Consider the following 1,001,436-nt stretch of genomic DNA (forward strand, 5'->3'; position numbering starts at 1 on the left):
CACGTAAATGGAGTGGGGGGTACAATTTAGCGTTATGCCAAAGTAACTATTCCGCGCGGACGGAGTCGCGGACAAAAGCTAGTTGATGAAATATATGAAACCCAACACGGAGCCCTAAATGTGCAATCTGTAAAACTAATACAAAAAACGTGTGTGTGTGTGATGTTTAATTACCCATATTGAATGGACTTTAAAACTGGCACGTTATCGCAGTTCAGTTGCGTATGGTAATCAATATCCATGGTTGTGGAATGTCGGTGCATTCCGGAGTTCGGTGACCGGCTCGACTCGCCCCAAATACAACGAAAGCTCTCGCGACATTTATTTTAAAAACTCTTCTAAATGCACTGTTTTGTTTCGGTCGTGTAATTCGAACTGTTTGGCTGATCGAGGTGAATGTTTCCATTTCATTCGTCAACGGTTTCGCCAGATGTAATATCCGATCTTATTTTGCTGGTAATAAGAGTTTAATACTAATTTGAATAAGCGAGGTATAAAGCTTTACTGGTGGTAGGACCTCTTGTGAGTCCACGCGGGTGGGTACCGCCACCCCGCCTATTTCTGCCGTGAAGCAGTAATGCGTTTCGGTTTGAAGGGTGGGGCAGCCGTTGTAACTATACTTGAGACCTTAGAACTTATATCTCAAGGTGGGTGACGCATTTACGTCGTAAATGTCTATGGGCTCCAGTAACCACTTAACTGTGGGCTGTGAGCTCGTCCACTCATCTAGTAATAAAAAAAAAAGGTCATTGGTGACCGAACAGAAAAGTCACAAAACAGACGCTGTAGCTTATAGACAGAAAAACATAAAATACGACCTTGAGATATCAGATGGAGATATCTTTGACGGATTATACGGGGAAAATACAGAGAACGGCGCGACTGAAACGTTTGGGGTTAAAAAATGCTTTACCATTCAAAATTAAGATTTGATTTGGGATTCAGTCTGGGAGTCATCTTGGATAGCTTTAGAAACTTTCGTCATCACCTAAAGTCAGATCGCATCGCGCCGCGTTGATCTTCGGCAAGTTCCATCCAACCAACATACTAAACAGTAACTTCGTAATAAATGACATTTCACAAAACTTGAATCCTTCCGATCATTGCGTATACGAATGAAGTTTTAGACTCCAAGTAAAATCTTACAATATCGCTTTTATAGGTTAGTTTTGAATTTGAATTTGAGTCCTTGGAGCACCGTAGTACGTGTAGAATCGCGGTGTGCAACCCAGTTGTAAGTTCATGAAGGGATCAACTGAACGCTGCTTCGTGACAGCGATGAGACACGCAGCAACCAGACAACGTCGAGCTCCAAGGCGCCTCTTGTTGTATCCACCTGATTCACAGTTAGTAGTACTGTTGGACGCTACTAGTTTAACGCCCACATCAGATAAAGCACATATCATCGTACTCATCTAGGAGTCCCTTGTGACATTTAATTTGTAGCATAAACTCGTAGAGTTTCTCGCTGTATTTTCTTAGTCGTTCGTGATTCCCAACCTAAATGCATTCACGAAGCAGTTGCTTTTGTGTTTTTTTTCTTTCTTTGACAGTGTTTGGAAAATTATCATATCCCACCACTCCTTACTGAGCCTTTGTTTTCACCCAGCCGTCCTGGCGAAGCTGAAAAGGCCTCCGGACTACCATCACCCTTGCCATCCCAAAAAAAACATGCTTATATTAAAATAATAATAAATTCGGTCTACGTAACGGACTAATAAAAAAATATTCTACTTCAAGTTATCTGATTAACTTGAATATTTTGCATGTCAAGGACCGCTGATAATGCAATAATTTAAATACTTTGGTCTATTATGCCGATCCAGTCCACCAAGTTATTAAATACCTATATTTCAATTTTAGTTTGACGCTTAAACATTAATAGGAAAATAATCAACATTCGCAGATAGACCCCGTGGATTATTGTCGAGCTTTATTCGTCGGAAGCTTGACTCACTCCCATCGATCAAGCATTGAGTCACGTGAATGCCCCATAGATACAACTTGTTATGTTGATGTATGGATTTGCTGGAACCGTCATGTTTTTGTCTCGCAGTAGGTAGGGGCTATAAGGAAACTCATCTGATACCATTTGATTACTCACAGTCCAAATGTAGAGCCTTTTGTAAATTGTGTTCGGCTGACGAAATTTTGTTTTGATGCTTAGGTTCTTACAAACCTAGCGTTTATTGGCATGTATAATCATTACTTCCTTAGTGTTGGATGGTAGTCGTAATCCGTTTGTAGAAAACACAACTTAAATGCAGCTACCCGTCTTGATAAATCAGGTGGATAGCTTCACGGTAAAAATATGATAATAGGAGGATGGTGGTACGGAGTAGATAAGTGCTCCAAATAGGCCTTATCACCAACAAGGCTTCACAACCGGGTAGGCTATCTTCCCTGCGATAGTAAGATGGTCAAAGGGCGGGCTGGTAAGGTAGCCAAGGCTTTATTGGCCTGAACAACTGAGTTTTTTGAAATGTCCTTGGAAACTATTAAGTCTAATTTCAAAGTGATGGTCCTTCGCTCAATTGTGTCGAATTATTCCTAATACCTGGAACCACTGCATTATTTCGTGGTACCTTACCAGAGTTTTTTTACCAAAGTATCATTCGGTTTTGGAATGAACTCCACTCTCTATTGTATTCTTGAGCGCTCTTACATACCCTGCTTTAAACGAAGATAAAAAAGAGTCCTTAACGGTAGCGGCTTGACTGTACACTGGGCTTTGCCGATGATAATCATCGATGGTGATCACGCACCATCATTTACTGGTGGTAGGACCTCTTGTGAGTCCGCGCTGGTAGGTACCACCACCCTGCCTATTTCTGCCGTGAAGCATTGATGCGTTTCGGTTTGAAGGATGGGGCAGCCGTTGTAACTATACTTGAGACCTTAGAACTTATATCTCAAGGTGGGTGGCGCATTTACGTCGTAGATGTCTATGGGCTTCGGTAACCACTTAACACCAGATGGGCTGTGAGCTCGTCAACCCATCTAAGCAATAAAAAAACTGCCATTACGAGTAAAGACCAATTTGAATTTGTCTTGCAATAGCGTACTAGTTACGTAAACTAACATATAACATCTTCATACATCAAACCTTATCTATAATGCCACATCCATTGTTTCGAAGTTCATGTTTACCGCTAATACATGCGGAATATTTCGTTTAATCATGCGTGTCCATCGGGCATTCTAATTGAGCGTAGATCGATGCTCTCACGAAACAATGACTATAGTTTCGTATTTTCGATGTATTGTCAACGCATTGGGAACGATTGCTACAATTTATTAGTGGCCCATGTGTTTTAAATGGTACTCGACCATTCGGTAAAAAGGTTCGCTATTAATGGCTATAGAAATTGGTCTATTTTAGGACGCGGACGGACGGGTTGTGGGACGTTTAACACGTTAACTGCCGTGTAGGTCACCGGTGCCCTACGTGGCGCACTGAAGTAATTATTTCGATCTCTTCCTTCAATCGTCTTACTAAGGCGCCGGAATGTCTAGTAGACTCTGAGAACGACGAATTCAAACGTGGCTGAGAAAAACATCTATTTCTAAGAGACTTAAAAGACTAAAACATACATTAACAAACAAAATAAGGCAAATTTGGACAATCCAGACTCCTTAGTAACAAAAATCGACATAGTTACTTCAGTGCGCCGCGTAGAGCACCGGTGACTTGCAACTTCAACCGAATGTCCAAAGATACTCGCTATGATATACATACAATTAGGAAGGTGTGTTTATAATTTAATTCAATTCCTACATTAATTTAGGATTATTTTTTGCATTGCTTACGCGAGTCCTGCTACGGCTCAAGCTATTTGCTGATTTAATCGACTGTTAACCGTAACCCAAAGTTAATTCTTTAACACCAACAAAAAATGGAAGTATTTGTTAATGTAAATTATAGATTACAACAATACAAGTACGTCATCAAAGTACATCAATATTCAGTAGGTAATGCTTACGCGTTTCTTGTCTATGCGTCAGTACTGGTAATTATAGATCGCTTTCTTGCTTATCATTCATCGTGCTGTAGACTTCGACCGGATGAATGGTATTCTCTTTTAAATATTTCATTGCTAACTATTAAAACGCGCGAAGAGCACCCATTTGTTAAAACGCTTCCTGGAGGTCAATGTGGAACGCGCGAGCGTATTCTCAGTAAGTTGTGTGATCTAGGCATTGCTGATATCCAAGCGCGGCGGCGATCACTCACCACTAACCAGCTTGGCGATATGAATTCGAAGCCAGTGAAAATCACGTATAAACTTTAAAGTTTCCTTCTGTGACTGGGTTTTCAAAAAGTCCTTTGAAGCACTATGCCTGAACTGAATCAAATCAAATCAAATAAAAAAAAAAAAATTCAACATAAATGAAAGTACATACTTTTTGAACGTCAAAAGAACTACCGCCAATTCAGAAAAACTGGCCTCCGTCCTGAGAAGAACTGGCAAGAAACTCAGCGGGCGTGTCTTTTTCTTTGAACTATACCTTATAGATATTGTCAATTAAAATTCGTATAACAAAGTAAACGTGTGTTTGACAATAACTAAGTATTTACACACTTTTCGTTTTAGCGAATTCATAAATTGTGAACACGTAATTTAAAGAAAAAGTATAACGCTCTCGTAGCGTCACGCGAGTACATTGACCTCAGCGCGTCAGCTGATTTTAATTTGTGTGCGTGTAATGCTAAAAATATTCGTACCGAACTACCGATACCGAATACAATTTTCCGAACGTCAGTTTTCAGCATTACAGTCAAAACCTTTTACTGCGACATCGTTTAGAACAACATGCCGGTTATAACAACCTAGAACAAAGGTCCCGGCTGAATGCCATATGACCGCCTTATTAAAAACATTGCTTTATACGACATTGCTTATAACGACATACCTCATAAAACGACCACATTTAACTAATATTTCGGAGAATTAGATCTGTTACAACGACCGGCTAAGCTGTATTGTAAACAATTTGAATAGGTATCCACATTTGTCTTCAATGGCTATTAAAATCAGGAAAGAAAACAATAGGATTTAGTTTAGTGTAGGGTCTTTTCTAATTCTTAGAAACAAAACACGTGCATGCAGTAGAGTCAAAGACCGCTTCTTCATATCTCTTCAGTTAGTTTATTACTTATATATACACAAAGCGCACCAAAACTTTGTGGAGTTATTCGTGAAACTTTCAAAACGTCGCAAAGAAAAAGAAAACAAATTAATATTGAAGAAAAATCGCGTATTTTGTAAATATATTTTTCCAATAATTCCCTATCGATTTGTTTGTACTTGCACGATACACATTAAACATCACCGGTTGTAACGACTATCGGTTTTTACGACTGAATATGAGCAGTCCCTTCGATGTCGTTATAACAGATTTTGACTGTATTTGGTCAAGATATTACTAGCATCACTCTTCTAAATTTACTTCTAATACACTAAATATGTTCTAAAGTAAGTGGATGATAAAGAAATCTCACTTTTTTTTTCTACCTATGCAGATAGCTTTGTGAGGCTATTTCAGCCTATCGTGTAGGTGAGCTCACGGGGCTCAAACCGGAAGTGTTGGTAACACTAGCCATAGCAAGAGCAGTGCTTCGCAAAATCTACGGAAACGCGACTCAGTGAGAAGAAAAATTCACAATTTTTTATTGCTGGATATAAGCAGAGTTGCTACGGTCCGGTGTTACTAGAGATCATAGATACGAATATCGATACCACACGATACTAGTACTAATATCATATCAGTTTGTGCCAGACTAGATTAGTTACAAGAAAAGATCAGACGTTTAGCATGCCACGATTTTGCGAGTATGTTCGCTAGAGTGTTTTTATGAGTTGAAGACTACATCGACAGTTTGCTTTCGGTCATGATCATTTAATGACTTATAATCTTGTTTTTGGCACTTCAAGCCCATATGATGTTTGAATATGATGAAGCCATATGTAGGTCCGTCAACTTACGACAGATGACGTGCGAATACTTTTGTAAATAGGTATATTTCTTACATTTATTACACTACGTTCAAAGCGAAGTGGGATCCAGTTTTTGTATATAATTGAAATTTCCGACATTACGTACATCGTTTAAGATATGACTAACATTTTACTTTGTAAAGTCGATATGTATCTTGGTAAAGAGCGAAAAAAAAACTTCGAATCGTTCCATCTCGTTTTAATAATGACGTGTCGATCGGTTAAAGAGTTCCAGTAATTATAATATGGACACATGTGAAACAATGCGGTTCCAGTGAGAGGCCTCGCCTACAGAGCTCTGTCGGCGCGACCGGAATAAATCACTTTCCATGTCGACGTGTCTGTGGGTGACATCGGAACAACAGCCATCTAACCAATCGGTACCGAAGCCTGAACAAGCTATCCAAATATTAGCGCAGCGATTAGTGACTTTGACTTCTGCCACCGGTCAGGGCTGGATTTAAGATCGAATCAGATATATTTACGCCGATGTCTCCCTTCAGACATGAAAATCTTTAAACAGAACGTAGAATTTTGTATAATTTTAATAATTTTGCTAATTTTAATTTTACTAACATAGTTATAAGTATTACTCTACTTACAACATATGGACTTAAGATGGTCTGAATTAAATGACTTTTTTATTGTATTTTTATAAAATGTTTTTAGAAATAACCGGTTGTAGCAGCATAGGTGGGCTGATCGCATGCAACACCTACCGTTTATCAATAAGTCCCCGCTAGAGAAATAAACACTCCTGAGATAATTAAGTAAAAATTAATTATTTTTCAGTGCAGTTCAGAAGCAGTGAATTAAAATCGAGAGAAGCTGAGGGTCGTGCTCAGTGGCGTGCAATTGGAGAGTCCGGCAGTGGACTGCTATAGACTGATGATGATGATGATGATGATGATGAATTAATATCAGTAATACAAATAGAAATAGTTCATATGAACGTTTGATCTTAAGCGTGGGTGCGCCCGCGCCGCGAACACTGAAATGCGAACAAATCTCCAATAGAACAGTCAATGCGCTTTTGATCAGTGGGCGTTGTGGTTTTAACGCGTTTACGATTGACGCGAACTGGAGGTTTCGTTTGATCAAAAAATCCCAATACAATAATAGCACGGAGAACGTTTTTTTTTTCTCAAAAAATATATTTCCTACGACTTTTGGGTGTTATTGTAGTTGTCACACAACAAAAGGGAGATGTCAGCTCTTTTTTTTATTTATTCCCTTTGTAGGCAGACAAGCATACGGCCCACCCGATGTTAAGTGGTCACCGTCGCTCATGAACGTCAGCAATGCCAGGGGCAGAGACAAGCCGCTGCCTACCTTAAAAAAAATCCATATAAAAAAACATCGCGTCGAATTTGCAAGCGTCTCTGCTGAATGACTTCATTGCTGCTTGTGACGTAGAAGCTATATCACAGACGCGACAATCACATGCGGATATGCTATCGAGCGTTTCAGTTCATGTTTAGTTTAATAGAATAGAACATTTTACAATGATTATTACAAACTTTATATATTCATTTAAATATTAATCGTAAAAATTTCACGAAAACAGTGAATGGCTGATGATCGTTTTGATCTAATTAAAATATAAACTATAAATTGCTTATTATTGATAGGCAAGATGTCAGGTTAAGGTTATGAAGGAATGAAATGAGAATTTTATTAATTTATATTCAATCGACCGTTCAAATTTTTTAACTTGGTGGAATGTGAATGTGAATGATATTACAAATTACATTTACAAAAGAAAGTGCCTATTATGTGTAATGTACAATATAAGTGTATATTCGAACTCAAGCCTCAACGAAGATGGCGGCAAATACATGAAAATTTCGATTCTTTAAAAAAAAATGTGAATTCAAATATGACACAAAAATAATGCATTATTCATTTTGTTTGTTGGATAATTAAAATTATGAAAACGAAATGTGGGCTAACCTACAATCTGCATTAAGAGATCAAAGGACTCTCCATACAAAGAACATCACAGCGAATTAAGAAACACTCTTTGTAAGCCGCGTCTCGGCATTTACACGGTCCAATCCTGAGATGCATCCTCGGATATTATCTCTCGCTTTCTGCTCTTGACGTATCAATTATATATATTTTTTAATAAAAATGAAAAAAATAAAACTGTAAATTTGTAAATTCATAATTTTTAATCTTCGAAACTGATTTAATACGGAATTTCATTCGGAATTTGCGTCGTTGAAAATTCTGCAGCGAACCAATGATTTCATTTTCGGAAACCGAAAAGCCATCAAATATCTTTGGAGACTTTGATCCCATGCTTCGAGATTGACGTAATTTAATAATTGTAAAAGAATGTACGTATTCGAACTTAAGAAACACAGATGCTCATTTTTAAATAATTTCCTAATATGTAGGCAGCTGCCGCAACTGTACTTCTGTCGCTTTTGATCTATTTGAGCATTGGTCACCGCTTACCATTAGATGGGTCGTATACCTGTCTTTCTATTAGTCAGTTCACATGCAAGAAAACTGAAACCTTCAGAAGTATTCTATCTCATTTGCTCCCAGGCTAAATCGTATAGATTTAACTGTTTGTCATGTTTCGTTTTTCGTGTGTCATTTCCACTTCATGGAGTTTCAAATCAGAAAAGCGCTAAAGAAGTTTTCACTTCAATTAAATTACGTCCTTTCTCCATCCCATTGATGCTCCAAATACATATGAGAACAAATACAGCCTACATTTCGATAACAAATTTTGCTCGAAGATACTTCTGACGATGTCCGAGAATCTAATCCCGAAACCCGTAGCGCAATAGTCACTAATTACTCGTCCAACGACGAGACGATTCGAATTCTGTAACTCGCTATCTAATTTGGATTTCGAATTGCGTGAGAGAAGACCGGCAGAAGAATCGAGTCAAAAAAAATGTGTGTGTGTGTGCAAGTCACACACGGTAGAAGTGAAACTTATAAAGTATAAAAATAATCGCAAGGGTCAACCACTCCGCAGTGCAATAGAGCAGCCGCACCCCGGGGGAACCACTTGCATGATCACCGTATCCCGACGTCAGGTAGGTATGACTTGGCAAGAGAAATACGAGAAGGTCTATCAACTGTGTAACATCTCGTTACCGTGATTCAGGAATTGTTGAATTTACATGCAGTGACATCTGTTGATAACAAACTAAATAGAAATAAAATAAACATGGCGCGTAACGGAAAAATGTACAGAAATTAAGATGGCGCGTAACCGAAAAACGTTACATACGTTTTTACGTGCTCTAAAATTCCTCCCTACGTCGATAAAGAAGTTTCACTTCAATTAGCTCCACATTATTCTGTACGTTACGCGAACAACCAGAATCGACCCGTAGAAAAACACAATCAAACACTCGCTTAGCTTTTTATAATATCCGCTTTTTGTTCTGCCCGTTCGGAATATTTATAATACAAGAATGAGTATCGTCAAAATCGGTCCATTGCTCTCGAGTGCTGTTCAAACATCAGCCAATTCATCATTAACTATAGTTTGATGGCAAAAAAATATTGTCGGTCAAACTTGATCACCCAAGTCGTATGGTTCCGTATATAATAGAACCAATTTATTTATTTATTTTATTCGTTTATTACACTTAATGTAAAATTGACATTGGCGGACTTAGTGCCTAAGGCATTCTCTATTAGTCAATCAAAGGTAGTACAGAGTAAATAGTGGGAGGTGCAATGAAATTTATATTAAACTAGCCGTATTCGGCTGCTTCGCTGCGCATTTAAAATTAATATTATTATTTATTGTCATTATTATTAGGGAGTCCAACACTCATATAAATATTAGCCTATCCATTAAGTACATGTACTTTCTACATGGATACCAAGTTTCAAGTCAATCGCATGCATGGTTCAGTAGTTATAACGGAACATCCGTAAAAACCACTGTAGATTTATACATTAGTATAGATTACAAATACATACACAAACACATATACATACATACATATAGTTTATACAGTATTAAATTTAGAATTTATTGAGTATTAACTTCTATACGACGGGTTTGATTTTCGGTCGCAATTTTTTTATTCGGCTTCGTCGTAGGTAGAAATTATTTAAACGAATAATTCGATTTAATCTAGCGTTTATTATTTTAGTTTTTTTTATTGCATTAATACACAAGCGAGTATGCGACCCATCGGATGGTAACCATACTACCGTCGTTAATGGATGTCAGCTGTGCCAGGGATACAGCCAAGCCGCGGCCCACCACTGAGGAGGGTTGGCCTACTTTACAGTTTTCGTGGTCACGGAGAACTAAGGTGCTATAAGACGACATTTGATCACTTTATAACATGAAACTAATCAACATCAAACGTACGGAATTATATTATGTTACATATCAGTACATAAAAAATGAATTAAGTAATAATATATAAATGTGTTTATAAAAAAATATATATACGCACGCATTACCGACTCGTAGAAAAAAGCAAAGTTAATATTGAAACGACTCCTTGAAGATAAATCGAAGTTCCGTCAACGTTTGCTACGTATCAATATTAATTGGTCACAGCAAAAACTAAAACAGATTAATTAGTTTAAACACAGACCGGGCTCCACTATTTCGGTTGCAGAACACCGAAAAAGAAAACATAAGCGACGTTTCTCGGTGTGGGAGTGTAGTTCTTTGAACTGTAGATTGACAAAACCGACTACACATTATCACGAAGACTCTAATCGTATTTACGTAAGGTCGTAATTCCCGTGTCAATCAACCCAGAACCTGTGTCATTCATTCTAGATCCAGTCCAGTACTAATTTCGTGTCCACGTGCATAGATTTAGCGATAAAATTTCGTAATTTTTTGTACAAAAATAATATTAATTTGTTTCCGAGACTCAGTTGGCGTCTGTGGTCGCTTTTGCTTCTGGTAAAGTAAATAATGTGTTGTGGTTTTTGTTGTCATCGCCACCGAAAATTGTGTTGCAAAAACAACGCCAAGAAGTCTTCGGAGGATCTATCGGTAGTGACAGATGAGTTTGGAGGAGTTTGACGAGGATGTTTCTCGAATTGCTACAAAATATGACAGCCGATTTTAACGGTTCCACTGTGGCTTTAATCGTTCCAATCTATCTACAACGATCGACACAAAAAATTGTATATCACGATTCGCGATCGAGTATGGGAGTGGTCTGAAAGAATCGGCCCAACTTAATGGGGTTTCATTAAAATTAGCGCGTGAAAAGAAAGTATGGTTTGTTCGGATGTTTTCGGTGTACACAACACTCGCTCGATATTAGTGCGACTTATGAACTTGACGTTTGTATCGCTATTTACAACGACAAAAAATTGCAGCACTTAAACATTAGGCATTCATGATTTACTAGAAACTAGAAGCTGATTTAAAAAAAAATCAAAAATCAAAAGGAAGGAGTGCATATGGAGAGACTTACACTCAGGATTGGGTGGAGAAGGTTGAAGAACATAGAAAAAAAAGAAGAAGCTGAATTTCGACACAGTCAAATCTATATATTAATACGTGAAACAAAAACTTTGTATCCCTTTTTACGAAAATTGCGCGGACGGAGGAGTATGAAATTTTCCACACTTATAGAGAATACAGAAAAGAAGTGCACAATGCTAATATTTTTTTAAAATAATGCATAAAAGATACATTAAATCAATAAAGAAAACATTACACACACTACATACCATGTATTTGACGCACACACGCATGCATACTATTTATTGTCAAACTTTTGTTCTTGACGTCTGTTGTCAAATTGAGAATAGATTAAATAATGTTTGTCTTTGTTAAAAAAATTTATAGTGTAATCTTGGCGATAGAAGTATAAAATACAATCATAATAGTGTAAAAACTTACAATTCCAATTAATTATATTCGAATTTCGACTACTGCGGGACCTCTAGTATAAATAATTATGACAATTGTGTTCTATTCCGACCCAGTCACCATATTTTGATTATTAATAAACTATTGTTTCGAGTGGCCTCATATGATCAGCTTGATATAACTAACCTAGAATTTTTACAAGAACGACATTTTCGAAATTAAAATCGCACAGTGTGCAAGCGCGCGCGTAATAAGAGATCGACGCACGCGCACCTACACACACAGTATGAAGTCACATTGTCAAAATACCTGCCCCGGTTATTGACCCTTCGATCCTCGCCAAAACTGGTACCTTTTCAGCAAATTAAAGCCTTCGTTTCATTGTACCGGGCATCGTGTGAACGCCTCCATTGCTTTCTCGGAATAATTTTATGAACTGGATTAATTTGAAGGTTCACGACGAAAAAGACGGCGTAAGGTGCGCGCGGTTCGCTCGCTAAGATTTATTGGTGTTACTAAGTGCGTTTCTCAGTTATGTTTTAATTAAATTATGGGCTTAAACACGCCGTTGACTGTCAAGATTATTCAACATTTATTTAGGTTAGTGGTATTATGTGTTATCACCGCCTTTTGTGATAACGACGAACGCTCAGTCAAAATTTTAATGACATGCAAGAAGGTTGCTATGCTAACTGATTTCCGTTTTCTAAAACTTCACCTCGAAATTTCCTCGACCTTGAAGCAATTGAAGCTATGTTAATGATCATCTCGAGGAATTTGCGAAGTCGATATTCAGTTGTAGCTTTGTCGATCATAATCATTGACAGTTCAAAATTTAGATTTATTTTGTGTATTATGTTTTCTCTTTTGTTGTTGACATTGAAAAAACAATCTCTTTTCAACAGTATAAAGTTGTCAATAGCCACTAAACAGACAATGATAAGAAAATAGATGGATCAAACAGAGGAGGGAATTGTGTTTAATTGTTTCTGGAGAGTAGACGGATCGCTGCTTGTCTGCTATCGAAAAAATACCTTAGGAATTCATACGCCGAAATGCAAGTATGTAACTGTGAAATCTGTAATATCATTAGTTCACGAGTGAACGCAACGGACGTGCGACAAAAACTATACAATTAGGAACAACACGTGAAGCGAATTAGCGACCAGAACATAATATGTACCCCGGAAGAAATTTCTCTTCAGTTCTCGGAATACGTGCTGAACCTGGTTTCGTTACGGCGACCCTTCAATTTGGCCACAAAGTCACAAGTAAAAATACATTTATTGATTCCGTATAACTATTAAAAGAAACAAAAGCCATGTCTGGTGTTCGGATTTAAGTTACCATACACTAACTTTGCGATGCAAGTAATTGTCGCAAATAATCGCACATTCTTAGAGTAATCTCATTCAACACAGAACGATTGTGTTGGTTTAAAGGATAAAATAAGGCTCAAAGGTCGGCTTATTGCTAATTTTTAAGCTTTAGGCTCTTACCGTTGAAGCGTCCGTAGCTGAATAAGCAAAAGTCCGGTGTAGTTTCTATCATACGTCATTTTGAATTGAGATCAAAAGAAATTTGTAAAATTGTAAATTTGGGTATAGTTTATGATCGTCCCGTTTCTGTCGTGAAGCGTTCTGATTTGAATGGCGGTTTATTTAATGGAATCAAAACATCGACCTCATGCCTCACGTGGCGTTATTCGTATTTCGATGTTAATTGTGTTCACTATCCAGGTAGGACGAAAGCTCATCCGTTGCTTCTTGTTTCCAAGAAAAATAATGTTCCGTCCAAATGTTCCTAAAGAAAAATATCGCCGTCCACACGGTGAGGTGAGGATTGACGGTTCGTATTTTAGAAAAACGAAATGAGGAGATATCGGAACTAGCCCTGAGAGCGACGAGGCGACAACTTCGCGGATTAGGAAGCGCGCCCTAGTCTCGTCTTGATCACGAAAACTCGTGACTGCAGTCAAAAATAAGCTTCTATTTCACAAAAAAAAAAGAATATCGGATTTTTGTATTGAGCTGTAAAAGTTTTATAGCAATTTCTTCGGTTTTCTCGGGACTTGTTAAATATAAAACTATTTTTACGGCTTAATCTCATTATGATTTTTATATAAAGATTTTGTATACTTTTATAGTCATGGACAACCGACAAAACAACAACAACAGCTAATATTATGTTAACTACCAAGACAACGTTAGAATTAATCTCATTTTTGATGACTTATGAGAGATTTAGCTGTAAGCCCATAATTTACTGTCAAATTGGATTAGATAGATAAAAAAAAAAACTGGTTTCTCGGGTTTTGATAAACCTATTATTTAATCTGTGGTTGATGACAATGATGAAGATGAACATAGCGCGAAAAAAAGACTAAAGCTCCCGATTTGTATCACCAAATGCCATACTTTATTATCCTCATTTCGAAATAGGAAATTTTTCAATTATTCTAATAATCTAATTATTACTTGTAGAAACCTACCTACTTGCCGTGAACAAGTTATTCGATTTCACACGAATACATAATCGCTTCGTGCTGTAAATAATAAAAATATTATTCCAATTCGTAGCGGGCTCAGAGCACAGCCTACCTAACAAACAAATATAAAATTACAATGGTATAAGTATAAAACTACAATTTTCATTATTTTTGGCTTGGTCAAATCGGAATAGAAGTCGATAGTGATGATGCTGTCTTCCTTTAGAATCTTTATTCGTCTTTATGTCTGCGAGTTTATTTGTTGGTCATGTTGGGTACTCAGGTCAGTGTAGTCGGGTGATCCAGGTGGATCACCCGACTACACTGACCAAGGCCAAAGACTAAAAAGGACAGGGTAAGAATTTTATTAAATTACGCAAATACATGATTTGTAATCTCGATTTTAGTTACACTTACGCCATAATTTTGTGAGCGTGTATTAGTACGTGTAGACTTCAGTTCCAACAGCCAGGAAATAAACACATGGATTGCAGTAGTTCAGTAGATTCTGTATTGCTTTATTTGTAACTCCACTTGTACAATCTTTACATATGAGCTCACTACATACAGAATACAGCTTTTTTTCTAATATTTTCCGACTACCGCCTTTTTTATTGTGTCTCCACTACTGCCATTGCTTCCACAATAGTATTCCTTTTTCCAACGAGGCTTGTGGAGAGTACTTAACGATAGGCAGTGGCTTAGCTTTGCCCCTGGCATTGCTGAAGTCCATGGGCGACGGTAACCATCAGGTGGCGCAAAACAATAATTCTGCAATCCGAAAATTGTTAATGATATATCATAGATATTTTATAACAAACCTTACACACGTTTGTTTTTTAAATACGCATTATTGTATCACTCCGTATTGATTCGTTGTAAACTAATTTAAAATATAAATTATGAAAATTTGAACGGTCTCCAGCTGTAGTGTTGGGAACGACTGACCGAGAACAGCAGCCACCCACGGACCGGGTGAAGGAACTCCAAAGATAATATTACTCGAAGCCGGGACTTCTGATCTCATCGCAGCCAGGATTTGCTATTTACGTTTTATGTACTAGATTTTTTTATTTACCCTCGATCTTGTGTTAGTGTTATAAAATAAGAAAGAAAAAAAAAACATTAATGGATTCTGTTTTTAGTATTTTTTTAGTAGTCTAGTCTACTGTGGAATATTTTGAGAGACGCTAGATTAGAATTCTTTAGTGATTATTATTGGAGCTCATAGACTACACACGTAGCATTGTTTAGAAGCAGATACATACCTCTTCTTAACAAATAACTAATCGTATTCATACATTAAGCACATTTGGGATGAAAAGCTTTAAATGTATTTTTTGTTGCTAAGTACATATCTCAGTGAAAGCGCAGCGGCCGTTAAAAAGCTCATCGGGCGTATGTACAGACAGACAAAAAAGCACACAAAAAATGTACGCTCATTACGCTACAGTCTGTTAGCCTGTGAGACATGCCGACGCGACGGCCAGTACCGTCCGAAAAAAAAAACATTTACATTTTTAATATATTTAATGTAAATTATGTTTTTTTTTTCTTTATTTCTTTTGTTTCTTTCTTTATTACCCACGTTGCTTTTTGGTTCAAATAATCGTAACTTTTTAATATATTATACGTTTTAACCAATCATAAGTGTAGAAAAAAGTCTTATGAGCTCTTTTTAAACTGCATTTGGAGGCGGAGAGGGGGAGGTCATTCCAAGAGCCAGGCTTAAGTGGATTATGATAAATATTTTGAAGTGAAGTGCGAACGCAGATGAAGGTTGTAAATGCAGATGAAGTCTTTTTTTTTAAAATTAATTTATTACATTCCATTTTAGTATTTTAAGCAAGTTAGTATATGCCATGTCTTAAAATGTTTTTTTTATTTATTGACAACGTTTTTTTTTGTGTCGATCAGGATTTGGACTCACGCCACCGTTTTTTGAGTCGATCAGAATTTTAGAATTGAATTTTCATCAAAACAATTATTTCACCTTTTAACATTTTAAATGGTCAATAAACTCCAATTTTATTCTTTAACTCATTCTGATTGTTCTAACAACGGTACAAAGCTTCGCATGCTCAGTGGACCAAAACATAGCCACTGTTATAGCTGTTATACAGGAAGTAAATAAAAATTATAAAAAATCCATTAATTTATTTAAGTTTTTGAAATTTTTCGGAAACATCATTTGGTCTTTCGGATTGGACGCATTAAGGTAATAGATGCGCATGCGCACGCGCGTGTAACAATTAATGTATGCTTCGTTTAGCCTCTTAAATGTCCTGGGAATGTTTCTGTGCTTTAGAAGTTTGTACATTGTGTTTTAGTCGTTAGAATAATTAAAACGAAATATATTACAAAAGATAGTAGATATATTTTGACGTTATAAAAGTGAGATTTATACATGTTTCTATTATATTTGTTTGTTGTTGTTCAGAATCATGATTTAGATAGCATTTTATAACTCTGAAACAAATCAAATGTATGCGATGTAAATGTTTTAATTGGTTAATAAATTCGAAAGTAGTCGCAATTAGAAATAGAACGCAGGTTTCGTCTCGAAGCTGAGTTCTAGTCTATTCGGAAGTCAGACCGTAGACGTAATTGAAATACCTACATATTATTGGAAGCGTTTGTGATCACAGTATAATAAAACGAAATGTTTTCAAATGTTTCAGATGTTCTGAAACATTCTCAAATGTTCTAAGATGTTCTAAGATGTTCTAAGATGTTCTAAGATGTTCTAAGATGTTCTAAGATGTTCTAAGATGTTCTAAGATGTTCTAAGATGTTCTAAGATGTTCTAAGATGTTCTAAGATGTTCTAAGATGTTCTAAGATGTTCTAAAATGTTCTAAATTGTTCTAAAATGTTCTCAAATGTTCTCAAATGTTTTCAAATGTTCTAAAATGTTCTAAAATGTCCTCAAATGTTCTCAAATGTTCTCAAATGTCCTCAAATGTTCACAAATGTTCTCAAATGTTCTCATATGTCCTCAAATGTTCTCAAATGCTGTCGAATGCTTCAAAACCAGCACCGAAATATAAGTTGCATGTTTTCCTGCAATCGTCGACATGGTCGGTCCGTTAGTCCTTACGATAAGCGATAGATTAAGAAAAACCATCGTACATTGTAAATTGAATAAATTAGACGCAATGTTTAACAGTCAAATTGTTTCTGCACAAATAAAACTAGTCCATTCGTGGCGCATTGCTTTTTTGCTCATTAAAAGAAAAAAGAAACTGTATTTGTTAACCTTTAACGCGTGCTTCCGCGGACACGGATATTAATATGCTAAGTCGATGGTAAGCTCATGCTAAGCATGGAACGAAGCTTAGCGTGATCGTCGTTAGGATAATGATCAATCGACCGGAAACACCTTTATGTATTTGATTTGAATTGTAACTAAGCAGTGTTGTGTGTTTTTAATTGTATAGTTTTCGATTAATGAGAATTTTACTATACTGACATATTTTTTTATTGCTTAATTGGTTGGACGAGCTCACAGCCCACCTGGTGTTAAGTGGTTACTGGAGCCCATACACATCTACAACGTAAATGCGCCACCCACATTGAGATATAAGTTCCAAGGTCTCAGTATAGTTACAACGGCTGCCCCACCCTTTAAACCGAAACGCATTACTTCTTCACGACAGAAATAGGCAGGGTGGTGGTATCTACGTGCGCGGACTCACAAGAGGTCCTACCACCAGTAATTACGCAAATTATAATTTTGCAGGTTTGATTTTTATTACACGATGCTATTCAAAATTCTACTTGATAGAACTCTTACAGGCACCGGTAATGCCAGATTCTCTCCAAGGCCTATCAGTGGCAGCGGCTTGGCTGTGTCTCTGACATTGCTGATGTCCACGAGCGACGGTGAATTACCTACCATCAGATAAGCTGCACGCTGGTCTGTCAACTATGGCAAAAAAAAAACGGTAAAAAGCACTGGTACTCTGTTTGCGGAATTAGTTAGCGGATGACTCCTGTGATTAGGCGATACTTTCACCCAAATTACGACACTGACTATTTAGCTATACTAATCGGGAACTAACTTACCATAGCAAGAAAGGGAGGCGCCATATAACAAAATCCTTCCCTACCATCCACCATTTCTACAAGCTGCCTTGTGGCTTTGGAATGAGCTTCCCTCCACAATGCTCGGCGAGCTTTGGTCCGTCTTCGAGCGAGGTTCGAAAAGATTCTTCAGCAGCGGTCAACGACTTGGCTATTTATTTATTTATTTGGGAAACCAACAGTACAATACAAAAATATAATATTTTGAAAAGTAGCTAAAACAATAACCAAATATGTTTCCACTATCAAAACCACATACATATAAGTAAAAAGTGAACAGAGAAGAGAAATTTAGAAATTTACACAAAAAAACCAAAACAACACAATACGCACATATTATTATGTACATCAACTTATACTATAAAACTAAGTAATACTCATCGGACTAAATAACCTTATAAGTATTCCAAAATAGCTTTTCTATATGCTACAAGTGACAAGCAAATTCACCAAGTCAATTCAAGCATATGGTATCTGAATTCCAACCACAAAGAAGAGGATCCGCTGTTCATTAGTTTTAAATTAAAAAACAAACAAAAACATATAATAAATTAATTAATACACATAAAATAGACATTTTTTTAAGAACATAAAATAAACAGCTTTCACAAAATGCTAATTCATTTATATTGTTCAAATAAGGATTTATATTAATCGTATCATTGTTTAGAGTCTTAGTCTTTACGTGCCGAGAAATAAAGCATATTATTCTATGTGTATAGTAAAATGAAAGGTGACCCGTGAAAGGTGCAATCGTTCAAATCGGATAGTGTTGGGATTAAAAAAACTAATATTGTAATTTACAACGTTACGAATAGAGTTACATGTTATTAAATATCATTTTAATTCTATTTTCATTAAATGAAGTATTCACGGCTATTATATCAGTTCAGTAAATCTATTCGATTTACGAAAGAGTTTTATTAGCGTAGCTAGGTGTTCAATGTTGGACGCTTTTGATAGTTCTACTTAATATTGACATGACATTATGTTAGAATGACGCTTATCCTTTTGTAAAATGCATGGCTGTAATATGCACTGTAAATTCAAATTGTGTTAGTAAATTGATTCTACCGTCAAGCAACAACGATTGAGATTTCAGGCCATTAAAGTATTCGTGGCTTAATGGTAATGTGCTTAGAAGAACTTTTAAATATTTGTTAGGACGTTCTCGAGTATCGAACATTTCATTATTTGATAGATATAAAACCTAGGTATATAATCTTATTCATTTTACTCATATTTAAAATTAGGGTCATTTTTCGGTGAATATGGTTTTACTTTTACTGGTGGTATGTGACCTCTTGCGAGTCCGCACGGGTAGGTACCACTAACTTGCCTATTTCTGCCGTGAAGCAGTAATGCGTTTCGGTTTGAAGGGTGGGGCAGCCGTTGTAACTATACTGAGACCTTAGAACTTATATCTCTAGGCGGGTGGCGCATTTACGTTGTAGATGTCTATAGGCTCCGGTAATCCACCAATCCACCTATCAAAGAAAAAAAAATCGATCATAAGCTATAATACTAGCAACTATAATTCTGAGTCATCAAGTAAGCACAGCACTCGAGACTAGAGTCCGCTTTAAATATCAATAACATTCTATGAGCTGTGGCCCATCACTAAAATCGCAATCAATACTCTAAAGAATCTAGACTGCCCGTTAGTATTCGCGCGAACCGGTTTCAAACTCCGGTATGGGAGTCAACCGGAAATTAAGATCGTGCGGACTGAACCAGTGTCGGCTCTTTGTAATCATTAGATACGATTTTTTGGTATCGATTCAAAGTAAAATAATAAGCTTCTATTGTGTTACCGATTATTTTTACCGATTTTATTGTGTTAGTTTTGTTACCGATTTTATTGTGTTAGCCGAAAATATACGTCAAAATCAGATTAGATTTTTGAGAAACAGTGACGTGGAGCATGAACCGTAGGATATAATCGGGATTCGTTGAAGACCGAATATTGTATCTGTGAATACTATACTGGCATACCGCGATGGCCAGTCGGAAGGCCGGTACTGGTGTGCCGTAATGTAAGTTTCTATGGTAAAGCTATGCTGCCAATTGCTGACGCGAAGCAACCATACATTCTAGTCTGAGAATCCGATCTTATATATCAGTCTCAATCTCTTAACAGCGATTATTGATAATACATATTTCTTTGTATATGTTTTTATATGTATATATTTATGTATATGTATTTATTTAAGTACGAGTATTTGTATCGATAAATATTATATATATCATATACATATATTATACACATATGCTTAAGTAATGTCACTATCACACTACACCTACCAAGGTATATTTCTGTACCCCCCTAAGGTAGACTGTTAGAGAATGTCTATGGCATTAAGTCCGCCTTTATACTGTCTAGTATATAAAGTTATAAATAAATACATATATTTAGAGCAAAAAAAAAATAACGTCCACTTTCTTGAATTTCCGTCATTTGATTTACTTCACAACAATACCAACAACCACTAATGACACAGTGTAGTGTATTCGGTAATTCGTAACCTTATACAGTAAGTACTGCAGAAATGTTCGCTAAAAAAGTAACATTTTGTTTCAACGTGAACTCATTAAGCGAAATAAACGAATTTCGGTGTGCCGCCACTTTTCGTGGAACTTGCTGGTTACTTGGACACAGAGTAGCTTTAATAAGAAGTAAAAAGGATGACTTGAAGATAATCGGTATAACTGTCTAATTTCAGCACAATGTCGTCTGATACTACAAATATTAACCACTATTTGTCTGATTTTGTACTGGTGGTACGACCTCTTGTACTGGTGGTAGGACCTCTTGTGAGTCCGCGCGGGTAGGTACCACCACCCTACCTGTTTCAGCAGCAGTAATGCCTTCGGTTTGAAGGGTAGGACAGCCGTTGTAACTATACAAGAGACCTTAGAACTTATATCTCAAGGTGTGCGGCGCATTTACGTTGTAGATGTCTATGAGCTCCAGTAACCACTAAACACCAGGTGGGCTGTGAGCTCGTCCATCAAACTAAGCAATAAATAAAAAATCAACATATTCGAAATAAATCTTCAATGATTCTTATCGTTCCTTATGAATGAGTTGAATTGTAGTTCCGCTGAAAGATGTTCCGGATTGTCTGTATGAAATGCTAAGAGTTGTCTGACTGAACTTAAGCACTGTGTCCTGACATGTCCGGGTGTACTCGAATGTAAACCGGCTAAAATAAAACGACTTTATAACGTATTTCGCGGTCGTATCTCGATTAACAAACACGTTTTGGCAGCGTACAAATTGACATGTTTATCCTACTAAATCGCGGTGTACACGAATTTGTGTTTGAACGATTTACCGCAACGCGATTTTTGATTTGTGCGGGCTATAAACGAGAATGCGGATTACCGGCGTACCGTCGATATCTAGACGAAATCAAATAATTGAACCATTAATTTTCAATGTTGTTTAATGTGGACGAGGGGTTTTAGCGAAGGTATCTCGTAGCTTTTCGGACGTCGACGGGCGAGAGGAGATAAGAGTTTTATTTGCCGAACGAAAGTTTTTAAATTGACTTGAATAAATCGGAACGGTGAACGTAAAAAGAATATCAAAGAAAACTTTTCCGTGTTTGATGTTCGTCGGTTAATGACCACTTTGCGTTTTTGGAATTGAATTTATTTACTAAAAACTGAATTGCGACAGCATTTACAGAGCAAGAGGCGTCTCGCGCCAAAATGCTTCTTCGATTTTCTAAAACACTTTAAATTGCTTTGCGCTCATGATGCATGTTTCTCGTAGCAAATCCGGTCACGCCATAAACCCGTATCCAATCTACCATACAGAACCGGCGTATTCCTGACGACTCCCGGCTACCTGTTCCTTAACGATCTCCATCATTGGCCGGTGCACTGATCCAATTAATAAAAATGGAGTGTCCAAAAACGAAGTAACGACGTGCGATTTCTGGTCCGAAACCAGTGCAAATTCCACCGCCCTCGGGCACCTGGGTCAACGCACCGCCGACTGGTTCCGAATGTTATACCGACAAAAAAGGTTTCGGCAACTACTTTTGCCGAAGCTCTCGATGGGCATACGATGCCATTTACGTTTTGTCCCCAAACATATTAACTATGTCATCTGAGATTATCTTTAATTGTAATAAGCGAGACGGGAGACGAATGCGTTGGGATGTGATTATCGCTTGGGTCTATCGAGCCACATAACTAAATGCGGCAATTAAATTTCAAAGAATGACACATATTGAGCGATCCTCAACGTCACGCAGCGATTTGGCTGTCAAAGAGAGACTATAGCTTATTATAACGTAATTAACATTGAAAATTAGTCAATAAGTACTTAAGTATAATTTGTATGAAAAGCGGTATTAAAGCTAGAAACCATCTTTGCCTGACAACCATTGTCATCGTGTGAAAATCTGAACAAAGTATGGCAGGTATTTTGCCATAGGTACCATTGTTAACTCCTGGCTGAGCCTTGCTCGCTCACCTGTCCTGGTGAAACTGGAAAGGCCTCCGGACCACCAGTTATACTTCAATCATAAAAAAAAACCATTGTTAACAGGGAGTATTTTATTGGAAGGATCTATGGGGATAGATTAAACCTTTAAACGTATTCTTAAATTACGAAGAAATAGAAATAGAATTATTTTTTATGGATTAGATGGGTGGACGAGCTCACAGCCCACCTGGTGTTAAGTGGTTACTGGAGCCCATAGACATCTACAACGTAAACGCACCACCCACCTCGAGATATAAGTTCTAAGGTCTCAGTATAGTTACAACGGCTACCCCACCATTCGAACCGAAACGCATTACTGCATCACGGCGGAAATAGGCGGGATGGTGGTATCTATCCGTGCGGACTCCCAAGAGGTCCTATCACCAGTTATTACGCAAATTATGATTTTGCGGGTTTGATTTTTATTACACGATGTTATTCCTTAGCCGTGGAAGTCAATCGTGAACATTTGTTGAGTACGTATTTCATTAGAAAAATTGGTACCCGCCTGCGGGATTCGCAGAACCCGGTCAGAATAGAGTGTTTACTGCTGATGTTTAAATCGAGTCATTGGTGATCAGGCGTCAGGTTTGAGCCCCGTGAGCTTACCTACTCGCCCGGAGAATCTAATATAGTACAACCCTTCGAGGTTACCAATAGGAATAGGTACGAAAAAAGATGCTAAAAAGAATAAAAAAAGGAATCTCTGAGTCATAGTCTATGATGCTTAGACTAGAATTAATTTAAACTACCTTCATGGTTTAGTCTCTCGTAAAAGTACGTTTAATTATGTCCATAACTTGTGAATACCGAGGAAAATATAAAGTTCAGTTTTGGACAGAGGCCTAAATATAATTGAAATGCTGACTGACTGGATCCAGTTATAAAACTTTTCTAATAACTATTGCTAATGTATTCATCTCTACATAGTATAAAACAAAGTCGCTTTCTCTGTCCCTATATCTGTCTGTCCCTATGTATGCTTAAATCTTTAAAACTACGCAACGGATTTTGATGTGGTTTTTTTAATAGATAGAGTGATTGAAGAGGAAGGTTTATATATGTATAATAACATCCATTAAATAGTGGAGAAATCAATAATAAATTACAGTTTCCGAAGCGAAGCGAGGGCGTGTCGCTAGTACATCTTAATATATATAAATCTCGTGTCACAATGTTTGTCCTCAATGGACTTCTAAACCACTTAACCGATTATAATAAAATTCGCACACCATGTGCAGTTCGATCCAACTTGAGAGATAGGATGGTTTTTATTTCGATGAATGGTCGCAATATTTATTAATTAACAATAAAATGATTTCTTATGTTGATTTTTGTTATTAATTGTAAGTTTCATAAGTCTAAAACAGATGGCGCCTTAAATCAGTTTTTACAGACAATTGTTATACTGTGACTTTAATATCTCATAGATGGCGCTGTGCTAAAAATACCAACGTTTCACATAAGCTACAATTTAATGACATAAGCACCACGTGTTTCTGAGGCTAAAGTATAAGTGAAATTTATTTCGTAGTAAACGCAATACAGTGAAATCCAATTGTTCTTACGTTGTCAATTTTTGGTATTAGCATAGGCGGCCGCGAGTTATTTAGAAACAAAAACCTAAGCCACAGCCACAGCAACGTGTGGCCGGGTCCGCTAGTTAATATATATGTATTATTCTTTAGATGACTAGCTGTCTCGCTCATTACCGTTGAAATCTCTGGATTTAAATTCATTTTCTTTTATTATCAATGGTGTTTTTAATGTTAACAATACATTTCGTTAAAAGCTAATAACAAAAAAAAAAACAGGAAAATTGATAAACAGGAGAACACGGTACTTAGCTGCCTATATATAAACATCTAACGTTTCCGAGCATTGTGTATAAATTATTATTCTTAGCACACAACAATCCGCCGTATATCGATTCCTTAACGGCACGCACTAAAAACAAAATCGATTTTATTATCGATATTTTATTCGAGGAAAAAAATTGGCCGAAAACATAAGCCGGGTTTCTTGCATCGTTCACAAAACGTCATCACACACGGCGTTATCGCAGGAGCTGTTCGCGTCCCTTTTATATAGAAACGACGATCGAAATATAATTAACATGTAATTTACTTGAATATCGATAAGGGAGATTTAAAGCGACCTGGGTGGTTTCGGTCGATATCAAATATTCAGTTCGATGTTTATGAATGTTCACTTGTTTCTGGATTTTCGATTTTTTTATTACTGAAATTTTAGTTTTTTTTTTTAATAAAAAAAAACTTTTTAACTGTTGGTAGGACCTCTTGTGAGTCCGCGCGGGTGGGTACCACCACCCTGCCTATTTCTGCCGTCAAGCAGTAATGCGTTTCGGTTTGAAGGGTGGGGCAGTCGTAACTATACTTGAGACCTTAGAACTTGTATCTCGAGGTGGGTGGCGCATTTACGTTGTGGATGTCTATGGGCTCCAGTAACCACTTAACACCAGGTGGGCTGTGAGCTCGTCCACCCATCAAAGCAATAAAAATAAAAAAAATCTAAACTGGGGAGGAAAATTTTAGTCTCGATAGTTAGATGCCGCTCGACAGCGACGTGTCGTAGAAGGCGATTCTCGACTTTTGCGAGTCCAGCGCCATCTTTCAGAAGGAGGCGGCGGAACGAGAGAGGAGTGAGCCGGGGGCCGGAGGAGACAAAAAAAGCAAAAGGGAAAAAAATCAAACATAATATTAAAAACATATTACGAAGTCATTTAGATTTGGTGTTAAATAAAAGAAAGCTTGGAAAGTGTTACAATGATCATGCGAAACGCAAACGTTTGTGCAAATACGACCCAACAAGGTTTTTTTTATATTTTTTATTAATTAGATAAGTGGACGAGCTCACAGCCCACCTGGTGTTAAGTGTTTGGGGAAGCTGAACGACAAAGGGAAGATCTTCCACCGAGCGGGTGATATTGCTCGGTAGACCGACGGTCCTAATGTTGTTGTTCGGAACTTGTATATATGCAAGCTTATCTTGAAAATGTCGTAAGTGAGATTCAGGCATATGTCAAATATCTTGCGTTGTATGATGGCTACCCGCCACAAGTGGTTACTGGAGCCCATAGACATCTACAACGTAAATGCGCCACCCACCTTAAGATATAAGTTTTAAGGTCTCAGTATAGTTACGACGGCTGCCCCGCCCCTTCAAACCGAAACGCATTACTGCTTCACGGCAGAAATAGGTAGGGCGGTGGTATCTACCCGTGCGGACTCACAAGAGGTCCTACCACCAGTAATATTTAAAGAAAGAGCAAGGTATCGAAACTGTTTTCTCCAGCTGGAAAATTAACCGGAGATTGGCGCTGGCGATAGTTTATCCAAAAATACACTAATTTCATTATTTCTAAATATGTAACTTTAAATCGACATCATGACTCAGTAAACAAGGAAAACTGAAAAAAACTTATGTTAATTTTCATCCTGTTTGCATGAAATATAAGTTATAAGTAATATTATAAGTGTAGCTAGTAGTGTTATACTACAGCGCTAAACCGCAATGATTGCGTGGGAACACACAGTTTATGTTCACACCAACAAATGCTGTCAAGCTCACAACGATTCGCCTCATTTTTTCATTTCATTATTTATTTGGTTTATGTTATTATATTCTTTCCTTTTTCAATTGTTTTAATTACAAATAAAAACTACAGTTGAATATTAAATAAACTGGTCTTTGCTGCATAATAAAATTACTTTAACATTTCGAATAGTTTACAGTTTTCATCAACACGTCATTTCAGATCCTCCTGATCCACTAACGGTGCTTTTAGGTACCTCAAGCACCGATCATCGTGCTAAATTAACCCACAGACACAGCCCACTGAGTTTCTCGCCGGATCTTCTCAGCGGGTCGCGTTTCCGATCCGGTGGTACATTCTGCGAAGCACGGTTCTTGCTAGGGTTCGTGTTAGCAGCGTCGTCAGGTTTGAGTCCCGTGAGCTCACCGACTAGTTAAGGTTACGCTGATATAGCCTCTCAAGACTATCAGCTTAGATAGGAAAAGAAATATAATACAGTTTTCGTAGTCACAGACGACAGAGGTGCTTTATTCGCCTAAATTTGAATTTGCAGTTTAAAAGTTCATATAAAAACATATCTGCATTCGCACTTTTCGTTGTGAATTAAATTAATTTTCTTATCGAGAAAAAAAACGTGGCATTACCAAACGTTGCCGCCTTAAATACAAGTTGATAATTTACGGACCTTGCTCCAATACCTCCAGTATAAACAAGTTTTTAATGGGAACCAGAATGAAAAAAGAAAGAAAATCGCCTCAAATTTCACCTGTCAGAGGTACGTCAAGATAATGAAGGTGGGATAAGAATATTGCGCCTGATTCTGTTGCAGTATTTAGGCATAGTATGTTTTTGTGATAATTTTTTGTTAATTATTATGTTTTTGAGCAATAAGTCATGAAGGCAATACAACTTATATCTCAAGGTGGGTGGCGCATTTACGTTGTAGATGTCCATGGGCTCCAGTAACCACTTAATACCAGGTAGGCTGTGAGCTCGTCCACCCACCTAAGTAATAAAAAAAAAAAAACTGTATCAAAATTAAATTAGTCGTGTTATGTATTTGCATTAGTTTTACATAAGCCATATGTTAAATTCACCAACAATATCAAAACAAAGCAATTTCTGATATGCCTAGCTTATGTTTACACAATATGTTATTTTTATTTTAGGCTTTGTAATTAACTAAAATAATAAAAGTATTTTGTAATATGATTATTTTAATGCGGGGTATACCTACAGTAAAATACATGCTTTTTCGATCGGTCAGTGCCCCGTATGCCCTCGGGAGCTTATTTGATCTGGAGCGACTGTCGGCCATTTTGCTTTTTTTGCCATTTTGAATTTCGTACGAATCTCTGCATAGTGGCCGAACGGGTGGGTCCGCCATACACAGAACTCTGGCAGTACTAGATGAGTTAACTAAAATATTTTTTAAACGTGTAATCTGAGTTTGGCGCCTTTTTAGTCAAAAAAGGACGAGGTCGTCAATTCGACTGTTTTTTTTTATCCAGCTGATCTCAGGTCTTTTTCTAGGCGAACTGATTGTGATCTTTCTTTCTTTATTTGAAAGCCGGAGCTTTTCATGTTGTCTCATTTAAATTTTATCAAGATCCGACCTGTAGATTTTGCGTTCTTAATAATAAATTAATTTAATTGATTTCGAACTACAGTGATAAATATCCTTTAATTTATTGTATTTAAGTCGGTTTTCTTTTTTGATAACTATTTTTGAATTATTTTTTTACGATGCTGCAGATTTTGCTTTATGCGCGAAAAATAACTCATTTGTGTTGTTTTTTGAAATGAAATCAGAGCTTTGTAACATACTAGTGTTAATAGCAAAGATTGTGGGAATATTCGACAAATGAAGCAAATTTTGGTCTCTTACCAGGATCGATATCACCTTTCGGCTAATAATGAGTGTGGCGATGCATTCCTATTTGAATCTTAAAATATGAGCAATGACACGGTTTGAGAACCGCTCGCTTTTTATAATTGTTTAAAAGAACTAAGTAAAATTTCATGCCAATTTTCCGTAAATAAAAGATCTCTTCCCTGCTCTGATCTTAGCGTATCATACAATCGTACGTTGCTTATTCCAGGCGAACATGATCCGTGCATCTCCAAACTCCATTAAGCAGTTCGCAATTTTGTGTGGTGCGTAATTACGCATTATTTCGGTTCAAAATTTTTATGTTAAGTACTTAAATGTTAAGTTAAAATAATAAGCGGTGACGATAATCGATTTACAATGATGGAAAACGATATATCGTGATGATCGGTATCGGTGCTAACTACTTAATTATGTTTCGTTGGAGCGAAAAAGACGAATAAAACCGAAGATCATTTAGGAAATGGGCGCTGAACAAACTCACGTCAGAAATAGGTAGGGTGGTGGTACCTACCCGCGCGGACTCACAAGAGGTTCTACCACCAGTAATAAATAGTAAATTATTTTATTAATCGTATTAATAGTATAAGTAAATAGTAGTAGTAAATTATTTGCATTCGAATTTTGTGAAGTCAGAACAAACTGGAGTCTCAGGCTGGGAAACCGCACCGCAGTCCGGTACCCGGTGATCTGTCGTGATTTATGAGAAATTTCGAAATTACCGAAAAACTTTTCGCTTAATTAAAGCGAACATCTCGACGTCATCAACATTGTGAAACGCAATTACGAATACAGATTCAGTTGGCATAATATAAATTACACAAATTACTCGAAAATTACTTGAAAGCTATCTCTGAGGTACCTACCCGCTGGTTTACCTTTTTAGTATCGTAATTTGACTATTTAAACAACATTAATTTACAAATCAATTTCATTTAAACTTATATAACATATAATGGTATTATAAGCCTTTTGATATTTAAATTAATAGACTGATATGAAATGCGAGAGAGGCTCGAAGCGAATTACCTTTCACTGCGTATAGATCACCTGGGCTTAAACTAGGATTCCCTGTACTATGGAAACTAAAGACTGATATAAATACTAATACGTTAAAGAAAATTTAGATGAAAGTATTCGAATTAGCCGTCGATCCGAAGATAAATCTGAATCGCATACCCAACTCCAGACACTGTTACTATTTCCTTATCATTATCCCATAGTAACAGAAGCCTCATGTTAATTTCCCCAGCCAATTATTATTGCTTCCGAAGTGGGCTCATTAGTTGATTTGTAATCTTTCTGTTCATTCCTTTCACGAAACAATTATCTGTTCGTATAGATTGAAATAATTGTTATAGCTAAGAGCTACTTGATGGCGAAGGTCATTGAGAGTATTCCTGGTACCGTGAAGTTTCTCTTTTTTTTTATTGCTTAGATGGATGGACGAGCTCACAGCCCACCTGGTGTTAAGTGGTTACTGAAGCCCATAAACATCTACAACGTAAATGCGCCACCCACCTTGAGATATAAGTTCTAAGGTCTCAGTATAGTTACAACGGCTGCCCCGTCCTTCAAGACGAAACGCATTACTGCTTCACGGCAGAAATAATAATACAAATACCAAATAATAATACTCAATACCAAAGCAGTGATACGCAAATTTGTAAATTTTACGGTTTAATTTTACACCAAATTTTTATTTCTTCAACAAGTCGTCAACGCGCTGGAGGCTCCGACGTCTCGTCCACCGCACCACACAGTTCAATGGCGACAACCAGTTTTCCGCTTAAGAATTGTATACAAGTTACCGATGCGCTATCAGCAATTGTAAAAGGTTGCTCTTTACGTCAGTCAAACATCAACAACCGTTCGGTGAACCGGTCCCCGTGAAAGTTGACAATGTATTCAGCGGGCTGCCAGTTGGCACCGGATTGTCTGGTTTCTAGGAAAACCGGTGTGACGTCATCGGTACACGGCTTGGTATTTAGTGCCCGCGATGACAATCGATTGGATGTTATTGATTCTATTGTCGTGTAGATATCCATTATCGGTTCTGTATAGTGTTCTTTGGGAGTAGTTGACGATGTTGTTTTGTTTAGTTACGTGGGTAGACCAAAATGCGATTTTTAGTTAGACGCAGCATCGGCAAATGTCATTAACCGTTACCAATTAATTCCTACCGAACACGCCTTTCAATGATATGCTTTAGTGATGAGTGAATGTATTTTAATGATGGGACATTGTAAATGTTCCACATTCAATGAGCCCAATTGGTATTGATATCGGAAACATCGACATTAGAAAAACAGGTTAGGACATCCAGGACCCGAATACCAATTTTCTTTAATTCTTTGATAGTTGGATGAGCTCACGGCCCCCCTGATTTTAAGTGGTTACCGGAGCCCATAGACATCTACAAAGTAAATTCCGCCACCCACCTTGAGACATGAGCTCTAAGGTCTCAGTCTTACTCAGTACCTTTTTTATAATTACTATGAATTCCGATAGAAAATCGAAACCGCGCCCCTTGACAGCTGCAGGGTCAATAACCACTCGACCAACCAATGCGATAGGATTTCCTTTATTGCCTTCAAACTCTGAAATGAATTTCTAGGGATGTGCTTGCTAAGCGCTAATAAGCCTTCAAATCTTTGTGGCTTAAGAAGAACTAGTGATCCCGTAGTAGTTGAAATTCGACTATAATTAATTAAAATTAAAAGTTTAAACATTATAATGGTTCTATTGTCAAATACTATTATATTTATATAATATAATCACAGATTTCGCCAAAACTAAACTATACATAAATAATAATAATAAAGACAAATAATATTCATCTATTCTCAATTTGACCACAAACACTAATAAAAGTTTGACAATTGACAATTGACAATAAACAAAGAGTATATATATGTGTTCTGTCAAATACATGGTAGTGTGTGTAATGTTTTCTTTATTGATTTAATGTATCTTTTATGCATTATTTAAAAAAAATATTTGCATTGTGCATTTCTTCTCTATATTCTGTATAAGTGTGGAAATTTCATACTCCTCCGTTCGCGCAATTTTCGTAAAAAGGGATACAAAGTTTTTGCTTCACGTATTAATTATAGTTACATTCAGTTAAGCTGACTATGACATTGTCCGTAGCGATAAATTTCCTAATACTAAAAATATACATAATTTATAGGGAGCGAAAAATTAATAATTTATAGTAGACATTTTTGCTGACCATACCACGGTCAAAGCTCATCCTCAATAAAGGCCAGACTCTAGTTTAAGCTCAACTATAATTGACAATACAAACATTTAATGTGTGTCGGACGAAACCGCAGAAATGTTAACTTTAAGTGTCCGTTTCGGGTCAATAGCCTATGCGGTTTCCGTAATACAAACATAGAGAATATGAAATATAGTTAATCGTATAAAATAATATCGTTGTATTCACAAAAGGAGCGAATCTATGAAGGCCCGAAGTCTTTAAATGATCGCTTTGCGTGTTTGAGGTGGTATGGGAAAGTTAAACTCGCTAAATCGACATTCAATGGAGGATCCGTTCCATATGCTGAGACAGTACTTGGGAAGGGTAGGATCCCCCAAGTTTTAGTGGGCGGGCCTTGATCATCTTCGGCCACCTAGTCTCACATGTCTCGCATACTCTCAAAAAAATTTCAAAGAAAAATTCTCACTCTAATTAAAGTAACCCCCCAGAAACTGCTTAAACTGTCGTCATCGGCGATTTAGGCATTGAAGAAAGAAAGTATTACTTCAATTGACCGTATTAACTACCCAGAAACTGTTTAAGCTGTCGTCATCGCGATATAGCCATCGGCCGTTTAGGCCGGTGTGATTATCACAACCCGTCTACATAATGCCACATACATACATGGAAATTGTGGATAAATAAGAATCAGCGTAAGTTGGAGAACGCGGCTATCTTTTTATTTACTGGAGCCCATAGACATTTATTTATTTATTTATTTATTTGGGAAACAAACAGTACAATACAAAACATACAATATTTAAAAAAAATAGCTAAAACAATAACCAAATATGTTTCCACAATCAAAATCACATATAAGTAGACAGTGAACAAGAAGAGAAATTTAGAAATTTAAATTACAAAAAAACAAAAGCAACACAATACGCACATATCATTCTATACATTAACTCACACTATAAAACTACAACACTTATCGGGCCAAATCACCCTATAAACACTCCAAAACAGCTTTTCTATATGCTACAAGTGACAAGCAAAAGATATCAGCATTAGAGAACTTAGCATCATACAACCTACAAGATCTACGGACAAAAGAGTTAGAAGCATATTTCGTTCGAGCCGTGGACATGTGGAAGGTCTGTTTAGAACGCGCGGAAATACGACTACATTTAAATGAAATTTTGGAAAGAAGATAGCTGGAATCAATTTCGTTATTTATTATTTTATATAAAAACATTTGATCCCTCAGTAGCCTGCGATCGACTAGAGAGACAAATTCTGTCGGTCCTGGAGAGTTAAAGCGACGACAATGGTATAAAAGATGCTTAAAAAACTTTTTTTGGACTCTTTCTAGTCGCTGAATATAAATATTATATTGGGGGTTCCATGTGACGGAGCCATATTCCAATATAGACCGTACAAAACTGTTGTACAACAGAATCAAAGTAGATGGTCTTTTAAAGTCTTTACCAACTCTAAGTATGAAGCCTAACATTCGAAAAGCCTTATTTACTATTTCATTAACATGAAAATCAAAAATCAAACTGGAATCCAAATAAATACCCAAATCACGAACAACTGTGGTGCGTACCAAAGTTTGACCATTAATAGAATAGTCATACAAGATATTCGATCTTCCACGTGAGAATGTTATAATAGTACACTTATTAGTATTCACTGTGAGTAAGTTATTTTTACAGTAAACAAATAAGTTGTTCAAATCATCCTGTAATTCCAAACAGTCGTTTAAGGACTTTATAACTTTATATACTTTTTTGTCATCAGCGTACATAATGAATTTGGATTTCCTGAAAACATTCGAAACGTCATTGACATATATATTAAATAACATAGGACCGAGATGAGAGCCCTGAGGAACTCCCGAGGGAACAGGTGCAAATGATGAACAAAAACCATTGAAAGTCACAGCCTGACTGCGATCTCTAACATAAGACTCAAGCCACCGCAGCAAATCACCGTGGACCCCAAGTCCATGCAATTTCTCAATCAAAATGTCAAAATTTATTCGATCGAACGCTTTGGAATAATCCGTGTACACCACATCAACCTGATGACCATCCTCCATGGAGCTCAATACATAATCCAAAAACTCACAGAGGTTTGTCTCAGTAGATCTATGGCTTATAAAACCATGTTGTTGCTCTATAATATGAGGCCTAATCAATGGAAATAAAAAATCATAAACTATACGTTCAAACATCTTAGGGATGGCACAAATTTTAGAAATTGGTCTGTAGTTAGCTATGTTATGTTTATCACCGCTCTTAAAGACTGGCACCACGAACGACCGCTTCCAAATACGGGGCATAACACCAGTTGATAATGAGTGATTAAAAAGAAGATGCAAAGGGTAACACAGCTGAGCGTAACATTGTCGCAAAAAAACAGGCGGAATACCATCCGGACCAGCACCCTTGGAAATATCAAGATTTTTTAAATATTGCTTGACTTTACCCACCGAAATAAAAAATGAAGAAATATCTACACAGTTAAGGTCGTAAGAAGCAGGGGTATAACTTAACGATGATGCTGACTGTGTATTGTTAGTTAAAAAGGCAGAACCAAAATGAACATTAAATAAATTACATATTTCAGAACCATCAGATGAGCACCTATCATTTAAGAACAATTCGTTAGGAAAATCCCCAGCACTCCTCTTGGATTTAACAAATCTCCAAAATTGCTTACTGCACTTCAAGATATCATCCTCACACTTTGTTATATGTGCATTGTAACAGCAAATTTTTAAGGCTATTTGTCTTTCACGAAGAACAGAAAAACTTGAATAGTCGGCCAATCGACCATAACATTTCCATTTCCTGTGAAATTTTCTTTTTTCTTTAATCGACTTGATTAAAGCAGAGGAGTACCAGTAAGGGAAATTGGAGTTACCTCTTACGACCTTCACATGCACATTATCAGAAATAATCTTGTCAAAGATTTCATGAAACTTGCCCACGGCCATGTCGACATCTAAATTCATAAAAGATTGTTTCCAATCAATTTTCGAAAGTTCCTCGTTAATAATAGAGTAGTCACTTTTATGGAAAAGCAATATGGACCGGCCAGGAGAACGTAGGGGTCTCACGTCTAACCCCTGAATCTGAATATCCAAGGCTGGATGATGATCATCCTCAGATACAAGAGGAAGGGACGAACGAACAACCTTACAAGCACAATTACTTATTACTAAATCTAAGCATCTTTTATTTATATTAGAAATCGAATTAAATTGTTTAAAACTATTAAAAGCTAAAAAATTAGAAAGACCAAAGACAAGTGAGTCCCACCGATCACCATTCAAGAGCCTAGCAGGTCCATCAACACCGATCAGCTCCCAAGAAGCATTCCTTATATTGAAATCGCCAACGCACAAAAATTCGTCACCGGGATTAGTAATAATTGTGTCAGAAATATCCTCAAAAAAACCAATTTCATCTTCAAACTGAGAGGAACATTGAGGAAAATAGCAACAGTAAAGATGGAGTAGTTTACTAACGTTATTGTGCTTAATATTTATTTTTATCGAAATAATATCAGCTGATCGGTTTCTGTTGGAAGGGAGACAGGTTAAATTAAAAACGCTAATTCCTCTACGCACAGCAATAAGTACCCCGCCACCCAAAGAATCATTTCGAGAGTTATAGTTCCGATCGCAACGGTAAACAACAAAACGCTCATCAAACAACTCCGAGTCATAAATACCCGGCATTAACCATGTCTCACTAAGACATATAATATCATTATCACATAAAATAATGTTTCTATAAAACAAATTAGTTTTACTACGTAAACCACGAACGTTCTGGTAAAAAATCTTTAAATTAGCCATTAGAGAGAGAGAAAAAATAGATCATATAAATAATTAACCAACAGTATTAATAGTCCACGGCTCAAACCACAGCATAATAATTGACATGTCAATACATAAGTACCTACACATACGAGAATATAGATCTCAACATTAATCAAACACCCACCCCAGGAGTAAAAGTTCCAAATGAACAATATAAAAAATTCTCCAATGCTAAACAATAAGTATGTTGCTATATCATAACAAGCCTTACATAATAATGTTATTAAAATAGTTAAAAAAACATTTAAAAGTTTCTCAAAAGCTGAAATAGTCCGATCATCAACTTATGAAAAGAAAAAAACAAAATTATGATATATTTTACATTACAAAAAATAGCATGTGCTTTAAAAACAATGAATATAATAATAAGGAAAACACCTATATAATTTTTTTTAAATCATCTTGGGAAGCAATCACGACTGGCGGACTAACATCGTTTTTTCGCACCAGTATAGTACAATTACGTACCCACACGTATTTGTAAAATTTTTCCTTAGCTAAATTTTTTACGTTTTTTAACAAAAGTTTATTATTTTTCGTGAGGTGGTCATTAAAATAAAGCCTAGATGAATCATGTGGGAATCCAATATCAGAAGATTTCAATTCCTTCAATCTCCGCAATTTAGCCAACATGTCATCCTTCCTATATCGGGATACAAATCTAAGAATAACTGGCTTTGATCTGCTACTGCCTCTGTCCATCGGCGCAACCCTTGTAACAAAATCGACGTCTATCTGAGGATTCAAGGCAAAACCCGCCTTCCCGGCAATTTTCGAGACCAATTCTATTAGATTTTCGCCTTTCCTTTCGGGGATACCCAGAATTTCTATATTAGATCTCCTGCTCCACTGCTCTTTTAAGTTGAATTGAGAATCAATGGATTGTATTCTTGAATCCAGTATACTGAGCTCGTTTTTGAGTGTTGGAATAACTTTCAGATGGTCATTAAACTCAAGAAATCTTTTTGATATGGCTTCATACTTGTCACTAATGAAGGAGACACTATCACGAAGAGTTGAGATTTCACTCTTGAGTTCAAGAATAGTGTCCCTGAAACAAGCAACAGCTTCCTGGACTTCCGCGCGCACTATACTCCTGACCTGTTCCAAAGGGACAACCTGTAATTCAGGTCCCTCACGTTCCCTGGATCCAGTACGCAACGGTCTCATTGTAACATTGGATGTATCAGGTGCTCGAGGCCTCACATTGCTTCGGACAGGAGTGTCATCATTAACAGTGCGTGATCTAGTCGCACAATTAAGACATATCCATGTAGACTTAAATTCTGAATCCGGCGTCCAATCCTTTTTTGCAGGAAGAACACAGCCGATATGATAATAATTTCTACACACTGTACACACCAAGGTTGACTTCTTATTGTCACGAGTATTGACCACTTTATTACAGCAGGTGTACTCCATAATAAATTATAAATTACGAGATTAGATTCAAAGTAATATGAAGGCAATGTATAATTTAGCAGGTGAGTTCAGTTAATTGTTGGAGCAACAGGGCGACGACCAAACGCAGGTCCAGCGACACAAATTCACGCCCGGCCGCCCGAGTACTTTTTTGAATGTTTGTAATTTCTTCGACTCGACACACTCAAAGCGCACACGCGTGTCCAGCAAACAAGCACCCACAGGCAGGCTCAAGCGAGAAGCAGCCACAATAAGAAAGCTAAGGCGTATCTTACCAAGCTTCTATCTCTGTTACACCGCCCAAAAGGCGGAGTCAGCTGTTAAAAACGTTAAGGAAGAACAAGGAGCCACCGATGAATTGAAAACGACCAATCACAATTTAAAATTAATAAATTTAAACTTAAATGAAATGATAATGCCACAACAACCACGGAGACGTCCACTATCTACGGTCGCAACGCACGATCTTGAACGTAAATGCGCCACCCATCATGAGATACAAGTTCTAAGGTCTCAAGTATAGTTACAACGGCTGCCCCATCCATCAAACCGAAATGCATTACTGCTTCACGGTAGAAATAGGCAGGGTGATGGTACCCACCCGTGCAGACTCACAAGAGGTCCTACCACCAGTAAACAAGGTGCCTACAAGGACAATAAAAAAATCTCCAAACCGATAATGGCTATGACTATGACATGAAGTCATTGTCCTTAGCGTTTATTACCTAAGTGTTGGTTAAAAATGACGGGAGAACTTGTGAAATCGTTCATCACGTCTGTTCTAAAATAGCAATAGTGATAACAGTTCGAAAGTGTTTTTATATTAGTTTGTCATTTACTGAAACTTTCTGAAAAACGAATCGTGAAGTTTGAGTTTGCGAGTTCGTGAACCTTAAATTTTATATCATGTAAATGATTTTCACTTAGAACAATGAAGTTCTTTGGCCGGTAAACAGCTTTAACGTTTTGTTTTTAGTGGGGCACACATTCGCAATGCATCTGCTCGAGCTGTTAAGTCTATCTCGGAGACACTCCAGTAGTTGCTGCCAAATCTCCGTCCTCCTACCTGAGCTTTCCCACCTATCCTGTTGAAGCTTTAAGGTCTCCGGGCCAACATCAACCAATCAACCAACAAAATGGCCAATAACCTCATAAGTCCTGTACGTATCATCCGGCTTTGCAATTGTCTTTCCTCCGCGTTGCTTCCTAATCACTAATGACATGGCTTTATTCAAAGTGTACGGAGAGTACTCATTGCTAAGCAGCGGCTCGGCTGTGGTCCTGGCATTGCTGATGTCCATGAGCAACGCCAAGTATTCACGATCAGGAGAGTCATATGTATAGGTTGCTTATAAAAAATGAAGACAATAGGTCTTATGAATGCAATGTCACCATAAACAAGACTATGTTTCCCATCATCGCTGGACGGTGACCACTGAACTACAAATGGCTAACGAGCCCAACCAACAGATTTCACCTAAATTGGCGTTCAGCCGACCATTTACCACTAATTTCCCTTTCGACACCACATCAAAATTCTCACGGAGACAATACGAGCATTACTGAACTTGCAATTTCAGATTGCACGGTAATCAAGATTCCTGGTTACATGATTTTTGTTGCCTCTATTTTAAATAACGTCATAACGATGCAAATTGTATATCAACGTGGGCAAATGATGAAAAATCTAAATGGTCTCGAATTTGCGCTGTGAACTAACCTCGGACACGTATTTTATGAATGTCTCTCCAAAGTTAGTGTATTAGAAGAGGATTTGTCCAATTATGCATGTTTGCAGTGTCTGGTATGTATAAATAGCTCCCGTTGTCAACTTGTCTAATTTAAAGCAGATTATCTCAGCGTTTAGTTCAAAAGTCGATGATTTTTTTGAGTTGGATACCACTAGCTATTATTTTAACTTTTAGTTAAATCAAATATTCAATTAAAGGCATCATTAGTTTGAAAAATATCGTAATTTACGATTGAATAACAATGTACGATTGAATAACAAGACGTTTAACGAGAACCTAGTATTCAACGGACAAAGCTTTAAATAAAGCTTTACGCATCTTTTTCAGGATACGATAAACATCGTGGTAGTAAAATTGATGGTAGATTTTTTCGTCACATTTTTTGGATTATTTTTTTTTGGTCAGGAGGAAATCGCCTGACTTCCGCCCTCCCCTAGGGATGGCGGGCGAGGCATGTCGGAGTCGAACTGACTAAAACCTCCTGTCGCTTAACAACCAGCGTCCGAACCGCGCATGAGACAGAACCCATGAAAAGGCAAAGGAGGGAGAGTGAAGCGTTTAGTGCGGAGCACATCTCTCCCATCACCCTCCCCCTCGGCACGCCGGACCGGCGGTCGTCGGCGTCACGACCACCAGCCCTCTCGGTTGATTTTTGGGATAGCAAGATTTTTTATGAATTAAGCTTGTGTATCTGCTTACAATAGAAAACAAAATCGCTTTTTAACGAATTCCGTTTATAAGCCAATTAAAACATCCACCTATAAAATAGACATACCAACCATCTACCTATAATAACCTGTAGTCATAATATTTTTTTCAGCAAACCCGAAATAGACGCTGTTGTCAGCTATTAGCAGTTATTTCGGTTGTTGTATTTTTCGTGGTTTGAAAATAAAAGTCACTGATTTCCCGCTACGAGTTTAGTGAACTAGGGGAAAAAAAATTGGCATCGGTTTCATTCGAAGGAACGGTGCCCATGTCGGGGCCCTTTTGATGTTAAACGATGAACGCGACGTCCTGTACAAATATAGATTTGAAACTATCTTTGTCTGTCACCTAGACTATTTCTTTGTTTAGTTTCTTGATTATTTAGAGTTGTTGCTCAAACACCGGAGAACGATATATCGAAACTTTTTAACGGTAGGCGACGGTTTGGCATCGCTGACGTCCATGAGTGACGGTAACCAGTCACCATCAGGTGGGTTGTATGCTCGTCTACGTATACGGCAATAAAAAAAACTTTAGAATTGAAGTGATTTAAACAAAAAAATTGTATAAAATGTGTTTTATAGTTTGAACCACTTATAAACATAATGTATTCTATAAATTAATATAATTATTTTTTTTAAATTAAAACTTAAATTTAAATTTTATCTCGAAAAGGAAAAGTATTTTTTTACATTATTAGTAGTATTTGTTTACACTTTCCGTCTCTTTTAAATAAAACGCATACTTTAAACTTTAAGGTATGCGCTTTAAGGCTATAAGAAATCGAAAATGAATAACTACAATTACATTTTTGGCGTTAACAAAAAAAACAGGAAATTTGAATTAAGCTTCTTCAATTTTAAAGGTGCCATATATCGTGTTCTGATGTTGAGCAACAACTCTGAATAGTCAAGAAGCTAAACAAAGAAAGAGTTATACTTTCCGATTCTTGCCTCGTAAGTATTATTGGTAGTAGGACCTCTTGTGAGTCCGCACGGGTAGGTACCACCACCCTGCCATTTCTGCCGTGAAGCAGTAATACGTTTCGGTTTAAATGGTGTCGGGCAGCCGTTGTAACTACACTGAAACCTTAGAACTTATATCTCAAGGTGGGTGGCGCATTTACGTTGTAGATGTCTATGGGCTCCAGTTACCACTTAACACCAGGTGGGCTGTGAGTTCGTCCACCCATCTAAGCAATAAAAAAAAATTACATGACGTGGAAGCAAGTTCTTGTTTGGGACCGCGGAATATTTTTTATTGAATTGATATTTCATTACGCATATCTGCCAAATTAGTGGCACTGATACATCCTTTCATCCCATATTTCCTCTCGACAAAATAATTCAGTGTGTAAAAGAATTACACAAGAAGTGCAAACAGCAAACGGGTGGCCATTCATTACGAGAGCTAGACGTTTTACTTTTATTTGCGAGTACTTACTCAGAAATAACATCCTGTAGCAGATCCTTACGAAGGACGGTTGGCAGAAAAACAATGAAATTTTAAACGTGTGTTTTTGGTGTCAATAATTTTTGTTACTTTATTGATCTTTTGGATGACCCACGATATACCGGTATTTAAGATATCGAAGTCCGTAGATCAGGTATTGAGACGTGTGAGCCTACAACTTGTTACGTTAATGTATAGATTTGCTGGAACAGTCGTGTTTTTATCTCGCAGTGCGTAGGGGCTATAAGGAAAATCATCTGATGCTATTTGATTTCTTACTGTCCAAATGTAGGTTCTTATGTAAGTTGTGTTCAGGTGACGAAGTTTTGCTTTGACATTTAGATTCTTAGAAACATAACTTTTGATGGCATGTATAATTAATACTTCTTAGTATTAGAAGGCAGTCTTAATTCGCTTTTAAAAAACACAATGTACCCATCCATCTTGAGAAATAAGATCAAAATATCAATTGTATTATAAATAGCTGACCCGGCAGACTTCGTAGTGCCTCAATCGATAAATAAAGGACAAAAGGAATCCGTCCGATGGGGGACACATCAAAGGACACAAAATTGTTATTTTTATTTAATTCCGAGTATTTTCATATTCATTTACCTTTTAAACCTTCCCTGGACTTCCACAAATCATTCAAGACCAAAATTAGCCTAATCGGTCCAGCCGGTTTTAGCGAGACTAACGAACAGCAATTCATTTATATATATATATAGATAGATAGCATCTATCTCACACTTCTAACCGTAAAGCACAACTGCCACGTTAAGACTTCTAAAAATACAAAAGGTGTTTGACTGATTGGCGACGACGACGTGTATTGGTTTTATATAAATACAATTTAAGTAAAAAAATATTAAAAGCATACAACATATTTTTTTATGGAAGCTTAGATTTATTCACATGAATTCTCTTACATAACTGATAACTATGACCTTTAACTCACACATGTATATATAGATATGTCCGGTCACGGGTCAACATTAATGTGTTTCCTCTTTTATTGTTTTGACGTTTTGTTCCAAGCAACAAAGGACAATTGAGTAGTCTATTATCAAAGGTGGCAATCTGTGCATTTGGACAAAAAAATGTTATTGATATGTCAATACAGATTGATTTGAATATAATCGTCTCCTTCAAAGAATACGGTTCAAAACCTGCATTAAATAAAGGTTAATACTTAACCTGTTATTTATCTAAGATGTCGTTCAGAAGAGTTTTGTGACTGCCAATGGAATACAAAGTCAATAATTCGTTTTTCTGATTTACCAATAATTGTCCAAAAGTCACATTGCCGGCTTTGATAATAGTCGACTCAATTCTAGAAAAATACAGTTTTTTTTTAAAAATACAAATGTCTCTGCAGTCTGTACAGCAGTGTGAGAAAAGTGCGCAGGCGTTGTTGCTAATTTAGCGCAAACTTGCATCTGTGCGCCATGCATTTAATTATCCTTTGTTTTGTGTTCGTGTGCGTTGCACTTGTCCATTATGTAATTTGTATATTTACTTGACATATTTGTACATAATATCCAATATCCACAGCGAGCCCGCCCAAAATCGTACCACTACTAAACTTCTTACTAAAGCCGCAAATGACTGCACAATTGGATTTAAAGTCTTGATTCAAACGTATGCATTTATTTACGTATATATTGCAAAGCCCGCCTAATTACTATAAGCAATTATACAAATTACTATAGGCAAAATGGATATGAAAACATTATCTGAAAATCTTTAATAAGAAAATCATATTTACAATATATCCGAGCATAAGATTGTGAAACTTAAAGTTTATGATGGTGCTAATCATATTGGAATTGGGTTACAATTAATTGGGTTAAAATGTAATTTAAAAACTAAAGAAATATGTTCAAATAGTAACTAGCAATTTTTATTTAATACCCATAATCCTGGTCTCTCTGGGATTGTACAGGATGGTAGGTCAATTCTTGGATAATAATCGGTTCTTAATATTTGTATAAATAAATCGGACATCTTCAGTTTAATAATAATTGAGTTGACAGATTCCGTAATATAGATAGATAAATATACAGACACAGGTCAAGGTAATCAAATCATTAATTTTCCATTTACTTTAATCGTCTTTGCTCTGTGGCCATCATAAGAATTGTAGTTTCTTTTAGGGTTTTTGTTTCTTATTTCACGATCTTATACCAAAAGTGAGGACGTGTACAGTCTTCGCTCCATAGTTCGTGAACTTCTTGACTCACGGAATTTACACGTTATTTCGAATCCTCCCGATTCACTAACGGTCCTTTAAGGTACCTCAAGCACCGGTCACCGTCCTCGTCGAACCCGTCGCTTGCGACGAAGCGCTCGGCGAGTAAAGCCCACTGAGTTTCTCGCCGAATCTTCTCAGTGGGTCACGTTTCTGATCCGGCGGTAGATTCTGCGAAGCACGGTTCTTGCTAGGGTTAGTGTTAGCAACGTCGTCAGGTTTGAGCCCCGCGAGCTCACTTACTTGTTAGGGTAACGCTGAAATGGCCTCTCAAGGCCATTATAATGATAAATAAATCAGATAAGCTAAGGAAAAAAAAACGAAATTTGATTAGTTAATTTTCTACAACATAGTTTTGTGATTTTTTTATCGTGATATAAATACACTTTTTTTCTAACCGTATCTTAAAACTCAAGTACGTAAAGTTATAAAGGTGAAGAAGTGCCGCTTTGATCCCATTCTGATGCAATTGAAAGTCGCTAGTTTTGTGTTTAGATGTCACTTCGAAGTTACGTCGATCTGCTTCGTTAGAGACCCTCGATACGTGTAGAATAAAATATATATATATGTCAAAACTATTTTAACCTATAGGCTGGTTTGGATCCAGAGTGCTCAACATGTAGGTACACTTGTCTAGTGTTGTTATTTGGCAGTCCAGATCCAGCCGCAGGTAGATGTTATATATATATTTTTTTTGGTAGACCACCTCACGCCCCGCCTGTTATTAAGTGGTTTCCGGAGACCATAGACATCTACAACGTAAATGCCGCCACCCATCTTGAGACATGAGTTCTCAAAGCGACAGTTGCTACTCCACCCTTCAAGAGACTTTTTTTTATTGCTTAGATGGATGGACGAGCTCACAGATCACCTGGTGTTAAGTGGTTACTGGAGCCCATAGACATTTACAGCATAAATGCGCCACCCACCTTGAGATATAAGTTCTAAGATGTCAGTATAGTTACAACGGTTGTCCCACCCTCCAAGCCGAAACGTATTCACGGCAGAAATAGGCGGGGTGGTGGTACCTACCCGTGCGGACTCACAAGAGGTCCTACAACCAATAAGATAATGTAACATATGTGTATAGTCTAAGGAGACTTGGTATCGTTTCATTAGGATTGACAGGATTGCATGTGATAACATCTGTTGCGGACACAGAATTGCTCTAGTGTTTTGCTTGTACCGGGGCTCATTTGCACATGAAAATGCTCACCACCGGCTCACCTTCGATAGTTTTCGAAGTCTTAGTTCTATTGGAATGTCGGCTGGCTTATCTTTAAAATAGAGCGGCGTGAATGCTTCGCGATAGAAGCAAACATTGAGATAACATCGACTAGGCAACAGGAAACATTTTTTTTTATATAATAGTTTAATTTTGTAGTTGTTCTAAGAACGTAGATTGTATTTTATCAATTTTATATCAGTTTAACGGGGCCATTCAGCTATCAGTACGTCACCGGCAGATATCACACGATCCGCAAATTAGGCGCAGTTGACGATAAGCGTCACTTTCCTACATCACGACCTCGACAACAAATTTGCGGCAAACCATATGTCATGCGTAATAGGTACACAGCGCTGTTGCCGAGTTTAATTTTGGTAGTTTTAATAAGATTATTTATTTAACGACTGAGACATAATGGTTTTTTGTTTCTTTTAAATGTACGCGACCTCTAGGCTTATCATACATTCGTCAATTGGGAGATAATGATTTAATTTGACTACGTGTGATGTATGAAACATTCCATATATTCTATGTTAAGCTACTTAATGTAAACTTATATAAACTAAGCGCCTATCAAATATAGAGGTGTATTATTGTAACTATACTTGAGATCTTAGAACTTATACCTCAAGGTGGGTGGCGCGTTTACGTCGTAGATGTCTATGGGCTCCAATAACCACTTAACACCAAGTGGGCTGTGAGCTCGTTCACCCATCTAAGCAATAAAAAAAATTCGTTTTCATTCAAATATATATCTCCGACGTAACACCTTATAACCGTTTTTTTTTTAAAAACATCATTTGTAATTTAAAAATAAGTAAACAACAAATATCTTGTGTTCTTTCATTGCAATTTTCGGGACATTTCCAGAAATACATTCTCAATGTACGACTGCTTTGATCTTGGCTTGAAATCTTGCTGACTTGCTCGCCCGACCTTTTTTTTTTTTTTTTTCGGGTAGAGGGCCGAACCTCCTACGAGGTCCCCGCGCAAAAGGGGCGCGCGGGGTATGTGAGACTCTACGATCTGCATGGTGCTGTGAACAGACCGCGGGCCCAAGGATTTTAGGACCCACCCACTAAACGACTCCCCTGCACTCTTACACCCGACGTCCGATCCCCTCCGAGGTCAGAACCCGGATGAGGTAGGGGGGCTACCGCGGTCAACACAACAACCAAACGGCGCGGCTCACCCCAAGGACGCCCAGCCGACGGAGCCTTCGAGGCGAATCGAAGGCTCTAAAACGTCGGCCGTCTCGGTACGGCAGCCCGTCGGGCCGCCCAGACGATGCCGCTGGTGTCCCGGAATACCCCGCAGAACCAGCCTGCCGGGTCGGGACGCGATACACCGTCGACCGGTCGCTCTATTCACTCCACGGCAGCGCGCTAGAGTGCTGGTAGCGCGCCGCGCGGCCTCACCCCCTCAGGTCGCCCCTTGACCTTCACCGGGGGGAGGCCGCTACCTACAGGGGCCGGGACGTACGGGCGTATTCCCGCTCGCCCGACCTGACATATAACCAAGCTTCATGAAAAAATCGTACAAAAGCTATCCATCGGCAGCATTTTAGCGGATAATAATCGTCACAGGTATCTAAGTACTACCTATATAAGAAGTATAATAACTAGGTATATACTAGGTAGGTCTATCTGTGATCTGTGTATGGTATTTATCAATTGTTTTTCGTGTGACTTCAACTTCTTTACCATTTTTTACAAAATTGTCAATGATATTATATTTCGAAACGATATTAATGAATTCCATAAACGTTACAATCGATATTAACGTGTTGTATCTTCATATTTTCATAATTTGTGACAGACTTTATACAGATACTAGCTTTTGCCCGCGACTTCTTCTTGTATTGGTCTTAGCGTGATTTTATATAGCCTCCTCAGTAAATGGGCTATCTAACACGGAAAGAATTTTTCAAATCGGATCAGTAGTTACTGAGATTAGCGCGTTCAAACAAACAAACTCTTCAGCTTATAATATTAAAATAATATAGTTATAATAGTATAGATTAACAATCACACTGACCACAGATAACAAATATTAATTCCCGCCAATAAAATGAAATAAATAATGCCTAGTATTAACAGCGTGATGGAAACCACTCACGAGGGCTCATAGTACGCCCTAAATATAATGCTGTATAAAATCACTATTACTTTTACCACTAAAATGATGTATTTCTTTTGTCTATACTAATATAATATTATAAAGAGGAAAGATTTGTTTGTTTGTTTGTTTCGAATAGGCTCCGAAACTACTGGACCAATTTGAAAAATTCTTTTTCCATTAGAAGCCGACATTGTCCCTGATGAACATAGGCTACTTTTTTTATTTTTATTTTTTATTTTTTTGGTTTCATGTGTGTTTTAATGTTTCCGAAGCGAAGCGAGGGCGGGTCGCTAGTCATACTATAAACTTAAAACCTTAAAAGTTGAGATGTCTCTACGATCCAAAGTCTTATTTACCTCGAGGAAATTCAAGATAACGCATATTTTGGGATAAGTACATTTAATTGAGCAATGTAATTGCACATAAGTAGTAGACTACTTTTCCTTCACATGCTATCTAAAAATTATCACGGTTTAAACAAAAAACGACGTGAATAAAAGTGTTTAAATATGCGAATTCCAACCGTTCCGTCAATAGACTTAAGAACCGATTTTGAAATAACGTTACACAACTTCACGTGTCGCGTATTAAACATCAATGCTTCCGTTTTCTCTTGATATCCTCAACAAGATATGGTCGATAATTAACACAAAGGAAAAAATGCTTTAGCATCTAACGTTTAAGAGCCAAAAGCGATTTTCGTATGATATCTTATCAAAAGTTAACCCGGTTCACGTGTTTATATAAAACAACGTTATTTATTGAAGAATTAAAGTATTTCACAGTTGAGAATTTCCGTAATGCAAAGTCAGATCTGAGTGAATATGATGGATTTATCTATTATACAATAAGCTGTACTTTGAGTTCCATGAAAAAAAAAGTTTATACATATTATGTTTATCCCATAAATATATATATTTTCCTACTTATGCTGATGGTCTAGAGTTCTAGAGAGACCATATCAGCGTAACCTTAACTAGTAAGTGAGCCACGGGGCTCAAACCTGACGACGTTTAGGTAATCGTTTTCAACAGCGAATTTATTCGGCAAACATTCGGTCATATGTCGGAGAATTAACACCATCGTCAGACATCGTAGAGGCGAATAGGGTGATCGAGCTAAGAGAAATATTGAGTACACCGATCACGTTTGATGTCTTTTTTTTTCTACAGGAGAAAATCGCCGGGTCCTACATACCCCTCCCGCCGTGCGGTGGGGTATGTAGGAGTTGAACCTCACTAAAAACTCCTGCCGTCAACCACCACCACACCAACGACCACCACGTTTAGGAGTTAACGCATTTTTACTGTTACGGCTTAGTAAGAAAAAAAATTAATTTTATGAAAGCTATATGTCAGTAAAACAATAACATAATGTCAAGTATGTACATTCCTGGCATAGATAAATGAGTTTATAAAAACACGAGAATTTCAACATATTGCAAGTTGTATTATTTATTTTTTTAAATATATTTCGCGTCATTTGATTGTTTTTCGCTGATTTTAAACATCACCTAGTTTACGTTCAATGTTTTTCGATTGCTCAGCAAGATGAAACAATGAATTTGCACAATCCGTAGGCTTTTATTTCGAAAACAGTTGCCAACTAATGATGACTGTTTACTTTACAATATCTTTCTTAAAAGTTTTTTTTCATGTTTGCTTTAAGCCAATTTCGGTATTTATTATGTTGTAATATGTATTTTTGACTGTAAATATTTCATATTTAAAAATGTTTTAATATGTTTTTTATTTTTTTATTTATTGCTTAGATGGGTGGACGAGCTCACAGCCCACCTGGTGTTAAGTGGTTACTGGAGCCCATGGACATCTACAACGTAAATGCGCCACCTACCTTAAGATATAAGTTCTAAGATCTCAGTATAGTTACAACGGCTGCCCCACCCTTCAAACCGAAACGCATTACTTGCTTCACGGCAGAAATAGGCAGGGCGGTGGTGCCTACCCGCGCGGACTCACAAGAGGTCCTACCACCAATATAGAAATAATATACAAATAATGCGCATGAATTAAGTTTCACGCATAAGTACGGACGGTGCGTTGGTATTTTTCCTTTTTAAAATACTTTTTTTTTCTATGAACATAAATACGTATGTCATATATTCATGAGTACATTAATAATAAACATAATCTCATGACGTTAAAGGCATATTGTGGGACTAGCTTTCCGCCTGCGGCTAAGCACGCGTGGGATAGCTTCAATTTATATCCCGTGGGCAGAGAGTGGTGCTCAAAGTGGGATGAGCATTACCCTATATTGCTTCACAAGGTTAAGACTATTTTCATACCGAATTCATCAAAACCAGTGCTCTTTGGTTTGGTCATGAAAACGTATCAGACAAATGTTATCGAGCAACACTTCCAGCCTCACATTATAAATTATTTACGAAATTAGGAAATATATAGAACTTATTATTCTTATAATATAATTAGTAATTTCATAATCAAGTAAATAGTTCATTCATATTTCTTTATACTTATAATATTTTATGGGCGCCTTCCGCTTGACAGCTTCCGGCGCAATAAGCCTTAATGTTATTTATGTTACATAATTCGATATTATTAAATAGTAATTGTACGTAAATAATCAGCAGAATAATTAAGATGAACAATGTTTAATATTACCTACTCAGTTTGTATTAAAATAGGTCAAGACGATTGTATAAATACCGGCGTTTAGCATATCTCTGGGGCATTCGTATTCTACCCACCATAACGTGTACTAAAGAGAATATATTATTTCGTGTGGATGTAAATTGTCTCAATTGTCGCCGCCACCCTGAGGATCCGTTTATACTTCAGAAGCGGGATTATGCCAGGCCCATGCATTGACGGATTTGAGACCGCTGAGAAACACAGGCGATACAAAATGCGACGTGTCACCCAAACCGATGCGGAGGTTATTCCAACGTTCCGGCCGGATGAAAAATCTAGCAACGTCAAGGGATGGCTGCACAAGATCGACCAGTTGGATCACGTATATGGATGGGACAACAAAGACTGCCAGTTCATCATGCAGATATGTCTTCGTGGGTCGGCTAGGGATTGTGCGATACACCACCGCAACTATACTACACATCCGCGAATGGCTACCACATGGAGAAGAGAAGGTGCTGTTGCTCCCGTTGCAAGAGGGACCGACTTTCAACAAAAGAAATGTTACGCCTGCCGAAGAGAAGGTCATGAAACAAAGAACTGCAAAGAGCCGCGCTGCGAGGTGTGCCATCGCCCGGGACACACGTCGGTCAGCTGATGGTATGCGGCCAGCTCTTCACACCCAAAAGTGAGTAATATCTTATTTACAACATACAGCGTATGCATAGATTTGCAAAAAAAAATAGTGTTAATTAATGGCTCTAGTCTCATTGCATACATAGACATGGGCAGCAAATTAAATATTCTGTGTGGCATATGCTGATAAGTTAAAAAATTAAAGATTGTCTTCCGTGGTTACAATGAGAGGTTTTGGAGGCTCATACTCGTCGACCTCTTTAGGAACATCCCCGTGAATGTTCATATAGACAACATTATTGTGGCTTTGTGGAAATAACGAATTACGACATCGCTGATATAGATTTAATAATCGGAGAATCAATGATTAATATCAATATCACAAAATTCTGTTAAATTCGTGGGTAGTAGTGAAACTTTTAATAGTACTCTTAGTGAAATAAAATTACAGACAGACTTGTCCGATGTATTTAGGACACAGCTGTATAATATCACAGTAAAGTGCTGCTTTGGTACAAGTTTATCTCAATATTAACACTAATGAAACATTTCTTATGAATTCTGTATATTTTAAGCTGGGCTGCATGTCCTATGTACTTTTGGGTGGACTTGTAAGGTCGAAAGATTGCTTTTTAAAAATAATTAATATCTGAGACAAAATCATTGAATGGAAACATAATTGATTAATAAGCACGCGTGGAAATTATTACTAATAAAAATGAGTCTACAAAGTAGTATGAACGTTATGATACTTGACCAATCTACTGACTCAGAATTGCAAGTATCTGATAAAACAAAATCAAACTATTTCAGGATAGAGGCTGCATCAGTTAACAATAAAAGCTGTGTGATGTAAAAATAATAATAAAAAAAAGCTGTTATATACAACAAAAAAAAAGCTGTGTTATATACAACAAATAAAAGCTGTGTTATATACAACAAATAAAAGCTGTGTTATAACCAACAAATAAAAGCTGTGTTATATACAACAAATAAAAGCTGTGTTATATACAACAAATAAAAGCTGTTATATACAACAAATAAAATCTGTGTGATGTACAACGAATAAAATCTGTGTGATGTACAACGAATAAAATCTGTGTGATGTACAACGAATAAAATCTGTGTGATGTACAACGAATAAAATCTGTGTGATGTACAACGAATAAAATCTGTGTGATGTACAACGAATAAAATCTGTGTGATGTACAACGAATAAAATCTGTGTGATGTACAACGAATAAAATCTGTGTGATGTACAACGAATAAAATCTGTGTGATGTACAACGAATAAAATCTGTGTGATGTACAACGAATAAAATCTGTGTGATGTACAACGAATAAAATCTGTGTGATGTACAACGAATAAAATCTGTGTGATGTACAACGAATAAAATCTGTGTGATGTACAACGAATAAAATCTGTGTGATGTACAACGAATAAAATCTGTGTGATGTACAACGAATAAAATCTGTGTGATGTACAACGAATAAAATCTGTGTGATGTACAACGAATAAAATCTGTGTGATGTACAACGAATAAAATCTGTGTGATGTACAACGAATAAAATCTGTGTGATGTACAACGAATAAAATCTGTGTGATGTACAACGAATAAAATCTGTGTGATGTACAACGAATAAAAGCTGTGTGATGTACAACGAATAAAAGCTGTGTGATGTACAACGAATAAAAGCTGTGTGATGTACAACGAATAAAAGCTGTTCTATGTGCATTAAATAAAAGGTGTGTGATGCACAATCTATGTGCATTAAATAAAAGGTGTGTGATGCACAATCTATGTGCATTAAATAAAAGGTGTGTGATGCACAATCTATGTGCATTAAATAAAAGGTGTGTGATCTAAGATAAATAAGTCGTATGAATTAGATAATACAAGATATAATTACTGCTTAAACATGTCAATTTCAGGTGCCATACACCAGCGACAAACCAGGCGCCAATAGCAGCGCTGATCGCCGGTGGGACACGGCATACACAGGATGGCCGAATGTTATCGAGCAACACTTCCAGCCTCACATTATAAATTATTTACGAAATTAGGAAATATATAGAACTTATTATTCTTATAATATAATTAGTAATTTCATAATCAAGTAAATAGTTCATTCATATTTCTTTATACTTATAATATTTTATGGGCGCCTTCCGCTTGACAGCTTCCGGCGCAATAAGCCTTAATGTTATTTATGTTACATAATTCGATATTATTAAATAGTAATTGTACGTAAATAATCAGCAGAATAATTAAGATGAACAATGTTTAATATTACCTACTCAGTTTGTATTAAAATAGGTCAAGACGATTGTATAAATACCGGCGTTTAGCATATCTCTGGGGCATTCGTATTCTACCCACCATAACGTGTACTAAAGAGAATATATTATTTCGTGTGGATGTAAATTGTCTCAATTGTCGCCGCCACCCTGAGGATCCGTTTATACAAAGTTATTTTCGTATTTACGATATTTTATTATATTATTCTTATTAATATAAGATTATTTTGGAGCAGTATATAGGTATAATATTGGTTTCATTTAAATCGGATGCTGCAAAAAAGTGGTCGTCTTTTCAAAGATTTTGTAATAATTATTTTTATGTTGCCAGCCTTTATTTGCAGGTTATACGGGTGATTGAGCTCACGGTCCATTTGGTGTTAAGTGATTGGCCATAGAAACACAGCGTGATCATTACCACCGACCTGGGCATGTTTCACCCTTCAAATCGTTTCAAAGCTGGATAGACTATCTTCACTGCGATCCTAACATGGACGGATATTAAAAGTTTAGTGACTTGAACAACATTGACGCTTTTGGGTAGTTTGAAATGTCCTCGGAACTATTCATCCTAATAATAAAGTGATGGCCCTTCGCTCATGTGTCGAATTAGTGAAGGATTAGCGGACAGGAATGTTATCAGGAGTGCGATGGCGCCAACCACGGCGCCGCGAGCCTTATCGAGATTCCTTGTAATAGTAAAACGTACTGTACACAGTAAAGTTCTATATCAGTAAATAAATCGTGATCCCTTCATAAAGTTACTAAGCATTTGTTTTTCGTGTTTACAAAAGATAATTCGAACGGTTAGCGTGGTATGGACATGTGATGCGTAGAGAGGAGATGCATGTGACTAGGAGATGTATGAAAATGGTAGTGCAAGGTAAAGGGGGAAGAGATTGACCGAAGAAGACATGGATGGAGTGTGTGAATGACGATATGAGAGACAGAGGAGTGGGTGTTGAGATGACGGCTGATGAAAGAATGAAATAGAAAAATTCGCTGTGTTAAATTTACTTCGATAATCACTGTTGAAGGTCGCGGGAATCCGCTAGATACAAGCAGAGCGGGACCAGCCGTTTTAGCGAGGCTTGGGGGAGGTTTATGCCCGTCTGAGGGTCGAGAAGAAGAGGAAAGATCATCTCCGAATTTTCTATTTGGTTTGAAATTGAAACTGTTAGTATGCTTCTAGCATCTTCACGTGCCTATTATAAAAACCTTATGTTCATTACAGAATAAGTCAAAACTAAAGACGAAACTAGAAGGGGCCCTCGAAGCGATCAGCGGTTACATAAAAATAAATCTGCAAAATTTTAGCAATTTGACCTACTGATTTAATATAGACTGGAATTAAAATGAATCGTTATCAGCGAGTTGATAACGCTATAACGCAACATCAGGAAGGCAGCGTTTCGACTGGCACACATGCAATGCACATGTCATCATCGTTACGCATCACTATCCTCTAATATACAAACCGAATGTATGCAGCTACGTTTGTTTGCAACGCGGTCGCGCTGATTATCCGCTTGAATTTTAATCTTCTTTATTATTTTCGAAATCTTTTTTATTATTTTTTTATTGCCCTTGTAGGCAGACGGGCAGACGGGCATACAGCCTACCTAATGATGAGGGCATACCGTCGCCGTAGACGGCAGACGCAATTCCAGGGGCAGTGCCAACTTGCTGCCTACCGTAAAGTTCTCTCCAGAAGCCTCGTTTGAAGAAGGACGGAAACACCGTGGAGGGGAGCTCATTCCAAAGCCGGTTGATACGTGGAAAAAAAAGATCTCTGTAAATACACTGTGCTATTATTATGCTGTACCTAATTGTTATATTTGGCGATAATATACGTGGCGCGCTTATAATGCTTTACTTACTTTACTGGTGGTAGGACCTCTTGTGAGTCCGCACGTGTACCACCCCGCTTATTTCTGCCGTGAAGCAGTAATGCGTTTCGGTTTGAAGGGTGGGGCCGCCGTTGTGACTATACTGATACCTTAAAACTTATATCTCAAGGTGTGTGGCGCATTTACGTTGTAGATGTCTATGGGCTTCAGTAACCACTTAACACCAGGTGGGCTGTGAGCTAGTTCACGCGTCTAAGCAATAAAAAAAAAATTTTTTTTTCTTCAATGGACGATCTCTTTGTCGCTCTGTGTTGAATGTTTACAGAATTGTGCACTCTATTTACGTTTTCACAACGTAAATAGGGTGCCATTTAGAGTGCTATTTACGTTTTCACAACGTAAATAGAGTGCCAACCAACCGGTTGATCGAGTCGAATGAATTGCATCCCTCTTCCTCCTCGCTGGCTATCCCTCTTACAACTTCTTCGTAATAGGAAGCGTGGTAGAATCTACGCCCGATCACCAGTGGTCTTGGTTACTTGGCTATTTTAATGGCAATGAAAAAATTTTAAATTTATTCCGTAACTGAGAGAACTTACAGGCATATAACGAATATATATATTGCTCAGGTCGGTGGACGAGCTCACGATCCACCTGGTGTTAAGTGGTTACCGGAGCCCATAGGCGTCTACAATTGATGTGCCGCCATCTACCTTGAGATATGAGTTCTTAGGTCTCAGTTTTTACAGTAAAACGGCTGCCCCACCCTTCAAACCGAAACGCGTTAGTGCTTCACGGCAGAAATAGGCAGGGTGGTGGTACCTACCCGTGCCGGCACAAAAGACGTCCACCATTACTACCTTAGCACTAGTAAATACCTTTGTTAACAATCATAGTTCGATAATGCGGTACCGATTTCTTTAAATGTCGCAATTAGTAAATTAGGTCAATTAGTTTGTGACTAGTAACAGTTTTTTTTTTTTTTTTATTGGCTTAGATGGGTGGACGAGCTCACAGCCCACCTGTTGTTAAGTGGTTACTGGAGCCCATAGACATCTAGAACGTAAATGCGCCACCCACCTTGAGATATAAGTTCTAAGGTCTCAAGTATAGTTACAACGGCTGCCCCACCCTTCGAACCGAAACGCATTACTGCTTCACGGCAGAAATAGGCGGGGTGGTGGTACCTACCCGTGCGGACTCATAAAAGGTCTTACCACCAGTAAAGAATTATAGTTTAAGTTTAATAGAATAACAGTTTTGAATATAAAATGTGTATGGATTTCGACGGGTACTCGTACGAATAAGTTTAACTAAAAACATGTTTTCCTGCAAAGTATTCATAGAATCATGAATCGATGTTTTGCAGTTGTATGATGTAACGCTATCCATTTTCGGCGAAACACGATAAACTAAAGAGCTCCCTATCTTTGTGACCAAATTGTAAATTAAATATATGAGTAATTGGCGGTTTTATAAAAATTAATTGGCATTGTAAGTTTGTACACTATTATGATTGTATTTTATACTTCTACTAGGTGACCCGGCGAACTTTGTTCCGCCTTAGAGGCAATAAATGGGCAGACTTTTGAGTTTATCAAGATAAATTTTAATGTAAATTAAAACCGCAAGTATTTTAATGATACTTTATTGGCCATGTATTTTAGTTGTTATTATTATTATTACATTTTTTTGTTCTTCTTCAGTCCTTTCAGCCGCAACGTTTCGAATCCTAGTTGCATTGCGGCTTCGTCGGGAAGGATTTGTTCGTGTTAGTCGCGACATGGCTTTTTTAATGATTACCTATCTCGGCACAATATTATAATAGAAACTCGAAACAAACACATCAACCGGTCAACTTCAAAATTGTACAATAATTCACCATAGACTACATTATGCTTAGCTGTCAGTTGCGTTTTGTTATTCCATATCAGTTGCGTATTGTTACACCACGTTTTATGTCACGTCCCACGGGAACGTGATAAAAAGTATTCAATGTCCTTCTCCTGGTTCTAAGCTACCTCCCCACAAATTTTCAGCCAAATCGGTTCAGCCGTTCTTGAGTTATAAATAGTGTAACTAACACGACTTTCTTTTATATATATAGATAATCACAAATGTCGCCAAGCCTACAAAAAATATTAACAAAGGCAAACAATATTTAATCTATACTCAATTTGACAACAGACGTCAGGAACAAAAGTTTGACAATAAATAGTATGCATGCGTGTGTGCGTCAAATACATGGTATGTAGTGTGTGTAATGTTTTCTTTATTGATTTAATGTATCTTATACGCATTATTTAAAAAAAAAATGTGTGCGTGTACTAGTGTACACACGTAAGAAGTGAAACTTCTTTATGGCCTTATTTTTCGAAAAATGATCTACATGCAACTTTCTAGAAATTGGTTAAATAAAGTTAAATTAGATAAAGTTTAAACAAAAGGATTTTATTATCATAGACATGAATACAAAAAAGTTAAATTAGATAAAGTTTAAACAAAAGGATTTTATTATCATAGACATGAATACAAAAAAGATGGCGCGTAACGGAAAAATGTGACGCGTAACCGAAAAATGTGACGGTAAATTTTTTTCCAACGCCGATAAGGAAGTTTCACTTCAAATATTAACATTGTGCACTTCTTCTCTATATTCTCTATAAGTGTGGAAAATTTCATACTCCTCCGTCCGCGCAATTTTTGTAAAAAGGGGTACAAAGTTTTTGCTACACGTATTAATAATATAGATGTTTTCTATGAATTCTTGGAAGTACTAAATTTTGCACTTAAAATTATATATACTTTTAGCTACCTCTGCATCAGACCGAGTGGTAATAGACGTATTATGCAGCCTCTAATTACATTGGTCTTAATGCCAATGTCGTTCGGAATCGGATGAATTGGAGCCTTCCTGTCTTCAGCAAGCGAGCCAGTGATTTTGTGAACTGTTCTATCTCTCTTTCCACAGCAGATTAACTTGTCTACTGGGCTGTAACTTCGTCTACTTTCGATGGTAATATAAAAACCTCTATTGACCGTCATCATCGCTCTTTATTAATTATTATTACTGTTTACTAGTAATATTATTTATGCTACTTTATCTTTACTATTCCAAAACCTCCACGATCTTTTTCTTCCCTTGTACCGATGAATATTAAATTTTGGAGTCTACCGCTGTGACGTAACTTGGAGCTAAAAGCTCTATTTGGTGCTGTTCATGAGGCTGGTGGTCTATCCGATGATTTGGAAGTGAAGTTAATTGACCCATAGAAATAAGGTGACACTACAGAGCTTGCATACGCCCCGTCATGACCTTTGCAAGTGTAGTGTTCGCTCACGCGGCCCGCACTGACTTGAAACTCCTTCAAATCATTCAACCCCGTTTTTGCAGGATAGCCGTCGGAGCCCCGTGGTTCGTCAGTAACGTCGACCTTCACGACGACCTGGACCTAGAGTCCAGCAGTAAGTATCTACAGTCGGCATCAATGCGCCATTTCGAAAAAGTGGCACGACACGAGAACCCTCTCATTGTGGATCCTGCGGACCGAATGGTAAACAGTCGATGTCGCCCAAAACACGTCATTTCGGATCCTTCTGATCCACTAACGGTGCTTTTAGGTACCACAAGCATCGGTCATCGTTCTCGTCGAACCCGTCGCTTGTGACGAAGGGCTCGGCGAGTAAATTAACCCACAGACACAGCCCACTGAGTTTCTCGTCGGATCTTCTCAGTGGTTCGCGTTTCCGATCCGGTGGTAGATTCTGCGAAGCACTGCTCTTGCTAGGATTCGCTTTAGCAACAACGTCAGGTGTGAGCCGCGTGAGCTCACCTACTCGCCCGGTGACGCTGATATGGTCTCTCAAGACCATCAGCTTAGGTAGGAATAAAAAAAAAGGTCCTTGAGCGACATTATTACCACGGGGCAGGCAGATACCCGCAACACCACGTGGAAACGATTTTAAGAAAACATCGATACGTGCATTAATTGCATAATATACGACCCTGCAACGCGTGGCGTATCTCGTACCGATACGACCCTGCAACGCGTGGCGTATCTCGTACCGTCAAATATCTTTTGTAATATATTAACGATATGTAGGCATTCTTTCACGATCTCGATAAGGGTACACGTGAATACGTTAACAGTTAACACATGTGATTGCATTTTCGTTTATAATGCATTTTTATATTGACATTTCGCCCGACGATTGTGACATTTTTATGTTTACTAATAGTTTTTGTTTTTGTGTGATCATAAACGATATTGGAGTAGATAGGTTGATATAAATACGGTATGAAGAGGTGTGCCAGATCTTCATGCTGCATGATAAGAGAACGCGCTGTTCTGACCCCATCTAATGTGTGTTCTTAGTAGGTATAAAGAATTGAAGCCGCAATTTGTATTGAGATCCGTATGGACTGAGACCCATACCATCCGACCTAAATCTGATAAGACATCGCCCCTCTACCAGACGCAGCACCTCCCACGATTAGTACTTAAGATTTTAGGCTTACTTTTTTTTGGGTTAGATTATTGTCATATAGGATGGTATGAGATCTCCCTTCGCCTGTATTAAAAAGGTTAATTCTGGAAAACAGCCACAGTCGACTTCCGACGTTACCCGTGTACCTGGTAAAAGTAGATTTAGTCATATGGTAAGAGTTACGAGAGTTAAAGGCAGGCCCAAAAAGATTTACGGATTTTTGTGACATGATCTATAATACGAATTGGGAATGTTTTGGTCTTACTCTAGCATCATTGTAATTTGATATATTTACTAGACTATTCTTCTTAATCTCAATACTGATCTCTGGTACATTTTAAAATGACCGGTATAATAACAACAAAAATGTTTACGTAAAAATTTTGTTTACAAATGAGCGAAAACGTCTCTTAACAGATTTCGGGACCTGTTTTAAATATTGAATTCGAGCGAAGTCGACACGGACGGAAGCGACCCATAAAGTCTTTAGCATAAAGTTACGACCCAAACCTTAGTGTTTAATAGTATTTGTAATAAAACACTTTTTCCTTGAACGGTTTGGTGAGTGCCCTGCGCTCGTACGTACGTGGCACGTAGGGCTGTCACTTATAGCACTTAAAATATTCGAAAATTCACCAATCATTAAAATATCAGTACTAAAAGAATAGCACTAATACATTATATACGGATAAGCGTAAAATAAATAAATTGAAACTAAAACCTCCGTCGTAAAAACGACTCCTTTAATAAGTCACTGTTTATGAAAAAGCTAATTGATATATTTCTGAAATGTAATGAAATAAATTGCAGTCTCATATTGTTATGAAAAATAAAGACATCATCAAAATAATTGGCAGCCTTATTCTGACGCTGTAGAACGTATGTCATATTTTTATTCATGAATCAAACTTTAGGCTCAATGCGTCGCCTCCTTTGCAACGCTGCGGCGTACGATAAAAAAACACGAAAAGAAAATGGCCGTTTCCGGACGCTTAACAAATTTTTGCAGTCGGCGCGTGATCTGAATAATTATTAACGATGTTTACTTTGTTGCGATATGTTTATAACTAGTTTTTTTATTCCGTAAATGGTTCGAAGTGGTTACTGGAGCCAATAGACCTTACAACGTCAATCCACCTTGAGACACATGAGGCCGATGTCTCAATTTTTTTGTATAGCATCTGTGCCAGCTCCAAAGCCGGAACGGTTGCGACAGAAATGTACCCATGAGTGCGGGTTCATAATACACTGTTACACTAGTAAATGACAATTGCCAACCGCATTACTTTGATGTAATACTTAGACTGACCCGGTGGTGAAGTAGTTAGCGGTCTTTACTGTTCCGCCGAGGGTCGTGGCTTCGATTCCCACGTCGGGCAAACATTGCGTGATGAACGGGCTTGTTTGCTTTTCTTCTGGATGTTTATTATCTATATACGTATACTAGCTTTTTTTTTTATTGCTTAGATGTGTGGACGAGCTCACAGCCCACCTGGTGTTAAGTGGTTACTGGAGCCCATAGACATCTACAACGTAAATGCGCCACCCATCTTGAGATATAAGTTCTAAGGTCTCAGTATTGTCACAACGGCTACCCCACCCTTCAAACCGAAAGGCATTACTGCTTCACGGCAGAAATAGGCGGGGCGGTGGTACCTACCCGCGCGGACTCACAAGAGGTCCTACCACCAGTCATTACGCAAATTATAATTTTGCGGGTTTGATTTTTATTACACGCTGTTATTCCTTCACCGTGGAAGTCAATCGTGAACATTTGTTAAGTACGTATTTCATTAGAAAAATTGGTACCCGCCTGCGGAATTCGAACACCGGTGCATCGCTCGATACGAATGCACCGGACGTCTTATCCTTTAGGCCACGACGACTTCTGACCCGGCAGACTTCGTAGTGCCTCAATCGATAAATAAAAGACCTAAGCTTTTGTATAAAATAAACTTAAAACAAACAAAAGGAATCCATCCGACGGGGGACACATCAAAGGAAAAACAAAATTGTTATTTCTATTTAATTCCTAGCATTTTCATATTTATCTACCTTTTAAACCTTCTCTGGACTTCCACAAATAGTTTAAGACCAAAATTAGCCAAATCGGTCAAGCCTATATGGCATATGCTGAGCATATATGGCATTTACGTTGTAGATGTGTATGGGGTCCGGTAACCACTTAACACCAGGTGGGCTGTGAGCTCGTCCACCCATTTATGCAGTCAAAAAATAAAAATAACAATTTATCCTAAACCAAGCTAGCTAATATGGGTGGTTTGCAAAAATACCTGTGTTTGCTGCCAAACAATATGCATGAATGTGGTCAGCCACTATCACACTGTCACTGTCCTCTAGCAACAGTTTACCAGTTCGCTTACCAATAAAATAAATTGAAATCAATACGTAAAATTTGCATCGAGAATACGGATTATTACTTTGTTGCATTACGCCCGAATGTAGGGTAGAGGCAAACAAACACATCAAAATGTACAATGAAATTCAATTACGTCGTAAATCCGCGTCCTTTTAAGGTCTTAATGTCATCTTGACGCTGTTTCGTTGACCGTAAACCATGTAGGAGACACAACAATAGTGTCGATCGAATATTCATGCGCGGAGATCGGCGGATTTCCTCTCATTCATCAGCACGTGTCCAGCAATCCTTACATATGTTGGTGCAACGACCTTCTCTGACTGGTGTCTTAATAACGCTCAGAATTGTAGATCACTTGCTTTAGTGATATTTTTAATTATTTAATTTCATGTTTGTGTTCATATAATAAAGTGCTTGTCAGACACACACACAAACCGATTACACACATAGGTACAATCAGGTAGCTTACCTATTTCAACAAAAGTTAGCTCTGAAATATAAATTATTAACGGCACACCGAAACTGTATTACCAGTAGCTTGTTGTGCCGATGAGTAGGTTACATAAGATACGAAATTCATTCGGGTGTTTGTCTGTGCGCCTGTACAACAAAATCCCACAAGATGTTCAGAACCTACATATACATAGGTTTAAGAAAACTATTAAAGAACATCTGTGCAATAAAGCTTACTATAAAGTCAATGATTATCTAGAAGATTGCACAAAGTGGGAATGAGTTGCTCGCTCCGGGCATTTCAATATTGTAATAATTGTTATGTTATAATTACTTATTGTAAAAATGAATATTTAAAAAAATCTAATATTAAAAAAAATATCTATATATATAAATTTAGTCGTCGTGGCCTAAAGGATAAGACGTCCGGTGCATTCGTATGTAGCGATGCACCGGTGTTCGAATCCCGCAGGCGGGTACCAATTTTTCTAATGAAATACGTACTTAACAAATGTTCACGATTGACTTCCACGGTGAAGGAATAACATCGTGTAATAAAAATCAAAACCCGCAAAATTATAATTTGCGTAATCACTGGTGGTAGGACCTCTTGGGAGTCCGCACGGGTAGGTACCACCACCCCGCCTATTTCCGCCGTGAAGCAGTAATGCGTTTCGGTTCGAAGGGTGGGGTAGCCGTCGTAACTATACTGAGACCTTAGAACTTATATCTCGAGGTGGGTGGCGCATTTACGTTGTAGATGTCTATGGGCTCCAGTAACCACTTAACATCAGGTGGGCTGTGAACTCGTCCATCCATCTAAGCAATAAAAAAAAAATAAAAAAAAATCTAATGTTTCAAAAAAAAAAAAGAAGTACCCGCTGAGTTTCTTGCCAATTCTTCTCAGGACGGAGGCTAGTTCTTGTGAATTGGCGGTAGTTCTTTTGACGTTCAACAAGTATGTACTTTCATTTATGTTGAATAAAACTTTTTTGATTTGATTTGATTTGATTTGAAATACGCCCCTAAGCCTGTGCTGTAGGGGGTCCACAGACAAGATGTACTACAACAGAGCCATCAAAACTATACACAATAATAGGCTAGATATAACTCTAATTGATAGAATAAATAAAGTAGTGCATTTAATAGATATAGCAGTTCTTAACACCCGTATTAAACAGAAAAGAATAACTGAAAAAATACATAAATATACAGAATTAAAGGAAGAAATTACTAGAGTTTGGAAAATGATCAAAATATGTAATGTGCCTTTTTTTTTTTTTTTTTTTACCTACCTAAGCTGATAGCCTTGAGAGGCTATGTCAGCGTAACCCTAACTTTAGTAGGTGAGCTCACGGGGCTCAAACCTGACGATGTTGCTAACACGAACCCTAGCAAGAGCCGTGCTTCGCAGAATCTACCATCGGATCGGAAACGCGACCCACTGAGAAGATCCGGCGAGCAACTCAGTGGGCTGTGTCTGAGAGTTAATTTACTCGTCGAGCCCTTCGTCGCAAGCGACGGGTTCGACGAGAACGGTGACCGGGTAATGTGCCGCTGGTGCTTTCCAGCACTGGAGTCATACCAAAGCACCTTAACCACTCCAAGCTATTTATTATTAGATTTACCCAAAAATATATTTTTTACCATGTAAAAAGCCACAATTTTAAATACGTGCGTATTGTTCGGAAGTTTTTGAAGGAGGAAACATCAGACGAAATTAAAACTGAAAATGAACTCCACTCGGCTTAGGCCCCTGGTTTTCAGTATATACCGAAATTCATAAAAATTCGGCAAAAAAACTTTGTACATAATAATAATAACAATAAAATTTTAAAAATTGTATTTTTAATATCTTTTTTAAAAAATATTATGTAACTAATAAGATTTTAAATAAATATAAATAAATAATAATAATAATAAAGCCTTTTATTCCGATACATGAAAATGATGCAAATTAACATTGGATTTATACATTTTATTTCTTACTAGTTGACCCGGCAGACTTCGTAGTGCCTCAATCGATAAAATCCTAAACTTAACCTTAACCTAAACTTTTGTATAAAATAAACTTAAAGTAAACAAAAGTAATCCGTCCGACGGGGAACACATCAAAGGAAAACCAAAATTGTTATTTTTATTTACTTCCGAGCATTTTCATATTTATCCACCTTTTAAACCTTCTCTGGACTTCCAAAAATAATACAAGCTCAAAATTAGCCAAATCGTTCTCTAGTTTTAGCGAGACTAACGAACAGCAATTCGTTTATATATATAGATAATACATCTCGCAGTTCGGCGTGCCTCTTGGCATAGGCCTCCTTCAGCACTCTTCATTGAGCTCGGACCTCTGCAACTGGTCCAGTTCAAATCGGCCACATTTGAAAGTCGGGACAATTTATTTTCATACCCTTAAAAATCAAAGAAGCTCATTTTAATGACTTTGAAGGCCTCTTCTAGCCTAGGCCCCATCAACCTCATCTAGGTTAATTACTTACCAATCCACACGGGTATCAACAATGTTCCCGTGACATGTAAGTGCATATTTTTATTTAAAAATTAAAGTAGCTATTCTCTCATCGAACCATACATCATTTACGACAAATAGCCGTCCTCGAAATATCATCACGATCTTGTAGAGCGCTTTTTATTATATTTTGGGGCGTGGTAATGATAGTTTGAGGACTGTAGTGTCTGTTTTATTGCATACAATTTTCAGTCAAAAATGGACGCGAATCTCCTGTTAGCGAGAACGCTGGCTGAATTTTTAAGTTATTTTCGTTGATATTTTTCTTTATTATTTATTGTACACACAGTTAATATTACAGTAATTGCGTAAGATATAAAAAATGGCGAGCTTAACTCAACAATTGCGTTTTCTACCAGCTAACCGTTCTTAACGAAGGAAAGCTTTAAATGAGTGGGTAGAAGAATACAATCTAATCAATTTTGCAATTTACAATCTAAACAAGAACAATAATAAAAATAAAAAATAAAACACTAATACATAATATATTAGACTACATATATATACATACACACATAAATAACGTAAAAATATATATACACGTACATATATAATGAAATACATAAAATAAATACATATAAGTAATACTAAATTGATAGATAGTGCTCCTTTAATGCCTTCCTGAATTCTTCAAGTGAGGGACTTTCCCTACCTATTCACTGGTAGACTAGGGGACTATTCCAGCTACGCCCGGACGGGTAGGTGAGCTCACGGGCTCAGTCTGAGACAATTTACGAACATTAGCCTTAACAAGAGCAAGGCTTTGCAGAATCTACCATCGGATCGGAATCGCGATGGTAGATACTGCAGACTGGAGATGCAATTCCATATTTTTTTAATTAAATTCATTTGGATTTAGAATTTATTCCCAGCCATACATAAATTATGTTCCAAATGACCAGTATTGTTAAATGGCAACTTCATATGTAAAGACTTATCATTAACCTATGATTATTTGGTGTTGTGTTGAGTAAATAATAGTATCGCGATATTATTCATCGTTGAGGTCTTCCGTAAAAACATACAATTAAAATAGCCTGCCTGCAGGATTCAAAGCAAACTGCTCAAATTTGTCTGGCTACGAAGCCACATTTGGGACGCATAAGCTGTCTTCATAACTACAACAACCAAAAAAAAAGAAGAATAAATACAAAAAGAAAAAATACCGAAAAAAGAAAACCATTATCGGTAATCATTGTTTTAAATTATTTACATTATTAGCACTTCACATGTTTCTCGACGTGTACAAAAAGAACGACCAGAATGTATTAAATTCATTAGTGTGTAGTGAGTGGACTGCATGTTGCAGCGGCGGTGCGGATTTCGTAAGCCCGTAAACGTGACTTCAACAAACAAACAAACAAACTTTTCATTGTTGGTACGAGTCATTCGCGACTGTTAACAAAACAACAGCTGAAAAGCCTTATGTACATTTCTCACGTTTTAAAAATTAAAATTTCGAGGTCGTTTCGCTGATCCAAAGATCAGTAATCCTGTTTTTTTTTTGCCCTACCGCTGCTGGTAACCTAAGGGCCTATTCCAGCTACGCCCGGACGGGTAGGTGAGCTCACGGGCTCAACTAGAGGTAATTTGATAACACCAGCCCTAGCAGGAGCAATGCTTCGCTGAATCTATCACCGGATCGGAATCGCGCACCACTAAAAAAATCCGACGAGAAAGTCAGTCGGATCCTGTGTGGTAATAGTGCATCACAAAAAACTCTAAATTTCAAGTCCTTGTTGTTCCTAAGCCCTGTTACCGAACACCGTAGACACCAATTTGTAAGACTTTTTTTTCGGGCTGAACCTCCTAGCGTGGGGTATGTGGGGCTTGACGATCTGCAGGTGTTGGAAGCAGACCGCGGAGCAAAGGAGTTCTGGGGCCTTACCGCACTAAACGACTCCCCTGCACTCTTACACCCGACGTCCGATATCCGTCCGGGCTCAGAACCCGGTCAGAATAAGGGGTTTCCCGCGGTTAGCACTACAACCAGACACGCGGCGCCACCCCGAGGATGCCCGACGGATCGTCGAGGCGACAGTCGACGACCAACGACGCCGGTTTCCGCGGTACGGCGGCCCTACCAGACCGCCCGGGCGATCCCACTGGTGTTCCAAGATACCCCGCTTGGTCAGAACCAGTCTGCCGGGTCTGAACGCGATACACCGCCGATCAGGGACCAATTTGGAAGCCTAACTTAAGATGTGCGATCTTCTTTACGTAGCAGCATTGGCAGCAGCATAGCGTAGCATATGGGCTATAGTAATTTTCATCAGATGCTAACAGTTAATTTTGACAGATAGACCAAGGTAAACTAGTTCAGATTTGCTAATAAATAGCTTGAAAGAACATTTTGATTACAAACTCCAAGCCTCATTCTTTGGTCTATCCACAATCCGATCAAAACAATAAATCTATAAACCGTATACCTAAACGTATCGTCGACGTTGCCGTACAAACACGGAACAGGGAGCCTTGACTGGCACTCGTTACCCTCAAACATACATTACGAATCTTCAAAACAATAATGTACTAATGAATCCGAACGTAAGTACGAACACAATGTGTGTCAAATACGCGCGGAGTCGGCAGTTTCGGATTTCGTAATTTATAGAGAAAACTCCTTGACCAGTTCCGTGGGTTATTGTGCTTTGTGGTTTTTATACACGTGTAATGTGTATTTATTTACCTTGCTCGTTCTAGAACGGTAATGCGATGACGTGCGTGTAATTCGGAGTGTGTTTACTTCGTTTAAAAATCATATCGAATTTTAGTATATCTGGTTTACTGGTGGTAGGACGTCTTGTTAGTCCGCACGAGTAGGTACCGCCACTTGGCCTATTTCTACCTTGAGACCACCTTGAGATATTAGTTCTAAGGTCTCAAGTATAGTTACAACGGCTGCCCTGCCCTTCAAACCGAAACGCATTACTGCTTCATGGCAGAAATAGGCAGGGTGGTGGTACCCACCCGCGCGGACTCACAAGAGTAATTACCACCAGTAATTACGCAAATTATAATGTTGCGGGTTTGATTTTTATTACACGACGTTATTCCTTCACCGTGGAAGTCAAGCGTGAACATTGGTCAAGTACGTATTTCATTAGAAAAATTGGTACCCACCTGCGGGATTCGAACATCGGTGGTTCGCTAGATACGAATGCATCGGACGCCTTATCCTTTAGGCCACGACGACTTAGTCTTTGACTATTTTCAAGACCTCGATCGGGGAGGATATGTCTATTGAGCTAGTCTTGGACACTGCATTCTAGTGTGCTCTCTGTAATAGGAGTGATCGAAATATATCGATGTTTTTTTAATATCCATCATCACTGCTTTAGAACGCGATGTATATGGTATACCAGCACAATGAATCTATGGAATACTGTAGAGGGTTGAAAGGCGACATCTTTGTAACTTTACAGAAGAGCCGTTTGAAGTTTAAAATATGGAAAAAATATCATAACCAAAAAAATCTTCTTCAGCTATTTGAATAGGGTATAAACTTAATAGGAGGGTCACCATTTTGAGTAGTGGTGACGGGCAAGGTAGAGGGCAAACGTCCCAGAGGACGCAGTCCCACGAGATGGTGGGACTAAATTCGATTTTGTCTGGACATCAAGCTCCACGATGCCCTCCGCGTGGCCAAGGACCGCAGCAGATGGAGAACCATCGTACAAGGGAGATAGATGCAGCGAGGGAGTCACGACCCTCAGTAATGAGGAGAACGACGCAAAGAGGAGGAGGAAACTTAATTGAAGTTCAATTAAAAACATCGAGTTGTTGATTCTAATACCCAATAAAACTGACCTTTAATTACATAGATACATGTCGCGTATTAGACAAAATGTCGCTTAAAACCAAATATCCTTTCACTTCTCGATATAGGTATACCACTGTACTCGATATATATCGGTATCGATATTGATATCGAGATTTTTTATTAAATTTGTAGAAATAAACGGAAAAAAACATTTGTATTATTTAGCAAAAAAATGATATCAGTTCTGCTAAACAGAACGCTAACCGCCCATCAGCAGACCTTTTCAACAATATTAATAAAAGTCGAGCATCGAATAAAGACCCTCATAAAAACCTTGATTAGTTTATCATTACATTGTATTTGAACAAAAAAACGAGATATATAAACAAAAAGAACATTCGTTTTTGGCAACATATGCATACAATAAAACTGGGAATAACATTCTCGCACCAGCGCTTGATTCTTTTAAATAAACTCACTTGGTCGCAGCGCGAATTCAGCGCTGTACTGCTCTTGACGAGAAATTTAATAGCGTTTTTCTAAGAGTGATATATACGTGTGAAGCGGGCGTTCGGAAGCGTGGACGGAATTAGCAGAATTTTACCGCTGTACCGTAATTAGCAAAGAACGACACTTCATTAATATAAACAATAGGGTCAATATATTGTTCCATTCGACTCCATTGACTTTAGATTGTTATTTTGAATGCGACCGTCCGACGCTCGTTCAGACGAGAATAAAAGCAGATCTGAGCATTATTTTTTGCATACTCAGAGTATTTTCTGTTAGAATCTCCCCCGCTGAGATGATTGTGATGCATTAGAAACATTAATATTAATAATTATTTAATTAATAATTACCAGATGTCACCACATCTAGTGGCGATTAACTACCCCTGTCCGAATTATATTAATAATGCAACAACGATTTAATCGATTATTGATTGATTATTGATTAAAAGCCTGCTAAAAATGTTTAATCCTAGACATACACCTGGCCCGCCTATGCCTTGTAAAACTAAAAGAGTGTATTTTTGTTAGTTATCCAGATGGATTAAAGAAACTCACGGCTATCCCGGTGTAAAGTTGTCTACGGAACCCACAGATACCACAACGTAAATGCCACAAGCCACCACGATACTGCCACGACAAATTAATTTTTCACTGATGGTAGGACCTCTTGTAAATCCGCACGGGTAGGTACCACCACCCTGCCTATTTCTGCCGTCAAGCAGTAATGAGTTTCGGTTTGAAAGGTGAGGTAGCCATTGTAACTATATTGAAACCTTAGAACTTAGACCATAGAACTCATATCTCAAGGTGTGTTGTGGCATTTACGTTGTAGATGTCTATGGGCTCCAGTAACCACTTAATACCAGATGGGCTGTGAGCTTATTGCTTAGATGGATGTACAAACTCACAGCCCAGTCTCAATTGTTATTGTATAATGTTTGTCCCACTTTTCGAATTGGAACGCACGAATCTCTCGCGACAGAAATAAGCAGAATAGTGGTACCTACCCGTGCGGACTTAGAATAAACCCCACCATCAGCAAAGTATGTGAATGAAGCTCTATAATTATATGACTAGGTTTATACTAATAAAATGTATATAGACAATATATTTGCAATTCAAAACATATAATAAGAATGATTCATTACTATAATTTATTTCAGAATGCAGATTTTTTCTAAGCCTTTCATTGTACCTTCCATTTGTCATTTAACTAGTACCAATAGTCACCGTATGAAATGGTTTTTACACATGAACTCAATTGGGTACGGAACTCTGAAAACAAAAAATAATGCATCAAGACCAAAACCAAAAAAAAAAACAACAGTTGTATTCTGTTCTTGTCGTTTACGCTTTTTTGTGTATTACATTAAATTAAAAAAAAGATTATTTACGCAAACCGATATGATGCTTTTAAAGTTTTAAGTTTACACATAATCGGTAATATTGTGTTTTAAAGAACAAATATCTGTTGAGCATCATCGCTAATTTTCAGTATTTTGTGTGTCTGTCGGTTTGCTGATGCTGTTTTACAAATACCGTCTATTTTGTCTACGAACAATTTGAAGTTTCAAGACATAGGACGCGTTGATGCAACACGATTGAGAGTAGTAGTGTTTGTAGGCTTCGGCAATCATTTAACACCAGATGAGCTTTAAGCTCGCTTAGTCTCGTAATATTAAATGTTTTAAGAGTTAATGCAGTTTTGTTGTTGTTGTTTAATCGCACTATATACCTACTTATCTATAAAACTTACTAATATATCCCACTGAATTTCCTGCCGAACCTTCTTAGTGGGTCGCGTTTCCGATCCGGTGGTAGATTCTATGAATGGCACTGCTCTTGCTATGGCCAGTGTTAGCAACGCCTCCAGGTTTGAGCCCCGAGAGCTCATCTACACGTTAGGGTGACATAGTCTCTCAAGGCTATCAGCTTTAGATAGGAAACCTCAGGTTAGATTAAACTAAAAGATTGGAATAGCCTCTTAGGCTAGGAGCGAATGGATAGGGAAAAAATAAGCATTTCAATAAGTTCAATAAGTTTTGAATCGGTATTAAATAGATAGAACTTGAATATTTTTTTTTTATTGCTTAGATGGATGGACAAGCTCACAGCCCACCTGGTGTAAAGTGGTTACTGGAGCCCATGGACATCTACAACGTAAATGCGCCACCCACCTTGAGATATAAATTCTAAGATCTCAGTATAGTTATAACGGCTGCCCCACCCTTCAATCCGAAACGCATTACTGCTTCACGGCAGAAATAGGCAGGGTGGTGGTACCCTGGACCTGGTGACTGGTGGACTCACAAGAGGTCCTACCACCAGTAAAAAATCAGAACTAATTTCACTAAAATATGCGTCATGAGGATGTCGCGGTCTCTTTCTATCGTGACGTCATACGTAAATAATCAAATCGGGCGTTTTTTAAATGATTCAAAATAAATCGAAACGACGCGAGCGGATACGCGGACGATAAGTACATCGCATCAACCGTGCCAAGTTCAGAGCTCTGTTTATGAATCTCTGACATCGTTTTAAATGACACACAGGTACACGGGATCTGATGAGGTCCAGGTAGCCGGATAATACTTGACACACATCCTGATGTGTAAGTGTGTATTAATGATTTTATGCACAAATACTTTTTAAGCAAAGCGCTTTAGTCTTTCTTGCTTAAAGATATGAGCAAGCATTTTATTACGTACGATGTTGATATGATAAGTCGATAATAGTTAATGTACGGTCATTTTTTTCCTACCTATTCTAGTAACCTCGAGGGGTTATTATAGATTCACCGAACTAGTAGGTGAGCTCACGGGGCTCAAACCGAGAGTATTGCTAACACTGGCCCTAGCAAGAGCAGTGCTTGGCAGAATCTACCACCGGATCGGAAACGCGACCCACTGAGACGATCCGGCGAGAAACTCAGTGGTCTGTGTCTGTAGGTTAATTTACTCGCCGAGCCCTTCATGGCAAGCGACGGCTTCAGCGAGGCCGGTGACCGGTGTTTGAGGTATCTAAAAGTACCGTTAATGGATCGGGAGAATTCGTAATGACGTGTTTAGAGCGATGTCGACTGTTTACCATTCGGTCCACCGAATCGGGTATGGCGGTCCTTGTATGTATATTGATGTACGCTGACAGACAAAAAGCAATTTTATACCTCCTAATTGTCGGGAAATAGATTGATCGTCCTCTCTACTACTATCTGAGGAATATATGAAAGAAACATTTGAGACCAACACGTCTTTATACTGTACTTACGTCGCCATGTCATTAGTAATGTCAAAAGGCGACCGTGAAATAAACAACGTCTCAAAAAAATTTATGCGTATTTGTTGATGGTGAAGTGCACTGTGAGTCCAGAGTAGAATAGCCGTTATATAAAACAATTGAGGCTTCGACCTCATGTATGGTACGTGTGCAACTTGGTGCACGTGAAAGAAGTGAAACTTCTTTTGCGGTGTGTAGTATTCTGGTTTTCTTCATTTTTCATCCTTGAAGCAAATTTCTCTTGTAACATGGAATGCTGTGTATAAGTTTGACCTTTCCCTCCCCCCACGGCCGAGTGGTTTGCGAGACGCTCTGTTTATTTTCTCACTCTCGCTCTTCCTAAATTCTATCTTTTCTCTCTAGCCGTAACGAATCTGACGCGAATTAAATTTTTGTTTCAACGCGCCTAAAGAAGTTTCACTTCAAAAATGGCAAACGTAACATAAAAAGTCAATTCTTAATTTTAATAGACAATTTTACAGCATACTTATGAAATCCTATCAATAATTTATGAACGTAGTGGAATCACACAAGTCTACAAACACAATGGAGCAGTATGTCACCCTAGCCTTGAAGGGAGGCCGTGTGACCATTGCATGGGAATCCTCTTAAAACCAATTGTATTTATTACCATGTTAATACTTATTAGTAATGATTTGTTTCTAAGCGAATCGAAATCGAGAAAGGCTTTTATTGCTCGGAATTTGTTCAAATTTTACTTTAAAGTTAGGGTTACGTTCTGTTTGAAGAAAACGGTTATAGATCTGACAATACATTATGTAAGGACTTTTTTGTTAGTAAGAAATATTATATTTTGTTGAACAGATTATAAATTCATAATCGTAACGAAGATCATGTGATGAAGGTCGCATTGGGCTTGCCAGAACAAAAGGAAGGTAGAGGCCGCCCGCCATCGACCTGGTGGTCAAACATCGAAAGAGACCTTAAGAAAGCCCAATTGTCAAAACCGAGAACCCAGGACAGATCAGCATGGCGCCGTAGAGCGAGGAGACCCGACCCCAGATAACGGGAACAGGGACGGATAGTAGTAGTAGTAGTAGTAGTAGTAACGAAGTTGTGGCGGTAGCCGTCACAGAACACAAGATATTTAACAGATGCCTGAATCTCGCTTACGACACATGCTTGCTTACTTGCATATATGCAAGTTTATCTTGAAGCTTGGTGGAAGATCTTTCCTTTCATCGTATAACTACAAACTCTTTGGCGGAAACGGAAGCAGCGAAATTGTGTGTTGTTTAATTTTGTTAATTTAGTGTTTCTTCAGGTTTACATGTGTAATAATGTTGTTTTATTAACCGTTTAGCATCTGTGAAAGTGCGCTAATGTGGGAAAATAAAGTAACCCCGCTAACTCGGCTTCTCAGGTTCTTCCAAAAAAGTCCACTGAAGTATCAATAAATGACCACTAATTTACTGAGAATTAATTTCATACCATCTCATCTCGATTCATTAAAATTCATCTCAATTGATTACATCATTATCAATATAGTCGGTTACTTTTTGCAGAGCAGTCGCGGTTATGTGGAATCTTTGTTTATGCATTATGAATGTGTTTAATAATTGAATTATTTTTATAAAATTGACATTGGCAACAGCGACATGGCAAGAACCAAATTGCCAAAACGACTATCAAACCACTAAAGAAAAGAAGACGAAGTAACAATGTACCGGATACAGTATATGCTGATACAGTAAATATTATACAGTAATTTTATTGTACATTAATTTCCCTCTTTTTTTATTGTTGATTGTTTTTTTGTAAGTTTTTATATACAGTTTTTTTGTTTTCTTTGTCTTAGTTTTAATATTAGTTACGATATTTCTAATTTAAGCACAAACGCTCTTAAGCAAGATGTGTTCACACCCAAAAGGGTGAATTCTATAATGTATTATTTTATGTAAATAAGTTCAATGTTTATGTGTGCAGATTTTATCCAGTTGTGTGAACCTAATAAATAAATAAATAAATAAAAAATATCGTGTAAATCGTGATGTTATTAAATCCTATAACTGGTCTTATCTTTTGTGAAAGTAAATTTGTTTTAACCGTTTTGGCTTCTGCCTACTTTCCGTCGAAGGCTTGGGAGCCATCTCGAGGCTACCAGCGCTTCCTACCATTAGGTAGGAAATCGCACTTATAACGATTAAAACGCCTTCACAATTACGTTGGGAACACAATGTTGCACAAGGCAACGCACACCTGCTGAGCAAACATCGAACATATTGCCGTCTGATTGTGCAAATGATACATTGTTGCCATGCTGCAGTTTAGTTCGCTGGAGACAGTAGGTAGTCTACTGAATTAACGAAGGAAGCGACCGACGAACCCCCACTTTACTAAAATAAATAATAGTTTTAAAAAAATCTAACAAAATACGCTTTTACAGAAAATCCAACTAATAAATAGAAAATAAATTTTAATAAATTTGAATTAAAAATGGTGTAAGAAAAAATGATTTTATAGTGAAAAAGCGTGAGGTGCTTTTCAGAATATTATCAAAATTACTCATATCTGTTCATAAAATATTTATAACTACGGATAACATGCACCCCACGCTTTTTTTTACATTAAAATCATTTTTTTCTTATAATATTTTTAATTCAAATTTATTAAAATTGATTTTCTATTTTTTTGTTGGATTTTTTATAAAAGTGTATAAAAAAAGTGTTAGTTTTTTTAAACTATTGTTTATTTTTCATTTTTTAGTTGAAAATCAATTTTTTCTAAATTTTTTTAATATTTAATTGTCATCGGTCCTTAATAAGTATACAAAATTTCGAGTTAATCCGACGTTTTTAAGGGGATCAAAATCATGTTCAAAGATTCCGTTACAAACATACATACTAACTAACAAACATACGTCTGAAGCTAATAAAAGCGTATTAAAAAGAAATTACAACAGTTAAATGTTTCGAGTCTTGCTACAGTATGTTCCTAAGACCATTGTTGTTGTTTTGAAGCTGTCATGGATAAGACAAGTCCACTGAGTTTCTCGCCGGATCTTCTCAGTGGGTCGCGTTTTCGATCCGGTAGTAGATTCTGCGAAGCACTGCTCTGGCCAGGGCCAGTGTCACCAACGCCTCCAGGTTTGAGCTCCGAGAGCTCACCTACACGTTAGGGTAACGCTGACATAGCCTCTCAAGCTTATATAGAAAAAAAAGTGTACTCAGACCGGGAGATGCGAACTTTGCCGTTCTTCGAATCCTGCAGACAGGTACCATTTTTTCCTGGCACAGAAGGATGCTGATGACCGGGCAAAGTGGAGGAGTTTCAGTAGGAAAGCGGACCATGACCGTGATTACTCACCACAATGACTTGGAACTTGAAAAGACTTGGAACACATGTCACACGTTGTTATGTCTGCGGACTACGATAAACACAACCAGGACCTTGAGCTTGTCTCGTATAATGAAATCATACTACAGGAAAACTCCACTAAAGCGCCGAAAAAGTTCATTCGCATAAAAAAAATGTCAAAGCTTTTATTGCGAAAGCGACTTCCTCTACGTGTTAGGAATCGCCGCCATTGTTCTCGGATCTTGGACTCGTATGCGTACGGACAGTCAGTGCTGTCATTTTTATGTGTAGGTAATATGTTTATTTATTTATTTTGAACGTAGGGTTGCGTCTATATTAGTTCGACATCTATAGACATCAATATAATAATACGTGAAGCAGAAATTTTGTATCCTTTTACGAAAATTGCGCTGACGGAGGAGTATCAAATTTCTCACACTTATAGAAAATATAGGGAAAAAGTGCAGAAGGTGAATATATTTTTAAAATTATGGATAAATAATACATCACTACCATGTATTTGACACAACACACTTAGTCTTTGTTTATTGTCAAACATTTGTTAGTCTGTGGTCGAATTGAGAATAGATTAATATTGTTTGTTTCTAATATTATTTGTCTATAGTGTAGTGTTGTCGAAATCTGTGACTATGTATAGAAGCTATAATTTCAATGAATTATAGTCGAATTTCTACTACAGAGGGACCACTAGTTCTAGTAGTCGAAGTCACGAAGTCGTCGTGGCCTAAAGGATAAGACGTCCGGTGGATTCGTGTTGAGCGATGCACCGGTGTACGAATCTCAGTGTCTACGTGTCTATGTCACTGAACTTCTCCTAAACGGCTGGTCCGATTTGTATGATTTTTTGTATGCGTTTGGGTGGCGCCCTGGATGATATAGATTTACAAATCAGCCCGGCAGATGGCGTTGTAGTCGGTATCTAGGTTTTTTTTTTTTATCTACACCGCACCTAAACTGCTGGATCGACTTGAATGAATTTTTGCAGGACAACGTCTGTCGGGTCCGGTAGTGAAATTATAAAAAGCAATGTTTTTGTAATTCAGATTTCTTGTATTAACTTCTTGTGTTATACAATAGCATCGCTTGTACTGCAAATAAACGTTGAATACAATACATAATTATAGTTTAAAAAAAATCCATTATAGGCATAGCACACGGGCAATCTGTTGGTGAGTAGTCATCACTCACGGACATCGGCAATAGCGGGGACATCAAAGCCTTTACTAATGCATAATAGTTACAATAATACGTTCATAGTAACAATAGTAAAAACGTATTATCAATTTGTACGTTAAAATGTAATCAAAAATACTATTCGGCTTATCACTGATTATCTAATCTACCAATCTAATTACGGTCTCTTAATTCTTATCTTCAATAAACTGATATCGCTGTTGATCCTAATCTGCTTTTATGATTAACTTTAACGAAATCACTTTAAAATTGAGCGGTCATGATTCGTTCTGAATTATTTTTTCACTACAGTTTTCTTCGGCGAAGTTCAGTCCTTGGATTGTGTTATTCTAATTACATGTACATATCGACGCTTGAAAGGCAAACGTGACTAAGCGAAAATGCGTGAACTTTACAGTAGACTAATTTAAAGTTGAAATACCAGAAAACAAAATTTATTTTAACGAATCTAGCTGTAGTAGAATCTAGCTAGTAGCTGTAGGATTGAAATGATTTTAATAGACCTAGAAATATATATTTTTTGCGCATCGAATATGGTTATTGCCTATCATTTATGTACAAAGCAGTTATTGTCGCTAAGTCACGTTTGCCTTTCAAGCGTCGATATCATTCTATCATTCTAATTCTGTCAATAGGAAACTAGTGCGAGTTGATAAAGATCTTGAAATTAGCAGACCCAGCACATCCTAAAAATAAGATAATCTAAAATAAAACACATTTAAATTTAATAGACTTTAAATAAGAATGGGCTCTCCGTAAAAGATGTTAGTTATAATGTGGAAACTGGCTAACTGTCTCGGTAACCCTAATGAGGACTGTCCTTCGAAACTGGCGATCTAAGCCTTCCACAATCCAACAAGGGCTCTCTCAGATTTGGAATTCAAATTGGCCTCCGTCTACTTCTTCACATTAAGAACGGTAAATCGATCGAAAACTGTAATCCAAGCGTTAACGTTAAATAATGTTAGTAAATCAAAAACCCTTTACTCCTAATTCAATACAACATTTATCCTATCCTACTTAGATAGAGAGAGACAAATTCAAATTCAAATTCAAAATCATTTATTTCAACTTGGATGTCATCAAAAACACACTTGTTGAATGTCAAAATGTAAAAGAAAATGTTAACTCTACCTTACTAAAACCCCCACTTAACGAGTATTTTTTTATTCAGATGGTTGGACGAGCTTACAGCCCACCTGGTGTTAAGTGGTTATTGGAGCCCATAGACGTCTACAACTTAAATGCACCACGCACCTTGAGATATAAGTTCTGAGGTCTCAGTATAGTTACAACGGCTGTCCCACCCTTCAAACCGAAACGCATTAATGTTTCACGGCAGAATTAGGCGGGGCGGTGGTATCTACCCGTGCGGACTCACAAGAGGTCCTACCACCAGTCATTACGCAAATTATAATTTTGCGGGTTTGATTTTTATTACACGATGTTATTCTAAACGTGCGTGCGCCAAGCCTCAGTTCACAAACTATGGAAAACATCTGTCAAGACTTTAATAAACAAGAATTCCACATTACCACGACTGCTCTGCCAAGATCAACCGACTATGATGATGACTTAGATAGTATCTTGGGATGCGGTGGAACTCGATGATAATGACTTACTGGTAGTAGGACCTCTTGTGAGTCCGCACGGGTAAGTACTAACCACCCCGCCTATTTCTGTCGTGAAGCAGTAATGCGTTTCGGTTTGAAGGGTGGGGCAGCCGTTGTAACCATACTGAGACCTTAGGGCTGTGAGCTCGTCCACACATCTAAGCAATAAAAAAATATATATATAATAATATCTGAATGCCTGTCAGCCCTGGGAATAAAATAAAAATGTGGTTCGCGTCTGGGCCGCGTCTGCGCAGGCTATATTCTGCGCGCATCCTGCTCTTCCGCCGGCGCAGAGTCAACAAACTCCCCGAGAATGCACATACCCGGTGCACTGTCACTCCACATGGAGTTGCCAGATATTCGTTTTAAACACCAAGAATGTAATGGGTGTGAAAGACGACATGTGTAAGAGAGGAGTGTATGATAGAGGAGTATGGAAAGAGAAAACATGTTGCGCTGACCCCAGGTGATTTTTTGTTGTTGCTTATATTGGTGGACGAGCTCACAACCCACCTAGTATTAAGTGGTTACTGGAGCCCATAGACATCTACAACGTTAATGCGCCACCCACCCTGAGATATAAGTTCTAAGGTCTCAGGTATAGTCACAACGGCTGCCCCACCCTTCAAACCGAAACGCATTACTGCTTCACGGCAGAAATAGGCGGGGTGGTGGTACCTACCCGTACAGACTCACAAGAGATCCTACCACCGCACTACAAAAATATTATTATTGTTACCTTCGAATATCCGTGTATAAATTATTTATCAAATGATATTGTATAATTTTTTTTAACAAATGTATTCAATTAGGTAATACCTACATAAAAGATAACTATGTTATTTGTTTTCGTTCAATTTGTATTCATTTATACGCAGCAGTAGGTACATGCGGATCACACGATCAATGTCATCGATACAGCTGTCCCGACGAGGTAATGTGTGTTAGTCATTAAGCCTTTTGTTATAAGTTACGTGCGTACGAGAAAAAGATATTTAACGAAATCGAAGAAAAAAAAGGAAGTGAATTTAGTTCACGTTATGATAGAAACACTTCGATTCAAAACGTTTTTGTGGTGATAGGGCGTAATGTGAGCCCGAATGAATAAGTTCGATCGTCCTGTCGATTTAGGCCGCGAAGCAGTAATGCTTTATGCGTTGAAAGATGGCAAGTTTGTCTTACAATATTATTGAAACTCAATCTCATGTCTTAAGGTTATACGGGTCATAATATCTACAGGCTTCGGTGACCACTTTACACCAAATGGGCCGTGAAGTCTTTCATCCAATCACGCGATGAAACTACTACCATTAATAGAATTATTGTGTTCACTCAAAGATCTTTTGGGCCATGCACAATCCGACTTTGGAACGAATTTCTCTCCAGGGTCCCCTGAGCGCTATGATATAACCTTTTTAAACCAAACCTTGGGCAGAATACTCGGCAATAAGTTGCGGCTTGCTTATGTTTCTTGGATAAAAATCATACTTTTCTGCGAAAAGTATTTCAAGATATGTTACCTCGATCAGAACTTTAAGTGAACTATTATTTAACAGGTTCTTCCACGAGTTACAAGGTGGACTGTTGCTCTGTTGAAGGTCGCGGCAATCTGCTGGATGTAGGCAGCGCAGAACCGTTCGTTGTGGCGAGGCATGAGATATATGTATGTCTAGCAGTGGATGTCTGTGGGGCTAAAAGATAGATACCACGATTTAAAAAGTTTGTGAAATTCCTGGGTGTTGCAAGCTCTATGGTCTCAAGTAAACTGAAGGAAGTAGGATGTTGGCAACAGATAAATTTAGAAATAGTTTCTAGGCTATAAAAAGTATAGACAGCTCCGAAAGCTTAAAATACCATAGTTATTTAGTAATGAACATGTACACAGAAAGATCATCATAGTATAGATTCTAGGTAAATGTTATGTGGTGCTCGGAGTGATGATAAACAGGCTTCTTCTTTATTCTTTATTGTAGTGTGTACAATAAAGTGAATACAGTTAATACAATATAATAATTGTGAAAAGTTATAAAATGGCGAGCTTAACTCAACAATTGAGTTATCTACCAGCTAACCATTCCTAAAGAGGGTGGGCTTTACATAGGTGGGTAGAAGAGTACAATCTAATCAAGTTAATCAACTAAACAGTTAACATTTTGAAATAGCTTCATATTATCTCGATACGATCGTGGACATTCAAGAATAGTTGCAGCAAAAGTTACCTAACAAAAGCTACAAGACTAAACGTTATTGTCTAATTATCGTGTAGATGAGAATGCCTTTAACGGCTTAACCCTTTTAGTGCTGAGATTATTTTTAATATATTTTGCAGAAAGTGCAAAAGGATTTTTGAAAAAAAGTAGCTTACCTTAAAAGTAACTTTAGCCTATAAAATAATAATTTTAAATGGTTATTTATTCTTCTTCCTATTCGAATACTCTTGACAGAGTGGTCGTGATACCGATGCTCTCGCGATGCGACGCCATGTGGCACGGTGTTTCGCAGAGTGAGAGCAATCATTTTATAAATGTTAATTTATAAATGTTATTAACTTATTAAAAAAGTTATACATGCGCTACCTAATACCTATAATCAAACTACGCAAATAGTCGGTTTTCCGACGCTCCGCCTTCTATACGCATTAATAGAGAGTCGATCTATCGACTGTTCGCGTTCGAACGGTTAACGTTTTGACATAAGTTATAACTGATCGTGCCCGGCCGTTTACTTGAAACAATCAGGGTCAGGGAAATCCAATGGTGGTACCTATATGTAAATGTTGAACATTGCATTCATAGTGGTAATGTATGACGGATTTGTAAAAACAGTTGCGAAGCCACCTTTAGAGGTAAGTTTTGAATCCGATCTTTTTATTTTTAACCAGCGTCGATGGATTATATGGGCTCACTTTTACCTTTGTCTTTTATTCCGGTCGCCAATTTGATACAGAAGAAAAAAATATTTCAATAAATTTTAGATTTACTAAGAGAAATTGCCACCGACGCGCCAGAATATGACCCGTATTGTTGCACAACTCGACACGAATACCACAGCGAATACCTATCAAGCCATGGACTTCAAGCCATGGCCTATCATTGTGGATAACCACCGTCTATTCGAGACTTTAAAACGAAAAGAAGTAATTCTAAGTTTGTTAAGCAAACTGCGGAAACGACACGGACTATAAAAACAATTACACCGTGCTTACTGTAAATATTTAATTCATTCATGAATACATTCGAATTAACTTAGTGCATAAAAAAGAAATTTTATCTAATTTCATTAATAATGCGCCCATTAAATTTGTCTCGTACATCCGAAAGGAAATTCGTTAATTAAAGCCGGTAACGTATTAAATCATCAGCACTATCTTCTATAGTAAAGTAAGGTGAGTTCGAAAAGGCCCTGTGTATCAGCGGTTATGATCTTAATTAGGCATCGGTCACGGTGTATTAATGCGATTAATGTCGGATTCCTAGTTCCAGAGTTGTTCCTTGCCTCGTTGAGTTCGCGGGCACCTTACTTCTGCTAAAGGAACGTGCACACAGAACAGTTTCCGTATTTCGTGGTTAATGAATGTGTTAGCTTGTTTCCACGTCAGAAATTGGTTTTATAAATTACTAGCTTTTGCCCGCGACTCCGTCCGCGTGGAATAGTTACTTTGGCATAACGCTAAATTTTACCCCCCACTTCATTTACGTAGAAAGTGGAAATATTTTTGAATTATAGAATGTTAAGGAGCCATTTAAATCTATATTTTGAAACATTGATGTTAAATAGCCTATAGCTTTCCTCAATTAATGAGCTATAGATATAACACTGAAATAATATTTCAAATCAAACCAGTAGTTCCTGATATTAGCGCGTTTAAACCAACAAACTCTTCAGCTTTTTTTTTTATTGCTTAGATGGGTGGACGAGCTCACAGCCCACCTGGTGTGAAGTGGTTACTGGAGCCCATAGACATCCACAACGTAAATGCGCCACCCAGCTTGAGATACAAGTTCTAAGGTCTCAAGTATAAGTATAAGTTACAACGGCTGCCCCACCCTTCAAACCGAAACGCATTACTGCTTCACGGCAGAAATAGGCAGGGTGGTGGTACCCACCCGCGCGGACTCACAAGAGGTCCTACCACCAGTAAGAGTCAGCTTATAATATTAAAAAAATATATAAATTAAAAACCCCCTCTTGCTCCTTGCATCGTGTTTCTCAGTGCTGAGGGTCGTGACCTTTACGGAACACTTTTGTTCGGACTATGTACCTCCATTCTTTCCTGTCCTCTACGCAGTGGATAGTGACATTGATGCTGGAGTCCAGCGTCGTCTTAATTTGACCGGACCAACGCATGGAAACACGCTCCTGTGGCCTATTTCCTTCCACTTTGCCGGTGATGAGTAGTTTTTCGAGATCGGTCACCCTTTAAAAACTTATTTGACGAAATATATATCATAGGGTTTTCTACGGTTTTTGCTAGTCGTAGTCATAATTAAAACTACCTCCATTATTATTATTATTGGCATTTTATCTGGTCGTCCCTAGTCTCGAAAATTCTAAAACAACCGAAACGTCCATTTTATTATAAGGACAATAATAAACGCGAGGCTTAAATCGTAAAAGGAGTATTAATGTACCCGTCAACAAATAACCAATACTACCAATAATAACCAAACACTCTAATTGCGATCCCAAATTATTTAATACTTATAAAAAAGCGTCTCGCAGTAAAATTTTATTACCTACTCTTCTGACGCAGCGTTATGCATTGGACCTTGGTCTTGAACTCCGAATTTCGTTCTGACAGCCCCAAATGCGCGTGTGCCAGTTTGCAGGTTCAGTGCATCCGTCCCCCTACCTTCATTTGTCCCTAGATTCATTCGCGAATCAGCTATTTTTTTTATGAATGTGGAATTACTGGTGGCTCAGAAGCCTTTCCAGTTTCACAAGGACAGATGGGAGAGCAAGGGCCAGGAAAGAAAGCAGCCAAGAGGGAGCAGCTGCTCTTTAGTTGTTAGGTCTCTTAAGGAGGAGATCGGGTAGCTTTTACCAAATCTCACCCCTATTCATACTCGCCTACCTGCCCCGGTCCACCGCCCTCGCCCACCAGTAATCTTTCAATTATATAAAATAAAAAACCGTCCCCTACCTCTTCCGGACTCTGCCCAAAAAGAACTTTTTTAAAGTCATTCCTACCTCAACACCGCTCAACTGCGCTTTCGAACTTCAAGCTGGACAATTTCATATCCGGGTCTTCATGGCATAAACAAGCGATAAATCGGAAGCCATTGTATCGACCTGGAAAAATACAAATGCTTTCATTTGTGCTTAATTTGCTATTCCTTGTTAAAATGTTTCGACTCCTTGTGACCGATGCCTTAGGCAACACGTAAAGTGCGGCGAGAGCGCACGCGATTTAACATCACACATAAAGAACCGCCCTTTGGAACCATTACATATATTTTCACGAGCCGGCCGGTATATACAGGTTTTTATTGTTAACAACTTCGGATAAACAAATATCAAAAAAATTACATTGTTTTAGTTTAATTTTCTTTTTTCGGTGGCCTCGCGTTTTAATGATCCGTTACTGGTTTCGAGAAATCAAAAGGGACATCCGCTCGTTTGGTACGTTTATCAAAGGAATTTGATTAATAACAGTATTGTGCCATTCAAAATAACAACGTAATCACGGCTTAATTAAATTTCTCCAGCGTGTGAATTCTTCGAAACATCACATCACACAGAATAACAAAAAGTTGCCTTACCGTTTATATCCTATATGTGTAAATTGTGCCAAAATTACAGGAAACACTGCCCAAATCCCTATTATATCTTATTCGTGAAGAATATTTCTTGAAAGGAATACATTTTTTTTTGTCCTACCTAGCTGATAGCCTTGAGAGGCTATTTCAGCGGAACCTTAACTAGTAGGTGAGCTCACGGGGCTCAAAGCTGACGAAGTTACTAACACGAACCTTAGCAAGAGCCGTGCTTCGCAGAATCTACCACCGGATCGGAAACGCGACTCACTGAGAAGTCCGGCGAGAAACTCAGAGGGCTGTGTCTGAGGGTGAAGGAATACAAACGGACCGTTCTTGTCGTGTAACCCAAAAACGTTATTCTGTGCACAGCCTTATTACGAATCGATTAGCGGTCTCGCTTGTTTTCAAAATAGAGGAAACATGTATCGGTCTCTTGCACAATCACTGACAGACAAAACAATGCAAACATCTTTATTTAGAACGAAAAAAAAAAACATATTAAGTAGACTTTTATTTTAAATTAGTTTAGTTTACATTGCTGGTTTAATTATGTATTTTTCAGTGCCTCTACTCCATAGTGTGAGTAAAAACTACTTAACGGATAACAATTTCGTGAAAATTTTGGTTAACAAACGCTCATTTAATATTAGGAAAGAGAGCTAGAAGATAAAGTTGTCGTTACATTACATAGCTTATATAAAATTTCACAACTCACTTAAAGTTTCACAGATTTTCTGTCAAAACCATATCCGTCTATAGCATCGACCATAGTAGTCAGTCAATCTTAGTACTCATTTACCTACATCTGTGCAAATATACCGAAGCGTCGACACGACCTCATCTGCATTCGCATACAGATATTGATACACATACGACTAGACAGAACAAACATGTTCCGGGGTCATTAAAATATTTTAACATTATTTTCCAATAATTTTAATAAATACAATCATACAATAATAAAATTATAACCGTACAGGATTGTATGTATGTATATATAGAACAGAATTTGTTTTATAAATACCTCACAAAAAAAGGCGGCCAAATATTTTTCATTAATAAAATGTTTATACCAACCTCGTCTTGAATACGGTCATGGCATCGGAACTAAGATAAGAAAGAGATTTTAGAAAAACTTGACGCGGTTAAAATCATTATGTAATTATTTCTCGATTTAAGCAGTTGTTTTGATTGTCTTAATAACGAGATGAACTCACGGCTTACCTCGTGATGAGTAGTCACTAGTGCTGATGGACATCAACAATGTCACAGCTGAGCCGCTTCTTACCGTAATTAGGTTTTCTTTTATCGATATCTGTTACTTCGCAGATACGTTTTTATTTATTTATTGCTTAGATGGGTGGACGAGCTCACAGCCCACCTGTTGTTAAGTGGTTACTGGAGCCCATAGACATCCACAACGTAAATGCGCCACCCACCTTGAGATATAAGTTCTAAGGTCTCAAGTATAGTTACAACGGCTGCCCTACCCTTCAAACCGAAACGCATTACTGCTTCACGGCAGAAATAGGCGGGGCGGTGGCACCCACCAGCGCAGTAAACGTCTCTACTGTCTGAAGATTAATGCATTCCAGATTACGTGACAGAACTTCTGTTATTCCAATGTAATTGGCACTACGACTTCATGTGTTGATTTGTGATTTCCGTTTTAATGCGAAGATAAAGATAAAGTTAAAGAAGCCTTTATTAACAACCTTAATTCATATTTAGGTATGTACATACTATTCTTTTTTTTTCTTTTCATTTCACATCGGCTAAGATTGTTTTGCTTTCGCATAGGCCTGCCATAAGGCAAGATTTGGGGCTTATCTTATGTTCCGGTCGTGGCATTTTCTCTTCCACGTAGAGCTTGCAACGTAGGGAAGGAATATCCTTTAATTACTATCTTATCCTTTTATTACCTAATATCCTGTTTTTGCTGTAGGCAGCGGCTTGGCTCTGCCCCTGGCATTGCTGACGTCCATGACGCGACGGTAACCACTCACCATCAGGTGGGCCGTATTCTTGTCTGCCTATAAGAGCAATAAACATTGTAAGTATACTGAGACCTTGAAACTTATATCTCAAGGTAGGTGGCACATTTACGTTGTAGATGTCTATGGGCTCCAAGTGGGCTGTGAGCAGGTCCACCCATCTATGCAATAAAAAAATTACGTGTGCCGTGGCTGTTTAAACATTTTCTATTCCATACAGTTATAGGAAGCAGCAATGTATTCGAAACTGCATAGTGTTATAGATAATCCGTCGGCTACAACCGGAGACGTGTTGTCCCAGTTGGCACACTGTCTCCCCGCCTACGTCGTCGGGACGGAATCAAAGAAATATTTTGTATGTATATTATATTCGTCGCTCTCACTCCACTCAAATTTATTGGGTGTTTAAAAGAATCCGACGTACATTCAGGAACTGCAATAAAAAAAAGATGATTCCACATTTCAAATATATATAATTTAATTAAATAATTGTTTTATTTTAGTTCAGTTTAGTTTTTGAATAGTCGCATTCCATTTGAACTTAGCCTCAATTACCGCTCAAGCTATTCTAATACACCAACAACAAACAAATATATGCCTTTCGTATTATTTTCCACAATTTTTTCCCGATAATTTTAAATAATAAAAGAAAAACGGTTCTTTTGTTAACTTAATAATTTACAACGTTTTCATTAGTCCACACCGAGGTCGCGGACCAGTAAAGATATTATAAAGATTTGTAAATAAGACGCACGAGTAAGATTAGGAAGTCCCTATAAAGGTATGAATTCGGCCTAGTTTGTAACACCGAACTATATAAACCCGACGGAGATAACAAAACGAAGAGTCGCAATGAAAACGATAACGGAGAGTGTATTATTTAACTTCATAACTAATTCAAACGCCCAATAACGAATTGCTTCTCTACAAACCGCGAACGTCATTGTTTCTTCAAAGACACAGCCCACTGAGTTTCTCGCCGGATCTTCTCAGCGGGTCGCGTTTCCGATCCGGTGGTAGATTCTGCGAAGCACTGCTCTTGCTAGGGTCAGTGTTAGCAACACTCCGGTTTGGGCCCCGTGAGCTCACCTACACGTTAGGGCTAAGCTGAAATAGCGTCTCAAGGCTATCAGCATAGGTAGAAAAAAAACTGTTTCTTAATGAAAAGTCACAGATTATACAATGATTAGAAACTCCATTCAGAAGAGAGCTGTTTCCAGTGACTTTTTTTGCCACGCACCATCCGGTCTTGGAACGAACTTCTTCCCACACTATTTTCTGAGCGCTGTGACGTGACCTTTTTCGACCGAGGTTTGTGGGGTATACTTAGCGGTGGGTAGTAACTTGCCTATCTCCCTGGCATTGCTAAAGTCCAAATACGGCCCAATATCACCAGATCGTGTGCTCGTCTGTGTACCTAAGTAATATAAAAGATTTTCATGTAACATGGGCAAGCGACGCAAGCGACTCGTTTCGTTAGGCCAATACAAATAACATTACCGATTTTCCTGTTCTTCTCTTAGGCTGCACGTTTGCATATTTTTTTTTTTTTGGACTTCAGCAATGCCAGGGGCAGAGCCAAGCCGCTGCCTACCGCAATAGCCGCTATACGCTTAATATGTTACAGAGTGACGCTCCAGGTGAATGCCCTTTGCTGACGCGGGCGGGGGGGGGGGGGGGGGTATCTAGAGCGAATAACGCTTTATATTGCGGGTGTGTTGTTAGCAGCTCAAATATTTTAATAAATTATTCCTTATTGTTTAATTAGGCTGATATTAACTGGCTTAGTTTCGCTTAATATATTTTTTTCAAATTAGACTGGGTCTACGATATTTTGTCTCAAAGTGGGCGGCGCCATTTACGTTGTGATATCTAAATTTTTGGAGTTTACTCCTTAAGAATCGATTTACATATATAGGCCCGGGGTATGAAAATTATGGGGACCAAAATCGTACTAGAGAGTATAGCATGTCACACGAAATGCGTTATGCGCCTGATTGGCTCCTGATTGCGTGATGCGTGCGCGCGCCAATCAGGAGCCAACGCGCGGCCGCGTTATCGCAGGTGACGCCGGGCTGCTGCGCCGGCAGTCCGCCACAAAGCCTCGTACTGATCGCGCGTTTCTCTCATTATTGTATTTTCATATATTTGTTAGTCGTTTGTTTTGTGTCTCGTTAATTTGTTAATAATCTGTAGTGTATCGTGTTGTCGTAATATAGAACTATTTCTCGTATTGTTTCGTTTAATTTACCGACATCGTTTTGCTTGTGGCCGGACGCCGTTCGGGTTCGATTCCTGAACGTATCAACTGTTAGTGGGTTGATACCCGAATATAACCCGCTACAAATCATTTATTAATAAAGCTTATTAAATATAAACAATTCCTTCTATCAGTGAATGGACAACTTATATATTAATTGTAAAAGTGAATTATATAGACTTACTTAATTACCGCATCCACGTGTTCCGCAACTCCCGGATCATTCTCACTAGAATACGTAACTTCCATATTTTACTGTATTCAACTGACACAAATTTATATTTATATCCAGTAAACTCCAGTCGTGCGTCGGAGCGGACACACACACTTTTTTTTTTTTTTTTCCAACCTATTCTACTAACCTCGAGGGGTTATTCTAGATTCACCGAACTAGTAGGTAAGCTCACGGGGCTCAAACCGGGGGTGTTGCTAGCACTGGCTGGCCCTAGCAAGAGCAGTGCTTCGCAGAATATACCACTGGATCGGAAACGCGACTCACTGAGAAAATCCGCCGAGACACTCAGTGGGCTGTCTATGGGTTAATTTACGGACGGTGACCGGGTGATATCTATGGGCTCCGGTACTCACTATGAGATGAGATATGAGCTCGTTCAATCATGAGCGCAAACAAATTTTGTTTGAAGTAATTTTTAAAGGCATTGCAAAGAGAAGTTACGTAATGACCACGCATTGACTGACACACCTGACTATGCTTTTTGACCCCGTGCCTACGCGATAAGACCAGGCCTTGTAATTTTATCAAAGCAAATTATCATTAAAAAACAGATACAGGTGGTAATCTAATATACGTTTTTTTTATATATTTTCGACATTTATCACAGATATATTGATTTTTTATCTTTCGATTTATTATTATTATCTAGCCGCAAGCGACTTTTTGTAACGCCCAGAAATAAACATTATAGTTTACGTGGAATATAAAACATTAGATTTCAGCAACAGAATTGTTTTCATAAAATCCCATAAAAGCATACAAATAAATACTTATCCGATAAACTCAGTAATATATTAACTATTTATTTTATTGCTTAGATGGGTGGACGAGCTCACAGCCCACCTGGTTTTAAGTGGTTACTGGAGCCCATAGACATCTACAACGTAAATGCACCGCCCACCTTGAGACATAAGTTCTAAGGTCTCAAGTATAGTTACAACGGCTGCCCCACCCTTCAAACCGAAACGCATTACTGCTTCACGGCAGAAATAGGCAGGGCACCTATCCGTGCGGACTCACAAGAGGTTCTACCACCAGTAATTACGCAAATTATAATTTTGCGGGTTTGATTTTTATTACACGATGTTATTACTTCACCGTAGAAGTCAATCATGAACAGTTGTTGAGTACGTATTTCATTAGCTTCAAGTACCTCGGTCACTGGGTAACAGAGGATGGTACGGATGATTGTGATATAGATAGGGAGCGTAGGGCGTTGATAGTAAGATGCAACATGCTGGCCCGCAGATTTACTGGTTGCGATAGCTATGTCAAACTTACAATTTTTAAAGCTTATTGCCAGAATTTTTACGCCAGTAGTCTGTGGACCACATACACGCGGAGAGCTTACAATGCCCTACGTGTCCAATATAATAATGCGTTTAGGATGATGTTGTCACTGCCGCGCTTTTGTAGTGCATCCACAATGTTTGCGACATCTCACACCGATGACTTCTTTGCAATAATGCGGAAGAGAAGTGCATCGTTATTGCGTCGAGTTCGTGACAGTGACAACAGTCTTTTGAGAATCATATCGAGCAAGATCGAGGGACTGCTGATCAATAGCCTTTGCAGTAGGCACTTGGAAGGAGAAAAATAATAATATATAATGGTATAAAATGTATAATATAATGATAGTTATGTGTTAGATTTTTAAGTTACTAACATAGATTATAAGTAATTATTACTAACAAAATGTTATGGTTTTAAAAAAAAAAAAATAACTGAAATAAAGCATTAATAATTAATAATAATAATAATAATAATTAGAAAAATTGGTACCCGCCTGCGGGATTCGTACACCGGTGCATCGCTCAACACGAATGCACCGGACGTCTTATCCTCTAGACCAAGATGACTGCAATTGGATTTTTAAAAATTGATTGATGTATAATTGAATATGGAATGAAATGAATGCAAAGCGGTGAGATGAGATAGCACATACTCGTAGTAGCTGTTACATCGGAATAACATGGTGTGAATTGATTGAGAGTTCAATGGACTTTTTAGAAGAACCGAAAAGGCCATGTTTAGCGATGTAGAAATTGATACTAAATAACTAGTAGCCACGACTATTACCTAAACGTTTAAACCAGAAATACTACTTAAAGATAATAAAATAATTGACGTAACTTGATTCCTGGGATTCCCGCCAAAAATCTTGATTCGAATGGCTTGAGAACAAAAAGAGTTATGTGAATTATGTAGAGAAAATTATATTATGGGCCACGTCTCAATAAAAGGAAAGTAAAAGTTTTAGTACATAGAAAATAAACGACAAAAAGGCACCTCTGCGTGTTTTATTAAGTTTTTGTCACGCGTAAAAGTTGTTCAAGTGAAGATTTTACTAAATTTTTTATATTATTAAAATTTAAAGTAGTCAGCTGTTAGAAGATCTAAAGATGGTAATGAGAATCCCTTACGGTAAAGTTTCACTTGACTGCTGTTCCTAAAATGTACTTTATAATTAATTATCCCCGCTAAACATGGCAGTGCGCTTAAACAAAGGTAATGTTTATGAAAATTAGTATTTTCTTCAGTTTTTAAACATTAGACACAATTAAAACAACTTTTACGATTTAACCTTGCGTTTTTCTGTCATTTCGAATACAGTTTTGGTGGTAATGAACTTATTTGTTTTTTTTTTTTACAAATCTGGCTTTACTGAGTTGTTATCTATTCTGATGAATATAGCTATTTGTTATTGTTGTCTTTGCACCTTGGAGAAAGTAAACAATAAACAATAGGCTACTTACTATTCTTAGAAAATCAGATTCTCTGGTCAAGTGTCGGCTTTTTTTTAATAGTTCCTAACACACAAGAGATAAAATGTTTGTCATATCATCATTCCCTGCCCTTCTCCCAATAACCTGGGGTCGGCGCAACATGTTTTCTCCTTCCATACTCCTCTATCATATACCATTTCTTCGCTCACTCTCCTCTGACACATACCGTCTCTCACGCAATTCATCCGTTTCTTCTTAGGTCTACCTCTTCCTCTTTTTCATTTCACGTCCATAGTTAACACTCTCTTACCAACCTCATTTTCATTTCTTCTCATCATATGTCCATACCATCCCAAACGCGCACTTCTCAACTTCTCTGTCACAGGTGCCACTTTCAAACATATTCATTCTATCCATTCTCGTTATTCCACTCATCCATCGCAACATTCGCATCTCTGCCGCATGCAATCGCTGCATGCAGAGATAAAACGTTTGTATTGGAAAATTTGTTTTACGTAATTCTTCTATCTCCTTGTATTCAAATATACATTTATCGCCGTCGATGGAATTTACCAAATTAGCGTTATCATACAGTAATTTTTTTATATTTACGCAACACCAAACACAGAAATAGAAGTACCCGAATATTTCGCTGCTGAAATTATCATGACAGTTTCAGCCACAGTAAAATTAGGGGACAGGAGCAGTTTCATATAAAAGCAAGGTAATTGAAGGTAGAATATAACTGTGAGTTTGTTTGTATGTTTCAGTTCCTAGCTGTAAAAGTGTGTTTTTTCCAATTGATACAATATTCATAAGCTTTGAACGGTTACATATAAATGTATCTGAGTGTTTGTCTTCTTAAATGATGTTTCCGTGTATAACCATTTTAAAAAAATGTGAACTTTTACTTTTATCATTCTATAAACAAATTGAAAGGAGTTTTACTCAGTGCGTGTACAATGATACTCGGAATTTTATTCAAAAATGAAAACATAGAAAATAAGTTAGATTCATTTTTAGGTAGCTGTTTTTGACATTTTTTTTTACAGAACACTTTGGATTTGGCAATTTATTATATTTCATTTATATATTCATGTTCCACGTAGGACATAGAGGAAGGATGTGGAAGGATATAGAGGAAGAGGTAGACCTAAGAAGGAATGGGTGGATTGCGTGAAAGACGATATGGGTAAGAGGGGAGTGAGCGAAGAAATGGTATATGATAGAAGAGTATGGAAGGAGAAAACATGTTGCGCCGACCCCAGGTAACTGGGAGATTACCTGGGGTCAGCGCAACATGTTGGGGAGAAGGGCATGATAATGATGATGATTCATGTTCCACGTAGTACTTATAGTTTATTATTTTCACCAAATAATCGCAACTGGATTGGCCATTGTTAGCAGGCATTTCAGTCATGGTAGTATAATAATCAAATTTTTACAGATACAAATTTATTGGCGTCGTAAAATTATGTTTTTATTAAGTACAATTTAGTTGTTATTTTACGGCGACTCCTGTTTACAATCGGTGTTATGAAATTATTTTATTTTGTTTTACGCGCAATGTGAGGATAAGGATGTTCGTTTACTAATAAATAAAATAACGTATGACTAAAACATTTGCACGAACCAATTGCGTCTTACAAAATATGTACTAAACAATAATTTCTTAAATTCCTCTAAATATGATGAAAACATGCAAATTTAGGTTACTTATTCAGGGTATGATATTATTTTAGGTTTGTACGAAGACAGTTGATATTGTCTACCTACTCGGGATCATTACGTTTGCATCAAGACCGAAATATCAACAACTAACTAAAATTTTAATAGTGGTTAAAGCCCGTTCAACAAATTAATGATTTATTTTATTTTTACAGTCAAGTTTAACTACAAATGACCAACGAGAGTATAATTAGTCTTTTAAGAAACAACAAGCGTTGTTTTTTTCGTGCTAGAAAGAGAGCGCGCTACTTTGTATAATGACGTCAATGTTGAAGAACGCGAACACTCAAATGGCAGATAAGAGAACATCACCTCGCAATCCTCAACAAATTAATTTAAGCTCTCACATCTCAGAGCTTTATTATGCGATTTCAAAAACAACAAATTATACATAGGTACAAATTATTTTTATTTCTCACTAAGCCTTTTGATTCTGATTAATACATATATATATATCTCACTAAATTTATTTCGGGTACCTCACGTTGATCAGCTTGAGAAGTCAGTCTTTATTTTATTGGAAAAGCTTGTTTCGGAATTTGATGCGAATAACGAACACTTGCTTTATCGCCGAAACTGGCGATAAAGCTAATTGGACATTTAACGTACTGTAATTTTTTTATTGGATATAATTATTACAATAATTCCCAGGCTACGCCTTATCTCGCTTAACCCCCTTAACTTCTGAACTAACTTATATCTCGAGGTGGGTGGCGCATTTACGTTGTAGATGTCTATGGGCTTCAGTAACCACTTAACACCAGGTGGGCTGTGAGCTCGCCCATCCATCTAAGCAAAAAAAAACACCCAATTACCTATAAATTACTAGTGTTATTAAAATTTTATCGATAAGACATAACACCAGGTGGGCTGTGAAAAAAAAGAAAAAACCCAATTACCTAAAAATTACTAGTGTTATTAAAATTTTATCGATAAGACATATTGTTCATGTAGAAAAGAGTTATCCTGTTTAAATAAAATGTCATGACAATTTATTTCTTTTATTTCAATAAAAAATTCACAAAGCTATTTGTGAATCATGAAATAGACTGGCTATTGACTAAGGTTAGAAGCATTTTAATAGGTATTTCGATTCGATTGTTGTATCACAAATTACCTGTACCTTAATTTCTAATTAAAAGTTATGACACTGTCATGAGACTACATAATACATAGTTCGTTATGGCATTAAACTTTTTACAATTTTTATCATAAAATATTTTCGAATTGTGCCAGCTTATCATCGACTAATGATAACAATGATATGCATATATACAGACACATGATAAAGTCTTTTTAAATAATAATAAAATCCACGAAATTTTTGTAGGTACAGTCGTCAAGGAAATTGTCGTTAATTCGTATTGATAAAAACCAACGTATATTTCTTATTCTCGCCAAAAATTTTTGGGGAAGATAAAAAAATAATTAATCGTTGGAATTATAATGACGAATATAGAAACCATCGTTATATAGAACAGTATTTTTGTGATAAGATTGTAAATAACCGAAACGGATTATTTAATTGTGTAGATAATACGATAAGTCATGAAAATTTGTTACACATATTTTTTTATTGACAACCATATTTCTATTCTACAAGATTCAAGATAGTTATACCTTGAATTGTATACAAATATGATTGTATCAATATTTCCTTATGAACCTTGGACCCATTATTGAACTATATTAAATAGTGTTGAGACGGACGATGTTCTTCAATTTATTCTCTGAAAGCGGGTTCATTCTTAAACGGTCGTCTGGTGTAGTAGTAAGTGACATGGTCACTACACAAGGGGGTTGCGGGTTCGAATCCCGCCAAGGGAAGATATTTGTATGATAAATATAAATGTCTTTTCCAGGGCTATGGATGTATATTAAATATATGTATGTGTATAATAAAAATCTTACATTTATTTCCGTTATCTGGTACCTGTAACACAAGTTCTTTACGAACTTATCACGGGACCAGTTAACGTGGCGTGATTGTTAATAAATATTTATTTATTTATTTATTCTGAAGTTTTGTAATATTTTAAGCGTTAGACGGAGTAATAAAAATTATTAATTCACGAAAAAGTTTTGGTAGAACTTTAAGCAATAGAGTGGAAGTGAATGAAAAAATAATTACACTTGGCAGCTCTTTTACTATGAGCCAAGCTTTTAATATATTATTTATAGTATACTGAAAATGATCAGCTTAAATTGTCTTTTTTTTTTTTAACGCTGGGGAATTCATTTACGGATACCCGGTCGAGGGGGATAACGGACCGGGTTATGTCGGACTCCGGCGCCTCCTGAGAGGAAGAAGGGGAGAAGAGAAGGGCCGAGGTCCTAAATGGTATCTACCCAAAGTGAGATTAACTCATACATCAGTTAAACGAGAAGGAGAAAAGTAGAAATGTATAGAAAAATATGGAATATAATATTACACAAAGCAAAGAAATTTTTATCAGAAATCTACAAACGCTTGAAGGAGGTTACATGTGATGCTAAGGCTAGCTGGTACATTTCACACAGAGTGAGTCTGGCTGTCCAACGAGGCAACGTAGCCAGTATCTTGGGAACTGTGCCTCTTTCAAGCGCATTGGAAGATCTGTTCTACTGTGTGAGTTGATTTATGTCAGATTATTTTAATTTGTTATTTATTAATAACATTTTTTTACTTTCTATGTAAATGCAAAGGCGGGTAAAATTTTGCGTTATGCCAAAGTACGCGGATGAAGTCGCGGGCAAAAGCTTTTTTTTTTTTTTTTTTTTTTTTTTTTTTTTTTTTCGGGTAGAGGGCCGAACCTCCTACGAGGTCCCCGCGCAAAAGGGGCGCGCGGGGTATGTGAGACTCAACGATCTGCATGGTGTTGTGAGCAGACCGCGGGCCCAAGGATTTTAGAGCCCACCCACTAAACGACTCCTCTGCACTCTTACACCCGACGTCCGATCCCCTCCGAGGTCAAAACCCGGATGAGGTAGGGGGGCTACCGCGGTCAACACTACAACCAGACGGCGCGGCTCACCCCAAGGACGCCCAGCCGACGGAGCCTTCGAGGCGAATCGAAGGCTCTGAAACGTCGGCCGTCTCGGTACGGCAGCCCGTCGGGCCGCCCAGACGGTGCCGCTGGTGTCCCGGAATACCCCGCTGGACCAGAACCAGCCTGCCGGGTCGGGACGCGATACACCGTCGACCGGTCGCTCTAATCACTCCACGGCAGCGCGCTAGAGTGCTGGTAGCGCGCCGCGCGGCCTCACCCCCTCAGGTCGCCCCTTGACCTTCACCGGGGGGAGGCCGCCACCTACAGGGGCCGGGACGTACGGGCGTATTCCCGCCTCCGGCCCCCGGCTCGACGGCGACGGATCGGTGCGGAAAGGGAAGAGCTCTCCCTCTCTCGCTCCGCCGCCTCCTTCTGCGAGATGGTGGACTCGCAGAAGTCGAGCATCGCCTTCCAGGACGCGTCGCTGCCGAGCATCGTAGCCACGACGCGCGGCAGCGAGAGGTCCTCTCCAATGACCGCGACGAGGGCGGCGCGTTGCTCGTCGAATCCAGAGCAACGCGCCAGCGTGTGTTCCGCTGTGTCTTCCTCGTCGCGGTCCGCGCAGTGGTGGCACTGCGCCGTCGGTTCCCTTCCGGCTATCTTGTGCAAGTACCGGCCGAAACAACCATGGCCGGTAAGCATCTGCGTTAGCCGGAAGGTGAGGCATCCGCGGTCGCGGCCCACCCAGTCCGCGAGAACCGGGCGGACCGCCTCGACGGTTCGGAGGCCGGCCGACGGGTCCGCCAAGCGGCGAGACCACGCCTCCAGCACGGACCGCCGAGAGTGGAGCCTCCGCGCTCGAACTACACCTTCGCTGGGGCGCCCTTCCCCCCTAGAGCGGAGGTCGCTACGCCACCGGTAATCGGCAGCGAGCGCCTCCGCCTCCAGGTCCCAGGGTGGCGCCCCGGCGAGCAAGCACGCCGCCTCGAAGGAGACGGTGCGGTATCCTCGGATCGCCCTGACCGCGATCGCGCGCTGCGGACGTCGCAGCGCCGCGACGTTCTCGCGGGTCAGGGCGTGGCACCATACGGGAGCCCCGTATAGTGCCATCGACCGCACCACCCCCATGTAGAGGCGGCGCGCCACCTGATCGGGACCCCCGACGTTTGGAAGCAGCCGGCTCAGAGAGCCGGCCGTCGCCATCAGTCGAGGGCCCAACTTCTCAAAGTGAGCGCGGAAGTTCCACCGACCATCCAGTTCGAGGCCGAGGTACCGAAGACCGGTCACCCCGACCCCGACGCGGACGCCTCCGATCACGAGGTGGGCACCCAGAGGCGGCGCTCGTCCCGGCCCGTGAAACATCAGGGCCTGGGTTTTGTCGAGCGCCACCTCGAGCCCCAACCGTCGGATCCTGGTGACGACGTGTGCCACGCCTGCGCACGCCAGACGGGCAGACTCCCGGTAGTCCCTCCCCGGAGCTACGATCAACGTGTCGTCAGCGTAACAAATTACGCTGAGCCCGGGGAGGGGTCCCCGAATGACGCCCCGCAGGACCCAGTCGTAGCCGATGTTCCACAGCAGGGGGCCCAGGACGGACCCCTGCGGAACACCGCGCTCGACGGGGAAGCGGTACATCGCCCCACCGTGTCCGATGCACTGGATCGACCTGCCCTCGAGGTAGGAGCCGATCAGTCGGCGGAGGTATGCGGGGACGCCGTGATACTCCAGCGCCCCCGCGATCACCGACCAGGGCAGGGTGTTGAAGGCGTTCCTTACATCTAAGGATAACGCCATCGCCACCCCGCCCCGGGATACGGCTTCGTCGGAGAGGGCCCGCACGCGCAGAATTGCGTCGATAGTCGAGCGGCCCTCTCTGAAGCCGTATTGCTCCGCCGAAAGATCGGGACCCGTCTCGGTCAGGTGCCGGACGATGCGGGCCGCGACGATTCTCTCGAGCATCTTGCCCGCTTCGTCCAGCAACACGATGGGGCGATAGCCCGCGGGTGAGTCCGCGGGGCGCCCGTCCTTCCGCAGAAGGACCAGTCTGCCCGTCTTCCATTTCGACGGGAACCGTCCCGACTCGAGGCACGCTTCGAAAAGCCCCCCGAGCCGGTCCCCTAGGGCCTCGAAGGCCAAGCTCCAGACCCGGCCGTGAACGCCGTCAGGGCCGGGGGCCGTGTCCTTCGCTCTCATTTTGGACACGGCCGCATGGATCTCCGCCCCCGTAATAGGGGGAGGGGGCTCCTCGGCAGCGGGAACGCTGGGGCGACGTGGAGGTGTGCCCCACGTGGCGTCCATCTGGGGGGGCTCAAAGTCCCCCCCCGCTGCCGGCGGGAAAAGCGCGGAAACTATCTCCCGCAGCTGCCGAGGCTGGAGCCGCTCGGTCACCGGGAGCGCCCACGGCTGCAGTTTTCTGCGAACCATCTTGTATGGGCGCCCCCAGGGATCTTCGTCGAGCGACTCCAGGAGAGTCTTCATGCTCTGCTTCTTGGCCTCGCCGATGGCCAGCTGCAGCGCCGTCTGTTTTTGACGACAGTCAGCGTGCAGCCGGGCCGCCGTCTCCGCGAACGTAGCGTCGCGACGACGGCGGCGGCGGTGGCGTGCGCTCCGGCGGCGCGCCCTCACGCACTCCTCACGGAGTCTCGCGATCTCGGGCGACCACCAGAACGCACCCCCACGTGGTGCTCGGGGGCCGACCCGGGGCATGGCGGCATCACAAATGTTTGCCATGGTGCCCCGGAACCAGTCGACCTCCGCATCCACGTCCGCGAGCCGCGCGGGTTTTGGCGCCCACGCAGCAACAGCGGCCGCCTCCATCAGCAACTCCTTGTTCATCCGTTTCAAGGCCCACCTGGGGAACGAACGGGGCGCACCTTGCGGGAGCTCCTCCTCGCCGCGGGCGCCCGCGGCTGACGACGACAAGGAGGAGGCAGAGAGCTCGAATCGGACGTATCTGTGGTCCGAGAGCGTCTCCGCCCCCTCGAGTACGCGCCAGCCGCGGGTGCGGCGCACGGCGGACGGGGACGCGAACGTAACGTCCACGTGAGATTCCCCGTTCCACCGCACGCAAGTCGCGACCGTACCTCTGTTTAGAAGACAGAGGCCGGTCGCGATCGCCCACTCCGAAAGAGCCTCGCCTCGCGAATCCGTGCGGGGGGAGCCCCAAGCCATACACTTGGCATTGAGGTCCCCCGCGACGATGACAGGGCGGGACCCGAAGCGGTGCAAGAGCACCTCGAGCCCGCCCAGAAACCGCTCGAACTCGGCGAGGCTCCTGTTCGGAGAAAAGTACGCCCCGATCACGACGGTCCCGTCGATCCTAGCCGCGACGTACCCGGGTCCCCTGGCCACCATATCCAAGGGGGGTAACGCCGCGGACTGTCTAAGTACGATGGCCACGGAGCCGTCGACGTCCCCGATCCAGCAGTCCTGGTCGGTGGGGACGAAGTACGGCTCCGCGGCGACAGCGACGTCGATTGACCACTCCGCCATGGTGTGGACGAGGAGATCCTGTGCCCTGGCGGAGTGGTTCAAATTACTTTGGAGGAAGCGATGGACGCAACCCATTACGGGGCTACGTCCATCGCTCCCTCGTCTGTCCCGCCCTGCGGCTCGACAACAGCCGCGGCGGGAACTGACTCGCCGGCTGCCCTTGTTGCAGCCGGCTTCTTTTTCTTTCCGCCCCTCCTCGTTTTTGTAGAGGAGGGGGCAGATTTACACGCCGGGCCCCCGGCCCGGTGGTCGGCCTTCCTTTTGGCCGCGTCGCACAAGACGCAGTGCGGCGCGGCTGTGGTGCAGGAGGCTGCCTTGTGCCCCGGTTGGCCGCAGCGGAAACACAAGCCGCTGCGGTCCACGGTCGAGGGGCACTTGGCGAGGCCGTGGCCGGTGCCGAAGCACCGAAGACAGCGCCACGGCCTGGCATCCTGCAGCTGCACGTGGGCCACTACCCAGCCCACGCGCAGCCTTCCTGGGCTGTCGGAAGGCCGCCCCTGTGGAGGGGTGGCCAGGAGGGTCGCCGTTGCAATCGGGCAACGCGCCCACGCCGTCCGGGTACCAGAATATGTTTCCCGGAGCTCCCCGACTTTGACGTCGGCGAGGGCGCAGTTGCCCTGCGACGCGATGGCCGCGGCAACCTCCTCCTTCGTGGCGCACTCGTCGAGGCCCGTGATTTTGACTTCACCCATCTTCACGGGCCGCGCGATGCGCACCACCTCGGGGTCCGGCAGGATCTCCCTCAGCCGGGCCGCCAATTTTTCGGCCGCGGCGTTGGTGTTCGGGCCGGGGCACTCTATGAGACGGGCCCCGTTGGCCGTCTGCCGGACCTTGATGCCCCCCTCCACGCCGAGGGCGTCCACATTCACGCCGCCGCGCGCCTGGGTCATCACCTCGTGGTAGGTGATGCCCTTTTCTTTGCCGGCGGGCAGCAGCTCCACTACCACTGCAGCCGACCGCGGGGCGCGCGGCCTCCTTCGTCCGTTTCGGCCCCTCGGCTCCGCTCGACCCTCTTGACGGGGAGCGGCGGCCGCAGGGGCGGGCTTGGGGCGCGGCGCAAGAGGCGCCGCCACCTTTTTGGGCCCGCGCCGCACCACCGTTGTCCAGGCCTCTTCCATATTGGCCGGGGCCGGGGGCAGCGGGCGGGGCTGGGGAGTCCGTGCCGGTTTGGCGGCGTTGACGCCTCCCTTCTTCTTTGTCCGGCTCCTGGCGGGCCCTGCCTTCGCAGGCTGGGGCGGAGCAGGAGCGGATGCCGGTTTCTTTGGGGGGGCAGATCTTGTTGCCCCCGAAGCTGCTGACCGCGAGACAGTCGCGGCGGGAATCCTCGCAGGTGTGGCTGTCTGTTTGGGGCCGCTATAAGTTTTAGCGACCACTGTTCTACGAGGTGCGGGCACAGGCGCGCTGCCTTTCACCTCATGGGCGAGGGGCGGTCTCGCCCGCTCCACTTTGGAGCTGCGCGCCTCCTGTATAAGGAGCTGCCGCCTCAGCTCCTCGACCTCAGTGAGGCCTTCTGCTTCCGAGGGACCTGGGCGGGCCCCCCGGCGCGCACTCTGCGTGGCCGGGGGCTCCGTCTGTGGGGGAGTTTTGCTGGACTTCCACCGGGCGCGTCCGTCCGGGTGGCGGATAACGGGATCCTCTGGGAACAGTCCCACTCCCAGGGGTATCGTCCGATCTTTTTCGTTGCAAGGATTTCTAGGTGTTAGGTAGGTAGGCTAGGTGTAGGAGTAGGGTAGCCTAGTTAGGCTTTGCAACGAAAGAGATCGGATGACGCGGACCAAAACCAGCAGGGGGAGTTGCGGGCTCTCCACGCCCTTCACTCGCTGAAGGGTGTTCCTCCTGGAGACACTCGGGCTCCCTCTCTTGTCCCCTTTCTTCCCCCTTTTTTGTTTTCTTCGGGTCACGTCCGACCCGTTTCGGACGTAACCCATGGGAGATGGTGGGCCACTTTTGGCCTGCCTTTCGATGGAGAAGTGAGCCGGCGTTGCTTACGCATCTTCCGGCCGCTGGTCGCCATGTCCCCGGCTTCGGCTACAGGGGCACGCCCTCCAGAGGGGGGTACCGGTATACCGGCGTGGCTTCGTCGTTGTTGCTCTTTTGAGCGTCGGGCGGTGGTCTGTCGTGTTGCTCGTTGCACTCGGCGGGCCGCCGGCCAACCCGTAATCCTCACCGTGTGGGGGACGGGGGCCGCTGCCGCGAGGCACGGGGCCGCGAGGACGTAAACCTCTTTAAAAAATGCCCCAATCCTAAGCTCTGGTGCCCGGCGATGGGATGAATGGCTGGAGGGAGTCCAGTCCCAAGGGTACCAACCAGACCCCAGGGGACCGACCCCTGGTTAATCAAAAAGGAAATATGACACAATGGCACATGTAGAAAAGTTATTACCCCAGGAGGGTACCTCCCGCTCCGCGGGGGGAGAATCCCTCCGTGCGGTCGAGCGATCGGCCGCACGCTGCCCCACCGTTTCTGGGGGGGGCAAACATTGCCACGACGAAGGGGGCGACAGCACGGGTCGCGTAAGGGACAGGGTCCCCACCGTGCGCCTCGAGCGCTGCGAGAGCCTTATCTCGCTCTACTCGGCGCGGAGCTCCGCGAGGGGCGACGCGTCTAGTGGGCGGGAGACGCCAGCGCTGTTTGTGGACAGCACCCGACAGCGGACACGGCGGAAGCGGAAGTCGGCTCGACAGCCGGCGTCCTCCGCTCCGTCCGACTCGTCGGAAGGAGAGCCTGCCAGCGCCAAGTACATGGCGTTGGCGGAAGGGCCGGCGGCTGCTTCGGCGCCGCCCGCCATTGACTTTGACAAGCCGTCGTCTCGCGGACTGGACGCTGCCTCTTCGGCGCAGTCCAGGGCCGCCTGCCGTGAGGCAAAAAATAAAAATAGAAAACTAGAAGAGATCGAGCGCCTACAGCGATCCCTAACGCTGGTGGGTCCCTCTGACCCCCTCCGATCGTGTAAAATCGTTGGAAAAATAGTTGAGACCATCGCGGCCAAGTCGACTGCAGGCCTCAAGGGCTCAGAAGTGTCGGCCATGAAATCTGCGGCCGCCACACTTGAGGAAAGGCTGCAGGACGTCGTGGACCGCACCACGACGACGGAGACGGCGGGCTTGCGGCAGGAAGTGGCTCTGCTGCACACCCGCCTCGAACAAGTATCGGCCGAGAATGGCCTGCTTCGGGCGGAGAACGGTCAGCTCCGCGTCGACATGGCCGAGCTGCGAACAATGGTTGCCGATCTCATCGAGCGGCAACGCGGCTCCGCCCCTGTCCCTCCTCCGCCCGAAGCAGAAGGCCTCACTGAGGGCAAAAGCTAGTCTAAGATAATTTTTTATCAATATATGATATTTTATATCGAAAAAAAAAAAAAATTACACGTAGGTACATATATAAAAATATGTATACATACAATTTATTAAACATACGATTCCTAGGAAGCGTAGAAGCGAAACGGCCGTCTTCGTCTCTTGGGTTCTAATATAAAAAGCGCGCTCAAAGTAAGATAAATGACAAACTTTCCTTATTAAATGAAAACGAAAAAGTATTATAATTAAAATCATGTTCTGAATACATTTCCTATATTAGCCCGTGAATTCTAATTCCAAGCAAACGATGAAAATTTTACGAACCTAGGACTAGGAAACTGTACAAACACTACCCCATGGTCTGCAAGCGAAGTAAATTGTCCCTTCATATCAAGGTGACACTACAAAACTTGCATACGTTCTGTCACGACTCATGACCTATGTAAGCGTAGTGTTCACTCACGCGCACCGTACATACATCAACTCTTCCCAGGTCATCCAATCCGTTTCTGCAGGACAGCCGTCGGAGCACCGTGTTGTGTGAGGAATCTAGATCTTCACGACAACCTAAATTTAGTACCGATATGTAAGTATATATCTTAAGGAAGCGTCAGAGCGCTACTTTGACAAAGCAGCACGACACGAAAATTGTCATATCGTAGTCGCCACTAATTACTTATCCGTCAGCAACCGGACAACGCAAAGCCCCCGTCGCGGACTGAAACATGTGTTGTCGGATCCCCCGGATTCACTCTCGGTGCTTTTAAGCGTCTCAAGCACCGGTCCTCGTTGAACTTGTCGACTACAGCGAAGAGTGCGAACTAAGCCATAGGCACAGCCCACTGAGTTTCACGCCGGACCTTCTCAATGGGTCGCGAATCCGATCCGATGGTAGATTCTGCGAAGCACTGCTCTTGCTAGGGCTAGTGTTAGCAAATACTCTCAGGTTGAGCCCGTGAGCTCTCAGACTCTTCCGGGCGTAGCTGGAATAGCCTCTTAGGCTACCAACGAAAAGGTAGGCAAAAAAAGTACAAATATTCGTAATTAACTGTCGAAGGTCATTGAAGTACCACCGCTTTGTTTGTCTTGACCTGACCACAGAAACGAGGTCTAAAGAATACGACCTCATGTCTTAAGGTAGGTAGTGGTATTCAAATTTCAATGGGCCTCTATAACATTTAGGTGGGCCGTGAGTTTCTCTATCCGTCTAGAGAAATAACACTAAGCGTAATTTAATTCAAGTAAGTATTGCTAATGACTTGATCAAAGATGTAAGTAATCCCGAACTTCGCTGTCATGTTATGAAATAAACAATTTTTTTTATCCCTAAATTTACTTATTTATCGTATACTACTAGTAAGGTTATAAGTAATAGCAGAAGTCCGATATGACCGTAAGCATGTAACGGTGGGTGACAAGGAATTCGATAAAACCAATCAAGCCGTGAGAGATATTGAATAAATGTTACAAAAGTTCTTAGTCTCAATGTCAGCTCTCTCCCACTAACAATACGACTGAAAATATCGTACCGCATATTAAAAAGTCTAGATCGAAAGTTCATATGCCCCGACTTCGTCAAATAACTTGGATTTTTTTTAACACAAAACCAAAACCTTTTTGTTATTGCGATGAATGTCGCTTGACGCACTTAAGTTCCCGTTCCCGGCTACCGTAATTACTTACGAAGTGTCATTTACTTAATAGTTACTTAACTGAACTTAACAGTCATTTACTTAAGCTTTAATGCAAATAACAAGTAATAAGTGAAAGCTAATTATCGTTTTAGTCGTTAAAAAATCACCCATTCAATGTGATTATTAATAAGACCATTAATTACAGTTTATTTCTGTTGATGAGTTTTTATATAATGAGTTATAATAAAAACTATGTTTTTCCTTAATGAATTCCTTAATTACCTTAATATTTCAAAAGACAATTATTATTAACTACCTATATCGAATTAAGTTGAATCTGTCTAAGTAAACCATAAGTCTTTAACCATGCTTAAAGTAACTTTATCATATACTCTACATAAGTCTATCCTATAGAACATCCGAAAGCTCTTAATACCGACTTCATCAACGGTGACTTATTTCTACTGCTTTATTGTTTTTTTTTTGTTTTTTCCTATGCTGATAGTCTATATCAGCGTTACCCTAGCGTGTAGGTGAGCTCTCGGGGCTCAAACCAGGAAGCATTGCCAACACTGGCCCTAGCAAGACGAGCAGTGCTTCGCAGATTCTACCACCGGATCGGAAACGCGACCCATTGACAAGATCCGGCGAGAAATTCAGTGGGTGGGTTAATTTACTCGCCGAGACCTTCGTCGCAAGCGACACAGGTTCGGCGAGGGACCGGTGCTTGAGGTACCTAAAAGCGCCATTAATGGATCGGGATGATCCATAATGACGTTTTTAGGGCTACTAATAGTTACTGATGAGTCTTCTTATCACATGAAAACCTATGAATTTTTTGCTGATTTAAACTAAGCAACTAGCGATGCTAAGGTTCGAAGTGTAGGGCCATTATGCCCAGGCCCTACAGATTAAAATTATTAAGCGAAAAGGTTATTAAGTACAGTGAAAACGCCTTCAATATAATCTACGACTATAAGTATGGTAAGGTCTTGACATGTGATGTGATGTAAGATTTAAGCCATTTAAGCAATTAATTATATTATTATACCTTGATTTACGTTTGTAAAAAAAATGAACCTATTGATACTCTGGAAAAAATGTTTAAATGGTTAATTAAATCTATATCTTAATCGTATCGTATAGGTCTGATGCTGGTATGCACGTCGCTTCGCAGGCGCCGGCGGGAGCTCAGCACCGCACTACCTATTGCTTCCGCTATTTGCCTTCGTAGGGTGCTGGAATTTTTCGGACATATTACTCGTAAAGTGGGTCACAATTTTGAACAGCTGATGTTGACAGGCACGGTAGATGGCAAACGTCACAGAGGACGCAGTCCCACGATATGGTCGGACTAATAACGATCTTCTCTGAACATCAACTTCTACAATGCCCTTCATGAAGCTAAGGATCGCAGCAGATGGAGGGAAATCGTACGGGAGAAACTGATACAGCCGAGGAGTCACGACCCTCAGTAATGAGGAAAACGACGCGAGGAAGAGGACCTATTGCTGAGTTGGTAAACTTTTCTAAGTCACAATAAAAAAATTCACTTTTGTTGCTTTCATTTTTGTAATTTATGCTTGGAATACACGTATAAAACCAATACCAGCTACTTCCATTTGACTCCATATGCACAGAAGAAGGCCGTTTGCATTGTCGATAATCTCATTCTCTCGGATCGTTGGGAACCTTTGGGTCCGCGAAGGGACTTCGGTTCTCTCTGCATTTTGTACCGTACGTTTTATGGGGAGTGTTCAGAGAACTTATTTCACATGATCCCATCATCTCGCTTTTACCATCGCACCGTCCGCCACCGGAGTATAATAGTTCATCCCTACCATAGAACCCCTGCGTTCATCCACGTGCGCTTCCCAGAAATCTTTTATGCCACGCACCATCCGACGTTGATGAAATGAGTTCCCCTCTATGGTGTTTCCCGAGCGCTATGACATGTCCATCTTCAAACGAGGCTTGTAGAAAGAACTTTACGGTAGGCAGCAGGTTGACTCTGCCCCTGGCATTCCTGACGTCCATGGGCGATGGTAACTACTCACCATCAGGTGGGCCGTATGCCAGTCTGCCTACAAGGGCAACAAAAAAATAGTTTATTATCACTATAATAATATTACAGACCTATATACCTAGTTTGAAGTCGTCGTGGCCTAAAGGATAAGACGTCCGGTGCATTCGTATCGAGCGATGCACCGGTGTTCGAATCCCGCTGGCGGGTACCAATTTTTCTAATGAAATACGTACTCAACAAATGTTCACGATTGACTTCCACGGTGAAGGAATAACATCGTGCAATAAAAATCAAACCCGCAAAATTATAATTTGCGTAATTACTGGTGGTAGGACCTCTTGTGAGTCCGCACGGGTAGGTACCACCGCCCCGCCTGTTTCTGCCGTGAAGCAGTAATGCGTTTCGGTTTGAAGGGTGGGGAAGCCGTTGTGACTATACTGAGAACTTAGAACTGTATCTCAAGATGTGTGGCGCATTTACGTTGTAGATGTCTATGGGCTCCAGTAACCACTTAACACCAGGTGGGCTGTGAGCTCGTCCACAAATCTAAGCAATAAAAAAAAAAAAAAAAAAAAAAAAGTCAGATCATAAGTATTGTCACACAGTAAAAACTTTTCTTTTAGAATGCTGGCCACAAAAAAGTTTATTGAATACGAATTTCGAATTGTTCATGAAAATAAAAATGTATACTTTTAGAATTTTTACTCATTTTTAAATATGGAGTGGACGCTTAAAGAAGACCGTGTTGCAGTTATTGCGTTGCATCGTTGCGGTTACGCGCCAATTCAAATTTTTAAGATACTGAAAAATTTGAATATAACCAAAAGATTCATTTATCGTACCATCAAACGATACAATGAAGACTCTAGTGTAGATGACAGGTCAAGAAGTGGTCGCCCTCGGTCTGTTAGGACTCCAGCAGTGATAAAAGCTGTGAAGGCGCGAGTTCAAAGAAATCCCAAACGTAAGCAGAAACTGTTGGCCCTTCAGATGGGGTTAAGCAGAACCACGGTGAAAAGGGTGTTAAATGAAGACTTAGGGCTTCGGGCATATCGAAGAAAAACAGGACATCGTTTGAATGCTCGTCTAATGGACCTGAGACTGAAGAGATGCCGCGCTTTGTTGAAGCGGTACGCGGGAAAAAAATATCGGGCAATTCTTTTTTCGGATGTAAAAATTTTTACCGTAGAAGAGAGCTACAACAAACAAAATGATAAGGTGTACGCACACAGTAGTGAAGAAGCGAGTAACCGTATTCCGCGTGTCCAACGAGGTCATTTTCCATCCTCGCTCATGGTATAGTTGGGAGTTTCTTATTGGGGCTTAACAGAGGTACATTTTTGTGAGAAAGGTGTAAAAACGAATGCAGTTGTGTATCAAAATACAGTCCTGACGAACCTTGTGGAACCTGTTTCTCATACCATGTTCAATAACAGGCACTGGGTATTCCAATAAGATTCGGCGCCAGCTCATAGAGCGAAGAGCACACAAGACTGGCTGGCGGCGCGTGAAATCGACTTCATCCGGCACGAAGACTGGCCCTCCTCCAGTCCAGATTTGAATCCGTTAGATTACAAGATATGGCAACACTTGGAGGAAAAGGGGTGCTCAAAGCCTCATCCCAATTTGGACTCACTCAAGACATCTTTGATTAAGGCAGCCGCCGATATTGACATGGACCTCGTTCGTGCTGCGATAGACGACTGGCCGCGCAGATTGAAGGCCTGTATTCAAAATCACGGATTTCATTTTGAATAAACTTTAGTGTCATAAGAATCTATGTTTTGTTAAGTTCATTTTGGTATATGAATGGTTACATAATGAATAAACTTGTTTCAATTATTTTACATTAAACATGTGACAGAATTTATGACCTGACTAGGTATATGTATACCGTGTATGTGTTTGTATCTGTATGTAATATTATTATCAATTTTGTTAATTTCGCAATAAGTAATGCACCTATCACAGGGCTCTTTACACCACCCTTGGTTAACTGGTAGAGAATGCCTCAGGCATTAAGGCCGCCATTGTACCTTTGTACACCAAGTTGAATAAATAAATAAAAATAAATTAGCTGCTTTTTCATCAAACGTTTGGTTATTCCGTTTTATACCTGAAAAAAGAGAGGCACAAAATATTGTTCTGTTTAAATTTTAACTTGAAGAAACAAAATGCAAAACTACAAAAACAATAAGGGATTTACAGTAAAGCGCCATAAAGCCCTTGCAAGTACCATGGGATGCCACGATGACCTATCGATTCTCATAGAAGCCTTTTGATGGTCGGATACCTGATCGTCGGTCTCCGTTCTATGAACCAACAAAAAGCATTCGACCTTCTACGAAGCACATAGTAAATTCTCATACTATGCCATGATGCCGTCTTTCAGGTCCTGTGCAAATTGGATGGGTTTTTTTTTCATTACCATCACAGGTAGACGATTTCGCTGTCCCTCTGATCGTAGGTGGCTGTGGATTAAAAATACCAACTGTTCACGGTAAGTTGTAAGCCCAATCCAACACTTGAAGGATACCATCAATTTTTAAGTTGATACCTTTAGTTTTTTTTTTGTATTTCTCTCCTTAAATGGGTAGATGAGCCACACGGCAAACCTTATGTCAATTGTTTACCAAATAGAGTTGTTTTTACATGATGTTATTCCTTCACCGTGGAAATCAATCGTAAACATTTGTTGAGTACGTATTTCATTAGAAAAATTGGTCCCGCCTGGAATTCGAACACCGGTGCATCGCTCAACACGAATGCACCGGACGTCTATCCTTTAGGCCACGACGACTTTCTAAATAGGTAATTGCTTTGGCATAATTGCTTTGGCAGCAACGTTAATATTAAAGAGTTTTTTTTTAATTGAATGAATTCAACAAATCTCCAACACTGATAAGCTACCTCAGTGATAAGCAAATAAAATATTTGTCCGGAAACCGAAGCCGCGCCCCACGGTCACAGAACTGAGAGATCAAACATTACGTGTCGTGTGGATCCCACTTCAAAGATAAAGAAGTGCTATATTACTTTATATCGGCTTTCCGAAAGATACTTGATGTGCCCCGCGGCTTCACTCACGTTAAATTTGGAATAAATGAATTATTGTGAAATGCGGATTTAGTGTTCTATCTTCGATTCTCTGTATGGTATCAACGTTAGGCGTTACAGATTACCGATTTTGAAATAAAATCATAAGCTTCGAAACATTGAGAGTTCAATAGAAATAGGTAGTTCTAGATTTTTGTATGTTATCCGAACGAACAAACATAGAGTCAAAAACCGATCTTTTTATTACTACATAGTCTAGATGCACAAGAGCATTAAAGTTCCATACTAATATCAAAACCACTGAACCGATTTTGATCAAATTCGGTATGGAAATAGTTTGATCATTGTGACAGAATATAGAATATTCCCTATACCACTGCTGAGCTATGATCTCCGCAAAACAAAATTAATTTCAGGCGTAGGAAAATAGGAACGGAAACCTAGTCACGTAATCAAATATAATAGTTTTTATATTTTTACATTTTATCAATATCATCTTACGATGTCACATGTGGTCGATTGTTTTTTATTAATCCTTGTGTGTTTGACCTCAAATGACGTCACACGTTGCGTTCAGGCGAATTTTGTAATGATTGCGCGGTAAATTCGAATAAAATACAGCTAGCCTTTTTGTTATTAGAAGTGATATTATCGGTAGTTTTAAGTATTATTATCGTATCGTGTGTGTGCGATATTAAAAAAAAATACCGTTGGTCGTTACAAGGAAAAATACCATTTACCAGATAACGTATTGGCAAAGCTATTCGTCCTTGAACTTTAAGTAATCGGTTCCGAACTTGACTTCCGCCCTTATCGCTAAGGCGTCTCACGTCTGAGCGTGACGTCATCACCATCGTCAAATACATGGCTGTGAATAACCGGGTTCTTGGTTGAATAAACACTAATAGTTTCTTAGGTTAACTTAGGTTCTTAGTTTTTTTTTTCGTACCTAGCCTTGAGAGGCTATATCAGCATTACCCTACCGTGTAGGTAAGCTCTCGAGGCTCAAGCAGAAGGTGCTGCTAACACTGGCCCTAGCAAGTGCAGTGCTTCGCAGAAGCTACCACCGGATCGGAAAAGCGACACACTGAGAATATCCGGCGAGAAACTCAGTGTGCTGTGTCTATGGGTTTATTTACTCGTCGAGCCCTTCGTCGCTAGCGGCGGGTTCGACGAGGACGGTGACCGGTACTCGTGGTACCTAAAATCACCGTTAAAGTATCGGGAGGATCCGTAATGACGTGCCTTAGTCTCAGTATTCTGAGCTCGCATTGGACCTGTCTCTTCTTTTATCACAAAGCATTAAGTCTTGTTTGTACGGCATGATGGTTAGAAAGTAGCGTTATAGGTAGAGATCTTAAGGGGTTCTGCTTACGGTACGCTCAACGAACGTTCAAACTTTGAACCATGAGTTCTTATTTATCTCAATAGTATAGATTAATGACCGACTGGACTGATTTTCAGCATAGACTTGATTTAACAAACAAATTATACCTTGAATAAATTCAAAAGTTTAGATTCAAAGCACTACTTTTTGGGCGATAATTAATAAATAATCAATTTAACGTATTTGCATTGGTCATTGATTGGATGTCAACGGTGTTTGATATCAAGAGTAACGAATTTAATGGAATTTATCACGAGACTCGTATAGCGCGTGAACAATGTCACGTGGCGAGATAAGAACATAAAACGTATGATTCGATTAATGATATTTTACCACGTTTTATTAACACGTTTTCTTGTGTGTCTGTTCGATGTTGTAATTGATTTTAAACTAATGAGTTATTTTAAATGTAGAACATAGTTGAGGATCGAATGAAAAAGAGGCAAGGAAATACCGGGTAAGAACACTTATATAGATATGTCCAGATGGCAACATTGATATTGCGAGCTGTTTCTGCAGCGTTAGTTCCGCGTCGGAACTTGTATTCAAAAATCACTCGAATTTTCGAAGTATCCATCTTTCTTGTTTGAGCTGAATAAAAAAAATCAACTAAAAGTCGATAATCGAATGTTGCACATTTTTTAAAAGAAGAACCTCATAGGTACTATTTGAAAAAGTTTCACCCAAAAATCTCAAACCTTCGAATCGAATCTCGAATCTTCATATTCTATGTCAATTCGAAGTACCTATTACAATAAAACATCAATTTTATACTTTAACCCCTATTATTATAAACTCAAAAACTATAGAATCGCTCTCAGTTAACAAGCCGAATTAAATGTCTTCTTCATTATTAAGCCGAATTAAATGTCTTCTTCATTATTAAGCCGAATTAAATGTCTTCTTCATTATTAAGCCGAATTAAATTTCATCTTCTTTTTAATCCAGTGGGTAGCGTTTCCGATCCGGTGGTAGATTCGGCGAAGCACTGCTCTTGCTAGGGTCAGTGCTAGCAACACTCCTGGTTAGAGCCCCGTGAGCTCACCTACACGTCACGGAGAAACTAAAATAGCCTCTCAAGGCTATCAGCATAGGTAAGAAAACAAAAAAGAAAAAAATAAATAATTGTCTTCGGTTCTCAATACGTGTAGAAAATTTCAAGTCGCACGTCTTGAAGTCAGTAAAAATGAGGTTCAAACATTCCATTCCATTACATACACAAACAAATATACTTATGAACCTAATAAAAGAGTGCTAATAGTAAAAATCAAATAATCGATGCGCGCTTTTTACATTGTTTTTATTGCTTAGTTGGGGGACATGCTTACGGCCCATCTGGTGTAAAGTGGTTACCGGAGCTCATAGACATTCACAACGTAAATGCCGCCACCTACATTGAGATACAGTTCTAAGATCTTAATTTTTACAGTATAACGGCTGCTCCACCCGTCAAACCGAAACGCATTACTGCTTCACGGCAGAAATAGGCAGGGTGGTGGTACCGGACTCACAAGAAAATCCTACAACCAGTAATATACATATTATATGTACATACATATTAACAAAAGTTGTTAGTATGTTTGAGGGTTACTTTCATAAATGGAACTGTGTTCGAACCTGCGATACTGGAGTACCTGAGTCTGCTTTTGTAAATTAAAAGTTACAAACAACTGAAACAACACAAAAAGATCTTCAATATCTCTTTTGTGATGAATGTATTTCTTTACAACGAAAGCTCGAGCCTCAAATTGTTTCGGCTAAAATAAAATTGTTTAGCAATTACCATTGTTAAGGCAACATAGAAAGAAAAAAAAGGTTGAATGTTACAATGTCCGAATTGTTCATTCCAGGTAAAGCTTAACAGATTTTATGACCACATTTTATTATTTTTGAGACTTAGTCTATTTGTCTTCTTTTGCGTTAAGTGCGGGGTTCGGTTCTCCTATTGTCTAGTAGCAAATGTTTATTGATGATCGTAGTTTTTAGAAATTCCAATCAATACTTGAAATGTAGTTAAGACTTAGTGCAGATATTCTTAGGAATTCCGAAAAATACCTTATTTGCGAAACGAACAATAGGTTTACGATCTAGAACAGAGGCTTATTGTGCACATAAATGGTTAGCTTTAAAGCCCTCTATTTAATTATAGTATGTTAAATGCTTCATATTCGGAACATTTTACAGAATAATATTTCAAAATATTTCAAAATTGCTGAAAATTAATCAATTGGAATCGAGTTTAACCCTAGATATATATATATATACTAGCTGACCCGGCAAACATTGTTTTGCCATATATAAGATTTCTAGGGAATTTCTAGTGTACAAAAAAAAACTAACTTATTGTAAGTGTGTAAGGATGTGGTAAATGAGTGAAAGAGGTATGTAGTGCTGTGAACGATGAGGGAATATATAATAAAAACAACAAAACCTCATTCAACCACATAATACCTCATTATAACAAAAAAAAAAGTCCAAATAAAAAAAAAATGTTAGGGGTGGACAACCCTAATCACTTAGGGGTGTGAAAAATAGATCGTAGCCGATTCTCAGACTTACTGAATATGCATAAAAAAAATTCATGAGAATCGGTCAAGCGGTTTCGGAGGAGTATGGGAACGAACATTGTGACACGAGAATTTTATATGTTAGAGATATAAAACGTTAGACTTGCCAAAATATTACTTTTGATTGTTGTAATATTGTCGTGTTCTAGTCTAATCTGTTTTTTGCGGAAATCGCTTTTATTTAATTAACACGTTTATTAGATTGATTTGATTATATCAGCCTATCTACATAAAGGAATCTTTCAACGTAATATTCACATGAAACATCAAGATATATCAAGGACCGATGACAATACAATAATTGACTTTGAGCATATATCATGATTTGAAAGAAAATTAAACTAACATATATCATTGTATATTTCTTTCTTCGGAACTCGATCTACACTATAATCCTTGTTGATCGAATTTTTAATAACCATGACTGTTTTACCAACTTCAGGTTCAATTCCGGGTTGTAGTTTTTTATTCGTAAAATATATTCGCTAAATCTATATATATATATATAAAAATGAATTGCTATTCGTTAGTCTCGCTAAAACTCGAGAACGGCTGGACCCGTTTGGCTAATTTTGGTCTTGAATTATTTGTGGAAGTCCAGAGAAGGTTTAAAAGGTAAATAAATATGAAAATGTTCGGAATGAAATAAAAATAACAATTTTGTTTTCCTTTGATGTGTCCCCCTCGTGTCCTTGTGTCCTTTCGTTTGTTTTAAGTTTATTTAATACAAAAATTTAGGTCTTTTATTTATCGATTGAGGCACTACTTAGTCTGCCGGGTCAGCTATTATAAATATATATCAGTTCACTTCTTTGACGAAAAAAATGTTTGTTGATAATTATGACGGGCATTCGACTTGGAACGTTCATTATTACCTCAATTATATTCTTTTAACATTTTTTGAAGTCGTCGTGGCCGAAAGGATAAGACGTCCGGTGCATTCGTGTTGGGCGATGCACCGGTGCTCGAGTCCCGCAGGCGGGTACCAATTTTTCTAATGAAATACGTACTCAACAAATGTTCACGATTGACTTCCACGGTGAAGGAATAAGATCGTGTAATAAAAATCAAACCCGCAAGATTATAATTTGCGTAATTAATGGTGGTAGGACCTCTTGTGAGTCCGCACGGGTAGGTACCACCACCCTGCCTATTTCTGCCGTGAAGCAGTAACGCGTTTCGGTTTGAAGGGTGGGGCAGCCGTTGTAACTATACCTGAGACCTTAGAACTTATATCTCAAGGTGGGTGGCTGCATTTACGTTGTAGATGTCTATGGGCTCCGGTAACCACTTAACACCAGGTGGGCTGTGAGTTCGTCCAACATTACCTATAAACAGTAAAAAAACAGTACCTATATCGGTCCTCTAACGCCGAGATTTGTTGCCTCGAAATGTGGCCATATGTCATCGCTCATCCAAACATCCTGTTATCTAACTTTATCAATGCAATATACATTTTTTTTTTCGCAAATAGCAGGTGTCTTTCGGTTAGATATGATATTTGTATACAGGGTTGGTTGAACTTGTAAGCGATAGTTACACAGTACTGCATTGTCTGCAGGTATGTACTTGCCTATAGCGCAGAACTGTTTGTGACCCGTCCTGGGAATAACGCAAGGTGTACCTTTTTTTTCAGTTTAAAGTATTTTCGAGAAGCGATAACCTCTAAATTTATGTTCAGAATTTTGTCTAAGCCTTTATTTTCCGTTCACTAATTAGTCGAAGGAACACAGGGTTCACCTGGTGCTAAGTGATATGTGAAATAATGTGAACTAGAGGTCCCGCAGTAGTCGAAATTCGACTATAATTAATTGGAATTGTAAGTTTGTACAGTATTATGATTGTATTTAACACTTCTATAATCACAAATTTCGCCAAGACTACACTATAAAAATATTACCAAAGGCAAACAATATTTAATCTATTCTCAATTTTACAATAGACGCCAAGAACAAAAGTTTGACAATAAGTAGTATGCATGCGTGTGTGCGTCAAATACACGGTATGTAGTGTGTGTAATGATTTCTTTATTGATTTAATGTATCTTTTATGCATTATTTAAAAAAAATATTAGCATTGTGCACTTCTTCTCTATATTCTCTATAAGTGTGGAAAATTTCATACTCCTCCGTCCGCGCAATTTTCGTAAAAAGGGATACAAAGTTTTTGCTTCACGTATTAATATATAGATGTCGCCAGCTTGGGGCTTTAGTTCGAAGTCACATGTAGGACGACAAATTACTGTAAACCTGAAGGCATAATCAGTTTCCAGTATTGATAGGACCATGATACCCTCACAATGTGCCCTACCACCACTCAAGATACTCATTAGTTGAAGCAGCTCATGGCTCAGATGTGTATGATGTAACACATATCTTCCTGATCTGACTTAGAATCCGTTCCACGGGGATTCTTGAAAGCTATTAGATGTCCTTGTTCGAGCTGTTTAAGCAGGGCAAAGTCTCAGGGTAAGAAGGCTTGCTAGGCTAAGTTTTCGTTATGCCCCTAACATTGACAGTGTCTATAGGCGATCGCCACTTAATAGATTGGTCGTATAAAATTGTGCCGATGCGTAATGTAGATGGTCAACTAATAACACGAAATTATACTAATGATCTACTATTTTCCATATAATTTGTACTAAAGCAATTAAATCCTGTCGAAATAATTTCCTAACGCTAAATTGATATCACGTCGTTATATTAAAGCAAACCATCTGAAATTAGCGAACAAACAATTTTCTATACTAATATTATATTAAATATTAAATTAAATATTATAAAGAGGAAAGATTTGTTTGTTTGTTTGTTTCGAATAGGCTCCGAAACTACTGGACCGATTTGAAAAATTCTTTTTCCATTAGAAGCCGACATTGTCCCTGATGAGCATAGGCTACTTTTAAAAAAAAAAAAATAGTTTATTTTTCTGGTTTCATGTGTGTTTTAATGTTTCCGAAGCGAAGCGAGGGCGGGTCGCTAGTAGTTTATAATGTGAAAGGTGAGGTCATTACTTTAAAAATTTTTTTTTTTATTGTTTATATTTGTGGACGAGCTCACAGCCCACCCGGTGTTAAGTGGTTACTGGAGCCCATAGACATCTACAACGTAAATGCGCCACCCACCTTGAGATATAAGTTCTAAAGTCTCAGTATAGCTACAACTACTCAACATTATCTACAAAAAAACATTTTGCAATACAATAAAGAGGGCTTTGAAAGCGTCACTCAATATAATGTACGTAATCTCTTCACGTATAAATGGTTACCAAATCCCACGCTGTTTTTTTTTTTAATTCTCTAGGGGTGACATTTGGAGATTAAATTATTATAAATACTTAGGTACAGGTAGGGAAATGATTTTAAAGTCGTAGTAATACAGGGATTATAAACGAAATCATCATAATTATTATAATTTATTTATAAACATATAATTTTTTATACCATGCATACCATTTAAAAGCTGGCAATAGGGATGTGTTGCAAGCGTTTTTTTGTCATTACACAACGCATTAAAGTGGCTATTTATAGACATATGCTCATAGGAGCTCTGCAAAGCTGTTTAGCACTCAGCGAACTGAGTCCGTGCTCATAAAAACATTTCATATGCTAACCTGTAATCCCTTTGATTAAAGACTTGTTTTAACGCTCAGGAAATATTGCAGACGAGATCTCGTTCCATTGCACGTGCGTGGGAAGAACGATATCTGGATACGTACTGTTCTACTAGGTTACATCTAGCCGCGAACCGAGGTCTGATGAAGTCAAAATTACTGCTAGTGAAATGGAATGGATTATAAGTAAGTTATTTGCTTTAGTAGACACTAAAACATATGGCTTACTCTGTTATAAGCTGGCCACTTTGAACACTCCACGTTTACATACTGTTGATAATTAAAAACTTATTACAATTTAAGTGACGGGCGAATTTAAAATTACTAGAGGTTCCGCAGTAGTCGAAATTCGACTATAATTATTTGGAATTGTAAGTTTGTACACTATTATGATTGTATTTTATACTTCTATAATCACAAATTTCGCCAAGACTACACTATAAAAAATAGTAACAAAGACAAACAATATTTAATCTATTCTCAATTTGACCACAGACGTCAAGAACAAAAGTTTGACAATTAATAGTATGCATGCGTGTGTGCGTCAAATACATGGTATGTAGTGTGTGTAATGTTTTCTTTATTGATTTAATATATCTTATTTGCATTATTTAAAAACAATATTAGCATTGTGCACTTCTTCTCTATATTCTCTATAAGTGTGTAAAATTTCATACTTCTCCGTCCGCGCAATTTTCGTAAAAAGGGATACAAAGTTTTTGCTTCACGTATTAATATATAGATATCGTTCAAATTTTCTAGATTCAATGCGAAAAGTATATACATATAATGATATTTTAGTGTCTGTCTATTCATTGAAAGTTCGATGACGCCATAGGTACTTCACAACCGAATCATAATGTTTAATAACATAATTGTGCTTCAATTCATTTTCAATTACATAATTAATACTGATAACGCTAATCATTAACGTTTGTACCACACTACAGTAATTGCCGTGTGATATTAATGATTTGACCCGTAAATGTTTTGAGATTTTAGCCATAAAGTGGCTTCAGTACAACACATGCATAGTTCTTCGCTCCCTTCACTATTCAGAACTCAATCTCCAGTTTCATAGACAAAATAATTATGATTGATTTAAATTAAAAGTCATATTCTAATTATGAAATATACGTAATTATTGAGCCAAATGATAAACATGTTTAAAGCTAAAACATTATCGTAAAGATATCAAAGTTATTTATTCAGTATTTGTTATGTAAGCAGATCGAAATTCGATGACATAATTATATTATTCATGTGTAATTAAAATATCGACAATGTCACGGTTTGCGGTAGATTACAAGCTTCCATTTTAATACTCGCACTGACTGTCAAAACCGTTAACTTGTCAAAATAATGAAGAGACACATAATGAAAATTGACGTAACAGCCCTAGACATTTGTAACGGAAAAAATTCAAATAATGAAGTCAGATAATGTTTTTCTTAAATATAACACTTATTGTTGAAGGAATGAAGATCAAAATCGTAGTATGCTTGCTCATTAAATAGGACGCTTTTTTTATACATGTAAAGCGATCTTTTTCGGTCAACCCTTTTTTTCGGAAGCACGTATTCTGAGTTTCCTGTGTATCTATTTATTTCATAATAAAAGGGATGCACAAATTTTAATGTGAAATTAATAAAGGGTTGAAGGGTTACGCGTATTGAGAGATTGATCCGATTCAAATGTAGCTTTCGCGATAAAAAAAATAAGTCTTAATGCTTTTTTCAAATTAGGTTTCCAAAGATGATTTAGGGGTAGGCCTTTTTGAAATAGAAGTAGGAAGTAATTATTTCTACAATTGTAATGATTTGACATGAATTTAACATTTCGACTTTAAGTAGCTTTTAGATACAAAATACATTTCAATAAACGATACAAATGTGAATATACTAAATGCATATTCTCGTATTTATAGCTTGGTTAAAAATAATAGTGAATTTTTAACCAAACATATCGACTTACAACAGGCATTGGCCGGTCAACGCCATCTATGAGGATACTTAGAAAACAACAATCTGCATTCTAGTAAATCTAAACAGTGCTATCTGAAGATCAAAGTAAATAAAACCTTAAGTAGATAAAAATAAGCAAACGACTACGTAGATACTGTTCATATTCGGTTATATTGAACGGATTTTAATTTTTCGCATTACCATTAGGGACCAAAAATATTTATTTTTAGAAACATTACTAATTTGTTCCTTTATTTTATGGCGTTGTACCTAAAAATTACGAGATACTTATACAAGCCGTTAAGTTCAGAGTCGCAAAATTTTTATTGGAGGGAATGCAATGCGTGGAATGCGGGGTCGTTGAACTCTGCGGCGGGTATATAGGGTTGGTTAAAAACAGGATTACTGTACCTATTCTGTTCCCGGTTTGGTACGTGTGCGTAGTACAGGGTAGTAGTTGCTAAAATGTTTGTTTTATTAAAAATTACGAATGTACTTTTGAACATTCCGTTCTAGTTGTTTATAAAAAATTTAAATCCGATAAATAATATTACAACAATTAAGTTGTCATTAAATGAGGTATTGTAAGAATGGGTATGACTTAGGTATGGATATTGTACTATCAAAAGAATATGTAAAGTGCCAAGTTTTCATTAGGATTTAAACTCGTTTTAAAATTCAAAAGCTTACAGTCACATTATATTGAATTTTAGTTTTCACGGACTCGGAGTTTTAATCTCGAAAAAGCTATATAACTTTGTAAGAAAAATATTTCAAACATTTGTATCAAATTTATATTGTAATAAATACATTCAGTGTTTCAGAGCTAATGAATATATGCAATCGTGTGGGCTATCTACAAAATGTACATCAATTCATCAAAATCGCTCAGGAATTTCTGGTTCGCGCCATAAGCTTAACTTTAGGAATGTCGATCGACTGGCTTCGATATATGCAGTGCTAAAACCATAGGCACGCACAATCTACCGTGAACGAGGCCGCCGGCCAAGTGAAGTGACTCCGACCGACGTGCGACTATAGCCGCTTGAGTCTCAGTCGTTCCAAACGACTCGGTCGCTTGCCTAGAGGTGCTTCGTCGACTTCTCGAGCTACTCGCAATACGCACACATCGACAATACACCAACACATCTTTAAAGGCTGCTACGCTGATTTCCTTCTTTGAACTACCCCTCCTCCCCCTGAGACGCCGATCAACATATCGCAATTTTACTGTAAATTAAAGCTATTACAGTGTAGTTTTTTGGAGATAAGATGTAAATGGACATACGAGTGTAATTCTTAAATAAACGTGTGGACAGAGAACGTATTTTCAGTGTATTTCGTGAATGACATAGAATTAGCCGGAACGCGGAGTGGGGGGACTGACGCCGTGTCAGCGGGCGCGGGTCGCGGAGGCACGAGTCGCAGACCACCGCTCGCTACGGGGCCCGCTAGAATAGTCGTGTCCACGGCATCAACCGAATTGCACGCGCGGCTTTCGTTCGAACCGGCCGGCTCCCGAATAATGTTTCAGTGTTTGACAAACTCAATCGGAGGTCTCGGAAGAAGTATCGTTTTTAATAATTTACGCTGTATAACCGACCGCATATTCTCAGTGAGTGTTACGCAGTGTGTACGGAAAAAACTTTGTCGAAGATTTTGAATTATCTTGTGTAAAATTGTGTAATTCACCGGCCGCGGTCGGATCGCATTTTGCACAAACTTTTTGGTGAGTGTTCTAACAATCAATTCATTCAGTCTTTATGATTTACACAGTGATTTCTAATAAATAAGTAGAAGTGAAAAAGTGGGTAATTAATATTTATTTCACGGCAAGGCGGGGCGTTGCCGGCAAGTTAGAGTCATGGGTATAATGGGTTTTTCTGCGAAATGCCAGCGCCAAAATTCGTTTTATTCGATTCGTTTTATTATATTCTCTTATTTAGTAAGTTTTTTTTACATAACCCATAGATTACATAGGAACTTAGGAATTTTGCACTTTGGCGGGTATTTTTAAAAGATGCCATCTTTTTTTACTTATGAAGATGCTTGTCACTCATTCCATTTTTATGATTGTTCGATGATAAATTATCAAGAAATATCTTTAAGTGTAACGCTTCTCATCAGTTCGGTTCATTTAAAAATTTAAATAATAAATGACTGCATTATTTATTTACAATAATTGTCTAAGTATAACGGATATTAATGAAAAATTACTAATATATACCTAACATACATATAAATATATATTAAATAAAAATGTACCAACTTCAAAATAATAAATGTAAGTAATCTTATTGAAGTTTCACATAGAAAATATTATATGGTGTAAAGGCAAAAAATAACTAAATCGTGTAGTTGTGTTAATATAAGGTAATTTGAAAACCTGGTAGCTATGTATGTCCGGTTACTGAAATATTCTTAATATTTTATTTAAACAACCAAACAAGAATTATAAAAAAAAAAACTAAAATGTAATGTAACACAAGTCAATATCCTCGGACACGACGATTAATTATGAAAATTGCATAACTTACGATTAAGTATGAAAATTGCATAACTTTATGAAAACACATACAGTCAAAATCTGTTATAACGACATCGAAGGGACTGCTCATATTCAGTCGTAAAAACCGATAGTCGTAACAACCGGTGAAGTTTAATGTGTATCGTGCAAGTACAAACAAATCGATAGGGAATTATTGGAAAAATATATTTACATAATACGCGATTTTTCTTCAATATTAACTTGTTTTCTTTTTCTTTGCGAGATTTTGAAAGTTTCACGAATAACTCCACAAAGTTTTGGTGCGTCTTGTGTATAGATAAGTAACAAACTAACTGAAGAGATATGAAGAAGTGGGCTTTGACTACCGCATGCACGTGTTTTGTTTCTAAGAATTAGAAAAGACCCTACACTTAACTAAATCCTATTGTTTTCTTTCCTGATTTTAAAAGCCATTGAAGACAAATGTGGATACCTATTCAAATTGTTTACAATACAGCTTAGCCGGTCGTTCTAACAGATCTAATTCTCCGAAATATTAGTTAAATGTGGTCGTTTTATGAGGTATGTCGTTATTACCAATGTCGTAGAAAGCAATATTTTTAATAAGGCGGTCATATGGCATTCAGCCGGGACCTTTGTTCTTGGTTATTATAACCGGTATGTTGTATTAAACGATGTCGCAGTAAACGGTTTTGACTGTATTTCCAAAAATTATGAAATTAAATATTTCTCAAGTTTTAACAAGACAACGTAACTTTATATCCCATAGATTAAAATACACTTAATGATAATTCTCAAATTATAATTAATTATGCATGTACGTATCCTCGTAATTTCAAACATATTGCTAACGCGATAACAGGAAAATAACACTGGCAATTGTTTTATTAGTAAACATTCATTTCGCGCCAACTTGAGCTGGTAAACAAAAACATTTCTAAAGAAAAAGAAAAAAATCTTTACCTGACGGAGTCTACAAAAAAATGGCGGGAGCAGTATTGTCCCACCCCAGGTATTGAATTCCGGAAAAGCACCCGGACGCTCCGGGCGACTAATTATTAAAGTAAAAATGGGATAATGCCCAAGGTTAATACACTCTTTTAAATAGTTTGGTTTCGCATCCAGACTTCAGTCTAGTTCCGAGCTCCGTGGTGGACACTTCAGAGATACAGTTGTACCATCGTCGTGTTTGTAAATAAAAAGGGGTCAACACCCCCCTTGCGTGCAAACTTTTTCAATGCAGTTTTAAATATTTTAAAAACTTTTTATAATTATTTCGACATTAGATACTCTTTGCTTTTGATTTTTTTAGTTCTTCGGGCATACACTCATCAGGTATTAATTAAAATTTAATTTTTTTTTTTTAATACGATTAAATATCACGCCTTTATTTAAGTATCGTTTTTAAATTAATGCCAGTTGCATTTGATAAATTTATTTATGTTCATTTTTTTATTGTTTCAGACGGTGTGCGTTGAACCCATCGCGCGCATCGTCCCTGTGATAAGAGGGCCCTGTGATATCGACGAGTTCGTCTTAGCTTTAAAACTAGTTAGCATATAGTTAAGTATTTAGAAGATTAACAAAATGTCGCCGCCGCTAGACTCCCAACTGCTGCACTTCGACATATGGGAATCTCTGGACGAAGAGTCCATGAGATTGACCCAAACATCAGAGTTCTGGACTCAAGTACAATATGAAGCAGAGAGACTCGACCTCGTTCCGCCTGCGAATCTGTCGGATCATCTACAAGACAGCGACGAAGACTGGAGGATAGAAGAGACGCACGAAGATCCACACAAAGACAACATCGTACATCATGACTGTATGTGGGCAGGTTCGTGTGTAGATTCTGTACATCCGAGCAATAATTTCGTACCCTCAGACCATATACCGGCCACGCCCGGACAGAGTTTGCTCAGAAGAGACATATCACCGTCGAGACCTGACACACCACCCTCGTTAGACGGCGATGAACCACCTCAGTTCCGTCACGCGGTCGACGTCGCTGGAACAGCTCTTCGTTTGCTCAGAGATTCAGCGGCCGTAGCCGCCGATCATTCGTACACTTTGGCGAGACAACACCGGGATTACCTCGGAGTGCAGACACCGTCTGACTCCGGTGAATCAGGTCAGTAAAAGTGTAACATTTAGATTACGTACAAATAAAATAAAAAAGAGTTGCTATTAAAACGTCCATGACATTGTAAGTAAATTTGAGAATAACCATTTGAATAAATTCGTGAAGTGGTGTCGCGATAATTTGAATTTCAAATAAATTTGTATTAGGGCCTCTTCGTGCCCGTTTGTCAAAACCGATTGACGGGCGTCTTGCTTGTTTAACTAATATGTTTGTCTTATATACATACAGTTTTCATTATTTTTCCGTACCATATTTCCATCGGTTCATATTAATCAGGTATAAATCTACTCGCGACGCAAAAAACACTTTATCTCTTTATCGGTACGTAAGAATTCGTACTGCGCAAATCTACAGAACTTTGGCACGCCGAACAGAAGACATTGAAGTTGTTTTTATTCTTTCCTGAAGATTGGATTCCTGCGAGTGGTGTGTTGGGTCCGCCGAGTGTACCTACCCTGAGGACGCAGGCGCTGTACCGAGAGCGCGGGAAACTGCGCATATCGACCGCCATCCCGCGTCCCCCGCCGCGTCTAGACGCGCCCGCGATTCCTCTCTTCCGGAACCTTTGCCTGTTACGACCTTGAACGCCTCAACCTTCCTTAATGTCGGGTTACGCAACATTCGTACTAGACATCACATCTCAAGGGATTGATATGGTTAATTAGAAACTGGATTAGTGTTATATGGAGTTGAGGCAGAGCGCGCGTCCCGCGTCCTAAGGACGGAAGGTCGAAAGTACGACGACCGAGACGTCCCGACCTTGACGCATCCTGCTATCGCGATTCGCAGTTTCCCGCCATTTGTCGTTTTAAATACCCTTTTCAATTAATTACGAACGATGAATTCGGCCCTCTTTTAAACCTTTACAAGCTCACATTACTTCAGATCACGTTATGTCGAATACACACACACGAACGACAAAACACTAGTTAGCTTGAGATGGCTTCAAAAATAAACTTCAAAATGAAAAGTTAATCGTGTTCTAAATCAACTGCAACGTCATTTTAACTAACTAAACAATAAATCGACTAATTATTAATACATTGATAATTCGAATTCAAATTGGGATAAGATAAGAATCGAAAACATTAATGTATTTACTTATATTATATTACTAAATCGTTTCGGTACGAAGTTATTTCGAAAAAGTAGTTCAATATTTTAAAAGCGAGTCGTAGAACTAATTTAGTTATCGCCGTCAGCAGTGGGTAAGGTCGCGATCACGGCGGGCAATGTGTTCGAATCGTGGATCTGTTTACATTATAACTTGTTGCGCAACACGTACAAAACTATTCAATACGCGAATTAATTAAATTCCGTACTTTTCAGTTCGATCGAACAAAAACTGAAATTAAAATACGAGACGCCGCGCGCCCGAGGCCGCCTGCCTAGTCCGTTATTCTTGCAAGAATGCAATGGGATGAAATGGAATCTCATTGAAGTGGAACCCGCTCGGCTCGCCGGACCGGTTTGAAACGCGGTACTCCCGTCTGGCTCAGTCAGATGACAATTTGATAGACGGCGTCTCGATAATCACGATCCGAGATCGGTCCCTCGCACCGTTCCTATCTGATGCATGTTATTCGAATTCTTAATTATGATAAGGAAATGGTATTCGGTAAATTACCACCAAAATCGTTTTACGATGACGCAGTGTCGCAGCACTAGTCAGGAATTTACGAGGCATGCCCGTGTTATCAGTTCGTACGCCACGCAAGCACAACGTTGCACGGCTTGCCGGCATTTCGTGTCGTATTTTCGCGCCAATTTAATTGCCAGTAACACCGTAATGATTTTGTAGTGCCGCGTCCCATATTACTATAACGTATCGTGGCCCCGTTCAATTTTATCGTCACGATACCATAGCGCGTTCTCTGTCGTAAATACATTTTCAGTGTTTGAACAGTTCTATTAGTCTAAAGAAAAATCGCGGAAGTTAAATGTCTCGAATGTCGATGGGACATTCGCGATTCGAAATACATTTAATTTTAATTCGTTATTTTTATATTTTTATAAGCAATCATTGCTGTCACCGTTATCAAGATAGCCGACTTACGCTTCTGACCCAAAGCCACTATCGGTAAAAACGTGACGTGACATGATTAATAACGTTCACAAAAAAATCTTAGTAAGTAGGGCAGTAGTTTACCTGCGTATTGGAAGTTAATTTAAGGGCAATTATAGGGCACAGAGATCCGGTTTGTTCGGTTTCTAAATATTTTAGTATCAATCAGTGTTTCAAGGCTGTGCGCTAGTTACGGACGGGCCGTGTAACTGTTACATTTATGATGTCATTAAAAAAAACGTTGTTACACCCGATATCGATGTTCTAGAGCTACTTACTACTTAGAAGTACTTAGCATATAATATGCGAATTTATAAGTTTTAAATGTGACTACTTAAAGAGAGAAAATTTTTATTTAAATAAAAATAAAAAATTGAATGATTACTAACAAAAAGAATACATTTCATTTAAATTCTTTACGTTAATAAATCATTGTTATAAAACTGAAAACAAACAGAAATCGATTTTTTTTTATTGCTTAGATGGATGGACGAGCTCTCAGCCCACCTGTTGTTAAGTGGTTACTGGAGCCCATAGACATCTACAACGTAAATGCGCCACCCACCTCGAGATATAAGTTCTAAGGTCTCAGTATAGTTACAACGGCTACCCCCACCCATTAAGGTTTTTTCCGATTTTTTCTTTAACGTTCTTGCCGTAAACTGTAAAATACTATCCTATTAATTTCGGTTGCTAAGTAAACACGAGAAAGGTTTCGTTCGAAAGCCAACGCGAAAACGGGTCCCTTAGCAACCGTATCGGAATCCGGTACGTTTTACTGCGTAATCGGTTCGAGTTTCCATTGACCGAGCCTAGCCGGCACACATCGAAATACACGACAGTTGAAATATTATTACTACCATTAATAATATCAATGGCTATATTGACAATCGTTACATGTCTCAGTCGTGCCTAAAATGCTATTAATATCGATAAGAAAATTAAATATAAAATCGATTTTTAATTTAGCAGAATATTTGTGTCGTAAGTAATAAGTCAATGGTCAATGATAATCATTGAAGTTTGTAATCGATAACCCAAGATAGTAACGTATCGATTATTATTTATAAACTTACAGAGTTGTAAAATGAGTTATAAATTTTGTTTTGCCGACAATACTGTATGCGGTGACCTAAATATTGTGATAGTTGGTTTTAGAGGCCCAACCTTGACAAGCTTACCGGCCTAGTCCACATTCGGATCTAGATAAATTACAAAGTTGATTATGATTCGATTGATTCGTGTTATTAAAGTCCACGAAACGTACCGAAATCAGATCAGTTTTAAATCAGTTGTTTTAGTTACGTAACAATTGTCGATACCTTCGTTCCTAATCGATAATGAAATCGATGTAGCATTTTCTGAAACCATAGATAACGTGCAATATCTATTCACTATCTTCATGAGGTTCGAGCAATAGCCGCCGCTTATTCAAATTTAATGTAAATATTAAATAATTTTGAAAATCGATATAAATTAAGCGATTGGTCGTGACTTGACACAGTTTCTTATAACAGAGGTTCGAGTTATCGATGTAATTCCGATAATAAAGTTTCATCCATTTACGAACGGTCCTTGGGCGTTATCGTAACATTATATTATTACGTGCTTAGATTTTTACTTAAGCCTTAATTGACAGACGAGGATACGGATGCTTAAGGACATCGGTAATGCCAGAAGCATAGCTGTGCCGCTGTCCACTACATAAGACTTTTTTTTAAGCTCGTTTGAAAGAGGACTTGTCATTAGCGCTTCGAAAATACTGTGGAGGGGAATTCATTCCAAACCTGAAGTGTTTCTACGTATTATAGATGAACTGTGCTTCGATGGAGAGAAGTGTAAAATGAGATCGCTTCATTGAAGTTATGGTTTAAAAAACAGAACCGAAGTCCCTCCGTTTAAACAATGGCAAATGAACAATGTTCTCGCATATGTGTCGCGATTGCGGCCGCGTCGCCATCTTGGCCTCCGTTTGACCTTCGCATTATCAATGCCGATAACAATACTATTACAACGTGACACCCTAACATAAATTTGTATTGTCTTATCACGAAAAAAACCTAAAGCCGCGTTGACGTAAGATAAACTGCATCGCAACAAGATAAACTCGCGTACTATTCGATATTCGATTCGGCGCGGCGTAGCACGATCACTAAATCATTTCGTTATATCAGAGAGAATTTTCCATTCATTAAATTTAATTATTATTACGATTTATTAATAATGTCAAACCTAGAACCGGTCTGGTCGGTCTGTCGTCGAGCGGAGACGCGCGATGGGTGTGCCGAATCCGAAAAATGAACCGAACTCATTAGAATGCTAAACACTCAGGAAGTAAAATCGGTTTTATTTAAGCAGTTGTAGTCAACCGAAGTCATTATCGTTGAAGAGACTAAAAACGATAATGATATGTAATTTATTAATTAACCAATTACGTGTTTAAAACGTTTTATGTGTTGGTTTAAATCAGTTTTGGTGCTGTGTTTATCAGTAGCAGTTGCTTTGTAGTGTTCGACATGGTACGTCGTGATAATACGTAGAGATTAGTCTGACGAAGCATCAGTTATACCTACGTGGCGCCACCACGTGCGATCCCATGGAGGGCCAATAAAAATTGCGTCATTGCGTCGCCCAGCTTAACGCACGCACAATATGCGACCGTGAACTTCCGCACGAACGGCCCAAGGTCACGCCGCGAGATGCTGCTATCGAGGTATCGAACGATAAATTACGAACGTCCATTCCGTCTGTGGATCTCGAGTGGTTTCTGTGGGCCAGATGACCGACTTTTCGCGATTGCGTAACGCAACCGAAATAGACGCCGCTGTTGTACCCAAACGCCTACCTCATAGACACACGCATGCAGTCGAGTTGAGGATTTTCACATGTACGCGCTAACGTTGATATCTTTTGATGGCAAATACTCCGCATGAGTAAACACGGGGAGGCGTTGTTGGCGCGATTTAACATTGTTGAATTTGTCTTGTGTCTTCTCGAATACGTCATTTGTACGATTTAAATATAAAATTTTAATCGCTTCAAACAATTTGTTGAATGTGTTTTAAACTCCGTATCTGTGTCATGAAATCGCACGTAATAAATACTTTAAAAGTCTCAAGGTCGCGTTATTTTATTCGAATAATCTCTTTATCGCTGCAAAGGAATCCATCAGATAAATCGTATGGAGTGATGCACTCTGCGATATTTGTGTCGATCGTCGAACACGCTTCGTAAGATGGCGTGCGGCGTGTGCTAGTCACGATAATTTTTAATTATCGCGCTCAAATGCCAGTGAACTTGGCCTCGGAGCCGTGGCCAGCCGACCGTGCCCCCGCTCACCAGGTCACACTACGACACTATTGTGACTAGTGCATTCCGTTTCCAAAGCTCTCCGATAACTAGTCGTTTGTTTAGTCGTCGCGTTCGTCTCTCGCTTCATTTTCGTTTTCGATTAAGCATTATCTACCCGCAAAACGTACATTAAAATTAAAAACGTATTTTATCGAAATACGGAACTACATACGGTCCCTTTTACAATATCAGAATGTTATCGTAAGGTATTCATATATTCGTAAACCGATAGTCGAATAGAAGCGAACGAATCTCAAGATTATGATTCATTGTTTTCCCACAGTGTCATTCGGCCGTACCTAGAAATTGTGAGTAATCAGTCTAGACAACCGTCGGGTATCAATGTTTTAACAATCACTGCTCGAACAAGTCGCCGTGTAACTCGAAGTTCGTTCAAAATGTCCAGTACAAAACCTGCTTCGTCACATATAAAAGAATATAAAGACGCCGGACGGTGAGAGCTGGTGATTTTTTATTCCACCTTTCGAACCGCTCCGGCGAACAATAAAAAGCGAATTATCTCTGGTATCGTTTAAAATTGGAACGAGTACGCCGGATCCGAGAATCGAGTCTCGAGCGATGGAGATATTACTATAATAGATGTGCAGTTATGCACTAACTAGACTGGATCTCGGCGGGCGGTGCACCGCGACAATACCGCCATATCGCTTTACACGCGAAACAAATACTCTCCGGCGACCGTTAATCGCGTTGGCGCCAAAGGGAAAATCGTAGCGTGAAAATCGACTCTCCCACTCGACACACTAGAAGCACACTAGGGCTGCGCCACTCCAACTGAAATTCAATTCGAATGTATCCAAAAATCAATGTATCATTTACTTTAACGCTGTTGTTGAACAGAAGTATAAAAAAAAAAAAACATAAATCACACGATCCTGAACTATCAAAAGTTTGAAAACGTATACCGATTCTCGGATTTACATCGAATAATGTTCACAGCGGATACTGAAAGTTTGTTATAAAAGTAAATATAATCCAGGTTGTGTCTGCTTAACATTTGATATAGGAATGCTTCAGCTGCTGAATTTAGAAGTGAGGCGTGTCTGACGACAGGCGCCGCTACTAGAATTAGCATCGACGCGTAATCGCGATAAGCGTCCGCGTATCTATGCGGAAACGCAATAAAAAGATCGCGTTGGTGTATAAATTTATCGTCGCCTAGACCGATATACGAGTCTGATGCGCAATTTTTTTTTTTTAAATCTGCGTATTCGCGAATGCCCATTCTTTACGCGTCCTCACTTGAGCGCAATAGTTTCGTAATAGATCGGCCGCCCACATAACACACTTCTGTTTAGATGTAATGTATAGGCATTCGATATTCAAACGGAAACTTAAACCAATAATTACTAATAATTTAATAATATCGCTGATAATATAAAAATAATGTTGCCGTAATCGGATAATACACTATCGAGAATTCCCCGAAACTGTGAAGCGCGGCACAACCGTACTTAAGTGCAACGCGATCGCGTACCTCATTCATAGAATTTAACAATGCACTCTCAGCAAACGTTATCGCTGCAATGCAGTACAGGCCGGAATTGGGCCGCGTTTCCGTAAACCTAATCACGGTACAATACAAACAGTCGTAAATCCGAGGTTAACGACCCCAACCTGCTCATTTGGAAGCCTCGCGCCACCATGGCTTTGGCTTTAGAAAAAGCAGGAATATTATACAAAGGGAGACGCCCGTGTTGAGGCAGTCACTTTTGACGCCATGCAACTCCGTACGTTTCTCACATTTCATTCGTCTCGGTCGTGTGTGTATAGCTCGTGCGACAATAATAGGCCGTCATGTCGGTGTGCCAGTTTCAGTTGCCGTGAGTCCGCCGTTTCGTTATCGTCCGGCCCTGGCGTGACAGTTAATTCGAATCGACGCTTTATTAAACGCTGCGGCAGAGGCCGGAAAGCGTGTCCGTCGCTTGATAATCCGAACTCCATTGAGTGCGGACGTTGCGGCAGAACTGGGCGCATGCGCTAACGTTTTGGCGCGAATGGCGCGCTCGTGACGTCAGCGCCCGTCTGGATCGATGACGGCAGACGCTGCGGTAGTACGCCGGGGTCGACGCCCTCCCCCCGCCGTACGACGCCCGCCCCCTCCCGCGCACCTGACCGGTGCAGTCGCATCCCCATCTAGGTTCCCCTTTGAGATGCGCCTCCACGATCTGCACCCGCCTGCTATGCAGAAAAGCGCGCGTAATCTAATGATATGAATGAAACAGGTTTCGCGTACAACTGCGCCGCCAATGCAAATCCCTGATAATAAATTATTTGTTGTTTGTTAAATTTAATTGGCAAATAAAATACGACGACTTAAATATTTCTCGTTTGTTACAGAGGAGGAAATTGATGTGGTATCTCTCGGAACAACACAGCAGCCATTTGCGCCGACGACTACGACGACACCCAACAATATGCTACGTCCGGAAACGTTGGTTCGTGCTGCTTCAATGCCAGATCGGCGTCAGGCCCAGCGACCGTTAGAATCCGCGACGTCTCGCACGCCCCGCTCGCCGCCCCGCCCGATCGCACGGAAGCGGCTGGTGCCCCCGGCGAGCGTGATGCCGGGCGGCGCGCGACGGAGGGCCCGCGGCCCGGGACGCCGCGGCCGCCGCTCTAACACCGACACGGACTCCGAGGCCGAGTCTCCGGAGATCGAGCGTCGTTCCATACACAACGATATGGAACGACAGAGACGTATCGGCCTCAAAAACCTCTTCGACGAGCTCAAAATGCAGATCCCCGCCACGAGAGACAAGGAACGCGCTCCTAAAGTCGTGATACTCAGAGAGGCGGCCGCACTCTGCAAGAAATTGAGCCAAGAGGATATCGAGCGGGAGAAGTTAAGGAAGAAGCAGAACCAGCTCATGGCGAGATTGAAAAAGCTTCGCAAATCACTTTCGGCTCGCTACCACCCGTACTGAGCATCCGAGGAGTACGCTTGGTAACGAAATCGCTCCGAGCTCGGTAGTTCACTCGGCGTGACTCATACGGACTGGTAAATTATTGTAATAAGTCGCTTTCAGACTCTGTTGACTGTTTGTAGTCGGGCTCGGCGACGAGGGCGGGCGCGCCTGCCTCTCCCTCTCTCTCTCGCCGAGCCCGGGCGATCTGAACTATATCGTGGTCCGGTCAGAGTGTCGAGAGCTCGTTATTTTGATAAAGTCAGCTTTTACGGCTTACTCTGCTTCTGTGGTGTTGTACGAGACGGCAACGAACGTGACCGTTCGAACGCGAATTTGTTTTGCTCAAATATTTTGCAGTGCCAAAGTGAGCCATAAAACTGTTGTTAAATAATTAATTAATAAATTAGGTCGTCAGTAAAATATCTTAATAGTTACAGACTGCTTCGTGAACTGGTAGACTGGTTATACCTCTATAAAAAAAAGAAAACGTTTTTTGAATTTTATCAATAAAGTATACATAGTTGACATTACTCATTACATATTTACTCCGTGTTGAAAGATCGAAAATGATATGACATATGTTTAAAATATTGTTTCGAAACTTAAAAAGATTTTTACTGAGCCTTCCGCCGCCGCGGCATCGCGTAGTTGTAGGATGCGTGTCGGCCAAGGGTCGGAGCCCGTACAGCCAGGGAACGGGCGCGGCCGCACCGAACCCTATCGCAGGGTAGTGATATCAACATGTTAATATTGTTTTAAATTTGATATTATTCGTAAGGTTTAACTGCGTTTTAGATTAGTTCGCTTACGGTTTCTTTTGTAGTTGTTTTGTTATTTTGTAAACTTTAACACATAAAGTAAGTTTTCCTTTACCGCATAGTCGCGCGACTAACGAATTATTTATGTCGATAACTTTGGAATAGTTCAATGGGTGGAACACTTTTTGAAGTGATCGATTTGTTTAGTTACGATTTGCACATTCTTCAGCTTAGGTAATCATTACACTTAATATAATGACTAATATGTTATTTTCGGCACGCCGGTGGTGTGCGACTGCGACTAGTCGCAGCAGAGCAGCGTGCTCGAGTCGCAGTCGCACGCTCGCGGCCGACAAGCACGCATACATTATTGTACCATCATCGCATTTAGCATTATTGCGTCACTTAGTGTATTTACGTATTTTATTTATGTACTTTACAAGCAAATTGACATCGTTCATAAGTTTTAAATGAAATCGAACACAAATTAATATTTCAAACCGTTGACGTGAATATAGAAACGTATAATCTCAGTTTAATAACATTTGATCGTAAGGAAATAGACTGTGTATTTTGATAAAAGCATCAAAATCTATTTCGTAACAGTTCTACGTATGGACTGACATAAAAAAAATATATATAAACCAAGACATAGTTCCTCATAGTACCTACTAATAGTAAATTTTGCATTTTTTTTATTGTATATTTTTTATTGTCGCAATAAGTTAGTGATGTACTCGCGCTAGTATGAACGACTATTTAATTAATTGACCGGAAGAATAAGCATCGGGCTGTTTCGGAACGGCGACTTAAGAGTTTGGTCGGTCAGTGGTGTCAATAGAGGTTTGATGTTTTGTCGATCACACGGTCAACAGTTAAAGGCTTTAAAATTGTGTGCGGAATGTGCCTTGCTATGTACATAATTATACAATATAGATAATTAGGTTTATACTCGAATTAGTTGCGAGAAAATATTTTTTTGTGGAGAAATATTAATTAGGGTTATTATAGTATTGTTCTAAGTAGTGGTACACGAGGAGTTTTATAGTTATCGTGTTAAAGATTTGCAGTTTATCTTCCACTAGGCGTAAAACTTGTATATAAATAGTGAATAGAGCGTAGTACATCAGCAAGTTTTTTTTTTTAAACTAGACTTTTTTTTTTCCTAGTAATTGTTTAGTTTTCTTAACTGGAGAGTTACGAATTCTCGAATGTTGTACCTGCATTTATATATTTTTTTTGTTAATCTTATCTTGACATAAATAATAACGATTATGATGGAGTTATCCAAAAAAAAAATTAGAAAAAGAAAAAACGAATCGGTCGAACGTACATCGGTGATATTGAACAGTCTTTAAAAATTTTTTTTTTTTTCACTTAAGAAAAGTCAGTAGTTAAAAGTTTAATTGTAAGGAATGACAGCTTTATGAATCAATAGACGGATAGATACAGTAGGGAGTCGACATTAAAGTGCACATCGATGTGACAAGGCACATTTCCACCACTGCCAAAATGGAGAAAATAGATTGCAGATAAAAACAAATTTTACATTGAGAAAGAAAGAAAAAAAATTTGATTTGTAAATTTTATGAATAAGTCATGTTGTAGATTAATTTTTATTACTTTTTTTTTCTTTTGTATAGTATCCGTTTATGTAAGCCGACCACCCAACCGTTTTGAGGGCGAGGAAAATCGATCGAAAATTTGAATCGATTTTAGTGTGAATCGATTCTGAATATCGATGTTGTCGGCCCCAGATCGGTGCGTGCGCGCCGCTACAGAGAATGCAGGGCACAACATAGATTCCGCCTAATTTTAATATTGTACTCTGCAATCTTTGAAGTGGCGTTTTAATATCTAATAACACTGTGTACTTACCACGTCTGTTTGGATACTATTGTAACTAGATGAGAAGTTTGGTTTTTGTTCCTTAATTATGTGTATCGAAACATTTAAGATTATCATTAAATAATAAAATAAACGGGTTGGACCGAGACAGAGCTGGGAAGGTTTTTGGCTAGTTGATGTAATTTTTTATACTAATTCGTTGTAATAATGTGGATTTAAGTCAATGAGATACTGTGATTTATGTACCTGTGGGGTACGAGTGTTTTCCGTAGCTCTATCCGGTCCGCCTTAAAAAAAAAGCTTTTTTGTTATTTTTTTCCGATTATTTCCTTTTCCTTTCTTCCCTCTTGGAATAATGGTAAAACAGAAATATACAATTAAATAATACAACAGCTATTACACACATACAAAAATAAACAAAAAACGCAAAAACACTATGGATGGAACAAAGAATAAATTCATAAGTACATATAAAAAGGACATCAGTCATTCAGAACTAGTACATAACTGTTAAATGAATAAATTCGATATCCGAATATTCAATAGCTTAATTAAATTATAACTGGTAATCGAATTAGGAATAAAAAAAATGGCGCGTCAATGACATTTAAAGATTTGCCATTGAATAATCTTAATTAAATTTTTACCCAGTGCGCGATGTATCAATTACAAATTAGCCGGTGAATGCCGTACACATTCACGTGATGCGTAGGCTTGTCCGACATTTGCATTTGCTTTAGTTTGTGGGTACATAGTACATACTACTAGATACATAAAATTTTAATATGAACTTTCTAAAAACGATTCGTATTCATATTGAAGTTAATAATAAATAAATAAATTATTTAGAGTAAATCACACACTTTAATTTGTCCCCAAGTAGGATTGTCTGAGTGGCATCCAGAGACTGATTGATATACCACTTCTCAAATCGATAGTTTATTGCCTGATAATATTCACGTGAGCGATAGATCTCATGGACACATTAAGATAACTTTAAAATATACTAGTTTTTTTTACTACAAACTGCCTTTCAACTTCATATCTTGAATGAAAATCAATAATTAATTACACTAGAAATATATATAACAAACTACATGGCAAGTAGTGCTATGCGGGTCTAGCTCCTATGATTTCTGATTCATTATGAAAGAATAGAGAATATTTTGATGTTCTGCGGCATTGTTCAACAATTTAATAAAAAATTATGAATTGGAATTCATAATTAAAACGAGCTTATGTCAGCCATGTAGATAGGTATAGAGTGGGTAAATCATGAGCCTCATAGCATGTTAATATTTAACGTGGATCAAGCAGGAAGACGTGTTCTGGGACGAAGGGAAGCTTCTTTCAATGTCAATTCCCAGAAAACTGCACAAACGGGAAGTATAGTTTGCTACTCACTGTTTATAACGTGATTTTTCTCTACTGCATGTTTTCTGATATCAATTGTGACTGTATACACTATATTCACTATTCCGGATCAGAGAATCATGCTCCATTGTATGTCTGATTATATTTAAGTACCTAATACGTGAAAAGTTAAAGAGCGTCCTTCTTAGAACCTAACAGAACCTACCAGGTTCCCTTGAAGATACCAGCGTCTTATTATGTTGTGGTAGTTATTACTAAGAAATATTACTATTAAGAAAGGAAAGGCTGATATGCAGTCTTATAATCATAACAGGATCAACCAGCACAGAAACGAGTTTTAAGTTAACATTCATGAAATTGTCTTATTTGATAAAGTTTGCTAACAACAGTTTAATATTAATAAGAATTCAATATATATTTTTTCTTGATACACACTATAAAATAAACGAATTATAATTATGAAATATACTAATAATATTAACATTTTTAATACAGACCGAGTTGGCTGTTGGCTTTAGATGTCATTGCCTCATGCGACTTCAAATCCGAAACACTTCATACCGATTAAGACGTCATAATAATAGTGAAGTTCGCGCGTGTGAGCAAAACAATGGCTTTGCGTACTGTGATTTCTTCTCGAATTCCAATGGTGATAATATTAGGTGCTACTGGGACAGGAAAAACTAAGCTTGGTGTGGAATTAGCACAGAAATTTGCCACTGAAATAATCAGTGCCGATTCAATGCAGGTGAGCACCAAAACCAATTCTAACCTCAAAACATGCGAATAACATAAGGAACTATGTTACAAATAAGAAATTTATACAATTTTTCTTACCGATGTTATTAATAATACTACAAATAATTTAACTACCATATACCACTGATATTTCAATTGCTTAGGTTTCCATCACACATAACCTATAAGTTTGTTATTTAAACAATCACACCTAGAAAATTCAAATGAATTTATGGTCGTTCAATAAATATGTGAATTATGTATAAAGGAAATTTTGCGTAAATGATATAGACGAATCCAAATATTCATTTGTTTAATATATAAATTGGAAAAATAACTTGAAAAGTACATCCATGGTAACTTTTTATTTTTTAAGACTTAAGCTTTTATTTTAAACACTATCAAGGTAATGTTAAAGAAAAAGGTCAATTAGGGAACGTATTCAACGAAACCACTAGTGAATTTATCAGAGCAACACTATTTTTCTTCAGATATACTTCATTACTATGAGAGTTTCCGAGTTATTGAAATTGTAGTGTACATATTAGGTCATTCAATAATTTCTTTCTAGAGATTAGTTATTTGGTCAAGTTTGTATTGTACTGTACGGATTAGGTTTTGAGTACATGATTCTTGTACATATAGAGGGGTGAAAGGCTATGTGGGTTAAGTGAAGTTATTGCAACGATACAGGAAACCAATTAAAATTTAAAATTTAGAAAAAATATCATAAGAAACAAATTCTTCAGCTATTTGAATGGAGTTAACTTAATTGAAGTTCAATTAAAACATCGAACTGTTGATGCTAATACAAAATAAAACACACTTTGAATTACAAAGTTAATGTTGTGTATTAAGTGAAATGTCGGTTAAACCAAATAGCCTTTCACCTCTCAATATAGTCTTAATGAAACAGGCCTTGCAATATTATGATATTACCAATATCAAATGGTTTGCTTGTAATGTTTGTCTCAATTACTTTTTTCTTAATGGATAGACACATGAGCTCAATTTTTTGTGCCAAACGGCTACCAGAGTTCCGAGTCAATTGTGACCCGCACAGCATTTTAAAATGGACTTTTAATTTCATTGAAATGCGCAGTATTCTCTGTTCCAACTAGAATTAATGGCAAAAATAGGCAAGAAGGTGGTACCAAATGGTTAGGTTTGCAGTAGTCATGTCTGACTGCCAATACTGTGACTGGAAGTTGGTTAGAGGAAACAGAGCTACAGCAATGGACAGATTCACAGTTCACCCGTTATTATATTATTATGGTTACAAGATGTCATAAATATCATAATGTTAATGCCGTCACGCATGCTAAGACAAGTCTATGTTGTGACTTTATATATATTTAGTTATACAACAGCCATTCTTCCAATCGGAGATGTGACTGCTTCACAACAGAAATAAGCAGGGTAGGGACTTATGCGGATTTACAATACATGCTATCCACCAGTAAAGGGAGAGGGTGATGTGAGTGAGAGATGTGCTCCGCACTAAACGTTTCACTCTCCCCCCTTTTCTTTTTTATGAGTTCTGTCTCATGCGAGGTTCGGACGTGGGTTGTTGAGTGACAGGAGATTTTAGACTAGTAGAGGACTCCGACATACCCCGCCCGCCATCCCTAGTGGAGGTTGGGAGTCCGGCGATTTCCTCCTGAGCAAAATAAAAAAAAACCACCAGTAAACTTACAAAAAAGATATCTTTCATTGAACAACAAATTTGTTTCATTTTTTTTAAGGGATTTTATGACCTGGTAACTGAGACCTTTAAGTTATATCTTATTTTAATTTATATTCATATTTGTATGAAAAATAATATTATATATGGAGTGAAATGAAATGAAGATCATTAATTTGAGACATTAATCAACTGGGATGAAATTAAATGAAATGGGATGAAATATAATCTCAGTAAAATGGTGGTCATTTACTAAGATTTTTTCAGTGGACTTTTTGGAGGATCCCGAGAAGTTACGTCCAGCGGCTTTGTTTCATTTTCCCACATTTGTGCACTTTCACAGATATTAAACAGTAAATAAACCACCATTATTACACATTTAAACTCGAAGAAACACTAAATAGACAAAATAGAACAAATCACACAACTTCACTCCTCGCGTTCCCGCCAAAAAGTCAATTTGTTTCATACAGGCTTGATCCTATTTGAATTTTTTGTGTCGATTTCGATATTTGTGTTGTCACTGAAATAAAAATACAAGAAGAAACTACATTACCCATACTCATTCATGATTTTAAAAAACGAAAAATAGTTTTTTTCTCTATCTGATTTCTAAAGATACAAAAGTCGTTACACACACGTATTACTGACCCATCCCATTTTATAGGTGGAATAATAAAATTTTATTGCATGTCTAATTGTTTAAACGTCTCGATTGTTTTAAAAAAAGAATTGATCTTGTGAATTTTTGTACCTGTATTTTTTAAATCGATGAGTTGTCTCTGGTATTAATATTAAAATGTTCCGCCGTGACGGATTTAAACAGTTATTTCAATACATATTTTTAATTACTATCTCTGAACGTAATATATTTTGGATTAAGTTTGAAAATTTATAATTAATTAAAACTAAACCGAAATACGTTGTTTTAGGGAAACAAGAGTACACATACATCGACAAGAGGAAAACATCGTAAAACATTATTTAATTTTAATTAATTTTTTTAATTAAACATATTTTAATTTGAATGAAAAAGGTCCGAGTTAGTGATTAGTTCTGTATTTAAAAAAAAACCTGCAGTTCTCAGGGTTTAACTAAAGCTTCAGAAGTATTTTATCACGTTTTTTAAAAAAAAAAGAGTTAATCCTTGTCCAACAGCAGTATAAAATGTCGTCTCTCAAGCCAGAGGCTATTGGTTCAAGATGAGATAAACCAGATCAAACATTATGTGGCTCTAGTGTGGTCTATAATGAACGCCGAGTTTTAATTTATGTTTTTTCATATTTGTTAAAATATAATATTAGGGGTTAAAGTATGAAATTGCCAAAATATAGAAAATCGTTTTTTTTTTTCATTGAACGCACAGTGCGTTCGTTATATTAGCAGTCCCCTCTCCTGTTTCTGCAGCGTTAGATCCGCGTCGGAACTCGTATTCAAAAATCACTCGAATTTTCGAAGTATCCATCTTTCTTGTCTAGGCTGAATAAAAAAAAACAACTGAAAATCGATAATCGAAAGTTGTACATTTTTTAAAAGAAGAACCTTATAGGTACTATTTGAAAAAAGCTTCACTCAAAAATCTCAAACCATGAAGGTTCTATGTCAATTCGAAGTACCTATTCCAATAAAACGGCAAATTCATATTTTAACCCCTATTATTTTTGTACAATAAATATTTAAATTTATATATGACTAGTCGTACTCGCCCGCTTCGCTGGGTATTTAAAATTGACATTATTATTTATTGTCATTATTATTATTAGGGAGTCCTACACTCATATAGATATTAGCCTATCCATTAAGTACATGTATTTTCTACATGGATACCAAGTTTCAAGTCAATCGGATGCATGGTTCAGTAGTTATAACGGAACATCCGTAAAAATCACTGTAGATTTATATATTACTAGCTGACCCGGCAGACTTTGTAGTGCCTCAATCGATAAATAAAAAACCTAAACTTTTGTTTAAAAAAAAAAAAAACTTAACACAAACAAAAGGAATCCGTCCGACGGGGGACACATGAAAGGGAAAAGAAAATTGTTATTTTTATTTAATTCTAATATTTATTTACCTTTTAAACCTTCTCTGGACTTCCACAAATAATTCAAGACCAAAATTAGCCAAATCGGTCCAGCCGTTCTGGAGTTTTAGCGAAACTAACGAACAGCAATTCATTTTTATATATATAGATTAGTAGTATTTTGCTTGTATTAGTTGTAAGGAACATGTTTGTTGTCAAAGGCATTGATTACGTTAAAGAGTCGAACGGTCGACCGATGGTTCAGCATCATGCGGAGAAAAGATGACGGAAGAGATGCTCTCCTCGTCTAACTTGTCATCATGTTCCTTGTTTGCCTTGAAAGTTCAGAAATTAACTCATGACCCAAAAAGCATAGAAGGGTTGACAAGATAACCTTATCTGAAATTAAGGCCTTAATTACAATGCAATTACCTACCTCTATTGTGGAATCAAATCGGAATTGGATAGTTTTGTAGTAGAAATATGTAAGATGGTCGTAGATGTTCTTTTAACACCTTATAGAGAAAAACACTTGGGTTAAAATGTTTTATCTTCTTGACTTTAGCAGCAAATCTCGCTTCTAATCGGTAAAACATGTGCCCTGATGTACTTTTTACTACTGATTCTTGCAATGTCCCTGTCTGACGTCAAACCTCTTGAGGAATGTTAGGCCTTGGGTCTAGAATGGAGACGTGCAATGGGTGTCTATACTAACAAAACATACAAAATGTGCGGAAATTGCAGCAGTAGAAGCTTGAGGTATCTGTAGTTTTAAACTCGCGTGCCATTAGTCGTAAAAATGATTCTAGATAGAATATAAGGTCCTTGACCGTTAGATTCCCATCTAAGCAGGCATATTTATTACTAAGTTTTCATTTAAGATGATAGAAGATTTTTATATATCTTTTTAAATTAAAACTTCGTAGCGGAGAGATACACGTTTGGCTAACTAACAGGACAACACCCATCACGCTTATACGAAATTACTAAACCAGTAATTACTCGAGTGTAGTGGTCATACGTGCCACGCCTTTGTATGTTTAGGGACGTCTAATCAGTGTTTCAATTTGCGTAAACTTGGTTGAGATTTTTAAAGAGATGCCATTAAGTTAAAATGTGATTTAGCACTCAACCTAGCCAGATGCTACTTCAGATGGAGCCAGATAAGAAAGATTCTTCCTTAATAAGAAATATTATTTGCGTGATTCAGGCTTCTGGCGTAACAAATTATATTAAAGACATGTCATTGGTTCAATGGTAACAACATAAGAGCAAAATTGTCCTATTGACATTCTAGCTTTTTTTACAAATGTATGTACATGATTTGGGTATATTTTAAGGAGTACGGAATTATACTAGTGGATCATACAGTACTACTTTGTCTGCTTTGTCTGGTTTGTCTACTTTCGATTGGGTTCTTATTGCAATATAATTTTACAAAGCACATTGGCAGATGATGTCGAAAGTTCAGGCCGTTCACCGTTTCTTATAGTCCAGTTATCTGATACCGGTGATTGGGTATTTTTAGAGCTATTTTGACTTTAGATATTACTGCGGATGAGATAACTCTTGGTCATATTTAATCATGCTCTGAGAAGATTAGCCACGTGGTATTTCTTCCAAGAGGTCTTTTTTTTTTTTTTTTTTTTTTTTATTGCTTAGATGTGTGGACGAGCTCACAGCCCACCTGGTGTTAAGTGGTTACTGGAGCCCATAGACATCTACAACGTAAATGCGCCACACACCTTGAGATATAGTTCTAAGGTCTCAGTATAGTCACAACGGCTGCCCCACCCTTCAAACCGAAACGCATTACTGCTTCACGGCAGAAATAGGCGGGGCGGTGGTACCTACCCGTGCGGACTCACAAGAGGTCCTACCACCAGTAATTACGCAAATTATAATTTTGCGGGTTTGATTTTCACTGCACGATGTTATTCCTTCACCGTGGAAGTCAATCGTGAACATTTGTTGAGTACGTATTTCATTAGAAAAATTGGTACCCGCCAGCGAGATTCGAACACCGTTGCACCGCTCGATACGAATGCACCGGACGTCTTATCCTTTAGGCCACGACGACTTCAAAATAGTTTATAGTTACTTCATTGGCTGGAGCAGCTTTGTACTCAAAAATAATTCATTTTTCCATTTTAATCATCTACAGTAATTTTTTTATGAGACTCATTCACGATTTATTCTGAATAAACTTATTCAACAAGCGCTAACCCTAACACAAAACCTAGTTCGTGATATTAAAAAAAAAACAGTCATCGTGAATCATTCAAATTGCGGTCACTATCCTCTTGTTTTAAATTAATAGTATGTTTAATAGGCAAACAAAAAATAACATCCAAGCAGGTGAAGTGGATTTCGTGCGAAATTCTTGCTGTGAGTCGTTGTAGTAGATTTTTTCATTATATTGACGCTGGCAGTTTACGTACGTTTGTGGGTGCAACTTTTTGTCATCCCCTCCAAAGCCAGATTGAAGAGTGGGACAGTCGTTATTTGAAATTGGGGTTGCCACAAGTACAGAAGTGAGTATTCGAAAAGTGAATACGCTTGTAGGTCATCAGAAGGAATCAGGTAGGAATCAGAAGGTTGCGTGTTCAAATCACGTCGGGGTCACCAGTTTGGAAAGATATACGACAAAGGGAAGATCTTCCACCGAGCGCGTGATATTTGCTCGGTAGACCGACGGTCCGAATGTTGTTGTTCGGAACTTGTATATATGCGAGCTTATCTTGAACATGTCGTAAGAGAGATTCAGACATCTGTCAAATATCTTGCGTTGTATAATGGCTACCCGCCACAGCTTGTAGCCTATTCCTAGTATAGGGGCTTATTCCAGCTACGCTCGGATGAGTAGATGTGTCCACGCGTTCAACCTAAGAGAATTTGCTAACACTAGCCCTAGCAAGAGAAGTGCTTCGCAGAATCTACCACGGGATCGGAAACGCGACCCACTGAGAAGATGCGGCGAGAAACTCAGAGGGCTACTTCGGTATCGTGTCTGAAGGCTCGCGTTTTGATGTTTATAAGTTCATGTGATGAGATTACGTTGGTCTTTCACACCGATACTAGTAAGTAGCCTGTCAAATTGCATAATAGACCACCAAAAGTTTCCTAAATTATGAATTGAATTTTTACATCAACATCAACAGTAATTAGAATACGTGATATAGCTTCGTTGTTATTATTTTGATTTGTTAATATTCTAACATTGCTGTTCACTTAGATAATCCAGTTTTACGATCTACTTACTAGAATAATACAGTCTGCACAATACATTCGCATACATAAATCTAGGTAAATTGTGTTCTAGATGTAATCGTGAGGAGTCATTTCAGTCTTCTGTATAATAAAAATAAAGATAAATCTAGAAAGATATTCCCATGGTTGGGGCATGGAGAAAAAAAGCGTGCGTGTGTTTTTAGTGCAAGACGTTTGTCCTGTGGAGTAAGTACCCCTTCTGGTTTGTCTACACGGATTATATAATACTGCGTCGTGGGTTGTCGAGTAACCTTCACACGGGTCGCTGTCGCTATAGTACAAGCAGAAATTGTAGATAAACCAACAATATTTCGAGTACATAGAATTACGAATTTTTAGAAAGCACCAAACGCATTAAAATAAACAAGAATTTCCAATTTCTTTAGTTTGACGTGTTTTCATAACACAGGATTGGGACAGGACACAGTAGGGAACATGCAAATGTTTATGGATCCTTTCTAGTTTACTTTTAGGTTGTATATGGTAAAATTGAAAATCAGTTCCTGTATTTTCAGTTAATATAAGGCTAGCTTAAACATTATTTTTGCTTTTATTTTGCCGGGATCGAGAAACAGGTTTATGACTCGTCTCTTTAAGCTTTTACCGGAGCCGATTGGCGTTGCAATGTAACTTCTTTCTTTGTACAGTCCATAATATTATGGAATTCGCTTCCCAAAGAAATCAGGATGATCAGCAATCGCTTTACTTTTAAACTCAAAGTTCGCGAACACATCCACAAAAAACTGGAAGAATCATCTCCAAACTAGTTTATTTCATTTTTCAATTATTATTATTATATTATATATATATATATATATTTACTTTTAGCCATTCTTAACTATAATACTAAATTGTGTATTTTCATGTGTATATTATTGTGTGTAATTATGTGTATGTATGTATTTTACTATTTTATACATAGGTATATTGAATTGTAGTATATGTATTCTATAATACTGAGATATTATTTTAAGGAAGATTTTTGTTTTGAGTTTGTTCTTTTTTTTTGTTTTGTTGTTGTTGTTTGTTATTTTTTTTGTCAATGCACCTACCATGCATTATCTCTGCACCACCCTATGGTCGACTGGAAGAGAATGCCCATGGCATTAAGTCCGCCTGTGTACAAGTTTTGTTTTGTGCATAAAGTATAAATAAATAAATAAATAAATAAATAAATGCAGCAGTCCAAATGCTGAGTCAAGGAGTTGAATTGAGCTCCTCTTCAAGCTGAATCACACGACCGCTTTGCAGCAGAAACGGGAAAAGCGGTTCCACTGTGAATACATCGTAACCTGTTATTTATTTAAGTTTCGAACTCATATATCTGTTATCAGAGAATCTTAATTTCCAGACTTCTTACTTAGTTCTAACACAGGAGGAGTGTGTTTGCGAGGGTAATCTGTTAATATTAAAAATTACATTTAAAAATATCGGTCTTCCTAAGACTATAAGCGTAAGCCAATACAAAATAAACTAAAAAATCCGCGAACAATTAATTATTGGGTTTATATCTTGCAATATAATTGTTTACGTTTCAATGAACCAAATGAAATTTTATTGGATGAAATTCGTTGATAGCTTTTCGCCAGCTTACTATATAATGATAGTGGGCGTTAATTGAATCATTTCCAATTCGTATTTATAATTTAATTGGAATCTGAACGTTTATTTATTTATTTGAATGAGACTTTCCATTAATATTTTACAATAATAAAACTACTTTATCGTCTGTCGGTTCTGATATATTTTGTATTCTGTGTATGGCTCTATATTCGCTGACTACTCATCAATGTATATTCCGTAAATAATTTTGATAATCTCTACCCCAAACTCGTGTCGCTCTGTCGAACCTTTAGATTCTGGTTAATTATGTTTATCAAATGAATCCATATTTGGTAGTTGCGTTCATACGTGAGACATTGTTTGCGGACGCATCTCGGCTTTTCCAAAATTTACGTCTAGGCTCGAAATCTTTACATTAGCGGCGGCACGTCACATTCGTGTCACGGCAATTGTACGTACAATTGTGAGCGCAAATATATATTAAATGTTAAGTTTTATAGAGTATTTGAAGTGAAACTTCTTAATTTTTTTTATTTATTGCTTAGATGGATAGACGAGCTCACAGCCCACCTGGTGTTAAGTGGTTACTGGAGCCCATAGACATCTACAACGTAAATGCGCCACCCACCACGAGATGTAAGTTCTAAGATCTCAGTATAGTTACAACGGCTACCCCACCCTTCGAACCGAAACGCATTACTGCTTCACGGAGAAAATAGGCGGGGTGGTGGTACCTACCCGTGCGGACTCCCAAGAGGTCCTACCACCAGTAAACCTTTAGGGGCGTTGAGAGTAAAATTTAACTCGCGGTAGATTCGTTACGGCTAAAGAGAAAAGATACAATTTAGGAAGAGCGAGAGTGAGAAAATAGACAGCATCTCGCGAACCACTTAACGGAACCAGGTCGTTTCTCTTATACACAGCATTCTAGAGAAATTTGATTTAACGATGAAAAATGAAGAAAACCACAATACTACACGCCGAAAAAGAAGTTTCACTTCTTTCACGTGCACCATTTTTTTAGTGCATAATTTTAGTAATATTCATAAAAGCCCTGTTAAATGTTTAGGTAAATCGAACTGAATTCACTATGTTGGCATTTTGGGAATTAATGACATATATTTTTTCCGTTTTTATTGCTCTTAAGTATATCGGTCAACGTGCGTTTCGGGTTGACAATACATTGAAACTCAATGAAATAAATATCTCAATTTAATGTCTCCAAATAAATCACGAGCCGCGGCCTACGACTTCCTGTAATCGCTTAATATTAGGTGGGTCGTGAATTAATTTGTCCAGATTAGAAAAAAAAAAACTGTTCGTATTATATATTATGGATTAACTATCTTGAAATGTCGGATTAATAAGTTTTTCGAGACTAGACCTTCGCCTCTCTTCTGTGTTTTGTGAAACAAAATTTCTATCTACAATTTTGTTAACGCATACAATTCTCAACCATATATCCTTGGCTGTGTCCCTAGAATCCCTAGAGTCCCTAGAATAAGTAATACCCGACAGTGACAGTCCACCATCAGGCGGGCTGTATGCTCGTATGACGTTGAAAGCAATTAAAAAACAAATTCACCATTATAATATTACATCGTTGAGCATTTTTAAGCGATGCTTAAACCGAGCTGTCTTTAAGATGATCTAGAATATGAATCAGGATCCGGAAACACTGATGCAATATAATATTCGAATTCCAGTCTGACAACAAATCAGTCGGCGCCTTGCCAGTTAAAAATGTCATCAAAAATTTAATTTCAAAACTCAGACGACGTAGTAACCTCTAAAATATTAAACATTTTTCATGCACGCGATAAATGAGCAATAAAAATGAATAAGGTTTCACAAAAATCGTATCATCATCATCATTATTCTCCTGCTCTTCTCCGAGTCACCTGGGGTCGGCGCAACATATTTTCTTTTTCCATACTCCTCTATTACACACCATTTCTTCTCTCACTCCCGTCTTACATATATCGTCTTTTACGCAATCCATCCATTTTTTCTTAGGTCTACCTCTTCCTCTGAAGCAACTGCTTCGTACAACTTCGTAAGCTACTTTTCGTCCCACTGTCGAGCTACGCAATCTCGAACTACGCAATTAAGTATAGTCCGCAGGAGATGCAAGCGGTAACCTAGTGAAAAATAAAAGAAAAATATATATAGTAAAATATACCAAGTATAGACAAAATCTTGCATAACATTTTTTTGCAATCGTCTATGTTTTGGTGAACGAATCAGCGGAATACGAAATGTCGATTTCAATTTTATATTATTAGTTCTTATCGCGCTGTGTTCGAGGAAGTTTCGTTAAAACCTATTCTTAAAGTTTCACCGCTACGTTTTTCATAAAATAAATAAATAAAGCGATTCAACGTAAAATTATGTTAAGTAAAACATTATATAATTACTCGTAATAATAGCATCTGTGTATTGCGCACATACACGGCGAATTTCGGCAAGTGCGCGGGCGCTTTGCATTCCGCTGAGAGTTCGTTGTCTCGGCCAAGGCCAGACGTGGTTCCAGCCACCCGACGGTGCCTCAGACCCAGAACTGACCACTCGACGTACTCGCGTCCAGGCAATGCGATTATTTAGGACCTTTGGTATGCACACCGATTTTTATAACGTTGAGGTGGTTTTTTTTCTTCTCTGCTTACTGTTACATCGTTACTATAACATATCGATAAAGAGAATACCGTAGACCATTTTCGAGACAAGTTCGCAGTCCATTGCGCTGTAATCATTTCTGTCCGAGCCTTCAAACACAAACATATCTGTTACTCGCTGCCGACATTGGTAGGATGGTGGTACTCGTCAATGGATCTGTCATTAACCTGTGTTGGTACATACCGATGCAACAATATGAGTGGAGGCCACAAAACGGAAATTGCAGGTTAATATTCAATCTCCTAAGAAGGTGCAACAGAGGCGGCCAGAAGGGAAAAGAGAAGAAGTATTACGTATAAAGTAGTAAACTGTAAATTGTTATATTTACTGATCAAAGACTGTCGAAACTCTTCGTGCTTTCAAACGTTAAGATAATTTTTACACAAGAAAATAAGGAGCACTAGCTAAATCTTGAATCCTCCTCCGCGCGTCAATGTCCTAATAGTGAGTGTCACGACCTCTATTAATATAACCACGGTCTATATTTCTACATCCAGCTCGGTTCTCGGCGGCACAGACAGCGTCACAGATGCTTGAGTCGATCTTCGATCTGATCTGATGGCTTCATCACATGGGATAGCGTTCCCGGATCTACCTGTGTGCCTAGTACCAGTTTTTTAACTTCTCGATGGCGTAAAAGTTAACTCAAATTTGTGTGTATAGAGTTGGAACAGCGCCCCTAGCGACAAACATAGGCCAAATGTAGGGACGCTTTTTCAACTCCTTTTTTTATTTTATTTTCCTTACCTAATCTGGTAGCCTCGAGAGACTATACCAGCGTAACGGAGTGAGTAGGTGAGCTCTCGAGGGTTTAACCTGGGGGTGTTTCTAACCTATCAAGCCTATCAAGCAGGCATGCAGGCAGGCTATGATGCAGGCCTATCAAGAGCAGTGTTTCGCAGAATCTACAGTCAGATCGGAAACGCGACCCACTGAGGAAGTCCGGCGAGAAACTCAGTGGGCTATTCAACTCCATACAAATTTGAGTTAACCTCTCGTAAAAGCGCATTAAACGTATTTCTTTGTAAGAAAAAAACGTAAACTGCGGTATATTTTTAAATTAACGGACAGCATTTGATGCAATATTCAAACTTTGAAAACGGTATAACGAACTAAATATCGGAATTTTTAATAATAACAACAATGAACTCGAGATTAAATCGTAAACTTACTGTGGCCTGGGAAAATACGGTACAGGATAATACGGTAATTGTATTCTTGTGTGGTCTGCGTGACATTAGGTCGAGAATGTGGATCGATTGCGAATCTGTGATCACAGTTATCCATGCATATTTCCTATGAATGTGAAAGTAAGTCAGGCTGGTATTCACGACTGAACCGGCCGGGAGGTAATGAAGGTTGGCGTTCTGTGTGTTCAAGTGTCAGCTGTCAAATGTTTATATGTGACTTAAAAATAAATCTATATCCATACTAATATATAAATCTACAGCGGTTTTTACGGATGTTCCGTTATAACTACTGAACCATGCATTCGATTGACTTGAAACTTAGTATCCATGTAGAAAATACATGTACTTCATGGATAGGCTAATATTTATATGAGTGTTGGTCTCCCTACACCAGTTGCGGGGGCGTTAATGATGAGAATCTTTGTGGGGCTGAGAAATAATAATGTTAATTTTAAATGCCCAGCGAAGCGGACGGGTACTGCTAATGTTAATTAATAATTTTAAAAGATTGTACGTCTTAATCAACCGTTTTGATTGGATAAACTTAAAATGGAAGACTACCGCCGTAACTTTGTTAAATCAGCGGGTGCGTTTTCCGTATTACGATTGATACAGATAAGATTAGAATGTAAACAGCTGGATTGTATGTGAAAATGTTAAAATGTTTTGTCTAAAATTAATTATAATTCCGTCTATCTAGAATTAACCATCCAATTGTAATGAAACTTCATACAGTTGGAGGCAAGCTTTCTTACACTGCTCGATTTCCGGACGACAGGTGGTGTGAGAGCATTTTCAAGAAATCGATACCGAATCGAATCGGTAATCGAAATTGAATCGATTCTTATAATTAGCGATAGAATATTTACTTCTGTTTCCGTTAGTAACAGACATAATTAAAACTTTTACGTCATCCTTGGCCACGAAAACTGTATCATATTCGGAACGGCGAAAATAAAGATGACATTTAAAAAAAAGTTGTTTTAATTCCAACTAGCAATAGTGATACCGGATCGTGATTGGATTGCATTGCTATTAAATTTTTTAAATTTTTTAGGTAAGTGGACGAGTTCACAGCCCATCTGGTGTTAAGTGGTTGCAGGAGCCCATAGACATCTACAACGTAAATGCGCCACCCACCTTGAGATATAAGTTCTAAGGTCTCAGTATAGTTACAACGTCTGCCCCACTCTTCAAACCGAAACGCATCACTGCTTCACGGCTGAAATAAGCAGGGTGGTGGTATCTACCCGTGCGGACTCACAAAAGGTCCTACCACCATTAAAAATATTACATAAACTTTAAAATGTAAACTATGTTAGTGTGCAGTACACTTATGCCTATATTTTTATGAATAAAACCCACTTGGTCTCAAGAAATTACTCTTTTGTTTTTAAAGTCTTGATCTGGATACTTTCAAGAAAAAGATAAGAAAACTACATGATTCGTTTCTATACAATTGTGTGTGTTCGAATAAAGTACCATAGATAGATGGCTTTACGTTTATGCTCTCGACAAATTTATACTAATGTATAAATCTGCAGTGGCTTTTACGGATGTTCCGTTATAACTACTGAACCATGCATCCGATTGACTTGAAACTTGGTATTTATATAGAAAATACATGTAATTAATGGATAGGCTAATATTTATATGAGTGTTGGACTCCCTAATTAATAAAGACAATACATAATAATGTTAATTTTAAATGCCCAGCGTAGTGGGCCAGTACGACTAGTAGATTATTTTCGTTTAAACTTTAAACTTACAAAAAGGTTACATAACAATTTATTTCGTCCTTGAATTTCTCAATTTATACAAATCCGGTAATACGTGAAAAAAAGTCAAAAGTTATGGTAAAGTAATCAATCCGGTCAGGAGGGTTCTACGTCACTCGCGAATGAGGTTAGCCTTCGGAGGTACTCGGTGTTCGAACGGAACAAAAAAGGTATCGAGTGATTTTAATTAAGTTTGATCAGATGTCTCGATTATGTCGTTATTTTGCAACGAGACGAGTGGAACCCTGTCTAGTATTTATTTGATTTAATCACCTCGTTCGATCTTGTGGTTAATGACCTTGACTGTGCCACGGTCGGACTAAGTACCTATGATGAATATGTTTATTATTTGGAACCTGGATGTGGTTAGTTTGTTTTTTCTTTCCCTACCTCTTCGCTGGTAGCATAAGAGGCTATTCCAGCTAGGCCCGGACGGGATTACTTTGTATGTATGTGTGCTTTGTATGATTCTGGCGTTGAATATGGTACACTGTTTACGAAAAAACTAATTTTTATTTATAAAATGCTATGAATACTGACTGATACATTAAATATGTTTGTGAATTAATTCGTTGTTAGCTGTTTGCACTGCTTGTACATCAATGTTCCGATGATTTTATTAAACTTTTTAAATTGCTTCTGAGTCCACAATTTTTGTTGGAGGCTATAACGGTCCCTTAGTTAGACAAGCCCACGGACCACCTGACGTTAAATGGTTATCGAAGGTCATAGACGTAACACCGTCAATGTCGCCATCCGACTTGAGTAATGAAGTAGACATCTCAATTGTCACAAGTCTTATCTAGTATGCGGCAAAAAATGCGGAGTCGTAGTACTTTCCCAATATAGGTTCACAATACGTCTTACCACAGCACTGATAACCCGATTTTCATGTTTTTGAAGATTTCATTTTATTACACGGTTTTCTGTATCTTGGAAAGTCGGTCCTGTGTATATATGAGTCGTCTATTATCAAAGGTGGCAATCTGTGCATTTGGACAAAAAATTTTTATTGATATGTCAATACAGATTGATTTGAATATAATCGTCTCCTTCAAAGAATACGGTTCAAAACCTGCATTAAATAAAGGTTAATACTTAACCTGTTATTTATCTAAGATGTCGTTCCGAAGAGTTTTGTGACTGCCAATGGAATACAAAGTCAATAATTCGTTTTTCTGATTTACCAATAATTGTCCAAAAGTCAGATTGCCGGCTTTGATAATAGTCGACTCATATTTGCGTAGAAATATTGCCGCATCACTTGAAACGCGTTGTAGTCGTAAACACAGGACATAGAACACATAGATAGGGATACATCGGACGGTCTATCCATTAGGATAACTATTTCGTAGTGATGTGACTAGGCTATTCTTAATAGATGTTTATGTTTTCGAAAATAAGTCCTTAATTTTAGTGGTCGTCTTGTGAGTCCGCACGGGAAGGTACCGCCAGCCTACCTATTTCTGACGTGAAGCAGTAATGCGTTTCGGTTTGTAGGGCGGAGCCGCCGTTGTACTATTAAAAAGTGAGACCTTATAACTCATGTCTCAAGGTTGGGTGACGGTATTTACGTTGAAGATAGGCAGCGGCTTGGCTCTGCCCTTGGCATTGCTGAAGTTCATGGCCGACGGTAACCACTCACCATCAGGTGGGCCGTATGCTCGTCTGACTACAAAGGCAATAAAAAAAAAAAATGTCAATGGGCTCTGGTAACCACTTAACATCAGGTGAGCCGTGAGCTCGTCCACTCATCTAAGCAATAAAAGTAAATAAAAAATTATTTATATTTTATTGTAGATAGGCGAGCTCACCCGGAATTGTAACTGTTGGTAATGCACGTCGGCAACGCCAAAGGCATAACCTAAGTCCTGCACACCTCTCAGGAATTTATTAATACATTTGGGAACATTTGATCATACATATATTTGTTTCAGTGTTTGATATCCCCGGTATGCGCAGCTTGAATCGCGGGATCTGAAGCCGAGTAATTATCTTCAGCTTGTACGAAGCTACTTCAGAGTCCCATAATTAAGCTGAAAAAAATCCGAACGTTTAAAATTTCGTAATGTTGCATGTCTCAGAAAATTTACATGGTGAATTTCGGTACTTGTTTTCTGAGTCTTGAAATTGCGTAATTAAAATAATTATAAATTGCATATATAAAAGTAAAGACAAGAGTCAAAAAACATTACCTTCTAAAGCAATGCTTGGAACAAGATCATAAAATTATGAATAACAACCAGTATATTTTTGTTGATGTCCGTGAGCTACGGTGACCTCTTATTGTCGGATGTGCCTTATGCAATGCAATGTTGGCAATGAGAGGTTATCAGTAAATTCTAGCGGACTGAGTTTCTTGCCGGATCTTCTCAGTGGGTCGCGTTTCCGATCCGGTGGTAGATTCTGCGAAGCATGGATTTTGCTAGGGTTCGTGTTAGCAACGTCGTCAGGTTTGAGCCCCGTGAGCTCACCTACTAGTTAAGGTTACGCTGATATAGTCTCTCTAGACCATCAGCTTAGGTAGGAAAAAAAAATCTAAACTATATCCATAGAGCACAAAAAATACATTTTTACTTAATAAGACACATTGAATATCTTTCGAGATATGGGATATTTTTATGAGTTACATTCATTAAATGACAACATTGAGTTTAACCGTGAATGGTCATCATTTTATCATTATCAAGTTATTATCGTGCAATTATCTTATGTTCCTGTTCGGAGCGTCGAATATCTGATTCTCGAATACAATCGTTATTTTGACCTAATGTTTTATGAGGTTCGACAACCCCCTAATACCAGACAGGCCGTCAGCTCATCCGTCTATAGTATATAAAGTGGTCTATTACTATCAATGTGATCACATTTCGGTCTGCACGAAGTGATTATTCTATGTTGTTACTAGACGCAACTCGTGGCTACGACCGGATTAAATTTGTAATTCAGAAAGGGATTCAAGGAAAGTCGATGCTAAAGTTTCACTGATTCAACTCTTTAGAGTTGTTTGTCCCTTTCCGGTTCTTAAACAACCAGTTATTTTTTAAGTCACGAACCAGTGAATATATTGTTTTTTTTATAGACACAGGTTAAACCCGACGTTGCACGGATCACTTCGTTTATCATGATGAAAGTATCTTGTCTGTTGATCTGGGTTATAAGGTTTTTTTGCGCGACCTTACATCCTGAACAATTGAGGCGTTGATTTTTATGTGATTGAAAAACAAATATTCATATTGAATTCCGATTTGAAAAATTCAGCGTTAGATAGCCCATTTATCGAGGAAGGCTATAGGCTATATAACATCGCGCTAATACCAATGCAAGCGGAGCATCAATACAGAATGTTTCAAAATATTTTCACTTTCTACGTAAATGAAGTGGGGGGGGTTAGCGTTATGCCACTAAGTAACTATTCAACGCGGACGGACTCGCGGGCAAAAGCTAGTAATATTATATGTATGGTTTTGAGAATGTTCCCGAGCGAAACCCACCTTTATTTGAAGGTACACACAGAGTTTTCGCACCGTTTTCCTCTAAATCCGCAGAGAAGACATCTAAAAACCTGTTTTACGATTATGCTAATGAATTTTAGGTTTGATTTTTCGCGGAGTTTTTCGTTGTGATTAGGAATTCTTCGAAAATCCGATGATCTCTTGACGCGTTTAATGTAGTGACATCATTTTGTCTTTGTTTAATGACTTCGTTATTGTCATTTGTGTTGGTTGTCAAAAAATAAAGCGTGTAGTATTTACTTTTGTTTTTGAGTGTGGTTATGTAAAAGAGTGTTATGAAATCAACGAAATACTGCGTGAAAATGATTGTGAAAACTCTGATGTTCTTGTGATAGCTATCGTCATTCGTCATTCTCCTGCCTTTCTACCAGTTACCTGGGGACGGCGCAACATGTTTTCTCCTTCCATACTCCTCTATCATATACCATTTCTTCGCTCACTCCCCTCTTACACATATCGTCTTTCACGCAATCCATCCATCCCTTCTTGGGTCTACCTCTTCCTCTATATCTTGCCACATTCATAGCTAAGACTCTCTTACCAACCTCATTTTCGTTTCGTCTAATTACACGTCGAACCATCTCAATAGCGCACTTGTGATAGCTGTAATCTATAGCGCTTAATTACTGATGGTAAGTTCCTCCTGAGTCCGCACGCGTATGTCTTTTTTTGTTTTTTTTCCTACTTAAGCTGATGGTCTAGAGAGACCATATCAGCGTCGCCGGGCCAGTAGGTGAGCTCACGGGGCTCAAACCTAGCGATGTTGCTGACACGAACCCTAGCAAGAGCCGTGCTTCGCAGAATCTACCACCGGATCGGAAACGCGACCCACTGAGAAGATTCGGCGAGAAACTCAGTGGGCTGTGTCTGTGGGTCAATTTACTCGCCGAGCCCTTCTTCGCAAGCGACGGGTTCGACGAGGACGATGACCTCGATGTTGTTGATCTCTATGGACTGCGGCGATCACTTAACATCAGGTCGGCCGTGAGCTCGTCTACCCACCTAGACAATAATAATAAAAGACAGTGGCTTGTCTGTGCATGAACTGTTTCAACGATGAAGGAACAAATCGTCAGTCCTTTCATCTATCATATCGATATAAAACCGAAAACAGTAATCGTAATGTTGTCCGCACTGAATATATGAAACACATTATTTTTCTTCTCATAATAGAAATTCGGACTATAATACGCTTAGAAAGATTACAATCAATCAATTCCCTCTTCAGTTCTCATTTGCTATGACAAGTCCATTAAAAAATTTACATAGCACTTCGTCTATGCAACGCGTATTTTTAGTAGAATATATTCGTCGGTTCCGCACACAGCATCCTGAGCGCGTACCATGAGTCACATCGCATAACATCAGCGCCCGAGCCTGGACAATTGCTTTTAAAATAACAACCAGCTGTTTGAACTTATAAATCATCGGGTGATTGGCTGCGATTAATCACGGAATTTGATGTAAAAATATTGCACGCCACTGCTGCTAAAATGACGAGTGAGCGAGCCGAAAATTGTGTTGCGCGATTTATGTTTTCGCTGATGTGGAGCTTATTTTAATTTCACTAGAATTTGTTTGACTGTAAATTAAAACTAAACCGTACTAATGAAGGATTGTTGAGAATTAACGCTGGTCCTTGGACGTTATGTTGCGTATATACATTTATTCGTTCACGATCCGGAAACACCTGAATTCAGCGTCGGAACGGTACTTCGATAAGACTATGCGTCATAATAACTGTCTTATCGTTGCCGCCGCTGACTACTTTTCGACTTCTGCTCACGCAGGAGCTATCGACGCCCTAGACACGCTCATACGGTCCCCTCAGATCCATTAACCTCAGCACTAGACGCATAGAGTTCGACGTGCAACCTAATCCATACTTCAGCTCTAAAAATGGTTGGATGGACCTTAATGGACCTTAGGCAAGTCTGACACTGATGTTTCTTATGTAATCTGGATGTCATATCAATTTCGTTGATGAGAAAAAAAACAATTGTTGTTATTTTTACCAGAAAGTCGCCGATGCACTGACTTTCGATTACAACATCTTTATTTTCACAGGTAAATTAGAAGAGGAAAATAACTAATAATAAATTTTGCATGAATAAAGTTTAATCAAATATTTTTAATCTTATGTAAAGTAGGGTAAATATTGTGATGTTTTTCCGCCTGTTTTGTTACTGCAAATTCCCCAGAGAATTTCCGTTGATTATTTTCCTTAGAGATAAAGCCATCGATGTAAGCAATGGAGTGCCTCCACTTAAATGGGATTAATAAATTTATTAATTATAATTTATTATTTTCAACTGGCTCAACCTTCCTACACTTCTTTGAGATTTTCGCGAAGTATGATTGATTGTAAATTGAAGGCACCAACCAAATCTTCCCTAAGATGCCAAAAATAATTATTAACTGGTACTAACTAGACCCAAGTCATTCTAACGACTCATGTACTTATGCAATCAAACAGAATAGGCTCCAAATTCTGGTTTTATATCGTAAATTAGGTGAAATAGATACTTATATATTTCCACATGGCTTAAGCTGTAGAATAGCATGTCGGTCTGTTAATGACAAAATCAATTCGTATACTTTACGTTAGATAATTAGGTTTCGAAAAACTGGAGTCACACTTTCTTGAAAATGCAGAGATTGAAACCAATGACCACTGCATTGAGATGAACATTTAATATCATTATCAAAATATGACCAACGAATTTATTGGATACATTTTTAAATGAAACACTGATTACCTTAAGATTTTATAACCGTTCATGAAAAATGTAATTCAAACGTCTGACGGCCATATCGACTTCCTTCATAACAAAATGCCTTTGAATGCGGACATTTTGGACTTGAAGATCGAACATCTTAAGCAACTGGTATCGAGCGAGCAGGATCGAGTTTCCTTAGCAACTGACCTTGGAGACTAAAGCCGCAGGTCACCGTAGATATGGTGGTGCAAAATCGGGCCTCAGAAGTGAGTATCGATTGAAACTTGAAGAAATGAACTACGATAGAATGTATTGTTAGTATATTCATTAGTTACATTCGGATCCAAGTACAGATGAATCAGTTCAACCTCATTCAGTAAGCGGAATGTAAATAAACATTCTAATTATATTTACATCCATTATTGTCCATTTGCCAAGAGAGGCCGACGATGATTTGTGCCAAATTTATCCTGATCTGTCTGATCCAGAGTGAAATGGACTTTTTTGTGATTGTCCCGGAATTTGTCTATTTTCTCTTTCAATACAAGTCAATCATGTTGTTTATGGCTTTTAAAATGAGAAAGAAACTGAGCCGAAAAAAGTATACAGACCTTTTTTGGACAGAATACAAAACTTTCGATCTTTGCGATGCGTTTTTCACCCAATAAGGCCTCAGAAGAGCAGATTTTACAGTGTCTTGCCAAAAGGCATCAAAATAAACCAGATATTTAAATTAGTTCAATCTAAAAGCATCTGCAAAATTAAGCGACTCCATTAATCCGTTGTACAGTTACTATTGTTTGACGTTGCATTGATCCGTATTAGGAGGTATGTAAAGAGCAAAATGCACAGAATCGAAACCAGAGTTCCGTTACCGCGATTGTTGTCGTCAAGATCATTTTTTAAAATAGAACGTTCTGGCATTTGTGTACATGGTGTTAACAACCTGTCTCGTCTGCTTTAGTACACGTGTGATTTTATAATTAGCACTAGACGCTCGCTCTGTCTTTTACTGCGATTACGGTGGATGGTGACTGCTTTTTTTCCGCACCTTCAAAAGATTCGAACGACGACTTTTTTTTTAAATATAGATTGAGTGGAAACAGACGTGAGACGAAATATGTATCGTCATAGTTTCCCAATGCCAAATACAGAAAATCGATGTTTTTTTTCTAGAAGCAACTTAAATGGATTTTCCTGGTTTATTTTGGGTAGTATACTTGGGTGTTCGGTGATAAATAACTAGGTAAAGGATACAAAAGTTAAAATTCAGATAAAATCTAAATAACTGCGATTTCCATACAGATGTTAGATTAAGATAATCTCTAATATATTCAGTCTGTGAGTAACATTTTCGTCTATTTGTTAGTTTAAGTCTCGTAAATTAATTGCATATTCGAACGAATTGTCTGTGCTCAAAAGGATTGGCTAGGATAAATAAGAAAAAGCTGAATACTGTATACTGGTTAGTACCAAAAGTAGTAATAGTACGAGAAGCTGTACTGGAAATATCCCGAAAAAAAAACACAAAATATTCAATGAAAATGAACCATCAAAATGTGAGGATGTCTATTTTAAAATCTAGACAGAAGCTAGAGTACCGAATTAATCATTCGCTGGAAATATGGAATGGCACGTGTGACGTCATAGTGCTAAATACATTTGAACGTCAGGTTAATGACATTGCCTAGTTGAAAATCAAAAAGATTATACAAGCATCCTGTTATCTACCTTTATCTAATGTTGCTAAACAATAAAATGCGTTACAGTTTGTCTTATCGATGAGTTTTTTTTTATGTTTTGAACTGAGTTTTGATTTGGTATCTTTGTAGTCAGCGTAGATTAGGTTGTTGGGTGGCGCAATAATGCTTCACTACTTTGTTTGTCTATCATTGAATATCAACAGGCTCCTAAAACCTTTGCTTTGTTTCGAAGGAAACAACATTTTATTAATCTATTAAAGCTATACCAAGCGGACATGTTTAGTAATACGAAAATATTCGCATAAAACTGATCTTCATTAAATCTTAATCAATTATCTTTTCGTTGCCCTCTATTTCTTCTTGTCGTCTACCTTATTACCGAGGGTCGTGATTCTCTAAATCAGAGATTAATAAGTATTTGATGATGCTTCTCCATCTGTCCTTGGCGTCATGAAAAGCATTCTATAGCTAATGTTAAAAGTTGAACGAATTGGGCCGGACCATCTGATTGCATAGCACCGGACCAATCATTGCACTAGATGTTTTATAAGATTTTTTCCGAGCTTCAAACCGGAATGGATTACCTCTTTGCGGCAGAAACAGGCGCAATAACTACCGCTATTGTGTGTTAGGTATTTCTTCATATAAAAAAAAAAAAAAATTCATTGCTTAGATGAGTGGACGATCTCACAGCCCACCTGGTGTTAAGTGGTTACTGGAGCCCATAGACATCTACAACGTAAATGCGCCACCCACCTTGAGATAAGTTTTAAGGTCTCAGTATAATTACAACGACTGCCCGACCCTGCAAACCGAAACGCATTACTGCTTCACGGCAGAAATAGGCAGGGTGGTGGTACCTGCTCGTGCGGACTCCCAAGAGGTCCTACCACCAGTGATTGCGCAAATTATAATTTTACGGGTTTGATTTTTATTACACGACGTTATTCCTTCACCGTGGAAGTCAATCGTGAACATTTGGTAAGTACGTACTTCGTTAGAAAAATTGGTACCCTCGCCTGCAGGATTCGAACACCGGCGCATCGCTAGATACGAATGCTGGACGTGTTAGGCCACGACGACTTCATGGGAGTCGTATGTGACTGAAAGACGTATTAGGTTTCTTGTCAACTACATAGTTGGGTTAATGAACTTACGAATCATCTGGTGTGTATATACCAGAACGTGAGCGGGTTCCTCACCAATATGCACTTTCGTAGAAAAATGGGTTCTCATATACGTTATTCGAAAGCAGCTTATACGCATCGTTTGATACGAGAACATATACCTATAATATACGAATATTACCCAATTAATTCCTAAAAATACACCACAGTATTTACTATGATATTCTAATAGCGTTACGTTACGCAATCGTAGACCACCTTGGCTCTTCCGACCTTCCATCGCACCTAGAAGTGTCGTACACAATAATTTCTGTATATACTTATCGAAATATCTCAATGCCCTTATGTTGAATCGTTTTGTTCTTTCCTTAAAATGCCACACGGAAGTTCATTGTTCAATTGGAAGCGTGTAATACAAACTATTACGTAAATAATATTTATATGAGTGTTTAGGTCCTTGCCGATCCTAATCAGCGGTGTAACTACATTGCGAATCAACGGTAAAGCTTAAGAAGCATACGTCAAAAATAATTTGATATGGATGATGAAGAGGCTTAACGCGAGTGCATCTTTCGAATTTGCCTGATATTTTTAGATTTGGCGATAGTAATCATAATATCCTGATGCCGGTCACCGTCCTCGTGTTCGACGAACGAATTAACCCATAGACACAGCCCACTGAGTTTCTCGCCGGATCTTCTCAGTGGGTCGCGATTTCGACTCGGTGCTAGATTTTGCGAAGCACTGCTCTTGCTAGGGCTAGTGTTAGTAAATTCTCTCAGCTTGAGCCCGTGAGCTCACCTACCCGTCCGAGCGATTGCAGGCCTCTTAGGCTACCAGTTAAAAGGTAGGAAAAAAAATCCTGCCGAGACGAAACTATGCCCTTCAGATTGAGAGTAACACACTGATACAATATAATTCAGAGTTTGATTTCGTGTCTCAAGTGCCATTCGCATTTTGACGTCTAAGAGCTTCGCTAATTTCCTTAGACCAAATAGGCCGCTAAAAAAAAACTTTCCTATATTTGCATGCGCAATTACAGTATTAGCATACATTTTAATGTTTCGACATCAAACAATGTGTATAATAAAACATGTTGTACAGTTTAGGAAAGGCATCAAAGGATTATCATAATTGCGCACCCAAATAAGTCGGTACCGTGCTTGGTGAACGATTAGCGTTTTAATAGAGTCTAGTTTAAATTGCAGTCCTTATGCGGTTCGGATAATGAGCGATGATAGTATCGGACCGATTAATTAGCTTAATTGTTACTTTTTACCCTATTTTCTAATAACCGGTAATGTATCTTATATCGAAAAGGTACTTCGTTACAAAGTAAAACAGTTAATCTAATGTTAAGTCTTAACTGTTTCATTGACAAACAGAAGAGAAATTGTGCTTAATTATTTTGTGTTTGCCTATAAATAGAAATAGCAGCCAATACCCACTTCAGTGCCAAGTTAATTAATCATGTCATTTACTTCTTATTTCATAGGCTCATTGGTCTAGTGGTTAGTGATCGACGATACTGCGATTTCCGGGTTCAATTCTCCGCTTTTATGAATAATATTTTGGTTTTCCGGGTCTCTCTGACACACTTAGTTAGGCCCGTTAAACGCTGTGCACTTATATTTCTTTACAACTGATCTAGTGGTACCAAGTTCTTTGTTTATAGTACAGCCGTGTAGTTTGATTAGACTAATGTTACTTTTGCCAATTGGGTATCTCATCCAGTTGATATTATTGCTTTGGTGATTATTATGTAGATCAACTTTGGAACCTTCCGTTTGTATCTGTGACGTCACTGTTCTTCTAATGCCAACAAGGTGCGCGAGTACTCCTGCCTTCAATGCATTCGTCCACTTTTACGATTCGAAGTCATAATCAACTAGCGGCCCGCTCTGGCTCCGCTCGGGTCTTAAAAATTTCAACGATATCTGACGTTGTTTTATTTTTTTATATAAAAGAACACTTATTGCGGCATAACTATAATAGTTAGACAGACACTTTTCGTAAATAATAATCTGTTCTACAAAGTCGTAGTACATTATATTATTCTATCATCAATAGTTTTCGCAGTGTACGCGATGTAAAGAATATTTTAGGTAATTTTTTTACATCTTGGGCTACTTTATTGGAGTTTTAGTAAGGATCCCTAATATATTTCAAAAAAGATTATAGCCTATGTCACTCAAGAATAGTGTAGCTTCCAAACACTGAAAGAATTTTTCAAATCGTTTCAGTAGTTTCGGAGCCTATTCAATACAAACAAACAAATCTTTCCTCTTTATAATATTAGTATAGAAGTATAGATAATGTAAGTATGGTATGGCGTTACGATACTAGTACCTACTACTAGTACGAGTGCTTCTGGTGGAAGTAAGCAAGACGCCGCTAGTAGTCTGCGTAGGCTCACATCACGTATCACGGATAGTAAAAATACGTGTCAAACTTTATCGGTAGCACTGTCTGATTCTTTTCTGTGTCAATATTCGATTTAACTATTTTGACAGTGGAATTTATATTATCTTATCGTTCGTTTATCACCACTAGTTTATTAATCAGCTTCAGTAGATTAACTAGATACCATTTTTCTTTTGTTTCATACCGTATATCTCTCTCGTTCATAAATTATTGTTATTATTAAATTGAAATTAATTAAATTTACCGACGTCGTTATGGTACCTCCATAAAGTTAATTGTAGTTTTATAGTTTTAAACCTGAGTCTAAAATTACGCGTACAGCCTTCCTTAGACGAAAATAACTTAATTATGTCAGTTGTTTCTTGTTTGTTAAAGCAGAGCTATAAATTTCTTGTTCATCGTTCACGGTGCAGAGGCTTAAACGTAGTTCGGTCGGAGCAGTGTTGATTATGCCAATTACGTCGTGCCGTAAGAGGCCTTTTGGTCATTGCTCAGGTGTTTTTTTTTTTTCTTCCTAGACAGGCCCCGGCGACGGAATATTTCGCGTTTTCGGTGCGCGTGACATCATGTGCCACTGACCCAGCGAGGCCGCCGAATCCATTACGTTATACGGCGTTAAATATTCTGTATGGCTCTCGGCTCGCGATCCTGTGTGCTTAGTGCGAGTTTTTTAACGTTCTCGATAGCGTAAAAGTTAACTCATATTTGTATGGAATGGGATAGTTTGCGTACGTTTGCCGCTAGGGGCGTTGTTCCAATTGCATACAAAATTGGCTTAACTTTTACGACATCGAGAACGTTAAGAAACTCGCGCTAAGCACACTGATTTCTGGACTTTTGCACCGGGAATTTATGTGGTTGGATCTATTTCTTTGTGATCAAGAAGAATACTTTTAGACCGGGGGGTCCGTGATAACATTAATAAGATCGGATCTATTTTTTTGTATAAATCGGTGATTCTTAAATCATTAAACCGAAAAATGAAAGTCGAAAATATCATGGATGTGGCAAACTCTGAAACAGCGGTTTTTTATTTTTGTGCTACAGTTAGAATAATGTGGAAGCTGTTATCGAAATACATTAATGAATACGTTAGAACTTATATTTCAAGGTGGGCGGCACATTTACTTCATAGATGTCTATGGGCTCCAGTAACCACTTAACACCAGGCGGGCTGAGAGCTCGTCCACCCATCTAAGCAACAAAAAAAAAGAGATTATTCTTCTTAAAATCATAAAACTACGATTATGAGTTTATTTATCAAAAAAATAGTTTATTTTTAACGACGTATCTAACTCGGCGATACATTCAGACCTCAATGGTCGCACAGTTTAATGTTTACAAACCAAATATTAGAGCGTTTGCAAGGGAGGCGAACCGGGCCTTTGTCTAACGACGCAATAATGGCGTCGTATTATACAATTTAATTCATTATATTAGTCACAGTTACAAGTCGATTTCCTGAACGCTATCGCGGGCTAGTTTTATTTCGCGATCACACTTTTTGCCACCAGTAAGGGCGTTGACACCAGAAGGTCGCTTTGTGCCAACACTTCTGTATGTACATATGTACAATAGTTTGACGCGTGTAAGCAAATTTACGTAGTTATTGGAATTTTTCGAGCACCTGCCTCTCCGAGTACCTGATTTAAAATGTGCTGTTTGATCGTTCGATTATTAGAAGGCAAAATAATTTACGTTAATTCTTCTCAATGCTTTGTCACGCAAAGATCTAAGCACTTGGAAGTGCCTTCAATAATATTTAATTTACTTTGCGCTTGTCAAAAATGCTGGGTGAGCTCAATGCCGCGTCACGACGTGTTGGTCTGGGAATGAATCTGGACAAAACTAACGTCATATTCAACGATCATATCATTCTTGGTAATAGTCGAATCCACGGTACTCGAAGCTGTGTCTGAATACACCTATCTATGCCAAATTGTTCAGCTAGGCAGGGCCAACTTTCAAAGTCGCTCAGCGTGCTATGGAAAGGTGTATGCTCGGATTTTCTTTGATGCATCGAGTTAGAAATGAGGAAATTCGCCATAGAACCAAAGTAACCGACATAGCCCTAAAGATTAGCAAGCTGAAATGGCAATGGGCCGGACATACGTGTCGCAGAACCGATGGCCGATGGAGCAGATGTGTTCTAGACTGGAGACCGCGTACCGGTAAGCGCAGCGTTGGGCGTCTCCCTGCCCGTTGGACCGATGACTTGCGGCGATATGCTGGGAAAGATTGGATGCGGAAGGCGGAGGATCATTCATTGTGGCGGACTATGGGAGAGGCCTACATCCAGCAGTGGAGAGATACAGGCTGATGATGATGATTGTCAAAAAGAATAAACTTAGGTTCTACAGTCTTATTATATAATGTCACATACTACAAATCTTCTACTAGGTACTAGTATATTATACTATGGCCGAAATGGAAATGGAAAAAGTAGCATAATTATGGTCTTCGTCTTTAACTCACATCTTATGCATTAGGTCATGGAAGATCTAGGTAGGTAATTTAGTCAGTATGAAAAACCTTCTAGAAGTGTCTAATTTATCCGGTAGGAGGGCTTAATCAAGTCCGCACGGGTACCACCATTCTAGTTTCAATTGTGAAGCATTCGATTTGAAGAGCAGCATAGGGGTCCCTATTGATACTACTACTTTGGCTGTATTCACATTTTCGAGAATTCACGAGTTCCAGTATCAACTTAATATCAGGTGGACTGTGATCGCATGGCGACCACCGCGATCTTTTTTTTTATTACCTTTGTAGGCAGACGAGCATACGGTCCACCTGATGGTCAGCGGTTAGCGTCGCTAATGGACGTCAGCAGAGCCAAGCCGCTGCCTACGATTGAGTACTCTCCGCAAGCCTCGTTTGAAGAAGGACATTTAATAGCGCAGTATCGGTAAAAAAAGTTTTCAAAATGCATTTAGATTCTGTATTTGGTATCAGATTATCTTTTGCTTTTATAATTTTCCTAATATAGGGATATATTATGTATAACTAGATTTCGGGAAAGAGATTACGAGTGTCTTCATAACTTTAAGGGAAAACTATCGTTTACCAATCTGATCAAAAATACGTCTCGTTTAGCAAGATGCAATATTTAGTGAACACGTAATGAAAAGTGAAGTTCCTTCAGTATAAATTCGAGTTACATTGCGTGCAATACGATTAAAATAGTAAAATAAACATGCTGCCATTAATCAATTGTCATCTTTATGAGGGATGCTTCCAGTACACCCCAACAAAATAGTTCAACATCTTTCTGTCCTCAGATTGACAATCGATTTTTTTTTGTTTAATGCCAATTAGCTTTAGTGTTATCAATAAAAAACAGAAACTTTTTTGCTATTTTTACATGAAAAAAAAACGCTGAAAGTAAAATGTAATACATAAATCTAAATTAATAGATGTCAGTAAATATGTCGTATTTCGACCACTGGCCTAGTATCAACACAGCTGAGCCGAAACTCTGGTTTATAAAGGCAATATCTGAAGAAAAAACGTGTGGCACTCGGGAACTGCCGCGGTAAAGCTATTGCATAGCATTTTTTATCAACTTATGCAATTATAATTAGACACTGATAATTTAATATTAAAACAATAATAAAACAAGACCACGCTATATTAATGAAAGCAAAAAATTAACTGTCCCCTTCACACTCATAGCTAGACCGCGCGAGGGAGAGATGGGCACTTTTCATGATGCGCATGCAGTGTGACGTCACGCCACGCGCTTATTCACAAACACCACACAAGCGCAACGTGTGAATGTGTTGAACGCGAGCTACATGGTAGGCGAAGTGAGGGGTGTAAGGTTTTTTTCGTTACGGAATTTCATGATTCGGTCGCCGCGCTCAAGGCCCGCGATAAAAGCTATGCAATAGCTTAAAAATAATAGTTTAAAAAAACTAACAAAATACGCTTTTTTTACAATAAAATCATTTTTTCTTACACTATTTTTAATTCAAATTTATTAAAATTTATTGTTTATTTTTGATTGGATTTTCTATAAAAGCATATTTTGTTAGTTTTTTTAAACTGTTATTTATTTTTCATTTTTTAGTTGAATTTAAATTTTTTCAATTTTTTTTTTAATATTGCATTGTCATCGATCCTTAATAAGTATACCTAATTTCGAGGTAATCCGACGTTTTGAAGGGGGTCAAAATCATGTTCAAGGATTCCGTTACATACTAACAACATACATACGTCTGAAGCTAATAAAAGCGCAGGTATTAAAAAGAATCAAAATTTTTTAGGTGTCAGTAACTATGATCGTATTTCGACCACTCGCCAAGCACCAATACAGGTGGGCCGAAATTCTGGCTTACAAATGAAATATCTGAAGAAAAGAAAAGAAAAAAAGGGTGCGTGTACTTATGTACGCGCGTAAGAAGTAATACTTTATTTTTATTAAATTATGTCTTTTTTTATTGAAATTTTAATCAGTTTGAAAAAAAATCGATTAAACAACATCCTCAAACACGCATATTGGACATCCCTTTTCTTGACACCGTATAAATACGGTTCGGAAAGTTCGCCAAGTTACGTCAGTCGTATTGTAATGAGCGATTTAGTGGGCAACTTCATTCTGTTAATTTTGTGTAACGGTGCGCGCGCAACGTAAAATTTCACTCTCATCAATTTTTCGTAACGCGCCTAAAGAAGTATAACTTCAAAAAACGAGCATCCAAAAACGCACGAAACAGTTTTCGTATTCCGTAAACACAAAAGCGTCTACGTTACGGAAGATAGGTATTGCGTGTGTTGAAAGTGAGAATGTTTGCTTTGCACGACCCGGGCCGTGACACGCCGGCCTTGCGGGTCGCGGGCCGCTCGGACTTTGTAAACAAACGATACACTGTCATCGTGTTTTTCCGCATTTCCGATGTACCGAATGTCGTGGACGAGACGAGTTTGGCCCGTTTCCGAGGTACGACGTTAAGAGTTTAAGAGGCGAAGAACGCTGTTTGAAATTGAACCGAACATGAAAGTGCTTTAGGGAAGAAAACTCTAGTTTGCATGGTTTTTTTATTGCCCTTTTAGGCAGACGAGAAAACGGTTTACCTGATGGTGAGTGGCTGCCGTCGCCCATGGACTTCAGCAATGCCAGGGGCAAAGCCAAGCCTCGTTTGTAGAAGGATAAGTCATAGCGCAAATCGTATGTTGTATGGTAGAGAATAAATAAATTTTATAGTGATCTTTTTTTTTTTAGATTCGCAACATGTGCTGCTGTTACTTTAGTTAATGTAAAATATTAAAGAAAAATGGTCTAGAGCATTTTCAGGATCAGATTAGCATATCTTATGACAATGAAACCGTAGCCAATGAAAACTATGTATTAATTTTAACTGGAAGTTGGTAGTTGATTTTATATTTTCGTTTTTTTTGGATTCCTTCAAACTGAACTAAGATTATCGTAAACAGGTGTGCTTAAAAGTGACCTAGAATATAAGTACCACGCCAATACTTAAGATAAGAAGAGCTGGGGCGTTGGCAGTTTTGGTATTAGATAGGAATTTTCAGTTGCAACGGTGTAGCGACCTGCCTGAATAAGATATAGAAGAAGATGCTAATATCATATATACAGTTTTTTTTATTGCTTAGTTGGGTGGACGAGCTCACAGCCCACCTAGTGTTAAATGGGTACTGGAGCCCATAGACATCTACAACGTAAATGCGCAACCCACCTTGAGATATAAGTTCTAAGGTCTCAAGTATAGTTACACCGCTTCACGGCAGAAATAGGTAGGGCGGTGGTATATACCTGCGTGGACTCACAAGAGGTCCTACCACCAGTAATTACGCAAATTAAAATTTTTGCGGGTTTGTTTTTTATTACACGATGTTATTCCTTTACCGTGGAAGTCAAAGTTCAATCGAAAAATTTGTACCCGCCTCGGATTCGAACATCGGTGCATCGCTCAACACGAATGCACCAGACGTCTTATCCTTTAGGCCACTACGACTTAATGTCGACGAGTAGATGCTCGAGAAGGAATTGCTATAGCTGTTGCTATATCTTCTGATTCATAACTCTGCAAATGCTGATCAGCTTCTGACAGAGAGACTGGATTAAATTTGGCAGCCTCCTGTATATTCTGCGACCTCATTATTTTCTGTGTTCCAAGAAGACTTCCACCGTTCTGACTGTTTTCGTTTGGCAAAACAATGTTTCGTGTGTTGATGTTGCAAATATATAACGGGAATTTCTCGTTATTATTGTTAGCTTTATACTTATTTCTTTCCAACTTTAATACAAAATCGTTGGATATGCATCAATATAATTATTCAAATTTGAAATTTTCTACATATAAATATTAGTTATAATGATTTATGATATAATATTAATATATATAGATTTATGGCACCATTTTTAGGACGTTATTTTTTTATTTAAAAGGTTTCGTGCTCTAAATCCACAGATAACCCTGTGTTTTCTGTGGATTTCTGTTTCCGGCTATCTGTGTCTAAATAAATAAAAAAACCACACAATACTGTATGCGGAACGGTTTTAGAATAACTAGTGGTTCTCCGGTAGTCGAAATTCGACAATAATTAAATGAAATTATAATTTTGTAAATGTGGGAAATTTCATACTCCTCCGTCAGCAATATTTGCGTAAAAAGGGGTACAAAGTTTTTGCTTCACCTATTAATATATAGATATTGATTTGTCGAGACTTCTATTTGCTTATATACGTTAATACGCTTGAAATAACGGATTTGAAGTACCTTTGTCTGTATTTACCCGCCAGCGGATGTAGTATTTACCCGTTTTACCTAGACTCATTTATCCCAGGTACAGACCGTTTTCACCAATCCTTCCTTCCATGTTCTTACTGTCCTTTCCATTCGATGGGCCGGATGATCATCTGCTTACTAAAGCAGTAAAGAAAGCATTTTACTCTGTCTTCCAGAATTGTAGGGGAGAGTAAATATATCTCGACGGTTTAATCTGAATGATTGTCGGTTTAAATAAATGAAATAAGCTCTTAATTAGCAACATCTAAACTCCATCTTAATATATCTATTAGAATGTCGCTTTATTTAAAAGAACGATTCGAATTTGCCAGTAAAAATACTGGTTTAAATTCATATAACGGATAAATTTTTAATTTATTTTTATTTTTAAATTTATGATTTTACTTCTTTTGAAATTTTATGGCTTCCCAATGTTTATGGTACTGGTTCTTAATATGATTTAATTACGTTGATGACTAAAATAAACAGTTTCTAGATTTCTATCATTGTATGAAAGTGATATGAAATTTCAAAGGACATTAATTAGGTAATAGTCAAATAATAATAAAGAGTACGGATTTATTAATGCTATACAAATATTTACTAATTGTTAGGGTATCTTGTGGGCCCGCAAGGGTCGATTCCACAACTTTTTTTTCTTTTCTTTTCTGGCCGGGGCTCGAACCTCAGACGAGGTGCCCTCGCCTAGGGGGCGCAGTGTATGTGGGACTTGACGGTTTGCAGATGTTAGAAGCAGACCACGAGCCCAAGGACATTTTAGAACGTTACCCACCAAATGGCTCCCCTTGCACTCTCTCATCCGAAGTCCGATCCCCGCCCAGGCTCAACATTCAGGTAAAGTAGGGGGTTCTTGCGGTCAAGAGTACAACCAGGCTCGCGGTGTTACCCTTAGAACGCCCGATCGGCCGGTTGACGAGGCGATACTCGACGACTTTTCGTTGGCTGATCTGGTACGGCAGCCTGTCAGGCCGCCCAGGTGGTACTGCTGATGTTCCGGAATACCCCACTGGACTAGACCAGCCTGCCAGGTCGGAAAGCGATACACCTCCAACCGGTTGCTCTCACAGCACACATACAGAGCAATTCCGCGGAATAGCTACAATACAGCGTGCTAGAGTGCAGGCAACGAGCCCTGCGATCTCGCCCTTAGGTCGCCCCGTAAAGGTTCCACCACGCTGCCTGTTTCTATGCGATTAAGTAATGCGTTTCGGTTTGAAGGGTGGGGCAGCCGTTGTACTGTTAAAAGTGAGACCTTACAACTCATGTCTTAAGGTGATGGGTGGTGGCATTTACGTTGTAGATGTCTATGGGTTCCGGAAACCACTTAACATCAGGCGGGCTGTGAGCTCTTCCACCAAGCTGACCAATAAAAAAAATAAAAAATTGGGCATGAGATTCATTTATACAGCTTGGTAACCCAGTTATAATATTAAATTGGAAGGATAAAAGTCGAAACCGCCCTAGACGTAAAGAATATTCTAGAGAAATTTGGTGAAAAAACTTTGACTATGATCGTGCGTTATGAATATACGTGTGAGGAAACAATGTAAAGCAACAAAAACCTAAGTGAAAATAGAAAATTGGTGAAACCGTATTCGGGTGTAAAATGGTTCTGACAAAGTTGACATAAAAAAATCCACTATTGTTGCCTGACACACTCTCACAATTTATGTTTTGTGTCAGCCCAATGACCTATTTGGACGCCAAACATGCCACATACTGGACAATAAACGTTCATTGAAGTTCAAACTATCAGAAGTTTTGATTTAAAAATTATTTAACCTAAAAAAACTAATAAACCCTGGAACTGCGTGCAAAATTCAAAACGACTTTATATCTATCTCTAACATGAAACAGACTGTGCAACCTTAAAAAAAAACTACAAATGAAAATGAAATCTAAAGTTACTTCGCAAAAACCATTATCGTGCCATAAAACAACAAGGAAATGGTTTATTCAAATTTTATACACAACTTATCAGCTATATGTGTTATTTAATGGGACTGCTTATGTGCGCATGTCTGATAAAGATATACAAAAATGAATATACATATAGGTATGTTAAATTGAAGGCTAGTTAAATTCTGTGGAAGCGATCGACTTGTTTCTTGGTCGCGAAGTGGTCTCAGAGCTGATTTTGTAAGTTCAAGTTATAGGTTAATATAAGTATAACATTTGAATGTGACATTTTCCTTAAAAATAGCATTATAAGAACCGGTTGTTGAAGAATTCGGTTGTTACCACATTGATTGATATTGTATACGATATACTAAGCGCAGTTTTATTAACCGACGTGAGCTATTGAGGAAATCAATACAGATATGATAGTAACCAATCTGCGAGGGATAAGATTTCTCTAGGCATTTTCTGACATAGAGTGACAGCCCTCACGGCGTCGGCAACTCAGATTCTTCATTGATATGGTGAATGGTGCGAGCGAAAATAATATGCTAACGTCACTAAGCATAATCACTACATAGTATAAAACAAAGTCGCTTTCTCTGACCATATATCTGTCTGTCCCTATGTATGCTTAAATCTTTAAAACTACGCAAGGGATTTTGATGCGATTTTTAATAGAGTGATTGAAGAGGAAGGTTTATATGTATAATAACATCCATTAAATAGTGGAAAAATCAATAATAAATTACAGTTTCCGAAGCGAAGCGAGGGCGAGTCGCTAGTAATGAATATAATGAAATCTATAAAATATTCTTTAAAGGCCAATCTGATTTGTTTGATCAAGTAATGAGCTACAAATTTTCTGACCAACTATACTTTTTGCTTTTTATAAATAATGACACAACACGGAGTTAACATTTTTGGAATTGCGGGTACATGTTGCTTTTAAATTAATCAGCCCACACATACCATAAGTCGCAATACCCTTAATAACTCAGTCGTGTATCTATTAGCTCATTTGTTCATGGTTCGATAAAAACCTTGAAACGCCGATAGCAATTGTAGTTAGACACTTTATAGTTTTGTTATTTTTTAATTGCCCTGGCAGATAAGCCCAACACCCAGAAACGTTGCTCAGGTGTCTAGGAGCATTCTGGTATAGATTGTCACAAATTCTATAAGTATAAATGAAATTAACTTAATATAGAAGCTGCCTTAGGATGGGTCTTATGTTACGAATTTCCACAACAGCTTTGCTAAGTGTGCTAATTGAACTAAAGGGTATTTATTCATCACGCACCAAGCCAAGTAATATGTGGTTAAGCGATTCATAATACAGCACGAACTATTGTTATTTTTAAGATCCCTCAAAAGGTAAGACCCAATCCTATTATAGTTTCTATCGATTAGGTCGCTGTCGGCTGGATTTTTCATCTAATTAACGGAACGGTACGCCTTGCTATTCACACCGTCAGTCTCCGATAATTTGATTTTTATAATCTTGTTTTTCTTAGTCGTGGTAGTTTACTGGAGAGTAGAGTTCGGTAGAGTACAATACGATGGAAGTGCAGCAGAACCGTGGTAACAAAAATCTCAAGGATCTTTTTGGGTTTGTATTGTCTATTTATCACCTCCATAGGTAAAGTAACCGCCGAATACCGTGACGAGTCTTCGATGTGGTTTGATAGAATGTTATACGCGGATATTATACTTTGGATGAGATTGGAAGGTATACTTGCATTTTTTAAATCTTCAAATCTAAACAATTGTGTTGGCGCAACAAATATCGGTAACGCGATTCGGCACTTTCTATGTAATCCTATATAATGTTTTCGTCTTGCTACTAATTACAATGGAACATTATTTTGTATTGTTGCGTAAAAACGAATTGCTCTGAATTTCTCTGCTCTGCAATTTTATAATTGGATCCAACTAATTAAGTACACATCTGTATAATTGTTCAGCGTTCAACCTTTCTTTGTTTCTGCAGTGAACCTACAAACGTTTTTTTTATTGCCACTGTAGTAGATGAGCATACTGCCTACTTGGGTGTATTTGATTATGAGTGGTCTCCTGCGCTCATGGACGTCAGCAATTCCAGGGTCCCATCCAAACCCCCGCCTACTGGCGAATACAGAAAACCGGGACCAGGGAAACTAAACAATGAAGTATTCATGCTGTGTTTTTATTCTTTTGTTTCACACAATACTCGCCCTAAGGTCGCCGCGAAACGCCAAAAATGTCTGGCCCGGAAGCGTCGCGGCTCGGTGTGAAACGACTTCTAACATTTTCGGTGCGTCCTGTTGCCTAGCGTATTCGTGTGACGTCAAGGCCTTTTTTTTTTTTTTTTTTTTTTTCGGGGGGAAATCCTCATGGACTACCTTCGCCTAGGGAAAAGCGAAGGGGCGTGCCGGACTCCTACCGGCTAAAACCACCCCGGTGTCCACCCACACGTGCGCGCAGGGCCGCGGGAATCCAAAATTCTTCCGCAGCCCCACACCAGTGCTGGCCCGGTCTATCCAGGCCTCGTCTCCTGCACGGAGTAGTGAGGCGTTCAGCTACTCCGTGCATCGCCTCAGAGGCACGCGCCGACACCCGCATGCGCCTCCGTCTCAGGTCCATCGAATAGGGGGCGAGGGCTTTCCCAAGTCCCTCGCCCCTGGACCCATTCATGGGGGGCGGAAAAGGGCATTGTCCGCCCTTGTTCTGCGCCCGGTGCGCCTTCTGCGGCCGGGAAAGGGAGTCGAGATCTCCCTCTCCCGTTCTGCAGTTTCCTTCTGCGACATCACGTCCTCGCAGAAGGACACCACCGCGTCCCACGACTCTGCGCTGCCGACCATCCTCCGCACTACGGCCGGCAGCGACAGATCGCTTCCTACTTCATTTGTGAGGACACGGCGCTGCTCCTCCCAAGCTACACACTCGGCGAGCGTGTGTTGCGCCGTGTCCTCCCCGCAGTGGACGCAGTGGTGGCACCGAGCGTCCGGCTCCCTGTCTATGCGGCACAGGTACTTGCCGAAGCAACCGTGCCCCGACAGCACCTGTGTCACCCTAAACGACAGGGATCCGTGCCTTCTCCCGAGCCAGTCGTCGAGTACTGGCCGGATCGCCTCGACGGTTGCGAGGCCGGCGGTAGGGCGCAGAAGCCTTTGCCGCCATTCCGCCACCAAGGCCAGACGGAGCTCCTCTCGGCGCAGCGCGATCTGCCGCTGCACCAGCCTCGAGCCCCGTGCCCGCTCTTCCTCGCGCCATCGATATAATGACGCGAGTACTTTCGCCTCTAGGTCCCAGGGCGGGGATCCGGCCAGGACGCAAGCCGCCTCGTAGGAAATCGTGCGGTACCCGCGGATGACTCTGACGGCCATCACCCTCTGCGGCTTACGCAGAATGGCGAGTGTGCTGGCCGTCATGTCCATCGCCCACACAGGGGCCCCATACAGGGCCATGGACCGCACGATTCCCACGTACAACCGCCTACAGGCGGCGCTCGGGCCCCCCAAATTGGGAAGCAACGTTGAAAGCGCGCCCGCTGCACCCATCAGCTTGGGCACCAGCCGCCGGAAGTGGGGCCCGAATTCCCATCGGCTGTCGAGCACCAATCCCAGATACTTCATGGTGGACTCGACAGCTATCCGGGTCCCACTTACCACGATGTGTGATCCCGGCGCCGGCGCACGTCGGGGGCCATGAAACACCATAGCCTCCGACTTGTTTAGGGCCACCTCCAGGCCCAGGCGCCGGAGTGACGTCAAGGCCTAGGCTAAGCCAACGACCCGCCAAGGTTAAAATGTTCGTTTACAAAGCATTCGCGAATTTTATTAGACTTTAGTGTGACGTGACGGCGGTTTTCAATGTACGGAGCAAGGAAAACTGCTAATCCGTCTGCCCTCTCTGGCCTTGTGCAATTTTTAGTCATTTTCATGTAGCCTTTACGTTCATTATTATTTGTGTGGTCGATTTACGCGTGTTTATTATGAACGTTTCCAATATTAATGGAGGTGTCAATGATTCATTAATCTGTTCGATATCTAGATTCTGCTATTAATTTTGCTCACAATATTTAAACTAGTAAAAACAGACATAGTCTCTGATAAATCGCGCTCTAAGTAACCTGATTTGTATTTACGCACAATTTTTAGTATCGTGTGAACATGATGTCTATAAATGGTGGTACCATTTACTGTCTAGTTATGGTTGAATCGCCAATAATCGTTTACGTGATGAACTCCATGGCCTTGTATGGTATGATGATGTTGTAAAACAAAATAATTGGCGTAAACGCGATTTTTGCATTTTGTCTGATTCTTTCTGCTAACACTGGTACATACATACTGTTGCAGATATGTCGTATAAACTTTCACAGATGCCATTAATAATTTGAATATTTATTACTATTATTTTTTTATATTAAAAAATAAACGTAATCGAAATTATGTGGTGCTGATGCTAAATGATGAAAACTGCATGAACAAATTTTTGTAAAACTAATCGACCTTAATGACGAACAAAGAGACAATGGCTAAATAATGGATAAAATGGCTATCTATAAAATTACCTATTTCTATTACGTAGGATTTTCGAATTTCTCGGTTAGGTTGCGAGGAAGAAGGGTGACCAATCTCGAAAACCACTCATCACCGGCAAAGTGGAAGGAAAGAGGCTAAGGGAGGGGGCCTAGCCCCATGAGCTGGTCCGGTCATATTAAGGCGATACTGGAATCCATCATCAATGTTGCTATCCACTCCGTAGAGTACAGGAAAGAATGGAGGAACATAGTCCAAACAAAAGTGTTTAGTAACGGTCTAGATCTTCAGCACTAAGGAATACGATGCAAGGAGGAGGCGTATTACGTTTTTACCAAATATTAATATATATACTTCGCATATATTTCACTGATCAAATTATTTCATTAGTATTGTATTCAATTAGCATGATACTGAACGTCGGCGGAAATCCCGAAACTGAACATTCCAGATGTGGCGGCACTAGGAAATGCCGGATGACGCAGAATTAAAAAAAAAACTGAGAATCGAAGCGTGTTCTGGAAGACAATTCAAACTCACAAAACTTCAATATCGTCACGTTCTTTAGAGAGAAAAAAATGAGGAGAAAGAATCGTAACTGTTCAGTCAACTACGCCAAGTCTGACTGTTTAGACCGTTGTTTTTAAAATTTCGTATTTAAAAATACCAGAATGAAGGCGAAATTAGTAAATGTATAAATGTAGGTAGAATTAATGCCACAATGTGTAAATCCTTTATATAAACAATTTCCCCATTCTTAAATTCTAGCACAAACGACCGAAACGTTTGTGTGTCGTTCAAAGAGTCATGACTCGAAAGCTATAAATTTACAGTAAATAGTTAGTAAATAACTTAGTCTTTTGGCGGCTGTACATAAAAATCATATTCATTTATGCTCAAGTCAAGAGCCAGGGGTAATATCCTTGGGTCCGCGGTTACAATCCCGCATACCCCCTAGGCGCGGCGACCTCGTAGTAGGTTCGGCCCCCGCACCGAAAAAAAAGTCAAGATTTAGTCAAGGGTTAAACATTTCATGACGATTTCTGTCTATAAGCCCCTTTTTTGTGGTTTGGGGGCTGATTGTTCTATTCAACGTATACCCCCCTGGACCAGATTCAGTCGGGTCGAAAGGTAGTACATCACCAACCGGTCCCTCTTAAGTATTAACTCTGCAGCATGCTAGAGAACTGTCATCCAAAGTCACCGCCTCCTACAGCGGCTGGAGCTAGGTGTGGGTTTTTTCTTCTCCAAGGCACTGTGGCAGCGGATCGGTGTGGACAGAGAAGAGTTTTCTATTTCATCCTCTACTGCCTTCTTGTGCGAGATTACAGACTCGCAGAGCTTCGCCGTCCAGAACTCGTCGTTGCTCAGTATCGCAGCCACGACAGGACAGGCTGTACGCTGCTGCATCCTGGTAGAGCAGACTGCCAACGTGTGCTTCGCTATCGTGTCATTCAATTTCTACTCTGGTGGCATCATCCTACAGTAAGAAGACGATACAAAACCTCACCATCATTCAGTGTATTGTTTACTGACAAAAAGAACGACCAAGTGTTGCTAGTACTGTTGTGTCTTGCCATCATATAGAGCTTCTTTTTTATGATTGAAAGATTACTGGTGGCCTGGAGGCCTTTCCAGTTTCACCAGGGCGGGTGAGCGACCAAAGGCTCAGCCAGGAGGGGTGGGATTTGCTGACAACTGCCCGAGCGCCTCCGAAGGACACCTAACAACTCGACAGCAATGATACAGAGCTCTGTGACGAAGACAAGTATCACATATTAACTTAAAAGGTCACTTACAGAAAATTCGGTAAAGGATATTTTGCAATTAAAATATATAAGTGCCCCAGCAACCTTTGCGAGAATTTACAGCCACATGACGCTCGTGTTGGTTGGTTTTTTTTCTCCATTTTACATTTAGGTTCAGGTGCACAAGGAATGCGCGGTCGCTTTGTGAGCCTGTATTATTATCTTTATGGCTTTCCTTTTTACATAGTTAAAATAATGCTATTTTTATGAGACCATCACGACGTCCGGTGCAGTTATAGTTTAAGGGTTTTGCCTGTGCGAAAGGCCTGTAGTGGTATCGAGGTGTACGTTTACAGCGTGCCTTAACACCGATAAGTCCGCTAGTAATGCAATGCGCTGCGCTGTTTGATAATTGGTTCGGTGTGTTCCTAAGCTGTATGGGGTCGTACTATCGTATAGACTTTTACTGCTACCATGAAATCAGGCGCCCAGTCTGTAGGTTGTTTTTTTTAAAGCATTTGCGACTTAGAATTTTTATGGTTTTTATGGTTTGGTCATGGTTTGCGTCGACGCCCGCCTTTGGATTTCAGTAAATGTTCCACGCCAAGTTTTAAGAACCCTGGTCTTTTGAGTTGTTTTTTTGAAACACGCGATGGAAATCTCAAAATATTACGACTGTCACAGAACTTAAACTGGAAGGTCTGTCTGGTCCGTGCTGTTCCATGATGATTTTTAAATATGAAGAGGCTCAATTTGAAGCTTGATTTAAAGTTGTGATATATTATATATAATAATAATATAAGCTCCAGTAACAATTTAACCTCAGATAGGCCGTGCTCTTGTCAGTCCATTAAAATCTTAATGTAAGGTACATTATAATTAAATCTCGCGTTTTTTTTTTAGATAGAAATGTAATTTAATTACTTCGTTAAATGTAATGATACGAACATCAAACAATCCGCATTATTATGTGCGAGGAGATCATTATTTACTAATTTATTCTATTATATGAAAATAATTATATTCGGCCGTTAAGATATAAAATATCAACTTCGTGTGAAACGTGAAGTTCATTTACGAGTCCCCAGGGTTTTTTTTTTATAACGGGTGGATGAATTAACTGTATACCTGACTTTGAGAGGCCCCGAGCCCTTGGGCGCCGCCAATCTTTTTAAGACTTGAAGTCAAAATATCAATTTAGTGCTTAAAGATCTCTCACCCTTTTGACCTTTAATTTTTTAGGTTAGTAAAAAGTTTTGAAGTCGTCTTGGCCTAAAGGATAAGACGCGCCCGATGCATTAGTATCAAGCGATGCGACTGTGTCGGGGTTCGAATCCCGCAAATAGGTACCGATTTTTTTTAATGAAATACGTCGTTAACAAATTTTCGCGAATGACTTCGACGGTGAAGGAATAACATCGTGCAATAAAAATCAAATCCGCAAAAAATATAAAATTTACGTAATTACTGGTGATAAGACGTCTTGTGAGCTCGCACGGGTAAATGCCACCGCCATCATCATAAAGCATGATATTGTAATGATGATTGTAAAGCTTAAATATAAAGCGGAGACATATCACACCGTTAACTCCTGAAGTCAGTTGATATTAAATTGTAATACATTACGCGCTGACAAAAAAAAAATTATCTGAGTAAAAGCTGTTTTATTATAGACTAGCTGACCCGGCAGACTTCGTAGTGCCTTAATCGATAAATAAAAGACCTAAACTTTTGTATAAAACAAACTTAAAACAAACAAAAGAATCCGTTCCACGAGAGACAAATCAAAGGAAAAACAAAATGGTTATATTTATTTAATTCCGAGCATTTTCATATTTATCGACCTTTCAAACCTTCTCTGGACTTCCACAAATAATTCAAGACCAAAATTAGCCAAATCGGTCCAGCCGATCTCGAGTTTTAGCGAGACTAACGACCAGCAATTCATTTTTATATATATAGATTAAATCCACATATAAATAGGTGAAAAGAGAATAGTTTAGTAACTTAATCTCTCTGTTTTTATAAGCCACAAGAACAAATGTAAATCATCGAATGAATCTAAATATTGATTTTTTATTTACACCAATCAAAATTATTGCTTACCAATAACATTTGTTTTTCAGATATAAAACGTGTTAAATGAAGAGTATAGAAATGCTCAGATGAGGAAAACGAACCTTTTATTAATATTATTTATTTAAGACCTTACTGTTTTACCGTTATACATTTTCTTGAGACCATAGTGTTATTATGCTACTCTTCTATCCACTGACAGAAAAATTACTAGTGTTGTGCTACAGCTCACACTTCTTAACAGGGATGTACTCACTAACATTAAATAAAAAAAAAGGTTCATGACCTATTAAAAACGTATCGCATTCACTCAATATCCCTTCGCGTTTGTAAAATTTATTTTGTTTCCGCTTTCCTAAGCTCGGAAACGCGAAACGCCGGAAGTTTGTAGCACGACGACCCTGCAGCCGGGACTCTACCAAGCCGGCATTAACTTTTTATTTCGAGTAAGGGCTCGGTTTTTGCACCTGAGCTCAACGAATTAACGGGATCTCGGTTGGGGTCTATTCAAAATGACCTTTCTCTAATGTAAATTAATAATTTCTTAGGATTACGTGAGTCGCACTCGTCTGTCTCTACGATTAGTTCGGTGATTTCTATCATTGGAAAGCATTAGATGCTTCTATAAATGTATGTAATATGAAAAATCTTAACGCGCGCTCAACTTTTTTTTTTAATTGCTTATATGGGTGGACGAGCTCACAGCCCACCTGGTGTTAAGTGGCAGCTGGTGGTGTTAAGTGGTTACTGGAGCCCATAGACATCTGCAATGTAAATACGCCACCCACCTTGAGATATAAGTTCTAAGGTCTCAGTATAATTACAACGGCTACCCCGCCCTTCAAACCGAAACGCATTACTGCTTCACGGCAGAAATAGGCCGGGTGGTGGTACCTACCCGTGCGGACTCACAAGAGGTCCTACCACCAGTGATTACGCAAATTATAATTTTGCGGGTTTCATTTTTATTACACGATGTTATTCCTTCACCGTGGAAGTCAATCGTGAACATTTGTTGAGTACATATTTCATTAGAAAAAATGGTACTCGCCTGCAAATCAAATCAAATCAAATCAAAAATTGACTAAACCTCTTTATGTTTAAGTTGAAAAGAACTTAAAAAAAGATGTGTGGTGTCGTGGGACACCGGATAGGAACGATTTATAAATTCTTATAAGATCTTTATCCTTATTATCCTTATTATAAAAATATTAATTTTAAGTTCTATTCGAGGTATAAAGAACATCATTATTCGGATATACATTTTTTATTATGATTTTTTTATAGATAAAAAAAACTACTTTACAAAGTTATCAAATTTATTTTATTCACAATGATTTATAAAAATATATAATAATAATTTACAAAGAAACAGCTATTTATATGAATAATAATAATAACCGTCATCACGTAGACTATACATTAGACACTGTATAGCCATCATACTAAGACTATACATAAATAATAAAAATCTTACGTTACGGACGTTTTTTCCCGGTTACCCCTCCGCATCGTTCTATAAGGAACTTCGTTCCAAAAATATTCTTCGCTAATCTCAAGGACCCTTATATGTATGAAACCGAAATAAAACATCGGGAATCATAGCTCATTTCCTAACTAACTTTTCAACTTTTCATTTACCACCCTGATGTTCGGAATATGTATTATGTGTATTTCGCAAGCTTTTCGGATATTCTCGTTTAGGTGATTCCGCGTACCTTAACGACCAGGAAATAAGGCCCATTTATGTTACCTAATAAAAAGGGTTCCGTACCGAATAACGATAATATTCTAAACTCGTCCATTATTATTTTTCCCTGTTATAAAAAGTAACGGGTTTTTAGGTTTAATATTGTAAATAACAATTTTACGTTCTGTTACAGTAAAGATAAGGCCCAGTTTTGATTGGCGTTTGATTAAATTAGAATAGGCCTCGGCACGTAAAGGGCGTGTTGGCCGTTTCGCAAACATTTCTGGGGGGTTCGCCATATTTGTTTTTCACGTGTGTTTAATAATGAAAGGTGCTCGGAACGATGCCGAATTAATGTAATGCTGTGCCTTCTGGTATTTGGAACAGATTTCATTAGCTGGTTTGTTTTTTTAAGCAAATCGATGGTTGTGTTTTTAATACGCTTTTATTAGCTTCAGACGTATGTACGTTAATATGTATGTTTGTAACGGAATCTTTGAACATGATTTTGACCCCCTTCAAAACGTCGGATTAACTCGAAGTTTGGTATACTTATTAAGTACCGATGATAATTCAATATAGAAAAAAAATCGTGACAAAAAAAATAATTAATTTTTTAATTCAAGTAAGTAAAAACGAAAAATAAATAATAGTTTAAAAAAACTAACAAAATACGCTTTTATAGAAAATCCAACTAAAAAATAGAAAATCAATTTTAATAAATTTGAATTAAAAATAGTGTAAGAAAAAATGATTGTAAAAAAGCGTGGGCTGCTATTCAGGATATTATCAATTTATCCCTTCTACTCATATCTGTTCATAAAATATTTATAACTACTGATACCATGTAACGATTTTGAATAGTTGTTCATTTCTACCCGTATATGGTGGAAGAAGAAGAATACTTCTTCTCAGTCGTATGCACTCTTGGCAGAGTGGTCGTGGTCATAATTTCGGGTGGTGGTGCGCTTCTTCAGACGTCGCCATTCTTGTAAGAGGAATAGAAGTATATTAGGGAGTTTTTAACTGGAAGTGATTATTTATTTATCTTTGTCTTTGGTGTATTTTTTTATTGCCTTTGTAGGCAGACTAGCATGCGGCCCACCTGATGGTAAGTGGTCACCGTTGCTCATGGACGTCAGCAATGCCAGGGGCAGAGCCAAGCCGCTGCCTATCATTAAGTACTCTCCGCAAGCCTCGTTTGAAGAAGGGCATGTCATAGCATAGGGCGTGTATGGCCGCGAGTTTGGGTGCAGTGTTCAGCTTTTGGGTTGGATTGCACTGCAGACGTGTAGTGAGTCGCTTCGGTAATCCTACTTCCTCCGCACGTCCACTCGATGTTGGCTTCAAAAAATATATATATACAAGCTCAGCTCATGTGGTGTTAATTGGTTACATAACTGCTTGAATGTCGTCATCCACCTCAGACATGAAGTCTCAATTATATTGTACAACCGCTATTCCATCGACCCTTCAGAGCAGCAACGGCATCGTGCTTACTGTTCCTTATTAATTAATTACCAACCAACCGCGTAGAAGCCAGTCAAGGACCGTAACATATTCCCTATGTCGCTTCATAATACCAAGTCAGTAAAGATCGATTCGTAAAGGTTGTTATTTCGTGATCATTGAGTATCATCATCATCATCATCAGCCTTTATCTGCCCACTGCTGGACATAGGCCTTCCCCAATGCCTTCCACATAATGCGGTCCTCCGCCTTCCGCATCCAACGACTTCTTGAGTATACATGTGCATTTTTGTGATTTAATTATTATGAGACCACCAACATGAAAGTGCCGATGGTGAAAATAAAAATATTTAATTTTCAATTCAAAATACGCTTCGTTCCCCGGTGAGTCTGTTGAAGTTTTTCTTAAAATAAAACTTGTATTATCGGAAAACCTGGTCCGCAAAAGGAAATCTGTGACGCTAATGCCGACGCGTCGGACTGTCATCTGTAGATACGGAATTAAAGTCAAATCGACTGAAAATAATTCGGTAACGGCCTAATGGACATGTGTCCTATCGAAAAAACACTTTCTAAAGGTCGTTTTAGTCGTAGATCCTTTTCATTTTTTAGGTTGAATGGCTTAGATACTCATAGTTTGGTTCTCGGTTGACCTTTGACGCATTTCGGTGACTTTTGATTTATCCATGTGGCTGGGTGGTCTAGAATATCACTTTTATTTTATTTTTGAATGTGTTTACTTCTAATTGCAGTTGGTAGTTGTCAGTTAAGCTCACAATCCACTTGACATTAAGCGTTTACCGCGGTTACCTGCCTTTGGATATAAGAGTGAAGTCTCAACCGCGAGTATAAAACAGTTTTGGATCACGAAGAAATCTCTTAACTTCCACCTAGGCGGTGAAAGAGATAGGAGAGGGCGTTGTCGTGCAATAGCCCGTTCTAGCCACGGCTGTGACAAAATTGGACAAAAGCACGCTGGGGGCAAAGTGACGCATTTGAAGCGAAGAGCATCCCGCTTGGCGGCGGTGTATCGCGTCCGACTCGGCAGGCTGGTTCTGACCCAGTGGGGTATCCCGAGGGCTGCTGGTAGCCCCGCCCGGGTGGCTTGGCGGGTCGCCATGCTAAGACAGCCAAGGTTTCAGAGCCTTCATTTCCACTCAAATGTTCCGTCAGCCGGAGATTTGGTTACGGTGTTTCAGCGGTAACCTCCTTATCACGTCTGGGTTTGGACCTTGGGGGACGATCGGACGCTTGGGTGAGAGTGCAAAGAATAATTTATTGGATTGGGCCCTAAATAAGCCCTCTTTAGGCCTGCGGCTCTCTCTCACCATCTGCGGATCGTCCAGTCCCACATACCACGCGCGTTCCGTAGCCGCGGGGACCTCGTACAAGGTTTGAGCCCCGGCCCATAAATAAAAGGTTCAAGGCCAGCGTATACCGTTCTGTCAATGATCTTTCGATTGTGATCGATCGACCTGTGACGAAAACAATCATTCAACGTAGTACTCATTCTCGACGAATGTCACATTTACGTAACAAGGAAACACTATTGTTTAGAAATACATTTGGATTATTTAAAACTGTTAAAGTATTTTTTGACTAATTGGCTGCTTATCGCAAGTTTTCTGGAACACACTATCAATTTAATTTTTTTATGCCTTCGAATGCAAATGAGGATACGGTCCTTCTAACCATACCTAGTTCTAAATATTACTTGAAAAAAAAAAGACTCAGACATCCATGGCCTATAGACATCATTACGTGTACACGGCCGCTCTCAGTGAGGCATGAAGCTAAATCTTAAATTATATTATGTATTTTTATGAACCAGAATTGACATAGTGTTAATAAAATAACAGTTACCCCCTAAAAGGGTATCTTAAGTAACAATCTTTAACAATGAGATTTATTTACACTCAGATCGTATGCTCTAATTACAATTTTATGACAAAGTAAAACTCAAGGAACCAATCAAACAGTAAAATGGGACCTACTTACAAATCACATCAAGTCAAACTGACGGAGCTTTCGTACGCGACAATGTAATGGCCGTGAACTTTTTTTTTCTGCCTGAGCTTATAGCTTTGAGAGGCTAACAAGTTAGTGAGATCACGGGGCTCAAATCTGACGACGTTGCTAACACTAACCCTAGCAAGAGCAGTGCTTCGCAGAATCTACCACCGGATTGGAAACGCGACCCACTGAGAAGATCCGGCGAGAAACTCAGTGGACTGTGTCTGTGGGATAATTTATTCGCCGAGCCCTTCGTCGCAAGCGACGGCTTCGACGAGAATGATGACCGGTGCTTGAGGTTCCTAAAAGCACCGTTAATGGATCGGGAGGATTCGAAATGACGTGCTTAGGGCGACGTCGACTGTTTACGATTCGGTCCGCAGGATCGGAAATGTGGCCACGAACCTTTTCCGTACTGTCTTATATAGGCACCGGCAACCTACCCTCACATAAAAAAATGACTACCCTATATGAATATGCTAGAGGAAGTCTGAAAGGGTACCTGTGACAGAGAAGTTGATAAGTGCCAGTTTGGGATGGTATGGACATGTGATGAGACGAAATGAAAATGAGGTTGGTAAGAGAGTGTTAACTATAAATGTGGAAGGATATAGAGGAAGAAGTAGACCTAAGAAGAAATGGATGGATTGCGTGAAAAACGATATGTGTAAGAGGGGAGTGAGCGAAGAAATGGTATATGATAGAGGAGTATGGAAGGAGAAAACATGTTGCGCCGACCCCATGTGACTGGGAGAAGGGCAGAAGAATGATGATGATGATAGTGCCTACCCTAGCATAGTAGGATCACTCGACATGTGTGCGAGGGACGTTTTACGTAGTGTGCTACGGAGTTTTGCGTGTTAACTGACAAGTTTTTTCTTCGTAGCAGTTCGATTACATTCAAGTGCTCGTAGCATTGTGTCTGAGTGGTTTGTTAAGAGGAAATCAATTTGACTTGGCAACATTAAATTATATATAATTAGCGTACCGTTCCGGTGATTTACGGGGCATCGTGTAATAAAAATCAAACCCGCAAAATTATAATTTGCATAATTACTGATGGTAGAACCTCTTGTGAGTTCGCGCGGGTAGTTACCACCACCCTGCCTATTTCTGCCATGAACCGGTAATGCACTTCGGTTTGATAAAAAAAATATAGCGAACTCGCACTGTTTTGCCTATTTCGGTCGCGAAGCACTCATGAGTTCGGCTTCGTAGTCGTTACCTGATATAATTAAGAGTTGTCATCTAGCCTCAAAGATGGCGGCAGCATGGTAACCATTTAATACGGGGTGGGCTTTAAAGTATTATACGCATCTAGCTTACCTACCAAAAAGTATCTACCTTAGCATTTCACAAAGACTCAAGTCTTAAATTCAAGGCATTGTATTGCAGATAGTTCCATCTTCATGAAATAAATTATAAATCGTCGCATTAGTTTCTAAATAAATGCATATCAAACCGCATTGCCATATTAAAAATAAGCATAAATATTTAATATCAACGGAATGCGATACCAGTAAATATGTTAAACGTATCGAAAAATCTAAAATCGATTACACAGCACAACGGTACATGTGTCAAGCCGTGTGATAACACTTCCGTAGCGAATAATATTAAACTCTGTAATGCTCTGTGTAAGATTGAATTTTCATTATTAACAATTCCACTTAAGTTTTCTAAACGGAAATGTGAGTTAAACGTGGAGCTATAAAGACGAAAATTGGGTGAACGTTGCAGTGGGAATTCCGCGTTTTCGCTCGGCTGAAATGTTTGGTATTTTAATAATGTGTAAACTAAAGGGGAAATGTATAAAACATACTCGTAGAGTATAGAATAAGGTTGGTACTACAACGAGTCGGAGTGACGTGAGCAATAAATATTACTTTGCCGTTATGATTGAAACATTTTTTTCTAAGTTGCACATCGTGCGGTTTCTATTACATTTTTCAATGTTACTAACCTAACAAGCAGGCTTACTGGTGTAGGACCTCTTGTGAGTCCGCACGGGTGGGTACCACAACTCTACCTATTTCTGCCGTGAAACAGTAATGCGTTCAGTTTGAAGGGTGGAGCAGCCGTTGTAACTATACTGAGACCTTAGAACTTGGATCTCAAGGTGGATGGCGCATTTACGTTATAGATGTCTATGGGCTTCGGTAACTTTAACACCAGGTGGGCTGTGATTTAGAAGACATTATCACGCAATGTTTTTTTTTGCTTGAGAATAATAATTAAAAGCGTTAATTTATCGTAAAAATTATAAATTTCAATTAATTCCATCTTTGTATTATACAAAATAATGATAATTCCGTGATAATAATTCAATTCAATCGATAAAAGTATGCATTTTTTCATCAATAATTCTTTATGACGTTATCACGTAAAACTATCGTCCGTAGAACAACTTTACAGACGGCCAATTTTTTTTTAATTTTGGATCAATTTAAAACGCATTTGTGTACCGTGTTTCTTGCAGATATACCTGTCACTTTTGACGTCAAAGCCACTCATTGTGTCCCCGTCCTTAAGCTTATCGTTTGTTCCTGTCGTCCCTAGCAATCGCATTTTGCTTTCTGGCTGTCTGATGTTCCTTTGTACTTTTGACTTTAAGCGTTTTCCCCGGAATATATATTCAACGATATATTAAACTGTGTACATGTATGAAAATGTGCTTTGATTTCACGTCTTGAAAGTGCATACGCGTTTTAATTATTGTTGTTGTTAATTCAATGTATTGTTTTGTTTTTTGTGCTGTTTTATTTGTGTTATTTAAGTGTGGAGATAGCGAAAACGTTAATCGTGTGCCTGAGATTAGTTAGTCTTCTAGGTGGGTAAAAAGTAAAATGCTTCTTGCTCGAAAAGTTTGCAAACTCATAAAGCCGAGCATCGCAGCTGACGCTCTTTATTGTCAAAACTAAACAGTTATTTTTAAGTTAATTTTTTGTTTTTTAATTGAAACATTCGCCAGTTGACGACATATACTGTACAAAAGTTATTATATATTTTTAAACAAGTGCCTCATAATATAAAACATATATTAAAAATACAACTAAAAGGGATGAAAGGCGATTGCATGCAGCAGAGATGCGAATGTTGCGATGGATGTGTGGAGTAACGAGAATGGATAGAATACGGAATGAATGTGTTAGAGGAAGTCTGAAAGTGGCACCTGTGACAGAGAAGCTGAGAAGTGCGCGTTTGGGATGGTATGGACATGTGATGAGACGAAATGAAAATGAGGTTGTTAAGAGAGTGTTAACTATGAATGTGGAAGGATTTAGAGGAAGAGGTAGACCTAAGAAGAAATGGATGGATTGTGTGAAAGACGATATGGGTAGGAGGGGAGTGAGCGAAGAAATGGTATATGATAGAAGAGTATGGAAGGAGAAAACATGTTGCGCCGACCCCAGGTGACTGGGAGAAGGGCAGGATAATGATGATGATTAAAAATACAACTAAAATACCATTTTGTCAATTTTAAGGCAATGTTATGTCACGGATGCACGACTCCTTTGTATCGTTTTTCATTCGGACTCGTGCAGTTTCAAATCGATTTTGGTTTCGATTAAATATCGTTGAGTAATCGTATCGATTATTCGTATCAAAGAACGGGAGGAGGCTGTTTAAAGGCAAATTCGTTCGTACGCTCTTGAATTCCTAGAAACGTTCGTTTTGCAATCGTCATGCGGTCGAATCGATTTAATTGATGCGATACGATTTAACTAACGATCTCGTTGATCTAACTCCAATGCAAGCGCTGCACAAACAATGCCGATTTGTGACAAAAATAATTGTAAATAGACGTGCTTTAACAAAAACCGACTTCAAATAGAAAAAAAAAGATATTCCAAAACAAATTAATATACACTAACAAACAATAATCATCGAAATCGGCTGGCGTGATATTGAGTTCTTGAGTTTTTCATCTATTTGTCGCACACGTACATAATGCAAATTTAAGACTTATATGGTTTTCTCATGGATACCATTATCAGAACTGGACCAAATTGGGAAATGGGACCACACGGGAAGCGTCAGCTAACTAATAAAAAAATAATCATCAAAATCGATTCACCCAGTCAAAAGTTATGAGGTATCAAACATAAAAAAAACATACGGTCGAATTGAGAACCTCCTCCTCCGTTTTTGAAGTCGGTTAAAAAGTCATGAAATTCTATTCACACAAGAAAAAGAAATGGCTGAACCAATAAAAAAATGCGATATCTTAGTTCCTATTACAGTTATATACTAGGAATTCGATCAATCAATACATTGTACCGCATTTGTATATGTATATTTACAACTACACACACACACACACTCACACACACTCACACACACAGTTCGTGACTCGTGAAAGTCCAACAAGCTCTCTCATCAACCGTGAATGACATTTCAATTCGATTTATCGAAACTATTAACTTATTGTCTTAACGTGGCGTTCGTTCTAACTCCCTCGGGCTATCAAGCTAGATTCATTCGAGATAGCCAGGTGAATGATCTATACAACTTGAAGGCCACTTATCGTTTGGTCGGTTTTTTTTTTGTCGAACGTTATCAGTACTTATACACTAAGTAGTAAAGTTATAGTTTGTGCCTGTGGCGGGTCGACGAACTTTAAAAAACACACATTAACGGCCGTCTGGTGTGGTGGTAAGTGACATGGTCACTACACAAGGGGGTCGCGGGTTCGAATCCCGCCAAGGGAAGATATTTGTATGATAAATATAAATGTCTTTTCCAGGGTTATGGATGTATATTAAATATATGTATGTGTATAATAAAAATGTTACATTTATTTCCGTTATCTGGTACCTGTAACACAAGTTCTTTACGAACTTATCACGGGACCAGTTAACGTGGCGTGATTGTTAGAATATATTTATTTATTTATTATTTATTTATTAGTCGTATATATAATACTGGGTACATATAATTTTAGCGGTAGGCAGCGGCTTGGCTCTGCCCCTGGCATTGCTGAAGTCCATGGGCGGCGGTAACCACTCACCATTAGGTGGGCCGTATGCTCGTCTGCCTACAAGGGCAATAAAAATCTTCATAAGTAGTACATAATTCGCCGCTGTTCCAAAAATACATGTACGAGTAAATATCTATCTTTTTGATGCAATAAAAAAGTCGAGACAATGTTAACAGCTGACCATTCCGTGTTGAGAACCGCTCAGTTAGACGAGCTTTCGGGTCACTCGGAACTATAATCTATATATATATATATAAACTTTGTATTCCTTTTTACGAAAATTGCGCGGACGGAGGAGTATGAAATTTCCCACACTTATAGAGAATATAGAGTAGGAGTGCAGAATGTTAATATTTTTTGAAATTATGCCTAAAAAATACATTAAATCAATAGAAATAACATTACACACACTACCATGTATTTGACGCACACACGCATGCATACTATTTATTTATTGTCAAACCTTTGGTCTTTACGTCTGTTGTCGAATTGAGTATAGATTAAATATTATTTGTCTTTATTAATATTTTTCTATAGTGTAGTCTTGGCGAAATTTGTGATTATAGAAGTATAATAAATAGTCTTCGAAAATAGAATCATAATAGTGTACAAACTTATAATTTCAATTAATTATAGTCGAATTTCGACTACCGGGCGACCACTAGTATGCATAAAGACGTTAATGCTTTCAGGTATGACGTCACTAAGTTGCAAAAGAAAGAGTATCCATAAAACAGTCACAAATGATTCGCAGCAGAAATAGGCAAGACATTGATTAAACTTTACTGTGAGATTTTCTTAATTTAGCTCGAAAAACGTTCATGAAAAGTTATAAATACATATTAACACTGTATACTGTTAAAGGAATTTTGTATGCAAAACACTTGTGGCTTCGGTTAAAATGTTGAATATTGTTTATGTCAACGTATAAAATATTCCCTAGAGAAGATCAAATATTTAGATTTATGCAATGTGCGTTTTCCATAACATTTATCGCCTGTCGTGAATCATATTTTAATTTTCCCTAAAAAACAACCTTGGGTAGTTTTAATAGAGGCACGGCATTGTCGCCCGACCGCGCGAACACACAACACGTCACACATATCATGAGTGCTCCATTCCAATTCACCTATTCATTCATTCGCCTAAAACACAAAGTTGTGCATGAAAAATGCTTGTTTCGCTGAAAACGTCTGTCGGAGCCCACTTCGGAATTTTCATATTACATCAACCGAATTGAATATAAAATAGACGTTACCTACTCGAAGTTACCTACTGAATATCAATCACTGGGTATATCTTTTACATTCACCGACCGTCAGACCCTGACAAGCTCTCTTCCTCTCAAGAAGTTAGTTTTATTGTATTAACAGGTGGTGATTCAAGTTTTATTTCGAGTGTGTCGTTTTACAGATGTGCATTTTATATTGAGGGTACTTGAACAAATTGGCCAAATGTTATGTGCTTTTAGTATCATTTATTTATTGTTGAGGGCATGTTTTTGTTGTTTGTGACCGGGAGGTTTTTCCAGTTTCACCAGGACAGGTGGGCGAGCAAGGGCTCAGTCAGGACGGGTGGGATTTGCTAACAGCTACCCGAGTGCCACCAAAGGAGACCTAACAACTCGAGAGAAGCTTCTTGAATGAACCTACAATCGGATCGGAATCGCGACCCGCTGAGAAGATCCGGCTAGAAACTCAGCGGGCTGATGTTTAGGTTAGGTTCCACATCGAACTTTTTGGCTAGTTCGACGAGTACGGTTACCGGGTTCCCTAAGCCTGCTCCTAGTGTTGGAGCTAAAGGTGTGTAATGCAAGGGTTATTTTTTGTGTTGATACCATTGGACGACGTTAACTATTAATGAGCAGCTAAACATGAGGTGATATAGTAATCTTTTTCTTTTTCTCCACCTTATCCCACTAGGTGGGGTCACAGCTAATTTTTCTCTTCCATTTTCTTCTATCAGCTGTTATCTTAACATTCACTCCTCTTTCTCTCATATTGTCATTCACACACTCCATCGATGTCTTCTTCGGTGATATAGTAATATTTTAGGTTAATTACACCTAAGATTGTCCTAAACAATCCAAGCGCCCCCTTCTCGAGATACTGACTGCAGACATTTTACGTTGGGTTGGGTATAGGTTTCACGAATTCCTCCGAATGAGGACGATTTCGTCTCTCTACATTAACGAAATTAATATAAACATTCAATTTATCAAAAGGATACAAAAATAAGAATTATACCTCTACATTTTTTACAAATCTTGATTTCCATATGCACCCTACTACATGTTGTATTGTATCCATTTTATCCGGGACGGGGGTTGAAACCGCTCGGTTCCGGGGGTGTGCAGTTCCATCGATAAATAAATAGGTTACGAGCCGATATAAGGGACGTGGCTTAGATATTAAAAGTGAAGAATTAATGTTACGTGCATATAAGGAAGTATATTATCAAATTAGTTGCTTGACGTACTCTGGCATTGCTGATATACATGAGCGGCCCATATCATTTTCCCATCAATTGGACCTGGGAATGGACTTCTTGGGACCTTAAATCTAACAGATTTGACTATTTTTCGTCTGGAGACATTAGTAATAGTCCTAATGTGATTTTTATGGGGGAAAAATAGAATTGAACAATGCAGCGTTTGTCGGCCGGATTTACTTTAGATAAGTATTGTGTTCGAATACGCTGGTGAAGAGATAGGGAGTCATATGTTTTGGCTCTGTAAATCTGTTTCAGGTTTATAACATTCTTATTATTAGTAGAACATTAAATTAATTGATTTGATATTGTAAGATTAACAAACAACCGAACCCCGGTCGGTTTTATATTTAATTGAATTCCAAAACAGAGTGCCGCGCTGGCGTTAACTATGTATGTATGTAGGCAGAGCAGCTTATCGCGCACAAAAACTGTTGGTCACGAAGCGAGAATCTTCACTTTTTTTACAGCTTTTTAATGTGCGATGAACGTAGATATAAGGAGCGGTTCGGGCTAGTGTTGAATTAGATTTAATTGCGTCGATGTGATTAGCGCGGGCTCTTATTTGGCGGTCACTTTAGTTAAGGTACGGTTTGGCTGTTGCGATTTGTTCGTGGTAATTAAATTCGGTTCAGTGATTCGCTGGTGGGTTTTTATATGGGATTTATGTTGGTCGCGTTTCGCATTGCTTGATCGCCTCATTCGTTTAGTGGCTGTTTATCCGAAGTTATGTACTACAGGCTCTGGGTTCAGTTTTAGATCGGATTCGATATCTTTGTAATTTATATGGCATTTTACTGGTGGTAGGACCGCTTGTGAGTCCGCGCGGGTAGGTACCACCACCCTGCCTATTTCTGCCGTGAAGCAGTAATGCGTTTCGGTTTGAAGGATGGGGTAGCCGTTGTAACTGTACTTGAGAACTTAGAACTTATATCTCAAGGTGGGTGGCGCATTTACGTCGTAGATGTCTATGGGCTCCAGTAACCACTTAACACCAGGTAGGTTGTGAGCTCGTCCACCAATGTAAGCAATAAAAAAAATTGTTATCTGGATTTGTTTGTCCCTCATATGTGTTTCTGGTACGATGCGAATGCACCTAAAATTCCTTTGGCTGAGACCATTGAGTATGGCACTTTTGTTTGTCTTTTTTTAGCAGTAAAATTTCACGGTTGGTTCGATGCTATTCATTTCTTCGCTGTAGATTGATGGGTTGAGGTTCCGTAGGTTTTAAGCGAATCTGGTAACTCTTAAATGCTACGATTTGGATCCTGCTGCTCGGAGATACGAGTTCGAATCTTCAAATTGTAACGCATGACTGCTTCGTTGCTGAAACATGTTGACTTGTGGTACCTTTTTTTTTGTTGCTTAGATGGGTGGACGAGCTCACAGTCCACCTGGTGTTAAGTGGTTGCTGGAGCCCATAGACATCTACAACGTAAATACGCCACCCACATTGTCTCCTTACCTTAGTCTCAGTATAGTTACAACGGCTGCCCCACCCTTCAAACCGAAACGCATTACTGCTTCACGGCAGAAATAGGCAGGGCGGTGGTACCTACCCGTGCGGACTCACAAGACGTTCTACCACCAGTAATTACGCAAATTATAATTTTGCGGGTTTGATTTTTATTACACGATGTTTTCCTTCACCGTGGAAGTCCATCGTGAACATTTGTTAAGTACGTATTTCCGTAGAAAAATTGGTACCCGCCTGCGGGATTCGAATCTGGTGCATCGCTACGTACGAATGCACCGGACGTCTTATCCGTTGGGCCACGATGACCTATTTGGAAGGGCTCACGATAAGCCAATAAATTAGATCGAATAAAAATGATGTCTTTGAAACATAACAAACCTGTTGTAATGTAATGAACAAACGTTCAGGGGGCAGGATAAAACGTTAATTACTGAGCTAAATATAGGATATAAGGAAACAAACCACATTAAGTTAACCTCAAACACATCCTGTGTGGTAAGAAGCTAAATGAAACTAAACGATTATGATGTGGGAAATGTAAATTTGATATAATAATATGGAGAAGTTCATTTTACGCTTAATAAAATAATGTAAGTGATTATATTCGTAGTTCCGTAATAATAATAAAGAATACTGTACCTTTTGTTGTTTCAGGGCGTCTGGCTTGTCACAGCTGCTTTGGTCTGAGATTATGAGCATCATTATCATCATCATTCTCCTCCCCATCTTCCAGTCGCCTGGGGCGCAACATGTTTTCTCCTTCCATACTCCTCTATCATATACCATATCTTCGCTCACTTCTCTCATACACATATCATCTTTCACGCAATCTATCTATTTTTTCTTAGATCTACCTCTTCCTCTAAAGCCTTCCACATTCATAGTTAAAACTATCTTAACAACCTCATTATCATTTCGTCTCATCCCATACCATCCCATCCACCCAGCGGTAGACGCCAACGACAAAATATCGAATTATGAAATTATGAGCATTATACAATATTTGGCCGAAATATAATTGTGTTAAATATTACGGGATCGCTATACAAACTAAAACTAAATCGCCTCTGAAATTCTACTGTATAAGGACGCGGGAACCCACCACTAGCAACTATCCCAAGAAAACCTTTACGTATGTATTCCGTAAAGGTCACAATCCTCAGCACTGAGGAACACGACGCATGGAGGGGATACAACAAAACGAGATTTTTATCTAATCTTTCCTCCACGATGCTGACTGAGCGCTATGACATGTCCTTCTTCATACGAGGCTTGCGAATAATACTCAGCGGTGGTCAGCGGCTTGGCTATGCTCCCGGCATTGCTGACGTCCATGGTCGATGGTAACCACTCCCAACCAGGTCGGCCATATGCTCGTTTGCCAAGGGAAAAAAAGGCTGAAATTGGATGACGTCATTCAAGTCGTGATGTCCAACTTACGCATAATTCGCCGTGATCTTGTCCACCTTTCTAGTGCTATAAAAAATAATACACTAACCGTTATCTCAATGGGCTTCAAGTTCTTGTTCTAAAGCACTAGTGCAAGGTGCTATGTATAACCGCTAATCAAAAGTTGAGCCGTCATCTCCTCTGTGTTGTTTTAATATAGGTTTTTGACTTAAAATTCAATTTTATAAACTTCAAATTCAATTTCTAATCCAGGGTTAGATTTTGTTAAATTATCCTTTTAAAATTATTAAAACTATAATAAAACCAAAAAAAAATAAGGAAACGAAAAAAGTACACAACCTGAAGACATTTAATTGATATTTATTTTGTTGTATATAAAATTGAATTTGAAGTTTATAAAAATTAATTTAAAGTTAAAAACCTAGTTATATTTATTAAGTGTATCATAATGTTACACTGCACTCACAGCCAATGCCCGTTAGCGTTAAGCTAAAACGGAAACATCGCGGTATGAGGAATGTGAACTTATGTTATAATTGGTAATTACGTGTTACGGAATGGTTGGTTGAATCAATTGATAAATGGTGTAAGAAGATCGGTGGCGCCGTGCTGGTTGGCCGGTATCGGCTTACATCAAAAAGCTACGAAGAATTGCGTTTTGAAGGAAATATAATTGGATTCGCCTTTCGGAATTCCACCATTATTATTGACGCCTCAAGACTCGTTTCGTTCTGTGTGGATTACTTTTTTCTTTTGTTTTAGTGTTGTCATTTTTTCTCGGAAAGCAGCGAGCAAAAATTTTACTGTTTCCAATTTTATTTATTTATTGATCACTTCTTCTATACGTCTTTTGCGAAGTTGAACAAACTAGACGTTCACAAGATTTACTTATTTATTCTTATTTAATTTCACTCATAAATAATTAATACCCACATAAAATCGTGATTCAAGATCTTATTTTGTTTAATTACACTCGATACTCCATTTATGTGGTATACTTAATACTTGATCAAAAAGGAAAAAAAATCTCAGAACTGCTTAATGAAACGCGCCAAAATATGTATAAATACAAATTACGGTTCTACATTGTTCGAATGCTACTAACGAAGTCAGCTATACTATGACTACTTATTAAATTACTGTAGGATGTTTAATGATAAAGGGAAGATCTTCCACCGATCGGGTAGACCGACGGTCCGAATGTTGTTATTCGGAACTTTTATAAATGCATGCTTATATTGAAAATGTCGTGAGTGAGATTCAGGCATGTCTATCAATTATCTTGTATGATGGCTACCCGCCACATTACGATAAACGCATTTTTTTTTTAATAAACAACTTACCATTTGAATCCATAAAGCGTCAACAACTGTTTAAGGTTTCAATTTAATCACAAACAAACATATAAACATTAATTTTATATATTGGATGAATGGAACCGGAATATGAATCCGGAGATCGGACACTTTAGTAGTCGGAGCGAGAGTTCACCTTAATTATTTTGCCCACACGTGTCACCTGTCATCTTATTAAGGTTTGAGCCATGACATTGATCTATAAGCCTGTATTGGGGTCGGCGACCTTAAACTGCGCAGATGGTACCACCTGGATTTTTGGTGGGTGATTCAGACGGTCCAACGTTTGGGTACCGAACATTGACTGGAATGATTTTGGGTTTCGTTTATCGAAGCTCTTTGGCTGATTAGCTGTGAAATTGATTCGGATGGCAATTGAAATCGATAATAACCGTAATTGGGTTGTAAAAAGTATACACCCTAAATCTGTCTCTGGGCACCGGCGGCTTAATACCAGCCAAATCTTTAGGCCTGGTGGTAGGACCGCTTTTACTGGTGGTAGGACCGCTTTTACTGGTGCTAGGACCGCTTTTACTGGTGATAGGACCGCTTGTGAGTCCGCGCGGGTAGATATCATCACCCTGCTTCTTTCTGCCGTGAAGCAGTAATGCGTTTCGGTTTGAAGGGTGGGGCAGCCGTTGTAACTATACTTGAGCCTTAGAAGTTATGTCTCAAGATGGGTGGCGCATTTATATTGTTGATGTCTATGGGCTCCAGTAACCACTTAACACCAGGTGGGCTGTGAGCTCGTCCATCCACCTAAGCAATAAATAAAAAATGCTTGCTGAGACCCGCGATGTTACCCGCGGTTATTGTCGTACTGCGGGAGAGACCGCGGGGCGAAGCTAGTTTAAAAAAATAATCTAAGTTACTCCTTATATCATCAGATACCTATCAGTGAAAGTCTTGCCAAAATTGGTCCAGCCGTTCCAGAGATTAGCCGGAACAAACAGACAGACAAAATAAATAAAAAAGTTATTTTGGTATACATACTTACGCATTTAGTAAAAAGTGGCTATTTTATTATTACAAACAGACACTCAAATTTTATTTATGTGTATAGATCATGAAAATAAGACGGCAGTTTTTATTCCTACTTGTCGTTACATTTATCGTTATATTTCGGGTAATTATCAAATCTCTCAATTATCAATTATAAAATCAATCTTTATAAATTATAGCCTATATGTTATTCTTGTGTATACGCTATATTATTGTATAGTTTCATCCAAATCCATTCAGTAGTTTTTGCGCGAAAGAGTAACTAACATCCATACATTCTTACGAACTTTCGCATTTGTAATATTAGTAAGATTTACCGAAGCAAAAAATGTCAGGAAACATGTGTCTTTTGGTGTTTAATTAGGGAAATTCGATGTGTACAGTGGCCATGACAGCTGTCTCGTAACCTCCGGAATTAATGAAATAATTCGTAATTATTTAAGAGATTAAACTGTGAAACCTATTTAATTGATATTCAAGGTTTTTTAAATACAATATTTTACGACAACGAAATAATGCGTTTTATGTTCTCAACGTTGTTTGTTCGACATTTGCTTTGTGTTATTATTAAAGTACTAGCGGCCCGCTCCGGCTTCACTCGGGTTTTTAACAAAAATTTCAAAATGAAAAATTATAATACACACCACATTAACCCTTATATCTGCGTCAGGTTTCTAAAAATAGAAAATTATAAAGGTAGTTTGAATAATAATTATTATTTTAATGAACTTTTATTTTCATTTAAAACATATTTGTTTTTATCTATTTTTTTAATTTTTTTTTTATTTTGGTAGCATTATTGGAGTTTTAGTAAAGATCCCTAATTAAAAAAAAAAGATATAGCCTATGTCACTCGGGGATAGGGTAGCTTCCAAACAGTAAAATAATTTTTCAAATCGGTTCAGTAGTTTCGGAGCCTATTCAATACAAACAAACAAACAAATCTTTCCTCTTTATAATATTAGTATAGATACATAGCAGTACGTTATAAAAGTATAGCTCACGACCGAATTGAAATTAAGCGTAGGGATGACCTCTGATACGCGGAGGCAGCTGGTTAAAAGTGGACATCGAGTCTATACCAAATAATTCACGAAGTCACTAAATATAAATCATAGAGATGGAGACAGTTTTACGGCTACTTCCGAAGTTTCTAATACAGTTACTACTCAAATTTCATTACAACTAAAAACTAAATCGTAAAACGAGCTATATAACTCGTGGACTAAAAGTTTTCATATATCATCATCTATATATTAATACGTGAAGCAAAAACTTTGTATCCCTTTTTACGAAAATTGCGTGGACGGAGGAGTATGTAGTTTTCCACACTTATACAGAATGTAGAGAAGAAGTGCACAATGCTATTTTTTTTTTTTAAATAATGCATAAAAGATACATTAAATCAATAAAGAAAAAATTACACACACTACCATGTATTTGACGCACACACGCATGCATACTATTTATTGTCTAGCTTTTGTTCTTTACGTCTGTGTTCAAATTGAGAATAGATTAAATATTGTTTGTCTTTATTAATATTTTTTTATATATTTTTATCATATCATAATCATAGCATACTTTATCATTTCCTTTTTATATGTATGTATAATCAGCCTTGGCGAAATTTGTGATTATAGAAGTATAAAAGACAATCATAATAGTGTACAAACATACAATTCCAATTAATTATAGTCGAATTTCGACTACTGCGGGACCTCTAGTACACTTTAATTTTTCACACATTAGCTGACACTTTTTTTTTTTTTTTATCCTACCTATGCTGATAGCCTTGAGAGGCTATTTCAGCTTCACCCTAACGTTTGTAGGTGAGCTCGCGGGGCTCAACCGGAGAGTTGCTAACACTGACCCTAGCAAGAGCAGTGCTTCGCAGAATCTACCACCGGATCGGAAACGCGACCCACTGAGAAGATCCGGCGAGAAACTCAGTGGGCTGTGTCTATGGGTTAGTTCGCTCGTCGAGCCCTTCGTCGCAAGCGACGGGTTCGACGAGGACGGTGACCGGTGCTTGTGGTGCCTAAGAGCACCGTTAATGGATCAGGAGGATCCGTAATGACGTGCTTTGGGCGACGTCGACGGTTTACCATTCGGTCTACTGGGTCGGGTATGTAATTTCCAGCGGCTACGATGAGAGGGTTCTCATGTCGTGCCGCCTTCTCAAAATGGCGCAGCGATGCCGACTGTAGATACTTACTGACAGAGTCAAGCTCCAGGTCATCGTGGAGATCCACGTTCCTCAGGAACCATGGTGCTCCGACGGCTATCCTGCAGAATCGGGATTGAATAACCTGAAGGGGCTTCAAGTTGGTGCGGGCTGCGTGAGCGAACACTACGCTTGCATACGTCATAACGGGGCGTATGCAAGTTTTGTAGAGAGTTACCTTATTACGGAGGGACAGTTTGCTTCGCTTGCAAAGCATAGGGTAGAGACGTCCTAATATGAAGGCGGCACGGTCGCGTACCGTTTTAATATGGGGACGGAATGTCATCCCTCTGTCGAGGGTGACGCCTAGGTATTTGACCTGCGAGGCCCACGGTATGGGCTGGCCAAAGAGAGTGACGGGGCTAACGGCGGAGGTGTTTGCGCGCCTATTAGGGAGTGGGATGCTCGAAGTGGTATTCGGAGGGCGACCCCTTTTGAAGAGCACCGCTGTGCTTTTCGTGGGGTTGATGTCGATGCGCCACTTCCGGAACCACTGTCCCATGGTGGCTACTGCGATCTGGAGTCGCCGATGAAGCAGCGACATCTTCCTACACGAGTAGTAGATAGCCGTGTCATCGGCGAAGAGCGCTAGATGGGTCTTTAGCTGACACGAAATAAAAAGAACAGCGTTATTAAAATTAATGCATATATTATGCAAAAGTATTTATCGGCTCGGCTAAGTCCTCGTGACGTTCTGTGTGCAACAAATATTTGTATTTACATAATCAGGCACCGTTCTATGAATGTATTATCGTAGCGGATTTCCCAGGAAACTGTTAAATATTCAAATTCCGCTATCAGGAAATCTAGACGGTAGCGGCGAGCCCATTCATGCTTTCCATCATGATTCCGCGCGTGATTGTAATTTCACAATATTATCTGTATACTCCGATTTGTTACAAATAAATTAATTAAAAATCGTAATCTTTTGTTGCGATTTGCAGGTTCGTATTTTTAGAACAAAGCAGATAATGTCGCAAGAGTGAAAAACAATTCTTTTAATGAAGGGTTAAAGGTTAAGAGAATTGTATATAAATAAGTTTTTTTTTTCATCACTACAGAATATAATGCATTTTGATGCTAATTTATTTCCCGTCTCTAGGCTATGTAAATTTAACAAAACTATTATTAATTATTTTTTTTATATTTAAAACTTAGCCAAATAGTTTATTTGAAATAAGGTAACGGTCTTTTTAACTGGAATACAAAAAGCTTGTTGGGTGATCGAATTTACGTCAACAGATTCGCGGAAAACTGCACTTCGATTTGATAAGGTCGATACGACCAGTGAGTGCTTTTGTTACGTCACACGTGGGCGACCAGATAGATACATTGTGACGTCACAATGGTGAACAACGAGTTAAATTGAAAGTGGCCTTACAATGCATTTACGGGCCGGACCACCCACTCCTCGAGAAATTCTGAAAATGGAACAACAATTGCTTTGTGAAATCTACTGTATGTGTTACCTTCGAAATTTGGTTTTCGCTGTGTTTTTTCTAAGTTTCAGCATGAAACAATTGTTTTGATTCGGTCTGTTGTTATTTTATATTATACTATTAAAAGCGATTTAGTCGATCTTATTTCGGTTTTACTAAAATTAATTTAATAGACTTATTATTGTATTAAAAAATAACTTCTTGTAGCCTTTCGTTGATGGTATAGAATATTAGATACGACTTTAATAATTAGCCTGTATCGGTGCTCATACGAGCCCACGGTCAACTTTGTAGCAAGCGATTACCAGAGCTTAGAGGTACTGGCATGTACTGGTCAAAAAATTTCAGCATTAGAATGTTAGTTGTCCAAGCCTTTAAAGTACTGTATTCCATCGGCACCTTACAAGGTAGGAGAACATAATCTGCTTAGTTTACCTTCAGTATAATTTTAGATGTTTCCCAAACATCATCTATATATTAATACGTGAAGCAAAAACTTTGTATCCCTTTTTACGAAAATTGCGCGGATGGAGGAGTATGAAATTTTCCACACTTATAGAGAATATAGAGAAGAAGTGCACAATGCTAATATTTTTTTTAAATAATACATAAAAGATACATTAAATCAATAAAGAAAACATTACACACACTACATACCGTGGATTTGACGCACACACGCATGCATACTATTTATTGTCAAACTTTTGTTCTTGACATCTGTTGTCAAATTGAGAATGGAATATGATTTGTCTTTGTTATTATTTTTGTATAGTGTAGTCTTGGCGAAATTTGTGATTATAAAAGTATAAAATACAATCATAATAGTGTACAAACTTATAAATTACAATTCCAATTATTATAGTCGAATTTCGACTACTGTGGGACCTCTAGTTTCTTTAATAATTCAAGTCGTCTCTTTTTAAATTTGCCACTTCTATTTAGCTTAAGTCACTATAATGTGGGAGTGAAGTAGGTTGTGTGTCGGCGTAAATTATGTAACGCATGTATGTATGTATGTATGTTTAGTTTCATTTTCACAATTAGACAATAATAGTTGAACTTATCGTATTTGTAACGGATAAAAATGTGCATTCAAATCAATCAATCCCACGCTGAGTTTGATGTGGCTTTGTCTCCGTTGCACAATCGTACGATAGCTCTGTTGTTTAAGTGAAATCACTTCGATAAAGCGGCACGACACGAGAACCCTCTCATCGTGGCCGCCGGTAACTACATTCCCGATCCTGCGGATAGAATGGAAAGCAGTCGACGTCGCCCAAAACACGTCATCTCGGATCCTCCCGATCCACTAACGGTGCTTCTAGGTACTTCAAGCACCGGTCACCGTTCTCGTCGAAACCGCCGCTTGCGACGAAGAGCTCGACGAGTAAATTAACTCTCAGACACAGCCCACTGAGTTTCTCGCCGGATCTTCTCAGTGGGTCGTGTTTCCGATCCGGTGGTAGATTCTGCGAAGCACGGCTCTTGCTAGGGTTCGTGTTAGCAAGGTCGTCAGGTTTGAGCCCCGTGAGCTCACCTACTAGTTACGGTTACGCTGGAATAGCCTCTCTAGGGTAACAGCTTAGGTAGGAAAAAAAAGAAAGTGAAATTTCTGCTGTACCCTGGGTTTGACTCCCGAGGTCTACCGACCTCCACACGAAAGATACCTCTTTGTTAAATTAAGGAGTATTCGAACTCCGGGTGTCTGGTCTTGACCCATATATGTAGGTTTCCAGTACCTGGAGAAAACCCTTGTTTGTTCTTGCTAATATTACTGGTGGTTGAAGGTGTGTTGTTAGCAATTCTTGCTTTCTACGTCGCGTATTCGTGCGTTCCGTTCTGAAGAGCTAAGGTAAAGCTAAAGCTATAAAGCTGCGTTATAATCTTCACTTCATGTCTGAAGCGGGTAGAACGACTTTCACATTTTCATTCTAAGGGCTTCGATAAATAACAGCAGATGGATATTGTTCAGACAAAAAAAAAACAACGGCCCGGATTCACATTAGACATTTGACTATAAAAATTAGATTTAATGTTGTTGTTTTTTTTTTAATGAAACGTTTCACGTACGTACGTAACAATAATAGCGCAATTTTAAGGGCACACGTTGGACGATTAACGTTCATTTTACATAGTTTATAACGCTTAGTAATTTATGTGTCTGCGTATTATAAATTATATTATGTGGAACGATGAAATTCGAAATACGTACTTTGATCCGGGGCAATTTATAAAATGGGAATGTAGGCAGAGTTAATAATACGAGTATATAGGACATCGCGGTAGACGTGGGTGTGCTTTTTGGGTTTTTTCATATATATTTTTATATTTTACATTTTATAATCGGAATCGTTTTTTTTTCCTACTTGAAGCTAATAGCCTTGAGGGGCTATTTCAGCGTAACCTTAACTAGTAGGTGAGCTCACGGGGCTCAAACCTGACGACGTTGCTAACACGAACCCTAGCAAGGGCCGTGCTTCGCAGAATCTACCACCGGATCGGAAACGCGACCCACTGAGAAGATCCGGCGAGAAACTCAGTGGGCTGTGTCTGTGGGTTAATTTACTCGTCGAGCCCTTCGTCGCAAGCGACGGGTTCGACGAGAACGATGACCGGACAGAATCTTAACGAAACATTCGATGCATCGGAAAATGTAAAATCTAATTACTCGAGATTAAAATATATTTTTTTCTTTACGATTATATATGGAATGATTTCTGTTGGTACATGAGCTGTCGGGTCGTTTGATGGTGAGCGGTTCTATCTCATCTTCATTAGACACTCGGAGTTTTTCTCGTGGAACAGATTTTCTATGTACTTTGAGGTTTTGCTCAGGGACTCATAGGTGTTACAACATACCTATATATCATGATAACTATCCCGTTCTACTTTATACAGGAGCTAGGTTCTTCTCCGAAATGTTCTCTGCTTCCACATATTACAGCGAATATTTGTATATATAATACATTGAGAATGCTAAGTCACATCTCATGATAGATGGCATTCACGTTGTGATGATGATTAAGGGTAGCAAGTGACTAAGCCGGTAATCATTAGACTGAGCCGTGAACTATCATATATTTAGATGAAAAATTGTAATTCGTGAAGGCAACTAGAGAGAGACTATCTTGCGCGCCCAGTGGCCCCGCGGGTAATTTCATTATTAATTGTCATTTTTTTTCCTACCTATTCTAGTAACATCGAGGGGTTATTCTAGATTCGCCGAGCTTGGGTAATTGTCATACCCAGCCACCCATCTAAGCAATAATAATAAAAAAACATGCATGCGTGCTGAGCATATTCAAATTTGAAACGTGGTGTTTTTTTAAGGGTTACTGGTGGCCCGGAGGCCTCTCCAGTTTCGTCAGTATAGGTGGCCGAGCACGGGCTCAGCCAGGAGTGGTGAGATTCGCTAACAGCTACCCCAGCGCCTCCAAAGGAGACCTAACAACTCAAGACCAGCTGCTTCGCGAATGAATCTACTACCGGATCGGAATAGCGACCCACTGAGAAGATTCGTCGAGAAACTTTGCGGGATTTTTTTTAAGTGTTATCGTGTCGAGAATCGCTACACCATACGAGCTACTTTTTGGGAACTATTCGACTACATAATATAAGCACACAAACACAGATATGTTTTATTTATTTTGAATATAGTCGCCAGCCCCAGCCGTCAGTATTTATTTTGAATATTTAGTCGTCGTGGCCCAAAGGATAAGACGCCCAGTGCATTCGTATGAAGCGATGCACCGGTGTTCGAATCCCGCAGGCGGGTACCAATTTTTCTAATGAAATACGTACTCAACAAATGTTCACGATTGACTTCCACGGTGAAGGAATAACATCGTGTAATAAAAATCAAACCCGCAAAATTATAATTTGCGTAAATACTGGTGGTAGGACCTCTGGTGAGTCCGCACGGGTAGGTACCACCTCCCTGCCTATTTCAGCCGTGAAGCAGTAATGCGTTTCGGTTTGAAGGGTGGGGCAGCCGTTGTAACTATACGGAGACCTTAGAACTTATATCTCAAGGTGGGTGGGCGCATTTACGTTGTAAATGTCTATGGGCTCCAGTAACCACTTAACACCAGGTGGGCTGTGAGCTCGTCCACTCATCTAAGCAATAAAAAAAAAAAAAATATTGTCGCCAGCCCTATAAAGTTTATAATACCTGCCTACACACGTCTGATGTTTAAAACTGGGTTAAAATGTTAGGCATTCATTTTAATGTCGGCATGAAATGATAAATCATTTACGGTATTTTGTCTAGATTTTTTTTCGCGCCCTTTATATTAGTCTTTAATCCAAGCGGCCCCCGTCAGTAAGTATCTACAGTCGGCATCGCTGCGCCACTTTGCGAAGGCGGCACGACATGAGAACCCTCTTGTCGTGGCCGCTGGAAACTACATTTCTAATATATATAAACGATTTGCCTAGTTTTATTGAGTCCCGACACGAGGTCGTATTATTCGCAGATGATACATCTTTATTATTTAAAATTAAACGACAATTACAAGTCTGTGACGAAGTGAATGATGCGATTTCGTGTGTGGTTCATTGGTTCCGTATCAATAACCTATTATTGAATAGTAAGAAAACGAAATGTATTAAATTTACTTTAAAATGTATTAAATCATCTTTAAATGTGAGACAAGTAGATAGTAATGTAATTGTTTCTGAGGAATCATTGGAGCTTGTTGAGTCAACCGTATTTCTTGGTATAACAGTGGACTCCAAACTGCTGTGGGGACCTCATATTCATAAATTGGCGAGTAAGCTTAGCTCTGCAGCATACGCAGTAAAAAAAATTAGAATGTTAACAAATGCGGACACGGCTCGTTTAGTTTACTTTAGTTACTTCCACAGTGTCATGTCCTATGGCATTTTGCTATGGGGCAATGCGGCCGATGTAGAAATGATATTTATTCTGCTGAAAAGAGCTATACGTGCTATTTATAACATGCACTCAAGGGAATCCCTGAGGGAAAAATTTAAAGAAATTAAAGTTCTCACTATGCCATCCCAGTACATCTTTGAAAATTTGATGTATGTTCGTAAACATATTGAGGAGTTTCCTAAGATGTCGGACATACATAATAGAAATACTAGGAACAAACACAAGCTTGTTGTGCCGATGAGTAGGTTACATAAGATACGAAATTCATTCGGGTGTTTGTCTGTGCGCCTGTACAACAAAATCCCACAAGATGTTCAGAACCTACATATACATAGGTTTAAGAAAACTATTAAAGAACATCTGTGCAATAAAGCTTACTATAAAGTCAATGATTATCTAGAAGATTGCACAAAGTGGGAATGAGTTGCTCGCTCCGGGAATTTCAATATTGTAAAATTGTTATGTTATAATTACTTATTGTAATATGAATATTTAAAAAAAAAATATTTAAAATAAAAATAAAAATATAATATTAAAAAAAAAAAAAAAAAAAAAAAGACATGCCCGCTGAGTTTCTTGCCAATTCTTCTCAGGACGGAGGCTAATTCTTGTAAATTGGCGGTAATTCTTTTGACGTTCAACAAGTATGTACTTTCATTTATGTTGAATAAAACTTTTTTGATTTGATTTGATTTGACATACCCGATCCTGTAGACCGAATGGTAAACCGTCGACGTCGCCCAAAGCACATCATCACGGATCCTCCTGATCCATTAACGGTGCTTTTAGGCACTACAAGCACCGGTCACCGTCCTCGTCGAACCCGTCGCTGGCGACGAAGGGCTCGACGAGCGAATTAACCCACAGACACAGCCCACTGAGTTTCTCGCCGGATATTCTCAGTGGGTCGCGTTTCCGGCCCGGTGGTGGTAGATTCTGCGAAGCACTGCTCTGGCTAGGGTCAGTGTTAGCAATTCTTCGGTTTGAGCCCCGTGAACTCACCTACACAAGCTAGGGTAAGCTGAAATAGCCTCTCAAGGCTATCAGCATAGGTAGAAAAAAAAAAACCAAGCGGTGCTTTCTACTGAATTTTTTTATTGCTTACATGTGTGGACGAGCTCACAGCCACCTGGTGTTAAGTGGTTAATGGAACCCATAGACATCTACAACGTAAATGCGCCACCCACCTTGAGAGTATAGTTACAACGACTGCCCCACCCTTCAAACCGAAAAGCATTACTGCTTCACGGCAGAAATAGGTGGGGTGGTGGTACCTACACGTGCGGACTCACAAGAAGTCCTACCACCAGTAAGAAAATTTATATTGCAATATTTTTGGTGTAAACGCCCATCGATAAGATAAGTTTGCCCGAATGTCCTTATCGTCCTTTCGAATCTGATATTTCGGAGGGATTTTCTCTTGCACCCCGCCTCTACTCTCTGTTTTCGGTTCGCCATGTATTAGGGCATTTCTTTATTCAGCGCTCTAGTGATGTAAGTACCAAGTTTATACAATAATAACGAAACACAAAAGTACGGTAAAGTTGCGGCATCAAACACGATCAAAAGAGAGAAAAGACGTAACTATTCCTAGTTTGAACGCTTCCTTGACTTTCATGACTAGACGTCCGGTGTCCAAATCTAGATACCGATGATGCGAAATACGTAGGTACATATACTATACCGATATGGATTCACGAATGATGTCCGCGATAAAGGAATAAGAGAGAATACACTTTATTGCACACCAAAACACAATTTAATTTCAAAAAACAGTCAAAAAGCAGATACATTTGTACAATAGCGGTTTTATCACTAAAAGCGATCTCTTCCAGACAACCGTTTAATTTACAGAAATTCTGGTGAATATAAAAATATAGCAGGTATGTTGCGGTGTACTATAGACAATACATTATTATAGAAAATATATACATACAATAAACAGATAGGTATATACCGTTTACATATAATATATACCAATATACATACTTACATACAATACATACTAATATACTTACACACACTTAATAAATCAACAGTATGGAAATGATAAATGATAATGATGCAAACAGCACTAAGCAGACAAGTAGTGTTCCTTCACCATTCTTTTAAAACAGTTTAAATTTGGAGCATTTCTCACTGCATCCGGCAGAGCATTCCACAATCGAACCGCCTGGACGGTGAATGAATTGTCAAAGAATGATGATGAATGCGCCGGCATTTTCATTCTCAGGCTTAATAAAAATCAAAGTAGTCGAATTTATATTTCTACGTAATTTGTGGGTAGTCTTGTGAGGTACAAAAGTGTGCCGTATCCTAAACACTAACGGTTGGGTTGGTCCCCAAGCTTAAAGCCGCCCAGTGAGCTATGGAGAGGGCTTTGCTGGAAGTTTCTCGGAAGGATCAAATCCCAACGAGGTGCTCCGACGTAGAGCCAAAATTGCCAACATAGAATAGAGAATTAGCCGGAGAAGTAATAACAGTTGGGGTAAATGTGTTCTTGAGTGAAGACCGCGAATTGGTAAAGGTAATACACGACACCCCCTGGTTCCGTGGCTGGCAAGCTCTGGATGAGAGAGGGCGAGGATCGTGCTTAGTGGGGTGCAATTGGAGAAACCTATGTCTAGTAGTGGACTGTTATAGGCTGATGATGTATTATGATTTGAGGTATGCCTATGGCGCCAATTTTTGTCGGAAAGCATTCATGATATCCAGTTTGAAGGGTAGAAAAGCCTCTATTCTAATTCAAAATTAACATTGATTAACATTCACGTTATGTCTATGGACAACTGCATCCGGGGCATTGCTCATTCCTTTCTAAGTCATTAAATACTCGTTTATCGTTATAGTGTCTTATTCGGTTTTCGTGAATCGTACACATAATTATCTCGCGTCTTTTGTTGTCATCACATTATTTCTGACGATTCGGATCCTTTACAGTTTCCGTGGTCACACGGACAGCTAAGTTCTTCTACGTCGACATTTGAATATTGTGTGGTGGTCACAACATCTGGGTTGTAGTCGTCCTCCTCCTCCTCCTTCAGTCGATCGCTCATTGCTGAGCATCGTGATGCGCCCGCCTGTGACCTTTTTTTGTTGTTGTTGTAGTAGTGTTTTGAAACCGTAAAAATCGTTTTAATTATATTCTCGTTCCATACTTACAGTTACATTACTTACAGTTCATTTCGATCAGAATCCAAAGTAATAAAAAAATCCAGTAGATAAATTATATTATCTACAGTCTATAGCATTTTATTTGGATAAGATCTATACACAGTACCTTAACTAAATATTATTATCTATACGGATACCATATCGTCAGTTAGATCGTCAAAATACCTAATTAGTATAACGTTAAAACGTTCCTGCGGTCCGTACGTTGTAATCGTAAACGAGAAAACCGTTAAAATTAACGTAATCACTGGTTACGATTGTTTAACTTGGTTTAAACAAACATCGGATCACGTTGGTGGCCAAATTCATTGATACTATGGAACTAAACTACGATCTTCTCTGAACATCAATTTCCATAATGCCCTTCATGAAGCAAAGGATCGCGGCAGATGGAGGGAAGTCGTATGGGAGAAACTGATGCAGCGGGGGAGTCTCGACCCTCAGTAATGAGGAAAACGACGCGAGGAGGAGGATGGAACTAAAGAACCTAGTGTGTAAACTTTTTCAGTGATAGTTAACGCTTAGCCACTTTTGTATGACATAGACCAAGGATGAGCAACACGCGGCCCGTTCTTCTGAAATTCAATTTATTTTATCAACTTCTTAACTTCTTTTTTATTGCTTACATGTGTGGACGAGCTCACAGTCCACCTGGTGTTAAGTGGTTACTGGAGCCCATAGACATCTACAGCGTAAATGCCGCCACCCACCTTGAGATATGAGTTCTAAGGTCTCAGTATAGTTACAACGGCTACCCCACCCTTCAAACCGAAATGCATTACAGCTTCACTGCAGAAATACGGGTGGTGGTACCTACCCGTGCGGACTCACCACCAGTAAATGTTTCCTTAATGTGTCCCTAAAATATAACGTATTTCCGTGGTCATATTGTGCCGCTTAAATTTGCAAGGTACAGTGTCCGGATGACGTCACCCACCGGAATGCCGGCACACAATACGCCCACTTACAACATCTGTAATGTTAACTTCGGACCCGTCACCCGGGCGATGCTCGTCGAGTTTATCAATGAATTAGTCATATCACATGTGAATTTTTAACATTAGCCTTGTTAAATAAAGCCGTTGATGACGGCTAATTTTGCAATGAGTGAATCTATTTTGCTTTTGTATTCACTCTTTTATATGCAATATTTGAGGTGTATTTCGGCAAGCCATATAGTGTTTCTATCCAAATCGGTTGGCAAACCAAAGGGTACGTCAATTTTGAAATGAAGATAAAATTTGGATGTAACAAAAATTGTATAATTATATTAAACTGATCATTCTATACTTTATTAAGTCGTCGATGAATTAAATTAAAATCATAAATAAAATCTGATAATTATAATAATTTTACACCTCAAGCCAAACTCAAAAAGACAACGTATGATAGATTTCGAATTATTGTTTATAAGTATATATGATCTTTGCTCGTCGATTCCTTTGGCCTCAATTGACGTCATGTCTAATGAAATTGCGTCCAGCTGAGCTTTATAAAGCTTGCGCGGCAATTCGATAAAGTAGCTGTCGGTTTCCCCGTTTACAATTCACTAACATGGGAAACGATAATTACGCAAGATTTCCTCGGGCACTTTACACTTTTACTAAAACACTTTATTATGTAAACAGCGAAAAACATTAATATAAAAGCCCTTATCTTTCCCGATCTGTCCACGACTAGTGCTCGGATATATAACTGTTCCACACTAAAAGGCCTCGAGCCGACTAATCCCACGACACTAATACCAAGCAATCTAGTACATCGGATTTGTGTGCGCTGAGGAAGTGCTTGGTAGGATTCGATCACCTCGTTTTTACCATCCCACCGCCTGCCCCAGAGTGTAGAGTTCATCCATACTACCTAGAACCGCTGCGCTCATCGACAGTGCGTTTCCAGAGATCATTTCTGCCACCCGCCGTCCGGCTTTGGAATGAACTATCCCTCCTTGGTGTTTTCCCAACCGTTGTAACATGTCCCTACTTCAAACAAGGTTCGCGCAGAGTATTTCGCGATAGGCTGCGGCTTGGCTATGCCCCTGGCATTGGTGACGTCAGGCACCGGTCACCGTCCTCGTCGAATTCGTAGATTACGACGAAGTGCTCGACAAGCCCAAAGTTGCTCGCCAGATTTTCTCAGTGGGTCTAAATTCAGCAAAGCACTACTTGATAGATTCAGCGAAGCACTGCTTTTGCTAGGGCAGATGTTAGCGAGCTCTCTCAGGCTGAGCTCTGCCAGACCCGAAACACGGTTGGTGATCTTAGTATGCTGGTATTAGATGCAGATAACGCTGCAGCCCTTCACCGTTACAATCCCTCACTCACGGAAAGAGATGAAGTGGTGCTGCACAGTCAGGGATGTTCTGTAAACTCTAAAGACCAGTTTACTAATACCATGAGGTCGTCTATATAGTTGAATTATGTTTATATTAATTATTTGAAAAAAATCACATGTGCTTTTACGATTTTTCACAATAACTCCAGAAGGATTTTTTTCGTACGATTTTGTTTTGTTTTCATACTTTTTTTTTACCTGAAAATTGAGTTAGTTGCCCAACCAATGCAGATGACTCGTCTTGAGCAAGCTTCACGTACAAATCCGCTGTCACTCATAATTTATCTCGTTAGCTCACAAAAATGTGAGCACAATAATTGCATAATTAGATTATGTACAAAATGATAAACGTTTGAGTACACGTCGGCCGGTGACTGATTAGTGCCAGTAATATCAGTGTGAATATGTTTTTGGATTGCTTACGGATAATCCATAGATTTCATTTGAAGCGTACTTAGCCTAAAAAAGACAGATAGATGTCCGATATATTTGTGTCGAATTAATTGTACAAATATTTTCAAGAAACTTGTCCTTATATTCCTGCTACCATGCTGAAATATCATCGTAAAACAGAAATTAAAAATCGCAAAATTGACAAAAAATTGCAATAGGCTGAGTTCGCGCGGGTATTTGTCACCATGCTGTTGTTATTTCTGCTGCGAAGCAGTATCGCGTTCTGGTTATGACAGAACGTTAAATAGTGCAATTAAAGATTTGGCCATTGGTCGTATTCAATTCACGATATCCATGGTCTTCGGTAGCCACTTAACATCAGGTGCGACCAGAGCACGTTCACAATAAAAAATGGCTTCGCGTTTTCAAAATTTTGAGTAATTTTTTTTTCTTTAAGTAATCATACAATTGAGTAATACAAAATTACAAAATTCCCTGATTCCCCGAAGAGGCTGGTCACAGTAATTAGCTTACGCCACACACGGCCGGTCATCGACCTTGAGCCTTGGCAATGCGGTGGTCGCTACTTACATCACAAGAATATGCATCGCGTAGACGGGTCGATTGTGTTCGGAATGCCAGCTTGATTATCGCTTTATTGGCTTCAATACTTTTATTCAGAAGTAATAAATCCTGGCCACACTAGGCTTGAATTCGTCGTGACTTAAAGGATTAGCTGCCTGGTGCACTAATATCAAAGCGGTTTTACGGTAGACAGCGGCTTGGTTTTGCTTTCGGCATTGCTGACGTCCATTAACGACGACAACCACTCACCGTTAGATGGGTCTCCCTCGTCTGCCTTAACGACAATAGAAAACACGGGCCATAAAAAAAAAACTTCATCTATGCTGGCGTTCAAATCCCTTTTTTTTCTCCTTCATATGCTGATAGTCTTGAGAAGCTATTTCAGCTTCACCCTAACATGTAGGTGAGCTCATGGGGCTCAAACCGCAGTGTTGCTAACACTGGCCCTAGCAAGAGCAGTGCTTCGCAGAATTTACCACCGGATCGGAAACGCGACCCACTAAAAAGATCCGGCGAGAAACTCAGTGGGCTGTGTCTATGGGTTAATTCGCTCGTCGAGCCCTTTGTTGCAAGCGACGGGTTCGACGAGGACGGTGACCGGTGCTTGTGGTAACTAAAAAGTACCATTAATGGATCAGGAGGATCCGTAATGACGGGTTTTGAGCGACGTCGACTATTTACCATTCGGTCTACAGGATCGGGTATGTCAAATCCCGCTGGATTGTACCCACTATTTACTTATCACGCGTCCAAAAAATGATTAGAAATACGGATACGTATTGCCATCTTCTCGGTTTCTAATTTCTATTGTAATAACTATTAATAATCTGGAATTTCCGCTTTATGCCGAATTCGCCCAGAAAAAATATTGAATATCGAAATAAAAAATCGGTTGTCAGTAAAGTCGGTTTACTGACGATAGTTGAACGTGACAACGTCATAAGAAAATACTGATGGAATGGTTTCATTTTTGTATAGCAGCTGTCCACGCGGATGCATCGCTCACTCAAGTAGGAGAGAGACAGATATCGAACGCTGCCGAACGCGGAGGCCGATTGTGCCTCTTTGTCACTCGGTGCGCGCTCTCGCTTGCACTTCAAGCCTTAAATGGAGCGCCTCAGAGCGAGGTAACGCCGCACGAGTCATGTTTTTTCGTGCGTGCAGCCGGCTCCATCGAATTATAAGACGTGGTCACGTCAAAAACATCGTAAGCTGCAACGCACAGCGCAGTGTGCTCAAACAAACCAATATTTTTGAAACGATTCAATCAATGTCCGTATTGTGTTTCGATGAGTTTTTATAGTACGTGTGTGAGATGAACATTCTACGTTTCTTTTTTCTTGATCTTTGGCCTCCCATCGCCGCGTCAACCTGTCAATAGACCATTGAAATTGGGCAATTATTGTATGGGAAATATGTTATTATGTTAGTTTATTGCCGTGGGACGGGTTAGTGGTGTTTGTTTACGGGAGCCGTATACATCGCTATAAGGTTCGTTTTGCGGCTTTTTCCCTCTTTTTTTTTTATAAGCAGACGAGTGAATTACGTGTTCTGGTTCGAACGATGGGAGAACCGTCATGAAAGACAATTCGTCTTTTCGCATTAAAAGTGTACAATTTCCAAAAATATTCGAAATTCAGTTAATATGCGGAATCATTTAGTATCACCAGTATTTTTCTCATAAATACTGTCAAAAGAGCGTAGTTTAGTTTTTTTTTTTTTAGTTTGCCTATGTTTTTACTACTATTAACAAAATTAATACATAATTTTATCTTACTTTAAAAACAGATAATGTAAATGGTAAAAAATAAAAAATAAATGATGCAAAGATGATTAATATTAAAAATATCACATGTTAAACCTTTAAAACACTTTCCTGTAAAATTAGTCATTTTTGAGATTATACAGTTTTAATGCGAGAAGACGAATTGACTTCGACTCCGGTTGGTTGTGAGCTTACCAGCAGAAGAAAAAGGCTGAAATTTCATCTCTTAAGCTTGGTGCGTTTCATGATCTAGGTGATCTGTTAAATTTATTACAAAGACAACCTCTGAAAACCTAAGAAGCTTCTGATTTATGCTATTTATTTGCTTTCACAAATAATAGTAATAGTAAAGAAGAACTTTGCGTACATGTGTAATGCCCCATCGCCTAGAATTGCACCATCCCATCCCATCCCATCCCATCCTATCCCATCCCATCCCATCCCATCCCTTCCTTTACCGTGATTGTCGTAAAGGCATTTACAGGAAAATGAGCAGCCGCGGTCTCTGAGTATAACACCAGGGTGTTGCGTCCGCCAACCGGCACTTACTGGTTGTAGGCGAATTGTAATTCCGCACGGGTCGGGCATCATCCTGGCTTTTTATTTATTGCATAGATGGATGGACGAGCTCACAGCCCACCTGGTGTTAAGTGGTTACCGGAGCCCATAGACATCTACAACGTAAATGCCGCCGCCCACCTTGAGATATGAGTTCTAAGGTCTCAGTATAGTTACAACGGCTGCCCCACCCTTCAAACCGAAACGTATTCACGTTTCGGTTTCACTACTTCACGGCAGATATAGACAGGTTGGTGGTACTTACTCGTGCGGACTCACAAGAGTTCCTGCACATCCTTACGGATCCATCAGATCCGATAACCTTTGCATTAGACGCCTTCAGCTCTAACACTAGGAGCAAGCTTAGGAACCCTGGTAACCGTACTTGTCGAACTCGACAAAGATGTCGACGTGCAACCTAACCAATGCATCAGCCCGCTGAGTTTCTCGCCGGATCTTCTCAGCGGGTCGCGATTCCGATCCGGTGGTAGATTCTGCGAAGCACTGCTCTTGCTAGGGCCAGTGTTAGCAACACTCCGGTTCGAGCCCCATGAGCTCACTTACATGTTAGGGCGAAGCTGAAATAGCCTCTTAAGGCTATCAGCATAGGTAGGAATAAAAAAAGGCTATTACCGTCTAATAAAAAAAAAACAGTTTGATCATGGAACAATGCCTCAGACGGATAAATCTCAATTCAAACACCGAACTTTATCGGTCGTGTCTTTTAACGGCTGTTTGTGGTGATCAATAAAAAGAATAGCATCAGTTCCTTTAAAAAACTTCGAATAGGAACAAGGTTAGAAAAATTCGAAACATTCCAACGTATTCTAGAAGTAATAACAATTAATCAAACGGTCATTAAACCTGTTTTTTTTATTCTATTGATATACATACATGTGGACAAATGTGTTTTTAGTTGATTCTTTTTTATTATTCTGTTCACGTGCCACGACAAAAAAAGTTGTATATCTGATGATAGTTAGATCGTGTTTTTTTTTGTATCATATGTTAGGGGGATCTAATGTTACATTTTAATTATAAATAAATAAATAAACGGTCCAAATTAACGCTCACAGAACTAGGATTTTTTAATGTGTGCTGGAAAATAAACTGGACAAAGAATTTTTATTTTTGCCTAAAGTACAACCAGACTTCAGATTACTTTAGTTTAATGGAAACTCGATGAGGCTTGCACTAGCTGCCATCACAATCCTGTTCATTTATTTTCCAGTTTGAAGGCTGATATTGTCGTCATACAGTATAATAGAGATTTTGACATCTTGACTTAATGTGGGTAGGGGCAATTTAAATATAGTTTGTGCATTGAAGGAATAACATTGGCCAGTAAGCTCTAATAACTGTTAAAAGTGTTTTGTGGGAATGAATAGTAGATGCTCTATCTCTTTCCCACAATTTGAGTGTTGGTATACAATCAATCATTCGTTCTTGAACGTTGACGTCAATGTACAAATCCATATGTGCACTCTGTAACATGAAATAAAAAAACTCATAATTTCATTATTTCTCAACAGATTTTAAATTGCGGTCTTTAGATTGGTAAAACCTTCACATTTGCTTCATTGTGATACAATAATAATTGAATTTCCAAAACTTTTCGTGAAGACGATACCCCAAGTTGAATAAACTGCTTAAGACTCATAAAAAGCTCCTAACGTGGACGCGGCGACGTGTTGCGATCTTGTGAGTGTGAGTGCCACTGCCCATTCTCGCCGTCTCTATCTTCATGTACATAAAAAGTCGGGCCTGAATTTATTTAAATACTTTTTGTTAGTAACCTCCGAAAAAGCAGCCCATAAGGTTGCCAGCAAGGCCACGAGCGAAACCAAACCGCCCGACATATACCCGCTTACCGCATTATACTTCAATCAACAGTTACTCGAAGGCATTATAGAAAGCTTTCGAATTCCTAACTGATTACCGTTCTCTTACGTAACTAATTTAGTTTTACGATAGATTTGTGGCTAGATGCGGCCATCTGATCTGTCCAAATACATGTTTAATTACCAATAAATGTTCATGATATTTAAATAATCCGATTGATCTGTGGATGTATAGAAGGAATTAAAAGAAAAGGGAACAAAAGCAGGTTCTCAGCCTATTACGGCGGAGCTAAAGGGTTATTTTGTTGCTTAGATAGAGCGTATTTTCAGTTCACATGGCTAGGATGCGTGGAGTAATCTATGGACTCCAAAAAGCACTAAATACCAGATGAGTCGTGAGCAATCAAATGTCTGCAGATCGAAGATCGACTTATAAACTCCTTGGTCATGGTTACAATGGCTCAGGGACATTAGAAATGCGTGCGAGCCTGTTGATGTACATATTCCAAAGTATACCTTGTACCAAAGCCAGTAGATTTGAATTGCTCGAGCGCAGTTTCTAGTGTAGATAATTTGCACTATGTGGTGCGTTATATTTTAATTTTGCGAATAATTTTTGATTACCTTTTTTATGATCAAGTCGCCACCAATTGAAGCATTGGCTTATTTTTGAAGTGAAACTTCCTTATCGGCGTTGGAAAAAAATTTACCGTCACATTTTTCGGTTACGCGTCACATTTTTCCGTTACGCGCCATCTTTTAATTAACGGCTGTATGTTCTGAAGTATGGATGCGCATTTGAGAAACCGACCTCATGTCTCAAGGTGGGTCACGGAATACATTTTGTAATTGCAATAATCCCAGGTAACCCACTTAATATCACGTGGACCGTGCTATTATTGTTATTACGTAAAATAATAGGAAGAAAAGTACCAGGGTATTATGATATCAAAGAGATGTATTATTATAACTTTACTCTGACGTACAGCCTTCTTTATTAATTAACGGCTGTATGTTCTGAAGTATGGATTCCGATTTGAGAAATTGACCTCATGTCTCCAGGTGGATTACGGAAATCATTTTGTAATTCCAATAATCTCAGGGAGCCCACTTAATAATATCACGTGGACCGTGCTATTTTTACTGTTATTACGTAAAATAATAGGAAGAAAAGTACCAGGGTATTATGATAGCAAAGAGATTTATTAATAATTAACGGCGGTATGTTCTGAAGCATGGTTTCGGATTTGAGAAATCGACCTCATGTCTCAAGGTGGGTCAAACTTCACGAACCTCAGGAACCCCATTTAACACCACGTGGACCGTGCTATTATTATTAATTTATAGGAAGAAAAGTACCAGGGTATTATGATATCAAAGAGATGTATTATTAAAATGCTGTAATAATCTTAGTAGCAAAAAGGTAAAGTGAAATAATTGTATTATTTGTATTCATGTCTATGATAATAAAATCCTTTTGTTTAAACTTTATCTAATTTAACTTTATTTAACCAATTTCTAGAAAGTTGCATGTAGATCATTTTTCGAAAAATAAGGCCATAAACAAGTTTCACTTCTTACGTGTGTACACTAGTACACGCACACATTTTTTTTTGAAGTGAAACTTCCTTATCGGCGTTGGAAAAAAATTTACCGTCACATTTTTCGGTTACGCGTCACTTTTTTCCGTTACGCGCCATCTGTTTTGTATTCATGTCTATGATAATAAAATCCTTTTGTTTAAACTTTATCTAATTTAACTTTTTTGTATTCATGTCTATGATAATAAAATCCTTTTGTTTAAACTTTATCTAATTTAACTTTATTTAACCAATTTCTAGAAAGTTGCATGTAGATCATTTTTCGAAAAATAAGGCCATAAACAAGTTTCACTTCTTACGTGTGTACACTAGTACACGCACACATTTTTTTTTTTTTTCACAGGGATCCTGGTCTTTTTGTTGGTAAAACTTACGTTGAAAGGTTCGATATAAATCAGTGTTTCCCAACCTTTTTTGTGCCATGCCTCACTGTAACATTTCTAAAAATTTTATGCATGTATAATTTTTAACATTAAAAAATTGATTGTTTCAATTAGAAACATCAATGATAAGTTTTAGGAAGAAATCACTATGAAATTGTTATCAAAACACAGTAAGTACTATTTCAAAATTTATAATAAAAAACTGAAATTCAAATTCAAGATAATTTTAATACAGATTCTATATTAATTTAGTGCGATTGCCCCCCTTAGTTAACAAATTGCCCCCTAGTGGGGCTTGAGGCCACGTTGGGAAACACCGTTATAGATACCAGGTCTTAACCTGATAAAATTTGTTGAATGGCGCTCATCATTCCTAGTAGTCATCAGGGTCGACAATGGCGACTTCCTGAAGAGTACTAATGTTCAATTTACTATTATTTCTTTCGATTTTTTAAACGATATTACTCTTCCATTGTGGCAGTTATTTATGCACCATCTAAAGTGCGTTTACATTACAAGAATTAGTACCTAACTGCGGAATTTCAACATAGAAACAGTCGCATCGCTTGTTACAAGTACAGTAAACATGTTATCCTCAAAGTCAGGACGACTTCGTTTGATGTTGAATGACTATCAATGTCCAGAGACATCAAGAAGAATACCAACGCTCAGATATTACTGGTGGTAGGACCTCTTGTGAGTCCGCGTGGGTAGGTACCACCACTCCGCCTATTTCTGCCGTGAAGCAGTAATGCGTTCCGGTTTGAAGGGTGGGGCAGCCGTTGTAACTATACTTGAGACTTTAGAACTTATATCTCAAGGTGGGTGGCGCATTTACGTTGTAGATGTCTATGGGCTCCAGTAACCACTTAACACCAGGTGGGCTCTGAGCTCGTCCACCCATCTAAGCAATAAAAAAAAAAAAAAGATAAAAACTTCGCTCAGTTCCATTTGAAAATAGCTACTAGGGCCCTTCAAACCGGAAAGTATGACCAAGTCGCTGAAATAGTAGAGAAAGGTGCTTTAAGGGCTTATAACACCCGTTGCTATCAGTACTCAGGGCTATTGATGTGTCATAGGGAATTATAATAGTATCAAACATGATCATCAGAAATTTTCATTTCATGTGACCATGTAATTCATTGTTATTTATTTAGTCATATATAAACACTGCCCTCGATCGCAATGCTGAGTGAAGTAACATAAAACCGGCCGCTTAAATTGTACAAAATGGAGAAAAAACCACTTATTTTGCTGCAATGAATGAAATGCCGACTTAGGTTTAATGACTTTGTAAGGACACAGTGTGTACATATTGTAGTAGGTTCATTTCACTGCGGACATGTCCTTATTCTTTACGTTATTATTTAGTTACCATACGATGATAGGACTGTTGATTAGAATACATTTTCAATGGCAATGGAAGTTCAACTTGACGGTGTATTTTTACCGAGTTCACAAGAATACGAGTCGTTGTATTTTCAATTTTTGTGAGTGTCATAAAAACCCTTACAAAGACCCAAAACTAAGTTTTCCTCCGGTTTATACTTAAATCCTGAACGCCGAACACTTGTTTTGTATTATTACAAGGCACCACAGGTAAATACCCACATCCTTTAAAACTGCCAAGTAATCCTGAGTCAAGGAAATTGGGACTTCAACCCTTTATGACAAGGCTTCTCGATTCTAGTGCCTCTGGATTAGAGGAAGCATCTATACTTAAATACTTGATTCAGCAGCATGATAATCTTTAGAGTCGGACTGGTTAGATCAAAGCGTCGATCTCTTATATACATGTTTTTTTTTTCATACCTAAGCTGATAGCATTGAGAGGCTATATCAGCGTCGCCTTAACTAGTAGGTGAGCTCACGGGGCTCAAGTTTGATGACGTTGCTAACACGAACCCTGGCAAGAGCCGTGCTTCGCGGAATCTACCACCGGATCGGAAACGCGACCCACTGAGAAGATCCGGCGAGAAACTCAGTGGGCTGTGTCTGAGGGCTAATTTACTCGTCGAGCCTTTCGTCGCAAGCGACGGGTTCGACGAGAACGACGACCGGTGCTTGAGGTACCTAAAAGCATTGTTAGTGGATCGGGAGGATCCGAAATGACGTGTTTGGGGCGACGTCGACTGCTTTCCATTCTATCCGCAGGATCGGGAATGATATACATGGAATCGCTGCTTCATGCATGAACTGTACGTACTCGTATAGCAAAGCTATAAAATCGTCAGAATGCATTCCGTTTCGATTGTTGGACGTAAGCAAATAATATAGGTAAAGAATGTTAGTGTTTTGCAATAATCACGACAAGCGTTTTCACCGGAGATTGCTAATGTTTGAAAATTATAATTAGTGAATTGTAATACAATACCTGACGGTTTGGTGGAATAGAAACACATGCCTAGTTATGACGCGAAGGAATCTTGCATTTCAGCTTGAAGGTGGGATAGCTGCTGTTCGTTACAATTGACTTCGCGTCTCTGGATTAGTTGTGATGTTTGAGGTCTAGAGTGATTACTACATACGGACCGTCAGCTGGACTATCCATCTTCAACTCCATTAAAAAAAGACAGAAATTTCTATGTTTTATATTTCTATGTTTTTACTGGTGGTAGTAACTCATGTGAGTCCGCACGGATAGGTACCACCACTCAACCTAATTCTGCCGCGAAGCAGTAATGCGTTTCGGCGTAAAGGGTAGGGCAGCCGTTGGAACTATACTGAGACCTTAGAACTTATATCTCAAGATGTTTGGCGCATTTACGTTGTAAATGTCTATGGGTTTCAGTAACCACTTAACACCAGGTGGGCTGTGAGCTCGTCCAGCCATCTAAGCAATAAAAAAAAAGTTCTTAATCCATAACCGTTAGTATTGGAGTGGAAAGTTATCGTGCTATGGACATGTTGTACGAAAAGAAGATGATCATGTGGTTAAAAAGACCCTGGGTACGAAAGTAAATGCCGAGAAAAAGAGTAGAGCTGTGGGCGGGACCGGTGGACGTGCTAGATTTGAATGAATTGTGTGAAAGATGATTTATGGGACAAGGGTGTGAGCGCAGATGTGACATTTGATAGTTCTGAATAGAAAAAGAGGATATGCTACGCCGACCCCCTAAAATGTGGTACAAGGACAAGAAAAAAATGAAAAGTCCATTCTCTCATCCAAATATATGGATTATTAGCGACCCGCCCTCGCTTCGCTTCGGAAATTGTAATTTATTATTGATTTCTCCACTATTTAATGAATGTTATTATACATAAAAAACATTCCTCTTCAATCACTTTATCTATGAAAAAAAAAACCGCATCTAAATCCGTTGCGTAGTTTTAAAGATTTAAGCATTTATAGGGACATAGGGACAGAGAAAGCGACTTTGTTTTATACTATGTAGTGATATCGGGCTCCTGATAAATCTACATATCTACAAAAAGATTTGCATGCGTCAGCAGGTTGTCAACCATATCCTCATTAATCTAAAACACGCCTATTAATTAATTTCGGATGATGTCGGTGGAGCGAAAAATGTTATTTATTTCACATTTCGACCTCGTGTGCGTGATCAATCACAGATATTATTATGATTTGGCAGACTGCACTTTGCACCCATAGTATGAAGACCTCAGTTCAGTACCTATAAATTTTTAATAGAGTAAATACACAGATTTTGAAGAAGTTTTTTATTTTATTTTTATTGCTTAGATGGGTGGACGAGCTCACAGCCCACCTGGTGTTAAGTGGTTACTGGAGCCGATAGGCATCTGCAACGTGAATGCCGCTACCCACCTTGAGGTATGAGTTCTAAGGTCTCGGTATAGTTACAACGGCTGCCCCACCCTTCAAACCGCTTTACTGCTTCACGGCTGAAATAGGCAGGGTGGTGGTACCTACCCGTGTGGACTCACAAGAGGTCCTACCAGTGTATGTCAATTCGTGCTGCAAGTCCACACGTTTTGTTTTGAAGAGTAATTTACATGATATTCGTTTTTTGTGAACAGTTTGAGGACATGTCATGTCAACGATGTTCTTCCCTTTTTTTCTGCTATTTATCTGAATGCTACGAATCAATAAAGACATTGAATATTACACCATCTTCAGCAAATAAGCATTCGAAATCAAGGCGTTGATTGGAATTTATTGATGCTTAAGTTTACAAGCGCTGAACCCTAATTAGGTATGACAATGTAAGCAGTAGTCAACCGGATCTACAATCACTTGTGGTTCAATGATAATATGAGATAAGCACAGGTCAGGTTATGAATTTATTTGTTTGATCTTTGATTCGTTACATATTTTTAGGTTTCGAATAATTTTGTAATGGGTGTAGGATTGGTGGCGCCAAGTATATTGAGTGATGTGTTTATGAAGGATCACAACGTTTGGTAAATTACCCAAAATTTATGCGTAGTTACTGGTAGGTGAAACCATCCTGACCATATCTGCCCGCTGCCGTGAATCAGACTGGACTATACTGGCGGTAGGACCTCTTGCAAGTCCGCGCGGGTAGGTACCACCACCCTGCCTATTTCTGCCGTGAAGCAGTAATGCGTTTCGGTTTGAAGGGTAGGGTAGCCGTTGTAACTATACTTGATTACCTTAGAACTTATATCTCAAGATGGGTGGTGCGTTTACGTTGTAGATGTCTATGGGCTCCTGTAACCACTTAACACCAGGTGGGCTGTGAGCTCGTCCACCCATCTAAGCAATAAGAAAAAGACATTTTTATTGTGTGGTCTAGGCTTCGCTACTATCACTATGGATCATGATTTAGACATACTTTGTCAGCTATAAGTCATAACCACCTTGCAGAAGGTGGCGGTGGAACCACTGTAAGATTCATTTTTTACGCAACAACCTGTAGCCCTGTAAGGATTTCGGGTCCCCTCCGTATCCCAGTTAGGGGACCAACGAGGGGGATCTAGGAACACCATATAAAAGTCGACGAGGGTACGCCTATCTATAAAAACAGCTCTTTATCCCTGAGACGGATACCTACGAATTGAGAATTGTAAAGATTACATGTTATAAAATTCATATCAATGAATGATGTTATAGTTAGTTATAGTTGCAAATTAATAAAATGACATGTTTCCTTAACTACACACTTTATTTATCTATATAAATTAGAAATAAATTGTTACACGTATGACGAAGCATCATCACCTGAGAAGCCGATCGATTTGACTGCTTTATTTTTCGTTGTACTTCTAATAATTTGTAACAAAGATTTTGTTTTAAGATCCCGAGACAATTTTCACACAATCAGTGTAGGTCACAACATAGCGTGACCGAGTTTCATTAGTCAATACATATAATAAAATCGTAACCGGTCGCTGTCTGTACATGGAAGATATCTCAGGAAAACTGTTATAGGGGGGGGCTTTATGAACGCAATAGAACCCAAAAAAGTGATTTTTAGAATTTTTGTATATTTATCTGTTTGTCTGTTTGTCTGTGCGTTTGTGCACGCTAATCTCAGAAACAGCTCTGCCGATTTATCTATACTAATATTATAAAGAGGAAAGATTTGTTTGTTTGTTTGTTTCGAATAGGCTCCGAAACTACTGGACCGATTTGAAAAATTCTTTTTCCATTAGAAGCCGACATTGTCCCTGATGAACATAGGCTACTTTTTTTAATTTTTTATTTATTTTATTTTTTGGTTTCTTGTTTGTTTTAATGTTTCCGAAGCGAAGCGAGGGCGGGTCGCTAGTATTAAATAAAAATGAAAGTCGGACAGCGATTTCTTTAAAACACATTAACAACAGCGGAACAGTGAAATGACGCCGAAATTATTGAAGTGAAACTTCCTTATCGGCGTTGGAAAAAAATTTACCGTCACATTTTTCGGTTACGCGTCACATTTTTCCGTTACGCGCCATCTTTTTTGTATTCATGTCTATGATAATAAAATCATTTTGTTTAAACTTTATCTAATTTAACTTTTTTGTATTCATGTCTATGATAATAAAATCCTTTTGTTTAAACTTTATCTAATTTAACTTTATTTAACCAATTTCTAGAAAGTTGCATGTAGATCATTTTTCGAAAAATAAGGCCATAAACAAGTTTCACTTCTTACGTGTGTACACTAGTACACGCACACATTTTTTGAAGTGAAACTTCCTTATCGGCGTTGGAAAAAAATTTACCGTCACATTTTTCGGTTACGCGTCACATTTTTCCGTTACGCGCCATCTTTTGAAGTGAAACTTCCTTATCGGCGTTGGAAAAAAATTTACCGTCACATTTTTCGGTTACGCGTCACATTTTTCCGTTACGCGCCATCTTTTTGAAGTGAAACTTCCTTATCGGCGTTGGAAAAAAATTTACCGTCACATTTTTCGGTTACGCGTCACATTTTTCCGTTACGCGCCATCTTTTTTGTATTCATGTCTATGATAATAAAATCCTTTTGTTTAAACTTTATCTAATTTAACTTTTTTGTATTCATGTCTATGATAATAAAATCCTTTTGTTTAAACTTTATCTAATTTAACTTTATTTAACCAATTTCTAGAAAGTTGCATGTAGATCATTTTTCGAAAAATAAGGCCATAAAGAAGTTTCACTTCTTACGTGTGTACACTAGTACACGCACACATTTTTGAAGTGAAACTTCCTTATCGGCGTTGGAAAAAAAATTACCGTCACATTTTTCGGTTACGCGTCACATTTTTCCGTTACGCGCCATCTTTTTTGTATTCATGTCTATGATAATAAAATCCTTTTGTTTAAACTTTATCTAATTTAACTTTTTGAAGTGAAACTTCCTTATCGGCGTTGGAAAAAAATTTACCGTCACATTTTTCGGTTACGCGTCACATTTTTCCGTTACGCGCCATCTTTTTTGTATTCATGTCTATGATAATAAAATCCTTTTGTTTAAACTTTATCTAATTTAACTTTTTTGTATTCATGTCTATGATAATAAAATCCTTTTGTTTAAACTTTATCTAATTTAACTTTATTTAACCAATTTCTAGAAAGTTGCATGTAGATCATTTTTCGAAAAATAAGGCCATAAAGAAGTTTCACTTCTTACGTGTGTACACTAGTACACGCACACATTTTTGAAGTGAAACTTCCTTATCGGCGTTGGAAAAAAATTTACCGTCACATTTTTCGGTTACGCGTCACATTTTTCCGTTACGCGCCATCTTTTTTGTATTCATGTCTATGATAATAAAATCCTTTTGTTTAAACTTTATCTAATTTAACTTTTTTGTATTCATGTCTATGATAATAAAATCCTTTTGTTTAAACTTTATCTAATTTAACTTTATTTAACCAATTTCTAGAAAGTTGCATGTAGATCATTTTTCGAAAAATAAGGCCATAAAGAAGTTTCACTTCTTACGTGTGTACACTAGTACACGCACACATTTTTTTTTGTATTCATGTCTATGATAATAAAATCCTTTTGTTTAAACTTTATCTAATTTAACTTTATTTAACCAATTTCTAGAAAGTTGCATGTAGATCATTTTTCGAAAAATAAGGCCATAAAGAAGTTTCACTTCTTACGTGTGTACACTAGTACACGCACACATTTTTGAAGTGAAACTTCCTTATCGGCGTTGGAAAAAAATTTACTGTCACATTTTTCGGTTACGCGTCACATTTTTCCGTTACGCGCCATCTTTTTTGTATTCATGTCTATGATAATAAAATCCTTTTGTTTAAACTTTATTGAAGTGAAACTTCCTTATCGGCGTTGGAAAAAAATTTACCGTCACATTTTTCGGTTACGCGTCACTTTTTTCCGTTACGCGCCATCTGTTTTGTATTCATGTCTATGATAATAAAATCCTTTTGTTTAAACTTTATCTAATTTAACTTTTTTGTATTCATGTCTATGATAATAAAATCCTTTTGTTTAAACTTTATCTAATTTAACTTTATTTAACCAATTTCTAGAAAGTTGCATGTAGATCATTTTTCGAAAAATAAGGCCATAAACAAGTTTCACTTCTTACGTGTGTACACTAGTACACGCACACATTTTTTCTAATTTAACTTTTTTGTATTCATGTCTATGATAATAAAATCCTTTTGTTTAAACTTTATCTAATTTAACTTTATTTAACCAATTTCTAGAAAGTTGCATGTAGATCATTTTTCGAAAAATAAGGCCATAAAGAAGTTTCACTTCTTACGTGTGTACACTAGTACACGCACACATTTTTTGAAGTGAAACTTCCTTATCGGCGTTGGAAAAAAATTTACCGTCACATTTTTCGGTTACGCGTCACATTTTTCCGTTACGCGCCATCTTTTTTGTATTCATGTCTATGATAATAAAATCCTTTTGTTTAAACTTTATCTAATTTAACTTTTTTGTATTCATGTCTATGATAATAAAATCCTTTTGTTTAAACTTTATCTAATTTAACTTTATTTAACCAATTTCTAGAAAGTTGCATGTAGATCATTTTTCGAAAAATAAGGCCATAAAGAAGTTTCACTTCTTACGTGTGTACACTAGTACACGCACACATTTTTTTTTTTTGTGTAACTAGCTGATTTACTCTTGCTTCGAAACCCAATCAATAATGATTTGTAATACTTTTAAAATAGTAAAGCGAATTGCGTGAAAAACTAAAATTTCAAAATTTTGAGTTAGAGTAGTGTTCATTGGAGGCATCAAAATTCTTACTGCATCGCTTCAATCAGAAGGGATTTTTTTTATTAATTATTTTTGATAAACCAAACTGACCTATTTTATCGCGCGATGACGTTCATTGCTCGAGTGTATTACGTACGTTATTTTAACGATCAGGAGTGTGTTTTTGAATACTCTTAGCCGTAGAATTAGTGGTGACGTAAATACGATCACTGTTAAGGGTTGGCCGTCAGTGAATTAAAATAAAACCATAATAAAGTTGGATCTGGGTTTTTTTTCCTTATATAGATTTGTGTATATGTTTGGACATGTATAGTTATATATATGTATCTCGATCTCAATAATCCAATTTTATGCCAATTAAAGGAATGTTTGTATCAAAAAGGTATGGACAAATAAATGTGTAAATAATTTCTTTTCCACTTTTTGTTAATTGATTATCGTTTGTCGTATCGATTAGTTTGACCTGTATCTAATCTGTGTAATGGAACTTCAACATAATTTTCACTGACTTGAAGATGTTCGATTAACTTGAACATTTGCATATTTGCATATGCATCATGAACCGATAGCAAAGCAATTACTTAATTTCATGATTTTATTATTTACTTATTATTCTGGCTGAATACTGATGGAGAGCCATCCCTAATTATTGTTTTCAATATACAATTTTTTTTATTTTTATTGCCTAGGTGTGTGGACGAGCTCACAGCCCACCTGGTGTTAAGTGGTTACTGGAACCCATAGACATCTACAATGTAAATGCGCCACACACCTTGAGATATAAGTTCTAAGGTCTCGGTATAGTTACAACGGCTGCCCCACCCTTCAAACCGAAACGCATTACTGCTTCACGGCAGAAATTGGCGGGGCGGTGGTACCTACCCGTGCGGACTCACAAGAGGTCCTACCACCAGTAAATGAAAGACAATTTAATGATGACATTAAAAAAATAAAATGTTCAGTTGCCGCTATTTATTACGTGAAAATTTGACATTGGAAGCTGCGTATGCGTCTCCTCATTGACCGTATTTGCGCCACATCGCATACCTACGTATGTATATTGTTTAACTAAATTGTGTTCGTTGAGTATTATAATTGTAATATTGTTATCCGTTTTCCGCACCGAAACCATATTTTTGTGGTTTCCTGCCATCGTTTTGTTTTTTTTTATTGTTTCACTTTTGCAATTTCCTGTTTAATACGATAAATAAAGATGGCCGTGCATTAGTTGCGAATATGGCGCAATTAACACGGAAAATTACGAAGCGAACTTTCCCAAGTCAAACTACAAAAATTAGCCGATGTTGCTCGAACAATGAGACGAGAATATTTGAGAAGGGAAAGGGCCTTTTGTCCTGAAATTAAGCATTATGGTTTCTAAGTGCTCCTAGTAATGCCTCTTTGTCTAAAGATCGAAGGGTCTTACAGGATCTAATAGTGTTTTTTCTATTGCTCTAGAGGGACAACCAGTTATTTTGTAATTGGCTCTCAGTCGCAGGCTAATGGCTTTCCTAATGATTTTTTTTTGTGTAAGCTTACTTACATTGTATTTACTATTATATAGATGAGCGAGCTCAATCTTAAAACGCAAATCCAACCTGAGAAATGAGATCGAAGTCTCAATTGTATTGTACGGCTTTTCCACCCCTTATCTGGATCGCATGGTTGCTTTGCGGCAGAAATAAGCCCCACTAGAAGTAAGCGCCCATGCAGGCTTAGAATATGTCCCAATGCCGGTTAGAGATCATACTACACGGGTATAATATTCAAAGAAGCTGCTGTCCATTCTCTGGTGAATTGCCTAAACCCCTTTATAACAACCACAGGTTGAGATGGGATGGTGCTATTCTTTGCTAATACCACACAATCAAAAGCTTTGTGTCTACATAAAAAGAAACCGTTGACTGCGTGAAAGTCTTGATCAATAGTAAGTGGCTTAAGTCGAAGACTCCCAAAAAAACTAAATGTGATAGTGAAATTGATTGGTTTCCAATGTAAGTTAGTAAGTCATATCAGTTACCGAGTGCTCGGTGGTGTTTGTTTGGGCTCCTCCTACTTCCCCTCCCCCCGATGTCCGCCTGAGCTTTATTACTTGACACTTGTGCTGTTCAATCTTCAGCTTGAAGTTTGAAGTTTGATAGTTTATTCTTTCATATGGTTTTAAGCGAAGGTATTTTTCTGTTTATTTTTGTATTTTGGAAACCTTTATGACAAGTATATTTTGTTAACTGGACCTACCTACCTACTGAACATCTGTGTAACAGAATCATTGTCAGTTGATTAATGTCTCAAATTAATCATCTTCGTTTCATTTCATTTCACTCCATATTATCATTTTTCATAAAAATAAAAATATAAATTAGCCATGACTTAAAGTTCTTAGTTACCAGGTCATAAAATTCCTTAAAAAATTTATCATTAAACGTAATTCTGATTTCTTCAAACCTAGGAATAATTTGAAAATTTTCATCAAATTTGATGATGAAACAATAATTTTACTTCGGTCTTTATTTTTTTATTACCAACTGTTTATTATAAAATAATATTATTATTTCATTTAAACAGAACCACACTTTTTTTTATTTTTATTTCCGAAATATTAGGTACAAATAAAACTGTAAAATTAAAATTAAATATCTGGCATTTTCAAACCTGCACCAAAACAAAGTCATTGTTTAATCCCGTATGTCACTATTTACGTTACACTTTAATAATACTTAAGTTCTAGTCGCAATGGACGAGCGACCATTAAAACTACTGAACAATAAATGTATTTTACATAAAATTTCTTTCAGAGACGAAAACCTCTGAGAAGTGTCGCATCCCTCGCTAAAGACCGATTATGTTGTGAAATATATAATAAAACACAGTCGCGCGTGTGGTTCTTCAACGGTACTATAACAGAAAGCTACCTTCCGACCTGAACTTTTATAATATTCTATGGTAGTCTGAGGGATTATTCCAACTACGCGCGGACTATTAGGTGAGCTCACGGGCTCAACCTGATGAAATTTCTAACACTAGCCCTAGCAAGAGCAATGTTTCGCTGAATCTACCACGGGATCGGAATCGCGACCCACATAGAGCTGTGAAACTCGGCGAGTTATGTTTATGGACTAATTCGAAGAGACGTTTAAAATACATGGAAAAGCATAAATCAACAAACACGCAAATATTAATTCAACTATATTGAACTCAAATATATTTAAAGAAAAATCTTTTTTATGTATTTTTTATATAAAACCTTTGAAATATTTTAGTTTAAAAACAAAAAGGTTTATCTTGTATAGATAGCCTGAACTCTTTGTCATTGAGAAAAAAGAGGAGCTCAGTTTTACTTAATTCAAGAATAAGCAAATTAAGAATAGAAAAATTGGTAGCTGTCTGCGGTATTCGAACACCGATACACTTGCATCACTTGTGAACACCTGCCGACTTATCCATTAGGCCACGAAGAATATAGATTAACGGCCATTTCGATTTTTAATGAATCTAGAATTTTCTGAGAATGTTTTTTTTTTTATAAATCAACAATAATTTTTCGTGAAAATATCATAAAAATAATGTTTTTATCAAAATGATTCTCGTGAGAAACCGCCTTTTTATCTACACGGAAAAAAGAATGAAGTGCAAACAGGAAGAACCGTGGTCAACTGTGTACTGCTATCATTGAATGGTGTTAAACCTAGATAACTGGGGTTTTTTTGTTTATTAATTAGTCAATTGGTTCGCTGTCAACTTTGTTACAAATACCTAGCAAATCAAACCCGCAAAATAATAATATAATTAGCGTAATTACTGGTGGTAGGACCTCTTGTGAGTCTGCACGGGTAGGTACCACCACCCTGCCTATTTCTGCCGTGAAGCAGATGCGTTTCGGTTTGAAGGGTGGGGCAGCCGTTGTAACTATACTGAGACCTTAGAACTTATATCTCAAGGTGGGTGGCGTATTTACGTTGTAGATGTCTATGGGCTCCAGTAACCACTTAACACCAGGTGGGCTGTGAGCTCGTCCACCCTTCTAAGCAATAAAAAAAACTCTTAATGTTTAAATCACGATCATATTCTTCTTCTAACGTAAGCATGTTTTTTATTGACCTGAATTCATAAGAAATGCTTAGTGTATGTATATAAGGTAATGCGGTAGTGCAGATATTGTGGAAAGTACTTAACGGTAGGCAGCGGCTTGGTTCTGCCCCTGGCATTGCTGAAGTCCATGTGCGACGGTAACCACTCACCATCAGGTGGGACATAATAATATGTAGTCTGCTTAAAAGGGCAATAAAAACTATGCAAAGTGATTATGTAATAAAATCTAGGATTTTGGATTAATTTGTACATCATGTAAAATCTTTTTAATTTAAAAAAAAAGGATTTTTCTTATATAGATTGACTCTCTGAACTCTCTGTCATTGAGAAAAAAGACGAGTTTAATTTTATTTAATTCAAGAACACTGTGTAAAATAATTTATGGAAAATAAAGGCTTTATTAAATGTTGTTTTCCTAATATAGTACAGAAAACGCAATTAAGTATTTTTTTATTGTTAAACCACTTTTAGCATATTTCATATCGTTATATACATACTTATATACGTTTAAATATATACATATATGTATATAGATTATAAATACCGTGACGAAGAGCAAACAAGCCTATTCATCACACGAATGTTTGCCCGAGATGGGAATCGAACCCACGACCCTCGGCGCAATAGTCAGGAGCTCTAACTACAGCACCACTGGGTCAGTGAGACTCCTATGTATTATCAATAGAAACTGTTACTAGAACTTCTGGAAAATACCCGAATGGGCAACGTAGCCCCTCGAATCGTACAATATCGATAATAATACATCTAGAAATCGAGTCACGCCCGCGTTCGAAATCGATTTGTTGACTCACAGAAATCATTCGTTCAAAACGTTTTCCCGCGTGAAATACTACACAAATAACAAATTCTTTTTACGTCATAGAAAATTAAACAACTTAGGCCCTTATAGTTAGTGGGTTAAGGACTAAAATATTCTGTATAATAGAATACGAAAGGCAAAATAGTTAGCGGGTTTAAAAATAGAATGCAACGGTGCGTTCTGCGAATCGGCTGCGTTCGTTTTCCTCGTCGGAGGAATGCGCCTATGACGTCAACATGAACGCACCTAATAAACCGACCAGTTTTAATTGTCGTTTGTCAGTTCGAAGTTCATTTGAATAAGTGTCTATTGAAAATGGTTTGGATTCGAATGGTTGTGAATGAAGAGTCAGTGAAGTATGCAGATGTTTGTCTCGCGTCTAGGAAAAACCGTTAATCTTTGATACGTTACGATAATATTGTCTTTATTTTGCCTTCGAAAATTGTGTTCGAAATTTAGTGTTTTGTTTTGTTGTAGTAAAAGTTATTATGTATAAAACTAATACATATGTAATTTTACATAAAACTCATCGTGGCCCAAAGGATAAGACGTCCGGTGTATTCGTATATAGCGATGCACCGGTGTTCGAATCCCGCAGGCGGGTACCAATTTTTCGCTTTTAGCGATAAGATCGCCTATTGTACAAATGTATCTGCTTTTTGACTGTTTTTTGAAAGTAAATTGTGTTTTGGTGTGCAATAAAGTGTATTCGCTCTTATTCCTTTATCGCGGACATCATTCGTGAATCCATATCGGTATAGTATATGTACCTACGTATTTCGCATCATCGGTATCTAGATTTGGACGCCGGACGTCTAGTCATAAAAGTCAAGGAAGCGTTCAAACTAGGAATAGTTACGTCTTTTCTCTCTTTTGATCGTGTTTGATGCTGCAACTTTTACCGTCCTTTTGTGTTTCGTTATTAATGTATAAACTGTGGTACTTACATCATTAAAGCGCTGAATAAAAGAATATCCTAATACATGGCGAACCGAAAACGGAGAGTGGAGGCAGGATGCAAGAGAACGTCCCTCCGAAATATCAGATTTGAAAGGACGATAAGGACATTTGGCCAAACTTATCTTATCGATGGGCGTTTACACCAAAAATATTTCAATATAAAATTTCTCACTGATGGTAGGACCTCTTGTGAGTCCGCACGAATAGGTACCACCGCCCTGCCTATTTCTGCCGTGAAGCAGTAATGCGTTTCGACTTGAAGGACGGGGCAGCCGTTGTAACTATATTGAGACCTTAGAACTCATCTCAAGGTGGGTGGCGGCATTTACGTTGTAGGTAACCACTTAAAACTAGGTGGGCTGTGAGATCGTCCACCAATGTATGCAAATATATATCACAATTTTAATTCAAATCTTTAGACGACATTTCGAGCAGATATCTTATTATATTCATTTCAGAACAAGGTCTTTGAGTCGCAGAGATCTCAAAGCTAAAATATAATACAATATAATCCGCTTATGCAAGACTCCGCCCTATTGACCGACCGCTTAAGGCAATGCTTAATCGCGATTTCAAAGAAATTTCTCACCGATCACTGACTTCGCATAAAGTCGAAAATCGCTTATTAATAAATTCGATGTCGCGCCTCAAATGGTTTTTAATTTTAAATGCTTTTAATAAAATATCTATTCTTTTTATAGTCAATCTTGAAACTGAAATCTAGTATTATGTATATCTGATTTTATCTACTTCAAGTTAATTAAGTTTATTATTTAAAAAAAAAGTACAAAATTTGTGTACCGCACTACATTTTAGAACGTTAAGATTTATTATCTGCATTCGTAACTATGTATGCTACACGGTACGTATTGTAGTACTCGGAAACTTCATAAAAACGGACAACTATTTGATATATGTAACCATATATTTAGTGTTTTTAATAGGGGTGTCACAATCTAAAAGTGAAATTTGGAGCCATTATCGAAGTCTTCTTCGGTAGTATTTTTTTGTTGGGCTAACTTTAAGATTACTATTATTATTTGATAGAATCTAAATATTATTAATACTATAATAAATATTATAAAGCAAAACAAACAAAGTCCACGCACGCCTGGCCATTCGATTTAAATAAATTTAATACATATTTTCTTTTGTTTGGGATCCTCTTATCGAAAATATTGTTATTTCTGTGAACAATTAATGTGATAATGATTTTTATAAAAAATATACGCTAATTATTATAATAGCCTGATTGTGATTGACTTGGTGGTGCATACTGGTAGTAGGACCTCTTGAGAGTCCGCGCGAGTAGGCACCACCGCCCTGCCTATTTCTGCCGTGAAGCAGCAATGCGTGTTGGTTTGAAGGATGGGGCAGCCGTTGTAACTATACTTGAGACATTAGAACTTATATCTCAAGGTGGGTGGCGCATTTACGTTGTAGATTTCTATGGGCTCTTTATTTCAATAACTAAATGTATCTTAATAATAATAATAACACTTTATTTAACACCATATGTACAGAGTGAGCAAATAAAGCAAATAATAGTCGGTGACATAAATTGGCGGCCTTATCGCTGAAAGCGATATCTTCAGTTAGAGAAGAGTCCTTAGTGAGTGGTCTTCGTTTATGGAGCGTAATGAGGGTATCGTTAGAGCCCAAAAAATTATAAGAAATCTGTAGAACGGTGTCAACCTACCCGTGCGGACTCACAAGGGTCCTGCCACCAGTAAGGTCGGATAGTCGGATAATCACTTAACTAAGCTAAATGAGCAGTAATCAGTGAGCAAACTAATTCACTTATTCGAAATATGAATAACTCTAGATACCCTAACGACTTTTCTTAATTGTCTCTGTAGAGTATAAGTAGTCGAAAGCGGTAATATATCTCGTCCCACTTAGGCATAGATAGGCATCTTTGTAACAAAGCAACCTTATACAATGAAACGACTGACGGACACAAATCATACGACAATAACTCGATTTTCACCTAAAATTGCGTACGTTCTACGAATGCTTAGGGTTAAGCTGAATTATTGAAATAAAAAAATCGATGTTGGCTAAACCGAAAATCGATTCTTTGAAAATTCGATTCGATTTCTCGATTTGCATTTTTTCTTCGTTTTTCGTACTTATTTTTATCTTAGAGAAGTATATGCCGTCATTTATCTCAAAACATCAATCGTGTCTAGTATATAATATTGACATGACATTTTTACATTACATGACGATTTTATTATTGTTACATACCAAATAGTTCGTTTAAATATTTTTTTAAATATCATTTATTTACTTTGACCGCATACGATGACTATTAGAAGTGCTGAATTGATGACATTAAAAATATCGCGATCGAAGCATTCTGTTTAAAACATTGCACGCGAGGTAGCACAATTAAAAGTCAGCTGTCGGTCGGGGTCAATGGCCACGTACGAAGCGTCCCAACGCATTCACTCTTGATTGCGGGCTCATGAATATATTAGTCAAACGAAAAAAAGGATTTAGACAAAAATGTTTGGAAATTGAATTATTTTTATCGGTATTATCCATAACTTTTGTAAAGCTATTGTATTTTTTGTATAATCCTTGAATGAACGAGAATGGAAATTTCAAATGTGATTTTAATAAAAGAATACACACATCCCTGTGCCGCGAAAACTAACAAATGCTCAACAATTAGCCGCTTCGAAATTCGAACAATGCGTGTACGTGAAATGGAAACTTTCAACCGTTTAAACGAATATCTCGTTTGACATAGAAAACTTTGTGTTAATCAAATGTGACATTAAAGCCCAAGACGATAAGGTTCATAAGTTTTGCACAACGAAGTGTCACTAATTGTTTTTTTTTTGTTGTTGCCAAAAATACAAAAGTTGAACTTCGATTTTAATTTTCGAATTGCGTAATTCAGTTTTTATTGTCGTACGTAAAACTCTGTGGCCGAGCGTCAAATCTGATTTCCTATATACACTCATCTGTGCATCCCCATAGACACAACCCATTGAATTTCTTGCTGTATCTTCTTAGTGGGTCGCGATTCCGATCCGGTGGTAAATACAGCGAAGCGCTGCTAGGATCAGTGGTAGCAAATCCTTCCGGGTTGAGTCCCGTAAGCAAACCTACCAAACCAAGTGTAGCTAGAATAGCCTCTTAGGCTACTAACAATAAGGCAGTGAAAAAATATCTGTACACTGATTAGTAAAATGCAGTTTGTGTTATGTGAACAATATTACGTATCATCCCATATAGCATTAAACCTCCACCAATCGGAGCAGAGTTCATCCAAACTACCTGGAACCACTGCGTTCATCGACAGTGCGCCTCCAGAGATATTTTCTACCACGTGACATCCGGCTCTAGAATGAGCTCCCCTCCACGAGCTTTCCCAAGAACCATGTTCTTTTTCAAATTTGCGAAGAATAGTCAGCGGTAGGCTAGGTTGTGCCTCTAATATTGCTGACCTTTAAAAAAAACAAGGGGTCCTACAGCTGATCCTCCATTATTTTTTATTTTTATTTTTTTTATTGCTTATATGGGTGGACGAGCTCACAGCCCACCTGGTGTTAAGTGGTTACTGGAGCCCATAGACATCTACAACGTATATGCGCCGCGCCACCCACCTCGAGATATAAGTTCTAAGGTCTCAGTATAGTTACAACGGCTACCCCATTCGAACCGAAACGCAGTTCTGCTTCACGGCAGAAATAGGCGGGGTGGTGGTGGTACCTACCCGTGCGGACTCCCAAGAGATCCTTCCTACCACTAGTGAAAAGTTTTCAGTTTTCTTAGTAGTTAATATTGAAGTTTAAAATATCTAACGCGCCTAACAACAAGCATCGAGAAACATTACTACGAGTACTCAACGTTCTTTAATCAACATAGATCGGTAATATTCAAATCCGTTGTACTGTCCACGTAGCAACTCGTATGAATTTCACAGTCATTGTACTAAATTCGGGACGAATTAATGCTGATCAAATAAACGTGGAAATTGAATAAAATTCTTTACGAATTTCCGTCAGCAATACCATACACAGTGTACTTTTGTGTTGGGCAACTGTTTATTGTGTGTTCATTTGTTTTAATTATTGAATAATGTTTTTAATTAACGCTATTAGGAGGCGTTTTAAGCCTGCACCAATAACCTGCCTCTTCATGCCACGGAGCGCTCATGCGTTCCGATTTGAAGTGTGGGGTAATCGTTATACAATGCGATTTAGGCTTCGGTCTCTGGTCTTAAAACGGGTGGCAATATTCTCACTGTTACAAACCTGTTGGAATATTTGCTTCACGGCCTACGGCCAGCAGTGAGAGGCGCTAACCACTACGCCATCGCGTCAGTTAGTTGTAATTATTACTCGGTATAGTATAACCTACCTTGAATTGCTAAGCCCGAGCTTGAAACAGAAGCGCTAAAGTCAGACAAGTGGCTGGTGGTGACATGAGATACCTTGAAGGAACAGCTCCATGCCTTCTTGCACGCCTTCACTGGTGATACCAACCCATTTACATAATAACAGCTATTATTATTATTGCTATTCCAATAAGATTTGATTAAGATTGCTATTCCAATCTTCAAACAGGAATCCATCAATGCTTCGCATCAGAAATATCGAGGATGATGGTGCTTATCCGGGCGAACTCACAATACGTCCTACCCACCAGTAATTACATCCTTACTAGCTATTACCCTTTTTTCCCCTACCTAGCGAGAGCAGTGCTTCGCAGAATCTACCACCGGATCGGAAACGCGACCTACTGAGAAGATCCGGCGAGAAACTCAGTGGGCTGTGTTTGTGGGTTAATTCACTCGTCGAGCCCTTGGTCGCAAGCGACGGGTCGACGAGGGCGGTGACCGGAGCTGTTACCCGCGGCTTCACGCGCGTTTTAAAGTACAAGTGTCAGTTTTTCTAGTGTCACGTGATTTTTCTAAAGATAATAAAGCAGCGACCCATGGTAATGAGATGATTTTTCTGGGTAAAAGTTATAAAAAAATCTTCTCAATCCGTTGTTTCTTTTCGACATGAAAGAAAGACAAATAAACACACGCGTATTTATAAATTTTAGAATGGATAATGACATCTACGGGTCCGTTTTTATAACATAATCCTTCTTGCTCGTTAGATACGTATTTGCGTAAGGAAATTTTGATAAATGCCTGCAGAATTTTAAGCCCGGCTTAGTGGTATCACGTGGCTGTTTTTGGTCCACAGCAATCTGGACCCAGCCGCATGTGACTCTACTCCTGTATAGCTAGCCTTCGGGAAATTGCTAAATTGAGCATGGCAGAAACAGTAGTGAAATGGAAAGTCCTCGTGAATTGAAATAGCCTTGTCATCCGCAGATGCGTCTCCAGATGCTCGGCATATCGTCTTATTGGAATAAATTACGTGTCGTCATTCTGCGAGAGTGTGTCGAACCGGTGCGTTGGTGCAGGTCAGGAATGGAATACGAAAAAAAAAATACTGCAATCGCCATCCGCCATTTTTATTTGCATCCATAAGTCCGTTTTTGGATTACCATTGAATTTTTAACCGACTCTTAAGAAAGGAGGAAATTCTAAATTCGACTCAATTTTTTTATGTGTGGTGTTTTTACCTCGGAGGATTTTTTCAAGGTGACCAGATTTTGATGATAATTTTTTTTTATTTGAAAGCTGGTGGTCTCATGTGGGTCCGTTTAAATGTCATCAAGTTCTGAACGGTAATTTATGAGTTATCGTTTATAATGCACTAGCGACCCGCCCTCGCTTCGCTTCGGAAACATTAAAACAAACATGAAACCAAAAAAAAAAAAATTTTTTAAAAAGTAGCCTATGTTCATCAGGGACAATGTCGGCTTCTAATGGAAAAATAATTTTTCAAATCGGTCCAGTAGTTTCGGAGCCTATTCGAAACAAACAAACAAACAAATCTTTCCTCTTTATAATATTAGTATAGATATTTACATACTTTACTTCGACTACATTTTATTTTGATAAAGTCGATATTTTTTTTGTACGACTTTTGTAAAAGTTGTATTGAAACAAAATGGTTTTTTTTTCTATTTCTCACGGCTTATCCATGTGTGGTTGGCGGTGTCCATCACCACGCTTAATGCCGCCATTCGTTCTGAAACATGACCAAACAGTTGTCAATATCATTATTCAAAATGAGAAATGCATAATAGCTTCGCGATAAAAATGCGCGAGATGGCGGTACCTATCGTTTGATAACATAAAAATCTCAATATTACACTAATGAATATTCATTTAATATCTATTAATTATTTTTATGGTAGGACCTCTTGTGAATCCGTACGGGTAGATACCACTACCCTGCCTATTTTCTGCCGTGAAGCAGTAATGCGTTTCGGTTTGAAGGGTGGGGCAGGCGTTGTAACTATACTGAGACCTTAGAACTTATATCTCAGGGCGGGTGGCGGCATTTACGTTGTAGATGTCTATGGGCTCCGGTAACCACTTAACACCAGGTGGGTTGTGAGCTCGTCCACCCATCTATGCAATAAAAGAAAATGTTTTTTTTATTTTTTAAGCTGTTTTTTTTTTGTTTTTTTTTGTTTTTGTTTTGTTTTAAATGGAACTATAGACCACTAAATTTAGGCATACTTCAGGTACTGCGTGTTACAAACTGTTTTTAGTACTGATGTTTGATCAGGTTTGATGTACAAACATTATTGATGTATTTCCTCAGAGAACACCGTGTAAATATTAAATGTATTGTGTTAGCTCAAATAATCCTTGGTTATAGCGACGTATGTAAATTTACAATAGAATGTTTTAAGTTTCTCACACGTAAAATAGTTCGGAGAATTTCGTTTGAGAAATAACATTTTTTTATTTTTATTACTCATAGTACACTGGTCGTAGAATACGAGTTTTTAAAAAAAAATAGGGTTCCTTCTGAAAACATAATATTTTTTGAAATTGTTAATCAAGTCTGATTCAAATATGGAAAGATTAATATTATTATTTTTATAAGTACCGATATACTTTTAATTGCATTTAGTATTTTTTTAAATGCTGTATGTAGGTGGACGAGCTCACAGCCCAACCTTGTGTTAAGTGGTTACCGGAGCCTATAGACATTTACAATGTAAATACCGTCACCCATCTTGAGACTTACTGGTGATAGAAATTCTTTTGAGTCCGCACGGGTAGGTACCACCGCCCCGCCTATTTCTGCCGTGAAGTAGTAATGCGTTTCGGTTTGAAGGGTGGGGCAGCCGTTGTAACTATACTTGAGACCTTAGAACTTATATCTCAAGGTGGGTGGCGCATTTGCGTGATGTCTATGGGCTCCAGTAACCACTTAACACCAGGTGGGCTATGAGCTCGTCCACCCATCTAAGCAATAAAAAAAAGGTCTAAGGTCTCGGCTTTTACAGAACAACGGCTGCCACGCCCTTCAAACCGTATCGTATTACTGCTTCATCGAAGAAATAGGCAGGGTGGTGGTACTTATCCGTGTGGGCTCACAAGGCTACCACCAGTAATTACGCAAATTATAATTTTGCGGGTTTGATTTTTATTACACGATGTTATTCCTTCACCGCGGAAGTCAAACGTGAACATTTGTTAGGTACGTATTTCATTAGAAAAATTGGGACCCGCCTGTAAGATTCGAGCACTGGCCTAGTCGCATCGCTCATTATAAATGCACCCGGCGTCTTATCTTTTAGGCCACGACGACTTGTATAGTATTCAGTTATTAAATTTATGTGCTATTTTCACATTACACACAGATACTCCAATTAAATTTAATCGTATAGATGTATTTTCATTCAATGAAAAATACGAAATAATTCCTACAACAGCTATTTTTCATTACGTAGGTCTTTTTGGTTTTGATTTCGAGATCAACAAGGTAGTTTTGGAAAAAAATTCATCATCATCAGCCTGTATCTATCCACTGCTGGATGTAGGCCTCGCCCATAGTCCGCCACAATGAACGATCCTCCGCCTTCCGCATCCAATCTCTCCCAGCATATCGCCACAAGTCATCGGTCCAACGGGCAACGGGAAAAAAATTACATGTATCCAATATTATTAGCTGGTTTCACAAAGCTTTGAAAATAATGTCACGTGCGTGCGCCATAAAATCGAAACACAAAGCCTACAATACAAGATCATTTTAAATTCATTTAAAATGCTGGAATCAATAGTGCAAACCCTAAATATCCCGTGCGTTTCACCACAAACCGGCCAGAGTAAAAATACTTTACAATTTTTGACACCTGGCAAGTAATGCGTGGCAAGATGGCGGCCACGTCTGGAGGTCAAGAGGACTGGTTTCGCCGTATCCCTTTGTTCTGTTTTTGCGTTGTACACTGACCTACCTTCGTGATTTATGGTTTAAAGGACAGGAAAGCAACGAGATTGCACGTTGCTAAGCGCTGTGTCGTAGTGTGATTTGAGCACTTTTTATATATATATATGTATATGGCAACTGGTTTTTTTTAACGGTTCCTAGTGTGGTTCAGTCGAAGTGCTCATTGTGAGCTTTATTGTAAGAGAGTGACATTGGCAAAACAGACATTTTTGGTCTGTTTTGCCAAAGAAACGGTCTAGCAGTCTTCGAATTGGCATTTCTATTTGAAAGTTGCAAAAAGCGCCTAAGGGAATGAATCCCTTAGGCGGTTTTTGCGTGGAACAGTGGGTAGTAACGTCCTGGCCAGGGTACTATGATCGAAAACCTAAAATAATGGGTGCTAAGGTAGTGATAAACAGGGGCCTATTTCAGCCGCGAAACAACAATGCGTTCCGGTTTGAAGATTTATCAATCAATATTCCTTACTGACGAAAGTCAAATAAATTTATTTCATTAACTATACCACCAATTCATATTCCGTACCAACGAAAGTCAAATAAATTGAACATATTATCTGTAGCGATTGAACTATAGCGTTAACAAATAAAAATTCTTATAGTATAAGTTGTAAATAGACGCAAAATAGAAAGCCCAAGAATAGCGATTTTGGCTATTAATACCTTTATCAGTGATGGCAACTCTTTTTTTAGTGCTTGGTTGGGTGGACGAGCTCACAGCCCAGCTGGTGCTATGTGGTTACTGGAGCCCACAGACATCTACAGCGTAAATGCGCCACCCACCTTGAGATATAAGTTCTAAGGTATAGTTACAACGGCTGCCCCACCCTTCAAACCGAAACGCATTACCGCTTCACGGCAGAAATAAGCAGGGTGGTGGTACTTACCCGTGCGGACTCACAAGAGGTCCTACCACCAGTAAAAGCTATCCGAAAGTGGGGGCAGTATTCACGTTGTTTTGTCTAAGAGTTTCGGCATCCCTTACCACTTACCACGAGCCAGCTTATTCATTAATTCAGTACAATATAATAGAATTTTAGGTTCTCTCACTCGTACCTTCTTGAATAATAGCCAAAGAAGCTAATAAAACCAAGATTTTCTGAAGCGATTGAGAATGATTTTATATATAACCAGAACAAGCCTTGTAAGGGCCAAGTTTCCGCCCTGCTGGGTTCGCGTGGGCGGATGATAGCAATGAGGCGTCGCGTGGGCGCTAACGACTCACTAAGATCTAATACTGGATAAGAAAACGAGAAAAGTAATATGATAGGTTCCGTTCTATTTATTGCGAATTTTTGCTTGTAAGTGTACCGGTCTTGGGACTACATCGCTGCGGTTGGTAAAGACGATTCTCGTTTATTGTTTATAGGGAAGTTGCGTAGGCGATGCTCACAAGCGGCGGTGTCCTCTTTTGTTCTCGTTTCGTTATAGACGCAAGATATATCTCTGTGTGAAATGATTCCTTTAATGTCTTCGAGGACTTGGCGAGAGAGACGCTATCGCATATGGTAAACGTTGAAACATGACGACTAGATAACTATAGGTTTTTAACTTGCAAATTCAATTTTGTAAATATCAAATTCATCATGTAATCATTCTCCTGCCCTTCGCCCAGTCGCCTGGAGCGCGATATGTTTGTTAGGCTGTTAGCCACGAGTACTTTTTAAGCTGTAGACAGTAGCTTGACTGTCGACGGCCACCATTCACCATCGGGCCATATTATTGTCCACCTACATAATTCTCTTGCCCTTCTTTCAGTCACCTGGGGTCGGCGCAACATGTTTTCTCCTTCCATACTCCTCTATCATATACCATTTTTTCGTTCACTCCCCTCTTACACATATCGTCTTTCACGCAATACATCCACTTCTTCTCAAGCCTACCTCTTCCTCTAAATATCAAATTTAATTTTATAAATAACAAATTCAAATTTTGTTATCATCATATTATATTTCTATTCAAAGGTTAGAAACAAAATATTATTCTTTTAAAATTAAAAAACAGAAAACGCAAAAAATACACACATGACTTGAAGACAAAAAAAACCTGATGTTCGAATAGAAATAATATTTCATATTTACAAAATTGAATTTGAGGTTTATAAAATTTAATTTGATGTTTAGAAAATTGAAGTCAAAAACCTATATAATAAATTCATCCATTGGACCGTGCAAATATAGTTCAGATTAATTACAAGGCGTGCAAAAAAATAGACGGTAAATTTTTGCGTCTGATTAATTTCTTATTCGTTATGCAACGCGCGACTTTATTTTAACCTTCGATAACAATAACTATATCGTCTGTAGTATTTGCATTACAGTAACATTTGTCTATAGGGATGGGAAAGCGGATTCTGAAATCGATATCGTTAATGTATTCTCTAATTAGTGGCGTCATATATTTGCTTCGACCGTTATACCAATTTACGTGTTCTGCACTATAATTATCAGTGTTTCTATTTTTGGAACGAAGTTCTTTATGCGGAGGGGTACCCTAACCGGAAAAACATCCGTAACGTAAGATTTTTATTAGTAATGCTCACAGTGTACGACTTAACTTTGTAATAACGTACAAAAAATAACATTTTTTTTATCATTCATTGACCACGATCTCAGCGTTCGTTTGCGCAATACACTAACTCTTATGCAAACAACCGTGAATGAAGTGTACCACAATAAGTTCGCACGTTACCGAATGACCGTGGGTTGTTGCGAAACCTCCAGTTTTATTTTCTTTATACCTCGAATAGAACTTAAAATTAATATTTTTATAATAAGGAACTTCGTTCCTATCCGGTGTCCCACGACACCACACATCTTTTGTTTATTTGTAAAAAAGCACCTGTTTCTAAAACAACAATGATGATGGAAATAGTACGAACGTTCAACCTGAACCCCGTAGGCGAGGACCTCCTCCCGGTGAAGGTCACTGGGCGACCTGAGGGGTCTAAGCCGCGCGGCGCGCTACCAGGTCTCTAGCCTGTAGGAGGAGTGAAGTCATCATAAAAGCGACTGGTTACCGGTGTATCGCGTCCCGACCCGGTAGGCTGGTTCTAACCCAGGGGGTATCTCGGGACACCACCGCCTGGGATGGCCGCTGCACGGGCTGTCGGGCTCAGACAACCAACGTCTGGATCCTTTTATAAAATAATGTCGATGTTTCACATCTGCCAGGCGTCCCGTGACGGCTCACATTTTTTATACATTATATAAATCTTCCTCTTCAATCACTCTATCTATTAAAAAAAAAACCATCAAAATCTGTTCCGTAGTTTTAAAGATTTAAGCATACATAGGGACAAACAGATATAAGGACAGAAAAAGCAACTTTGTTTTATACTATGTAGTGATATCATATGTAAACTCTAATAAATACTATTAACTTATAAAACTCCATATATAAATAATTTGATAAAATGTAGGAAAATTCTTCGTAACATTAAAAATATTCAGTTTCACAATGTACCCGAAAAATATATTTTCATCAAAAGATTTTTTGCTGTTAGCAGGTAAATGAATTTCTTAAAAAAAAATCGATATTTTTACGTAACTACTGTAATTTAATTAACGTTGTAAATGATTACCGAGTAATGAACTTACGCATACAGATAAATTTAATTTAAGAATGTACAAGTCCGAGAAAATATACCTTGTTTATTGATAGTGCGAGTGTGAGAGAGTGAGAGAGAGAGTGACAGAGTGAAAGAGTGAGTGAGAGAGGACAGAGAGAGAGAGAGAGAGAGAGAGAGTCAGTCGCTTCAGTCGATATAAGTACACCGGGCATCCTGTACGCCACGGTGGCTTCAGAGGACTTATTTTGGAACAGGATACTGGGGAAACTTGTGTTTGAAGGGTGGGGCCGTCGTTGTAACTATACTGAGACCTTAGAACTCATATCTCAAGTTGGGTGGCGGCATTTAGGTTTTAGATGTCTATGGGCTCCTGACTGTAAGCTCATCCGACCATCTATCTATGCAAAAAAAAAACTTACGTAGAACCAACTATCATTAAGAATAAAAACCTGTCATAGCACCATCAACGATACCTGACGCACGAGTGGTTTCAAGCAAATCTTAAGTTTTCATACAATTAGCGATTGCAACTAGTGACGTTATTAGCAAACATAATAATATTAAAACTTAAAATAGATTTCGACAAATTAAGCGACGATAAATAATTAAAATGATTAATGTGTTTTAATTACTATAAAGACGGAACGAAAATAGAAGTAAAATTACGCGGCTATTAAAAACGACGAAAATCTTCCCAAGCGAATCACAACACCATTATTGAGATTGAAAACGTTTCTGTTGTACACAAGAAATATTGAAATAAAAACTCACAGCCGTTGGGATTAACATTAATTCAAACTGAAACATGATTTTCAAACTCGGTACCACTTTTTGGAAGATAAAAACCTTAAAAAAGGCGGATTCTGTTTGACATAAATCAAGTGTTTGTAGTCACGTCATTACGGATCCTCCCCATCCACCGACGATGCTTTTAGGTACCCCAAGCACCGGTCATCGTTCTCGTCGAATCACCGATATCTATGAGCTCTGGTAACCACTCTTCTCAAGATGGGCCCTGAGCCACAAACTACCACCCCATTTTTTAAGGGAGAAAAAAATATCAATGAGTTATTTCCGGATCACGAGGGCAGATATATGAATGGTTTATACAAAAAAAATCTACCGTCATTTTAATTCGGTGCCTCCATCGCTATAAGCTTTCGTGGTTCCGGAAGATTTTAAAATTTGGAAGCAGGACGCAAATATTTTGGTTTGAATGGTAGAACTGTTGATACATAAAACAGTTCTACCTCGTGTTCCAAAGTGGGCGGCAGCATTTAATATGTGATGTCTATGGAGTCGGTAGACTAATACCAAGACAAATACCAGATTGGGTGTGAGCTCGTCTGCCCATCAACAATATAGTTATGTTGTCGAAACTATGCCGCAATTTGAGGGGAAAATTAAAAAAAAAAGTAATAACCATCCCACTAAACAATTGATTCATGTTTGACTGAAACATTGAATATGTAAAACATAATTGGTAATAGAATAATTTTTGGTGACTTCAAAAAACATTGAACATTTTCGTTGGCGGATTTAAAAAAAAAAACCATCGATTTAAAATTTTTGCAACTTATCGAATACTAGCTGCTTTTTATTACGCACATTTCGCTGATAACGCACTGGCCTTGGCTGATTCCTCTTATCTGGTGATTTTTGAGCGAATGTTGCGGTGTGGTATTCTGTTGGTAGCGTTCTAGGTTGCGGTCTAAGTTATAAACTGATCGATGCTATAATACTTGTAGATCTTCAGAGAAATCACTTAAATGCTATAGGACTTTTTAAGGCAACTTTATTTAAAAAAATGTATTAACGAAAACACATCTTTTTTTACTGTTGAATTTTTTTTTTGTCGTGGAAGTATATCCGCTCCAGATACGAGAAAGACGTAAGCTTCTAGAGCAAAAAAAAGGTCTTGTAACTTACAGTATATTTAGAATCCTTCCTTTTGAAGTAGGTGCTATAATAGAGACTAAGATATTTTAACGCTTCGTCATTCACCTTTTGATATGAGAATCGAAATTACAATTATATTAGCTCTAGCTCTACTAGCACTAGCTCTACTAACACTAGCTCTATAAAATCGCTGTCACTTATCACATAACCCTGTTTTTTTGGTGACCATAGTAACAAAATAACGTTCCGAATCAGAGGTATTTAGTTCTGTAATTACAGCGATAACGTTGTGTGCGCGACTGTCCTGGTATCAATTCTTGCGACGATATTTTTTTATTGCCCTTGCAGACAGGCTTGCATACGGCCCACCTGATGGTGAGTGGTTACCGTCGCCCATGGACTTTAGCTATGCCAGGGGCAGATCCAAGCCGCTGCCTACCGGACCGGAAACGCGACCCACTGAGAAGATCCCGCGAGAAACTCAGTGGGCTGTGTCTATGGGTTAGTTTACGTGATTATCACTCTCTGCTACCTTTTTTTTTACTCGGGCCCTGGGCCCCACCTCCTACGAGGTCCCCGTGCCTAGGGGGCGCGCGGGGTATGACTTGATGATCTGCTGATGTTGGGAGCAGACCGCGAGCCCAAGGAATTTTAGGGTCCTACCGCACTAAACGACTCCCCTGCACTCTTACACCCGACGTCCGATCTCCGTCCAGGGTCAGAACCCGGTCAGAGTAGGGGCGTTCCCGCGGTCAACACTACAACCAGACCAACCGACGTGTCGTCGAGGCGATAGTCGACGACTAACGACGCCGGTCTCTGCAGTACGGCAGCCCTACCAGGCCGCCCGGGCGATGCCGCTGGTTTTCCGGGATACCCTGCTGGGCCAGAACCAGCCTGCCGGGTCGGAACGCGATACACCGCCGACCGGGTTGCTCTTCCACACTATGTTCGGCGACGACAGCGACGACGACAATGCAGGCCACATCGCAGTCCGCAGCCGCCGACGCGTCGTCCCGTCCTCCTGGTGCCAGCGCGCTGGAGTGACGGCAGTGCGCGGCGCAGCCTCAATCCCGTCAGGTTGCCCCGTGACCATCACCGACAGAGTCTCTGCTACTCAACCCAACACAGGGTATCCTAAGTTGGGGCCGGATGAACATGCGTGATTTGTTCCTAGTTATTATTATTATTCTGGAAGGCTAAAAGATTATCAAGTCAATCTCGTAATCTATCCGCTAATCGATGAGTCCTGCTTAATATTGCACTTAACGGGTGTTTTATTCGAGTCTGAGTGAACATAAACAGTTTTAAATATTTATTTCGTATTTACCTTGAGTTCTTGTAGCGGTTTTTGGATGTCCGTTGTATAATATTATAATAATAATCATAAAATGCAAATCATACTTATAATAGAACCACAAATAGATGAACTAAAAGAAATTTCAAAAGAAAAACAATATTGTAAAATGTCTCGTTGTTATAACGGTAAGAAATAACAATTATCATTGTTCCGAATTATCATCTTTGTTTGGTTACAAAAATAAACATTCTTACTTCTGTAGTTTTAGTGTCTCGCACAGATATATTAATGTTTCGATAAAATAAATTCGAAACACCAACTGCTATTGTTTTGATCAGTTTGTTTTTACCTTGTTTGTGGGTGCTCTAGTCCACGCTCCGATGATCACAGGAAGAAGGTAGTCGTCGTCGTGGCCTAAAGGATAGGACGTCCGGTGCATTCGTGTCGAGCGATGCCCCAGTGTTCGAATCCCAGGCGGGTGCCAATTTTTCTAATGAAATACGTACTCAACAAATGTTCAAGATTGACTTCCACGGTGAAGGAATAACTTAGTGTAATAAAAATCAAACCTGCAAAAGGACAAACCCGAAATCGATACAAACTTGGGCCTGGCGTTACAGTGCTAGAATTTGGGCATAAGTTACAATACCTAAGAAGGTTTCATGAGCCCAATTTTCAGGTCCCCCAGCAATGGCCAAATTGGTAAAAACAGACAATGTTTACATTTTAGGTTATGTTTATTGTTGGAGATATTTTAATAAAAACGATATTTTTGAGGCTGTTTCCTACTAAAGATGAGTATTTTTTTACGAAACCTGTTGCAGCAACAGGTTGCTTTAAAATAAAAATGGAACCTGTTACGAGAAATCGCGCGTTAGGTTGCTTACGAAAACGAACGAAAGCCAAAAATTAAAAACAACGTAATGCGAAAATTGCGAAACGCGCTGCGTGCGCACCATAGATTATACACTTATGCTGCGCACGAAATGATTTTTTTAAGGGATTTTATGACCTGGTAACTAAGACCTTTAGGTCAGTCTTATTTTAATTTTAATGAAAACTTTTTTATATGAAAAACTATATTTATATGATAACTTTTTTATATAAAATATAAATCATTACGTGCTCCCATATTATCTCATTACATTTCATTTCATTTTATTTCATGCCTTTTTTATTTTTATTTTTTATTGCTTAGATACCCATCGACGAGCTCACAGCCCACCTGATGTTAAGTGATTACTGGAGCCCATAGACATCTACGACGTAAATGCGCCACCCACCTTGAGATATAAGTTCTAAGGTCTCAGTATAGTTACAACGGCTCCCCGCCCTTCAAACCGAAACGCATTACTGCTTTACGGCAAAAATAGGCGGACGGGAGGCGCGGACTCACAAGAGATCCTACCACCAGTAAAATTATTAATGTAAATACACCATAGAAAAACTCAAAGTACCAAATCGACTTTTTCATGTTATATTTAAGATTGGCAGTTGAAAATATTTTGAATTGCCGCAGTTGCCGACATGATTTCGTGTCATAACTAAATGGCACAGTTATTTATTTCTTTTAATGATTTTTGTTAGTAGATTTTGGTGCTTTACGTTACGTTATTCAACGAGATTAAGCTTATAGTCTGGCCAGCGAATCATGGCACAACTAAATAGCGGCAATCCAAAATATCTTCAGTTGGCAACATTAAAGATAAATAACACGATTTGATACATTTGTGTTTTTCTATGGCATAGTCACATTAATATAAAAATGCAAAACTACCCTTTCATGCTATAATTAATGTTGTCAGTTGTAGATATTTTGAATTGCCGCCATTGTAAGTAGTTGTGTCACGATTCGATGGCCATACTCTATTTACATTGATTAAAATACCTATAAAAACAGTCATTTATCCTAAAGCAAAAGAGTATTAATTATTTTTTATACTCGATTTCCACTAAATCGATCCTATTTTATGGATGCTCTAATTCTAATCCGCACGTTTGTGGAGCTACTTATGTAGATTGAAATAAGTGTTGCAGATGTTTACAAAGATTGTTTAAAACAAAAAATTGAATTCAACTTATTTTCTACACTTGGCCATTGTCAATGAAGCTAAGATTTCAATAGGTTAATCAAGCAAAATAGACGAATTTTTTGGTACATATCCCATTCGTGTAACGCTTAGGCCCAAAATGGGGTTTCTCCTTTTAATTTGCGTAATTAGTAATTACTGGTGGTAGGACTTCTTGTGAGTCCGCGCGGGTAGGCACCACCGCCCTGCCTATTTCTGCCGTGAAGCAGAAATGTGTTTCGGTTTGAAGGGTGGGGCAGCCGTTGTAACTATACTGAGACCTTAGAACTGATATCTCAAGGTGAGTGGCGTATTTACGTCGTAGATGTTTATGGGCTCCAGTAACCACTTAACACCAGGTGGGCTATGAGCTCGTCCACCCATCTAAGCAATAAAAAAAGAAAAGAAGAATAGACAGAAGACGGATCGTTTCTCCTCGATTAGCTGTTAGGAAGAGTGTTCAATTCCCGGCTTACCATATAAAGAAAAAGAGGAGTAAAATCCATAAATTAATAATAAGAATTTTGTTATTCCAGGATTTGATGTAATTACTATTGTCTTGTATATGTGTTTCCGGTCCCGAGTACACAAATTAAGGGGTTGAAGGCGATTTAGCTTAAGCGACATTTTTGCAACTTTACAGGAGAGGAGCCATTTAAAGTTCGAAACTTGGAAAAAATACCATAACAAAAAAAACTTTACATATTTCAATAGAGTAAATTTAATTGTAGTTCAATTAAAAACATCGAACTGTTGATGCTTATCTATACTTAATATTACAAAGCTGAAGAGTTTGTTTGTTTGAACGCGCTAATCTCCGGAACTACCGGTCCGATTTGAAAAATTCTTTCAGTGTTAGATAGCCCATTTATCGAGGAAGGCTATAGACTATATAACATCACGCTAAGTCCAATGCAAGTCGATTAAAAAACGTGATTTTGGTACCTTAAATAACTCCTTAACATTCTATTATTCAAAAATATTTTCACTTTCTACGTAAATGAAGAGGCGGGGAAAATTTAGCGTTATGCCAAAGTAACTATTCTACGCGGACGAAGTTGCGAGAAAAAGCTAGTATCAAATAAAACGCACCTTTAATTACAATGTGAAAAATTCGCTTAAACTAAATAGCCTTACATCTATCGATATAATGCTACGAACAAATAATTTATTCGTAGATATAATGTGTACAAATCTTGAAGTGTCAGTAAGTACGGTTGAATTTCGATTTTTCAAACGAATAGGCACTACAATAGTATTATTAGAAACGCATTTGAAATATCAAATTCGAGTATCGCAATATTATTATATATCTACTACTAAATCGGTTTTTCAACATGTCGCTACGTTATCTCGGTTAAAATTTTAGGTTTATCAGCAAGTCAATTTATCAAACGAGATCGGGTCATGGCTTCGCTTTTAAATAGATAAATCAGGCCGAGATTGTGAGAGCGGAGAGGTAGCGTCTAGTTTTGCTAATCAAGTATTTAACGCTTCGTTGATGCTCCGGATTTGATTGGAATTGTTTTATAATGTTTTTGTTTTCCTAACTAAACTGGTAAGTGTAACAGTGTGTTTTTTTTTCATTGCTTAGATGAATGGACGAGCTCACAGCCCACCCGGTGTTAAGTGGTTACTGGAGCCCATAGACATCCACAACGTAAAATGCGCCACACACCTTGAGATATAAGTTCTAAGGTCTCAGTATAGTTACAACGGCTGCCCCACCCTTCAAACCGAAACGCATTACTGCTTCACGGCAAAAATAGGCAGGCTGGTGGTATCCACCCGCGCGGACTCACAAGAGGTCCTACCACCAATAAAAACAGTGTAACCGAGCGAGTAGGTAAGTTCATGGGGCTCTAACTTGAGGACGTTGCTAACACTGGCCCTAGTAAGAGCAGTGCTTCGTAGAATCTACCACAAGATCGGAAACGCGACCCACTGAGAAGATCCGGCGAGAAACTCAGTGGGCTGTGTCTGTGGGTTAATTTACTCGCCGAACCCTTTGTCGATAACGCTATCGATGTTGATAAGCATCGAAGTGAATTTGCCAAATTAAATCTTGTTATGAGGAGCGAAATATTGAATATGCCTGTTCTAAGAATCGCTCTTGTATGAATTTCAGGTAGTTTTTTCTAGCAGTCTCGGTCTTTAGACTACTGTATAAAAGTAGGAATTAGCTATCTTACATTAAAAAATTACATATCGACGCTTGAAAGGCAAACGTGACAACGACAATAACTGCTTTATACATAAATGATAGGCAATATCCATATTCGATGCGCAAAAAATATATATTTCTAGGTCTATTAAAATCATTTCAATCCTACAGCTAGATTTGTTAAAATAGAATTTTTTTCAGGTATTTCAACTTTAAATTAGTCTACTGTAAAGTTCACGCACTGTCGCTTAGTCAGGTTTGCCTTTCAAGCGTCGATATACATCCGTGCAATACTAGCTGCAGTTGATACATTTTTACAGAGACGTCAAGAGAATTTAAGTAGGTAACATAATTTAACACATGCCAAAATATTCTCATTACTAAGCTCATTCACTTAAAACTATGCACAGAAAGATTCTTCAATAGATCTGTCTTGTTGCACGAAAGCCACTTGAGGGCTCGAGTGCCAGTAGCATAATATTGTTTGGATGTTCTCACAATACATTTTCAGTGTTGCCAGGCACATTAAAAAAGGGCAGGATAATAAAAAAAACAAAAATCATTATTTTAATAAATATTATTTCAATAAATGTTAATACTATTTCAATTAATAGTATCTCAGTAAATTATGTCAGTAATATTATTCGTACCAATTTCATTTTTGATTGCTTAAATAATGTTTAAATAACTGACGTGAGATATTTGACGCTTGATGCCAAATTAGCGAATCCCTTTTGTCTTTATTGATAGCTAGTGGTCTAAGGACAAAAATGGAAAAACGCGAATAGGACGACATGGCTTACGTCAATCAAGAAATCAGAACGAGACAAGGGATCGCTAATGAATGAAATATTATAATAGAATTGTAAACAAATCGTAGTGTTGAATGAGTGATGTTTACGTAAACAACTGTACGCCTTCGTAGTTAGAAAATAATATTAGGTACGTGTAATAATATCGGTGACCCGATAGATAATGGTCACTCACAAAAATGCAGAGATAAATAATTTCGGTAGGCAGCGGCTTGGCTCTGCCCCTGGCATTGCTGAAGTCCATGGGCGACGGTGACTACTCACCATCAGGTGGGCCGTATGATCGTCTCCCTACAAGGGCAATAAAAAAAAGTTGTGTAGTGTCGTGGGACACCGAATAGGAACGAAGTTCCTTATAAAAATATTAATTTTAAGTTCTATTCGAGGTATAAAGAAAATAATTATTCGGCTATACATTTTTTATCATGATTTTGTTATTGATAAATTTATAAAAAACTACTTTACAAAGTTATCAACATTATTTTATTAACAACGATTTATAAAAAATATATAATAAAAATATGTTATTTTTGTACGTTATTACAAAGTTAAGTCGTACACTGTGTGCGTTACTAATAAAAATTTTACGTTACGGACGTTTTTTCCTGGTTAGAGTACCCCTGCGCATCGTCCCATAAGGAAATTCGTTCCAAATTATAAAATAAATAATAGTTTAAAAAAACTAACAAAGTATCACGCTTTTTTTTTACAATAAAATCATTTTTTCTTACACTTTTTTTAATTTAAATTTATTTTCTATTTTTTAGTTGGATTTTCTATAAAAGCGTATTTTGTTACTTTTTTTAAACTATTATTTATTTTTAATTTTTAGATGAATTTCAATTTTTTCAATATTTTTTTAATATTGAAGTGTCATCGGTTCTTAATAAGTATACCAAATTTCGAGTTAATCCGACGTTTTGAAGGGGGTCAAAATCATGTTCAAAGACTCCTTTACATACTAACATACCTACATCTGAAGTCGTCGTGGCCTAAAGGATAAGACGTCCGGTGTATTCGTATCGAGCGATGCACCGGTGTTCGAATCTCGCTGGCGGCTACCAATTTTTCTAATGAAATACGTACTCAACAAATGTTCACGATTGACTTCCACGGTGAAGGAATAACATCGTGCAATAAAAATCAAACCCGCAAAATTATAATTTGCGTAATTACTAGTGGTAGGACCTCTTGTGAGTCCGCACGGGTAGGTACCACCGCTGAGACCTTAGAACCATATCTCAAGGCGTGTGGCGCATTTACGTTGTAGATGTCTATGGGCTCCAGTAACCACTTAACACCAGGTGGGCTGTGAGCTCGTCCACAAATCTAAGCAATAAAAATAAAAAAACATACGTCTGAAGCTAATAAAAGCGTATTAAAAAAAAAAAAATTATATAAGGGTAATGTAAATTGAGATCACCCTTTATTGTAAGTACTTTCATACAACCCCTAAGTACTTTAATAAACGAAACGAACGAGATTCGAAGTGATTTCTTCATCATCAGCCGTACCGTGATGCTATTTCTGCCGTGAAGCAGTAATGCGTTTCGGTTTGAAGGGTGGAGCAGCCGTTGTAACTATACTGAGATCTTAGAACTTATATTTCAAGGTGGGTGGCGCGTCTACGTTGTAGATATCTATGGGCTCCAGTAACCACTTAACACCAGGTGGGCTGTGAGCTCGTCCACCCATCTAAGCAATAAAAAAAAAATAAAAAACCGTACCGCGAAGCAGTCAAATGTTCTGTTATCTACTTAACACCAATTGGACAGTAAGCTTATTTAATCATGTATAATCGTTTAAAAAAAACATTTGTAGTAACTTCAAAATAGCCACAAGTCACTACGGCAACAGTGGTTTAATGCAAGTCAATTAGTCCACGAAAAATAATTAACATACACACAAATATGTACTTTAATAAAAACGAAATAATAGCAAATATGCGTAATGCAAAACCAAAAGCAACATTGTAAGATAACATTTAACAATGAGATAATAAAGTTTTTGTTGACGATTTACAAGGTGACTTTGATCTTGTGAATGGAACATCAGGAAGGTTTGAATAGATAACCCCGTCGACACAGTAATTACAAATTTAAGTGTGTGTATACATTATTTGTAACGCAATCGGCAAACGAGATAAAATATAATGTATTGGATTCGTTCGTACACGTGATCTGACAATGATTTTATTTGGGTTTTTTTTGTGGTCTTGATCTTTGCTCTGTTGAAATCTGGAAGTTGTTAGTTTAGGTAATGTTAAGATGGAATAGAATAAGTGGTTTAAGGAGAAATGAATTGCGCTTGCTCGTTTAAAAGATTTGCTTCTAGCATTGCTGATGCTTTTGAGCGAGGGACTAGTCAAGATCAGGTGGGCCATATGAAGTCGAAAGAGAAGCAATCTTGGAACCATAATTGTGACGGTGACGCGCCAGAAATGGGTACCCTTCTTCTTCTTCTTCTTCCTACAGCTTTCCCGGTCTAGTGCCAAGGTCCGATTTCCTACTTAAACTCCTCAACTTTGCCCGGTCTTCATCATCCTTATGGGTTAGGTTATTCTAATCCATATCCGCCTTTGCCATATTCAACCAGTGTTTCTTGGGTTTACCGCAGGATCTTGGGTAAAGAAAATCATGCGATCTCTAAATATGCAGTAGTAATAACGCAAATTAATGTTGACACAAAATGTTTTTTATCACGAAAATCGTTTTCGTCAGCACGCTTATATTCATAAGCATCATTTAATACGAGACGTGACCCGTGAATCCGTCCGTGTTAAATTTTTATTTCAAATATAATGATAATTATTAAATACGTTGCTTTTTCGGAGCAAAGAGTTGCTTGTCTGTAATCTACCTATTGGATTTGTTTGGATCTGCAGCTATGTAAAATACGAAGCAGTGAACCAATGTTATATATTTATTAAAGCAAATATAGCCAGTGTTGCTGCCCGCTTTATATCATTTTCCGAGATGAGAGTATGCGTTAATCCATGTATTAAAAGTGTCTTTACGCAAAATTTCATCTAGATACATTTAGCCCTTTTTACGTGATTTAGAAAAAAAAACTTCTAAATAAACTAAAATTCATATGTATACATACAAACATAGATGAAACCTTTTTTATCATCGTCAATTAATCATTCAATCTGTCCGTAGAAATAGCATAGATAATTGCTTACCCTGGTCTTCTCTATTAACCAAATGCCGCGTTTCAATCTCATGTTACAAGGTGGCGTTCGCGTTGTGTTATCCAGGAACTCCGGTTACCAGCCCTAGGTCACGGGGTCTGCGATCACCCACACATCGACGTCAATAATGAGGAACTGTTCCCGTGTACAATGCGACGTGGGAGTCGTTTATTTCCGTATCCGGCGTCACAAAACAAATTCGTTGGCTTCGTGATCATGAATATTAAAGCGTAGCTGTCCTGAAGCATTACGGTACTGCTTCTCAGGTGCTTCCCTCCGTGACCCTGTTACATACGCTTTATGCGTATTAACATAATCTCAGGATTGACTTGCCCCGGAAGCGTAATGTGACGCCAACGCTCTGACGTATCGGCGTTTCATCGGGACATTTTGAATGTTCAGTTTATCTACTGAATCGGTTGACGGAAATTTCAAGGAACCTTGGCGTTCGGGGTAAAGTCTCCATGTTACAAACTATAACAATGTTGACAATGTGGGTCCAGCGCAATGCGAATTCAAAGTGAATCCCATGATCTCAATTAATAGTTAGGCTGAAGCCGGAATAGCCCTTAAAGCTACTGGGAATTAGGTACGCGTAAAAGAGCAATGCGTGTTCATGTTGGACAGCTGGTCTGACGTAAACCTCGGAATGTAACAGTAGACAGTAGTTATCGAAAGTGGAATAGGTATAGTTGGGTTAAGTGAAATAAAATGCATCACCTATTAAAAAGAAGCGCACTATTTCGCGGCAGAAATTACTGGTTGTAGGACGTCTTGTGAGCTCGCACGGGTAGATATCATCAGCCTGCCTATTTCTGCCGTGAAGCAGTAACCGTCACCGTTCTCGTCGAACCTGTCGCTTGCGACGAAGGGCTCGGAGAGTAAATTAACCCAGTAACACAGACCACTGAGTTTCTCGCTGGATCTTCTCAGTGGGTCGCGTTTCCGATCTGGTGGTAGATTCTGCGAAGCACGCCTCTTACTAGAGTTCGTGTTAGCAACGTCGTCAGGTTTGAGCCCCGTGAGTTCACCTACTAGTTAAGGTTACGCTGAAATAGCCTCTCAAGGCTATCAGCTTAGGTAGGGAAAAAAAGGCGCTCTTATCCTTTAGGCCACGACGACTTTAATTTGACTTCCTTTAAAAACTTTTTAATTATTCTATTCTTCTTGACTGGACAGGTTGTTCTTTTGAGAAAATAAACGATCTATAAACTGAAGCTTAAAACTGTTTTCGTATATTGTTTCAGATATACAAAGGATTGGATATCGTGACGGCAAAAGCGAGTCCTCAAGAACGGGAGATGGCTCCTCATCATCTCTTGGACATACTGGAGCCTCACCAGTTTTTCACGGTAGTAGACTTCCGGAACAGAGCCTTAAAAATTGTATCCTTTCAAATGTTTTTTAATTTTTGTTTAATTCACAAACTAATTCGACCATAGCGCAACGACATATTCTTAAATGAATATAACTTAATATATTTTATGTAGTTTAAAAACTAGAAAAACACATAGAGGTATAGATAAAAATATATTTGGTTTGTTTGTTTGCTCTTTGTATGAGTACTTATTATATATGTAGAATAGGGGATCGCAGCACATAAAACAAAAGTTCCACTCTTCCAAAATCTTCTATTAAAATAATAATTAATAATTAAGACTTATTACGTTTTGCTCATTTTTCAACCGTCTTTGCCATCTTCCAATTCTCTGTCATTCTATCTGTCATTCTTTTCTCTCTTTCTTTCCGTTTTCTCTCACTCACATCTTAACGCTCCGTTCCACACTCTAGTCATACGTTCCGTTCTTACCAATCCTACATATATTTAAACGTATGTTTGTCAGTCTCTGGTAACCATAACACAGGGAATCCTAATTTCGGTCCAGATGATCGTGCTTGATTTGTTTCCAGTTATTTATTATCGTGGGATTGGTTCTTGATGCGTATCCAAATTATCCAGTTAATAGGATGTCTTGAAATTGGCGACGATTGCGTTCAGAGATTCTGTTAAATAAATTGATAGAAATGTTTTAATAGGCGTCGTTACCTGGCTAAGTTCTGGTCTAAGTATGAGTATGAGAGTATAAGGTTCGCACCGCCATCCTGTATGATACCACAAAGCAATGTTTCTTTTCTTCACTCATTTTCTTACTTTAATTGAGATTTTTATTTCATGTCTTAGACGATTATTAGATAGAACATGAAGGTATTCCACATCTTTAAAGTATTGTAAGATGTCAATGATTACGGACCTGCCATCAAGTGCGCATTCGAAGAATATAAAAATGGTGCACTATGTTGGGACCTTTAATAAGCATACCTAAAAATTTAAATATCATGGAAATTAATCCCACTTTGGAAACTATATACACTTAAAAATGACCAGGTGACGCACCGTCTCTATACGGGGGTGGTGCGATCAATGGCCCTATACGGGGCACCTGTGTGGGGCCAGTCCCTGACCGCGGGGGTGGCGAAGCTGCTGCAACGGCCGCAACGCACCATCGCGGTCAGGGTCATCCGTGGTTATCGCACCATCTCCTTTGAGGCGGCGTGTGTACTGGCTGGGACGCCGCCTTGGGTTCTGGAAGCGGAGGCGCTCGCCGCTGACTATCAGTGGCGGGCTGACCTTCGTGCCCGGGACGTGGCGCGTCCCAGCCCCAGTGTGGTCAGAGCGCGGAGGGCCCAATCTCGGCGGTCCGTGCTGGAGTCATGGTCCAGACGGCTGGCTGATCCTTCGGCTGGTCGTAGGACCGTCGAGGCGATTCGCCCGGTCCTTGTGGATTGGGTGAATCGTGACAGAGGACGCCTCACTTTCCGGCTCACGCAGGTGCTCACTGGGCATGGTTGCTTCGGTGAGTTCCTGCACCGGATCACAGCCGAGCCGACGGCAGAGTGCCACCATTGTGGTTGCGACTTGGACACGGCAGAGCATACGCTCGTCGCCTGCCCCGCATGGGAGGGGTGGCGCCGTGTCCTCGTCGCAAAAATAGGAAACGACTTGTCGTTGCCGAGTGTTGTGGCATCGATGCTCGGCGACGACGAGTCGTGGAAGGCGATGCTCGACTTCTGCGAGTGCACCATCTCGCAGAAGGAGGCGGCGGGGCGCGTGAGAGACGCGCAAGGCCGCCGCCGTCGGGCGGGGGCCAGGGAGGCGGATCTCGCCCAAGCCCTGGCCCTCTAAGGGTTTCGGGTCCCCTTCACATGTCGGTCTGGGGACCGGCGAAGGGGGCCTAAGAAGACGACGTGCAAGCTGCTCTGCACGCGTTTTACGCAAGAGCATCCGGGTGATGGAAGGCCGGCTATCCTCGACCCACGCTGGTTCTGACCCAGCGGGGTATTCCGTAGGATAACCCATTCTAACCGGCGCCATCTAGGCGGGCTCCGGATAGCCTGCCGACCGAGAGGGCTGGTGGTCGTGGCGCCGACGACCGCCAGTCCGGCGTCCCGAGGGGGAGGGTGATGGGAGAGATGTGCTCCGCACTAAACGCTTCACTTTCCCCCCTTTGCCTTTTCATGGGTTCTGTCTCATGCGAGGTTCGGACGCGGGTTATTGAGCGACAGGAGGTTTTAGTCAGTTCGACTCCGACATGCCCCGCCCTTCATCCCCAGGGGAGGGCGGAAGTCCGGCGATTTCATCCTGACCAAAAAAAAAAACACTTAAAAATGGCTCCATCATTTTTACTTTACAATTTAACGCTGATGACATTGCGGGGCACATTGAATTCTAAGGCACTGAATTTAAGATTTAATTTAGCTTTTAATTCTGGAGAGAAGTAACTGCAATCTCATTTGCATATAGCTGTGGGTCACTGAAAACACTAGTATGTCTGTCTAAGCAAATAATAACTGACTAAAAGTATACATTAATTTAATTTATTCTCTATCTAAATCTGTTTAAAGTACATATTCATTCAATTCACCTTCGCTTAACCTTAGCGCGGCACAGTCGTGAACGGCAATTGTTTAAACATTTGCGTATTACCGAATTTCACGAAATATAGACGCAATAAAGACAACAATGGTTCCTTAATTTTATATAAATTGTGACACACTGTGTAAACTTGGTAAGGAATTTTTAATATAATCGAACAAAACGTCTGATGAGAGGCGCCAACTGTTGTTGCTAGGGAACTCAAGGCTTTCCATCTTGGCCTAGTCCGCTAAAACGTTATTAGTGTTACATACAATGTACTTATAGTCACACGGAAAAATGGCGGTAAAAATGAAAGAGATGTGTATCAGGTTCTATTAGGTACCCCAAGCGTCGGTCATCGTTCTCGTCGAACCCGTCGCTTGCGACGAAGGGCTCGGCGAGTAAATTAACCCACAGACACAGCCCACTGAGTTTCTCACCGGATCTTCTCAGTGGGTCGCGTTTCCGATCCGGTGGTAGATTCTGCGAAGCGCTGCTCTTGCTAGGGCTAGTGTTAGCAACGTCGTCAGGTTTGCCCCGTGAGCACACTTACTGGTTAGAGTTACGCCTAAATGGCCTCTTAAAGCCATAAGCTTAGGTAGGGAAGAAAAAAGGTGTGTATCATCGAGTTTTGAATCAAGTTTTTATAAGATGTTGAAAATAAAGGTGGATGATGACGAATGTTGTGATGGCTATGGGCTGGACAACCCGCGAGATCCTTAGTCCATTTGGAATTCAAAGTACTCTATTTTCAAAAGACACATAATATGTAAACGTAAAAATTACTTGTTAAAAATATATGCAAGAAGTAATTTTGTTACATTTTTATCGCTCTTCCCGGTCTAAAGAATTGGCATCAGTTCCATTATATGAAAATAACATAAGTGAAATACAATTTTGATTTTGTATTCGTTTTGTGACAAACATTTTTATGCGCCGAAACGAGGTGCCAATATTACTGGAAACGTACAGAAAATTTCCATACAATAATATATTACAAGGATTTGTACTCAAGTTAAAAACAAGTGATTAGGAATGAATTTGCATTAATTTTTATTTATTGCTTAGATGGTTGGGCGAGCTCACAGCCCACCTGGTGTTAAGTGGTTATTGGAGCCCATAGACATCTACAACGTAGACGCGCCACCCACCTTGAGATACAAGTTCTAAAGTCTCAGTATAGTTATAACGGCTGACCCACCCTTCAAACCGAAACGCATTACTGCTTCACGGCAGAAATAGGCAGGGCGGTGGTACCTATCCGCGCGTACTCACAAGTGGTCCTACCACCAGTAAAAAAAATGTTAGTTTAGTAGTAGGTCGTCAGGTTTTTTTAGTTCGCAAAAGATCGTTTGAGGGTAGCGATAACAAAGGGAAGAAGTATACCATGCGAGTGAAATTACTTGGTAATTCTGCCGGTCCGATTGTTAGTATTTAGGACTTGTACACATGCAAACCTCTCTTGAAAATGTCGTTAGCGAGATTCAGACAGCAATCAAATATCTTATGTTCTATACTAGATATAGCCCCAAAATTGAGTGGCCATTGTCGGTCATGATCATTGGAGCTACTATGGGCACAACGAAGCATCTAAACACCATATCACACGAGTCGCGCGATGTATCCGTAAATACTCATTGTGAGGCGTATTGCGAAAGCTCAATGGCTCTTGTAAAGTTCAATTGAAATATCATATCTCCGGGGTGTGAGCTCAGTCGACGTAATAGTGCAAGAAAACCTCCATAATATATAAATCTACAGTGGTTTTTACGGATGTTCCGTTATAACTACTGAACCATTCATCCGATTGACTTGAAACGTGGTATCCATGTAGAAAATACATGTACTTAATAGATAGGCTAATATTTGTATGCGTGTCGGACTCCCTAATAATAATGACAATAAATAATAATGTCAATTTTGAATGCCCAGCGAAACGGGCGAGTACGGCGAGTCGGGTAATAAAATTTATCAATTTTGCGGGTAAGATTTTCTTAATTTATCTGAAAATTCGTACAGTAACACATGATAAGTGGGTTTTTATTAAAAAAATACGTGTATCTTAAGTAGGACATGCACATCGGCATAGTCGATTCAATTGAATCCAATATGGAAGGGTGCTACGAAATCAGGCAAAACCATAAAGAGTACATATCTTTTTCGAAATGCCTCTTCTGGATTTTTACTTTGCCCACATATTTTAGACAATATACTCACGATCCTAGCAACACAACTTCTTCTTCTTATCAGCCCACAGACGTCCACTGCTGGACATAGGCCTCCCCCAAGCCTCGCCACATGACACAGCCTATAAATAGAATAGAACTTCCAATTAATAGAACCCAAAAGACATTTCTCCACGAAACATTATCGTAACACTTGATACGCGTCGGTCGTCGCGGCACTCGTACCCAATATTTGACCGCTTTTCGTTAATTGAATAAACCGTATGACGTTCTATACGTACGTGTATTTGAAAGGCTTGCTTTTTTAGGCCGACAGATAATCCTCTTAAGAACTCGAGGAAAGAACAAGAACGAGACGTTAGGACGATAAAGTTTTGGAAGTAGGTATGGTTTATTTATGTGCTGCCTTGGATTCTGCAAAAATATGGTTATTGCTATCAAGTAGGTACTGTAGGTAGGTATTACTGGTGGTAGGACCTCTTGTAAGTCCGAACGGATAGGTACCACCGCCTATTTCTGTCGTGAACGAATAATGCGTTTCGGCTTGAAGGGTAGGGCATCCGTTGTAACTATACTGAGGTATTATTTGTATGTGGTATGTATGGTTGTATGTATGTGGTTTAAGAAAAAGATGTGACACTTAAATATTAATACATTTACGTTGTAGATGTCTATGGGCTCCAGTAACTACTTAACACCAGGTGGGCTGTGAGCTTGTCCACCCATATAGCAAAAAAAAAAGTACTATAAAATGAACGGAGTGAAGAAATTAAATGGTATACTGTGAAAAACCATTTTACGCTTTTGTGCGCTTTAAAATGAATTATCACTAGGAACGTCGCTCGGCAAGGTTCTTGTTACATTAAAAAAAATTTAATAATACAACACTTTTTAAAACACCAATTCAACACACGAAATTATTATTTAGGCCTATTGCTTCGAAAATTAGGCCAGACAAACAAATAGGCCACTTAAAAATGCTAGTTTGCCTTTAGTCAACTGGAAAATTATTATAAGCATAAATTTTCTTGCTCTACGTCACAGTCGATCAATTAAATTTTTTATTATTTGGGGAAGATTTTGATTAAGATGGATGTGCATAATTTTTTGTGTTAAGCATTTTTTCCCTTCAAATACATCAAAGGTTTTCTTTACTTAATTTTCTGGAAGACACCCTATGAATTAGTCAAACTCGCCTTTGTAGATGTTATGTCGATGTTCTTATAAATTGGTATGTTTCTGTTTTAATATTTTTGTGTGTGTGATAAGTAGAAGTGAAAAAAAGAAGGAATTGTAAAAATTTCATACTATTAGGAGGCAAACAGAAGGAAGAAACAAAATCCTTCGATTACTTTTATTTTAATTTCGTAATTATTATTTTAAAAATAAGCCTTTATTCCGGTTTTACTTACTAATTACTAATTTAATAAATTACTTAATAATACATTAAATTTAAATTCCATTTATAACCAAGTATTGCGTTCGGCGTTCGGTGTGGTTTTCAAAACAGTTTCTCTCGACAAAGGCCTCCTATAATTCTCATCTAATTATTATTTGCATATTTGCAAATAAAATCGTTCGTTACGATCACCACATGTTAAAGTTTAAATTTTTACCCATGCTCAGACACGATGATCAATTATTTTAAGGCCTGAAAGGCGTATAGTTTTTTTTATTTTTTTTATATCTTAGATGGGTGGACGAGCTCACAGCCCACCTGGTGTCAAGTGGTTACAGGTGCTCATAGACATCTACAACGCAAATGCCACCACCCACCTTGAGATATAAGTTCTAAGGTCTCAAGTATAGTAACGACGGCTTCCCCACCCTTCAAACCGAAACGCATTACTGCTTCACGGCAGAAATAGGCAGGGTTGTGAAAACTACCCGCGCGGACTCACAAAAGGTTCTACCACCAGTAAAAAAGTTAAAAAAGAAACAAATATAATCTACATATCTTTGAAAATTGACCGCCTAATAACTAATGACCAGATTGCTAGACCACGGGATGAGAGTTCGATTCCCGATCGAAGTTAGAATCTTCTTGTATACATTTTTTTAATTTTCCTTAATTACTAAACAGATTGACAGCTTAATCGACCAGAAGAAAATCCCAATAATAGTTGGAGGCACGATCTACTACATTGAATCCATCGTCTATCAAATCCTTGTTGAGAGTATGGACGACACAGATGCACTGCTGTGGGATAAAAGTCGTAGGAAGAGAGATATAGATAATACACCTAATACAGCTGAAAAAATATCTAAGAAAACAAACGATGGCTGTGGTGGCGATAATAAAATGAAAGTGAAAGGAGAACAACCAAAAGAAGATGAAGAATTTATAAGAATAACGCTATCAACTGACAAAGAAGTTAAAATTCTAGATGCTGAAGAGGAAACTTTGAAGAGACAGCTTCAGGAAGATGTGGATAACGAAGCTCGGTTCACAAACAACGAAATAAGTGAAAAACTGAGGCTCATAGATCCTGCGATGGCCAATAGACTGCACCCAAATAATCGGAGGAAGATTTTGAGGTAAGTGGTGTTTTTTGGGGTACTTTTCTTCTTTTCTATGATGTGTGATGTTTCAAATTCACCTGAAAAATAGTTACTTTTAGCCAATATGACATGCCATGCTTTTAGCCAACATTACATGTCAGTTGCTTGTCACTGTTAGCATAAATACTTTTAATTTTACTACTAAACGGCATTTTGAGAAAAAAATCCTTGAAAATGGAGTTCCATTTGAATTTTTGATTAGAACTCAGTAGCAGCAGAAAAGCTTGTTTTAGCGTGTTATTATTTACATAATGGAATTCAATTATATATAAGCCCACTCGCAGGTAATTTGTATCTTCCTTTTTCCTCATCTTACTTCTCTCTTAGTTATCAAAATCCTTGAATTATCAAATTATACATAACTTGTAAATTTCACGAAAAGTGTGGATAATCGTGTAACTTATTTTTTGGTGTGTCACACAATTGTGCGTTCCGATAGAACGTACTTAAATTGAATAGCTTTAACTAATATGAATATTATTTTAGAATTTTGAAAGCCCTAAAACCGTGCGACTTATACGTGTCTATATCATAGTTACTTTAAAACAACTTATTACGTTACAACAACAACACGCATTTGACAAATTAACATGAACATTCGGGATCGAAAATTATATATGATCAATTTGTTTCAGTGCACTCAATTATAATCGGAAATAGACTCTCGCCATCTACTTTCACTTTACTAAAATTAGTTTACCTGAGCTTAAAAAATAATAGGATCGTTTGGTAGTCAATAAGGTACATAATAAAATAGCCATAAATTTATCCGTACAATAAAGTATTACGCTTTGAATATACGAAGTCGGCACTTTATGAAGAATATGTTACACGATATTGACCACAACGACCTTTGACACTTCCTGTGCCCAATCAGCTACTGTGATGATCGGCGCCTGTGTTTCGTCACGACGTTATCGTACCGTTTCTGGAAGTTTCCGTAGTTGCTACAAGTCTTTTGGGAGATAATCATTATATATATATATAGAAATGTGATGTAGCACATAAGGAAATTATTAGAGTATTTATTGTCATGTTTTTCTTGGCAGTAAATGTTGGGTTACGATTGTATTGTCCAAATAAATAAGTGAGCGTTATTGTCCGTGAAAATGGCTTCATAAAATTAATAAGTTTGATATGGAAAGAGGAAACTGCCAAAGAAAAAACATTTGAGTAGGATATTTAGAGAACTTTATTCAGCAGTGGGACATAGACTCGAACAGAATGAATGAAAAGTCTATGACTGGTAAAAACTTCTTAACATCCTATATCGAGTAGAAGCTTAGTTCGCAGTTTATTTTCTACTAACGTAGATGTGATTGTTAGGTATCATAGATCATCATTTGAAGTCATCGTGACCTAAAAGATAAGACGCCCGGTGCAGTCGTATCTAGCGATGCAACGGTGTTCGAATCCCGCAGGCAGGTACCAATATTTCTAATGAAATACGTACTTAACAAATGTTCACGATTGCCTTCCACGGTGAAGGAATAACATCGTACAATAAAAATCAAACCCGCAAAATTATAATTTGCGTAATTACTAGTGGTAGAACGTTTTGTGAGTCCGCACGGGTAGGTATCACCACCCTGCCTATTTCTGCCGTGAAACAGTAATGAGTTTCGGTTTGAAGGGTTGGGTAGCCGTTATAACTATACTGAGACCTAAGAACTCATACCTAAAAGTGGGTGGTGGCATTTACGTTGTAGGTGTCTATGAGCTCCTGTAACCATTTGACACCAGGTGAGCTGTGAGCTCGTCCAACCATCTAAGCAATAAAATCGTCCATCCAGCATTCGGTTTCAGACGGTTGACAACCCAGCGCAGAGTTTCCTTCCTGTTGCTCTCTATGTCCTTGTTCAAAGCCCTTAATGGACAATGGCTTAACTGTTCCGCTAAATTTGCCTACACGTATGTGCCATAGACTCTTTAATAATAATAAAGGATTACTTATAAAATTCAGTAAATAAATGTTAAAAAAATATATTACAACTTGGCACTTGGCACTTACAGCCATTTCATTGGAAGACCATTAAAATTGCTATTACTGAAACTTTAAAGTTTTGTAACTATACTGAGACCTTAGAACTTATATCTCAAGGAGGGTGGCGCATTTTCGTTGTAGATGTCTATGGGCTCCACTAACCACTTAACACCAGGTGGTCGGTGAGCTCGTCCACCCCTCTAAGCAATAAAAAAAAATCAGGATACCTATATCAATTTTGGGTCTACAGAGGGACTTCGGTCTTCTCTATGTTTTGTGCCGTATGTACCATGGAGAGGGCTGTCAGGCCTCTTTGCTTATGTTGATGAAATCTACTTTTGACCCTGGCACCACCCGTCACCGGAGTAGAGCTCAACCATAATAATAAAGGACCACTACGTTCATGCACAAAGCGTTTCCAGATATTTTTTGCTCAGTACCATCCGACTTTGGAATGAACTTCCTCGCTGTGTCCTGTTTCCTTACATGTCCTTCTTTAAGCGAACTTTGAGGGGGATCGCAGGGGGGGTGTAGCAGCGGCTTGGCTATGCTTCTGTCAATGCTGACTTCCATAAGCGACGGAACTTACCTTACCATCAGATGGACTGCCAAAAAATACTAAGAAATATGACGGAGACGGTCATTAGTTTGGTAGCTAAACGAAACGCAGCACGTTTCCCGAGAGATGGCAGCTAGCTATGGGTTGTTCGTTCAATTTTAGAGATTCAGATCAATACTGACCTGTTGACAAAATGATCCGGTTCGCGCGACCCGTTCAGTCGAACGATTGGTTCACTAAAGGATTCGGCACTCAATTGTCGTCTCAGTACGAAAACTAGCTCACGAACCAAGGAACCAAGCGGCTTGGTTGCGTTCCTTACAAATTAAATCAACCAATTATGTAGGTACATACAACCAAGCGGGTCGTATTTATTTATATACAAGCAGGTAATAGAAAAAAAAAACATCACAAAAAAGTTGAAACTTGTATTTAAACGAGTCGATCTAATGAACGACTCATATTTTTTGAAGTGACCCTATCGTTCGCACGTATTTTGAGAGCCGGGTCGTTTGATTCGTTCGTTCGCACATATATAATGACAACACGATTGTAGTATCGTCGGAAATCGGCTAACTTCGTGCTACGACAGAGTCTAGCCGATGGAGGCGCGTAGACGCAATCGCACTTACCAACCAGCCTTCTTGAAGAGCGGTGCCTCCGTCCTAAGAACTGTCATTCGTTTTCGTTTGCTAACGTCAAGAGAAGATTTCTAAATGATTGGTGTACTCAATATTTCTCTTAGCTCGATCACCCTATTCGCCCCTACGATGACTGACGATGGTTTTTATAATTGTGGCTTCTCCGACAAATAAATGGTCTATGAACCAATTAAAAAGCATGTAACTTGGAGATGTAAGAAAGTTTTATGTGAATGCGGTATACGACTTACCTCTTTGAAACTGAAATAATGATCCAATAAAACATTTATTTATCTATTTAAGTGGTTGTGGATGGTGAAACATCTTTGCGTGTCTGTATTTCTCTAAAATGCCTCGCATACCAATTGCATAGTGAACATTTCTGAATATACAATTTCGTGTAATTTTCCTTCAGATCCTACAAGCATTTGCCCAGGTTTAGTTTCAAGTCGGAATTGCTCATTCTTTGTTTTTTAAAAAGTCCCTAAAACCCTAATGTCACGTAATAATAACAATTCGATATTAAAACATCGAAAAATCCGACAAATCCAAATCATTTCCGTGCGGCGGAGTGTAAAATGCGCAGAAATCTATCTAATGCGTAATAAACTAGCCTCCTAATAGCTTAAGCCCGATAACAAAACTCATTCAAAACAAAGCACTTCTTCATAGCTGCGCAGAAAATTCCGGTCTCCCACCCAGCAACAATCCAAACTCGCACGGTTTACATAAACATGAAAATCGAAGGCTATGACACGATGACATAAAACTCGCGAACCGGCCTCCAAGAGCTCCCGGTTTAATATAACAGCGTACTGAAAACGGGGAAGCGTATTGATGTCTGCGGATCATTTTAACTGGACGAGTCGACTTCCGCGGGTCTTTGACCGCCACCAAGGATTTTATAGATTGTTGGTGTGCGTGTATTGTGACCTTGGCTCTACTACCCAGAGCGGACTAGTGTAACCATGATAACGGAATTATAAAATATTTGTACTAGATTCATCGTTTTATTGTAGTTTTGAACTTGGAATACATTTTGTGTTTAAACAATTTCTTGTTTGCAAGGCTGACGTATTAAAGGTAATGTCAAACGCGATACCAGTTTTAGTAAAAGCTGTAAATGGATATTGAATTTAATTTAATGACCTTAAATTAAATCGTTAGCTGAATGAGCAGACATCACGACATGAATTCCACTGTGTTACCTTTGTCCCCATCATCAGACAGATACGTCTGATTGCTTCGCCTCATTTAAATGCAGGGCGGCGGTATCAACCCGTTCGAGTCTCACCAAACGCCGTACACTGTGCTTAGTGCGAGTTTTTTAACGTTCTCGATAGCGTAAAAGTTAGCTCAAATTTGTATGGAGTTGGAACAGCGCCTTTAGCGGCAAACGTAGGCAAACGATCCCATTCCATACAAATATAAGCTAACTTTTATGTCATCGAAAACGTTAAAAAACTCGCACTAAGCACACTGGATATCGATTTCATAAACTGAAAACAGCTATTATGAAATGAGTCGACTATTATCAAAGCCGGCAATGTGACTTTTGGACAATTATTGGTAAATCAGAAAAACGAATTATTGACTTTGTATTCCATTGGCAGTCACAAAACTCTTCTGAACGACATCTTAGATAAATAACAGGTTAAGTATTAACCTTTATTTAATGCAGGTTTTGAACCGTATTCTTTGAAGGAGACGATTATATTCAAATCAATCTGTATTGACATATCAATAACATTTTTTTGTCCAAATGCACAGATTGCCACCTTTGATAATAGACGACTCAAATACAAAATCCATGGACACATTATTCTATTTCGCAAGTAATAATACCCTACGATAACCCCGAATTTATTTATCATCTGATTACTATACATTGAGCGAAACGGACGACTAAGCATACATACATATATGTATATTTACATAAACGTGCATAAATAATTGAATATACCATTGTAATAAATAGTATATGAACGGAAAAAAACATCTTGTAAATTGATTCCTTAATATTGTTTTGTATTAATACAGGCGGCACGAATTATTACAATAGGTAATTGCCTAACAAATATTTATGTGTGATTTTTTGAGAACTTAGTATGGTAAATGAAGTATCATGTTAGGGTTTTATTTTGCCTATTTTCGTTGAAATTAATCATGAATTTCGGGTGACTTCAAGATTGAGTAACAATTGAAACGTGAGCCGTGCGCTATGATAAGTTTTATATTTTTTTATTTATTTTTTATTGCTTAGATGTGTGGACGAGCTCACAGCCCACCTGGTGTTAAGTGGTTACTGGAACCCATAGACATCTACAACGTAAATGCGCCACCAACCTTGAGATATAAGTTCTAAGGTCTCAAGTATAGTTACAAGTATAGTTAAGTATAATATAGTTAAGTCTTTAATCGAGGCTGCGAATTCGTTTTAAGTCCGTCTTGTGGAAGTGGAAAAAGTCCGTCTTACGTCCATCTGGTGGGTAGATTGTTGTGACCCATAGACACAGCCCACTGAGTTTCTCGCCGAATCTCCTCAGTGGGTCGCGATTCCGATCCGGTGGTAGATTTTGCGTAGCACTGGTCTTGCTAAAGCCAATGTTAGCACATTCTCTCAGATTGAGTCCCGTGAGCTCACCTACACCGCTTAGCTGGAATAGCCCCTTAGGTTACCATCGAAAAGGTAGAAAAAACTAAGAAAAATACATAATAATATGACTTATCTAAGTCTGTCTCAAACATATACACAAAAAAATATATATTCTTGTGCTAGGAAGATTATACATAATATACATTATATTTATAATACATCCTCAAAGGCGAGATGGACTACGTGAGAAGTTAGTTAATATTAAAGATTACACCTAAAAATAAAAGATAAATTGAAAGAATACGCGATGATCGTGTATATTATAATGTATGCAAATGTATGAGAATAAAAAAAAAAAAATGTTAGTTACGTTTTTAATGTTTCCGTGAATGAGTGAATATTAATAATGTCATATGAGGGCGTTGTCTGTGACGTAAAGGCCTTGGTATTCTACCTAACATCGTAGTTGCCGAATTCAGACGTAATGCTAAAGGTCAGTGCCGAAGGAACAGGCCACGTTTACTATATTAGTTGAGGGCCACGGATCTGTTTGTGATGTTTTATCATATAGCGACAATTATCGCGGGTTGTATTGTACTTCCGCCCAAGTAAATATCATCGCACTATATGTCTTTACAGTTTTGTAACGTATATTATGATGGTTCGTAAAACCTCAAGACACTATTTATTACGCACCTTTAGAATTATAAAGACCCAACTCAAAAATGTGTTTTTTTTTTCGAAAACATCGATTAAAGTTCTCAAACCAAAAAAACGTAGAGGAAGGGGACGGAGTGAAAGTTTAGTCCGCGCGTGTAGGTACCACCACCCCACCTATTTCTGCCGTGAAGCAGTAATGCGTTTCGGTTTGAAGGGTGGGGTAGCCGTTGTAACTATACTGAGACCTAAGAACTTATATCTCAAGGTGGGTGTCTATGGGTTCCAGTAACCACTTAACACCAGGTGGGCTGTGAGCTCGTCTACCCATCTAAGCAAAAAAAATAAAGACGGATAGCGCTGTCCCTTTATAAGCTACTTCTGGTCATTCGATTACTAAGAGTCGCTGAAAAGGGTCGTTCTAGGTCCATTTTTGAATTAAAGACGAAATTAAAAAAAATTCGGAATGGGTCTCTATAATTACTGAGACCTTAGAACTTATATCTCAAGGTGGGTGGCGCATTTACGTTGTAGATGTCTATGGGCTCCAGTAACCACTTACACCAGGTGGGCTGTGAGCTCGTCCACCCATCTAAGCAATAAAAAAAAAATATCTCTAAAGGTGCGTAAGTTAGTTCGTCTTGTATGAAATGAAACGTAAAAGTCTAGAATATATATTTTTTTTTTCCGAAAAGTATTGGTTTGCACTACTCGTGTACAACAAATATCTCAGTCGTCGTGGACTTTAGTTTTAGGGCGACTAGGGGTTCATTTTTAGATCAAAATTTCTATGAGGGAAGCGCTCAAACTCAATAACGAGTCATTCGTTCGTTTGTAGTGATCACTCCATACACGTCATTAACATTGTGAGCGGTTTATACGGCATTGCTAGCCCGACAGAACTCTTATCCCATGATTTCTCTTATTTCTATAGTGTCCATATTGTTGTCAAAGCTACAATCGTAGTGAAAACGAAACACTAATCTATACTTATTAATAATATTATAAACCTGAAAAGTTTGTTTGTTTGAACGCGCTAATCTCAGGAACTACTGGTCCGATTTGAAAAATTCATTCAGTGTCAGATAGCTCAATTATTGAGGAAGGCTATAGGCTAAATAACATCACGGTAAGACCAATATAAGTGGAGCACCAATAAAGCATGTTTCAAAATATTTTCACTTTTTACATAAATGGAGTGGGGGGTGAAATTTAGCGTTATGCCAAAATAACTATTCCACGCGGACGCGGTCGCGGGCAAAAGCTAGTAATTAATAAACAAATGACTGAATTTGGAAATAGATATTTTTATGTACAGTATTAAATGGCAATACAAAACGGCAACTTCATAGGTAAATTATTACCAAAGTATCCTATTATTATTATCAAAGCATTTGGACATTATCTCCCAAACATGAAGGCTGCCAACAATAGAACATACACATGTGTCCAAGCGCTGCCAATGTTTGGTCCAAGTCGTCCTCGACCGAAACAAGGCTCGGGGCACGTTCTTAACATTTTCCCCTAAAACAGGAAACAATCTTAGCAACGCAGCTGCTCCAATATCAAAGGAATATTCCCTGCTAACGAAATGTCTTCTGATTGTAAAAGGTTTGCGGGGAGGAGGAGGTTAAATTAAATCTTTGCTTATGAATCATACGATTTTAAAGTACTGTTTATGTTTTAGGTATTAAAATTTTGATGGACAGCATTTAGTATTTCGGGGTTCAGTAGCCAACAGAAATACATACATATAAGGGTTGCGCGGAAATTGAAAAAGATACATTCGATAGTTCTAAATTATATAAGTTAAGGTATGGTCGTCGTGGCCTAAAGGATAAGACGTCCGGTGCATTCGTATGTGTAGCGATGCGCCGGTGTTCGAACCCCGCAGGCGGTTACCAATTTTTCTGATGAAATACGTAGTTTATAAATGTTCACGATTGACTTCCGCGGTGAGGGAATAACATCGTGTAATAAAAATCACACCCGCAAAACTGTAATTTGCGTAATCATTGGTGGTAGGACCTCTTGTGAGTCCGCACGGGTAGGTACCACCACCCCGCCTATTTCTGCCGTGAAGCAGTAATGCGTTTCGGCTTGAAGGGTGGGGCAGCCGTTGTAATTATACTGAGACCTTAGAACTTATATTTCAAGGCCGGTGGCGCATTTACGTTGTAGATGTCTATGGGCTCCAGTAACCACTTATCATCAGGTGGGCTGTGAGCTCGCCCACCCATCTAAGCAATAAAAATTTTTTTACGTTGTCCCGCTGCCTTGATCGGATATGTAGTTCGTGGCGGCCACGAAAGGGGTTACTGTGTCGCGCCGCTCTTTAAAAGTATCGTTCTGACACTTCCCTTAGATATAGTATCGGTTTTAAAGCAAGATCGCGCTTCTGCGTATGTCCCAAAGTTGCCAGGACCGCGATAGCGATAGCGGTCCCAAAATCAGTTACCGTCTAGCGCTCCGCAGGGAAGGTCGTTCGCATGCGTCGGTAATTCGATCCAGATCGACATTCCTCACGTACTATGGTGCTCCGACGGCTATCCTGCAGAAACGGGTTCTTGTACATGCGGGCCGCATAAGCGAACACTACACTACTACTCTGTACTATTAGACGGGCGTCAATGGCATTACTGGCATCGCATTTTACTAAATGAACCGTGTCAGTACTAATTACTACTTTATTTCGAGTTATAAAACATTCCGTTTTATCTTGTTATAAATTTCGGTGCGAATGCTCAAGTATAAAGTCTTTTATGAAATTCAAAACTTCAAATAAATAAACGAAACTGTCACATGATAACGTTCGTATTTGCGATTGTCATGTAATTCCCACATCAAATATTTAAGGCGGCACTTTGGTCGCTATGACTCGGTGACGTCATCTGTTGCTAAGCCCTTGGCGTGCTCGGATGCGTGAGTGTGTATGTTTACAGAATTCGTTATGTGCGACACAAATTATGTTATGTGCGTTGCCTTGATGTGAGACCGTATTAAGGCAATGGCAGCAGTTAAAGGATCGAATGATTTTAATATTATTATCATTTATTATTATAGTCATATTCAGTCGAACTATCATTGTTATTGTACTACCTAGAAAATCTGGCTGCCGTATCTTAAAAACTTACGTTTTTATTTATTTATTATTCTTTATTTAATGTACACCCAATTAATATAATACAGTAATTGCGATAAGATATAAAAATGGCGAGCTTAACTCAACAATTGAGTTATCTACCAGCTAACCGTTCATAAAGAAGGAAAGCTTTACAAGAGTGGGTAGAAGAGTACAATCTAATTAATTTTAAATAATTTACTTATTGATAGAATAGACAATAACAATAATAAACAATAAAATAAAAAAATAAATTCTTCTATTTATTTCTATTTTAATAGAGTTCCAATGCCGTTTTTTATGGCTATGCAAATTTGCAACACTTGCCTCGTGAAGATTCATAAAAAATTTCAACTAATAAAAGATTTGTGACATTTATACATATGTTTTGCTAATTGCGAAAAACTAGGGCTCTAATAGAAAGTCGCTCACACGACCTCGGCCGATGGTCGCACAGATAACAAAATTATTTAGGGGGACGTCGCTTCTTTCGCCAAAATATCTTTCCTTTATGAATAAATGAGGAATTCCAAACAAGATATTGCAGGGAACTACTTGTAATAAATACATATGTGCGGATGTGACATATATTTTTTGTTGAAATGAATTTATATTAATAAACAGTTCTCAAGAATCGTTCGAAACCTTTGGGTCTACGGGGGGACTTCGATTCTCTTTGTGTGTTTTAACGGTGTGTTCCGTGAAGAGAGTTCTTAAGAATTGTTTGGCATTATTGACGTATCTATGAGCGACGCTTACCATGACACTCACCATCACCATGAGTCGTGCTCATCTATCTACAAAGGTCATAAAAAAAGAATAAACCAACAATAAAGGTATTTTTTCATTGACGATTGACCCCATATTCCCCGTCCTCCCATTCCCATTGGATATCCCATTTCCAAACGTAAGATATCGCAACGATATCCGCTAATTTACAGAAAAAAACTAAACCCAATAATCAAACAACGTAAAACTGTTTAAAAAAAAAACTACCCACAAAAATAATTGTAGTTCGAAAGTAAACGACCCACATAAAGTACAAAAAAGCGATTCCGTAATCGTTATATGCGGACAATAAAATTTAATGTACCGATAAATTGTAAACACATTTTTGAATGTATGTATTACAATGTGTACGAATTCAGTTCAAGTTTCGGTTAGCAACTATTCCCGGCCGTGACCCACTGGCACGTCTCCCGCGTCGATAACGCGGAAGATTTTTGTTTTACATTCGTAATTATTTCGCACTAAAACAGTGCTGGACTTCTTGGCGATTTAGAATTTAGAAAAAATATATTCTATTCTATATTATCTCTATATATAAAAATGAATTGCCGTTCGTTAGTCTCGCTAAAACTCGAGAACGGCTGGACCGATTTGGCTAATTTTGGTCTTGAATTATTCGTGGAAGTTCAGGGAAGGTTTAAAAGGTAAATAAATATGAAAATGCTCGAAATTAAATAAAAATAACAATTTTGTTTTTCCTTTGATGTGTCCCCTTGATGTGTCTTTTATTTATCGATTGAGGCACTACGAAGTCTGCCGGTTTTTAGTTAGTCGGATAAATAAATATATTATTATTTTCATTATTTCAAGGCTCACATCACGATAAATATTCTGTAGGTGATTATTAATGCTAATGGATATCAACAATGACCGTGGAATTTGTAGCTGGAATAGCCCCTTAAGCTACAAGAGAATAGGCAGGGTAAAAAAAAATAGGGAATGCTAAATACCGTTAAGCTAATTCGAAGGAGTGCACTAATGAATCTTGACAAAATCGCGATGTAAAATATGAGTAATGTAAATACAATTTGGATAATCATGGAATTTAGATTCTTTAGTTAAAAGAAACATCGTAGGAAATTTTTTTTTTTTTATTGCTTAGATGTGTGGACGGTCTCACAGCCCACCTGATGTTAAGTGGTTACTGGAGCCCATAGACATCCATAACGTAAATGCGCCACCCACCTTGAGATACAAGTTCTAAGGTCTCAAGTATAGTAACGACGGCTGCCCCACCCTTCAAACCGAAACGCATTACTGCTTCACGGTAGAAATAGGCAGGGTGGTGGTACCCACCCGCGCGGACTCACAAGAGGTCCTACCACCAGTAAAGTTTTTGTTTTTGCCTACCTCTATACTAATCATTTTGAAGGGCTATCTTCTATCTAGCTTCACAGGACGCCATTTTGAAATAAGTACTTGGATCTTTTTATTTGCGCTCAACGCGCCTAGTTTTATTCAATGATCAACTTGATCAATAATATTAATCGAAGTGGTTATTATACAAAGCGTACAAGTAAACTTGACATTTTAATATTATTTTTTACATTGTTTGATCGAAACGCGTTGGGTTTTTTTTATTGCCCTTGTAGGCAGACGAGCATACGGCCCAAATGATGGTGAGTGGTTACCGTCGCCCATGGACTTCAACAATGCCAGGGGCAGAGCCAAGCCGCTGCATACCGGTTTTTAGCTAACTGTTAAATAATGTAAGCGCTTGAAGTCTTACTTTTTGTTAGAGCGAATACAAAAGCACTCTACCTAAAACAAATTGATTTGAATGCTAAAAATATTTTCGCAGGTGCTATAAAATAGTGCTAAATCATTAAAATTACAACGTTTATGAATACCACTTAGAGTTTTAATATAATTGAAGGGCAGGCAATCTCTTGGAAGTAGTTGCTAACCGCCCAGTGCGGATATTTGCTTAGATAATACTATTGCGATCGTCCTTGGCATCCTTTCCTATTCAGCTAAGTTTCGTATAGGGTTGAGATGTAAAGGTTTTTTTCCTCTTTTTTTTTTTTGATCGATTGCCTTATTAAGGATAGATTGTTCACCTAAAGATATTGATAGCCTATGATAATCGTTAAATATGAGGATTGAGATGACGTGGCAATATAAGCAGAACGGCCACGATCGTATGGAAATGAGATGCATTGGTGACAGGTTATCATATAAGTTCATCTAAGCGTTTGTCCACATATGTCACGCTGCGCATGGATACAACTTAAGTATTATTTATATGTGGTATTTATGGTTCTATGTGGTTTAAGAAAAAAATGTGACACTTAAATATTACTAGATGATGACCGAGCTTTGCTCAGTTTTTTTTTATAACGCCATTTTGTTGTGTCTTTAAAGCGGTTAGTTGCCCTCAATTACGAAAAATAGTACTATTATTCGCCAATAGATGTCGGGAAGAGTTGATTATTGAAAACACGAATAAAACATTTTCTGAAAATAAATCGTAGCTAGATCGATTTATCGCCCCCGAAATCCCCTGTATACAAAATTTTATGAAAATCGTTGGAGTCGTTTCCGAGATTCAGATAATATATATACAAGAATTGCTCGTTTAAAGGTATAACATTACATTACATTTACGTCGTAGATGTCTATGGGCTTAAGTAACCACTTAAAACCAGGTGGGCTGTGAGTTAGTCCACACATCTAAGCAATAAATAAATATTATAACATTCATGACAACCCTGATATACTCATAATTTATATAGATTTCCCCTATACGGTTGCTAGCGGAGCCTAAAGTTTTCTGGGAATATGTGAACCAAATAAACAACTCTAAATGATCCTCAAGAAGCATCAGTAGAATTTTTTTTATCGCACTAGACGGTCGTACAGGGCCACGGCGTATTTGGTAGTACCTAAGTGATTATCAGAACCGGAGTGACGTCACAAGCTGCCCTTACTCACCTGAGACGTCGAAGTTCCAATTTCGCTCCCCAAATAAGTCCCAAACTAACCCAAAATTGCGATTGCTTCGTGGCAGAGATAAGCGAATCAGTAGTCATGCTGTGACCTTTGCTATGTGCCTTGTGCTATCCCTTCACTCCTTCAATCTGGAAGTCTGGCGTACCACCATGTCGCTCGAAAGAAGTACCACCGACGTCTCATCTTTTAAGCCACGACGACTGTAAAGATAAAGGGATATAATATGAGCATACGAACGTTGGCAAAGTGGTTCATGGGGAATTCTCTGAGTAATTATTTAATCATTTAGAGTTCTTTTTTTTTTATTTTATTGCTTAGATGTGTGGACGAGCTCACAGCCCACCTGGTGTTAAGTGGCTACTGGAGCCCATAGACATCTACAACGTAAATGCGCCACACACCTTGAGATATAGTTCTAAGGTCTCAGTATAGTAACAACGGCTGCCCCACCCTTCAAACCGAAACGCATTACTGCTTCACGGCAGAAATAGGCGGGGCGGTGGTACCTACCCGTGCGGACTCACAAGAGGTCCTACCACCAGTAATTACGCAAATTATAGTTTTGCGGGTTTGATTTTTACTGCACGATGTTATGCCTTCACCGTGGAAGCCAATCGTGAACATTTGTTGAGTACGTATTTCATTAGAAAAATTGGTACCCGCCTGCGGGATTCGAACACCGGTGCATCGCTCAACACGAATACACCGGACGTCTTATCCTTTAGGCCACGACGACTTAGACGTTTCCTAAGCGCACGCCCTTCTAACAAATTTTAAGTAGTGCGCTAGGCAGTGGCTTGACTGTGCTATCAGAGTTCCTAGTGTGCGAATAAATGACGGGTACCTATTGCTATAATTGGATCACACTCTCTTCTATTTCTGAAAGCGATAAAAGAAGTAGCAGTTGCAGCAGAGCGGGCCGAGAGCTATGGCCGTATCTGCTGAGATTAGGCCGAAATATTATTATATCGGGGGCAGTCCAGCTAAGAACTATTAGCTACATGTTATCATATTTATCACTGGCGGTAGGACCTCTTATGAGTCCGCACGGGTAGGTACCATCACCTCGCCTATTTCTGCCGTGAAGCAGTAATGCGTTCCGGCTTGAAGGACGGGGCAGCCGTTATAACTATACTGAGACTTTAGAACTTATATCTCAAGGTGGGTGGCGCATTTACGTTGTAGATGTCTATGGGCTCCAATAACCACAACACCGGGTGGGCTGTGAGCTCGTCCACCATCTAAGCAATAAATAAATAAAACAACGAATATAAATTTCAATTTTACCAGCCTACCGGTCCTTGTTCGTGAAGTACTTAACGCCACGTATGAAGTGAAATGAGCATTAATACACTCGAGGAGTATGACTAGGCGCAGAAGCTGAGATGACGCGAGCCGGCAACAAGGAAGTCGGCTCAATTATGTTGAATTAGGGCGATTCTTAAAATTTGACTGTCCGATGTTTATGATTAATTTTGAGTAGTTTTGCGATATTGTTTCGGTTTGGTAGTATTTGGTTATACAGGATGTGGAGATTTTTCCTTCATAGCGCCTTCCCGGGAAAGTGACTCGTGGCTTTGATGAAGAGGATCGAAGGATCTTTTGCATCAGGCGTTGAGTACTCACCACCACTGTACCGCCAAGAGATCTTTAGGCGTCCATCATAAGATCCTGCATCTTTAGTGATATTAATATTGTAGTATTGCAACATAAGAAATAGTACGGTGATAATTCTTACAGATGTCACGAACATGAGTGAAAAAATGATTAATTACGTATTTTACCTTCATCACAAAATGTATAATACAAGTTATACATTCGATACCAAAATACCGATACCGATATTGAAACACAATACAGATTTTTTCGGTATACCAATTTACAACACTAATTGTATGAGGGTGATGTTGTCAGTTGTCGACAGTTCTTCGTTATTTGATGTAAGCCTCGCTGGCGGTCCATTGCCTCAGTGCGTCAGAAGCCATAGCTAAGAGAATCCAAATCTGCCGCTGTAATAAAATAAGAGTATTCTGATGCGTAGCGAGAAGTATTATTTTTATTGTCTTCGTAGGTGGACGAGGATGTGGAATGAAGTTGATAAGAGAGTTTTAACTATGAATGTGGAAGGTTTTAGAGGAGAGGTAGACCTAAGAAGAAATGGATGGATTGCGTGAAAGATGATATGTGTAAGAGGGGAGTGAGCGAAGAAATGGTATATGATAGAGGAGTATGGAAGGAGAAAACATGTTGTGCCGATACCAGGCTACTGGAAGAAGGGTAGAAAAATTATGTAGATGGATACGGCCCGATGATGAATGGTGCCAATCGACAGTCAAGCTACTGTCTACAGCTTAAAAGTGCTCGTGGCTAACAGCCTAACAATTTTTACGATGGTGAATATATTAAAAGCAGAAGAAGACAAACGTTTCTGTCTGTTTCAGGAGCACATTTTAAAATTCCAAACTTAAACTAAAAATCTTAATCAAGTCACATGTTTTTGAAATTTTTTATCATTTAAGAATAACCCGTGCGTACAGTGGAATGTAACTTATATTGACTGATTTATTGTCAGGAGTGTGCCGCGTAGAGGCCGTGGCTACATCGGGCGGTGACCGGTATATAGTGAGAGCGAATAAAAACAAGATTTAAAAACGATGAGTAAAAATATGTATTCAATCTATAATATGTTTTCATTCTTTAACAACAAATCATAATTTATATGTCGGAGACGGTCATTAGTTTGGTAGCTAAACGAAACGCAGCACGATTCCCGAGAGATGGCAGCACGATTGCGGTATCGTCGGAACTCGGCTAACTTCGTGCTACGACAGAGTCTAGCCGATGGAGCCTTCTTGAAGAGCGGTGCCTCCGTCCTAAGAACTGTCATTCGTTTTCGTTTGCTAACTTCAAGAGAAGATTTTTAAATTGTTCTAAGACAACATACGTGATTGGTGTACTCAATATTTCTCTTATCTCGGTCACCCTATTCGCCCCTACGATGGTGTTAATAATTGTGGCTTCTTCGACATATACATAATATGCATAATAAAACTATAGAATCCGTTGTATTTGTACGAAGAAGGAAAAAATAAAATAGAAAGTAATTAATTATCATTAAATTTTCACTGGTGTAACGGCTGCTCCGCCCTTCAAACCGAAACGCATTACTGCTTCACAGCAGAAATAGGCAGGATGGTGATATCTACCCGTGCGGACTCACAAGAGGTCCTACCACCAGTAATTACGCAAATTATAATTTTGCGGGTTTCATTTTTATTACACGATGTTATTCCTTCATCGTGGAAGTCAATCGTGAACATTTGTTGAGTACGTAATTCATTAGAAAAATTGGTACCTGCCTGCGATTCGAACACCGGTGCATCGCTCAACACGAATGCACCGGACGTCTTATCCCTTAGACCACGACGACTATGAAATTAGAATTATTTTGAGCCCAAGGAAAGACTATAGACCACATTTAATCTTTCACTACACGCTCATGCGTTATAAGCTGTAGGCCATGCTGACGAACCTGCGGGCAAATAGCTGATATTATGTCGAAGGGTGAAAGGCTAAAGCGACATTTCGCTTAATACACGATTTATCTTTGTAATTAAATATACGTTTTATTTGGTATTAGCATCAACAGTTCGACGTCTATTAATTAATCTTCAATTAAGTTTTTTTATTATGATTTTTTTTTTCAAATTTAAATGGCTCTCCTATAAATTTGCCACAGTGTAAGTTTGCCACAATTCCTTTCGCCCCTTGATATGAATTTCTCTAAGCGCGGAAGGGAAGAGAACCTCATAATCTGAATTAGATATTGTGTGCCCGCTGTAACCCCGGCCTAAGTACATATGCACCGAAATTGTTACGTAAATTATGCGCGTGACCTTTTACGTAATACATTGAAATAGTTTATTTGTCATTGTTCCACATCTCTGAAGCAACATAGGAAGGTTGTACGCTGCTGTAAGCTCATAAAATGTACTTCATAATCTATACTAATATTACAAATATGAAAGTGTGTGTTTGGATGTTTGTCGAATACGGAAGATGGTGGCGCTTATCTGAGATACTCATATGGTAAAGTCGAAAATCAAAGTCAAGCAAACTGCCAGAACTCAACATGTATTATTAGTGTATAGAACATTCTGTGTAGAAAGAAACGTGAATATCAAGGAAAATATTTTTTTGGAAAAATCGTCGATTGTTAGCAAAATACATACTCAAATGTTGACGAATTTCGTGACCACAAAAACTGCAACGGAAACATCAGAATTGATATGATTCTAAATTATTATAGTTCTGATGAAGGAAGATGGTAATTTTTTAAAAATATTTATATCAGTAAAAACCGTACCTACATTTTGTTAGTATTATTTATAATCTGTATTAGTCACATAAAAACATTACACATTAATATCTGACTCTATTTTTTATGTACTATTTTATTACTATATTAATGAATCACGCAGAATAGATTGAACTGATTTGAATGAGGATTCGCGCAAATATAGCTAAGTAACCTAAATTAAGAAATTTGGTATTTTTCCTCTTGATAAATAACGTAACTGACCCAACACCAAATATATTAGCTTTGAAAAGAACAACATTGTATTTGTTACTTCGAGATTTTATGTATCAAGGGAGGTCAACAAATATACTTTTAGTTTTTATTGAAAAAAATCACAAAAAAAGACACGTATTGTATATTTAATAAAACAATAGACTTAGAAAATCATTACCAGCCATTACCAAAACGATTTACTGTTGAAGTTTGTCTTAACGCATAGTTGATTGAATAAATCTAAAAATGAACATTAATAACATCGCCATATTTAAACAATCCGAAAATAATCTGATAAAACATAAATGAATGAAAAATTAAATGCAAACACGATATCGTAAAACAATAAATCCCATTCAAGATTTCGCACAGCAAGTGATAAATGCAATAATAAAAAAAATATGTTTGTAAGGAAACAATGTGAATTTAAATGAGTAGGTAGGTGGGTAAAGTATTGACAATAGAGAGGCGTGGGGTGCGTACGCGCTCGGCGGCGCCAACGTGCGCTGACGTCACATCCGCCGCCATTCAAGCCACGACGCTCATTCATAAATCGAACGGCAGCACCGCATTATCGAAACAACGCCTTATATGTACACGTAAAAGTTTAAATTTATTTGCAGTTTTTTTGTGTTTTTGTGTTTTTTTTTTTGTAATATTCGCAGAATTACAACTGATAAGACTCGACAGGCCCCGGAATGTCGCAGATTAGGTCGATATGAAATAATGATTTATTGTGAACTATGCTACATGTATCGATAGCCGAAAATTATTGTTCTATATGAGAACGTTTTTTTTTTCTAAACATACATTAAAATTACGTTCGAATATTTTCTAAGTTTATAAACTACCTAATTGCCTTTTCGAAATTTGAAATTGTGTATTTACTCTGCAAAATACTCGTTTAATAATATGTAGGTATATTAGAGATGAATTAATGACATTCGATATTTTTGAATATTTTATTATTTATAATGTGATGTTCCAAGACAGCACAGTACAGTTTTATTAAAATTTATAACTTATTTTATTGTCGCTTTTATATCTAGACATACTAGTTTCATTTATAAATACGAATAACATAAAAATATATTATGAAGACGTGAGTGGATGAAGGGGTTAAGTACCATTTTTAAGATTTTTAAGTTTTTTTACATTGAATGAAGGTGCTATAAATGTGCCTATAAACCGTATCAGACCTTAAAACTCTGGGTTTAAAGGCTATTTTTAGAAATTGCATGTGATATAGGAGTTATGTATGAATAAAAAGTACAAATAAAAAAAGTTTGTTGCCCGTTTTCTCCAAATTGTAACATATCCCCTTCATCCACTCACGTCTTCATATGCGTTAGGATTATAAAATTAGGATGTCTTTAAATACTGTTTATTTCCCCGCGAATAACTAGTGGGGTTCGGTTTTTGAGACACTTACATAATAATATGCAACTAGAGGTCCCGTAGTAGTCGAAATTCGACTATAATTAATTGGAATTGTAAGTTTGTACACTGTTATAATTGTATTTTATACTTCTATAATCACAAATTTTGCCAAGACTACACTATAAAAAATATTAACAAAGACAAATAATATTTAAACTATTCTCAATTTGACAACAGACGTCAAGAACAAAAGCTTGACAATAAATAGTATGCCTGCGTGTGTGCGTCAAATACATGGTACGAAGTGTGTGTAATGTTTTCTTTATCGATTTAATGTATCTTTTATGCATTATTTAAAAAAAAAATTAGCGTTGTGCACTTCTTCTCTATATTCTCTATAAGTGTGGAAAATTTCATACTCCTCCGTCCGCGCAATTTTCGTAAAAAGGGATACAAAGTTTTTGCTTCACGTATTAATATATAGATACTTGATTGATTGGTGCATCGATATATTACCCATGCCATTGCATTGAAATGAGTAGGTAGATCACAAATACCATCTTTAGAAACGGAATGCTTTTTCCTCTATTGCGGCAGAAATAGAAATGATATTCGTATCGAGAAGTGAAAAGCTTTTGATTGAAGCGACGTTTTTGCGACTTTACATTAGAGCCATTTAAAGCTTAAAATTTTGAAAATATATCATAACAAAAAAAACTTCTTCAGCCATTTGAATGTGGTAAACATAATTGAAGTTCAGTTAAAGACATCGAACTATTGATGTTACTTAACATCAGGTGGGCTGTGAGCTCGTCCACCCATCTAAGCAATAAAAAAAAAAAAAAAAAAAAAAAAAATACCAAATAAAACGCACCTTTAATTACAAAGATAAATGTCGTATGTACTTATAAAGCACGTCTTATCACCAGTTAAGCTCAGGAAGAAACGACTTATTGCTATTCTAGTTCATTCTAGTTCAATCTCATATCTCAAGGCCAGTGGCATCTTTCATATTAAGATATCTACGCGCTACGGTAACGACATAATAATTGACTTAATTTAAGTAAATGTATAGGTAGCTAAGCCTTTGCTTTGCTTTGTTTTTAAATTTAAAAAAAGAACGTCATCTCTTCCGGGAATGTCTTTTCTGTTATGGAGTCTCAATTTTTTTTTTCTTTTGACATTGACAAGTTTTAATTTTGAACTTTTGGGCGGGAACGCGAAAAGTGAAGTTGTGTCTATTTAGTGTTTCTTCAGGTTTAAATGCGTAATAACGATGGTTTATTGTTTATAATTGTTTGAAAATGAAATAAGCTTCTCGGGATCCTCCAAAAAGTCCAGTGGAGAAGAAGAAAAGTGACAGTGGACTTTTTGGGAGGCATTTGCCCACCATTATACTGAGATTATATTTCATCACATATCACATCTCATTTGTAAATTTAATTAATTTTTAATCATTTATGTTATGTTGCGATTATTTTCCTTCGTTTTTTATTATTCATAAATTGTAAATAATTAAAACGGCGAATTATAAAAATCTTATTACTTGACGCTGGCTAATGCACAAACCGTGCCGGAGCCAAAAAATAAAGAAAAAGAAGAAAAAGTACATATTAATTTTAGTCTGAGTAATCGATTAAAACATTTGTTTTACTATCCGACAAGGTATTGAACTGTTAAGTTTCTTTATTTCTCTCAACTCGGTTTTTATATATACATATTTATTAACTTAAAATGTGTTGCCGTAGTCGGCCTTGACGCCATGTTGCTTTAATTCGCGCCAAACCGGGCAAATCGTCATTCACGGGACCGCGTTGGTGTGGCGCCCTTCCAGTCAATAGCCTTGTCTTGCCCTTGACGTTTCGTTTAGTAAGCACATAGTATATTTATTAACAGTTAGTCAAGTTTGCAGTACATGATTTTCTGGTCTGGTATTTTTTCTTTCTTCCAACAATGATTTTTTTTACTTTAGGAACTGAACAGAGATTTCGCCCGTTTGTATTTTATATAGATAGCATAGTTTATGTTATTTCCGAAGGTTGAAATTATTATCGACCCGAATTCGTCAAAATCGGTTTAGCGGTTTTTTGTCCTGCAAAGGTAACAGACCGACAAATAGACTTTCTTATCAATAATATTGTTTGCTATGTAACTTTAAGAGTATACTAATTTAAAATGTTATAGGTAACTCTCATTTTATGTTTTTTTTATTATTTGTTTACACGGTTGAATGAAGTCACGGCCCGGGTGTCGTGTAGTTGCCTAAGCCCGCGGGTATCAGATTGTTAACGCCACCGCCCACCCTGGGACGTGAAGCTAAAATGTCAATTATTATATACTTACAACCACTGACCCGCTCTCTAAATCGGAACCCATGACTTGTTCGCGGCAGAAGTACTGGTATAAAGCAATTCTACTATGGCGTAGATGTAATTACGTTTTTTTTTCCTACCTAAGCTGATGGTCTTGAGAGAACATATCAGCGTCAACGGGCGAGTAGGTGAGCTTATGGGACTCAAACCTGACGTTGTTGTTAACACGAATTCTATAGTATCGGAAACGCGACTCACTGAGAAGATCCGGCGAGAAAACCAGTAGGCTGTGTCTGTGGGTTAATTTACTCGCCGAGCCCTTCGCTGCAAGCGACGGGTTCGACGAGAACGATGACCGGTGCTTGGGGTACCTAAAAGCAGCGTTAGTGGATCCGAAATGACGTGTTTTGGACGACGTCGACTGTTTACCATTCGGTCCGCAGCATTGGGAATATAGTTACCACGCCACGATGGGAGGGTTCTCGTGTCGTGCCGCTTTATCAAAATGGCGCAGTAATTACGGCAAAACCGATACTGAAGGCCACGTTATGTTTTAATAGACATACAACTTAAGTTACTGTTGTGTCCTGCACTAGATACCATTGCCCTTGGCGTTACTTTTGGACAATGGTATAGTGTGATTAAATGTTTTTTTTTATATATATAATTTATTTTATGTTTCCGCCGCGTATCGCGTACTCAGTCCGATAGGCAAATAATACTGGTTTTTATGTTTTATGAATGACTAAACAGGGCTATAAAAAACCTTTAATTTTCTGTTAATGAACTGCTGACAAGTAGGGTTTTCTAGCCAATAAATGATATTGCCGACATCCCGCGGTAGGCCCAAGAAACGCTGGTTGGATGTGGTAAAGGCGGTTGGGTATATAAGAGAATAACCTCACCGGGCAAAGTCGAGGAGTTTAAGTAGGTAAGTGGACCTTGGCACTAGATTAAGAAAACGCTAGGAAGAAGAAGAAGAAGAAATGATATTGCTAACGCATCGACAGATGTCACCACAACACTCCTACTTCCGCAAATCGCAAGGCCCGACAAGGTAGATAGATTGTTTAATGCCTTCGCAACAAACTGGGCAGGTTAAAATCGCCCAGCCTAGAAGCCTTGGAAAGCAAGTGCTTAGCACCTATCATCCTCTTTCATTGCTTTAGAAGGCAGACAAGCATATGCCTATACTATTTTATATGTATAGCCTATAAAACCGCAGAGGACTATTTTCAAACCTAAGCGTAATTCATATGAGGAATGACATAATGTAGTGGTCATAATTATTAACAGTTTCGCAGTTTAATTTAGAATTTTAATGGGCTTTACGTTTTCCGACAGGTCAATATTTAGGACGAAACGAATAAGTTAAGGGTGATATTAAACACTAAAATTGTTTTATAGCCGTGATAGACTGGCGAAGCAAATAATATAAAGTTTATGTATGGACTTCACCGCCCGCGTATACTTAGTGGGTCTAAGTATTCTTTGGATTTCTGGATTCACGTGGGACCATCGAAATGACAGCCAATAGCTACGTGTTAATTAATATTATATATATATTGCTTTCCTAGACTATTGCGCCATTGAACGTCGTCTCAAACTATTTAGACAATCGTTCGCCTCTTCTGGTTCCGTCATCTGGAGCTCTACTGTGTCTGCAATTATCTTACAAAAGCCAAAATACATCGACAAAGTAAATGCCAGCATCCATGTTAAGGCATTTGTTCTTAGTCTCAGTTTTAAAGTACAACACCTGCCCTACCCTTCATGTGACATAAATGGGCAGGGTTTTGGTACCTACCCGTGCAGGCTCACAAGACCAGTGATGACGTAATATTTTTTCATAACATCACAACTTTGTAGCACAACAAATGTACCGAGTAACAAATAACAAAATTACAATTATTTATTTGATATTGGCCATGTGGGCTAATTGTTGTCGGCTAATTGTTCGCATTGGTAGCTTGGCACAAAGGAATACGCATAGAAACGTTTTAATCCAAAGACTTGTTTGATTGTGCCACATTCTTATGGCCCTCGACCGTTGCAGACCTGTGTTACTGCTAGTCAAGCCTTGACCTAATGTGATTCATTGTGTAGAATTTAATGTAAAGGTATTTTGCAAGATTCGAACATGCCTTTTCACCAAAATTCATTCGATTTAATCTCACATTGCCTTAGTTCTTCAGACATGACCCAAATCTCAATTACATTGTTGAACGGGAATCCCACTCTTCGATCCGGAATGCAAGTTTACTTCGCAACTGGAATGAATAGGATGGTGGTACCGACCTGTGGGAGCTTACGAGGCGCTTTATCACCAGTATCCCAGTGTTTCAATGTGGGTTTAGGTAAATATTTAAAATCAGTTGGACCTTGGTGGTTCTAGATACGAAATTAAACCAGGGACCCTGCTTATTAACGCAATATTATTAACGCAATAGCAGGATAGGCGTTATTCCATATACAGGCTATCATTATTTCATCATGGTACATAGTATTTTTGGCTCGGTTACATAATTATTAATATTATTGGCACAGTCGAATTCTTAACATCAAGTATGAGTTCTTTGAAGAATTCGAGGTCATTAAAGGTACAACAATCAGCATTTATTAAAGCCGACATAAATTACTTACTCCCGTATACTGTTGTTTCCAAAGTGTCAACCCAACTGATTCTTGTTCAGTAATTGCTCAACCGATCACACACAAAATGTCAGTCATAGGAAAATTTTCGTAACCTCAACCCAGAAACGTTTTCAGTAATAAATTCACAGTTTTAGCATTAGCGTCGAAAACCATTAAAAACATAAAAATTTCGTATAATTTTCATAAATTAATATGTAAAATGGATTGGACGAACACAAGGTCGTGTGTTTGTTAATTCCTATAAAATATTCCGGTATCGCGTTCGTACGGAACTTAAGTGAGTCACTGTTTTAACCTGATGTACTTCATGTTGCTACCCGCTGTTGCTATGAGCTTTAATGGAAGCATTCGCTTATTGCTTACTCGAAACTTGCAACTGTTAGGAAATAGCATCCTGCCTGATACGGCGCTAAAGAAAAGTAGCATTAACCCAATATAGAGAAAACGTCGACGTCATAAGTGGGTTGCCTTAAGAAAACATGTCAAACTCGCAATTGACTGATTTAGAATGTCCGTAGTGAACGCTGAAGTCGTCTCTAGGGCCTAAATGAGTTTAAACCAAATCAAACAATGTCTCTAAAAGCCACTGAATATTCACACCGCGCCCAACTGTCGCACATCCTTAACTAGTTATGTTCAACACATGTTAATCGCCCTTTATTTGGTGTCGTCGGAGTTGTAGGAAAACTATTAATACCGGACGCATATTGTACGTCTGTTCGTGTACCTACATGTTGTACTAGGCCCTGTCGGAGACTCGACAGTTCGCTCTCAACTAACTTTAACGTTGGGACAGAGAGATCAAGGATCTCATCGAACCGGCTAGAACATTCAATATGCGCCCGACATAACCGTGATGGTTTCCCACGAATTTTGTACGATGCGAGGTAATAAAACGGTTAATAATAATATCACGATCAGACAGAACTCGAGAGGAATAAAAGAAAACATACTTATTAAGTTGTTTCCACTTTACAATTAAAACTTAAGTGACTCGTACGCGTCTATGTTTTCAATTACGACCGTGAACTAAAATCACTGTTTGTTATAAAAAAACGTACAGGAATAAATACAAAAATACGAACCGATAGTGTTTTTGGGTAACGTTATTGGGTCAAGATAAACATTGTTTGTTACATTCGTTTGAAAAACGTATGTCTGGTTTGTTTTTTTGTTAAATTATATCAGTAGGTCTGCGGTTTTTTATTGTGTTCCCCCGGGGGAATTACAGGTCACAGGGCGCTCTCTTGGACGATGGTGTATGCACGTTCGGCTCATAAATAATATCTACATGTAAATAGACAAATGCAAAACAGTTGAGTACCATTTCTTCCTCTGTTTGTCAATCAATCCACGAGCGTTTGTGTTATCATGAAAAATATTCTAAAATATTCAGTATTTATCAAAATAAAAAACAAAATCAATTATAAAAAAACAGAAAACACAATATATAAAATGAATTTAAGTTTTGAAGTGTCAGTGATTTTGATTGAATTTCAATACCTGGTGTTAAGTGGTTACCCGGAGCCCATAGACATCTACAACGTAAATGCCGCCATCCACCTCGAGACACGCGTTGTAAGGTCTCAGTTTTTATTAACAGTACAAAGGCGGACCCAGAAATAGGCTATTATTGAGCGAATTTTTTTTGAGTGGTCATTAGAATTTTGAAGTCGTTGTGGCCTAAAAGATAAGGCGGTACATTCGAACTGAGCGATGAGACTGTGCCGGTATTGGAATCCCGCAGGCGGGTACCAATTTTTCTAATGAAATACGTACTTAACAAATGTCACGATTGACCTCCACTGTGGGAGGAATAATATCGTGTACTAAATATCAAACCCGCAAAAATTATAATCTGCGTAATTACTGGAGATACGACGTCATCTGAGATCGTGTGGGTAGGTACCACCACCCTACTTATTTCTGCTGTGGAGCAGGAATACATGCAATGGTTATGGCTTGGCTGTGTTCGTAGCGCTCTATTATACATCTCCGTGAATAATAAACACTAAATATCAGCACTGTGTGCATACGGATCGCTCTCAGAAATTGTTTGAGATGATTTGCAACGCCAGCTACCGGAGTAGAGTTAATCCATACTATCTAGAGCCAATGCGTCTCTGGATATATTTTTGGAACGAAGTTCCTTATGGGACGATGCGGAGGGGTACCCTAACCAAGAAAAAACGTCCGTAACGTAAGATTTTTATTATTTATGTATAGTCTTAGTATGATGGATATACAGTGTCTAAGCTATAGTCTACGTGATGACGGTTATTATTATTATTCATATAAATAGCTGTTTCTTTGTATATTATTATTATATTTTTTTGTAAATCATTGTAAATAAAATAAAGTTGATAACTTTGTAAAGTAGTTTTTTTTTATCAACAAAAAAATCATAAAAAAATGTTTACCCGAATTTTCTTTATACCTCGAATAGAACATAAAATTAATATTTTTATAATAAGGAACTTCGTTCCTATCCGGTGTCCCCCACACACCACACATCTTTTTTTATTGCTACGTATCATTAGGCTTTGGAATGAACTTCCCTCCATAGTTCTCGAGTCCTCCCTCTTCAATTCAAGCAGGTTTTGGCCCACTACTAAATTGCGATAGGCAGTGACTTACATCCCTGGCATTGTTGACGTCCATGAGCGACGCCAACTTACCACCAGATGGGCCGTTCACTCACCTGAATCCTAAGAAAAAAATTTTTTTTCTCTCTTAAATTAATACACTTAATATCTGCGTCAAATTATTTTGTTAGAAACTGCCTTAAGTACGTCCATGTTAATAGGAATAAAAGCTATTAAAAATAATGTTATAGCCAAAATCCCTGACCAATCATTACGGGCATGCTACGTTTGATATAATAAACACATTATTACGGTACAAGTTATTTGTTGATTGATCGGGACAGGCATTAAACACGTTCTAATGGTTTAAATGCCTCGCTTTTTATTCGAGTACGCCTCTGCGATTGAGTTCGCGAAAAAACTTTTAACAAGGGGTCAAACTCGAACGAACCATTTAAAGATCTATGTGTCGTTGAATTAGAGTGCATATTTCTCTGTTCGTGTGTTCATGTAATATTTATATATATATATATATATATTTGTACAGGATTTGATCGTTGATTGATTAACGATGTTCCGTTAGCGGTCGACAGATTACTAACGTGCCGTTTTGGCACTAAGTGTGCTTATTTAAAAAGAAACACAGCTCGATGCACACTGCGTACATTGAAATTTATACTTTAACTAGCAAACCCGGCCACACGTTGCTGTGGCTAAGGTTTTTGTTTGTAAGCAACACGTGGACGGCTATGATAATACCAAAAATTAACAAAGTAAGAACAATTGGATTTGACTGTATTGCATTTTTTCTAAATTTTAAACTTTTGGCTTTCTTGTAAAGTTTCAAAAATGTAATTTGAAACAAATAGCCGTTGTTCACCCCTGGATATGGTTTTAAACTTTTGCTATCTACATTACATGCAGCACTGAAATCTTCGAAACACGTGAAATGTGAATATCATCATAAGAACTCATCGAATAATAATATAATAATATAATTTAAATACAGTACATCAGCAATTAGTTACTCGCTTCGGATTTATTTCGTTTGATTCGTTAATTGCTGACATGAGTACGCCAATAGATCCAAATGTTATAGGAGCCGATATAGTGAGGATTTCGTCATGATACACGAGAATGATGATGAAGTCTTTTCATTAATCATTAACGATCTGATTAGATTCATTATAAACGAACCGTCTCTTACATTTTCCCGGTTACATAATGAGGCGTTAGCTATCATAAAATCCACCGGGCGGGTGAAATTACCGGAAAATTATCGGAAATTTCTATGTTTTGTGACTTTTTCATTAACTCACGTACTTTTTGTAGCTCTGTCACTGGACAACGAACCTAGTCAATGACGTTGGTATAATATTATCGGCTACTTAAGATCGAGTACGCTTTCTCGGAGATATTCAAACGAGAATAGGCTCAATTCAAACTCAGCGAAAGCCTAATTTACTATGTATGAAAATAAAAACTTAGTATCACTTTTGTTTCTAGTATTAATGGTAGCTGTGGTAAAAGCACATTCAATTATCCAGTTTCAACTAAGATTTTGTTAATATTAAGTTTCAGTAATTGGCATTGCTGAAGTCCATGGGCGACGGTAACCTCTCACCATCAGGTGGGCCGTGTGCATACTAGGGCAATAAAAAATAATTATTAAACACAAAAATTTATTAAGGCATTTTGATATTTGTGTGAAGAATAATTACATATTCTCATTTATTATTGACTCAGGTTTCATCCGAAGACCTTGTTCACTTTTGAACGCAGACGTGCAAACGTGGGAGTTTTATTTGTTTTTTAGATGACTAGTTCACAGCTCACCTGGTTTTAAGCTATTAACTACAGAGCATACAGACAAAAAAAACGTGAGAACTCATATCTCAAGGTGAGTGGCGGAATTGACGTTATTGATATCTATGGGTTGTGGTGACCACTTCGTACCAGGTGGGCTGTGATCTCGTCCATATATCTTAGCTATCAAAATTAATAGGTCTCTGTTTTATAATACAACGGTTGCCCCACCCTTCAAACAGAAACGCTTCACGGCAGAAATAGACGGGGTGGTGGTACCTACCCGTGCGGACTCACAAGACGTCCTACCACCAACCAGTAATTACGCAAATTATAATTATTACAAGTTTGATTTTTTATTGCATAATGCTGTTCTTACATCTTGGAAGTCATTCGTGAATATTTATTAAGTACGTATTTCAATAGAAAAATTGGTACCCGCCTCCGGGATTCCAAGACGGACACGGTCGCATCGCTCGATACGAATGCACCGGGCGCCTTATTCATTTAAGCCATGGTGACTTGTTGGTGTAGTAATAATTGTAAATAGACATGCTTTAACAAAAACCGACTTCAAATTGAAAAAAAAAAGATATTCCAATACAAATTAATATACACTAAAAACAATATTCATCGAAATCGGTTGGCGTGATATTGAGTTACCTATTCATATATTTGTCGCACACGTACATAATGCAAATTTAGGATTCATATGGTTTTCTCATGGATACCATTATCAGAACTGGACTAAATTGAAATGGGACCACACGGGATGCGTCAGCTTTCTAATAAAAAAATAATCATCAAAATCGATTCACCCAGTCAAAAGTTATAAGGTAACAAACATAAAAAACATACAGTCGAATTGAGAACCTCCTCCTTTTTTGAATTCGGTTATAAGATGATCGTCAGTGATCACTTTCATTCACGTACGAGAGTTATTGCCAGGGGCACTTAATACCTTTCTACTTATTTATATCGCAAAGCAAACAGACGATAAATCATGCGGTAATCAAATTGAAACTGCAATCTTATGTCTCGTGGTTGGTAGCGTTATTTCCATTTTGATGTCCTCAGGCCGCATTGACTAAGTCTACTCTTAAAGAGCAATGAAAAAAACCTAATTATGACTACAGAAAATTTTAGTGTTTAACATACAGAAGTTATCAGAAATTTCGGCATCGTCGTTAAGAGGCGCCGTGGCTTAGTTGGTTAAAGCGCCTGTCTAGTAAACAGGAGATCACGAGTTCGAATCTCGTCGGGGCCTGCAGTTGTGCTGACTTTTTTTTATATTTTTTATAAATAATTTGTCTCATTCTATTAATCTTACAATTTATTGAGCTAGATTAAAAATGATATTATACATTAATACAGATGTTTCCACGTCATTTACCCATACTTTTCAATAAAGTACCTCTAACGAAACATTGAATTTATTGAAATGAAAAAGAATTCATACACTATGACCATGCGATTCGGGAAGGCCACTTCGAAATTCAAAATGCTACGCCATTTTTTGACATATCAGAAGTGAGAGGATGATCATAGACGCGCATTCCGGTTGTCCGATAGCCAGGGCTGCCAATAAATACGCAAGATAGTGGCATAGATTTATGATACAGAAATGGTAGGTTTTTTTTTATTGCTTACATGTATGTATAGACTATATAAATACTAACAGCATTACAATTTAACACAAGACTTCACACAACATATCTCAGAAGAGTCTTCGACTTGTTTGGGCACATCTGGTAGCACGTAAAGGTGGTAACAACATAGAAACATTGTTGTTGACTGGAAGGTGGAAGGCCAAAGACCGAAGGGCAGATCCCCCATGCGCTAGTCAGACCAAATCCACACTGAATACCACCGTGTGTGAGGCCGTCCACGCCACCGAAAATAGATCGACGTGGCGTGATATAGTCCGCCGGAATAATCTGAAATCCCACAGAGGTCACGACCCTCAGCATTTTTTTTTATTGCTTATATGGGTGGACGAGCTCACAGCCCACCTGGTGTTAAGTGGTTACTGGAGCCCATAGACATCTACAACGTAAATGCGCCACCCACCTTGAGATATGAGTTCTAAGGTCTCAGTATAGTTACGACGACGGCTGCCCCACCCTTCAAACCGAAACGCATGACTGCTTCACGGCAGAAATAGGCAGGGTTGTGGTACCTACCCGTGCGGACTCACAAGAGGTCCTACCACCAGTAATTACGCAAATTATAATTTTGCGAGTTTGATTTTTATTACACGATGTTAGTCCTTCACCGTGGAAGTCAATCGTGAACATTTGTTGAGTACGTATTTCATTAGAAAAATTGGTACCCGCCCGCGGGATTCTTCTTCGTATAGATGAAGACCTTATATCTCAAGGCGGGTGGCGCATTTACGTTGTAGATGTCTATGGGCTCCAGTAACCACTTATAACCAGGTGGGCTATCAGCTCGTCAACGCATCTAAGCAATAAAAATAAAAATAAAAACACCAGGTATCTTTACTATCCCTCTACGGTGTTTGAACGAAAATCGCCTACGACTTCCAAAAAAAAACCACTCCAACGAAAGCGTAACGGCTGACACATTTATGAAAAGTAGTAGTAGTAAAACGCTTTTCGGAGAAAGAGCTGGCTGGTCGTTTGGAATGAAACGAAAATTATAATTTCTTTTTAAACTTGCACACAGTCGTTGTTCTATTTCCTTGAATCATTAAATAAATTAAAAGTATAAGAACACGTTGCGAACAGAGATTTTCAAAGGAGCGTATTAAAGTCGAATGGATAATTTCGTGATCTCATTATTTGACGTTTGTCGGGGGAGGAGATTTATTGCGTTTCACGAGGTGCTCGGAGGCGGTCCCCTCATCTACTGCCAAATACACTAGAGGGGAGTGGGTATTGCTACCCAAAAATGACTTCAGTGAATAGATAGCCTGCAGAGGTAGTCAGAGGCTAGAGGTTCTGGTGGTAGGACCTCTTGTGAGTCCGCGCAGGTAGGTACCACCACCCTGCCTATTTCTGCCGTGGAGCAGTAATGCGTTTCGGTTAGAAGGGTGGGGCAGCCGTTGTAACTATACTTGAGACCTTAGAACTTATATCTCAAGGTGGGTGGCGCATTTACGTTGTGGATGTCTATGGGCTCCAGTAACCAATTAACACCAGGTGGGCTGTGAGCTCGTCCACCCATCTAAGCAATAAATAAAAAAAAGGTTCTACAGACCCACAGTACGATGCGACGTTTATCGTTCTCTTGTGACATTGGTTAACGTATCCACAATATATTTTGTTTTAAAAATAAAGCAGTTATTCCTAGACCAGATACCCATTTCAAACATAAAAAAAAATCTATGAATATATAAAATTACTCTTCTAAAATTAAACAACCTGTTTTGAAAAATGAAAAAAGATAATTATCTTACGCAATACATCAAAAATTCTGAATTAATTAAAATTTAATGTTTATATTATTACGACAACAAAAATATTACAATGTATGCTTTTCACGCGTCTCCGCTCGACCGCATAACTATTAATTTCCTTTAAAACCTCTCTTAATTAATAATGAAGTCATAATTAGTGGTTACCTTGTTAAGGAGGGAAGTGATTCATCACAATAATTTATCTTAATTATATTAACTCTTGCCTACTATGTGGTTTATGTCCGAATTTTTATTACATATTACTAATTAGACATAATATTTTTTTGTTATGATTTTTGAAGATTTGTCTTCGTGTTGTTGTTATTGTTTTGCTATTTGCAATCTTGTGGTGTGGATACAATACAATAATAGTTCGTAAAATAAAAGCACAAGGTTGTTTAATGAAAATCGCTTTAGCTATTCTTTCTTCTTCTACACGGGGTTGTTTATTTAAAAAAATATATATAATATATGTCCTTATTATAAAAATATGAATTTTAAGTTCTATTTGAGGTATAAAGAAAATAAAACTGGAGGTTTCGCAACAACCCACAGTCATTCGGTAACGTGCGAACATATTGTGGTACACTTCATTCACGGTTGTTTGCATAAGAGTTAGTCTATTGCGCAAACGAAAGCTCTGAGATTGTGGTCAATCAATAATAAAAAAATGTTATTTTTTGTACTTTATTACAAAGTTAAGTCGTACACTCGTTGGATGCAGGTGGCATTGGACCGGTCGCACTGGAAATCTATTGGAGAGGCCTATGTTCAGCAGTGGACGGCGATAGGCTGAAATGATGATGATGAAGTCGTACACTGTGTGCATTACTAAAAAATCTTACGTTACGGACCTTTTTTCTCGGTTAGGGTAACCCTCTGCATCGTCCCATAAGAATTTGCGAACACTTCCCCTAGTAAGAGCAGTGATTCTTACTGGTAGTAGGACCTCTTGTCGTCCGCACGGGTGGGTACCACCACCCTGCTTATTTTCTGCCGTGAAGCAGTAATGCGTTTCGGTTTGAAGGATGGGGCAGCCGTTGTAACTATACTTTAGAACTTATATCTCAAGGTGGGTGGCGCATTTACGTTGTAGATGTCTATGGGCTCCAGTAACCACTTAACTTTAGGTGGGCTGTGAGCTCGTCCACCCATCTAAGAAAAAAAAGCCATAAAAAAAAACACTTCCCCTAGTAAGAGCAGTGATTCGCAGAATCTACCACAGGTTCGGAATCGCGACCCACTGAGAAGTTTCGGCGAGAAACTCAGTAGGCTAGGATTTTATAATAATTTTCAACAAATTTCTATAAGGTTTCGTTTCTAACAAATAATTTTTCACAAAATAAATCGCCCAAAATATTTGTATCACGCAATCTCATTCATGAATTCTAAAAAGTCGAAACGGCTTCGTAATGTTTGATAACAGCAAACATGAAAAAAAAAAACTATATTTAGAATACGTGTCTAGTAATAACCTCGCAGACTCTACTGAAAATGATGCAACATACTGTCGTTGTTACATAACATATTACATATACAATATGTATATTTCGGTATTCGATTTGTATAAGATACATACTTGTCTAAATTTGTTTATTTTCATAAGATTTCCTGATCTATGAATGTTTAATGTAGCTTCAGTATTGTCACACACAAATATAACTCAAAGATTAGATTATATTGTAGCAATAACTATCAGATTAGGATGGCCAATTCCAAAACAATAATCAGTGAACCAAGGAATCATGTGACTCTTAGTTTAAAAATAAACGTAGTCAGTTTATATGTGTTGGCAACACAGTTTGGATGAACTACACTTGTGTCATGCGGATTTAGTGGTTTATGTTCATATCATTGGGTTTTTTTTCCCTACCTATGCTGATAGCCTTGGGAGGCAATTTCAGCTTCACCCTAACGTTTGTAGGTGAGCTCACGGGGCTCAACCGGAGAGTTGCTAACACTGACCCTAGCAAGAGCAGTGCTTCGCAGAATCTACCGCCGGATCGGAAACGCGACCCACTGAGAAGATCCGGCGAGAAACTCAGTGGGCTGTGTCTATGGGTTAGTTTGCTCGTCGAGCCCTTCGTCGCAAGCGACGGGTTCGACGAGGACGGTGACCGGTGCTTGTGGTGCCTAAAAGTACCGTTAATGGATCAGGAGTGGGTTTCGAGAAGGTTTTTAAGGAAATTATGTCTCCTCTATTTGCAGAATTTCTATTCCTATACAGAACATGACAACAGATTATTATCTCTGAAAAACCATGAAAGAAAATGTTAACAAAATTCTAATACCCACCGTGACCTCGTACATAATTGATTATCCTGTTTTCTTTTTATATATCAGAAACGACACTGTTTTCAACCGATGACAAGAATACTAAGACAAATCACATTATTATGAGATCAAATCCGCGTTTATTATCAACAGCTGAGCGGTATAAGTCACTGTTGTAGTGTAAACGACAACCAGTCTGTTTAATAGTTACTGGCTTTGTACTGATTTGATAATCTGGCTAGCCCACTGAGTTTCTCGCCGGATCTTCTCAGTGGGTTGCGATTCTGATTCGGTGGTAGATTCTGCGAAGCACTACTCTTGCCGTGGGCTAGTGTTAGCAAATTCTCTCAGGTTGAGCCCGTGAGCTCACCTATCCGTCCGGGCGTAGCTGGAATAGTCCCCTAGTCTACCAGTGAACAGGTAGGCAAAAAAAAACTGGCTAGTTCATAAATTATATTTTGGTTTATTCCCAATTGTTAGGGGCAGAGTGTACTTCGCGTAGAAGTTTGAGACAGACATTATTATTATTATTATTATTTATTGCCTTCGTAAGCGGACGAGCATACGGCACACCCGATGGTGAGGTGTTACCGTCGCCCATGGACTTCAGGAATGCCAGGGACAGGGCCAAGGCGCTGCCTACGTTATGCAATATTGAGATTTCCATTTCATGTTTTAAGGTACCTAGTTGGCTGCGTTCACGTTGCGTTGATGTCTATAGACTCTGCTAACTGCATTTGCTAAGATCTTTGTGCTTAGTGAGAGTTTTTTAACGTTCTCGATAGCGTAAAAGTTAACTCAAGCTTCTATGCAGTTGAAACAGCGCCCCTAGCGGCAAACGTAAGCAAACATTCCGACTCCATACAAATTTGAGTTAACTTTTACGTTATCGAAAACGTTAAAAAACTTGCACTAAGCAGACTGTTCGTTTATACGGAGGGATTATTTATCGGTTTTAAGCCTATCGGCCTATTATAAGTATGACTTTTCTGGAGATGGTTCATTTTCATCTACCTTTGCAAGGGACGAATGCTTCACTATCGAATTTTACCTAGACTTTTTTTGTCTTTTAAGTTTTTACACGACGTCGTGCGAAACTGTATTAGCTTAATCGTTATTAAACTGTGTGTCAGACAATAATACGTATCTTCAAACCTATAAATATTGAAGGACCGGTTCGGTAACCACCAAGGCGACCAGACGACTACATATTATGTTTAAATAGATTATATTATTATTTGATTACCGTACTATAATGTTCTTGAATAAGGTTAACGTAATTCACTGTCTGAAATTTTAAACGTTCTTAATAGCCAAATAATTCATTGGATTGTTTAAATTAATAATTGACAGTGGAAGAAAAATGTTCTGTTTTTGTTTCAAATAAGAGCTCATAGCAATTTAATGTCGAATTTGAGTTTAAATATCGCACATCATTTAGTTCACTTTTTTTATAATGGTTAGATGGGTGGACGAGCTAACGGCCCACCTGGTGTTAAGTGGTTACCGAAGCCCATAGACTTCAACAACGTAAATTGCGCCACCTACCTCGAGGCATGATTTGTAAGATCTCAGTTTAACAGTACAACGGCTGCCCCACCCTTAAAACAGAAACGCATTACAGCTTCAAGGTAGAAATAAGCGGGTGGTGGTACCTATCCGCACGGACTCCACTCTCACCCCCGACGTCCGATCTCCGGTGTCAGAACCCGGTCAGAGTAGGGGGTTTCCCACGGTCCAGACCCAAGGCGTCACCCCTAGGATGCCCGACCGACGGGTCGTCAAGGCGATCTTCGATGACCAACAACACCGGTCTCCAAGCGATGCCGCTGGTGTTCCGAGATACCCTGCCGGGTCAGAACGTTATTCACCGTCGACGAGGTTGCTCTTCCACAGTATGTTCGGCGACGACAACGACGACGGCAATGTGGACCGCATCGGAGACCGCACCCGACGACGTGTCGTCCTGTCCTCCTGGTGCCAGCACGCTAGAGTGACGGTAGCGTGCGGCACAGCCCCAACTCCCTCAGGTCGCCTCGTGACCATCACCGGGAAGAGATTGCCTCCTCACAGGGGCCGAGGCTCCTCGAACCCCAGGCTCCTCGACGGCGGCACGGTACCGGGAGGGAAGAAAAGCTCTCCTTCTCTCGTTCCGCCGTCTCCGTCTGCGAGGTGGTGGACTCACAGAAGTCGACCATCGGGTGGACTGTCGAGTATACGGCCCCCCTGGTCCGTATACTCGACTGCCTACAAGGGCAATAAAGATAAAAATAAAATCATCGCCTGCCATCCTGGCTACGATGCTCGGCAGCGATAAGTCCGGTCCGAGAGGACCGTGAGGATCGCCCCGACGGTCCGTCTCCCGTAGGCGAGGTCCGCCCGGCGGTGAGACCACGCCTCGAGCACGGCACGCCGAGATGGAAGCTTCCGCGCTCGAACTACCGCCGCGCCGAGACGTGGCTCCCCTCTGAAGCGGAGCATCGCCACGCGTACTTTACGTTGAACTCAACACGTATTAACATATGACTCTGGCGACGTGCTAACGTCCCATATATTAAAGTCGCGCCGAAATGCCAGACAAAAATGACAAATTCTTTTCTTTATTTAATTCAGTGATTGTCAAAAGACGTCGGGAGAAGCGGACGCGATTACCACTTCGAAATACCACCTCCTTCGTCGGATAATATCTGATAACAGTCCATTGTTAACGATGATTTTCATACATTCAGATCTGCTTAAAGCAAAAATGGAATCGCTATACATTGGCAGGCTCTTTTATATTACGAGTCTTAGTTAAAACATTAATAGGACATCAGAAATCACAATTAGCCCCATACCACAATCAATCAAGCAGTTTTACCAATAAAAGAGACCATTCAAAACATACAAAAAAATGTTAATTCAATTTTAACGCTCGAGAACCTTGTGCCGATCTATTTTAAAAAAAGAAACAAATTTTAATAAATCCGAAACGCCGGAAAGCGAATAGGAAGCGAATACGCAGACGTTGAACAACGAGAAAACTATCCGAACATTCTATCGTAGAGTATCGACATTTTATCGATATATTAATCGCTAAGAATGATATTAGTCTGCATGAAAAATCTTATTGTTTATTTTCTCGTTGTATTCAATCCATATTGATTATGAGAAAAATATGTATGATTTTTTCATGTATACGAGAAATCGGTTTGTATATATGGTTAGTTGGAATATGTGTAATGTTGTTTAACAGAAACATCCATTATACTGGGATTTTTTTAATTCCTTAGATTGTTACCAAAAAAAAACAGAACACGCAAAATTTTTGGGCGAATGAAAGTAATAATATTCAGCGCGTATTCGTATAGCATCGATAACAACGCTCGCACACAAAAAACGATATATTTACACCGCATCACTAGTTCAAGGTCGTCTGTGCGATTTTTACGATCAACATTTCAGCCGTTTAGTTTGGGCGGCTCCGTAATTTAGTGGCGGCGGAATAAGGACGGCTCGTTCGTTTGTTTTGGACACTGACCGCACTCAATACATATGAAACGAAGGGACATGATCTGTACAAGCCCTGCGTGTACGGACTAGACGAGCGAACTGAGAATCAAACTCCCGATGCAGGCAATAGGCTAGCAAATTTTAAGTCTACTGAATGAATGGCGTCAAAATTAGTTGTTTTCGTAGTCCGGACAGAAAAAATCGACAATATAGCAATTAGTACAACAACAGCCAATAAGAGAAAACTAATTATCCACTTTACATTTCCTATATGCTATTATTTAATTTGTTCTCGATGTTTCGGCGCTGCTCTAACTCCATGATCACGGATTGACTCTTATCAGTGGTGGAATTAAATAGTAATAGTGTTTATTCGCGAAAGCTTAAACAATTAATTGTGGAGAGCATTAAGCGGTAGGCAGCGGCTTGGCTCTGCCCCTGGCATTGCTGAAGTCCATGGGCGGACAGTAACCACTCACCATCTGGCGGGCCGTATGCTCGTCTGCCTACAAGGGCAATAAAAAAAAGACCTTGTTTGAAATTAACTTATAATATTTAAAAAAAAACAGATCTTATTTACTTTGAAACTCCCGTGGCAACAGATAAGTCGCACGTTGTAATAGTGTCGAGCGATGTGACTACACCGCGTAAAACGCGCAGGCCGGTACCACTTTTTCACCGAAATACATAATAATATCTTACCCAAATTAGTTCCACGTTATAAGTATTTAATCATGTACAAAAATCAAACATGCAAAATTACAGATATATTACTGGTCGTGAGTCCGCACAGATAGGTTGGTACCGTCCCATCTATTCCTGGAATCGTGCGATCCGGGTAATGTTATTGAAGTGGGTTTGGCTCCGTGTAGCAGGGATTGAGTGGCGAGCTCTACGCACCTGGTTAAAAAAGTTTCTATAAAATTGGTAAGAAGAAAACTGAGTTAAAGATATGCATAATTGTGACAAAACATGGCGTTTTTAAATCACATCTCTCACGTCATTTCGGATCCTCCCAATCCACTAACGGTGTTTTTAAGTACCCCAAGCACCAGTTATCGTTCTCGTCGAACTCGCTTGCGACGAAGGGTTCGGCGAGTGTAAATTAACCCACAGACACAGCCCACTGAGTTTCTCGCCGGATCTTCTCAGTGGGTCGCATTTCCGATCCGGTGGTAAATTCTGCGAAGCACTACTCTTGCTAGGGTTAGTGTTAGCAACGTCATCAGGTTTGAGCCCCGCGCGCTCACCTGCTTGTGCCAGTGTTAGCAACCTCCCGGTTTGAGCCCCGTGAGTTCACGTACACGTCAAGGCGAAGCTGAAATAGCCTCTCAAGGCTATCAGTTTAGATAGGAAAAAAAAACGGATCTCATCATTGACATACTGTGAGAGTCTCTTCTGGGAGCTTACATTCTTATCAATATGGAGTTCAATCTTATGTGCATTTCACGATACCTACTTAGATTTACGATTAGAATTAGAAGTATTAGAACTTGTATCCATCCACAATGCCCAAATAGTTTTTACTGTTCAAATGTTTTGTTGTAGCGAAGTTTTTATTAAAACGCGAATTTCGTTTTGAGAACAAACATAATAAAACCAATATGAACATAGGTTAAACACAGAACCGGCATGTTTATAAATCGTATGTTACTCCAAAACGTCTTCGCTCGTTACGTGCGAACGAGACAGAAGATCTACACGCACTTTTCACACGTTTTTATTATTTTATTATCTATATCGTGAAACGTTTATGGTTTCGTAATCTTCCTGCACGTGACCCGCAGCATTGAATCGACGCCATTCATAACGAGCCGTCCTTGTAACTATGCAAAGTCCTGAAGTGACCTCAATATCGGTGTAGCAAAAGACGACCTCTTCAGAATAAATTACGACATATAATGTCGAATTTTTACTAACTTGAATCTTTTATTGTTGTTTATGCGTGTGAAAGTAAGGCATGTTTGTTTGTTTAAACTTTTATTTTTTATTTTTCGTATCGACGTATGAAGGATTATTTGGTTTAAGTGACATTTTCGAAACTTTACAGGAGAGTCATTCGAAGGTTTAGAATTAAAAAAATCATCATCATCATGCTTTCCTATTACCCTCTGCTGGGGTGTAGGGCTCGAATCAAATTTTTCCATTTATATCGGTCTTGGGCAGTCTGTTCTAGCTCCTCCCACGTCATGCCCAAGACCCCTAGCTCCTGCTCCACCGAGCGATGCCAAGTTGTTCTGGGGCGGCCTCTCTTCCTTTTACCAGACACTTTCCAGGTCAGTGCTCTCTTTGATAGATAGATGGAAGGGTTTTGGAGAACACCAAGAAGATGAAATTAAAAAAATATATTATAACAAAAAAACTTCTTCAGCTATGTTATTGAATGTGTTAAACTTGATTGAAGTTCAATTAAAAACATCGAATTGTTCATTTTAAACGAAATAAAACTGACCTTTAATAACAAAGATTTACTGGTAGGTCCTCTTGTGAGTCCGCACGGGTAGGTACCACTACCCTGCCTATTCCTGCCGCGAAGCAGTAATGCGTTTCGGTTTGAAGGGTGGGGCAGCCGTTGTAAGTATAGTGAGACCTTAGAACTTATATCTCAAGCTGGGTGGCGCATTTCAGTTAAGTAAGTACGTTAAGTACGCATTTCATTAGAAAAATTGGTACCCGCTTGTGGGATTCGAACACCGATGCATCGTTCAACGCGAATGGACCGGACGTCTTATTCTTTAGGCCACGACGACTTCAAAGGTTTGCGTGATTTAAAAAAAAAACATGTACCAATATTTTTACAGACGAATTCGCAGTCTAGCAGTAGTGCTAAAACTAGACGCAATAATCTTAGACAATAAAAAACTAAACTTGTATGTAAATTATATTGAAATCGTGTTGCTACCTCGCGTAGGTATATGTAAATTAATGTGCGCTATACGAATCTAGGAACGATCGAAGGTTGTATAGGAATAGGCCTGTTGCTGCCTATTTTAAATTCTGAAAAGGTTCATTGCAAAACCACGCTTTCATGTTTCGGGCTATACGCCATTGTTATCGTAGCTGGCAACACTGATTGGTTACTAATGTGTAACAGGAAACGTTGTCCTCGGCTTGTTTTTTGAATTGGCAATTAGATTTATTATTATTATTAGGGCAGTGGAAATAAATACAGGTAGCCTTCGTATAACACGGTAGGTTACAACACGGTTCCACTCTAACACGAAAAGAAAAATTCCCGAAAACCCTCTTATACAACACGGTATTTCTACAACACGATAACGAAACTTTTGTTCAAAAATTATTTAGAAAATTAAATTATGCACTATGAACACACAATGTATGGAAATAACTGAAATTTTACTGCTTATTTTTTATGTATAATGGGTAAAAAAATACATATAGGCATAGTTGAGATGTTTCATTCGGAAAATTAGTCTCCTTTATGTAATGGTTTCTAGTCTTATATAGCACAGTTTCTCAGAACACGGGACTTCTAGGAACGTATTGGCCGTGTTATTAAAGGAGGGTTACTTGTATAATTAAAAGTACTTTTACAGCTTACGATAAGTCGTCCCCGGAAATAGTATTATCAAAATAAAAAACGTGAGATTGAATCCTTAAAACAATTTTTATTAATATACCTATACAAATATTTCGATGTGAGTACCCGCAAAAAATATTAAATTGACAGTTTTGTTAAATAAACGCACGCCACCTGTCGTACGATAATGGTACTATGACAAATTATCTGAAGTATCATATCAAACGTTTTTACAACTTTTCAATTTTAGAAATTTTCTTTTTTGGATGGTTTTTTTTCTTTACGGTCCTTTCTTTTTCAAGTCGTTGATGAAGCTCATAGCAACCACAGCGTGTCATATGTGGAATGCAATACGAGTAATTTTTTTGTAACGACTGTCTATATTCCGGGTAGAAGTTCACAAATTCGCGGCAGAAACTGATAACACGCTCTGACAAGGATACATCATTATACCTATAGGCTGCGACTGCCAATCCAACATCAAATCGGCTGTGTTTATAAAAAAAATAGTTTAATAATGTCACATTCGAACTAATTCGAATATTTCTCTGAGCACTCCACAATAAAATCTAGTAATAAATATAAATATTTCAAGAACATTTATTATAGCGAAATATGACAAGACCGTAATAAAACCGAATCACGTTTTGATGCAGCGAATCAAATGGCGTTATTAAAAATAAGTAATTGACGTTACTGAAGTGAATCAGCTCGTCGCGTTAATAGAAAAGTATTCTCAAACATCGACCTATATAACGTTATGTAAATCTTGCGGGTGACACAAAATAATATGCTGTTGGCTATAAATGAAATGGAACTTTTAAAGCAGTGACTAGATTTAATTTAATTATAAACAATGCGTGTTTCAGGTTCTTAGCCGATCTGGATTGAGGAATCTTCTTAAGATATAGATTTGTTTTTGTCCTCGTAGGCAGACGGGCGTACACCTGATGGTGAGCGGTTACGTCAGCTATGCCAAAGGCAGAGCCAAGTTCCTGCCGATTGAATGATGGTTCATACAACATGTTAGTCATCACATGGGTCCAGCCATATACGTATACTGATTATAACTGCTTTATACTTCTGTATTGAAGAAAAATTGAACAGGCGATTTTTTTTAAATGTGATAAGTAAAAATAACTTAAAAGTATCCGTCGTCCAGTCTTTTCAAGACTGTGGTCCTTTTAAGAATTGGCAGTAGAGCTAATTGCTTTGAAATTCAACTAACACGTTCGAGAATTTTTTTTTTTTTTTTATTGCCTTTGTAGGCAGACGGGCATACGGCCCACCTGATGGTGAGTGGTTACCGTCGCCCATGGACTTCAGCAATTCCAGGGGCAGAGCCAAGCCGCTGCCTACCGCTTAATACTCTCCACAAGCCTCGTTTGAAGAAGGACATGTCATAGCGCTCGGGAAACACCGTGGAGGGGAGCTCATTCCATAGCCGGATGGTACGTGGCAAAAAAGATCTCTGGAAACGCACTGTGGATGATCGCAGTGGCTCCAGGTAGTATGGATGAACTCTACTCCGGTGGCGGGCGGTGCGATGGTAAAAACGAGATGCTGGTATCATCTCGAACAATTCCTCAGAGCACTCCCCATGGAACATACGGTACAAAATACAGAGGGAACCGAAGTCCCTCCGCAGACCCAGAGGCTCCAAACGATCCGAGAGAATGGGATTATCAACAATCCGAACGGCCCTCCTCTGTATGGAGTCAAATGGAAGAAGCTGGTATTTGGGAGCCCCAGCCCAGAGATGGGAGCAGTACTCCATGCGAGGCCGGACTTGTGCTTTATAAAGCAAAAGTCTTTGTCCAGGCGTGAATTACCGCTTCGCTCTGTTGAGGACTCCCAGCATTTTGGACGCCAACTTGGCTTTGCCTTCCAAATGACTCCGAAACTGGACATCGCTCGAAATGTCGACCCCAAGTATCCCGATACTCTCGGAAGGTTGCAGGGATACTCCTTGGAATTGCGGCGCCATGACAAAGGGGTCCTTCTTCGCAGTGAACGCGCAAACTTGTGTCTTTATCGGGTTGAATTGAACCAAGTTCAATTCACCCCATTCGGAGACTCGCCCCAGAGAGTTCTCCACTTCAGACACAAGTTTTGATCGTCTCTCTTGCACCACGCTCCGAGAGAGACTCTGATGGCCGATATATCGCGCATCCCCCGTGCTGTCATCCGCATAGCAATGCATGCCATCAATAGACAGCATGTCATTGATATACAGGATGAAAAGCGTGGGGGAGAGCACCGAACCTTGTGGAACGCCAGCGTTAATGGTCATGGTATCAGAACAGTCACCGTCTACAACGACCGTGATGCTCCGCCCATCCAAAAAGCTAGCGATCCACTTGCAGAGACCCTCGGGGATTCCGTAAGATGGTAACTTCGATAGAAGTGCCCTATGCCAGACCCTGTCGAAGGCCTTCGCGATATCAAGGCTCACAGCAAGAGCCTCGCCCTTGCTCTCCAAGGCTTCAGCCCACCTGTGAGTAAGGTATACAAGAAGATCGCCAGCTGAGCGACCGTGACGGAAACCGTACTGTCGGTCACTGATCAGCTGGCGATCCTCCAGATACTTCAGGAGTTGTATATTAATTATTCGCTCCATCACCTTGGAAAGCAAGGAAGTTATCGCGATAGGCCTATAGCTCGATGGGTCCGACCGGTCACCCTTCTTGGGGATAGGGTGGACGTGGGCAGTCTTCCATGAAGACGGAACCCTGTTAGTGCAATAAGAGAGGCGATACAAACGCGTTAGCGCAGGCGTCAGCTCAGGGGCGCACGTTTTCAGAACCACTGCAGGGATGCCGTCTGGCCCGCTCGACTTATGGACGTCCAGGAGTCGGAGTTCCCGCTTGACTGCACACTGTGTAAAGCAGATCTCCGGCAGGGAACTATCACACCGGAGGATGTTCGGTGGTGTGGCACCCCCGTCGTCCACAGTCGAGTTCGAGGCGAAGACTTTGACCAGAAGGTCAGCCTTCTCTTTCGCACTATGGGCCAGACTGTCATCGGACTTGCGTAGTGGTGGGAGACTAGACCTGCAAAAGTTACCTTCTGCAGCTTTGGCGAGCGACCAAAAAGCACGGCTCCCAGAGGGGTAGCTCTTCAGTCGCTCGCCAATTCTAGCAACGTGCTCCGATTTCGCCCTGGCAATAACCTTCTTGTAGGACCTGGAAGCGGCGTTATATTTCCGCCTTTCCCCTGAGATGTTAGGATCCCGACGTCTCCTGGCATTATCCCATGCCACGTATGCGGACCGCTTGAGGTGTGCAGCATCCCTGCTGGCATTATTATACCAGGGTCTGCTGCGACCCCCAACGGGCACTTCAGAGGAGGGAATAAACAATTCCATCCCCTGGAGCACCACGTCTTTAAGACGGTCCGCACAGACGTCAGGATCAGCAGAGGAAAAGCAGAACCGCCCCCATGGGTAGGATGCGTAAAATTCACGCAATCCATCCCAATCTGCTGACATATACCGCCAAACTCTTCGATACCCGGTCGTCGTTCGACGATCAGGACGAGAGAGTGGTACGGCAGCACGAATAAGGCAGTGATCAGACGATCCAAGCGGAGCGTCGACCACCACACTGTATCCGGCCGGATCTGTGGTCAGCAGAAGGTCCAACAAAGAAGGCTCGTGCCCCTCGATATCTGGGACACGGGTGGGCTGTGTCACCAGCTGGGAGAAGCCGTAGGCCAAGGCGAAATCGTAGGCAGTCCGACCCGGGAGGTCAGTGGTTCTGGACCCCAACCACTCTTGGTGGTGAGCGTTAAAGTCTCCAAGAACCACCACCTCCGCAGATGGGTACTGCTCAAGCACGCGGTTAGTCCCCTCTTGCACATGCTCAAACAGAGCTGAACCTGCATCACTGCTGTGGGACCTGTACAGGCACGCGTAGATTCGGCTACGGCCCCCGTGATCTACGCGCAGCCACAAGAGGGACAGGTCCCGTTGTTCGAGGCCCCGAAGACGGCGACAACAGACATCAGCCCGGACGAATACGCACACCCCGGCTTTACGCAGGAAGTTGTGCTCCAATACGTAGCCGGGGTATTCAAGGTATGAGGTATCATCCGGAGCAGATATCTGCGTCTCCGTTAAAAAAAGCAGGGCAGGCTGCGCCGTCTCAAGGTGGTGGTGTACGGCGTCAAGGTTGCTATGTAGGCCCCTGACATTGCTGAAATCCACATTAAATGTGGAATGGGGAGCCGCCTGTAAAACCCTTTTCTTTTTTTTCCACTTCATTAATTAAGTTGTTATATTTCCGGAGAGTAGGATAAGGAGAGGTAGGATGTTAGAGGTGAGATCGAGGCAACACCTGAATGAAGCGCGGAACATAGTACGTGCTCGACCACGGGTTGCGTGAGAGACTGACGCAGGGCATGGAAGGGCCCCCAGTCCACTCTGCGTGCGATCGCCGGGATCCACTCCGGTCTCCGACTCCGGCACGACGACCGCACGACAAAATTTTACACCGGTTGGCGGGACAGCTTCCCGGGGCGGAGTTTAGTAGAGACACCCGGGTTCAGGTCCCCTACTGACCGGCGGGCGACAGCGGGTACCTTTTTTTTTTTTTTTTCCTACCTAAGCTGAGAGCCTTGAGAGGCTATGTCAGCGTAACCCTAACTTTTGTAGGTGAGCTCACTGGGCTCAAACCTGATGACGTTGCTAACACGACCCTAGCAAGAGCCGTGCTTCGCAGAATCTACCACCGGATCGGAAACGCGACCCACTGAGAAGATCCGGCGAGAAACTCAGTGGGCTGTGTCTGGGAGTTAATTTGCTCGTCGAGCCCTTCGTCGCAAGCGACGGGTTCGACGAGAACGGTGACCGGTGCTTGAAGTACCTAGAAGCACCGTTAGTGGATCGGGAGGATCCGAGATGACGTGTTTTGGGCGACGTCGACTGCTTTCCATTCTGTCCGCAGGATCGGGAATGCAGCGGGTACCGTTTCACTGGGTCTCCCTATACCCCCGTCAAACAATCACGCCCCGTGAGTTCGCACGCACGTCTGCTCCGCAAGTTCCAGGCGTCACCAAGACTCACCCACAACAAGGAAGGGGAAAGGGAAGGGATAGAACTGGCTCTCCAACCCACACGCCGGAACACAGCTAGGCTATTTGGCGGCGGACTCTAGTTGGAGGGTGGTCGCCAGCCAGTCGGACTAAGTCCTACCACCGGTTATGTTTTCGGCTCCCGTTTAGCACCACCCAGGGGTCACTTGTAGGGAATCGCGGGTTAAACCTACGGAAGCGGGAAGCACCAACCCCCACACCACCACCGGGAAGCACAAACTTCCTTTGAAGTTTTTTTTTTTTTGAACTAGCTGACCCGGCAGACTTCTTAGTGCCTCAATCGATAAATAAAAGACCTAAACTTTTGTATAAAATAAACTTAAAACAAACAAAAGGAATCCGTCCGACGGGGGATTATTTTTTTTTTTTTTAATTCCGAGCTTTTCGATATTTATCTACCTTTTAAACCTTCTCTGGACTTTCACATATAATTCAAGACCAAAATTAGCCAAATCGGTTCAGCCGAGTTCTCGAGTTTCAGCGAGACTAACGAACAGCAATTCATTTTTATATATATATATAGATTTTTACAGTGGCACGAGGAGAGACTGATGCCATATGAAGTATTCCGCTGCTCGAAAACGCTTCAGGGAATTTTTTGTTATCGTCACACAAACAAAACCGCACTGCAACTCGTATAATTGAGGAAGAGACCTGAAAATTTATCGACAATTTGGCGAGTGCCGTCTTAAACATTACCGTCACGTAATAGTGAAAACGAATTGTGATAAATGTAGGAAGCGCACCGTCCAAGGTGACGGGTCGGACGTGACGCAAAATCACTGAAATTAGAATTCGACGGCGACGTATAACGAAGGCGGTATTTTGAATAATTTACGTTTGATCGCTCTTATTAAGTTTTAGAACTGTAGGTCGTTTATTTCGCACACAATAGATAGGAGAATTAAAAAAGAGCTTTATTCGATCTGGCCGTTAAGACCATTTTCATTTGCCAAAAAAACGCTATAGTTTCAGTGTGCTTAGTGCGAGTTTTTTAACGTTCTCGATAGCGTAAAAGTTAACCTTATTTTGTATGCAGTTGGAACAGCGCCCCTAACGGCAAACGTAGGCAAACGATTCCATTCCATACAAATATAAGCTAACTTTTACGCTATCGAGAACGTTAAAAAACTCGCACCAAGCAGATTGAGCTATAACGAATATATGAAAATACGCGTTCATAATTCCAATGGCGTTTATGTAGATAGGCCAATAATATACTCGGTCCATAACTTCCCAAATCATATTAGATGGGCGATGAGCCATGGTGTAAGGAACAAGAAAAAAAAAACATGAGTCCATTGGTGGAAAGCGCGCTATTATTGACGCAGAAGTTAGCAGACTTCCTTACTGAAAAGTTAATACACAGACACAGCCCACTGAGTTTCTCGCCGGATCTTTTCAGTGGGTCGCGTTTCCGATCCGGTGGTAGATTTTGCGAAGCACTGCTCTTGCTAGGGCTAGTGTTAGCAACGTCCACAGGTTAGAGCCGCGAGAGCTCACCTATGGCTCGGTTACGCTTGCATAGGTACTTAGGTAAGAAAAATTTGCATGATGAATTTTATTGTGGTGCGGACAGCTTTTAGCTAATCACTGTTTAAATGAAGTATAGAAGCTTATGATTCGTTCGATTCGGACGTTTGTTGATTACCAATCACGCTTGCGAGTCAAGCACACACGTGGCACACACTTAGCTCATGATATTAAAAAAGATGTGTGGTGTCGTAGGACACCGGATAGGAATGAAGTTCCATATAAAAAATAAAAAAATACAAGAAAAAAAATCGCGCGGTGAAATATCGCTGTGCGGAAAACAAGGCCTTATTCCACGGACTTTTTCTTACGGTTCTTACTATCACATTTTTTTCAGTTCGGTCGCGCAGCAAAATCCCTATCCCTCCAAGCCTGCCGTAAGGAACTTCGTTCCAAAAATGAATATTCAAAAAATGTATAATATCAAAACAGGGATACAGTCGACAATAAAACTGGTCGTTGAATACAAAACGAATTACGGGCGGATAATTCGAGTCCCCATAACTAACATGTGTGGGCCTCTCAGTCGACCTTGTGTATCGTGTAACTACGAACATAACCTAACATAACAGCCGTTGTGTTGACGGCCTCGTCCCAAGATATCTTATCTTGCGTAGATATTTTATTGAGTTTTTTTTAACGTACGATATGCGGATATTAAATGTTGCGTAATACGTGCCAACTACGCCACATTTGATTCTACGCTACTTCGACGGCGGAGCAATCAGGCGTTCTGGATTGAAAGGCGTGGTAGCCGTTATACTATAGGACTGAAATTTAGACCTCGTCTCGCTTATTAATTGTCACTTTGGGCTGACGAGAATAAGACCCGTATGTTCGCTGTTTATCGTCATCAGCAATCCCTGGGAAGGGGGAAGGGGGGGGGGTTAACCAAATTGCTGACCATAAGACGCGTCAGCGTTAATTTTATTAAATGTAAAAGCTCTGGTGACATACACCGTACCAGGTGGACTATTCGTATCCTACTATAATAAAAATGAACAAAATATCTTTGCTCCAAGATTGTCATTCAGCTATTTGTAAGGATATCGATTTAGAAATTCGGATTCCTTGAAAAGCTTCAGAGTCTTCTTACTCTACTATTTCATGGTGCCACAGATAAGCTGTTGGCGGTCTGTTTCGTGTGAATAACTGTTGAATTCTCAAAATGAAATTGTGGACAAACGACAATGAATCCGTGACCGGCGATGTATAGTAGAAGTCAGGCGATTTTTGTCTAACAAAAAATAGATATTTATAGATAGCAGATATTTATCTTTTATCGTAGCAATATTACCAATAATTTTATTAATTAGGATGACTGAAGATGATTTCTGAAGAAGGTCGAAATCTACTACTCACTCTCACAACACGCCCTACCACAATTAACTACGCAAATTATCAATCTAATGTCAAGGTTGTTATTATTGACAGATAAGTCTATAAAGATGACACGAATTTCCGTAAACAGTCAATATTATAACTGATTAACATAGCTCATATTAATTGACAAATATTTGAAAAAATATTGAACCTGTTGGCATTTAGATTAAGATTGTTATGGATATAGATGAGCGTGGATGTTGCCTTGATTGCATCATTCTTCATATATTTTCAAAGCTAACACTTCTATGCGTACTTAATTCTGCATAAGATCTTTTGTCGATGCCGAAGAAGCGAATCGAAAGAGCCTGCAAATCAATCAATCCATTTATATTAAAGAACGAGAGAGAGAGTTCTTCGTCCAATTAATATAAGCTGGATATCTTAGAACAATTTACTTTTTGTCATTTGAAAAATTTACTTATCAATCCGGCTCACTTTTAATATAGAAATAGTTTTTTTCCAGTGTGTTGAGACTTCGAGTATGCCTTCTTTAATTGCTTAGATGGGTGGACGAGCTCACAGTCCACCTGATGTTAAATGGTTACTGGAACCCATAGACATATACGATGTAAATGCGCCACCCACCTCGAGATATAAGTTCTAAGGTCTCAAGTGTAGTTACAACAGCTGCCCCACCCTTCAAACCGAAGCGCATTACTGCTTCACGGCTGAAATAGGCAGGGTGGTGGTACCTACCCGCGTGGACCGTCACAAGAGGTCCTACCAACAGTTTCAGGGTTAAAGGGATATTCGCGTTGATATCTCTGAATTTTTTGTCGATAGGAGTCTTGCCTCGCATACCCCATTCAGATTCTGAATTTGATATTCCATGGAAGGGGACTTCCACCGGAGTAGTGGGTTGATGCATTCTGAATAGTTTTTCTCAACGTGCGTTTTTAAATCATTCATTTAATTGATATAAAACTTGATTATTGTTAGCGCTTCAGGGAAGAGCTCTGTCATACTTGTAGGTGGGTAAGCGTACGTGGTAGGTGGTGTAGTCACGTGTGATTTCGACAATTATGAATATTTCATACATTTATAGTCGTTCTCCACCTTACGTCGTAAATCCTCAATGCCTTTTGAAGTCGTCGATGAACGGGGTGTTCGAATCCCAGGCGGGGTACCAATTTTTCTAATGAAATACGTACTCAACAAATGTTCACGATTGACTTCCACGGTGAAAGAATAACATCTTGTAATTAAAAATCAAACCCGCAAATTTTAATTTGCGTAATTACTGGTGGTAGGACCTCTAATGAGTCCGCGCGGGTAGGTACCACCACCCTGCCTATTTCTGCCGTGAAGCAGTAATGCGTTTCGGTTTGAAGGGTGGGGTAGCCGTTGTAACTATACTTGAGACCTTAGAACTTATATCTCAAGGTGTGTGGCGCATTTACGTCCTAGATGTCTATGGGCTCCAGTAACCACTTAACACCAGGTGGGCTGTGAGCTCGTCCACCCATATAAGCAATAAAAAAAAATGCTGAGGGTCGTGACCTCTGTGGGGTTTCAGATTATTCCGGCGGACTATATCACGCCACGTCGATCTATTTTCGGTGGCGTGGACGGCCTCACACACGGTGGTATTCAGTGTGGATTTGGTTAGACTACCGCATGGGGGATCTGCCCTTCGGTCTTTGGCTTTCCACCTTCCAGTCAACAACAATGTTTCTATGTTGTTACCACCTTTGCGTGCTACCAGATGTGCCCAAACAAGTCGAAGACTATTCTGACATATGTTGTGTGAAGTCTTATGTTAAATTGTAATGCTGTTAGTATCTATATAGTCTTTACATGCTCGGTCGACCTTTCTCATGATCCTCGTTCTTACGCCATAAAGGAAGATGGAGAATACTAGCGTATTCACGAGGCGAGGTGGTAGGACCTTATGTGAGTCCGCACGGTTAGGTAACACCACCCGGCCTATTTCTGCTGTGAAGCACTAAAGCGTTTCGGTTTGAAGGGTAGGGCAGCCGTTGTAACTATACTGAGACCTTAGAACTCACGGTGGTCAAGATCTCAAGGTCTATGGGCTCCAGTAACCTCTTAACACCAGATGGGCTGTGAGCTCGTCCGCCCATCTTAGAAATAAAAAAAGTTTATTTTTGGTTTTTTGAGATATACACCCCAGTCCAGATCCGGTCAGGTTGGGACATAGCGTTTCTGGTTATAGGTACCGATGCGTCTTCTTATGGTCAGGTTCGCACGTACCGTTGTTGGTATTTGGTAATAATTTATAATCATAGCCGAGCGTATTTCACTAGTAACACTGAAAATAAAATTAAAAGTCTATTAGTCTATTTACAGAAGATGACAGTGACAGTGATCTCCTCGGAAAGAGGGCCATTATAATTATGCAATAGTACGAACCGGTATATAAATATAAGCGTCGAAATCATCAAATGTCATTTAAAAGATAAAATGGACCAGTTTAACGACTTCCTTATTGTCAAAACAACAGAATGTGTGTCACATAATGAAAATACACCCACAAATCCATCATATGACCATTTGTATGTTTTAAGAACCGCCATCGAAATTTATTTGATATTTTTTTATTTATTGTTTAGATGGGTGAACGAGCTCTCAGCTCATTTGGTGTTAAGTGGTTACTGGAGTCCATAGACATCTACAACGCAAATGCGCCACCCACCTTGAGATAAAAGTTCTAAGTTCTCAGTATAGTTTATTAAAGTTTTCACGATTATTGGCTCGCCATTTTAACTGAACGTGCGAATATCTCGCTACCGATATAGACAGAATAGTAGACACTGGCCGCAACTTTGTCCTGCTTCACATTGGAGTGCTAGCCACAACCTTAAAAACATTACCGGTCTACCCTAGGCTTACTGATGTTTTCCTGAAATTACCAATAAATCGTAGCTACGTCCTATTTCCAAGATACACATCCCTCCAAATGGTACCTTGATTTGTGAATTTAGATATTTTTCCTCTGAAAGCTAATGCTTTTTACACTGCTGATCTTGGACCTGAAAAAAATTGAACGTTATTTACGGCATCGCAGTGCCTGAATAATCTCGGTTCACCAGTGAATATTACAATAACAACTAACCCTTCAAAGTAGGGAATCAGATCCCGTTGCGTGCTCATAGGAGGAGTATAGTTGTAACTATACTTGAGACCTTAGAACTTATATCTCAAGGTGGGTGGCGCATTTACGTTGTAGATGTCTATGGGCTCCAGTATCCACTTAACACCAGGTGGGCTGTGAGCTCGTCCAGCCATCTAAGCAATAAATAAAAAAAGAGCACTGACACCATTACCGAATACACAATTTTCACATATATTTTTTGCATAGCAACGTGGTTTTGTTGGAAATAATCGTGGCATCCACGGTTTCAGAGGAACGTTTAAGGCGTTTGTCAGCCGCCAGAAATATTGGAGACATTATGATGATAAATATTTATGAGCGGCTTTTTAAATTAATTTTGTTTTTCGATTGCAAGGTTAAGGTAATATTTTTTCTCGGCTACATTAATAAATCATGTAGATAATATAATATATTACTATATAAAAACTGGAAGCATAGGTTCTCTGATCAATCTCGCATGTACGATCCTTTGCATGGGAAACGCGCTTAGTAACGAAAGCTCTAAAGAAACTAAGAAAAGGTCCTTGGAATATAAGGAAAAATACGGCGATTCAAATTACGAACAACAAGTCATAATGGACATACCATTATGTTTTTTCTGAATTCAAAGCACACGGAGAGCGCAATATCTCGGGACGCAGGGCCCTGGTGTTTCGGTCACGCCTCCGATGTGGGCCCCTAATCCGCGTCGTGGAGATATTTTTCGCGACACCGATGCTTGGCCACGAAATTAGTTGATTATGTTTATTATATATTTCAAATTATCAGTCGAAGTTGAATGATTTATTGAAAAAGTAAATCTCAAATTTGGACGGCTTTTTCGTTTTAATGATCAGAACGCTCAATACGTGTTGATGTTTATTTATTTCGGCTTATCGTTTTAAGTACCAGTCGCATTGTACAACGTCTCTTCAACCCTTCAAACCGAAACACTGCTCCTGGGCAGATTTAGGCAAAAGGGTGGTATAACTATCCGCTTATGGCGCTAATATGTTAATGGTTACCAGGGTCTTCTAAATCTAATTTAAATGATCTTCTTCCCAGTTGGACTCTCTTGTTAGATTCCTCATTTTATCGAGAATTGCGTTCCTAACGATGTGCTTCCAGGTCCGATTTTAATGATATTTACGGTTTAATCCCGCGTTTTTTAATTTCATTATATTATTATTTCTTACTGAGGTTTTGAATACGGCCTAATGCAGTTCTAGTGTCTAAGTCGCTAGTGAAACGTTGTGACGATCCGCAGTGACTATCGCTAAAAGAACATCGAGTTCTTGGAACGATTAGAGCGCCACCTGTCGTACGTTGACGTTACTATGACTAAAACCTATTCTAGTTCACCAATACAATAATCGTATTATTGTAAATATCGTCACAATCGAATAAAATTGCTGCAAACATACCTTCTTTATCTTTTCCAGAATTTCTGTTAATTAAACGGTTGTCTGGAAGAAATCGCTTTTAGCGATAGGACCACCTATTGTACAAATGTATCTGCTTGTTGACTGTTGACTGGTGTGCAACAAAGTGTTATGAACGCATAGATCACATACAAACGTCTGTTTAAGATGCCTTTAGTGACTTAACCTGTCCCTATTTATCTATGAAAAGGATTAACACAATGTTCATCAACACTAAACTACTAAATAAGTAATAATAACACATTTTAATCACATAAAACTAAGCAATAATATCTTATTATTTCATTTGCTCACTATCATTCGTGTCCCATCATAAAAAACGCTATCGCTTTTGGATAATAATGAAATAAGCGCGGGTACTGAACTGGCGAACGCGTTTCTCGCGGCCACACCCGAACCAGGAATCGATCCAGTCATAAATCGGTGGCCCTTGACTACACGACGTGAATAATATTATAACTCGTACATAACAATATAATATATATTATAATATCACGGATTACTGCGCAAATCCGTCGGGAATTTCGACTATTTTTATAAATGTATTATTGTATAAAAATGTATTATAAATGTTATATCGGTACGTATTTTTAATAATTTATAAACTGACAAAAGCGAAACAGTTTAATGCCGTTTTATTCTTTTCTATTTGTGAACTTATTTTCTGTTACATTTTCTTTTGTTTAGATTTATTAGCGCTTTAGTGGTATTAATAAAAAAAATTGGAACATACAGTCAGTTTTTTATTCTATTGAAAGAGAAAAAAATGCTTCATACGTGGAATTAATCTAAACCTTAAAATATCAGTGTTTTTGGTCAAATATCGATCATTGAACGAACGCAAGTACTTTTTTGTGTAAATCTACTTACTGTTTTTATATGATTAATTATTTCAATCCTTGTTTTTTTTCCTTACCTATTCGCTGGTAGCCGAAGAGGCTATTCCAGCTACGCCCAGACGGGTAGGTGAGTCTAACAAGAGCAGTGCAGAATCTATTACCGGATCGGAATCGCGACCCACTGAGAAGATGCGGCGAGAAACTCAGTAGGCTAACCAATCCTTGTACTTGATTCTGATATCAATGAAATTGCATCTAATTTTTTATTGAAATATAATAATATTTGTAATTTCGTAGCACTCTTATCTAGCAACCGTAGATCTTAATAGTTTGTTGTTACCAACGCTCATGGACATCACCCTTTACTTTTTTTTTTTCGAGCCGGTGGCCAAACCTTCTACGAAGTTTTTGCGCCTAGGGGGCGCGTGGGGTATGTGGGACTGGTCCGCGACTGCGATACCAAGGGCCCAAGGTTGTTTTCAAGAACCACTAAACGACTCCCCTGCACTCTTCGCCCAAGCATCCAATCCCCTCTGAAGTCAGAACCCGGATGAGGTAAGGAGGCTACGGTCAATACTACAACCAGACGACGGTGCAGCTCACCCCAAGGACGTCCGGCCAACGGAGCCTTCGAGGCGAATCGAGCCCGTCAGGCCGCCCAGATGGTGCCGCTGGTGTCCCGGAATACCCCGTTGGACCAGAATCAGACTGCCGGGTCGAGACGCGATACACCGCCAACCGGTTGCTTTTTTTATCTAGAAGACATTACCATGGCAGCGCGCTAGAGCGCTGATAGCGAGCCGCGCGGCCTCGACCCCCTCAGGTCGCCCCGTGACCTTCACCGTGGAGAAGCCGCCACCTATAGGGACGGACATAACCCTGTCGGGTAGAAAAAATCATCTTTTTTACCCCTAAAATTATGTAATCAATGAAAATTATGAACCTTCAAATTAACAAATGTTATGTTTATAATATCAAGGCTAGATCATCAGGAAATTGATTTGAAAATCAATTATACCTGAACGGACATAGTCATTAAAACGTGTTAAAAATAAACAAACAAGTCATTAACAACATCGAAACACATAGGATCATAACGGCGGCCTAAAACATAACTTTACGAACACATTACAAATATAACAGAAACGCATTCAGCTTTTATTATCTGCGCCTAAGGATCACCCTTGAATCTGTAATGCTGTGTGTAAAAATTTACGCTATTTAAGAACGACAAAATGTCTCACGAGATAGTCTGACCTTGTCTGGACATAAAACTCCTCGAAGCCCTCCACGAGGCCAAGGATCGCAGCAGATGGAGAACAATTGTACATTAGAGAATGATGCAGTGGATCACGACCCTCAGCAATAAGGAGAGTGACGCGCGGAGTACGAAGAACGTTGATGAGATATACTACACACGGCTTTATATAACTCTGCGATTTAGTTAGCTAAAATTAGTTAGAGTTAACTGTTTTTTCAATGTTAAAATTGTTGGTTAACTGCTATAAGTCCGAAGCAAGTCAACAGTTACTTTTGTCGCACAACACATTCAGACTTGAGCAGCCGAACGGTGTGGAGCTTTCTGTGGTTATTTTTGTACACTTGAAACTCAATAAAAGGAATTGTTTAAAAAAGTAATTTTTAATTACTGTCGGTCACTATGGAAGGAAATGATAATGATGAAGAGAATGGCGTCAGCCACGCCAGCCACTCCGTCATATTTAAATTTTGATATTTTTTTAACATTCTTCAGTTTCATAATTAATCTCCACGTCTTAATAAATTCGTAAAATAAAAAAAGGAAACTCATATTCGCTTCCTCGATGAACAGGTAACATGGTGTGAAAACGGACATTAAAATTTACGTAATAACGGGCTGTAGGAGGTAGTAAGAGCACGAGCGGGTAGGTACCACAAAACTGCCTGTCTTTGGTCCCACAGCTGTTATCGGTTCCAGATTGAAGGAACAAGCGTTAGAAATCACTATTGAGACTTCAACCTCATGTCTCAAAGTACACGCCGAGACTCAAGTCTCGATAAGTCAAAAAGCTAAAACAAATCCCCAATGAATATTTTCCCTCTTTTATTTTTTTTTACAATGGTCTGCGTGCCGCCAAATTCGACAGTACTTTTGTCGAGACGGTGATTGAACTGGCTCTAGGACCCTCGGCCCTTTGTTGTCTGGTCTCCGAAATCGAAGAGTTCGGTGTTAAGTGAACGAGGCTTACGTGGGAATATTTAAAGAAGCTATTTTTGATGCAAGTCTCGTTGTGTATAGTCGTTAATAAACGCGGTAAAAGGTATTCCAGCTGATTTTCCTTAATTGCAAGTTGATTGTCAATTTTCCAATAAATAAAAATTCCTCCAAAAGCCATGTCTAGATATATGCAAATGTGTGTATGCGTAACAAAGGCACGGTAAAGTGATATTAATACTAAAATTAATAATTTACACAATTAAAAAGTTGACGATCATCAACTTAACAGTCCAATACTGGACATAACCCTCTCCAATCGCACGCCACTGAGCACGATCTCCAGTTTCTCTCATCCAGCTCTGCCCAGCCACCCTGAAAGTTAGGTAACCAAAATAAAACTAAAAGTATTTTTTGACCCAGTCCGAATATTAAGCCAAAGCAATAAAACTATTGTATTGTCATATTCTGTCCTTGATAAGTGTGAATACATTACTTAATCAGAGGTCTTAAAGTTTGTGTAGATTACGTTGAAAGTTTCCGTTACATAAACAAATACAAAGCATGGTACATAAGCGTGTCAATGATAATGTTACTAGGTAATTTTAAATTAGAAGGTCATCCACATGCACATCTTTTGACTATGATATTACCCAAGTAAATACCTATTGACAATACTTTACTTCGGAGAAATAAGGCTAAGTCGATTCAACGGATACGGTCATGATAATAAAACGAAAATATGTGGTACTATGGTCCTTTTAACTTCAACTGGAATAGATCTCAAATCGAAATAAAAATCCACAAGAAACGTCCTTAATTCAACATTCCGTCTTGTATTGTTATAAATAGAACAAGAACCTATAGAAACCAAGCATTCCAATTAAAAAATATATATTTCCACGCACAAGAAACACAAAGTCGACATTCGATTAGAATAGTAAACGATTTAGCGTGGGGCAGACGCCTACCCGTCTGCGCCCTAGCCCTAACGCCCGCGCCCTTCGCCCTTAGACATAGAATAGTCTATTTATATTTTTATATAGCTGATGTCGGCCAATTTTCATTTTACCTGAATTAGTATTGGCTCTCAGAAGTTATTATGTAGCGAATATACAGTCATTTATCGGCAACTAGCAATGTCTGAAGTTCACCTAAATGGGTCGAAAGTGTCAAAATCAATGTGGAGCGAAGAATACGTCCTTCAGTCGCCTGGTTGCTCTAAATTATAATATAATAACAACGCGCACAGCAAGAATGCATGGTTTTTTCAGGGTCTCCAATACGATATTAAAAGCCAAGATATTTTAAGAGGCCAGTCCTGAAAACGACATTAAGGTCCCGAAAAACTCCGTAGGCATAAACCCCTTCTGCCTTATCTTGCGAGAGGATGCAATTAGTTTCAATATCAAATCGACTATGAAAACGTATTAAAAATTTTAAGGAACAAGAATTATTTTGACGCGGCTCTGAAACATTTTTTTCAACTCAAACTAAACTAAGGTTTGGCCCATCTACGGATGATAAATCTACAAGTCATAAGAGACAGTCAGCTCAATGGGTACACTCGCACCGAGCTACCCCGGCGCCCTTTCGTCCTTCCAATATCCGCGGCCGGGTCTCGTCGTCTGTAGATCATCTCGTAAATATATCTTTGTAACGACACTCGTTATTCCAGGACGTCTCCGTGATGTAATTTGTCCTAATTTTTACCATTTGCGCTACGACGTTTTACTTTTTTTTTTTTAACAAACACTAAATATTCTTTAGCTATCTCCTGTGTTGGAGCTACCGAAAATATATGCGAGATAGGTCATCAGACCCCAAATTATTTTACCATACTGACTCCTACCGGGAGCCGAGACCAATGACTTTGGCACAATATCAAGGTCACTAACGAATCTGGACCAAAGAGACAATTAAGTTTTTTTTATTATTTGATATACATTTTGATATTATTTAAAATGTACTGGTATTTAATGTTTTTGTTTAGTGTTGCACCAAAATCAGACGATCATAAAGGACCTTCTTGTGTGGTACTGAACAAGTTCCTTTTGTCTATCAATCCATATGTCACAAAAATTTCGCTCGGAGGCTACTAGGCTTATTTTTTGTAGACATCACATCATAAACGTGATAAGCGATCGTTGTAGCAGCAGCTACAGTTGATCGAGTACATGTACTGGCATCTCATGATGGAGAGTCGGAAACATTATATAATGAATATAGGACCACTCTAACCTAAATCATGTTGCCAAATGATAAAATTAAAACACAACAATGTCTTCCGCAAACTTTAGTAACAGTTTTGTTTACAAACCAACCTGATATACTATCTATTTTACGATGAGAAATTACGCTGCTCAACTTTTCTATTTTTCTGTTGCATTTCTGGTTCGCTAGCGTAAGGTAAATTTAGTCGATCCATTTGATTTTTTTTTTTTATTGCTTAGATGGGTGGACGAGCTCCAGCCCACCTTGAGATATAAGTTCTAAGATCTCAGTATAGTTACAACGGCTGGCCCACCCTTCAAACCTAAACGCATTACTGCTTCACGACAGAAATAAGCAGGGCGGTGGTACCTACCCGCGCGGACTCACTAGAGGTCCTACCATCAGTAAAGGACCAGTAAAGTTTAGGACCATTTGACTGTCAATTCGAATAGGATACAGCTACACATAATAATAACCATAATTTACATGAGCAATAATTTTGTTATTGATGTATCCAATATTATGGCCCAACGGATTACCTTCTTGGGCCAATACTAATTTCAGTCGAGCACGATCTGGCGCGGTCAATATCTACCACCAGTACAAAGCTTACGTAAGAAATTAAAACTTAATCGGTATTTAAATATAAAATATAATAAATGTAGTTTAAATAACTAAAAAGAAAAAACGCTTTGATTTGGAACCCAAAGCAAAAATACTATTTTATTAAATACCGGTTATCCTGGTCGAAATATTGGGTTAAGGCAATAAAATAATTACATCGTCCTTGATACATGTGAAAAATTCAACTTAATCAGACCTCTTCAAGTTGTACTATAAAATTGAGACTTAGAACTCATGTCTAAAGGTGGATAGCGGCATACGTTGTTGATGTATATGGGATCTGGTAACTACATAAAACCACGTAGGCTGGAAGTTCGTCCGCCTATTTGATCGCAATTAAAAAAATGTGTGAAAAATACGTTGAAAAATTCGGTCAGATAAATAGAAACAGGTTCAAGATATTAAAGCACTACTACTTTTAGGCAGCGGCTTGGCTCTGCCCCTGGCATTGCTGAAGTCCATGAGCGACGGTAACCACTCACCATCAGGTGGGCCGTATGCTCGTCTGCATACAAGGGCAATAAAAAAAAAAAAAAATACTAGCTACAAAGAACGACTCTACTGATTTGGCCGTTTTCTTTTGCGTTTTGTTCATAATTGTCCGGACTAGGTTTGATTGTGGGATTTTTAGTGAAAAATCCACGAGAACACAATATTTTGAGTGTAAGTATGACGGGATTTCACTAGAACTAAATATATTTTTTTCTGACTTAATAGCCGGCAGCCAAAGTTTAAAAAAAAACTGTTTGTCTCTGTTTGTTTATCTGTTCCTAACTACAAAACTAAGCCTAGCTTATCGTAAAAATTGGTACAATCCATTAGTCGTACTGTAATTCAATGAAACACAAAAATGGTACTATGGAAATCAAAAAGCTTACTATCTGCAATCTTACAATTAACGATGGACATTCAAAAACGGCGAAAGCACAAAATCTCTCTTGAATTCATGTCCATATTTATTAGGTTCAACAAAGGTTAATTTCGTTTCGTAAATAAAATCATTGGTTACTTTATGGGGTTTTTATTCGATTGAGCAAACAGAATAATTGCCCGCCTATAAGAAAGTTAGACCCTAACCAGATGAATAGACTTGTAATAAAGTTCGAAATCTCAGTCTAGAAAGTTTGAAGTTATAAAGCGCACTTCCACAGCATATTTGTGTCCAGTCCTCGCGGGTTTGGTATCTTGTCTGCTGTGTTTGGATATCTGGTTTAATCTGTAACTAACTGCTGCCTATTGATTGGACTTTCATCTTCTAACTTTTCCATCCCAATCAGACTATCGGAGGATTTTTGTTTCATATATTTACGGATATACCTGAGGGAATTTTGGTTATTTTAGGAATGAATATGCGTTCCTCTTCCTTGCATCGATAATCTTCAATGCTGAAAATGTGTTAGAAATCATATTTATACTAATTATATAAAACTGCAGAGTTTGTTTGTTTGAACGCGCTAATCTCAGGAACCACTGGTCCGATTTGAAAAATTATTTCTATGTTAGATAGCCCATTCATTGAGGCAGGCTATAGGCTATATAACATCACGATAAGGCCAATACAAGTGGAACACCAATAAAGAATGTTTCGAAATACGGGTTTAAATAACTCCTTAACATTCTATAATTTAAAAATATTTCAACTTTCTACGTAAATGAAGTGGGGGTAAAATTTAGCGTTATGCCAAAGTAACTATTCCACGCGGACAAAAGCTAGTAATCTATAAATTTTAACAATCGTATCGCACCGAGCCCAACAATACAGTTTCTTTACTGAAATACTTATACGCTGTGTTCTCGCTAAGCGATTTTTCTCGTTTGTGGATTTATTCAGGTCAAACTGTGTAGCTCTGTCGACTCCCACTTACAAGACGGTTACACGCTGAAAAAATGCTAACACAAATGATATATTGATGTTTTTTATTCTTTCTCTAGAGATATTTTTAATCTTACCTCGTTTTCAACGTCCGGATTCCATTTTATTATTTAATAATTTATACAAATAACATGTTTGCGACTTATACTCTTACGTTTTACGATGATTAGTTTTTAACGTATGCGGAAGATTTCTGTGTCTTCAAGACTTTGTATCGCTGTCTTAACCAGCGGTAAAGCAGTTTTAACACTGAAACCAAAATATACTTTTCAAACTTTCAAAGTTACATCGACAACAGATATGATAACGATAAAACTGGTACTTATGCGCATCGGAGATCTAACAAGAGAATTACGGCTTAACATAAAGCATAGACTTAAATGAGAATAGTATTTCTAGTAATATTTCCGGAATAGACCACAGAGCCATCATGTGTGTCGAGGTTTGGAGGGGGGCAGAATTTATTTTTGATAAAAGCATTGGAACTGAGAATTTAATCATACGTCTCATGTTGGATAATAACATTCAAGTTGTAATTTGGACTCCAGTTATTAACAACACATCAATCAGTTTGACTGTCTATATTAGCGAAGAATTAGTTTATTTTGAAATCGTCGTGGCCTAAAAGATAAGACGTCCGGTGCATTCGTATCTAGCGATGCAACGGTGTTCGAATCCCGCAGGCGGGTATCAATTTTTCTAAAGGAATACATACTTAACAAATGTTCAATTGACTTCCACGGTGAAGGAATAACATCGTGTAATAAAAATTAAACCCGCAATATTATAATTTGCTTAATTGCTGGTGGTAGGACCTGACTGAGTCCGCACGGGTAGGTACCACCACCCCGCTTATTTCTGCCGTGAAGCAGTAATGCGTTTCAGTTTGAAGGCTGGGGCAGCCGTTGTACTGAGACCTTAGAACTTATATCTCAAGGTGAGTGGTGGCATTTACGTTGTAGATATCTATGGGCTCCAGTAACCATTTAACACCAAGTGGGCTGTGAGCTCGTCTACCTATCTAAGCAATATTTTTTTAAAAAAAATATATATTTTCTCCAATAGACAGTCAACAAAGCTCATAACGACAGTTGACAAGCCTCAATGAGCACGAGACAGGTGTAAAAAAAAAACAAATCCGTGGGAATCAGACGAAAATGTAATTAATAGCCCGGGGAGGAACTTTACACTTCTTTTATGTCTACCGATAGCTGAGTTTTTGTTACAAAATGATATTGTATTACTTTACAGAGATGGCTCCCTTTTTATGTCATTATCATTTGGGATTTTTGTTTTGCTTAGCTTACTGATGAGAGAAGTATTTACTTCGGTTTTCGCGAGTACCGGACATAATTAAAAATGCTTTTACGGTTTAACGTCGTCTTTGTTATTGCCATTATATTATTTCCGACATTTCGAGTACCTACATTGGCAGGCAGCGGCTTGGCTCTGCCCCTAGTATTGCTGACGTCCATGGGCGACGGTAACCACTCACTATCAGGTGGGCCGTATGCTCGTTTGCCTGCTAAGGCAATAAAAAATAAATTAAAATAAAACTTTACAGTTTTCGTGGTCGCGAACGACTGTAGAGGCTGTATGTCTAATGACAATGGCTGGTATGATAAGAGATATCGTGGAGGTATTATTTTAAGGTTCATGAAAATTAAATGAAAACTAAAGCCGCATAATAATGTGAAAGGACACAGAAGGAATTGCGTTGGCAGTAAATAGAACGACACGCGATTTGTGAAATCCAATATTTGCAAGCGTGCTAAGTATGTGGATGTTTATGCTAATGCGTCGAGCATGGGGGTTCCCAGAATGCACCATTGATGCAGGCTGCTGCCACAATCGTGTTTGGAAAGTTGTGCGTTTGACGAAACAATAATGCGTTAATTACTATTGTTAAACTCGGGTTCCGAAGCCAGGAAATAAATACACAGATTGCAATAGTTCACTTCATTTTGTGTTGCTTTATTTCTAACTCCACTTGTACAATCTTTAGCTATGTGCTCACTACTGAATACACCGCTTTTTCTCCCGTTTTTTTAGACTACCGCCTTTTTTATCATGTCACGTCCCCACTACTACCAGTGCTCCCACCAACAGTGTTGCTATTTGGCAATCCGAAAATTGTCTTCATTTTAATATGATAAATTTTATTTTAATTATTTTACAACAAACCTTACACTATGAATATTGGACAATGCATGCTGTATCTGCATACGTTGGTATTTCTTTAAAACGCGAATTGATAAGCTGGCTAATGGGCTGATGGCCACGGGAGAAGATCGCAAAATAAATACTGATCGACACCTTGAGACATGAGGTTTAGGTCTCAACTGTGTTGTAGAATAACTATGCCCTTAGCGGTGTGCTTATATTACTCCAAGAACGCTGCTGTCCAAACTCCCGTGAATGCCTTTGTTAACTTGTAAGATACGCTCTTGAAGAGTCATACGGTTCCATTTATTTAGAATGCCTATATCTCATACTTATCTTCGGGCAGACAAAAAGACGGTACTTATTTATACAGGATATATAATATAACGAACTTCGAATGCATAGTTTACGAGTTTTAATTAAGATGTAACTTAAAATTTATAATGTGATAAAACTAAAAAATTCTAAATTACAATTTTTACTTTAAAGACAATTAACATTAATCTTGAATGTAATTAAAATAAATTTAAATGTAATCAGAAGCAGTCTATAAAAGTTACATGATTAGTGTTCCTACAGAACCCGCATAAAGATATTGTCATTATAAAAGCGAACGGAACCGTAACGAATTGTTTATTTACGCAATAAAAAGTTTTTTAAATAATTTACACAATAAAAAACACTTTATTTGGTTTACTTATTTGCTTAAGTTCAGAGTGTTACACCGAAATGTTTTATGAATTTATAAACAAAACCACAAGAATATCTATGGTTAATATTATACTTGTCATTATACAATGTAATCAAAACTTAGCTGTATATTTTTTTTTATTTTTGATGTTAATGCACTGTCGATTGCACCTATAATTGAGGTGACATCTGCCATGAACTTTTGTCAATTGTTCAATGTTTTGTATTGATGATCACTTTGTTGGTGCAACTTAATAAATAAATAAATACATTATTATCTATACTTCGATACTAATATTATAAAGAGGAAAGATTTTTTTGTTTGTTTGTGTGTATTGAATGGGCTCCGAAACTACTGGACCGATTTGAAAAATTATTTCACTGTTTGGAAGCTACACTATTCCCGAGTGACATAGGCTATAATCTTTTTTGAAAAAAATTAGGGATCCTTACTAAAGCTCCAATAATGTAACCCAAGGTGTAAAAAATTACCTAAAATACTGCGAAAACTATTGGTGATAGAATAAAATAATGTACTACGCCTTTGTAGAATACATTATTATTTACAAAAACTGTCGCAACAGCATATGTCTGACTATTATAGTTATGCCACAAAAAGTGTTCTTTTATTAAAAAAAAATAAAACAACTCGAAGTATTGTTGAAATTTTTGTTAAAGACCCGAGCGAAGCCGGAGCGCGCCGCTAGTAATTAATAAAAGGAGTAAAACGTTCCAGTTACTTTGTACTAAGTACTATATTACTATCACTCCTATCTTAACCACGAAGCAATTTTTTTTTTTATTAGGAGGGTGGGCGAACTCACGGCCCACCTGATGTTAAGTAGTTACCGGAGCCCATAGACATCTACAACGTAAATACCGCCACCTACCTTGAGATAATAGTTCTAAGGTCCCCATTTTTACCGAACAACGACAAAAAAAAATGTACCCGCCTGCGGGATTCGAACACCGTTGCATCGCAAGATACGAATGCACTGGACGCTTTATCCTTTAGGCCACGACATTGTTTTATATTTTCGTGCCTCAAGATAGCTTTTTACTGGTAGGACCTCTTGTGAGACCGCGCGGGTAGATACCACCACCCTGCCTATTTCTGCCGTGAAGCAGTAATGCGTTTCGGTTTGAAGGGTGGGGCAGCCGTTGTAACTATACTCGAGACCTTAGAACTTATATCTCAAGGTGGGTAGCGCATTTACGTTGTAGATGTCTATGGGCTACCCACCTTGTAACCACTTTACACCAGGTGGGCTGTGAGTTTGTCCAACCAATAAAAATAAATAAAAAAATTCTATAAATTATTATTTTTCTGTTCATTGCTATGCTTATTATGCATTATTTTCATACAGCAACACATTAAAATTAAAAAGTATACCGGATATCTGTTAGCTTGAATTCTCCAAACACGCTACGGTGTAACACACCGAAAAGAACGGACGATATTTTTAGATTTAAGTGCAGATAGGTTTATTGTAATGTATCATACAAAAAATACGCGGTTGAATTATATTAAGATATGTTAAATAATTACGGATTTTAGTTTGTCATACATTTTTAGACGAGGATATGGTTAGAGTTAGCTTAAGCGAATTAAATGATGAATTTACGATCGAGTAATTTCCAGCTCTTGTGTATACGTATTTATTTAGACTAGTGGTCCCGGTAATACGGTAGTCGAAATACAACTATAATTATTTGAAATTATAAGTTTGTACACTATTTATTATGACTGGAGGATGATCAAGCTTTGCTCGGTTTTTTTTTTTGATAAATTGTGTTTTTTAGAAATTATATTTAAATACGAATTACCATTATTATATTATTTGTTATTTTCTTTCAATAAAAAAAAGGTTATGTTTAAGAATTTGATTATCGATACAAAGTTGATTATTGAAAACACGAATAAAACAACATTTTCTGAAAATAAATCGAAGCTAGATCGATTTATCGCCCCCGAAATCCCCTGTATACTAAATTTTATGAATATACAAGAATTGATCGTTTAAAGATATAAGATTCTATTGTCAAAGACTTATTATACTTCTTTAATCACAGATTTCGCCAAGACTAGACTTTAGACAAATATTAGTAAAGACAAACAATATTTAATCTACTCTCAATTTGACCACAGTTTATAAGCAATAAGAAAAGTTTGACAATAAACAAATAGTATGCAGGCGTGTGTGTGTGTGTGTCAAATACGTGTGTGTAATGTTTTTCTATTGATTTAATGTATTTTTTATGCATAATTTAAAAAAATATTAACATTCTGCACTCTATCTCTATATTCTCTATAAGTGTGGGAAATTTCAGATTCCTCCGTCCGTGTCCAATTTTCATAATATCGATTAAGTGTGTACCGGGTAGGTTATTTGGGATAGAAAGATTGCTGGACAGACGGGGTGAGTTCCCGGTCAGATGACGTTCAAAGATTCCTCTCACCAATTAGCAGTGGTACACTGCCCAACTCTATCTACAGTTGTTGACTTAACCTGATATAAATTTAACATTAATTATAAACATAAAAAGACTATCCGAATAATTTGGTTGAAACTGTACGAGCCGAGTTCAAACACCCATTCTAACATTTTATTATAAGAAACTGAATTATTCATCGTCTCGATGGTGTTTAGATGGATATCAATTAATACGTTGTTAAATTCGCAACAAAAAATTATGAACTTCAGTTATTTTAATAAAATTAATTTGCTACTTTATTATTTTGTGTTCTATGTACACCTGGGAACCAGGTCGAATGAAGGTTATAAACCCAAAATTTTCGTGGTTTTTTTGTTAAAATGAGTGATTAGGTGTCTTCAGAAGTCATTGCTGGAGACTATTGACGACAGACTGGGGAATGTCGTCGGACATCTAGTGAGATAAAGTCCTTGTAAAGACAACAGATGGTTGATGTAAAGACAACAGATGATGAACAACTTGATTCTAACTAGTTCATACCCTCTCTTTTTATAACTGGGTGATCGTGCTCACGGCACATCTTTAAATCTAGTTGCCGGCGCCCATAGACATCGCTAAGTAAATTCCGTTTCTCATCTTGAGACATGAAAGTCGAAATTTCAGTCGACTTCTTCAAACCAGCATACATGACTGGGTCGCAGCTTCTATGAAACTTTAGGGGTACTCCTTCATCGTGGAATTTTGGTTGGTGAATAACTGGTATCGACCAGAATATTCAAACACGTCGTCGTGGCCTAAAGGATAAGACGTCCGGTGCATTCGTATGTAGCGATGCACCGGTGTTCGAATCCCGCAGGCGGGTACCAATTTTTCTAATGAAATACGTACTTAACAAATGTTCACGATTGACTTCCACGGTGAAGGAATAACATCGTGTAATAAAAATCAAACCCGCAAAATTATAATTTGCATAATTACTGGTGGTAGGACCTCTTGTGAGTCCGCACGGGTAGGTACCACCTCCCTGTCTATTTCAGCCGTGAAGCAGTAATGCGTTTCGGTTTGAAGGGTGGGGCAGCCGTTGTAACTACATATACTGAGACCTTAGAACTTATATCTCAAGGTGCGTGGCGCATTTACGTTGTAGATGTCTATGGGTTCCAGTAACCACTTATCACCAGGTGGGCTGTGGAGCTAGTCCACTCATCTAAGGAATAAAAAAAAATCATGGGCACATCCACAGTCAGATCAGGTCTGGTCTGAAAATCACCACGCGAGAGATCTCCTATCCAATTAAATTTCACGTAAACATAGCTTGCAGAAGGTACATATATAAAATTTTAACAGAATGAGCGAACCTGCGTATCTGCGGTCACGACCATCTGTCATGTGACGACATATGGTGGACTTTTACTGCTCCTACGATTTGTTTATACTCACCTCCCTTTCGCTCCTTTCGGATATGCTATTTTCGTTTCGCTCTCACCGTGTTTTCTTTCAAGGTGAGTGGGTAAATGAAATTGAACACTGCATGCGGGTTGAGTTAAAGGATTCTTCTTTTCATAGATCAAGTTAGTATTAAGATGTGCCCTGGTTTTATAAAATCCTTGTTTTTTAGAAACATTGTTTATTTGTTTTTATTACTGAAATTGGGCAAACGAACTCAGGACCCGCTCGGTCTTGTGGAGCCACTGGAGCCCGTGGTCATCACTACGTAAATATCCACCAATCTTCGGAAATGCAGAGTGAGGCGCTCTACCCTTCAAACCGGATCACATGACTACTCCACGGCTAGAATAGACAGGATGATGTCTTGCAGACTCACATTACGACAGACAACCAGCTCTTATGCAATTTACTGAATCATGCGCGTTTCACTTGAACTAGTAAACGCCCCCAACGAAGAGCCATGTCGATCTGTCATATAGTAAATTAATAGATAAAAAGAATATCAGTCATTTAAATTTTAAATGTCAGAAATCGATTGACTTCAAGGTAATCTTAAGTCTTTCACTGTGTTTCTAAGGACAGTCGTAATAAAATTCAGTCTTCGATCTAATATCTGCTCAGTAACAGCAACTAACAGCATTCCCGTTGTAATCGAACGACGAAAATATCGATGGGTAAATGTGTGGGGGCTATTTGGTTTTGCAACATTTTTGCAACTTTAAAGGAGAGTCACTCAAAGTTTAAAATTCGGAAAAAATACCATAGCCAAAAACCTCCTAGCTGAAGAAAGTTGAATCGGGTAAACTTAATTGAAGCTCTTGCTAGGGCCAATGCTAGCAACGCCTCATGTTTTGGGCTCCGAGAGCTCACCTACACGTTAGGGCTACGCCGACATAGCCTCTCAAAGCTATCAGCTTAGGTACGGGGAAAAAAGATAAATATCGCGCGAGAGAAATGTTGTTTATATCAAAAGGCTTTTCAACCTTCGATATGATGATAAACTAGTACTAGCGGTAGTATCTTAACGAGGCCAATATCACCAAATAAACGACGTAAGAACCCCTGGCCTGCCAGAGAAAAACTAACCCTACTTGTCTCTAAGAGGATTCCTTTATGTAGGCATTAAAGTGTGTTTGAAATTGGAAGTAAAACGATTGTGCTTTGATGTTTTTTTGCGAGCAAGAACAATGACCCCTGCGTACGTACAGTAGGATCATTGTTGCGGTTGTTTTCATAGTTGTACTATATACATGCATACGTGTCGCGCAGGAGCGGATTGAGTCAGCTCTGTTACATGCCAAAAATGTACTTTCTATTCACGTTTGAAAGTAGTTTTTCGATTCATCACTTTGTTTTAGGCTTGATCCTATCTTGATTTTTATTAAAACGGGTTTGAAAATTTTAATCGTACGATATTAAGACGGTTTGGTAGTGGATTTTAACGACAAGTGATTTTAACAGCATTTTAATGGCGATACACACGATTAGCACAATTTCTCCCCACTACGTTTCTCGCCGGATCTTCTCAGTGGGCCGCGTTCCCGATCCGGTGGTAGATACTGCTGAACACGGTTCTTGCTAGGGTTCGTGTTAGCAACATCGTCAGGCTTGAGCCCCGTGAGCTCACCTACTAGTTAAGGTCACGCTGATGTGGTCTCTTTAGACCAGTCTTTCTCAAAGTGGGCGATAACGCCCCCTTGGGGGCGTTTGAAACCTAGAGGGGGCGTTAAGGGGCCCAGGAAAAAATGGGGGGTGTTGATGTGGGTTAGGGGGGCGCTGTAAAATTTGTAATTTCATTTACTTTATAGTATTTTAAATTTCACTAAAATTAAAACTCACCTACTGCACAAAAACGAATAATTAGTTTATATTTCTACCCTGTATGATGTTATAAAAACTTAAAATAATTAACATAGATTTCGTAGGATAGCCGTGGGCTACACCGTACGCAATCAAGTTGTAACAAGTTTCTGCGGAACATGATCAATTACCTTAATGCAATTTTACCTTAATTACATTGCACCAGAAATTATTTTAAACATTAGAAAAAAAACTACCATGCACAGTTTTAAAATATTACACATACGTAAACTAACACAAATTGAGGTTTTCTTTACTTTCTTTCTTGTTTTAGGGCTTACAGCATTTTTCTAGCATTTTATAAGAAATTACTGATGTAAGAATCATAATTTTTATATAAAATGGAAATGCGTATATAATTATTGTTCAAAAACTTGTCTTATTTTCTATAATTTACCCATTACCGTACAATGTCAAATAGTATGGTAAAACTAAACAGCTCACTTATTGTAAACATTGTTTACTATTTTATTTCTATATAATAATAGGTTGGGAAAAAAGTTTCTTCGCATTTTTTAAGAAAATTCACAACATTTTTTAATATAGTTTATTCACATTTAACTAAAGTATGTCGGTACCATTTTGTTCGATAACTTATTGCCATCTTGTAGGTAGGGACATGATCCCATTGCTATAGAAATTTTGGGGCTTCTGATCAAAATACCGCGACAATTGGTTTTCGCCGTCCTCTCGTGATGTTAACCTGACACTGCCTAAAGAATTCTGAAGAGACCGAAACAGGTAGAAATCTGAAGGTGCAAGGTCAGGACTCTCTTAATTTTTGCTGAGTGGCTAAATATGTGTGAAGTCTAGCGTTATTGTGATGAAAAACCGCACCCCTTCTGTTGATTAATTCCGGCCGCTTTCTCTCAACTTCTTGCTTTAATCTCATCAGTTGTTCGCAGTACAGTTCAGAATCGATGGTCCTGCCTGGTGGTAACAGCTCATAATGTATAATGCCCTTCCAATCCCACCACACACAGCCTCACCTTGTTGCGAGTTAACGCGGGTTTCGCCACAGTCTGTGAAGCCTTTGACCACGACCTTTTTCGCTCGTTCTTGTCGTACGTGATCCACTTTTCATCACCAGTTATCAGCTTCTTCAAAAATAGTTCGGTTTCATTACGTCGTAATAAAGAATCACAAATGAGTATACGGTTTATTAGGTTTCTTTCAGTGAACTCGTGAGGTACCCAAATATCGAGCTTTTTTGTGTACCCAGTTTTTTTTCAAATGCGCCCAAACTGTTTTGTTGTCAATTCCCAGTTCTTCAGCTACGTCGTAATTACTGACATGCCGATCTTGCTCCACTTTTTCAAAAATGGCATCGATTTTATCCGTAATAGGGCGACCAGAGCGACGTGCATTTTTGACATCAAAATTTCCGGATTGAAAACGCTTAAACTAAATTTGTGCTACTCTCACAGACACTGCACTAGGTCCATAAACATCGCAAATTTTTTTCACGGCTTGCGTTGCTTTTTTACCTTTTTTGTAGTAAAATTTTAAAATGTATCGAATATCTTCATTAGATTCACTCATCTTGACAGTACGATAAATAAATAATAATCACACATCTTCCTAATTTTAATTTGGAATTATCTTCTTTCGAATTTAAACTTTTAATGATACCAAAACCAGCCAGATACAAATAGTATAGCCAAAGAGAGTTTATTAAGGTTCCTACATTTTTAAGCTATTGCATAGCTTTTATCGCGGGCCTTGAGTGCGGCGACCGAATCATGAAATTCCGTAACGAAAAAACCTAACATCCCTCACTCCGCCTACCATGTAGCTCGCGTTCAACACATTTACACGTTGCACTTGTGTAGTGTTTGTGAATAAGCGCGTGGCGTGACGTCACACTGCTTGCGCATCATGAAAAGTCTGCCCATCTCTCTCTCGCGCGGTTTAGCTTATGAGTGTGAAGGGGACAGTTAAGGTTTTGCCTTTATTAAGGTTTCATATAGCGGGGTCTTGTTTTATTATTGTTTTAATATTAAATTATCATTGTCTAATTATAATTTCATAAGTTGATAAAAAATGCTATGCAATAGCTTTATCGCCGCAGTTCCTAAGTGTCACACGTTTTTTTTTTTTCAGAAGGAAATCGCCGGACTTCCTTCACTGGGGATGGAGGGCGGGGCATGTCGGAGTCGAACCGACTAAAACCTCCTGTCGCTCAACAACCAGCATCTAAACCTCGCATGAGACAGAGCTCATGAAAAGGCAAAGGGGGGAAAGTGAAGCGTTTAGTGCGGAGCACATCTCTCCCATCACCCTGCCCTCGGGACGCCGGACTGGCGGTCGTCGGCGTCACGACCACCAGCCCTCTCGGTCGGCAGGCTGTTCGAAGCCCGCCTAGATGGCGCCGGTTAGAATGGTCTATCCTACGGAATACCCCGCTGGGTCAGAACCAGCGTGGGTTGAGGATAGCCGGCCTTCCATCACCCGGATGCTCATGTGTAAAACGTGTGCAGAGCAGCTTGCACGTCGTCTTCTTAGGTCCCCTTCGCCGGTCCCCAGGCCGACATCTGAGGGAGACCCGAAACACTTAGAGGGCCAGGGCTTGGGCGAGATCCGCCTCCCTGGACCACGCTCGACGGCGGCGGGCCTGTTCATCTCTCACGCGCCCCGCCACCTCCTTTTGCGAGATGGTGCACTCGCAGAAGTCGAGCATCGCCTTCCACGACTCGTCGTCACCGAGCATCGATGCCAGAACACTCGGCAACGACAAGTCGTTTCCTATTTTTGCAACGAGGACACGGCGCCACCCCTCCCATGCGGGGCAGGTGACGAGCGCATGCTCTGCCGTGTCCAAGTCGCAACCACAATAGTGGCACTCTGCCGTCGGCTCGGCTCCGATCCGGTGCAGGAACTCACCGAAGCAACCATGCCCAGTGAGTACCTGCGTGAGCCGAAAAGTGAGGCGTCCTCTGTCACGATTCACCCAATTCACAAGAACCGGGCAAATCGCCTCGACAGTCCTACGACCAGCCGAAGGATCAGCCAGCCGCCTGGACCATGACTCCAGCACGGACCGCCGAGATTGGGCCCTCCGCGCTCTGACCACACTGGGGCTGGGACGCGCCACGCCCCGGGCACGAAGGTTAGCCCGCCACTGATAGTCAGCGGCGAGCGCCTCCGCCTCCAGGACCCAAGGCGGCGTCCCAGCCAGTACACACGCCGCCTCGAAAGAGATGGTGCGATAACCACGGATGGTCCTGACCGCGATGGTGCGTTGCGGCCGTTGCAGCAACTTCGCTACCCCCACGGCCAGTGACTGGCCCCACACGGGCGCCTCGTATAAGGCCATTGACCGCACCACCCCCGTATAGGGACGGCGCGTCACCTGGTCAGGCCCCCCGACTTTGGGCAGAAGCCGGCTTAACGCGCCGGCCACCCCCAACAAACGAGGGACCAGGCTCTGAAAGTGAACACGGAAAGTCCAACGACTGTCCAGAATGAGGCCGAGGTACCTCAACTGCACCCCGACCCGATACGGACGCCTTCAACCACGATATGGGCATCTACAGGTGGCACTCTCCGGGGCCTGTAGAACCACATGGCCTCGGATTTACTGCGTGTCACGTCGAGGCCCAATCTCCTGATTTTGCCGACGACATGCACCACCCCAGCGTTGGCAAGACGAGCAAACTCAGCAAAACTCCCCCCCCGGGACACGACCAGCGTGTCGTCTGCGTAATAGATTACGCTTAGACCCGGGAGGGGGGCACGTCTCAGCACCCAGTCATACCCGATATTTCACAAAAGGGGGCCGAGCACCGACCCCTGTGGAACACCGCGCACGACCGGGAACCTGTGCACGATCCCACGGTGTCCAGTACACGTGACCGATCTGTCCTCCAAGTAGGAAGCCACCAGTCGGCGAAGGTCGGGGGCACTCCGTGTCTACCAGGGGCATTTTTTTAAATAAAAGAACGCTTATTGCGGCATAACTATAATAGTTAGACATATGCTGTCGCGACACTTTTTGTAAGCAATAATGTTTTTTACAAAGTCGTAGTACATTATTTTATTCTATCATCAATAGTTTTCGTAGGGCACGCGACGTAAAGAATATTTTAGGTAATTTTTTTACACCTTGGGTTAAATTATTGGAGTTTTAGTAAGGATACCCAATTTTTTTCAAAAAAGATTATAGCCTATGTCACTCGGGAATAGTGAAGCTTCCAAACAGTGAAAGAATTTTTCAAATCGGTTTAGCAGTTTCGGAGCCTATTGAATACAAACAAACAAACAAATCTTTCCTCTTTATAATATTAGTATAGATATTAATTATTACAAATAATAAAAACGCTGACTCAGGCGGCGGTTTTTATTTGAACCAGTTCTAAATTATAAACTAAAATTCTATGAAAAATTACCCATATTTATCTATAATACGAAATGATATTAATTTCTTTTTCGTAGTTTCCTTCCTTCTTGCGTCGATAATTCTCAGTGCTAAGGGTCGTGGCCTCCTCTAATAACTTTCTCCTGCATCATCTTGCGCCATTCCTGCCTGTCCTCGGCTGTGTGGATAGCAACGTGGACTGAGGTATTGAGAGTGAAGCGTATTTGGTCCGACCAGCGCATTGGATTTCTGCCTCTGTGCCTTCTCCCGCATACCTTACCTGTTACCAGCAGCTTTTCCAGATTGTCACCTCTCTTTCTGGCGATATGTCCAAAGATCTCGAAACTCCTCCGCGCGCATGTAGTGCTGAGGCGCATTGGAATCTTGAGCTCGGTAAGAATGGATTCGTTGGTTCTGTGTTCTGTCCAACGAATCCCGAGCATGGAGGAAATCCAGCACCACATCTCAAACGCGTCGATGCGTTGGCGGTCGGCTTTCTTGAGGGTCCAAGTCTCTGCGCCGTAGAGAAAAATGGAAAAGACGAGGGAGGTGACGAGCTGCTTTTTGGCATTCCTCGAGATGTTTCTGTCCGCCCAAACACGGTCTATTTGAGACATAGCTCTCTTTGCCATACTGATTCGCCTTCTGAGGTCCTTTTCGGAGGATCCATTACTAGCTATGACGGAGCCCAGATAAATGAAATCCTCTACGACTTCCAGGTTTAGCTTATTCGTAGTTTAATAAGTTATTATTGTTAGTAGTATTATTTACTAGTCGAAATATAAATTTTTAATTATCTTATGATGAGAATCTTATATTAATGAGAAAGATATTCAACAAAAATAGTTTCATTCTAATAAATTAGCATAGTAATAGTACAGTGAACTAGCAATTTATTTTGGTAATTCTGAATTTAAACAAACATATTGATGAGAAATAATTCATTTTTACTTTGCAAATTTGTAAATACACGCTCTGTAGCAATGTACGGACATATAATATGAAGAAACAATAATAGCATCTACAAATACATATGTACTACGTGGTACATTTACTAAAATTAATACAACATTTATTAATTAAATTAATGAAATTGTGGTTTTAAAGTTTTAGGGGTGTATAAAAAATGGAGGGCGCTGAAAAATAATTGATTTTCAAAGGGGGCGGTAAAAGAAATAAGTTTGATAATCACTGCTTTAGACCATCAGCTTAGGTGGGAAAAAATAAATAAAAAAAAAACAATTTCTCATTGACATTAACAGACCTGCAAAGATCCAACTTAGTACAAAAGATAAGAGGCATTATTTACTGATTTTAATACAATCATCATAAATCGCGAAATACGCAAAATATAACTAGTCAGGTCATAAGTATTGTCACACAGTAAAAACTTTTCTTTTAGAATGCTGGCCACAAAAAAGTTTATTGAATTCGAATTTCGAATTGTTCATGAAAATAAAAATGTATAAACTTTTAGAATTTTACTCATTTTTAAATATGGAGTGGACGCTTAAAGAAGACCGTGTTGCAGTTATTGCGTTGCCTCGTTGCGGTTACGCGCCAATTCAAATTTTTAACATACTGAAAAATTTGAATATAACCAAAAGATTCGTTTATCGTACCATCAAACGATACAATGAAGACTCTAGTGTAGATGACAGGTCAAGAAGTGGTCGCCCTCGGTCTGTTAGGACTCCAGCAGTGATAAAAGCTGTGAAGGCGCGAATTCAAAGAAATCCCAAACGTAAGCAGAAACTGTTGGCCCTTCAGATGGGGTTAAGCATAACCACGGTGAAAAGGGTGTTAAATGAAGACTTAGGACTTCGGGCATATCGAAGAAAACAGGACATCGTTTGAATGCTCGTCTAATGGACCTGAGACTGAAGAGATGCCGCGCTTTGTTGTAGCGGTACGCGGGAAAAAAATATCGGGAAATTATTTTTTCGGATGAAAAAATTTTTACCGTAGAAGAGAGCTACAACAAACAAAATGATAAGGTGTACGCACACAGTAGTGAAGAAGCGAGCAACCGTATTCCGCGTGTCCAACGAGGTCATTTCCCATCCTCGCTCATGGTATGGTTGGGAGTTTCTTATTGGGGCTTAACAGAGGTACATTTTTGTGAAAAAGGTGTAAAAAAGAATGCAGTTGTGTATCAAAATACAGTCCTGACGAACCTTGTGGAACCTGTTTCTCATACCATGTTCAATAACAGGCACTGGGTATTCCAACAAGATTCGGCGCCAGCTCATAGGGCGAAGAGCACACAAGACTGGCTGGCGGCGCGTGAAATCGACTTCATCCGGCACGAAAACTGGCCCTCCTCCAGTCCAGATTTGAATCCGTTAGATTACAAGATATGGCAACACTTGGAGGAAAAGGCGTGCTCAAAGCCTCATCCCAATTTGGAGTCACTCAAGACATCCTTGATTGAGGCAGCCGCTGATATTGACATGGACCTCGTTCGTGCTGCGATAGACGACTGGCCGCGCAGATTGAAGGCCTGTATTCAAAATCACGGAAGTCATTTTGAATAAACTTTAGTGTCATAAGAATCTATGTTTTGTTAAGTTCATTTTGGTATATGAATGGTTACATAATGAATAAACTTGTTTCAATTATTTTACATTAAACATGTGACAGAATTTATGACCTGACTAGGTATATTTAGTGAAAATTGGCAATTTCATTTTCTTACATCCACCATCTAAGTCAGTTTAAAACTATATATTAAATAGAGTAAATAAGCGATTATTGGCGGTGCTAATGTTCTCCAGTTTTAAGTACGCATCATGTTAGATTAGACTAGATCAATAGAAGCCAATAGTACTGTGATAAATAAAGAATACATGTAAAGTTTTCACGAAACCACTTTTTATATCAAGGCATTGTAAAAATTTATATTTATTTCTATAAAAGTTCAAAGAGCATTAAATTTTGTAATTCCCTTACACTTTAACAGATTTTTATCACATTCCAATCTTATGACGCCACATCTAGCGCCACTATTATGTCTGAACGCCTTAAAAACGAAAAACCCCGCACATAATTCCAGATACCATTGTCCGATTCGAAATATCTGTATAACATCGTCGATCAAAACGAATCGGCGTGGAGTTTACGCCCGTAAACGTTTAAGAACAATGGCGGGTAACATGACCCGTGGGGCATTAGTATCAATTCACGGGTATCGCGAGGACGCGGATGGTAATCCGTGTAATTGATGTACAAGAAATGTATTGGAGCGTTTTATAGTTTACGGGTTTGTTTGAAAGTATAAATCAGAATCAAAGACACGGGTACTAATATGTATCGAACGAAAAAATGCGAAAATTCGTGACGACATTCTTCGCATTGGGTTCCACTTGGATCTTGAACTATCTTCGCTGAATCCGCTGTTCTATATAAGGTTCTTTTGTATCAATGATGATGTTCTCCGTAACGGATGTGGCTTAAGTTGAAGAAGATGAGATTCCCGTGACGACTGTCAAGTTTGACGCTAACTCCTCCTGCTCCCGCTGACTCCTAGATTTACTCATATTTATTCTCCCTTCTTTAAATATCTTCTTTAAGTACATGCCTCTCTGTTAAGGGTTAGTTATAGTTGACCAGCATGTGATTGATCGGTTTTATGATCATTTATCAAATTTGAAAAAGGGCGTCGCAAATGGAGAGGCAAATAAAGAATGGTATTCAATCATTCTAGATTGCAGCGCACGTATGAGCAGAAGTTAATAGACGCATGCAATGAAAACGCGGCTTTCAAAAAAATAAACATCGGTACATGCGTAAAATAATATTTTCTCATATGTAAACAAATCTGGTGACTGGTGGTAGGACCTCTTGAGTCCGCACAGGTAGGTAGCACCAGCCTGCCTATTTCTGCCGTGAAGCGTTTCGGTTTGAAGGATGGGGCAGCCGTTGTAACCCTACTGAGACCTTAGAACTTATATCTAGAGGTGGGTGGTGCATTTACGTTGTAGATGTCTATGGGCTCCAGTAACCACTCAACACCAGGTGGGCTGGGAGCTTATCCACCCATCTAAGCAATAAAATAAATAAATAAATCTTTACGGGATGTTTTAAGATTTTTCAGAACTTTCTTTCGAAATCTCAGTGATCTCGTTGAAATCTACAGCATACGTAAAATAATCAGATTGAAAATATGATAATTTTTAAGTTAGTTAGTAATGTCGAATGTTTCTTAATGCATTAAAACGTTACTTAAACTTTGTTCGATTTAAAATGAACCCGCGGTCCCGACGCTATCAAAATCCCTGCAAAAATAGATTTCTACCCACAGAAATTACGTAATTAGCACAGCATATTATGAGTAATTTCGGTAATTCATGAGAAGTTTATGAAGTCACCCGCAAATGTCGTTAAGTTTCTGAGAATATCCGAACGCTATGAATATAAACTGAGATTAGACCAACTGATCGTCCGTGCAGTCTAGTGTTCCTACTAACTATAACTAAACTACGAACTTAAAACCTAAGAGCTAAAGTATATTTTACGTTAACAAAGAGATACTTAAAGATACGCGAGAAGTGAATCCAAATATGATTGGAGAGGAATAAAGTTCAAATTTGGTTCAATTTTTCGTTCCTTCTCAGAGTTTAGGTAATTACACTAAAAGTGTGGCAGCCACCTGCGATGCTGTCACATGCTGGGGTACACATGTTGTGGGCTTCCGCCAATTCGCGCGTCTCCGTTTGTTGAGACGACACGATATTTAATTTCGATGAACCAGTTTTATTCTATACTATTTATTATATAAGAATATAGGTAATTCCAGGAAAAAAATTAACTATTTATCGTAATTTAATAAATATTATGCTAGAAATGTGAATAATAGGTTTATATCAAAATTATTCCTATAGTATATTATTGTATATTATTATTATTGTTCGCTGGCAACAACATTTTTTTGTTATATTACACCATCATAACTTAACTATTTTGTTCCGAACACTTACAAGTTATGTGTTCAAACTTTCCTAATTTAATTTATTTCTATTGGTATTAAAATCGGCTGTCTGCCATTAAAGAAGCAAACTAAGAAACAGAGATTTTCTGTCTAACGGAGGAATGCGACTTTGTATTATGTACAATATGTGCGAAAATTATGTTAGATGAAAGGCAATTTTAGAACAGTTTTATAGCGGAAAATTATGTACCTGTCAAAACTGAGACAGTATCAAACTCTTTATTAATTCAATCTCGCACCAAGAAAAAATTCATCGATGGTCTGGTCATTTAACACGGAAACACACATAAAAACAGTGTTAGGAAGTTAACCGGAAACAAAATATGTAGTCTTATTCTACATAATATTGCTGTGCTCGAATTCGATCAGCGTTATCAGCGTCATCGGTTAGCGTGGTATGGACATGTGATGCGTAGTGAGAAGATGCATGTGACTAGGAGATGTATGGAAATGGTAGAGAGGGAAGAGGTCGACTGAAGAAGACATGGATGGAGTGTGTGAATAACGATATGAGAGAGAGAGGAGTGAGTGTTGAGATGACGGCTGACAGAAGAGAATGGAAGAGAAAAATTAGCTGTGCTGACCCTAGTTGGATATGGTGTAGAAAAAAAAAAAAAAAAGAAGATTTCTGTGTTCGAATATCGCATCGTCCAACAATGAAAATGCGTCCAAAGTAACATCGTTGACAAAATCACTTTATAAATACACTCGGCCACACGGACCGTTCTAATGTTTAATTAATTATTATCATTCATTATAATGCTCTGAATTGGTCGTCACATATCATTACTATTATGGCAAACATTGTTCTCTATCACCGAACGATCTCTAAGCTGTAATCGACTTTAAATACAAGAGAATAAGGACGAAAGCTCCATATTTAAATGCATGTAAAATTTGTTCGAGCTTTTTCAGTTGCTATATATTTTTTGCGAACGTCCATCGCTAGTACCCTGCTGCGTTCATTAATATCTAAGATGGGTTATCTAAGACTCATTAAGATCCATCATGAATTCGAACTTCGATAGTGTTGTGATCTCGATAAATCTGTTTTTTTTTTACTGATATTAACGTCTTAAATCGATTTTAAGTGATGTATGGGTTGTTGACCGATTAAGGATTTGGATTTTAGAAGTTTTAATCAGAAGTAGGACGAATGTTTGTCTGTACCTATATGTGTGCCTTAATTTAGTTGAATTTTATTTACTTACTTAATTGAATGCTCTATTTATGGATTACTTTATTAGTTTATATTATATAATTGTTTATGTATTTATATTTTTTTGAAAAATAGACCATAATAAAGCAAAAGAATCTTATTAGATTATCGTATCTTATTATTACATATATAAGATTAAAAACATTTACCACTGTGCGAATACTAAGTACAGAAAGAGTAAAAGTAAGAAATGTTTACGAACGACTCCAATGATGAAGGAAATCTAGTGTCTTCTTCGATATTGAGTACTCGTAAACCTAATTAAAACTACTTTTACGGGTTGATATTGTTTTTTTTTATTGCTTAGTTAGGTGGACGAGCTCACAGCCCACCTGGTGTTAAGTGGTTACTGGAGCCCATAGACAGCTACAACGTAAATGCGCCATCCACCTTGAGATGCAAGTTCTAAGGTCTCAAGTATAGTTACAGCGGCTGACCCACTCTTCAAACCGAAACGCATTACTGCTTCACGGCAGAAATAGACAGGGTGGTGGTACCTACCCGCGCGGACTCACAAGAGGTTCTACCACCAGTCACCAGTTCCCAGTTTTACTGTCATTTATCACATACTGTTTCTGAAAATGTATCTGATATATATTTTTTCGTGTATGCCACTACTGGTGACTGGCATAGCTAGATGACGCCGTTATGCCTATTTCTGCCGCAAAATAGACGTATTTCCGTTAGGACAGTTCTCGTTACTATGAGGATGAGACTAGGAACTTGCGTCTAGCAGTGAACACTCCGGTACGATTGAATACAGAGTGAACCAGGATCTCGTGATCTACGCATCTTCAAAAACCAAAAATATTTAAAACTCTACAACAAAAGTAACAGTCGTAATTCAAGTCTAAATTTCAGATCTAGATAATAAAAATAAAAACTCAGACGTTTGTTATCTATGCGCCTGACGCCACAAGAACCTTGATTAGGCTTCATAAAAATGTTATTGTAATTATTTCATTCATACAGTACAATAGACGTAATTACGTTTTTTTTTACTCTACACAGGTTATGTAGTGTTTTAATTATTCTTTGGTATTGAGAAAGTAGTTAGATTGGACTTTGACTGATCGAGAAATCATTATAAAGAACTAGATTTTTTTTTCAATTGATATCGATAACTGCTGTAGTGTGAACTTCAAAGTGGAACGCATGTAAGCTTCGCAGGCAGGCAGGATGGTGGTACCTACTCGTGCGGGCTCACAGGGCGCCCTACCACCAGCACTTACGTAAATTGTAATTTTTGCGGGTTTCATTTTATTACAAGAGTAGCTGTAACCGTCCGCTTTGCCGGGCATTTAAAATTAACATTATTATTTCTCACCCCCACAAATATTCTCATCATTAACGCCCCCGCAACTGGTGTAGGGAGTCCAACACTCATATAAATATTAGCCTATCCGTTAAGTACATGTATTTTCTACATGGATACCAAGTTTCAAGTCAATCGGATGCATGGTTCAGTAGTTATAACGGAACATCCGTATAAACCACTGTAGATTTATATATTAGTATAGATGTATAATCCCTTCATTGTAAAGGTCGTTTGTGAGTACGTGGCGGGAGCGTATTAGGAAAATTAGCACCTACCTCGGAGATTTGAACGGAGTTGACGCGGTGCGTAGCTCGCGACCATTTATAGCTATTTAATATCCGCATTACTGCTATTTAATATAACATTTAATATCTTGAAATTAGGATTTCTGCAATAGTTACGAGGCAAGTATGCACGTCCAGATCCCGAATACGAAATATATTTCAATTCATGGTATAGTAGTTACGATCATTTAAGTAATGTATTTAGCGTTGAGATGTCAACATTCAGGTGACAGGATGATAAATGATTAATCATCTCCCGCTTAGAAGCGACTGTCCACGTAGGGACTGCCATACAAAGCTTAATAAATAATCATATTTTGTAATATTGAAATTCATATCAATATTACTATATGTACTTTTATTTAACGGGTTCAGCATATTTCAGCGGAGTTGGAGGTGCCGAGTTCACGTCTGGACTTAGGACGTAGGTTGTTGAGTTAGATAAATCTTTTTACCCTCTTTATAGTCCATTTTAAGGTGACACCAATGAAAACTCGATGGATGGTTGTTGACATTGATTCTGTAACTTAATGACTGTTATGTCGTCATTGGATGGACCACTTAACATCAGGTGGGCTGTGAGCTCGTCCACGCATCTAAGCAATAAAAAAAAAAAAAAAAAAAAAAGTGTGTGTGTCCGCTCCGACGCACGACTGGAGTTTACTGGATATAAAAAATTAAACGAAACAATACGAGAAATAGTTCTATATTACGACAACACGATACACTACAGATTATTAACAAATTAACGAGACACAAAACAAACGACTAACAAATATATGAAAATACAATAATGAGAGAAACGCGCGATCAGTACGAGGCTTTGTGGCGGACTGCCGGCGCAGCAGCCCGGCGTCACCTGCGATAACGCATTTCGTGTGACATGCGCAATCAGGCGCATAACGCATTTCGTGTGACATGCTAGTACGATTTTGGTCCCCATAATTTTCATACCCCGGGCCTATATATGTAAATCGATTCTAAAGGAGTAAACTCCAAAAAAACAGGTGTCAAAGCGTTTCTTCTTCTTTGTCTCTACTTTATCCCATTAGGTGGGTTTGGCACAGCGAATTTTTCTATTCCCTTCTCTTCTATCAATCGTCATCTCATCACTCACTCCTCTTTCTATTACATCGTCATTCACACACTCCATCCATGTCTTCTTCGGTCGACCTCTTCCCTCTCTATCTGGCACTACCATTTCCATACATCTCCTAGTCACGTGCATCTCGTCCAGGTGTCACAGGGCTGTTTGAATTAAATGGCTACCATCCCACAGACACGGCAACATTACGCGCCAACCTTGAAATATGAGGTGAAAGTTCTATGTATTATAATAGTGTCATCTGTCAATTGGAACGCGTTAATTCTTTGAGGCAGAAATGGATTAGACGGTGGTAACCACCCGTGCGGCCTTTCAGTTGAAGTCCAGAAATAACACAACGCGAACCTCACCACCCGCTTTGAGAAACGACGTCTAGTATTAATTAAAATTACACTGAACACATGCAACACTTAACTGTCAACAATAGAACCGCTCGCCTCATACAAAATTGATACATTTTTTTCTCGTATCCTCATTATCAGCGTTATACGATAGGCCATTTTGAAGTTTCGCCTCAAGTTTTTTTCGTCAAGTTCAATGAACTTGTTAATAGTTTTTTTTATATATATATATGTATTTATAAGTACGTTTTTGTTGTTTGAACGGCCGTGTACTCGAGTAAGCCCGATTATGGAAAATACGTTTTTCTTACGTTGTAATAACGTAGATAATGATGTTTTCCGGTTCAGGAAGGTTTTAACTAGTAAATTGAATACGGCATTGTCTTGCGTGGTCTTCTAAAGGAGTTCTTCAAGATTCTTCAACGGAGTTGCTGAGGTATTGTGGAACTTTTTTTCCTACCTATCCTAGTAACCTTTTTTTTATTGCTTAGATGAGTGGACGAGCTCACAGCCCATCTGGTGTTAAGTGGTTACTGGAGCCCATAGACATCTTACGGAGTAAATGCGCCACCCACCTTGAGATATAAGTTCTAAGATCTCAGTATAGTTACAATGGCTGCCCTACCCTTCAGACCGAAACGCATTACTGCTTCGCGGCAGAAATAGGCAGGGCGGTGGTACCTTCCCGGACTCACAAGAGGTCCTACCACCAGTAGAACCTCGAGGGATTATACTAACATGTAGGCGAGCTCACAGTGCTCTTCCTAGCGAATTTGCTTACACTAATCCTAGCAAGCGGTGAATCTACCACCGGCATAAAACTAAGTGGGCAATGTCCTAAGTGATGAAATTAGTGCTTTTTCTTCGATAACTAATGAGTATGTAGGTAGTTGAGTCTGTTTTTGTAGCGTAGCTCCACTTCTTCCAAGGTATTTACCGAGGAATGGACAGAAGTGTTCTCGAAGTATTGTACCAACATACTGCGAATTCAATTGTTCTTTATCAGTGGTATATAGTATTGTAAGCCCACGCCAGTAGATACCACTGTCCTCGGTTTTGAATGATGGGCTTTGCATCTGAAGTTTGGATGGCTGCATTCATGCTACGAAATCCACGGGATCCGCCAAGCGAAGGACTAAATAAAAACCTACGCATTAAAATTTATAAATATGATTAAGTTACATATCTTCTAACCTATTGTACCATAACAATGCTCACCCGGATTTCACAACTTTTTTTATCGCACAAAATGCGTTAATGTTGTCGACACAAAACTAAAGTACCTAGCCTATTTGCAAATATCTAATTGTTGTGAAGTGCGAATTAAAGATTCTAATAACTGTTGTTGTAATTTAAGGTTTTTAATGAATATTTTCCACCGAAACTATTAAGATCATTTGAAGATCTAGCATTAATCAGTCTAAAATTTATATCCTTTGCTAAATTAGGTTATATTAGGTAGTTAGATGGTTCTGAATTCTGATGGTTAGTTAATTACCGTTTAGGCTAATAAAATATTGTGAGTTTAAATGTTCCTACTGCATCGTGAACTAAGATAAAGTATGTGCTATAATTCTCATGTTGTATTTGTTATTTTAGTTATGTGTTATTTGTTCTACACACACTCATCACTTTTTATTATTATTCTCATTATCCTCTCGCAGGTCTGCTGGAAGAGATTTCTCAAAGAAATAAGCAGTGCCTTTATACATAATTTTCCTATTACTCTGTACTGTGTCTTGTTTTCTGTGTGTACATAAATAAATAAATAAATAAATAAAAAATAATGTTTTTAATCTGTAATTCGAACTATAATATTGTGTTGAGGTTCGATTGCATTTTAAATCGAGGTGAAATTATGAGGGTGCTAGTCCAGTATGTGGAATGATGTTGAAATTATAGAAAACTAAGAATTTTCGGTAACGGTAAATTTAATTACAGGATTACAAGAGTTTTATATTTTCCAAAACGACATCTTTTGCCTATAAAATTAAGAATAAAGGTCTTTCGTCCTATATTTATGATGCTAGATCTATAAAAGAAAAAATAAGTCCACTAAGTTTCTCAGTAAAGTAAGGGGAAATCGGAATGCTACCTTCACCGGCCCTATTGTCAACCCCACCTGCACGCGCCGGATGGCGGCGGCGACCAACAGGTTGCCGTGGTGCTCCCTGCTAGAGAACGAACGGGGCAATGGCGACCGAGCAATGGCGGTATAACCATACACACCCGTCAGGACAACCTGTACGGAAGAGGCGTCAGAAACCTTGGGGATCAAATACCCCCTAAAATGCTGGTGCAGAAGGCAACGGGAAACCACTGCACTAATTTCCCACGAGAGTCATGAGCAGGTCGTATCCGACTGATGCATGACCACGACCACTCTGTCAAGAGTGTACGAATAGGAAGAAGAAGAAAGTTTCTCACCGAATCTACTAAGGGGGATGCGATTCCGATCCGGTGGTAGATTCTGCGAAGCGCTGCTAGGGCTAGTGATAACAATTTCTCTCAGGTTGAGTCCGTGCGCTCACCTACCCGTTAGGGCGTAGCTAATAGGTAGGAAAAAGATTTATTACAGGTGGTAGGACCTCTTGTGAGTCCGCGCGGGTGGGTACCACCACCCTGCCTATTTCTGCCGTGAAGCAGTAATGCGTTTCGGTTTGAAGGGTTGGGCAGCCGTTGTAACTATACTTGAGATCTTAAAACTTGTAGCTCAAGGTGGGTGGCGCATTTACGTTGTGGATGTCTATGGGCTCCAATAACCACTTAACACCAGGTGGGCTGTGAGCTCGTCCACCCATCTAAGCAAAAAAAAAAAAACTATTTTTTGATTTGAGAGATAGATTTGTATCTTATATAGTTTGCCTTGCGCTTCTCATCATGCTACCGATGCTTACTGTAAAGAATTGTTTATTTCCCTGCTAATTCCTAATTCCGTAAACTTGTTTTCTTGGTGAAATAAAGAAAAAAAAAACATTTCCCCTAATCAGTTCATCAATTAAAATAAATGTTCACAGTATTTTATTTATCATTGAATTATACGAAATAATCTAATTATGCCCGGTCGGCTTGTGGCTGTGGTGTTTATGTACCATAACCACGTGTATGAAAAATTATTATTTTATTTTATTTTTTCCCCTTTAAAAACGGTCGAAAAAGATTAACTCGTGTAATTGTAATTGGTTTTTGTTGTTTCGCACATTTTAAAACGACACAGTCATCTACATATTTCTGCCTCGATTCACGCATTGCTGACTAAAGACTTTAATGTTTTAGTGGATTTTTTTAAATTTTTTTATTGCCCTTGTAGACAGACGAGCATACGGCCCACCTGATGGCGAGTGGTTACCGTCGCCCATGGACTACAGCAATGCCAGGGACAGAACCAAGCCGCTGCCTACCGCTTAATACTCTCCACAAGCCTCGTTTGAAGAAGGACATGTCATAGCGCTCGGGAAACACCGTGGAGGGAAGCTCATTCCATAGACGGACGGTGACGGTATTTACAATTTAGTATTTTTTGATCTTCCGATAGATGCTTAATATCAGAATAACCATGTGATCTAGTCTTTAGCCGAGTCAATCTAAATATCCACTTATTAGTGGACGTTCACATGTGTATGTACTCTATGATTATCGCGGCCTAAAAAGGATAATGACTCTTTTGTGCGTTGTACACTCTAATGTAATCGTACTGTAGTAGAAAATGGATTATTCATATTCATTGTTTCCTTATTATTGATTTTTGCCCTTGTTTTTTTATTTTTTAAATGGGTGGACACAGCCCTCCTGGTGTTAAGTGATTACTGGTGCCCATGGACATCTACAACGTAAATGCGCCACCCACCTTGAAATACAAGTTCTAAGGTCTCAGTATAGTTACAATGGCTGCCCCACTCTTCAAAGCGAAACGCATTACTGCTTCACAGTAGAAATAGGCAGGGTGGTGGTACCTGCCCAGGACTCACAAGAGGTCCTACCACCAATAACCTTGTAGAAAGACGAGTATATGGTCTCCCTGGTGGTCTATTACCGGCGCTCATGGACTTCAGCAATACCAGGGACAGAGCCAAGCCTCTACCCATCAAAACGGCTTCACAATTATTATTTATGTAGATTATTAGAGCGTGAGTGATAAAGAGACGATCTATGCAGGGTGACTGGAATTAACTGGATGAGAGAAGCTGAGGATCGTACTGTGTGGTGCGCAATTGGAGAGGCCTATGCCCGCAGGGGACTGGTATAGGCTAATGATGATGATGATTTTGATCCTCTCAACAACGATTGAATAAAAAAACTACCACTTCAAAACATTCTTGATCCAAACTATATGGCCTGGATTACAAGAATTACAAAGTAACGACCGCCTAAAAGAATTTAAAGCATTTTGGAAATCTCGTAAACACTATAACATTACGCGTCCTTTCGCTGTGAATATTCACTGCACGATCAATTCCATGACTAAAGCCTTCTTTGTTTTTGAATGTATTTTTTCGCATTTCATGACCGATGATGACACGATTTGGTTCTTTCCGTGGATTTGGTGACGTCATAACTGTAATGAGCGACTGGAAATCTGAAAATTTATGATGGGTGTTGTTAACGAAGCTTTCCGCAATTATTTTTTTGGAACGAAGTTCCTTATCGCGCCTTGTGAAAGGGGGCTAGACGGAAAAAATTCTTACGAAAAGTTGTCACGACACTTTTTAGATCCGTCATTCTGACCAATCAATATGTAGGCGCTTATCGCGTGACATTGCTCGTATCCGATTGGTCCGCGTAATGAGTACAGTTTCTCGAGATAGCGTTTCAACAATAGTAATTTAGTTCATAGTATTGTTTTTTTCTTCTTCATAATGCTGTAATTTATTATTATAACTTAAAAAAAAATTACAATTCCTTCACTAATTAATCGAAAGGAACTTCGTTCCATCCGAGTGTCCCTTAACACCTCTGAAGTTTTTTTTTTTTAGGCGAACACTTTCCCTCAATCATTCTTTCTATTTGTATAATGAATACATCTCTCCCCTTAAGATCGAAAAGGTCGTAGTATCAATTTGTATTGACATAAAATATAATGTTCTAAATACATTTCTGTATATGAAAATATGGCCAAACTCTTAAACACCCAAATTCGATTTGAAGGGTGGGGCAGCCGTTGTAACTATACTGAGATCTTAGAACTTATATCTCAAGGTGGGTGGCGCATTTACGCTGTAGATGTCTATGGGCTCCAGTAACCACTTAACACCAGGTGGGTTGTGAGATCGTCCACACCTCTAAGCAATAAAAAAATAAATAAAAAAAAATTCAAGCCAAGCAATTTCCAATTAGGGTGTTTTTATTTAAATCTAATGTTATTTGATTTTGTTTTCTAACGATTCTCCGTATTTGGCTTTGGAGTTATTTATTGAAGGCCCATAAAAATACCGAAAGATACAGAATTTTTATCTGACAAAATTATATAGAGCTATCGATCGGCTTTCCCGGGAACTCTTTTAACTCGTAATTACTCAATGCGGATTGTGCCTTTACAAAGTTTTCAGACGTCGAAATTGGAAGTAATTACTCGAGAAATCTTTTCCCCGGAGATTTGTATTTACGCAATACAAATAAAGTTATGTTAGAAAATATTTTATTTGCTCTACGTTTCGTTGGTAATGTTGTGGTTTCAGTCTTCTTAAGTGGGTTTAATTTTACTCTGGGCAAAATTTGTTTATTTTTCTTTATTGCTTAGGCGAGTAAAGGAGTTCACAGCCTGCTTGGTGTTAATTGATTACCGGGGCCCGTACACATCACAACCTCATCGCATCAAAGTCTCAGTTGTGTGCCATGCTTCAAGCCGCAATACATGACTGCCTGAAGGAAGTCTGCCTCCTTGGTAACTGCCCATGCGGACTTTCAATACGCCATACTACGAAATATTGATTAACCATCCCAGTACCCCGGTATCACACTCAGAGAATGTTGCTGCCCATTCTCCAGTAAATCCCTTAGTAGCATTTTAAGACACCCTTCTCCTCCTTGAGTCGCATTCCTCATGTCTGAGGGTCGTGACCATCTCCTCAAATTATTTTTCTCTGAATGATGTTTCGCCATCTTTCTCTGTTCTCAGCTATGTGTATGGCATCGTAGACTGTGGTATCCAGAGGGGTGCGGATTTGGTCGGACCAGCGCATTGGATTGCGGTCACGAGATCTTTTGCCCACAATCATACCAATTACCATAAATTTTTCAAGATTGTCATCACTCTTTCTGGGAATGTGGCCGAAGAACTCAAATATCCTCTTGAGGCAGATGGGAAAGAGCCTGGTTTGAATATTGAGCTGTCTTAATATGGATGCGTTAGTCCGATATAATGTCCACGCGATTCTTAGTATCTTCGTCCAGCACCACATCTCGAAGGCATCAATGCAGTGGCGATCAGCTGATTTCAGAGTCCACGTCTCAGCACCATAGAGAAGGATTGAGGACACTAGAGTTCGGACAAGTCTCAATTTGGTTTTAAGAGATATTTTAAAAGATGCCCATAGAAACATTATAAATGGATGATAATTCGAGAAATCCACGGACGGAAGATATCTTGTCTATGTCTAGTGCCACCTCGTCTTAACCGGACCGTCACCGGACTTTAAACACGTCATGCCACTCATCTTAAGTCATGAAGTCTATGTTTTTAGTACAGTACAACAGCTATACGACCATTTAAATCGAAACGCATTACTTTTTAACGGCAGAAATTGGTAGGATGGTGGTACCCACCAATGCGGGATCACACGACGCCCTACCACCAGTGATCACGCAAATTATAATTTTGTTCGGGTTTTTATTACACGATGTTATTCCTTCACTGCGGAAGTCTTTCATGAACATTCGTTAAGTACGTATTTCATTAGAGAGATTGGTACCTGCCTGCTATGTATATATTAAGCTATGTTTTCCAAAAACCAAAACTACATTAAAGAATAATAGTATACTAGGTATGAGCGTTAGGATATTTAATAAACTACCGAAGAAATTAAGAGACTTAGATGATTTTAATTTTAAAAAAAACCTAAAATGTAATCTTATTAGTGAAAATTATTATCACATAAATGATTTTCTTAGGGATGACATTGAAAATAAATGGATTTTTTATTATTAGTTGAATTATGGATGAATGAATGGTAAATTATATAATATTATAACTATGCACTGTACTAAAATTCGCATGTCAATTAATGACAAAGCATACACGCTGCTTTTAACTTATGTAATAACTCATTTTCACTATGCTTGGCGAATAAATGATTTCTTTCTTTCTTTCTTTCTTTCCTGCGGAATTCGAACACCGGCACAGTCGCATCGCCCGATAATTATCCTTCAGGTCATGATGACTTCAAAGATATAGAAGGTTAATAGAATACAAGTTGTTTGGTGATTGAATAAGCTCTGAGACTTTAGAGTCAAGGGTTTTGGTAGAGATTTTGATGGGACGCTTTGTCGCTATCCAAAATAGGCTGTGGGTAGGGAATTTAAGCTTTGACGTCATGAATTTGAAACGTCTTCTGCTGCCCTATTATGGAGGCATCTTATTTTATGAGACGAAAAAGGAATACTCCACATGCTCATTACCTCATCTGCCCAACTTCCCTCCTGATGATAAAGGATTTGATCAATTAAGCAGTCAGTACTCTTGAAACGTTTATTCAAATGCGAACCCGACCTATTACTTTCTCAAATAGCAACGATACTCATACATACATCTAAAGTATAAACAGACATAAATACATACAAATTATGTGTTTATTTACTTAAATATGCCATTAAAAAGCTGCTTGTGGAATTTGGTGTATGAATGGGCATGAAACAAATAAAAATGTCGGTAACGTGCGCGTGTATACATTCCACCGCGTACGCACTCTTATGGGAGCCGGCTTGACCACTGCCTATGCATAGTTCATTGTTTACAGTACTGCAACTTATTGTTTAGCGAAATGTTTGGGTATACCTACTTTTGAAGTGAAACTTCTAATGCGACTTCCAACAAGGTTGCGTTAAACGTTTAACGATACCATATTAGAAAGAAACAGAGCGAGAGTGAATGCGTGGCACTCGAACGCATGCCCGTAATATATCTGTTACAGGCCAGCGCGAGCGTTAGCAACGAGTAGCGTCCAATATTTTAATGAAGTATAAAAAATAGAGATATTTTTATTTTTCTATCTATAATTTAAAATATATATTATATAAATGTTGACGATGTCGCATCTCTTAAACACAGCATTCCCTATTACAAGAGCAATATGATTTAAGGATTAAAAATGAAGAAAACCATAATACTACACATCGAAAAAGAAGTTTCACTTCATTCACGTGCACCAAGTTGTACGTGCACCGTTTTTTATTAGATATACCGACAAATCATGGTCTTCCGCTTGATACTCTTGGCAGAGTAGTCATGGCTGTCGTAGTGCTGGTGATGAGGTCAATCTAGCGCGTGGGGATCGATCTCGAGGTTTTCTGGCTTCTACACGGCCCTGTATGACAAGTCTCTCCATGAAATCTTCCTTTCTGGAGATGTGCCTAAAGAACTTGAAAGATTTTTTTTATTACTTTGCTTTGGTTGGACGATCTCAACATAAATGCCGCCACCCACCTTGAGATGAGCTCTAAGGTCGCAGGTCACAGCATAGTTACAACGGCTGCCCCACTATCCAAACCGAAACGCAATACTGCTTCACAGCAGAAACAGACAGGGTGGTGGTACCTACCCGAGCGGACCCATAAGAGGTCCTACCACCAGCAATAGGCAGTAATTCGTAGCTGAGCAGTCGACGAAAGTCTATTTTAGATACGAAGTCCTTTGAGGATGGAAACATCGGTCCGAACCGCTGTCCTCGGAATTTTTAGCAGTCGTCTCCAACATCACATTTCCAAGGCATCAATTTTCCAGCGATTTTGTAATTTGTTGTTGTTTTCGTTTCATTATCATTCTCCTCTGGAATCTGACTGTCTATAAATACAGACACAAATTTCACTATCTCGTAGACTCTTCCATTTCTTCATTTAAAGGTATTATTAAACAAAGTCACTTCTCATTTAATTGTTTCTGTCTTGTTTACTGTAAATATTATGGTTAGAGTGACTATTTTTTCGTTTCTTCCTCTAAGCGCGTTAACGAGTGCTCATTTTAGTGTATTTATAATTGGTTGGTTTTTAAAAATGTCGTCACAGTAATTACCAGAGTCGACAAAAAGTTTATTTGCGGTGGCCGTTTTTGAAACGGCTTAAATTTCATGATTACGTTGGAAACTTTTCAGTGAGACAACTGTTTGCAACTGCACTGTAACACAAAGTTAGTAATGTAAGCATTTAACAACTCAAGCACTAAGCATTGACGCTAATAGTCATTGAATTAAATGAGATGATAATAATATATTATAAAATGAATGTGTTTTAGTTTTCAAATATATTTTATTACTAAAACGTATTTATGTTTTGAAGTCGTTGACTTCGATACGAGGTTTTTATGGGAGCAACATTACGAGAATTTAGATTTTTGGCTAATTTAAATTTCGATTTTATTTGGAACGACTGAGAGTTTCAAATACTATGATAATTTTGTACTTGATGACTTCAACACAGCAGTGTGCTACTGCTAAAAGGAGAGATGCAAACTCGTGATTATGAAATTGTTTCATCGTGTAATTCGATAATTATAGAAAGACAGCATCAATCGAGATATTAGGAGTAGAAGCATTTTTGATAGCTATAGATTAGCGCAGTTACAGATGGCATTAGATCTCGCAACGGGAATGACGTTAGCTACCTCAACATATATGGTCGAAGTGTCAATAGCATGTAGCAGCGGATCCTTTTAACCCATAGACACAGCCCACTGAGTTTTTCGCCGGATCTTCTCCGTGGATCGCGTTTCCGATCCGGTGCTAGATTCTGCGAAGCACTGCTCTTGCTGGGGCCAGTGTTAGCAACACTCCGGTTTGAGCCTCGTGAGCTCACCTACACGTTAGGGTGAAGCGAAATAGCCTCTCAAGGCTATCAGTATAGATAGAAAAAAAAGCGGTCCCACAAAACGCCCATAATTAGACAATTTAACAAAATGTTTAATGATTTTTTTTAAACAAACCTCTCTGCATCGTGCACTTCGTACGTGAGAAAATGTACTTCTTAAAAAAGAAAAGAATGAGTACGTAATATTAAAATTCCGGTATGTTCGCAACATTAAATGTATTACATACGACCATAAATATTCCATGATAGGTCTTGCTATATCGCTTAGTGTTTCTTCCTGAAGGAGGCAATAATAATATTGAAATATATTTATTTTGTGTACCACTCGTAATAGATCAAATTTTTAACCGACTTTCAATAAATAAAAGAAGGAATTTTCGATCCGCGGCCTACGTTTTTACCGAATTAAATAAATCCACCTGCGTGATAACTTACGTCGGGCAAATGAAACCGTTGAAATTCATATATTTTCAGCCGTTCTTATCGAGAATTATACAATTCGAGCGGATGCCCTACAGAAGATATAGCGTGAAGATAGCGGTGACCTTCAAGACAGCGAGGGTTCAGAGCTCTCGGCAGTTCTCACATTAATTGGTGGTCGCGTTGGCTCTTAATAAGTCAATGTGATACCGTGCTCGGCGAACTTCACTGCAGCCGGTCCGATGTGACCATACTTTTTTTGTTTCCGGAGATTACGCCTTCTAAATAAATGTAATTTGCATAGTTTTTCTACAGAGTACTCAGTGGGAAGCTATCGCTGCTTCTTCTTCTGCTTCTTTATTTTTTTGCTTCGGCACGGCTTGTGCATTAGCCAGCGTCAAGTTATAAGATTTTTTATAATTCGCCGTTTTAATTATTTACAGTTTATGAATAGTAAAAAAACAAAGGAAACCTAATCGATTGACATGAAATTAAATGCATGCATGAAACATAATCTCAGTAAAATGGTGGTCATTTACTGAGACTTTTTCAGTTGCCTTTTTGAAGGATCCCGAGAAGTTACGTTCAGCGGCTTTGTTTGATTTTCCCACATTTCTGCACTTTTACAGATACTGAACAGAAGAAACACTAAATTGACAAAATAAAACAAATCATACAACTTCACTCCTCGCGTTCCCGACAAAAAGTCTTATCGCTGCTTATAGACAACAATAGTGCCAGAGGCACGGCCAGTGACAGTCTGTGACAACTTGCCGTATTTCGCGTTGATTGAAGTAACGATCAATGGTGAATATTTGTTGCGCGTGACCAATTGTGAACATTGAGATTTAATGCCGTAGATAGTTCAGAGGATATTAAATGTTTTATTATATGCCGTCTAAGAGAAAAAAGGGAAGACTCTTAGCCCGCTGGGAAGACGATCTGAAAAGATCGCCTAGCATAAACTGGCACTTCATAGCACAAGACAGACAAAATGGGCATCTTTGGAGGAGGCCGTTACCCAAACCGGGAATTCTTGTTCGTTTATAACTATTTTAATACACTTACCTATATTAGTAACATAATTTAAGCTAACTTCCTAGAAAAAGTCATATTTATTGTTTAATGTAATATTTAATCCACCTAAGATTGTATAAACAGAAATAAAAAGGCTCATTATTATTTATATGCCGTAATAACATTAATAAGTAAACAAACGAGCATTTGGGCCACCTGATGGTTAGTTGTTACTTCTGTCGCCCATAGACTTTGGTAATGCCAGAGGCAGAGCCAAGCCACTGTCTACCGTTCGTATGTACGTATGTCCTGGTAGACTGGGAAACGGCTGGACCGATTCCAAGGATATTTTCAAGAAATCTCCAGATTGGCCTAGCGGGTGATCCTGTGAAGTTTGTAGCGATCAGATCAAAATCAAATCAAAGGTCGGCCAGCAAAGCAGGAAGGACTTGACGGGCATACTAGTGTATATATGTATGCAATTCTTTATTTTCATCCAGCTACGTCCATAGGAGTCTTCTTCTGTTATTTTTCCTCCTGGCTTTCTCTACTCCTTTCCCTAGTTTCGTTCGACTCATGATCTGCGGTAAAGACGGTATTGTTTGTGAATTCCTTTAAATTTTATCCAATAAAACGTATAAATCACGGTGTCCCTACATCTACAGGAAATTCTTCGTTAATGTCTGCTTGCGTGGTGGTGCCTTTATGCGCTTTTTGGATGATACTATTATCGCAACGACTTTTATAAATATACGACTTTATGTGCATTTTACGTGAAGTTAGCGAAATACCTGAGTTTTTTTTTCACACATATTAACAACGAATTAATTATATTTTAGCCTGGTTTTTAGAACAGCGAAAGTTATCAACGGGGAACCGTTAAGTTGGTAATTTCAATGCTTACATTCTTTTTAAAGTTCAGCTTAATTCCATATGACGTCACACGAAGAGATAAGTAAATTCAATTTTGTATTTCCATTTCTATAATACGTTCGAATGGCTCCGCCGTGTGGTAGATAGAAGATACAATGAATCGGAGACGAATAAGGTTTATTTAATTTCAAGGGTACAAAACATAAACGAAATACCAAGTACTTTCTGTTGTTGCGCTGTATACATTTTAAAACAATAAAACTATAGAGAGGCCATCCGGTTGAATGCGATTTTTATTTTCCGCGGCTCATTGAACTTAGTAATATAGTCATTGGAAGATAATATGTATTTCGCTTACTCACATAGGTCGTGAGTCTGATACCTCACAGTATATTAATTGGTTTTTTATTGAGTCTCCTTATTTTTGTGTAGATGAAGACATGAACAACTTTGTATTCTACTTTTTCTATCGGACGTACGTACTCCACGGCCAAAAGGGCGATGGCCCGGGGCGGCTAATAAAGAGGGTTGTCGCAAGCCCCATCACCTTTATGACCATGACTTTAAAAATAAATAAAAAGAAACTTAAGTAACAAACCTCATCAGTTGTAAGATTTAGCGATGAAAATACCAGACTTTAGTGTTTTCAATTATTACAACAAAACAGTACAGGATTTCATTTTGTAATTCAACGTTTAAGTTTTCCATTCAGTTAGAGGGCAAGGCGCTCAATCATAAGATACGGCACTGTGTCGGACTCTTCGTTTTTTTAAGGGTTTTTATGACCTGGTAGCAAGACCTTTAAGTCATGTCTTATTTTAATTTACATTCTTATTTTTATGAAAAATGATAATATGGAGTGAAATGAAATGAAATGAAATGAAGATGATTAATTTGAGCATTAATCAACTGGGATGAAATTAAATGTAATGATATAATATGGGATGAAATATTACCTCAGTAAAATGGTGGTCATTTACTGAGATTTTTTCAGTGGACTTTTTGGAGAATCCCGAGAAGGTACGTCCAGCGGCTTTGTTTCATTTTCCCACATTTGTGCACTTAAACAGTTAATAAACCACCGTTATTACAAATTTAAACCTGAAGAAACGCTAAATAGAGAAAATAAAACAAATCACACAACTTCACTCCTTGCGTTCCCGCCAAAAAGTCCGGATTCTTCGTTAAAAACAGTTGACCAGAGATAATCCTAGTTAGCATTTCGAACGGACAACAATGTATTTAAATTCTGCACAACATTGACACAGAAACTTGCCATAAAATATGACAGAGGTGACAACGGGTTGCGTTGTAAATCAACGTGCTGACGCGGTTCACGGACTCGGACCCCAGTCGACTGTCGAAATCACTAAGTCTAAATTTACATTCGTAATGATTAAAGCTGTGTTCGCAAATTTTAGAGTAAAAGCATTTGTTTTTCCTCAGTAGTACAGCGTACGTGAACCTATTAGCGGCAACGGCTCTCAATATCGACTCCCGTTGCTTGCGACGAAGGGCTCGGCGAGTAAATTAACCCACAGACACAGCCCACTGAGTTTCTCGCCGGATCTTCTCAGCGGGTCGCGTTTCCGATCCGGTGGTAGATTCTGCGAAGCACGGCTCTAGCTAGGGTTCGTGTTAGCAACGTCGTCAGGTTTGAGCCCCGTGAGATCACCTACTAGTTAAGGTTACGCTGATATAGCCTGTCAAAGCTATCAGCATCGGTAGGAATAAAATAAAAAAATATATATCGACTATATAATACCTCTTCACTAACAAATGCAAGACTTTAAATACAAATGCAGGAATGTTCAATGTTTCCAGATAAATTATTCTGTTTATCCCGCTCGTTAATTTGCAAAATCGATATCAGTATATACTTGGTAATAATATATATTATTTTCCTATCTAATTCTTCCTATCAGACTTTATATTTTAATATTAATGGTAATGTATAAAGTAAGGCCAATAATGGCGGCTGTTAGGTTTTGAACTTAGCTATCGTGGGCCCTTCAAAACTAAATTAGGAGACTATTTGAGTTTTAATCGTTAGGTGTCCATTCTAGTTTAGAAGTTCCGTCGCATTCTGACATTTACCCTCCCCTTTCACCCAGTATTACCAGGATACGCCTTTACGAATTAATCCTCGTTAAAAACCGCAGACCAATCGCTCGATAATGTTGATATCGATATTATACCTGTTACTCAATGAATATAACGTTAGTACGGGACTAGGTGATTCAGTTTTGCCACCACAACAGAATGTTATTCTATACGTAGTACGTATGGGATTGTCGATTGCCGACCCTTTATAATGTTAATAATGTTAATGAGCGGCCGCTTTGAAGATTCCTTGTTTATATCTAAGCCCGAAATTTACGAAGCATTTACCGCTTACTACGCGTACTTACTGTGTCGTGCCTCACAAAAATAATATCATAATCTAAATTGTTTCTCGAAAGAAAAAAAAAAACATGCCCACGTAAAAGTGCCCTCGACCGCGGCCATTCAACATAAAACTCTACCCATAAAGAGCTAAGTAATTTTAATTGTAAACCAACTTCTTGCCACTCAATGAACGAGCCAAAAAACTAATGAAATCCACAGACCGAGACTCACTAAACTTGAACGTAATATTTTTGCCGCCATTTTTTCCGACATGATGTAAGCGGGGTTGACGACCTTACACCTGTTGCTTATGTTTTTTTTTTCTCGGATCGTGTTTGGCTTTAGATATTATGAATATAAAGCCTTTTAACAAGTTACCGTGGCTAACCTAAATGTTTTGATTCATAGTGGCTTTGTTATTTTTAAAAACATCAGTAGTTTTCGCTGATGCATGTGCTTCAAAGCTCTAGAGATTTCAAATCGTCGTCTGTTCTTTAAAGAGTTTATTCTTGATGCAATTAAGGAGCTTTTTTTTGTCAATTCAGTTCAAAATGGATGAAGCGGAGTGCTATAATTTTTCTTGCACGACGTCATTCGATAATAAGTCGTTCGTGAATGCTTCTTAAAATAAGTATTTAGAAAAGCGTACCTGCTTTGGACAGCGGAATAATCGCAATCGGGCGCCGTACACATTAAGCCGTTCTATTAAACTCTGTAACCGACCGAAAATATAAAGTTATTGTTTTGTCATCGGTCCTTGACGCGTGCGTAAAATTTCAACATAACCGAATGTCTAAGTGTCAATGAAAATTACGTTTAGAATTTAGTGACAGAAAAACACACATACCTAACAAAAAAACATGTCAAAAAAACCCCGAGTATATTTATTTAGATTACGTTCAAACGGAAACATATTATGGATTAACGGTTTTATCCAATTAACGAATAATTAAAAGCCGAAAACATCGGAAATTAACCGCAAATCAACATGTTTCAAGTAAACATCTATCAATTAAAATTTGCGAAGGTTAGATAAGGAACATACCGTTACATAGGTTTTGTTTTTAAAAAAAAATGCAACAAAATAATTGAACGCATTAATTTGATAAAGTTATACTGTTTATATAACTAACCAATTTAGCGGGTCACCCGTAAATAAACTTGCCTAATTCTGCCGCGAAGTAATTTTGCGATTGGAGTCGTTTTGTGTTATAGTCGATTGCATTTGGCATTTATTACTTTGGTATCAATGCTGTAAGCTCAAAGGCACTGATTACGTGGTAAAAAAAACTTAAAACATTTCTGATGTGAAGCGATTGCTTCCCGTGAAACATGGGAGAATCTAAATGGTATTTTAATGTAGATACGATTTCGATAGTAATCGATGGGAACAATTTGGAAAGACTCAGGTAATCTTTTTTTCCCTACCTATGCTGATAGCCTTGACAGGCTATTTCAGCTTCTTCTAGACGTGTAGGTGAGCTCACGGGGCTCAAACCGGGTGTGTTGCTAACACTGGCCCTAGCAAGAGCAGTGCTTCGCAGAATCTACCACCGGATCGGAAACGCGACCCACTGAGAAGATCCGGCGAGAAACTCAGTGGGCTGTGTCTATGGGTTAATTCACTCGTCGAGCGGCGACGGGTTCGACGAGGACGGTGACCGATGCTTGCGGTACCTAAAAGCACCGTTAATGGATCGGGAGGATCCGTAATGACGTGTTTAGGGCTTTAGGTAATCGAGGAGATGGTATCGCTTCTAGAGCTGAATTAAAGGATAATCACCTTTAATTACAGTTAACACAGTGTTCAAATATCAACAAAAAAGACCTTAGTCGTAGGCGACTACAAAAACTGTATTCGAAACATCGGAAGTAACATACCTAATAAAGGCGAGGTTAAACCATAAAAGTAGCTTTAAATTTGTCTCTAATCTAACTAAGAATACCCAGTACATTCCGAAATAGTCGGGCCCTATTAATAGCCTGTCTCTAGTACTGAGCAGGTTTCCTTACAACCTAGCATTGCATTAAGGTTAAGACACGAAGCTCACGGTTCAACTTTGATTGGTTAGCCACTGGAGTTCCACGACACAACCTAAATTCTGTTTCTCGGTATTGCCCCTCCATAGATTTGGGGTCTGAATAAATTTGTCGAAAGTATCTAATATAAAAAACCGGCTTACATATAATATGTACCTAAATTATAGAGATTCAAAACTGCGCCTATAATAAACCCATTTACAAGCCACGAAGAGGCCTTTAATTATCCATGATTAAAATTGCTAATTTTACGATATATGTACATATGTATGTATATTATGTATACATGTTTGGTGTTTTTTTTTATTTCATACTGTCGCCTGATTCATTTTTATCTTAAACAGATAATCTAGCGTATTCAAAATTGTCAAGAAATAATTTATTTTTACAATATTTTATTCTTACATTTCATTCACGGAAGAGGTAGACCTAAGAAAAAATGAATCTATGAAGAATGGAATGGATAGAAAGTCACATACCACAGTTTTTAGCTTGACTTTGGTATGTACCACTATTTTGTCTATTTATCCCACGAAGACTTTGACTTTGACTCAAAGACTTTGACCTCATATCTAAAAGTGGATGACGGTCACTTTAATGTCTATGATCTGTGAGCTTGTCTGCTCAAATGAAGCAAAACTACAGAATTCTTGATAGAATTTGTACCTATAGGTAAGTAAAGTATGCTATAGGTGCTCACGTAAATTCCTTGGTAGTATCACACAACATACTATGGCAAATACGTGAACAAAAAACACAAATGATATCAATAGATCGCGAATATCTCAAAAGATTGATTTTTTTGAACGCAAAACCACACTCCAGAATCTGCTTCACAACTCAACGGAGGACGACGGAGCCACAGGGTTCTTTCGTGAAAAAGAAAAAAATTCGAAAGCGCCTAAACCGCGAGGATTTAAGTTTTCGAACTCAACGCCAGAGATAAAAGCGGGGATTGTCTATGGATATCCGCCAGAAAAGACATATGGACGTGTTTTTATTTTCAGGCGACTTTCAATACATTATAAAATAAAGTAAGAATTCTGTGTCAAAATAAAATGCAACATTCGCTAGTTAAATGATTTAAGAATTTGTATAGTGTGTGGTATGAATTGGTAATTTAAAATCATCGATCAATGTTTAAAATACCCTAGTCTTGAGAGACATTTTGTGGATAGAAAAAAACACGGAACTAATTGCTAGGTTCATAGTATCGGGAACTAATTATTAGAATTATGTGATGTTTTGTCTAAAATTATCTTTAATTATTTGTGTTCCCATTTGTTGTTATTTATCGAACATCTCATATCATAGTTATCGTTATATTTAGTGATAAATACTATTTTGATAATAGATAATTATAGTTCAAATATATACCACACTATCTGATCCGGCAGACTTCGTAGTGCCTCTATCGATAAATAAAATACCTAAAATTTTGTATAAAATAAACTTAAAACAAACAAAAGGAATCGGTCCGACGGAGGACACATCAAAGGTAAAATAAAATTGTTATTTTCATTTAATTTCGAGCATTTTCATATTTATTTACCTTTTAAGCCTTCTCTGGACTTCCACGAATAATTCAAGACCAAAATTAGCCAAATCGGTCCAGCCGTTCTCGAGTTTTAGCGAGACTAACGAACAGCAATTCATTTTTATATATCTAGATTATGTAATAGCTCCTTCTAGCTTATTCTTAATAAACGGTTTCTAACGGAAATTAAAAAAAAAACAAGAAATATATGTACCTAATTCTAAATTCAAAATGTTCGTATTCCGCGCGTTATCCCAGCGGGGGCCCGCAAGATTCCTTATCGATAGAGATTTAACTTTTTAAGCAAGGAACATTTATGGCACAAGTTTTGTAGGCAACTTAGTTTGACAACTGTTGCAAATGTATGTAGTTAATTTGTTTTCTTTCTTGAACGATTTCTTCTGAACGCCAATCGAGTTTATTTAAAAGTTATGCGAATACCAGCCCTACTATAAATAGTTTACGTGCTTTTGAAAATAATTTAAACTAAGTAATTATTGGAAGAAATGTTTGCTTGATGGTTTCAGAGCATTGTTACTCTCAAAACTGGTAACACCAAAAGAAACGTCAAAATCGAGTGATACTAATTGAAAGAAATAAAAGTTTTTTTTAGTACAACCTACTTCAAAAGTGATGTGCGGGCTCTCGATCTCAATCATTTCTTGTTAAAAACGTCTGGATAGGTTAATAATTTGACCTAATTTGAACAGTCTACTAGGCTCGAGTAGGAACATGCTCCTAATAGCGAGTAAACTCCAGAGCGCAGCCGTAACCCTTGGACAGTGTTTCTGAAAATGGCGCATAGACATCAACCCAGCGAAAAGCACCACCGTGCTATTTCAAAAGGGAAACTCTACACGGATTTCCTCCCGCATTAGAAGGATAAATCTCACACCCCCGATCACCCTCTTCGGCCAACCTATTCCCTGGCTCAGGAAGTTCAAGTACCTGAGAGTCACCCTGTATGCATACATCACATTCTACTCTCATATAAAATTAAGTGGGTACCGTTTACCGTGAGCTTCTCGCCGGATCTTCTCAGTGGGTCGCGTTTCCGATCCGGTGGTAAGATTCTGCGAAGCACTGCTCTTGCTAGGGCCAGTGTTAGCAACACTCCCGGTTTGAGTCCCGTGAGCTCACATACATGTTAACATGTTACGGTGAAGCTGAAATAGCCTCTCAAGGCTATCAAAGAAGGAAAAAAAGCGCGTACAGCTTCGCATGTGTCTCCCTCCGCTCACAAAACAGTCAACAACTATTTATACATAATTTAATAAACGAATATTCTGGTTTTTTTTTGCTAAGATGGGTCGACGAACTCACAGCCTACCTAGTGTAAAGTGGTTACTGGAGCCCATAGACATCTACGATGTAAACGCGCCACCCACCTTGAGATATAAGTTCTAAGGTCTCAGTATAATTACAACGGCTGCCCCGCCCTTCAAACCGAAACGCATTTCTGCTTCGCGGCAAAAATAGGCAGGGTAGGTGGTACCACCCGTGCGGAGTCACAAGAGGCCCTACCACCAGTAATTATGCAAATTACAATTTTGCGGGTTTGATTTTTGTAACACGATGTTATTCCTTCACCGTGGAAGTCAATCGTGAACATTTGTTAAGTACGTATTTCATTAGAAAAATTGGTACCCGCCTGCGGGATTCGAACACCGGTGCATCGCTAGATACGAATGCACCGGACGTCTTATCCTTTAGGCCACGACGACTTAGAAATAATTTTTCGTTTATAATTGGTATTTGATTCTGTTGACTTTCGTCCGATCCCCTCACGCTCTGTATAAGGACTAATAAAAAACTTTACAATTTAAATTTCGAAACGCGAAAGAGCACCGTCTCTGAACACGTACGATAAGCCTCGTGGGCCATAAAACACGCGGCGCTTTTACTCTCCAACGCCAATCTAAGGAGTTGATCTCGGACGCTTGCGATGCACTAGAGTGGCTTAGAGTTCACTTTTATGAGTTTTTAAGTGGCCATTATGTACGGCGGAAGGCCGTAGTTAATGTCTTCATGAGGCTGCAGGTCCGCCGCCGGCTTCGTGGACGTACATCGTGCTGCGTTTGAATATACAATTTTACAAGACGACTTGAAACTTTGAATATAACTGTATTAGGGTTTGCTTAAGAGCGGTTAGTTAATCTATATATATAAAAATGAATTGCTGTTCGTTAGTCTCGCTAAAACTCGAGAACGGCTGGACTGATTTGGCTGATTTTGGTCTTGAATTACTTGTGGGGTTTAAAAGGTTAGATAAATATGAAAATGTTCGGAATTAAATAAAAAAAACAATTTTGTTTTTCCTTAAGTTTGATGTGTCCCCCGTGGAACGGATTCCTTTTGTTTGTTTTAAGTTTATTTTATACTTTATCGATTGAGGCACTACGAAGTCTGCCGGGTCAGCTAGTCTATCATATATATCGAGGGATGAAAGGCTTAAACGATATCTTTTCAACTTTACAGGAGAGCCATTCAAAGTTTAAAATTTGGAAAAAATATAATTACAAAAAAAAACCTTCTTCAGCTATTTGAGTCAAGTTAATAGAAGTTCAATTAAAAATATCGAATTGTTAGATGTTAATACCTAATAAAACGCACCTTTAACAAAGATAAATGTCGCGTATTAAGCGAAATGTCGCTTTAACCAAATAGTCTTTTACCCTCGTTATATGTATATATATTTATGTGTCCGTAAGTTCATAAATAGGCTGCTTACACTTCATTGTCAAATTCACTTTTAAAATGTAACTTGAGAAAGACATTTGGTACTGATTCCATATCTATATATATATATATATCTATCTGTATATATAAAAATGAATTTCTGTTCGTTAGTCTCGCTAAAACTCGAGAACGGCTGGACCGATTTGGCTAATTTTGGCCTTGAATTATTTGTGGAGGTCCAGAGAAGGTTTAAAAGGTAAATATGAAAATGCTCGGAATTAAATAAAAATAACAATTTTGTTTTTCCTTTGATGTGTCCCCCGTCGGGCGGATTCCTTTTGTTTGTTTTAAGTTTATTTTATACAAAAGTTTAGGTCTCTTATTTATCGATCGAGGTACTACGAAGTCTGCCGGGTCAGCTAGTTAATAATGTATATTGTCGGCATTGTCGCTATAAATTATCACTTACCTTTTCAATTTAATATTTAACTTTGTATTTAGTGCTTTAGTACTTCTAAACACTTTACTGTAGATTTAACAGTACTTTCATGTAATTCGTTCCTCTTTTTGGATTACTGGCAACCGCTCAAGCTCGTCCACTAATCTAAGTAATAAAAAAAGCAAGCAAGCAAGCCCACAATAAATTTATAAATCCAAGCAAGTAACTGTTTCGCCTCAAACGAACCACGAACAGAGAGCTAAACTTAACGAATCGACCGCCGAGGACGTCTCCGTTTTTGTCTATGAGTTAAGTAACCATAGAATTACCGCCATAACAACATACAATAACTATTTATATCGCGCTCAACGCAGACGCCGTGAGAATATTTCGACAGTTTCATTTTTTTATTTTATTTTTTTCACTTAAATCTGATGTGACAGTCTGTCATTACGCGCAACTCAAAGAGATATAAATAATTTTAGTGTCGTCAAATGTTGCACAATAAAAATTGTGCATTATAATAGTTGTATTAGGCGAAAATTATTTTCTCCCTTTTCGTGGCCGAACATGACTAGTAAGAATTTTGTTGTCAATTTCAAACCGCAAATAATAGCTTAATTTAATAGGGATGAATAATGACATCCACACCTTGTGTTAGATGTAGGCCCATAGACATCATAACGTGAATGCCACGATCGACCTAGAGACGGATCGCTTCAATTTTTGTAAATAATAATGTGAAGTCGTAGGTACTACATTATTTTATTCTATCATCAATAGTTTTCGCAGGGCACGCGATGTAAAGAATATTTTAGGTAATTTTTTTACCCCTTGGGTTACATTAAGAGTTTTAGTAAGGATCCCTATATTTTTTTTTTAAATATTATAGCCACTCGGGAATAGTGTAGCTTCCAAACAGTGAAAGAATTTTTCAAATCGGTTCAGTAGTTTCGAATTCTATTTAATACAAACAAACAAACAAATTTTTCCTCTTTATAATATTAGTATAGATAAATACCATTTTTCAATTTTTAAATTAAAAATTCAGTCACTGCTTGTAAATAAACATCTGGGGTTTTAAGCTTTCCATTTTTCATCGAACCAAACATGCGGCTGATGGTGAAAGATCACCTTCGCTCGTGGACACCATAAGCACAGTAGCTAAGCCAAACCGCTGCCCATCAAAAACAATTTTGAAGAAGGACATGTCATAGCATAAGAATCATCATAGATGGGAGTTTCCTGAGCCAGATGGCGCGGGATAAATATAATCATGTCAATGTACCATGCCCTTGTCTTGATACAGGACATAGAACTCTCAATGATATCATCACAACCAACAAACCGTCTGGTACAGGCTGTGGTCTACATTTACGAACTCTATACCCGATTCCGCTAAACAGAGAGACTATGGAAAATGTTAATGGAATGTATTTTATTCATCCAGGTCGATAGAAGTCTGGTTGAAGACAGGACGTCGTCACAGCGAGATCCTGGACGAACAGAAGGTGTGCGAAGGGCAGCTTCGGAAACCAGACTCCACTATAATATTATGGCTTAAATGTGAACAAGTACGTAAAGATTATACGATATATATTTCAATATTGCAATAATTGTTACGTTATAATACTCATTGTAAAAATGAATTAAAAAAAATATTCTAATATTTAAAAAAAACATACCCGGTGAGTTTCTTGCCAGTTTTTCTCAGGACGGAGGCTAGTTTTTGTAAATTGGCGGTAGTTCTTTTTGACGTTCAACAAGTATGTACTTTCATTTATGTTGAATATTTTTTTTTTTTTTGATTTGATTTGATTAATGTTTTGAACTGTGAAGAGTTTTCGTCTACATACTTACTCGAACACTTTATCTATTTCTTATTGCTGAATTTTTTTGATGAATTCCCATTTTGATTATTAAGCACGATTTTCTGTACCAGAAAATAAAAGCACATAGAAAAAAAGAAACAAGTTTACACACAGTAGAAGTGAAATCTTCATTTACCCACAGACTAGATCATACATATGTCTGTCTCTTTTTAGTGTCGATTTTTCGTTTCATCAAGTTTCAAATCACAACGTTCCTAAAGTAGTTTTTACTTCAAACGTTCCACATTGGACGATTCCAATGTCCTAAATCAAATACTATCGTACAGTAATCAGGCGCTGTATCGTACACTAGACGAATTAACAACACGATTATGCAGTACTGATTTTCTTAATTAATAATTTTCTAATTATCACAGAAGAATTGTTTGAGATGATCCCATCATCTCGTTTTTACCATCGCACCGCCCGCCACCGGAGTAGAGTTTCCATACTATAACATCCATACTACCTAGAGCCACTGCGTTCATCCACAATGCGTTTCCAGAGATCTTTTGCCACGTACCATCCGGCTTTGGAATGGAGGACTTGCCCTTTTGCAAACGAGGCTTGTGGAAAGTACTTAATGGTAGGCAGCGGCTTGACTCTACCCCTGGCATTGCCGAAGTCCTTGGGCGACGGTAACCACACACCATCAGGTGGGCCTTATGCTCTTCTGCCTACAAGGGCATAAAACAAACGGAACTGTTCGCTCTAGTAATAGTTTAGAAAAACTAAAAAATACGCCTTTATAGAAAATTCAACTAAAAATAGAAAATAAATTATATTATAATAAATTTGAAATAAAAATAGTATGAAAAAAAAAGCTTTTCAGGATATTATCAAAATAACCCTTGTACTCATATCTGTTGATAAAATATTTATAACTACTGATACCATGCACCCCACGCTTTTTTACAATATTATCATTTTTATATTTATTATAAACTATTATTTATATATATAAACTATTATTTATTTTTCATTTTTTAGTTGAATTTCAATTTTTTTATTTTATTTTTTCCAATTTTTTTTGTAATTTGGAATTGTCATCGGTCCTTAATAAGTATACCGAATTTCGAATCAATCCGAGGTTTTGAAGGGGGGTCAAAATCATGTTCAAAGATTCCGTTACATACTAACATACATACGTCTGAAGCTAATAAAAGCGTAATATTAAAAACGTTGTCATGTCAAAGTTTATTGTACTTAGCCACCGGTCGTTCACATTTCGATACATTGTTACGGGCACCGGACATGTGGTGGCCGCTCGTAAGAACACACGTAAAGGGCAGATGCGCGGCGCAGCACCTGCCAATCTCGGCTCCAGCACAGGTGAAACATTTGTTTATGTTTTTTGTGCACGAAACGTAGTAGTCTAAGGCATTGGCAGTAGTACAACTGTGATCGGCTCTAACTATTTTTTTTGATCTAGATGAACATCGTCAAACTTGCATAACGGTCGTAGTTTTGTTGTGTCATAAGAAGAATAAAGTGTACATAATAATATAATCATACTAGCTGACCCGGCAGACTTCGTAGTGCCTCAATCGATAAATAAAAGACAAACGAAAGGAATCCGTCCGAGGACACATCAAAGGGAAAACAAAATTGTTATTTTTATTTAGCTCCGAGCATTTTCACATTTATCTACCTTTTAAACCTTCTCTGGACTTCCACAAATAATTCAAGACCAAAATTAGCCAAACCGGTTCAGCCGGTCTCGAGTTTTAGCGAGACTAACGAACAGCAATTCATTTTTATATATAAAAATAAATCGGCGGAAAGTAAAGTATCCTACAAAAAATGTGGTTAAAAACCCTAAAGGAATGGTTTGGTTGCTGCACAACCTCGCTCTTTAGTGTGCTTAGTGAGAGTTTTTTAACGTTCTCGATAGCGTAAAACTTAACTCAAGTTTGTATGCAGTTGGAACAGCGCCCCTAGCGGCAAACGTAGGCAAACGTTCCAACTACAAACAAATTTGAGTTAACTTTTTCGCTATCGAGAACGTTAAAAAACTCGCACTAAGCACGCAGAGGTCTAGTCTCGAAGTTAAAGTAGCCATACTGTTGTCCTACCTCTGATAGAGCCATTAAGCACAATTATAGAGCCTTAGCTGTTAGAAAAAGATTGACACCCTCGTTGTCCGACCCTGGGACGTAAGATCGAAGTCGATCGCATATTTTTTTATTTTTTTTTATTGCTTAGATGGGTGGACGAGCTCACAGCCCACCTGGTGTTAAGTGGTTACTGGAGCCCATGGACATCTACAACGTTAATGCGCGACCCACCTTGAGATATAAGTTCTAAGATCTCAGTATAGTTACAACAGCTGCCCCACCCTTCAAACCGAAACGCATTACTGCTTCACGGCAGAAATAGGCAGGGCGGTGGTACCTACCCGTGCAGACTCACAAGAGGTCCTACCACCTAAAAAAGGCTTCGCAGTATTTTACAGTTCAAACTGAAACGCAGGATAACTTCGCAGTATAGATAAACGCGACGGTGGTAACTCGTGCGTGGTAGCTAAAGGCGTACATTAGACATAATTAGCCATAAAAATATATTTATAGGTTGTCCTTGCGATAACGCATTTGTACTGTGTCCCTGGAATGGTATAACCAAGGAATAAAAAATTCTGGAAACGAAAATAATTCAAAACGTAACGTTTTTAGCGTTTATATTTCTTTGACTACCAAAACCAAATGAACGCCTATTGTATTCTAATAGCGTTCGAAACCAGATAATTAAATGTGAACGTTTTTGTTATAATTCCATTTAGGATATTATTGATTTAATTCAATGTATAGAGAATATGTAATTGAGGTTTTTTTTTTTTGGAACAACGTAGGCCATAGCTTTTGTTTTTTTTTTTTTGAAATATTTTAATTTTCAATTACACGCATAATACAATTAATTCGTTAGGAATTATTTTTAGACAATTCCCAAAGTGCGAAAATGCAGATAACGTTTTATTTTGTTTGTCTACGCCATTAATTTAGTGGTCGTAAAAGTTCTAGTCCCCGGCACAATTAAAAAACAATTTCATGGTACGTACTTCTTTCATTTTCGAATTGTCAGGGAAATCACTATTAAATTTTATTTTCAGTGTTCCGTGAACACGAAATCTGTGAAGTAATAGAAAGGAGATTAAGAAATGAATAGAATAGTTCGCGTAAATATTTTATTTATTTATTGACTTACCGACTTTGCCGGTGTCGTGGCGTAAAGGATAAGACTTCTGATGCGTTTTTTTTTTATGAAGTACTTAACTTGACTAATGTTCATGAATGACTTCCACGATGAAGGGATCGTATTATGTTACGTAATGATTGGGGGAGAGCGTCTTGTAAGCTCCCACGGGTAGGTACTAGCACCCCGCCTATATCTGCAACCAAGCAGCAATGCGTTTCGGTTTGAAAATTATGGCAGCAGTAGTACGTAACTAAAATAAACTAAGACTTAGAACTCATGTTAGAAGGTGGATCTCTTTTACCTTGTTGATGTCTATGCACTCCCGTAAAACCCGGTGGGCGGAGAGGTCGTTGAACTGTGCAAAGAAAAATTTAAAAAAATTAAATTTCTAAATATAGAAACGTGCCACCATAGCTTTCCGATTTGAGGGGTCGAATAATACAATTGTAATTTCGACCTTGTGAATAAAGGCTGACGGTAGCATTCGCGTTGTGATATTTACGGACTTCGCGAACCATTTTCAGTTCTGCTAATCGGTTGTCAGTTCGCACGGGTCTTATCTGTTTGTTTTGTCAAAATCAATTCCCCAATCTTTGGATCGTGTTACGTCGACCACGGGTTAAAATTTTGCAACGTCGTACACCACGTAGGAAACTTAGAGGAAAACACTATAAGAATAAAAAATAAATCCTTTAATTAAAAACGAGATATCAGCGCACACATTACACTAAACGACATATCACACACATTTTACTGGTGGTAGGACCTCTTGTGAGTCGACCACCGCCCTGCCTATTTCTGCCGTGAAGCAGTAATGCGTTTCGATTTGAAGGGTTGGGCAGCCGTTGTAAGCATATTGAGACCTTAGAACTTATATCTCAAGGTGGGTGGCGCATTTACGTTGTAGATGTCTATGGGCTCCGGTAACCACTTAACACCAGGTGGGCTGTCAGATCGTCGACCCATCTAAGCAATAAAAATAATATCACAGTGTGTTTTACACCGCATGATAAATTATATACAAACATTACTTCGGTTTCGGATCGAGTTCCCCTTTTTTTTAATTCTGTTGTCATAGTCAAGTTGCTGTTTAGGTAATTCAGTTAATTTAACGTCTCGTTTGAGTTGCGAGAACAAATAATCTTACGTGATATAAATATATAGTAATAATATCGAGAGGTTAATAATACGCCAGATTAGTCTTTGTAATTAAAGGTCCTTTTTATTTGGTATTAGCATCAACAGTTCGATGTTTCTAATTGAACTTCAATTAAGTTTTCCCCGTTCAAATAGTTGAAGAAGTTTTTTTGTTATGATATTTTTTTCTGTAAAATTGAAAAAATGTCGCTTATACCAAATAGCATTACACCCCTCGATGCCCCAATGAGTTTCTCGCCGGATCCTCTCAGTGGGTCGCGTTTCCGATCCGGTGGTAGATTCTGCGAAGCATTGCTCTTGCTGGAGTTCGTGTTAGCAACGTCGTCAGGTTTGAGCCCCATAAGTTCACTTACTAGTTAAGGTTACGCTGAAATAGCCTCTCAAGGCTCAGCTTAGGTAGGGAAAATACAGCCCTCGATATGATAATATTATCAAAATTAACATCAATTTTGAAAATATACAAGCATACAAAGGTATAAAAGTACATAATAATTTAACTACATATGCATTATATCCATATATAATTCTCATAGTCAGTTTAAATATAAAATGCGAAATAATTTCAAACATACAACAATGTCCGAAGCGAAATTGCATGTTCTATTTTTAATATGGCATAATTGTGAGCGTGTAGGATAATTATAGAAATGTCAGGGAAGTATTGAAAGCTTATTACGGCTGCATAGTAAGGTCGGTGGTAATAATGTAGCTATAAGCTATGGCTACATTGAAATTACATTCTTTTTGTTGCCAAAGAAAGCAAACCAGCCAGACAGCAGATCTTAAGAACTTTAACATTCTTTATTTACTACTCCATCCAAAAGTTTGTCTAAGGACAACTGAATTCAAAGCACTGTGAACGCACGCTATGTAATAAAGAAACTCACATGTGATGTTAAAATTAAACATGTGATGGAAAATATATGTTGCAAATAAAAGCGATTTTTCTTGTCGTAATTTAGAGACGGCACATGCTCCAACCAGATATAGAATTGCACATACACACACACACTTTTTATGTTATTTCTAAGCAGATGTTTTCTTAAATTATTCACTTACGTACAGATCATACCTGAATACAGGTGGGGAAACTCAAATAGATTATTGTTAAGGTTCTTTTTTTTATGTCACTATTAGAAGACTTTAATTGAAGTGTGTATGTAATCTGTACACGAAATACGTTTACCAAAAAAGGTTTTTATTAATTTGTAACGATTAATTTTATCTTTTCACTCAAGCGTTCTTCTGGATCTTCTTTCTTCTGGATCGATTTTGACTATCGGTTTTTGTTTTTAATTTTCCTTGATTTAATGTTTGTATTGGTATTTAGTGTATTTTTATTCATCACAATTTATCATTACCATGGTAACATAATTTATGAAAGAAGTGAATCGATCATTCCTTTTCTAACTGGAATAAGAAAGGAACCAATGTGTGTACTTATAAAAAATGAGTGAACCAATGTAAGCACAAGAGCCCGACCCAGTAGTAAATGGATTCACGATTTAGCTGCCCTTGAGCTGTTAGGTCTCCTTCAGAGGCGCTCGAGTAGCTGTTATCAAATTCCATCTCTCCTGAGTAGCCCGTGCTCGCAACCTGTCCTAGTGAAACTGAAAAGGCTTCCGGGCCCCAATATTACATATAAAAATTATTACAAAAAAAAAAGTTTAACATAGCAAAAACTTTGTACCCCTATTTACGAAAATTGGAGGACTATACGGAGGACTATGAAATTTCCCACGCTTATAGAGAATATAGAGAAGGAGTGCAGAATGTTATTTTTTTTTTATTATGCATAAAAATACATTAAGTCAATAAATGCATACTATTTGTTTATTGTCAAAATTTTCTTGTTGCATATAGTCTGTGGTCAAATTGAGAATAGATTCAATATTTTTTATCTTTATTAATTAATATCTATCTAAAGTGTAGTCTTCGCGAAATCTGTGATTATAGAATTTCACAATAGAATCATAATACTCGTAGTGAGCAAACTTAGAATTTCAATTAATTATAGTCGAATTTCGACTACCGGGAGACCACTACTGAGAATATAATTGATATCAGTGCTCCACAACCCACAGACCTAATAAAAGTCAACTCTCCCTTTACGTGTGAAGTAAGTTTTGGCGCGAACTAGTATTACATTTAAAATGTGTACTAACAGTTTGTTAGCGGTCACGAGACTGATGGCGGCACGCGATCCGGAACTCGCCCACCTGTTGCTTCGATGCATCCATCTAGCTACAGGGCGTTGCATCATCGACTTAAATCATATATTGTATTAAAATGTTTCAACTACTTCTTTCTTTTTTTTTTCCTATTCTGTTAACCTCGAGGGGTTATTCTAAATTCACTGAACTAGTAGATGAGCTTACGGGGCTCAAACCTGACGTCGTTGCTAACAAAAACCCTAGCAAGAGCAGTGCTTCGCAGAATCTATCACCGGCTCGGAAACGCGAGCCACTGAGAGGATCCGGTGAGAAACTCAGTGGGCTGTGTTTGTGGGTTAATTTACTCGCGGAGCCCTTCGTCGCAATCGACGGGTTCGACGAGAACGATGGCCGATGCTTGGGGTACCTAAAAGCACCCACCTGCCTCTACGCATTCATGTAAGTTCAGAGAAATGTTCGCGTAAGCAATGATGACATAACGAATGTAAACCTTTTTTTTTTCAATGATAACAAAAGCGACCTGTCCAAAGATGAAGGATTACAATTACGGCGAAAAAGATGTGAACTTTCAAATGCAATAAAAAAAGACTTACCGATTGAATAAAAAAAGTACTTTCGATTCTAAAAGTTAAATGTGAAACGAATGGTACTTAAATCTCGATTTGAATTGTAATCGTTTAAGTTAATTAATTATTTACAAATCAATCATTCGGTTTTGTCCGCATTACGAAATGTTCGCCGTGAAAGTGAGTTAAAATGTGTAAATTAATGAGGGAGGAGTCGAAAGAGATCTCGTTTATAGAATTTTATAGCTCGATTCAATGTAATTGATTCTTAAATAGCGTTCGAGCCTGTTGCTATTGGCGAATTGACGAAAAAAATTGCCTAAAAGAGTGCTACAAAAAATTGCACTAATGCACTGTGCTTCATGGTCTTTATATTGCGCCCAATTTTTAAATGACAATCAAATTTGACGTGGTTTTTACAATCAACGCTGACAATGGCATAGAGGTTTCTGGGAATACCAAAAACTTGGGTATGCTTTGTGGTTGTTGTGTGTGTGTGTGTGTGTTTTTTTTTCCTTTTTAGTGCCCCAATAATGTAATGTAATAAAACAGACAGGTTCTGAATTTAAAACATGACAGTTATACGTGATTGTTATTAACTGGCAACACTTCAATAAAGTTAGATTGTCTTCAGAGTTCGCGGTTAAATCGCTATAAGACGGTTTGGCTGTGTGTTGTCGGACTGGAGTAGCACAAAATCAATTCATTAAACCGGTTTCTCAAAGGGCGATTAAAGGATTTACAGGAGAATGAGTATCGGTATTCTCGATAGATGAAGATGATGATGCCTATATGCATATAAAAAAAATATATCCTACTTTTTAATACCTGTTACACGTAGTTGTAAAAATATCAACGATAAACAAGCATAAACAAGGATTCCACATGACCACGACTGCTCTGCCGTAGTCGGCAAAAAAATCATCATAGTTGATAAAAAAAATTTCTACCTAAGCTGGCTAGCCTTGAGAGGCTACGTCAGCGTAACATAACAAGTAGGTGAGCTCACGGGGCTCAAACCAGATGAAGTTGCTAACACTAACCCTAGCAAGAGCAGTGCTTCGCAGAATCTACGACCGGATCGGAAACGCGACCCGCTGAGAAGATCCGGGGAGAAACTGAGTGGGCTATGTCTATGGGCTAATTCACTCGTCGAGCCCTTCGTCGCAAGCGACGAGTTCGACGAGGACGGTGACCGGTGCTTGAGGTACCTAAAAGCACCGTTAATGGATCGAGAGGATCCGTAATGACGTGCTTAGGGCGACGTCAGCTGTTTACCATTCGGTTTGCAGGATCAGGTATGAAAGCCCTTCGTCGCAAGCGACGGGTTCGACGAGAATGATGACCGGTGCTTAAGGTAACTAAAAGCACCGTTAGTGGATCGGGAAGATCCGAAATGACGCGTTTAGGGCGATGTCACCTGTTTAGATCCGCAGGATCGGGAATGTTATGATAATGATGATGACGATATCAACGATTAAAATATATTTTTTAAATCAACCGTCTCTACATACGGACTGATATAATTAAAAAAATATAAATTTTAGTTTGCAACTGCCTGTATAAAATCGTTGCACACCTGCCATTTTTCTGTTCTTTTTTTTCTTTTTTATTTGTTGTCGTTTCCCCATCCTTTATTCGAGTCGGTGTGTAATAACCCTACAAACATTACGGTAGGTCAATCGCTAGTACCTTAACCTTTGCATGAAAACCGTTTCTTTCGTATCACGTATCGCATTCCATGAATATTTAGAGAAGAAAAAAAAACTTTAATCTTGAATTCTAACTGTTATTTTTATAGCTGATCTACAACTAGAGGTTTATTAAATTAAGTCGGTTTTTTTTAGTCTTGTCCATTGTTGAGTTGGCTATATAATACATACCACGAGAACCCCCCTACTCTGACCGGGTTCTGACCCCGTGGCAGTCTTCTTCATCTTCGCTCTCTTATCTTTTTCGGTCGACCTCTCCCCTCCCCTCTACCTTGCACGGAGTCGTTTAGTGCGGTAGGGCCCTACATTGTCCTTGGGCCCGCGGTCTGCTCCAACATCTGCAGATCGTCAAGTCCCACATACCCCGCGTGCCCCCTAGGCTTACTGGTGGTAGGACCTCTTGTGAGTCCGCGCGGGTGGGTACCACCGCCCTGCCTATTTCTACCGTGAAGCAGTAATGCGTTTCGGTTCGAAGGGTGGTAGCCGTTGTAACTATACTGAGATTTTAGAACTTATATCTCGAGGTGGGTGGCGCATTTACGTTGTAGAAGTCTATGGGCTCCAGTAACCACTTTACACCAGGAGGGCTGAGAGCTCGTCCACCCATATAAGCAATAAAAAAAATAAAAAAAGGCGCGGGGACCTCGTAGGAGGTTTACTAGTGGTAGGCCCTCTTGTGAGTCCACACGGGTAGGTACCACCACCCTGCCTATTTCTGCCGTGAAGCAGTAATGCGTTTCGGCTTGAAGGGTGGGGCAGCCGTTGTAACTATACTGAGACCTTAGAAATTATATCTCAAGCTGGGTGGCGCATTTACGTTGTAGATATCTATGGGCTCCAGTGATCACTTAACACCAGGTGGGCTGTGAGATCGTCCACCCTTCTAAGCAATAAAAAAAAAGGTTCGATCCCCGACCGAAAAAAAAGGATCTATCATACGTCGTCTCTGCAGTCACACCATTCTCTCGCATATCCTCTTTCACGCAGTCCCTCCAAGTCTACTCAGGACACCCCCTCTCCATATTACCGTCTACTGCTCTTCATCTACTAATCATACTAATGCCGCATCAAATAGACATTGTTGACCGCCCTTAAATTTATTAGGGGCCGTACACACCCGCACACTGTTTACGAATCCCACTCAAGTCGACCGCATGTTTTTTTTTTACAACGAAATTTTTTAACACGCTCGTGCGTCACAGCTACGGGAAGTCGGTAGGCGGTGAATGGTTGCGTTTTTTTTGTTCAGATCCACCTTCAACCTTTTAACGTGTCAAATGAGATATCGATTATGTGTTTCGATGGTGTTCGGTTATCATCGCACGTCGTATCGATACCGTGATGAACGTGACTATCGAACGATGGGACGTATTCGGAAACTGTAATACGGATAAAACTTTTCATCGTACCTTCAAACACAACTGGCACGCCATGAACAATATTAAATCTTCAAAAACGAACACCCTCTATATTCCTCTTAGTACTGTTCCTCTGGGACCTTAGAACTCATATCTCAAGGTAGGGTGCGGCATTTACGTTGTAGATGGCTGTGGGCTCCGGTAACCACTTAACACCAGCTAGGCCGTGAAATCGTCCACCCATCTAAGCAATAAATAAATAAAAAAGTACATACATGCTGTTTTATCTACTATTTTTAATTATTACAATTTGAAGTATTTTTTTATCTATATTTGCTTATGTAATGTTTGATTATTGAAAGGCACAAAGGTAATGTGTGACTTAAAGCTAACGTTACCAAGCCAAATTTTCGTCAAAAAAAAAGTGACAATGTAACTACAATCTTCAAATTAATTTATTATTAGACAGAGTTTCCTCGTGCAAATTATTCAGTAAAAAAGGGAATGTGGTTACGACGTGTGGCTGGCTGTAGTCGTAAGATTTGAAGCCGTTTACAATTTAAAAAACAAACACCAAGTAACTTACTTAATGAATTTTTCAGATTAATAATGTAAATTATTAATATTAATTATTAAAAAAATATATAGTAAATTCATGTTGTTTGATTTAGTTTAGTTTTAATATAGCACAAATAAATATATCAAAAGTACGTAACTTTAAGCTAATCAAAATTATTCTAAAGCAATCCACTTGATTACGTTTAGTATAAAAATCATATAACTATAAATAATCGTGTTGAAACCTGTGGGTGTGACGTATGCAGTGTATAGACAACTATAATTATTAATATCACTATATCCGTTACACGTTCACATTAGTAAGTTTTTGACGTAGCAGCTAGAGCGGCGAACCGGATGTCTGGTTGTTGCATATTAGTACATACCGCGGAGACCGACGTCGTTGGTCGTCGACTACCACCTCGATGACTCGTCGGTCGGGCGTCCTCGGGGTGGCGTCGCGTGTCTGATTGTAATGTTGACCGCGGGAACCCCCCTACTCTGACCGGGTTTCGACCCCGGACGGAGATCGGACGTCGGCTGTAAGAGTGCAGGGGAGTCGTTTAGTGGGTAGGGCCCTAAAATTCCTTGGGCGCGCGGTCTGCTCCCAACACCTTGCAGATCGTCAAGTCCCACATACCCCGCGCGGACCCTAGGCGCGGGGACCTCGTAGGAGATTCGGGCCCGGCCCGGGAAAAAAAAAAAATGTTAGTGCATACTAGTGGTCCCCAGTAGTCGAAATTCGACTATAATTAATTGAAATTACAAGTTTGTACACTATTATGATTCTATTGTCATCTATAATCACAGATTTCGCCAAGACTACACTTTAGACAAATATTAATAAAGACAAACAATATTTAATCTTTTTTTTTTTTTAAGAGTTTTTATGACCTGGTAACTAAGACCTTTAAGTCATGTCTTATTTTACTTTATATTCTTAATTTTATGAAAAATGATAATATGGAGTGAAATGAAATGAAAATGATTAATTTGAGACATTAATCAACTGAGATGAAATTTAATGAAATGAAATGATATGGGATGAAATATAATCGCAGTAAAATGGTGGTCATTTACTGAGATTTTTTCAGTGGACTTTTTGGAGGAACCCGAGAAGTTACGTCAAGCAGCTTTGTTTCATTTTCCCACATTTGTGCACTTTCACAGATATTAAACAGTTAATAAACCATCATTATTACACATTTAAACCTGAAGAAACACTAAATAGACAAAATAAAACAAATCACACAACTTCACTCCTCGCGTTCCCGCCAAAAAGTCCAATATTTAATCTATTCTCAATTTGACCACAGACTATAAGCAATAAGAAAAGTTTGAAAATAAACAGAATATAGTATGCATGTGTGTGTGTATCAAATACATAGTAGTTGTGTAATATTTTAATGTTTATTGATTTAATGTATTTTTATGCATAATTTAAAAAAATATTAACTTTCTGCACTCCTTCTCCATATTCTCTATAAGTGTGGGAAATTTCATACTCCTCCGTCCGCGCAATTTTCGTAAAAAATGAGCACAAAGTTTTTGCTTCACGTATATAATATAGTCTACATAATATTTAATAACATTATCCTTTTTCCTCAGTCTCTATTGTCATCGGGGGAATATGAACTTACCTTGTGCCTATATGCTAGCGCTGACTGTGATAGGGGATTATGTATTGACAATTTGACAATAATTATCTCAGACATCGGTTCGAGTTGTCCAATCATATCTAGTGATGTTATGCGTTAATAGATTGTACCCAAAACGGATTCCCATTAAGTAATAAAGTCCGCTAGTTGTTACTGTATTCAATTACCTTGTGTCACTTAATTCACTTAATGTCACTTATTTCATTCTATATCTCTGAACTCGATACTCTTCGTACGCCTTTCGCTAATATTAGTTTATTTGTTGACAGCACAGGTCAGTTTTCAGACAGTTTGCGCGTGTGTAACGCTACTGCTTTTTTCTTACAAATTGCAAGAAATCGATAATCGACTAAAATATCGCTAACAGATATCGGTTTCATTTCGGTCCGGACTATCTCACAACAAACATCGATGTAACGGTATTCGAATAATCGAATGCCGATCTGACATTTTGTAATGGTACGTATTTGGAAATTTAAGTGAACTATCGTTTGTTATATTTCTTAAAAACAGCGTAAATGGGCAGAGGGAAAAAAATAAACCATCTGGTATGAAGCGGATATGTGTGCCCATAGATCGTATATTGCACAAAGTGACCATCTTGAGACATGAGATCGAAGCATCCATTAAATTAGACTAAAATCAATCCCACGCGGCCATAGTCGTGGGTATTGGAGAATTGTAGGTAGAAAAAAGGTCTTGTAAGTATGTATTTCTTATAAACCAACGCTGCGCAATAAATATGGACGTTCGGAAGATTATACTGAAAACTCATTCGAAATGTTACGCGACTTCAAGAATAGTGTTGTTCTCGATGTTTTGTTTACTATAAACATGAAAAGCATAGAATTAAAATATAGTGTTTTGTGCGAATAGAATTATAAATTTGTCGTAAAATAACGTACGAATTACTATTGATAAGATAATGATGATTAAAAAAACATCTCGCTGTGGATCTCCGACATTCGAAGGTGTTTTTTTTTTCTAATTAGATAGTTATCCCCATCAGATTTTAAACGATTCCAATTTTCCCACTTCTGGATGAATTTCTAAATTTATCACTCGTTTTTAATTCTGTATAATACTTATATTTTGGCTTTCTGCGTCCAGCGCATCCAAATTTTCCGGTTAGTGGACGTGATACGTATATGTAAGACCAATTCTGCTTACGAGTGTACTCAAATAATCTATTAGCATTAAATTGATGTCGATTATGGCAGTAAATAAGTTAGAACTTCGTACGTGTACAAAATTAATGTTAATATCGCGATCAGCTTAAATACTGAATTCGATCCACCTTTAAAATTACTGAGTCCGCCCCCCCACCGGTCACTATCTAGCAGACTCCCACGAGTCTACAGATTTGTAGCGGACAAGTTCGAAGACCTCACCAACAACAAAAAGCCGCTTAAGATGTAAACACTTAATCGAAAAAAAAAACGGCTGCTTAAATACGGCTTTGAGGAAGATAATGTTGAAAATACCTATGGACTTCGTTTAAAGTTTAATTCGTTCATATTTTTCGGCAAACGAATCTCGGAATATAATGACATTTATAATATCTCATTTGGAATGTCAAACACAAGACCAAATCAAGATTTTTCATATCTATCACGAAACAACAAGTAATAAAACGAATTACAAATTCTAAGAGATAATTAAAATTCATAGAACTAATAATAGCATACATAGTAATAAATTTAATAAATCTTTTGTGATGTACCGAATTCACGGTTCCGTGATCGTGTCTAGACTTACACCAATACACTTGCACCTCCCTCCTAATTTACGTATTTGGAACGGAAAAAAAAGGCACTGACTATATATTTTACGTGTTGAAACGTTGACCATTATGCTCGGTTTTTTGTTGTACTATTAATTTCAATCCTACGTGTTAAACTCACGCGCTGATGATCACATGTCGCCTTAATTAGGAGCTTATATTTTATAATGAGTCAATTATTTTTTTTGTCATCTTGTAAGAATTATTTTATAGTAGAACGAAAGATTACGGATCCCTTTGCCTAATGTAAACGACGTTATAAATAGTAAAATAGAATGGTGCTACAAATACACTCGCTTATTTGGATTCATGAATATTTACTATTTCTATCGAAAATATTTACATAGATACCAATTATAATAACTATAAATAACATTTCAAGAAATATAAAAGTTAAGAATATTAAAAAAATACTTTAAAAAAAAAACGAACAATTTTGGCGCGAAACCGTTCACATTCTCTATGGTGTTTTTTTTTTCACTTGCACAAAAACCGGCTAGCACCACGCACCAGTGATAGCCATTTAATAGTATCAGGATGATAAAAACTTAATCCCAATAAAAAATAGATCATTCGGAATCGTTCAACGTGTAGATATTTTTATGTGGGTGTTAAAACTAAATTAGAATACATAACTACATATATTGTAACCTCAAACGCGTGTTAATGACGGGGTCGATAGTTGTTCTAAACATAATTAGGTAACTAGCTTATCCCTTTGTTTCCTTTTGATGTCTTCGATTATTTTTTCTCGCGTGTAGTTTCCCTACCTTTTACTTGAAACTGGCACAAAGTTAAAACTATTGCCATAAAAAAAAAACATAATTAAGACATTTTCTCCTTCTGCTAGTGGCGCAATGAGCAAGGGATGGAGAGGACCAAAAAAGGAGTATTGAATAGAGCGTGCAGGTGATTATTAGTAGTTAAAAAGACGTCGTGCCCTAAAGGATAAGACGTCCGGTGCGTTCGTATGTAGCGATGCAGCGGTACTCGAATTCCACTAGTGGGTACCGATTTTTCTAATGAAATACCTACTTAACAAATGTTCACGATTGACTTCCACGGTCAAGGAATAACATTGTGTAATAAATAATAATGCGGGTAATCCCTGGTGGTAGGACCTTTTGGGAGTCCGTGCGGGTAGGTACCACCACCCCACCTATTTCCGCAGTGAAGCAGTAATGCGTTTCGGTTCGAAGGGTGGGGTAGCCGTTGTAACTATACTGAGACCTTAGAACTTATATCTCAAGGTGGGTGGCCCATTTACGTTGTAGATGTCTATGGGCTCCAGTAACCACTTAACACCAGGTGCCTACAAAATCTATTATGCCACAATAGAATGGTCCTCTGCGATTAACGTATGGGAACACGCACGCTCATTTCGTTCGGGCTTCGCTTCAAGAGGCTCCGTTAAAGGAGCAATAACGTTCCTCCGTTCGTTGCCTTAGCGCCAGTGTGCTTAGTGCGAGTTTTTTTTATTAACTCAACTTTGTATGGAGTTGGATTGTTTGTCTACGTTTGCCGCTAGAGGCGCTGTTCCAACTCCATACAAATTTGAGTTAACTTTTACGCTATCGAGAACATTAAAAATCTCGCACTAAGCCCACAGACCTTTGGAGTCGGTCGTCAGAAAGAATAAGCATTGATAAACCGTTATCAACGCCTCTCAGCCTCTCGGCCTAAGCTTGGAACCAGTGAACAGTGCTAATGTATTCGCGAAGCAGCTGCCCTTGGTCTGTTAAGTCTCCTCCGAAAGCGCTCGGACAGCTGTTAACAAATCCCACCACACTGGCTGAGCCCGTGCTCACCCGTGTGTTCGGGTGAAACTAGGAAAAACCTCCGGGCCACCAGCAATCCTTCTTCATAAAAACATTAAGGTTTTAAAAGCGCGATTGTATTATAACAACTTGCTTCGTCTAGTAGCGAACTGTTTTATTAATTTATTGCTTAGTTGGGTGGACGAGCTCACAGCCCACCTGGTGTTAAGTGGTCACTGGAACCCATAGACATCTACAACCGTAATTGCGCCACCCACCTTGAGATATAAGTTCTAAGGTCTCAGTATAGTTACACCATATCCGGCAACCCCGGGAGTTTTAGTAGTCGGTCAGAGCTAGCTAGAAACCTAAAATACCTAACTAATCCCCATCGGGAATCGCACCCGAATCACTAAGTACATCAGCGAATAAAGCCTCCTTCTCCAACGACAAAGAGTCGTACAACTTCGACCAAGGGAAATGGCGTTCTCGTTTAAACACTACCGTGATTCAAAGTATCGGTGTCCGCCGACGCCTGCCTTGTCTCCGCGTTAATTAAATTATACAGACTAAACGTGCAGTTTCTAAACTGGCAACTCGATTTCGTAGGTGATACGAACTGAAAATTGAATTTCGCACGAGAACAGACAGAAACTTAGCTTGCGATGTTTGGTACAGTTGTAGTTACGCCCGCTGAAGTTTCTCTGTTATTAATCGATTTAATGAGTGCTCGTAATACATATTACAAACTATATTAAAGTGTTACAAGTTTAATACTCTGCGAATTGATTTTGAGAGAATATCTCTTCAGTCGTGCCTCGTGGATAATTAAGCCATTCGAAATCCTTTTTTTTTGCAACGGCTTTTTTTTAAGGCTTAGAGAATACAATTTGCAGTTAAGTATGTCCAGGGTTTTGAATTAGAGATTTTGATAAAATAGTTTGATAACTAAGTGGTAGATGTCGTTGCTCATAATTAGCAAGGGGTACAGGCACTGCCAGTCCTTTTTGAACAAAAACATCGCATTCATACTGAGGCATACTTACTAAAGAGGTATAGCAAAGGTAATCTTTGCAAACATTGTCGCTTCGGTATCAGTAACACTCACAACTCGAGTGGTGGGTGATTCGATGTAGCCCACTGAGTTTCTCGCTGGATCGTCTCAGTGGGTCGCGTTTCCGATCCGGTGGTAGATTCTGCGAAGCACTGCTCTTGCTAGGGTTCGTGTTAGTCGCCAGAGTTGAGCCCCATGAGCTCATCTACTAGCTCGGTGAATTTAGAATAACCCCTCGAGGCTACTAGAATAGGTAGGAAAAAAAAAGATGCGATGATAAAAGTAAACCACGGGTTAATATCAAACAAACCCTTAGAACATTCCGTTTTTAAACAAAACAACAACATAATGACCAGAATAGTGCAGTAGCAACCAAGCAGAGGCAAAACCATAGCCCATAAACTCCCAAATTTATCTCCGTTTACGGCGATGAACTACCAAAATGGCTCTCGGCTCATTTCCCTTCAATGTAAATTTTTAACAACTAGCCCTTTTGATATTGAAGTAATGGAATCGCACAAGATTCAGTACGACTGCATCAAAAGACCGAACTGATGCCAAATATGGAGGTTGAATGCTATCCCGGATGCGAAACATTGATGTTTGACGATGCTTGGACGTGGTATGTAATATCGTTTCTCGTGGGTACTATCGTACAAAAATAAAAATAACATTGACCTATGCTCATATTGATTTTCGGAATTCCAAAAAAAAACTATTTAAATAATTTATTCAATCACAAACACGTCTTCAACGGTTTTGAATATCCATTTCAAGATATCGGAAGCTTTACAAAGTTCCCGTGCCCTAATTCGTAAGGCACCCATATACAGTCATTCGAGGTATATGTAGCTACAGATATAAACTTAAGCGAATCGTATCGATGGGGAGCATCTGTCACATATATTGGCGCATTAAAACCATAACCTACGAAGGACTTTAAATTAGCTCTGAGACCACACTGACGGATACAAGAGAGGAAAAGAATGACAGAGGTGCTACAAATTAAAGTGGCGACAGAAATACAGTAAAGAAACCTGTTGCGATGTATTCACTGAAGCAGAAGTGAGCTCGACAATATCCCTACGATAATAAGACTAAGTGTGAACGTGATAAATACCTTATCCACTACAAAACATGGCACATCCAAATACTCAAAGATTAACAACGTAAAACGCGAAATTCTCAAGGCGCATAGCCGAGTAACGACCGCCGAACTCAACCCCGAAACAAGGTGCATTGAACTGCACTAAACGCGGAACGCATACGAATACGTGAATTATATGTAACTAGTTAAACGTAATTTTAAAAGACGAACATTGAACCGTTTTGTTCCATCGGCGACACATCTCAAGGATAAAAGCCAGGCTCTGCAAGGTCTCGCGCGCCGCAATTGAGTCACTTACGGTTTTTATTACCCCCGGTTATCGAGGCTCGCTGTAATGTATTAGACGTTTGATAAAATCGTGTTGTCATTGAACAATAGTTCCCGCGTCTGAATTGGACCTAGGTTTGTGGCTTTTGAATTTGGTATAATAATAACAAAGGTGTGAAATTTTCGTCTATGTCTTGTCTGCCGCCGCCTTTCGGCTTGGTTATTCCCTAGATAGCTATTATTTTTTAAAATGGACCGCACAAACTTGACCAATTTTGGCTGATGGGCAGTAGCCAACTTCATGTATGTAAGAGATCTTGAGGAGCCACAGCAAACGACCAGCCAACCACAGATCCACATAAGCTACAGGTGATGTCACGTATTGTGATTGAAGCTTAGTTTGACGTGAAGAAGTATTGCATTAATATGTATGTCCATATTATTTGACCATTTAACATAAATCATTAATAATTCACAATAATAATTTACGGAAGGCCTTCTTAACATATTTAAGGTACATTACAAATACTTTTGTTGTTTTGTTATCGGATCAGCTCGTCCGTTTTTGACTACAACACTCCTACCTTCATCTAAATCAATCAACATCCTTCCATTCATCTTCAGACTGGCTCATATTCATTGACTGTGAAATGCTTAAAAAAAACTTAACTGATTTCTTTAATAAACATTATAAAACTAAAAATATTTTTAATTAATAGCGAACGAAGCACGCAACATATCTGATGTCGTGTCTGGCCAATGTGAAACGACGATTGGATCATTGATGGTTTTTTTGCTAGAACATTCCACGGAACGATTAATTTCACCGGTCACGCTAAATAAAACGTGTTAAATAACGTAATGGAGTTTACGCGAAAATTAGTATTCCGAAGTTCAAGGTATAGTTTGGCGACCGACCTTGAAACGGCGACAAATTGTGATAGCATTAACGCGACACTGTAAAGTTGTATTTAAAAATGAGAGCGGGTTTTTTTTCTGTTTTTGTTTTTGTTAATGCCTACACTTTTTCACTTTCTATAATATTTTTTATTGCTTAGATGGGTAGACGAGCTCACAGCCTACCTAGTGTTCAGTTGTTACTGGAGCCCATAGACATCTAGAACGTAAATGCTACACCCACCTTGAAATTTAAGTTCTAAGGTATCAGTATAGTTACAACGGCTGCCGCACCTGTCAAACCGAAACGCATTACTGCTTCACGGCAGAAGATAGGCGAGATGGTGATACCTACCCACGCGGACTCACAATACTCCTACCTACTTGTAATTACGCAAATTATATTTTTGCGGGTTTGATTTTTATTATACGATGTTATTCCTTGACCGTTGAAGTCAATCGTGAACATTTGTTAAGAACGTATTTTCAATCCATGTAAAATTTTATTATGTTAATCCGTCTGTCTATTAATGTAGATGTTGATCTATCAGTTTTAATGTCCGAGCAAACTTTGGCCTGATATTCCGCTGCTAAAGTATCCTGTGTACGTGACAAGTTGAATACCGCCACATTTTCTTCAGGCTGCACTTGGCTTCACTAATGTCCATACATGACGGCGCAACCGTCCACCGTCGAGGACTCTTTTCAAACCCTGTTTGAAGGGGAAGTATCACAGCGCGCGGAGCACGCTATATTGCGCTCATTCAAGAACCGAGTGATGACTTGTGGAAAATATATGTCTTAAAATGTTACAGATTTCGTATTAGTTAATTTCCTAAACAAAAAAAACGCTTAAATGCCGAACCGAAGAAATAATTAATTTCATTTTTTCTATCCCGTTTTGGTCGAGATATTAAAGCGATATATAATTATCACATTGTCATCGATGCGTTCCCAAATTTTCTGATTAATCGAAAGTCACCAGATCAGTAAAAATTCAAAACGTTCAAAAATTCCATAACACACAACACAGACCAAGCTAATAAAAGCGTGTTTTTTATTTTTTTTATTGCTTAGATGGGTGGACGAGCTCACAGCCCACCTGCTGTTAAGTGGTTACTGGAGCCCATAGACATCTACAACGTAAATGCGCCACCCACCTTGAGACATAAGTTTTAAGGTCTCAAGTATAGTTACAACGGCTGTCCCACCCTTCAAACCGAAACGAATTACTGCTTTACGGCAGAAATTAGAGCGATATATAATTATCGCATTGTCATTGATACGTCCCCAAAATTTCTGATTAATCGAAAGTTAAAAGATCAGTGAAAATTACGTTAAAAAATTCCATAACACACAACACAGACCAAACTAATAAAAGCGTGTCAAAAAGAGCGCTTTAATGTTTGTTCGTTCGTGTTCTATTCGTTCGCTTCGAAGTTTATTGTTGGCGGTGCGAAGCTATCTGCGGACGTCACGTGCTGGTTTGCTCCAACAACCTCGAGCGGCTCGTAAAATTGTTCGTATTAAATTATTCGCGTATGTTAATAAAATTCCGTCTGTGACCGCCCTTGACTGCTTCTGATACGGACTGATTACGTGCTTTAAAATAATATTTTTGTTAGTACTGTGCGAGGATTTTGAATGAGGAGCATTAAAATAAAATACATAAAGATGGTTCTCTAAACAACAAACAACTGATTGAATCGGGATATACATTCGTTATTGTTTCTGACGTATCAAATTATATAACTATTGCGAACATTGATTAAAACTGACGAGCCCCGGTGTGTTTGATTGTATTGATAACTAGTTTCCACTCGTCAAACCAAAACTAACTTAATCATACGACTTAATAAATATAAAGAGGAAAGACTTGTTTGGCAAGGTCTGCGCTATGCCTTATTTTGTTAAATAGGGCAAATCTGAGCTTGTCGTAGCTAAGGTCCTAGCATTGCCGATGTCCACGAGTAACGCTAACTGATCAGGATCAGGTGGGTCATTGGTGGAGGATATGGTAAACAGTTGACGTCGTCTTAAATACGTCATTTCAGATCCTCGATCCACTAACGGTGCTTTTAGGTACCTCAAGCACCGGTTACCGCTATCATCGAACCCGTGCTTGCGACGAAGGGTTCATCGAGTAAACTAACCCATACACAGCCCACTAAGTTTCTTGCCGGATCTTCTCAGTAGGTCGCGTCTCCGATTCGGTGGTAGATTCTGCGAAGCACTGCTCTCGCTAGGGCCAGAGTTAGCAACACCTCCTGTTTTAAGCCCCGTGAGCTCACTTACACGCTAGGGTAACGCTGAAATAGCATCTCAAGGCTATGAGCATAGGTAGGGAAAAAAAGTGGTGCATCAAGCATAATTCATCTTAAAATATTTAAGACAAGTGGACGAGCCGTAGACAGATGAAGATAAGAGTACGATCCGTAGAACAAACCTACTATTTGGCATCTTTTATATCGTTCCATAAGTCACTCGTGAAAACCCCATCGAACGGAATTGACACTTTCCATATTGGCTTTTAGTCCAAATTTCATTACCACAATATCGCTGCGCTAGTTAGTACCTTTATAAATAAAACAAACCAACATAATGATTGGTCTGATGCAACAGCAGGCGCCTAGGTCCCATCCGTCGTGACTTACGTGACACGACCGACCGGAATTCTATGGAAACATAATGCATACCTACGTGCTTGTCACGGTCAACAGTATGTTTAATACTAATAATAACGTTATCCTGTGTATAATTAATGGTTTTCAAACGGATGTGAAGTCGTGGCTGAAAGAATGGGACGCCAAGTAAACTTTTTGTTTCTTCCTACCTATTCGCTGGTAACCTGACGGGCTACTCCACTTACGGAGAGCAGCAGCAGACGGATAAGTTAGCTCACGGCCCGGCCAGAGAGAATTAGCTAAATTAGCACTAGCAAGAGCAGTGCTTCAAAGAATCTACCACTGGTTCGGAATCGCCAGCTACTAAGAAGATCCGGTGAGAAACACGTAGCGTATTGTGTTGGGAGAACACGAGAAGGTTTTCATTATACGACTCCATACGCCATGGCGACTAATTATCTTTAGAAACGACAGTGGCTTCAAATAGTGCAGCTGAGAGATACGGTTCCATTTATTTGGTTATACTGCAAAAACGGAGGTCATCTCGAACTATCGGTTTTATTAATGAAGTTAATTTAGTTTACTTTGATTTTCTGGTTCGATGAAACAATTCTTTTTTTATTATCAAACTACATTTTAACATTTATCATTTTGAATCAATTGTAAAATTCTTGAATACGATTTTCAGTTGGATTGTGTTCAACTTTAATTTAAGGTAATTTAAGTCTAAGGCTTAAATTTATTACGCGCGAACACGATGCTATGATAATCTATCTGATGATCCTATTGGACTCCTTGCAACCACTCTTCAAAGACATACGGCGGAAAACAAGAGAGAACAAACGTCTCGTTGTTCACACGGAGATTCTATTTTCGACCAAATAAAATCTACATTCAGCTCGACCGATATAAGGAGCGTAGTACAACGTAATAGGTCTTTGCAACGTTGCGTTCCAGTTCAATTGTGAATATTGAATGTGCATACCGCTGGTTGTCTCAATTGAGTCCATTAGCATGATTTATGGTGCAATATCACAGCGAGCTCATTCCGACAACCGATCAAACCTTTGTACACGTTGTATTTGTGTCATCTTATCTAATAAGGTACAGTGAGCGCGTGCGAGTAAATAGCACTGGATCCGGCTTATTTCTGATGCAAGCTGTGCGGTCCGATTCAAAGGATCACTCGCTGTACCAATGCAATTGAGGTCTCGATCTGGTCACCAATTACCATTTTTTTTTATTGCCCTTGTAGGCAGACGAGCATACCCCCCAACTGATAGTGAGTGGTTACCGTCGCCCATGGACTTCAGCAATGCCAGGGGCAGAGCCAAGCCGCTGCCTACCGAGCCAAGCCGCTGGCTACCGAGCCAAGCCGCTGCCTACCATTAGTTATAAGCTAACAATATCTTCTCTATATATATAAAAATCAATTGCTGTTCGTTAGTCTCGCTAAAACTCGAGAACGGCTGGACCGATTTAGCTAATTTTGGTCTTGAATTATTCGTGGAAGTCCAGGGAAGGTTTAAACGGTTTAAATAAGTATGAAAATGCTCGGAATTATATAAAAACAAAAAAATGTTTTTCCTTTGATGTGGTCCCCTCTGGGACGGATTCATTTTGTTTTTTTTTTAAGTTTTTTTTATACACAAGTTTAGGTCTTATATTTCTCGATTGAGCCACTACGAAGTCCGGGTCAGATAGTAGCTTAATAACTCAGTTTATTTGGCCTTCATATTTATTTAAGTAGACAATGATGCGCTTACCAATTCTGTCTCGATGCCAAATATCGGATACATAACTCAATGCTGGGCTAATCATTGAGTTCACAAATTATTTATAATAACACTTAATAATACGGCCGCACAATCACATTGGTACAGTAAATCATATGCGATTTTATCAATACAAATTACGTTGTTAATAGCTGGAAAATAGCACAAGGCTGCTTGCCGCTAATAAATACATCGCACCGAAAACTGCATATTATGTTATAACTGCAATTTTATCGCAACTAAGTATGTATATAACGTTTATAAATAAACGCCAAAACAAAATTAGTGTTGTCAATAATTGTGACAAAAAAAAACATGGTCTTATTCAGTTTAATAGAGTTACAATAAAACAAAAAGTGTAGTAAAATCTGTACGTATTTTTGTTTTTCGTGCGATTTAAAAATTACTAATTAGATTTTGATGTTTATTTGCAAAGTGATTATTACCGTATCGCAATAATAGTATGCCCGTTGGACCGATGACTTGCGGCGATATGCTGGGAATGATTGGATGCGGAAGGTGGAGGATCGTTCATTGTGGCGGACTACGGGAGAGGCCTACATCCAGCAGTGGATAAATACAGGCTGATGATGAATAATAGTATTGCAGTATAGCAATGTTTCATTTCCATATACTTTGCTAATGTATCCTAAAATGTATCTATCGGTTCGAACATTGGCACCAAAAACATACAAACTATATGTCCAGTTTTTTTTATTTTTATTTATTTAAGTTAAGAAAAGTCACACGCATTCACTATATAACATTAACAACGCATATATTTAACGCATGCAATGCCTGAATTATGGAGTGGCATGGTTTAACCTAAATGACATAACCATGACCAATAGAGACAGTGACGTAGGATAGTTGTTTGATTATAATAAAAATTAAAACGATACTATCAAAGTTCTAAAATCTCACTATAGTTATAACGGCTGCCCTACCCTTCAGATCGAAACGCATTACTGCTTCACGGCAGAAATAGGTAAGGCGGTGGTACCTACCCGCCGGACTCACAAGAGTAGGACCTCCACCAGTAAATGTAACTAAAGTGACTCAGTGGTTAGTAGTAAGCGACCCTGACTGGTCCGCCGGTCGTGGGTTCGATTCTCACAGCGAGCAAACATTGTCTAATGAACAGGTCTGTTTGCTCTATTGTCTGGTTGTTTATACTCTATATATGTATATTTCAACGTGTATAAGTTATTATGTATATTAGAGGAAGTCTGAAAGTGGCACCTGTCACAGAGAAGCTGAGAAGTGCGCGTTTGGGATGGTATGGACATGTTTTTTTTTTTTTTTATTGCTTAGATGTGTGGACGAGCTCACAGCCCACCTGATGTTAAGTGGTTACTGGAGCCCATAGACATCTACAACGTAAATGCGCCACACACCTTGAGATATAGTTCTAAGGTCTCAGTATAGTCACAACGGCTGCCCCACCCTTCAAACCGAAACGCATTACTGCTTCACGGCAGAAATAGGCGGGGCGGTGGTACCTACCCGTGCGGACTCACAAGAGGTCCTACCACCAGTAATTACGCAAATTATAATTTTGCGGGTTTCATTTTTATTACACGATGTTATTCCTTCACCGTGGAAGTCAATCGTGAACATTTGTTGAGTACGTATTTCATTAGAAAAATTGGTACCCGCCTGCGGGATTCGAACACCGGTGCATCGCTTCAACACGAATGCACCGGACGTCTTATCCGTTAGGCCACGACGACTTACAAAACATGTGATGAGACGAAATGAAAATGAGGTTGATAAGAGAGTGTTAACTAAGAATGTGGAAAGATATAGAAGAAGAGGTATACCTAAAAAGAAATGGATGGATTGCGTGGGAGTGAGCGAAGAATTGGTATATGATAGAGGAGTATGGAAGGAGAAAACATGTTGCGCCGACCTCAGGCGACTGGGAGAAGGGGAAAATAATGATAATTGAAGGTATATAAATATGTATATCAGTCTCTGGTATGGATTAAAGGCGATTGCATGCAGCAGAGATGCGAATGTTGCGATGAATGTGTGGAGTAACGAGAATGGATAGAATACGAAATGAATATGATAGAGGAAGTCTGAAAGTGGCACCTGTGACAGAGAAGCTGAGGAGTGCAAGTTTGGGATGGTATGGACATGTGATGAGACGAAATGAAAATGAGGTTGTTAAGCGAGCGTTAACTATGAATGTGGAAGGATTTAGAGGAAGGGTAGACCTAAGAAGAAATGGATGGATTGCGTGAAAGACGATATGGGTAGGAGGGGAGTGAGCGAAGAAATTGTATATGATAGAAGAGTATGGAAGGAGAAAACATGTTGCGCCGACCCCAGGTGACTGGGAGAAGGGCAGGATAATGATCAGTCTCTGGTACCCATACCGCAGGGAATCCTTATTTGGAGTCAGATGACCGTGCGTATTTTGTTCCCAGTTATTGATAATATGCAAATTTATAAATCCATCACTAAAACGATGCTAAATTTTAATTCCGCATCGCGTCACCAGCCAATGCTAAAACCGTGAATTATTTGTAACGACGGATATTTTAAAATGAAGTAAAAAAAAATGTGAGACGAAATCATAATTTTATTGAATCATTTGAATAAAAAATATATTCATGATTATTTCATGTTTAGATCTCTGCTGGCAGGTGTAGCTCACCTCGGGATATTAATAATCAGTCATAAATCAAATATCACGGTACGTTCTTAAGAAGTTTTACGTTTTAGTAACAACTCATGCTATTTTATATTAGAATGTCTTGTACGATTTGCTTTTCTATTTTTACTTATTAAAAACTGTTTGAAGTGTGTGAAGTTTACTATTGCTGCCGCTAAACTCTCTTTGGGGTTTTTTCATGTCCGTCTGTCCGTCTCTCAGTGACAAATCATATATTCGAACTAACGGATCCGACTGACGTTGAACGTGTGAATGCATACACAAAAATCCATTCAAGTCGATCCAACCGTTTAGTTGCAGTATAGTTAAATAACCGAGATACCGACTGCAGCGCCATCTGTCATGCTGACTTGTGAATCTAAACCATCCAGGGCGCCAACCAAAGGCATACAAAAAAATTCATTAAAATCGGTCCAGCCGTTTTTTTTATTTATTGCTTAGATGGGTGCAGGAGCTCACAGCCCACCTAGTGTTAAGTGGTTACTGTAGTCCATAGACATCTACCATGTAAATGCGCACCCACCTTGAGATATAAGTTCTAAGGTCTCAGTATAGTTACAACGGCTGCCCCATCCTTCAAACCGAAACGCATTATGGCTTCACGGTAGAAATAGGCGGGGTGATGCTACCTACCTGTGCGGACTTACAAGAGATCCTACCACCAGTAACAAACGTTACAGTAATAAACATTACATTCATAATCCATTAAAATCATAAGATAATAGATCTAATCAATTGCATGTTACATTATTATCATTTAAAAATTCACCAATATCATATTAACATTTACTTAAAAAAAAGGGTGCGTGTACTTATGTACGCGCGTAAGAAGTTATACTTTATTTTTATTAAATTTATTTCTTTCTTTTTATTTAAATTTTAATCAATTTGAAAAAAAATCGATTAAACAACATCTTCAAACACGCATATTGGACATCCCTTTTCTTAACATCGTATAAATTCGGTAATTCTCGGTACGGTTCGTAAAGTTCACCTGCGGCTATATTCCGACTCGCCAAGTTACGTCGGTCGTATTGTAATGAGCGATTTAGTGGGCAACTTCATTTCTGTTAATTTTGTGTCACGGTGCGCGCGCATCGTAAAATTTCACTCTCATCAATTTTTCATAACGCGCCTAAAGAAGTATAACTTCAAAAAATCCTTAAAAATACAATTATGTGGTTAAACCTCATAAATAAATCTTAGTTCAACTCATATAATGCAACACAATGGTGCACATGGAACTCGTGACTCACACACGTGCAATTACAATACATAAATGTATATAACCGGAGCGCCCATAGTGCCTTTCAAAGGAAAGCGGCGTACGTACTGTTTTAAGCTTAATTATTAATTAAATTTATTAGATAAATCTTCGTGTCGCACTAATGCACGAGTAATCTTAAAGTGGCAATATTATTAAATATAAAATAGGCAAAGGGGTACTTTTATAATTTTTATATATACATATTTTTTTAAATCCATTACAATTACTTAGCTTAGATACTTGAACTTTGACAATAGAGTGAAGAAAAAGAACATAAAAAATCTCAAGAACTAATTTAACTCCAAAAACAATTATAACTGCGCCAATATTTTTGTTCATCTATTCCTCTATTTTTAAACAAGGAATTCACATACAAAACGAAGTGTGGCGGTCGCTGGAGTCCATGGACATAACTACGTCGGTGCTGTCCCCGCGATATCGGTAATTGCTGTCGTATCCTCGAACCAGATTCAAAACAGTTCCACCGCAGAAAAGGTAATATCATCTACAGCCTAAATTCTGCCACCCACCTTATGAGATATAAGGTCTCAGTATAGTTACAACGGCTGCCCCACCCTTCAAACCGAAACGCATAACTGGTTAACGACAGAAATAGGCAGGTTGGTGTTACCTACCCGTGCGGACTCACAAGAGGTCCTACCATCAATAATAACCGACTAACCCACTCCTATGTCCAGCAGTGGACGACTGTGGGCTGTTGATGATGATGATGATGAACCCACTCTACCCATCATTATCATTTTGTTGGTTCAAATTTTCTAAAAATGACATAGGTACATTGTTCGGACACAGTACTTGACTGACTCGATATGCATGAAACATTGTTGCGAACTTAAGATGCGCGAATCTAGTATCTGTTTGGCAACTGAAGTTAATCCTCTTTTAATGAAGATGCACCTTTTGCATGCGACATCTTTTGACGTCGTTTCCCTCAACGGAAACAGAAATTCGAGATTCGTTCTCTTGCATATTCTAAATAATTAATTAATGAACGACAAATGTTTGTTCGCGATACTTTGCCATCGGGTGAAAAATAAATAAATAAAACTTTCTCTCCAATGGAAATTCTGTTCTAATGAAAATTTTGTTCGAAGAGTCCAACAGTCGGCATACCGTGCAGTTGAAACATCGACCTCATTTCTCAAGCTTGATGATAGCATGCTGCTATGTTCACATGCCCCTTTTTTTCCTACCTACGCTGGTAGCCATGAGATGCTATGCCATCGTAACGGAACGAATAGGTGAGCTCTCGCGGTTCTAACCTGAGAGCGTTGCTAATACTAGTCCTAGCAAGAGCCGTGCTTCGCAAAATTTACCACCAGATCGGAAACGCGACTCACTGACAAGATCCGGCGAGAAACTCAGTGGGCTGTGTCTATGGGTTAGTTTACTCGCCAAACCCTTCGTCGGAAGCGACGGGTTCAACGAGAACGTTGGCCGGTGCTTGAGGTAACTAAAAGCACCGTTAGTGGATCGAGAGGATCCGAAATGACGTGTAACATTCCCCAATATACACGGCAATATATCGGTAAGCAGCGGCTTGGCTCTGCTCCTGGCATTGCTGAAGTCCATGGGCGACGGTACATGGGCGACCACTTACCATCAGGTGGGCCGTACGCTCGTCTGCCTACAAAGGCAATAAAAAAAAACATTTAACGCCATGTACAAAAACAAATCTAGATATAATAACGACTTCTATTTTTACGTCGCTGATGCACTTTCTATTTCCGATAATAACTTTCGAATGTCTGCGACGAAGACAAGAGTTCATTCCAAATCCTTTAGCGTCAATAAACCGGCTCGTGAACACGGGACACGTTTTGTTGTGACTATTAATCTATATATTAATACGTGAAGCAAAAATTTTGCACCCCTTTTTACGAAAATTGCGCGGACGGAGGAGTATGATATTTCCTATACTTATAGACAAGTGTAGAACGATATATATTTTTTTAAATTATGATTAAAAAAAACATTAGATCACTAAATAAATAAAAACATTACACACACTACCATGTATTTGACTCACACGCATACACACTGGTTTGTTTATTTGTTACAAGTCTGTGGTCAAATTGAGGATAGATTAATATTGTTTGTCTTTAATATTATTTGTCTATAGTGTGGCCCTGGCGAAATCTGTGATTATAGAAGTAGTCTTTGACAATAGAATCATAATAATGTTCAATCTTATAATTTAAATTAATTATGGTCGAATTTCGACTATTGAGCGACCACTAGTAATCATAAATACAGACAGACACCTTAAAAACCTTCTCCGTGAAGTCAACAAATATAGCTTTAAAATTTTCCGGTCAATGACTCATGTCGTAGCGTTGACCACAGAGAAAATTACATATAAATTTTATACATAGTACGGCGAAGAAAATTCACCTGTAAAAGATCTGTAATGGCTACTTTTATCTTGTTTCAGGATGTCCACGATAAGCGTCTTGACGCTCGCGTCGACTCGATGCTGGAAGCGGGCCTCATTGAGGAGCTGCTGGATTTCCACGAGAGGCACAACAGGCACCGGATACAGGACGGGAGGTAGGACAATGTGGTGCCGTCGTAGAGATGAACTAATCCGGAAAAAACCGTAATCGCGCTAACTACTTTTCATCACCTCAGGGTGGGTGAATGGAGAATGATATTACCGTCTTCCGCCGAGCCGAGGGATATCCTTGATGGGATTCGATCATAGATCGATGGTCCGAGTTTTGTTCGAAACAGGTGGCAGACGGCGCAGGCGGGTACCAATTTTTCTAATGAAATACGTGCTTCACAATTGTTCACGATTAACTTGCACGGTGAAGGAATAACACCGTGTAATAAAAATCAAACCCGCAAAATTATAATTTGCGTAATTACTGGTGGTAGGACCTCTTGTGAGTCCGCACGGGTAGGTACCACCGCCCCGCCTATTTCTGCCGTGAAGCAGTAATGCGTTTCGGTTTGAAGGGTGGGGCAGCCGTTGTAACTATACTGAGACCTTAGAGCTTATATCTCAAGGTTGGTGGCGCATTTACGTTGTAGATGTCTATGGGTTCCAGTAACCACTTAACACCAGGTGGGCTGTGAGCTCGTCCACACATCGAGACAAAAAAAAAAGTTGTGTATATGTGAACTTATATTCGAAATTTCCATTACGCAGTACAAATATTACCGGCTTTCTTCTGCTCTATAATAGCTACCGCTGTAATAGTGTTTCATAGAACACGTCAAAGGCTTTAATATATTTGATTCGTTCCTTAATAATTGATTGATTTTTAATTGTACTTTAAAAAAAGACTGCCCAGAGTAAAACCAATTATACCTATAGATATATTGGGAAACACTCATAAAAAAACCACCCTAACAATAACAGTGTATACATAAAATACAGTTTTACTGAAGAAATATTATATGTTTACAAATTAATTGCTCAAAATTAACGTTCCTGTCGGAATTACCGCAGGATCCACGACGACCGGTAATCGTTCCCGGATTCCGGGAATCGCGGGCACTAAAATCCCGGGAATGTCCCGCTCCCCAATCACGGATCAAGCCCGGAAGTCGAATCGATATTACGCTCGGGCATAACAAAGGCCGCTCCACTCAATTTAACGCGATGAACTAGAATTAGATGGCAATAAACACTTTAGTTTTTATTTATATTTATGTAGCTAAAGCGCTTTGGTTTATTTTAATTGCACAAGTCGGTGAACAAAGCCTAATTCATAGATAATACACATAAATTAGTTACAGATAAGCAACTCAGGCACTCAACAATAATGTTTACGGGCGTCGGCCACTAGATGGCTTCGCTTCGATTAGTTTCTCATTGCTCTTATTGGATGCAGTAACAAACTACCTATGCTATATTTTATTTTTAATGAAAGATTTTGTAAATTTTCAGAAACCACAATTGATAAAATATAATCAATTTGTCTAATCGTATAACAAATAAAGACTTGTATGATTTATTACTTGTCTGCCTTAACTTTAACAACAAATAAGTTTAGGGGCATCCGCTACAAGATGTCGCTGGTTTCCGTACAAAAAAATATATGTCTTAAAGTATCGCAGTTTCAGGGCCCTGACCTAATTTGTAACGTATAACGCTTTCACATCCGTCACAAACATTATGCGTTCCAATTTCAAAGATGGGACTATGGAGGGTAGAACTAAGGAGTACCATCCCAGTAATTAAAAAAAAAAAAAAAAAGTGTCCACTGAAATAGAGCCAATTAAGGTGGCGCCACAGTAGCAAGTGGAAAGATTTATAAAACAGCGCCATAAAGTACGGTACCACATTTCACTTCAATCTAACAAACTTCACTCTGCTTAAAACTGCTATGTTCATATCATTTCCACTTCCTACACTAGCGCTATGTCGGTGAGTCTTCGAACTATTGTTGCTTGCTGTTTACAGGTGGACACTTTTTCAACTTATACGTATAGGATAATATTATTTTTTTAGTTAATTTTATATCAGTAATTTGTTAGTTAGCAAATTGTTTAGTAATAATATTTCCGGTCACCGTCCAATTAATCCATAGACACAGCCCACTAAGTTTCTCGCCGGAACTTCTCAGTGGGTCGCGTTTCCAATCCGGCGGTAGATTCTGCGAAGCGCTACTCTTGCTAGAGCCAGTGTTAGTAACACTCCCGGTTAGAGCCCCGTGAGCTCACCTACACGTCAAGGAGAAGCTGAAATAGCCTCTCAAGGCTATCAACATTAATCTTTTTAAACAGTTTTACAAAACTATGAATGCCTGTATTTTTTTTTTATTGCTTAGATGGGTGGACGAGCTCACAGCCCACCTGGTGTTAAGTGGTTACTGGAGTCCATAGAGATCTGCAACGTAAATGCGCCACCCACCTTGAGATATAAGTTCTGAGGTCTCAGTATAGTTACAACGGCTACCCCACCCTTCAAACCGAAACGCATTACTGCTTCACGGCAGAAATAGGCAGGGTGGTGGTACCTACCCGTGCGGACTCACAAAGGTCCTACCACCAGTAATGTGTAGATTTACGAATTAAAAAAAATTGCCATTTTGTCTAAATTGAGAATTAAGAATACTGAAAGAAACAGAATCTCCTAATGTCTCTCGCTTGACAACAATTCGCGCTTGCGCAGTTATGTTGTACATATTTCACATGACACTCTCCTATCGCCTCCCACGTGCAGTGTGCCTCTAATTAATACGTATAATTTGAAACCGTAAAACGAAAAGTCCGTCGCACGAAATCTCTTTCGGAGCTGTGGCTGTCCAAGATCTCACGTTACACCGCACGCATGGATACTATTTAGTATTTACGTGGCGATAAAACAGTTTTGATACTTGCATTACTCATAATAAGTTTATTTACTTATTTTTATTTTTTTCCTATCTACGCATAGCCTTGAGAGGCTATCTCAGCGTAACCCTAACGTGTAGGTGAGCTCACGGGGCTCAAACGTTGCTAACACTAGCCTTAGCAAGAGCAACGCTTCGCAGAATCTACCATCCATCGAAACGCGTTCTACTGAGATGATCCGGCGAGAAACTCAGTGGGCTGTGTCTGTGGGTTAGTTTACTCGCTGAACCCTTCGTCGCAAGCGACGGGTTCGACGAGAACAGTGACCGGTGCTTGAGGTATCTAAAAGCACTGTTAGTGGATCGGGAAGATCCCAAATTACATGTTTATGGCGACATCGATTTACCATTCGGTCAGCAGGATCGGGTATGATAATTATTAATAACTAGTCTTTACACGGTTTTCCGCGGTAAATTCTAGACAAATATTATGCGGAAAAGCTGCTCTCTTCACTTATAAACTTGTAGCTATCATCAGATTTAAACTCAATCGATGAAATTTAGTTAGAAGTTAGAAAACTTTTTACTGTGGTAGGTCTAATGAGTCCGCACGAATAGGTACTACCACCCCGTGTAATCTTACCAGTGAATCAGTTATGAGTCTCGGTTTGAAAGGTGAAGAAGCTGTTGTACTATAAAAACTGACACGTAGAACTCATTTCTCAAAGCCGGTTACACCAGGTGGGCCTCATGGCCCATGAGCTCATGCTCATTCGTCCAGTTTAACAATAAAAAAATAAAAGTTAATATTAAAAGCTTTATATTAAGCTTTGAATTCTAACTACAGCTAACTACTTCAACGGGCCAATATATTATTTACATTAAAAATATATTATTTTTATCAATAATTTCTCAGAGCGGTAACTGATTCTGAAATTAAACTGAATGAAAAGAATAATTTAACAAAAATAAATAATATATCACGAAGTAGAAAACGTTGAAAAATCTTCAAATATCTCAAGTACACTTACGGCCGTTTTCAATAAACCTATCTATCCCTAGTTTCGGTTACTAAAGATAGACAAATCTATCCTTTTGTCCTTACTTGCGTTCCAATAACCTATCGACGGATAGCAGTTCCTATCGGATCTGTCTATCTATAGTCGGGAGGACGGATAGCCTACTAAAGATAGAACGCTCATTAACCGTATTCGTTGATCAATGAAATTTCGATCTACACAGAAAATTCGGATGCATTTCAAATTGATACTCAATATATTTATTAAAAAAATACAGACGAGATTTTCTTTTTAAGAAAAAAACAAAGTAAATTAGGAAATGCGGTCCGACATTCATCCAAAAGTGACATACGCAAATAGAACGCTAAAACAATTTTGCTCTTAATTTCAAAACACAGAAAAGGAAACATCAGCGCCCTTGTACTTTAGTATTCCACGGACGGTGAGGGTGCTAGCGTCCCTTCTTAATTATTATTTACACCCTCCTCGAGGTCGTGTCTTGAATAAGTAATGCGTGGAGGTCATTCTTCGACCCTTTCTTTTCAAACTTAATATGTTCAGTTTTACAACACGAAATTAATGACAGTCAAAATAAGACACGCAACGTTATGGTTATTGTCGGAAATGTGAGTTTTCTAATGCTAATTTTAACGTCTACCCGCAAATTGTTCAATAAACAGTTTTGTTTTTTTTATTGCTTAGATGGGTGGACGAGCTCACAGCCTACCCGGTGTTAAGTGGTTTTACTGGAGCCCATAGACATCTAGGTACAACGTAAATGCGCCACCCACCTTCAGATATAAGTTCTAAGGTCTCAGTATAGTTACAACGGCTGCCCCACCCTTCAAACCGAGACTCATTACTGCTTCATGGTAGAAATAGGCAGGGCGGTGGTACCTACTCGTGCGGACTCACAAGAGGTCCTAGCACCAGTAAAATGTGTAAACTTAAATGTGTAAATTCATAGTGTTGAAAATCTTTAAAAAATATATATGAATTAAAAAAACTAGGAAAACGGTCTGTCAATATGAGTCAAGGACCAAAAACAGCTAGCTACGCAATGTATCATTACAGAAAGTCAGCTGACTCGCGTATTTTCAGTTGATCATGCGGCGTTGTGTAATAATGTCGCTACAAGCAAAATAACTATATTATTAACCCTTTGACTGCCACGTAGGTAGGTCATCTGTGACCAGTCACATGGCGCACTGAAGTAATTATGTTGATTTCTGTTACTAAGGCGCCGGAATATCAAATAGACTCTGGGTCAGACGAAGCCGAAGATACTGAGAATGAATGAATGAATTCTAAGAAACCTCAAAGACTAATCATACATTTGCAAACAGAAGAAGGCAAAGTTAGGCAATCCAGATGCTTAGTAAGATAAATCGAAATAAATAAACGACAAACGTTTGGTGCAAATATTGTCTAGTTTAATTTTTATTTCGATTTCGAGAAGATTCTAAGCACGATCCACGCATTTCCAGGGTGTTACAGAATCAAAAGTCTTGTTCTAGTTAATACATCATCAAAATGTGCGTTTAAAATGAATCACTAATGACTTCGGAAATTCTTCTCCGACACTTGGCCGTGATTAACATCACCGATGCGTCGCAGAGTGACTATTTCATGCAATTATCATCAATATAACATCAGCCCGACACTGATTTGGAATCCCCCGTCTGACCAGTGTACGACGGGTTTAAGGTTTTATCATTATCACGTTATTTTTTTTATATTTTTATTGCTTAGGTGTGTGGACGAGCTCACAGCCCACCTGGTGTTAAGTGGTTACTGGAGCCCATAGACATTTACAACGTAAATGCGCCACACACCTTGAGATATAGTTCTAAGGTCTCAGTATTGTCACAACGGCTGCCCCACCCTTCAAACCGAAACGCATTACTCCTTCACGGCAGAAATAGGCGGGGCGGTGGTACCTACCCGTGCGGACTCACAAGAGGTCCTACGACCAGTAATAATACGTTAAAATACAAACCAAATAAATTAAAAATAGACATAATAAATTGTTGCATAATAATAATTTTGCGTCAAACTAAAGAACTAGGTGTCCCGAAAGGACGCAAGTATCATGATTGCTAGATTTCTATGAGCATTTCTATGTACAAAATCCGAGCGTAGTTCGGTAGCGAGTGCCCTACGCTGACCGCAGAATGGATCCCTATTTACATTAGCGACAATGCGCCAACGTTAATACTGGAAGCGTCTACGGAAAAATATTCACTGTGGAAGAACTTACAGATACGAAATATAGCGCGTTTATCTGTACAATTCATATTAGAATTTTATCTAGATAACTATGTCCAGAGCATATCCATTCTAACCGGCACCATCTAGGCGGGCTCCGGATAGCCTGCCGACCGAGAGGGCTGGTGGTCGTGGCGCCGACGACCGCCGGTCCGGCGTCCCGAGGGGGAGGGTGATGGGAGAGATGTGCTCCGCACTAAACGCTTCACTTTCCCCCCTTTGCCTTTTCATGGGTTCTGTCTCATGCGAGGTTCGGACGCGGGTTGCTGAGCGACAGGAGGTTTTAGTCAGTTCGACTCCGACATACCCCGCCCTTTATCCCCAAGGGAGGGCGGAAGTCCGGCGATTTCCTCCTGACCAAAAAAAATGTCCAGAGCATTCATGACGAAAACGAAAGCAAATTAAACTTTGCATATTCAACGGATTAAGATTTGCAATTCCATATATATCGGAAACGTACACATACTTACATACATACCTCATGTGAGGCCGCACGGGTAGGTACCACCAACCTGCCTATATCTGCCGTGAAGCAGCGTTTCGGTTTGAAGAGCGGGGCAGTCGTTGTAATCATACTGAGACCTTAGAAATTATATCTCAAGGTGGGTGACGCATTTACATTGTAGATGTCTATGAGCTCCAGTAACCACTTAACACCAGGTGGGCTATGAGCTCGTCCACTCATCTAAGCAATAAAAAATAAAAATAGTTTACTTTGACCACGAGTATGTACTACGGTCGTTTTATTTCCACCATGCATCAAGAATCCTCAATGCAGAGGGTCGTGGCCTTCCTTAATAACTTTCTCATAGACTATCCTGCGCAAGTCCTACCTACGATAGCATCGTGGACTGAGGTATTGAATAGAGCATATCTGATCCGAAAAGCACATTGGATTTCTGCGTTTGGGCCTTCTTCCGCATACCTTGCCTGTTACCTGCAGTTTTTCCACGTCATCTCGAATCCTCCCGATCCACTAACGGTGCTTCTAGGTACTTCAAGCACCGGTCACCGTCCTCGTCGAACCCGTCGCTTGCGACGAAGGGCTCGACGAGTAAATTAACTCTCAGACACAGCCCATTGAGTTTCTCGCCGGATCTTCTCAGTGAGTCGCGTTTCCGATCCGGTGGTAGATTCTGCGAAACACGGCTCTTGCTAGGGTTCGTGTTAGCATCGTCGTCAGGTTTGAGCCCCGTGAGCTCACCTACTAGTTACAGTTACGCTGGAATAGCCTCTCTAGGCTACCACCAGCTTAGGTAGGAAAAAAAAAAGCAGTTTTTCTAAATTCGAGCCGGAGACAGGATCAAAATCTCTTTTGCGAAATCGGAGAGACGTCCTTGACCATGAAAAGTATTCGAACCGAATTAAACGATCTATATTGGCATTTCGACCTTTTTGAATCAATGATTTAAGGAAATCTAATCCTAAACGTGATCGCAGAGATATCGTTTTGCAAATGTTTTTTTTTATTGCCCTTGTAGGCAAACGAACGAGCATACGGCCCACCTGATGGTGAGTGGTTACCGTCGCCCATAGACTTCAGCAATGCCAGGGGCAGAGCCAAGCCGCTGCCTACCGCAGTGGCTTGAATCCTTGAATCCTTAGTTAAGAGGCGTTATGAATCTCCTTGTTTTCCCCCCAGCATCTGCAGACCATGAAGCTCTGCATGCCTTACGTGCCCCCTAGGCGCGGACACCTCGTAGGAAGTACGGTCCCCTGCCCGAACCGTGTCTTCTTATCATGCCGCATTAAGATTTTGCATGCGCTTTTACAAGCGGCCGCCTGCCTTAGGAAACCTTATGTGTTCGGAACGCCCGTAAAAAGTTTAATTGCAAAGCAACAACTAAATGAATTGCTGTTCGTTAGTCTCGCTAAAACTCGAGAACGGCTGGACCGATTTGGCTAATATTGGTCTTGAATTATTTGCGAAAGTCCAGAGAAGGTTTAAAAGGTAGATAAATACGAAAATGCTCAGAATGAAATAAAAATAACAATTTTGTTTACTTTGATGTGTTGCCCGTCCGTCGGATTCCTTTTGTTTGTTTTAAGTTTATTTTATACAAAAGTTTAGGTCTTTTATTTATCGATTGAGGCACTACGAAGTCTGCCGGGTCAGCTAGTCTTATATATAAAATTCTCGTGTCAAAATGTTAGATACCATACTCCTCTGAAACGGTTTGACCGATTTTTATGAAATTTTATATGCATGTTCAGTAGGTATAGGTCTGAGAATCGGCTACTATCTATTTTTCATACCCCTAAGTGATTTGTCCTTCTAACATTTTTTTATTTTATGAACAATTTTTTTTTTTATAATGAGGCATTATGTGGTTGAATGAGGTTTTGTTATTTATTTTTTTACACTAGCAATTCCCTAGAAATCTTATATATGGCAAAACAACGTTTGCCGGGTCAGCTAGTATTCTTATATATTTTTTATTTTGTGTTATCTATAGTTGTCAATAAACTGTCAGCTACGAGATGTGCATCTTATTTTTTATTTATTATAAAATCTTCCTCAGAACCCAAAATATAAACAAGAAACCGTCCGCTACATTATGAATCTAATGTCAACAAATATCGATAGCCTACAGACGTTTCCAGTTTAACATAAGCGGCAAGAATACGGGAGGATATCGTTTTACACGCGGATACTGTCGTTTTGTAACGTCCTCGCCACCGCACAAACGGCAAGCCTTTACTGTAATTTATATGAACAGAGTATACAACAATGTTTCTTTGAGCTCTGCGAAACACCCGAATAATCATTTAATTGGAGCCCGTGCGGCTCTGCCTCGGACAATGCTAATGACAATGTCACTAGTTGGGACTTGAATGCTCTGAGGAATTGTTCGAGATGATCCCTTCATCTCCTTTTTATCATCGCACCTCCAGCCATTGGAGCAGAGTTCATCCATATTATCTGGAACCGCTGCGTTCATCGACAGTGCGCTTCCAGAGTTCTTTTTTACCACGTACCATCCGGCTATGGAATGAGCTTCCCTCCAGGGCATTTCCCGAGCGCTATGACATGTCCTTCTTCAAAAGAGGCTTGTGGAGAGTATTAAGCGGTAGGCAGCGGCTTGGCTCTGCTCCTGGCATTGCTGAAGTCCATGGGCGACGGTAACCACTCACCATCAGGTGGGCCGTATGGCTCGTCTGCCTGCAAGGGCAATAAAAAAAGGGAGAAAAGTTGGACATTTCCTCCCGCGTGTAAAATTATATAACTTTCGGCGTAGGTAGGAGAAAAAATTGTTTTGCCCATGTCGAGAACATTCTCGGGGTCATTAGAACGTTTTTAAAAGAACTGGAACTTTCGAGAATGCTCTAGTAATTTCGATAGTCGCTTTTGGTTAGTTGACGACAGGTCTCGTACCGGCATGACAATAATATAAAATTTCGTAATTACTATTGAACTGGTTGGGCGTATTCTAAGCTCTAGTCACTATTACCCTGCAAATTTCTACTACGAAAGCAGTATCTCTACCTCGCTTTGAATGTAATATTTCTATGTTCCAGCTCACCAGACTACACCAAAGGCGTTTTCCAAACTCTTGGCTTCAAAGAATTCCACGATTACCTGATGATGTCCGAAGACGAAAGGAATTCGGAGGCGGGCAAGAAACTACTGAAGACCAGCATTGAAAACATGAAGATGGCCACCCGGAGATACGCGAGACGTCAAAACAAAATGTTTCGTCAAAGATTTTTAGAACATCCCAGAAGAGAGGTGAGGATCAATTGTAGGAAGTCGTCGTGGCCTAAAGGATAAGACGTCCGGTGCGTTCGTGTTGAGCGATGCATCGGTGTTAGAATCTCAGACGGGCACCAATTTTTTTTAATGAAATACGTACTCAACAAATGTTCACGATTGTCTTCCACGGTGAGGGAATAACATAGTGTAATCATAAATAAAACCCGCAAATTTTAGTTTGCGTAATTACTGGTGGTAGGACCTCTTGTAAGTCTGCGCGGGTAGGTACCACCGCCCTGCCTATTTCTGCCGTGAAGCAGGAATGCGTTTCGGTTTGAAGGGTGGGGCAGTCGTTGTAAATATACTTGAGACCTTAGAACTTATATATAAAGGTAGGTGGCGCTTTTACGTAGTAAATGTCTGTGGGCTCCAGTAACCACTTAACACCAGGTGGGCTGCGAGCTCGTCCACCCATCTAAGCCATAAAATATATGTATTATGCAATCGAAGGCAAGCATAAGTAATATTTCGGTAAGAAAATCTCATTGTTGTCCATTAGCAACGGCGACCTCTGATCATCGGGTGAGCCGTACGCCGGTCTGCCTTCAAAAGTGAAAAAACAATTACGCAAACTTTTATTACAAAGGGCTTGCTCAATGTGACGTTCTGAATCTCTCTTCCATCTTTTTTTTCCTACCTATGCTGATAGCATAGTGCTTAGGTGAGCTCACGGGGCTCAAGCCGGATTGTTGCTAACACTGGCCCTAGCAAGAGCAGTGCTTCGCAGAATCTACCACAGGATCGGAAACGCGACCCACTGAGAAGATCCGGCGAGAAACTCAGTGGGCTGTGTCTATGGGTTAATTCGCTGAACGGTGACCGGTGCTTGTGGTGCCTAAAAGCAATGTTAATGGATCAGGAGGATCTTCCATCGTTGAAGTGACTCGTGGATACCATTTGATTGTTTTCGTCGGGTTAACGAGTCCACAGCCCACCTGATGTTAAGTGATTGCCGATAGGAGTTGTAGTGTCTATCCGTACGAGCTTACAAGACGTCCTATCACAAGGTAAAAATACCTGTGATGTTTATACCTACGATAACTACACCGGTCGTATTTATTCAATTTCCATTCCAGGGCAGATGGCAGATTATGCATTTCACTTACTTAATGCATTATCATACTTTGTATTACCTTGTTTTATACGTTCGATAAACCAGTATAGGTCTTGTCGTAAAATCGCCAGACGAGGCTCTAGCGAGAGATTCGAGTTTTAATGTTCTCGATAACGTAAAAGTGACTCTGATTTGTATGCAGTTGGAACAGCGCCCCTAGCGGCAAACGTAGACAAACGTTCTAACTCCATACAAATTAGAGTTAACTTTTACGCTATCGAGAACGTTAAAAAACTCCTACGCACACAGAAATCTCGCTCGACCTTTACTTTTATAGATATCTTCCGTAGCCAGAAAGAAGCAATACTTGGAATTGTGGCACCACGAACTTATGAACATCGGATGGTAGACTCTTTTGTCTCCAATAACTGCAAAAAAGTCCCAAAAATGTTATTTAGAAAGAGACAGTGTAGTACTATCCAGTTTTGGTTTGCACTGCTGATGTCCTTGGATGGCATTAACCAGACACTAGTAGCATAATAGTTTTACTCAGAAAAACTGTTTCGTTTAGCCTACAAAATGCTACGTATATTTATAGGTTATCTAATTTATTTGAATGAAAACATGATTGAAAAAAAAACGATGTTCGAAGACCATTAAGATTTCCCACGTATTTCTAAATCTATAAATTTCATCGAGCAGCCGTTTTATATTCACAAGATAATGTGTGAGCCCGAAACTAGGTCAAGTAGCAAATGAAAAATTTATTTTCACAAGAGAAAATGTTGAATTACCCTTCATTTGTCGACTATTGTTACGGAAATAAATCGAGACCTGTACTAGGTATGAAACGTAAAAACCACTATAACTCACAAGTCTTTTGTAAGCAGACAGCCGATACATCACCGGCATCCGTGTATCGGCATTTTATGATTTTATAACGCATAATATTTTATGATACGTTCGTAAAACGTGAATACGAAAGAAACGCTTCGCATGAGAATACACTTTTTGTTGTTTACGACTAATTGTTTCGTCTCGTTATTACGTACAACAGTTTCGTTATTCATTAATTTTATTGTGAATATATTATATTGCTGTCTGTTAATTATTTACGATCGTAATTTATCTTAATTGAAAACTGTAGAAATAAAATTATTATAGCGCCACCTAATGGCTAAAGGTACTACTAAAAACATATAGACGTACAGGTGATTAATAAAGCGCCATCTGTTGTTGACTGGAAAATCGCGACTCTTCAGAACAAAATATAACGCCATCTACATTTTCAACTAAACCTTTATGAACTATCAAGCTTTTTGAATTTCATATTTATTTTTTATTTCCAACCTAACCTTCTAATAATTTTATTGTCCTTTGGCTTTATTTGTTTGTACATAAAACGATATATAGCTTTTTACTGGTGGTAGGACCTCTTGTGAGTCCGCGCGGGTGGGTACCACCACCCTGCCTATTTCTGCCGCAGTAATGCGTTTCGGTTTGAAGTGTGGGGCAGCCGTTGTAACTTTACTTGAGACCTTAGAACTTATATCTCAAGGTGGGTGGCGCATTTACGTTGTGGATGTCTATGGGCTCCAGTAACCACTTAACACCAGGTGGGCTGTGAGCTCGTCTACCCATCTAAGCAATAACAAAAAAAAACAAAATGGTAAATGATATAAGTTCGAACTTTGTCTAATTAATATACTCGAAGTCAGCTATTTCCTTTTATCTTATTATATTGTTCAAGAGACCTATGCCCGCCCTTGAGGATTTTTCATTATAAAAAATATTCAGTAATTACTCGCATACAAATTACATTTGTTTTTGTTGACAGGTGCCTTTAGTTTACGAATTGGACACTACAGATGTAACCAAATGGGATGAAAACGTGAAAAACAAGGCTATTAAAATAATAGAAAGTTTCATCAATAGCACTGATTCTGATGTTTTACCAATAAAACAGCATCTTCAAAGTGATAAACTGCATACAGACGGAAATTCTTTTAATTTTTGTGAAATTTGTAATCGAATCATAATAGGCGATAACGTTTATGCTATTCATTTAAAATCTGTGCGTCACATGAAGGTTTTAAAGAAAATGAGATCACAAAACAAGGAACAAAAACAAGATTAAGAAATGCTTTATTATAGGAAATGTTGTGTAAATCTATAACTATTGATTTGGGTTATTTCATTGTTTTGTTTTACTGCTCTAGATGGGCACTCAAAATAATAGCTACCAGGTGAAAGCCCAGAGACATGGGCACGTAAGTATCATCAGGTGGTGCTGACCTTGCTAATTGTCAGTCAATTTTTTTGCTTGACAGCAGGTTGCAGCCCACCTGCAACTATAATGCTCTATTGCATAGTAAAAATAAATTTAAATATCCCAGCACTGCAGTGACAACAATGCATTACTTTAAACATCAAACAATAAAAAGAAAGGTCTAAAGTTAGGACACCTTATTTGACCAACTTACATTGTATTTTGTAATTGAAGTATACATTTTGTATGGCTGTTTTCAAAGTGAAATAAAAATCGACCTGAAACTAAATTTGTTTTATTTATAAAGTATCTACAGTTCACATGTTACATTCTATATTAACTTCCTCTGCATTTATAAGATTATTTTTATTTTTTGGTGCTCTGTAATCATAATGCTCAAACTCAGGATGTTGCTTTATGATATCATTGTATGCTTCACATAATCTGGCAAATTCCATATTGGTTATCTGAAAAGGCCTGGTCACAGGGTCAATATCAGCAATGTTGTACATTTTTAAAGCTACCTCTTCTCTCACTTCTTCTGGGAACAACGTCTGAGCACCCCGTATCGAATACTTTTGTCTCATTGAAAATATTTGACGGACAACTTTCTCAGTAAGTTTAAATGGCAATTTTATTATTGGATGTTTTAATGGTGTTAGAGTAACTACACCGACGTCTACATCTGGCTTCGGCAAAAATGCAGTACCTGGTATATCAAAATTGTATTTTACAGTGCACCAAGATTGACACATAACTGATAACCTGCACCTTTGCTTATCTAAGATACGGGCAGCCATTCTCTCTGCAACTTCTTTTTGAAAAGTAAGAGTCATTCTTGTTCTCCCAAACAACCATGGTCCTTCATGTTTAGATATCATCTCCAACCATCTTATGATCAAAATTGTAGACACGCTAAATGGTAGATTGCCAATGAGGTGAACTGGTGGAGGTGGATCCAACCAGTGGACTTTTGCATCACTCGGTATAAATTGACTTAAATCTGTTTTCAAAATATCACCCGTTATAATGTCAACATCGACTTTATCTCGACAAGCATCGGCTAAAAGCTCCAACGATGGTAAGAACCGAGGGTCTTTTTCAATTAAAACAAGTTTCTTAGGTGCCTGCCTTATTATAGACCGAGTTATTCCACCCGGGCCGGGTCCAACTTCACAAACGGTATGATTCTGAATATTACCTGAGGCACGCACTATTTTGTCAATAAGTCTCGGTTCCATGAGAAAATTCTGTGACAGCTCTCGTAAAGCGCGTAATTTGTAGAGTTTGATGACATCCTTGATGCTTGGTAGTGGAGGCAGCCTTATCTGTAATGCAGTTTTAGCGACGGCCATGATTACTGCTGTATTTTCGGGGGCTCGTCGAAATCGTCAAGGAACGTCTCCTGTTTGATGGCGAAGATAGAATACAAGTAAACACCCAACACTCCGGCTCCTATCGTGAAGCCCGTCAGTCGATTGCGTTTCGAAATCACTTGTAATTTTTGAACGCGTTCGCGATTTCTCTCTTCGATTAATTTCATATAAGCTATTTCGGCCTGCTTGAGCACTGGATCTTGTTGAGTACCGCTGATTTTCGGTTTATATGCGGAGTCTCCCATTACGGAAATAAACTTTAGAGATAATAACAAGTAATATTAATTAATGCAAACAAGACTCATTAGGTAGTTCGAAATTATTCGAAAATATAGTGTAACCTCAAAAATCGAAAATTTGGATATGTAATCCATAGACAATAAATAGTGATACACTGTGTATATGAATATTCATAGATTTTTTTTGTTGTGTCCTTTCTAGCACAGGTCATGTAGGCTGTCGGTAGGTAGCACTTCTCTTGTAAAGGACCAAACCAAGCAAATATTTTAAGTCAAAAGTAGTGCTTTTATTTATTTAAAACATCCTATTTTTAATGTACTTATACTAAAGACGTATTCAAATGTTTAATATAAAATAGATAGACTCTAGAAGAAGTATATTATTGATAAATGAAATACTAGAAAATAAATTAAAAATAACTTGTGTGCTGATGCATGACGCGACTGTCTGGTTTTAAAATTTTGGTGATGAAGTTTAACTTTATTCTTTGTAGGGATACTATAGTAGCGCTGAGACAGGCGGGGGCTTGAGGCAGGGGGCGCTCAAATATACTATCTGTCCGGTAGTATATTACTGAGTGCACGGGCACGCGATCCCGCCTTCCCTGAGCTGCTATAGACCACAACCTACTCTTCCGTGGCTACAGTATCCTGTCCTTCCTACTCCTAACTCCCTCTTCTCCTCATCTCTTTAATACCCATCCCTACACGCGGCTCCCTCCCGCTTAACACACAAAGTCTGACTTGGCGAGGAAGGCAACACAACGCAGATATGCAACGTGACTTGGCGGACTCGGCGGGTCAGCAAGGCAAGGTGGATGGCCTAGGGCGACGGTGGAGGGCATATAGTCACCGTCGGCCAGACACAACATCCAACCCCTTCTTCAGTCGTAGCGGTTTCCCGTTCCACTGATCCAAGAAGGGTAGGACGAGGGTGTGCGCCTGCGTGAGCGCAAACGTTTGCGCATCTAAATATATCCTGCGTATCTGACCGCTTCCGTTAATGGACTCCGAACAAGCAAAAGTCCTGTGGCGATGGGTAGAAGTAGAGAGGTCTAGCCTGATGTAAGCTAGGCTTTGTCCGATACCTGCACACAGGCGGTCTCGGGGGTGCGAGTACGCGCCGTGGTCGTTCTTGCGCTGCAAGTTTGGGGCGACAGCGTGGGTTCGGCAGCACCTGAGATGACAAAGCAGCCCTGTTTAGGGAGGCACTGCTTTCCCCGCTTAGCCGGGGAGGGGGCTAGAAAAGGTGCCCTAAAAAATGCTTGTCCCAACTTGATACGTGGTAGTAACCGCGGCTGCCACTGCATCAGTCAAATCGTGGTCGACGTTGCAAAAGAAAAATCATAAAAACATCTATCATGACATTTGGCGCGTGGATCGTGAGAACGCTTCTTGATCGAGATGGCAACGCCTGCCCTGAACGCAAGACTACCATAGTAGCTCGGGAACTTCATCGCTACAACGTAGATGTGGCTGCTCTCAGCGAAACACACGTTGCCGATGAAGGAGAGCTGGTGGAAGTAGGTGCTGGTTATACCTTCTTCTGGAAAGGTACCGCTGTCTCTGAAACACGACATTCAGGCGTAGGATTTGCCATCAAGAACCACTTAATAAAGCGATTAGAGGAGTACCCTGTACATATCTCAGACCGCGTTACCACACTGCGCCTTCACCTGGATAAAGACAATTACCTTAATGTCATCAGTGTCTATGCCCCAACGCTTGACAAGTCTGATGACATCAAGGACAAATTCTATGGGGAAGTGACTCTTTGCCTTGACAGCATAAACGCCAGAGAGCAGGTGCTATTGCTGGGCGACTTCAATGCCAGGGTTGGTCGGGACTATGAGGCTTGGCCTGGAGTTCTGGGTAGACACGGAGTCGGCAACATGAACAGCAATGGTCAGTTGCTGCTCAGTCTTTGTGCTCAATACGGTCTAGCAATTACGAACGCTATGTTTAGACTTGCCGCTAAGTACAAGACAACATGGATGCACCCAAGATCCAAACACTGGCATTTGATCGACTATGCTATCGTAAGGCAAAGAGATTTCAGTCAAGTACAGATCACCCGTGTTATGCGTGGTGCGCACTGCTGGTCTGACCACCGACTTATTGTCACTAAACTACGACTCCGCCTCCGCCGCCCGCGTAGATCTCCTATGAAAAAGCTTGCGTCTTTGGACATAGAGAAGCTAAGAGATCCTGAGGTGAGGAAGAACTATGCTGAAGCGTTGTCTAAAAAGCTATTATCAGTTAATGAGACAGGCGATGTTGATGCTGACTGGGGAACTTTATCATCTCATATCATGGATACCGCTTCAATTGCACTGGGTAGGAAAAGCCGTCGCAATGAAGACTGGTTTGATGGAAATGATGGGGTTTTGCGGGCAGCACTCGACAAACACCGTGATCTCCTGCGACAGCACAGAAGACGTAAAGGAAGCGTTGCGGCGGTCAAAGCTAGTGACCTAGAATTGCGCAAACTGTCACGACAAATAAAAGACAAGTGGTGGCAGGACAAAACTAATCATATGCAATGGCTCACTGACACAAACCAGCTCGGTGAGTTTTATAGCGAGGCGCGTAAGCTGATGGGTACATCCAACCATGCAAAGGTTCCTTTAAGGTCTCTAGATAGTAGGCACCTCTTAACAAGCAAGGAGGATGTACTAAAGCGCTGGGCAGAGCACTTCCATGCCCTGCTGAATGTGGATCGATCAGCAGATCTGCAAAGCATCGCTTTAATGCCTCAACTCCCTTGGCCTTGAGCTGGACGAGCCTCTATTGCGTGACGAGGTTGTTGCTGCCATCAGACAGCAAAAAGATAAAAGGGCGGCTGGCGCTGATCTTATACCAGGAGAGCTGATCAAGTACGGCGGAGAGGAGTTGTACACGTTGGTGTGGGAGCTGTTTGTTCGTATGTGGGAGGAAGAACGCATTCCGGATAGCTTTAAAGTATCGCGCATAACTGCTCTCTATAAGAACAAAGGCGACCGATCTGACTGCAACTCCTACCGCGGTATTTCGCTCCTATCGGCCCCCGGAAAGGTCTTTGCTAGAGTACTCTTAAACCGCCTAAAGAACTTATCTGAAAAGATCCTGCCCGAAACTCAGTTTGGCTTCCGCCCGGACCGAGGCACATGCGAAGCGATCTTCTCTGTGCGTCAACTACAAGAAAAGAGCAGAGAGCAGGGTCGTCAGCTGTACCTCTGTTTTGTTGACTTGGAGAAGGCTTTTGACAGCGTGCCTCGCGAAGCCTTATGGTTGGTATTGCGGAAACTCGGATGCACGGAGAAGTTTGTAGCGCTTCTTAGACTCCTGCATGACGACATGCAATGCTGCGTCGCTGTAGATGGTGAACAGACGGGCTTCTTTCCCGTTACGTGTGGGGTGAAGCAAGGATGCGTCTTAGCGCCTACTCTGTTCGCCTTGTAATTTGCGGTCGTAGTTAGAGAGGTTCTACAAACTATTTCCCAAGGAGTCCGCACCCGCTTCCGTACGGACGGCAGCCTTTTCAATTTGGCTAGACTTAAGGCTCGCACCAAAGTGTCGTATGCATTGATCACTGAGATCATGTATGCTGATGACTTGTGCTTTTTAGCAGAATCCCCAGCCGGCCTGCAACAGCTGATGTCCGTTTTTCACCTAGCCTGCCGTAAATTCGGCCTGAAGATTAGTGTCAATAAGACGGAGGTGATGTCCCTGGACAGTCACGGTCACGAGGCACTAACCATAAAGCTTGGTGAGGATGTGTTGAAGCAGGTGGATAAATTTCGCTATCTGGGGAACACTTTAACATCCAAGTGTGACCTTGATGATGAGATCAATAGCAGGGTTGGTGCCGCTGCTGCGGCATTTGGCAAGCTATGTTCCAAGGTCTTCTGCTCGCATGACCTTAAGTTGGCCACTAAAATTTCAGTATACATGGCAATTGTGCTGCCAAACCTCCTATACTCATCCGAGTCGTGGTGTGTGTACCGCCGCCACATTCGCACTCTGGATCGCTTCCACCTTAAATGCCTTCGTGCCATCATGAAAATCAGATGGTCGGATAGAGTGCGAAATACCGAAGTCTTGCGACGTGCCAATGTTGGTGGCATTGAGACCTATTTAATGCGTCGGCATCTTCGGTGGTGCGGTCATGTATCACGCATGACGGAGGAAAGAGTGGCGAAGCGCATCTTCTTCTCTGAACTACAGGATGGCAAGCGAAAGCATGGCGGACAGCTCCTGCGGTACAAGGACGTCGTGAAACGACACATGAAGAGATGTGATATAGAGCCCTCTCAATGGGAGCGCTTGGCAGCAAAGCGGCCAGAATGGCGCAGGATGGTGAACAGCAAAGTACGCGAGTTCGAGGATCAGCGTAAAGCTGACCTTGATTACAAACGCGACCAGTTGAAGGCCCGCCCTCCTGCTGCCATAACCTATAATTATAAGAACGGCGTGCTTACGTGCCCTCAATGCGCAAGGAGTTTTGCCGCGAAGATAGGCTATATAAGCCATCTTCGAGCGCACAGGCGCCAAATCGACGGATAGGAGTCAAAGTGGTCGCCATGGCCGAAATCGGTCGGATGAATCCTCATAGTAGCGCTATCAAATTTTTATTGGCCAACCGTATATTATTTTATTTTATTTAAAATAATATAATTTCGTTAGTTTAATTGGGAAAGATTCCGGCCTCCAATTTCACTGTTTTTTTTTGTAATAACTATGTACTACTTTTGTAATACGTTGTTGCCCGAATCAAGTTATTTTGGATTTTCTGACAGGCAAAGGGAGCGTGAATCATAAAGCATAGACAAAAGTTCAAACAGCTGACTGAATCGTATGACGTCATATCAAAACAAAAGCCATGCGCATAGCAGCTATCTCGTTTATTATTTGCCTCTCTGTTGCACTTGCGCAATATATTCCAAAGAGCCTGCGCGCAAAACAAAACAACGCAGTTCATTTCGTGTCAAACATTCGAAACAAATCGTCAAATAGAACTGTCTTGCATCGTGGTTGTACGCGTTCGCCGTTGCTGCGTAACGCATTCATAAATACGCGATAGAATTTAAAATAACTTGTTGTGTTTCAAAAAGATGCCTTTTATTTCAAAAGACTGGCGTTCACCGGGAGAGGAATGGGTGAAAACACAAGAAGGATGGGAAAAGAAGAAAGTGTTGGAGTGCACAGCGCAAAGGTGAGTCGCGTTGCAAAATAAACAACAATCCTTTGTTCGCACTCCATTCGTGCTACGGACCATTAACTGCCTTAATTTTCTAACATCATTTTATTTTTCAAATCTGCTTGTTTTGAGCGTGTTCTGTGATTTGTTTTGAAATAGTTTTCCACGTATTTTGCATTGCAGATACGGTGATATAACTAACTTAAATAACCCGGAAGAAAACCAACAGAAATGGTGAGTGTTTTTTTTTGTTGTTGTGTATACATGTGATCAGCTGTTTGGTATTACGAAATACGAATTATACTGTTATTGATTTTTAAATGCAATTGTAAATGCGTCTTTTATTCTTCCGTTATACAACCAACATTTTTTTATACTTCCATAATCCCGAAAGATATTTTATATTAAGAAATTCGAAAAAGAAAAATTGATATTTTTTTAACCAACTTCGTTGTTTCTACCCATTGTTAGGATTCAGTGATAGTCGCTAGGTGTATGGCAGTATTCTCGTTTTGATGTCCACGGGCTTAGGTAACCAGATAAACAAGTAACACTATATGAATTAATAAAAAAATAATCTTTAACTTTTGATCATCATCTTACATAAAATTGTTAACGTAACCATACTATGTAATACCAGACGTTGTCTCATTCGACCGTGCTTGAAACTGAATGTTAATGCAAAAGACAAAACATAAGTAGGTATGAGGTAGGTATCCTATGATGCATTAAGACCTATGTTTTCTATACAAAGTGTGCATGCCACCTTATAGAAGCAGTAACTGTATGAACTCTTTGAAAGTAATATGTAAAACGTACAATTTTTTTACAGAATAAAGTACATACATATAAAAATTACACTTTCTGATATTGTAAATAATTAACGAACAACCAGGACGCGGTAATTATAATCACTTGTTGATCCTCAGTCGGATCGGCGACGACAAATTATGACTTTCCCTAACACCGGCACTCTCATTGCGTAGTATTTAGTGTTTATTATATTTAGTTTTCATCCAAGTACGTCAATGTGAACTGTGCTAGAAGCGCGTCTCTGTTTTGACTGCGTTTTTTTTCCTCCATATTCACTGGTAGCGTAAGGAACTATTCCAGTTACGCCCGCACGGATAGGTGAGCTCGTGGGCTCAACCTGAGAGAATTTGCTAACACCAGCCCTAGTAAGAACCGTGCTTCGCAAAATCTACCACCGGATCGGAATCGCGACCCACTGAAAAGATCCGGCGAGGAACTCAGTGTCTATGGGTTAGTTCGCTCGTCGTAATCGATAAGTTCGACGAGGACGATGACTGGTGCTTGCAGAGCCCAAAAGCGCCGATAGTAGATCCAGGGAACCAACAAGACATGTTTTGGGCGACGCGGCGACGGCGGCGGCTTTGTTGCCCCGTCCCCTGGATACGATACGTGACCGCGTTAAGTTTGTTATCTAGAAAAAACGACATTTTATTTTCCCTGGATATAAAGTTGCTCGTGTCACTCTCTAATTCATAAACTATCAGTTGTTTTGTGGAACTGGGCGACCACACTGCTATGTTTAATATAACCGAAATATCCGACGTTCAAACCCGGATCATGTCATTTACCATGATTAAAAGCATTCCACATGTTAAACCAGGCTACAAACTATCTGTATGTAAAACTTCAAGCCGAACTCTTTCCTATTATTCGTGTGGTTTAGTTTTCTAACTTCAAAACAGGCTTTCAAATTTATAATATCAGTGAATAAGGTGTTTTATTTACACAAATCCGCTTATAGGTAACGCTTTAAGTACATCTACTTGTCATTGTTAATTTCATAGCAAAAGATCAAAACATTAAAGTAAATCAAACATTTGTGCGGGCTAGGTTGCCTAACGGCAACGCTAACCCGCTAACGCGGGTCTCAGATCAAGCGTCAACAGTTCCGGCGAGTTTCAGAATCTTGCTGCATGTGCTGCGGGAAATCCGTGTAGGTTCCGGCAGTTTTAATGGCAGTTTGAAACGATGGACCGGCAATAATAATATGCCCCATGGCTTAAATCGCGCAGTATCGGAGAGTACGATGCCGGCCTCTTCGGCATGAAATTATTGTCATCGAAGGTACAAGCTTAAACAGCCGCTACAATATTTCCTTGCCAAGCGTCCTGACTTGAAAAGGGTGGTTTAGTTTAATTGTATTGTTCGCCTTCTGCCCGCCATTTTAGATTTTTCTTCAAATAAAAACAATAAATATTTGAGTGTATCTATCTAGTAGAATCTAGGACGTCATATTTTAAATCGAGGTCATTGTGCCGAGCACGAAAATAATAAAAATTTTCAGTTTTGATTCAGTTTCTTTCGTATTATTTAGTTTCTGTTTTGTGAAATATGAGGTTAATAAAATCCAAATTGGAGGTACCGTTGGCAGCAGTCCGGCTATGCATGTCGGCTCATGATATACGGGCCGCATGAGGAGCACAATATATTGTATAATGCGTTCGAAGACAATATAAAACGGATCAATATTTCACATGTGTTGAGTGGCTACCGGAGCCCATATACATCTACAACGTAAATGCGCCACCCACCTTGAGATATAAGTTCTAAGGTCTCAAGTATAGTTAGAACGACTGCCCCGGCCTTCAAACCGAAATGCACCAGGGTGGTGGTACATACCCATGCGGACTCACAAGACGTCCTACCACCAGTAATTACGCAAATTATAATCTTGCGAGTTTGATTTTTATTACACGATGCTATTCCTTCACCGTGGAAGTCAATCGCGAACATTTGTTGAGTACGTATTTCATTAGAAAAATTAGTACCCGCCTGCGGGATTCGAACACCGTTGCATCGCTAGATACGAATGCACCGGACGTCTTTTCCTTTAGGCCACTACGACTTCAAGATATGGAAATTATCAAAATAAATATCATACAATCTTTACCTCAACATAAACAAATATTTACGTCTATATTATGCTCATGAAACATGCTTCAATCAGATGTGGAATCGAATTTATAGTTCTGAAACACATTTAAAGAATTGCGGATCGAGAATGCAATACATTACCTAAACATTATGAAAATTTCGATCGATTTTGTTTGGGACGTCGGTTGTTGGCTGTTGAAATGTAACGTTCGTACTTTATTTAAAAAAGAAAAAGGTCATAACATTCTTAAAAAATAAAAACTTAAAATTAACAAAGAACTTTTTATATTTTGTAACGAATAATGTTTATTTCGACAAGTCATTTTTATATTCCAAGTCAACTTTTCTACTACCGCGGTACTATTGAGGTGACAGAAATAGAAAGCTGGTTAATCAGTGCAATTTGTGGTCAAGAAATTGCCGATCTTCATAATGTTCCTACTTTAGTTGACGCACAAAGTTATTTTAAGCCCATAAAAGAGAACTGTATCAAAAGAAAAAAAGATCATCTCACGCTAAACCTAACATTTCAAATACCGTTTTAGGGTTAATATAAAGCTTAACCTAAGTCAGAGATTTGAAATTTATAGTAAAATATCTGAGTGGTTTCCAAAATTTGAAACCCGGCTACCGAAAGTATTTTTCATCTTACTGAACAAAAAGCCCGCAAATACTCTGTACACAAACCGATCGCTTCATGCGAAATAGGTCACCAGACATTTTAATTTGCAAGTATGTGTCTGGTTCACGTTTGTAAATACCTTTTGGTTCCGTTATAGGTCGAAATATTCGTCACGGAATAAAGAAAAGTGCAAAATGATCTTATATATTGTATAAGCATATAACATAGATTAAATACATACATATATACATAAAACATGACTTTAGGCCTATATATAACAGAGGATGTCTCTACCACCGATATCTAACACCCTTGCAATTGAAACATATAATTTCTTACATTATTTTTGGATATTTTTTTTTAAATCTAACAACAAATATGTTTCATCCATCCTAGCCCGTATTTTTTTTTATAAATGTAGGATTATCTTTGTGAATTACGAACCAATATTGAAATTTCCCACCATTTTCATTTTACCAAAAAAACACTCATGATTAAAATTAAATAAAAGTAGAACATGTCGTAACCATAGAACAGACATTTTCAAGTAATTCTTGAAAAAAAAAATGGAATTTCATCGTTTTTCGGTAATTATCGTCGACTCGATTTACTTATGTATTTTTAGTTCGAGTCGCAGCCATCTTTTTTGGCCCTTTCTTCGGGGATACACGAGGAAGGAGTGAAACACAAATAGAATTTTGAAAAACTAACCTTAAAATATTATAAAGATGTACCTTTACCCTCCATAATTTACAGTTGACACGCAGTTTATTGCCGCCATTAATGCTTTTTTTGTAATAATAAGGCGAAGGTTGCATTAGGGATCGGTAAAAATCGAAATATTATTAATCAAAAAGTAACAAATCCTAATCAATCCTTATTGAGATACGATCTTTTTGTGTTAACGCAAACGGTTCGCTGAATTACTTTTGTTATACTGCATTGGGTTTACTAAGCGGTTTCATTATTGTTCTCGTATACTGCATGAGTGATCTTAAGTTTAGTCACGGGTCAAAGAACCTAAATGCTCTATTGTTTTATTAAGACTGGTTACGATTTTCACAACGAAAGTAAGAACACAGTAGCTTTGTACAAGTTTTATATTCAAACTGTTCTGTTAGGTTACATAGGTATTTAAAATGAAAAAAATACTGAAAATTTGCTGTTTTTTTTTAACTGGTAATCAGGTATAGGTATATTATAATATAAAAGATATTGTGTTGCCATCGGTCAATTACACGAGTAAAATTTTTCAACTTAATCGGGCATCTTTAATTCGGTGAAAATTAACGAAAAACTCCGATGTATATAGATGTATGTACATGGATCCATATAAACTGTCGTAAGACGCCCAATGTTGTTCGATGCTCTTACCACTCTATCTAATTTGTATATGTAATTTGTATTGTAAGTCATCGTGGCCTAAGGGATAAGACGTCTGGTGCATTCGTGTTGAGCGATGCACCGGTGTTCGAATCTCAGGCGGGTGCCAATTTTTCTAATGAAATACGTACTCGATAAATGTTCACGATTGACTTCCACGGTGAAGGAATAACATCGTGTAATAAAAATGAAACCCACAAAAATTATAATTTGCGTAATTACTGGTGGTAGGACCTCTTGTGAGTCTGCACGGGTAGGTACCACCGCCCCGCCTATTTCTGCCGTGAACCAGTAATGCGTTTCGGTTTGAAGGGTGGGGCAGCCGTTGTAACTATACTTGAAACCTTAGAACTTATATCTCAAGGTGGGTGGCGCATTTACCATTCCGACAGGAGCCCTCTTCTTCCATATAGCGAAGGCGTTCGACAAAGTCTGGCACAACGGTTTGATATACAAACTGTATAACATGGGAGTGCCAGACAGACTCGTGCTCATCATACGAGACTACTTGTCGAACCGTTCGTTCCGATATCGAGTCGAGGGAACGCGTTCCCGGCCCCGTCACGTCACAGCCGGAGTCCCGCAAGGCTCCGCCCTCTCCCCGTTACTATTCAGTTTGTATATCAATGATATACCCCGGTCTCCGGAGACCCATCTGGCGCTCTTCGCCGATGACACTGCCATCTACTACTCGTGTAGGAAGAAGGCGTTGCTTCATCGACGACTTCAGACCGCAGCTACCACCATGGGACAGTGGTTCCGGAAGTGGCGCATCGACATTAACCCCACGAAAAGCACAGCGGTGCTCTTCAAAAGGGGTCGCCCTCCGAACACCACGCTGAGCATCCCTCTCCCGACTAGGCGCGTCAACACCCCCGCCCCCGCCGTTCGCCCAATCACGATGTTCGACCAGCCCATACCGTGGGCCCCGAAGGTCAAATACTTAGGCGTCACCCTCGACAGTAGGATGACATTCCGCCCCCACATCAAGACGGTACGCGACCGTGCCGCCTTCATTCTAGGACGTCTCTACCCGATGATATGTAGGCGAAGTAAAATGTCCCTTAGAAATAAGGTGACACTCTACAAAACTTGCATACGCCCCGTCATGACCTATGCAAGTGTAGTGTTCGCTCACGCGGCCCGCATACACCTAAAAACATTTCAAATTATTCAATCCCGTTTTTGCAGGATAGCCGTCGGAGCCCCGTGGTTCGTCAGGAACGTCGACCTCCATGACGACCTGGACTTAGAGTCCATCAGTAAGTATCTTCAGTCGGCGTCCATGCGCCACTTCGATAAAGCGGCACGACACGAGAACCCTCTCATCGTGGCCGCCGGTAACTACATTCCCGATCCTGCGGACAGAATGGAAAGCAGTCGACGTCGCCCAAAACACGTCATCTCGGATCCTCCCGATCCACTAACGGTGCTTTTAGGTACTTCAAGCACCGGTCACCGTTCTCGTCGAACCCGTCGCTTGCGACGAAGGGCTCGACGAGTAAATTAACTCTCAGACACAGCCCACTGAGTTTCTCGCCGGATCTTCTCAGTGGGTCGCGTTTCCGATCCGGTGGTAGATTCTGCGAAGCACGACTCTTGCTAGGGTTCGTGTTAGCAACATCGTCAGGTTTGAGCCCCGTGAGCTCACCTACTAAAGTTAGGGTTACGCCGACATAGCCGCTAGGGCTATCAGCTTAGGTAGGAAAAAAAAAAAAAAAAAAAGAGAAAAAAAAAGCGCATTTACGTCGTAGATGTCCAGTAACCACTTAACACCAGGTGGGCTGTGAGCTCGACCATCCATCTAGCAATAAAAAAAATATATTGTAAATATATTTGAGCCCACACGAGTAAATACCACCACCCACCTATTTCTGCCGTAAAGCAGTAATGCATTCCGGTTTGAAGGGCGGGGCAGTTGTGGTACTGAGACTTGGATATCATGTCTCAAGGAGGATAGCGGTATTTAAGTTGTTGATGTCTATGAGCTTCGATAACCACTTGACACCAGGTGAGCCGTGAGTTCGTTTACCCCAAAGACAGATCATGGATGTAACAGCGTATAACGCAATGCATCAAATACCTTACTTTTGGTACGTATTTATGCATACTAGTGGTCGTTCGGTAGTCGAAATTCGACTATTATTAATTAAAATTATAAGCTTAAACATTATTAAGGGTCTATTGTCAAAGACTATCACAGGCCTCTATGATAACAAATTTCGCCAAGGCTACACTATAGATAAATAATATTGAAGACAAACAATATTAATGATATTCTCAATTTGACCACAGAGTTTATCAATACACAAAAGAGTATATTATATGCGTGTGTTTGTCAAAGGGGATTGCCCACTCTCCATAGTGTGCTAGGCCCAAGGTGGACATTAAATATTACTATAAAAATGGACTGATTCAAATTCTTAAATGTATTAGATATCTAAAAAATATATTGAAATTGACGCCACTATTATAAAAAATATAATAAAAATAAAAAACTCGTTTTGAGGTTAATTTTCTATATAAATACCTCAAGAACTTTTCTTTTTTTAATGTTTAAGATGTTCCTAATGTATTTTTATCAACAATTGTAGTTATTAGGGTATAAAAAACACACATACTTCTTTAAATATCTATATTATTCTATATTTTCTTCATCTTCATACACAATTAGTAAATCATCTAAAAATAGCACAGGAGAGCATATACACGGTTTTAAATCTCGGTCAGGTTAAAACCACAATTCACACAATGGTTTTCAGCCGTAGTATGAAACGTTATTGATAAAAGCAAAATAAATCGAAGAAAAATCAAAACACATCCATTTTGAACGCAAGCACAAGCAGCAAGCGAAGTGTCAGTCAGTCAGATTAAAATCAGTGTTGTCAGTATAAAGAAAAATAATTACATGAAATTCATATATCGATCATTTTTTTAAATAACCGATATTGGATTTATTTCTTAATCTTTTTTTTACGAGTACACATTATATTTTATTTTTTATGTTTTTGTTTTAGTTGTACATATTTAAATAACAATACAAGTTAAGTTTTTTTTTATTGCTTAGATGGATGGACGATCTCACAGCCACCCTGGTGTTAAGTGGTTACTGGAGCCCACAAACATCCACAACGTAAATGCGCCACCCACCTTGAGATATAAGTTCTAAGGTCTCAAGTATAGTAACAAGTTAAAGTCCAATGGGTATGTCTTCGATGTTATTTTATGTGCTGAAAATCGATTAAAATCGATTGATTAATGATAATATTTAAAATGATTTATTTGTATGTTTTTTTATATACTTAAAATGTTTACTTAATACGTAAAAAGTTTTGAAGTTGGCAATATTTTTCCCGCAAAAATAAAATTCTTGTTTTTTTCAATAGAGTTACTTTTTTTAAACTACTTATTGTAAACTGTAGTGGCGCTTATTTGGAAGAAAGTAAATGCATATTTATTTATGACAAAATTAATGCACTAAGTATTTTTTCTCTAATCTATTGTCCGCTTTGGGCCTGAAATGGGCCGTCCCCTTTATGGTAGTGTGTAATTTATTGATTTAATGGATTTTTTTTATTGATTTAGTGGATTTTTTATTCACAATTAAAAAATAACATTCTATATTCTCTATAAAGTGTGGGAAATTTCATACTCCTCCGTCTGCGCAATTTTCGTAAAAAGCGGTACAAAGTTTTTGCTTCACGTATTAATATATGGATATAAAATGGAGATAATATGTACATACAAATCTACTTTCCATTCCAGAATACCACCGGTAGTCTAATCGTGGAGTAATCTTTATTGTTGATGGCAAATAGCGGGCACACCTTAATGATGTCCATCAATCAGGCGCACCCTTCAAAGGGGTCGGTTTCGATCGTCATTTTGAAGACCAGATATTATTGCTATATATATACGTAATTCATGGCTTTTTACGACATCATTGCTGTGGTATGATCTTGGAAATGTTCGTAACAAATATTATATTATTATGATGCTCTCGGAACCGAAAGTTCAAGGGTCACTAAGTCTTTTGTGCATTTATTTCATTAATAAACATTATAATGATATGTATGTACATGTTGAAAGAACGGTATTTTTTAGTTATAATTTGCATACTATTTTTCAGTTCGTTCATACTGGCAACACTAGATTTGTTTTAAAAAAAGATTAATGTCAATGTCAGTTATCGCTTGTCATTACGGATGTTACGTGTGGTATTTTGAAATAAAGATTTTTGTGTTAAGATCCACTAGTTTTCACCTTACAGTCTCACAAATATACAAACCAAGGAGGATTGAGGTCAGGCAGGCGGTCGTTGGTAAAACTAGTGCCAAATCCCTATGCAGTATGATAAGAGTACACGCTTCGCCTACCTCACATAATGTGATATATGGGCAAGAAGATATCAATAATATGCAACCAGATGTTTTTATCAAATTTATTTTTCATTTTTTTGTTGCTTATATGGATGGACGAGTTCACGGCCCACCTGATGTTAAATAGTCACCGGAGCCCATCTAAAACGTAAAAGCCACCACTTACTTTGAGACATGAGTTCTAAGGTCTCGAACGTAAGGGTCGAACCCCGCGTGATCGGGTAGCAGTAATGGGACTTTCCCAAACTTTAAAAAAAATTAAAGGTGGAAAATATTTTATGAATAAACAAAATAAAACCAAAATGAACAAGCATAAACGAACTATCGTCCAGTTTCTCAATGCACGTGTTGTGAAATGTCCGGATAATAGACTGTTACCATATTTTACCAAATACGTAACCTAAAAGAGGAAAAATAATAACCACGAAGCACAATGAAATATGTAACAACGTGTAATATAAAACTACCAAAATTTATTAGTGGTTATGATAGGTTATTATGTACCCGCAAGGATAGGTGCCGCCATTTTGTTAATTTCTGGCGCGAAAAAGTCATATGTTCCGTGTTGAAATTGTAATATATTGACATGATTTATTATATTATGTTTGTTTTGTGCTGTTGGTCTCCCAAATAAATAAAATAAAATGATATTGAATTAAACTAGATGGCTAGAAATGAAATAACATCGCAGTAAATGATGGAAGACTTTAGTGGCCTTTTGAAGGAATCGAAAAAGCCACTCCCAGCGATTTGATTTTATTATCTCACACTTGTTCACTTTCACAGATGTTAAACGGTCATTAGACTACCATTATTAAATAATAACACTAATAAAACAAAACAATTTACACAACCATGTTTCCCGCGCGTTTCCGCCAAAAACTAATTACTTCTCTCATTGCACATACGATAGATACTACTTGGAGATTTTCGAAACAAAATCGAATGACAGTATTTTAATTCGTATTTGGAACATGGACATAGATAGTCGAAAAGCAAAACGCGCCAACATGGCATACGTGTCCTGGCGCCTTGCCAAGGATAAACCGGCCAACCTTTAATCACCCCTCGTGGAGGAACACTTATTACATGTGTAAAATTCTATTTTAGATATTCGAACTGCTTTTATTGCCTTCCGAGTTGATAACGTCCTCGATTCTTTGAATTTCCATTAGGCAACGTCGCGTTGCAAGAACGAATTGACATTCCAATTACGAACTGAAATAGAGTTTAAGTTTTAAAAGAATTCTATTTCACATATTTATTTATTTTTTCTATATCTGTGTTCCACTCAAAATTGAACAGTTAAATTTTTTTTTACTTTAATTTTTCGTCTAAACATTTCCACGAGAAGCCACTGAAATTGTAAAAAAAATGCTTTTAATCACGGCTTTGGTGGTATTCAGTGGTTACCGTAGTCCACGGGCAACACAACGTGAATGCCGTCACTCAGCTTGAGACATAACGTTAATGTCTCAATTACGGCTCTCCGATACTTCAAACTGAAACACATTGCTGTTTCGCGACAGTAATCGCCAAAATGGCGGTAGTTACCCGCATTGGATCACAAGTCGCTACGATTTATTATGTAAATTATAATATTTGCCGGTTTAATTTGTATTACAGAAAAAAAAAAATTATTAGCTGTAATGTAAAACCTATTTCGTGTTTGAAAACAATTCTCTTATGTAGTGTCTTGTCGCTTCTTTAATTCTCGAAGGTTAAAATAATTTTTGACTGGAATAGAATAGAACGAAACGCCAACCGGAAACCATGCTACATATTCGAGTGAAGAACTACATTCTTAGTCAAAAATGAACTATTTATGGGCTTCCGCGTTCTGAAAATAAATCATAGCACACGGCTTGTCAGAAACGTTATTGTAGACTGGTTGCCACGACGAATTTAAATATAGAACAACAAGTTGGGTATCTTGTGAGATTGCCTCGTTGGTATGGTGGCCAGTGTCTTCACACCACGCCGTCCAGGTTCCCGGTTGGAGTCGGCTGTCTTTATGAAAGTCATTTGTTATTCGGAGTCTGGTCTTTTTCGCAATTTTGTCACCAGTATCCATAACACAGGAAAAAGTTTTATTTTACCGAAGTCCATTGAAACAATTCCGTCACCCACCTTGAGTTAGGGGGTCCAATTATCAATCGTACCTTACAACCCTTTGACAACGCATAATTGCTTCGGGACTGGTTTACAGTATCTGCAATCAGATCGTGTGCGCATATGGATTCATCGAGATTATCCAGGTCGTGACTCCGAATTGCCTCAATAGCGAATGAAAATCATTGGAAAATCGCTCGCTTGTCTTGAGCTACTGATGGCTCCTATTTATCTACTATTTAAAACAATAGGGTGTTATTGTTTGCTAACGTCTCAGCCCGCAAAGTTTAAGGGCTGAGCCAATGATTCCTCGACACTACGGATCTTGGGACTTGTGTCGTTTCCCTGTCTCTCGAACCCTCTCCATACTCCTCCTCTCAAGATGTTCGTTCTCGTGTGATTCTCTATGTGTAACTCCACTATGCACGGCAAGATGGTGGATCCAGGAGCTCTTTTTATAAAAGGAAACTATAATTGAGACTGAGTTGGCACAAATTATATCTGTTTTCACTGCTAAAGCCAAATCTGTTTTGCCGCGTTTTTAGTAACAAATTGCTTTATATGTATAAAGACAACGCATCCGGGAATACTTTAGTCTGCATTTATATTTATATTGTGTTGGTATCGAGGGGCATGTGTAACAGTACTACCACCACCCCGCCTACTTCTGCCGTGAAGCAGTAATGCGTTTCGGCTTGAAGGGTGGGGCAGCCGTTGTAAAGTACTATAAAGCTGAGACCTTAGAACTCATGTCTCAAGGTGGGTGGTGGTATGTACGTTATTGATGTTTGTATGGGCTTCGGTAACCACTTAACACTATGTAGGTCCTGAATTCGTCCATTCATCTAAACGCTTAAAAAAACCTCAATTTGATCCCTGGCTGTCATTCGACTTGTATGATATAAAACTTTCTAAGTGTTCGACACGATAACACCTCGATATTACGCCGATAAATATATTTTAAAAAAAATCCCCACCCTCCCCTACTTTATTGCCGCTACTAATATTATCGTCGAATAAATTTCCTCCAATATCGAACCTAACAAAACAAAGAAACGTTTTGATCTGTCAAAATTTTAAATCGAACGATTAATAAAATTAAAACCTTGACCTATTTCCGGGAGGCGCACAGTTAAAATATTATACAGAATATATTATACACAAATATTAATTTATAATGAAATCACTGATAAAAAAAAGAACAGCTAATTAGTAACCACCACTTCATATCAAAACTCCACATCAGTTGAATACCGTCATTATAGCATATCTCAATTGAACCTAAATTCGCACGTTCGACTGCAGATCTGCAGTTTTTTCTGGGGCAGTAGCGTGTTCCCTTGACCCAGTTTTGGTTACCATTCAGCCTACATTTGAATCCCGGTCTCGACACGACCTACTAAACTATGGGATTTGTTCCGACGAAGCCTTATTCGCGACTTTAATCGTAAAGTATAATTAATAGAGATCTTATTGTTTGATTTTGTAAAATTTTATGATCCATCGCAATTGTCTTTGCCTAAAATCTCTTCATTTCATAGAGCTAAAACTTACAGTAAACTATTAGAACCTGAACACCAAATGAATCTGAATGCAATTATTGCAATAAGACTTGGATAATTTTTTCAAGACGTACTACTGTTAATTGAGCGAAAGATATATGTCACAGAACATACAAATGCGTATGATTTTTTCAAAACCACTTTTAATGTTCTCTGTAGATATAATGAATAAAAAATACGCAGTAATGAATTTGAGCAATCTTCATATAACACGCAATCATTTGAACAGTGTTGTTACGAAGTCGTAACGATAAATAAACATTTTTCAAGTAATTAAATCAGAAACGAAACCGGAGTGTGCTGCGTAATAACAAAATAACAATGACCTTGTTAACTGTAGCGGGACACAAGGAAATGTTTATAGCACGGGTTCAACTTTTTATTGTTATTGAAATGGCCTCGCTGCGACGCGCGAATTGCATTTCATTTCAGACAATTGCACGCGACCATCCGTCACTGTCATCTAATGAAAAAATTGTCTATGGACGGGATAGGGATGATTATGGAGGGTCCGGATCAAAAGGTATTTGTTTTAACTGCCCCGTTCGATCTAGATTAATTTCGTGATATTTTTATGAGTTGCATTCATAGTATTGTCTTCAGTATACGCGAGTCGTAGACTTAATATACTTTTGCGGTTCAAACTCGCGCCTGAACGTCCGTTACCACGAAAAATTGCAAACAGGGGGATGCGAACTTGCATGAATGGTTCAAGTTTTGGACAAACAAAAACGGCACGTTAAAATTGTAAATACAACACATTACATATCGAAACTTTACATTGAAAACAATCTACGCCTACCTATAGCTTTAAAAACATCTTTAATAAAATAGACTCCACAAAGCACCTTGACATACGCATAGAATGCTAAATTAAAAAAAAAGCGTCCATTTTCTAATATTTTAATATAAGCAATGGAAATGAGAAACGCGAAATATGAGTTTTATTTAGTAAAACCTTTTTTACTTTAGATAATCTGTACAAGCCTATCCACGCAGTGAACTGCCAAGAGAAATGGTAACGTAGCTACGCCAAAGAAAACAATTTTTTTCATTATTTTTCTTATCAAATACGCAAACGGAGTTTCGAGAATTGACTTAATTCTTTTTAAATATTTCGACCATTTTACCAAACTACCGTTTTTTTTTTAATAATTAAAAGCGAAAACGAATGTTTATAATGGACATATATTATGTCACTTTAAAACGATAATTATGAATGACAAATTTCTAAATCATTAGTAGCAAAATACCACGTTCACAGTTTTTTTTTGCAAGTCATTAGAAAATGCAGTAACTTTCGTTTTCACTGTCGAGCACTCGTAATGATCGTTCGTAATAGTTGGCGCGAATTTGTGGACAGAACCGAACGTATTCTCGCGCAGTAATCTATGTATCTTAAATCTAAATGTTTAAAAGTATACAGTACAGAAATATGGCATACAACAAAATCTATATTAACATGTTTTACAAATGATTTTTTTTTATTCTAGTATAAACATAGCACACTATGCAAAATTCTTGACTATGAAAGATAGACTGGGCACTAGGTACCCAATTAAATTACTACCTATGTATCTTCTTCTTAAAGTATTAAACTGGGGTTTATCTAGTCGCTCTACAGCAAATGCGTTACGTCGGTAATCTTAAGGGCAACGGAATTAGCCGAGCGCGCCCGAGTTTTGCCGAAAGATTACGAAACTTCCTCGCCGAACACAAAGTTAAAGTACATATTCAAATTTCAAATAAAAAGAACAAAAATAAAATTTGTCTATGAAAAAAATACACGTCCAGACACGAATAAATCGATTTTTTTTTAATTCGTATTTATTACATACTAGTCGCATTTGTTCAATGAACGACAAGAAAACTCAAGTATTCATATAAAAAAAATACGTCTTAAAACGTATTAAGCTAAAAGAAAATTATGAAGCATTTATTTAGGGATATTTTACGTGTGCGTTTTAACCTAAACAATAAGTGTCACTAAACGAAAAGTTGCACGCTGGCGGCTCTCGTCCACAATCTGATGCTCCTTAACCGCGAATTTTTTCGTCTTCTGATGCGTCTTAATCCTTCAAGCATACCCATCACGATCAGATAAAATAATGAATACACAATGATTTGTTCTAGAAAGGCCGACCCAGTCCTACAAAAGTCTCAAGCCGATAGACATTACATATAACATTGCTACCTGCCGCCTCGAGATATGAGGTCAAACTTACAATATTAATTAAAATGGTAATTAAACAGCATAATTTCACTCGAATTAAATTTGTAGTTCTAAAATCACGCGAAACAATTATTCGAGTTGGACAGTAGCCATTACAATAATATTATGTATGTACCTACCTAAATATTCTAATATAATATAAGTGCACAATAAAATGTTTATTCTTACTCATATCATCATACATCTTCAACGAAGCGCCTTAGTTAGCTATTCAATGAAAAAGAGCTCTCGATTCCTTTCGTTTTGAACTACATCACAAAGATCGTTTAGAGAGGTCGGGGTCTTGTTAAAATGGACGAGAACAAACTGCAATAGGTCATTGACTTTGCATAAATTTAAATTTATAAATAAATGTTTGCGAGGATTGCGTTAATAAATCGTTTTGAAATAAAATATAAAGATTCGTTATTTATTAGTAGACATGGAGCCAAATGCTAATTATTGGCTGTGTACTTATGTCGTAGTATAATCTATTTGAAACTGTCGTTTTTTTTTATAGACAGTGAATCGCTGTTCGAACAGAATATATTTATCTGCTTTAAATCGATTAAAAAAAAAAGGAGTAACTCCGTTCGGGTGTATTTCTGGACGTGACTAACTCAGATCTTCTGCTACGTAGGCCAGAAATGAATCCACTTTTAAATAACAGAGGTCGATGAGAGTGATTTTTTTTTGTGATTTTGTAATTATCTGAGATTATATCACAGCATATACATTTTTATAGTTAACTTCATTGCGTAAAACTATGGAGGGTAGAGTTAAAGAGCATCATCTTGTATATGGGGACAAGTTGGAAAAGTGTCCACCTGTAAACAGCGAGCTTATAGATAGATAGATAGAGCTTATAAACTCACCGAAATAGCGCTAGTGCAGAAAGTGAAAATGATATAAATATAGCAATTTACTGATGGTAGGACCTTTTGTGAGTTCGGGTAGGTACCACCACCCTGCCTATTTCTGTCGTGAAGCAGTAATGCGTTTTGGTTTGAAGGGTGGGGCAGCCGTTGTAACTTAGAACTTATGTCTCAAAGTGGGTGGCGCATTTAGGTTGTAGATGTCTATGGCCTCCAATAACCACTTTACACCAGGTGGGCTGGGAGCTCGTCCGCCCATCTAAGCAATAAATAAAAAGTTTTAAACAATCTCATCTCCTGTCGTTTAATTTAATCCCACTAGATTGTAATTTCAAATAAATCAATTTTATTTCATCCCACTATTTTTTTTTAAAGTACTTATTATGTAAGAATTGAATTTCTTTATAAAGTTGACACTAGCAACAATAGCAACGTAAGAAGCCAATTGCCATACTGAAAAAAATTATTACATTTTTTTTTATAGTGAAAAGAACATACTCCCAACCTGGTCGAATGTTAACCGTTGCTCGTGGATATGAACAACACTAGAGGCTAGTTGAAAACAAGACCCTGTCGCGACTAAGTGTCTTAAACTTGTATTTTTCGTATTATCGGAACTAAATAAATGTAGGTAGGTAATAAATAAAAAACATGGTCGCGTCACAATGATTATGACTCACATAATTATTTTGGGTTATAATTAATAACAAATTAAAAATAAATAAAAAAGTTTGATAGTCAGGTCAACCTTTTTACATTGCGCATGCGTCAACTTTCAATTCGTTCACAGAGTATAAAATGGTCTTGTGAAAGCTACCGTAACTAAGGACTCACTTAAACTAAATTACTATAGAAATAACGTTAGCTTTCCATCCATTTTGGACGAACAATTTTCTGTAATTTAACTAAGACTACTTTTGCGGTTTAGTCTCGTGTTTATTATTGTCATTTGTCATTATTTCTGAAGTTTCGAATACTGCACATTGTCGTGGTCACGAACGACCATAGATAAACCATACCATAGACCATAGATTATACACTTAATATATTTGAGATAGATGCGCAACTCTCATTTTTATTTTTGCTTTAGTTAGAGCCCGGGACAGCAGGCGTCGCTGCTGTCGATTATTAGTCTCCCTACCCCCCACCAGGTGGCTTTTTTAGTAATTTTAATATTTTTTATAATTAACTCTCTTTATGAAAAAATCTTATCGTTTAGAATCGCTGAAATTCCCGGTAGTACTTATGAAATATTAAAGAACGTTTGATTGTGTTCAGCATTCTAATCGATAAGACCTTTTCATACAGAGAGAAAACAGTTTTTTTAAATAAAAAGCTGTAATTCTCTGTAAGCTATTTAATTTCCCTATATTACAAACAATTTACTGTTAAAAGATAGTATGAACGTACAATTGTATAAAATTTCGAATAACAATAACTCCTCTAGATTAATCCTACTAGAGTACTTAATAACATTAAATCGAAAGTTATCTAAAAGTTAATTAAGTCTAGATAATCAAATCATTCAATGTCACTTAAGTCATTTGTGCGAAATATAAACATGTCAGCTTTCCATTACAAACATAGTAGACAATTTGAATTAAATTTAATAAATTTGTTTCTTAACTATAGCAGTTCTTGCTTAAAGTTGATCGTGACAGATCATGACCTTGTATGAAAATATTACATCTATAAACACTACCTATGCTTCGTCATACAATAATTGTCATTTATACTAGCATTGTAGAGATAATACACACACTAAAGTGAATACTAAATTATTCTTAGCATTCTTATAAACATTTAGAAATTTAAGAAACGATTAACCCACAATCATGTTCATAACATGTGACATTTTGTTCTGCACAAACGTTTTATTACATGATTTGAAAAACAAAAAATGTTTAAAAAATGTAATGATGATTTAAAGTACTCTTAAATATTGATAGTTTGTACTTAATGACGCTTATAGTAATCTTAGACATGATTACATTAGTTATACTTTTATTCCCTATCTAAATTATTTCTATTCTGACGTTTCTGATGCTTTAGCTTTGGTAATACTAGATGAAACAAACAGCAGATTGAAAGAAAATCATCTTAAAGTTAATTACATTCATTACAAACCATTAGTTTACATTTTGTTACAAAAGAAACTGGTGTTCGTTACATGCAAATGAATTATAAACATACACATGCAAACATAAAATGTAAATTTATCTTTTAATCCAAATTAATATTACATAAATAGTATACATAATAGTACATTAATATTACATCTAAGAAAGGGTTTCGAAATTTTTTATTGCACTCAACAGCAGACGAGCACGCAACCCGGCCCATGATAAGTGGTCACCAGTGCTTATAAACTTCAGCAGTGCCATAGGGGTTGCTGTCTATCACTTAAGTTTTAATAAATTATTAATATACTCAGTCACAAGCATATTGATTTCACATAATGAAAATGTAAGAAACATAATCATGTTTGGGCATTTTCATTTATATCTGCTCATACAGAAAACACAACTTAGCAAATATATTCCACAGTTAATCTAAATAATTGCAAATAATGCTTTTAAAGACCGTTGACTTTTGATCATTAATTAAAATCATCTTCTCGTAGAATTTACAAAAGGTTATTTACAAAAATTTATATCAGTATTTTCATATATTACTAACTTACTAATTACAACTATTCAAACGTAATACTATAACTATAAGAACTAAACAACCTATTTTAAAACAAAATTGGCATCAATTTAGTTCTTATGAACTATTTCAATTATTAATTTATCAATTATAAACATATTTAAAAAAAATTAAGATCCCTTGTGAGTTCACATTCCTTGCTGAATTAGTTTCTCTTCTGAAACGGAGAAACAAAGTATATTATGTATGTAACAAATATTGAAAAAATACGACCATGAAAAATTTAGTGTTAATGTAATCATACTTACAAATTAATATATTACATAACACGTTCTGGTTCAAATATAGTGCATCAATCTTTTCATGTTTCAGACATTTTAGTGCTCCTTATAATTTTTCCATAAAATTTTGTCCTTATCAAACCTTTGTCTACAAAAATAAAAACATTATTTTATATTGGGTAGAAGGATGAACGTGGTCACAGGCCACTTGGTGTAACTTAGTTATCAAACACCAGGAAACAAAACGTGAATGCCATCATCTAACTTTGGATGTGAGATCAATTGTGCTGTATTTTATTTAAACAGGAAAGCATGACTGATTGATCATTCCAAAAAACTAGTTCGGGCCCACTTGACAATAAGCATATAATACGCTGAGTTGCAAAACATAAATACTTCCACCCACTCGAGACAATTTTATTATCTGAGGTGTGTGTGTGATAGTTCGAGACTTAATACCGACTGTTTTGATCAAAACTTAACATATATGATAGCTAGGCAGCAGAAATAGGAAGGACCATTAGTTGGTGCTAATTCATTTAATTATATTATGAATAATAATTCTGTTAGCAAATAATATACCGGGAAAATAGTGTAAACTCACCGTTATCAAGGCATCCGAAATAGCATTTCATTTTCGATCTTCGAGGCATGCTGATTTTTAATAATAAACATTCTGTAAGAAATGAAAATAGTTACACAGGCTTACAAAACGCTAACGAAGAAAAAAGTATTGGAGCCAAGTTATGTCTAAAGAGAATTCAAAACAGAGTTTCTCAATGTCTAATCGTCTAATATTCTCATAAAGCTAAAAGTTGCTCTAAATTAATACTACAACGTAAAATAACTCACACCAAGACCAAAAAAAAACGATTTAAAAAATTAAATCGTTACGACATTTTGAAAACTTTTTTTTTTTTTTTGAGATTGTTTTACGGCCCTGGAATTTTGAAAACTTCAAAGCAGTGTTTCCACTTACGTTTTTTTTAACACATTTTACCCTAGTTTCTTTTGAATTTACCCTAAAATTTCCTAGACAACTTTCCTCTTTCCTTTATATCCTTTATATATCCTTTATATATATATCCTTTATATATATATCCTTTATATAGAAAGCGTAAATAAAATACAGAAAATAAACCACAGCATATTATTTAATGTAGGTATATATAATATAAACGCCCCCAGAAGATCATAGATCTATAGGATTAGAATTTTCAAGGAAGTCGACGCATTGCTTTTATATTCTTTTGCTGCACAACCTAACACTGTTCGGTTCTAAAATTGAGCAATTGTTTGCTGGCAAAGTTGGGAACTTTCTATGAAGCAAGCCGTTCAGGGTTTAATTAGAAAGCCTGTTTCTTTTGTCAGTTTTTAAATTTGAGAACACTGAATAATCTTTCCACCTCAGTCTTTGAAGAAGGAACTGCTAGCAAAAGTGAAATGACAATTACAAGGTTTTCGTAAATGAAATTACCATGATAATCTTTCATGGTACATGAAGTACCTGTATATTACAATACAAGTAAGTTCTGATGACATCAACGAAAATAGGTAAATAAAAATTTGGCGGATTATATTTATTGGGATTCTGGGGAATCCCTAAGAAAAAGCAGTGGCTTAATCTATGATTTACTTTACTAGAGGGTTACTGTTGAATCAAACCTTTATAGTTTTTATACACAACTCTGTTTTATTCTTTTACTTGTCAACTCGACTTAATGTCATTCTCTCTCCATAAAATAAAATGTTCATTGTTTTACTTTAATTATCGTTTATTTTAAAATTCACAACAGTTACTAGTATAGGCTTTGCTTTTTACCCCGAAATATCCTAAATCCTGGTATTTTTTAAATTGTCTTTATCATCCAAAATATCAGCTATTTTTCCCTAAAAAAGGGAGAATTCCCTAAAAGTGGAAGCACTGCTTCAAAGTACGCTACATTTTTTATTGAGTCAGAACTCATATCTGCCATCTAGTGAGTTTATTAGATCATTAATGCCTAAAAGTTACAAAAATGACGTCGCCACAGGAGTAAGATGACGCTAGTTGTATGTTATTTTCCTTTGTATGGGAGTTGCACCCCCCTGCCATAGACCATACCGCGGGCGACTAAGATGGACGACCCCTCGAAATTTGAATGTTGTGAGAACTACCGTCTAATGTTCTATAAAAAATATATCCAGACTTTTACGTTACGTTTTACACAGAAAGAACACACAGTATCTGGTGGTCTGGCAGTTCGTTTGACTTTGTTTTGTAGTAGTAAACCGTAAAAGTACATAGTTTTAATTATAATATATCTACAATTCGCGGAATCAGAAGTATATATGTTAATTTAATTATAAATATAAGCTTAAAAAAATACGTGATCAGTAAAACGGAAAATGGGAACAAACGCGTGTAAAAATGTTGCTGACAGTTGGTAATCTAGAGTTGCTGATCTGGCCAAGTGATGTAAAATTGAAAAACATTGCTATCAATCAAACGTATCTCACCATTCTGTATCGTTCAAATCAAAATATTTATGAAATTTATTTGAATAGACAATAAGTATGTAGTGGGAACGGGAGCTCAGCTTATACCTTAACGTCACGGCGATGCAAAATAAACCTACAGCTACGTAATATTTAGGTCGTAATTTATCACAGCCTTGCACACGATAAGCTACGTCATAACAGTGTGCTTAGTGCGAGTTTTTTGACGATCGCGATTGCGTAAAAATTAACACAAATTTGTATATAGTTGGAACAACGCCCCTAGCGGCAAACGTAGGCAAACGTTCCAACTCCATACAAATAAGAGTTAACTTTTACGCTATCGAGAGCGTTAAAAAACTCGCACTAAGCACACTGATCATTTAACTGTTATGTAGTGTCTGACACATACAAAAGTGAATGTGTCAGATTTAGAGTTAATATGTTTATAAATACTTTCAGGTCCGGTGATGGAGAAGAGGGAGACAAGAGTACAAATGAAGCTGTATCTAGGATACCACCGCACTGTCATATCACGATTAAATGTACTCGAGAAGTAAGTGCAGCTCCTTCCTTTGCTCATGAGTCACGGGGTTTCCTCTGAGTGTGTGACTAAATTTCTCGAGTTTCCTTATTATTGTCTGTCTATTAGCCGTCTTCTCGAGCCAAGCTGTCTACGTATACTGGTGACTGAGCTCATAGCCGGCCTGTTATTAAATAGGTATCAAGGCCTATAGGCATCATAAAGTGAATGCCTCCATCCACTTTGAGACGTGAGGTTTAAGCTTCATTTATATAGTATAAAAGCTGTCCTGTCCCTTCATACGGAAATGCATTATTGCTTCGCGATATAAATAGGCCGGATGATACCTACCGGTGCGTGTTCACAAGACTACTTACCATGAAGAGAATTCGTTAATCATTTCCTTGATCATTTATGGCTTTTTGGCATCTGAAAGTTATGGTCTTATTAAAGTTTCAGAGTAGTTTTAAGCTAGATAAAGTACACGCATTTTATTTTTAACTCTTCTATATATTCGATTCCAATTAAATATTTTTTCCATTGAAATCCCTGGTGTGGCGATGCTTATTACTTTTTAAGTTCAGTCGCGAATAAACGCTCCGATTAACCAGTTGTGTTATTTAATTATCTCACTTCCGATAACGCCCTGAACCATTATTGACCACTACCAAAATAACACCTAAAAGTGTTTACTTTTTCTTCAATTACCAACAGAATTTAAAGCAGCATACAAATAATACTACAGAATATTTAAATAATTATAACGAACGCTCTCAAAGTCAACCTCAGCTTGCATTTAACAAAAGGAAAAAACAAAATAAAAGCAACGTTAACGAGTCGGTAGAGCTTGAGGTTTTTAAGGGCATTATTACCTATAGGAAAAATGTCGCACTGGTAAAACCTCGTCAGGTTGGAGCCCCATGAGCTCACCTACTAGTTAAGGTTACGCTGAAATAGCCTCTCAAGGCTCTCTGCTTAGGTAGGAAAAAAAAAGAGAAAAAAAAAGGTTTTTTTTATTGCCCTTGTAGACAGACGAGCATACGGCTCACCTGATGGTGAGTGGTTACCGTCGCCCATGGACTTCAGCAATACCAGGGGCAGAGCCAAGCCGCTGCCTACCGCTAAGGTAAAACCGCTTGACGTAATTTCCAGATCGCAGGTTTCAATGGCCTATCCGAAGCCGTCCGTCGTCTAGACTTCTCCTCGGCCGTCCGCGATGTTCGCCGCTTCAATTACATATGCGCTTTGTTGGAGCTATTGCTTCACGGGCAACGACTGACCCACCTGCCCGGGGCTGCTCAGAAACTCTTGCTGTCCATGCTGGAGCAGTTAGCCGACCAGGGTGAGGTTCAAATCTTAATCTATGTATTATTCACTTTGAGAACGTACTGTCCAATTTAGGCAAGTTATATACGATTTTACGTATCGATGTGTTTGTCACATGTTCCGTATGGACTCCGGAACGGCTGGATCGGTTTCGATGTAATTTTCAGGTTATCTTCAGATTAATATAGCGAGTGATCATAATATATATTATGAAGTTTTATAGCGAAGTTTTATAACAGAGGCAAATCAAAGATACCCATCGGTGAAGCGGATCGAGCTTGACTAGTACTTTTTTATTTATTTTTTATTGCTTAGGTGGGTGGACATGCCCATGGTGTTAAGTAGTTACCGGAGCCCATAGACATCTACAACGTAAATGCGGCCACCTACCTTGATATATGAGTTCTAAGGTCTCAGTATAGTTACAACGGCTGCTACACCCTTCAAACCGAAACGCATTACTGCTTCACGGCAGAAAATAGGTGAGGTGTGGTACCTACCAGTGCGAACTCACAAGAGGTCCTACCACTAGTAAAAAAGATGTTCCGAATGGACTCCGGAACAGTCTTCATTAAGATAGCGAGAGATCGAAGTTTTGTAGCGATCGCAACAGAGGCAAATCAAAGATAGGTCGGCGAAGAGGGTCAAGCTTGACTAGTACACTAATCTACTAGTAGCTGTACCCGTCCGCTTCGCTGGACATTTAAAATTAATATTATTATTTCTCACCCCCACAAAGATTCTCATCATTAACGCCCCCGCAACTGGTGTAGGGAGTCCAACACTCATATAAATATTAGCCTATCCATTAAGTACATGTATTTTCTACATGGGTACCAAGTTTCAAGTCAATCTGATGCATGGTTCAGTAGTTATAACGGAACATCCGTAAAAACCACTATAGATTTATATATTAGTATAGAAGTATAGATTTACTGCCGATACGTTGACGAAACATGGTTAACTTGAATTGTGTAAAAATTACGCATACTTCAGTGGCGCAGTCGCAACAAAACCTGAACGCTCTCCGCGCTCTGCTGAGCGGGGTGAGTGCGCTGCGCGAGGCCGAGCGGCGGTCATGCTGGGGCCGGCCGCTCGGCTCGAGGGCGCTGTGGGGGCACCACGACCACGCCATAGCCAGGATCCATCACATCGCCAGTGCCATACGTATACAAGAGGTATTACAGCTTTTTTTTCCTACCTATTCTAGTAACCTCAAGAGGTCAATCTAGATTCGCCGAGCTGGTAGGTGTGAGCTCACGGGACGCAAACCTGACGACGTTGCTAACACGAACCCTAGCAAGGGCCGTGCTTTGCAGAATCTACCACCGGATCGGAAACGCGAACCACTGAGAAGATCCGGCGAGAAACTCAGTGGGCTGTGTCTTTGGGTTAATTTACTCATCGAACCCTTCGTCGCAAGCGACGGGTTCGACGAGAACGATGACCGGTGCTTGAGGTACCTAAAAACACCGTTAATGTATCGGGAGGATCCGAAATGAAGTGTTTTAGGCAACGTCGACTGCTTTCAATTCTGTCCGAAGGATCGGGAATGGATATTATGATAGCGCCGTATAACATTCATCCTTATACAATTCTCATTCTTTTGCTGAGCCTTGAGAGCCTATTTCAGTTTCGCCTTGACGCGTAAGTGAGCTCACGGGGCTAAACCGAGAGTCTTGCTAACACTGGCCCTAGCAAGAGCGGTGCTTCGAGACATTAACGCGGTGGCATTGACACATGAGTTTCAATGACAAGTCTCAGTTATACAGTACGGCCTTTCAAACCGAAACGCAGAAATAAGCGGGGTGGTGGCACCTATCCGTGTGGGGTCACAAGACTTCCTATCCGTACAAAAAGAATGTATTCAGCAAATCGATATTTGACATCGTCAACCGAACAGCTCTTACCTCTTTAGTGATGTCTGTTAATGTACAATTAGAAGCCCAACAGGTCTTCTGGCTGTACCTATTAAAGTCGTGAAAGGCTTGCGGTCTCAATGGTCTGATGACTCTGCCATTTGATATTTCAGCCCGGACCCGAGGTTGTGCCGAAACTTCACGATCTACCAGAGGAATGCATTCGGGACATCCTGTTGAGGTTAGCGGATCACAGGGATTTAGATGTGAGTGGAAACATCCTTGCTTACAAACTAGAAATCACATATCGTTCAAAATCTAAAGGTCTTTATTGCTGACTGGTTTTAGATCATTTCCCGTCGCGACCAACGTCATGCGTACGGCTTGAGAGGCGGGACAGCTGTCTCAATGAACAGTTGAGCTTTAGACCTCATGTCTCAAGATGGATGATTGGTGATGATGGTGGGATTGATTTTGATTTTTACAGGTTCTACTAATCCCTAATCACTGAAAATAACAAATAGTTCATTTTAATTGCAGGCAGCGTCGTCAGCATGGAGCGTTATGTCGTCAGTATGCTCGGAGCAGAGGATCTGGCGTGAACTGGTCAGCTTTCACTTCACGAACCAACAGATCGATGCGGCCGTCGCCAAGATCAAGGAGGACGATAAAGAAGTCGAGTGGAAGAAGATCTTCCATCACCTCAGGAAGTAAGTTCGTTTGGAATTATCAGAATGACAAGGGGAAAATTTACAAAACGATCATTAGACCTATCGTGCTGTATGGATCTGAATGTTGGGCAACGAAATTAAAGCAAGAAAGAGGAGTGCATGAGGCAGATGCGAATGTTGACATGGATGTGTGGAGTGTTAAGAATGGACAAGATGAGGAATGAGTATATCAGAGGAAGTGTGAAAGTAGCCCCGGTGATTGACAAATGAAAGACCGGACGGTTAGCGTGATATGGACATGTGATGCGTAGAGGGGAGATGCATGTGACTAGAAGATGTATGGAAATGGTAGTGCGAGGTAGAGGGGGAAGAGATCGACCGAAGAAGACATGGATGGAGTGTGTGAATGACGAAATGAGAGAGAGAGGAGTGAGTGTTGAGATGACGGCTGATAGAAGAGAATGGAACAGAAAAATTCGCTGTGCCGACCCCACCTAGTGGGATAAGGTGGAGGCAAAGAAGAAGAGAATGACAACACAAATAGGAAGGTTAATTAAACATAATATTCTTTACTTTTACTAGTCAAATGGGTTCTATTTATGAATTAAATTAATCTAAATTATGGGCAATTTGTCGTCGTCAGCACGACCTTGTGTTAGGGGATGTTGATTGTGATAACGCACACTTTTTTTCCTACCCATTCTTACTAGAATGAGTAGGAAAAAAAGCTCCTCGAGGTTACTACATCGAGGAGCTATTCTAGATTCATCGAACTAGTAGCTGAGCTCACGGGGCTCAAACCGGGAGTATTGCTAACGCTGTCCCTAGCAAGAGCAGTGATTCGTAGAATCCACCACCGTATCGGAAACGCGACCCACTGAGAAGATCCGGCGAGAAACTCAGTGGGCTGTGTCTATGGCTTAATTTACTCGTCGAGCCCTTCGTCGCAAGCGGCGGGTTCGACGAGGACGGTGACCGGTGCTTGTGGTACCTAAAACACCGTTAATGGATCGAGAGGATCCGTAATGACGTGCTTAAGGCGACGTCGACTGTTTACCATTCGGTCCACCGGCTCGTTGCAGACTGTACGGGCTGCGCGAGGAGGCGCAGTTCGCGGAGACGCTGTCCCTGTGCCGCCACTGCCGCTGCCTTTTTTGGCGCTCGCTCGGACACCCCTGCATTGCCGACCAGGTACCCACGCAACCCACATAGGACGTATTGCTTAGATGAGTGGACGAGCTCAAAGCCCCCCTGGTGCTAACTGGTTACTGGAGCCCATAGACATGTACAACGTAAATACCGCCACCCACCTTGAGTTATGAGTGATATCCTATGATGATATAAAAGATATTCTCCTAATGACGCATCCTCATCTCCCACTAAATATGTGGCCTAAAGCTAAATGAGTAAAAGTACGTGCTTGTATGAAATGAGATCGTATGGCCAGTTAATTGTTTTTTTTTTCTTGGTCCCTATTATTAACTCCAGAGCATATTATCCAGGCCGAACTTAAATCGCAGTGGGAAAAGCTACACACATCATAAATTGAATTAAAAATGTTATAATGATTGAGTGTAGTTTTCTCGTGTATTTGTGGCGTACGAATTGAATTAAAAATATACAACAGAAAATGCGAGAACACTGACCTACCGAGATCCCGAATTCCTGACCCCCTAGTGCATATTTCTGCCACGAAACATTCATGTATTTATTCCTTTTGGACTGCTTTTCAACCAAACTTGGCAGCTACAGTCACCTCGTGGTGGACCACGGTAACAACTTAACGTCAGATGGGCTGTGAAGCCGCCCACCCATACTCCACTAGTAACACGACAACAATAGTCTTAAAAACTTTTTTAAATATGTTCTAGTGCCCTGAATACCGCGAGCGCCTCAGAGAAGCTGGAGGACCGTTGCCCCCCTCTCCCGTACCCCCCGCAGCGTTCCTCAAATTCTTCTCGCTCTAAGAACTTAGAGATTAAGAGGTAAACGAAATCACGATTTAATTCATAAAATACAATTCAAGAGTATAAAGTGAAATATTGTTATTCTATACGTACATACATTCATAATCACCCCTTAATAATTTAAATTGTAAGAACTATGGTTGAAAGGTTAGAAGGCTTAATTTATACATATCGACGCTTGAAAGGCAAACGTGACTAAGCGACAATAACTGCTTTATACATAAATGATAGGCAATAACCATATTCGATGCGCAAAAAATATATATTTCTAAGTCTATTAAAATCATTTCAATCCTACAGCTAGATTCGTTAAAGTATTATTTTTTTCAGGTATTTCAACTTTAAATTAGTCTACTGTAAAGTTCACGCATTGTCGCTTAGTCACGTTTGCCTTTCAAGCGTCGAATTATGTACATTAGTAATCACCCCTTAATAATTTAAATTGTAAGAAACATGGTTGAAAGGTTAGAAGGCTTAATTTATACATATGTACATTAGCGAAATGCATCCTTATTTTCGTATGCTGAAAACTCATTATCCTTTAGATAGTTCTCGTAGAAGTAGTTTGTGTTCAATCCGTAGTACTTAGTACGTGTTTGTGCATTAAAAAGGAAAGGGAACAAAAAAATGATGAGATATGAACATACAGTACCCGGCGATAAATATTGCACATCGACCTTCGGAAAAGACAATCGGGTAATATCGGCTTCGCAGATCTCTGTCGCGCACTACGTATTTAACGTTTATCAGTCGTTGTGCAAATGAGGTAGTGCGTGATCAGACTGTACTCCGTGCGACAGAGACAACACATCACGAAGCCGAAATTCGCCGATTGTCTCTTTCCAAAGGTCGATGTGCAACATTTATCGCCCGGTACTGTAAATGTTTTAAAAAAAGAATTTATTATGACTGATTACGAAGATCTCTAGTACTGGCCTATTTAATATGAAATTACAAGACGACATTATTCATTATAATTTAGTGATAAATTTAATGTGAACAGAATTATCAAAATTATTAATATTCAAAACGGTTAATTGAAATTTGCTTGTGCAATGACGTCACGTTTACAGGGTGCGACAGAAACGCTTTTTCTCTCTCTCTACTCTATTTGAGGGACTATTCCAGCTACGTACGGTTTGGTGGGTGATCTCACGGCGCTCAACCTAGGAGGGCTTACAAATACTAGTCCTAGTAACGGTGACCAGTGCTTGGAGAGCCTAAAAACACGGGTAGTGGATCAGGAGGATCCGGTACAACGTGCTTGGCGTTGCGCCGTCGTCTGGGTCGTGTATATATTTAGAGGCGGCCCCGATAAGATGATTATCGTGCCGCGCCACTTCCTCGACGAAAAAACGCCTACCTTCATAGTTGAGCGATTTAATTCGAAATTGACTGTAATCAATACTTCACTACATAGTATAAAACAAAGTTGCTTTCTCTGTCCCTATGTATGCTTAAATCTTTAAAACTACGCAACGGATATTGATGCGGTTTTTTTAATAGATAGAGTGATTGAAGAGGAAGGTTTATATGTATAATAACATCCATTAAATAGTGGAGAAATCAATAATAAATTACAGTTTCCGAAGCGAAGCGAGGGCGGGTCGCTAATACTAAATAAACAAAAAACTTTTTAATTCATAAATTTACTGTCATAAAAAAACACATTTCACCTGACTAATATCTACAGATAACTCATTGAAACTGTAACTGTTTATGGTTCTATCTATGTTAATGTCATTATTTTCGAAGTTTTTTTTTTTTTCGAGTAACTTTTAAATTTACCGTAAAAATAGTTTTAGTTATGTTTACAACTCGCGTAAACCGAAGAAAGTACTATGCCAGATAACTATTTATGAAAAGAGTCGAATGAATCCAGTACGTGCTGGCAAAAAATACTTTTTATTTTTAAACTAATGAGGTTTTATAGGTTATTATTGTTATTAACTTTTTTGTTTGTTTTGTGCGTGTGTCTTTATATCATATTATTATATGTCGCGTTTGCTTGCAAAGTAATTTTAATTTAATGCCGCTACATAATATCACTGATATTTGAGTGAGAAGAATGTGAGGAGTGGCTTGGTGATATCGACACAACAGACTTACTACTGGTAGCCAAAACTGCAATTGACAGACTAGTAAATAGCCCTATAATCTGCCTTAATAAGCGACGTTATTTTTATGCTGTGTGTGGGTGTAGGAGCATGCCTGATATTAAGTGGTAACCGGAGTAAATGCCGCGATATTGCACCTTGAGATGTGAGGTCGAACAGTTAAAATGTCGCCTTAATGTCACAGTCAGCAATAGAAAGAAGTGTTTTGATTTTTAATAATGTTACGCGCTAAATAAAATTTCACCAAAGTAGCCCGAAGTCTTTGCCATTCCTAATCAAGAAGCCTCGACGATCGCCGATAAATTAGTACATGAAGTTATAGTGTACATGTGTATTTACACATAATTTATATGTAAGGATTTTACTTATACTTCAATCTTATGAGCATTCGTTAAGTTCTATAAAATGACATATGAAGATAGTGCGATATTAAAATGGCAACTTATTAGTGAAAAACAATATTTTATTGTTGAATTCTTGAAGTAGTTTGTAATGATAATTACAGTCTCTTCACCAAAGGTGTGTGTTCATGAGAAATTGTGTTCAACAAAAAAAAAAAGGTTTGTTAAGGAACATAGTGATTGATTGAAGCTACTGTAGTTATTTTAGACTGTTAGAATATATAAATGCTTAAAGCTTGTACTGCACCGGCCCTATCAAAATATCTAAACCACTAACTAATAAGAATGCAAATTCTAAAAGATTCAGAACCTTTTAGAATTCAAATATGCAATAAAATTTTCAATAATGTTGAACATATTTTATATTCAAGAATTCTAAAACCTTTTTGAATTTGAATTCATAAAAAAATAAGAAATATTTTTGGATTTCATGTGTGACCGAACCTTAGTTTAGTAATAAATCCAACAAACTGTAATTATGTTTCATTGTCCTATCAGTATTATAATAAATGTTATTTTTATTTTAAAGTTGTGCTTATGAAAATGTTGTTATTAAATAAAATTAGCCTGTGTACGGTGAGTAGTAGACACAGAAAAGCTATAAAAAGATGTCACATGTGACAATCTTATGAAATTGATGAGCCAAATATTTTTTTAATACCCGAGACATCCGTATATTGGAACTACATACAAAACTACAGAATATATTTGCCCAACGAAAACTTAAATTCTAAAGTAATAAAAAATATACATGTATTTTTTTAATCATATTCTTCAGTATTTTTGTCGGTCTTTCTCGAAAGAGCTGACCTCTGTCCATTAAGCCTAAATCTTCATAAGAGTGTGTTAACCGCTATGGCTGGCATAATATTGCCGTTTTTTGAATTTTCATCAGTAATCAATCATTAATCGGCGAATTAGAAAAAATGTTCACGGTAGCATTGTAGCTATTGATAATGTGATATTTTAAGTTACTTATAAAAAATATAAGTTTTTCTATAGTCTATAGATGCTAAGTTTATTGTGGATTTGTCAAATGAACAATTTGGAATGTGAGAAAATAAATTGAGGCATTGGTATTTTACATTTCTGGTGATACACTAATATCACATTTTTCCGTTTTACCTTTAATAAAAACAAACGATTACTTATATGTAAATTTTGTTTTAATTATGAATAAAATTAATTAATTTGCACTGTTTTTAGTGTATAATAAGTAACTAAAAGTTTGCGGGTAGATCAGCATTTTTCTAAACAATTTTTTCATCATTTATATTAACGCTTTTGTGGATGGCTAAATACACCCACAGAAGATTGAAGTATGTACCTAGTGTAGGTAGGTATATTTTCTGTACATTCAAAATTGAACATTTGACACGGCATAGTCTGTATTGAACTAAAATGTAGATTAGTATTAAGCAGCTTAGTACGTAACCAAGTCATGTATACTTAATCTGTGATGTAAAATGTTTTTGTTTTTATCTCTCACTGTAGCTCGATACAAAGGAATTTGCTTTCATGTTTGTGTTCTCACTTGTGTATTCACATACATTATTACTATTTATATATATAATAAAGTATTTTTAATATTGTTCTACAATAAATTATGGTTTTCTTTATTTATTCCGTAACCGATGCAAAAAAACCCTAATCGACTTAATTATGTCATAATCGCTGTTTGTACTGCCAAAAAACGTTTTCTTTTGAAGTTGGATAAAAGAAAATTTTATTCCGCTATTTTCCCTGATTATTGCAGATCCGGAAGTAATTAAGTTCATTTATTACCTATTTAACCATTGACCCCTAGCCATATTATTTTACATTGACTTTTCCTACTCTGGGAAAGTTGTATATGTATATATATGGACCGTTTATTTTGAAAGTGGTGTAAGTCCATTTCCTTTTGTTTCGAGAAAATTAAAGGTTACTAATTTGTTGATTTAAAAATATAGGCAAATCATATGAGATCTGGCTATGCCACCTACCTCTGTCAATTACTTACTTACTTACATCACTTTCATAATCGATGATTATGCAATTTCATTTACCGACCGATTTTAAGTTGTACAAAACATGGGATTTTTTTGAGAAATTAAACACGGACTAGTTATATATAAAAAAATTACATTAAATTAAGCATGAATTACGTGATAGCTCATTTTTCTCAAAAATGGACTTACACCACTTTCAAAATAAACGGTCCATATATATATATTTTACAGAAAGTTATAAAGTTCTTTCTTTTTTAATTATTTTTGCCCTTTGTAGACAGACGAGGAGCATACGGCCCACCTGATAGTGAGTGGTTACCGTCGCTCATGGACTTCAGCAATGCCTGGGGCAGAGCCAAGCCACAGCCTACAGTTAATTAATGTATTTATTGATTAGTTATAAAGGAATTTAAAAAAAGTAATAATATTTGTTTTAAACACATTTGGTACACATTTTATTTGACAACACACATAGGTATTTAGCACTTGTTGCAAACAATCTTACTTCGAATTTCGAAAAAAAATTAAAAAATTAACGCCTTAACTACCCATGGGTAGGTACTCCAGCAACCAGTACTTACTATTATAACTACTTGCCGCTTAAGAAACTCTGACAAGTTATGAAACGTAATAAGAAAATAGGCGAAAAACCAAGTTTTGTACACTATTGACTTCCACAGTGAAGGAATAACATCGTGTAATAAAAATGGAACCCGCAAAAATTATAATTTGCTTAATTACAGGTGGTAGGAAAAAAATAAAAAAAGTTTATTTGCCACATTCAAATTTAACATAACTTTAAATATCTAGCAGGGTGTCTGAGCACCCTGGGTAGGGATCTATGGTTAAGTGAATTACAATTTGTTTCCACCTATTTCTACTGAAAAATAAATTGTTTCGCGCTGGTAGTCGTTCTTTATTTGTATAACTTTTTTTTTTTAAAAGGAGACCTCAATATCAAATTGAGCAGCGGCATTCGCATGTTGAGGCGTCTGAAAGCCCAGTCTAATTGACCTTGAATGCGTTCGTTTGAGATGGTGCCATAATCTCGTTTTTATCATCGCACCGCCCGCCACCGGAGTAGAGATCATCCATACTACCTGGAGCCACTGCGTTCATCCACAGTGCGCTTCCAGAGATCTTTTTGGCCACGTACCATCCGGCTTTGGAATGAGCTCCCCTCCACGGTGTTTCCCGAGCGCTATGACATATCCTTCTTCAAATGAGGCTTGTGGAGAGCACTTAACGGTAGGTAGCGGCTTGGCTCTGCCCCTGGCATTGCTGAAGTCCATGGGCGACAGTAACCACTCACCATCAGGTGGGCCGTACGCTCATCTGCCTACAAGGGCAAAAAAATATGCGTCGGTCCATACTCATCTATACTAATATATAAATCTACAATGGTTTTTACGGATGTTTCGTTATAACTACTCAACCATGCGTCCGATTGACTTGAAACTTGGTATCCATGTAGAAAATACATGAACTTAATCGATAGGCTAACATTTATGAGTGTTGGACTCCCTAATAATAATGACAATAAATAATGTTCATTTTAAATGCCAAGCGAAGCGGGCGAGTACGGCTAGTAACTAATATAACTAATAATATTATAAAAAGATATATACAGCAAATTATGACAATCAATAACGTTTTATTAAAGTACGTGAGCATCTTTAATAATAGGCTGTAAAATTTTCAAAACAAAAAACGTTTGTCAGAAGTGGGATTCGAACCCACGCCCTCAGAGAGGACCAGAACAACTCGTATCCACTTTTCGTGGACAAGGGAACCTTGAGTCTGGCGCCTTAGACCGCTCGGCCATCCTGACAACGAACAATCAGCACGAAATTAAGCATCCAATGGATATACCATTTTTTGTTATCAAAATCTCAATTTATTGTCTAATTAATTATTAGTAAAAATTCAAAGAAAACGCTCCGAAGAATAAAATGAAGTACGAAATATGATGATGAATCATGAGCGACCAAGGGACACGCGGCAAACAAAATACAATAAAGCGTACGACGCGACGCGGGCATAAAGCGTCTCACGAAAAGTTACTCCGTCTCTTTGTTTTCGCGATCGTTGCAGCATCACGCAGAAGTAGCGAGAGAGAGAAACTGAAAGTGATAGTTATAGCAGCGTGGATGGGCATAGTTTTCATGGCGTTTGTGAATTAATCTTACTAGCTAAGTACCATAAGCCCGTCCATTTCTGCCGTGAAGCAATATTTTAAGGATGAGGCAGCAGTTGTTTTAAGAAATAAAACTTTGGTGAAGGCATTTACGTTGCTAGCTGTGGCATAATACCAGACGTGGCGTGAGCTCATAAACCCTAAGCAATAAAAGGTGTTACCTACTAAACCTTGCGGATTCCACGAATTATTATAGGAATAGCCAGATCAAATAGCGTAACTATCCAACTCACAGTCGAGAAACAACTTTAATATCACTGAGGCCTTCATAAGACATGAGTGTTACCATAATTAATATTACTATAGCATAATCTTACATTTATTGTTTTCATTACATAAATTTTGAAGTTACTGTATGAGCTCCAAGTTCGGCTCACTGAACGCCCGTCCCGAAAAGCTCGTCGAAAAGGTGTTTCAATTTTCTCATCAGTGAAAATGGAGGTCCTTAGCATCTTACCTATTATGATTGCTGTATGGATTGGAGCGTATTTTTGAAGAATTTATGTTGGGATCCAGTATTGTGCGGTAGGGTTTTGGCAATTACTTTTGTGACCCCTATTCTATGGGCATAATAACTATGTTTTTCATATTCTAATAATTTCTAGTTTGAGTGAATGCTATTCATTTTAATATTCTTACTCAGCTCTTTTTTATTTCTGCTAACACTTCATAAATATTATTATTGTGTGTATTGTTACTTTAAATTTCAAAGCGATAAAATTACAACGAATGGACGAGAATTAACAAAAACTACTTTGGTTTCGATGTCATTGTTGCCAGTGTCGAGTTTATTAGAAATCTTCAATTACATCATAATATTATGTAAACAAATAAATACCTACCCTGTTTATTGAAATAGGAGTAAAATAAAAGTTGATTTATTTTAAATAGTGATCCATGGGATGAAATTTAATGTCACTGAAGACAAAATCATTTACATGTTATGTGGTGGTAAGAAATTTTCTTCCCAGTGTAATGCCAATAAACGGCATCTTTTAATTTGTTAGGTTTTGTCATCGTGTCAAAATTAAATACAGTAATAATACAAAATATAAGTGCACTAGCTGATGTAAGTTCTTATGGGTTATGAAAACAATCATAGCTTCATAACATATTGTTACCTGCGTGTCTTCCAGAATTTCTTGGAAGAAATCTCAAGACGTTCGGCGGAATTGTCCTATGTTTCTGAACGAAATCTAAAACTAATTTTTCATTCTGACACTAAACGTCATTACGCACGTCACGTCATACGTCACATACGTCACGAGTATTATAAGAATTTCTGGCTTGATTTACAAAATAATATACTACTTATACAAGAATTAGGACTTAACCAGAGTCTCAAAGCCGTGCGAGTAGATAAACGAGATGAGGAAGTGGAAGGTCAGCGTTGGTCGGTGAGCAAGATGACGGAGTACGTGCCGGTAAGCGAGGGCGAGCAAGACGAGCCCATTGAGCTGCCAACCGAAGAAGACGGCTCGCTGCTACTGTCGACCGTGGCAGCGCAGTTCGCAGGTGCCAGCGGCCTGAAGTACCGAGTGAACGGGAGACTACGCGGCGTACGCCTCGTCGACGAGCGCCTGTCACCACCGGCGGAGGGCTGGCCGGCCTACCGATATTGGTGTGCCTTCCCACGCGCGGAATCGCCGCCGCCTCGACCACGATGCTCCGATCTTATAGTTCTCGGCTTACCATGGAAGACGACAGAAGAAGCTGTACGAGATTACTTCTCCTCCTTTGGCGATTTGCTGATGGTTCAAGTAAAACGCGATACGCGCACCGGACTATCCAAAGGTTTTGGCTTCATCAAATTCGCCGAGTACGAAGCTCAACTGCGTGCATTAGGCCGCCGACACATGATAGACGGGCGCTGGTGCGATGTTCGCATCCCGAACGGCAAGGACGGCTCGTCGACGGCTCATCGAAAGGTATTCGTCGGCCGTTGTACGGAGAATATTACAGCCGAAGATCTCAGAGAGTACTTCGGCTCCTTTGGTCAAGTGACAGATGTGTTTGTGCCGCGACCCTTTCGTGCATTCAGCTTTGTGACGTTTCTTGACCCAGAAGTAGCAAGGTCCTTGTGTGGACAAGATCATATTATAAAAGGTGTGTCAGTAAACATTTCAACAGCATCACCAAAGCGCGAAAGGTCCACTACTGCAGCCAGTGGGCTCGGCTGGGGCCGTATGCTTGGCTGGCCAGCTGATGCATGGCCACTCCCGGCACCCCATCCCCTCGAGTCAAAGCCCTACCTCAAATACGAGTAAACTGTGCCTCCTGTTCTCCACAAACCTACATTGTTAATAGCTTTCAAATTTTATATGAAACAAATTGTGTAAATAATATATTATACCAAGTTATTTTTGTGTTTTTCAGTCTATCCAAATTTTAACACATCCCTTCAACGTGAGCCACAGCTATGAAGAAAAAAACTATTATCTTTAAAACCAATCTAATTTAATCAATATATATACATCCAAACTAAACACTAATTTGTTACCAAATATGGCTACTACAATCCTCACTACATCAGCTAAAAGTTTAAGCTAAGGTTTTGGATAACAAAATATTTAACTAAATTAAACAACACCAATTAAGATATCCTATCCTTTTATTATAAAAAGGGGGTTAAGTAAATGATAAACTACATTAAACTTCTAGAATACAACAAAAAAATCAACAGAGTTGCTAATTTTCAGAAATAATCATTAAAATTATTTTATTGTTTATCCACTGAACTGATGACTATGACTCTTCTGCCAAACTACAAACAATTGAAAAGAATTGTTTATCCATCTAATGCAATTAAAAAATGAAAAACCACATTTACCTTGTAAGCCTTAATAAATACTAGACATTCATAAACAAGTAAATATAAATAAGTTACAGCTCCCATGCTTTGTGACATCAAATGACTTAAAGTGAAACAGTTGCAATTATTAATGTATTAGCGAAGATTCATAATTTAACAATAATTGACCAGAAAGTTCAATTCATAATGCTGCCATACACAAATCCAAATTATATTATTATTATGGTATTTTACAAATTTTGAGCCATAACATTTTTAGGCTTCATAAAAATTCAGATAATGCATATGAGTCTTAGTATTTTTTCCTGTTCTCAACTCATTTTTTTTACTGCATTTGTGGGCAGACGAGCATATAGCCCACCTTATGCTAAGTGGTCACCGTCGCTCATGGATGTCAGCAATGCCAGGAGCAGAGACAAGCCGCTGCCTACCATAATGCAGTCGTGCGTTCTGATCGGAAGATCTACAGTCGTTACACCCGCATAATACAATTGAAGCATTGATCATGGTGGGTGACAGAATTCTCGTTTCTGACATTTAGGGGATCCGGTACCAATACCAGATTGGATCAGCTGGTCTATGCCAAAACTCAATAAAACATCTATCGTCTACCGCTGGCACTGCTATTAAGCTGGTGCAGTTGACTCTTAATACACACAGATATAACTCTTTTGATTATCGTACGAGTCGCAGTGAGAATAGAGTTCCCTAATTTTATCAGCAACGCCTAGATCTTAGTACAGCAGGTCAAGCGTTCAAACTGGAATGAACTTTCCCTTTCGTTAGCTGATCGTTACCATTTTAAAGAAGTTAAGAATATTTTACGGCCTGAACAATAGATTGTATTCTTCTTTTTTTTTCCTACTAAAGCTGATAGCCTTGAGAGGCTATATCAGCGTGGCCTTAACTAATAAGTGAGCTCACGGGGCTCAAACCTTAGGCGCGATTGTATTCGGTGACCACTTTCTTATATATAGGCCGCGTGCTCGTTCTTTGAGGAAATAAAAGCAAATAAAGAACTGCCAAATGTTGCCATGAACACACTTCATCTTACGTATTAAGGTCTTTCATAAATCGTCCGTACTATCGGGTGCCAACATTAAGCCCAATTGAGTTCTATTTCACTGTCGGCCACAAAACACATTTTGGCGAACAACGTTTAAAATCTACGTCACCACGAGCTAAACTTTTAATCCCCGTCATGGACTTTGTTTTTTAATTTAGAATGTTCCAAATGTATACAGACATTACAAACACACGTGCATTACTACTGCCAGTAGTCTGATTTCCAGTCTGCTGCGCTGGTCAACGAAGGTACTTAGCCGCCCAATCGACTCGCGCCGCGCCGCTCCCAACGGTAGTAGCTTCTGTGAATTTTTCAATTCAAATACCTTACTGATATTTTGAATGGCTTTTATTATCAAACCGAGGCACAAATTACCTATACAGCGATTTGATCGTAATTGCAAGCTGTGTGTCTACAATCTGTCCCGCATTTCTTTAGTCTCGACGGGGGTCGGATTCAATGGTAGAATCGGACGACGTGGCTGTATATCGACTTCCATAGTTCCAATATGTCTGATTATTATCCAGCGATACCAAACCCATAAAAAAGATCAAGAAGGGAAACAAGTTCTGAAGAAGAAATAAGAAAAACCTACTACTACTTTTGAAGTCGTCGCCGCGTCGTGGCCTAAAGGATAAGACGTCCGGTGCATTCGTGTTGAGTGATGCACCGGTGTTCGAATCTCAGACGGGTACCAATTTTTCTAATGAAATACGTACTCAACAACCGTTCAGGATTAACATCAACGGCGAAGGAATAACATCGTGTAATAAAAATCAAAGCCGCAAAATTATAAAATTATAATTAGGCAATAAATAACATTGCGTAATTACTGGTGGTAGGACCTCTTGGGAGTCCGCACGGGTAGGTGCCACCACCCTGTCTATTTCTGCCGTGAAGCAGTAACGCGTTTCTTTTTGAAGGGTGGGGCAGCCGTGGTAACTATACTGAGACCTTAGAACATAATATATCTCAAGGTGGGTGGCGCATTTACGTTCTATATATCTATGGGCTCCAGTAACCACTTAAAACCAGGTGAGCTGTGAGCTCGTCCACCCATGTAAGCAATAAAAAAAATATCAAAATCTTCAATAAAAACGGAAAATTTTATTTAATTTCCTAATTTATATTTATCGTTTTAACAAGTTTAAATCTTTAAGTTAACCCGCAAAACATTAAACGAGCAAATCAATCTCACGCAGCAGTTAATTTTCATTGTATGAAATAGATTACGTGTAGTCAACAATATGTATAAGTGTTACTCGTGGGCTCACCTCGGTGCGCTCTCAGAGGAATCGTTCGGAATAGGGAGGTGTCTATTTTAGAGCCGGCGACATATCGTGCGGCGCCGAGGTACGCAGCAGCAGCTCCTCCGGACTGCGCCATCAAGGGTACAATCGGAGGAGCCGGTAGCTGAGCCGCGACCACACTGCGGCCTCTGGCACCGGACGTACGCCTCAACACTTGCTCACCCCCGCCTGTTTCATGTACTACTTCACCCCTATACAAAAATAATCATACTATAAAGTCTTATCTTATACCTTTAAACGAGCAATTCTTGTATAAATATGTATAATCTGAATCTCGGAAACGGCTCCAACGAATTTTATAAAATTTAGTATACAGGGGATTTCGGGGGCGATAAATCGATCTAACTACGAATTATTTTCAGAAAATGTTGTTTTATTCGTGTTTTCAATAATCAACTTTATGACTCTCCCCGACATCTATTGGTGAATAATAATACTATTAAGCTATTTCAGCATATTTTTTTTCTATGCTGATAGCCTTGAGTGGCTATCATAGATTATACACTTGGTGGCTATTTCAGCTTCGCCCTAACGTTTGTAGGTGAGCTCGCGGGGCTCAACCGGAGAGTTGCTAACACTGACCCTAGCAAGAGCAGTGCTTCGCAGAATCTACCACCGGATCGGAAACGCGACCCACTGAGAAGATCCGGCGAGAAACTCAGTGGGCTGTGTCTATGGGTTAGTTCGCTCGTCGAGCCCTTCGTCGCAAGCGACGGGTTCGACGAGGACGGTGACCGGAAAAACGTTTGTCAGAAGTAGGATTCGAACCCACGCCCTTAGAGAGGACCAGAACAACTCGCATCCACTTTTCGTGGACAAGGGAACCTTGAGTCTGGCGCCTTAGACCGCTCGGCCATCCTGACAACGGTTAGACCAAGAAAATGAATTGTTTATTTATATTATTTGTGTCTTTTTCATATAAAATATAAAAAAATACCGAACAAAGCTCGGTCATCGTTTAGTAGAAAACTTATACGTAAAGCACAATTTCTTTAGAATAAGTGCAAATATTTTTTTTTAATTATCCTAAAGAGGCAGATATGTTTCCAAGCCGTCTTAATGTTAAACAGTACCGCAACTAGTTAGTACATTCGTCTCTTTTGGTGATAGTCTGTCACACAGTGTAACGAAAGCCACTCGAAAATCGCACGTCAGCAACTTATCGCTTAGCTTTATGTAAGACGTTAAGCAAGGGCGGATCCAGCTTTGGCGCCAGGAGGGGGTCGCATAGTCGTGGGCAAGTTAAGAACTTATAATTTAATTTTGATAACAATAGATAATAAATAAATCATGATGTTCTTCAATTAGTCCAAGTTAGTTCAAGTCCTGAAACTAGCTCAGGGGGGTCATTACCCCCATGACCCTGGATCCGCCGTTGACGTTAAGAGTACGTAATATTTGTTGACTGCTAGTTTCGTAACACTGTTATTTGTTTTGTTATTGGTCATACTGCTAACATTTTTGCCTGTGTACGTTTAGAGCATTGTATGTGTCTGTAAAAAGTGTGTTCGACACATAGAGTTACTATACTTATTAACTCCATGGTTCAACATAATCTCAGTGTAGCCTGTCCTCTATTGTGGTAGCTAAAACAAATCACAAGTCCATTCTACTATATAAATCAGAAGATGGTCACTTCCTTATCATTCGCAGTCTCCTTATAACATTGTCCTGGTAAGATTTATGTGCGGCTTTCTCCTGACAAAAATTAGGTCAATGATTTTGGGTGGCACGTTTGGGTGGCACCCTAGATGGTTTAGATTCACAAATCAGCCCGGCAGATGGCGCTGCAGTCGGTATCTAGGTTATTTATCTATACTACAACTAAACGGCTGGATCGACTTGAATGAATTTTTGCAGGACAACGTCTGTCGGAACTGAAAACGAACTATAAAACGTGTAACTAGTTAAAAACATTACCCGAGTATATCAGCAAAACGATCTCGAAGTGGCGCCAAGTTGACCAGAGGTACTGGTGCTACTGAAGCCGGCGTCTTGTTTACGGACGCAGCCGCTTGACCTAAGATCTCTGTGTCTCCTCTAATGCTCGTCCTAAGATTAAAAACATCATCATTGATATATTGGAAATGCTGAATCGTTATTAACAAAAGCACCAACCTCCTCGCTCTCGACGCAGGTGGAGGTAATACAAGGGCAGCGCCGACGGCGAAGTATGGAAATCTGGAAACAGGCAGTTTAAAAAGCATCAATGAGTACAAACCCTAAAAAGTTTTAATAAGATTACTAATAAACTCATTTAATCATGTGTGCGCATTTTTGTTTTACTTGTTTGTACGAGATCACGACTGAACTGTGCTTAAGCAGCTATCGTATTTGCATTCCGTTATTTGGATTGCAAAAATAGATATCACATCTGTCAGTCAATTCCCTCAATTCAGAAATCAGGTAGAATCGACTCGTAATGCCTCAACATCTACTTAAGTACCTATAGCATTATCAAAAACTAGTTTTGTTGAGCCGAGAACGAGTACTCTATAAACATTTAAACTAACCGTAGAGCTTGAGGTGCAGTAGGTCGATCTCTTGGTGGATATCGCAGTAGAGCAGCAAGTAGAGCAAGTGCTGGGGGAGAGGCCGTCGGCACAACTCGCGCTAATGGTACGCCTGCACTTATAGGGAACCGAAAACGCAAAGCTTCCGCGAGAGAATAGCCTTCAGGCCACTCATCCCGATCGGGAGTTCCGAGTGTAGCACATATTTTATGCAACTGATCGATTTCTGAATTCCCTGGGAATAACGGACGACATGTGTACAATTCCGCTGTGATGCACCCTAACGCCCATAAATCGATGGGTGCTCCGTATCGGGTGTCGTGTAGCAGGACTTCGGGTGCTCGATACCATCGCGTCGACACATAATCCGTGTAGGGCGGCCTCGACCGGACTTCTCTGGCGAGACCCAAGTCGGCGATTTTCACCAATTCCGGTCCGCAGCACAGCAAATTTTCCGGTTTTAGATCGCGGTGAAAGAAGCCGTGTCGATGCATATGTGCTAGCCCTTGCAGAACCTGGTATATGATGTTTCTCAGCACCGGTTCTGGGAATGCACGATCGGCATCCCGTATCAGCTGGTACAGATTTCCCCGCATATATTCAAATACGAAATACAGAGTGTCGTTCTCTCGTATGACTTCCCTTAATTTAACTATATTGGCGTGGTTGAGTTTTTTAAGCGATTTCACTTCTCGAAGATTCATGGCTTCATCCCATGAATAATATTTACGTTTCATACGTTTGATAGCAACTTTTTCCCCTGTGTCTCGTCTTTGTGCGAGCACTACCGATCCATAGGTACCATCGCCTAGTTGCTGTAAGACCACGTAGCGATTCATATTGTTTCTAAGCAATCATAACTGTGCTTTATTTCATAAAAATGATGCTCATTCAAGACAGTAATACATCCGTATCTGTGAAAGTACGGTTTGTGATCTCAATTAGTCAGAAACTCTAAATAAACATCTAGTGGCTTACTTTCAGTATCCTTTGATAAATAATGTTACGAATTTATGCTTGAGAAGAAATTATTTGGAGATAGTAAAGGATTATCTTTCATTACAGGCATCACTTTCAAAATACTTTTAAGTTAATTCAAACTACTTATGTAAAAGATATTTAATAAAATTTAAAATCAGCTTAGAGTCAACATCGTCATGTTATTTTCACAGGTTACCATGGAAACCTAGTAACAACCGTACAGCTGGATATTGATGGAAACATGGTTGGATTTAAATGTGTAATGAAGATTGTTTATTAACTGTTTAATATGTGTTAAAGTGCGCAAATGTGGAAAAAAGAAACAAAGCCGCTGGACGCTATTTCCGGGGATCCTCTAAAAAGTCCACTGAAAAAGTCTCAGTAAATAACCACCATTTTACTGAGACTATATTGCATCTCATATCATCTCGTTTTATTTAATAATTGATTAATGTCTCAAATTAATGAACTTCATTAATGTCGCTCCATTACAATTTTTATAACTGATCATTAGTGATCATACAAAAGATTAGACTTTGTGGTGTAATACCTTCGCCTTTACAGTTGGAAAAATGAAACTATTATTACAATTAATTGTCATTGCCAAACTACAGCTGATCGTGTATCCCTAATCGATTCAGTATAAACATAGTAGGTACACTAAAGTACACTTATTAATTAAGAATATAAAGGTAGTAGTCGGCAATATAAACTATTAATAAATTTAAAAAATGAACTTGATTAAAAGAAGTATTGTTCATTGTAAAAAATGTCTAAAAGGAATTCACAGAAGTTTCAGCCAAAATTGTTGCGTAAAGGTGCAGTATTTACATCGCTTATAACCTAAATATTATTTACAATAAAGTATCAGATCATTTACAACAAAGTATCAACAAACATAAAGAAAACAGTAACAAATAACAGTAACAAAAACAACCCATTAGGATTTCATAGACAAAATTTAATTATATAAATATATTCTCAATCGGTTTTTGAAGGAGTTCAAAACACAGTTTTTTTCATGTTGTAAATATATATTTATATGTACCTATATCAGACACTATGTACCTATGATGTAGTGAAAGTTTGAATTCAACCTGGTTAGTCCGTTTGCAATAATTCTTAAAGTAAAGAGTTTTATGGATAAATGAAACCCACCAATTTAAAATTTGTTATAAAGCAAAAAAATATATTTCATACTTAATTAAAAAATTTGGCTGCTGTTTTTACAAATTTACAAAATATTTATTTTAGAATGCGGCAAATGAAAATTCTCAAGTTGAAGAATGGCCACGACGTGTGGTCTCTGGAATCCAACCAACTGGTAGCCTGCATGTTGGGAACTACTTTGGTGCAATCAGACGCTGTGTGCGCTTGCAACAGCAAGGCAATGACTTAACACTGTTTATTGCTGACTTACACTCCTTAACTGCACAGCAGGTTTGTTTAAGTTTTAAACACACTAGATGTACCTGTATGCTGTACCAATGTAATCTATACATCACTACTATTCTTAAAAGCAAAATAGCTGTTACAAATGGACATGTCATAATTATGAGGCTTCTGTATTTTGTTATTTGTCTCTTAACATTGAACTCATCTTTTCATTTCTATTACAAACAAACATGTTCCGTTTCAACACTAATCCTCATAAATACTCTTTGAATCCTCAATCTATAACAGAGATTAGATGCTATGATATAAATAATTAAAAGTAGGTAATCGAAGTAGGTCAACCAAGTTTTCAGCAAGTTTGGCTCTGTCCCTGGCATTGCTGACTGCCATGAGTGACAATAACCACTCACCATCAGGTGGTATACTCCACTGCCATATAGACACAATGTAATTACCATACCTTCATTAATCTTAATCTGTTTGCAGTAAAATAGTCAGGAAGGTGAGACAACAAAAGCACTAAAGATATATGCTTTAAAAACTTTCAGAACCCTGAAGTATTACAAAACAATATCTTGGAACTAACAGCATATTTATTAGCAAGCGGTATTGATCCAGAACAGAGCACATTCTTCGTTCAGTCCGCTGTTACAAGACATGCAGAGCTGTGCTGGCTGCTTGCATGTTTGGCTACTAATGCCAGATTGGCCCATCTACCCCAGTATAAAGAGAAGAGTGCTAAGATGAAGGAAGTGCCCATTGGATTATTGCTTTACCCAGTTTTACAGGTAAAAAATATACTGAGTTGAATAACAAGTTTAAGTACATGATTAAATTATGATTTAGCATCTTTTAAACATGCAAATCTATATTTATAAATTTGTTTCTTCTAATTTTTTTTTTAATTTGAGAACATTTCTTTGTTTTAGTGATAAGACCATCTCCTGCTAATTGTATGTAGTTGTCTTACATTTTATGGGATTGGCATCAAAAATGTATTTATATGTTTTTTTGTCATAAAAATTGTTGTATAATTTAGTTATATCAAAAGTGATTTTTAGTGAAAATATCGGTTTTTGAAGTGAAACTTCCTTATCGGCGTTGGAAAAAAATTTACCGTCACATTTTTCGGTTACGCGTCACTTTTTTCCGTTACGCGCCATCTGTTTTGTATTCATGTCTATGATAATAAAATCCTTTTGTTTAAACTTTATCTAATTTAACTTTTTTGTATTCATGTCTATGATAATAAAATCCTTTTGTTTAAACTTTATTTAACCAATCTAATTTAACTTTATTTAACCAATTTCTAGAAAGTTGCATGTAGATCATTTTTCGAAAAATAAGGCCATAAACAAGTTTCACTTCTTACGTGTGTACACTAGTACACGCACACATTTTTTTTTTTTTCTACATTTTAAGAGGACCAGTGGACGAGAATGCATTTTACGAGTCTTAGATTCTGATTTATAAGAAAATAATGTACATATTTTCAAATCTCACTTGCTTGTCACCATTCTCGTCGAACTTGTCGAATGCAATATATCGAAACCCACTGAGTTTCTCACAGAATCTTCGCGATGGAGCGCGATTTCGATGTAGATTCAGCAAAGTACTAGTTTTTCAATGGTCAGTAATAGCTATTCTTTGAGTTTGAGCCCGTGAGCTCACCTACCAGTCCGCGAGTAGCTGGAATAGTCCCTTAGGTTAGGTCAAAAACCTACGTGCGTCTCTTTTTAAACATGCTATTTGTTTTCCGTAAAAAAAACTTTATTTGATTTATATTGACAGGCAGCTGACGTGTTGATTTACCGCGGTACCCACGTTCCTGTAGGCGCTGATCAGATACAACACCTGCAGGTTGCCTCGCAGTTGGTTAAGACCTTCCATCATAGATACGGAAAGACATTCCCAACACCGAGACCCCTATTGCCAGGTTTGCCAGACTATGTTCTTAAAACCACCAGTGTTAATATACCTTTAGGAATTTTACCTGTATACATTCTCTCGTAATCTTTAACATGATTTGGGAGGTTTACAACGAAAGAAAAGATCTTCCACAGGGGGCTTCGTGCGAGTTTCTTAACGTTCTCGATAGCGTAAAAGTTTACTCAAATTTGTGTGTAGTTGGAACAGCGCCCCTAGCGACAAACGTAGGGAAACGTTCCATCTCAATACAAATTAGAGTTAACTTTTACGCTATCGAGAACGTTAAGAAACTCGCACTAAGCACACTGAGCGTGTGATATTGCTCGGTAGACCGACGGTCCGAATATTGTTGTTCGGAACTTGTTTAAGTGCAATCTTATCTTGAAAATGTCGTAAGATCCAGGTATCTGTCAAATATCTTGTGTTGTGTGACGGCTACCCGCCACAATGGTCTCCTGTCTCCTACCTACTGAACGTATTATACTATACCAAGCAAGCAAGCATGGGGCATGCCCATTGTGACGAGCTAATTTGTTAAAACTACTCAAGCGCTAACTGTCGCAAGTTACAGTAAAAAGTACTGTAAATTTAAATATCTCTGATATGCCCATGACAAGAAACTTACAACTTACACCGCGCGTCTGATCCTTTTAGGTCACTACGACATGCTAGCTACTACAGTAGTATTAATAGAAAATGCAATCGTTATGAAATTGTATCAAACACTTCACAGACGACGGTAGCGATAGAATACTGAGCCTAAGGGATCCAACAAAGAAAATGTCCAAATCGGATTCTGATCCGAAATCCAGGATCTTGCTGAGCGACACGGATGACGTTATTCACAAGAAAATTCGGAAAGCAGTCACAGATTTTACTCCACAGGTTCATAGTATTTTATTTATGGTTCCTGTCACCAGGCTCCAAATTATGTATTTTTTTCTTCTATTTAATTATTTAGTTTTATACGAAAGTTGCAATTACTAGTCAGTTTTTTTTAGAGCGTGCAATGAATGTGTGCGAAATTTAAAGATCCACCAATGCTCTCGCTTATCTTCAATAGCTTATTTTTCATACGGGACCTTTGCCCACGACTATTTATTAATAGTAAGACGTGTGGTGAGTCGCACAGATGTGTCATTGGGATTGGTCTCATTAACCATACAATTTCTCCTGAAACCTCATATTTTAGTGATGCTGACATTCATGTTACAATATCTTTAGGCTCCGGTAACCACTTAATAACAATTGGGGCCAGAGTTCGTTCCACCATCTAAACAAAAAAAATCATTCAATAATTTTTTTCTGAGATTTATTATGGCAGTACATAAAAGGTTTTAATAACGTAATACCTCATTAAAATTCAAAATATTTAAAAATTATTTATTTTATACTTTTACTATATTATCATGTTACTTAAGGATATTTAAGTATAAGGATTTAGATTCAATAATTTTAATAAAATAATATTGAAATATACATTTTCCCATTACATTTATCCACGATTGATTCTCAATATTAAAATTATGTGTACACAATGATGCGCTAGTGAATAAACTAAACAAACTATCATTAATTTGGGAAAACGAATAATTCAAAAGTCAGTGACACTTATAATTAAATACAAATACATAGACAGCTCTATGTAAACTAATAGCAGTAACATATTGTAGTCCTTTGACAATTTACCATATTGCTTTAGAATCAACTAGTGTATTACTATTATACTCTAGTCCTCTGGATAGTAATATTGATAATTATTTAAGAACTTATTTATTTTAATCATAATTAGTCGAGCAAATTTCTGATTCATAAAAGAGATTTAAAATAATTTAAACCATAAAACATTTTAGGTAGCTTTCTTTTAATTGTTCATGGTGACTTTTTAAATGAGTCATTATATGGAACTACATTACAGTAATGACGTATTTGAATTATAATATTTTTTCCTAAACAATGTATAAGAAGCCTTATTAGGAAGGAAGTACCATGAAATTACACTCCCCATATAAACTTTGAAACCCTAATTCACCCTTTAAGGGAGAGAGAGAGGAGCAGATAATATAATAATATACAACTTTGAAAAACGCTGATATAAGTGCACATTTATTTCAGAAATGTACACAACTTCATAATCCTTACATCCTACTTATATATACATCAGCTTACTAGTAACTTATTTCTATTGTTTTAATATATTTATCACCCACCTAAATAACTAATCACCAATCAAATTAACCAATCACATCTGTATTACTTCAAAGCAAATAATTGTCTGTTAATCCAGGTTACATATGATCCAAAAGAACGGCCCGGAGTATCAAATCTTATAAAACTACACTGCCTTGCTGAAGATAAACTCCCTGAAGAAGTAGTTGAAGAATCAGATGGTATGACAACGGCGCAGTATAAAGGTGTTGTTGCAAATGCTCTCTGTGAAGCCCTGCGGCCTGTACGGGAACGGGCAGTCAGTTTGCAAGCCCAGCCAGCCTTCCTGCAAGCTGTGCTGCAGCACGGCGCCGTCCGGGCTCGCCAGCGTGCAGATGAAGTCTATCAGGATGTCACAAACAAACTTGGGTTAGCAGTGCCACGATTACACAGTCTAACCAGAGCCGCCACTCAATGACTTGACGACACTAGTAAATATAATGAGGTCTGTTGTTTTTGATGCACATAGTTAGATTGATACAATGTGAGAAATAAATCATGAGGTTTAACAATGATGTTGTGATTTCTTCTATAACCCCTCTCAATTTGTCTTTGGTGAATATGGGCTGAACACCAATTAGGTAGATTAACATGGAGTATCTATATATCTGGCATTAAGAAATTTATATAAAGCTTATTACTTTTTTTATTTACTGAATAGATTAATTAATTAAATATTAAAACTTTATATATCTGAACAAATACCATTTATAGTTGAAATTCCTTGATGAATCACAATCTGTGGTGATGCTGGTACACTTGCACTGTTGGTTCCTGATGTGTCTGAGGAGGTGGTTGAGATTGTTGATGGTTTCTCTCTCGTAACAATGTCACTATATCTCTAAGAAGATCGACAGCTTGGGCAACAGATTCTGCCTGTTTCTCAGCAGCTAAGGCACTACGCATTGCAGCTTCAGCAAGTAACTCCTCAGTGCTTGGTCGAGGAGCATCAGAAGTTGACGGAACTGAAGTATCAGAACGCATGTCGTCGTCTAGTGGAGTCAGTTTACGATCTTCATCAGAGTGGCTCCCCCCTCTTGGTGTGTGTGCTGTGAAAAAAAAACAAAATTGATAGCATAAATCAACTCGCCCAAACCATCTAAGAGAAACTGAAAATGCAAATACATTTCATTTATTGATTATTGATTGATTGTTGAAGGTGTTGGAATTTTCCCAAGATGTTTTTGTAATAACCCAGCCAACATTGTTAACGATCGATAACAAAGTTATATTGTCATAGTAAGACATTGCATTGTAGCATTTTCAAAATGACACACATTTTAACCCTTTGCTGTCTGAGGACAACACAGTGATGTTGTGTGCAAAATAGCAGCTAACAGCCAGCCACATCTCAGTCTTATCTTGTACAAAATAGGGGTCAAAGGCCAACCACACTACAGTTGTGTTATGAGCATAGTATCGCTCAGTGGCAGGTGACAGCAGTTTAGCATCTTGTATTCTATTGGTATCTTGGAACAATAATCAACAAAAAAATTGCCAAAGAACATGTAAATAATCAAACATTTAAGAGAAACAATTTTTTTAATTTATTTACGTATTTTTCAAATTTCATGAAAGTAGGGAAACAGAGTTGAGAACTTAAGACAACTAACGATAAGATTAGTAGAACTTAACAATTTATAATTTCCCGATAATGTCAAGAACGACAAGCCAATTAGCACTCTGACACTAAGCAAATAATATTATGATACGTGCAGATAGCAGTGTTAATTTAGCTTCACTATACTTACACACACAATTGCTATTGTTGAAGATATTTTGGAGACGCTCTTCGGCAGAGGAAAGGTCACCGAGGGCACCACCTGCAGCTGATTTTCTTCGTGCCTTGTATTTTATATCGACCCAGTACTGAAATTTTTTTTACAATTTAGTTAACAATATATAGCTAATACGGTTAATATGCGATTAAAATATAAAACTATGCAGTATTAAACAAATAAAGGAACTTGCACGGGATTGCTCTGCTATATGCGCTCGTGCTTAAGATAGTAAAAATAAAACTCACGCGAGACCACTTATCAGGCGACTTTCTTGCGCCTCCAGTATCAGCAGCAGCAGCATTTAGTCGCTCCGCCAGCAACCTCCAAAGCTTACTCGAACTATAGCGTGAATAAATTGCCTGTTTGCCCGCTGCAAAATCAGGGTGCTCTTCCATAAAAGTCAACAATAAGTCCAGTTGCTCTGAGCTTACCCTGGATCTAATTAAACTAGTACTCATTTCTGCTTCGACGACATGTTATATATAAAATTAGTATACTTTAAAAGCTATACTAATAAAATGACAAATTTATTAATATTTATCTTTACCAATAATCTTGTCAATATTTTTAAAAAGTTGAAACCTCCGATTGAAACTTGAAAGTACCTACATTATTGTTAATTTTGATTAATCTATTACATAGGACATAGGCAAAGAAACAAGGCCCGTTCTGCCAAAAATTTTGTAGTAAACACTAGAGTCTGGCAAGCGAAAGTAGACACTCGAATTAGGTCTATGGTCAAAACAAGATTGCGAGTAGTTAGTGATTTGTTGTGACTTTTTTGAGCATTTTTCTAACTCAAAAATGAATAAAACTATTAAAAGTGGAGTGAGGGAGATGTCGTTTCGCATGATTTCTAAATTTGAATAAAAACAACAGGAGAAAAACGCTGTATTCAAACAGAAACAATATTGTTTACGTGTGGTGTTGAATTTCATAAGTTAGTATGACACTTAGAAGTTGATACATTGTTTGAAATCGTAATTATTATTTATATTTTTACAAAACTATTTCTCTATTTCGATCCATATTCAGTTTATATTACGTTAAATAGCTTCATAATAATACATTATTGTTATCTAACATACCTTAATAAATGTTACATTGTAATTTTAACACAACTTGTTTTCTTTACAGAAAATCTGGTGGATGTAGCAGGGGTTGATGAGATAGTGAAAACTATTGAAAAACTGACTGGTTTGGAGCAAAAAGACAGGATAAGAACCCAGAACTAATACTTGGATAAAATAGCTTCAATCACTGGTAAGTTTTTCCCAAGTACATAAGTTTATATAAAGATATAATCTAATAAATGCAGCACTTATGTAATCATTCTGTTTCATCATTCTTTACAGAAGTGAGTGTTACAACATTAAAAAAAATAAAAAAGGAAGGTACAGTAAATGCAGGCGTCTGGAATACCCCAGGGAAAAAACGGCCACATAAGCTCACGACTTAGATAATTTCGATATAGATGTTATTCGTAACAAAATTAACGAATTTTACATCGTTAGAAAACAAGTTCTTACGTTGAGAGTTCTGTTAATGGAATTAAGAGAAAGCATTGGATTTAATGGATGCAGAGAAACTCACTTATTTGTCCAATGGCTATGAATTTAAGAAAAATAAGAATAGGCGTTCATTGTTAATTGAACGTTATGACAGATCTGCCTGGAGACATCGGTTTTTAAGAACCATGTCTTTGAAACGTAGAGAAGGAAAGTCAATAATTTATTTATACGAGACCTATGTTCATAAAAACTACAAGCCCAAGAAGTCTTGGCAAGGTCCATCTACAAGTGGTGCAATTGAAAATGTTTCGACAGGGAAAAGGTATATAATTGTACATGCTGGATCAGAGAAAGGCCCTGTGCCAAACTCATTGTTAGTCTTTAGCACTAAATCCAAAATGGCGGACTACCACCGCGACATGAATACTGTAAACTTTAATAAATGGCTAAGAGAAAAGCTTTTTTTTATTTTATTTTATTGCTTATTTTTATTGCTTTTGATGGGTGGACGAGCTCACAGCCCACCTGGTGTTAAGTGGTTATGGAGCCTATATACATCTAGAACGTAAATGCGCCACCCACCTTGAGATATAAGTTCTAAGGTCTCAAGTATAGTTACAACGGCTGCCCCACCCTTCAAGCCGAAACGCATTACTGCTTCACGGCAGAAATAGGCAGGGCGGTGGTACCTACCCGCGTCGACTCACAAGAGGTCCTACCACCAGTAATTACACAAATTATAATTTTGCGGGTTTCATTTTTATTACACGATCATTGCCGAATGATGAAACTAAACTAGTCAAGAGGAGATTAGGCGCGTGCAGTCTGGAGGCCGCGCGAGGCTGCCAGTGGCCGCTGGCATCGCCGCCGGCCGCTGCCGGACGCTGCCGGCCGCTGCCATTCCGGTGTGACTCGGCCCTAATGAATCTTTTTACATGGAAGTTATAGATTCAGATTTTGATCATGAAAGTGAATATACCAAAATTATTATAGAATATTGTTTTTTTTTTTAAATCAGATTGCCATATAATACCTACTCTTATTTTTGATTCAGACGTAGTAAGCTGATTTTTCGAAATGTCACGTGTTTCTTTGATTTGGATCAATATAGGTAATGATTTTACATCTCTGAATAGAAATTAGATTTTACGCGATTACCGCTACTCATTTTAACATTATTATTTTTAACTTACCTAACCTAAGCCATTGGTGGGCAAAGGCCTCCCTCGAATCCTTCTAGGAACTTGAATTTATAGCAATCGTATTTATCAAAAACTTAGTGATTTGTTTCTTTTGATAAGAGGTTACCTAGGTAGGTTAGTGCTACTACTACCCCAGTATTGATTTATTTCATAGACTTATTCCCATTCTTGGACCTATTCACATGCAGTCGAGCAGAAGTGTACAAATAATACTATTTTTCAGCAAAAACTAATTATTGTATATTATAAAGTATCAAATTATGATGTTCGAGATATGTCATACTAATTTTGGGGTTGCTATACTGAAATTTTTTAAATTTGCCCCGCTTTTTCAGTCTCTACTTTGATTTGCCAGACTCTAGCTATTTTGGTATTTAAACTGAAATGTAATGGAATGAAAATGAACATTAAATTAATTTCATGTCTCAAAGTAATCGTTTTCATTACATTTCATCTCATTTCATTTCACTCTATATTATAATTTTTCATTAAAATAAGAATATAAATTAAAATAAGACATGTCTTAAAGGTCTCAGTTACCAGATCATAAAATCCCATAAAAAAATGTAGGTACCTACGTAAGTCATAAATTGTTTACTTTAATAATTATTATTTAATGTTAATTGCGATTGAAGTGTAAATACACTACAAATTTTAATTTAAATAAATTAAAATAAAATATTAAAAAAATGCAATTGTTGTTATTTTACATTTCATGTTCTTGAGTTTTCTTCCAGTAATTAGGTATGTATGTATTTATTATTTTTTTCAAAAGAATTAAAAGATACTATTGTGCGTGTTTTTCGTATAGTATGTAAAATGTATGTTTTTACCTCGTATATATATTTATAGTTTTTTTTCTTTTGGCTGTCACTATAGCTTTACCATCTTTATCATCAGAATTTACTTGTCTTAGCAATTTAATACTACTATCAAATACATGTAATGACATAAGTACTTGGTATTTGTGTATTTATTATTCTTAATTTTTTTATACTGGTAACTGGGGTTAAAAATATAAGATTTTAAACATTAAATTAGACTAAATTGTTGTAAAATCATTTCTTTATATAGAGATATTACATAGTTAAATATAAATAGGGCAAAGACAAAACATCTTGTTTTTCTCATGTTAACATTTTTTTCCAACTTTGCAAGAAAATTCATTAAATTATTCTAAATCTGTGTGTCAGGATATGGTTGAATTTGGAGTAATGGGTGGTGACTAGTCTTAACAGTTTCCTTAAAAAGCTAATCATAATTTGAAAAATATCTTTAATGTCGCAATGCAAACAACTGTTATTATTAATTTTTATAATTAATTTCCAGTTAACTGAAAAATGTTAGGACAGCAATTGAGAGTTGCAGCATCTCATGCTGAAGCTTGTATGGGACGAATGAGAGCGTGGCGAATACACGCATATGGACCTACTACTGAGTTGAGACTGGAAGAAGCACGCGTACCTCCGCTAAGAGCTCCAGATGAGATCTTAGTTCGGGTTCATGCATCTTCAGTGAATCCCATTGACGTTGCTATGATTGGTATGTTTTTTTTATTCCCCTTCCTAGGCAGACCAGAGCATGCGGACCACCTCAGTGAGTAGTTACCATCGCCCATGGACGTCAGCAACTACAGGGGCAGAGCTAAGCTGCTGCCTACTGTTAAGTACTCTCCACAAACCTCATTTGAAGAAGGACATGTCAAAGCGCTCAGGAAATACCGTGGAAAGGAGCTCATTCCAAAGGCAGATAGTTTGTGGCAAACAAGATCACTGGAAATGTACTGTGGATAAACACAGTGGCTCCAGGTAGTACGGAATAGTACCTGAATTGTAGGTAGTTGAATAAATTATATGCAATTTTTTTGGTAAATGACTAAAGAATTGCTAAGTGCAGGGTGTAGCCTATTGAAGCATACTGGTACGGAGACTATGATAGTTGTAGTGCTAATGACTAGGTGACTTCACTTACAGGCCCTAATGAAGATTTGACAGTAGGAAGGTAGTGACCCTGAGCTATATGACCCATCAAATCATACTCTCATCATCATACTCTTCATTGCTATAGCATGTGTGATACTTTTGAACCAAGCCAAGTGTGATAAGCTAGAGTCGTTTAATATTCCAGGAGGTTATGGTTCTAAAATATTAAACACACTGCGAACCATAGAAAGTGGTGAAGGGATAGAATTCCCTTTGATAGCGGGACGTGATTTTGTGGGCGAAGTTGAAAGGGCTGGTGTGGGAGCAAAACTAAAGCGTGGAGAGCGAATTTGGGGAGTTATACCCCCTCATCGCCAAGGGGCACATTCTGAATATGTAGTTGTGAAAAATTCCTGGGTAAGTTTTATTATCAAACCAACAACATCCATAGAAAGTAACAATTAAGAAATAAAAATCTTCTTTTTCTCCACCTTATTATCATTCTAATCATTCTCTTCCATTTTCTTCTATAAACCGCCATCTCAACGATTACTCCTCTCTCTCATATCGTCATTCACACACTCCATCCATGTCTTCTTCGGTCGACCTCTTCCCCTCTACCTTGCACTACCATTTCCATAATATATTTCCTAGTCACATGCATCTTTTCTATACGCATCACATGTCCATACCGCCTGTAGGGTCTGCTGCGGGAGTCTTGGTTCAGGCAATATGGGGTGTAGGTCCGTTACCGGAATGACTTATGTCCAATTTCACACACACACAGCAATTTACACAAAAACGATTAGAAGGAGATGCAATGAGCACAAGCACAGGTGGATAGTTCACAGTAAACTGTAAGAACGAGTCCAGGCAAAGAAGGAGACATAAATTGTATACACTAAACATTCAATATAAACTTAGTCACCACACACGCTAACCACATTAATTAAGAAATAAAACTAATTTGTATAAATCTTTATTTATTCAATTTTTTTTTAAATTATAATAATACATTCCTGCATATTAGCATAGCATTAATATTACATATTATTAGCAAATATCTATATATTAATATGTGAAGCAAAAACTTTATATCCCTTTTTACGAAAATTGCGCGGACGGAGGAGTGTGAAATTTTCCACACTTATAGAGAATATAGAGAAGGAGTGCAGAATGCTAATATTTTGTTAAAATAATGCATAAAAGATACATTAAATCAATAAAGAAAACATTACACACACTACATACCATGTATTTGACGCACACACATGCATACTATTTATTATCAAACTTTTGTTCGCGTCTCTTGTCAAAGTGAGAATAGGTTTGCCTTTGTTAATATTTTTTAAAGTGTAGTTTTGGCTAAATTTTTGATTATAGAAGTATAAAATACAATCATAATAGTGTACAAACTTACAATTCCAATTAATTATAGTCGAATTTCGACTACTGCGGGACCTCTAGTAGTTATTAAAAATATTAAAATTAACATTGCAGGCAGGCAAAGCCCCATCAACATTGTCGGATATATCAGCTGGTGGGGCGCTGTACACCGGTCTGACGGCCGCCAGCGCGGTGCGGGGGGCGGGGTACGGGCAGAGGCGCGGGGGGCGTGTGTTGCTGCTGGGGTTGGGGGGAGTGGGACATGCTGCTCTACAACTATTGGTCTATCGACAGGTTCAGGTATACACGGATATAGACTAAATTGGAATAATCACATTTTGACTTAATTCTGTTATTGTAAGCTAGGATCAATCTCGATCAGATGTACGTGATATTTCTTCGTCAGAAATGCCCTAGACATTTTATATAAAATAACATGTAGCAGTAAAATAATATTATTATGGATAATGAAAGTGAGTATAGTAATAGAGCCCACTGAGTTTCTCGCCGGATCTTCTCAGTGGGTCGCGTTTCCGATCCAGTGGTAGATTCTGCGAAGCACTGCTCTTTTTAGGGTTAGTGTTAGTAGCCTCTTCAGGTTTGAGCCCCGTGAGCTCGCGCCTACTTATTAGTGTTACTCTGAAATGGTCACCATCAGCTTAGGTAGGAAAAAAAATACATGTGTGCAATTCGCACGTGGTAAAAGTGAAAAATTCAAAAATTAAAATACAATTATCCTAAATGTATAAAGTATATATAAAATTTTGTCATTAGTAAATAATTGTAAATCATTTTTTACTAGCTGACCCGGCAGACTTCGTAGTGCCTCAATCGATAAATAAAAGACACATCAAAGGGCAATCAAAATTGTGAATTCCGCTCATTTTCATATTTATCTACCTTTTAAACCTTCTCTGGACTTCCACAAATAATTCAAGACCAAAATTTGCCAAATCCCTCCAGCCGCTCTCGAGTTTTAGCGAGACTAACGAACAGCAATTCATTTTCATATATATAGTTAGTATGAGGTAGCGCCCTCTGTGAATTGGTATTTTAACTTCACGTATAATCCTAAATTAGAATTCACTACAAGAGGTTTCATACACACGTTAGTAAAAAAATATCTCATAGATGGCGCTGTATTAAAAAAAAAACGCTACACTGAGAACGTCTAATGTGTTCTATCTCATTCTCTCGCCGGCTGAATCCTATACATTTATGTGTTTGTGTCTGTCTCTATGGACTTATTTTTTCGTTTCATCGAGTTTGAAATCACAACGATTCTAAAGAAGTTTCACTTCAAAAGGAATAGTGGCAAAATAACTGACACAGGTTGTAGTGGGATGTGCGGGGGAGTTGTGTGAGCGCGCCATGTCGCTGGGCGCCAGCCGCGCACTGGACCGACACGCGCCGGACTACAACAAGTTTCTAGAAGAATGTGGACCGTGAGTTTTTTTTTCTCCCTTTGCTGCAAAGAGTTCTAGTATCTTGTATCCGTTATTCAGATCTGTTTGTCAATATCTTAGTCGATTTTTAAGGCCAAGTCACTTAAAAATAAAGTTTGTAATTTGACTGTATTCTTTACGTGTAGATGATGATTTTTAAATGTTGTCAAGATCTGACCAGTAGTTGTAGCGTTATCCTTAATAATGGGTATTTAATTGACTTCAGACTAAAGGATATAAGACGCCCGTTACATTAGTATCGAGCGATGCGACGCTGTCAATGATCGAATCCCGCTGGCTGGTACCATTTCTTCTAATGAAACACTTACGCTTGACGTACGACGGGCCGTGAGCTTCCTCAAGCCATCTTTACCCATAAAGTGTTGTTGTATCGTGTAGATACGACGCCATCATCGACTGCGCGGGTCTGGGGGGTTGGGAGGCGGGTGCGCGTCGCTGGAGCTTCTCCCGCTACGTCACCCTCAGCAGCCCGCTCCTCAGGGACACGGACGCTAGGGGTCTGCCCCTGGGGCTCGCGGCCGCCGCCTGCCAGCTCGCGGGGCAGACCGCCCGGGCGCTGGCGGCGCGGGGGGAGGGGGGCGCGGCGCGGGGGCCGGGGGGCGCGGTGCCGCACGTGCGCTGGGCCTACTTCATGCCCAACGCTGACGATATCGAAATGCTTAGGCGTTTGTCTGAAAGTGGAGAGGTATGTCCGCTTAGGATCTTCTATGCATTAGTACTAGAACTCGCGCAGTGATCGAAATTTGGCAATAATCACTAAATGTTTAGATATGTTACATTTTGAATCTGTTTGGTCTTGTGCCTATTTATATATTGAAGCTGAAGAGATAAGGAATTTGTTTTTTTTTGCACCACACCACGGAGACATTGAATATTAATAAAAGCAAACCGAACCGAAAATGCAGTTAAGACCAGGATCAGGATATTGTACCACCAATTAAAATATTATTGTACTGTCATAGCTGCTTTAAGTTTGTGAAAAAATCCGTTCCGGATACAAGTCAAACCAAAAAAAGGGGCATTGAAAAAAAAGTCTTATGCTTAGACTTGGCTTAGTAACTAATTGCTGTTTTACATAACCGTAAAGATTGTCGGAATCAGTAACGAGGTTAGACGCGCTGCATTGATAATGCCCAAGGCTTTGAGGACCTTGGCTGGTCACCATTCGTAAGGTCCATTTCGGCGTGATAGATCTAATAACTAGATTATAATAGTGGTACATCAGTGGTTCAATTGTTCAGAATAAAACGGGAGTCGTAGGAATTTAGATTCCAGCTTCCATCCAGATATCGTATAAGCGGAGACCTACATGACTTGCTGAGAGGAGATCAAGGTCGGATATGACGCTATGAGGCGCTTTACTATTTCTAGTGCTAATATCAATCGGCAACTAAGCGTGTATCTTGACTTCCGCAGTACACGGTGGCTGTGGAGCAGGTGTACCCTTGGTGGGAAGGGTTGGCGGCATACGAGCGCATGGCCCGGGGCTCGGCTCGCGGGAAACTGATCTTAGACTTCAAGGCACCACCGCCGCCAGTAGCTAATAACTAATTTATAATTCAAATAAAATTGTGTTGTTATTTTCTTCCCTTTTGGGGTGACTTTTATTAATTGATCTGCCCACGTCATTACGGATCCTCCCGATCCATTAACGGTACTTTAGGTACCACAAGCACCGGTCACCGTCCACCGAATTAACCCACAGACAAAGCCCACTGAGTTTCTCGCCGGATCTTCTCAGTGGGTCGCGTTTCCGATCTGGCGGTAGATTCTGCGAAGCACTGCTCTTGCTAGGGTCAGTGTTAGCATCACTCTGGTTTGAGCCCCATGAGCTCACCTACTAGTTAAGGTTACGCTGAAATGGTATCTCAAGGGTTAGGTAAAAAAAAAATTGCTCTTTATAATAATCAATTTCGATAGAGGCTTAAGGTCTCATAAGGTGCCGGATGGCATATGGCAAGGTGGACCGATGACATAATCAAGACAACGAGGTGGATGTGGATTTGAATGGCGGGCGATCAAACATTATGATTTAAAATATGGGAAATCTATACCCCGCAGTGGGTATCAAAGGGCTGAAGATATAAGATCTATTATGATGACTGGATACTTAGAATATAAATACCAATAAATAATCGAATATCCGACCTTTATGACTGTGATGTAGAGACAAAAGGTGTGAATTAATATTTTGTATTCACAAAGTTCTATAATTTATATTATAGAACAACGAAAACCTTTATAGGTTTTCGTTGTTTAATTGCCATCGATAGTAGAAAAGCTGCTGATAGTTTAATGATATGGAGTATTTCAGAATGAATGAATAAACAATAAAATAATTGAGTTTTCTGTAATAAGAGAACAAAATTTAAAGTCCATACTCTGTTTTAAAATTTATAAAAAAAAAAATTAATAGTAAGCAGTTTTAGAAAAATACAAAACTGAACTTATTTTTACAATGACAGACTTCAGTCTATGACACTGGAGAAAAATCCTTTTTATAAACTAAAGAGTTTTTAAATAATACAGATTTTTCTTTAATATTAGATAATAGATTTTACTGGTGTTTTCGCTTTGGAGGGCGCGGCGGCCTTTCCTCAATTGAGTCTTCGAACGTGTGATTTCCTCGCAGCAGAAATAGTGGGGACAATGGTACCTGCCCGAAATGGAGTCTTCGAACGTGTGATTTCCTCGCAGCAGAAATAGTGGGGACAATGGTACCTGCCCGAAATGGAGTCTTCGAACGTGTGATTTCCTCGCAGCAGAAATAGTGGGGACAATGGTACCTGCCCGAAATGGAGTCTTCGAACGTGTGATTTCCTCGCAGCAGAAATAGTGGGGACAATGGTACCTGCCCGAAATGGAGTCTTCGAACGTGTGATTTCCTCGCAGCAGAAATAGTGGGGACAATGGTACCTGCCCGAAATGGAGTCTTCGAACGTGTGATTTCCTCGCAGCAGAAATAGTGGGGACAATGGTACCTGCCCGAAATGGAGTCTTCGAACGTGTGATTTCCTCGCAGCAGAAATAGTGGGGACAATGGTACCTGCCCGAAATGGAGTCTTCGAACGTGTGATTTCCTCGCAGCAGAAATAGTGGGGACAATGGTACCTGCCCGAAATGGAGTCTTCGAACGTGTGATTTCCTCGCAGCAGAAATAGTGGGGACAATGGTACCTGCCCGAAATGGAGTCTTCGAACGTGTGATTTCCTCGCAGCAGAAATAGTGGGGACAATGGTACCTGCCCGAAATGGAGTCTTCGAACGTGTGATTTCCTCGCAGCAGAAATAGTGGGGACAATGGTACCTGCCCGAAATGGAGTCTTCGAACGTGTGATTTCCTCGCAGCAGAAATAGTGGGGACAATGGTACCTGCCCGAAATGGAGTCTTCGAACGTGTGATTTCCTCGCAGCAGAAATAGTGGGGACAATGGTACCTGCCCGAAATGGAGTCTTCGAACGTGTGATTTCCTCGCAGCAGAAATAGTGGGGACAATGGTACCTGCCCGAAATGGAGTCTTCGAACGTGTGATTTCCTCGCAGCAGAAATAGTGGGGACAATGGTACCTGCCCGAAATGGAGTCTTCGAACGTGAGATTTCCTCGCAGCAGAAATAGTGGGGACAATGGTACCTGCCCGAAATGGAGTCTTCGAACGTGAGATTTCCTCGCAGCAGAAATAGTGGGTACAGTGGTACCTGCCCGTGTCGGCTATAAAACCCCCCACCACCAATAAGTAGTTCATCATCTCACCCTACAGCTGTCCACTGCTAACACAGGCCTCTCCAATCGATCTCCAGTGCGACGACCGTTGTCACCTACATCCAAACTAATAGGTAGTTACGCAGTATCTGATGTTATTCCTTAGTCGTAGAAGATCCAAGTGAACACGTGTTAGCACGTAATTCCCTAGAAAATTGACACGTGCCTGTGGAATTTCATCGTCGGCATAGTCATAGTCACATCCTTTGATAAGCATACACAATTATTCTTTAAGCCACGACGACTTCGGACCGGACTGTCACACAGCACATACCTACTAACTAGTCAGGTCATAAGTATTGTCACACAGTAAAAACTTTTCTTTTAGAATGCTGGCCACAAAAAAGTTTATTGAATTCGAATTTCGAATTGTTCATGAAAATAAAAATGTATACTTTTAGAATTTTACTCATTTTTAAATATGGAGTGGACGCTTAAAGAAGACCGTGTTGCAGTTATTGCGTTGCATCGTTGCGGTTACGCGCCAATTCAAATTTTTAACATACTGAAAAATTTGAATATAACCAAAAGATTCGTTTATCGTACCATCAAACGATACAATGAAGACTCTAGTGTAGATGACAGGTCAAGAAGTGGTCGCCCTCGGTCTGTTAGGACTCCAGCAGTGATAAAAGCTGTGAAGGCGCGAATTCAAAGAAATCCCAAACGTAAGCAGAAACTGTTGGCCCTTCAGATGGAGTTAAGCAGAACCACGGTGAAAAGGGTGTTAAATGAAGACTTAGGGCTTCGGGCATATCGAAGAAAAACAGGACATCATTTGAATGCTCGTCTAATGGACCGGAGACTGAAGAGATACCGCGCTTTGTTGAAGCGGTACGCGGGAAAAAAATATCGGGAAATTCTTTTTTCGGATGAAAAAATTTTTACCGTAGAAGAGAGCTACAACTAACAAAATGATAAGGTGTACGCACACAGTAGTGAAGAAGCGAGCAACCGTATTCCGCATGTCCAACAAGGTCATTTTCCATCCTCGCTCATAGTATGGTTGGGAGTTTCTTATTGGGGCTTAACAGAGGTACATTGTGAGAAAGGTGTAAAAACGAATGCAGTTGTTGCACTTAAGATACGTTACAGTTATTGCTCTCGGTATGCGGTTTTACTGGTGGTAGGACCTCTTGTGAGTCCGCGCGGGTAAGTACCACCACCCTGCCTATTTCTGCCGTGGAACAGTAATGCGTTTCGGTTTGAAGGGTGGGGCAGCCGTTGTAACTATACTGAGACCTTAGAACTTATATCTGAAGATGGGTGGTGCATTTACTTTGTAGATGTCTATGGTCTCCAGTAACCACTTAACACCAGGTGGGTTGTGAGCTCGTCGACCTATCAAAGCAATAAAAAAAACCGTTCGGAATGGCACATTGATAGACAAGTGGCCCAAACGTTAAGAGTGTCAAAATCTGTAGTAGGTACGCGAGTAGATTTGTCACGAAGTGGATAAATCAGAGCTTGTAGATGGTTTACCAGACTCGAAGCATAGGCATGTGGGAAGCACCAGTGTCGACAAAGTAAAGATGTTCCACCAAGATCCAAATGTTATTGTTAGAAGCTAACTTAGCTTGAAACTGTCGTTGACGCGGTTCAAGCATCTGTCTTGTAAGCATAAAAAGGGAGTAAAAGACTGAAATTCGCCGAAATAAATTCATTCTAGCTGATCTGAGGCCCTGTCTCTTTTAGTTTTGCATTTGATCACTTGTTTTTTCAACATTTTAATATTATTATTTAAAAAAAACAAGTAAATACTTGACTGAAACTTGAAGTATTTAAATCTCGGAAACAACCATGACATATTGTTTTATAATATTAACACTGTTTTTGCGTTCCTCCAGATAATAATATGTCCGTGACTAATTTCTGATTTAAATGCTCTGCTCTACGCAGATTTCTGTAACGAAGAAGAAGTTTATGCAGTAGCTTGAGAATTGAAAATAATTATTTACTTTGAATGTCCTCTGAAATTTCGGTTCAACGTAAAATAACTATTGTTATGTAATTTCTATTTTAAAATCTAACATGTCTTTTGTCCATGAATTACAATTTTTACATTTAAATACTACAAAAGATATTTTAAAGTTGTAATTCCTTCAGACGGTCTATACAATAACAGATTTGATTATTATTTTATGTAAATTTAAGGCATTAAATAATTATTTAATTTAAATAATATTACTATGTAGTTGGAATTGAAGTCGAAAAATTAATTAATTTGGCGCCATTATCATACGTAAGTAGTACTGCCGAAGAGTAGTTTGGCGATGCGGTCTGGAGGGCGGGCAGTCTTTGTGAAAACGTTATAACGTGGGGACTAATCACACACATCATCGACATCTGGTCGCAAGCTAGGAGTTCCTGTACTACGGGAACCGGGGGCTGATATAGAAATATAGATATTAACATCCTGCCAGAGAATTTATTCGTCATACGAATGTTTGGCTGATACCTGACCCTTGGTCCCGGTTTTTTATTTAGTAATCTGTGGTCCCGTTTGGTGGGCAGAGGCTTGGCTCTGCCCCTGGCATTTCTGAAGTCCATGGTAGACGTTAACCACTCACCATCAGTGTGCTTAGTGCGTGTTTTTTAACGTTCTCGACAGCGTAAAAGTTAACTCAATAAATGTTTGCCTTTCTTTTTTTTATTGCTTAGATGGATGGACGAGCTCACAGCCCACCTGGTGTTAAGTAGTTACTGGAGCCCATAGACATCTCCAATATAAATGCGCCACCCACCTCGAGATATAAGTTCTAAGATCTCAGTATAGTTACAACGGCTACCCCACCCTTCGAACCGAAACGCATTACTGCTTCACGGCGGAAATAGGCGGGGTGGTGGTACCTACCCGTGCGGACTCCCAAGAGGTCCTACCACCAGTGAACAAGTGCCTACGTTTGCCGCTAGGGGCGCTCTTCCAACTGCATACAAATTTGAGTTAATTTTGGCGCTATCGAGAACGTTAAAAAAAAAAACTCGCACTAAGCTCACAGGTGCGCCGTATGCTCGTCTACCTACAAGGGCAATAAAAAAGTAATCAAGGACAGGCATAGAGTCGGCTAAATCAAATGAAAACGGGTTTTTTTTAAATCTATAGATTAAATGTGTGGACACTTGAAATGTGACGTGTATGACACTCTTCTAGAACTTTGACTGATGCTGCGGTGTTCTCTATGATCCTATTTAGTCAATCGATGACGCTACTATCTATTAGGAAACTGAAAGTTTAACATATTACCATATTAAAAGCCAATACTGGTAGCTGTTTAAACAATGGAAACAAAAAAAAATTGATTTACGCAATTGCCAAATAAGATTTTAAATAGTCATTTCATTCTTGTTACTTAAGTTCATATTATGTACATTTATTTTTATTCACGAATAAAGTTGACAGTGAGCACACAACTTCAATGTCTACTTTAATTTATGCTTCAATAATTTGATCGAGACAATGGTTGGTAAATAAATAGAAATATAAATATGAATATGTACATGCATCGAATATTATGAAACAGTAATAATTGATTGTGAACAAATTGTAGATACCTATGCTGTAAATGCATTTGTAATAAAATAATTTCGAGATTTTATTTTTTATTATTGTTTTTTCGTTTAGCCGTAGGTGGGTTGAGGAATGAGCTCACAGCACACCGGCCGATGGTAGCAGATAGTGGCTGTAATCGGAACTCAAGGATACCACAATCTGTATTCTGTTCCCCATCTTGGTACCTGACATCTAAGACTCTATTGTAATCTTAAAATGGCAGCCATTTTTAAGTTAAAACCAATAATTGTTTATACCAATACTATAGAATTAGATGGTGAGTTAGAGGATGATTCTACTTGTAGGTCCATAACGCTTAACCAACTAAATTCGCATATGGATACTTACGACCCACTAATCGACAATTTTCATTGCCTAAGGCAAACGAGTATAACGCTCACCTGATCAATCGTAGTCATTATAATATATTCCATGGGCACAGCCACAGACCAGTGCCTCAATGCAAACGTTTGAAAAATAACATGTCATGCCATGGTCATGGTCAAAATGACATTGACTATCATCTTTGTAGCAACCACAAAAACCTGTCTTCTATAGGTTGAACTAAATTAAATTCAACATAATTTTTATCAATGAAAAAATTACGTCACTAATTTGAAGAGCATACTGGATCGTTGGTAATTCAGTTGTGGCAACAAGAAATATAAAGTTTTTCAACTTATGTAACGCATTATTCAATCGTAGCTATTTCGGAGTTGTATACACCTAGGGATGGGTCTTTAAAAGTTTTTATTATGTACAAAACAGACATATCGGTCGCTACATCTCATCCGTGTTAATATACAACCGTTATTAAATTTGTCCAGTGGTCAAAATTCGATCATCATCACAGCCAACTCAAGACTTTGTTACATTACTTTTTACAATATCTACTTTGTTTAAAAAATAATAATTGGAATATCAGTAAAAAAAACTGTTTCCGTTTTCCGTGGTTAGTCTATATGCTGTCGAAGGGGGAGCGAGAGGTAGGTATACCAACTAAATCTCTCTATAACCTACTAAAAGACCTTGACTTGTCAAGACTCTTATTGCTTAGATGGATGGAAGAGTTCATAGCCCAACTGATGTTAAGTCGTGACGGGACGCCTACAGACGTTAACCACGTTAACGACGACACCCCCTTGAGACATGAGTCCTTCAAACCAGAGTACATTACGATTTCGCGGCAGAAATAAGCCCTTGACAACCCTACACGAAATGCACATCAGGTGCGCGTGATCCCGCGTCTGTTATCATCGGACCTTGCCGATTGACTCGCACCCAGATAACATCTATTATCACTAAAAACGAAACTCTAGAGGTTATTGCAAAGTTCACATTATCAATTGTGACTTGATTATACATTTGAGTGACTCGTGCTCAATTCATACGTTCTTACTAATGGTAGGGCAGAATAAACCGTAGCTATTGGTATCTAGCACTAGCTACGACCTGAGCGGGAGAGACCTGTGGGGTGCTACTTGCGCTCTAGCGCGCTGCGTGTCAGCAGTTCCACGGAACTGTTGTGTAAGAGCAACCGGTTGGCGGTGTATCGCGTTCCAACCTGGCAGACTGATCCTGGTCCAGGGGGGTATTCCGGAACACCAGCGGCACCGCCTGGGGCGGCCCGTCGGGCTGCTGTACCGAGACGGCCGATGTAGAGTGTAGAGTCGTCGACCATCACCTCGACGACCCGCGTCGTAATCAATGAGTTTGACGAGGACGGTGACCGGTGCTTGAAGAACTTAAAAGAATTGAGATTGGATCTGGGGAATCCGATAAGACTTGTTTTGGGCGATGGTTGCTATGCGTCGCTTGGGTCAGATATGTAATTAGCGGCGACCACGATAAGTGGGTTATCGTGTCGCGCCGCCTCCTCGAAATAGAATGAATGTGCTGCTGGAGATGACTCCAAGAGGGTTGACATCAGGCAGGCGGCCCGTCGTAAAACTCATGCCAAATCCCCATGAAGAATGAAGAAGAATTAATCCCATATGATGAGGGATAAGGGTCAAAAGAAGAAGATGAGCGAAACCTACCATTGCCCCCTAACAATGTGTTAGCTATCACTTATGGCCAATGTTGTTACAGCTGAATTAGTGAGTCTTGTGCTCACCCGTCCCTTAAGTATGCATCGTGGGTTACAAGACTATTGCACACTGTGTCCAGTGTGCTTAATGAGGCTTTTTTAACGTTCTCCATTATTCAAATCTGTATGGAATGGAACTTTGCCTACGTTTGCCACTAGGGGTGCTACATATTCAAACTGCATTAAAATTTTAGGTAACTTTTACGCTATCGAGAACGTTAAAATACTCGCACTAAGCATGCAGAATATTACTAGTGGAGGGCTGCGTACCTTTATGGCGAGTACAGCTTGCACGAAAACTCTTTTCAATAAATACAACCACAAATACAAAATAGGCAAAAAACGATAAAATAACATTGAAAAAGTGCTCCAATGAATGCAGTAGTGTAGATAAGGACAGATATAATACAAAAACCAATTATTATTTTCTAACCAGTGTTAAACTTAGTTTCTCGAACAAACATTTAAATTTCAAACAAAAGTAAGTTTGTTATCACACTTCTTGGGCCTATTCCATAAATGAGTCAATAATATATTTGATAAGTAGCTATATCAATGTGCATGAATGTGACATTTTTCCACAAACTTCAGTTATCTTAAAGATTTCGATTCTCGAATGAAAAATATACATGCCCCTGTTTTCTGTGGAAATATCAAATTAAATATAATATTATTCCATGTTAGGATCATTTGGGGCGTAAAGAATAAAGATATCGACATAATTAATCAAACGAGCATTCATATCAAGGTTTGAAACTAGCAAAATTCACTCTTCAAAAGCCCATCGATTTTCGCACTGCATTATGCCTTTCAGTGTAGTACGTAATTCAATTACTGCTACTACTACTACATATTACTACGTCCACGGTTAGTAATAATAAATAATCACTTTTGACTCATTGCGACTCGGATGACTTGCTGAAGAATGTGTTAGTAAGCAATATAAAAACGAAAAAAACTACGTTATCGCTCATAAGAATACTAATTGTCCATGTCGAAGGAAGCAGATATATCCAAGCGGTGGAAGTCGACGAATACATTGTACACAGTGTTGAGGATAAATTTTACAATTAGACGCTTTTATACGTATCAGCGACTTTTAAACCAAATATAATGGCAATTAAGCTATCATTGGCAATAATATGTTGATAATTCTGTTTTTGTCGTACACGCTTGAGCAGCTTGGAAAATTTCTAATATAGTTATATTTTGTAATGTTAGGGAGCTATAGATTTGTTTAAAACACTGTTATTGATATTAATGACGCAATTGCTTAACGTTTAACCCGCAAAACGTAACACAGACTGAATATTTTATAAGCTAATATTATGTACGTCAAAGCGATAACTTAAATATGCAAGAACATGCAAGTATGTCAATACAATCGTATATCTAAATCAATTGAGATATGCGTGACGGAGCATCATTGAGAAATGGGTCGACGATTCGCTGTCATCGTAATCCCAATTGTTAAGACAAGGTCTGTGTGAAATTTTTTGGAAAATTCACGCGGGTAGTCGCTAATTTGAAAGGTGTTCTATATGAATGAATCTTTGTGTTAAAATTTTACATATTTTTAATATTAACACTCAATACATGTAGGCGAAGTTTGTGAACAGTCTGCCAAATAATAGCCAAGCCAAATAAGCCATATAATTTTCTTCTTTATAGACTGTGAGGCTTTCGTAATGACAATAGAACAAAATCGTTCTGACTACGAAGCATCGTACATAGTCAAACACGACTACTCAGAACTGTACTTACCTTAGAAATAAGTGTAGTCTTTAACTTAAAACGGGAGATGTTAGGTAATAGTACATTGTGCACCAAGGGAGAAAAGTAGGACATTCCCTCCCGCGTGTGAAACTGGCAAACACGCGGGATGAGATGTCCTACTTTTTTCCCGCGGTGCACATACCATTTTTTTTCCTACCTGGCCGAAAGTTCGTGGAGTACAGAGCCGGGGCCCAGGGGCGAAGCCCCGGTGGGGTCCAGAGGCCAAGCCCTGGCGGGGGGTAGCGGAGGGCGGAGCCCCCCCATACTCATAAAAAAACTATTTAACTGTTTTTTAATTTTAAGTAAACTACTACTAATTGAATAAGAACTGTATGATGAACTCATCTTTTTTTAATACTTCACAATAAAATTTTATTGCCTTTTGTTTATTTCACTTTTACACAATATTGCATATTACCCGAGCACAACAATGGCGGAGAATTTTAGGTGCGTGAGAGCAGACGTAGACACTAACGTGCATGCGCACTTGTCAGTACTCAGGGAGGAAAAGTTACACTTTCTTCCCTGTACAGCGGGAGGAAAAGTTAGACTTTCTTCTCTGTACAGCGGGAGGAAAACCGAACTTTCGGCGTCGGTAGGAGAAAAAAAAATATATTATATTGGCAATACTGCTGGTCTGTGCATCCGCCATTAAACAAGTCACACTGAGCTGAACTGAGCTCAGGCCTTTTTACTCTAAAATATATAGATCTACGACGCTACAACCCGGCCATCCTACGACTTCATATTCACTTCTCTAATTCGAACTCAAGAGCGGGAAAGCTGTAGTTTCAAAGCAAATGATTTCACATTAATATAAAAAAAAGATGTCCGCTGATTTGTGTTTTTTGTGAATTCTAGAATCCGTAATTACGTTGCAGTGGTTTATGCATTGCAAGAAAATAAACAAATCTGAAAAACTGTAGTTTAGCTGTCAATTATTGAACTATATTTTTGACGTGATGTTCTTAGTAGAGTCGGGCATTAAAGTGATTCTTGTAATACTTTGTCATTATATAAATTGTCACGACTTTCGTTTTAAAGGAAATAGATCGTGTTGTTTAATGTTGTCATAGTTACAAATTAAGAATGTGTTAGAATAATTTTAGTTCAGGAAGAACGTAGATTCCCCAAGATTTTAGTGATTAAGTCTTTTTTTTTTGTATTAATATGTTGTATGAAGTCGTCGTGGCCTAAAGGATAAAACGTCCGGTGCATTCATGTTGAGCGATGCACCGGTGTTCGAATCTCAGGCGGGTACTAATTTTCCTAATGAAATACGTCCTCAACAAATGTTCACTATTGACTTCCAAGGTGAAGGAATAACATCGTGTGATAAAAATAAAACCCGCAAAATTATAATTTGCGTAATTACTGGTGGTAGAACCTCTTGTGAGTCCGCACGGGTAGGTACCACCGCCCCGCCTATTTCTGCCGTGAAGCAGTAATGCGTTTCGGTTTGAAGGGTGGGGCAGCTGTTGTAACTACACTTGAGACCTTAGAACTTATATCTCAAGGTGGGTGCGCATTTACGATGTAGATATCTACGGGCTCCAGTAACCACTTAATACCAGGTGGGCTGTGAGCTCGTCCACCCATTTAAGCAATAAAATAAAAAATATTTTGTTTGGTAAAACAAGTAAGCAACCTTGCTCGATGGAAATACCCACACACAAAATTAAGAACGTAAATAATTTTTGACAGTCTGGTGTCGATTTGGTGACTTTTATGATGTTTAAGATCAAACATCGTATAAAGGAAATCATACGATTTGCATACAAGAGAGGAAGCATCTTAAAAAGGATTCGATGAACTGTGTGAAAAGGGATGCGCGAGAAGAGTGTGAGTGCATAGATGACGTATGACAGGCATGAATGGAAAAAGAGGACATGCTGCGCCGACCCCAAGTAGTCCGATAAAGACAAAAGAAGAAAACGAAACATCGCATAATTTGGTCCAAAATCATCTGAATATGACAAAGGGATCAAAGGCCTACAAACAAAATATCTCGGTGTCAGTTCTAAATCAATTCGACCTGAACATATAAACATACGTCCAGTCATGACGTATGCAAGTGTAGTATTCGCTCACGCGGCCCGCACTAACTTGAAACCCCTTCAAATCGTTAAATCCCGTTTTTTAAGGATAGCTGTCGGAGCATTGTGATTGTAAGGAACGTGGATCTCCACGACGTCATGGACCTCGAGTCCATCAGTAAGTATTTACAGTCGGCATCAGTGCGTCATTTCGAAAAAGCGGAACGACACGAGAAATCTCTCGTCGTGGCCGCCGGTAACTACATACCCGATCCTGCGGACCCAATGGTAAACAGTCGACGTCGCCCTAAACACGTCATTTCGGATCCTCCCGATTCATTAACGGTGCCTTTAGGTACCTCAAGCACCGGTCACCGTTCTCGTCGAGTCCTTCATTTGCGACGAAGGGTTCGGCGGGTAAATTAACCCACAGATACAGCCCACTGAGTTTCTTGCCGGATCTTCGTGTTTACGATCTGGTGGTAGATTCTGCTAAGCATTGCTCTTGCTAGGACTAGTGTTAGCAATGTCCTCAGGTTAGAGCCCCGTGAGCTCACCTACTCGTTATGCGAATCTAGCATAACCTCTCGAGGTTACTAGAAGGTAGGAAAAAAAAATTAACATCAAATACATACAGTCTAGAATAACACCACTCTATCGCTTACTGTGGATATTGTAAAGCCGAACAATCACTGGGTAGAAGCATTCTTTGTGTTATATGCTTTTCAACTTTGCATTATTACAGGTGGTAGTATGTATTATTTAAATAATAACATTCTACCTATTTCTACTCCGAAGCAAACATGTATTCCAGATTGGGTGAAGCGGCTGTAGAACTTAATTCAAAATCCTATTCGTTCGAATTAACATGTTTAAAAGGCACGCGTGTAAGTCCTGGAAATAAAACATTAAAATGTAACAATGATTAATACTCATAATATCTATTTAAATAAAACTAAAAACATACATTCACGTTAAATATAGTTTAGGTCATCGTAGTCTAACAGATGCTCTTATTCACCTGAGTCACACCTACATGGCGAGCCGGTTGCATGAATCAATTCAAAACGTTTTACGTGTGAAATTCATTCGTGATACGCGATTATGATCATGATAATAATATATAATATGCTGAATTAAAATATATATTTAAGATGAAATGTTTTTTTTAAACCTTAATTATTAGTATGATTTAATTTGACCCCGTTCGAGGTCAAGATCGAGACACGCCGTTTACGTTCCGGTAGCGGTTAAGACAATCACATTTTAAGTTCACGCCATAGAGTTACTATACTTATTAACTCCATGGTTCACGCAGGTACGTTTTACGAAGGTGCTTTTACTTAAGTTTTTGTTTAGTGGAGTGAGGAGTCAGAGGTGATTAAAGTGTTTTTACCATTATAAAAAAAATTGTAAAGTGTTAATAAGGACATAACTGAGGGTAAAACAAGTATTTAAGTTTGATTCAATGACATAAAAAAAAAATGAGAGACTACAGTGTAATCTAATCGCATGTCAAAGTTCACGAAAATCTGGAAGTTGCCGTGATCATAAAAGTTAATTAAAATTGTCAACGGGTTCATGTCGATGGTGAATGTTTATGATGCGTGTTATGAGTGAGTTCTCGGTCTGTGCTGCGGTTGTCAGCGGCGCAGCACGGCAGCGCAGCGTGGTCCGGCGCCCGCCATTGGCCGCGTGCACGTGGCCTGATCTCGCACCATGGCAACGCGAAGCGCCCCTCACCACCGCACCGCAAATGAACATCGCGCGACTCTCCTTCCTCACTCACATTTCGCAGTCCTAGACGCGTCGCGCAGTAGTTGTGTCGCGTCGCGAATCTAACTGGAAATTAATCGCGCGTCGATCGATATTCGACTGTCGACACCGGTATTGCGTCCGTTTTCCCATAGAATCCTAGTCGTTGAATTTGTGAGGTTTCACGGTAAAAGTTTTTATTGGAACCTTGAAGTCAGTCAAGTACCGGAGATCCTTGGGATAATTCGGGGCTCGTCGGATCGGTTCAAAATTACTGGGATTTGTGCATCGTTTTCTCATTAGTAAGTTTCCATCAAAACTTTAATGAATCAAAGTATTGGTTTTTTACATTGATAATATCGATTTTTTTAAACACTACACCATGAGGTGATTTGATACCTTTTGTCCAAAATTAATTTTCATTAGTTAAAAAAGTACTAAAATGTTTAAATATTAACAATTAGATGTAGATGAATTGAGTTTTTGTAAACAGCGCACATTCGTACAATTATATTAATTTTTATACATTTTCAAAAAAGTGAATGATATGATATGCTGTATACAACGAAAGGTTACCAAGACAAAATGTTTTGCGGATTTAACGCAACTTGAAGAACCGCAACGGAAATCTAAACAAAATTATGCAGAATATTTACATATGCCGTTAAATTTAACCTTTTTAAATTATGTTAATAAATATGATTAATGTCATTATGAAATAAAGAAAATTGCCTTACTGGTCACAGGAATAGAAAATACAGGCTTTTGCGGAAAACATTTTATGGGCGACGATTAGAATTTTACCAAATTTTTTGACACTTCAGTTATATGAACAAACCTTTATTTTTTTAACATTTTAGTTATGTAAACCTCTCTTTATTATTGATTTTTATTCATAAAACGTCAAATAGATAATTATGAACTTTGATTCATCATACTTTTAAATGAATTATCACATATTATCGATAATGACGTAACACGACAAGTGCTAACTATTAAATAAGCTAAGTTTAATGCAAACATGACAAAATTAAACATTAGCAAAAAACTATTAAGTCCTGTTACGTGTGTTTATGCTGACATAATATGAAAAACTTAAAGTAATTATAATTTTAGATTTCAAAATATGTTCATTCGTGTAAAAAATATTCTTATTGGTTTAATGATAAATGACTATATAAAATATTTTTTCCTATACATTTATTTAACATCTATGTAAATGTTAGGATTTTTTTTTTTTTTTTTTTTTTTTTTTTTTCCCTACCTATGCTGATAGCCTTGGGAGGCTATTTCAGCTTCACCCTAACGTTAGTAGGTGAGCTCGCGGGGCTCAACCGGAGAGTTGCTAACACTGACCCTAGCAAGAGCAGTGCTTCGCAGAATCTACCACCGGATCGGAAACGCGACCCACTGAGAAGATCCGGCGAGAAACTCAGTGGGCTGTGTCTATGGGTTAGTTCGCTCGTCGAGCCCTTCGTCGCAAGCGACGGGTTCGACGAGGACGGTGACCGGTGCTTGTGGTGCCTAAAAGCACCGTTAATGGATCAGGAGGATCCGTAATGACGTGCTTTGGGCGACGTCGACGGTTTACCATTCGGTCTACTGGGTCGGGTATGTAATTTCCAGCGGCTACGATGAGAGGGTTCTCATGTCGTGCCGCCTTCTCAAAATGGCGCAGCGATGCCGACTGTAGATACTTACTAAGAGAGTCGAGCTCCAGGTCGTCGTGGAGATCCACATTCCTAAGGAACCAAGGCGCTCCGACGGCTATCCTGCAGAATCGTGATTGAATAACCTGAAGGGATTTCAAGTGGGTGCGGGCTGCGTGAGCGAACACTACGCTTGCATACGTCATGACGGGGCGTATGCAAGTTTTGTAGAGAGTTACCTTATTGCGGAGGGACAGTTTGCTTCGACTACAAAGCATTGGATAGAGTCGTCCTAGAATAAACGCGGCGCGGTCGCGTACCGTTTTTATATGGGGACGGAATGTCATCCCTCTGTCGAGGGTGACGCCTAGATATTTGACCTTCGAGACCCACGGAATGGGCTGGCCAAAGAGAGTGATGGGACTAACGGCGGAGGTGTTTGCGCGCCTACTACGGAGTGGGATGCTCGAAGTGATGTTCGGAGGGCGACCCCTTTTGAAGAGCACCGCTGCGCTTTTCGTGGGGTTAATGTCTATTCGCCACTTCCGGAACCACTGTCCCATGGTGGCTACTGCGATCTGGAGTCGCCGATGAAGCAGCGACATCTTCCTACACGAGTAGTAGATAGCCGTGTCATCGGCGAAGAGCGCTAGATGGGTCTCCGGAGACCGGGGTATATCATTGATATACAAACTAAATAATAACGGGGAGAGCGCGGAGCCTTGCGGGACTCCGGCGGTCAGTTGACGGGGACGAGAACTAGTTCCCTCTACTCGATATCGAAACGAACGGTTCGACAAGAAGTCTCGTATGATGAGCACGAGTCTGTCTGGCACTCCCATGTTGTACAGTTTATAAATTAAACCGTTGTGCCAGACTTTGTCGAACGCCTTCGCGATGTCGAAGAAGAGGGCGCCGGTCGGGATTTGTTTACGCCTATTTAGTCCTATCAGAATGTGCTCCGTGAGGCGGTGCACTTGTTGTACGCACGAGTGTTTTGAGCGGAATCCGAACTGTTCGTCTATGAGAATTTTGTTCGCGGTAACAAAATCCCAGAGGCGTTTCCTAAGGAGACGTTCGTAAATTTTTCCTATCGTCGAGAGGAGACTAATCGGACGGTAACTAGAAGTTTCGTTTCTCGGTTTGCCCGGCTTATGTATACCGATAACGTCCGCTTCTTTCCACACCGCGGGAAAGATGCAGTGCGTCATAGCGGCATTTAAAATTGTAGCCAACATTGCTATCAGTTGGACTGGCAAAAATTTTAGCGCGCGGTTGTGGATGCCGTCGGAGCCTGGTGCCTTCCTAGGTTGGAGGTTGTGGATCGCGTCTCTAACTTCGTCCGTGGTAATGGGGGGTAACGCGTCCGAGGGCGGCAGGGAAGCTCTGCGCTCGACCTCCCTGTCGACTAACTCGGTGTGTTCGGGGTCCGCGTGTTGAGTGCTGGTGGTGCACTGCTCTTGCAGTGCATCGGCCAGCAGCTCAGCCTTGTCATCGTCATCGAATGCCGGTGGTTGGCCTGAAGGGCGTAAGAGGGGAGGCATAGTAGCGGTAGTTTCGGATTTGAGAGTCCTAGCTAGTCGCCAGTATGCTTGGTGGGAGGGCGCGAGTTGTTCTAAATAACTATGCCAATTATCGTTACGCGCGTCGCTTAAGCGGGAGTGGACTTCGCGTTGTAGACGACGCATCTGAATCCGGTTTGAATGCGTGGGAAGACGATCGTAGGCCCGGATTGCCGCGTTCCTAACTCTTAAGAGATTCCTAAGATCGGGGGACAGTCTGATGCGGTGGAAGCTGTCCTCCACATCGACTTCTTTAGAAGATCTAATGATCGCGGAAGAGATGTGATCGGTAATGATGTTTATGGATTCGACGGTGTCCTCTGGGGATGGATTCGAATCCGGGCCGTAAGGGAGGATTGGCGGAGCGGCGTCGGCTAGGCACGTGCCCAGCTTATTCCAATCCACCATGGTCCTCGTAACAGTGACTGGGTTGTGAGGGCGACCGAGCTGCATAACGACAGGTCGGTGGTCTGAGTCGAGCTCTGACATTGCTTCGATGGAACGCAAGCGCAGAGTTACGTTCCTAAGCAATGCCAGGTCTATAGTGCTCGGACGGAGCGCGATGTTATACGGATAACATGTTGGAGTTGGGGGACCGACTATTTCAAAGGTGAGGTCGTCTATAAACGCGTCGAGACGCCTACCGTTAACGTTTGTACGATGGCAGTTCCACCTAGTGTGGTGGCAATTTAAATCGCCTGCCAGGATGACAGAGTCTCCCATGCCGAACAGTGACTCGATGTCACTGCTCAGAAGGGGCTTGTCCGGGGGGAGATAAACGGATGCGATGACGATCGGCTGGTGTCCCGTCAGCGAGATACGGCACACTGACGCCTCGATATGTGAGAGCGAGGGAGTATCGAGAGGGACAACGTGCAGGGCCCGCCTATAGTAAATGGCAGTCCCGCCTTTGGAGGCGGTGAGTCTGTCATTCCTAACCATGACGTAATTCGCGACTTTCGGGTCGCGACGCGAGGGCTTCAGACAGGTTTCCTGCACTAATAGAATATCTACAAGATTATCGCGGAGGAATTCAAAAATTTGATCGCGTTGCCGCGCGAGTCCGTTAGCATTATAGAATGCTAACGTAAGGGAATACGGTTTTTCTCTACCTTTTTGCGCCATTGATTACCGGTAAAGATTTTATAACGTACGCGACACGGACTCGTAAACGTCCATGTGATCAAAGGCGGCCGCGAGCCGCTGTTCGGGGGTTACCGACCTACGGATAGCGTCAGCGAACGATCGCAGACGGTCGAAGTTCACCGCGGTGACGAAGTCGCGCACGAGCGCGAAGTCGTTGACGGCAGAGGGTTGCGGGGGACGGAACGTGGGCGCGGGGCGAGGTGCGAGCAGAGGCTGGGGCGCGGGGCGTGTCACGAGCGGGGGCGGGGGTGCGGTTTCCGTTCCCGCCTTCGTATACGGCAGCGGCTTTTTCCACGCCGAGACCGTGGGAACTGCAGCCGGCACGAAGGCGGGTTTCGGCACTGAAGGTGCCGAAGTCTTTGGGCCGACGGTTCGCGGAGCTGGGTGGGTTGGGCGTTTTCGCGGAGCCCTGGGGCATCCACGGTAGTTCGCGGGGTGCCCTTGCTTAAGGCATAGGACACAGCTGGGAGGTTCGGTCGCGGTTTCCCTATCTCTAACGCAATCTAACGTAGCGTGATCGCCGAGGCATTTCACGCAGCGGGGGCGCGCGTGGCAGTTACGCGCCGAGTGGCCATAGAGTTGGCACCTGTAGCACTGCCCGGGAGTGCCACGCTTATGGGGGGCTTCGATTGAGATCCCGGATAGGCCGCAGATTGTCGTGAGACATGCGATCTTCTTTTTGGCCTCCGGGGTGGGTTCTAGCGCTACTAGAATCATGTTGTAGGGCTGCTTGCCCCGCCCACTGTGCATCCGGTGCACACTAACTAGCGGGAGGGACTGAGCGGTCAGATCCTCCTTAATGTACTCGATATCTAGCTCTTTTGGGACTCCGCGTATCACTACGCGGAGCTCGCGGTCCTCCTGAAGAGCATAGGTGTGAAAACCTATGTTCTCCTTTCGGAGGTATGAAGAGAGGGCCCTATGGTCGCCCGGCGTTGCGACCTTTATCTGGATCCCATGCGCGACGTTACGCGCATGGGTGTAATTAATTTTGTTGGCCTGAAGGGCCTGAGACACGCGATTCCACGCTGTCTTCTCTTGAAGTATCAGCGGGGGCGGGGCAGCTACTTTAGGAGCGGGCGCGGGCTTGGGACGCGGCGGTGGGGTTATGCGGCGCGCGGAGTCCGACTCCGGTGTAACTACTACTTTCGGTCGAGAGGCGGTCGCGGATTTAGTCTGTTTCGTCGTGGAGCTCCGGGACTCCACGGCGCGAGTACGCTTTTTGCCGCGCGTTACGGTTTGGAACCCATCCGAAGTTCCAGGCTGAGGGCTTGACGCGGATTCGAAATCCATCTCCGATTCGGTATCGGAGCCTGGACTCGAAACGATCGAGGTCGCGACGGACGAAGCGCGCGATGACGTAAACGACGCGGGCGCGGGGGTGGGGGTAGCGTTAGGCGCTATGTGAGCCGCATCGTGGGAACGTGCGCTCGAACTTGTCGCGGCGGCGGGGGGCGCGCGGCGTGCCTCCGAGGCACGGTTGAGAAACGCGGCGACGGACGCGGGGGGGGAGGGATTGCCACGAGCGGCCCTATAGCTGAGATACTCGGCCCTAATTGACGGGTACCTATCCCGGAGGAACCCGACAATGTCCCTAGCACTTTCACTGTCACACACAAAATCTTCGCTCATCTTCGGTCTTCTTGCCCGGGGGGGGCGGCCCCGGGACTTTTGTTGAACTCGCCGAAAGGCGAGGCCCCGGATAGGATTTGTAACCCCCCTGTGCTGCAGGACAGCAAGGAGCAGGGGGGGGGAATGCCTATGCCGTGAAAACGGCAATCGGCGGGGAAAAGGAAAGGAACCCGCTCGGGCTGTATAGTGCTACAGCAGGCAGAATCGCGAGCGGGGGTCTAGTCTTGAAAAAGACTGTTGTTTTGGGAAGGGTTAGGAAATCGCTAGCCTGTGAGTGCCACAGGAAGCCTGATCGTAGCGATTGGTTTTGCCTTGAAAAAGGCAGTTGGTAAAGGGTGGGTTCGCGGTTACAAAACTTTAGCGCACAAAAGTGGACTCCGAGACGTAAATCGCAAGCGACCAACGGATCGGCACGTCCGCACTACTGAATTGTAAGCACGATGTATTCACGGTCACTACACTGTCGAGCACAACTGTGAGTTCAGAGACGCGGCTCGCAAGCGGGCCACGGATCGGAAAGCACGTCCGCGCACGACCGAGTCGTGAGCGAGAATGTGTTAGGATTACTATATAGTACGTCATACTATATTATGTAAATAGTGAAATTTCTCAAGGTTCAAAAAATTCTTATACGAAATTTAAAATTAAAATTAATTAGAATTCCTTTTAGTGGACTTTACTTACTCGGACATTACAAAGTTTTTTTTGTCCAATAGCAACATTTTCTACGCACCTAACTTTCTTCGAAACTTATTAAGTGTTCGTAGTAAAATTTGCTACGTGTAAGTTACGTGCGTGTGCATCTAACGTAGCGCCCTATTCTCGTCTATGCTACGACGTAGTACATACGTGATATAATTACGCATTTCTATGCAAAAAACCGAACTATGTAGGGATTGTATGATTTAATAATATGGCAATTTAGAGTCGTGCGTCATGAATTGGGTAGACTAAAAAGCATGTGAGGATAAATATTGTGTTAAAAATTATATTTAGTTAAATTCAATAATTACGTTAAAATATCTCCTAATCACGTTCCGCCTGGTGTTAAATGATGATTGGAGTCCATCATAACGTGTTGGCACTTCTTTTGAGCCATAAGGTCCAAGACTGAATTGAGCAGCCCTCCTCTCTCATTGTTAGCTTATCACTAAACACTAAACGATTATTTCAGCACGGGTCAATAAAAATGTAACACAAAGTCGTCGTGGCCTAAAGGATAAGACGTCCGGTGCATTCCTATTTAGCGCTGCACCAGTGTTCGAATCCCGCAGGCTGGTACCAATTTTTGTAATGAAATACGTACTTAACTTTAATGTTCACGATTGACTTCCGCGGCGCAGGAATAACCTTATGTAGTAAAAATAGAACCTGCAAAATTATAATTTGCGTAATTACTGGTGGTAGAACGTCTTGTGAGTCCGTGCGGGTAGGTACCACCACTTTGCCTATATCTGCCGTGATACAGTAATGTGTTTCGGTTTCGGTATATTATCACGATATCAGAAGCGAAATAATCGGACGTACAAAAATCCCTTTAAAATTATAAAAAATCCGACCTTTTGTGTGTAAAGATTAATTTCTTGTTTTATTATATTCCTACTAGCTGACTAGGCAAACGTTGTATTGCCATTTACATTATTTCTAGGAAATATTTGTTTTATTTTTGTGTGATACTACACCCTTTACATTTAGGGGTATGAAAAATAGATGTTGACCGATTCTCAGGCCTACCCGATATGCACACAAAATTTGATGAGAGAATTTTATATATTAGATTACATATTACATGGACTACATGCTGTTTGGCAGCTCTATAATCCTTCTTGAGAATCCAAAGCAGGGTAATGATGGAAATTTTAAAGATAGCGCCAAATTGAATTATTTCGTCTAGTAACCCTTTCTGACTGAACCACGGGGTGGGTACAGCTCATATTCCCGCTCATTCAAGATGTTCGATATTCAAAGGCTTAGGTCTTGTCTCGTATGTGTTTTCAGTACCGATAACACAGCAACTTGGCCGAGGAATTTAGTAGAAGTAGGTAGTTACAGCAAGTGATTGAGGTCGTGACCGCATACCCTGTTCTTTGATCGATAGACCGATGTCATACATATTTACAACCAATAAATTACATTTATTAGCCATAACGTTATTATTTACACAAAGACATTGTATATTTATATGTACCTACTAGCGACCCGCCCTCGCTTCGCTTCGGAAACATAAAATTTTATTATTGATAGTTGAGTCCCGCGATGTGCAGTACAATAACCGCGGGTGACGCCGCGAGGCGAAGGTAGTCTGAAAAAAGAGCCTAAGTTACTTCTTATATCATCAGCTACCTATCAGTTGAAGTCTCGTCAAAATCGATCCAGCGGTTCCAGAGATTAGCCGGAACAAACAAACAGACAGACAAAACGACGAAAAAATAGGTATATGTACTGTGGTATACCTACATACTTACGCATTTAGTAAAAAGTGGTTATTTTATTATTACAAACAAACACTCCAATTTTATTTATTTGTATAGATTTTATTAATATACGTCGCCGTAAAGCCACAAGTTTGGCGGTGCGTTACGATGTCATATAAGGCGATAAAGGCAAATTAGTTTTAATACTCTAGCAACTTATCATGAGGCGATCTCATGACAAGATAATAAACATTGAATGTCACTGATGTAACATAAGCTTTTAGTTTCAACATAGTATTATTAATAGTGTTAACGCATTGTATGTATTTGTTTTTAAGTATCGCGTTTATACATTTACGCCAACATGACCGCACGGATTGTAATTTTGTTTTATTACAAGGATATATCAAATGTAAAAATGGTAATTTTTTTATTACGCTTGATTTTTTTCCTAACTGTGCTGATGGCCTTGATATGCTATTTCAGCTTCTTCTTGACGTGTATGTGAGCTCACGGGGCTCAAAACGGGAGTCTTGCTAACGCTGACCCTAGCAAGAGCAGTGTTTCGCAAAATCTACCACCGGATCAGAAACGCGACCCACTGAGAAGATCCGGCGAGAAACTCAGTGGGCCGTCTCTATGGGTTAATTCACTCGTCGAGCCCTACGCCGCAAGCGACGGGTTCGACGAGGACGGTGACCGGTGCTTGTGGTACTTAAAAGCACCGTTAATGGATCGCGAGGATCCGTAATGACATGTTTAAGGTGACGTCGACATACGCTTGATTTTAACCTGTATTAACTTCAAAATACGTTGTGTAGTAGCGTGACATGGTTCAGCTTCTCTGTGACCACAACGGAATATGAAAGAAACCCTTTTATTGAGACTATGGCGCGTCGATCTTCTTACGTTGATTAGCTATTTGAGCGCGAACCGTCGATAGATCGATCCTTTATGAATAAGTATAAAGTGCGGAGCAAACATAACACGAGGCGCAACAAGTACTCTATTTAGACGAATTCGACATATTTTTTGAAGTCTCCTTTGTTATTTTTTATGAGGGAAGGATTATTTCCAGATCTTTCCAGAACTTAAATTGATAGCTATACTTATTATTTTCTTCGGTTTTCGCGTCCCATAGACACAATTAAAATTACTTTCAAGATTTAATCTTGCGTTTATCTTTCGTACATTTTAATATTTCCGATAGTCTCGAACGACATTAGACGAAGACGACGGCATCTGATTGAAAGATAGAATATTATATAAAAAAAACGCGCAATGAAACTGAGAGTAGCTTAAATTTTAACAAAAACTTTTAACGAGTGACCGAAAAGAAACACAAAACTATATTTTTTCATCTGCACCTATGTACATATACATATATTATGTATGTATGTATGTATGCAGCTTTATGTGAACTGCTTGGAGATAGTGTAAACACAAAATGATGCAATTCTTTGTCATTTTGGCTCATCAAACCGGTATTTATTATTCGGTTAATTTTTAATTAATCTGCTGTTTTATTCCAATGAAGAAAACAAATTAAATACATAAACATATAAACAACGGATTGCCGAAGGAGCAAACAGTTCACCTGATGGCGAGTCAGCAATGTCAAGTGCATCGTTGGCCAATTTGTTCCTAATAAATAAATTTGATCTGATTACTGGTGGTAGGACATCTTGTGAGTCCTCGCGGGTAGGTACCACCACTCTGCCTATTTCTGCCGTGAAGCGGTAATGCGTTTCGGTTTTGAAGGGTGGGGCAGCCGTTGTAACTATACTTGAGACCTTTTAGAACTTATGTCTCAAGGTGGGTTGCGCATTTACGCCGTAGATGTCTATGGGCTCCAGTAACCACTTAATATCAGGTGAACTGTGAGCTCGTCCACCCATGTAAGCAATAAAAAATAAAAAAAAACTTAATCACCCTAGATTCAAACTACGTTCGGAAATCTTAAAGATCTAACCTACAGAATGTAATCAAAACAACACTCAAATTATGTACATATATGACGATATGATATAATATAAATGACGGCGCCAGGGATGGGGGAGCGGCAGTTCCGTCATCATTCGTATTCGGCGGAACTCAGTTCATTGCAGTAAAAGTTAATAAAACCTTTTGAATAATAATTACCTATTGAAACTCAATAAACAGTTTTCGGAAGGACAGGGTGAACTGAAAGTTTCGTTCTGACTGGGTCGACTCTTTTTTTTCCCCTCTTACCTATGCTGATAGCTTTAAGAGGCTATTTCAGCTTTACTCTAGCGTGTAGGTGAGCTCACGGGGCTCAAATCGGAGGTGTTGTTAACACTAGCCCTAGCAAGAGCAGTGATCGGAAACGTGACCCGGAAAGAAACACAGTGGACTGTGTCTATGGGTTAACCGACTCTGTCCACGTTTCGCCTTTTCATACTCTGATGTTACGACGTTTACCCTACATTTTTTGGATATTAATCAAACAACATTTTAACATTTAAATAACTACTAGATGATGATGGTTTTTTTTATAACGCCATCTTGTTGTGTCTTTAAAGCGGTTAGTTGGCCTCAATTAAGAAAACTAGTATTATTATTCGCCAATAGACGTCGGGAAGAGTTGATTATTGAGAACACGAACAAAACAACATTTTCTGAAAATAAATTGCAGCTAGATCGATTTATCGCCCCCGAAATCTCCTGTATACTAAATTTTATGAAAATCGTTGGAGCTGTTTCCGAGATTCAGATTATATATATACAAGAATTGCGCGTTTAAAGGTATAAAATCAAAACAATGTCCTGATATTACTCAAGTCGTTTTCCACGACACATATATTTGAGATTCTCCACCCAATTTAAAGTTAAGCGACGATATATTTATTGCGTTTAATGAACGTTGAATCGCAATTCGTGTCGAGGAGTTCATTTATTGAGGCACAAAGGACCTCTATTCAACTCTATTGTGCTGGTACGATTCGTCGACGCTCGGATCAACGCACCCTTCCGTTCAATACAGCGTTCTCAGAAGTTGGACTGACGATTTCTGTTAACGGTATCTAAACTAATCTTATAAAGCTGTTTGTTTCTTTGGTTGAATGTGCTAATCCCAGGAACTTCTGGACCGATTTGAAAAATGCTTTCAGTGTTAGATATCCCATTTATTGAGGAAGGCTATAGGCTATATAAAATCACGCCGAGACCAATACGAGCGGAGCACTAATAAAGAATGTTTCAAAATCGGTTTTTGTTTCCTTGTGAGAGCTTCCGCTACGTTCGCAACGGAAACGGTTAAAGTTTCGCTAAAATAATGCATGACAGAATTGTTCCCCTTTAAAGCTTCTAAATAAAAGTCCACGACAGCATATGTCCTTATTTTAAGGTTGGCTCACTATAACGTTTTTTATGTTTAAGTTCATATTAATCCCTATTTAAATGAATACGTCATTCAATACAAAATAATGATCAAGCGTGTAATAATGATGTACAAGGCGCTGGCCGCCGGTGTGCGGCGGCACACAATAAAAAAAATAACAAGAAACGCCCAAATCACTTCAAGATAGGCTTTTTGCAAATTGTACATTTTTCTGGATTTCTCCAGGATCCCATCATCAGATCCTGATTCTGATGATTACACGACCATTCGGAAAGTTTACCCTTTCGAACAAAAAAAAGAAAAAAGAATTGCAGAATGCTGAACCTATTCTGAATCGTTTCAAACATTCTGGAGAAATCGATGAACAAACATAGATAAAAAAATGGTGGTCGAACCTCTTTTGAAGTCGGTTAAAAAGCGTGATTTTGGTATCTTAAATAGCTCCTAAACATTCTATTATTCAAAAATTATTTTCACCTTCTACATAAATGAAGTCGCGGATAAAATTTTCTGTTATCCCAAAGCAACTATTCCACGCGGACGGAAAATTAATATAAAATTAAATTGGGCTTATCCCACATTCCATGCACATACACATTTACTCTTCACAATATAAAACTTATATAATATATTTATTTCATATAATTATTAATACAGACAGAATATACATTCACACATATAACATATCTATTAATATATTATTACTACATTACATACAAAACAGACATACACACACGACAATTTATCGTGCCGCGTCAATCAGCTGGTCGCCCGTTCGTTCGCGCTGTGGACACGCGCGCTTGGACGGAATGTCGCGGGTAGATCGAGAAGCACTCCTGCGCAGCTGATCGCGGCTAGCCACGCCCAGTCGAAACTTACCTCGTACTGAACGCACGTCGCTTCTGCTAATTATATACTGTTGTATTGTTTTCGAAGCTTTTGCATCTCTTGTGATAACGCGCTTTCTTTGTGTTTAGCGTTACTGTACTGTCGTGTAAAGTGTCTTCTGTGTACTACCTATAAACTATATCTCTCTGTGCTCGTAACCTTCTATTCTTCATTATTATAATAATAATTATAGACTGTGTTGTATTTTCGTGTGGACTAAGTGTTAATTGTAATAAACATTCCATTAGTGTGCAAGGTGTCGATTTTAATTTATTATCCGAACACCGACGGCGCCTACTCAGGTACCTACTTACCTTTACCTCAATTACGCTACAAGTCCGGACGACCCGTACATACTCCAACCACACCTATACGGGAGACAACAAGACTCGTCTATACTAATGTTAGCATTTTCCTCAATTTTGATAACACAGTATAGACGAGTCTTGTTGTCTCCCGTATAGGTGTGGTTGGAGTATGTACGGGTCGTCCGGACTTGTAGCGTAATTGAGGTAAAGGTAAGTAGGTACCTGAGTAGGCGCCGTCGGTGTTCGGATAATAAATTAAAATCGACACCTTGCACACTAATGGAATGTTTATTACAATTAACACTTAGTCCACACGAAAATACAACACAGTCTATAATTATTATTATAATAATGAAGAATAGAAGGTTACGAGCACAGAGAGATATAGTTTATAGGTAGTACACAGAAGACACTTTACACGACAGTACAGTAACGCTAAACACAAAGAAAGCGCGTTATCACAAGAGATGCAAAAGCTTCGAAAACAATACAACAGTATATAATTAGCAGAAGCGACGTGCGTTCAGTACGAGGTAAGTTTCGACTGGGCGTGGCTAGCCGCGATCAGCTGCGCAGGAGTGCTTCTCGATCTACCCGCGACATTCCGTCCAAGCGCGCGTGTCCACAGCGCGAACGAACGGGCGACCAGCTGATTGACGCGGCACGATAAATTGTCGTGTGTGTATGTCTGTTTTGTATGTAATGTAGTAATAATATATTAATAGATATGTTATATGTGTGAATGTATATTCTGTCTGTATTAATAATTATATGAAATAAATATATTATATAAGTTTTATATTGTGAAGAGTAAATGTGTATGTGCATGGAATGTGGGATAAGCCCACATCACTCCCCCCCAGAGACCTGGTTAGGGGCGATAAAAATCCGGGAATCTGACATGTCGACCGGAACGTGTAGTTGTAGGTGCAGTTCTGTCAGGTGGTGGAGCTACCGAAACATCGGGTTCAGGTATGACAGGTGAAAGTGTATTATCTAACAGGCCTTCATGAACGGTAAGGTAATACGCAGGTTTTAAGCGGTCAATAGAGACGGTGACAGAGTTACCTTTGATCAGAAGTTTGAACGTCTTGTCACGTCGTTCTAGTACTTTATGAGGGCCAGTATAGGCTGGCGTAAGAGGAGGACGCGAAGCATCTTCACGTAGGAAGACGTACTCCGCGTTCTTGAGCTCTTTGAAAATAAAAATATTTTGTTTGTTATGGCGAGAAGCGGGAACCGGTTTTAATTTCTCGGCGAATGAGCGTAGACGAGCCGTAAAATCTGATAGATCAGTAGTACAGGCTGTGCTCGGCTCGAAAAATTCACCGGGAAGTCTTAACGGCTCGCCGTAAAGCAACTCAGCGGACGAAGTCTGTAAGTCCTCCTTGAACGCGCTACGGATACCGAGTAGTACAAAAGGTAGGACTTCTGACCAATTGTCGTTAGCGTGGCATACGATGGAAGCTTTTAACTGCCTGTGGAAGCGTTCCACAAGACCGTTACACGCGGGATGATAGGCAGTTGTGCGTTTATGCTGGAATCCAGTGGTTTTTGCCAGATACTGAAACAGCGCGGACTCGAATTGACGGCCGCGGTCTGTAACAATATGTGTCGGGCAACCAAATCGGGATATCCAGCCTGAAATCAGTGCCTTAGCCACCGTTTCTGCGGTAATATCAGATATGGGCATGACTTCCGGCCATCGAGTAAACCGATCTATAGCCGTGAGGCAATACCTGTATCCCTGTGATACCGGGAGTGGGCCTATCAGGTCTATGTGGACATACCTGAAACGTGCAGTTGGTGCGTCGAAAGTGCCCAATGGTGCAGACACGTGTCGACTAACCTTCGCGCGTTGGCATGATAAACATGACCTAGCCCAGTTTCTACAGTCTTTTCGGACCCCAGGCCAAACAAATCGATCGGCTACCAACTTGGCAGTCGCGGAAGCGCCGGGGTGACTTAACGAGTGGAGACTTTGGAATACCTGTTTGCGGTAATCCTTTGTGATGAATGGCCTGGGTGTCGGTGTACTGATATCACAGTACAAGGGATTACGGCATCCAGGATATTCCATCTTTTTGAGACGGAGAGATAAGCTGTCCGTTAAATATTGAGCCAGTTCGGGATCGCAGTTTTGAGCGTTTGCGAGGTCGGCGAGACAAATTGGAGCCTCCAATTCATCGACGCGAGATAAGGTGTCGGCCACAACGTTATTTTTGCCGGAGATGTGCCTTATATCGGTCGTGAACTGGGATATAAAGTCCAAGTGACGGAATTGCCTGGGCGAACAATTTTGCTTCCTTTCGTGGAAGGCAAAACTGATTGGCTTATGATCCGTATAAATCGTGAAGTGTCTCGCTTCAAGCATATGTCGAAAGTACTTGATCGCCTCGTAGATTGCAAGAAGTTCGCGATCATACGGGGAGTACTTGTTCTGCGATGGACTCAGCTTACGGGAGAAAAAGCCTAGAGGCTCCCACGTGTCATTTTTGAGCTGTTGCAAAACAGCCCCTATAGCCAAATCTGATGCGTCTATAACCAACGACAGCTTAGCCTGACAATCTGGGTGTGCCAGAAGTGCCGCGTTGGAGAGGCTTTCCTTAGTCTCTGCGAAAGCTTTCAGAGCAACGTCATTGAGGATAATGGGAGTGGAGCCTTTGACTGAACCCATAAGTAGGGCGTTAAGAGGAGCTTGTGTTTGCGCGGCATTAGGCAGGAAACGCCTATAAAAATTGGCCATACCTAAAAACCGTCTAAGCGTCCTAACGTCTTTGGGTGGGGGAAAGTTGTTAATGGCTTGTACCTTTTCGTCCAGTGGTTTGGTTCCGCTCTCCGAGATACGGTAACCTAGAAAAGTTACCTCGGGAGCCCCAAAAACACACTTAGACAAGTTGATTACCATGCCGTAGTCCCTAAGTCTGGTAAATACTTGGCGCAGATGCTGCTCATGCTGAATGCTGTCCCTGCTAAATATGAGAAAATCGTCCAAATAACAGTAAACGAAATGCTAGCCCGCGCATCATCTCATCTACAAATCTTTGAAATGTTTGGCTAGCATTTCGTAGCCCAAATGTCATGAAAGGAAATTCATACATTCCAAAGGGGGTGGTGATCGCGGTTTTTGGTATATCGTCGGCACAGACTGGTATTTGGTTGTAGGCTTTCACAAGGTCGATGGTGCTAAACGTACTACAACCAGTGATATTGTGCGCAAAGTCGTGTATATGACGCACTGGATACCTATCTGGGATGGTCCGGGCGTTGAGTTGCCTATAGTCACCACAAGGGCGCCAACCGTTGTCTTTTTTCGGTGCCAGGTGTAATGGTGATGACCATGGGCTATCAGACGGTCTAGCTGTACCATCAGCTAGCATGGACTCAAATTCTGCTTTTGCCACCTTCAGTTTCTCGGGTGCTAAACGCCTAGGTGCACAAGCGACTGGAGGCCCTGGTGTAGTCCTAATGTGGTGTTGTGTATTGTGGCTTACCGTACGTTGTGTACCAGCTGGTCGCGTAATTTCAGGAAAATCGCGCGAAAGCAAAGCATGGTAGTGGGAATCGCCAGTCAGAACCTTCACAGAAAGAATATCATTAGTATTACAGGCCAGTGAAGCTGGAGCAGACAGAGTAGTGGTGTCGTCAATTAATTTTCGATTCTTACAATCTACAATCAAGTTATAGTGACACAAAAAATCTACACCTATAATGGGTTTCGTCACATCAGCCACTATAAATCTCCATGGGTAGTTGCGTCGGAGTCCAAGGTCCAGGTTGAGCTGCGAGTACCCATACGTGTCAATGGTTGATCCATTGGCTGCTGTCAGTTTGTAACTGGTAGGTGCACGACGCTCTCGTAGCTGGGTCCGTGGGAAAACGCAGAGGTCGCTACCGGTGTCGACCAAAAACTGGGTTTTCGTGGTGCGGTCAGTTACGAAGAGGCGACCTGGAGAGTTGAGGCAGTCGTCTGTCGCCATTATCGACTGCCTGTGGCATTTCCCGACTCGTTGTAATCGCACGGCTTCTGGCATTTGCTTGCCTTAGCCCCGAACTTCGCGTGGTACCAACAAACGGGGTACCGTCGATAGTTGGAAGCAGATCGTGTTCTGCTGCGGGATGTCGAACGCCACCGAGGTCGAGTTCGGTTCGAACGGTTCTGAGAGCAGTTTGTGGCGCGAGTCTGGTCTTCGAGCTTTAATGCGAGGCGTTCCACCATTTTCCTCAACTCCACGATTTCACTGGACTGGCTGGCACTACTCGTCCCGCATGTCGAAGTGGCTGCGACGTTGCATGGAGAAGTTATTTCTTGTATTCGGTCAGCAAGGTCCGACAGCTGTTCTAGTGAATGGGTAGGCTGCGATGCTAGTACCGTCTGGATACTGTTCGGCAGGCGGTTACTCCAGATAGTTCGAATAAACTCATGTGGCACGGACGGACCGGCCAGGTCCATAAGATGTCTCAAAAACTGCGACGGTTTTCGGTCACCTAACTCTTCATGAGTTAGCAATTGCTTGACCTTCTTTTCATGGGAGGCGGAAAGACGTCTGATGAGCTCGCTCTTAATTTTATCATAGCGATTGCTGGTCGGAGGATGCACGATAATATCCTTTACCGCCTTCGCGTGAGGAATGTCAAGGTTAGTGATAACATTGTTGAACTTGATGTGGTCCTCTGTAATACCATAGTTTTCAAATTGGCCTTCTAGAAGTGCAAACCAAATTTCTGGGTCCTCTGGAGAAAACGGAGGCACCTTCAAATTAAACTTCCGAATGTCGTTGTCGTGTATCGTGGAAACGCGCATTTTTTTCGTTCGTCGGGGTTTTACACTGCTACCTCCATGAGAACCAGCGGTCTCGACAGAATCACTGCTGCTCATTATGGTGTTCTTCAGGGGTCACCAGTATAGACGAGTCTTGTTGTCTCCCGTATAGGTGTGGTTGGAGTATGTACGGGTCGTCCGGACTTGTAGCGTAATTGAGGTAAAGGTAAGTAGGTACCTGAGTAGGCGCCGTCGGTGTTCGGATAATAAATTAAAATCGACACCTTGCACACTAATGGAATGTTTATTACAATTAACACTTAGTCCACACGAAAATACAACACAGTCTATAATTATTATTATAATAATGAAGAATAGAAGGTTACGAGCACAGAGAGATATAGTTTATAGGTAGTACACAGAAGACACTTTACACGACAGTACAGTAACGCTAAACACAAAGAAAGCGCGTTATCACAAGAGATGCAAAAGCTTCGAAAACAATACAACAGTATATAATTAGCAGAAGCGACGTGCGTTCAGTACGAGGTAAGTTTCGACTGGGCGTGGCTAGCCGCGATCAGCTGCGCAGGAGTGCTTCTCGATCTACCCGCGACATTCCGTCCAAGCGCGCGTGTCCACAGCGCGAACGAACGGGCGACCAGCTGATTGACGCGGCACGATAAATTGTCGTGTGTGTATGTCTGTTTTGTATGTAATGTAGTAATAATATATTAATAGATATGTTATATGTGTGAATGTATATTCTGTCTGTATTAATAATTATATGAAATAAATATATTATATAAGTTTTATATTGTGAAGAGTAAATGTGTATGTGCATGGAATGTGGGATAAGCCCACATTAAGATTCGTTTTTTATATACGCGGATAATGATTAATCGGCAAGTTCGTTCCTCTGTTGTCTCTCATGACTTCCTTAAATTATCTGGTCTGCTGATACCTTTTGAAAATGGCGGTGTACCACTAATTCTGGTTCTCTAAATATTTGATCCGCACCCTTATAGGTGTGTCGAGTTTTAATTAAGATAACAACCCTAGCAACTTGTGTAGAGATCTGGCATTCCCAGTAACAATTGACACTTGATACGATAAACAAGAGAGTCAATGTAAATTTTAAACAAATAAAAACCTAAATTTGAATTATTTTATAGGAATAAGAGAGTGTTAACTATGAATGTGAAAGAATATAGAGGAACAGGTAGACCTAAGAAGAAATGGATGGATTGCGTGAAAGACAATACGTGTCAGAGGGGAGTGAGCGAAGAAATGGTATATACGAAAACATATTGCGCCGACCCCAGGTGACTGGGAGAAGGGCAGGAAAATAATGAACGCAATAATTAATAAATAAACACTTCAAAACTTTAATTAGAATTATGGCCGCTTATTAATCCATGATCAGGTAGTTAATAGTTAACTAAATACTCGCTAAAGAAAACAAGCGAGTCTATTGAGATTTGAAAAACTCTAACCTAACTCTATTATAGAGAAGATAGTAGGTGTTTATCTAACACCTGGGATCCTCTTAACCTTATAATGAAGACCCAAGTGAAACAGCCAGACCTCTTGAGAAGGAAAAGAACTTCACTGTATATCAAAATGACAACAAAAAACAACTTCGTCGTTCGGGACCACGGACACTAAAGTATTAAGTAGAAATAATAAAATGACAACAACGCGAGATGAAACCGTAAAAAATATGTAGTCCTAATCATGCTTACGACTCGTGAAAACCGCAGAAAAATACCTAATCAATTCTATACCGTAATGTATTCATTATCTATATGCAAATTTATTTTTAAACGAAAAAAAAATTACAGTTGTTTTTATAAGGTTTTGTCACTTCGAAACCAGCGGCAAAACATTCGTCCTCTTTGCGATCGTACGTAGAATGGACGATTGATTTACGAGCCACAACAACGTGATGCGCACATATCTTGTCATCATTTGCGTATCAAATTAAGAGGTCAAGCGACCACAGACTCGATCATATGATAAAGGAACTCCGTTGAATGTCATAGCGGACACGTAGGACGTACAAAACGCCTTTTCGCATTAAAAGTGTACAATTTCCAATAATATTCGAAATTGAGATATATGTTTTCACTACTATTAACAAAATTAATACATAATGTGGCGGGTAGCCATCATACAACGCAAGATAATTGACAGATGCCTGAATCTCGCTTACGACATTTTCAAGATAAAGCGCATATATACAAGTTCCGAACAACAACATTCGGACCGTCGGTCTACCGAGCAAATATCAGCCGCTCGGTGGAAGATCTTCCCTTTGTCGTATATTCCTACAACTGGTGACCCTGAGCGTTGATGATCCGGTCGTGGGCTGCGATGAACTGTAGGGGCGTGATTCAGGCATCTGTCAATTATTTTGCGTTGTATGATGGCTACCCGCCACACATAATATTGTCTTACTTTAAAAGACAGATAATGTAACTGGTAAAAATGAAAAAAAAAGTTGCAAATATGATTAATATTAAAAATATTACATGTTAAACCTTTAAAACACTCTCCTGTAAAATTAGTAACTTTTGAAATTATATACAGTTTTAATGCGAGAAGACGAAAGTATCACGCAGCCCCTTATACTAACAGCGGAAAAAAAACACATTAATGCGCACGAGTTTCGCCGAAAAGGAAACGCAATGCGTTAACCGGTTGTATGTGGTTTTTCAGCTCCGGTAGAACACGTCGACATTGCACGTCCTTGTAGATGATAAGCGGCGTGTCGTGAAGGGTCGCGACCCCGCTATCTCGTTCACTTAATCGGCCGCTCCATCGTATCTGCTTCACTCGTCTCTTGGTCTTCTGATAGTCACCACGCATCGGTTCCGCGGCTCTTGACCGGCCGTGTTTCGATTGATCGTACAGTGATCGTTACCATCGCGAACTCTTCTAAAACGGTTAGCATTTTTTCGTTGAATACATCGAAAATAAAACGTTCATACGGCTCATCTGATCATCTGATAATTAATGCTCACGGTCGCTAAAGAACATGCCCCTGCATAATTGCGATGGTACTTTTCGAACAATGTTTGTGTAAGGACATGTTGTAGCTCTCAGAAAACACCGTGTAAGAGAGTTCATTCCACGGTCGACTTGTACGTGGGAAAATTTATCTTTAGAAACAGACTATAGTTAAAAAATTCCCGGATTTTCCTCCCAACTTGTTTGGGTTGACCTTCCAAGTAGTCCCGTGATCCCGCGCCACACAAAACGGTTATAGGTTGTCTTAGAGATTTTTAGATTATTTCTGAAGTACAAATTATTAGTGTTAAGAACCAATGTTATTTATTTCAGATTGTAAGAGCGAAGGAAATATGCCGAGCGTGGTGAACGGGACTAATGGCGCGGGCGTCGACGATGACATAGTATTGACCGGTCTGTCTGGGAAGCTGCCGGAGTCCAACAATATCGAAGAGTTCGCCGAGCAACTATTCGCTGGAGTGGATCTCGTCACCGCTGACAGCAGACGATGGGTCCCAGGTGAGTCAGCGGAGAAATCAGTTAAGACTTGTCTGATCAAACGATTTCCCAATATTATCAACGATGATTATTACGCTTTTCCTCGAAATTTTAAGTAGTCATTTGGAAACGCCTTCACACATTAGCCGTCTAGCCGATAAGATTTGTAATTTCTATTATGTTTTGCAAACAACACATCGATCCTAATCATCAGACAATTTTTACATTAGTAATTAGAAATTAATGAAAGTAAAACTTTTTCACATTATAATTTATTTACTTAGTTATATTCTCTTATATTATAATAATATGTTCAATAGCAGCTGTTGCTTGAATCATATAATCAGATATTTTAACAAATATAAGTAATAACTATTATTAGGTACTTTTATAAATTTGCCCTTTTTTCCCCTAAAACCATACTATACTATAATATATATAAACAAAAAAGCTTCCGGTAGTTTGCGTCTATTAGTATCTGACTTGTTTGCTTAGTGCGATGTTTTTAACGTTCTCGATAGCGTAAAAGTTAAATCAAATTTGTATGCAGTTGAAACAGCGCTCCTAGACACGTCATCTCGGATCCTCCCGATCCACTAACGGTGCTTCTAGGTACTTCAAGCACCGGTCACCGTTCTCGTCGAACCCGTCGCTTGCGACGAAGGGCTCGACGAGTAAATTAACTCCCAGACACAGCCCACTGAGTTTCTCGCCGGATCTTCTCAGTGGGTCGCGTTTCCGATCCGGTGGTAGATTCTGCGAAGCACGGCTCTTGCTAGGGTTCGTGTTAGCAACGTCATCAGGTTTGAGCCCCGTGAGCTCACCTACAAAAGTTAGGGTTACGCTGACATAGCCTCTCAAGGCTCTCAGCTTAGGTAGGAAAAAAAAAAAAAAAAAAAAAACGCTCCTAGCGGCAAACATAGGTCGCGTTTCCGATCCGGTGGTAGATTCTGCGAGGCACTACTCTTGCTAGGGTCAGTGTTAGCAACACTCCGGTTTGAGCCCCGTGAGCTCACCTACACACGTTAGGGTGAAGCTGAAATAGCCTCTCAAGGCTATCAGCATAGGTAGGAAAAAAAGCGGCAAACATAGGCGAACGTTCCAACTCGATAAAAATTTGAGTTAACTTTTACGCTATCGACAACGTTAAAAAACTCGCACCAAACACACAGCTCGGCACTATCGTACAATACGCTAGCGCAAGCTGCGCAAATGATTGGATGTATATTTTGTTTGAATATTTTCTATGCAAATCTATGATCTATTTATAATAGGGGATATACACCGTAATATTAATGACTGCGTAATGCCACATGTTTTGTTAATGTTCTTTGATAGTGACTTTGTCCGCATGCCACAAGTTAGGTAGCTTGAGGACCCGCATGAAAATTTAAATCATTTATTTCAGCTTAATTTCATTAAAATATAATATTGTTGAATATAAAATCATGTTATCTTTAGCATCTGTTATGAGTTATGAGAAAAACCGACGAAAACAAATACAGCGAATTTATGTAATTTTTATAAATAAATAAAAACAGTGTTATATTATTCACTAAAATCTCTAATATTCGCTGGTTACCGTCGTTTTTCTGTTCCTATTTTAATCTAAAACAATGAACTTCAAACTGGTTTCGACGAAAAATCGGTCCAATAATTTTGGCAGTTGTTTTAAACAAACAAAAAACAAATCGAGACAAAAAGTAATAGGCGGGGGGGGATACGGAGTCACGGCCGTCTGAATGCGAGAATGAATATCTTTATATATAACTAGCTGACCCGGCAGACTTCGTAGTGCCAAATAAAAGACTTAAACTTTTGTATAAAATAAACTTTAAACAAACAAAAGGAATCCGTCCGACGGGGGACACATCAAAGGAAAAACAAAATTGTTATTTTTATTTAATTCCGAGCATTTTCATATTTATCTACCTTTTAAACCTTCTTATGGACTTCCATAAATAATTCAAGACGAAAATTAGCCAAATCGGTCCAGCCGTTCTCGAGTATTAGCGAGACTAACGAATAGCAATTCATTTTTGTATATATAGTTAATATATAATATAGTTTTTTTTGTCAACGAAGTATAGACACGCTATAACAATGTATGCAATTACAATTGTATAATAATAATTTGCATGTATGACGCCACGTAAATTTTCTTTGTACACGAAAACTTTGACCCTTTCTTTACGTAAACAAAAAATTGCTCCTTGTCGAAACACACTTGATATATTACGTGGTTCAAAATTTTCCAGTATATTATTCCCTTACTTATTACTATTGCGAGAATTCTCTAAACATAATATACGAACGGATCATTATTTACACAAAGTTAATAAGAAAAAGATGTGGCAAAAAATATTATGTCCTCTAATATTTAATGTCGATATTAGAAAAAAATATTATTAAGCATCAATCGTACGTAACCCTAATTATTTATAACTCAATAAAAACATTAACCGAGAAATAAAATTACTCAATTAATTATAGTATTAATTATGATTATTGATGACCTTTCAGAACGATAATATTTACTTCAATTTATGATCAGTGCGATAGTGACCTTTCTGAGCGTTTAGGTTTTCGATGCGACCTTATTTTCCTAAGAAAATATTAATTTAACTCACTGATTACATTACATTATTGAATCAGACGAGCAGCGATGATGTAATTAAACTTTACGCCCATTTAACCTTAATTACTTTATTTTAAATGAAATTATGAAGAATTTATCTAAATTTATTGCGTGATGCGCTGCGCACACAATGGCGGTGCTGTATCATTTTATTGATACGGAAAAGAAAAGAAAAAAAACTGAAACTGGAATTTTGTTTATAGATCTTCTTGGCCGTTGTTACAACACGTATTCATGTTTCATGTTTCAGTACGATTTAGTTTTATGATTCGGCTGTACGTTGTCGATCTTTGTGACTATAGATAGGGCTGGAATGGACAAGTCAGAATTACTCGGAAAGTAAAGTTTAAAATTAAGGTTAGGATATTACTATTACAAACAAACAAAATACTTTTCCTGTCTACTCAACGACATCTCTGACTTCAGTATTGCAAAAAAGAAAAAAATATATAATAAAAAAAAAAACACAAAAATAGCAAACCGAACAAAAAAAGTTAATTAATCACTGTTTGTTTTTTCTGTTTAAATGTTTGAGATATGAGTATACAATTTTATTGTTGTTGTATTTTTTTCGATCTTTGAAACGTGTGCTAGTTTTCAAGTTAATAAATATTATGCTGGCGGTTCGATTGCGGAATGCTCTGCCGGATGCAGTGAGAAGTGTCCAAACTATAAACTGTTTTAAAAGAATGGTGAAGGAACACTACTTATCTTCTTAGTGCTGTTTGTTTGCATCATCATTTATTATTTCCATACTGTTGTATTATGTGTATGTAAGTATATTAGTATGTATTGTATGTAAGTATGTATATTGGTATATAAATATTGGTATATATTTCATATTATATGTAAACGGTATATATTTTGTTTATTGTATGTATATATTTTCTATAATAATGTATTATCTATAGTACACCGCAACATACCTGCTATATTTTTTTATATTTTCCAGAATTTCTATAAAAATTAAACGGTTGTCTGGAAGAGATCGCTTTTAGCGATAAGATCGCCTATTGTACAAATGCTTTTTTTTGATTGTTTTTGAATGTAAATTGTGTTTTGGTGTGCAATAAAGTGTATTCTCTCTCTCTCTCTCTCTCTCTATGCTGGAAATTTCCGTTACATAAATAGATAGATACGCGTTAAGTTAATAAAAGCGAGTCTGATATAATAATATATTTATAGATGACGAGCACTCAGACGAAGAACAAAGAAACTTGTTCATCGCGCGAATGTTTGCCCGATGTGTGGGAATCGAACCCACGACTCTCGGCACAGCAGAGTCGCTAACTATTGCACCACCGCACCGAGTGGTTTTTTATTATCGGGCGAACGCTAATAAACGTAATTCAATACATGAAACACGTATCGAGGGATGAAAGGCAAAGGTATTTGGGTTAAGCATATTTACTGGTTAACACCGCCCTGCCTATGTCTGCCGTGAAGCAGTAATGCGTTTCGGTTTGAAGAGTGGGGCAGCCGCTGTAACTATACCGAGACCTTGGACCTTGTATCTCAAGGTGGGTGGTGCCTTTACGTTGTAGATGTCTATGGGCTCCGGTGACCACTTAACACCAGGTGGGCTGTAAGCTCGTCTACTCATCTAAGCAATAAACAAAAAAAAATCTTCTTTGTAATTAAAGGTGTGTTTTATTTGGTACTAGCTGACCCGGCAGACTTCGTAGTGCCTCAATCGATAAATAAAAGACCTAAACTTTTGTATAAAATAAACTTAAAACAAACAAAAGGAATCTATTCGACGGGGGACAAATCAAAGAAAAAACAAAATTGTTATTTTTATTTAATTCTGAGCATTTTCTTATTTATTAACTTTTTGAACCTTCTCTGGACTTTCACAAATCATTCAAGACCAAAATTAGCCAAATCGGTTCAGCCGTTCTCGAGTTTTAGCGAGACTAACGAACAGCAATTCATTTTTATATATATAGATAGAAGATAGATAGATAGATTATTATCATCAACAGTTCGATGTTTTTAATTGAACTTAAATTACGTTTACCACTTTTTTTTTTTATTGCTTAGATGTGTGGACGAGCTCACAGCCCACCTGGTGTTAAGTGGTTACTGGAGCCCATAGACATCTACAACGTAAATGCGCACACACCTTGAGATATAAGTTCCAGGGTCTCAGTATAGTCACATCGGCTGCCCCACCCTTCAAACCGATACGCATTACTGCTTCACGGCAGAAATAGGCGGGGCGGTGGTACCTACCCTTGCGGACTCATAAGAGGTCCTACCATCGGTAAAACACATTCAAATAGCAAAAGAAGTTTTTTTTGTTATGAGAATTTGAAACTGTAAATGACTCTTCTGTAAAGATGCAAAAGTGTCGCTTAAACCAAATAACCTTTCACCCCTGAATAAGTACCTACGTACCACCACCCCGCTTATTTCCGCCGTGAAGCAGTAATGCGTTTCGGTTCGAAGGGTGGGGTAGCCGTTGTAACTATACTGAGACCTTAGAACTTATATCTCGAGGTGGGTGGCGCATTTACGTTGTAGATGTCTATGGGCTCCAGTAACCACTTAACATCAGGTGGGCTGTGAGCTCGTCCATCAATCTAAGCAATAAAAAAAATATATATATATATATATATATATATATATATATATATATGTATATTGTCATAAGTCAACGTACCGGTGTCAAACTGTCAGTTAACGGCAGCTGTCAGTCAGAGTCAAGATCACAGACATAACGAGCCAAGTTCTCGGGCGATCGCTAAACAGGTTTCTGTCGTAACCGGCGCGACTGCCATTAATGATCTCCGTGCGTATTTGCTAGCCAATTTGTTATTTTTTTAATGTTTTGTTTTTTTTGTGTAACACGATTAAACCAGAAGCATATTATGTATATATGTGGCGGAACGAAAAGTAGTTTTTCCAATAAACACAACAGTTTTATGGCTCGCGCTGTACTGTGTGCTTAGTGCGAGTTTTTTAACGTTCTCGATAGCGTTAAAGTTAACTCTTAATTTGTAGGCAGTTGCAACAGCGCCCCTAGCGGCAAACGTAGGCAAACGTTTCAGCTCCATACAAATTTTCGTTAACTTTTACGCTATCGAGAACGTTAAAAAACTCGCGCTAAGCACACTGTTGCAAGTAACGCGTCCAAGTCGGGTAGCGAGGCAGATGTCAATACTTAATTCGACTCCGACGAAGAGTTCGACGTGCGATTTAGCCCATAGACACAGCCCACTGAATTTCTCGCCGGATCTTCTCAGTTCTTCTAAGCTCTTCAAGCACCCTTCACCGTTCTCGTCGAACTCATTGATTACGACGAAGAGTTTGAAGAGCGAACTAACCCATAGACACAGCCCACTGAGTTTCTTGCCGGATCTTCTCAGCGGGTCGCGATTCCGATCCGGTAGTAGATACAGCGAAGCACTGCTCTTTAGCAATTCTCTCAGGTTGAGCCCGTGAGCTCGCCTACCGGTACGCGCGAAGTTGGAATAGCCCCTAAGGCTACCAATGATTAGGTAAGAGAAAAAAAAGCTTAATTTAACTTTAAACACACGTACCTTACACGAACCGAACGACTTCCACGCGTGATAAAATAAAACCCGCAAAAATTTATAAGTTAAAGAAGTTCCAAAGTATATTCTCCCACACGGGTAGATACCACCACCCCGTCCGTTACGAGACATTCCTTCCAGTTTGACTGATGGGTCAGCGGCTATACAACGCAATTGAGAAATCGACCTCATGTCTCAAGATCGATTATGGCATTCAAGTTCATGAGCTTCAGTTAACCTCTTAATATCAGTAACCTCGTGATCTTGTCATTAGATGCAATAAAAAATAATGATTAAAATATCTTAGTAATACTGATATAAGATTCATGTAAATAACATAACTTATTATAAATAAATTATCTTACTTAATTGAGATCACGAAGAATTATTCAAAACATTTGAAATTAACATATTATTATTTACTTTTGGACATTGCCGGTTTGGAGTCGTGTGATGTCAGAGATTATTTATTCACAGTGGAATATACCTAACGATCTAATAGGAGATATGCAATCAATATTGCTTAGCCCCAAAATGACTTGTTCGCGTACGTCTTATTGTGCAAAATACAGATCATAACAAAGTCATTTTATTTTTTTATCTTTATCTGATGATGAATTTACATTTAACCGTATAGTAATTGTACAGAACTGGATTTTCACGATGAAGGAAACGCGTAAAAAAAGTCAAATACCTACTTTTAAAGTTGGCGTAATAACTGTGTGTGTGTATAACGTTTTTATACATTTGCCGCTAGGGGCGCTGTTCCAACTGCATACAAATTTGAGTTAACTTTTACGCTATCGAGAACGTAAAAAACTCGCACTAGGCACACTTATTGTAGCACGAATTTGTTGAAGGATGAAACATACTGTATATAACACAATTTAGACTACAATCATTATCTATCAAGACGGGTGAAGAAAATTGGAACAACATAAAAAAACCTGTCATCGTTCCCGTGGAACCCGTCATTTCGTTCGGCGAGTAAATTAACCCACAGACACAGCCCACTGAGCTTCTCGCCGGATCTTCTCAGTGGGTCGCGTTTTCGATCTGGTGGTAGATTCTAAGAAGCAATGCTCTTGCTAGAGTTTTTGCTGGTGGTAGGACTTGTGAGTCCTATTTCTGCCGTGAAGCAGTAATGCGTTTCGGTTTGAAGGGTGGGGCAGCTGTTGTAACTATACTTGAGACCTTAGAACTTATATTATTATCTCAAGGTGGGTGGCGCATTTACGTTGTATAATATGTCTATTGGCTCTAGTAACCACTTAACAACAGGTAGGCTGAAATGGTCTCTCAAGACCATCAGCATTGGTAGGAAAAATCAGCATTGGTAGGAAAAAAAACAAAACAACATCATCTCATTTTACAAATGTGGGTTAAGAAAGTACAAATACAGAACAATATTATTTTTTATCGAGATCCTTAAATTATGCTTCGAGAAAGACCAGAGATAATGCCTTGTGAATCCGGTGTCAACTATATAGGTCGAAGATACTGAGGACTTATGTATAGTGTATTGTCTTGTGCTTTTATTGGTCTAAGATTACAAAGATTTCTTAGAATTTCGTCATTCACGGCTACTTAGCGTTTAATTGACGGTATGTCGTTACCATCAGGACAGGAGAGGAAATCTGCCATTGACTGCCACTAATTAGATAGAATTTTCATTACAGCTTGCTGTGTTAATTTATTACAACTGTAAATATCAAATCTTATGAAGAAGTTTTAAAATTTAAAATACAGATTTATTGTAATTTTATAGTGGTATGTAAAAATGTAAGATAAATAAGTCGTTACAAGTTCAAAGCGAGATTAATGTAATACACAGCATCCATTTCAAAAAAAATTGTAGCCCTATTCATAGAATATAAACACTTGACTCAGATGTTGTTTTCCAAGTCGGAATCTGTGGTAGAGGTCTCGATTTTTTCATAATATTCTAAACACAATACTAACGATCAAAATTCGGGACATAAATCATATTATATACATAAAACTTTATTATCTATTTACACGTTACATGAAAAAAAAATATAATGACATATCGAAATTTAAAATTGTTTTTAAGATCGAATTCTGAATTTAAATTTTAAAAATAAATATAGAATATATAACAAGGAAAACGAAATCAGCTCACACTAGCATCGTGGTTATTATTATTTGAATAGGTACAGCAGTACAGACAGCCAATGACCGAATTACGTGTGACGAATGATTATTAACTGTAACGGAACTGAATTGTAGACGCCTTCATACTCAAGACAATAGTATCTTTCTCTATTGATAAATGTAATTTCGCTGTAGCGAATGACTATAGTCGTGTAAGTGAATCAAAGACTGCAAATTTTTATGAACGCGCAGATTTGCCTCGCCATTTTGTTTACGTTAAATTTGGAGTTTAGTGGTAATAAAACGGATGGAATTTTCGCGGGAAAAACAATTATTTGAGACAGCCTCTCGTCCATAAACTATGAGTCGATTAGTAAGTTCATGGGAGCGTTTATGGAATTACATTTATAGTTTCACGACCCAGCGACGCACCGTAGCTTTAACCGATGCACTCACCATGACACCATCACTACATAGTATAAAACAAAGTCGCTTTCTCTGTCCCTATATCTGTCTGTCCCTTTGTAAGCTTAAATCTTTAAAACTACGCAACGGATTTTGATGCGTTTTTTTTTAATAGATACAGTGATTGTAGAGGAAGGTTTATATGTATAATAACATCCATGAAATAGTGGAGAAATCAATAATAAATTACAGTTTCCGAAGCGAAGCGAGGGCGGGTCGCTAGTGATATAATAAAGTGCGTTATTTGTCGAACTCAGCGTCTTGCCTGTATTTTGTTATCATTTCTTGGAAAGGTCAGATCGCGATCGTTTCAATGCAATTTAAACTTCGATATCTTAGCCCCTCGTAATCGTAAAATGGTCTGCGATATTTAAGTCGCGTTGTCCATGGACTCTAAGAATGTAGGTAGGTATCTAACAGTGTAAGTTTGTACCGAAAAACGCACGGCGTTGTACAGTTGTTAATACAATTCATTATGACTATTAAAATAACGAATTTAGTTTTCCCAGACGTGTGCATGTCAATAGAGAATTGTTAGCACTAGTGCATCTTGGAAATATCAACTTTAAAACGTGAGCGATAAAGTTTTTATTTCTGCAAATTTTTCGGCGAAAACGATGATCGTGCCCAGCGGTCTGCAGGCATGCATTGACGACGGTGACGTCATGTAAGTGGCGTGATTCACACACACCAACGTTTTGGCAGCGTGCCGACACGAAATTTTGAAGTGTGCGTGCAGATTACATCGGAACAGCTCGTAAATTTTACAATGGGTTTTTAGCGATGAGAGTATTCGCTTTTATTATCACATTATAGTTGAGTTGTGTTACGTATTTGAACAAAAAAATTTTTCTATTAGATAGTTGTTCACCTATATTACCTGATTTTTGGAAGAAGATATGTAAAAATTGTGTTACTTTTCATTATATCTATTGTGTCATAGACACATAAAGGCCAAACTTAATTGACGAACAGCTAATAGCGTCGCGTCACATTGTATGACAGGAAAAACTTGTAAATATTTGTACTGTGGCGAACTTCCGCGAGTCGTGACGTCATTCGAATAATAAACATCTGATAATATCGTCTAATAGCTCACGCGATGATGAAAATGCATTACACTGAAACAAAGTATTATACCTAATACGATAATAATTTCCTATTTGTTATGAAAACGCAACTAATTTAATCTTATATCTTTTAACGAGCAATTATTGTATATACTAATATTATAAAGAGGAAAGATTTGTTTGTTTGTTTGTTTCGAATAGGCTCCGAAACTACTGGACCGATTTGAAAAATTCTTTTTCCATTAGAAGCCGACATTGTCCCTGATGAACATAGGCTACTTTTTTTTTTTTGTATTTTTTTTTTTTTTGGTTTCATGTGTGTTTTAATGTTTCCGAAGCGAAGCGAGGGCGGGTCGCTAGTATATAAATATATGTATAATCTGAATACCGGAAGCGGCTCCAACGATTTTCATAAAATTTGGTATACAGGGGATTTCGGGGGCGATAAATCGATCTAGCTACGATTTATTTTCAGAAAATGTTGTTTTATTCATGTTTTCAATAATCAACTTTATCGATAATTTTGATTTTTTATTTAAATAACCAGTTCCTAATTTTTTATTATTCTGTCGGTTAAATCGAAAAATATTATTCAAATATCGTCATTTTATTAATGTGTAATTCGTATTTAAATATAATTTCTAAAATACACAATTTATAAAAAAAAAAACAAAAACGAGCAAATCTCGGTCATCCAGGTACTGAAATTTAAATACTGAGAGTATTAAAGTTGTTTTTTGTTTGTTCAGGTCTCCACGGTCTGCCAGAGAGGAATGGAAAACTTAAAGACCTCGCACACTTCGACGCCACGTTCTTCGGGGTTCACGCGAAGCAGGCAAACCTCATGGACCCGCAGCTCCGTCTTTTATTGGAGCTCACGCACGAGGCCATTATTGATGCCGGTTTCAATCCAACTGAGCTGCGCGGTTCCCGGACTGGCGTTTACGTTGGCGTCTCCAACTCTGAAACAGAAGAGATGTGGACCGCCGATCCTGACAAAATAAACGGTTACGCCCTGACTGGGTGCTGCCGTGCTATGTTCCCCAACCGCATCTCGTACACGTTCGACTTCTGCGGTCCCTCGTACGCCGTGGACACGGCCTGTTCGAGTTCAATGTTTGCGCTTGCTCAAGCCGTGACGGCGATGCGCGCGGGTCACTGCGACGCGGCCATCGTTGCCGGCACCAATCTGTGCTTGAAGCCCGCCAACTCGCTCAATTTCCACCGACTGAGCATGCTGTCTCCGCAAGGTCGTTGCGCTGCGTTTGACGCCAGCGGCAACGGTTATGTGCGGTCGGAAGCGGCCGTGGTCGTGGTCTTACAGCGCCGGGCCAACGCGCGTCGAGTGTACGCAACAGTGCGGGGCGCGAGGATGAACACAGACGGAACTAAGGTCCAGGGCATCACTTTCCCCTCGGGGGACATGCAACGCCGACTTGCGAAGGAAACTTTTGAAGAAGCCGGCTTGAGGCCGCAAGATGTAGTGTATGTTGAAGCTCACGGAACCGGTACAAAGGTAAATTCATTATAATTGAGCTACGTAATTCCAATTTGAAGTCTTAGTATGAAACTAACCAAATTAAATTTTCATTTAGGTCGGAGATCCACAAGAAGTGAATGCAATAGCACAGCTATTCTGCGAAAATCGTTCAGATCCTCTGCTTTTGGGCTCAGTCAAGTCAAACATGGGACATTCGGAGCCTGCTTCGGGCTTGTGCTCGATCGCTAAAGTTGTCGTCGCCATGGAGAATGGCGTCATACCTCAAAATTTACATTATAAGAGTCCAAATCTTGATATACCAGCTTTAAGCGATGGAAGAATCAAGGTAAACACAATATGGAATCATAAAAATAATTTCTTAAAATTTATGTCATCCACATGTCTGATGTAAACTATTGAACCACACTGATGAGTACTGGTACTAATTATTCATCGTATTCTCCGCACAGGTAGTAGACCGGAACCTCGAATGGAACGGCGGTTTGGTGGCCGTCAACTCGTTCGGGTTCGGAGGCGCCAACGCTCACATCATCTTGGAATCGGAGCGTGTCGGCAAGCGTGTCCGCACCGAGTACGCCATACCTAGACTGGTCCTCGCTTCGGGACGCACAGAGGACGCCGTGTCCCACCTGTTGGAACACGCCGCCAAACACGCCAAGGACGCAGAGCTGCACGGTCTGCTGGACGCGATACACGCGCGGAACATCCCCGGACACGGGTACCGGGGCTACGGGCTGCTCCTGAACGAGATGCAAACTGAAATCGTCGTTAGTGAACTTTTAAATATGATCCATTATTGCAGTACAATTATTATTTTTTTAAGCTCTTTTTACTTTAGGATGCAGCCGGCTACTTTGAGGCGTAAGATCGTCTTATTGGAGTAGCAGCTATCTTTAAACCTTCAAACCTGCCATTCTATCACCTATGATCTAGAGGAGTAGTATAAGAGTAGTAAGTAGTATAGGAGGAGTAGTAGTAGTAGTCCGCGCAGGAACCACTACCCTGCCTATTTCTGCCGTGAAGCCATCGTTTTGGTTTGAAGGGTGGGGCAGCCGCTGTAACAAGAGACCTTAGAACTTATATCTCAAGGTGGGTGGCAGCATTTACGTTTTAGATGTCTATGGGCTTCAGTAATCACTTAAGACCAGGTGGGCTATGAGTTCGTCCACCCATCTAAACAATAAAAAAAAAAGGTGTAGTATAGCTGGAGGGATTAGACAATGCACCGCAACATAACTTATAGCCAGTCTCTTCCCATAAAACTGCCAATTGTGGTAGTAAAATAATGGTATTTTTGTGTGTGAACAGGAGACGAGCAGCGGAGATCCCAGGCCCATATGGTACGTGTTTTCTGGCATGGGGTCCCAATGGGCGGGCATGGCGAAGTGCCTGATGCGCTTGCCGGTGTTTGCGGCCAGCGTGCATCGTTCTGCCGCAGCACTAAGGCCCCATGGCATCGACCTAGTGCACGCGATCACGGAGGCCCCCGACACTGCCTTCGACGATGTCGTCATCTCATTCGTGTCGATAGCTGCCGTGCAAGTGGCCATGGTCGATGTGCTCCGCGAACTTCAGATCACTCCTGACGGCATCGTGGGACATTCCGTTGGAGAAATCGGTGAGCGCACACAGGAAACTGTACTCTTGTAACAAACGTTAAGGACGATATTGCGATATTCAGATTCAGTTGTGTCAAAGCTAAAAGTCATAATTGTTTTTTTTAAATGATATTTGAAAATAATTCGTTGCGATGGGAAGTGGATTCGCTATGGCCTGCTGTTTCCCCGTGTAATAAAAATTAAACCCGCAAAATTATAATTTGCGTAATTACTGGTGGTAGGACCTCTTGTGAGTCCGCGCGGGTAGGTACCACCACCCCGCCTATTTCTGCCGTGAAGCAGTAATGTGTTTTGGTTTGAAGGGTGAGGTAGCCGTTGTAACTTTACTGAGACCTTAGAACTTATATCTCGAGGAGGGTGGCGCATTTTACGTTGTAGATGTCTATGGGCTCCAGTAACCACTTAACAACAGGTGGGCTGGCAAAAAAAAAAAACGCATTTTCAACAAAAACAAGTGTAATTAAAGTTGAGATTTCCGTGTTGAGGTTGCGCGTACGCTGACGAGACGCTGACGGGCGAGCAGGCGGTGCTGGCGGCGTACTGGCGCGGGCGCAGCATCGTGGACGCGCGGCTGGACGCGGGCGCCATGGCGGCCGTGGGGCTCTCCTGGGAGCTGTGCCAGCGCCGCTGCCCGCCCGACGTGGCGCCCGCGTGCCACAACGCCAGCGACAACGTCACCGTGAGCATCGATTGTTTACGAAACGAACTGATAAAGAACCCTCCTCCTCCTTCAGTCGCTCGCTCATTGATGATGCGCCCGCCTGTGACTTTTTTTTGTAATTAGTAGCCACTTATGTCGGTCAGTGGCACAGTGAAGTGCGTGGCTCAGTCTCATGTCCAGATGCTCGGACACTTGCTCACTCAATCTTTTTCGGCTCCGACCTCTGGATCGTCTTCCATCCACTTTATCTGGAGAGACTCATAGTAACGGGTAAAGTGGACGGAAGACGATAAAGAATAATAGTATATTAATTGACTACAAAGGCCCTGGAGTACACAGAAAACTATATTCATTTCCTCAACTAAGCTCATCATTATTCATAATATAACGAAATGTAAAGTAGGGAAACTTTGTCATTGAATTAAAAATAATCTTAAATAGCGATTGTTAATGAGTACGGAGATTTGTTGACGAGCACAGTGTTCATCTCAGACGGAAAACCGCCAACTAAAAAACGACTAACAATTTCTCACTTTCCAGATATCCGGTCCAGTTGCTTCAATAGAGAAATTCGTAGCGGAATTAACGGCCGAGGGAATCTTCGCTCGGCGGGTGAACAGCTCGGGGATCGCCTTCCACAGCAAGTACATCGCGGCCGCCGCTCCGCTGCTGAGGAAGAGCCTCGAGAAGGTCATACCTTATCCCAAGGCGCGGTCCTCTAAGTGGGTGTCCTCCTCGTTACCCAGAGACCAATGGGGATCAGAGCTGGGTGAGTCGATCCTTGTCATAATTGTAGTCTTGGGTTTACTTTCATTTTGTATGCCGGTCGTGAATATGATCAAATTATCATTAGCAGTCGTTAAACCGTGAATTTGGAGCTAAGAAAATATAATGAAAATAAAAATAAATATCTATAGGTATCTCAGGTCTCCTGACACCTGTAAAAGCGAGTGGTATACTCTTTTTTATAGACCCCTCTATACTGACTCGACCTGATCTGTTTATTTATGTAACAAAATTTGTTAAAGCAACTTTCAACAGTACCAAGACGTACATTAACTTGGAAATTTGAACACGTATCAAGGGCCGATAATGATATAAGTTTTTCGTTGCTTTGGCCTAATATCGTGAAATAGGATCAACAGGATAAAAAAAAACATTGTTTTAGTTTTAAATCCTGCTAGCGGCTTACGACCCGGTCATCGTTCTCGTCGAACCCGTTACTTGCGACGAAAGGCTCGACGAGTAAATTAACCCACAGACACAGCCCACTGAGTTTCTCGCCGGATCTTCTCAGTGGGTCGCGTTTCCGATCCGGTGGTAGATTCTGCGAAGCACGGCTCTTGCTAGGGTTCGTGTTAGCAACGTCTTCAGGTTTGAACTCGTACTAGTTAAGGTTACGCTGAAATAGCTTCTGAAGGTTCTCAGCTTAGGTAGGGAAAAAAAAGAAAGACATACGCGCTTAGGGTAAAATGTATTCGTTTGTCTCATGGCCGCAATCCAATGCGCTGGTCCGACCAAATCTGCACCACTGGATACCACAGTCTGCGTTGCCAAACATACCGCCGAGAACAGAGGAAGATGGCGACACATCATCCAGAGAAAGATAAACGACCCTCAGACATGAGGAATGCAACTCGGGGAGGTATTTATTAGTACTGACCGGAGGAAATGTATTCGCAGCCAAGCTGAGCGACGTGAACTACCACGTGAACAATCTGCTGTCTCCCGTCCGCTTCGCCGACGCCCTGAAGGAGATCCCGGAGCGAGCCATCGTCGTGGAGATCGCGCCGCACGCGCTGCTGCAGGTCTGTGCCGCGGGAAATTCAACTTTATATTTATATACGCAATCCCGCTTAGGATTCAGGTCAGGGATGAAGTGGTCGTGGCCTAAAGGATAAGACGTCCGGTGCATTCGTCTTCAGCGATGCACCGGTGTTCGAATCCCAGGCGGGTACCAATTTTTCTAATGAAATACGTGCTCAACAAATGTTCCGATTGACTTCCACGGTGAAGGAATAACATCGTGTAATAAAAATCAAACCTGCAAAATTATAATTTGCGTAATTACTGGTGGTAGAACCTCTTGTGAGTCCGCACGGGTAGGTACCACCGCCCTGCCTATTTCTGCCGTGAAGCAGTAATGCGATTCGATTTGAAGGGTGGGGCAGCCGTTGTAACTATACTGAGATCTTAGAACTTATATCTCAGGGTGGGTGGGTAGTAACAACTTAACACCAGGTGGGCTGTGAGTTCGTCCACCCATATAACTGCGATACGAATTGCTGCAATGCGATTTCCTGCGCAAGGCGTTTTCCTTCCACAATTGTCGCTCAATTCCACAATCCTTTAATATCGCAAGAATGCACGATGCGAATCAATTCGCAAGTTTTACGATGCGACATCGCATCGCAGTTTTGTGTACAAGCCCTTATTAACACGCATGAGTTAAGGGAATGTTACTCTGGCCTTAAGTACCTTCTTGCCAATAACGAAGAAGAAATTAAGATGTCCCCTTAATTTTATTTACGCTGGTATGTATTGCCAGCCCTTACGTATGGGTATCACACATTTTTCTGCAGCGAAGCATTAGTGGGCTCTGGTCCGAAGGGTACTATTGCTGAGGCTTGGACCTCACGTCTCGATGTGAGTGTCGCTAAGCTATGAGGTCGTGTGACTATTAATCGCCATAAAAAAGTAGGGTAGCTTCTACGTTTATTTTCATTTGGCTCTACCACTTTTGTTACAGTCCAGTTCGTTAATGTTTCGTCTACAAATAAATTGCGATTTTTAGCATGTTACATACATCCTTTCCGACTCTGGGAACCTTCACCTGACACCTTTTTTTTTAAATATATTTGTAATTGCCTCCAATAAGTTTTTTTTTTTAAGCCGCTATCAAAATAGTAAATATGTAAATTCGATGTTTGACGAGTTATTATTTTTAATTATCGATTAGTAATATTTCAAATCAAATCAAATAACAGCGTAAATGTGGTGTAGCGTTGCGGGGCGGTGTGTCCTCACACGGGTGTAGACGTGTATGTATATGTGTTGTACGTCGGCAGGCGGTGCTGAAGCGCGCGGTGCCGGCGCCCGCGGCCGCGCACGTGGCGCTGGTGCGGCGCGACGCGGCCGACGCGCTGCTGCACCTGCTCGGCGCCGTCGGCAAGCTGTACGCGGCGGGCGCGCAGCCGCAGCCCTCCCGCCTCTACCCCGCCGTCCGCTTCCCCGTGTCGCAGGGCACCCCCGGACTCGGCTCCAAAGTCAAATGGGACCACTCGCTGGAGTGGAGCGTGGCTAACTTCAGCGTGCCTCCGTCCGGGGAAAATATCATCGAATTCGATCTGTCAAAGGCCGACGACGCCTTCATAGCGGGACACAATATAGACGGGCGCGTGCTGTTCCCCGCCACCGGGTACTTGGTAAGTACAATTGTTACTTATATTTTACATATTAAAATTCCAAAGTCGATACAGTTGTTAAGCATCAATAGCAATAGTAAAAATATAAATGAGTGTGAACTCTTTCTCATATAGAAATCTAATTTTTTATGTCAATAATTTTCTTTTTTTTTTAATTGAGTTTTAATTAAGGTTTTTGATCTATTCACTTACAATTAAATAAATGCTAAATTGAAATGAAAATATTGAAATCCATTATTTATTTAGGACATTAAAAATTGTCATTGTAAAGCGAGAGTCCAGAAACTGTTGAAACATGTAATAAAAAATACTGGTGTTAATTTAATGGCTCGCTGTTACAGACGCTCGTCTGGCGCACGATGGCCAAACTGAGCAACAGGAAGCTCGAGGACACCCCCATAGTGCTGGAGAACGTGCAGTTCAAGCGCGCGACCATCATGTCCAAGGACGGGCCGGTGCGTTTCCTCATCAACGTCCTCGAGGGCAGCGGACACTTCGACGTCTGCGAGGGCGGCTCCGTGGTCGTCACCGGCCTGGTCAGGCTGGCCGCGGACCCCGACAAGGAACGAATCCACGACGTCGAACCGGACAAGACCGAAGACTCCGAACCGCCACTGACCACGGAAGACATCTACAAAGAGCTGAGACTGAGAGGGTACAACTACGGCGGCATCTTCAAGGGGATCAAGGGGTCGGACGCGCGCGGTACTGTCGGGCAGCTCGCCTGGGAGGGAAACTGGATCTCGTACATCGACACCATGCTGCAGTTCGGCATCATCGGCGTCGACACCCGCGAGCTGTACCTGCCGACGCGGCTGCGGCGCGCGCTCATCGACCCCGCGGCGCTGGCGGAGCGGGCGCCGGGCGAGCCGGTCCGCGTCACCATGCGCAGAGACATCGACGTCATATCGGCGGCCGGAGTCGAACTGCGCGGCGTCAAGACCAGCCTGGCACCCAGGAGGGCCAACCCTCAGGCTCCTCCTAAACTGGAGAAATACGTGTTCCTGCCCTACGACAACACGTCTGTGGCCACCGAGGACACGTCGCGCTCCAAGAGAGACGCCATGACCGTTAGCTTGCAGGTGCGATATTGTCTTTTTATTTATTCAAGTGTTCACTCACTGATCGAAATATTCACAATTACTAAGACCGTCAATTTGAGATTCCATTTATAAATAACATTTGCTCTTTTGTGTCGCTATTACCATTTTAAAAAACAAATAACCAACAGTAAATTTTCTATAGTGTTCCTCTTTTTATATAGGATACCGATTATAAAAGTAGATTGATTGATGTCATATCTATACTGTGAATGCAAGTATATTTTGACATATAAAAAGCATGATACAAAAATGGTAAACACATATCAACAGAGCTACTCTTCATACAAGTATTATTCCTCCAATCACAGGCATCAACAGCAAACAACTGCTGTTTGTATAGTACAAACAACAAAATATGTATTCAAGAGAAATTATTTTATGTTGAGGATATTATAATCAAGGAAAAATGTTCATTAGTAATTTTTCTAAATATAATAAAACAGTTTCGCGTGAGAATGAAATGTTTGTTCGGGAGGTAATCTACACTCCACTTCTGACCTAACACTTATCACTTTAAAAAAAACAGCTTCGTTTCGACGAGAACGAAGGACAAACAAACACATTCGCATATTGAATAATTATAATGCAAACATGTTCCAATCAGATTGCTATGGAGAACATCGGAGCCCTGAAGCTGAAGGTGGCGGAGGCGGCCCTGTCCCGCGCACCCGAGGCGCTGCTGTCTCCTGCCGTGTCCGCGCTGCTGCACGCCGAGCCGCAGCAGCGCGCCGACGTGTCCGTGGGCGCGGGGCCCGACGCCGCCGCCTACAGTGCCGCGCTACAACAACACGACATCAAGGTAGCCGCCCAGATAGGCAATATTGCTTAGATGGGTAGACGAGCTCACAGCCCACCTGGTGTTAAGTGGTTACTGGAGCCCATAGATATCTAAAAAGTAAATGGGCCGCCCACCTTGAGACATAAGTTCTAAGGTCTCAGTATAGTTACAACGGCTGCCTCACCCTTCAAACCGAAACGCATTACTGCTTCACGGCAGAAATAGGCGGGATGGTGGTACCTACCCGTGCGGACTCACAAGAGGTCCTACCACCAGTAATTTTCTTGAAACTTCCGGCTAGAGTGTCGAAATGATGTCCATCCGGCTGTTATTCAGACATAATAGTCATATCCCTGCCTATTCTCTATTCCTCTTTCTTAATTTTTATCCTATTTAAGTAGGTAGGGCGTGTTATCAGCCCGCTCGGGGTAGTAATAGCCTTATTCCACCGTGGAGTGATCGTAAAAATTACCTAATCACTGAGGGTAAAACAAAACGTTTGAAGGTTAACAACCGTATTTTTCTTTTTTAAATTCCGATACCCAATTCTTAGGAGGCTTCCGAACGAACGACGGGCCCTTTGTGTTTTCTCAGCACTACTGCAATATTGTGGAAATGTGTTCTTGATTCAGTTCAGTTTTGAAAATAATTTCATCGGATGGACGACTCCTAAACTATTTCATAAATAAATAATAGTTTAAAAAAAAACTAAAAAACACGCCTTTATAGAAAATTTAACTAAAAAATAGAATATAAATTTATTTGAAAAAAAAAAAGCGTACATGATGTCAAAGTTATAAATATTTCATTGACAGGTATTTGCAGAAGGATTATCATTTTGATAATATATTAAAAAGCACTCCACGCTTTTTTTCAAAGCATAAATTATTCATTAATGCTTATTCACGCAAATACAACAGTTTCCAATTTACTAAGTGAAAAATAGAAGGCGTTCAAATAAATTTGTTGTTTTGACTGCCGAAGTAAATAACGGGTCTGTTTAAAATATTGAATTGTCATCGGTCCTTAATAAGTACGCCGAATTTCGAGCTAATCCGGCGTTTTGAAGGGGGTCAAAGATTCCGTTACATACTAATATACTTATGAAGCTAATAAAAGCGTATTAAAAATAGAATAAGATAAAGTTTTAGTATATATATTAAGCAACTCTGTGAACTACAGGTGACGCCAAAAGACGGCCGCAGTGCTCCACTCGACGCAGACTGTCACCTCGTCGTAGCAGCTGACGTCATCGGGAGGCACGGCGCCCCCGTACTAAGGAACCTTATTGCGTCCCTGGCGCCCAACGGTCTACTGCTTCTAGAAGAACCACGCGGAGCTCTGAGCGAAAGAGCACCTCGCGACGTCATCGAACGCGAAGGGCTCGAGTTGATCTCGCGCCAAGTAGCCGCCCCGTGCGAGTACTTATTGTTGAGGCGCAAAGCTGAGCTCCCCTCGAGCCACGTGGTGGTGGACGTGTCCGACGACGTCAAGTTCGCCTGGGTGGAGGACCTGCGGGCGGCCCTGGGTCGTGCCGAAAACGAGAACATACGCGTGTATGCGGTCTCGCGGTCGGCGCACTGCGGAGCCCTGGGCCTGGCCACGTGCTTGCGCGCGGAGCCCGGGGGCGGCGCCCTGCGAGTGTACTATCTGCCTGGGGCCCGCGACCAGTTCGACGTGACGTCGCCCGCCTACTCGGGGCAGGTGCAGAAGGACTTGAGTGTGAACGTTCTGCGCTCCGGAGTGTGGGGGACCTACCGACACCTGCCCATCACCGACGCGGCCGATGCGCAGCTGCAGGTCAGTTGGGAGCTTCCCAAGTGTAGCTGTCCTTAAGAGCGAGTTATGTCAGTTTTTAGAATTTCATTTACTATTTTCATGTATAAACACTTGATTAGTATTTGATTGATGATTTGATGATATTTGCTTTCTATTATTTCATTGATATTTAAATGCAAATCATTTCGTTATGTGTATTTTGAACTCTTTTCACTGACATGATATTGACGCCGCTTAGAGTCTCACTGAGAGTCCATAGGTCAGGATCGACCCGACTAAGACGTGTCCCCCCCGGCCCCCGCAGGTGGAGCACGCGTACGTGAATACCGTGACCCGGGGGGACCTGTCCTCGCTGTGCTGGATCGAGAGTCCACTGCGGTACGCGCAGGTGTTGGCACGGCCCCGGGGCACTGAGCTGTGCCGGGTGTACTGTGCGCCGCTCAACTTCCGGGACATCATGTTGGCCACCGGGAAACTGCCGCCGGACGCATTGCCCGGGAACTTGGCCGGACAGGTCAGTGGTTTCTGTTGGTTACTATCTCAAATGAAAATTTATGATTGATCGGTTGTCTTCACCCGGGATGGGAATGATCTCGCATTGACTTTTTCAGCCCAATATATTTTGATTGTTAATAAATACATTAACATTTAATTCAACCATATATTGTCCCGGATGTTAAATAATGCATTTTTTTTAAAAACTATGACCTGAAATAATTTGTCTACAGTAGATTCATTTCAATTCTGATTACAAAACGAAAACGAAAAACTTTACACACCGTATCTGTGTATTAAAAAAAACTTAAGTACTATTTATAATAGGATGATAGGATTTTTGATTTGATATGCATTTTTGAGAAGTATATTGAAATTACTGTCGAAATTTTAACAGGAATGTATCCTTGGTCTCGAGTTCAGTGGACGCACCGAAAGTGGAAAACGCGTGATGGGCATGGTCGCCGCGCGCGGATTGGCCAGCACCGTGTTGGCAGACGAGGGCTTCCTCTGGGAGGTGCCCGAGGAGTGGTCGCTGGAGGAAGCGGCCACCGTGCCCGTGGCGTACGCCACCGCGTACTACGCGCTGGCGGTCCGCGGGGGCATGAGGCGCGGAGACGCCGTGCTGGTGCACGCGGGCTCGGGCGGGGTGGGGCAGGCGGCCATCGCCATCGCCCTGCACGCCGGCTGCGACGTGTTCACCACGGTCGGCACGCCGGACAAGCGGGCCTTCCTGCGCCAACGATTCCCGAAGCTGCCCGAAGAGAACATCGGCAACTCTCGGGACACGTCCTTCGAGCAGCTGGTGATGCGGCGCACGCGCGGCCGCGGGGTGGACCTGGTGCTCAACTCGCTGGCGGCGGACAAGCTGCACGCGTCGGTGCGCTGCCTCGCTGAAGGCGGACGGTTCTTGGAGATCGGTAAACTGGATCTCTCCGACGACACGCCCCTGGTAAGTGACTCAGTTTTTCGTCAAACATCTATTATTTAATATCTAACAAAGCGCATTACAAAGTTGCTGTTTTTGGGCTGCCGTACTCCTCTCACTGTCTACTGTTGGGTTGTTACTAACGCTCATAAACGTCACAATGTGTGTAGTATTTGTCCGGCCACAAGAAATTATGCAATTATAGAGTGCAGGATTCATTTTTGTTGAACGACATTAGTCCCTCGATGTGCAAGTGGTCTGTGGACAAGTATGTTCACGAAACATAAAGAGTCGTAAAGCACAGCGCGAGTGTCTCCGCCAGGGCATGTCGATCTTCCTGAAGAACACAACATTCCACGGCATCCTGCTGGACGCGCTGTTCGATGCGGACAGCGAGCACCCGGACAAGCTGGCGGTGGTGCGCTGCGTGAGCGCGGGGCTGGCGGCCGGTGCTGTGCGCCCGCTGCCCGCCACCGTGTTCTCCGACACGCAGCTCGAGCCCGCATTCAGGTACGAGCGCAGCCCCACCGGCCTGTTTCACCGAAATACCTGCTATGAATTTTTAAACTGAACACTATCGGGTCCTACACAACAGTGTATTTATCTCTTTATCTCTTTTTTTATCGTCTTTTTTTCTCTCTCTCTCTCTCTCTCTTTCTGTCTCTATATATCTCTCTCTTTCTATCTCTCTCTCCCTCTCTCTCTCATCGCCCTGACGGTTCGTATATTGTCTCCAGATACATGGCTGCAGGGAAGCACATCGGCAAGGTAGTGATCCGAGTCCGCGAGGAGGAGGCGGACGGAGCGCGGCCTGCCGCCCGGCTGATGGTGGCTGCGCCCCGCACCTACTTCCACCCGGCCAGGACGTACGTACTCGTCGGTACGTATTCCACAACAGCAACCTGATCGAATACATTTTCAGTTATGAGGAAATTGCAACTCTATATTTTCATCAAAACTTAGACATACAAGCGTCGTATCTACGCCATTAAGCTTCGCTTACGGTACCAATAAGCTGAATGTGATGATATAAACTTAAGGCGTCATTACGTGCCTGCGTGACGTCATTCGCATCGAGTAACATGTTCGTCTGCAGGGCTTGTCATTGCAATTCTAACCTCAAAAGAAGTAAACGCTTAGTAAATTATAGTAAAAATTTTATTACTATATTTTTATTGTGGTTGATAGTTGAAACTTTGTAATGGAAAATAATCACATTCACTTTTAAAATAATATTCAATTTTAATTAAAAAAACGAAGAAGCAGTCTCTGAGTAATTCAGGTCCAACACGTGTGATATGTGATACGACAAATATATTTGTTAAATTTGGTACTACTTCAATAGTTTTCTTTTAAGTCCCATGTTCCAATGCCAGTGAAGGTCAGATGAGATGGTGACGTGTCTAGTAAGTTCTCTTCCAAGGTCACGTTGTTCCTCAGGTGGACTGGGTGGGTTCGGACTGGAGTTGGCTCAGTGGCTGATCGTGCGCGGAGCCACTCGCCTCGTGCTCAACTCCCGCAGCGGAGTGCGCACGGGATACCAGGCCTGGTGCATACGCAGGTGAGGCAACGTATATTTCATATCTTGTTTTTCTCGAATTTCTTATGCTTGAATTTTTCATCTGGTATCATTTAGAGGTTACCGGAGTCCATTGGCTACATCATAAGCTCTAGCCGTTGTTGCGCCCTTCAAATCGAAATGTATAACTCCTGCCGCGTCAGAAATAGGATGATCTGATATATGACCTAAGAGTAAACCGTAAAACGAGTAAGAACATATCGTCTTCTCGCATTAAAGCTGTAATAATCTCAAAACTTACTAATTTTACGGGAGAACGTTTGTAAGGTTTAACATGTAATATTTTCAATATTAATCATCTTTGTAATATTATTTTTTTATTTTTTATCAGTTACATTATCTGTCTTTTAAAGTAACATAAAATTATGTATTAATTTTGTTAATAGTAGTCAAAACACAGGTAAACTAAAAAAAAAACTAAAACTAAATTACGCTCTTTTGACAATATTTATAAGAAAAATACTGGTGATACCAAATGTTTAACGTATATTAACTCAATTTCGAATATTTTTGGAAATTGTACACTTTTAATGCGAAAAGGCGATATGCCAGTGGTCTTGTGGCTCATTGCTTACAAGCCGTGTGTGTGTGCAGGTGGCGCTCGCGCGGCGTGCAGGTGTTGGTGTCGCGCACGGACAGCAGCACGGCGGAGGGCGCTCGCGCGCTGCTGCAGGCCGCCGCCGCGCTGGGGCCCGTGGGCGGACTGTTCAACCTGGCCGCCGTGCTCCGGGACGCCTTCCTCGACAAGCAGACGCCGGCCGACTTCCAGACCGTCGCCAAGCCCAAGATCGACGGTCAGTTACACGATAGACCCTTGTTTAGATGGGTGGACGAGCTCACAGCCCACTAGGTGTTTAGTGGTTACTGGAGCCCATAGACATCAACGACGTAAATGCGTCACTCATCTTGAGATATAAGTTCTAAGGTCTCAAGTATACTTACAACGGCTTCCCTTCAAACGGAAACGCATTACTGCTTCAGGCAGGATGGTGGTACCTACTCGCGCTGACTCACAAAAGGTCCCACCACCAGTGTATTTAAACGTTACGCTGCCAAAAAACAATTTGTAGCCCCGTCATGTCTTCTTGATGATTGATAATGAAGCTTTGTTTGGTCGAGGGTTGTCAGGATTGTATCGATCCAAGTCCCCAGCGTCACTAACCTTCCCCGGTGACCCCGCAGCTACCAAGGCCCTGGACGCGGCGAGCCGGGAGCTGGCCCCCGAGCTGGAGTACTTCGTGGTGTTCTCGTCGGTGTCGTGCGGGCGCGGCAACCCCGGACAGAGCAACTACGGCCTCGCCAACTCCGCCATGGAGCGGATCGTGGAGAGGAGACAGGCCGACGGGCTACCCGGCCTGGCCGTGCAGTGGGGCGCCATCGGTGAGTCCGGTCGATTGTCGTGTCGACATTGTACCTACATATCTATATATATATACCGACCGATTTGGCTAATTTTGGTCTTGAATTATTCGTGGAAGTCCAGAGAATGTTTAAAAGGTAGATAAATATGGAAATTCTCGGAATTAAATAAAAATAACAATTTTATTTTTCCTTTGATGTATACGCCGTCACACGGATTCCTTTATTTGTTTAATTGGAACGAAGTTCCTTACGGCAGGCTTGGAGGGGATAGGGATTATGTGCGCGACCGAACTGAAAAAAATGTGATAGTAAAACCGTAAGAAAAAATCCGTGGAAAAAAGTGCGTGGAATAAAACCGTTAAATGAGACGTGCGCAGGCGCGACAGTCGCATACACAAGCGAGTAGTGTATAATACCTTTCTCTTTCTCCCTCTTTCTTTTACTTTTACATACTTGCCTGCACTTAAATAAAAACTAATCAGCAAAATTTAAGAGAAAAATCAAGAAAACCTACATAAAATTGAGCACGATTTTTTTTTTCCAAATTGTGTCGATTCTACTAAGCCGAAGGAACTTCGTTCCTACCTGGTGTCCCACGACACCACATCTTTCTTTTTTTAAGTTTATTTTCTATAAAAGCTTAGGTCTTTTATCGATTGAGGCACTACGAAGTCTGCCGGGTCAGCTAGTACACAATAAAATAACCAGTCTAGTTGTGACGGACGTTAATGTTAATGTAATTCTCTACGATGTATGAGTTCAGCCTGTCTTAATTCAAGTCTGGTGGTAGGATGTATTGTGAGTCCGTACGGGTAGGTACCACCACCCTGCCTACTTCTGCCATGAAGCAGTAATGCGTTTCGGTTTGAAGGGCGGGACAGCCGTTGTAACTATACTGAGACCTTAGAACACATATCTCAAGGTGGGTGTCGGCATTTATTTTGTAGATGTCTATGGGCTCCGGTAACCACTTGACATCAGGTGGGTCGTGAGCTCGTCCACCCAACTAAGCAATAAAAAAAAAAAAGTCATTTTATTTTCGTTGATTAAAAAAATAACACACATTCCCTTAACACAAGACCGTTACGCTTTAGTGTACGTAATTACGTGCTTTTACAATAAAAAATAAAAAAAAATTCGTACAAGTTAATAACATTAATTTTTTAATTGTGTATCGAATCACACGATTCCCAACATATCGATATAGTTTGTAACTCTCTAAATATTGAATAAATGACGTATCAGGTGAGGTCGGTCTGATCGTGGAGACGATGGGCGGCGACGACACGGAAGTGGGGGGCACGGTCCCGCAGCGCATCGCGTCCTGCATGGAGGCGCTGGGCGCGCTGCTGGCCCAGCCCCACGCCGTGGCCGCCAGCATGGTGCTCGCAGACAAGCGGCGCGCCCAGCAGGCGCCCAAGCAGGACCTGGTCCACGCTGTGGCCAACATACTGGGCATCAAGGATCCTAGCAAGGTGTGCTGCTTGTTTGCATATTATGCCACCAAACTTAATGGTCTTTTCGGTGTGTATTGTAGGGTCTGAAAGATCAAACCGTCATTGAAACTAGCACGTCATCTTTTGGAGTGAAATAAATAAGGTGGGCAGTTTTGCCTTTGTATTTATGGGCGCTATTAACTGCTTGGTCACACTCTGGCCTACTCGTCGGCCTGAAAACACTAAAGGATGGTGCGAAGTTGGTTCATATTGATTTTAAAATCTAAGATATGGGTGTGCTATAAGGTGAATAAATGATCTCACGGTCCATTTGGTCTTAATGAATTTTGGAGATCATTCATTCCAAAGCATAAGACTTAATTTTTACTGTCTTACCCAACCCCAAAAAAAAACACAAGGCCGATAAGGGGACCGTTTCGAGATAAGTTTTGGAAATGTTGTCAGCACCTATATACGTCTATATATGTATGTAAAACGAATATGTAATAAATTAGTGATTTTACCATCCCTCATTACCCATATGCAGGTGTCCGAATCCGCTAATCTAGCTGAACTCGGAATGGATTCTCTGATGGGCGCAGAGATCAAACAGACATTAGAGCGAGGGTACGACGTGGTCCTGGGAGTCCAGGAAATCCGAGCCCTGACTTTCGGTCGGCTGAAGGTGATGGCGGGGGTGGGGAGCGAGGGGGAGGGGGCCGGCGCCGACACCCCCCGCGGCCCCGCCGACCTGGTGCAGTTCGCGGCGCTCGGAGAACTCATGCCCAAGCAGACCCTCGTGAAACTGCCCAGCGCACAGCCGCCTTCTGCTGAGGCACCCCCTGTCTTCATGGTAAGGGCTTTAAATACAACTTCGATAGCTTTTTTTTAATTGCTTACATGGGTGGACGAGCTCATAGCCCACCTGGTGTCATGTGGTTACCGGAGTCCTATCTATAACGTAAATGCCGCCACCCACTTTGAGATATGAGATATCAGTTCTTAGGTCTCACTATATTTATAACAGCTGCCCCACCCTTCAAACGGAAACACATTACTGCTTCGCGGCAGAAATAGGCGGGGTGGTGGTATCTACCCGCGAGGCCTCGCAAGACGTTCTAACACCAATAGCTGTCATTTATTACTAGATACTAGTGGTTCCGGAGTAGTCGATAGTCTAGGGGATCCGCTGGATGCAGGCAGCGCAGGACCGGTCTTTGTGGCGAGGCTTGGGGGGGAGGCTTATGTCCAGTAGTGGACGTCTGTGGGCTGATAAGAAGAAGAAGAAGAAGAAGGATAGATAATTTGTAAAATAAAATTCTTAATTGATAAAGGTATATTTTCGTCCGTAGGTGCACCCTATAGAGGGCGTGGTGGACCTGCTCCGCGGCGTGGCGAGCGAGGTGGCGGGCGCGGTGTTCGGGCTGCAGTGCGCGGCCGGCGCGCCGCTGTCCTCCATGGCGGCGCTGGCGGAGCACTACGTCACGCACGTGCGCACCGTGCGCCCCCACCAGCCCTACCTGCTGCTGGGATACTCCTTCGGCGCCGCCGTGGCCTTCGAGATGGCGCTGCACCTCGGTGCGTGTATATCCTGACGTAATTAACTACCTAAATAGGCCGACATCATGCCACCTCTCGATTGTCGTACACCGTGTGCGAATGTTCAGTCATGGTTTGGTCGCATTACCCATAAACCAAAGCAGGCGTTGCAAGGGATAGAAATATGAATAGTAACAAATCAAAAATCAAATCTGTTGTCACAGTTTTTTCAAAATTTATTTTTCAGTTTTGTAATAAATTAGCAAAATAATGTTTATTAGATTTTGTTGTTGTTGAGTAGATGGGTAGACGAGGTCATCGTCTTAAGTCGTTACCAGAGCCCATAAATATCTACAACGCAAATGTCGCTACACACCTCGAGATATGAGTTGTAATGTCTCATATTTTAAAGTACAACGGCTGCCCCGCCTTTCGAACCGAAACGCATTACTGCTTCACGACAGAAATAGGCAGGGGTGGTAGTACCCACCCGCGCGGACTCCTAAAACGTCTTACCAGCAGTATAATGTATGCACGTGCTCATTGTGTGCAGAGGAGGCGGGCGCGGCCGTGCGGCTGGTGCTGGTGGACGGGTCGCCCGCGTACGTGGCCACGCACACGACGCGCGGGCGCACGCGCGGACAGTCGCGCGGCGGCTCGCGCGGACAACGCACGGGCCCCGCCGCCGCCGACGAGGCCGACGCGCTCGCATACTTCGCGCAGCTCTTCAGGGACATCGACGCCGCCAAGGTACTGTTATACGGGATTCTATGAACTCCTTTTTAAAAAAAACTAAATTATAATTCGCGCTGGATTTGATTAAAAAGTGAAGCGCGAGCGCGGCGAAGGATGGAGACGAACTGACTGCATGAGTGGGAATGCTAATAAGTTTATGGGAAAGCTGATGCAGCAGGAATACGTTAGGGTCTGCATATCTACGGTACTGGAGCCCGGATATAACAGTACGTTCATTGTTTTTTTTATTGCCCTAGTAGGCACGAGCTTACAGCCTCCCTAGACTTCAGCAACGCCAGGGGCAGAGCCAAGCCGCTGCCAACCAAATTGTCTTCTACAGTTGCGGGCTTACTGATCCTTACTGTAGCTCCCGATCCCTTGACGAATTTATTTCGATATATAAGCGTTGTTGTTTTATTACGCAATCCTATTATGCATATGTACGTAAAAGAACTGCAAAATTCTAGGCTAAGACTTTTGAGTTTGGGACATTGTCCGCATCTTTGGATTGAACTCAAGAAGCAGCGGCCATTTAGACTGCAACTATTATTGGCATACATAGTGATGCTTGATGGGTGGTAGTGGAGCTCCTCTCGACTTTCAACCCTTCTTAGTGTTTGACTCAGTATCTTTTTGGCCAGATTCAATTACCGACATTAAAACACGCTTGTTTTTCCACATAGGTGTCAGCCGAACTAGAGCGTCTCCCGTCCTGGGAGAGTCGAGTGGAGCGCGTGACGTCACTGATCGACAGCGGCTCGCACAGCGCCGAGGCCCTGGCCGCGGCCGCCGCCTCGTTCTACAAGAAGCTGGTGATCGCGGACGCGTACAAGCCGACGCGGCAGCTGCGCGCGCCCGTCACGCTGTTCACGGCGCGCGACAACTACGTCACGCTCGGCGAGGACTACGGGCTCCGGGCTGTCTGCACGGGAGAGGTGAGGCACTCACACTGGCCCGTGGTTAGCATACAGACATCGGGTGCTGCCATCTATGCTAAATGCTGCGTGCGTGGCAGAAATATATGCCCATAGACACAGCCCACTGAGTTTCTCGCCTGATCTTCTCAGTGGGTCGCGTTTCCGATCCGGTGGTAGATTCTACGAAGCGCTGCTCTTGCTAGGGTCAGTTTTAGCAACACTCCCGGTTTGAGCCCCGTGAGCTCACCTACACGCTCGGTTACACTGACAGTCTCTCAAGGCTATCAGTTTAGGTAGAAAAAAAAAAATATTATTCTTTTGAATTTTATATATCTTACAGTGTGAACAGCAATCGCGGGATGTAATATATATATCAAAATGTGATATAGTATATTACATCCCACGGTCAAAAGCCGGCTTAACTGTGGGCTAATGTAATATTGATATATTGAAATTTTTTTCCTTAGGTAAAGTGTCATCAGCTGGCGGGCACGCACCGCACGATACTGACGGGCGACGCGGCGCGCGACATCGCGTCGCATCTCTCCGCGCTGGTGAGGCAGCAGCTGTAGGCCGCGTGCACACCGCCGCACTACTTGCTTAACCAGTCTGCTTAGTACGAGTTTTTTAAGGTTCTCGATAGCGTAAAAGTTAACTCATATTTGTATGGAATGAGATCGTTTGAGTGCGTTTGCCGCTGGGGGCGCTGTTCCAACTGCACACAAAATTGGGTTAACTTTTACGCTATAGAGAACGTTAAGAAATTCGTACTAAGCACACAGGAATCTGACTTCTACTTACGACACGTGTGCACCAACCGGAGGGGGTTTGCGATGGATTACATTAAATAATATGTCTCAAGCTCGAGAAGTCCAGATAAACTTAACACGAGCGCACTGTTTGTTAGATCTAAGCAAGCTATCTGTCGATGTGGACTTGGCTTAAATGATCGTAGACTAATGCGTGCAACTCGAGTGTGTGAACGAGGCATTAAATAAACATATAAAAATAGACAATGACGATCACGTCTGAAGAGAGAGAGAGAAAGAGAGAGAAAATTCCTATTTTTCCTTTTTTTTGCAACTGAAACATATAGTTTCTAATCGTTGCACAAAAAACTAGCTCTCGAATCCAATCACAATGTTCAAGACATAACTCAGTGATTAAATACATTGCGTATTTTCTGTTCCTATTAACAAACTTTGACGTATTTTAAAAAAGTGAGAGAATACAGACATTATGTCACAACAATTATATTAATATAATCGTACTACCCAAACGGTATTGCGTGAGAAACTAGATTAAATTAATATTAATCTAAAATTTTAATTAATAAGGAAAAAAATCGTTCGTCCCATGTTTTGAAAATAACAGTGGTGTAAAAAAAATTAAAATTACACAAATAGGCCATATCATATGACATGATAACATAACTTTGCTATTACTCAGAATAATGCGAATGTGAGTTAGACTTTTTTATTGCCATTGTAGGCAGACAAACATAGGACCCAGCTGATCGTAAGTATTTATTGTCGCCCATGGACATCAGCAAATTTCAGGGGCACAGCTGAGTTGCTGCCCACTGCATCTACCATGACTTAAAAAAAACGAAATATATATATATGTAATTGCTATGTAAACGTGCCTCCGGACCACACATCCGAGTTCCACGCTCAATTAACTTATTGAACCCGCAAGCTGAGCTTCAAGCGTGCGAAGAACAAAACATTCCGTTGATACGATATCGTAAACGCATTTATATACGCGCTACGTGTGACATTACTAGTGTTAGTACAATGGTACCAGGGTGGGACTGCTCTAGGATCGAGCCGGTAGATCAAAGATATTTAGGTGCTGGATAACCCTTCCCTAAATTAATAAGGAATATTTATTTGCTAATCGAATCAAAAATAGTTAGAGAAGCCAGCAATGTATAGTGAAGGTGGCTCTCCCCCGGAGCAATGACCCCGCGCGTCATTTTGTTTTCAGACGTGTAATGCAAAATGTAGCAGTAAATTTCTTAATGTAATTTTTTTTTTTATTGTTATATGTAGTACTAGGAATCTTCGTTTTGGCGAACCGTTTTAATAAACTTTGTATCTCTGATATACTATTTTGAATAATAATAACATTTAAAAAAAATTGACGAAGAAATAGTTTATTTCACATGCTCGTCGTATGTGTGTGTGTATATTCAATTGATTTAATATTAACTTAATGACATTGAAATATAGATACAAAATTGAATTAATAATGAGATTAAATTATATAAGCGCATAAACATTAGATGCGTCTCCGAAGTTCGCACAAGCAGCTGAGCAGAACACAATTGTAGAGAAACAACCGTATTTAATATTTTTAGAAACTATTTGAAACAGAAACCAGAAATTTCACTAGTATGATCTGCTCTGCTAAGCTAACTAAGGGCGCATTGAAGTGTTGCGCGAATTATTATAAATAATTGAAATTATGACAAAGAATAAATATAATTCACATATTAAAGGTGGTTAGTCTGTGATTTAGAAATTACTGTTTCGCCAAAACCGCTCCTGTATTTGATAAAATATCACAATTTTATACCAAACATGACATGATAGTGAATCTCATTGAGTGACTGTATAATGTATCTTAAAGGTGTAATCTGTAATGGGTAGTAAGTAAATAGTTTAAAGGATTTTATTTCATCTAAGAAAAATAAAGATTAAAAACTGTAAAAATAAATAATCTATGTCCAACGATAGTCTGTTAGGTAAAAAAATATATTAAAATAATTGCCAAAGGGTATTGGGATTAGTGTATTTCTTAGGTGAAATAAGATTCGGTTAGGGCATATTATTAATCATTATTTATTTTTAATTAATACAAATTTAATTTCGGGTTTCGTAGTGAGAGTTGCATTGAACAAATACATGATGAATGTATAAAAACGTAAAACCTATTTTATCCACAAAAGTGTCTCAATGGTCGTTTTCAACGTTATTAAAATGATATCGAAGGGTTTTCACCCAAATAGGACCCAAAATTTCGCTTAATACGCGACATTTCTCTTTGTAATTAGAGGTGCGATTTATTTGGTATTAGCATCATAAGTTCAATGTTTTTAATTGAACTTCAATTATGTTTAGTGCATTGAAATAGCTGAAGAAGTTTTTTGTTATGATATTTTTTCCAAATTGTAAACTTTAATTGGCTCTCCGGAAAAAAGCAATATTGTCGCTTATATTAATAATAATATTAATAAAATTTATCTAACGCAGTTGATTAAAGATAAATATCATTTTCAATTCTCTTTTCGCTATCGTTATTTACATTTTAATGGCGACTTTTAGATTGTTAAAAAGTAATGTATGAGTTTTGACGGCAAATAGGTGCGTAAATTTTTCGTTCACAATATTGTAATTACCAATGTTGACTATGTATCTGCTATACTGCTGGATAATAAATACGTGGCCGTGTTCAATAACGCATCGAGGAAAAAATATAGAATTTAGACAAATTTTAAAAGTACATAGACAAAGCAATCAGTTTGTCAGTCTTAAAGCATAGATAATATACACTTAACCTTAAAGTGCACTGAGTTTTGTCACGTGTTAAGCGACTTAGCGGAAACTGCCGGAATCTTAATCGTTCATGCTCTTCTAACGATCGCGTTAAAAAGGGATAGAAATAGTAACTGTACGTGTTAGTTTCAAAAAGCGTAATTCTTGGTCCTTAAATCGCTACGATTGTACAGAAAATAATTATGTATCAGTGTAACATTTCTAATTAGCTATAAGTATTTAGTTCCTGTGTAATGGTTTAGATAATTTATTTTGTTACTGATTTGGATGAGTTCTGTGATTAAATAGTTCATTATTTTTTAACAATTGCTGTTTTATTTTGCCTGTTACGAAGGGAGGTAGATGACCAAAGAGAGTATTAACATTGTACATTCATAATATCCATATTTTTTGTACTAAATCTGCTCCACTCTACCATCTCAAGAACCTCATTCCTCACCTATAAAGTAAAGCAGTGTGCTTAGTGCGAGTTTTTTTAACGTTCTCGATAGCGTAAAAGTTAACTCAAATTTGTATGGAGTTGGAACAGCGCCCCTAGCGGCAAACGAGGGAAGCTGTTCTAACTCCATACAAATTGGAGAAATACACACATACAAACTCGCACTAAGCACACACACTGCTTTCTGACGCGCAGAAACAAATGAGCAAGCCACATAACTTTTTGGGTTTGTTACAACAAGATCTAGACTGATTTGGGTCTAATCATAACTTTAGACGAAACATGGCTTGACCATTATGATCCAGAAACGGAAAAATAGTGGATGATTTGAAAGAGATCATCAATACCGAAGAAATTTAAGGCGATTCCTTTCATCGGTAAGGTCATTGGTTGTTTTCTCTGGGACACCCAAGGGTTTGTAATGTCGGATACCTTAATTATGTAGCCATTACTACGGGGACTGTACGCCGGACCAAAAACAAAGTAGCGTAAGCAATGGCGTGGCAAACTCGCTAAAATTGTTTTGTTTTACCAATATAACGCCCCCGCACACAAGAGCAGAGTTGCGATTGCGCCCTTTCAAGAAGCTGGCTTCGAATTGATGGAACATCTCCCATATTCACCGGACATAGCTCCTTGTGATTTCTTCCTATTTCCGCGGTTAAAGGAACATTTAAGGGGTCATAAATATTAAAATGATGACGCAGTTATCTCTGCGTTGCACTATTTTTTAAGGGCTCAGGAAGAATATAATTATTTTAAAAAGGAATTTTAACTATGAGGAAATTATATACAACTAGCGACCCGCCCTCGCTTCGCTTCGCTTCGGAAACTGTAATTTATTATTGATTTCTCCACTATTTAATGGATGTTATTATACATATAAACCTTCCTCTTCAATCACTCTATCTATTAAAAAAAACCGCATCAAAATCCGTTGCGTAGTTTCAAAGATTTAAGTATATATAGGGACAGACAGACATAGGGACAGAGAAAGCGACTTTGTTTTATACTATGTAGTGAAGTGTATAAAGCTGAAAAATGAATACGTCGAAAAATAATATACTATTTATGAAAAGATAATTACGTCATACTCATTGTTACATTTTATTAAACACCCCTAGTAGAACTCTTGTCTCAAAGTGGGTGGCGGCATTTCCTCAAAAATGTCACCTAGATCTTTCTAGCTTTTGACTTTGTTTAGTTGCTACACACCACAGTACCTTTTTTGGGAGTTTTTTTTTCAAACCGAGGTTTCCGCGTCTATGAAGCGTGCGAGACGCCGCGGAGGCGATAGTCGACGACTCTACGCCGGCGCCGGCCGTCACGGAGCTCACAAACGCTGTGTCAACCCTACCTAGTGGCAGGTCAATGTTTTTTTTCTAAAGCAAATATTTTAGTGTGTAGCGTGGTCTCGGCCTGTGGAGGCAATGCCACGTGGCGCGCCACCAGCCATCTACCGCGCTGCGCGGCAGCAGTTCTACGGAACTGCTGTGGTAGAGCGACCGGTTGGCGATGTATCGCGTCCTGACCCGGCAGGCTGGTTCTGGTCCAACGGGGTATTCCGGGACACCAGCGGCACCGTCTGGGCGGCCTGACGGGCTGCTGGACCGAGACGACCGATGTTTCAGAGCCTGCGATTCGCCTCGAAGTCTCCGTCGGCCAGGCGTCCTTGTGGTTATACCATTGACCGCGGTAACTCCCTAACCTCATCCGGGTTCTGACTTCAGAGGGGATCAGACGCTTGGGCGATGAGTGTAGGGGAATCGCTTAGTGGGCAGGGTCCTGAAATAATCCTTGGGCCCGCGGTTTCGCAGTCGCGGACCAGTCTCATATACCCCTCGTAGGAAGTTCGGCCCCCGGGCCAAAAAACAGTATGAAGCTATCCGAGTTGCAATTTGATTTAACTGCTCAACAAGAAAAGGCAGACTGGACTCGCGAAAAAAGTCATGAATAATTTTTAGAATTAAGTTGGTAAGTAGCTCGGGATAGTCAAGGCTTCCGAGATTATTCGGTGAGGCCCTCCGAGATTCACAAACATTCACGTGGGCCATGATTCACTCGGCTTTGCAACAAAAAAATTATGTAGAAGTCGATTTTTTTTTGTCACTAACGCAATTTTACCAATTAAAATAAAGACTAAAAACAAACTCGTGTTTTATTACTTACCTAAGTCTTTTCACTCGCTTTAAGTTTTTTTTATTTATTAAAACTACTTTCTCATTCGTACCTGGAAAACATACAACAGAATTAAGTGCCTATTTCTTTTTTAAGTTCATTAAAAAGTAAGTTGTGTACACGTGTGGTTGTAGCAGTGCACGTTGATTGCAACTGTCGAATGCCTTTTGTAAGTATTTTCGATCCAGTGCATCGGCGGCCACCACGCGCGATGGTGGCCAGTTACGTCTTAACATTTCAATTATATTCGGAAAATAATAGTTGCGATCTAAATAAAACTGTGTAGTGAAACATAAGCATTATGTGGAATCAAAACGATCATTCCCTGACATTTTGTTGTTGTGACAAAGTTAATTAGTTTTTTTTGTTTGTTATGAATTTAAAAGATTAAAAGTGATATGTGAGGGGCTGTGTCTAAATGATTAAAATAAGGTATTTAATGATTATGTTATAAAATTTTAATCTTCGTGAAGTGTTGGATATCAAGAGTTATTCATAGAAATAAACAACTATGACCATACGCCTTTCAGCTGATCGTTAGCTTTTCTTAAAGTTTTTTTTAGAAGCGAATAGTCACTTCATAATTTGCAATAAATATTACCAGTTCAACATGTATATTGTTGTCACGAGAATACTATATATCCTTTAAGAAATTTTAAACTATTTAAAAATTATGCCAATAATTTTTTTTCAAAACATTTTCTGATTATTTACGTTGCCAGTCGCATTTAGATAAAAAAAAATGTCCATTCCCATTCCCACTGCTGTCCACCGCCTCTGATGGAACTGGAATTACTTCCATGGGGCATAATAGTTTCGGAGCGCTGAAAGCGATCGTTTTACGATAGGCTTTACCGATATCCATTGACAGTGGTGATTTCTTTCCGTTCGTTGTCCATGGGCCGCAAGCTGGTCTCTCTATTGAGATAGTCAAGAAGTGTTTGATATATGATTGACGCTATAACAGCACCGTTCTAGAAGTTGACCTTAGTGTTAACGATTACAAACTTCATAGCGCGACACAATTTTAACTGGAACATGTAGGGTGGTGCCACTCACATGTGCCGACTAATAATACAGTAAAAGCTCTTTATTCGCGGGGTAGACCTTAGAAGATTTTGACTTTGTTTTTGTAAAATTGTAACAAACCTTATTTCAAACATTGTTGTATCTTAGTTCGGGTTCTTAGTAGACATCTAGTCGACAATTTTAGGATATATTCCTTTTTTTAATACGCTTTTATTAGCTTCAGACGTATGTACGTTATGTGACGTATGTATAGACGTATGTATGTTAGTATATTATGTAACGGAATCTTTGAACATGATTTTGACCCCATCAAAACGTCGGATTAACTCGAAATTTTGCATACATATTAAGGACAGATGGCAATTCAATATTTAAAAAAAATATTTAAATAATTGAAATTCAACTAAAAAATGGAGTGCTTTTCAGGATATTATGAAAATAACCCTTTTACTCATATCTGTTCATAAAATATTTATAACTACTGACACCATGCACCCCACGCTTTTTTAAAAATAAAATCTTTTTTTTTTCCACACTATTTTTAATTCAAATTTATTAAAATTTATTTAATATTTTTAAGTTGGATTTTCTATAAAAGCGTATTTTTTTAGTTTTTTTAAACTATTATTTATTTTATTGCCTTCGTAAGTAGACGAGCATGTTGCCTCATCTGACATTAAATAGTCAGTGATGCTCACCAGCAATGTCAGAGGAATAGCTGTACTGCCATTTTATCTAAAAAAATATGGCTTGAACAAAATAAAAAATAGGAGCAAATATGAGCGATTAAAAATGTGACTCGTCGTAAAAAGCAATGTTTTTACTTAACTATAATATTTAAAATCATAAAGAAGCTATATTAGGCTATATTATAAAGCTTACTTAGGTTCTCTACGTACTCATACATGCTTTTCTGCGCTACCAAGTTACGTTAAGCTGATTTTTGGCGGTCGCAAATTCACTGTTCTCTATTTATATTTGAGCACTCGGCGATGGGCGATTTCAAAGTTGGTATAATTTTTGAAAATAAATAAATTGTTTGCACCCAGTAAAGCAACGAGCGACTCCAACGCAGGGCCGGCCTCAGTTCGTGGAAAAGGACTAATGGAATCAACATCTATTTTTCTGGATACTTGCCTACTAATTGATTTTAGTCCCAAAAGTGCATTCCAAATCGATGTTCATTACGGTATAAAAGCGCCTGTGAATGCATATTTGAATAAAAAACTTTTTTAATCTACGATAACACAATTTTGTTTAAGTAATTTTTTACCGCACTTTTTAGCTCTTCACGAGCCAAACCTCGAGTTTTGGTCAGCTTTTTCATTATCTTTTTGCCCTGTTACTGCATTACTGCTTCACGGCAGAAATAGACAGAGTGGTGGTACCTACCCGCACGGACTCTCAAGAGGTCCTACCACCAGTTGCTTTCAGGCGTGTTATGCTAACGCTAGCTACCAAAAATAAATTACCGGTTTTTTTTACCGTCCCTTAATCCTCCCCTGCCTGTTCTCGTGTCTAGGGTTTACTCAGCGTAGATCCAGCGATGAGGTCGTTACCGAACCACCTATCTACGCAATTAAATCAATTGCTTTACAAGGCTGTATCTATCATCGGTTAGTTCGGTTGCTGTTCGTTGCCGTAATCCTATTTATGTTCAGTTTGGAATTGTTGAAGAAAATAATTTAAAACATTAATACTTTAGTCACTCGTACGAACCAATTAAAAAGCACTGCGTTTACTAAAACAGATGAGGTGTTACTAATTACGAGACAATATTATAATTTACATTATATTGTGCTATTTATACCTATATAAGTGTAAATTTAAATTAGTCTAGTGTATTCCTCTTTTGCTTGTGTTGTTTCTTGCTTGCTGATTCTTTTTAATTTCTTTGTTTCTATTATTTTTTATATTATTATATTATGTTAGTTGGTTGTTGGTTTTTTTTTTTATTGCTTAGATGGGTGGACGAGCTCACAGCCCACCTGGTGTTAAGTGGTTACTGGAGCCCATAGACATCCACAACGTAAATGCGCCACCCACCTTGAGATATAAGTTCTAAGGTCTCAAGTAAGTTACAACGGCTGCCACACCCTTCGAACCGAAACGCATTACTGCTTCACGGCAGAAATAGGCAAGGTGGTGGTACCCACCCGCGCGGACTCACAACAGGTCCTACCACCAGTAAAAGTTGGTTCTCCTTGTAGTAAATAAATAAATAAATAAAATTCTTCGTTCGTTGTTTTTCGTAATTCCTCTGTGACAGGACATTAAAGTGTCATAAATATATTTAAATGTATTTATATTGCAATATGATCCCATAGATACGGGTCTTTCATGGTGTGGTCATCAACCCCCGGCCTGTAAGATGATATGGAGATATCGAATGCACGACGCAGTTTGCTCAGAGTTTATAACGCGCGTGAAAATTTTAATGGCCTACTATTTTATGATTAGCGAATTAGCTTAACCTGATATCGAACTGCTACTGGAGTTCATAAAAAACAAAATTCAACGATAATGATAACTGAGGATAACTCACACAAGGTCATAGTCCTTGTGAGAGTTATCTTGCCCCCAAAATAGTAGCTATGGGAGACTGATATACATACTTACATATATATATTATTATCTCGGCGCATCATAACTATTTAGTTAACTAAAAATAGTTAAAGTTAAGTATTTCCTTCATGGTACCAGCATGTTCCATCATATATGTAAGTTTAAATAAATACATATTAGGGGCCATCCATAAAGTACGTCACACGTTAATGGGGAGGGAGGGTATCACCGAAGTGTGACATCGTGTGACAAGGGGCATGGGGGGTCAATACTTTTGTGACGTCACATGTTAAAATTTAAAATACTAAAACGCAAAGTTTGTATGTGAATTAAAAATTTTAAAAATTTATAAACTTGATCTATATTTATTAATAATTTAGCATTCTCGCTATGCGATAATCTCTCATGCAACGTCATTTAACTTCTAGAGCGGCGTTGTAATGCAAGTGAGACACTCAAATTCACGAGAATTTTGAATGGTAAGGATTTAAATAGGTTTTATGAAATGTTGGACTTTATGTTGATTTTATTAGATTATTATTTAATAAAAATAAGTAAAAAATGAAAATAGCTGTTTTCTCTCGATTATTTTTAAATACATACATACATAAATTTAAAAAATGTGTGACGTCACATCAGGAGGGGGTGTTATAAAAATGTGACAACCTGTGACAAGGAGGGGGGGAGGGGTTCAAAAGTCCTAAAATTCGTGTGACGTACTTTATGGATGGCCCCTTACTTATATTACACATTTAGACAAAGCCCAAAAAAATACAAAGTTTATTACACGAATATTTTTCCGATGTCTAAATCTAACCGACAACCGTCGGCGCAGCCAGTAGGTTCGCTAACTATTACACCACCGAGTCCGTCAATACTGTCCCCCTTGAGACGTTAGGTTGAACAATCAAATTTATTCTTTTTTCCCTACCTATTCACTGGTAGCCTAAGAGCAGGGGTGGGCAAAAGCCGGCCCGCGGGCCGGATCCGGCCCTTTTGCTAATTTTATCCGGCCCGTTGAAAAATTCCGCACATCAATTTTTTTAAACTCTTTTATGAGATTTTGTTGACATCAGCATTAAAAAAGCATATGCGGTAAAAAAGCATATGCGGTATAGTCCTCCGGCCCGGGAGACATTTTGAAAATTTCATTTTGGCCCGCGCTTTAAAGTATTTGCCCACCCCTGCCTAAGAGGCTATTCCAGCTATGACCGGACGGATTTAATATGTATAGAAAGACTGTTACCGAAATACTTAATCTTCCTTTGACTTGAGAAACTACATATAATGACCGTATAAATTTTTTAGTCATAATTTTTATTATTGAAAGAGAAAACAAACATAATAATTTAAAAAAATTACAATGGTTCACACCGCGACAAATTCTTCAACGCCTCCATTGTCTTGACTTTTGTCTTCATTGCGTTTTAAAGGCGGCTTGTTGAGTAATAAAAAGTTTTGATTAGTTTTAAATATCCAGCATCCCCTGCTTCCCACCTGCAGAAACACTTTTACTGGTGGTAGGATCTGTTGTGAGTCCGCACGGGTAGGTGCCACCGCCCCGCCTATTTCTGCGGTGAAGCAGTAATGCGTTTCGGTTTGAAGGGTGGGGAAGCCGTTGTGACTATACTGAGACCTTAGAACTACCTAGTCAGGTCATAAATTCTGTCACATGTTTAATGTAAACTAATTGAAACAAGTTTATTCATTCACGCCGAATACGGTTGCTCGCTTCTTCACTACTGTGTGCGTACACCTTATCATTTTGTTTGTCGTAGCTCTCTTCTACGGTAAAAATTTTTTCATCCGAAAAAAGAATTTCCCGATATTTTTTTCCCGCGTACCGCTTCAACAAAGCGCGGCATCTCTTCAGTCTCAGGTCCATTAGACGAGCATTCAAACGATGTCCTGTTTTTCTTCGATATGCCCGAAGCCCTAAGTCTTCATTTAACACCCTTTTCACCGTGGTTCTGCTTAACCCCATCTGAAGGGCCAACAGTTTCTGCTTACGTTTGGGATTTCTTTGAATTCGCGCCTTCACAGCTTTTATCACTGCTGGAGTCCTAACAGACCGAGGGCGACCACTTCTTGACCTGTCATCTACACTAGAGTCTTCATTGTATCGTTTGATGGTACGATAAACGAATCTTTTGGTTATATTAAAAATTTTCAGTATGTTAAAAATTTGAATTGGCGCGTAACCGCAACGATGCAACGCAATAACTGCAACACGGTCTTCTTTAAGCGTCCACTCCATATTTAAAATGAGTAAAATTCTAAAAGTATACATTTTTATTTTCATGAACAATTCGAAATTCGAATTCAATAAACTTTTTTGTGGCCAGCATTCTAAAAGAAAAGTTTTTACTGTGTGACAATACTTATGGCCTGACTAGTTATATCTCAAGGTGTGTGGCGCAATTACATTGTAGATGTCTATGGGCTCCAGTAACCACTTAACACCGGTGGGCTGTGAGCTCGTCCACACATCTAAGTAATAAAAAAAAAAAAAAGTCCAGTAATTTCCTCGCGCCCAAAAATACGGATGCGTTTTGTAGGGTGTTCCCACTGCAGCTCTTTCTTAGAACCTGTTGTAGAGCCTCTTTTGATATTCAATATGTACGTAATTGATGACATCATCAAATGACATTCGATTTGAGATAATTATTATTATAATTAATTATTAAATTTTAATATTGCAGAGCTCTCCGTGAATGCGTAACAACGGCTTATATTTAATTTTATTTACTTGTTGATATCACGTTAATATGTTGACGAATACTCACGACATCTGTCAGTATATTAGTTGAGAAAATAAAATATTATTTCGGTGAATTATAAAAAAAAACAGCCCGTAATGAATTGATCAATTAACGGTTGCCTCTGTCATTTACCAAGAACAGATGAAAGCTGTTCCCAGGCTGTGTCGTTTGCTTTCACGCAATGTACGGTTTTCGTCCAACGGCATTAATTGATGTATTTTGTATTTTTATTAGGTACTAGCTGACCCAGCAGACTTCGTAGTGCCTCAATCGATAAATAAAATACCTAAACTTTTAAAATAAACATAAAACAAAGAAAATGAATCCGTCCGACGGGGGACACGTCAAAGGAAAAACAAAATTGTTATTTTTATTTAATTACGAGTATATTTTCATATTTATCTACCTTTTAAACCTTCTCTCAACTTCCACAAATAATTGAAGACCAAAATTAGCCAAATCGGTCCAGCCGCTCTCGAGTTTTAGCGAGATTAACGAACAGCAATTCATTTTTATATACATAGATTAATGTACAAGACTATATGTGTTACTGGTGGTAGGACCTCTTGTGAGTCTGCGCGGGTAGGTACCACCACCCTGCCTATTTCTGCCGTGAAGCAGTAATGCGTTTCGGTTTGAAGGGTGGGGTAGTCGTTGTAACTATACTGAGACCTTAGGACTTATATCTCAAGGTGGGTGGCGCATTCACGTTGTAGATGTCTATGGGCTCCTGTAACCACTTAAAACCAGGTGGGCTGTGAGCTCGTCCACATCTAAGCAATAAAAAAATATTAGCGTTATGCCAAAGTGACTATTCCACGCGGTCGAAGTCGCCGGCAAAAGCTAGTATATATACAATTTTGTGTTAAAGAATTATCTTTACATTTTGTAAACGCGTGGGAAGAAATAGCAAAACTATAAATCATGTTATTACAATATATTATGTAATTAAGAAGGCGAGTGTGTGCACGATTTAGCGCGATACGTGCGCGTGTGTAGCCACGCCCTTCTGAACGAGGCCGAGGGCCGTAGGTTCATCTCAGACAGGTCATATAAAGGGACCCGAGGTTGTATTTATCGAACATAACAATGGCCTATTAATCTGGTATGAATCTTTCGGATTTTTTGTTTTTTAATTTCATTATTATTACCATTTTGTGTCCACTTGAAAGTAAATATGAGAATGCTTTTATTTATTAAATCTAAGCATGTAGAATTTTTATAAGCTGTTTATATTAACCATCGTCGCGACAGTACTTTTTTTTTTCAAGTGGAAGTTTATGTCGCAACTTGTTTACGGTTAGCAAATGTATTAACATTGTTATTGGCGTGTACTCGTATGGGTTAACATTGTATCGTCTGTGAGTATAACCTGAAAAAAACATCAGTCCTTCTATGTGGACAAACTGATTACTTCTCAGCCCCCTGTCAACCGGGTACCGGAAGCTCATAGATTAATTCCATTTGAGGTCGATATATCGGTTTTATTTTGATTGTCGTGATATGTGAATGAATACATGACCCACCTGGCACCACCATCATTTCTTTATTGCTCTTGTAGATGACCAGCATACGGTCCACCTGATGATGTGTGGTTACCATCCCTCATGGACATCAGCTCAATGCCGAAGCTAAGACGTTGCTAGGACTGCCCTACGTTTTTAGCTGGAACACATGAATGCTTTCGCGGCAGGATGTTGGTGCCTATTTATTAGGACTTACAATTCGCCCTATCTCCTGTAAAAACTGTATTAGGAACTTTTTTCTCTCAGCTCAGCCAACAAAGAGATTTACTAACAGCGCCTCCAAAGGAGACCTAACAATTCAAGAGTAGCTGCTTCGCGAATGAATTTACTACCGGATCGGAATCGCGACCCGCTGAGAAGATCCGGCGAGAAACTCAGCGGGCTGATGTTTAGATTAGGTTGCACGTCGAACTCTTTCCCGAGTTTGACGAGTACGGCTACGGGGGTCCCTACTTCTAGTGTTAGAGCTAAAGGTGTCTAACGCAAGGGCTAGGGTGTTAGGATCTCGGCTGTGATGCTAAGCGTATAGGATGACTACTCGGCTCATAACTAGGCAGAGCAGTAGTACGTTAGGTCTAAATAGATACACTATCAGCAACCGCCAGTACATAAAACGACAAACTCACTATTTAGATTTAGCCGCGTTTCTCCCACAATAGTTTCATAAAACATCTTTTTTTTAAAACAAACAATTTACAGTAGTAAAACAAACTAATAGTGATTGATGCTCCAATACATAAGAAAGGGCCCTTAAGATTACTAACAATAAATTGGGTAAGGCAATCGCCTATAAAACATGGAGTATTAAGGTGCGCGTTCGAAGCACCAGCGCAAAGGGCCCAATGAGCCCGCAAAAAATATAGAGCAGCGGGTGAGATGCGACTGGTATATTCGACTCGGTGGCGGTCGCAACGGTAGCTACACTCTATTCGTGAGCCTCCAAGAGGATGAACGATAAAACAGAAATAGCACAATAACTTTGTCCCATAATAATACATTTAAAGGTTTGGTGATGGTGATAGCACTTTTTGGCGGGAACGCGAGGAGTGAAGTTGTGTGATTTATTTTATTTTGTCTATTTAGTGTTCCTTCAGGTTTAAATGTGTAATAGCGGTGGTCTATTAACTGTTTAGTATCTTTGAAAGTGCACAAATGTGGGAAAATAAAACAAAGCCGATGGACGTAACTTCTCAGGTTCCTCCAAAAAGTCCACTGAAAAAGTCTCCATAAATGACTACCATTTTACTGAGATTATATTTCATCCCATATCATCTCATCTCATTTAATTTCATTTCATTTCATGCCATGTTTTATATTTATCAACTTTATTTCACTTCATATTATCATTTTTCATATAGTGCAGTTTTCATCAAAATTAAAATAAGACTTGACCTAAAGGTCTTAGTTACCAGGTCATAAAATCCTTCCTTCCATAAAATCCCTTTTTCCTACCTATTTGCTGGGAGTCTGAGGGGTTATTCTAGCTACGCACTGGCTGGTAGGTGAGCTCACGGGCTTAACCTCAAAGAATTTGCTAACACTAGCCCTAGCCAGAGCAGTGCTTTGCAGAATCTACCACCGGATCGGAATCGCGACCTACTGAGAAGATCCCGCGAGAAACTCAGCGGGCTCTTTATGTTAATTTGCTCGTCGAACTCTTCAAAGTAATAAAAAAACAAATTTCTTATTGCGTATTTTGTATGTTTTAAACGAGAATCACAACTGTAGGAGTGCTACAAACACAATCATAGATCTGCGCGAATGTCACTTCTCCATGTCAAATACTCTGTGTCAATAATCGCGATATCGCTTCATGCATAATGCAAGTGCTTTCCACTCGCATCGGAAACTTTCCTTGCTGATGTATCGACGTTGATCCCTCATACGAGAAAGAAAGAAAGAAAGAAATAAATCATTTATTCGCTGAGCATAGTGAAAATGAGTTATTACATAAGTTAAAAACAGCATGTATGCTTTGTCATTATTTGACATGCGAATTTTAGTGCAGTGCAAGATGTTATGATATTATCTAATTTACCTTTCATTCGTCCATAATTCAACATATAGTTAAAAAATCCATTTATTTTGATTGTTATCCCTAAGAAAATCATTTATGTGATAATAATTTTCACTAATAAAATTATCTTTTAGATTTTTCTTAAAATGAAAATTGGATTTTGGAAAACATAGTTTATCATCGCGTCGATTTCTAGCGATGATATGTTGGGAACCTATGATGCAGTTTTATATTGGGTACGTATTGTCGTGAATCTATTGTCGAATATACTTTTAAAACGTTAAAACTTACGTAATTGCTGGTGGTAGGACCTCTTGTGAGTACGTTGCAGATGTCTATGGGCACAAGTAACCACTTAACACCAGGTCAAAGGTGGGCTGTGAGTTCGTCCACCTGCCTATTTCTGCCGTGAAGCAGTAATGCGTTTCGGTTTGAAGGGTGGGGCAGCCGTTGTAACTATACTTGAGACCTTAGAACTTAAATCTCAAGATGGGTGGCGCATTTACGTTGTGGATGTCTACGGGCTCCAGTAACCACTTAACACCAGGTGGGCTGTGAGCTCGTCCAACCATCTAAGCAATAAATAAAAAAACCTAGGCAAAAAAAAAACCATCACAGTGTTTGATGTCTTTACAAATGTAATGTAACGGGTATTATTAAATCTTTTCGTTTCTACATTTCTAAAACTATTTCAGTCCAATGTTCCGTTAAGACTTTTCATGTTATACGTACGTTTGCAGTTCTTATTGATCGTCTGCATTCACATAAAGCCGCCTCCATACTATGCTATAATATTATAGCATATAGTAGCTCATAGCACAACAATATCGCACACCATACATTGTTATGGACACGTTCACACTGTACTGTACTATATATTACTAGCGACCCGCCTTCGCTTCGCTTCGGAAACTGTTATTTATTATTGATTCTCCACTACTTAATGGATGTTATTATACATATAAACCTTCCTCTTCAATCACTCTATCTATTAAAAAGAACCGCATCAAAATCCGTAGCGTAGTTTAAAAGATTTAAGCATACATAGGGATATAGGGATAGAGAAAGCGACTTTGTTTTATACTATGTAGTGATTGGCTAAGTATAGGCTGCTATAGGCTATATAGACATATAAAAAACGAAATAGAGGAAGAACGCAACGTAGATGGGGAGATGACATCAAAAAAGTGGCAGGAACGACTTGGTTGAGAAAAACGCAGGATAGAATATTATGGAGAACTCTTGGGGAGGCCTATGCTGTACAGCAAGATGATCAAGAAACCGGTGTCGAATATAAAACTAGATAATAAGTGTATTAAATATGTAACTTAAATTAGATTGTTAACATTATTGCTTAGATGGGTGGACGAGCTCACTGTCTGGTGTTAAGTGGTTACTGGAGCCCATAGACATCTACGGTGTAAATGCGCCATCCATCTTGACATGTAAGTTCTAAGGTCTCAAGTATAGTTACAATGGCTGCCCCCCCCTTCAAACCGAAACGCATTACTACTTCACGGCAGAAACAGGCAGAGTGGTGGTACCTACCCGTGCGGACTCACAAGAGGTCCTACCACCATTGATTACGCAAATTATAATTTTGCGGGTTACATTTTTTTTTTTGTTACTAGCTGACCCGGCAGACTTCGTAGTGCCTCAATCGACAAATAAAAGACCTAAACTTTTGTATAAAATAAACTTAAAACAAACAAAAGGAATCAGTCCGACGGAATCACATCATAGGAAAAACAGAATTGTTATTTTTTTTTAATTCCGAGCATTTTCATATTTATCTACATTTTAAACCTTCTCTGGACTTCCACAAATAATTCAAGACCAAAATTAGCCAAATCGTGGCAGCCGTTCTCGAGTTTTAGCGAGACTAACGAACAGCAATTCGTTTTTATATATATAGATAGATAAATAAAAATGGCTGCTATACTATATGGCGCTATAGTATAGCGTGGTCTGAAAGCAGCTTAAAGCAGATTAAAATTCACGTCAGTTCCGAAGATCATGGATGGGTCATTGTTAGTTGTCCGAGTCTGGCCGCGAGCGGGTGACGGTTCGAGCACTTTTTGCCGTGGATTCCGGCTCGTTTTGGCAACCAGCTGCCGATGAATGTCCAATCACGTAGACTGACCGATGCGTGCGCCTTCTATACACAGAAATGCACAATGTCTTCTTCTTCTGTGTTCATAATGTGGTTGACGTTGTGCGTGGAAGCACGTCGTGGGATATTTTTTTTTAAGCTTCTTCGATTGGAATTAATTGTAAATACGATGATTTTTAACTGTAAACATAGGTTAGTTTAGTGTATAGGTTAGTTTAGTGTATTTTATATTTTATTGCAAGTTTTGGGAGTAAAGGTGTCTCCTTGCAAGCGTGTACTACTGTAAAAACTGAGACTAAGACTCATGTCAAAAAACCATGAACTAGTCGAAATTTTTTGAGTATTACTTCCAAAATTGCTACGGTAAAATAATTCTGTTACTACCTACGAAAGGGTAACAAGTTTATTTAATAAAATGAGACATGTGTATATAATAATAGAATGTTAATAAATTGCGATAAAAGATATGTTGAAATTTTATATATAAAGTACGAAAAAGCTTTTATCTGCGCATATTATGTATCAATTAATATCTCTTATGAAAACACGTACCCAATGAAGACATAAAACTTAACAACGCGATAGTTTGAGCACCGTTTTAACTGTGCAACACATGTTCCTTTTTATATCCACAACTGCATTGGCACAAGTATCGATGTCAATGCTAAAGAATACTAGCAAAAACGAATGCACAGTATGTTCTCAGAAAAAACGGAGGACTCTTAAGGTGTGAAGAATGCGTGTTTGGCTGCTGGTAATGTGTATGTGGAATCTATGGCAAGAAAATGTTGGCAGAACTGTTATTGGCTGTAAGAATCATTTTCAATTTGCAATTTTAATTAAAGGAGTGCTCTGAGGAATTGTTTGAGATGATTCCATCATCTAGTTTTTACCATCGCACACCCCGCCACCGGAGTACAGATCATACATACTACTTGGAGCCACTGCGTTCATCCACAGTGCGTTTCCAGAGATCTTTTTGGCACGTACCATCCGGCTTTGGAATGAGCTCCCCTTCACGATGTTTTCTGAGCGCTATAACATGGCCTACTTCAAATGAGGCTTGTGGAGGGTATTTAACGGTAGACAGCGACTTGGCTCTGCACCTGATATTGCGACGGTAACCACTCACCATCAGGTGGGCCGTATGCTCGTATGCCTGCAAGGGCATTAAAAAGAAAACTGGTTCATTCGTTATTGTAATTTTATTAGTTTTAATTATTTAAAAAATATTGTTGTTAAAGCGCTTCCGACATAAAAATGTTGATCCGAAAAATAAATCTCGTGGTCAGCGGAAAATTAAAGTCGACAACGATGGATTAAAAGCGATAGTGGAAGCTGAGGACACTCAATCTATCGCTGAGCTAACAGTAGCTTTCAATGTTAGCATCAAAACATTATTCATCTATTTGCTTGAAACTGCCACGGTAAAAACTGATTTTCGCAAGGAGGGATTTGGAGAATGAGCTCAGCGCTGGCTAGATGCGTCGACACCCAACGGCGGATCCAGGGGGGGGGGGTCATGGGGGTCATGACCCCCCCCTGAGCTAGTTCCAGGACTTGAACTAACTTGGACTAATTGAAGAACATCATGTTTATTATCTTTATTATCTACTATATATTTATTATCTATTGTTATCAAAATTATATTATAAGTTCTTAACTTGCCCACGACTATGTGACCCCCTCCTGGCGCCTGCATAATTTGATTGATTGATAGTCCTACCTACGAACGGATCCTCCATCGTCCAAACTGGAATGCATGAAATACGCAGAGTGGTGATACCCGCCCGTACAGTGTTCCTTACCAACCATCGACTATATTTTTTTTAAACCAATAAGGTACGATCGGGCATGGCTTCTGACTCCTGGCCGCAGTCATTGTGCAAGACATTTGGAATTCTAAGTACAGCTGTACGTTTTCATGTCTCATACAGAAGAAAGTCCTTAATTGTGACAGTCGAATGGTTTATCATTTTATCACTGAGCTTTCTCTCGTTAAGCTTCGTAGTGTAAACAAAGTTGTCAGTCGGTACAACTAGTTGCACAAGAGTTGACATGGCATGTAATTTTTTAGTCGTGAAATCGGGGACGGACTTGGAATAATATTTGATTTTGTTTAATTATTATTTTTTGCTCTTTACTTGCTACGTACATTTTAAAGATAAAAGACTCCAATAGCCATTTATAATATGTGACCCAATGACCAACTTGAGACCAACTTGGACCAACTTGAGACGATGAAGTCTATATATCATCGTTACAATGTTAGTCTTATCTTCAAGCCGAATCACATTATAATAACTTCTAGGCAGCAATAGGCAAGATGGTGATACTTATGCGCTTTAGATGGTAGAACTTACTTGAGACAGACCTTTAACATACCCCATGAAACATATACCTATAATATAAATAAAACATTTTTAGTTCATGTTTAAGGCCACAGCTCATTTGTTTAAATAAATAGTAAATAAGTACAAAAAGTTTTACTTTTAAATGATTACGAGAAGAATTTTAAGTACCATTTTAGTTTTAATAATTCACAAGGGAGAGAATGCGACATTAAGAGCGTAGAAAGAGAAGGTACGGATTTTTCTCGGAATTGAAACGGCATTATACTAGCCTCTCTTTCTTCAAGTTCGACTGCTGAAGGTTGACAGTCATCTCTTGATCTAAGGAAACCTAAACGATAAATAATATTCATTTATTGATATCGAACTACAAAATCAAGCATTTCTCGCTTTCATGTCACCTTATGTAAATAGTAAAAAAGTGACGAAACAACCGCCCCGATCCAAGCCTCTCTTCCCCCTACGCCCCCTTTTTTTATTGCTTAGATGGGCGGACGAGCTCACAGCCCACCTGGTGTTAAGTGGTTACTGGAGCCCATAGATGTCTACGACATAAATGCGCCACCCACCTTGAGATATAAGTTCTAAGGTCTCAAGTATAGTTACAACGGCTGTCCCACCCTTCAAACCGAAACGCATTACTGCTTCACGGCAGAAGTAGGAGGTTGGTGGTACCTACCCGTGCGGACTCACAAGAGGTCCTACCACCAATAAAAGTTTATAGTAAAATGACAGACTAGTGCTACCAACGAATGATCATACGACTGGCGCTTTAAACACATCTCTATCTATATTAAATAAAGATGGCGTTTGACCCGCACATTCCGGCTAGTCATCTCGACTAATGAGGTCGCCTCAAAGTCAGTTTTTGTTACGCTGACAGCCGTGACGCTCACAGAATTGCGTCTTTATGTAGACGGCGAGTTGACGAAACCATTAGCAGTCGTATCTTGACGTACCTAATACCGACGAATTTCTTAGGAATTTTATCGTCGCCATTTTAAATTATGTTGTTCGGTTTTAAATTCCAAAAATATCAAATTTTAAATTTTTTTCCTTTTAGTAATTGAAAATCTAGATTTTCCTTTCCTGCGGGATTTTTACAACGGCACAGTTGTATCGTGCTATACGAGTACACCGTCTTATCTTTTAGGCTAAGGAAGACTTCTTCATTAGTAAAAATATCTGATTTGTTAGCTATTAATTTCTCGATTTGGAAGTTTGTGTTCAAACAGCTTACTTGGTCTGTTGGACGGTTAAATTTTAGGGGATTGGGTTCTGTAGGTGATGAGGGGCTATTTAAAAACACAACTGCTTCATTATAATTATATCGCAGATAGCTTGAACACTTTTACACCATTATACAATTATTATCTTTATATTTTTTATAAAACTATTACATGTTTCTCTTGCCGTGTCTAGATGAGAAGTCCTGACATTTTCTTACGAGAATACAATCATCTGTTTTTTAAACATTTAAAATAATTCTAATATTCGAAATCTGTAATCATGTGTCAAGTGTTGCCTGCCATTACATTTATATACAAACTCCAACATGGTCATTCTCGATAATATCATCGTCGATCATCGTCGAGCTAACTTGCTCCTACATGAAATACTCAACGTAAATTAAATACATCGGTTGATATATGTACTATGACGTGATATATACTCGTTATGTATAATATTTTGTAACTGCCGAGCGGTCCCACAAGTTCTTAACAGTTTAACTGATTTTTAATCTCATTAAAGATTGACGTTTTCGGTCGAGGCGGATTTGTCATGTGACTTGTCAATGTCAAAATGACAGCTTTCGTAACGACGCAACGGGCAGATTATTAATTATTTACACTTTTATGGAGACAGTTACATGATGGAATGCTTAAGGAGAGTAGTTCTTATGTTTAATGAAATCATTCTTTGATTAATGTCAACTTATGCTATCAAATTACTGGATGGTACTGATTATTCTTCGTACAAGTAGACCATCTTCAAGACTTGACGACCTTAATACATAATGCGGGTTCGTAATTATTCCTCTAGGGATAGATTTTAAAAAGGCACTTGATTAGTCGGTAGAAAAATCTAGCCTTTCTAGTTGAGGCCATACCCGATTATTTTGATGGTGGAAAAGCCTCCGGGCCACAAGTAATCCCTACAGAAAAAAATTTCATGTTTTAAATTTATTGTGTGTAAAAATGTTAAAAAAATATCCACAGTTTCTAATTGCACTATATTTATTAATATTAGGAATATACCTATGTAAACTTTATTCTTGGGACAACAATTACAACCTGAACATAATAGGTTTAAGTAAACTGAGGAACATTCAGACAACACAGCGTCTTATACAGTTGATGATTTCGTAACATATAACAAAGCGTGCTTCAGAAAAAATTATTTTATTCTTAGTATCTGTAGTTATACGACAAAGGGAAGATCTTCCACCGAGCGGGTGATATTGCACGGTAGACCGACGGTCCAAATGTTGTTGTTGGGAACTTGTATGCAAGCTTATCTTGAAAATGTCGTAAGCGAGATTCAGACATCTGTCAAATATCTTGTGTTCCGTGATGGCCACCGCCACAGTATCTGTTTTATTTGTATTTGTAAATTGCTACTGAAAAAATTGAAAATGAAATAATGATTAACGTTCATATCGAATTACTAAAAATTACCAGCCAGCTGAGTTCGTTTTGTCGAGGGCTGTAGGTTTTTTAGGGAAAAGGTAGTCAGTACATTTAACAAACTTTGACATTCGGTAAGTAATGACTTAGCAGACTTAGAGAGAGAGAGAGAGAGAGAGAGAGAGAGAATACACTTTATTGCACACCAAAACACAATTTACATTCAAAAAACAATCAAAAAAAGAAGATACATTTGTACAATAGGCGGTCTTATCGCTAAAAGCGATCTCTTCCAGACAACCGTTTAATTTATAGGAATTCTGGAAAATATAAAAAAATATAGCAGGTATGTTGCGGTGTACTATAGATAATATTAATTAAATTTATTAAAATTTATTTTCTATTTTTTAGTTGGATTTTCTATTAAGGCGTATTTTGTTATTTTGTTAAACTATTATTTGATTTTCATTTTTTAGTTGAATTTCACATTTTTCAATAAATTTTTTTAAATATTAAATTGTCATCGGTCCTTAATCAGTATACTAAATTTCGACTTAATCCGACGTTTCGAAGAGGCTCAAAATCATGTTCAAAGATTCCGGTACATACTAACATACATACTTCTGAAACTAACAAAAGCGTATTTAAAAAAAAAACGTCACATAATGTTCCTTTGTTTCAGAGTAACACCGGGGGATCGAGTATCGCGATGCCCTTGTCATGTTGCTCCCGGATCAGACGTACGAGACCGCGCCGGATCCGGTGCCGTCGCTGCTGCTCGCACGGAGACTTCCTCCCGACTTCTTTTGTGCAAATCGACCTCGCCGACCGCGGGACAAGAGGAAACTGTTGCATTCATTGTACGTCACTACTTCTTCTGCCGCTTGGCACCTCTGATCCTAATCAGCGGCCTCATTTATGGGTGTTCATGATTCTATAACGCACTAGTTTTTTCCCGCGACTTCGTCCGCGTGGAATAGTTACTCTCATTAGGGAAAAATACCCCGATTTTTAAACATTCTTTATTGGTTCTCTGCTTAGTCTTAGCATGATGTTATATAGACTATATAGCCTTCCTCAATAAATGAGCTATCTGACACTGAAAAAATTTTTCAAATCAGACCTGAGTTTAGCGCGTTCAAACAAACAAACTCTTCAGCTTTATAATATTAATTAATATAGATTTGATATTAACTTAATTCATTCAGGCCTTAACGTGAGAACGTCTGTCGGCCTTCAAGCTTAAAATGCATATATCAAATTCAACCTTTCCACCTGGAAGGCACCATTCCTTTCCGGTCAAACATGCAGGCGCGTGGTATTTCAGCTTCCGTATAAATATGCTATCCATCAGGCCTTCGGGCGGCGAGGAGACGTCAGCCGGAGCCGCAGCCCCGCGGGAGGCCGAGCTAAGAGCGGATGCGAGACGACGCAAAACTCGCTCCAGAACTGGACATCACAAGAAAAACGGTGAGAAAACACTATGTATGTATGGTTTTGATAAACAATTTTATGTATTTATGTGAATAATTGTCGATCCAAGATGTACGATGTATGAAGAGGTCCCTCAAAGATGTTCTCGATGTACCTATCTGTAAATAAAACATTACAGTTAAAATGAAGCCTCGAACGAGTCAATAGCTTCGAAGATGAGAATTCGAAGGTGGGAATGAGTTGCTCGCTCCGGGCATTTCAATATTGCAATAATTGTTACGTTATAATTCTCATTGGGAAAATGAATATTTAAAAAAAATCTAATATTAAAAAGAAAAAAAAATTCCAATATTTAAAAAAAAGGACATGCCCGCTGAGTTTCTTGCCAGTTCTTCTCAGGACGGAGGCTAGTTTTTGTGAATTGGCGGTAGTTCTTTTTAACGTTCAAAAAGTATGTACTTTCATTTATGTTGAATAATTTTTTTTTGATTTGATTTGATTTGAAGATTTCGCTTCAAAACCTTTTGTAAATCCTGATATCTTCATTTCTTTACAAATTAAAATTGTAAAATTTTGGACAACACTGCACGTTCGCGCATTTGTCTGGACTATCTATACAAATAAATAAAATTGGAGTGTCTGTTTGTACTGTAATAAAATAACCACTTTTTACTAAATGCGTAAGTATGTATACCACAGTACAGATACCAAAATGTTTTTTTTTTGGTATGTCTGTTTGTTCCAGCTAATCTCTAGAACAGCTGGACTGATTTTGACGAGACTTCCACTGATAGGTAGCTGATGATATACGTAAGGAGTAGGCACTTTTTTTAGAGTAGCTTCGCCCCGCGGCGTCATCCGCGGTACGACAATAACCGCGGGTAGCATCGCGGGACTCAGCTATTTGTAATAACTAGAGGTCCCGCAGTAGTCGAAATTCGACTATAATTAATTGGAATTGTAAGTTTGTACACTATTATGATTGTATTTTATACTTCTATAATCACAAATTTCGCCAAGACTACCCTATAAAAAATATTAACAAAGACAAACAATATTTAATCTCAATTTGACAACAGACGTCAAGAACAAAAGTTTGACAATAAATAGTATGCATGCATGTGTGCGTTAAATACATGGTATGTAGTGTGTGTAATGTTTTCTTTATTGATTTAATGTATATTTTATGCATTATTTAAAAAAAAAAATTAGCATTGTGCACTTCTTCTCTATATTCTCTATAAGTGTGGGAAATTTCATACTCCTCCGTCCGCGCAATTTTCGTAAAAAGGGATACAAAGTTTTTGCTTCACGTATTAATATAACAAATACTGTTTACACGAATAGCAACAATTTGAAAAACTAACAATATAGAATACGTAATTTTGGATGTCTTCCGTGTTACTCTTCCTTACTATTCCGTTATAAATTCGATCGCACTGACGTGAAAGAGATTGATTTATGTCGTTTAAGATCTACTTGAAAAATAATGTTTAGTTACTCTTTTTGATTTTTGCACGATTTTGGATTCGTTGGTTACGCAATTTCTTCTTCTTCTCAGTCGTGTCACTCTTGACAGAGTGGTCGTGATCGTCATGTAGTGTTGTTTTAATTTAAAATTAAAGTATTTTTTTGGCCATCAACGCGTTAATCCACAGAGCTTTTCAGATTTAGACAGATTTTTTTAAAATTGTTTATATAGGTGGACGATAGGTCCTGGTGTTAAGTGGTTACCAGAGCCCGTAGACATCAACAGCGTTACAGCTGCTCCACCCTTCAAACCGAAACGCATTACTGCTTCACGGCAGAAATGAGCAGAGTGTTGGTACGGACCCGTGCGGTCTCACAAAACGCCCAGCCACCAATAATTAACCAAATTGTAATTTTTGTGAGTTTTGATTTTTATTACACGATGCTATTCCTTCACTGTGGAAGCCATACGGGAACATTTGTTAAAAAAAATTAGCACCTGTCTGCGGGATTCGAATACCGGCACTGTTGCATCGCTCGATGTGAATACACCGGCTGTTTTATTCTTTAAGCTATGACGATTTAGATTAACCTTATATTTAAATTTTCTCTTTATTTTTTTTCAAATTTCTTTTTTGATCACTCAAAACACTTGTTACATATTTTTATTTAGTAATTATAAATTTTAAATTATTGTAGAACGTAAAATACAAAAGAAAAACAATACAAATAAATATAAATGAATTTCACACAACGGTTTCGTATTGAAAGCGTTTCTCGAAACAAGTAGTTTTATGTTTGTGACGTTGAGACGTGGATTCGGTCGTTTTGTGTTTTTTTTTTGTTCAACTACGGAACTCTAAAGAAAAAGAAAAAGGCTGGGCTTACAAACGCACAATAAACAACCGCAGCGCTATCGCCGGGCGCTGGTTTAATTGGCGTTATCGCGACTCTACGTCGGCGGTACGCGACATCTCGCTATTGTTCGGACAGACTATATTGAGTGTGTTCCTTTCTACATAACGTCATCTAATTTATTTTATTAAACATTTCGCACCTTTAGATCTTGGGCATCAGTGAAGAAACATTCGTAAAAAGAATTATCAAAGGATTTATTAAATTGTAGTGATATTTAATTTACGCGTTTGTATTAGACGCGACTTTTCGATTGCTACACAGTTTATGTGGTCGCATGTGACTAATGTGTTATTCGTAAGCATTTAAATATTGTGCCAGCTACGGTCTGGGCCCGGTCGTCGTGGCGACGCTTGTGGGAGGCCTACGTCCAGCAGTGGACGTCTGGGGGCTGAAAGTTAGATACCGTGGCTTGTTCTATAAAAATAAAAAAATTCGTTGTCTGTAAAGTCGGTTTACGGACGATAGTCTTACGTGATAACGTCAGTAGCAGAACGTCATGCGAGAAGAGAGATAAATGTGTCACAAGCTAACGCTTGGTCCGATCTCCGGTCACCGCCCTCATTGAACCCGTCGCTTGCGACGAAGGGCTCGACGAGCGAATTAACCCACAGACACAGCCCATTGAGTTTCTCGCCGGATCTTCTCAGTGGGTCGTTCGGTGGGGAAAAAGTTTCACGTTCCGGCTGAGCCTGAGCGTGCAAGCAAGAGCGCGGAACAAACGATAGAGAGGCACGATCGGCCCTTTTTTTTCCTACCTCTGCTGATAGCCTTGAGAGGCTATTTCAGCTTTTCTTTGACGTGTAGTGAGCTCACAGGGCTCAAACCGGAGTGTTGCTAACACTGGCCTTAGCAAGAGCAGTGCTTCGCAGAATCTACCACCGGATCGGAAACGCGACCCACTGGGAAGATCCGGCGAGAAACTCAGTGGGCTATAGGTTAATTTACTCGTACTCGTCGAGCCCTTCGTCGCAGGGTTCGACGAGGACGGTGACCGGTGCTTGAGGTACCTTAAAGCACCGTTAATGGATCGGGAGGATCCGAAATGACGTGTTTAGGGCCGCTTTGTCCAATTGCGCGTCACCGAACACAATATTCAAGTCACGAATAAACCCGTCTTGAAGTAAGCGATAATTATGCTTTAATTCCGTATCTGTTTTCGTTCAGCGATCCATTAATGTTTCGCGGCAATTAAAAGGACGCATTATCTCGGGCTCCTTATCGTAATGCACTTACAATGATTTATTACGTGTGATTAGTTAAGCGAACACGAAGCTGCTGTGAGAGCCCTTGTAAAGTTTTAATTTTTAAAGGGGCATTTTTTATTTGACGTTTGTTCATGGCTTAATTATTATTACTAGAGGTGATTGCAAGTTAGGATATTGGTCTGATGAAATTTACTAAATTTGAAGGTATCGTGCCGACTTGGTGGTGTAGTAATTAGTGCCCCTGACTTAGGATATTGGTCTGAAGAAATTAACTAAATTTGAAGGCTTGGTATGGACTTGATGGTGTAGTAATTAGTGCCCCTGACTTTTGCACCGAGGGTCGTGAGTTCAATCCCCACATCGGGCAAGCTTTTCTGTGGTGAATAGATTTGTTTCCTCTTTATCTGGGTGTTTATTATGTACATATTTAAACATATATAAGTATGTATGTCAATCTCTGGTACACATAACACAGAGAGCCCTAATACGAACGTACGCGATTTGTCCCAGTTAAAAGTTATTACTTATTTTATTGCATAGAGACTTGAATAATGTTACGCGCTGGGGCTCGGGACAAATAAAATTCTGCCGAATTATACAAATTAAAAACTGTATTAGCACTTAGAACACTTAAAACACTTTAAAATTCTCAATTCGCTTCCTCCGCTTCGCTTCAGGTGATTCGTTCGCTGTTTCGCTTTGAGTAGTTCCAATTACTAACTGACTGTGTGCCATCTCGGCAACGCTTTTATAGCCGACACTACATCCTTAGAATTATCGAGAATATTCCACAGATTTCGAGTATTGTGTTTCCGCTATCTGACAATGGATGGCGTTGTACTTCTCGAGCGTTCATGTGCTTCTAGATCCTTCGATATTTGCTCGATTATTCGGCGATAGATGGCGTTGCTCTTGCTGGCGTAACAATAATAATAACTTTTTTTTTTTTTTTTTATGATTGAAAATTTACTGGTGGCCCGAAGGCCTTTCCAGTTTCACCAGGACAGGTGGGCGAGCAAAGGCTCAGCCAAGAGGGGTGGGATTTGCTAACAACTGCCCGAGCGCCTCCGAAGGAGACCTAACAACTCAAGAGCAATTGTTTCGCGAATGAATCTACTACCGGATCGGAATCGCGACCCGCTGAGAAGATCCGGCGAGAAACTCAGCGGGCTGATGCATGGGTTAGGTTGCACGTCGACCTCTTTGTCGAGTTCGACGAGTACGGTTACCGGGGTCCCTAAGCCTGCCCCTAGTATTAGAGCTGAAGGCGTCTAATGCAAAGGTTATTGGATCTGATGGATCCGTAAGGACGTGTCTAGGGCGTCGACGGTGACTGGCTCCTGCATGATCAGGATTCGGGGAGTAGTCAGCGGCGGCAACGATAAGGCGATTATCATGACGCATAGCCTTATCGAAGTATCGTTCCGACGCTGACTTCATGTATTTCCGAATTGATTCGAGGCCCAGGTCGTCGTGTAGGTCAACGTAATAATAACTATATCCAAATGGAGTCATACATAAGATTTAAATCCCAATTGTATAGTGGAACTGGTTTCCCACCCTTCAAACTGGTACGTGTGACTGATTCGCCATAGAAATGTTCAAAGTGATCACCACTTTCACCAATATGCTATCAAGCTCCCTTTCGGGCCTATTTTTGTATTCAGGGCAATTTAGTTTTTCGACTTCTATTTTGCAAGAATTAGATAGTAATATAACTTTAAACGCGATGCATTGAGTGGTCGCTTGATTACATTCACCAATTGTAGCAATACGACTAAGGATAAATTTTTGATAAGTATATTAAACAGAGAGAGTTTAAATAAAGTATGCTTTCTGCATAAGCTACATTGAAGTAACTAAGCAAAGAAGTTGACGGAATTTGCTTTGCACTTTTTAGTTGAACAACTTGAAACATCGGTGATGATCATTATTGAACTTATAGATTTAGTGCCAATTTCGTCATAAGATATTACTATATTTTTTTATTGCTTAAGGCGAGGCTTTATTGATATGACGAGCTCACAGTCCACCTAGTGTTAAGTGGTGACTGGAGCCCATAGACATCTACTACGTAAATGCAGCCACCCACCTTGAGATATAAGTTCTAAGGTCTCAGTAAAGTTACAACGGTTGCCCCACCCTTCAAGCCAAAACGCATTACTGCTTTATGGCAGAAATAGGCGGGGTGGTGATCCTACCCGTGTGGACTCACAAGAAGTCCTACCACCACCACCTACATGTATATATTTTTTCAAAATATACACAACAGGTTAAATCGAATCAGAAAGATTACCAAAGCCACAAAGATCCGGCTCCTAAGTACTTGCTGCTCGTGCATGGGCGCATACGTTTATTTTTTGGCCATATCTCCCGACAAAGAAATGACTCCATACAGCGCCTTGTCGTTCAGGGCAAAGTAGAAGGCACCAGACCACTTGGAAGGTTGCCTATGCCATGGACTGCTTATGCCAAGTCATGTCAGTTTGCATGAGTGTACCAGGCTTACTACAAACCGTCTCGAAGTGGCGGTTGCTCGTGAGGCGCATAACATCTGCCCACAGCAATGATACTGAACAACGTCCACGACCTTGGCGCTTGGTGACCTTCAGCTCTTCGAGAATGGAGACATCGGTTCTCAAAGCTGTCCAAAGAATGCATAGTAGCTTTCTCCAGCACCACATTTTAAAGGCATCGATCTTTTTGCGTTCCTTTTTCCTGAGACACCAAGTACAGGAAGATAGAAGCTTAACGTAACTTCGTCTTCTTCTTCTTCTTAGTCGAATACTTCATTGCTGAAGGTCGTGTCCCTGAAAGCCGTTCGTGGCTCTTTGTACCATCAGCTTCCATTTGCTTCGGTTTTCGGCTTCTCAGGGCGGTCGCAACAGAGAGTCCAGTGAGCGCAGTTATCTGATCTGCCCAACGGTTTGTTGGCCGGCCGGCGGGTCTTGTCCCTTCTACCTTGCCCATCACACATAAATATCTACGCAGACTCGTGTGCTGTTAAAATCTTCGTATCGTAATGGCGTTTCGAATCGTTTTGCGTGTTTGCATCGCGTTCAATCGCACAAAACAGTTCTAACTGCGCTCAGCCGATCGGCGTTCATTAGCGTCGCATTGGAACTTCATTTAACACGTGCGGATGGTTATATATAAATGAGAACATTTGACAAAATATATCTCGTAACGTCGCAAAACCAGAGACTCGGATTCGTGTGGTGTGTTTTTTGGAATATTATCAGCTGTTAGTTTAAGCTTTTGCGGGATTATGTTGTCAGTTGTTGTGTTTAAAAAAAATTCTTGTAAAAGATTAATTAGTGTTGTTGACATTCGATTGTGAAGTTTAAATATCTTTACGCTAAGCTGTGCTAAGTTGCCAAACAATAGATATGGCGCGTTGATCAAGTACATAAAAAATCTTGAGGATTTGTCGACATACTACAAGAAGTTATTCCAAATCCTATGCAGGGGTTATTAAAGAATGAGCATCGAAATTATTCAAGGTATGATGACTTTTTAAGTTTTAATTCATCACTTTTAAGTTATAATTTATACATATAGATTTTCCAATAACACTTTTGATTATATCCATGAGTGACCCTGTCATTACCGATGTCCATGAGAAGCGGCAACAAATTATGATCAGATTATATGTGCTCATCTCATTTGTTAGATTTTTGGCCTTTTGGAGTGTCTTTGAACACCAGGTGGGCTGTGAGCTCGTCCAACCAACTAAGCAATAAAAATATATATATATGTATATGAAAAAAAACGTCGTCCAGGGTTAGGATGCGCCTTTTTTGGTTAGGAGGTAGAGTCGTCGTATCGTTACCCCTACCACTAATGTACTTAGTGCAAGTTTTTAACATTCTCGATAGCGTAAAAGTTAACTCGAATTTGTATGCAGTTGGAACAGCGCCCCTAGCGGCAAACGTAGGCAAACATTCCTCCAACTCCATATTAACTTTTACGCTATCTAGAACGTTAAAAAACTCGAACTAAGCATACTGAATACTTGCAATAATATCGAAACCGAAACTAATTTAAAAAAAATTAACATAGCTTTTACTATTCATGCACCCTTATGACAAAATGGTTTTCTTATAATTTACATTCTGTAACACGAACGTGACAATCGAGATGTTAAATAAAACAGTGTACGCTCGCACACAGAACTGTTTTGAGACAAACATTAGCGTGTACAGTCAACACCAAAACAATAAATAAACGTTAGCTGTCAATGGATTGTCAATAGTTGAGCTTCAAAGTATGCCGCGCCACCCGCCGCGATGATGCAGGTGCCTTATTCTACTAAACAAACTCGCGTTGTAGCAGCGTGGAATCTGCAATGCAAGAGTATGGGATATTTTTTTTTTAAAAGAGAGTAACACGTGCTCACTCAGTGTTACATACGCACGGACGTATTTAGCAAACTGAATTGCAATGATGTATAGGGAATACTTATATCGAATATCAAACAGCCGTTATTAATAGATCTAGTTATGTGCTGATTTGAAATTTTCGCAAAGATAAATATGTATTCCGAATCGGTGGCAGAGTCGTGACATGATACAAAAGCTTCAAATATGTCTTCTACTTAATCAAAAATATTTTGTGTTAAGTAAATATACGAATGATGGTAGTAATCTTGCGTAGAAAACATTTTTGAGTTAATAGTTTTGAGTGCCTAGCCTTTATAATGTTTTGTATGACTGATGTAAAATTTACCTACTTTGCAACCATTCCTTGAAATAAGTACGTAGCTTCAATCTATGATACCAAGACATTCGGACCCTATCTGGTTTTTTTTTAGTAGTACTTCGACAAGAAACAATAATTGTAAATAGACATGCTTTAACAAAAACCGACTAGAAATAAAAACAAGATATTCCAAAACAAATTAATATACAATAAAAACAAAAATCATCGAAATCGGTTGGCGTGATATTGAGTTATTGAGTTATTCATCTATTTGTCGCACACGTACTTAATGCAAATTTAAAACTTATATGGTTTTCTCATGGTTACCACTATCAGAACTGGACTAAATTGAAATGAAACCACACGGAAAGCGTCAGCTTTCTAATAAAAAAATAATCATCAAAATCAATTCACCCAGTCATAAGTTATGAGGTAACAAACATAAAAAAAACATACAGTCGAATTGAGAACCTCCTCTTTTTTTGAAGTCAGCTATAAATCTTACCGCGCACATTAGACTACATTGTTTACTCATTAATAATTAAAAAAAAAAATTGTTTTTTTTAGAAAATTACGAGTATTAAGTTACGATATGAAAATACACAGGAATAAAAGTTGAAAAAATGACCGACAGCTTTGAAATAAGTTTGAAGAGCGCCTTTGAGCACTAACGACATCTAGTTGTTTACTTTAAAACTACCAGACGTGAAATTGATTTTTATCAATAACACGTGGGAACTCCGCCGGGGGAGTCGATAGGCTTTTAAGTTTTGAATTTATTTATTACGTTCTACGATAGATGGCGTGGTGCTGGAAACCTAAAGGATCAAATTTATATTTTTTATAGCATTTTTATTACTTTATTACAATTATTAATAGTATGAATGGAATGCGTCGACGTTTCGACGTGACTATTAAAATGTTATTCTAAATATATATATCCGTTGAAATTACTCGCATACTCTACTTTGAAGTTGCTACATATGTAGAAAAGCTCACGGTCTACTGGGAGTGAAGTGATTTCGGGAGCCCACGGACAACACCGGTCAGCAGTATGCAAAAATCTTCTCTGAAGATCCAGCAGAAATAAGTAAAAGTGACAACTTGTTAGGATGAACGAAACATGAACAAAAAGTCACAAAATACTACTGTATGTATATTAGTAGGTATATAAGTGCAAAAGAGCTTATAAACACCACAAGTTGAATCCGGCAGAGAAATCGCGTTTGTAATCGTATCGAGACTTCAATATTATGATTATTCATCCTATTTGAAGTATCTTCATAAAATGAAAACACAGTGGCGGAAAGTTCATCCTAAAGCTGGCTGGAAACGCGGAAATAATCTTTAAAATTATGCAGGAATATATTTTCAAATCGCCAATCTCGATTCTATGACATATCCCGTGAGATAAACGATGGATTATGAGCATGTTTCTTTCACTCGAAAGCTCTCAATACAAAAGACATCAACGCGCGAACACGTCACGTCAGCTGCGAATGCACTATTGCATCACTAACACGTGCCTATTTATGTTTAGATTCGTGAAGTATTCTCAGAGAATAACACACTATATGTTTGTGGTTCGATTATGGAACAATATTGATTTATTTTAATAATAAATATCTTGTAAATTATGGTTAAATTATTTTAAATCCGCATTTTAAAATAGAGGTTTCTTTGCTGTGTTTCATCGTGATATATTTAGTGGTCCAGAGATCATCAGCCGTTCCTCTAGTTTCGATAGCAATTTTATGTAAAGCAACTAATGTCTATATGTAAAAAAATAGAATTAAATTGAAAAAAAATTGTTTTTTTTATTTTTATTAAACAGGTCTTGTAATACGTCACGTCAATAATCTCACGTTTTGTAATAGCACACGTCACGTGCAGTATTGTATTGCAGTAAGATAATAGGGGATGTCCAATCATGTAGTAAACTTTTTTTTACTTAAGCTTACCTCCCAAAATGCCTTAAAGGGATAGCCCTTTAAGGCAGCGTCACCAAGCGAGTAGGTGAGCTCTCGGGGCTCTAACCTAGGACGTTTTTACTAGCCCTAGCAAGAGCAGTGCTTTGCAGAATCTACCACTGGATCGGAAACGCGACCCACTGAGACGATCCGGCGAGAAACCCAGTGGCTGTGTCTATGGGCGTAGTCCACATTACGCTTTATATGCAGCTAAAAGAGTCATTAAAAATACATTCAAATCTATTCAGCCGTGTTTGTGTGATTGAGCAACAAACATGCACACACACACACACACAGCCTTTTACATTTATCATTTTGGTCTATATTTGGAGCGATATTCACAAGAAAAAATGCAAGGGGGCACAATAGTTTCACCACTGATTAGAATTGGGAACGATCATTGCGTTATACCTAATATTTGCGCTATTATTGTTGGAAAGAGAGAAAGAGAGAGAGAGAGAGAGTATTCTTTATGGTACGTAAAAAAAAACAATGCATAACGTTAAATACAAAAAAAAAAACAATTAGCGGTCTTATCGCTAAGAGCGATCTGTTTCAGACAACCACAAGGTGGATAAGAATATGAATTTATAATGAAATATGAATTTATGTGTATTCGACAAGATATCTCAAACCGAACTAAACTAAATGAATAAATTAAATTAAGCTCCATAGTTCAAACGATCAAAACAAAATGAGTATATTTATGCGTAATTATTATGTGGTTAAAACGGTTGTTGTTCGAATGGAATTCAGCTTCATAGCTCGAATCTCATGACGGCGTCCGCACTGGATTGGGGACCACGTAAGTACCGATAAGCGCGGCGTTGGGTGTCCCCCTGCCCGGTGCAGTGGACCAACGGCTTGCGGCGAAATGCGGGAAAACATTGGACGCGGAAATCGGAGGACCATTCATTGTGGGCGGACTATGGGAGAGGCCCACAGCAGTGCAGAGATACAGGCTGATGACTATTTTTTTTTTATATTTTTTTATTGCTTAGATAGGTGGACTAGCTCACAACCCACCTGGTGTTAAGTGGTTACTGGAGCCCATAGACATCCACAACGTAAATGCGCCACCCACCTTGAGATATAAGTTCTAAGGTCTCAGTATAGTTACAACGGCTGCCTCACCCTTCAAACCGAAACGCATTACTGCTTCACTGCAGAAATAGGCAGGGCGGTGGTACCCACCCGCGCGGACTCACAAGAGGTCCTAACGCCAGTAATTACGCAAATTATAATTTTGCGGGTTTCATTTTTAATTACACGATGTTATTCCTTCACCGTGGAAGTCAATCGTGAACATTTGTTGAGTACGTATTTCATTAGAAAAATTGTTACCCGCCTGAGATTCGAACATCGGTGCATCGCTCAACACGAATGCACCGGACGTCTTATCCGTTAGGCCACGACGACTTCGACGATGATTCGCATAGTAGGGTCTCTGGGCCCCCTCAACTGCTACATATGAAACGGATCGGAAATCGGAAACTTGTTTAATAAGCGACGAAAGTAATGACAAAACCAAGAGCTTGTATCGTTAATTGCGCCACTCATTAATTGGCTTTAACAGCTTTTCTTATCAGTTAATTTAAAACGTACCTACACTCGACTGGTTCTCGACTTCGTTCATGGTAATATTAGTTAGTTATATTTTGTGTGGGAAATAGGAAATACCAATTTTTCCAAGTAAGGACGTACTTAATACGTTTTCTTAAATGTATTCCAATTTTTTTTCTACCTTAGCTGTTAGCCTTTAGAGGCTATGCCAGCGTAACCAAGCGAGTAGGTGAGCTCACAGGGCTCAGGCCTGATGATGTTGCTAACACTAGCCGTAGCAAGAGTAGTGCTTCGCTGAATCTACCACTGGATTTGAAACGCGATCCACTGAGAAGATCCGGCGAGAAACTCAGAGGGCTAATATTCCACGACGGATGAAGAGCTCTGTGATAAGTTTTAAAGCTTTGCGCAGCTGGTAGTTGCGACACCCTTACCTGATTCATTAGAAGTAGTCATGTGAAGGGTGGGATAGCTGAAATAGGATTATTAATACTGTTACCTCTCTTCCGATAGCCAAATAGTAGATAGGCTTTACTGGTGGTAGGACCTCTTGTGAGTACGCACGGTTGGATACCAACACCCCGCCTATTTCTACCGTGAAGCAGTAATGCGTTTCGGTTTGAAGGGTGGAGTAGCCGTTGTAACTATACTGAGACCTTAGGACTTTAGAACTTATATCTCAAGGTGGGTGGCGCATTTACGTTGTAGATGTCTATGGAATCCAGTAACCACTTAACATCAGGTAGGTTGTGAGCTCGTCCACCCATCTAAGCAAAAAAGAAAGATTTCTTACGGAGCATCTTATGTTAGACGGCTACCAGGCCCCATAGGTACTACATAAAGAATACCGCTGCTTATTTCGATTATGTAAGACCGAAAACATAATTACAGGGCATAATAGTCAAACTGGAATGATTTGCGGCAAATATCGGGTGAATAGTAGAACTCGTCCATGTGTTTTATGTCCAAACAATAAACCATGATAATGCCTTTAACTACGAAGTGAGTTAATCGATAATCTAGCGGCTATGTATGCGGATCAATGGCGCTCCTCTCAGAGTGTGTTTGTTAGCGAAGCAGTAACTTTTGTTCGGAACACGATTCGGTTTAGAAAGTAAACCTTTGTCTAGAACTCAGTTAAGCTAACTAGACTTATGTCTGCGTAGAGGTCGGGACGTATCGGAACAAGTTTTGTAATATTGAATGTACGGAATCGAACTGTATAGGAATTCTTTGATTCTGTTGATGATTTTAAATAAACTTAAACATCTTTGAAAAGTCGTGTTTAAATATTTATATCGTTTCTAATTAAAAGCTATTAAGTTAATTAAAATTTAGGAAGGGGTAGCTCAATGAAAAGTTATTGAGTTGCTTGTGTTTACAGCTTGATTAATTTATGCTGAATTTGTTGGTTCTCTTAGGTGGTAGAGGAGCAGTGACACAATTAACCCGCTAACTCCAACCGCTTCCTTTACTAGGTTTCTAGACGTGAGCGTGACGAATCCTGCCGTTAGCCTTAAGAGACAACGTCAAAGTCTTTAATGCTCCTTAGTATTCTTAGTTTGCCGTGCCCTATAAACATAACTATATCACCTCCGAAATGGGCGAGAACTATAACTATCGATTTTTACGCGTCACGACAAAATATCTGGAAAGTCTTCATTCATTTCGCATTCCTCAACGAAACAAAACGCTTGATGTATGCGGACACAGACTACGCGGAGAGCAATCATTTTCGAATAATTACCGCGAGCGACCACAAACGTTAGGTGTGGCGTTGAATTCAGCCGGGAATTGGGCAGGCGCGGTGCGGCGCGGGCGGTAGGGCGCATAGCTTTCGGCGAGCTTACAAATAAACCTGTTTGCGTGTCGCGTCCCCCGGCCGCCGCCCGCGCCGCGCGCTGTCCGCTTAATGCACGAAATGAACTTTCGGTATCTGCACTTGCCTCTCCCGATCCCTTCTCGGAGACTTGATGCTGGCGTAAATCGGGAACCGAAACTTCGCTGCGAAATCTAACGATGAAAAACATTTGATGTTATTAAATATTAGCACCAGTTTGGTTTATTCGTTGTTTTAAGCTAGCACTTTTTATTCGTTCTTCCAGTTGAGTTGCAAATCTCATGCATTGCAGCTTCAAGAAATGCAGTGCCGTTTGTGCGTATCCTGCGCATGGGCAGGTCTCGTTTTGTCGGTGACCTATCGAGGTCGTTCAAACGCTCAGGAAATACCATTTCTAGTCGAAAAGTAGGTGTCGCTCGTGCTGTGCTGCGGGGTGGGGGCAGGGCGGGAGGTGAGGGGGAGCGTTGCGCGGCCGGGCCGCGGGGCGGGGCGGGCGGAGGCTTTAGTAAACGATCGTGTGCGAGCGCGAGAGGACGCCGCCGAGTTAGAAGCGGCGCGGCCGCGGAGTGTGATGCGAGCGCGCCGCCCGCCATGGCCACGCTCGGCCTCTCCAAGGTGTTCATCCTCGACAAGTACTTCACCGAGCTGCAGAAGTTCTGGGAGACTGAGAAGAAGCTGCAAGGTGAGCGCGCTCCGCCCGCCCCTTCACTTCGTTATTTTCTTTTTGTGTCGTGCTCGGAGCCGGCGAGCTCTCGTGTGTGGATGTGGTGCCGCTGTAGAGGAGGGGGCTCGCAGGAGGCGGTTTTTGTTTTGGCGTCACGGAGAGCCTCTGTGATAACGCAGTGACTCACGCCAGACCGTTATGGTTTGAATCTTCGATCATCAAAAACTTTTTGTGTTTAAAAATTGAACACATTTTTGTTTTATTCTTGAAAGTACTTAGCAATTAAATTAGGTAACATAGTAATGAACATGTCATTTCATCTATAATATTATCAATTCCATAAACAGGAAATTAAGAGCTTTTATTTGACAACATTCATTAGTAATTTGACATGTTATACGACGATCAAGTCGTCGTTAAGCTTATCTATGTTGTTTTCCGCAATCGGGACCCTTTCTCTTCCACTTTAGTAAATTACCATTTACAAATCGCAGCAGTGTTGTCGATAAGCGTTGTTTTACTACGAGGATTTGTGTAAGGAATTAACTCAGTTGTAAATGATTGCATTCAACTGTTACTTGTTTACGCCACATAACCAACTTTCTACGGTTAATTAAAATATCTACTCTGTTATAAGTTAGTAAAGTGATTTGTTGGTATGATGGTGTTTGGAAAGAAACGATCGCGTTTTGTCATAAATTTTATAACAAAAGAACCCTGTAGATGCGATTAGTTGACTCGTAGGGTTTTAAGTGGTTATTTTAGCCAATAAAGTCTAAATATGACGGCAGAATCCCGGCAATAAGCTCACATCACGCCTTATCCTTTTGATACGCAAATATATACATAGATTCGACAATGTCATATCTCATTCCCTTAATTATTTTTAAGCATGATAGGGTAAATTGAGCATAATAGCGGCATGACTATATTCCTGGCAATGGCGTGCGAAAATTGCCAAATTCTGCCATTATCACGCAATAAAACAACGATTGTGGTAGGAAACGAACAGGTAAACATTGTTACAAGAACACGTTTATTTTAAATATTACTACTACATATAAACATACGTAAAACAAGCTTTCATTTTATCTAATCGAAATCATCTTCAAACTGAAGTATGATTAGCATATTTGAGACGAGTGTTATCCGTGGGTAGGGGCCGCAGCGCCCCAGGGAATAAATATTTGGGTTTTTGTCCGGCCACGCAACGCTACCTGGGATTGAACTCGTCATCGTTCCATTCATTATCTCCCTTACCTGTTACATCTAAAGAAAAACAATTTTTTTCCCTACCTATGCTGATAGCCTTGAGAGGCTATTTCAGCTTCGCCCTAACATGTAGATGAGCTCACGGGGCTCAAGCCGGAGTGGTGCTAACACTGGCCCTAGCAAGAGCAGTGCTTCGCAGAATGGATTCTGCGTCGCGTGGTGGACCACGCGACCCACTGAGAAGATCCGGCAAGAAACTCAGTGGGCTGTGTCTTTGGGTTAATTCGCTCGTAGAGCCCTTCGTCGCAAGCGACGGGTTCTTTTTTTTTATTTATTGCTTAGATGGCTGGACGAGCTCACAGCCCACTGGTGTTAAGTGGTTACTGGAGCCCATAGACATCTACAATGTAAATGCGCCACCCACCTTGAGATATAAGTTCTAAGGTCTCAGTATAGTTACAACGGCTACCCCACCTTTCAAACCAAAACGCATTACTGCTTGACGGCAGAAATAGGCGGGGTGGTGGTACCTGCCCGTGCGGACTCACAAGAGTTCCTACCACCAGTGAAAAAAAAGCAATTAAAAATGATAAAAATTTCCATGAAGAAGTCCTTATCACTTTTTATTTATTTTTTATTATTATAAGTAACGGGTCATATAGGCTTAAGGCTGTCGATGCAGAGTACATAGTCTGAGCGGAGAGGATAGGTCTAGACTTGCAAAGTACATTGAGCAGAGGGGTCAGATCTAACGGCAGGCTCGGCGCGTAAGCCAGACTCCAGAAGAAGATTCGTTTTTTTTACTCACTGCAGCCCATAGACATCAACCACGTAAATGCTCATCTTACGACGTTAGTTCTAAGGCTTAGTTTTTACACATAATTTTTACTTTACTTTCAATTTTACGTCAGGGAATTCAGATTCCTATGATCGCTGACTGCATTCATAAACAGTGCGTCTCATCATCTCCAGCCCACGGCGCTTAAGGACTATGATATGTTATTTTATGGTTAGAATGGTGTACTCAGCTTAAAATAGTGGATTGGCTTCGAAGCTGATACGAATTATATTTAGGAGCGATGCTGACCACGTGCTGACCACCAATGTAAATAAATCGTAATAGGCTCGTATAATTTCAAATACATAAAAAAAATATAGATGAAAAAACATTCTCTGCTAAAATTCATTTTTTTTATTTTAATGGAGACTGTATTTTTTTACCGGTAATGTATTTGATCGTATCTCAAAATAATAATCATTATCATAAATCAAGCCTAATCGTCATAATTAACTGAATTTATCAAGTCATTGTAATGAATTTGTTTCATACGAAGTTTTCCTGTTTAGTGTTCTCCGGTACGCTCACAGATGCACGGGTGGTCGCTCATGTCATTTACATTTAGATACGTGATTCATTGGCAAGGGTTCGCAGGAACATGACTAAGAGTTTATTGTTTTCCTCGCGGTCGACCTGATGTTCATAGATTGCTGGAACCCATTTAACCTATAGCGTCAATACCGTCCCATATTTTCCGAAATAGAATCGAAGCATTCCCAATACGAAACCGCGGTGCTTTCGTGACGATTTAATAAATGAAACTGAGTGTTTTATGCTTGTGTTTTTTTTAATACAAAATGATTTAAGAAGATCAAATTATAATTTAAACATCCGCATTGCTCACCCTAGGCAAGCCTATAGCATGACCTGTTAACATTAACTTCTTACTTACGCATCGGTTGAGATGAAGAATAATAATCTGATGAACAATAAAGTCCAAAAAGCATTTGCAGAAAATTGAATATGGTTTGCATTTCATAAATTTATTTTTATGTAAACACTAATATTTATGCATAAATAAATACCAAACACAAATGCATGCGTATATTTCAAATTGTTACGATTGTATAGTGACCAGTTTTTCAGTTTCTTCGTAAAAAAAACATTGCCCTTTAACATAACTATTTATTAATCTATGCCTTGAAGGCCGACGACCATAAGGCCCACCTGATGGTGAGTGGTTACCGTCGCCCATGGATTTTTGCAATGCCTAGGGGCAGAGCCAAGACGCTACCTACCGTAAATATTGAAATATGATAATATTGTAAGCAATTCGTTCAATTTACGATCTAAAGAAAGTGTATATCGAAGTACGATTTTCATATATTGAACAATAGACACGGATACGCGATTTCGGATTTCAGTTAACGATGAATAAAAATTCCACATCCAAACCCCTGAATACGATCTTTTACAGCTGACTTCGACACAGACCTCAGAGGACTACGTAATCAATCAATGACTAATACGGGGCGATCTTTACAATAATAAAAGAGAGTATAATTGAACAGTCAGTGTCAAAGTAATTTTATTAAAAAAAACGGCTAATTAATACGCGTTTGAAATGTGTTTTAATACTACAGGAACTGCAATTAGAAATCAGAATTTAACCCCTAATAATATAAAAGCTATTGGCTAAACATATTTCTATTTTAGTAACTGGATAATGATAGTAATTTAACGCGGAATCCTCTAATCACCACGTGGGCGTGGGAACGGCGGTGCTATCATACGGAAATACATAATATTAAATAAGTTTCGCGGGTTTGATTTTTTCATCACGGATGTCATTCGTAAGCACGTGTTCCGTACGTATTTTCGTATTGGAAAGAGACTTATTTTCCCGGTTCTTTTTTGCCTACCTACGCTGGTAATATCCAGGGGCTATATCAGCATCACCTAACGCTCACGGGGCTCAGCTTGGCGTATTTGCTAACACTAGTCCTAGCAAGAGCAGTGCATCGAAAAATCTACCACCGGATTTGGAATCGCGACCAACTGAGGAGATCCGGCGAGAAACTCAGTGGGCTCTTCCCCGAAAAGAATACGTTTGTGTTTGTACAATTTGTACAGTACAGTATGGCCAATGACGACATTATGCAAGATGCGTTCTCTGACTCGCATCAAATTAAAACGCCTATAACTTTTTCATTTCTTCACAAAAATTGATTAGGCAATCGTCGATCGGTTGTATTTATTGTTAGCTATTTTATGGGATATTAAAATAAATTTATTTAGCTTCCGATTTTAGCTCATACTTTAATACACATTTCGAGAATGGCTACGTATGGTCTTGATTATTCAAAATAACCTCTTGTGAGACAGCGCGGGTGGGTACCACCTATGCCTATTTCTGCTGTGAAGCAGTAATTCGTTTCGGTTTGAAGGGTGGGGCAGCCGTTGTAACTATACTTGAGACCTTAGAACTTATATCTCAAGGTGGGTAGCGCATTTACGTTGCGGATGTCTATGGGCTCCAGTAACCATTTAACACCAGGTGGGCTGTGAGCACGTTCACCCATCTAAGCAATAAAAAAAAAGTATTTCCTATTGACATCTTAGCCTATAGGCAGTTTAATGGTAATCTTAATGGTATCAACGACAGTTAAGTTCAAATATTCCTCAGAGTTATGGTATAATCCAATTAAGCTTTTAATTAAACGACTTTTAATTAATATAAAAAATATACGCCCGACGGGTGCAGAGAATGTAACAAGGATGGCGCTCGCTTAGAAATTTTAATCGCGGAATCCGTAGTATGCTCATTGTATGTATTAGAAACGCCATGATTTATTATATATATGTACGTGTGGGTTCAGGTGGGAGTGTTGATGTTATTGAAGATAGTTCACGGTCCTCACATACAAGTAGAGTGGTTAGAGTAGATTGCATGCGTAATTAAACTCCAATATAAAATAAATGCCAGTGCAAAATATGAAACACAAAAGTATTATGAGAGATCTAATCACTAAAGCCTTGTTCGGACTAGGCGAGTATTTTAATCGAGTACCAAGTAATTTGGTGGCTAAACTACTCGCTCGCCCGAAAAAATAGAACAAAATGGATTGACTTGACTAAATTATTTACTAACCTACTCGACTAAATTTTTGGTGCTCAGACACATTTAGCTACTAAATTACTCGGTACTCGACTAAAATGCTCGCCTAGTCTGAACAAGGCTTTAGAGTGATCTCTTGTAGACAAGTTAAGTTGAGTACTCGATGCGAAAATATACATAAGAAACGATACGAAAATCACGTCAATTTGAATTTATTTTGATTCTTCGGCTTCAAACTTCTGGACGCACTAAACGCTGCATCTGTCATTCTTGTGTATACATTAGAATTTGTACTTTAATATAATTACGGCAAAGAATCTCGTGTACCGTTACAATTTTTTTTGCTTAAACATTCCCGTAAGCAGGTTCTGTAGGCTAGATTAAAAAAAAACTATATTACATACGTTAAGTACGTTAGTAGAAAATTGTTTTTATATTACGTTTTGAATGTGTACGTAAAGTTTTTTTTACTGCATTGGTGGTTGGATGAGGTCACAGCCCATCTGGTGTTAAGTGGTTACCGGAGCCCATAGACATCTACAACGTAAATGCCGCCACGCACCTTGAGCTATGAGTTCTAAGGTCTCAGTAAAGTTACAACGGCTGCCCCATTCTTCAAACGAAACGCATTACTGCTTCACGGCAGAAATAGGCGGGCTGGTGGTACCTACCTGGGCGGACTCACAAGATATTCTACTAGTAAAGAAACTAATTTCCTATTCAATTGAATTGAATTCCATCGTTGGCTTTATTTAAAAAGATTCTTTAGCCCATATTTTTATATATGTACCTACTCTGCGTACAACTCAAACGTTAGTTTTTTTTTAAGGGATTTTATGACCTGGTAACTAAGACCTTTAGTCTTATTTTAATTTTAATGAAAACTGCACAATCACTTTATTGAAATGAAATGAAAAATGATAATATGAAATGAAATGAAATTAAGTTGATTAATATGAAACATGGCATGGCATGAAATGAGATGAGATGATATGGGATGAAATATAATCTCAGTAAAATGGTGGTCATTTACTGAGACTTTTACAGTGGAGGATCTCGAGAAATTACGTCCAGCGGCTTTGTTTTATTTTCCCACATTTGTGGACTTTCAAAGATACTAAACAGTTAATAAACCACCGTTGTTACACATTGAAACCTGAAGGAACACAAAATAGACAAAATAAAAGAAATTACACAATTTTACTCCTCGCGTTCCCACCAAAAAGTCCTCAGTTTTGTTATGATCTCATTGATAACCTCTAAACACATTTCTGTTTACAGCCCAATCATGAAGGTTACCTTAAGCTTGAAAATTTTTAAGACTTTATTTATCAACGCACACCGCGTCCGGACTTTTTTTTTAGAGAAATTGTACTAGTCCCCGCTTCTCTTGGTGAAACTGGAAAGGCCTCCGGACCACCAGTAATCTTTCCTTTATAAAAAAATAAAAAATAAAAAAGATATTGTACACAGGTTCTACAAAAAATAGAAATGATTTATTACAATGTCAGGTGACATTGAAAGATGAAAGGGATACCATTTCACAGGTAACCTTTTTGAGCCAAGGGTTCCGTTTTTTTTACGCCACTAATGATATCAATACATTGAAAACCAATAATATTTTCAATTAATTATTAAAAAATAAGTACAGTGAATATTTCATTAAATTAAAATGAAATTAGTCCCTTAACAGCCAGCCTTAACAGATTTGCGTGCTCTTGCTGTATAAGTGTGTATAATGTATTTAAGTTAAAAATACATACCGCATCTTTAGAATTGAAGTGGTTTAACCAAAAATCTTAAGAAAATTAGTTTTAAACTAAGAATGACTTATAAACATGTATTCTACTTATTAGTAGTTTACAAACTTATTATTTGTAAATTTAAATTTAATTTTAGTCTAGAAAACGACACAGTACACTTACTGTGTCTTTTAAATCAAGTGTGTACTTTAAACTTTAAGGTATGCGCTTTAAGGCTTAAAGTATTAAATTTAAAACTGAAAAACTATAATAATTCTTCAATTGCATTTTAGTTCAATTCTAGAGATGCGAAATGTCATATATGTATATCAGTCTCTTATTCCCACAGTGCAGAATACTAGCTCGGTATCAGTAATTCTTAGCCGATTCTTTATTTATGTAAATATTTACGGTTTCTGCTGACGTGTTGAAAAAGTTTTTATTATTATTATTATTTAGAAAACTTGAGCATTTCTGCTAAAAACAAATATTTCGCTTCAGTACGACCTAAAATATAATCGCGAATGACGTCTTGATGCTATCACGGAGCTCACGATTTTCCTCTCACCAAACGTTTATTCGTGTCACGTAAATATCAACTCTATCCCGTTTAAAATACAGCCTTCGAAATATACATAAATAATATTGTCAAATTATATTTTTGATAAGCCATATTCGTCCTTACGGAGTCGTGATAAACGTTATACGTGGGCTCAAAGTTTTCTGAGGCTTCTTAGGATTCCGAGCGGAGTCATTTTATTTTGCGATTGATGCGAGATGACCCGTGAACGATCGTTTGTATCTACGGGTAAGTATTTGTGTACAGTGGGGTTTATACGTCGGCTCGTCTTGAATCTGTTAGTCTTATCTGACTTTACTGTTAGTCGAGAAGCATTTGTGGAAATACCATAATTTATACGATAGTATTTTGTCAAACGATTTCTTTTCTGGTGGTAGGACGTCTTGTGAGTCGGTAGTGTACGGTGGTACCTACCCGTGCGGACTTATTTCTTATTTGCCCCGCTTATTTCTGCCGTGAAGCAGTAATGCGTTTCGGTTTGAAGGGAGAGACAGCCGTTGTGACTATACTGAGACCTTAGAACTTATATCTCAAGGTGTGTGGCGCATTTACGTAGTAGACGTCTATGGGCTCCAGTAACCAGTTAACACCAGGTGGGCTGTGAGCTCGTCCACACGTCTAAGCAATAAAAAAAAAATAAGAAAGGAGGAGGATCTATTTCCCAACATATTTGTTCCCTAATTTATGTTGTATGTATGTGTAAATCCCAGCAGTAGACGACTGTTCATAAAAAACTATAAATGAGTCGACTATTATCAAAGCCGGCAATCTGACTTTTGGACAATTATTGGTAAATCAGAAAAACGAATTATTGACTTTGTATTCCATTGGCAGTCACAAAACTCTTCGGAACGACATCTTAGATAAATAACAGGTTAACTATTAACCTTTATTTAATGCAGGTTTTGAACCGTATTCTTTGAGACGATTATATTCAAATCAATCTGTATTGACATATCAATAACATTTTTTTTCCAAATGCACAGATTGCCACCTTTGATAATAGACGACTCAAATATCGTAACGAGAATGTCACCACTAACCTTCAAACCTTAGGTGGGACCTCTTGTGTCCGCACGAGTAGATACTACCAACCTGCCTATTTCTGGTGGATGGCGGTATTTACGCTGTAGATGTCTATGACCTTCGGTGACCACTTAACACTGGGTAGGCCGTGAGCTCCATACACCTAAACAATAAAAAAAAACGATGATACGACTTAAGCACAGTCTAACCCATCTAATTGAAAAACATGACTGCTTCGAGGCCAAAATAAGCAGGGTGGTGGTATCTACCTGCATCACTATATGCTCAACCGCCAGTATTTGAGAAAATTGATAAATTCTGTGGTTTTCGTTTTACAGAACAATTTTGTACCATAGGATATCAAACGCAATACATTCACATGATTGCAAGTGTATGGAACGTTGTTACACTTAAGTGTGATTAGTGTGAGTTTTTTAACTTTCTCGATAGCATCAAAGTTAACTAAAATTTGTATGGAGTAGTAGTGGTGCCTACGTTTGCCGCTAGGGGCGCTGTTCCAACTCCATACATATTTCAGTTAACTTTTACGCTATCGAGAACGTTAAAAAACTCACACTGAGCACACAGACAGTGATTCTTTTGTCCACGTGTTTCTTCTGGCCAATAATGATTACGTAAACATTACGTATTTTTAGGTAACGTTCGCTCGCACGAAGTGAAATAATTTATTTTACGTAAACACATCACAATAGGAACTGCTCATGCGTCAAATTGTTTTTACTTTTTGTTCTTTTCCAGTTTCAAGGACTCAATTCTTTATTAGATGCGAATTTTTATTTTTATCTTTAAATATTAATTGAGTAAAACGCCATACATAACTCTGGCAATCGCGATATACAGTAAAAGTTCTTTATTCCCGGAGTACATGTTTCGTAAATATGCCGCGAATACAGAAACCGTGAATATGATATGGTAATATTTACATACTCATATATGGGATTATAGGGATACATTCCTAGGTGACAAAATAAAACGTACTTTAGGCAATTGTAATAAAGTTTATTTTACTTTTTTACTGGTCGATTTGACGACGTGCTTTCAAAGTATATTTGGTTGGATACCTACATATACGAATCATTTTCATCAATTTGTATGAACCAACAAAATAAAACGTACTTTGGGCATAGTTGTAATAAGGTTTATTTTACTTTTTTACTAGTGGATTTGACGACGCGCTTTCAAAGGATATTTTGTTGGATACCTACATATAGGAATCATTTTCATCAGTTTGTGTGTCGATCCGCGAATAAAGAAATATTTAGCCGCGAATATAGGAATCGGGACGCATTCTTTAATCCGCGAATATTGAGAGCAGGAATGTAGGAAGCGCCAATAATTATATTTTAGTGTATATTGGTCTTAGGAACTATCCGTATGCCATCTGTCGCGGTTGGTCTCTGACAATCAGAGACCAACCGCGAATGAACAAACACGCAGAGATGAGATTCTGACTCACACGAAGCTTATACTGTTTTAGTTATTTTAATACCAACTAAACTCGCTTGCTAACCCCCAGTGCTTGAGTAGAAGTGTTGGGATTTCTTAAAGCCTAAAAAAATTCGTAAATGAATTAATCTCAGCAAAAGAAAAACTGGAATCTGGTAGTACCAGCTACCAAGTCCAATTGTCGAAGGAATTTATGTCTATAAGTCCTGATAGCCGATAAACAGTTCATCTATCACCAAACTGAATAAATTTCATATTATAAATCATGCTTTAAATGTAAAATGGCGTACAAGTTGTAACATGCATCGCGTGCTCTTTAGGCACGGCTAGCACGCCAAATGAAGCCTCGATTGAATCACTTAGCTTATTCATTTCGTGAATATTCTTCCTATTCCAATGCAATCTCTTTTTGTTAGATCGTTCGCGCTAAAATGGTCGGCGTAAGAATAAAATGTGAAATAAAACAAGCGGGCGCGTGATACGTAATTTTGTGTTTTCAATCAGTTATATGACTTGAGAAATTAAGATTGCTATCCCACAAATATGTATGATTTCCCAAAATAAATATCCGCCAGTAGTAAATAAATGTGAGATATTAAGAACGAGTCGAAATTATATTCCTCATTATTTCGTTAAGTGACTTTCCCTACCTATTAGCTAAGAGGCTAGCTAGTTAAGAGATAAGAGGCTAGTCAAGCTTCTCGCGGACGGGTAGGTGAGCTCACGGGCTCAACCTGTGAGAATTTGCTAACACTAACTCTAGCAAGAGCAGTGCTTCGCAGAATCTACCACCTGATCATAGTAGCGACCCACTGAGAAGATCCAGCGAGGAACTTAGTGGGCTGTGTTAAGGGGATTAAGCGACGAAATTTGTTTATTCGTTGTACACCTAAATGAACTAAATAATCTGTATAAGTATAAATAAAGAGTTACAGCTTGCTTATTTCGTTAAAACGCCTCTCTTAACGGCAGCTCATTTAATTATGTTCTTGACGAGGCTGAAAAAGTCAGGTGTGCATGTGCGGAATGCGCTTTTACTTTCAGCGCAGCACATGGCGGCATCTTGACGCTCAACGCACGTGTAGACACATGCAGCTGATTCTAAATGCAATAGTTGCGCACAATAATTACGTATCATTACATTAAGTCACCATATCGTTACGAAGTAAATAAATAAATTTATACGTATTTAGGACAGAAAATAGTTTTAGTCGTGCTGTTGATTTTGGCTATGCTAATAGAATAAATTATTAATCTACCTTGTATTTTTTTTTCTTAGATGGGTGGACGAGCTCACAGCCCACCTGGTGTTAAGTGGTTACTGTAGCCCATAGACATCTACAATGTAAATGCGCGACCCACCTTGAGATATAAGTTCTAAGGTCTCAGTATAGTTACAACGGCTACCCCACCCTTCAAACCGAAACGCATTACTGCTTCACGGCAGAAATAGGCGGGGTGGTGGTACCAACCCGTGCGGACTCACAAGAGGTCCTACCACCAGTGATTACGCAAATTATAATTTTGCGGGTTTTGAGTTTTATTACACGATGTTATTCCTTCACCGTGGAAGTCAATCATGAACATTTGTTAAGTACGTATTTCATTAGAAAAATTGGTACCCGCCTGCGGGATTCGAACACCGGTGCATCGCTAGATACGAATGCCCGGACGTCTTATCCTTTAGGCCACGACGACTTCAATACTGTATAGTACTTGTATAGTAATAATAATTGTTTTCTTTCAAAACTATCTTAAAAACATAGTCCCTGTGATGTCTTTCCTGTTCCTCGTGCAGATTGTCCATCGCCTTGTGTAGTTTTTTAATTAGTTAAAAGTAAAATAATGTGTTTATTGTATTTTATTTGAAAATATTCTGTAACTGGTTTATTACTTATAGAGAAAATATGGCTTAGATTCCTCGCCAAATACCTTTAATCATTACTGAATCTAACGCAGTCAATCAAAATCGAACGTAGTCAAATTTTATGAATTAAATATCCTCTAACTTACTGTAAATTTTATTAATTTTTTATTTATTGGGTAGCAACATGTTATACATCAGCTCAGAACATTACAGGAATCATATACATTGATTTCACACTAAATGCTAACACAATTACAGGTAAAGACTGCATGCATAAAAAAAAGCGGTTCATTATATAAAAAAACAAAAAAAAAACTATATATAACATTACATGAAGACCTTAAATTATTACACATTTACTACCAAATACGCTATTACATAATTGAAAAAACTCATTGAGCAAGGCTGTAGATTTCTCGTCTAAAACTGTCAACAGTGCCAGCAAAAACGTCCGGAGAAATTTTTGAGAACTTTGTTGTTAATGCATCTAGTACCTTCTTGTCGATACACCGACTTTAGTGACGTCTGTATTAGTGATCGCTTTACTTTAACTAAATTTATAAACTGTTTACTGGCATCGTCATTAAAACTACAATCGGAATTTTCTCAATCTTATTTTGTGTCGAACAAGGCCGGCTAGTGCTAACTTTAGCTAACGGTAAATACAAATTATACATACCGGTTCAATATATAATGATGATTGCTATAGCTCTCAACGTGTTTAACTTACGAAGGGTTACTGCTTTTCATTCATTTGGTCACGTGGAAACTATTAAATGTAATTTCACATTAGAACGGTGTCTATGTACTGAGCTACAAGTTAAAATTGTCTTCTTTTTTTTGGAATTTTTAGTTTATTTATTTTCTTATTGCTTGGACGAGCTCACAGCCAACTTGGTGTTAAGTGGTTACTGGAGCCCATAGACATCTACAACGTAAATGCGCCACCCACCTTGAGATATAAGTATAGTTATAATATTATTTATTATTTGTCTCGGTCTCGTAATATTTATCATATTATATAGTCTCTATTTATCTTGTAGATACATACTTTCACAAGCGTTTGTTTTTTTTCTAATATACATTACATATTGTTTTTATTATATGATCTAATTGTATAAAAGAATAAGGATATTGGCTTCAAACTAATTAATGTCTTCATTTTTTTTATTGCTTAAATGGGTGGACGAGATCACAGCCCACCTGGTTTTAAATTGTTGCAGGAGCCCAACAACATCTACAACGTTATTGCCGCCATCCACATTGAGATTTGCGTTCTAGAGGTCTCAGTTGTAACAGCTCAGGGGCTGCCCCACCCTTCAAACCGAAACGCATTACTGCTTCACGGCAGAAATAGGCAGGATGGTGTTTTTTATTTTATTTTTATTGCTTATCTAATCCAGATGGACGAGCTCACAGCCCACCTGATATTAAGCGGTCACTGGAGCCCATAGACATCTACAACGCAAAAACGCCACCCACCTTGAGATATAAGTTCTAAGGTCTCAGTATAGTTACAACGGCTGCCTCACCCTTCAAACTGAAACGCATTACTGCTTCACGGCAGAAATAGGCGGGGCGGTGGTACCTACCCGTGCGGACTCACAAGAGGTCCTACCACCAGTAATTACGCAAATTATAATTTTGCGGGTTTGATTTTTATTACACGATGTTATTCCTTCACCGTGGAAGTAAATCGTGAACAATTGTTAAGTACGTATTTCATTAGAAAAATTGGTACCCGCCTGCGGGATTCGAACACCGGTGCATCGCTAGATACGAATGCACCGGACGTCTTATCCTTTAGGCCACGACGACTTATATGTTACCTACCCGTGCGGAGTAACAAGATGTCCTACCACCGGTAAATCTGACAATTTGCTGCCGCTTTTCATGGACATCGACATTGACAGGACCACTCACGGATGTAGCCAAAAGTGGTATTTAAAATCTAGATGAGAATTATAACTTAAAAGTCATACCTTGAATAATTTCGATTTTCAGTTAGAATTGCTCTAGCTATAATTATGCGGGGTTGATTTTCATTACACGATGTTTATTACAAGATGTATTAAAAATACGGTAAAATACGGCATACTATTTATGTTAGGATTAATTGAACCGTGTTCAGAACAACAGGCTAAACGTTACAGCTTATAAGCATTTTACGTATTGTTTATCACCTTCTATGCATAATCCACGCGATTCTGAATTTCTTCGAAGCCAGTATCTTTGTTCTTTTGTACAATTAGATAATGTACTAAAAAAATGTTAATTAAAAAATATATGCTTATACCGATTGCTTGGGATGGAAGGTTAGTCCTTTCCACCTTCGTCAGATAGGTGAGCTAGCATGGGATCAGCCAGGAGAGGTGGCGTCTGACCGAGCCCTCCAAAGATGACCTAACAGGTTGAGAGCGACTTCGAGAATGCATCTACTTTCAGATCGGAATTGCGACCCATTGAGAGGATTCGGCAGAAACTTAATTTTTATTTTTTTTATTTCTTACATGGTTGGACGAGCTCATAGCCCACCTGGTGTTAAGTGGTTACTGGAGCCCATAGACATCTACGACGTAAATGCGCCACCCACCTTGAGATATAAGTTCTAAGGTCTCAGTATAGTTAGATGTTATACGTGACCTATATCTAACTACATGTATCTATCCGTGCAAGAGAATGTTTTAAAATATTTTGTAGTAACTTTAAAACGTCCCGATGAATTTTCAAAATGTTCAATACAATTGTCATTTTTATTACTTTATCCGAATATCTTGATCAAGATAATCAAAATTAAAAAAAAATTATTTTAATTTTTAGTACAGTTTGTTAATTAAGGTTTTTTATTTATTACAATACAATATTACTTGTACTATAATCACTTTTTGATGTAATATCTACGTTTCCCGGGCACGAATTTCATTTCAGAATGTCCGGTGCTTAGAATATTTACCTTTTTACGAAAATTTGAGAATAAATCGTCTCAATTTTAACGATTATACAAAAAAAAACACACACATACATATACATTTGAACATTCTCGAAATATTATGAAACTTTTCTGTAGTGTTTGGACACAAACATGCCCGAACCGGTTTGAATCCCGGCAGCCCTGCGGAATCCGACCGTATGATACAGTCCTGTTTCTCTACGCGGGTTCAGGCAAAATATTATTACTTATTAAAATCAAATATTCGTTAGAGATATATAAACGAAAATCTATATATAAAAATACAAAATTTTAATAAGTACAGAAAATATATTTAAAGAATAGAAAAATGTTAATGTCATCAGTGTAGTCATACCTAGTCAATTAAATATGCATGAAAAAGATTAACTCAAGATTCATCGTCAGATCTTAATAAAAATCTTAAAGGGACCACATTAGAAGAATCAGGTTGCAAATTAAAAAAAGAAACATTACTATCGGTCCGCCTAGGTTTGAAGTAACACATATAAAAATCGACAATTTCCTTCTTTCTTGAAGACTGTTAAAAATATTAAAACAAAGTATTAGCCGTTTTTGGGTTTCATGGAATACAACTAAATAGTTTTACTATTTTATTTAACACCCCTTATTGGAAGTAATTTGTTTTCGCACGATACAATTCATTACTGCTTTCTGTATTTTGTATCTTCCATGGGGATTACTCTAAGGATTTGTATAAAATCAAATCGACATTGTCTTTGTATCAAGGCACACTAAACAAAGACGATTTGACGGACAAAGTCCGTACACTAAAAGATTTTATAGTTCTATTTTTTTATCCTACCTATACTGATAGTCTTGAAAGGCTATGTCAGCGTGAGATGAGCTCACAGGGCTCAAACCTGACGAATTTGCTAACACTAGTCATAGCAAGAGCAGTGCTTTGCAGAATCTACTATCGGATCGGAAACGCGATCCACTTAGAAGATCCGACGAAAAACTCTGTGTCTGTGGGCTAGTTTACTCGCCGAGCCCTTCCTCGCAAGCGACGGGTTAGACGTTAACGATGACTGGTACCTAAAAGCAACGTTAGTGGATCGGGAGAATCCGAAATAACGTGTTTTGGGCGACGTCGACTGTTTCCCATTCGGTCCGCCGGGAATGAACAGTTTTAATTTCTGTTAAATAACCAAATGACTATGTTTGTTGTAGACGCGTCGTCATCGAACGAGGCGGTGCACCTGCAACGACGGCTGCTGAGTCTGAGCTCGGAGCTGGTGACGCTTCGCAACCACTTGCACGTGGGAGCGGCTGGAGGCACGGCTGCCGGTGCGGCCCCCACTGCCGGCACTAGCACCGGACAACCCGCCGTCCCGCCGAGAGCACCGCACTTGTTACCACCGCCGCCGCACGCCGCGCAACCGCCCGCTCCACCGCTTCACCCCCTGCCGCCTCCTCCTGGTAATATTGATGTAGATGAGATCAGGGGCCACCAAGTTTCAGCTCACACACATCACGGCGTGAACACTGCCACCGATATTGAAACATTAGAACGAAGTCTCTGTTATATTGTATAACATATGTCCCACTTTTCAAACTCGAACCTATGACTCAAGGTAAAAACAGACAGAGTGGTGGGCGAATCCATCCATGCAATAGCTCAGAGAACCCGCGAAGGCACTGTATACATATGAATGCCAGTGGTGGACCCATGATCTATGTCAATTTATATGACAGTAAGTCGTCGGTCACTGACTGACCAGGATTTTTGTCATTTGTTCGTCATAAATTGAAATCTGTTGCTAAGTTCAGCTTTAGTTGGACTGTTTATATTTTATTTTACTCAAAAAATCTGCTGGTTTCAGTATCGTAATTATTTTAAGTTTTAATCCTAATCTGTTTCAACTACGACACATGTCGTGGTCTCGAAGTATTAATAGCATTTACTTGCATTAAATTGGAGATATAAGCAACGTTCCATAGTGGATTACGTTAGGAAACTAATAATGTGTTTAGATCTATTAATCTGTTTCACAAGCTGAATAAACAGAAGATTCATTCGATACTAACATGTATTTTCATCGTACTTAAGATAATTTTATGAGTACAAATTTTCAAATGTAGAAACGCGATGGCGGAACGTTCCGGCCGCCCCACCACAAGCGAGCGCGGGCCCTACTCCCACGAGTGGGACGAGCGGTCCGAGCGGAGTGAGCGGTCTAAGCGCAAGTGACGTGGAGGACCTCATACATCTAAGAGGACCGCTCACAGAAGACGCGGTCGTTAGAGCGTTGCAGGCGAGATTCTATCACAATAAGTTTTATGTAAGTTTTCTACATACATCATTTAAACCGTCAACCTATTTTAGCCGTGAAGCAGTAATGCGTTTCGGTTTGAAGGCTGGGGCAGCCGTGACTATACTTGAGACCTTAGAACTTATATCTCAAAGTGGGTGGCGCATTTACCTTGTAGATGTCGTGATCAAGTCGTCGTGGCCTAACGGATAAGACGTCCGGTGCATTCGTGTTGAGCGATGCACCGGTGTTCGAATCCCGCAGGCGGGTACCAATTTTTCTAATGAAATACGTACTCAACAAATGTTCACGATTGATTTCCACGGTGAAGGAATAACATCGTGTAATAAAAATGAAACCCGCAAAATTATAATTTGCGTAATTACTGGTGGTAGGACCTCTTGTGAGTCCGCACGGGTAGGTACCACCACCCTGCCTACTTCTGCCGTGAAGCAGTAATGCGTTTCGGTTTGAAGGGTGGGGCAGCCGTTGTAACTATAATTGAGACCTTAGAACTTATATCTCAAGGTGGGTGGCGCATTTACGTTGTAGATGTCTATGGGCTCCAGTAACCACTTAACACCAGGTGGGCTGTGAGCTCGTCCACTCATCTAAGCAATAAAAAAAAAGAGAAAAAAAAAGATGTCTATAGGCTCCAGTAACCACTTAACATCAGGTGGGCTGTGAGCTCGTCCATCCATCTAAGCAATAAAAAATAATAATCATAGACTGTAAATAATTAAAACGGCGAATTATAAAAATCTTATTACTTGACACTGGCTAATGCACAAACCGTGCCGGAAGAAATAGAAAAGAAGAAGAAAAACCAAAGAGTTTTACATAATAAAGGTTTTTCTTTAAATAAATATGAATTAGTAGTAGATTTTAAAACGGTGGGTTAAATCGAGTAACGGAGATACTACGCGCGTATGTTGAATGTGCTGAGCGGCAGCGCAGGTGTGCTTGTCCGGTTCGGTTGTCGGAGATCGTGCAGGTAAATTGTGCCCGGTCGAGTCTCGAAACAGCTATTACGAACGTCGACCCATTTAATGCGAAGCCGGGCTTCGTTGTGTAGTTCTATTCAAAATACGCTTGTTAGTTTTCGATGAATTTGTCAACGTAATCTATACTAATTTAAAAATCTACAGTGGTTTTTACGGATGTTCCGTTATAACTACTGAACCGTGCATCCGATTGACTTGAAACTTGGTATCCATGTAGAAAATACATGTACTTAATGGATAGGCTAATATTTATATGAATGTTGGACTCCCTATACCAGTTGCGTTGGCGTTCATGATGAGAATCTTTGTGGGGGTGAGAAATAATAATGTTAATTTTAAATGCCCAGCGAAGCGGACGGGTATAGCTAGTATATTATAAAACTATAAAATGAAACTTTCCCATATCGTAGAACATAACAAAAAAGTTATAGGTATTTAAGTTATATAAAATAATTATAACGCACTTCACATAGTTTCTTAATTCGGGGCGTATATTTTAATTTTAATATATAACCTTAAATAATTACTATTTACCGTTCCACGTATGAACACAAATATAGATATTAATATAAATAAAAGGATACATTAAAATAAAAGCTTTATTTTTATAATTTACACGACTTTTAAGTGACTAGTTGGTGTAGTAGTTAGCGGCCCTGACAGTTGCGCAGAGGGTCGTGGGTTCGATTCCCACATAGGTCAAACATTCGTGTGATGAACAGGTTTGTTTGCTCTTGGTCTGGGTGTTTATTATCTATATATTTAAAGTTATATAAGTATTCCCGAGCGCTATGACAATCCTTCTTGAAACGAGACTTCCGGAAAGTCCTTAATGGTAGGCAGCGGCGTGGCTCTGCCCCTGGCATTGCTGATGTATATGAGAGACGGTAACCCCTCACCATCACGTGGGTCGTATGCTCGTCTGCATACAAAGGCACACAGGGAACCCTAATCGAAGGCGGGATGACCGTGCGTGATTTGTTTTCAGTTATTAATTATTATTAGAATAGCACAATATTAAATATGTCAGTTAAAACAATATCATTTTTTTACGAGCAAAACACTTAGTCGTTTAGGACCGCGAAAACTGTGGAGTATTCGAAACATCGGAAGTAACTACTTTACTTAAGAAATTACTAAGTTACATTTAGCTTTACCTAACTATTTGACTATGTTTCGAACTGTGCCAAACATGCAATTGCGTTTCATGTGAAATGTTTTACATATGTAAATGAATCGATGTGCTTAATTTAACTCGTAATTCTCAATCTATTACAGACGATGATCGGACCAATCCTCATCGCGGTAAATCCATACACGGACACCTGTAACGCATTAACGTTGACTGCGGCCCGCGCCCACCGGCCCGAGCTAGCCCGACTGGTTCACGACGCCGTGAGACACCAGGCGGACTCAGGGTACCCTCAGGCGATCATTCTCTCAGGGGTATCTGGCTCAGGGAAGACGTACGCGTCAATGGTGTTGTTGAGGAGGCTCTTCGACGTGGCCGGTGGAGGCCCCGAAACGGATGCGTTCAAGCATCTCGCGGCGGCTTTTACTGTGCTGAGGGCTTTGGGCACGGCCGCCACACCGGCTAATGCGCATTCGTCCCGTATAGTAAGTATTACCAAAACGGTAGGCAGCCGCTTGGCTCTCCCCCTAGCATTGCTGAAGTCCATGGGCGACGATAACCACTCACCATCAGTTGGGCCGTACGCTCGTCTGCCTATTACAGCAACAAAAAAATAAAATCTTACATCATTTTATGTATAGTATAGATTGAAAACGGTACAGAAAGTTCTTAATTGCTTTATTATATAAAATTTAAAGTTCGCAGGATTCACGTAGTAATAGAAACTGGAATTTGTTTCCAGGGACATTTCATCGAGGTCCAAGTAACCGACGGAGCCTTGTATCGTACAAAGATCCACTGTTACTTCCTCGACCAGACCAGAGTGGTCCGCCCTCCAGCTGGCGAACGAAACTATCACATCTTCTACCAGATGCTGGCCGGACTCACACCCGACGAGCGATCGCAACTTCATCTTGAAGGTTATTCCGCTCAGGACTTAAGGCAAGTTAACTCTTTTTTTTTTATTAATTCGTTTTTAAATATCCGTTAATAAGATTTTAATTTTACAGGTATCTAGCATCCCCCCATCACCGTAGAGCAGAGCCAGAAGATGCTGCAAGATTCCATGCGTGGAAAACCTGTCTCGTTATTCTCGGTATACCGTTCCTTGACGTAGTACGAGTTTTAGCGGCTGTCCTATTACTTGGCAACGTTCAGTTCGCCGAGAGCGCTGAGGGTGGGGCCGAGCCAGCCGGAGAAGCAGAGCTAGCAGCAGCCGCGGCTCTGCTAGGAGTTGCAGCGCCGGCATTGTTACGAGGCTTGGCAATGCGGGCTCCACCTCGGACTTCATCTGCGCGATCAGTGCGCGTACCAGCCACCCCAGCGGCGGCTTCATCAGCGCGTGATGCACTGGCCAAAGCATTGTATTGCCGAACAGTGGCGACTATAGTGCGTAGAGCCAATTCGTTGAAACGCTTAGGATCTACTTTAGGCACGCTTTCGTCGGATTCAACTGAATCGGTACACGCGCAAGAAGCACGTCGAGCGTCATCAGCAGGCGGGTCTCGAGCGGGCGCTCGTTCAATGGCTGCACTTAACGACGCCGTACGACACGCCACTGATGGGTTCGTGGGGATATTGGACATGTTCGGTTTCGAGGACGCAGCCCCGAGTCGACTGGAGCACCTGTGCGTTAATCTGTGCGCAGAAACAATGCAACACTTTTATAATACTCACGTGTTCAAATCCGCCGCTGAATCTTGTCGCGAGGAAGGTGTGGCGTGTCCGCTCGAAGTGGAATACGTCGACAATGTGCCGTGTATTGATTTGGTGTCATCCTTGCGAGGCGGACTGCTTGCTGCACTGGACGCAGAATGTGCAGCCCGTGGTACTCCAGAACAATACGTAGTGCGCATTAAAACAGCACACAGGTAAAGTCATTACTAATCTGTTTTCATATTTAGGGTCATAATTCCACAACCCTACGTAGTATCCTTTGATCACAGAGGTCATCCGCGACTGGCGGAGGCTCGTCCACCGCACCCTCGAAGGTTTGCAGTGCGGCATTATGCTGGTGAAGTGGCATACGACACGGTGGACTTCTTGGAAGCTAATCGCGACGCCGTCCCTGACGACCTCCTTGCCGCCTTCGAAACTGGAACCTGTGAATTTGGTTTTGCTACACATCTTTTCGGGGCTGAACTTAAAGTAAGCACTTAATTAAATACAATCATAATCATAAAATCGCCTTTACTTTGTATCACTTTTCTGGGACAAACTATGTAATGCCTAATAGTTTGTGCCAGAACATATCATAGTTTGTCGCGTGCCTACTAGCAGTGCGGAAGAGGCGATCAACGACAGAATTCTCTGGGGCGGGTCACCGAGTGGAATGAACTGAATTTTGTTCAGTTATGCATGCAGTATTGCACATTCACTGTGAAGAAAAGACTTTTATCATAGCGCTAGCAATTTAAAGGATTATCCCTGCAGCCTTCCGCGGGTTCTTGGGGTCGATGTTTTGAGCGGTATTCAGTATCGGAGTCATATGGAAGCCAAAGCCAAATTGATCTCTAAAATTTTAAGAGTCAACAAAGCGAAGTTGTATTTCACGCCTGGACAAAGACTGGTGCTTTATAAATCACAGGGCCTGGCAATACGTGGAATACTGCCCTCCTCTGGGTTGGGATCCCCGAGTACACACTACTTCCATTTGACTCCATAAGAATTCGAACGGCCCTCGTTCGGATTGTCAATATTCCTGGCCTCACGGATCGCTTGGTGCCTCTGGGACGGTCTCTGGAAAAATCTATGGTGTTTCCCGAGCACTATGACGTATCCTTGTTCAGACTGGGCTTCCAAAAAGTAAAATAAAAGAATTAAATTTTTTCAAACCAAAATCATTGATTACAAGTCGGATATTACTTAAAATAGTGTTTGAATGTCAAAATATGAATATCCGGCTTAGAAATCAATGCCGAATATTAGAAGCATGGGGTTTTAATTTTGTTTATATGTCTGTCGTAGGCCATGGCAGCACAAGGCGGGGCAGCGAATTCTGGGGGTGGATTCTTCCGTGCGTCCCCCACAGTTGCTGCAGAAGCAGGCTCGACACTCACACAAGACTTCCACACGCGTCTCGACAACTTGCTCCGTACGCTCGTGCACGCTCGCCCGCACTTCGTGCGCTGTTTGCGGGCTAACTCTACGGAAACACCAATGCTCTTTGAAAGGACGACTGTAGCGCGACAGGTGAGAACTAGCGATAAAGGCGTCACCTGTTTGATACCGAGCTAAGCTTGATATTTTGGAACGACATAGATAGAATATCAATAAAGATTTTAATACTCGCTTTGACACCCTTTTCTGTCATTTTTGTCTCGCATACAACACAAACCTTCAATTTACGACTTTGGTGGTTTCAAGTCGTAATAGTATTTTCATTATTTGATAGACTCCAAATAGCCTCAGTTATTAAATTAATCGAGAGCGAGAAGGTAGGGTTAAAACTGAACCTGGAAAAAACAAAAATAATGACAAACGGAGAGAGAATTCCCATAAACTTAGGAAACAACCAAATTGATTACACCGATGAATATATTTACTTGGGACAGCTAATAACAGATGATAATCCGGTGCTCAAAGAAGTTGAACGAAGAATAACTAATGGCTGGAGAAGGTACTGGGGCTTGAAAGAAATTATGAAGGACAAAAATCTTCATATGAACATTAAAAGCAAACTATTTAATACTTGCGTACTACCAGTTCTCATGTACGGCAGTCAAACATGGGCTTTATCACAAAACACGATTAGCAAGCTTGCATCATGCCAACGCGCAATGGAGAGGAGCATGATGAACGTGAAAAAGTCAGACCGACTGAGTAACCGTATAATAAGAAGCAAAACAAAGGTAATAGATATAGGGTGCAAAATTAGAAGGCTTAAATGGCGTTGGGCAGGGCATATGGTTAGAGGTAAAGATAAATGGAGCAAAGTTGTGACACAATGGTATCCTAGAGAAAGTAAAAGGAAAAAAGGTAGACCGCAAAAAAGATGGGATGACGACATACGACAAGTGGCAGGCGTCACATGGAACAGAGTGGCTCAAGAAAGACATGAGTGGAAAAGGTTGGAGGAGGCCTTTGTCGATTGGCAAACAGATCTGCAGAAAATAAGAAAAATTCAAATAATAGACTAGATTAAGGTTTAAATAAAATTTAAGTTTTATATATTATATTTAATTTTAGTCATATAATTGTAATATGGATCTGAATAAAAGGCTATATTATTATTATTATTATTATTATTAAATTAATATTGACAGGTCCGTGCACTACAAATATTAGAAACGACGCAGCTAATGGCCAGTGGGTACCCGCACCGGATGCGTTTCCGTGCGTTCAGCGGACGGTACCGGGCACTGTGCCGCGGCGCGGGGGGCGGGGCGAGTGCGGGGGCTGCGGGGAGCGTGGCGGGCGCGGAGGGGGAGGCGTGCGGGCGGGTACTGAGGGCAGTGCAGGCTGCGGCCGCTCCACCAGCCCCCGCCTCCCCTGCCGCAGTACGGTGGGCGCTTGGAAAGAGACACGTCTTCCTCAGTGAGGGGATGCGGCAGGTTTGTTATATTTTTTATGTAAGCTTGTAAGTGCCCACAGTAGAACCATGTCAGAAGAAGTGTTTGGTAATTGTTTGTCTGGCTGTAATACCCAGAAAATAAAAATATACGGCACCGATGTCCTTGATCTTCTAGCACGATTCTACCATTTTTTTACTTATTGAATAGGCAGCTGAACGATCTCACGGCTTACAATGGGTATCACAGCAATCCATCGACATCACAAAGAAAATGCTGTTACCAATGTTGAGATATGTGACTTAAGTTTGAATTGTATAGTACAGCGGTTGTCCCACCCTTCAAGCCGGAGCACATGACTGCTTCCCGGCAGAAATAGGCAGAGCGACGCTACAGTCCACCAATAAACCATTTGTAGTAATAGCACTGCTTTATGGTCTATTCGTACTAGTAATAGTCTCATATATCTATTTCTTTCTTATCAGCTCTATTAATTTCAATCTTAGTAGCTGTCAATCTTAACGATAATCCTGTCCACCTAGTGTTAGCCTCACAGACTGTTCGCCAGTACTATCATCCACCATGATGCCTTTATTTAATTTTGAACTGCCATTTTATTAGCTACACAAGGCATCATAGGCAACGTACGTAGGCGTCATATTTGAGGTATGTCCTGGATGGTGGTATTAACCTATTAGATAATCCAGGTGTTAGAGCGGATGCGACGTGGTCGTCGTGAAGCGGCCGCTGCGAGTATACAGCGTGCGTGGCGGCGACACCGCGCCCGCCCCCGCCCCGCGCCGCGCCCCCGCCCCGCGCCCATCGCGCGCACCCCGCCTCCCGACCCCGCCGACAAGTGCGACCCCGCGCTCGTTAAGCGAACGTGCTCGCTCTTTGGACTCGACCTCGTACGTATATAATATCTATATATTAATACGTAAATCAAAAACTTTGTACACCTTTTTACGAAAATTGCGCTTACGGAGTAGTATGAAATTTCCCACACTTATAGAGAATATAGAGAAGGAGTGCAGAATGTTAATATTTTTTTAAATTATGTATGATAAATCAATAAAAAAAACATGACACACACTACCATGTATTTGACACACACATGCATGCATTCTATTTGTTTATTGTGAAACTTTTCTTATTGCTTATAGTCTGTGGTCAAATTGTGAATAGTTTAAATATTGTTTGTCTTTATTATAATGATATTTGTCTTGGCGAAATCTGTGATTATATAATAGAACTATAATAAATCTTTGGACAATAGAATCGATACAATAGACTTTAGTCGATAATTACCGATACAATACAAGAGAATTTAGTCGTATTTCGAATACCGGGGGACCATTAGTAATGATAAAGGTTGTGTTCCAGGAGCGTCCCCCACCGCTGCCCCCGTCCCGCGCGTACACCGTGTCGGGGGGCGTGAAGCTGAGCTACCCGCAGCAGCGCGCCGTGAGTGCCGAGTGGAGCGACGAGGGCGGCGCGCGCCTGCGCCCCGGCGACACCGTGCTCGTGGTCGGCGCCGCCCGCCGGGGACACCTCGCTGTACAGGTCCGATACAACACCTTTTTTTTATTGTCGTATTTTACTTGAGAGTCCGCACGGATAGGTACCACCACCCTGCCTATTTCTGCCGTGAAGCAGCAATGCGTTTTGGTTTGAAGGGTGGGGCAGCCGTTGTAACTATACTTGAAACCTTAGAACTTATATCTCAAGGTGGGCGGCGCATTTACGCTGTAGATGTCTACGGCCTGCATTAACCACTTAACACCAAATGGGCTGTGAGCTTGTCCACCCACATAAGCAATAAAAAAAGTAAAAATAAAAAAGGCAGACGAGCATACGGTCCACCTGATAGTGAGTGGTTACCGTCGCTCATGAACGTTAGCAATGCCAGCGGCAGAGCAAAGCCGCTGTCTACCACTAAATACTCTCCACAAGCCTCGTTTGACAAAGGATGTGTCATAGCGCTCGGGAAACAGCGCGGAGGGGAGATCAATGCAAAGCCGAATAGTCCGTGGCAAAAAAGATCCCTAGAATCGCACTATGGATGAACGCAGTGGCTCCAGATAGTATGAATGAACTGTACTCTGGTGGCGGGCAGTGCGATGGTAAAAACGAGATGATTGTATCATCTCAAACAATTCCTTAGAGTACTCTCCATGGAACATACGGTACAAAATACAGAGGGAACCGAAGTCCCTCCACCATTAGTTGCTAACCATTAGTTATTGTCATACAAAGAATACAACGCTTGAGTTCCTCCTGCTGATGAGTGCTGAACCCAAGTTAAGCGCTTAAAGCAAAAGAATGGCGGTTCATTCCAGATTTGAATTGTGCTTGGCATCCTTGATACCTTTAAAGTTTAAACATACCGTAGATTGAGGGGAATCGGGACCTTTTCCAAATCCAACACAAATTTTCAATGGTTTTTCTTTTTCTTTCTTTTCTTTTTCTTCTTTATAATACCAATAAAATTGAGATTAAAACGGTTCTGGTTCTTAAATTTTTATATACGATGCGTTATTATTATACATCGTCCATTACAAAATATACACAAAAACTGAAAAAACTAGCTTGACCCGATCCACCTTGGCTTTGGGGTGAATCAGGTTACAGGGCTGGCACTATTTAGTTGTTAGGTAGATACCTAACTTTAGGTAATTAACTTTTTAATATCTTTTATGAGTTACAAAAGTTGATAATTATGGGCAAAGTGGACGGAAAGAGACGTGCTGGGCGAAGAAAGAAATCATGGCTCCGGAATATCCGGGAGTGGACCGGTATTGCCTCCGTCGAACAGCTATTCCGGCTGGCTGCAGATAAAAATGAATATAGAAAGCTAACGGCCAACCTTCAGGATAGAAGAGGCACTGGAAGAAGAAGAGTTACAAAACTTTGATGACTAAATTAAACTATTTAATATTCTTAAACACTAAATAAAAGTCATTTTCAGTTCAACAAAGTTAAATCTAAGAACTCAACAAAAGTAATGTGACATCCCAGATTTGTCCCTATTCTAACTCGAGTCCCTATTCTCCCCAATCTACTGTACTACAATATTATTATGTAAATGACATTCACGTGTTTTGAAGGTCTATGGATCTCTATAAAATATATGATGTAACTGGGCAACTGTTTACTGAAAGATTAAATGTAAAAGAAAAGAAAAAGAATAAATCTAAGCTGTGAAAGCCATTGCCGTAGACAGACTGTAAGAACATCTGGAGTTGACGTTTCCAGATCGGCAGCCGCACCGTGCAGGTCCCGCACGGCGTGCTGTCCCCCCCGCGCGCGCCCGCCCCCCGGCACCACCCGCCGCCGCCCCCCGCCCCCGCGCCACCCGCACTCGCCTGACATTCACTTGTATAAGTAAGAACGATATTCTGTGAGATGGTGTATTACTGTAACTAATAATAATAATAGGTAGTAAGTAAATACTTCACTATAAATCTGTTTACACGTTTTCAATGTTGCCACAAAAGTATTTTGTATATTGTATACGTGATTTTATATCTATTTAGCTAATCCGACAAAGTATCGTATTGCGGTGCTCTTTATAAAATAGCTGTTATTATACTGGTCTTCCATATTAAAGTGCCTGATTTTGAGAAACGTATATTTAATTAATCAATGTAAAGTAAAAGATAAGCATAACGGATTTAGAGAGATATAGATTTTTGAAATAAAATTAGCTATAAATGTGTGCCTTATATTTTTATATTTTGTATGTAAATATTCGATTTAAGTATTTATGTTAGTTATTTTGAAGAAATTGAAAAGAATTAATTGTAGTTTCGTTAGCATAAGGTTTTATGTACGGCTGAACTCCTTTCTCTGATTGAATAAATTGGTAACTATAATATTATTATAAAGATGATGGTTTGCTAATGTAATCCTGCCAAAAGAAATTGTTATATTATTATGCTGACCAACTTAGGGCCGCCCTGAAGCAAGTTAATATATTTTTTTAAATATTCATTCAGTATTAATTACAGTTGTAAATACGACATAATACAAATCAGTACACTACATTCCTCAATATATTGATACTATTAATTTTTCTGTACATATTTCCTTTGGTAGTATTATTGGTTTTAGATTACCTATTATATAGCAATAAGCACAAATTTAAACCTACTGTATAATAGGTTTATATTAAAGTACTAGGTTTTACTGGTGGCTTCACTCGCGCTGATATATATTTTTAAAGTATTTGAAGATTATTTTTCCTGGGTTAAAGGTACGGTGTGTGTGTACCACAGACAACTACCGCGTATAAAAATATTGTATGTGTAGGAAAAGAAAAAGGAATCTAGAAGATATAGGGAATAGAAAATTCAAGATTGTTAAAAAATCATCATTATTACTGTGCACACTAAATAAAATATGTATGTAGTACCTAACTTTTCGTAATTCATTAATTATCATTTAAAGTGAAATGGAGTTCATAAAATTTAGGAACACAAAATAATAGAGTGATAACAATTTCAACAGAACTACATATTTGAACTAAATCTGTTTTTTTTTTACTAACGTCTATAACGTCGAGAATAGGGATGTGGAATACATATTATCAGATCTTTTTAAATAAAACAATTTGACACATCGATATAACACTCGTCAAAGTTATTAATAGTTTTATTTTCGTTTCCAAACTCGGTCTATGATGGGACTAAAACAGTTCTATTGTTAATTTTATTGATATTTAAAAAAAATTGCAACTGTTTTAACCAAGAAATTGTGATAAGTAATAGACCACTAATAATTATGTAAAATTACGGTATTCTAAATGTTAAGCAGGTTTCGTATTTCTTCTGGCATGAAAAGATGTTTTCCTGGAGCTTTTGAAGCCGTTCTCATTGATTATAGCATTTTGACATTTATTAGCTTCGTCACAAATTAAACATTTTGACATAGCTTAAAGGTGCCGTTATTAAGCGATATTCAAAGCCTATGAAAATACTACCATTAATCATTATATTTGAGACTTATTCATGTTTCAAGATTGGCGGCATATTAAACATTTTGGTGACTGTAGCCACTTCATAGATATAGTCTGTGGTGACAATTGTCAATTCGTTAAAAAAAAAACATTTAAAAAGTTTCTATTGTACAATACAATTATTGAAACTTCGAACGTCGAACCTTCGAGGCAATACAAAAATAATAGTAAATGGTAGTGTTTGATTCATACGAAATATTATGGTACAATTATTATATCATCTATATTCTATTTAATTACGTCTTCAAATCGCACCTCAGAAATATATAGTACATCAACATCAAATTATTTCTAATCATCATAAAATCTTTGAGAACTGGTGACCGAGTTAATAAAAACATAAGTACCTATGTAACATAATGACAAATAAAAGTTTGTCATTAATTTTTAAACTCGTAGACTGACAATATGACACAAATTATTAAAATATAGTCTATAGTCGTTGGCACTTTAACTAATGCATTTGGTTATACGTTGCGTGACTATCAAACAAGTATTTAAGTTAATGTGATTGATGGAAGCATTTCTAAAATACTTTATAACCTAATTTTTTTTTGTAGAACATCTCAAATAATTAATCGACAAACTATTAGTGCAGTTAATACCTAGGCAGTTGGACAAGGCCACTAATGTATACCACAGAGCTTGCCATCATGAGTCTGATTATTAGATTAGTTTTATTATACCTACTATTAAGACATAAAAACAAATAAAAGTATATAATTAAGAATTTTCAATGTTTTATTTTTTATTATATACACAAAACATTTGGAATGTGGGAGCTCCATACATAACAAGAATAATATTTTATGTTAAGCATGCAATTCTTTTCGTTTTCACCTGCAATACAGTGAATATATAAGGCACAGACTTTGTACCGACAATACAACCAATTTTTTTTTTTCGACAATAATACATTCCATTTTAGAATTTTAAACATTTGAATAAAAAAGCCAATACACTATTTCATCTTAGATTACATTATAGTTGTAATATTAACAGCGCACTTGTAACAATTACACAATAAAGCGAGTTACTAAAAGTCTAAATGAACACATCAAAGACTGTTCCCAAGTTAAACACGAAGATAGTGGCAGTGGATAGAGTCAGCTAACAACCATGGCAACACTCGCGACACTCAACTTATTTTAAGATGGTAACACTAAAGTTTTTTTACGCTTTGATAACTTCAAATGTATACTTTCGTATCTAAGCAATAATAATTACGTGCGATTTCGCTCGTGTTAACATTTCAATAGTAATATTATAGTTAATATAGTAGTAGCCTTTAAGCTCCTAAATTAAAAGATTGTATAAAAGTTGAATTTAAAAATACAAATACAAACTACATAAAGGTCAAATCGAAAAAAATCAACTTTCATACTATTTTATTGTATAAAAAAAAACATAATATATAACACGAAACAGCCACGTGTGTGTTAAAAACAATGACATTTCTACAAACTTAGTTCTCAAGAATTTACATCTTTTAGAACTTTCTTTTTATTTAAAGCTCCCCTAAACACAGGCCCTAAGTAAAAATAACAACATGACGTAACGATTAAAATTTTTATTTAACTACATATTTAATATATTTCAATCCAATTCACTATATTCATTGTTGTGTACTGACCAAAAATGCTAACAAAATTGGTGTCATAATATAATGTTTCAACAATGTAAAATATAATCAATTCAGCTAATCATTTAGTAATTTACTGTTACACGAAAATTCTCGTGAAAAGCCTCGGGTGAATTCAAGTCCATCATGTGTGACATTTGGGGCCAAAGTGTACAGACCTAACCAAAGATATTATATATTTATAATTCACATTAATATGCGCATGCATAACACTGACATTTACATTAATAAAATTCGTTATAAAAAATACATCATCCATACTTTTTAAAGCGATAATAAACAGTAAGAAGTTATAGAATATTCTAGAACCGACCCTCACATCTCTAGATCGGAAGACCTCAGAATTTAAAGAACAGCTTCGGATCGGACACAATACACTATCGGTTGTTTTAACAACCAAATTTACAATACAGACAGTACAACAAACTACAAATTAGTGGAAAAAGTATTGTAACTAGCACATTTTAATCTTTATTTTATTGTAAAATCACTTCGTTAACATCATGGGTGAATAAACGAACAGAGTTCCACATTAGTTCTCATTTATTTTAAGATTTGGATAGATAATTTATCATTCTCTAACACAAGCATAAAATACACTTGTCAGAACAATATATTGACATAGCTCTACACACAAACCGTTTCAAAACAACCATCAGTTGCTATGGCAACCACTATCAACAACATTACATTCGAAGTAACGGTCGCCATGGCAACGCTGTCATTCCAATTTGAAACTTTTTTCGTGGTCCGTTATATTTCAGACATTTTAATATCTGTGTAATATCTGTATGCGCATACATATACTACATCGAGGTGTGAAAGACTATTTTTAAGCGACATTTTATCTTTGTAATTATAGGTCCGTTTTTTTATTTTTTTTTATTGCTAAGATGGGTGGACGAGCTCACAACCCACCTGGTGTTAAGTGGTTACTGGAGCCCATAGACATCCACAACGTAAATGCGCCACCCACCTTGAGATACAAGTTCTGAGGTCTCAAGTATAGTCACAACGGCTGCCCCACCTTTCAAACCGAAACGCATTATTGCTTCACGGCAGAAATAGGCAGGGTGGTGGTACCCACCCGCGCGGACTCACAAGAGGTCCTACCACCAGTAATTACGCAAATTATAATTTTGCGGGTTTCATTTTTATTACACGATGTTATTCCTTCACCGTGGAAGTCAATTGTCAAAAGTTTGTATTAGCATCAACAGTTCGATGTTTTTAATTGAACTTCAATTAAGTTTACTCCATTCAAATAACCGAAGAAGTTTTATGACATCTTTTTTAAATTTTAAACTTTAAATGGCTCTTCTGTAAAGTTGCCAAAATGTCGCTTAAAAAAATAGCCTTTTACTCGTCGATATGAACGTACTTATGTGGAACTCATGTCGAACCTAAACAAGTAATATTATTGGTCCACCGAAGATAAAGAGGTAGAAAAGACAGTACGAAGCCAGGATCCTGGCTATCTAAGAAAAATTTGGCCACAATAATTTTATATTTATACATATGTATATGAAACTCGATTCTATCGAACGATATCAGCGCAGATCCTCAACCTCACCGATGTCCCCAGTGACCGGTCGGAGGGGGTCTGCGGCCACATGCGCCTACGATCTTAGACCTTATTTCTAAATGCGTAATGTAACGGGATAACAAGCTGAGCTTATTTAAGCTTAATGAAAGTTTTAAAGAACAAACCGAAACTATGAGTTTAAACTATATGAGTACACGGTGTAAAGAAATAGTTCATGAAATCGAAAATTGAATGAAATACAACTCTAATAGCATGATAAAAGATATTAATTACCTAAGCTAAAAATTGTAATTTATAAGTTCATATTCGTTGAATCGAAATGCGTGCCTACCCGCGTTCCCGCGAGTTGATTGCCCTCGAGCGAACAAAGTTAATTAATATATTTTCGAATGTGATTTTTTTATCGTATTTGATATCATTCGCTGTTATATCTCCTTCCATTTTCGGAATTATTTCTGCACACTCTATACGCTGGGCGTTAGGAATTTTTTCCTCTTTTTTAGGTTCCATCATACACGTAATATGATCCTGTTTAATTATATTATTATTTCCCGGTTAAAAACGCATTACGTATTTATATTACTTAAAGCAATTCAATTTAAATGTATAAAATGAAACTTTCATAGCATTGAACATATTAGATCTACAATTTAATTAAAGAATTATAATAGTTTTATCGTTCGTTCTTCAACCACAATCAATTTTCAATCATCAAATACACGAACATTTTCATCTTCAGATTATACGTAATTATAATTTGAAGACTGTTTATATATAATAGAAATGCAATACAGAACTATTCTGAAATGAACTCGCATTACGACAAGGTCGATAAATGATTTATACGTTCCAAATTTATCGATAAGCCACCGCTTTTAAACTTCAATCGACAATCCATTACCAGTGTCGAATATTATATAACTACAGCGTATTCCAAGGAAATTGGCGTTAGATAATTTCTTACTACTTTTTCGTACCAAATTTCATATTGTTTGATGATATGAATTTAATAAATTCTGGCCCATGTTGGGTTGTAAGCCTACTCACATACGGGTTGGTTAATACGCATTGAATTAATTTTACGCTTATATTTGAAACCTCTGAAACCTCTTTCCGTCTCTGGCCGCTACCCGCTGCGGTTGAACACTTTTCCTTTTCCCGCCACCGTTTTTAGTAACGTGATGTACCGGATTTCTTTCGTGAACTTTTTTATTTATTCCTTTTATAGGCAGACGAGAAGACGTAGCGTGAGTAGACCTCCCACAAAATGGATCGACGAGCTATTGAGGTTCGCGGAGATCCGCAAGCAGAGCAAGACCTATCTTTGTGGCGAGGCTTGGGGAATCCTATATCCAGCTATGGACGTCTGTAGGCAGACGGGCATACAGCCTACCTGACGGTAATTGGTTACCGTCGCTCATGGACGTCAGCAATGCCAGGGGCACAACCCAGTCGCTGCCTATCAATTGTATAAATGTGTTCTCAACGTCAGCCGGTGAGCACGGAGCGTTCCGTTTCTATCGATGATCGAATTGAAACACGCGATCGATACGATTTCGAGTGCTCCGCACGTCGAGCACCACTAGATCATAAAAACATTTAATTCGGCCGCGTCAAGGCAACACAGGCGCGCACCGCCGACGCTCTGGCAACACCAGATTTATTTACAGCTTTATGGTTGGAACGTTTCGTGCTTACGTAATCGAAAAGTTTTTAATTGCAGTATCTAGGTTCATGGATGACGTTACGTCAAAACTATCGTTCATTATTACATATAGCAATTTCGATACGACCTTAACGCGGTCTTTTTTAATAATTAACTATAATAAAAAAAAAAAAACAGCTTATATAAAAACATCTGCGGTACACAGAGAAGGCAACGATTTTTACAAACATATTTATATTTTAACGAAGCCGCCAGGCGACTTCCTTTACTTAATGTCTTCAATAAAGATTTCACAGATATTTTGGATATTCGAGTAAAAAATAACAGAATACTTTTTTATGTGCGTTATTCGCGGGAGATGGGCGTGCTGCACGCGGCGGATGGGGCGCGGCGTTCTAGAGGCGAGCGCGGAGTGGAATCCGCTTCCGTGTTTGAGTCCGCTTCGCCTTCCGCCGTCGCTTCTGCGTCCGCGCCGGCTTCGCTGTCCGCACCGCACAACGAAGTGAACACACTGCTCGACGACACTTCGCGTACATACCGCCGCTGTTCAGCTGTAATAGGCATGATGACTAATTTTCAAAATCTTTTCTATGATATTCAGAAGTATCTATTAAATAAAAAATACATCATATTTCTGTAGAAAATAAAGGTTTTCATGCAATAAAATGAATTTTAAATTTAAAGTTTCTATTTCGCGCTAAAACGCTGTTCAGTGTCATGGCGTTTGTCATTACGTCACGGCTCAGTAAGCTTCAGTATGTCAACAGTAAACATTAGATGCTTGTATAATAAATAAAGTTATTTTGCATAATAAATATGAATTCATGAATAAATTTATGCGTCGAAATCATTATGAAACCGCTCAAATTTTTTGAAAGCAGAAATTAAGGAAAGACTACTCTGAGAAGTGACGGAATGATTTTCGGTTTCCGTGTAATAAAAAAAATCTAGATTCGGATTATATTTCATGCACTGTTACTAACACCTTCCACATGTAATATACGTAATTAGAGGTGGCTCCTTTCTAAAACCACACATGAGGAAAGACAAACAGTTCGTTTTTTTTCTTTTTTATTTATTTACTAGCTGCCCCGGCAGACTTCGTAGTGCCTCAATCGATAAATAAAATACCTAAACTTTTGTATAAAATAAACTTAAAACAAACAAAAGGGATCCGTCCGACGGGGGACACATCAAAGGGAAAACAACATTGTTATTTTTATTTAATTCCGAGCATTTTCATATTTATCTACCTTTTAAACCTTCTCTGGACTTCCACAAATAATTCAAGACCAAAATTAGCGAAATCGGTCTAGCCGTTCTCGAGTTTTAGCGAGACTGACGAACAGCAATTCATTTTTATATGAATTCATTTTTTCATATTTAAATCATGGCCTGCATGCAGTATATGATGCTCCGTGTGCTTGTAACAAACGATGCCACGACGCTATGTTCAATTCACGAAGGCTTTTTTTTTCTTTGTCAGGGTGGATTCCCGAAGGCTACCAATTTTAATAAAGACTTCACGAAGATGTTCACGAATGACTTCCACGATGAAGGGATAGGTAGGCATCGTATTGCAAAAATCAAACCGGTAAAATTGCGTACCTAACAAGTGACGGACATGTTGTGAGCACGCTTGGATAGGTACTACCATCCTGCCTAATTTTGCAGCGAAACCTATGCGTTCCGGATTGATCGGTAGTTCAGTCATTATACAGTATAATTGAACTTCGACGTCGTGTTTCAAGGTGGGTAAGAGAAGATGAGAGAGATGACGTCCATAGGTTCGGATAACCACTTAATACTGGGTAAACCCTGAGTTTGTTTACCAAGATAAGTATTAAAAAGATACCTTTCGATTTTCATTCAACAATGTCAACTTAATTAAACAGAAAGAAGGAGAATCCACTTATTTATTACAATGATATTTTTTTGTATTCATTGGTCAAAAAGTCTGGTATTAACTAGTTACCGGAATCTACAGAAGGAAGAGAGAGAGAGATTGAGAATGAGAGATAAGGTTGTTAAGATAGTTTTAACTATGAATGTGGAAGACTTTAGAGGAAGCGGTAGAGGTCCTAAGAACAAATTGACGGATTGCGTGAAAGACGATATGTGTAAGAGGGGAGTGAGCGGTGAGTTGGTATATGAATGAGGAGTATGGAAAGAGAAAACATGTTGCGCCGACCCCAGGTAACTGGGAGAAGGGTAGGAGATGATGATGAAGAAAGAGAAAGACAGAGAAAGAACTCACGAGGCTTAAGACAGAATTGCATTTTATACCATGCATTTTACTACAGCGGCAAAATGATAATGTGTCCACGATGTGTCGCATATAAATTTAGTTTTTTTTTTCACAGAACGACAAAGAAATCTTTTAAATCTGCCCAATAAGCGCCTAATTCCAGATAACAATCAAACATTATTCGATCGAAAATAAAATCAGTGACGTTCTAATCGATTCACTTGCACTAAACGCTGAGTTGACGGCTCGTTACCGCCTACACGAGACCAAGCAGACCGTGAAAATTATTATAATGATCGGTGGTTATAACGTTTCGAGCTCGGTAATATGTAAATAATATGCTCCGGTGATACTTTCCATTTTGAAAGTAACAAGAGATCATGTCTCGAAGTTAAAATACGATTGTTTTACTTTGAGATTTGAAAAGGCCGTTGCGATTTTCTTATTAGCATGTCAAACGATTCTTTGTTATAAATTTGGAGCAAATACAAGCAACACCTCTGCTTTGTTTTGCTTGTTACTTGAGGTTAGAGTCTCAGTTTAATTGTATGCTATCCCACCCTTCAAACTAGAACGATTTCTTCCAAATAGCAATTAGGATACTTATGCTGAGTTAATATAACGCAAATTTATAATTTTTGACGGGTTTTTATTTCTATTATACGATGCTATTCTTTCATAATGAACTTCGGTCCGGACCACGTGTTAGGTAGGTAATGGTTAGGTCCGTATTTACGAAATAACAAATCAATGGTACACTCTTTCAGGATTTTGATCCAAGTATGGTCGCATGACACGACTAATACCCCGGGCAAACATTAACAACCTTTAATTTCTTCCATCTAATCATTTATGCACTCTGTCGTGTCCACCATTAGAGACATGACATTTCGGTTTTCGCTTTTGTAATGAGTAATAACACAAATCTAAATTTGCTAACAAGAAACATCTTTGTGTGCAACATCAAAAGCGACGAACAGGACTTGAGGTCACCCGATATGACGTAAAGATATTAAACAAACACATCGTCCGTTATAAAAATAAATCGTGGTGTGAGCGGCGGTTCCTTAATTCGGTGATAAATGCCCACACGCTCGTATCGATAGTCGGCAGACGTGCGTACGTACCTAACCACGGAAATATTCTGCTGTCAAACTTTATCGACGTCGTTAATACTGGCAACCGTATTGACAGATTCTAGAATTTACTGTCGAAACAGTTTTGCTCTACTTAATGGCCGGTAGCCTCCAGCTTCTCCGTCGTGATGGGCGAGCTCCCGGGTTCAGTCTGAGAGTGTTTGCTAACACTTGCCCCAGCAAGAGTAGTGCTTCGTTGAATCTACCACTGGCTCGGAATCGCGATCCACTGAGCAAAGCCGACGAAAAATTCCGTGGGTTAATAACAGTAGGAGTTCACATATAGTGAGCTAGCACGGTTCGAATCTGTCACCCAGACTATGCCCGTCGCGCGACATGATGCTTTTTGATTTGAAGGATAGAACAGCAGGAAGTTAATTTAATGCAATATCTCAAGATGGACGACGACATTTGCGTTTGTCTCTGAAGTTTGCCAACTGTATTAAAATTATTAGGAAAGCGTACTTGTTTGTTTATTAACGGTCGAAGAATCAGATTTTAATACGCTGAAGCATAAACGTACCAAAAAATAATTATTATACATAAATACAATGGTTTCTCTGAGCTTTGCTCTTTGAACTGGTTTGGTTTATTGCTAAAGATACCTATCACCCCAAAATGTGTTCCGCTCTACAAGGCCAGCTCTACAGACAGAAATTAAGTGTCCACAATGAAACAATCAAGACGACGATACCACTATTCAATTGAGCTCGTTTCAAATGATCTATAAATGTGACTTACCAATCATATTGTGTAAGTTATCGATGACAATTTCAGTGTTGTATGTCGCGTCGACTGCTCGGTGCAAAAAGGCTGTCCACGTACTCAGCTCGGCTTCCTGTGGACAATATAGGAGATCAATGACTACATGCTCAATCACGGCACCCTTGGTCTAATCTACATTTCGACTATAGGCTATAGCCATCGCTGTGCTAAAGGGTTTATACTTCTTGTTTTCCCTACCTAATCTTTGGTAGTCTAAGGGGCTATTCCAACTTTACGCGGACCGGTAGGTGAGCTCACGGGCTCAACCTGAGAGAATGAACACTAGCCCTAGCAAAAGCAGTGCTTCACTGAATCTAAACCCGAATCGGAATCGCAACCTACCGAGAAGATCCGGCGAGAAACTCAGTGGGTTAGTTTATACCTTTTAAAGACTCCTTTATACCTTTTATACCTTTTACCCTTTACACCCATGGCTTCTAAAATAATTGCTCAGACTAGAAGAGTTACGTCAAGGTTCATGAAATAATTCAATGAGCGTAATTTATATGGTAATTTATTGCCACGCGAGGATGAGTCTGAGGCTCCAGATTGTTATATTACATCACTATGTTAATTCACCTACTAAAAGGTGTGTAAATGCTGGAGTATAAGAGACAATAAGAAAAACGTTTTAACATAATAAAGACCATGTTTATTAGCTTTTTTTTACTAGTTCCCCTTAAGACCTATTGCTAAAGTAAACAAAGTTCCTATTCATATAACAAAATGAGCTATTATTTGATACAGCAGCGTATTTTTAACTGTAAATTTAAATACACGTAATGTAGTGTAAATCATAGGGTCGCTGGTGAGATTAGATTTATCAGTTTTTTTTCTTCTAATACAACAAAGTCTGTTCTCTTATTGGGCGGATGTAATAATTTACCAACAATCTGACTCCGATTCTAAAGCACAACATTTCATAACACAATCAAATAACACAAAGCACTTTCAAGCACAACATTGACACAGCCCTGACGCATTCATGTTATTAGTTCCAACATAGATATCGGACACCGCGGCTGATGCTAAGCCCTTGTCATACTCATATCCAGGATAACCTACAAAGCAAAATGAAGCCGTATAGTTGCATTCCCTGATTCACGCCTCGATGGGATTGTCGACGATCGGGTTACAAATTACTGCATATCGTGTTCACTGCTTCCTTTTACGTAAAATTTACTGTACGGATCTTATAATCGTAGTACGCTAGCTAGTTGCTCATCTCGCTGTATTGGGTAATTAACTGGTGTTACCCGGATTTTACTAGAAGAGTATATAGGTAGTTTTAAATGCGTTCCATTTCGTCTGTACTGTATACATCGTTGGATCCAGAAGGCAGAGGAAGGCGTTCTGTGGAAGGCATTGGGGAAGGCCTATGTCCAGCAGTGGGCAGATAAAGGCTGATGATGATGATGATGATGATGATGATGTATACGTCGTAGCGACAATGACTCTAGTTTGCTATTTTTAGTGTTCTAAAACAATTTCATTGAACTAGTGTCCATACACAAATATAACTTTTGTTGTTTTGCACACAATGTATTCTTCTTCTTTTCAGTCGTACACTCCTGTCGGAGTGGTCGTGGTTACGTATGTCTTAATGTTTGGTTGCGGCTTTTGAGAGACTTCTCCATCTCTCTCTATTTGTGGCGGTACGTGTACACTCAGTAAGGGAACACTTCGTAGATTTTTTTTCTTTTTTTATTGCTTAGATGGTTGGACGAGCTCACAGCCCACCTGGTTTCAAGTGGTTACTGGAGCCCATGGACATCTACAACGTAATTGCGCCACCCACCTTGAGATATAAGTTCTAAGATCTCGGTATAGTTACAACGGCTGCCCTACCCTTCAAACCGAAACGCATAACTGCTTCACGGCAGAAATAGGCAAGGCGGTGGTACCTACCCGCGCGGACTCACATGAGGTCCTACCACCAGTAGATAACTTAACCAAGTCTGTCCACCTAGTGGATGACCGGCCGCGAGAGCGTTGACCGTCTACTCTTCCTTGAACCACTAAACGTTCCAATGAGCTTTCATTACGAATAATATATACACAATGTATAGCACAGTTAAAATTCATTTCGTAATTCAGCTTCGGTGATGGTTTCCTATCGGCATTACATTAAGCTGTTGCGTCCACAATCAAAAAAAAATCATAAAAATGAATACCGTATTATCTATCAGTCCATCAGTGTTAAAAAAGTAATCTCAGACTACTAATAATTAATACCAACACTCTGCATTAAACTTGTGCAACTCACGACGAGCCCCTCTAAGATAGCTCATGAATAAATGGCTTATCTCTTTCCTTGCAATATAACTCGACCTTATTTAAACAGTAATAGGATTTCCCCGCACAAACTATAACCATTTACCCTCGTCTCATTTCCTCTGTAACGGCGAATGTAACTTTTCCTGACCCTGTTTTATCCCGAACGAAGTAGGTCAAGGCGAGTCATGAATATTCGAGGTTATGCTCCTCGGGATTCGCGTGGAAACAGTGAATTTTCTCTTTGCTTAACGAAAATACAGGAGGGCATTTTGCAAATCACGCTCTGGAGACTTCTGAATTGATATCTAATGTTATTTCTTAGAACTAATTTATTTTATATGTTTATAGTTGTTTTAAGCGTCCGTAGCTCAAAGAGGGTTGAGAATATATTGTGCGCGATCGATTGAACTGTTATTAAATGATATCAGGTAATTTATTTATTGAAAATAAAATAAAAATCATTTAATTCAGACCATTATAAGTCCATATGTTGTTAGTAGAGTAATACTTATAGCTAGCTATATTAGTAAAATTAAAATTAAAATTAAAATTAGCAAAATTATTAAAACATTTAAACATTTAATTCATAATTTATTAGGCGACGTCGAGATTGCCACATTCTCTCTTTTCTCTATTCTATTCTTCACAATCCTGATGCCCCTATCTATCTCCGTGAACGCTTTGAATATCTGATTCCTGACGGCAAAGTTAGTCGACAAGCTACTTCTCTTCTTTTAAAAACTCCCATACACAGCTCTAGTCGCTATAGTGGCTCTTTCACAATACAAGCAGTGCGATTATGGAATTCTCTCCCTCAACCTATTCGTGCTAGTTCCTCTCTAGAAGTTTTTAAGAGTCAAATGAAGAAACATTTCCTGTCACTTTAATCGTATTTAAGTTATTGTTTTATGTATTTTTATTTATATGTATTTTTCATTTAATATTAGATTTTTTTTTTAATGCTTAGTTTAAAAATCATGCTTTAATAGCTCTTATATTGTACACTATTCCCCTCTTATACATCGTATTTCTCTCTGATAATGGTTTGCTGGAAGAAAACTCATGAATGAGTTAAGCTCGCCTTTGTACATGGTATTTAGACATTCTTTAAATCTGTTTTTATTGTATTTTCTTTTTGTGTACAATAAGTATAAATAAATAAATAAATAAATAAAATAAATTTATTTATTTATTACTTACTTACTGTGTATTATATTTAATTTATTATTTTTATTAATTAAAATAAGTTTGCGTACGTAATTAATTAGACGTAGGTACTGCCAACCTGGTGCTAGGGCGTTTTGAGACGTACCACCAACCCCATGACTTTCAGTTTGAAGGGTGGGACCGCCTTTAAATGCTTGAGGCGTGGATGGCATCATTCACGATGTGGTGCGTGGGCAGTTTTGACAAAAAACCGAACACTAATCAGGCGGTAAGCAATTAGCGTAATCAAATATACCTAATACCTTAAGACACGACTTCGTAACACCCTACACCCAAAACGACTTCCTGGTGTTACTATCGTAACTGCTCGGTTACAGAGCACGTGTATAAATAGAGGTGACGCCGACGGTCAGGGTCGCGGTCGGTCGCTGCACTGTTACAGATGGCCGCGCGATGTTGCCTGGTCAATAATAAACTTTGCTGCTACCTTCACTAGGTTTAAAACTGGGTAAAGGTTCGTATCAGTTTGCTGCCCCATCCTTTGAAGTCCATAGGCATTTATTTAAAATTGGAGTGTTATGGTTATGGTATATGTTATTGGAATCAAAAGCCAAAAGAAGAAATGAGCGCTATCTTTTTCGTACAAGTTATACATATTAAGATATAAATTAGCAAATAATGTGGTCATCAAATGAAGTAGCCTTAAGAAGTAATTTGCCTTCAATTTATTGAAATTACAAACAGACATTATTTTTTTTTTGTTCAGGAGCAAATCGTCGGACTCCCACCCTCCATTGGGAATGGCGGGCGGGGCATATCGGAGTCGAACCGACTAAAACCTCCTGTCGCTCAACAACCCACGTTCGAGCCTGGCATGAGACAGAACTCATGAAAAGGCAAAGGGGGGAAAGTGAAGCGTTTATTGCTACAAACAGACATTTAGCGACATATAATTACTGGAAACCAGACACTAAGACGTGAATTCCGTTTGCCATGCACCGAAAAGATCAACCCATGAATCTTACTAAATAGGTAGGACCCTTCAGACTGAACTGCATGTCCATACTTCGATTTTATAATAGAGAAATAAAAACAAAACTTCATTTAACTTTGTTCCAAAAATCTGGCCTCAATATTTTAAGATTTTCGTATTTTCTATTTGTTACCTGGCAACAATGAGAAGACGCATCACCGCCTACACGCAAGCTGGAGCGTGGATATGTGACGCGGTGTGCCCGTGACGACGGCTTTAGGGCAGAGGTAAACGAAATTAAATGAATTAGGTCATTATTATAAAATTCAGCCTTGCCAACATTTTTCGTGGATTTTTTTAAATATATAAAGCCTTCTTTTTAATGATTTAATTTACAGTGTAAGTAGATTCTTTTGAAGATTTTTTTAAAATTATATTCATGGGTAAGTATCATAAAATAATGAAAATGAAACATAAAAAAATACTGTCTACAAAATAATATTGAATCAAACAATGACTTACTGACAGTCTATAAAGTTTCCAAAGCAATGTCTACTTTTCCATCTAGCACAAGATCCCAGGAGTATGTAGGGAACGAAGCAATCGTAGTCAAAACGACCTCTCACTCAAAGGGGTCACAAGTTTGATATTAGATATTACCGCAACGATTTTAGTTTTTTACAGTACAGAAAGAAATTAGCTCAAGGTCTCAAAGAGCTTATATTTAATAAAACTTTTCAGTGTTAAGGTTGGATAAGCCCCTAAGTTACAATTCACCTCATATTACCAAAGTCACCACCTAACTCTAGAGGGGCTGGTCTGTCCATTTACAACATCAAATCAAGAAAAGAAACGTGCCAAATTACATGCAGATCGCCGGGAAAAAAGCGCAATTGTCGTAACTTAAAAAACCCAACTTTACTGGTGGTAGGACCTCTTGTGAGTCCGCACGGGTAGGTATCACCACTCCGCCTCTTTCTGCCGTGAAGCAGTAATGCGTTTCGGTTTGAAGGGTGGGGCAGCTGTTGTAAATATACGGAGACCTTAGAACTTATATCTCAAGGTGGGTGGCGCATTTACGTTGTAGATGTCTATGGGCTCCAATAACCACTGAACAACAGGTGGGCTGTGAGTTCGTCCACCCATCTAAGCAATAAAAAAAACAAGACCCAAAGTGATTTAGCCCAAAATGCAAGTTAAGACTTTTCCGCTTTCCTCCGATCGATATACAAAGCATTTTTCGAATATGAATTTGTACAACGCTCAGCACTATTCCTTAGCTACAATCTCGGTGGCGTTCCGGTTTAGCTCAGATATAGCGATGACGGTACGTGACAATAAAAAACGGCGGACCCTGACCTGTCATCCTGCCGCTAACCATATCATTCGTGGGCTAATTACTTCGTCGCTAGTTCATTACGCTGCCCCCGGTTGGGGTCTTCGCAATTATCAACAATGAACTTTAAGACCTGACTATACAGACTATTAGACAGACAGATGGTATAATTAGAAAAGTGATTTAAATTCTACAACGAATCTAATTCCGTTTCTGATTCGATCACATCGAAGAACAACAAGAGTACCAATTGGTTGTCGATCCTAATGGATCAGCTTGGAAAGCGACGAAGACAAAGAATAGACAAGATAGTCTAAAAGAGATTGCCTTAAATGTTGTTAAACAAAATACTATTTTCAGATATTTGAATTAAGACTTTTGCTTAGGTGGATGGACGGTTCACCTAATGTTAAGTTGACCACAGGGACATCTACAGCGTAAACGCCGCCACCTACCTTGGGATATGAGTTCTAAGGTCTCAGTTTGTACAGTACAACGGCTGCCCCGCCCTTCAAACCGAAACGCATTACAGCTTCACGGCAGAAATAGGCAGGGTGGTGGTACCTACCCGTGCGGGGCTCACAAGGCATCCTATCACCAGTTAATCTTAATGTCTTGACAATTGAAGCGTAAGGTCTGATATCCATGTTCGTTAAAATTGTACAGTTAAACATTTAAAAACTATAATTGTACCTAATTATCATAGATGTATGTAGATTAGATTCATTTTAATAACTGATCTAATATTAATGGAACAGAAAACCTCACACAAAAAACTGCAAACAAATCTGTATACATAGATATATAAATATTCAAAATTAAATAGTTAATTACTATCTGTCTAAGTCAATTTTCTTTTTATCTTCTTTCTAGTAGACATTGCCTAACGTTAGTGTTATCACTAAAAAATATTTAGAAAAAGTTTCTTTTTCAAATGGTCAATAACAATAAGAGCAAATATGCACAAACAATGAATCTTGGTTCCAGTCTAATTTGGATCGTTAGGCGGACACTAGTTAGTATGAAATTGGTAGCACATTCATGAGTTTCCGTGTACTCGAGCATCGGAGACGGAGAGAAAAAAACATGTTTTCCATTCTACCGCAAATTTTCACATTGGATCGCAGAATATGATTTACAAGAAGTATTTATATAAAAACTGTTTCCATGAAAAAAAAATAACTTCATCGCATATTGATTTTCCTGTTCGTGAATCACTTCGCCGAATTTATCTATATTAACACTAGTAGAATTCGCTGTTTCCTACTGAACGTTTCTTATTAAGAGATGCTTGAACAACGCACGTGGCTCACCGGGCACAAATCGCAACGGATGCGATCTACTATATTGTTTTTTTTTTGTGCCCTATAGAGGGAGTACCGCGGACTTTGTTGTGTACTCGTTGACGGGACCGTTTAGAGCTGCTTTTATTTGGTCGGTCCATCGTAACGGTGATCAGCCGCGAGGTTTTGTACCCTCTGTCATGCGAGGAATGGCGACGTCTCGTGAAGCGCACCACTACCCGAAATGATGACCACGACCACTCCGACAAGAGTGAACACGACTGAGAAGAAAAATAATACAGGGAGTATCGAAATCGTAAACAGGTGTTAGCACTTTAGATATTTTATTGCTATCACTAAAACATCGGTATCGAGATATCGATGGTGACAGCTGCCCAAAACAAAAGTTATATAACGGAGACAGCTGGTTCCATGGCGTTTTTAAAATGGTGACGTCACCATTGCTGATTCCATTCTCTTCATCATTATAATTGCCACTCTCACTTTTCCAATCAATTTCATTTATTGCATTTCAAGTATACAGCGATAACAACAGAGAGCTCCGCTCTGTTCGACTGTTCGAGCCGGAATGTTTTGTACAACAATAGTCACTCGTACATAAAGTAGAAAGAGCGGGTAGCATAGTCATGTAATTTTTTTTAATACCGTCTTGAACAGAACTAACCATTTGTAGGTAACTAAATAGTGACATTGTGCCGTATTATATGTTTGTATTGATAAACGAATAAAGTTTTCCGTTTATAATATGGTACTTTTATTAGACCATTCGCCTTCGTACGCGGTCTCTTAACACCCTATATAGTAAGTAGTTCATGCCAAATTATATGTATACTCACGATGCATTAGCCGTATCTTGGCAATTTATTATTGATTAGTGGAGCCTATTCACGCTCTACTGTGACTAAAGCTAATTGTATGAACAACATTGATTTTTTTTGGGAACAACTCTACTCGCCACCAATCGTACGATATTGTTACCATGACAGAAATTTTTCCTTGAGTATCAACAAGAACTGTACAACAAAGTTTAATTTCTATCAGATGAATTGTTTTTGAAATACATACATAACATGAACAAACAAAATTTTCATGAATTTTAAAATTGGAAATAAAATTTTAAATTTATGGAAAATCCACTTCAATACAAAATTTTAACAGAGAAATAAACTAAATTCAACAAAAACAAAATGAGATTATCGTCAATGCAATCGAAGTTAATCGAATAAGCATTATTATTAACGATAACTCAAAAACCATTGATCAGATATTAATTACATTTAAATTGGACGATACGAGAAGCAACATTTTCAATTTAAATTTCAGCCGTATTGAAGGCTTTTCGTTTTTTAAAGACAATTAAAAATAGCATACTTTCTATTCAGGTTTACAACTACACACTATTAGTGGTAATTTTTTTCAAAAACGCCCGGAAACTAGAATTAACATACAATAACTCATGCTTCTAATTTGGAAAATTACCGACTTCAATATAGACGTTCATCCTATATTTTACTTTTTTTTTATTGCTTAGTTGGGTGGACGATCTCACAGCCCACCTGATGTTAAGTGGTTACTGGAGCCCATAGACATCCACAACGTAAATGCGCCACCCACCTTGAGATATAAGTTCTAAGGTCTCAAGTATAGTTACAACGGCTGCCCCACCCTTCAAACCGAAACGCATTACTGCTTCACGGTAGAAATAGGCAGGGTGGTGGTACCCACCCGCGCGGACTCACAAGAGGTCCTACCAGTAAAGGTGTTTAGGGGTGAAGTTTCTAAAAATCCTTTTTTTTACCTAATCGTTGGTAGCCTAAGGGGCTATTCCAACTTCGCACGGACCGGTAGTTGAGCTCACGGGCTCAACCTGACACTGGCCCTAGCAAGAGTAGAAAAAATCCTCCTTACTCGATAGACCAAAAAAGATCAAAAAAGGGCATCTGAGTTCCAAAATTTCATATTTGTAGACACAGTGGTTAGTCTCTGCGTTGATGGATCAGTCAGTAAGCACAAGTAGTTACAAATATGTGTATAAATATTTAGATAGCCTAAGTTTCCGTCGCGCTCCAGACAACGTTAGCTAATACAATATACGGACGGACTACGAGTACTTTTTTTAAACTATTCCCAAATAACAATCACAGGCGATACAATAGTACGTTTTTTTGGAGAGCTTCTTTTGTGTGAAAACGTTGGGTCGTTTTTTACTTATATACATTAGGCTATTTTGCGCCGAAAAGCCTCCGTAAAAAATGTAGCGTGCTTTAAACACTTAAAGATTCGAAAAAAAAAATCACGACCGAAAGACGGTAGGCTGTCGTAGTCTACAGTGACCGTTGTAGCCTCAAATCACCTTCGCCGTAAAAACATAACAACGAATTCCTTTAAATCGAAGGTTTAACAACAAGACACTAAATAGATTGGAACCGACTGATGGGGAAACAAAGCCTCTATAACACGCCTTCAACTTCAAGGGGGCGCCGAAATTTATGGTACATGAGGTATATTCTGTTGTATATTTTTAGACCTACCACCAGACTACCTATGAACATTTGTCTTTGTCGATCATAATGTGGTTCTTCTTTAAATCGCCTTCCACTTATATAATCATGGTACCATAAGGCCACTGTCTTCTACTCCTTTGTGCAAGTTATTCCTCGTCGAACTTGTCGATTACGACGAAGAGTTCTAAACTTCTTACTGGTGGTAGGACGTCTTGGGAGTCTGCGCGGGTAGGTACCACCACCCTGCCTATTTCTGCCGTGAAGCAGTAATGCGTTTCGGTTCGAAGGGTGGGGCAGCCGTTGTAACTTTACTTGAGACCATAAAACTTATATCTCAAGGTAGGTGGCGCATTTACGTAGTAGGTGTTTATGGGCTCCAGTAACCACTTAACACCAGGTGGGCTGTAAGATCATACACTCACCTAAGCAATAAAAAAAAATAGCTAGAGCTAGCCCATAAACACAACCCACTGAGTTTTTGTCCGCGTCTTCTCAGTGGGTCGTGATTCCGATCTTATGGTAAATTCTGCTAGGGCCAGTGTTAGCAAATAATCTCAGGTTGAGCACCGTGAGCTCATCTACCAGCTAGAGCGGAATAGCCCCCTATACTAATAGTGAATATGTAGAGATAAATATTATAAAGAGGAAAGATTTGTTTGTTTGTTTGTTTCGAATAGGCTCCGAAACTATTGGACCGATTTGAAAAATTATTTTTCCATTAGAAGCCGACATTGTCCCTGATGAACATAGGCTACTTTTTTTTAATTTTTTTTATTTTATTTTTTTGGTGTCATGTGTGTTTTAATGTTCCGAAGCGAAGCGAGGGCGGGTCGCTAGTGTAGAGATAAAAAGCAAGTTATTCCAAACACGTGGAGTTGTTTAGAGTACATATTACACTCGAAACATTTTAACAAACAACATCCTTATTTCATTTTAGATTAAAAAAAAAAAAATATTTGTATTAATTACGCGCATGTTCCAATTGCTCATAACAAATTACTATTTGGAAGATTAGTGATTCACAAATGGGAAGGAAGGAGGCCGGTAGGCACATCGTGGTACATAAGCAGTTAATTGTCGATAATCCATGAGACTTTCGACGTCGCGGGCTCCGGTCCGGCCAGTTTTATTTAGGTCGTCCGAGAAAGCTTTAAAAGGACAAATCGTTCGTGATGAAATCAATACCGGTATCGCGTCTGAACTTTAATAATGTGCACCTATAGTAAAAATAAAAAAGCTGATGGTCTAGACAGACCATGTCAGCGTCACCGGGCTAGTAGGTGGGCTCACGGGGCTCAAACCTGATGATGTTGCTAATACGAACCCTAGCAAGGGCCGTGCTTCGCAAAATCTAGCACCGGATCGGAAACGCGACCAACTGAAATGATCCGGCGAGAAATTCAGTGGGCTATGTCTGTGGGTTAATTTACTCACCGAGCCCTTCGTCCCGCGATGGGTTCGACGAGAACGATGACAGGTTCTTGGTGTACCTAAAAGCACCGTTAGTAGATCGGGAGGATCCGTAATGACGTGCTTGGGCGATGTCGACTGTTTACCATTCGGTCGCAGAATCAGCAATGTAGTTACCGGCGGCCACGATGAGAGGGTTCTCGTGTCTTTTTCGTCGTATAAGCCGCGATGCGTTACAACCCGACACGAAGCTTAGGTAGCCAGCAGCTGGGAGCTTTGGTACGACCTGAACACCTAATCTGTGATCCCATCCTGTCCAAAAGGATGACATTCGGCGATTTCTTCTGAAGTCAAATTAAAACTATCTTTATTGGTTTTTCAATTTATATTATTCCCGATCTTAATTTATATTATTCCCGATCTTTTCAGCAAGAGCAAAATTAGACGACATAGCTTCGTGAACTTTATTTGGAGAGTCGTGGACATGTTTCTCAGAATTCGCATCGTCATTCCCGGAGCAACACAAATTAAGTGACTTTCTCAAGAACAAAAAAAAGATCGAACGAACAAAGACAATGAGAGACCTTTCAAAAGATTCACGTGAATCATTCGTCATCTCTTATCTCAATAACGAAACCGCAAAATAATTGGCTTTCACGATTTTCAAGCATCGAACAAATGACCTCCTATGTTGGTTACTTGTCGGTGAAAATCGTAGAAGTTAATTAATTATCTTTGATATCTCGGTGAGGCCCCCCTCGGCTTGGCATCTCCTACGTGCTTATCTCTATCCCAAAACTACATGCCTTCATCAACGCCAGTAAAATGAACAAATATTGCATTATTTTTCACTTCACTGACGAAAGAGTTATCTGAGATTTTTATTTCTCCTGATCAATTTTTTTTCTTATTAAGTCCTTAAGGTCAGCCTCTGTCTAATTTTAATTGTTCCTCTGTAGCCCTGGTGCTAATGAATGAATAGGTGTGTGTTACCTTTCTCTGGCAATAAAATACATTACTCCCATATAACTATCACGGCCACATTTCGTTCCAACTGTGTCATTTTTTTTATCTACCTAATTGAACGAAGGTAATTAACGTGGAAGGTAATGAACACACTAAAAGTTTGACACAGAAAACTCAAACACAGCAATAACATTAAACTGTCTCGTCACTAAAAATCCAATAAACAGCCATTCAAAAGCAATATTGTACCGACGCACGGCGATAATGTATCGGGGAGTATTGAGCGTGTGTATTTTTTTTTATTACCCCTGTAGGTAGACGAGCACACGGCCCACCTGATAGTGAGTGGTTAGAGTCGCCCATGGACTTCAACAATGCCAGGGGCAGAGCCAAGCCGCTGCCTACCGTTGATACCATTGATACCGTTGATACCTAAATCTTAAAGCGTTTAAACAAATTCCCAAAGCTACGTGATGGAATCACATAGACACCATAGAAGGTAAAGAAGACTACACTTAGACTTAAATTATGAAAAGTTTTCTACTACTATCGGGCTTTAGTTTCGGCTTTTTTCTTATTGCCCTTGTAGGCAGACGAGCATACAGCCCACCTAATGGTGAGTGGTTACCGTCGCCCATGAACTTCAACGATGCCAGGGGCAGAGCCAAGCCGCTGCCTACCAAAAATCGGCTGCCGCATCTTCTTCTTTTTTTATTCGAATAGACGTGTGAACTAGCGCGCGGTTTATCTAGCATTAAGTGATTACATATCGCATTTGCGTTATCCTGCAGCGAAGGTTCAAGTTTAAAAGTTAGTTCCCTTAAACCATAAAAAAGAATATTGAAACCTCATCTTTGAGAGATTTGAGTTGGATAGCGCCATTATTGTTGTTACGTCTTGGAGCTGCGTTAACCAGGACAGCGAAAAGAAACAACTAAAACGCGGTTCGTCGTTATTGATAAAATTAAGCACTAATTAAATATGGAACTCGCGTCTACTGTGTGTCGTGTATGAGATCAGAGCCCGCTGAGTTTCTCGCCGGATCTACTCAGCGGGTCGCAATTCCGATCCGGTAGTAGATTCATTCGCGAAGTAGCTCTTGAGTTGTTAGGTCTCCTTTGGAAGCGCTCGGATAGCCGTTAGCAAATACCACCCCTCCTGACTAAGCTCTTGTTCGCCCAACTGTCCAGGTGAAATTGGAAAGGCCTCCAGTAATCTCCCATCCATAAAAAAAGAGATCAGAGCGCAATAACAAAAACCCTTAAACTATATTCTGCCAGATACGACACCATCAATAATAGAAATCGATATATCTATTGTCGTCTCTAATTTCGCTGCTCACATTAAAATTCGGTAACATAACGTTTGAAGGTAAAGTTCGTTTGATGCCGAACCGGGTCACGCCATCATAAGTTTGACACAGATAACGGCGTGCGTCTCCCACGTGCCGACTAACCGTGAAACGTGAACACCACGACTGGTTAGGTGGTACCTACTCGCGTAAACTGGGCGAAATTAATCATTCAAACGCTTTCGTCCAAACTATAATCTATATATTAATACGTGAAGCAAAAACTTTATATCCCTTTTTACGAAAATTGCGCGGACGGAGGAGTATGAAATTTTCTACACTTAAAGAGAATATAGAGAAAAAGTGCACAATGCTAATATTTTTTTAAAATAATGCATAAAAGATACATTAAATCAATAAAGAAAATATTAGACACAATACATACCATGTATTTGACGCACACACGCATGCATACTATTTATTGTCAAACTTTTGTTCTTGACGTCTATGGTCAAATTGAGAATAGATTAAATATTGTTTTTTTCTTTATTAATATTTTTTTATAGAGTACCCTTGGCGAAATTTGAGTATATTTTGTATTTGTTTGTGAAAAAATCTGCTTTAATAAAGTCTTTCGACAGGTTTTCATAGTGTCATGGTAGTTAGCAGCAGTTGGGGTATAAGAGATCCTTTAATTAGAAACAAATGGTGAGTTACCACATCCCCTCATTCCTCAATTGATATATCGACAACTGGTTTATTGGTACAAGGATTAATCATAACATTTAAGGACTCTGATAGCCACCGCTTTGTCGAAGGTCTAAATGAATAAAAATAATTGTTTCGAAGCTATTAAAGTGGAAAATGAACCCATTGATATATACGTCCACCGCTAATCTACATAATCTTATACGTTTTCCGTGATATAAAAGAAAAAATACATTAAATTTTTGAGACATCACAATAAACACATATAATATCCTCACCAAACCGGGCTATTCGTCACGCCGGCTGAACATTTCATATAACAAAACACGACACGACGAGAAACTTTCCCTTTTGTTAGCAAGCTGTATTAGTTTTGTGTTTATTATTGAATTAATTGGTTTAATTAGTAATAAACAAACGTTCTAATTGTGTTGTATATAAATATTATAGTTTATATAACTATCAATTCCACTGATTCATTATATCGACAAGCCTACAATTTCATATACTAAAATCGAATCTTTTATATATACGTAGCTCTGTTTGTTTATTGTTAAGTTATAGGAACTTTCAGAATATTTATTTTATTTCTTAGATGGGTGAATGAGCTCACGGAAGCTCATTTCGCAGAATCAAATATCAAAAATTAAAATCTGAGTAATTACTGATGGTAGGTTTCCGTTTCGATTTAACTTGTTGTATATATTTTTTGAAGAAATATAGACAACAAGTACTGGTGGTAGGACCTCTTATGAGCCGGCACGATTAGGTATCATCACCCGGCCTATTGCTGCTGTGAAGCAGTAATGCGTTTCGGTTTGAAGGGTTGAGCAGGCGTTGTACTATAGAACTGAGATTTAGAATTCATGTCTCAAAGTGGGTGGCGACATTTACGTTATCGATTTCTGTGGGGTCCGATAACCACTCAACACTAAGTGAACCATGAGTTCGTCCATGCGTCTATGTCAAAAAAATTCAAAAAGGCGTAGTTTTTACGACTATTATATACGTTTTTGTAAAATTAATCTATGTTCCTACATAGATTAATATTTCAGGGATGCCGTGATTAGTGTAGTGTGACAGTGTAATGAAGTATTTCCAAAGTTTTTCAGATTTTAAACCGCAACAAAATGTCCTAAATCATAAAATTAAAAATATTAATGTGAGATTAATTTGAAAAGAGTTTTTAATTCTGAAAATATGTTTTCAGATAATTTCTTATTACACATCATGTTCCCATAATCGAAAGTTAGTACACGCGAAATACAATGTTAATGCTACTACTGTCTTTTTCATATCAATAATTCATCGTGCGTTCCCAATTTGACAGCAAATAAATTATCAGACGATCGGTTCAATTGCGTGATAATCCACTTTAGGTGTTCGAGTTATGAGGAATTTATATGGGAGTTAAATTCACTAAACAATCCCAACGTTTTTTCATACCCGATCCTGTAGACCGAATAGTAAACAGTCGACGTCGCCCAAAACACGTCATTACGGATCCTCCCGATCCATTAACGGTGCTTTTCGGTACCACAAGCACCAGTCACCGTTCTCATCGAACCCGTCGCTTGCGACGAATGGCTCGACGAGCGAATTAACCCACAGCACAACCCACTGAGTTTCTCGCCGGATCTTCTCAGTGGGTCGCGTTTCCGATCCGGTGGTAGATTCTCCGAAGCAGTGCTCTTGCTAGGGCCAGTGTTAGCAACACTCCGGTTTGAACCCCATGAGCTCACCTACACGTTAAGGCGAAGCTGATATAGCCTCTCAAGGCTATCGGCATAGATAAAAAAAAACAATCCCAAAAAACATAGCGTTACGGCTATACTGTAACAAATACAGCGTGTTTCAACTGTAACAAATACAGCATGTTTCTTTACAAAATTTACCTCGAGCTTGTTCTGCTCATTTAAAAATTTCCATAGTTTCAAATTTCTATATATTACTAACTGACCCGGCAGACTTCGTAGTGCCTCAATCGATAAATAAAAGACATAAAACTTTTGTATAAAATAAACTTAAAACAAACAAAAGGAATCCGTCCGACGGGGGACATATCAAAGGAAAAACAAAATTGTTATTTCTATTTAATTCCGAGCATTTTCATGTTTATCTACCTTTTAAACCTTCCCTAGACTTCCACGAATAATTCAAGACCAAAATTAGCCCAAATCGGTCCAGCCGTTCTCGAGTTTTAGCGAGACTAACGAACAGCAATTCATTTTTATATATAGATATAGATTGAACAAATCGAAGGATTCTCTGCAACAATAAAACGAAACGCTCACAACGCGCGACCCTTAATTCCTCACCCACACCAGTCCTGGCAACTTTCACCGTCACAACACAATACAACGAACATTAGAAAGCAACAATTTTACATACAAAATCCCTATTTATTGTCACACTTCTTGCTCACGACAGACAGATTACTATGAATAATGATCGAATGAACAATGTAATGTAATCTTTACATGTGTGTATAAATGTAATGTAATCTTTATATGTGTGTATACGTGTAATTGAATATGTGAACAGTAAGTGTGGATGAAAGTTAACCGATGATAAAATCGCATCAGACAATGACGGATTTGCAGAGCAGAAAGCTTATGAATTGATTGACATGAGAATAACGGTGGTCTGTACAATTGTTATCTTTGTTATGTTTACATACGATCACTGCAATGGTCCAGTGGGTGCTAAGCTTGTGATTTACTGGTGGTAGGATCTCTTGTGAGTCCGCACGGGTAGGTACGACCACCCCGCCTATTTCTGCCGTGAAACAGTAATGCGTTTCAGTTTGATGAGCGGGGCAGCCGTTGTAACTATACTGAGATCGTAGAACTTATATCTCAAGGTGGGTGGGTGGCGCATTTACGTTGTAGATGTCTATGGGCTCCAGCAACCACTTAACACCAGGTGGGCTGTGAGCTCGTCCACCCATCTAAACAATAAAAAAGTTTGACTACTGTACAACAGGATCAGGGCTAGTAGTGGCTTCAACAGTCGTATGATTAAAAATACTTATACACTTTAACTTCTTTTGAATTTGTGCATTTGTTTCAATTTGATTTTAAAAAAAAAAACATTATTTTTAATGCAAAAGTTTAAATACCTGTTGCTCATACCCGCAAAAAGGGCTAAATGAATTTAGATGAAATTTCGTACAGATAGTTTACAATGGACTAATAACGTAGGAGACTTTTATCATGTCAAATGTCATGGACAACGTCGGGTATATCAGTCATAAATTACAGTGTGTCCAGTGCTTCCTTAGTTATACGAATATATATAGTTTTGTGCATGCGTCCATATCACTACATTTTTTTTATTTTAAAACAACTCTGTCCAACATTGTCAATGCCTATGACCGTTATGATTATAACTGTTTTCCTGTACAAACGTAAAATGATAGTAAATAGGAAATAAAGCTGTTTTAGTTTTTGTATTACCCACTGTTTTTATGACTAGGCTGCAAATTGATTCTTATTACCTAATGACTTTAGTGATAATTATACTTTCGAAGATATAAGATACAAGGTACCTACAATTATGAGTAATCTTGAACAGGTTAAACATACGCCACTTTTTTATTGCCCTTATAGGCAGACGAGCATACGGCACACCTGATGGTGAGGGGTTACCGTCGGTCATTGGCGTCGGCAATGCCAAGCCGCTGCCTACCGTTAAAGGGAACCAAAGGAAGACAAGCAAGCACACGGACCATCTGTCAGTAACCATATCTTTTGAACGTTGCCACTGCCGGGGGTATAGCAAAGCTTTTCTAAGAAAGCTTCATAGCTTTCCCTTCGTACTCAAGTAAAAACACGAGCGGCTGCATTTATACAGCCTCATCGCAATTTATACAGCCTGAACATTACTAAATATGATCCTACTAAAATAGCAGGTATGTAATATTTGTTTAGGTTAATACGCTTTATAACGGCCTCGTACCTAAGCCAAATTTGGCTTCAGAAATCATACCAATAAACCAATATACATTAAAAAAACAATACAATATTGCTTCACAATAGTTTGAACAGAAAAAACGCGATTAAAAATTCTATTCACAACTATTAAATCAGTTGCATTGATCTCTTAAAAGGTTCGAATCAATTTAAATTCCGTACCGTTCTGAGAGACGTCGTTGCGTCAAACCGCCAAAATCGATATTCGATAAAATCGAAACGTAAACGAACTTAATTACCGATTTCGATCACGATCACTGAGTCGCGAATTAACAGAGGGCTACATGGTTTTTAGGTATTGTACCAGTACATTTTAAGAAGCCGTATAGTCTGCAGATGTGTTTAAATTTCAATTGTGTAGTATCATTAGTGTCCTACCTTTGAATCGGACTACCTTCTGGTCGCGATACGTAGGATTGTGACATCTAACAATAATTTAATTGAGTTCAATATTATCCCACGAAGTTGTTCCTTAATCCTTTACTGGTTGTAGGACATCTTGTGAGTCCGCACGGGTAGGTACCACCACCCCGCCTATTTCTGCCGTGAAGCAATAATGCGTTTCAGTTTGAAGGGTGGGACAGTCATTGTAACTATACTTGAGCGAGACCTTAGAACTTATATCTCAAGGTGGGTGGCGCATTTACGTTGTAGATGTCTATGGGCTCCAGTAACCACTTAACAGCAGCTGTGAGCTCCTCCACTCATCTAAGCAATGAAAAAAAAATCCTGAATATAATTCGTGAACGTGAAGTACGTATTTCATCCGAAAATTTTGTTATTTGTCTACAGTATGCTTAGTGCGAGTTTTTTAACGTTCTCGATAACGTAACAGTTAACTAACTTAACTGTATGGAGTTGGAACGTTTGCTTAAGTTTGCCGCTAGGGGCGCTGTTTCAACTCCATACAAATTTGAGTTAACTTTTACGCTATCGAGAACGTTAAAAAACACGCACTAAGCAGACAGGATCTGAACACCGATACAGTCGGATCGCTCGACACTAGTACACCGGTCGTCTTATCCTTTAGGCCACGACGACTTCAAATACAAAAACAAATATTATTCAATAATAAAGTACCTCCGTTATTATACTGCAGCGCGTAACGAATCGAAGCAAAGATAAAAATGATAAGCCAAATTTATAAAAACAATACAATGCCTTATTGTGTTACGAGGTCACTGTGCAAATGATAACGATAGATATTTTTGAGACCTTGTTGTGTCACACACACGTAGGTTATTCCTACACGATTGTGTTTATTCGGAAAATTTGTAATGCTCTAAGGATTAGATTGGGATTATCCCGTCATTAACATTTTAGAATAGCACTATTGACCAACTGAGCATGGTTCCTTCGGCTCTAACACTAGGACAAGTCTTAGGGACCCCGGTAACCTTACTCGACAAAGAGGTCGACGTGCAACCTAACCCATGCGTCGGCTCGCTGAGTTTCTCGCCGGATCTTCTCAGCGGGTCGCGATTCCGATCCGGTAGTAGATTCATTCGCGAAGCCGCTGCTCTTGAGTTGTTAGGTCTCCTTCGGAGGCGCTCGGGCAGCTGTTAGCAAATCCCACCCCTTCGGGCTGAGCTTTTGCTCGCCCCCCTGTCTCTCTTTGTTTTTGAGTTTGGTATGAACCCCTGATTTACATTTTAGCATCACACTATTTACTAACAGATCATACTACATGGAAACGATGGGCTCACTCACAATTCGTTTCCAGAGATATTTTTCGTCATACGCTGATTCTTCATGATCAACGTTCACCACACAAATGGGCCACGTGCTTATCTATATATCGATGGGTGAAATGCTATTAGGTTTAAGCGACATTCCGCTTAATACACGACATTTATCTCTGTAATTAAAGTTCCGTTTATTTAGTATTAGCATCAACAATTCGATATGTTTAATTGAACTTCAATTACGTTTACCGCATTCAAAGAGCTGAAGAAGTTTTTTTGTCATAATATTTTTTCTAAATTTGAAATTAAAAAAATTGCTCTCCCGTCAGTATTCAAAAATATCGCTTAAACCAAAATAACCTTTCACCTGTCGATCTAGTATTTAACTAAAACAAAACTTAGCGGCCAATGAGAGTTGTATTAAACAGATTGCACTCAGCCACATGCAGTACAAGCGAAAAGGATTATATTTCATATAAATTGAAACACGTACATAGATATTGTTAGAATATTACGGCTTTCCATTGCAATAATATTATTGTACAAAACGATTGAGTCAATGAACGCGTTCCCAGACTACAGTAGAATGCTCAATAAATCCAATTAAAAAATGCAAAACTTGAGTACATTAATGCGTCTGGAAGGATGACAATTGAATGCCAGAAATACCCCGGACGACACACATATCGCCCTCAGACAAACCAGACTTTTTGTTTCCATTCTCTGTCAACTTCGAAAAAAAGAATGCTGCGTTGACGTTGAAGACTGCGTTGATGACAGACAAATCTTATCAAAACCTTTATTACACGAATGAATAACAAAATTATAAAAATACCACAACGAACTCACAGCCCACCTAGAATTAGGTGGTTACCGAAGCTTATAAAAGTCAACAATGCAAATTCCGCCACCTACCTTGAGACATGATGACGCCTAAATCTCAGTGTCAAACCTTTAAACCTTTCCCACATTTCAAACCGAAACGCATTACTGCTTCACGGCAGAAATAGGCAGGGTGGTGGTACCTACCCGCGCTGCCCAACAAAACGTTCTACCAGCAATAGAATATGTACCACCATGTGCACATCATAGGACAGGGCACTTACCTGTGCACATACGTCATACGCTAATTTATAACGTAATTAATAACCGTATTTAATCCGAACAAATATGTTATTTAAAAGCAAGAAAAATTTACTAAAGCATCATAATGACTCTGGTTAGGGAATTTACTGTATCGCCATCGATCTTTCACACATGCGCAAATTTTATAATTAACGTCTTAAAGTTTGTCAAAAATAAGTAAAGATTCTTTTATATAAATATGTAGATACAGATCAAGCTAACAAAGTCGTGTTACAAATTATACATACTACACAGGGCGCCTTATCGTACTATCCCACACCTTGATATTCATCAAATTCAATTAATTGAAATTAAATCAATTAATTGAATTGATTTACATTAAACTAAAATTTAATTGAATTAATCACATATAAAGACATATTCCCAGTCAACGACCGGACTGTGTATTGGACGGTAGACTCTTGGCACGCAGACTGCCCACACGAGACACCCCCCATAAAATTGTTTAATGGCTCTTTTAAAGAGCACGCTAAAGGAAATTAAACAGCTCGTATAATTTAAGTGTAGTCTGGTGCTTAATTCGTGATGTGCGCTCGGGAATTATCAAAGAAACGAACAGTGAGAAATATGACTTGTTGGTTTTCCTTGTTAACGTAAAAGATTAAAGAACGTTACGTGTTTTACGTAAAATATTTCAAAGAAGTTTTTTTTTTTTTCGTTTTGATATTCTGTTCCATTATGTTACATCAAATTTAATCAAACGTTATAAATCCAATAGCTGAAGCCAGGTGATTCCTTACTGTACTCTCTAGGCGAATCAACTAATACACAACTTTGTTGTTAATTTTTTATTATTAATTAGACAGGTGAACGAGCTCACGGCCCACCTGGTCTTAAGTGGTTACCGGGGCCTATAGACAGCAATGTAAACGCCACCTTAAGATGTGACTTTTAAGTATCAATTCTATAGTAAAGAAATTGCCCTACATTTTAAACCGGAACGCATTACTGCTTCGCAGCTGATAGAAGCGGGGTAGTGGTACCTACTTGTGCGGGGCCACACGACGTTCTTACCAACCGAAATCTTGTACTGTATTAAGTTTATTAAATATTATTTTCAAATATTCCTTTTTTACATACAGCTTTTGCATACCAAGCTGCATAGTGTTGGTTATAAATGGCAAAAACTTGAACGAGACACGCTTACTGGATATATCCATTTTTCGTAGAGAGATCTGTAGGATTACAACATTGGTATAGTCGCATCACTGCCTGCCGGACTACTAGTAAATGTCATCCTTAAGTCACGACGACTTTCGAAATAGAATTAAAGCTGCTTGACTTGCTCCTGCAATACCTTGATTCGCTGTAGTGTAAATTTCTTAATATCTTCACCCAATTTTTTTTTGTCAGCCCGCCTGACATAGACATCTACAACATAAATGCGCCACCGACCCCGAGATATAAGTTCTAAGGTCTCAGTATAGTTACAACGGCTGCCCCGCCTTTCAAACCGAAACGCATTACTGCTTCACGGCATAAATAGGCAGGGTGGTGGAACCTACCCGTGCGGACTCACAAGAGGCCCTACCACCAGTATATAGTTTCCTATGCTGATCCTTTTATTCCCGACCTGAATGATGTTCGTATCCATGTGTTCCGGTAGCTCAAGATAAATCTGTTTGTTTGTCATCACGAATATGAAAAAGATCCACCTCTTAAAGGCACCCAGACCCCGTTACACTTCGCGCAGCATGACGCGGCTCTTTCTCAACAATAACATCGATTATTTTTTTTACTATTTATTTACAATCGTTTCATCACTGAGGTGTACCGTTCTTAGCGCATATGTACAGAAGGTGAGGCGCGGCATCGCTAGATTAAATTTCACGCACGTACAGATACTATTAGAGTAGGTAACTCAATCTTAATGTTTAACGAACGTTCAATCAATAGAAAACATAATCATTAATGGTCGCATTCGTAATAAGTTTTTGGAATTTTATAAGTTTAATATAATAAATTTAATGAGACCGTGTTATAGATAATTAACTATTTTGAATCGTGTTTCTTGTAAACAGTAATAAGTCTCGTACAAATGTTACATAGTCTCAAGGTGGGTGGCGGCATTGACTGACAACTATGGACATCAGAAACCACTTGGACAGTACTTAACGGTAGGCAGTGGCTTGGCTCTGCCCCTGGCATTGCTGAAGTCCATGGGCGTCGGTAACCACTCACCATCAGGTGGGCCGTATGCTCGTCTGAGTACCAGGGCAATAAAAAAACTCCAGTTGGCTTAGCTACTTCACCCTTCTAAGCAATGTTTTTATACAAAAGTTAAGTTTCAAACCGTGGCCAGTATTTTTATTTTAACCTATCTTCAGTATTATGTTTACCGGAAACACACCTACGAGACTAGACAAAATCACTCAAATCCTGATATGTCCGAAGTATTTGTCTTTTTTCAAACGATATCCGCGGTGAGTAGTCAGCGCTAGAGAACAGCTTTGCTCTGGTATTGCTGATATTGATGAGCGACGATAAGTACATCATCAACAGTTATGCTTGTGTGTTTACAATGGCAATTGGGAGTAACAAGTCCCAATACTTCACAATAACATCATGAAACTTCCCGGTCATCGTTCTCGTGGAACCCGTCGCTTGCGACGAAGGGCTCGGCGAGTAAATTAACCCAGATAGAGTCCACCGGATTTCTCATCGGATCTTCTCAGTGAGTTTCCGATCCGGTGGTCGATTCTGCCAAGCACAACCCTTGCTAGGGTTAGTTTTTGCAACACCTTTCTAAGCTAATGGCCTCTCAAGGTCATCAGCTTAGGTAGGATAAAAAAATGAAACTGCACAAAATAAATCTCATTGGAGAGCAACAGATTCCAAACGTGTTCTCAATAAAGCAATCTACTAGCATAACTTCACACATTCATCGCGGTTAACGAGGACGACCACTGAAATTACCCGTTTATTGTCACTTAAGGTTGATCACACAAGGGAAACAGTGAAAGCTGCGTAATCAGATGGCAACTCATCTCCCGACCGGGGCATGGCCGCATTAAGGTCATGTTAGAAGAGCACGCGAACCCGCTCAATTGGATAAAGTCGTCTAATTGACGGCGGCGTGTGATTTCATCGCTCGAGGTGACGCTAACCCCATGTTTGATGTTTGAGCGCTTCATAAAACGTTCATTAACTTTAATAAGAGCCGTTGTTTTGAAGAGGTTATATCTAGTAGTTTTAAAGATTTAAGCATACATAGGGATATAGGGACAGAGAAAGCGACTTTTTTTTATACTATGTAGTGATATATCATAGTTATATTCTTGGTGTCAAGCCGACCGTGCGTCCATTCTACTTATATTTTAATTGTTTTGCCATAAATGTGCCTAAAAGCTCATAGCTCAGCTGGTCTTAACTGGCTACCAGAATATATCTTTGAACAATAAATTACCGACCTTACGGAGCGGAATGCCCGAGTCCTTCGCAACCGAAATAAGAAGGTGGTACATAAGGCCTTCCAATACGCCCAAACGGCTAAATATAGAATAAATAAATAAACGATATCAAGGAGAGTAAAACTACTAGGTTCTCTACTACTCTAGCTACAACTAAGAAAATATAGGGGCAGCAGCCAGACTAATATCAATAAATCATTCAATGCCGATCCTCCTAGAGTACGTCCTGAAGTCAAATAGTGACAAGAACCAGTGGTTTTTTCTTACTGTTTCTTGCAATACTTTTGTCAATGTTCTCGTATATTTTTTAATGTTATAGAAAGGTAAAATATATGCCAAATTAACGTCTAAAAATTAGTCGTGTTATCAAAATCGAATCCGCAAAATTTATGAATTTGCGTAATTACTAGTGGTAGGAAGTATTGTAAACACGCGCGGGGAGGAACCAGCATCCTATCCTGAAAAGGGTGGGGCAATTTACACAACGCAATTGCGGCTTCGACCCTCATGCCAGAAAAATCGAGAATTCCGGACATGCCTAGTCCTATGCGTTTACCGGAGACTAAAGGCATGATGCATTACGAATACTACCGCCTACCTTGAGGTAACCGGATTTATGTTTCGATTACATTCAAACAACTGCTATTTGATGTTTATGGAACAAGGGGAGAAAGTAGGGTAAACTATTAAGGCCCTAGTCAATAACTTCAACATTTATGTCAATGGTGGGTGTCGCGCTTTCAGTTTGATTATCTTTCGAGTATGGTTTTTATAATAGGGCATGACTTCTGATACAAGCAAGGAGTTTTTCAATGATCGAAAATGGCATTCAATTGTTTTTTTTTTTGTGTGTTATTGGTTTTTTCTTCAGACAGACCGGCGACAAGTTACAACAACAAACTGCTTTGTGCGAAACAGTGATCGCAACCAATAGCCGATGATTATGTCAGAGGTGTGAGCATCGTTGTTACAGCGTCGAGTGTCGGGATATTTTTCAAATAACTTGCTAAATCACGTTACATATTATCTGGGGTTTCCGAACAGCTAGGCAGCTAAACATCCGAAAAAGGCTCTCTTCCATCTGCCGGGAACTTGTTATAAGCTTCTTCGGACACATCATGCGGTCTCCCAGACATGAATTAGAGAAGCTCATAATTGCGGGTCGCATAGAGGGCAGAACACCAGCCAGATGGTCAGATCTAGTAAGAGAAGCACTTGGGTGGTAGTCTGTACAATGCTGTCCATGCCACCCATGATCGAACACAGTGGAAGAACGTCACATGTGGTCGCGATCCTCAGTAGTGAGGCAACGATATAGAAGAGGGGTGTCCGAGAGCCGTAGTAAACTTATAGCAGTTTCACGATTTAATCTTCAAGAAAAATTGATAAGTATTCGAAACACAAAAAAAGATGAAACAATATTCAAGCTTAAAGGTATCTAAATTCTGACTACCTTAAAAACTATGATATGGAATTAACCCTGAAATAGCATATATCACAGTAATGCACTAAAACTATTACCATCTAATTTATAGCATCAAATACAGTCACATCACCGCAGTTCAATTCTATATCTTTGTGATGAAGTCAAATCGAATGCCATCGTGATATACATATTATACAAGCGTTATACCCACTCTATACGAATGCTAACTTCATGAAACAAAGGTTAAACAATGATGATAAAAGGTCAAGTACATCAGGTGAACGGCTGAAGGTACAAAGGCTACGGAACTATGGATTCGATACGGATTAACACAATAAAAGTTAACAACACGGTACTATATGCAATTATTTTATCGACACTAGTGATGAGAAACATTGCGTGCGAGCTGAGTTTGGCTTCACAGACCCAACTATATTAGCTTTCATAAAAAAATTTAATAACTTAAGTTATTCAATAGTTTCAGGATGTAGTCAAAATTATTGGTGCAGATTCATCGTATCGAATATTGTGGGAGCGTTATCATGTGCACAATGATAACGGAGTTAGGGAGAAATCCAATAAATCTGTTTCAATGCCGTGTGTTGTTACTTTTATCACGAATGCGTACGTTTAGATCTAATGATATTTCAATTGTCCGTATTAAGCTTGTTCTTGTCTTCTTGTCTTGTCTTACATAGGCAGATGAGCTTATGCTCTATCAGTGTTGAGTGGTTAGTAGTGTTCATAGCCCGACTGGTGTCATTCGGAGTCGATCGTTTTGTATAAAGCATGCATCGATCAGTATTCTTTTGTACAAATTAATTATGCTTATGTTATCACTGTATCGCGATAGTAATCGTCTACATCTAAACAAATAAAGACAAAACAGTTAAAGCTTCTAAAAAGCTGTTGACAAGCTTTTGTGTCACCGATAAAATATAGTACGAAAAGTTTATTTGTTTTTCAAAATATCTACAATGAATAAAAACATTTTATTTATTTATGGCACAGACGTGGTGAGTGAGCTCATGTCCCACCCGGTATTAATGGTTGGTGGAGTCCATAGACACCATAACGTAAATTCCGTCACCCAATTCGAATACTTTATTTGTTTTTAGTTTAGGTACTTGTGGTTTATATTATCATAGAAGATTATAATAGATTTTCGATAATTAGGCGAAAAACTGTCCTCGATATCAGAGTAGTTGTTGAATGGTATAATTTTATCCTTGTTGCCTACGAAAATCTAAATTATAGCGTGAATGTTAATAAAAAAATGCTAATCGTAAAACCAAAAATAAAAGAAGTAAATGAAAAAAAAAATCCCCCAAAATTATAATTTGCGTAATTACTGGTGGTAGGACGTCTTGTGAGTTCACACGGGTCCACCACCCTGTCTATTTCTGGTGTGAAGCAGTAATGCGTTTCGCTTTGGAGGGTGAGGCAGTCAATATACTGTAAAACTGAGACTTTAGAACTCATGTCTCGAGGTGCGTGGCGGTATTTACGTTGTAGATATCCATTAGCTCCGGTAACCACTTAACACCAGGTGGGCGCCGTAAGCTCGTCCACTAATATAAGCTATAAAAAAAAACACCAAAAGAAGAAACAGAAGAAATCCCTCCCTCACATTACGGTGGAATACTCTTCGCGATTTAACACAAGGACTTCAGCGAAAGGTCGCTTGCCTGATGTCAATATGTCGTAAAACTTATGCGAAATCCCACCGCGATAAGAGGACATGCTGCGCCACACAATGTGGCACACGAGCAAGAAGAAGAAGTTGTCGAAGTAATTATTATAAACTTGTAAAAAAGTACCCAATACATCAAATTACAGTCAACTAGCACCGAAACCGTTTATGATCCAAAATCAGTATTTCAATTTGAACGCACACTTAATTGACTTGTTAGAACCGATCAGAGACAGCTCCCGTTGTAATCGGCCCTGATCTTCTGAGCCGAAACAAAAGATAATCGAGCATATAGCGTAATGAGGGTCATCGGCCGGCCAACCGTAATAGCAGCCAGGGCATCGAACCGACGACCCGTACGACATAGAGTTGATAGATCCTTATCAGAGCAAAAATTAATTACTTTCGCATTAAGATAAGCAATTGAGGTAATTAGTTCTTGAACTTGAGACAATTATTTATTACGACATTTGTTTGTTGTTTTTTGTTTTTCTTTTATAATTATTATGTTTGTTATCGCGGATTGTAATTGTAACCGCCCACCGCCCATAAGAGAAAGAAATCAACTATTCTACGTATATCTGCCGCCAACCAATCATAACCGTATCCAGATCAGCCATTTCACTTTGAGATATGAAATGGAAGTCGTTATATACATTTACGGGATTTACTTTCTATGGAGAGACGACGACACAAAAACCGTAACAATATGAGTGAAATTCACACGCGGTAGAAATAAAAGTGTTCTATCTTATTCTCCCGTAGGCTAAACCCCCCTATAGACAGACGTTTGTCTCTTTCTAGTGTCGCTATTTCGTTTCATTGATTTTCAAATTGTAATTGAAAATAACGGTACTAAAGCTGTTTTAAAAATTCATCCTTTGAATTAACAGTTGTCTTGCTTTCGTCATCGATAATTACACAAAATATTCAATTTCCATATGGACTGTTTACTTCTACACGATGTCGCCGGTGGTAGGGCTCATTTGTAAAGATAATTATTCGTCACGATTATGTTTCCGATCATGTTTCCGACCAGCGCAATTGTTTGAAATCCAAATTATATGTATAAAACGTAATTATGTCCTGTGTGTGTACATATTTCGTACGTCAGGATGTTTCGATATTGGAATAAGACTTATGCCCCAGCAATTACAAGTAAGTAAAGCCGTATTTACAAATCAATTAAGATTTCCACAAAATATTTGAGGGTAGACAGAGATATTCAAGCTCTGGCATAATTGAGAGCTTTTGGCCATCCACCAAAGTTATTTAGAAACTTAACATAATACTTAATGAGTTATTATTATACATATTAGTAACATGTTATTATTAAACACATTGGTATATCGATTAGTCAATTTTTACAATTCGATTACCATTACTTGTTTACCCACGTTTCTTGCGAAATCAGCTTTACGGAGCAGTGAATTGCAAACATCAGACGACAATGTGTAATGTAATAAGCAATCAGGCATGTGAAGAAAACACACAATGCAGTACCTGGTATTGATAAGTCCGTTTTTACATCAATTTCACGTGAAAGATGAAGTAACCGTTACGAAACTTTTCTTTTACTGTGTTAGAAATATTAATTACAAAAACGGAGTCTTCATAATTCTCGATATCAACGGCCTAAGGATATACTATATGCTTTATGCAATATAAAATATTACTTAATAATTCAATTTGTTTTTGGTATAACTCTTTACGCTTAATGTTTTTGACTTATTGAATTGATTTATTTGTATGTAGTTATTTATTAATTTTCTAATTTTTTAAATATTTTTTTACACTTTGTTATTCCTACACCGTGGAAGTCAATCGTGAACACTTCTTAAGTACGCATTTGACTGGAAAAATTGGTACCTGCCGTCGGGATTCGAACATCGATTCATCGCTACATGCGAATGCACCACACGTCTTACTTGAGTCGTCTATTATCAAAGGTGGCAATCTGTGCATTTGGACAAAAAATTTTTGATATGTCAATACAGATTGATTTGAATATAATCATCTCCTTCAAAGAATACGGTTCAAAACCTGCATTAAATAAAGGTTAATAGTTAACCTGTTATTTAAGATGTCGTTCCGAAGAGTTTTGTGACTGCCGATGGAATACAAAGTCAATAATTCGTTTTCCTGATTTACCAATCATTGTCCAAAAGTCAGATTGCCGCCTTTGATAATAGTCGACTCACTTATCCTTTAGGCTACGAAGACTTCAAATATCGAATCTTAATCTAAATTTTACGAATAATTTATTTAAAAAAATGTAAATGATTTATAATAACTTTCCCATGTGTCATATCGTTCGTCATATGTGTACAAAACTACGATTTAGCAAAACGCAAATCTAATAAGGTTACTATATCGTGAGCTAGTTCAAAGGTAGCAGACAAAAACAAAAAACTCAAAGAAGCTTCCATTAATAATAATTATATGAGCGTACTTTTTACTGAGCACAATGCCCGAATGCAAACAAGATTGGCTTCCGCGTATGGCGAGGGCCTTCACGATTATGATTGACACAAAAACTGCTATTACCCGCGATACTTTGAGTAATTTAACCGCGATACAGAAACACCCACGTCTCATTAGCGTCATGGTAAACAAATTGGCCCTACGAATTGCTTTCGACCTTGCTGGTCTTTTGACAACAATTCTACCGAAGGGCTTAAGGTGAATAAATAAATAAATCAGCAAAACAATACATATGGTTGTGCTGCTTCAAGATGCGGTGGTCATATCGGAACTAGAGTCTGATCTTTATATACATTTAAATATACACATATATGTATATTAAATGTTCAGGCCTACAAACAAACCTGTTCTTTACATATATTTTTTTCTCCTACCTATGCTGATAGCCTTGAGAGGCTATTTCAGCTTCACCCTAACGTGTGTAGGTGAGCTCACGGGGCTCAAACCGGAGAGTTGCTAACACTGACCCTAGCAAGAGCAGTGCTTCGCAGAATCTACCACCGGATCGGAAACGCGACCCACTGAGAAGATCCGGCGAGAAACTCAGTGGGCTGTGTCTAGGGGTTAATTCGCTCGTCGAGCCCTTCGTCGCAAGCGACGGGTTCGACGAGGACGGTGACCGGGTTCTTTACATGAAGACTTGCCACCGATTCAGAATATTGATGGTTATTTATATATGTGTACTACTTTTACAACAGCAAATGAAAACTCGATGTTGAGGACCTGCCTAAAATCAGGAAAGCAGCGGGTGTTTTAATCGATCGTTGTTTCCGAATTCAAAAGGCACCACTACACACTCCAACATTAATCTTCCACTCCCTCTAAAGACAGAAGGACGAATTAATGGAATTTTACGGCGGCCCCAAATAAAAAGTTGGAAACGTCGAACTAACGCACGCTTACATATAAAGGCTAAAAAAAAAAACTCTACTAAGGAATTCACTTTTCGAAACACGAGAAACTGAATATACAAGATAAATCCGTCAAAGGGTCATTCATTTCTCTAGCCAACATCGTAAACAGGATACCGTTCGGTCGATCAAAATCGTAACATTTAACGTATTTAGTGGAAAACATAAACAAGATTCACGACAGGATGTAACAGAAGTGAGAGTCGAAATTAATTAATTTTAATATCGCGCTATACAACGTTTCGCAACATACTTACGAGCGGTTCGTTTTCAAAGAGACCGACTTTTAATATTTAAATTTACATATTACTAGCTGACCCGGCAAACATTGTTTTGCCATATATAAGATTTCTAGGGAATTTCTAGTGTACAAAAAAAAACTAACTTATTGTAAGTGTGTAAGGATGTGGTAAATGAGTGAAAGAGGTATGTAGTGCTGTGAACGATGAGGGAATATATTATAAAAATAACAAAACCTCATTCAACCACATAATACCTCATTATAACAAAAAAAAAGTCCAAATAAAATAAATTATGTTAGGGGTGGACAACCCTAATCACTTAGGGGTATGAAAAATAGATAGTAGCCGATTCTCAGGCTTACTGAATATGCATAAAAATTTTCATGAGAATCGGTCAAGCGGTTTCGGAGGAGTATGGGAATGAACATTGTGACACGAGAATTTTATATATTAGATTATTATGCAGATGTGGAGTATTTATGAGTGCCTCGTGAACTGACATGTCTTTTTTTTAATGTTCGGTGCAGCGATAAAGCACGTGATTATTTTTTTCCCCTTCTATTCGTTGGTAACCTTACGCGGTGAGCTCACGGGCTCAAACTGAGAGAATTTGCTAACACTAGCCCTAGCAAAAGCAGCGCTTCGCAGAATCTACCACCGGATCGGAAACGCGACCCACTGAGAAGATCCGGCGAGAAACTCAGTGGGCTGTGTCTATGAAACGGGCGTGAAGGGTCTGTTGAACAAAATCAACTAGCGGTATTGATGAATCCTGTCACGAAAGCATTAAAAATATATATTTACAATAGCTGTGAATAAGACATCCAGACTAGTCGTATCGAGTGATCCGGTCATATATGAATACAAAGGGACTTGTTTTTAAATAAAAAATCGTGCGAATAAATAATATTGTCGTGCAGGATTGGAAGCCAGAATACATCATCACTCGATACCAGTACACCAGGAGTCCTCGTCCTTAAGCTCACAAAGACTACCATCGACATAATAGGTATTCTCACGTAAATTTTGACCTCTTACCAAACTTACAAAACTATATTAATTTATAACCTCTAATACACATTACAAGAGGATCGAATTTGAATAATAAATAACCACAAGTCGTTTATCACAAAGTTCTATTCTATTCTGTTACACGAAAGTTACGACAAGATACGAGTTTCATTTACAAAACATACCGAAAGCATCTTGAAAGAAAATCAATAAGAGAACGCGGGTCTTAAGGACACCTGTTGCCGCCATAAATAAAGAGGGCTCGACTGGGTGATATTTACTGTTTTTCTTCCTCGGCTTGCGTCGGCTTTGATAAATATTCCGTCCCGTTTCGTCCCACAGGAAAAAAGATATCTATACCCCAAAATTTTAATGATATCTTATGTGAAAAAAAAAGAATAGAAAATGACTAAATTATGTAGAGAACCCCAGCGTGTGTTACTGTGCGTGAGTAGTGCCTCTTCTTCTTCCTCGTCGTCCTCCTCGCTGCGTTATTGGCTGTTGTGTTATTATATTATTTTAGGTAAATCCTATTGTATATGTTGATAGATTATGTGTCATTGATGTTCTTAAACTTGTGAGGAAAGGGTGTGCTAAAAAGACTTGGATGAACTTTTATTTACTAGGCACACAATACACATCACAAGCTAAAAAGATACATAAAAAACACAAGTAAAAAGCAGCATAAGCCATGTGCGCACGACTAAGCAAGACAAAGTGCTGATTTTGTACATGTGATGTTTGTTCCTTACATCTATACGACAAAACAACACGATAAAGAAAACTAATCTAACTTATAATGTAAGGAAATAATTTTATTCACAATATACATTAAAGAATTACGCTACTTGACCTATTATTAACGTGGAGGATGCCCTTGAACATTTTTATAAGACTCCACTAACCTAACAAGTAAAAATATCCAACTCCTGTGTGAAAAAGGATATGCGCGAGAAGGGTGTGAGTACAGAGATGACGTATGATAGGCCTGATGTTGCGCCGACCCCATATGGTAGGATAAGGGCAAAAAGAAGAAGAAGTTGGATGTGCTTAAACGTCAAATATTAATATCGGATTTTGTAATAAATAAAAATCATATTAAGTTTTTTTTTTACATTGAGCTTTTGTATCCGTATCATTAATGACAGCCGAGCAAGCTAAACGATGATCCACTCTCGTTGCTAATTGTATGAAAAATATGAAAATTGTGGAAATTATTCGCGCGACACCCATCTTACGTTGATCAACCTACATTATACCTACCTACCTACATGTTACAGCTGTTTCGATGTATCAGCTGCTAAACTTAAAAGTCTCATCAAAATTCGTCCAGTAGCTTTTGCGTTATTGTTACTAATTGATTGAAAATAAACTTCGGTACGCAGTACACCAGACCAGATCGGCTCTATTAATATTATTTTTTTTGGCAGGCAGGGGGCCGAGCCTCCAACGAGGTATCTGCGCCTAGGGAGGGCATACGGGGGCTCTATTAATATTAACCTAAGAGGGGCCTTAACAGTTCTATCGAATTACGCTCACACGGGCACATAGAACGTAATTACGGGACACACGGAATGAAAACTGTCCACATCCATTTTACTTAGTGCGTTTATTACTCCGCCAATTTGGCACTAAGTGAAATTGCCCGTTTTTATAACAGCTAACCCAAAAAAAAACGTGTCACCGATGCGTACAGCGTATAGTCTGTCCTTGTGAGAACGTTTAGAATGGTTCGCAATTTTAGACAATAAATGATATAACAGCTAATTAATTAATTTTTTTTTTCTTGTTGCTTAGATGAGCTCACGGCACACCGGGCGTTAAGTTACCGGAGCCCCAGACATCATCAACGTGTCGCCAGCAATTTTGAAGACGACTGTGAAATCTCGGTTTTATAGTCATATTTTTATAGGTCACCCCACCCTTCAAACCGAAACGCATTACTGCATCGCGACAGAAGTAGGCGGGGTGGTGATACCCGTGCAAGCTCAAAAGGCGCCCTACCACCAGTAATTTAAGGTTAGAGTAAGTTAAGGTGAATAAAATTGTAAATAAATAAATTGAAAATCGGTAATTATATTGACATTTGAGACTTGAACCGCATGTATCAAGTTGGGTGGCGACACACACACAGGAGTGGGTTTGATAAGTACAGAACACGAGAAGGATCCCCATTTATGCAAAAAAAAAAAAATTTTTATGCTAAACCACAATCCAAACATCCGTAAGAAATATTAAAAAAAAAACACTTAAAAAACCTATGGCGACAAATTTTCGGCATTATATATATATTTTCCGAATAATATTAACAGAGTTATGTTTGCGTAAGGTCGGAGAGCGGGTACGATTGGTTTGGTTCGCGTACGGTGCGCCGTAAGGGCGCTTGTAATTAGTAATCACGTTTTAACGTTAATTACAACCGAACATGTAACACGACGCGAGAATACGGAAGGTCGTAACCTTGATTGCTCGTTTGGCGATCGTGTTGAATCAACTAAATTAGCACTGTTTCATTGATTCCGAGACTAATCGATTTTCCTGTCGAGCTCATACCAATGTTAGACATTAAATATGAAGTGATTTATCGATTTTAGAAAAATATAAAATACATAAAAATATCGCGCTTCTTGGGAACGAAACAAATTTATTCGCCTTCATTAATGCCACTTTCTCCCGAATTATATGGTTTATTCATACCTTAACAGGGATGTTTGTATAATATTTTATCCGCGTAAGCAAAAACCTTTGAAATTAGTTGAATCTTAATCTAGCTTCGCGATTACTGTTGGAAAATAACTTAGAAATAAATATTTTAATGATTCGCGATCTGCTACCACCTCTCTGATACTTCCGCATCACAATGCCAGTGACGTCATTAATCATAGAGGTCCATTTGCGATTTGGTAGCTACCCCACTAATTGATTGGGCGTATTGTAATATTTTGCTGTTTTCGATTCACGAAGACAGCTTTATGCAAAACAAGTGTTATGTAGGTTTTATTCCCAACCTATTCGCTCGTAGCTTAGGAGGCTATTCCAGCTACGCGCGGACGAATATGTGAGCTCACGGACTCAACCTGGCAGAAGTGCTTCACAGAATCTACCATCAATCCAACGCGTTAGATGTAGGTACACTACGGCATTATCCCATCCACGGTTGGATCCCACGGTTTGTAAAGATAAATCACATTATAAATTTCGGTCAGTTTCTTAAGTAGTTCTTAAAAATTTCAAGAAATATCTTCGGAAATATACATTTAAGGAAATATATTCTAACACTAGATTTTAATTGTTATATTAAAAAATAAAGGTTTCAGTTTTCCTTCTAATAGTGTTGAACAATAAATAATATGGCGACGGGGACATTATTGATTTGGGGCGGATTAACGACAAAGGGAAGATCTTCCACCAAGCGAGTGAAATTGCTCGGTAGATCGTCGGTCCGAATGTTGTTGTTCGGAACTAGTATATATGCAAGCTTATCTTGAAAATGTCGTAAGCGAGATTTAGTCATCTGTCAAATATTTTGTGTTCTATAATGGCTACCGCCATTGGTAGTGCAAGGTAGAGGGGGAAGAGGTCGACCAAAGAAGACATGGATAGAGTGTGTGAATGACGAAATGAGAGAGAGAGGAGTGAGTGTTGTGATGGTGGCTGATAGAAGAGAATGGAAGAGAAAAATTAGCTGTGCCGACCCCACATAGTGGGATAGATAAGGTGGAGAAAAAGAAGAAGAATGGCTACCGCCAGAGTGGTTTTGGCTGGTGAACTTTACCCAGGAAATGTGATAAATAAAAGTCAAGATAGAATCGTATGAGGGTCCAACATTGACATTGGCAACGGAAACTCCGTCAAAGATATTCCAGTAACGATTTTTGTTCCCTACCTAATCGTTGGTAGCTTAAGGGCTATTCCAACTTCATGCGGATTGGTAGGTGAGCTTACGGGCTCAACCTGAGAGAATGCTAACACTAGCCCTAGCCAGAGCAGTGTTTTGCAGAATCTACCACCGGATCCGAATCGCGACCCACTGAGAAGATCCGACGAGAAGCTCAGTGGGTGATAACGATGTATACTCGCACGAGTATTATTCGGCTATATTGTTACATGACACGATTGTGGTCAACGGTAATGTGTGCGTTTCAACGAACACGAGGCCGTGGTTTTGAAACTGAAACGTATGTTTTGTTTTAATTTCAAAATAATTCCAAGGTTTTTTTTTTGTTTTGCATTCGTGAGAAGGAGCAGAAGGTCGGGTCTATTGTGCGCAAGAAACACCGTAATAAGGATTTCTGTGTGTGTAATTTTTTGTATTCTTTTTTTTTAAAGGGATTTTATGGCCTGGTACCTAAGAACTTTAGGTCAAGTCTTATTTTAATGAAAAATGATATTATGGAATGAAATGAAATGAGATGAGATTATATGGGATGAAATATAATCTCAGTAAAATAGTGGTCATTTACTGAAACTATTTCAGTGGACTTTTTGGAGGATCCCGAGAAGTTACGTTCAGCGGCTTTGTTTTATTTTCCCACGTTTATGCACTTTTACATTTATTCGAAAAATTCAATTTGAAAAGCTATTAACCTGGATATCCGATCTCTATTGCATTTTCAATGTTATCGATCAATGGCGTTTTCAATAGTCCAGTGTACTTAGTGAGAGTTTTTTAACTTCTCGATCGCGTAAAAGTTAACTTTGTATAGAGTTGGAACAGAAAACTTTTCTACGTTTGCCGCTAGGGGCGCTGTTCTAACATACAAATTTGAGTTAACCTTTACGCGATCGAAAAGTTAAAAAACTCGCATTAAGCACACAGACCGCATTCGTGCTCTAAACTAGCCGTCACTCAACAGTGTGCCAGTGTGGCTTTAATTGCATCTCGACCTTAGAATTACCGGTGCACTGTGACAATTAACAATCGCGAGTACAATACAATCAAAACAAGGACACGTTTGAATTTTGCAAGTTTTTGTGAATTCTCCACATGTGGTACAATGAAAATGTTCTTGCAAATGTCAACACGTCATTTCGGAATCTGCCGATCGAATAACGGTGTTTTCAGGTACCTCAATCACCGGTCATCGTTCTCGTCGAACCCGTCGCTTCCGACGAAGGGCTTGGCGAGTAAATTAACCCACAGACACAACCCACTGAGTTTCTCGTCGGATCTTTTCAGTGGGACGCGTTTCCGATCCGGTGGTAGATTCTGCGAAGTACTGCTCTTGCTAGAGTTAGTGTTAGCAACGTCGTCAGGTTTGAGCCCCTTGAGCTCACCTACTTGTTAGGTTACGCGGACATAGTCTCTCAAGGCTATCAGCTTAAGTAGGAATAAAAAAATTAAATGTCTATATATTTATACATTTTAAAATTTTATTTTAAATAATACTTGTACGAGTGTTTTTTTTTAACGATTGTAGGTTAAATAACATATTGCATGTTCAATGATCATCAATAATATTTCGGTTCTGAAACGTGTCAAGTCTGTTAAGAGTGATTAGGGTGTTCTCATTCGTATTTTAGGTTTTTAACAGAATATTAACATAATTTCTTGTTTTTTTTTATAGTATAGTAATAGCAGTACACATCAGCTATACTAGGGACATGGCCAAGGCTCTATCTAATATTACCAATACGTAACAGTGATAGTTATACCTATTTTTACCAAGTAGCAATCACCCACTTCGGTTTGAAGGGGCTGATAGCAATTATTTTTTCAAATTTATTACTCAATTAGCGATGGGCTTTAAGTACGGTATATCCAGTGTATTTGAAAACCGAACATTCTACTTTTTTTAATTGCCGCGCAATCTATCTTAAATGCATCTGAACGACTTCACTACGTGTGACATCATTTACGTCCGAGATACGACCATACATTATACATACACTAATACTCAATGGTTAGCTAAATGACAACATGAATTGATCCTATATCTGCACCACCTTTGGTTGACCTCATAGATAACGCCTTAGGCATTAAATCCGCTAATGTGTGAAAATACATAAATCGGAAAAAATAAATAAATCTTAAGATCGGCGTGAATTTTATTTTAAAATTTATAAAACAAAAGGTTTCAATTATTAAGCGCTTTAAAATGACAATCATTTATATTTCACAAAAACAGTGATTGGACGATTGTTTTTAAATTCATTAAACTCTTCTTTTTTTTTTTTATTGCTTAGCTGAGTGGACGAGCTCACAGCCCACCTGGTGTTAAGTGGTTACTGGAGCCCATAGACATCTACAACGTAAATGCGCCACCCACCTTCAGATATAAGTTCTAAGGTCTCAATTATAGTTACAACGGCTGCCCCACCCTTCAAACCGAAACGCATTACTGCTTTACGGCAGAAATAGGCAGGGTGGTGGTACCTACCCGTGCGGACTCACAAGAGGTCCTACCACCAGTAATTACGCAAATAATAATTTTGCGGGATTCATTTTTATTACACGATGTTATTCCTTCACCGTGGAAATCAATCGTGAACATTTTATTTTCTTCTCTAATTGGTGCCCGGTAGTTTGTCAATCAAATTGAAAGCAAAATGGCGTCGTTGTAATCGGAACGTCATGAGATGATAACGAATAAATTCAACGAAACTGTGTGAGTAATGAGTGCATTGATTGATCGATTTATCGTAAATTAGTTTACAAATTAAAATTCACATCCAACTGATGTTTTCGGGTAATTTGATAGGTGCTATCTCGAACGAGAATTTGGAGGATCATCAAAGCAGGAAAATGTGCGTTTTTTTATTTTTTATTTTTTTATTGCTTAGATGGATGGATGAGCTCACAGCCCAAGGTTTCAGTATAGTTACAACGGCTACCCCATCCTTCGAACCGAAACGCATTACTGCTTCACGGCGGAAATAGGCGGGGTGGTGAGGTGAAATAACCTACCCGTGCGGACACACAAGAGGTCCTACCACCAGTGAAACGACGAAAATCAAACAAACTATTTACGATTAAACTCTCGCATTTTAGTGGAATAGAAAAAAAAGGTTAGGTACTCCATAGAACGTCCCTGACTTCATATATATCTATTGTTCAATCCTGGAACTAATACTAATTTTATTATAAAGTCTTTATTCATGTCTTCATAGCTTCCGTGATGAAGAAACAATTTGTTGAAAAAAATTTTTTTGCGTCAATACCAATAACACCTAAGGCAGAGGTCGGCAACCTTTTGAGTCGCAAGAGCCAAAAAAATTTCAAAGTTTTTAAAGATCCACAAAAAATTGGTTGCCGACCCCTGACCTAAGGCATAATGGGTCCGAGTCAATGGCAAATGGTCACATAACCCATGCTGCCCGGACACTGGAACTAAAACGCGGCTTTTAATGAAATATAAAATCGCAATCGCTTACTGTAAAAAGGCCGGTCCTTACGCTATTCAAAGATTTCAAACGAACTTAAAACATATGATTCCTCCAATCACGAACCTTTGATGGCTAGACGAACCAGCGGACGCGACACCGCTGAGCAAGGAGGGCGGTAAATAATTACTTTTGTTTCCCGTTACATACTTCATTCATTAACAAGTTATCTAGGTTGCAGACGATGTAAAGAAATTTGAAATAGGTATTCATAGTCAACAACCTGCGTCAGCTTTGCACACATGTATTCTTTGGCGATATGTCGTGAAATGGAACGCAAATAATAAATTACAGATATTGTAATGTTTGACTGTTTTTTTTTTTTAAATTGATCTAACGGATTGGCTTAAGAGAGAGAATGAACCGCGCTCGGTTATGCCCCGGCATTACGGATGTATAGACACTTTAGTCTGTCTACGTTAATAAAATAAAATAAAAAACATTTCTACGAAAATAAATTCGATATATTATAAAATGTGACTAGGGATTACATTTATTATGGTGTTTTGTTCCAAACTCAATGTTAGATAATGCTAACTTTGTACAGGAAAAAACATCAATAGATTAGAAATTAAATAAAATAATTTTACAGTTAGGATTCTCGATTCGAATTAAAAACATTAAGGTAACAAAATAGCTTAATGTATGAGTAGTTAGTTTTCCGTCGCGGAGTTTTTTGAACCCTGTAGGAACGAACATATTTTTGGCCACTTGTACTAACTTAACTACCTCGGTGTATGCACTAGCCACAAACTCTTTAGATCGATTACAGTTTTGTTTTGGAATAAACGTGAATGTGTATATACCGGATCGACGTAAGATAAAATTACGTTACGATAACAATAGAAGTTGGAAGCAATGAACTTGCGTGATTTAATTTTGTGCCATCAGACGAAATACGTTCAGCACGTCGTGTAGTTCACTCTATTAATATGTTTTAGATTCTAGAATAGACGGTTAGTTCAGTGACACGCATTTTTTTTTTCTATTTAATTTTATGGTCTATAGATTTTTTAACAGAGAACACGGGTATACTATTGTCTATTGTAATATCCGTGGTTAATCCTTCTAATACTGCTATCGGCTTCGTCGTCAATTGTAGTAGTAGCGTTCTGTTCTAGAGAGAAACGATCTGGTGTTCGCGTTGTTCGTCAACTGTGTGCTTAGTGCGAGTTTTTTAACTTTCTCGATAGCGTTAAAGTTAACTCAAATTTGTATGGAGTTGGAACGTTTGCCTACGTTTGCCGCTAGGGGCGCTGTTCCAACTGCATACAAGTTTAAGTAAACTTTTACGATATCGATAACGTTAAAAAACTCGCACTAATCACAAAGGATGTGTTTTGGCAGTTAAATTAAATTGGATAAAAAATTCACGAATAAATTGGGTGTAATTTTGCTATTTCTATAGTACTTGCTAGTCTGGCTGTATAACTGACTGAAACATCACTGCAATTTTTTTTTTTTTAACGTTAAATATCACTTATAAGGCACTCACCATTTTAGCTAAAACGGAGTCCATCTGCGGTTGGTGCGTCGCCGTCAGCAGTTGGCGGATCCTGGACGCGTTGGCGACGCACTGTGACATGCAGCGCTGAAGGGCGGCCGCTTGCCTCACGAGCGCGGCACTCAGTGGAACTTCACCTGCACCCGTACTGGCGCCCCTCAGCACCGTCTCCAACACGTGCGCATGTTGAGACACGTAGTCCAGACAACGCCGTAGCTCAACCGCCTCACGACGTTGACGCTCTGACAAACAAAATAAATCTGCAACTTCTTTTTTTGCTCAGGAGGAAATCGCCGGACTTCCGCCCTCCACTGGGGATAGAGGGCGGGGCATGTCGGAGTCGAACTGACCTCCGAAAACCTCCTGTCGCTCAACTAACCACGTCCAAACCTCGCATGACTCAGAACTCATGAAAAGGTAAAGGAAGGATAGCGAAACGTTTAGTGCAGAGCACATCTCTCCCATCACCCTCCCCCTAACTACAGCACTATAGGGGCAAAAGTTTATTCTAGATATCGACTTTGAAAATATGAAAGGTCTTATGTAACGGATTTATAGGACCACATTTAAAAATCAGGTTTCTGTAAGTAATTAATCTGAACAAGTATTAGCAGAGGTTGGGAACCCAATAATAAGTAAAAAGACATAAGAATCACAGTAGGTACCACCACCCCGCCTATTTCTGCTGTGAAGCAGTAATGCGTTTCGGTTTGAAAGGTGGGGCAGCCATTGTAATGTTCAAACTGAGACTCATGTGTCGAGGTAGGTGGCGGCATTTATGTTGTAAATGTCTATAGGCTCCGGTTACCACTTAACACCAGGTGGGCCGTGATCTTGTCTACCCATTTAAGCTATAAAAAATAAAATAATAATGTTAATGTGATTTGTGCAAAAAGTTAATGAAACTTTATGAAAAGCTTTATTTCTCTTATTGAGAAAAGTGATGAAAGTGGTGAATTAAATTAATGCCAAATTCAGGTGGAATGCATGATGATGAGTGACACAGGCTTATGGTATATGGAATATGATATGTTAAGAAATGAGCATCTGACTATGTATGGTATATTCAAGAATTGTGTTGATTGTTGTGTGTTGATTAAAAGCAAGACCTTAGAATTCATGTCTCAGTGGGTGGCAGCATTTGCGTTGGAGATATCTATGGTTACCACTTAACACCTGGTGGGCAGTGAGCTCGTCCACCCTTTTAAGTAATAAAAAAAGAGTAATAAAGAGTAAGAATAATAATAGTAATACATAAACCCAGAAACAACAAATTCTATTCGACTAACATTGCACTTCAATTATTTTTGTATAAAATGTATTCAACATTCAAATTGATTAGAAATTTTGAAAAATCAGACCCTATAGGTATTTATTAACTTTTAATAACAGGCCGCCGAAATCCGTTAACGGATCAACTCAATAAAAAAATTTAAATTATGCAAAAATGTCGTTAAACTGTCGTACTGAAATATTCAAAACCAGATTTGATAACTATCGGCAAACACAACTTATATGTTTAATTACCGTGGAAATCGTATATTCTCTGTGTCCTCCTGAGGTATTTCTCCTCTTGTAGCTCTCTATCTACTTGAGCATGTTTCTCCCTAGCTTCCAAAACTTCTAAGAACGACGAAAACAGTGATTTTCTTTCGTTATTATTTGCAACGGTTTCTTGCATTATGTATTTGGAAAAAAAACTGTGTATAATTACAGAAGGATATCAAAATTATATATCTATAGTAGATTTTATTGATTTCGCAATCCTTTTCTTTTAAAATAATTTAAAAGAAAATCTCGAGAAAATAAACGGAAACTAAATTTAAATCACACAACCTTCACACACAATTAACTGTCAACAACTGAACATAGATACTTTATTTTGTTTGTTTTGTACATTTTCACAGGCATGAGAATCATAAGGCAAACGATAATGCTAAAGGTCAGAAAATAATGGTAGTGCATTATACTTTATGAAGAAAAGACAGCCAAAAAAAGAAAAATTGAACAGAATTTTTAAATAAATGTTTAATTGTTAACAATTTCCTTCAAAACGGATTCTTTATCTTCTTCTTTCAGTATAGCATTCGGTTTCTTGCGATACCAAATTATTACATTTTGTTAAATTAGTAATATAGTGTAACGAACAAAGTAGGTTATTTGAATTTGTAATCAATGGGAATGAAAAAAATAAAAATAAAATGTTATGAAATAATATAAAGGCAAAGTAAAATTATGGAAATTTATAAAGATTTGAATGAGTATTTGTGGTAGAATCTAAGAAGTCACGGACAGTGACTTTGTTTAATTTTCCCTCACTTGTACTATTTTGTAGATGCTAAACAGTTGAAAAGTTGTTATTACTGCGTGCTTAAATCTGAAGAAAGAACTTCTGGCTTTCTCATAAAAAAGTCCAAATAAACTCTTTTGGAAGCACTAAAATGTATTTTATTGTAGAATTGCATTGTATTGTACATGTTTGATAAATTGAATAGAGTGACAGAAATTCACTGCGAGTGCAATGGATATGGAATGCATACTTACATAGGTACATATCTTTGGCTGTAAAAAATAAACTTCAAATACGATTTGATAGTATACCTACCTAACTACTCACAGAGTAATTTTCGTAAAATAGAGGTCAAAAAGTAAAATTTTGTTTCCTTTGCTCAAATTTATTTGTATTTTTTTTTCCATGACTAGCGAGAACAGGATTGATGATATTTTAGATTTGAAAAATTGGCTAAATTGTCAAACATAATTTTTGTCGGCTGTCAAAGTTGCATTGTAGAATTTTGTAAATTTTAATCTTATTTTTGATATTGAATAAATAGAATGGCTCGAGAAAGCAGTGCCGGATTCGACAGACATATTACTATCTTTTCACCTGAGGGAAGACTGTATCAAGTTGGTAAGTTATGTGAAAAATCATGAATTTTACCATCATGCTAAACGAAGTTTGTTATTTTGCCTGAATTTCTTTATTAAATGTTAGAAATTAGTATTTATGCCTTTATTGTATAACGAATGCATTTGTTTATATGTTACAAGAACGTAACAATAATTCTTAAATGAAAAATGAATAGTCATGCTGCCAATAGGTTCTTGGACCAAATTTATAAAAAAATAGTAGAGGTTAGAGAATTTTGAATATAACTTCTCCATCCGTGGCAGAAATAGGGAGAACAGAATAATGTTATCATATATGTGCCTATCGACACACGACATCGAACCGAAGTCCTTCCTATTTCTGCCATCTAGCAATTGTGCTTTCTTGTTGGAGCAATGCTGTTACCTTCAGTAAAATGGGAATAATAATCACTATGTTGCAATTATGAGGTCCAATAACCACATAAAACTAGTTAAGCCCTGGCCTATTATCATCATATACTATTATGTATGTTCAATATGTTCTAACAGCTTTTTTCAGTAATTTTTTTTATTTACCCTTTCAGAATATGCATTGAAAGCTATAAACCAGGGTGGGTTGACATCTGTGGCATTACGCGGTACAGATGCAGCTGTAGTGGCAGCTCAACGCAAGGTCCCAGACAGACTACTTGATCCTGTCTCTGTTACTCATCTATTTGCTCTTACTGATAGAATTGGATGTGTCATGACCGGGATGATTGGTAAGAACTGAGAGCTAATGTCTTCTGTATCACAAGTCCTCTCCTCTGTGTTCAAGTGATGGTCCAAAGTCAATTTAGTTTATAATTTTCACCTTGATTATAAAAATGAATAGAATTTTTTTCCACATTATAATGGTATTTCTTTAATTATAGCCATTACCTGAAAATGTCACACATTCTCATTCTATTATGTTACATCTTTGAGGGGTGTTGTAAGTGCCAAAATCCAATCGATCTTATTATCTTGCATAATAGCTGATAGCCGGTCTCAAGTACAACGAGCTCGCTACGAGGCTGCCAACTGGCAGTACAAGTATGGGTCTGAGATACCTGTGCATATCTTATGCAGACGCATAGCTGATATCTCTCAAGTTTACACCCAAAATGCAGAGATGAGACCTCTGGGTTGCAGTAAGTAAAATTATTATTTCAACACAACTGTTACTAATACCATCACAAAAACAGATAAAACATTAACTATACCAAAGGATATATTGTTATTATCTTATATTATATCAGTTTATTATCTAGCTATTATACTGATCAACTGGGTGTGTGATCTGAGTATAGTGTATCCTTTTTAAATTACCTAACCCTCATTGAACTGGTGTTATGTGTATTGTAAGCCTTCAGGGGTAGGCACTGATTTCTCCTGTAAAACAGTCACATTGTCTGATATTTAACATCATTTATAGAATGCAATATCTATGTCCAGTAGTCATTTTACACCAGGTGCAAAGCTCATTCATCCATCTACGCAGTAAATAAATAAAAAAATCCTACAAATACTGAGAGAACTTTATATTCTGAGTCTACACAGATTGATTGATCAACCATCCTGCCTGTGCTGATAATCATCATGCATTTTCAAGAATTGAAGATGAAAGAAGTACCCTTAGTAATTTAATACTCATCCTAGTGAAGTAAGAAAGGCCTTCAAGTCAACTGCTATCTAGCCATCCCAAAAAAATCCATTAATCTAATGTAATTAAAATTTCAAACCTATCTCTTAAGGGACTTGTTTCTGCTTTGCAACATAACTAGTTAGGATATCTAGTTTGGTTAGTATGTAATCAATTATTGCTACACTAGATGTAAGACTGGTGCTGTTGAAAATGAAAGAAAAATAATCTAATGCGTATAATAATTTTTTATTTTAAAATTTTCAGGTATGATGCTGATAGCGTACGACGATGAAGCCGGGCCCTGTGTGTACAAAACAGACCCCTCCGGCTACTACTGCTCCTATAAAGCTGTAGCTGCTGGTGCTAAGACAGTTGATGGAAACGCTTATCTCGAAAAGAAACTAAAAAAACGCTCGGACCTCAGCACCGATGATGCGATTCAGCTTGCCATCTCTTGTCTGTCTCAAGTGTTGTCTGTCGACTTCAAGTCCTCTGAGATTGAGATTGGTGTTGTCAGCAAAGATAATCCTAAGTTTCGGTGAGTATCAATAAACATTGAACATTGTAATAACATTATTGCATTTATTACAGTAATATCTCAGATACACTTTTTTAGTTCAGTGATATCTTTATGTTAGTTTTTTTAACTTGAAGTTTATTTCCCAAATATTATAAACTGTCAAAAAATGAGCTTATTAATCTTAACTCAAAGTGGAAAATTGCAACATGGGATGGTTGAATTTGTATTGCATATTTAAAATAAAGATTATTAAGTTTCGAAAATCTATCAATAACATAATTATTCATTTTATATTCTGTATCAATTTAACATATTAATCCTTATTTATGTAAGTTCTATATTTTTTTTTGGCATTTTTATATGGTTATTATTTTTATGAAATTTATGTGTACCTTACATATATTTATCTGTACCTAAACAATTTTTTGTTTAAATATTACTCTGTTAAGTAGATGAATACTCAATTGAATGACTTAATGAATTTTAGAGTTCAATTTCAAAACTTTTTTTAATTTCTAAACTATTCTTAATTTAAAAAAACTGCATATTGAATTGCTTTCCAAGTAAAATTTATATATTTCCAGGGTGTTGACTGAAACTGAAATCGACAGACATCTCACGGCAATCGCTGAAAAGGATTAAGGGTAGATTAAATCAAAACAATTGTCTATGATACGTTTTTTAATAAACTCTTATCATCACTAAGGTGTCTCATTTACATTACATTAGTTCATTGGAAATTTATTAGTTAACATTCCTGCGATCCCGGGAAGCACCTCCAGTAAATCTTTCGGCATTTCCGTCACCACGTCGGTGAAGCTTCGGAAGTCGCAGCAGAACACCAAGCCGTTGACCGGACTCTCGTAGTTGCGGTTTCTCCTCAGCTCGTGGAGCCAGGGAATGCTTCCGCAAGCGCTCTCGCAGAATACTGTGCTCCTAATTTCGCTAACGGCTACGTACGGGTCGTTCAGAACGACGATCGCCGTCGCGGTCTTGTGCTCCTTGACGTGGACCACTGTCCAGATGTACTTAGGCACGGGGAACCTGCGCCCGGCCTTGAGGAATATCTCGGTGGGCTGGTGCCCCGTCCTCAAGGCCAGCACCCCGTGCGTGCCGCTGTACAGGTGCACCTCGGCCTGCGACCGCATGGACTGCAGGAACTTGGCGACGTCCTGATGCAGACTGCGCAAGTTGCCCCGGGCCACGCTCCTCCACACCGCGATCCTGTTCGATACGAAATCAGTCACTCTCATGTTTTGATCGTCGAAGTAATGGCTGCTCAGAATTTTAGCTGAAGTCAGACTTTGATCCGCAAACGAGAATTTGTCGTGCTTCAAAAGTTCATGAAGTCGTTTGTTCATCCTGACGTCGTCTGAGTAAAGTTTTTCTGCGTCGTGACGAGTTTTTGCGTCGAACATGTGGTTAAAGTTGCCAAGAATGCTGAGTGGGCCAGTATGTTCGGTGTGGGGAGCCATGCGGAGATGGTTCCTGGGTGCGTTTGTGATGTGGAGTCGAAGGGCTATGGCGCGGTCCTCGTCGAAGCAGACGGTGGCGAGATGGCGCACGCTGCGCGAGCCTGGCTCCTGGGTCTGGTACGCACGACCTTGAAATGGAGCTCCGCAATGCTCAACCTGTGAATTATGATTGAAAGATTACTGGGGGCCCGGAGGCCTTTCCAGCTTCACCAGGACAGGTGGGCAAGCAAAGGCTCAGCCAGGAGAGGTGGGATTTGCTAACAACTGCCCGAGCGCCTCCGAAGGAGACTAGAATCTACTACCGGATCGGAATCGCGACCCACTGAAAAGATCCGGCGAGAAACTCAGTGGGCTGATGCATGGGTTAGGTTGCACGTCGACTTCTTTGTCGAGCTCGACGGGTACGGTTACCGGAGTTCCTCAGCCTGCTCCCAGTGTTAGAGCTGAAGGTATCTAATGCAAGAGTTATTGGATCTGATGGATCCTTAAGGACGTGTCTAGGTCGACGACGGTGACTTGCTCCTGCGTGATCAGGATTCGGGGAGTAATCAGCGGCGGCAACGATAAGGCGATTATCATGACGCATAGCCTTATCGAAGTAAGCTATGAATGTACCTAACCTCAGTTTACACTAAGACCAAAATTCTTATTCTACATAAAGTCTTGATTAAAAATATAATTAGTCATTAGATCATTATGTGAAAGATTAAACTTGGCTTTTATTAAATGCTAAAATAAATTTGAAGAATTTCATTAAAAAATTTGTTCAGTTTTATTCAAAATAAATAAAATTGAAGTGTCTGTTTGCAATATTAAAGTAACCGCTGTTTACTACATTCATAAGAATGTATATACGGTACATATACCAAAATAACGATTTCACAATTTATGTCTGTCTGCCTGTTTGTCTGTTAGAAAAATTCTAAAATTATTATAAAATAATGTTTTGATAAATTTCACGCGGATGAAGTCGCAGGCACAGCTAGTACTTAATATTTATGGATAAGAAGTCCGGCTCATTTCGACGCTTGAAAGGCAAAAGTGACTAAGCGACAATAACTGCTTTGTACATAAATGATAGGCAATAACCATATTCGATGCGCAAAAAATATATATTCCTAGGTCTATTAAAATCATTTCAATCCTACAGCTACTAGCTAGATTCTACTACAGCTAGATTCGTTAAAATAGATTTTGTTTTCAGATATTTCAACTTTAAATTAGTCTACTGTAAAGTTCACGCATTGTCGCTTAGTCACGTTTGCCTTTCAAGCGTCGATTTATATCAAGCGATGTGACTGCCCGCGTTCGAATCTCGCAGGCAGCTGGTATAATTTAATGAACTAGTTTTTAACAAATGTTCACTATAATAACATATCACTATAAGATCACTTCATCTATAAATTAAGTGAAAAATATTATTATTCGCTCTAAATTTTTTTTTATTGCTTATATGGGTGGGCGAGCTCACAGCCCACCTGGTGTTAAGTGGTTACTGGAGCCCATAGACATCTACAACGTAAATGGGCCACCCATCCTGAGACATAAGTTCTAAGGTCTCAAGTATAGTCACAACGGCTGCCCTACCCTTCAAACCGAAACGCATTACTGCTTCACGGCAGAAATAGGCAGCGTGGTGGTACCTACCCGCGCAGACTCACAAGAGGTCCTACCACCAGTGAAAATTGAATTAACACTCAATATGCTCAATGCTCCTCATCTTGCTAGTATTTTTAATGATTGTATTAGGTGTGGTGTATTTCCTGACTTAATGAAACATAGTAAAGTGATACCTCTTTTTAAATCTGGTAGTACTGATGACCCCTCTAACTATAGACCTATTTCAGTACTCCCTACGTTGAGTAAAATATTTGAAAAAATTATTTTGACACAACTTTTAGAACATTTTAATTCAAATAACCTGCTTCATAATAAACAATTCGGGTTTACCAGGGGTCGCTCTACAACTGATGCAGGTGCTTATCTACTCAAAAATATTTTTAAATCTTGGGAGGAATCGCATGATTGTCTTGGAATTTTCTGTGACTTGTCCAAAGCATTTGACTGTGTTGAACATGAAACATTGGTGAGGAAACTACATCACTATGGTATTAGGGATGGTGCATTGGAACTTATTACTTCCTATTTATCAGGAAGGATACAAACAGTAGATGTGAAAGGTAATAGATCTTCAGGCACCTTGTTGAAAATGGGTGTACCTCAGGGTTCCATTTTGGGTCCTTTTTTATTTCTAATATATATAAACGATTTACCTAGTTTTATTGAGTCCCGACACGAGGTGGTATTATTCGCAGATGATACATCTTTATTATTTAAAATTAAACGACAATTACAAGTCTATGACGAAGTGAATGATGCGATTTCGTGTGTGGTTCATTGGTTCCGTATCAATAACCTATTATTGAATAGTAAGAAAACTAAATGTATTAAATTTACTTTAAAATGTATTAAACCATCTTTAAATGTGAGACAAGTGGAGAGTGATGTAATTGTTTCTGAGGAATCATTGGAGCTTGTTGAGTCAACCGTATTTCCTGGTATAACAGTGGACTCCAAACTGCAATGGGGACCTCATATTCATAAATTGGCGAGTAAGCTCAGCTCTGCAGCATACGCAGTAAAAAAAATTCGAATGTTAACAAACGCGGACACGGCTCGTTTAGTTTACTTTAGTTACTTCCACAGTGTCATGTCCTATGGCATTTTGCTATGGGGCAATGCGGCCGATGTAGAAATGATATTTATTCTGCAGAAAAGAGCTATACCTGCTACTTATAACATGCACTCAAGGGAATCCCTGAGGGAGAAATTTAAAGAAATTAAAGTTCTCACTATGCCATCCCAGTACATTTTTGAAAATTTGATGTATGTTCGTAAACATATTGAGGAGTTTCCTAAACAGTCGGACATACATAATAGAAATACTAGGAACAAACACAAGCTTGTTGTGCCGATGAGTAGGTTACATAAGATACGAAATTCATTCGGGTGTTTGTCTGTGCGCCTGTACAACAAAATCCCACAAGATGTTCAGAACCTACATATACATAGGTTTAAGAAAACTATTAAAGAACATCTGTGCAATAAAGCTTATTATAAAGTCAATGATTATCTAGAAGATTGCACAAAGTGGGAATGAGTTGCTCGCTCCAGGCATTTCAATATTGTAGTAATTGTTACGTTATATTACTCATTGTAAAAAATTCATATTTAAAAAAAATCTAATATTAAAAAATAAATAAATAATAATTTCATATGTAAAAAAAAAAGACATGCCCGCTGAGTTTCTTGCCAATTCTTCTCAGGACGGAGGCTAGTTCTTGTGAATTGGCGGTAGTTTTTTTGACGTTCAACAAGTATGTACTTTCATTTATGTTGAATAAAAATTTTTGATTTGATTTGATTTGATTTGAATACCACATACCGAATGCAAGACATCCTCGAAAACACTTTCCTGGCAACCCAGCTCGAGCAAATGGCGCAACTTCGCATCCTTGCGCACTCTAAAACGACCTATCTCACAGACAGTGGTTAAGGTCTCCTGCAGCGGGTACATCAGGAACTTGCCTCCGTAACATGCCAGCACCACTTCATCGCCTGACGCAATCCTGAAGGTGCCGTTCGTAGCTCGATGTGACGTCACTAAGGGCATGTTATCGGGAATGCATTCCGCACATTCCAGATCTATCAGGCACGGCGCTGTAAAAATTTAATAGGTAGGTACTACCACTTTAAGCTATTTTTTATTAACCTAATCATTTAAGGCGAAATGTGCATCTCAATGTTGTGCTTTATTAAATTAATTATAAAAATAAAAATTGTTTACTTTCGTGGCCACAGATGACCACGATAATTTAATTTTCTGTTTTGGTCTTACTGTTTTTTATTTCACTTGGCAAGCTTTCCTCTAAATTTAGATTTGATATTGTTTATTATTTAAACCAATAAAAACTCAATTCGAATTAGTAGGTACCACTAGTCTGCGACCATAACACAATTATATTTGTTTGACATATTTTGGAATAAGGAGAATACGAGTATTTTTGCCCAAAAAAGAATTAATTTATCAGCCGATTTTCATCCTTTTCTATGTTGTTATTGCACATTCTGACATCAATTGTGGCCCGTGATTAAAAAGCTATGACCAACGCTCTGAATCGAGTCTCGTACGAACGTTAGCAGTTATTTATATATAGAGAAAAATTAACTTGAAAATTTACTGAACATTAAAGCCAAAAATGTACTTACGATCAGTAAATTCGGCTAATTGAAACCAAAATGTTAACAACGCAAAACTTATCCAAGTCATATTGAATTGAACCGTTGTACTGTGTTCTTGAGGCTACGTCTGAGGCGCAACTGTCCGCTATCCGTGACCTGTGACACAACTGATAAACGATAATTTATTGGAACAGTCATAGTCAATAACACGGTTAGCTTCTTATCATTCATTTCCAACAAGTCCTTTAAACCACACTGAACCACGTATAAGAACTTATATGTTGTAATGATCACTAATTATTTGTTGGTTTGAATTTCTGGCATCTATGGGAGACCATAACCACACTACTCACATACTACGTAGACCAAGAATCTTACCTTGCGTCAAATTAAACTGAAAATATATTTTACATCTTACAATTATAACGCAAAAGATTCTCCAATCTCAAACTCAGCGACCCGACTACCCGACATTTATTCAAAATAACGTTGTTTGTGCCTGGAATCGTATTTTTAAACAGGATTGAAAAGAAAAGTCTATTTTTACGATAAGTATTTTAATATAAACATAATATACAATGCCGAGGTTCGTTTATAAAAAGCATGTAAAACCGACGACACATTCACCGCACGATTATATATTTCTGTAATCCTACATCAGTAAGCTAAAGTCCCAGGTTTAATTACATACACACTTATATAGCATGTGACTTGAAATTGCTGTTTATATATTTAGGTAAATGCTTATTTGGTTAAACTGTTTCATTGCACCGCCCGCTACCGGAGTAGAGTTCATCCATACTACCTGGAGCCACTGCGTTCATCCCCAGTGCGCTTCCAGAGATCTTTTTTGCCACGTACCATCCGGCTTTGGAATGAGCTCCCCTCCACGGTGTTTCCCGAGCGAAATGACATATCCTTCTTCAAAAGAGGCTTGTGGGCAGCACTTAACGGTAGGCAGCGGCTTGGCTCGGCCCTTGGCATTGCTGAAGTCCATGGGCGACGGTAACCACTCAGCATCATGTGGGCCGTAGGATACATAAAAAAACAAGCGTTAATTGTGCTTTAATATATATCTACAGAAAATCCAAATCACATTCTACATTAAACAGTTTTTTTTTACTTTTGACGCGAACCACTAATTTTCAATCATACTTTAATATAAAAATGTAAAAGTTAACCGAACCAATTGAACCGTAACCAGCAGCAACGTCTAGATATGTTATACGTGAACAATGTTAATGTAAATGAACAATACATAGGTATACTGGGTGTTAGGAGACCGCTTCCGAAAACGAAGACAGCCGATAGTAAACAAAGCAAACTTTGGGGAGCGCCGTATCAGCGCCGCGCCGGTGTGCATGTAAAAGAAACGCCGCGCCCGGGCGTTCATTGATCCGAGCATCAGCTGTTTTTGACTTTGTGTTTCATTGCTGGTTCTTTTTTTAAATAAAATAATGTATTTTTTTTATAAAACTATATTTTCATTTAGCTGTACTCACACAAGACAGCGTAAATAATTTTAATAAAACGTTTTTTTATCAGGATCGATTTTTTTTTCCGTCTGTCTTCGTTTTCGGAAGCGGTCTCCTAATACCCAGTATAGGAAATACGTGTTTAGATCGACATATGATAACTGAAGATAAGAATTCTTTCCTTTATAAAATTTATAAAGAATTAATTCTATATGAATAACAACAAGCACTAGATAAAATAATTTGCATGCGAGCTGAACGTCTTGTTTAAATTATGTTAAAATATTATGTAATTATTGCACGAAAATTCTTTGAGTTTTTTTCCATCCGCATATTTATACGTGGCCTCATTTTCATCCTCCTTGGATGAGATATCAGATTTGTTTTTCTACAGATTTCTTAAGCTAAAATGTCTTTAGTGTTTCAGCTTTTGTCGATTAAAACCCCGGTTCAAATGCGATTAGCATCATAACCTCAAAAGGCAACTAACGCCATCTGTCGACAACGTGCAGTAGCTCGCTATTGGTCGAGCAGACGCTGCAGTAGGGGTGTGCGTAACACACTGATGACTACCCAATGACGAAAGACTAAATAGCATTCTAACTCCACCGTAATCTAAGTCTACGTGCTAACTTCTAACGTCGTAATTAGAACGTCACAAACCATACGAAGGTAATGGTGCATGATCGATGACGTTCCAACATCGTCGGTAAGCTTTAAATCCTATACATTGACAATAAAACGTCACGACTTCACAGACGAAATATGTAGCATACGGTTTGAGACTTAGCAAGAATAATATGAATATTTAACTCAGATAGAACAATTTCTAGAAAGTAATATTAATATTTCTTTAATTCATTAAAAAGCTTGTACAGATAAGTCGAAAACGAGATTGAAAAAATTTTAATAATATAAAGGCGTCGATATATAGTCCACGAGCAGATCGTGCGCACCGCGGTACTGTCAGGACGAAAGCCAACGATAGACTGACACACATGCACGCGCCGGGTTCACTGACCTCGCAGCACCGGCTGGCGGGCGCGCTACCCGCCACATCCTCCGTCTCGCTCTAATGCGAGCGTTAGAAAAGGACGAACAAAGCTTCAATAGCAGTTTTAGTCTAGTGGTTATTGTATGCACACTAATGCTTACCGGGCAACGTTAGTGAATATTTTGTAATTCCTCCTATAAGCTATTCATGAATATGCACATTAATTCAACTTACAACTATAGAAACGAGAATTATCTGATTACATAATTATCGATACATTGCGCGCTGGACTGGCAGCATCCATTAAGAACGTAGTGTAAACGCCGTAGCATACAACATACAATATTCAGTTTAAATATGTCTCTAAATTTACGTTTTAATTTTGGTATTTATGAATTTTTTTTAAATCGCTATGTACATCCAATGTTACAAAACATAAAAATGATTTCCTTTTAATTGAGTACGTAATATGCATTAAACATCGAAACGCTAATGTCTAATAGTCTAAACACACAAAGCAATATATGTACTTATAAAATATTTATATCCTTAGCCTAATGTAATCACGAGACAGTTACTAATTAACATATTAAGGAAATGATTCATGTGGGTGGATGAGAATTTCAAATTGTACATAATGTGTGCAGAATTTGTATAAGAATTCAATATGAAGTGACACATCATTTGGAAGCATTAATAATATAGCTTATAAGAGACGTCTATGAACTGTTCTGTCTGAACTGTCTATGTTTTAAGCGATGATTATAGACAGTTTGCATCATACATTCGTAAATACAGAGTGTAACAGAAACTCTGTAACAAACCGTGAGTGCAGTATGTATATAAAGTTCCATTTAAAATACAAATTATTAGTTTAATAAAAAATGTGATACATGAATGAAGTATACATGAATTGAATTAGAATTGAACAATGACTGCAAACAGTTGAGCGCGATTAGATCTGCAAAGGCACTGACACTAGGACTTTTTAGCCGGTGACGATAATAGCTGCGGTTTCAAATACCGCATCTAAATACAGCATGTACTTTTTAACGACTTTCTCGTTTTCGGGAACCCAATTGAAAAATGCGATGTAAATTTTGTGACATATTTCTTGTCAATGTCAACGAGAATCCCTAGTTGGCGTTCCCAGAATAACGGAGTATTTCAAATTACTTCCGATGATTGTGCCCTTACAGGATCAGACAGGGTATTTCTTACACCCTGTATGCGTGTGTGTTAACGATGTTGTAATAGGGTTTATTTTTGTTTGTTTTGTGTTTATGCCATTGTTCTTGCTGACGAGTGAGTGCTGACGAGTGAGTGCTGACGAGTGGGTGCTGACGAGTGCGTGCCTATGTGCAGCAGGCGCGCGAGGGCGGGGCGCGGGAGGGGCGGCGCTCGACCGCGATGCGGGAGTGGTCGGCGTCTGCCTCGCGCCCCGCCGTCTTGTCGAGTATAGCCTCCGCTAGTTCCGAGAAAGCTCTGTCTATATTTATGTTCGCTTTAGCCGACGTCTCCATGAAGCGGATGCCGTGCTCGCGGGCTATCTGTTGATTACAAATGAAAATGATTTAATTTACAATATTAATGACATATAATTCTTGTTCAGCCCGAATGGTTTGTCTTTTAGTTTAGTATTTTTCGACTAGGTAATTGTCGTAGCTGGTGTATTAATTTTATACAATGATCACCATAGTCTTGTTTTGCGTATGGATGGAATGTATTCTACGGGTGCTAACACAATTCCTGAAAGGGATCCCTTAGCATCAGGGAACGTGAATCCTAGTAATTTGTCTCACTTTGAAACAATGATGGTTATCCTACATTTTAAACTAAAACGCATAACTGCTATTTACTCATCTCATTATTTCAAACTAGCATAATTTTACATAGCGGTAGTAGGACGTCTTGTGAACCCGCATGGGTAGGTACCACCACCACCCTGCCTATTTCTGCCGTGAAGCAGTAATGCGTTTCGGTTTGAAGGGTGGGGCAGCCGTTGCACTGTAAAATTGGGACTTACAACTCATGTCTCAAAGTGGGTTTTAAGTTGTTGATGTCTAAAAGCTCCGGCGAACATTTAAGTTCGGGTGAGCCGCGAGCTCTTCATCCATGTGAGTAACGAAAATAATTGCGTACATATTATTATGTCCCTTGCAAAAAAATTCATATTGGGCGTGTCCAATTTTAGTAATGCCATAATAAATAATATTCGTATTTCATTTCGTTAATTACAGTTAACGTAGCATAACCTCAATTTTGTATCTGTAACTGTGAATCATATACCATTATGGATGTTCGTTAATTGATACTTTTTCACTGAAATTAACGATCGGTGAATGTCTTCAAATAAATTAAAAGATTCATTGCAATCACTCGACGTCATTAAATATTTATCTTTACTTTCGTTAAAAGTATTTGTATTTATTATCTCTGTACTTGTATTACTATTTAACACTAAATTTTTTTATTCGTTTTCCTCATTGCGTTTATGGTATTTAAAAATTGTTATTTTTAATTCTGGACGATAAAAAAAATCTATAACAATTAAATTTTTTTATTGCTTAGATGGGTGGACGAGCTCACAGCCCACCTGGTGTTAAGTGGTTACTGGAGCCCATAGTCATCTACAACGTAAATGCGCCACCCACATTGAGATATAGGTTCTAAGGTTTCAAGTACATATAGTTACAACGGCTGCGCTACCCTTTAGACCGAAACGCATTATAGCTTCCCGACAGAAATAGGCAGGGCGGTGGTACCTACCCGCGCGGACTCACAAGAGGTCCTACCACCAGTAACAATACTTCCACTAATAGTTTTGTTGCAGTTATCCCTCAAATTTGGGTTGGCTAGCAGATTCTATACTAAGTGATTATTTCAGCTACAGCACTTATGAATCAATTTAGTATATATTTATTTAAGCCAAACTGCTTTTTACTCCTAAGTACTCTCCTCAAACCTCATTTGAATGAGGACAGAAACTTTAATACTACTATTAATTTCTGTTGTTTTTCTGTATGTATAAATAAACTAGCCAAACTCGCCCGCTTCGCTGGGCATTTAAAATTAACATTATTATTTATTGTCATTATTATCAGGGAGTCCAACACTCATATAAATATTAGCCTATCCTTTTCTACATAGATACCAAGTTTCAAGTCAATCGTATGCATGTTTCAGTATTTATAACGGAACATCCATAAAAATCACTGTAGATTTATATATTAGATAAAGATATAACAGTATAGATAAAATTGATTTGTCTCAATTTTATTAAGATTTTAAGCTGTCAAAGCTAAAATAAGTAATTACTGTAACAATTGTTGCTTTTCACAATGTTTGACACTCACTCTTTTTTTTGCTTTATAACATTTAAAATTCATGTAAATAATTAATTGTCAACTGTAGGTACTTACTGCTTCACCGCGCTCCTTGCTGACAACACGTTTCTCCTCCATATCACATTTATTGCCAAGTATCATCTTTTCCACATCCTCGTTTGCATGCTAAAGAAAAGATTTTTTGTCAATATAATCTTGTAGACCTTCAGTAAACATAATGCCATAATAGCAATAATTTACTAAGCTTAACAAATTACTGTTATTTTTTAATGTTCATATTTTGTGACCTTACTGTTAATAGGCAATACTAATATTTTCTCAATGCCACAGAGACTGAGCATGGATAATTTTTAAATTGTCTCATATTAAATCACATTTATAAAGTAACATTTCAATAACAATATTTTACTGTTACTTAAATTGCTATTATTAAACGTGTCTCTACCAAAAAATTTTGTTATAGTGAGTTCTCAATATTTCAGAGTTGTAAGTATCACAGATAATAGTTAGACCAACACTAAGGTTATTGCAAAGAACTACTACAACTCAAAGAATAACTGTTGAAAGTTTACAAGAGTTATTAATGCTAAGAATTGACTGTACAAGTAAATTTTTGTTTGTGAGAACTGATGCAAAACGATAAATAAGTTATGTTAGTTTTACCTTGGTTCACTAGTTATCAAACTAAATTGTTTTTTAATCAAGGACTTTGACCTCATTGAAATTTGTTTTCATTTCATTTATATATTCAAACCAAACTTATTACCAATGTAACTGGCAATATTGCAGCTTTGTGGTTACAATCATTATTCTGTCTAAAACTTCTGCGGTAACTATTTTCAGTACTGCAGTTACATAATATTGACTAGTGAATTTAGCATTTGAGCTATAGCCCAAATTAGGGGATTAATTTTTTCACTAGTGTCACACAGTTTTTATAGAATTTGTTTTATATCTCACATTCTTTGACTATTCAATTTAGGTCCCTTGATATTGATTAAATAACGAAATGTGAAGGAAATGAGTCATTACATATTTGTTGTTACAAACCTCGTCTATATTTCGTAACCATTTAACGATATCATCAAATGTTTTTTCATTTGTTATGTCGTATACGAGCATGATGCCCATAGCGCCGCGGTAATACGACGTCGTGATGGTGTGGAAACGCTCCTGCCCAGCAGTGTCCCATATCTGGAGCTTTATTTTCTTACCCCTTAATTCCACTGTCTTTATTTTGAAGTCGATACCTAAAAATTTAAATTATTGTAAAAGTAGTTACGTTACGTTCAAAGAATTGTTCAATTATTATTGAATAAGTACAGTTTTTAATATTTTATGAAGACAAATCTCCAGTTATTACCGGCACGAGTGCAAGATAGGAAATTAAGAAAATAACAAGGTGGTTCCTACCTATCGTCGAAATAAAAGTCGTTGTGAAGTGGTTATCTGAGAACCTAAACAATATGCACGTTTTTCCAACTCCGGAGTCACCGATGAGAAGCAGTTTGAATAACAAGTCGTATGTTTTTTTGGCCATTTTACAAATTTATTCGTTTTATAAAACAGATATCAAGGATCCAAAATATCCAACCCAAAATATGACAGATCAAAATTTTGTTGCCACTCATTCAGTGCTCCTTTTTTCCAGTATGGCAAACTTTTAGCGGTTTTGCATAATTAATTTAATTGTTTAATTTTTATGGGATTTTATGACCTGTAAGCTAAGACTTTTAAGTCATATCTTATTTTTATTTACATTCTTATTTTTGTGAAAAATGATAATATGGAGTGAAAAGAAATGAAATTAAGATGATTAATATGAGACATTTATCAACTGGGATGAAATTAAATGAAATGAGATGATATGGGACGAAATATAATCTTAGTAAAATGGTGGCCATTTAGTGAGATTTTTTCAGTGGAATTTTTGGAGGATCCCGAGAAGCTACTTCCCAGCGACTTTGTTTCATTTTCCCACATTTGTGCACTTTCACAGATATTAACCAGTTAATAAACTACCGTAATTATATACACATTTAAATCTGAAGAAACACTAAATAGACAAATAAAACAAATCACACAACTTCACTCCTCGTGTTTCCGCCAAAAAATTAATAAATTTAGTAAAGCCATGACTGCCCATTGACTGCCAGTTTTCAAAATAAAATTCCATCAATTAATATATGTGTATCATGATTCCATCCATTGTCAAATGCCCAGAGAGTTAGTAGGTACTACAAGAACTCCATGCAAATGAGCATTTCTCAAAAAATTTGACGGTAATTTTAAAAATCATCTTAAAATATAATATGAATATTTAGGACATATTATGTTAAATACAGCAAGCTAAATCTAAACAGATTCTTAATTCCCGATTGGTTTTGTGTTTTAATAGAGTTTTTACACAAAATAACAGTAAAATATTAGTCAAGGATGAAATAAAAGTTCTTATTTTAGTACTTGGAAATGATTGAAAACCTTAAAGAAAGACGCAGACTGTATTATAAATTTATGTTTTTCTATGGCTTGGTACCGAGACCTTTAAGTCGAGTCTTATGTTTACTTCTTTTAATCTATTTATTCATAATTAAGACAAACTTAAACTAACTTTAAATTAGCATATTTTTTATAAATATCTTTTTCGCTCGCATTTCTCCTAAAATATCCAATGAATTTAATAGTGAAAAATCTAGCGATTGTAATACTACGGAGCTCTAAATCTAATACCTAATATGAGAGCGCCATTCATAATCTATGGTTAAACATACAATGGGCATAGATTCCCTTGTCTTTCCTAATAAGGAAAAATTGTATCAAAAAAAAAATCTATGGTTGTTGTGTTTGCCCTGCGTCGCTTTTGTCGTTTATTGATCGATAGTTTTTGTTCCCTCTCTTTTACTCATTTATTAATGGTGTCTTGGTTGTGCTGCTTCGAAATTCAATAAAATCGAATTATACAACAAACAACGGAATTTGGTTTTTTTTAGTGTCCATATAAAATACTCATGTGAGAAAAAGTGTGGTGATAGCTTAGTTTTTAGTTTTTTTTTAGAAGTAAATCGATTGAAGATGCATCGTCGAGGCGGGAAACGTATACGGATGGACGATCCTCCACCGGAGTATGTAAATCCTATGACTCCGGCTACTCCTATGACGGACTATGGTGGCCAATCTGTCCATGAACCTGAAACGCCTAATGTGAACTATAGTGGCTTTAATACTGGTGCAGTAGCTAACTCGACGGCAGTGGAAGCGCCACGAGAGGAAGCTGAAGAATCGCATCACGAGGAAGAGGAACCGAGGTCTCCATCTCCGACCCTCAAGCGGGTGACTCGAAGTCGAGGTAGACGCGCAGATGGTGGTTATGTGGGGCGATTGGCGGAGTCTCCGCCGCCACCGCCTATACGACGTCGAGGCCGCGGTGTCCGTGGTCGTGGCAGAGGACGAGGTGCCGCTCCACCTCCAGCATATTCTCCACCCCCGGTGCTCCTGCCTGGAGATGATGAAAACAGTTTATATAATATTTTGAGGTTCAACAAGACCGCAATAAACGTAAGGCCATTCATTTAAAATGAAGAGGACATGTATTATAATTATTAATGATATTTAATTTTAAGTATTAAAAAATATTAATATGCATACACTTTGCCTAAATTGTATCTTTGACTGAAACATTCACATATAAATTAACATTAAATGTCATATAAAAAACACATTAGTGGAGTGGTAAAAATGTAGTACCTACCACTGTTTTTTTTTTTACAATAGTGGTATTATCATAGTATCAGAAGAGTTAGCTCAGTAAGCCAATTTTTTTAATTTGTTTGGTTTTTGCATATATCGTTCTTAATTTTTTGTTAATTTCATTTATAATAAGAGAATATTGTTATGAATCTACTTCGTTTCTTAAACAGCAAGTAGTAGACAAATGGATAGAGGAGTACAAAACAAATCGTGAAGTGGCTTTAGTTCAACTGATGCAGTTCTTCATCAACTCTTCCGGTTGCAGAGGGAAGGTTTCTCCAGATATGGCACAGATGGATCACACACTAATAATAAAAAAAATGACACAGGAATTTGATGAGGTAACTGATGGAATGACAATTTTTTCACCCTGTTTTGTATTAAATTTAACCCTTAGATTAAAAAAGTGTGTGTGTCCGCTCCGACGCACGACTGGAGTTTACTGGATATAAAAAATTAAACGAAACAATACGAGAAATAGTTCTATATTACGACAACACGATACACTACAGATTATTAACAAATTAACGAGACACAAAACAAACGACTAACAAATATATGAAAATACAATAATGAGAGAAACGCGCGATCAGTACGAGGCTTTGTGGCGGACTGCCGGCGCAGCAGCCCGGCGTCACCTGCAATAACGCGGCCGCGCGTTGGCTCCTGATTGGCGCGCGCACGCATCACGCAATCAGGAGCCAATCAGGCGCATAACGCATTTCGTGTGACATGCTAGTACGATTTTGATTGGCGCGCGCACGCATCACGCAATCAGGAGCCAATCAGGCGCATAACGCATTTCGTGTGACATGCTAGTACGATTTTGGTCCCCATAATTTTCATACCCCGGGCCTATATATGTAAATCGATTCTAAAGGAGTAAACTCCAAAAATAGGAGGCTTTTTAAGTCAGTTAACATTAATTTATATTATTTGTATTTACTCTTACTATTTTGTAGAATTTCAGATTATCTTAAAAAATTAAAGCCAACATGGCTTGGCTTGGCTAATTCCAGAATAAATTTTGTAAATTTGCTTTGTTTTCATATGATTGTGCAAATAAATAAAGTACATAATCTTTATTTCATCAGGAAAGTGGTGAATATCCTCTGATAATGACTGGTCAAACCTGGAAAAAGTTCCGTTCTAACTTTTGTGAGTTCATTCAGACCCTGGTAAAGATGTGCCAATACTCCATCATCTATGATCAATATTTAATGGACAATATCATTTCATTACTCACTGGGCTGTCTGACTCACAAGTCCGAGCTTTCCGTCACACTGCGACATTAGCTGGTGAGATCCTTGTACAATTAATTGAGATTGCTAAAAAAAACACCTTTTGAGTTAAAAAGTGACAATATTTTGTTGTCAGTTAAATCTACTCTTATAGTTAAGTCTTACTTTTTTGTTGTAAGTATATTAGAGTTTTTGTGAGCATACAATTAAGGTGTTGATCACCTTTACTACAAAATCTACACTAATAGTGTAATTCAATTGTATCAAAAAACCACACTTTGCATTCAGTAATTTATTAGGTTTTTGTCTTGTCATAATTTTGAATTTTCTTTGTCAAAACTACAGAATGTGAACAGTTTGCTTTTTATTACATGAAACAGTAAATGGAGGCAAATGAGTGAGCTCATGGCTTATTTAAATTTGTATTAAATGGTCACAACAAATCATAGACACTTCATTTTACCTTTCGTATTGGAATGCATGATAATTTACATGACAGAAATGAGGAAAGCAATACCCATGCTCAAATTTGTTATTGTATTACACACGATTGATTGATGAAAATTTACTTAGATTTCGTTTTCCACAGTAATGAAGCTAATGACCGCTCTAGTTGATGTGGCGTTATTAACTAGTGTAAATTGTGACAACTGTCTTCGGCAATATGAAGCAGAAAGATTGAAGGCACGTGATAAGCGGGCCACTGAACGCCTTGAAGTGCTGGTGGCTAAACGTCAAGAACTAGAGGAGAACATGGAGGAGATTAAGAATATGCTGTCTTATATGTTTAAATCTGTGTTTGTCCATCGATACAGGTTAGTTATCTAGTTATATACGAGTGTTAATCAAACCCTTTTTTTCCCTTTACTTGAATGTAACAAGTAATAAACCTTTGTTGGCACAACTCACACTCCTTGTATCATCAGACAAAAAAGAAATAATCCTATATGGGATTTAATAAAAAAAACTTGACCTTAAATATTGAAATATAAAAAAAAAAACCCAGCCAATAATATTTCTGTGTATAAAAAAATGAAATAGAAATAGAAAATTTTGTTTTTATCGATAATGGCGTTGCGCCCACGCAATATGCTCACCGCCCTAGCTGGGCTATGTTTTATGACCCAAACTGCACCGACAAAATAATTCTACTATAGTAAGAAATATTACATCAAATTCAAAGAGTGGATATGCTAAATCTTCGTCCATCTACATCATAAATCTTTCAAATGTAGTATTTTATACTGGAAACAAGCTTTGCAGTCGTGGTTTGTGATGAGACTTCTAGATCAAATATGCAAGAATTGTTTTCACAATCACACTTAAAATTTCCTACATAATAAATGATAACTAATTTCAAATTATTTTAAAGCATTTATGCAAATTGTAAATTGAGAAAAACCTTTGGAGCTTAAAAATATCTACCTGTTCTCCACTAGAATCACTCTAAAGCAGTCTTTCTCAAAGTGGGCGATAACGCCCCCTGGGGGGCGTTTGAAACCTAGAGGGGGGCGTTAAGGGGCCCAGGAAAAAATGGGGGGCGTTGATGTGGGTTAGGGGGGCGCTGTAAAATTTGTAATTTCATTTACTTAATTTACCCATTACCGTCCAATGTCAAATAGTATAGTAAGCCTAAGCAGCTCACTTATTGTAAACATTGTTTACTATTTTATTTCTATATAATAATAGGTTGGGGAAAAAGTTTCTTCGCATTTTTTAAGAACATTCACAACATTTTTTAATATAGTTTATTCGCATTTAAATAAAGTATGTCGGTACCATTTTGTTCGATAACTTTTTACCATCTTGTAGGTAGGGACATGATCCCATTGCTATAGAAAATTTGGGGCTTCTGATCAAAATACCGCGACAATTGGTTTTGGCAGTCCTCTCGTGATGTTAACCTGACACTGCCTAAAGAATTCTGAAGAGACTGAAACAGGTAGAAATCTGAAGGTGCAAGGTCAGGACTATACGGCGGATGCATTAACACCTCCCAGCCAAGCTCTCTTAATTTTTGCTGAGTGGCTAAAGATGTGTGAGGTCTAGCGTTATCGTGATGAAAAACCACACCCCTTCTGTTGATTAATTCCGGCCGCTTTCTCTCAGCTTTAATCTCATCAGTTGTTCGCAGTAGAGTTCAGAATCGATGGTCCTGCCTGGTGGTAACAGCTCATAATGTATAATGCCCTTCCAATCCCACCACACACACAGCATCACCTTGTTGCGAGTTAACCCGGGTTTTGCCAGAGTCTGTGAAGCCTGACCGGCCTTTGACCACAACCTTTCTCGTACGTTCTTGTCGTACGTGATCCACTTTTCATCACCAGTTATCAGCTTCTTCAAAAATGGTTCAGTTTCATTACATCGTAATAAAGAATCACAAATGAGTACACGGTTCATTAGGTTTCTTTCAGTGAGCTTTTTTGTGTGCCCAGTTTTTTTCAAATGCGCCATAACTATTTTGTGGTCAATTCCCAGCTCTTCAGTTACGTCGTAACTACTGATATGCCGATCTTGCCCCACTTTTGCAAAAATGGCATCGATTTTATCCGTAATAGGGCGACCAGAGCGACGTGCATTTTTGACATCAAAATTTTCGGATTGAAAACGCTTAAACCAAACTTGTGCTACTCTCACAGACACTGCACTAGGTCCATAAACATCGCAATATTTTTTCACGGCTGGCGTTGCTTTTTTACCTTTTTTGTAGTAAAATTTTAAAATGTATCGAATATCTTCATTAGATTCACTCATCTTGACAGTACGAAAAATAAATAAAATCACACATCTTCCTAATTTTCATTTGGAATTATCTTCTTTCGAACTTAAACTTTTAATGATACCAAAACCAGCCAGATACAAATAGTATAGTCAAGGAGATTTTATTACAAGTTCATACATTTTTAAGCTATTGCATAGCTTTTATCGCGGGCCTTGAGCGCGGCGACCGAATCATGAAATTCTGAAGCCTGCCTAGATGGCGCCGGTTAGAATGGTCTATCCTACGGAATACCCCGCTGGGTCAGAATCAGCGTGGGTTGAGGATAGCCGGCCTTCCATCACCCGGATGCTCATGCGTAAAACGTGTGCAGATCAGCTTGCACGTCGTGTTCTTAGGCCCCCTTCGCCGGTCCCCAGGCCGACATGTGAGGGAGATCCGAAACACTTAGAGGGCCAGGGCTTGGGCGAGATTCGCCTCCCTGGACCCCGCTCGATGGCGGCGGGCCTGTGCATCTCTCACACGCCCCGCCGCCTCTTTTAGCGAGATGGTGCACTCGCAGAAGTCGAGCATCGCCTTTCACGACTCGTCGTCACCGAGCATCGATGCCAGAACACTCGGCAACGACAAGTCGTTTCCTATTTTTGCGACGAGGACACGCCGCCGCCCCTCCCATGCGGGGCAGGCGACGAGCGTATGCTCTGCCGTGTCCAAGTCGCAACCACGATGATGGCACTCTACCGTCGGCTCGGCTCCGATCCGGTGCAACCATGCCCAGTGAGTACCTGCGTGAGCCGGAAAGTGAGGCGTCCTCTGTCACGATTCACCCAATTCACAAGAACCGGGCGAATCGCCTCGACGGTCCTACGACCAGCCGAAGGATTGACCAGCCGCCTGGACCATGACTTCAGCACGGACCGCCGAGATTGGGCCCTCCGCGCTCTGACCACACCGGGGCTGGGACGCGCCACGCCCCAGGCACGAAGGTTAGCCCGCCACTGATAGTCAGCGGCGGGCGCCTCCGCCTCCAGGACCCAAGGCGGCGTCCCAGTACACACGCCGCCTCGAAAGAGATGGTGCGATAACCACGGATGATCCTGACCGCGATGGTGCGTTGCGGCCGTTGCAGCAACTTCGCTACCCCCACGGCCAGTGACTGGCCCTACGCGGGCGCCTCGTATAAGGCGCGTCACCTGGTCAGGCCTCCCGATGTTGGGAAGAAGCCGGCTTAACACGCCGGCCACCCCCAACAAACGAGGGACCAGGTTCTGAAAGTGAACACGGAAGGTCCAACGACTGTCCAGAATGAGGCCGAGGTACTTCAACTGCACCCCGACCCGATACGGACGCCTCCAACAACGATATGGGCATCGACAGGTGGCACTCTCCGCGGCCTGTGGAACCACATGGCCTCGGTTTTACTGAGTGTCACGTCGAGGCCTAATCTCCTGATTTTGCCGATGACATGCGCCACCCCAGCGGTGGCAAGACGAGCAAACTCAGCAAAACTCCTCCCCGGGACATGACCAGCGTGTCGTCTGCGTAACAGATTACGCTTAGGCCCGGGAGGAGGGCACCTCTCAGTACCCAGTCATACCCGATATTCCAAAAAAGGGGGCCGAGCACCAACCCCTATGGAACACCGCGCACGACCGGGAACCTGTGCATGATCCCACCGTGCTCAGTACACGTGACCGATCTGTCCTCCAAGTAGGAAGCCACAAGTTGGCGAAGGTAGGGGGGCACTCCGTGTCTTACCAGGAACATTTTTTAAATAAAAGAACACTTATTGCGGCATAACTATAATAGTTAGACATAATAATATGCTGTCGCGACACTTTTTGTAAATACTAATATTTTTTACAAAGTCGTAGTTCATTATTTTATTCTGTCATCAATAGTTTTCTTAAGGCACGCGACGTAAATAATATTTTAGGTAAATTTTTTTTACACCTTGGGTTATTGGAGTTTTAGTAAGGATACCTAATTTTTTTCAAAAAAGAATATAGCCTATGTCACTCGGGAATAGTGAAGCTTCCAAATAGTGAAAGAATTTTTCAAATCGGTTTAGTAGTTTCGGAGCCCATTAAATACAAACAAACAAATCTTTCCTCTTTATAATATTAGTATAGATATAGATATTAATTATTACAAATAATAAAAACGCTGACTTAGGCGGCGGTTTTTATTTGAACCAGTTCTAAATTATAAACTAAAATTCTATGAAAAATTACCCATATTTATCTATAATACGAAATGATATTAATTTATTTTTCGTAGTTTCCTTCCTTCTTGCGTCGATAATCCTCAGTGCTGAGGGTCGTGGCCTCCTCTAATAACTTTCTCCTGCATCATCTTGCGCCATTCCTGCCTGTCCTCGGCTGTGTGGATAGCAACGTGGACTGAGGTATTGAGAGTGGAGCGTATCTGGTCCGACCAGCGCATTGGATTTCTGCCTCTGTGCCTTCTCCCGCATACCTTGCCTGTTACCAGCAGCTTTTCCAGATTGTCACCTCTCTTTCTGGCGATATGTCCAAAGATCTCGAAACTCCTCCGCGCGCATGTAGTGCGGAGGTGCATTGGAATCTTGAGCTCGGTAAGAATGGATTCGTTGGTTCTGCGTTCTGTCCAACGAATCCCGAGCATTTTCCTCCAGCACCACATCTCAAACGCGTCGATGCGTTGGCGGTCGGCTTTCTTGAGGGTCCAAGTCTCTGCGCCGTAGAGAAAAATGCCACCCAAACACGGTCCATTTGGGACATAGCTCTCTTTGCCATACTGATTCGCCTTCTGAGGTTCTTTTCGGAGGATCCATTACTAGCTATGACGGAGCCCAGATAAATGAAATCCTCTACGACTTCCAGGTTTAGCTTATTCGTAGTTTAATAAGTTATTATTGTTAGTAGTATTATTTACTAGTCGAAATATAAATTTTTAATTATCTTATGATGAGAATCTTATATTAATGAGAAAGATAATCAACAAAAATAGTTTCGTTCTAATAAATTAGCATAGTAATAGAGTGAACTAGCAATTTATTTTGGTAATTCTGAATTTAAACAAACATATTGATGAGAAGAATTCATTTTTACTTTGCAAATTTGTAAATACAGGCTCTGTAGCAATGTACGGACATATAATAATATGAAGAAACAATAATAGCATCTACAAATATAAATGTACCACGTGGTACTACATTTACTAAAATTGATACAACATTTATTAATTAAATTAATGAAATTGTGGTTTTAAAGTTTTAGGGGTGTATAAAAAATGGGGGGCGCTGAAAAATAATTGATTTTCAAAGGGGGCGGTAAAAGAAATAAGTTTGATAATCACTGCTCTAAAGCTTAAATAAAATTCTGAACAAGAAATTTTAAATAATGTTATTTGCAGGGACACTTTGCCAGATATAAGAGCCATAACTATGTCTGAGATTGGCATTTGGATGGAGAAATTTCCAGCTCATTTCCTTGATGATCTTTATTTAAAATATATTGGATGGACACTTCATGATAAGGTAAGTTCAATGATGATGGAAGAATATAAAGAGAAGGTGTAGTATTCCAAGTTCATATTATAAAATATGTAAAAGAATGAGAACATTACAGCATAATGGTTTTTGAAAAAATAAAATAAAATTAAACTCTATTAACAGGTGGGTGAAGTGCGTCTTCGCTGTCTGCAAGCCCTACAACCTCTATATGAATGTGAGGAGTTGAAGGGTAAACTGGAACTCTTCACGTCTAAATTCAAAGATCGGATAGTTTCTATGACCCTCGATAAGGAAACTGATGTGGCCGTGCATGCTGTGAAGTTGGTTATAGCTATTCTCAAGTAAGTGAATTTGTATCTTGCGGCAATCTTTTTCATTTGTCTATTACTTAACTGCTAATTATCAATGAAATAAATTAAAATTTCATAGGATTCTAACGTATGTGACACTTATATATTTAAAAAGGAAATTAGGTGTTGTTTACATAAATAATAGTCATAAAGATATGTTGTGACGTAGGATGCACCCGGACGTGCTGACGGACAAGGACTGCGAGAACGTGTACGAACTGGTGTACTCGTCGTGGCGCGGCGTGGCGGCGGCGGCCGGAGAGTTCCTCAACGTGCGCCTGTTCCGCGCCGACCCCGCCGCGCCCGCGCCCCCCGTGCTGCGCTCGCGCCGCGGCAAGCTGCGCCTGCCCAGCACGCCGCTCGTGCGGGACCTCGTGCAGTTCTTCATAGAGTCCGAGGTACGTGCCAACGTAGCGTGGCGGGGCGGGGCGGTGCGGGACGCGATTCCCGACAACGACAGATATATAAGATTTCACTGATTAGCTTTCAATCATGTTTCCAATACAAATACAAAACAAATATATTTAAAACATGCAATAACATTATTTTCTGTTTTCCTTTTGCTACATTCTTCTCAGATAAGTTTAGATATGAAGAAGTTTAGAATAATATAAAGCTAGAAAGCTAAAATTTATCAACAATTTAAATTTCAGAAATTCAGAAAGTCTATAAATATGTGTATGTGTACTACCTCATATCGTGGCCTGAATATATTATTATATTGATTATTTCAGGGTGTGGAGGGTTTTTCTTCACTTCCTTTTTCCTCACCATCTAATCTTTGTAAATATTGTATTTATAATATTAACTAGCTCTTTCAAAATATTACGGTTTTACATAACAATAAAACCGATATTATGTGCCGAGAAGGAAAACATACAGCATTGTATTATGAAGAAGCAGTGTGTACTTAGCTTAGATTCCTTGTCTATGTCCAACCATAGACCGTCAATTTAGTTCCATCTTTAGCCGCTAGGTGCTGCCAGCAAGTATAAAGGGAGCGCAGCCATCTTTGATCTTCATAGTCTTCACCAGGAAGAACTTCCTGCAATGCTGTATGTTTTCCTTCTCGGCACATAATATCGGTTTTATTGTTATGTAAAACCGTAATATTGGTGTGCCTTTGGAAAACATACAGCATTGTATTATGAAGACGTTTGTTATCTGCTGGTGAAATTATTAAGCACAACGCTATGATGAAATAGGTAAAGCCATAATAAAATTATGAAGCGCAATGATAATGTTCATAATTTATATAATTATTAAATCGAAAAAACAGTTGTTAAGTTCCACGTTAATTCAATAATTAAAAAATATTTATAAGTTTGTAATAAACATTTTATCTTGTATATACAAGAAAATGTATAAATTGTATAAATGATGTATATACATCATGTAGAAGTAAATGTGTTGAAAAAAAGAATCGTGAGGATCTTTACGAAGCTCTATTATTCGGCAATAATTATTGTAAACGTTTGGATGATTTGCAATTGCCTCTAGAAAGTATTTCGTCCATTGGTTCATTATCAATCCATCCCAGAGGCTACTGCTGATCTACCACTTCTTAGAGATGCGTTGATGCCATTACCTCGTAAGGTTGAACGAAGACCAGTTTCCAATTACAGTACGGGATGCCGCTTTTGTGACAACACACATAGTTAGAAAAAAGTCCTTACGAATCTTACCGGGCATGTCTTTAGTTTCATGTTTAGAAAGCACTTATGCAGATTATTGACGAAAATGGATTTCAATTTTAGACTCAAAGACTGGTATCAGAAAGATGTTTTTTTTTTTTTATGTTATCAAAGAAACTGTCTTTAGAAATGTTGAGCAAAGTAAGGTCATTAACTCTGCGTCCCGTAGCCAGCAACATGGTTGTTGGTGTCCTTCAAGCTACATTGAGGCGTGATGTGGTGGCTGGGTTTGAAGAAAACCAGTTTAGAACTATTCTCGGATCTCATGTGAATGGGACTACACTTAGTAAAATTGTAATAAGTAGTTGAATTTTGTTTAGCTATTCCGATGGCTTTTTTAAAATAGCAATTTTTATTAGAGAGCTTGAGAATGTTTGCTGTCCTACATGTATTTCGCCCACAGAAAGTTGACAGCGCTGCTTTATGATGCAGAAGGATTGTTTTATAGGCAAAATTTTCTTTTTGGAAAAGAAGAAAGAATTTGGCAACATCTGCAGACTTAGGATCAATTTTAAAACTGTAGCACCATATGCACCATCTTCTATTCTAGTTGCTGGTAAGTATGCTGACAAAGTGGATTGACACCAGCTAATTTTCAACAAATCTTCTCCTGTTTAGACCAGTCATTATTTGTACAACCTCCCCCCCCCCCCCTTTCTAAGCTTTCAGGGTTAATGTTTAACCTGTGTAGGAGGCAGGTTTTGGATTTCGTGCGAGTTATCTAGCGTTCGGGATCTGAGGGCTTGGAAACCCAAATGCTTTCGCTCAGTCTGGGAACACTACCAGGTAGGTTCCCTAGACACTGTTGAAGTGAGTCAGTACTTTGGGGAGAAGGTTGAGAGGAGGAATTCTCCATGCTAGTTGCATCCTCTACGGTCTGCTGAAGGTATCCAATCTTGGTCGGCGAATGGGTTTATATCCGGATGACCTCACTTTCGAAAAACTTTTGTGGTCACTTGTGGTAAAAAGTGCCACTTCGCAGGTTGATTTCCTCGTGATAGCCTGTCGGCTATGATGTTGTATCTCCCCGAGAGATAAGCTGACAGTTATCTTGAACTTATCGCTTAGGTTTAAAAATCGAAAGGTCAACGTTAGTGAAATACTTTCAGATTCATTTTGATTGTCACTACCATTGCAAATAGCTCTTTTGTGGGTGAGCCGTTTCTGTTGTTGAGCTGACCATAGACAGGACGTTAATATTTTGTCTAATTGTAACCCCTACCCATGTCCGAAGCTTCCGTTGCCAGGAAATGGTTGGTTTTGGGTCTCGGCAATGTTTGACATGTGGCTCCGCGTCAGCACTGCATTTGTAACCCCTACACATGTCCGAAGCTTCCGTTGCCAGGAAATGGTTGGTTTTGTGTATCGGCAATGTCTAACATGTGGCTTCGCGTCAGCACTGCATTTAATTGTTAACACATGCAGGATGGCCTGTTTTTTACCCCTTTTCTTGAAACTTCGCAAGAAAATTTGCAAGTTAGCATAGATTGATGTAATTCCGTCAGAGTTTGAGCTAGGGTTGTTGAGTGGCCACTTCGTTTCTCGCAATTTTCCATCGAATCCCTAGACATGTCATCTCTTGAACCAGTGTACTAATTGATTTTTTGTAAGGCTGACTTGGCAGCCCAAATAATCCAAGAGCTTTACAGCTTATGTGGCCTGAAGACTCAACTTGGACTTCTTTTGATGGACCTGGTGGGATTTGCGTAGGTGGGATAACACTCAACATCCCTTTGCACGCAATGTTTCCGCGACCGAGCATGCTATGCAAGCAAAAAAGATGTATTTGTCTTCATGGACCAAGAAAAAGTCGCGTAGGTAGGTTAACATTTGACTTCCCTATGTACGTAAGGTCTTCGCGACCGAGCATGCTATGGGAGCAAATACGTTTATTTGTCTTGGTGAAACAAGATCCTGTCGTGTAAGTAAGCTAGCACTTCGATTTTGCACGCAATGCCTCCGCGACCGAGCATGCTGTGGAAGCAAAAAGGTGTATTTGTCTTCAAGGACCAAGAGAAAGTCGCGTAGGTACGTTAACATTTGACTTCCCTATGTACGCAAGGTCTCCGCGACCGAGCATGCTATGGGAACAAAAACGTTTATTTGTCTTGGTGAAACAAGATTAAGTCGTGTAGGTAAGCTAGCACTCTACTTTGCACGCAATATCTCCGCGACCGAGCGACCGAGCACCCTATATAATGGAAATTGACATGCCAGCCCAGATAATCCAAAACCTTCACAGCTTCTGCAGCCTGAAGTTTCAACTTGGATTTGTTTTGGTCGACCAAAAGGAAGTCGTCTAGGTAGACTAGCACTCGAGTTCCTTTTGCACGCAAGGTCTCTGCGACCCAGCATGTTATGGAAGCAAAAAAGGTTAATCCAAAAGCTTCACAGCTTCTGCAGCCTGAAGTTTCAACTTGGATTTGTCTTGGTCGACCAAAAAGGAAGTCGTCTAGTAGACACTAGCACTCGAGTTCCCTTTGCACGCAAGGTCTCTGCGACCCGCATGTTATAGAAGCAAAAAGGTGTGGCTCTGAAGCCAGACCGAAGGGTAGGCATGTCATTTCATACTAACTCATAAGAAGGTACCGATTCCTTCCTGGAGGTACTGATACTGGTACCTTGGTACTGATCCTCAAGAAGTATCGACGAAATTTTGCGACTGATACTAGAAAAATATTCCTGAGAAATGTTCAATTCTATCATCCAGTCCCCTGGGTGGAGAAAGTTTGGTTGGTACCTAGGTGTCCGAAAACAGCTAGGTGTTTTATCTTTACGACCTTGTTCAACTCTCGAAGATCCAAAATTGGACGCATTGATCCGTCGCTTTTCTTCCGCAGAAAAAGGGTAGTTTTTTTTTTTTTTTTTTTTTTTACTGTATTTGGTAACCATACATGGTTTACAAATTATTACAATTTTGGTGGCACTCAGTGCCTCCCGTCGGTGTCTTCAATTGCCCCCCTCTGGATTGTGCCAGATGTTACAGACTATGATTGTTTATAATGTTTGGCTTACCTTTTGTACGAGATCGTGACAAACAGGATTGTAGCCCTCCGAGGGACTGAATAGATTTCAATTTACTATTATCAAACAAAAATTCCTCAATGAGTGGTGCGTTGGCAACAGGATACTTTGTTAGAGACCACGGAAATTAAACTTTGACGTGTTATTTCTATACATACGGCCCTTTTTTCCGTATACAATTTAAAACGCTTTTTACGGGTAACTTGTACGACGGAGACGATTTGTCAAAGTTTTCAGTAATTATGTTACAAAGATTATTAGTTTAAATCTGTTGTGTTTTTGTCAAAATTTCCGTATTGACGAGATCAATTTGTTTACAACATTTTTCGTTACATTCAATTGTTACACACAGTTGATGCATTATCAATTGTTACACACAGTTGATGCATTATTAGATTTACAACGTCACTGACCTGGTGGGATAACGAGCCGATTCGAAGATCGACCGTTACCTTTGAATCCCGTCGTTTCTTACGCAGAGACTCCTTTTGTTCTTTTTCGCTTGACGAGCTGTTCGAACGCGAGGCGTCTCCATCGCGTCTCGCCTGGACATCTTCCCTCTCGGAAATTATGGAGCTTGACTCAACATCACCTCCAACAGATGACGCGTGATTCATGGCGTCTGATGATAGGATTGGTAAATAATACTCGTAATGATTGCAAAATAACACTCATAGAAACACAAAATAAATATTTTTTGCAATTAATAAGAAGTCGAATAAATATTTGTGGACTTGCGACTTCACAGTACGAAAGTACACAACGCTATGTAGATCAAAGATGGCTGCGCTCCCTTTATACTTGCTGGCAGCACCTAGCGGCTAAAGATGGAACTAAATTGACGGTCTATGGTTGGACATAGACAAGGAATCTAAGCTAAGTACACACTGCTTCTTCATAATACAATGCTGTATGTTTTCCAAAGGCACATCAATGTATTGTTTTTAATCATAACAATTAAAAATAAGAAATGTGTATTATAATTACAGTTGCATGAACATGGTGCTTATTTAGTGGATTCATTGATTGAATCAAATCCCATGATGAAGGATTGGGAGTGTATGACTGACCTACTGCTCGAAGAAGCTGGTCCTGGGGAAGAGGCACTGGATAATAGACAGGTAAATGAATACAATATCTATTTGCATGTTAAACATAGACATCGATTTCAGAATTTAAATGTAAAAGAAAGTAATAACATGTAATTGTAAAAGGACAACTTAAGAAGTCATTGGAGAATGGACAAAGCAGTCTTACAGAGTATTATATTGGCTACTGCGATCCCTTACTGGTATTTACTATTGTGTACAGTCAGTGTCAGTACATGGTAGCAATACAGTGAAGAAAGCTTTATAAAATACAGCTTCTACATATTGTTTATGTCAGGCTTTAAATTCAGTTATACTGTTATTTTAAAAATAATTCTTACTTATTATGTAATATGTAAGGTTGGACAGTTTTTTTTTTATTGCCCTGTAGCCAGACATGCATACGGCCCACCTGATGGTGAGTGGTTACCGTCGCTCATGGACGTCAGCAATGCCAGGGGCAGAGCCAAGCCGCTGCCTACCGTTTAAAATGATGATTATTATTATTATGATCTCCCAACCTCGTCGTTGCAATAAGACCACGGATGATAACAAGCTATATATATGTCAGGAGTCGTCGCTGATTGAGCTGCTGGTGTGCTGCGTGCGGCAGGCGTCCACCGGGGAGCCGCCCGTGGGCCGCCAGCCCTCGCGCAAGCAGCACGTCGCGCTCTCCAAGGATCAGGCCAAGGTTACTTACTCTTTATCTGTCCCGCATCCACTTGTTCACAAACAGTCAACATGTATACAAGACTAACTAAAACCCTCTATACAAGAATGTCTTTGGCCTTGATTTTAATTTTATCACCAGTATTAAAAGGGGGTGTTATTAAATTTCTGTAATGTGATTTTACATCACTTTTTTTTTATTGCCCTTGTAGGCCGACGAGCACACGACCCACCTGATGGTGAGTGGTTACCGTCGCTCATGGACTTCAGCAATGCCAGGGGCAGAGCCAAGCCGCTGTCTACCGCTTAATACTCAACACTAGCCTCGTTTGAAGAAGGACAGAAATTCACATTGAAAGCTTTTGCAGAAATTATATGGTTAGCTAAATACAACGTGTGGTTTTTATATAACAAATCGACAGGTTGTAAGCGACGACCGAGCTAAAATGACAGCACACTTCATTGTGACCCTGCCGGCCCTGCTGGACAAGTTCGGTGCGGACCCGGAGAAGCTCACCAACCTGGTGTCCATCCCGCAGTACTTCGACCTGGAGATCTACACGACGCAACGGCAGGAAGGGGTCAGTATCCATCAGCTATGACGCGTACATAGATCAAGACCTCGTTGTCGTAGCCTATTCGTTGCCTATTTCTGCCGTGAAGCAGTAATGCGTTTCGGTTTGAAGGGCGGGGTAGCCGTTGTAACTATACTGAGACCTTAGAACTTATATCTCAAGGTGGGTGGCGGACTTTACTTAACACCAGGTGTGAGCTGGTCCTCCAAAAAACCTACAAATTTCGAATCCCTTCAATCGCAATTTAGTTCTTATAATCAATATAAGAAATATAAACATAGATTTTTCGATTACAGTATTCTATTTCAGATGTTAGTAAAAAAATTTTTAGGTCATAATTCTTGAGCACTATACGGTTTTGGTAATCGCAAACTGCTGAAGTTCCTTCGCGCTTTATTAAATTATAATTGAATATCTGCAGAACCTAACCCTGCTGCTGAACAAGCTGCGCGACATCGTGAGCGTGCAGACGGAGGCGGAGGTGCTGGAGACGTGCGGGCGCACGCTGGAGTTCCTGTGCAGCGAGGGCTGCTCCGTGTACACGCGCTGCAACGTCGCGCGCGCCACCATCACCGACGCCTGCGTCAACCGATACAAGGAGGCCATCGACGACTACAGGAGCCTCATCGAAGGGGTCATTGCGATTATTATTATTATTTACTAGCTGACTCAGCAGACTTCGTAGTGCCTTAATCGATAAATAAAAGACACATCAAGGGGACACATCAAAGGAAAAACAAAATTGTTTGTTTTTATATAATTTCGAGCTTTTTTATATTTTCTCACCTTTTAAACCTTCCCTGGACTTCCACGAATAATCTGTCCAGCCGTTCTCGAGTTTTAGCGAGACTAACGAACAGCAATTCATTTTTATACAACATGTAACATATTTAACGCACACCCTCAAACACCCCAATTAGACTTTAATAGTATAAACGCTATGCATACACCAAATATTATTTATATGTGCGTTAACATTGATTATTTGTGAAATTAGTTATTCCAATTTCGTGGAAATAAAATGGTCACCGATTCACACTCCGCTGCGCACGCACACACAGACACCTACTCGCCGCGCCGCTTGTTCAATGCACTTTAATGACCGTTTTCGTATTTGTTGTTTTATTTTAGATAATACTGCAATGTCACTTTTCACTTTATCAAAGGCGGTTATTATCTTATTCTTTAGTTCTTCGGCACTTATTGTCTGTGTGTTATAAACTAGTGATTTAATTCGCCCCCACAAAAAAAAGTCGAGAGGCGTCAAATCAGCTGATCTAGGAGGTCACTGACCGAAAAGACATAGCGAAATACGGGAGATATTTTATTTGCACTATCACTTGACCTCTTATCGATAAGGTGGACGCGGCGTGACTGACTTGTCAAAAATATTTTGTTGACTTCGTTGTTTAGATTTTTCTTTGATCACCGCCGACGCGACGCAACCGCGTCGCATCGGGATTAGCCTGCCGTTTATTGTAAGAATATTAAGCCGACGAAAGAAAGGGATAGTAATTATTTTTGTATTACGTGGTTTTCTTTTATGTATTGTAGTGTTGTTGTGTGCCGGCGGTCGCTGTTGGTATTGTGTGCGTAGGTATTTTATTTTGTAATAGACTATTAGCCTTGAAATAAGTATCAGATTTATTTAATTAAATAAATTTTTTTTTACTAATTAGATATTTCATTTTAAAAAGTCTTAATACCCTGACTTACGTTCCATTTTCGTTTTTATGAATTGTTTAGCTAGCTGTGTAGGGTGACTGTAATTTACTTAGTTTTAACTAAATTTTAGAAAAAAAATTTGGTACATAAAAAACAATCAAAATCGATCCAGATTCCAATTCTGAACAAATTACTTTCAGGGTGTGCGTTAATTATGTTACATGTTGTATATAGAGATATAAAACTATATACAAAATTACGATTATGGGTCGTTTGCAATTTTACGGCCAAAAAACTAATGATTTCATGAATTTAAACATTCGCTAATTTTGCATTTCTTTGTATTTAGGCGTGTTCTGAATAAATAATGCTTCATCACAATCAAGTCAAAATATTCATTGATATTTTTCATTTTACGCATTTGAGAACGTCAACACAGATGACAATTTAAATAGGAACTTTTTTTAAAACTTAGAAATCGTACTTCTTTTGTTTTTATTAGTGTTCTAATATCTAGTTAGTTTTCATTTATTATTGTATTATATACTGGTTAAATAAAATTGCCAAATTTCAGCACACATTACTAGAAAAATAGCAAACAAGTTAGAATTTGAATTTCGAACCAGCGATACGAATGAGATTTGGGGTAGTTTTTAATGTATAACTCCTAATTTAACAGGGTTTACGAATATCTATGTAGTTATAGAACCATATATAATAATATACAGTTATAGCCTGTTGTCATGACAACTAATTTACTGTACTTATAATTACGGTAACATTAAGGTTATGAGAATTAAATCAAATAACTCAGTTTTGGCCCCAAATTTGAAAACGACCCTTATGTAATTTTTAACGTCACACAGCACATCTTGAAAGCCAGGCGTGCTCGTCCAACCGTCTTGCTCAATTCTGTAGCGAAGTAATCACGGGTCCATCAACTAGATTGTTTTTTCAAAAAGATAATTTAATATCATGAACAGGGTGAAACACCGGATGCAGATGAAGTGTTCAACGTGATAAATTCCCTGCGGAAAGTTTCCATAATGTACATGTGTCACAATCTGAACGACACCAATATCTGGGACTCGCTGTTTGAAGACCTACCCAAGTGCTTGAAGCAGAATGAAACACAGATGCCGTCACAGGTACTTCGTTTTGAACAGATGTATTCCGGCACCTGCTGCCCATTTCTCAACAAAATTCATTGATTTATTGGAAGGACATTTCTTTTAACTCATAATTGGTATACTCTCGCGTCATTATGACACGCAACGATTTTTATAATAACTAGTGGTCCCCCGGTAGTCGAAATTCGACTATAACTAATTGAAATTATAAGCTTGTACACTATTATGATTCTATTGCCAAAGACTATTATACTTTTATAATGACAGATTTCGCCAAGACTACACTTTAGACAAATGTGAATAAAGACAAACCATAATTTATTCTCAATTTGACCACAGACTATACAGCAATAAGAAAAGTTTGACAATAAACAAATAGTATGCATGTGTGTGTGTGTCAAATATGTGGTAGCGTGTGTAATGTTTTTTTTATTGATTTAATGTAACGTTTATGCAAAATAAAGATAAAAAATTAGCATTCTACACTCCTTCTTTATATTCTCTATAAGTGTGGGAGATTTCATACTCCTCCGTCCGCGCAATTTTCGTTAAAAGGGGTACAAAGTTTCTGCTTCACGTATTAATATATAGATTATGCAAATTGATAACCTTCCGTCAGGCCCTGGTGTACGTGGTGCGCGCGCTGTTCTACTCCGTGCTGTGGTCGCTGCACGCGCTGGAGGAGCGCGCGGGGGGTGCGGGCGGCGCGGGGGGTGGCGCGGGGGGAGCGGGGGGCGCGGCGGCGCTGCGGGACCGGCTGCGCGCCTACTGCGCTCTGTGCACGGACATCGTCGTCAACGGGACCACGCCGGAGCTCAAGGAGGAGGTAATAACTCGGCAGACCATCAGGCAACCAGTAGTTCAATACTACCTCACTCAAAATGTATTTTGAGTGGTGCTTCTTTTCTAAACTTTTCAAAAACAAGTTGAACGGTCGAAGGATCACTTGAACAGTCGGTTCGTTCTTTTGTCGACTATTTTATAAGTATATGAGAACGGTCGGTTCGTTCCTTGTCGTCTCGTTCTTGTCCGTCTTTTAGGAAGTCAAAAAATGTACTGCCTGCCGCTAGTCACGTATGCCCTCGTTCCATTTCTCTCTTTTTATTTTTGAATTCTTGTCAAATGTCTGTCTTAATCTGCGTCTAGTCGTTGTAGGTCTTATGTCCTGTCAAACAGGTTGCACGCCACGACACAAGTAGATAATGTGTAGTGACTGCGTTATATGTACTGCACCACTGCGGGTCACGCGTACGCAATTGACACCGTCGACTGTCCCCGCAGGCCTACACGAGCATCTGCGACCTGCTGATATTCTTCGCGGAGCACCTGCACACGCTGCACCACCCCAACGAGCCGTCCATGAAGCAGCTGGTGTACCAGCCCGACAACGACCTGTGCGACTTGCTCAACGACTTCATACAGGAATTCGTGTTTGTACAACACAATTACGGTATGTATCAATTTTAATTCATTATTTCATTCATTATCACACATGTGTATAATAGATGTTTTTATGTTTAATTTCATTAACCATTAGGTCCATGTTTCGAACGTTTAAATTCGTAATCTGTGATTACAACTTAAAATTTTCATTCATTCATTCGTTCATTAATTGGAAATCAAAAAGTAATACTTGCATAATTACACAGCTATTCTTCTAAAATTCTAAATAAAATTTATATTTGATCCGTCTCGTTAATTAATTGTACCATCAACATTGAATGTTTGTCGTATTGTATAAATATGAAGATGAATGATATGAATGTAAAAAATTAACGCAAATGTTGGCACTTCACTTGGCGTGTCCGTCAAATGTTTGTGGTATCCGATCGAAGCAAAATCAATTATACCTTAGTAAATAGTTTATTTTGTGCAAGTACTAAAAGTGAAGTGGCAACATTAACGTGAAATACACGTAAATAGAAACCGAGGGAGTTGTCTGTGCGTCCGCCGCCGGGTGTCGACGTAGCTTTTGCAGTGAGAGCGGGATTTGTTTCACAATTGTCAGTGTGTCACACTCATGTCGGTTCCGACGGTGGTGATAATAACGTTATCGTACCTAAATAATATAAATAATAATAGTTAAATTTATTTTACTGATAGACACACCCCGTGGTTTCACTCGCGTTTAATTTGTATTTCGAATTAGTGGAACGCGTTCATTTTTCCCGGGATTAAAGAGTTGCTTGTGGTGCTTCTCCTCCATTAACTATCAAACGATTTTTGGATCCGTTATGATCCGGCAAACACACTATAGTGTTTGTTATAGCAATCAAAGCCGGCGTTGTCTGAGTTATAATTTTGTAATTGTATTTTGTTCGTGATTAGTATAGATACTAATACGTATTAGTATAGAATTAGATAGATAAGGCGACTAGGCTCTCCCAACGGACTACGATGTTGTAAAGTTGCCACATGTGGAATGCTAGATGACGGTTTTATTTATTTATTTTTATTGCATATATGGGCGAGCTCACGGCCCACTTGGTGTTAAGTGGTTACCGGGACCCATAGACTTCTACAACGTAAATGCCGCCATCCACCTTGAGATAATATTAGTTCTAACCGAAACGCATTACTGCTTCACGGCAGAAATAGGCAGATCCTACCACCACTAAGAACTAAGGTCTACAGTCAAGTTTTATAGCGGCGACCTTGAAACCTATGTTTTGATTTATTATATATTTGTTCTACACGTGATCAGAATATTTCCATCTTGTCTTAAGCGCTCATCACGCAATGTTGTCAGATGCTCATCGAAAATACTTGGGCTTTATATGTTTTTTGTTTGTTATGGGTTTCAAGAGGTTTTGTTGTCTCTGGTCAATGATGATTTTGGCGCAATGTTTTTTTTTTTTTTTTCGTATCTGTACGTTTTTTTCGTATCCAACCGAATATATCCGAACGAACGAAAATACGATCATTCACTTTTAATAATTAACATTATAGCTCATCACAAAAAGTTCATGGTCGCATTTACATTTTGTACCGTCACTACTAATTGTAATCAAAAGTGACAATGAGAAAAAATATGCATTATTACGGTTTGCAAACGATGCGAAGCGGTGGTCTATAGTGTCCAGTATTGAAGCCCAGGATGTCGGTTGTAAACATACGCATTTTCTTTAAGTAATCGTGACATTTCTCGATAGATAAATTAAGGTGAAATCCGAAAATTTTTAATATTGTTATTGAGGTGTATAAAACGAATACGTATTGAATTTTTTTTTTTTAATTGACCATGCTATATTTGACATCGTTGGAATACTTTTAAATTTACCTGTATCCAATCTAAGATGCATTTGTAAAGGTAATTGATCTAAGGCTAAATCGAGTTTGTTGTTGAATCGATTTAGTCGAATCGGCTAGTCTGTCGCGGACACGTATTTAGTTTTATATATCTCGTGTAGATTTACAATCGATATCCCACGCCGCGCGCCCCGCGTCCTATCGCGGTCCGGCGTTTGGCGCCAAAATTTCCAAACTATAGATTGTACTCTGCGATACCCGACTTTTTTTTTATTACTTGTCACATTATGGAAACATGGATGCCCCACGCTCATTCTAGTTTTCAAGTTCAGTCCAGCGTACGATATTTATGCTCAGACTCAGAAATATGATTTATACACGGTCGTATATGATTCGAGGGGCTTTTCAAATTTGACGTCCCTCAAAATAGTTACCTCTAAAAAAGAATGAGCCGTCGAAAACATGTTTTCTGGGTTTTGGTCGTCTATTTTGGAATGACGCAGATTCGAATTGTTTCGACATTCGGTTAGTAGGTACAGTGGGAGGGGGGAGGGGGAGGGGTCTGGTATCGCTGCGGTACAAGCTGTAGTGGACGCTATGGGCCCCGGGCTAACGGTGCGGTATGTTTGGTTGCATGTGACGGTCCGCGGGCCGCGACTACTCCGGCGCCGGTAAGCGACATCCGTTCGCACTAGTTCACATTCCGACGGCGTATTTTACCTTAGTAATGACGCGACCCACCCACCATGGCCAGCATACGCTGCACGATCAGTTTGTCGCGATTATATTTCGAATTCTGAAATTGAAGTTGTTGTTCCCAAATGTTTTGTCAGTTAAAATTGAGCTTTTTTGCAACGTCAATAAGGTTCCTTTTAGATAACGTTATCGAACTAGTAGAATGTGTGTCGATCGCGTGCCGGAGTCGGTGGTCGCCGCTGCGCGTATATAATGCATATTTTTCTCTGTAAGCGACGAGCGGACGCTTTCGTTTTTGTTGTAACAATATCACATCTAACATTACTAAGGGAAAATTTCGTCGTGCCCGCTTCATACGACTCAATTCTATACCGACTATTTTTAAATCACACAAACACAACCATTCATTTCTATGTTTTAATTAAACACTACGCGTGTAGTGACTAAATTTATTTTAGTCGGTTTATAAGAAAATTATTAAATGGTGACGAATAAAGAATCAATTCTCTTCAAAAACGTTGTGAAACCACATTTACGTATTTTGTGTTCTGTGTAGGATTGAGTCTAGTTTTATTAACACGAAAAGTGTCAGATTATTTCTTAGCATGTTTTGTGGCAGTGAATTTGAATTTGTTTGCGTTTTATTATAAATTATCGTATTATTACTAATATTATTTTATCATTTCTACGGTTATGGTCTTTTTTACGATACAGATAATCTAAAAAAAAATACACGAAACTTTCCGTATGTATGTTACTTTAAATTATATTTAATAAATGTTACAAATTGTGATCTATAAGTTGTCATACTGTTCTATGACTGATGCTCCGAATTTTTCTACTAATGAATATATCCTATCTTATAACTAAGTTTATAAAGCTTATTTTTCTTTGTACATAATTTGTAGTTAGATGCATGAAATCGAGCCGTGTAGTACGAGTGTTGCCAAATTAATAATTATTGCGTGCTCTGTGGTGACAACTCGAATTTTAGATTTACGTGATGTTTTCAATTGATTTCAAATTCATGTCGTTTGATGAAACTATGAGACGTTTACTTATGAAAAATACCACAATTTTTCGGAATACCATTCCGAAAAATTGTTGGTTTTTGGTTTTTTAATTAGTTTTTTTTCCCTTAAATAATAAAGGTTCTGTTTTACATTTCAGTAGTACATTAATTAAAAAAAATTACAAGTTCATCTAGTTTAGCGATTATTATTTTTATAAAAATAAATCAATCTCCAATTCTTAATATAACATAAAATTTTAAAATAAAACGAAAAACATCACGTAACTTTGCTAATTTAAAAATATGCATTACAACATAACTGATAAGGTTCAATTTGAACTGTAGATGGTCAAGATGAGAGACGCATAGAGGAACTGCACAAGCGCCGCAACTTCCTGGCGGCCTACTGTAAGCTCATCGTGTACAACGTGGCGCCCATACGCCGCGCCGCGGACGTCTTCAAACACTACATCAAGGTACATCACACTACCTCACTCAGGTACACGACGCTTCCTCACTCAAGTCCACGACACTCCCTCGCTCAAGTGCACTACACTCCCTCGCTCAAGTCCACGACACTCACTCACTCAAGTGGACGACACGCGCTCACTCAAGGGCACGATATTCACTAACTCAAGTGGACGACAGTCTGTCTTTCAAGCGCACGATACTGACTCACTCAAGGGACGACGGTCTCTCGCTCAAGTTCACGACACTCCATTATTCAAGTGGATGACACTCTTTCATTTAAGGACGCGACACTGACTCACTCAAGTGCACGACACTCCCTCACTTAACTTCACAAGAGTACTGACCCTCGTCCTCTTCTTTGCGCAGTGCTACAACGACTACGGCGACATAATCAAGGCGACGCTGAGCAAGGCGCGCGAGATCAACAAGCTGAACTGCGCGCTCACCATGGAGCTGGCCATGCAGGCGCTGTTCCGCGACCTGCTGCGCCGCCACGCCACCCCGCACCGACAGCTGCCGGAGTTCCTCGAGCTCAAGGTGCCACACGCGTACACATAGCGACAATAACTGCTTTATACATTATTGATTTCTCCACTATTTAATGGATGTTATTATACATATAAACCTTCCTCTTCAATCACTCTATCTATTAAAAAAAACGCATCAAAATCCGTTGTGTTGTTTTAAAGATTTAATAAGCGTACATAGGGACAGAGAAAGCGATTTTGTTTTGTACTATGTAGTGATAACGATAGGCAATAACCATATTCGATACGCAAAAAATATATATTTATAGGTCTATTAAAATCATTTCAATCCTACAGCTCTAGATTCGTTAAAATATAATTTTTTTCATGTATTTCAACTTTAAATTAGTCTACTGTATAGTTCACGAATTGTCGCTTAGTCACGTTTGCCTTTTAAGCGTCGATATACACACATCTAAGGAACTAATTTCAATATTTAAAAAATAAATATTGATGTCATATGGATATATGATATAATATCGAAGTCGTCAGTGGCATTTATGTCACTTTATGCTATTCTTTAGGAAAGTGAATTCGTTTCCTCAGAATTCACCTGTGGCATGGAGCAGCTCATGCTGCAACCGATGTCATTCATTTATAAACTAAGTATAATATCTAGTCAACACAAACACAACCCTGACGACTTTTGAGGACAAATACAGGTCAAATATATTTAATTGAAAATATTGACAAATAATAAAAAGCAAAAGTTTAGATACCTATTGTTCGGCCAGCCGTTATACCGATGAGATACGACGAGTGTTGTTCCAGGAGCTGGCGAAGCGTTTCTCCGTGATGTTCGGTCTGGACGCGGTGAAGAACCGCGAGGCGCTGACCGCGCTGCACCGCGCCGGCATCGCCTTCGCCGCGCTCGACCCCGCGCCGCACGCGCCGCCGCCCAACCTGCTGTTCCTCGAGCCGCTCGGGGAGTTCTCCAACAAGCTGCTGCGCCAGGACAAGCGACAGGTGCTCAAGGTCAGGACCATTTATTATTATTATTTTTTATTGCCTTTGTAGGCAGGCGAGCATACATACGGCCCACCTAATGGTAAGTGGTCACCGTCGCTCATGGACGTCAGTAATGCCAGGAGCAGAGCCGAGCCGCTGCCTACCGTAAAGTACTCTCCGCAAGCCTCGTTTGAAGAAGGACATGTCCATAGCGCTCGAAAAACACTGTGGAGGGGAGTTCATTCCATAGCGGGATGGTACGTGGCAAAAAAGATCTTTGGAAACGCACTGTGGATGACCGCAGTGGCTCCAGATAATATGGATGAACTCTGCTCCGATGGCGGGAGGCGCGATGATAAAAAGGAGATGAGTGGATCATCTTGAATAATTCCTAATTATTTTTTTTTTTTTTATTATTGCTTACATGGGTGGACAAGCTCACAGCCCGTCTGGTGTTAAGTGGTTGCTGAATCCCATAGACATCTACAACGTAGATGCGCCACCCACGTTGAGATATAAATTCTAAGATCTCAGTATACAATGGCTGCCCCGCTCTTCAAACCGAAACGCATTACTACTTCACGGCAGAAATGAGCGGGGTGGTGGTACCTACCCGTATGGACTCGCAAGAGACTCACGCGCCGTGTTCCGTGTGCAGTTCCTGGAGTCTCGCATCCCGCAAGGGCTGCAGTGGGGCGAGGAGTGGACGGCGCTGGCGGCCTACCGCAGCGCGCTGCTCACCGACGCGCCGGACGAGCGCCCGCCGCCCGTGCGCAGGCACTACTCGCGGAGGGGACGACACGGTACCCTCAACGCTCTTTGTCCTCATCACATCTATAATACTGAAAACTATTTTTTATCTATCACTAGCTGACCCGGCAGACTTCGTAGTGCCGCAATCGATAAATAAAAGACCTAAACTTTTGTAGAAAATAAACTTAAAACAAACAAAAGAAATCCGTCCGACGGGGGACACATCAAAGAAAAAACAAAATTGTTATTTTTATTCAATTCCGAGCATTTTCATATTTATCTACCTTTTAAACCTTCTCTGGACTTCCACAAATAATTCAAGAGCAAAATTAGCCAAATCGGTCCAGCCGTTCTCGAGTTTCAGCGAGACTAACGAACAGCAATTCATTTTTATATATATAGAAGAAAATCTTATCATAGCAACAGAAGGCCAGCGCAGCTTATCTACTGTAATGACGTGTCTCGATACAGATTATATTAAAAAGCTCTACCTCATGTCTTTGAATATTGCCCACTATAGTGCTCGCGGAACTACTTGGCTGCGCCTTAGGGGGGACAGGGGTGAGGGGGCGGGCTAACTACATACTGCTCGTAACGCATATGGGATTAGATAGTGATGACTAAATAAAAAAAAAATGAATAAATATAATAATAAATAAATTAAAAACATTTGAACTTTTAGAAGTTTATATTGTACCTATCTAATTATATTGTAATTAATAGTAAAATAAACCAAAAACAAATTAAGTATATGAAATTACTCTGACATATCCTCTGAATCACTTGATTCTGAATACTCTGAACTTGATTCAGAATCATCTTGTAAGTTTATAATGGTTTCGTCCATCATAGTATCAAATCTCATAGGAGTGATGACAGCAAGCGCCCCCGCCTCTCCGTCCCACCGCTCACATACCTAAGGCCGGTTACAGTGCTCCACCGACCGTCTGTGCGTAGGTTCCGTCCTGACGGTACGCATTAACCGATCGTCAGTTTGCTTCATTCAGTGCTCTCCTGACCAACAATCTGACCGAATTGGTATAGTCGGTACGCAAAAGGGAAGCGTTTGCAAATAGCTTAATTGCTGCTTATTATTTTCGAAAACGTTTAAGGAACATTCAAGTTTTTTTAATTATTTCAGAATGTCTATCAAGTTTTGATGAATTATCAGCACATACTTCTTGCCAGGCCTTTAACTTGCCATCACGATCTTTATATAACACGTGGCCTTTGTCCCAGAGCGGTTCACGAACTTCGGTGATTAGGCGCTCGGTGTCGATATATTTGGCCACGTTCAATACGAAATCGCTTTTTTTGATGATGATACCCACATCCGTACGGTCGGTCCACCGATCGGTGCAGCACTGAACGCGTTCATTTGTTTCCATAGCGCGTCGGTAGACCGACGGCACGCATGCGGACGCGCTAGACCGACGGTCCTCGTACGCAGTGCGTAGCAATATACGCGTGCGTACGGTCAGTCCAGCACTGTAATGATTTATGAATTTTCATATAAACGACAAGCGCGACTGACATACGTACAGACGGTCGGTGGAGCACTGTAACCGGCCTAAGGCGCGGCCAACTAGTTCCGCGCGTACCATATGTACCTTATGTATTTCAATATAATTGTTAATGGATATTATTTATGGTCCGGTCCACCAATTTGATAATATTAAAAGCTTTACTTTTTTTGTTCTCCTTTGAAACGTTGTATTTTGTTATTCCAGGTCAAAACGAAGACGAAGAAGGCGATGAGAACGCAGAATCGGACGGTGACCATCCAGGGTGAGACGAGACTCGACACTCGTAGTTAGAGTAGTAGTTGTAATCTTATGTAAATTTGTTTTTAACGAACTGGGACTAGTATTGCAGTACGATTTTGTGACGTCACGTTGATATTGTGTTGCCAGATCAACTATCGAATTCTACTTTAAAGTGTTGCTGTAGTTAGCATGAATGGGTGACTGCGCCCTTTGCATCGCAGAGTGCAGTGTTGCCCGCTTGTATGCGTGGGTTCCCATTATAACTGTTTCCTTTTTCGTACCGGAAAATATTTCAATTTATAATTTATTCAGAAACACTTTTGCCTTTTTCAAGCGAACTTAAAAAATTTCAACGTCAGCGTGACAACACTGAATAGTTGTAATCAGAAACTAAGGACTAAAATAATGCTGTAAGAACTTTGAATGGAATTATTGTGGTTTATTTTTCTATGTAATCGGAAGGATGTGAGCCAATTTTTATTAATGGTACGTATATGAAGTGTATCTTTTATAGAATGACGTCAATTGTGTGTACAAGTTGTGTAGTGTAACTTAGTTATTGTAGTTAGAGTTATTGAATTATGTTATAAAGTCGTTATTTTGAACAGTATACATACAGATATAACAAATGGTTTTTGTTGTTGTTGCCAGCACACATAAATGAATTGTATAATGTTGTCTGTTTTAATAAATTATTTAGTAGGAAATAGAAAAAAAAAGCCATATCTGTGTGTGAACTGTTTGAGGACTTGTTGCGTATTGAAATGTATCAACATATTATATTTTGATAATAATAAATGTATTTTGTAAATTGTTTTGGTATTTTAATTAACTATTAACAGGTTTGTTTGTTATTATTGGTCATAAAGTTGGAATATTGTAGAATGTGTTGTGTCTTAACTGTGTCGGCTGTATAACAGTCAGGTTTAGTTCGTCGACACCCCCTGCCCCCGCCCCCCTCCCCGCCACATTCGATAGTTATTGTTACGATAACAAAGCGTTTTTATATACAACCGCTGTTCACCCAATGGGCGCTTCGCTCATAATTATTGACACTACAAACAAAAACATTTCTTTTTAACTGACGCTCGTCAATAGCCACTAAACAATACAAAAGGAGAAAATTGTTCTTAACTGTTTTGTTTTTGCCTATTTATATAGATAATGGTCGACGGATTATTTTGTATTCTTTGGATGGTGGTCTAAACGTGCCGTGTGCACAGACCCTTCGGCTGTTCTATTGTCTTTACGATCTCTTTGTTGTTACACGATCGTACATCGTGGATCGGTCGTTGTCCTCGTACCGGTCACCGTCCTCGAACCCGCACAAATCTTCTGAAAATCATATCGTGCAAAATCGGGGGACCGTTTATAACCTGCCTTTGCAGCAGACACTTGGAAAAAAAATAAACAGTCGATGTCGCCCAAAACACGTCATTTCGGATCCTCCCGATTCACTAACGGTGCTTTTAGGTACCCCAAGCACCGGTCATCGTTCTCGGGTTTGACGAGTAAATTAACCCATAGACACAGTCCACTGACTTTCTCACTGAATCTTCTCAGTGGGTTGCTATTCCGATCCGTTGCTAGATTCTGGAATCGATCGCAAGCACGTGGTGAGTGCGTACGTAACATTTACGCAGTCGTGTTGCACGCTTGCTGAATATAACCCACAGGAGCCGGCGGCGCGTCCGTCTGTCAGTCACCCGGCGCAGGGCCGCCCTCCCGAACAAGCGACGAGCCCCCCCCTCCCCGTCCACCCCTTCCTACACCATAGACACGACGTCCCCCACCCCGTCATCGGGGAACAGCAGACGGGCCGACACCGAACCAGTCAGCGGTCCCTCGGAGGAAACGCCGAGAAGAAAACGCAAGGGGACCGACGTGGCGAATGTCTCCAAGAGGTTTCGCACGCGCGGGGGCCAACTGACGCTCGGGTGAGTCTTTTTTTTTTATTGCTTGGATGGGTGGACTAGCTCACGGCTGATGTTAAGAGGTTACTGGGGCCCACAGACATCTACAAAGCAAATGCCGGCACCCACCTTGAAATTTGAGTTCTAAGGTCTCACTTTTAACAGTACAACGGTTGCTCCGCCCTTAAAACCGAAGCGGATTCACGAGAGGTTTTATTTATTTATTGCTTAGATGAGTGGATGAGCTCACAGCCCACCTGGTGTTAAGTGGTTACTGGAGCCCATAGACATCTACGACGTAAATGCGCCACCTACCTTGAGATATAAGTTCTAAGGTCTCAGTATAGTTACAACGGCTGCCCCACCCTTCAAACCGAAACACATTACTGCTTCACGGCAGAAATAGGCAGGATACCGTCCCGCGCGGACTCACAAGAGGTCCTACCACCAATAATTACGCAAATTATAATATTGCGGGTTTGATTTTTATTACACGATGTTATTCCTTCACCGTGGAAGTCAATCGTGAACATTTGTTAAGTACGTATTTCATTAGAAAAATTGGTACCCGCCTGCGGGATTCGAACACCGGTGCATCGCTTAAGACGAATGCACCGGACGTCTTATCCACGACTTCTTCTTTGTAATTGAAGACACGAGTGGATGAAGGTGTTAAGTACAATTTTTAAAATTTTTGAGTTCTTACATTCAATGAAGGTGTTATGTGCCTATAGACCATATTAGACCTTAAAACCCCGGGTTTAAAGGCTATTTTTAGAAATTACATGTGATGAAGGAGTTATGTACGAAGAAAAAATACAATTACCTAACAAAAGTTTAAGCCCGTTTTCTCAAAATTAACAAATTGTATCATATCCCCTTCATCCACTCATTTCTTCAATTATTAGGCTTCCAATGATTAGGTAGGGAAAAACAACTTCGTTCTTATATATGTTGTACGTGTGGTGAACTTTATAATATATACATATCTTTGCAGGAGCGTCGGAAGCGGGTCGACGACGCCGACATCTTAAACATTTTTTTTATATGTTTTTTTATTTATATTTTCTATGTAATAAAGTACATACACGTTTTTCATTTTTGAGTTGGTTCTTATATATAATCCTAACAATATTATTTAGCAAGAACGCTTTAGAGAAGTCAGGGTTTGTTCGTGCTGTACTGGTACACCAAAAACCAGCTCTGTTGAGAGAGGAAGAGGGTTAAGGTTTGTATGTATTATAATGTGTATAATTAACATGTTCTCGTGATTGATGTGAAGGTACCGGTGCAATCCGTCAGAGCTAGTCCTGAAGACACGTCCTTGTGACGTCAAGAGCAACGGGTTTTTTTCTTTTCCTAGTCATGCTGATAGCTTTGGGAGGCCATTTCAACGTGCCCCTAGCGTGTAGGTGTGAGCTCACGGGGCTCAAACTAGAGGCGTTGGTAACACTAGCCCTAGCAGGAACAGTGCTTTGCAGGATCTAGCACCGGATCGGAAACGCGACTCACTGAGAAGATCCGACGAGGAGCTCAATGGGCTGTGTCTATAGGTTAATTCACACGCAAGCGACGGGTTCGACGCGAACGATGACCGGTGCTTGAGGTACCTAAAAGCACCGTTAGTGGATCGAGAGGATCCGTAATGACGTGTTCAGGGCAGTATCGAGACGTGAGGGCGAAGTCTCAATGGTTTTCTGTTCCGGCTTGTCCACCTTGTACCGGAGTTCTAGTGAGGTTAGTGGTATCGGATGCGGGTTCCTAGAGCGCTTTATTGCGGCGTCCATCCGGCAGTCGGCACTCTTACGGAAGATTGAGGCGTTATGATCAAATAGAAGTTTCTGGTCAGATCTCAGTGCGTTGCAATTCCGATCCGGTGGTAGATTCAGCGAAGCACAAGCTCTTGCTAGGGCTAGTGTTAGCAACCTCTTTCAGACTGAACCCCGTGAGTTCTTCATCAGTCACGGCGAAGCTAGAATAGCCCCTAAAGCTTACTGGTTGATAGGTAGGCCGTATGAAAGAATCTGTAAGTAACGTGGGAATTTCTTTGTTTCATTTTAATAACGATTTCATTTATAGTTCTCTAGACATTTCTGCCACCTTTATGAAAGGTGCAATAATTTATATCTTAGTGATAGAAGTAGGTATATAGGCATTGCGAAGGTATGGGGCTCTGACAATACCGGGAAAAAATCAATAATACACAAAATGTTAGTTATTAATCCAAATTTGTTTTATAATCTTAAAGTATGCTCCTTAGAAACGACATGCTTACGCCAACGGAGAATCCACCCATCAAAACATTTTTGAAAACGGATGCTACCAAGTGGTAATTTGAGTTTTGAAAAAAAGAAAAAATGCTGCTGGAGTCAGTCATATCTGGCTAAGAAGTTGGTTGCTCGATGATATTTGCTAATAGTTTTTTGGTCGCAAATTCGTTCACAATGATGGATTTGTGTGGAAGCGCATTATTGCCCTCTTAAATGCCGCATAGCTGAAATATTACTCTTTATTTCCTTTTTAATCTTTATACTTTTTATTCTCTTTATATATCTAATGGACGTGAACTCCAGTTCGATGAAAATTACCAAACTTCTTTATATCTATACTCGACTAAACACGTTTAAGTACATAAGCAAACAAAGCCTTAAAATGTCTAAATATTTGTCATCTTCATTACCGATTTTCCAAAAGTTTTTCGTCTTAATTTTTTCTCTGCATTACATTTGAACATGCTTCCTATGTAAATTCTAAAGCAAATAATATTTTGGAGTTTATTTATTTAACGATGACATCATTAGACTCCTTACAGCATCATTAGTTACGTTAAATTTCCTGTAAACAATTGATTGTTTAGTACTTTAGTGATGAGTTCTGTTTCCCTTGACGTAGGTAAGTCAAGTCACTTATGTATGTCATCTCGGATGTAAGTCTCAAAAAAGTTTCCAAGTTTGTTGAGTAGGAATTTCAGTTTTGTTTTTGTATGAGTGGGCAAGGAAATCATACATATTATTATGTAAAATTTATCAATGAGAAATAGTTTAATATGCCAGGTATGAGTTTTGATATTAACACCAGAATAGGTTAGGCAGCGGCTTGGCTCTGCCCCTGGCATTGCTGAAGTCCATGAGCGACGGTAACCACTCACCATCAGGTGGGTCGTATGCTCGTCTGCCTACAAGGGCAATAAAAAAAGAAGGTAATTTTAAAAAGCTTAATGAAAACATTGAAATATACCTAAACATTGAAATATACCTATCTAGTCATCTATGGTGGGACGATACAACAATTCAACATTGGTAGTCTCTGAGCTAGTCTGCCTACCATAGTGATAAAAAAATGTACTTTTACTAATTTAAACCATAATTTTTTTTATTTTTTTTATTGCCCTTATAGGCAGACGAACATACGGCCCACCTGATGGTGAGTGGTTACCGTCGCCCATGGACTTCAGCAATGCCAGGGGCAGAGCCAAGCCGCTGCCTACAATTATCCTGTAATCGTCTCTCTCATTTTCTCAATTTTCTCAATCTCTTATTTTGAAGTTTCGCTGTCACTTCTGATTTGATGTACGTTCGGTCTTGTGATCGGCTGTTTAGAACACACCACAGAAATACCTACATAATCATTAGATAATAGATAAGTGGTCAGGATTACGGTGCAAAATTAATCTAGGTACATAATTATTAGATAATAGATCATGGTTACAGTGCAAAATTTTTGCAAACTTCAGAATTCATTATAGATCGTACAAGGCTTAAACGTAGGTACTTATGTGTTTTAGAATTACAATAACAAGTCAAATAGACGCCCACAGAACGAGCGCGTTTTGTTTAATTGTAAATTCTAGGGACGTACTTAGTTGTCTTTGCGCCGAAACGTAGTCACCTATAGAGTTAAAATGTTAAGAATTAAAATAAATTTATAGAAAAGCAAAAAACTGAATGCTCTCGGCAAAGCGACTCACGCTTCGAGTGTCACTGCAGTGTTTGGACGTTAACGTCTACGTCATTAGCGCCAAGAATTTTGCGAAAACTAAAAAAAAATAAGTTCTAAAATCTGTAATTAAAATCCGAACTTTTCTCGTAAATAACTAACTTTTTCAGATGTACAAACAAAGATTGTAAAAAATTGCACAGACTTAGATATAGAGCCTGGACCTAAGTCCAAATATTTTAATAGTATATTATTTAACACCTGGGATACTCTTCTTATTTTCCATGCCATTGTTGCGGGTATCGCTTTTATAAAAATCTTCAGTTTTTACATTGGTTGAAGTAAAAAAATGTACCGATGAACTGATTTATATGAAATTTAATGAAGTGGTACTAAACGAGATGAGATCAGAGGAATTGAAATAACATTGACAGAAATTGTCCTAAGTATTGACGACTTTTAAATATCGAAAAAAAAAACGTGCGTTTGATATTTTGCGGAGACTTTTGAGACTCATCAATTACAATGGAAGCTGCCAAATGAAAGCTAGAGGCTCTGTTTTATAGTTACTTTTGCCCTGAGCATTTTATAAAATATCTGTCAGATGCATACCTGCCTGGAAACTTTCCAAAACAAGGATCGTCATCAGATCGAATAACCTTTTGAATTCAGCCACCGTATCTCGACAAGCACCATGCGCTATTTTCTATTGAACATTAACCAAATTTCTGTGTGTTAAAACATTTCTTGTTGTATAAAACTGATATAAATTAGGAAACACTTTAAAGCTAAACTACACAATAAAATTCAGTCAAAAGAGAATACATGTTGCGTCGAAATGCGCTTCGAAGGACTTTTGGTTCGTTGTCGTATTTCATGGGCAATTATGAAAGTTGCTAGTATTAGGCACCGATGATGATCCCTGGATAGTTTTCTTTTAAGTAAGATAAAGATTGTTTTCTTACAGGCAGAGAGTACCTATTGTAAGTCCCGCACGAGTATTTAGCACTTTTATACCTATTCCTAGGCCTAGGCGTGAGGCACGGGCTTAGGGCGGCATGATTAGAGGATTTTGAGGAGCGGCAAAATTTTTTAAATAAAATTTCAGAGACGAAAGGAAGTAAAGAAATTTGTCCTTTGAAAATGAGTTTAGATTAATTTTTATAAAAAAATTATAATGCTATTTTAAATTTAAAATAAAAAGATTGAATCAAGATTAATAAAAATTACTTGCAACATTCAGGGCGGCATCAAATTGGGAGTTAGACTTCATGTATAGGCGCCAGATTTGTCACGTGGCGGTAATAACGTATGGACCGAATAAGAAATGGTATATATGAAGACAAACCGACAAGCTTAAAGTTCATTGATTTATTTCAAACTATTAGTTTGTCTTAAATCTTTTTGTGTTTATTTCACGATTACCTATTACGAAACGCTTTTCGAAGTGGTTGCCGTATTTTAATCGTCTATGATTTAAATGACAACGCCCCATGTAGGTACGATTACCATTAATACAGTATTCTCATTATGTTATGCACAATTCGGTTTATTTTTGCTGTGAGTGTGTATCGTACTTATTTCAAGTGTATGACAGCTGATATATCAATACAGTTGACACTTAGATCTAATGGCTCAAGGGGGCAAAAGGTTCGCTGTTGGTGAAGTTTAAAAAAAAACGAAATGGGGAAATCTTTCGATATCTCGATATTGTATCCGTTGAACTTAAATGGTAATTTTGTTTGTTTTTCTCATAAATTAGAAGACAATTTTTGTTAAATAAAAAACTGCGTTTGGTTTCGGTATTGTGGCTTTACGGGCCTTACAATAATAATTGTGCAGCAGGCGCATTGGTGAGCGACGCGCACGACGCTGCCGCCCCCCGCCACGCCTACCAAACCACGTAAAACCGGGGCTTCATTGTACGGTATATAGTTCACATTGGTTTAATATAAATATTAACGAAAACCGGGAATTACATTGGAATTTCAAAAGCCACATTCGTCTGATCTGTGTTGAATTTAATAAAGGCGTCGTATATTGTGTATTGTTAACACTATTTTTTGAGAAAGCACATTTCAATTAGACGTAGACTACACGTATAAATCATACAAGTCCCGAGGCTTTTATTATGTCTTTGATAAATAAGTACCAACGTAATCTTGCTCCTATCTATTGTTATATATGAAACATTAGTCTGATTAACTGATTACATCTAACGGATATTGAAATTTTAAGTTTAGGGATTATAAACCTAGGCATTAAGTACATTCGATATTAAAAAGCATTTTATGAAATTATAAAATGAAAAATAGAATATAGAGTTTTATTTATGTTACAACAGAATTATAGTAGGGTTTAAATAAAATACATATAGTATACAATTAGGATACAAACTTTGTATCCTTTGTAGACTTTATTACATAAATACATACAAAGATTGATCGAATACAATAAAACCACTTCGTAATTAATCTATATATTAATACGTGAAGCAAAAACTTTGTATCCCTTTTTACGAAATTTGCGCGGACGGCGGAGTATGAAATTTTCCACACTTATAGAGAATATAGAGAAGAAGTGCACAATACTAATATTTTTGGAAAATAATGCATAAAAGATACATTAAATCAATAAAGAAAACATTACACACACTACATAGGTACCATGTATTTGACGCACACACGCTTGCATACTATCTATTGTCAAACTTTTGTTCTTGACGTCTGTTGTCAAATTGAGAATAGATCAAATATTGTTTGTCTTTGTTAATATTTTTTATAGCGTAGTCTTGGCCGAATTCGTGATTATAGAAGTATAAAATACAATCATAATAGTATACAAACTTACAATTCCAATTAATTATAGTCGAATTTCGACTACTGCGGGACCTCTAGTAAGTATTAATACGCCATCTTGATCAGAAGTAGTGCAGACTTGTGTCGATGCTGTGATTATCACTATTTAGACATTTGTATTTAGTTAAATAAAAACATGGAATGTTTTAGTTTATATTTCATATTCTATGGCTTACTTCTATATTGCGAATGTCAGAAATATACATATGGGACGAGAGCAAAATAGATATGGATCACGAAAGACAAAGCCCGCGAAATTACCGGATCACAATTAGAGGTTTAATAGTCAGGAGTCAGCAAATTCATGAAGTGATGTTCATAAGGATCATGGTGATTAATACATAGATAATCGTCAATCAAGATAGTGTAGACCCAGTCTTACAGATTACCTGAACTAAAACGACTTCACTCAAGTTGTTTAGTTGCTAAAGTTCAAGACTCGTGGACTCGTGTTTTAAATAGTGTTGACCGAATATGTTTATTTTTTTAAATAGCATCGTACAAACATACAGTGTCAAAAAAATTGAACTTGAAAAACATTGCATTAAATTAGCAATGAGTACATACATACGGCCTACATAATACTTAAGCGCCTCACGTGATATCTTACGTGATACCGGTAAAATGGGGCGATTAGGGACAAATTCCAACTTTATGACCAATTTTAAGGTAGTTGTTGATGTATATAATGCTATATCAGGATCAAAATGATTGAGTCTTGGGGGCATCTTTGTTGTCCAATTTAAAACTATGCAACTAGCATTCCAGTTTATGCAAAAAAAGCAAAAATAGGTGTAATCCCTATTTACCCGCAAATTGCGGTTAATTGGGACGAAATGAGAAATTTGCTAGGGTTGAGAAATTTGCTACTTGGTTTTAATTTATTTATTTATTTAGTTGCACCAACAAAGTGATCATCAATAAAAGACATTGAAAAACTGACACTCTGAACAAATATTAAATATTTTATTGTGTATTACTTAGACATTTTTGTCCACCTTGAGATTTCATTGTTCTTATTACATGTCTGTGCAAAATCGACTTACTTATATTAAATTGCTTAGCTATTTCAACTAAAGACTTATTCCTAATTAGGCAATTGCCCAATTGCTGTTTTTAATATTAAGGGATAATATCTCTTATAAGGCTTTGCACTCTTTGATACGTACACGCGAGGCATATATAAAAATAGAAAACAATACGTAACTGATAATATAAATATTTACCAAACAATAAAATAACACATTGATAATTTTGAATAAAAGTTCTAGACAAAACATCATGAATAAACCAGATTTTTACCAACAAATTTAAAAAATATTGTTATAACTATATAGACAACCCCAGAAACCTGTACCTATTTATACTTAGGTCGTTTCCATTTCACGTATTCTCATCCCAATTGACCCCTTTTTCGTTGTTATTTGTACCTAAGACGTCCCCAATATCCCCAAAAACAACAGATTTTTACATGTATTTTTATTTTATCAAATACATTAAAACCAATAACCACTGAGACTTACCTTTAATATATATGATGGTTCAAACACTAAATAACGTTTATATATCACAGTCGTCTTCTATTATTATCAAATAAATAAAAGAGAGCAAAGTTTCTAGCACTAAAATAATGAGCACCACAGAAAGTTAATTTGAAACGCGATTTTTTATAAGTTAGCAGCTATTATCATGCATATTCAGAGTTGTTTTGTAAACTTTCAACATTCTACTATTAAACTACAAAAAATGGAAGATTTTGCAACGAATATAAAACTATTATTCAGTGTCGAAAGATTTTCCCGTTTTTTTCCCGATTCGCCTCTCAATCCCTAATCGCCCCATTTTACGGTACTTGACTTGTTTTTTTTTAAGTTCATATCCTGTGTGAACTAGTGTGAGGTATGAACTAGTACTGTGGCTAATTTACGTAATTACTGGTAACAGGGCGCAATGGAAATCCGGGCACCCTTTTCCTCCAGCCTGATGGGAAAGCAGAATTGGAGTCGTATTTACAGGCTCCGGTAACCGCGTTGAAGTTCTACTTGATCATAGACGTTAGCAATGCTGGAAGAACAGCAAACCTACCACCTACCGCGGAGGACTCTCCTTGAGCCCCGCTTGAAGAAGTACATGTCATAGTGGTCGAGAAAATAAGCAAGTATATAATAAGTCGCCGGATCAAGTATAGATAATGAAAATCGAAGAGAGGCTCTGAACGATCAAGCGCTCAGTACCTAAGTATTGTCGCAAAGACGTGGTTTAAAAAAATAAATTATGAAGTTACATGTTCAACTATCAAAATTCCGTTTCAGCCTCCACTGACGACGATAAACTATTTTTAAACAAAACATTAAATTATTTGCTTGGAAAAACACAATGGCCCCGCTAGTGACAACTCAATTATCTTATGACGTACATTTACGCCATTTTGGAGGTAAAAGACGACTTGTGTATTTACCAGATATTAAAATTTTCAAGTCATTGTCGAAGTGCTTTCAAAGTTTATCAGGGATGCCATGTGAAAAATAATCGGGCGGATTTCAAAGGAATTTTATGATTTAGATTGTGATTGGTGTTTATCAACCTGGGATATTTAAACTCTGTGCCTGCTTCCGTAAACTCGTAAATTACTGGTTGCGAGAGAACAATCGTCGTTTTAAGTCCAACATTTTTTATGATAGTAGTCTTAGTTATATATGAAAGGCTTCTTGTATGCAACTGGGACCTTCTTTTTTTTCCTACCTAACCTGATGGTCTAGAGAGACCATTTCAGCGTCGCCGGGCTAGTAGGTGAGCTCATGGGGCTCAAACCTGACGATGTTGCTAACACGAACCCAAGCAAGAGTCGTGCTTCGCAGAATCTATCACCGGATCGGAAACGCGATCCATTGAGAAAGATCCGGCGAGAAAGTCAATGGGCTGTGTCTGTGGGTTAATTTACACTCGCCGAGCCTTTCGTCGCAAGCGACGGATTCGACAAGAACGATGACCGGGTGGGGCCTGCTAGTGCTTCTACTACCAGTTCGTTGCTAGTTGCAGTTGCAGTTGGTCTGCAGCACAGCTCGCCTGTTTAGTTTCCTAATTTCTCACTGCTAAGTTCCTGTCGTAACTACCAGTAGGCTAGTAGGCAGGTAGGCTTAGTAGCCTACCAGCACACCAGTGTGTTTTGTTTATTTGTGGTTCAGTGCAAACATGTTTTGCGGCTTCAAGAGTAGCACAGCCTTGTGCTGTATGTAATGAAAGCTAATTAATTGAGACTTCCACTAGACGAGCTCAAGGGCATCAAGGGTCACCTTGCCGTATCTATGAGTTCCAGTGATCGTGTAAAATCGGATAGATCGATTGACTTCACACAGCTTACTTGCGTACTATACCTACATATACTAAAACAGTAGAATCGGGATGTCTGCATGAAGAAAAGTAATAAAATATAACTAAAGAAAAACAGAAGACAGATCCGCTACTTTTTTTTTATTGCCTAGATGGGTGGATGAGCTTACGGCCCATCAAGTGGTTACCGGAGCCCATAGACATCTACAACGTAAATGCCGCTCCACATCTCGAGACATGAGTTCTAAGGTCTCACTTTTAACAATAACATGGCTACTCCACCTTTCAAACCGAAACGCATTACAGTTTCACGGTGGAAATGGGCAGGGTGGTGCAGACTTACAAGATGTCCTGCCACCAGTAAAATTTTTGTGTTGTCTGTTTGTTTGTTCGCGCACATCGCCTAATTTTTTGTAGGTATTAATTTGGAGCAGAATACAGACAGTAAAATTAGATGTTATAGAAGTCGGTATTAAGGATTCTTTGATTATAGTTGAATTAATATTTATTATTTAAACAAAAGTTCGTTTGTCTCTTTTGCATCCACGAAATAGCGTCACTGATTTTGGCAAAATTCGGTACCTATGACAATAGTTTGAACCCTGACAATAACTGTCATCCCACTGCTGGGAACAGGTCTCCGCCTACGCGATACAAGTGTAGTCCAGGCAGACGAAGCAGAAAGTCACTTTGAAATAGAAAAGGCTTTTCAAATAAAAGATCTATAGGTTCTTGAGGTTATTCAACCTTAACAGATGCGTGTCCAACATATTCTTTTGATTTATCAGGTAAAGTGTAAAAATTTACACTATGAATGAAACTGCTTATACTTTGATGTGATGAAAAGATTTATAAGTACCTATACCGAACTATGTATTGTAATTTATCTTATTTGTCCTAAACAGCAAGCCGATTTTGAATGCTAACACTAATTGTGTAATGATATGACCGAGGAAATTAAGGAAATGAAAATGAAAATGAAATTTGCCATGCACGGGGGGCTAGAGGCAGGGACTTAGGTATTACCATTACAGTTTTAGAATAAAATTGTAATATTCATATTTTGATTTAACAACCACTTTGGAATCCCTTTACAACTTCAAGCACACGTAGCACACCGCGCAAGGAAGTTCTTTCCAGAACCAGTTGGTGCATAAAATGGCAAATAACATTCTTTTTTCCTACCTATTAGCTGCTAGCTAGGAGCTATTCCAGCTACGCTACGCACATGAGTAGGTGTGCTCACGGGCTCGACCTAGCTCAGGGCAGTGCTTCGCTGAATCTACTACCGGATCGGCATAGCGACCTACTGAGAATATCCGGCGATATACTCAGTGGGCTTTGTTTACGGGATAATTCCCACGTCGAACTCTTCGTCGGAGTCTACAAGTTCGACAAGGACGGTGACCGGTGCTTGAGAGGCCTAAAAGCACCGAGAATAAATCCGGAGGATCCGACAAGACAATACAATTCTGATAAGGTACTTTCAACTTCCAGGCACTTTTTTTTTTTGGTTAGGAGGAAATCGCCAGACTTCCGCCCTTCCCTGGGAATGAAGGGCGGGGCGTGTCGGAGTCGAACTGACTAAAACCTCCTGTCGCTCAACAACCCGCGTCCGAACCTCGCATGAGACAGAACCCATGAAAAGGCAAAGGGGGAAAGTGAAGCGTTTAGTGCAGAGCACATCTCTCCCATCACCCTCCCCCGCGGGACGCCGGAAACTTCCAGGCACTAGGCTCAGTTGTGTCAGGTCAAATGTTTCGAAGGTATTAAAGACAGATAATTCAAGTATTACGTAGGCCCAGAGGCTCCAAACATTCCGCGAATAGTCAATTAAGTTTTCTGAACTATTTTCGCCTTGTATGGATGATTAACATCTTTATATGTTTGCATTTTTACGTACATAAGCTTTTATATCCGACTCTGGGTCCATAGTTTAGGGAATTCGAGTTTGAGGCCAGATCACTGTGTATGATATGTCCAAAATTATATAGGATGATTTTTAATAAAAAAATAAACAAGCAAAATCAACTTAATAGTTTTAATATTATTAATTGTCATTTACCTTTGTTGTTAAATTATAGTGATTGTATAAGTAATAGTTAAAATCGATAAGAGAGGAATAACAAAAGTGGAATTATTTCGTTGAGAATTGCCTTATATTGTTTGATAGTTTCGTCGGCACAGAAAGTATTCAATCAAAAACTGTATGTTTTTGACTTCAAATCCCACATATCAAGTTTTTAAGTCAGTATTTAACAATTCATAGCCAGTAATACGAGCGTTCTGTGTGTGTAGTACGGTATCTAAAACCACAAACTGACCTTCAAAGACCCCAGCGATGAACACGAAATTCAATAAAACTTTCAATTCGCAAATAAATTCTGATATATTGTGTCTTTGGGTCACTAGACTGTTGTACTCAATGGAATTTTCGATTACCTACCTAAATTATTTTCGATCGAACGTGAATACTTGTGAGTTAGTGCGCGATTTCCAAATGATAATATATGAGGCCTTTGTTTAAAATATTAGTCAAATAATATTGTTTATGTATTGTTTATTAATTATGTTAGGCATTTAGTTGTGTGAGGTCAGAAGATCTTGAAATTATAATAAGATAGTCTGTCTTTCAGAAGATACGGGGTGCTACCTTGGCCGCCTCACTCTGGGTCTCTACGAGCCAATCATGCGTAGATCATCAGTAGCACTAAATTTTTTTCCTTCGTTGTTACCTTAATTCTTAATTTATATTATCAATCGCAGACATATCATTCTTAAGGAGGGTTGAGAGTCGCATAAAATTCTGGGACATATTGTAGACCCGAACGGTTGGACACTGCCATTCTGCTTATTTCTGCCACGTGTTACAGGTTTAATGAGATTATTTTATCAAGTTCTGTAATTTTTCCACATATTCTACAAGAATATGCTCCTAAATAGCTTTAGTCTAGGAAGATTACAAAATATCTTCAAGTCGTTTTACAACTAGCAAAATACTTAACTAGTATTCTTATCGGTTTTCGCGGATCGTAAACCTAATATATAAAAGTATTTTTACGGTTTAATATCACTTTTATTAATTTTTTATTAATTATTTCCGATGTATCGATAAAAATAATGGTAAAAAACGCGAGATTAAACCGTAAAAGTATTAAATTAACAAAAAAAAACTCGATTTTTTTCCGTTGAAATAAAATATTTCATTGACTGGCGAAATTTTTATTTGACTATTTCGTGTCGTGGACTGATTTTCAGTCGCGAACATTGTAATTTTGCTTTAAACCTATCTTTATTTATTCCTAAATACAGTATCTAACAGAACATAATATGTATGTTAGAAGTTAGAACCTGAATGTGTTTAATGAATGGATCAAATAAAACGTTCCACTCTGCTACTATGAAATATAAATAGATATAAATGAACAGCTTATTTTAAATGTATTAATTTTTTCAATAAATTTTAAGATCTGTATATAAAATTTTAATGTGCTTTAATTATTCTAATTTATATATTAATTTTTACAATTAAGAAATCGTCTCGAAATCTGATGGTGGGTGGCGAAGAATATGTATTAGATATGTATGTAGGTATGTACATATTATGTCTTATTGCATACTATACTATAATACAGTCATATTCTAACTCATATATTTATATTTATAGTGTAATCACAATAACATAATAATAAAGTAATTTATTTTATATTGTGTGTATTATTATGTATAAGTGATATTTTTTGCAAATTAACATCTAGATTAAAATATTTTTAAGACATTGAATTATAGTTATAATGATAGTTTAGTTAATTGTCTTTACAGCTACCATTCTTCGCAAGCCATCCTGTGGGGATATATTAAAAAAGGAGGTAGATTAACTTCTCGATTACCCATTTCGAGAACATAGGTTAGAGTTAAAATACTGTTCAATGGCACCCCACTCCCACATAGAGAAGTGGGGATATCATTCGGCTCTTTCTAAGAAAATGGGTAGTTTTTATTTACCAAAACAGGTCACGCCCCCATTTCGGAAAGTTAAGCGAGTATTATTTGTTACCACAATAAAATTGTAGCAGGAGCCCGGCTTATTAGAACAGCTGAAAATTAGGTATATCAGATAGTAACAGAAGATTTTCACATAGAATTCGACAACCAAAAGACTGAATTATATTAGTGATTAAAAGCAATTTGTTCATTTTCAGGTTAATTGTCTAAAAAGGCAAAGGTTGTTAGGCTGTTCGAAATTGGGACGAATACTGAGTTCGCGACCCCCCGGCGAGCTGTAGATTTTTTGCCTCTGGCAATTTTTTGAAAGGTTTTTCGATGTGTTGCGGTTACGGCGTGATAATTAGCCGCACGACACACATTTTGAAAACGGAATCCACGCGCACAATACGTTCGTTAAATATTTGACGGTTTATGTCAAGATTCTTCATAGTATCGTAACGTCGTAAGCGATTTGAAGTTTGGTCACCTCGTCTGTGTGCTTATTGCGAGTTTTTTAACGTTCTCGATAGCGTAAAAGTTAACTCAACTTTGTATGCAGTTGGAACAGCGCCCCTGGTGGCAAACGTAGGCAAACGTTACTACTCCATAGGGGCCGGACATAGGTGTCGCAGAACCGATGGCCGTTGGAGCAGACGTGTTCTGGACTGGAGACCATGTACCGGTAAGCGCAGCGTTGGGCATCCCCTTGCCCGTTGGACCGATGACTTGCGGCGATATGCTGGGAGAGATTGGATGCGGAAGGCGGAGGATCGTTCATTGTGGCGGACTATGGGAGAGGCCTACATTCAGCAGTAGAGAGATACAGGCTGATGATGATGATAGAAGGAGTAACTTAGGCTACTTTCTTAGACTAGGTTCACCGCGGGTAACGTCGCGAGACTCAGCTATTAATAATAAAATTTAATGTTTGCGAAGCGAAGCAAGGGCGGGTCGCTAGTTAAGCAATAAAAAATTATGTGTTCGCTTTTGGTACCCTCAAAAGGATAAAAACTCTAATTTTAGAATCGTTCAAAATGTAGTTTACGTATTTTATTTAAAGTATGAGTGTTTGTAGGTATATTTTTCTCCATTGAGTTAGTGAAATTTCTGGGTAGACCGACGGTTCAAATGTTATTAATCGCAGCTTGTAGGTACGTGTGCAAACTTCTCTAGAAAATGTCGCTAGCGAGATTCAGGCGTCTGTCAAATATCATTCTGTTCCATAATAGCTACCCGCTACACATATGATTCGAACATAGGTTACTTAAGGAACATTACAATGAAAAGATCCCTGGAAGCTATTTAATTTCAAGCATAAATATCGTATACTTTTCTCTAATAAAATTCCGCAATAGCATTAGCTATTATTTGTAAAATAACAACTCAATATACTAAAACTAATTTAATACCAATTTGTAATTAAAAATATTTTATTGATTTCCGTTTACTGCATTAACAGGTATCTGGTATAATGGAGCCGCTCTCACTCACACCAGCGACTGACATGCGAAAAACCAAGAACATTCCAATAGGCTGTATTGGATTTTACAGGCAATACTAGCAACATTTTAGATGTTGCAAGAACAAAAAATATGTTAGGCACAATAATTGTAAACAAAGTATCGCTATATTTCAGGTAAAACTTAGAAATCTCATGTTTATTATTGCAAACCGGGTACCCACTCACATGCTTATTTATTGTTCAAAACCTAACTATATTTTTAGCTGTTAATAAAATTTGTATGATATTGACCTCCATATTTCAACATTGAGAATTCGTTTTGAAGAGCCATTTATGCCTCTCATTTATTAACATCTAACTAAATTCGTTAAATAATCAGCAAACATTTGAAAAACACGGTGAAAAGCTCTACAAAAATATAAATGAAAAAATATATTCTAAATCAATTTTACTACGTTTGGCGCTGTTCACATCAATGCTCATCGGGTAAATATCGTACTTAATTATTTTAACAATCATTATGTATAATTTATGTTTTGAAATGTGATTTAATAATTTTTCCCTGTTGAATTAGATATAATAAAATATTCAAAAGTAATATAAAACCAAACACATATGATTTTTTAATTTCCAAATTTTCGTGTGTGGATTTTCTAAACCACAAAATCCAAGCCGGTGCCATTTTTATCTCTCAAGTCTCACCGGGCGAGTCTATTTGACAGCTCTGCACCGTAACACATTAGAGTTCAGAATGGCCATTATTTTAAAAAGGTAGGGTTTGTTGGGGGAGTCTAACATATACAAGATTTTAAAACCATCTCGATAAATTGCGGTCAACTGGACACCAATTAAACTCTATAGAGAATTGCAATTGTAACATCTTGAACTTAGGTCGCAGAGTGGAGGGCGTGATATTTTTTTTTTTAATAACTGACAATTGTACTCCAATGCAAGTGATTCTGGTCTGGCTCCCGCCGTCTTATCCTTTAGGCCACGAAAACTCAAAAAAGATCTACCGTCTACCAAAGTAAGCTGTTATGGTTACTATGACAACGTGTTTGTTGTTTTAGAAAAATGCAACATTATGTTCTTCATAACATTGAGATCTTCTTGAATAGGTACAGCGGACTCCTTTGCCTTGCTCCATTTGTGGCCCAAAAGTATGCTATAAATTTGCAGTGGTTTTAAAGTGGCTTGCGCTTTGAAGAAGTCCTCTAGAGTTATAAATATGCCGCAAAACCTGACAAGAATTTTATTTTATTTTTTATGCACATTGCTTTTTGTTTACATTTTAGTTTCTATCACCCTTAACCCAGAGGTAAATACTAGGCCGGCACCAATTAACGTAGAAATACTGATCTAATTTAATATAAGTAGGTACCTACAATAAGACTGCAAGTACTTTGAGCAATCTTTCATTTTATAATCACTTTTTTTTTACTTTGGACGCTTCTAGTCTATATACTTGTATTTGTACATATTGTTGTTGTGTGCAATAAAGGAAAATTTAGCTATTACGTCGCATGCGCTCTTTTAATATTCACGTAATGTGGTTAATTCTCTTAGAACAACTCGAATCGTGAAAGTTGTTAATTTTAAGAGACATTGTCCTCGAAATTGAAATGTTGCCCCGTGCCATAACATGTTAATGTTAAGACACTTATGTCTATTGTTTTTACTAGGAATGGATAGAAAGAAGACAACACAAAGTTATATGAACTAATGCGAGTTTAAGAAGAACGGAATCGTTATGAAATCTATGAGCTTACTGCTAGCTAATCAACGACGGATTCAAATTGCTTATAGTTGAGTAGTGCCTTAGAATAAACAAAATAGTACCTTCTGCTCACTAAGTTTCTCGTCGGATCTTCTCAGTGGTTCGCAATTCCGATCCGGTGGTAAATCCTGCACTGCTTTTGCCAGGAATAGTTTTTTTTCTTTTTTTTTTTTATTGCTTAGATGGGTTGACTAGCTCACAGCCCACCTGATGTTAAGTGGTTACTGGAGCCCATAGACATCTACAACGTAAATGCGCCACCCACCTTGAGATATAAGTTGAAAGGTCTCAGTATAGTTACAACGGCTGCCCCACCCTTCAAACCGAAACGCATTACTGCTTCACGGCAGAAATAGGCAGGGCGGTGGTACCTACCTGCGCGGACTCACAACAGGTCCTACCACCAGTAATTACGCAAATTATAATTTTGCGGGTTTCACTTTTATTACACGATGTTATTATTCCTTCACCGTTTTAGCAAATTCTCTCAGGTTGAGACCGTGAGCTCACCTACCCGTCCGCGAGAAGCTGAAATTGCATCTTAGGCTCCCAGCAAATAGATAATGGAAAAAGTGCCTTCATAGTATACTAAAGTTAGTAGAATATTGAATGATCTGTCAATCAGAATGTGAACATTTGTAGGTTTGTATGCTTCGTTGTCCCTCCGATTTTGTTATTATATTAAGACGAAATTTTTTAGATGGTGGAGATTACTCGTGGCTCAGATATTTTTCCAGTTTCCGAGGGACAGGTGGACGAGCACGGACTCAGCCAGGAGGGTAAGACGACACTGTGTGAAGTTGCCTAAACGGGTACTACCATCCTGGCCATTGTACCGATGAAACAGTCATGCATTCCGCTTAGAAAAGTGAAACATGCGCTGTACTGTATGATTGAAACTTCTTTCTCACTTCGGAAGTTGGGTTGTGTCTGGGGACTTCGGTGATCATTCAAGAAGAAGTGGACCGGGAACTCGCCTGTAAAACTTTGTTGTTATACACCTGATTGACGGGTGTATTTCATAAACCTCGCGACAGTAAGAGTAAAATAAATTCCACTAGCTACGAAACACAGCTATATGTATACCCATTTGAGTATTTGATCCAAGGATATTGACATAGTTTTAATGTAATACTTGTTACCTTTAATTAAACTTTAGAAATTACTTCAACTTAAAAATAATTATTGATATCGATCACTAAAACATACGAAAATTGCAAATATGGCGCCCGTATTCCGCACAGAATTAATTAAATTCCATACAAATTAAATTAAAGATCCTTTGTATACCGGATTACCGTGATTTTGTATTGAAAGTCGGCAATTACGAGGGGAGGGTTTCTCTGTACGGCAGCCGATCAACATAATGTGATGTAGGTCATTGCTTGGGAGGGGCGGCGGCGCGCGATCGCCCTTGAACTTGGACCCCTGCTGGCTTCCACCGTGATCTACGCAGTTATCTTAACCCTACAACATATACTATATGTAGGAAGATCGGTGTTTTTTAGTAAGTTCACACTGGCACACTAGACTTGTTTTGAAAAAAAAAAACATATGTCAATGTCAGTCATTAATTGAGATTGTTACAGTGTTTTTTTTAATTAAGGTTTTAAAGTTAAAATCAACTAGATTTATGAGAGAACAATAGCCCACTGAGTTTCTCGCCGGATCTCTCAGTGGGTCGCGTTTTCGATCCGTTGGTAGATTCTGCGAAGCATTGCTATTGCTAGGGCTAGTGTTAGCAACGTCCTCAGGTTAGAGCTCCGTGAGCTCATCTACTCGTCGGGTTACGCTGGCATAGCCCTCTAGGTTACCAGCTAAGGTAGGAAATATATACCTTAGCCAAAATTCGTGCGTTCTCCCTGATAACGGAGCCCTTGGCTGTGGCTGTGCATTACCCGCCGCCGACTTGGCCAGGTTTTTTCACGATCAAAACTTCTGGGTACAAAGCGGTTAGACAGCGCCTACGATACTGAAAAATCCCAAATGCGCTGGGTCCCAAGAAAACCATCTAGGTTTTGAAAAAAAAAACAATGATGATGTTTCGTTTCTGCTTCTTCATTTCACGGATCGCTTGTTGTCAAAAGGGTAGGTGCCGGAAGTTATTTTCAAACTAAAGAAATTAGTGGATGTCATAATAAAGCTGACAGTACTTAATGGTAAGACTGCACACGCCCTCGTACCTGTATTAAAGGTAGAATTCAGTGGAAGTTCGATTCTATTGACCTCAATGGGAAGATGACTACCTAAGGCGTCTGGAACCGGATCACATGAGCCGTGATTGGCGACACCGGCTTTGCTGCATGAGGTCATAATCTAAATTCTTTGGTATAAAGGTTGTTTTATCGGTAGTTAGCGGCTGGGTTCTGCCCCTGGCATTGCTGAAGTCCATGGGCGACGGTTACCACTCACCATCGGGTTGGCCGTATGTTCATATGCAAAAAGGGGCAATAAAAAAACCTCCCTTTTAAAATGATTGCTCCGCGGTTGAAATATTCAGGATTGTGCCTCCAACCCGTGCGGGCTTAAAAAATATCCTTCTACTAGTACTAAAATGACAGTTGGCGATTGCAGAACGCTGGTACCTATTTACCGGTGAACCCCTTAGTCGTCTTTGACAACAGCTCCGAGAAGAAATGGTGTGGTGCTATTCTAGACACCATACGACTATAACGGCTAATAACTCAATTTTCAATTGGAACATGTAACCTATTTTAGTCACAAAGTCTTGCGACTTAATAACAGCGGAAGTGTTTAACCGTGGAGCCACAAAATGTCCAGTAACTAGTTTTGAAGTACCTAGGCCTAAAGGATAAGACGCTTAGTGTACTCGTCTGCTTTACCTGCCTTGCCTTTAAATGTGTCAAATTAGGGACCGCCATTGGATACGATTGAGAGTTAGACCTCATGTCTCAAGATGGGTGACAGCGTTTACGTTATCATATCTATAGGCTTCCAGGCGGCTAGGAGTAATTAATACCCCGCGGGAGTTGCTGGACTTCTACCGGGCGCGTCCGTAGGTGGCGGATAACGGGCCTCTGGGCTCTATTCCCAGGGGTATCGTCCGGTCTCTCTCGTTCTGTTACAACGAGAGAGACCGAACGACGTGGACCAAAACCAGCTCCGGGGGTCCAAGCTCTCCTCCCCCTTCACTTGTTGAAGGGTGGTCCTCCTGGAGATGCGTGGGCCTCCACCTTTTATTCTTTTCCTTTTGATTATTTCGTTAATTTATTTACTGTCTTTTTGTTATCTTCATTTGTTTTATTTATATTTTGATTTGTAATCTGTAACTTTCTTCGTTTTACTGTTTGGTTTATCATTTTGTGTTATTCTCTATCCTGTCTTTCTTCGCCTTTGGTTTTTATTTTTGGTTTTATTAGTTTTATTTTCTTCTTCTTTTCATTTCAATCCTAATCCTAAGCTTTGACACCCGGTGAGAGGATGCATGGCCGGTGGGCGACCGGTCGCTAGGGTGTCCCAGGGGACCGCACCCCGGGCAAAAAAAACAAAGGGAAACCAATGAAGATGTCCAGTTTGCAAAGAGTAATACCCCAGGAGGGTACCCGCCAAGCGGGAGAATCCCTCCGTACTACCGACTCGTCGGTAGTGCGCAGCCCCTCGTATTCTGGGGGGGGCACAAACTGCACTGAGATAAGGTCCGGGAAGGACGGCGTCAAAAAAGGAGCAGGGTCCTTGAAGGACATAAGTAGGAAGAACGAGTCCGCGAAGGACGTAGTAGCTATAGGGTCCGTTAAGGACAGTGAAGGGAGATCGTCCGGAACCGCTCTCGTGTCGGACGATAGTATGGCCACAGCTGGGTCGGCCCATTCGTCGGCCCGCTCTTCGCCGACACGCAGACAGCGAAAAAGAGTACTGACGATCAGTAGTGACGAGCTTGGAAGCAGTTCCGGCTCTGACGGAGCAGCCTCTACTGGCAAAGGTGGTGTCATGCCGCAATCAAAGAGAGGGCGTGGTCGTCTGCCGACCACTGGTCTGACTGTGGACAAACAGACGTGTCTTAAAACTCAGCGCTCTGAGATAAAGGCCACCGGTAGCATGAGTAGTATGCGCGAAGTAAGAAGCGCAAAAGCCACGGAAGGGAGCTCTAAAAAGGATCCTGAGTGTCGTCTGAAGGAGAGTGCTGCGATGGCCCTGAAGGTATGCAGTAAGCCCGGCAACCTGAAGAGTACGTATCAACGTGCCCTAAAGGAATTGGCGGTGACAATAATGGAGGTCACAGAAGAGCTGGCGAACCGTCCCGCGGCCCAAGAGACGGAAAGGCTGCGAGCGGTAAACGCCGGTCAGCAGGAGGAGATTTTACAGCTCCGACAGGAGCTGCAGGAGGTACGCAAGGAGCTGGCGCGCATCTCACGGGCTTTGACGTTGTCCAACCCAGTCGAAACCCCAGCCCCAGCTTCAAGCAACACGACAGAGGACCAGGAGGAGCTACGTGTCCAACGCATTATGCGTGCCGTCGGCACCATGGTTGACGCTCGCTTTGCGAGTCTGGAGATGCGGCTGCCCCCGGAGCCTCGCATCAGGCCACCCTTGGCGGCGGATAGACGGAAGACCTGTGAGAAATCGCCAGACCCTCCTCTCATCGTTGATGCTACGCTGGAATCAACATCGGTACAAGCAGCATTGCCGCCCTCCGCGAATAAGAAGACACAAGGCCCTAGACGTAAGACCACGGTGCTAGCACCCCTGTCCGAACTGGGTGCCTTCCCTCCGGCTCCAGTTGTTTTAACCGAAAGCTGGTCCACGGTCACCCGTAGGGGTGCTAAGTCAAGGGGGAAGGTCGTGAAAACAGCCGCAGCTGTTCCACCGGAGGAGAAAGCACCGTCTTCAAAGAAGAGGACGAAGAAGCGGCTTCGAGCTCCGCGTTCTCAGGCTGTGGTATTAAAACTACAGCCAGAAGCCGCAAGCCGCGGCCTTACATATCGGTCCGTCCTTGCGGAAGCGAGGGCAAAGATCGACCTAGAATCGTTAGGCATCCCGGTCCAGAGGATTCGGTCCTCTTTAACTGGTGCCAAGGTCCTGGTGGTAGATGGAGACGATCAAGTGGAGAAGGCTGATCTCCTGGCGAATAGGCTGAAAGAAATTCTGCCCGCGGAGGGCGTCGAAATCTCCAGGCCATCGGTGACTGCAGCGATGCGCATCAGTGGCCTCGACGACTCGGTGTCGCGTGAGGAGATCACCGATGAGCTCGCCAAAATCGGGGGGTGCCCGTCTGAGAGTATCAAGGTCGGGGAAATAAAGTCCGGTCCAGGCGGGATGGGCCAAGTCTTAGTTCGATGCCCGGTCTCAACAGCTGCGAAAATCGCAGCAGTCCCCAAGCTGAGGATTGGCTGGAGCGTACTCCGCGCTCATTTGTTGGAGGCCAGGAGGCTGCAGTGCTTTCGGTGCCACGAGCTGGGCCACGTGAGCGCACGTTGCCCGTCGTCAGTTGACCGCAGCCGGGATTGCTACCGGTGCGGCCAGGCCGGTCACGTGGCCTCTGGCTGCTCGTTGGCGCCGCACTGCACCGTTTGTGTCTCTGCTGGCAGACCGGCGGACCACGTCTCCGGGGGCAAGGCTTGCGCCAAGCCCCCGAGACAGAGACAACGACGGCAGGATTTCGCCACGCTTGAGAGCGCGCGGAGTCGGCCCGGTATGGCCTCGGCGACACCGATGGACGCCCAGTCATGACAGACGTCCTTCGTGTTCTCCAGGGGAATCTCAATCACTCCGCCAGGGCTCAAGACCTTTTGTTTCAGAGCATGGTGGAGGGATTGACCCACCTTGCGGTGGTTGCAGAGCCATACCGGGTCCTTACGGGTCCCGATTGGGCAGCTGACCTTGACGGCCGGGTTGCCATTATCCGTCGTGGTTGTGTGGGCGCTCCGCCCGAGTTCGCCGTCGTTGAGAGGGGTCGCAGCTTCGTCGCCGTCCTCTGGGCCGAGATGATCGTGGTGGGAGTATACTTCTCCCCCAACAGGACACTTGCTGAGTTTGAAGGCCTCCTCCTTGAGCTCAGCCGCGTCACTGGGAGGTCGCACTCCCGGCAGTTGCTTGTTCTCGGAGACCTCAATGCCAAATCATCGGCTTGGGGTTCCTCGAGGACGTGCCCCAGAGGAAGGGCGGTGGAGGAGTGGCTGGTCGAAAGCGGTCTCGTCATACTCAACCGCGGCACGGAATTCACATGCGTGAGACGTTTAGGCGGGTCCGTGGTGGATGTCACGTTCGCATCGCCGGACGTCGCGTGTCGCATCCGCGGTTGGGCGGTGATGGTTGGTGAGGAGACGCTTTCCGACCACCGCTACATCCGTTTCAGCATCGTTGTGACCCCAGGAGCGGTGTCAACGTCTTCATTCTTCGGTGGAGGCGCGGAGGGTCCTCGTTGGGCCCAGAAGCGCCTAGATGTCGAGCGGCTGCACGAGGCGGCTGTCGTCCAGGCGTGGCGCCTCGACTCACTTGGCGAGCCGATGGACGTACGCGTGGGGGCGGAACGTATGCGCGAGGCCATGTCGCGGGTGTGTGATGCCGCCATGCCCCGCATCAGAGCTCTCGCCCCTAAGCGCCGCGTACATTGGTGGACTGAGGAAATCGCCAACCTGCGCCAGTCGTGCAACGTCAGTCGTCGTGCGTACCAACGGAGCCGACGTCGAAGGACGCATCGAGACCCGGAGGAGCAAGACCGCCTTTACGTAGTGTACAGGACAGCGGTGAGGGCCCTTTGCGTGGCCATCGGAATGGCAAAGGAAGCCGCCTGGAACGATCTACTCGCCTCGCTCGATCGCGATCCATGGGGGCGGCCCTACAGGCTGGCGCGCAATGCGCTTCGACCTTGGGCTCCCCCTACGACCAGCACACTGCCACCCGAGACTTTGCACCGGGTGGTCGGGGGTCTATTTCCGGACTCATCCGGAACGGCTTTCGTCCCTCCTGTAATGGCAACGGTGCAGGTCGCTGACGGCGGAGAGCTGGAAGGTGTGTCCCAGGCGGAATTCAAGGCGGTGGTGGCGAAGATGCGCTCGAAGCGCACGGCGCCCGGCCCCGACGGTCTGTCGAGCAAGGCATGGGCTCTCGCCCTAACTGAAGATGGTTTGGGACCTGCACTTCGAAGGCTTTTTAGCAAGTGCCTCCGAGAGGGCAGGTTCCCGGAGCCGTGGCGTACGGGCCGGCTGGTGCTCATCCCGAAGGACGGTCGCCCTAGAGATGAGCCCTCCGGGTATCGCCCGATAGTCGTGTTGGACGAGGCCGGTAAGCTCCTTGAGCGTATCGTTGCCGGGCGTCTTGTTCAGCACCTGGAGAATATTGGGCCGAATCTAGCGTCCAACCAATTTGGCTTCCGGAGAGGTCGGTCGACCGTGGACGCGGTCTTGCGCGTCCGTGACCTCACCGACCAGGCGTGCTCTGGGGGGGGCGTGCTATTGGCTGTGTCAATCGATATAGCCAACGCCTTCAACACGATCCCCTGGAGTACGATCATGGAGTCATTACGATTTCACCGCGTGCCTACCGGTCTCCGCAATCTGATCGAAGATTATCTCTCAGGGCGGGCTGTAGTCTTCCCCGAGCGGAGTGGGTGGGGACGGAAAACAGTGTCGCGGGGGGTTCCACAGGGGTCGGTACTGGGTCCGCTCCTGTGGGATATAGGCTTCGACTGGGTCCTCCGTGGGGCTAACCTGCGTGGCGTCGAAGTGGTTTGCTACGCTGACGACACGCTGGTGACGGCCCGCGGAGACGACTACCGGTCAGCAGCCATCCTGGCTGTAGCAGGTGTAGCGACTGTGGTGAGTCGAATAAAGAGACTCGGCCTCGAGGTGGCCCTTCATAAATCCGAAGCAGTGTGCTTCCACTCGGCTCGGGAGGGGCCGCCTCAAGGCGCGAATCTCGTAGTCGGTGGTGTCACCATTGCTGTCCAGCCGAAGCTCAAGTATTTGGGCCTTGTGTTGGACAGCAAATGGAGATTCGACCACCATTTCAAAATGCTGGTTCCAAGGCTGATGGGGACGGCGGGTGCGCTGACCCGTCTTCTTCCCAACACCGGTGGATGCAGCGCCGGTATCCGGCGACTGTACCTGGGGGTGGTGCGTAGTATGGCCCTGTACGGTGCTCCCGTGTGGTCGCCCGCACTTACCGCGCGAAACGCGGCTCTGCTGCTCAGAGCTCAGCGGGCGCTCGCGGTGAGGGTCATCAGGGGGTACCGTACCATCTCTCAGGATGTGGCCTGTGCCCTCGCCGGATCCTTACCGTGGGACCTCGAGGCCGAAATCTTGGCCGCGACATACCGACGGAGAAGACAGTCCTCGACTCGGGAACAGACACCCGGCCCGTCGGTTGTCGATCGATGGAGGCATGCTGCGCGTGGTCTGGCGTATGCCAAATGGAGAGAGCGCTTGTTGGAGGAGCTCGGCCGAACTTCGGCCACTCGTCAGCGCACGCTCGAGGCACTGGTGCCTGTGCTGGAGGCATGGTCGGACCGGCGACATGGTGAGCTCTCCTTTCGCCTCACCCAGGTCCTTTCGGGGCATGGATGCTTCGGGAGGTATCTGTGGAGAGTCTGCAGAAGGGAGCCACATCCGGGCTGCCACCAGTGCGGGCACCCGAACGATGACGCTCAGCACGCGCTAGAAGCGTGCCCACGGTGGGAGCACCCGCGGCGAAACCTCGTCGCGGTGTTGGGGCAGGACCTCTCTTTGAGGGCTATCGTCGCCCGTATGGTAGAGGACCGGAGTTCGTGGGAGGCCATGGCTGGGTTCTGTGACTTGGTCATGGCGCTTCGTGAGGCTGAGGAGCGCGAAAGGGAATGGGATCCCTCTTCGGCTCCTCAGCGCAGAAGGCGGGGTGGACGGCGCGTGCGAGAGGCCGCCGCTCAGCCCTCGTAGGGACTATCGAGTGCCGGGTGCGGGGGCTCCCGGCACTCGACTGTTGGTCCGGTGGTGAAGCGGTGCAAGGTGGCTCCTGTGCGCCGCTCACGGTGTGTCGCCCGAGACGAGGTTCTACGGGATTTTCCCGGGGATGAAATCCCGTCTTAACATTGGTACGGGTACCGCCTAAGGCGAGACTTTCGGCGCGCATCGCGGTACCGTAAGTTTCGTGTAGTCGGTGTGGTGGAGCTCGATGGGGTTTAGTCGGTAGTCGTTCTGCGGGGCAAGTGCTTCGCGCGCCTTTTTCAAGGCGTAGTCTCCTGTGAGAAATTGGGGGAGGTGAAGGACCTCGGCCCTTCTCTTCTCCCCTTCTTCCTCTCAGGAGGCGCCGGAGTCCGACATAACCCGGTTCGTTACCCCCCTCGACCGGGTATCCGTAAATGGATTCCCCAGCGTTAAAAAAAAAAAAAAAAAAAAAAGGAGTAATTAATACGTGAGTTCCTTTTATCCCCAGTCTAGGGTTCTTTATGGGTTACTAGTTGAACCCCAAGTGGGAGGCAGATAAGTTACTAACTGTTAGAGATTTAGTAAATGGAATACTTGACCAGAGTCGGACAGTTTGCCTATCAAATCGTGTCCAAACACATCGCAGAAAATGTAAGATAATATGTAACAACAACCCTTATTGGTTGAGTGATATGCCGGATCTTGATCCTTTCGTTATACGGTGTAATTGTGGGAAACCATGGAGGGTAACAGTGGGAAATTACCGTAGGTCGACAGAGCGTCGTCTGGCGCACGTCGTCGGGGGTCGTGTTATGGAAACGTAACCTTGACTACTAAGATGTTACGGCGCACGGCCTTACCATTTAAACTCGATCTGAACTCGCGGCTCGGAGAAAATTGTCAAATACGTCATACCAAAAAAATCTCTATTTAATAAACGACTTTTTGTTTTTGTCAAACAAAGTTTCTACATCAATAAAAATATTCTATATACAATTTCTTTTACGTCCTCATTTCTTTAGCACCGAATCGGAATTGGCAAGTAGCTCAGGCCTTCGTCTGTTTAAAATATGTAAATCAAATAGAAATTTTAACAAAATATTATTTTAAGATACGCGGTATCGATCTGAGATGACTAGCCTGAGTGCTTTACTTAGACCTATATAATACTACGCCGTTATACTACATTCTGATTTCTCTAGGAGGGCCTTTTAATGAGGTACAGCCACAGAAATAAATAAATTTGATCAATCATATTTCTTACAATTTCTTGAACCAATAAACAAACTTGGTAAGGATTTGAAAGGTACATTGTTAATTTGCTTCAATTATCGGCAACGACATAGAATCTTCAAGGTATTTGCATGTGTATGACAAGATTGTTATTGTGTGTCGCTGCGAGATATTTATTGGATGGGCAGGATTGATATTTTTTGTAAAGTATTGGTGAAATTTTTAGTAAAGGTGACATGATTGTCTTCAAAGGCTGCTAGAAACCTTAGGAGCAGGTTGTGGCTTGGTTGTGCTCCTGCATTTTTCGACGTCCGTCGGCAGTAGTACCTATTTTCCAACAAGTAAGTCGTGGCATCGTCTGACTATGTTGACCTAAAAAAAAATAGGCATTAGTAGAAGATAAAATTGTATAAATGAGTGCCATTGCGATATTTTTTAATTCTTGGCTAAAATAATTATTTATAGTTTTCTCCAGACCTAAATTTAAAAACAACATTTTAAATGTCGTTGTTGGATATTCTGTTTATAATTTCCAGTCAATGATATTTCTAATACTCTCATTTAATTACCAAACGGATGAAAACGTGATACACATTTAGTCAAATAAATTAGCTTTGTCTATAAATTAAACTTAAATATTTCAGGGTAGGTATATAACTGAAATTTAAAATTCTACAATTTTTTTGAGATCGACAACACCGAACTTCAACTCTTATAGGTACTCAGTATAGTAACCCGTAAATAATTTTTGTCCGCGCGGGTGGGTACCACCACCCTGCCTATTTCTGCCGTGAAGCAGTAATGCGTTTCGGTTTGAAGGGTGGGGCAGCCGTTGTAACTATACTTGAGACCTTAGAACTTATATCTCAAGGTGGGTGGCGCATTTACGTCGTAAATGTCTATGGGCTCCAGTAACCACTTAACACCCCCCTCGACCGGGTATCCGTAAATGGATTCCCCAGCGTTAAAAAAAAAAAAGAATGTCATAAAATCCCTATAAAAAATCTATGGCACGCACAGAAAGCCGGTGATTGTACTATAGAAGTTTAAACGAATTTGTTTTTCTTGAAATACTGTTAAAACTATCTACGAAATTGCCGCACTCTCAAGTAAACGTCATGAGAATAAAACTCTGTTCCATCTTCATACCACGGTAAGCAACCAGTCGTTAGTGGGAACAGTTGAAATCACGCGTATTGTGTAGATCAGAGGGTGTTCCAAAATCATTGGTCCAGCGAATTGCTTCTGCTAAATTACAAGTTACGGTTTGCTGACTCGACTATTTCTGTCGCGAAGCAATAATGCTTCCCAGCTTCGAGATTAAGATAACCGTTCTTCCAACGTAATTCAATCTTCAATCATTATCATTACGAAATTTTAACAAAAAAACCCACTTTATCAAAAACAAAATGCCAATGTAGGTATTCAATTTAGCACGTCACGAATTAAATATGCATCTTAAAGGATCGCTCAGAAATTACCGGTAGCCTCTTCATAAATTTTAAATGGAACCCCACGAGAAACAAGAGATTTCAGATAAACAAGGCATCATCAAAAACTATATTATCACTACCTACATGGTATAAAAATAAGTCGCTTTCTCTGTCCCTATATCTGTCAGTCCCTATGTATGCTTAAATCTTTAAAACTACGCAACGGATTTTGATGCGGTTTTTTTTAATACATAGAGTGATTGAAGAGGAAGGTTTGTATGTATAATAATATCCATTAAATAGTGGAGAAATCAATAATAAATTAGTTTCCGAAGCGAAGCGAGGGCGGGTCGTTAGTATCTCTATAAAAAAAAAAAAATGTGAGCCGTCACGGGACGCCTTGAAGATGTGAAACATCGACATTATTTTGTAAAAGTAATATGCAGAATAGAACAGATTGTGATAGGAACTTAATATGTCATAATGATAAAATAAAATATTACGAAAAAATAATTTGTTTTCGAGTAAAACACAGGTTATGTGTACTGTAGTAAACAACACTGTATACACTACGGAGTATACACTATAGGTATCCGAGCTCAGTGTAGCGAGAGAGATGGCTTAACGCCGGATCGTGTGGGAGAGAATCGCACAGTCGATTGCGCATGGCGACGCGTCGCCACGCCAGAAATCGGTTTTACGTGCGGCTATAGATGTTTCACATCAAAAAGAATTGTCAAAACGATAAAAATTCGAACACGACGTATACAAATAAGGATTAATAAATTTTATCCGCTGCCTAGCAATACATAATTACCTGTAATCTTGTAATTACATGAAAAATAAGACGATTTTCATGTAAAACATTCGTTCAGTATTTGATTCGAAGTGTCATTATATTTGATTACATGTTTTTGTGATAGCACCAGGAATGTTTATTGTAAGTACATGAGACTTAATATTTTTATTACTATTCAATGGCTGACGACCTCATGTTGTTTCGAGTCCAGTGTGCTTAGTGCGAGTTTTTTAACGTTCTCGATAGCGTAAAAGTTAATTCAAATTTGTAGGGTGTTGAAACGTTTACCTACGTTTACCGCTAGGGGCGTTGTTCCAACTGCATAATAAATTAAGTTAACTTTTACGTATGGAGGGTAGACGTAAGGAGAACCGTCTCATATGGCAGAAGCTTAAAATAGTGTCCCACTTTCAGCACTAAATAACGCGCAAATTCAGCGGCTTTTTGAAGTGAAAACTTCTTTAGAATCGTTGTGATTTCAAACCGGATGCAACGGAAAAAACGACAGGTAAGAGACGCAAATACAAAGAATGAGACAGAAATATACGTACTATTTAATACAGCGCCATCTGTGAGATTTTTTAATACTAACGTGTGTATGAAAGCTCTTGTAGTGAATTTTAATTTAGGATTATACGTGAAATTAAAATATCAATTCACAGAGGACGCTACCTTACAATTATTTACTAATGACAAAATTTTACATATACTTAAGACGTTTAGGATAGTTGTATTTTAATTTTGGAAGGTTTCACTTCTACCACGTGTGAATTGCACACATTTTGTTTTTTTTAAATTTACCCGCTTGCTACTGTAGCGCCACCATTATTTATCATTTTTAACGGACACTTTTTCACATACAGTGTGCTTAGTGCGAGTTTTTTAACGTTCTCGATAGCGTAAAAGTTAGCTCATATTTGTATGGAACGGGAACGTTTGCGTACTTTTGCAGCTAGGGGCGCTGTTCCAACTGCATACAAAATTGGCTTAACTTTTACGCTATCGAGAACGTTAAGAAACTCGCACTAAGCACACAGACGGCTCTTCTTACCTCTACCCTCCATACTTTTACGCTATCGAAAACGTTATAAAACTCGCACAAAGCACACAGACCGGTAGTATCTGCTCGTGCGTGTTTTATTACGCGGCAATTTGTTCTAAAATAGATATTAAGTAAGTACATTATTATACCACCTTTTATGGACGACACCTTATTTGATGAGTAAGTTTGTTTACTAGCAAATCGAACTTAAATTGTATTTTTTTTTTCGTATCGTCCCTGACAATTTCAGCTTTTTCCTTCATTTTTAAATTACATACTTTTTTAATTTTTATTTAAAAGTTTTAAAACTACTAGGCAGTTTGGCTGTCTCCAAACGGATTCATTGTTTCGTCAACAGATGGCGTTGTTCACAGCTTAGGGAATTCAGAGATATGAACAAATTTTAGAAGTAGCATCTTTAATTTATGCGGTCAACCTGATTACGGCAAATAAACAAGTGACTCACGTTATAATAAGTGCTGATTATCCTTTATGAAAATTGATATTATACGTGCAATTATTACCTAAAGAAAGCTAAACTACTGAAAACATTTTTTTAATAATTTTCACAATTAATTAACTATTGACCGTTACAATTTGTGTTCATTGTTTAACCGGTCGTTTCTATTCTTATATCTATAACGGTAGCGAGCTTTTAGAATTCTCTAGAAATAGGGACAAAGATTCGTAAACCTGCCTCGACTTGCCGTACCTCGTTCGAACATTCTTTTAAAACCATTTAACGATATTCCAAACAAAGGATTCCTTTTCATTGAACACTGATAATAGATAAAGGGGAAAAAACCTTTAACATAGATTGACGGAATCAACCCACATATAGGTACAACGTAAGTAAACAATGTAATATAAATATGATACGGGCAAACTCATATCCAACGCAACCTTAATGTTACCACTTGTCTTGAGACATGAGGTTGAAGTCTCAATAGGCAGAAATAGGCATGATGGTAGCCCATACGCTCTATTACTACTATACTATTCTACTACTATGTGCGCATGCTATGCCCTATCCAAGTAATATATCTTCTATACACAAATAGTTCCTCATCCTGACTGACTTATTTACTTACTTTACTGGTGGTAGGACCTCTTGTAAGTCCGCGCGGGTAGGTACCACCATCCTGCCTATTTCTGCCGCGAAGCAGTAATGCGTGTCGGTTTGAAGGGTGGGGCAACCGTTGTAACTATACTTGAGACCTTATAACTACCTACTGTTAGTTTATGGGTTAGAGTATTCTATAAGCATCTCTTTATCCCGAGGAAAATGCAACATTACAATTTTAGTTTCTAACAAAATCTGAAATTAGTCAGAAAGGCAGTAAGTAGTATTGATGTAAAATTATAGTTACTTATGTTTGTATTTCTGCTGCAAAGCGGTCCGGTTTGAAGGGTAAAACGGCTGTAACCCGCGCCTCAGATATTACCGGAGCTCACTGACGCAACGGAAAAAAAGAATCTATATATTAATACGTGAAGCAAAAACTTTGTATCCCTTTTTACGAAAATTGCGCGGACGGAGGAGTATGAAAGTTTCCACACTTATAGATAATATAGAGAAGAAGTGCACAATGCTGATATTTTTTTTAAAATAATGCGTATAAGGTACATTAAATCAATAAAGAAAACATTACACACACTACATACCATGTATTTGACGCACACACGCACGCATACTATTTATTGTCAAACTTTTGTTCTTGATGTCTGTTGTCAAATTGAGAATAGATTAAATATTGTTTGTCTTTATTAATTTTTTTATAGAGTAGCCTTGGCGGAATTCGTGATTATAGAAGTATAAAATACAATCATAATAGTGTACAAATTTACAATTCCAATTCATTATAGTCGAATTTCGACTACTGCGGGACCTCTAGTAATTATTATTGTATTGTATAATCGGCTTCAAACGAGAAGGCTTGAATGCTCCGTGACCGATCTACACAACGCACCCTAGCACCGGTCGAACGTACTTTGTTAGCAATTTATTTACATTTTCAAGAGCGACTCCTTTTATACTCTCACTAGCCGTACTCGCCCGCTTCGCTGGGCATGGGCATGGGCAAAATTAACATTATAATTTATTGTCATTATTATTAGGGAGTCCAACGCTTATATAAATATTAGCCTATCCATTAAGTACATGTATTTTGTACACGGATACCAAGTTTCAAGTCAATCGGATGCATGGTTCAGTAGTTAATAACGGAACATCCGTAAAAACCACTGTAGATTTATATAGGTATTATTAGTATATAAATAGCTGTCAGAAAAAAATATATTAAAAAAATTACAAAATTTCAAGTACAAATGTACTGTAATTTACAGCAGCAAAAACCATAAAACGAACGACCCAGTGCAGCGCATTTGGGATTTTCCAATGTCGTGGGCGCTGTCTAACCGATTTGTACCGCTAAACCCAGAAGTTTTGATCGTGAAAAAACCTGACCAAGTCAGCGGCGGGTAATGCACAGCCAAGCGTTCAGTAGTCAGGGAGAACGCACGAATTTTGGCTATGGTATATATTTCCTACCTAAGCTGGTAGCTTTTAGGGGCTATGCCAGCTTAACCGAGCGAGTAGGTGAGCTCACGGGGCCCTAACATCAGGACGTTGCTAACACTAGCCGTGCAAGAGCAGTGCTTGGCAGAATCTACCACTCGATCGGTAACGCGACTCATTGAGAAGATTTAGCGAGATACTCTGGGGGCTGGAGCATTGGAAGCGTTCATAGTCTACGTCGGACGTGGAGTCCTCGTCCACTCATTTCAGAACTGAGGAAGCAAGTGTTTAAAAGTGTTAAAAAAGTTTACTGGTGGTAGGACCTCTTGTGTTTTCCGCGCGGGTAGGTACCACCGCGCCTATTTCTGCCGTGAAGTAGTAATGCGTTTCGGTTTGAAGGGTGGGGCAGCCGTCGTAGCTATACTGAGACCTTAGAACTTATATCTCAAGGTGGGTGGCGCATTTACGTTGTAGATATCTATGGGCTTCTGTAACCATTTAACACCAGGTGGGCCGTGAGCTCGTCCACCCATCTAAGCAATAAAAAAAAAAGGTCCCTTGAAACGCCGTATGGATGAGCACAGCAGTTTCATATAGAAGGGTTGAGCTTTGCTGTGGTGGTAGCTGGTACAATGATAGGATAATCTTGAACTGTTCAGAGTACCTGGATTGTAGGGTAGAAAGCACTAATATTAAAAATTGTTTTTAGTCAAAAAAATCCGCAATAAATCAAACTTCGTTGACTTTCTTTTGAGCTCTGCTCGTCTCCCACTAATAACATCTAAGTTGGGAAGCAATTGTACGAATTTAGAAATGCGCATCTCTTCAACTATATAATACTATATAGCTTGAAGACTTAACAATATCACGTGCTTAAGTGCACCTGAGTCTTTTTTCCGTCATTCGAAATGTATAGTCCCTTTTATAATTTTAACATACAACTGTTTAAATACAAAACCGCTAAAATAACTTATGTTCGAAACTAATCTGTGGGTTTTGATTTTTTTACCACGGCAACACTGGACGCGAATTGACGCGAATTCGTGACTTGACATCTGTCACTTCTTGGTTGGCAAGATAAATTCGGGGGTCGGCCGCGCTACACGGTGTATCTCATCATCCTGTCCCTACCACATCCTCACCCTGAAACCTCCTATCTTAAGGCGCGATACGATGAGGTCATCGGTTCACAGTGAGTGATAAGCTAATAATCTGTTGAGAAAATACATCACGTGCGAGCGCGGCACGTGTTCAACAGGCCCCTCGTGCTGGTTTCCGCAGTCCTAGACTACCACGAGGGGCTTGGATTCGGATTAAACAACTTATTTTAATTATTAATTTAATGACAAATCCACGCCGACAGTCACCTAAAATTGTCTTATTCCAGATGGCTGTGAAAATGAACAGGCGAACATTGAATTAGGGTTAAGGGTTAGTTTTTCCGAGCTCGCCACGGACCCCCACACTAATTATATTGAACCCTCACTAATTATAACAATCATAATTTTATTAATTTTTTGAAACGTTTTAAATTACTCTATCATATCTTAACGGGACGCATTAAGAGCTTTGCGGTTGACTTATTTCATTATGTAATTTCCAACGTTAGATGAAATTTTGAAGTATTGCAGTTTTCATGGTCACGTATGACTGTCGTTAGGTAGATTCGACAGTTGAAAGTTTTCGAAAAGTATCATACGGTAACTTCCTTGCTGTTTACAAGATGTCCAAACGGTCCGTTTATCTCTATGTCCTAAATTGAAAGTGGATTTTTAGACGCTTCGCGCGAACACACTTCCTAGGAAAAGGAGACGATTTTTTTATGTTTTTTTTTTTGTATTTAACAAAATCTTTAAGCGTCATTTTCACCAGCTTCAAGCTGTCTAATTAATTTGAAAATTTGCAAACGCATCAAGAATCGATGACAATGCAACATTTTTATAAGTTCGCTTTTATATCCTGAGCCTTATCAGTGCAATCTATTAAAAACATTATGCATGGTGGTTTACTTTTTAACATCCATGTCACTAATAATGTAAATAAATTTGTTGCAATCGCTTGTTCCATGTCATATAGGAAGTCGACAGGTTGGTGTGGTAGTCTGGCAAAGCTAGGAGGGGTTGGATTTACCCGGGCGCCTTCGATGGTCGATCTGACAGTCCGAGGGAGGCTACTTCACGAATGCATCTACTACCGGATCGGAATTGCGACCCCCCGAGACGATCCGGCGGGAAACTCAGCGGGCTAGTCGCAATTTAAGAGCGACACAGCCGTTGCTGTAACTAAAATATCATCGGTGTGTGAGTTCGGTGTCTATGTGCTCTAGTGGTGGACAGTCTTAACCAACCTACAATGAACTTTTCTCATTGAATATTAGAATCGCCACACGCTCGAATTTTGTTGAATGGGACTTACGTCCGATATCATTCGACCACGTGTACTATTTTCCTTATTATGTGTTTAATTATGAAATGCGGGATTATTAGTTTTGAATAGTCTTCATTCATCTGTATTTATAAATAGCGCCATCGGCAAAAGGAAAAGCGCCATCTTTTTTTTGTTTTTTTTTTGTTAGTTAGCGAGGAGTAGCGGCTTCGCTGTGGCCCTGACGTTGTTCATGTCCATGAGCGCATGTCCATAACTGCTTACTATCAGACGGACCGTATGCTCGTCTGTCTTCGAAAACATTAACAATAAGTGTTCTAATGTTTATGAGAAATTTTGATTTTTTAAATTAATATAGGTAAACTAGTAAGAAATGTGATTTTCAATGCTAATGAAGAGCTATCAACAAAAAATTCATCTATGGCAGATTTCTATAAATGTACAAATATTACGTAAATATTTGAATTAAAAATGGTTGACAGATTAATCAATATAATTGTTTTTTTTTTAATTGCTTATGGGTATGGTGGTTGCGTATATGAGTATTGCTATGCTCCTCGTTACGTGGTTAGCGGAACCCGCAAAAAACCCAAAGGTGATTGCAAAAAAAAAAATTTTTTTTGAAATTAAAAAAATAATAATTTTATAGCCAATTAGGATCTTAATAAATTTTTGAAAATGAGATTGTGTCGGAACTTGAGACATGAGCTCATTCAATTACGCCATAAAAACGATAATAGTAATAAAATTAAAATGTTGTATGATAATATAATCAAGGCATCAAGGGAAACGATGTGGCATTAAAACATAGAAATCAAGGAAAATCCTTTTATTGTCGTAACAACGTGTCTTAAACTATCCGGCGTCGCCTGAAAACAAGCCGCCGGGAATAGTACAAACATAATTTATCGTCTTCAAAAACAAAACACAGCGATCACTTCATATTTACAAATCCAAATCAATTTAACAATAAATACTGACACACTCAATGCTTCTACATCACATATAACGTATTTACAAAAACAAAACTTGCGTTTTAGTCAGTTGCCTCAGCAGACTAAATCTCTCATCGGAATGTCATTCCAATCATCATTGTCTATTTACATCGTACTACGATAGATGGCTAATAATCAAATTAATAAATTAATAAAACCTAATTCATAAATAAAAACAATTAAGTAACTACGCCGTAAGAATTATCTAGTAATGACTGGAGTATGTAGGAACTTGGTACCGGACAAACAGAATTCACTTTCAAGATATATCCTTGGCCGTTGTTGTCTCTTGTATCGTGCAGGTGCAGCCGACCGGCACCTTCAGGGAAGTGGGCACGTCGTTGAACTGCACTTGCACCCAGTCGTAGATCTCCACGCACTGCGTGGTGTACTTGTGGTGGTGGCGCTTGCAGCACCCGTGGGTGATCTGGTGCTCCAGACAGAGCCGGTTCGGGTTCTCGTCGCACTTTAGGAACTTAATGCGGCGCGGGATCCGCTCGGGATTGTCGTCGATCACCACTTTGATGGGGCACATGGTCTTGTTGGCGACGTCGGACAGGAAGGCGAAATCGAAGGGCTTGGCCGCGACCAGGACTGTGGTCGCTACCACCGCCGTCGCTACGAGTAGACACTGAACACGCGACATTTTCGATTTGGTGATTTTCGTGTACACGTCCGCTCTCGGAAGGGCTGGGCTGCGAACAGTGGGTGTTGGCAGGTAGCACGGCCTTATTTATGCTACAGTTCGGATAAGCTACATTCTCCCCAGCTGTGTCTTGACATTCGACAGTCGCGTATTCCGCCCGCGATCGGTCGGTCGTGCGTCGCGGCTCTACCGTTTGGGTTTTCCGTGCCGCATACGTTTACGATATTTAAAAAACTATAAAAAAAAACAACCCAGATTATATATTCTATGCCCGTGACGTAATCCCGTGAATGTATGTGTTCGGTGTTTGTTTTACGGAATGTTTACGGCTTTGTCTATATTGTGATTATCGAGATTTTTGGATCTTCTTGGATACGTCTGAGTGTAAATGGATTATTTATAATGAAAATGTACATTGAGAGGACGAATCGACCGGTGCACGACGCTGTTTGCTTGCATGTAACGAATAATTGCCGTGAAATGAAACACGTAGTTCGGAGGAGGCCAATGGCTGCACTGTTGGATACAACTCTGCTCCGCCGATTGGTTGACAGGTGGCCAATAGTTTGTTTACGACGTTTTTTTTAAACGGGGCGTGACTGTCATTGCTCTCTAAAAAAGTTATCTAAATAACGTAGAGTTTGAAATAGGTCTGGAGTTACATAAAAACAGATCACAAATATCAATTGTCGACACTGATACTTGATCTCATTTGTTTTTTAAGAAAAACATATTTCATTAAATAACTAGATATTATAAAAATAATATAGATAAGTATGATAAATAATTTAATTAATTTTGTTAAATATAAAATGGTTTCATGAAAATTATCGTTAAATAAGATTTCGTAATTATTATATAATATGTGCAATTTTTTAATGTAGCTAACAATTTACGGGGCAATCTAAGTTAAAAATTATTAAATAAATTAATTAAATGGAATAAAATGACCAATTAATTATATTTTATTATTTGTGTTAAATTGCTTAAAATTTCAGGAGCAATGCAATGTAAAAACCCTTTCACTCGAGACCATCAAAAATGTCTGTGCCCACGAAAAATGCAAAATATTCGAATTGTGAAATTAAAATTTGAGCAAAATATTATTCAAAATATGCAATCTTACGGTGAAAACTGAAAACTATTTAAGATAAACTTTGAGATAACAGTACCTATACGACCAAACTATCACTCACACAAGAGCGACTACACACGAAAGACGCCTCACACACTCAGACACACAACACACATATCCACACACGCTACAACACATAAATACAATATATGTGGAACTTGTTCTTCTTCTTTTTTGAAGTATGGCAAATAGTTTCTTGCAGCGTCATTGTTGCCAGTGTCGAAATTTTAAAAATCTTTAAATTCAATTATTAAATACATAGGTATATATTGTTATACAAAAATGAATGAAGTGAAATGACATGAAGTTGGTTAAATCGAGACCTTAAATGATTGGGATGACATAAATTCTAAGTAAAATGGTGGTTATTTACTGAGACCACTTCAGTGGACTTTTTGGGAGAGCCCGAGAAGCTAAGTCCAGCGGCTTTGTTTCATTTTCCCACATTTGTACACTTTCACAGATAATAAAAACTTAGTGAATAAACCACATTTATTTCACATTTAAACCTGGAGATACACTGTATTAACAAAATAAAACAATTCATACAACATCGCTACTCGCGCTTCCGCAAGAAAGTCCGATGTGTAATATATATTATAGATATAGGCAGGGTAGTACCTAACAGAGCAAACTTATAGTACGATCTACTAGACTAAGACTGCTAGACTAATCTTACAAAAAGTTATGGCGCTTAAGACATATTTCAAGTATACATAATAACACGGGAAATTTGTCCAAAAATGAAGATTATTGGTAGCGCTGGTAATTAAGGACACCATTAAATCGATAAATGATATATTATATAGGTTTTTTCACTGATGGTAACATTAATCACACGTGTGAGATTAAAAGTCAAGTGACGCAGGGCTGCTATCACCGGCGGCCTTCATTTGAGGTTGCTTTCGCGATATGCGATTAGCTGATAGTGTTTTCTTTAATTTTTGCTTGTCTTAGACATTATTAAAAGGAATTTTACGGAGTGACCACGAAAAAAAAAATAAAGTATTCGGAAAGTCAAGGATAATAAAACGAAGAAATCGTAAAAGTAGTTTTAATTATAAATAGCTTAGCGAATATTTTTAGCGATATTAGTAGCGAGTGAGTATATTTTATCTACTACTAAGGAGTAATGTAGCAACACTGTTTTCTTTCGGTTCAGTTTTTCGTTTTTCGATTGCGGTGCAAGTCAACAAACACCCACTTGGTATTGGGTCCAAAAAAACAAAAACACCCTGTTTGTATACATATTTTTTTCTAAGAACACAAAATGACAATACAATACAAGGGCAAAAAAAAGAAAACATATTTGCTGTGAACGTGCGGTGTTACGATGCTCTGTCAAACAACGTCAATGTTTTGATTTTATTTAAGTTCTAATCTATACTAATATTATAAAAAGGAAAGATTTGTTTGTTTGTTTGTATTGAATAGGCTCCGAAACTACTGAACCGATTTGAAAAATTCTTTCACTGTTTGGAAGCTACACTATCCCCGGGTGACATAGGCTATATTTTTTTTTATAAAAATAATAAAAAATAGATAAAAAAAGTATCATTTAAATGATAAATAAAAGTTCATTAAAATAATAATATTCAAACTATCTTTATAATTTTCTTTTTTTAGTAACCTGACGCAAATACAAGAGTTGATGTGTATGTGTATGTGTATTATAATTTTTTATTTTGAAATTTTTGTTAAGACCCGAGCGAAGCCGGAGCGGGCCGCTAGTACCTAATAAATTTGATCTGAATATTTTTCTTTAAAAACTTTACACTTCCACATGTTTATTAATGCAAATTCATAGCTTGAAATACATTATATTAACTAGTTTTACGATGAACGTAGTCAAGTTCGTTTCGGATTTAATAAAAAAAAAACAAGTTTTTGATTAAATCACAACTACATACTTTTACGGTTTGATTTCTCGTTTTTTATTGTCATTATTACATCGAGCGATGAAAAGTTGTTTGGTTTAAACGAATATTTTTCAACTTTACGGGAGAGCCCTTTAGAGTTTAAAATTTGGAAAAATATCATAACAAAAAAAAATTTCTTCAGAGCTATTTAATGTTTACCAACCTTTTTTTTTATTGCTTAGATGGGTGGACGAGCTCGCAGCCCACCTGATGTTAAGTGGTTACTGGAGCCCATAGACATGTACAACGCAAATGCGCCACCCACCTTGAGATATGAGTTCTAAGGTCTCAGTATAGTTACAACTTAATTGAAGTTCAATTAAAAACATTGAATTGTTGATTCGAATACCAAACAAAACGACCTTTGATTACAAAGATAAATGTCTCGTATTAAGTGGAATGTTGCTTAAGCCAAATAGCTCAGAAAGGCGTGGATGAGAGAGGTGGGCGATTGAACATTATGCCATAAAAAAAGTGGTGGCTAATGCCCAGCAATGGGTATGAAAGGGCTAAAAATCTTTAAAGAAATAATAAACGAGATATTAAACCGTAAAAGTGGTGTCAATTAAGTTTATGAATAGCAAAAACCGATGGTAATACTATCTTATCACCAGTTGAAACTGTTCATAACACGTTTATTCAGAAAGCTCATGATGTGCTTTTAAAACTCATTAATTAAATCAGTGTTTGGAGAACAACAATCAAGTGTCGCCCGCATGTGGCTCATAATATGTGCGAACTTGTTCACACGTAATCGGAAAATTTCTTGTTTGAACATGATTCTGTGAAGATGTGTCATCAAGAGCTTTGACCACTGCACTGCTTTAGAAATTATTTGCACAAGATTTACTGGTAGGTATTACTGATATTACTGGTGGTAGGACCTCTTGTGAGTCCGCGCGGGTAAGTACCACCGCCCTGCCTATTTCTGCCGTGAAGCAGTAATGCGTTTCGGTTTGAAGGGTGGGGCAGCCGTTGTAACTATACTTGAGACCTTAGAACTTATATCTCAAGATGGATGGCGCATTTACGTTGTAGATGTCTATGGGCTCCAGTAACCACTTAACACCAGGTGGGCTGTGACCTCGTCCACCCATTTAGGCAATAAAAAAAAAAAGATTCCCTTATTTAGTTTAGCAGACGAAGCCGTCACATAAAATGCATGTGTTTCGGTAAACTCGACGTAACCACATAACACAAGTTACACTGTTTACTATTTATAAACCTGGTGCAAACCCTGTTTATGTCTCTTTCATCGAAAGCAGGCCTCAAACGCGAGCGAAAGAGATGAAATACCGTGTATGTTAGGGCAGGTAGACGCTGCGATTATTAATCACGAGTTGTTTTAAATACCAATAAATACATACTGAACTTCATCCTTTGCATTGGCATTTAGTTTGTAATGCGTTAGAAGGAGACAAAACTCAGTGAAAGGTTAACACAAGTCTGGTCCTGCCTTAATATACAATATATTCCGGCTCTAATGTAACGAACTTGACCCCACTGCGTCCTTGTCGGATCATTGCGAATTCAGCGCGACCGCGTGATAATCTATGGCGGAGTTATTAATGTCGCATCGTTGAAAAACACTGACGATCTATTTAAGTTTGCAACTCATTTGTACATAGAGTGCGTAAATAAAAACAAACTCAATCCATTAAAAATAAATTTCGTTTCGAATTGTGCATAATAAATACATTAATAAATTGATTTACCTCTGAATTCACATGCCGTATTGATTATTGAATTTTCAACCTAACCTAATGATAACCGAACATAACGTAAATACTTCGTAATATTGGCTATTTATTCTATTCTATCAGCGAGTGTTGTATTATTAGATTTAGTGGGATAATAATGTTCGACGTTTCAAAATAAAATAGCTTGACGTTGCTTTTAATAATGAATGATTTTAGTTTTCACACAATATTTTGTACTTTGGGTGTATAAGATTAAAGAAAATGCTTTTTCATAACGAGAGACACACGGGTTTGGGCGGTGAGCGAACAAACATTCAAACACCCAGAAATTCGATTGAAGTCAGTTTTTTCAGAGCCTCCCAAATTGAAATAAGTCGTTGCAAAATCTTACTACAACTTTTATTACACATATACTTAAAAGTCGCCCAAAACACGTCATTACGGATCCTCCCGATCCATTAACGGTGCTTTTAGGTACCACAAGCACCGGTCACCGTCCCCGACGAACCCGTCGCTTGCGACGAGGAGCTCGACGAGCGAATTAACCCATAGACACAGCCCACTGAGTTTTTCGCCGGATCCTCTCAGTGAGTCGCGTTTCCGATCCGGTGGTAGATTCTGCGAAGCACTACTCTTACTAGTGCCAGTGTTAACAAAACTTCCGGTTTGAGGCCCGTGAGCTCACCTACATGTTAGGGCGAAGTTGAAATAGCCTTTCAAGGCTATCAGCATAGGTAGGGAAAAAAATATACATATACTTGTATTAGAACTAATCTTTTTTATTTCCAATAGGAAATTTCGTAATACTTTTTTTAAATCTTTTGTGGAGTTTTGTTTTAACATTTAACTCTCTAGAATAAATGAATGAAATGAATGAATGAAACTGAGCCTAATGAAAAAGACTCTCAATTCAACTATCTAATCTAATCTATTGTTAATTGTCGCCAAAATTCAACAAATTCTAGTGGGAGCATGCCAGTCTTTTGAAGCGTAGTTGGGAGTTTTTACCCCACGTCGAGAAAGGCCGGACTTTTTATTTAACTAAGCCATTCGTCTAATTTACCTAACTATTTATGATAAAATGTTGCATGCACCCTTGTCTTTATTATTAATGGTTCATGTTCTGTTGCGTTACGAATCCACGTAGCGCCTAACAATTCATATAATGTTGTAATTCTTTTTATTCTGACCGTAATATAATGTAATAGATTCATCAATTAATATACGCATAGAAATATAGCCATAGAATAATAAAGTACAAATGTATCATGTATCGCTCTATTATTAAAAAATTGTTTATCTGTGAAATCGGTTTACGGACGATAGTTTTACGTGATAACGTCTTAAAGAAACGTTCATGAAAAATTGCATACTTTTATGAATTGAACTGAATTATTTGTCACTGAGTGATCATTATTTGGTATAATACAAAGAAGAAGGTTATTCAAAATTATTATTTTTTCGATAATTTAACTCTTGGGCCGATCGTGCCTCTCTATCGCTTGTTCCGCTTTCTCGCTTGCCCGCTCCGGGTCAGGCGGAACGTGACACATTTTCGTGCATGCAGCCGGTGTTCATCAATTTATATGACGTTATCACGTCAAAAACATCTCTTCCGGCACACTAATATATGAATGTATAGTATAAGAATTTTTTTTTTTAAATTTGGAAAGGTTATGGAAAATGATATAAACCCATATAAGTGTGGCGGGTAGCCATTATACAACACAAGATATTTGACAAATGCCAGAATCTCGCTTAGGACATTTTAAGGCCTAGGCCGCACTACGGTTTTTTCCCGGGAGCGGTTAACCGCTGTAACCGCGAAACCGCTTAATACGCACAACTACTACAATTATTAACCGCGAATTCGCCCGCGATTTTCACAGTTTGAAGATGGATAAATTTCAAAAGAGCAGTAGCAGTGTGGTTCTGGTACTAAGAAATAGATAAAAAGACAACGAAAATTTTACAAATGTTGGGTCTCTCCGCTTACTAGCCGTAGATTTGAGAAAGGTTTCTTTCATAAGAAATATCAAAATTTAAGAAAACCCCTAGAGAATTTTTTCAATTAGGTACTATTACGCATTACTGTTAAGCATAGTGCGTGCACGGATACCTAGTTCTATGGATTACAAATTTTCTTGCGGTTTTTTTCCGCGACAACTTTGTAACATTTCACGGTTTTAAAATCAGTCGCGGGAAAAAACCGCAAGTGCGGCCGCTTGTATTCGTTTTCGTGTTTCATAAACTCACACGGTTATCAACCGCTGCGGTTTCACCGTAGTGCGGCCTAGGCCTTAAGATAAGCTTGCGTATATACAAGTTCCGAACAATATCATTCGGACCGTCGGTCTACCGAGCAATATCACCCGCTCGGTGGGAGATCTTCCCTTTGTCATATATCCCCACACTAGCGAGATACAGGCATGTGTCAAATATCTTATATTTTATGATGTTATATTGTATTGTAATTATGGCTTATGTTGTATGATGGCTACCCGCCACATAAGTATGCTATTTAAAAAGCCGGCATGTAATATTAAATGTTAACGTAGCAAAACCTTACGCGTAAAACCATATATCAATAGACAATGCACTCGAATACTAATATACATTATTTAATCAATAAATGTATTAAAATATAGGATGGAATTAATCCTTGTTAACGAGTGTTATTCAAATGTTATTAAAATAAACTGTATTTATAACAATGTTTTTTTTTACGAATTAATCATCAAATAATTGTATTTTGTTTTAAATAAACATTTTAAATATGAATATGATGTTTTATTTGTTGTTTTAAGTCCCTGTGGTTCAGTCGCTATGGTTCAGTCAGGAAGAATTTGAGGTGATTAAGAAAGAATAATCTATCTCGTATTCGCTAAAAATAATAAATCTTCATGCTAATTATGAATAGATCATATTAATAATTAGCATTGTATACAGTGGTTTTGTATGTATTTACTGCACTCACTAAATTTCTGACGATTAACACTAAACATACCATAGCTGGTCGAATGACCCACTTTGAACTTTTGCATTGAAAATTCACGTATCATCTTATTGCTTTTGCACATTTGACTTCATGGCTTTTTTTTATCAATTAATCTACAGTTGTTATACTATTTTTGTTTTTCTTTTGTTTTGTTTATATTTGTCGTATACCGCTACCTGCTATTTTAGAAATAGGTACCAGTAAGTGTTGGTATGATTAGTGTTAATTTAATGCATGAAAACTGAAGTTTTCCGTCGATTACTTCTTTATTATCATTAATTTTAGTGTCTTTGCCACAATAAATAACCTATTTGAGGGTGCGTAGTTACCTTTGTACATAGACAACACCAATGACAGGCTGAAAGCTCTTCTCGACCCTCCTTTCATGAAGATAGAGAGCACTGGGCAAACGCCACGTAGGGAAAACTCATTCCAAAGCCGGATGTTACGAACTAAACATTTGTCTTAGTTAAATAAATGATTTTTGTCAATTTAACTTAAATAAAGTATTACTTTCTGTAGGTGAATATTTTTTGTGTGAGTGCAATAGTTCTACATGCAAGATAGCACTTTAAAAGTTCGGTTCTTATTTATTGTGAAATGATTCAATATTGAAAAAAGAAACGATATAGGTATACAGCTAGTGCAATTGTAACAAGCAATACATAACCTAGACTACAGATACGTGAATATTTAAACAAATTAAAGGACATTTTTAATAATAACCAGAAAAGTAGAGACAACGCCACAACGATTATCACAATGCAGTAGAATTTAATTTTAACACAAATTAGATTATAGATAATTTATTAGAATTACTTCGTTTCATAAAATCATTTCATCGATGATATGAATACTTCCGATTGAAGATTTTCAATTGGTTTAACGAAAATTACGAAATGAACCAATCTAATATTGGGCGATAATAGTTATTAAAGTAAACTTAATATATTTTCTTTTATCAATTTAGGAAAACAGGGAATAGTTCCAAATTACAAATTTTTTTAAGAGATTTTATGACCTGGTAACTAAGACCTTTAAGTCATATCTTATTTTAATTTATATTCTTATTTTTATGAAAAATGATAATATGGAGTGAAATGAAATGAAATGAAGATGATTAATTTGAGACATTAATCAACTGGGATGAAATTAAATGAAATGAGATGAGATGATATGGGATGAAATATAATCTCAGTAAATGGTGGTCATTTACTGAGACTTTTTCAGTGGGCTTTTTGTAGGAGCCCGAGAAGTTACGTCCAGCGGCTTTGTTTTATTTTCCCACATTTGTGAACTTTCACTGATACTAAAAAGTTAATAAACCACCATTATTACACATTTAAACCTGAAGAAACACTAAAGAGACAAAATAAAACAAATCACACAACTTCAGTCCTCGCGTTCCCGCCAAAAAGTTTCCAAATTACAAATAAAATACAAACATAGATACCTAATCATATAAATCTAATATATAAAATTCTCGTGTCTTAATGTTCGTTCCCATACTCCTCCGAAACCGTTTGACCGATTCTCATGAAATTTTTTATGCATATTCAGTAAGCCTGAGAATCGGCTACTATCTATTTTTCATCCCCCTAAGTGATTAGGGTTGTCCACCCGTAAAAATTTTTTTTTATTTGGACTTTTTTTTTGTTATAATAAGGTATTATGTGGTTGACTGAGGTTTTGTTATTTTTATTATATACTCCCTCATCGTTCACAGCACTACATACCTCTTTCACTCATTTACCACATCCTTACACACTTACAATAAGTTAGGTTTTTTTTGTACACTAGAAATTCCCTAGAAATCTTATATATGGCAAAACAATGTTTGCCGGGTCAGCTAGTACTATATAAGTTTTCACAGACAACATTTTAAAGTATAACAGTAGCAGTGCGACGATATGTAGTGCAGATGAACATTAATACGCGTTGTTTAAAAACTTAAAAAACAACCACTTAAATAAAATAGTAAACCGAAGTAACAATTGATTTCATCTTATTAATTAGTTTTATCTTACATTAATTTCATCTCATTTGTCCATCCTGGTGAAATTGGTTATGATATTAGAGTGAAGTTTGGACGTCTCAAAATCGATGAAAAACTAGCCTACTGAGTTTCTCGCCGATCTTCTCAGTGGGTCGCGTTTTCGATCCAGTGGTAGATTCTGCGAAACACGACAACATCGTCAGGTTTGAGCCCCGTGAGCTCGCCTATTATTTAAGGTTACGCTGACATGGTCTCTCTAGACCAGCGGTCGGGGAACCGGCGTGAATTACCCCAAATGGGGTAAAAATGAAACTTTTGTGAGTAAAAAGTATACATTGAAGTGAAACTTCTTTAGAATCGTTGTGATTTCAAATTGATGAAACGAAATGAAACGAAACGAAAAAATTATATATATTTTTCAAAATTATCATGGGGGCTATAATATGAAATATGCTAAAAAGAAGCGATTTCGTTTTTTTTTGTCCTTCGCCATGGGGTAATATCAACTTACACAAAAATATTTTGGGGTAATAGGTAATTAAAAAAAGTTCCCCAACCGCTGCTCTAGACTATCAGCTTAGGTAGGAAAAACAAACCACAAAAAAAAGGTGAAAATAACGTTCAAACATTTCGTTACAACCTAACAAACATACTTACATAAATACCAAGATATTATAAGCGTGTACATAACTTTTTAATTTTTAAATAGTTTTCAAAGTCTAAAAGTTCTGATACCTTGTAAAATTAAAAAAAGAAAAAACAAGAACAGTATTTAAAGAAATGTTGCCAAAAATGTCTATCTATACTAATATTAATATTATAAAGAGGAAAGATTTGGTTGTTTGTTTGTACTGAATAGGCTCCGAAACTACTGAACCGATTAGAAAAATTCTTTCACTGTGTGGAAGCTACACTATCCCCGAGTGACATAGGCTATATGCTTTTTTGAAAAAAAAATAGGGATCTTTACTAAAACTCCAATAATGTACTGGTGGTAGGACCTCTTGTGTGTCCGCACGGGTAGGTACCACCTCCCTGCCTATTTCAGCCGTGAAGCAGTAATGCGTTTCGGCTTGAAGGGTGGGGCAGCCGTTGTAACTATACTGAGAACTTATCTCAAGGTGCGTGGCGCATTTACGTTGTAGATGTCTATGGGCTCCAGTAACCACTTAACACCAAGTAGGCTGTGACCTCGTCCACTCATCTAAGCAATAAAATAAACCCAATGTGTAAAAAAAATAACTAAAATATTCTTTACATGGCGTGCTCTGCGAAAACTATTGATGATAGAATCAAATAATGTACTACGACTTTGTAGAACACATTATTAATTACAAAAAGTGTCGCGACAGTGTATATCTAACTATTATACTTGTAGTTATGCCGTAATAAGTGTTCTTTAATTTAAAAAACCAAAACAACTTAAAATAACGTTGAATTTTTTGTTAAAGAGCCGAGCGAAGCCAGAGCGAGCCGCTAGTCTAAAATATGATTTGTATGCGAATAAATTATTTTTAAAATTACCTACTGATTTGTATGTATAAGTAAATCAAATTACCAAGACGTGTCACGGAAGGGTTCCGCCATCAGATTTGGCCGTAATTCCTAGCAATTCAACGAAGATTCTAAATTCTCTCTTGCCAAACGCGATAGCATTTGTGTTTTAATGTATTCGCGACCACTCGTGGCCATTATCGAATGACCCAAAGTAAGCAATGTATACATTCAGTTTAAGAACTATTACGCGTCAAATTTCAAGATCATCAATTATGACAAAGCTGCCACGTGTCGGTCGCTGACGTGGCATCTTACATATTTTTTCTTTCGTAATCAGGTTCTCAATAAACCTGTTTTCTTGTCATCATCATAAGAGTTTTGATTACACAACTTTTTGTGCATTTACCGCGATGACTAGTTTAGTAGCTCAAAATTCCGCTCTTGACCTCGTGCCATGCGGGGCTGGCGTGAGAGAGGCTGTAGATCTTAGAATGGGTATTTGTCATCACTGAGGAACTTGTAATTTAGCAGCTCATTATTTCACGTTCAAGTCATAGACGTGGTGAAATGTCAATTTTTATCAAATGCCACGGTCGCTATTGGCGAAGAGAATATGAATGAGTTTTACAATAATTTCAAGAAATTTTAATATTATACAAGTTCCGAATAATATTTCGTCTGTCTGCAGGTCAATGACGTCCGTTCCGTGTATATCATTTATTTGCATTAGTAAACATAAACACATGTACGATCTGTAGTATTGACTGATATAACAAATGTTCATAAAAACATAACAATATGGCGCAGTACATGAATTTACTAAGTATTTATTAACCTTTCGAGCACGAACCGTCGATAGATCGACTCTCTACTTACGAGTATAGATTGCGGAGCGTCGGAATATCGACTATTTGCGTAGTCTGATTATATTGATATTTGGTATCCTACCTGTACGGACGTGTCTTAACCCGCGCATGTGTAACGTTTTTAACAAGTTAACATTTCTAAATAACCGTTTAAAATTGCTTTGCTGTGAATTTAGCATTAATTTTTGTTTTTTTTAATCAATTTTTTTTATGAGGTATTTTTTTCAAAAAAATCCTTTGGCAATATCTGCAAAATATGTGAAAATAAACTCAGCACAAAGGGTTCATAGTGATAGTACGTCAGGCAGCGGTTCCCCGACCAGTTCTCCCGACATGGACATCGGAAGGCTAGACTTAAACGTCAAAACTGCGTTGTGGTACTTTTGTCTACCGTCAAAATCTTAGAACGTGCCACAAAAATCATTGTCATAAACTATTTTATACGGCAAACAGCTTTAATACCACTGGTGGTAGGGCCTCTTGTGAGTTCGCGCGGATAGGTACCACCGCCCTGCTTATTTCTGCCGTGAAGCAGTAATGCCTTTCGGTTTGAAGGGCGGGGCAGCCGTTGTAACTATACTGAGACCTTGGAACTTATATCTCAAGGTGGGTGGCGCATTTACGTTGTACATGTCTATGGGCTCCGGTAACCACTTAACACTAGGTGGGCTGTGAGCTCGTCTACCCATCTAAGCAATATTTTTTTTTTAAAAAAAAGTGTGTGTGTCCGCTCCGACGCACGACTGGAGTTTACTGGATATAAAAAATTAAACGAAACAATACGAGAAATAGTTCTATATTACGACAACACGATACACTACAGATTATTAACAAATTAACGAGACACAAAACAAACGACTAACAAATATATGAAAATACAATAATGAGAGAAACGCGCGATCAGTACGAGGCTTTGTGGCGGACTGCCGGCGCAGCAGCCCGGCGTCACCTGCGATAACGCATTTCGTGTGACATGCGCAATCAGGCGCATAACGCATTTCGTGTGACATGTGTGATGAAAAATATGGTGGTCATTTACTGAGACTTTTTCAGTGGACTTTTTAGAGGATCCCGAGAAGCTACGTCCAGCAACTTTGTTTCACTGTCCCCAATTTTTGTGCGCTTACACGGATTCTAAACAGTTAATAAACAACCGTCATTACACATTTAAACCTGAAGAAACACTAAATAGACAAAATAAAACAATTCACACAATTTCACTCCTCGCGTTCCCGCCAAAAAGGATACAAAAGCTACCCCAAAAAACACAATCATGGTGGTCACATAGGCTTACGATGTTGCCTAATTATAAAAATGAATCAAATTTAAACAGTGTCGCTGTAATAATTTTTTTACGGTCTGGCAACGCGCCTTTTAAGGCATCACCATTTTAATGTGAAGTTAAATTTAATAAATTTGATCACCTTTTTATTATATTTTATTTAAAGATTAGAAGTTCCGATCATTACATACATAAATACGTAAAAAAACATTATTAAATGTTTCCAAAAAAGAAAACCGGCCGTAATAAACTAAAAATTATGGTAATAATGAAAACTATTAAAAATATTGGAAACTTAATGTGTTTTTTTTTATTTATAAATAAGAGGTTGAGCCCCTTGTGTACAGAGCGGGGCGTTTGAAAACAGGCGCATGACGAAAAGAGGAAATGAGGTATGTGAATGGAACGTCGTCAATCCCACATACCGAGCACCGGCGATTCAATCTCCGACGATTCAATCCCCGATCACGAAAAAACAAACTATAACCTACCATTGGTTTTAGTACATAAAATACGATCAGAAGTCAGTCCGTAAAACTTCTTGGTAAACATAAATCGTGGCTACAAAACTATTTATGTATAAATTATTTTATATTTTAAATACAGAAGTGGAAATGATTTTGTTACGCTAATGACCGTTATAGCCTTCGTTATGGTAACAGAGTAATTACGGTTTCCACAGTATCATTCTATGCAGTAAATCAATTCTCTGTGACGTTTGATAGATTTTGTCTACAACTCTTATTGGGGGCTTTTCAGGTGTTATTTGATGTTCTCATTGCCTACGAATGTGTTCTTAATGCGGAGGTATATAATATATGAGTCGTCTATTATCAAAGGTGGCAATCTGTGCATTTCGACAAAAAATAATATTGATATGTCAATACAGATTGATTTGAATATAATCGTCTCCTTCAAAGAATACGGTTCAAAGCCTGCATTAAATAAAGGTTAATAGTTAACCTGTTATTTATCTAAGATGTCGTTCAGAAGAGTTTTGTGACTGCCTATGGAATGCAAAGTCAATAATTCGTTTTTCTGATTTACCGATAATTGTCCAAAAGTCACATTGCTGGCTTTGATAATAGTCGACTCATATGTATGTGGTCATTAGTCCTTCGTGCCATTTAGGATGTAAACACAATGTTGATAGATAGCATGAGTACTGATGAACATCGTGTAACATTTCAGAAATACTGCAAAAAACTGGTGCACATGCATCCTACTCAACCTGAGCCTTCGTCTTGAATGTGCGACAGAAATGATTTCACGCACACTTCATGAGTACGATGTAGTTGTAGGGATCTTGATGGTATGCTTAGTACTTCAGATGAAACCTATATTATTATAGCGGCGTTTGTATTTTTAGCTACGTAACTTTAGACCGTAGTTCTTGTCCTTAAGTTCAAAGTTGCTCAGCGTGCTATGGAAAAGAGTATGTCGTAGTTTTTTTGATGGATCGAGTCAGAAATGAGGAAATTTGTCGAAGAACTAAAGTAACCGATATAGCCATAAAGATAGCAAGCTGAAGTAGCAGTGGGTCGGACATACGTGTCGCAGAAGCGAGGGCCGATGGAGTAGACGCGTCCTGGACTGGAGACCATGTACCGGTAAGCGCAGCGTTGGGAGTCCCCCTGCCCGGTGGACCGATGACTTGCGGCAATATGCTGGAGAAGATTGGAATGCGGAAGGCGCTGGACCGTTTATTGTAGCGGACTATGAGAGGCCTACATCCAGCAGTAGAAAGATACAGGCTGATGGTCATGAACTTTAGATAAAGATAGAATAACGAAAAGCATTGGGCACGCGCTAATTACGTAAGTTGATTGTCTGCTTCATGTATTCGCTGTGACTGTGGCACGCGTCTGGGAAACCAGTGTTTTTCAATATATTACTACAATTTTAGCGCCACGATGCAATATAATGAAACAACTATTTGAGCTGGGATTTACCAACAGCAAGTTGCGAGATCGCCGTGGGATGGCTCGTGCGCTAATATCTCTATAGTTTTTGCAATTATTATTTTTTTGCACCGGGAATTCCGTTATATCTTTCTATATGTCCATATACATTTGTACGTAGCGTTTCCGAAATTTTGGGTTTTCGTGTGCGTGTGTGTTTTGTTTCGATTTTTTATTTTATCATTTTTTATGCGTGAATTCCGCTAATTTTACCTTCGTTTTCATTCACGGTTACAGAAAACCGGTTACGAGTGACATGTACTACCTGTCTTTTGTGTTCATAGCCGATTTATTGATGATCAAAACAATCTACACTTTGGTGAACCTAAAACTAAAATTGTGACGAAATATTTCTGAGTACTACGGTGAGAATTTTTTAAGTTCCGTCCGACAGTTGAAAGGTTTATTTAAAAATACGTAATACCTGAATAGTATCAATTTTCGTAGGCTGCTACTCAAGACTCGCTTTGCTGGCCGACCTTGAATTTTGTTCTGTTCGCTACTAGCATCACCGGGTTACCCGTTAGGCCAATTAGAAAATTTCTTTGAAAATTTTATTAAATAACTACTAAAATTTCGTAGTTTTTGTAACATACACTCATCGATTTTGTTAAAAAAAGTTACAATGACACATAAATTATAATCTGTGCACATTAAAAAAAAAAAAACGCAAACGATTTGAACGTCAAAAATTCTCCGGTCAAAAAGACTGAGCTTTAAAAGTGTGGGTGCGTGAGGTGCTTGCGTGTGTGCGTCAGTGAATGTCACGAGTACGCGTGCGCGGCACACGACTCAATGGGAACCCCGGTGACGCGGCCGCTTAACAAATTAAATTCGCGGTAGACGAACTCTCCGTATTATCGAACTACATACGACGAAAATTATTCACTTGTTATCACACGTTTACATCGTGCTAAGCGATTAAATCCGATGATGCAATCCTTTCTGTTGCACTAAATGCACAAAATATTATTTGTCTATGTTGTGAATCTATAAGATGCCGCTTTTGAGTTGAGTGTGCAGTGTTTAAATAAGATTATAATAATAATAGCCGCTTTAGGCCATAACTTGTGTCGAGGCTGTCAAATTATATATTATAATTTTCACATAACTCTACAACAGTACATATATGGTAATTAATGATGTTGAATACTTATTTAGTAATAGTTACCATAATAAAATAAAAAACATGGCTCCTGCAAACACTCAAGACCTCAGTTTCATTAAAAAAAGTGTTATAACACATTAAAACGATTAAATTTAAAATTTAAATAATAGCTAGCGTTTAATTTTGAAATTAATCATAATCGCAATAAACTAATTCGTCGAATAAATAAAGATCTTCACAAATACATTTATAATTTAAATTGGTTATTTTAAATTAATATTGAATTTAATTTTGATGCATTTTAAATGAAATTACAATACAGATATGCATTACATTCATTTATAAATAATAATGTAAAGAAAAGAAAAATATATAGTAATGCCTAGTGAATATTTTTAAAGTTTAAACTAAATATCTAATCGTGAGTGAGTTACGCTCATTACGTGCTGTCGACATCTCGGCGACAAAGCGCTTCGGAATATTAATAAAGCCAGAACCACAACGGAGTGATTTTGAGCGATTCACTCGTCTCATATTTATGTAGGTACAAGATTACCAGAATAAAATATCTTGTAAATTACGATACTAGTGATGTCCTCTATCCAAAAATCATCCGATACAGCACATTTGGCTCAAAAGAGTGGAATCTTAACCATTAAATCTATCTTTTATCTATATACCTATATAAAAATGAAATGCGGTTCGTTAGTCTCGCTAAAAATCGAGAACGGCTGGACCGATTTGGTTAATTTTGATCTTGAATTATTCGTGGAAGTCCAGAGAAGACTTAAAAGGTACATAAATATGAAAATGCTCGGAATTATATAAAAACAAACAATTTTGTTTTTCCTTTGATGTGTCTCCCGGAGGACGGATTCCTTTTGTTTTTTTTAAGTTTATTTTATACTAAAGTTTAGGTCTTTTATTTCTCGATTGAGGCCCTCGAAGTCTGCCGGGTCAGCTAGTATATCATGAAAAAGCATATAGTTGTTAATGTCAGTCAGCTACGTGGATCTAATGAAATATGTAACTTTTCTTTATTTTTATTTTTGGAAGGAAGTGTTATTGGTGGCCGGGCAGTCTTTCCAGATTCACCAGGGCATGTGGACGAGCACGGGCTCAGCCAGGAGCGGTGGGACTTGCTAACAGGTACCCGAGCACCTCCGAAGGTAAGCTAACAACTCAAGGGCAGCTGTATAACAGTTGAATTTATGTTCAAAGCTGGAGCTACATTGAGCACCTGGCTAGCTTCACGAATGCATCTACTACCGGATCGGAATCGCGACCTGCTGAGAAGATCTGGTGCGAAACCTCCACAGGCCGAGTTCGACGAGTACGGTTACAGGGGTCCCTACTCCTAGTGTTAGAGCTGAAAGCGTCTAGTGCTGAGATTAATTGATCTGGTGGATCCGTAAGGACTCAAACTTTATCTGCATCGCGTTGCCAAAAAATTTACGGGCTCTGACGCTCCCACGTGGTTCCAATATTAGGGTACAAATGGAAACTATTTATCTATCTAGAATCTAGAATTTAGTATCTAGAATCTAGCCGTTTATGCCGGAAATGAATAATTGATGGCGGGTAGAGACGAAAGCACCAGACCGTGCGGAAGTATGCCCATGCGATGGCTGCCCATGCGACCAAGTCAAGTCGCCAGTTGGCGGTTGTTCGCATGAGTGTACCAGGCTCACCACAAACCGGGAGAAGTGGCGATTGGTCGTGAGGCACATAACATCTACCCACAGTAATGATACTGAATGACGACCACGACCGCTCTGACAAGATTGATACGACGAAGAAAGAGAAGTAGCCCAGAGTCTTGGAGGTTAAAAAACACCGCTTTTTTTTTTTTGTTGCTTAGATGGGTAGTTTTTTATTGCTTAGATGGGTAGACGAGCTCACAGCCCACCTGGTGTTAAGTGGTTACTGGAGCCCATAGACATCCACAACGTAAATGCGCCACCCACCTTGAGATATAAGTTCTAAGGTCTCAGTATAGTTACAACGGCTGCCCCACCCTTCAAACCGAAACACATTACTGCTTTACGGCAGAAATAGGCAGGGCGGTGGTACCTATCCGCGCGGACTCACAAGAGGTCCTACCACCAGTAATTACGCAAATTATAATTTTGCGGGTTTCATCTTTATTACACGATGTTATTCCTTCACCGTGGAAGTCAATCGTGAACATTTGTTGAGTACGTATTTCATTAGAAAAATTGTTACCCGCCTGAGATTCGAACATCGGTGCATCGCTCAACACGAATGCACCGGATGTCTTATCCGTTAGGCCACGACGACTTCCTGCTTTTGGCAGAGCAAAGGCACAATACGTTAAATCAGCCTCATCTGATTGTACATAGGTCAGGTGCTCAATGTAGCTCCAGCTTTGAACATAAATTCGACCGTTATACAGTCGCTACGTGCCGCCGAGCATACGGTCCTGTGAAGCCGTCACACGAAACGTAACCTTGACATCTCGGCACGGTTTCCGTTACGTACGGACCTCATCCCATTAGTAGCCTAGTCATAAATTGTTAAATAAGGTTATCCATGAGAGGGCGTGCAGAAGTTTCTAGATTTGTTCGAGAATGTCTTATATGATTTATCTGCCGTGAAGCAGTAATGCGTTTCGGTTTGAAGGGTGGGGCAGCCGTTGTAACTACTTGAGACCTTAGAACTTATATCTCAAGGTGGGTGGCGCATTTACGTCGTAGATGTCTATGGGCTCCAGTAACCACTTGACACCAGGTAGGTAGTGAGCTCGACCACCCATATAAGCAAAAAAAAAAAAATTGAGACGAGTGTGTTTAGATTCGCGAAGCAGTTGCCCTTGAGCTGTTAGATTTCTGTTGGAGGCGCTGGGCTCGGGCAGCTGTTAGCAAATCCCACCCATCCTGGCTGAGCCTTTGCTCGCCCATCTGTCCTGGTGAAACTGGAAAGGCCTCCGGGCAACCATGAAAAAAAAACGTAGTATGTAGGTATGTCTGTGTGGAGTTACAAAAAAAAAAAAAACGACACTTATGGAAAAATTCAATACGAAAACGTGTTGACTCATTCATATTCATAAAATATTTTCATTACGTAATTTCCAAGATTCGAAGAGCACGCGACATTCATTATTCAGAAAACACACGCGGTGTTTTTAGAAATTTAAATAAAAAAGATTAGAAATAAATATTAAGATTCATTTATCTTTTAGAAAGGTCTTCCAAAGTCTTCCCCTTAGCTTCTGTTTACGATTCTAAATATCAAATATCTTCTGGATTTGTGAGCGTCAGCAATAATTATTAGGGCACGATTTTGATTAGTAACTAAAGACACCGTTAAGTCCATAGGGATTTAATATAAAATTCTTAAGGGTTAGAATATAAATGCTCAAAGGATAAACGTGGAAGGAAATTCGTTCCAGAGATTCAAGTTACAAGTTCCATACTTGGAACAAATTGAGGCATTTGGTAATAATGAATCATTTGGAAGACTAGGCAAGAAATTCAGTAAACAAAGTTTATTTCATGAGTTTTATTACTCTGTAACATATAAATACGTTTAACGTCATTCATAATGAATCTTACTGGGTTTTTATTGTTTAGACTTAAGAATCATCTATAAAGTAGCTGTCGCAACCCATAGACGTCAAGGAACATCCCGGCTAAGAAACATCTGGACACTGAAAATAAGGAACCACTAAAGTGCGTGGGTGGCTGTCGTATTTTACGTTCATATCATACGACATAATAATATGTCTGTAGGTTAATAGATTTGTATTACATATTATATATTTGGGGAGGAAGAGGATTATATAAGAAAAAAATCACATAAATGTAATGTCTTAGTGAGTTTGAGTTACGCAATGTAAAATGATAAGAACCGACGCGGGGTCAACGGTCTCGAGAAAACGCGGGACGCGGTTGCTAACTACCTTCTTGTTACCTATATTGCAGATTCAGGAACTGTTTGCTAAAATTTATTTATTAAATAATTATATTTATGAAAAGCAAATATTGAAATATGAGCTTGATATTAAGAATACAAATCTTACCGAAATGAAAAGTGTTTTCGTTTTGGCTTAGTCGATGTATTTATAGCGTTGTCCGTTTAAAAGAGTGGACTGAATGAGTGAAGAGAGTTTATTTTCATGTCGGGATCGGGAACGATCTAAATAAATAAAAAATGCCTTCATCCGAATAAACTATTCTGCAGAAACTGGAGATTCGAGATGATATAAAAACTTTGTAAACCGCATATTTAAAAACGAGGACATCAACAAAACCATAAATGATGATATATTTAGATTTCTGCGAGCGATCGCAAAACAAGCTGCATCAAAAATTCTTATATTATTAATTTAGTTTAATTAATTTCAATATTAAGTGTAGGTTATTAGGTGTGGAGACTTCCACGGGTGTGATTATCAATTTTAATTCAAAATACGCTAAATAGAAATATTGATATTTTACAATTTATTTAATTCGATTTCTAATATAAATAAAAGATGCTTAGATTTAGTAATAAGTAATTGTGCTTGTAAGGTTGTTCGTTCGTCCCTTCCTCTTGTATCTGAGGATGATCATCATCCAGCCTTAGATATTCAGATTCAGGGGTTAGACGTGAGACCCCTACGTTCTCCTGGCCGGTCCATATTGCTTTTCCATAAAAGTGACTACTCTATTATTAACGAGGAACTTTCGAAAATTGATTGGAAACAATCTTTTATGAATTTAGATGTCGACATGGCCGTGGGCAAGTTTCATGAAATCTTAGACAAGATTATTTCTGATAATGTGCCTGTGAAGGTCGTAAGAGGTAACTCCAATTTCCCTTACTGGTACTCCTCTGCTTTAATCAAGTTGATTAAAGAAAAAAGAAAATTTCACAGGAAATGGAAATGTTATGGTCGATTGGCCGACTATTCAAGTTTTTCTGTTCTTCGTGAAAGACAAAAAGCCTTAAAAATTTGCTGTTACAATGCACACATAACAAAGTGTGAGGATGATATCTTGAAGTGCAGTAAGCAATTTTGGAGATTTGTTAAATCCAAGAGGAGTGCTGGGGATTTTCCTAACGAATTGTTCTTAAATGATAGGTGCTCATCTGATGGTTCTGAAATATGTAATTTATTTAATGTTCATTTTGGTTCTGCCTTTTTAACTAACAATACACAGTCAGCATCATCGTTAAGTTATACCCCTGCTTCTTACGACCTTAACTGTGTAGATATTTCTTCATTTTTTATTTCGGTGGGTAAAGTCAAGCAATATTTAAAAAATCTTGATATTTCCAAGGGTGCTGGTCCGGATGGTATTCCGCCTGTTTTTTTGCGACAATGTTACGCTCAGCTGTGTTACCCTTTGCATCTTCTTTTTAATCACTCATTATCAACTGGTGTTATGCCCCGTATTTGGAAGCGGTCGTTCGTGGTGCCAGTCTTTAAGAGCGGTGATAAACATAACATAGCTAACTACAGACCAATTTCTAAAATTTGTGCCATCCCTAAGATGTTTGAACGTATAGTTTATGATTTTTTATTTCCATTGATTAGGCCTCATATTATAGAGCAACAGCATGGTTTTATAAGCCATAGATCTACTGAGACAAACCTCTGTGAGTTTTTGGATTATGTATTGAGCTCCATGGAGGATGGTCATCAGGTTGATGTGGTGTACACGGATTATTCCAAAGCGTTCGATCGAATAAATTTTGACATCTTGATTGAGAAATTGCATGGACTTGGGGTCCACGGTGATTTGCTGCGATGGCTTGAGTCTTATGTTAGAGATCGCAGTCAGGCTGTGACTTTCAATGGTTTTTGTTCATCATTTGCACCTGTTCCCTCGGGAGTTCCTCAGGGCTCTCATCTCGGTCCTATGTTATTTAATATATATGTCAATGACGTTTCGAATGTTTTCAGGAAATCCAAATTTATTATGTACGCTGATGACAAAAAAGTATATAAAGTTATAAAGTCCTTAAACGACTGTTTGGAATTACAGGATGATTTGAACAACTTATTTGTTTACTGTCAAAATAACTTACTCACAGTGAATACTAATAAGTGTACTATTATAACATTCTCACGTGGAAGATCGAATATCTTGTATGACTATTCTATTAATGGTCAAACTTTGGTACGCACCACAGTTGTTCGTGATTTGGGTATTTATTTGGATTCCAGTTTGATTTTTGATTTTCATGTTAATGAAATAGTAAATAAGGCTTTTCGAATGTTAGGCTTCATACTTAGAGTTGGTAAAGACTTTAAAAGACCATCTACTTTGATTCTGTTGTACAACAGTTTTGTACGGTCTATATTGGAATATGGCTCCGTCACATGGAACCCCCAATATAATATTTATATTCAGCGACTAGAAAGAGTCCAAAAAAAGTTTTTTAAGCATCTTTTATACCATTGTCGTCGCTTTAACTCTCCAGAACCGACAGAATTTGTCTCTCTAGTCGATCGCAGGCTACTGAGGGATCAAATGTTTTTATATAAAATAATAAATAACGAGATTGATTCTAGCTATCTACTTTCCAAAATTTCATTTAAATGTAGTCGTATTTCCGCGCGTTCTAAACAGACCTTCCACATGTCCACGGCTCGAACGAAATATGCTTCTAACTCTTTTGTCCGTAGATCTTGTAGGTTGTATGATGCTAAGTTCTCTAATGCTGATATCTTTTGCTTGTCACTTGTAGCATATAGAAAAGCTATTTTGGAGTGTTTATAGGGTGATTTGGCCCGATAAGTGTTGTAGTTTTATAGTGTGAGTTAATGTATAAAATGATATGTGCGTATTGTGTTGCTTTTGTTTTTTTTTTTTTGTAATTTAAATTTCTAAATTTCTCTTCTTGTTCACTATCTACTTATATGTGATTTTGATTGTGGAAACATATTTGGTTATTGTTTTAGCTATATTTTTTAAATATTGTATGTTTTGTATTGTACTGTTTGTTTCCCAAATAAATAAATAAATAAATAAATAAATAAATAAATAAATATAATAGATAAATCCATCGCGGCTTAAACGATGCACTCATATCCAGCGATGCGACTATACCGGTGTTCTAACTACTAGGTCATTACAATTTTCCGTAATGACATACGTACATAACTTATGTTGGCAAAATATTTCCACGATGAGGGAATAAAATCGCGTATATTTTATTAGCTTGATTCCTGCGAATAGTTCGATTGTGTCGTCTTCGTGCGAGTCATTGTTACAATGTGAATCTATATAGGTAGTAATTGAAAAAGTAAATTTTAATAATTGCAACCAAATCATCGGTGTGATTTTAGGTGACCGTGACTTCTTTACTGGTGGTAGGACATCTTGTGAGTCCGCGCGAGTGGGTACCACCACTCTGCCTATTTCTGCCGTGAAGCAGTAATGCGTTTCGGTTTGAAGGGCAGGGCAGCCGTTGTAACTATACTGTGATCTTAGAAAATATCTCAAGATGGGTGTCGCATTTACGTTGTAGATGTCTATGGGCTCCAGTAACCACTTAATATCAGGTGGGCTGTGAGCTTGTCCCCCTATCGAAGCAATAAAAAAACCCTCGTTGCCAGGACGGCAATGATTTCGAGATCTGTAACTTTTTAGTGTATTTATTGTAAGCTTGATCAGGATTTAATATCCCTTTCTAACGGGAATTTTAGAGTAGGTTGAACGATTCGTCTGCTTCCAATTCTAGAAGCTCCAGTATATAAAATTTAAAACAAACGAATATTCTTTACACAAAATACCCTAGATACCATAAATTTAGATAAATGTGTACATCTTCCTTAATGAAACCTAGAGCTCCAGGCGCATGAGAAGTCAAGTATTAAACTGGGATATGCAGGATGCAGATATCCCATCATGCAGGAAAGCCTTATGACTCATGTTTCCGGTCAAGGCCGCTCGGTGAAAGAGTTCACGTGTGAGCGAAAGTACTGACGCATGCGCTTAACGGAACTTAGTGCAATGTGGTACGATTGTAGCCTGCACGCGAATAAAACCGGATACTAAATGAATATTTGCTACTTGTAGGGGGTTAGAGTTTTGGAGGGAGCTAGATCTAGGTTGTGTTGGTCAGATCTCATCGGGGTTACCAGTTCGGAGGTGTCGATAAAGAGGTGATCTTCCATCGAGCGGTCGAAGTTGCTCGGTAGACCGACGGAGAAGCTAAAATAGCCTCTCAAGGCTATCAGCATAGGTAGGATAAAAAATATTATTTTTTGTAAAGTACGTACGATGGCAACAAAAAGTACGGTTACATAATACATTCGTACTGTTATTGACAGTGTCCTTTTTTTGGTACAAAGGTCGCCCGGGTTTGAGGCCCCTTCCCCGTTCAGCCTCCGTAGGGGCTGTCGGTTGTCAGGTGCAGGGGCGCTCGGTACTCGACTGTCGATCCGGTGCCGCGGTGGTGAGGCGGTGACTCCTGTGCGCCACTCGCGGTGTGTCTCCCGGGACGACGTGATTCGGGATCTTCCCGGGGATAAAATTCCGTCCTATCACCAGGACGGGTACCGGCGAAGGCGGACTTTCGGCGCTCTGATGGAGTTTGTTGGGGTAAATAAATGTCCTGTATTTTTTTATTTATTTGTACTGTTTTTCAATTAAATCAAGATTATACTGAAATTAAAAGTTAGAATGTAAAAATATATGGCAGTATAAATGTCTAATAATAAAGTTCGCAAATAATCGTTTAGAAAAAAATATATCAGTGTACATTAACTTCGGACGAACCTTTAGCGTAAAATGTTGCGTAAAACACAACCTGTTTTACCGATATAGTGCACTAGTGTTAACATTAATCAAAGTCAATGTCATGTAAAAACTAAACTGGTTTTATTTTTTTGCTCCTTGTCCTGTTTTTTTTTAAACAAAAATTTTGGTCACTTTATCATAAAGGCATACCACAACATTTTGTTCAACACATCTCTGTTGTTTTCTTTTATTAGTAAAACGTAAGAAAACGTTAAGTGATTGGTTTTCAATCACTTATGCTGAATATTTTCATTGAGAAATGACAAAAAATTTGAAACCTCTACTATATCAATCGACTCCTGTGGAAACTCATTGAATGAATTATTGCCCAAGGATGATCTTTTTTTTCCTACCTTTTCTAGTAACCTTGAGGGGTTTTTCTAGACTCGTCGAATTAGGAGGTGAGCTCATGGGGCTCAAACCTGATGACATTGCTAACACGAACCCTAGCAATAGCCGTGCTTCGCAGTATCTACCACCAGATCAAAAACGCGACCCACTGAGAAGATCCGGTGAGAAACTCAGTGAGGCTGAATGATCCTCGTACCTTTAGTACCTATGTATTAAAATGGACGGCGATTTAAAAATAATCGAAAATAATAGTCTTTTTCTTTTTTTTTGTACTCTATTATTCCCTCTAATAATCTGGGTACAGTTAGTTTAAATGTATTTATTCCACGCACCTTCATTTGTTTCAACTAGTCAATCCTACTTCCTTGCATAATCTCTTATTTCGTCGACGGAATCAGTCAGCAGAAGTTGAAACGCGTCTCGACATGTTGTTAACTGCAAGCGTAAAGTTTCCTCTAGGTACAGGATTTTTTTCTGAACATTTCTTAGACCTTCCTGGTGTAAAGTGGTTTTTCGGTGTAATTAGGTAAACGCCACAGATTATCATCTATTATAATAGGCACACAATATCTGGGTCACTTGAATAACGGCTTTCTTATTCGTCACAGCAGAACAAATTGCTGGTACCAACATCTTGGATATTTCTGTCGCTCATCAACCACATTTTATTTTTTTGCTTAGATGAGCGGACGAGCTCACAGCCCACCTGGTGTTAAGTGGTTACTGGAGCCCATAGACATCCACAACGTAAATGCGCCACCCACCTTGAGATATAAGTTCTAAGGTCTCAGTACAACGGCTGCCCCACCCTTCGAACCGAAACGCATTACTGCTTCACGGCAGAAATAGGCAGGGCGGTGGTACCCACCCGCGCGGACTCACAAGAGGTCCTACCACCATGCTCGGGTTTGAAGATCTCACGTTTGAGCGTCTAATAAATTCCAGTTGCTGTTACGAAACCTGTTAGAATATTATTGGTCCATAGTAGACCTTGAGAAAACTACAGATCGGACAATTTAGAATCGACGTAAGCCGAAATTACGTTATAAGCGGGGACATAGTGACGCGTCGTCGCGACACAGTTCTCGAACCGGATTAAAAAATTTGGTCACGTAATGGCGTGCGTGCCTCCGTGTGTGTCGTCATGTGCGTGACGTCGAAACTTCCACACTGCGAGGTCTGATGTGGTTGCTCTTGCTCTGCCTTGTCCGACCCGTTTCTTTAGAATTAGTTTCTCATCACATAGAAGTATTTTCGATTTTCGTTCGAAATAGTGCAGGGGAGTCGTTTAGTGCGGGTAGGGTTCTAAAAACATTTTTGGATCCGCGCTTCGCAGTCGCGGACCAATCCCACATACCCTAAAGACCCCGAAAGAGGTTCGGCGACCGGACCGAAAAAAAAAAGGATAAAAAATATGCGCGTGCGCGGGGATGTTGTCAAATGATAGTTACCCTCTACCACTAAGTATAGTAGTTGTCCCCACTTTAAATCGGAACTCAAAGCTGAATGCGGCAGTGCGCTGGACAGGAAGCAGGAAGAATTTGGAAGAGTATTTTAAAAGGATTGTACTAATAAGTCTATATAATATGTAATATGATATTACGAGCTGTTTCTGCGGCGTTAGTTCCGCGTCGGAGCTCGTATTAAAAAATCACCCGAATTTTCGAAGTCTTCATTTTTTTTGTCTAAGCTGAATAAAAAAAAAACCGAAAGTCGATAATCGAATGTTGCACATTTAAAAAAAAAAGAAACTCGTATCCATTTAAAAAAAGTTTCACTCAAAAATCTCAGACCATGAAGGTTCTATGTCAATTCGAAGTACCTATTACAATAAAACGGCAATTTCATACTTAAACACCTATTACTAGCCTTAATAGATCTTTAGAGTCGAGTAAAGGATATGAGTCAGTACTTTTAAGAATGAATAAAAACATGTGTCCGTCATTTTTGTTGCTACAAGTACTTCATTCCAATTACGGCAATTGAGCAGGAGCTGTTTGACTAGGAGAGCGAGAATGAGTCATTGCGTTCTCATCATAGCGCGAACCCAGTTAAACGGCTTTCAATATAACATGTGTACAATCAACTCTGCTATGCGAGAGGGTTATTGATATTTTATTTAGGGAGGGAGCAGAAAATTTTTCTCGTATGGGACTTCAGTTACGAAGCAGTCTACGTAAAGGCACTAGATAGTTAAATAAATTAATTTGTAACTAGTGTTCGCTTGTCGGTCAAAAATCGACCAAAATCACTGATGCCTTAAGATATAGATTCAGAGATTCAAGGGTTGCTCACCCTACATCAATGCTAGTATCTCGTCTCTAGAATGAGGTGTGGTAACTGCATTCCTGCCATCAAAATCTTTGTTCCCCCGGATCCACTCTCGGTGCTTTAAGGTTCTACAAGCAACAGTCAGCGTCCTCGTCAACCTTGTAGATTACAAGGAAGAATTCCACGAGCGAACTAGCCTATAGACACACCCTACTGAGTTTCTTACCGGATCTTCTCAGTGGAACGCAATTCCGACCCGGTGGTAGATTCTGCGTAGCACTGCTCTTGTTAGAGATAGTGTTAGCAAATTCTCTTAGGTTGAGTCCGTGAGCTCACCTACCCATCCGCGCGTAGCTGGAATAGCTCTTTAGGCTACAACGAATAAGTATCGGAAACAATAATTTATTAATTTCACTGTCGTTCTACAAAACTCAACCGATTTTTATAAATAGTTAAGAAAAGCTGTAGTCTAAGACCAGACCTGAATTTTGTACATTGAGACGCCTGTACCTACCATGCATGAGGTGGGGACTCACTAAGCTCAAAGTGGTGGACGCGCCGAGCGCTCGGGTAAGACAGGTATCGATTTTTGACGAATTTTAAATCCATTTGACCACGTCTGCCGTTTTGAAATTTGAAAATATATGATTATTATTATCGGAAAATAAGAATGGCAGACCATTATCGCGCGTATTACTTTGTGGCAGGCAGTTCTGAAAATGCTAAAGAAAATAAAAATTTGAAAGTAATTGACCAGATCTGCCATTGATATATTTTGTTTATTATGTATAGTCTTAAAAACTTATATTGATCACGGCAGACGTCTATATTGCGTATACATATGAACATAAATGTAATAAAATCTTAGCTAACACCCGGCCAGATGGCTTGCATAGGCAGGTGTATAAATAAAGCTATCTCTCTTCTTTCTCCTATATATTACTATTGTGCTCATTCTAGTCTATAGTATATTTTCTTACAGTCATTAACATTCGAATAATGTAGGGTTTTTTATACCTTGAAGGGCCCTGTAGCGACCCCAACATAACGGCTATTGCCTGATGTTTTCAGTATATTTGTGAACGTTCATACCGATACCTCGTGTTTCGTGAATTTTATAAAATACATCGTGCTGCTTTCTTCATTTGTCTATTATTTATCAAATATAACTGACATTGTATCGAGTGATAAAGAACAAGTGAAGTGTATTTTTTGTGTCAATGTAAAAACTGAGAAATTACTTATATTCTCGGAAGAGATAATGGCTAAATGTCGAAAGATTTTAAGGTTACGGAAACTTTAAAAATTAAAATATAAAGATATTATTCTAACGGGTGAAATTTTCGATTGCGCTTATCATAGTAGTTTTTACAAGACGTTTAGAGCTCTGAAAAAAAATAATAATATGTAGTTTAAAAAAAACAAAAAACATGCTTTATATAAAATTCAACTAAAAAATAGAAAATAAATTTTAATAAATAAAAATTGAAAATTTTAATAATAATTATATTTTACTGTAAAACAATCGTTTTTTACAACACCCTACGCTTTTTTTACAATAAAATATATATTTTTACACTATTTTCAACTTAAATTTATTAAAATTTATTTTAAATTTTTTTGTTTAATTTTATATAAAGCGTGTTTTTTTAGTTTTTTTTAACTATTATATTTATTTTTCAATTTCTAGTTGAATTTAAATGTTTTCTATATATTTTTTTAATATTGATTTGTCATCGGTCCTCGAGAAATCTACAAAGCTTGAATGAAATCTGGCCATTTAAAGTGGGTCAAAATCGCGTCTAAAGGAGTCAGCTCCAAGCATACATACAAGTGAAGCTAATATAAAGCGTGTAAAAATATTTCTACAGATACATATTACGAAGAAAGTTTCATCTCAGTCTAGTATTTCTTCGTCTACAATTGAAAAACCGTCGACATCAGTTGGTATTATTGAATTGAATTATTTTTTTAACAGCATTATTTATAATTCTTCCATAAAAAAATTCACTTCTTTATTGTCTAACTAATAAAGTTTAGTATATAAAATACAAAAAAAAAATAACTGTAAATACATTGATAAAGTAAATCGCAAGTAAATTATATTCCTCTAAAACAGTGAACGGAAAACATATACATCTGGCCGGGTAGTAGCTAAGATTTTATTATATGTTGATTGATGTGTGTACGCAATGTAGACGCCTGCCGTGATCAATATAAGTTTTTAAGACTATACATAATAAACAAAATATATCAATGGCAGATCTGGTCAATTACTTTCAAAAATTTATATTCTTTAGCATTTTCAAAACTGCCTGTCACAAAGTAATACGCGCGATAATGGTCTGCCATTCTATTTTCCGATAATAATATATTTTCAAATTTCAAAACGGCAGACGTGGTCAAATGGATTTAAAATTCGTCAAAAATCGACACCTGGCTTGCCTGAGCGCTCTTGCACTTTTGCACTTTGAGCTTAGTGAGTCCTCACCTCATGCATGGTAGGTACAGGGGTCTCAATGTACAAAAATTCAGGTCTGGACGAATACATACAGGTAGCCGGCCACGGGCTCTTATACTACTGGTTTATTTACCAGTTTAAAAATTCTGATTTATTTATCAACATATATCTTTCCAGATAAAAAAATCACAGTAGCAACCGGCTAAATAATTAAATTTGTTCCACAGTGCTTCCTTGAGGGTTGTGACGTCATACATACCCTTTTATGTTGATTTCATCTCTAGCCTCACCAGGTCGGGTGGGCAAATGCAAAGACTCAGCGAGGAGAGCTGTTTGGACGGCTTTGGTGGAAATCTGATAGCTCAAAAGCAGCTGCTTCGCGTTTACTTTTACTATCGGCTCAGGATCGCGACTCGCTGAGATCTTATGCTATGGGTTAGGTTTTTAGGTTGATCAAAAACAACTTAATTTTATACTATGCTTTACATTTCCCCTACCCAATCGACGGTTGCCTAAGAGGTCATTCCAACTACTTTGTCACTTATTACTTATCACTAGGAAGGTGATCTCAGCTCCCAGTCTAAAATAAGCTAACAAAACCCTAACAATACTAATTCTCGTTTGCACGCAAAACTATAATAACAAAAGAAAAAACCAAAAGCTTTTTAACAAAAAGCTACATCCCGGGAAGTTTGTAATAAAACAAAACACGCACAATAATCACGTGAAAACCAATACTTGAACGTGTTTACTTTAGGCCGATACAATTTCTCATTTGGCTTCACAAGTTTAACTTCGCATACGTTGTCGAAGTATTTTGGCACTTATTTCAAAGCAGCCAAAGTCGTTGATGAAATCACCCTGTTAATGTTTAAATCATAAATGCTATTGTCACACTTACGCCCATGAAAGTACAGTTGAAATTTCTTGATAGCATGGTTTGTTTTGTTCGTAAAAAATGTAGCGCCTTTATTAATGTGATTTTTTTGGGAGTTATGATCTGTTTCATATTTAACCAGTGATACTTGACTTTCATCTGACGCGTAATAAGTCCATAAGGAAATAGAATAACCGTAAACAGTTTCAACTGTAAAGAATAAAGAACCCGCTATCTTAATAAAAACGAAGAGACCTGTGTGCTTAGCGCGAGTTTTTTAACTTCTCGATGCCGTAAAAGTTAACTCAAATTTGTATGGAGTTAAAACAGCGCTCCTAGCGGCAAACGTAGTAGAGTTTTTCCAAATCCATACAAATTTGAGTTAACTTTTACGCGATCGAGAAGTTAAAAAACTCGCACTAAACACATAGACCATGTGTTTGATTTTCCTTGTTATCGATGCGTAGTGTTGTATTATGAGCCCGCAAAGGAAGGTGCCACAGCCCTGTCTATTTCTGCGGTGAAGCAGCAATGCGTTCCGGTTTGAAGAGTGGAAACGCCGTCATACTACACAATTGAATTTAGGCCACATGTCTCAAACTGGGTGGTGGCATTCACGTAGTGATCTATATAAGGTTCAGTAAGCACTTAACACGAGGTGATACGTGAGCTCGTTCACCTGTCTACTCACTCAAAATATTAAAAAAAAAACCTTATTTTTTAAATATTGATATGACGCTCACTTTGACTTCTCACCCCTCCAGAAAGAGGAGATTCTCCTTCCCTAAAAATCCCGCCACGCCATGTCATATTTCGTTGGATTTATCACCCAAACTGTACAGTGCGTGTAAGTAAGTCTGGAAAAGCAATCTTGAATTTTATGTATATTTTTTATTTAATATTAAAACAGGGCCATTATGTTGTTTAAAAAAGATATTTTCGTGGACACGGCATCTTAATAATCTAATTATGATTGTTCGATAAAATGAGTCCGGTCACCTATTATTTCTTGTAAGGAACTAACTATACAATAAATTATATCAAAATTATGATAATCAATGTTGTAAATTGATTCCAGTTTTAAAATATCTAAGGAAACCAGCACGACACGCGCTCAAGGCGCTCTATAACTCAAACGACGTTCGGTTTTTTTGTGAATAATTAGAATAACCGTCTCGTGCGAGAAGCGTCAGTTGCTTCCTAATAAAAACCCATACAGGTGCTGTGCCGAGCAAGATCATTGGCCGCGCCCTTTGCTCTGTAGGTCAAGGACCCACGTCATATATTATATCACGGTATTAACGTCGTTGCTACCTGTTTTTTTTAATACGCTTTTATTAGCTTCAGACGTATGTATGTTAGTATGTAACGGAATCTTTGAACATGATTTTGACCCCCTTCAAAACGTCGGATTAACTGGAAATTTGGTATACTTATTAAGGACCGATGACGATTCAATATTAAAAACGCTTTTTCACAATAAAATCATTTTTTCTTACACTATTTTTAATTCAAATTTATTAAAATTTATTTTCTATTTTTTAGTTGGATTTTCTATAAAAGTATATTTTGTTAGTTTTTTTAACTATTATTTATTTAGTAAATTGGTCTCGATAGAGTACAAGGACTGTTTTGTGTGGTCTATTCAGAAATTTCCGTCTCTAACCTACACTTGCGTAGTTCTACCCAATATTTAAGATAAACACTTTACATTTTTCTATTCAGCCAAAAATATCTTATATTATTAATGTGTCTAGCATTTTTAAAATAATTCCATATAACTATTTTCTAGCAGTCCAGAACAGATGTCTGGACCCCTCTTGGGGTCCTTTGCTCGTCCACATGTCCTGGTGAAATTGGCGAATTGAATTGGTGAATTGTGAAATGGATGGCCAACGGGGTTCCAGTAATCCTCCATTCTTAAAAAAAATCAACTCACACTTGAAGCAAGCTTTTTCTACATTAAGCTACATTTAAGGGAGCAACTTACGTTAATACTTGGGGTGAAGACAGAATATCTTATTTTAAAAAAGCTATGTGATAGTTTTTTGGCTAAGTGACGAGTCCCAATGTGCTTACAGAACAGTGCTAATTTATTAATAAGCAACTCAGATCCAATTGGAACAATGTTAGTAGCTAAAGCCTTACAGCAGTGAGTCACATTGGAGCTACCCTGCCTGTTCACTTTCATATTAATGACGCCGTCGGGGGTAGCCCGCAGGGACTTGGCCCCAGGGATGCGTGTCACATCCGCCAAACCATATTTAGACAACCGATTCGAGCTTCCACAGATATCCTTGAAATGCTACAGAATCGAATTTACGCCATCAGAATAATGTACGCGTCATCGTACTGAATGCGACATCATTGTATGAGTTTTAAGTAATTTACAGGCCCGCCTGATGGTCGGTAGTCACCACCACTCATAGATACCAGCAAAGCCATGGGCACAGATAATCTGTCTACTGTTGAAGATTCTCTGTTGAAGATTCTCTCACTAATATGACATAGACTAATATAAGCATAGATACTACAAATTAAAAAAAAACCACAGATATATCTGTGACCTCATATTATCTCTAGACATGCGTTGCTTAAAAGTCTAGATAACATTATTAATTGTTCTCCATATAAGAGGAACTCCAGTCGTATGTGAGGCGATGTAAGTTTGTGTCTGAAGTGGAGTACTCTCTACGGCAAGTCTCCGAGTTGGGTGAATTTAATTTAATGCTGTTCAATCCGTTGATGTCACAAGTTTGCGCGCTCACTGCGAAGAAGGAACCCTTGGTCATGGTGCCGCAAATTCCAAGGAGTGTCTCTGCAACTTTCCATGAGTATCAGCACGGTGTCGACATTTCCAATTTCGGAGTTATTTGGGGGACAAAGACATTTGCTTTATAGAACACGTGGAGTACTGCTCTCACCTCTTGGCCGGGGCTTCCAAATACCAGCTACTTCTATTTGACTCCATACAGAAGAAGGTCGTTCGGATTGTCGATAGTCTCATTCTCACAGATTGCTTGTAACCTCTGAGTCTGCTTAAGGACTTCGGTTTTCTCTGTATTTTGTACCGCATGGTCCACGGGGAGTGCTCCGAGGAATTGTTTGAGATGATCTCATCATCTCGTTTTTTACTATCACAATGCCTGCCACCGAAGTAGAGTTAATTCATACTACCTAGAACCACTGCATTCATCCACAGTGCGTTATCAGAGATATTTTTTGCCACTTACCATCCGTCTTTGGAATTACCCCCTCTATGGTGTTTGACGAGCGCTATGAAATGTCATTCTTCAAAATGTCTTGTCAAGGTTTGTGGAAAGTTCTTAACGGTAGGCAGCGACTTGGCTCTATCCCTGGTGTTCATGAGCGTTGGTAGCCACTCACCATCAGGTGGGCCGTATTCTCGTCTGCCTACAAGGGCAATAAAAAAAGAGTCGTGGTGTTTCTTCTACAACAACAAAAAATAACAAAAATATAATGAATCCGCCATGTTTCCAGCAATTGGTTGGGTGTATCTGACCCAAACGGAGAGTGGAATCGAACCGCTGTCATCTCAGATTATGCGTTTGACAAACTCGTTTGTCTGTCAGCGTGTCCCAATGAAAAACTAATTTATCTATTATCAAATTACGCCGAAACACTTTACAAACAAATTTCATTCAAGTTTTTTAAAGTGAACAATGAGGGATTCGAGGTTGGGTATAATGCTCACTTTCACTGCTCTGCGGGAGGGCGCAGGTAGGAAGGAACCGGTCATTCATTATTCTGTTCATAGGACGTATTGTGGGCTCACTGCGCCACGGTCTTGCTCATATTCGCCACGACGTAATTAAACGTTTCAGTTTGGAGGATGGAAAAACCATTTTACCTTTAGTCTATTGTTAACATCGATGTCATTGTGGGAGCTATGGGTTCCAGTGACTTTTATCACATATCAGTAATATGTGGGATAGGACCGAATGCGCAATATGGTATCCCAGCAAAATCCACCCTTCATCGTTAGGCTATAGACGTTTACTGCTAGATACAGGCTTTCCCCAAGGTTCGTCGCAATTATCTGTCTTGCACTGATCGGATCCAACCAAGCCAGTGACCTTCAGCCAGCCCTATTAAGTATAATGCAATTAAATGGTAAATACGACTCACAGAGATCCAAAAAAAGGAGACATGTTAAAGGATTTAGACGCACTTCCGTTAGTGCATCTGCTGATAAACATCGTGTTTATCTACGTCACCTTTTTATTTTCCTACCTATGATAGCCTTGAGAGTCTATTTCAGCTTCGCCCTAACATGTAGGTGAGCTCACGGGGCTCGAACCGGAAGTGTTGCTAACACTGGCCCTAGCAAGAGCAGTGCTTCGCAGAATTTACCACCGGATCGGAATCGCGACCCACTGAGAAGATCCGGCAAGAAACTCAGTGGGCTCTGTCTATGGGTTAATTTATTCGTCAAGTCCTTCATCGCAAGTGACGGGTTCGGCGAGGCCGGTGACCGAAAACTCCTACGTCATCGCGATCAAAACTCGGAATCACCAAATCTTGCTGTAGGTGTTTTGAAAAAAAATATGTCATTAATAGGACAGCCAATAGATAAATAATAAATCCTCAAAAAAACTGTGTACCGCTTTTCCGAGAAAGACATCTTACGAAGCGAAGGACCGAACAACCGCTTAATAGTACAAACTTAAAGATTTTGTAGGATTAAAAAAAAAAAAAACAAATAGTCCTGTGACGTAATTCACAAGCTCCGTTTCTCACAAAATTTCTCGGTAGGCCGTGAAAGGCAGTGAATGACGCACAGACGCCGGCGCTAAATGCTCAAATGTACCACCACCTTTTTGCATTCAACGATTTATTACACGTCCGGTTTATTGAATAGCCATATACAGTTAGGTATCCAAACAAACAATACGATTGAGTGTTGGAGAACTATTGTTCGGAATGTTCTGGGCGCCACTGAAACTTTTACAAAAGGACCCAAAGAATAATAACATATTTTAGCCAATTTACAATTCATAGTATCAGCTAATATTGACACGAATTCTAATAGTAGTGTACTTTGTTCTTAATTAACTTTAGGATTTATTTCTGACTTTTCTCACGTAGCTTTAGAGTAAGAGTGGCCGTCATGATAATCGCCTTATCGTTGCCGCCGCTGATTATTCCCTGAATCCTGATCACGCGGGAGCAAGTCACCGTCGTCGCCCTAGACACGTCTTTACGGATCCATCAGATCCAATAACTCTTGCATTAGATACCTTCAGCTCTAACACTAGGAGCAGGCTGAGGAACCCGGTAACCGTACTCGTCGAACTCGACAAAGAGGTCGACGTGCAACCTAACCCATGCATCAGCCCGCTGAGTTTCTCGCCGGATCTTTTTAGTGGGTCGCGATTCCGATCCGGTAGTAGATTCATTCGCGAAGCAATTGCTCTTGAGTTGTTAGGTCTCCTTCGGAGGCGCTCGGGTAGTTGTTAGCAAATCCCACCCCTCCTGGCTGAGCCTTTGCTCGCCCACCTGTCCTGGTGAAACTGGAAAGGCCTCCGGGCCACCAGTAATCTTTCAATCATAAAAAAAGTAAGAGTGGCTCAAAACATATTTTTTCCTATCTATTCGTTGGTAGCCTAAGGGTCTATTACAACTTCGCGCGGACTGGTAGGTGAGCTCACGGGCTCAACCTGAGAGAATTATTAGCAAGAGCAGTAGGTACTTCGATGAATCTACCACCGGATCGGAATCGCAACCCACTGTGACATTCCGGCGAGAAACCCAGTGGGTTCAAAATAATATCACATGAAAGTTGACAAAAAAGCAATCGCCTTGGAAGCAACGCCTACCGAGCTGTGGGAAGCCGACAGAAAATGCTGATGTAACACTTGTAGTGCTAGCGTCATTTAAGTGCAGGCGTGCGAGTGAAATAGCAAGATGTTCCTCTACTACTGACCCATTCTAGCTTATTTCCGTTACAAAAACATTTATCTAAATATATAAAAATGAATTGCTGTTCGTTAGACTCGCTTAAACTCGAGAACGACTGGACCGATTTGAATAACTTTGGTCTTGAATTATTTGTGGAAGTCTAGAGAAGGTTTAAAAGGTAGATAAATATGAAAATGCTCGGAGTTAAATAAAAATAACAATTTTGTTTTTGCCTTTGATGAGTCCCCCGTCGGACGGATTCCTTTGGTTTGTTTTAAGTTTATTTTATACAAAAGTTATGTCTTTTGTTTATCGATTGAGGCACTACGAAGTCTGCCGGGTCAGCTAGTTTTCAATAAAATTTGTTGTTAGCAGTATTATAATGTGCAAATTCATTGATCTAATCTTCTTTTAAATCAGTAGTGATGAAGATGTGCCAGAAACTTTAAGAGGACAGATTCTGTATTGTTTGGTTTTGCAATAAGATAGGCTGTTCAGTTCTTTGATATCCCGACAAAAATCGTTTGGATCCAATCATAAGTGTTTGGAACTCGTTATATCGGTTTGTATTCAAATACGTCCAAATATTTGATCTTTTTAGATATAAGAACATTTATAGTTATATCTGCTCGGATCCAATTATATATACATTTATGTCCAAATAGATATACCTACATACTTATATCTAGGCATATATCCAATTAAATGATCTGAGCAGATATAACTATATATGCTTATATCTAGGAAGATGAAATATTTGGATGTATTTTGATATAAACAGATTGGATCCAAACTTTTTCATCGGGTTTGTATTTTTTGCATGCATCTTACTCTATTTATTATCTGCTTAGATTTTATTATTACAGTATTTAAATTTGCTGCTTCATCTGATGTTCGTTTTACGTTTTATTCTATTCAACTCAGGTGGAATTGTTTGAGATGATCCCATAATCTCATTTTTATCATCGCACCGCCCGCCACCGGAGAAGAGTTCATCCATACTGCCTAGAACCACTGCGTTCATATACAGTCCGTTTCCAGAGATATTTTTTGCCACGTACCATCCGGCTATGGAATGATATTCATTAAGACGGTGTTTCCCGAACGCTATGACAAGTCCTTATTCAAAAAGGGCTTAAAAATGCTTGTGGAGAGTACTTAACGGTAGGCAGCAAGTTAGCTCGGCCCCTGGCATTGCTGACGTCCATGGGCGACGGTAACTCACCCACCATCGGGTGGCCGAATGCCCATTAGCTTACAAGTAAAAAAAATGTGGGTTTTTTGCTTTACTTAATCATATTTATGTGGGAAAATGTTATGGGAAAAATCCGCTAATATTGCGGGAGTAATTCGTGTTGTGTCAAATGCCATCAGTGGCGTTCATCACAACAGACTCTCACATAAATCAAAATTCTATGATTTTAGAGGTTCATCTAAAGAATTACGGATATAAACTTTATTTAAAATTAAAAAAGTAACATCCTTAATCTCTAAACGGGAACAAACACAGAAATAAATCAAGATCTTGATATTATTTCTGTGGGAACAAAGCTTCTTTTTAAATTAGATCTGATGCAAGAAATATGAAAGCATAACTGCTATGGCATACATAACTGGCTTTTACTGCGTTATTTCAGTCTCACGTCAGTACTGGTGGTAGGACCTTTTGTGAGTCCGCACGGGTAGGTACCACCACCCTGCCCCTTTCTACCGTGAATAATAGTTTCGGTTTGAAGGGTGGGGCAGCCGTTGTAACAATACTGAGACCTTAGAACTCATATCTCAAGGTGGGTGGCGCATTTACGTTGTAGATCTCTATGGGCTCCAGTAACCATTTAACACCAGGTGGGCTGTGAGCTCGTCCACCCATCTAAGCAATATTTTTTTTTTTTTTTTTTTTTTTTTATGTGCCTGTCTGCGATCAGTCCTGGACTATGAGCAGATCCGTTGCGTGTGCCATCGCGTCGAAGAGGCTCCTCACCAGGAGACTCCTCATTAATCACTATCTGTCACCAACTCCCTGTATATCATGACGTTTCAGTCGTTTAATGTAACTGACTTTTGTCAACTCATTAGCTAGGGTATTTGGGTGGTTTTCCAGCCGAGTTCTGTACTTAGTCCCTGTCAACCTTATCTCTTCCTTAACAGTTCTCATGTTCATGGCTTCATGGATCTCAGTGTTTGTCACAAACCATGGTACGTTTGCTATGGTTCTTAAGATGCCATTCTGCATTCTTTGCATCATATTTAAACTGGAGTCGCATGCACTTCCCCACAGTTGCAATCCATACGTCCATATTGGCTTCAGGATCATTTTGTAGATTAGGAGCTTATTGTCAGTGGAAAGCTTCGAGTTACGTGCCATCAGCCAGTAAATGTTTTTGAACCGCATGTTTAGCTCATCTCGTTTTGATTGGATGTGTTTTTTCCATGTCAGTCTTTTGTCCAGGTGCATACCGAGGTATCTGACTGTATCACATTGTGGCAGGGTGATATCGCACATTTTTACCGATGCGCAGCTTCCTTTCCTAAGCGTAAATGTTATGTGGACGGATTTTGTAGTATTAGCCTTTATTCGCCATTTCTGGAGCCATTCAGTCACTTTGTCAAGGTTGTTCTGCAAGGTAGCAGAGGCAACAGCTGGGTCCGTGCTGCTTGCAAGTAGTGCTGTGTCGTCCGCAAATGTAGCTGTGGTAACGCCCTGTGTTTCAGGAAGGTCAGCAGTATATATGGTGTACAAGACGGGTCCCAGAACAGTACCCTGTGGGACTCCCGCCATTATATCGTGAATATTTGATAGCTCTCCGTCTTCTCTCACCTGGAAAATTCTATCTATCAGGTATGATTTCATCAGTGGATAGTAACTATGGGGTAAGAATGCCTTTATTTTGTATAGTAGGCCTTTATGCCACACCTTATCGAACGCAGCCTGGATGTCCAGAAACACGGCAGAGCAGTATTCTTTGTTTTCAAGGGATGATCGAATTTTTTCACAGACCCTATGCACTTGTTCTATGGTAGAGTGCTGTTGTCGAAAACCGAATTGATGTCTGGGTACAATTTTGTTTTCATTGAGTATGGGTAATATTCTACTCAAGAGAATCCTCTCAAACATCTTGGACAGCACAGGCAACAGGCTTATGGGTCTGTATGATGTGGGTTCTTCCGGGGGCTTTCCAGGCTTGTGAACCATTGTCACTATGGATACTTTCCATAATCTGGGAAAATGTTGCACTCTAAGCACACTATTGAAGAGAGTAACCAGGAAGACCAATGCCTTTTTGGGAAGCTCTGTGACAATTTCTTTGGTGATGAGATCGAATCCAGGGGCTTTTTTATTTTGTAATTTAATTATGGTCCTTTTCAGCTCCTGTATCGTAACTGGCCTTGGTGGGGTGGAGAGTTGCAGGTCTTGCTGCAGTGTACTTTCAACTGCATTTTCAAACTCCACATTATTGCTATCATTCGGCTTGAAGATGTTGGCTAGATGTTCTCCAAACATGTTCGCTTTCTCTGTACTTGTCCTAGTCCATCCAGAAACAGTTTTAATGGGACATTTGTATTGTTGTGGTCTGACCAGTGCCTTTGTAAATTTCCAAAGTGAATGGTCCGTTGATTTTGTGGCCGTTAGGTTTTCCAGATTATTTTGTAGCGTGGCATTATTCACATTGTCTATTAGGTTTTTCAGTTCTCTAATAGCTCTGTTAAGTGCAGTCTTATCGCTTTTGTTTCTAGTTTGATGCCATATTCTACGCAGGTTTCTTTTTTCTAAAATTTTGTGTTTTACTTCGAGAGGTACATTTCCAACCACTTGAGAATTTTTCCTTGGAATGGGTGTATTAGTCCAGCAAGCCTTTTGGATGAGGTTAGTAATATATTGAGTTGCTTCATCTATTTCATCAGGTGTCTTCAACGATACTTTCAATTCGATATTGTTTTCAATATAATCTTTGAAGCCTTCCCAATCAGTGCGGTTGTTGTAGAGGGTATCAGGCTTGTCATAATGAATAATCGTCGTACTAATAGTTAAGAGAACAGGTGTGTGGTCAGAATTACTGTCTAGACAAGTCTCTGCCTTGAGATAATTTCTCGAGAGTCCCTTTACTATGAAGAAGTCTAATAAATCTGGTTTTTTATTTGTATCCGTAGGCCAGTAAGTTGGTTCTCCAGACGAGACAGTGCTGAGGCCGTTTTCTTCGAGACTTAGCTTTAGTTGTCTGCCTCTAGTTGTTGTTAGCCTTGAGCCCCAATATGTATTTTTGGCGTTCCAGTCTCCACCAGCCACAAATTTCCTCCCCAGTGTAGCGAAGTAATCTGTAAACTTTGTTGCGCTAATTGTATGTCTCGGTGGGCAGTATACCGCTGACAAATTCAATTGTCCACAGCGGGTTTCGACTGCAACCGTGGTAGCTTGGATATGGTTTGTCCTAAATTCTGGCAGCAGTTGATGTTTAATTGATTTTCTTATCACAACGGCTGTTCCCGCGTGGCCAGTTCCATCAGGATGATTAGTCACATAGATGTGGCATCCTTTGATGCTAATTTTGCTTTTACTTGTACAGTGAGCTTCAGAGACAAGTACAACATCAAGCTGGTTATTGTTCATCAACAGTTCCAACTCAGTCTTGCTCGAAGGAAGACCATTAATATTCCAGGTACCCACCCTCAGTGCGGTCATTTTGATATTCTTTCGACTAGAGTAGCTATGAGACTCATGAGAGTGCTCATCTGTTGTAGGATTAATTCGAATTTCTCCGATTGTTTGATGAGTAATTCTTCTAATTTGTTATTCACGCTAATTGTAGTAGTTGGCTGGGTTTCTTCCTTTTTAAGTACATCCGAGTAGAGAAGTTTTTCTTGTGTTTTTTCGAGAGGTTGTGGTCGAAAGTCTATTGGGACAGTCCTGCTTGTCACTTGTGTTTTAGTTCTGAAGGTTAGATTCCTAGCCATACGTCTGTTTAGAATTTCTTTGTAAACTTCACAACCTTTATAATTAGCCGGATGTGCGCCTTGGCAAAGGGCGCATTTTGCTGGTGTATTGCGGTCCTTCTTTGGGCAATCCGCGGTTTTATGCCCTTGGCCACACTTCACGCATCGGTATGGTCTCATGCAATAATTTTTAGAGTGACCATATTGCTGGCACCTTTGACATTGTGGCAACGTGGTTCTTTTTTTTGGATCTTCGATTATAACTGACTGATGGTATATATATTTAATGTCTTTCACTGCGGCGTTGTTCGCTCCTGGTTCGATATTAATAAAGAATGTGGAAGTTGGTTTTTTGTCTGGTCCAAACTTAGAGTTTATAATTTCACCTTGGACTTTGTTTCCCGTCTTTTCGATTTCTTCTTTGATTGCACTGTGTGGAGTTGTATGGTGCAGGTGTTTGATGACTATTCTATAGCAGCGTTGGTCTTTTAAGTTGAAAGTATGCCCTATAAGGCCTTTTTTTCGAACTAAGGTGATGACGTTTTTGTATATTTCTGTGTCCACGCAGACTACTCTCAGTTGATTTCTATTGACAATCTTTATTGTAAAACAGTCTTTGTCTACTGTAGACTCCAGCAGCTCCACGAGTTTGTTGACATCTTCAACTCCATATAATATTATAGGAGGTGGCTTACTAGGTCGTTTTTCCATTGGCTCCTTCGTGGGTTCTTTAGAATCAAGTGGTAATTCGCTAAATCGATTGCTAGTTGTGATTTTTTCTGGTGAGGGTGACTGTAGTTTTTGTCTTTTTCTCTTTTGGTTTCTAATTCCAGGGATCCTTTGCCAGTCTGGTGGTTTTGGTACAAAAGTATCAGAACTACTGTCTTCTAATGCTGTGGTAGTTTCTAGCGGGGGAGTATTTCCCAGTGACGAGCATCTAGTTCTTGTGAACAGACTAGGATGAAAGGTCTGTTGAATATATCGTTTTCCAGTAGCATTCACTGGTACGGGAGCCTGGTTACCCACTCCTGCACAGTCTTCGGTAGCAGATTTCACACCATAAGGCCCGGGTACCTCATGGCGCCGGGGGTTAGCCGGATCGCATGACAAATCACATATTTCTTTTTCCATTATTCCATTAAAAAAGGGTGGGAGAATAGTAGCAGGTGTTCCCCATGTACCTGCCCTCGGTTTTTTTGAGGGTATTTAGTCACTCATGGCCTCCGATGGCCACATTGATGGGTTAATTGACCGCCGCCCATTACTCGGCGTTGATAAGTTTTATGGCCGACCTATTTAGATGTCCTGCATGTTTCGTCGTTTACGGCCAACCCTCCTCTTTTCTCATCCGGGCTTGGGACCGGCAATGGCAGAGTTATCTAAGCAATATGTAAAAAATAATAAACTATACGAAATTAGTTTTAATCGTTACTACAACTCGCGAAAACCGAAGGAAATATAATGTAAAAACAATTCGTTGAATAAAAGGTTGTAAGTCCGTGGAGTGCGTCATTAAAATAAACATTGCTTTTGATCATGTAGTTTTTATGCAAAAATGTTTCATTTCATTTTGTTTATGAGAACTCAGATAACGTAATGTGGGTCACATACAGATTGTATTGACGTCGTGTCGTTATTAAGCTAATAATAGTTTTACATGCACATGTGTAGGTACATCGCAGTTCGGGCTTACATGAAGATCGATGACACATCCATAAATCGACTAAAGCTATACAACATTGACGACCTCTATTTGGGAGAAGTCGTTCAAATTTTGTCGCCTTTTAATTCTGCCTGACTTTCAGTGATGCTGATTCAAGATTGACTAGACGTGGTTTTTTTTTTCAAGCAGTCAAACTGGCTCACAACATCCCAGAATTCAAATAAACCACCCCTTAAATGACACAAGGTCGGAGTCCACAGCTATCTTTGCCTTCAGAACTTTACGCAGAAAGAGGCACAATGTTTATACCAACTCGAGTAAGCTCACAAAGTGCTAAAAGCTGTACCTTACTGAAAGCATTCACGGTCCTATTTGATGACCTTCATTTTTAATCCACACTTGAATTAAGTGGTTAATCAAAACGGAGTCCATTGACAGCCCGCCACTGCTAGTGGGCTACAGACCTGATGGAAATGACTGCTTCGCGGCAGATTATAAGGATGGTTGTAACGACCAATTCGGGCTGACACTACCCCAATACAATTAAGAGTTAAGCATTTGGGGTGGAGGCCGGAAGAATTTGGGAAGAGATGTAAATAAGGAAAGGATACTGCTTTTTATTTATTTATTTTTTATTGCTTAGATGGGTAGACGAGCTCACAGCCCACATGGTCTTAAGTGGTTACTGGAGCCCATAGACATCTACAACGTAAATGCGCCACCCACCTTGAGATATAAGTTCTAAGGTCTCAAATATACTTATAGTTACAGAAGTACACAGAAGAAAAGGAAGGGTTAAAGGAATGCTGTAGCAGTATCTAGTAGTAGTGGGTTGCTGCTATCAGTGCAGAATCTATAGATCTATTAGTTCATTTGACCCACGCCCAATATAATAATTACCTATTGTTGGGTTTCGTAATATCCGCGGACGTTCATGTATTATTCCACGGATATCCAAGTAGTCATATCAGATCTCTTCAGCCGCTGCGTCCATATGACGCATTGCCTCAACAAAACTTTTTTTTTTAAATTTGTTTACGCGAATTACGTGTGCAAATAGGATATACCCAGTTATTTCTTAAATACGCACATGTGGTGACACATACATGATGTGTATCAGGATCAGGACACGCCGGAACGAAGCTTGGACCATATGTGCAGATGTGTATTATAAATAGTCTTGTGTTTGTTGACGTTAATCTCTGGTATTACGAGTCAGAAATTCTTATTTAAAAATATCTTAATGCAAGTAACCCCTAGATATTGTTTGAGATGCGGCTGCAGGTGTTGCTGTTGTCCATGAGCGACGGTCTGTCTGTTGAAAAAAAAACCATGAGCGTAAAAAAATTATGATCTAGTATACGACTTTGAAATGAATTCACTCTACACCGAAAATTCACTCTGTTCCCCAAAAGCATTTCTTTTTTTAAACGGGGTCTTACCCCTTGATAGATGATCTTATCATCTCAAGGTGGGTTGCGCATTTTGTCTATGGGCTCCAGTAACCACTTAACACCAGGTGGCCAGTGAGCTCGTCCACCTATCTAAGCAATAAAAAATAAATAAACCTAGGAAAAGTATGTCCCATTTATACCAAGGATCTTAATTATCTAATCAAAAATATCTTTCAATCTTGCTTGGGAGGAGTCGCATGATTGTCTTGGAATTTTCTGTGACTTATCCAAAGCATTTGACTGTGTTGAACGTGAAACATTGTTTTTGGAGTTTACTCCTTAAGAATCGATTTACATATATAGGCCCGGGGTATGAAAATTATGGGCAAGGAGTTAGATGCCGAGCTCGTAAAGGCCGACCTACTCGAACAAGGCCTACCCGTAAACTCCGTGCACCGCATGCACACAGGACGCGGGAGGGAGCCATACAATATGGTTCTCGTCGCCCTCCAGTCTACCCCCGAGGGTAAGAAAATCTTTAACGTCCGAACTGTCTGTAGGCTTTCCGGAATCACCGTGGAAACCCCTCATAAAAAAGGCACTCCGAGCCAGTGCCACAATTGTCAGTTGTACGGGCATTCTTCCCGTAATTGTCACGCGCGCCCTCGATGCGTCAAGTGTTTGGACGATCACGCCACGACTCTTTGCACTCGCGATCAAAAAACCGCGACGGAACCACCTAGCTGCGTCCTGTGCCGAACACAGGGTCACCCCGCGAATTACCGTGGATGCCCCCGAGCCCCTAAAATAAATCGCCGCGTCGCGCGTCAAAACCGCCTCCGAGCTTCCGGCCCTGGCATCAAAGCCACGGCACCCTCTGTGCCGAAGGCTAAGCCTGCCTTCGTGCCGGCGCCGGTGCCCAGCGGCTCGGCCTGGGCTAAACCGTTGCCGTACACGAACACAGCTGTAGCTCCCTCCCCCGCGATTCGTCCCGTCCCCGCGATACGTCCCTCCCCCGTGATTCGTTCCTCCCCCGCGACCAGCACTCCGACCGCGTCCGACAATCTCGCTCTAGCGATCGACTTTTTTCAGTCGATCAACTTTGAGCGTGTTAATGCTTTGGGTGACGCCATTCGCGCCGCCTCCACTGCACAACACTTCATCGCCGTTGTGCAAGAATACGCTGACGTATACGCGTCGTTAAATACGTACGTCCTCCCCTCGCTCCGCCGGTAATCAATGGCGTACATAAGTAGAATAAAGCCCCTATCCGTAACGATAGGATTTTTTAACGCTTACGGTCTCGCAAATCAACGTGATCAGGTTTGTGATTTTTTGCGTGACCATCAAATTGACATCTTTTTGGTGCAGGAGACCCTGCTTAAGCCCGCGCGCCACGACCCTAAAATCGCGAACTATAACATGGTTAGGAACGACAGGCTCACTGCTCGTGGTGGCGGTACCGTCATTTACTATAGACGAGCCCTGCACTGCGTCCCACTCGACCCCCCCGCGCTTTCTAACATCGAAGCATCAGTATGCCGAATCTCACTGACTGGACACGCGCCGATCGTTATCGCGTCCGTTTATCTTCCACCGGATAAGATCGTTCTAAGCAGTGATATCGAGGCGCTGCTCGGCATGGGAAGCTCTGTCATTCTGGCGGGCGACCTAAATTGTAAACACGTCAGGTGGAACTCACACACCACAACATCGAATGGCAGGCGGCTTGACGCGTTAGTCGATGATCTCGCCTTCGATATTGTCGCTCCGCTAACCCCGACTCACTTCCCGCTAAATATCGCGCATCGCCCGGATATACTCGACATAGCGTTATTAAAAAACGTAACTCTGCGCTTACACTCGATAGAAGTAGTTTCAGAGTTAGATTCAGACCATCGTCCCGTCGTTATGAAGCTCGGTCGCGCTCCCGATTCCGTTCCCGTCACGAGGACTGTGGTGGATTGGCACACGCTGGGCATCAGCTTGGCTGAATCTGATCCACCATCGCTCCCGTTGAGCCCGGACTCTACCCCGTCTCCTCAGGATACCGCTGAAGCCATAGACATCTTAACGTCACACATCACCTCGACATTAGATAGGTCATCGAAGCAAGTTGTAGCGGAGGACTTCCTTCACCGCTTCAAATTGCCCGACGATATTAGGGAACTCCTTAGAGCTAAGAACACCTCGATCCGCGCCTACGATAGGTATCCTACCGTGGATAATCGTATTCGAATGCGTGCCCTACAACGCGACGTAAAGTCTCGCATCGCCGAAGTCCGAGATGCCAGATGGTCTGATTTCTTAGAAAGACTCGCGCCCTCCCAAAGGTCTTACTACCGCTTAGCTCGTACTCTCAAATCGGATACGGTAGTAACTATGCCCCCCCTCGTAGGCCCCTCAGGCCGACTCGCGGCGTTCGATGATGATGAAAAAGCAGAGCTGCTGGCCGATACATTGCAAACCCAGTGCACGCCCAGCACTCAATCCGTGGACCCTGTTCATGTAGAATTAGTAGACAGTGAGGTAGAACGCAGAGCCTCCTTGCCACCATCGGATGCGTTACCACCCGTCACCCCGATGGAAGTTAAAGACTTGATCAAAGACCTACGTCCTCGCAAGGCTCCCGGTTCCGACGGTATATCTAACCGCGTTATTAAACTTCTACCCGTCCAACTCATCGTGATGTTGGCATCTATTTTCAATGCCGCTATGGCGAACTGTATCTTTCCCGCGGTGTGGAAAGAAGCGGACGTTATCGGCATACATAAACCCGGTAAACCAAAAAATCATCCGACGAGCTACCGCCCGATTAGCCTCCTCATGTCTCTAGGCAAACTGTATGAGCGTCTGCTCTACAAACGCCTCAGAGACTTCATCTCATCCAAGGGCATTCTCATCGATGAGCAATTCGGATTCCGTACAAATCACTCATGCGTTCAACAGGTGCACCGCCTCACGGAGCACATTCTTGTGGGGCTTAATCGACCAAAACCGTTATACACGGGAGCTCTCTTCTTCGATGTCGCAAAAGCGTTCGACAAAGTCTGGCACAATGGTTTGATTTTCAAACTATTCAACATGGGCGTGCCGGATAGTCTCGTGCTCATCATACGGGACTTCTTGTCGAACCGCTCTTTTCGATATCGAGTCGAGGGAACCCGCTCCTCCCCACGACCTCTCACAGCTGGAGTCCCGCAAGGCTCTGTTCTCTCACCCCTCCTATTTAGCTTATTCGTCAACGATATTCCCCGGTCGCCGCCGACCCATTTAGCTTTATTCGCCGACGACACGACTGTTTACTATTCTAGTAGAAATAAGTCCCTAATCGCGAAGAAGCTTCAGAGCGCAGCCCTAGCCCTAGGACAGTGGTTCCGAAAATGGCGCATAGACATCAACCCAGCGAAAAGTACTGCGGTGCTATTTCAGAGGGGAAGCTCCACACGGATTTCCTCCCGGATTAGGAGGAGGAATCTCACACCCCCGATTACTCTCTTTAGACAACCCATACCCTGGACTAGGAAGGTCAAGTACCTGGGCGTTACCCTGGATGCAACGATGACATTCCGCCCGCATATAAAATCAGTCCGTGACCGTGCCGCGTTTATTCTCGGTAGACTCTACCCCATGATCTGTAAGCGGAGTAAAATGTCCCTTCGGAACAAGGTGACACTTTACAAAACTTGCATAAGGCCCGTCATGACTTACGCGAGTGTGGTGTTCGCTCACGCGGCCCGCACACACATAGACACCCTTCAATCTCTACAATCCCGCTTTTGCAGGTTAGCCGTCGGAGCTCCGTGGTTCGTGAGGAACGTTGACCTACACGACGACCTGGGCCTCGAATCAATTCGGAAATACATGAAGTCAGCGTCGGAACGATACTTCGATAAGGCTATGCGTCATGATAATCGCCTTATCGTTGCCGCCGCTGACTACTCCCCGAATCCTGATCATGCAGGAGCCAGTCACCGTCGACGCCCTAGACACGTCCTTACGGATCCATCAGATCCAATAACCTTTGCATTAGATGCCTTCAGCTCTAATACTAGGGGCAGGCTTAGGGACCCTGGTAACCGTACTCGTCGAACTCGACAAAGAGGTCGACGTGCAACCTAACCCATGCATCAGCCCGCTGAGCTCGCCGGATCTTCTCAGCGGGTCGCGATTCCGATCCGGTAGTAGATTCATTCGCGAAACAATTGCTCTTGAGTTGTTAGGTCTCCTTCGGAGGCGCTCGGGCAGTTGTTAGCAAATCCCACCCCTCTTGGCTGAGCCTCGCTCGCCCACCTGTCCTGGTGAAACTGGAAAGGCCTTCGGGCCACCAGTAAACTTTCAATCATAAAAAAAAAAAAAAAAAAAAAGAAAATTATGGGGACCAAAATCGTACTAGAGAGTATAGCATGTCACACGAAATGCGTTATGCGCCTGATTGGCCATGGTGATGCGTGCGCGCGCCAATCAGGAGCCAACGCGCGGCCGCGTTATCGCAGGTGACGCCGGGCTGCTGCGCCGGCAGTCCGCCACAAAGCCTCGTACTGATCGCGCGTTTCTCTCATTATTGTATTTTCATATATTTGTTAGTCGTTTGTTTTGTGTCTCGTTAATTTGTTAATAATCTGTAGTGTATCGTGTTGTCGTAATATAGAACTATTTCTCGTATTGTTTCGTTTAATTTACCGACATCGTTTTGCTTGTGGCCGGACGCCGTTCGGGTTCGATTCCTGAACGTATCAACTGTTAGTGGGTTGATACCCGAATATAACCCGCTACAAATCATTTATTAATAAAGCTTTTTTAATAAATGCATATTTTACTGTATTCAACTGACACAAATTTATATTTATATCCAGTAAACTCCAGTCGTGCGTCGGAGCGGACACACACACTTTTTTTTTTTTTTTCCTACCTATGCTGATAGCCTTGAGAGGCTATTTCAGCTTCACCCTAACGTTTGTAGGTGAGCTCGCGGGGCTCAACCGGAGAGTTGCTAACACTGACCCTAGCAAGAGCAGTGCTTCGCAGAATCTACCACCGGATCGAAAACGCGACCCACTGAGAAGATCCGGCGAGAAACTCAGTGGGCTGTGTCTATGGGTTAGTTCGCTCGTCGAGCCCTTCGTCGCAAGCGACGGGTTCGACGAGGACGGTGACCGGTGCTTGTGGTGCCTAAGAGCACCGTTAATGGAGTGAAACATTGGTGAGGAAACTACATCACTATGGTATTAGGGATGGTGCATTGGAACTTATTACTTCCTATTTATCAGGAAGGATACAAACAGTTGATGTAAAAGGTAATAATAGATCTTCAGGCATCGTGTTGAAAATGGGTGTATCTCAGGGTTCCATTTTGGGTCCTTTTTTATTTCTAATATATATAAACGATTTACCTAGTCTTATTGAGTCCCGACACGAGGTCGTATTTATTATTTAAAATTAAACGACAATTGCAAGCCTATGACGAAGTGAATGATGCGATTTCGTGTGTGGTTCATTGGTTCCGTATCAATAATCTATCTGAATAGTAAGAAAACTAAATGTATTAAATTTAGTCTAAAATTATAATTACCTTTAAATGTGAGACAAGTAGATAGTAATGTAATTGTTTCTAAGGAATCATTGGAGCTTCTTGAATCAACTGTATTTCTTAGTATAACAGTGGACTCCAAACTGCAGTGTGACCTCATATTCATAAATTGGCGAGTAAGTGCAGCTCTGCAGCATACGCAGTAAAAAAATTTAGGATGTTAACAAACGCGGACACGGCTCGTTTAGTTTATTTTAGTTACTTCCACAGTGTCATGTCCTATGGCATTTTGCTATAGGGCAATGCGGCCGATGTAGAAATGATATTTATTCTGCAGAAAAGAGCCATACGTGCTATTTATAATATGCACTCAAGGGAATCCCTAAGGGAAAAATTTAAAGAAATTAAAGTTCTCACGATGCAATCCCAGTACATTTTTGAAAATTTGATGTATGTTCGTAAACATATTGAGGAGTTTCCTAAAAAGTCGGACATACATAATAGAAATACTAGGAACAAACACAGGCTTGTTGTGCCGATGAGTAGGTTACATAAGATACGAAATTCATTCGGGTGTTTGTCTGTGCGCCTGTACAACAAAATCCCACAAGATGTTCAGAACCTACATATACATAGGTTTAAGAAAACTATTAAAGAACATCTGTGCAATAAAGCTCACTATAAAGTCAATGATTATCTAGGATTGCACAAAGTGGGAATGAGTTGCTCGCTCCGGGCATTTCAATATTGCAATAATTGTTACGTTGTAATACTCATTGTAAAAGATAATATTTAATTTTTTTTATCTAATATTAAAAAAAAAGAAAAAAGACAATATGCCCGCTGAGTTTCTTGCCAGTTCTCAGGACGGAGGCTAGTTTTTGTGAAATGGCGGTAGTTCTTTTTGACATTCAACAAGTATGTACTTTCATTTATGTTGAATAAAATATTTTTTGATTTGATTTGATTTGAATTAGAATAACTATAGAATAGGGTCTATTACTGCCATTTCTCTTCATAAATCTATATTATGGTCCCCGATTTATTGAACTTTGTTGTAAGCATGGGGCCTTCTTGCTGCCTTTTTGACCAACGAAGTACCTGAATTTTCTTCGGTTCTCGCGATAAGTAGACAATATTAAATTTACTTTAACGATTTAATCTTACGTTTTTTTCGAGGTCCTTAAGAATAACTGGGCACACAAGTCTGCATGCAGTTGGTCTACATGCTCTGGAAAGTAGTGCCAAACAGTTTATAAGATTTGAAAAATTCCAAGTACATGCATACTAGCAAAAGAAAACAAATTAATTCCACGTATGGTAGCTGAGACCTTTGAAATATATAAGAGTTTTTATTTAAGCATTCTAACTCTGAGATTCTCTTATGGTGACGACGAGAATCCAAGCCAAACAGTCAGATACTATTAGTTCTCTGTGAAAACAAGTCTCGAAATATTTTTAATAAAAAAAAAAGGCAGTACATAGTTAGCTCAATATTTAAATGTCGGCACATAGCATCTCAGTCGTCCGTCGTCACGAAGACTGCGACTTCGAAGCGCCGGAAATAAAATAATATAATAATATTATAATCGAAATCGTGAGTTTTACCCGTAAAAAATATTTTTCTTCAACAGTGGATGGCAGATCTACCTATACTTTATTGGAACGAAGTTCCTTACGGCAGGCTTGGAGGAGATAGGGATTTTGTTGCGGGACCGAACTAAAAAAATGTGATAGCAAAACCGTAAGAAAAAGTCCGTGGTATATAACCGTTAAATGAGACGTGCGCAGGCGCGACAGTCGTATACACAAGCGAGTAGTGTCTAATACCTTTCTCTTTCTCCCTCTTTCTTTTCGTTCTCTCATTCCTTCTCTATCTATTACCACTCCACCCCGCCAATGCATAGTATATACTCATGAATTCATGGACTAGCACGTGGCGAATACTCACATTATAGATACATTTTACTCGTGAGTAGCCACGTTTATTTTCATATAATTTCAAATCGTCAAAACAATAATAAATATTATAGTAACAATGGCAAGTGAACTAACAAGTGACTTGAATGCAATTGACAGTGATAATAGTGGGAAATTATTCAGTGCAAAAGAATTAAATACGTAAGTATTAGTTTATTTATATATATAAAATATTTTGTAATTATGTATTTCTATTTCTATGTAATTTTATGTTGTCAAACAAAAATAAAGAGACATATATTTTGTTATTTTAACTGATAATTTGAATTACGATTTTTTTTTATTTTACGTAATTTATTATTTCCTAAAATACTGAATTTCCTAATTACTTTCCTGTACTTAAATAAAAACTAATCAGCAAATTTTAAGAGAAAATTCATGAAAACCTACAACATAAAATTGAGCACGAATTTTTTTTGCAAATTGTGTCGATCTACATTAGCCGAAGGAACTTCGTTCCTACCTGGTGTCCCACGACACCACATCTTTTTTTGACATTGTGGCACTGATAAACCCAAATCCAACGTGCAAAGCTCAACCTGAGCACCAGGAACTCTGAGCATTGTTCAAATCAACTAAAACCATAGTGGAACACATCAAGTCCAGAATCTACTATTGCAACGTCTATTGTCTCCCACACGTCTTATAACTGACAGAAACGTCAACTGACAAAATACAGTTCCTCTCTTGATTAAACCATTTAGAAGATTTACACGGACTAATTTACACGACTAAACAGACGTCTGGACAAAAGAAAATGCTCCGAAAGGAACGTTAGTCACATAAACAGATGATAAATTATGAATGGTGTGTCTGTCCTATAACCTAACCGGGGGCAACGACCGCGGCCTGTTACCTGTCGCCATTAAACCTCCATCCATTGACTAACTGCGATGGAATGCTACTAAAATCGTATTATCGACATTAGCCAAGGACCAACGATACGAATAAGTTGGATGGTTCTCTATTAAATATGAATTAATTTTTTTTAGTTACGATTGAGATACATAAATCGTATCTGGATTGTCCTATCTAGCACAGCAATTTATCGTTTGATGTGGCATGCAAAACCACCTTACCTTAACGTATCTTGACATTGTTAGGCTTTAGATCAAGATACAATATAATAGAAGTTTACTAGGACTTTGTTTTAGAATAAGCTAAGTATAACAAACAAAATGTTTAATTTTTTCATAGCATCACGAGTGAACGGGTTCAGTTTTCGGAGACACAATGCGAATGCCGCTACCCACCTTGAGACATGAAGATAGAAGATTGAAATCTCCACTACATTGTTTAAGGGCTGCCCCACCCTTTAAATCGAAAACATGGCTGCTTCTGGCGGTGAGTTGACGACACACCCTGTATCTAGGGACTTGATACATTTCCGTTTTTATTTTTTTTGCATAGGTAAGTGACGAGCTCACAGCTCACCTGATGTTAAGTGGTTACCGGAGCTCATAGACACCTACAACGTAAATGCCGCCACCCACCTTGAGATATGAGTTTTAAAGTCTCAGTATAGTTACAACGGCTGCCCCACTCTTCAAACCGAAACCCATTACTACTTCACGGCAGAAATAGGTAGGGTGATGGTACCAGTAAAATTACGTATTACGTAATTACGTATTCCATCGTTATGATTTTCATGATTATTGTTTTAGGTTAAACCCTGAAAATACTCAACAAGAAGTAATCGACGAGAAGCAAACTTTTGTTCGAGCCGAATGCATGGAAACAATGCACCATATTGGAATTTAGTTTTTGCGGCTTTTAATGCATCGAACTGCTTCGAATTTGGATGATGAAATATTGTAAAACATTAATGATAATTCCAAATATTTCTCGAATTTTCTAGTCACTGCCATGTTAGCATACGTGGGATGTAACAAGGGCATCTACAAATTAATAGTAGGTATTGCATAAGTATAAAAAAAACAGCCTAAAAAGTTCAACGCCTCAATGTGAAGTCAAGGATTCACGGCTGCGCTGCCCACAGCACGTATGCCACACTCAATTGACATCACAATGACATGTCATTGGGTAATCACCAGGAAATGCGTAAGGAGCTGATGCTCGTGAGACCCATACGAATGATGAGCGCGCATACGTACACAGTTCTTCGGATTCTGTGGTTTTTCGGGTTAAGATCTAAATGTGACTGCAATGACAATTACGAATCATTACGAATTTAGTTTCTGTTTCATGCTTACGGAGTCCAGGCTATTTGGACTTGGGACTGTGGGTTGGTTTTAAATAACAAACTTAACCAAGTTTTTCTTCAAGGTCCTCAAGTTTCGCATTGCTGGCCAAGTTTCGCAGTCCGCTACACATTTCACTTCCGATCACTTAAGAATATCGAGACTGATAGCACCAGTCGCGGAACGTCTTTCGAACTAGGCGTCTTTCTCACTGGTGGTAGGACCTCTTGTGAGTCCGCACGGGATAGTGCCACCATCCCGACTACTTCTGCCTTTAAACAGTAATGCGTTTCGGTTCGAAGGGTGGGGTAGCCGTTGTAACTATACTGAGATCTTAGAACTTATATCTCAAGGTGGGTGGCGGCATTTACGTTGTAGATGTCTATGGGCTCCAGTAACCACTTAACACCAAATTCAAGTCTGTGAATCTAGTATAAGAGAGAGAGATTACTAGAATATGTAGGATAAAAAAAAACAAAGATCACGATTATTAGACTAGATGTGCTGTGTTATGTAGGAATGAGAAGATCGATTATTAACTATTCATTTTGTTTCTATTATGGTTAAAAATAAAAAATAAAATATACATTTGTAGTTTTTTTGAAACGTATTGTTAATACCGACCGTAAGATAATAATATACTTATAAGAATTTTTCCGCGGCTAACCTGACCGAAATGAACAAAATTAAAAATGATTACTGTAATTTTTAGTTCAAATTAGCACTCATAATACGCCTGCTGAAACTAACAATAAATCTCTTGCACTTAAAAACAAATGCGACAATTATCTGCAATAATAAGGGTCTGCGCCTGTCGCACGCATATCATACGCATTTATCATAATGAAGGGATTATGAATCGTTGAAAAATATCGGATGCAACCGCTTCCATCGTGGGCGGCTCTGTGTCAAGGTCTGTACGGTAAGGTTATTACCCGTTACCATTGCTGTCAGGTTTTGACGTCACCACTTGCATTCGTTGAACTGGAGAATATGCTAATAAAATCATTTGTATTCATACGTGCTAAAGTAGGTGTCTAGTTGATTACTCAGCTGGATAATGGCGTTTAATGCATTACGCATTAGTGTTTAACACGAAATCATTTAGATGTACCTACTTACGTCTCGACTCTTCTAATTATGATTCCTTGTATTCAAACGGCTGAATTATTCCTCCAAACAGATGAGATAATGGAGTTCGAGGGAATACGCTTGAAGTATCTTGCTTCCAAGCAGACATAGGAAGAAATAAATCTTTCTCCTGGTATCACGATTCCAAGGAGTGTCTTTGCAATCTAATGAAATTACATATTAGAATTGGGATCGGTATTTCGAGCAGTATTTAGTATTGGAATAATTTGGTAGGGGTAATACCAAAATGGTTTCTAAAATATTCCGTATCTTCAACAGACTGAAGCGAAGTGGAACTTCACGGGGGGTTCGAGACTTAAGTATGCTTTACAAGTCGAGTTTCTCATGGAGCACTGCTTCTATATCTGCACCAGAGCTCCTAAATATTAGCTACTTTCATTTGACTCCAAACAGAAAGGTATGGTAATATGGTTGCATGTATCGGTGATGTACCATTTTTCTCCTTGGAATTGTATTGTGAATGTAGTACATAGCGGGCATAGATAGCGGGGATTCTGCCCCCCAAGGGAGTGGTGCCATCATAAAAAGTAGATGAGATATTCTCGAAAAAATTATCAGAGTACAGTCTACGGACCAAACAAAAGCCATAGAGAAACAAACTCCCTCCGTAGACCAACAGGTTCCACAGAAATCCACTGCGATAGCTGGTAAGGCACTATCAAATTCGACGGGGGATTACAGGGGATTCAATTTTCATATGCAAGTAAAACGTTGCACAAGACAGACAGTGAGACCAATTCAGATATTTATTTCAATTGTTTGCGGACAAATATATGGCCCACCTGACAGTTAATGGTCACCTTCACTTATGCTAATAATGCCAGCGGCGTTTTACGGTAGGCAGCGGCTTGGCTCTACCCCTGGCATTGCTGACGTCCATGGGCGATGGTAACCACTCACCGTCAAGTGGTCAATATGCTCGTCTACCCACAAGGGCAATAAATAAATAAAAAGTCACCCAAAAATTTAAATTCATTATATGCGCATGAATCATTCTCACACATTGAGAGGTTGAAAGCTTTTTGCTAAGTTCATTAAATAACTAGTGAACCCAGGCCAGGATTATTTGTGCTCAGTGACTTCAACTTCGTATGTCTCGCCTACTACTTGCAACCCCTAGATAGTGTGGCTATTTCCTCCTGACAAAAAAAAACAAAATGATTGCACAAACGCTACGCAAACGCATGGAACACGAAGCTGAAGCTTGCTTGAAGCTTGAAGTCGTCGTGGCCTAAAGGATAAGACGTCCGGTGCATTCGTATGTAGCGATGCACCGGTGTTCGAATCCCGCAGGCGGGTACCAATTTTTCTAATGAAATACGTACTTAACAAATGTTCACGATTGACTTCCACGGTGAAGGAATAGCATCGTGTAATAAAAATCAAACCCGCAAAATTATAATTTGCGTAATCACTGGTGGTAGGACCTCTTGTGAGTCCCCACGGGTAGGTACCACCACCCCGCCTATTTCTGCCGTGAAGCAGTAATGCGTTTCGGTTTGAAGGGTGGGGTAGCCGTTCTAACTATACTTAGACCTTAGAACTTATATCTCAAGGTGGGTGGCGCATTTACATTGTAGATGTCTATGGGCTCTAGTAACCACTTAAGACCAGGTGGGCTGTGAGCTCGTCCAACCATCTAAGCAATAAAAAAATAAATAAAAAAAAGCTTCTATCCACTGCTGAAAACTTGAAGAAATCCCTAATAATAACAGTAAACGTTATTTAAAGTTTTGAGAGTCAGATATTACTGTTACTGTTACTGTTCGAACAAACTCCCTTCGAGAACTTTTCATATTCTCAACTATCGAGTGGAAATTTCTGAAAAGAACTGAAAAAAATTCATTGAAATCTACATGTCATTATTGTTTGAGGAGTTCTTTAAAGATTAATTTATGGACTTTACTATTCAGAGCATTTCAGGTTACACGATGTTAAGAGTCAAATAAATTAATAAATACATATTACTGTTCGCTTTGAATTTTAATGCCCACGTTGACTTATTTTTTTGAAATATTACTTGGCTAGGTTTTTTTATATATATTTTTTTACGAATTTCTGTATTTTATGTTATGTTATTCTAGCCCGTTATGTTTTTCTAGCCCGCCATCAGATCTTCATCACTGGACCTATTTAAATATTAATAAATGTATATAGGTATTTATTTAAAAATAATTTTATCAAATTTATTGTCAGACAAGCTTTCGATCGATCTCTGAGTAATAAAAATATTCAAACTTACTTTGTTTACGATTGTTATTCCAACGTAGGTAGATTATTAGACGATAATTGTCGAATGAACAAACACGAAAAATGAAAAACATTTCCAAAAGCCCATGTTTCACAACCATATGTAGGCACATGAGTCGAGTTAATATCACTATTTCTCGCACGTTCTGTATATAGAATACTAAACCGATATTTATTCGCAATGTTGCGTGAATCAAAGGCTGTGAGAATATTCAAGTCATTCAACGATCTGTTATTAGTCATACGTTTAATATGTAAAGGCTTTCTTTAGTACTTTTACTACTATACCTAGTCAGGTCATAAATTCTGTCACATGTTTAATGTAAAATAATTGAAACAAGTTTATTCATTATGTAACCATTCATATACCAAAATGAACTTAACAAAACATAGATTCTTATGACACTAAAGTTTATTCAAAATGACCTCCGTGATTTTGAATACAGGCCTTCAATCTGCGCGGCCAGTCGTCTATCGCAGCACGAACGAGGTCCATGTCAATATCGGCGGCTGCCTTAATCAAGGATGTCTTGAGTGACTCCAAATTGGGATGAGGCTTTGAGCACGCCTTTTCCTCCAAGTGTTGCCATATCTTGTAATCTAACGGATTCAAATCTGGACTGGAGGAGGGCCAGTCTTCGTGCCGGATGAAGTCGATTTCACGCGCCGCCAGCCAGTCTTGTGTGCTCTTCGCTCTATGAGCTGGCGCCGAATCTTGTTGGAATACCCAGTGCCTGTTATTGAACATGGTATGAGAAACAGGTTCCACAAGGTTCGTCAGGACTGTATTTTGATACACAACTGCATTCGTTTTTACACCTTTCTCACAAAAATGTACCTCTGTTAAGCCCCAATAAGAAACTCCTAACCATACCATGAGCGAGGACGGAAAATGACCTCGTTGGACACGCGGAATACGGTTGCTCGCTTCTTCACTACTGTGTGCGTACACCTTATCATTTTGTTTGTTGTAGCTCTCTTCTACGGTAAAAATTTTTTCATCCGAAAAAAGAATTTCCCGATATTTTTTTCCCGCGTACCGCTTCAACAAAGCGCGGCATCTGTTCAGTCTCAGGTCCATTAGACGAGCATTCAAACGACGTCCTGTTTTTCTTCGATATGCCCGAAGCCCGAGCGCCTCCGAAGGAGATCTAACAACTCTAAAGTAACGGCTTTGCGAACGAATCTACTATCGGATCGGAATCACGACCCGCTGAGAAGATCCTGCAAGAAACTAAGTGAGCTGATGCATGGGTTAGGTTGCACGTCGACCTCTTTGTCGAGTTCGACGAGTACGGTTACCGGGGTCCCTACGCCTGCTCCTAGTGTTAGAGCTGAAGACGTCTAATTTGGATCTGATGGATCAGTAAGGAAAATCTTGGGATGTCAGAATAAGAACAAAATTGTAGGCGATCTTGTTAACATAACAATTAATAAATATGATCGTTTTTTTACATTAGTCTGCCTTACATTTGGCTGATAACGGTACTTAGCTTCATCATCACCTTTTACGTGTTCCTATTTTATCCAATTCTAGATTACTTATATAATTCCAGTTAGATAACGGATCGCTGTTAATTTTCGCAGTCTTGCCTTCTTGTCAGTATAGTCTGGGTCAAGACCTGATCTGACCATCAAAGACTATATTGGCTAGCTTTTACAGTATTATTGTAATTGAAAATTAAATCTTATGTCTTGAGACGCACGGCTGCATTCACGTTGCAATGTCCACAGACTCCGGCATGAACTGTGAGCCCGCCCGCCCGTCCCCGTCGCTTGCGACGAAGGGCTCGACGAGTAAATGAACCCACAGACACAGCCCACTGAGTTCCTCGTCGGATCTTCTCAGCGGGTCGCGTTTCCGATCCGTTGGTAGATTCTGCGAAGCACGGCTCTTTCTACGGCCAGTGCTACCAAACACCTCCGGTTTAAGCCCCGAAAGCTCACCTACACGCTAGGATAACGCTGATATAGCCTCTCGAGGCTATCAGCAACGTTAGGAAAAAAAATGTGAGCTCGCCTGTGTATAATAGCAAATTAAGCCATGTAATTTTAAAGGAGTAGATTTAGCTCGGTCGCCCCCCAACTGGGTTGCCGACTACGGCTCTGTGAATCGTACAAACGTAGCCAAAGGTCGGCAACGTTGACGACGCCGCTTCGTCTACCTCGTACGAATGAGGAGTGAGTCATCATTTAAAAAAAAAACTGAATGAACCAACACCGCACGTTCTAGTATCATGATTCACGAGCACAGTTCTGTGTATTTTAAGAGTTAGTTTTCCCAACGCGGCAAATTATTAAACGATATCGGTTTTTGTGGTTATAGTAATTCGTATGACTTAACTTTTTAGTTATTTATTAATTCTTAGATAGTTTGTGGTTATATTATTATTATATCAGAGGAAGTGTGAAAGTAGCCCCGGTGATTGACAAATTAAAGAGCGGACGGTTAAGGTGTTTTTTTTATGATTGAAGTATTACTAGTGGGCCCGGAGGCCTTTCCAGTTCCACCAGGAGAGGTGGGCTAGCAAAGGCTCAGCCAGGAGGGGTGGGATTTGCTAACAGCTGCCCGAGCGCCTCCGAAGGAAACCTAACAACTCAAGAGCAGCGGCTTCGCGAATAAATCTAATATCGGATCGGAATCGCGACCTGCTAAGAGGATCCGGCGAGAAACTCAGCAGACTGATGCATGAGTTATGTTGCACGTCGACCTCTTTGTCGAGTTCGACGAGTACGGTTACCGGAGTCCCTACGCCTGCTCCTAGCGTTAGAGCTGAAGGCGTTTAATACAAAAGTTATTGGATCTGAAGGATACGTAAGGACGTGTCTAATGCGTCGACGGTGACTGGCTCCTGCGTGATCAGGATTAGGGGAGTAGCCAGCGGCGGCAACGATAAGGCGATTATCATGACGAGGTTAACGTGCTATGGACATGTGATGCATGTGACTAGGAGATGTATGGAAATGGTTGTGCAAAGTAGAGGGCGAAGAGATCGACCGAAGAAGCCATGGATGGAGTGTGTGAATGACGATATGATAGAAAGAGAGGAGTGAGTGTTGAGATGACGGCTGATAGAAGATAATGGAATAGAAAAAATCGCTGTGCTGAACCCGAATAGTGGGATAAGGTGGAGACAAAGAAGAAGAATATTTCTTAAGGTGTAAAGATCATTTCAGTGCGAAAGGATAGAGTTATGCTTTATTGTACATAAAATAAATAAAAATGCGAAACATTAAAGACACAAAGTACAATTAGTGGTCTTATCGCTAAGAGCGTTCTCTGCCGGACAACAATCATGTCGACAAGAATTAAGAAATTAAGAAACAAATTACAGTTGGAGTACCTATCTATTGAAACATATATATAGGTATACACATACAATATAATAATATATTATATAGTACTTCCATTCCAACTTCATTGTCCTCCTCGTTGTTATGTCTATGAGCTCCAATAGTCCCTTACACCGGTCCGTGTAAATAAAATAATATACAATGCTAAATTCCACTTATTGCACCTGGAGTCGGGAAACCGTGACCGCAGTTACGTATTATATTATGGTATAGATATGATAGAAATGTGATGAGTCAACGCCCTCCCGCGACGCTGTGGGTCGTCTGTTTGAAGATTCGCGTCTCGTGTGTGCTCTGATCATATTTGCGAATAGCACGGGGTTGACGGATTCTAGACAAAAAATCACTAGATAAATTTTTAAATAAAAATACTTCACATACATTTGACATAAAAATATTTCATAATGTAGTTTTATAGGATGGCTAAGCGACCGAAGGACGCATAGCCCATTGCTTTCCTCGCCGGATCTTCTCAGTGGATTGCGTTTCCGATCCGGTGGTAGATTCTGCGAAAAACTGCTCTTGCTAGGGCCAGTGTTAGCAACACTCCGGTTTGAGCCCGTGAGATCACCTACACGTCAAGAAGAAGCTGAAATAGCCTCTCAAGGCTATCTTAGCATAGGTAGGAAAAAAATAGGACGTAAAAATTAGTTGACAAGAAAACAAGAAAACAGAGAGAAAAAAAGAGAGAGAAAAAGAGAGAAAAAAACAAGTTAACGATAAATTTATAAAGGCTTCGTTCATACTAAGATGCAAATTCTTGGGGATTTAAGGAGAAGACACCTAAGAGAAGAGTTATTGTAGCAAAGTGATGCGGTTATGTGGATTGTGCAATCCTAGATAGGTACTATTCTAATGAAATAAATAGCTACGTATGTACATACATAAAATATTTTCCAGAATGACTTTCACGATAAAAATCTAACTATGTGTATTAAAAGATATTAGTTATCATCCTAATGGTAAAATGAACTCGCAAAAACTGAAGAAATTACTAAAATTTAATTCAATTAATTACTTAAATATTTACATCATAAAAATTCAAAATAAAAGTTTATGATTTGCGATATTTCCATCATAAACATTCAAAATAATTGATAATTGTATGATTTGCGTAAATATTATACTACATATTAGGTATTACGAGCCGGTGGGTACGATCGTTCCGTCTCTTTGTGGCACAAAGCAGTCGTGCGTTTCGGATTAAGGGCAAAATACATTAGTGAAATCCTCGAATATTACTATTAAAAATGATGGTATTAGATTTCACCAACCCTGTTATGGGCCTGCGTTTTCAGATATTTACATATATACTAATGTGTGTCTGTTGAATAGAAAGAGTTTTCTACGTTTTCCAAAATTTTAACACTGTATTTTTACGTGTACGGCCATCGATATAATACCACGAATATTTGTAGGATAAAGAAATGTGTATTCCCCATTACCCGTCCGGGCATAGCTTGAATAGCCCCTTAGGCGACCAGTGAATAGGTAGGGGAAAAAATCGATCACTGGTATCAAGCGATATATCCACCATTTGTATAGGGGAGGCTAATTTTCAACCTCTCCAACAAATACATATAATAAAGACCTGTATTTTTTATTATTATTTGAAAACTAGCGACCCGCCCTCGCTTCGCTTCGGAAACATTAAAACACACATGAAACCAAAAAAAATAAATAAAAAAAATATGAAAAAAAGTAGCCTATGTTCATCAGGGACAATGTCGGCTTCTAATGGAAAAAGAATTTTTCAAATCGGTCCAGTAGTTTCGGAGCCTATTCGAAACAAACAAACAAACAAATCTTTCCTCTTTATAATATTAGAGTAGACAATATTTATCTGAAGCTTTCGTAGCAGTCGAAAACTTTCATTATTGTAAAAGTTTTATTGAAAATTTCCCGGACTTTATCAAATATACTTGATAACCTGGCAACATCGACACCTGATTGAGACTACATAAATGGGTTGACGCATTGCCTTTAATATGAAATCCGCTCTGCGATCTAAGCAAAGAGACCGCCGGTGACACACTCTAGGTCCGGTCGACGATGATGTGACTTAAAAAGAATTTAGAGCAAGATTCCCGATCAAAAATTTCCAAGCGAACTTATACTTTCCCATACTGCTACTAACAAAGTGCTAACGCGATTTGAAAATTATGTTCAATCTTAAAAACACTGAAGTTAATAATGCTTAAAAACCTTAATTGACATGTACTACTCGTGATTCTTGCCCTCGCTAAAATATTATGAACCGTTTAAATTAAAATATGATAAAAGTTTTATAAATAATGCAACATATTCAAATATATCAGAGCCCACCTCTCATTACGTAATTATAGCTTCCAGAAATGATGTGTGTGGCATGGGAGACAATTAATTAAACTAGTGGTCCCCCGGTAGTCGAATTTCGACTTTAATTAATTGAAATTATAAGTTTGTACACTATTATGATTCTGTTGTCAAATAGAATACTTCTATAATCACAGATTACGCCAATACTATAATTTAGACAAATATTAAATTAAAGACAAACAATATTGAATCTATTCTCAATTTGACCACAGACCATAAGCAATAAGAAAAGTTTGATAATAAACAAATAGTATGCATGTGCTAAGCACTAGCCCTAACAAGAGCAGTGCTTCGCAGAAGCTACTGCCGGGTCAGAATCATGACCCTCTTAGGGTTAGTTGCTTCGTCGAACTCTTTGTCGTTTTTTTTCCTGCCTAATTGTTGGTAGCCTAAGGAGCTATTACAACCCCGCGCAGACCGGTACGTGAGCTCACGGGCTCAACCTGACAGAATTGCTAACACTAGCCCTAAGCAAGAGCAGTGCTTCGCTGAATCTACTACCGGATCGGAATCGCGACTCACTGAGAAGATCCGGCGAGAAACTGAGTGGGTTGATCTTCGTCGTAATCAATGAGACCAAAACGTGTTGCGCGAAATAGGAAGGGCCACAATTAAAATGACCATGATTTATTCGATGCGTAGTCGAGGTAGCGCTTTTGTTGCAACAACAATGAGCACAGTAGATACTTAAATTTTAATAACGGTTAAAAAGGCGGAGAGAGATCAGGGTAGAGAGAAAAGAAGACGCTACTTACTTTTTTTTAATTTTACGTTCTTGGAACTCAACAAACTGTAGAAAGTACAAACCACTGTGTGTTTAGTTCGAGTTTTTTAACGTTCTCGATAGCGTAAAAGTTTAGTAAAATTTGTATCGAGTTGGAACGTTTGCCGCTAGGGGCGCTGTTCCAACTGCATACAAAGGACAATGCCCATTTTCTTTGGGCGTTTGGTGCTTATCTTGAGTTGAGACGCCGTGCTGTGTTATTACAGCTAGCATACATTACTACTGCAGTGCATTCATTGGTTTTCAAAAGTATTTGTTATCACTATGGATGAATTCGAAGATTTTGAGATAACCCAAGATATCCTAACAGAAATTGACAACATAGAAATCGATCTTCTCGACAAAACTTTAAACCTGAATATCAGTGATGATGAAGAAAATATTCGACCCCCTCCCCCCGCCCCGTATGAACTTAGGGCGTTTGCGGATTATGTCTACAAGTGAAGGTAGTGAAGCCGAAATTAATGCCGCAATCCAGGATTTACAAGCTATTTCACTAACAAAAATCGACATAACTACTTCAGTGCGCCGCGTAGGGCACCAGTGACCGACATGGCAGTCAACGTGATATATAATTTTATAGGATTTTTTTATTACTGTTACATTTTATATGGCTATTTGGTATTTTTGTTATCTACCAAAATGTCAAAGAAAGTTTTACTTTTCATTGAGTTTAATATTAGAATTTTTTGTTGTCTTTTTCAATAAAGTTCTTTGTATGGTAATTGTTGTTTTTCTTTCTAAGTTCTTAAATTTTTCAAAAACCAACTTGACTTGGAAAATCTAGAGGGCCGCGCGGCTTGAACTGAAAGTCTATATGTCACCCATCACTGACCGACACGGCCCGGACAGGAAACCGTGTTTTTTCTCTCGGCATAGCACGTGTTAATTGTTTTCTTCAAAATCAATAATCGCTCTCATAATTAGTTACAGTGTTAAATAAGTTAATTGTGGTTAATGTTGCTAGAAATAAGCCCTTCTGTACATTTTATTATTATTATATCCTCATAATAATAATAAAATTAAGGTGGTTTCTGAGAATGGACTTCATTGACCCTTCTTTCGGAAATGAAGATCCAGAAGCTGGCAACGATATTGTTGTTTTTAAATTCGCCAATAGGCAGGCAAAGAGCGTAGCCTATACTGCCTAGTTTGTCGTAGTTATATTATTTTCATGTCAATAAAAAGCCGGTATATCTCATTTTATTGCTTTTTGGGAGTTTTGACGTCAATTCGACGAATAGCACATTGACTGAGCGTGAGTTTCCGCTGACCTTTTATCTTGAAGAAAAAACAGGCACTGCTATGTTAGCAACAGTTTTATTCCAATGCCTCAATAATTGTGAACAACGATTATTGACGTTTAATACACAAAATAACAACCAATTTATATATTACACAATAAACTATTAAAAAAACTGGTTGCTGCCAAAACTCTCTGACCATAGATAATTAGAATAAATAATGGTGGGCCATTGAGATTTTGTACTAATGGAATCATTAATGTCTAAAAAAATTAAATAATTCATGGTTTTAAGTAATAATTATTATTACAATATATAAATATTGAATTGAACAAAAATAAACTAAAAAAAGTCTGTGAATTATAACCATTAGCTTTTTTTTTTTTATTTGTTGTTCAAGTCACAGACAACTCTTTCGTTTAGCAGCATTTAGGTTTACTATAAGGAAGTATGGGCTAAGCTCTTGGTCTGCCTATTGGCGAATTAAAAACTATGAATGGTGGAAGCACTCAGTTTTGGGATGTTATCAAATAAGTAATTTATTTTTTTGTAAAACAAGGCCAGGGTGAAAAATATGTTGATACATAAATTAAACAACGTAAAAAAAATAAGGCATAGTTTTTCAAGTTCAAATAGTTTTGACACAAAGTTGGCTCACTTTTGGGCATTGTCCTTTGAGTTAACTTTTACGCTATCGAGTACGTTAAAAAACTGGGACTAAGCACACTGTTCAGTTTTCTTTTAAAGAAAATATATAAACGTTTCTAAGATATTTTATTAATACGATTATACATTATATACGTTCATTGGTTGGGTGTTTATTACACGTTGTTGGCGGCCACTGTGTAACTTGGACATAAATTTTTTTCGTGTTATTTTCAAACAAACAAATTTTTAGATTCCATTTAACCTAAAACCGGTCGGTTATTTGGTTTCCACCGACCTGTGCAAACCAAATAATTAACTTAATCATCATAATATTATGACATGAATGCCATCACGCTTGAGACATGAGGTCGAAGTCTCAATGGTATCACAGTACTTGCACTCTTCGAAAAATATAAGCGGGCTTCCTATACATTCTATCATCGGTGGTGCTGCTGGCATAGTCAGTAAGGCAGGACATCAGGAATAGTAGTATTAATAATACACAAGGGGTCAATACTGTTCCATCTGTTACTGGTGTAAAGTTATTTTGTATTTAGATTTAGAGGTAGGTTGGGTATTGTACCAATGGACGGCGGAGTATCCCGGGACATCAGCGGCATCGCCAGTGTGGCTTCTTTGGTCAACGACGATCGCCTTGGCTATCCGTCGATCGGGCGTCCTCGTCGTGGCGCCGCGAGTCTGCTTGTAGTGCCGCGAGAACCCCCCTACTTTGCCTGGGTTCTGACTACGGACGGAGATTGGACGTCAGGTGAGAGAGAAGAAGAGGAGTCGTGAAGGGTAGGGCCCGCAATCTCTTCCTAACGACCGTCAAGTTCCCTCGTGTCAAATAGGTCCCTGTCCGAAACAAAACCAGTATTGTATCAATGTTGTTTAGATGGTAATCTTTTGTCTTAAAATGGGAATTCCATTGATTTGACAGGCTTCAAGAACCTCTCAATACCGAGCGTGCAGTGAACTCGTCTGTATTGTATTTAAAAAAAAGCTTGTTTTGTGAAATAGGTTGGCATATTGAAAATACATATGTATATTATTTTTTCCTTTCGGCTTGTGCGATACGTAGACATCATTAAAACTATGATACTTTTCCAGTTTAATTCCAGTTTAAATCCAGATTTTTTTTTTATTATTATTATTTAACTTTATTATTTAACTTATATCTTATTATTTTACTAACACCTTAGTCGTCACTGATCACGAAAACTCGTCGAAAAGTGGTATTCGAAAAGCCGAGAAAAATTTAACGAAAAAAAAAAAAAAACCGCTTACTGGAGTGGTAGGACGTCTTGTGAGTCCGCACGGGTAGGTACCACCAAACTGCCTGTTTCTGTCGTGAAGCAGTGATGCGTTTCGGTTTGAAGGGCGGGGTAGCCGTTGTATTATTAAAAATGAGACCTTAGAACTTATGTCTCGAGGTGGGTGGCGGTATTTAAATTGTATGTAAGTTGTTCTTGTCTATGAGGAACATCTAATCTATTCTAATCATCTTATCTAATCTAAGCCAACAAAAAAACATCACAAATTAGATTTAATTATGTTGAACAAAAGCTTAAATAAAAGTAGATAGTGTAATGTTAATGTAAGTACCACATATTTAAAATCCAGGGAAAAGTCTAAAACTACTTCATTAGGATTTAATTGCGATATCATCAGCTCCTGAATTCAAGTGTTTATTTCAAAGATGATGAAGATATTGAACGAGAGCGGAGAGCGTTGTCGGTTAGAGCAAACATGATAGCTCGCAGGTTTGCACGGTGTTCACTTAAAGTCAAGGTCACCCTCTTTAGGGCCTACTGTACTAACTTTTACACGTGCAGCTTGTGGGCTGGATATACTCAAAGATCGTACAATGCTCTCCGTGTTCAATACAATAACGCGTTTAGGGTGCTGGTGGTGCTGCCCCGCTTTTGTAGCGCATCAGGGATGTTTGCAGACGCGCACATAGATTGTTTCTACGCTACCATGCGTAAGAGGTGTGCATCTCTGGTAAACAGAGTGAGGGCCAGCTCCAACAGTATCCTGAGCATGATCGCAAGCAGGCTGGACTGTATATACATGGGTCGCTGTGGTGCCATCTCCCATGGGGTGGTACCACAGTAATTCATTGTGATGTAAATATAACTACTAACATAGGTCTGTCTTATTAACAATTTATATGAGTCATGGATACTTGAAATAAAAACATTATTATTATTATTATTATTTTAAAATCGATAACAAATTTCACTTTAAGAGGCGCAATACAAATTAAAAAATTGACATCAATATCTTTACATATATCGCAAATCGATTAAAATATCACTTGGAGAGGCGCAATAATAAAAAATTAATTGACATCATAATAAAAATAAATTGATTTAATATATCGCACCTTTAAAATTGAAGAGGCTTAACTAAAAATATTAAGAAAACTCGTTTTATACCTCAAACGACTTATAAACATGTACTCTATAGGCTTACGAAATTAAACAGTCTTATTTGATAAGATAAGGAAAGCTCTAGAAAAGGATAAAGCACTATTTCCGTCTCTTTCAAATAAAGCGCATACCATAAAGTATTAAAATCGAAAAACAAAACAAAATTCTTCAATTACATTTTTGCGAATAGCTAAAAAATAATAATTCTGGATTAGGCCACTCCAATTCTAAAGGTGCGATATTGGCACGTGCCCGACGGTCTTTTAGGCCGCGTGCGCACGCACATAACATCTTTACACCAAATATCAGTCCCCGAAAAACTGGTTCCGATATCTACGGTGTTACAATTAGGCAAGCTTCACCCCCACGCATTCTCACGGTCGCATTTTGACAGACCAGCGCCTTTACAAGATGGATGCATTTTGGGTTACGTGCTGCGTACCTTGTAGGTGCCGGGCCAGCCCTACGTGACAAAACGCACGTGCACTCCCTAGCGTTTACGTATTATCTCGTAGGACGCCTTTGTCGAGCACACATTGAAGACAATGAGATTTTATTCGTTTGTGTTTGTGAGCTTGCTGTGAGCTCGATGCGGGTCCTGTCTGACACTGGTTTTTGCCAATATAGACTTAAAGACAAATTTATTTTGGTACGTTGTAAAGTGAAATTAGCTACAGGATGTTCTTCTTCTGAACTAACAGCAGCTCTTTGACGAGAAGAACAATCACGTGTACCTAGATGCGTTTAAAGATTTATTTATTTAAATTTATGTACAAAAGTATAGTGGCGGACTGAATGTCTAAGGCAATCTCTACCAGGTAACCAAGGGTGGGGTAGAGAGTCCTGTGGTAGGTGCATTCCTTTTTAAGAGTAAAAGAAAAATATTAATACATATATATTATATACAAACACATACACAGTATACATACAGCGCCGTAAATATTATAATATAATATAAATAATATAAATTTTTCTTACTAAATATATTAGATACAGATATGTGATGATGTTAGATACAGATTTATGTACCTAAAGTATTAAAAAAAAGATAAAATGATTGAATCGGTGCATGGGTTAACATTACCTTTACAACGGAATTCATGAATGCTCTGCCTTATTTCGCAGTATTCATTGCACACGGTCCAATTTGTGCGAAGAAGTAAGCCAAAGCCTGAATCGCGTTAACGACAATCTATATAAGTACCTATTAATACATTAAGCAAAAACTCCTTTTTACGAAAAATGCGCGGACGGAGGAGTATGAAATTTACCACACTTATAGAGAATATAGAGAAGGATCTCTGTGCAGAATGTTAAAATTGTTTTAAGTTATGCATAAAAAATACATTAAAGCAATAAAAAAGCATTACACACACTACCATATATTTGACACACTCACGCATGCATACTATTTGTTTATTGTCAAACTTTTCTTATTGCTTATAGTCTGTGGTAAAATTGAGAATGTATTAAATATTGTTTTGTCTTTATTAATATTTGTCTAAAGTGTAGCCTTGGCAAAATCTGTGATTATAGAAGTATAATAGTCTTTGACAATAGAATCATAATAATGTATAATTTCAATCAATTATAGTCGAACTTCGACTACCGGGGCCCTACTAGTTTTAAGAAAATCTTACATAGCAAACATCCGGTCGGCTGAAAATCTTCCCCTATCATTCGAGAACAATTACAAGCAGGCTTCTTATAGTCCTTGTGCGATGGAAAATAACTACAAAGCTCTCTCTTTCGTTGTTGAATCTTAAAGTACATAGACGCTTACGGTCACATGCCTTTGTGGGCATCGGCACTACAACGCGTCCTCAAGAATGTAATCTTCTACTGAGGCGTCATCACAAAAGGATATTTCATTCTTACGGAACACTTACTTTCCTACAATACAACAGAAGAAAAAAACCTTAAAAAATCAACACGCAAAGATAAAGCCGCGGGCGGTCGTATCGCTCAAAGCAATCTGTTTCAGTGATTCTTACCTACAAATTCTGTGTCTGAGTTTACCACCAAGTATCCAAACTCACATGCCCACTGAGTTTCACGTCGGATTTTCTGAGTGGGTCGCGATTCCGATCCGGTGATAAATTCAGCAAAGCACTGCTCTTGCTAGGGCTAGTGTTAGCAAATTCTCTCAGGTTGAGTCCGAGCGTAGCTGGAATAAGCCTAATAAATAATAATTAGGCTCCCAGCAAAAAGTTAGGCAAAAAAAAAACAGTCAGTGCGTTTTCACCACCCTTACAAGATTGACAGCAAATTATTCTTCCTTGTGATAAGTAATATTTTAATGCAAATGTAATCGACTTGGAAATTGATTCCCAATACACCGTGTCATAATATTTAAAAAAATTGTATCTGAGAATGTTCTTAATCTAGTTATAGTAAATACGAATAGAGTGTGTGGCGCAAAAACCTCTATGAAGTATTTAACTAAAGTATCAAATAAATTTCTGTTGCGAAATAGAATTGAATAGGATAGTTGCGTTGCGTGTGGGAATGAGTATCAGTTGGCCCCTTCCTGTCTTTTTATTCCCTGTCCCACAATTCCTCACCCTCTGTGACCTTTCTCCTTCCCTTTCCTTCCCCACCCCTTATGCTATTTTTGATTTTTGTGATGGCGACGAGTGATACAAATAAAATACCCCAGGAGGGTACCAGTCTCTTAGAGACTGGAGAATCCCTCTCTGAGCGAGAGCGAGAGATGCTATCCTCTCGCTCTGGCTCAGGCTGCCTATCGTATTCTGGGGGGGCACATCAAGCGTCGTTTATCACAGCTGCTGGGTGCAAACTGAGCCCAATAACGAGGAAGTCCCCCTCCACTTTAGCAGTAGATTTTTCTAACATCAGGGGCCTTCACTCGAACTTAAATGCCGTCCACCACCACCTCGAGACGGAAAGGCCAGATTTGCTTTTCCTGACGGAGACGCAGATTTCCTCCCCAACTGACACTTCATATCTAAAGTACCCGGCCTATAGCCTGGAGCACATTTTTGTGCCACGCGCCGGCGTGTGTGTGTACGTCAGGGAGGGAATTTGTTACCGTAGGCTCAGCAGTCTTGAAGGCAGAGACCTGTCGACCCTTTGGGTGCGCGTCGATTGTGAGGATCACATTCGCGTCTACGCGTGCCTTTACAGGTCTCATAGCGGAAATTCGAAAATTGACCGGCTCTTCGAGCACCTGCAGGTGTCCACTGACAGAATACTTGAGCAGATTCCTACCGCAGAAATTGTGGTTTTGGGCGACTTTAATGCCCACCACTCTGACTGGCTTGGGTCAACACGTACTGACCATGCGGGAAGGTCTGCTCACGATTTTGCCATTGCCAATGGTCTGACGCAGATGGTACCTTCTCCCACACGTGTGCCGGATGTGGAAGACCATTCGCCTTCCTTATTGGACCTTCTGCTGACCTCTCGCCCCGAACCCATTCGGGTATGGGTCGATGCTCCTCTCGGATCATCGGACCATTGCCTAGTTCGGAGCGTGGTGCCTCTCTCCGTCTCGTCGCAACCACTTCCATCTGGTAGACGACGTGTTTGGCACTACAGGTCAGCAGACTGGGACGGGATGCGCTCTTTCTTTGCATCCTACCCATGGGGGCAGATTTGCTTCAAGTCAGAGGATCCTAGCACCTGCGCTGACTTGGTTGCCGGCGTCGTGCTGCAGGGCATGGAATTGTTTGTTCCTAGCTCAGCGGTGCCCGTCGGTGGCAGGTCTCGGCCCTGGTTTGGTGGGTCCTGCCGTGACGCACATCGTCGCAAGCGGGAACGCTACCAGGCTTGGGCTAGGGCAAAGGCCGCTAAGGATGTAAACTCTGACTCACTCAAGAAGAAGTACAACTCTGCTTCCAGGTTCTTTAAGAAGCAAATTGCATTGGCAAAATCAAATTACGTTGGGAGAATTGGCGAGAGACTGGCACGCCTGCCATCTGGCTCTCGTGCGTTCTGGTCTCTCGCCAAGGCTGTCCAGGGTAATTTCTGTCGGTCGACGCTTCCACCTTTGCGCGGGGAAGATGGTTCATTGGCCTATTCCGCAAGGGAGAAAGCCGATCTTCTTGGCTCTATCTTTGCGGAAAACTCGACTCTTGACGACAGGGGGAACACTCCTCCTACCATCCCGAGGTGTGAAACCACAATGGCGGACGTCCGCTTCACACAGTGTGCTGTGCGGAAAGCACTATTCTCTCTGGATGTCAACAAGTCGAGTGGGCCCGATGGAATATCTCCTATTGTGCTGAAGGTGTGTGCTCCAGAGCTGGCACCGGTTTTAACGCGCTTATTCAGACACTCTTATGTCCTCGGCGTTGTCCCACATTCATGGAAGACGGCTCTAGTACACCCGATCCCTAAAAAAGGCGACCGCTCAGATCCGTCCAACTACAGGCCTATCGCTATCACCTCCTTACTCTCCAAAATTATGGAATCCATAATCAACCGCCAGCTCATGGGCTACCTGGAAGAGCATCAGCTGATCAGCGACCGCCAATATGGCTTCCGCAAAGGCCGATCAGCTGGTGATCTTTTGGCTTTACTAACTCACCGTTGGGCGCAGGCGGTTGAGAGTAGGGGTGAGGCACTAGGCGTTAGTTTGGACATTGCGAAAGCCTTCGATCGGGTTTGGCATAAAGCCTTACTATCGAAGCTTCCTTCCTATGGGCTTCCTGAGAGACTTTGTAGGTGGATCGGCAGTTTCCTTGCGGAACGGAGAGTTAAAGTCGTCGTAGACGGCTCATGCTCGGACCCCCGGACCGTAAATGCTGGTGTTCCCCAAGGCTGCGTGTTATCCCCGACATTGTTCATTCTGCATATCAATGATTTGTTGCATACCAGTGGCATTCATTGCTATGCGGATGACAGTACCGTGGATGCACTGTATTTCGGCCGCAGCAATATCTCTCGAGATCACGTCGATGAGTGTCGGAACAAACTTGTGTCTGAAATCGAATCATCCCTTGTGAAGATTTCCGATTGGGGGGGACTAAATCTAGTCCAGTTTAACCCTTCCAAGACTCAAGTTTGCGCGTTTACCGCTAAAAAAGCCCCCTTTGTCGCATCGCCACTCTTCGGAAACACTCACCTTTGTGCCAAGCCGAACGTGGGCATTCTGGGCGTAGACATTTCGAGTGTTGTCCAGTTTGGCGGTCATTTGGAGAGCAAGGCTAAAATGGCCTCCAAAAAACTCGGAGTACTCAACAGGGCCAAACAGTACTTCAAGCCGGCTCACCGCCTTAAGCTGTATAAGGCGCAGGTGCGGCCTCACATGGAGTATTGTTGCCATCTTTGGGCCGGGGCTCCGGGTTATCAGCTATCTCCATTTGACCGAATCCAACGTAGGGCATCTCGGATTGTCGACGATCCTGAACTTGCCGATCGGCTAGATCCTTTGGCACTGCGTAGGGATCTATCTTCCCTATGCATACTTTACAGAATTTACAATGGGGAGTGTTCCGAGGAGTTGTTCAATTTAATAGAAGCCGCTGATTTTCGCAACCGATCGTCTCGCCGGAACTATCATCCGCACCATCTGGATGGTTGGCGTTCCAGTACAATGCGTTTTAAAAACAGTTTTCTGCCACGCACAGTAAATCTCTGGAATTCGTTGCCGTCAGCGGTCTTCCCCAACAACTGCGACATTGGGTTATTCAAGAAAAGAGCATATTCTTATCTGAAGGGTAGGCAACGCACTGGCGTAAACGCTGGTGACCGTGGGCGGCGGTGAATCACTTACCATCAGGTGACCCATCTTGCTCGTGTGCCTCTTAGATGTTATAAAAAAAAAAAAATAGATTACTTATCGTTTGAAAATTTCAATTTTTCAAAAGCTTGGTAGCGTTCTCTGCTCTAAACACATCATTACGGATCCTCCCGATCCATTAACGGTGCTTTTAGGGACCTGAAGCACCGGTCACCATCCTCGTCGAACCCGTCGCTTGCGGCGAAGGGCTCGACGAGTAAATTAACTCATAGACATAACCCTCTGAGTTTCTCGCCGGATCTTCTCAGCGGGTCACGTTTCTGATCCGGTGATAGATTCTGCGAAGCACTGCTCTTGCTAGGGTTAGTGATAACATTGTTAGCAACGTCGTCAGGTTTGAGCCCCGTGAGCTCACCTACTTGTTAGGGTTACGCTGAAATGGCCTATCAAAGGCTTAGATAGGGAAAAAAATGTAATAAATAGTCAAATAGTTATATTTTAGGTTTTTAAGTTACTAAATATAGATTATAAGTAATACTTTCTAAAAAAATATTAGGGTTTATTTACTGAAATAAAGATACATAATAATAATATTAGTAAGCAATTGAGACAGTAGACCTCAAATTTCAAGGTGGAAGGCGACATTTACGTTGTTGATGTCTGCGGGCTCCGGTAACCCCTTAAAAGCCGGTTTAGCCGTGAGCTTATTCATCCATCTAGGTAATACTAAATACAATAGAATTAGAAAGAGATTAAAAAAAATTAGTTCAGTTCATTAAAAGAATTTACTGTCACAGCTGTCTCGTTAGTAATACAGATATACTATATGTCACATCCGGATACGACAAACTAAGCGAAAGCGCGCCACCTAGTGAATGGGGGTCGCAACTACTCGTATCTACTACTCAAATATCGGCTCAATTCGGGAGGTGTGCTTCGGCCATGGAGTTAATAAGTACCTACAAGTAGAATAGAAGTTAGAATAGTAACTCTATGGCTTCGGCAGAATCGAGCTGTCATCGCTCGCAGGGCCCTGAAACTGGCATACTAAAGGCAAATATTTGTTTGTATGGAAACTAGCGACATCTTGTAGCGGATGCCCCTAAGTTTATATGTTGTTAAAGCATTTAATTATTGTATAACTAAACACAGAAAATAAAAAATAATAAATCATACAAGTATTTATTTCTTATAGACAAATTGATTAAAGGACAATGCCCAAAAGTGGGCCAACTTTAGGTCAAAACTATTTGTACTTGAAAAACTATGCCTTATTTTTTCACGTTGTTTAGTTTATGTATCAACATTTCTTTCACCCTGGCATTGTTTTACAAAAAAATAAATTACTTATTTCATAACATCCCAAAACTGAGTGCCATAGTTCTTAAATTCCCCAATAGGCAAAGGGCTTAGCCCATACAGCCTTATAGTAAACCTATATGCTGCCAAACGAAAGAGTTGTCTGTGACTTTAACACATTAAAAAAAAAATAGCTAATGGTTATAATTTACAGACTTTTTAGTTTATTTTTGTTCAATTCAATATTTATATATTGTAATAATAATTATTACTTAAAACCATGAATTATTTAATATTTTTAGATATTAATGATTCCATTAGTAAAAATCTCAATGGCCTACCATTACTCTATTCTTATTAAATATGATCAGAGAGTTTTGGCAGCAACCGGAGTGAAGCGTCACTTGAAGTTTTATTTTAATGTTTTTTTAATAGTTAAGAAAAGATCCCTAACCACAGGGCTAGAGGATATTATTGTACCTTTATTCTAGGAATCGATGTAGTATCCATGCTGCGCAACATATATACGATAGTTTCTTTCAATCATGGCTCTTCAGTTCGATGGATGCATAGTGTGATGTATAATATATAAATTGGGTGTTGTTTTGTGTAATAAACGTAAACATTGGAATGGAATAAAACTGTGGCTTACATAGCAGTGACTGTTTTTTTTTCAAGATAAAAGGTCTGTGGAAATTCACGCTCACTCAATGTGCTATTCATCGAGTTGACGTCAAAACTCCCAAAAAGCAATAAAAAGAGATACACCGGCTTTTTATTGACATAAAAAATATATAACTACGACAGGCTAGGCTGTATAAGCTACGCTCTTTGCCTGCTTATTGGCGAATTTAACAACAACAACAACAACATCGTTGCCGGCTTCCGGTTTTTTACTTCATTTTATATTATGAGGATATAATAATAATAAAATGTACGTAAGGGCTTATTTCTAGCAACATTAACCACAATTAACTTATTTAATACTGTAAATAATGATGAGAGCTATTATTGATTTCGAAGAAAACAATTAACAACTTAATTTTAGCTGCAAAAAAAAACAGATTTCTCATAAACCTGGGTGAGAATATAAAAATCGTTTTCTGAATATGAAACGATATTTCTTTGTCTATCAAATTAAGTTAAAACCATCATCCCCCGACAACTTTTATTAGGGGCCCAAACGCCCATAGAAAATGGACGTTGTCCTTTTTGGTTTCTGAAAATTTACAAAATTCTTCATTAAAAGTTTTTTTTTTTTTTTTTTTTTTTATTGCCTTTGTAGGCAGACGGGCATACGGCCCACCTGATGGTGAGTGGTTACCGTCGCCCATGGACTTCAGCAATGCCAGGGGCAGAGCCAAGCCGCTGCCTACCGCTTAATACTCTCCATAAGCCTCGTTTGAAGAAGGACATGTCATAGCGCTCGGGAAACACCGTGGAGGGGAGCTCATTCCATAGCCGGATGGTACGTGGCAAAAAAGATCTCTGGAAACGCACTGTGGATGACCGCAGTGGCTCCAGGTAGTATGGATGAACTCTACTCCGGTGGCGGGCGGTGCGATGGTAAAAACGAGATGCTGGTATCATCTCGAACAATTCCTCAGAGCACTCCCCATGGAACATACGGTACAAAATACAGAGGGAACCGAAGTCCCTCCGCAGACCCAGAGGCTCCAAACGATCCGAGAGAATGGGATTATCAACAATCCGAACGGCCCTCCTCTGTATGGAGTCAAATGGAAGAAGCTGGTATTTGGGAGCCCCGGCCCAGAGATGAGAGCAGTACTCCACGCGAGGCCGGACTTGTGCTTTATAAAGCAAAAGTCTTTGTCCAGGCGTGAAGCACCGCTTCGCTCTGTTGAGGACTCCCAGCATTTTGGACGCCAACTTGGCTTTGCCTTCCAAATGACTCCGAAACTGGACATCGCTCGAAATGTCGACCCCAAGTATCCCGATACTCTCGGAAGGTTGCAGGGATACTCCTTGGAATTGCGGCGCCATGACAAAGGGGTCCTTCTTCGCAGTGAACGCGCAAACCTGTGTCTTCAACGGGTTGAATTGAACTAAGTTCGATTCACCCCATTTGGAGACTCGCCCCAGAGAGTTCTCCACTTCAGACACAAGTTTTGATCGTCTCTCTTGCACCACGCTCCGAGAGAGACTCTGATGGCCGATATATCGCGCATCCCCCGTGCTATCATCTGCATAGCAATGCATGCCATCAATAGACAGCATGTCATTGATATACAGGATGAAAAGCGTGGGGGAGAGCACCGAACCTTGTGGAACGCCAGCGTTAATGGTCATGGTATCAGAACGGTCACCGTCTACAACGACCGTGATGCTCCGCCCATCCAAAAAGCTAGCGATCCACTTGCAGAGACCGTCGGGGATTCCGTAAGATGGTAACTTCGATAGAAGTGCCCTATGCCAGACCCTGTCGAAGGCCTTCGCGATATCAAGGCTCACAGCAAGAGCCTCGCCCTTGCTCTCCAAGGCTTCAGCCCACCTGTGAGTAAGGTATACAAGAAGATCGCCAGCTGAGCGACCGTGACGGAAACCGTACTGTCGGTCACTGATCAGCTGGCGATCTTCAAGATACTTCAGGAGTTGTGTATTTATAATTCGCTCCATCACCTTGGAAAGCAAGGAAGTTATCGCGATAGGCCTGTAGCTCGATGAGTCCGACCGGTCACCCTTCTTGGGGATAGGGTGGACGTGGGCGGTCTTCCATGAAGACGGAACCCTGTTAGTGCAATAAGAGAGGCGATACAAACGCGTTAGCGCAGGTGTCAGCTCAGGGGCGCACGTTTTCAAAACCACTGCGGGGATGCCGTCTGGCCCACTCGACTTATGGACGTCCAGGAGTCTGAGCTCCCGCCTGACTGCACACTGTGTGAAGCAGATTTCCGGCAGGGAGCTATCACACCGGGGGATGTTCGGTGGTGTGGCACCCCCGTCGTCCACAGTCGAGTTCGAGGTGAAGAGTTTGACCAGAAGGTCAGCCTTCTCTTTCGCGCTGTGGGCCAGATTGTCATCGGACTTGCGCAGTGGTGGGAGACTAGACCTGCAGAAGTTTCCTTCTGCAGCTTTGGCGAGCGACCAAAAAGCACGGCTCCCGGAGGGATAGCTCTTCAATCGCTCGCCAACTCTAGCGACGTGCTCCGACTTCGCCTTGGCAATTACCTTCTTGTAGGACCTGGAAGCGGCGTTATATTTCCGCCTTTCCCCTGAGATGTTAGGATCCCGACGTCTCCTGGCATTATCCCATGCCACGTATGCGGACCGCTTGAGGTGTGCAGCATCCCTGCTGGCATTGTTATACCAGGGTCTGCTGCGACCCCCAACGGGCACTTCAGAGGAGGGAATAAACAATTCCATCCCCTGGAGCACCACGTCTTTAAGACGGTCCGCACAGACGTCAGGATCAGCAGAGGAAAAGCAGAACCGCCCCCATGGGTAGGATGCGTAAAACTCACGCAATCCATCCCAGTCTGCTGACATATACCGCCAAACTCTTCGATACCTGGTCGTCGTTCGACGATCAGGACGAGAGAGTGGTACGGCAGCACGAATAAGGCAGTGATCAGACGATCCAAGCGGAGCGTCGACCACCACACTGTATCCGGCCGGATCTGTGGTCAGCAGAAGGTCCAACAAAGAAGGCTCGTGCCCCTCGATATCTGGGACACGGGTGGGCTGTGTTACCAGCTGGGAGAAGCCGTAGGCCAAGGCGAAATCGTAGGCAGTCCGACCCGGGAGGTCAGTGGTTCTGGATCCCAACCACCCTTGGTGGTGAGCGTTAAAGTCTCCAAGAACCACCACCTCCGCAGATGGGTACTGCTCAAGCACGCGGTTAGTCCCCTCTTGCACATGCTCAAACAGAGCTGAACCTGCATCACTGCTGTGGGACCTGTACAGGCACGCGTAGATTCGGCTACGGCCCCCGTGATCTACGCGCAGCCACAAGAGGGACAGGTCCCGTTGTTCGAGGCCCCGAAGACGGCGACAACAGACATCAGCCCGGACGAATACGCACACCCCGGCTTTACGCAGGAAGTTGTGCTCCAATACGTAGCCGGGGTATTCAAGGTATGAGGTATCATCCGGAGCAGATATCTGCGTCTCCGTTAAAAAAAGCAGGGCAGGCTGCGCCGTCTCAAGGTGGTGGTGTACGGCGTCAAGGTTGCTATGTAGGCCCCTGACATTGCTGAAATCCACATTAAATGTGGAATGGGGGACCGCCTGTGAAACCCTTTTCTTTTTTTTTGTCGTCTTCATGATGTTTAAGTTTTCGGAGAGTAGGATTAGGAGAGGTAGGATGTTGGAGGTGAGATCGAGGCAACACCTGAATGAAGCGCGGAACATAGTACGCACTCGACCACGGGTTGCGTGAGAGACTGACGCAGGGCATGGAAGGGCCCCCAGTCCACTCTGCGTGCGATCGCCGGGATCCACTCCGGTCTCCGACTCCGGCACGACGACCGCACGGCAGGATTTTACACCGGTTGGCGGGACAGCTTCCCGGGGCGGAGTTTAGTAGAGACACCCGGGTTCAGGTCCCCTACTGACCGGCGGGCGGCAGCGGGTACCGTTTCACTGGGTCTCCCTATACCCCCGTCAAACAATCACGCCCCGTGAGTTCGCACGCACGTCTGCTCCGCAAGTTCCAGGCGTCACCAAGACTCAACCCCAACAAGGAAGGGGAAAGGGAAGGGATAGAACTGGCTCTCCAACCCACACGCCGGAACACAGCTAGGCTATTTGGCGGCGGATTCTAGTTGGAGGGTGGTCGCCAGCCAGTCGGACTAGGTCCTACCACCGGTTATGTTTTCGGCTCCCGTTTAGCACCACCCAGGGGTCACTTGTAGGGAATCGCGGGTTAAACCTACGGAAGCGGGAAGCACCAACCCCCGATAAAATATATAATTAGGTAATATGATACTGCCATCTACAGGAGCAATGAGAAACTAATCGAAGGAAAGCCATCTAGTGGCCGACGCCCGTAAACATTTTTGTTGAGTGCTTAAGTTGCTTATCTGTAACTGATTTATGTGTATTATATCTATGATCGCTCGGGTTGGATCGAAGCACATTCGTTGCCAGACTTACGAACAGTGAAGACGTCTCGGAGTTGTCATCGTTTCGTGCTGCGAAACCTCTTTTTACGATTACCCACCATACTGGTGGTAGGACCTCTTGTGAGTCCGCACGGGTGGGTACCACCACCCTGCCTATTTCTGCCATGAAGTAGTAATGCATTTCGGTTTGAAGGGCGGGGCAGCCGTTGTAACTATACTGAGACCTTGGAACTTATATCTCAAGGTGGGTGGCGCATTTACGTTCGTTGTAGATGTCTATGGATTCCAGTAACCACTTAACACCAGCTGGGCTGTGAGTTCGTCCACCCATTTAAGCAATAAAAAAAAACGCTCATTATGTCAAGAAATGATGAAGATATCGGCCCAATCTACGACATATATAATTAATACAGCTTATAAAGTATGACTTGAAATGTAGTGCGCCATATCTCATCGACACACAGCTCAACAGCTTAGCGAACGCTGTTTACGTTTAGGTAGTCATTATCTAAGATCGATTGTTTTTGGAATCAGAAATTTTCCACACGATGTTACTTTTATTCTGACATTGAGGTGTATTGAGACAGTTACGAGAAATCGAGACATAGTATTATTTAATTTTAATTTTAATTTTACTAACTATTATTATTCTACTTACAACATATGGAATTAAGAGGGTCTGAATTAAATGAATTTTATTTTATTTTTTAATTAAGTTTTTAGGGGAACTGACATAAACAAATTACATAAGTAGCGTTTCAACAATGACCCCTCTTTTGTTCTGTCGTAGTCGGATTTTTTTTAATCATAATTTATTCAATAAGCGACACCTTAAACTTTCTATTACGCAACGGTGAAAGTTTTTTTTTAATTATATGCTCCCACCTGTACTATTAATTCCTGAATTGTGCGGATATACATAAGTGAGGTTCGATATTATATGCTTTTTTGGGATTCCGTGGGCAGAAGAAAAACCGTACGTCCCGTTTTGGGTGTAGACGTTGTCCGACAATCGTTATAAATAAAATTAAAAAAAAATGTGATATATTCTGCGAAGCACTGCTCTTGTTAGGGCCAGTGTTAGCAACACTTACGGTTTGAGCCCCGTGAGTTCACCTACACGTTAAGGCGAAACTGAAATAGCCTCTCGAGGCTATCAACATAGGTAGGGAAGTCAAACAAAAAAACTCATTTAATCTTGATTCATTAACTGACTCGGTAGTGGAGTAGTTACTTAACAAATGTTCACGATTGACTTCCACAGTGAAGGAATAACATTGTGTAATAAAAATGAAACCCGCAAAATTATAATTTGCGTAATTACTGGTAATAGGACCTCTTGTGAGTCCGCGCGCCCAGGTACCACCACCCTGTCTATTTCTGCCGTGAAGCAGTAATGCGTTTCGGTTTGAAGGGTAGGGCAGCTGTTGTAACTATACTGAGACCTCAGAACTTATATCTCAAGGTGGGTGGCGCATTTACGTTGTAGATGTCTATGGGCTCCAATAACCAATTAACACCAGGTGGTTGTGAGCTCGTCCACCCATCTAAGAAAAAAAAAAATAGCGGCCCTGACTGTTGCACCAACGGTCGTGGGTTCGATTCCCACATCGGACGAACATTGTGTGATGAACAGGTTTGTGTGCTCTTTGTCTGGATATTTATTATCTATATACGTAAATATTATAACCATTTTTGTCTATGTTTATCCGGTTCTGGTAGAAATAACACAGGGAATCCTAAATTGGGACCGGATGACCGTGCGTTATTTGCTCCCAGTTATTATTATTAATTTCCCGCCTGGTACCAATAATGTCTCAGGGTTTACAATTATTGAAACAGCTAACAAAATTTAAATCACTTTTACAATTTGATGTCGCGTTTTTTCTACTGTCATTACATTAATTTCGACTTATCAAATACTATACAGTTTTCGTGCAATAAAAAATGAGAGTATAAGCCGTTCAAGTAGTCCTAATTATGTCTACGATTCACGGAAACCGAAGATTATTACAATTAACAAAGATAACTCAAACAAGACTAATGCGTATCGTTACACTTTCGCCCACTGCCTCTTCACACCCTTTACTTCAAAGAGTCATGGTCTAAAGGATAAGAGACGCTTGGTGTACACATATCGACTGGGGTAACTATGCCGTTGTTCCAATCACTTTAGCAGATATCAATTTTTCTGAAGAAACACGACGTACTCAAGACGTGTTTGCAAATTACTTCCACGATAAAGAATCTGTATAAAAATAAAAGATGCAAAATTACAAAATTTTATTGGGTCTATTCCAGCTTCTAGCGGTCGGAGCTCACGGGCCGAATTCATCCTGAGAGAATTTATTAACATTAGCCCTAGCAAGAGCAGTGCTTCGCAGAATCTATCACCGAATCGGAATTGCAGCCCACCGAGAAGATTCGGTGAGAAACTCATTGTCAAATGTTAGGCAGCTTCTGGATCCGAAAGAGGCGGCGAACTATTGAATTTGGTCTAAGGAATCTTCAAAGAATTCTTGAAAGCGCGGCTACATTGCGGTATACAAAGTCTGGACGGTGGTACATAAATAAGTAGTTGTCTCTTTGTTTGACACGTATTGCGACGGCTATCAGAGTCTATCGAGAAACTTGTTGTTCAGGATAGGGTCAATGGTAAAAGATGTCCATGCCTTGGACTGGTCAGGTGAAAGACCTTACTAAAACCCCGCGTAACGAGTGCGTCTCAGTTCGTAAACTATGGAGAACCTTTGTCGAGGCTTTAATAAACAAGAATTCCACATGACCACAACTGCTCTACCAAGAGTAGCCGCCTATGATGACGATGACGATGTCTCTTTGTGTCTACGGAATTCTCTACTATCCGTTGCCCGTAACGCACTTGTCCGATTTTTTAATTGATTCAAAAAAGATTTCTCTGAGTATTCCGTTAGTTAGGATTACCAAAAAAAAGCTATTCGTATTGTGAAAAATAATTACCATTTGCGGTTTGCAACCGGAACTTGGACAGTTTAATTAAAAAAAAAACACACACACACACAGGGTCGGATTCAGTTTCGATGTGCGATGAAAATTCTACCTTGGTGATTTTTTATTTTCACCTTGGAACACGTTTTTTTAAGTGAATCCAGTACTGATTTCAGCTTACACAAGCAACGCAATTTAAATTTATATTTGCACTAGCGATCCGCTCCGGCTCCGCTCGGGTTTTTAACAAAAATTTCAACGTTAAGTCGTAGTACATTATTTTATTCTATCATCAATAATTTTCGCAGGGCACGCGACTTAAAGAATATTTTAGGTAATTTCTTTACACCTTGGGTTACATTATTGGAGTTTTAGTAAGGATCCCTAAATTTTTCCAAAAAAGATTATAGCCTATGTCACTCGGGAATAGTGTAGTTTCCAAACAGTGAAAGAATTTTTCAAATCGGTTCAGTAGTTTCGGAGCCTATTCAATACAAACAAACAAATCTTTCCTCTTTATAATATTATTAGTGTAGATTGTTATAATGAATCGTTTCCAAGTGGAAACATGTACTTGCTGTATGACTAGAAATGTGCACAGTTTTTTGTAACACGATTCGATTGAGAAAATGGAAAAAATTTAAAAAAAACAAGTATTTGAATTAAAATTCGGTCGTACTTGTTACCGGGTCGGAAAACTTCAGATTTTTTTTTAATTGCCCTTGAAGGCAGACGAGCATACGGCCCACCTGACGGTGAGTGGTTACCGTCGCCCATGGACTTCAGAAATGCCAGGGGCAGAGCCAAGCCGCTGCCTACCGATAGATAGGTAGTACTATATATAAAAATACAAATTTGAAATCTGTTATGGTCAATCTGAATAAAATCTTATTAACTTAGATAAGTTCTCGACGCAGCTTATGCCAAGTGGTTACCGGACATTCATGTATTATATATTACTAGGATGTAATGTAGGTACTTGATATGGTCTATAACCATGGTGGTATACCACTAGTCTATATTGTAGCCTTGACTGTTGCAGAAACAAAAAGGTCCTTATTGAAATGAACGTAAAGAATATTTTGGAATGCTCGATTCGAATCTTTATAATCTATTTTCAACTTTATACCTTCAAAACTAGAATACAATATCTAACGGATACAGAAACCACAAGTTATTATGTCTTTTTAAACGTTAACTTGTTGAGGCTATGATGGAAAATTCTTGTTCTTGCTACCGTAAGATTTAAATACTGTTTCTTTTGTATGTTGGCGGACGCTGAAGGCCTCTTGTTTAGGTGGTTGCCAGAAAAATGCTGTTCCACCAAGAAACAAAATTCAATTTTCACGGGTTTTTGTAAATGACTTCGTAAAATGGTCAATTTATAAAATTTAACAGCTAAATAGACTCATCTTTTAGTTGTCTATTGTACCATTTAATTGTTACATGAAGAGGAAGGCAGCAGTGAAATTAGAGATAAAATTTCAATTGCATTGGGATAATAATGATGGTGGGAAGTCTTGTGATTCCGCACGGGTAGGTACAACCACACTGCCTATTTCTGCCGTGAAGCAGTAACGCGTTTCAGTTTGAAGGGTGGGGCAGCCGTTGTAATGTACTGTTAAAAAACTGGACCTCATGAACTCGTATCACAAGGTCCATTTAAGTTGTAGATGTCTATGGGCTCCGGTAACCATTTAACACCCGGTGGGCCTTGAGCTCGTCCACCCATCTAAGCAAGAAAAATATACATAATATAAAAAAGTTAGCTTACCTAATAACAGCATACCAAAGCTCAATATCAATTAGATAATCTTAAAGCTACGTTGCTTGTCGCCAAACTTTGTTGTAGCATTTTGATTTAAAGGCCTTTTTAAGAGATAACTATTTCGCTGCTAAAATTAATTGCTATTCGAACAAAGTCTCATAACATTGTAAGACATTGGTATCAGAGTTCACTAAGCCGCATGCAATTAACAAGCCGCTCCCAATGTTTACGAAGGGACATACAGACCAGCGCCGGAAATGCACCTATGCGAAGAATTTCCGGGCGCACAGCTCGAACCGGAGACGTGGGTCTTACGAGCCATAAAATCTGCTATAAAGAAGTACATACATTGAATGATTTTCGTGAATTTCGCATAAGGTCACAGCTTTGTAAGCGTAATGTATGCGGAGCCCAATAGTAAAGTCGTTTTGGGTGTTACTGATGGTAGGGGAACAGCCCAAATAAAGGCACGGAATATGTAATGAAACCGCAGGGTGTGCTGTCTGGTATTCCGATGACCTTTCTGCAATAAAACAGAGAATAAGCTATCGCGTGGTACATGTGTTGAAATCGTAATTTTTTTTTTTAGGAATCTCTCCGTGGGAACACTGATCGTTCATGGTTTTGGAATTTTTGTATTTTGTCCAATTAGTGTTCCTGAGCTTTTGCATTTTGACCAACAGTGTCCATAAATCTTAGGTAATATAAAGAGGGTGTATTCTAACAAGACTTGGATGGACTGCTTGAAAGAGAATTTGCGACAAAAGGATGTGAGTGCAGAGATGACGTGTGATCGACCTGAATGGAAAAGCGGGCATTCTGTACAGACCCCATATAGTCCGAGGAGGGCATGTATAATGGAATGTCTATAAATTTTAGTATTTTGTCCAATTGATGAAATTAAAATAAAAACAGAAATTAAATGAAATGAGATGAGATAATATGGGATAAAGTATAATCTCAGTAAAATGGTGGTCATTTACTGAGATTTTTTCAGTGGACTTTTTGGAGGATCCTGAGGAGTTACGTTCAGCGGCTTTGTTTCATTTTCCTACATTTGTGCACTTTCACATATATTAAACAGTTAATAAACCACCGTTATTACACATTTAAACCTGAAGAAACACTAAATAGACAAAACAAAACAAATCACACAAATTCACTCGTCGCGTTCCCGCCAAAAAGTTTAAACATATGCGATACCCACGGAATAGATAAATAATCTATTCCGTGGCGATACCCGTCCAGACTTCTTATAGTGATGTGTAGTAAAGCCAATTACGGTTATTCGTGAAAAATATTGGTTTGTTTTTTCAGATATAACATTTTCATATAAAATATTCAGTCGTATTCAATTACTCCGATATTGTTTCACGTGCGACTTGAACATTCGTGCCCTAACTACCACGGCTGACTTAAATCTTAAGAAAAATCAAACCCAGACAGTGTGACTCAGAAGTGGGTATTCCGATTTTTCAACGGTATTCAGTTCAGTGATTAATACGTAGTACGTACATGGAGCATTGAACCAGACGTGCGTACCAGCGGCGGATCGTTTTTTTATTTACTGCCAAACCTCATTCAGAGAAACGAACATGTAAAGCTGTTGACTTTTTTTTTTTATTGCTTCGATGAGTGGACGAGCTTACAGCCTACCCGGTGTTAAGTGGTTACTGGAACCCATATACATCTACAACGTAAATGCGCCACCCACCTTGAAACATAAGTTATAAGGTCTCAATGTAGTTACAACGGCTGCCCCAGCCTTCAAACCGAAACGCATTACTGCTTCACGGCAGAAATAGGCAGGGCGATGGTACGTACTCGTGCGGACTCACAAGAGGTCCTACCACCAGTAATTACGCAAATTATAATTTTGCGGGTTTCATTTTTATTACCCGATGTTATTCCTTCACCGTGGAAATCAATCGTGAGCATTTGTTGAGTACGTATTTCATTAGAAAAATTGGTACCCGCCTGCGGGATTCGAACACCTGTGCATCGCTCAACACGAATGCACCGGACGTCTTATCCGTTAGGCCACGACGACTTCACTTAGACCACGACGACTTCACAAATGTCCGCAGACCTCATGTTTCCGTGGAAAACTCGCTCCGACAAAGCCTTAGCGCTCGCCCGCATCTTATTTATCAAAACACTTTTCATGATACACAGAAGCTGTGGTATGTAATTGCTTGAGCTTCCAAATGTCTAGGCTCGATTCTATTTGTAATGGAAAACGTATATTGAAGATTTTGTGATGATTAGGGGGCTCGAGTACTTCGTCTATATTTAACCCTTTAAGCCGGATAGCTTTTGTTTTGGTAGAAATAGAGAGAATGGAAAATAAGAGTCGATTCTTAAGAATTAAGGAAACGCTCACTGCAATAACAATTGTAATTATACTGAGACCTTAGAACTTATATCTCAAGGTAGGTGGCTCATTTACGTTGTAGATGCTTATGGGCTCCAGTAACCACTTAACACCAGCTGGGCTGTGAGCTCGTCCACCTATATAAGCAATAAAAAAAGGGTGCGTGTACTTATGTACGCGTGCAAGAAGTTATACTTTATTTTTATTAAATTTATTTCTCTTTTTCTTATTTAAATGTTATTAATTTGAAAAAAAAACGATTAAACAACACTCAAACACCCATATTGGACATCCCTTTTCTTGACATCGTATAAATTCGGTAATTCTCGGTACGGTTCGGAAAGTTCACATGCGGCTATATTCAGACTCGCCAAGTTACGTTGGTCGTATTGTATAATGAGCGATTTAGTGGGCAACTTCATTCTGTTAATTTTGTGTCACGGTGCGCGCGCATCGTAAAATTTCACTGTCATCAATTTTTCATAAAGCGCCTAAAGAAGTATAACTTCAAAAATAAGACAGTGACAAACCGTTATGATTTTTAAATGTACCGTTAATTTGTATTTTGACAAACCCAAATTTCCCAATTAAATTGTAATTGACGAAAATCAAAAGTGTGACAATAGCGTTTACAATGGATCAAGTTTAGGCTATTTTAATGCGGTGTGACTTGTTCGTTTGTTTCGGGAATCCCGTAATCGAGCCGAACTGTCCCTGGAAGCTAGAATGGATGTTTATTCTACGATACGATATGTCGGACCACGACAACTCTGACAAGCGACTTCTAAATTCTAACCCGGATGCTCTCAGTCGGTCGCGATTCCGGTCCGGTGGTAGATTCAGTGAAGCACTGTTCTAGAGCTACTGCAGGCAAGTGCTCCCAGTCGAGCCTGTGAGCTCACTTACCAAGCCGTGCATAGTTGAAGTCTGAAGTGCATCTGAAGTCGTTGTGGCCTAAAGGATAAGACGTCCAGTGCATTCGTATGTAGCGATGCACCGGTGTTCGAATCCCGCAGGCGGGTACCAATTTTTCTAATGAAATACGTACTCAACAAATGTTCACGATTGACTTCCACGGTGAAGGAATAACATCGTGTAATCAAAATCAAACCCGCAAAATAATAATTTGCGTAATCATTGGTGGTAGGACCTCTTGGGAGTCCGCACGGGAAGGTACCACCACCCCGCCTATTTCCGCCGTAAAGCAGTAATGCGTTTCGGTTCGAAGGGTGGGGGTAGCCGTTGTAACTATATTGAGATCTTAGAACTTATATCTCGAAGTGGGTGGCGCATTTACCTTGTAGATGTCTATGGGCTCCAGTAACCACTTAACACCAGGTGTGCTGTGAGCTCGTCCATCCATCTAAGCAAAAAAAAAAAAAACATGTGTGCAATTCACACGTGGTAGAAATGAAACCTTCCAAAATTAAAATACAATTATCCTAAACGTCTTAAGTATATGTAAAATTTTGTCATTAGTAAATAATTGTAAGGTAGCGCCCTCTGTGAATTGATATTTTAATTTCACGTATAATCCTAAATTAAAATTCACTACAAGAGCTTTCATACACACGTTAGTATTAAAAATTCTCACAGATGGCGCTGTATTAAATAGTATGTATATTTCTGTCTCATTCTTTGCTGGCTTCATCCTACACATTTTTGTATTTGTGTCTCTTACCTGTCGTTTTTTCCGTTGCATCCGGTTTGAAATCACAACGATTCCAAAGAAGATTTCACTTTAAAAAAAAATTGGAATATTCAGTTAGGTACCAGCGAATAGGCCTATAGACTTCAATAACCACTTAATGACAGAAGACGTCTAAGAGGTCTACTCTCGCTATCTATACTAATAATAAAACTACTCTAGTTTGATTACCGTAGCACAGTTCTTTAAATAAAAGTCTGCCTGTTAAAAAATCGTTTCCGACATAGTCGTGTTGTATCAACATTTTCGATCTAAGCCTCGAAATTGATTGAACTTGATTGTTAATGACGGCGCCTTGAAACATAATGCAACTGTTGACGAGCCATGAAATAGACGTATTTTACGTCAACTTCTCAGTAAAGACAATGGATTTGAACAAAACCTGACTTTTTAACATGACTTGGAGGCGGCATGTTGCATCTAACGATCCAAATCGATCATTAGCAATTTAAAATGCACTAGATATCAAAACTATTTTACTGGTAAGCATTTATTACCTTTCTCCCCTTATTTAACTGGTAGCCCAAGAGCCCGTGGGCTCTACCTGTATGTATTTGAACAGACCTGAATAACGCGGTGGTATTGAGCTTGCCTCAAAATTTTGAATTTTTTTCTATAATTTTCATTGATGTCTGAATCTTTAGTTGCTAACGAATAGCTGGAACCTTCCATCATCTACATCGCTAGATTTTTTGGCATTGTATAGCTGGCAAGCTAAATGTTGAATGATAAAAATGAGGAATTGAATTATTTTTTGATCAGCATTATACCGTATTATTTATAATTATTCCATAAAAAATTCACTTCTTTCTTGTCTAACTAATGAAGTTTAGTATATAGAATATAAAAAAATATTAATTTCGGTAAATACATTGCTAAAGTAAATCGCAAGTAAATTATATTCCTCTAAAACAGTGACCGGAAAACATAATATACATCTGGCCGGGTAGTAGCTAAGATTTTATTATATGTTGATGTGTGTACGCAATGTAGAGGTCTGCTGTGATCAATATAAGTTTTAAGACTATAATAAACAACATATTATTATATCAATGGCAGATCTGGTCAATTACTTTCAAATTTTTATTTTTTTAGCATTTTCAAAGTGGTCTGCCACAAAGTAAAATGCGCGATAATGGTCTGCCATTCTTATTTTCCGATAATAATAATCATATATTTTCAAAATTTCAAAACGGCAGACGTGGTCAAATGGATTTAAAATCCGTCAAAATCGGTACCTGTCCTACCTGAGCGCTCGGCGCGTCGACCACTTTGAGCTTAGTGAGTCCCCACCTCATGCATGGTAGGTATAGGGGTCTCAATGTACGAAAATTCAGGTCTGGTCAAATACATACAGGTAGAGCCCACGGGCTCTTGGGATATGGTAATAAGGCGTATTGTGAGCCCGTGTATTATTGATAGTATCGGCGATGCCCGCCATCTTAGCTATCTTTGCGGCAAATCACGCGTAAGTCCCGATCTGATGGGTTAGGAAAGCCTATTTATTATTGAAGCTTGGCCTGAAGCTGAGCAACGACATTGAAGATGAGATGTCTGCAGGTCCGACAGCCACTCAGCATCAAGAAGACTAATCACGCAAATCTATTTTAAAAGATTGTGCGGGTGGGTTTTTATTACACGACTTTTTACATTTACTGGTGGTAGGGCGTCTTGTGAGTCCGCACTGGTAGTTACCATCACCCTGCCTATTTCTGCTGTGAAGCAGTAATGCGTTTCGATTTGAAGGGCGGGGCAGCCGTTGTAGTATACTGAGACCTTAGAACTCATATCTCCAAGTAAGTGGCGGCATTTACGTTGTAGATGTCTATGGGCTCCGATAACCGCTTAACATCAGGTGGGCCGTGAGCTTGTCGACCAACCTATGCAATAAATAAAAAAAAACAGTATGTCATTCCTTCAACGCGGTATGCTTAGGCGGGATTTGAGCACTGGCATTGCATACGAGTGTACGGGACACAGCGACTTCTAGTAGAATTCCAGTTGGGCTTTTCTGTATACGGATAAGCTATGGTCCAGTAGCGAGCGGTGTGATGATGAAGAGTTGCTGAGATCACCTCATACGATCTCACAGAGCACTACAAAGTGGTTATCAGCACTATATCATTATTTTCGTAGCATTGGAACTGATGGTATATGATAAAAGTAATCTTTGGAAACTCGTAAATGCGTGATGTGATGTTGGTCAATAATTTTTTAATTATCTCTAAAATTCCTAAGGGAACCTATGATACACAAATACCTAGGTTTTTTCTATAGACCTAGAGCTTTCAAATGCTCTTAGACACTGTAATTGATCGCCACAATGTTCATGAAGCCAAAATAAAACAAAAAAAGATGTGTGGCGTCGTGGGACACCGGATAGGAACGAAGTACCTTATTATAAAAATATTAATTTTAAGTTCTATTCGAGGTACCTATAAAGAAAATAAAACTGGAGGTTTTGCAACAACCCACGGTCATTCGGTAACGTGCGAACTTATTGTGGTACACTTCATTCACGGTTGTTTGCATAAGAGTTAGTGTATTGCGCAAATGAACGCTCTGAGATCGTGGTCAAGGAACGATAAAAACACATGTTATTTTTTGTACGTTATTACAAAGTTAAGTCGTACACTGTGTGCATTACTAATAAAAAATCTTACGTTACGGACGTTTTTTCCCGGTTAGGGTACCTCCGCATCGTCCCGTAAGGAACTTCGTTCCAAAAACTAACACGAAATAGCCTTGTCCAATTATATCGTACTGAAACCCAATTTCGTGAAGTACTTACCCATTATTAAATGGTGTTAATCGAATTATTTTGAGATTGATCCGTGAATAGACAAACCTATCCGACGAGTCGATGGCCGCCGCGTCTTGCACGAGTAAGCATCGACGGAATTAACGGAAACTTTTTTTTATTTTTATTGCTTAGATGGCTGGACGAGCTCACAGCCCACCTGGTGTTAAGTGGTTACTGGAGCCCATAGACATCTACAACGTAAATGCGCCACCCACCTTGAGATATAAGTTTTAAGGTATCAAGTATAGTTACAACGGCTGCCCTACCCTTTAAACCGAAACGCATTACTGCTTCACGGCAGAAATAGGCAGGGCGGTGGTACCTACCCGCGCGGACTCACAAGAGGTCCTACCACCAGTAATTACGCAAATTATAATTTTGCGGGTTTGATTTTTATTACACGACGTTATTCATTCCCGTGGAAGTCAGACGTGAACATTTGTTGAGTACGTATTTCATTAGAAAAATTGGTACCCGCTTGCGGGATTCGAACACCGGTGCATCGTTTCGACGAATGCATCCAACGTCTTATCCTTTAGGCCACGATGACTTGAACTTACATTTATCATTCGATTCGAAGGGAAGATTGACAATTATTTTAAAGGACCTGGAGGTTGTAGGTTCGGGAGCCACTGAGGACTGGGTGGGCTATGAACGAAGACAATTATGACACAGCCCACTGAGCTTCTCGCCGGATCTTCTTAGTGGGTCGCGTTCCCGATCCGGTGGTAGATTTTGAGAAGCACGGCTCTTGTTAGGATTCGTGTTAGCAACATCGTCAGGTTCGAGCTCACCTACTAGTCCGGTGACATGGTCTCTCTAGACTATAAGCTTCGGTAGGAAAAAAAAACTTCAGAGGTGTCAAGGGACACCCGGATGGAACGAAGTTCCTTTCGATTAATTAGTGAAGGAATTGTAATTTTTTTTTAAAGTTATAATAATAAATTACGGCATTATGAAGAAGAAAAAAACAATACTATGAACTAAATTACTATTGTTGAATCTCGAGAAACTGTACTCATTACGCGGACCAATCGGATACGAGCAATGTCACGCGATAAGCGCCTACACGTTGATTGGTCAGAATGACGGATCTAAAAAGTGTCGTGACAACTTTTCGTAAGAATTTTTTCCGTCTAGCCCCCTTTCACAACGCGCGATAAGGAACTTCGTTCCAAAAATGTATCGAGTAATAAAAATCTCACAAAAAATATAGGTAATTTGCGTAATTACTGACGACAGGACGTCTTGTGGGCCCGTATGGGTAGGTTTTTTTTTTATTGCCCTTGTATGCAGACGAGCATACGGCCCACCTGATGGTGAGTGGTTACCGTCGCCCATGGACTTCAGCAATGCCAGGGGCAGAGCCAAGCCGCTGCCTACCGCTTAATACTCTCCATAAGCCTCGTTTGAAGAAGGACATGTCATACCGCTCGGGAAACACCGTGTAGAGGAGCTCATTCCATAGCCGGATGGTGCGTGGCAAAAAAGATCTCTGGAATCGCACTGTGGATGACCGCAGTGGCTCCAGGTAGTATGGATGAACTCTACTCCGGTGGCGGGCGGTGCGGTGGTAAAAACGAGATGCCGGTATCATCTCGAATAATTCCTCAGAGCACTCCCCATGGAACATACGGTACAAAATACAGAGGGAACCGAAGTCCCTCCGCAGACCCAGAGGTTCCAAACGATCCGAGAGAATGGGATTAATACCACCAGGTACCACCGTTAATACAACAAAGGTACCACCGCCCAGCCTATTTCAGGCGCATAGCAGTAATGTTTTCCGGTTTGAAGGGTAGAATAACCGTTGTATTATAAAACTGACACTTAGAACTCATGTCTCAATGTGGATTGCCGTTTACGTTGTAGATGTCTATGGGCTCCGGTAACCACTTGACACCTCAAGGCATCAGGATGAGCTTTGTTAACGCTAAGACCTCATCTCAAACTACATTAGAAGAAGCAGACTTCAAAGCTCTGTGGACACTCAGAGGAGTTCAGTCAAGAGCTTAATCCAGATAACTCGGAAAATATCATCTGGGAAGCGCGCTGGTAGGAATTGGTTCTTGCACAATATTAATGCAATCGTTATCAAAACTAACCTAACAAATAACTCAAATGAATAGACTAAACGTAAACACAAAACTGTAGCTTAACATTCAATAGTGAATTAATTGTTCTTAACACAAAATTAAATATAAATAGAAATAATCAATACACAATTGGCTTTCCGTGAATTACGCAATATTACTTTAAAATACGTAATGTACAATAGGTCGTGGTATTGACTAAGGTTATTGAATTGCACAAAATGCCGACTGCCTGCATGATAGTGTCCTCTATTAAGGTGCTTGTTAAATTATAAGCGAAGATATGAATTTCAGGTGATATGATTTTTTTGAAGTTATACTTCTTTAGGCGCGTTATGAAAAATTGATGAGAGTGAAATTTTACGATGCGCGCGCACTGTGACACAAAATTAACAGAATGAAGTTGCCCGCTAAATCGCTCATTACAATACGACCGACGTAACTTGGCGAGTCTGAATATAGCCGCAGGTGAACTTTCGCGCATGTACACTCGTAAAAACAAGTGTTATTAGCATTAATTTTTTAGTAATATAAATGACAAAATTATTATTTAATATAATTCATACTAATTGAATGATATAATTACATTACATATTATTAAATTATTAACGTTACATATTTATTCTAATTATTTAATATTTAAAAAAAAAATATTACAAAAAGTATAACTTCTTACGCGCGTACATAAGTACACGCACCCTTTTTTTTAGTACCAAGTACTACTATTATTCCTTCTCGTCATCTAAATGCACTTGACTAGCTGTACTAAAGGATGCCAAAAAATTGGACAAATCGTCCAATTTGTTGATAAAAAAAATTGAGATAAAATATTGTCCAATTTGTTGATAAAAAAATTAGACATAAAAGATTGTCCAATTTGCTGATAAAAAATTGGACATATTGTCCTCGCATAATTATTTTGTTATTTGATTTGACTTATATTCCCGGATTCTTCTATTTTGTTTCTGGAAAAAAATATCTTAAGTCTTCAATATTTTCCTTTTGTTCTTGTCAAACAAATTCCTCACTAGAACTGACGATTATTGAATTTGGAATCGTCGTCATGCATTTGTATGCACTGAGAAATCATTTACCTGTTTTCCTCGAGTACATACCTACATAGCTTTGTCTGAAACAATAGTTTTATCTATTAACGTGTGGCGTGCGCCAAAACCGCAGGCCGCGTGGATCTAATTAAATTGCGGTTGAATTTTTAATGATATATTTAGTAGCTATATTTAGTAATATTTATAAATTTTACGATAGACAATTTAATGATAATCCTTCGCGGCTATGTTCGTTATGAATATATTTAGCTCGGTCTGTCATAAATGTAACGGGCTCATACCATGATTTAAAATTTTAGGGAGAACGACATTTCAGCGCTGTTGTGTGTGGTGGTGCTGGTGTGTGTGCCAGCAAGAGCCACGAGCATGGGTAGACTGAAGATTACGGATATAACCGCAGAACGAACTAGAAAGACCGTCTGAAAGAAAGTTAGCGGCAGACTTGTTTACTGCTAACATCATACCCGTCGCCTAGCCAGAGCCCGATAAACAAAAGTACTATTTACAATTTGTAATTCAAACCAATATTGCGATATGGTTCCTGATGGTTCTGACATCGATTCGCATTTAGGAATTTGATTTTTTATTCTAATTGATATTCTATTCGTTTGGATATTTAATATCGTATTAATATATTAATATATATTGTAATTTATATTATATATTTGAGGATTTTTAGGGCTAGATCATTTGTGTTTTTTATTTTTTTATTGCTTAGATATCTGGACGAGCTCACAGCCCACCTGGTGTTAAATGGTTACTAGAGCCCATAGACATCTACAACGTAAATGCCGCCACTCACCTTGAGATATAAGTTCTAAGGTCTCAGTATAGTTAGGACGGCTGCCCCGCCCTTCAAACCGAAACGCATTACTGCTTCACGACAGAAATAGGCAGGACTGTGGTACCTACCCGTGCGGACTCACAAGAGGTCCTACCACCAGAAAAAGTGTGTAGTCGAGAACGTTGCGCGCGAAACTAAATTCTGTATTTCTTGAAAAACGAATTCAACAATGTAATAAACCTTAAACTGCAAAGATATGTGTTCATGAATAGAGCTTAAGACATCATTTTTGTATTTACTATCCAGTTCTGGAATGAATTATCCTTCACGGTTTCCACTCAGCATTATGGCTAGTCCTTCTACTAACGCTTGAAAAGACAACGGGTAGGTTTAATCTTTAGCGTTAGGCGATAGCTTGGTTGTTGCCCCTCGTATTGATGGACTCTCCATTTGGACCGGTAACAACTCCTTGCGGACACAGGATTTATCTCGCCTTGCCTTTAAAGTAGTGCATAAATAAAAGTGTGAAGTAAAATAGCAGAAGACTTCTAAACGTAGCAATACCTTATGTTGTCTTTGCAGTAGCTTTTTTCGGTGGTTGACTAAAAATCCAATGAATAAAATATAAAATGGTGACGTCGTTAAGGCGTTCCACAATCAGATCATAGCAGCGTGTATCACCATAATATAGTTAGGGAAATTATAACAATTGCATAAGGATGGCCTTCGAATTTCGTGGAGACAAATAATTTAGCCGCTACAAAGCTTCTGGTCTTATTAAGTTACTTACCGGCTGAATGTAATTTCAATATGAAAAAAAAAGGTTTTTAAATATTTGATTGTAACTAAATCACTAGTTAAATAATTGAGAACAATTTGTGGGAATGTGGTAGAATAATTCTGTACTCATAAATTGTAGCTTAGCATAATTACTATTATGGTTTAATTTGCTTTTGTTTTATTCTTTCCGTCACATTTCGAATGTTTACAATGGTCTGTGATCACAAAAACTATACGAATAGCTAATCAGACTCATTCTGGTTAGTGCGTTTTGTCTATTAGTATTGCCTTACCTATGATTAGCATAGCGCATCGCTTACAGAACAGCAGTAGCACGAAGAAAATACCTACAGCAGACGGCACGCGGGTGAAAATACGTTGAGGTAAGCGTGTCAATCACCAATGAGTTGAAAATGTAGGGAAATCCGTAGGATTGGTTTTACCGGACGATTTGCAGATCGAATTCTTGTTCAATTACGTAAAAATCATTGTTAATTACTATGGGTATTTTGCTGTTTTCGATTTTTTTTGTTTTAGATACTTTTTTTTACTTGCAAAGGCAGACGAGCGTGGTGGCGCTAGTGATGGCGGTCTTAGTATATTTTTTATTTAAATTTTAAATGTTTGGGGATTAACGACATAGGGAAGACACCGAGCGGGTGTTATTGCTCGGTAGATCGATAGTCCGAATGTTGTTGTTCGGAGTTTGTATTTTAGTAAGCTTATCCTGCAAAGAGATAAAGGCCCCTGCAGGCTCCACGCGGAAGAGAAAATGCTACGAGCGAGATTTATGGCAGGATTTGAGGGAGGCTTATGCGAAAGCAAAACAATGTTTGCCGATGTCAATGTCAAATCTTTAGAAAAATTACATTAATAGTATGTACCTAAATATGAATTAAGGTTGCTAATAAACGCTTCTTTATCCTGCAAATGTCGTAAGTGAGATTCAGACATCTGTCAAATATCATGTGTTGTATGATAGCCACAAGTGTTTTTAGTTATTACCCTTGAACAACGTTGTATGCTCACCTAATGGCGAGTGATTGCCATCGCTCATGGACCTTAGAAATACTAGGGGCAGAGACAAGCTGCCTGTCGCTAAATATGCGTTATCGCTTTATTCCGCCGAAAATGTGGCCGTGAGCTGATACATCAAACAAATGCTTTATATTTCCACTATAACTCATCAACACTAACATTCAAAATAAACAGTAACCCTGCACTCTTTCGCACATTGTCATGTATTTAAATTGTTTTCGTAAAAAATATTAACTCTATGTCGAGTATGTGCAGACGAGCTTAAAACCTACCTAATGTGAAGTGGTCATCGGATGCCCTAGACTTCACAAAATGAACCTTACTCGAACTCACAAGCTGCGTAAGAGATGTCCAGTATTTCAAAGCATACATACAAGTGCCCGGCATGAACGCTTTAAAGCTAACTGTTTACACCAGTAAACTTGGTGAACGAGATAATTCATCTTAGATTATAATTACTTGCTCTGCCATCTAGCGTCTAATGGAAGAACTACAGTTTTTAATATTGCTGACTAGATGTCACTTTAGTAGCAAAATCACAGTGTACTTTCAAATTTATAAAATCTTCATCTAACCCTTTCGTTTGTTTTTATTGTTCTCAGTTACCTACTTTAAGTATAGGTTATATAAATAGGGTCAGTGAATTAAAATTAAACTAATTTCAACATTTTCAAAAGGCTATCTACTGCTAAAGAAAATGAATATTTTCATACTTTTTTATTTGTCCAGAGATGGCACTAAATGCAATTTTAAATATTTAGCTATGTTTTGAATTGTCTATCAATTAATACAATACTAGAGGTCCCACAGTAGTCGAGATTCGACTATAATTAATTGGAATTGTAAGTTTGTACACATACTATAATAATCACAAATTTCGCCAAGGCTACACTATAAAATAATATTAATTATCACAAACAATATTTAATCTATTCTCAATTTGACAACAGACGTCAAGAACAAAAGTTTGACAATAAATAGTAAGCATAATGCATGCGTGTGTGCGTCAAATACATGGAATGTAGTGTGTGTAATGTTTTCTTTATTGATTTAATGTATCTTTTATGCATTATCTTAAAAAATATTAGCATTGTGCACTTCTTCTCTATATTCTCTATAAGTGTGGAAAATTTCATACTCCTCCGTCCGCGCAATTTTCGTAAAAAGGGATACAAAGTTTTTGCTTCACTATTAATATATAGATTTATTTAATTATTTATTTGGGAAACAAACAGTACAATACAAACATATAATATTTAAAAAAAATTCGCTAAAACAATAACCAAATATGTTTCCACAATCAAAATCACATACAGTCAAAACCGTTTACTGCGACATCGTTTAATACAACATGCCGGTTATAACAACCTAGAACAAAGGTCCCGGCTGAATGCCATATGATCGCCTTATTAAAAATATTGCTTTCTACGACATTGGTAATAACGATATACCTCATAAAACGACCACATTTAACTAATATTTCGGAGAATTAGATCTGTTAGAACGACCGGCTAAGCTGTATTGTAAACAATTTGAATAGGTATCCACATTTGTCTTCAATGGCTTTTAAAATCAGGAAAGAAAACAATAGGATTTAGTTTATGTAGGGTCTTTTCTAATTCTTAGAAACAAAACACGTGCATGCGGTAGTCAAAGCCCACTTCTTCAAGTTAGTTTGTTACTTATCTATACACAAGACGCACCAAAACTTTGTGGAGTTATTCGTGAAACTTTCAAAATCTCGCAAAGAAAAAGAAAACAAATTAATATTGAAGAAAAATCGCGTATTATGTAAATATATTTTTCCAATAATTCCCTATCGGTTTGTTTGTACTTGCACGATACACATTAAACATCACCGGTTGTTACGACTATCGGATTTTACGACTGAATATGAGCAGTCCCTTCGATGTCGTTATAACAGATTTTGACTGTATATGTAGAAAGTGAACAGAGAAGAGAAATTTAGAAATTTAAGTTACAAAAAAACAAAAGCAACACAATACCCACATATTATTTTGTACATCAACTTACAACTATAAGACTATAATAATCATCGGACTAAATCACCTTATAAATATTTATAGATATTATTAATTGTTAATCAAAATGAAACACTGAATTTGTTGTTATTGAACGATTTATTGATGTTTATAAGTGAAAATCTCGTAGTCTAACACGGTAAAGTTGTACTCTGACGCGAGCGAGGCGGGCGCGATTGGATCCCCGTACGAGTGTAGGTTGCTGTAACTGTCACAGTTCGTGTTGCAGTTACTCGAGATGAACAGATCCGCGCCGGCGCCGAAAATAGGACCGCAGCTGTGAGATACATAATAGTTAGTTTTTTTTTCCTACCTGAGGACGTTGCTAATATTAGCTTTAGCAAGAGCAGTGCTTCGCAGAATGTACCACCAGATCGGAAACACGAAGATCCGGCGAGAAACTCAGTGGGCTGTGTCTGTGGGTTAATTTACTCGTCGAGCCCTTAGTCGCAAGCGACGGAAATAATTAGTGAGCACAAATCAGACATATTATAATTAAAATGATATTCAAATACATAGAGTTCGAAGAAGCAAAAAATTATTTAAAATGAGAAATCAAAAGTGAAACCAGAAAACGTCAGAAAACCGTAAAAATAGTTCAGGTTTTCGTGTTTCTAACTCTCCTGATACGTAAATATTAAATTCAAACACTACTATGAATCGATAATCGATTTTTTACAATATAATATTTTTTTCTTACACTATTCTTAATTCAAATTTCTTAATATTCATTTTCTATTTTTTAGTTGGATTTTTTATAAAAAGCGAATTTTGTTAGTTTTTTCCAACTATTATTTATTTTTCATTTTTTAGTTGAATTACAATTTTTTTAATTTTTTTTAATTGTTCAATTGTCATCGGTCCAAATTTCGAATTAATCCGACATTTTGAAGGGGGTCAAAATCATGTTCAAAGATTCTTCTTTTTCTTGCCAGATCTCCTCAATGGGTCGTGTTTCCGATCCGGCGGCAGATTCTGCGAAGCACTGCTCTTGCTAGGGTTCGTGTTAGTACCGTCGTCAGGTTCGAGCCCCGTGAGCTTAAGGTTACGCTGAAATAGCCTTTCAAGGCACTCAGGTAAGTAGGAAAAAAAAGCGTATTAAAAAAAACTCACTCGGGATGGTAGCAGAGCGCGAAGGGCTTCTTGAGCAGCGGGTGCCGCGCGGGGGGCTCCGACAGCGCGAACAGGAAGGCGCGCTCCGCCGACACGTAGCCCCCCGCGCCGCCCGGCCCCCACCCCGCGCTGCTGTACCCCCCCACCACCTCGCCGCGGGACAACTGCACACGAACACACACACACAACGCTTATTGAAGTGCTCGCAATATTACTATTAGAAATACTACTACTGGTGATATTTCTACTACTATTTCCGCCGTGAGGCAGTAATACGCTTCGGTTTGAAGGGTGGGGCAGCCAGTGGGTTTATATTAAGACCTTAAAACTCTTATCTCAAGGTGGATAGCGGCATTTACGTTGTAGATGTCTATGGACTCCAGTAAACACTTAACACCAGGTGGGCTGCGAGGTCATCCACCCATCTAAGCAATAAAAAAACCTGTATGGAGTCAATTGGAAGTAGCTGGTATTTGGGAGCCCCGGCCCAGAGATGGCAGCAGTGCTCCACACGAAGCGCATCTACCAATTGTAATTACACTTACCTGCACTAAAAGTAAGACGGGCGATATTCCATCGCAGTGCGAGTGGAAGGCCTGCGCGGAGTAGCCGTGTGTCGAGGCGCGGAACACAAGCCGCCACGACTGCTTTGGAGTCCCACACCTAGAAGTAAAATTAGGTTAACATGCTTGAAATACTTAACTAAAACTTACTTTTACGTTTTAAAATCTCTTTTTTTTTTGTATTGCTTATATGGGTGGACGAGCTCACAGCCCACCTGGTGTTAAGTGGTTACTGGAGCCCATAGACATCCACAATGTAAATGCGCCACCCACCTTGAGATACAAGTTCTAAGGTCTCAAGTATAGTTACAACGGCTGCCCCACCCTTCAAACCGAAACGCATTACTGCTTCACGGCAGAAATAGGCAGGGTGGTGGTACCCACCCGTGCGGACTCACAAGAGGTCCTACTACCAGTAATTACGCAAATTATAATTTTGCGGGTTTCATTTTTATTACACGATGTTATTCCTTCACCGTGGAAGTCAATCGTGAACATTTGTTGAGTACGTATTTCATTAGAAACATTGGTACCCGCCTGCGGGATTCGAATACCGGTGCATCGCTTCAACACGAATGCACCGGACGTCTTATCCGTTAGGCCACGACGACTACGAAATTACGAATTTATTAAAGTATTCGAAACTTTGGGAATAATAAAATGAAATAAATTAATATAAACGTAAAAGTACTATTTATACGTACGTAGGATTGTAAATATAATTTCTAAGCTTATCTATAATGTCTTGCTTAACTTAAATAAAGTTTCTTTTTTTTACAAATCACTTCCTTTGTTTTTCCTCTTTGCATTAAACTGTTAACAATTTATTTTATTCCGGAGTATCATTTCAACAGTTTTTATCATAGCTTGTTATTTTATAGCATATATTGAAAATGTTATTATTAAAGTTCCATTTTGATTAATTTCTACGAATCTGAGTGATTTACTGACTATTACTATAATTATATAACTCAGGTTACAAATTTGTTAATTTCAAATGACGTTTCGAAATAATATATTAATAGGGCTTTACCGATGAAGTTGCCGTAAATTATGTAGGGCTGTCAATAAATTCTAAATAAAATTAAATTTTATTTAAAAACTTCTGGGAGTCTATTTTGAAATTCAATCATTTGTTTATTAATTAATGTTTTATTTTAACTACATTTGTATGTTTTTCATCAGTATAAACACGATAAAAATACTAGTAATTACTGAAAGCTAGTACCTTCGCTGTAGCGATCTCGCACAAACTGTTCACAACATTAATGACTTTAATTAAAACACATTAACTTACCAGTTGTTAATGACGGATTGAAAAGCGCTTTTATCCTGATGAAGGATCGCCGAGCCCGCGAACATGTTCACAGCCAACCTGAGCGACGAAAATATATTTAGCTACACTACGAAAGTTCGATGAAAAGTTTAGTTAGATTATATTAGATTATACCATTTGACGCTTGAAAGACAAACATGACTAAGCGACAATAACTGCTTTGTACATAAATGATGGGCAATAACCATATTCGATGCGCAAAAAAAAAATATTTCTAGGTCTGTTAAAATCATTTCAATCCTACAGCTAGATTCGTTAAAATATAATTTTTGTCAGGTATTTCAACTTTAAATTAGTCTACTGTAAAGTTCACGCATTGTCGCTTAGTCACGTTTGCCTTTCAAGCGTCGACATATGAGTATGTATAACAGTGCTTTCTTGTCCTTGGTCGTGACTTGTGTATCCTCATTTGACTCAGTGTGCTTAGTGAGAATTAACGTTCTCGATAGTGTAAAAGTTAACTCAAATTTGTATGGAATTGAAATGTTTGCGAACGTTTGCCGCTAGGGGCGCTGTTACAATTGCATACAAATTTGAGTTAACTTTAACGCTATCGAGAACGTTAAACAACTCGCACTAAGCACACTGGTTGCTCTGTGTGTACTTAATGTTTAGCTTCGTACTTGTCAGAGGGCGTTTTGTGAGCGAGGCGTCGATGGCAGCGTTAATATTATAATGCCTATGGGCTTTTTTTATTGATTCGATGGGTGGACGAGCTCACAGCCCACCTGGTGTTAAGTGGTTACTGGAGCCCATAGACATCTACAATTGAGATATAAGTTCTAAGGTCTTAGTATAGTTACAACGGCTACCCCACCCTTCAAACCGAAACGCATTACTGCTTCACGGCAGAAATAGGCGGGGTGGTGGTACCTACCCGCGCGGACTCACAAGAGATCCTACCACCAGTAAATCACTTGCAATCGCTTGATGCTGGTTGGTGGGTAAGTAAAGGACCTGGGTTGCGTGTTGTGGTCGGGCTGGGCGTGCAGCGCGGCGCGCCGGTACCGCTCCAGAGAGACCTCCATGGGCACCGCGCCCGTCGGCTCCACCTCCTCAGCGAACACTGAACTCTCTGAACACAACACGACATCTTAAAACGTGTCGCCAAATAAAAATAAAAACACGAAACATTCCATACCACGTTCACGTTAGTGATGAATGTTGAGAGCAAAGTATGTTTATATTTTGCTCAAACTGCTAAGTAGAGATGAAACGGATAGTGGTTTGGTCGGATACCGGATACCGAATATTCGGCAAGCTGCGAGGCCGGAGCGGCCCTTTCAGAAATATTCGTGCGCGTTCGGGTGTTGTCGCACGTGAGCGGACATCGCGACGACTCGGTACGACGACGATTTAGTACTCATTCACCACAATTTGCCACTTGTTAATTTTGAGTATTAAACAAACTAATTAATAAAACAATCGGTCACTTTTGACGTGCGATTATAAAAATAAAATTTGTCCATAACCTATTGTGGCATTGTTTGCCTTTTGTATAACCATGAGATTTTCTTAAAGTTTACTATCCGAAATCCGAACGGATAGTGAAAGCATGGCCGGATAGGCCGGATACCGGATAGTTACCGGATATCCGTTTCATCTCTACTGGTAAGTCATATTACATCACTGAGGTAAGTAAGTTTTTGTGAGTTTCCATTTGAACGATTCAAGTACAAGGCTGCAATTCAATATCAAAAGAACTGGTGCTATCGGGAAGGTTCGGGAAGTGTAACGCCATCTATTGTTAAATAGCAAAAACGTTTATTGAAACGACTAGTACTATCGAAATTATACTCGAAAATTGTAGACTTGTGTCGACTATAAAGCGTGGCAGAGACGAAATGAAGGAGTAAATGATCAGTTTTACTGGAAGCGAATCAGCGAATGGATCACCTGAAGCGCAGCAGAAGTAGTGAATTGAGAATTGTGCAGTGTAGTAAGTGTAAGTGTGGGAATAATTAAATTGAGTTTTCATTTATACTTCTGTGAATGATTTATTTATACCTCAGTGCGTAACAATAGTATAGTATTTAATATATTCTCGAAAAACAATCACAGGTTATGTATGTGGCGGCATCTGTTGGCAAGTAGAAGAAAGTTGTCCAAAGTCTGAGTTTAACGTGCGATTGCATATGTTCGCTCTGCATTACCTATGAGTAACAGTCTTATGTGTTGCATGAGGGGTGCGAGGTGGTGGCAAACCCGCGCCCTCTCCTCCTCCGTCCAGTGCGCCGTGGGTTGGGTCACGCCGGCGCGCTGCTTGGCCCAAGCGAGAGCACAGCGCCACACTTCTTCCTCTTCAAGACACAGCTGGAAATCGAGCGATTTATTGTTAACAATCTACGCCCACTGATCGAAACTCAACCAGTGTGCTTAGTGCGAGTTTTTTAACGTTCTGGATAGCGTATAAGTTAACTAAAATTTGTATGCAGTTGGAACAACGCCCCTAGCAGCAAACCTAGGCAAACGTTCCAACTCCATATAATTTTTAGTAAACTTTTACGCTATCGAGAACGTTAAAAAACTTGCACTAAGCACACTGAATCAATTAAACACAAAGTTTTGGTTTCATTTCATGTGACACATTTTAGTTAGTACTTTCTTTTTTCTTGTTTATACGGGAACAAAGAAAACTGATTCTAATTAGGTATTATTTTTTGATAGCACAACGGTTCGTTATTGGCTATTAAACAAAAATACTGCCAAACAAAGATAAAGGAGTTATATAGAAGGCGCAAAAGGTACTAAACAGACTTGTCGGGTCCTCATGATTCTTTACGGGGTACAATGACCTCGAAGCAACCTCCTATGCCCGGACTGTGGGCTTCCTGTCTCACTGGGGTAATGTGTTTGCTGATCATTGCACAGAAGATGGGTCCTACGTCGCGAGTGCACCTGTGAAGAGGCACAGAGCCCCGTGTTGACGGATCTACACGCACTGACGCTAACAAACTGTGTTGTTTTCGTCTATTTATACATTATGCCTTCGAAGGCATATTCTGCTTACATCTGGACATCAGACGAATGCAATCTGTCTACGTGGTTATAGGAGGTGTTGTGACAAAAAAATAATCTCGAATTCCTCAGAGCACTCCGACTATGTGATCTGAAGAAGAGTTTTATACTCGTGTTTATAGAATTATCAAAGATTGTCAAAAAGGATAGGTTAAAAACGAACTTACGAAATCCGAAGATATAAGCTTGATGAGAGCTTCCTTGGGCAGGTTGAGGAAGGCGTTGGTCTTGACACAGTCGGCCGCGTTGTCTCCAATGAAGGCGATGCAGCGCTCCATAAACGAAGATGCACTTTTTCCGCCTTTATCCATAGTCACAATTATTTTTATAAAGTAATATTTAATCAGTAAAAAGTAATATTTAATTATTTTTAAAAAATAACTGAAAACCAATCATGCATGGTCATCTGGCGTCTAATTAGAATTCCCTGTTTAATGGGTACCAGAGATTGACATACATATTTATACACGTTTAAATATATATATCGGAAAAGCCACAATTAGTAACATCATCGTCAGACATCATAGGGGCGAATTCGTCATCACAGGCCGGATGACGTTGCAAGATCTTTGCCAGTTATTATTGTTATATTTAAAAGGTTTATAATTTGTTTCTTGATCACTAACACTCAAGCATTAAGAGAAGTCATTTGCCAGGGTTCAGCGAATTCGAAGAAAGATTTCCTTGTAATTAGCAATATTCTTGATTATTGTTGCCAAAATTTTTAACAGAACTTTGTTCATGTCACATTTTATTTGGCTTAGTACAAATACAGGTGTAAAGTCGACGGATATGAATTAAACTAGTCTTAACCTTAACACACTAGAATACTTCAGAGGCTCAATCCTTCTGTTTTTTCTTCTTACTGCCTAGGTGGGTGCATGAGCTCACGGCCCGCCTGGTGTTAAGTCCTTGAGATATAAGTTTTAAGTTCTAAGGTCTCAGTTTAGTTACAACGACTGTCCCGCCCTTCAAATCGAAATGCATTACTGCCTAACGGCAGAAATAAGCAGGATGGTGGTACCTAGCCGGGTAGACTCAAAAGAGGTCCTACCAACAGTAAAAAATTCAGTTCTTGATTCCCTATAATACACGATTTTTAATTTGTGCAGAGTTTGAGCGGTTACCCCCACCGACACTAGATGGCGCTGTTATATAAATTGCATCTTTGCCGGCCAAGAACCCTGTACTTAATTGTTTGAACTTTGAAGTCGACATGACCAACAAGGTACGACGTACGATGCATTCCTATCGAGCCGCGAAATTCTTCCAGTGTTAGAATTCCGCTTGTAGATTACTATTTTTTATAATGTATGTTTAATACGTACTTAGCTTAAGTTCCGAATTACTTATACTTCCAAGATGATGAATGATGAATAGTTTAATGAAAATCAAACCGACAAAAAAATGCGTAATTATTGGTGGTAGGACGTCTTGTGAGCCTGCACGTGTAGGTACCACCACCATTTTGTCTATTTCTGCCGCGAATAAGTAACGAAGGGCGAAAATCCGTTGCATTATAGAGCTGAGACTTGAACTCATGTCTCAAGGTAGGAGGCGACTGTTGTTGATGTCTATGAGTAACGGTAGCCACTTAACAAAAGGTGGGCTGCGAACTCATTCTAAAACAGAAATATAAAAAGAAAATCGATGAAACGTACAAGGGATGCCCAATAAAGTTTAAATTAAACTAAGCTTTTGTTTTAGTTTATTCTAAACACAGCTATTTGCGTTTTTGCAATTATTATACTCTTTTCGAGTGCTATAACATCACCCATTAATCTGGGTTATTTTGTTATCAAAATATAGTAATTGAACTAAGTGTTCTTGAATATTTCGTGCTTAGCGAGCAGGTCCTGCAACCAACCTGACCGGACTTGCGGGTCGCAGACAGATATCGTACTTTTCAAATAACAACACTTGATTTACAGTAAATATGTGCAGCATTGTGTGATCTCCCTACTTCACAATCTGTCTAGAGTGGGGCTATTTTCCTGTCTCCCACGTCAAAGCCCTAGATAGATAGAGTTTGTTTTCTTGGACAATTGATTCGTAAAAACAACGTAGTAACAAACAAAGCTGCAATATGCAGTCTTATTTCATCAAGACAACTCTTAACTATGCTAACATAAAGAAGAACATATTAACTATTGTGGTCGACTTACAATTTGTAATGCAACAAAATACTGTGTTTGTAAAACGAAATACTGAAATAAATAATAATTTAAGTGAGATTTAATAGAATAATGAGAATTGAGATACTAATTACTACACATACCTATGTGAGAGTATAAATAGCAGCAGAAGTAGCGACATCTACAAGAACAGAATTAGGGATTGGTGGATTTTTTGCAGAAATCGATGTTAACCATATAAATGAACTGTAGTTTTACCATGCTCACTAGAAAATATGGACCTCATAATATAAATCGTTTTTGTAACATGAAAAGTCTCTGACTTGATTTTATGATCTATTGTTATAATTGTTCTGAAGGTGTGGTGGGACTATAAGCCCATCCATCTCTGTGATCCAAGTAGATATTACGACTTCCCTAACAGAGTACCTACTTTCCTTGGACATATTTCCTTCACCTTCACAGAATAAAAACATGCTATCATGTATCTATGTTGCCAAATAGTAGTTGTGCAGTATGAGCGTAGAGGTTTTTTCTTCCTCATCATAATACCTATCGAGCTAGGTCCTATTGTTAGATGTTCCTAGGTAATGTACTACATCACATGAGTGTTCTTACTGGAACTTTATGTATAACAATATCATACGGAGCGATTTCAGTGTATCAGTCATCATATCATTACAATGGGGTTTCCATATGAAGTGTCTGGTGCCCTTTGTCAGAATAATTTATTTTCATTAAACAATGATGAGTCCAATGGAACTTCTCGTCTTGCAAACCAGCTCAGGGCTGCTCAGAGGTCTCTCAGCACCAAACCTGGCCACTTAAGTCTACCACTGTGCCTTACAAACCAGTTTTCTGGTATTAGCACAGGGTCAACCACTTGCTGGCTAAATAAATTTATAAGAGCTAAGCCTCCCTTAAAACTGTAGTACATAATATTGAACTTGTCAGAGAAAATCTTTGCAACAGAACATTCTTGAATAATATTGTATTCGACATTAAAATTATCTAAAGTTTGTGGCTGAATTCTATCTTTCATATTGTAATGACATAAGTCATTAATATAATTTTACTACATATTATAACAGTTCTTTAACTATTTTATGATTAATTTAACAACTAGGCAGCCATTTTAATAAATATTAATTCACAAATGAAGATACTTAGGAATTAGGTAAATAAATATAAATATTTTAGATTTGACATTTAGGTGAAATATATTAATGGCTTGAACAACTTTGGACAATTTTGGAAATCATAAAACAAAGGTCTAAACTTAATCGTTGCTAAACTAATGCGTTAGTCCTTAAAAACACAAGTTCTGAGAAAACCACCATTCTAGTATGATTAAGAACTGTAAATAAAACACTGAAATAAATCTTAAATTTAATTAGAAATTGAGAAAACCAGTATTCCTGTTACAGTTATTTCACTGATACATATGTAATTAGAACTGTTATTTACTAGGAATGACTTCACTTTTAGCAAATTTATAACCTAACTTCACACTGACGCGCTGGGGTTCACGTTCTGTATGAGTGTTATGTTGTCTCCCTTCATCATTATTCTTCCTATTTGTTTTCTGTTTTTCGATTTCATATGGACTTCTTCAGCTTCGTCGAGAACAATATTCATGTATTCATCAAAACCCACGATGTGTCCTTCAATCCTCAGATTCACGTTTTCATATAGCCAAATTTGCACACGACTCCGGTTCTGTAGGTATCGGAAGATAAGGTTGATGGGCTGTACCATCACCTTCTGAACTTTCGGTGGGCCTTTATAAGCCATTTTTTGTTTGTATTGACTTTCGTGAATGAAAAATTATGGTAGAAACAAATAAACGCCGCCAAACCCGGCTTCGCGTCCGTCAGAAACTTCAATATTTAGTCTATGGCCAGAAACGCTACGCGTAGTGATGCGTAGTAACTGACCACTGTGTATTTCTGACGTTTATATTAACGATTCTATTTCGTATTATCGATTTAACAAGCGATTTCTTTTTTTATGTCAAACGTAGCTGCACGTAAAACCGATTGCTGCCATGGTGACGCGTCGCTGCACTATAGTGAATATTGTCATATATGACAGTATTTAAAAATAGCCTTTATTTTATATTCGGGAGTGTGTGCAGCGTGGCTACACAGCGCCATACGCAAACGACTTAATACTAATATTTAAAAAATATTGAAAGATGTGGTGTAGTGGGACACCAGGTAGGAACGAAGTTCCTTCGGCTAATGTAGAATCGACACAATTTGCAAAAAAAGAAATGGTGCTCAATTTTATGTAGGTTTTCTTGGTTTTTCTCTTAAATTTTGCTGATTAGTTTTTATTTAAGTACGGAAAAGTATTTAGGAAATTCAGTATTTTAGGAAATAATAAATTACGTAAAATTAAAAAAATAGTAATTCAAATTATCAATTAAAATAACTAAATATATCTCTTTATTTTAGGTTGACAACATAAAATTACATATAAATAGAAATAGAAATAATTACTAAATAGAGAGAGAAGGGATTAGAGAACGAAAAGAAAGAAGGAGAAAGAGAAAGGTATTATACACTACTCGCTTGTGTATGCGACTGTCGCGCCTGCGCACGTCTCATTTAACGGTTTTATTCCACGCACTTTTTTCCACGGATTTTTTCTTACGGTTTTACTATCACATTTTTTTCAGTTCGGTCGCGCAGCATAATCCCTATCCCCTCCAAGCCTGCCGTAAGGAACTTCGTTCCAATTATCATTATGCCACATGAATTTCCTGCCGTAAACTATCCTTTTAAGCATCTACACCTGTACAATAATATATCAATGTTTCACATGTGCCTACCTTCCCGCGATGGCTCATTTTATTGTTTCCTCACTTATCAGATATATTTTTTCAATATAAAAAAAATACACTTAAATGAATTATGAGCTTTTAAACTCACTTTACTAAGACTCAATGACTTTCACATCCACAAATTCAAAGTAGTCGATTTTAGAGCCTAAAAATATAAATTGACTATTATTTGGGAATAGGGCTTCACTATGTAAATAAAAATTGAAATCCATAGATAAAAAAATTTTGCTAAACATGGCGTAGGTGTAGGAAATACCTACTCCAAATCATTTTTGTTGTACGACGGTGTAAATAGTTGTTTTTAAGTTACTCTGTAGTTGATTGTGAGTTGTTCACCATAACAGAACTAAAATTTTAAATACAGAACAAAAAGTGTGCGATGGCCGGGAATCGAACCCGGATCAACTGCTTGGAAGGCAACTATGCTGACCATTACACCACCATCGCAACTGAACGCTTGTCTGAAATTAAGTAATTTATAAATTTTTTACCTGGTCTATCATGTATTTCCATTGCAACAGCCAACAGAGTACAAGCACTATCTACGCTTAATGTTGAAGTGACGTGGTCTTCGCAAGCAGACCGCAAATCTTCTACCCCAAGATCTGCTGCTAGCGTCATCATTTCAAACACTCCTGAATCTTGTAAAAGCAGCTAAAATAGTTTTTAAAAACATTTTACGACGTTTAAATCATTACAAGAAATACTTTAATGATTAAACAATAAGTAAATTATAGTAATATTATTTCACAGCTTATTTTCGGTGTACAATAAATTTTTTTGGACTTTACTTTCATGTAACCACTTCACCTACATACTTTTTGATCATCACTTTTTATTTATTAAGTTGACATGTTTTCAAATTAGCGCTGAATTTTAGTACATCGAAGCTATTTGTGGAGGAGGAAGGAAGTTCAAGTTTTTGTATAGGCACATTAATTTTAATTTAAAAAACCGTCAACAGAGGGTGCTGTTGTAAATTTTTTCAAATCCTTTTTCTTCAATTGTATACAATAATGACAACCTTAAGGCAACAACATTAAATACTCACCTTTCCAGTGTAAACGTATTGAATGAAGAGCCTGAAGGTCTCGGGTTGGATGTGCGGCATCCGTATAGGTATCGGCTGTCCGCCAACAGATGGCGTAACCGTACAACCAGGGATCCGACATATTTCACCACGTTTTGTGTTCTGGAAACTTTTGCATCTAAAAAAGAACAATTTTTTTTTTTCAAAAAAGAAATTTGACAAATATTTAGCTTTATCAGAAGTTAACTGAACTATTAATAATTATTTTAAATGTAATGGCAATATCAATCGACCAATTTAACACGATTGAGCTCACGATGGATCACGGTAGGTTAGCAGTGGTCAGTAACTCGCGACTAGGCTACGGCTCTTCCGCGATATTGTTTAGTTCAGGCAGGGAATGTTACTTATTATCTCACCTTGTAATAGACTATAGTATAGTATTATAATAAGCTTTTTATTTCCTACCTAAGCTGATATTCTTGAGAGGCTATATCAACGTAAACTTAACTAGTAGGTGAGCTCACGGGACGCTCAAACCTGACGACGTTGCTAACACGGACCCTAGCAAGAGCCGTGCTTTGCAGAATCTACCACCGGATCGGAAACGCGACCCACTGAGAAGTGGGAAATTCAGTGGGCTGCGTCTGAGGGTTAATTTACTCGTCGAGCCCTTCGTCGCAAGCGACGGGTTCGACGAGAACGATGACCGGTGCTTGAGGTACCTAAAAGCACCGTTAGTGGATCGGGACGATGTCGATGACGATGGATCGGAAAATGACGTGTTTGGGGCGACGTCGACTGCTTTCCATTCTTTCCGCAGGATCGGGAATGTAGTTACCGGCGGCCACGATGAGAGGGTTCTCGTGTCGTGCCGCTTTATCGAAGTGGTAGTAAGCATTTTTTAAGCACAAAGCATTATAAACATATTAGCATTATAAAGATTTTTTTGGCTCTTTTGGTTTACTAAGCTTCCCACCACTGCAGTAAACATTATTCAGCATAATGTAACACATAATGTCATAATAACAATGCACATTAAATTTTACAAGTTGAAATTGTTGAATAGAAAAAAAAAGAGGTTATAAACTCAAGAAAAGTGTCATTAATCAGTTTCAGAGCAAATCCTCAAAAGTATTCAAGCTTATTATAAAAAAATTTCAGGAGGTCTTTTTATAAAAATCTTCTGTAACTTTAGCGATGTTTCTTCACCGAGCCCTAATTAAAAATCGATAATCCTCAGATATTGTAAGAACTATCTAGACAGAAGCTTTGTTGAAAAACTTTTATCTCTACAGGATGCATACAGCGTAGACAATGAGAGAATAAGCTAACAGAGTGCAGGGTCTCGTTACGTTACTTGGTTACGCGGCCGGTATCTATCACATTGTCGTCGTGGCCTAAATGATAAGACGTCCGGTGCATTCGTGTTGAGCGATGCACCGGTGTTCGAATCCCAGGCGGGTATCAATTTTTCTAATGAGATACGTACTCAACAAATGTTCACGATTAACTTCCACGGTGAAGGAATAACATCGTGTAATAAAAATTAAGCCCGCAAATTTTAATTTGCGTAATTCCTGGTGTTAGGACCTCTTGTGAGTCCGCGCGGGTAGGTACCACAACCCTGCCCATTTCTATCGTGAAGCAGTAATGCGTTTCGGTTTGAAGTGTGGGGTAGCCGTTGTAACTATTCTTGAGACCTTAGACCACTCTCAAGGTGGGTGGCGGCATTTACGTTGTAGATGTCTATGGGCTACTTAACCACTTAACACCAGGGGGCTGTGAGCTCGTCCATATCATCAGGTTAGATCCTGTCTATTAATCCTTCTAATGAATTCTCTAAATCTAAATTAATCCATATATTAATCCTAATTCTATCCTCTCTGTTAATTTACGAACTCCCGTGCAAAATGCTTTGTACTGATTTTTCCATTCAATTCGTAGCTAAGCTTCATTAATAATGGAAAAGTTTGCGAAATATTGAAACAAACACTAACTAAATTGTATTTTATCATGGGTCTTTTTATATGGCTTAGATATTCGTGCGCCAATGGATTTATTCAGTAGAGTGGTGAGGAATTTTATTTGAATTTTGAGTAGATTGAATAATATAATAAACTTTTATAATAAATTATTAATAAACTGGTGGTAGAACGTCTAGAGAGACGTCCAGAATTGAGACGTCGAATTGATACTAAAATAGTATTTTTTAATTCCACGCAAGAAAAACAATGAAGTAATCCGTTAAGCACGCTTCAAATGTGTTTTTTTATTTATTGCTTAGATGAGTGAACGAGCTCACAGCTCACTTGATGTTAAGTGGTTACTGGAGCCCATAGACATATACAACGTAAATGCGCCACCCACCTTGAAAAAAAATTCTAAGGTCTCAGTATAGCTACAACGGCTGCCCCAACCTTCAAACCCCGAAACGCATTACTGCTTCACGGCAGAAATAGGCAGGGTGGTTGTACCTACCCGCGCGGACTCACAAGAGATTTTACCACCTAAATGCGTAGTTAATTGATTCATGGACAATTAGAAGCGGCGCTCTGAAGCAATTAAGGCGGCCTGACCGCTATTGATCACTCGGCTCGGGGAAAGCCACGAACCGATCAGTATTTGAGGGTACGATTCTTTGCTTGTGGGCGTTAATCGTATCTTTCAATCGACTTTAAAAATAGGAGGAGGCTCTAATTCGACTGTATTTTTTTTGTGTGTGTTATTTCAGACCTTTTTTGTAGGTTGTATGTAGGTAGAACCGATATTCATGAATCACCACATGAGAAGCCCCAGTTTCAAATTAAAGAAAGAATTAGAAACTGGTGCTTCTCATGTGGTCAATTTTATCAAGATTAGCGTACTGGTAATTTTTGAATTATCCTCAATAATGCATATTGCAATTGTCTTCTACTAACTATATTTTTATATTTACGATATTTTCATTTAGTTTTTTCGAAGTCGGTTTTCTTTTTTTTATATTTTATATACCTATTTCAATCTTTTGAAATTTTTACAACTTTTCGCAGCATTTATGTTACAAAGTAGGCTTTTGTTACACATTGTATAATCGGATGCTGCAGAAGATAGAATCGTCCTCGCAATAATTATTTCCTTTCAGTCAATTTCAGGGTAAATCCTGTGTAAGATTCTCGGCGGTGTTAATTCAGCGGTCCTTTGTAATTAATTCCGCGGGTAGGAGGTAAGATCTGATCCGACGGGAGCAGCCGGATCTAGCTGGCCGACCATTTATCTTGTCGTGAACATAGACTAACTCCGCAGAGGGTGAATTATCTGTTTGTTTACTGTATTGTCAATTTTGTTTACGAATCGAATAAATTTTTTCGCTCTTAGATCTCGAAGTAAATACGTCACAGCATTTGGTTAATATAGGATAGACACTTATATAGTTTGGTTCGCGAATGAATTTCATAATGAAGGTACATAGTACTGTGCTATAAAAATCAACACTAAGCTACATAATGACGCCTAGAATATAGATGGAAGACCATAATCAAAGAGAAATTACTCTTTTATCAGGGGCATTACGATCTTCAGTGATAAGGTAGACGACGCGAGGAGGAGGATAAAAATCAAACATCATCTCTGAATGCGGATGCGGTATTCACCTTGTGATTATGATATAGGTTTCGTAATCGCCCACCCATCTTTTGCTGTAAAAAGATATCACTATTTTGCTCTGAATCCTTAGTAGGGTATGACTAGCCCTTGCATTAGACGCCTTTAGCTCTAACATTAGAAGTAGGGACCCCGGTAACCGTACTCGTCGAACTCGGCAAAAAGTTCGACGTGCAACCTAACCTAAATATCAGCCCGCTGAGTTTCTCGGCGGATCCTTTCAGTGGGTCGCGATTTCGATCCGGTAGTAGATTCATTCGCAAAGCAGCCGCCCTGAGTTATTAGGTCTACATTGGAGGCGCTCGGGCAGCTGTTAGCAAATCTCACCACTCCTGGCTGAACCTCTGCTCGGCCACCTGTCCTGATGAAACTGGAGAGGCCTCCGGGCTACCAATAATCCATCATTAAATAAAAAAATGGTATAGAGAACTTAACAATACCATTAGAAATATGAGTTTAGTTCCTGGTATTCTAGCGCTACTGATAGACGAAAGGTAGAGGGTAGATCAAATTTGACGATTCCCGTTCTTGTTTTTGAGCGTGATACTTTTTAAAAAATATAATTTTAAATTACATTTGGGGCGCATAGCTACTTCTTTCAAAAGAAAAGCCTTGGAATGAAAGATATTTAAAAAAAATTGAGTGCAAAAATATTAGGTTTGGTTTTGTTTTTTAATATGAAAATACTTCTATATTGAATGCGGAGGTATTTTAATACTCTACGCCAGCCTTTCCCAAAGTGGGCGATAACGCCCGCGCTAAAGGCCTAAAGGGAAGCGGTAAGAGACCCAGAAAAATGGGGGCGTTGTGTAGAGGTTTGGGAGGTGATTTGTAATTTCATCTAGGTGTATTCTTAGCCACCGACTACTCTCTCGCTATGTCTCTCGCTGGTTTTTAAGTAGGTGAAAAAAAAATAAATGGGGGTGCTAAAAAAAAAAAAAAAAAAATTATTTATTCTCAAAGTGAGCAGTAGAAAGTAGATGGTTGGCGTTCCACTACAATGCGTTTAAAAAAAAAAAAAAAAAATCCGTGGTTATCGCACCATCTCCTTTGAGGCGGCGTGTGTACTGGCTGGGACGCCGCCTTGGGTTCTGGAAGCGGAGGCGCTTGCCGCTGACTATAGGTGGCGGGCTGAACTTCGTGCCCGGGGCGTGGCGCGTCCCAGCCCCAGTGTGGTCAGAGCACGGAGGGCCCAATCTCGGCGGTCCGTGCTGGAGTCATGGTCCAGACGGCTGGCTGATCCTTCGGCTGGTCGTAGGACCGTCGAGGCGATTCGCCCGGTCCTTGTGGATTGGGTGAATCGTGACAGAGGACGCCTCACTTTCCGGCTTACGCAGGTGCTCACTGGGCATGGTTGTTTCGGTGAGTTCCTGCACCGGATCACAGCCGAGCCGACGGCAGAGTGCCACCATTGTGGTTGCGACTTGGACACGGCAGAGCATACGCTCGTCGCCTGCCCCGCATGGGAGGGGTGGCGCCGCGTCCTCGTCGCAAAAATAGGAACCGACTTGTCGTTGCCGAGTGTTGTGGCATCGATGCTCGGCGACGACGAGTCGTGGAAGGCGATGCTCGACTTCTGCGAGTGCACCATCTCGCAGAAGGAGGCGGCGGGGCGCGTGAGAGACGCACAATCCCGCCGCCGTCGAGCGGGGGCCAGGGAGGCGGATCTCGCCCAAGCCCTGGCCCTCTAAGTGTTTCGGGTCCCCCTCACATGTCGGTCTGGGGACCGGCGAGGGGGGCCTAAGAAGACGACGTGCAAGCTGCTCTGCACGCGTTTTACGCAAGAGCATCCGGGTGATGGAAGGCCGGCTATCCTCGACCCACGCTGGTTCTGGCCCAGCGGGGTATTCCGTAGGGTAACCCACTCTAACCGGCGCCATCTAGGCGGGCTTCGGACAGTCTGCCGACCGAGAGGGCTGGTGGTCGTGGCGCCGACGACCGCCAGTCCGGCGTCCCGAGGGGGAGGGTGATGGGAGAGATGTGCTCCGCACTAAACGCTTCACTTTCCCCCCTTTGCCTTGTCATGAGTTCTGTCTCATGCGAGGTTTGGACTTTGGTTGTTGAGCGACAGGAGGTTTTAGTCAGTTCGACTCTGACATACCCCGCCCAGTATCCCCAGAAAAGGGCGGAAGTCCGGCGATTTCCTCCTGACCAAAAAAAAAAAAAAAGAGACCCAGAAAAATGGGGGCGTTGTGTAGAGGTTTCGGAGGTGATTTGTAATTTCATCTAGGTGTATTCTTAGCCACCGACTACTCTCTCGCTATGTCTCTCGCTGGTTTTTAAGTAGGTGAAAAAATGGGGGTGCTAAAAATTATTTATTCTCAAAGTGAGCAGTAGAAAGTAGATGGTTGGCGTTCCACTACAATGCGTTTTAAAAACAGTTTTCTGCCACGCACAGTAAATCTCTGGAATTCGTTGCCATCAGCGGTCTTCCCCAACAACTGCGACATTGGGTTATTCAAGAAAAGAGCATATTCTTACCTGAAGGGTAGGCAACGCACTGGCGTAAACGCTGGTGACCGTGGGCGGCGGTGAATCACTTACCATCAGGTGACCCGTCTTGCTTGTTTGCCTCTCGTTGTTACAAAAAAAAAAAAAGTTTGGGAACCCCTGCTCTACGCTGTTCGCATGTCGCCCACAGACGGAGACTAATGGAGCGGTCGCGTAGGTTGTCACTTACGTTTTTGTTGATATTCTATTAATAAAATGATGTTACTTTTTTTTTTTTTTTATGATTGAAGGATTACTGGTGGCCCGGAGGCCTTTCCAGTTTCACCAGGACAGGTGGGCGAGCAAAGGCTCAGCCAGGAGGGGTGGGATTTGCTAACAGCTACCCGAGCGCCTCCGAAGGAGACCTAACAGCTCAAGAGCAGCTGCTTCGCGAATGAATCTACTACCGGATCGGAATCGCGACCCGCTGAGAAGATCCGGCGAGAAACTCAGCGAGCTGATTCATGGGTTAGGTTGCACGGCGAACTCTTTGTCGAGTTCGACGAGTACGGTTACCGAGGTCCCTAAGCCTGCTCCTAGAGCTGAAGGCGTCTAGTGCGAAGGTTATTGGATCTGATGGATCCGTAAGGACGTGTCTAGGGCGTCGACGGTGACTGGCTCCTGCATGATCAGGATTCGGGGAGTAGTCAGCGGCGGCTACGATAAGGCGATTATCATGACGCATAGCCTTATCGAAGTACCGTTCCGACGCTGACTTCATGTATTTCTGTATAGATTCGAGGCCCAGGTCGTCGTGTAGGTCAACGTTCCTCACGAACCACGGAGCTCCGACGGCTAACCTGCAAAAGCGGGATTGTAGAGATTGAAGGGTGTCTATGTGCGTGCGGGCCGCGTGAGCGAACACCACACTCGCATAAGTCATGACGGGCCTTATGCAAGTTTTGTAAAGTGTCACCTTGTTCCGAAGGGACATTTTACTCCGCTTACAAATCATGGGGTAGAGTCTACCGAGAATAAACGCGGCACGGTCACGGACTGATTTTATATGCGGGCGGAATGTCATCGATGCATCCAGGGTAACGCCCAGGTACTTGACCTTCCTGGCCCAGGGTATGGATTGACTAAAGAGAGTAATCGGGGGTGTGAGATTCCTCCTCCTAATACGGGAGGAAATCCGTGCGGAGCTTCCCCTCTGAAAGAGCACCGCAGTACTTTTCGCTGGGTTGATGTCTATGCGCCATTTTCGGAACCACTGTCCTAGGGCTAGGGCTGCGCTCTGAAGCTTCTTCGCGATTAGGGACTTGTTTCTACTGGAATAGTAAACAGTCGTGTCGTCGGCGAATAAAGCTAAATGGGTCGGCGGCGACCGGGGAATATCGTTAACGAATAAGCTAAATAGGAGGGGTGAGAGGACAGAGCCTTGCGGGACTCCAGCTGTGAGAGGTCGTGGGGAGGAGCGGGTTCCCTCGACTCGATATCGAAAAGAGCGGTTCGACAAGAAGTCCCGTATGATGAGCACGAGACTATCCGGCACACCCATGTTGAATAGTTTGAAAATCAAACCGTTGTGCCAGACTTTGTCGAACGCTTTTGCGACGTCGAAGAAGAGAGCTCCCGTGTATAACGGTTTTGGTCGATTAAGCCCCACAAGAATGTGCTCCGTGAGGCGGTGCACCTGTTGAACGCATGAGTGATTTGTACGGAATCCGAATTGTTCATCGATGAGAATGCCCTTGGATGAGACGAAGTCTCTGAGGCGTTTGTAGAGCAGACGCTCATACAGTTTGCCTAGAGACATGAGGAGGCTAATCGGGCGGTAGCTCGTCGGATGATTTTTTGGTTTACCGGGTTTATGTATACCGATAACGTCCGCTTCTTTCCACACCGCGGGAAAGATACAGTTCGCCATAGCGGCATTGAAAATAGATGCCAACATCACGATGAGTTGGACGGGTAGAAGTTTAATAACGCGGTTGGATATACCGTCGGAACCGGGAGCCTTGCGAGGACGTAGGTCTTTGATCAAGTCTTTAACTTCCATCGGGGTGACGGGTGGTAACACATCAGAGGGTGGCAAGGAGGCTCTGCGTTCTACCTCACTGTCTACTAATTCTACATGCACAGGGTCCACGGATTGAGTGCTGGGCGTGCACTGGGTTTGCAATGTATCGGCCAGCAGCTCTGCTTTTTCGTCATCATCGAACGCCGTGAGTCGGCCTGAGGGGCCTACGAGGGGGGGCATAGTTACTACCGTATCCGATTTGAGAGTACGAGCTAAGCGGTAGTAAGACCTTTGGGAGGGCGCGAGTCCTTCTAAGAAATCAGACCATCTGGCATCTCGGACTTCGGCGATGCGAGACTTTACGTCGCGTTGTAGGGCACGCATTCGAATACGATTTTCCGCGGTAGGATACCTGTCGTAGGCGCGTATCGAGGCGTTCTTAGCTCTAAGGAGTTCCCTAATATCGTCGGACAATTTGAAGCGGTGAAGGAAGTCCTCCGCTACAACTTGTTTCGATGACCTATCTAATGTCGAGGTGATGTGTGACGTTAAGATGTCTATGGCTTCAGCGGTATCCTGAGGAGACGGGGTAGAGTCCGGGCTAAACGGTAGCGATGGTGGATCAGATTCAGCCAGGCTGATGCCCAGCGTGTGCCAATCCACCACAGTCCTCGTGACGGGAACGGAATCGGAAGCGCGACCGAGCTTCATAACGACGGGACGGTGGTCTGAATCTAACTCTGAAACTACTTCGATCGAGTGTAAGCGCAGAGTTACGTTTTTTAATAACGCTATGTCGAGTATATCCGGGATGATGTTACTACTTACATAAGGTAGGTACTCCAAAGCATTAATGGAGCCATCTTAAGACATCACAGTCGGTCTGCGATTGATATAACAACTAGTCTTTCAATTGGTACACATTGATGTTACGTAGCAAAAATGAGTGTAAGTCAGGGTTGCTGCCACTACTATGAACGATGGAGGGTATTATTTATACATATTCCTGCCTTACTGGTTTGAGGGTCAAACAATTGAGATATCGACTTAAAGCTTCAAGTGTTACGCGATAAAGTCCCTTCTCGTAGAGCCCGTCACCTGCGATGAAGGTTCCGCGGGTAAACTGACCCATAGACAGAGCCCACTGAGTTTCTCGCCGGATCTTCTCAGTGGGTCGTGTTTCCGATCCGGTGGTAGATTCTGTGAAGCACTGCTCTTGCTAGGGCCAGTGTTAGCAACACCCCCTGGTTTGAGCCCCGAGAGCTCACTTACACGCTAGGGTAACGATGATATAGCTTCTCAAGGCTATCAGCATAGGTAGGAGAAAATAATAATATAAAGTTATATTTGAATTAAAAACAGCGCTTTTTGTTAATACTCTACTTTATAATTCTATGTTACGATGAGTAATTTTGTTAAAAGAACTTTGTTCTGTGCTTATTTTTGCTGTTGTATGACCACGAAAATTGTACAGCGTTTCTAATGTTTTCGCATCGAACAAGCTTCGGATCTAATGAGTTATTTAGCATAAAATCCATTAACTGCTTAAAAAATATTTACACAGAACGTTGTAGCTTCGCGGTCGTGATTGATGAAGAGGCGACCGCGACGCGACGCCGGAGCAACAAAGCGACGACGCCGCCGACGCTGACAAGCAATTTGCATTATCGCGATTAATCGCAAACGTGCCAAAAACGTTTCGATGTAGTTCATTTACAACCAGTACCTTAATGTGGGACAATCAAATTTTGAAGTGTCGGTTGAGTCTTCAAAATCGCAGAAATGTTTTACTTTAATAATGTTTTAGTACCTACTATTGGTCCCTCTGTAGTCGAAATTCGATATAATTAATTGAAATTATATGTTTGGACATTATCATGGTTCTATTATGAAACACTATAATCACAGATTTCGCCAAGACTACACTATAGACAAATAATAATAAAGAAAAAAAAAAAAAAAAAAAAACATTCGCAGTTTGACCACAGACTTTGAACAATAACAAAAGTTTGACAATAAACAGAGTATATGTGTTGTATGTATATGTGTTGTGTCAAATACGTGGTAGTGTGTGTAATGTTTTCTTTATTGATTTAACGATTTTTTATGCATTTTATATAGATACCTAGCACGCAATGCTTAAAACGCGCGGCATCCATTACCAGGTATGACGCAAGGCAAGCGATGATTTTTTTTATTTTTCGAAGACTATTAAGGTTTATTACTATCGAAAGAGTGGTTCCACTGCTGCCTACCTCACTCTGTACAGCAGCCTTTGCTGATGTATACACTGTGTTCAAGATTGTGCGAAGCGTCCACGCTGACAGTGATATGAGAGTCATTAATCACCATCCTATTTTTTTATTTACTTGACACGAAAAATATTTTGCTAGAATTGTTTATAGATCCCGAGTTTGGGTTGTCGTAAAAAAGCTCTTATCCCTGATTGGTGTTTTAGATGCTGCCTAAACAAAAAATAAACAGCATTTCGTATTTTAGATTGATTAGATCTCGCTACGTGATGTAGCGTAAATAATAATAATAATCATCATTTATTTCAGACCATATTTTAAAAAAAATAATACAATTTGGAAATACATAATAATATATCGTCTTTTCGCATTAAAAATGTATAATTTCCAAAAATATTCGAAATTGAGTTAATATGCGTAATAATTTGGTATCACCAGTATTTTTCTCATAAATACTGTCAAAAGAGCGTAGTTTAGTTTTTTTTTTTTGTTTACCTATGTTTTTACTACTATTAACAAAATTAACACATAATTTTATCTTACTTTAAAAGACAGATAATGTAACTGGTAAAAAATAAAAATAAATGTTGCAAAGATGATTAATATTAAAAATATCAAATGTTAAACCTTTAAAACACTCTCCTGTAAAATTAGTAAGTTTTGAGATTATACAACTATACTTGAGACCTTAGAACTCATATCTCAAGGTGGGTGACGGCATTTACGTCGTAGATGTCTATGGGCTCCAGTGACCACTTCACACCAGGCGTGCCGTGAGTTCGTTCACCCGTGTATGCAATAAATCAGACTGGCTTTGAAATTACGTCATTAGCTTTTTAATCTAGTTAGCTGATTCAGTTCTTTTTTTTAAGAGATTTTATAACCTGGCAACTAAGACCTATAGGTCAAGTCTTATTTTAATTTTAATGATACGTAACTTTTTTCTATGAAAATGATATTATGAAATGAAATGAAAACGAAATGAAATGAAATGAGATGAGATGATATGGGATGAAGTATAATCTCAGTAAAATGGTGGTCATTTACTGAGACTTTTTCAGTGGACTTTTTGGAGGATCCCGAGAAGTTACGTTCAGCGGCTTTGTTTTCTCACATTTGTGCACTTTCACAGATACTAAACAGTTAATAAACCACCGTTATTACACATTCAAACCTGAAGCAACACTAATGAGACAAAATAAAACAAATCACACAACTTCACTCCTCGTGTTCCCGCCAAAAAGTCCGCTGATTCAGTTCGGTTCGATTCGGTGTTGCTGCGTCTGAAGCTGCAATCAACTGAGGTGTTGCCAGCATTCTAATTTTGTCGCTCGTTTGTGCGTCTTGTAGTTGGAAAAGGCAATCAGCGTTTGAAAATTTCGACGCCATTGCTGTACAAACACTAGCTCAATAATTTATTTATAAGTTACACTAATTTGAGTAGGCGTCTTTGTCCTTGTGGAGTATTCAATAATCGATGCTAGTTGTATTTATTTCGAGGGGTAACAGGATATTCGGGTTAAGCAACATTCCACTTAATAAGCGACATTTATCTTTGTAATTAAAGATGCGTGTCATTTGGTATTCGCATCAACAATTCGATGTTTTTAATTGTGCTTCAATTATTATGTTTACCGCATTCAAATAGCTGAAGAAGTTTTTTTGTTATGATATTATTTTTTTTTTATACTTCACTTGGCTTTCCGGTAAAATTGAAAAAAATTCACTTAAATCAAATAGCTTTTATTTATTTATTTATTTATAACTTCATATACTAGAAAGTATAAAGGCGGACTTAATGCCATAGGCATTCTCTAATAGTCTACCTTAGGGGAGTGCAGAGATGAAGCTTGGTAGGTGTAGTGTGAAGGTGATAATATTACTTTTCATAGATCAAATGATGTTTCGTTAAATGTCGTGTTATGTATGTAGATGTATATATATTTTTTTTTATTTATTGCTTAGATCGGTGGACGAGCTCACAGCCCACCTGGTGTTAAGTGGTTACTGGGGCCCATAGACATCTACAACGTAAATGCACCACCCACCTTGAGATAAGTTCTAAGGTCTCAGTATAGTTACAACGGCTGCCCCACCCTTCAAACCGAAACGCATTACTGCTTCACGGCTGAAATAGGCAGGGTGGTGGTACCTACCCGCGCGGACTCACAAGAGGTCCTACCACCAGTACATTAACTAACTTGGGGAGTCTGTAACAGTACGTAGGAAAGCGTTCACAGTAAATAAATTAGATCCTTTTCCGTAGTCACCGCGAAGGCTACGGTTTATAAATTGAGGGTAGATAATAGAAAATAAAAATTGTCAAACACAAGATACGGTCGCAGCGTGTGATCGTTCTCGTGTTTCTGAAGATAATGAGCTGACGTCGAACGAGTGAGGGTGTTAGTGTCAGTTGCAATAACACTAAGTGTTGCCTGATATTTGAACGAAACCCGATAGTGTCTTGTTTGCAGAACAAAATATATTTAGGGAATGTGTTTTATTTTACAAATTGCGTATTTGTTCTCGTAGATACGTTTAATGATGATTTTTAATAATGATCACCCGAAAGCTTAGAGTAGGAACTCCCAAACTTATTTTGCCTGCTGCCCACTTTGAGGATAAATTCTTTTTTAGCGTCCCCATTTTTTCACCTACTTAAAAACCCTATAGCAAGAGCTCAGTCGAGTTCTAAGAGTCCTCCTATATGAAATTACAAATCTCCAAACCAAGCCTCTACACAACGCGCCTTTTTTTGGGTCTCTTACCGCCCCCCCTTTAGGCATGCAGCGCCCACAAGGGGGCGCTATCGCCCACTTTGGGAAAGGCTGGCTTAGAGCGACAAAAAACAAACAGCGCCCCTAGCGGCAAACGGAGGCAAGCGTTCCAACTCCATACAAATTGAGTTAACTTTTACGTTATCGCGAACGTTAAAAAACTCGCACTAAGTACACGGATATATTCACACGGGCACCAATTAATACACGCAACACCTAAATTCTTACACACTCTCATACTAACACACACACACTCACACTACACATTTTGGGTGGACTCATTTTAAACATAAATACATATATCAATTAGTTGTATTTCTAAATTGTAAATCGTATAGTTAAAGGAAGTAGCGAGTCATTCCCATTATAAGGTTCTATTAAATTACTTATTGAAACACTATCTCTAAAATTAATTTTGAAGTAAATAACATTTTTCTATTTATTATTATTTAACACTTTTAGCTCTGTGCTTACTTTCACATATTTTGCTCGCATAGAAATAGCTAAAGGATTTTTGAAAAGAAAAAAAAAACCTTATAAAAACTTTAACTTAAAAAAAACTACAGAAATCGATGCTAAATTCACAGCAAATTAATTTTAAATGGTTATTTGTAAATGTTAATGAATAGTAAATGTAATACTCGAAATGAATTTAAGTCTTGGGGTGACAGCGATTATGGTCGAATTTTGAGCATTAGCCGAAGATTACGTAGAATGTTGAAAAACGACTCCCTTCATATTCTCATATCTGTACAGTGTACCCTGTCTACCCTCGAAGGAACGGGCAGGCGTGAAGCGCACTGAATAAATCAACGGTACTCGCTCGGACGCTTCGCAGTCGTCTCGCGGGAAATAAAACAGTTTTATGGCACTTCCTTCACATCTATATCCATCACGCGGTAATATTGCCTGCCTCCAGAAATGTATGACCTAAAATGGTGACCTTTTTATTTATTGCTGAGATGGGTGGCTGAGCTCACAGCCCACCTGGTGTTATAAGTGGTTACTGGAGCCCATAGACATCTACAACGTAAATGCGCCACCCACTTTGAGATATCAGTTCTAAGGTCTCAAGTATAGTTACAACGGCTGCCCCACCCTTCAAATCGAAACGCATTACTGCTTCACGGCAGAAACAGGCAGGGTGGTGGTACCCGTGCGGACTCACAAGAGGTCCTACCACCAGTAATTTATGTTCGATTTCCCAAACCTAATAGGTGGCTTGCCAATTCATAAGTATAATTTATGAAAGAATATCTGCATTTTGCAGTAACCCGCTCCATTGTTCCTTTTGACTATTGTTCGTGCACTCCGTGTCGTGCTAGCTTTCGACTAGGGTGACCACGATACATATTGAAAATTTTATTTTTTTCGTTACCTAACGCTCTGAAACTTCTAGAAAGAAAAAGAAGAGAGAGCATGGCGTAGTTTTATCTCATTCGCCCCTATTCGAAGTTGACTGTCAGTCAAAAATATAAAGTACAATGCAACTAACTATGCATAACATCACACTATCCTCAAAATTAATAAAAAAAAACTTAATAAAGAGTTTTATCGGAATGAATGTGAGATCGAGTACCATAAAGCCGGTGTTATATAGTTTTACTAGAGTCTATAGTGAATTTCGTTATCCACTTTGAGACATGACGTCGAATTCTCCATTGAACTGTACATTAAACATTTTTATTTTTTTAGGTTGTAGGATTACTGGTAGCTCGGAAGCCTTTCCAGTTTCACCAGGACAAGTGGACGAGCAAAGGCTGAGCAAGGAGGGGTGGGATTTGCTAACAGCTGCCCGAGCGCCTCCGAAAGATACCTAACAACTCAAGAGCAGCTGCTTCGCGAATGAATCTACTACCGATTGGAATCGCGACGCACTGAGAAGATCCGGCGAGAAACTAAACGAGCTGATGCATGTGTTAGGTTGCACGTCGAATTCTTTGTCGAGTTCGACGAATACGGTTACCGGGGAACTGTAGGTACATTAAACATTGTACATTAAACAACGTACATTGAATGTACGAAGTCTGTCCTGGGAAAACGGGTACATGCCCCGGAATTCAACGGAAAAAATGGAAAAAACTCAAGACAAAACATGGCCGCCCTCGCACAAGCGGTTTCGCGTGCACGTCAAACTTGTAATTACAATCCGTTGTTTTCATCGCGCACCGATAGATGGCGTAGCTTTCAGACCGCATTGTTTTTTAACGCGATTCGCGCACATAAATTGTGTTTCTGTTAACATTTCTAATTTAAGCTAGATGCACACGGACATAAATCTATGCGGTTCGACGTTATTATATTTTGTACGGCAACTGGTAACTGTACTGGCAAATTTTACTGGTGGTAGGATCTCTTGTGAGTCCGCATATGTAGGTACCACCACCTGCCTATTTTTGTCGGAAAACAGTAATGCGTTTCGGTTTGAAGGGTGGGGCAGCCGTTGTAACTATACTGAGACCTTAGAACTTATATCTCAAGGTAGGTCGCGGCATTTGCGTTGTAGATGTCTATGGGCTCCGGACTACACACCTAAGCAATATATAAAAATACATACCTAAACTAATAGTCTAGGTATGTATTTTTATATATTGCTTAGACCATTATGGACCATTAGGTCTAAATAAAAATGAATAAGACACTAATCAAACGTCAATGAATAACATTCACGAAAACCGTAGAGTCGGACATAATAAAATGACAATATCTAATTAACGAGATATTAAACCTTAAAGGTATTTTTATATATCTTAAATAAAACCATATGAATTTTACCTGTAGATAGTCTTAATAGTCATAGCAATAAGACCCTTAATCGCTATACATTTGTACACAAAGTAAACGTGTTTTGGTATTTCGTTGTTCTACAATATTCTACATAAACAAATAAAACTAATTTCGCAGTGTCAAAAGAAACATTGACATGAAAACACTTTGTCGTCTACAAGTGTACTTAAAACACTTTTTATTGTATATATTAAAATAATATTCATTTATTGTTCGCTCCCAAACTGGTTAAGATTCAAGACGTTTCTTTGTTTTGTAACAGTAGGTACTACTTCACAATGTGAGGGGGTATTTTGTTTGTAAATGAAACAGTGGGCTTAGTGCGAGCTTTTTAACGTTCTCGATAGCGTAAGAGTTAACTCGAATTTGTATGCAGTTGGAACAGCGGCAAACGTACGCAAACGATCCCATTCCATACAAATATGAGCAGCTAACTTGTAATTTATGTTGGTTCGTAGGTTCGTGGAATGCACTAACTGAGGTTTTTGTGAGAAAAATATTTATTTCCTATAGTGGCGTCGGATGACAAAACTTTAGTGGTTAGGAAGCGCGCGGCGTTCGTTGGTTTGGTCACAGCACTGACTTCGTTCGCCTCAGGTCACCGGTCCGAGGCCTCCTCACCTCTCGTTGAACCCCGCGCACTCCCTCTTACAAATCTTGTTAATTTAAAACTAAGCTAAAATTTGCTAACTTCTTTTGACAAAACGAATTCACCACACAAACAAACATACACCAAATATACCAATCACAGCTCCAAATTTATATTTAACGCATCGCTAACATGCTCCACCCCAGTGCTGCCTCAGCAGCACTCACTCCCAACTGGTAATCGAGCGATGCGCGTGACCGATCTAGTTAAAATTCCCGATTTAGTTTTAAATTACATAACTTTTACGCTATCGAGAACGTTAAAAATTTCTCACTAAGCACAAAGAGCGCGCACGAGTCGAGTTCGTTTCCAAAACTGCGCTGCCGACGTTTAAGGTTTGATTAAAACTTTGACACGTTGTAAGGCATATAATTTATAGAAACTTTGTTATGAAAAAATTACATTGAAAAAAATTATGACTTATCGAAAAACAAATATGGCCGTTGACGAGAATGAGTGAGTACGTAGCTAGAATATCTCGCTAGCTCTCTCGCACACTATGTGCTTTACAAAATCTCTATATAGCAAACAATTTTAAAAAGTTTCTCTCGTTAAATTTAATCGTTTTTAAGCTGGCTGATTTTCTTCATTATTACACAGCCCAGAGAGTACACTGCAGAACATATTAATATTCTTACAGTATTATGTTTTGGATAGCAGGAATATTTCGTGAACAATTACATTTTACATTTCAGACAAACATTAGGAAACAGTCAAAATTCAAACAAAACTAATTTCTAACAAAAAAAATTTTTATTACAGAGATAAGCTTACAGCCTAGTTCGTGTTAAGTGTTTTAAGTAGAACACGGACGTCACACATGAGGCGGCGTTTTCAAAAAGGTTGCCTGGCTATCACTATTGAAAGAGGCCATTAGGTTGAACTGAAAGATTGTTTATATCAAATGCATATTAATAGTTCCATTTTCGCTTTATTAGCAGCACGGAAAAGGTACATAGATTCGACCTAAATTTCCGAACATTTAAAGTAAACAGTCTAACGCTGATGGAATAAATCGCGAGTTGCTGCCATCATCACTGAGCCATCAATCAACCCCCACACCGCACCGCCGTAATTAAGTCCCAAATTATCCCCTATACACCCTTTAGTAAACAGTTTATTTGCCTAGCAGTGACTACACAAAACAAATACAGTTTATTAAACGATTTTAATCTGTCATCTTAGAAGTCATTTGTGGTGCTATTAATTTCTTATAACAATTGGTTTGCGGGATTTGAATACCGGCCTATATAGTCACATCGCTTTTTCACGCTTATCTTGTCTTTTCGTCCACGATGATATTATATGTTCTGACATGTCCATCTGGTAAGGTAGTTGGGGAAAAGACCTCGAGGGCGCATCCCAATACGTTGGTCCGACCAGATCCGCACCGATCTTGATTCCACATTTTACAACGCTCTCCACACCGCCAGAGACAAGAATAGATGGAGGAAGATTGTGCGTGCGAAGGTGATACAAATGTGTAATAAGAGAAAACCTTTAATGAATATAAGATTGTAATAAGCTAAAATTTATAGTAAAATTTGTTTAGGTTACATTAGATACATTGACAAAAACACTAATAAAACAGATTTTATATCAAAAAGGGTGGTCACGACCCTCAGCAATGAGGAATACGATGCAGGGAGGCGGATATAATATGTTCTGACATGTCCATCTTCAAATAAAGTTACTCAGGGGTAGGCAGCAGCTTGGCTATGCCCTTGGCATTACTGACGTGTTTGAGCGACGGCATCCCCTCCCCATTAGGTGGGTCTACGAATTTTTTAAAGTATTCTTAGTTTTGTTAATGTCAGGTTGATTATCCAAATCTTGATAGCATTTCAAGTTAATAGACTGTGCGACTAAGAAACTGTGTTATTTAGTATAAAGGAACGACTTCCTCGGGCAACTTACGAAATGTTGCTTCTCTGTCTATCTTCGTCAGGTGTATGTGGTGCAATAAGGACAGCGGTAATGTTCAACACAGGTGTAATGAAGTGTCAGGGAAATGAAAACTGCTATTTGGTGATGAACTGCTTGGAAGGCTACGAAATTCAAGATGGAGGTTTTTTTTATTCTATATGTAAACAGAAAATATGGTGATCCACATTATGAAGATAATATGTAAGCAGTTTCTAAAAAGACTTCATTTATCCAAAGGCTTTTTTCTAGAAAGCAGCGGCAGTTCAAGCAGAGTGGAATGAGATGCATATTCCAATAGAAGAAGAGTGTACAATAAAATAAATTATTGTAGTTGTCGTTGTTAATGTAATAATTGATAGTGACGTACCCATTTAGGGCCACAAAAAATAACAATCAGTGTTGTTTTTTATGACGTAATATAAAGATAATTATTGGATCGGCAACATATTGTTAGGCCCTAGAACAGTAAGCATAATATAATTTATTATTTATTATATTTTTTCTCTTTCGGTTTTTTTTCTTATCTATTGTAGAGGAGAACCTCGAGGGGTACTAGATTCGCAGAACGAGGTTTGATAAGTAGGGCAACCCCTCATTTATGAAATAGACAACTGAAAAATGCTAAACATACAGAGCACTGACCGTTCCTACAGTTCGTTTTGAAATATAAATTCTACAAAACTCGCCAGAACGCCATTTTGTTACGATCTACGTCATTTGGCGCCAAATTGTATTAGCTGGTATTAGCTAACTGTAATAGCGCATACACTGATTTGTGATTCGTTTTTAAATGTTTATAAAAAAAGTAATTAGTTTTTACATATTTAGTGATTTAAAATATCTATACTAATATTATAAAGAGGAAAGATTTGTTTGTTTGTTTGTATTGACTGGGCTCCGAAACTACTGAACCGATTTGGGAAATTCTTTCACTGTTTGGAAGCTACACTATTCCCGAGTGACATAGGCTAAATCTTTTTTGAAAAAAATTAGAGTCTTACTAAAACTTCAATAATGTAACCCAATGTGTAAATAAATTACATAAAATATTCTTTACATCGCGTGCCCTGCGAAAACTATTTATGATAGAATAAAATAATGTACTACGACTTTGTAGAACCCATTATTATTTACAAAGAGTGTCGCGACAGCATATGTCTAACTATTGTAGTAATGCCGGAATAAGTGTTCTTTTATTTAAAAAAATAAAACAACGTCAAATATCGTTGACATTTTTGTTAAAGACCCGAGCGGAGCCGGAGCGGGCCGTTAATAATAAAAATTGTGGGTGATATACGTCTAATTTAAAATCTATTTAGGTACTTTTTACATTAATACTTCTTTTGGCATTTTGGCATGCGGTCGCTATTTGTTTTTTTTTATTCCACCCTGGCATCTGCGTGGAGCCGCGGCAGGTTCGCGTGATTAATTCACAAAAGTTGCGAACTCCACGCTGTAAGTTTACGGCAATCAATCATATTTGCACGATACGCTCCGTCGTACCCCGTGTATAACTTCAACTTGTTTAATATTATGTACAGTTATTGCTGTTTTAAGAGGATAGCAGTAATTTAGTTAAGATAAATAACGGTTCTTTGCAGAAATTGGTTTTTTTTTAAACAGACGAGATACGCGGAAGGGAAATTTTTCTACTTTGTAAATTTTGCGTTTCATTTATTGGACAAGATGAGTTATCGAGCACATGGTGGACCTGGTAGTGATTAATATTATTTGATCATGGAAATTACAATCGATGATCCTCCGTGAGATGTAAGTTATAAGCAAATGTACCTACATACCTACATAAACCAACCTTAAATAAATTATTATATGAAAGCTTCTTTTGCTCATGACGCATCGTATAATAATAACGAAATTTATTATTATGGACTATCGAACTAATGTCAAGTTATTCCTACCAAAATGTTTCCGATTCTTTGTAAGGGTTTGTGTATAAGACATATTTAACCGCTGCCCGTTTTCGACGCGAAGCATAGCCCACTGAGTTTCTTGCCGGATCTTCTCAGTGGGTCGCGTTTCCGATCCGATGGTAGATTATACGAAGCCCTGCTCTTGCTAGGGTCAGTGTTAACATCACTCCGGTTTGAGCCCCATGAGCTCACCTACTAGTTAAGGTTACGCTGAAATAGCCTCTCAAGGTTTTTCCGTGAGGTTATGTGCCCCGTTCTGAAAGATGGAGGGCACAGTAACCGCTCTGTTAACATGTTTTTGCCACGGGCGGTGGCTTTCGCGTGTGCTTTCTCATTTAAGCTGCAATATCGTGTTTACGATATTTTTTTTATTACTGAATAAATTATTAGTACTCGATATACGAATTAAAGGCAGATTTAGATATGGAATTCAGACTTAGATACTAACCACGGACTACATCTGGCGAATTACCTACTTCATAGGCGCAGCCCGGGATTTCCGGATACATACCTATATAAAATATTTAATTAGTAAGCATGTAGTAACCGTTTTAGCACGGTTTTATTAACTTGACTTAGGTCTATCTGGCAATGTAATAGAACGTATTTTCCATATCTTCAAGACTGGCTAACTTAAAATATTTCAAAGGTTCACAGGTGACTCTAATGGCCCCAATGGTTTTGTAAGATAAGGCTCACCGGTGAGCACCGTGGCCTGAATTAAAATAGTCGATAGTAATGATAATAGTCATACGACGTTTAATGTGTTAATTACTTTGGCCTAAGGATTTAATTAGAATTAAGGGATAAAAAATGTTAATTTCTCTTTTATGTTTAATTTTAATTTAAAACTACTCATTTATTTAAGATCTCGTGCATAAAGAGAGATTACAATTAGGGTTTCAATGCGTAACAAAACGCGTCGTTAAATTCGCGCATCTGAAGCGGCCTTTACCTAAAATACGTTCGGAAACTGAAACTTTGCGCATAAGTTATCGAACTCTCTTGTTGTCAGAAGTTCGGTGCTCCGTTTTCCGAACGGACCACATGTCCAGCAGTCCCATTTAGATGCAAATTTATAAGGACAGATTTTTTCTTTCGCACCCGTGTCTAGTTGAAATAACTTGTATACATAATTCATTCGGAATGGCTCCTGGAAATACAAAGGAACTTATATTTTATTAGTTTTCCCCTGTTTGTTTGTATTGTCACTATTTTTATTTGATTTCAACAGTGAGTTACAGCAAGGCATTGTAATTTATTGTCGCTTTTATTGCAAAGCCTGGGGTAAGCTGTGGTTTGGTGGTAACCCAGCCAAACCCCTAGCATTGCTGACGACATCCATTTAAGCATGAACATCAACCCTGCCTGGTTAGGCAGGGAGCTCAAGCCCGGGAAGAGGGGATTGCCCCGAGGCCCGATCCGTAAGAGCACGAAGGCCCGACGACGCACATTACATTCCGCCTCGTGCAGCCGAACGAGGCGGAGCTCTCTGTTGTTATCGTTGTACACTTGAAATGTAATAAATGGAATTCATTGGAAAAGTGAGTCTGATTTACTGTCTTTATGGAAGGTAATGACAACAACTAATAAAATGACGTCATCGTCTGTAACGACAATGTGGCGCCAAACGCTGATGCCATCAGAACTTCTAAAGGGGCGTTGAGATTAAAATTTAACTCGCGATAGATTCATTACGGCTATAGAGAAAAGATACAATTTAGGAAGAGTGAGAGTGAGAAAATAGACAGCGTCTCGCGAACCACTCGACCGTGGACAGAGGGAAGAGACAAAGCTTTTTTTTTATCCTGCCCAGCTGAGAGCCTTGAGAAGCTATTTCAGCGTAACCTTAACTAGTAGGTGAGCTCACGGGGCTCAAACCTGACGACGTTGCTAAAACGAATCCTAGCTAGAGCCGTACTTTGCAGAATCTACCACCGGATCGGAAACGCGACCCACTGAGAAGATCCAGCGAAAAACTTAGTGGGCTGAGGGTTAATTTACTCGTCGAGCCCTTCGTCGGAAGCGACGGGTTCGACGAGAACGATGATCGGTGCTTGAGGTACCTAAAAGCACCGTTAGTGGATCGGGAGGATCTGAAATGACGTGTTTGGGGCGACGTCGACTGCTTTCCATTCTGTGAGACAAAGCGAGCTAAGTCGTTTCTCTTATAACGCATTCAGTTTACGGGGCTTGTTATTAGTTTGTCATTGCTTCTGTAGATGGCAGTAGCATATTAATTAATTTATATTTTATTTTTAAAATACATATATCTTTCTATATATTTAATTTAAAATATATATAAATGGTGAAGAGGTCGTTTCTCTTATACATAGCATTCTCTACTACAAGATAAATTTGATTTAAGGACAAAAAATGAAGAAAATCACAATGCTACGTACCGCAAAATTAAATTTGACGTGCACCAAGTTGCACGCGCATCATTTTTTTGTAAAGTAAATTCTTATATCACTTTCAAACGATATCTAGCACCTCTTCAAACGGTAGCCTTGTTAAATAATCCTAGTTTACACCAAACGATGTCTCTTTCGTTCATGTTTTAGATGAATTAATGCAAAAAACAAATCGTTTTACATACTGCTTAAAGGTTATAAAAATTTGTTTAATATAACAATAGGCATAATAATAAGTAAGTTGTATAAGTTTCATAAGTAACTCACAAAACTTTCACGTTTTGATTTCTGAAAGTTTCAATAAATAACCATAAAGGGATATTGAAATGGCTAAAAGCACTTTTCCTCATAACAAATTAATTTAAGGTAATAAATTTTGGTAAATATACAACCTGCGCCATCTGTACTCTAGAATCAATATTACACTAAATAAGTTAACTAATGATGCTAGCAGATGGCGCTAAGTGGATCGTTGCTCGTTAGGTACACATTTACATTTATTATGGCTACGGGAAAATGCGAATTTGTCAAAAGGAATTTAATGAATTTCGCGTAAACGTTTTAGCATATTAAAAGGGTGAGTACGGCTCATCAAGTAAATTGTGTCTTCATATCTTCGTTTGCTTTTCATTTGCATTTGAAACACCTAAATTATTATGCAAAAATAAGTTTGTTTAGTCAGTAAGAATTCTTTGTGAATTTCAAAAAAATGTCTGAATGGATATAATAATAATGCGGGATAGCAACGTTCTAAAAATTGTAAAATCTTGTAAGCAATATTTATCTTTCAACAAGGTACACCACTAAACAGGCAAGTAGGCGTTTTAATTAATTTGAATAACAAACGATTTACAGAAGATGGTTAAGATGACGTTAAAAAATTTAAATAGAAATTTTCGATAATAAATTCAATATAAACTATTTGAGATGTACATAATATGTGTAACGTGTTTACGTGTGTGTACGACTGTACGTGTTATAAAGAAAATAATGTACACACATATACTATTTTTTGTACAATTTTTTTTTAATATTAGATTTAATAACACTATTTTGGTAACATTAGTACAATCCCGTATGGTCTAGTGGCTAGGATACCTGGCTTTCACCCAGGAGGCTCGGGTTCGATTCCCGGTACGGGAATTCCTTTTGCGTTTTTTTACCTTGCAATCAAGATGATCCGATGTGCGTAACATTTTTCTTCATTCGCTCCCAGTATGAACACAATGTCTGCTGTATCGATATCTTCGGATAGTCTTTGTAAGTCGCGAAGTAACCCAGGGAGACCTGCCCTTTCTACAGAAGCTGCACAGCATGTCCCGGGGACTCTGTTCGCCATGGATACAAAATTCCACACTATTTTACGAGATAAAATTTTATTGTAAAATAAACAGTACTTCACTTCGATAGTTCAAGCACTTGCAACACTAGCTTTATTGTTTTCATGTAATTTTTGTCAGAACATAACCTATCAATAAATCTCTATGTAAAAGTTCTCGTAAAAATGACTCGTTTATATTTAACACTTAAAGACGGCTCCGAACAACACTAACAACACAAATCAGGATCACTTTAATTAATGAAACTTAAATTAAATTACAAACTCCACACAGGTAGGCTTGTCAACATAACCTCAAATAAGTTTAGTTTAGTAAACTTTGCAACACAAAATTGTATTCCAACTGAACAGGTACTTCGATTATTTTCAACTTAAATAAAACACAGTGCTATAGCGTGTCTGCAAACAAAATTCCACCGGTTCAGGCACAAAAAACTGGTTTCTCAGGTATATCGTTTTGTTAGATATATCGTATACTTCAATAGTAATCTTTAATTTCGCATTGTGCAATGGCTGCCTCCGTGGCGCAATCGGCTAGCGCGTTCGGCTGTTAACCGAAAGGTTGGTGGTTCGAGCCCACCCGGGGGCGCACTTTTTGCTTAGAGATTACGCTTCATAAGGGAATTAAAAAAAAATGGAAACAGTTTTAATAAAATCCCTCTTCCAGTTTTAATTATTATTATCTTAATGTCTTGAATTTATTATTATCTGAAACAGACCTTTTATTATTATTTATTTCACGGTCTTAGAGCTTTGTAAATTTCTGTTTTATTGAGTGAATAAATTCCATAAAAATACATTAAAAAAAAAAGATTCAATACAATTTACTTTGATATAGGCTTGTCTTTTTATATGTTTCATAGTAGAACCACAATTTTGTAGATTGTATAACTGGTAAAATTATCCAAAATGAATATCAAAAAGTGCGTTGGCCGGGAATCGAACCCGGATCAACTGCTTGGAAGGCAACTATGCTGACCATTACACCACCAACGCAACCAACAGAATTCATGAAATATTGGTATGCAATATGTTTTTGAAAAAAAAAATATATTATAAATATTATTTTGGACTAAATTCATGATTAAATCCTATTATATATAATTACGAGCTATGTTTTGTCTTTTTATTATTGTACATATATAGCGTCATGTGTTCAAATACATGGTATCTTACCACTTTCTTCTTCTTTTTTTCCTATTAATTACTCTCTGCTGGGGTGCAGGGCTCGAATCCAATTCTTCCATTTGCATCGGTCTTGGGCAGTCTTTCCACCTACTGCTTCTTTTTTTTGCTTGCCTTTTTAGGCAGACCGGCATATGTACTACCTGATTTTTTCCCCTACCAATTCGCCAACTCTCGGTTGACACCGCGGAGGAGAGTTCATTCAAGAGCCGCGTGATTCATAATAGAAACTTGATTTCTGGAAACGCAAGATCCATAAACGCAACGGTTCTAGATGGATGAACTCTGCGGAGGGAGATGCAATGGTAAGGAGATTAATAATTCTCCAGAGCAATCCCCACGGAATATACGGTTCAAGACACAGAGAGAACCGAAGTCTTTCCAAATGGGGGTAAAAATGGGATTATCGATAATTGGAACGGCAACTTCTGAAGTCAAATGGAAGTAGCTGTTATTAAGGTCCCCCACCCAGAGTTGGGAACAGCTTGGATGGGCGGAGATGATTTGTCTATCTCGCAAAACAATCACAAGACGAACTGGCGATTTATTTAAAGGGGATGTTATCTATCACTTTTCAAAGCGGATACATATTCAGGAGATGTTTTCATAAATATTTCCTCTTATTTTTGAAATTATTTATTAATATGTTTTCGGAAGGCCCGGCGTAGAGCATAGGTTGAAGTGACGTCAACGTGAAAACCGGTCATCGTTCTCGTCGAGCCCGTCGCTTGCAACGAAGGGCTCGGCGAGGAAATTAACCCACAGACACAGCCCACTGAGTTTTACGACGGGTCTTCTCATTGGGTCGCGTTTCCGATCCGGTGGTACATTCTGCGAAGAACTGCTTTTGCTAGGGTTAGTGTTAGCAACGTCGTCAGGTTTGAGCTCCATGAGCACACCTACCCGTTACGATGACAGCCTCTGAAGACTATCAGCTTAGATAGAAAAAAAAAACGTAAAATGGCGACGCTTTATCTCAAAGAAATTTCAATTGGCATTACGATAGTTCTATTCCAAGGCAATAAGATTATAGAATACCAAAAAAAAACGAAAGGAAAACATTACTTACATTCAAATAATAATGAGGCTACTTCAAGCGATATAAAACTAAACAGATACACAATTCTAACAGCAGCCAAGCATCAAAGAAGTCGTGCCTACGCAATGCAAGCTAATTAAAATAGGTATGACACTAGAGCTGATCTTTAACCTCCCGCTTGCCGCCGCCGGGCACAATGTACCGGCAGTTCGAGTCGAGAGCGACGCCGTAATCAGGGCTAATAGAAACGCGTGTGCTTTGATCTGGGACTCAAAGAGACGAGGGCCGAACTCGCGAGACGGGCTGAAGTGCTAAGAATTGCTTGGATATGGCAAAATGGAAATTTTGCGATTATTATTATTATTATTTTGGAATGAAGTTCCTTATGGGACGCTGCGGAGGGGTACCCTAACCGAAAAAAAACGTCCGTAACGTAAGATTTTTATTAATAATGCACACAGTGTACGACTTAACTTTGTAATAACGTACAAAAAATAACATATTTTTTATCATTCCTACCTTTTTTAACATTTATACCTCGAATAGAACTTAAAATGTGTCCCACGGCACCACACATCTTTTTTTTCGTTGCCTTAGACGTACGGTTGTCTTGGTATTTAAGGGGTTACAGGAGTTCATAGACGGCACAAGCTGATTGTCATCTTTGGAAACTAAGTCGAAGCTTCAAATTGTGCTGCTTGATTACTGTCCCACCTTCAAACTGGAACTGGATTATTGTTTCGTGGTTATCAGTCGCTTGTGGAGAGTATTAAGCGGTAGGCAGCGGCTTGGCTCTGACCCTGGCATTGCTGAAGTCTATGGGCGACGGTAACCACTCACCACCAGGTGGGCCGTATGCTCGTCAGCCTGCGGAGGCAATAAAAAAAACACGTGTCAGACTCGGAGACTGCCGCGGTAAAGCTATTGCATAGCATTTTTTATCAACTTATGCAATTATAAATCGACAATAATAATTTAATATTAAAACAACAATAAAATAAGACCACGCTATATTTATAAACATTAACAAAAGCAAAACATTAACTGTCCCCTCCACACTCATAACCTAGACAGCGCGAGGGAGAGATGGGCAGACTTTTCATGATGTGCATGCGGCAGTGCGACGATGCCGCGCGCTTATTCACAAACACTACACAAGTGCAACGTGGGAATGTGTTGAACGCGAGCTACATAGTAGGCGTAGTGGGGGTGTCAGGTTATTTTCGTTACGGAATTTCTTGATTCAGTCGCCGCGCTCAAAGCCCGCGATAAAATCTATGCAATAGCTTGAAAATTGGACACCGGTCGAAAAAAATTGTCTTTTTGGAACGAAGTTCCCTAAGGGAAGATGCGGAGGGGGGTACCCTAACCGGGAAAAAACATCCGTAACATAAGATTTTTATTAGTAATGCACACAGTGTACGACTTAACTTTATAATAACCTACAAAAAATAACATATTTTTTTTATCATTCCTACCTTTTTTATCATTTATATCTCGAATAGAACTTAAAATTAACATTTTTATAATAAGGAACTTCGTTCTTATGCGGTGTCCCACGACACCATACTTTTTTTTTTAATAGTACCTATCTAACAACAGCGGAGTACTGTGGCTATCACAAGGTAAGGAACGGAAACGCTGAAGAGCCTAAGCGTTGCGAGTGCAATATTGTTTTCTTTCTGCTCGCCGCCGCCACTGTGTAATTGATTCCTTTGTGACGTAATCGCGAACGTTGTACCGAGTGGTACTACAAGCCCACTGCACCGCGGAGAACGGGTTGTCTAACGTATTGACTTCGACGGAATTAATGATTTGAAAAGTTCAATTTAGCTTAGGTCAGCTGAATTCGTCATATTGATACCTAAAGAAAACATATTTTTTTTACCCTACCTAAGCTGAGAGCCTTGAGAGGCTATTTTCGCGTAACCTTAACTAGTAGGTGAGCTCACGGGGCTCAAACCTGACGACGTTGCTAACAGGAACCCTAGCAAGAGCCGTGCTTCGCAGGATCGACCACCGGATCGGAAACGCGACCCACTGAGAAGATCCGGCGAGAAACTCAGTGGACTGTGTCTGAGGGAAAGAAAACAGCACGATCCGCTTAAAGATCATAAACAGACGCGCATTATCAAAACATAATCCTTCCCGCACTGAAGCACAAACGATATTAAACAGTAAATATTATTAACAATTAGAAACATGATATAAGTAAATACACGAAATTTTTCCGTCTATCAAATCTAGGTGTGTCGTATTATTAATTTTAAACGCATATGAATGAGTGCGTTAATCCGAAAATACATGACAAACATTGATTGTTTGGATAAAGCGGGCCAGTCCTTGGCGGTCACAATTGACGCAATTTTGACTTTATTGATTTTTTTTTTATTGCTTAGATGGGTGGATGGGCTCAAAGCTCACCTGGTGTGAAGTGGTTACTGGAGCCCATAGACATCTACGACGTAAATGCGCCACCCACCTTGAGATATAAGTTCTAAGGTCTCAAGTATCATTACAACGGCTGCCCCAGCCTTCAAACCGAAACGCATTACTGCTTCACAGCAGAAATAAGCAATGTGTCGTGTGATCAATACTATTGTAGATAGAAAGTACCTACAAAGTAGTTCTGGGTAGTTGCGATTCACGATTATTCTCACATCGGCATGTGTAGTTGTTTTATATAGACTTTCTCACTAGAATCTGCTTCAAAAGCTTAATATCATTTCGGAAGGGACTGGAATTCAATCTGCTAATGATAAACCAATTACCAATTTATCGTCTGGTTTTGATATAGCCAGCTAAAGACGCGTTGCAAAAGGTAACGGACATTTTTGAAAATTTGAATATTTTATAACCACAATGCGATTATTCGCCTGGCTTCGGTCCAAAGGGAATCTAGAGAGCAATAAGATGATCGATATTTCAGTAATAACTACCAGTTACATAGTACGCATTCTTTTAAACAAGAGTATATGGAACTCACAATGTATATGTCCTTACCCAAGTTAGTGTCATAGTTGCTCATAAAGCCCAACATTATCAGGGGCATTCGTGATCTGCTGTCCACAGATTAGGACTCTTTTCAAACCCCGGTATTTACAGTCAAGGGGTAAACATCGCTCATTCTAAAGTTAGACTCTAATATTATCTTCAACCCGCAACGCATGATTGCTTTGTAACACAAATAAATGCTTTAAATAATGATACACAATAGTGCGGTTTTGCTTTAAGTTATTGCGATTCAAATTTCCATTTACTATTAGTCTCCACGTGAATATCCCGCCGTATCGGTCAACTTTTTTTTTTTTTTTTTTTTATGAGTGAAAGTTTACTGGTGGCCCGAAGGCCTTTCCAGTTTCACCAGGACAGGTGGGCGAGCAAAGGCTCAGCCAAGAGGGGTGGGATTTGCTAACAACTGCCCGAGCGCCTCCGAAGGAGACCTAACAACTCAAGAGCAATTGTTTCGCGAATGAATCTACTACCGGATCGGAATCGCGACCCGCTGAGAAGATCCGGCGAGAAACTCAGCGGGCTGATGCATGGGTTAGGTTGCACGTCGACCTCTTTGTCGAGTTCGACGAGTACGGTTACCGGGGTCCCTAAGCCTGCCCCTAGTATTAGAGCTGAAGGCATCTAATGCAAAGGTTATTGGATCTGATGGATCCGTAAGGACGTGTCTAGGGCGTCGACGGTGACTGGCTCCTGCATGATCAGGATTCGGGGAGTAGTCAGCGGCGGCAACGATAAGGCGATTATCATGACGCATAGCCTTATCGAAGTATCGTTCCGACGCTGACTTCATGTATTTCCGAATTGATTCGAGGCCCAGGTCGTCGTGTAGGTCAACGTTCCTCACGAACCACGGAGCCCCGACAGCTAACCTGCAAAAGCGGGATTGTAGGGATTGGAGGGTGTCTATGTGTGTGCGGGCCGCGTGAGCGAACACCACACTCGCGTAAGTCATGACGGGCCTTATGCAAGTTTTGTAAAGTGTCACCTTGTTCCGAAGGGACATTTTACTCCGCTTACAGATCATGGGGTAGAGTCTACCGAGAATAAACGCGGCACGGTCACGGACTGATTTTATATGCGGGCGGAATGTCATCGATGCATCCAGGGTAACGCCCAGGTACTTGACCTTCCTGGCCCAGGGTATGGGTTGTCTAAAGAGAGTAATCGGGGGTGATATCGGTCAACTGCGCGTTGACATATGTTGGCAAACACGCGTCCATGTCTCCGGGAGTATAACATAATCCATTTATTGAACGTTATCGATGTTAAATATAATTTTTATCGAAAATACAGACGACAGTGATTGATGTGGGACGAATGCGATAAGCTTGTTTGGCCGTACGTGTGTAACCGTTAGCCTCCTGAGATTTTATAAATTTCAATTTATTTTTATATCAATGATGACATTTGGCGGATGTCGTTTTTTTTTTTTTTTTAAAGATAGCGGCCCAGAAATACTGAGTTATTCTCTACAATTCACAAAATATAACAAGAACAAATAAAGCTATGCTACTTGGAAACAATTTTCTTTTAATTTAGAATTTATTACTGTTGTTTTAAATAGCTAGTTTTGATTAAAATAATAAATATGACACTGAGAGAGCGTTGTTGCCAATTTCCGGCGAATCCCTTTGAATTTATAGTATAGATTTATATTTGTTAGGTATGTCTCATGTGGTGTAAAATAGTGACTAGAGCCCATAGATATCACAACGTGAGGCCACGACATGACGAAGATTCAGTTGGGTAAAATAGCAGCTGTCTCGTCATCCAACTCGCCGAGAACGCATGGCCGTTTCGCTCCAGATATAAGGTGGTGATGTTTACCACTAGTAAACGTCTATTTTTTATCGCAGTACGCTGATATTCTTATCACAGAATACTGCATACTTTCTTTAATCGAGTTTCATACACCCACATAAAGATATAGGCTGTTGCCAGACTTTATACAGCCAATTACTATTTGACAACAGGATCTTAAAACCCAATTACTATAAGTGGTAGGACCTCTTATGTGGTTGTAAGACCTCTTGTGAGTCCACACGGGTAGATATCATCACCCTGCCTATTTCTGCCGTGAAGCAGTAATGCGTTTCGGCTTGAAGGGTGGGGCAGCCGTTGTAACTATATCTTAGACCTTAGAACTTATATCTCAAGGTGGGTGGCGTATTTACGTTGTAGATGTCTATGGACTCCAGTAACCACTTAACACCAGGTGGGCTGTGAGCTCGTCCGCCTATCTAAGCAATAAAAAAAAAGTCTGGCAATGAGTGCACGGATAGAACTAGATATTTACCACAAGGTGAAACCTTGGCGATCAATGCACATTAGCGCGTCATCGCATTAGATCGGATCCGTAACTGCTTCGAACTAAACCTGACAGATAAACGGTCGGGCACACTGTTATTTAATAGTTATTTACTAAATATAAATAATGTATGGAAACGTTCAAATAAAACAGACTTGCCCGAGTAATATATCTGTCGGCGCCCGGAGCTCTGGGGTCGTTAGTGCGGTGCTTATGTTAATGATGAAGACGATTTAAAAATTATTAGATCGAATGTTCTGGATTTAATTTAATAAAAAAAAAGACGTGTGGCACTCGGGGACTGCCGCGGCAAAGCTATTGCAAAGCATTTTTTATCAACTTATGCAATTACAATTAGACAATAATAATTTAATGTTAAAACAATAATAAAAATAGGACCACGCTATATTTATAAACATTAACAAAAGCAAAATATTAACTGTCCCCTTCACACTCATAAGCTAGACCGCGTGAGAGAGAGATGGGCAGACTTTTCATGATGCTCATGCAGTGCGACGTCACGCCGCGCGCTTATTCACAAACACTACACCAGCGCAACGTGTGAATGTGTTGAACACGAGCTACATAGTAGGCGTAGTGGGGGTGTCAGGTTATTTTCGTTACGGAATTTCTTGATTCAGTCGCCGCGCTCAAGACCCGCGATAGAAGCTATGCAATAGCTTAAAAACTCGTGCGTAATTCACTCGCGGTAAAAATGAATCCTTCAAATGTCTCTGTCGCATACTCTCGCAGGCTGAATATGTATATCTTCGTCTCATTTTTGTATCGGTTTTCAAGTGTCAGTTTTATTGAGTTTCTAAAAACAGTGCTGTTAAAGAATTTTCACTTTATAATGTCATTTCACTGGTGTTAGGAGGAATTGTGAGCATGCACGGCTCGGTACGGGTGATCTGTTTATGACTCTTAATTTTGCTCTGATCATGCATTCCGATCTCAAGGACATAATTCGTGAGTGGAGGCATTTAAGCACACTAATACTGCTCCAGATGGACGAGGGGGATATTGCGACTTGAAGAGGCCAAGTTTGCATACAACTTCTAAAACAGATCCTCGTTTATTTACAAAAGTATTCGCTCAGCTCTATCTTTATATTTTATATAGATTTAGTTTACGGTAGGCAGCGGCTTAGCTCTGTCCCTGGCATTGCTGAGGTCCATGGGCCACGGTAACCACTCACCATCAGGTGGGCTGTATGCTCGTCTGCCTACAAGGGCAATAAAAAAAAAGTTACTTTAGATTTAGATATACCTAGTCAGGTCATAAGTATTGTCACACAGTAAAAACTTTTCTTTTAGAATGCTGGCCACAAAAAAGTTTATTGAATTCGAATTTCGAATAGTTCATGAAAATAAAAATAGTATACATTTAGAATTTTACTCATTTTTAAATATGGAGTGGACGCTTAAAGAAGACCGTGTTGCAGTTATTGCGTTGCATCGTTGCGGTTACGCGCCAATTCAAATTTTTAACATACTGTAAAATTTGAATATAACCAAAAGATTCGTTTATCGTACCATCAAACGATACAATGAAGACTCTAGTGTAGATGACAGGTCAAGAAGTGGTCGCCCTCGGTCTGTTAGGACTCCAGCAGTGATAAAAGCTGTGAAGGCGCGAATTCAAAGAAATCCCAAACGTAAGCAGAAACTGTTGGCCCTTCAGATGGGGTTAAGCAGAACTACGGTGAAAAGGGTGTTAAATGAAGACTTAGGGCTTCGGGCATGTCGAAGAAAAACAGGACATCGTTTGAATGCTCGTTTAATGGACCTGAGACTGAAGAGATGCCGCGCTTTGTTGAAGCGGTACGCGGGAAAAAAATATCGGGAAATTCTTTTTTCGGATGAAAAAATTTTTACCGTACAAGAGAGCTACAACAAACAAAATGATAAGGTGTACGCACACAGTAGTGAAGAAGCAAGCAACCGTATTTCGCGTGTCCAACGAGGTCATTTTCCATCCTCGCTCATGGTATGGTTGGGAGTTTCTTATTGGGGCTTAACAGAGGTACATTTTTGTGAGAAAGGTGTAAAAACGAATGCAGTTGTGTATCAAAATACAGTCCTGACGAACCTTGTGGAACCTGTTTCTCATACCATGTTCAATAACAGGCACTGGGTATTCCAACAAGATTCGGCGCCAGCTCATAGAGCGAAGAGCACACAAGACTGGCTGGCGGCGCGTGAAATCGACTTCATCCGGCACGAAGACTGGCCCTCCTCCAGTCCAGATTTGAATCCGTTAGATTACAAGATATGGCAACACTTGGAGGAAAAGGCGTGCTCAAAGCCTCATCCCAATTTGGAGTCACTCAAGACATCCTTGATTAAGGCAGCCGCCGATATTGACACGGACCTCGTTCGTGTTGCGATAGACGACTGGCCGCGCAGATTGAAGGCCTGTATTCAAAATCATGGAGGTAATTTTGAATAAACTTTAGTGTCATAAGAATCTATGTTTTGTTAAGTTTATTTTGGTATATGAATGGTTACATAATGAATAAACTTGTTTCAATTATTTTACATTAAACATGTGACAGAATTTATGACCTGACTATGTATTTATATTATGGATACTAACTTCTACTACAATATTGGTTTTTCTTATACTAATTTCAATAGTTTACTCTAATGAGAATATTTGGTGTTCCCTTCTTACTTCGTCACTCACATAGTTCATTCGCAAAAAAATATTCAAAAGAATCGATTCATTAAATCACAAACTAACCCAACACTACGCACAAAGCCCAGCTACATCTGTTCAAACACACAAAACTAGAATTATGTGCAGTTTTTTTTTTCGGTTAACGTTAAACTTCCATTACACCATAATTTTAGATTAGGACGGGCGATATTAATGATAATTGTTTCACTGTGTCGAACGAAGAAATTAGGTTGTTACCAAACAAAATATACTGGCTTGATTTATTGATTGTTTATAATTTATAGACGCAAATTAATGCGATAATGTTGGTTCAGCTCTTTGATGTTCCGTAAAATAGCTGTGTATGAGGATCACTTGAATTTCCGAGTGATTTAAGAGATCTAAATTCACAATTACATGACGTCAATGAGGAAATTGTATTATTTAATATTTTCATCGGTATTGCGATAATAAAAATATTTTTACGGTTTAATATCCCGTTTTTATTCTCATGATATTATTAAGTTTTAAATACTTTACCGTTTTCATAGTCACGGATGGCTAAGGCTACATTTAAATACTGTGCCAGATACCGTTCATTTTTCTATGAATATTCTAGACTTTTACGTTTCATTTCACATAGAACGCATATCAATAGTTTCTCGATTGTATTATTTATTTAAATCACATTTATATGGCGTAAATCTGAAGAGTAGTAGAATCAAAGTAAAATTTAGTAGTACTGATAATGACGCGCGATGATTTGATAGACGTTGAGGCGGAAAAGTTCTGAGATGGAAACTACGTCGCGGCATAGCTTATGAAATATGAACCAAGTTTGAAAGATCATAATTTTATGGATGTTGATATGCAGACTGCTTCCAGCCATCGTTTTAATAATTACAAGAGTCGTGAGATAGAAGTCACGAGATTTCCCACTCATCGTATTGGTATGCATCTATTTCCAGTATAGGCTCCCAATCCGCCCTACCATCAGTGGTTTAGGCAGATTTTAATGACTTTAAAATCAGGGTGTGTCCGTGGGACATTTCCAACGAATCGTGTAGGCCCTGATCTAGCAATGTCACAACATTTCCTGACAACGTTTAAAACGATTACCTCGGTAAGGCCATTCAGCGCTATCAAAGCGGTATTCAGCGCGAAATAGCTGAATGTGTCAATGTCGTTCGCTCGTCGCGCCATTTGTAGGCGTGCGGTCCGCTGAGTGACGGCGAAACCGACCGCTAGCGGTATTCATTCAGGTTAAAGCGAATTCGGCGTTCGGTATTCGTCCCAGAATCGTTTGAAACACTATCCTGATTCAAAATCGGAAAATTATTTCAGTATCGTATTGTTATCTTAAATTTCTCCCATACTATGAGCGTCGGAAGCGATGGAGATTAAAATAAGTATCGGGAATACTGTGAATGCTAAATTTTTATGCAAATTAATGTCTTATTTTGGAATACGTAGCTTAGACAGGTGAACGAGTTCAAGGCCCATATTATGTTAAGTGGTTACCAGAGCTCGTAAATATGAATAGCTTCAGGGCCGTTACCAACCTCAAATGAGTTCTAAGGTCTCAGTTTTTACAGTACAACGTCTGTGCCACCCTTCAAATCAGAGCGTATTATTATAATATTTTTTTTACTGCTTGGATGGGTGGACGAGCTCACCTGGTGTTAAGTGGTTACTGGAGCCCATAGACATCTACAACGTAAATGCGCCACCCACCCTGAGATATAAGTTCTAAGGTCTCAAGTATAGTTACAACGGCTGCCCCACCCTTCAAATCGAAACGCATTACTGCTTCACGCCAGAAATAGGCAGGGTGGTGGTACCTACCTGCGCGGACTCACAAGAGGTCCTACCACCAGTAATTATGCAAATTATAATGCGGGTTTGATTTTTATTACACGATGTTATTCCTTCACCATGGAAGTCAATCGTGAACATTTGTTGAGTACGTATTTCATTAGAAAAATTGGTACCCGCCTGCGGGATTCGAACACCGGTGCATCGCTACATACGAATGCACCGGACGTTTTATCCTTTAGGCCACGACGACTCATTAATGTTTCGCGAGAAAACTACGCAGGCTGGTGGGTTTTTTTAACAATTTAGACTGTTTTCCATACATTAAGGATTCCTAAATCCTCCTAAAAGGCAGTGCAACAAAAATAATTTAGCGCGCCTTCTATTCTTTTTGAACTGTAAAATTTTATATACCGAAAACCGTGCGGCACTTTTCGTATGTAAACATTTTCGAGCTGAAACAGAATTAATTCTGCGTTACGGAGTTCGTCCGCTGCGAGAATCGGAACGCAGTGCAAATAGTTTGAAGTATTGCTTCCAATTTGCTTTGGGCGTGCAGACCGCATGCTCCCGACTCAGCCAATTGATTTACTCAGTTAGCTAAATACCTAGAGCATGTCGCTTGGATTTGCCGAGTATGCTAGGAAATATTTATAGGATTAACTCGTCATTCGTTGGATAAGGAAGAGCGCTTTTTTCCATTGCTTATATGGGTGGACTAGGTCACAGCTTAAATGGCGCTACCCACCTGGAGACATGAGTTGTAAGGTCTCAGTTTTATGGTAACAGTACAACGGCTGCCCCACCCTTCAAACCGAAACTCATTACTGCTTCACGGCAGAAATACGCAGGGTGGTCGTACCTAACCGTGCGGACTGACAAAAGGTCTTACCACCAGTCTTTTTGTACCGCATTTAAAGTTTCTGGCGCCAAACTGCGGTGCGGGTCGTGATGCGAATCAGTTTGTTATATCCAACTGGATTCTTTCGAGTCAGTAATTGAATGGGTAGCCCATTACTTATATGGAATCCAATAACATATAATTCCGGTTTAAGCATGTGTAATCCAGTAGCTATGAGACTATAAACATACACGTTCAAGCACTACTGTTAACGTAATTCTGCCTTCGATTCGATGTAGTCGGTTAGAGCAAAAAGAGACTGAAAATTTACAGCAAAACTTCGCGTGCTCCGTCAGTAGTGCTTCAAAGGAATTTCCGATTCGTATCCGAGAACTTCTAGTGATGGATTGGGAACATTACATAGTTGTATTTTTAATGTTTATGTATATAAGTTTATCGTTCAATTTCAATGCGCATTATTAACTAGATTGAATTGGAACTTTGTGCAGTCTTTGTTGCTTAATTAAATGAATTTAATATATAAAAAACTAACAAAATACGCTTAAATTTATTAATATTTATTTTCTATTTTTAGTTGGATTGGATCTATAAAAGCGTATTTTGTTAGTTTTCTTAAACTATTATTAATTTTAAATTTTTTAATTGAATTTCAATATTTTTTTTAAAATTGAATTGTCATCGGTTCTTATTAAGTATACCAATTATCGAGTTAATCCGACGTTTTGAAGGGGGTCAAAATCATGTTCAAAGATTCCGTTACATACTAACATACATACGTCTGAAGCTAATAAAAGCGTATTAAAAACGTTGACTGTTTGTTCTGCAAATCGTTTAGGGTTAAAACTACTAATACGTGTGGTCTCGAGGGCTCGTTAACGCAGTTTGTAGAACATACTACGTAATTGATGAAAAATAGAAATAAACATATTCAGGAGTGCCAACCGTAACGTACATTACTACGTTTTTTCCAATAAGCACTCGCATCGTGCAAGCGCGAGGGTCCAGTCAAAGCGGTGTACTTCAGAATGTCCAGCGTTTTGAACGAGCCAATGCACTTTCAAACGCGAATTTCAGCCAATTCAAGTTTCAATGACGTTCGGAAAACTGTTTGATTTTAATTTTGTTTTTTAATTCATAAAATCAATATCGATTTTTTTTTTCCTACTATAAAAAGTCCTTTATTAATAAATAACAAATCAAAATAATTTAACATAAATCAATTCACACAGTAGAACAAAGTAGAGGTACAGTTCCCAAGATACTGGCTGCGTTACCTCGTTGGACAGCCAGACTCACTCTCTGTTTTGCACAGATTGTTTTTTTTTATTTTATTTTTTATTGCCCTTGTTGGCAGACTAGCATACGGCCCATCTGATGGTGAGTGGTTACCGTCGCCCATGGACTTCAGCAATGCCAGGGGCAGAGCCAAGCCGCTGCCTACCGTTTAATACTCTGCACAAGCCTCGTTTGAAGAAGGACATGTCATAGCTCAGCGCTCGGGAAACACCGTGGAGGGGAGCTCATTCCATAGCCGGATGGTACGTGGCAAAAAAGACCTCTGGAAACGCACTGTGGATGTGGAAACGCACTGTGGATGTAAATTTGTATATCGATTTTTATGTATTTTTTCAGTACTTACGTTTTGTGAGTGGCTTATTGCGTGATTGGGCTTATTGAGACGATGGGGCAACAAAAAGCCGCCGGCACCTTGGATGTACCCACTCTCGGCGCTTTTAGGCATTTCGAGATCTGTGTGCTTAGTGCGAGTTTTTTAACGTTCTCGTTAGCGTAAAAGTTAACTCGAATATTCATATTTGTATGGAATGGGATCGTTTGCGTACGTTTGCCGCTAGGGGCGCTGTTCCAACTGCATACAAAATTGGGTTAACTTTTACGCTATCGAGTACGTTAACACACTCGTACTAAGCACACTGGTCGCCGTGCGGAAAGATATAACGACGGAGGGAAAATCTTCCACAGAGCGGGTGATATTACTCGGTAGACCGACGATCCGTACGTACGTACTAACAAATGTTCACTATTGACTTCCACGGTGAAGGAATAATATCGTGTAATAAAAATCAAACCCGCAAAATTATAATTTGCGTAATCACTGGTGGTAGGACCTCTTGGGAGTCCGCACGGGTAGGTACCACCACCCCGCCTATTTCTGCCGTGAAGCAGTAATGCGTTTCGGTTCGAAGGGTGGGGTAGCCGTTGTAACTATACTGAGACCTTAGAACTTATATCTCGAGGTGGGTGGCGCGTTTACGTTGTAGATGTCTATGAGCTCCAGTAACCACTTAACACCAGGTGGGCTGTGATCTGGTCCACCCATCTAAGCAATAAAAAAAAAAAGATCAGAATCTTGTTGTTCGGAACTTGTATGCAAGCTTATCTTGAAAATGTCGTAATCGAGATTCAGGTATCTGTCAAATATCTTGTGTTCTGTGATGGCTGCCGCCACTGCCGTTATCTTGGGACTCGTGGAATTCAACGTGCAGCTTAACTCATAGACATACCCACTGAGTTTCTCGCCGGTTCTTCTAAGTACGTAAAAAGATTTAAAGAATACGCTGTTATTTATCCATTACAATGGTCGGCCAGGCGGTCTTGCGGCTCAGTCCGTATCAGATTACTATTGAAGACCATGGACAACACCACGACCCTTGAGACAGAGTCAAAGTCTCAATTCTACTGTTCAATGGGTCACATTTTAAACAGGAACGTATGACGGCTACTGGGCAAAAATATACATATCAGGCATTGAGTAAGCCTTACCAGCAATAATATTGTTTAACGTGAAGTCTAGTGGTAAGTCTTTAACGAATAATTCAGTTTGTTACTTCTGAGAAACTTAGTGGCTTTGAAGATGGCAGTCGCAGAGTTTTTTCTTTAAAAGACTGTAAACTATACTATTTTTTTTAAACTTAGCTTCTGACCTCTGTGCCATGACGGTGTTTAAATAAAGCTGAATGCGAGTCTCGTGGATATCCGCCGGCTGCCGTGTTTGCGAGACGGGATTACCGCGACATTCGTTTTACGGTAGTTTTCAAACGGATTATTCTGGATTTTTTTAATTCTGTACTTGCAACGCTAGATTATAATTACCTAAAGTAAATTAACAGAAAACGTACATAAAAACAAGCAGCCAGTACGTAAAGCAAAAACTTTATACCCTTTTTTATGAAATTGCGCGAACGGTGCCGTATGAAATTTCCCACACTTATAGAGAATATAGAGAAAGAGCGCAGAATGTTAATATTTTATTTATTATTGATAAAAATAGATTAAATCAATAAAAGACATTACACACACTACCACGTATTTGACACATACACATATTATCTATACTCTTTGTTTATCGTCAAACTTTTGTTATTGTATATAGTCTGTGGTCAACTTTAATGTTATTTATCTATGGAGTAGTCTTAGCGAAATCTGTGATTATAGAGGTATGATAGTCTTTGACAATAGATTTCAATAGAACCTTAATAATATTCAAACTTATAATATCAATTAATTATAGTCGAATTTCAACTACTGGGGCACCACTAGTTGTTTATGGGCATAAGCAGCACAATATTGGTGTTGCCTGTCATCTAGGGGATACCTAGGAATAGGAGACATCCAACTTTCCAAATCGGAGCCTATCGGATACATGCCGGATAGGGTTAGCCGCGGTCTTACATTATACCCGACCAACACCAATTAAGACATTTCATAAATAAACTACGCTAATTCGTTGTTGGCCCAGATACAAAAAAAAAAAAACCATTTGACAGACAGAGGAGAAAAGAGCTCTTAATTGGTTTGTCTATAACGGTTGATACATATATGCATTACTGAATACATGCATTATTTAATTACACGATGCTATTCCACAGTCGCCAGTCGTCGATATTCTCAGTGGGTCGCGATTCCGATCCGAACACCCGAAACACTCACTGGTGGTAGGACCTCTTGGGAGTCCGCACGGGTAGAGGTACCACCGCCCCGCCCATTTCTGCCGTGAAGCAGTAATGAGTTTCGGTTTGAAGGGTGGGGCAGCCGTTGTAACTATACTGAGACCTTAGAACTTATATCTCAAGGTGTGTGGCGCATTTACGTTGTAGATGTCTATGGGTTCCAGTAACCACTTAACACCAGGTGGGCTGTGAGCTCGTCCAAACATCTAGGCAATAAACAAAAATACAAATATCTTCCCTTGGCGGGATTCGAACCCGCGACCCTCTTGTGTAGTGACATGTCACTTACCACTACACCAGACGGCCGTTATCTTTAATAATCTTACAATTAGAAAGTTTGGTAACGGCCTGCAAATTTGATGATAGACGCATCAAGGACCCGTACACGGGAAAACCGAGCGCTTTGCATTATTTTACAGTCGGCTAAAAATAGAGTTTTCTTTCAGAATAAGTCCGCTAAGGAAGAAACGTCCGCGGGCGCGACCCACATCCTTTCAGCTCATTTGCAGTATCTCTGTTTGACGTCGGAATCGTCTCGAGATTACGTCGACTCAGCGGATTCTGTCTTTTAACGATTTCCATTCGAGAATTCACTTTGTCGGCATATTCATAGTTAATTATTGTCCCCGTGCTATCTGTATGTTTCAATCTTATCTCGTTCTGGTCCAAAGGTGTATCGGAGCTGATCTTTATTCAATTATGAGTCAATATTATCCGTGTACAGAAAACGAAATGACAGAAATATTATTTACCACGGTAAATTCATTTTGTATCCCTACGAAATAATACTGCTATTTGTCGTTTTCTGTAGTGTTCTAAAAAGCTGTTTTTAAATATACTTATTCCTAAAAAAGTACAAAACGGCTCTCTGCCTTTTCCTGTTGCCTTTGTGGGACCATCTACTTATTTAGTAGGTTTTGCCTCTAGCCTAGACGTGTTATTGATCAAGGTCGAGTTTTGATCATTGTGAACACTATTTGATATGAATTTTCGCGAATCCCACCACCGGCGCGTGGGTTAGGGCGTGTGACGTCACAGCGCGTGACGTCGGGCTCGAGAGCTAGTCGTATTCATTCATTAGACAACAACCCACTTGGGGGAGAGTTTGGTGCGACAGGCCTTTTAGGTTACATGTTAATTTACCCTTTTTGATTTAAGTTTGAGGTTTTTTTTGCGAATGCATATCAGTTTTTATATGTTTATGGCATAAATGAGTATTAGACGTCATTATTAGTTCCAAATTTTAAAATTTAGATAGGTCTCCTGTAAAGTTGCAAAAATTTCGCTTAAACTAACTTAACAGCCTTTCATCCCTCGATGTTTATTATGTATTTTTTCTTTTGCCCTTGTAGGAAGATGAGCATACGGTCCACCTAACGGTGAGTGGTTCACCTAAACTTCACGCATGGACGTCAGCAATGCCAGGGGTAGAGCCAAGCCGCTTCCTACCGTTTAATACTCTCCACAAGCCTCGTTTGAAGAAAAAGCGTCAGAACGCTACTTCGACAAAGCGGCGCGACACGAAAACCCTCTCTCTTATCGTGGTCATCGTTAATTACTTATCTGACCGCGACGGGGCAAGGCAAAGCCGCCATCGTCCGAAACATGTTTTGTCCGATCCACCGGATTCACTCTCGGTGCTTTTAAGATCCTCAAGCACCGGTTAGCGTTCTCGTTGAATTCGTCGACTACGTCGAAGAGTTCGACAAGCGAACTAGCCCATAGACACAGCCCGCTGAGTTTCTCGCTGGATCTGGACGAGAAACTCCGGTGGCGGGCGGTGTGATGGTAAAAACAAGATGATAGAATCATCTCAAACAATTCCTCAGAGCAGTCTCCATTATATGACAGAATATATTCGTTGGTGTGGCATAGTTATTATTATTATATGCACAGATTATAAGATGCGACTTACACAAGCGATCGCATTGTGTCTCAGCAGCCCGCCCCAGCTACTTGACGCCGCATCCCTGTGCACCGTGCAGCGCGACCGCCCCACTAAAAAGCCATTACCGCGGCTTTGATCCGCCGCGCGCCGCCTTTGATCGTACGCCATCGGCCGCCCACTTCTATTGCCTGTAGATATACTGAGTAAACGTTTTATCTTGTTTGTCGATAGATTCGGCAGCTGCGAGCGCGTTTTTATTTTTTTTTATTGCTTAGGTGAGTGGACGAGCTCACAGCCCATAGACATCTACGACGTATACTCACCTTGAAATATAAGTTCTAATGTCTCAAGTGAGTCGACTATTATCAAAGCCGGCAATGTGACTTTTGGACAATTATTGGTAAATCAGAAAAACGAATTATTTACTTTGTATTCCATTGGCAGTCACAAAACTCTTCTGAACGACATCTTAGATAAATAACAGGTTAAGTATTAACCTTTATTTAGTGCAGGTTTTGAACCGTATTCTTTGAAGGAGACGATTATATTCAAATCAATCTGTATTGACATATCAATAATATTTTTTGTCCAAATGCACAGATTGCCACCTTTGATAATAGACGACTCAAGTAGAGTTATAACGGCTGCCCCACCCTTCAAACCGAAACGCATTACTGCTTCACGGCAGAAATAGGCAGGGCGGTGGTACCTACCCGTGCGGACTCACAAGAGGTCCTACCAACAGCGTTACGTTTTTTAACTATTTCGTTATTTTGGAAAAGAAGCCTTGCATATATTTCGTTTGAAATATAATGCGTTTCTATTGCTATTTAACCCTTTTACTGCTACGAGGTCACCTGTGCCCTACGTGGCGCACTGAAGTACTAAGCCCGTTACTGTACCGAAATATCTAGTAGATTCTGGGAAAGACGAATCCGACGACACTGAGAATGAATCTATTTCTAACAGAGCTAAAAGATTAAAACATACACTTCCTAAGCAATCCAGGCGTCTTAGTAACAGTAATTGAGATAATTGATTCAGTGTACCACGCAAGGTACCTGCGACCAACATGGCAGTTAAAAGGTGGAAAGCCCTGAAAAAAATAATGAGAACCAGTAAGTGACTTAGTGGGTGTGTCCGGTCACCGTTCTCGTCGAACCCGTCGCTTACGACGAAGGGCTCGACGAGTAAATTAACCCTTAAACACAGCCCACTGAGTTTCTCGCCGGATCTTCTCAGTGGGTCGCGTTTCCGATCCGGTGGTAAATTCTGCGAAGCACGGCTCTTGCTAGAGTTCGTGTTAAGCGTGTCGTCAGGTTTGAGCCCCGAGAGCTCACCTACTAGTTAAGGTTCCGCTGAAATAGCCTCTCAAGGCTATAAGCTTGGGTAAGAAAAAGAAAAAAAAAGTGGTTGTGTTTACAAAACCGCTTGAAACTATGTTCACATCACCAGACATTCAAGCAAGCGACAGCTCCGTCGGCGTAAACTTTGAGATGCCAACTTAAAAGCACTACGGACGAGTTCGCGTCCCGCGTACATACGTCAATGAACAGTTTCCGGTTCAGCGAACAGGAAGCAGCGATCACAGGACTCACCGTCAACTCGCTGATGTTCCGATTTTCGGATCGACTCTGATCAAAAACTTCCTGACGGTTTTATTTTTCATCCTCTCGCTGTGACGTCATGTGTGTAACTGAAGTTTTTTGATGTCGTGTTCTAGTTTCGAATTGAATGGATTATGCCGGAAAGTCAAGTCAATAGAGAGATTAATAGAGTTGTTTTTATAAAAATTTAGATATATATATATGTCAGCACACGTCAGGGATGGCTGAACGGTAGATTCCGTCATCGCTCGTATTCGATTGAACTCAGTTTAGTCAATAAAACTTTTCAACAATAATTATTGAAACTCAACACACACAACTTTCACAATGACAGGGTAAACCGACAGTTTCGTTGCATATACCGACAGACCGACTGACCGACTGACTGACTGACAGAGACTCACTGACTGAGACGGACGGAATTACTGTCTGACACGGAATGCCACGACTCTGTCCACGTACCGCCATTTTATACTGTGGCGTTACGGAGTCTACCCTTCATTTTGTGATATCTAACAAAACAACATTTCATCATTTAAAATAATAATCAAAACCACCGTCTTAATATTACTAAAAGTCGTTATCCACGACAACTACAAGTCGCTATCCACGACACGGCCATTCTGACACGTCACACGTCCCTGTGTGACGCTCCTGCAAGGAAAACAACCTTCTGCAATATCTAACAGGTTTCGTCTCGGCCACTCCTGATTCATTCACGATTGAGGATTGGGATTCGTTTCATTACAAACCATAACGTTAGCTTTCAACAAGATCTTTAACAGACTATGTTAACCTGTGTGAGTAGATAACTTAATTACCCAACTATTAGTGCATTAGAAACCCGAGTTATTACAAAACAACTCAATCTGAGCAGTATTTCATCAGTATTATGTATCAACCACAAACTATCGTTACAATTACTTCCATCTAGTGAGAGTAGCTCATGCCACCTATATCGAGTGACGATAACCCAATTCAAGTGCCACCTCCATCGAGTAGCTCTTGACTACTTATTGCCTCCATCCGGCAAATAAGGGGGACCTCCATCCGGTACCCAACTTCAACACAAAACACTAATGCCTCCATCCGGCACGCAAGTGGAACTTCCATCCAGTACCCACTTCAACCATAAAACACATCGCAATGCCTCCATTCGGCAATAAAACGAACACATCACCTAAATCGAGCGAGGTGTTCAATTTACCAGTCATAAGTAACGCTGAATACTGTTCTTTACTAATCACACAAAATAGGACAACAAAATCCTTACTTTAATCAGTCAGTTGTATCGTGGTCATTTGATCCTACATCTTCTACATCACTAGTGTCAACAAAATCGTATAGAACGCTCCTGGCCTGGCTGCCGGCGCAGCTAGTGACATTGCCACCCAAATTATCATTAAAACAAATGATAAAACCAATACACATCACTTCACAATATAGAGTCAAGGTCATTAGTAGACCAACACAACAATAGTCTCCATTGAGACCCAGGTCTCCGCTGTACCAATCGATGGAGATACTCTCACCTCACTGATCAGTCTCGCCAGTAGCACTACTTAGAGGCAACCTTATGTAATCATAGGTTCTATTACCAGTTAAAGCAATCTGTCTTCATTTCAACAAAATTCAACATCGAATTTTACTAAATTTCCAATGTTCTGGTCTCGTCAAAGTTAATCTCTTACTTTCAGTATCATTTTAAGTAAAAACCTTTTGGGATATGGCACGCGAACTATAAAAAATTCGAAGGGGCTCGCCTCTGTTATTCTTATGGTAGAACAATTTAAAAAAAACAAAATGTGTGCAATTCACACGTGGTAGAAGTGAAACCTTCCAAAATTAAAATACAATTATTTTAAACGTCTTAAGTAAATGTAAAATTTTGTCATTAGTAAATAATTGTAAGGTAGCGCCCTCTGTGAATTGATATTTTAATTTCACGTATAATCCTAAATTAAAATTCACTACAAGAGCTTTCATACACACGTTAGTATTAAAAATCTCACAGATGGCGCTGTATTAAATAGTATGTTGTATATTTCTGTTTCATTCTTTGCTGGCTTCATCCTACACATTTTTGTATTTGTGTCTCTTACCTGTCGTTTTTTTTTTTTTTTTTTTTTTTTTTTCGTTGCGTCCGGTTTGAAATCACAACGATTCTAAAGAAGTTTTCACTTCAAAAGATGTACGGCTTCTAGCACTTCTTGTCAAGAACAATTCCATGAGCTCATCGCGAGCTTGGTCATCAATAACGCAAGTCTGGGCTTCGAATAAGGACACTAGATTTAAGAGTTCTATTTCGCTGAATGCTCAATCTCACTGAACCGATTAAAACAACTATCAGGTAGTACATGACATACAATAGGTAAGCAATAAACCATCGCATAGGATTTGTTCCGTACAGTTTTGAGTCAAAACAACAGAAACCTTTTATGAGAACCATCGTATAAAATTGCTGAATTATGAAGCTACTACTAATAGATTTCTTGACAAGAGAGCATTCGGCACCCGAATCCAAATAAAAATAATACGACTCACCAGATTGTTTTTATTTACCAAAATTGCCCGATATTACGCAGCTACCAGCACGTCGCTCCGCTCGGCCGGTGAATAGTTGACCCATCGAGCGCCGACAGACGGCGTTTGCGTCCCATATCTCGTATTGGCTGCAGCAATCACGTGTCGATTGCGACACGGTCTTCCTGATTGTACACGTCCTCGTGTGATGATTAACCTACAATCAAAAACATCCACGAGAACACTTGTTCCGCTCGATCACTCCTGACTACACTTTACGACTTATCGGAAAATTTAAAGTCATCAAAGCTTTAAACTGTTTTAATACCATTTTAACCAAATCAAACAATAGGGTATACAAAGTTCACTATTCAGCAGCAAGAGCACGTACCACAGTCGTTCATCAAACTTCAAATTTACTCTGTACAAATCAGGCATAGCTTACAGCAACTCAGATCAAACAAAACTTCCGAGTAAAAATATCTAACGCCACGGCTCTCCAGCCGACCAGCAATCGCAATTGCCCTCATGATGCGCATCCACCGCGTGGATCGCCCGTGTGCATCACCCGCTGACTACACACGATGGTCTTTACAGACCCCGACCTCCGCCAGAGCCAAACGCGCACCGCGCACCCACGGACTACTTGAGTTGCCTCAAGAGACACCGATTTCTACCGGGCTACGACTACGTAATAGCTACTGGTACGGTCGAACACAATACGGCCGATAGACTATCCTTACTCGAGTTTTCACCACAATTTAAGCTTGCTCTTCATCATCATCATTTACATCAACCTCGACTGGTATGTGTCATGCTGGCATTTTTCTTAGCCTATCATGTGGGTATTTGTAAGTACGTTTTGAATTTAAAGCTTTCAATGTGTAACGGTCACCATCCAATACTTCAACTACTTTAAACGGCCCTTTAAACTTCGTATCTAATTTCGTTTGATTACGCTCTTCGTTTTAATGTATGGACGAGCTCACAGCCCACCTTGTGTTAAGTGGTTACTGAAACCCATAGACATCCACAGCGTAAACGGACCACACACCTTGAGATAGAAGTTCTAAGGTCTCAGTATAGTTACAACCGCTGCCCCACCCTTTAAACCGAAATACACCACTGCTTCACGGCAGAAATAGGCAGGGTGATGGTACCCGTGCGGTCGATGGCACTATACGGAGCACCCGTCTGGTGCCACGCCCTTACCCACGAGAACGTCGCCGCGCTGCGACGCCGGCAGCGCGCGATCGCAGTCAGAGTTATTCAAGGATACCTCACAGTCTCCTACGAGGCGGCGCGCCCTAGCGCAAGTGCAGCCGGAGCGCGGGGGCTCCAATCTCGGCAGTCCGTGCTGGAGGCGTGGTCTCGTCGTTTGGCGGACCCGTCGGCCGGCCTCCGTACCGTCGAGGCGATCTGCCCGGTTCTCGCAGACTGGGTGGGCCGCGACCGCGGAAGTCTCACCTCCGGCTACCTGTGCAGACTCACAAGACATTTTACCACCATGCAAACTTCTTATCGCAACAAATCTTACCAGCCACCACGCAAACTACAATTTTACGGGTTCCACCTCTCCTACACGATGTTACTCCCACACTGAGGAAGCCAACCGCGAACACTTGTCAAGCACGCACAAGCACGCACTTCACCGGAAAAACCTGCATCCGCCAGCGGAACCCGAACACCGCCGCATCGCCAGACACGAACGCACCGGACGTCTTATCTTACAGGTCAAGACGACTTCAGATGTGTCAATTTTTCTTCCCCACGGAAACTTGCTTGCTTTCTTGTTTGCTTGCTTGCTGGGGCCCGAAGTCATCGAACGTGTAATGTTATTGGTATTGAATCTAGTAGATTCTAAAATTTCAGCGACAATTCACAGTCCCATGTCCTGGTTTTACTGCACTAGTGCCATGTAACTCTAGCAGAAGTCAGCCGCTTAAAATAATTCTTGTCGGAACTACCCACTCGTCATGACAGATCCATGATTGCGATCGAAGTTTCACTTGAGATTTGCACTTGCCTTAATTTCTTGCAATAGCTTGTTACGTGTTGTATTTCCGCTAGTAAATGCCATGTGATGAAGTCGACAGTCAAACTGGGCAACATGAGCCAGAACGTAAGATGTGACGATTTCTTCGTGGCTCAGATCTTCCATCGAGGTAACAGAGACGTTATTACACGACTTACGTATGCTGCATTCACGCTCTTGTGGCGTACCACTACTAGTATTCTGATCTGCATCATGTTTTTTCTTTGCTGTACTTCGAACATGTTCAAACACGTCACACCAGTGAGAGTAGAGTCCTGATCTCACTTCTGATGTCAGCACACGTAAGGGATGGCTGAGCGGTAGTTTCGTCATCGCTCGTATTCGATTGAACTCAGTTTAGTCAATAAAACTTTTCAACAATAATTATTGAAACTCAACACACACAACTTTCACAATGACAGGGTAAACCGACAGTTTCGTTGCATATACCGACAGACCGACTGACCGACTGACTGACTGACAGAGACTCACTGACTGAGACGGACGGAATTACTGTCTGACACGGAATGCCACGACTCTGTCCACGTACCGCCATTTTATACTGTGGCGTTACGGAGTCTACCCTTCATTTTGTGATATCTAACAAAACAACATTTCATCATTTAAAATAATAATCAAAACCACCGTCTTAATATTACTAAAAGTCGTTATCCACGACAACTACAAGTCGCTATCCACGACATATACATATATCATTTTTTTAATATATCTAGTTCATTTAGCTTAATTGATTATTGATCGTTCTTCGTTCTTCAATGGTTAGAGAAGCCTATAAATGTCACAGCCTGATGGCAATAAGCTACTGTAAAACTTAGTCAATGTTTGAATTGCATTGAAAAATTACAATTTCCTGGTCACAGTCAGTACAATATCCGACTGTCCACGCATAGCATTAACAACTTAGTCGGCCGCAAGTAAACTATTAAACTGTAAAATTAAATTAAATTTAATCTATACTATAACAATATTATAAAGCTGTAAGCTTGTTTGTTTGAACGCGCTAATCTCAGGAACTACTGGTTCGATTTGAAAAATTCTTTCAGTATCAAACAGCTCATTTATTGAGGAAGGCTATAGGCTATTTATAGCATCACGCTAAGACCAATACGAGCGGAGCACTAATAACCTCCTCTTTTGAAGTCCGCTAAAAAGCATGATTTTGGTACCTTAAATAGCTCCTTAACATTCTATTATTCAAGTCATGGTTAGGAATGACAGACTCTCCGCCCGCAAGGGCGGGACTGTCATTTACTATAGGAGGGCCCTGCACTGCGTCCCTCTCGATACTCCCTCGCTCTTACATATCGAGGCGTCAGTGTGCCGTATCGCGCTGACGGGACACCAGCCGATCGTCATCGCATCCGTTTATCTCCCCCCTGACAAACCCCTCCTGAGCAGTGACCTCGAGACACTGTTCGGTATGGGGGACGCGGTCATCCTGGCAGGCGATTTAAATTGCCACCACACTAGGTGGAACTGCCATCGCACGAATGTGAACGGTAGGCGTCTCGACGCGTTCATAGACGACCTCACATTCGAAATATTCAACCCCCCGACCCCCACGTACTATCCGTACAACGCCGCGCGTCGTCCGAGCACAATAGATCTGGCACTGCTGAGGAACGTAACTCTGCGCTTACGCTCCATCGAGGCAATGTCAGAACTCGACTCAGACCACCGACCTGTCGTCATGCAGCTCGGTCGCCCAGTCAACCGCGAACCAGATACGAGGACCATGGTGGATTGGAAGAAGCTGGGCACGTGCTTAGCTGACACCGCTCCACCAATCCTCCCTTGCGGCCCGGATTCAACTCCATCCCCCGAGGATACCGTCGAATCCATAAACATCTTCACTGATCACGTCTCGACGGCGATCATAAGATCCTCGAAACAAGTCGATGTGGAGGACTGCTTCCACCGCATCAGACTTTCCCCCGATCTTAGGGACCTCGTTAGAATTAGAAACGCGGCAATCCGGGCCTACGATCGATATCCCACGGATTCAAACCGGACTCGGATGCGTCGCTTACAGCGGGAGGTCAAATCCCGCTTAAGCGACGCCCGAAACGAAAACTGGGATAGTTATTTAGAAGAACTCGCGCCCACTCACCAAGCATACTGGCAACTAGCTAGGACCCTCAAGTCCGAAACTATAGCCACTATGCCGCCTCTCGTACGCCCCTCAGGCCAATCACCGGCTTACGATGACGATGACAAGGCAGAGTTGCTGGCCGATGCACTGCAAGAGCAGTGCACCACCAGCACTCAACACGCGGACCCCGAACACACCGAGTTCGTCGACAGGGAGGTCGAGCGCAGAGCTTCCCTGCCGCCCTCGGACGCGTTACCCCCCATTACCACTTCCGAGGTCAAGGAGGCGATCGATAGCCTACAACCACGGAAAGCTCCCGGCTCCGACGGCATCCGCAACCGCGCGCTTAAACTGTTACCAGCCCAACTGATAACGATGTTGGCCACCATATTAAATGCTGCTATGACGAACTGCATCTTTCCCGCGGCGTGGAAAGAAGCGGACGTTATCGGCATACACAAGCCGGGCAAACCGAAGAACGAAACCGCGAGTTACCGCCCCATCAGTCTCCTCCCGGCGATAGGCAAACTATACGAACGGCTCCTTCGTAAACGCCTCTGGGACTTCGTATCCGCGAATAAAATTCTTATAGACGAGCAGTTTGGATTCCGCGCCAGACACTCGTGCGTCCATCAAGTGCACCGCCTCACGGAGCACATCTTACTAGGGCTGAACAGGCGGAAACCCATTCCGACAGGAGCCCTCTTCTTCGATATAGCGAAGGCGTTCGACAAAGTCTGGCACAACGGTTTGATATACAAACTGTATAACATGGGAGTGCCAGACAGACTCGTGCTCATCATACGAGACTACTTGTCGAACCGTTCGTTCCGATATCGAGTCGAGGGAACGCGTTCCCGGCCCCGTCACGTCACAGCCGGAGTCCCGCAAGGCTCCGCCCTCTCCCCGTTACTATTCAGTTTGTATATTAACGATATACCCCGGTCTCCGGAGACCCATCTGGCGCTCTTCGCCGATGACACCGCCATCTACTACTCGTGTAGGAAGAAGGCGTTGCTTCATCGACGACTTCAGACCGCAGCTACCACCATGGGACAGTGGTTCCGGAAGTGGCGCATCGACATTAACCCCACGAAAAGCACAGCGGTGCTCTTCAAAAGGGGTCGCCCTCCGAACACCACGCTGAGCATCCCTCTCCCGACTAGGCGCGTCAACACCCCCGCCCCCGCCGTTCGCCCAATCACGATGTTCGACCAGCCCATACCGTGGGCCCCGAAGGTCAAATATTTAGGCGTCACCCTCGACAGTAGGATGACATTCCGCCCCCACATCAAGACGGTACGCGACCGTGCCGCCTTCATCCTAGGACGTCTCTACCCGATGATATGTAGGCGAAGTAAAATGTCCCTTAGAAATAAGGTGACACTCTACAAAACTTGCATACGCCCCGTCATGACCTATGCAAGTGTAGTGTTCGCTCACGCGGCCCGCATACACTTAAAATCCTTTCAAATCATTCAATCCCGTTTTTGCAGGATAGCCGTCGGAGCCCCGTGGTTCGTCAGGAACGTCGACCTCCATGACGACCTGGACTTAGAGTCCATCAGTAAGTATCTTCAGTCGGCGTCCATGCGCCACTTCGATAAAGCGGCACGACACGAGAACCCTCTCATCGTGGCCGCCGGTAACTACATTCCCGATCCTGCGGACAGAATGGAAAGCAGTCGACGTCGCCCAAAACACGTCATCTCGGATCCTCCCGATCCACTAACGGTGCTTTTAGGTACTTCAAGCACCGGTCACCGTTCTCGTCGAACCCGTCGCTTGCGACGAAGGGCTCGACGAGTAAATTAACTCTCAGACACAGCCCACTGAGTTTCTCGCCGGATCTTCTCAGTGGGTCGCGTTTCCGATCCGGTGGTAGATTCTGCGAAGCACGACTCTTGCTAGGGTTCGTGTTAGCAACATCGTCAGGTTTGAGCCCCGTGAGCTCACCTACTAAAGTTAGGGTTACGCTGAAATAGCCGCTAGGGCTATCAGCTTAGGTAGGAAAAAAAAAAAAAAAAAATTATTCAAAAATATACTTACTTCTACGTAAATGAAGTCGCGGGTAAAATTTTGCGTTATTCCAAAGTAACTATTCCGCGCGGACGAAATCGCGGGCAAAAGCTAGTTTAATTATATTTGCGATACGAGAAAACTGAAGAAAATACTCTTAAGCCGAATTTACATTACGAAATTAGTGGCGTGAAATTAATTTCGTGACATTAGTTTTACCAACAGTTTCACGTGTAATTAAATTACTTACTTTACTTAATACTTTCGTAATGCATGCATTAATTTCATGCATGCAAATTAGTTTCGTGCCCTGCGCGACTTTTTGGTGAAATTAGTGTCATGCAACTAATTTCATAGTGTAGACGCGACGTGAAACTAATGTCGCGAAAGGGCCTGCGCTGTGCGGACGTGTGTATTGTTAGTTCGGACGCGCTTCAAGCGTTGAAAATGGCAAACCAATGATGGAGTACAGAAAAAAATATAGATCTTATTATTAATGAATATCAATGACAAGGGTTCCGAAACACCTATAGTAAAAAATCAAAATTATCTTCACTCATTTTATAACTCTCAGGATCTTCATCTGCTAATTCAGAGACTAACTTCATTGCACCTAAATGCCTTCTTGTTGACCATCCTCGAATCTACCAACTTTTTTTTTTCTTGATAGTCTTTTTTTAAGTTTATAGGTATATAAGCATTTCTTTATCTACATTGAATATAGCAAATTATAGCTTTGATGCTGAAGGCGCCATGGTTACTGCGATACTGTTGATTTCGCGACACTAATTTTTTAACGAAATTACTTTCGCATATATCGAAACTACTTTCGTGAAACTGAGCTCAACATGCATGACACTAATTTCGTAATGTAAACTCGGCATTAAGGTATTAGAATTGACAAAAAACATAAAATACCACTCGAATTAACGATGAGCTAAATTACGTTTTCACTAATTATTGTTAGTCAAAAGTTAATACGTGCATTACAAAGTAAGGATGAAATTGCATCCTTCAAATGATAACGCTTCAAAGAGTTTTCACGTTGGCTCATCAAAGATTCCCTTTAGCCCCCACCGCGTCCGTCCCCAACTAACCCTCTCGCCAACTTTTCCGATTTAACTCTCACTTGCGAATGAGTTATTCGCTTTTTTTTGTTGTTATTTAAGGTACCACCCTCGTACCGTGCGCTGGTATTGAAACTTTTATTATATGTTGAAGATGGGTGAATACTGGATATGTCTTGACCAGATAACGAAGAGGTTTAGAGTCAGCATTGGGTAGCTTAAGTTGAAGAAGCAGGTGGATGAAGGCCTTCACACATCAACTTTACAACATCGGTCGATACTTTACCTATTAAAATATAGAGTTTAAAAACTTCCAACGTGTTAAGCTAAACATAATTTTAAGGGTTTATAAAAAGGAGGAGCATGTTTTCTCGCAAACTTCAACGCGGTTTGCCACCTTGGTGGTAGGGCGGAGTGTCTTGGGGTTTGTTACCAGTTATTGTGGGTCATGATGCCCAGTGTGCTTAGTCTGAGATTTTTAACGTTCTCGATAGCGTAAAAGTTAACTCAAATTTGTATGAAGTTGGAACGTTTTCCTACGTTTGCCGCTAGGGGCGCTGTTCCAACTGCATACAAATTTGAGTTAACATTTACGCTATCGAGAACGTTAAACAACTCGCATCAACCACAGGAAATCAGTGATATGAAGTGATATGAATAAACGAATTATATCTTAAGAATAAATGATATGGTTACGAATTTGCAATAATGCTGATTATTTTATGCATAAAACATTAGAAGGAGTGTGTATCATCTTAAAGAAATTCAGAATCGATTCTCGACTGCTTTTCTGAAATTTTCACATGCACCCCAACTTTCTTTGACTAATAACATCTCTATCACACACATGAAGAACGTGTATTGACCTCTCCCTTCTGCTGCAAACGTCAGTTTCTGGCGCATTGTCTGCTTCAAACATTCAAAGAAAATTGAACTCTGCATACAAGACTGGTAAAGTAAATTTCAAATATACTCGGGGTGTGAAAAGGAAATTGGCATTTAGAACGACAGTGGAAAAGCTAGTTTTCCGCAGCAAAATTTGAAAATGCCATCTGTAACTAAAACACGACCAAGTTATAAATGCGGCCGTTCAAATAAAGATCGTTAGTAAGCAACGTTCGTGTTATTGTTGCCGGACTGCAAATTGAATTTGTTTGTGTTTTGAGTTCGGAACACGCCGGTCGGCCGCATTCTGTGAAACGTACTGACACGCGAATGTTTTTGTTCTTCGGTTCGTGTTTTAATTTTCGAAATGTGACATTCGAACCTTCGTGGATTTACGAAAAAAGACTTCTCTGTAAGCTGCCAGTACCAAATTGGTGGTTAATTTTTTTCGGAATGTGTTCGTAATTTTTAAATTTATGTGTAACTTCAGTGGCTTGTGTCTGTATACGAAAATTAGAATTTAGAATTCTAAATTAGTTTTTAAAGCTTAGAAAATTATCAAATACCGAAGTAGAATACGTAATATTTTGTTTGATAAAAATTTGATCGTTTTTTCCCAGAAGGTAAGTTTTCCGACTTTCTAAAATAAATTTGCGAGGGTGCAAATAGCATTGTAGCGTGCATTGTGTAGGATATCGTTTGACAGCAGGCTGCAATTTTGCAGCGGTGTAGCGTGGGTCGTTGACCCTCGGTTGCTATGGTAACAGCGGCAACCCATGTGCGCGAGGGTTTATTGCTCTGATTGCCTTCGACTTTCAGGATTACGTTTGTCTATGTCTTAATGTCATTTATGAAATTATTTTGCTTAGGAAATTGTTAACCATTTCTGCGGCGTATAATTTGTTAGAACACTGTTTTATTTTTTTTACATTAAGTATCGATATTTATTGACGCATAAAAGTTTAGCGATAAATTTGAGTCAAACTAGTAGATAATTTTGAATTTTGAAGTCGTCGTGGCCTAAAGGATAAGACGTCCGGTGCATTCGTATGTAGCAATGCACCGGTGTTCGAATCCCGCAGGCGGGTACCAATTTTTCTAATGAAATACGTACTCAACAAATTTTAATGTTCACGATTGACTTCCACGATGAAGGAATAACATCGTGTAATAAAAATCAAACCCGCAAAATTATAATTTGCGTAATCACTGGTGGTAGGACCTCTTGGGAGTCCGCACGGGTAGGTACCACTACCCCGCCTATTTCCGCCGTGAAGCAGTAATGCGTTTCGGTTCGAAGGGTGGGGCAGCCGTTGTAACTATACTGAGACCTTAGAACTTATATCTCGAGGTGGGTGGCGCATTTACGTTGTAGATGTCTATGGGCTCCAGTAACCACTTAACACCAGGTGGGCTGTGAGCTTGTCCACCCATCTAAGCAATAAAAAAAAAAAATTAATATGGCATTTCCAATCTGTTAAATTACTATAAATCGGCAAGTAACCGAAAATATTATTAATTTGCTAAGTAAACTGTAGATACTTATAATTTTGGTACAAATCTCATAAGCGAGCAATGTACAGCGAAGAGTTCTCCTGACATCAGAAAGACTATGCTTTTTTTTATTTTCTTTTTTTTTTATTACTTAGATGTGTGGACGAGCTCACAGCCCACCTGGTGTTAAGTGGTTACTGGAGCCCATAGACATCTACAACGTAAACGCGCCACACACCTTGAGATACAGTTCTAAGTTCTCAGTATAGTCACAACGGCTGTCCCACCCTTCAAACCGAAACGCATTACTGCTTCACGGCAGAAATAGGCGGGGCGGTGGTACCTACCCGTGCGGACTCACAAGAGGTCCGACCACCAGTTAGTAGTATATAACCACGTTTTATCATCGCATCGCCTGTCACCGGAATATAATTACATATTCGGTACTAGTTAGAACCACTGCGTTCATCCACTGTGCGTTTCCAGAGATCGGCGGCTTCTAATTTTGAATATTGTGGCGAGTATCCATCATACAACACAAGATATTTGACAGATGCCTGAATCTCGCTTACGACATTTTCAAGATAAGCTTACATATTATACAAGTTCTGAACAACAACATTCGGACCGTCTGTCTACAAAAAATCTCACCCGCTCGATGTAAGATCTTCCCTTTGTCGTATACCCTTCAATATCTATAGAGTCCAGTAACTACTTAGGTATAACTGTATAACTAAATAAACTAGAGGTCCCGTAGTAGTCGAAATTCGACTATAATTAAATGGAATTGTAAGTTTGTACACTATTATGATTGTATTTTATTTTTTTATAATCACGAATTTCGCCAAAACTACACTATAAAAATATTAACAAAGACAAATAATATTTAATCTATTCTCAATTTGACAACAGACGTCAAGAACAAAAGCTTGACAATTGACATTATATAGTATGCATGCGTGTGTGCGTCAAATACATGGTACGTAGTGTGTGTAATGTTTTCTTTATCGATTTAATGTATCTTTTATGCATTATTAAAAAAAAAATTAGCATTGTGCACTTCTTCTCTATATTCTCTATAAATGTGGAAAATTTCATACTCCTCCGTCCGCGCAATTTTCGTAAAAAGGGATACAAAGTTTTTGCTTCACGTATTAATATATAGATAGCTGGGAACAAAACACCCACGGTCATCCAAATTAGAATTTCCTGTGTTGTGGATACTAGAGACTGACATACATACTTATATACGTTTAAATATATACTTATATATAGATAATAAAAACACCCTCACAAAGAGCAAACAAAACTGTTCATCACACGAATGTTTGCCTGATATGGGAATCGAACCCACGACCCTCGGCGCAACTGTCAGAGCGCTTACTACTGCACCACTGAGTCAAAACTAGGTGATACTAGGTGGTACCTTCTACCTATTACTATTACCACCTATTACTGATTACTATTATTGTATACATATGTACTGACTGTATTTTTGTATGTGTGCTTGTAGGCCAACGAGAATATGGTCCACCCGATGGTGAATGGTTACCGTCGGTAATTGACGTCAGCATGCTAGGGGCACAGCCAAGCCGCTACCTACCACAAGCAAGCGTCGTTTAAAGAAGGATATGTCATAGCGCTCTGAAAACACCGTGGAGAGACGTCCATTAAAACTATAATCTCAAAACTTACTAATTTTACAGGAAAGTGTTTTATTTTAAAGGTTTAACATGTAATGTTTTTAATATTAATCATATTTGCAACATTTATTTTTTACCAGTTACTTGTCTGTCTTAAAGTAAGATAAAATTATATGTATATTAATTTTGTTAATAGTAGTCAAAACATAGCTAAACTAAAAAAAAAAAACTAAAACTAACCTACGCTCTTTTGACAGTATTTATGAGAAAAATACTGCTGATACCAAATGTTTACGCATATTAACTCAATTTCGAATATTTTTGGAAATTGTACACTTTTAATGCGAAAAGGCGATATGACTCTCCCGTAGGTACCTATTTCATTAATTACCGTTTATAAAAACTATTTTTTTTTTTAAAGATTCCTACTAACTAATCGCGACGGTATGTAAGCAGACACCGGAGCCGCCCGTGAGGTGTGAAGTAATTAAGTGACACATTACACTGACGCTCACCCCTCCCCCACTGGAAGGCTCCGGTTACACTCAAAAACCGCTCAAACTCACTTACTTTGACGGCTAATTAAAAACTCTACCTTTATATTAAGGTTTTGGGTATATATATTTTTTTTGCATAGATGCACGAGCTCACAGCTCACCTGGTGTTAAATGGTTACCGGAGCCCATAGACACCCATAATGTAAATGCCGCCTCTAACCTTGAGATATGAGTTCTAACGTCTCAGTACAGTTACAATGGCTGCCCCACCCTTCAAACCGAAACGCATTACTGCTTCACGGTAGAAAGTACGTATTTCAGTAGAACAATTGGTACCCGCCTTGGATCCGAACGCCAGTGCATCGCTTAACAAGAATGCCTTTAGGCCACGACGACTTCTAAAACAAAAAACGAACTAACTTTAAAGAACCTGTTCAGTTCTCGTATACACATACCTACATCATGCTTACAGAATTGGAATCTTGGCATATGAAATAAAACTATTCCACTGTTGCACTTTTAATCTTCTCTTCCAAAATCTTCTCTGTTTTTATAATTAAAAATTAACTGACATCTTTTTTACGCCTTGCTCATTCAGTCGTCTTCGCCATCTTTCTTTTCTCTTTCATTCTTTTTCCCTTTCTTTCCGTTTTCTGTCACTTATATCTTAACCCTCCGTTTCACACTTTTTTCATACGACTACGTCTGCCGTGAAGCAGCAATGCGCTTCGATTTGAAAGCTGTTTAGATTTGTTACATTCACATCATTGAAAATCGATATCGCATTTCTCATTGTAACCTGAGCTACGGTAGCCATTAAATATCAGATGGCCCGTGGGTCTAGCCAACTATGTGCAATAAAGAAATCATTTAACCATTATAATGCTTTTAGGAAAGCGAACACTGCTTGAAAACTCATTCGGTCTGCTCTCTGTAAAGGAGGAGTATAGAATATATGAAGGAGCTATAGTCTATTGCTAACTATCGGGCACTTTACATCCATTTATATAATTGAAACCCCAACCCTCGACCTCTGACCTGATTGTTCCATGCGTAAAGTCGGAACGCATGACTCTTTCGCAGCATTAACACGCAGGATCGTGGGCTTATGCCCTACCACCAGAGACGTAATGATTAATAATGAGAATCATGTTTTTGCGTCATACCGAATGACAGTTGGAAAGCTCAGAGGTGACTCAAGAAACTCTGCTTCATCTGCAATGCCGTTGGTACTGGACAGGATGTTATAAAGTTATTGTATTGTCATAGGTCTTCGGTGTGTGTAATAATTTTCAAGTCGTCGTCTTGAAATTGGTGAAAATGACATTCAAAGATTCCGTTACATACAAGCATATGTACATACAAAACTAATAAAGTGAGTTAATATTTTAAAATTGGCTTCAAATTTCCAGTACATATCCTCGAAACGCTTATTCAGAATCTCGTATAAAAAAAACATAAATGGCGCTGTGAACAAACTCTCTGCTTAATCTATAGGTTTTAAAAGTTTTGGTCGAGTGGTACAACTGGTGTTTTTTATATATTTTTGCATATTATCTTGAACGAGCACATACGTCTAGTGTTAAGTCATTTAATTCCATAGGTATCACAACGTAATAACCCTCACCCACTTTGAGACATGAGGTTAAGGACTCAATTGTCTAGTAGAACAGCTGCCCCACCCTTCAATTTACCTCAGTAATAATACAGCCGATCCCAAGTATCATAATCCTCCTTTGTAAACGTGACTATGGACAGAGAGAAAAGAGAGAGAACATACTGGATTGCACACCAAAACACAATTAGCATTAGAAAACAGTCAACAAGCAGCTACATTTGTACAATAGGCGGTCTTACTTATAATTCACAACTGTTGTTGTTGTATATAGTCATAATAGATCTCTACGACTGGTTCGTGCAATCATCACCCCTGCCAAGAAGGCAGGGAGATCAGGTCTGGGGCAAGGAGGATTCCCCGAGGCCCAAACCGTCCCCCTGGGAGGGCACATGAGAACCCAGAAGTATATTCTTCGAATGGTCCTTAAGTCCTAAAGTCCGGCTTGTCTTTGTGAAGGTCACACCCCCATATTACTGTAACGTACTGACGGTAACTTATTAGCCGCTGGTAGGCCGTTATCTCTACCATTCTTATAGTGCAACCAAAAACACACATGTATGTATGTATAGATAAAAAAAGAATCTTGCACTCAATGTACCTCAATCGTAACATAACAGGAGGGTGAAGTGGTGTCGTAAAACTTGAAGCGGCGCGGCGCGGTCTAATGAACGAGCTCGACTTAACCTTAAATATGTAATAAAATGACAAGAATATGTGATATGCACATTTTTGTTTATGTTGTACGAAACAATGTTGTCATTTTTGCTTGTGGTGGGGCGTTCTGTGAGCCCGCACTGGTAGTTACCACCACCCTGCCTATTTCTGTCGTAAAGCAGTAATGCGTTTCGGTTTGAATGGCGGGACAGCCGATGTAACTATACTTGAGACCTTAGAACTTATATCTCAAGGTGGGTGGCGCATGTACGTTGTAGATATCTATGGGTTCCAGTATTCACTTAACACCAGGTGGGCTATGAGCTCGTCCACCCACCTAAGCAATAAATTAAAAAAATAAAGGTACCACCGCCCACTCATTTCTGCCGCGAAGCTGTGTTATGTTCTGGTTTCGAATGATGGAACTACCTATATGCTTTACTATTGACATTGACATGACAAGATGGATGGCCGTATTAACATTGTGATATCTATGAACTACGGTAACCACTTAACACCGTGTGCATGCTTAGGGACCCCGGTAACCGTAGTCGTCGAATTCGGCAAAGAGTTCTCGGGTAGTAAGTACATTCACTCGCGAAGCGGCTGCTCCTCAGTTGTTAGGTCACCTTAGGAGTCACTCGGGCAGCTGTTAGCAAATTTCACACCGTCCTGGCAGAACCTATGCTAGCAACAACAACATTCTGGTTACAATGGCAAATAGTAAATCATTATATTCCTAATGGTTTTTCTCGCATCTACAGATTCGTCGATGTTACAAGCGTCAATCAAAGGGTGAATAGATAGGACTTTCAATGTATGCCAGTATGTCGGAGCTGAAATCCTAGGACAACGATAGGCAGTAGCTTGGCTCTGCTCCTGGCTTTTTTTTTTCCTCCGTAAGCTGAGAGCCTTGAGAGGCTATTTCAGCGTAACCTTACTAGTAGGTGAGCTCACGGGACTCAAACCTGACGACGTTGCTAACACGAACCCTAGTAACTAGTAAGAGCCGTGCTTCGCAAAATCTACCACCGGATCGGAAACGCGACCCATTGAGAAGATCCGGCGAGAAACTCAGTGGGCTGTGTCTGAGGGTTAATTTACTCGTCGAGCCCTTCGTCGCAAGCGACGGGTTCGACGAGAACGATGACCGGTGCTTCAGGTGCCTAAAAGCACCGTTAGTGGACCGGGAGGATCCGAAATGACGTGTTTTGAGCAACGTCGACTGCTTTCCATTCTGTCCGCAGGATCGGGAATGTAGTCCTGGCATTGCTGACGTCCATGAGCGACGGTAACTCACCATTAGGTGGCCCGTCAGCTCTTCTATCTACAAGGCGATAATAAAATAACTTAGAAGGGCTTGATGTAGGCTTCATCGTAGAAGGAAAAGTTTCCAGCCGCGAAGCTTTCGTATGTTTTGCTTAGAAGAATAGAACACAATCCACAATAGAAATTTTAACGTCATGCTTTCGTGCAGCAGCTACCGGTCAATAGAGCCTCTTTCGTCTGAATATCTTCAAAATTGACCAACATAGAAAACATTACGTCAAATATTAGTTGAATCAGAAATCAGTTCAATTTCAACCAACTTCTAGTAAACATAGTTGTGTTGCTGTTTAAGTGTATATAAGGGCTTATACTCTTTGGCTACATTGATTTAGATGTTCTGAAAAGTAAACATAACAACCAAAGCACACTCCATTAGCGATATCCTAATCTGAAAATACATTTCACAACATTTTCCATTATACGTGATATAATTGGTCCATGACGGAACTATATTAAGTCATCATTTTTAATTCCCGAATTAGTAAAATATAACTTGTGCGGGGACAAGGGTTATCTGCCCGCGAAGGCCTGACGTCACATGCACGGAATACAAATGGCCGCTTAACTATCGCCATTTTGTAACGCAAACATAGCCTATGAATATTAAATTTATAATCTGCCTCCATCCAGCTGGTCGGATGAATATTTTTACAATGGATTAGCTTTCGCGATGAAACTGTAATACTTATATACTTTCAGCGGTCGTATTTATTTAGTAATATTTTTCTGTTTGATTTCATATTGAGATTCCGTGTAGCAATAAATTCAGAGACGAAATCAACATTTATTTATGCGTAGGTATTTGAATATCAAAGAATCGAATTAAAAAAAAGAATAAACAATCGTCAAAGTAAACTAATATTCATAAATAGAACCGTCAAAACCTATAAATATATTAAAGATTAAGAATTAGAAATTAGCAAACGAAAACTTCGCCGCTCAAAAGGCAAAGGAATCCAAACTAACTTCACTTCGCTCGGCCTTTCAAAAGGAAACGAGCGAAAAATTAAGCAGCCGCTCTCAAAAGTGGTTTATTTAAAAAATCCGCTTTAAACACGCGAGCGGTGGTGTTAATTTTCTTGTAAGCCTAATTACACATGAGCTATTTATGCGAACGTGAGCTGAAGTCTCGAGGCGCGACTGTAAAATACCTTTGCCTTAACAACGTTTTGCCTTTAGCATTTTTAAAGGTAAATTTTATGTGTATGAGGACACAGTTGAGATGTGTTGCAGTTTTAGAAATATTTACAGGAAATCATAATTTTCCAAGATTAATCATGAATAATTTGTACAGACAATTTTTTTTAAAAACCAATATTCGATTTTAAAAGTACAATTCTTCGGTTTTCGGACTACATTTTGATTTCGCATCTACTATCGTGATTATATTATTTCTATTGTTTCGAATATTTTACAAATTTCGTATATTTAATAAATGTAGGTAGGTAGAAATAAAACTACTTAAAAGTAATTAATGACATAGTTCCGTTTCATTCTGCCAGACTAAAGAGACAGACAAATGATACTCTTTTTACAAAGTCGGCAAATAAGTTTGTAACCACCCAACTGCGTGTCAAAGCGACGTCGGATCGCAATTTCGCAATTAAGGATCTCCCAACGACTTTAATTAGAGGCAGCTATAAGTGTAGGCGCGCTTTCGTCTCGACACCTTGTCGCCGTGAACTAGCCTTTATCCGGAATTTTATTGAAGAAAATTTAAAGCTTTTTTGTCTCAACATAATTTTATTGGTTAGTTTGGCTAGTCGAGCTTACGGCCGTCCTGGTGCTCAATGTTTGCCAAAGTTCGTAAGCTTCATAATGACAGTGTAGCCAAACCGGCCAGACGATTAATGTATAGTTATATAATAATACTAGCTGTACCCGTCCGCTTCGTTGAGCATTTAAAATTAACATTATTATGTCTCACCCCCACAAAGATTCTCACCATTAACGCCCCCGCAACCGGTGTTGGGAGTCCAACACTTATATAAATATTAGCCTATTCATTAAGTACATGTATTTTCTACATGGATACCAAGTTTCAAGTCAATCAGATGCATGGTCCAATAGCTATAACGGAATCTCCGTAAAAACCACTGTAGATTTATATATTACTAGCTGTACCCGTCCGCTTCGCTGAGCATTTAAAATTAACATTATTATTTCTCACCCCCACAAAGATTCTCACCATTAACGCCCCCGCAACCGGTGTAGGGAGTCCAACACTTATATAAATATTAGCCTATCCATTAAGTACATGTATTTTCTACATGGATACCAAGTTTTAAGTCAATCGGATGCATGGTCCAATAGCTATAATGGAATCTCCGTAAAAACCACTGTAGATTTATATATAAGTAGAGGTAAAGATGTAATTTAAAACACCATAAAAGCTGACTGGCAAGATAATACCGACTCGGTGGTGTAATAGTTATTGGCCTTGACTGTTGCGCCGAGGGTTGTGGTTCCAATTCCCACATCGGGCAAACATTCGTGTGAAGAATATTAAAAAAAAAAGTCTAATATTTAAAAAAAAAAAAGGAAAAAGACATGCCCGCTGAGTTTCTTGCCAGTTCTTCTCAGGACGGAGGCTAGTTTTTGTAAATTGGCGGTAGTTCTTTTTGACGTTCAACAAGTATGTACTTTCATTAATGTAGAATTAAAAAAAATTGATTTCATTTTATTTTTTTACTGATGATAGGACCTCTTGTGAGTCCGCGCGGGTAGGTACCACCACCCTGCCTATTTCTGCCGTGAAGTAGTAATGCGTTTCGGTTTGAAGGGTGGAGTAGCCGTTGTAACTATACTGAGATCTTAGAACTTATATCTCAAGGTGGGTGGCGCATTTACGTTGTAGATGTCCATGGGCTCCAGTAACCACTTTACACCAGGTGGGCTGCGAGCTCGTCCACCCATCTAAGCAATTAAAAAAAAATTAAAAAAAAATTGAATAGGTTTGTTTGCTCCCCGTCTGTGTTTAAGCGTAAATGAGTATGTTAATTCGCAAAGCACCTGCTCTTAATTTGTTAGGTCTCCTTTGGAGGCGGTCGTGTAGCTGTTAGCAAATCCCACCCCTCCTGGCTGAGCCTTTGGTCGTCTACCAGTTCTGGTGAAACTGGAAAGGTCTCGGAGCCCTCATTCCTATAAAAAAGTTCTATATCTGTTTCTGGTACTCCATCATACTGGTGGTAGGACCTCTTGTGAGTCCGCACGGGTAGGTACCACCGCCCCGCCTATTTCTGCCGTGAAGCAGTAATGCGTTTCGGTTTGAAGGGTGGGGCAGCCGTTGTGACTATACTGAGACCTTAGAACTATATCTCAAGGCGTGTGGCGCATTTACGTTGTAGATGTCTATGGGCTCCAGTAACCACTTAACACAAGGTGGGCTGTGAGATCGTCCACACATATAAAGCAATAAAAAAAAATTAAAAAACACACAGGGACTCCTAATTTGGGGCCGGATGACCACGTGTGCTTTATTCCCAGCTATTTATCATTATTTTTAAAAGCTTTGTATATTCACATAAATTTATATTAAATTCTGATATCTTTTGATTTATATTGGCCCTTAGATATCACAACATGACGGTCGATTGACCAACGTGTACCATTTCTATAGCGCCCAATTTCATATTTATTCACGATCTGCTTTCGCGATGAAGGAACAATGTCGTGTAATAAAAAAAATCAGTCTGAGATAAGAAACAGTCACGGTGTAATACGTTTTACGAAGATTTTCTTTTAGCACGCAAATAGGTTTTTGAAAATAGTCGTATCGAATCAAATAGTATTTTTGGGATCACTTCTATAGGGTTTGTTACCGCGATAGTGACGTAAATAATAAAAGATTAATATAAAATTAAATATGTATGTATGTACATATAATTAAAATACCGTTTATTGTTTAAGACGGTACATGTGTTTATATGTAGACGCCAGGAAACTGGGGTACATTGTACAGTAATGCATTATACATTACGAATCCTCCCGATCCATTAACGGTGCTTTTAGGTACCTCAAGCACCGGTCACTGTCCTCGCCGAACCCATCGCTTGCGACGAAGAGCTCATCGAGTAAATTAACCCATAGACACAGCCCACTGAGTTTATCGCCGGTTCTTCTCAGTGAGTTGTGTTTCCGATCCGGTTGTAGATTCTACGAAGCACTGCTCTTGTTGCTAGGGTCAGTGTCAGCAACACTTCCGGTTTGCGCCCTCATTAATTGGCAGGTGCATTGTTAACATAATGCTTACGTGTCCTTACAGTAATCTTGTGTTTCACCACAAATCTGGAACATATTTATCAACGTTTCGAAATTACATTTTCACCGAGAGCAAACCGTAAAATTGTTTTATTCAACAACAAATTTTCTTATATACAATTATTAAAATGAATCAAAATAAATCACACAAAAGAGATATAAAGAAGACCTTTTGTTTGTCCAACCTCTTGGGTCTCTTAATTAAACAAATGATAAGTAAAATGAATGAAGGCACAATGAGCTATTATATTAGCGAGCGAACCCGCGGGCGACAAAGTACTTTTTCGTTATTTTTGGAAATTCGTATCCGTTTTCAAATCAGTCACGATAAATTATAATACCTTTTTTTTATAATCTAAATCTGTGTGAAAAGCTTTAAATGGTTTTATGTTATTTTTATTATTATTATTATATAGAAGACTTCCCCCAAGTCTTCTGTATTTATTCCCTTTAGTTTCTTGGTGCTAGGTCTTTCCAGAAGCCTATAACCGCAGGTGGATATCACGTATACTTCCCTTTCCCATTTCTATTGTTAAAACATTGTAGCCGTATTTCGATGATGCATAGATCATGCATGATGCATAGCGACATTTGTATTGTATACGGGTTCCGGTTAACTCCACACACAAAAACCACCGCCCTGCCTATTTCTGCCGTGAAGCAGTGATTCGTTTCGGTTTGAAGGGTGGGGCAGCCGTTGTAACTATACTGAGATCTTAGAACTTGTATCTCAAGGTGGGTGGCGCGTCTACGTTGTAGATGTCTGTGGGCTCCAGTAACCACTTAACACCAGGTGGGCTGTGAGCTTGTCCACCCATCTAAGCAATAAAAAAAAACTCTTAATATCAGGTGTACCTTTTTTTTTTTTTTACGCTGGGGAATCCATTTACGGATACCCGGTCGAGGGGGGTAACGGACCGGGTTATGTCGAACTCCGGCGCCTCCTGAGAGGAAGAAGGGGAGAAGAGAAGAGCCGAGGTCCTTCACCTCCCCCAATTTCTCACAGGAGACTACGCCTTGAAAAAGGCGCGCGAAGCACTTGCCCCGCAGAACGACTACCGACTAAACCCCATCGAGCCCCACCACTCCGACTCCACGAAACCCACGGTACCGCACAGTGCGCGCCGAAGGCTCGCCGTCGCCGGTACCCATCCTGTTAATAGGACGGCACTCCATCCCCGGGAAAATCCCGCAGGACGTCGTCCCGGAGACACACCGTGAGCGGTGCACAGGAGCCACCTTGCGCCGCCTCACCACCGGACCAACAGCCGAGTACCGGGCACCCCCGCACCCGGCACCCGACAGCCCCTACGGGAGATGAACGGGAGCTTCGCGCCCGTGCCGCCCACTCCGCCTTCTTCGCTGTGAAGCCGAAGAGGGATCCCACTCCCTTTCGCGCTCCTCAGCCTCACGGAACGCCATGACCAGGTCGCAAAACCTGGTCATGGCCTCCCAAGAATTCTGGTCCTCTAGCATGCGGGCGATGACAGCCCGCAAGGAGAGGTCTCTCCCCAGCACCGCGATGAGGTCTCGCCGCGAGCGCTCCCAACGCGGGCAAATATCAGGTGTACCTACCATGAGCCATACAAAGCTATAATATAATGTTTACAAATACGAAGTTTATGACCCTTGCAAACTTAACGCAAAATACATCCATCCATCTTGTCACTATAAAATGTTCAAATATATTATTTTAATACTGATTATTCCAATTTGAAGGAAATCATCAATCTTTGAACCGTGAACCTTCATAGAATGAAAATATTAAGAGATTACACTGTTAATATAATTTTAACTTTGTATAAAATACGTGAAAATAATCATTACTAATTACTACAATTATTTTTAATGTCGAGTTTTATATTATCGTAATATTATTTCTAATATTAGCAGCACAATATTAAAATGTCGACGTATGATAAACACTTCGTCATCCGTGACCACGAAAACTGTGAAGCAATCGAAATAAAAAAAAACCTGCGATTAAACCGTAACAATAGTTAACGACTCGCGAAAAGCTAAGAAAATCTATGAAAGCTCTCGTTTGACAATGGCCACGGTAGTTCAAGACACTCCGAGTTTTCGTAGACGCATGTCCAGTTCACAATGTTTAAATGAATTGCGAAAAGTGGTCTCTTTTGTATCCTAACAATGATAATTGCATTTATAAAAAAATTTAGGTAAAAATGTTTTACGAAACATAATAATACAGATCGCCAAAAAATTTAAGTTTATGGCAGTTTTTTATTTATTCCATAGATGGGTGGACTAGCTCTGGGCCCACTTGGTGTTAAGTGGTTACCGGAGCCCATACTCATCAACAACGTAAATGCCGCCACCCACCTTGACATATGAGTTCTAAGGTCTCAGTATAGCTGCTCCACCCTTCAAACCGAAACGCGTTACTGCTTTACGGCAGAAATAGGCAGAGTGGTGGTACCTTGGTAGGTGACCAGGTACCTTGGCAGGTCTTACAAGACGGTTTACCACCAGTTAAGAAGGATTTTTTCGAAACTGGTACTGTCTTAAAACTGGTACTGTAATTATTCACAAGACATACATAAACAATAATGGAAGAACGGAGTTTTATAATTATTTGTGTAATTCGCGAGATTACTAGGTGTAGTTCAGTTTTCATTTTCACATAGACCTTTTAGTGTTAATAAAGTGTATTAAGTGCACGCATGGTGAGAGTTCACCATGCTGCTTATTTCTTCCACACCAGATTGGCCCTGTGCATTTCAAATACCCCCTATCACCAATATAAAAACACCCACTATCATATTATAAACTGGCTTTTGCCCGTGACTTCATCCGCGTGGAAATAAATAATATTTTATTTTAGAACAAATTTGGTTAGCATAAAAAACGTTATAGTGAGCCAACCTTAATATATAGACATACTGTCGCGGATTTTTTTTTAGATTTTTTAAAGGGGAACAATTTTGCCATACATTATTTTAGCGAAACTTTAACCGTTTCTGCAGCGCACGCAGCGGAAGCTCTCAAAAGGTAAAAATAACCTCGATTCTGAAACATTCTTTATTGGTGCTCCGCTTGTCTTAGCGTGATGTTATAGCCTATAGTCTTCCTCGATAAATGGGCTATCTAACACTGAAAGAATTTTTTAAATCGGCCCAGTAGTTCCTGAGTTGAGCGCGTTCAAACAAACAAACTCTTCAGCTTTATAATATTAGTATAGATACGCCTTAAATAAACAAACATTTTCACGACCGCTTAACTGCAAAACTGTAGATTAACATTATCCAAGCGCCCTCAATTGCTCAAGTCACAACGCCCAACTTCCCGTGAGCGATCCTGTTTGTCATTGAAACTTCAGAAAATAGTCGAAGAGCTCCATCACCCAAACCCTCTTATAAAATGAAGTAAACAAAGTGATTACATTATTAAACTTCGAACTGTTATCGTTCTGTGGTTTCTGCTTTACGTGGCTCCTATAGACTGCGAATAGTATTAGTGTGGCGTTGAAGGTGGACTCTTGTTATTTCTGAACTTAAAGAGACTGATAGCTCATCGACCGTTCATATTTTTTGATGCGTTGTGGGTTTATTTTTATTTTTTATTGCCTTTCCAGGCAGACGAGCATACGGCCCACCTGATGGTAAGCGGTTACAGTCGTTCATCGAAGTCAGCAATACCAGAGGTAGAGCCAAGCGGCTGCTTTTGGATCTGTTCGTCATCAGTACTACAAGAGAGATACGTACTAAGTACCACGAGAAATAACTAGTCAGGTCATAAGTATTGTCACACAGTAAAAACTTTTCTTTTAGAGTACTGGCCACAAAAAAGTTTATTGAATTCGAATTTAGAATTGTTCATGAAAATAAAAATGTATACTTTTAGAATTTTACTAATTTTTTAAATATGGAGTGGACCCTTAAAGAAGACCGTGTTGCAGTTATTGCGTTGCATCGTTGCGGTTACGCGCCAATTCAAATTTTTAACATACTGAAAAATTTGAATATAACCAAAAGATTCGTTTATCGTACCATCAAACGATACAATGAAGACTCTAGTGTAGATGACAGGTCAAGAAGTGGTCGCCCTCGGTCTGTTAGGACTCCAGTAGTGATAAAAGCTGTGAAGGCGCGAATTCAAAGAAATCCCAAACGTAAGCAGAAACTGTTGGCCCTTCAGATGGGGTTAAGCAGAACCACGGTGAAAAGGGTGTTAAATAAAGACTTAGGGCTTCGGGCATATCGAAGAAAAACAGGACATCGTTTGAATGCTCGTCTAATGGACCTGAGACTGAAGAGATGCCGCGCTTTGTTGAAGCGGTACGCGGGAAAAAAATATCGGGAAATTCTTTTTTCGGATGAAAAATTTTTTACCGTAGAAGAGAGCTACCACAAACAAAATGATAAGGTGTACGCACACAGTAGTGAAGAAGCGAGCAATCGTATTCCGCGTGTCCAACGAGGTCATTTTCCATCCTCGCTCATGGTATGGTTGGGAGTTTCTTATTGGGGCTTAACAGAGATACATTTTTGTGAGAAAGGTGTAAAAACGAATGCAGTTGTGTATCAAAATACAGTCCTGACGAACCTTGTGGAACCTGTTTCTCATACCATGTTCTATAACAGGCACTGGGTATTCCAACAAGATTCGGCGCCAGCTCATAGAGCGAAGAACACACAAGACTGGCTGGCGGCGCGTGAAATCGACTTCATCCGGCACGAAGACTGGCCCTCCTCCAGTCCAGATTTGAATCCGTTAGATTACAAGATATGGCAACACTTGGAGGAAAAGGCGTGCTCAAAGCCTCATCCCAATTTGGAGTCACTCAAGACACCCTTGATAAAGGCAGCCGCCGATATTGACATGGACCTCATTCGTGCTGCGATAGACGACTGGCCGCGCAGATTGAAGGCCTGCATTCAAAATCACGGAGGTCATTTTGAATAAACTTTAGTGTTATAAGAATCTATGTTTTGTTAAGTTCATTTTGGTATATGAATGGTTACATAATGAATAAACTTGTTTCAATTATTTTACATTAAACATGTGACAGAATTTATGACCTGACTAGGTATTATTGGTGTAGCATCGTTTTAACTATTTCAATAATTAACGTGGCTTGTCATTTCAAATAAGTATAACAAAGTAAACAAAAACGAATCATTCGAATCCCCAAAACATTTCATAGAGAATTTCGACGAGTTTTATAACTATAGATTCTATATCAATGCTTGTGACGTCATTTGAGTGTAACACAAACCGCCGAAGCAATGTAGCACTTTATGACTTCTGTCTAATAAACTAACTTGCGAACAATGCTTGTAAAACGATTAATTGTTCCCTGTTTTATATAGCAAAAGTTCTGATAAGGGAACACTGTGATTACTATCAAGCTATAGATCACTATCACTCTGCCTACTGCCACGAAGAAATTAGGGTTCCTGTTCTAAGAGTGGGAGAGCCGATATATTAATAGAGAGTTCACGTCTCAAGATGAGGGGCGGAATTCATATGGTGATATCTATTATGAAGTCGTCGTGGCCTAAAGGATAAGACGTCCGGTGCATTCCTATTTAGCTATGCACCTATATACCTCTCTCTACAAAATCTTGAAATACTTATGTAACCTTATAATTTATAAACTTAAATATGTACCTAGTCAGGTCATAAATTCTGTCACATGTTTAATGTAAAATAATTGAAACAAGTTTATTCATTATGTAACCATTCATATACCAAAATGAACTTAACAAAACATAGATTCTTATGACACTAAAGGTTATTCAAAATGACCTCCGTGATTTTGAATACAGGCCTTCAATCTGCGCGGCCAGTCGTCTATCGCAGCACGAACGAGGTCCATGTCAATATCGGCGGCTGCCTTAATCAAGGATGTCTTGAGTGACTCCAAATTGGGATGAGGCTTTGAGCACACCTTTTCCTCCAAGTGTTGCCATATCTTGTAACCTAACAGATTCAAATCTGGACTGGAGGAGGGCCAGTCTTCGTGCCGGATGAAGTCGATTTCACGCGCCGCCAGCCAGTCTTGTGTGCTCTTCGCTCTATGAGCTGGCGCCGAATCTTGTTGGAATACCCAGTGCCTGTTATTGAACATGGTATGAGAAACAGGTTCCATAAGGTTCGTCAGGACTGTATTTTGATACACAACTGCATTCGTTTTTACACCTTTCTCACAAAAATGTACCTCTGTTAAGCCCCAATAAGAAACTCCCAACCATACCATGAGCGAGGACGGAAAATGACCTCGTTGGACACGCGGAATACGGTTGCTCGCTTCTTCACTACTGTGTGCGTACACCTTATCATTTTGTTTGTTGTAGCTCTCTTCTACGGTAAAAATTTTTTCATCCGAAAATAGAATTTCCCGATATTTTTTTCCCGCGTACCGCTTCAACAAAGCGCGGCATCTCTTCAGTCTCAGGTCCATTAGACGAGCATTCAAACGATGTCCTGTTTTTCTTCGATATGCCCGAAGCCCTAAGTCTGCATTTAACACCCTTTTCACCGTGGTTCTGCTTAACCCCATCTGAAGGGCCAACAGTTTCTGCTTACGTTTGGGATTTCTTTGAATTCGCGCCTTCACAGCTTTTATCACTGCTGGAGTCCTAACAGACCGAGGGCGACCACTTCTTGACCTGTCATCTACACTAGAGTCTTCATTGTATCGTTTGATGGTACGATAAATGAATCTTTTGGTTATATTCAAATTTTTCAGTATGTTAAAAATTTGAATTGGCGCGTAACCGCAACGATGCAACGCAATAACTGCAACACGGTCTTCTTTATGCGTCCACTCCATATTTAAAAATGAGTAAAATTCTAAAAGTATACATTTTTATTTTCATGAACAATTCGAAATTCGAATTCAATAAACTTTTTTGTGGCCAGCATTCTAAAAGAAAAGTTTTTACTGTGTGACAATACTTATGACCTGACTAGTTATGTAACAATACTGTAGAATGCTGACAAAGGCGTTTGTTATTTTAACAGCAGGAATGTATGACAGATCGATTTGCTATAGTGTCACGTGCGAACTGATTTTGGTGGCAAAAATACTAACGATAAATTGCATTTTTGTTGCAGATTATTTAAGGGTGAGTTCCGGTTGCAGTGCCGACCGGTGATATAGGTAAGACATGTTTTATTTACTTCGGTATTTTCTTGTCACAGAGAAAGGGAGAAGAGGTCGACTGAAGAAGGCATGGATGGAGTGTATGAATGACGATATGAGAGAGAAAGGAGTGAGTGCTGAGATGACGGCTTATAGAAGAGAATGGAATAGAAAAATTCGCTGTGCCGACCCCGCCTAGTGGTATAAGGTGGAGAAAAAAGAAAGGTTTTTTCTTGCCACATCATTGTTTTGAATCTTCTTCACATGTAGGAAATGTTTTGTAGTCGATCTTACAACGTATAATATATGTGGGATTGTAGAGCGAAAATTAGTGGATTTCAACACAATTTATCTTTATTTTCAACAAAAAAAACGTAATGACAAGCGATAACTGACATTGACATTCGTGCTTTTTTTAATCAAGTCTAGTTTTTTTTCTTACCTATGCTGATGGCCTTGAGAGGCTATTTCAGCTTCTCCTTGACGTGTAGGTGAGCTTACGGGGCTCAAGCCGGGAGTGTTGCTAACACTGGCCCTAGCAAGAGCAGTGCTTCGCAGAATCTACCACCGTATCGGAAACGCGACCCACTGAGAAGATCCGGTGTGAAACTCAGTGGGCTGTGTCTCTGGGTTAATTCACTCGTCGAGCCCTTGGTCGCAAGCGACGGGTTCGACGAGGACGATGACCGGAATATCAACTGCTGTCAGTTTGAAAAAACTAAAACCTGTATAAATAACATGCAAGTTATAACTAAAAAATATCGATCTTTCCATATATGACATACCAATACGGACATTTATGATTTTTCTGGTTAGAAAATATTAAAGAAAAATATCAATCTTACAGTGATTTTGCACAAGAATACAGATTTTGGCAATGACTGTTATAGCGTAGCATAGCTCGTTGTCCAGCACGTTCTTTACATCCAATGTACTAGGGGTGTGAGACCCTCTTCATTAAGTGTTCCCTCCGAATTGCAGCGTGTGTTGCGTGCACAACACGGTAGAACACCCCTGTGAATCAACAACCAGCTTACGAAGATCTCCCCCGTTTTGATCCTATTTGGTATTTTAATGACTCATTTTCTTAACGACGACTGAAACAGATTCAGAAAAAATCTGAAATTGTACCTAGATGCACGACAAAGCGTTAATGGTCTAGTCTAGTATAGTCTCTGAACGTAATAAAAAAATTGCTTTTGTACGCCACAGATGTTTTGACGCTTGAACAATTTACTGTTTGATATATGCATATTTGCTTTTATTAAAAAAGTCATAATACCATAGGCTATCCATTCGCATCATCATAAAATTTTAGGTTTAAGATATTATCTACTTTTTCTAAACCCAAATATATTTTTTCTAAACCCACTGCGAGTCCGAATCTGGTATATAAGTAAAGCCAATTGTTAATTTATTAACCAATTTTTCGTGTATCAAATTGTCGACATAGAAATGTGCCTGTATAGATTTATTTATCATTCATAATTACCATTTCAGAGTTTACGGATTTATTGGAGTAAGAATATTACTATATTTTTATTATAAAACTAGCGACCCGCCCTCGCGTCGCTTCGGAAACATTAAAACACACATGAAACCAAAAAAATAAAATAAAAAAATAAATAAAAAAAGTAGCCTATATTCATCAGGGACAATGTCGGCATCTAATGGAAAAATAATTTTTCAACTCGGTCCAGTAGTTTCGGAGCCTATTCGAAACAAACAAACAAACAAATCTTTCCTCTTTATAATATTAGTATAGATAAATCACATTCGTAATCTGATAAGTTTGGTTTTCATGACACATAGACGTAATCAGAAGTGGTAATTACATTTGGTCTCACATTATAAGGTTTTTTTTATTGCTTCCATGTGTGGACGAGCTCACAGTCCACCTGGTGTTAAGTGGTTACTGGAGCCCATAGACATCTACAGAGTAAATGCGCCACACACCTTGAGATATAAGTTCTAAGGTCCCAGTATAGTTACAACGGCTGCCCCACCCTTCAAACCGAAACGCATTACTGCTTCACGGCAGAATTAGGCGGGACGGTGGTACCTACCCGTGCGGACTGACAAGAGGTCCTATCACCAGTTAAGTATTTTTTTATTATTCCAGAGCTACGAAAGCTTTAGAGTCTTTGTGATCTCCGACGATTAGTTCGGAATCATGTTATGACTTTTATCTTTTAATACAAAATTGTAATTTGTTGCGAGTGAAGCAGCTGTAGCAAACTAGTATTTTATAATGGAAATGAGTGTTGACATTTTCTGTCAAATTACAAATTGATATTAACGTTTCTTTGCTGTGAAAGAACTAACAAAATCGCGATGTTAATTCGTTTTGTGTTTCGCTAACAAATCACAGAATTCCCAGAAACATAAGGTCAAACTTTACAACCAATTATATCGTCTAGTAAGTTTAACCGTAGCTAATTTCCCTCTAGAGTACAATGCTGTTTCCCCTTCGTACAAGTTTAGTAAGCTTAAAGATTCCCATCCATCTATTGAAGCATGTGTGGCTATGAACAATTATACAATTGACATTACCTATTTTTATAGCAATTATGAATTTTATTAACGGATTAAAAATTTGTGTTTTATACTTTAACTAGCGACCCGCCCTCGCTTCGCTTCGGAAACTGTAATTTATTATTGATTTCTCTACTATTTAATGGATGTTATTATACATATAAACCTTCCTCTTCAATCACTCTATCTATAAAAAAAAAGGATGCGTGTATTTATGTACGCGCGTAAGAAGTTATAGTTTATTTTTATTAAATTTATTTCTTTTGTTTTATTTAAATTTTAATTAATTCGAAAAAAAATCGATTAAACAACATCCTCAAACACGCATATTGGACATCCCTTTTCTTGACATCGTATAAATTCGGTAATTCTTGGTACGGTTCGGAAAGTTCACCTGCGGCTATATTCAGACTCGTCAAGTTACGTCGGTCGTATTGTAATGAGCGATTTAGTGGGCAACTTCATTCTGTTAATTTTGTGTCACAGTGCGCGCGCATCGTAAAATTTCACTCTCATCAATTTTTCATAAAGCGCCTAAAGAAGTATAACTTTAAAAACCGCATCAAAATCCGTTGCGTAGTTTTAAAGATTTAAGCATACATAGGGACAGATATAGGGACAGAGAAAGCGACTTTGTTTTATACTATGTAGTGGTAATACATGCGTAAACGCTACTACTGTATCCTTGGTTGGAAATGTGTAGAGCAGGACGAGATGGAACAACATCTTGAAGCTGTTTTCAGACTACACTATACTATAGTGCCATATAGTATGGCAGCTTATACTTAACCAATAATATATGGTACAGTATAGTGTGAGCGTGTCCATAACAATGTATGGTGTGCGATATTGTTGTGCTATATGCTATTGCTACAGCCCAGTTTCTCGCCTGATCTTCTCAGTGGGTCGCGTTTCCGATCCGGTGGTAGATTCTGCGAAGCACGGCTCTTGCTAGGGTTCGTGTTAGCAACGTCGTCAGGTTTGAGCCCCGTGAGCTCACCTACTAGTTAAGGCGACGCTGATATAGTCTCTCAAGGCTAGCAGCTTAGGTAGGAAAAAAAAGCTGTACTATATGCTATTATATTATAGCTTAGTCTGAAAGCGGCTTGAGGACGAAACTTATGGATGAAGGTGGTCGCGATCCTCAAACGTGAGGGGCACGACTGAAGGAAGAAAGGAAACGTAACTGACGTACGTAACTATGTGATTGAGAAAATTCTTTGTCGATCGTTTTCGCCGGTATACTCATTAGAAAGAGGAATGTTTGGAATACATTTTGGAAACGCCTTATCACGCGTCCAGTTAGCTATAAAGGCATTTCTAAATGAGAAATTCGTTTTGTAGCCATATATAATGAACTACTGTTGTTGACAATATGATATCGATTGGTTTGTTAGATGGTGAAAGGAACCACTGTAAAATTATTAGTCCTACGAGTGGCAATCTCATCGTAGTTTCAATAAGTATTTTAGTTCTAGAGAATTCCAAAAAGCGAACAGTGTAACCTACAAAATAACATCGATCGTGATGTGGAAACTCCGCGGGGAAATCGTCGAAAAATCGCATGCTTCCGAGGGGGCGAGGGTCTACGTATAGTGGTCCCTAACGAAGCACCGGTGACACATGTTGAGAAATTATTACAATTACACACAATTATTCGTAAAAGGGAAACAAATTTCTTTGCAATCCTAAAATCGGTAGCATTTTGTTATCCCGTAAAGTAGTAAAGTCTATCAAAATTGATTATGATTAAAAGTCTAATCCTGCATTCCATGTCTCTATCGAGGTTTATGTTGAGACTTTTATTGCTAAATGATCCGAATTCTTTCTATGAGATAATAAATTGCTGGTGGTAGGACGTCTTGTGAGTCCGCACGAGTAGGTACCACCACGCTGCTTATTTCTGACGTGAAGCAGTTATGCGTTTCTCGTTCATGTCTCGAGGTGAGTGGCGGCATTTACATTGCAAATGTCTATGGGCTCCGGTAAACTAACACTAGGTGGCCGTGACCTCGTCCACCCATCTAAGCACTAAAAAGTAATGAATGTGACAGAAACTTGCAATTGGACTTTTGGAACCAAGGACTTAGGTTTGATTTTTACTTCATATCCAATATTATGTTCTGTGAAATTCTCTTGAGCGTTTTTAATAAGGCCTTATTTCAGAGTTCGTAGCAGAAAAAACGGAAACTGTGCGTCTCGTCCGCGGGCCCCGGAGTATATTGGCAGTTTGATGAAATTTTGAAGCGAAGATACGCTCTGATTAGTTCTTTATAAGGCCCGAACGCGTATTTTTGTCGGTCTTCCTGTTTGATTTTCCGGGTTGTCCTAATAAGATTTTCGTCGTCAGCCACATAATTTTTCGATAGTAATATAGGCTGTTTAATTATATCAAGGTCGGTCTAATGACCGAAATTCAGTCAGAAATTCCATCAATCAGTATATTGCAGCGTGCTGGTATAATAATACATAGATACTAAGACAATGTTTCGATGAATCTTTTGTCGTTATCTCTATGACCATTGATAATACACATAAATTAGTTATATCTATAATCTTACAGTTGCTTATCTAAGCAACTCAAGCACTCAACAAAAATGTTTACGGGCGTCGGTCACTAGATGGCTTCGCTTCGATTGGTTTCTCATTCCTCCTGCAGATGGCAGTAACATAATATTACCTATCCCATATTTTATTCTTAATGAAGGATTTTGTAAATATTCAGAAACTCAAATTGATAAAATTTAATTAATTTGTCTATAACAAATAAAGACTTGTATGATTTATTTTTTTTTTTATTTTCTGTGTTTAGTTATACAATAATTAAATGCCTTAATTTTAACAAAATATAAGTTTAGGGGCATCTGCTACAAGATGTCACTAGTTTCCATACAAAAAAATATTTGTCTTAAAGTATCGCAGTTTCAGGGCCCTGTCTATGACACCCACGGGAAGGAATGAAATGGTGCTATGCTAGCCAACACCACACGGCCATTTCTCATTTGATTTAACCATCAATGTATCCGAATACGCATCACCTACTTACTGTACACTTATTGTAGACACTTAGTCAACCAAGCAAACAAGCTTTGAAAGTAATCGCAAACAAGAAAATACGAATGAATTACAAAACGAGTCCCTTACTACAACATTAATGATAATTATATTTTAATAACAAATCCGCGAGGTCATTAGACGTGGACAAAGTAAACGGCCTGAAATATTTCTTGAATTTAATAGGAATGAGCTCCATTGAAAAGTATGAGTGCTCTGCATAGGACGAATTGAGTCGATGTTTGGGTCTTAGAGATATCAAGTTAGTCGGGGTCTGTATTTGTTCTTATACCGACTTTGGATCGAGGAAGATGTAATAATTAAAAATATTTCGATTACAAAAATGTAGACGGACAGATAGAGAATCCGCGCGGTATATGCCGCCATATACTATAGATGTTCATATCTACATATTAAGTTCTCAAACGTTATGCTCAGGTTCGAGCTATGCCATTAGTACAATACCATGTGATATGCACTTTTTAGTGACAATGAACCATAATCATTTAGCCTAATAATATTGATGATGTCAACACTTTTTTAATGTACCCAATTCATACAGAAAATTTAAGATCTAAGAGAAGAGAGAGTAATATTTTTTGATAAATTAAAGATTTTTAAAATTTTTATATCATTCTGTTTAACGTATTAAAGGTGGGTCTAACCAAAATATTATATTTTGTCTCCCAACAACCCCCCAAAAGATACAACTCTGTTCATAAAATAAACGGGATATTATTCAGTAATGTAACATTTATTCAGTCCTAGCAACGAACGCGAAGATCAGAATCTCTCGGAATTCAGTTTTAAGACGCGATTTACATAACTCGTGTAGGCGAGAAATCGTGCGACCGTCACGGGAACGTGCTAATTATCTTTGGATTTCATAAATAGCTACTTATATTCTAGTTGAAAATCCGATTTTGTGTTCATTATTCGATTAGTTTCATTCCTCGTGTTTTTTTTTATTGCTCAGATGGTTGGACGAGCTCACAGCCCACCTGGTGTTTAGTGGTTACTGGAGCCCATAGTCATCTACAACGTAAATGCGCCACCCACTTTGAGATATAAGTTCTAAGATCTCGAGTATAGTTACAACGGCTGCCCCACCCTTCAAACCGAAACGCATTACTGCTTCACGGCAGAAAGAAATAGGCAGGGTGGCGGTACCTACCCGCTCGGACTCGCAAGAAGTCCTACCACCAATAATAATTATGTCTTAGGGTCGAGACCATCTCCTCCCATTATCCTTCTCTGGATGATGTTTCGTCATCTTCCTCTGTTCTCGGCGGTGTGTCTGTGTGTATTATCGATTAGTCTAGTTGACGATAAAAAATAGCCGCCGCAATTGTTTCTTTTATGATATTATGTATTTCTATTTCTATTTCTATTATTTCTTCTTTCTTCTTTTACCTATGAACTTGAAGTCGTTCAGTGTTTTATTTTATTTTTATTACCCTTATAGGCAGACGAGCGTACGGTCCACCTGATGGTGAGTGGTTACCGTAGTCCATGGACTTCAGCAATTCCAGGGGCAGAGCCAAGCCGCTGCCTACCGCTTAATACTCTCCACAAGCCTCGTTTGAAGAAGGACATGTCATAGGGCTCCGGAAACACCGTGGAGGGGGGCTCATTCCTTAGCCGGATGGTACGTGGCAAAAAAGACCTCTGGAAACGCACTGTGGATGACCGCAGTGGCTCCAGGTAGTATGGATGAACTCTACTCCGGTGGCGGGCGGTGCGATGGTAAAAACGAGATGCCGGTATTATCTCGAACAATTTCTCAGAGCATTCCCCTTGGAACATACGGTACAAAATACAGAGGGAACCGAAGTCCCTTCGCAGACCCAGAGCTTCCAAACGATGTACTCGTATGAATCGATGCAACAGGGCTGGAGTTCAAATCCCGCAAGTTTTTTTTATACATAATGGAATAAATATTTAGCACATATTCACGAATGAGTTCACGAATAAAAATCACACCTACAATATTTTTAATTTGCGTAATTGGCGTATTGTGAGCCAATACGGATTATTAATTAACAAAAACAACAATAAACGTAAAACTAAACAATATCGGAATTAATGAACTATCTGAAAATCCTCACCATTTTATAGGAAGATTATTTCATGTAATGAAATGCCTACAGCGTAGTTTTATCCCGCCTAATTTAATTTCAATTCATTTTCGTAACCAGCTCTATCTAACTCTACATGTTAAAAAAGTATTTTCTTACAAAAGATTTTAACTTTAGAGGCTACTTCCTTTTAGCCGGTGCCATGAATGAGATCAGACTAATAACAAATCTGCCGCAAAGAAGACATTATCTGCCATTGTGTGATACAAATGAGAGCTCTTGTCATGAGGTGTGTAGTGAAGTTCAGAGCTTTTTTTGTTTATATGTGTGGACGAGCTCACGGTCCACCTGATGTGAAGTGGTTACTGGAGCACATAGACATCTATCCACCTTGAGACATGAGCTGTAAGGTCTCACTTTTAACAGTACACGTGAATACATTTACAGTACAGTGAGTTATGTTCTGATGTTTGTGGGGGCTCCATTAAGTACTTAATACCAGACGGGCTGTGAGCTTTTTTGGTCACCCAGAAGCAGTATTTATAAATTCAACTCTCAACGGCCGTCTGGTGTAGTGGTAAGTGACATGGTCACTACACAAGGGGGTCGCGGGTTCGAATCCCGCCAAGGGAAGATATTTGTATGATAAATATAAATGTATTTTCCAGGGTTATGGATGTATATTAAATATATGAATGTGTATAATAAAAATCTTACATTTATATCCGTTATCTGGTACCTGTAACACAAGTTCTTTACGAACTTAGCACGGGACCAGTTAACGTGGCGTGATTGTTAGTAAATATTAAAAAAAAAAAAAAAACTCTCATGTATATATTTACACTGTCTTTGTACATTTATTAAATAAATAAATTCAAGTACTCTTTAACAATTAATAAATTGAACGATCCATTCGAGTTTTTAATTATCTCTTCTCAAAATTATTGTTTAGTTGCGTTCGATCCGTCAAAAGAGATCTCTCTCAATTTATTTTAACGAAACTTCGGACCGCCACCAATTAAGAACACTTCAAAGTGTCCAAACAAGATTTCTGTAATTGCATTAAAAAAGTTTTTTTGATTTATCTTTTAAAAGAAACGTGGTTATCGTCTTGGTCGCTGTTTTCTGAGATTCCCGCATTAAGGAAATTGAGGTAAATAATACGAATTTATTTATTAGTTCTGCTACTTTTGTTTTGTAGTTCTATAAGGTAGTTAGTAGGGTACCCTGGGTACCCTGAAGGGTAGGGTAGCCGTTGTAACTATACTGAGATTTTAGAACTTATATCTCAAGGTGCGTGGCGCATTTACGTTGTAGATGTCTATGGGCTCCAATAACCACTTAACACCAGGTGGGCTGTGAGCTCGTTTACCCATCTAAGCAATAAAAAAAATAAAGTATTTTCTTCGACTGCCCCCATATCGTATCCCCTCCTTATGATATCCTTCCAAAAGACATCCCCGGGCCTATTAATATTAATTCTCTATTAACTTTAGTCTATTCTAAACATGTAAATATTCTATATAAATTTTTATCTGCTGATAATGTTTATCTTTAGAGTAGATAGTCTAACATATATTTGTTTGTGCTGTTCTTAAAATGATAGATTCGCGTATGGAAAAACTGATTAAATTTATTTGTATTAAGTTTTTTTTTCTCTCTAAACACCTGACATTTTTGTGCATACTGTGCATTGGCAAAATCAATGCCAAAGGTGTTGAAGCCTAATTTCTTTATAAAAAAAAGAAGGTGGTTAGTGTATTGTATGTACAGTCATTGCTTAGTGATCAAATTGTTCGATCTTCCATCTCAAAAACACAGCACTTCTATATATTAATACGTGAAGCAAAAACTTTGTATCCTTTTTTACGAAAATTGCACGGACGGAGGAGTATGAAATTTTCCACACTTATAGAGAATATAGAGAAAAAGTGCACAATGCTAATAATTTTTTTAAATAATGCATAAAAGATACATTAAATCAATAAAGAAAACATTACACACACTACATACCATGTATTTGACGCACACACGCATGCATACTATTTATTGTCAAACTTTTGTTCTTGTCGTCTGTTGTCAAATTGAGATTAAATATTGTTTGTCTTTGTTAATATTTTTTATAGTGTAGTCTTGGCGAAATTTGTGATTATAAAATACAATCATAATAGTGTACAAACTTAGAATTCCAATTAATTATAGTCGAATTTCGACTACTGCGGGACCTCTAGTTAGATTAATTTTCTATAGAAACGTATTGTGCGCAGTCCAATGCCACGCGACGTGTAATGACGACAAATTGGCGACAAAAACACAAAATATGGCTGCCAGGCATCAGCGGGAGGGGACATTTGAGACTATTTGTTTTCATTTACACGCAAAATAAAGATTTGCCAAGATTTATGGCTGCGTTTATACTGTGCTTTGTATTTAGTACGATCTCTGAACAGTGTACAAACACGTTGTACTTTTGTTACTCTTGTTTTCTTGCGGTTTTGACTTTGGGTCAAAGTTTCAATGACGCATCGTAGACGCCGCATTATGAATACCACCGTTGAAATTCTCAATTTAATTAAAATTCTTAAATTTTCGTACATTTTGCTGTTCATTGAAAATTCGAACATGCTTAAAGCAAAGGATATTTATTACAAACTTCTTTATACATAATAAGCGTACTATTGTGAAGCGATAATGAATTTCAGTTTGAGTCGTTTTACGAATATAGCTTAGACTGCGATACAATGAGTCAAAGGATATGTTTTATTTGTAGAGAACGCGTGTGCTGACAAAAAGTTACAATAATCACTTTAGTCACTACTAAATCCCGATTACTCATACGCTAAAAGTATTAAATAATTTATTTTACTACATCGCTTAAGATTGACTTTTGACATGGCTTTCAGTGTACGGTATCTATCATCCCGTTCGAACAAAGTAGGCTTTTATGTAAGATTGACATGTTTCTCTATAAAACAGGTAGCATCAGCCAGGATAATACACAACAAACACCCGGCAATTACTAAAGTTAAGAATAAATAAATCTACAGCAAATCTAAACTTTAATTCCGAACAACAAAAAGTTTTGGTAGAAACATCTTAGTTGTACAGATAGAAACTCAAATCCCATTCTGAAATCGATTTTCAAGCAAATATTTGTTGTGCTCGATTCCCCTTGTAGATTAGCAAGGCGTCAGGCACCCTCTTTATTCAGGGGTCCGCGGAGCCCTCGGGCCTCTGTGGAAATCATGCCGACCTGTCTATTCGGACGACAAAGGGAACTGTGCTACCTGTTTGTGGTTACAGTATTGTTTGAGGTCGATAGTTTTTGGACAGACAATATTTTTGCTATCCTGAACTCCTATTCAACACAACTCATAGGTAACAAACATAATTCCAATGGTGTCGACCTTAAAACTCGCGTCTGATAGCTTGTTACAAGGCAATGTCGAAGAGCGTGGTGTTCCCTGTTGGCTTTTTGTCAAACTGACAACGCATAGAACAACTGGTGGTAGGACATCTTGTGATACCGAACGGGTAGGTACCCCTACTATAACTGCCGTGAAGCAGTAATGCATTTCGGTTTGAAGTGTGGTGCAGCCGTTTTAAAAACGGAGACCTTAGAACTCATATCGAGGTGGGTGGCGGCATTTACGTTGTAGTTGTCTATAGGCTCGGGTAAGCATTTAACAATAGGTAAGCCGTGAGCTCATCCACCCATTTAAGCAATAAAAAAAGTATAAATACTCAGTTCTTTTCGCACGCCTAGTGGGTTGACTATAGCTGGTTAATAAGGACTACAATACATCATATTATAATTACGCACTAAATTAGATGATTTTTATTAACATATGAGCAATGTCAGTTACAAAAAGAGCGCTCGACAAAATTTCAATTAAATTCACGAGTGTCGTAAAGTGGGGGAATCCTCAAAGCATGGGCAATAGTCATATCTGAGCATTACACCAGCGTGCTGCGGTCGTCATTCAACATTTACTAGAGTTAGCCCGCACGAGAACGAGACTATTATGTTGCCTTTTTGCGTGAAGCAGTAATGCGGTTCCGGTATGAATAGTAGAGTAGAGTCATTCTACAGTATAATTCAGATTTCGACTTTATGTTTCAATGAGTAACGACTTTATACCAGGTGGGTTGTGAGCTCGGACAACTAGCTAAGCATAAATGAAAGGCTTTCTTCTTTTTTAGGTTATTTTTTTATAGTTTTTTTGTTTGTTATGAATACCGATATAAAATTGTCATGGGAACATTTCGCATAAGAAGTTAAGATCGGCATTAAAAGTCGAAACCCGGGCACCCTCAAGAGAAAGCTTGAGCTTAGATTAAACGCACAAAGTTTTCTTTGTTATCGTAAACTTTTATTTGCTAAGTATTTTTAAGCAACTTGGGATCTTTTGCAGTTACGTTCCCTATGGGGGTAGGACATAACACATTGTATCACCTGTTCCAAAACATGGGTTACTATAGAGATAATGCCCCAAGTCAAACTGTTAGACCGGAAGATAGGCAGCGGCTTGGTTCTGCCCCTGGCATTGCTGAAATCCATGGGCGACGGTAACTTCTCACCATCAGGTGGGCCGTATCATCGCCTACAAGGATAATAAAAATACTCATTCGTGCTAATTCTGTCTATGCGTCTGAAAAATCAAACACAATACTCTGAAGTCTATAAAACATTCAGCAATTAATACAAAATCGTCTTTTATTCCAATATCAAGTAACAGCAAACTTTCATATAGTGATTTTTGAAATGTTTTGTTCATATCTGCGAAAGTGTTGCGGCCCCAACTCAACATGTGTCGCAATACGTCGTGGGATTACGTAAGTAACAACGCGCTCTGACACCTCCATTTAAAAGTAAGAACTCATGTACATTTTGTGGGTACTGTTGCAACGAAAAGTGTGATTTTTTATTTATTGCGTAGATGGGTGAACGAGCTCACAGCCTACCTGATGTTAAATGGTTACCGGAGCCCATAGAGATATCTACAACGTAAATGCCGCCACACACCTCGAGATATGAGTTCTAAGGTCTCAGTATAGTTACAACGGCTGCCCCACCCTTCAAACTGAAACGCATTATTGCTTCACGGCAGAAATAGGTGTTGGTACCTACCCGTGAGGACAAGACGTCCTACCACCAGTAATAAATTCACCAGTAAGAAATTCTTTAATTTTACGAAATCGTTATTTTACCTAGAAAACAATTCTGTTGGCCTTGTTAGAAGATCGTAGTTATAATAATAGGTCTTCACTAATGACACTGTCGTATTACATTACAGGTCATTTGAAATATAATTTGTGTATGACTGGCAATAAATTCAAAATTCAAATAAATGTTAAATTTAAAAACAAAGGAATTCACCCTTATGCCCTTACGCCCTAAGTGGGTGGATGTGAGCTGTTGATGGGCTAACTGAATAAGAACCATAACAGATTTATGAAATAATATAACACTTTGTGGTTTAGCATTTTTTTTTCTCGAATTTCAAATTGAACATTTTTATATATAATACTACGGTATGTGAAGTTAGTGTCAAAATATAACAAGAACAATTAAAACAACATATTTTATTGTACTTTAATAATTAGTACCCTAAGCTGACCCAATGCCAGAGCAGAGAAAGGTCATTTTTGACGGAAAAAATCAAACCACACATTACATTCGTACATTCTTATACTGTATATCTGTAATTTTTTATATTTTTGTACATGACTGTACATGTACAAGTATTCCATCAGAGATATTGGCATTCTCCTGCTCTAAAACATTCGCATCTAGCGGTTCTTGAAAAACATTAACCAGTTGCTGTATGATAATGAAAATGTACTCTATAGTATCTCTGCCTAATAACTAGGATTATGAATAAATTAATATTTTTTTAAATACTAACATATTAATAAGAAATTTCCAAGGCTAATTTAAGTACTGAACTGAACTGAATTCTGAAGTCCAATTAGTAATCAAAATGCTCGTTGCTTAGTGATTAGTAATCCTACAGTGAGATCCCGGATTCAGTATCTTTGTGGACGATATTTGGTTCGACCAGCCCAGGATTTTTTTATCTCGTAAGTGTTTATGACACATGATATATAATATACATAGGATTGAAAGGTTCATTATTTTCTTTTATTCATAAATTTGTTATTAACCCAATACTGTATTTGCTTTGTTGTTTTTTTCTTTAAATACAAATATATGAAGTAAATAGGAGAAAAGAAGTATATAATTTTAGTATGAACCAATGCTTAAAGTCTCGCAATATAGGCTCTACGAAATATCTACGGGTAGCATCTACGGCGTAGTGCTACGGCAGTAATAAGGAGCTTTAAACATTTGGTAATTTTAATATTTTTTACATTTTTTTATAGCATCAACGGGTGAACTAGCTCACGGATTACCTGGCGCTAAGCCCACAGATAGAGTGTGAATGTCGTACTTCTCCTTAAGACATGCGGTAGCTTCAATTGTAATACAGAACGGCTATCCAAATCTTCGAACTGGAACAAATGTCGGCTTCGCGGCAGAATCAAGCCCTCTTTTAAAAGTTCTAATAACAAGTTTTTATATTTCATCCCTTAAAGTGGTAGAGCATCTATTTAGAATTTATCTTACTTCCGTACAAAACATAGGGTGCCTCAGTCCGTCCGGAGACCGAGTTATTAGGGGGAATTTCGTAGAAAAACCTAATTTTTTTTATACATATCTGAAGTTTCGTATAAACATCAGCAAATCTGATTTATCCGCAATTAATAAAAATATACACATGTTTGCTTTTAAAAAAATATACAAATATAGATACTAATATCATGTATGCTGCGGTTTACTAATATCATGTATGCATATATTATGCTGCGGTTTTCGATCTGCTTGTTCATCATTAAGGAACCCAAGTGTAAACCAACATCGGACATAGTAAACTACAATAAATGGTGGTAGGACCTCTTGTGAATCCGCGCGGGTAGGTACCACCAGTAATGCGTTTCGGTTTGAAGGGTGGGGCAGCTGTTCTAACTATACTGAGACCTTAGAACTCATATTCAAGGCGGGTGGGGCATTTACGTTTTAGTTGTCTATGGGCTCCAGTAACCACTTAACACCAGGTGGGCTGTGAGCTTGTCTACCCATCTAAGCAATAAATAAAAAAAATAAAAACGGGAAATTCTCGCGTTAATTACTCGTAATTATTGCTATTATATTCGAAATCCCAATATAAACTTATCACACAGTTGTAATACATGTTTACTCTTCGTGCGCAAACTTCAACGTAGTTTAAAAGCGTTCATCTCATGTACGTGCCTAATCTTCGTATCTCGCCAAGATGACTCACATAATTACGAACGTTATCAGCCGTTTAATGTATCTGGAGCGTCCGCGGCTTAGCGGGTAAGCCGCCTGTATGGTATTATGCAGCTCGATGTATTTTAGTTTATACAAATTCCTTTTTTTATTTTTTTTTATTGCTTAGATGGGTGGACGAGCTCACAGCCCACCCGGTGTTAAGTGGTTACTGGAGCCCATAGACATCTACAACGTAAATGCGCCACACACCTTGAGATAAATTCTAAGGTCTCAGTATAGTTACAACGGCTGCCCTACCCTTCAAACCGAAACGCATTACTGCTTCACGGCAGAAATAGCCAGGGTGGTGGTACCTACCCGTGCGGACTAAGAAGAAGTCCTACCACCAGTAAAACTGAAACTGTTCCGCTTTGTAGTAATTTGCTTACTGATCTTGTCCTGGTTGGTTAGTCGTAAAATTTTGGCTTTTGTTGCCGCAGATATTGGTGGCAGTTTAACGACTTAACCTGACGGTAATCATGTAGTGACATCTATTGATTCCGTCATTCACTTATGGCTAGGTATTTGCCGCGTATTTAGATTATAAAAATATTTACGAAAATATCTGCTTACTATTTTCTTTGTTTACAAAAAACTTTATACGTTATAATGAGAATCCTTTCAAAGGATTTTATATTCTTTACGCGCAAGAGACTCCGTTAAATCAACGAGACAGCGCGAATTTAGTCCGGCACGGTTTCAACTACTTGCATATTTTAAAGTGAGCCGGACACGAAATCACACCTTAAAACGAAGTCCAGAAAAATCATTTTCGCTTAATACAAAGAAAAGTATAAATTTGTCATATAAACTAGTTGAGTATTCCAAAACAAGAACAAAGTTATTGTTGCGTTTGATTTGAATCTTATGTCCGTACAGTAAAGGCTATTTTTGTTAGTGTTTTTTGAGAATAAACAATGTGGGGTTGGAAGCGACAGGCTTTATCCCGTGGTCAGCAATAAGAGGAAGCGACGCCATCTGCTGGACGGTTTGATGTCCGGCCGACTTCCGTAGAGTCTGAAAATTTGATCAGCATGAAAACGCAATAATGCCGGCTTATTATGAGCTCTGAGTTTTTTTTTTTTATCTCAACGAGAAATTCAAAAGTCTATTCTCAACCGAAAAAAGGTTTGTGGTGAAATTTTAAAGTATGCGGTGTGTAATGTTTTCAAATGTTAGTTCCTGATCGCTAAACGTTGAATGTCAGAGTATTCAAAATAAAGGAGTTTGAGCCTTATACTGACATCGATATAAATTAGCTTACACAATGATGATTATCATAAATTCTAAATTTACAGTCCAAATAGAAAAAGATAATAAAACAGTAGAGTTTTCGTATAAAAAAGTAAATCAAATTTCCATAAAATGTAAGCGGGCTGAGATCAGACTTGTGACACAAGATAATTTGCATAACAGAGTATGCAGTTTTGGAATTTTCAATTACTCTGGCCACATGACTACTTCGCGGCAAAAATAGTAATATTTTTGGTAGGTACTATGGCCAGCTATACAATATAGCCACCGCTCGTGTTTAAACGATAATACAACATAAGGGGTCCATGGACTTATGCAGGGCATTGTACTTGTGTGTCTCACAATACGTCTGACCCAGTAACTACGCAAATTTATAATTACTTTCTTTGTTTCTAGGAATGTCTTAGTGAAATAAAGTGCTTATTTAAGCTATTGCATAGCTTTGATCGCAGGCCTTGAGCGCGGCTTACTGTAATCATGAAATTCCGTAACGAAAAAAACCTTACACCCCTCACTCCGCCTACCATGTAGCTCGCGTTCAACACATTCACACGTTGCGCTTGTGTAGTGTTTGTGAATAAGCGCGTGGCGTGACGTCACACAGCATGTGCATCATGAAAAGTCTGCCCATCTCTCTCTCGCGCGGTCTAGCTTATGAGTGTGAAGGAGACAGTTAAGGTTTTGCTTTTATTAATGTTTAATATAGCGTGGCCTTGTTTTATTATTGTTTTAATATTAAATTATCATTGTCTAACTATAATTGCATAAGTTGATAAAAAATGCTATGCAATAGCTGTACCGCGGCAGTTCCCGAGTGTCACACGTTTTTTTTGTTACAGAAATACATAATTCGAAGGACCCTTATGTATAAGTGTTAATTGGCTACGGTAGGCACAGCGAATCCTGGCAAATAGTAATTAGAAATAAGTGAACGGAAATCCACAAGGTGACGTTTACACCTTCTGTATCCAACACATGTTGTGTACAACGTTAAAACCTACAGCGGATAATCGAATGAGTACACAAAGGACGCGGGTTCGTTCCCAACAATAACCCAATTATTCCCGTACGTTACGGATTCTTTTAAATTAAATTTATAAGATGCTGTAAATTTATGTTTTGGGTAACTTTTAATTGTGATGTCAAAATTTCACGTTCAACATTATTGTATAGGTATATTATTATTATCAAAGCACTTACATATTGTAGCATGAGTATATAAGATCTGATACAGAAGTAATAACCTGTTTTCTGTGTCAATATAGTCTCGCCTATTAGTGATCGAGTATGGCAAAAATATCATAAAGTACTTGATGCCGCGAGAATTACATGGTTTTAGAAAAATCTCGCTCATTTACGACCATTAAAGATAAAAATAAACTTCATTTTCATAGATAACTTGTTCAATGGTTGACACATAGAAGTATAGATTAAGCTGGTCACTCCCCCCACACTTTTTTCATATTTTCCTTATTAAGATGAGAATTCTGAGGAGTTAAGTAGGGAAATAATGGTGGATGTGGAATGATGATAAGGAAATAGTAAATCAAGAAGGCATTTTTTTGCCTAAACTAGATTTTTGCACGGAACGGGCAATTTACCACGGCTCACCTGATGTTAAGTGGTAATTGAAACCCATAATGTGAATGCCGCCACCCTTTACACAAGGATGAAGTCTCAACTAAAGTCGTCGTGGCCTAAAGGATAAGACGTCCGGTCATTAGTGTTAATTGATGCACCGGTGTTCGAATCTCAGGCGGGTACCAATTTTTCTAATGAAATACGTACTCAACAAATGTTCACGATTGACTTGCACGGTAACGAAATAACATCCTGTAAGAAAAATCAAACCTGCAAAATTATAATTTGCGTAATAACTGGTGGTAGGAGGTCTTGGGTGTGTCCGCCCGGGTAGGTACCACCGCTCTGCCTATTTCTGCCGTGAAGCAGAAATGCGTTTCGGTTTAAAGGGCGGGGCAGCCGTTGTACTGTTAAAAATGAGACCTTACAACTCATGTCTCAAGGTGCGTGGCGGCATTTAGGTTGTAGATGTCGTGAGCTTGTCCACCCGTCTAAGCAACCCAAAATATTGGGTTTCATTTTTTATACACAATTTTATTTCTTCTTTGTAAATCTAAACAGATGTTCAGGAATGGCTTCCAAGTACATATTTCATTAGAATAAAAAAGAAAAAAAAATTTGAATACCGGCACAATAGGATCGTTTGACGAGTACATCAGGCGTCTCATCCTTCAGGCCACGATGATACTATTATGATCTATTCTAAGTATTACACTGATCATAAAGTATAGTAAATGCACATGAAAAGATTCAAGGGAGCCGATTTCGATGCCTCGTCCTATGCAAACATCAAACTCATATAAGTTTTACGGGACAAAGACATGCGCATATCATTTTCCCGACGTGGGTACATACATTATTGTGTGTGTAGGATTCAGAACAAATAGAAAGGAAATAGGGAGGAATATTTAAATGGTATATTCCGTATTGTCGCTAGGAGCGCTTATATGTACTTTGAGCAAGACAGTACAGTCGGTGGCAACAAAATCTTATTCTAGGAAATTGCAAGTTACGGCCCGCGGCTTTAATAATATTTAATCGATACTATAATGAATGTTAAATAAGAAACAAAATGGAAGTAAAAAAGAGGTTATGAGTCAGACCTGGATGTCCTACTCGTTTGAACTCGAAGATCAATTGGGACAAAATGGGACGACCATTGGGACTCGACGCCTATAAGTGAGTCTGACTGTTGATGGCAAATTTTTTTTTTTTGCTTAGCCGGATGGACCGCTCACAGCCCACCTAGTGTTAAGTGGTTACTGGAGCCCATAGACATCTACAACGTAAATGCGCCACTCACCTCGAGATATAAGTTCTACGGTCTCAGTATAGTTACAACGGTACCCCACCCTTCGAACCGAAACGCATTACTGCCTCACGGCGGAAAATAGGCAGAGTGGTGGTACCTAACCGTGCGGACTCACAAGAGGTCCTACCACCAGTGATTACGCAAATTATAATTTTGCGGGTTTGGTTTTTATTACACGATGCTATTCCTTCACTGTGGAAGTCAATCGTGAACATTTGTTGAGTACGTATCTCATTAGAAAAATTGGTACCCACCTGCGGGATTCGAACACCGGTGCATCGCTACATACGAATGCACCGGACGTTTTATCCTTTAGGCCACGACGACTTCAAAATTACAAAGACGATCACAACAATATAAAAGAAAGACATCTATTTTTATATTCTACCGCCTTAAGTGCAAATTGTCTTAATCTAGACGAACCCTCCACGGGCGTTATAAAGAGGCCTCCCGAAGTTAGTGACCTTTCCTCCCTCGCTTCCTCTCCTCATTCCTTCTCAAAACAATAAAAACGTGTTCAATTTTCGTTCCAACAACAAAAACTGTCCAAAAAATTAACTCACAACATAACAAGATGAGAATGTAAACAGTTTTATACTTCGATGGGAAAATCTCAACGACCAATAAAACAAAGTAACAATAGACTCGCTTCAATAAGATTAAACGAAGAAAGTTTTATAAAACCACAGTTTCATAAAAGTTAGTGAACCAATCCGAGAGAGGAGGAAGCTCCTCTCTATTGGTTACTGAGAAATAGACTGTGTCTTTCAGATGCCTAACTATACTATTGCGAGATATAAAATATTCAAAACACATTTCAATTCGAAAATAAACTCAAATTTTTAGCTTTTATTTATTTATTTTTATTGCTTAGATGGGTGGACGAGCTCACAGCCCACCTGGTGTTAAGTGGTTACTGGAGCCCATAGACATCTACAACGTAAATGCGCCACCCACCTTCATATATAAGTTCTAAGGTCTCAAGTATAGTTACGACGGCTGCCCCACCCTTCATACCGAAACGCATTACATTACAGCAGAAATAGGCAGGATGGTGGTACCTACCCGCGCGGACTCACAAGAGGTCCTACCACCAGTAATTACGCAAATAATAATTTTTGCGGGTTTGATTTTTCTTACACGATGTTATTCCTTCACCGTGGAAGTCAATCGTGAACATTTGTTGAGTACGTATTTCATTAGAAAAATTGGTACCCGCCTGAGATTCAACGTCTTAACGTTTAGGCCACGACGACTTTGCATTAGAGTCGAGTCAAATGAAACAATTTTGTATTTAACTTGGTTTCATATACATGTTTATTGTATTGCCATTAGTGTACATACAAATAGGAATTAAAAAAAAAACAGATTAACGATATGTATATGTGTCATTATTTTCGAATGAAGAAATTTTTCATTAATGAATTTTTATGAGGTTGTCAAATAGATGGAAACTAAAATGCTTTTTCATTATTTAAGGAAACTGAAGAATGGAGAAGTAGTTAGAAGGCTTTTCAACTAAAACTTAATGATATCGTTGAAGGTTTAATGGTAACACTAGGGAAGCATAAACAATTACCGCTATTGGCAACAAAGGCAGCTGAATCGTTATTCGCTAAGCCCCGCTGGCAACCACGCCTGTTCCATGTAATCTGGTGTTTGATAAACAAACCGACAGAGCGGCGTGCTCTCTAGACTTATTCAAACATTCAATTTTACTATAAATTTTCAGGGTTTTCATAGTCCTCGTACATAAAGATTCTCTTAAGTTGCTACATTTTATATGAAACCTGAAAGATGAGGCCTGATTGAAATTTGCATGAATAGTATCGCATCGCCTCGCATCGCCTTGCTTACAACTCTACAACGAGTACTGTGTATGTTTTTTTTTTTTGTTTAAGGAGTATCTACGTTAAGTTGTAAGCAGTTCTAGAGTCCAGTTAATAGGAAATAGAGGCGGCTCCGAGGCGCTTACTTAGTTTGCGAAACCGGTGTTTGCCTGCTGAAGTTTACTGTTTGGTTCTGAGAGATGTGGTTTTTTTTTATATAGTTTAAAAATACTGTTTTATTATGTATCATAACGTAGGTAGGTTACCTTTGAGAAAAGTGAAAATGGCGTTTTAGTTTTATTATTTTATTGATAGTGAGCAGGAATATGAGTACTGAGCTGCAAAGGCCACATCTTACGTCACTGTGCCACCGAATTCAAGGACTTAAGGAATAGCCTGGTAAAAATAGTATATGAGAGTACTGGAAGTAATAATACGGAAATGTAATGTGAAATTTTTATAGCTATAAAAGGATCGTCTTCCTGGCGGTAGGTAGTATATAACACTTACCATCTCGGGCAATCAAATAACTTGCCTTACCAGCAGGAAATCTATACTAATATATAAATCTACAGTATTTTTACGGATGTTCCGTTATAACTACTGAACCATGCATCCGATTGATAGAAACTTGGTGTCCATGTAGAAAATACATGTACTTAATGGATAGGTGAATATTTATATGAGTGTTGGACTCCCTACACCAGTTGCGGGGGTGTTAATGATGAGAATCTTTGTGAGGGTAAGAAATAATAACGTTAATTTTAAATGCCCAGCGAAGCGGACGGGTACAGCTAGTATTAGTATAAAGTTAAATTTGCGATCTTCAATAAAAAAGTTGTTTTAAATAAAAAAGAAAATATATATGTACTCACATCACATCACAGAGAAAGTGTGAAAGTGGCCCCGGTAACCAACAAATTAAAGAGCGGACGGTTAGCGTGGTATGGACATGTGTGCGTAGAGAAAAGATGCATGTGACTAGGAGATGTATGAAAATGGTAGTGCGAGGTAGATGGGGAAGAGGTCGACCGAAGAAGACATGGATGGAGAGTGTGAATGACGATATGAGAGAGAGAGGAGTGAGTGTTGAGATGACGGATGATAGAAGAGAATGAAAGAGAAAAATTAGCTGTGCCGATCCCACCTAGTGGGATAAGGTGGAGAAAAAGAAGACACGTACTCACATACACAACAACGAAATATAAAATCGTTTTTTCTGATAATCCTCGTAAGGATGTTTATAAAGTCGTATCGGTCGAGGTTCCTAGACGTGTGTAAAAATTTACAAGTTAATCTGTCTTCTTGAAGGGACTAGTCTACTTGATTTGTTTTGTTCCGAACCGAATGTAAAAACCAGAATAAGTAAATCATTACTGAGTTAAAACAAAATGTTTTTAAAACTTTTATTCGATAATTAACGACGGCGGCCTACCTCGGTTTGTAATTAATCTATGCATGACTTTCGCTCCCGAGGGTTCGCGCGTAAATCATGATGACTGACCGAATTTTTCTGCCGATTACTTATTTAAAATCCCTTTTTTTGCATCAAATCGAACTCAAATTTTTTATCTGATCGTATAATTTATGAACTGCTTTAAGCGGGTCACAATAATTTCATTAGATACCACAAAATTTTTGATTAAAAAGGAAATGTGAACAAATGTTGCTTTTTGTGTTCGTTTGTGTTATTTAAAATTGTTTATAATAATACTGGTACAACTGTTAGCGAAGATAGATCAAGTTACTTTAGTCTGTTGTAGTTTATTGATTATTTTATAAAGGCTATCAAAGGGCAGTGGCAGTGACCCACCAGTCATTACGACCCACGTGCATTTATTGTGATTAATCCAAAGCAATAAATACGCATCTAAGCCGAAAGCGAGTCCGCACGGGTGGGTACCACCACCCTGCCTATTTTTGGCGTGAAGCAGTAATGCGTTTCGTTCTGAAGGGTGGGGTAGCCGTTGTAATTATACTGAGACCTTAGAACTTATATCTCAAGGTGAGTGGCGCATTTACGTTGTAGATGTCTATGGGCTCCAGTAACCACTTAACACCAGGTGGACTGTGAGCCCGTCCACCCATCTAAGCAATAAAAAAAATTAAAAAGATAATTGGTTTTTTATGTAGCGTTGTATACATATCATTGCATATTCATTGAAACCATGAGTACCTTGCCGGTTCTTCTCGGCGATTAACCTGCATTCCGTAGAGTTATGTAAAGGTCTGTTTGAATAAATAACCCTTTGATTTTGACTATTTTCCGTCGGTAGATTTTTTTTTTTCCATATCTTCATTGAAATCAGTATCTCCACTATAGTCTCTACAGACTGGATCGGTTGTAATTTGTGTCATTCGAATTCTAAAATATTCCGGCCGCATGTAATTAATGGATACGGTTATTGCATTGCATTTTGCTTCCCCACTGTATGGAGCACTTTCAAAGGGGAGCTAACTCAGTTATGCACCGGGAAAGGCCCGTGATTCAATTTGAAACGTTTTATTGAGTGAAAATAGCTTCAGATTCGTCTGGACAATGGCTTCGGAGCAGATGCGCTGGCTTCGAAGGCGTTCCTTTGTAGTCTCCTACACCTGGTCTCTTTACTGGATTGGATCTTATTGAAAGCAATTCTATTCTATTTTCAGAGCTAAGATATTCAAATGGGTGTAAGCATGTACGCTTATAGCAAAAACTTGACTGTATTTACCACAAACGGTCGCTGTTGATGCTCCATTAACTAGACGATGTGAGTAGAGCTATGGCGCAGGTTTTAAGGATTTTTACATCAAAACCATGCTGCGATTGCATTTTAAAATATTTTTGAAGTGAAACTTTTTAGGTGTGTTGAGAGTGAAATTTAACTCGCGGCAGATTCGTTACGGCTAGAGAGAAAAGATACAATTTAGGAAGAGTGAGAGTGAGAAAGTTGTAGTAGTAGTAGATGTGTTAAAGAGGAGAAGAATAAATATAGCATGTCTGCAAGAGACTAGGTGGAAGGGAGCGAAAGCTAGAGAGATTGGTGAAGGATATAAGCTGTATTATAGTGGAAGTGATGGAAGAAGGAATGGCGTGGGAGTAGTGTTAGATAAGGATTTGAAAGATTGTGTGGCGCAAGTCATAAGAACGAGTGATAGGATAATAACCGTAAAAATAGTTTGTGAAAGTGTTATTTTGAATGTTATAAGTGTGTACGCGCCTCAGTCCGAATGCAAGGAGGACGTGAAAGAAAAATTTTGGCAGGATTTTGATAGTGTTATGATTCACATTCCAGAGAGTGAAGAGATTTGTATAGGAGGTGATTTTAATGGACATGTAGGAGCTACAAATGAGGGCTATGAAAGGGTGCATGGAGGGTGGGGGTATGGCAATCGCAATGATGATGGAGACCAGTTGCTCCAAGCTGCGACCACCTTTAACCTGGCAGTGGCGAATACGTGGTTCCAGAAACGGCCTGAACACCTTATCACCTATAAGAGTGGTAACCACGCGACACAGATCGACTACTTTTTGATTAAGAGAAGTAAGTTGGTCTGTGTCAAAAACTGCAAAGTACTGCCGGGTGAAGCATTGGTGACGCAGCATAGACTGCTACTAATGGACATTACGATCAGTTACAAGTACCTAAGGAGAAAAAACCGTCTCTCGCCAAAAATTAGATGGCGTATGCTAGAGACAGATGAGTATGCTGGTCGATTTAGGGAAATAATGATAGAAAACATCTTGGAAATGAAGGATATAAAAGAGAAATCTGCGAATGATTGTTGGGATGAAATGGCAAATAGTGTCAGGAAGACAGCTAAGGCTGTGCTCGGCGAATCAAAAGGGAAAGGATACATGGTGGTGGAATGAGAATGTACAGAGAGAATTGAAAGAAAAGAAGAATGCATTCAAAAAGTGGCAACTAGAAAGAGGTAATGAAAGTGAGAGGCAAGCTAGGAAGAATGAGTATAGAGAATGTAAGAAAAAGGCCACTAAAGCGGTTGCTATAGCCAGGTCTGACGCTCAGAAACGGTTGTATGCCGCTTTAGATGGACCTCGTGGACAAAAGGAACTTTACCGTACTTTACCGTAAGAGCTAGAGAAGAAAGAGCGAAAGATATTAAGCATGTCAGATGTATGAAAAATGAGACAGGTAAAGTTCTAATGAAAGATGACGAAATAAAAGAGCGCTGGAAGATATATTTTGAAAAATTAATGAATGAGGAGAACGACTGGAATAGAGTGATTAATAGGAAGCCAGAGAACGTCGGACTTGTGAATGAGATTAGTATGTATGAAGTTAGAGAAGCAGTGAGATGTATGAAAAGCGGAAAATCGGAAGGACCAGACGGTATACCAGTGGAAGTATGGAAGATACTGGGAGAAGACGGATATAAGTGGCTGACTTTATTCTTCAATAAGCTGCTGCAAGAAGAAGTGATCCCTACGGAATGGAGCATCAGTACGCTGGTGCCCATATACAAAAATAAAGGGGATGTGCAAGACTGCGGCAGCTATCGGGGAATAAAGCTTATGTCTCATAGTATGAAAGTTTGGGAGAAAGTGATAGAAAAGCGATTGCGAGATGAAAGTGAGATCACCCAAAACCAGTTCGGGTTCATGCCTGGTCGCGGGACAACGGACGCCATATTTGCACTCCGCCAAGTGTGCGAAAAACATCGCGACGTGCACAGGAATCTGCATATGGTGTTCGTTGATCTGGAAAAAGCGTACGACCGAGTACCTAGAGCAGTTTTGTGGTGGGCATTGAATGAGAAAGGTATACCTGGTAAGTATGTGAGGTTAATCTGTGCCATGTACAGTCGAGCCAGGACGTATGTACGAACCGCCGCGGGGAATTCCGACGAGTTCAGTGTAGCAGTGGGCTTACACCAAGGGTCTGCACTAAGTCCCTATCTCTTCCTGCTTGTGATGGATGTCTTGACATCGGAGATACAGGAAGAGCCCCCTTGGTGTATGCTGTTTGCCGATGACATAGTGCTCGTCGGAGAAAACGGGCTCGAGGTCCAAAACATACTGGAGAAATGGCGAGGCAAGTTGGAGAGTGTTGGCCTAAAAATCAGCAGATCGAAAACGGAACATCTGTTCTGTGATTTTGGCGGTCTCTCCAATTTTACACCCATTTCCCTCGACGGAACACCTTTGCCAGTATGTCAAGACTTCCGATACCTAGGGTCTGTTATCCAAAGCGACGGTGAACTGGATCGTACTGTGAGGCACAGAATTGACGCAGGATGGATGAAATGGCGGCAGGTCACGGGCACCATATGTGACTCGCACATCCCTCTTCCCCTAAAAGGGAAGATATATAAGACCTTAATAAGGCCTGCCGTCTTGTATGGATCAGCTTGTTGGACAACGAAAGTGGCGGATGAAAGGCGATTGCATGCAGCAGAGATGCGAATGTTGCGATGGATGTGTGGAGTAACGAGAATGGATAGAATACGGAATGAATATGTTAGAGGAAGTCTGAAAGTGGCACCTGTGACAGAGAAGCTGAGGAGTGCACGTTTGGGATGGTATGGACATGTGATGAGACGAAATGAAAATGAGGTTGTTAAGAGAGTGTTAACTATGAATGTGGAAGGATTTAGAGGAAGAGGTAGACCTAAGAAGAAATGGATGGATTGTGTGAAAGACGATATGGGTAGGAGGGGAGTGAGCGAAGAAATGGTATATGATAGAAGAGTATGGAAGGAGAAAACATGTTGCGCCGACCCCAGGTGACTGGGAAAAGGGCAGGATAATGATGATGATGAGAGTGAGAAAATAAACAGAGCGTCTCGTGCACCCAGTTGCACGCTCACATTTTTTTTAAGTATTGTACTTATGATTCGTTTTATACAGTTGTTGTTTGGTCATGGTTCCATTGACTTAAGAAAAGTGTAAATTAATAATTGCGACAAATTACTTTGTTTTGAACATGTATCAATTATAATTGTCTACGCGAGGAATGGCAGAGAACTGCTCGTAGGACGTCATGCGAGTCCGCGTGGGTAGGTACCAGCACCCAGCCCATTTCTGCCGTGAAGCATAATGCGTCTCAGTTTGAAGAGTGGGGCAATCGTTGTAATGCAAAATTTAGACTTAGACCTCGTGTCTCAAGGCGGGTGGTGGCTTATACGTTCTTGTTTAAGGAATCCGGTAATCACTTTAAGCCGTGAACTCGACCATCAGTCTGGCCAAAAAATAAATATACGTATAAAAAATCTCTATTAATTTACCAAAATGAAAACAGGTCGATATTATTTCTTGAAACGTTTACATTTGATTAAATTGATTTTCGCTATTCGGATTATTCTCTTTGCATATAACTGCTAATGATGAACTTCATATCCGAATCTCCGAATTGTCTAATTATAAACCTAGAAATTCATCTATTTTTACCAAAGCATTTTATTAAAGCCTTTTTTTTCGGGCCGGGGCCGTCCTCGCGCCTTGGCGGCGCGCGGGGTATGTGGTACTCAACGATCTGCAGGTGTTGAGAGCAGACCGAGGGCCCAAGGAATTTTAGGGCCCACCCACTAAACGACTCCCCTGCACTCTTACACCCGATCTCCGGCCGGAGTCAAAACCCGGTCAGAGTAGGTGGGTTTCCGCGGTCAACACTACAACCAGACACGCGGCGCCACCCTGAGAACGCCCGACCGTCGGGTCGTCGAGGCGATAGTCGACGACCAACGACGTCGGTCCCCGCGGATTTTATTAAAGCCTGCCTCAACATCTTGGCTTGGACCTAAACTTTAACTACTTAAAAAAATCACAAGCATTATATTTTTTGTGCTAAAATTTGTCTTGAAAAATAAATGACTAGTCCAAAACCAAACGTACGAACGCTTCATTAATCACTGCACCGTACGCACAGCCCTCCCGCCTCTTGAGAATAAACTTCATCTGAAACCCATTAAAATAATAAAAACAAAATGAAATCGCGCTCTTTGTGCCCTTCTGAGGGTCCAATTGATGTTGCCATTACTCTATTGTATTTTTGTAGTGTCTAGCGGAGGACGAGCGCACGATTATAATAATATGAAGCCTCCATTTCGTTATAACTATTAGTCGAAAGGTACGATAGTACATATCTCAAAATTTGCCTTCATAAAACATTGAAATTTCTTATTATTTGTTCATCGGTTTTCGCCAGTCGTAGACATTATTAAAAAATCGGTTGTCTGTAAAGTCGGTTTACTGACGGTTGAACGTGACAACGTCATAAGAAAATACTGATGGAATGGTTTCATTTTTCCAAAGAAAATTTAATTTTATTTGTTTGACAGATATTTTGTATGGACAATTGACACCACATTCACTTTTCACTGAACTTCATACTTGACGAAAACATTGTATAGCAGCTGTCCACGCGGATGCATCGCTCACTCAAGTAGGAAAGAGATAGATGTCGAACGCTGCCGAACGCGGAGGCCGATTGTGCCTCTTTGTCGCTCGTTGCGCGCTCTCGCTTGCACTTCAAGCCTTAAATGGAACGCCTCAATGAGTCATGTTTTTTCGTGCGTGCAGCCGGATCCATCGAATTATAAGACGTTGTCACGTCAAAATACTTTTACCGCTTAATCTAGGTTAAGTACTTCATTAAACGTTTGGTGCTAGGGGCGCTGTTTCAACTGCATACAAATTGAAGTTAACTTTCACGCTATCGAGAACGTTAAAAACTCGCACTAAGCACACAGTAGACTAATAAGACATAAAGGTTAGGAATTAAACAGAACGTCACATTGCAACATTAGATTATATTATGACCATCAAAATTTTGTCAAAGAATAGCTCAGACGATTCTCCCTTTGGCAGAACCCTCCACTCCCACTCGAGTGTGGCCTCGTTAGCCCCCTGCAGTCAGTAATTTGTCCTACGATCTTGGAGTAGCTACATCTGCCCGTGGACACGTCGCTCATTAATGATCACTATTTATTACAAAACTTAACTTAATAATATGTTCGTATCTTTATACAGTGAATTGTTGTGCTCATAAAAGTAAGTTACTTAATAGAAATAATTGTATCTGACGAATCCACTTTAGTTAGATGAGCATTAAAATAATTAGAATGTTCTTTAAAGGATTGTTAAAAACGAATATAATAGGAAATATAATAATTAGAACTATTTTCAACTAAGAAATATAAAAAAAACTATAATACTTGAACTTAATACTTTTTATATAATACTTTTATATAATACCGTCCGAATCAGTAGCATCACCCCTGCCCACTGGATCCGTGGAAAAGTTTTTTTTTTTTTATTGCTTTGATGAGTGGACTAGCTCACAGCCCACCTGGTGTTAAGTGGTTACTGGAGCTCATAGACATCTACAACGTAAATGCACCACCCATCTTGAGATATAAGTTCTAAGATCTCAATTATAGTTACAAGTAAGTAATGTTACAATAGTTACAAAAAAGTAATGTTTGGATAATCCCATGATCCACAAACCACGAGATAGTTGATTTAGTGTGGTCAAAAAGACTTGCTTCGCCTCAGAAATCGGTGGAATGGAGGGCCGACCTCAATCAGGACTGACCTCAGGAGCAGACCTCAATCTACCACCACCAAACTAAATATTTACAATTTTTTTTATTCCTTAGATTGGTGGACGAGCTCACAGCCCACCTGGTGTTAAGTGGTTACTGGAGCCCATAGACATCTACAACGTAAATGCGCCACCCATCTTGAGATATAAGTTCTAAGGTCTCAAGCATAGTTACAACGGCTGCCCTACCCTTCCAACCGAAACCCATTACTGCTTCATGGCAGAAATATGCAGGGTGGTGGTACTTACCTGCGCGGACTCACAAGAGGTCCTGCCACCATTAAAAAATTTAATATTTCGTTCCCAATATTTATTAAATTAGGAAAGTAGCGTTCATTCTTAATTCCGAGAGCAAATTGTCCGTCTACGCTGGCTCAAAAAAAATCGGTACAACTTTACATACGTTTGCTTGGCTGAGCCATTGCTCGCCCACCTGTCCTGGTGAAACTGGAAAGGCCTTCGGGCCACCAGTAAACATTCAATCATAAAAAAAAAAACATACGTTTGGAATATCGACAGTTCGTTCATGTTTCTCCAATGCGGAGCCTTAATAAGCCATCTCCCTCAATTTCCACATACTTTTGGTGAAGCCAATCTTCGGTACAACCAAGTTCCTGTCACGCAACTCAATAAATAATAACATCACAGGAAAATCGAATGAAACAGATTGTTCCCCTCGAACTTAACATCATATAAACCCGTTTTACGATCATTCGATCGACCCCAAACGTTTTAGTGTTGTAAGTGAATTTACGAGCACTTCGCGTGCTCAATTAGAGCTGTGCACTCGTGTTTACTAGGCGATATACCGGATTTTTATATGTAACGCTTTGTTTTATTGTGTTGCAGTTTATAAATTTAAGGTAATCGGCGGCGGTGCGGTCTTCATTTAGGCTCCCGCGGATGGGTAAAGATTATCTTATCACGTGCTGCGGTTCTAAGGACGTAACAGCTGTTATATGTTACTTTAATCTCATCTCTTTAGATGGCTAGCGGAAGTTGTTGTGTATGATGTATAGGGGCTGCGTAACAAAAAAAACCGTAATGGCATACTACATCAGGGCGATAACGAAGGTAAACCAACATACAGATTGATGACACGAAGATTCGTTAGCCAATGTGGTCGTGAAAAGCCAACAGCAGGTTAAAATCGAAGCAGTGTGATGTGGCATAGGTGTAGTAAGTGAATATGTAAATATGTTTTAGACAAGACAATTGTATGTCTTAAAAATATTTAATTTTTGTTCAGTTTTTGCGAGTAATAATAATAATAATAAAGATCATTTATTGCCTTTCACATCATAAAATGAAATACAAAAAACAAGAAAAGCAAAAAAAAAAGAGAAAAAGGCAAAAGGAGGTGGCTCAGCTATTGCTGTTCAAGGTTGATAAATTGAACAACGCTGATTTTCAGTCACCCCCGTTTCCCTTTGGTTCTTTGCTATAATTAGTTCTTTGCTTTGGTCGTTGATATAATTAAAACTTATTTAAAGTATTCGAAAAATCGAAAATAATACAGTGACAATAAATAACATGCGATCAAATTGTAAAAGTAATTTAAATCAATGTTTTTTATTATCTGTAAATCAGCAACCTAGCTTACGGCTCATCTGATACTAACCCCGGACGGCTAGGTACCTTCACCTAGTTTATTTCTGCCGTGAAGCAGTAATGTGTTTTGGTTCGAAGGGTGAGACAGCAGTTATGCTGTAAAAACTAAGATATTAGAACTCATATCTCGAAGTGGGTGACGGCATTTATTTTGTTCATGTGTATGGGGTCCGTTGACTACTTAACATCGGGTGGGCGCGCGATCGTCTATCCGTCTAAACAATAAAAAAGGCCTCAAACTTTGTTAAAGCTCCCAGTTATCCGTGACCATAATAACTCTATTCTCCATAATATATTAGAAAATGTTTAATAGTTCGATATGAACGTTCTGCTTTTTATAATATTCCTTTAAAATAAAGTCGAGGTAATAATATATTCAATGAAAATGTACAACTACGTCAAGTTTACTTTATAAAAAAGAAACAATATAATAATCGTATCCAACGAATGGAAACGTTTGTTGACATTGCGGGGAACATTTCTCGCTTAGTTAACCTATGATAGGCGATGCACTAATGAAGCCATATAGCATCATTAAAACAATGACAATTGCTGTCGCGTTTCCGATCCGCTGGTAGATTCGGCGAAGCACTACTATTGCTAGGGGTAGTGTTAGAAAATTCGTCAGGTTAGAGCCCCGTGAGCTCACTTACTCAATAAAGCATATCTCCCCGAGGTTACCAGAATAGGTAGGAAAACAAAAATGACAATTTCCAGCTTCAATATTGAAAAATTCAAACAATATTCCACATCGTGAAATAACCTTGTGAATAGCTCCGTGCTTATTCGTACGAAAATTGTCCATCTCGATGCTTTCCTTCGATAATAATAACACAGAATATTCACGAGTTCTTTAGTCGAATAGTTGAATCGATGTTTAATCGGACCGTTTCGTGATTCGATTCTAATCCGATCTCGACTCGACGATGTGAATTGACTCGAATGAATTTCGATGGTTCGCTACAATAGTTTTGTAATGTAAAAACATTCTACGCGCTGATATACCCTTTGTCTGGTTGAGTTGAGAGAAAAAGTAGTTGATACCACCATCTCGATGGTTGATACCATTTCATACATGATGTTGATAATACAGCAGTTAGAACTTCTGTCTCAAGGGCGATGGCTTTACATCATTGACGTCTAAGGGCTCCGGTGAACACTTAATACCAGGTAGACCGTCAATCGGTCTGTCTAACCAAATAAGCATTGCGTTTCATAATAAGCAGTTTGTGCATACATTATCTGATGTCTATGGGCTCCGACAAACGTTCGCTACCAGGTTGACTGTAAAATAGTCCGCCTATCTGCTGCATGCTGCATTGTCTACAACAATAAAATTCAAAAATTTCTTTGTCAATTTACAACAACTACAAAAAAAGATGAATCGAAACTTCGCTATATTTTTCTAATTTCTTTTTCCTATGTAAATAAAATCGAGGCGGTCATTGAAACTTTTCAAGAATTCCTTTCCTCGGCGGAGCTTTAAAGCGATCTGAGGATTCGAGTTTTAATACGAAGGTGTAATCAAATTGTAGTCGGGAGTCTGGAGTCAAGTTGTACAGAAGCGAACTTGATTCCACTCAGAACTTTATTATGAAAGCTTCGATATTACACTATTCGACACAAATTGATACTTGGTTTATTATTTTCTCGTCTTTCTTAATCTTTGCTTATTCTAAGCATGGGGAGCTCGTGTTTATGCGCTCACTTATCTGATGTACTCCCTCCAAAATAATGATAGGCCTTTTTAATATTGAATCATCGGATCACAACCCCACATTTTGGGGATAGAACGTGACATGTGGGGTTCGTACCTCACCGACTAATCCTGCGACGGTGCGAATGCCAAGCGCTTATTGTCCATCGCAATGTATTCGTATCACTGCCAGCATCCTCGACGTACCTAGACCAATGATGTGGTGTTTTTTTTTCTTTTTCTTTTTATTGCCTGTGTAGGCAGACGAGCGTACGGCCTACCTGATGGTAAGTGGTTACCGTCGCCCATGGACTTCAGCAATGCCAGGAGCAGAGCCAAGCTGTTGCCTACTGCTTAATACTCTCCACAAGCCTTGTTTGAAGAAGAACATGTCATAGCGCTCGGGAAATACCGTGGAGGGGAGCTCATTCCATAGCCGGATGGTACGTGGCAAAAAAGACCTCTGGAAACGCACTGTGGATGATCGCAGTGACTCCAGGTAGTATGGATGAACTCTACTCCGGTAGCGGGCGGTGCGATGGTAAAAACAGATGCCGGTATCATCTCGAACAATTCCTCAGAGCACTCTCCATGGAATATGCGGTACAAAATACAGAGGGAACCGAAGTCCCTCCGCAGACCCAGAGGCTCCAAACGATCCGTGGGAATGGTTCCAGACCTAGTGGGAGTCTTTAAAGACTACACGATTTCTAAATTCATATATACCTATCTTTTTTATAGAGTAACGATATTTATGATAAAATATCGAAACTCTAAATATAGTTGCCTTTGCCGTAGAAGAAGTTTTGAAATTCTCAATTGAGTTCTAACAAGTCCGCGGCACGCGCTCTGATCTTTTCCGAACATATTTTCAACTATTCCGTTGCATAGTTACGGCGATTTGCGAACTTCTCCAAACTCATATTATCCTAGACTTCGGAAAACGTCAAAGTTATTCGCTCTCTGCAAATATTCTAGTTTATAGCGTTTGTGAGTTCCGCTGCATTGAACGATAATTGATTTCAGAAAGAACCTAAAGATGTTTTCGCACTGTTCTGGTTTGTACTGTGTTGCTTCTCTTACGGATTCCGATTGACTTGATTGTCAACGTGTAACGATCAGTTCTTATCTTTCACATGACTTTGCTGACGTTACAAAACTCACGACGTGACGTCATTTGTGGTCAAGACATATGACGAGCTATCTGATCAAATCAAATGCAATGTATGTAATGTGACCAAAGGTACCTTTAGTAGCTTTATAAGTAACTTTTTATTCATTCCCGGGGCTTCAACTATTTCATACCGAATTTCATCTAAATCAACTGTGACTTGGCCGTGAAAACTTGATAGACAGGATTACTTAGGTATTGAAAATATTAAATATTTGCTATGTAACTTCAAACGTTTAACAGAACAAAACTAAAATTTTCTTCGCATTTCAATCGCTTTTTCCATCTGTAAAGAAACTATTCTGTATAAAAAAAGACGTGTGGCACTCGGGGACTGCCGCGGTAAAGCTATTGCAAAGCATTTTGTATCAACTTATGCAATTACAATTAGACAATAATAATTTAATATTAAAACAATAATAAAAATAAGACCACGCTATATTTATAAACATTAACAAAAGCAAAACATTAACTGTCCCCTTCACACTCATAAGCTAGACCGCGTGAGAGAGAGATGGGCAGACGTTTCATGATGCTCATGCAGTGCGACGTCACGCCGCGTGCTTATTCACAAACACTACACCAGCGCAACGTGTGAATGTGTTGAACGCGAGCTACATGGTAGGCGTAGTGAGGGTGTCAGATTATTTTCGTTACGGAATTTCTTGATTCAGTCGCCGCGCTCAAGGCCCGCGATAGAAGCTATGCAATAGCTTAAAAATTATTATATGTATGTTGGAGAAGCCACAATTACTAATATCATCGTCAGACATAATAAGAGCGAATATGGTGATCGAGCTTAGCAAACTAAACGTAAAAACGTTCTTAGGACGGAGGCACCGCTCTTCAAGAAGGCTGGTTGGTAAGTGTGATGGCGTCTACGCGCCTCCATCGGCTAGGCTCTGTCGTAGCACAAAGTTAGCCGAGTTCCAACGTTACCGCAATCGTGCTGCCATCTCTCGGGAATCGTGCTGCATTTCGTTTAGCTACTAAACTAATGACCGTCTCCGACATGTATATGGTTAGTTACAATCAAACATGGGAGATCTTATTAAAACCTTGAATTTACAAACAAAATACTTGACAGTTGCGTTCTCTCGAATCTAAACAAGTTTTCTCAAAAGCCCATAGAATCAAAGGGTTCTTTCAGTGAATAAAAGTAATAAATAGCTAAAGGTGAAGAGTATGTTTATTTTCTTCGGACCGTGTAAATATTGGCGCACAGGAAGTCGGGTCTAGTGTCGAAATTAGATTGCAAGTCTGTCGCAGCCGCTCGATTTTGCACTGAGACGAAGCGTTAGGGAGACTGTTTTAATGAAATAATTGTTTTTATCGTCTTCTACACACGTGATATCTATGTTATATCACGCCTGGCACATTAATACGGCGCGGTAAAAATAAGCCGACTGGTTTTTAACCATATAAGCTCAAATTGGGCGTGAAGCAGTAATGCGTTTCGGTTTGAAGGGTGGGATAGATGTTAGATTACAAGCCTGAGACTAAATACTCATGTCGCAAGGAGGGTGGCGTCATTTACCTAAAGATACTATAAGCCCCGGTAACCACTTAGCGGTAGGCAGCGGCTTGGCTCTGCCCCTGGCATTGCTGAAGTCCATGGGCGACGGTAACCACTCACCATCAGGTGGGCCGTATGCTCGTCTGTCTACAAGGGCAATAAAAAAATCACTCACCAAATAGGCCGTCGAGTTCATCCATCCATATAAGAAATACAAAATATATAGAAATACAAAGTAAGTAAGTTGTGACCTAAACTATTAGATACCCGGTGCATTCGTGTCGAGCGATGCAACTGTGTTCGAATCCCGCAGGCACTTAACACCAGGTGGGTTGTGAACTCGTCCGCCCATCTATGCAATAAAAAAATAAAAACATATAAGCGAAGCAAAACTATAACCTCAAAATTGAACTTTGTTAGTTAGCGCTACTTTGTGGTTAGCGCAATTTTCAAACTTCTTAGAATATTAGCATAGTCATCCGTGGCGATAAAAATTGTGAATTATTCAAAATGTAAATGACGCTAAACAGTAAAAACTCCGTTTTGATGATCAACTATATTAAAAATGACGTTTAAAAATATAAAAAAAAAAAAGTGTGTGTGTCCGCTCCGACGCACGACTGGAGTTTACTGGATATAAAAAATTAAACGAAACAATACGAGAAATAGTTCTATATTACGACAACACGATACACTACAGATTATTAACAAATTAACGAGACACAAAACAAACGACTAACAAATATATGAAAATACAATAATGAGAGAAACGCGCGATCAGTACGAGGCTTTGTGGCGGACTGCCGGCGCAGCAGCCCGGCGTCACCTGCGATAACGCATTTCGTGTGACATGCGCAATCAGGCGCATAACGCATTTCGTGTGACATGCTAGTACGATTTTGGTCCCCATAATTTTCATACCCCGGGCCTATATATGTAAATCGATTCTAAAGGAGTAAACTCCAAAAACTTTAACATGAAATGGAATTGAAAGTATGGTATACTATAGTAATTTGATAAATTTATATGTAAAAAGATAAATATGAGAAGCCATCAAGGAAACAAAAGCGTTTTAAAAAGTTGTCCTTTTTGCCCAGAATCTAAGAATACACTTTGCTAAGGGGACAATGAGCGTGAATATTATAAATATATTTTAATCGAGCTATAGCTATAATAATCATTCTCGATATGAATATTTCTCACTTCTGTAGCAGCCCTAGCAGGGGTGTTAGCACGCGATTGGTTTACTATTTACACACTACGCTTAGTGATTGCAGTTAGCGTCCGAGAACTCGGTCTGGAAGTGCTCTTCTGCGCTCGGGGGATGTTTTACTCGGTATTCTATTTCCTTTTGTCAAGAAACTTGTTCGGGAAATTGAGTTCTGAAGATACTGACTATAGTATTGCACCGATTTATATGGAGTCTGGGAAGGAAGGACTTTTTAGGCCATAGTGATATAATGATAGGCATTACAGAGTTCAATCACCCGAAGCTCCACATACGACCATGATAACAAACCTGCTAAGGATTCAAAACGTTGAAAACTAATATAATGACAACAAAAACACGAGATTTAACCGTAAAACTAGTTAACATTAAGTCTACGAATCACGAAAATTTAAAAATATTCTCTATTTTACTTGTTCCTGTCCTAACCTTCAAAGGCTAAGCACGAAAAATAGCCAAGATGGTGGTGCGCCCCGTGCTCACTAACTACACTCAATATAGAATATTATTAAAATAAAAATAAATTACAAGAATCAGGTTACCGGAAAACAACACAACGAATTGTACTGGTCATTGTTAACATTTTTTTTTTATTTCAATTCAATTTAGTGTATTTGTTAATAATACGGTAATCCTGCATATGTAGCCGCCACCATGATACGAATTACTGCCGTGAAGGACTCATGTCCTCTGGTTCGGTGAATGAACTAAACGCAACAAAAGTCAATGGAAACTTCATCTCACGTCTTAAGTTTAGAAAACATTGTAATTTGTATGACTTCCAATATCTACTTAATACTGGATGAACTAAGCTAAAGAAACTATAGAAAACGCTGGGCTGGAAAATAAAAAAAATAATTGTAGCTCTCCATTTAATCCGGCAACCAACCGATAGCCATCGAGTGAGTCCGCGGGCTACAATCAATCAGCGAGGCTCGGTCGTCGGATTGGCATTAAATTATTCCACCCTCACAGAAGATAAATCGTTTTGTGTCGAATTGTATACAGTAATATAGTTTCAAATCAACCGATACCTTTTTCTATTCGAACAAAAGAACTGATGATCATTAACGTGTACTCCTTTACTTGAGACACTTAGCCCACTGAATTTCTCATCGCACGGTCTCAGTGGGTCGCGATTCCAATCGGGTGTTAGATTTTGGCATGCATTGCTCTTGGTATGGCTAGTGTTAGCAAATTCTCTCAGGTTGAGCCTGTCAATCGGTTAGGCTTTTTTTCCCTACCTAATAGGTGGTGGCCTAAGAGACTATTTCAGCAACATCCGGACTGGTAGGTGAGTTCATGGGCTCAACCTGAAAAAATTTGCTAACACTAGCCCTAGCAAGAGCAGTGCTTTGCAGAATCTACCACCAGATCGGAATCGTGACCCACTGAGAAGATCCGGTTAGAAACTCAATGGGCTACCTCTCGGTACGAATAGCATCTTGAATCGAACCATACTAGTCAACCATATGCCTTATAACCATTACGTAAGAACGTTGACATATTATTAAAAAAAAACCCGTGGAATATGTGCAATCTCTGCCACGGTAATTCTTTGACTCCGCCATTCAGCTCTACCGTCATTTCTTTTCTTGTTAATGCTATAAGTGGATTTGAATTTAAAAGTGCAGTCCCCGACAATAGCTGGGACTCGGTTCAAAAAAATATTTTTGTAGGAGCATGTGCGAGCGCTAACACAAGATCAAATGTTGGGCCTGTTGTGGAACGGAATTACAACGTTCACGGTTGAACGGTAAGGGCTATTTTTGTTTGTCTTTAAATGAGTTTTGTGGTGTTTTGATCTGGTGTGCGACGAGTTCATGATTTGTTTTTTTAAAGTCTGAAATGCTGGCACGCTTCAAACTTTACATTTCAATATGTAGCTCTGTTCTAATGTGATTTTGTTTAATACACACGGGCTTTTGTTATTTTAAATGTAATCTAGTTAAGCATAAGAACGGTATTTATAAGGAAGTTTTTGAGTGACTTACAGCGAAATTAATAAGCTAATGGATCAACAGCGTCATCCACGCGAGTGAGACGATCTTAATGAAGCTTAAAGCAATATCGTCGTGTAATAAAAATCAGACCCGCATAATTTATTTTGCGGAATAACTGGTCTAAAGTACGGGTAGGTAACATCCCTTATGTTTATTTCTGTCGTGGACTTTTTGGCGGGAACGCGACGAATGATGTTGTGTGATTTGTTTTATTTTGTCTATTTAGTGATTCTTCAGGTTTAAATGTGTAATAACGGTGGTCTATTAACTGTTTAGTATTTGTAAAAGTGCACAAATCTGGGAAAATGAAACAAAGCTGAAGGTAACTTCTGGGGGTACCCCAAAAAGTCTACTGAAAAAGTATCAGTAAATGAACACCATTTTACTGAGATCATATTTCATCCCATATCATCTCATCTCATTTTGTTTCATTTGATTTTATGCCATGCCGTGTTTCATATTAATTCATTCTTCATTTCTTCATTCATTCATTCTTCATTTCATTTCATAATATCATTATTCATATAAAAAACTTTACAATAAAATTAAAATAAGACTTGACCTAAGGTCTTAGTTACCAGGTCATAAAATCCCTATAAAATAAAATAAAAATTTCTGTCGTAGAGCAATCATGCGTATCGGTTCGTAAAGGTCCCCTTTTATTTTATTATTTATGTATCGACATATTTATTGGTTAAATCTGAAATGCAGAAAGGGCTTGTGTGCAAGTTATTAAACTTACAGACTTCATAATTCGACAGAAAATTCACACAAATGGCCCGTAAACAACTACATTGACCTAAATAAAAAAATAAAAATACACCATCGTTATCACATGATCACGCCATAAAGCCGGCGGTCGTGCGCGGCCATAAACAACAAAACCGTCCCGTTATTTATGGTGTGTAAAACCATAATAAATTAACACACGTATTTAGAGGGGCGTGGTGGTTAAAGACAATTTGTTCGTGAATTCATATTTGATCTTAAATTTATATGCTGATTAGTTTTCTTAATGTTTAAGCTTAAAAAGCTTAAAGTTCCATTTTACAGCCTGGGACCACTAGGAACAGTGATCGTTTCTGCCACGCAGCATCCGACCAGTAGCCCGGTGGGAACGGTCACCAACAAGTGGCTCTTACGCTCATCTAGGATCCAACGTATTCAAAAAACCCTGTTTTTTAATCAGCTAAAGCTATGAGATGCAATTTCCCGCATTACAAAAGCGAATGGTGGTAGGAAATCTTGTGAGTCCGCATTTGTCACTGGTGGTAGGACCTCTTGGGAGTCCGCACGGGTAGGTACCACCACCCCGCCTATTTCCGCCATGAAGCAGTAATGCGTTTCGGTTCGAAAGGTGGGGTAGCCGTTGTAACTATACCAGAGAGACCTTAGAACTTATATCTCGAGGTGGGTGGCGCATTTACGTTGTAGATGTCTATGGGCTCCAGTAACCACTTAACACCAGGCGGGCTGTGAGTTCGTCCACTACCCCGCCTATTTCTGCCGTGAAGCAGTAATGCTTTTCGGATTGAGGGATGGGGCAGCCGTTGTAACTTTGCTGAGACCTTAGAACCCATATCTCAAGGAGGGGGGTGGGAGGCTGAATACGTGATAGCTTTACGTCGAGAGCCGCTTATATGGTGCCACAAGCCGACGTCATTTATTAGTCTAGTCACAAATCTCATTTAATACACTAACTTACAAAAAAAAAAATACTACAATAAACATTTACATGATTTCAACAAAAACGTTCAAACATCAATGGAAGTACGCTTTGAAATTACCCGTTAATCTGTACATACTGTTAGTTCCATAACAATAAAATAATTAACGCAAAAGATATTTATCATATAAAACCACAGCATTTCGCGTATCAAGTTATACTAACTTTCTATACACGGTACATATAACACCAAAATAAGTTGATCTCATTCAAGTTTTCACGTTAGGGGGGAACTATTAATTTTAGTGTCCCTAATCCCGGGATGGGCGCTCTCCGTTGGGATTACGGACGCGTCTCGTTCGTAATCCCGCGGGATCTCGTGCGAGTAGTTCCATCTGCGTAGGATTCAACCCTAATACTGAACATAGTGCATTTAATTCCAGTCATACAGATGGACCAATTAAAACTTATAATTTTTTAAATGAAAAATTTTGGTAGACAATATAATGTAGTTATTATTTTTGTAAGGTTTTTTTATAAGCCAATATAACGCAATACCATTAGTTTCTGTCGGCAGACGGATTTAACAAGTTTGATTTGTAATGATAAAAACGAACTAGCAAGAAGATAGTCTGATTTATTGCTCTTTACATCTCTCAGTTTTTCTATCAACAATGTATACATATTTTTACAACACTGCTAAGATCTCGAGTACATATGGTTCACGAAACAAAATACATACAATAGTGTATACTTTTATATGTTACATATTTATAACTAATGGTCCCATCTAGCTTTGAAGTTGAAAAGCTAAAGAGCGTACACTAGTGAATGCACGAACCATGACGTGCTTAAGCAATGCTACTAATGCCTTCATATTATATCTTCGGGATTTATATCCTCACCTTATTTTCCTGCCTATCTTCTCCTCTCCCCTCATCGAAAAGGTCGCTAGAATCTTCTGCGTGCCTCACTGGTTTGTTGGTCTATGTCACTCTGTTGCTACCGTGCAGCAATTATTTCTCCCATTTTAAAATATGGTATTACCGTTATTTGAAATCAACGCAAATTCCGAGCTCCTCTAGGCTCCATCAATCCAAGTAGTCAGGCTTTAAAGAAACTGCACACGAGCTATATCGACGTTAAATTGAATTGCAAAATGAAACAAGCCCACTTTTGCGACCTCCACTGTGACAGTGTGCATCAACTTGTTTACACTGTATATTGTGGAGGTGGGAAAAACAGCACGCGTTGTCTGAACTTGTTTGTTTTACATTGATTGTTCACCACTATTGTTCGGCGCGTGTATTGTTGGATCTAATAAACTACTATAGGACGGTACACTGGCGTTAAGCTCAGCCGCAGATGACTTTATCGTTGCAGACAAAGCGCGTTGTATATAATAATTTGTGCTATCACTGGTAGTGGGGTGTCTTTGTGAACTTCGCACGGGTAGATCGCGAAATTGTGCCCTTTTTTTTTGCTCTGCTGGGTGGACGAGCTCACAGCCCACCTGGTGTTAAGTAGTTACTGGAGCTCATAGACATCTACAACGTAAATGCGCCACCCACCTTGAAATATAAGTTCTAAGATCTCAATATAGTTACAACGGCTGCCCCACCCTTCAAACCGAAACGCATTACTGCTTCACGGCAGAAATAGGCAGGGTGGTTGTACCTACCCGCGCGGACTCACTAGAGGTCCTACCACCAGTAGAAAATTATAAATTAATACCATTTCTACAACAAAGCTGTTGTTTGAAGGGTGGGGAGCTTTACTACACGTCCGAGCGTAGTTGGTACAGGCCCTTAGGCTATCAGATTAAAACCTCATGTATCAAAGTGAACCGCGGCATTCACCTTATGATGTCTATGGACACCAGTCACCAGATGGACCGAACTCATTCAGCCGTGTCTGCGGTAAAAACTGTAAGAAATAAAAAGCGAAGAAAATATATATTTGATAATATATATCATATACAGTACGAGGAAAAGCTACGATTAATCTTTACGACTTTTTAAGAGCATTAAGAACTTTTGGGCCAATTATGAGAAATAAGCTGCAATTGTCGATTACAATTTATAATACGCGGCATAAAGTGCATAAAAAGATGCTATATTATATTGTATTGCTATATTATATTGTTTTTGCTGGCACTGTTGACAGTTTTAGACGAGAAGTCTACAACATTGCTCAATGAGTTTTTTCAATTAATTAATAGCGTAATTGGTAGTAAATGTGTAATAATGTCTTCATGTAATGTTATATATAGCTTTTTTTTTTTTTTATATAATTAACCGCTTTTTTTCAATGCATGCAGTCGGTACCTGTAATTGTGTTAGCATTTAGTATGAAATCAATGTATATGATACCTGTAATGCTCTGTGCTGATGTATAACATGTTGGTACTCAATAAATAAAATAAAATGGTAAGTCTTCCAGATACGATACTAACTAAGCAGCTAACTAACTAACATGTCATGACAGAATCAACCGTTACTTCATTAGCATAGCATACTTTGGACGACTGTCTCGACATATGTATATATCCACCGTGGACATTGGGAATTCGTTTTATTAATTACATAGTTTTATTTCATTACATTTCGCAATTCCGGACGACGCGCGTGTTCCCGTGGCGTCGGTTTAATCACAGCTTCCGGCAGATATCAACCAAGGTAATTGACTATCAAGGGATAGATTAAATTACTGTATAATTGGGATCGTGGCGTATAAAACAAAACTATTCCACTGTTGCATTTTTATTTTTCTCTCCCAAAATCTTCTCTGTTAAAATAACTGAAAAATTATCTGATACCTTTATACGCCTAGCTCATTCAACCATCTTCGCCATCTTGATTTTTTCTGTCATTCTCTTTTCCCTTTCATACCGTTTTCTCTCCCTCCCGCATCTTAACGCTCCATTCCACGGTCTTTTCATACGTTCCGTTCTTACCAATCCTACATTACTTAATATACATATTTACAGGTTGACTTTATTAAAAGCGTTATTAAACTGCTGATTTATATTCAAACCCGGTAATTTATTGTTGGCTCGGAAACCGATTTAAATTTTTTTAACGTCCGTCTGGTGGACATGGTCACTATACAAGGGGGCCGCGGGTTCGAATCCCGCCAAGGGAAGATATTTGTATGATAAATATAAATGTCTTTTCCAGGGTTATGGATGTATATTAAATATATGTATGTGTATAATAAAAATCTTACATTTATATCCGTTATCTGGTACCTGTAACACAAGTTCTTTACGAACTTATAACGGGACCAGTTAACGTGGCGTGATTGTTGACGTTCGTACGACTGCACATGTAAATAATAAATACTCTTTGTGAAACTCTGAGAAAATATAGGATATTTTACGCGATTGATGTATTATACAGGTTTGAAAATTTCTAGAAATCTCCACAACTTTCCAACAATAGTTTAAAAATAAGTTACATTTAAAGGAATTTTGAAATAATGAAATATGAAATTGACTAAAATTAGTTTCACAAAAAAAAAAACAGAATGAAATCTAACATAACCCAAACAAAAATATCCACGTGCTAATCTAATTGTTGTAGTAAAGTGATATTACATCACATTGTGTTCACGGACACATGATAAAAAAAATACCGAATTCAGATTAAATTAAAATCAAAAAGGGAAATCCCGTTTGCTATGCTTGAATTATTGCATAAGTTCGAGTGTACGGTTTGCAAAAAAGGTGTTAATATCGATTTAAAAGACTTCGAGGCCTAAAATTATTTTTATTAAACTATGCCCGCACGGATAGGTACACCATTCTGTTGGTCGGCAGTGACGCAATCATGAGAAGTGGAGTTGTCACCACCTAACCACAAGTGGGCTGTGTTCAACCTTTCAGATGTCCGGTGTATTCGTGTTGAGCGATGTACCGGTGTTCGAATCTCAGGCGGGTACCAATTTTTCTAATGAAATACGTACTCAACAAATGTTCACGATTGGCTTCCACGCTGAAGGAATAATATCGTTTAATAAAAATCAAACCCGAAAAATTATAATTGAGTCCGCGCGGATAGGTACCACCACCCTGCCTATTTCTGCCGTAAAGCAGTAATGCGTTTCGGTTTGAAGGGTCGGGCAGCCGTTGTAACTATACTGAGACCTTAGAACTTATATCTCAAGGTGGGTGGCGCATTTACGTTGTAGATGTCTATGGGCTCCAGTAACGACTTAACACCAGGCGAGCTGTGAGCTCGTCCACCCACCTAAGCAATAAAATAAAAGCTTCTAAGTGGGGTCGGTGCAGCATATCCTCTTTTTCCATTCAGGTCTATCATACGTCATCTCTACACTCACCTTCCTTCCTTCATCCTTATCTCATATATCTTCTTTCAGAAAGTAAATTCAAGTATTTTTAGGATGACACCTCCTCATATTACCTTCACCCATTCAACTTCACCTTCACTCAAAAGTGTAAGTATTGCATTATTTTTGTACAGTATGTCGACTTCTTAACTATAAACATTACTATTTTGGGTCAAATATTTAAAGAAATATCTCTAATAAAGTATATATAATTCGAAGAGTTGTCACAACTGATGTAATGTTTTCCGGTTCGATGGTTAAGACGATACCTTTATAATACAAGTAACACTCAGATCTCATGTCTGAAGACGGAGTTCACGTTATCATTTCTATAAGCTCCGGTGACCACTTAACACCAGACGAGCCGTGAACTCGTAAGCCGTTTATGTAATAAAAAAGTTGAAATCATATTTATCCCACCCTGCTGCGCCTCTCAAGATGAGAATTATTTTCGCAAAAGAAAATCAACTGGAAGCAATGAGAAACACTTCGCTGTCATAATTTTACTTCAAAATATATAACTTCAGTGTAGGACCACCGAACTGTATGCAATCACAATTTTCTTTCAAATACTTTTAGACCTTTTCATGGAATTAGATTCACAGGGTAATTAAATATCAGAATCTCAATTACAGCAGTTACAGCAGTTAGTGCAGACTGTTTTATTTTCGTTACGAATAATTATACTAAGTTTTGAGAGCTAATTTACCTGCCGTGTGTCACCTGGTGCGAAGTAAATATCGGAGCATATTTACTTTGCTTATATTATATTTATTTGACTACTTATATATTATGTACTTACATATTTACCTACTTGTGTCGGTAATCCTCAATTCTGAGAGTAGTGGCCTCATGAGGCTTCCTTGGGAAAGTACACATGGTGGGTTCCCACGTCTTTCCACGGCAGTGCTTTTGGAAGAGATTTAGTTCTTCGAGGCCGCTGAAGCCTTATTTGGGTCCGGCTAATTTACAGCCGCCCAACATTCGGCGTTGACTGTTTTAAGGTGGAAAGGTCGAACTCCAACTCAACTCTCCTCTTTTCGAATATGGGCTTGGGACCGGCATTGGCAAAGTTACATAAACGTGCATATATATATAGGTGTAAAAGTAAAGAAAGAAAAAACATTTTTACATACAAATACATACAGGACAACATGGTAGGCAGCGGCTTGGCTCTGCCCCTGGCATTGCTGACGTCCACGAGCGACGGTTACCACTTACCATCAGATGAGCCGTATGCTCGTCTGCCTACAAAAGCAATAAAAAAAGCACAATTGTACCAACTTGACACACACAGAAATGTTTGATCGTAAACCTTTACGGTAGAACGTAATGCGTCGCAGCACAGTAGTGTATTCTGGATTGAAAGGTGAGTCAGTCCTTATATAAAAACGATTGAGACCTCATACCTAAGGTAGGTGACGACGTTCGCATTGTAATTTATGTCTACGGGTTCCAGAAATAGGTAAAACCAAACAATCCATAAGCACACATTTATACTAAGAAAAAAAGATGTGTGGTGTCGTGGGACATCGAATAGGAACGAAGTTCCTTATTATAAAAATATTAATTTTAAGTTCTATTCGAGGTATAAAGAAAACAAAACTGGAGGTTTCGCAACAACCCACGGTCATTCGGTAACGTGCGAACTTATTGTGGCACATCTTCATTCACGGTTGTTTGCTTAAGAGTTAGTGTATTGCGCAAACGAACGCTCTGAGATCGTGGTCAATGAATGATAAAAACATATGTTATTTTGTGTACGTTATTACAAAGTTAAGTCGTACAATGTGTGCATTACTAATAAATTCTTACGTTACGGACGTTTTTCCCGGTTAGAGTACCCCTTCGCATCGTCCCATAAGGAACTTCGTTCCAAAAAACGGTTAAACCTTGAGAAAATACAAAATACCACATTACCGTTTAAAAAAAATCGCAAAATAGTATTTTATTATTTGAACTGGCAACCCTTATGCAATCTTCTGGTGGGTAAGGTCTCGGAGATTTTATTTAAGCATCGTTTCCGCCGCCCTGCCTCATTCGCCGCCCTGCAGCAGCGGCGGTCGCTCGCTCATCGCGACACTTTAATGTTCCCTCACGGCTACGATTACACCAGTACACGAGACGGTCGGTCCTTGTGTATACACGATCAGTGTCACTTGAGAGCTGTGTATTAGTTTGAAAATAACCAATAGCTTTTTGATCCTTCTAACATTATATCCTTTTCATTAATAGAATAAGAAAAAACAGAACTGATACTCATTTATAAAAAAAACAACTTAATTAACACTCTGGCCCCTTAATGAACATTTAACACCAATGAAACAAAGTGTTCATTCTGACAATTAAATATGTCTTCGTTCGAACAGAAGCCGAAATAAATCGATTTTATTTGTCTAATAAAATCTACATACAAATAATAAAACAACGTTTACACGTCAGTTAAAAATACTATATAATTTAAACAATCGTTAAGTTTAGCGTTGTTTAAATAACACACTAACTTTAATAGGATAGTAGGCTTTAAATCAGTACCGATAAAGTTCTATTTTCCTTGTCATGAAAGTGTTTAGATGTGTATCGAAGGAGCGATAAATATTTATAGACGTTATAACAAAATAGCTGTTTCGAAGGTGTTTTGGGTGAATACGGCGACGGCTCGAGGTGAGTCTGCATTTATATTTATACATTACATTTATTTTCATCGGCGTTGATAGGTCGACAACCTGACAAACTATCGGTAATAAATACAGGCTATTATTCCACAGATCATTATTTATCATTACCAATAGTTTGGTACTACACTAAATTGATAAAAACTGTATTCACACAAAACTTGGACTTTTTTAATAAAGAGAGTATAAGTTTTTGAATTGAAAATCACCTCTTGGACAAACAAAAAAAAACCGCTAACATTCACTAAGTATGTATATTCGAAGACATTAAATTTATATAAACAAAGACAATTTTTTTCATTACTGAGATGGGTGGACGATCTCAAATCCCACCTGGTGTTAAGTAGTTATTGGAGCCCATAGACATCTACAACGTAAATGCACCCACCACCCACCTTGAGATATAAGTTCTAAGGTCTCAAGTATAGTTACAACGGCTGAATTCAAACCGAAACGCATTACTGCTTCACGGCAGAAATAGGCAGGGCGGTGGTACCTACCCGTGCCGACTCACATGCGGTCCTACCACCCGTAAATATGTTTGTTAATGTTTGTATAATAGTATGTGTTCCTAAACTACGCAGGTCTGTTCATATCATACTTGTTACAGTTATCGTTGGATGTTCAGACTAGGTTTCTGTGACTGTACCATGAACAATAATAGGTAGCACGCGAATATTATCAAGAAGTATATATCTTTTCAGACTCCACGCGTTGCTTTATTTCACTATTTTCAAATAAATGATTTAGAATTTGTATTATACGTATTTTTAAAAGACCCTTTTCGAAATATGAATAACATTTAAAACTTACATAACGAAATAAAATATTTATGTTCATATGTATCTATAGCAGATCAAGACCTGGAGTATGAAATACAGAAAAAGGCTAGAAATGCATCCTAAGAAGCTTGCCACGCAACTAACCACACCGGACCTAATAAATAGGCTTAAAAGGCGACAAATCCTAAGTCTCGATAGACACGGTTGACAGAGTGGAGCAGTCTCGATGGAGATTTTGCTCTGACCACCTAACAGCTCTCAACAGATCTGCTCATAGTGTAGCTGACTGATTGCAAGATAAAGAAAAAAAATGTATCTATAGCAGTAATAGTACAGGATTCCTGGTACACTTTTCATCATATATTACTAACAAGCTGATTTTTCGTGAGTAGCTTCCTTTTGAGTAGACGCCCAACTTTTTTGCTTACAGTAACGTTGGTAAATGGTAGCTTACTAGGGGTAGCAATAATAAAATATGTTGATTTCACGAATTTTAAAAATTTATTACTAACCGAATTTTTCTTTGTCGAGATAATTATTTATCTCGTACGTTATTTAGGAAGCTACTCACGAAAAATCAGCTTGTTAGTAATAAATGATGAAAAGTATACCAGGGATCCTGTACTATTAAAAATAACAAGTTCGTGAATTGATTTTACCAAAGCATACGTCAAATAGAAATTTCATTATTGACCGTCATACTGTTCAAACAGTGCGCCGCGTTACGAACGCTTCGAAACTAGATACCAAATGTTTTCAATTCACCGCTTCAGCACAGACGAGACTAGCATTCCGACTGTTTGTTTTCACAAACATAATAATATTACATGTTTTTAATAGTTAATCGTTTGATATTTTGTGTTTCTCTTTCTCTTATGATATAATAAAAGTTTTATTAATTTTGAAGCAGTAAAACTAAATAACATTTGAGATTTTTCCATTATGTCCTAAGGTGGGTGGCGGTTTTCGGTTTTGATTATGTTCACGCGGTAGTATTCAAATGTTTTGAAGACGGGGGTCGCGAGTTTGAGTCCACACGGAGTTCGATTGGAGAATGTTTATTTTAGTTATGTTTAATGGACAATCATACAAGATATTGTCATACATAAAAAATATTTAACTAAAAGTTAGTAACACACATAATTCTGAATTAAACATGAAAATAAATAAAAACGCATAGTAATTTTAATAATATGTTCTGTATATTGGTTTAAAAGCACAGCTTGCTTGTCAAGATTAGGTTGGAAAATTCAATTAAGAGAAAGATTGCTTAAAAGTGTGATTAAAGGTTTTCCAAGGCGGAGGATCTTAGACGTGCAAAATATAAGGAAACTAAATCAACTTAACCAGTTATCTCGCTTATTATATTTTTTTTTAATGCACCCAGCTGGTATTAACTGGTCACCGGGGCCCATAGACATCTACAACGTAAATGCCGCCACCCACGTTGAGATATAAGTTCTAAGGTCTCAGTATAGCTACAACGGCTGCCCCACCCTTCAAACCGAAACGCATTGCTGCTTCCCGGCAGATGGCTGTGGTACCTACACGTGCGGACTCACAAGACGTCCTACCACCAGTAATTACGCAAATTATAATTTTGCGGGTTTGATTTTTATTACACCATGTCTCTAAATCTTATTTAAATTATTAATTAAGTATAAATACAAAAAAAACGCTAGTACGTGGTGAATTATGAAGTATTTGTGATTCACGGCAGGTATTCAGCCGGCGCTGTGTGAGCGCGCTCTAATCAGCCGATTACTTCGCTCAGTTGAACCGGCTCTCTAACCGGATATAAACGTTGATTATGAATTAAGGTAGTCATGCTTTACGGTTCACGTTTTATCGAGGGCGTAGATTGAATTGCTTAAAGTTTAATATATGGATTATCCATAATTAGCTAACACTAAAGTGTTGCTATCATTTTAATGTAGTTGATAAATATTTATAACTACAAATAACGGACCCCACAGACGTTGTCCTGCAAAAATTCATTCAAGTCGATTCAGCCGTTTAGTTGTAGTATAGATAAAATAAATAGTATTAAAAATATATAATAATAATATATAAAATAGTATAAATTAGTGGCCCCGCAGTATTCGAAATTCGACTATAATTAATTGAAATCATAAGTTTAAACATTATTATGGTTCTATTGTCAAACACTATTATGATTCGATAATATAATCACAGTATTCGCCAAAACTGCACTATAGGTTAATAATATTGAAGACAAACAATATTAATCTATTTTTTTTTTTTTTTTTTTTTTTTCCTACCTAAGCTGATAGCCTTGAGAGGCTATGTCAGCGTAACCCTAACTTTAGTAGGTGAGCTCACGGGGCTCAAACCTGACGATGTTGCTAACACGAACCCTAGCAAGAGCCGTGCTTCGCAGAATCTACCACCGGATCGGAAACGCGACCCACTGAGAAGATCCGGCGAGAAACTCAGTGGGCTGTGTCTGAGAGTTAATTTACTCGTCGAGCCCTTCGTCGCAAGCGACGGGTTCGACGAGAACGGTGACCGGTGCTTGAAGTACCTAAAAGCACCGTTAGTGGATCGGGAGGATCCGAGATGACGTGTTTTGGGCGACGTCGACTGCTTTCCATTCTGTCCGCAGGATCGGGAATGTAGTTACCGGCGGCCACGATGAGAGGGTTCTCGTGTCGTGCCGCTTTATCGAAGTGGCGCATGGACGCCGACTGAAGATACTTACTGATGGACTCTAAGTCCAGGTCGTCATGGAGGTCGACGTTCCTGACGAACCACGGGGCTCCGACGGCTATCCTGCAAAAACGGGATTGGATAATTTGAAATGTTTTTAGGTGTATGCGGGCCGCGTGAGCGAACACTACACTTGCATAGGTCATGACGGGGCGTATGCAAGTTTTGTAGAGTGTCACCTTATTTCTAAGGGACATTTTACTTCGCCTACATATCATCGGGTAGAGACGTCCTAGAATGAAGGCGGCACGGTCGCGTACCGTCTTAATGTGGGGGCGGAATGTCATCCTACTGTCGAGGGTGACGCCTAAGTATTTGACCTTCGGGGCCCACGGTATGGGCTGGTCGAACATCGTGATTGGGCGAACGGCGGGGGCGGGGGTGTTGACGCGCCTAGTCGGGAGAGGGATGCTCAGCGTGGTGTTCGGAGGGCGACCCCTTTTGAAGAGCACCGCTGTGCTTTTCGTGGGGTTGATGTCGATGCGCCACTTCCGGAACCACTGTCCCATGGTGGTAGCTGCGGTCTGAAGTCGTCGATGAAGCAACGCCTTCTTCCTACACGAGTAGTAGATGGCGGTGTCATCGGCGAAGAGCGCCAGATGGGTCTCCGGAGACCGGGGTATATCATTGATATACAAACTGAATAGTAACGGGGAGAGGGCGGAGCCTTGCGGGACTCCGGCTGTGACGTGACGGGGCCGGGAACGCGTTCCCTCGACTCGATATCGGAACGAACGGTTCGACAAGTAGTCTCGTATGATGAGCACGAGTCTGTCTGGCACTCCCATGTTATACAGTTTGTATATCAAACCGTTGTGCCAGACTTTGTCGAACGCCTTCGCTATATCGAAGAAGAGGGCTCCTGTCGGAATGGGTTTCCGCCTGTTCAGCCCTAGTAAGATGTGCTCCGTGAGGCGGTGCACTTGATGGACGCACGAGTGTCTGGCGCGGAATCCAAACTGCTCGTCTATCAGAATTTTGTTCGCGGATACGAAGTCCCAGAGGCGTTTACGAAGGAGCCGTTCGTATAGTTTGCCTATCGCCGGGAGGAGACTGATGGGGCGGTAACTCGCGGTTTCGTTCTTCGATTTGCCCGGCTTGTGTATGCCGATAACGTCCGCTTCTTTCCACGCCGCGGGAAAGATGCAGTTCGTCATAGCAGTCTATTTTCAATTCGACCACAGACTTTAAACAATAACAAAATTTTCCCCATTGACAGTAAACAAAGAGTATATTTTTATGTATGTGTTGTGTCAAATACATAGTAGTGTGTGTAATGTTTTCTTTATTGATTTAAAATATATTTTATGCATTATTTAAAAAAATATTAGCATTGTGCACTCCTTCTCTATATTCTCTATAAGTGTGAGAAATTTCACACTCCTCCGTCCGCGCAATTTTCGTAAAAAGGGGTACAAAGTTTTTGATACACGTATTAATATATAGATAAAATTCATGCGTTTGAAGCGTGAGAGAGTCATTATATACATACATATATAATTAATAATATTGAAACTTGTTGAGTTCAATAATTAAATCTAAATGGCCAAAGTATACTTACATAATAATATATGGCCAAAAAACTCTTGAAATGCACGGTGAATAAGCGTAGTAACTGTAGCCAGAATTATTCTTTACAAGAATGTAGATTTTCTAATAAAAAAATTATAAATTAAATTTCTCAAGGATTTTCATCTTCTCTATGTATAAAAATGAATCGCTGTTCGTTAGTCTCGCTAAAACTTGAGAACGGCTGGACCGATTTGACTAATTTTGGTCTTGAATTATTTGTGGACGTCCAGAGAAGGTTTAAAAGGTAGATAAATATGAAAATGCTCGGAATTAAATAAAAATAACAATGTTGTTTTTCCTTTGATGTGTCCCCCGTCGGACCGATTCCTTTTGTTTGTTTTAAATTTATTTTATACAAAAGTTTAGGTCTTTTATTTATCGATTGAGGCACTACGAAGTCTGCCGGGTCAGCTAGTACGAAATAAATGTTTTCATCAATACAGGAATGTAATCAAAATAGCAGAATAACATAAGTAACAGTATCGACTGAATTAGGATTCGTATCGCCGCTCAATCACACGGCATTGTGGTCGCGGGACCCGCTACAATTAAATTACATCCCCGACTCCTCTACGTACGTTGAATATGTAAGCTGACCGCTAGGCTAGGAAGAAACAGTAGGTCAACATATTTCCTTAATACATTTTGAAAAGACAAACACACAGATACTAAGAGTACTAACAATCTTAGCACTAGCAGTCTTTGTCAGACCACAGATGATGGCTTTTGTTTTGGTGCAAGAATTCTAAAACGCACTCATATTATTTCGAACTGTGTAGAAGTTTGGGATAGCGTCTATTAATAAAACATTTTAACAAGAATAAAAAAAAAACAAAAAAAGCATGCATTTTCTTAAAAATTCATATCTGCCTCAGCTTTCAAGTTACGACACAATCTTATAACTCAGTATGAGTACCTGGGAACATTTTAGCTCAGATCACGGCCGTTTTGTAACTTACTTTACTGTTTCTCCCTGCGTAATAAAGCAGAGTCGATACATCTGTAGCCGGTAGTTTTATTAGGTGTCTGTTCGTTGGCGAGCGTTCGAGTGGCTATAACCATACTACTTATAGCTCTATTTAACTAGCCATTAAATAATAATAGGGATCCACTGTTAGTGGTGCCTAATTAACGTAAAGATGCGTATGTAACGATTTTCGGTTTTCAGTTATACCGAGCCGTGGCAACAAATTTTCCAATGCGTTCTATAATTTGTAATTGACAACTTAATCTACCGATCGAAAATATTAAACATCAATGACACATCGTAGAGTACCAATCATACTTCGCTTCGCTTCGATAGCTCGCTGTCAACATGATGTATTGCCCCTCTCTGGTGGTAGACAGATGTTCGCGAATCGATCCCGCGCAACTGTTGTTACCGCCGACGATGATTGATCACGTACAAAATTCTGTTTGTTCATCGCGCTTCTAACAATATTCATGATTCACAGCTTATGCCGTTTGAAGAGTGAGATATTTTTTTAAATCTTTGCAATCAGAGTGGTTGGTCTATCGGAAGTATCTATCGTCATTCGTGGATATTAGTATTGACCAGTCGCTAGATACAACATCTTTAACAAAATCCTTACTATCAATCTTTATAAAACTTCATTGAAGAATTCATATTCGTCTAACATTTGTCACAGGAGTACTATTTTAGAGAATTAAAAGTCACTCTTTAGTTAGTTTTATTAACTATTAAAGATTAAGATAGGTCGATAAAAAGAAAATATAATAGTTCTATCACACACTCTCTGCTGAATGCATCAGAAGTCGTCGTGGCCTAACGGATAAGACGTCCGGTGCATTCGTGTTGAGCGATGCACAGGTGTTCGAATCCCGCAGGCGGGTACCAATTTTTCTAATGAAATACGTACTCAACAAATGTTCACGATTGACTTCCACGGTGAAGGAATAACATCGTGTAATAAAAATGAAACCCGCAAAATTATAATTTGCGTAATTACTGGTGGTAGGACCTCTTGTGAGTCCGTACGGGTAGGTACCACCGCCCCGCCTATTTCTGCCGTGAAGCAGTAATGCGTTTCGGTTTGAAGGGTGGGGCAGCCGTTGTGACTATACTGAGACCTTAGAACTATATCTCAAGGTGTGTGGCGCATTTACGTTGTAGATGTCTATGGGCTCCAGTAACCACTTAACATCAAGTGGGCTGTGAGCTCGTCCACACATCTAAGCAATAAAAAAAAAAAAAAAAAAGATGATTCTATGCTACTTTTTTCCAGCGCCTAAAAGTGTTGTTGTTATTGACATATATCGCGATAGCTCCCTCGATTATTTCATAGCTGAATATAAAAGTTACATTCGAGTTTTAGCTGTGATATAATATCAAAGATAAATTAATTGATTGTTTGATTAACTTAGATCTTTTATTTATTTTCATAGCCAAAAGTTTTTTTTTTTTTACAACAATACGAAACATATTAAACGAAAGAAATGCTTTGTGACCAAACAGAAGCACAAAAGTCGAGTTTCAATAAAAAATCATCTCTGTAGGGTACCTTAACCGAAAACAGAAAACTTATTATTATTAGTTCTGTAACCAATTTTTCTAATAAAATACGTACCAAAATGTTCATGATTGACTTCCACGGAGAAGGAATATACCGTGTAACAAAACCGCAAAATAATAATTTGCGTAATTACTAGTGGTAGGACCTCTTGTGTCCACACGAGTAGGTACCACCATCCCGCCTATTTCTGCCGTGAAGCAGTAATAGGTTTCAGTTTGAAGGGTAGGACAGCCGTTGTACTGTTAAAACTGAGACTTAGAACTTATGTCTCGAGGCAGGTGTCGGCATTTACATCGTAGGGCTCCCGTAACCACTTAACACCAGGTGGGCTGTGAGCTCGTTCACCCATCTAAGCAATAAAAAAGTCAGTTTATGCCAGGTTCAGATTAATAAGTAAAAAATAAGCAATGAAGATTTATCAGAAATAAAATATTTTTTTTGTTTTAATATAACCATGCACATTTCCGGATGCAGATCCCTGCGCTGTGCGACAGTGGACGGCGCCAGATTTTTACTATTTTAAATTTCACGAGCTGGACGACTTCATTACATAGCTGGTCAATTAATTTTTAAACTAATTTTTGAAGTGAAACTTCTTTATCGGCGTTGGAAAAAAATTTACCGTCACATTTTTCGGTTACGCGTCACATTTTTCCGTTACGCGCCATCTTTTTTGTATTCATGTCTATGATAATAAAATCCTTTTGTTTAAACTTTATCTAATTTAACTTTTTTGTATTCATGTCTATGATAATAAAATCCTTTTGTTTAAACTTTATCTAATTTAACTTTATTTAACCAATTTCTAGAAAGTTGCATGTAGATCATTTTTCGAAAAATAAGGCCATAAAGAAGTTTCACTTCTTACGTGTGTACACTAGTACACGCACACATTTTTTTTTTCTATCGAACTTGATATTCTCTTTGACGTATGAATATAAATTGCGTGGGTACCTTGAACTGCATCTGGTAAAGTATTTGAATTGAGTATCATAGCCTCACACATCAGTAACAAAGGGTAATAATTTTCAGTCAGTCTAAGATTTATTTGACGGCTATATTTCCCGGTTCAACTCGGATCCCCTGAATGCTTAGCAGCAGACGACGTGGGAAAATTTCAAAACGCCCTACCACCAGTAATTAATACATACCTTATGTTATTTATACATTGTGGAAAACAGGTGTTAAGTTGGTATTTCCTTAGAAAGATCGTAACCTGTTTTCTAAATTTCAATACCGAGATAGTCGTCCTCAGTTGACTCCAGACGCTCGTCGTCTAAGCGTCTATAATATGCCATATATTATAGACGCTACTAAATTTTATAGAAGATTACATTTAATTCCGTCGCCCAAATGACGTGACAGATTACGTGATTGACGTGACGTGACATAATAGATTCACAGTTATGAACATTTGTTGACTTCAAAAAAAATGGAAAGACATTTTTGTTAATGTCTTAACGCACTATTCCACATATTGACCGATGAGCCGATTGTGTAACAGCTCAATCCAATGAAAACACTTTAAATACGTGAACTGATTTAAAAAAAGAACTTCTACTAAAGAAATATCCGAAGCGCCAAGCACGTTTTTCCTGCATATTTATTACATGACATCGTCCTATTAACTCGAAATTCCAACATAAAAATAAATTGAGCAGTTCGCTTCCTTATCTTTCCATTTCCTCGCTCTTGTAATACTCGTCCAGTGATTTAATATAAAGTTATTTGGTACACATTAATTGCTGGAGATTTAAGATGGGAAATTTTATTGATGGCCTAGGCGCGTTAGGCGACTCACACCACAATGTTGGGATTTATACTTATGGGAAAAGTGAAACCCTTTTTTTTATTGCCTATATAGGGGGAATGAACACACGGCCCACCTGGTGTTAAGTGGTTACCGGAGCCCATAGACAACTACAACGTAAATGCCGCCACTCATCTTGAGACATGAGTTGTAAGGTCTCAATTTTAACAGTACAACGGCTGCCCCGTTCTTCAAACCGAAACGCATTTCTGCTTCACTTCAGAAATAGACAGGATGGTGGTACCTGCCCGTGCGGACTAATATCCCACCACTAGTAAAGTCTTTACTTCTTCTTCTGCTTTCAGTAATGTCACTTATGTGACTAATATATGGAAAGGAGATGTATCTCAACAAGGAGGACGATATTTTATTTAATAGCTTAATGGCTAAACCAGAGCACATAGATCATATTATAAAGACTACTGCGCGCTCTGTCCCACATGAGGACTAAGGCATTGAAGCAGTCATTCAAACCACAGTGATGACTTCGCAACAGAAAACACGAAATCAAGTATTGCATAAAGAAATTTATGAAGAGCTTTTATGAATGAACAATTAAAAATTTATGATGGACATAGATGGACATGTGGTGACTTCAAGGAGTCTCAATAAGGTAGTGTGAAAAGATATACAGACAGGTGATCTCACCTCCCTCTGGGCGGTAAGTGGCTACCGCGACTACAGCGCCACCTAGCTTGATGAATTAAGTGTTATTTGTTTATGGGTGTTTTTATTTATTTATGTATAAACGAGCTCAAAACTCGAAATGATACTCAATCTACTCAAAGCCTATCTCGGTCTCGAGTGGTTACTGGAGCCCATAGGCATCAACGTGAATACAACCCCTCTTTTATTTATTTATTTTATTGCCTTTGCAGACATAGAGCATAAAGCCCACCTGATGGTGAATTACCGTTGTTCATGGACGTCAGCAATGCCAGGAACAGAGTCAAGCGGCTGCCTCGCCTTAACCTGAATATGAAAGCCATCAAAAATATTAAAAAAACGTTACTATCAGTAAAAATGTATGAGTTACCCAGAATCGATATTTAAGGCAGACATTCGCTTGAGGATTTTTTTTATTACATCTATTTACATCTGAAATATAATTATTATATTTCCTATATTTTTTATGGGTATAGATAACGACCAATGAAATTTGTTTTGTAACAATTGACATAGCTAGGACGGTAGTACTGTTTTCCGAGGTTGTAAGTAGTTATGTTGTAAGTAGTCAAATTCTGAAAAGGTTGCAAACATGCAATTAAAGGCGTTGAAACATTGTAGGGGCTGTGCGTATGCAAATAAGATAAATCGCTCATACTCTTCTCGTGAATTATAGGATAGTGATTGTGTATGTTTTTATTTTTATTTGCGGACGGTTAGCTACCACAGCCTTACCTCTTTCTGTCTCGAAGCGTCATGCCTACGGTTTCAAAAGTTGAGACAGCAGTTATATAGTACAATTCAGATTTAGACCTCATTGACGTTATGATGCCTATGACCACCGATAACCACTTAACAATAGGTGGACGTGAGCGCTCCCATCCAGGTTATAAAGATAACTGTATATATATATAAGTGCATAGTTTTAAAATAAAAATGAACATTAGTAGTGCCGGTGGCGGAAACCGCTAAATCATAAGTGGACTGTGAGCTCAGCTGAGCACTAAAACCGTAAAAGCACATCATATAAGTATAGCTTTGAAATTGAAAGTATAGGGATACGCTTCTACAGAACTTGTGAACTTTAATTTGAGTTACGCACCACGCCGCTGTGCTATAGGCGTGTCAAAGCTTACCTAATCCAACCAAAAGCTCCCCGAAAGTAATTTATCTCGAGCTTTAAGTGATATTCATGGTTTTTTTCACTAAGCACTGGAGCTTTCCCACAACGGAATAATTTATTAGACACTTCTGAGTTAAAAAAGCTTCTTGCATTCTTGCTTTATTTTTTCCAGAACTTTGACGTCATTGCTTATATTATAATGTGTATTAGCAGTGCTTGAAACCACATTATAATTCTGTGTAATGATATAATTGAAATGAGATTCGAATTATGGATTTTTCTTTTTTTTTTTATTGCCTTTGTAGGCAGACGAGCATACGGCCCACCTGATGGTAAGGGGTCACCATCGCTCATGGACATCAGCAATACCAGGGGCAGAGTCAAGCCGCTGCCTACCATATCCTGGTTATGATTCTCAAAAATATACAAAAATGTAGATTACAGTGATATGCTGCTATGTCTTGTAATGCAATGCCATAAATGTAAGTATAAATAATAAGTAAATATTTATTAACAGCTTAGCATTCTTTTAGGTTTTCGCGAGTACACATAATTAAATCTTGTACGGTGTAAATGTTGCTTTTTTATTATCAATATAATGTTTCTGACTTTTCAAATACTTTTCAAAAACTAGTTACCTAGATAAAACGTGCTTCAAATATTTAAACAGTTCTTGGGGTTCAGTTGGGGTTGGCGTCTGAGAGCTTTCAAAAAGTCTTTCGAATTACTTCTCAAAAGGCATATTTTAAATCCTCATTTTGATTGTAAAACTAAAGCGAGAGAATATTTAAAAACTTATTGATATTAAACTTGAGTAAAGGAAAAATCAAAACAACATCAAGCAAAATTAAGTTGTCCACCCAACTATACGAAATGTTCAGTACATGTCTTCGAAACCCGTCGAACAATAACCGGATTAAACCGGTTATCGGCAGCGGCTAATAACAATAGTGTCCCGTTTAATCCACAGTGACGGATGACAGCGCCACCCTCTCTGCCTACCCCTTTTAATTGGCGGCGTGAATATACGCCTGTCAGTCACGGCGTATTTTCGATTTATATTATAATAAGTCGAGATTCTTGACTTAATAAATGTTTTGTCCCTTTTGTGTATATGGACGGGGGGTGAATAAGACGAAAAACGCATTACAATGTGCACGTGCGTTGCGATATTGGTTTTTCTAGAAATTCTCGCGAAATATTGTGGTTGGGTTGAATGATTGACGTATTCATTATTTGCACTAGGTTTGTAACACTATTATACATAACTGGGCGTGTTCAACGATGCCGCTCGCGTTTATTTTGGAACAAAAATCTCTATAGCAGTTCATATGCAGTTTGGTCCAGCGGGGAATTCTGGGACACCAGCGGCACCGTCTGGGCGGCCTGACGGACTGCCGTACCGAGACGGCCGACGTTTCAGAGCCTTCGACTCGCCTCGAAGGCTCCATCGGGCGGGCTTCCTTGGGGTGAGCTGCGCCAACTGGTTGTAGTGTTGACCACGGTAAAACCTTTGGCTCATCCGGATTCTGATCTCGGAGGGGATCAGACGCTTGGGTGAAGAGTGCAGGGGAGTCGTTTAGTGGGTAGAGTCCTAAAAACATCCTTGGGTCCGCGGTTCACAGTCGCGGACCAGTCCTACTTACCTCGCGCGCCCCTAGGCGCTGAGACCTCGTAGAAGGGTCGGCTCGTGGCTTGAGAAAAAAAGTTTTTTCGTAGTTGTGAAAAAAATTTGATGCTTGTTGCGAACGACACATAGAAAATATCGTATCGCACGGCTGTTACTGCACGGAGACCGACGCGTCGTCAACCGATTGTCTTGGAAACGCTTCTCTTGGAAATGTCATTAGTGCGTTTCAGGCCTTTGTTATATATCATTTCAATTTATGCCAATTGCGGTTACAATTGTATTGGATTTTTTTTCAAACTACATGATGAAACTACAGCACACACAGCGGTAAATGGTTGTCGAAGTCCATTGATATTGCAACAAGAAAACGTAAGCACCTTGAGGCATGAGGATGCATGATGCAGAGCATCACCATCATCGCCCCACATTTGTCCACTGTTGGACAAAAATCTCCCCAACTTACACCACTGAGCCCAGTATTCAGCTCTCCTCGTCCCCCTCTCGCCAGTCACCCGGCGCGTTTCACCGCTCCACCTGGCCGGGGTCTTTATTGTTATATTATAAAAATACTAATGCTATAATACAACTGTACAATCAGTCAACTCTAACCAAATCCCATGTCTCATAACCAAATGGAAGTATACATATCTCTACAAATGAATGGAAAAACCTTTTCGCCTTTGCAAATCTCCATAAATAGATAATTCCGTCGGCTCGGGGCCGCTCACAAAGGTACGAGTTATTAATGATGGTCGTGAACGTTGCCTAAGTGAAAACCAATGGGCCGTGGGTGACTGTAGCTTTTTAGCTGAAAGCTTGTATGAAGATTTGCCTCCGCTTGGCGGCACCTTTGTGGGTTCACGATGACAAATTTTAGCTGAATATATTGTGATGCTTTAGCAACATTTACTTACGTAAGTAAAGTTTCTAAAAAACGTTTTGTGAAAGAAGAAATACGAGTGGGCCTAAATGTAATTTAATTATTAAAAATAAATTAATGTGAGTTCGTAATTTTCGTAATAACTCGCATTTAAGGTAGGTTTTTGTCATAGTACCGTCATTATATTATACATACCGACGCTTGAAAGGCAAACGTGACTAAGGGACAATGCGAGAACTTTACAGTTTTGGGGATGTGGGAGTCGAACCTCACTAAAAACTCCTGCCGCTCACAGCCGGCGCCCTACCCCGGACCGGGTGGGAACCCAGTCGGAGCTATTGAGACGGCGGGACAGGGTTTACGCAGTGCACATTACATCCATCCCGCCGTCCCCCAGACGCCGGACCGGCGGCCGCCAGCAACACGACCGCCGGTTCCCTCGGTCGACGGGCCAAGAGCCCGATTGATAGCGCCGCGCTACACCTTCCCCCGGAGCGGTCGGGGGAACGCGACCTACCTCGCTGCTCCACGCCTAAGCTCCTCCCCGCACATAGCGGGTGGAGCCCGAAGCTCTTAGGGGGCCGGGTTACGGACGGGACCCCGGTCCCGACCCCCTGCTCGGCGGCGGCGGGTTTCTGCGTAGTGAGGAGAGCTTTGCCTCACTCGCCCCGCCGCCTCCTTCTGCGAGATGGTGCACTCGCAGAAGTCGAGCATAGCCTTCCAAGACTCGTCGCCGCCAAGCATCGACGCCACGACGCCAGGCAGCGACAAGTCTGGTCCTATCTTTGCGACAAGGACACGGCGCTGCACCTCCCATGCGGAGCAGACAGCGAGCGTATGCTCCGCAGTGTCCAGGTCGTGTCCACAATGGTGGCCCTCGTCGTCGGCTCAGCTCCTATCCGGTGCAGGTACTTTCCGAAGCATCCGTGCCCAGTCAGCACCTGCACCAGACGGAAGGTGAGGCGTCCTCGGCCACGATTCACCCAGTCATAAAAGACTGGGTAAACCGCCTCGACGGTCCGTAGACCCCACGTGGGGTTGGCCAACCGCCTCGACCACGATTCGAGCACGGACCGCCGAGAATGGGCCTTCCGCGCCCGCAGCTCACTTTTGGAGGGACGCGCCACGCCCAGAGCACGAAGCTCACTGCGCCACCGATAGTCGGCAGCGAGCGACTCCGCCTCCAGCTCCCATGGCGGCGTCCCCGCCAACACACACGCCGCCTCGAATGAGACGGTGCGATATCCACGGATGACCCTGATAGCAACGGTGCGCTGCGGCCGGCGCAGGAACCGAGCCATAGTAGCCCGATTGCGCGGCTCAGCCCATACAGGCGCACCGTACAGGGCCATCGATCGCACCACCCCAGCGTAGAGGCGGCGTACAACCTGATCCGGCCCCCCGATATTTGGGAGCAGTCGGTTCAAAGAACCGGCCGTCCTCATTAACCGGGGGACCAGCTACGCAAAGTGAGCACGAAAAGCCCACCGGCCGTCCAACACGAGGCCGAGGTACCTTAACTGCACCCCGACCCCTATCCGGACGCCCCCAACCACGATATGGGCGTCGACAGGTGGCGCTCTCCGCGGCCCGTGAAACCACAAGGCCTCGGATTTACTGAGCGCCACGTCGAGGCCCAGTCTCTTTATCCTCCCGACGACGAGGGCCACTCCCGCTGTGGCGAGACGGGCAGACTCTCTATAATCATCCCCCCGGGCCACGACCAAAGTGTCGTCCGCGTAACAAATAACACGGAGGCCCGGGAGGAGGGCAACCCTCAGCACCCAGTCGTACCCGATGTTCCACAAGAGGGGTCCGAGAACCGACCCCTGTGGAACACCACGCACGACCGGAAAACGGTGAAGGGTCCCACCGTACCCGGTACATTCGACCGACCTGGCCTCCAAATAGGAGCCAACTAGCCGGCGGAGGTAGAGGGGCACTCCATGCCTCTCCAGTGCCCCCCCTATCACAGACCAGGGCAGGGTGTTAAATGCGTTGGCGATGTCAAGAGACACCGCCAGCGCCACCCCACCCCGTGAGACAGCCTCGTCCGAGAGGGCCCGCACGCGAAGTATCGCATCCACGGTCGAACGGCCCTCCCGGAAGCCGAACTGCTCCGCCGACAGGTCAGGTCCAATCCCGACCAGGTGCTGAACGATGCGGGCAGCCAGAATACGCTCCAGCAATTTTCCCGCCTCGTCCAGCAGTACGATAGGACGATACCCGGCGGCTGTATCCACCGGGCGCCCCTCCTTTCTTAACAACACAAGTCTGCCCGTCCGCCAGAGCAACGGAAACCGTCCCGACTCCAGGCAACCATTAAATAGCTCCAGGAGCCGGTCCCCCAGGGCATCGAGGGCCAAGGCCAGCACCCGGCCATGGACTCCGTCCGGGCCGGGGGCCGTGTCCTTTGCAGTCATCCTGACAACGGCCACACGGAGCTCTGCCCCAGTGATACGGGGCACCTCAGCAGGGGCTTCGCCGTCGATGGCGTCCGACGGCTCACCCATAGCAGGGGGAACAAAACCCTCCCGCTCCTGCGGGAAGAACTTTACAGTAGACTAATTTAAAGTTGAAATACCTGAAAACAAAATTTATTTTAACGAATCTAGCTGTAGTAGAATCTAGCTAGTAGCTGTAGGATTAAAATGATTTTAATAGACCTAGAAATATATTTTTTTTGCGCATCGAATATGGTTATTGCCTATCATGTATGTACAAAGCAGCTATTGTCGCTTAGTCAAGTTTGCCTTTCAAGCGTCGATACAATGAATGTACACATCTTCATCAATTTGTTCGACGATTATTCTATTCGAAATATTAAAACCGGCTTTAGAATACTAAAATACTTACTCAGATTTCAAAAAAAAATGGAGGTTTTATTTTGTAGCTAATAAATTAAATTCAAGTAAGCATAAAGCATCAGCAGCGGCTATTAATTTTTGTGAAGCGGGTAGGCAGCCCTCGGGCCACCTTCAATAAATACTAACGCGCTGTCTAGTCACGCTATCGATCCTCCAACACAGAGCCGAATCAGGGCTATGCTGTTAGGGGCTTTATTTAATTATTAATTTCGCGAGATAGATGCGCTCACAGGCTTGTTTAGCTTAGTGTTGGACAATGGGCTGAGTGCGAGATTTTTAACGTTCTCGAGTAAAATTTAACTCAAATTTGTATGCAGTTGAAACAACGCCCCTAGCGGCAAACGTTCCAACTCCATACAAGTTTGAGTTAACTTTTGCGTTATCGAAAACGTTAAGAAACGAACTAAGCACACAGAACTCGTGGTCTTCACAGCGTTGATCATATTTTACTATCGCAACACCCGCTGTAAGATTGATCTCATATTATACGGCTCTGGAGTTAATTAATTCACTGTTTCTTTGCGATGTATCGCGTTCTTCTTCAGACAGCCTTCTTGATTTCTATGAGCAACGATAACTGCTCATCATTAGCTGGGCTACGCTGTCATCAGAACAAAATAACTGTCAACCAAAATAATTCGATCTATCGGGCAGGCCAAGTCACGTGTAAGCTGAATTGATTTGAAATAATGCCAACATTTTCAAATAATCTTTAGACGTCAATGCAAATTATAGCCACTCATGTTATATAGCCATTATTATTGTCATGTCTATAGGTTCCAGTAACTGCCTCATGTTGCACGGGCTGTGAATTCGCCTACCGATATAGTGTTATAAAAAAGTATTTCGACCCCTCCAATATCCCTCTGAGTCCATACCTGCTATTAGGTGTCTCGACTCCCCAAGCGCCTTTGTACGGAGGTGGCAGGTGGAAGAGATGCGGTTTTATCCTGCCCTTTTTATGTCATGCTGAGGTCTACTGCACTTACAGGATGTAAGATAATCATTTCAGAAGCCGACACTATAATTATTTACCAACTGAGCGTAGCGAAAAACTGCTGAACTACGATCAAAGTAAAACATTTTAAACTTACATGGCAAAGTCAGTATCGATGACTTAAACACTTATGACTTGTAGTTTTAATTATAATGAAAATTTTGAAATGGACTTTGAAATTTTTGTATGACCTCGGAGACGGAGCTTAATCCCAATAGAAATATATATCTAGATATATATTTATATTGGGATAGATATATATTTATAAATATATATCTAGATATATATTATATGTTCAATTTTCATAAAACATCACGAGAATTTTAACCGACAAAACAAATCCACTGTACCGCAAGCAAAGAAAGCAGAATTTCATATTTCAATTTACAGCGAACGTTTCCTTTGATTTCAAATACAAACAGCTCTACAATAACGAGCTTACAGTAAACTTGAAACAGCTTTTAAACTCACAGTAATAACCTAACGGCTTGAAGCCGGAACACAATGAGGAACGGAAAATATTTTCGTGTGATTTACCGGCGTAGCAATATATCGTAGCGGTCTACGGCGTAGCACAATAGACACAGACCGTGGCGTAGCGCGGCTCAGCCACTGAAATAATCTAGGGTTGCTTACAAAAATTACAAGTAAACAAGAATATTTGAAAACTTTTCAATAAAATTAAAAAAACAATCTATACTTATATACCTACTTAATAATATTATAATGAGGAAAAAATTGTTTGTTTGTTTGTATTGAATAGGCTCCGAAACTACTGAACCGATTTAAAAAAATCTTTCACTGTTGGAAAGCTACGCTAACCCCGGGTGACATAGGCTATATTTATTATTATTATTAAAAATTAAGGATCCTTATTGAAACTCCAATAATGTAACTCAATGTGTAAAAAAAATACCTAAAATTCTTTACATCGCGTGCGCTACTTCCCAAGC

The 1,001,436-nt window shown here is 39.3% G+C and overlaps 21 protein-coding genes, 10 long non-coding RNA genes and 7 other non-coding genes across 51 annotated transcripts; 18 read left to right on the forward strand and 20 right to left on the reverse strand.

Moving 5' to 3' along the window:
• Window positions 1–119,525: 119,525 nt before the first annotated feature.
• myc (c-myc) lies at window positions 119,526–133,780 on the forward strand. 2 transcript variants are annotated; one of them, NM_001257008.1, is given in 3 exon segments: window positions 119,526–119,772; window positions 122,017–122,683; window positions 130,473–131,523. In NM_001257008.1, coding segments are annotated over 2 exon segments (1,131 nt in total). In that variant the 5' UTR covers window positions 119,526–119,772; window positions 122,017–122,139; the 3' UTR covers window positions 131,060–131,523.
• A 1,797-nt stretch (window positions 133,781–135,577) lies between these two features.
• Window positions 135,578–416,118, forward strand: LOC101746847 (tRNA dimethylallyltransferase). Its single transcript, XM_038013943.2, has 7 exons — window positions 135,578–135,769; window positions 256,614–256,751; window positions 263,552–264,006; window positions 370,731–370,854; window positions 401,198–401,313; window positions 410,855–411,065; window positions 413,981–416,118. The coding sequence occupies exons 1-7, from the start codon at window positions 135,632–135,634 to the stop codon at window positions 414,278–414,280; spliced, it is 1,482 nt and encodes a 493-aa protein (XP_037869871.1). The 5' UTR covers window positions 135,578–135,631; the 3' UTR covers window positions 414,281–416,118.
• Window positions 136,056–153,639, reverse strand: LOC110385388 (uncharacterized). 3 transcript variants are annotated; one of them, XR_002430667.3, is made up of 3 exons: window positions 153,438–153,639; window positions 151,866–151,979; window positions 136,056–137,966 (listed from the first exon to the last, which is right to left on the reverse strand). It is a non-coding gene; the product is annotated as an uncharacterized LOC110385388 (long non-coding RNA). The 3 variants fall into 3 exon arrangements; XR_002430664.3 differs by lacking the exon at window positions 136,056–137,966 and adding an exon at window positions 150,437–150,929; XR_009974372.1 differs by lacking the exon at window positions 136,056–137,966 and having other exon boundaries at window positions 151,851–151,979.
• Window positions 293,834–293,907, forward strand: TRNAT-AGU (transfer RNA threonine (anticodon AGU)). The gene has a single exon. It is a non-coding gene; the product is annotated as a tRNA-Thr (tRNA).
• On the reverse strand, window positions 374,008–374,421 carry LOC134199608 (uncharacterized). Its single transcript, XR_009974171.1, has 2 exons — window positions 374,353–374,421; window positions 374,008–374,276 (listed from the first exon to the last, which is right to left on the reverse strand). It is a non-coding gene; the product is annotated as an uncharacterized LOC134199608 (long non-coding RNA).
• Window positions 414,692–415,767, reverse strand: LOC134198673 (dimethyladenosine transferase 1, mitochondrial). The gene has a single exon (XM_062671282.1). It carries the CDS (start codon window positions 415,765–415,767, stop codon window positions 414,730–414,732), a length of 1,038 nt encoding a protein of 345 aa, XP_062527266.1. The 3' UTR covers window positions 414,692–414,729.
• Window positions 414,776–416,033, reverse strand: LOC101746569 (cytochrome c oxidase assembly factor 3, mitochondrial). The gene has a single exon (XM_004927126.3). It carries the CDS (start codon window positions 416,031–416,033, stop codon window positions 415,770–415,772), a length of 264 nt encoding a protein of 87 aa, XP_004927183.2. The 3' UTR covers window positions 414,776–415,769.
• A 4,812-nt stretch (window positions 416,119–420,930) lies between the features above and the next one.
• Window positions 420,931–453,134, forward strand: LOC101746293 (F-box only protein 32). Of its 3 annotated transcripts, XM_021348650.3 has the most exons (10): window positions 420,931–421,221; window positions 421,390–421,440; window positions 443,129–443,222; window positions 444,342–444,531; window positions 445,512–445,693; window positions 446,548–446,640; window positions 446,915–447,084; window positions 448,128–448,236; window positions 448,917–449,030; window positions 450,086–453,134. In XM_021348650.3, exons 1-9 carry the CDS (start codon window positions 421,121–421,123, stop codon window positions 449,010–449,012), a joined length of 1,086 nt encoding a protein of 361 aa, XP_021204325.1. In that variant the 5' UTR covers window positions 420,931–421,120; the 3' UTR covers window positions 449,013–449,030; window positions 450,086–453,134. The 3 variants fall into 3 exon arrangements, with proteins under 3 accessions (XP_021204325.1, XP_004927181.1, XP_012546675.1); XM_004927124.5 differs by having other exon boundaries at window positions 448,917–453,134; XM_012691221.4 differs by lacking the exon at window positions 421,390–421,440 and having other exon boundaries at window positions 420,980–421,221; window positions 448,917–453,134.
• LOC134199747 (uncharacterized) lies at window positions 438,601–442,961 on the reverse strand. The gene is made up of 2 exons (XR_009974371.1): window positions 440,216–442,961; window positions 438,601–440,124 (listed from the first exon to the last, which is right to left on the reverse strand). It is a non-coding gene; the product is annotated as an uncharacterized LOC134199747 (long non-coding RNA).
• A 2,102-nt stretch (window positions 453,135–455,236) lies between the features above and the next one.
• On the reverse strand, window positions 455,237–455,352 carry TRNAL-CAA (transfer RNA leucine (anticodon CAA)). The gene is made up of 2 exons: window positions 455,315–455,352; window positions 455,237–455,281 (listed from the first exon to the last, which is right to left on the reverse strand). It is a non-coding gene; the product is annotated as a tRNA-Leu (tRNA).
• A 1,605-nt stretch (window positions 455,353–456,957) lies between these two features.
• On the forward strand, window positions 456,958–458,078 carry TBPH (TAR DNA binding protein homolog). The gene is given in 1 exon segment (NM_001044141.1): window positions 456,958–458,078. A coding segment is annotated over 1 exon segment (861 nt). The 5' UTR covers window positions 456,958–457,124; the 3' UTR covers window positions 457,986–458,078.
• On the reverse strand, window positions 456,968–464,609 carry LOC101746146 (serine/threonine-protein kinase MAK). 2 transcript variants are annotated; one of them, XM_021348649.3, is made up of 6 exons: window positions 464,398–464,609; window positions 463,420–464,333; window positions 463,025–463,087; window positions 462,827–462,958; window positions 460,871–461,097; window positions 456,968–459,897 (listed from the first exon to the last, which is right to left on the reverse strand). In XM_021348649.3, exons 2-6 carry the CDS (start codon window positions 464,256–464,258, stop codon window positions 459,836–459,838), a joined length of 1,323 nt encoding a protein of 440 aa, XP_021204324.1. In that variant the 5' UTR covers window positions 464,259–464,333; window positions 464,398–464,609; the 3' UTR covers window positions 456,968–459,835. The 2 variants fall into 2 exon arrangements, with proteins under 2 accessions (XP_021204324.1, XP_004927180.1); XM_004927123.4 differs by having other exon boundaries at window positions 463,420–464,608.
• TRNAL-CAA (transfer RNA leucine (anticodon CAA)) lies at window positions 461,654–461,769 on the reverse strand. The gene is made up of 2 exons: window positions 461,732–461,769; window positions 461,654–461,698 (listed from the first exon to the last, which is right to left on the reverse strand). It is a non-coding gene; the product is annotated as a tRNA-Leu (tRNA).
• A 382-nt stretch (window positions 464,610–464,991) lies between the features above and the next one.
• Window positions 464,992–470,447, forward strand: LOC101745867 (tryptophan--tRNA ligase, mitochondrial). The gene is made up of 6 exons (XM_004927121.5): window positions 464,992–465,218; window positions 465,655–465,840; window positions 466,344–466,583; window positions 467,587–467,731; window positions 468,458–468,609; window positions 470,012–470,447. The coding sequence occupies exons 1-6, from the start codon at window positions 465,132–465,134 to the stop codon at window positions 470,348–470,350; spliced, it is 1,149 nt and encodes a 382-aa protein (XP_004927178.1). The 5' UTR covers window positions 464,992–465,131; the 3' UTR covers window positions 470,351–470,447.
• On the reverse strand, window positions 469,094–472,411 carry LOC101746004 (uncharacterized). The gene is made up of 4 exons (XM_004927122.5): window positions 471,959–472,411; window positions 471,684–471,801; window positions 470,638–470,981; window positions 469,094–470,274 (listed from the first exon to the last, which is right to left on the reverse strand). Exons 1-3 carry the CDS (start codon window positions 472,169–472,171, stop codon window positions 470,665–470,667), a joined length of 648 nt encoding a protein of 215 aa, XP_004927179.1. The 5' UTR covers window positions 472,172–472,411; the 3' UTR covers window positions 469,094–470,274; window positions 470,638–470,664.
• Window positions 472,412–472,473: 62 nt separating this feature from the next.
• On the forward strand, window positions 472,474–473,681 carry LOC105841763 (uncharacterized). The gene is made up of 3 exons (XR_009974370.1): window positions 472,474–472,693; window positions 472,851–472,976; window positions 473,069–473,681. It is a non-coding gene; the product is annotated as an uncharacterized LOC105841763 (long non-coding RNA).
• A 1,282-nt stretch (window positions 473,682–474,963) lies between these two features.
• Window positions 474,964–480,783, forward strand: LOC101745717 (reticulon-4-interacting protein 1, mitochondrial). Of its 4 annotated transcripts, none has more exons than XM_004927120.4 (7): window positions 474,964–475,170; window positions 475,756–475,968; window positions 476,554–476,765; window positions 477,849–478,034; window positions 479,067–479,179; window positions 479,579–479,885; window positions 480,617–480,783. In XM_004927120.4, the coding sequence occupies exons 2-7, from the start codon at window positions 475,767–475,769 to the stop codon at window positions 480,749–480,751; spliced, it is 1,155 nt and encodes a 384-aa protein (XP_004927177.1). In that variant the 5' UTR covers window positions 474,964–475,170; window positions 475,756–475,766; the 3' UTR covers window positions 480,752–480,783. The 4 variants fall into 4 exon arrangements, with proteins under 4 accessions (XP_004927177.1, XP_062527265.1, XP_062527263.1 ...); XM_062671281.1 differs by having other exon boundaries at window positions 474,983–475,004; XM_062671279.1 differs by lacking the exon at window positions 474,964–475,170 and adding an exon at window positions 475,507–475,647.
• Window positions 480,784–494,189: 13,406 nt separating this feature from the next.
• Window positions 494,190–548,948, forward strand: LOC110385370 (fatty acid synthase). 2 transcript variants are annotated; one of them, XM_038014152.2, is made up of 27 exons: window positions 494,190–494,468; window positions 514,610–514,836; window positions 515,234–515,419; window positions 525,975–526,741; window positions 526,821–527,051; window positions 527,176–527,493; window positions 528,035–528,344; window positions 528,831–529,024; window positions 529,547–529,775; window positions 530,690–530,814; window positions 532,075–532,431; window positions 532,773–533,513; window positions 534,139–534,333; window positions 535,495–536,112; window positions 536,396–536,605; window positions 536,984–537,538; window positions 537,837–538,024; window positions 538,252–538,394; window positions 538,955–539,075; window positions 539,688–539,887; window positions 540,276–540,473; window positions 541,701–541,930; window positions 542,439–542,744; window positions 543,244–543,469; window positions 543,984–544,180; window positions 544,849–545,100; window positions 545,550–548,948. In XM_038014152.2, the coding sequence occupies exons 3-27, from the start codon at window positions 515,254–515,256 to the stop codon at window positions 545,652–545,654; spliced, it is 7,182 nt and encodes a 2,393-aa protein (XP_037870080.1). In that variant the 5' UTR covers window positions 494,190–494,468; window positions 514,610–514,836; window positions 515,234–515,253; the 3' UTR covers window positions 545,655–548,948. The 2 variants fall into 2 exon arrangements, with proteins under 2 accessions (XP_037870080.1, XP_062527261.1); XM_062671277.1 differs by lacking the exon at window positions 514,610–514,836.
• LOC119629087 (uncharacterized) lies at window positions 511,106–512,005 on the reverse strand. The gene has a single exon (XM_038013705.1). The coding sequence runs from the start codon at window positions 512,003–512,005 to the stop codon at window positions 511,106–511,108; it is 900 nt and encodes a 299-aa protein (XP_037869633.1).
• A 2,513-nt stretch (window positions 548,949–551,461) lies between the features above and the next one.
• On the forward strand, window positions 551,462–613,421 carry LOC101743597 (unconventional myosin-IXAa). Of its 3 annotated transcripts, none has more exons than XM_062671278.1 (14): window positions 551,462–551,691; window positions 568,932–569,109; window positions 569,604–569,734; window positions 599,946–600,194; window positions 600,858–601,057; window positions 603,310–603,648; window positions 603,906–604,105; window positions 604,174–605,034; window positions 605,110–605,311; window positions 606,131–606,355; window positions 607,429–607,716; window positions 608,382–608,582; window positions 609,058–609,237; window positions 610,930–613,421. In XM_062671278.1, the coding sequence occupies exons 2-14, from the start codon at window positions 568,970–568,972 to the stop codon at window positions 611,041–611,043; spliced, it is 3,330 nt and encodes a 1,109-aa protein (XP_062527262.1). In that variant the 5' UTR covers window positions 551,462–551,691; window positions 568,932–568,969; the 3' UTR covers window positions 611,044–613,421. The 3 variants fall into 3 exon arrangements, with proteins under 3 accessions (XP_062527262.1, XP_037870078.1, XP_037870079.1); XM_038014150.2 differs by having other exon boundaries at window positions 569,604–569,719; XM_038014151.2 differs by lacking the exons at window positions 551,462–551,691; window positions 568,932–569,109; window positions 569,604–569,734 and adding an exon at window positions 583,861–584,032.
• On the reverse strand, window positions 613,415–664,367 carry LOC101743313 (uncharacterized). Its single transcript, XM_004927039.5, has 4 exons — window positions 664,027–664,367; window positions 662,491–662,741; window positions 621,671–621,767; window positions 613,415–618,096 (listed from the first exon to the last, which is right to left on the reverse strand). The coding sequence occupies exons 1-4, from the start codon at window positions 664,178–664,180 to the stop codon at window positions 617,891–617,893; spliced, it is 708 nt and encodes a 235-aa protein (XP_004927096.2). The 5' UTR covers window positions 664,181–664,367; the 3' UTR covers window positions 613,415–617,890.
• Window positions 664,368–665,285: 918 nt separating this feature from the next.
• On the forward strand, window positions 665,286–668,257 carry LOC732998 (proteasome subunit alpha type 6-A). The gene is given in 5 exon segments (NM_001046994.1): window positions 665,286–665,410; window positions 665,955–666,131; window positions 666,387–666,542; window positions 667,301–667,574; window positions 668,141–668,257. Coding segments are annotated over 5 exon segments (741 nt in total). The 5' UTR covers window positions 665,286–665,334; the 3' UTR covers window positions 668,199–668,257.
• LOC101743176 (uncharacterized) lies at window positions 668,225–673,738 on the reverse strand. The gene is made up of 4 exons (XM_004927038.5): window positions 673,652–673,738; window positions 673,301–673,440; window positions 672,477–672,751; window positions 668,225–669,187 (listed from the first exon to the last, which is right to left on the reverse strand). Exons 2-4 carry the CDS (start codon window positions 673,359–673,361, stop codon window positions 668,282–668,284), a joined length of 1,242 nt encoding a protein of 413 aa, XP_004927095.1. The 5' UTR covers window positions 673,362–673,440; window positions 673,652–673,738; the 3' UTR covers window positions 668,225–668,281.
• A 3,290-nt stretch (window positions 673,739–677,028) lies between these two features.
• On the reverse strand, window positions 677,029–680,679 carry Rab-10 (small GTP-binding protein Rab10; the record flags this gene model as incomplete). Its single annotated transcript, NM_001098352.2, is given in 4 exon segments — window positions 677,029–677,292; window positions 679,165–679,254; window positions 680,140–680,339; window positions 680,503–680,679. Coding segments are annotated over 4 exon segments (612 nt in total). The 3' UTR covers window positions 677,029–677,097.
• A 1,237-nt stretch (window positions 680,680–681,916) lies between these two features.
• LOC101743029 (cohesin subunit SA-2) lies at window positions 681,917–712,924 on the forward strand. Its single transcript, XM_004927037.4, has 21 exons — window positions 681,917–682,644; window positions 683,007–683,177; window positions 683,931–684,135; window positions 684,668–684,893; window positions 690,197–690,320; window positions 690,459–690,637; window positions 690,816–691,044; window positions 696,354–696,485; window positions 697,024–697,143; window positions 697,544–697,702; window positions 698,118–698,330; window positions 700,345–700,509; window positions 701,111–701,317; window positions 701,773–701,941; window positions 705,794–705,924; window positions 706,286–706,456; window positions 707,218–707,421; window positions 708,053–708,197; window positions 709,878–709,935; window positions 711,590–711,850; window positions 712,824–712,924. Exons 1-21 carry the CDS (start codon window positions 682,162–682,164, stop codon window positions 712,858–712,860), a joined length of 3,789 nt encoding a protein of 1,262 aa, XP_004927094.2. The 5' UTR covers window positions 681,917–682,161; the 3' UTR covers window positions 712,861–712,924.
• Window positions 712,925–714,037: 1,113 nt separating this feature from the next.
• On the reverse strand, window positions 714,038–714,822 carry LOC101742937 (uncharacterized). The gene is made up of 2 exons (XR_005245245.2): window positions 714,507–714,822; window positions 714,038–714,320 (listed from the first exon to the last, which is right to left on the reverse strand). It is a non-coding gene; the product is annotated as an uncharacterized LOC101742937 (long non-coding RNA).
• Window positions 714,823–717,410: 2,588 nt separating this feature from the next.
• On the forward strand, window positions 717,411–718,079 carry LOC134199605 (uncharacterized). Its single transcript, XR_009974168.1, has 2 exons — window positions 717,411–717,494; window positions 717,605–718,079. It is a non-coding gene; the product is annotated as an uncharacterized LOC134199605 (long non-coding RNA).
• A 14,622-nt stretch (window positions 718,080–732,701) lies between these two features.
• On the forward strand, window positions 732,702–734,864 carry LOC119629086 (polyhomeotic-like protein 1). The gene has a single exon (XM_038013704.2). The coding sequence runs from the start codon at window positions 732,702–732,704 to the stop codon at window positions 734,862–734,864; it is 2,163 nt and encodes a 720-aa protein (XP_037869632.2).
• Window positions 734,865–739,227: 4,363 nt separating this feature from the next.
• On the reverse strand, window positions 739,228–765,160 carry LOC110385371 (uncharacterized). 2 transcript variants are annotated; one of them, XR_009974374.1, is made up of 2 exons: window positions 764,864–765,160; window positions 739,228–739,639 (listed from the first exon to the last, which is right to left on the reverse strand). It is a non-coding gene; the product is annotated as an uncharacterized LOC110385371 (long non-coding RNA). The 2 variants fall into 2 exon arrangements; XR_002430653.2 differs by lacking the exon at window positions 764,864–765,160 and adding an exon at window positions 743,912–744,169.
• On the forward strand, window positions 746,117–756,620 carry LOC105841751 (uncharacterized). Its single transcript, XR_001139712.3, has 2 exons — window positions 746,117–746,251; window positions 746,447–756,620. It is a non-coding gene; the product is annotated as an uncharacterized LOC105841751 (long non-coding RNA).
• Window positions 757,592–760,575, reverse strand: LOC134199748 (uncharacterized). The gene is made up of 2 exons (XR_009974373.1): window positions 760,392–760,575; window positions 757,592–759,011 (listed from the first exon to the last, which is right to left on the reverse strand). It is a non-coding gene; the product is annotated as an uncharacterized LOC134199748 (long non-coding RNA).
• A 149-nt stretch (window positions 765,161–765,309) lies between the features above and the next one.
• LOC134199749 (uncharacterized) lies at window positions 765,310–767,404 on the forward strand. Its single transcript, XR_009974375.1, has 3 exons — window positions 765,310–765,571; window positions 766,604–766,696; window positions 766,769–767,404. It is a non-coding gene; the product is annotated as an uncharacterized LOC134199749 (long non-coding RNA).
• Window positions 767,405–849,701: 82,297 nt separating this feature from the next.
• LOC101742787 (uncharacterized) lies at window positions 849,702–887,199 on the reverse strand. The gene is made up of 10 exons (XM_004927036.4): window positions 885,659–887,199; window positions 861,686–861,842; window positions 861,126–861,288; window positions 855,819–855,952; window positions 854,787–854,946; window positions 853,591–853,708; window positions 852,595–852,672; window positions 851,280–851,397; window positions 850,735–850,898; window positions 849,702–849,898 (listed from the first exon to the last, which is right to left on the reverse strand). The coding sequence occupies exons 1-10, from the start codon at window positions 885,832–885,834 to the stop codon at window positions 849,721–849,723; spliced, it is 1,446 nt and encodes a 481-aa protein (XP_004927093.1). The 5' UTR covers window positions 885,835–887,199; the 3' UTR covers window positions 849,702–849,720.
• On the reverse strand, window positions 859,164–859,718 carry LOC732904 (small nuclear ribonucleoprotein E; the record flags this gene model as incomplete). Its single annotated transcript, NM_001046905.1, is given in 1 exon segment — window positions 859,164–859,718. A coding segment is annotated over 1 exon segment (288 nt). The 3' UTR covers window positions 859,164–859,292.
• TRNAG-UCC (transfer RNA glycine (anticodon UCC)) lies at window positions 861,010–861,081 on the reverse strand. The gene has a single exon. It is a non-coding gene; the product is annotated as a tRNA-Gly (tRNA).
• TRNAE-UUC (transfer RNA glutamic acid (anticodon UUC)) lies at window positions 885,567–885,638 on the forward strand. Its single transcript has one exon. It is a non-coding gene; the product is annotated as a tRNA-Glu (tRNA).
• Window positions 886,350–886,423, forward strand: TRNAN-GUU (transfer RNA asparagine (anticodon GUU)). The gene has a single exon. It is a non-coding gene; the product is annotated as a tRNA-Asn (tRNA).
• On the reverse strand, window positions 886,759–886,830 carry TRNAG-UCC (transfer RNA glycine (anticodon UCC)). The gene has a single exon. It is a non-coding gene; the product is annotated as a tRNA-Gly (tRNA).
• Window positions 887,200–1,001,436: the final 114,237 nt, after the last annotated feature.

The sequence above is a fragment of the Bombyx mori genome, chromosome 11 (genome assembly GCF_030269925.1).
Source record: "Bombyx mori chromosome 11, ASM3026992v2".
In the NCBI taxonomy this organism is placed as follows: domain Eukaryota; kingdom Metazoa; phylum Arthropoda; class Insecta; order Lepidoptera; family Bombycidae; genus Bombyx; species Bombyx mori.

What these genes read in the sequence shown, in the direction of transcription:
- LOC101743029 (XM_004927037.4), top strand. Translation starts at nt 682,162, where the DNA reads ATGCATCGTCGAGGCGGGAAACGTATACGGATGGACGATCCTCCACCG. An exon ending in AGGCACTGGATAATAGACAG is followed by an intron (nt 696,486 to 697,023) that starts GTAAATGAATAC and finishes TATATATGTCAG; the next exon opens with GAGTCGTCGCTGATTGAGCT. An exon ending in TCTCCAAGGATCAGGCCAAG is followed by an intron (nt 697,144 to 697,543) that starts GTTACTTACTCT and finishes ACAAATCGACAG; the next exon opens with GTTGTAAGCGACGACCGAGC.
- LOC119629086 (XM_038013704.2), top strand. Translation starts at nt 732,702, where the DNA reads ATGTCCAGTTTGCAAAGAGTAATACCCCAGGAGGGTACCCGCCAAGCG.
- LOC101743313 (XM_004927039.5), bottom strand. Translation starts at nt 664,180, where the DNA reads ATGCAAGAAACCGTTGCAAATAATAACGAAAGAAAATCACTGTTTTCG. An exon ending in GAGAATATACGATTTCCACG is followed by an intron (nt 662,742 to 664,026) that starts GTAATTAAACAT and finishes TTTGTTTGTCAG; the next exon opens with AGCGTCAACGTCGTGAGGCG. An exon ending in ACTCCGTTTTAGCTAAAATG is followed by an intron (nt 621,768 to 662,490) that starts GTGAGTGCCTTA and finishes TATTGTCCACAG; the next exon opens with GAAGCCGAGCTGAGTACGTG.
- LOC101746847 (XM_038013943.2), top strand. Translation starts at nt 135,632, where the DNA reads ATGGCTTTGCGTACTGTGATTTCTTCTCGAATTCCAATGGTGATAATA. An exon ending in TCAGTGCCGATTCAATGCAG is followed by an intron (nt 135,770 to 256,613) that starts GTGAGCACCAAA and finishes ATATTGTTTCAG; the next exon opens with ATATACAAAGGATTGGATAT. An exon ending in GGAACAGAGCCTTAAAAATT is followed by an intron (nt 256,752 to 263,551) that starts GTATCCTTTCAA and finishes ATTACTAAACAG; the next exon opens with ATTGACAGCTTAATCGACCA.
- LOC101746004 (XM_004927122.5), bottom strand. Translation starts at nt 472,171, where the DNA reads ATGAGTACTAGTTTAATTAGATCCAGGGTAAGCTCAGAGCAACTGGAC. An exon ending in CGCCTGATAAGTGGTCTCGC is followed by an intron (nt 471,802 to 471,958) that starts GTGAGTTTTATT and finishes AAAAAATTTCAG; the next exon opens with TACTGGGTCGATATAAAATA. An exon ending in CAACAATAGCAATTGTGTGT is followed by an intron (nt 470,982 to 471,683) that starts GTAAGTATAGTG and finishes TTTTTTTCACAG; the next exon opens with CACACACACCAAGAGGGGGG.
- LOC134198673 (XM_062671282.1), bottom strand. Translation starts at nt 415,767, where the DNA reads ATGGCCGTCGCTAAAACTGCATTACAGATAAGGCTGCCTCCACTACCA.
- LOC101743176 (XM_004927038.5), bottom strand. Translation starts at nt 673,361, where the DNA reads ATGACTTGGATAAGTTTTGCGTTGTTAACATTTTGGTTTCAATTAGCC. An exon ending in ATTAGCCGAATTTACTGATC is followed by an intron (nt 672,752 to 673,300) that starts GTAAGTACATTT and finishes AAATTTTTACAG; the next exon opens with CGCCGTGCCTGATAGATCTG. An exon ending in TCGAGGATGTCTTGCATTCG is followed by an intron (nt 669,188 to 672,476) that starts GTATGTGGTATT and finishes CATAATTCACAG; the next exon opens with GTTGAGCATTGCGGAGCTCC.
- LOC101746569 (XM_004927126.3), bottom strand. Translation starts at nt 416,033, where the DNA reads ATGGGAGACTCCGCATATAAACCGAAAATCAGCGGTACTCAACAAGAT.
- LOC119629087 (XM_038013705.1), bottom strand. Translation starts at nt 512,005, where the DNA reads ATGAGCAGCAGTGATTCTGTCGAGACCGCTGGTTCTCATGGAGGTAGC.
- LOC101742787 (XM_004927036.4), bottom strand. Translation starts at nt 885,834, where the DNA reads ATGGCGAACAGAGTCCCCGGGACATGCTGTGCAGCTTCTGTAGAAAGG. An exon ending in AGCTTATATCTTCGGATTTC is followed by an intron (nt 854,947 to 855,818) that starts GTAAGTTCGTTT and finishes CTCGATTTCCAG; the next exon opens with CTGTGTCTTGAAGAGGAAGA. An exon ending in CCGTCTTACTTTTAGTGCAG is followed by an intron (nt 850,899 to 851,279) that starts GTAAGTGTAATT and finishes GTTCGTGTGCAG; the next exon opens with TTGTCCCGCGGCGAGGTGGT.
- LOC101746293 (XM_004927124.5), top strand. Translation starts at nt 421,121, where the DNA reads ATGCCTTTTATTTCAAAAGACTGGCGTTCACCGGGAGAGGAATGGGTG. An exon ending in GTGCCATACGTATACAAGAG is followed by an intron (nt 445,694 to 446,547) that starts GTATTACAGCTT and finishes TTGATATTTCAG; the next exon opens with CCCGGACCCGAGGTTGTGCC. An exon ending in ACCCCTGCATTGCCGACCAG is followed by an intron (nt 448,237 to 448,916) that starts GTACCCACGCAA and finishes AATATGTTCTAG; the next exon opens with TGCCCTGAATACCGCGAGCG.
- LOC101746146 (XM_021348649.3), bottom strand. Translation starts at nt 464,258, where the DNA reads ATGAATCGCTACGTGGTCTTACAGCAACTAGGCGATGGTACCTATGGA. An exon ending in ACTGCACCTCAAGCTCTACG is followed by an intron (nt 463,088 to 463,419) that starts GTTAGTTTAAAT and finishes GCCTGTTTCCAG; the next exon opens with ATTTCCATACTTCGCCGTCG. An exon ending in CCTGCGTCGAGAGCGAGGAG is followed by an intron (nt 462,959 to 463,024) that starts GTTGGTGCTTTT and finishes TTTTAATCTTAG; the next exon opens with GACGAGCATTAGAGGAGACA.
- LOC101745717 (XM_004927120.4), top strand. Translation starts at nt 475,767, where the DNA reads ATGTTAGGACAGCAATTGAGAGTTGCAGCATCTCATGCTGAAGCTTGT. An exon ending in TTTCTAGAAGAATGTGGACC is followed by an intron (nt 479,180 to 479,578) that starts GTGAGTTTTTTT and finishes TGTATCGTGTAG; the next exon opens with ATACGACGCCATCATCGACT. An exon ending in GTTTGTCTGAAAGTGGAGAG is followed by an intron (nt 479,886 to 480,616) that starts GTATGTCCGCTT and finishes TGACTTCCGCAG; the next exon opens with TACACGGTGGCTGTGGAGCA.
- LOC101743597 (XM_062671278.1), top strand. Translation starts at nt 568,970, where the DNA reads ATGTTGCTCCCGGATCAGACGTACGAGACCGCGCCGGATCCGGTGCCG. An exon ending in TCAGTGAGGGGATGCGGCAG is followed by an intron (nt 607,717 to 608,381) that starts GTTTGTTATATT and finishes TAGATAATCCAG; the next exon opens with GTGTTAGAGCGGATGCGACG. An exon ending in GGGGACACCTCGCTGTACAG is followed by an intron (nt 609,238 to 610,929) that starts GTCCGATACAAC and finishes TGACGTTTCCAG; the next exon opens with ATCGGCAGCCGCACCGTGCA.
- myc (XM_021348647.3), top strand. Translation starts at nt 122,140, where the DNA reads ATGTCGCCGCCGCTAGACTCCCAACTGCTGCACTTCGACATATGGGAA. An exon ending in GTCTGACTCCGGTGAATCAG is followed by an intron (nt 122,684 to 130,472) that starts GTCAGTAAAAGT and finishes CGTTTGTTACAG; the next exon opens with AGGAGGAAATTGATGTGGTA.
- LOC110385370 (XM_038014152.2), top strand. Translation starts at nt 515,254, where the DNA reads ATGCCGAGCGTGGTGAACGGGACTAATGGCGCGGGCGTCGACGATGAC. An exon ending in CAGGACGTACGTACTCGTCG is followed by an intron (nt 538,395 to 538,954) that starts GTACGTATTCCA and finishes GTTGTTCCTCAG; the next exon opens with GTGGACTGGGTGGGTTCGGA. An exon ending in GCATCAAGGATCCTAGCAAG is followed by an intron (nt 541,931 to 542,438) that starts GTGTGCTGCTTG and finishes ACCCATATGCAG; the next exon opens with GTGTCCGAATCCGCTAATCT.
- LOC101745867 (XM_004927121.5), top strand. Translation starts at nt 465,132, where the DNA reads ATGAACTTGATTAAAAGAAGTATTGTTCATTGTAAAAAATGTCTAAAA. An exon ending in ACTCCTTAACTGCACAGCAG is followed by an intron (nt 465,841 to 466,343) that starts GTTTGTTTAAGT and finishes AAAAACTTTCAG; the next exon opens with AACCCTGAAGTATTACAAAA. An exon ending in TCACAGATTTTACTCCACAG is followed by an intron (nt 468,610 to 470,011) that starts GTTCATAGTATT and finishes CTGTTAATCCAG; the next exon opens with GTTACATATGATCCAAAAGA.